Source organism: Macaca mulatta, chromosome 9 (assembly GCF_049350105.2).
Source record: "Macaca mulatta isolate MMU2019108-1 chromosome 9, T2T-MMU8v2.0, whole genome shotgun sequence".
Taxonomy (NCBI): Eukaryota; Metazoa; Chordata; class Mammalia; order Primates; family Cercopithecidae; genus Macaca; species Macaca mulatta.
Genome location: NC_133414.1, coordinates 133,563,972 through 134,642,743, shown reverse-complemented (window position 1 = coordinate 134,642,743; position 1,078,772 = coordinate 133,563,972). Strand labels below are relative to the sequence as shown.

The 1,078,772-nt window shown below is 44.9% G+C and overlaps 8 protein-coding genes, 1 long non-coding RNA gene and 1 pseudogene across 116 annotated transcripts; 3 read left to right on the top strand and 7 right to left on the bottom strand.

Annotated features, from left to right (window-relative positions):
• Positions 1–45,841: 45,841 nt before the first annotated feature.
• HTRA1 (HtrA serine peptidase 1) lies at positions 45,842–98,506 on the bottom strand. Its single transcript, NM_001258176.1, is given in 9 exon segments — positions 45,842–46,558; positions 48,657–48,752; positions 50,586–50,643; positions 51,959–52,073; positions 53,275–53,307; positions 53,786–53,980; positions 71,150–71,354; positions 71,780–71,879; positions 97,969–98,506. Coding segments are annotated over 9 exon segments (1,446 nt in total). The 5' UTR covers positions 98,444–98,506; the 3' UTR covers positions 45,842–46,389.
• A 6,594-nt stretch (positions 98,507–105,100) lies between these two features.
• ARMS2 (age-related maculopathy susceptibility 2) lies at positions 105,101–110,204 on the bottom strand. The gene is given in 3 exon segments (XM_077947988.1): positions 105,101–105,115; positions 105,117–105,425; positions 109,992–110,204. Coding segments are annotated over 3 exon segments (537 nt in total).
• Positions 110,205–127,180: 16,976 nt separating this feature from the next.
• Positions 127,181–184,291, bottom strand: PLEKHA1 (pleckstrin homology domain containing A1). 2 transcript variants are annotated; one of them, XM_001103307.5, is made up of 12 exons: positions 184,193–184,291; positions 165,862–166,022; positions 161,223–161,279; positions 159,106–159,151; positions 152,967–153,064; positions 146,587–146,712; positions 143,569–143,709; positions 141,542–141,610; positions 135,244–135,308; positions 134,541–134,604; positions 132,501–132,590; positions 127,181–129,923 (listed from the first exon to the last, which is right to left on the bottom strand). In XM_001103307.5, exons 2-12 carry the CDS (start codon positions 166,000–166,002, stop codon positions 129,609–129,611), a joined length of 1,212 nt encoding a protein of 403 aa, XP_001103307.3. In that variant the 5' UTR covers positions 166,003–166,022; positions 184,193–184,291; the 3' UTR covers positions 127,181–129,608. The 2 variants fall into 2 exon arrangements, with proteins under 2 accessions (XP_001103307.3, XP_077803870.1); XM_077947744.1 differs by having other exon boundaries at positions 159,106–159,146.
• A 28,666-nt stretch (positions 184,292–212,957) lies between these two features.
• Positions 212,958–213,057, bottom strand: LOC114670165 (U6 spliceosomal RNA; annotated as a pseudogene).
• Positions 213,058–220,669: 7,612 nt separating this feature from the next.
• On the bottom strand, positions 220,670–299,173 carry BTBD16 (BTB domain containing 16). 14 transcript variants are annotated; one of them, XR_003719525.2, is made up of 19 exons: positions 298,740–299,173; positions 288,287–288,479; positions 286,602–287,051; positions 284,682–284,741; positions 282,821–282,969; positions 275,258–275,331; positions 272,938–273,081; positions 269,159–269,248; positions 267,853–267,967; positions 261,143–261,212; positions 259,241–259,371; positions 250,986–251,105; positions 229,164–229,255; positions 227,482–227,564; positions 226,228–226,305; positions 223,832–223,930; positions 222,132–222,320; positions 221,628–221,847; positions 220,670–220,808 (listed from the first exon to the last, which is right to left on the bottom strand). XR_003719525.2 is itself a non-coding variant. In XM_028826958.2 (18 exons), exons 4-18 carry the CDS (start codon positions 284,691–284,693, stop codon positions 220,740–220,742), a joined length of 1,515 nt encoding a protein of 504 aa, XP_028682791.2. In that variant the 5' UTR covers positions 284,694–284,741; positions 286,602–287,051; positions 288,287–288,479; positions 298,740–299,173; the 3' UTR covers positions 220,670–220,739. The 14 variants fall into 14 exon arrangements, 13 of the variants coding, with proteins under 13 accessions (XP_028682791.2, XP_077803859.1, XP_077803862.1 ...); XM_028826958.2 differs by lacking the exon at positions 221,628–221,847; XM_077947733.1 differs by lacking the exon at positions 221,628–221,847 and having other exon boundaries at positions 298,773–299,077.
• Positions 299,174–304,788: 5,615 nt separating this feature from the next.
• On the bottom strand, positions 304,789–569,657 carry TACC2 (transforming acidic coiled-coil containing protein 2). Of its 50 annotated transcripts, none has more exons than XM_077947661.1 (26): positions 569,420–569,657; positions 537,623–537,700; positions 527,862–527,921; positions 511,203–511,315; positions 472,331–477,619; positions 471,700–471,813; positions 426,741–426,866; positions 414,797–414,931; positions 372,951–373,115; positions 361,762–361,898; positions 348,129–349,440; positions 346,426–346,461; positions 344,348–344,408; positions 342,948–343,149; positions 335,029–335,090; positions 333,346–333,461; positions 331,797–331,968; positions 330,338–330,478; positions 329,382–329,471; positions 322,243–322,386; positions 321,739–321,815; positions 317,770–317,813; positions 311,044–311,204; positions 310,689–310,795; positions 310,180–310,300; positions 304,789–305,344 (listed from the first exon to the last, which is right to left on the bottom strand). In XM_077947661.1, exons 2-26 carry the CDS (start codon positions 537,653–537,655, stop codon positions 305,279–305,281), a joined length of 9,084 nt encoding a protein of 3,027 aa, XP_077803787.1. In that variant the 5' UTR covers positions 537,656–537,700; positions 569,420–569,657; the 3' UTR covers positions 304,789–305,278. The 50 variants fall into 50 exon arrangements, with proteins under 50 accessions (XP_077803787.1, XP_077803784.1, XP_077803812.1 ...); XM_077947658.1 differs by lacking the exon at positions 569,420–569,657 and adding an exon at positions 563,592–563,725; XM_077947686.1 differs by lacking the exons at positions 372,951–373,115; positions 569,420–569,657 and adding an exon at positions 563,592–563,725 and having other exon boundaries at positions 348,129–349,110; positions 349,237–349,440.
• Positions 569,658–583,769: 14,112 nt separating this feature from the next.
• On the top strand, positions 583,770–602,043 carry NSMCE4A (NSE4 homolog A, SMC5-SMC6 complex component). Of its 4 annotated transcripts, none has more exons than XM_077947729.1 (11): positions 583,770–584,090; positions 584,889–584,966; positions 588,145–588,275; positions 591,350–591,501; positions 593,773–593,872; positions 595,855–595,945; positions 597,711–597,745; positions 598,766–598,814; positions 599,567–599,661; positions 599,752–599,838; positions 601,875–602,043. In XM_077947729.1, the coding sequence occupies exons 1-10, from the start codon at positions 583,799–583,801 to the stop codon at positions 599,824–599,826; spliced, it is 1,098 nt and encodes a 365-aa protein (XP_077803855.1). In that variant the 5' UTR covers positions 583,770–583,798; the 3' UTR covers positions 599,827–599,838; positions 601,875–602,043. The 4 variants fall into 4 exon arrangements, 2 of the variants coding, with proteins under 2 accessions (XP_077803855.1, XP_015003832.1); XM_015148346.3 differs by having other exon boundaries at positions 597,651–597,745; XR_013398434.1 differs by lacking the exon at positions 599,567–599,661.
• Positions 602,044–603,364: 1,321 nt separating this feature from the next.
• LOC144331358 (uncharacterized) lies at positions 603,365–621,678 on the bottom strand. 5 transcript variants are annotated; one of them, XR_013398436.1, is made up of 2 exons: positions 621,071–621,596; positions 603,365–603,660 (listed from the first exon to the last, which is right to left on the bottom strand). It is a non-coding gene; the product is annotated as an uncharacterized LOC144331358 (long non-coding RNA). The 5 variants fall into 5 exon arrangements; XR_013398437.1 differs by having other exon boundaries at positions 603,365–603,656; positions 621,071–621,560; XR_013398438.1 differs by having other exon boundaries at positions 603,517–603,656; positions 621,539–621,667.
• Positions 621,242–806,882, top strand: ATE1 (arginyltransferase 1). 24 transcript variants are annotated; one of them, XM_077947712.1, is made up of 14 exons: positions 621,242–621,886; positions 625,422–625,485; positions 627,330–627,392; positions 635,893–635,996; positions 638,788–639,033; positions 647,560–647,789; positions 650,167–650,295; positions 651,200–651,328; positions 680,814–680,846; positions 702,663–702,844; positions 707,050–707,149; positions 757,055–757,175; positions 803,281–803,499; positions 805,835–806,882. In XM_077947712.1, the coding sequence occupies exons 1-13, from the start codon at positions 621,781–621,783 to the stop codon at positions 803,457–803,459; spliced, it is 1,686 nt and encodes a 561-aa protein (XP_077803838.1). In that variant the 5' UTR covers positions 621,242–621,780; the 3' UTR covers positions 803,460–803,499; positions 805,835–806,882. The 24 variants fall into 24 exon arrangements, 22 of the variants coding, with proteins under 22 accessions (XP_077803838.1, XP_077803845.1, XP_077803843.1 ...); XR_013398433.1 differs by lacking the exons at positions 650,167–650,295; positions 805,835–806,882 and adding an exon at positions 700,191–700,354 and having other exon boundaries at positions 803,281–804,213; XM_077947719.1 differs by lacking the exon at positions 650,167–650,295 and having other exon boundaries at positions 621,242–621,358.
• Positions 806,883–952,998: 146,116 nt separating this feature from the next.
• Positions 952,999–1,075,764, top strand: FGFR2 (fibroblast growth factor receptor 2). Of its 15 annotated transcripts, none has more exons than XM_077947647.1 (18): positions 952,999–953,481; positions 957,462–957,741; positions 987,560–987,826; positions 988,694–988,771; positions 1,001,464–1,001,633; positions 1,013,896–1,014,019; positions 1,032,354–1,032,544; positions 1,035,035–1,035,128; positions 1,037,224–1,037,420; positions 1,049,170–1,049,321; positions 1,052,474–1,052,595; positions 1,054,799–1,054,909; positions 1,056,693–1,056,883; positions 1,065,586–1,065,708; positions 1,066,593–1,066,663; positions 1,068,485–1,068,622; positions 1,070,233–1,070,338; positions 1,074,080–1,075,764. In XM_077947647.1, exons 2-18 carry the CDS (start codon positions 957,576–957,578, stop codon positions 1,074,242–1,074,244), a joined length of 2,466 nt encoding a protein of 821 aa, XP_077803773.1. In that variant the 5' UTR covers positions 952,999–953,481; positions 957,462–957,575; the 3' UTR covers positions 1,074,245–1,075,764. The 15 variants fall into 15 exon arrangements, with proteins under 15 accessions (XP_077803773.1, XP_015003816.1, XP_077803777.1 ...); XM_015148330.3 differs by having other exon boundaries at positions 1,035,035–1,035,179; XM_077947651.1 differs by having other exon boundaries at positions 1,035,035–1,035,179; positions 1,073,988–1,075,764.
• Positions 1,075,765–1,078,772: the final 3,008 nt, after the last annotated feature.

The following is a 1,078,772-nucleotide window of genomic DNA, read 5'->3' as shown; positions in this document are numbered from 1 at the left end:
GAGCAGAAGGCATGAGGGATGATTCCATGGAGACCATGAGTCCATAATAACTTTGGCCACAGTCTTCTGGGTCTCACACTAATTCCACAACAGGAGCTGAGAAACACATGACCTCAAACTGAACCACCTCCAACCATTTCCATGGCTTTGATTTCTTATACTTGACATGCACATTGTATGACCCTCGGAGCTTGGCAAACCTACAAAACCTGCCCCCAACCTCCACCTACACTGCACACAATCCCCCTCATTGAATTTGCTATGTAAATATCACTTCACTCTTTGGGACCCTCAGAAGTCATCACCAGAGTCTGACAATCCCCCCACACACTCTACTGAGAAGGTTGCCTGACATTTATTTTTTGGGAAAGACACTTGATGGCCAGTAACTCTTAGTTAAAGGCAGGCAGTTTTCCAGGACTTGCCTCTGTTTTCCTAGCCTGGATGAGCTGTGCCCTGCTTCTCAGCTGAGAGGCTGAGGCCATCAAATGACACTTGGCTTCTTTGCCATGCACTGCTCATCAGTAGTCTGTGCTGCATTCTAGAAGGGTACCATGAACCCATGTCCTGTGTCAGCCACCAGTCAGAATTTAGGGCTGGAAGTCTGCCTTTGGCTTCATCCAGATGAAAGTTACATTCAATCTTTGATTTCCTTTTTAATCCTACAACTCTTCCTGTTGCTTCCAGGTGCCTCTTCACCCCTTGAGGAGAACAGGAACACAAAATAGGCTGACTGTGTTTCATCCTCCTACTGCCAGATCAGCAACTGATAAGCACTGAGTGATGAGAGAACAGGGTTACTCACCTACCAGGGAATGCCCAAGACCAGACACACGCTGGATTCCTCTTAGAAGGGGATTGTGATCCCTTGGTTCCTGGAGTGTTGGACTGAGAATGATTATGCAGCTGGGTCTGGGATCCTCAGAGCGTCATGATAGATGAGCATTGTCTGCCGTGAGCACAGCAGGGAAAGATGATGGTAAGAATACTCAATACCTGTGAACAGGAAGGGGTAATAAGTGTCCTTCTGAGACAAAAGCAGACTGCCTGGTCTTAGACCGGCCTGGTGACAATTTCAACAGGGGGTAGCAAGTATTAGTACAAGCCACTATGAGAACGTAAAGAAAAGCATCTAAGTCAGATGACGGAGGCCATCCCTCAGAGACAGTGGCACCAAACAGTCTTGAAATACCAGCAGGGTCAGCCCAGCAAACGAGAGTGAGAAGACTGGAGGAGGAACAGGAGAGATTCTCCCAGCTGTGCAGGAATGGGGGCGGGGAGCCTTCCCCTCCAGGAAAGTGTGATGTCCCAGCTATCTCTCAGCTTGCCAGGGACACCCTTCTTGAGAATGTGTGGGATTTTCTGAACTGTGCAACCTCCCCGTTTTTGTTGTTTTGACCGCATCCTTTGTCCACGCTGGTTAGCAGAAAAGATCCTAAGACAACAAGGGCTTGTGAGCTTTTTATTCAGGAGACACCAGGAAGAAGGAAACGGTGAAGGCTAGCTGTCATTTCAAAGCCAGCCCAGATAGGCATCCCAGGTGGGAAATGGGTGACATCAGTGGAACAAGAAGGATGTGGTGGTCCCGGGCGTGCGGGCAGAAGACAATGGGGTTGAGGGCCACCTGCCAACACTGTGTGGGTCCTCGGGCTTCACCGTCAGGTGCCCCATCTTGTCCCAAGGCCATTTTGTGGCTCCTAAGACACCATTTAGAAAGGTCTTTCTTTGGAGGAAGAGAAGGGTTCCGGGGGGACAACCCCTTCCAGCAGTAGCCCCTCCCAGAGGACCCTCATCTTCCCCTGCCTACTGGTTAGAAGCATCTGCTTAAACAGCATGGGGTGGAAGACCACAACCACAAAGTTCCATTTGATTCATCCCAGAACTGCCATGAAGAACAACAGGAAGTAAGAGAAGCCCATTAAAGCTCAGAGACTCGGCACCCAGGCCCCATTTGCAAAGCACCTTCCCCCAGGCAATTTTAAGCGGCTCCCCATAGCACACTCCAGGAGGTCGGACCAAGCCCCTAAATCCCAGCACCAGAAGACTGGTCTTCATGGGGAAGAGCCCCCTACAAGGGTCATATGTGGCTTTTTATTTATTTATTTGAGTCTCGCTCTGTCGCTAGGCTGGAGTGCAGTGGTGAGATCTCAGCTCGCTGCAACCTCCACCTCCCGGGTTCAAGCGATTCTCCTGCCTCAGCCTCCCGAGTAGCTGGAACTACAGGCGGGCATCCCCACACCCAGCTAATTTTTGTATTTTTAGTAGAGACAGTTTCACCATGTTGACCAGGATGGTCTCGATCTCTTGACCTTGTGATCCACCTGCCTCGGCCTCTCAAAGTCCTGGGATTACAGGCGTGAGCCACTGTGCCCGGCCATATATGGCTTTTTTTAAAGCTACAGAATCCTTTCCTAAATCGGAATTCATGGGGAAGCCCCAAAACCTAAAACAGGGCAGTGGAATCTCCTGACTGTGGTGAGGGAGTCCCCTTCCAGGCCCTTCCCCTAGGGCCACCTGCCGTCAGAGCTGAGGATTACCTGTGGGTGGCCAAGCCCTCCCTTCATAAGACAGGGCACTGAGAGGCCCAGCAGGGTCCCTGGGGCTTCCAGGCACACATCCCTGCCACGAAGCTGAGCTGGGGTCCCAGGCAGACTTCCCAAAACAGGCCGTTGTTCTCCGTTTTCTAAAGATTCTTTCTACCCACAGACCAGTGCCCCGGGAAGCCAGAGGAAGATGGAGATCGGGAAGGCAGCCCAGGGCCCCTCCCACCTCCCACCTCTGAGGGTTCTCTGATTTCTGAGCCAGGAGCCGGTGACCTGACAGAGAGATGAGGAGGACAGAAGGACGGGAACCTGGTGGGAAGGGTCAGGGCTGTAGCACCTTCCGGCAGCTGCTGATTGCCTTCCAGTCCCTGCAACCCATAATTTGTGTGACCAGGGCTCCCCTTCAGGTGTCAGTCTGACCCCAAACTCTAATTGTACCCTCATTGAGTAGCACACCATAATTGTACCCTCATTGAGTAGCACACCATAATTGTACCCTCATTGAGTAGCACACTGTAATTGCTAGTCATTGTTATCGTTGTAACAATCTTTTGACATTGTGTATCTGATATTTATAATGTCACTCATTTTTGTTGCTCAGAGAGCCGGTCTTCCCAATCAGTTACAAGGGGACCCCTTCCTACCCTCCTTCACCCACTCCCCCTTGCCCCCACCACCCCACATCTCCCTGCTGGGCTTTGAGGACCAAGCTGAGACCCGTTGTCTCCTGCTGCCCCTCTGTAATTCCAGTGCCCCAGGCAGAGCAGGTGCTCGGCAGGCAATGACTTTGTAGGTGGGGATGGTGAGCGGCTCACCCATGCTGTCCAGAGGTCCCCAGAAAGAAGTCTTGTGGTTCAACGGGGGCTGGTGATGAGCCAGTTCTCCTTCACCACTCAGCCTCCAGCTGGGGATGATGAGGTCCAGAGAGGGGAAATGACACGCAGAGCTGAGACCGTGTCCAGGACAGCACTCACAGCAGCTGCTGCCTCCCATCTGAAGGACAGATGAGCTCCACGTTCATCAGGATGCCATCCAACCACAGAATCTTCCAGCAACAAACAGCCCTCTAGGGACCCCGACACACACAAATCCCATTGCATGCCTCCCATCTTGCTCAGAGTAAGGCTCAAAGCCCCCCCATGGTTTGTAAGGCCCTGCATGAGATACCCCTGCCCTTTCTCCCCCTTGCCCACTCTAACCATCATCCAGGCCCAGGGCCTTTGCACTCGCTGCTCCCTCTGCCTGAAGACTTTTTCCCCAAATGGCTGGAGACTCACTCGTTCCCCTCCTCCAGAGTTTTTCTAACATAGCACCTCCTCCATGCAGCCTTACCAACTGCTCCTCCCTAGCACTCCCTAACACTCCCATCCTCTCCCCACAGCACTCCTCACCATCTGGCCTCCTTCTATTTCACTTCTTTATTCTTTTGCCTGTCTGCTCTGACTAAAATGCAAGCTGTACAAGGTGGGATTTTTGTCTGTTTTATCCATTGCTGTATACTCAGAACCTAGAACAATGCTTCACACATAGTAGTAGATGCTCAAGAAATATCTGCATTCAGGCCAGGCACGGTGGCTCACGCCTGTAATCCCAGCACTTTGGGAGGCCAAGGTGGGCAGATCACTTGAGTTTGTGACCAGCCTGGCCAACATGGCGAACCCTGTCTCTACTAAAAATACTAAAAAATTAGCTGGGAGTGTGGCACATGCCTGTGGTCCCAGCTACTCAGGAGGCTGAGGCAGAAGAATCGCTTGAACCCAGGAGGCAAGGGTTGCAATGAGCTGAGATCATGGCACTGCACTCCAGCCTAGGCAACAGAGCAAGACTCCATCTCAAAAAGAAAAATATATATATATCTGCAGATTGAATTGACTGGATGAGCGTGGGCAGATCTGGAAGAGGAGGACCAGGCCCCTCTGCACAGATGGTTCAAGTGAGTTCTGTGTTTGCCAAAGGATAATGCTGTTCATTCATCTGCTCATTCAGCAAATACACGCTAATGCCTCCAATGTGCCAGACACTGCTCTAGGGAGTGGGGCTGCAGCCTGATGCCAGATGGACACACTCCCTGTCCTCACAGGGAGGCAAAACAGACAACAGACAAGAAATCAATCAGTAGGGAGAAGGATTTCAGATTGTGGTAAGAATGATGGAGGAAATGAACAATGCAATGGCATAGAAAGTAGCTGTGGTAGGGAGGACGACTTTGGACCGGGCATCACATTAACCTACTAACTGCCCCTGGTATGAGAAATCTGAGGCTCAGAGAGGTTAAGTAACTCGCTGAAAGTCACACACCCAGAAACTGGCAGAACCAGAGCTTAAATCGATGTCTGACCCCAAAACCTGGTATTTTTCCAAAAGATGCTGAATCTTTCCCCTTCCCACCAAAAGACTATGTTTCCATTCAAATGATGGGTTTGAGTCCCCTCCACCAAAGGACGTCTTGCTATTTGGAACCATTCAAAGGAATAGGTGGAGAAGGAAAACTGGCTCTGAGGTCATCAGGAAGAGTGCAGATTTTTTGACATAAGCTCTACAGAAGGTGGTAAGTGGCCTATTCCCAAAAGAGTGAAGGGAGAATATTTTTAATGGCAACACTAGGTCTACACTGACCTGGTTATAATCACAAAGGCAACTAGCAGTTCAGGGGAGGTTTACAGGAAAGGGGGAAAATAAAAGGAGGTTGAAGCTGTGACTCCCGCTCCCGGACCTTCTGTACTACCCTCATTTCTCCACCCCAGATCCCAAGAGCCATTTTGCTTCACCAACAATCACTGTCCTCCCGAAGTTATTTTGCAACTCTTTCCCATTAAGGCACTTGAGGTTGGTGAAGCACAGTGTGCTGCCTCTCCAAGGGGGTTATTGGAACTGAGCAGAGAAACCCTGGTTACAGGTCCAACAACAAAGTCAACAAAGCACCAGCCAGGGGTAGCCATTTCAGGCGGGACAGCATCACTAAGCCTCAGCCTTTCAAGAGTTTGCTCGGCCCAGAGTGATCAGGTTCCAGGAAACCCAGGTACACTAATTGTACTCACCAAAAACTAATTGGTACACCAGGAGGCCAATTCATTCATTTCCAATAGGGTGTATACTTTGGCTCCAGAATTAGTCTGCTTGAGGGACAAAATTATATACCAACAGTTTGCTTGGGGAGCAAAGAATGAGAACAAGGAAACTGGATGGTGTCCAAAAGAAACTCTTATCAAGATAATGGAACCTGTCTGTCCTGCATAAAGAACTGTTCTGGGCTTATCAGCATGACTGCCCTCCTAAATTCCGGACATGAAGCCCTGGTATGGGACACTCTTAAAGACATATGGGATACTCTTAAAAAGGCCACCTCCAAGCCAGAGCACCCATGACCTTAGGCTGCAGTCAATTCAATTCACTTCGTAAGTATTCGTGTTCAATTCAAGTTGCTTCAGAAGGGTAGCATTTGTTGATCATTTTGTTGAATTAAGAGACTGGGGCTCAGTTCCTTTAGAGGAAGTCTTGTGGTTCAAAGGGGGCTGATCATGGTCAATGTCTACCCAAAGGATGTTTCCAGCTGTGGGACATTCTTTCATCCCCTTCAACACTTTTACCCATGACTTGGAAAGGACATAGATGGAGGGATGAATAGGAAGCCAAAGATATCAGCACTATGCATGTCAATCTAGAAAGACTGAAACGAGTGACCAAACAGACATGATCAAGTGTCCCCTAAATCAGACCTGTCTTTAAGCCTAGCAAACAACTGCACAGTTCCTGAACAATGGGGACAGTGGGGACAGTGGGGTGGATTTTACTGAGTTGTGTGAAAACAACTGCAGGGTTGTAATTGGCTGGAATTGCCTGGAAGTCCAGTAGAATAAGGATGCCACAAAAAGCAGATGGATTGGGCCAGGTGTGGTGGCTCAGGCCTGTAATCCCAGCAGTTTGGAAGACTGAGGCGGGTGGATCACCTGAGGTCAGTAGTTCGAGACCAGCCTGGCCAACATGGTGAAACCTCGTCTCTACCAAAAATACAAAAATTAGTCGGGCATCATGGTGGCCCGTAATCCCAGCTACCTGGGAGGCTGAGGCAGGAGAATCGCTGGATCCCAGGAGGCGGAGGTTGCAGTGAACTGAGATCACACCATTGCACTCCAGCCTGGGTCACATAGAGAGACTCCATCTCAAAAAAAAAAAAAATGCAGATGAATCTAAGGGCATTCTAATTGTTGCATGGACCTCTGAACCACTTCCATCTGAATGGACCAGGCCATACCTCGAGTACCAGCATAGTTGGAACCAATCAGTCCCTGCACGATAGTACTGGTTCTCAAAGCACAGGCCTTAGGCCACTAGCATCAGCGTCACCTGACAACTTGCTAGAACTGCAAAATCTGAGGCTGCAGAGTGGGACCCAGCAATGTGTGTTTTAACACGCCTTCCAGGGGGATTCTGAGGCTTGCACAACACAGAGAACATCTGCACGAAGCAAACTTGTAAGACTACTGGTCTGTTTGCCAGGCCGGCTCACCATCCAGGCACACGTAGGTGAGTAAGTCATGGACCCTGCCCTCCAGGGGTGAAGCAGAGCCAGCAGCCATGGGGAAGGAAGATATTTCAGAGATGATGGGAATTACAGTGAGAAACATGAGCTGGGGGCTGAATGGATATCAGGGGAGGCGGGACAAAGGGGACCAAGGAGCCCAGAATGACTCCCAGGTCTGATCGGATTCATTGCCACCAAGTGTGGATGCCACCACATGAGACAGGGAACCCAGCGGGAGGGGTGGGCTCTGGAGACAGTGAGTGCATTCCAGGCTCTGCTGCAGCCCTCTTCTCCCTCCCACTCCTGATGGGCTCCAGCTACTCCCACTGAGCCTAGCCCTCTCCACCCAGTGCCTGCTTCCTGTCCATCCTCCAACTACTCACTGGTCATCTCCACCTAAATGAAAGTTTAACTTGTACACCAAGGGCATTTAGCCCTGGCGAGGGTAGGACAGGGCCCTGACCTAAGGTACATAGAAGGACTAACAAGAGCCCAGCAGCAGCTGGGGTTGGGCCACAAATAAAAGGAGCCCACGCCCACTCGACTGTGGGGTCTTTGGCAGCCACACTCAGCCCCATGGGTTAGGGTGAAGAAAACAGTCCCAGGTGAGCCGGGCACGGTGGCTCAAGCCTGTAATCCCAGCACTTTGGGAGGCCAAGGTGGGCGGATCACGAGGTCAGGAGATTGAGACCATCCTGGCTAACACGGTGAAACCCCGTCTCTAATAAAAAATACAAAAAAAAACTAGCCGGGCAAGGTGGCGGGCGCCTGTAGTCCCAGCTACTCGGGAGGCTGAGGCAGGAGAATGGCGTAAAACCCGGGAGGCGGAGCTTGCAGTGAGCAGAGATCCGGCCACTGCACTCCAGCCTGGGCGACAGAGCGAGACTCCGTCTCAAAAAAAAAAAAAAAAAACAAAACAAGAAAACAGTCCCAGGTGGTTCCAGGGGTGAGGGTCTGGAAGGCGAGGAAACAGATGGTCATGGATGTGATATCGGGGCCGGGTAATGGTTGTAAGAGGTATCAGGGAAATGGGATGTGGCTCCATCACCAGCCGTGTGGCTGCCATCAGGGGAGGGAGGGCTGGGGCCCAGGACCCAGTGGAGACTGGCACATCAGACCACAGTCCTGGAAGCTGCTATGGTCAGTGTGTGGCCATGGGGCTAAGAAGCCAAAGTGGAATAAAGACAAGGCCCCTGGGCACAGAAGTTGGAGAAATCCCTAAAAATCACAAGACAAATCCGATGTTGTCCTGTGAAATAAACCCTTCAGCGGCAACCCCAGTGTGCTCCACATGAAGCCCAAGCTCCATGGCAGAGCCTCTAGCTAGGGCCACAGGTCCCAGTCCCGCTGCTTTTTTTTTTTTTCCTTTTCTTTTTTTTTTTTTTTTTTGAGACGGAGTTTTGCTCTTTTTACCCAAGGTGGAGTGCAATGGCACAATCTCGGCTTACCGCAACCTCCGCCTCCCAGGTACAAGCAATTCTCCTGTCTCAGCCTCCCAAGTAGCTGGGATTACAGGTATGCACCACCAAGCCCAGCTAATTTTGGATTTTTAGTAGAGACAAGGTTTCTCCATGTTGGTCAGGCTGGTCTTGAACTCCCAACCTCAGGTGATTGGCCTCCCAAAGTGCTGGGGTTACAGGTGTGAGCCACCGTGCCTGGCCCCAGTCCTGCTTCCTTTTTCTTTTTCTTTTTTTTTTTTGTGATGGAGTCTCGCTCTGTCACCCAGGCTGGAGGTGCAGTGGCATGATCTTGGCTCACTGCAAGCTCTGCCTCCCAGGTTCACACTGTTCTCCACCTCAGCCTCCTAAGTAGCTGGGACTACAGGCTCCTGTCCTGCTTCTTATCCCAGGGCAGTGATTGCTTCAGCTCCCTTCCCCTTAACCAAGCAAGGGGGGTGGGTTGGGATATTATGTGGTCACCTCCCCTAAAGTCATCCCCTGTGCACATCTGGCCCCTGCTCACGGTCCTCCTGCCCTCTGACCTACAGCCCAACCAGCCTGCCTTCTCCTCGGGGCCCGACATGCTCTACCCACCTCTCTTTCTCACCTTCAGCCAGAAGCATGGGCCTTTCAAGTCAGTGAAACCACAAGGGGGCAGAAGAGGAAGGCAGCGTGATCAACAGGAGGCAGGGGACGCTGGTGACAAATGGTGCTGTGCCTTCACAACTCACCGTGCCCAAGGATTGGAGGGAAGATACACAGGAGCCCAGTTCTGAGCAAAAGCCCAGCAAGGCCCTTGTAGGGCCTCTGGGCAGGGCATCAGCCCAAGTCACCCATGCTCCAGTCATGGAGACGTTGTCATTGCCAGCCTATTATTCCTACACTGAGGATGGTGGTCGTGGCTCTGGACTGCAAGCAAAGCGGGCCAAGTTGAGCATCTCAGAGGACACCCACCACCCAGAAGGAGAGCCTTTAAAAAGGAGGAGGGGGCAAGGATCTGTTGGCCATATTGGCTGAAGAGCCTACTGTAGTCCCAAAGTGAGCTCAGTGGCAGGTGTGGCCCTGGGGGCCCTGAAGCCCTGGCCGTGCCCCTCTGTCCCAGAGAGCTGGTTCACATAGAGTTTAAGGCAGAGGCCCAAATCCACCGCTCACTCATCAACAGCTACCAAGTCAGCCGTGGTTGAGAGCTTGGCAGGTAGTGTTGAAAACCACAACAAATACTCTAAGGAAATGGAACAAAGGAAGAGGTTTAAACACGTATAGGGCAATGACGAGCACACAACACTCAGCCAAACCAAAGGACAAAAGAGCCACTGGTGTCACCAAAGCTAAAGAGGGGCATGGCCACAATGGGGTCCCTATCCCTGACCAGTGAGGAGGGAAACCGCGATGGATGGCCTCCATGAAGCTATCACTGGCACTCAGCTAGTTCCTTGACTGGGAAATATTCCATTTATATTTCCTTCTTCCTCGTCATAGCACCAGGCCCAGGAGCCAGTGCCTCTGCGTGTGTGTGCACGTGTGCTGTGTGTGCAAGTGCTCGAGTGTGGGCAGATGTGTATGCACATAGGTATGGGTGCATGGGTGTGCATATATGTGTGCGTGGGCATGAGTGTGTGTGCACATGTATGGGGCACATGTTTGTATGTAGGGGGTGCATGCATATGTGTGTGCATGCAGGCAAGGCACATGCTGTGTGGGAGCACCTGTGTGTGTGTGCATGTGTGTGAGCGTATGTGTGTGCCCATGCATATGGCAGCAACTCGCAGCAGATGCACAACCAACACCCATTGTGGATGTAATTGAATAAACACATTTTTTCATGGCATTCAAGGCCATGGTGGTGGTTTTGATGGGAATGAGGAGTCAGCACCAGGAGAACCAGGAGGTCCAGCACAGCAAAGAGCTGGTCCCAGCAGTTCCGGGAAGGTGGAGTGTCAGCCCCATGAAAGGAGCTGCCACTCGTCCCCCCAGTGGAGTGGAGCAGCTGCACCCTCCATCACCTCTGCAGTCATACCCTCCCCAAGACTGTGGCAACTTGGGCAGTTTGTTTGCCTTGCTCCAAAGCATTTGGTGCAATTTTCACAATTTTCACAATGCAGCAGCAAAGAATGAAGTGGTTAGGAAGACCACATAAATGGAAAAACAATGGTAGACTAGGGAAACAAAGGCAGGGTACATTGAGAACATAAAATTGAGGAATACCACAAGGCCTTCCACTAGAGGAACGTGGCTACAATAGATCAACTTGAATTGTGGCTCTAAGGTTCCTAGCAGCCAAAGCAAACAAGGAAACAAGATCAGTGCTTATAAGACATAACCCATTTGCTGTTCTTAGCCATTACTTTTGTTCCTAGGGTCTGGAAAAATGTTTCCCATGTGGCCTCATGGAGGGCTTGCCTGGGAGAAGGGCTGCGGCTTTCAAATCATGTTTCCACATCCCAGAGATGTTGGAAGTGATGAAACGGGGGAGAAGGGATGAGCTCAGATCCTGGGCCTTCTTCCTCCCCACAACGTCAGCTCCTGCAAAGCATCTCTGCTTTTCTGGGTAGTACTTAGAATGCTGCCCAGAGCTGGCAGCTGCTCATTTCAATTCACAGCTGCCAGATATATCACCTTTGACTTCGTTAAAATTTCTTCTGTCCGTTTTCCAGCATCCAAGACTCCCAGGGGCCGTTCCCCTTTCTAGGCCAACAGAGCTCCCAGTGAGACCCAGGAAGCCCGCATCTGGGTCCCTGTCCCCTTCTCGTCCTCCTCCTCTCTCCCACCATCCCCAGGCAATGTTCTCAAGCCTTACCTGGGCTCACAAGCCCCCTGGGAGGGTAGAGTTTCTCCTAAAATTGCTGTTCTCTCAAGAATTCTCCTGTAGGGCTTTTTTCTCCTCTCTCCTCAGACAGCGAAGAGAAGGGAAAAAAGCTAAACACTCAACAGGGAGGGAAAGGCTGTGTCCCCAACATGAAATATTCCAAGTGTTCTTGATTATAGTGCATCATGGATTATATCTAAAACATGTTAATGACCACAGTGAGAGAGGAAGGGCGAAACAGCACATTAAAAGTACATCTCAATTGCAAGACAATTTCCAATTTCACATTAAAATTGCAAAAAAGACATGCCTATTAGAATTAGCAAAATGGATTTATTAGAAAGGGCTGTCTTTTTATATTTTTTCCCAACACAAGAATTTAGAGGTCCCTAATCAATGTCTCTTATTTTTTGAGGAGGAAATTGAGATCTAAAAGGTTACAGACCTTCCCCCACCCCCCAGTTAAAGGTCTCTTGACTCACCTGCTGCCTCTTTATGGGTTTCCAATGGTTTATCACTTTTTGTAACTCCTTGATAAGGCACTGCCTTTCCAGTAGCAGGTGCTAAGAAAGCTAGTAGGTAAGTAGAGATAAGATAGAAAGAGGTAAAGAGAGTCAGATTTTTCTACACTGGCTTCCTGGTTAGACTAGGAACCTACTTTCTTCCCATTGCTTTGCGGCCCAAAGGTTAGGAGGTCCTTCCTGAGGATACGGGAGATAAGTTCCAGAACCTTCTGGAAAGTGTCTTAACTGAACCATGGAAACTTACAGAGAATAGGAGCCCATTAAAAGCCCTTTTTGTGTTTCAGTGTTGCTAAATGCAGTGGCAGACTGACGAGATTGCTCAGGACTGATTCCAAATTTGGAGCCATGAGCTGTGCTGGGCGGTATATAAGCATCATCAGGTGTGTTGGTTTAAAATACGCATGCCTGGGCCTCACACCCCACGGATTCTCATATGCTAAGGTTGATATAAGGCCTAGAGAGGTTGTTCAAGCTTCCCAGATGATTTTAATTGTGGTGAAATAGCTACAATTCCCAGGCAATGGGGATGCATGACCAGGTGTGTGAGAACTGAGGACTACAGGTGCTGAGCATGCTCACCTGGCCACAAACCCAGGTAGAGATTCACCTTGATGCAGTCTCATGTTCATTTGGGAACAGAAGAAAGGCAGTTTGAGCTGCAAGGCAGTGATCTCAAAGAGCTCACAGAGGACTCTGTATTTAATTTAGTGGGAAATGGGTAACTCTGGCAGGTTCTTGAGGAGGGTAGTGGTAAGAGATGAATTTTATAAAGACAAAAGATAGAACAGTGTGTCTGTATTGAGATGCATGGAGATGCACACATTTCTTGAGCACAACCACACCAAATAGCCTGTGCCAGGGGTCTGGAAAGCTACAATCCCTGACTGAGAAATTTATAATCCAGTTGGGGAGAAAAGTCACTGGTGTGTCGGAAAATAACCGATGCAAACCACTAAGCCACTTCAAGATCTGTCAATCAGAACTGGCACTAGAGATGTGTACTACAAACCTTAGAAGACACTTGACTTTAAGAAAAAAGACAGGTGAAATCAAAGACCTCTGTAAGCTTGAATTTGGGGAACAGCTAAGAGTTAGATGGATGATAGTGAAAGATTTCTGAGACAGTACCTGGCAGTGCCTAGACATTCATAAGTTCAAATCTTAATTTATGTTATGGATTACTTTTTTAGAAACAGAAGACCAGTGGTTGTTTTGAATTATTACTTTTAGAAATTGTTTTTGCCATCCCATTACTGGGTATATACCCAAAGGATTATAAATCATGCTGCTATAAAGACACATGCACACGTATGTTTATTGCGGCACTATTCACAATAGCAAAGACTTGGAATCAACCCAAATGTCCATCAGTGACAGACTGGATTAAGAAAATGTGGCACATATACACCATGGAATACTATGCAGCCATAAAAAAGGATGAGTTCGTGTCCTTTGTAGGGACATGGATGCAGCTGGAAACCATCATTCTTAGCAAACTATCACAAGAACAGAAAACCAAACACCGCATGTTCTCACTCATAGGTGGGAACTGAACAATGAGATCACTCGGACTCGGGAAGGGGAACATCACACACCGGGGCCTATCATGGGGAGGGGTGAGGGGGGAGGGGGGAGGGATTGCATTGGGAGTTATACCTGATGTAAATGACGAGTTGATGGGTGCTGACGAGTTGATGGGTGCAGCACAGCAACATGGCACAAGTATACATATGTAACAAACCTGCACGTTATGCACATGTACCCTAGAACTTAAAGTATAATAATAATAAAATAAATAAATAAATAAATAAAACTTACACCAAAAAAAAAAAAAAAAAAGAAATTGTTTTTTAAATGTAAAGGTGAAAATAAAGCCACTAACAGAGACCAGGTTGTCTGTCATGGTGTATCAGGAGGGCAGCACGTGCCAGCTGGCTCTGCAGAAGCCAGGAGTACTTGGATTTGAGGGATTGGACGAGGTTCCCCAGAGCAGTGTAGGGCTTCCTCTGGGTCCCATGGGATGCTGTCACGGCGATCCTTCACATTTCTGGGAAACATGTCCTCAGATCTTACAAGTGTCTGACCACAAACCACTTCAGAAAATTCTAAGCTGGGTGCAGTGCCTCACACCTGTAATCCCAGCACTTTGGGAGGCCGAGGCAGGTGAATTACTTGAGCCTAGGAGTTTAAGACAACATGACAAAACCTGGGCAACATGACAAAACCTTGTCTCTACAAAAAAATTAGCCGGGCATTGTGGAGCACACGTATAGTCCCGGCTACTTGTTGGGGGCTGAAGCAAGAGATCACTTGAGCCTAGGAGGTCAAGGCTGCAAAGAGCCAAGATCATGCCACTGCACTGCAGCCTGGGTAACAAAGTGAGACCCTGTCTCAAAAAAAAAAAAAAAAAGAAGGAAAAAAGAAAAGAAAATAAAAGAAAGAAGAAAGAAAATTCTAATGCCATGCCAAGAAAGCAGTTAGCATGAATTTAAAATGAGGTATAATTTGACTCACACTTGGACTGAAAATGGTCTCTTCAACAAATTGCTGCAACAAGTGGTTGAAATTTAATTCCCAAACCATTTTAAAATTTACAATGAAATAATGAAAGAAAGTCTAATTTTTTTAGAAGCAAGGGTCTCGCTATGTTGCCCAGGCTGGTCTTGAATCCCTGGACTCAAGCAATCCTCTCGCCTCAGCCTCCTAAGCAAGAGTCACCATGCCTGGCTCCCTTTTTTTTTTTTTTTTTTAAAAGGATAATATATTTTATTTTAAAGAGCAAAATATATCATCCTTGAGGGTCCTCCTGCCTTGTCGGATCATGCGACGATCCCGAGTGTGGTCTCATGTACCTCAGCCCCGACCCGGTCTCTCCCTGTGGTTCTCTGACATTGTATTGAATCCTGGTCCTCTCCACTCCGCCCATCACTGCAGCCTTGTAGAAGCAGGTCTTGTGTGACATGCTTCCTGCCCAGGCCAGTTGGCTCAAGCAGTGTTGGGTGACTCTAGTGTCTAAGCATCTGGGTTTAGTGCCCATGCCTTTGCTGGCCCCCAGGTAGCCAGCCCCAAAACTCTGCTCTGTGATTTAAAGTAACCATAGCACTCTACTACTGAAGAAGGACCCACGCAAGTTTTCCTCCTGGAGCAGGGAAAGATACTACCAAGGCAGGAGAACGGCGTGAACCCGGGAGGTGGAGCTTGCAGTGAGCCGAGATCGCACCACTGCGCTCCAGACTGGGCAACAGTGTGAGACTCCATCTCAAAAAAAAAAAAAAAATTAAGATACAAAGACGAAAAGTAAGTTTGCATTTTGATTATACCATGGATTATGTTTATTCAATGTATCAACCATACTAGTGAATTTCTAAAGGACAAATATAACTTTCAAATAAGGCACAAAATAATAAAATGAACAACTTACCATCATACACATCAAACATCACCACCTAATCCCAAAAGATTTATGGGTCACATGTCATCCCTAGAAAGGTTCTTCATTACATTCTTCTTCACATAACAAAACTGTCCCGGAATATGTAGCATTCTGTGAATGAAACTCTATTTTTACGGGAACTTAGGGAGGTTGGTTATTTATAGGAATCTGTGAGGACTCCCTTTGTACATTGAAAAATCATTTCCGAGTTATTTGGGGGTGGAGATTAGTCTGGCTTCCTAAGCATCAGCTTGCTCAAAGAAATCTTTAAAGTTTTCTTTCCATTTTAGCTGAGAAAATAGAAATAAAAGTGGCAGATAGGTTGGCCTTCTAACAAGGGAGGCTGGGTGTGGTGGCTCACGCCTGTAATCCCAGCACTTTAGGAGGCCAGACGCATGAGTTCAAGACCAGCCTGGCCACCATAGTGAGACCCTGCCTCTAGAAAAAACAAACAAACAAACAAACTTAAAAATTAGCTGGGCATGGTGGCATGTGCCTGCAGTCTTAGCTATTCAAGAGGCTGAAGTGAGAGGATCGCTTGAGCCCAGGAGTTCCAGGTTACAATGAGATTGCACCACTGCACTCCAGCCTGGGCAAGAGAGCCAGACCCTGTCTCTAAAACAAAAGAGCAGGAGTACCCAGACTTAAACCCACAACAGGAGGAAGAAAGGCCCCATTCCTTCATGCACGGGTATTCTCCCTCGGGACCTCTTTCACAGCCTTCCTATGCCACTCCCACTGTTTCTCTTTGCCTCCGGGAGGCATCCAGAATGTTGCAGCCATCTGTCACCATGAGCTCTGAAATAACACCTAAAGCTGCAGGGTGTGCATTCAGATGCTCTTCGTTAGGGCATCTGGCCGGGGCTTGCTGGCCGCAACTGTCTTCATCACAGATAATGTATCTGTAATATCTGAGGATCTCTTGACAAGAAAGGACTTGCTAAGAAGCCAACTTATCCACCTGTCAGTCTTCCAGTTAAAACACCTCTTCAACCACCCCCAGATGGTAAAATCTACATGTTTTCAAACATTTACAACATGAGCTTCTACAACTCTTAGTCACCCTTTTTTATGGGCAACAATGCACAAAAGTCACAAGATAAACATTAGCCACTGCCCAAAATAAAGAAAGGAAAATGCTCATCTCTCTCTGTCCCAGCCCTGCTGGGGCAATATCCCATCTGCCTTCCTCTGAGACCTGCAGAAACAGGATTGGGCTGGACTGGCCAATGGTCATGCTCCTTCACCTCTCACCTGGCTAAGCTGCAGCCTCTCCCCTAATTAAGCACATGTGCACATGTGTGCATGCACAAACACACCCGGAGAACCAAAAGAGATTCAGGTGGAAGCCAAATATGAAATGAAGCCTATCATTCAGGGTTTTTTTCAAAATTCATTTTGAACTTCTTATTTCAGCAGCAGCCTGCTCTGGTTCAAATATTCTGAGAATGTGTCTCCCGCCACATAACATGCTTCATGTTGCCTTTCCTCATTCTAAATGGGCCACATTCATGGACTTCAAAGAATTACTGTTTTAACATTTGCCCTTTCCTGATTTTATAAACTTTTCTTCAATACCACTGCAGCTCATCTTTCTATTCCTTAGTGTCTTCCTTTGTCTGTCGTCGGATGGTGGCATATCTATATGTATGAGCAGCATTTTAATTCTTTGACCATGCTCACTTCCAGTATTCCTTTAAAAAGTCATGATTATGGGCCTTTGTGCTCACTCACACAGCCTCCAGAGAGTCTCTTGCACTTTCTCCTGGCCCCTCTCCTGAAGAGCCTAGTGACATTCAACCATTTGTCTTTTAGAGGGTTTTTGCTCTTTTCTTCATTCTCTTCCACTGTGGATTAGAGGAATTGTGTTGATAGGGCTGACATCCCATATGCCACAGCATCCATGACTAGAGAGGACAAGCCCTCCTTTTTTTTTTTTTTTTTTTTGTTCCTATTCAAAAAATTGGGGAAGGATTCTGATTGGGCTAATTTAGGTCACATGCTTACCCTTGAGCCAATCAGCTCAGTAAGGCCAACGGTGCCATCTTCAAGAATATGGCAATGCCCAATCAAATGGATAGAGCAGTTTCCAGAAGCAATCGAAAATCTATTCTCAAGAGAACTGAAGACAAAGTAGTCAAAACAATAGACACTCACAATAATTAGCCGGGCATGATGGCAGGCACCTGTAATCCCAGCCACTCAGCAACCTGAGGCAGGAGAATCGCTTGAACCCTGGAGGCAGAGGTCACAGTGAGCTGAGATGGAGCCACTGCACTCCAACCTGGGTGACAAAGTGAGATTCTGTCACAAAAAAAAAAAAAGCCACTCACAATAAAGTATGTGTAAGCCTGCATGTAGGTGTAGTGAGCTATGATAACTTTGCTGCCTGAAGACATGTTTATACATAATAAACACATCACAAAGAAGTTATCAAAATGCCAATAACTACTACACTAATTTAATATAGATTCTGAATAACTTTCAGTTTTTCTAGAAAAAGTTAGAGTTAAGTATTAACTTAAAATTTTAAATTTAAGGATAAGAATTAAAAATAAGAAATACACAATGTACAGCCTCCACATCAGCAAAGGAGAAAAATGGGGAACATTAAAAAATTTCAAAGACAGGCTGGGAAAGAAATGCAAACAACAAGGATGGTAAATAGAAAATACAGAAGATGTTTGAAATGAAGTTTAAATGTGTAAGAAATCACACTAAACAGAAATGGATTAAACTAACTTTTTAAAAGAGACTATCCATATTGTATTGTTTTTAATCAGGCTGCGTCTGTCTTATCTATAAAAGTTATGCCTAAAACAAAATGACAAGAAAGATTGGGAAAAGATGTACTATGCAAATACTCAACAAAAGTTTGCATGGTGATATTAATTTGTAGTAAAATATTATATAATTATACTAAAAATTATTAACAGACATAAAGAGGATGGCTACATAAGAATAAAAGAAACATTGCACCAAAATTTGGTTGCATCTACCAAAATAATCCTGAAACATACTGAGCAAAACCTGACATAATTGCAAGCAGAAATTAATAAAACCACAACCATCATGGAAGATTTTAGCTCAGACACTATACATCAAGTAAGTACAAAATTCGTAAAAATATAGAAGGGTTATATATGAAAGGGAGCTAGTCACCAAATCATGATTGAAATCCAACCTGTGATGCAATTTTAGGCAAGTTATAAAAAACAGAAGCGTCCACACTGTAAGCCCATTGTCAGCACCCTTTCTCTTATCACACTGACAATCATTTACCCATGAATAGCATGACTGAAAAGCTATTACTGCCAGAAAATGATTAAATAATCTGGATTACAACACACATTTTCAAAACTTGCCAAAGGGTGACAGTTTTGTAAAAACAAGAGGAAGGCAGTCCTTGGCTTTTTATCGTATCATTGATTTGAAAAAATGGCATCAGGCTTAAAGAGCAAATAAGACGATAACATCTCCCATAGTCTCTGCCCGAAGACTTGCCACCTACTGACTGGGGGGCTGGTCACTCAGGAACTCTTTCTAGGGCAGGGCTTCCCGTCTAGAATTTTTGCAGGAACTTAAAGAATAAAAGACTCAAAACAACACTAAAGATTACAATAGAATTTTCATGCTGCCTATGAAAGCATCCACAGTTAGTGTGACCCTTGACTATTATTTACGAGAATATCCCGGGTCAGGAATGCTTATTGCCCTGTCTGGACTCTTTTATATACTCATGTTCACATCTGATTCAGGCTCAATTGTACACTAAGCCTCTTAACTCTTCCTCGGAAGAAAGGTCAGGAGAAAAGCTACTTCACTTCAAATGCCCTGCTTCATTCAATGAGCCTGTGATCAACACTATCAGAACAATATATATCATTTATTTTAACAAAAGGTATTTCAAATGTTGATCCAAATCCATTGACCCTCTTGAAAAGAATTCATAACACATCAAGGTGCCATGGCCCAACACTTGAGAACTACAGTCCTAGGGTCTCGCCATCCTTACATCCTTTCTGATGCTTCATAACACACAACATTTTGCTTTAGTTGAAACTAGCTCCTGGAAGGCAAATGAATAGTTAACCGCATCATCCATTCACTAATAAATTATAGAATACCTACTCCGTGTCAGGTCTTGGCCCAGGCATTGGGAGTCAACATGAATCAAATAAGATCCCTGCTCTTGCAGAGCTTATGATGCAGGTGGGGAGACCTAGGCAAGCAGGTAATAACAACACACTGCTACTACAATCAGATAACCAAAGAGGCCATGAGGGCACCTAGGAGAGTCCCCTTGCTGGAGAGCGTAGCATAGAGTAAAGGCATCAAGTCCTGAAGGCGGTAACTGGGCCAAGTCATGAAAGAAGAGTAGGCAGAAAGGAGGCGGGGAGTAGGTAATGACAGTGGTTAGAGCATTAGGGCAGAAGGTTTAACATGTGCAGGGCATAAAGATAGCAGCAAGCACCAGACACTGGGAGGATTGTGAGTGCAGAAGAAAGTCTAGGAAGTGAGTGGTAAGAGATGAGGCTGCAGAAGCCAGCAGGAACCAGACACAGCCTTGTGTGCACCCTGAACAAGGAGAGACGCACATGCCTGGCCCTACAAGGAGGCTTAGCTTCATCTCTACAGCAGTTCTTCATGGATCTCGAGGCCAAAATAGCCTACTTCTTTGTCTTCTTGGGGCTTTGAATCAATTCTTTAGCCTTTTGTCCTGTATTTCCAGCTGCCAGGAAAAGAATCCCTCCAGACGTCTTCAATGCCTGTGGCCTAAAGCGCAGACTTTCAAGTTTTTTGGGTTTTTTTTTTTTTTTTTTTTTTGAGACGGAGTCTCGCTCTGTCGCCCAGGCTGGAGTGCAGTGGCCAGATCTCAGCTCACTGCAAGCTCCGCCTCCCGGGTTCACGCCATTCTCCTGCCTCAGCCTCCCAAGTAGCTGGGACTACATGCACCCGCCACCTCACCCGGCTAGTTTTTTGTAGTTTTTAGTAGAGACGGGGTTTCACCATGTTAACCAGGATGGTCTCGATCTCCTGACCTCGGGATCCACCCATCTCAGCCTCCCAAAGTGCTGGGATTACAGGCTTGAGCCACCACGCCCGGCCGACTTTCAAGTTTGACATTCCAGGTGTGACGCCAACTCCAGGCAATCCACCTGCCTCTCTGCAGACTTTCTTCTCCTACCCACCTGTGTCCTAGTAACAGAACTTACTCTTCGCCAGCTCTTTTCAATTGCTTGCAGCAGCCTAGCTCCACCTCTGTAGCCACATTCACTGTCCGGGACTCACCTCGAGCTGCCCCCTTTGGTGGAGCATCAGAAAATGTCTTCCCAATAATTTGGCATTTTGTATGCACCACCTGGCATTGTCAAATTTCTTCTCATATGTTTACTTCTCATGTCCTGAGCTCCTGGAGGTAGTGAATGTGCTCTGAAAGACACATTCTACATTTCAAAAAGTCAGTTGGGTTAGTATGGATCAGAACCTGAGTTGTGCTCTCTCGTTGTTAAAAGGGAGCACCTTGGTTGTTAGACAGCAGTAAAGGCTAACCCCAGACTGAGATGTCTTGACCTAATAGACAAGTGCCGGAGTCCTGAAAAGGATCCACTTCCTCCCATTGAGATTCCAACTATTTAATGCTGGTTCCTCCACAGTCAAGGTCATCTCCAGGCCTGGTGACCCAGGGATCTTGGGTCACTGAATGGGAAACATGAGGACTATTTACCTCTGAAAGTGGCAATGTACATTTTTAAGGTGACTGTCCTCTTTTTCTGTATAAATTTTGGTATTGTTCAAATCTATGGCACATATATAATATACATTCATAAGAAAAACAATTATTAAAGTTTTTGAATGCAAAATAATCAAGAAGCTCATAAAAATGATGCCATAGTTGGATGATGTAGGAGGTTGTTTTTTACTCCCAAACACCTTAGCACGTGGGGGACACAGATGAGTTAAAAAAAAAAAAAAAGAATATCAATCCTGCCATTTGAGTCAATATGCATGCATGTGTGAGTGGCTGTGTGTATGTGTGGGGCTTTTCAGTGAATGGTCAAAAGGGGGGTGTGAAGGAAGAGAGGAAGACTAAGAAAGAACACGTAAGAAGCAGAAACACTAGCAAAGACCAGGATATGGAAGAATATGGAAGTCCTTCCTCTAGCCCTTGAGAGAAACACTCATTTCTTGAAGCAGGAAAAGGCCTGAGAAGGATGAAGTCTCAAAGTTTTTGGAGGAAGTTCTTAGGAAAAGGAATTGATTCTCCTTGTTGTACCTCCAGAGAGAACTGGAAGTAACACCAGGTGGATGTTGCAGAAAAACAAAATACAACGCATCCTGGGAAGGTGCTTTCTCCCGGGTCAAGAGTTTCCAGGGAGCTGTGTGGAGCACAAGCTCCCAGTTCCGTGAAGTGTTGGAACTATGTGCGAAGGCCACCCAGCAGCATACAGGCTCAAGTGACCTCCAAGGCCACACATCCAAGGCAGTGTGGTACAGCAGAGGGCACTAGGGTTTCCCCTTTTCCCCTACTTCTCATATCTCCCGTGTACAATCCATAGGCACATCCTGGTGGTGCCAGAACTGAAATATATCCCAACTCATCTACCACTCCCACCTTTGCTGCCAGCTTCCAGCATCCCAGTCCAAGTCATTCCCTTCTCCCCTGGAAAGCTGGTATTCTGGCCTCAACTCTTAGTACTCTGTGGTCGGCTCTCCCCACAGCAGCCAGAGTGGTGTTTCTTTATTGTGTGTGTGTGTGTGTGTGAACAAATACTTATTTATTTATTTTCATTGACAAATGAAAATTGTATATATTTGTCATGTATGACATGTTATTTTGAAGTATGTATACATTGTGGAATGGCTAAATTGAGCTAATTGACATATGCATAAGCTCACAGACTTATTTTTTGGTAGTGAGAACACTTAAAGTCTACTTTCTCAGCAATTTTCAAGAATACAATATGCTGTTATTAACTACAGTCACCATGTTGTACAATAGATCTCTTGAACTTATTCCTCCTAACTGAAATTTTGTATGCTTTGACCAACATCTCCCTAACACTCCCCACTCCCAGCCCCTGGTAACCACCATTCTGCACTGCTCCTGTGAGTTTAGCTTTTTAAAAAATCCACATATCACGCAGTATTTTTCTGTGCCTGGCTTATTTCACTTAATGAAATGTCCTCCAGATTCATCCATGTTGTTAAAAACGATTGGATTTCTAGTTCTGTGAAGAATGGTGGTGGTATTTTGATGGGAATTGCATTGAATTTGTAGACTGCTTTTGGCAGTATGGTCAATTTTACAATATTGATTCTACTCATCCATGAGCATGGGATGTGTTTCCATTTGTTTGTGTCATCTATGATTTCTTTCAGCAGAGTTTTGTAGTTTTCCCTGTAGAGGTCCTTCACCTCCTCGGTCAGATATATTCCTAAGTATGTATTTTATTTTTGCAGCTATCATAAAAGGGATTAAGTTCTTCATTTGATTCTCAGATTGGTCACTGTTGGTGTATAGCAGAGCTACTGGTTTGTGTACACTAATTTTGTATCCTGAAACTTTGCTGAATTCACTTATCAGTTCTAGGAAGAGGTGGTATTTGGTTACATGAGTAAGTTCCTTAGTGGTGATTTGTGAGATTTTGGTTCACCCATCACCAGAGTAATATACACTGAATCCAATAGGTAGTCTTTTATCCCTCACCCTCCTCCCATCAAGTGATTCTCCTGCCTCAGCCTCTTGAGTAGCTGGGACTACAGGCATCCACCACCACCACATCTGGCTAATTTTTGTATTTTTAGTAGAGACAGAGTTTCAACATGTTGGCCAGACTGGTCTCAAACTCCTAACCGCAAGTGATCTGCCCACCTTGGATTCCCAAAGTGCTGGGAATACAGGCATGAGCCACTGTGCCCAACCTATATGTATTTTTTTAAATGCCAATACCGTGTGGTTTGGATTACTATAGCTTTGTAGTATATTTTGAATTCAGGTAGTGTGATGCTTCCAGCTTTGTTCTTTTTGCTCAGGATTGCTTTGGCTATTTGAGGTCTTTTGTGGTTCCATACAAATTTCAGAATGTTTTTCTATTTATGTAAAAAAAATCATTAAAATTTTGATAAGGATTGCATTGAATCTGTGGATTGCTTTGAGTAGCATGGACATTTTAACGATATTAATTCTTCCAGTTCATGAACATGGGATATCCTTTCTATTTGTGTCTTCTTCAATTTCTTTCATCAGTATTTTATAGTTTTCAGTGTACAAGTCTTTTATCTCCTTGGTTAATTTTTTCCTAGGTATTTTTCTATAGCTACTGTAAATGTGATTGTTTTCATGATATCTTTTTCAGATAGTTCATTGTTAATGTATAGCAATGCTATTGGTTTCTGTATGTGGAAGTTGTGTTGTTGACCAAGAAATTAACAGTAAGTAAATCATGGATCCACCAAATGCTATTAAAGCACAGTTGACCATAACCATGAAAGAAAGATGTTTATTAGCATCAACTGTATCAGCCTTGTTAGAATTTCTACGAACTTAGGGGAAGATATTTTGGGTGGCTTAATACTCTATATGAACGTATGCTTTTTTTCTCAATACATTTTTCTACAGCAAATAGAGAAGTCAAAATCATTCCATGGATCCTAGGTCCTCCAAACACAATCACAATCTACTGGTTGATGGCAGAGTTCCTCCCACAGAACAGCAGTTTGAGAATCACAGATTATCATTTAGTCCACAAATACTTATTGTACCTACTCTGTGCCAGGCACTGTGTGGTGAACAAACAATACAGGGCCACTGCCCTTCTGGGGCTTCCAGACTGGTGGAGGAACAATTAAACAAGTAAACATGCAGACAAAGAAGGACTGAACCAATGTTTCTCCCCTTTAGCCTGTCTTAATTTAGTTACTCAAGTAACTTATTTAGACATTTAATGACCACCAGAAAAGAACGACGTAAGCTGTTCAAGATCTGGCTCCTTTCCCATAAGAGTTTCATTGGGCTAGCTTGCTTAAATGACTACAAAAGTACTTCTCGTTGAGTTGAGAGCCATAATGAAACTCTCATTGTATGAGTATTTGTTTTTCAACTTTTTATTTCATGGGCACACGTGCAGGTTTGGTATATAGGTAAACTTGTGCCATGGGGGTTTGTCATACAGATTATTTCATCACCCAGGTATTAAGCCTAGTACCCATTAGTTATTTTTCCTGACCCTCTCTCTCCTCCCAGCCTCCTCCCTCCAATAGGCCCCAGTGTCTGTTGTTTCCCCTCTATGTCTCCATGTGTTCTCATCATTTAGCTCCCACTTTTGAAAAAAACTCAACATCACTGATTATTAGAGAAATGCAAATCATAGCCACAATGAGATACCATCTCACACCAGTCAGCATGACTATTATTAACAAGTCAAAAAATAACAGGTGTTAGCAAGGTTACAGAGAAAAAGCAATGCTTATACACTGTTGATGAGAGTGTAAATTAGTTCAACCATTGTGGAAAACAGTGTGGCGATTCCTCAAAGACCTAAAATCGGAACTACCATTCAACCCAGCAATTCCATTATTGGGTTTACAGCCAAAGGAATATAAATCTTTCTATCCTAGAGAGACATGCATGTGTATGTTCATTGCAGCACTATTCACAACAGCAAAGACAGGAGATGCCAAAACCAACTGCAGCAAAAGCAAAAATTAACAGATGGGCTCTAATTAAGCTGAAGAGCTTCTGCACAGCAAAAGAAACTATCAACAGAGTAAACAGACAACCTACAGAATGGGAGAAATTTTTATAAACTATGCATCTGACAAAAGTCTAATACCTAGCATCTATAAGGGACTTAAACAAAACTACAAGAAAATAAACAACCCCATTCAAAAGTAGGCAAAGGACATGAACAGATATCTTTCAAAAGAAGAAATACATGTGCCCAACAAGCATATGAAAAAATATATATATATGGGTATTCTAATCTGAGCATCCAGACTCCTCCAGGGAGCTAGGAAGACAGCTGAGAGATGCTCCTCTCCATTGAGTATCTAGATTATGACCCTGGAAGAACTGTGGCTCAAGGAAGAAGACCAGAGTCAGCCCACTGGACACTCAACTTCCAGAGAGTAGAGGACAAGTGAGAAGTGTAACAGTAACTGCCTGTGCAATTGTACATCCTACTGAACTGGAAGCATGGTGCATTGTAAGGGCTCCCCTAATTCCTGTATTATTCATTTCCTGAGTCAGAGATTCCCAAATCTGGTGCCACAAACAAATGAACTTCAGGTATCCATGAACTCCTAAAATTCAGGGAGTGTGTCTACACTTCCTAGGTACAGAGTACATGGCTTTTATCCAATACTGGAAGTCTGAGCTTTAGAGGTTATGTTCTCATCTACCCAGCCATTATGAGCAGAGGCCCAGGTGCAGGATACGGAGCAGTGAATCCACATTCTGTAGTCATGGTCATCCACAGGAGAGCCGAGCATTTGACTGATTGAGGAGAAACAGACAACGATGATAGCAATAAGCTTTCTTAGGCTCCACACATTGTGCAGAATGTCTTAGCTGCTGTATTTCATGCATCCTCCCCATGGCTTCTAAGGCAAGTCCTAATATCATTACATCAACTTTCCAGATGAGGAAACTGAGGCTTGGGAAGGTTAAGTAACTAGCCTATTATCAGAACAAATGACAGCTCAGATTCAATCCCAGATCTAAATGATTGCAGGGCCGCTTGCTTAACCACTACCCTAGGCTTTCCCCATGGCCAGAAGCACTTGACATCTCTTATGGGAAGCAAAAAGCACTATTATTACAAAGAGCCTCTAGTTACCCCCTTTGCTATCAAAATCAAGTCCAAAGACTGGTACCAGAAGGTCCCAACAGTGTCTCTGGCAAAATCTGATTTTTTTTAAAAAAAGTAAAGGGAATCCAGACAAGTTCCCAAGATTACAGCTGCTAGCAGCTCTGACGCCGGGTATGTGTATACTTCAAAGAGCCATTGTGCATCTTAATTACAGATAAATAGATAGGTATAATAGTCTCTGTTGACTCTTTTGAAGTCTAACTACCTAATTGTGGTCTACTCAAAGGTGAAAATCCCAAGTTCCCCATGCCCTGTCAAGATTACTTTGCCGAAGTTTATAATTCAACTCAATTCAACCCAAACCTACATGGTACCTACTACCTACAAGACAATAGGCCCCAGGCAACTGTGGGAGGGAGGGTGAATCACAAAGATGAATGAAACATTTCATATATCCTTCCTCGCAAGAAATACGGATGCAGGATGCATTTGGTGTAATTGATACAGTCCTGTTCACTAGGTGCAAATCATTGCTTTAAATGTTTCTAAGGGATCGGATTGAAGAATAAGAACAAGGACTAAGAACATCGGGCCTGGCATATTATATGCAGTGTCTCAAAACCCTAAAACGACTCTGTGAAGGAGGTTTTATTGGCCCATTCTGCAGATGATGTACAGTTGAGAAAGCTCCCTGGTGGCTCACAGCTAGTAAAGTGAGAAGTCGAACAAGAGCCTGAGCCCAATTCTCATGGCCTGGAGAGCCCTCATCCTCCCCATGGCCTCCTGCTGAGAACCCTTTGCTGTAAGGAGAATGCAGTGCCTAGTTCATCTCTTTTATTTACTTCATCTTCCAAGAAGCAAATTCAAAATAATGATATAAGAAATACATTTTAGGCTGGGCACAGTGGCTCATGCCTATAATCCCAGCATTATGGGAGGCCAAGTTGGGTGGCTCGTTTGAGCCCAGGGGTTCCAGAGCAGCCTTGGCAACATAGCAAGAGCCCATCTCTACAAAAATATACAAAAAATTAGCTGGGCGAAGGGGTCCGCGCCTGTGGTCCCAGCTACTGGGGAGGCTGAGGTGGGAGGATCACCTGAGCCAGGGAGGTCAAGGCTGCAGTGAGCCGTGATTGTGCCACTGCACTCCAGACCAGGTGACAGAAAAAAAACCAAAAAGAAATACATTTAAATTCTAGATTGGAGCACTATGCGGTATGGAACCATGATCTCGGGAGGGTTAGGGTTTGCATGCCGCACTTCCTTTTCAATGTCATTTTTAAGGAGTCTTCCATCCACCACTTGCGTTCACTTTTTCATGTGCAACTGACATAGTCAGCAACAAGCAACGGCCTCATGTTCCAGAAGCCCCTCCTCAGGAGCTGGGCGACAATAGCTGATCAAGCTGGCTTCCTCTGTACGAAAATGAGCATGAGAAATCGTAACTGCCTCCTGTCTCCCATGCAGGAATATTATCTAGCGAGCCCATTTTTACACTGCAGTTAATCATTGACAGTATTTCTCACAACTTAGACAATGCCACTAATGTATAGCATAAAAATAATCTACAGAAAGATTAGTTTCCATGACCCTATTATGTTATAAAACATCCAAATTACTGGCATTTAGATTATCAAGCACTTGGTTTGTGGGGAAATGCCTTATCCCAAGAGTTGCTTTATTATTATGGATAACTCTGATTACCAAAAGTTTTCCAGGCAAAGTCCACCATCTTCTGTTATTCAAACATCAAGCTCATTAGAGCCACACACTCTGAACTTATGGTATACCAAGTATTGCGTAAGATCTGAAATGAAGTGTTGAACAGGTGTGATAATACATTTTAATTTACTGAAATTGATATATGCTAGAGATGCCATAAAATGCCCACCGTTATTATGCCTGATAATTGTTAATAGAGGACAATCATGAAATACTTTAAGTGGACTTTTCTGTACTATATAGAAATTTACAAGGAAAATTAATCACAAGAATCAGGTGGTACAATGTGGGTATACTATGCCCCTCCAAACTTCATGTGAATTAAGTTCCTAAGCTTGCTAAGATTATTAATATTTTGAAAACCTTTTGTCCAATAAAGGGAAAAGTTACCCTGTTCTCAAATCTTAGGTGACATCAGAACCAAGGGGTCTGGAATAGGCATAAGGATCCTAATGTATGCTCAGGTCATTCTAATTCAGGTGATTTGGGGGAATTGCACATTAAAGGGATGTAACCAACCTATTTGAGTACAGGGCAATCTCTCCCCTGGCAAGATGCCCATCAGCAATGCCCTGGGGCTCACCCACACCCTGGTGCTGGGAAGTGATTTAAATCGTTCCAGCCCTTGCTCTCCACTATCCTTTTCAGACGTAAGAGCTAAGGCGTAATGATAAATGCCACCTTAACCTTGGAGAATATGGCTAATTTGTTTGCTTAGCAGTTCGAAGGCAGGGATAAGAGGTTATAACTCACAGAAGTAGGCATGATTAGAGTTCACCAAGCCCCTCCTCATCCCAGAAACTCCCAGCCCCTTGGCACCTGCAGCATTCATCTTATCCCTTCCTCCCACGTCTTGCCAACCTCCCCTTTCTTCATCTCTCCTGGGCTCTGGCTGCCTCCCCTTTTCCTTGTTGTTCATCATTTGTTTGTCATCATAGTCATTCATTTAAAAAATCAAGAGTCCCCTACTTCTAGTTCATTTATAAAAGCTTACTAAATGTATTTGTGTTTTTTTTTCTATATTACCATATGTTTTCTTTGTAGTCACTAGCTAATTCCTACTTATCTTTTTTATGCAAGGTTTTGAGCTGGGACCTCTAGCCATGCAAAATCTGAGACACTTGTTTTCTGGAGGGCAGAGGTATGCTTTACTCATGCCTGCATTGCCTCCCACACAGGCAGCGTGCTCAGAAATACAGCAAGTGTCCAAAATATTTCTACTGAACTGAATTAAGTGCGTCTGTGCTGCCAGAACTCACCTCCTGGCTGGGAGATGGATACAGATGCAGAGAAAGGAGATCACAACACAGACTGTGTGAGTTTCCTGCAGCTGCTATAACAAATGACCCCAAACAAAGCAGCTGAAAGCAACACAAATGTACCATCTTACAGCTCTGGAGGGCAGAAGTCCTAAACGAGTCTTACGGGCTAAAGTCAAGGTGTCACAGGACTGTGCTCCCCTAGAGAGTCTAGGGGAGCACCCATCTCCTTGCCTTTTCCAGTTTCTAGAGGTCATCCACATTCCTAGGCTCGTGGCTCCTTCCTCCACCTTCAAAGCCCATCATTCCAACCTCTGCTTTGGTCATCCCATCTCCTTTTCTTCCTTCTGATTCTCCTGACATCTTCTTATAAGGACTCCTGTGATTTACACTGTGCCCACCAGAAAATCCAGAATGATCTCCCTGTCTCAAGATTCCTAATTCAATGATGCCTGCAAAGTCCTTTTGCCATATAAGGTCACATATTCACAGGTTCCAGGAATTAGGAGACAGACATCTGTGGGGAGGGGCATTATTCAGCCAAACTTGCAGGCAAGCACAAATCTAGGAATTCAGAAAACAGGGTTGGGGCAGGGAGAGTCCCCAGGAGGGATGGCAGGGGTTGGCTTTCTGGAGGGAAAAGTCTCCAGCTGAGCCATGAAGGATAGATCAAACTGGGGGATAAGAGCGTAAGTTTTGGAGTCAGGCAAACCTGAAGACTTGATTTCCTTATTTATAGGTTAGTATAATGTCCATTTCATAAGGCTATTTTGAGGATTCAATAAGATAATGTATGTAAAGGGCCTGGCATGTGGTGAGCATGCCATGTGACTAAAATCTAGGACATGAAACAGCAGACAGAGGATTTCGGAAACATCAGAGATGACAACCAGCTTAACTGCTCATTTCAGACTATTGCCCTCAAGGCTAAAAGGACATAGCAAAAGAGAAATTGTTGGGGGGAGAAACGTAGTGTCCTAAGAGTGACCACGAAAACAAACTTTGTGCCATTCTCCTTCCCAGAAGTTGTGAGCTCCACATCCAGAGGTCCCGGTCTCCTGCCAACCGTACGTGGCTATTTCCGTTTAGAATCAAAGATGCTTGGGGTGTAGTCCAGCCAAAGGAAATGCCCATGACCACAATCAGGAAACCATTTCCACAAAAACCCAGTGCCAAGCAGCAGCCCAGCAGCGGTCATCTTGGGCCATGCCTGGGGAGCTGGCTATTGTCCTCACCTACTGGAGGGAGCGCCCTCCTCAGGTTTCCTCAGACATGGTTTTCTTTTAGAACATTGGGTTGGGTTCCTGAGAAAAAGAAGCCAGGGACTGTTGGTTATGATCCCAGTGGTGGCTGGCTGACTGGACCGCGACTTCTGGTGACCACCTCCTACATGTGCAAAGCCAATGAGTTTGGGATTTGATGCTGCTGAATGTCTGTTACCCCCAAAGTTCACGTGTTGAAACCTAGTCCCCAAGGTGATGGTTTGGAGGTGAGGCTTTGGGAAGGTGATTAGGTCATGAGGGCAGAGCCTCATAAAAAGGGTTAACTGCCTAACAAAAGGGACCCCAAAGAGAGCCCTCACCCACATGAGGACACAGCAACAAGACAACAATCTATGAACCTGGAAGAGGACCCCCACCAGACACTGCATCTCCCAGTACCTTGTTTTCGGTCACACTGGACTGCTGGAGGTGGGGCAGGAAGGGGAGTGGACCTCCTCCTTAGGTGACATGATTTTTCCAGCAATTAGATGAAACCAACGGAAGCAGGCCCAGACATCAGCATATTTCCTGAAGCCTTGAGTTGGAGAGTTTTCTGGTTGCATAAACTTCAAGATAAGTTACAAGCACAGGTGTTTCCCACTGCGAGCTGATTTCCTTCTCTCTGGACCAGATGAAGTGGTGGAATGGGGTCCTTAACAAAATCCAGATTCACCCTTTTGTGCAGGGCAATGACTTGGCCCTACTTGAACTTCTGGTTCAGTTTCCCCTGTGGCTCCTATGCTGTATTTATGTCAGCACTGAGTCCTGCTGCCTTCCAAGTCAACAGAGATGGCTTAGGATAAAAACACATTACAAAAATGGACATTTAAAGGCAGAAGAATAGAAGCTATGCCTAAGGGTGGGGGGTGGAAGGGGTACGAGGGAGCAGACTTGGCTCTGGAGGGGATCAGAAGATCATTTTAGCAATACAGTTTGTGGGACTCCATGTTTGCATGAACCAAGACTCTTGTGGTTCCAAGAAACAGAAACTTAACTGGAACCCCCCAAGCAGAAAGGGTGTTTTTAATGCATATCTAGGGTGTCTCACGGTCCCCAAGGGCTAGGGTGCAGTCAGCCCTCGGGAGTGGATGGGAACTAGGGGCTTGGGCTCCTTCATCATCTCCCAGTCCCTCGTCTCTGCTCCCTCAGCACTCTGAAACTCCCATCTTGCTCACACTGCTTCCTTCCCCCTCTCTCTTACTAGTTTCCTCAGCAAGGAAACCTCAGGCTACCAGCAGCTCTCCAATTTGGATCTGCTCCTTTTAGGAAACCAACAACCATGAACCGAGAATCTCTTAGTTGCAACCTAAGAAAATCGGTGCTCGACACTGTATTTAAATGACAATTTATGTAAGTTGAGAGTCACTAATTGTCTACATCAAGGAATGGGGCCTCAGAGGGAGATTAGGGGCTTTGGGAAGGAGAAGTGGAGGATTTAACCCCTTCTCAGAGCGGCCATTATCCTGGTCCAATTAACTGTGCCAGGAGGCAGAGCCACTTTGCCGAAATGGCTGCCTGGGTGTTCACTGCATTTTCCATGCGAACTGAGTAACGGAGAGCTCCAAGGACGATTGTGGATGAGGGAAAGAGAACTAGGCAGAAAAACTAACAGGTACTCAGTACCAAGCTGTCTGTACTTAGGCAAAAAGCTTCCACCAAGGAGGGTACCTCAGACTTATTTCTGACATAATACTGCAGGCCCTAGCATTTCATCAGGAATTCAACCCAAGCAGGAATTTATCATCTAGTGCTGGAAACAGGAACACATTCAGAGGATGAACACAACAGTGAGGGCATGGGATGCCCACACTCTAGGAAGGCTGCTTTCCTTTTTTATTTTATGTTTTGTTTGCTTTTGTTTCTTGTGGCTGTTGGTTTTCTATAGTTTCAATGGCTAGAAATCATTTTTAAATGGTGGATGTTTCACCTAGAAAATTAAAGACAGGAGTTGGGATGGGCATAACTGTGGCCTTTCAGTATGCAACAGGCTTGCTGCCAAAGTGGGATTCGGTGGTTCTGGTTGGCCCCATAGCCACAGCTGGGCCACAGAAACGGAACTTACCAGGACACAGATTTTTCAACCCAATGTTCAGGAAGTCTCCTTTCTTAGGTGTGTGCGTTCAGAGGCAGACGCCTACAGTAGCACTTTGAGGGATGCCAGGTCCCATTCCTGGAGGTGTTACTCAGGATGCGCAGCTCACAGTGGTAACTTTTTGGCGGAACTGGGTCAGAGGACTCCCCAAATTCCCTCCAGTCTTGGCATGGAGCCCCCAGTGCCAGCCCTATTCTCTGGGTCACAGCCCTCCTTGACGGGTGCAGCCTGAGAGACCGCCATTGCCGGACACGGGGGAAGACATGGGCGCACAGGTGTTCTGCAACAGCACTAGTCCTGGGGGCCAAAATCCCCTCTCTGTGGGAAGACCTGAGAAGGTTCTGGGGCCAATCACCTTGGCCAATCCCCTGTGCCCCTCATATAGCCCCAACATATGGGAAAGGTGTAAGGATCCCCAATACAGATAAACACAGTGAACCCCAGCACCATAAAGGCTTATCATCCAGGAAATAGAAAAATGGGTTGTGGCATATGCACATGATAGAATACTATGCAGAAGTCAAATGGAGCGAACTATAAATATGTATGTATGTATACACATGCACATATACGTACCTATACATATATCTCTCAACAGGATAGATCTCACACAATAAAGCTGAGTGAGAAACAAAGTTGCAGAATAACACACACTACAATATCATTTATGAAATTCTTAAAACCTGCGTAAGACAATGTGTACTGCCCACAGATGCATATGTCATATATAAATGTATGAAAAAAACAACACACTAAAGTAATAGCAATGGTTGCCACTAGGGTGAGGAGGCGGGAAGAATGGGATTGGGTGGGAGTGATCAAAGAGCGTTTCTTTTTCACTTATAAAAAAGCAAATATAACGAAGTGCAAATTGTTAAATCTGGTTAGATGGAGCATGGGTGTTTGCTATGTCGAGAGGCAGAAACAAACTGAAGCCCCAAGAGATTAAATCATTTTCCCAACATTGGCTGGGATGCTGCTTAACACACACTTTCCAGGCTGTGCACAAAGCAGCAGTGGATATTGATCCCAGGCTGCCCAGAGGCCACCTCCACTCCACTCTGGACTAGGACCATCATGCTTGACCACCTCTCCTCCGCACATGCCTGCCATCTCTCCCCCATTCATCACCTGGAACCCCAGCACCTTCAACTTTTAATAACAGGGAAGGCTCAAGATGTTGAGGGAAGGTGAACCGCTTGCTCCACGTCCCTGTAAGAAGTGACTCACATCAGAGCCCAGCTGGTAAGAGGGAGGCCTGGGGGCTGGGTGGCGGATAGGAACAGAAGAAGGCAGAGGTGGCTGTAAATTAACACTCTTGCCACCCTGGAGAAGACTAACTTATCACCACCAGTTTCCAGCATTTCTTCCTGGGAGGAAGAGGGCCCAGCATGAGATGGAAACAGATTTGATCTTTGGCATCAGGGGTTCTCGTGTCGAGTACCTCAAGTCACCCAAGGCCATTGAGGCAGGAACCCCTCTGTGCCCTGAGTGGGTCTGGGTAGGTCAGGAATCCATGGTGGAAGGGACCACAAACCAGGTGTGTCCCTATGAACAGACAAGGAGTGGTTTAAACCAGATCACAGCCCAGTGCCAATAGGGGAGATTAAGCTCTGGTCATCAAAACAGGAAGAAATGCTTAGCAAGCAAAGAAACCATGAGTAGGGAAGATGAATACAGTGGCAGAGAAGCCACCCAAATTAGGGAACATAAAGGTGCTCCTAGCCCTAAGTGATGCTCCCCAGCCCCTTAGGGCCTAAAGTAGCCTCATGTTTCAAATCTCATGAAGCCAGAGGCAGCAGATGCTTCCCATGAAGCAAACAGGAGGCTGTAAATGTCTGTAGGTCCCTGTGGACGTCTCCCCACAGCCCCTCCACTCATTTTTCCTTCATTCCTCAACTGTTCATGTACAGGACTCTGGAGAGTCTGTGCACAAGGTCCCTGCTCTCATAGGGTTTATATTTTAGTGGGAGAAAAAGCAATGAATAAGCAAGGCAATGAGGCTGGGGTGTACAGAAGGGGCCAGACATGGCTGGGGTATAGAAGGGAACAGACAGGGGCAGGTGGGCTTGGAGCCACCTCCCCTGAGCCTGACAGTGCTGCCCACAGTCCGGCTGGGGGAAGCTGCCCACTCCTGCTAGCAAACTTGTGTATCCATCCTCTCTTGATTACTTCCTCCAGATATCCGTCCCTTTCACACCCAGGTCGTCTGACACCTCCCTGGAGTTTCACGAGGCCAGCTCACCCCCTGGTGGACACACCTCCACCATCATCACAAAATTTTTAAAAAGTGTTTGCTTTTCATTTAATTTTTATTTTAAATTCATGGGTACATGTGTCTGAACAAGTTTACCTATACAGCCACAAATTTTAGTAGGGCCTTGCCTTCTCTCCTAGTCCAGTAATAAATATTTGAAGTGTTCTGGGTCTCCAATGCAATATACCTGCCTCATTGTACTAGTCAGGATTCTCCAGAGAAATAGCACCAATAGGACATATAGAAATCTACAGAAAGAGATTGACTGTGGGAATTGGCTCACATGATTATGGAAGCTGAGGAATCCCACAGTCTGCTGTCTGCAAGCCAGAGTCCTGGGAAGCCGCTCAAACCTAGAGCGCCCGAGGTGCTAACGTCAGAGGGCAGAAGACAGATATCCAAGCTTAAGCAAAGAGAGAAACTTCTGCCCTTACTCGGCCTTTTTGCTCTATCAGTGCTCTCCACGGGTTGGCTGATTGACGCCCACCTGCAGTGGAGAGGGCGAATCTTCTTTACTTGGTCTGCTTAATCTCTTCCAAAAACACCCTCAGAGATACATCCAGAAATAATGTTTTACCAGCCCTCTGGGCATCCCTTAGCCCAGTCAAGTTGACACATAAAATTAACCCTCACATCCATGAATAAAGAGGAGGTAATGTGGTTACAAAATGAACCAGTGGGAGGAGGGGGCCCTGTGTGAGCAAGGACCAGGTTGTACCAGATATAGCAGCCCTGGGCACTGCAGAAAGGGCTTGGCAGATGAACGAAGGAAGCGGGGAGAGCACATTAGCCAGGCACGTGCACCTGGGGTGGTGGGCAGGGCACAGGGGCAAGAGGCACCCCCAAAGAGCCCAGGAGGGAGGTGATGGTGGCTGCATGGAAGAGAGGCAGCTCAGGTCTTTGTCACAAGGACAGGTCACTGTCCCCCACCGCACCACAGGAGAGGGGTTTGTGTGCCCAGGGTGTAGGACTGCATGGGGAAGACGGCCTACCTGGAGCACATCCCAGAGCCACACTGACCCAAAGCACCGTGCATGTATCCATCTTGTCACAGCCTCCCAGTCCTCATCAGTCAAGAACAGATTTTCTTCCATGGGAATGTATGTTTCTGTCATGGGGAAAGAGTGGGGTTAGGAAGCACTGTCAGGGCAGGTCAGGAGGAATGCACCTTAGTGCCACGTGGGAGCCACATGAGAGTCACCTGCCACACTCTAGCTATTGCAGTGATTTCAGGCTTACATTCCACAACTTGAACCTGCTTGGGGAGTCTCTTCCTTTGGGAAGTTCCAAAACCGTGAGAAAAGTATGACAGTGAAAGAGATCTGACCGAACCAACCCCCATGTTGCCTTTAACCTCAAACTGCCTTTAGTCATTCCTGGACTTGGGCCAGATTAACTTTGGGAGAAATTTAGTTTATAGTTTAAATGATAATAGCCCTTCCCCAAAACTAAACCACCTTTGTAAAGCTAATAAAATTCCCCCAGGTTAGGAGGATGAAAGGCACCTGAATTCTGCTAAGGTGTAGACAGGTGTCCTGAGCAAATGTGAGCAGAGAGTGCTCTTTAGAGAAGAACTGTAACCACCCAATGGGCTTTGCTTGCCCACTGCCCAGATAGAGCCAATTAATAATGATTAAATCGATCATTACCAGCTGTTATTCTGGCGGTCACAAGATTTGCAACTTCCCCAATTACTCCTGCAGACAACAGCACTTTTGTAGAACCTAAGGTTGGCCTTTTGAGATGTCTTTTCAGGTTTTTTGTATTTCTCATGACCAATGGCTCCACCCAGACCCACCAACCTGCCCTGTGGCCACACCCAGAAGCAAACTCAGCACACATGAGGACCATTTCCCACACGCCTAAGACTGCACCCCCTAACCAATCAGCAGCACCCATTCCCTAGCCATCCCCCTATCCTCAAACTATCTTTGAAAAATCCTAGCCTCCAAATGTTCAGGGAGGCTGATTTGAGTAATAATAAAACTCTGGTCTCCCATTTAAGCTAGCTCTATGTGTGTAAAACTCTTTCTCTATTGTAATTCCCCTGTCTTGATAAATTAACTCTATCTGAGCAGCGGGCAAGAAAAGCCCACTGAGTGGTTACAGTTCTTCTCTGAAGAGCACTCTCTGCTCACCTTTGCCCAGGACACCTGCCTCAGATCTGCAACGTGGGCCAATGCAGATGCTGCTGGAGGGCCATCACAGGGTCTTTTTCTGGGTCAGACAGGTGCTTCTTCTGGCTCTAGAGCTTGATAATGAGCCTCATATTATTTCATTTTTAAATTTTAATTAATAGACTTTTTTAGAGCAGTTTTAGTTTCACAGCTAAATTGAGTAAGAAGTATAGATAGTACCCCTATGCCCCCTGCCTGCCCCAACCCCCAGCTACCCCCTTTATCAACATCCGTCACCAGAGTGGTACATTAGTTACCTAATGATGAACCTACATGGACATGTCATCATCACAAAATCCATAGATTACATTAGGGTTTATTTTGGGGGTTGTATATTCTGTGGATATTGACAAATGTGTGTGCCTATCATTACAATATCATACAAAATAGTTGCACTGCCCTAAAAATCCTGTGTTTCACTTCTTTATCTCTCCCTCTACCCAACTCCTAGCAACTACTGATCTTTTTACTGTCTCTGTAATTTTCTAGAATGTTACTGTTTCCATAATTTTCCAGAATATTATATAATTGGAATCATATACGATGTAGCTTTGTCAGACTGGCTTCTTTCACTTAGCAATATCCATTCAAGTTTCCTCCGTGCCTTTTCATGGCTTAATAGCTCATTTCTTTTTAGCACTGAAAAATATTCGATTGTCTGGGTGTATTGCAGTTTCCTTACCCATTACCTGCTGAAGGACATTTAGCTGCTTCCCATTTTTTGGTAATTATGAATAAAACTGCTATAAATGCCCATGCTTGGGTTTTTGTGTGCACATAAGTTTTCTATCCTGATGCTTTTAAGCATTTTTATACTTCGTGGATTTTCAGCTTAACATACTTTAAGTAATTTCTACTGATGAGAACACTGTGACTGACAAATGTTTACCCCTTAGCCGATCCAGGACAAGACTCTGCTCAGGCAATCTGACCAATGCCCAGTGGTCCCTGCAGTGAGAACCAGCGTACAAGCACTAGAGGCAGACAGCCTGGTTTCCACCCTCTGCTCTGACTTCAGTAGTTCTGTGTCATTTGACAAGGAAAGCTGCCTCTCTGAGTTTGTTTCCTTTTCTTAAAAGATGAGTAGCAACGTTGACTAAGGTGTGGTGAGAATTTAATGGGCTGGGAACTGTATAGACTTAGCACAGTACCAGGCACAAAACCAGGGCTTGATGAAAGTTAGCAAAAATGGGTGCATGGCCAAGGTTGAAAGTAGACACTGATGTGACAAGCCCCTAACTCAGTATCCCAGGAGAACATTCTCCTGAAACCTCCCTTCCCTTGGATGTGCCTTTGTGCCTGTGAGAAAGCTGCTCATATTCTTCCATCTCGACTCCACCTTTCTCAACAGCAGTCCTTACACTGAAGTCAGTGCAACTCATTTATGAAGGAAAGGACAAGAGTGATAAACGGGAAAATAGCTTCAAAGTTGAGGAGTCTTGGTTGTTGGAATTTCTGATGCAGTTTGAATCCCACACAAATGACTTCCTTGGGCTTCTCTTTGTTGAGGTTCCTAGAGCCTGTTTATGCTCAGCATCCATGCAAAGTCTTTGGTGATGGTGCCCATTTTCTACACTGGGTATCATCTCAGACTTTGTGTCCGAATGTAATGACTCATCAGAAGAGAACACAATGGAAAATGCACACAGACAGACCCAATACTCAAGAATTAACAGAGCCAGGCATCTGAGATGGGGAGACAGGTGTCCCCACGGGCTCTCCCTCTTATTGCCTACAGCATTGATGACCTTTCACAGGAGGTGATGCCCATGGAATGTGGTGTGAACTTTTCAGTCTTACAAAATCATTCTCACAAATCAACCACTAAGCTTGTGTCAGGCCGACTTCACCACTTCAGAGTTAGCCCAGTAGAAAATTACACCACGGTGCAAAGAGGGTCTTCAGTCACAAACATCAATGAGCATCAGACAAAGGGGAAAATGGCATGGGGGTTAAGAGAGAGGGCTCCAGAGCCAGATATCCTGGGTTCCAATGTGTCAGCCACCCCTCCTCCCTGCTGTGTGACTTTAGGCTGGTTACTTAACAGCTCTGTGCCTCAACATCCTCATCTGTAAAATGGAGATTCTAACACGATCTCATGGGGCAGCTGTGAAATGCTGTGTGTACATCACATGTCATGGTGGTTGGAGGTGCTGACAATGGTGGTGGGTGAGGGGAGGAGGTGGGCTGAAGGAGGACCAGCTGGCGTGCATAAACGCTTACCTGACCGGGTGAGACACAGTTAACTGAACGCTGTTTCCAGACAGAGTCTGTGCCACTTTTTATCCTTTTTTAAAACTAAAACCGCGTTTGTTAGTGTTTATTTCACTTGATCCTTGCTGATTCTTGGCAGAGCCCTACGCCGAGGCAATGTCTTTTAAAAGTTCTAAATGAAACAACTGCCCACTGGCAGGAAGGCCCCTCCTCTGTGTGTGCCCCACCCACATTCTGACGGAAGCAGCAGAGCCTCGGCCTCCGAGTTGGGAGCTGGCACTGGCGGCAGTGAGTCAGCGCAGCTGGACCCCCCGACACAGGATGCTGAGGGGGTGGGCAGCCCAGGTAGGCTCTCCCAGAACCAGGCCCAGTGCCCTGAAAAGACTGGGGCCCTACTGATGGGTTTCCAACCTGCAGACATGATTTGATTCCAAAACTGGCATCCCCTTGGCAGTCAGACTCCTTTCTGGGGGCCGTGGCTGAGTGATGTCACCCCTCGGGTATTTCCCAAGATCTCCAAACAACAGAGGAGCCTGGGACCCTTGTGCCTGGTGGAGAAAGGTGGGGCCCAGGGAGAACAGTCGACACCCAGACACACCACGGGGTGACTTGAGAACTTTTTCATGGACATCTCTGAAGGAAGCTCATCCAATCAGATCAGATAATGACTGAGGAGGTGAGAGAAGGAGAGAGGAAGGCAACATAGTGTTGGAACTTTGAAGAGTCTTCGGAGTATTGGCAAATCAGCAGTTTTTAAACTCAAATGACCATGGCTTTTATTGCCTTGTGAAGTACAGGAGCTAGATAATAATTATAGGGACAGTAAAATAGACAGAGGTGAGTGTGGGACAGAACCTGGCCTGTCCTTCTGCTAGCTCCAGGCACTTCTGTTTCCCTATGTGCTAAAATAAATACTTGATCTCACAGCACAGACAGCCCCCAACTTCCAACGGTTGTGGCGTGGAAGTAATATGCTTTCAGCAGAAGCCACACTTTGAGTCCCAACACAACCATTCTGTTTCTCATGTTCGGAACAGTACTCAATAATTGATTACACGATTTATTCCACAATTTATTGTAAACAGGCTTTGTGTGAGGTGATTTTGCCCAGTGGAAGGCCAACGTCAGTGTTCTGAGCACGTTTAAGGTGGGCTATGCTGAGCAATGATGTTCGGTAGGTGAGGTGTATTAAATGCATTTTTCAACTTACAGTATTTTCCTTTTACAATGAATTTACCAGGACGGAACCCCATCCTGAGTCAAGGAGCATCTGATCTGCTCACAAGGTGCTTAGAAGGAGTGATGTAAGACAGCCATGGTGGTACCACTTATGACCAAGATGAGCACATGGCCGGCACCCACACACCGTTCCCCAGCGCCTCAGACCTGAGGAGGGGCTGACACCGGCCACTGGCCACTTTTTACAGATAAGGACAAGGAATCTCAGAGAAATTAAGGGACTTGCCCCAATTGTCATGGTCAGTAAAGCCCAGAGCTGGGACTGAACCCACGATCGAGAGTATTCCCTGCACTGGGCCTTGCCCGCAGTGGTTTTGAGAGCAGCTGTTGAAAGAAGGGATGGGATCAATGGTAGACTCAGAGATCCCTTCTCACCTCCACCCGTGGTCCCCCTCCCTTCCAAGGTCAACGTGTGAGGCCCCCACAGGTCCTGTTATTTATCCCTCACAAACCGCCCAGTTGCACTACTCTGAGAGTGAGGCTCCCTCGCTTGAGCCCCTGGGCACCCCACTGGCCTCTCTGTTCTGGGCCCCGCTCCCTCCCTCTCCGGCCTCACCCCCTCCTCACACCCCCACTCTCAATGTGCCCAGCATAGTCCTGGGTGCACTGTGGTTACACAAAAAGATGGATTCCATGAAAGAGTGTGTGCTAAGAGGATTCATTCCTCCAATGGCAGATGTGACCATCCAGGGAGGTGTGGGCCCACCTCAGCTGTCGGCTGATCTGTGTTGATTGACACCTGCTTTCCAGGCTGGGCTCGGCCCTATGGCCTCAACAGTGGAAAGGCGAATGAACTTGGCCCCGTGGAGCTGCAGCCCCAGAGTGAGTCCCGACAAGAGAACAGGCTGTTAGGACAGCACATGGCCAGCGTGTGAGCTCCTGGCAGGGGAGCCCTGTGGGGCAGATGGTGAAGAGATGAGGAGGAGCTTCCATGCACAGGGCAGGGAGGGTACTAGGATTTAGGTGTAGAGACAAGAGAAAGAACAGCCTGTTCAAGGAATGGAAGTGAATTCCACATTACAGAGCATTGAGAACAGGAGAGGAATGGAGAGGTGAGAGGGGAAGGAAAGTGGGAACCAAGTCGGGAAGGGGCTCAGGTGTCCCAGAAAGGTGTTTAGACTTGTTCCAGGGAGCCTGGGGGCGAGGTAGGGCTCAGTTGTGTGCTCCTGACCTGTCACAGACATGGGAGCACTTGCCTCCTCTGGTCAGACACACCAGGCCAGGGGCTTGGGGCCCCCACTCTCCCCAATCTTCCCCACTTCCCCGCAAAGGCGTGTCCTATCCCCGCCAGAGACGAGCTGGGTGGCCTTGGGCAAGTTACTTAACCTCTCTGAGCCTTCAATCCTTCATCTATAAAATGCTATAAAAATAGTTTCTGGCCTCGTGCAGTGGCTCAAGCCTGTAATCCCAGCACTTTGGGAGGCCGAGACGGGCGGATCACGAGGTCAGGAGTTCGAGACCATCCTGGCTAACACAGTGAAACCCCGTCTCTACTAAAAAAAAAAAAAAAAGAATACAAAAAACTAGCCGGGCAAGGTGGCGGGCGCCTGTAGTAACCTGGGAGGCGGAGCTTGCAGTGAGCTGAGATCCGGCCACTGTACTCCAGCCTGGGCAACAGAGCGAGACTCTGTCTCAAAAAAACCAAAAATAGTTTCTATTCCCTGGCATTACTGAGGGGACTAAGTGAGATATGTGTGTAAAATGCTTGTACTGTGCTTGGCACAGAAAGCCTTAGCGACAGCACCTGCTGCCACCTTCCACACCCTGCACGCCACATCCACACTCATTCTACGGTAGCATTTACTACATGACACTGCCATTCTATTATTAACATCACTCCTCTCCCCTGGATGCAGCTCAGATATGATGCCCCCTCTCACCGGCCCTCCCTTTACCATGGCAAGGAAGCCTCCAGCGCCCAGCTGTTGGGCTCCAGAATGCTAACCAATGTGCGCACCTGTCCCAGCTGGTCCAGGGCAGCAGTGAGTGGGCCTCCAAGGCTGGAACGCTCACAAAGGTCATGAAAAACACGTGTCTCTAAATGGGAATGGCTCTCCAAGAGAGATCTGATTGTTCTCATGCCTCAAGAATAGAAAAGAGTCCATCTCCTGAGCAAGTTACCCTTACCCTGGAGGTGGGGGCAGTGCAGCAAAAAGCAGCCCCCAGGGCAGCCTGCCTGCTCCCACGAGCATGCTCCAGACTGTCCTCAGCCTTGGCTGCTCCCTGGACTCAACCAGGGAGGTGATGCTGGACACACACCCAGAGCAGGGACCTCATCAGGTCAGGGACCTGAGAGGGAGACCCAGAGAGCAGGTCTCCTTTTTTTTTTTTTCTTTTTTTGACAGGGTCTTCCTCTGTCGCCCAGGCTAGAGTGCAATGATGAGATCACAGCTCACAGCAGCCTTGACTTCCCAGACTCAAGTGATCCTCCCAGCGAAGGCTCCCAAGTATCTAGGACCACAGGCACACACCACCATGCCTGGCTAATTTTTGTATTTCTTGTAGAGACAGGGTTTCACTGTGATGCCCGGGCTGGTCTTGAACTCTTTGATCCACCAGCCTAAGCCTCTCAAAGTGCTGAGATTACAGGCATGAGCCACCACACCTGGCCACAGGTCTCTTTTAAGCTACTTCACACTGAGCCTCACAATCCGCCTCAACCCAGTGCTCTAAATGGTTCCCACCAATGGATCAGCATTGGCAGGATGGACAACAGAAACCTATCTGCCCTCCTGGCACTGAGCCACTCTGATGCTGTCATACCTCTGACCTTACCTATAACCACCTTCAGAGGTGCAACCTTGAACTGGACTGGCCCGTTCACCCAGAGATATGTCCACACAACCTCAGCGAGGCCTGGCCCTGACTCCAGTGGTATTTGCTGAAATGGGCCACGCATCCTTGCCAGCCCATGGAAATGCTACCGCCCAAGGTTCAGACCTGTCTAAAATATTAACCAGGTGGAGACAATCACTGTGCAAGTTCTGATAACAACACGTGCCGCTCCTCACCACGCCCACCAGACAGGAGCATTCTTCCAAATTTTTCAGATGGAGAAATGGAGTCAGAAAAGACAAGACCCCCCAGGCGTGGTGGTTCCTGCCTTTGGGAGGCCGAGGCAGGCAGATCGCTTGAGCTCTGGAGTTTGAGACCAACATGGGCAACATGACGAGACCCTACCTCTACAAAAAATACAAAAATGAGCAGGGCATGACAGTGCAAGCTGTAGTCCTAGCTACCCAGGAGGCCAAGGTGGGAGGATCACATGAGTCCGGGAGGTCGAGACTGCAGTGAGCCATGATCAAACCACTGCACTCTAGCCTGAGAAACAGAATGAGACCCTGTCTAAAGAAAAAAAAACAAAAGAGAGAGGACCCTGTAGACCCTGTATAGAGCTGCCCAGCTCAGATTCACTCAGCCGAGCCTGAAAGACACAGCAAGGAGACCCCTGCACACCAGGCCCTCTCTCCTGGCCAGTGCATCAAGAGAAGCATCTGGCAGGGCGGGCTGGGGACAGTCACGTGATGCAGCTTGCTGGGGAAGCCCAGTCACGTGGTTGGCTCACAGTTTTGCAGAAGCTGGAAGCAGAGGACTAGAGCCAAGGGAGCCAAGATTGGAAGAGGCACTGCTGAGCCCACATTTGGTGAGCAGGAGTTCTCCAGGAGCCAGAACAGGGGGCAGGTGCTGGCCCACCAGCCAGAGGGCTGTTCGAGTGACCTTGAAGGGACCAGAAATGGCCAAGAGGAACTAGAAACTGAGCTCCATGGAAGCAGAGATGACAACTGAGGACATTTTATAGATGAAAAACAGGCAGAGAGGTTAGGAACTTGCTCAAGGTCACACAGCTGGTAAGATATATAGACACTGGATTTAAGCCCAAATCCATCTATAACTCCAAAAGCCATGCTCTTTCGACTCAGTGCTCTGCCTCCAGGCTTTAGGACTAATTTATGTTGCAAAATCCCGCATCACAGCCTAAAGCAAGCAGAAGAAACAACTATTCTGAAGGTCTTCAAATGTGAGGTGGGGGTTCCAGGACAAGCAGCCCTCATGGGACCCGGGGTCTCACGGGTAAGTGCAACCATGTAACCAAACATGTAATATGCAACAAAGTGGCAAGCCGCCGTTTCTGTCCTGTATGGGACCACACATGCAGGCAAAACTCCAGCCCCGCCCAGTGTCCTGCAGAGATGTTGCAGAGGTTTACAGAGGCCTCAGGCCGGTCCGTCACCAGGCTAGTTTCTTCCAGCAGAACCATCTGTGATCTCCCGGATGCCTGACAGGCTGAACACCGATAGGCTCAGGCCAGGACTGGGTCTGACCTCAGTGCCACCCAGGGCATCCTCCCCACCTGTGGCAGCGCCTCAGCTCCGGGGACCACCCAGGAAAGCAGGCCCACATATAAAACATCTGAGAATGAACCTCTGAAGCCACAAGCCATTCTGAGTCATTACCTTTCATGGAGAAGGGAGGGAATGCAAAACACACTTCCAGAGCCGAAGGACTCGCTGGCTCCTTCCTGACTCTACTAGGTCATCCAACCAGAGAGCAGAGACACGCCAGGGTCACAACGGGCCACAAGCTGCTCAGATGCCGAGCACCAACGCTGATGAGGACTGTGCTCAGCTGGACTGCCCCTGCACTTAAGTTGGCCCTTTGGCCTTCTGCAGCCTCCCCAGTTACGAGCTGGACCTTATACCTCTGTTGATGGAGGAAGGATTCAGCTCTCAATCGGGGGAACTGAACCTCCATCCGGTCCAAGGCCCTCGTTTTGACTGCTGACAGTTGGAAAGCTTTGACCTGCTACTCTTGGCATAAACAGCATCCTCTCTGGTGTGTGCTCCCCACAGGGACATAGGTCTGTGCAAACTTCCAAGCTAAAGTTGTGCAAGTCCTCTTGGGTCAGCTTTCCACACTTTTGGAAAGCTTTCATGGAGATAAAGGTGCCTACAGCTGCTTTTGGTTGCATCTGTTTGAGGGCATGTCAAGGGGAGTCCTCCTCTAAACTCACCAAGGCTCAAGGCCTAGTTCTTATTTCACAACCTAGGACAAATGAGGTCAGCTGCAGCCTTGTGCATTCTGGGCCCATTCTGGGGTTGCATCCTGGTCTCCTGAGCTGTCTCCCTTTCAGAAAGAGACTTGGCTTCTGAACTGAAGCTCTAGGGAGGGACAGCCTGTGTCTTTCCTGCTCTCACTGACCACACACTTAAAATGCCTGGCACAGAGCAGAGGCCCAGAAAATCTTTGTTGACTAATTGCATGCTGTATGATGTCAACAGACTGTCTTTCGTTTGACAAGCTCCGGATGCAAGTGCAACTGTCCTCAAGTCCTGCTTCATAAAGCCAGGGTGTCCGAGCAGAGTTGTTCATAACCCCGGTAAATCCCATGGGATGATTTTGAAATAACTCATAAGACTAAGAGCTCAAACCTGCATGGACAATGCAGTCTAATGAGGAGCCCACTGACATTAGAATCATGAATCATTCCAAAAAGACTGCAACAAGCTGCTCTTGGGAAAGGAAAATAAGCACTGCAGAAAGCAATGTGTAAGAAGTACTTTAATAGCTCAAACTCAGAGTCATCGTGCTCCCAGTTCCAAAGAGATTCCTAAAAGAGTCAACTCTGGCCATTTCAGAAGCCAGTGTTCACCCACCCGGGGTCTCTGTGCATTGACCTTTGGGTGCTGACTTGGAGAAAAGCACAAACGCGCCCCGTCCCATCCCGGCTCCCGTGGGGCTTCTTCTATCTACGCATTGTATCGACTGCATTAGTTGGTCTAAGATGATGACTCAGTTAAAGGAGGAGACAAATGCTGGCTGTCTAAGCAAGAATGGCCCAAGCTGGCAAGAAAAAGCACACTGCATACATAGGATACAGAAGGGCAGAGCTTCTGCCTGCGGATCTGCAGCATTACATTTGTTTTGCCTGCAAACTATCAAGAAGGATTCTGTTGGCCAGGGAGTCTCCACTGAACAAACAAAATGGCGGTCAAAAGTCTTGAGTGTCCTATTCCAGCAGCCCAGAGTCCTCATCCGTCATCCACGGGAGAGTCTTTGAGGGAAACATGAAGTCCAGCTCATGCCTCTGCCTATGGGTCAATTTCTTCGGGAATCACTGTGATCATGATGTCTTCGTTACCCCTACGGACCACCATGTTCAGGGTGCTTTCCCTTTTAATGACATCGCTGACGTCATTGGCGGAGACCACCGACTGTCCATTGATACTGATTATGACGTCGTTTTCCTTGAGACCACCACTGCAACACAAAGGGAAACACAATAGCAATGTTTCATGTTTCCATTCCTCCTGATCTGACTTTACATGGACAGAGGCACAGTTTAGAACCTAAAAGCCGAGAGCAAACAGGATTGGATGGTGGTGAACTTAGAATAATTCAAACCATCAGTGGGCCAGGCACAGTGGCTCATGCCTGTAATCCTAGCACTTTGGGAGGCTGAGGCAGGTGGATGACCTGAGGTCAGGAGTTCAAGACCAGCCTGGCCAACATGGCAAAGCCCTGGTTCTACTAAAATTACAAAACAAAAGAGCCAGGTTTGGTGGTGGGCACCTGTAATCCCAGCTACTCAGAGGCTGAGGCAAGAGATTCACTTGAACCCAGGAGGTGGAGGTTGCAGTAAGCCAAGATTTTGCCACTGCACTCCAGCCTGGGCAACAGAGTGAGATTCCATCTCAAAAAAAAATAATAATAAAATAAAAAATAAACCATCGGTAGACTGGATACTTATCAAGGTTTTTATTATTATTATTATTATTATAATGTTCTTCCCCCACCTTTTTTTTTTTCTTTGAGATGGGGTCTCATTTGTTGCCCAAGCTAGTCTTGAACTCCTGGGCTCAAGGGATCCTTCTGCTTCAGCCTCCTGAATAGCTGGGATTACAAGCAGGTGCCATGATGCTGGGCTCCTTTTGAGATTTTTAGGCTAACTCACCCATTATGTCCACTCTAGAAATGCCTACTAACACTTGTATGGCCTTATGACCCCAAGGAGATCAAAGGTCAAGATTGACCCCAAAGTGGGGAAGGATGTACCAGGTACTATCTGCCATGTAGCGTGACCATGGCCAACTTGCTTATAAAGGGTATTGCAACTCAGAATGCAGTTCCTACAAGGGTGGGCAGAATGCTTCTGTTAAGAGGCACTTCCTTTGTGTGGTTGCCACTGTAACTGTAGCTCTTATATAGGTCAGCGTCAAAACGCTGTCATGGTCCTTCATATGGGCCAGCATAAGGGTCTGCAAACTTTTTCTGTAAAGAGGTCCATAGGAAATATTTTAGGCTTTGCCGTATATATGGTCTCTGTTGAAGCTACTCAACTCGGCTGCTCCAGCACAAAAGCCACCAAAGATGTCATAAACCAAATTTCAGTGGACGCTGAAATTTGAATTGCATACAAATATAACAAGTCACAAAATGCTATTCTTATTTCAGGATTTTTTCAACTATTTAAATGTTCTCACTCATAAGTGGGAGCTAAACTATGAGGATACAAAGGCATAAGAATTATACAATGGACTCTGGGGACTCAATGGGAAAGGCTGGGACAGGGGTGAGGGATAAAAGACTACAAATTGGGTTCAGTGTATACTGCTTGGGTGATGGGTGCACCAAAATCTCACAAATCACCACCAAAGAACTTATTCATGTAACCAAATACAACCTGTTCCCCAAAAACCTATGAAAATAAAAAATTTAAAAAATAAGTAAAAATAGAAATAAAATGCAAAAATTATTCTTAGTCCACAGCTCCATATAAAAGCAGGCAGTGGGCCAGATCCAGCCCCAGGGCACAATTGCTGGCCCCTGGTCTAGCACTTTTTTCTGGATATTCCAATACAGGTAACAAACCCTGATGGATGGTTGAGCTACTTCTTGTCATGTTACTTTGATATCACTTGGGTTATTTTTCTGGAGGTGTTGACAGGTATGGGCCTAACTGTCAGAGACAATCTGGAAGACTCCAGGAGGAGAAGGGTCCCGAAGCCTAGAACAGGACCACCACATGAGGGCTTGGGGACACTGTTCCTGAAACCCTCTCTCTGGCCAGCCAGAGACTCATTATGAGTCTGCTATTGCTCTGTCCATCTGGAGGGTCCTAGTGGAGCAAGGACTTTTGAAGACAGAAGGCACCCTCCTATGGATGAGTCCCAAGCCGAGCCAGGTCAGAAGGCCTGGCCAGCAGGAATGACCAGCAACGTCCGACCACATCTGTCAAGGATCAACACCGTCATCTGAGCCAGTAGAAAAGGAACAGCGCTCCCTCTTCCTGCTACCCCTACAGGAGCAACAAGAATATTAGGAAAAGGGAAAATAAGGGAAAATGACTCTAACTCACGCTTCTGCTGGGGTATCAGGAATTACTTCAATGATATACGCTCCTGAGATCACGTCTGGGAAGTCCCGGTGCCGGTCCTTCAGCTCTTTGGCTTTGCTGCTCCAGAGAAAAAGCACCCGTGTTAGTGTGAAGAGACACCAGTCCTTCCCCAGGCAAAACTCAAGCTCTCACCAGTTCCCTTCTTCTCCCTGGGTCTAATGTAAAATTCCTCCAGGAGTTCTGATCCTATTTTTAAATTGCCTCTCTACCAGAGTCAAAGATTTACTTGGTAACAGCAAGGAAAGTGCTTTCATCATTATTATTATTTCTTTTCTTTTTTTTTTTTTTTTTTTTTTTTTTGAGACAGAGTCTTGCTCTATCACCCAGGCTGGAGTGCAATGGCACGATCTCAGTTCACTGCAACCTCTATTTCCTGGGTTCAAGCAATTCTCCTGCCTCAGCCACCTGAGTAGCTGAGATTACAGGTGCCTGCCACCAAGCCCAGCTAAATTTTTCATATTTTTAGTAGAGACAGGGTTTCACAAATTGGCCAGGCTGATCTCCAACTCCTGGCCTCAACTGATCTGCCCGCCTCAGCCTCCCAAAGTGCTGGGATTACAGGTGTGAGCCAGCAATGCGCAGCCATCATCATTGTTATTATTTCTTAATTAACAGTAGCTATTACTAAGGAGTCCGTAAAGTATAGTGGTTGGCCTGGTTTGTAGCCCTAGCTCTGCTATTTGCTAGCTGCGTGACCCCAGACAGTTGCTTAACCTCTCTGTGCCTTCATTTCCTCACCTGCGAAACGGGGATAATAACAGTACCCTACAACACGAGTTGTGAGGATCAGATGAGGTCACCCCAGTAAAGCACCCGGCCTAGTACATGTGATACATAGTGGCTGGCATCACTGTGGCTGGTGATCACCGCTACCGCTCCCTGATCTGAGCCTGGCCACACACCAGAAGCACCTGCGCTGTCATCCCCATCCTGAAGAGGAGGAAACTGAGGCACTCAGGGGTCATATCGTTCCCAAGGTCACAAGGCAGGAAGTATCAGAGCTGGAACAGGAACCCAGGGAGCTGGGCGCCAAGGGCCTACCATCTTTCCCTCCACCTTCTAGTTCCAAAGGCAAACAACTGAGGAGACACTTTAACCTTGACAAGTGGCTCCATCTTCTGGAGTGCGAAGAAAGGGACCATCATTCATAATGTGTATCAAAAAAATTAATACTTTCACAGTGAGTGAATCATTAATTCATCATAGGAATGAACACATTAATCTACCTGTTAGTATATTTTAGTCTTTTCCTACTTTACCTCTGACAGTTTTAGCCATGCCAGTTGAGTCTATACTACCAGGACTCACGAGATTACACCAGAATTTTTCATCCAGGTTAAAATACCAGGATGCCGTGAGCCTGCCAACCACAGGCCGCAGTTCCACCAGCTCGGGGAAAACAAGCACATCAGTCATTCACTTCCCTGCACTGGGCCTGCCCTGGCATTCCTGCAGCCACGGCCCACGAGCTGCCGCAGAGCAGAGCAATGAAAGCAGAGTGCCTAGAGCTGTGGGAGGGGCTTGGGGCCCTCCTGGAATGTGGGTTTCAACAGAATATGGGGTAAGGAAGACATGAGCCAGAATGAATCAACAGCCCCACCACACACGCACTGCTCAGGCCTGCCTTCAAAGAGGAGGGCAGAACCTTCTACACTGGAGGGCCAGCCGCCAATGAAGAAAACCAGCTCAGAATGCAGAAACACAGGATAAAACCAAACAAAGGGGCCACGGCTGATGACCTGTCCTCTTTCCTGATGCTACTTCATTATAAGCAGAAACTGAGATGTCTTAAGGCTGCATAAGCTTTCTCTTTCAGGGGTGCCCGTGAGCACCTTCTGAAGTTCAGGTTTATTAAAATTTAAGACACACACACGCATCCTGTTTGCCCACCTGGACGTGAGTGACATCATTCGGATACCAATATACTTCTTCTTGGTGATGGCTTTTCCTGGTGAGACAACAAAGGGACGGCAGAAGGTCAGCCCAGTTGGTGGGTATGCTGGGGACACCAGGGGCTGGGGGCCCAATCCCCCAGGTTGCAGGAAGGGCCACAGAAGGGCACACGGAGGTTGCGGCTCGAATCCTGGTTTGGACCCCTCCCCTCTGGGGGACCTCAGGAAAGTCTCATCGTTCAGTTAATGGTCAGATACCTGGGCATGATCCTCAATTCCTCATGGCCTCATCCTGACAGCTGGCCCTTCCCCAGGCTTGCGCTACCCCCATGTATACCTGGAATGTGACCCCTCTGTCCCACCTCCACTGCCACCACCCTTGTCTGAGCCCCCAGCGTGTCTCATCCAGATGACTGGGAGAGCTCCTTCTCCGGTCCCCAACTTCCAGCAACTCCTCCAGCAGACTCCCCCCAACCATCAGAGTGTCCTTTCAGTGACATCAATCAGATCATGAACTTCCCTGTTCTTAAATGCGGTTAGGATGCAACCCAGGCCCCTCACCATGGCCTGCTGTGAGCCTGCTTGCTTGGCCTTGGCGAGCTTTCCACCCCAGAGACCTCCATGCTGTCACTGTGCTCCGGCCCCCAGGCCACTCCAGGGGCCTTGTGCTCACTCAGCTATGCTGAGTCCTCTGTCTTTCCTTCTGGAGTGTTCCCCCCACATCCCTACCTGCTGGCTCCTCCTCACTCAGACCTCAGTTTGGGAGGCATTTCCTGGCCACACCATCTCTACCAACTGCCTGTCCAGTCACTCCCTTGCCAGCCACCCTGATCTGTTTTCTTGGGAGCACTAATAGTATCTAATGTGTCTGATTATTTACTGTCAGCCTTCCCATCCCCCGACAGAACATAAACATCACACCGGCAAAGGCCTCAGCGGAGCCCCAGGCTCCAGTTGGGCAGTCTACTGCCAAGCTCCCTGCTTGACTTAGGCAATAAATGTTTGTAGAATGATCTCCCTGAACCTGTTTTCTCATCAGCAAAATGGGACTAGTAATTCCTAACTGATAGGGCAAAAGAATTAAGTAACATACATAAATAAAGTGAAATAATGGACAGAAATCACCTAGGATCGTGTCTGGTACATATTAGACTGACTCAAGTGACATTGTCATGATCGGAGGACAAAAATGGCGCAATGTCTGTGACCTTCTACCAGGGATTTAGTAATGTGCATTCCTGTTCACTTCTGGATCGGAGACGGCTTGGCTAGTCTTAGGGGCTGCCACTTTTCCCTTCCCCAATTCCCAAAGGGCAGTTGAGCTTCAGGCCGAATCTCCGGAGTCCCCGGGGCTATGTGGGCCTTGCCTACCTTTGGCCTGTCGGTCATGGGACTCGGTGAGAAACTTTTTAATCTTATCAGATGGGATTGCAAAGGAGATTCCAGCTGTCACTTTCAAAGTGTTAATTCCAATCACTTCACCGTCCTGAAAGGCAAGAAGGACACGGCTTGCTGAATCGTGAAGGCTTACCGGCAGGTACACCCCCAAAGAGAATGTGCATGAAAGAAGTCACTGAGCTATTTCAGAGATTGAAGCGGGGAGCTGCACGGAGGGGATCCCCGGGGGAGCAGGGAGAGAGGCATCAGGACACCCAGGCAGCGTAGGCCACGCGCAGCTGTGGAAGAATCGCACACACTCCAGGTCGCCACTGGGTGCTCACCTCGCGGTAAGCACAGATAGTTTCAAAATGCGCGATATTATTTGCTCCTGTTTCACAAGGAATACGTTTCCAAAGGCTCAGAGTCCTCTAGGTGGCTGCCTACACCTTCCTGCTTCTCTCATTTCTAATGATCTTAAGATGACTCTGCTGACTTGAGGGGGAACAACCCTAGAGCTTAGGGCTGTCATGCTTCATTACCCGCAAAGCCGTCTCCACTCCATCCCCAGGGTGCTGCGGGGGAGGCGGAGGGCAGAGCTGGGAGCACAGCTGCCCCTCTGCTGGGAAGGGAAAGCTGCCAAGCGGATATACATCGCCCCGTGCGCACTTCCCACGAGTGCTGGGATGTCAGTACCTGATGCCAAGGCCTTACTAAAGACGGCCCCTACAAATGGCCCCGGAGCTGCCCTCTATGAACGGCCCCGGAGCTGCCCTCTAGCGCTGATGGTCTATGTTCTAAGGCTTCACTTTTTCTGCTCAAGTATTTAAGGGTAGACTTAAATGATATCTTTGTGGGTGGGTAACTCCTCCTCATTCCAGCCAGGCCTTAAGGGAGGATTCCTGGCCAAGAGAAAGTGTGTATGAGCCCAGCCAGCTCCTTCAGCAGCCCAGGAGATTTAATTTGGAGGAGGCTCTTTCAGTGACCGGCCAGCACTTTTGGTGACCTTCACCTTACTCCTGCATTGGCCCTGAATTTCACTGTGTTTACCTGTAACTCTGAGACACAAGTGTGCTCTCTGGCATAACATTTCCAACCCTCACCTCCAGCCTGCCTTACTCTTTCCAGAAAAGATCCATAGGGTCATTTGCAAGCATGCAGTACATTCACAGAGCTCATTTTAAAGAAACTTGATAACACGCTTTGGCAAGCTTATGTTTGAAAAGACCCCCTGCATCAAAAAACAAAACAAAACAAAAACAGTGTGTACATAAATAAAAACAAACGACATAACGTTTAAAATACGTTACCAGGTTTACTAACGGGCCTCCCGAGTTTCCATACTGCAATTAAACAGAAATGGAAAGGTTACAAATTGTGTCATAACGTGGTCCAATCTATGTCCCTGCCTGGCCGTCTCCTGAGCATGGTGTCTACAGTGTGGGGCATGATTCTTCTCTGAGATTCATTCCCATTAACCTAATATTTTGCTGGAAAAAAATGACCTTAACAATTTTCAGAAAGTTTTAGAGGTGCCGTAAATGGGGAGATTTTCTCTCTGAAGCCCAGAAGCCAACTGCAATCACCCTAAAGCACCCAACACAACTTCTTCCTCCTGGGAGGAGGCTGGCTGTCCACCTGCTCCAGTGGTCACTGTCCCCGCCGTGTGACCCCTGTCGTGCTGCTGGCACTAGGATCCACATGGCTTGGTCTAGTTCCATCCTTTCACCCAGACTACAAGGAAGTCAGAGACCGATGCTGACTCCTGTCCTCTGGCAAAACCCTGCCCCAAGCCCCACCCGCAGAGGGACAGAGGCTCACGTTGATGATGGCGTCGGTCTGGATGTAGTCCATGTCTGAGTTCCGGAGCCCCAGCTCTTTGCCGCCTCGCTGGGTGGTGCTCACGATCCCGGTGGTGACTGTGTTTTGAAGGGAAAACGGGCTTCCGATGGCGACCACGAACTCTCCCGGCCGCAGCTCTGAGGAGCGGCCAAGCAGCAGGACAGGCAACTTACCCTGAAACCACAATGGCTGGCATTGCTGAATTTGTTTAATTTAACCAAATGGGTAAAGGCACAGATATCATGGAAAACCAAGCAGGGACAGTGCCGGGCCATTTGGAAACACCAGGCCCGGTGGGGAACTGAGCTCACGACTAACATCCCTTTGCTGCAGGCAGGACCGGACTTCCCTCCCACCCGTAATCCACACATTACAAGCTGTGTGGGAGCCAGTGACCACTGAAGCCGCACACACGCCAAGGAAACCGTGGGGAGGGAACTGGAGGCCAAGTCGGGGTCTCATCACATCTTGAAGCTATCAGCACAGACTCACTCTGAAACCTTGAGGCCAAGAGACAGAGGAAGACAACATGAATTTAGGGTTTGGGGTGTGACTGCCTGGGGCAGCCTTCGAGAACCAAGCCCCGGGAAGGATCCCAAGCTACAGGTGGTGAAACCTGCCCGGCTCATCATGTGCACACCCATCCTGAGGCCTGGAATATTTGGGGTGCTCTGTGGACAGGGAATTGCACTGACTCAGGTGCATGCCTATGCTGAGTACAGGGCCACATTGGTCAAGGGCATGGATGGAGCATGGGGACAGCAAGGCCTCCAGGACCCAAGACAGCAAGACCCAACAGGCGGGCCATCTCTCCTCTCCTGAAAAGGCCCTCCATCAGACACCTGTGCTCCCTGGTCTGGGCGGGCTAATTGGCCAACTCCAGAAGCCCTGATCTCCAGTGGCCCACAAAGGCCAGGCAGAGCCAGGAGCCCCAAACAACTCTGCACAACAAAATGGAACAGAAGTCAGCTCCAGGATCACCCAAGCCAAGGAGCTGGGGGGAACCACAGAAGGGCCTCCCCAGCTCTATCAGGGAAGGCATCGGCACCCCTTCCCTCTCTGCCATCCTCGGAGCCGAGCAAACCTCCTGAGTTCCTTCAGCCTTTGTTCACTTAGAACGAGCAGCTGCCCTGGAAAACATGGACCAGACCCAGAAAGCAGACAGCCACCCCAGCCCTCGTGGGAACTGCAAATCCAGAGCCTCACGTTTGTCTATCTCAAAAAAGAAAGAGCCAGGGGACCAGTGGGGTGGGGCAGGTGGAACCAAGGGGTTACTTGAGCCATCTCCTCCACCAGGGATGGAGCAGACACCAGCTGATGAGGTGAGGTGACCACCATGCCCATTTAACAGATGAGGAAACTGAGCCTCCAAGAGTCTGGGTGACTTGAGACAGAGCAGGGATTGAAACCTGGGGCTGAAACCGGAAAAACAGACTCTCTCATCCACTACACAGCGCCACATCATGCCACAAATATCCCCCAACACATACTAGATAAGGAAGGTGCTGGGTGAGAGAGCTCCCGAAAGGAGAAAGGGATGTGAAGAAAGAGTCTAAGACCTAAAACTGACTATACAAGACTGAGGAGGAGGAAGGTCCCTCAGATCACAGATACCAAGAGGACCAGGAGAGCACTGTCCATGGTCAAGAGCATAGACCTGGGGCCAGGCTGTGTGATTTAGATAGGGGCCTGAGCTGACGACCACTCAGGTCCTCAGTTTTCCCATCTGGAAAATGGGACTAACATACAGCTACCTCAATGGTCCACTGTGAGAACGAAGCAAATGAAGATCTGAACAGCTCTTTGATTACCCGCTGGCTCCTATAAGCATCATCTAGGTGTTAGTTTTGCTGTGAGCATCTGGGCCTGTGCAAATCCAACAGGGGGAACCACCAACCACCTTCCCACAGCCAGCCCATGTCACCCAGCCATGGTAAAGGTCTGCCCTGACAGTGGGTGACCCTTTCCCTGTGGGGTTGCCTGAGGCTGGAGCGTGCAGGGCAGCTGGGGGGAGATGCAGGCCTGCAGCATCCCTACTCGGCCCCACACTCACTTCCCACACTCCTCAAGCTCATCAGCATCCAGCAGCACACCAGCAAGCTCAGCGCAGCCTGTTTACTCTGGGCCCGGGCCAGCAGCCCCTGCCAGTCATGACTTCAGCATTCATGGCGTGCAGGCGGGGCAGGAGGCAGGGCTGGGATGTGCGCTACGCCATGCTGGGGGAGGTCCACCAGGGACACTGCCATCCCTTCAGGCCCTGGACTGGCTGGAAGGCCAGGCCTTTGAGGACTTCGGGGCTGGGCTTGGGACAGGTAAAGGGACGGGGTGGCACAGGTTGCTGGAGCAGGGTAGCCTGGCTGCCTAAGGAGACAGACAGGAGGAGGAAGGAAGCTCAACTCAGGAAGGGGGCCCAGCAGGCGCCTGCTTCACCACACATTGAAAACCCATCAAAAAGTTATGAGTCAGGGCTTGCTGTGGTGATCCTCATTCACATCTCACTTATCCCCTATCCTTACCACCCATCGGCGCCTCCTAGAAAGGGAGGCAGGCCCAGCCTGTATGTCTCAGGAGACCTCAGAAGGCAGACAGACCGAAAGGCAACTCTCCTTCCAGCTCTTCTTTTCCACCATCTGAGCTCAGGCCCAGAGGATGCGGCAAGGAGACAAACACTTTTGGAGAAGCTGCGAGGCTGGGGCGGGGGAGCCCCCCGGGCAGGGAGGAGGAGATGGAGGCTGCAGACTGCTTGTCCATGGGCGCTGCTCTCCATGCTCCTGGGGAGGGCCAGGCCTCCAGGGGATGCTGCCTGCTGCCAAAAATGGGGCCCAGAGCACCCCATGGTTCAGTCACACTTGGGTGACCATATGGGCTTCAACAAGATAGACACCCATAATGTGAACCCAGGGAGTCTCCCCAGGAACCAGTCCTCACCTGAACACAGACGAGAAAATGTGGCTATGTAGTGGCCATTTAGGCAAAGGCTGCACCAATGGGCACCACCAGCGATCATCTCGTTTACGTTTTTATTCACTCAGACATTTCCTAGCTCATGTAGGGCAACCCTAAGACAGAAAAAAGCAAGCGGACACATGCGGCGAAGTAGGGAGGGGTCTCACATTGTAAACCTTGCATTTCTGTGAAAGGAATGAGCCTTTGCCTGGCAGGTGACAAAGTACTTTCACGGCACCCTTAGGAGTTGAGCTGTATTTTCCCCCCATTTTAAAGATGTGGAAACCGAGGCTCAGAGATGGGGGCACTCCTCACAGCCCATGGGCAGCCTGGCTAAACAAGAGAACAGGCTTCCCAGCTCTCAGACCCACATGCCCAGTACACGTTCACCCAGAATTCCAATCACAGGCAGAAATCTTTGCAATGGAATGATGTGTTGCAGAGATGTTGACCAGGCCAGATTTATGGCTCTCCATGAGGTCAAACTGCCTTTTGGGGGTCACTGCCCCAACTCCCCACAGGAGCCACTGGCTGCAGGAGCATGGGGCCCCTCAGCTCATTCCAGAGCCAGGTGGGGCCCGTTCTCAGCTGTGAGCCTCACCTCGAGTCTGTCTGCTCCACAGCTATACCTCCGCTGGCCAAATTCCTACTCGGTAATTGAGCATTTAATTCCATAGCTGTCTAGACATCAGCTCCACAGGGGAATGTGGAGGAGATGCAGCACAGATAAGGCTGGAAGTGCACAGCCACAGGCGCCGTGAAGCCCCGTGGGGCCCACGCACTCTGAGTCCAAGGCCTCTGCACTGCTGTCCCCATGCTGGTTCCCGCGCCACCCACAGCAAAGCATCTCTGAGTCTCCCTTTAAAGCAGCACTGGCCACAGGCCGTCTTGAAGGTGGCAGCTCCTCTCCTTGGCCACTTCACCATCTCCCTGGAGCCCCACAGTGAGCCTAGAAGTAAACGGGGCAAACATCTGTCCTCCACTGACAGATGAAAAGGCCAAGGGGAAGAGGAGAAGAAAGAGGGCACGTGAGTCCCACTCCTCATACCAGATTCTCACACGGCTGGGGGGCGAAGAAAATGCAAGTGAAGTGTGGGCATGACAGCAGTGAGGGGGCAGAAACAGCCACTGCTGCTCTCCCAGAGCCCAGGCGGAGACCTCAGGCCCGGCTAAAGAGCTTGTAGCTCAAGTTTGGCACAAGACCTTTGGAGACGACGGTCTTTCTGCAGTGAGCCCAGCACAGGCCAGTTCTCACAGTCTCAGGAGCAGGAAGCCTGGGAGGCCAGAAGAAGAGAGGGGACATCTAGAAGGAAAATGCCCACTGGCCCCCAGCCTGCAGGGACTCACAATGCTAAATAGTGTCCTCTCAACAGAGCCAGAAGTCTCTCAACAGAGGGACTTTAGGAAGACACGAATCGCCTAATGTCCTAGACAGCCACCCAGGGTAGATGTAGAAACAGCTCCAGTGAGGGTGTCAGAGTCCTGGTCATGGGCTCCCTGTCTCCCCAGCGTATCTATGTAAATTACAAAGTCCTAGCCATAGGCAGGATGCTGAGCAGGTCGTGGGAGTCATGCTAATACCTTGGAAGAGGCTGGTCCACAGCATGATTAAAGATGGCTCTTTGCATTCATGCAGATTACAACCAACAGACAAATAACAAGCAGGCCTGGCAGCATCGTTTCACAAAACACCACCTCCGTGAAAGAGAACTCTCTCAACAACCATTCGTTGAGTGTCTCCTATGTGCTTGGTGCAAGGAACATCCGATTAAGAAAATCCGCCCTTGCCCTTTAGGCTTTTGCCTCATGGGCAGAGACACATACAAGCCACCAGGACACAGAGTGGTAAGAAGACACGAAGTCCGTCTCCCTCACCATGGGCAGCTCAGCCCAAAGTCTTCCATAAGGGCCAAACACAGACCCGCACTAAAAATAGTTTGTGTATATCAGTTAGGGTGCTTTCAACTGCAAGTGACCAAAAAACCCAACTCCAAATGGAGTATGTAGAGTAGACAGGTGTCTACTCCAAGGGCTGGGTGGTGCCAGGGCGATAACCTGAAGGCTCACAGACAGTGTCAAGAACAAGGATCCTTCCTTCCTTCCATCCAATCAACCTCAGCCTGTTCTCACAGCCACAAGACGGCCACCACCATTCCAGACATCACATCAAGACGTGACTGCGACCGTGCTGTGGAAGCATCTCTTCAGAAGAGCAAAGTCCCAAAAGCGCCCTGGCGCCCTCCTCCTCGCAGGTCATCAGCAGCATCCAATCAAGCAGCGACCTCAGCACCCGTTGGAGGAGGGAACGTGGCCCTCTGACTGCACTGGACCCTGCAGATTTGCCTGAGTCAGGAATGCAGTGGGGTCGGGGGTGGAACGAAAACAAACCCAGGGTTCTGCCAGCAGGGAAGGAAGTTGGAGGGTGGGCAACCATGAGTGTCATCCAAAGCCTGGGGAATATGGTTCATTTTAAAAGAAGATCCCAATACCAGCACTTAACAGTGTTTAGAAAAGACTGTATAAGTTCATACTCCTTCAAGCACGTTTTTTGTTTATTCATTTGTTTGTTTGGCGGGGTGGGGCAGGAGATGTCTGTTAATCTGCTTAAGAAGAAAGCAATGGTCACAGCAGTTCCGTGGTGGTGACAGGGAGGTTCAGGTGATGGGAGCAGAGTCTGGGCAAGGCAGGGAAACCACTCCTAGTGTGCATGTCCAGCATCTCCCCAGAGCTTCTCCAGCTCTGCCAGATATGCAGCCTTCACAACCCACCACCCTGTGGACGGGCAGGATGGCTTCACAGCTGTTCTGCTGATGAGGAGACTGCAGGTCTCACAGCAGGTGGTGGTGGTACCGGGACTGCGGCCCTCCCTGATCCCAACCTCCGCTCCAGGTGTTCTTCTCCCCAGCCCGCTCCCCACCTCCCAGATGCTCGGGGTACACAGCGGCCAGCAGTGAAACAGCTGTCCTTGTGCCCTGGATCACTCCACAGGGACAGGGGACCAGAGTGGGTATAACACAGAGCAGGGCAAAGGAGAAGTTTAGGAAGAATCCAAGCAGGGGGCCACCACGAGAAGGGAGGGGAGGTCTGTGCATGCAGCCTCGGCTTTGGGGGCGCTACGTGTGGTGTGGGTTCCATAACTGAACCACAGATGAACCATAACTGCTGGAACTCCCCCAGAGCAGAAAAGTTGGGCCTGTGCTGAGTGAAGCCCCCAGGCTGACAGCGCACCTGCGCCTCGGGCTCATTCTCCAAGATCAACCAAGGTGGGGCAGAAGTGAAAACCTAGGCAAAACACCTATGTGTATATGAGTACATGTACATACACACACACACACACACACACACACACACACACACACACACACACATATTACCCCCTCAGGTTCCACGTGTGCTGGGAGAACACTGTCCCAGATAGCAGGACATCAGGGCTGGGTCTTGGTCCTGTATGAACTCAGTCTACGACCTTGGCCCACTTGATCAGCTTCTCTGGGTTGCGGTTTTACCACCTCTAAAATTAGGAGTTGAGCCCAGTGATCTCCCATGGTCATCTCAGCTCTGACAATTAGCTGTTCTTTACAGAAAACCTGGTTGCTTTCCAAAACATCCATTAGCAGACAATAGTTAAATTGGTAAGATCCAAACAGGCAACAGGGTCCCTAATAAATCCCTTTTTTCATACAACTCCCCAGTGGGGTGAGATGATTCCCGCAAACTTATACCGCTGCAAGAGGAGGGGGGATTCCTAGAATTCTCCAGATGCTGGCTTGGCCAGTAATCTTTCATAGAGGACTGTGAAAAGCAATGACCCATCAGTATTTCAGCTTCCTTCCATTCAGGTTCTGCCTAGTAGCACTTCAGTGCTCATTTAATCTCATTCCCTGAAGCTTGGAGAAAAGAAAAAAAACAAAAAACAATAACAACAAAACCAAAGAAAAAATTGGCAACTCTTTTTCAACCTAATAAGCCAAGTCAATTACTTCTTTCTCGCCTTTGAAAATTACGAAGTGTTCCTGAGTTACAAAAATATTTTTGTTGCTGAATCTGCAGAATCCACTGCATCGTTTCCGGAGGCTGGGACTTCCAGGCTGGTCCTGTGTTGGTTCAAGTTTGCTTCAAAGGCTAACGCTGCAGCAACTGGCTGGGACTCAACTGAGTGATTCAATGTGCCTTCTGGAAACAGTTATGCTAACCTTTCATTTTCTTTAAAAAATATGCAATGGACAAAATAGCACATCCTCTATACCCAGCAAGAAGCAGTGCCATAGAACTTGCACGCCTCCTAAGGACAATCAAACCAGGCCGCAGAAGGGTTGTTTAGGGGGGATGTCAGCATCCAAAGACTTGCTTGAGAGAGTGAGCCAAGCTGGGTAAGGAGGGAAGTGAGCACATGGGCAGGGGAGGAACTGTGAAAAAGGGCGGGTCAGTGCACTGTGGACTCAGATGAACCAAAGATTTGCTGACTCGGGCTACTAGGGAGCAGGACCAGCAACAAAATTAGCAGAGCCCAGTGCAAAATGCAAATGCAGGCTCCTTGTTCATAAAGCATACAGAAAGCACTGTTAAAGGTACTAAAATATAAAGCTTTTTCCCTTCTTCCACATTCTGTCTCTCTCAACCTATCACACTGGTTTTGGTTTGCTAGTTATTGTTGTGGTTATTTACGGGACAGTGAGTGCAGACACTGGAGGCCTCACGACTTGGCCTCGTGCCCACCAACCCCTGGACCTCGGATCGTGCCCTGGCTAGGGGTGGGGAAGTTGAGCCAAGCATCTTCCGTAAGGGCCCACTCCTCCAACACATGGATAATGGATGACCCCAAGGACACTGCCACTTCTGTGTCAGGGTGCATTAGGTACCTGGTACAGGGTGAGAGTGGCTTGACCCTGCCCAGTAGCCCACAGAACCACCATGGCATCATCAGCCTGAACCCTGCACCACTAAGATGTTATGCGGTGCCCAAGTTGGAACCTAGAACTGCCCTGTGCCTATACCCCTTCCAGGGATGGAGGGTAGCAATGATCACTGCATAGAAACAGGGAAGGGAAGGTCAGGTGGGGCTGGAGGTCTCAGGGGACCAGGGATTGGGGAGGCAGTAGGAGGAATCCAGCCTGAACTAAATCCCCAAGTTCTCTGAGCATGCTCCATTGGCTCATAGGACTTTATTCACAAAAATACAAATTCAAAGATAAAATTAAAACAGTGAGCTCAGGGCACAGGGCCTGTGAGTACATGGGTCACATGCCCTATGCAGCTGGCTCTTCCAGCTTCTCCAGACAGGGAGGCGGTAGACCAGGAATTCTCCAGATGCTGGCTTGGCCAGTAATCTTTCACAGAGGACTGTGAAAAGCAATGACCCATTGATATTTCAGCTTCCGTTCAGGGTTCTCAACAGCTTCAGAACCCTTCCGTTCAGGGTTCCATTCAGCTTCCGTTCAGGGTTCGGAGTGGATGAGGAGGGGAGGTGGTGGGCCAGGACTGAGAAGCTTGGGATTCAGATTAGAGAAGGTGAAGGTTATCAGCGATTACAAAGTCAAGGGTGGTTGTGGTGAGCAGAAGAGCCAGGGAAGGAGGGATCTGCCAGATGGGCACGGAGATCACCAACATATACAGACTGAGAAGAACGGTGTGACCAAGTCGCCATCATGTTTCTCCAACTGACATGTGATTACTACTGTCTAGGGAGGGAAGCAGAGGAGGTAGGATGGATGGGAGGGCAGCAGGGTAGAAGCGGTTCAGGTGGGAGAGATCAGAGAAGTGGGGAGATGAAGGGAGAAAAAAGGAAAAAGAAAAGGAGAAGGAGAACAGAGGATAATGTGCCATAACAGAGAGAGAGAGAGAGAGCACACAAATGAACAAAATGAAATGACTTTCCTCCTCAGTGTTTATGAACACCACCAAAATATTTAGTCTTCTTTACACTATATCAGATGTTTGCCATTTCCAACATTCCCTTACTCTTCAGTGTTTAAACCACAAAATGTCAACAGTCTTCATGGGGGCCCAACAGCTAATGACTGTATATATTCGTGGCATCCAGAGGAGGAATAAGATTGTCTTGGTCAAGTCTAACTTGTGTCTCCTCCATACATTAGCCCCTTTGATCTGTCCCCTTTCATCCACCAACTTCAGGGTGGCTGATGCTGCTACAACAGCATGTAGCACGGCAGATGCTCCATAAATATTTACAAAATCAATGAATAAGTAAATAAATGAAAGAATGAACAAGCCAGGTCTTAAAAGATACATTAGGATCTTGAAATTAGGTAATAACTGGGGTTAGCCAAGGCCTGGCATTTGGGTCTGGGTAACTGACGGGGTAACCGATGCAGCCTGCTTTTCAGCTGTCTATAGGCTATAAAGCTCAGGGCTCAGGGAGGCAAAGGGAACAGCTTGTATCTCCAGGCTGTCATGGTGGGCAGGGGCTCAGCCCTACTCTATTTAGTGGGATCAGAGTCCAGCACACAGCAGCCTCTCAGCATCTGCTGAACTACACTGAAGGCACTCTGACTCTGCCTTACCCATAACCACATAGAGCTTCTTTGAGCCCCATATGCGGGGAAGTTGCCCAGGATGTAGTATTCTTTTCAGATTTATTTTAAAATGTTTAAAACATGTATAACCTCTTCTATATAAGAATAATTTGATATGGTCCATGACAAAGGGCCTTTTATAATAAGTTAATTAAACATATATTTATGACATAAAATGGGAACACAGGGAAGGCCAGTGGTTTCGTGAGCTGCCTGGTAGATAAAGCAAAGAGGGAAATACCGTGAGTCACATGTTCCCATTATCAGATTCTGGTGCTTTGTTTAACCAAAGGAACTATTAATTCACATGTTTATTAGGATAATTAGTCCTCAGTTCACCAGAAGGTCTTATTTCTCTCTTGCCACAGAAAGAGGTCTGGATGGCTTTAGGAAACCAGCTACGGAACTGCATCGATGCTGCTATGACTGAGAGGTGATCGTATCATTGTGAATCTTTGTGCTTTCAGACTCTTGGGAGACTGACTACTTAAGACATTGGAGCTTTCCGGAGTATGAGTAGGAACCCCAAAGAACCAGAACCAACAAGAAATGAGCAACACACAGAGAAACTAGCTAACCAGAAACTTGTTCTGGAGGGTTCTAATAAACTCACAAGGAAATGACAGTTTGCAATTAGTCCAAGATCTAGGTTCTGCTGCTGAGCAGAAATGGGAAATTAAGCAACTCCACCTGCAACTCTTGTCACCCAGCTTGTTTCCTTGGCTGGCTCTCACTGTCCTTTCCATCTCAGCTTAGATGTCACCCCTCAGATAAGATTCCCTGCTTACACTATCTACTATCTTTGCAGCCCGAGGCCTTCTACCCCTTCACCTGTTTGCTTCATGCACTGTACTTATTGCCATATTTACTTTACTTCACCCGTTTCCCACACTAGATCTTAAGCCTCATGGCTTTGCCCACTGTGGCTGCATCCTCAGCACTTAACAAGTATTTGGCCAAGACAGATGTTCAACACATATGTATAAAATCAGGGAATTAATAAGGAATCACTAAAAGAATGAACAAACTAGACCTTGAAAGATCCATTAGGATCTCAAAATTGGATAATTGCCAAATAGCTTGGAATTCTGACAAACTCCTTTCTACCAATGTCATAGAGAAATGGACAAAAATAAGGCCTCCCTCTGCTATTGTGGCAAGACCAAAGCTTCATCTCTGCAAAAAAAAAAAAAAAAAAAAAAAAAAAAAAAAAAAAAACAAAAAAAAACCCCACAATCTCTGGAAAAGAAAGGGCAAACAAAATCAGCTAATCAGCTTCTCTTCCGCTCCCCGCAGCTACCTAGTGCTTCACCTCGCTTGGTTCTTATGAGCATTCCTGCCTCCAGCCACTTTCAGCTCCTCTAGGACAAGGTGTAAATTGCCTACCACTGGGGCTGGCAATTTTTTCCTATAAAGGGCCAGGAAGCAAATATTTTTGACTTCATGGGCCATGTGGTCTTCATCCCAACTATTTAACTCTGCTGGTGCAGAATGAAAGCAGCCATAGACTCTACCTAAATAAGTGAACATGACCAGGTCCCAATAAAACTTTATTTACAACAACAGATAGAGGGCCAGCTTTGGACTACTGGCTGTAGTTGGCCAACCCTGGACTCTAATACTCTGTCACACACTTGATAAACTGTCAAATGGAACCAATTTGTATTCCCCCCTCAATGAAGAGGACAGGAGACATTCCTAAACAAATCCAGTCCCACCAACTTGGGAACTGCTTTTTCAGAACCATAAATAATAGTCTTAATCCGATTCCCTGAAAAGAGAGTGCCAGAGTGAAAAAAGCCATTACCATATTAAGAGAAAAATATAGCCAAGGAATTTTCTTGACAATCAACTAAGTTCTTGAATCCGGGCCAGAGAACACACAGGGTCTCCAGCTCTGAGAGTTTGGGGAACTGAAGCGTTTCCCATGCCAGAAGGAGCTGCAGTCAAGAGCTGAGGAGCCACGTCCCCACCCGCCTCTGGACAAAGCCTGGCACAAAATAAAAGCCAGCTTCTACTTCACTGTCTGGCTTCACATTCCCTCATGAAATATTGATTCCTGTCCCCCTAAAAATGGTAACAATCAATACAGTAATAGAAGCCTCATAACATCAACACCGTCTGTGGCATCATTAGCAAATGCAATGGTAGCCCTCAGAGTTCTCGGAGAAAAAGAAGAGACCACAAAATGCCCAGTACAGAAGGAGTGGGGGGAAAGAATCCAAAATGGAAAAACACAGAAACAAGAGGGGAGCTGGGGCAGTGCGAAGTGCATTCCAGGCTCCCAGGCGCTTCCTTCATGAGGATGAGTGACAGATGACTCCAGGAGAGGGCAGTGGGTGAGCCCAGGCCCTGCATTCTCTGATTCACTTTTGGACGAGCTCAGGCCACTGAGTCAGCACGTCTGACCATCAGCTTGCCTGAGGAGAACCGGCGTGAGTCATGGCACGCACCAGCCCACTCCCATCCCCAACCACTGCCACGTCCCGGGGGGCTGCCTGAACCCCCCTCACTCAGCTGACTCAGGAAAGATTCGCCACATGCAGGGCCAAGTTCTGGTGGCCTGGAGAAGAGCGGCCTGCCCAGCAGCTCCCAGGACATGTAAAAGGCCCCAGGCCCCTCACCCACGGTGACTCCCCTCTGAACTCGATGAGGATCAGGGGTGTTGGCCTCCCCGCTGCACCAGCCAGCTCAGCAGTAAGAGGACCCTCTGCAAACACAGCGGCCCCAGCGCCCAGAGGGCTCCCCGTCCAGCCACTTCAAACAGGTCTGTGGGTGCCATCTGGCCTGAAGGTGGCCGGGGGGTTGGAGGGGTGGCGCAGGCCTACAGGGGAGGGAGGAAAACCACCTCACAAGCCTCAACAAGGCCGTTTCCAAATATTTACCTGGTTGTTGGCGTCAGAGAAAAGCACCCACAGGAAAGCTCACTGTTTCCCCAGCGCTTTGCATTACCAAAGACCACAGACCTGCTGCAGCCCTGACAGGACCACATGTCCATCAAACTCCAGGCAGGCAAAGCGGGATGGCAGGGGCATCTGCAGCCAGCCTGCTGCAGGGTCATTTCCTCATTGAATATAGGACGGAAGCTCGATGCAGGAGCCGCGGGTGCCTTCCCCTCAATTCCATCCACGTGGTGGGTGCCCTTGCTTCCTCCACGGCAGACAGCTGTGAACGTCCTACTCGGGACAAAGTTGCCAAGCACCTCCTACCTGAGGACCGATCAGCCGGATGTGTCCCCAACCCCGCAGTCTAGCTGCAGAAATGGACTTCATTTGACAAATGACTGAGAAATGAGTGAGGCGACTCTAAATTGTGATCAATAGACAAGGAGGGAAAAACCAAGAGTGGAATGCAGTTGTCCCTGGGGTGATGTGTCCCCAGAGTGACGCGGTGGGATTGAGGAGACTGGGGCATGGGGCGTCACCTCCCACAGTGGGGTGGGGAGAGATGTCTAAGGCAGAATTTAATCAGAGGCCTGAAGGATGGGAAGGTTGGCTCCATGAGGAGCTGGAGAGGGGTGCTCCTAGGAGGGGAACAGCCAAGGCCCCAGGGGACAGCCCTGGCCTGTGGGAAGTAACCGAGCAGGGGGTGTCTGAGCAGAGCAGGTGGGGGCAGAGAAAGGAGGGGAGGAGGGGAAGAGGAGGAGGGCCAGAGGGAGGGAGGGTGCCCAATCAGATGGGGCCCTCAAGGCCCTGGTAAGCAGTTCAGATCTCTCTCAGAACCGCAGGAGATCTGCAAAGGCTATATACAAGATGGGAAGGACATGATTCCAGAGATGCTTTTCTCCAAGTTTCTTAATCAGCACAGCTGGACAAACAGCTGTAACTAAAGTAACTTTCCCTCCTACTTTCTTCAACACATCCCATTATCTCTACCTTGTACTCCAGCCTGAAGAAACCAAACTGCTCTCTTTTTACTTTTCTCTCTCCCTCTCCCCACCCCTGCCCCAAACTGCTCAGGAAAAAAAAAAAACCCGTTGGGACAAAATGCCACCATTGGATGAAAGCTTGACATATGCTGCACACTGGCAGTGGCTCATGTCAAACACATTTGGAAAGAGTTTGTAACTAAAGCTGAACTAGTTTGCCCTCAAAGCTGCTTTCTATTAACATGTTTACACGCATACTGTCCCGACTTTCTGCAGCTGGGATTCCCTCCCCAGGCAGGCTGGCCACGGTCGTGGGTCCCGAGGAAAGAGGAGTTTCAGATTTGGGCAGAAGCACATTAAGGGATGCCCAGCCAGGGCTTCTCCCCTCCTGCTTGGAGGGAGTCAGCAGGGCCGGCAAGAGGGGGCTGCTCCGTGAGCGTCTCCCAAGAGCTCTTCCGGGTCCCAAGACTCAGCAGGCAAAGTGAGCGCGCATGTGTCTGCTCAGCAGTGAGAAGCAGAAAAGGAGTCATTTGGTCACAAGCCCAGAAACATCTCTGGCAACTTCAAGCCACTGGAGATGTGAGGGGAGCTCCAAGAACGGGAGGAAAAGCAGATATGAAACTGGACTCAGAAAGTGCAAGAACTCAGACAGTGCTGGGGTCTCAAGAGCAGGGCCTACAGCAGCTTCACCATGTTAGTCTCTGTGGGTGACATCCGGCTTCACTTTGCAGTTCCAGGGGGAGCCTCTGCTTGCCCTAACTTGGTCATGTGTCCGCTCCTTGGCACCAGAGGGTAGGACACCATGACTGATGGGCCCACCTACGCTGTCCGATGACGGAGATGTGAAATGCTGGCTGCTGCAGCCAGTAAGGGGGGTAGGTGGGTGGCAAGTGGACAATGACCACAGGTGTCCATGGTAATTTTTATTTCACTGAAAGTCTCAAGAATATCACATTTATAGCCACGCACAGTGGCTCACACCTGTAATCCCAGCACCTTGGGAAGCTGAGGCAGGTGGATCACCTGAGGTCAGGAGTTTGAGACCAGCCTGGCCAACATGGCAAAACCCTGTCTCTACTAAAAATACAAAAATCAGTCAGTCATGGTGGTGCGTGCCTGTGGTCCCAGTCACTCAGGAGGCTGAGGCAGGAAAAATCACTTGAGCCCTGGAGGTGGATGTTGCAGTGAGCGGAGATTGCACCACTGCACTCCAGCCTAGGCAACAGTAAAACTCTGTCTCAAAAAATAAAAAAAAATAAAGTAAACACGTTTATGAAGGACAATGGAGGACCCTCCAAGTGAAATCAGGATGCCAGGGGAGGAGCTGGGTCCAGATGATAAGCCACCAAGCTAGTCACTGGGCCCATGGACGCGGCAGACAGTCTCACCAGCTTCACTGGGTTACTCTTAAGTGGCTTTGGGGGAGGTTGGGCCACAGTCTCATACGACAAGGAGCCATGTAGGTGATTTTCATTCCTCAAGCACAGTTTCTGCTGGTTCTGTTCTGCCTTCTCTGTTTTCCTGATCTCTTTCATCCTCTTTGTTATCCCTAAGGTGACACAAAGCAAGGCCAGCCAGAGCCTCCCCCGAAATAACCCATCATCAAAACAAGGGAACAAAAGAGAAAGAGCTGGAAGAGATGCTGTTACTCTCCCTACTTCCAACTACTATCAGCAAAAAAAAGCAGTTTAGTCAGTGGAAACCAGTCTTTTGTGTGGTTGTCTGCAATTTAATATCCTTTCATTTCCAATTCCATTTAGAAAAGCCACATCAGTTCAATTTTAAATTTCAAGCACCCTTTCTTGGGGGACTTGAAACACATGTCAAACAGCATGCTGCTGGCTGAAGAGCTCAGCTCCCAGGACAGCAGGAGTCAGGTCAGACACACTCTGCAAAGCTTGTCTATTGAGATCGTTCGTGTCTTGCCAGGACATGCCAGGGATGACACGAGGAGACAGTCTCCACCTTGGCTCAAAATTGGAAAAGAATATCCGCCGGCCAGAAGCAGCTGCACGGTATGTGCCCACGCATTCCAAACACGAAGTTACTCAGTGGGGGCGGCGTCCAGGCCAGCGCCTTGCCTGCACACAGCTCATGCCCTGCTGCTGGCTGCCTCCCAAAGGCTCTGTGAGGCTGAACAGGCCCCACGCGTGGCCACAGGCTGTGCTATTCTGACTGGCTCCTTCCGGTGAGACTACCACATCCTGGATACCTTTCTAGCAGCCTGTTCCTAAACCAGATGCACCCACCTTTCCATGGGCTGTTTAAGGTCAAGCTGTCCCATCATTCCATGGGGCCAGCCTGTATCCCTCCAACAATAGCCATGGGCTTGGACACGTTGGGAGCAGTAGCCTGGCTGCCTTAGGAGGGCAGGGTCATGACGTGTTTGCTGTGTGGTCTCAGACAGGTTACTAGACTTCTCTGAGTCCCTGTTTCTTCTTCTCTAAAATGGGGATAATACAGCTATTATGCAGATTAGGTGAAAAAGAACGAAGGCAGAGGCTGGCCCAATGATCCTGTGACCAATAAACACACTTTGAAAGATTAGTTGTTGCTAGAAATTCCACAGTGACCTAATAGAAATAACACACAACTGCAGCCTCACTCAAGGCCAGTTACACACACCGGACACAGACCCTATATCTACCCTGAGCCTCTTTGGCCGTGCCTGGCCACCCGGCCATAGAGAGGTTATAGGAACATCGGGGAAGGAGGGTTGTAAATGTGTTAGCTGGTGGTTTTCTGAAGACTGGCCGTAAAGGAGCCTGGGCTGGGCAGCAACTTGATGCCATAAAACGACAGAGGAGACCCAGAATCCTACCACCCAAACAGCACACGCAGAGCTGTTTCCAGAAGGAGATGTACCCAGCATGCCATCCAACAGCGCAAATAGCCTGATTAATTCTACGCTTGTCTGGAATTACTCAGCCCACACCCAGGTAAAGGGAGGCAAGCAGAGGGCTGGACAAGAGACCCCAACTGGCTCAGTCTCTGGTCTTTTCCTTGGCCAGAGGCAGGATTCCAACCTCCTCTGATTGTTCCCTCCATCTGAAGTCCAGAAAATTACAAGGATGTGAAGAAACTAGAAACCACGCTTTCACTGAACATGCCACACAGCAAATAAAACCTCTCTCATCAAAGTGTCGAGTGGGGGTTTTTGATGAGTCAGTAAGAAATGGATATTGTCCCAGACATGAAGACTTTGCTAAGCAAATCAACAGCAAAAATGATTGCAAAGAGAATATTTACATAGAAAGCATTTTCAAATACAGCATTTGCCAGATTGATCTTGGTATGGCTCAGTTCTGCCCCTCCCCCCTCCAAAAAAAAGCTGTATACTCAAATGATTATAATTTGGGCAAATAGTTCAGTCAACACCCTTTTGTAGGCAAGCCACGTGCACACTAGCATACTAAAAGCTCTGAGAAGGTCTGGGAAGAAGAAATCCATTAGCTCTGTTTTAACTCAAGGTTTCCAAGATATATAAAGTATGGAATATTGTTCTGAAACACACCTCATTACCCTGCAAAACCCCAATTTGGGAGAGCTGGTTTGTTTTCAAAGTAACTGTTGACAAGTTAAGGATGGCTCAGTCTAAACCCCAGTAAATTCTATGTTCACTGTGAATGCATGACGTATCTGTGGAGGATAAATAAAATCTGTAACAAGGGTTGCCACAGGATCGGGAATGGGAAGGAGACTCAATTTTCACAACTTACCTACTAATTTCTTTACAAATCTATTGCTTTCTTTGATAAACATTTAAAACATTATTTTAAAAACTTTTATCTGGCTCCTTACAGAAGCTCTCCTGAGCCCCTGCCTCTCCCACACGCCCAGGCCATACTCAGCATCTCCTCAAGGCCCTCCTGTGACTGGTTTAGACTGGCTTCAGTGCCCCCTGAGAATCACCCGCAATCAGAGAGCTCTGGTGCCTTTGCCAAGGGTGTTCCAGGGCATCTGAGAACTCACCTCTGCAGGCGAAAACATACTCACCTGGTGGTCAATTTTGATCAGTGCAATGTCTGCTTTCTCATCCACATCCTTGATTTTGGCTTCATAGGTGGCACCATTCTTCAGCTCAACTTTGACCCGGTGCTTGTTGGTCACCACGTGGGCATTTGTCACGATCAGTCCATCTTCCGACACAATAAACCCAGACCCACTAGCCACCGGCACCTCTCGTTTAGAAAACGGAAGCCTAAAATCCAAAGAAGTACACACTTAAGCCTGCAACACCTTAAAATGAACGCTTCAACACATTGATTAATGAATGGGTTCTGCAACAGCAACACACACCTAGCAATCGCTTCTTTATATATTGGGCTTAACATTTAAAAACTAAACAATCTGCCAATTTTTTGCATGCATCAAACAATTTCACTTACAAAATATTCTTAGGGAATCTCTTCAGAGCCCGAGGTTCTTTAAACATTTAGAAGGGTTAAGACTGTAGATTCATAGAGTCGAATAGGGCAAATGTTTGAAGGGAGACACACTTATCTTAAAGTAGGAAGATATTCAGTGACACTTTGACACTTTAATGTGTCTCAAAAAGAGCTCTCATGTTTTGCTAGTGGCGGTGAAAGCTTCAGAGGTTATAGGAAAAAGGAAGGCTCTCTTTACTTGCGAAACAATTCAATATGAACCACGGCAGGGGCGATCTTCTCCACCACGTCCGCAATAAAGTTATATTTATGGCGCAAACTATTGGGATCTTCCTGCCCTGAGAACAAAAGCAAAGAATAGATACTTAATGATACTCTGCTGTGGTCACCTAGAGAAAGACATGGGTTAGAGGAAGCCAAAATGCATGCTCAGCCTTTGGAATTCTGAAGGCGGAGTGAGCACAGTTCCCCTGCCTGGGCTCAGCTGCAAATGTCCATCGAACTCCCAAGGGAATGCCCACCCAAGTAAGGCAGTAAAATCCACTCATGATAACCTCTTTGCTCAGGTTCTCTGCTCTCAACAGAATCACCAAAAAATCACCTCTGCTCTGGTGTCGAGCAGAGGCACCAGCAAATGCTTCTACCTCACACCAGCCTTTCCAAGAAGCTGATGGCCCAAGTATTTTTTGTTGTTGTTTGTTTGTGTTTTTGTTTGTTTGTTTGTTTGTTTTCTTTTTGAGATGGAGTCACGCTCTGTTGCCCAGGCTGGAGCGCAATGGTGCAATCTTGGCTCACTGCAACCTCCACCTCCCGGGTTCAAGCGATTCTTCTGCCTCAGCCTACTGAGTAGCTGGGATTACAGGCACCCACCACCATGCCTGACTAATTTTTGTATTTTTAGTAGAGACAGAGTTTCACCATGTTGGCCAGGCTGGTCTCGAACTCCTGACCTCAGGTGATCCACCTGCCTCAGCCTCTCAAAGTGCTAGGATTATAGGCATGAGCCACCGCACCCAGCCAAGGGTCCCTTTGTGATGTGGTATCACCCTCTGCCTGCGTCCCTTCCCTGAGTCCCCACCATTACAAAGAAGCAACCCTCCTGAGAAACACCGCAGGAGCGAAGGAGCACCGGGGCTTTTCTCTAGGAGAGGCTCACCAGATGGGTAGATCTGAGATTATTACGAAGAAACATGAAGGCAAAGGGGCAGCTCCTATCTTTCCCACTGACACCCCAAGGCAAGCTGAGGCCATCGTCCGTCCCCAAAGCGGTTTCCACCATGCCTTAACCACATGTTCCAACCCTGCCCGGGACATCCCAGACAAAAGGCATAAGAGGTGCCTTAAGACTGTGGGTGAGAAAAAGAGGAAAATCAAACGACCATAATGCTTTATACCTACAGTCATGCACCACATAACATTTCAGCCAACTGTGGACCATAATGCCATTGTTTTTACTGTACCTTTTCTATGTTTGGATACGCAAATACTCACCATTGTTACAACCGCCTACAGTATTCAGTACAGTAACCTACTGTACAGGCATGCAGCCTAGAAACAACAGGCTCTACCATCTGGCCTAGGTGTGTAGTGGGCTATGGCATCTAGGTTTGATAGGCGCACTCTGTAACATTCCCACAGTGATGAAATCGCCTAACGATGCATTTCTCAGAACGTATCCCTGTCACTCAGTGGTGCATGACCGTTTATACTACAGTGAGTGGCCCCACGTGGTGGGTGTTTCCAAAGCTACTTTCAACAAAGCTGTCACATGTCCCGATGTGAGGCTCTCACCCAGGAGGGCTAAAAGTTAGTTTCTGTCGACCAGAGGCACACACCCAAGGTAACTGATTCAGAAACAGGCTGCTAGAGATTCAGGGTTCTGGGCTCCCATTTTGGTGGCACGGGTGGTGGCAGAGGCAGTGTGTCCCTGGAAGTGCACCCTTAGCCTACTACTCCAGCTCCTAATCTCTGCCACCTGCTGCTACCTCTTAACAAGTCTGCTCAAGCAGGCTGGAGGGCTTCCAGGCTGGTCTGCAGCTAAGAGCCATGCACCCCATTCTTCCCCCTTGGAATAGCTCAATGCTGCACAAGCAGGCTCCAGGGACCCGCACTCCTTTGTTAGCTGCTCGCTACGAATTGACAGGAAGCTTTTGGAAACTTTCAGAGCAATTTCACATGGTAATCTTATGTCTGTTGCGTTGAAAAATGAATAACTGTGGCTTGTATTTCCTGTCTCATATTTTGTATTTTGTAGGTATTTTGTGTCTCATTTACCAACAGGCCTGTGTGCCTGCCCCTAACACACATGCATATACACACAGAGATGCACAGGCACACACACACAAACTCACACATACACACTATGCATACACACCCACACACGTACACACATAAACACACCCACACACATACACCCACACTCATACACAGACTGTCACATAAACACCTATACACACTTCCACACAATTCATATACTCACAGATGTGCACATACACACAGAGTCACACATATATACATACAAATGCACACACACACACACACACACACACTCACATACATGCCTCTCTTACCACTAAGGTGGCAGCCCTTCCCCAGGCTCTAGGCTGTAAGTAGAAGCTATGAGACGTCCCAGCCCTCTTGTGACCCATCACAGTTTCATACCCACTGGCTCCCACATCCCTACCACGCTGGGTCACAAGGGGCCATAGTAACCCAACTTGACACCATGGGGCACAGGGACATCTGGAGGACCACCTGCCTCTCCCACGCTTGCTTTCTCGGAAGTGAAAGCGCATCTGTGAACAAAGGGCCCCCTTCTGTCCTGGCCCCTGACCTCTGAGCTGCTTTATTTAAAGATTGGAATCATCTCTTTTTACATAGCATGGTTTTCTAAGGTACAGAAAAAGATCCGCAACTACTAGGAGGAATAATTTAACAAATTCAGGACAGTATCATATTATTATTTTTGCTTTCAAAACCCTTTCATCAGTTGCCTTAATTTAATTTTTTCTACCTTCCTGTGGAACAGGAAAATCAGGTATCCTTCCCATATTATATATGGGGAAACTGAGGCTCGCAGACTTTAAATAACTTCTCCATGGACACTAAAATTTCTTAATAGAGAGTATAAGTAACAGGTAGATCCGGGCAAGCCCTCCCAAGCCCACAGTGTCACCAGATTTACAGCTTCTCGCTTCAACACCGGCCCCCTACAGATCTGCTACCCTCCCAGGTTTCTAGGTAGTTGGAAATAATTGGTGTGTCTCCTCGAGCACTCCAGTGGGAGGTGTAAATAAGGGAATGGAAATGTTCCTTCTGAACACAGAGCCTGGCGAACGTCACCAGAGACAGCTGTAAACAAACGCATCTGGGCTTCCTCAGACCAGCTTCCTGGGGAAAGGCCAAGAAGAGGTTTAACTCCGGCCGGGCCAGCAACACAGAGACAGCGTGGTGTTTCAGAAACTCACGAGAAGGACCATTACTAGCACCTTCCCACTAAGGATCATTAACTGACTTCCTCTTTCTGGCTTCCCGAATTAGGTATGGGAGAATCTGCCCACGCCAGAGGCAAAAATGAAGATGGATTGAAGACGGATTTTGCTGGGCAGTCGCCTTCTCACACAGTCACAGAAAGTGGCTCCAGGGTCTGCCCACCAGGAAAGCAACAAGGGAGACCAAGGAGGATCTGGCCTGGCCACTGGAAGGCCCAGTTCCAGCCTCAGTCCCCTGGGCAGCCTCCATTTCCTCATCTGTAAGATGGACCAAATGCCTCTAGAATGAGCTGTGAAGATGGACCAAATGCCTCTAGAATGAGCTGTGAAGATGGACCAAATGCCTCTAGAATGAGCTGTGAAGATGGACCAAATGCCTCTAGAATGAGCTGTGAAGATGGACCAAATGCCTCTAGAATGAGCTGTGAAGATGGACCAAATGCCTCTAGAATGAGCTGTGAAGTCTGCTCCAGCTCCAACCTTCTGTGATGGAATCCCTGTCTCTCCCTCTCCCCAGCGTGCTGCAGGAAGATAAAGAACATGTGAAATTTGAGATCAGGTCCAGGACTCTCCAAATTCTGTAGATGAGGAAACAGAAAGAAGGAGCAGTGGGAGCACAGACCATATGACAAGCCTGACTGAGCCTTCGTGACGCATCCCAGATGAAAAAGCAACCATTGACTTCCATTCTTACCATCCCTGGGTGGACCAGTGGCAACAGGAAAATAGAACAGAAATAACTAAACAGAAGAAACATCAGCTAACTGTTCAAAGATGGACAAAATGTCAACTGAAAGAAGAAGAAATATTTGGCTTGTCCAAATGCCATTTCAGAGTGAGGAATAAAAGTGTGTCTAAAAGCAGCTTGGTTCAGTGTTAGATTCCTGTTCTATTAAAAAGGCTCATCCATGAAACTAGATGGAGTGGCCACTGCCTGATGTTCTACAGAAACCCTGGCTGGCCCATCTGCTGTGATCTTAACTGTGGGTCAACTGTCTTCCTTCCAGACGGGTCAATCCCAATGGAGAATCCCCATAGATGGGCCCAGGTTGGTTCTGCCACTGCCCACTCTCCAAGGGGTTCAGGGGAAAGAGGGTGGGGGCGTCCAGGCCACTCAGCATGAGGAGAAGGCTGTGCACAGTCTCTGGCCTCAGATGGACCAGAGTGTGACCCTCAGCATGGTGCTCACTAGCTGTGTGGCCTTGGACGTGTTACCTCACTTCTCCAAGTGTTAGCCCCTCATCCATAAAATGTGGTAACACCATCTACCTCAATGTGTTTTCTATGCTGATTTCATGATCTACTGTATATGAAATGTTTGATCAAGCCATGGCATACAATTTAGAAAGAAGAAAATCCACAGGACTGGCCACGGTGCTGCTCTGTGGCAGCTCTGTATAGGTGCAAGCACGTCACACATCAGTGGCACAGCAGAGAGGTAAAGGGAGGTGTCTGGAGACCCACTCAGCCACCTCCGCTCCTCCTAACAGTGTCGTCATATCACTGCGAAGGTATGATCCAGGGAAGCTGTGTGGCAGGCTGGTTTTTCCGGCCTTCACCTGTATCTCTTCTCCCTAGCTTACAAGGGTACCCCACTACAGAAAGGAGACAGGGCAAGGTCAGCAGATAATCTAGCCTGACTGCAGCCCAGGTGAGCGCTTAAACCTGATGAATCAACCAACCTGAAGAAGGCCATTGTAACGCCCTAGTAGGTAAGGATCATGCCTCCTCCCCACACTGTTCTGTTAAGCCAGAACTGAGGAAGCAGAAGGCAATGAGGATGGGAAGCCTCCAGCAAGGTCAAGGCCTGGCCCTTTTAACTGCTCCTTTATTGAACAGAAAGCTGGAACTGGCTGCCGTTCAGTAATGGACCACACAATGAGGCATGAGAAAGAAAGAAAAGGCATCGAGATTGGAAAGGAAAATGTAAAACTGTCTTTATTTGCAGATGATACATATGATAGTCTATGTAGAAAAATTCTAGAAATCTACGAATATATGACTGCGTTTGTCAATGTCACAGGATAACAGGTCAATAAATAATTGCATTTCTATGTATTAGCAATAATTGGAATCAAAATTTTTAAAATATAACTATAACAGCATCAAAAATAAATATCGAATAATTAGGGAAATATTTAACAAGATATTTGCAAGATCTGTACACTGAAAGCTACAAAATGCTATCAAAATAAAGAAGACCTAAATAAATGGAGAGAAATACCACACTTGTGGATCAGAAGATTCGCTATTGTTAAGCTATCAATTTCTCACAAATTGACCCATAGATTAAGCATACTCCCAGTGAAAATTCCAAGCAGGATTTTTTGTAGAAATTCACAAACTATTTCTAAAATATATGTGGAGAACACAGAGCCTAGACAATCCAGAGTAATTCTCCAAAAGAAAAAACTGAATGACTTATACAGTGCTACATGATTTCATTTTTAAACAGAAAAACTGAGTAACTAAGATTCGTAAAATGGTAAGTTACAACAACTTATAGAGATGGATCTTTCCACTTACCTAGTAAATATTTATCATTGCTGATATTTAACACAATAAATGGCCCATTAAGAGTAGCCAACATTTCCTGTAACTTTATAGTTTAAAAATTGCCAGGATTCAATCCCAATATAATAAATGATTCGTCTTCCCTCTTTATAAACTACTAGTCAAGCACACAACTTCATAAATGTTGCTTCCTTAAAGCACATCATCCCTAGAGTTTTACACATAATACTTCTTAAGAACTTTCAACAACTTCCTTCAAGGAGGAAGAAAAGAGACATACGCAGTGCAGGTAAGCTTCAGTCATTATTCTCCAATATTTCATGTTACTGAAAAGAGCAAGGCATTAAGTGTTTGACATTCATTATCACACTTAACACAATTTGTTGCAGTAAAAATGAAAATCACAGTATGGGGAGTATGAATTAAAGGATAGACTTTTATCTGTGTTTCTCTCAAAAGAATAAGCACAAAGTGGAATATGTGCTTTTTTTTTTGAGGCAGAATCTGGCTGTGTCCCCCAGGCTGGAGTGCAGTGGTGCAATCTCGGCTCACTGCAACCTCTGCCTCCTGGGTTCAAGTGATTCTCCTGCCTCAGCCTCCTCAGCAGCTGGGATTACAGACACCCACCACCACACCCAGCTATTTTCTGTATTTTCAGTAGAGACGGGGTTTCACCATGTTGGTCAGGCTGGTCTCGAACTTCCGACCTTGTGATCTGCCCGCCTCACCCAAAATGCTGGGACTACAGGTGTCAGCCACCATGCCTGGCCGAATATGTGCTTTAGATACATCAAAATGTATGCTGCTTTCATCTTTAAGGCAAAAATGCCAGGTAAAGACTAGATCTGAGGCAGGAAGAAGCCAGAATCGTGTCCTTATGGTTCTAATGCCATGGTTCCCATAGTCTGCCCCAAGGGACCCCAGAATACCACAGAAAATTCATCGATATTTCAGGTTTTCTGGGGAAATACAGTGATACGGGATCACTGTTAGACACCTTGTAAACTAACTCTAGATCAATCATAGTTTTGAAATCAGATCACGCTACATCTCTTTTCATGAGTCCATATGAAGTTGGATTTCTGGCAGTCACTGTGACAAAAAGAATGTACCACACAAAAATCAGTGTTGAACTGGAAATGGGGATGGTGGTGTCCAAACTGATTCCAAGATTTGAAAGGTCATGTGACACCCAACAGGTGCACACATCCCATTCATAAATAATCATGCTTATTGAATAATGAAATTAAAATGTCTTTTTTTAATGACCACTGTGTTGTAGGGACACAAATACTTATCAAATTGTTTGGACCTCACTGATTGATCAACGGAACTGTTGGGTATTTTTTGGCCTTACTGAGGACCATGAAGAAATGACTGCACTACTGTATTCGTCCATTTTCACACTGCTGATAAAGACATACCTGAGACTGGGCAATTTACAAAAGAAAGAGGTTTAATTGGACTTACAGTTCCACGTGGCTGGGGAAGCCTCACAATCATGACAGAAGGCAAGGAGGAGCAAGTCACATCTTACATGGATGGCAGAAGGCAGAGAGAGCTTGTGCAGGGAAACTCTCCTTTACAAAGCCATCAGATCTTGGGAGACTTATTCACTATCATGAGAACAGTGCAGGAAAGACCTGCCCCCATGATTCAATTACCTCCCACCAGGTCCCTCCCACAACATGTAGGAATTCAAGATGAGATTTGGGTGAGGACACAACCAAACCGTAACAACTACTAAAGGTGCCACCAACCATGACAGTTTGGGAGCCTGATGCTCTTGGGCTCTCTGCAGTGGTTGGGCCTGAATCCCTGCATAGGCACAAGGAGCAGAAGTGGATAGACAGCAAACATCCACAAAGCTTCAGCATGGAGCCCTCCATCTGCCCTGTGAGGGGCCCTAGCAAAGTGCTATCATCACGGCTTGTAGAGAGTATGTAGAATTGAAAGAGTGAAGCTGCAGCTGGTTGAGGCCACGGTCTCCTGCCCTCTGTCACACATCTATCCCATCAGGGTGGCTGCCGGCATTTGGGGGAAGAGGCTAAGGGAAAAGTAAAACTGGATAATCATTTTGTTTGGGTTAAATGAGATACATTTGTGTGCTTTGAAGTCCCTTCTGTGTCTAGTTAAATTGCTGTGTCTATCCTGCTATATGTGTGGTCTCCAGGGACACCCTACTGCTCACCCTGCTGGTTCCCCTGGTGCAGGCCAGAGGTTGTACAGAAGACAGTGAGTGTGTGGGTAGCAGAAAAATATTGACTTGATCATAACAATAATCCAAAAAATAATAAAAGTAATAATAAATTATTCTATTTTCTCTTTAGGAAATACTACAAAAGCATTGTCATGTGAAAAGGTCAGCAGAGTTCACAGCCAAAAAATAGAGGAGGAGACAGGGACATTTTCAAGATGAAGGAGTGTTCAGCAGTTAGCTTTTTTTAATCTTGTTTTTCTGGATTTTGTGATGTTTGCAGTATTGGTATATTTTCTGAAGTTTGTCATTTTGGGCATTTTCTCTTTTCAATCTATATAAATAATAGTTTCATCCCTAATGTTATATTCATAATTTAAGGGTTTTTTTTTTTTTCTTGAAGAGAGTATCCTGAATTGTACAAGTTTCAGATTCCATAAAACCTGGACCTGCCAGTGGGAGAAGGTGCCAATTCCTGCTCAGGTGGCAATTTCCTACTGTCCCTCCTCCTCCCACCACCTCCCTCCAGAGCACAGGGCTGGCTCTCAGCATGAGGGGCACTCACGCCATGCCAGCAGGACACCAGAGCTATACCTATAGGACACACTGCCTTGGCCAGACAGCTAGCAGGGACCCTCAGTCACCAACACTCCGTGGCCAGCATGGGGGCTTCACTTTAGGGGACCAAGGCAGCTTTCCCTGGCATTCCCATTAGACTCCCAGGCCAGCTCTCTCCCCACACTGTCCAGCAGCTAACCCACGTGTGCCAACTCCCTTCATTGTCCCTGCACGGGACCCTGGGGCCCTGCCCCCATTCTTGGCTCTGTCCCTTGTCCCTTCTCCCTGTAGAGCTTCCTGCCCTCGCCTGCCCTGATGTGGAAACTTGGGTTCATAAACGCAGAGCATCTGGGATGGGTGGGAACACCAAATTGTACTCCAACCCACACACATTCCCCGTGGGGCCAGCCACCCTAAGGAAGGTCACACCTTTCGGCTCTAAGTTAATGCCTCCATGCCCACTTCTGCCCCTTATAGCTGTGTGACTTCAGACCGTGCCTGTCCCTGCTTGAGCCTCAGTCTCCCTTTCTGTAACACGGAGCTAATATCACCTACTCCACAGGGCTTGGGAGTCCTAGGTGAGACTGCATATAAAGCACTAAATATCATGCCCCATCTTCAAGGCCAAGGCCACCTGGGTTACCGTCTCCCAGCTCTCAGACCAGAGCCAGGTCCCCACATCCCTCCCAGGTACATTTCAACACCTCCAAGTGGCTCTTCTCAAGCTTCTGAAGTTTCCAAGAATGCCACTCTGCGCTAATTCAGGCAGGCCTCACCTCTGTCTTCAGTGTCTCCCCCTAACTGACAATGCCACTTTGGGGCACATAAACTTCCTGCCGGATCCCCACAGCCATCTCCATCTCCTCGGGCCCACGATTCCCTCTCATTTGCCATGTGGCACTGATGCCTCCACTCTCCCCAGAACTCCTTAATGCACACTCCCACCCTGCAGACCTCTCCCCACACCTCCAAAGTGCTTCACCCCATCCCCCTGCATTCATGCCTCTTTTCCTTCCGGCCTGGATGATCTCATTCTCCTCCCCCGCAGCTAGTCAAATCCCACCCAACCTTCAATGTTGACAATAAAATAATATTATCAATAAGAATAACAGGACCTATTTATTGTATAGCATCTACTATATGTCAAGCCCAATAATAGGCACAAATGTTATCTCTAATTTTTCCTGCAAGCCTGCAGGGTGCATCTTATCACCAGTCTACAGAAAGATGAAAAAAACAAGGATCAGAGAATTAAATCATGTTGCCCAAAGCCTCAGAGCTGGCGAGTGGCAAAAGCGAGAGCCTGACCCCATCTGTCTGGCTCCCAGGCTGGCCTCCCTCCTTGGTCCCCACCTTCTCAGCCAGCCTCCAGCCCCCTGCAGCCCACATCATTGTGGGAACATGCTTCACACTTTGTGAGATCAGGGCCAGGACGCAGGATTAACAATCTAACCTTCCCTTCCAGCCAGAACAATCCCGCCTTCCAATTTCTCAGCAGAGTTGATAAGTAGAGCTAATTTGGAAAACAGAACGCAGTGTATTCGAGGGAAAAGAAATGAATCCTCCTTTATTCACAGGGAACAGCATGTTCCCAAAATTCAAATCAGTTGTAAGAGCAGATTGATCCAATCAATGGCATTTTAATGCACTGTCCTAGATTCAAGACTAGCTACATAATATGCAGTGCCCAGTGCGAAATGAGTATGTGGGGCCCTTTGTTCAAAAATTATTAAGACTCCCAAGGGAGCAATAGCAGAGCATTAAAACAGGTGCGGCACCCTTCTGAACACAGGGCAATGTGTGACTGCATTACAAATTCATTTGATTTAATACCCAAAATCCAGATTTAGCACAGAAAAGCGTCTCAGGAGCTGCTCCGGTGCTACTGGAGACGCTGCCTTAATCTGGTCAAACCCAGGAGCCCAGGAGCAGTCCGCAGGGGCTGACACAGTCCCCCACCTGCAGGGAAGCAAGGTAGCCATCCTCCCTGCAATGCCAGAACAGTGCATGCTCCAGGCAAGGCAAGCTGTGCAGCCCAGGCAAGCCCCTCATGCTGACGCTTCCTCACATTTACATTCTAATGTCTCTCCCAGCTTGCAAATCACTTGTGACTCTTCACCTGATTTCCTCCACTTTAAATACCAGCAAAGGTACTCCTACTTTAAAGATTACAAATAAGAATACAACCCAGTACCAACAATTGCCAGGATCCCGGGGAAAGGATGAGATGTGAAGACAGAAACTCAGCCAAAAATATGGCTGGATTGGGCCAGTGTCTGCTCACCAGGATGGAGGCCGGGATGAGCTAAGAAACTGGGCAGGTCCGTCAGCGGCAGCTCATCGCCTCCCCTGTCCCAGCCTCCCTTCCTTCTGCCATGTGGGTTTGGGCATCAGTGACAAGAAAATAAAAACGTTTTTTCAAAGGCAAGAGCACAAAATGCATCATGCAGAAGTTGGAAATTAAGGCCCATGGATAGCACGTTCCATCCTCGCTTGAAAAGCCAGGCAGCAACCTCCCGACCATGTAAGGACAAGGAGAAGTAACTGTCCAGGAGACTGCCTGCTGGGCCCCCACCGCTATATGCTCAGTCCTGCCCTAAAGCCTGGGACATTTCTCCTGGTCGCCTGCAGACACACTGCCACTCTCTCTGGCAAGGCTGCTAGACACCAGTCAGAAACTGTAAATAAAGAAGGCCAGCACCGCAGGCCTCCAGTGCGGGGTCAGGAGAACTTGAAATAATCTTTGGGAATGGCTCAGTGAAGTCTGGGACACACTCCTCAGCTGCCATCAGTACTTTCCCAGCCCAGTAACCCAGCAGGAGTGAGGTCCAGCCTCGGGGCCCCATCCTCCAGGCACCAGCAGCTTTTGGTAGGTCCAAAATCCAGTCACACCCAGAATTTCCTGGGGTATATGTTGGGGGGTACATGCTGGAGGCCTCATCTTCACCTTTATGCTGTCTGAGGGGCTCATCGTATATTTCTTTGGCATCCCCTTCAGCCCCGAGCATGGCTAGATTAAAAGTAACTACAAAGAGGCTACTTGCTGAATAAATAAATCCAGAACCAAATCCAGATGGGACTCCCAGGAGAAAATGACACACCGGGAAACTTATCGGCAGGTGCCCGGGGCCACTCTCATCCACTTGGTTCCACTCACAGCTCAGCACCTTTACAGAGAGGCGGGGGAGAGCGAATGCAGTCAAGGCTGGATGCGAGCTCAACCATCCCTCTAGTGCTCCTCTTACTTCCCAGCCTCTCACTTCCCAGCGGAAGGTCCCCCAACCTGCATCTGTGATGGGGCAGGGGTGCAACAGCAGAGACAAAGCAGAGAGAATGCAAGGGCTGCAGGCCCAGGGCAACTGGGACCGAGTGCCTGCAAACGGCCAGTCTCTGGGTGGCAGGAAGAGAGGACCTGGAATATTGATCTTTACACTGAATGCAGGGTCCTCTCCGCTGAACTTTAGCTGTCAGGACTGGAATGTGGGCTCCACCCCTCTGAACCAGCCACAGGCACCTGAGGGCAAGTCGGACGCCTGCAGCAGGTGTGAGTAGGCCTGTCCAGACAGGACCCAGATGGAGGCAGGTGGTTAACTAACCTGATGCTGTGCAGCTGGGGAGAGGGGCTGGTCCACGTTCAGGAGGCCAAGGATGACTTTTCCCTAAGAAAAACTCCCTTTGTGAGGTTTCTCACTAAATTTGAGAATGATCATGAGAAGCACAAGGGGAGCAGGCAGAGGAGTGGGGAGAGACAGCACGTGGGCTGCATTTAAATGAGCCGTGAATTGCAGAGAAACAGAGCGCTTCCTCTTCCTCCAGGGAAAGTGGACTATGTTCTCTCAGAGGGTCAGGAGAGAAACCAATTTTAAAAGGTTCCTAATGGCCAATGAGGCATGAAGCGAAAGGAGATGGGGCCTCCTGTCTGCAAGAGGGGTTGCCTGGGGAAAGGAAAAAGAAGCATGTACGGCCCAGCGAATGCAGCACAGCTGCCCCAGAACACACATTTCTTTCCCAAGTTTTCAGTTTGAGTGGCTGCATGCTGTCTGCCCCGCTCCATTAAATTCCAAGGAAACTTGTCAGCCATGGCTGCAGCCCAGAGCCCGGCCCAGCACTGGTCTGGGGCATGGAGGCAGCAGAAACAGAAGTGAGACCTTGCACATTCCGGGAAACCAGACCCCCATTCTAATCGCTGCTGCTGGTACTGCACATTCCAGGGCGCCGGGGACGTGGGGGCAGAGGGGCCTGCGCGACTGGATTTCCTCGAACTCTGCAGAGAAAATGCACAGGAAAGACAATGGCATTGCTAAGTGGTGGCACAGGCAGCCAGCTGAGGTCTAAAGGAAACCTGAAACCCTATGCACCATCAGGGCCACTGTCTGCAAATCTAAGGAAAGCCAGCCTTCGGTGTCTCCCATGGCCAATGGCCCTCAGACCTATTCTTGTTAAAATACACTGAATTCACAAGCAGGAATTATTATTTGTCTAAAAAGGTTAAAATCTGAATGATGAATGACCACGCTCTGTCTTTTGTATAGAAATAAATGAAATTCAGGAGAGTTTCGTGTGGCTTCTTTCTTTCCTTTTAATGAATCAAGGAGGAAGAGGTGGGGGAGCCGGGAGCCTGTCCTCAACTTTCAGTCCACATTGGCACTTCCAAGTGTTGGCAGCCCTGCTCTTTCCGGGACAGTCTCCCAGATGGCTCCAAGTGGGAAAAGCTTGCCGGACGCCAGACCTCAGGCTGCTCCCCCGTCTTGCATGTCCCGGGTGCCTTCAGCAGTAACTGTTGCAGGGACTGGGCCAAGACTACAGCAGATGGTGCCTGGAAAAGTCTGTGGCAGGTGAAGTGAAGGAGGAAGACTTTCCCAAACAAGGCTAAGACAGTCTCTCTCAAATAGAGCAGATTCGAAATGCGCTTTCGGGGGGCACTTGGCCAGCTGGCTGTGAACCCCTCTCTGTGCTGTCAGTCACAAGCACAGCCTAGATCTGCATCTTTGGCTTTACTGGGCAAAGATGCCTTCTCCAGAACAACTATGTTGTTGTTTATGTTGTCTGTGTTTAAAGGCGCCTGGCATTGAAAATCACTTTTCAGACTCACTGGCGGAAAAAAAAAAAAAAATCGTGTTTTTCAGTCCTTGCTTGGATCTATGGTGAGTGCTTGGGTTTGATCGGTGCTGTTACATTTGATAGTCTTTTCTGGCCTATTTTATGTATTAGGGAAAAGCTTCCAATCAATTCCACTGCACAGTTTTTTTTTAGATGCCTCCTGAATGCCCAACATGATGTGTCTATTATTATCTTCAGGGAAACAGCTGACTGCTCAGTTCACAAAAACACCATTAACTTTCCTCTTGATAAGCGTCTGGCTCCGGTCCTGACCTTCGCAGATTTCTCAGCTGGGTTCGCTTCCTGCACCGACTCCTCAACACAGGTTGTTATGTCTGGAGCTGCCGGGGCTGTTCAGTCTCCCCAGCCTCCCAGCCTCTGGCCGCAGACTAGGAGGCAGTGCCCACCCGGGTTGAGTGTGCCCCCCTGGCGCAGGAGGAGGGCCTGCGGCTGCAGAGGGGCACCAGAGACGTGAGGGAGGGAGGTGACAGTGAACGAGCCCCTGTATCAAGGAAGAGGCCAGTCCTTTCAAGCAATACCCAGCACGCATGCAACGGGAACTTGTGAAACAGAGACAGACGCCAGAAGGAAGCTTTGGCTCAAATAAGAAATGAAAAGTGGTCCCGGACCCAAAACAAGCCACTTCCCCTTCCTGGGCCTCAGTTACCTCAGTGGTAAGACGAGGGGGTAGGCTAGACGGTTTCCGAAATCCTTTCCAGCTCCAAAGAAGTTCTGTGATCTAATAAATCTGAAAAGTGCATTTCCTCATGTTTTCCTTTCAGTGCGTAATCCCCATCCGTATAGAATATTCTTGGTTTTAATGCTGGCTTCCTGAGTCAGGTGCTACAGTTTCTTCCAATGGAACCAGTCAGTATCACCTGTGCGTTTAGACTTTCACAGTGACCTTCCGGGCTGAAATTAGGATTCCCCATCAGGGAGGGGAGATAAAATAGAAGTCTGGTCTCCCTGTATCCATAAAAAGACATATTTTTAATCATAAAATGGAATGAAATAATGATCCCTGCTACAACGTGGACAACCTTGAAAACATTATGCTAAGACACAGAAGCCAGTTACGTATTGTTTGATTCCATTTATATGAAATGTCCAGAATAAGCCAGTTCATAGAAACAGAAAATGAACCGGTGGTTGCCTAGGGCTGGACAGAGGAGAAGTACGTGGTGGCTACTAATGGATACGGGGTTTCTTTTTAGGGTGACGAAAGTGTTCTGGAGTTGGTAGTGATAGGTGCATGATTGTGAATACATAAGAACAGCAAATTGTACACTTGGGGTAAATTTTATAGTATGTAAATTATCTCTCGATAAAGCTGTTTTAAAAAGAAAAATAATGTTGTTTCTTTTTACTTTTTTAATGTGACTACTAGAAAATGATTTTGTATATGCAGCTTCTGTTATACTTCTGCCTATGTGTACAAAACATTTGAATAAATATTTTCATCACTTTTCAAAACAGACCAAATCAGTCTGGCCTCCTCCCGCATCCTGGACAGAGCTGGCATCCGAGAGGCTTACTGCAGCGAGCCCTGGACTGGGCTTCCTGAGACCTGGGTTCTCTGTTACCTCCTAGTTTGTGACCTCCAGCCCTCAGGTCGCCTCACTGGTCCCAGGCTGCTCGCCTGAGACGCGAGTGTTGGAAGGACAAGCTGACAACCACCCAAGCCCCTCCCAGGTGAGACTGCCTGTGATCACAACTCAACCAGGTAGAACCAAATTGGAAAAGTGCTCATTATTCTACCCCAAACATTGCTCAACTGTTAAGAGCAATCAACCTGAGAATGAAAGTAACCTGTAAGACCAAAAAAGTAATCTAACAGTGAGCAGAATGGCTGGGTTCGGCACCATCTTCTTCCATTATTCCTGAAGGACTGCTTTTGGGATAATTTCTTTCAGTGACTTACGAGGTTGAAATTCTAGAGCTGATGTCAACAAATATGGCTACAACCTTTCTGGAAAATAATTTGGCAATTTATACCAGAACCATAAAAATTCCATATCCTTCTTTCCAGTTTCTGTACTTCTTAGTACCTCTCCTAAGAGAATGACCCTAGATACAGAAATAGCCATAAACATGAAAATGTCCATCTCAGGATTGTTTAACATCGCAGCCTTGGCCTAAATGGATGTGGACAGGGGAACAGTTAACCAAATGGTGGCAACACTTGGGACAGAAATGATGGAATTAGGCCAGGCATAGTAGCTCATGCCTGTAATTCCCATACTTTGGGAGGCCGAAGCAGGCCAATCACTTGAGGCCAGGTGTTCGAGACCAGCCTGGCCAACATGGCAAAACTGTCTCTACTTAAAAATATAAAAGGTAGCTGGGTGTGGTGGTGCGGGCCTGTAATCCCAGCTACTGAGGAGGCTGAGGCATGAGAACTGCTTGAACCTGGGAGGTAGAGGTTTCAGTGAGCCAAGATCGTGCCCCTGACTCCAGCCTGGGCAACAGAGCAAGACTCTGTCTCAAAATAATAATAATAATAATAGTATTTCTGGAGAGATGGTAATGGTGAAATATGAATCTTCTTTTCTTAATTTTTCATAGAATTAAATTACATTTATAATATTAAAGAACTGCGATAGTACAATATGTCATCAAATGTATAAATGCATTTTCTGTCATGTCTAAACAGTAGAGAGAAAAGATACAAAAAAAGTCTTTATGCTAGGAGAGGAAAAACTTGTATACTCTGCTCAAAGAAAATCTAACCACAGCTGAAAAGACATGAAAGCATTTCAGTCCTCATTCATCAGTGAGTCCACCATGATATTTATACTGATATTTTCCCTTCAGCAAAATTATTATAATTACCATTCAAAGGCATTTATATGTGCTTATAACTCTTGAAGGGAGACATCAGTCATCAGATGAATAGCTTCTTAGTCATCTTCTAACCCAAGGAAATTATTTTAGGGAGAAGTAGGGAGAAGGGTTTTCTGCAACCTCATTTTGATTAGAGAGACTAAGGGAGCAAGGCCTGTTTCTCCAGCTTTACAGGAATACCATGAGTATGGACCATGGCCTCTCCCAAACACCTAACTGCTCCAACAGGAGGATGTGGCTGAGATGGGGAGGGCTCAAAGACTCAGCCCTGGGTCTCAAGATAAACAGACTCCACACTGGCCCCTACAGATGAGCTGTGTGGCTTGTGAGAGTCATGTTCCCATTGGCTCCCTCAGTTTCCCCACCTGTGAAGTGAAGGGTTGGGCTCTAGGACCTGCCAGGACCCTTCACCCTCAGGTTTCATACTCTGGGATTCTGTCTTCTCTACAAGTCAGTTGGTGGCTTTGGGAAGCCACCAGTGTCCTTACAGGTAAGGTGGTGTCCTCATCCACAAGATGCATGAAAACAGGGAGTTGATGTGGTCAGAGATGGTTGTCAAAGGTAGGAGCAGAATGATACTTTTCAGAGGACAGAAGGACTATATGTTTGGCCAATGATGGGACTTCCAAGGGAACAGACTGTAAATGAGAAGTGTCACACAATCCCACAGACAGAACAATATCCACACACATGGTCCATCCCAGATGCTCTCAAATCCTCACCCTTCCTCCTACGCCTCCTCTGCTATTATCAGACTTTTCCTATTGGGTTTCATCCAGTGGGGCTAAACCACACTGGGCTATATTTTTCAGAGCCAAAAATGCTGGTGGAGAAAGGTCAGGCTGGGATCTGAGAAACCTCAGCTCAGGCCATTTCCTGACCAGCAAACATTAAACAGAAAGTCGGCCTGAGAAGAACACAGGATGCAGGATCCAGGATGCAGGCCACCCTGGGAGGAGCGTGCGCTCTCCACGGTGCAGGCAGAGATTGCAGCTTGCTTGGTGTAATGACTGGGATGCTGATGTTCTGGACCAAAGCATCTGCCCTTGGACATGACAGTGGTGAACCCTGCATTTGGCCTTCCTGAAACAGAGGGTCAAGTTCAGTCACTTTGGCCAAGAGCTATCATGTCTCAGTAGGACAAGAGAACATGCCCAGAGGAGACCCACACTTTGACACCCAGGAGACATATTACTATTTGCATCCTTCCGGCTTCACTATTCTTGGTGTTGGCTCTATCAGGAGTCCTGGAAGAGTCTGGAATTGTCAACTAGAGGTCCTAATCTCTTAAAGCTTCAATGCTTTAGGACTCCTGAAGCACTGAAGTTTTAGGCATTGACAAAGCTCCTTCATATTCCTTATATCATTGGACTTCAGTGCTTTAGGATTCCCAGTACTGAAGCTTTAGGAGTTGACAAAGCTCTTTCATATTCCTTATATCATTGGACTTCAATGCTTTAGGATTCCTAGCATTGAAACTTTAGGAGTTGACAAAGCTCCTTCATATCCCTTATGTCACAGTATCCTGTTGATGTCTCCTGGGAAGCATCATCGTCCTCCTGTTGTAGTTGAGGAAACTGAGGTGGAAGGGAGTCATCCCAAAGGCCCAAATGGGGCTAGGACTCAGGTTTTCTAACTCTAGTGGTTCATCATGGAGACCGCAATCCAGTGTTTCAGAATAGACTCAGGAGACGTCAGCACTTCTCTTTCAGGAACTGATAGATCAGGAGGCAGAAAATCAGGAAGGATACAGTTGACCTGAATGGCACTATCAATCCACTAGACCTAAGTGACATTTATAGAACACTCCATCCAACAACGACAGAACACACATTCTTCTCAAGCACACAGGGAACACTCACCAAGACAGATCACATTCTAGACCAGAAAATACCCCCTAACAAATGTAATAGAATAGAAATCATACAAAATATGTTCTCAGCCCACAATGGAATTAAACTAGAAATTAATAACCGAAAGATAGCTGGAAACATCCACCAAATATTTGACGAATAAACAAAACATTTCTAAATAACACTTGACTTAAAGAAATCTGAAGAATAGTTTGGGAGTGAGACAGACATGGGCTCAAATCCTGGCTCTGCCTCCTTGCACTGGCTGGCCTTGGACAAATTACTGCTAACCTCTAGGAGCCTCTTCTGTAGTCTCAGCTAGGAAGCAAGGCTAATGCCCTACCTCTCTGGGTGGCTACAAGTTAAGAACAAAGCAAGGCCCATAACACAAAGAGCACAGTGCCCAGCTCCCACAGAGCACCCAGTGGCAGCAGCTCTTTGGGTCACTGTTCTGTTTGGTGACATTTCCCACTGCCCTAACTGTCCTGGAGAATACAATATTCCTGTATAGCTCACTCTGCCACAGAAAAGCAGATGTGACTGCTGAACATTGAGCCTTCCCTCCCCTATGTCTGCTTGGCAAGACTGCCCATCTGCCTGGGCAATCCCAACTGTGTCCATCCGTCTCCACCAAGTGGTGACTGTGCTTACAAAACTGGCACCAAAGAGACAGCTCTTCTTAGTCACAGGATATGATATGACTCATGTGTTGGAAGATCGGGTAAAATCTTGCCCAAGACTATGTGAGAAGGAATTCTACAGCGAATCTCATCAAACTTTGAGAAAAAAAAAAACAGCTCATCACAGAGATAGGCCTACCATCTTTATTGCACAACTAATGAAAAAGATGTTCCTGAGGTTTGAAAATATTGCACAAGCTTCTGACTCATTAGGACTGAGGTTGTTCAATTTGGAAATTATCAGAAACTCCAGCCACAACAATATGCCCTCGGAGACTTTTGTGTGCACAAGGAGACATAATTATCCTGTGGCGAGGGACCAGCTGCTGTCACGGGATGCTGCGGAGGATTGTTTTTATGAAATGTGCTTATTCGACAATTTGTCCTGGAATCTAAAATAATAGGGTATCCATGGACTCCCAAATTTGCCTTTTTTTCCTTCCTTAAGATGTGACAAATCTTTCCTTGTGAGGAATTCCCAGAGCATGGAAACCAAACCAAGCATCATTCAAGAAGGTCCCAGGGCTTCTATAAACTGCCATCTTCTGGGTGTCACAAGCTCCAGGAAGAGTTAACGAGATGACATCTGTAAAATCCCAGGCAGTCCAGACATGCAGCTCTTAATTCAAGAGAAGCCACACACTGGTCACATGATATAGGCAACAACTGGGACCTCAGAGGGTGATAGTCAAGGCAACTTTGGATACCTCTGCCCAGAGAACCTTTTCCAACATAGTAGATGGCAAATTCCGAGTCAGCTCCCAGACACAAGTCTCACATCACCCTCCTTCTCTGTGAAGGTTTCCTAACCCACCCACCCACCTCATCCCCAGGGAGACAAGAGCGTCTCAGCACTCTTCCCATACAGCTGACTCCTTTGTCAGTGTCTTGAAGATGATGATGATGATAATGATAATGACAACATGCTAATATTGCCTGAGTTCTAGCAATGCATCAGGCACAGTGCTTTGCGTTTCATATAAGGAGGTCCTTCCATTCTGCAATGCCCTAAGAGCTATGTATGTATCTGCTATTACTTCTATTATCTTACTGATGGGGAAACTGAGACTTAGAGATGAAGTCACTCAAGAAAAGCCACACATTCAGAAAGTGGTAATCCGACTTCAGAAGCCCAGCCCTTAAGCTGAGCATCACACTATCTACCACCAGTACCTTGAGATCAGGGGCCACTAGTCCTTACCTCTGAGTCCCCGTACCTGGTACACTTCGAAGCACACAGTAGGTGTTAAATAAATGCTCTGAATGAATTTAGAAGTGGAACTCTCAGCATTGACTCCAAAAGCTGAACTCTGCGCCTTTCCAGCAGTGACGGACATGCCTCTTCACAGCCACTTACTTCTGTCCTGAGGCGTGTTGTCCTGGCTAATGTCCCCCTATGGTTCTAGGCACACGTCACCAAGTAGTGCTGAATCACTCCAACTTCCATGCCACTTCCAGGAGCCTTTTGGAAACACATTCAGAATGGCTACACTTCTCGGTTTCTCTATTAATAGGATTTTTCTTTCCTTTTTTTTTTTTTTTCAATGGCAGAGAAGGTGGAGATGGAAAAGATGAAATGACACAAAGGTATCTCACTTCCGACTACCCAAAGGCCTGGAGGCTCCAGGGAAGGAGCAAGAGGTATGAGGCTCTTGGAAGCTCATCTCTTGGGGATGAACATGTCACCCCTGTGGTCTCCTGGGGACTTTCAGCAGCCAGTACAAAGCTGAAACACAAAGCAACCAGGCTCAAGATGGATCACATCCATTCGATGCCAGCCTTGGCTTTAACCGTCAATAATTTAGGAAAAAGAAGTAGCTCTTAAGGAAGCCTTCCCAACCTTTAAATTAGGAATGAGGCGACCACAACCTCCTCAGAGACTTGTTTTCTTACAAGAATCACAGACCATTCCAGTTAAAAGGAGCCTCAGAGATCAACTGGCCCAATCCCCTTACTGCCGAGGCTGCAAGAGGTCGAGGGAGCCGTTACCTGATCAGGTAACAACCCGGGAAGGGCCAGAGCTGCTTGTCCTCAGCCCCTCCACCCCAGCTGGCCTTCCGAGGAACCCTCACCCACTGCCAAGCTCACTTCTTCTTCAAACTAAGCCTGACCAGAGCTATTTATTCACTTGAAATATAAGCTCATGGAAAGTCTGATTTCTGAATCCAAGGCATGAAACTCGTCCAGGATCACACAGCTCCAAACGGAGAATCCAGCCCCAAAGCAGAGGCTGTCAGGCTTCTGACCACAGTTAGCTCATGGTGCCCGCCACCATCGCTTACTCAATGCAGTTATTTTAAGTTCCAATGCAACCCATTTACAGCTCTCTCAGTGGAATGAAGTAACTCAGACACTTGGTTTTTGAGCTTGTTAACGTCCTAATTTCACGAAACCTTAATATTTTAACTCTTTAGCAAAACCAACAGAGCAATAAAAGAAGGCAGCTGACCAGAGCAGGCAGAGCCTCATAAACTGCTCAAAAGAATTCCAAGTTTCCAAGTTTCGGGTGACTAAAAACTGGAGACTCACAACTGTTTCCACCCATCCTACCCTAAGATGAAGCTCAGGTCCCGGCACACCTGTTTTTTAAGTGACAAAAGGTGTATTTGAATTGCCAACAGTGGAAATGACTCTCTAGCAAACCGCCCACTCTAACAATGGAAAAATGCAACCTGGGGAAGCAGTGATTGCACTGAATGTATTGAATGTAAGTTCCCTGTGGGCAGTGACTTTGTTTTATTCAACCCTGTCTCCCCAGAGCTCAGCACAGGGTCAGCACTCAGCTAACAATGATTGCTTGTTTGAGGCTCCCATGAAAGAATCACCTAAATAAAGTACATTTTGGGCCGGCGCAGTGGCTCACACCTGTAATCCCAGCACTTTGGGAGGCCAAGGCAGGCGGATCACGAGGTCAGGAGATCAAGACCATCCTGGCTAACACAGTGAAACCTCGTATCTACTAAAAAATACAAAAAAAAATTAGCCGGGCATGGTGGCGAGTGCCTGCAGTCCCAGCTACTTGGGAGGCTGAGGCAGGAGAATGGCGTGAACTCGCGAGGTCTCAGAGCTTGCAGTGAGCCGAGATCGCGCCACTGCACTCCAGCCTGGGCGACAGAGCAAGACTCTGTTTCAAAAAAAAAAATTAATAAATAAATAAATTTTACAAACCATCCAGGCCTCCAAGAAGTAAAGCAACCGTCTAAGCCCTTGGTTCTTCACCAGGTATGTACGTACAGCCTCTGCCTTCAGAGGCTCTGGGGTGAGACCAGGAGCAGGCAATACTAAAAACCACCAGAGGCGGAGTTTCTGGGCACCCCTGCAGCTTGCAGACCTCCAAGCTTGTCTGGGCTCCTGTCAGGAGTCGGGTGGCCTTTCCTGGAGGATGTACTAGGAGGAGAAATGGATGAGGGTTCTGCTGTTTGGGAAGTCTGTTTCAGGTTTTGATCCTGGCTTCTTGTCCGTGTTTTAGCAGAGGTCTGGAATCGTGGCTGGTCTTTTGGGACATGGGGGAATCCGGAAGGGCTTTCTCTCTTCAAGAGCAGTTTGCTGTCTGGATCTCTGGCGTGGAAACAGCTTTCCTACAGTCCCTCGGTTCTTTTTGCTTTTCTTTAGTGAGGGCTGCACTGATGGCAACTGGAGGCAACCCTGTCAACCTGAGCCTGCTGAGTGAGGGCTGTGATCTGTCCTGTTTCATCTCAAGGCCACAGCCATCTGGAGCTCTGTTGATTTCAGCTATTAGCTGGGGCTTAGCTGGGGGTGGTTTATAATCTCTGTTGCTCTGTCAACGGCACGGCATGCTGGTTATGAACGAGACTCTGGATCCAGTTGTGTGGGACCAGCAGTCCTGAGCAAGGTACTGCTCTGTGACTTAGTTGCCCAGCTGTAACCCAGGGAAGACTACAGCAGTCACTCACAGGACTGTCAGGAGGATCAAATGAGTTAGTATGCACCCAGCACAGAATAAGCACAACATATATGTTAGCCCTCATTATTTGTATCCTATTAGTATTTCAATCCCTTTCTTTTTTGTAATCATCTGACCAGCAGAGCTGGAGATGACAGATCTTTGTTCTCTAGTTGAATTGTATACTTTGCCATCCAAACCCTGCCAGTGCATTGACTTCTGAAATAGATGATTTGCCTTCATTTCCAGAGCGGTGAGCAGAGATGTTCTCTGAGGTCTATTCATTAAACAGCTTACAAATGAAAGTACCTTCCTTTGAATGGTGACACGTTCCTCTATCCAAAGATCTACCATGACCCAAAGTACTGGTCACCTGCCTGGAGACCCCTGATCTGATGACATTTCTACCTCTCATCCCCTCGCATGCTCTGCCCCAGACAAAGCCTCCTTGTAATATTTGAAATCACAGCACCCGCTCCTGCCTCGAGAGCTCTGTCTTCAGATCTGTGTGTGCCTTGCTCCAACTTCAGGCCTCTAGTCAAGTGGCACCCCTTGAAAAGGCTCATGTCCATTGCAGCTCAAGTAGCTCTCCCGCCAATCTTCGAGCCAGAGCAGGCAGCCAATTCACCTCATTTAACAGTGACGTCAAGTGACCTGCCCGTAGGCACCAGCTGCTGAGTCCTGGAGCCTGGCTTGGACTGAATGAAGTCTGCTGGCTCCCAGGCGCCTGTCCTCGGAAACACCTCCGGAAAGTCAAGGGTGGAGAGTGAGATCCAGAGAGGGGGCGCAGCAAAGCAGTGCCTTCCACTAAGGAAAAACAGAATGGCTGTGTATCGAAAGCACCTCCCATTTGTCTTCATTCATTCATTTATTCATTCACTAATCCACTCGTACCAAGTGCCTCTGGTGTGCCAGACAAACATGCAAACGGTGTCAGACACCCTACGGAGCTCAACAAATATTTGCAAAAGAAGGAGGGAGGGATAAAAACAGCATTGTACCCACTCTGCCTCTCCCTCCTTTCAAAGCCACCATGCTTATCCCTCTGTGGCTGTCCCCTCACTGGTACACCGGGGCCCGCCGTGAGCCTGATGGCCAATGGGGGACCTGTTTTCCTCCACACAGGGACTCAGCCAACTCCAAAGCTTATTAAGCAACTTGCCTCACTAGCAATAAATTAGGCGACTCGCATGGTGCCAGCAACTCAGGACCCCGTGCAATGAGACCACAAACAGCGAGACCAGTAACAGCTGGCTTGTTTTGGACAAAAACATGCTTTTTCAATGTTGTTGCCTCACACCCAGATTATTGCAGTAGTCTAAACTCTCCACCCTGGATGCATTCCGCACACCACTGCTAGGTCAGCCCTACACTACACTAGGCTTTGAGTTGCCCCAGTTCAAGAACATCTGCACACAGGGCCCGGGGCACAGCCAGCCTCTTCAGCCCTGGGACTCTGGGCCACCAGCCTGGCTCACTCCTGCTGCCCTCCCCAAACATCCCCCAGCCACACTGATCTATTCACCTCCAAACAAGTCTTAGGCTTTGTGTATGCTGTTCCTGGCTCTGAGGGGGATGCAAGTCCAACCCACCGGGAAATTTACAGCACCTGACCCCTCTCCCACACCCTTGGAGTTAAGTGCTGGCCTGACTCCTCTGAATGAGGCTATCTGGGTTTAAACTCCAGCTGAGTGACCTTGGGCAAGTTTTTCAACCTTAGTTCCGCTATCTGTAAAACAGGAATGAGAAGCTGGGTGTGGTGGCATCCGCCTGTAGCCCCAGCCACTTGGGAGGCTGAAGCAGGAGAATCATTGAGTCCAGGGGTGGGAGGCTGCAGTGAGCCATGATCACACCACTATACTCCAGCCTGGGCGACAGAGGGAGACCCTGTCTCTTAAGAAGAAAAAAAGAGAGAGAGAGAGAGGAGAAACTCCCTCCTCATGAGACCAAATGAGGTCACAGAGGTAACACACCCGGCACACAGACTGAGTGCTCAATAGGCGTGTGCTATCATCATGCCCATTCTCTAGTCTGCGGGATCACTTGTCTCCGGGACAACTCTCTACTGCCTAACTAGGCTGAGTTTCCCGAGGGCTGTGCTCCTGCGTTAGTGAAATACACAATCTCGAATTTCACCCAATTCGGCTCTGGCACCTTCCGGTCCATGTAAGCCAAACTATGCCAAGTCCTAGTTGGTCATACTGAACCATATTCCTATAAAGTAAAATCTAGACCAGTCCCTCTGCACTGTGCTCTCCTATGCCCCTCTCCTGGCACTGCCCGAGTTGAGGAGGCAGCGCTGGGGTCGGGCAGCAGCCGCATGGCTGCGCCTAAGCGCACTGCCAAGCCCCGCTGTCTGGTTCTACACCGCGGGACTGGCCGCCGCTGAACTCGATACTATTCTTCCACATGGCCTCTGCCTGAAGATGGGAAGCATCTCTCCGGAAGGTCCCGCGAGAGAGTTAGACATTGCTCCACTCCACTCCTGCCCCCATCACCACCATCTCCCCTGCCGAACAGGTCCTGTATGCGGCAGGAGGGAGGGGCAGGCTCCTTCCTCATTACTAACCCGGTCCCTTCTACGCCTCTGCAGATTTCGTGATCCAAAGCCCGATTCAGCTTATTCAAAAGGAGCCACTTTCATTTTTGTAGGGCTGGCTCAAAACGAGGAAAGCAACACAGGCAGCAACGCCGCCGAAACGAGTGCGATGCCAAACCGTTCCCTGCCCGGGGTAGACTTTTTGGGGAAACTCCGGCGGGGGCCGGCAAACACTCTTCCTTTCCAAAAGAGTTACATACAGTTTTCACGGAGCGGTCCCGTGATCAAAGTAATGCATTTTAAAGGGGACGGAGGAAGCAAATAGAAAAAGCAACAGAAATGACTTCTTGTGGTCCTGAAGCCACTCTGCAAGGCTCCAGTTCCTAGTCCTGAACTTCTCTCCTCCCTTTATGCCCCCACTCCTCTTATTTGTCCTCGGCTCCCCGCGCTGTGTGGCTGCCCTCAGGGCGCTCCGCGGCAGGTCGCCAGGCGTCTCGAGCCCCAGAGTGCAGGCCCGGCGCACCGGCATCGTCTGGGCGCAGAACCGGCCCCGGGCTGGGCGCGAAGCTCGTTTCCGAGGCAGCCCGCGGAAAGCCGCCACCCCGGGGCCCACCTGCCTGTCCCCGAGAGTTGCCCTGGCCACCCCGCAACGCTTCACTGCCCCTCGGTCTGCCCACCAGTCCCGCAGAAGCAGGTCCGAGCTGGGATGGAGAGAATGGGGTGCTGCCCAGGAGCGCGGCAGAGTACCTTGGCCACAGGCGCCGCGCTGCAAGACGATGACCGGCGGCCGGTGCAGCCTCTCGGAGCGGCGGCTGGCGGCGCGCAGCTGGCACAGGTTGGCGTAGGTGTTGGCGTCGCTGCCGCACACCGGTTCGTTGCTGGCGCACACACAGAGGCCAGCCTGCGCGCGTCGCCGCACCGTGGCCGAGGCTGGCACCCCGAAGGGCACCACGCACTGCAGCCCCTCGCCGCACGGGCCCTCCTGCAGGCCGCACGCGGCGCCCTCCGGCGCGCCGCACACCTCGCAGCAGCCGCACGCGTCCCGGGCCCGGCCGCCCTCGCAGTGCTCCGGCTGCGGCGGGCAGCGCGCCGGCTCGCAGCGCTCGGGGCACCCGGTGGCCAAAGGCGCCGAGCGGCCGGCCCGGGACAGCTGCGCCGAGGCGGGCGCCGCCAGCAGCAGCAGTAGCAGCAGTGGGAGCAGCGCGGCGCGCGGGATCTGCATGGCGACTCTGGCGGCGGCGGCGGCCGTGGCGGCTGACAGGGCGAGGGCCGGAGAGCGGCGCCGGGGAAAGTGCGGGAGGGCCTCGGGGGCAGCGGGTGCGAGTGCGCGCGGCCGCGCGGCCCAGCCCATTGGCCTCGCAGCGGTGACGAGCCGCCTTGGGGACGGGCACGGCGCCCGGGAGGGGGGCCGACCGGATGGCGGGAGGGCGGACGACTGGACCGGGACCGCCCGCGGCGGGGGCAGGGCGGGCGCGCCCGGGCACGGCGGAGCTCGTGGGGCGCGGGCGGGGCAGTGCACAGACCCGCCCTCTCGCGGGACTCAGTTTCCCCGTCTGCGCGCCCCACATATTCGCCTTCCGCAGGTTCTCTCGCTGCGATTCGCGTCCTTCAAACTAAAGGAACTTTGCAAGGGGGCCCTGCGGCGTCTCCCCGCGGGAGCGCTCGGGAAAGTTCCTGCAAATCGCCCGACTGGGGGCCTGCCCGGGAGGCTCGGACTGGGCCAGGCAGGGACTGCAGGGGCCTCTGCGCAGACCCGGGGCGTTGGCGGCACCGCGGACCCCGGTCACGCGCTGGTTCTGCCCCCGGTACCCCGCATGCGGGACCCTGACCGCGGGGCCTGTGCGGCCGGACGAAGGCAGCGTCCGCGGAGCTGCCAGAAAGCCCGCGCCCGGACCCACAGTGAAGTGATAAAAGCAGAGAGCAGAAGTAATTTGAACAGAATCCTTCACACGTCTGATTCTTTTAAACAGTTGTTGTGGGTGGCACGCGTGTCCGTACTCGCAGAGAGCTCAGGAAGCAGCTGGGAGGCTCGTAACTGGAGAGGGTGCAGCGGTCTCAGATGGGAAAGGGGTTTGCTCCTGTTTGAATTTTTCACCACGTGCGTGATTATTTCAAAACACTTTTGTTATCAAAAATTTGATTTTCCACTGGAGAATCTTTGGTGCAGCCTTTGGGACAGATGCGAGTCTGAGAGTCATCAGGAGGGCCGAGGGCGACCCTGGAGGTGGGTCTGGGTGCCCAGGCAGCACCAGGCCTGTGGGCAGTAGTCCTGGGTCCACACTGAGCAGATGGGTACAGCTCGCGTCCAAGGACCTGAGAGGAGGCGGTTCGCCCAGCCCTCATCCGAAACCCTCAAACCTCCAACCCTACCCTGGGCAGAGGCACCCACGGTTGGGTGGGCCGGCAGAGCTGACTTTGGGATACAGTAGCAAGGGAGGGGGCTGGGGGCTTGGAGATTTTAATATTCTTCTGTATTTGGGTTGTTCCCTCGTGCACACGTTACTTTTCCAATACAAATAGTTTAAAAAGTAAACTCCAAATACTTATAAGCCCCCTCAAAGCACCTTCCAAATATGAACCTTGTTAATGTCCAAAGTCCAGAGGGGTCCCTCAGAAAGGCCCAGGAGCCTGGGGCATGGGAAAGCTGTTGGGGTCCCCATGCTGACTCCCTGGACTCCAAACGACATTCCATAAAGCCAGGGCCTCATGGCTGCAGAAGGGAGGCCTTTACCCAGAATCCCTTCAGGCCTGGATCCTGGAGAGGCAGAGGCCTCTGCTGATGAGAAGCCCTGAGTTCTTGGCTAGCTGTGGTTAACCATAAAAAGTGCGGGGTGGGAGTGATGATTTTCAAAGTCCATCAGCAAAGAAAGACTCTCCCCACTGCAGTCCTGGGGCAGACGGAATTAAAAGGACACGTGGTGGTGAATAAATTGGTGACAACTTATTTTTGTCGAATTCCCTTATTTTACAGAGGAGAAAACTGAGGGCCGGAGAGGGTGACTTCCCTGAGTGTCAGCCACAAGTTGAGTGCTGGAGCCAGTACACCTTCCAAACTGGCCGTGCCTGCCTGCAAGCCCCATCCTCCACCATCCCTCAGAGCAGCCAGACTGCAGCCGGAATGAGCCCACCGCACACAGTGTGGCTGCAGCTTCCCCACTGCTTTGCGGGAGGTGGAGGGAGTTTCTAAGCTCTTTCCCTGTCGGGGAATTAAGTAGCTGGGGGTCCCACTGAGTCTCCACAACCCTCTCACCCATTCTCCACCCCTTCCCCACCACACATACACTCTGCTCCCCCAGTGCTGAATAACTTGCATTTTCTGGAACATACCTTTCCGCTTACGGTCTCTGTGCCTTTGCCCACATCTCCTCTCTTCCTGAAACACCCCTCCTCCCCTCCAGCATGAACTAATGTGACCTAGAGAAGCACGTAGGAACCCTGTCATCTGGGGGACTTGGGTTCAAATCCCACTTCTGGTCCTTAAGTCTGTGACTCTGGGCCTTTAATAACTGGAGGAGTTTCATTAGGAAAATGGCAGTGACTGCATCTCTGCCTGGAGTGACTGATGTGCCACCCACAAGCTTCTATTTGGTCAGTGCTGGGTCCCGTCGTCCCATCTAGCATGCTCCTCTTCCATCCTCATGCCCCCAAGCAGTGCCATTTCCTCTGCCTCCCACCCTCTGTGCTGCTGTTCCTCCCCTCATCACCTCCTCCCCAGGGCAGAGGCCCCATCTTCTTCACCCCTGAACGCCCCAGTGCCAGCACCGTGCTTTGGCAAGTTATTCAGCACTGGGGGAGTAGAGTGTATGTGTGGTGGGGGAGGGGATGCAGAATGGGCAAGAGGGTGATGGAGATTCGGGGGGACCCCCAGCTACTTAAAATCCCTGAGGAAGTGTTGGCTGAACTGGACCCACTCCTTGATGGTTCACAGCCTAGAAGAGGCATTTGTAACCTCAGTAACCAGTAAGTGCAAGCCATGGGGCCACGTGGCTGTTCTAGAGAAGGAAGACAGCACCACCCTGAGAGCCATGCTGGTGGCTTCACCAGGAAGGGAGTCAGCAGGGGGAGGACTGGGGAACCAAGCGGTCCCTAAGAAGCAGAATTTGCAATACCCAAGGTTTTAGAAAGAGCAACCTGGCAGGACCACTGCACAGTGAGATCACAGGATCATCTCCCAGCTGTTCGTGCAGCTCATTCCACCTGCCCTGACCCAAGCACGGGTCGTGAAGAAGACAAGCAGCTCTACAGAGGGGCCTCAAGAAATCCTTTGAAACAGAGAAATCAAAGTCTTGCAGGAAGGGTTGTGGGCACCCTGGACCGTCCACATGGGAGGCTGTTGGTGTGTGTGCCTACGTGTGTCCATCGGTGGGCACACAAAGAAGGAAATGGTAAACCCATTGAAACCCGGCCTCGTGGACCCATCACTGACCTTCCCTTAGTCCTAACGTCCCCATATCTGGAGGTAATGCTTTCAACCTGCAAGCATTGCTCTTTCTGTCTTTTAGATTCTTCCCCGCCTGCTGCCATTTATAAAGACATTTTCTTAAAAGAAGCATTTTTCTTTTGATACATCATGAAAACTCATTTCTCACTCACCAAGCCTTGGCACAGTATTCTAGAGAGGATTTTTCCAGAGAAAAGGGGGCAGTTTTGAAGCCAAACAGGCGAGTTCCCCAACATCCTCTCTGCAGCCCTCATTTGCAGCATTGAAGCTTCAGTTTTGAACAGGGCCAAGTCTATTCATGAATAATGAACAATGAAACACCACAGCTGCCAGAGCCTTAATCAGGAAACGAGGCTTCTGAATAGGAATGGAGCAGCCATGTCTGTGCTGCCCCGGAGGAGGATGATTTCCCACTTTGGGCCTCTGTTCTCCCAAATGTACAAAGGACACAGAATGCTCAGGGGCTCATATTGCCTTTCCTAAGTCACAAGATCTAAGATCTAAGGAGCTGTATTAAAAATTTTGGCTCCTCCTATAAGCTTATCCTATCACTCTACTGCTCATTAATTTCCAGGAGCTCTCCATGCCAGTAGAATGAAGTCCAAGTTTCTTACCCTGACTTCCAATGTCCCCCATGTCCCTCACGCCAGGTTGTCCTCTAGATCCAGGGTGATACAATCCATTCCTACTCATCCATTCTCCCGTAGCAACAGAACCCTGGCTGGGGCCATGCCAGCAAGTAAAGGATGACTTCTCAGCTGGTGTTGCCCCCTTTCCTCCGAGTGCCAGGCCCACTCCCATCCCCTCTGGTCACCCCAGCATCAGAAATCATAACCTCCTTTAACAGAAGGTACACCCTGATGACAAACCCACATCAGTTCAGTTAGGTTCGGTTCAGGAAAAATTTCCTGAGCCCCTGCTACAGGGCAGACACTGCTAGACACTGTAAAGCAGTGTCAAACGACCAAGCCCCTGTCCTCAAGAAGTTTAAAGTCTAGAATTTTCTGCAATGATGGAAATAATCTCTATCTGTGCTGTCCAAGAGGGTAGCCACTAACTACATGTGACTGCCGAGCATTTGAAATGCACCAAGTACAAGGATGATCTGAATTTTTATTTAATTTTAATTAATGCCTATCACAGGAGAGAGAGGAGGGTAAGAAAACAAAGGCAGGATGACAGGAGGGAATGCAGTGACAGAGAGGAATCCAGATGTTAGGAGGAGATTGGGCTGCATCTCAAGGGTTGAGAAAGATTTTACCAGCTGCACAGAGCAGAAGATGCATCCAGTTGGTGATGACGCGATGAGTCCGCCCAGGTGGGGAAATTCCAAGTTGTGCAGTGTGGCCGCAGGCGGGAAGAGAGTCCTTTGGACAGTCCAGGCAGCTGGAGGGAAGGGGACCGGTCTATGTTGTGAGGGACTCCCTCTGTCCTCCTAAGGATTTTTGGCTTCACATTGATGCTGATGAGACACTCCAGTTGGCTTTTAAGGACATATGTTTTGGCAGAATCGCCTTGCTGCAGTGTGGATGATAGATTGAAAAAAAAATAGATTTAATAATATGCATTTTTAAATATGGACACATGACTATATTTTAGGTTGAGGAGCACTTTAAATTAAATTGAAGATGCAGTTAATGTAACTCAATCGGGTAAAAAGTAAAGACATTCCATTCGTTTTGTAACAATTAAATTATTTCTGTATGATCTCTTTATTGTAGACCCCTCCTTCAAAAATAGGACAAAGGTGAGGAAGTTCAAAATATTTTTGAGAACTTTTTTTTTTTTTTTTTTTTTTTGAGACAGAGTCTCACTCTGTTGCCCAGGCTGGAGTGCAGTGGTGCGATCTCGGCTTACTGCAACCTCCATCTCCAAGGTTCTAGCGATTCTCCTGCCTCAGCCTCCCAAGTAGCTGGAATTACAGGCACCTGCTACCATGCCTGGCTAATTTCTGTATTTTTAGTAGAGATGGGGTTTCACCACGTTGGCCAGGCTGGTCTCCAACCCCCAACCGCAAGTGATTTGCCCACCTTGGCCTCCCAAAGTGCTGGTATACAGCCGTGACCACCATGCCTGGCCTATTTTTGAGAATTTCTGAAGCACTTTAGAATTACAGTACCAGCATTTCTTTTTTTCTTTTTACTTATTTTTTAGATAGGGCAGCCTCTCGAGCCAGAGTAGGCTCAGAGGCTCCAGTACTAGCATTTCTAATATCAAATCAAAACATTCATGTCTATTTGTTAAATAAGGATACTTAAAAGCCAACCCCAGGCCTGCTGCTGCCCAGTTTCCTTTTAAGCCTTTAAATTCTACATATTTGTTAAGATCTATAATTCAGATCTTTTATTAATTTAGGCAAACCCTTCCCCTAAATCAGTTGCATGAGACCAGCAGTCCATCTTTGCATTAATTGGCTCCTTCCAACATATTTGCTTTAGAAAATTAAAAGCATGGCATGTGATCAAATTTTTCACTCTCCATGGCAAAGTATCAGACAGATACAATTCAAACAGAGCCCCAGGCAGCTACCAAAAGGTCTTGAATGACAGCTTGTCAATTTTCTGTCATTCAGGAGCAGCTTGAAAAGCTGAGCGCCCTCACATTTAGAACTTGCTGTCACTTAGGCAAAATGGTTTAACATTGAATCAAGGACATTATGAGCCAGAATTTTAAATCTGCTTATAAAAAAAAAATTAAGAGACAGAAGGGGCTCAACCTTTGAGTTCTTTCATTTGTCTAATTATATAGTACTACAGCAAGCACAAAGCGCCACAGTTCTGTAAGCATTAGAAAGCATTTACTAAGCTTATTTGGCAACATGGTCTCTAAGGTGCTTGATGTCCAAGTTTTAAACCAACGTGACCTAGAAGGCCCAGATTCTTTCTCTACAAACTTGCATGGTGGTTTTCTTACTCATACAGCCAAGGCATTTTTTTAATCCAGAAATGAGCAGGAAAAATGAGCGTTGGAAAGTAGTGAGAATATTGAAAGAATGGTACAGCTTTCTAAATGACTCCTATAACAACCCAGACAAGAAGCAGGCTGAGGTTTCCACTTCCTTCAGTAAACCCTAAAGCCAGTTCACCTACTCGAGGGGCCACTCGGATGGCCTTCTATGGGCTTTGGGTTTCTGCTCACCCCATCACTTTCTCAGACCCACTGTGTCTTCTTGTTCCCTTTTTCTGGCTTGTAGCAGGTGCATTGGAAATATTTACTGATATTCCCAACTCTCCAGCTATTCAACCAGAGGAGGGTTGAATTGACCCTGGGCCCTGCCTCGGCCTCCCTGTGGCCAGTGGTGCTCAAACCTGAGCGAGCATCAGAAGCACCTGAAGCCTGGTTAAAATGCAAGCTGCAGGGCGCCACTCCAGAATTTCTGATTTAATAGAGCTGGGGTAAGGCCTGATCATCTGCATTTCTTACCAGTGTGAGGTGGTGCTAAGGCTGCTGGTCTGAGTACAGAGGAGGTTCCAGCAAGAGAGAAGAAGGCTGGTAAGTAGAGCTCAGGGTGGATTTTAGCAGCTGGGATCTTGGAGTGTGATAAAGACAGTTTGCTCCTCTGCCTGTCACTGGCTCCTTCTCCACCAACTCCAGTGTCCAGCAGACTCTCGCGGGTGGAAATGAAGGACACAGGAACCACCGAGGAGGACAGACTTGCCATCTCAGGCCCTCCTTTCCCCTCCACCTCAGTTACCGTCGGTCCTGGGTGTAGGTGCAGCACGTAGAGTACAGAGACATGACGTGGTGACAAAGGTGCTATCCCCTTGCCAAGCCAGCTGCCATCTCACTCAGCCAGGAGCACTGTCTTTTCCCGTCACACAAAAATGCCCCCAGGAGTCAGGCGCCCTGATAACTCCACCTTAAATTGTTGGGTGGTCTCAGGGAGGGTCCACCCCTCAGTCCTGCTCTGCCAGAGGAGGCAGCAGAGGTCCCTAGTATCCATTGAAATCATCTGTGAAGCTTTTAAAAAAATGCTGAGACCCAGGGATTTGGAGAAAAAAAAAACTTGATTGTAGATCATAGTATTGAATCAATGTTGATTTTCCAATTTTGATCGTGTTACTGTGGTATGAGAACATTTTTTTTTTCAAGAAAAACACTGAAATATTTAGAAGTAAAGGAAGTGCAACTTAAAGCCTGCCACTTAAATGTTTTAAATGTTTCACATGCTTTAAATGTTTCCAGGAACTAGAATGATGTAGCAAGGGTTGTGAGCATTCGGGAAATCTGGGTTAAGGGTAAATGAGAGGTTTTTCTGCGGGGGGGTTGTTTTTTGTTTTTTTTACTGTTTTTCAACTTTTCTCTAAACCTAAAATTGTTTCAAAATAAAAAACTTTTTTTTTTTTTTTTTGAGATGGAGTCTCATTCTGTTGTCCAGGCTGGAGTGCAGTGGTACGACCACAGCTCACTGTGGCCTCAACCTCCCCAGGCTCAGGTGATCCTCCCACCTCAGCCACCCAAATAGCTGGGACTACAGCTACAGATGTGCACCACCACACTCAGCTATTTTTTATATTTTTCATAGAGACCAGTTTTGCCATGTTACCAGGCTGGTATTGAACTCCTGAGCTCAAGCAATCTGCCTGCAAAAGTGCTAGGGTTACAGGCATAAGACACCACGCCCGGGCCCCCCCCCCTTTTTTTTTTTCTGAGACAGGGTCTCACTTTGTCACCCAGGCTGGATGGAGTCCAGTAGCATGATCATGGCTCACTGCAGCCTCATAATCCTGGGCTCAGGTGATCCTCCCACCTCAGCCTTCCAAGGAGCTGGGACCACAGGTGTGCAGCACCACACCTGGCTAATTTCCTTTTTTTTTTTTTTTTTTTTTTTAGAGATGGGGTCTTGCTATGTTGCCCAGGCAGGTCTTGAAGTCCTGGGCTCAAGTGATCCTCCTGCCTCAGCCTCCCAAAGTGTGGGATTACAGGTGTGAACCACTACTCCCAGCCAAACACTTTTTTAAAGGAAAAAAATAAGCCAGGCGCCGTGGCTCACGCCTGTAATCCCACCACTTTGGGAAGTCGAGGTGGGCGGATCACGAGTTCAGGAGATTGAGACCATCATGGCTAACATGGTGAAATCCTGGCTCTACTAAAAATACAAAAATTAGCTGCGCATGGTAGTGCAGGCCTGTAATCCTAGCTACTCGGGAGGCTAAGGCAGGAGAATAGCTTGAACCAGGGAGTCAGAGGTTGCAGTGAGCCGAGATTGCGCCACTGCACTCCATCCAGCCTGGTGACCGAGAAAAACTCTGTCTCAAAAAAATAAAAAATAAAAGGAAAAAAAAACTACTCCAGATCAACTGAATTAAAAATTCTAAGAGCACAAATAAGCACATAAGAAGATGCTGAGCATCTTTAGTCATCAGCAAATCAACAAATCAAAACCACACTGAGATACTACTTCATAGGCACTAGGGTAGCCAGAATCAAAAAGTCAGATGATAACAAGTATCGGCAAGGATGTGGAGAAATCAGAATCCTCATGCACTGCTAGTGAGAATGTGAAACGGTACAGCTGCTTTGGAAAACAGTCTGGCAGTTCTTCCAACAGAGTCAACGTATGACCCAGCATTTCCATTCCTAGGTAGCTACCCAAGAGAAAGGAAAACATGTGTCCACACAGAAACTGGAACACACATGTTCATAGCAGCACTATTCATAACACCCAAAGGTAGAAACAACCCAAATGTCCATCAACTGATAACAGATAAGCAAATTATGGCATATCCATAAAATGAAATACTATTCAGCCATAAAAAAGAATAAAATACCCACTACAACATGGTGCACCCTGAAAGCATGGTGCACCCTGAAAGCATGGTGCTAAATGAAAGAAGCCAGAAACAAAAGACAACATATTATATGATTTCATTCATAAGAAATGTGTATAACAGGAAAATCTACAGAGACAGAAAATAGATTCCTGTTGCTTAGGGCTAGAAGAGTGGGCAGAGGCTGGGCACAGTGGCTCATGCCTGTAATCCCAGCACTTTTGGAGGATGAAGCAGGAGAATTGCTTGAGGCCAGGACTTTGAAACCAGCCTAGGCAACATAACGAAAACCCACCCCTACAAATAATAATAATAATAATAATAATAATAATAATAAAAGTTTTTTTTTTTTTTAGTTTAGTGACTCTGCACACTTGTTTTCCCCGCTACTCAGGGGGCTGAGGTGGGAGGATTGCTTGATCCCAGGAGTTTAAGGCTGAAGTAAGCCATGATCCTGCCACTGCACCAGACTGGGTGACAAAGCGAGACTCAGTCTCTTAAAAATTTTTAAAATAGTTGGCCAGGTGCGGTGGCTCACACCTATAATCCCAGCACTTTAGGAGGCCGAGGCGGGCAGATCACTTGAGGTCAGGAGTTCCAGATCAGCCTAGCCAACATGGTGAAACCCTGTCTCTACTGAAAATACAAAAATTCGCAGGGCGTGGTGGTGTATGCCTGTAATGCCAGCTACACAGGAGGCTGAGGCAGGAGAATCACTTGAACCCCAGGAGGCGGAGGTTGCAGTGAATCAAGACTGAGCCACTGAACTCCAGCCTGGGTGACAGAGCCAGACTCCATCTCAAAAAAAAAAAAAAAGAAAGAAAGAAAAAATAAATTTAATAGAAAATAAAAAGAATAGCTAAAGAGTATGGGGTTTCTTTTTGAGATAAGGAAAATGTTTTAAAATTGACTGTGTTGGCTGGACTTGGTGGCTCAGGCCTGTAATCCCAGCACTTTGGGAGGCCAAACCAGGCAGATCACTTGAGGAGTTTGAGACCAGCCTGGCCAGCATGGTGACACTCCATCTCTACCAAAAATATAAAAAGTAGCCGGGCGTCATGGCACACACCTGTAATCCAAGCTACTCGAGAGGCTGAGGCAGGAGAATCGTTTGAACCAGGGAGGCAGAGGTTACAGTGAACCAAAATCATGCCATTGCACTCCAGCCTGGGTGACTCCATCTCAAAAAAAAAAAAAATTTGACTGTGTTGATGGTTGTCCTTATCCATGAATATACTAAAAACCACTGAAATGTATACTTTAAATGGGTAGATTGTATTTTATTTGAATTGTATCACAATAAAGCTATTTTTAAAAACTCAGGGGGAGGGGCAGGGACTGAGCATCCTTAGTGTCTCTAATTTGAAGAACTCCCAGGGACTCCAGTGAGCAGCAGGGCTGAGAACCACACACAGGTCATTTCTGTGTACTGACACTATGTGGATCCACGTTTCAGTCACCCAGTTAGTCTACAGCCAGAGCAATGTCCTTAGAGATGTGAAATTCAGCAGCATCAGGTATTTTATTTGTCTAACTCATAACCCTTATTTAATCAGCCAATCCGTGTCCAGGTGGACCACCACATCGTCTTCCTCAGTCAGGCTTGGAGTTGCCTAGCGCTGGAGCCTGCCTTGCCCGCTGTGCCCAGACAGCACTCGCCACGTAGCAGGCGCTAGTCTCATGTTGCTTGTATTAAACAGATGCTTGCAGCAGAAGGTATAGCAGTGAAGTAATGCATTTTTATCTTAACTTTCATTTACTTTCTTCCCTGAAAATTGATTCCATTCTTGATGTGACTTTCAGCTGTCAGCTGTCTGCACTCCCAGACGGGGTGATGGCCTGGCACCAACGGAGCATTACCCTGATGAATCATGGTTGAGGTACTTTTCCACTGGGCCAGCCGCCACAGCCCCTTCTCCATCCTTCGGAGAGTTCTGTCACCTCGCCTTGTAGACACTTGTGTGTCTCCCACTGGCCTCCACTTCTTGCGGGCAGTTTCTGGATGCCCAGGCCTAATCCAGTGCTGCCACTCAGTTAATTCTGTCTTCCTTTAAAGGGAACAATTACCTCCTTGAGGAATGAGGCCTGAAAGCTAAGTCTCTGCTATTACATCCGCCTTCTTCTCACGAAGACCTGCAGCTTGAAAGGAGGGGAGGGAGAACTAGCCCTAAGCTTCAGGAAGACCAAGCCCAGCCGCTGTGATGATTCCAAGGAAATTCAGGAAATCCTTGCTAATGGCCAAACTTCCCGGGTTTGAGAGGCAAAAGGAAATCGGATCCCAGGGTAATGCTTTTACACTAAGCAAGAAATTGCAGGATATAAAGCTGTGCAGACCGTTGCTCCTGGTTAAGAAAGTGATTCTGAGACTCCAGCCTGGAAGGAACTGAGCCCCAGTGTTAACTGTGGTTAATTCTGGGTGGAGGGGTGATGGGTGGTAATTTCTCCTTTTTCTTTTCTATACTAACCATTAATATTGCGGAGGGATGGGCAGTTAAAAATCAAAGGAAGAAAACAAAGAAAGCCAAATCCTTTTCCATCTGTGCTGTTCAAGCTACTACCTGGACATACTCTCCTTGAATCTGGGGCTCCTCTCTCAGCTCCTCACCTAACATGGCCCAGCTCCTTCCTGGGGTCACTCCGTGTTCCTCAAGCACTTCAAACTCATCCTCTCCTGCCTCTGAGCTCAGTGTATGGGCCTCTCTCCTTCCTTTATAAGCTCCATCCGTGACTGCCTTCTGTGGGTCAGCCACATAGCTGAGCGAGGACCACATGCTCCACACCGAAGGATACAAGAAGCTTGTTCCATATCTATGTGGATTTTTTTGATATTTTAAGAGAGCGGATGCTTTCCCATGCTGTCTAATGCCCTGTTACATGTATACATCTCTTTTAAAAGATCCTGCAAGTCCTTTTAGTGTCTGGACACAGCTTATTCCCTCCCTTTCTTTTTTCCCAATCTCACCTGCCCCAGTCCTCCTGGTCGGTGCTTCTGTTTCCTGCACAAGGACACAGTCTTGCAAACATGGTGATCCCTGCATGTTGGAAATGAAAGAAGCCAGGTACAAAAGACAACATACTATATGATTTCATTCACAAGAAATCTGTATAACAGGAAAATCTACAGAGACAGAAAATAAATCTGTAGTTGTTTAGGGCTGGGAGAGTGGAGTGAGGCCTCTCTAGAGAGATGGCAATGCCCAGGATTCCTTTGAAGACATTGTTTAGATATCACAGCATGGTCGGACAATAGTGAGGACAGTCTGGCACTGGTGTACAGATGAACAAATAGATTCATGCAGTAGAAGAAGCCAAACCAGATTCCAGCCTACCTCCAGTCACCTGATTTAACAAAGTCAAAGTCACAAATCAATAGGGAGAGGATGGTCTTTTCAGTAAATGATACTGTATCAATTGACTCATCATATAGAGAACAAAATGAACTTTGGTCCCATACACGCACAAGTCATAAAAGTTCATTCAAAGTGGATCATAGACCTACATTTGAAAACAAAATCAATTCAGGGTCCAGGAGAAAGGGTCCAGGCGGGAGAATATTTTTATGACCTTGGGCTAAGCAAGAGATTCATAAACAGGACACAAAACCAGCAACCACCAAAAAAAAAGGAATGAGAAATATGACAATTAAAATGAAGAATTTATGTTTATCAAAGACAAAAAGGGGAACCATCGACTGGGAGAACATAGTTACAATACTTGTATCCAACCAATAACTTCTATTCAGGTTAGAAGACTCAAAAACAAAAAGGCAAGCAATCCACTAAGAACGAATTCTGGGCAGAAGACTTCACAAAAGATCTACAAATGACCAATGACATCAGGTAAACATGGACTAAAACAACAAGGAGACACACCCACAAGATCCGTGACAATTTTGAAAATGAAACCCTGAAGCAGGCAGAATTCTAAGATCGCGTCCCAGATTCCCACTCTTGGTGTCCGTGCCCCGCACAGTCCACTTGAGTAGGGGCAAGACCTGTGGATATGATGGATGTCTCTTCTGTGGTCAGGTTACATCATGTGCCAAAGATGGAGGGATTTTGTGATTAAGTCTCTAATCAGTTTACCTTCAAGTTCATCAAAGGCAAGAGTAGCCCTAGGTTGGCCTGGCCTACTCAGGTGAGCCCTTTAAAAGAGAGCTCAAGCTTGCCCTGAGCTTGGAGAGATTTTCCTGCTAGCCTTGAAGAAACAAGCAGCTGTGAGTTCTGCAGCTTCACAGAAATGAATTTGGCCAACAATCGTGTGAGCTCCATTAGAAATACACCCTAAGTTCCCTCAACCTCTCCCACCCCCCACAGCACCTATTTACTGGTTATCTGCACGTGATAGCTGGGCAGGAACTAGACTCTCAGCCCCCTGAGGACAGACCTTGTCTGTCAGTGCGTTTCACTGTCTGTCCCAGCACGTTGCACAAAGTCTGGCATATATCAAGAACATGGCACATTTTTATTGAGACGGACTCCTTAAAGCTGGAATCTAAAACCAATGGCCCCTAAATTCAGCAAAAAAGGTTAATGTGACACCTCTGCTTTTATTACCCATTTCCACAGATGGAAGGATTGGTTGTCTGTGGCTATCTCAAGTGAAATGCGGAATTAGTGAATAAAATTTTCATCTGAATTTAAAGAAAATCTTAATAAGATTTTCTTATTGCAATTTTGTTGGTACCACTATGGAGTAGATTACACTATTCAAATAATCACTGCCCTCCCTATAGAAGAATTATATTAGGTTAAACCAAATACAATTGAGATATTCAATCACTTTTGACTTCATAAAATGCCAATCTCATATGGTTCAACCTAATTCTTCCCTGCCCCTTTGATGTCCAACTTGATCATGCTATTTTCTCTGGCCAATAAAATGTGATCTTTAGTGGCACGTGTTACTTCTTAACAAAGTCTTAGTGATTGCATGTTGGCCAGCATGCCTTTTCTCTCTGCCATGACCACCAGAAATTTTCCAGATAGAGGCTTTTCAACTTGCTTGGGTCTCAGAGTGAAATGACAAAGAGCAGAGCCATAGCCAATCCACCTGGACATCAGCACAACTGAGCAATAAACATGTGTGGATATAAGCCTCTGAGATTTTCATTACTGTGGCATAACCCAGCATATTCTATCAATACATTCTCTTTTACTTTGCCTTGCAATAGAGGTACATTGTTTGTGTCTGCCTCACTTATATCCCAGAGTCCAGCAAAATCTCTTGTCTATGGACAAGAAGCCCTTGAAAAATATTGATTGAATTTAATTAAGCACAGTGCTTTTTTTCTTCTGGGAAAAGAACTGGCTGAACACAACCAAAGACATTTTGTGGCATTTATTAATGCCTGTTCTACTTTTAAGCCTAAGGACAAGAACCACCCGTGAGCCAAGCTGTATTATGTCAGCAAAACTCCCAGAACAATTAAGCCTCCTTTAAAACTGGCATGGAGCTGTTTCCAGAATCAGCATGAAATCCAGTACTCAGCATGCCTGTGCTAGCTCCTCCTCTGCGGGCCCTCCTGTCACTCTGAGCAAGGCAGTAGGAAGTGGGAGGTGGAAGTTAGGACCAGATCATGTTAGGCCTTCATAGACCAGGAGACATAAAGCAATAATAACCTATCAGTGAAAACTGTCAGAGGTTTTCACGCAGGGGAATGACCACCTGAAATTTTAAATGTTGTGATGGCTTACTGGCTAGAGAATAGATTAGAGAGAGACAGGAGTAGAAACAGGGATGGAATAGAAATTTTCTCAGAAATCATAAATTACCAATCTGACAAAAGAAAAAATCTTAAGTAAACCAGCATCTATGGTGAAAAAGAAATATTTGTAAAAACAAACAAACAAAAATCACTTCTGGAAAAATTCTTCAGGCTAAATGGTTTCATGGTTGAATTCTCTGAAACTTCACATAAACAGATTTTACATTCTTTCAACTGATATTGACCAGGGGGAAAAATGAAAAACTTCCCAATTCATTTTGTAAAGCAAGCACATCCCAATACTAAAATTTATCAAAAATTGGGAAGAAGAAGCTAAAAGGATCATTTATTGCAGATGATATCATTGTATTACTGAAAACACAAGAGAATCAACTAAAAAAACACTAATAATTCAATACGGTGACTAGTATAAAAAATTAATTTATACAAGCATTAGTTTCCCTATAGACCAGCAATAAACAGATAAAAAGTAATAGGAAAAAATTTTATAGAACCAAAAATATAGCTAGAAAAATTAAATGAAAATATAAATAAATATTAACATTTAAAAAAAATAAATGTAACTACCTAGGAATTTACTTAACAAGACAAATACAGGAGTTACATGAATACAATGACTGAAGGATTTAAATAAAGACTTGGCTAAATGGAATGACATACCATAATATTCCTAGATGGGAAAAACATTATGTAACTGGAATTTTCCAACTCCTTCATCTGTAGATACAGAAATCTCACCAGCTCACAGGCCCCTCCTACATGACAGCAGGACCTTGGCGCTACCTTATAGTTTCCGGGGTTATTTCTGACAGTCCCCAGAGTATTCCACATCACACAAGCACAGGAATCCTCTGCCCTTCCTTTGCAGTGGTTCAAGTCAGCTGTTGGCAAACCCTCTAGGGGCAAGCTCACCATGCCCCCAGTGCCAGTGGTTCATGGGAGAGGGTACGGCCTCCTCCCCAGGGTACTGCTGGACTCCCTCCTCCCATGTCCCCAATTCAGAAAACACTTGAAGTGGTGGTGTGCTGGCAAATATTTAACAACCAGTTCTCTAGAAAAAAAAAAAGAAATAGTTTATTATAAATTTTACTGATATAAGGGAGATGTAGCATATGATTCACAAATAATAATAAATAGTCTCTAAAGCCAGTGTGTGCCATGATTTTCTACAGCCTGCCATAGAAAAAATGGTTTTTACATTTTTGAATGATTGAAAAAAAATCAAAAGAATAGTATTGCATGACACATGAAAATTATATGAAATTTAAATTTCAGTATCCACAAATAAAGTTAGTACAAAAACCCAGGCTCACTCATGCATTTAGGTATTTTCTATGCTTTTGCTCTGTAAGAGCAGAATTAGTCATTGTGACAGACACTGTGTGGCCTATAAAGCCTAAAACACTATCTGGCCCTTTACATAAAAATTTGCCAGCCCCTCCTCTAGACAATCAGGAAAACAATCAATCAAGTCCTAATTTGTAGCATTTGCCAATTTCCATGGTGTAAATACTCCCACTGTGCCAGTGTCAAGCTTGCCATCACTGAATGTGGAATTAGGAAGCATGCACAGTAGCATATCATTACATAGTATTTCCACCATACAGACAACAACGGACGTAAATAAGCATAGATTGTAGTAAGGTATAGTAAAATGACTAACGAATGATGAATTTTGAATATTCATTACCTTTGTTCCTCACATAACTCATTTAATTGTATAAGTTTAATTTTTAATAATGGTTCTGTTTAACAACCAGCTTGGAAAATTCTTGAAAATTTAGCATTTGGGTCTCAGGAGCCAGCCCCTGCACACCACTGATTTGGAGTGACCAATGGCATGTCAGGGGTGGCAGCCCTTCTGGCTCTTGTCTGTACCAGGTGCCACAGAAATGGGGACGGTGCTCTTCTCTGTGCCCCATTCTGCCACCGTTGTCCTGAAGAACAGCACTTCTTGTCTTTCCTATCTTCAAAATGCAGATTTTATTCACAGCCTTCTCTATCTTCAGAGCACAAATCCAGCCTTCCTCTCCTTCCATGTACACAGGTTCCTCAAGGCAAATCTCCTTCCTCTAAAGACAAACAGTGGAGATCCCTAGGTGGGAGAATCCTCTGTCCACAGAGTCACCAAACCCATCTTGTGCCATGGTCTGACTGTTGGTGTCCTCCCAAAATGCATATGGAACCTGATGCCCAATGTGATAGCGTTTGGGAAGAGGGGCACCTTTTGGGGAGTTATTGCCATGAGGGCTCTACCTTCATGAATGTGATTACTGCCCTTATAAAACAGGCTCAAGCGAGCTCCTTCACCCCTTCTGCCATGTGAGGACACAGCAACAATGAGCCATCTATGAAGCACAGAGCAGCCCTCGCCAGACACCGAGTCTGCTGACACCTTGATCTTGGACTTCCCAGCCTCCAGAAATGTGAGCAATAGATTTCTGTTGTTTATACATCACCCAGTCTGATATTTTTGTACAGCACCCCAAATGGACTAAGACAGCTAGACTCTGAGTTTCATCTCAGGTTTACAGGAACAAGCATCCTGACAATATTATAAACTTAATGTAATTCCAAGTTTTTAAAAGTAGAATTTTTTGGAACTTCAAAATAAGCAGTTGGACGTTCAAGAATACTGAGAATAGAAAAACATTTCTATCAGATATTAAAATATAATTACTAACATATAATACTATAGAGAAATATTCATATTAATGATATAAAAAGTTGTGAAATGGACTTCAATGTAAGTAATTAGTGCCTAAGTAATATTCCAAATCAATGAGAGAAATAGATTTTAAAAACAAATAGCATAGAGAAAACTGGCTGAATTTCAGGGATGAGGTAGAAAAGTATATTAGATCTTTATGTTATTTGCCAAAATCATTCCAAGTGTATTTAACTTTTAGAAGTAAAAAAGGTATTGGAAAGTATTATATGTATAAAATCTTTGTGTGGCAAATTACTTTCTAAGTGTGATAACAAAGGCAAAATCCAAAAAGAAACTTAAAATAACCATAAATAAGAGACAAATGATGAACAAGAATCATATTTCAGTACAGGACAAAGGTAAGTAAATACAGAAAAAAGATTAATGTTTATACACAAAGGATTCTTAGATATCAATAAGAAAACTTCAACAGCAATGAAAAACTTGAGATAAAAACAAGCAATTCACAAAAAGCATAAATAGAAATGTTCAGTTAACATTTAAAAAAACCTTAGAGTTTTCAAAGAAATACAAATAAAAATCACAAGATACCATTTTTCTTTAATCAGATTGCCAAAAATTAAAAGTATGGACAAAACCCAGTACTGTCAAGGATGTGCGGAAATGGGCACTCTTTTTTTTTTTTTTTTTTTGAGACAGAGTTTTGCTCTTGTTGCCCGGGCTGGAGTGCAATGGTGCCATCTTGGCTCACTGCAACCTCCGCCTCCTGGGTTCAAGCGATTCTCCTGCCTCAGCCTCCCGAGTAGCTGGGATTACAGTCATGCGCCACCACGCCCGGCTAAATTTGTATTTTTAGTAGAGACAGGGTTTCTCCATGTTGGTCAGGCTGGTCTCAAACTCCTGACCTCAGGTGATCTCCCCACCTCAACCTCCCAGTGTTGGGATTACAGGCATAAGCCACCCCACCTGGCCTGCACTCTCATGCACTATTGATGGGAGCGTAAATTAGTATATCCTTCCTAGGTCTTTTGACAGTACCATGACAGGAAGTGCATATACCTTTGAGAGCAACAAACCCATGCCTGGGAGTGTATCACTAGTGGAGAAAAGACATGGCCTGCAGTATTGTTAAAATAGTGAAGAAGTAGAAACAATCAAAATGTCCAATGAAGGAATGGTTAAAGTTTTTTTTCTGTATAAATACACAAAGGAAGACCAAAGTTAAACCTTTATAAATAGTGGTGTCCATATATATTTATTGATAAGGGAGGGTGTCTGTAACATACTGCTGCATGGAAAACAGGCTACAAAACAACATATAGGGCATGGTCCCAAATACGTCAACTTGCCAATGTCTATGTGTAAATAAGCACAAAGAGCCATCCAGAATAAAGTCGAGTCATGAGACGTCTGGTGATTTTTGCTTGTATTGTTTTGTGTGGCATGTGTGTGATATTTGGCTTGTTTACAGATTTTTATACACACACACACACACACACACACACACAAATTAAAGCTATGTACATACACATTTAGTAAAAGACTTGGAAGTATAATCACTGAAATGTCAACACAGGTCATTTCTTGATGAAATTACAAATTATTTTTATTTCTTTTCTTTTTGCTTACATGAATGTTCTACAATAGGGTGTTCACTGTAAAATCAGAAAAAAAATTAAGGCTATTCTTTTTTTAAACAAAACAAAGATTCTTGTCTTGAGGAAGGCTTAGGCTCACAAAAGAAAAAAAAAAGTAAAGACTCTAGTGCAGTAACAGCGATGGTGGCTCTGTGTCCACAACAGCACAGAGACCAAAGAAAGGAATGGTCAGTACCAGCAGTGGGAGCCAGGGAGGCTCCGTGTCACATGACAAAATGAGTCATGGAAGGTAATGAGGAGCTCACGAAATGGACAGACAGGGAAGCTATGGGTGTTTGAGCGGGAGGGAAATCATTTCCACGGAATTACACTTGAAGGGTTGTCCTCACTTCTAAGGGTGAATATGGAAGACCACCTAAAAAGTTTTCTACAAAACCTGTGAAGGACATTGGTCCCCACGTTCCTTAGCATCACCTGTAGCAGAATCCACATCACAAAAGATTCCAAACATTTAATATGTGGAAGGTTCTCTAGCTCTAAAAGGGGATATGGTTAGTTGCATCAAACAACAAAGGTTATTCTAGAACTCAACGTTTTCCTTTTCCGTTGCCAGAAAGCTCAGCGTTTAGTTGTTTATATGTGATTACCACCTTTCTTTGATTACTGATGAAATTCTGTCTATATGGAAGACCATCAAATAAAGAAATGTTTTTATTCCAACCTGTGTTTCATGTTTAATTGGTCAGAGTCGGTTCACGCACACAGGCTTTCTCAGTGGGTTCTTTATCTGAACCATAGAACACAGGCAGTGATTTAGGTAACTGTTTTCTCGGTTCTAAGGATATTATGTAACGAAGGCCATCCTAGATGCATAGGAGAGAAGTTAATTCCTTACATGTAATGGATAATTGATAGCTTAGGGCAGAGGATCTCAAACGTTTTTTTTTTTCATTTTTGTTTCATTTTTTTTTTGAGTGAGGGTCTCACTCTGTTGCCCAGGCTGGAGTGCAGTGACACATCAGGGCTCACTGCAGCCTTCATCTCCCAGGCTCAAGCGATCCTCTCACCTCAGCACCCACTGCGAGTAGCTGGGACTGCAGACGTGCACCACCATGCCTAATTCTTTTTGAATTTTAGTAGAGACGATGTCTCACTATGTTACCTAGGCTCATCTCGAACTCCTGAACTCAAGCAATCCTCTCGCCTCGGCTTCCCAAAGTGCTGGGATTATAGGTGTGAGCCACCATACCCAGCCGATGTCAAACTTTAATGGGTGCCAGAATCACCTGTAGGCCTTGTTAAAACAGATTGCCTGTCCTAATCCCAGAAAATCTGATTCAGTAGGACTGGGATGGGAGCAATAATTTGCATTTCTAGCAAGTTCTCAGTAATGTTGACATCGTTGATCTCAGGGACCACACTTTGAGAACCACTGCCTTAGGGGGTTAGGATTTAATTTCTCTCACAGCAGACTTAAGAGGAGCCCACGATGTGATTGTTAGCACCTGAAATTAAACGTAAAACCAAACATGCATAAGTATGAAAGGGGCCCAGGATGAGCTGCTGAAACCACTGCACTGGTGTAGTACTTATACAGTGGCCATTACTACTAGAATCCATTTGCATTTTGCTTATTTACTTCCTCTTTGGGCCAATCTAATCAACAAAGAGCTGGATTTGGACTGTTTTCATTTTCTAATCTCTTCCAAATGTTGAAATCTTTGGCTTTTAGAAGGCACTACAGTGAAAAGAGAAAAGCTATTTAGTCAGCCCAAAGTTTAAGAGCAAAAGTTTAAAGTGAATTCCATTCCAATGAACTGAACTGAACATTGGCATGGGAAGGGAGAAAGGAATCAGGTGTTTTGGGGTCACCATGGCTTGTGTGATGGGAAAGATGAGAAAGCAATTCCAACACCTCAAGGAGAAAGTGGCATTTTGGTGAGAATTGAAGGATGGGTGGAATTAACAGGCAACATTATTAGGAAAGTGGCATTCCAGGCAGAAGAAACAGCACGAATAATAGCAGGAAGGTGGGAAACTGGGAGATAGAAATGTTCGGTTGAACTGGAGTGCAGGATATACACAGAAGCACTGTGTGAGAAGGTGGACATGGAAGGGCCACGAACATAGGCTAAGAAGTTCAAATGCTATTCACTAGGACAGTGTTTCTCAAATGGGGAACCTAGACATGTTCTCCAGGAACCACGTTCTTTACAAGAAATTATACTTTTTACATTGAATTTTGATAATTTTTTAAAGACTCCTAAATTTAATTTGGATGGCCTCCTCTTACCTGAGTACTACCACTTTAATCTGGTGGCATGTTTGTGATCACATTGCTGCCAGGTACAAATCAGAAGATATCACAACTTGTCATATAAGAAATCTTCACAGCAGTTGTATATTTTGAGTTGAAGAACAAAGTGGGATCTGTAGTAATGTGTTTCTCCTTAAATAAGTTCTGTATATTGTGTTCAACTCTGCGCAAATACATTTAAAAACTCAGATAAAATGTATAATTTTCTATGGATATAATTGATCAAAACTGACCCCAGAAAAGATAGAAAGCCTATCAATTTTCACAGAGGAAATGAGGAAGTTGTCGGTGGCACACCCTCAAAAGAAAACCAGATTGAGAGGGTTTCTGAGGGGAAGTCCACTAACTCTTTAAGGAGTATAGAATACCAACTCTTTTTTTTTTTTTTTTTTTTTTTGAGATGGAGTTTCACTCTTGTCACTCAGGCTGGAGTGCAGTGGCACCATCTCAACTCACTGCAACCTCCGCCTCACCGGTTCAAGCGATTCTCCTGCCTCAGCCCCGCAAGTAGCTGGGATTACAGGCACCTGCCACCATGCCCAGCTAATTTTTTGTATTTTTAGTAGAGAAAGGGTTTCGTCATGTTGAGCAGGCTGGTCTCGAACTCCTGACCTCAGGTGATCCACCCACCTCGGCCTCCCAAAATGCTGGGATTAGAGGCATGAGCCACTGGGCCCAGCCTAGAATACCAGTTCTTTTGAAGCTGTTCTGTAACAGCTTAAAATTAAAAAAAAAAAACAAAAACAAAAACAAAACCCTTTCAAGCATTTTCTATGAAGCTAGTAAAACACCACAAAACCTACAAAGACTAGAGCTACACAAAAGAAAAATGCAGACTAATATGATTTACATTCATGCAAAAATCCCTAATAGCAAACAAAATCTAGCAGATTTTTAAAATAATCTATCTTGACCAAATGGGATTTATTCCAGAAATGTAATGATGGTTAAATATTGGGAACTGGATTAATAGCTTTCACCAAATTAATTAAAGAGGGATAAAAATATTATTTCCAGACAAATTGAAGATATTTAACAAAATTCAATCACCATTCTTCACTTAAGAAAAAAACCTCAATAAAATATGAATAGTTGGATACTTCTTTAACCTGATAAAATATTTCTCAGCCCACAAGCCAGCAGCATGGGGAACCACTAGAGCAAGCTTGTCCAACCCACAGCCCATGGGCCGCATGTGACCCAGGACGGCTTTGAATGCGGCCCAACACAAATTCATAAACTTTCTTAAAACATTATGAGATTTTTTTGTGATTTTTTTTTTAGTTCATCAGCTATCATTAATGTTAGTGTATTTCATGTATGACTCAAGACAATTCTTCTTCTTCCACTGTGGCCCAGGGAAGCCAAAAGATTGGACACTCCTGCACTAGATGCTTTTCCACTGAAGTCAGGAGTGTGACAAAAATGACCACAGTTTTCAGTTATTGAACACTGTCATTCTTGCACACAGAACTCAGTGGGTTTTCAGTGCTGCTCGGAATATCCTAAATGTCCCTAGTCCATTCTTTCTCCACAATCCTAGACATCTATTCTCTCATGCCTTTCACACCTTTCCCCACCTTACTTGCAGTTGAGAATTCTGTTTCCTAGTTTATTGAGACTACGGCAGAGACTTTCAGAGACTTACCCCTCCACGTCTACCCACTTAACCAGTGGCTGCACCACATACTGTGCCTTCCTACCACAGATAAACACCTGTGCATTTGGAGAAGTCTTCAACTTGTGCCCTAGCTTCCATCTCATCTCACCTCAAGGACTTGTCCCAACAATTCTGTACTCTTATACATCATCAATCTTTCTTTTCCTACTGGGTCATTTCATCAACAAATAAGCCACCAATTTTTTATTTATTTATTTATTTATTGAGACGGTGACTCACTCTATTACCCAGGCTAGAGTGCAGTGGCACGATCACAGCTCACTGTGGCCTCAACCTCCCCAGGCTCAGGTGATCCTCCCACTTCAGCCTCCCAAGTAGCTGGGACTGCAGATGTACACCACCACACCCTGCTAATTTTTGTATTTTTTGTAGAAATGGGGTTTTGCTATGTTGCCCAGGCTGGTTTTGAACTCCTGGATTCAAGCTATTCTTCCACCTAGACCTCCAAAAGTGCTGGGATTAAGGGCGTGAGCCACTGTGTCTGGCCAAGCCACTATCTTAAGAAGAAAAGACTACTTTTGCTACTAGCAACCATCACCTTTCTCCAGTTCTCTTGCAGTAAAACTCCTCAAAAAGAGTTCTACTTGTCCCCACCACTCCATCAGAACAGGCCCTGGCAAGATCACCAATGACATCTGACTGTCCACGTTGCCAAACATAATGGGCATTTCTCAGGCGGCCTCTTAAACTTGATCTATGAGCAGCATTTGACACATCTGATCACCTCTTCCTCCTTGCTTCATTTTCACTTGGCTTCTAAGACACTACATACTCTTGATATCCTATTGACGTGGTGGTCACACCACCTCATTCATCATGGCTACTTCCTCCTCCTCTTCCAAAGCCCTTAATATTGGAGCGCCCCAGGGCTCATTCCATGGTTCTCTTTTCTTCTTTCATCTTCATTCTCTCTAAAGGTGATCTCATCCAGTTTCAAAGCTTTCAATAGCACCTAATACTTTGAAGACGCCCACATTTTTATTTCCAATAATGATTTCTCTCAATTCCAAATCTGCATATCCAAATGCCTGCCTGCCATTTCTACTTGGATGTCTGACATGTCAACCCTAACATTCAATACTGCGACCAATACTGCAATCATCTTTTCCATCAAACCTGCTCTACCTGTAATCTTTGCTACCTCAGTTCATGGCTTCTAGTTGTTGGGGCCAAAAACCTTGTCATTACCCTTAATTCTTCCCTTCCTTTCACTTGCCATATCTGATCCAGATAAGGTACCAAAGACAGGCAAAAAAAACCCCAAACAGACAAAAAAAGGCCGGGCGCAGTGGCTTACACCTGTAATCCCAGCACTTTAGGAGGCCGAGGCGGGCGGATCATGAGGTCAGGAGATAGAGACCATCCTGGCTAACGTGGTGAAACCCCGTCTCTACTAAAAATACAAAAAAAATTAGCTGGGTGTGGTGGCGGGTGCCTGTTGCCCCAGCTGCTCAGGAGGCTGAGGCAGGAGAATGGCGTGAACCTGGGAGGTGGAGCTTGCAGTGAGCCAAGATCGCGCCACTGCACTCCAGCCTGGGCGACAGAGCGAGACTCTGTCTCAAAAATAAACAAATAAATAAAAATAAAAAGGCTGTTGTAAATTCCTGACAATGGAAAATTCCCTACATCCCCTCCTTTCCTCCCCGCTAAAGAAAACGTGCATGAGAGATACACATACTACAGTTTGGGAGGGAAAGAGGCAATGGAGCCTTAAGAGAACAATTTAAACTTTCTCCATCACTTTGGACCCCTGATTCAACATTTAGAAATTTATAGTCACATGGTTTTTACTTAGAAGTACTTCTTTCTCTTATGGGACCCCCCAAAAGGCCCTCTCCATCACAACACTTATCTTACCCACACCATCATCACCCATGGGCCATCTCAGTCTCTGACATGTAGTTTTCCATGCTAGATTTTATCACATATTACTTTATATTTTGGCAGATTCCTTGCGGACATCTTTGTCGTCTTCTTAGGCCTCCTGTGTGCTGCATGTTGTCCACTGAAGACACCGATTGACCCAACTCCAACAGGTCAAAGCTTCTCCACATGGTAAAAACCTGTTAGCCTACACCAAGTGATTATCTTTATAACCAGGCCCTATAGCTATTTCTAAAGCAAGAATCCAGCATCTTAAGGCTATTTTAATCTGTTACTTACTATTTATTCTGGCAACCTTATTTATCGAATGTCAGGGCTTGAAATTTCAGGGAAGTTGTAGTTTGATACTTACCTATTGATTCTCAAATGTTAAATTTAAAGGTATGTATAAATAATCTGTCATTTGAAATAGTATGGTTCTAGAAATGTTGAAAACAGATTGAATTCAACTCATTTAGTAATCTGGAAGTAAGACTTCTACTGAGGCAGTAGAAGTAGTATATTAAGAGCCCAAACTTTGGTATCAGAAAGATACATTTCAAGTCTAATGTGACTCTGGACAAGTGGCTAAGTCGGTTTCCAAGCCTGTAGAATAGGAGAAGGATGTGACTATAAAAAGGAAAACAAAGGGGCCTTTGTGATGATGGAACTGTGCTGCATCTTGGCTGTATCAGTGTCAGTATCCTGGCTATAATACTGTATTAGTTTTTCAAGACATTGTTGGGGGAAAACTGAGTAAAGGGTACACAATATCTTTTCCTTTTCTTTCTTTTTGAGATGGTGTCTCATTATTTTGCCCAGGATGATCTCAAACCCCTAAGCTCAAGTGTTCCAATGCCTCAGCTTCCTGAATAGCTGGGACTACAGGCGTGTGGGTCAACATTATTCTTACAGAAATAGAAACTGACAGGACATAATTAAAAAACCAAAACTTCATTTTCTAAACCCAGGTAAGTTCTTGGAAATAATTAAAGCTCTTTCCAAATAGGACCCAATACTAAATATTCCCCATTTTGAAAGTTCGGAAAGTTTTAATTCTTACGACTACATGTGAACCTGCAGTCATTTATATATAAAAAAATTATAATTTTTAAATGTTGGTTTAACTTTTGCATTAATTTCAAAACCATCCTAGGCAATCACATATCTTCTCTAATTTCCTATGATGGAGGCAATAAACAGACTCCAAATTACCAAATTTTAAATTTAGCAATGATATAACCAGAAGGTGGCGCTGTTACCACATGAATATACGACAGTAAGGCACCATTAAATGTATCCAAAAATACAGATTTCATCAATCAAAATTGTAAATGCTAGTCTCAATTCAGCAATATTTTCAACGTGTGTCTTACTTGAGGTTTAAAACATACAATTTAATCATTTAGAAAATAGATAACATATACAAATCCTATATAAACTTCTAAACACAGAGACTTGGTATTAAGCTAGTCATATCTTTGCTTTTTGATACAAATATTTCTTGCCTCACCAACTGTTAACAGAACTTTTGATAAAGGTACAAGCACCACTTACAGAAAATTCCTGAACTGCAACTAGAAGTGAAAGAAAAGCTAAGAAAGGGATTTCCTTTTTGTTAAAGCAAAAATGTTTACAACTTTCCCTTATTTTGGGTTTAGGATAAAAACATTAAAAATACTTTCCAAAGGAAAAAAAATAAGTTGCATCAGTTAATAATAATTACCAAGACAGAGATAGCTTTTATCCAATTCCATTTTATATAACATAGAAAGTTAAGTTCTAAAACACAGACACTTGCCTAAAGTCACATACGGCAGAACTAGAGTTGAAGACAGATGCCAGGACGCCAGGTCTAAGACAGCCATTATATTCAGACCAATGAGACACTAGGCAAGAAGAAACTGTCATTACAAAAGGCAATATTTTTGCTTGAACCATGTATTGTTAGCCTAATTCTACTAGTCAAATTAGTTAGATATTTTCAAAAACGGACAAAATCTGTCCAGGAATAAGCTTTAAATAAAACTTACATAACCATAAAACACAGCTACTTACTTGGAGCAGCATCAACAAGACTATAGCAGCAGTGGACAAACACCATGGTAACAATCAGGTGTCCAAGACAAAATGGGAAAGAAAGGAACATTGGAACATCAGTCACTTTCAAGGAAGCGGGCTCCTGGACAAGTATGACTGAAATTGTTACCCAGGCTATCAGCACCTCCCATGGCTGGCGTGAACAAGAAAACATGGCTTACACATGCAATGGCACTTTTGGTAAGAAAATAATCTTTTAGAAAAATAGGTAGGTCATACTAAAAAATTAAAACCTCATTTGCTAAACCTAGATAAGTTCTTGGAAATAATTAAAAGCTCTTCCTAAATAGAACCAAATACTAAATGCTCCCCTTTTTGAAAGTGCTGAACATGCTGCAATAAAGGGGTACCAAACATAAACATATCCACGGTCTAACGGAACTATAGAAAACCTAACAGGTGAAACGCGGACACAAACCTCAAGGTCCTTGCATTCTAGGGCAAATGTGTTCCATCCATTTGTAGAAGCAGCATATTAGAACACACACAGGAAGTACATACGCTGCTGTTGCATGGCTAGACAGTCACAAGTCACTTGACTCAACAGAGATCTGAGGGTCTAAGACGAATAAAGCATTTCACACAACAAATGGCCTTCAGAAAAAGAGACTGAGAAGAAAAAAAAACAAACACTAAGCCAATGTGTTTTGGAGAGGAGGTGCGGAATGCCATAGGTTATTAGGAAGCAACCTGGTATATGTGGCTGGATTACTCTAGCTACACCCTGAGCATAGATCCTAATGATGCTCCCAAGTACAGTGAGAAGCCAACAGTTACAGCTTCGTTGCTAATGTGCCCCATGGGCCAGGCAAATCCTCCTCCTTTCTGGGGTCTCAATCTATCTCAGTTAGCACTGATGGTGGGGGCTTGGCCTAGTTCATCTTTAAGATGTCATTCAGGTTTTCAGGAAAAAGCAACAGATGAAGATGTCTACTTTGATACCTAACCTGCACAATGACAGAAATAGGGTAGTCCAGGAGAGCCCCAACAGGACATAAATAGGTGAGCAGAGATACTGGTTCAAAATCATTGCTGGCTAAATTTCAGAGGACAAGGTATGAACATGCCAGGGAAAAGCAGCAGGATCTGACAATGGATTGGACACAACAAGCAAAAGAAGGTATCTCGAATTATTGAAGGCAAGTTGCTTTAAGGAAAGAATATTCCAGAATTTCAAAAGTATGATTTAACAAACAGGCATATACTTTTCTCTAATGTTCACACATTCTACATTAATGCCTTGTCCTCACTAGAGAAATATTTAAGCTTTACCTGTGCACCAAGCACTGCACTAGGCCCTGTATATGGTGTTCACTGCAACAGACGTGTAACATTTATCACCAATAGGCAACATTTGCAAGGAGCAGCCTCTAACGCCTGGCAGTTTTCTGAGTGCATCTCAACTGCCCACGCGGAGATTAAGATGCCCTCTGCTTTCCGCCTTACATCATGCCGTCTAAATAATCACGGAGCACTGTAAGCAGCCCAGATGATTCACACGATGCTCTGAGGCTAACATATGATAATTTTGCTTTTGAAAACATGTTTTTAATTAAGAAAAATAAGCAACTTCTTTCCCCTATCAAAAAAAATCATTTTTCCTTCTATAATTTCACATGAAGGGATGCCTTAAGAATTCACAGATCTGAAGTTTCTTATTCTTGCAAAGATGACCAAATAATTACTCAGTCCTTAAATATGTAAACTGAAGTCAATTAACCAAACACATCCCTAATCATTGTATTTACTTGTTCACACACGGGCTGAACCAAACAAAATGAGAAATAAGTCAGAATAAACTCTGTGCAGTTTATTCTCAAGTCAGTACAGTGTTCAACCAGTTTGACATACAAAGATAACAGACTTTAACAGTAAATGTTGGGAGGCACACATATATTCCCATTCTGAAAGAAGGCATGTTATATATACAGGAAAAAAATGCAGCAAATATTAAGGTATTGAAAGTATTTTTTTTTTGAACTCAGATGTGACATATTTACAAGAAAAGTGTGTACGTTTGAAAATAAATAGTTTCCATAGACTTATAAAAGAATTGAGATAAATATTAGGAGACCCTGACAATCACAAGAACATTTTCCTATGCTATTGAACAAGGATAGTTCTATTTTTAAATGTCCCAAAATAGAGCTAATATTTTGCCACCATGAAATATATCAAATTGCAAATACCAAAATGTGCTAAAATGAACAATGTGGAAGCTGTACCAAAATTAAACAGCATTAGAAATATTGCAAAGTGTCTATATTTAAGATTTCTCGGGTGTGTTCATGAAAAAGGAACTTTCAAAAAAGCCATTATAATGAATATATCAGCAGAAAAAGTGATAACTTATTAAAATCTCTTTACGCTATCACTTTCAAATGTAGCTGCAAAAGAGAAAAAATCCTAATATAACTTTTAAAAAATATTAGCTTATGAATAAAAAAGTTGAGTGGTGCATTCTTTATGCATACAGATTTTTAAACTGATACTGTATAATTCTAATATATCTTAACCTCTGGACCCCACTGCTGTAGTAGGAAATTTTTTCTCTGTCTCAGACAAGAAGTCATCTAAGAAAATGAAAACAAGAAATTTTCAGTGATATGTATGAATTCAAAACAAAACAGTACTGTAAAATGGCAAAATATAAAAATAGCAGCATATGAAATTCAAGACTGTTTTCTTAAAGCAAATGTTTAAGACTGAACCTCAAACACGGTACTTATGGGTCGGGTGCGGTGGCTCACGTCTGTAATCCCATCACTTTGGGAGGCTGAGACAGGTGGATCACCTGAGGTCAGGAGTTCGAGACCAGCCTGGCCAACACGGTGAAACCCCATCTCTACTAAAATACAAAAATTAGCCAGGTGTGATGGCATGCACTTGTAATCCTAGCTACTCGGGAAGCTGAGGCAGGAGAATTGTTTGAACCCAGGAGGCGGAGGTTGTAGTGAGCTGAGATCACACCGTTGCACTCCAGCCTGGGAAACAGAGCAAGAGTCCGTCTCAAAACAAAAACCAAACGGTACTTACTCAAACTGGTCTATAATTCAACACCAGAAACTAAAGATTCTTTAGAGAGGTGCTTTTATCTATATCCCTATGATTAAATGTATTCTCGAATTTGTTTTTTAAAACAAATATATTGCACAGGTAGTAGAATACCAGCATTCTGGTATCTCTAACATAAAATGCTATCTTATTTAACACATTAAACTATTCTACTGAAAATTAATTTTATCCCAATGTTTAAAACCAGTCACGTAGGACTTTTAAGCACATTAATCTCAAAACATTCCTAAACAAGATGAAAAAACACAGGCACTTGAATATAGGCTATTAGTGACAAAAAGTAGAGGTCACAACAATTTCATGACTAAGGGCAGTTATGTCTTTACATATAAACTTGAGGTCTTTCACCAATCCAAATATAGAAATAAGAACTATTTACAAAACTTTGATAAGAAAATCAGATCTCCCAAAAATTTCCTACCAAATAATTTTTGCTGAATAAAGCACTGACTGCTCCAAGGCCTGATGAAGCTTTTTCAAACAAATGTCTAAGACACAGTTGTTTGAATTCTAGTTTTCTTCTTTTCTCTATGCTGATATAACCCACAACCCTTACTGTTGGTCTAATAATATCCTCCATGCAAAATAAGTCACCTCAAGATTCAGGGCATCAAAAATGGTTATAATTTCAAAATCATCCACATTGTTGTATAAATTTTACAGCACCACAAACATCATGAGTTTAGGTATCTTGGTTTGGCAATATTTCATGTGGTAATATTGACCAATAAGAATGTGTAAATATTGAACCTTTAATAGGAAGTCATTGTAGCATTTTTTAAATGACCAAAGTTATTAATAAGCATTTTTAATGTTTTAAGTTGTTAAACATTTAAACTGTCAAAATCACTAGGAAAAAAATATTACACATACATTGTGACCACCCGAATGAGAACACGCAATGCTTCAGACAGATAGTACTGAGATATTTTGGATTTTTCCTTTTTCTTTCTTTTTTAAAGAAATTATATTTAGTTTGGCCACTCCCTAGATTCTTGGTTTACCAGCTTATAAAGAGTACACCTAAGAGGCAGTATAATATACGCACTAAAAACCGTTTTCCCCTTTACCATCTTTGGCTAGAAGCCTCATGAAAGGAAACTGAGGACAGCAGAGGCAGGCAGGCTCTGTGCACTTCTGCCTCACACGTCACTGACCGGAAGGCTCGCGTCATCCAAGTCTACCAGGTCACAATCTTTTTCCTGAGGGCCATTTTTACTTTGAGGTTTTAACAGAGCTTGTTCAGTCACTTTGGAAGCTGGTTCTCTTGGAGAGACAGTCTGGACCTTGAAGTTCCCTGGCTTGACCTTGGCAAGAGATTCATAAAATCCTCGCTTCTCCATGGTAAAGGCTGAGACCAAAGAGTTGCTGCGAGAGGCTGTGGAATGTGAGGTGGTGGCGGCTGCGTTGGCAGGACGGAAAGCGTGTTTGGATTCTGAAGGACCGGGGGGATGCTCCTGCAAAAAGGAGTGGCAGTCAGACATAGTCAATCACTAATGACCAGGTTAGTAACTCAGCGTGAGACCTGATTCTCTGAAAAACAAACAGAACACACACACACACACACATACACACAAGGCAGCAGCAGAAGCCATGCAGCATAAATGTGCAAGTTCTTTCCCAAAGCAATGCATTTTTAGAGGTGAGTTTAAAGCAATGATAGCCAAAAACCATTTCCACTAGGAAACCAGTTCCATCACCAAAGCCGAATTTGGCAGCCTATGACACTTTGAAGATTCAGCCAACCTAAACTGAAATATAGTGTTCCAGCTGCAACTGAACTGTGTTTAAAAGAGAACCTCCCAGCTGTATCATTTTATTTAAGAGTATATTCTCAGTCAACACTAGGAATTATCCCACATATTTTAGAATGAAAAAAAAAATGAAAATACAGCCTATAACAATGAAAGGCCATATTTCTTTAATAAGGACGAATCAACATCTTTCAAACATTATTTTGCCAATAAGACTTAGTTTTTACTTCCCTGAATTTCACTGCAACCAATAATAACACAGTCTTTTCATTTTATACTTAATTTTAGTTCTGAATAGGTCACATATTCATATGGCTTAATATTTTAAAGGTAACAAAGGGTACACATTTATCATATTTTAAACTGTGGTGAAATAATTATCAGTTGTGAATGTTAATTTCAATATGCTTCTAACTAGATCAAATCTGAAGATATCCTTAAATATGACCATTCTAAATACATTGCTATGTACTAGTATATTATATTCATTTATGATACCAGTGCCTTTGAAATCAAAGTGCTACAAATTACCAAAACACTACAGAGTCCTATTAATGGCTAAATTTCAGAAATTTTTAAATGCCATGCAAACTATAGTAATGTATAGTTTATCCAATGCATATGCATGCATTAGTTTGCATATATTATTAGAACAATGGTGCATTTCATAGTATATCTTAAAATTTTTTAAATACATAAAATATAGAAATTGAAACTCTTGCAGCAGTTGAGTATATTAATTTTTATATGTTAATGTCTCTTTCTGTTAGTAAAGTTTTATTTGTAATGTTTTATTTTTATTTTTAAATACACATATCCAACCTGATGACTAGAGTGAAACAGTTTGCGTTAGTATTGACAAAATCAGTTATGATAACTGCAAAAGGCAGTTTGGTTAACTCAACTTTCTATGATCAGTTGTAAGTAGTGAGTAAGTCTGGGCCCTCCACTAAGAAGGCACGTTTGCGTGAGAGCCCACATACGTGCTGCATTCACCAGCTCTTGATGTATACCTCTGTATACAAGGGTTCGACAGCCTTCTGGCCTGCCGCATCTGGAACACAGTGCAAAGCTAAGATTAGAGTTAACCTATACTGGGTAGAGGGAGGAAAAGAGAAAGTTCTGCTGACAGTCATAGCTAGATAGTCCAATTTGCCCCCACCACAAAGCACAAAACACAAACATCCTTCTCCAACTTTTCCTCTTCCCAACAGACATTGTTTTTGCAGAGAGTCTCATACTTGACTGCTGAAAAAGTCACATAAAATACAGGCAGTTACAAAATGAACATCTATGAAAGTGACTTCTTAGATATTTCAAAAAGGATATAAAGAGAATGACAATTAAGAAATCAGAAACATTGATTTCTATTATCTGTAGTTATCACTACCAGAAAATAAAAGGCAGTATTATTATACTATCAGAAAAAAATATTAAAAGTGTAAGTATCTAGCATATATATCATAGTAAATCTAGATAATAAAGGCTATCATGCTACATATGAGACTACTTTCTGCAGATGGCAGTGTTACATTTTAAGATACTTTAAATTTTCAGATCTGAGATTAGTGGCCAAAGTATTCCAAAGGCAAATCTAATTCTTAGGTACTTGAATACAAGAAAAATCTTTTAAAAAATATTTCTGAGCAGAATGTTTAGTTGCATTTCAATTTTATTACCATACTACCACAAAGATAATTATGGTAGTTTTCAGAAGCAGGCTTTTAAAGCAGGTTTTAAGATGAGAATTAAAACATGAAATGGAAACACTGGGAGCACTGAACTGCATTTAAGGCCCCAGCTGCTCAGTGATCGTATGGCATGGTTAAGCCAAAGGTAAAAAACAAAACAAAACAAAAAAACCTGAACTGAAATCAGAGGAAGTAAGGAGGAAATTGAGATGTTCACAAAACTGTGTAACTAAAAGTCTTACATGATCAGGCCACACATTATACTAAGAATCTGTCAAATTATGCCAAATCTAGAGCTACTGACAAGTAAGAACTCCTAAAACAAAGCAAGGAAATGTTTATTCTTTAGTTGCCCTGCTTGTGCATTTAACACAATACAATGCACAGAAAGTTATGTATACGTAACACTACAACGAAGCATTAAATTAAAAATGCATTATTTTTTGCAAGTTCAATTGGTATAAAAGTCAACATGCAAATAAATCTCAATAAAGAAAGAAACCAGGTGGATTGGGAGAGAGGAAGGAAAACAATTTAACAGGATGGGGGGCACCCAAGGGAGTATCACCCCAGAGGGCAGGAAACCTACAGAAGATGCGGATCTGCCGGGCCCCCGCTGGGCTACAATGGCGCCAGAGACTGCTTTAATCCAACTGTGCATCTCTTCAGGGCTATCAGCCTAAAGGAAAAAAGAACTCATTCAAACAATTTTTCCTCAAAATCACCTTCCACTTCTATAAAGCCAATGTATTTATTTTGGTAACTTAAATACTGTCATCAATAAAATCACTCTAAGGCAACTGTTTCCAAAAAAATTTAGAAATCATTTTTTAAAACCAGGTTTTGCTAGGTCTTAACTATGCAGAGACATAAATTGAGCATTAAAATGTCAAGATCAGACCCATCAAAAGGCATCAATAATGAATACCTCCAGAGAGAAAACAAGGAGAGGAGGAAGGCAAAGAAAAACCCTTCTTATTTCACTCTATCTACTGCTACACTGTCTGAATCCGCTACAAGAATATTTATGTAGTTGTGTAATTTTTTAAAATTGACATTCTTTTACATATTATTTTTCTGGAAATAATTTCTAGTAGTACCCTAAAGCCTACAACAAGTATTGACAGATAGGTCTGGCTTTCAATGTGAATTTTAAACCTTACTATGTAAATAAGGCCCCAAGCGGGCTGCAGATATACTGCCTCTTGTTTCTAGATTCTAGAATCCCTTATACTTCTCGAATCTAGAAATATGAAAAAATTTTAAATGCAGGACATTTTTGAATAAGTAATATTAATAAAGACTTTAAAAAAAAAAAAAAAAACTAAAAGTAGCCAAAGGTAGAGTATACTTCATTCCTTACTAATGGAAATACAATTCTAGAAATCAATTTGACAAAACAGAAAGGGTCATGCTCTGATAGTTAATCTCACTCTAGAAACTTACCCTAAATAATTCAGGCAAAGTAATGCACAAAGACGTTTTTCATCACATCGTTTATTGCAATAAATGTACAAAAACTATGCATATGAATGTTCAGCAACAGAGTAATACAGAAACAATTTACTAGTGGAACATCAATACAGTGGAGTATGGTGCAGTTCTAAAAGGTTTTCAGATAATTTTTAATGACATGGGAAAAAAATAACAACATAAGAAACAAATAGGATATAACGCTATATTTAGTATGACCCCACCTACTATAAAAATATATACCTTAAGAAAGGGAGCAAAATCATAAGAATGGTTGCCTCAATGTGGGACTGAGTGTTTTATAAACCACATTTTTCTGAAATCTTTCTATATTTTCCAAGTTTTCTGGAATAAGCATATTTAACTTCAATAAAACAAAAATAAATCATCCTTTGATTTTTTTTTTTTTTTTTTGAGACAGGGTCTCTGTCACCTAGGCTGGAGTGCAGTAACACGATCTCAGCTCACTGCAACCTCCACCTCCTGGGTTCAAGCGATTCTTGTGTCTCAGCCTCCCAAGTAGCTAGGATTACAAGCCTGCATCACCACAGCTGGCTAATGTTTGTATTTTTAGTAGAGATGGGGTTTTGCCATGTTGCCCAGGCTGGTCTCGAACTCCTGGACTCAAGCAATGTGCCTGCCTTGGACTCCCAAAGTGCTGGGACTACAGGTGTGAGCCACCATACCCGGCCCAAATCGTTTTTTAAAATTTTCCATTTAAATAATTCAATGAGGTATGCGAAAAGTACAATTTAAATACAGGATGCCTAGTATTAGCGAAACTATATAGATCTACTGTCTACTTTTACTATGGGTTTTTTTAATAAGGTTACCAAAAAATGATATAATAGAAAAATCAAAATTCTAAAATATGTGCAAAAATAATTCAACTTGAAAGTACACACTTAACATCTAAATTAAAAGCATTTCCCTTTCTCTAAATACTTAGTTCTAGTTCACTAATTCATAACAAATACTCCCACTTCCTGAACATATAACCCCACCAATAACTCTATATATAGCATCCTTTTATTAAGCTGGTAAATTACAGTTGTCATATTTTTTTAACCTCAAGTGCTTATTTATGCTTATTTCACCTCTAAAATTATTAATTTCTTGTCAAGAGGATCTATTAATTGCCAAATAAGTATCTTACCTGGACATAGAAAGTTCGAGATGTTGTTACAATTTCAAAGAGGTTGTCCCTCATCATTATGTCACTGTATGAAAAAAAAATCCAATTATAGTAAAATAGCAGTTGTTTGACAGTTTCTCTTTCATTTGTTTACCCAGTACCCAGTATGTGTCAATAAATAAAGGAGGTAAAGTACTGATTTGACAAATCCAAATTATCTTTTCCCATTTATTTTCATGTAAGATTTTACATATTTTATGTAGTTTTACTTTTAGAAAAAGTTCATAAAGCAACTTTAAAGTTCAGAGTTTTCAGTAATCAGTTTGGTGAAACACTGTCACAGTTAACACATTTTCTTGTAAAGCTCTATTCTACTGCATCTTTTAAACACTAAAATTAATACATCAATTTGTCAAATCTGAGGGTCTAACCATAAGTTGTTCACATTAAATTTATTCCTTTCCATTAATAAGCTGTTTCAGTATTTTTAGTTTTCAAAGAAACAAATAAAGGATTCTTTCCTAATTTTTAGTTTTCAAATGAACAGAACAGTTCAATACTTCAATCTAAGGGTTTTGAAAATTCCAGCATATCTCAACTATAAAGAGTTAAAAATAAATACAATTAATATGGAAAAATGTAATCTGTAAGTACATTACTCAAACTAAGGCACTACTCTGTGTTTATAAGTTGTACCAGGCATCAAGTCAGAGTGGTTCCTTACCTTTGTTTACATTCCTGGACTTTATGAACCTCTTTAAGTGGTATTACGCGAAGAGGTTCCTTTTCCTGGCCAAAAAATAAATAAATAAATAAAAAACAGATACATGATGTTTATTCTTAAAATCCTTTCAAACGTTAGCTGTCTTATTTGGAGACCCATGTGAAAATCATACTTCTTTGCTGAAACACATCTCAGAAATAAATCTACCTTCTTAAACCATCCAGCATCTGAACAGCTCAAACACTATAACCTTATATACACTGTTGTTTGAAAGAAGAAAAACTGCATACGGGCCTTATTCACGTTATTTCTGACCTTAAGGGCAGTGTAGCTTATTAAAAGCTAGTAGCCATCAGACTTTCCCCGACGGACCCACATACCAGTACGCGCAGCACCTCCTTTTCCGGAATGTCACTTTGATATACAAGGCAGCAGAGCAAATGCACATCCTGCTTCTTTGACTTAAATTTGTTATTTTACAAATATCACTTGTATATAAATACAAAATTGAACATTTACTAAGCGCTGAGACATCTGCTAGGTTTTAATTTTTATCTCACACTTTCCACAACCTTACAACACATGTACTACTATTCATGTGCTGAAACTGCAGATTAGACATGTTAAGTATCTCACCCAAGGTTACAAAGTAGATATAAGATACAAATATAAAATAAAACTGGTTCCTAATAGCGTATTTCTAGTATACATTCCATAAAATACAATATACATATTTCATTGAATATGACAGCATGAAATTAAGACATATCATTACTTTATGTAGCACCAAAAATAAAACTAAACCATGACAGAGCGTTTTTTTGTTTGTTTGTTTTGTTTTTTGAGACAGAGTTTTGCTCTTGTTGCCCAGGCTGGAGTGCAATGGCGTGATCTCGGCTCACTGCAACCTCTGCCTCCTGGGTTCAAGGGGATTCTCCTGCCTCAGCCTCCCAAGTAGCTGAAATTACAGGCGTCCGCCACCACGCCCAGCTAATTTTTGCATTTTTATTAGAGACGGGGTTTTACCATGTTGGCCAGACTGGTCTCAAACTCCTGACCCCTGGTGATCCGCCCACCTCAGCCTCCCAAAGCGCTGGGATTACAGGCGTGAGCCACTGCGCCCAGCCAGGAGTGCTTTTTCTTAAAAAAAAAATCACAGATCTTTTAAAAAAAGTTTTACAAAATAGTTTAATTATGAAATAATTTATCACTTAATGAGATTTAGAAAAATAGTACAAAGAATTTCTGTATAACCTACACCTTGTTTTCTAAGCTGTTAATATTTTACATCTGCTTTATCATTATCTGTTTATGTTTATATATGTGTGTGAGAGAGTATATGTATATATATAGATTCCTGAAATACTTGAAGGTAAGTTGTAAATATGATGTATCTTTACTAAATACTTCAGTGTGTATTTCCTAAAACATAGATGTGCCCTTGCATAACCACAGTGCAATTATGAAAACTGGAAACTCAATACTGATGCAATACTATAATCTACAGACCATCTTCAGATTTCATTAACTGCCCTACTCGTATTCTTTAGAGCACAAAAACTATTTTCTGATCCAGAGTTAAATCCAGGATCATACCATGTATGTAGCTGTCATGTCGCCTTTAACTGTGGAATAGTTCTTCATTCGTTTTTCAGAGTTTAAAAAAGTCCAGGCCAGTTATTTTTGTAGAACACTTGCCAGTTTGAGTTTGTCTGACATTCGTGCTGAGATTCAGGTTATACATTTTTGACAGGAAGCCACAGGCATGACACTGTTCTTCTCAGTGGACCACTATTAGGACGTACACACCCGATGGTGGCTTGTCCTGTCACTGGGGTGTTAACCCTGATCTCTTGCTTAAGGCCATGTTTGCCAGTAACTGTAAAATTACTTTTTCTCTTTGTCATTGTTAAGTATCTTGTGGGGAGATACTTGGAGCCTATAATAATACCAGGTTTCCCATCATAATTTTGCAACTAGTTTTATCAAACACTGAAAACTCTTGCTTGAAACCATTACTAGTGGCTGCCAAATGGTGGTTTTTCTAACCCCATCAATCTATCTACATATATTAAATAGAATTTTACTCTAAGGAAATATTTTTCCTTCTCCATTTAGTTATTCATGACTTATTTTATTCTATGGGTTATATTCCATTACTATAATTACTTATCTTGTTTTTAAATTGTCTGCATTTTGGTCAGTCCCTTCAAGGTAATTTCTGTGTCCTTTTGACATGTTCCATTCATTCTCTAAGCCACTTCCTTATTCTCTGGCACAACTTCACTTTCTGAGCTGTTTGTACTTTATACGCCCCAACTCTGAAATCAGTCACATCGCCGAGGGTTCCTGATTCCTTTTGTTTACAGAATGGCATTTACACTTGCTTTTGGGAAGGGTAGGTGGGGATTTGCCAATCTCTTCACTCAGCCACAACCTTCTCATGACAGATGAGAATATTTCATTGCAGTTTTAATTTGCATTTCTCTAATTATCAGTGATGCTGAATTTTTTAAATATTTTAAGATCTATTTAAATTTTTAAATGAATTGTCTATTCATGTCTTTTGTTCATTTGCCTACCAGATAGATATTTTCCCCTCCATTTTCTCTCTTTTTTTAATCTTTGAAACAAACATTAATTTATACAAGGATTGAAAATACAGCACAAAGAACTAATTTTCCTGAACCATTTCAGAGTGAGTTGCTGACCTGTCCCACATGACCCCTGAATACTTTTCCTACAAAGACATTCTCTTACATAATCACAATACAATCATCAGAATCAGAAAACTGTGCCCAAAATGTCTTTTATTAGAGCAAAAGGATTCAGTTCAGAAGCACGAACACCATCTGCTTGTCAAATATTTTCTTTCCCTCAGTCTGGAACTTCCTCATTACTTCCTTGACTTTCATAATCTTCACTCTATGAAGACTGCAAGGTAGCTATTTTGTAGAATTTCCCTCATTTGGGTGTGCCTCATGATGGGATTCTGATTACATACCTTGGGCAGGGGTATCACAGAAGTGATGCTGTCTTCGTCTTCCGCTGTCCTGTCAGGTGATTTCAATTTATCTCATTACCAATGACATTCACTTTAATCATCTGACCAACCTGAGTAAAGTGGTATCTGCCAGGTTTCCTCATTGTAATGCTATTCTTTTCCCCCTTGTACAATACTTAATACCTATTTTAGTAGATAGGTACTTTGAAACTATGTAAATATCTTATTCCTCATCATACATATAAATATACATCCATTCATCAAAAAGTATTGTTTCTCTGAACAAGATTTGGCTTCTATTATCCTTAACATAGTTCTTGATTTTATCAGTGTGTATGTGACCATTCTCCCATCTCTACCACCACCCCTTCCCCATGTGGATGCCCTTCTCTCCCTACTCCACGTGGGGCTAACCCCCCAAGAGGACAGCCTCCTTGTCCTGCATAGGCTCTGACACCCACACAAGGCTGCAATGGTCCCTCTTGGATGCCTATGTTGCTTTGCCCCACCTAATAAACAGGGGTCTGAATTGTTTGGGATTGATGGAAGGAAAAGAGGGCAAAGTAGGTGAGGAAAAATCCCCTCAGTTTTTAAGATTTCTTATAAGTTTTATCTCTAATATATGTTGCAAATATTTTCACCAGTTTTTCGGCTGTGCATTTAAGTCTTTTATACGTATTTTTAAATTTTTTAAATGATCTTTTAGAGACACACACTGAGATATTTACGGATGAAATGGAATATCTAGGATTTGCCTCAAAATATGAAGCAGGAGGTGGGTGGTGAAACAGAAGAAACAAGACGAGCTGAGCCATATGTTAACAATTATGACATCTAGGTGATGGGTATATGCAGGTTCCATGTATTATTTCTGTCTACTGAAAGTGTATGTTTACACTTTTCCATGATGAAAAGGTTTTATAAAAGAGCCCATTTACACTTTAAACATTTTTATCATGTATTATTCTTGAGCATATATAAAAAAGAAAAATATAAACAAGATAAACTGGTTACAGTTTTTAAGATTTCACATTCAGATTCCAGATCTTCTGAATCACTTTTTGACTTAGAGCCACCAATGTCCATGTTTTTCACTCCAAGTCATTCTTTGTGCCAAAAAGAGTGTTGGTGATGCAGCATTTAAGAATGCTTCATGGTGTCCCTGAGATTTCCTCCCAAGCTGCCAGCACCCTTTCCTGCACATGCTGATGCCGGTGTCTTCTGGATTTTACCCAAAGGTACTGTGCATATGGCAAGCAGTCAACTACAGCACAGCTGCAGCCTGGCTGCCCCTCACCCTTAGCAACTCTAAGACATACCGTTAAGATTTCAGAAATGTTAAAACTGGGGGACAGGGAGCTGAGACAAGAACTATTACAGAAATACTAAGCTTTGAAAACCTGTATGCTGGGCATTATTCTGTGAAATTTGAGAGGAAGAACAAAGAACTACCAGAGGAGATAAACTATACCCTGTAAAATTAGGAAAACTTAAGTATAGTTATAATTACTGACCTTTAAAGGTTTTCGGCTTTATCTGCAATTTCTAAATACTAAAAATAATCCAAATTATTAAAACTACTGTTGATGATGGGGGCACATGTCAATTTCCCCATCAAAACTGAACTCCTGAAGGCCAGAGAACTTTGCTAATTATTCTCTTTTATTTCCAGTTCCCAGAAGAGTGCACCAAGTTCATGGAGAGCTCAATGAATGTCTGTTGCATGAATGACTCTTCCCAGGAGTATTGGCATTAAATAAAATCAATGAGACAACCTGCTAACCAAGCACAAGTGTAGCCTCTGAGACAACAAGGCAGATACTTTCTGAACCAAGTAACTACTACTTCCAGTTGAGGCTCTTAAGCTTTGAGAAAGCCCCATGCTAAAATGACTCTTCTGGCTATGCTATGCCATTTTTCATTCATTCAAAGACACTTATTATCTACCAAGTGCCAGACCCTGTGATCATAAAAGACTACAAGAGTCTTTACCCTTAAGAAGCTCATTTAATTTAGTTGCAAAGACAAGAATGCACGTGACTGCCAAACCCTGGGAAGAACATTATGATACAAGTATGCACAGGGTACTACAGGGCACATAAGGAGAAGACACTTAACCCAGAGTCTAAAAGCTTCCCAGAAGAGCTGACTCCTGAGGTGAATCTTAAAATATTCCCTTCCTATACACTAGTGCTCTGCTAGCAAATACAGTGGCCATTGTGTGTAATGATGTAAATTTAAATTAATTAAAATGAAATAAAGTCAGTTCCTCAGCCACACTAGCCACATTTCCAGCACTCAACAGCTACATGTAGCTAGTGCCCTTGGACAATACAGATACGGCACATTTCCATTTGTGCAGAAAGTTCTAATGGACGATGCTGTTCTGGTGACTTCATTCAAATAAAGCATAAGGTTCCCCTCTCAAAGGTCCCACACAAAAAGAAGAGTTAGGATAAACATTTATACTACAGAATTGCACTCAATTTATCCAAAAAGCTATTTCAGGACTCAGGTCACCCTACAATACTTTAAATAAGGATGCAACGCAAACAAGGCAAATAGGGAATTTCAATTTCTGATTCTACCTTCAGGGAGGATAAAAACATCTTATGTGAAGTGATTTATGAGTCAATGTGAAATAGGTAAGGAAAATCTCAAGAGAAGGTAGAAATACAGAGGGTTAAATGTTGACTTTTACAGATAGAATTCTTTACACCACTTTCGGCACTGTAATGTTACTCTTTTTCGGCCTTTGTATAATACTTAATACCTATTTTAGTAGATAGGTACTTTGAAACTATGCAAATATCTAATTCCTCATCATACATACAAATATACATTCATTCACCAAAAAGTATTATTTCTCTGACAAGACTTGGCTTCTATTATCCTTAATATAGTTCCTGATTTTATCAATCAGTGTGTATGTGACCATTCTCCCATCTCTGCCACCACCCCTTCCCCATGTGGATGTCCTTCTCTCCCTACTCCGCGTGGGGCTAACCCCCCAAGAGGACAGCCCCTTTAGTGGAAATTTATAGACTACAGGATTCTGAGATCTTCAGATCTTTCAAGGTAGAATGCCGCTTTGAATATAGGATCTTTTTACTTAACAATGTATTTAAGAAAAATATCATTAACCAAAAGCATCACAGCCAAATAAACTGTATGTACCTCTAAAAACTAGACTTATTCTAAAACTAGAGAACAGTACAAGAAATTACATATAATCACTACAATGCAACACTTTTCAAACATTCTTACAGCAACATTTATGACATAACAACATACCAGTTCAGATTTGAAGTAGCCTATTGTGTTTTCATCCAACTGAAAATATCTTCTCTTCCAGTTTTTCATCTACCGGAGATGAACACAGACATAAGACTTGTGTTTCTAAGAATGTCAAATGTTAGTCACCACTTAATTACCCTGATATGAATCCACAATCAGACATGCCAAGCACTAAAAAATCTCATTACTTCCCTTAGAGATGCGATAAATTAAACCTCATCCCTCTCTAGCTACCCAGGCTTTGAATTCCTAATTCAATTTTTGGTGCCTGGCTTTCATCTTTTATTGTATGATTTTATGTGGGTTTTTTTTTTTTTTTTTTTTTTTTTTTTTTGAGACAGAGTCTTGCTCTGTCACCCAGGCTGGAGTGCAATGGCGCGATCTTGGCTCACTACAACCTCTGTCTTCCGGGTTCAAGCAATTCTCCTGCGTCAGCCTCCCAAGTAGCTGGGATTACAGGCGCCTGCCACTATTCCCAGCTAATTTTTGTATTTTTAGTAGAGACAGTGTTTCACCATGTGAGTCAGGCTAGTCTCAAACTCCCGACTTCAGATGATCCACCCACCTTGGCCTCCTAAAATGCTGGGATTACACGCATGAGCCACCGTGCCCAGCCTATTTCATATCTTTAGTGTTACAACTTTTTTTTTTTTTTAAAAGCACCTCCCCTTCCTCCTACTCCCCACCCCGCCCCCGCCCGCCCCATGTAAAGAGCAAACACAGGAAATGTTATTAAACCACATCAAGTTTCTCCATCTGTAAAAATGCATGAATTCTTCCACAAGTACTTTATACGTAGTAGTAAAGCACTAAATATTTAATAAAGTAAACCTATTTTGTACACACATTTTTTGTCAATAAAATATAGTTCTTGCAAAAGCACTTAAGTATCTCTGACTGGTATTTTGGACTTAAGAGTAAAACAAAAAGGAACCATCAGGCTATGATGTTCAGTTGTGTGTAAATTAGGGCTTTCAATCTACACACAACAGAGCATCACAGCCTGATGAGAATTCTGACTCTACCCGCAGACATTCTACAGTAAGAAAACCTTGCCCTCACCGGCATTTTTGTCCTCAGCCTAAAGCAGGTCAAACAGGTGAAAGGACATTCCCCTGGCTGCCCTAAAACAATTAAGAGTTGCCAAAAAGTGATGAGAAATCAAACAGAACCACCAAAATAATTTTTAAGTATTTCTTTACTCAGACTTAAACACTTCCAAACTTCACAGTTAATTTTCTCATGAAATTCTAAAGATTTAGTTCACACAGAAAGAATGGCTTAAATACTAAGGTATGTTGCAACCTTAGAAATACTGGTAAATTTACTTGCTCTTGCAAAAAATTCATCATGGAACTATGTGGGAATACCTGGGCTAACCCATAACAGCTTTTACTAAGTACCAGGTGCTGTGCAAAGGGAAATACACCTTTTTTATTTACATCTCTTAAAAAAACAAAAACAAAACAAAATCCTAGATGGTAGGTTTTATATGATATTCCTTAAGACAGAAACTGAGGGCCTGAGAGGTTAAGTAAGTAGCCCAAGGTCAGAGAGCTTACCACTGAGGTCAGCCCAATGCCTAATCAAGGAAGAGACCCTCCTATGCCCCACTCTTTCTCCTGCCCCTGGCCTGCCATCTCCCCACTAAAGCTCTCGATCCCTGACCCACTCCTGAGGATGAGTAGAGATCAATAGAAAAACTTTCTCTTTCCCTGACCCACTCCCGAGGATGAGCGGAGATCAATAGAAAAACTTTCTAAAACATTAAACTGTTAGGAAAGCTCATTTAAACTGAAAGTCAGTGGTAATGGGCATTAACTTTCCCGGCCCCGTGCAAACCAAGCAAATAACAGCATTGAATTATAAACATAGAATATTCCCTATTTTATCTCCTGACTCTCCTCAGCATGCTGGTCTCTCACTTTGGGTCTTTCATAAAATAAAGCAATTTCCATGTTAATTTGAGTTTGCTAGAACATAATCCTTTTTCATTATTTCATGTATTTTGTTAAGCTACTCACCACTGCTCCTTGTTTTACACAATATCCAGCTTTGATAACTGCACTATCTTGAGGTGGTTTAGGAGTAAAGTAAGGAAGATGGCTTTGTGACCGTTTCAGATTATTTCTGTCAATTCTTTCACCACATTCATTTACTTCTTTCTAAAATGAAGCACAATAAATAATTTTCTTGCTTGTTCAGCATACTTTTATTTCATGCTATCCCAGTAGAAAAATCTTAAAATCCACCTTAGATTAGTTAGAAACAGATTTTTGAAGGGTTTTCTAATTAATCTGATATACTTACTCATAATTTTCCTGTCACTGATTAAAGCACAAATTTCTGTTCCTCTTGTTCTGCACAAGTCCTGCCACCAGTGCTCTTTTTTGGGGAAGGAGTTAACTTTTTATTTTGAAATAATTACACAGATTCACCAGAAGCCGCCCAAAAAAAGTACAACAGGTCCTATGTACCCTTTCACTAGTTTCCCCTCAAAGGGAAACTGTGTAACATTATCAAAAACAAGAAAATGACATCGGCACAACCCACACACTATATTCGGATTCCACTAGCTTTACACACATTCGTTTGTCTATGTGTGTCTATACAGTTCTATGCAGTTTTATCACATGTGTAGATCTGTGTAATTACCACCACATTTAAGACCCAGAATTGGTCATCACTCCAAGGCTCCCTTGTAAACTTTAGAGCTCCTACCCCTAAATCACTTGGCAACCACTAATCTGTTCTCCAAGACTATAATTTTGACATTTTGAAAATATAATGTCAATGGAAACAAACAGGTTATCTTTTGAGATTACCGATTATCTTTTTTCACTCAGCATAATTCTCTAGAGATTCGTCCAGGTTGTTCCTTATATCTAGAGTTCATTCCTTTTTATTGCTGTATTTCCATGGTATGGATGGATGACCAGTTGTTTAACTGTTCACCCATTAAAGGACATTTGAGTTGTTTCCCGCTTTTAGCTATTAGGAAAAAACTGCTATCAACATTCACGCACAAGTTTCTATGTGAACATAATTTTCCCTTTCTCTACGATAAACGCCTAGGCCTGCAAATGCTGGGTTGTATAGTAATCACAAGCTTACTTTTATTAAAAACAACCACAAAAAAAAAAAAAAAAAAACACCAAACTGTTTTTCAGAGTGGCTATACGAATTTTCATTCCCACCAGCAACACCTGAGAGATGTTTCTCCTCATCCTTGGCAGCATTTGTGTTGTCACTTTTATTTTAGCCATTCTGATAGTGTGCAGTCATCTCTCATTGTGCTCTTACTTTTTATTTTTTCCCTACTAGCTAATGATGGTGAACATCTTTTCATGTGCTTACTTACCATCTGTGTATCTTTTATCTTTTGATGAAATATCTGTTCATGAATTTTCTAACTGGATTTCTTGGGTTTTTTACTGTTGGGTTCTGAGTTCTTTTTATGTTCTAGATAAAAGTCCTTTGTTGGACATGTGGTTTGCAAATTTTTCTCCTGGTTTGTAGCTTTTCATCCTCTTAAGAAGGGCTTTCATAGAGCAAGTATTTTTTATTTTGATGAGATCCAATTTACCAATTTTTGCCCTTTACAATAGATATATATTATTTTATAATTTTTAAAACTATACTACAAAATAAATGATGCAATAAACTTCTCTGAGAGTTTTAAAATTACACCCCCCCCATTAAATCCTAGAAAGGACTGATCTATACCAAAATTACAATGCAACAAAATCTTAACTCTAGACAAAATTAAAACAGCCGCAGATACTAACTAATACAATATCTTAACACAACTACAGGAAAATAGTCTTACCCCTTATGTCAACATAGGTCATAATACCAGCTAGATTAATACCAGCTTAATCTAGCTACATAGTAACCAGAAGGTTAATAGTTTAAAATCATTACTTTTGGAAAAAGTAAACACACAATTCTAGTTCATTTTTTAATCCAACTTTGGTGAAAAATGTAGGCTCTATGACAGCATAGAGCTGTCATATTTTGTTCATTTTGTTCATTTTGTCAATTTTCTTCATTAACATACCCTTTGCCAAGCATAAAGCACTCAATAGTTAATTAATTAATTAATGTTGTAAGATTTCTAATCCCACTAATCACCCTCCCATAGCAAAAGACCTGAAAAATGTGGAGTATAATACAATTTGACTTAAAAGATTTATAAAGTGTCAAAGTCTTATTTTAAGTTCAAAAGGCACACTGGTAATGAAAATACCCAAGCTTAGCAATACCAATTGATTACTTTAAAATTATTGCTTTCTCAACTACCAGTAACTTAGTAGCCATTACAAATTCATCCTTTTCAACAGCAAAACAAGAAATTCAAGCTCAGACAAGAGTTTTAATTTCATCAAAAATTGTTCATAAATTTATATTTTTCCTAAAACTCAAATAAAGACTTAATTTAGCATATGGTTACTTCTGAAATATAATTGAGTTAAAATCCCAGTCCTCTGTTTAGCTCACTTAGACCAGGTTGTAGAAAAAGTAGATTTTAAAAATTACTACTTGCAAACTCTTGCCTCAGCAATTTTATTTCTAGGAATTTCTCCTTTAAGAATATTCTTCATAGCATTGTTTATAAAAGTAAAAGAAACAAAAAGGAAAAGGAACTCTATTTGTCCAATAGAGGATTTATAATTTATGGTAAATCCATGGAAGAACTACTATGTGCTCATTAAAAATGATGTAAAAGGATTTCTGATGACTTGGAAAATGTTCATGATGTAAGTGAAAAAATCTGTTTACAAAGTGTAATATACAACTCATATCTCCATTTCTGAGGTGAAAAGTACACCGAAGAAAGGCTCAGAGAAATCATGATAAAGTGTTAAACATTATGTAATTTCCAAATTTTTTATAATAAATACTTTTGAAATAAACAAAAATATTTTATAGTAATTGAATATTATACTAATTCAGCAAAGATGCCCTGTTTTAGTTTTAATAATATAAAAATCAATATACAGTAATTAGACCCTCATGCAATAGAAGAGTTACCTAATTACCTGAGTGGGAGTAATGATGGGTACACCACCAACAATATCAGTTCTGTAAGACACTTGCTTTTTCCCACATTCACCATGGCGACTTAGGTTATCAGAATTAGGCTGTGAGTCTGACTGCTTTGGTACCTGAAATAGTAAATAAAATGAATCATTTTGCAACCAGCATTATACATGTGAACCTATTTTCTCAGAATTTCTAATTAATTGTCTGTTTGTATATAGTTGACAAATACATATAAAAATTATTTACAGTCCATATATGTACTCCTTTAAGTTATCACACTAATTTTTCTGTTAGAATAATACTTTATAATATAGCTATCACTGAGTGCTTACTCGGGCAAGTACTATTTCATACATTTTTCTCCTTTACTACTCCTGTCTACCCTATGCATAGGGGTTCTACCCCCACCTAAGAGATAAGGAAATAGGCTCAGGGGCATTAGGGATATAGGTTTAGGTCCTGACTATAATACATTCTAGCCAAGTGTGTGTAATTCTGCCAAGCCCAACTGCTGTGCTCTAGACCCTGTTTACTGGCACACTTATAATTGGTTTACAGCTCTTTGCTGTTTTCTTCCCTTTCTCCATTCCTACCCATGATTCTGGGATTGTGGCATATTCAGTCTTTCCTGACTTCAAGACAGAGACTATTACCAAAACCATAGTGTATTCAATAAATGCTGAAAGACTCAATGGATGAATCCAACGTCAGCAGGAAAAATAGCAAAATTCTTAAAACACATCAGAATCCTGGCTAACCTGGTGAAACCCCGTCTCTACTAAAAAATACAAAAAACTAGCCGGGTGTGGTGGTGGGCGCCTGTAGTCCCAGCTACTCGGGAGGCTGAGGCAGGAGAATGGCGTAAACCCGGGAGGTGGAGCTTGCAGTGAGCTGAGATCCGGCCACTGCACTCCAGCCTGGGTGACAGAGTGAGACTCCATCTCAAAAAAAAAAAAAAACACATCAGAAGTTTCAAAACAAAACTTTTCATTAGAAATTTAAAGAAGGAATTCCAATACTTGGATCAATGATAAATCATTCACAAGTACAGGAAAACAATGACTGTGGTAACAGCAGAATCTCCTATTAACACCTCACTAAAGTGGATGAAAAAATCAAAGGTATCACAAATTTTTAACATATATTTTAGCTTTTCTTACGTGATCTATTCAGTAAATAAGGTACTGAGTAAATCATTTCTATCTGTAGACTGTTAAGCACGTAGTCTGTATTTAAATTATACATTTTTAAGGCTGTGAATAAAATGTAATCAAATCTGCTTAGCATCAATTATGATGTTGAACATGATTTAGTCTTTCTCCAATGATTTAAAGGGCATTTGGAACCTTGCAGTCTTTCAGAAACACTATGACAAATACTACTGACAATCACAGAAGTAGTGGTGTAGAAATATTTAACTTAAATAGTTTGCTTGTCATATAGCTAATTCCTGTTAATAGAGTACTGGTAGAACTACAGGACACCATTCACATTGTATTCAAAGGCTCAAACCATTTACTAGTGTGATTCCAAAGCAGTGTGGTTTCTCAAACTTTAGAGTGCATAAGGTATCACCCAGGAAGATTATTTAAAACTTCAGATTTCCCTGCTTCGAACCCAGAAACTGACTCCACAAATCTATACTGCAGCCCAAAAACTTGCACTTTAAGCAAGAACACCAGACATTTTTGAGGCAGGAGTTTCAGAAACCGTATTGAGAAACACTCTCTAAAACCTGTGCTCTCCTTCTATACGATGCTACTCCCACCCAATTTGTAGAAAAGAGGGTATACAATGCAGATAAGGATTTGCAAAGCAGCATTTTGCAAAACATTTAGCAAACATGGTCCATGTGTATACGAAAGGACGCTGAGCTACAGTAAATCCCAATCCACACAAATGTAATTTATGGATATAATAAATGACTTGTCTCTTAGATGACTTCTAAAACTCCCTCTCCCTTTCTTCCCCACCTGCCGCCCTTGAAGTGGTTTCTCTCAGGCCTTAAGCCCAACCCTCCAGCCTCTGGTTCATATTCATACTACAATGCCCTCATCCGCAGAAACAAAAGAGAGAGAAAACAGGAAAGAGAAGAGAATCCTGAATACCTCTTGAATGCTTCTAAGAACGTGCACATTTTGGAGTGCTTTTTAAAGGCAATAAAATAATGAAGATAACTTTCCTTGTCAAATAAAATTAGGATAGTATACCCTGGAACGATTTGCTAGGGAAGCCCATTATATTTTCTAATAAATAGCATCATATATTTCAATTATTCTGACAGAGAAAATATGGCCTGGTGATCTCACTGAGAACAGAAAACAGCATTAAGAGAACTTGAAACCAGAAAGAAAACAATCTATTCAACTAGATTAGATGAGAGGTGCTGCTAAGAGGTGACCCATAAGAAAACCAGCCGTTATTCTCTCAAGAAGTTTACTTAGACATCGGAATTATTAAGAAAAACCTTTAAAATAATTTTAAAAATACTGAAATTTATATTGGTTTTTCCATTTTTCTTAAATTACAGTATATTAAAAGTCCTTGCTCATGCTGTTAAGCTCACTGCTTCTAATTTGTCATTATAATAAAATCAAACGCTAATAGTTAACTTAGAACTGCATTTTACTATAAAAATTATCTAACTTTAATCATCTTATTCCCTAAGAACAAGAAAAGTTCAAGCAAAATATCCATGAATATGGATAACTCCTTTAAAAACGATAGGTCCCACTAGAAAACATGGTCTACATTCAGCCATTAAGATAGACATTTTCAGGATACAACCCTACCCCAAACCACCCAAGTGTCCAATGAAAATGAGAAAAGTGATTCCACTGGGCAGTTGGCACATATCAGACACTGAATCCACTTGGTTTCTTTGTCTACTGCCTTTCTCCCTTTCCTTGGCTTTCTATCTTTTTACGTCCCTGCATTTTGTGTAGGAGATCTGAATGTATTCTTGGCAGGCATTTCCATGTGATCCTAGTAGTAGGAAATTCTAATAGTAGGAAAAGAAAAGGTAAAAATAACTAGAGAATAAAGAGATGAACAAAACAGATTTAAGTATTTATGCGTGAAATACATAAAAACGCTGCAGGTTTCTCAAAAGTTAAAAGGAAAGTTGATATTCAATTCACTGAATGATAATGTAATGTTGGGCTAGGTGCAGTGGCTCACGCCTGTAATCCCAGCACTTTGGGAGGCCGAGCTGGGTGGATCATTCAAGGCCAGGAGTTTTAAAACCAACCTCGACAACATGACGAAATCCAGTCTCTACTAAAAATACAAAAATTAGCCGGGTGTGGTGGCGCACACCTGTAATCCCAGCTACTCAGGAGGCTGAGGCGCAAGAATCACTTAGAACCCCAGAGGCGGAGGCTGCAGCGAGCTGGGATAGCACCACTGTACTCCAGCCTGGGCAAGAGAGCGACACTCCATCTCAAAAAAAAAAAAAAAAGGAGGAAAGAAAGAAAGAAAGAAATAGCGATAATGTTCAATTCACTTCACTGAGAATAAAAATCCTTAGTGCAGACACAAACTCCCATGTCTTACAATCTTTCTGAGAATTCTACATCTACTTGTTTCCAGTTTCTATTAAAAATATACCAAACTTGTGGAGTTTCTGTCACAAATTCAAAGGACTAATTTTTAGATTCAAATCGAATATTTATTTTTAAATTTTAAAAAAGACATGTTTAAAAACAGTGGCTCTCTGTTCAGATATATATCTTAGACATTCCTTAATAATCAATAAGGAAACAGAAACCACCATATTTATGTTGTTATTACTATAAATGAACAGTGGAAAGCAAACTTTAAAATTTGATTTTCCTCACTCCAGTCATTGATACTCCCCCTTCAGGGATGATTCTCCCACTGTTGCTCTTTTCCTTTTTGTGCGTGTGTAATACAGATGGTCCAGGATTTACAATGGTTCAACTAACAATTTTTCAACTTTATAGTGGGTTTGTTGGGGTACTAAATAGATTTTCAACTTGTGTTTTTGACTTACAATGGGTTTATAAGGCTGTAACCCCATCATAAGTTGAAAAGCAACTGTAAAGGGTAAAGAATTTCAAGTGGCACCCAACTAGATTTCCAAACTCTAATTTCAGATTTCTAAAATTTTAAAATTAACTTATCACACAGTACTTAGCAGACCACTAAAAGACCACTAAATTATACAGTTCACCAAAATGAGAGTGATTCCATAGAAAGATTTATGTATTAAGTACATATATCAAAATGTACATTTTAAGTTTTCAAATAATCTACATGTAAATTATCAGCAATGTTCATAGGAAAATATAACAAATTAGAGATTCCACACTTTAATACACTTAATATATAAAATGCACATAAAAAAGGTAAGATTTTTAAGGAATAAAATTAACATAAAGCATATCTTATTAAAGCATGGGAAATTATTTCATTGCTATCCTGAGTTAAATGTGTGTCTATCTAAAGTTTATTTTTAATAAGTGCTATCAATTCTATACTCACTTTAATGCAGTTATAACCACTTTATTAATCACTATAGTAATAAGGATTTCTATATCTTATATATATTTATATTTTCCAAATGTGAATTATAAAAACATTAAAATCATTTACCAACAAATTTATCTTAAAAACTATAAAAATTTCAACATGTAAAATAAAGTTGCAAGACCACAAAAGCTACTTAGAAGTATTTTTAAGAATTCTATTTAGAATTTCTAATCTGTTTTTCCTTCATGCTAAAAAGTTTACCAGTGTCATTTGTATAAGACTGTTTCATACCACTGATAAATTAGACATAGCAATTTAAGACCCCCCAAAATGGTAAAAAGCCTGAGACAATTCACTGCTTTTTCTCTTAAAGCACTAAGAAACCAGTGCTGCTTGTTACTGCAAATTGTAAAACATGAAGTTAGTAAAGTTACGAGATACTATCTTTCTAAAGAAATTTTTCAGCAGGGAATATTAATTAAAAGAGTTAAAATGATTAGCTAAAAGTTTTTAAGAATATGTATGTCTGAATCAGGTTTAAAAATTGCTTTCCTAAAACTGCACAAACCTAAAATAACTTCTGCTTCATGTACAGATCAGATGCAGTGCGTAGGCGTTTTCTGTCATGTGGTAACAAGCTGTTCTAGTGCAAAACAAAAAAAAAATTCGACTTAACTCTGGGAACAGCTTTAACTACACTGACTCTTTATTGTGTTGTGATATAAATATGAAATTATTCATTTTAGATTAAAACTAACGAGTGACTAACATACGCTGACTTTCAGGGCACATATTCTTTGAGAATACGTCACTTAGGGTCAGTAAATAATTGCACTTTATTAAAAAAAAAAACAAAAACGCAATTGACACAAATCTCACAACACAAGAACTCCTTCCCAACATATTCCATGCAGGTCTACTATGTATTTTTCTACAAAAGTGTAAAGGGAAACTAACACTAGCAAACTCTCTCAGTAAAGGTTTTTGGTTTTAGGAACAAAAGAGTAAGGAGACAGGGGCTGTTTTTGTTCAGGAAGCAGTAAGGCACTGCACTTCAGAGTTCAGGCTCCAGAGTCCAACAAACTGGACTGGACTTCCAGCTCCATAATCTACTAGCTATAAAACTGGTAGATTAATCTTTCTAGGTCTCACTTTTCCAGTTCATTTAAGTAAAACCTTCAGTCTAAGATCTGGCACAGTGTAAATAATCAATAAATATTCATCAGAAAACCAAAAAAGAAGAGAAGCACACATTACAAGCAAGAAATTGTAGCATGGGAAAGGTATCAAGCCCTGGAACGCAAGGAAAAAAATCGGACATAGGAAGTTTAGAGCCTGAGACAAACTTCTCAAGGGTCACATGGGGCAGGACCCTCTGGTTGCCACAACCCTTCAGACACTATCCCTATCCCTATCCCTATCCCTCATTTTTCAGCCTTCATCTCCCCTTGTTCTGCTCCTGTTTTCAACTCTTTCCCTCTCTGACCCCAATCCCCAGTCAGGGCTTAGAAGAGAGAAGTGCCTATTCCCCAGGTAGGTGGCAGGAAATCTCTTACACTATACTAGAAGAAAAAAATATATCCTCCCGGTAGAACTCTACGTGCTAAGCACATATTCTAGAAACGTTGTAAGAAGTGATTAAGATCTGCAGTAATATATCTCCTTATTAGGTTCATAAGTTAAAAAGGCAATCATGGGCTGATTAAAGGACCAACAGTCACCAAGTACAAGACAACATATTCACATTCTGAACACCTGTCTTTTAAACAAAGCTTGAGTATGAAACCTGTTGGTAAGCTGGGAACATTTGGTAGGTGTATCTTCAAAATGAAAAGATTAATTCCAGACAGCGAACAGTTTTCAAAAAAATACATATACTTACTGTAATTTTTATAGCTTTGTTTAACACATTTACCCATTCCACCAGGTCCTGCTGATCATTGGCTTGTAGGAAGTACTTCCTCATTCCTGCATTCATAACTGTTGACAGAAAAAAATAACACACCAAATACTGTACTTATTACCTGTAAATTTATGTTCGCAGTAGCTGAAAAACTTCACTAGGTTCAACACCATGACTCTCGTGGATTTGATGAAATATATCAGACCACATATAATATAGCTTTTATCACACAATAACACAGGTAAAACTCTTATTTTGTTATGGCCATGTTTTTTATCAAATGGATACACCACAATACATTTAGTCAATCCCCTAATGATAGACGCTTAGGCTACTTCCGGTTTTTGAAATTATATAAAATATTACAATGAAACATCACACACATATATTTCTCCACACTTGGCTAGCATTTCTGGGGGATAAATTTCTTGACATAGATTGGCTGGGTCAAAGACAGCTGACGTTTAAACTTTTTATAGGCATTTCCAAATCATCTTCCCACAAAGTTGAATTTGTTCACATTCCTATCAACCACATACGCAAGGTTTATTTCACTGAATACCCCTCACCAGAACTGGTTATTAGCACCTGTGGATATCTCTAGTTTCTAATTTTCAAAGGCTCTGTGGCACTGGGGCTGGCAGTCTGCAAACAGTATTTCCTAGACCCCATCTGAGGCCATTCTCTGCCAATGGGAGGTACTGATGAGAGACTGTAAAGTGGGAGAGGGGAGAAGGAAAGAGGAGACTCTCCTTGATTCCTGCTGTTGTTGACCTCTCTCCAACAGCAGCACACAACTAGCTACTATTAGAGGCCTTTTCCTGCCCCCTACGCCAGCCTTGCAGAGTCCCCTTGGATACCAATAGCTCCACGGTAGCTCCTACTCCACTGCCCTAGGTTATAGTAATACTACTGTCTCTCCCCTTTTGTCTCTCTAGCCCTCCTTGAGTAGTAGTTACTTCATGTAGTTTCTAATTTCTGGGTTACTTCAGCATTCCTTTCGCATTCTTTCAGTCTTCCAAGATTTGGGTAACCAATTCCCTGTAACAAATCCCTTGGGTTTGAAATACCTAGTGTGGTGTTTTCCTGACTAATACTCTTTAACAACCTATTGGTAAATAATTTGGTAAATAAGGTAAATACCTTATCAAATTTTAATATACTATGAATATTTTCTATAAATGTATCCAGATTTCATATCATCTAGAAAATCTCCCTAACTTAAGATTTATTTTTCTAGACCTTATGAATTTCCTTTATATTTTGAATCTTAATACATTTGGAACTTTTATGCAATTTAGTTTATATATACCCCTTTAGGGACTATGTACTTTTATAAAGCAAAGCACATGTGCACATACAGTTGTCTATAAACCATCATAGTCCACTCTTGAATTAAAGCTATGTATTATACACCACGTGCATTTATTTTTAAAAGCAAAAATATTATTCCAGGAGCTAAGTATCTGAATAGTTATACTGTTGCAATTATTCAAACATAAAAATAACTTCAAAACGTCTCCACCAAAATTTTAAAAGATATACTAGCACACAGTTGAATGTGGCTAAGAGAAGGGGAAATGCAAACTCTCAAGGAAAACACACAAGATTTTGAAATTGGGACTGAGACCAAGACACTCTAAACTACAGCTTCCTTGAATTGAGATGAAGGTCTTAGAAAGGAAGTCAAAGCCTATCTTGCAAAGCACTACAAAACAACCAGTCTATAACCTTAAAAGAAATTTAACACACTGGAAATCTGTTCTTGTATATCTTTCTAGAGACTGGAAAAGTTATAATTGCCATAAATATATATTAAGATAAATCCGTAATTCACTAGGATGCTATACCTATCAATAAATAACTTGTGCTTGTAATTTCTAGCCATCAGTAAGGCTTCCTTTTATACTCTTTTTTTTTTTTCAGCTTAGGCTGAAGCAGAGCCCTCCTCATTCATAATGGCTTCTTCCCCTCAATGTTATTTTGGGCATCTGCCCAGAACATCTGAAGAGTTTAAAAATCTATGCACTTATTAATATACTATACTTGGTACACAGTAAATGCTTAATACATATACTTCTGAATAAATAATATTTATATAAGGATCTCTTTTAAGGGAAGGAAGAGATGTAAATATATATCTAAAAAAAGACTCCTAGTATACCTTGCAATCTGAATAAAATCTCTTGGACTTTAAGAATTACTTCATGACAAGATGTAGATATATAGGTATGATCTAGAAAAAAAGTCAGCCTGGAATCAGTCCAACCTGACTAGCTTATGCACTTACAAGCAATATCATCTTTCAAACATTACTTAATTTCTCTGAGCCTGATACTCCTCATCTGTGAAATGGGAATGCCACTCATTCCACCTCCTTAAGAGGTGACGATCTTATATGTCAAGAAACTAACACAGTGCTTGGTACAGAATATTCTTCACTGCCATCATCTGGAGATTTCTAAGGAGTAAGGAAGCACTATAAAAAATGTAAAGCAGGAAGCAGTGGCTCACGCCTATAATCCCAGCACTTTAGGAGGCCAAGGCAGGCAAATCACTTGAGGTCAGGAGTTCGAGACAAACCTGGCCAACACGGTGAAACCCTGTCTCTACTCAAAATACAAAAATTAGCCAGGCACGGTGGTAGGCACCTGTAATCCCAGCTACTTGGGAGGCTAAGGCAGGAGAATCACTTGAACCCAGGAGGTGGAGGTTGCAGTGAGCCAAGATTACACCACTGCACTCCAGGGGACAGAGTGAGGAGGCTCCATCTCAAAAAAGAAAAAGGAAAGCAAGTGACTGAAATGTGGTGTATTAGCAATATTGGTGGGGAAGGGAGAAAAGGAAAGAAAATCTTTGAACAATTAAAAAAAAAAAAAAACTTTGATACTGCTAAGTTACCATAAAAACCCTAAAGTAAAGGTTTCACTGTAAATAATAAATGCACCCCTAGAAGCTTGTATCCTTCCTACCTTTTCCACTTGAGTATTTCATTTCAAATCTTTATGATTAGAATGAATACATAAAATGGATAAAACCTGAAGCATAAACATTAGCTTAACTGCAAACAAAAATCATCTCACAACCTGAGATCAACTGGTTATGAATATATGGTTTTGGTTCAAGAGGTTCTAAGGTATTTTATCACACTCTTTGTCAATTTTCCCCATTCTGTTTTCTCTATTCTGTACTTTCCTCTGTCCTCTCAGTCTCTATCAGATGTTGGACTTCTTTGATTGCTTTCATCTCTTTTCCATTATCTATCTTTACCTTTGTTCTACTTTCAGATTTCTTTGCCTTTTTCTTGTGAGTTTTGCATTGTCTCATGTTCCTTCTCCTGTTTGATAATCCTCTCTCATCAAATGTTCAGTAATCCTGGGCTGTCTATTCATATTTTAAAAGAAAGTGCTAAAAAGACTGATGAAAAGCTCTCTTGGGTTGTTGTAGGGCTGCTGACTGTGGACCTCACTAGTCAACTATGGCAAGCTCTTCTAGTAGAAATGCCCAGATGTCAGTCAGTATCTATGGATCTTTTCTCTAGGGTATTCAGATCTTACTCACCTAAACCCGGCTGCCCAGTGCTCTGGGGTTGGGGTTGCACTGATTGTGCAGACTTTCATTTAATCTTCCTATTTTCACTTTCATGCCTCATTCCTTTCGTTCTCTGGGACTAGTGCCCCTAAATATATAGCCTCACTGATTGTATTTGTGGAGACACCACACATCCCATTTCCTGCTGGAACAGGGGAAGGGTGTCTGCCTGATCCAGCTAGATGGAGGTAGGGAACAGAGATTGTTTCTGATATAGATATGCAAACTAAGTCCCTGTTTTTGGTCCTTCCTCACTGTTGCTTCCTCAGAAAATGTATCTCCTATACCTAAGCCTATCTAGAATTGGGGTGAGGCAGAAACTTAAATGGTGAGCTTTTCATTGGCCTCTTCCTCCACTCTGCTAAATTATCTACCATTCCTCTATCCACTTTCCAACTTTACATACTGAGGGTTACAGATACTCTGCTCCCTCCATCAAAAATGGCTTGCATGTTTCTTATTCTCACTGGCTTGGGACAATTTGAGAGAAGACATGTTGCCACTTTGAATGAAAGTTGTGGTTCTATTTAGAAGACAGCGCTTCTCTCTCTGAAAGTAAGCATTTCATGAATCTTTACTCCCACTAGCAGTAGAGGACTAATAAACTATTGACTGATCAATGAATGACTAATCTTAATTTTTGATTCCAACTAAAATCACCCATTCTAAATACTCCAATAACTATGAATGTCAAGTCTGTTACTGTATATTACTATTTCTGTAAGTTTGAGATTTTAGAAAAAAAGGGTTGTCAAAAGTATGTGCATTATACATTCTAAAATACAAAGTTCTCAGTTATTTGACATGCAATACCGATTCATTTACAAGGCTCTGAGACATTGTCCTGCTTCGTAACCAAAATTATAATTAGTAATAAACATGTAACTTTAAAAAATAGCTTCATAGTGAGATAAAAGCATTTAATTTAATTTAATCTTCCTATTTAATCTTCAAGGTAAGAGGATTACCTTGACAGCCACGTTTCATCTTGCTCACATCAAGATGCTATTTCTAACCACTGCCTAAAGAAACCTGTCCTTTTCAAGCAAAAGAGAGCAAAGAATTTCAATTCTACCCCCAAAAGTATCTCTCACTTTAATGTGAAATAGTCCCTTTTGATGTTAGTTGGCCACTCCAAATATTTGTTCCTTCAGTCACTAATGTCCACTAACATACTCTCTGAGAGGGTATCAATTTTCCTAGCTTCAACTACCACTCCCTTTTTAACAGACCCCAAATTTCTCCATTCTTGACCTTAAAGTTCCATCCAGTCCTCAATTACTATCAACAGAACATTTCCATTTGGAAATTCCCCACCATTTCAACTCCATAGCAAACATTTTACCTTATATAACCAGCTCTCCCTGACTTCCCATTTCTTTACTTGAAGCAAACTTCCCTGCTACCTCTCTCTTCTCTCTAATTCCCCCATATCCACCAAGCCCCTGCACTTTTCCTTCTTTTCACCCTTCCTCCTTCTCCCATTGCCACCACACTAACTCAGGACCTTACATAAGTACAGTAGTTCAGAGGCCACTTACCCAGTCTACCTACATCAAAACCTTCCTATCCATACCAAAACAAAAACAAAAAACAAAAAACTCCTTCACCTTATGTCTGCTTTCAGATGCTCTCTTTCTCTTCTCCTTTTTTCAAAATAATAAAACCTATTGCTCGTCAAAACACAGCACCCTGGCTTCTGCCTGCCTTTCTACTCTCTAGCCACTTATCATACCCTCTAGCTTCAGTGTTCAGCTCCAGAGACACCACGCTCTTCTCCCCACAATCCTCTGTGCATGTGGTCCTCCTGCCTTTTCTCTGCAGTGCTAAAGGATATAAGCAGCAGGCTAGTTGGCCACCAGTGTAAGCATCTCCTCCTCCGGGGAGGCTCCCCGACTCCCAAGCTCCCCAATAAAGATCTGAAGGTCGTTCTTTGTGCTTAATAGATTGCATATCCCTTTATCTACAGGTTGTGACAACTGCAATAATAATTGCCTGGTATTTTTTATCTATGAGCCAACCAGCCTTAAGGGCAGCAACTGCTTCTTATTCATCTTACTGCCCCACTGCCAAGCACAGTGCCTGGCATATACTAAACATTTGCTGAGTAAGTTAATCCAATACCCTCAACTACTCCTATCCCAAACTGTACATTTCTCACCACCCACAAGCTAAAGACCAAATCCTTTTAATTAATTATATGTTTAATGTAGAATAACATGACACAGAAAGTTTAAAATTACCTGAAATCTCACTGGAGGTGATCGTTATAAATGCCAAAATTACAGTTACACATGGGTAGAAGGAGGTGATTGTAACTAGGATGGCACACAGGAAAGAGGCTTCGGGGTTAGGGGAGGGCGAGTGCAAAATGTTATTTCCTTATCCGTATAGCGGTTACAAGGGAATTCACTTTAGAATAATTCATTCAGCCATAGGTTTTGTGTGGTTTTCTCCTACAGTTTTTTTTTACAATATGATACAATTATATCAGTCAATTTAAAATACATATAACATGGCTACTTACCAAAACAGAACTCCGCCTTTGGCCTTAGCTTAGTAGCATCGCTAACCTAAAAAGAAAAATAGAGATGGGTTCCTCACTTCTTCATATCATCCTAAAACCAACCATATATACTATGTAAACTTCCACATGTATGATTCCCCAATAATCATACACATTTAGTAAATAGACTTAAAATTAAACATGAAAGACAACTGAAAAAGAACAGCAAATTAAATACATAGGATGCAGTTCCCAACTGTAAGAGGTTGCAAATAATACTTCCAAATTTTCTTTGAACAAACTTGTTTTCTCTTCAAAGAAATGTCAGAGAGAAGCTGAAAGTAAACCTTTAGGCTTTATGTCATACACACAAGTATTTTTAGTTTAACATAATTTTCAAAATACCCTCAATGAATATTCTACAAGAACTATGCATTCTTCCCAAATAACGTATTTCTAAATTAGCTATGATTTTTAAGCAAAAATGGGGATGGGTAAAGGGGAGACTGTGCATTTAAAGTCCATAAATCCAGGCATTTAACTGAATTAATCTTAATCTTAATAATTAAGATTAAGGCATTAATCTGCTATGAGGAGATCAAAATGGAGCTGGATCCTCTCTTGCTCCTAGGAGAATACCCTAGGATAATGGGATCACTTTATTAAATGCAGCTCATGGTTCATTTTAGAAGATGAAGCAACCAGCTGCATTTGGTGGCTGCTATCCCTTTAAATAAAGTACCTCCGAGAAGCTCATTCACAACTATTGCCATGCTGTTGTCCAGTGACAGAACTGGTAATTGCAGCATCTGTTTTGTACCTTCAAAAGGAATTCTAAGTCTGGGATTCCTCACTGATCCCGACTACAAACTCACAGTTCTGAGTCACACAAAAGTTTGTTCCAGAAATAAATTTTCGAAATAAATTTTTTTTGGAAAAAAAGTGGTACATCCAAAGTAGAGTACAAACTGCACAATTTAAACTTCAGGAAGTGGGAGGACAAGATGAAAGTTACAGAACTGCACAGAAAAAAAGGTTATATTTTAAAAGAAGAGCAATGGAGGAGGGGAAAGCAGCTGGCCAGTCACCCTACCCACTTTACTGAGTTAATACTTGATTTCAAGAAAGAGCTTCCACATAGTATTTGCCATATGTAAATTTACATAACATGATTTTAACAGAAAAATGTTTCCTTTTAAATATGTAATCTTTATTGTCCAAGGGCTCTTTTCTTTTCTTTTTGGTCAATGAGAATGAATACCTCTGTTGTAACACTAATATAAAGTATTTTATTTATATAACATCTATCTTCTAAACAGAGGCACATTTGTAAATTTGTCTTCTGTTGAAGTGATCTACCTTTGCCAACAGATCTCAGTATATGCGTAATAGTACCCATATTATCTAATAATACTGTGTTGCTACCTTTTGCATCTCATATGTAAGTAATCAACAAGCTTTTATTGCTTTTATGTAAAACACACACACACACACACACACACACACACACAAATCCACAGGGCTAGCACCTCAGCATCTTTTAGTTCCCTAAACATTAATAGAAGAAAATAAGAAAAAAAGGTACCTGACAAACGTAAAATCAAAATTTTTAAAAACAAAAAAATAGTATTGCAAAACTACCAGAAAAACAAATAAAGAAGAAAACAGAAATGAAAAGAGACAAAGTGAAAAGAGGGGGGAGAATCATCCTTTCAATATGAAAATGGTTCGTATGCTCCTCAAAATAAAACATTAAAAAACAAAGTATCAAAGACAATGGGATTTAAAAGTTGGAAACAGCCTAAACAAACATAATATAGACTTAGAAAAATCTCCAGACCTTCTCAGGATAGAATTTGTTTCACTGATTTCTCCCTTTCTGATGTTCGTATACCTGATCATAAAAGTTAATGTTAACTTTTGCAATTTGCCACATCCTGTAAGTTAAAATCGTATTCTTCATAATTGTATCGATTTAAAGAATTTCCTAAACATAGTAATCAGAAACTGTTTCAGCATGATAGGAATCTGAACATCACTGTTAAAGGACATGGAAAGGAAACTGCTGCTTCCATTCGTACTCTCATTCACAAGGATTTTAATTCACACATGAATATAAGACAATGTATAAAGACTACCTTTGAAATGTAGGTAAGTTTAATGGCTCCAACACGTGATGATCCAGAAGGTAGGTTCTAGAAACAAATTATTAATATATAATTAATATCCAATATTACGAATTCATTTTATAACGTTCCATGTGTACTTCTGAAAAGTTAAAAAACTCAATTTTTAATATCACATTTTACAAATGAACTTTTCTTCTGTTCAAGTTTTTATTAGGTCTGAAATCAAGTCCATAGCTTGGATAACAAAACTGAATCCCACTCTTTTCCATCATCATGCATTCTATGACTAAAAGGCTATTTTTATCACTGGAGCTAAACCAATACTCTTTCTCATGAGCTTAAAAAGCCAAAAACAAGATCAGATTTTGTTCCCGAAAGCAAGGGGGAAATATTTAGGGGCATAAAACAAATATAATTGTAAGATACTTTAAAAGCCTATACATATTACTTTGTTCTATTAAAATTTCTTTATCAAATATCTCTTGACAAAAATGGACTACATTTCCCCCCATTTAAATGGTTTACTGTTTGTTATACCATATTAATCTACATTGATACTTTCTTTTTCCAAAAAAAAAATGTTAGCTTCTCTTTACATCATATGCAGGGAATGTAGGCACTTCCACACACAGTATTTTCATTCTTCCCTTCAGTTTTAGATATGGTTTGCACATAAAAGAGCTAAAGGTAAACGAAGAGGGAGAATCATCTCTGGTTGAAGTTATCCAGAAAGACTGAAGTAATGAACAACATTTAGGCTGGAGGTTAAGGAAAATTTTGAAACACAAAAAGCAGGGGAGAATATTCCAAGCAGAGAAAACGGACAAACTATGGCAAACAACTGAATGTGCACAGCTCTGTACTAGAAAGAGAGGGTGGCTGTGTTGGGCTATGATGTAGTGTCCTATAAGATTGTGGTACAAAATGGTGGTCTGAAAACTTGAACTGAGAACCTAATCATAGAGGACCTAAATAAAAAACAAAGCAGCAAAGAATTTATACTGTAGAGAATTTGAAGCCAATGAAGAAGGCTTATGAGCAGATCTGGAATCAAAATTATGCTTTAATTACTATATAATAAACTGAATGGATTATAGAGGAGGAAGATGGAGGTAGGAAAACCAGACAAAAGAATCTGGGGAAAAGAAACAAAGAATATAAATTTCATTTATGTGATAGAAGACTGATAAAAGACTGATAGAATATTTTAGAGGTAAAAATGAAAACATTAGATTTAGTTAATTTTGAAAATTATTTCTGCTGGAGATTAGAAAGCATCAACTATTCAACTGACTTTACAATAATGTACTTAAAAATAAAAAAAATCTATGGGCTTGTTCTAACGAATGATTAGGAGGTAACTGGAAGCCTAGATATTTCAAAGACTTAAGATTCCCAAACATGAACTGCCTACTGTTGACACGGACAGATCTTTTCAAAACTTTCATACACACCTATATGTTGTAAAATTCCATTAAGTATGTTCTGCTTTAAACTATATACTATGTACAAGCTTCCAAATATAAATAATAAATAGTAAATAGGCATATAAATTAAAATTATAATTTATTAATGTATAACATTAAAAAGCTATTTGTATTCTTATGTATAACGTTTTATATTTATGGGTTTTTGGTTTTTAACTTTAAGGAAGGAAAAGAAATGTAAATATGTCTTCAAGAATCTCTAACTACTACCAAAGTGATTTTTTCAAAAACTGTTACCCTTCCATTCAAGGATGATAATTTATTTCTTTTCAGTTTTTAATGAGCCTATTATTTTAACTGCTGAATAGAGCTCTAAGTCTTTGTGGAAGGAAGACAAATGAGAAACCAAAGCATGACATAAAGTGTCACAGTAATAGTAGTACACTACAGAGAAATGTAAGTAGCTGAAAGAAAAGCAATATTCAAAATACCCAGTTTCTATGGACTAGTATGATTACCATCAGGTTTGACTGGAAAAAAAAGAGATTCAAAATTTGTTACTTGACAATGAACAAGAAATAACAAACTAATAGAACACTTAAGAAAAAAAGGGAAATAGGCCATTTGTTGATTATGAGTTCCTAAACTCATTTTGCCAAATACTTTTTCAAATCTCTTCAAATGCACTCCCTCGTACAGCAACTTAATTATTTCATTCTCCATGATTACCAACCTCCTTGATAAAACACAGAAAGCCCCAAAATGATCCCTAATAAACACTAGAATGAATTTTTAAACCCATGGTTAGCAGAAAAGGAAGCAGTGGTCAGGGGAAGAAGTGGCTCCCTGATAACAGATGAATCAAACTAATTTTCTTTCTTTACCAAGGTTATTATCATCAGTATCACCATGTTATACTTTGACATAAGCAACTAGATTGAACCATACGAAATTGCCATTTTTTAGTAATTCAAAATGTTTGTGTATTAGGTATATTAGCAATTTCATATGGTTCAATCTAATTGCTTATGTCAAGATGTAATAACATGGTTATACTGATCATAATAACCTTGATAAAGAAAATAATATAATAATCTTAGCAAGACATTTTACTAAAGTTTTCAAGAGTAGCTATGTCTTGATTATTACGTTTAAAAGTGACACCAAGTTGTTACTAATGGCTAATACACTGGCTGACAGAATCAAGATTTCCTAAGTTGGAAAGAAGACATAAACTCAGTAAGAACAAACTAAAAAACATTTAAATTCTGCACTTAAAAAAAAAATTGACACTATGTCCAGAAAAGCCAATGCATTAATTCCAACATAGAGATATGGCTTTCAAAAGTTCATGCAGACAAGACCTAGCTGAGTACAAACCTAGATGAGTGCTACAGCCAAAGTGATCTAGTCTCCAAATCTGCCACAGGCTCTCTTGCTTTGATCTCTGCCCACACTACTCTTTGAGCACTGGAATAATCAACTTTTCCATCTCTTAGCCAATATTATATCCAAACTACTAGGTCAATTTCAAATGTTACCACTTCCATGAAGACTTCAACTCCTTCTACTAGCTGTATAACTTTCCTCTGAATTCCCAGTCCATGTTTTATTCAGGGTAATAAATATATTCTATTTTGTACTTAACTCCTTTTAGCTCTGTTAAATGGGTAGTACTGATAAAGGAAGAATGACAAGAAGAATCTATTACATAGGAACGTGGAAAAATAATCAAGGAGTTTCAAGTAAAATTCAGGTGAAACCATACATATGTCAACCGGACCTGGTGATGAGAGAGAAAAACCAGGGAGAGAAAATAGGCAGAACCGTGCAATGGCTCATATGGGTGAGATGTCCCTTACAACTCAAATTCTACATAAATAAACACACACACATTAGTGTATCTGTATCTTGTCTAATCTAAAATTAGTACAGAGGGAAGAATACTAGACTACTTATCAGGAGACCTAGTTCCTGCTCTGTGAAACAGAATAGAACCTTGTATAAGTTGCTGCTCTTCCCTAGACCTTCCATTCCTCACCCACATGAGAAGCCTACTGGACAAAAATCAGCTTAGAAGTCTGCTAGAGATTCATCCCTTGCTTTGCACATCCTTCCTTGCAACATACAACCCCATTTTTAACTTTTATACCAATTTTTATTTGAAGATAAAAATTTCCAAAAGGCCGGGCACAGTGGCTCATGCCTGTAATCCCAGCACTTTGGGAGGCTGAGGCTGGAGGATCACCTGACGTCAGGAATTCAAGACCAGCCTGGTCAAGACGGCGAAACCCCCATCTCTACTAAAAATAACAAAAAATTAGCCGGGCGTGGTGGCTCACCCCTGTAGTCCCAGCTACTCAGGAGGCTGAGGCATGAGAATCACTTGAACCTGGGAGGTAGAGGCTGCAGTGAGTCAAAATCGTACCACTGCATTCCAGTCTGAGTGACAGAGTGAGAATCCATCTCAAAAAAAAAAAAAAAAAAAGTAGAGAAAGTTGAAAGTTTAAAACTACTTCACAGATGATATCTAATCCCAGGCCTCTTACAGATCTTAAGGCTGGGATTCTAATTTTTAAATTACAACATTTACCCCTATGTTTTGCAAGGCAACAATAAAATCAAAATGCATTTCAGTTCATGGATGGCATTACAATGACTGACTCAAATCTAACACCACAAAATAAAAGGACTACATATGCGCAAGAGCATCACGTGGTTAAGTCATTTATTTATTAAAAAATAACAGTCACTATCCTAGATACAGCATCTTAAACCTAAATTTAATCTCACTAAAGGGACCCTGGTATTAAGCCTCCTTAATGCAAGAAAATCATCTATCCCTGGTCTTTATTTTAGCTGTTGTTTGAAATATATGTTACAAAAACAGTATTTCTGATTTTTGGGACAGCTTCAATTGTTATTTTTTTCTGTGACTCAAGATCTAATTTTCTAAAACCTAATTTTCTACCACAGAGAGCATGTCTCTCTCGAGGGAAAAATACAAAAGCATTAATTTTTATCAAATAAACTTAGTTTCACCTTCTGAAATTCAAACAAGACAGTAGAGGTCAGGAGTGCAGAGCAGAGAGGACAGTCAGTAGAAATAAATCTAAAAATATACTGTTTAAGAAGACAAATACTAAAACCTGTATAGTATGTTAAATACTTAAATACAACTTTCTATGCTTTTAAAAGATAATCCTTGGGACTTTACGAACCTGTGGATTATCCATGTACCACACGAAACTATCTTCTCTGGTATCCAGTATGAAGTACCTTCGAAGAAATTTCCCACTGTTTTCATTTTCTTCAATGTCTAAAAAACCACAGATGCGATTCTGACGATCCACATAAGGCATTGCTGAGCTTGAACATTACACTGTAAAATAAAAACATTAACAGTAAGCTCCCTATGAAACAGAAAAGTATTTCTCATGGACTGCAAGCATAAAACGTGCTATGGTGTAAGTCTATTCAATGAGGGGGCAACTTGCCAACATGAGATAAGGCCAATTAAAAAGAACACACACCAACATCCGAGGCACTGACAAAAATCACTTTTGAAATTAAGTTTATGAAGAGTGGTTACTAAATGTAACTATTCACTTTGATGGGGACAACGGAGAGCTACTCACCTCAGTTGAATAATTTCCTTACTTTTTCCCTAAAAAAACCCAGGTGAGCCAAAAAACAATCGTTATGCAAATTTTAATTTCCTCACTTACAAATCGAGATAATCTGTCCTTTAGATTTTAGAATAATCAAGATAATCTATCCTTTAGATTATTTTAGAATATTTTTAAATTCACAAAACAACAACAGTTAACATTTAGTGACCACTTGCTACATGCCAGGCTCTGTACCAGGTTCTTTTCCATATGTGATCTCTTTAATCTTCTAAACAATCCTAGGAGTAGGCATAATCATCCCCAGCAGATAAGGAACTTAACACAGAGGGGAAGTGATTTTCCAAAATTCCAAAACTAGTAGGCCCAGAGTCAAAGCCTGAATCCAGATTACTGTACTCTAGAGCTCTTATCTTATGCTCTATACCATCTTCTCTAAAAAACCCTTGAACTGTTAAAACTAAAGTGAATCAAAATAAACTTAGTTAATGTAGTAGAAAGAGAGATAAGCAGGTATGATGTGCCTCCTGGTGGAAGACAAAAACATCACCTATGAAGTGAACATAAAACAACAAGAAAAAATGTTTTTTAGATCCCCGCTATATCCAAATGCCAATCTACAGGAGATGCAGAACACAGAAGAACATACTAAACTGCACCAAAGGAATTCAATCAACAAGAACCAGACTATAAGAAACAAAGGGGAAAAAAAATTTATTTAGCAAATAAATTATTACAAGAAAAAAAAGGGAAAGACATTATAGATTAAAAGAGATTTAAAAGGTATATCATATTCTGGTCCTAAAGCACTGCAACTTTTGTTGTACTGATTAAAGTTTAAAAACCGTTAGGTGCCAAGCACTGTTTCTCTAGAGACTACAGATATATGATTCCTTCTTGATGTGATGCTTAGCCCAAATCTGCAACAGACAGCTGTTCCTATTCTGGTACTTCTATAGCTGGCACCATCATATCTCTTAGCAGGATGAATTTACATAAGTAGTTCTTTATTTAGAGGCTCAAGGTAAATTTAACTTACAGTGAAAATTCAATCACAATGCACACTGATACACTATGTATCGGCATCACTATTCCATGTGCAGTCAGAGAAATTATAAAATACACCAAAAAGTTTTAAATAAAACAATCCAATAAGTTTGTGTGTTGTTGTTGTTCTTATAAACCTGACACTTTAAAAGGAAATAATTTCTTTAATAAATTCACTATAAGTTTGTAAAAAGAAAAAAAGTTTACAATGTAATCAAAGCTTGAAAAATCAATACTCTATATTACCATATACCACAGGTAAAAGCTATCAACTTGCCATGAGAATAGACATGTATCAGTGGAAAAGAATTTGAGCACAGAAATAAACGTATACATCTATAGTCAACTGATTTCAACAAGGGTGCTAATACCATTCAATGTAGGGGAAAAAAAAACCTCTTCAACAAATGGTGCTGGTACAACTGGATATCCACATGTTAACGAAATGCAGCTGGACCCCCTACCTCACACCATATATAAAAATTAACTCAAAATGGATTAACAATTTAAAAGCTAAAACTAGAAAACTTTCAGAAGAAAATATGAGGTAAATCTTACTTTGGAATTGGCAATGAATTCTTAAATATAATACCAAAAGCATGAGCAACAACAAAAATAAGATACATTGGACTTCATCAAATTTTTAGAACTTTTTTTGCATCAAAGGACTTCAAAAAAGTCAAAAGAAAATCTACAGGAGGAAAGAAAACATTTGCAAACTATGTATCTGACAAGGGTCTAGTATCCAGAATATATAAATAACTTTCAGAACTCAAAAACTTCAGTCCAAGTTTAAAATGGGCAAATGTCTCGAAGCGACATTTATCCAAAGAAGATAAACAAATCACCAACGAGAACATTAAAAGATGCTCAATATCATTAGCCATTTTGGGAAATCCAAATAAAAACCACAATGAGATAAAACTTCACACCCACTAGGATGGCTATAATTAAAAGAGAGGAAAATAACAAGTGTTGGCAAGGACATGGAGAAATTGGAACCCTCCTACATTGCTGGTGGGAATGTAAAATGGTACAACAGCTGTGTAAAACAGTTTGGCAGCTCTTCAAGAGTTAAACATAGAATTACCATATGACCCAGCAATTCTACTCCTAGGTACACACACACCTTGTTTTACTGTGCTTCATTTTATTGCACTTCACATATATTGGGGTTTTTACAAATTGAAGGTTTGTGGCAACCCTGCAGCCTCAAAGTACTGGGCTCAAGAAATCCTCTTGCCTCAGCCTCCCAAATAGGTGGGAGGACTATATGCATGTACCACCATGCCCAGCTAACTTTTTTATTTTTTGTAAAGACAGGATCTCACTATGCTGCCCAGGCTAGTCTCGAGCTCCTGGCCTCAAGCAATCCTCTCGCCTCGGCCTCTCAAAGTGCTGGGATTACAGGCATGAGCCACCATGCCCAGCCAAGTGTCTCACTTTAAACCAAAAGCCAGAAATGACTAAGCTTAGTAAGTAAAGCATATCAAAAGCTGAGACAGATCAAAAGTGAGGTTTCTTGCACCAAATAGCCAAGTTATGAACACAAAGGTAAAATTCCTGAAGGAAATTAAAAGTGCTACACAAGAATGGTAAGTGAAACAGCTTTATTGCTGATATGAAGAAAGCTTTAGTGGTCTGGACAGAACATCAAATTAGCTACAGTATTACCCTTAAGTCAAAGCCTAACCCAAAGATAGGCTTTCTTCAGTTATTTGAAGGCTGAGAGAGGTGAGGAAGCTGTAGGAAAAAAAACTGGAAGCCAGCAGAGGTTGTTGGTTCATGAGTTTTAAAGAAAGAAGCCATCTCTATACCATAAAAGTGCAAGGTGAAGCAGCAAGTGCTGATATAGAAGCTTCCACAAGTTATCCAGGAAGATCTAGCTGAGATCAAGGAGATGGCTACACTAAAGAGATTTTCAATGTATGTGAAACTCTTCCATTGGAATGCCATCTAGGACTTTGACGGCTCTAGAGAAGTCAATGCCTGATTCAAAGCTTCAAGGGACAAGCTGACTCTTGTTAGGGGCTAATGCAGCTGCTGACTTTAAGCTGAAGTCACTGCTCACTTACCATTCCGAAAATCCTAGAGCCCTCAAGAATTATGCTAAATCTACTCTGCCTGTACTCTAGAAATGGAATAACAAAGTCTGGATGATCACACACCTGTTTACGGCATGTTTTACTGCTTTTTTTTTTTTTTTTTTTTTTGGGTGGGGGGGATGGAGTCTTGCTCTGTCGCCCAGGCTGGAGTGGTGGCACAATCTTGGCTCACTGCAACCTCTGCCTCCCAGGTTCAAGCAATTCTCCTGCCTCAGCATGCCTCAGTCTCCCAAGTAAATGGGATTAACAGGTACGTGCCACCATGCCTGGCTAACTTTTGTATTTTTAGTAGCAACAGGGTTTCACCACATTGGCCAGGCTGGTCTCGAACTCCTGACCTCAGGTGATCCGCCCACCCTGGCCTCCCAAAGTGCTGGAATTACAGGTATGAGCCACCGCAACCGGTCACTGAATATTTTAACCCCACTGTTGAGACTTACTCCCCAGAAGATTCCTTTCCAAATATCACTGCTCATTGACAATGCACATGGTCACCCAAGAGCTCTGATGAAAATGTACAAGGTGATTAATGTTGTTTTCACGCCTGTTAACACGACATCCATTCTGCAGCTCATGGATCAAAGAGTAATTTCAACTTTCAAGTCTTATTATTTCAGAAACACATTTTGTGATATGAGATAAACATTTGTGATTTGAAATATAGCTGCCATAGATAGTGATTCCTCTGATAGATTTGGGCAAAGTAAACTGAAAATCTTCTGGAGAGGATTCATCATTCTAGATGCCGTTCAGAACATTCATGATTCACAGGAGGAGGTCCAAGTATCAACATTAACAAGGCTTTGAAAGAAGTTGATTCCAACCCTCATGAATGACTTGGAAGGGTTCAAGACTTCAGTGGAGGAAGTAACTACAGATATGACAGAAATAGCAAAAGGACTAGAATTAGAAGAGAAGCCTGAAAATGTGACTAAATTACCGTAATCTCATGCTAAAACTTGAACAGATGAGGAGTTGCTTCCATGGATGAGCAAAAAAAGTGGTTTCCTGAAATGGCACAGCCACCCCTACCTTCAGCAACCACTACCCTAAACAGTCAGCAGTCACCAACACTGAGGTACAACTCTCCACCTGAGGTACAACTCTCCACCAGCAAAAAATTACAACTCATTTGAAGAGGCTCAGATGACTGTTAGCATTTTTAAGCAATAAAATATTTTCAAATTACGGTTTGTACATTTCTTAGACATAATGCTTAGCACACTTAATAGACTACAGTATAGTGTAAACATAGTTTTTGTATGTACTGGGAAACCAAAAAATTAGTGTGACTGATTCTATTGCAACATTTATCTTATTGCCATGGACTGGAATTGAACCCACAATATCTCTGAGATTTGTCTACAGATATTCAGAATTGAACACAGGTAGGCAAATAAACCCTTGTATATGAAATGTTCATAGCAGCATTATTCACAAATAGCCAAAAGGTGGAAACAACCCCAACATCCATCAGTGGGTGAATGGATGAATAAAATGTAGCATATGCATACAATGGAATATTTTTCAGACATAAAAAGGAATGAAGTACTGATACATGCTACAGCCTAGATAAACCTCGGAAAGATGCTAAATGAAAAAAGCCAGCAACAAAAAGGTACATGTTATATGATTCTATTTATATGAAAGATCCTAAATAGATAAATCCAGAGCAACAAACAGTAGATTGGTGGTTGCCAGAGGCTGAATAAAGTGGGAAATGCAGAAGAGCTGCTTAATAGGTGATGAAAATGTTTTGAGAGTAGATACAGGTGATAGTTGCACAACACTGACACTGTGAAAGTATGACATGTCATTGGGTTGTACACACTAAAATGGGTAATCTTATGCTAATTTCACCTCGACTAAAAAATAAAAATAAAGGATGCTGTAATGTTACTTACTAGGCAGTTTCTACAATGACTGCCCCAATACAATTTATCTTACTTCTTAGTTTAAAAGAATAGAGCAGATAAATTAGCTACTTGAAAAACTCAGTGTCTTAGAATGCTCACTCTAGAAGTCAGCTGTCATATAGGAAATCTGACTGCCTTCAGACTGCCTTGTTGTGGGAAAGCCAACTAATCCCATGAAGAAGCTGTGTAAAGAGAGGTGACCAGGCCACACTCAGCTGTCCCAGCCATTCCAGCAGAGTGAGTGAAGAGGCTATATTGATCATCCAACCCAGTCAAGCCTTCAGATGACTCTCATTCCAGCTGCCATTTGACTGCAACTACGAGAGAGAAAGACCCCCAAGAGGGAACTGCCCAAATGAGCTCCTTCAACCCAGAGAACAGTGAAAAATAATGAACTGTTATTTTAGGCTACAGAAAAGCCCTCAGGCATATATATACCATATAAATATAATATACAGAACATTCAAGGAATTTTATAAACAAATGTCAGAATTTTCATTGGTTTTTAGTGCTATAGATGAAATTATTACCTGAATAGCTATTTGAAAATTAAAATACGCTTTTAAATAAAATATGGGTAAAAGAAGAAATCAAAAGGGAAATCAGAAAACATTCTTAACTAAATGAAAATTTTTAACAGTCAAAATTTGTAGTATGCAGCTAAAGGTGATTTTAAAGGAAAATTTATAGTCTTAAGATGTTTTTATTAGAAAAGGTCTAAAATCAATGACATAAACTCCACCTTAAAAAAGCTAGAAAAAGGTAAAGTAAACCCAAAATACAAAGGGAATAATAGATATCAGAAAAGAAGCTAATAAAACTGAAAACAAACAATGAAGAAAATTAAAACCAAAAGCTGTTTCTTTGAAAAGATCAAATTGATAAATCTATAGCTATGTGAACCAAGTGAAAGAGAGAAAGCAAATCACCAATACTAGGAAGTACAGAGGGGTTATCACTACACACCCTATAGATATTAAGTGGGTAATAAGACTTCATGCAAACAAATTTGATAATTTAGAAGTAAACAAATTATTTGAAAACACACAATTTTGAAAAAACACAATTTTGAAAAAACTGACACAAGATGAAAAAGAAAATCTGAAGTACCTATTTCCACCAAAACAAATGAATTCATTACTAAAACCCCAAAAAGAAAAGTCCAAGCCTAGAATAGTTTATATGTGAATTCTACCAACCCCGTAAGGAAAAAAATAACACCAATCTTTTACAAATTCTCCTAGTAAACAGGAGGAGAGAACAGTTAATTTTCAACCAAGGTGCCAAGGCAATTTTGTAGAGAAAGGACAGTCTTTTCAACAAACAAGACTGGAATGATTGACTATCTATGAGGAAAAAAACTAACTCTAAATCGATCACTGACCCAATGTAAAAGCTAAAATGATAAAGCTTCTAGAACAAAATATAGGACAAAGTCTTCAGGACCTTAAGGGGAGACAAGTATTTCTTAGATAAGACACAAAAAGCCTTAATCATGTAATAGTTGATATATTTGAAATGTAATCAAACTTTAAAATTGCTCTTCAAAAGGCACCATAAAGAAATGAAAAGACAAGCCGCCAAATGAGGAACATATTCAATATATATGTATCTAGACAACAAATGATACCCTAGAACAGGCAGGTAATTATTACAATTCAAAAAGACAACCAAATAAGAAAATGGTCAAAAAACTTGGAACACACAAGTTGACATAGAAGATATAAAAATAGTAAATAAACACACAAATAGATGTCTACCATAACTATTCAGGAAAGTGATTGCAAATAAAAACCACAAGATACTATAACATATCAACTAAAATGTCTGTGACAAACAAACAAAAAAACCCTGACAACACTAAATGCTGTCAAAGATGTGGAATAAATCAACTATCACACATTGCTGGTGGGAATGCAAAATGACATAGCAACTTTGGAAAACAGTTTGGCAGTTTTTATAATTAAACATATCCATACAATCCAGCCATCCCACTCCTAGGTATTTATCCAAATGAATTGAAGGCTTATGTTCACATCAAATGTTGGATACAAATGTTTATAGCAGTATTAGTCATAATTGGCAAAAAACACAAACAAAAAAACCAACAACAACCCAAATGTCCTTCAACTGGTGTATGAATAAACAAACCGTGGTGTATCCAATACAATAAAATATTACTTGGCAAAATAAAGGGACAAATTATTGATACATGAGCAACTAATAAATCTCAACTGTATCTTGGTATATGAAAGAAGCCAGATCAAAAAGATATGGGACATGGAACAAATCAATAGAGATGGAATACTGCTCTACAGTAAAAAGGAACTACTGACAGATCCAACAACATGAACGAATCTCAAAACGATAATACTAAGCAGAAAAAAGGCCAGAAATAGGCTGGGCACAGTGGCTCACACCTGTAATCCCAACACTTTGGGAGGCCAAAGCAGGTGGATCACCTGAGGTCAGTTCAAGACCAGCCTGCCAACATGGAGAAACCCCGTCTCTACCAAAAATACAAAATTAGCCGGGCGTGGTGATGCATGCTCTAATCCCAGCTCCTCAGGAGGCTGAGGCAGGAGAATTGCTTGAACCTAGGAGGTGGAGGTTGCAGTGAGCCTAGATCGCACCATTGCACTCCAGCCTGGGCAACAAGAGCAAAACTCAATCTCAAAAAAAAAAAAAAAAAAAAAGCCAGACACAAAAGGATATGGCCTTCTATAATAATTCTGTTTCCTAACAACATTTCATCTAGTGGTTTTAGTGTTATTTATTTATAGAAATAATTGTATTTCTATAAAATTCTGAAAACTGCAAACCAATCTATAGGGACGGAATGCAGATCAGTAGTAGTTGCTTGGAGCTGAGGGTCAAGGGAAGGACTGTAAGTGGCATGAGGATACTTCTCAGAGTTATGGAAATGTTCTGTATCTTAATGTGATTGTAGACATGGTCAAAACTCATCAAATTATACATTTTAAACAGATCCAGTTTATTGAATGTAACTTCAAGAGGTTAATTAAAAACCCAGTACCAATGTAAAAAAAAAAAAAAATTTTTTTGAGATAGGGTATCACTCTGTTGCCCAGACTGCAGTGCAGTTGCGTGATCTCGGCTCACCACAACCTCCACCTCACAGGCTCAAGCAATCCTCATGCCTCAGCCTCCCGAGTAGCTAAGATTATAGGCACCACGCCACTCCCGCCCGGCTAATTTTTGTATTTTTAGTAGAGACAGGGTTTCACCATGTTGGCCAGGCTGGTCTCTAACTTCTGACCTCAAATGATCCACCCGCCTTGGCATCCCACAGTGCTGGGATTACAGGTGTGAGCCACCACACCTGGCCCAGTAACAATTTTAAAAACTCATTTATAAATGACTACAGATAAAGTTTTTTAAAAGCTTTCCATGGCAAAAACCTCATAAGCAAAGTCAAAGCCAGTAGAAAATATCTGCAACTTATATCACAGACAAAGGGCTAATCTCCCTAACATTAAAAGAGCTTGCAAAAAATGTCAAGGGAAACATATCAAACGTTCAATAGAAAAATGAGTAAAGGACATGAACATTGTACCAAAAAAGATATTAAAATGGCCGTTAAATATATGACGAGATATTCAGTATCACTCATAATAGGAGAAAGACAAAAAACCATACCAAGATGTAGCCATTGCCAATGACATCGCAAGAATAGGAAGAACACGAGAAACTATCACAGGGATTCAAATTGCAAAATCTATATGGTAAGAAATGGCTCAAGAAAGATAACTGGTTTCTTTAAAATTAAATTCAAAAGCAGGAGAAGAAAAGGAACTGGAGGAGAAACCTATGAATTTAAAAATACTTTAAAAGACATCCAGACCAATCATGACATGTGGATTTTATTTAAATCCTGTTTCTTAAAAAAAAAAAAAAAAAAAAAAAAAAAAAAACCTGATATATTTAAGCAAATCGGAAATTTGAATATTGTCTGATGATATTAAGAAAACAGACACATTATCTTTGGTGTGATAATGGTATTGTGATTGTTACCAAAAAAAGGAGGAGTCCTTTTCATTTAGAGATACTTACTGATATAAAATAAAATGTTATTTATCTGGGGCCAGGCATGGTGGCTCACAATTGTAATCCCAGCACTTCGGGAGGCTGAGGTGGGAGGATTGCATGAGCTCAGGAGTTCAAGCCTACAATATGACAAGACATTATCTCCACCAAAAAAATAAAAATTAGCCAGGCATAGTGGTGTGTGCCTGCAGTCCCAGCTACTTGGGAGGCTGAGGTGGGATAATCGCTTCAGCCCGGGAGACTGAGGTTGCAGTAAGCTATGACTGTGACACTGTACTCCAGCCTGGGCAACAGAACAAGACCCTGTCTCAAAAAAAAAAAAAAAAAAAAAAAAAAAAACAAAGAAAAAAAACAGAAAGAAAGAAAGAAAAGAAAAAAGAAAGAAAGAAAAGAAAAAAATGTTACCTGGGATTTGTTTCAAAATAATTTGAGAGAAGGGAACAAAGAGAGGAGGCATTGGTAGTTGGGTTGGTAGTTGCTGGGGCTAAATGATGGTGTTCATGGGATTGGTTACACTTTTCTATTTTTGTGGATGTTCACAAATCTCCATAATAGAAGTTTTTTAAATCTATACTACACAGATACACCATTTCTCATCTATTAGACTGGCAAAAATTCAGAAGCTTGACAACACACTATACTGATGAGGCTGTAAGAAAACAGAAACTTACATTGCTGACAAGAAGGCAAAATGTTAAAACCCTATTGGGTGAATCTGGTACTATTTCACAAAATCATATATACTGTTATCCTGTGATCCAGCATTCCTACTTGGTACTGTAATGTGAAACATTTTAGGTATGATAAGACTTCCAGATCATTATAATGTACATTATTGGATAATGTAAATAAGTTGATATGATTAATTATATTTAAAATAAAAGAAAACATTTATTTGTTATTAGGAACCAAGATTTTCACAGTGAGAGTAAAGAGGTACAAACACAAAACAGAAGAACAAACTGTATACAATATGTCTGAATTAGAAATACTATGAACTACATAATTTCTGATGAAATGATAGTAACAGAATATCACCACTTTGTAATCCCAATGTCTCACTGATTTACACAAGCATCTTCAATGAACACTAAAACCAGTAGATGAAATGCTATTAGGAAACAGAATATTCACAGTATCAAAATATCATCCCACAGTTTTGTTACTAATTGCAAACAGGAAATGTATCTTTACATTGGAGAGATCTTATAGCCCCCACCTTTACCAAATAACTTGGTATCTATTGAATCCAGAAGCTAGGTACTAATGGATACCATTTCTCTCTAAACAAACCAAGTATAGTATGAGTCCACTGACAAGAAATATCCAGAATGGGCAAATCTATAAAGATAGAAGGTAGATTACCAGTTGCCTAGGTACAGAGGAAATGAGTTGTTGTCTAAGGATGAGAGGGTACAGGGTTTCTTCGGGGGAGATACAAATATTCTAAAATTGATTGTGATGTTATCCACATAACTGTGAATGCACTAAATCATACATTTTAAATAAGTGAATTATATGTTGTGAATTATATCTCAATAAAGCTTTTTTTTAAAAAAAGAAACAATTACAAATGTATTTCATTCTAGAGTACGTTAGAAACCCTAAGGACTATTTCATCTCCCAGACCTCTATTGTTGGAGTATCCCAGAGAGTGGTCTGTGGATCTCTTTCCTATATATACTCAGTGTCTTCGTGAGCTTACTCATTCTCACAGGTCTAAATATTGATGACTTCCAGACTGTTATCTCCAGCTTTGAACACTGTTGACCTCCAGACCCAAGTATACAACTGCCTATTCTACAGTTCCACTTATCTAACAAGCCATCTCAAACTTAAACTGAGCTTCAGATATTCCCCTCAGAAACCTGATCCAGCCTTCCCTAGCTCAGTAAAGGGCCACTCCCTTCGTCCAGCTGTTCAGGCAAAATGCCTTGAAGTCATACTTAAGTTTTTCTCACCCTGTGGTAGTCCGTTCTTGCATTGCTATAAAGAACTACCTGGGTAATTTATAAAGAAAAGAGGTTTAATTAGCTCATGGTTCCACAGTCTGTACAGGAGGCATGACTGGGGAGGCCTCAAGAAACTTACAATCATGGTGGAAGGTGAAGAGGGAGGAGTTACCTCTTACATGGCAGAAGCAGGAGGAAGAAAGAGAGGAGAGAGAGGTACACACTTTTAAACAACCAGATCTCACGAGAACTCCCTCACTATCATGAGAACAGCAAGTAGGGATGTCTGTCCTGTGATCCAATCACCTCCCACCAGGCCCCTCCTCCAACACTGCGGATTACAATCCGACAGGAGATTTGGGTGGGGACACAAATCCAAACCATATCCTATCCTATGTCCAATCCATCAGCAAATCCTGTCATCTCCATCTTCAAATTATAACCAGAATCCTACTTCTTACCACTTGCTGCCACTCTGGTCCAAGTGATCATGACCTCCCACCTGGATTATTGCTAAGGGTCTCTCCTAGATCTGGCCCTTACCACACTTCAATCTATTCTCAACACGCAGTCAAAGTGATACCATTAAAACATTTATTCAAGTGTTCATTCAATAAACACTTACACATAGTACTACTCATAAAGCACATTTCTAAATACCTAAATATTAGTTTGTTTAATCCTTGTAACAATTTTACAGATGAGAAAACCAAGACATCTGCTCAAGGTCACATGCTTAGGAGTGGCAGTGCCAGGAGTCAAACTGGAGGAGTCTGGCTCTAGAGTCACACTCCTCAATACTATGTAATACCTCACTCTGCTCAAAACTCTTCAATGCAATAGATGTCAACCTTGGCCACTTACTAGAATTACCTGAGAGTTTTAAAAATTCCTGATGCCTACGTTAAAACACTGCCTCCCCCACCACCGCCGACCAATTAAATCAGAAACTCTGGGATGTGATCGAGGCATCAGTACTTTTTTAAAGCTTTCCCGATAATTCTAACATTCAGTCAAGGTTGACAACTATTGTTTCAACAGGATCCCATCTCATTCAAAGTAAAAACCTAAAAACCAAAGCCCTCATAAAGACCGCTAGGCCTCGTCTGCCCTGTTATCCCATCTCAATACCCACCTTATTCATTTGGCCGCTGGACTCACCACACAAGATTCCCGCTCAAGGACTTAACTCAAAGTCACTTTCTCACTGAACACCTTCTTTTAGATCTTATCTAAAATTGCAAATCCTCCAAACCGTTCTGCCACTTCCATCTCAGTTCCCTATGTTATTCTCCTCCTTAGCATTTACTGGTATCTAACGAATGATACAGTTTCACTCATTTACCTGTTTCTTGTTTGTTTCCCCACACTGTAATGTAGGCCCCATGACAGCAGGGATTTGTTATTTACTGTTGTTTCTCCAATGCCCAAAGCAGTGGCTGTCACATGGAAGACCCTCAGTAACTATTGTTGAATGAAGTATGAAGTAACCCATAATTACTGCATCAAAGATTAACATTAAGTTTCCTGATAGAAAGCTGTTCTTCCTCATCAGACAAGAATCATTTACCAGATTTAACTGATTTATTTAAATAATGGAAGGAAAAAGGTTCAAACATTGTATTTCCATTTGAATGTATATTCTTAGTAAAAATTACATGAGGCAAAAACAGACACAATTATATTATTAACATGGCCCCCCACCCAAATTTCTCCTTCGGCTTTACTCATACTCTAAGGTATAGTTAGATCTTACAAATCAGTCATAAATTAACATAATCACAGTTAACATCTCATCAGTCAGGAACCAGGAAGCCAAAAAATAAAGCAAAACACAGAAACAGCCTCAGTGATATAAGAAAAAGCAAAGAAAAATTAAATTCTACACAGTGAGACCTCATCAGGCCATAAGACTTCACTATTATTTGTTAAAACATGTCGAGAGGGACTAGTCCCGTTCCCCACAATCACTGACAAACACAAAGCTGAGGATATATAAACAACGAGGAGCAAATATCTGTAGAGTCAGGCATGGCTCTGGCACCCTAATCAGCACCATCCTTCCACTCTGTAAGAGCAGTTGACAGAAGAGAGAGAAAGAACTAGAAGTCTTCAGGGAGAACACAGGGAAAGGAAGAAGGTCTTCACCCAAAACAGTGGCAGGGGCCTCTAACAGAAGTCACTCACCAAGATCAGAGGGGCCTAGAAGAGACTCTCACCCCATTCTCCAGTTCCACATCTACTTATGCAGCAGACTGAGAGACCGACCCCACGCGTCTACTTGAAAAGGGGGGACAAAGAGAACTGATAAAAAATGGCAGGGCACAGAAAGAAGGCAGACTTAAGTAGTCTGTATGCCACTATTTGACATCACAAGGAAGTGAGTTTCCAGTAGGTTGAATGGAAACCATAGGGTACCTGGACTGGAGTTGTTTTGCCATTATCAAAATCTCTCTCTGCAGAGAGAAAAGATCTCCACCCCAACTCACACACATTCACGTAACCAGTGGGTAAACTGACAGGATGGGAGCAAGCAGATGGGTGTGTAGGTTGGAAAAGGTTTAGCTACAGAAAATTTCATATCCAGAAACTGCAGCAGGAGTCTCCCTGCAAGATCTCACCAAAAATGCCAGTTTGGTTGCCTATTAGTGGACTGCAATGGCCTGCCACTGTTAATCAAGAGAGGACTTTAACAGCACCAGTAACAAACACTTGTCTTTTTCTACTTCTCTTCTTGACACGTTTGTATCCAAGTAGATCCCTCAAGAGGGAAAGCAAAGAGGTATCCCAGGAGCTTACCACAAGCCATCCATACCCCAAGTGCTTCAGGAAGTAAGTGGCCTGACCATGGGGTAAGGAAGGGGGAAAAAAAAAAACCTTTAAATTGAATATATATGAGATTGAACTTTCAAACTGGAATAGACTGTTTGATAATAAAAAAAATAGTTTATGTATTTATTTATTTATTTTGGAGACAGGGTCTCACTCTTCTGTCACCCAGGCTGGAGTGCCACAACACAATCTCTGTTCACTGCAACCTGTCTCCCAGGCTCAAGGGATCCTCCCACAACAGCCTCCCAACTATCTGGGACTACAGGCACGTGCCACCACGCCCGGCTGATTTTTCTATTTTCTGTACAGACAAGGTTTTGTCATGTTTCCCAGGCTGGTCTCAAACTCCTGGGCTCAAGCCATCCTCCCACCTCGGCTTTCTGAAGTGCTGGGATTACAGGCATGAGCCACTGAGCCCAGCCTAGAGCTTTTTGGTAACTGTAAATGACAGAAAAGCCATCATTTACCCATGATGTTATGGGGGGTGGGGGACAGCAGGATGGGAGAGAAAGAGCCTACAAAATATAGTTAAAGGCAGTGAATGGTGAAAATTCAAACTCATGAAAACTCTTGTGTTTGTTCTCAGTAAGATTGGACTGCTGAATAACCTGATGACATATGCAACAGCATTCTCACCCTTAATAATGGGAGGGAACACCTGACATGGAAATTCTCAGGAGGGATTTACTGTATCGGGTGAGACGCTACATTAGAAGCCCTCTGAGATCATTTCCAATTCTAGTGCCCGTGATTGTCTTTTCCTGCAAGAGGTTAGATTGAATCCAGAATCTAGAGTTCAATGGTTAAACCATAAAAGGCTAGGCTGCCTAAAGGACTAAAAACCACAACTTTCTGGAGAATAAAGCTATCAGACTGACAAGCCTGATAAGAGTTCCATGTAGGAAACAATATTTTGCTCTAAAACTTATTTAACTTAAAAAAAATCCTAAATGACTAATTTTCTGTTATATCCAACAGAAATTCCAGTTCAAAGAAAGCTTATAAAATCCCCAAAGCCCCATCTTCCTGAATAAAATCAATTCAACTAATTAAAAGGTTTACTAAAATAAATAGCAAACATATGTTTGCTTAAGCATCTAGGAATCACAAACTCACATATCCCCTATTAGACAGTACCCACAAGAAAAAAAGTTACTTAGGGTCAAATGGTTTAATATTGCTCAGTAAGTGTAAGAGAGTTCTAGTGCTGTAACAACAGGATGCTTTATGTTTACATAAAAATATCCCATATTTTTATGTTTCTAAAAATAATTAAGCATTATAGACAATTATCTAAAGCTACCAAGTTTTCTGCCCTTTCTGAAAGCATTCCTTTCAGATACCATGTCAATAAATTCTTAAATGCTGGGTATGGTCAAAAAACCTAAAACCAAATCTTAATATTTACCTCCTACTGAAGTCATTTTATCGTATCATTGTAGATCTAAAATAAGATTTTTTAAACTTCAAATTTTAATTTTAATATTACCAAAAGTAAATTGCTCCAAAATGAGAAAAGTAATTATTTGTATAGTACCTTAGCTCGCAGTTGGCATCAAATAGGAAATACTTTAAGGCAGTTAGTGCTATCAAACCGAATATTTTCTAATAAAAGCAGTGTTACTATTGTCACAAATAATTACTACAATATATTCAGAAAACTATCTTCCTCATTCTCAAATAAGTTAAACAATAACGACTTGACATCAAGCAATATGTCAATATCAAAGTATGACTTAAATTATGCTAATAAATTATTTCTTAGATTTCATTCTGGGTTACAAATTATCACACAATTAAAATAACTTTGGGATTTGCAGCATGACTAATAATAATAATAAAGAACTTCCAGGCTTAAGTCAAAAAGTCACTTTGTTTAATTAAATCTCCATTAAATGATTTTTTTTTGGGGGGGGGAAGTCCCCATAAAAATGTAAAATGTTTCCACCTTTCCCAAGTATGTTCCTAGGAGTCGTCAATATTGTCACACCCTATATGCTAGCAACCAATACTTGAATACTGCCCACAATGACTTTTTAAAGAAAAGAATCCAATGCTATTCTTAACATCCTTAAACACTTCTAAAAAGGTCCTTCCGGTTTATGAACTCATGGCAATTTCCTCACAATTGTATACTTATCCTGTTTCACTGTCTCTCCTAGTCTATGACAAACTCAAATTTACACACCATCTTTCCTATTTTGTTACACTGCTAAAACTGGGGAGAAAAAAAGATACAAACCTGCTACTTTCCCCCCTACCAAAGCGACAATGAACATACTAATTAACAAGATAAAGACTGGAAGCTCTGCGCGCGCCCGCGCGGTGTGTGTACACACATATATTTACATAATATATATATTCTTAATGTCACTAAATTCAGTCATATACCTTGATACAGGTATACGCTACAAGAGAAAACTGTCAGTGGATACAGTGTAAGGTTTACGGCACCATAAAATAAATTAACTACTTTATTAATTCAAATTCTGTCAAACTTACTCTTGTTTAAATGTGTCAGTACTCTAAAATGCAATTTTCCTTGGGAAAATTGGCCAAGATAAAAAAACACTTAAACTAACTCCACTGGGGGAAATATTTCTTTTGTCATACGTGTGTCAACATGAAAAAATAAGAGCATGAAAAGTAAACAGGCATTGCGGTCAGAAAAAATCTTCTTATTTTAATATAACGGGACTTCAAGTTCTTCAGATTGTGAAGAAAAACACAGTTTCACAAAAAAATCATATAACTCTTACCCAAACTTTGCTGTAAATGGTTTCAGTGGCATCTGAGTATGCAAGCTGAGTACTTGGGGAAACTAAGCAGATTGATCAGGAGTTCTAAGATAAAAGACAATGGTGTAAACCTCATAGTGCGCTACTTGTTCCAGTCATTAAACACACAGGAAATAAGATTTTCTATTTAGAAAACTAACTCTCAAGGGGCAGTGACTTCATTAAGACAAAGAAAATCTTATTAAAACAGTCAACGATCAATTGTAAAATAAGAAAACAAGTATTGCAGAACTGGAAGGTGAAACAGACGAAGAAAATGCAGAAACTGCCTGGATACTTGTTCCTTGAATCTCTTCTTGTACTGCCCCCAAAGACAGCAAAGGAGTTTCATTATTTATATGCCCAGACCACGGTAGATGCTCTGCTCGGGGGCACAGCCTCACTAGAATTCTACCAAAGGCAGTAAACACTATAAGCAACAAGACCGCTTTCATTATGACACACTTTCCCATCTTTCCAGGAGGTCAATAGAAAGCATCTGAAACAAACCACAAACCACTCAGGACGGCCCCAAAGCTCTGCGGTTGGCAGTTGGCCTCGGCGTCGAAAGACCTGGGTCTGGTCGCCTCCCCGGTGCCACCTGCTTGACCTTGGGCAAGTCGCTTTCAACGCTGCCTCTGGCCACCTGCCCCGAAGGTGCGGAGGTACACCGCGGACACCGCCCGACTTCAGGGCCCAGGGCGGAGCCGGCTTCGGCCTCGGCAAGTCCTGAAGCCAAAACGCATTAAACACCAGGAAAGGATGCCCGGGGCCGCGCGCCCCGCGGGCACAGCCCTGGAGGGAGCCGCTCCGACCGGCGCCACCGGGAATCCCCGGGCAGCTGCGCGCACCGCGCCCCAAGCGGGATTTCTCGGGGGGCGGAGACGCCGAGGAGCTCTTTGGCCCCGCGACCGCCGCGGGCCTCCCGCCCTGCCCCGCCGGGCGCCGCCGAGGGCTGACGTCGGGAAAACAATCGGGGACCCACGGGAAGAAGACGCCGCCCCCTCCCGCGGCCCCGAGCCAGGGCAGGTGAACCCGCCCGGCGGCCTCCAGGTGCTGCGGCGCGCGGGGCGGACGTGCGCTGAGGGGGCGCCGGACCCGCACTCACCCGCGCCCCCGGCCCCTCGGCGGACGCCTCCCCGCTCGCCTCAGCGGGAACCGCGCTCCGGCGGCCCCGTCCCCCACCCCTGCTCCAGCGCGGCCGCGTTCCTTAAGCCAAACTTTACCGCGGCCTCAGCCCGGAGCACCCGCGCCGCCGCGGCCCCGGCTGCCACAGAGGCTTGGCTGCCCGGAGCGGCGTCCACGACGGCCAGCTCGCGCACTGCGCACGCGTCCCCACGCTGCCTCAGCCCTCAGACGGCGGCTGAGATTCCGGAGCCGGCGCTCCCAGCCCGCAGAGACTACGAGTCCCGGCAGGCCCCGCGCGGGTCCCGGCGGCGTGGCGGGCCGGGTGGCTGGTGTCTTCCTGGTTCCAGCGACGGCGGCCTCGGCGCGCCGGGGAGGGTTGCGCACTGAGCTCTGGGCCGCCGCGCCGCGGTGCTTCCTGGTATTCGTAGTTTTTGAGCACCACCGGGCTTGGCTCGGAGGTGGAACTCCGGGTTCTCTGATGTCATCGCCTAGAGCTGCGAGGAACAGGGATCTTTAAAAATAGGCTTCGTTAGTTTGCAGATAATTTGTTTGCAAGCTGTCCCATAATCGGTCCAAGTGGCACAAATGTACAGGCTGCGGTACGACCTGGAGAAAAACGCTTTACACTTCTGCGCGCCAATTTTTCGCTCTTCTCTCTCCCTGCAAATGTAGCTCCACCGCCTACTTACAATGGTGTTAATAGTACAAGAGGATGGGAGAGACTTAAAGAAGAATTAGTCGAAATTCTTTCAGCAAGGGTGGAGCATGAATATGTATTCTGGTAAATATTCCTTGAGTGTTTAACAATTTCGCGAGCACTTATTGTGTGCCAAGTACGCGATAGGCAACCCGGCATTCATCTGAGAAAGAGACACTGTCGCTGCCCACATGGAGCCTGCAGCCTGGGGGGAACTCGTCCGCAAACTAGCATAGTCGTTCCAGATTTTAATAGAATGGCCAGACTGAGAAAGTTCAAGAGACAGTAGCGGTGGGGGGAGGGGGGAGGCTCTTCAGAGAGAGTGGCAAGGAAAGTTGTCTGAGGATGTGATATATGAGCTGAAACCTGAAGAATGAGAAATATTCAGACATGCAAAGAACTGGGAAAGAATTACATGCCACGCCTTTCACAGCGCATGCCACTCTAGGCTCTTAATAAATGTTATTTTTGTGTGCTTTTTCCTTTCCTCTCCCTGCACAACCCTAGATCACATCCTATCCCCTTCAAACCCTTTAAAAAATCTTTATCAGCATCTTTTAGAACATCCTTCCTATGTGAAAATGTACATGAAACAAATGTCCAGTGGTAAGATAAGCTGTACAGCTGCTAGGACAGAAGACACAACCCTGGTGACAGGCTGGAATCTGACTACTTTGCCACTTCTTTATTTGCGAACTAGGTTAGAAGTCTGGGCTCTCAGCCTGGCCTCCTGACTTGTTTCTCTTCATAGGACATCATATAGGATTTTGAGTTTGTCTTTATTAAAATCTTAGAGGAAGCCTACCTGTTATCTGAATCAGAGGTGTAGTGAACAGCCCTAGAATTTCCTGTGTAGACTTACCTATGTGACTTTATGCAGAGAGTGACACTTTGCCCTTCTGACCCTCAGTGACCTCAACTGTAAATAAGTGTCATCCACCCTGCCTGCCTTACAGAATGTTTTCAGAGTCTGATAAATTGATGGAGGTGAAAATATCTTGCAAACTGCATAGAACGGCTCTCTTACTGCCTCTTTCAGATTTAGCATTTTCAATTGCCTTTCATTCAATGTGATATTTTGATTATCTTTTGGGAAACCTTAGCTATGCAGCCTTGTTGACATCTGTCCATTTTGGGGGGCTCATCTGTATAATGGTTGAAAGGGTTTGGCCTCACTGTAGTTTATAAAGTAGCCAGAGCAGATTGTTTCCTTTGGTCTACACAGTGGGTTTTTGCTGATTTAACTGAATGTGTGGTTAACATTTAAAAACAAAAATCTAGGTGTCACCTGTCTTATCCCTCTAATCATTTGAGTCTGCCTTCCCTGGCTAGAATGTCTAGAAGGAGTCTCTAGCTTCTCAGTGCTAGAATCCTAGAAGATTCCAGATTAGAAATTTGTTTATTTGAAATTCAAAGTCAAATTCACATCTTTTATTTGATCTGAAAATACTGGTCGTGAGAATAGAACACTTAGGCCAACAGCCTCTGACCCTGACCAGGCTGGACCCACCAGATCTCTCTCTTGAATGTTGTTTGACATCATTGATGAGTGGTTTGAAATTGTTCCTTTGGCCAATGTGGTGGCTCTCGCTTGTAATCCCAGCACTTTGGGAGACTAAGGTGGGCAGATCACTTGAGGTCAGGAGTTTGAGACCAGCCTGGCTAACATGGTGAAACCCCCTCTACTTAGCTAGGCATGGTAGTGGGCACCTGTAGTCCAGCTACTCAGGAGGCTGAGGCAGGAGAATCAATTGAACCCACATGATGGAGGTTGCAGTGAGCTGAGATCGTGCCACTGTACTCCAGCCTGGGGGACAGAATGGGACTCGAGAAAAAAAAGTTGTTCCTTTGTTCTTTTTGCATAACAAGCCCCCAAATTTTTTTGTCATTGGGAGCCATATTTACATACAGTGAAGAAAGCCAGAAAAGTAACTCAGTTTGCCCGAAGACACACAACAAGATAGTATAGCCAGAAACTGATAGCTCCCAATCAGCCAATAAATACAGAGACCAAAAAAAAAAAAAAAAAGCTCTCTGCTTTTCTTCTACCTTTTTTTTTTTTTTTTTTTTTGGATGCAGAGGTTTATTACATAACAGTGCTTTCAGTGTTATTTAAAAAAAAAATAGTATGGGGAAATTACAGTCTGGGAGCAAACCAAGAACACTCTGGACACACTGAAGGCACTGAGGAATGCTGGAATATTCCATTGCTACTTTTCATCTGAAGAAAAAGGAGGAGTCTGAATTCAAGGATCTACAGTTTAGCTGTTTACTTTTTTTTTGGTGGGGGGGGGACAGTCTCACTCTGTTGCCAAGGCTAGAGTGTGGTGGCACAATCCCAGCTCACTGCAACCTCCACCTCCTGGATTCAAGTGATTCACCTGCCTCAGCCTCCCAGGTAGCTGGGATTACAGGTGCCTGCCACCATGACAGGCTAATTTTTGTATTTTTAGTAGAGTCGGGGTTTCGCCATGTTGCTCAGGCTGGTCTCAAACTCCTGACCTCAAGTGATCTACCCCCTCCTCAGCCTCCCAAAGTTCTGGGATTACAGGCGTGAGCCACCACGCCCGGCCTACAGTTTACCTTTAAAGTATCACTGTCATCATTATCATCATGCTTTGCACGTATGAAGTACTTTGATGTTTCATTCAAAAATAGCTCTCGATCCCCTTCCATATGCTTAGTGGTGGGCTCTGGGTCTTCCAGAAAGATGTCAGCCCCTCTGACAACACAAAAGCAGTGAACAGAGGCACGTAGAAAGTTCCTGAATGCTAGTCACCTCTCTAATATTTGACATCTGCAGCATTTCCTGCATTATCTTTTTCCCCTTAGCAATGGTCACTTTCCTACATATTATACAAGTATTTTTATATATATATTTTCTGCATATCCCTCCAAACTGTAACCTCCACGTGGACAGGGATTTTACGTTTTGTCCCTGCTTGTATCCTTAGTGCCTAGAACAGAAGTATGTGTTGAATGATGAATGCCACAGCCCCCTTTATGGACAGAGCCAGCATCAGAAGCCAAGCAAAAGGAGTACCTCCAGAAGCAAACCTCTGTTCTAACCAGAAATCAGAACCAAGATAGAACAAGAATTAAACATGAACTGAACACTCTCTGAACCCGGCTTTGTTCTTTTTGTGTCCCCTCTAGAAACTGGGTAGCAGAGAGTTAAAAACGGCTCTTCCCTATTTTTTAGTGTAAAAATGGCACAAGAACTCCAGGCTGGGAGTCAGTGGGGTTGCTTCTGTGGGTGAAGAGTCGGAGCTGGCTCTCTGACCCTGCCACACAACTGGCACCGACCAAGTGAGGGGAAGCGTGATTCTCAGTAATCACCTCAAGCAGGCACAGATTAAGTGACCTGCCCAGATTACCAATCAGGTGACTGGAGTCTCCTTCTGGAGCTAATTGTTGCATCCCAGGACTGGGGCACAATCCTCCTTCAGGAAGGTGCCACAAAAGACCATCCATATTTTATGCTTACCAAGGTGCAAGAATAGGATTTCTGAATAAGTCAGCAACAAGCTCAAATTCCAGGCCCACAAAGGGAAAAAAAAAAAAAAATGGGCATCCAGGGAGATGCTTGCCTCCAAGACTCGTAGAGAGCAGAACTACGTCTTTCCTGCCTTAGGATTATCAGACAAGGAAGGGAGCCCAACACTGAACATCTAGATTGGACAGGATCTAAACTCGATGAATGCCACTGGAGTTCTAAAGGTCCCCAGCAACCCTATGATCTCTGGGGGTGTGGTGGGTTCCAACTGCATCTGCACCCTAGTTAGGTCATACATTAATTACCCTGACCACATGTGGCAGACCTGGAATTGTGGTAAGCCCTAAAATTGCAGAGCACAGGATGCTTGCTGTCATCCAAACATGTGGACTCTTGCTCCAATGTGGTGTGAAAACTTGAAAAACAAGATTTTCTGAAATCAAGATGATCATCCAGGGCCACACTTGGGTTGCTAATGGCAGCACTGAAGTAGAGAGCATTCTAGAAGGGGAAGACTCCTTACAAACAAAGCTGGGAGAGAGGATCTGGGAGCAAGTCCGTCTTGGGCTTCACAAGCTCCTTAGCCTGTGGGAATTGTACCTTAGGCCCCTTCCCCTCACCAGGCGGGGCACGGTGGCTCATGCCTGTAATCCCAGCACTTTGAGAGCGAGATGCAGGCGGATCACAAGGTAAGGAGTTCGAGACCATCCTGGCCAATATGATGAAACCCCGTCTCTACTAAAAATCCAAAAATTAGCTGGGTGTGGTGTCGGGCACCTGTAATCCCAGCTACTCAGGAGGCTGAAGCAGGAGAATCGTTTGAACCTGGGAGGCGGAGGTTGCAGTGAGCCGAGATCGCCTCACTGCAGCACTCCAGCCTGGGCACCAGAGTGAAACTTTGTCAAAAAAAAAGAAAAGAGGAAGAGAACATAAGAGTCACTGTTTCCACCAGGTGAGCCTGGATGTCATGGGCCCCAGCCCTGGAAAGGAAAGTAAGAAGGTGGGGCCCTGGAGTCCATCTGCCCTCACTAGCTGGGTGACCTTGAACACGTTACCTGATTTCTCTGGCGATAGTTCCCACTTCACAGCCCCATCATTAGTCCTAAATAAAATAATGCAGTAAAGATCTGGCACATATTAGTGGCTCCATCAGTGTCAGCGATTCTATGATTTAGTTTGGCCCGATTCCCTGAACCCACTTGACCAAGGCAATAATACATTCAGAGTCTCTTACATGGGCAGTGGGTAGATTCTAAAATTACTTTGATTGCTATGGTCCTTGTTCATATGAGAGTGACTGGGATGGGATTGTGGTGTAGGATCTAGCAGAATTTGGTGCAATGCAATGTGGATATGGTGCTGGGGACGTAGCAGAGGCCTGACTTGAAAGGGCTCAGGCCACCAAGCTAAGGGGGCATTTGAATTTGTTTCCCCACAAATCGAAGACTTTTGAAAAGCACTCCTAATGATTCTAATGTGCAGTAGATGTTTGGTTGTGCACCCGACCCCCAGTCTCTCCTGGCCACAAAAATAAATAAGTATAAACGAATTGACGTGGGAAGACTAGAGCAGGGCTGCGATGACGTCATCATTTCTCATCTTGTCTGGCTCCTTCAGAAACATTTCGCTTTCATCTAAAAGCCTCCAGCTTACCCTCCTCCCCCTACAACCTACCTGCCCTTAGACTAACAGCAGGGGCAGCTTTAGAGATAGCATGCCTTCCCTGACCCCCTGGCATGTAAGTACATCTTTGTTCCTGACTGGCATTTAATAACAGTACTTTATGGTGAAACAAAAGCTGTAATCAGAGCCCAACAATGGAAGCTGCAGTCAGTGCTGAACAATACTCAGAATTCCTATGGTGATCCCCCCCATCCGCAGCTGTGAGAACCAGAAGTCACAAGCACGAATTCCATTCACAATTATTCGCCCAGTCCCACTGCGACATATGCGAACCACGGCTTTCCTGACTCCTTGGCGCGGCTTTCGAGGGGCTGAGAAGGGATGCCAAGCCTGGGCCCCAGCCAAGGGCAGCCAGTGCAGGTGTGCACGTGGGGCTGACTCTGAGAAGCCACTGCAGTGGCACAGTGACAGAGCCAGACTGCTCCCACGCTGGAGACTCCAGCAGCCATCTCTGCACCAGTACTTCATGCAAAACTTCCTTCACACAAAAGAAAGCTTTCTACCTATTTCCTTATCTGAAACTGCAGTCTGTACATTCTAGGATAAGCCCAGCCGCAGACTTCTCCTGCACCAAGTCCTGGACCCTTGGGGAAAGAGGGTCTTTAACAGGGACTGCTTTCATAGTTGTCATGCACGTTAGAATCTGCTTCACATTAGAACCATTGGGAGTGCTTTAAAAAAAGTTTGTTTTTTTTGAGAGTGCAGTGGCGCGATCTCCGCTCACTGCAAGCTCCGCCTCCCAGGCTCACGCCATTCTCCTGCCTCAGCCTCCTGAGAAGCTGGGACTACAGGCGCCCACCACTGTGCCCGGCTCATTTTTTTTGTATTTTTAGTAGAGACGGGATTTCACCGTGGTTGCCAGGATGGTCTCCATCTCCTGACTTCGTGATCTACCCGCCTCGGCCTCCCAAAGTGCTGGGATTACAGGCCTGAGCCACCGCGGCCGGCCAAAAAAATTCTTAAGACCTTACCCCAGACCAATCTGAATCTCTGGTCACGAGGGACTGGGATTACTATTATTTTTTCCTTCTTTTCTTTTTGCTTTGTTTTGAGGTATAACTTATATATAGTAAAGTCTACAGCTCTTAAGTATAAAGCTCAATCAACTGTGTGTGTCCATCGTCCGGGGGAAGATACAGTTCCAACACCCCAGAAGGCTTCCTCTAGCTCTAGCAGCCAGAGGTAACCACTATTCTGATTTCTATCTACATGGATTAGTTCTGTCTGTTCTTGAACTTCATATAACTGTCATTACACAGTATGTATTATACTCTTTCGGGTCTAACTTCTTTTGCTCAACATTGTGTCTATAAAATTTATCTTCATCAATGTGTGTTGTATTGCTGTGTAATATTCTCTTTTGCACACAAAGCACAATTTGTCTATTTTCCAGTTGACGGACATTTGAATTTCCAGTTTTGGGCTATTATGAATAAAGCTGCTATGAACGTTTTTATGCAAGTCTTTGGTGGACAATTGTACTCTTTTCTCTTGGATATTGGGTGGAGTCACTGGGTTATATAGTAAGAGTACATTTAGCTTTGTAAGAAGCAGTGAAACTGTTTTCCAGATTGGTCCACCAGTTTTACTCCAACCAGCAGTGTATGAGAGTTCCAGTTGTTCCATATTCTCGCCAGCTCTTGATACTGTCAACCTTTTTATTTTAACCTTTCTAGTAGATGTGTAATGGAATCTTATTGTGGCATCAGTTGTTTTAAAAGGCCTTCAGATGATTCTAATGCACAGCCAGGGCTGGGACCCAAGGATCTTATCTGCCTCAGTTTACAGACAGGAAACTGAAGACAAGAGGAGAAAGAGTCAAAGTCAAACTCAGAGCTCCCCACTCCTGGTCCAGGAATCTTCCCATGATACCTCTCCCTGGATGCTTAGTATTTGTCTGCCTTCCTGTCAGAACAAGGACAGATCTGGGCCAGAAACCGGGCATGACTTAAGCATCTTAGCACCACTGAGAGGGAGAAGGAATTGGCAAAGCCCCTCAAGTTGGCTCCAGGGAAAGCATGTATGTGGTCTGAAGCACCACAGCCCAAAAGCAGAGAAACTCCAAGCCGCTGTCAGTACCTGGAGAAGACTTGAAGACAGCAGTCAGCATCCTAAGGGCAGCACCTGGCAAAGCCGAGCCCCTAATGAGTTCTCATCTCAGTCCTGCCAGCTCCTAGTCACCCAAACAGAAGCCTGATCACCACCTTTGATTCCTTCCCGTCTTCCTTCCCCATGTCCAGTGAGAGACCAAGTCCTGCCAATTCTGACTCCTAAACATCTTTTGAACCCATCAATCCTCTCTGTCTCACTGTTCCTAACCTAGTCCAGGTCCTCCCATCTGTGCCTGGACTCCTGACCAGCCTCTTTCCAGAACAATCATTTTCCCATACAAACCTGACAGCACTATCATCTTGCTTAAAAGCCTTCAGTGGCTCCCAGTTGCCTCGGAATAAAATCCAAGCTTCTCGCCACAACTCTCCCTGGGCCTCTAAGCCTTCAGACACTTTGTTTCAGTCTAACCCAACTGCCTGGGGCTCCCCACACCCCAGCTATTTCAGGTTCCCTGCCTTAAAAAAGAAAACAGTTTTATTGAGATATACTTGATATGCAATAAACTGGTGGACATATGGAAAGAGTACAGTTTGATAAGATTTGACCTATAAATACACCTGTGAAAACATTGCCACATTCAAGACAATGAACAAGGTCAGGCGTGGTGGCTCACGCCTGTAATCCCAGCCCTTTGGAGGCCGAGGCAGATGCATCACTTGAGGTCAGGAGTTCGAGACCAGCCTGGCTAACATGATGAAACCTATCTCTACTAAAAATACAAAACTTAGCCAGACGTGGTGGTACACACTTGTAATCCCAGCTACTTTCCTGGCCAACATGATGAAACCCCATCTCTACTAAAAATACAAAAATTAACCAGACGTGGTGGCATACGCTTGTAATCCCAGCTACTTGGGAGGTGGAGGCAGGAGGATCGCTTGAACCCAGGAAGTGGAAGTGGCAATGAGCCAAGATTGTGGCACTGCTCTCCAGCCTGGGTAACAGAGCAAGGCTCTGTCTCAAAAAAAAAAAAAGACAGTGAACACATCTGTTACCCCCAGAACTGCTCTCTGCCCCTTTATCATTCCCCCCGACTACCTCCTCCACCCCAACACAACCACTGGTCTGCTTTTTCTTACTACAGTTTGCATGTTCTACAACTTTCTGTAAATGGACTCATACAGTATGTACTCTTTTGTGGCTTCCTTGGCTCAGCCTAAGTATTTTGAGATTCCTCTGTGTTGCGTGTATGAGTTCATTCTTCTCTGTTGCTGGATAGTACTCCCTTGTGTGGATACACCACAGTTTGTTTATCCATTCACCTGTTGAAGGATATTGAGTTGTTTCCTCTCCTGTGTCTTTTTTCCTGTTGCTTCCTCTGCGCAGAATGGGTTTTTCCTTCAGCGCCACCCCACCCCCTAACCTCCCACAAATGAAATCTGCCTACACTGGAACACAAACATTAACTCCAATCAAAACTCATTGACTCTGAGACATCTTTCTGAGCTTACAGAAGTGGCCGTCTCTCCTCTGCAACCCCCTGCTCCCCATTTTTAGATTATAGTGTTGTTTTCCCCAGGGGATCATGATTTCCTCAAGAGCAGGGACCATGTCTTAATTACCTCAATAGCATCAGCCCCTAGTACAGCGTCCAGGATGAGAGATGGGGCAGTGGGGGCGGGGGTCATCAAGGGATAGTGGTGTGGTGGATGAGCCTGGGGGCAAATCTGGCTTTCAGAAGGGAGGTTGGCAGACACAAGGCAAGCCCCAGGCCTGGAAAAGGACTAGAGACCCCTGTGGACAGTCTGACAGGAAATCCAGTGGAACAAACTCAGCTTGAATGTGATATGTAGTTGCCCAGGGCTCACTCCTGGTAGCAGCTCCAGGTGACTTAATTCCAAGCCCCCAGCTTCACATCAGATGCTGAGCTCTATATGGCCCCTGTGGAGATGGGCTTAAGAGCCGGGGAGAATGGAGCCCCTAGGTGGGGCATAAGTGAGCCCACCTACAAAGGACTGGCAGCTGGAGTCCTGGCATGGCCCTGAGCTCCATCGTGGGCACTGCTACATGGCCCTGATCTCTCCATTTCTGCCCACTTTCCACTGGGGAATGTGGAGCTGCCCGGGAAGCTGGTCAGAGGAGACCATTCTGGGATTCATTGTGGGATTCCTTCTCTGATTCCTCTTGTCCTTTCTCTTGTCAATTAAATAAGCCCATCAGTATAGTTCTCAATCCAGTATGGCAACCCAGCAGCACCACTCAGAAAGCCTAATGTCCTGGTTCAATAGTTCTCCATCCATTTAGGCTTTTTGTCCCAAAGAGATGATTAGCACATTGTTTAGGAAAACTGCTCTAAAAATATGAAAATGATTGATTTTTTGCAAAGACCTAAATGATCACATCTCTGCGATCTGAGCTTTTTGACCCATGATGCTGTTGCAAAGGGGTGCTGTTGGTGCTGGACAAACCCGAGTTCAAATCTACTGCTTGCTGGCTTGTGGAACTTTGAGCCACTAGCTAAAGGGTTCTGAGCTTCGGTTTCCTCCTTGGGAAAATGATCCCTCTGCTGCATAGAAGTTGTGAAGATGGGACTTAGAACACAGTAAGTTCTCAATAAGTGGCTTTTATTATGGTGTCTATTGGGCCATTAGAGGAGTCACACACCCACGCCTACCCAGGCCTATTCCTGGGTTCATCATCTTTACTTCCTAACAACAAATGAGCTTTTCTCTGGAAGCTCTCCTGGTTATCCTGAAATGCCCTTCTCTTAATTCTGGGGCCCACATGCTGCCTGCCAGACTGTTTGTTTTGGATGGAAGAGGCCAGCCAGGGAGTGGCGGGCCTGCCCATACGGTTCCTTGAAACAAAAGTTGCTCCCTGAGTCATTGCCGGGAGAAGCCACTGCATCCAGGCACCTACACAGACATGTTAGAGGTAGGATGCCCTGTGGGCAGGGCTGCTGGGTGTCGGCCAGGTGCACAGGCAGAGGGACAGGGACAGAGGGCAAAGGATGCCGGTTTTATCCTGAAGAAATGGAGAGGGAATATTGAAGAGTTTTAAGTAAGAGAGAGACACAGTCAGATTTGTGGATTACTTAAGTCCTCTGGATTCTTTGGGCAGTCTTTCTGGAAGGGAAGGCCCCACCTACATTCCATCTTCCTTTGCCCAACACAGGTGTCCTGCTCTCGCCAAACCCCTAAACAGATTCTGCACCTCTGCTTCATTCGGAGTGCTCTCCAGCTGGCAACATTCCCTAGTCCTTCAAGCCTGGCTTGGCTCTCCTTCCTTTATAAATCCTCCCCTGCCCCCCAGCACATGATCATCACCCCCTCCCCAGAACCCAGGGTTCTTTCCCATATACCCAGTGAACAGAGCCACTCAGAACTTGCTACTCCAAGTGGCTAATTCTTGGAGCACACAATGCTGTGGAAAGAACAAAACCTTTGCATTCAGAAGACCTGAGTTCAAGTTCTAATTTTGTTCTTAGCCACCATGTGGCCTCCAGCATCTCACAACCTCCCTGAGCCACACTCTCCTCATTTGCACAGTGGGGCAATATGATGCATCTCCCAGGATTGTGGTATCACAGGAATACCAAAGCACTTTGTAAATAGTGATGATAAACAGAAACTGGAAAAGACAGGGGCTAAAGAGCTAGGAAGCCCTGGGTTGGAACCTTGGCTCTGTCTCCTACTGGTTGACTGTCTCTAGACAGGTCATCCAGTTTCTCTGGCCTTACTTTCCTCCCCTGTAGGTGGGAAGCATAATACTTGCCTCTGGGATTAATGTGAAAATCAAATATGTTAAGAGGTTGGCACTGTATCTGGCCCATAGTAATCTGGCAATGGATGTTAGTGCCCTTCCCTCCTTGCTCCCAAAAGACAGTGCTTTGGATATTGGAGTACATATGTGTCTATTGATTGCCCGGCTAGTTTAATTCTTGACTGACCAAATGAAAGGATGGATGGGTGGGTGGATGGAGGAATGGGGAGATGGCTGGATGGAGGGATGGATGAATGAGAAGACTGGTGGACAAATGAATGTCTAACTGAATAACTGAATGAATCAATGGATGGATGACCAAACTGATAGTTGAATAAAACCGAGGAGCAAAGTAGTGCCCGAATGAATGAACAGTGAATGGAGAGAATGAGTCACTGAATGCAGGACAGGATAGACATGGTGGTAAATGACTGTGGCCCTGAGGCCGAGCCCCTCCAGCCTGGCCTTTGTGGTGTTTGTAAAGCACTAGTTACTGTCAAGGGCCTCCCCCTGTGGCAGACAGATGTCCCTGCCAGGTAACCAGGGTAACGAAGTTCCTGAAGAGAAGCAGCTTCTGGTTTCTTTGAAAGTGCATCCGGGCCTATCTTGGTAACAAAGGCAAACATTCTGGGGCTATGTGGACCAGAGGAAGTGCCCACTCCAAGCTGCCACTGGCGAAGAACATCAGCCCAGGTGCCCTCCCATCCTGAGGTGGGGCTGTCCCTTTTGCAGCCACCAACCTCCTCTGGCAAAGAAAGGGCATCATTTGCTTCATTAGTGAAGATGCAACTAACATCAGCAAGCCAAGGAAGCATGTTAGAATCCCAGGAAGAGGGAGTCTGAAGGTGGGGCACGGCCCTCATCCTACTGTCTGTGAGCCTGTGGGTTGGAGATGGCTCTGTCAGTCACAGCATCACCCTCAGTTGGCATGTCTGCAAGCCACCCCAACTGACGAGCCATTCACAAGTGCTGTCTCTCATAGCCATGCTAGAAGGGAGGCAGCAAGGGAGTGCCAGCTTCTCTTTCCACCCTTATACAGATAAGGAGCCCCCTCCATGGGAAAAGTTGTGCTCAAGGTTAGAGAGTGACAGCAGAGCCTGGGCAATACCCTTGAGTCTCTTGATGCCCCCATCTTCTCTTCCGGCTCACAGGATAAAGCTGAGACCCAGTTCCAGTTCAATTAAAGCTTCCTATCAACTCATTGAACAGTCAGTCAGTTCTGCAAGCCTTGCACCTGCACCTGTTGCCTGATTCTCTCGTCTAGATCCTTTTGCATCTTTGCACCTAGACTTTTACCACTTCTTTAAGGCAATGAGGACACTATGGACTTGTTATCTCTTCTTTGATGATGGGCCCTCAGACAAGTGGAGCAAAACCAAAGTACTGTGTGGGCCACACTGTTTTAGGTTCAGTTTTGCACATGTAGTTTCATTTAGAGCTTGGTACAACCCTGCCAGGTGTGTGTCCCATTTTACAGAGGAGGAAAGAGGAGCATATTATGCACCTAGGAAATGGAAGAGCTGGGACTCAAGATCTAGCATTTCCTGCCACGTCTACCATGACAATCTTAAAAGACACGTAAGAGTACTGGGCTTAACAGAGACACACACACACACCACAGTTCAACTTAATATCATAATCCTGCACACACAAGTTCCCCACTGGGAAAATCGAAACAAATCCTTGCTCATCAAAATGAAGAAAAATGCCATCGAATTTGCATATGTTTATCTAATTAACCTTCATGAAAGGATCCTTCTATAATGTATTAAGAGTTGGTGATAACATTACCTAGCACACTGGGGCTCAAAAAATTATGATTACATTATTAGTGTTGTTACTAGTTGGAAGTGTTAATGTCCACCAGTCTAAAGAAACAGGAGGATCTCTATTGCCTGTTTTAAATTTGGGTTTTAAACTAAATTTAAGAATTGCTGGCTCAAGTGGGAGTTAGAAATTATCTGAGTTAATTAACTGAGGCATTCTCAAGGGCATAGTAAAGAGGGGTGAGGGGACGATGCAGGTTAATTGCCTAAGAAATTAATTGCCCTGATCAATGATCAGGAAAGCAGTTGGTGCTGCACTGGGCTCTTCAGAAAGGCTATCCCATAATGAAGGTGGCAAGAATCCCTCCTGGGCCTCTGGGCCTCAAATCCATCCAATCACCCACAGTTCATGTCCGTCACAGGCCAAGGCAAAATGGAATGTGTCCTTCTTTCCACTTTCCCTCCCTCTTCCCAGTGCCTGGCAGGCCCCTTTTATCTACTTTAGATGTTAAATTAAAATAACTCGAATAACAAATAGAATATGACGAAAGTGAAAATCACTCCTCAATGTCACCTTTCAGTAATAATCACTCAAAAACTAGGTAAACATCCTTCCAGATACCTCTCCACACAGATACATTCACCTGTAGATAAAGCTAAAAGATTTTACAAAAGGACATCATGTTCTGAATACTTATTTGTCAAAAAGCTTTTTATTTTGAAATAAAGATTCATAGGAAGTTGCAAAGATAGTAGAGAGAGATCTCCTGTACACTTCACCGAGTTTCCCCCAATGGTAACCAGAAAATTGACATTGGTACAATGTGCATGTATAGCTCTATGCCATTTTGTCACATTCGTTTAACTATCAGTGCAATCACAATGTGGAACTAGTCCATCACCACAACAATCTCCCTTGTGCTATACTTTATAGTCGCAAACACTCCTCCCCACCCCATCCCCCAACATCCTTAGCCCCTGGAAACCACTAATGTCCTACATCTCTATCCTGTATCCCTATAGTTTTGGCATTTTAAGAATGATACATACATGGAATCATATAGCATGTAACCTTTTGAGATTGACCTTGAGATCCATCCAAGTTGTTGTGTGTATTAATAGTCCATTCCTTTTTATTGCTGATTGCTGAGTAGCATCCCATGGTACAGATGTACTGCAGTGTGCTTAATCACTCACTTATTGAGCGACCTTTTGGTTGTTTCCAGCTTAGGGCTATTACAAATAAAGCTGCTATGGGCCTGGCACGGTGTCTTATGCCTGTAATCCCAGCACTTTGGAAAGCCAAGGCAGGTGGATCATCTGAGGTCAGGAGTTCAAGATCAGCCAGGCCAACATGGTGAAACCCCATCTCTACTAAAGACACAGAATTAGCTGGGAGTGGTGGTGCACACCTGTAATCCCAGCTACTCGGGAGGCTGAGGCAGGAGAATTGCTTGAACCCGGGAGGTGGAGGTTGCGGTGAGCTGAGTTGTGCCATTGCACTCCAGCCTGGGCAACAAGAGTGAAACTCTGTCTCAAAAATAAATAAATAAATAAATAAAGCTGTTATGAACAATAATGTGCAGATTTTTGTGGGGATGTAGCCTTCATTTTTCCGTGATAAACACCCAAGAATGAAATTGCTGGGTCACATGGTAAGCATATGTTTAGTTTTTAAGGAACTGCAAAATCATTTTCCAGAGTGGCTGTACCATTTTGCACTTGCACCAGCAATATAGGAGAGATCCAGTTTCTCCACATCCTCACCAGTATTTGTTCTTGTCAGTTTTTAAAATATTAACTATTCTAATAGGTGTGTAATATGCAAGGTTTCTTCTTTCATCATTTCTTTGTTTAGAGAGTTTCCTTTAGCTATTCTTTTAGAGTATGTCTGCAAGTGACAAATTCTCTTGGTTTTCTTTATCTGAGAATATCTTGATTTTCTCTTCTTTTTTTTGAGACAGTCTTGCTCTGCTTTCCAGGTTGGAGTGCAGTGGTACGATCTTGGCTCACTGCAACCTGTGTCTCCCAGGTTCAAGCGGTTCTCCAGCCTCAACCTCCTGTGTAGCTGGGACCACAGGCACAGGCACGCGTCACCATACCGGGCTAATTTTTGTATTTTTAGTGGAAACGGATTTTCACCATGTTGACCAGGCTGGTCTCAAATTCCTGACCTCAAGCGATCCTCCTGCTTTGGCCTCCCAAAGTGCTGGGATTACAGGCGTGAGCCACCGTATCCGGCCTTCTCTTCATTCTTAAAAGGTATTTCACTGGATGTAGAATTGTAGGTTGATGTTTTTTTTTCTTTCAGCACATAGAAAATGTTTGCCACATCCTTCTGGCCTCCATGGTTTCTGATGGAAAAACCTGCTGTCATTCAAATATAGTTTTTGTTTGTTTGTTGTTTGGTTTTTGTTCCGCCCCCACCTCCATAGGTAAAGCATCATTTCTCTGTGGCAGCTTTCAAGATATTTTACTTGTCTTTAGTTTCCAGAAGTTGGCTATCATGGATGATTCTTGGCATGGATTACTCTGAGTTTATCCCATTTGGGGTCCATTCAGCTAGCTTTTTGAATATAGGTTTATGTCTTTGGCTAAATCAGGGACATTTTCAGTCATTATTTCTTCTGTCCCTTTCTGCCCCACCCTCTTTTCCCTCTCCTCCTGGGGTTCTGATGACATATTATAGTGCCATAGGTCCCTTAGGCTCTGTTTATTTGTCAGTCTATTTTCTCTCTTTTGCTAAGATTGAGTAATTTCTATGTTTTTATCAAGATCATAGATCTTGATTTTTTTTATCAAGATCATGATTTTTTTTTTTTTTTTGAGACAAGTTCTCACCTTGCCACCTAGGCTGGAGTGCAGTGACATAAACATGACTAACTGCAATCTAGACTTCTCGGGCTCAATTGATTCTCCTACTTCAGCCTCCTGAGTAGCTGGGACTACAAGATCATGATTCTTTATCTTTTCCATTCCATTCTTGAGTCCATCCATAGAGTTTTAAATTTTGCTTATTGTATTTTTCAGCTCTAAAATTTCCATTTGGTTCTTCTTTGAATCTTCTATTTATTTGTTGAAACTTCTATTTCTGTGCTGGATATTTCTGTTTTTAAAAATGTATTCCAAACATGTTTGCAATTGCTTGTTGAAGCATCTTTATGCTGGCTGTTTTAAAATCTTTGTCAGATAATTCTAAATCTGTGTCATCTTGGTGTCGGTGTCTGTTGATTGTCTTTTTTAACTCAAGTTGAGATTTTCTTGGTTCTTGGTATGATTAGTAATTTTTTAGTGAAACCTGGACATTTTGATATGAGACTCTGGAACTTACTTAACCCTTGTATTTTAGCAGGTCTTCTGTGACACCACTGTGGCAGGTGGCAAGGTGTGTCACTTTGTTACTGCTAGGTAAGGGTGGAATTCCAGGTTCTCGACTTGACCTTCATTGACACCCAGAGGGGAGGAGCTTTTTGTTATTGTTGTGCAGGAGTGGAAGTTCTAGCTCTCCATTAGCCTTCCTTTGATACCACACCAGTAAGGAAGGGGAGTGGCACCCCATCATCTCTGGATGGCAGTGGAAGTCCAGGTTCCCTAGGTGTTCTAACCAACATTGTGGGTGGGGTAAGGGGTCAGAGGCTTGTTGCTGCAAGTCCTCTCCTCCCACCTGGCCTGTTCTGTAGGCACCCCAGTGTGTGTGTGTGTGTGTGTGGAGGCGGGTGGAATTGGAGCAACTCATTGCAGCCTGCTGATGGGGGACGTCTAAGCTTTCCACTCAGCTTTACTGGCTTGAGTGGTAGTGGGACCACAGTTTTTCCTATAGTTTGGCTGCAGTAGAGTGGCTGTTGTCTAAGAGTTTTCTGTGTTGCTTGGCTACCCCTTTCCTGGTCCTCTGGCTATAGAGAGTCCGCTTTTCTTGGGGATTTCTTTGTTTGCACCCATTGGTATTTCCGTGTTGCCAGCTTCTCCAGTGTGCATTCTGGAACACAGGAGACAAAAAGAAGACCAAGGAACTCACTACCATGTCATTCCTTGGGTCCTAAAGTGTCTAGCCAATTTGTCTTCTTTTCTCCACCATACAGTCTTCTGATGTTGTTTTAAATAGATTTCTAATGGCAGGATTCCAGGCAGTGGGACAGTTTGGGGGGTGGAGGGGAGCAATTATGCCAAAGGTTCTTTTCTGAAATGTCAGTAGTGGGCATCACCTGTACTGCCAGTGGATCGCTTTCTATTTTCCTTAGGATAAAAGAACTCTTCTACACCATCTTCATTGGCCTTTCATTCACGAAGAGAGGGCAAAAATGTCCTTTAATTTACCAAGAATGCCTTTAAAATACATTGACCAATTTAGGTCTATCAGGAAGAGAGTGATTCTTTGCCCTCGTCATGACAGAGTGAATGACATCCAGAATGAATTTAAACACTGGTCAAGGACTGTAGTTTTCTATTAATATCATCAATCCCAAGGAAGCCATCAACCTTCCAAAGCTCCTGACTTCCTCACAGTATCTCTTACCTTGCTCAAAGCCAGCTGCAAGCACAGTTGCAGCTGGATGATGAGGGTGGGCCTTTGTCTCCAGCAAGGCAGTGACTGACAGCTCCGCAGCCTGATAGTCCCAGGCTCAAATCCTGGCTCTGCTGCTGCTTAGCTGTGTGACGTAGGGCCTGCTCCTTAATCTCTCTGTGCCCCCTTTTCCTCATTTGTAAAATGAAGCTAAAAATAAACCTGGAACCTCACAAGGTTATTTAAATATTACACAAAATGTTGTACATAAGGTATTCATCACAAGGCCTATCATGTAGTAAAGTCAACGAATCTTAGTTATCATTACTAATACAAAGGGGACATCATTGTTGTTGTTATTAGGGTCTCTCTTTCGTTCTTCATGCCACAGCTACTCCCTTTTCCCATGCCTCCCAGTTGTGGATGGGTTGATTTTGGGGGTCAGAGGAAACCAGAAAATGTCACCTGTCATATGCGGTACAAGATGCAGCTGGAAATTGAACCATGGGCTCTGTGGATTCCTGGTGCGTGTGCCTGGAGCTCAGTGGCAGGGGCTTCCTCAGCCCCACAGGCTGTCAGTGAGGCCATGAGCACCCAGCTCAGAGATTCTGTAGGAGAATCTTTGGGTCCGGAGCTTTTCCAATAGCTGAGAATATCACTGCCCACTTAGGATTCCAGGTGGTATGCCTGGGGTACATCAGGAATACACAGTAAAGGTGGGGGACAAACAATTCTTGATATTAAAGCAAATGCACATATAATGGCCCAAAGGGCAAATTGATGGTGACTTTTGAAGATACGACATAGACGATTTCAACAACACTCTATGCACATGGGAGACAGAACAAGTCTAGGAAAGGGCACTTCATGAAGACTCCAGGAGTATGTTCCAGAAGTATGACTCCCTTTGTTACCTCCTTGCCATCTGGCCATCAGAGGCAATTAGGCCATCAAGGTCAAGGAGGCACCACACGACATTTACATGGATTGGACTTCCCTGCACCCAACTAAAGCCATCCTGCCTGCACAACCCCAGTTTTGAGTTCAAGCTCTGGCAGTTAGGGCACTGAAACAACACCCAGACCTTCCTCACCCTCCAGGTAAAGCTTGGCCAACAGCTTTCCTAGATATTATTATGCAAGATAAGGTTCTGTCTCCTTCCTTGGCTTCGGGCACATAAAGAAAAGCCCCCATTTAGTATCTTGACCCCTAGCTGCAATTAGATGTGCACTTCTACCCAACAAATATTTATTAAGTGCCAGGCATGTTTCTAGGTACTTGGGATAAAAACAAAGCCCTGAGTCCTCTTGCAGCTTCTGTTCTATCTGAATGGAGTAGGTGGAGCTGGGCTGGGAGGGACAGATAGTAAACAGCACACATGATAAGTGAGTACATGTCATGAACCATTGAGGGTGGCAAAGGCAAGAAGAGTAAAGTGGATTGGGGAGGCCAAGGAAGGGAGAGTGTGGCCAGGGCCGGCCTCATGGTGAAGGTGATGCTCATGCTCACAACTGGTGGAGCAGAGAGAATGAGCTTCACAGACGTCCACAGGAGAGCGCCCAGGCTGAGGCGTTTGCAGAAGAGCACCCCACCTGTGGCAGGAATATTTTAACCTCTAGGCACTAAAAAGCCAGTCCCTGGTCCTATGAGCCTTTGGACATGATTAAACGCTGAAGGAAAAAAAAAAATCTATTGGCTCCAAAATACGAAATAACAACATTGGAATTAATACATATTTAATTAAATATTCACACATAATTTTTTTTTTTTTTGAGATGGAGTTATGCTCCTGTTGCCCAGGCTGGAGTGCAGTGGTGCAATCTTGGCTCACTGCAACCTCCGCCTCCTGGGTTCAAGCGATTCTCCTGCCTCAGACTCCTGAGTAGCTGGGATTACAGAGGTTCACCATAATGCCTGGCTTCTTTTTTGTATTTTTAGTAGAGACTGGGTTTCACCATGTTGGCCAGGCTGCTCTCGAACTCCTGACCTCAAGTGATCCACCTGTCTTGGCCACCCAAAGTGCTGGGATTACAGGCATGAGCCACCATGCCCAGCCTAGATTTATTTCAATTCACAAAAAGTTCCCGAATATACAAGACTGCTAAGAAATCATGGCCACTTATACATTAAATATTTCTTATGGCTAAATAATTCCAAAAGGAAAATTATAAAAAATCCTTTCAAAATCAACAAGAGAATAGGTTAGATGTAACATGGAAGGGGCTGAGTTTTCACATGTTTGCTGTGATATGAAGTGGATCCTCTGAAAAGTAACACCAGGTCCAAGAGGGTCCTGAAATAATAGCCCCATCTGTCAAGTCTGATGTTGCTTTGTTGACCAGAGTGATTCACTTTTCAGGCAGAAGTCACAACACAGTGTCACCCATCATGTGCAGGTTGGATTCTAGTGCACTGAGAGCCTGCCTGCCTGGGCTGTGGGAGTGCTGGGTTGATTTATTCCTTCTCTTGCATAAAATGTCAATTTCCCTATGGAATCTCATTTTCCATTACCTTCCCATGTGTCTTAGTCTGTTTTGCGTTGCTATAAGGGAATACCTGAGTATGGGTAATTTATTTTTAAAACGAGGTTTATTTGGCTTATGGTTCTGGAGGCCATACAAGGATCATGGTGCTGGCATCTGCTTGGCTTGTTGTGGGGGCCTAGGAAGCTTCCAATCATGGTGGAAGGCAAAGGGGAAACAGGTATGTCACATGGTGAGAGAGGGAGCAAGAGAAAGGAGGAGGAGGCAGGCTCTGTTTAACAACCAGCTCTCACATGAGCTAACAGAACAATAACTCACTCATTACCATGGGGAGGGCACCAAGCCATTCACAAGGGATCTGCCCCCTTGACCCAAACACCTCCCACCAGGCTCCATGTCCAACACTGGGGATCACATTTCAACATGGAATTTGGAGGGGACAAATATCCACACCGTATCACCTTGTCATTTCTGAGCTGAGTCAGTACATCTCCAATTTTAAAAGTAAGTAAAATAATGTGGGGAGGAAGAACAGTATCAGCTCTTTCTCCCACCCAGAGGATATCTAGGAATTCACAGGATTTGCTAGTCGAAGAGAATCTACCTGGGCACTTGGTAAACACCTAATTTGCACCTGGCACGGGGTTAGCAACATAGTCCAAGAGGTATCAGAGCATTTGCTTTTGAGCCCTCATGCCCCAAGCTGAGTACGGCTGTGTTGCATTTAGAGAGACTGGTCCTTTGCAAAGGGGTGATGGGAGGATGTCTGGAGCAGACAGCGGAGCTATCAGCAGGCTTTTCATCCACACCCCCTCAGGACCGCCTCACCCAGGGAGTAACAATCCTATTCAGAGCACATCCCAGAGCACAGTCCTGCCTGTCTCTCCACCAGGGACTCCCAAAGTGTGAGCCAGGGACCAGCAGCCTCAACAACACCTGCTGCTTTGCTGAATGCAAATTCTCCCATCTCACCCAGACCTGCTGAGTCAGAATTGCTGAGGTTGAGAGCCAGCAGTCTGTGTGATTACAAACCCTCCAGGTAATTCTGATGCATGTTCAAGTCTGAGAACTATTGCTCTACGTGACTTCTGTGGCTGAATTCTTGCTCTTACATAGTTTCAATGCACAGAGATTGCCTTTGACTCCAGGGAGCCCTGTGCCAGGGAATATTTTTCCAAAGCATCCTGAATAGCCCCTTTTACGAACCTGGGAGGTGGCCTGATGCAGCAGATAAGGGTGCCCTGAAGCCAGATGGTCCCTGTTCAGATCCCAGCTGCCATGCACAAGTCTCACCTTATTGGCCATGCCCTCTGGCTCTTTGAGGCCGGTTGCCTTATCTCTGAAGTGACAATGATAATAATGGCAACTATCAAATAGGGTAGCTGAAGATGACACCTTGGGAGCCAACCACATAGTAAACACGCAAGCCATCCTAGGTGCCAATGGCCTTTTTTTTTTTTTTTTTTTTTTTTTTTTGAGATGCTCTTGTCACCCAGGCTGGAGCGCAATGGTGCTATCTCAGCTCACTGCAACCTCCACCTCCTGGGTTCAAGTGATTCTCCTGCCTCAGCCTCCCAAGTAGCTGGGATTACGGGCATGAACCACCATGCCAAGCTAATTTTTGTATTTTTAGTAGAGACAGGGTTTTGCCATGTTAGCCAGGGTGGTCTCAAACTCCTAACCTCAGGTGATCCACCTGCCTCAGCCTCGCAAAGTGTTGGGATTGCAGGCGTGAGCCACCATTCCTGGCCCTCCAATACCGTTTTTTAAATGGAGTCATCACGACTTTGAAGTCATGGCACAAGATTCATGCTAATCCTCGGAACTAATATGGCAGTAACCACTCCTCTCACATGGACCAGCTTCCCTGACAGGACTGGTGGAGGGCACCATGACATACCCCGTTTCCCACCCAACATGACCTCCAGTGTTCCCTCATGGCAGAAGTGTGGCTTCTCCCTTTCCTGACAGTCCTGGACAACCAAACAAGGCCCTCTCTGTCTGCTGCCAAGGAGACAGTGGCTTAGTGACCCTCTGTTTATTGGAGCTCGCTTTTTCCCTGTAGCAAGACCAGGGTGAGTGGTAAAGCATCAGAGTGGCTTTTCTTTTTCCTTCTCTACTGAGAAAGTCTTTGGCTGCAGATCCATATACTAAAGAATAACTAACACTTGCAGGACTCTAGCCTTAGGCAGGCAGTCTGTCCATGAATCTATGCTGTGAGCTCCAAGTGTGTTCGCAGACTGGTACCAGTGCACAGACAGTTATTGTCCATGCTCAATGGGATAGCTGCAGAAATGGGGAGTAAGCATCTAGAAACCTTTATAGCATTGGGGTGTTGCCACACACAAATGCACCATGAACGAGGTTGTATTTTGTAAATCTTTGAGTTACTCATTTTTCTTTGTACTTCATACAAGTGTCCATCTAAGATGACCCAGGGGGAAGAAAATTGTTTCCTGTCACACACAAGCATTACCCATGTAGGGCTTTGAGAGTCTCAGAGATCAAGAACAGTTGGGATTTTGTGGACTGACTTCCAGAAGAAGAAAACCTTGAATCAATGAAGATGTTCTCTGCCTCTTTCTTTCCCCTTTTCCTCCTCCTCCCACCCTGGTACCACAAATTTTATATCAGAATGATTCAAAATGGAAAACACAGTGATGCTAAGATCCTCTTGTGAGATTTTCTTAAGCACTGGGTGACCCAGAAGGAACTTTCCAGAACACTCTTAACACTTGACTGGGGGAGTCAGGCCTGAGAAGGGAGGACAGGCAGGGCGGTGGCAGGGACAGAAGATGCAGTCTGTAATGATGCTACAAAAATGAGGCCAAGGAGGAGAAGGCAGGAAGAGAAAGACCCCAAAGGAGAAATCCCACTTGCTTCCTCCTCCCTCCCCCATCCCCAGTCTCTCCCACACCCTCAGGGAAGAGGAAGCTGTCACGTGGCAGTGGACCAGGTCAGTTTCTCCCTCCCTCAGGCCACTGCAATGGAAGAATCGCTCTGTGGGCTTCCTGTGCTGTTTCCACATGGTTCATTTCTGAAATCTTCCAGCTCAGTGCACAGTGGACCTGGAGATGTGCCACATGTCTTTCAAGTCCCAGGCACCCGCCCTCCACCCTCAGTATGCTTGGGGCGTCGACTAATTAATTCACTGAGATATGAGTGCTGTGACATGTTGCGCAGCCGTGTCAGAGCCAGGCGTTCCACGGGGGAAAAGGCAAAGTCCACGCTCTCCTGGAGTCATGACGAACAAGCCAGAAATGAGCAAGATCAGTCTGGAGAGTGGCAAGAAGCAAGAAAATAAGATAGAGCAAAGACACAGGGCCAGAAAGAGAAGCCTGGTGGCATCTGACCTGCCACTTGCCATCGAGTTTCATGGCTCTCCAGGTGGATTCAGAATATGTGTTGTAGGTAGGGAGGAGTGATAAGAACTGGAAAGTATTTTTCCCAGAGAATCACACATGATTTCCTTACATAACGGGAGGTGTGGTCATGTCTGTGCTGGGGACTCAGGTCACTGGGTCCACTAGGGAACAGGTGTCCCGGAGAGAAACCTTGGTGGATGCCAAAAGGCAGGCCCTGCAGTGGCCTGGGGGTCCCAAGGCCTTATCTGTGGGTGGGCACCAACACACATTAATCCAAATGCCAGTGGCTTTCGCTTAACCACCTGCAATGGTATCTTCAGGGGAGCACCATATCTCTGGCTCAAACCTCTTGGTGATGCCTGCTGCCTGCAAGAGGATATTTCTTCACTGCCACCTGGACAGTGATCAAGATTGAGGTCTGCTAGTGGTCTTGAGATGTCTGTAGCCTTCAGGGTGTCAGAATACATCAGGTGGTGTCTATCCAGCTGTAGCCATGCCGTAAAGTGTGCAACAGAAATGGAACAAATGTCCCTGCCCCCTTCCACACCTCACCTGTCACTGGGCCCCAAAGCAGCACAGCTTGTATCCACAAGCTGTCAGAGTCCTTGGAGAACTGTTCCTTAACCTCTGTCCATAGAGTGTCTCCTAACCGGGCTTGGGCTCATATCTGGGTGACCAGGCAGGGTCAGGCAGCAGGCATAGTCCAGCCTCACAGGCAGCACCCTGCAAATAAGCTCATGCAAATAGACACCTGCAGGCTGACAGGTTCCTGGCTTATCAGGCACACCCACCCCTTTGGGCCTCACCTGGCTCTGGCTACATTACAGGAGATTCTGCCATTTTCACCGGAGGACTTTACAAATCAGCCTGCATTAGTTTCCTGCAGCTGCTGTAACAAGTCACAAACTTGATGGCTTAAAATAATACCAATTTATTCTCTTACAGTTCTGGAGGTCAGAAGTCTGAAATCAGTTTCACTTGGCTAAAGTCAAGGTCAGCAGGGCTGGTTCCTTCTAAGACTCCAGGGAAGAGTCTGTTCCTCTAGGGCCTGCTTGCGTCCCCCAGCTTGTGACCACATCACTCCCATGTCTGCTTTGGTAGTCTCATTGCCTTCTGCCTCTGTGAGGGCGTGCCTTCCTCTTATAAAGACCCCTTGAGTATACTGGGCCCACCTGGATAATCTAGGATAATTTTCCCATCTTAAAACCCTTAACTTCATCACATTTGCAGAGCTCCATTTGTCACATAAGCTAACTTTCACAGGTTCTGGGGATTGGGGCATGGATGTCTTTGGGGCCATTATTCTGCCTATCACATGTCCCCATTCTGCCCCTCATTTAGTATTCACAATGGTTCTGTGAGGATGAGAAACTGAGGCTCAGAAAAAATAGACAATTTGCCAAAAGTCACCCAGCCAGAGAGTGGTAGGGAAGGAGGGGGTGGAATCTAGATCTATAGGGTCTTAACTAAGTTGAACAGATTGTATAATAGAGTAAGAGAGGGTAAGGCAGCCACCATGTGAAAAGGGCCTGCCGCTTTTCCCTCCACAATTTGTGTGTCTCCAACATGCCCTAGCAGGCCTTTGTTCCTACTTCTTTCTTTCAAGGGTTAAGAGTTGAGTGTTTGTCTGAGCACAATGGGAACACCTGCAGACTGTCCTAGTTCAAGGAGTGACCCACATTGGAAGAAAAGAGCTAAGCAGGCCACAGCTGGGTCCAATTTTCCCTCCCTATCCCTGGCCTCTATGGCAGTCCAAGGGTTGCTTGCACAGCACACACTCGTGTGGTTTCGTCAATGATTTTCTCAATTAACCCATGAGTTAATATACTTCCTGTTACTTACAGAGATGCCCCACATCCCAGGGACCGTCAGTCGTGACCCAACAGCCAGGAAAAGAAATGGGAACCTATCTCCCTGGCACTGAACCAGCAAAACAAAAGAGTCTTAGTGCAATAATCACTTGTTATTATAATAGCAAACCATTGATTCAATATTTAGTTGGTGTTGGGGGAGGACAACAAGCATTATTCATTTCCTGGGTATCTCAAAGGTATATACAGGAACAGTTGCACCTGCTTGGAATAAAACGTGCTCAGGCCACAGTAAGACATCGAGTGACTCATGTCTCCTCTTGGGGGAGCCAAGCAATTGGCTGTGCTGTGCAGTGATGCGTAGATTAAAGAGAAGTTAATCACTGTGTTCAAGACTCACTGAACCCTTTCTGGTGGCTCAGGGCAGACAAATGACAACCCCCCTGCTCCCGGCTGCAGTTCCATCTGTCTCTCAGAAGCCTGGCTTCCTGCTTACAATTCATGATGCTGCACCCAAAGTTTCTCTCTCCTTAAAGGAGTCCGGGAGCACATGATGCCCCTTTGGTTGGGTGAGAAATAAGTCCTGAGACGGTGTCTCTGAGTGACCAAGAAACCAGGAAATTCTGCTAAGTGAAATAAAGGTTGAAGCTTCCTTTGCCTTAACTCACATCAGCTCTGTGCATGGATTGACCAGCCTCTCAAATGTGTCAGTCAAGCACCCTTTACCACCTGCAACAGGGACAGAAAGCAGCAGCAAGGTTCCTCAGTGTTGGGAGGAAGACGAATTATCACACCCGCATTAGAGAACAATTTTATACTATCAAATCAAAGCTGCATATGCTTCTGGACCCATCAATTTCATTAAAATATATTTAGAATATGCAAATTTTAATAGATCATATTTGCATACTTAAAAAGAATTGTCTTAGTTTTCTAGTTAACAGTATATTCTGGAAATCTTGCCACTAAGTTGCTTCAACAAAAACTTTTTAGTGATTGTCTAGCATACAGATCTACCCTATTCTGTTTAATTCTTGCTGCTGGGCAACTAAAATCATGCTGATGCTTTGTATTACAAACAACGCTATAAGGAATGCCTCTGTACCTAAATCATGGGCTATTTTCTGGATTTTTATTTTATAAGTATAAATTACTAAAGTGGATTTGCTTAATTCAAAGGGTATGTATTGCAGTTAGCTCTTGCAGGGTAATAAAGCACCCCCAAACTTAGTGATTTAAAACAACAATTAACTACTTGTTATGATTCTGGGGGTTGGCTGAAGAAATCCTTTGCAGAGTTTCTTCTGGAATCACATATGAGGCTGCATTCCACAGCAGGGTCGACTGGGCTGGAAGGTTTCAGATGGCCTTACTCACATGTGTGGCAATTGGGGCTGGTGGTCGGGTTGAGGTTCTCCTCCACATGGCCACGTACCCTCCAGCAGGTTAGCAGCGACCTGCACTACACGGTCCCGGGTCTCCAAGCGGCCAGAGCAGAAGCTGCAAGGCACATGGAGCTCCAAACTACTGAATGCTACCATGTTACTTCTGCCACACTCTATTGGCCAAAGCAAGCCCCAGGGCCAACCCAGACTCCAAAGGATGTAGAAATAGACTCCATCTGTTGATGGGTGGCACCACAAAGCCAAGGGGTGTGGACACAGGGAGGTGTGATTCACCGGGGCCATCATTATCATGATCTACCACAGTAATTAACATCCTAAGCTCTTTTCTAATATGCTGCCACACTGACCTCAGAAAGGCAGTACCAATTTATACTGCCACCAGCCAGTGTCCTTTGGGAATGTGTTTCTTTAAACAAACTGGTACAACCACTTTGTGATATGTGATAGCAGAGGAGCTTTCTGCCCCAACGGGCCACAGGCACACCCCTCAATAGTAACTCAGGACCAGGGCAAGTTAAGGAATCATGCAGGGAAGTTAAGGGATTCTCCCTCCCTCTCTGGGATGGGGCAGGGGCTGAGCTCTACATCTCTCCTAGCCTGTCCTCCTTGTGGAGTCCTGGTTAGGGAAAAGGAGTCAGGCTGGTGGGAGGAGGGGAAAGCTCCCACCAGGGGATGTGGGGCAACTCCGTAAGCTGCAAATCTGCCTTTCTTCATGGCCCGGAACAGGTACCCCTTGTGCACCCAACTTATCACCAGACACCTGCAAGTTGGCTCCCTGCAACCTTGCATTATCAGTATTGCACAAAGCCCTCTTCAGCACACAGCATAAGCATTATTCTATAAAATCTCCAGCCAGTCTTTGTTTCCTTGCAGTCAGCTCCTCCTCTGCTGGCCTGCCCATTGCCTTCTCACAACATAGTTTCATACTTTCTCTAGTAAATTTGCCTTTCATTCTCTACAACTGTCTTGGTAAATTCTTTTACCCCTGCACCACTGGCCCAGATAGTCATTGCTCACCCACAACACATCTCACACCGTGTTGACACCTGGCATTTTTGCCCAAGCTCCCCTCACCTCTGCTTGCAAACAGCATCTAGAATAACTTTTTCAAAACCCAGGTTTCATCAGGGTAGCCCCAGACTTGAAACTCTTGAATACTAGGTGCTCTTGAGAAAGACACCAAAACCCAGGGATGTCCCAGCTGCCCACGTCTCCAGCCTCTGCTGCTGGCTCTGCTGGTTCTGACCACTGGGGCCTTCTGTGTTTTTTAAAGGCATGAGGCTCACTTGCACACGTTGTCTGGGCTTAAATCTTCTCCCGAGCCCCTAATTCCTCCTCTTTTTTTTTTTTCAAATAAACCCCAGTTTTATTGAGGTAGAATTAATGTATCACACAACTCATCCACTTAAGTGTACAGTTTAGTGGTTTTCAGCATATTCACAGAGTTGTCCAATCATCACCATCGTTCAATTTTAAAACATTCTCATCACCTGAAATGGAAACCCTGTGCCGTTTAGTGACCATCCTCTTATCTTCCAGCCCTGAGCAACCACGAATCTACTTTCTGTCTGTAGACGTTCCTTCTCTGGACATTTCGTATGAATGGAGTTATATAATACGTGTTTTTTTGTGACTGCCTTCTTTCACTTAGCATGATCTTTTTAGGGTTTATCCACGTAGCACGTGCCAGTCCTACATTCCTTTTTAGGGCTGAGTAATGTTCTATTGCATGGATAAACCACATTTTGTTTATCCACGCATCCACTGATGGACATTTATGTTGTTTCCACTTCTCTTTTTTTCTTTTTCTTTTACTTTTTTTTAATTTAAAAAAATTTATTAAAAACATGGTACATTTCACAAATTTTTATGTCATCCTTGTGCAGGTGTGATGCTAATCTCTGTATCATTCCAATATCTGCTACCAAAGTGAGAGCTTTTTTTTCTTTTTTTGTAAAGGGCGGTCTCATTCTGTCACCCAGGCTGGAGTCCAGTAGTGTGATCACGAGTCACTGCAGACTCCACTTCCTGGGCTCAAGTGATCCTCCCACCTCAGCCTCCCAAGCAGCTGGGACTACAGGCATGCGCCAACCCCCTTTCTACAGGCACCTCCCCCTTTTTGCAGGTGCACACCATTTCTCCTGGCTAATTTCCACTGTTTTGCCCATTGTGAATAACCCTGCTATGAACATTCATGTTCACGTTTCTGGGTGGGCATACGTTTTCATTTTCTCGGGGGTATGTAACTAGAGGTGAGAATTGCTGTATCACATGGTACTGTACGTTAATTGTTTGAGGAGCCACCAGTTTTCCAAAGCAACTGCACCATTTCACCCTCCCACTAGCAGCATATGAGTAGTCGTGTCTCTACATCCTCACCTAAACCTGTTTCAATTCCGACTCCTACCTCAGCTCTCCGTGTAAGCACTGCTTCCCTGGGAGGGCTCTCCTTGGGCCTTGACCCCCACACCAGGATCCAGGTCAGCTTTCTTTGCTTTATGCTCTCTGGAAACTGCGCTCTCCAGGGCACCCAGGCATTCTTTAGTGCATATTCCACTAATAACTGTCTTTCCCCACACACTGTAGGCTCCGAGATGGCAGAGACTGTGTGTTTTGTTCGCCTTCGCAACCTCACCCGAAGCCTGGCCTGCAGCAGCTCGCTGTAAATCTATGGCGTGAGTAAAGTCAAGGAACAAAAGCGCAAAGGTCACATGACTCATTCAAAGTCACAAAGCGAGGGGCAGCCATAGGAGCCCTTTGTCCCACATCTGCCATGCCCACAGGGCAGCCACCAGCCATTGAGTCCACTGAGCACTTGAAGGGTGGCTTGGCCGACTCTGGGCGCACAGCCTGTGCATTAGCGCTCCTCTGCAAGGAGGAGTTAAGAAACAACAAAAAGAAACATGACTAGAGTGACTAAGAGTGAAATTTTAAATTTTATTTCATTTTAATTTATTTAAATTTAAGTGGTTAGCGCAAGTAGAAGGAGCAAGAATAATATCAATACCGAGCTGAGCTCCACTTCCCCAGCATGGGAAGCTTCCTTTTCCGCAGCACGGTTTTCTCCAGAAAGAAGTCTGAGGTGGCCTCAGGCTGGGCCTCAGGCATGGGCATGGCCTGCCACTGAGGCTCCACTCGTGGGGGGCCTGGGAAGAGACTGAGAGGCTCGGAACCCTAGAGAGTCTGCAAAGCCAGGAAGCATCCAGTTCTGGTTTCACGCTGGGTGCTGTTGTTACCTTGCTTCTTCTACTTAAGCTTATGGCAATTTAAATTTAAATGAATTAAAATGAAATAAAATTGAAAACTCAATTTCTCAGTTTGCTCCAGCCACATTTGAAGTGCTCAAAGGCCACGCATGGCTAATGGCTACCACATCAGATACCACATCGGATGCCACATCAGATGCCACATCGGATGCCACATCAGATGCCACATTGGATGCCACATCAGATGCCACATCGGATGCCACATTGGATGCCACGTTGGATGCCACATTGGATGACACATCTGATGCCACATTGGATGGAGCGGATATGGGACATTTCCATCATTGCGGAAAGTTCTGTTGGCTGGTGCTGCCCTCAGGGTCTGTCTCACTGAGGTTTCTTCTGTCTCTCTCTCCTCCACAAGAACCTCTTTTCCCAGCTCTCAAGGCCTCAGGGCCCAGAGGCCCAATCCCCCACATCCTACACCTACCCCCATGTTCACGCAGGGCCTGGGACTTCTGGTACCCAGGTCATCCCTGGGAAGCTCACTCGTCTCCCCAACAGCTTGGCCAACCCCAATCAGTAGCCTAGGCTTACAAGAGCAAGAACAAACTCTCTCCTCCCCAGAATTACAATACACACCAGTCTCCAGGATGCAAAGCCCTCTAAAGAGGGGCAAGGAAAAAACCCTCTCTTACTCTTTCCAATTCATTCCCGTTTTGATGAGCCCACGGGAAAATAAGACGGTTCCTTTCTCCAAATCCTCCTCCTTCTGGTTCACAGGCTCAAGCACTCACATCTGTTTTTCCATATTCACAGAATTTGAGAATCTGCTGATTGCAGCCAGAAAAGACTGCAGAGAGCACCTGGGTCAACCTTTTCATTTTGCATAAAGGGAAGTAGGCCCAGAGAAAGAAAAGGGACTGGTCCAAGATCGCACAGCAACCATTTTGGCCTTCAACAAGTACTACCTGACTCCAAGCAATAAGGGTGAAACAATAAGGAATAAATTGCATAAAGCACGTATTATGTGGTAGGTGCTTTACAAATCACATCAACTTATTTAATTCTTACCATGAGTTTGATTGCCTATCTCAGATCAGTCTCTGAGGCTCAGAGAGGTTAGATGGCTTGCCTAAGACCACACAGCTGGTAAGGGGCAGGGCTGAGACTCAAACACAGGTCAGTTGTACTCTAGAACCCGAAAGACTTGGTGTGTGTGCACCAAATGAGTCCAGGGCCATCTCCCCCTTTGAAGGGGAGGGGCTAGGAGGTGAGCCAGAAGGTGGGCATCGGGAGAGGTGAACGAGACATTTCAGACATGGTACATAAGATGTTTCATTAACCACTGCTCATGGCCACTGCTTTGGGCATTGGGACTTTGGGCTTTAAAATTCAAATTCTCCCTTGAATCTCTACGAATTTCTCCCTTGTAAGAAAAGCTTGTAAAATTATCTTAGGAATTTTTGTCTCAAAACTAACACTTCTCAAGTTCAGAGATTTTTATGATGTGCATACTGTGCATGTTTGGATAAACAGAGCCTCTCCCAGGATGTACAACTCACTTTCAACCACAAAGCAAGGGGACTCCCTGCTGTAAAATGAGTTTTTAGGTTGCAAATTTTTGCCACTAAAATTTTTGAGGTGGACCATGCCCCCTAGTGGAAAGGGGTGAACTGCGACTGTGAATTATGGCTCACCCACAGGAGGGGCCTCATTACTAAGTTCTGTTTATTTCATATTCTAGGAAATTTGTTTTGCTTTGTTTCGAGTCAGCCAGTGTGGTGAAATCGATTCACAAGTTTTTTGTTATTGTTTGGATTTTGTTTTGGCACTGGGGAAGGAAGATAATTGGGTGTGTGGAGCACAGTAAGAAACCCTGCTGTGGAATTGACACACAGATCAGTTTCTGGGTGTGATCCACAGACACCCTGCATCAGCATCCCCCAGGAGGCCTGTTATAGTGCAGATTTCTGAGCGTCTCTCAGACTTCAAAATCAGCCTGTCTCAGCCGGGGCCCAGGATCTGCACGTGCACAAGGTCCCAGGTAATTCAGATGCATATTTAGTCCTAGAGCCATGGGGCTGGAGCACCATCTGTGTACTGTTTCCCTCCATCCCCACCTGCAAGGACACCCCCCCCATCCTTCCAGGCCTAGGTATGTGCCACTCTCCCACCCTCACCCCTGCTCAAGGCTCCATCATAATCAAATGAGATATCATATGGGGCACACCCTGCACACCTCGGCCTGGCGTGCAGCAGATGCTCCATGCACATTGCTTTTGAACAGATAGATGTTCAAGAAATATTTGAATTAAACACCCTATAACATTTTCACTCTTCTCAGTGGGCCATCAGGGGAACTAGAAACAGACAGGCCTGTGGCCAGGCCTGAGCTGGACTCCCAGCTCTGCCACACTGAGGAGCCTTGGATGAATAAATTTGCTTTACTTTATCTGGGCCCAGACTGGAGTGCAGTGGCACAATCTTGGGTCATTGCAACCTCCAACTTCCTGGTTCAAGCGATCCTCCCACCTCAGCCTCCCAAGTAGCCAGGATCACAGACACACATCACCACACACAGCTAATTTTTGTATTTTTAGTACAGTCAGGGTTTCACCATGTTGGCCAGTCTGGTCTTGAACTCCTAACCTCAAGTGATCTACCCACCTCAGCCTCCCAAAGTACTGGGATTATAGGTGTGAGCCACCATGGCCTGGCCTCAGTTTCCTTCTTATCAGACATGGAAAATACACCTACCTCATGGGGTCGGGAGGATTCAGCGAGATGGTGCTTAGTAAGCATTTTCCCACCAGAATCATTACTCCAGCTTGCTGGGGCTCCATTTCCCCCCTTGTACAATTAGGAGGTGGAAATGACATCACAGGGCCCCTCCCTGAGACCCCAAGTCCTACTGCCTCCGGTACCTTCCTGTTGCCAGGTCAAGAGGAGGGGGAGGTAGCCCAAGCCTTCAGTCCTTCCCTGTCTTTTTGGGGTTGCCTTCCTTCTGCCACCCCAGCCCCGCCCCAGGTTTTGGGGCTGCCTTTCTCCTGCCTGCCTCAGCCCCTCCCTAACATTCCCTCCTCCGCTTTACTGCTCACCTTACAGACACATTTTTGGCATCACTGCTTTGCAAGTTTTTCCCACTCTTGCAAACTCCTGGAGAATGACTTCACATATTTCAAATACCTAACAGTTGTTTCCCCTAGAGACTGGGCAATCATTCATGTTTCAGAGACGCTTCCAAACAACCTCTCCTCTCTTAGACATCTGCAGATTTGCTTGTCAGTGTTTTCAGTTCTCGTCATCCCTGTTATCCTATAGAACTGTGGTAAAATGCCACAAGGTTGCATTTTTGCTTGAGCCAGTAACACCAAGCCCCCAGGCATCTGCACAGGGGCTGGTCCGTAAAGAGGCCTCACATACAGTGCTGCCTGCGGGGCTCACAGCGCTGAGAAGGAGGCAGAGGGGACAGCTTATGTCTCTTTTACAGATAAGAAAGTGACAGTCATGGAAGATAAGTGACAAGTGACTTTTCTGATGCCCCACAATTTGAAGGTGAAACAAAAACACCATCTCCTTTCTCCGCAAACATTGTGCTCCCTATTAAAGAAATCACCCTGTTATCTTGTTTAACCTCCCCCGCCTTCCCCGCTTTTTTCCTTTTTTTTTTCTTTTTTTTTAAAATTGAGACAGGGTTTTGCTCTGTTACCCTGGCTGGAGTGCAGCGGCACAACCACAGCTCACTGCAGCGTCAACTGCCTGGGCTCGAATGATCCTTCCACCTCAGCCTCCCAAGTAGCTGGGATTACAGCTGCGCACCACCATGCCTGGCTAAGTTTTATATCTTTTGTAGAGATGGGGTTTCGCCATGTTGCCCAAGCTTGTCTTGAACTCCTGGGCTCAAGGGATCCACCCAGCTCAGCATCCCAAAGTGTTGGGATTACAGGCATGAGCCACTACACCCTGCCATCCTGTTTAGCTCTCTCAAGAGAAAAATGAGGCTCTGAACTGCAAATCCCATTTTAAATGGAAAGAAAACTGTAAATGCACCTAAAATTCCTCCTGGAAGGTCGCCTACCAAACATCTCAGTGACGGCAGTCCCAGGCCATTTGATTTTCTTCTTTGTATTTTCTCACTTTTCTGTGACATGTATTATTTTATTGAAGTAACATTTAGTTTTTAAAAGGTAAAAAAGTGAAACTGTCATGTTATTTGAAAACAAACTACAGCTCCTGGTGAAAACCTGGATGAATCTCTTAAATGCGATGCTCAACAAAAGCAGGCAGGCATGAAAGAGTGTGCACTGTCAGATTGTTTGTAAGATTCTCAAACTAAAGGGCCCAACTAATTCGTGGAGATGGAAGTCGGTGTTGTATTCACCTTGGGGGTCCACTGGGGGTGTCTGGGGTGCTGGTTATGTTCTTTTTGTTTTTGATCTGGGTGCTGGTTGTGTGGGTGTGTTCACCTTATGACATTTCACCAAGTTCTGTCATAGATTTGTGTGTGTTGATTTTGGTCTTTTAAAACATTGAATTAAAATACTATTTCTCTATATTACTGAGTATTTCGGTGCCCCCTTGGGTTATATGCCCAAGCAAGTGCCTCACTTGCCTTATCCTAGGCCCCGCCCTGCAGGGACGGGAAGAATCACTGAGGCCGTGTTATCCAATCATCCACCCCACTGAACCGCATCTGCCAACTCACCAAAACCCTTTACGTTAGGGACTAACCTGGAAACATAAACTACTCTAGGGGTTTCAAACAGAATCAATATAATACAGAGAACTGGTTCCCACATGAAGTAATACTCAAGAAGCTAAACAGGGAATGAGGCGACCCAGGGACTGCAGTGAAGGAAGTCCCCACTGCCCCAAAGTCTGGAGGGACACAGGGGTGAGGTGTTACCAGAACCAGAAGCAGGGACCTTTGATGGGTACTGAAACCCTGGCAGAAGGCTGCAGGCATGAGCTGGGGCACGAGCTGGGCAGCGGAGGAAGGAGACACAGTTACTGCTGGAAAACGTCCTCTGAGCCCAGAGGGTACAAACTACCCAGGCCTCACCTGTTCTCTGTCTTCCAAGCTCCCATCCCCACCTCCCGTTGACTGAACCAGGCCAGAAGCAAGCTGGTGAGGCAGCCTGGGAAACAGGGCTTGGGGAAGGGCAGGGAGAACCTGCCAACAGGCTCCCAACGCCCAGTTCCTTTGCGCCTCCCTGCCAGGTCACACTGCACTGGTTTCTCTGCTGGGAAGGAGGCTCCCCCAGCTGTGTCTGACTCTAAGGTGATTATTAGACTAAACTTATCCACCTAATTGTCTGCATAGCGTCATCGACTCTCCATCACTTTTCCAAAGACAATGGGTAATACAGTGTGGTAGACACACCCTCAGGTGACCCCTTGTATAATTCTCTCCCCTTGGGTGTGGGTGGAACATGTGACTTACTTCTAGTCCAGAGAGTAGGGCAGAGGGGAGGGGCTGTCACTCCTATGATTACCTTACGTTATGTAAGATGCTGTCTTAGCAGACTAGAGTGAGAGATTCTTCTGCTGGCCTTGAAGAAGCAAATAGCCAGGATTTGAAATGTCTGTAGAGAGTCACATGGCAGGGAACTGCAGGGGGCCACTAGGGCCTGCGCAGCCTTCTCTCTACCCTGGTAGCAGCCGGGGCCGTTGGTCATACAGCTGCAAGAAAATGAATCTGCGAACAACCTGAACGCACTTGGACATGAATTCCCCTGGCCATCTCTTCAGATGAGAAGACGGCCTGCCTGCCACTAAACCATAGTCTTATGAGGCCCTGAGTATAGGACCCAGTGAAGCTACGCCTGAATTCCTCAACCATGAAAACTGTGAAGTAATCAATGTGTTGTTTTAAGTCACTAAATTTGTGGTCCTTTGTGACACTGCAATAGAAAATAAATAAACTGGGAAGGAAGGTTCTCTACTTCCCTCCTTCCAAACTGCAGAGCTTCAGTTTAAAAGGTGGGATAATAAATAAGTCACTCTGTACTTAAGAATCACGTCCGTCCCCTCCTACCTCTTGTTCTGTCTGAGCCCAAACTGCCAGGGACAATTGGCAGGCATGTTGTTCTGCGTAGCAGACAGAGCTGCATCTAAGGGAAGTCCTCCATGCTTCTGGCTGCAGTCCGTTGCTGCCGCTGGTGCTTCCATGGTGCTGGGAGAGGGGAGAAAGTTAGGGCTGGACTCAGGGTGCTGTGGGGGCAGGGCTGGTAAATGCACTCTTGGGTCTGGCACGTTCCACCCTCAAATGATACAAATGTGGACAAAAGTTCGAATGAGACCATCACCAACTAGGAAAGGCAACAGAATGCTTGAGTGCTCCCTTTTATGTCATTTTATTTTCTTTTATGCAGACCAGTGGGGGGAAAATCCCATAGATTCTTCTGGAAACTGTCAGGATGGTGGGAAGATGAATGCAAAACTTACATAGATTGGGATGCCCACAGTTTGGATTTTCAAGATCTAAAACATGAAACAAAACCAAGCGAATGTGACTTTAGGATAAACACAATGGCCCCCCAGAAAGGGAAAGAGGAAGGCCTAACAGTTGTAGAAAATGCTGGCTCTCAATGATGGCTGCACATCAGAATAACTTGCAGAGGGTATTGGAAATAAACTGCCAATAAATTAGGAATAACTTAAACACAATAACGTGCACAAATCTGAAGAGGACAGCTTGATGGATTCTCACAAAGTAAACACTCCTGTGTAACCATCACCCTGATCAAGACAAATATTTCATCCCAGCACTTTGGGAGGCCGAGGCGGATGGATCACGAGGTCAGGAGATCGAGACCATCCTGGCTAACGTGGTGAAACCCCGTTTCTACTAAAAAATACAAAAACTTAGCCGGACGTGGTGGCGCCTGTAATCCCAGCTAATCGGGAGGCTGAGGCAGGAGAATGGTGTGAACCTAGGAGGCGGAGCTTGCAGTGAGCTGAGATTGTGCCACTGCACTCCAGCCTGGGTGACAGAGTGAGACTCCATCTCAAAAAAAAAAAAAAAAAAAACAAAGACAAATATTTCCAGCCCCACAGAAATCTCCTTCATGTTCTCTGTCAGTTAATTTCCCAGCCCCTCTCCCTTGCCCCCACAAAGGAAATTGCTACTGTGATTTCTAACATCATAGAAAATAACCTGGAAGCTTTTAAAAATACTGATACCCAGGCCTGACCCATGGAGTATCTATCTAGTCTGGTGATCTGGGTGGCGCTCTGGCCTTGGTAGTTATAAAGCCCCCAGGTGATTCTGATGTGCAGTCAGGACTGGGAATTACTCACTGGCTTGTAGCAAAGTCTTATTCTGGTCAGAAGCCAGGCCAGGCAGTGGATCTGCCTAGATGCTGGCAACCACCTACTCAGGTAGATGGGCCCCGTCCTTCCCCAGTGGGCCAGAGTGAGGCAGGTGAGTCTGGGCTGTGGATTTCAGGGAAATTAATGTGTCACTCACAGGCATCAGTGGAGGTAGTGATGGCAAATACGCTCCACGGAGCCTGCTCACCTAAAAAAAAAAAATACCCTTTGATGCTTATAAAATAGATCTAGTGTGACCCAAATCAGGCAGTCTGATTTGGGTTATAGTTATTCATATCCATGATTTTTCATTCTAGAAGAGATTTCTCTTTAGCATTATTTGAGGCTGTGATAATCCTTAAGAAACTGAGCCAGATTTTCCAGGGATCTTCAGTGTAAAGCACTGGAGATTAGAAGCCAGTGATCCCCAAAAGGATGGGGGAGAGAAACAGCAAAAAGGAAATAAAAGAAAAAGACAACATGAACACTTGCATGGCTTTTGCAGGATGGCTTGGTCAACCCAAACTTCTGCATGATCTGGTTTGTCCTGAACTCCTGCCACTTGCCGTCAACCAGGGCCTGGGCTCTGATCTCATACTTCACCAGGCGTGCCGCTCGCAGGCTGACGGGCTTGTGCTCGTAGACCACGAAGGGGGATTCCAGGTCTGTGTGCTTTATTCTCTGCAAAGAGAGTGACCCACCTCAGGTGGAACTGCAATCGGGGTGGCCCAGAGTTAGCGAAAGCCGGCGCCTGGCACATAGGCCCTGGTATATAACGTGTGCAGGCAGCAAGCGGGCTTTTCTCAATTGGCACCATCTCCTAAAAGTTGTTGCTGCTGCTGGGTGGGTTGTTATTTGAGCCCCCACCGTACATAAACCAGTGGCTGATGGCCTGGGCTTTGGCCAATCTAGAAAAACACCGTAAGTCAAGCTTTACGATGGCTTTGCCAGAATTAAAAAACCAATGTAGTACTCAATAAGGACATTTGGACTGTTGTTGTCACATAATTCGTCTCTTCCACCCAGAAGAATTCATTGTGTAGGGAGATGCCTGAGTCAGCGGAGACCACTGAGGAGACCAAGAGCTGAGGCCCAAGAAAGAGAAATGACTTGCTCCAGGGCACATACAAGGGACTGGCAAAGCTGAGACTAAAACTCTGGTTTCTTCATTCATGCATTAATTCACTCATTTATCCATTCATTCATTCAGCCAGCCATTTAAAGCCCCTTTATATGGAGGTTGCAGTGAGCCGAGATTGCGCCACTGCACTCCAGCCTGGGTGACAGAGCAAGACTCCATCTCAAAAAATAAAGAAAAATTTAAAAAATAAAGCTTCTCTATGTTCTCGGTACTGTGATTGGCAGTAGTAATAAAAAGATTAATAAGGTATGGCCTCTCAAAATCTTGCAGTTTAGAGAAGAGAGACTTGTAAGCAAATCTTAAGTGGAACACAGTGATCTTTCATCATAGTTGTCATTGTCATCATCAACATCATCTTCCTCATCTTCCCTAATGCACATGGTGCTTTGTGTGTCAAGCTTGCTCCAAGCCACCCTGCACAGATTAACACATTTAAACTCACAACAATCCGGTGAGGTATGTCCTGTTACCTTCTGTGTCTTAAAGGTAAGGAAACTGCACAGAGGAGAGCTCCTGGCACTTGCCCAGGTCCTATAGCTCACAGGCCGTTTGCCTGCGGACTCTCCATTCCTAAACATGACATTCTCCTGCCTCTCCTAAAGTCCAGCAGGAGCACTACGGAGAAGTCAAGCACCTTTCTGGGGTCCTGCCCATAGCCCACTTTGCAAATAAACAAAATTACCCCCTCTCCCAGTTGGGGATGTTACCGGTTATCTTCATGGGAGAATAACTGAATTGTTTGTATAAATTGAAGATGAAGTGAGCCCCACATGTGGAGACAGAAGACTAGAATCTAATCCTGGCTTTACCAGTAGAGGCCATATAAACACAAAAATGCTCAGTTTTCAGATCCTCATCTGAAAGTAATACCTACTTCCCAAGGTGGTTGTAAAAATCAAATGACATCACATATACGAGCGTGGTTAGCACTTACAATACATTTCATGTCAATTAGTAATTAATGATGAATCAATTATTATTAATTCAACATGGATTGACTCTAACTCTAAAAGACTTTCAGAGACATAACTTTCGTGTACTCTATCCTTACCTGCATGTAAAAACTATAAGAAGTAGTATCATGTCTGAGTCCCGTTATCTTAAAGAAGAATCCATATACAGCAATCATTTTCGAATAAGTTGTATTCTCCTAAATTGGGAAAGACAACAAAGTGAAGGGGGGGGAAATATTTAGTGTTCAAAGTCAGCCAGGTGCGGTGGTGCACACCTGTAATCCCGCACTTTGGGAGGCTGAGACAGGCAGATCATCTGAGGTCAGGAGTTCAAGACCAACCTGGCCAATGTGGCAAAACCCCATCTCTACCAAAAATACCAAAAAAAAAAAAAAAAAAAAAAAAAATTAGCCAGGTGTGGTGGTGCGTGCCTGTAGTCCCAGCTACTCAGGAGGCTGAGGCAAGAGAACTGCTTGAATAGGGGAGGCAGAGGTTACAGGGAGCGGAGATTGTGTCACTGCATTCCAGCCTGGGCGACAGAGTAAGACTCTGTCTCAAAAAAAAAAAAAAAGTCAAGAGAACGTGGTAAAACAAAGTATAGCGACAACAACAAACGTCACTCATTCAGCAACTGATTTGAAAGTGAAAATACAACGGCAATTTTAACCTAGGAAACATGGAGAAAGCGAAACTGAAATCCTTGGTAGTAGTAATTACTACTAACAATTTGGAATAAATTCACTCCAAATTGGATGGCAATTTCAACCTGAGTTTAAAAAAATTCTATACTACATATTAATGCTTTTAAGTGTAATTTATATTATTTTGAATGAAATATACTTTTAACAATCATGCAAGAAGATACCACTGCCCAGTGAACCCTGGAGGCTACCTCTAGAACTATTGTTAAAGGAAGAGCCATCAGTGGCCCTTGAAGGTCAGCTTTGACTGATTCATCTTATTCTTTAAAAATATTTCAGGTCTCCGATGAGATCACTTGGACTCGGGAAGGGGAATATCACAGACCGGGGCCTATTATGGGGAGGGGGGACGGGGGAGAGATGGCATTGGGAGTTATACCTGATGTAAATGACAAGTTGATGGGTGCTGACGAGTTGATGCGTGCAGCACACCAACATGGCACAAGTATACATATGTAACAAACCTGCACATTGTGCACATGTACCATAGAACTTAAAGTATAATAAAAAAAAATTTCAGTTCTCACAATACTACAGAAAAAAATTACAAAGCAAAAAGGAAGAAGATATTTAGGCTGCACACAGCTCCAATTTAAAATTTCTTCTATTTTTATGTTTTTCCCCATATTTTTCCCTATATCTCCCTTCTCAGGTCCCTGGGAACCCATCAAGTTTGCAAAAGTTACAGTGTACCCCCAAAGCCATGCCTCACCCCAACATTTACAGTCCCCTGGCTGCAATCCTGCTTGGCAAAAAAGGTTTGAGATCAGGTAATCAGTGTCTCTGGAGGGTTTAGACCCTCCTCTCCTTGGTCGCACTACAAACAGTTGGTACAGTTAGTAGAAGTTAGTAGTAGCCTTAGTAGTAGCTACTGAACAGTGACAATATAATTTACTCTTCATGTTCCTCAGTGAAGTAAAGAATAGGTTAGGTATGTTCTTAGATGACCTGTGGTCTATAGACCTTTGAAACAAAGCATGTTGTTTCAATTTGATGGACCCAAGAGCCACTCATAGCACTTGCGGGAAGTCCTGGCTCTGTGATCTCCATCTGCCCACTTAGGCACGACATCTCTGCAACCAAAAGGCTGAGCCAGCCCCTCCAGGGATGACTCAGAGGGGACTCTCTAATGATACATTCAGCACCTTTTAGTTCTTGAAACATGAATTCTTTTGAGATCACTGCGGGGGTGCCTTGAAATAATCAAAGGAGATCAGTGATTTCCTGGAGAATTGTTTCCATCACAGGAAACCCAGCACGGAGCACAGCTACCAACCCCAATGCTCCCCTGGTCACTAAGTACCAAGATGCCTTGCAATCAAGCTCCTGGACCCACTACAGTTTTATTCTGAGATCTATCAAAATAGCTGCCTAGACTGAGTTCACCCCTATAAGCTTAAACATGGACTTGGCATGGAGTCTCTTGTTGAGCCAGTTTGCAACTGTTGGTGTTTGTGGGAAATAGGATGACCAACCTTTCCCAGTTTGCCTTGGCCTTTCCTGGTTTTAGAATTGAAGTCCTACATCCCAGGGCAACTCCTCCATCCCAGTATCACCAGGATCGCTGGGCCCCTTAGTGGGGTAATTATTAAATGGCCTGTCCCAGGCCGCTGCCTTGTGAATTTTATTTCCTGGGAGCTGATGACTATGCAGGAGAGACACCTATGATTCTCTCTTTTGGTCCCCTGACCTTCCTACCAGGAGCCAGAAGTGATCGTGGCTGCCCTCCAAAGGTTCTTAACTAAGCACAAGAGGGACAATTCTTCCCCTTGTTTGGGTGCAGTTCTCAGTACCTGGTTAAAAAGCAGCCCAAATCTCACAGCCTGGGTGTTAAGATCTTTCAGTTGGTCCATGTCGCCCCCATTCTCCAGCTGAAAGGAAAACACACACAACTGACCACAGAGGGATCCTCTGGACACGAGTGCCTGTCTTCATCTTCATGCCTCTTTCTTGATGCCTGCACCCTCACCATGTTTGAAAAAGAGTTTTGCCTCTAGACTCACATTCAGCCATTCATTCAGTTCACAGACATTTACTGAACACCTACTGTGTCGAGTGCTGTGCCCAGTGCTTTCAGAGGATGCACAGAGAAGACAGAAAAGTACCTGAGCAGTGTCACCTAGGAAATAAAATGTGTACACGGGGCAGAGATGATCACGGTCACAAAATCAAGAGCAAGCGAGGCCCCTCATGGGAGGCTCCAAGGTGAGGGCTCGGGCGGGGAGGGAGTGGAATTCGAGAGGATGGCATTAGGAGCAGGGGACAAAAGGAAGGAGGTGGGCAGAGTCAGAGGACCAAGAGTGAGGTGGGGACTTCCCAAGATGTCTGCACAAACTGTGCCCTCTCTGTCACTCCTCTGCTGCCTTGTTAGAGCACGGTCCTGAGTTATGTCCCATAAAAGCACCTCCTTCCACGGAGTCAAGATCTATGGTGCGGGGAGCGCTGAGCACTGTGGCTTGCATATTACAATAGGTATTTGTTGAGCAGGATTGAATTTTAACTAGTGACTCATACATCTTCAGAACTCACACACTGCCCCCTCTTCATCTCTGAAAACGCGAGATTGAAACACATAAGAACTACAACAGTTTGCATGGACAATTCACAAAGGGGAAATGCCGCATGGAAAAACATTCATAGTCACCAGTAATAAAGGAAATGCATGTTAAAAAATGAGATGCCGTTGTTCCCTTCTCAGTTAAGAAAAGTGATTAGAAATGTAAATGTCTGTGTTGCTGACGGTGCACAGAGAGAGGTATGTTCATTTATTACTGGAGGAAGAGTAATTTGGTCCCAACATTGCTTCATCTGTACCAAGAACAAAAATGCGTATGAGGGGAGCTCGAACTACCCGGATCCCAAAGCTGGGTCTCCTCCCTTCTCTCCTTCCCAGGCCCTGCTCTCCCCACTTTCCCTGGAGGACGATCCAGATATGTCCTGACCTCAGAGATCTAGAGGTTTCAAAAGTGAAACCCATCTCCAGAAAAAGCAAAGTCAGAGAGGCAACACATTTCAACAAGTGTGTCCTCACAGAGCAGGCAACTCACTGCGTGGTAGTGGTTGGCTGTAACCCGGTTCAGCCACGACTCTGGGAAGAAGTTAATGTACCGCAGCACCTCCAGATCCTTGCCTGGGAAGAAACACAAAGAGAATGGTTTTTAGTGTTATTCACACCAGAGCCTCAGAAGTCTCATTTACAGAAAGGAAAAGGAAGAAGTCAGGAGCTGAGGGAAGGGAAAGGGGTGGATGGTCTCCTTTAAGGTTTGATTGACAAAGCAGAAAGAAAACATCTCAGGGTCACTGTGGTTATGTTCAGTGTCAATTACTTTTATATTCCAAATCAATTCTCTTTTAAAAACTTACAGAAATACCAGCCTGGCCAACATGGCGAAACCCCGTCACTACTAAAAGTGCAAAAATTAGCTGGGTGTGGTGACGCACGTCTTTAATCCCAGTTACTTGGGAGCCTGAGGCAGGAGAATCGCCTGAACCCAGGAGGCAGAGGTTGTAGTGAGCCAAGATTGCACCAGTGTACTCCAGCCTTGGGGGACAGAGTGAGACTCCATCTCAAAAAAAAAAAAAACGCACCTTATACAAATAATCTTCCAAGGAAAACAATACATTCACTCCAAATTGGACGGCCATTTCAACTTCAGTTTAAAAAAATGTCTATACTACACATTAATGTACAAGTTAAGTGTAACTTATCTTATTTTGAATGAAATATACTCTCAACAATCCTGCACGAAGATATTGCTGCCCAGTGAACCCTGGAAGGTACCTTGAGAACTACTGTTAAAGGAAAAGCCATCAGTGGCCCTCGAAGGTCAGCTTTGACCAGTCCTCCTTATTCTTTAAAGATATTTCAGTTCTCACAATATTATCGAAAAAATTACAAAGCAAAAAGGAAGAAGATATTTAAGTTGCACATAGCTCCAATTTAAAATTTCTATTTTTATTTTTTTCCCCATACTTATCCCTAGATCTCCCTTCCCAGGTCCCTGGGGAAGAGTCAGTGTTCCCCCACAACCACGCCTCACCCCAACATTCACAGCCCCCTGACTGCAATCCTGCCTGGGAAAGGAGGTTTGAGATCAGGTAATCAGTGTTTCTGGAGTGTTTAGAAGCAACTTGGACAAAACTACCTGGCCCCATCAACCATTCCTGAATTCTAGAGCCACTTATTGTATCTGGATAGCTGGAAATGGCTTTGAAAATGTTCTCAGATGTCCTTTCAGATGCAAAGATCTCACTGGGTGGCCTCCTGGACTGCCAAAAACATACTCCCCCACATTTCTTTCCTCTTTCTGAGTTACAGGTACCATCCCCTGTGCCCAGAGCATGAGGTTGAGGGAGCACAAATCCAGAGTTTTCTCCCAAACTGCAGAACAAGGGGCCTAGAAGTGAAGCATGTGAAGAGGTAGGACATACAATTAGACGCCAATAAAACAGCCCTTGGCAGCTGTACACAGCTTCACAATATATAAGCCCCTTCTAGCCGTCACTGCATTTCATCAGAGCTCCAATTACCCTCATTTTACAGACAGGGAAAGTGAGACCAAGAGGCTGCATGACTTTCCCGACATCACATAGCTTGGAAGTGACAATGCCATGTTTCAGGTGATTCCCTCGGAAACATCAGGTGAGACTCCCCCAGCAGTGGCTACGGGGTGGGCTGCAGGTGCCCAGCAGCTTTCCTGTGGATGCACTCCCCGGGACTGGGGCTTACCTTTGGTGATGCCATGCAGACGCAAGCAGAGGAAGAGTGGCCTCAAGCTCTGTCCTATATCCCGGTCCAGAAAGCAACAGTTCTCGGGAAAGCTTAGCAGAGGCATAAAGAAGAATAACAGACCTTCAGCAAACTCCTTTCTGGAATTAGCTCGGGCTAGGGAAAGCCATGTTGTAGAGACTAGTGGCTTCACCAGCCAGGGGGAGATGGAGCCTCAGTCTCTCTGGAGGGGTCAGGTACATGGAAGCAGATGGTGGCTTAGATGACATTTTATAAAGTCCAGCCCCAGAGACAGTAATGGAGACAAATGCTTATATTCTCCTCAGCATCTACCACTGAGTTCTGCACATAGCAGGTGCTCAATAAATGTATATTAAGTGACTGATGGGAACGCATGTTACTTCACAGAGGACCTCAATAGGCATTTTCTCACTTGAGTCTCACAACTTCCTGTGGGGCAGACGGGGCAAGGATCGTGAGCTCCATTTTACAGATGGGAAAAAGGGGCTCAGCTTGGACTGGAATCCGTGACTCCTGACTCCCCCTGTACATATGCTGCCCTTCCAGTAAGTGACCAAATTAGGCGCTTCGTAAGTGCTTTCTGGTAAAATTTAAAAGAAGAGAATGACTGTGTGGGGAACTAGTTTTAGCAGCTGGTTTCAGGATCAGTTCTGCTATACTCAGCGTTAATACCAAGCTCCAATTAACTTCCTCATGGAGCTGAAGGTCAGCGCCGGGTTGAGAAGATCCAGTTCTTTTTGAGAAGACACACACACACAGACACGCATTCCCTGCCCTTGTTTTGAAATAACTTACTTCACAAAAATGGCCACTTTTCATAAATGGGGACAGCGGGGAACAATGTTTCCAAGTCCCTTTGGAAATGCAGTCACTCCCTCAAGGCAGAGTCTGCACAGGACCCACCCAGGGTACTTGTAGATTATTTTTCCGTAAATCAAGAGTGATGTCCAAGTCACATCCTGTCTCAGCTGGACAGAAGGCACCACTGACCCTGTGGTCCCCTCTGTCAGAGATGCCCGCCAGCTTTCCCAGAACCGTTTATTTTTATAAGATCTGGGAATTTCTGGGACCGCCCAACCGCTCCACGCCAGAGGTCCCAGAAGATAGGCCTAGGGGTGCAGAAAAGTTGTAGGCACAAAGACAAGTGAGTTCTGATTCGATTCAAGGGTTATTTACCAGCATCTACCCTGTGCCTGTCTCCGGAGGTGGACAGAGCAGCCATAAATAAAGTCAGGTAGAGGCTTTCAGGAGTGCAGAACTATTGGTTCTGGAACCAACCCTCCATTACCCAGGGTGAGTGGAGCCAGGGCTGGTGGGTGCGGTGCCTGTGCCCTGAAAACACTGACATCTTCGTGAGACAAATAACACTGGCTCACTTCCTTTCCTCAGATGATCTGAGCCTCCTCCTTCTTCTGCCTCTTTTTCATCATGTCATGGAGGAACAGCTGAGGCGTCATCATGGCTGGGCAGCAGGTGCCAAGTGGCAAGAAGGGGCCAAGCTGACGCCATCCTCCTTAGCCCTGCCCAGTGCTCTGGGGACAAGCCAGCACCTATGGCCAGGGCTCCACAGCCGGGTGCTGCCCTAAGCAGTGGGCCCCTGCTGGAGCTGGAGCTTAAAAACAGATTCAGCCCCAGAAAGGAAAGGACCCATCTGGAGGAAAGCATTGCCTCCACCAGGAAGCTCCAGATGCCGGTTCTGCTGACGTGCTTGGCATGGCAAGGCTGCTGCCAGGGGCGAGAGGAGCCGAGACCCCGATCCTCCCTTTCAGAGGCACTCAGACCCGCAGGCCATTCAGCCAGGGCCTCTCTGGACAGCCATCCTGTCCCAGAGGATTTGGAAACAGCTTTGTTGAGACAGCTGGTTGGATGTCCCCTTGGGGCCTCTGGGAAATGGCAATGATGCCCACTTTTGTGGCTGACATGGAAAGGCCATGAGTCATCTCATCATCCAACCAAGTTGGAGTCCCTGAGGCAGGCAGACCAGGGTCCAATCCCAACCCAGCCAGTCACAGTCCTGTGACTGGGCCTCTCAGAGCTTCACTCTCCTCTATCAAGTGGGAGCAGCAGCCACAGGTGTTGCCTTGGGGAGAAGGGAGGAGTAAAGCTGACAGTGGGAAGGGCTTGGATCGGCTGCTGGCACCCAGTGAGTCCTCAACACCCATAAGCGCCACCATTGTCCTCCTGCCCCAGGGAAAGTGAACGGACTCAAGCAGGGTCAAATGTAGGGAATTGTTCTTGGCGGTGTTCATCATCATTGCCACCCTCCAAATCACCCAAGTTATGGGCCACCTCAAAGAAAGAAAGTGGTGTCCTCAGCTTCTGATTTCCTGAAATCTCAAAGGATCTAAGGGTTGTGGTTCATCCTCAGAACTGATCAATATCACCTGGCTCTGGGAGCCTAGCAAGGTCCATTGTCTTAGAACCAGTGTCCTACACAGGCCACTCAGGGCCAGTCCAGCACATTTTCCATTTTACTTGGCGCCACTTAACTGTCTGGGAGCGGAGGCACCTGCTCCTCTCTGGCCCAGTGGTGAGTGCCTTCACATGGTGTCACGTAAGATGGGAGGGAGCAAGCAGCTGCTAAGTCTGGGGACTACTGTGCTTGGCTACGCTTGTGAACTCAAAGACTGGCATGATTTTCCTGGTACTGCGCTCTGTTTGTGCAAAGACCTCTTTTGGTTTAGTGCTTACTTTTTTGAGACAACTTCAGGCGATGGTCTATGCCTCCCAAAGTTCACTGAGAAACCCTGGGGCATGACCTCTCTAGGGAAGACAGTTCACAGTTCCTTGCTACTGAAGGATACATCCACGTTGGCCCTGGGTTCTACTTGCCAGACCTTGGGGACAAATCTCCCATAGACTCGGAAAGACAGTGCCTGGGGACAAGTCTCCCTCTGATGGGTACATATTGTAATTTTAGAGGTGCTCTTAGCCACAACTTTCTCACTTCCTCTACCCTGTCATCTGCTGGAGCCTTCCACCCTTCCTGTGAGTATCAGGCCCACAGCCCTGATAGTCCCAGCACTTCAGATTTTTAGCCTTAACATACATATATGCTACAGCATGATGGACCTGGGAGCAATAAGCCAGGCTCAAGGGTGAATACTGGATGATTCTACTTTGTGAGGTACCTAGAGTCATCAAATTCATAGAGACAGAAAGTAGAACGGTAGCTGCCAGGGACTGGGGAAGGGGAATGGGAGTTGTTTCATGGGTAGAGTTTCAGTTTGGGAAGATGGAAAAGTTCTGGAGATGGCTGCATAACAATGTGAATAAACTTAATGCCACTGAACTGAACACGTAAGAATGGTTCAAATGGGAAAAATTTATGCTATGCATATTTTGCCCCAGTTTAAAAAAGACATTAGGGTTAAAAATGACTTTGCTTATTTGAGAAACACTTGAACTAACATATTAAATTTTAAGACAACGTTTGAAAAAAACACACATTTTAGGGCAATAACTCACAATGAGAAGAGAAAATGGCTTTTTCCCCCCGCCCAAAATACAACTCAGCATAGAAGACTTGGGACACTTCTGAAATCAAAGAACCAGGAAATGGAGGCTGGTAGCGGTGGCTCACGCCTGTAATCCCAGCACTTTGGGATGCCAAGGTGGGCGAATCACCTGAGGTCAGGAGTTGGAGACCAGCCTAGCCAACATGGTGAAACCCCATCTCTACTAAAAACACAAAAATTAGCCAGGCGTGGTGGCAGACGCCTGTAATCCCAGCTACTTGGGAGGCTGAGGCAGGAGAATTGCTTGAACCTGGGAGGCAGAGGTTGCAGTGAGCCGAGATTGTGCCATTGCACTCCAGCCTGGGCGACACAATGGGACTCCATCTCAAAAAAAAAAAAAAAAAATCTATCTATCTATCTATCTATCTATCTATCTATCTATCTATCTAGGAAATGGTCCTCTTGGCTCCTGACACTCAAGTGTGGTAAATGAAACAATAATTCCTGCTGCCACCCCCACATCATAACCTACCAAAGGTCACCACATTTTAGGACCCCTGTCACATGCTGTCTCTTACAGGCGTCTGCCACCACGCCTGGCTAATTTTTGTGTTTTTAGTAGAGATGGGGTTTCACCATGTTGACTAGGCTGGTCTCCAACTCCTGACCTCAGGTGATTCGCCCACCTTGGCATCCCAAAGTGCTGGGCCTTTTCTTTGAGTCAGGGCTGACCCACCCATCAGTCCTGGTGAGTGCGTGTCGTTACCTGAATGCACAGTGCTTAGGGTGCTTGCCCAAAGTCTACAGGCAGTGAACGGCAGAGGTGGAGCTAAGACTCGGGCTGACTTCTCCTAACATGCATCCCATTTATTGCTTGTATCTGCTCCTAGATTGCAAGCTCCGTGATGACAGGGTTTGTGTCTGCATTGTTTATTGTTGTACTCTTGGTGTCTTTTACAGTGCCTGGCGCTTAGCTTGCAATATGTTGGGTGAATTAATTGGACGAACGACCTGGTCTCTGCCAACTCTCCAGCCTCATTTCCACCATCCCATCCCTCCATTCACCCACAACTTACCTTCTAGGAATGCCAGTAGGGCCAGCCCTGGCGCACATACTCACACACACTTGCTGCACATACAGGCCAGTCTATGCTGCTATCTCCATGCCCATGTGGTCCTATCTGCTGTCACCATGACCTACCAGCTTTTCACTGAGACTGAGTTCAATGTCCTTCTGTCTGTCAAGATGGTCCTGACCCTAGCAGAAAGGGAAATCCTGTCTACTCACAACCACAGCTGCCCTTTTTAAGAACCTCCTACACTCAGACCCTTATACTTCTTCCATTCCTCCATGCTTATTGTTGAAGGTATGTTTTGGTGCTTCTGCTTCTCAATATGCCTGGAAAGCCACGAAGCAATGTGGCAGAGGTGGAAAATTAGTAAGAACTAAGCATAATATTTAGGGACCCTGAGAACAATAGACACTCAGGTTCCAGAGATCCAAATTAAAGAGGAATAGAGTCATCACCTCTCAGAGCAAGAAAAGACACAAACAAGGCAAGAAGTACGAACGTCAGATAATGAGAAATCCTCTTGACCCAGAATACATCAACCTCCCTGCACAAGGCTTGGTTGAGCTATTCTAAAAGAGAACAATTTAATGGCCCTAATGTCCGTGACTCATGGGATATTTCAAAATTAATGTGCTGGTAAAGAGATCAGTGTTGACACACCAGGGTTGCCCAGTTTTATGCTAACTCTGGCTACATCTGCAAATGCCATTCATGAATCACAAGAGGCACATGACCTCGCCCTCTCTGGGGACACAGCATCATAGCACATTTCCCTCAAGAAATCAGTGGGCTCAGGGCACCCAGGATACAGGGCATGGCAGGGAAGCTCTCCTTGAAAGTTTCCCCCTGCTGTTCCCTTGGGAATGCTATATGGGGGAATGGGTGGGGGAAGGTGCTGTTGGGTTCGCCAGTGCACACCCATGCAGCCAGCACATGCTCTTGTTCTCTCTGCAAAGAGGACCTAAGAGGAGGAATTCATCCAGTGCACAAGTGAGATCAGAGAAGGCTTTCTGGAACCAGCTTTGTCCCGCTCTGTAAAGGCTGGGTCAGCTTTGGGTAGGGTAAAGGAAAGAAGAGACTCAGCTGAAGAATCAGGGGAATCTAGAAGTTTGAATCATATGGGAATTGGCTTCATCGGCTACGTTCAAATTAATTCCTCCTTCTGGTGAGGTGGAAGCTCATTGCCAGAATCTACCCTGCAGTGTCTGAGAGATACCTATTTAGTGACTAATAAATCAGCTAAGGATTAGAATTACATGTCTGCTGATTTGCCCTTGACCCTAAGAGCTAAGAGTGTCAGAAGACCTTGAAGACCAAGGTCAACCCCAGTACCACTATCCATTTGCAAAAGGAGCCTAAGTAAGCTCCTCATTATCCCTGGGCCTTAGCTTATTCAACTGCAAAATGAAAGGGTGAGACCAGGTGATTTCTAAGGGACCTTCCAGCATCAACCTTCTTTGAATTAATAAAGTGAGTAATTTACAAATTGACATGAACTGAATGCATTTTGTTGTCCTGTAGCTCCCAAACTGCCACTCATTTCAATTAGTACAATTAATCATAAGAAGAATTCTACACTATTCTCCTGAAGAAAGCTTTTTGGAGGTGGGAAGACATTTTCTGCTTCTAATTATAGTGACCAATTTCACCTGATTGAGGACTGAATTCTCCACCCTTCTAGCAGTCATTCAGATCCAGCCCTGCCCCACATACCATAAAAGGACATATAAGAAGCAACAAGAAGCTACTTGTCAATCTTCTGCTGAACCTGAGCATACACAAAGCAACTGGAGAGTCATCTCTAGGCCCTGAGAAGACAGTTCCACTTGAAATGTAGCATACACACTGTAATGCCTAAGGCTGGAGGGAGAAAGTTGCAAATCAAGGTCAAATCCATACCCAGCAGGACTGAAACCATCCCATGCTTTGTGCACTTCAAGCTGTCACTCTGCAAACAGGACACTGTTTCAATTTAACACTGAAAAGCTGGCCAGAAAGTCACTATATTCCTTCTTACGGTGTGTACCTGACACGCAATGCAGAGTAGTTTTCAGAGTTAAAGTGAAATATTTCAGAGGTGAAAACCACCATTAAAGAACATTCAAAGCACCATTCATTCAGTACTTAGTCAACAGCTACTAGCTACTAAAGATTGAGGACTGGGAGGGTAAAGTGAGTGAGACACCGTCCTTGCTGCAAATGGCCAGTGTGGGAGCCATGCCTAGGAATAGATAATCCCAATAATTATTTTATTTACAAGTGAGAAAACTTACAGAGATGGGCAAGCAATACTATGGAGCCCAGAGACTGAACATCTGAATCAGACTGTGGGGAGAGAGGGTGCTCCTGGAGGGTTTCCTTGGGGATAACTGAGCCAAGTGTGGAGGCACAGCAGATCACTCTAGCAAGATGGCTTTTGAAATACACCATACCCCTGAGCTCCTGATAAAGAGCTGATCTCTTTAAATTCACCATAATTAATCCAAAATAAGATCATCTTCCACAGATGCCATATTTTTGTATAAATCACCATGGATTCCAAACTGCAACGGGCTGCTTCTCCCATCGTCTTTCATCTCCTTTTCTAGCCAGGTGAACCAGATGAATGAATTAATTCTCTTGCTACCATATTTGTTCTTATAGACACTCTTTCCACTCCATCTTCTTGATATCACCAGAGCTCAGACCCTTTGCCCCTCATGGAGCAAGTGGCAACTGTTCCCAAGTCCTCCTCACTTTCTCCACCCACCTGTCCCCTACTAGAATGTCTGATAAAGCCACCCCCACTCCTGACCCAATACACTATACACATGCAGATTATATCAAAACACCTGGATGCAGTTAAAGGAAATGTATAGCTCTAAATCAGAAAAGAAGACAGCCTGGAAATCAGATATCTAAACACCTATCTCAAGAGGTTAGAAAAAGAATATCAAATAATTCTTGAAGAAAGTAGAAGGAAAGAATGAAGAGAAAAATTAATGAAATAGAAAATATACAATTGAAAAATATCAACAAGTATGTCAAGTCAAAAGGTGTTTTTTAAAAAAATGAATAAAATAAACCTCTATCAATGCTGATCAAGGAAAGAAAGAAGAGAAATATATAAATTATCAATAGCTGATATGAAAAGAGGGCTATCACAACAAATTCTACAGATACTAAAAACATAATAAACATTTACCAAGTGGATTAAAGACTTAAATGTAAGGCCTAAAACTATAAAAATCCTAGAAGAAACCTAGGAAATATCTTTCTGGATATCAGTCTTTTCAGAGAATTTGTGATTGTCCTCAAAGGCAATTGCAATAAAAACAAAAATTGACAAGTGGGACCTAATTAAACTTAAGAGCTTCTGCCCAGCAAAAGAAATCATCAACAGAGTAAACATAAAAACTATGCATCCAACAAAGGTGCAATACCCCAAATCTATAAGGAACTTAAATCAACAAGCAAAAAACAACTCCATTAAAAAGTAGAAAAAGGACACGAGCAAATACTTTTCAAAAGAAGACATACAAGTGGCCAAGAAACATATGCTAAAATGTTTAACATCTCTGATCATCAGAAAAAGGCAAATCAAAACCACAATGAGATACCATCTTATATTAGCTAGAATGGCTGCTATTAAAAAGTCAAAAAATAACAAATGTTCCCAAGGCTGTGGAGAAAAGGGAACACTTATACACTTTTGGTGGGAATGTAAATTAGTTCAGCCACTGTGGAAAGCAGTTTGGAGATTTCTCAAAGAACTGAAAATTGCACTATGCCATTTGACCCAACAAGTCCATCACTGGGTATATACCCAAAGGAAAATAAATCATTCTACCAAGAAGACACATGCACAAATATGTTCATCACAACACTATTCACAATAGCAAAGACATGGAATCAACCTAGGTGTCCATCAATGGTGGATTGGACAAAGAAAATGTAGTGCATATACACCATGGAATCCCACACAGCCATTAAAAATATATATATTATGTTATTTGCAGCAACATGAATGCAGATGGAGACCATTATCCTAAGTGAATTAATGCAGAAACAGAAAACCAAATACTATATGTTCTCACTTATAAGTGGAAGCTAAACATTGGGTACACATGAACATAAATACGAGAATAATAGAAACTAGGGACTACTAGAGTGGGGAGCGAAGGAGACAAGGGCTGGAAAACTACCTATTGAGTACTATGCTCAGTACTTGGGTGACAGGGTTAATTGTACCACCCCTGAGCATCATGTAATATATCCATATAACAGACTTGTACATGTACCCCCTAAATCTGAAATAAAAGTTGAAAATTTTTAAAATATACATAAAATACAATCATAAAGAATTTTTAAATTTTTTTACCAAGAGAGATCATATTGTGAGCCATAAAACAGGTCTCAATAATTTAAAAGAACTAAAATCATACGAAGTATTTTCTCTGATAACAATGAAATTAAGTTAGAAATTAGTAACAGGAAGATATCTTTAAAAATCCTCAAATATTTGCAAAACAAATAATCCATAGATCAAAGAAGAACTCAAAGGGGAAATTAGAAAGTATTTTGAACTGAACTTTAAACACAACATATCAAAATTTCTGAGATGCAGCTAAAACAATAATTAGAGGGAAATTTACAGCACTAAACACTTAGGAAAAAAGGTCTTAAACCAATGACTTAAGTTGCCACCTAGGAAACTAGGAAAAGAAGGGCAAACTAAACATTTGACAAAATAAAACATCTATTTCTGATAAAACTAATCATCAAACTAGAAATAAAAGGAAGCTCCTCAACATGATAAAGGGTAATTATAAAAAACCTATAGTTAAAATTTTATTTAATAATGAAAGATTAAATTCTTTCCTCCTGTAATCTAGAACAAGGCAAGAAGGTCCACTCTCACCACTTCTGTTCAACAATGTACTGAATATTCTATTCAGTGTAATAAGGCAAGAACAAAAACAGGCATACAGATAAAAAGGAAGAAATAAAATTATCTTTGTTTACAGGTGATATGATTGCCTATGTAGATTCCTAAGGAATCTATTAAAAAAGTTTCTAGAACTACAGTTGAGTTCTAAGGTTGCATAATACAAAGCCAATGTAAAAAAATTAATTTTATATTTCTGCATATTAGCAAAGAACAATCAGAAATCAAAGTTAAAATAATACCTTTTACAATAGTGTTAATATGAAAGCCTTAGAGATAAATTTTCTAAACAATGTGCAAAACTACATGAAACATTTATGAAAGAAATTTAAAAGGACCTAAATGAATGGAAAGATATACCACATTCATGGATCAGAAGACTCAATCTTATTAAGATGTAAATTCTTCCCAAATTGGCCTGTACATTGAAGACAATCCTTATCAAAATTCCATGAGATTTTTCTACAAAAACTGTCAAGCTGATTGTAAAATTAATATGAAAGTTCAAAGAAGCTAGAGTAGTCAAAATAACTTTGAAAAAAATGAACAAAGCTAGAGAACTTACATTACCTTATGTCAAGACTTAGTAAAAATGAATTATCTAATCAAGATAATATATTAGTATAAAATAGGAATATGGTTTAAAGGAACAGAATATTGAGTCCCAAAATAAACATACACATATGGTTGATGTTTGACAAAGGTGCCAAAAGCAATTCAAGGGAAATAGAATAATTTTTCAACACATCGTTCTGAATAATTGGATATCTATATGCAAAATATGAACATTAACCCTTACCTCACATATATATATATATAAAACTTAACTCAAAATTAATCATAAATATAAATGTGAGAGCTAAAACAATAAATCTCCCAGAAGAAAACATAGAGGAAAAATCATAGTCATCTTGCTTTGGCAAGATTATTAAGTAGGACACAAAAGGAATGAACTGAAGAGTAAAAAAAGATTCAACACATTAAACATCAAAATAAAAAACTTCAAATATTCAAACTACACTATTTTGAAAGTGAAAATATAAGTAATAGATATGGAGAAAATATCTATGAAATATATATCTGCAAAGGACTTGTATCCAGAATATGTAAAGAATATATTCAATAATATTCACAATTCAATAATAATCACAATTCAATAATAAACAACCCGGTTTTAAAAATATGGGCCAAAGGTTTGAACAGATTTTTCATTAAGAAGATAAATGAAGGACAAATAATCATATGAAACGATGCTCACCATCATTAGTCATTGGGGAAATGTAAATTAAAATCACAATGAGATACCATTACAAATGCATTAAATTGGCAAAAATTAAAAAGGCTGACCAAATGTTAGCAAGGATGTAGAGCAAATGAAACGCCCCCCTTTGGGAGGCCAAGGCAGGTGGATTGCCTGAGACCAGCCTAGCCAACATGGCAAAATTCCGTCTCTACTAAATATACAAAAATTAGCCGGGCGTGTTGGCATGTGCCTGTAATCCCAGCTCCTCAGAAGGCTGAGGTAGGAGAATCACTTGAATCTGGGAGGCAGAGGTTGCAGTGAGCCAAGATCATGCCACTGCACTCCAGCCTGGGCAACAGAGTGAGACTCTGTCTCAAAAACAAAAAACAAAAACAAAAACAAAAAATAGTGCAACCACATTGGAAAACAGTTTGGCAGATTCTTAAAAAGTTAAACATACACCTACCATTTTACCTAGCCATTCTATTCGTAGGTATTTATTTACTTAAAAGAAATGGAAGCATATTCTCCCATACAGACTTGTACAGGAATATTTATAGTAACTTTATTTATGAAGTTACTGAAAACAACCCAAATGTCTATGAAAAGATGAACAGAAAAACAAATATTGGTAATCCATGAATGGAATATCGCTCAGCAATAAACAAAAAGACCTACTGATACATGCAACAGCATAGATGAATCACTGAATAATTATGATGAGTAAAAGGATCCAGAAAAAAAGGAGTACAGACTCCATGATTTATTTACATAACATTCTAGATATACAGTCAGACACCACTTAACAACGTTTCAGTCAACAACAGACCACATATAAGATAGTGGTCCCAAAGGATTATAATGGAGCTGAAAGACAGGACTGAAAAAGTTCTATTGTCTAGTGATTCCATAGCACAACACATGTGTTTGTGGTAAGGCTGGTGTAAAAAACACCCTATTGTGCTGCCTGTTGGATAAAAGTATAGTACATGCAATTACATTCAGTACATAATACTTAATAATGAATAATAAATGACTGTTATTGGCTTACGTACTTACTATTAGATACTTTTAATCTTTATTGTATAGTGTTTTCCTTCTACTTATTAAAAAAAAAAAAAAGTTCACAGCCTCAAGCAGGACCTTCAGGAGGTATTCCAGAAGAAGCCGTTGTTATCATAGGCGATGACGGCTTCATGGGTGTCATTGTCCCTGAAGGCCTTCCAGTGGGACAAGATATGGAGATGGAAGACAGTGACATTGATGGTCCTGACCCCGTGTGGGCCTAGACTAATGCGTGTGTTTGTGGCTTAGTTTTTAACAAAAAGTTTTAAAAAGTAAAAAATAAACATAAAATTTTAAAAAACAGGATAAGAGTTTATAGAACAGGTTATAAAGAAAATATTTTTGTACAATTGCATAACGTGTTTGTGTTTTAAGCTAAGTGTTATTATGAAAGAGTCAAGTTTTAAAAATTAAAAAATTTATAAACACTTGTAGTAAGCTAAAGTTTATTCGTTATTGAAGAAATAACATTTCAGTGTAGCCTAAGTGCACAGTGTTTATAAAGCCTACAGTAGTCCAGGCGCAGTGGCTCATGCCTTCAATCCCAGCACACTGGGAGGCCAAGGCGGGTGGATCACCTGAGGTTGGGAGTTCGAGACCAGCCTGACCAACATGGAGAAACCCTGTCTCTACTAAAAATACAAAAAATTAGCCGGGCATGCTAGCGCATGCCTGTAATCCCAGCAACTCGGGAGGCTGAGGCAGGAGAATCACTTGAACCCGGGAGGCGGAGGTTGCGGTGAGCCGAGATTGTGCCGTTGCACTCCAATCTGGGCAAAAAGAGTGAAACTCCATTTCCAAAAAAAAAAAAAGTCTACAGTACTGCCCAGTCATGTCCTAGGCCTTCACATTCATGCACCACTCACTCACTGACTCACCAGAGCAACTTCCAGTCCTGCAAGTTCCATGCATGGTAAGTGTCCTGTACAGGTGTACCTTTTTAAATCTTTTACATCATATTTTTACTGTACCTTTTCTATGTTTAGATACACGAATACTTACCATTGTGTTACAACTGCCTATGATATTCAGTACAGGAACATGCTGTACAGGTTTGCAGTCCAGGAGTGATACGCTATACCATATAGCCCAGGTGTGTAGTAGGCTATGCCATCTAGGTTTGTGTAAGCACACCCTATGATGTTTGCACAAGGATGAAATAGCCTAACAATGCATGTCTCAGAACACATCCTAGTTGTTCAGTGACACATGACTGTATAACATTCTAGAAAATGCAAACAAATCAAGAGTGATAGAAGCAGATCTGTGTTTGCCCACCAAGGGTGGTCGTGGGGCTGGAGCAAAGAGGACTAGTGGATTGTTTTGTTTTGTTTTTGTGTTGGAGTCTCACTCAGTCACCCAGGCTAGAGTGCAATGGTGTGATCTCGGCTCATTGCAACCTCCGCCTCCCAGGTTCAAAGTGATTCTCATGCCTCAGCCTCCCAAGTAGCTGGGATGACAGACGTGCACCACCACGCCTGGCTAATTTTTGTATTTTTAGCAGAGACAGGGTTTCACCATGTTGGGCAGGCTGGTCTGGAACTCCCAACCTCAGGGGATCCACCTACCTTGGCCTCCCAAAGTGCTGGGATTACAGGGGTGAGCCACCGCGCCCGGCCTACGAGTGGATCATTAAGTGTCATAAGGAAACCTTTATGTGAGATGGATATTTTCATTATTTTTATGGTAATGATCATTTTTTGGGTACTTATGTACATCAGAACTCATCAAATTGAAGCCTTAGCTATGTGTAGTTTATTGAATTCCAATTATTCCTCAAAAAAGCTCTAAAAAGATAAAGTTGGTTAATTACTGGTGTCAATAAATTTAAAACAGTTTAGATGAAAAGTACACATTCCTTGAAAAACAGATCATAACTAAAATTGACACAAAAATTCCCATAAAATCTGAATAATATTACATATATAAAGAAAAATCTGTCTGTAACTAAAAGTCTTCCAAAATCTCAAACCCAAATGGCTTCATTGATAAATTCTTCCAAATATTTAGGGAGACAAAACAGCAGTCTCACCCAAACTCCTCCAGAAACCAGAAGAAGAGGGACTGCTTTGAAACTTATTTGATGAAACTAGCATGACCTCAATATTAATTAAAAGCTGGCAAGGATAAACCAAGAAAGGAAAATTTCAAGCTAATGTCTCTCATGAATATATAGGCGAAAATCCTAAACAGTCAGCAAATAGAATTCAGTGACACAAAAGAGGATACCATTGCTTGACCTAGTTGGTTTCATTCCAGGAATATACAGTTGGTTTACCACTAAAAAATAAATGAACAGTTCTCTATCTTGATTGCAGTGCTGGTTATACAGGCATATCTATTTATCAAAGTCATCAAACTGTACGTTTAAAATGTACTCATTTTGCTGTAATTAAATCACACCTCGAAGTTTATTGCTTTGAAAAATCAATATATTTTACCACATTCACAGCAAAAAGGAGAAAACTATATATCATTTTGAGGGAATCTGAAAACCATTTAGTAAAGTTGGTAAGATTCACTCATGATTTAAAAACTCTAGAAATAGAAGGGGATTTTCAAAATCTGATAAAGAGTACTACACCAAACCCACAGCAAACAGCATACATAGATTGGGAATTACTGAAAGCTTTTTCCTTGAGACTGGGGAGAAAAAAAAGGTATTATCACCATGTCTACTCAACATGATACTGGAGATTCTACCTAGTGCAATAAGGGAAGAAAAATAACTGAAAGACACAGATTTGGAAAGAAAGAGATAAATCTAGTATTATTCTTTAAAAATCACATAATTATATGTAGAAAACATATAAGAAAATGTACAGGCTATTATTAAAATTAACAAGAAAATCTATCAATATATGAACACAAAGTCAATATACAAAACTATTGTACGTCTATATATCAGCACCGAACAATTAGAATATAAAAATGTTTAAATGATACCATTTACAATAGAGTCAGCAAACATTATACACTTAGGAATAAATACAACAGAAAATGAGCAAGACCTCTATACAATAAACTACTAAATTTTATTGAGAGAAATTTTATTTTTATTTTTAATTTTTTTTGTGACAGTGTCTCACTTTGCCATCTAGGCTGGAGTGCATTGGCACAATCACAGCTCACTGCAGGCTCAACCTCCCAGGCTCAAGTGATCCTCCTGCCTCAGCCTCTCAAGTATTTGGGACTACAGGAGTGTGCCACCATGCCCCACTAATTTTTAAATTTTGTTTTGTAAAGAGGTCCCACTGCATTGCCCAGGCTGGTCTCTAACTCCCGGCCTCAGGCCTCCCCAAAATGCTGGAATTACTGGTGTGAGCCACTGAGCCTGGTCAAGAAATTTTAAACGATGAACAAATGGAGATTTATACCATTGTCATGGATTACAAATCCCAGTATTCTAAAGAGGTCAATTTTCCCCAAATTGATCTACATATTCAACATCTTCCCAGTCAAAATCTCAGCATTTTTTTCTCTTGTCTCTTTTGGTGGAATTTGACAATCTGATTCTAATGTAAATATGTGAAAATCCGAAGGACCAAGAATGACCAAGGTAATCTTGGAGAAGAACAAAATTGGTGGATGTCTTATTCCATCTCAAGATTTATAATGAAACAGTAATTAAGAAAGTGTAGTATTGGTTCAAGAATAGACAGGACTAATGGCACAGAATAGAGATACTAAAAATGATGTATATGTCATACATATAGTTGTATGACACTAACACTTATAGCATGTAGAATATGTTGTGACAAAGGTGACACTGCAGAGCAGTGAGCAAAGCATGGCCTTTCCAGTAAACGGTGCTGGATCAATTGTGCATCCTTATAAAAAGAAGGACCATGACCATGGCCCGTCCCTCCCACTAAACTTAAAAAAGTACTTCTGGATGGACTCTAGATCTAACTGCAAGGTAAAACAATGGAGCTTCTAGAAGAAAAAAGGAGAATATCCACATGGCACTGGAATAGGCAAAGATTCTTAAATAGCACTAACTATAGGCCAGGCATGGTGGCTCCAGCCTGTAATCCCAGTACTTTGGGAGGCTGAGGCGGGCGGATCACAAGGTCAGGAGTTCGAGACCAGCCTGACCAACATGGTGAAACCCCATCTCTACTAAAAATACAAAAACTAGCCAGGTGTGGTGGCATGTGCCTGTAATCCCAGCTACTCAGGAGGCTGAGGGAGCAGAATCATTTGAACCCGGGAGGCAGAGGTGGCAGTCAACTGAGATCTCACCATTACACTCCAGCTTGGGTGACAGAGTGAGACTCCATCTCAAAAAAAAAAAAACAAACAAACAAACAGAAATAGCACCAACTATAAAAGAAAGGCTTGATAGATTGGACTGCCTTAAAATGTAAAATTTTGTTCATCAAAAGAGCATTATGAGGCCAGGCACAGTGCCTCACGCCTGTAATCCCAGCACTTTGGGAGGCCAAGTCAGGCAGATCACCTGAGATCAGGAGTTTGAGACCAGCCTGGCCAACATGGTGAAATCCCATCTCTACTAAAAATATAAAAGATTAGCCAGGTGTGGTACCACATGCCTGTAATCTCAGTTACTCAGGAGGCTGAGGCAGGAGAATCATTTGAAACCGAGAGGCAGAGTTTACAGTGAGCCAAGATCACATCACTGCACTCCAGCCTGGGCAACAGAGTGAGACTCTGTCTCAACAACAACAAAAGGCCACTATGAAAGTGAGAAAGCCAGCCACAGAGAGAAGGAATTTGGAATTCATATATCCAACAAGGACATGGACCACAATGTAGCAGAACATAGAAAAGAACATGACCACCTAATAGAAAAGATGGAGTAAGGACTTGGACAGGCACCTCACTAAAGAAGATACCCAATGGCTAACAAATATATAAAGAAATGCTCAGCCTCATTAGCAGGGGAACGTAAATTAAAAGGGAATAGGCCAATTAGTTCCACTATCCATCCATTAGAAAAGTGAAAGACCAGCCGGAAGCGGTGGCTCACGCCTGTAATCCCAACACTTTGGGAGGCTGAGGCGGGTGGATCACCAAAGGTTGGGAGTTCGAGACCAGCCTGGCCAACATAGTGAAACCCCATCTCTACTAAAAATACAAAAATTAGCTGGGTGTGGTGGTGCATGCCTATAGTCCCAGCTACTCCGGAGGCTGAGGCAGGAGAATTGCTTGAACCTGGGAGGTGGAGGTTGCAGTGAAAGCACTCCAGCCTGGGAGACAGAGCGAGACTGTCTCAAAAAAAAAAAAAAAAAAAAAAAGAAAGAAAAAAAAAAAGAAAAGAAAAGAAAAAGAAAAGTGAAAGACCGAAGATACCTAGTGTTGGCAAGGATATGGAAAAACCAGAATTCTCATGCGCTGCTGATTAGGGAATAAATTAGCACAGCCACTTTGCAAACTGTTTGGCAGCATTTACTAAAGTTGAATCTATTCATACCCTATGACATAGTAATTCTATTCCTAGGTTTTTACCCAATAGAAGCACATAATTATGTGTACCACAAGACATGTACGTGGTTGTATATAGCAATACTATTCCTAGTGGCTGAACATGTCCACGAACATCTGAATAAATTGTGGTATAATCATATAATGAAATTTCCTATGAGGATAAACAAGTTATTGTGACATGCAGGCACGTGGATGAATTTTACAGATACGCTATTGCATGAAAGAAGACCAACATTTAAAAGTGTATGCTGCAGAATTCTATTTATACAAAGTTCAAGAAAAGGGAAAATGTATCGGCAGTAAAAGAGGTCAGGATACTGTTTACTTTTGGTGGAAGAGGTAGGGACTGAGATAAGGGCTTTAGAGACTGGCCATATCCCCCGTTCTGGTCTGGGTGCTGGTTACCCAGGTGTGTTCATTTTGTGGAAATTCACTGAGCTCTTCATTTAAGGTTCACGCACTTTTCTGCATTTTATGCCTTGATTTTAAAATGTTCTTTTAAAAAGTTGAAAATGTGCCTGCTTCTGCCCTTTCTCCGATTACAAGTTTTTACAGCTTTCCTGAACTTCTCAGACTACCAAGTGGAATGAAATGATGACTTTTCCTTCATGGATGAAGGCAACAGTTTTGCTTATATTTTTTATTTTTCCTACAAGGAGATGTTAAATTTCATTCTGGACAGCCTATTTGTTTTTCTAAACTAGCTACTGCCAGGAAAACAGGCTGCAGAATGTAGAGGGATATGTGTGTGTGTGTGTGTGTGTGTGTGTGTGTGTGTGTATGCTTTAGGTGTGTGTAATTGTGATGCATTTATGTGCATATAGGTGTGCATTTGCATGTGTTTGCAAGACACACACATGACCGTGCATGTGTGTTTATATTTCCTTCTTACATTGATATTCTTGGATAGCAACAAAAATAAACGAAGTCGTTTCTAAACATCTGGCTAGGCAAAGAAACGGCCCCTTCAATATTATGTCAATGTCTGAGGCACATAGCACATGTTCAAAAAATATTTGTTGAATGAATGAAAGAATGAAAGAAAATTAATGAACAAAAGAAAATGGGAGAGTAGAAATGGCTTGGACGTATGTCTTTAATTTTGGATATAGTTGTTGCTGGAGAAGTCAATTATTCAACTACGTTCCCTCCTAGCCTGTCTTCCGGACACTGCTGAGACAGACGAGGAAAGGGCGTCTGACTCATTTTACTCAGTTAATGGCTCTCGACCCTCCTTTCCGGATTCTGGGCCAGCCAAGGCCATGCCCGCAGTTGCCGCTCAGCTTCTTTCCTGGTAGGGTCAAGGGCCGGGTGAGCTAATATTTGTTCAGCTTGTCCCACTACTGACACGTTAGGGAAGTGCAGATCCATGTTGTGAGTTCCCATAATGTCATGGCCTCCACATGTCCTCCTCCCCAGGAAGTAGACTGCTCTGTCATTTAAATGATTTTATCAATATTTGCAATTTTTAAAATTGGGCCAAATAGCTCCCTCTCTTCTCATTTCCGAGTCTGTTTACCGTCTTCCCTGGGCTCTGCTCCTCTGCCTGTTTACTGTCTCCCCTGGGCTCTGCTCCTCTGTCTCACTTTGAAATGCTCCTGGCACATCCCTGTCAGCAACCACTGGAGCTTCCTTGATTAGCTGCTCCCTTTGCCCCTTCGAAGTTTGTAGCTCAACTCCCCTGGTGACGTAATGCTGGCCCAGGCTATCCGTGACTCCCTGCCGTCTCCCTCCACCTCCGCAGGGAGCAGAGGTGCCTCAGGGCAGCCCGAGCCCTCCAGTCACCAGCCCTGCTAGGCCAGCAGCTACAAGGCCCCCCGCACTGTCGCTGGTCAGCCCTGGGGATCATCGGCAGGGGATGGCAAACATGGATCCAGGGCGCCACCAAGCCTGGCTCCTGCATCCAGGATAGACACCGCTAATCTACTGCGACATTCTTCTTCTCAGAGCCTAGAGAAAAGCTGAGAATCCTTCTTGGGCTAGTGCAGTCAACGGGCACCACCCATCAATAGAAACGGAAATGTGTCTCCTCTCTCTATGGTATCAAGTTGCCACACACGTGGCGTTCTCTGAATTTTCCATCAGCATTTAAGACCCACTTCTCTGAGAAGAACGGAGCTACAAAAAAATGGACCCAGCACGGTGGCTCACGCCTGCAGTCCCAATGCTTTGGGAGGCTGAGGTGGGAGGATCACTTGAGGCCAGGAGTTCAAGACCAGCCTGGCCAACACGGTGAAACTCCGCCCCTACTAAAAATACAAAAATTAGCGGGGTGCGGTGGCACATGCCTGTAGTCCCAGCTACTTGGGAGGCTGAGGCACTAGACTTGCTTGAACTCGGGAGGCAGAGGTTGCAGCAAGCTGAAATTATGCCATCGTACTCCAGCCTGGGTGACAGGGTAAGACCCTGCCTCCAAAAAGAAAAAAAAAAAAAAAATGTACCCAGCACAGTGGCTCATGCCTGTAATCCCAGTGCTTTGGGAGGCCAAGGTGGGAGGACCACTTGAGACCAGGACTTTGAGACCAGCCTGCACAACAGAGTGACCCTATTTCTACAAATAATAATTTTAAAAATTAGTCAATTATGGTGACATGCTCTTGTAGTCCCAGCTACTCAGGAGGCTGAGGCGAGAGGATGGCTTGAACCTAGGAGATTGAGGCTGCAGTGAGCTATGATCACGTCACCGCACTCCAACCTGGATGACATAGCAAGACCCTGTCTCAAAAAAAAAAGAAAAAAAAAAAGAAAAAATGTCTGATGGGGACTCATGGTCCAGCAAGGTGCCAGGCAAGTTGGGGCAAGAGAAAGGATCATAAGCCCTTTGTTGAAGCTGCTTATGGTGTCCCTAGGAGGGGCAGGACATATACATGAACTAAGGGGTTCATCAGGGGCTGGGAAGAGCACCTCTGGTGGGAGGCCCCCGTCACGGATAGACAGAGACGAGGCAGAGCAGGCAGGGACTGGGGGAAGCAGGAGCAGTCAGAGCAGACCCCCAGGTGAAGGAGCCCAGGGCTCAGGAGATACATTTGGGAGATGGAGGCTGATGACAAGGACACAACTGCAAGGTGCTACCACTCTGGGGCAGGAGATGAGCTGGGCAGGAGGAGAACCATCTGCAGTGCTAAAAGTGGGCCACAGGGTCCTCCGTGCTGACAGAGTGGGCCTGGACAGTGTGCAGGGGACAGCATCCAAGCCCCACGCTTTCCCATCTTTTCTCCCAGTCTGGCGCAAAGCTTACTGGAGAGAGGGGAGGGCCGAGCAGGGAAGGAGGGAGGTTGGGGAAGGGACAGAGCAGGCTCTGGCTGTCTGGAGCCACCGCCCCCCCCAACTCTACATTGAGAGGACTCGGCCCCTGTTGAAAGATTTGTCATCAGTGCTTAGGTCGGGGCAATGACATGATTTGGAAAGAAGCAAATGGTTTCCAACAAAGAAAAGTGTACAGGATCAGGGGGCTTGGGGAAATGCATGGTGATGTGAGCTCTGGTACAAATCAACGTCGATTCGAAAGGAAAATGGAAAAGCCGTGGTGGTGAGAAACACCTGTGTGCCTGCCACTCCGGGGAAGAGCTGTGGCGTCTCTGGCTCAGGAGTGCAAGCGAAGGCCTCGGAAACAGCAACTTTGGCAGGGAGCCCACACCTTGATTCCCTTCTCCTCACTTGCTTCTCCCACATTAAAAACACAGCTCTAATGAATCACCACATTCTAGCTCTTTTCCTATCTCCCAGTGCTAAGACGTTTCCAGTAGGAGAGCTGACCTGGAGCCAAACAGCAGTTCCTCCTGGTGGTGCATGACTCATTGGAAAAAGTGTCTCATAGGCTATTAAAAGAGTGGGGGAGGGCGGGTAAAACATTTGGCTTCAAAGCAAATTATATGGAAACTAAACAAAGTACATGTAATTCCGACACTGAATACTGCTTTCCTCAAATAACAAGACAGAGAAAAAAATGGGCTCTTTAGTTAACGCAATGCACAGATGTTCCAGAAATGAATTAAATGCTTCAAAACAATGCAAATGAAACTCGGCTTAAACAGGTCAATATGTGAATGCGTGTTTATCTGCTAAACTCACACATGCAAAAGAAATGAAGCATCTTTACTTCCTTAAACTCACCTCGTCACGCTTGGAAGCCCTCATTCCTGAGGATGTGGGGACCAGAAACGTAAACCTAACAAGGTAATGCCACCAGTTACTTCCACAGAAAAAAAAAAAAATGAGTTTGATTCAACCTAAGAAAGCTGATTTTTTTTCAAACGAAGTTTTAAAGGTCAGGTTAGTGTGGTCATTTTCCTGAACCGAGGAGTACCTTTTGCATCATGCCTATTACTGGACACAACAAGTTCCCAGAAGCATCTGATTATCTCACAGTACAACACCTACATGTTGTTTACTTTTCCAGGTAATTTGGTGGTTTGAAAGCATCCTATAATCTTAGACCCTATTTAAAAAAAAAAACAAAAAACTGCCCTCTGAATGATGCTATAAAAAATTTTATCACTGATGGTTTTCCCCCATGATATTATGAGCAGTGTTTGTACATTTCAGTGTTTGTGTATTTCATCAATCAACATTAAGTTATATTACCTCTTAAAAAATGTCATCACGGTTTCATGAGTTGGAATTGCCTGAATCTTGTAGTTTAGTTGCAAGAAGACCCACAAAAGCATTGTTTTCAGAAGACGGAATTCACTAAAGGTAAACAACCTGGCCAAAATAAAAAGATGGAGAAGAAATTTTAGAAATAGCACAAAATCATGCTGCTTGTAAGAAACTGGTTAGAATGAGTTTGGGAATGAGGTGACACCACCTTTGAGTCAGAAGGTAGCCTCAGACACCGAGCAGGTAAACAGCTTACTCAAGGCCACTCAACTGGGAAATGGCGGAGCTACGATTTGACTCTCAGCAGCCTGACACGGGGGCCTGTGTTTTCACCCACCCTCTGTGCCCCTGCAATATCATGATCATTATTTAATGAGCTCTTACTATGTGCCAGGTGTTCCCAAGATGTTCTCTGTAGATTCTTTCATTTAATCCCACACAACCATCCTGCAAAGTTAGGATATAGTCCTTATTTTTATAGATGTAGAAATTGAGATTAACCCTATATTTATTTAAAATTTCAGTATTTTGTTCATCATGGCATTTTTTGCATCAATTTTTTTTATAATTTATTTTCATTTATTTTTGTAAATAGTGGCCTTTACCACTATTTTTCTTTTTCTTTTTTTTTTTTTTATTATACTTTAAGTTCTAGGGTACATGCGCACAATGTGCAGGTTTGTTACACATGTATACATGTGCCATGTTGGTATGCTGCACCCATTAACTCGTCATTTACATTAGGTATATCTCCTAATGCCATCCCCCCCTCCCCCCTCCCCACAATAGGACCCGGTGTGTGATGTTCCCCTTCCTGTGTCCAAGTGATCTCATTGTTCAATTCCCACCTATGAGTGAGAACATGTGGTATTTGGTTTTCTGTTCTTGGATTGTTTGCTGAGAATGATAGTTTCCAGCTGCATCCATGTCCCTACAAAGGACACGAACTCATCCTTTTTTATGGCTGCATAGTATTCCATGGTGTATATGTGCCACATTTTCTTAATCCAGTCTGTCACTTTTAATTCTAATATATTACAGTAAAATATGCTGCATCTTCATGACTAAGTTTTTTTGGTGCTCCCTTAAATTTTGCACCAAGGTGCCTCACTCACTTCACCTGAGTTCTGGCCATGATTGAGGGCTGAAACCTGAATAACTTATCCAAGGTCACACAATTCTGGGCTCAGACCTGGGTACAGGGCAGGTTAGAATCTCAGTTTCTCACCAAACTGGCTGTGGAACCTCCTGTGAGTTGCTTAATTGCCCTGCAGCTGCAATGTCCTCATCGGTGAAAGTGTGATCACAGCAGCTTCTCAGAGGAGAGTGGTGCGGAGCGGATGAGGTGAGTGTACGAGTTTCCTATCACTCCTATGACAAATTGTAACAAACCAAGTGGTTCAAAACAAAACGAATTTATTTTCTCATCATTCTGGAGGTCAGAAGTACCAGACAAGGTAAGATCAAGTTGTCAGCAGGGCTGTGTTTCTTCTAGAGGCTCAAGGGAGAATTGTTTCCTTGCCTTTTCCAGCACCTAGAAGCCACCCACATTCCTTTGCTTATGGCCCCTTTCTCAGTCTTCAAGTCAGCAGTTCAGCATCTTCAAATCTCTCTATGGTTCTGACTCTTTGGCTTCCCTCTTCACATTTACATGGTCCTTGTGATCACCATGGGCCCACCCAGGTCATCCAGAATAAGCTCCTCATTGTAAAGCCAGCTGACACTATTAACAATAGCAAAGACATGGAATCAACCTACGTGCCCATCAGTGGTGGACTGGATAAACAAACTGGTACATATACACCATAAAATACTATACAGCCATAAAAAAGAACAAAGGCATGTCCTTTGCAGCAACACGGGTAGAGCTGGAGGCCATTATCCTAAGCAAACTGACACAGGAATAGAAAATTAAATGCTGCATGTTCTCACTTATCAGTGGGAGCTTAAACATTGAGTATACATGGACACCATTAAGGGAACAATAGACACAGGGCCTACTTGACGGTGGGGGGTAGGAAGAGGGTGAGGATTGAAAAACTATGTATAGGGTTGTATAGTTTTGTTCTTGAATTGCTACAGAGAAATATCTGGGACTGGGTAATTGTAAAGAAAAGAGGTTTACTTGTCTCACAGTTCCACGGGCTGTACAGGAAGCATGATGCTGGCATCTGCTTGGCTTCTGGAGAGGCCTCAGGAAACTTACATTCTTGGCAGAAGATAAAGGAGGAGGAGGATTTCACACAGCCAGAGCAAGAGCAGGAGGTGCCACACACTTTTAAATGACCAGATCTCAAGAGAACTCACTCACTATCAGGAGAACAGCACCAAGAGGATGGTGCTAAGCCGTTAGTGAGAAATCCACCCCCAGGATCCAATCACCTCTCACCAGGCCCCATCTCCAACACTGGCGATTACAATTCAACATGAGATTTGGTGGGGACACACATCCAAACTATATCAAGGATATTATACTGATCACCTGGGTGACAAAATTATCTGTACACCAAATCCCTGTGATACGCAATTTACTCATGTAACAACCTGCACATGTACCCCTGAACCTAGAATAAAAGTTGGAAAGAAAGAAAAGAATTAGCTGATTAGTGACCTTAGTTCCCTCTGCAGCCTTAGTTTCCTTTGCCATGCAACCTAACATATTCACAGGTTCCAGCAAGTGGGATGTGGACATCTGTAGGGCCATCATTCTACTGACTGCACACACATACATAAGTACAGTGCCTGGCACATCATGGCATGCTCAGCGGATGGAAGCTCTTATGGATACGTGGCAGAGTCAGGTCCTAGCTGCAGAGCCCGTGCAGTACCTGCTGCAGCATGAGGCCTCTCTTCCATAAACAAGCATTGCCAAAGAATAGCTGCTACCCCATAATGTCAGCTCTGTAAGTACGGCTGTTTCCCAGCCCCCTTCTCTAGCAGCCTCTGATGGTTATCTATGGAGCCATTTCAACATTTCTTAAACCCATTGACATTTTCAGTCTCTGACCATGGACATAGCACCCTGGCCTTAAAATACATCACCACTTCCACACTCAACCACTGTATGTGGTTATGGTGGGTGGCACAAAAGACAAATCGTGACTCTGAAGGACAATGAAAATGTCACCTACCTCTCATGCTATTTCTGAACAGAGTAAAACTGTCTCTTTCCTCTCCTTTGGTTTTCAGGCCACCTACAGATGCATGGACTTTCACTCTGGCCAGACAGGACCAAGTTTGTCACCATCTGGGCAAATCATCGTGAGGCCAGAAAGGGAGACTCTCTTCAGAGCCACTTGGTATGATGTCCCTGTGAAGAACTTTGTCAGCTGGGCTGGCAAAGTGGTGTGACTTCCAGTGTAGACTCCACACCTGAGGTCCTCAAGCCCAGAAGGTCCTCTGAGGTCTTACTAAAGAGGGGCTAGCAGCAACACTGGGGAGTCCTTGGGAGCTCCCCGAATCAGAATCCTGCTTCTATTATTTATGAAGGATAATTATTAAAGTCAATTCCTCTGTCTTTAGGTCAATATCAGACCTGAAAGTATTTGTTTGTGCAACAGATAACCACACCAGAGACATTCATACACCTTTTCATTTACCTAAGAGCTCCGATGGCCTCAATCAAGACAGAACCCACAGGGACTTGAACCTCCCTCTACGGGCTGTACCATGTGTGTTTAATGCAGCCATTGGAATGTAAATGGCATTTGTTCTTTAGGGGAAAAAATGCTTTTCATAAGACACTGTCCTCTATTTTTTACTGAGAAAATTATATATCAACAATAAAAGCCCTCTTTTGCATGTAGACCATACAGAAAATCATGACCATGTGAGTAAGATATGAACAAGGATGCCCACTGCTACATCGCTTGTCACAGCAAACAAACAAACAAAACAAAACAAAAGGCCGTTAGGAAGGGAGTGAAAAGAGATCATTGTGCATTCATTCAATAGAACCCTGTACAATTAAAATTTTAAATGCTAATTAGATATGTAAATATCAACATGGAGAGAACACAGCACACAATGTCCGCGAATAAGTTGCAGAACGTTACAATCACGATGAGAACGTGTATTTCAAGTTTAAATCTTTTAAAGCAATATTATTTATGTGGTAAGAGTAAAATCACATAGATTAAATCTGCACGAGTTCCTAACAGTGGTTTGTCTTCAGGAGGGGAAGGAGGCAGAAAGTGAGGAAAGGAATGGGACTGGGAGGGGAACATAGGTGACTTCTGCTTCATTGGAAATGTTTCACTTTTCAATTTCAGACAAAATACTAATATTCGTTCATTTGGGGAGATGAGTACAACTGTGTTTTGTATTATCATTCTACCTTTATACTTTTTTAACAGTAAAAATAACATCAATATTCTTATTGTTCTTGACCATCAATAAGGAAAAAGAAGGCCTCATGCAGAGCACATCAGTGGGCTGGTAATAACCACAGGCTTTAGGCCACTCAGACGTGGGTTCAAATCCCAACTCTCATGTTGCATGAGGAGACCTTCAGCTGATCCCGTCATTTCCTATCATCTCTATTCCACAGGCAGGAAACGCCAATAACAGTATCCACCTCATTAGGCTGCTGTAGGAATCAGTCTGGATAGTCCACTTAGAGTATTTTGCATACAACTAGTGCTTAATAATTGGTGGGTATTGTTAGTATTAACTAAAGAAGCATTGGATTCAAGAACTATCATATTTGAGATGGGTGCCCGAGGTGTCCCAGACACCCTTGGGAAACTTGTCCCATGCTAGAGGGCAAGCCGTGGGACAGATGCAACAAGGAGGACATGCGTAGCTCTTATTAGGGAACTCCTGAGACCTCGAGACTTCTTGGGTTATAGGCGGGAAGTCAGGGAGAACTGGAAACACAGGGATGCAGTGCCCCTGGTTGCAAGGTAGTCTTTTGTTGAGATGGGAGCTGGACAGTGCTCTGAGATCTCCATCCTCCTAAGTCCGTGAGGAGCTTGGCTTCCAGAAAAACAGAAGTTGGAAGGAAGGTTTCTTAGAGTTAATAGAAACAGGGTTACCCAGTAGTGACCTCTAAAAAATTAACTGAAAACCAAATGCCAGGGAAATAAATTAAAACCAGAGGCTCAGGAGGTCAGGAAAACTGTTGCATATTTTACCCCAGGTGGTTTACAAAATGGAAAGCAAAACCTGAAAGAAGTTGAGCTTGAGGGACTTCAGATGGAGACAGCTGAATGGCCCAGAAGCTGCAGCATCTGCTAAGAAATGGATGTTGTTCCAAACACCTGTGATCACAAAGAGGGGACTGGACCCACAGCTGGAGGACCAGATAAGTCAGGCCAAGGGCCACTCCACCCCTGACCTTGGAGTCTGCTTTTCCACACATCTCATTCTGGGGCCACGTGGCTCCTTGGGACCACTCGGTTCTCGCTATGTCTTTTTAGTTGCTGGTAGCTTTGGCCTCCATGACCAACGATGAGGGGTGCAGCACACAGGGCAAGGCGTGGACTTTGGAGCCAGTGGAGGTCCTGTCCTGCCCATCATTAGCCCTCTTATTTCAGGGATGATAACTGTGCCCACCACATGGGATGGTGGGGATAGAAAGGGACAGTGCACGTAGCACCCAGCACACACCAGAATGTTTTCTCGAGAAAGGTGCCTTCTGAAACAGCTGTGGGCCACGGTGCCAAATCCACCAGCCAGCAGTCTGAAACTCACAAGCACCCTAATATGAGAAGCCCTAGCTGGTGAAACTTCTAACAAGCCCCCTCTTCCCGAACCCTGTCTCCCACCTCTGTCAAGCTTTAACGCAGGCAGCCACTGGAGATCAACCTCAGAAGATGTGAGCAGAGGCTGGCGAGTGTTCAGCCTGGGCACGTGGCTGATGACAAGCCCGAAGCCACACAGGGCTCTTCTCCCCTTCAGTGATAGCCCTGGACTGTCTGTGCAGACAGCTCCTGGGGAGGGGCCGGAGGAGCAGGACCCATTTTCCACATCAGTCATGTCTGCCAAGCTGGTGAGTCTAGACACTTGACACGTAATGCTCTTGACCTCTTTTCCTGCCCCGCGTACGTTTGTCAGGCTTATCCCACCACTAACCTTCTGGTTGTGGTCAGACACTTTTTTCTCCTTTCTTGGTTAATGCTGCCAGGGTGTGACAGCTCAGCCTTTCCAAGGGAGGGACAATGTTATGAAAAGTCTAAGGGATGCCATGTTTATCTTTTCTTCAACAATTGCGCAACCTTTGCTCGCTGGGCAGTGGGGCAGCACCTAAGCAGGGAAAAGCCGAGAACACCACGGAATGACGTTAGGAGTGAGCCAGTGCCCTGGGCTGGCATGAGACTGGGACTCCTGGAGGCTTCCTAGAGAATATGGTCTCCTTCCCTCTGTCCCAGATCTGGTCTACCTGCCTCACATCTCCATAAATGTGAGGGCATTGCACACGACGCAGCCAATTCAGATCAACAGTAGAATAAATCTTTCCAAATCTAATTTCTGAAATCAGAACACTTTCCACGCATAAACATGAGTAAACACTCATTTTCTAATATTCTACTAGGATTTTAAGCAGAATTGAGTTTTCACTTTTGAAATTTACTCAAAGGTAATAAAATTTTGGTAACTTGGAAATGGGTACCAAGATCCTTTTAAATAGAGTCCTAAAGAGATATGACAACTAATGGTCCTAAACAGCATTGAAGAAAGAAAAAGTGTTATAAAAGGCAATATTGGGCAAATGACATTAAAGTATTACATCGATGTAAATTTCTTGAAGTTGATAACTGCACTATAGTTATATTTTTCAAAAATTATTTTTCTTAGGAAATAAACACTGAAGCATGTGGAGTAAAGGAACTTAACAAATGCAACTTACCCCCAAATATTAATAGTTCAGAAAAAACAAGTGTATATGTAGATACACATAGAGATGCAGATGATATAGCAAGCAAGGCAGAAATTGAACTCTATGGTGATTGGCAGTACAGAGTGTAACTACATATTCTATGCATTATTGTGTATATATTCTATGTATATATTCTATGCATAGAATAGAATATATATTCTATGCATTATAGCATATGTTCTATGCATTATATATTGTATATACTCTATGCATTATTCTTGCAACTTTTCTTTAAGTTTGAAATTATTTTCAAATAAAAATGTTTAAGAGACTAATACAAAATAAAAAGTTCTTTTGACTTAGTAACTTCACTTCTAGGAATTTAATGTGGGAAAAGAATCTGAGATAAAGACAAATGTTGAAGGATGTTCACCAGTGTGCTATTTACATTGGTAAAACATTGGAAATAACCTAAAAAGCCCGGCATTGGGAAACATCTCCATGAATTTCTGTAAGGGAGAAGGAGCCTGGCAGGGGACAGGCATTTCAGGCAGGAGGATGGGCATGAACCAAGGCCTGGTATGGGGAGGTGTTCAGCAGGGAAGTTTCAGGAGGGGGGCCCGTGGCTGCACTTAAGCTGTGTGAGTTGAAGAAGCCAGGTCACCAGAGGCAAAGGCTGTTGGCTAGAGATGCGATTAGAAGGGGGTCCAGACCAGAAGCAAGACAGTTAGAGGTCACCTTGGTCCAAAATAAGAGACATTGGACCTCCAATCTTGGGCTGGGGCTGCTACCCGTGGAGAGAGGCCCATAGCGCTGGATTTGATTTGGAAGTAGAAATGACCTCAAGGTTGGGGTATGGTCAAAGTGGCATCCAGGACTATCAAGGCTCTAGCTTGATCCGCTAGTCAGATGGTGGAGGAACACTGGGGGCAGGGTTGAGGTGCAGGAAAGGGCAGGGGCACCGAGAGATGAGTTTTAATCTTAATTGTCGGAGAGGTCAAGCAGGCGGTCAGATACGTGGGTGTAGAGTTATTCAGCAGAGGAGTCAGCGCTGGAGATGTAAACTGATTTAAGGTGAGAGATTTTATTTTCTATAATGAATGTGCATTAATGTTGTCAGGATTTTTTTCTAAAAATTACTTAGGTTATTAAGTCTTTCATTTTTTGCACCCAGGCAAAAATACCTGAGACAGCAGGTACTGAGAGGGTCCTACCCACAAGAAGGAGCGTGAAGGGAGCCCTTTCCCCAGCCCCACACACAGCACCCTGAGTTCCAGCCCCAGCCAAGGCCCAGCTGTCCAGGAGGGCAGGAAGCTTAAGGAGTGGGTGCAGCCTCCCCCAGAGCACCTCCCTCCCCAGGCCGGCTCCTACTTTCTCCCATCCCCCCGTCAGGGGCCGCACCCTGGGAGCCAGCTCTGACCTGGGGGACTTCAGCACTTTGTGGAGCAGGTCCTGCGGGATTTTGCGGAGGTGGATCTGCATCCCCACTAGAGGAACCAAGTTCATTTCCAGCCACTTCTCGCAGGCGGTGGTGAGCTGCTCTTCCTTGTACTAAGACAAGAAAAACCAGTTGATGAAGGAAGTCCTGAGCTCTTGGCGCCCCCTACTGGCCTGCGACGACACTACACGTGTGCTCAGAAGGAGGGTCTCTGCAAATGTGCTCAAACCTTTTCTACAAAATAGCTGGAAACCATCATTCTCAGCAAACTATCACAAGAACAGAAAACCAAACACCGCATGTTCTCACTTATAGGTGGGAATTGAATAATGAGATCACTTGGACACAGGAAGGGGAACATCACACACCGGGGCCTGTTGGAGGGTGGGGGGAGGGGAGAGGGATAGCATTAGGAGATACACCTAATGTAAATCACGAGTTAACGGGTGCAGCACACCAACATGGCACATGTATACATGTGTAACAAACCTGCGCGTTGTGCACATGTACACTAGAACTTAGAGTATAATAAAAAAAAAGAAAAGGCCGGGCGCGGTGGCTCACGTCTGTAATCCCAGCACTTTGGGAGGCCGAGGCCAGCAGATCACGAGGCCAGGCGATCGAGACCATCCTGGCTAACACGGTGAAACCCCGTCTCTACTAAAAATACAAAAAATTAGCCGGATGTTGTGGCAGGTGCCTGTAGTCCCAGCTACTCGGGAGGCTGAGGCCGGAGAATGGCGTAAACCTGGGAGGGAGAGCTTGCAGTGAGCCGAGATCGCGCCACTGCACTCCAGCCTGGGCAACAGAGCGAGACTCTGTCTCAAAAATAAAAGAAAAGAAAAGAAAAAAGAAAAAATACATGAATTACAGCGTATACCTTTTCTAAGTGTTTTCTATGCTCGAGGCGCTGCCCTCAGTTGATTTAAATCAATCCTCATTGAAAACTTATGACATGGGATTACTGTTATCCCTATGTCACTGGTGGAGAAACTGATGCTCCCAGTTTCCTGCTCTTGCCTGTGGTCACACAACTTGTAAGTGGCAGAGCCGGATGCAAACGCAGGCAGCCTGACCATAGGCCTTGCCACTGGCTCAAGTCAGTGGCCGATCATGGAGGGCCCAAGGGTGTTCCCCGCAGGAGTTCTGAGGCTATGATGCGAACACACCCAAAAAGCAAGAATTAAAGGGCAGTGAAAGTGGAAAAGGCTTCCCAGAGCCAGGGACCTTGAGAGAGTTTTAGTACATCTCAAATAGCTTCAGGGCCTGGGGTCCTTCTGCAGCCCAAGCATTGCTGAGAAATGCTGACCAGGATGCAGATGCCACCACAAGTGGCCTTGGAATTACCACTGGGGCGAAGGGGAGGACGCAACGATAGGAGAACTGTGGCCTGCTGACTGGTATCCCCCCAGGTCACAGGTGACCACACAGAGAGAGCTGGAGTCAGGAGTCCTGGGGTTCGGACCCAGCTGGTTACCCTGGGCAGGTTGCTGCCCTCTTTGGCTCTGTTTTCTCCTCTGACAATGAGGTTGGATTCTATCATTTATTCCTAACCCTGACGCACTGATTAGATCCAGGTGAGTCCAGACCTCACAACTCCAGCAAGAATGTCCTGGAAGCTCTTCTGCTGTTTCAGTGAGAAAGGCTATGCTGCTTCTTCTCCCATCTAAGATTAAAGTCTTTCTATTTTTTTTGGTGTTAAAACATCCTTTTAAAAATAAAATGATGTTTAAAAAAAAATGTGTTCATGTGGCAAAATAAAATATTTGGTGACTTCAAATCAATATTCTGGGGGGAAGTAGGCCTGGCGGGTAAAATCCCAGCATGTGGGCTGCTCCTGAAGCCCCCTCAAGGGGCGATGTGCCCTGTCTGTGTTGTTCTCACCTTGCAGCCGGCCTCGTAGAAGTTCTTGATGGTGCTTGGCATGAGTCTGGTTATCATCACATCCACGCACCTGGAGAGAGAGAACTGCCGTTTCTGGAGGAACCCCACACTGCTTTTGGAGAAGCGGGAAGTCCCAGAGGTTCTTATTCAACTCCAGGGCAGCAGCAGACTTTTGCACGGAAGGGAGCCTCACTTTAGGGATATGGACATTTGGCCAGAGGATAAGACCAACATGGCTTGTTAGAAATAGCTCTAACAAGAGGCCAGAGATCAAATCCTTCAAGAGAAAACAAAGTAACCCTATAGCAGGGAACAAGGATTATTGCTCAAAGCTGAATTGCCACCAGGTGCTGAGTTGAGGTTTGATTTTAGCCAACACAGCCATCTGGTCATCCCCCTGCCTGAGGATTGTCTTCCTGTACAGACCCTTATGGTGCCACCAGAGGGGCCTCAAGTCCCATTCCTCTCTGCCCACAAATGGAATCAAAGAGCAGCTTTCAGATGAAGGTCTCTGTGAGCTCATGACTAGGACCCGTTGATTTGGCTCACCCACCCATGAAGGATCTATTCGCTGAGCACGTACCGTGTGCTAGGCACCCAGAGAGGTCCTTGGTGTGCAAAGAGCAAAACTGATGGGCCATTGAGGTGACATGTTAAGTCAACTTTCAAACAGATAACCACATTTGACAGTCATGTTAAGGATTAAAAAGTTAAAGAACAAGGTGTGATGGGAAGGCAGAACATGGAGACTTCAGCCTAGTGTGGTTAAATCAGAAAAGTGACCGGAAGTCAGAAGAGAGGCACTTAAAACCTGAAAGAGGAGGACAAAGAATTGGCCAGGCCAGGGATTGGAAGACCAGCATTGCAAGAAAAGGAAACAGCATGTGCAAAGGCCCTGGGGCAGGAGCAGTTGTCACACTTTGAGGGAATGTTGGAGCTAGCATAGCTGCAGTGCTGTGAGTTTAACACTGCTCCACACTGTCCCTCTTTGACTACTGTAATTCGTCTGGACTCAGCTCCAGCATCACCTCCTCTTGGAATTCTCACTGATTGCTCCTCTCCACATACTCCTTTAGCTTTGATTTCCATGACTCCCTTCTTCTACCTGGTTCCTTGCCTTCCTCCTAGAAGGGCATGAGCCAGGGTGGATGGAGTATGGTAGATGTGCTATGTGGCAGGTAGGGTCACAGACATTTCAGTGACTGAACTTTCACAGCTAATATTAACCTCTCTGCAGCAAAATTGCCTTGAAGCATGTTCACTTCATTGAGTAGGGCACCACAGAGTAGCCACTGGGATCTCATACTGAAGCACAACCTTGAACTCATTATGACTCAATGGTTGTTCACTTCATTGAGTAGGGCACCACAGAGTAGCCACTGGGATCTCACACTGAAGTGTAACCTTGAACTCATTATGACTCAGTGGTTGTCCTAAACTCAGTTGAGATACACACTGCTCATGGGCAGAGGCCTAAAGGACATCCAGTACCTCTTGCACTTATTCTAAAATGTATCCTTCCATAAGGCCAGACCAGAAGACAGCTGGGGTCTCATTGCCCCCAACAACCACATCCCTGAAGTAGCTTTTACTGAGTTGCATTTTGGCGTGCCGCTTTTGCCAACATCAAGGAAAAAAAAAACATTATAAGATTTATTGTTGCATTTACTCTACAGATATTGTTGAGGACATTGATCATTAGGTTGCTCGGGGTCATCTGCTGAAGACATCCACCATTTTAATATTAATAGTAGCTGTACTTCTCCCAAGTGAATTGCTTTTTAAACTTTTGTCTAGTTTTTATCTAATATCACTGATCAAGCTTCCCTTTTTATCTGCCACTAGCAAGCTCAGAGCTAAATGTATGGCCCATCTTAGGAAGAGTGTGGGTTATTACAGTTAGTATACAATGGTAGCCTCTCCGTCTTTTTCTTCCTCCTTAAACAAACAAACAAACAAACAAACAAACAATTTGGTGTTCTGTGGCTTCTTCATTTCATGTATTCATGGGAGTCACTCAAAGCCTTTACTAGAACAAGGTAAGAAATGATAAATGAATAAATAATCTGGTCATGGCCAAGGCACTCTACCTCCTTGTATGCTAGGATCGGCCCTTCAGACAGGGAGACTGACTCTACCCATTAGGAGGTGTCCTGAGTACTGGGGAAACCTGTGCTAAGTAAACATGAGGTGCTGCTGTCATCTCCTGGGCATTTTGCCTCTAAGACTGCTGAGTCCTGTCAATCCTGTATCTTGGCTGTCTCTTGAGCATGCCCCTCCTCTCGTTCCCACTTCCCCTGCCTATTTCAGACCCTCCTGGTCTCTCGGCTGAGCCTCTGCATAGCCTCTCAACAGCCAGCCTCCCTGCCCTGCAGCCTCCCACACATCTACCACATCCTTCACACAGGAGGGGCTCAGCCTAAAGCACAGAGGCTCTGCCACTCTCCCCTCCCAAGCCCAGGCTCCCCGCTCTGCTGACTGAACCAAGACCTGCTCATGTGGCTACAAGATCCTGCATGACCTGGGCTCATCCAAACCTCCGGCCATTGCAACTGCACTGGGTCTCAGTGGCCAGGCTCATCCCAGTTTAATGCTGCTCTGCCCTGTCCCCTCTCTCTCCCCCATTGACTGCCGTAATTCTTCCAAGCTCAGGTCCAGCACCACCTCCTCCTGGAAGTCACCCTGATTGCTCCTCCCCACATACTGCCTTAGTTTTGATTTCCATGCCTTCCTTCTTCTACCTGGTTCCTTACCTCCCTCCACCTCCCAACAGACTGCTGGGAAGCAACCCTCCCCATCCACATCCATCCTGAGTGCCAGCTCTGTGCTGACCTGCGCTGCTGGTTCTGGAAATGCCAGCAGGGACAGATGGAGGCCCTTTCCTCCTGGAGCTCATGGCCTCACCAGTCAGCACAGGGGGAAGCCCAAGGTATGACGAGGCTGAACAGGAGGCTCGGGCCCCACCCTCATTGGGCACAGGAGCCTTTAGGTGCTAGCTTTTGTCTGTCGAAACCTACAGGGAGCACTAACTGGGCTTGGAGTTGCGGAGGAGAAATGAGTGTCCCAGGAGGCTGACACCTTCTCTTATGCTTCCCCTTCCTCACGGTCAAACCCATTGGCTGGGCTGGACTGGAATAATCAGACTTTCCAGACCAAAGGAAGCAAAGAAAGCCACCCAGGCTCGCCTCTGGGCTCAGGGAGGTGGGGGGTTTCCACTTCCGGAAATTCTAAGGGACCAGGAAGTTGCCCACAGAGGAAGCTCAGCCCTGCATGGAGGCAAGGAAATGCCCCTCTGGCGCTGTGAGCCTGGAGGAACCCAAGTGACAACCAGGGAGGTGCTCCATGTGTATGTGTGTGAGCGTGTGTGCATACACATGCATGCACACATGTGCTGGGACATGCATGAGACAGCCATAATCCCAGCTGTGACTCTAGCCCAAGTGCCAATGAAGATATTGACATGAGAGTCAAAGGAACATCACCCAGTGGACGCTGTGTGCACACACTGCATCCCTTCAAGATGGGAGGCCTCGGGTATGTATGATTCAGAATCAAGCAGTCATCTGGCAATTTCCCACTGTGTGGGAGCTCAGCTGAGATAACCTGTGAGGTCTCATTCAGCACCTGAACATTGTGATGCTATCAGAGTGACCTGGGGCGCTTCTGTTACACAGAAACACAAACACACATGTATCCGATGACGCCACACCCTGTCAACTGCGCCATCAGCCTCTCAAAGGCAGGCAAGACTCAGCCCAACTGTGTGCAGGCCCGCCCTGGCCTCTGACCTGGAATCCCAGCCCCGCCACAATTATCTGGAGAATCTTGGGCAGGTCCCATCAGCTTCAGGCAAGCCTATGTTTGCTCATCAGTGGAATGAAAGGTTTGGCTCATTAGCTGCAAAGCCCTTCCTGCTCTGGCATTCAAAACAAGGTGGGGGGAGGGGAAAGGAGGAACCAAGAAGCTGATGTTTTTGGTTCATCTCTGGAGAAGCCAGGGCGAGAGTTCTGAAGGTGAGATGCGGCTTCCAGTCTGCTCCTATGGTAGGGCAGCTGAGGCTTGGAGACAGAAGGTGGCCAGAGGCCCCACTTCAAGAGGGAAGCTGCCCTGCCAGCGCTCAGGTCAGAGATAACTTCCTGGACCGCACCAGGAAATAGCTGCTCAGAAATTCTCTGTGTAAAGGAGCTTCGATGTCATAGTTATACATCTCAAGACTATGCTGGGCTGACAGTGGGAGATATATACAGTGGAAGGGGCATAGACATCTCAGGAAAACCTGGACTTTTCACCCCACCACCTTCTGGGTCAAGGCCAGATTCCTTAGATGGTTCTAAGATGCTACACCAGTTGGCTCTGCCTGCAACTACTCATCTCCCATCTACCACGGCCACCTAACCCCACGGTCTGACCATGCCGACACACTGGAGTGCCTTTTCAAGACTCCAGGCCCTTCTCAATGTGTGTCCCCTGTAGAGGGGTCCAGGCACTTGCGTTCCCAACGAGGCTGCCAGATGCTCCAGATCAAAGGCCTGGACCCAGTCATTTCAGGAGTCCCCAGAATGAGGCACCAGATCAAAAACGTGCGTGGGGTTGAATCTGACTGTGTGAACTCTACAAAAAACGAATTGAAACCTGTAAGATCCCCAGGAGAGATCTGTCTCTCCCCTCTGCAGAGCAGCTAATGTCTTCTCTTGGCTTGGATGGTATACTCATTCATTCCTTCACTCACTCAGAAAAAGAGACTGACATTTAAGAAGTAAACAAAACAGGCAGACCACCTCCCACCCGGATCTCTTCTTTATACTGAATCGCATCAGGAATTAGGGGAAAAAAGCCACAAGATACCACCTCTGTCTTCAGGACATCAATGCAGTAGGCACACATCCCCGAAAAAGCCCAGGAGATGAAACAAAATATTCAATAGAAATGAATCCCATGAATGATTTTCCACTTGGTTCACTTACCCTTTCATAAGCATTAATGGAATGAAGGAATATTACAGGACACACAGAAAAGGGAGGAGAAAATCTAAGAAATGCTCTTTCTTATTATAGATACTAATTTTGCTTGAACTTAATAATACATAGCACAAAATTTTCCAGTTAGGAATTCCCAAACTTCATTCTATCCACCTTTACTCACTTCTGGTGTCTTGGAGACGGTTGGACAGGAGATTTTAGAGGGCAGGGATCCTGCCCATCTGGTCCCTCACTGTCTCCTTGGCCTCCCAGAGAAGCCCAAGAAATCGTCCTTGAGGCAGATGAATGAATGAGTGTAGGTGTCAGTGAGTAAACTGACAAGTGGGTGACCCTAAGCAAACCTCTCCTGACTAAATGCCATCGAAGGGAGGGTCAGAACCACAAATGCGCAAGTGACAACATTACCACCTCACCCAAGCAAAGTGGAATAGTACAGTGTTAGAGGTCCAGGTTCCAGGTCCCACTGACCTTCCAGTCCTGGCTTCTCTACTTGGCAGCTGTGTGGCCTTGGCCAAGTTACTTACTTCCCAAAGTCCCAGTTTTCTCATCTGTAAAATGAGCATAGTAATAGTCCTACCTCCTAGGGTTGCAGGGAAGATGAAATGAGGTCATCCCTGCAAAGAGCTGAGAACTGAAAGGCAAACACTCCATCCCAAAGCCCTATGTGCTGACATCCCCTACTCCCCAACAAAGTCCTGGGAAGTAGATGGGACAAATGTTATAAGCCACATTTTATGTCAGAGACTGCCAAGGTACATGGAGACCAAGGGGCACCTTATTGCAGAACTGAGCACAGACCCTGCACGGACCCAGGTTGCTTTTGGCTTCGCAGGAAAAGCCCAACGCAAACTGGGAGCTCTGATCTCACCCCATCAGGGTGTGCTTCCTGGGTGGCTTGGAGGCAGGCGGAAACACCCAGCAATGTCTGTTACCCCCTCACGCTCATGATTTCCGCATCCATGAGCCCAGGCAACCCTTGTCAGGATGAGGAAGCTTTCACATTCAATGCCAACCCACTTCGAATGCCTCCTGGCCCCCCACCACCTCCTCCCCACACCGACACACCCTGAGGAACCCTCCTGCCGGGCAGCCCAGGTGGGCCAGCAGGGTCTGAATGTCCAAAAGAGAGGCTATGCCTAAAATGGGCAGGGGCATTGTTGGGCAATTTTAACTTTGCATTTTCCTCTCTTCCAAAAGACCTACAATGACCGTATGTAACATTTATAACAATAAAAATATTATTAACAAGAAAAAACAAGACTATCTCAAATGAGCAGGAAAAACGAGGACTGACAATGATGGGAAAGTCAGCTTACCCTCCAGTTGCCAGCTTGTGTGTGTGTGTATGACTTGAAGGAGAAAGATTTTTTTTTTTTTAGCCAACAATGAAAAGGGGTGAAATTGATAAGCAAGCCTGGTTTGACGGCTACTAGGAAGTCACTGTGTATACGCATGAAGTCTCTCCCAGTGGTAGAAATCCCCCCCATTTGCATTTCATTCCTGCGAGTCGAGAATCGTTTGGTTAAAACTAGTATGTTGCTGGAGAGATGGCTCACCTGTTATTGTGAATGAGTGTCTCAGTTCCTTTCCAGGCTCAAGGCCATGCTTGGCACAAAGACACCTGAGGTGTCTTAGCCCAGTGAAGAGGAATGTTCTACCAAATGGGCCAGGAATTGCCCTTCCGATTTCCCCCAGGCCTGGCTCTGCCCGAAGTCAGCCTTGTTTCCTTACCTTTGAAACAGGCCACTGAACTGGAGGATGTGGGCGGAAGCCAGCACCCCCAGTACATCTTCCAAGTTAATCTCCACCTCACTCACGTAGAGGTTCTTCAGGGCCGTGGCGAAGGCTGGGGAGACACAGCCAAGACAGCCGTCAGTGTGGGGCTCTGCACACAGGACACCACCCAGGGCCCTCCCTCACTACTGCAGCTGGGCAGGCAGAGGTGCCCTTAGAGAAAATGCACCATCTCTGACCTGGATGCAGGCACCACCCGGAAGCTGACGGTCTATGCTGCCAGCCTTCCCAAAGGAGTTGAGGCTGAAGCTAAAGAAAGCAGAGCTTCTGCTGAAAGGATCCTCCTTTAAGCCTGTTCTCAGGGGTGAGACCATCTTGGGTTCTCTCCTAACCTGGGGTCTGTGGCCTGTGCAGGAATGTGACTACTCAAATATGTGCAGAATGTTGTGTGCAAGTCATGCATTTTTTTTTTTTTTTCTGGAGACAATATATATCTTATAGCAGATTCTCCTTGGAGTCTGGGGATTTCCAAAAAGGTTAAAGACTCTCGGAAAGAGCTAGAATAATTTGATGGTTCAGGAACTGAACTGCATGGCTAGGGGCCAGATGGACTTGGCTGATTCACCATCAGAGTGTCCTCTGGTGACAAATGGCCCAACTAGTGCTGAAGTTTCCTCACCAAGCGATTCCTAAACAAGTGCCATCACATGGCCTCCCAAAGTGCTGGGATTACAAATGTGAACCACCGCACCCAGCCCATAGATGCATTTTTAAATATCTGCTTATTTTGAAATAGTTTAAGACTCATAAGAAGTTGCAAAAACAAGAGAGACAGGGGCAACAAATAAGTCCACCCCTGAGTGGCTGTGAGGGGATGGGGAGTGAGCCCAAGTTCGGGGAGGCAGGGGGTGGTCCTTGGCAGGAAGAGGCAGGTGAAGTGCTATTTGGGAGCAAGGCTGGGCCTGATGGTTGCCCTGGGTGGGTGTGAGCCTAGAGCGGCAACTCCTCTTGCGCTGGGTCTGTCTCTGAGAAGCCGCTATATTTTCCCGGTCTCTGCATCCTTCACACCCTTTCTCGATGACAAGAACCTCTCTTTAGTAATATTCCACCTTCTTCCATTTCCCCAAGTCACCCTAGCCTTCTCGCCCCTTCTTTCTTTGCACGTTTGGGCCTTTTGAATAAGACAGCACTGAACACTGTCTACTGTTGGTTTGTTTTGCTTCGCTGTTGCTTGTTCATTTTTAAATCTGGGAGGACCATTTGTTCAATGGCATTCTCAGAATATAGACAGGTATATACATACCGACTTTAGTGACCAGTGGGTCATTGATCTTCAAGGAAATGATCATCCTCTTTGCAGGGGATTTTTCTTTGGTCTTCTTAGGTGATTGAGCTAGTAAAGGCAATGAGATGATGATGAATGGAGGTGATAACCATGGTGAAGACACAGTGGGAGGCACCTACCACCCTGGCATGACCGTGAGGTATCAAGACATGTATCACACTATATTTTCTTTGTTTCATAGATGTAATCTATCTATCTATCTATTTATTTATTTAATTTTTGTGTGTGAGATGGAGTTTCACTCTTGTCACCCAGGCTAGAGTACAGTGGCACTGTCTCAGCTCACTGCAACCTCCGCCTTCTGGGTTCAAGCTATTCTCCTGCCTCGGCCTCCCAAGTAGCTGGGATTATAGGCATGCACCACCATGCCTGACTGGTTTTACATTTTTAGTGAAAATGGAGTTTTACCATGTTGGCCAGGCTGGTCTCGAACTGCTGACCTCAGGTGATCTGCCCGCCTTGGCCTCCCAAAGTGCTGGGATTACAAATATGAACCACCGCACCCGGCCCATAGATGCATTTTTAAATACCTGTTTATTTTGAAATAGTTTAAGACTCATAAGAAGTTGCAAAAATAGTGCAGAGTTCCCTCATATCCCTCGCCTAACTTCCCCCAACGATCCTGCATAGCCCTCTGCATTGTCAAAACTGAAAAACTGATGCTCACACTGCATTTTACATATTTATGACCTCCCTTATCCTTTCTCTTATTAGGCTGTGAGCAGTTTGAGGGCAGAGTGAACCGCAGTCATTTCTGAACCCAGAGCACCTGGGGCAGTGCAGGCAGGCAGTGGGAGTGCCACCGGCTGAAGGGTGAACATGGGACTGAGGTGTCCATATGGTGGCTACTGTCACTCTGCCCCAGACAGCTCCACTCTGGGGACCCCTGCCACCGAGGATTTCCAGGAGGAAGGGAAAAGGTAGCCCAATTCATTGCTAGCCAATGCCATCCACTCAGTCATCCTAGAATGTGAGTTACAGAGTGGCATTGCCCTCAGGTCTCCAGAGGTACCCCACAACCTTGGCACAAAAGCCAAGGCCCTACCAGCAGCCCCAATTCCTACATGGCCTACAATCCCTGCCCACTGCTCTGCCCATCACACCCCCACCTGCCCCCCCCACCCCCCGCCCCGCCCACCAGCATGCTCCACGGGATGGTGTGGGACTCCCGCCCTCCCTCCCTCATCAGGGGTCTTCTCACTTGTCCTTCCCTCTGAGAGGCCTTTCCTGACTCCAGATGTAAGGTAGCACCCCACTCCCCCGCTAACTGGCTTTATTCTTCTTCAGAGACTAACTTGACCATGACCTTCCATTTACTACTCTGTGCCCCTGTTGTGCTTTTCTCCCTGGCAGCTCAGCTGAGGTGGTTCACTCACCGCTCCATCCCCTGGGCCCACCCCAGGCTCGCACACACTGGTGCTAGTAAATATTGGCTGAATGAATGCAGCATGTGGATGCCATCACCAGGGAGCTCAAGGTTCCAGATAATGAAAAATGATGTGAGCCAGAGCCAAAAAGTCCATCATCCTGTGCAGCTACAAAGAAAAAGAGAGCAAAGGATCCTTTGCCCTCTGTTTCCCCGCGCTGTCGTCCATCACCTGGCTCTGTGCTGGCTCTCACTCAGCAAATACTCACTGAGAACTTCCTAAGCACCAGGCTTATTCCACTCTGGGTCACATGCTTCTCCGGCATGACTACACGGCCTCCCATCTGCTCATGCCAGCCTGCCATCCATCCCATGGCAGGGAGTAAATGGGAGGATGCATGTGAGTGCCTGGCACACAGTAGGCATGCAAGAGGTGGCAGTTAATATTATAATGTGTCACAGTATTTGTCATGCTTTCCCATCATTTTGGGTTTGTCTGTCCCCTCAGATGGTAAGCTCCTAGCACAATGCCTGGCATAAGCTAAGCATTCCACATAGGAAGGAAGGAAGAGAAGAAGGAAGAGAGGGAGGGAGGGAGGGAGGGAATCAGTTCTGTCAGAGTAAGTGAAAGGCAGAAGTTCAATATTCCCTCCAGGTTGAGTAAAACCCCCAAATCGGATAAGATATCAATAATTTGTTCACACTCTTCTCCAAGGTTCTCCAAAGCCAAGGTGGTTAGTTTGTTTTTGGTAAGTGGGCCACTTCCTTCTTGGATTCCCCGCTAGAGAATAAACACGTCCTCTCCAGACAGCTGCTCCTCCACTCTCCATGGAAGGAAATCGAGCAGCTGGAGAGCCTGTGCATCTCTGCAGAGTCCAGCACTCCAGGGTCTGGTCAGAAGTTCCAGGATGAGCAACACAGATGATCTCAAGAACATGCAAGTGATAACTGTGAGACAGGTATGCAAACCACCATTGTGAGATATGTTCGCTTTCAAAGGCACATGAAGGACTCTGACTGTTCCTATTGAAAGACATGAATCCCAGGGCTTGATCAGTCCATGGAGCTTGTGAGGAGACACTGGAGTCGTGACAGTCCAGGGCACTGGGGTTTCATCTCTGCACCTTCCCTCTTGTCTCCCAGCCAGGCGCAGCCTCTAGCAGGAAGGCTTGGATCAGAGTGGCTGTCTTAGCAGGGCCAAATATTTTCATTTTAGTGACCCATTCTAGACACGTTAAAGACCATAATGTTAATGACTCCATTTCCACTTCCAAATTCTCCTGCTTTTCCATGAACTCACTGTCTGGCTCACCAGAGCCTTTCACAGATGGTCTGGTGAATGTTTTGACTTGGGTACAGGGGAGATGGAAGAGCCCAGTCTGGCTGTTGAAGACACTGGGACAAAGGTTTCAGAAGAGCACAGAGGCTCATGAGCCAACACCGAGGTTGCCGCAGTCCTGCAGAGCCCAGCTGGCTCTCACTGCCTGCACCGCGGGGAAGGACTGAGTCAGATTCCCGCAGGCAGCGGGGCTCTCCCTCCAGGCTCAGGCTCAGGGAGGGGGAATGACTGGGGGCTCCGGCTGCCTGTCTGACTCTAGAATAACAGGGCTTTGCTGTCATGTCTTGGAAATGAAAGCCCATCATGACTGGTATGCTGGCTGGCTTTGGGGGCCTCAAATTTTCCATGGCACCTGCTTATGAGTCAGCCCGAGGGGATGCCAACCTGTAGCCCAAAGCAGCAGCTGGCAGTGCAGATGGAGACAACTTAGAGACCAGGTGAGAGGAGGCTGGGGTGGTCAGGCCTCCCTGCTGGGAGACAAAGAAAGAAGTGGCCTACATTCTTTTTGGAATGAGGTAGAAGAGAGATGAGAAGAGAAGAGGAAAGAAAAGCAAAGACAACAACAAAATAGATGCACACATATGGGCCTTGAATAGCACACTTAGGGCCAAAGAAGTCACAGATATCAGAACTCCACCTTCCTTCCAAAAAGCTCTTCAGAAAATTCCCCACAGCCCATTTTTCCTTTTCAAAGAAGTAGGTAGAGTCTGTATGTCTGGGCTGGCCAGACAAGACTCGGGTTATTTCAAGGATAATAATTGGCATGTACTGAGTGCTCGCTGTGCACCAGGCCTTGTTCTAGAACCTCACACCTAGTACTTCCTCTACTCTTCAAAGCCGCATCCTAAGAACTATTATCCCCATTTTGCAGTTGAGGAAACTGAGGCTGTCACGGGATGAGATAACACCGTGGAGCCTTGCTCTTGACTGCTAGAGTGACCGTGGTCTCAAAACAGATAACCATGTTCCAAGCTGGGACCCTCAAGCTAGAGGGCACTGAGGCTCCAGCACTGGGCACCAGAGAGGAAGTACCTCGCAGAAGCTCCTCCAGCTCCCTCAAGGGGTATGTGGTGCCCTGCATCAGGGCTTTCAGGTAGAGCTTGGCCAAGGTCTCAGACTGAAAAAGCTGGGGCTGATGGAGTTCCCATTTGAAGCCCAGGCACTCGAGAATCACATCTGAGGAGAGAAAATGATGCTGAGCAAACACATCAATAACGTCCCCACCCAAAGATGCATCAGCTTCCTCTCCCCCAACTCCTTTGCTCGGTGGATCATTAAGCAGATGAAGCAGGCAAGCAGCAGGCATCTCAGAAAGGAAGTGGTGAAGTGTGGGCCTCGGGGGCTTAGTGGCTTTGAGGGGGACACTGAAGGAGTCTTACGAGGTCACCCAGGACATGCCACATGTCCAGGACAGCTGTCGGCTAACAGCTGTAGGACTTCAGAGGCACTCGCGCTGCCCTCCAATGTGGGGAATCAGGAAAAGCTTTGTGGAACAGGGACGTTGTCTGGGGCACTCCTGGGGGGCCAAGGCAACAAGAACGTTCTGGCTTCCCCTACGACAGTGTTTCTCAGCCCTGACATTGTAAACATTTTGGGCCAGATACATGTGTTTTGGGGAGCTGTCCCGTGCACTGTAGATGCCCAGTAGCAGCCCTGGCATCTACTTACTACATGCCAGTAGCACTCCCTCCTCAGTGGTGACAACCAAAAATGTTTCCAGACATTGCCAAGTATCCCCAGTGAAGCCAAATCATTCCCCGTTCCCTGTTGAGAACTACTGCACTATGAGTTCCAAAGCATGACCCATCTGAAATGTAATAGCAGGCCTACCAAAGAGAGTAGGATTCTCGTGACCCTCCCTTGACAATAAAAGAAGGCTCTTTCCAAACTGTAGAAGACTTTATTCAGGGGCATCTAACCTGAGGATAAAATCAGTGATCACTAAAAGAAGAGGCTTTTTGATAGAGGAGGGCAGAGGGCGAAACCGAGGATGCCAGGCCAGGTGAGGCTCGAGAGGTCATGGGGAGAGGACTCTGCATGGCTCAGCTCCTGTGTTGTTAGTACAGAGCTGGGGAAAGGAGAGGTGCCTAAAACCCTCAATCTGAATGCCAGACAGGACCTGTAGGGCCACTAGCCCCATCTACGTATTTCTTGGTTTTGCCATTAGTTTCACAGTGTGACCTTGGGTACCTGATTCTTCTTCCTGTTACTATTATTGTTATCCACCAATATTATGATATTGTTTGGTACTGGAGTTCAGGGGGTTTGCATCTCAAATATTACATCACCTTAGGTGGACTGGTTATGTTGAGTTAGAAAAAGTCTCAGCCCATTAGGGTGATTATAGGCAGGGGCAGAATTGTGGATACAACATATTCACTCACTGGATGTCAATTTCCACTTTCAGGATGGCCAATGCATGGCAGCCATCACTAATCAATCCAGAGCTCTTTCTCTCATGCCAGGAGATGGTCTCAGACTACTTCTCCTGTTCAGAGTTGAAGGTGAGAAAAGAATTTATTAGCCTCTCTTTGGAAAGGAGGCTGGCTCTGATCTCAGGCAGCCACACCATGCCGTAGGGTTTATCCAAAAAAAAAAAAAAAAAAAGGCTGCTTTAAGAAGCTGTCCAGCCTCCTCATGAGGCTCAATGAACCTTTTTCTAGCAAAAAAGAACCTATCCTGATTCTTGATCCTGCCTCAGAAAAGTCCTCTTGAACAAGTGCAGCTGTGAACGTCCAAGTCACGACTGGTTAGAGCCCAAAGAGACGGAGAACAGCTGCTTTATGCTTGCTGCATTCCGTTTAGTCTTTCAATACAAAGACTACTTTTTTTTTTTTTTTTGAGATAGAGTCTTGCTCTGTCACCCAGGCTAGAGCTCACTGCAACCTCCAACCTCCTCTTCCTGGGGTAAGTAATTCTCCTGCCTCAGCGTCCTGAGTAGCTGGGATTACATGTGCATGCCACCACACCTAGCTAATTTTTGTATTTTTAGTAGAGATGGGGTTTTACCATGTTGTCCAGGCTGGTCTCGAACTCCTGACCTCAAGTGATTCACTCGTCTGGGCCTCCCTGCTGGGATTACAGGTGTGAGCTATTTATTGACACCAACACGTTTGTCTTTATCACGGCGAGAAGCATATGAAAATGTGTTTACCAAGCTTGGTTTCACTCACTGCACATTTGACAAATATTTACAGGGCACCTATTGTTTCTCAGATACTGGGAAGTGGATAAGAATCGCAACTTATGGACGAGCGCCCTGGCTTATGGGCTGGCTTTCTTCCGTAAAGACCACAAGATACCCCTGAAGTCAGCAGCATTCTGACTTAATCCACGGAGAACACAAACTCACCTGCTTCCGCACTTTGGATGTCCTTGTTCTTGAAATTCTCACAGAAAAACTTCTGAATTTGTGAAATGTATAACCTCAAGGGGAAATGCAAACATAAAATCCAGGAGTTAATATTGACATTTTTCTCCAACTACAACATGCATTATTCTAGCATAAACTTCCTTAAAGCACCCATTGATCAAGCTACTCATATCTCGCCCTTTGGAAGAGTTTCCTCAGGTCACCATTTGTCTGTCGATCTTAAAAATCTGTAGCCTTTCTGATAGCTGGCTTATAATGCTGATTCCTGTTTTCAGTTTGTGGGTAGGGCTTACTGAGGGGGTATTTGAGGTCGTACTTGGCTGCCTGAATGACACTTTATTCAGTGTCTAAAACATTATCTAGCATATAGTAGACACTCAGTAATATCTGCTGGGAGAAAAGAATAGAGGTGTCTGCTCATTTCTAGGATGTTAATTCATCAACGATTTTGTTTAGAGGTCATACAGGTCCCACTCTCAGCGTGTCCAAAAACTAAACTTAGCATCTACCTCAAATCCTACCCTGCTCACTCAGATTCTCATTTCAGGAAATGGCACCACCAGCCTGCAGTTGCCCAAGCCAGCATGCCGAGTGTGGTTACATCTCATCACTTGCCTGGATATTTTGAATTTGTCCATCTCTCTTTGCTGTTCTTGCTATCGCCTTCCTCCAAGCCCCTACGATCTCCCTTCAGTCACTGCCAAAGTCTCCCAGCCTCCAACCCTGCTCTGCTTGGATACCTGCCTCCCACAAAATGCAAATTTGGTCTTGTCTCTCTCCTGCTGAGCATCCTCCAGTGTTTCCCCATTGCTCTTGGGGGAAAGTCCAAACTCCTTAGCATGGCTAACCAGCTCCTGCATGTTTCTGCAGCCTGGTCCCTCAACGGTCCCCACTCCAGCCCTTCTCAGCAGCCTGCACCTGGACCTGCCAACTGCTGCTTTCGTCTCTTGCATGCACTACTCCCTCTCCCAAATGCTCTCCTCCTTGCCTTTCCCCTTGCTAAGCTCCTACTCATTCTTCAGAATGAGCTTCATTGCTGCTTTCTCTGGGGATGCTGGGCCAGTGGCTTTCCCCTTGCCCGTCCTGGGATTTCCCCCTTAAAACTCCTTCTGGAGTGTCTTGTGGCTGCCTGTTTACTTGTGTATCCTCTGCGAGACAGATTGGGCATGTGTTTACTGCTATGACCCTGGCACAAGCCATCACGCAGGTGCTCAGCAAATATTCATTAAATGAATCCATGACCACATAGATAAACACCATGGACTCATCATGCTAAGCCAGGAAGTGAAACAAAATTTGAGTCACATATTCACAGCTTAAAGACAGTCATCCCAGAAAGCCAGCCAGCCAAGAGACATTTGTGACCACAGCTGGTCTGTGTCATGCAGTGTCAACTTTACCATGCTGTCTCCAACAATCCCAGGAGACCCCGTGGGCCAGGGTGCATGCAGGAAGCATGGGTGGGAGCCTGTGTCCAGAATATTACCAACTACGTGCTGCCCTGTCCAAGGGGGGAGGGTGGCTGCCAATGACTCAGCCTAAGGCAGGCAGTGGGAGCTGGACTTGCTTATTCAATAGGAGCAGTGGAGATCTGACCCAAGCCACCCTCGCTTCCTCCCTCGATCCTCCTTGTGGCTTGGGTGACACGTCTGGAAAGAGCTGGCCAGAGTCAAGAGTTCAGACCGTGATCTCAAAATGGAGCCATGGACTTTGGAAAATATGGCACAAGGTCCATGAACTCAACTACCCTCACAAACATCAGTGTCATCAGCTGAGCCAAGGGGATGCCAGGAAACAGAGGTGAGCACACTGCCTTCTCCTGGGTGTGAGGGCTGCTTGTCAAGATATACCAACCATCATGTAGGCTCTGCCATTCCCAAGGGCTGCAGTTGATTTTAGGATCACTGGAAAAGTGAACGGAACACATGGCATCTGTGAGTTGTCTCACTCTTTGGGACTAAGTGGTCCGAGGTGAACTCCCATTGCAACGCCTGGTGCGGAGATGCTGGGAACGTGCTGTTAGGCTGGAGCTCATGTCCCCAAGTCATGACCATGATGGAGAAAGGCAGAAGGGGAAGAAGGGGAAGTAAGTTTCTCATGGACACACGGACTTCCTGGAGCAAACTATCCAAAGGTCAAAATGCCAATTTGATGAATTAGAAAGAGTGACATAGACCTGGGGCTGGACCTCAGTCCTTCCATTTTCTGCCTCTTGGTCTCAGAGGAAGGGAAGAGTGAAAGAGTGAATGTTTGGAATGCCTGGCACGGACTTGCCTTTGGTTAACATTCTCTCTTTCATTGTCTCTGTGAAGGGTGCCAAAATAAAAATGGAGTTATGATGCCTTAAAAACCCTGACGGAGCCTGGCATGGTATCATGCTCCCGTAGTCCCAGGTACACGCAAGGCTGAGGCAGGAGGATCACTTCGGCCCAGGAGTTCGAGGCTGCAGTGAGCTGTGATCATGCCTGTGAATAGCCATTGCGTTCTAGCCTGGGCAACTGGGTGAGACCGCGTCTCTAAATCTCTTTTAAAAAACAAAACGGCCAGGCACAGTGGCTCACGTCTGTAATCGCAGCACTTTGGGAGGCCGAGGCAGGCGGATCACGAGGTCAGGAGATCGAGACCACCCTGACTAACACGGTCAAACCCCGTCTCTACTAAAAAAATGCAAAAAATTAGCCAGACGTGGCAGCGGGTGCCTGTAGTCCCAGCTACTTGGGAGGCTGAGGCAGGAGAATGGTATGAACCCGGGAGGCGGAGTTTGCAGTGAGCTGAGATCGTGCCACTGCACTCCAGCCTGGGCGACTGAGAGAGACTCTGTCTCAAAAAAAAAAAAAAAATTCCACCCAACAAATAGAGGTGGGGAAGGCCAGGAAGGGAGAATTCTCACACACGAATGCCTGATAATAAGAACTATCACAAAAGACTCTGCAAAACCTACAACTGCACACAAAGGCCATCATAACCTCACACACAAAAAAGTACTGCGAGAACATCTGCCTAGCAGCTCAAACTGGTGTCACCCTTGTTATGGATCCTGCTAGCCAGGGATAATTATCTCAGAGCAATGATGTAATCCTCCTCACTTTTCTTTTAAAAACCTTTGTCTTGCCAGGCATGGTGGCTCATGCCTGTAATCCCAACACTTTGGAAGGCTGAGGCAGGAGCATCGCTGGAGCCTGGGAGTTCAAGACCAGCCTGGGCAACATAGAGAGACCCCCATCTGTACAAAACATTAAATAAAAAATTTAGCATGTGGTGGCCATGTCTGTGGTCCCAGCTACTTGGGAGGCTGAAGCAGTAGGATCAATTGAGTCTGGGAGGTTGAGGCTGCAGTGAGTTGTGATTGCACTACTATACTCCAGCCTGGGCAACAAAGCAAGACCATGTCTCAAAACAAAACAAAAAAACCTTTGTTTTCCTTTACTTCCCTGAAAACACACGTAGTTTACGGTGGCACTGGTATTCCATTGCAATGCCCGTTCCGGAATAAACATCAACTACTTTTAGAGAGTCTTCCTCTCCTCTCTGTTTGTTATTTAGGTTAACACCTCTCTAACGTGGATCACTGGTTTCTAGTCCCACTATCCCAGAACTGCTCTCTGGTTAAAAATAAAACAAAATAAAAATATAGGGGTCCCTTCTTCCCATCCTCACCTCTTAAGCACGACCTCCTCCCACCCTTGAATGGACTTGGCATTGCGGGCAGAAAGGGAGAAAACCACCAGGCAGCTTCCCCAGCTGGGGACAGGGAGGGCTCCAGGCCTTTCCTAGAGCCACAGTCCCCTAAGCCTTCGTGGGGTGGGGGTGCCCCCTCCCCAGTCTGGCCTGAGTCACACTCCCGCGCTGGATCTCTGGGTTTCCATGACAGCACGCATCCATACATGCCAGTGGACCCCAGGGACACACTTGACACATGTGCATTGAGTGTATATGTGCCATACACTTTTCTAAGCTCCTTACATGAATTATGTCATGTAATTCTCACAGCAACCCTGTAAGACAGCATCCCCGATACGCACATAAACTAAGGCACGAAAAGATTAGGGTGCTTGCAAGGAAGTTCACATTTCCTCCTCTCAGCCTCCTCTCCCACGCTCAGTGCCACAGAGCCTGCAAAAGGTCCAAGGCAAGAAGACCAGCAGCCTGAAGATCAGCTCCCCTGAGTGGCTGACCAGGAACTCCCTGCATCATGAAAACCCACAGACATGGCTGAGGGAAGTGTTGGCCAGCTGGGCACAATTACATACCCAAAATAGACAGGAAACTGGGAGCCTGCTCCCTCCGCTTTCCACCATGAATGACCCTTTCCATAACTCAAGAAATACAGATTGGGCCAGCTCCTGTCCAAGCAGACAGCACCCCCAGGTGGGAAAAGCAGCAATGACACCATCCATGACATGAACACAGCTTGCCAGGTGGGGCAGAAACAGTCATGCAGTGCTTTGGGGGACAAAATGTATGTTTCATGGAGCATTCCAGGCCCTTACTGACAGTGGAGTTTGCCATCTGAGAGTTGCCTGATGCCTGAAGGTTCACAAGAGTTACCAGGAAAAAGCCTTTCATGTTATTATCTAAATTAAACACAACCTTTTTTCTTTCTAAGAAGTTTCTCATAATCACATGGAAGAAATTCCTCTTGTGAAGACAAAGAAAAGGGGTGTGTGGGTGTGTGTGTCTTTCTCTTTTTTTTTTTTTAATTTTTTTATTTTTAGAGACAAATCTCGCTCTCTCTCCCAGGCTGGAGTGAAACGGCACAATCATAGCTCACTTCATACAGCCTCTATCTCCTTGGCCCAAGTGATCCCCCCACCTCAATCTCCCAAGTAGCTGGGACTACAGGTCCTGGCTAATTTTAAAATTTTTTGTAAAGACAGGGTCTCACCATGTTGCCCCAGGCTGGTCTCAAATTCCTGGCCTCAAGCTATCCTCCCACCTTGGCCTCCCAAAGCACTAGGATGACAAGTATGAGCCACCGTGCCCAGACACGTTTGGTTTATTACAGCACATCAGTTTCTCCCACACTCAGTAGACTGCCCCAGGGACTTCAATTCTTCATCCCTCCCTCTGTCCAAATCTTTTACCTCCATATTGCAAAATTTCTCTCCATAAGGAAATGGAGTGTGTTTTCTGTCCCTTGACTGGGAGTTTGGCCACGTGACTTGCCTCAGTTCACGGGGCCTAGTGGATGTGAAATGGTGGAAGGTCTGAAAGACACATGTGCTCCTGGACTTACCCTCATGCCCTCTGCTGTCACCATGATAAGCATGTGCCCAGGCTAGCCCACTGTCTCAGGAGGAGGACAAGAGGCTCACGGAACAGAGCCCAGGTGCCCTGGCAGAACCGATCCTGGATCAGCTGAGCACCAGATGCATGGCTGTAGACTTGCCCAGAACCCCTGAGAGTATCTGCTGCCTCTGGACATGCAGCTTCCCAACATCACAAAGCAGAGGGCCAGATGTGTAAAAGCTGCTCCCTGGAAGACCGGGTCCTCCGCCCCTGTTGTGCTGGAGGAAGGTGTTGTCCTGGAGAAAGGAACGGGGGAAGGTGCGAGGAGGCAGAGTGAAATAAAGGAGGTGTTGACTGGCAGAGCACAGAGCTGAGACACCCCAAGATGAAATAACGGGGATTAATTACTAAAACGCTGCTCAGGCAATAAAGAAAATAATTCTGTTTACTAAGCATCTACTATTTGCCGGAAAAAGTGCTAGGCATTTTCAATAGATGGCTTCATTTAATCCTCAAGGTGACTCTTCATCTTGAAGAAGGTGCTATATAACCATTTTAGAGATGAGGAAACTGAGGCCCAAAGAGGGTTAGCCACTGACTAAAGGTCACAGAATTAGTAAGTGAAGAAGTGGGGATTCCAACGCTGTTGATAGACTGCTGTTAACAGTCCAAATGCCCAGCACCAAATGCCATTTCTGCACCCCATCCCTCAGGCCACTGCCTCCAGTTTAGCTCAGTAACTCCTAGGGACTTAGTTCCTGCTGCCCAGACCCTCTCATCAGCTTTTGGGATCACTTTGTCTGTATTCCTAGGCCTAGCTCCAGCACCTGCATCCCTGGCCTAGGCCTGGCACTAAGGAACTCAGCAACGGAACAGGGTTGGCCAGTGGCTCTAGAGAGGGAAGATTTGGCTACTCGCTGAACAAAGATTGAGCAGGCAGTTCTTCTGTGCCAGGTGCTGCCCTAGGAGTACAGTCCATGCTCACTTTGATTTGGCTGTGAGCTCACAAGACAGATGCTGCCAGCCTAGGGATGGTAGTGGCATCAAGCCAGGTCCACGGCACCAGGGAAATGAGGTATGCCTTCTGCAATAGGGGTGGTACAAATTGCGTGGTGGCTCAAGCCTGTAATCCCAGCACTTTGGGAGGCCAAGACAGGCGGATCACGAGGTCAGGAGATCGAGACCATCCTGGTTAACATGGTGAAACCCCGTCTCTAATAAAAAATACAAAAAACTAGCCAGGCAAGGTGGCGGGTGCCTGTAGTCCCAGCTACTCGGGAGGCTGAGGCAGGAGAATGGCGTAAACCCAGGAGGCGGGGCTTGCAGTGAGCTGAGATCTGGCCACTGCACTCCAGTCTGGGCGACAGAGCGAGACTCTGTCTCAGGAAAAAAAAAAAAAAAAAAAAAAAAAATTTGATCCCCAATGTTGGAGGTGGGGCCTAATGAGAGGTATTTTTGTCATAAGGGCAGATCCCTCATGAATAGATTAATACCATCCCTCGGGGTGAGACTTCTCACTCTCTCAGTTCCCACAAGAGCTGGTTGTTAACAAAAGCCTGGGACCTCCCCTCCTCTCTCCTGCTTCCTCGCTTGCCATGTGATCTCTGAACCCTCAGCTCCTCTTCGCCTTCCGCCATGAGTACAAGCAGCCTGTGGCCCTCACCAGAAGCTGAGCAGATGCTGGCGCCACACTTCTTATACAGCCTGCAGAACCTTGAGCCAAATAAACCTCTTTTCTTTATAAATTTCTGATCCTCAGGTATTTCTTTACAGTAACAGAAACAGACTAAGGCAAGGGTCCAGCTATGTGTTTCCAGGAGAGGCAAGAGAGAACTCATCACATGGGGAAGTGCCGGTCTAGCCTGCTGCTTGGAATACTATGAGATTGAGAGAGGATCAGTTGATTGGGTGAAAATGGACATTCACAAGCTGTCTACACACTGAGCCAGGACTAACTAAGTCTTGTTTGTCAAAAAACCAGTTGGTTCCTGGATGATAAACTCAGAATCCTGTTTGGGTTCAAAGTTCCCAATGGGAAGAAAAATTGTTTAAAAAAAAAAAAATCAATCTTTCTCTGCCCTTTTGTCACCACCCACATTCTCAGAGGTGGTAGTCACTTATGACCCTGTCGGTGCCTGAAAGCTGGCTCCAGAGGGAGCCTTCCTGGCAGATGTGCCCTTGACAGCCACTCCAGCCAATCAGAGTGGCCCGGTCATCAGCCACTCCAGCCAATCAGAGTGGGCCGGTCATCAGGCACCTCCCCTCCCAGGAATGATGGGCCATTCCTTCCCACAAATCTTTAAGTCTCCCTACCTGTCTGGGTTCCTCAGAGCTTCCTCAAAGTCTATGCTCAGAGCCTTGAACATCTGGGAAAGTGAGAGCAGGTCCCCAGTAAAAGGCTGTTTGGGGAAACGCCACCGGTTGGTTGAGCCAGCGATCCGGCGTTCCAGCCGAGCTCTGTGCTGCTTGGTAATCAAAGAAAGAGAAGACATCTTTTTTTCTAACTTCACATAAATGCCAGATTTTCCAAATTGTACAGCAGGAAGGAAATCAAGACAAATTTTACAGTGCTGGTTAATTTTTGAACATGGCTAATATTTCTCACGAGACATCTCAAGGTAAAGACGCTGTATTCCACAGACCAAGGATCTCAAGCTACAAAGTAATTTGGAATTTAGGATCTAAGACAAGAGGTGCCAGAGGGCAAGAGGTCAGGGAGAAACACGGTTTTTTGCAGGTAGCTCTCTGAAGAATCCACAAGCAGGGATGGTATTATGCTTTAAGTACTGCCCTTTGAGTACTTATCCTAACTTGTCATGCAGAGAGATATTAAACTGTGGAGATATTGGGCAAGGAAATTTTTTTAATGGTGGTAAAATATACAAAACATAAAATTTTATCTATTTTACAGTGTACAATTTGGTGGCATTTAGTACATTTACAATGTTATGCAACCATTACCACTACCTAATTCCAGAACATTTTCATTACCCCCAAAAGAAATTCCATACCTATTAAACTGTCACTCCCTGTTCCTGCGTCCCCAGCCCCTGATAACCACTAATCTGCTTTCTAAGATTAGCCCCTATGTTCTGATTTTATGTTTTCACCTGTTCTGGGTATTGCATAGAAGTGGAATCACACAATATGTGGCCTTTTGTGGATGGCGTCTTTCACATAACATAATGTTTTCAAGGTTCATCCATGTATTGGTACTTCATTCCTCTTTAAGGCTGAATAATATTCCATTGTGTAAATATTCCACATGTTGCTTATTCCTTCATCAGTTGATGAACACTTGGGTTGTTTATACCTTTTGGCTATTGTGAAGTGTGCTGTGAGTATTCATGGACAAGTTTTTGTTTGAACACCTGTTTTTTTTATTATTTTGGTTATATACCCAGGAGCAGAACTGCTGAGTCTTTGGGCAGGGGCTTTTACTTAGACATTTTCTTGAGGTTCCAGGAGAAATTCAGCAATTTACATAAAACAGAAGGACAATACCCAGCATGGATGCAAACCTTAGACTGAAGGCCCAAAGCAACCTAGCAAGGAAAAAAGCACCAGGAAGGACCCACAGGAGTGGATGTCATTGATCCCAAGCCAACCAGGGCACCAATGGAGAGGTGGCGAGACCATGGGCCACGGACTAGAGCATCTGAGTTCAAATCTTGTTATTGCTACTTTCTAGTTGTGTGACCTTGAGCAAGTTATGTAACATTCTGAGGCTGTCAGGTCTCATGTGTAAAATGGGAATAACGGGTGGTGGTGGTGACAGTAATGGTCATCATGACAATGATGGTGAGGATGGCGGTGGTGGGGATTCTGGGGATATCATCTTGTTTCCAATGTTGTAAAAAGTATAAAGTAGAATAAAGTTTGGGAAATATGCCTTAGTATAGTGCCTCGAAGATGGTGGATGATTAAAAACTGTGGAATCTGAGTCTAGATATAGTGCTGCTCTCATGTGAGAAGTAAAACATTGCCAGCTCAGACCACAAGCCTGCTCTCTGGACGGCCCGCTGCCTGGACGCACTCTTTCCAGCCGAGTCAGCCAATAACGCTTAAGGTCCTCGGTGGTGCAGGACCCAGCTCCTTGTGGAAATTTGTCAAAATGACCATAACCAAGTGCTTCTTCTCATCACCTACCTTCTTGAGAAACTGATCTACTTACCGTGTTCGACATTATCGTGAATGAAAGTGGAGATTACACAGGAAAGAAAAGATAAGCAACCTAGAAGACAAAAGAGGTAAAGGTGAAATTTTCCATACTTTTCAAAATATTATGGAGGAGATTGGCCTAAAGAATCTATATTTTGCCACAGGAACGATAATGAATAAGCCTTGAATGTGGGTTTTTTATCAATCAAGAGAATATCTTGTTGTTGCCGTTTTTTGTTTGTTTGTTAGTTTTTTTGTAAGCAGATGAGTAGACAGATCTCTGCTGTTGTTCTGGGAAAGTGGCTCAGATCAAGCAAAACAGAAGATAATCCTCTGCCAATTCATTTGCCCCAAAATTGCAGCAATTAACATTTCTCTCACCAATTTATAAGTGTTGTTTTTTTCACAACATCTCCAGTACTAGGTGCTATCATCATATTTATTTTTGCCAAGCTGGTGAGTGTCGGATGGTTTCAGATTCTTATTTTAATTTGAACTTTCCTGGCTACCAGTGGGGTTGAGCATTCTTTTATCTATTTATTGGCCCTTTAATTTTTCTTTTCTGAAAACCGCCTAATCGTAGGCTTTCCGCATTTTTCTACTGGGTTACTGTAGTTTCCTGAGCATTTTTTAAGGAGTTCTCTATGTACTGGGGACACTAACATTGTGTCTGCCATACATGTTGCAGAAGTGTATCATTTGTCTTTTGACTTTGTTTATGGTAAACAAATTGTTTCATTAGGTATGAAAATATGTTGTGTGTGTATGTGTGTGTGTGTGTATTTCCTTTGCCAATCTCTAATTTGAAAACGTATCTGGGCGCCAGGCCTGTTGGCTCATGCCTGTAATCCCAGCACTTTGGGAGGCCGAGGCAGATGGATCACCTGAGGTCAGGAGTTCAAGACCAGCCTAACCAACACGATGAAACCTTGTCTCTACTAAAAATACAAAATTAGCTGGGCATGGTGGCGCATGCCTGTAATCCCAGCTACTTGGGAGGCTGAGGCAGGAGAATCACTTTAACTCGGGAGGTGGAGGTTGCAGTGAGCCAAACTCGCACCATTGCACTCCAGCCTGGGCAACAAGAGTGAAACTCTGTCTCAAGGAAAAAAAAAAAAAGAAAGAAAGAAAAAGAAACGTGTCTGGATACAAACACGGCCCTGGTGTTTGTACCCACCTGCCGGTGTCCTCATTTGCTATTGCATCCATGTATGCATGTGTGTTAAGAGCATCTTTGTCTGTTCAAGTAGCTTTCGAGGTACACTTGGGTTTAGAGCAATGTGTGTTTTCCTTGATGGCTGAGTTTCCACCTTGCGTGAGGAGGCTTCTCCCACCTCAGGGAACACATACATGCTTTTCTGATCCTTTTACCTCACAGGAGCCAGGTTGATGAACTCCTCCGCTTAAAACCCTTCACCAGCTTCCCACTGCCCTAGACATAGACCCCCAAATCCTCAACGTGGCCTAAAGGAATCTGAGAAGAGAGAAGAGGGTTCCATTCTGAATCAGACCTGGTCAGCACAGAATAAACCCCACACAGGACTCGCTATGCCCACGGAGCACCGCTTCAGTTACAGAGAGAGGGAGGCTGGGGATGGCACTCAGCGACCCAAAGCTCCTGCTTTCTTAGATCAATATCTAAGAACTTTTTTAGCTGATCTTCAAATCCAGGGATATCTCAATGGCCTGGAAATGTGTTCTTTTTTCATCCTACCAGGCCACCTGCCCCTTCATGTGTTTTGAGAGCCTGTGCCGAGGTCCCTGTGTGTGGGCAGGAGCTACCTACAATGGTATCTCGGCTCCCAGACCCCTCCTGATTCCCCAAACTCCCTCCCTGCCAAGTAGACCAGAAGGACCCAAGTCTAAGCAGCACCTGTCCCTAAGACACCCTTCTTGGTCTCTGAAGTGGCTGAAAAGTACCCATCGTACTTACCGTTCTCAAGCCCTCTTGCCCACCACCGGCGTGTTCACAGCGGGAGCTTGCTGAGTGGAGGAACTCGCATCACACTGGCCTCTGAGTTACAGGAGAGCCGGGGGCTGGGCACCTTCTGAGCCTGAAGCCCGGGAGTGCTCATCACATCTGGGGCTCACCCTTTTCTTCTTATGGGCCAAGGTGCTTTGACAGGGGGAGCTTGCCTTTGGTTTCCTGGGTGGTTGTGAGCACCACGGCAACAGCAGGGAAGGTTCCGAGCACTTCCTGTTCCAGGGCCGGGTTTCAGTTCCGGCTGGGGCTGTGTCCAAGGCCCTGGCTGATGAGGAGAAGATGTGAGTGATGGCATCTCAGAGACCAATGTGGGTGCCAAGTGCTTCCATTCCTGTTCCTCCTGGGGCAACCCAGGACAGAGCCTCAGTGAGAGTCAACCCCCAAATCCTCAGGCCTCATCTGTAAAAGGAGGAGATTAGACTGGAAACTTCTCAGATCCCTCCCAGCTCTGGCATTCTGGGGTCCTCTATTTCTAGTGTTTTCTGGGTTTTGACAAAAATATTTCAATAAAAATTGAGGGTTCTGCATTATTAAAAACTATGCCTAATGAGGTACTTCATTGATTATGATTTTTAATGCTGCTCTCTCTGGCAGCTAAGGACTGCCTAAAAGTCAAGGACAAGACTAAGAGCCTTCAAGCTGGCATCCAGAGTGAAGACGTTTGTGTTTCTTTGTTTGTTTTGTTTTGTTTTGTTTTGAGATGGAGTCTCACTCTGTCGCCCAGGCTGGAGTGCAGTGATGTGATCTTGGCTCACTGTAACCTCCGCCTCTTAGGTTCACCAGGTTCGAGCAATTCTCTTGCCTCAGCCTCGTGAATAGCTAGGATGACAGGTGCCCGCCACCACATCAGGCTAATTTTTGTATTTTTAGTAGAGACCGGGTTTCACCATGTTGGCCAGGCTGGTCTTGAACTCCTCACCTCATCCGCCCACCTAGGCCTCCCAAAGTGCTGAGATTACAGGTGTGAGTCACCGCGCCCGGCCCTGAGTACAATCTTGCAGTGTCCTCAGCAACGTGGCCTGTGAAGCCCATGACCCGAACTAGGGGATGGGGAGGTAGAGGCCACATGGGTCAGGGCCACATGGGTCACCACGGGTTCATCAGAGGCCTGGACCACCACCCCAGGGATCACAGTAATCCCTAGTTACAGTAACAGGAACCCGGAGGCAGTACAGCCTATAAGACCCGATGCCAGCCTCTCCTAGGTCACATACATCCTAAAGTAAAACAGGAAAGTAGCTGTGCTGTCTCCTGTGGCTGTGATCTAGAAACTATGAAATACTCTAGAAATGGGAGGTGCCCCTGAATTTATCTCCCCCTCAGCCCTCAAATCCTGTGATTCTACCCCTCCCAACACCGTATTCTGCTTTGCAGAGAAGCTGATCACTGTGGAATGTTCTGTGAGTGGCTTACCCATCTCTGCATCCCCAGAGCCCAGCAACCAAACTTGGACTTTAGAAAGTGCTCTATAAACATCTCTAGAATTGGGTAATTGGATGTACTAGTCCGTAACCACCACTCTGCCTGTGCACATGCTTGAGTGCCACATGCATACGTGTGCACGTGATTATGTATGCATAGGTATGTCTGCTTCTGTGTTTGGGTATAAACATGGCCCTGGTGTTTGTACCCACCTGCCTATGTCCTCTTTTGCAATTGCATCCATGTATGCATGTGTGTTAAGAGCATCTTTTGGCTGTTCTAGTAGCTTCCAGAGGTGCACTTCAGCTTAGAGCAATGTCTCTTGTTGTGCACTGGATTTCGGGTTTGGGAGTGAGATGACAGGAGGTTTCGTGGTAGTATACAACTGGTCCCAGCAACGGCCACCTGGTTGGGGAAACAGCTGATTGTCAGGTTTCTGGTGTTTAGTAGAAGCAGCAGCAGCTGGTGCTGCAGTCAGGATTTGAGGTGGGGTCCAAAGGAATCCACTGCTGCTCACCTCTCAGTGTAGCTCTTCTGGCGATCAGGAGGTAGGGCGGGACGTGCACAATAAGAAAACCGGTGGGAGAATAATGTAGGCGACAAGGGGCCGAAGACACTGGCATGTCTTGGGGAGGGGGGTTAGGAGCCCCAGTTCAGGGTCTGCCCACCATCCCTAGACCCTCATGGGCAGCATGAGACAGGACGCAGGCCTCTAACAGCTGCTGCAGGGGCCTCAGGAGCCAGAGGCAGAGGCTGCACTCCTGAGCCAGGTGTGGGCCTCTCTCAGGCTTGAAAAACAAACACTTGTTAGTTTATTTTCCTGTTACAAATGCAATGCATTTATAGGCACAAATTCAGAGGCAAAAATTCTTAACAATAAAAATCATTTGGATTCCACAGCCAAATTCAGCATCATTAATAGTACATCAACATTTTGTATGTATACACACATTTTTGAAAATGTGGTCCTACTGTACTTACTCTTTAACCTGAGTTGTTTGCTAAGTGTTAGATGTTTTCTCCTGCATTTTTGTGCATGACTGTTAATAGCAACACTGTGCTTTGTTTTTGTTTTCGTTTTTGGTTTTTTTGAGATGAAGTCTCACTCTTGTCCCCCAGGCTGGAGTGCAATGGTGCAATCTTGGCTCAATGCAACTTCTGCCTCCTGGGTTCAAGCATTTATCCTGCCTCAGCCTCCCCAGTAGCTGGGATTACAGGCGCCTGCCACCACACTCAGCTAATTTTTGTATTTTTAGTAGAGATGGGGTTTCACCATGGATGCTGTGCTTCTTGATGCAGAGGCAGATGGGGACTAGGGTAACCAGCCCCTTCTGCTGGACATGCGGCAGCTGGCGGTACAGCCCACTCCTCAGGCTGAGCTCCCTCCCCGGGCAGTGACAGAGGTTCATCTGGGCACCCACGCACGGGTGTGCACACACAGCCGCTGCGCACCTTCTCTCTTCCCTGACCATCATGTTGCTCTCCACTCCCCCTCAGGTCTGGTCCGTGGCTTCCCTCCTAGCCCAGTGCCAAGAACATGGGGGCGGAGACGGGCTGAACAGAAGTCTGTGTACAAACAGACAGATTTCCTCCCTCTACACTGCTGCTTCCCGGCCACCCCAAACTTTTCCCTGCTAACTGTCCCTGGAATGTAGGGCCCCATGTAAGATTTCAATTAACAAGTTTGAAAGACATTACCCTGGACCAGCTTTATATCCCACCTGCTCCATCATGGGCCAACCTAGGGATGCCCTCCAGGTATCACTTCTGCGGTGCAGTTGAGAGCGGGCTCCCTCTAGTGGCCAGTCTGGGGAAGCGTCCCAGGATGCCACGCTCCCAGCAGTCCCCAGGCAGAACTCTGGCCTTGGCTGAATCCATCGCTTTCTGCAGGGTCCAGCTCAAGGATCCGAGGCCTTCAGCTCACTCCTAGAGTTCTCAACACATACATCCCCACAGATCTCCCAGGAGCTGAGCTATTGCCCAAAGTCAAAGACAGCAAATACAAATAAATGGAAATAGCCTCCAGTGTGTTTCCCTGAGAGCTCTTTCCTGGGGGTGTCAGTAACTGAGCCCCTTGGGCCCAGCCCATGAAGCAGCCAATGAGCTGGAAATCCGAAGAGCAAAGGTCTTCAGTGACTCCGACATCAAACCTCGCTGAGCACTGCCCTTAGCTGGAACCCCATTATGCCAAAATCTCCTATGTCACAGTTCCAGGGCGATTATGAAGGGAAATCCATCTTCTTCCTGCACACTCAGGCATGGGGAGCTCGTTACCTTGCCAGAGAGCTCATTTCAGCCCACTCCATCCAGTCACCCATATGGAGAGGTGGCGGAGCACACTGAAAAGAACACCCAGTTCTGACCTGGTTCTGACTGGCTAGCTGTGCGACCCTAGACACATCCTTCACCTCTATTGAGGAAAAGAGAAAATCCGGAGCCTCAGGGGACTGGAAGATGGAGATTCTGTGCCTGAGAGCCCCAGTGCACCCAGCCAGGGTACAGGCTGCTCTGGGAGTGCTGCCCCCAGACCAGCCCCTGGTGGAGGCCTTGCATGAGCCAAAAGACAGACAGAACATGGCCGGGCGCAGTGGCTCACACCTGTAATCCCAGCACTTTGGGAGGCTGAGGTGGGCAGATCGCCTGAGGTCGGGAGTTCGAGACGAGCCTGACCAACATGGAGAAACCCTGTCTCTACTGAAAATACAAAATTAGCCGGGTGTGGTGGTGAGCACCTGTAATCCCAGCTACTCAGGAGGCTGAGGCAAGAGAATCGCTTGAACCCAAGAGCTGGAGGTAATCCCAGCACTTTGGGAGACTGAGGCGGGTGGATTTCTTGAGGTCAGGGGTTCAAGACCAGCCTGGCCAACATGGTGAAACCCCGTCTCTACTAAAAATACAAAAATTAGCTGGGCATGGTGATGTGCACCTGTAATTCCAGCTACTCAGGAGACTGAGGCAGGAGAATCACTTGAACCCCGGAGGCAGAGGTTGTAGTGAGCCGAGATCATGACATTTACTCCAGCCTGGGTGACAGAGCCAGACTCTATCTCAAAAAGAAAGAACGAACGAACAAGATTGGGTCAGAACTGGCCATGAACTTGCTGTGGAACCTTGAGGAAGTTCTCTCCTTGGCTCTGGCGTCCAATTTTCTCATCTGCCAAAAAAAGTTCAGCTAAAACAACTCCTCTGCTCCATCCACTGTTGATCCTCTTTGCCAAGATGTTCTGGAGTATGGTGAGGCCAACGCAGCTGGCCCAGGGCTGCTTCATTCACTCACTTAGACAAGGCCTGAGTGTCAAGATTGTATTGGGTGCTGGAGATAAAATGGGGACAAAGAGAAGGATGTGCACTACCTTCGCAGCCTCTGATGTTATTTGCTTAAACTTGCTCTTTAATACTGGACTTACATTGCTACATAACGTTTTTGTTATGATGTTTTTACAGTAAATTTATTTTATCAAGGAAGTAACATATTTGGTATGCTGGTTTATTTGGAATATACATTAAAATAACTACATAACTTAAAAAAGGTCATACATGAGCTGCCCCTGAAAATCACCTTCCATGCCTGGGCATCTTACTTTTGGAGGTTTAACATCGGCACTGTAAGGCTCACAGAGTAGTCAAGTCAACTGCAATCAACTGCATTAACCTGCTTTGTCATTCTGATGCTTTGAATCTGGGGCCTTGCTCACTCTGGAGGGACTGCCCCTCCCAGGGCTAGCTATAAATAATTCCTAGAGTTAGTAAAGGACTCCTACAAGCATGCCTTTCATATACAAACCAATTAAGCTAGAGCCTATACCCCAACCACCTCCCTTATCAAGCTGTCAAACTCAGGGCCGCTATCCACTTGCCCTAATCACCCAGGGTCAAGTACTACCAGATGAGAGACAATCCCTATACCCCAGCGCCCACTGAAATTATTCAAACTCACCAATTCTAAACCTGATTACACTGCTGCCCTCATTTCTTCCCATGGGATCCACAATAAAGGCTCTTGCCCATGTTTTCCCCTTACCCCTTATGTCTCCTAACCTTACTGCTTCCTTGTGTGCCCTTGTGCCCAGTGGCGGGGTATGCCCCCTCCTCTTGAGAATTGTAACAAACTATTCAAAGGCAATTATCTGCTTATCTATTGGCCTCGCCATATCTCAAACATAACAAAATAATAATAAAACCTACATTTTTAAACACTGACCCAGGCCCAAGGGTTCAAGGAGGACTCCCTGGAGAAAGTGACATAACAGAATAGAAATTAGCTGAAAGACAAAATGATGGGGATAAGGGTGAATGTCCCAGGCAGAGAGAAGAGCATGTGCTAAGCTGGAGTGGAGAAATAAGGAGCCACTGAAGGAATGGCCCATACAGTCTGACTGCAGTGCAGGGTGAGAACAGAGGAAGGAGGAAGGAAGAGGAGAAGTGGCTCAATAGCCCAGGGCTCATAGAGACCAAGGAGTCTGAGTTTTATGTAGTCCTATCTCTTTTGATCTCCAAGTTGGTTTTTCAAATAAACCCAAAAGACAGTCCATGAACTCTCCAGGTTCTGCCATTGAGAGTCCAGCCCTGAGAGCACAGAAGCCCTGCCCGGCTGGTCACCACCAACCTGGGAAGGTACCACTGGCCCACTGACCACCCAAGGGAAACAAACAACGATGAGGAAGAACAAGGCCACTCCAATGCATCTAACAATGTACACCCTAGGTGAGCCCCACTGCGGCTTCTATCCATTGAACAAACAGAATGCTTTCTATAGTCCACAAATGCAGTGGAGGAGTCCAGTCCAGACTTGAAGGCAGCACCACCAACTAGACTAAAGAATGGACGTAAGGACCCACCACATGTGCTTGGGAGCATCCTCACCCCTGTACCTCATCTCCCCACCACCTTCTGCTTGGAATTCCTTGTAAACACTTCTCCAGGGATTGTAAAGGATGTGGGCCTTTCTGTCATGAAGACCTGGGATTGAATCCTGGCTGCCTTGTTTCCTGATTGACCTGAGCAAGTCTTCTAACTTCTCTGAGCCTGTTTCCTTCTTGTAAAATAAAAACAGTTTTCATTCACTAGATCATTTCAAGACTAAAAAGAGATAGCACTAACCTGAGTGAGCCATTGTGGGTGCTCAAATGTTAATATCTTTCCTCCTTCCAACAATCCTTGTGCATACACACACTTTGACCCTGCCCATACACATCTCCACCCTGCTTTGTTCAATTTTTTCTAGGGAGAATATTGTGGAAAACAAAGAGGCTTTGTTCAGGATCTGGGCAAGATGGCAGAATAGGAAGCTCCTGATCTTGTTCCCCGACAGGGAAACTAACTTGACGATATACAGCTCAAAAAGCCTTTTGAGATCCCAGAAATGAGTTAAGAAGTTGTTGTACCCCCATGCAAGCTTAAAGTAAAGAATAACCACGTTGAAACAGGCAAGAAAAACCATTTCATACAAAAACAAGATAGCCCTTCCCCAAAGCCAGCACAACTTGGTGCAATCTGGAGCAAAAACCTCATGACTTCTTCACTGGGAAAGAAAAAGAAGACTGGAATGTGCACTCAACATTTCAGCTTTTTGGCACAATGCCCACAGGACTAGCTTCTGTCTCACCTTACTTGGAGCAATGATGAGGAATTGGCATATTCTGGATGCCTGGGTGTCACTGAGAACAAAAGAGAGCTCAGTGTCTTGTTGCAGTCCCACAGAACCTGCGGCACTACCAACAGACATTAGAAGGAACAAGAGCCTACAAGCTCCTAAAAATAAACCAGCAAACCTTCCCATTTGGGAAGTTATACACACAAGCCCAGAGAAGACACATCCTCAGAAAATGTTTGTGAGGTCCTCAGAATCACTGGCTGAACTGATTGGTAAAGGTTTTTCCCTGTAGGACGCTGGTCTATAAAGACTGGGAGGAGAGACTGCTGTGATTGTTGTTTTTCAAGTGAGCAAATCACAGCAAAAAATAAAATAAAAACAAAAACCCACAGCACATGAAACAGGAAAACATAATCCAATCAAATAAATAAAGCAAATCTCCAAAAACTGCCCCTAAAAAATGGAGATCTATGAGTTACCTGACAAGGAAATAAATATAATCATCTTAAAGAAGCTCAGTATGCTACAAGAGAACGAAAAGAGACAACTGAACAAAATCACAAAAATAATGTATAAACAAAACGAAAATAGCAAAGAAATAGAAACTTAAAAAAAAAATGAAATTCTGGAACTGAAGAATACAATAACTGAAATTTTAAAAAATCACTAGAGGGATTCAACAGCATACTTGATCAAACAAAAGTAAGAATCAGGGGAACTCGAAGAGACGTTATTTGAAATTATCAAGTCGGGGGGGAAAAAAGAAGCAATGAAGAAAAGTAAAGAAAATCTAAGAGACCCATGTACCCCATCAAGCAGACCAACACACATATTACGAGAGCTTCGGAAAGAGAAGAGAGAAAAGGGAAGAAAGCTTATTTGAAGAAATAGTAACTGAAAACTTCACAAATCCGAGGAAGAAAATGGACATCCACATTCAAGAAGCTTACAGGATTCCAACTAGACTAAACCCAAAGAGGCTCACACAAAGATATATCAAAATCAAACTGTTAAAACTAAAAGACAAAGAAAGAATCATGGAACAACAAAAGAAAAGCAACTCATAATATACAAGAGAGCAATTATAAAATTATCACAATTATAAGATTTCTCAGCAGAAACACTATAGGCTAGAAGGGAGTGGAATGATATATTCAAAGTGCTGAAGGAAGAAAACTGCCAACCAAGAATACTATATCTGACAAAACTTTCTCTTTTTTTCAAAAATGAAGGTGGAATAAAGATCTTCCTAGATAAACCAAAACTGAAGAAGTTCATCACAACTAGACTTGTCTTACAAGAATCGCTAAGGGGAGTTTTCAAGTTAAAATGAAAAAACAATAGATAATATGAAAACAAATAAGAATAGAAAGCTCTCTAGTAAAACTAAATACATACACAAATTCAGAATCCTGTAATATGGTAATTGTTGTGTAAATCACTTAATTCTTGTACAGAATTTAGAAGATAAAAAGCTTAAAAATAACTATAACTAGAAAACTATGTTATGTTGGGCATGGTGACTCATGCCTGTAAACCCAGCACTTTGGGAGGCTGAGGCAGGAGGATTGCTTGAGCCCAGGAGTTTGAGACCAGCCTGAGCAACATAGTGAGATTTCATCTCTATTAAAAAAAAAAAAATTAGCCAGGCATGATGGCATGCACCTGTGGTCCCAGCTACTCAGCAGGCTGAGGTGGGAAGATCACTTGAGCCCCAGAGGTTGAGGCTGAGGTCCTCAGAATCACTGACTGAACTGATTGGTAAAGACGAGATTGTGCCACTGCATTCCAGTCTGGGTGACAGAGCTCTCCCCACTCCCCACCCCCTGCAAAAAACCAAACCTATGTTAATGGTTACAAAATATGAAAAGATATAATTTGTGATACTGAGGGCATCTAGCTTGAAAAGGAGGAAGTATAATTATCTCTGTTCACAGATAACATGAACTTATATTTAGCAAACTAAAGATTCCAAAGATGCAGATATAACTAATAAATGAATTCAGTAAAGTTGCAGGCTACAAAATCACAAAAAAAAAAGTTGCATTTCCATGCAATAACAGTGAACAATTAAATAGAAAACTAAGACAACAATCCCACCTATGATGGCATCAAAATAAACTTAACCAAAGAGAAAGACTTGCACACTAAATACTCCAAAACATTGCTGAGAGAATTTAAAGAAGACAAAAATAAATGGAAAGAAAACCCACTTCATGGATTGGAAAACTTAATAACATTAAAAGTAACCTGCAGATTTAATGCAATCGTATCAAAATCCCAAAGGCATATTTTGCAGAAATAGAAAAAAAGAATCAGGCCAGGCGCGGTGGCTCACGCTTGTAATCCCAGCACTTTGGGAGGCCGAGGCGGGCGGATCACAAGGCCAGGAGATCGAGACCATCCTGGCTAACACGGTGAAACCCCATCTCTACTAAAAATACAAAAAATTAGCTGGGCTTGGTGGCAGGCACCTGTAGTCCCAGCTACTCAGGAGGCTGAGGCAGAATGGCGTGAACCCGGGAGGCGGAGCTTGCAGTGAGCCAAGATCGTGCCACTGCACTCTGGCCTGGGCAACAGAGCAAGGCCCTGTCTCAAAAAAAAAAAAAAAAAAAAAAATTCATATGGGATCTCAAAGGACCCCAAGTAGCCAAAATAATCTTGAGAAGGAAAAACAAAACTGGAGGCCTTACCCTTCCTGATTTCAAAGCATATTACAAAGCTATAGTAATCAAAACAGTATGGTACTAGCATAAAGATAGACATATAGGTCAATGGAACAGAATAGAGTGTCCCAAAATAAAACTACACATATATGGTCAAATCATCTTCAACAAAAGTGCCAAGGCTACAAAATGGGGAAACAAATGGTGTTTGAAAAATTGGATATCTACATGCCAAAAATGAAGTTGGACCCTTACTTTACACTATATACAAAAATTAACTCAAAATGGATTAAAAACCTAAATATATAAAACCTGAAAACTATGAAACTCCTGGAAAAAACATAGGGAAAAATTTTTCTTTCCTTTTTTTTTTTTTGAGGCAGGGTCTCTGTAACTCAGGCTGGAGAACAGTGATGCGATCATAGCTCACTGCAGCCTCAAACTCCTGGATTCAAGCAATCCTACTGCTTCAGCCTCCTGAGTTGCTAGGACTACATGTGCACACCACCATACCCTGCTAATTTTAATTTTTTTTTTTTTTTTTTTTGGTAGAGGCAAGGTTTTGCTATGTTGCTCAGGCTGGGAAAAACTCCAGGCCGGGCACAGTGGTTCACGTCTGTAATCCCAGCATTTTAGGAGGCCAAGGCGGGTGGATCACCTGAGGTCAGGAGTTCGAGACCAGCCTGGCCAACATGACAAAACTCCGTCTCTATAAAAATACAAAAATTAGCCAGGCGTGGTGGCAGGTGCCGGTAATCCCAGCTACTTGGGAAGCTGAGGCAGGAGAATTGCTTGAACCCAGGAGGAAGAGCTTGCAGTGAGCCAAGATCGTGCCACTGCACTCCAGCCTGGGTGACAAGAGTGAGACTCCAACTCAAAAAAAAAACCATAAAACTTCATTAAATTTGAATGGCAATAATGTCTTGGATGTGATGCCAAAAGGACAGACAACAAAATCAAGAATACACAAATGACACTACATCAAACTTTAAAACTTTTGCACTGCAAAGGAAACAACCAACAGGGTAAAAAGGTAATGCATAGTATGGCAGAAAACATTTACAAACCAATTTTTAATAAGGATATGTACTCCTGATTAGAAGTTAATATTCAGAATATATAAAGAATTCCTACAACTTAACAATAACAAAACAAATAACCTGATTTTAAACTCAGCAAAGGACCTAGATAGACACTTCTCCAAAGAAATACAAATGGCCAAGCAGCATGTGAAAAGATGCTCAATAACCTGAATCATCAGGAAAATACAAATCCAAATTACAATAAGCTATCACCACACACCTGTTAGGGTGGCCACTATCAAAACAAACCAACAGAGAATAAGTGTTGGTGAGGATGTTGAAAAACTGGAATCCTTGTGCACTCTTGGTGGGGATATAAAATAGTGCAGTTGGTATGGAAAACAGTATGGAGGTGCCTCAAAAAATTAAAAATAGAACTAGCAGATGATCCAACAACCCTGCTTCTGGGTATACATCCAAAAGTACTGAAACCGTGATCTTGAAGAGATATTTACATTCTCATGTTCATTGCAGCATTATTCATAACAGCTAAGCAGTAGAAGCAACCCAAATGTCCACTGATGGATGAGTGGATATAGAAAATACAGTGTATACATACAATGGAATACTATTCAGCCTTTAAAAAGAAGGAAAGTCTGTTATATGCTTCAACATGGATGAACCTTGAGGACATTTTGTTAAGCAAAATAAAGTCACTCTCAAAATGACAAATAATGCCTGATTCCACTTAACGTGAAGTATCTAGTGTAGTCAAACTGTTAGAAGCAGAAAGTAGAATGGTGGTTGGTGGTGGGGAGAGAAAAAGGGGGTTGTTCAATGCATAGAGAATTGTCGCTTTGTAAGATGATAAAGTTCTAGAGATCTGTTGCATGATAATGTGCACTTAGGGTAAGGTACAGTAGCTCACGCCTATAATCCCACCACTTTGGGAGGCCAAGGCGGGAGGATTGCTTGAGGCCAGGAGTTTGAGACCAGCCCTGGCAACATAGCAAGACCCTGTCTCTACAAAAAATAAAAGATTTAGCTCGGCATTTTGGCACACACCTGTAGTCCCAACTACTCAGGAAGCTGAAGTGGGAGGATCACTTGAGCCCAGGAGGTCGAGGTTGCAGGGAGCCCTGATGGTGCCACTGGACAGAGTGGTAAAGCAAGACCCTTTCTCAAAAAAAAAAAAAAAAAAAAAATGCATGTAGTTAATCCTGTACTGTACACTTAAAAATAGTTAAGATGGTAAATTTTATGTTTAACCTTAATAAAAAAAAAAAAAAGAGACAATGTTAGAAGAAACATTAATTTGAAATGTTGAAATTCACATTTCAAAAAAAAAAAAAAAAAAAAAGAGGAAGAAACCTCAGTACCTTACCAGGGCCAAGGAGTAGATGAAAGGAGCAATTACCAGCGAGCCAGGCAGTTCTTGCTGTCCCCGTCGCCTCTCTCGCCTGTCCCATGCACAGCACTGATGGCTTCTCTCTCCCAGGTCAGCAGCCTGGAATGGGGAGGTGTCTACAGGGGGATGTTCCCTGGCGTGGCCCTTGGGCCCCTCAGATCTTACACCCAAGGGGCTGAGAAAAGGAATCCCCAAGATCCCCTGGTCCCGGCCCTGCTGTCCTCAGTGCCCACCCCCGTCTTTCCTAGCTCCCTCTCCACTCATATCCACTCCCTGTCCTCACAAGGTAATCTTCGTATCACAACTAAGGTACCTTTAATTTGAGAGCCCCGAGGAAATGCTGAGCCAGGAAAAAAAAAGTTAGAAGCTCAAGATTTCAGCTGACTTAGCAAACCAAAGTTCCTAAGAATGCTGAGAATCCCAAAGCTGCTGGGGCACAGCGCGGAGGGGGAAGCCTCGAATGGGGTCAGGTGCCTGCCCTTGAGCTCCCACTCAGCAAAGCAAAATAATATAAACAGTTCTCAGCTGCCATCCCGAGGGTGAACACATGGATGAGAGAAAATAAGTGCGGGGGGAAAAGCGACTCATCTGAGCCCATGTGGGTCTTGGGGCCAGACACACCTCACAATGGCCTTGAGGTTAAGTAGGAATCCTCACCGTGGGCCCAGAGACAGTGTGACCTATCCCGGTCACAGTTAGAAGGTGGCAGAACTGAGATCCTGCAGCCCAATCCTTCACCAGGGGCTGGTGCAGCCTCTGCGGTGAGCTTTCCTCTCCACCTTCCAGTCTGATTGCCCACGGGGGAGTGGAGAAGAGGGCGCAGTCATCACCCCAGCCCTCTCTCGTGGGGGCCTCCCCCATCTCATATCCCTGCGCACCTTGACACAGCCCTTTAGGACACACACTGCTTAGGGCCCACTGCAAAGCGTGCTAACAAGACGGGTGAGCTGACACACGCCACTTCCTGGAGCATCCCAGGAACGGAGCCGCAGCCTGGTGATGCTGGGGCAGCGAGGCAGCCACGCATGGAGGTGGGCCTGAGGCCAAGCCTGGGATTCGGGGATTTAGTTTTCCATTCGTTTGTGTGGGCTATAATTGCACACAGTGCAAGCTTGATCCAACCTCCACGTCTCCACCCACAAAGGCACCTACGTGCAGCCCCTGGGTAGGAGGAGGACTGAGGCAAACCCCCTCTCCCGATGGAGGAATCTTTCTATAGCTTGGCCCCTGCCCCCAGGACATGCGGCAGGCCTGGCCAAACCCCTCGGGGCCAAGAGAGCTGGCCTACTTCTCCGGAGTCCCAGGCCACAAAGACCCTTACCACTTCTTTGCCAAGTCCCTATAATCTTCATTGTCATGATCATCTCCACCACTGATTAAGCTTTACCATGTGCCCAGCAGCTGCGATCATCTTCTCTAACCTTCTTAGTAGTTGCACAGAATGGGCATTGTCAGACCCATGACATAGGTCTCCAGCTACAGGAATGATCCATTATATTCTGGGGCCACTCGCTTCTCAGCCTGAGTCACTCTTATCCAGAGAGACATAAGCTCTGTTAAGACACGATTCTGCAGGGGAATTGACTGCTTCCCTGAGTTGATCTGCTCTGGGCACTGTAATTTTGATGGCAGTCAGGCAGGGTCTGTTCAGTTCAGACACTTACCTGTAACAGCAAATAGAAATGTTCTTTCACTGGAGGCTTTGTAGACAGCACAACAAATTAGTTGAGAACAAGTGTAATCACAGCACGGAGGGAAAACAATACACATTTTCTCATAGTTATACTATTTACTCCAACTACTATTCTGGATGCCTCTTCCCTCCTCCTCACTAGGCTGGGCTGACAGGCAGAAAGAGCGCAGCCCAAGGGCTGGATCACACACCCCAAAATGTACAGACTACTGAGAGGGGAGGGAAAGGGCCATCTATCAGTACAACCTTAGAGGAAGGCTATTTGGCAACGAGCTTCCCAAACTTTAAAAATGTGCAAACCCTTTGAGAAAGAGAAAAGCAGCCCCTGGCATCCAGAGGCTGACCTGGCACTCATGGCTGGGCTGAGGCCGTAACCCATTTCACAACACATCAGCACCAGACAGGCCACTTGGACTGCAGTGAATTAAAAAACAAAAACCAGCCCACTCCACAAATGTCTGCAGCCACACTGGACATCATCCAAACCACAAAAAGGACCAACTCTCTCTCAGTTCTGGCTAATATGCATGACTGTTGCTTCTCTACCGCTTGCAGCTTTCTCTTACTCTAGTCCTCTCTTCTTGTAGGTCAGATTTATCGAGGCACCCCGTCTTAGAATTGCCAGACCGAAGCCCAGCTTCCTGAAATCCTCCCTGGAGTGACTAACCCAAGTCCGAATCCTTTGCCTGCAGCCTTCCGAAGACCCTCCAACTGAGATGCTCAGGGCCTCCTCTGGCGTGTGTCTGGCTCACTTTTGCAACGAGCAATAAACCCAACGTGCTCAGCCACTGGTCCCAGTGGTCTCTGGCTGGAGTGCAGTGACATCTTTAACCCAGGTGATCCACTCTTAGGAATTTGACCTCAAGAATACTTACATTCACAAATATATGTAAGGACACTCATGTGGCATGCATAATGATACAAAAACATGGACACAATATAAATGCTCATCAGTACGGGGGGAGGGTTGGTTAAACACATTTTGGCACATGGAATGCTATGCAGCCTTCAAAATGATGAAGAGCTCTATTTATTGATATAAAAAGTTTACCATAACATGATGGTCACATTATAGTATTAGGTGAAAAAAAGTTTCCAAAACTGTATGCAGGATCACCACAGGTGGCTGCACAGGATGGTACTGGGTGGCACTTCTAAAAATACAAACAGGCCGGGCGTGGTGGCTCACGCCTGTAATCCCAGCACTTTGGGAGGCCAAGGCGGGCAGATCACGAGGTCAGGAGATCGAGACCATCCTGGCTAACACAGTGAAACCCCGTCTCTACTAAAAATACAAAAAAATTAGCCGGGCGTGGTGTTGGGCACCTGTAGTCCCAGCTACTCGGGAGGCTGAGACAGAAGAATGGCATGAACCCGGGAGGCAGAGCTTGCAGTGAGCCGAGATCGCACCACTGCACTCCAGCCTGGGCGACAGAGCAAGACTCCGTCTCAAATAAAAAAAAAAGCAAACAACAAAGAAGATATTTTATAGATGGAGAAAAAGGCCATAAAATGTACAAACATTAACAGTGTCTTGGTTTGGGGGCTATAAGGTTTTTTTCTTACCTGTTTTCTAATCTTTTTCACAATGGAAATGTTTTACTTAATGAGAAATAAGTTTCCAAGAGATAAGCTGGGCATTTCTGAGAATGTAGTTGAGGTCAGAATCTGGAGTGAGGCCAGAGTAGGGGTTTGGCCTAGAGAAGCAAGCACCTGGGTAAGGGGTCATGGCTGGGCCCTGGAACATGCTGTGACCAGGAGGCTGGACCAAGCAAAGGATGCTGGCAGTGGGAAAGAGGCAGTCCCCTGCCCTGGCTGAGGGTGCCTGGCAGATGAGGGTCTCAGTGGCACCAGAGGCAGGCTCTGCTGGATGGATTGCCAAAGTGTGGCAGAAAGAAAACAAAGGACCTCAGAGCACAAAGGACACCATGCACCCCCCACCCCCAGAGCAGCCTGCCAGGCCAACAGCACGTGTGCGGTCCTCTCTCCTTGGAGCTGACACAGCCGAACTTCATCCACCTTGTAAATCACAGAAAACACTCCCCACCCTGTCCCCAAAGAGCTGAGGCTGCCTAAGGCCTGTCCTGTTATGGGTGGGGGTTTTCCTACTGTGAGAGGAGTAGCCTGTAGCCACCATGCTGAGGCAGAGAGACAGTCAAGCTCTGGGCCATCAGGGGCTCTCATCTGCCTTCCAAGTTTACAGCCCACACCACACATCCCATTGACACACATGTAACCGAAAAGACATGTCTACATCCTAATCCCTCCTACCTGTGAATGCGACCTTATTTGGAAACAGAGTCTTTGCAGATGTAACTGAGGATGAGATGAGATCATCTTTGATTGGGGATGGCCTAAATCCAATGCTGGTGTTCTTATAAGAAAGGAGGGAAATCTCAAACACAGCAAGGTCATGTGAAGACAGAGGCGGAGATTGGGGAGCTGCAGCTACACACCAAGGGACACCAAGGAGAGCCAGCAGCCACCAGTTGCTGGAAGAGGAATGGGACAGATTCAACATAGCCTCTTGGGGGAACTAACCCCATTGACACTTTGATTTTGGGCTTCTGGCTTCCAGAACTGAGAATAAATTTTGCTGTTTGAAGCTGCAGATGTTTGCAGTGATTTGTTAATGGCAGCCCTAGGAAATGATTGCACTTTTTTTTTTTTTTTTTATTGTAAGTTCTAGGGTACATGTGCATAACATGCAGGTTTGTTACATATGTATCCATGTGCCACGTTGGTGTGCTGCACCCATTAACTCGTCATTTACATTAGGTATATCTCTTTTTTTTTTTTTGAGATGGAGTCTCATGCTGTCGCCCAGGCTGGAGTGCAGTGGCGCGATCTCGGCTCACTGCAAGCTCCGCCTCCCGGGTTCCCGCCATTCTCCTGCCTCAGCCTCCTGAGTAGCTGGGACTACAGGTGCCCGCCACCGCGCCCGGCTAATTTTTTGTATTTTTAGTAGAGACGGGGTTTCACTGTGGTCTCGATCTCCTGACCTTGTGATCCGCCCGCCTCGGCCTCCCAAAGTGCTGGGATTACAGGCTTGAGCCACCGCGCCCGGCGGTATATCTCTTAATGCTATCCCTCCCCCCTCCCCACAATAGGCCCCAATGTGTGATGTTCCCCTTCCTGTGTCCAAGTGTTCTCACTGTTCAAGTCCCACCTATGAGCGAGAACATGTGGTATTTGGTTTTCTGTTCTTGTGATAGTTTGCTGAGAATGATGGTTTCCAGCTGCATCCACGTCCCTACAAAGGACACGAACTCATCCTTTTTTATGGCTGCATAGTATTCCATGGTGCATATGTGCCACATTTTCTTAATCCAGTCTGTCACTGATGGACATTTTGGTTGATTCCAAGTCTTTGCTATCGTGAATAGAGCTGCAATAAACATACGTGTGCATGTGTCTTTATAGCAGCATGATTTATAATCCTTTGGGTATACCCCCAGTAATGGGATGGCTGGGTCAAATGGTATTTCTAGTTCTAGATCCTTGAGGAATCGCCACACTGTTTTCCACAATGGTTGAACTAGTTTACAGTCCCACCAACAGTGTAAAAGTGTTCCTATTTCTCCACATCCTCTCCAGCACCTGTTGTTTCCTGACTTTTTAATGATTGCCATTCTAAAGTCAGGATGGCAATCATTTTGTACATTTATCACCTCATTTACTTCTCAGAAAGAAACATATTATGTAACATTTTGCCAATCTAAAGTCAGGATGGCAATCAAGTTTGAGATGGTATCTCATTGTGGTCTTGATTTGCATTCCTCTGATGGCAAGATGATCGCACCTTTCTACCCACTAACTCCCCTCATCCACCCAGCCTTCAACCTGGCAGCCCTGAGCAAGTCAGCAGCAATGAAGCGATCTAAGGCCAGGCCCACTGCTAGTTTAATCTCCAAAGTGGCCTAACTACCTGCTGCCCATTGGCAATTGCTCACCCTTTTCCCAATCCTTTCTTTAGATGGGAATGGGGGTTTCAGGATTGACCTTCACACACCAAAGGATTGAACAGAAAGAGTGGCAGTCTATTAGTTCCTTGACTCAATAAAAGGAAATAGATTTGTTTCCTCAAGTCAAAGAGGTTTTGTAAAAACCAAATCTCAGCTAGTCCAATGCATTCACTTAGTTATTTCAGTAGCAAGTCAGTATTTCTCATCAGCTTCATCCTACAAATGCAACCACGATAAGAAAGGAAATGTTATTTAAGTCTATGGACAAAGAAATGAGCCCAGACAGAGAAGAACACGAAGCCAAATCTGATATTTGACAAAGGTGAGAAAAGACTCAACCCTTCCCAGAAAATAAATTCGAGACATATTTATTGCCAAGATCCAAAGAAAAAAATTTATTTACAATAGAGAATTTTCTTTGAAACATGCATTTCTTGTGTTTTAAAAAACAAATCAGCAAATGCAGATCAAGTTTACACTCCTTAAGGCAAGAGTCCCTACGCACGCTGTACATGTTCATATTAAATCCAAAAGCTGCTCACCCTGGGAACTTGTGTACAAAGGGCAAGGCCAAGGTCAGCAATGTGTCTTTTATTAGAGGATCAGACAATCTCCCTGATACAGGAACTCTGAGGTCAACTTGCTATGAATTATACTAGGAAAATGCAAACCAATAGCAAGAAATTCTGATAGTCTCCTTAGTACTGCATACAATCAAATCAACTTTATTTAGAAAGGAAATACAGTAGTGCATACGAAAAAGTGAAAACAGAACCTGTCCATGGAACTGGAGGAACAGCAGTGTGCCGACGGTCATATTGCACGCAACAGTTAAGTCCAAAACATTCGGTTCAGAGTTAGCTCTTCCCCATTTTGGCAATCAGTTCATCACAAATCTTGGTGAGTTCTTCTATTTCTTTGTTCTGCAAGTGTAGACAAGAAAGAAGTTGCTGATGTTTGAAATCTGGCCAATCAGAATGCTCATGGGGCTTTTTGGGGAGATGGGGGTCCACCAGGCCCCCTTGGTCCCACTGAAGTTATCTAAAGCAGTGAGACAAATGACTTGGAGCCAAATGATCCAAGTATATACATCCCGGCTCTAGCTGTGTGATCTTCCACAAGTTACACAACCTCTCTGAGCCTTGGTGTCTTTAACTCTAGAACGTAGGTGATAACATGTTTCTTTCTGAGAAGTAAATGAGGTGATAAATGTACAGTTTCCTGGCAGTGACCAGCACAGAGTGAAGGACTAACTAGTCTGGTTCATTTCCCTTTATCTGCCTGTGAAGGATGTGATCTGAGGTGAGGAGGTCTGGGGTAAAGTCCTCCGTGGTTTGAGACATAGCGTAAGGAGGGTTACGCAGTTCTGTGTGAATGGGATTGCTTGCATTGCTCAGAGACACGCCAAATAGGTGGTACTGGGGCTACAGGGTCAGCACGAGGGGTGGGGGCAGATGCAAGCTGGCTTTGCGGTGATTCTCCCACCACATCTTGCCTGTCTAATCAAGGGAACCAACCACAGATTTGTCTAGCACAGATGATCCTACACTGTCCATCTTCTCAGAAAGTGAGGGGATCCAGCAGGACGATCCCTCCATCACGGATGGTGTGGCTTTGCTTTCAGATAGGTTACATGCTGGCTCTGATGCTGATCAAGTTCAACAGCACAGGCTGGGCGCGGTGGCTCACGCCTGTAATCCCAGCACTTTGGGAGGCCAAGGCGGGTAGATCATAAGGTCAGGAGATTGAGACCATCCTGGCTAACACGGATCTTTAGAAACCTCATCTTTACTAAAAATACAAAAAATTAGCCAGGCATGGTGGTGGGCACTTGTAGTCCCAGCTACTCGGGAGGCTGAGGCAGGGGAATGGTGTGAATCCGGGAGGCGGAGGCTTGCAGTGAGCTGAGATCTCACCACTGCACTCCAGCCTGGGTGACAGAGTGAGACTCCGTTTCAAAAATAAAAATAAAAAAATAAAGTTCAACAGCACAACCAATCTCCAATGGCCTTTTCCGGGGGGCTGAATCGCTCCAGCATACTGGGGATGTTTTGCAGCCCGCTTTTCCTTGAGATTCCCGTGGAAGGTGAGTCTTCACCAAAAGCCTGTCCCTGAGGCTGTGCAGAGCCCTTCCCTGAAAACCTCAGAACTCCTGAGATATGTTCCAGCCCAGACCCACATGCCCTCTGTTCCTAGAACTCCTGGCGTCACTCATCATTGTGTCAGTGCTGGGGAAACAGTGGTTCTCTTCAGTGGAGGGGAAGTCACAGTCCTTCCAGCGGCAGTCCCTGCTGTGGGAGAAGCCTGCCTCGAACATAACCCCGGCCCACCTCCTGGCTCGAATTTGCATCTGAGGTCACCAACTCAAGAGAGGCGCTGAAAGGCCAGCTGGACGATGGGGCTCTGAATGGGGTACAGCATTGACCACTAATCTTAAAATTACTATTATTGGCCGGGCACGGTGGCTCACGCCTGCAATCCCAGCACTTTGGGAGGCCAAGGCAGGTGGATTACCTGAGGTCAGGAGTTCAAGACCAGCCTGGCCAACATGGTGAAACCCTGTCACTACTAAAAATACAAAAAATTAGCTGAGTGTAGTGGCACACACCTGTAATCCCAGCTACTAAGGAAGCTGAGGCAGGAGAATTGCTTGAACCTGGGAGGTGGAGGTTGCAGTGAGCTGAGATCGTGCCACTGCACTCCAGCCTAGGTAACAGAGACAGACTTCATCTCAAAAGAAAAAAAAAAAATACTATCATTGCCACTATGGCCCCTGCTGGGGCTGCTATCGCTGATTCTCCATCTCCTTGGAGTGCTCACCACGTGCTGATCACCATGCTAAACACACCCCAGGGACTCTGGCCGCCTCTGCTTCCCTCAACAGTGCCTTCAAGGAAGCCAGTATTATCCTCATTTTTTAGTGAGGAAATGGAGGCTCAGAGAAGTTAGGGTTGTGTATAAGGTCACACAGCCAGTCAGATGTGGCACGCCTGGAACACAAATTCAGGTTGACCCAGCTCCTATATGGCTTTGCCATTATAATTGTTAGACATCATGTACAGTGACTGATGGCTGACAGGCATCGGCAGACCCGTTAGAAAGTGATTTCTGGAGGTTTTCCAGGCTCTCTCTTGGCATTATCAGCCACCACTAAGCAAACTGCCCCAGCATAAAGCTCAGCTCATGGAGCAAAAGCCTTTACAAAGCGCTGATTGGGTGAAATGCCCAGCGCCTCCATGCAAGAACTGCCTGGGTGGATCATGTTTCTGAATCTCTTTAAGACGGGACTGTCCCCTAGATATCACTTAGGTCTTTCAGGGAAGAACCTGTGTAATTCGTTCATTCCTCTCAAAGTTTAGTTTAAGATAATGCAATTTAAACACAGGAAACGGGGGAACCATCTCAAACACACACATTGCTACATTTCTCACCAAGACACATTTTATGTTCAACTGCTGCAATAGCCACAGTGACTGTGAAGTACGGTTTTTATTTCTTTATTTTAGAGACGGGGTCTTCCGCTGTTGCCCAGGCTGCAATGCAGTTGGCTACTTACAGGCACAATCACAGCATGCTGCAGCCTCGAACTTCTGGGCTCCAGCAGTCCTCCCACCCCAGCCTCCCAAGTAGCTGGGACCACAGGCACATGCCAACACACCCGGCTTCTAATATGATCTTCATTTTAATGAAACATTCCATTTTTCAAGTCACCAAATATGCCACACATGGATTATCAACATACAATGAATAAAAAATGCACACTCAACACTAAAACCATAATGATGCTCAATAAATACTGGGTGGGTTCTCACTCATAGGTGGGAATTGAACAATGAGATCACTTGGACACAGGAAGGGGAACATCACACACCGGGTCCTATTGTGGGGAGGGGGGAGGGGGGAGGGATAGCATTAGGAGATACACCTAATGTAAATGACAAGTTAATGGGTGCAGCACACCAACATGGCACATGGATACATATGTAACAAACCAGCACGTTGTGCACATGTACCCTAGAACTTAAAGTATAATAAAAAATATATAAATAAATAAATACTGGGTAAGTGAGCAAAAACTTGCACTTGACAGTTGTGACCACACATCTCGTTCTGACTATACTGCTAAGAGCAATCAACGGAGCCTACGAAACAGAGGTGGCTGAATATATGCATATTCCAGACTATTTTTTAAATGCAATTTTGATATTAAACTGTCTAGTTGCCATCTGTCTTTTTCATCCTAAGAAGAAAGGTAAAGAATTAAATTAATGTCACACCTATAATCCCAACACTTTGGGAGGCCGAGACAGGAGGACTGCTTGAGCCCAGAAGTTTGAAGTTTAAGACCAGCCTGGGCAACAAAGTGAGACCCTGTCTCTACAAAAACAAAAATAAAAAAAATTAGGCTGGTAGGGGGCACTGTGGTCTCAGCTACTCAGGAGGTTGAGGCGGGAGGATCACTTGAGCCCAGGTGGTGGAGGGTGCAGTGAGCCATGACGGCACCACCGCACTCCAGCTTGGGCAACAGAAAAAGACCCTGCCTCAAAAAAAAAAAAAAAAAAAAAAGGAAAAGAATGATCTGTAACATGGTAACCAGGAACATTCTGTAGGGCACAGAGCCTAGTGCAGACTGGGTGAGTATCAGATTGGACCTCAGGGAAATCCATCTGCCCAATGATACAGCTTCAAATTTTCACGGCTAGAGGGAACCGAGACACTGAGGTAGGGTGCAAGGCTTGCCCAGGGCCATGACAGATGGTGCAGTGGGGCCAGGAACCCTGTTTCTTGCTCCCCAGGGCTCTTTCCCCAACATCACTAAGGTAGAGGGAGGGCTGGCACCTGCCCAGAGCAGAGATCACCACTGCTTGGCCCAAATGCCCCTCGAGACCACCACCAACCACAGTGGGCAAAGGAGGACAGTCAATCCCCTGGGGAGGCCACTCGGGAGGCACATGGATTCCTGATGCCAACAAAGGATGCCCCATCACTGCCTATCAAGGCCCAAAATGCACAAGTAGTGCTGCCAACCCAGGCTGCTGGGCTCGTGGATGATCATGCAGGGGGACCCCAAGGCTCAGGAAATTGACTAGAAGGAGGCTACACATCTGGAAATCCTCTTCTTGAGAAACACATCCAAGGAGGGAGGCTGGCCCTCAACCACACACGCAGACTCAACAACCCAATGCTCAGAGGGCCCTGCTGGGCTGAGGGAACTTCTTATCTGGACACCCAGGGAGACAGTGCTCACAGTGGATGACGGGTGCCAGATCCAAAAGCAGGAAACCTGGGCACAAGCTGAGTGTCCTCGGGAAGATCACCCCTGTCCCTAGAGGCCCCCTGGGCGCCCTTCCAGCCCTGACACTGCCCTTGTTCTGCATCAGCTGGCCGTCGCTGCCAGGGCCTGGTGGGCACCCCATTCACTCACCAGTAAACATGCTGGATCCAGGGGTTCAAGGGCTACGCCTAACACACTGTAGGCGCTTAATAAATATCCAACAAATGAATGAATGTTGGAAAGGAATGAAAATGGCAATAAACACACATGGAGGCTGCAATTCCAGGAATGGTGGAGAGGAAGCTGGTCTCAGGGCTGGCATGAAATTGGAACTTCTAGAAGGAGCCAAGGGTGTGCGCATGAAGCATGAACTCGTCTTCAGGAGCAGCAGTGGCCAGGGATGCCCAGCCTGTCTATCTGGACTGGCCAGCAGCACAGACAGCAGCAGCCCGGCCCACCTGGAGGCCACACCCCTCCCGTTACCTTCTGCTCCAGCGTCCTTTCCAGGGCATCCACTCGCAGCTGCTCCTTCCGTAGGCTGGCCTGGTGGGCGGCTTGCTCCTGCTGGGCCTTGCCTCGAACCTGAGCAATCTCAGCATTGGCCCTGCGGAGACAGGGAGCTCAGAATTATCATTCTTTTTTGTGGATCACTAGAGACACCTCCTGCTTCCCAGCTCCAGGCAGGGAGAGTGGCCTGGTCTGGCTCCAGCTCCCACCAACTGGAGCTGGAGCACAGGAGCCCATGAGAACACCAAACCCAATTCCATTGCTATGAGGCCAAGGTGCCGGGGCACCCTGGACATTGCAACATGCATCCTCCACTGATTAAATGATGCTAACCGTGTGTGCCTTCTCACGAGTCTTACTGAAACACACACTTGGATGACTCCCCCTTTCCAAGCTAATGTCACAGGTGCTGCCAGAGGTCCCAGCCTGCCTGGGTAAGGGCTGCTGGGAGGCCCCTGGGAGCCACCCCCAGTGGCTAATGTTACCTGTCCAGTTTCTCCTCTGCATGCACCTTCAGGGCCTGGTACCTCTGCTCCTCCTTCTTCACTCGGGACAGGTACTCCTGTGCACACCTCTTCAGCACCTCTTCATTCTGACACGGCAGGGCAGAGGACAGGCATCAAGCCCACGAGAACAAATGCCCGGGAGTGGTGGGAACCTCCATGAACTCTCGGATGCGGGTGTAACCCCAGGCAGCCAAGGCTGCCTCCCCAGCCTGCATGGACCCCCTCCTTGCAGGTGGCTCAAGACCGACTTCCGGAACCCCACCCCCACCCAGTGCTCTCCGCAATCTCTCCCAACCAGCTCCTCCTCCTCCATCGTCCCCAAACTCAGCCCCACCTTGCGGAAGCCTTCCAGGACCTCCTTCATCTTCTCATATCTCCTGAAGAGGTCGGCCAGAGACTTCTCCACGGAGTTCAGGTCAGCCAGGGCTTGCTCCTTCTCCAGAACCAGCTGCTGCACCGTCTGGTGGGAGACTGACTTCTCTCTCTGTTCGTCCTCTGGCAGGAGAGACCAGGAACCAAATGATGGAGCCCAGAAAGTCGAAACTGGGTCTCTGGGGCCAGCCAAGGCCTCAGATGCAACTCAGCCTCACCGGCAGGGACACCTCAAATCCCAGCTTTTCCTTGGGACGAACCCACGCCCCAGAGCCCTCCCAGACTGTCTCTAACAGAACAAAACCCAGCGCCCCGGCTTCCCAGACCCGGGCCTGTGCAGCCTCGCGTGAGGAAGAAATGAGCCATCACTATTCCTTAACCTGACCAGCGCAGCCCCTACACAGGTCTATATTGGTGTCCCTGGTGATTCCATGTGGTTGCTGACAGCAAGCAGACAGATCCATAAAGTAAAAAAGAAGACATCGCTAGTGAACTTTGTGTTAGGACGATTAAAGGGTGTGAGGTCTGGGCTGTGAGGGGTGGGCTCTCCTACGTATCAGGACAGAGAGGAGGTCTTTGGAGATCCTTAACACATCTGGAAACCCAGAGCCCAAAAAACCATCTCCTCTGAAATTCCATTCACACAGGCACAGATAGCGTCTGCAATACAGCAAGTGTTATAACTCCAAGAAACATGGAGCTATTTCCATCAAGGTTAGTTTCTCAGTGATGTACAATGTAACTCAATGTCAGCCCAGTTCCGAGTGGCTGATCCTGGTGAGAGGCACCATTGTCCTCTGCCCCACCTCTCTGGCCCGTGGCCATCCCAAGCTAATCATCTGCACCAAATATCTAGAAAATATGTATTTTTAGATTTGGGGCACATACGCAGGTTGTACATGGCCATACTGTGTGACTGACACTGAGGTATGGGCTTCTAATGAGCCTGTCACCCAGGTACTGAGCAAAGTACCTGAAAGGCAGTTTTTCAACCCTTGTCCCCCTTCCTCCCACCCCCACTGTGAACTCCCCAGTGTCTTCTGTTCCCATCTTCGTGTGTGTACCCAATGGGTAGCTCCCTCTTATATAACGAGAATGCACAGTGTTTGGTCCTCTATTTCTGCATTAATTCCCTGAGGACAATGGCCTTCAGCTGTGTCCACGCTGGTACAAAGGACATGGCTTTGCTCTTTTTTATGGCTGCTTAAAAATTCATTTCTACACTTATGGAAAAGGCCTTCTCTGACTACTCTACACAAAACACCCATCTGTCCTCTGTGTGGATCCATCCCTGGCCCAGGCGTGTGAGGAACCATTTGCTCTCTTGGTGACAGCAGAGGGGGTAAGGGAGAAGCGCCCACTCAGAGCTCCCGGGGAAGGAGCTTAGCAGACCCGTCTTTCTGCCAGGCCCTGGTCACCAGGGAGGGGGCTACCCGCCACCTGGAATGACTCCGAGGGCTGGCTGCTGCAGACAGATCACATCTGGAAATCACAGAACAGCGGCCGCCAGCGCTGACTGGACCCTTCCCTGCGGCGGGCGCCCTGCTGACTGCTCTAGGTGTTGACTGTCCCTAAGCCAGCACTCAGCAGCCAGACCGAGCTTCCTAATGTGCACACCAGACCACCTCACTCCTGCTCAGAGTCCCCCGGTGACCTCCCTCTGCAATGGAAATAACATGCTCTGCCCTGTATCCTTCCTGGCCCCTCCGCTCCAGCCATGAAGGCCTCCAATGCCCCGGGCTTCCAGGCTTCCCCAACATTTTGCTCAGGGCTCTTGATCCCGTGTCACCTCCCCAGAGGTGCTGGAAATGGCTCCTCTTCCTCTAGAGTCCTTTATTTTCCTCTTTGCAGCGGCAGCCACCCCTTATATCGGATGTGTGCACGCATGCGTGCATGTGTGTGCATGTGTGCCCGTGCTAGTGTATCGGCGGCTCATCTCCCCGATGAATGCACGCTCTGTGAGGGCAGGCACCAGAGTCTGTTTTGTCCACTTGCTCTGCCCCAGGGCCTAGGACAGTGCCGGGCATAGAGGATGTTTTGATACATGTCCATGCGACGAGTGAACGACTTAGAGCATCACAACCACCCGGGCAGCTTTTCTTACCCTCATTTTACAGAAGGTGAAACAGGGTTTGAGAAGCTAAGTCACTGTTCACTGAGAAAATGACAGAGCCCGAACCCAAGCCTGAAGCTGTGATCATAACCACGTCTCTCCACGGGCCCCTTGTAATGACAGACCTTGTAGGATGCAGCTCCCTTAGTAGCAGGGAGATTTTGTGTGAGTTCTTTTCCCTTAGGTTCCGGACAGATCTGCATCTTGCCACACCCCAGAACTAGGCGCACTGTTACCGTGTGCTGCGGTCATTTCCTCAGTTTCAGCTCCGGTCCTGACATAAGCTTGCTCTAAAGTTCTGACCTCTTGGGGTCCCAGTGCATCATTTCCAACAACTCTCCCATGTGAGCATGAATTTATTCAGCTGAAAGGCTTGTTCACATGCAGGCTGCTACACCTCACCCCACGGCGTGAGATTAGGAGGTCTGGGGTGGGGCAGAGAATATGCACAGGTCACAAGTTCCCGAGTGACACAGATGCTGCTGGGGCAGGGACCCTGCTTGGAGAACCACTGGCCCTGAAGATGCCGAATGTCCCTCCCACCTGCCTCTGCAATCGTGGGACTCCTAGAGCTCTCACTACCAGCAGCCCAGAGCTGCCCAAGCCAGTGGCTAGGAGCCTCTGCAGTCTGACGGCCTGGGTTCGAGACCTCACTCTGACACTTCCCATATGCGAGATCTTGAGCAGGGTTTTAAACTCTGAGTCTCAGCCTCCTTGTCTAAAATAGGGGAAAAGAGTATTTATATCTCTTTGCATTTGCAGATTAAATGAGAAACTGTACATAAAGCCCTCAAGAAGGAGGAAGAGTCCCGTATTGGTAACCCATTATTAAGAGCCTCATTGTCCATAATAAACTCTGTAACCCCTGGAATCAGTGCAACAGTGTCACAGTGGCTTGCGAAGAGGGAGCTTTTTAACATAGACATAAGAATCATCAGCAACCTGCTTGCTCCACCCACACTCCTAAAAAAAAAAAGGGCCTTTCAACATGTCTCTAGTAATCAAATGCTTGTTTTTATTCTTTGAATTCTGGCTGCTTCCTTAGTTCCCAGCATGCTGTATGGTGTATATTCTGGGCTGATTTGAGCCCATGTGTATGTTTCACCTGCCTTGGTAAAGGAGCTGTTTACCAAACCAAGTCCATCTGATTTCCTGGATCCAAGACTTTGCCTGCCTCAGGTTTCCTTTCCTCTTCCCTCTTAAAAATAGAATTACCCCGTTCCCAGGAGACAGAGGAGGCAAGAATGCTTCACAAATCTTTCTGTACATGACGAATGCAGTTAGGTTCTTGAACTCAGGAGAAAGACGCCCTACACTCAACAACAGAACAATGCTCCTGAAGACCTGCCTGGCTTTTTCAGGCAAAACATTATGAAATCATGTTGGGGGGATGCAGCAATACACAAAGCAAAAATAACAAAATAGAAAAACAAACAAACAAAGGGTTGCGATGGGCAGGTGTCAAATTAGGGGGAAAAGCGTTTACTTACCAGGCTTGCCTGTTTGTTTTGCAAGCAAAGGGCAAGAAGCAACAGAAAATGGAAGCAAAACAGATAATCAGGGCAGTTGTTAGAAAAGCAGAAAGAAATCAATTGCAACAACCTGGAATGCAGAAAGCACAGAAGTCTCTTTTCGTTCTGAATTCTGAATAGTCACTATTTGAGCTTAACAAGACAGATCCTCTCCAGTAACATTTGATGCGAATGAGTAACAATGGCAGGACTGATGTCACACTGGTGTGGAGCATCTGCGAAAGCTGAATGGAGCAGAGCCAGGAAGAGCTAGCACATGTGGGCCAGAGCTGGTTTGACTTCAAAATACAACTACAGTCACGGTGGTCCTGAACTGCCAATCTCTCTGGACCTGAGTTTCCTCTTTCGCGAGGGATGCTGGTTAGGTGAGTGAAAATGAAAAGAAAAGCATGGAACAAAAATGGGCCTCCTGGGCATGTGGCCAAGCATGGAGAGACCCTGACGTGAACCATGCCACAAAGAAGGCACGTCCTTCCCACAGCTACAGTGAGTCCCAGTCATGCCTCAGCCCCCTGCCGTCTTCTGCAAGGACACAAGGACCTTGAAATCTATGGTGACTTTAGTCAATGACCTGCAACAGTGGCTGAATGACAACCACAGGCCTGCCACCTTTCTGATGAAAAAACCTTGGAATGACAAAGAGGACGGCCAATGGGTGAATGAGGATGGGGATCCGGGAACGGACAGACAGTGAGATGCCCCTCTGTGGCTGCTCCCAGCCAGGGACACTGGAGGAGTCTCACGGGGCCACCCAGAGAGTAGCCCAAGGACAGAAAAATGCTCTAAGGGATTGTGTGTACAGCTCTTGAAGACAGGGACCTTAGGCCAAACATATCGGGTCTGGGAGCAGGGGTGGGGATGGGGGGTGATGTGTCGCCCTAATCCCTGCAGCCAGGGTGAGAGGAAGGCAGGTGGCACTCTCTCCAGGGCTTGGAGGGAACTCACACTGCCTAGGATTGAAAAGGTCCTCACTGCTGTCACCTGCAGATATTCCTTGAGGAAACCGTGGGAGTCATCTTTCTGTCATGACAAGGACAGAACATTTATGCCAACTAGAGAAGTTCTCCACTTTTAATTTTCAAGAGGGAATGTCTGTTTATATCAACTTCACTAGCTGAGCAATAAAAGATGGCTTGGGTAGCCTTCCCTCAGGAGCAAAAGCTCACACCCCTTCCCCCGCATTTCAACATTTATCAAAGTGTCATCACCAAGGGCAAAAAGAAGTGTACGGCTCTGAGATGGAGCGGGACGTTTCCAGATGAGCCATGGAGGGCCTGAGCGATGTTCTCAAATCGCAAGACTCTCGGAGGCCAAAAAGTTGTGTTCTACTTGCCAAACACCGCATAAGGAAGACATCAATCCCTCAGCCTGACCATTTTTGCCAGCATTTTCAACTCCAAGAGCTTTTTCTTTATCTTATCCATATGTGTTCATAAATTCTTATACCAATTTAATAAAGAAGTTTCACTTTGATAGAAAGCATGCACCATGAGGCTAAACCTGAATGGGCTTCTTTTCTGGGTGAAATGAACTTTGTTACAATAAATCAAAAGTGAAGCTCCTTTGAATGGAAAGCACTCAATTGCTGGCCTCTTCACCATTCCTGAGGCTACTATTATATTCATCTTGGGACAAGCTAGAGGTGTGATGTGACTCACACATCCATATATTTGGGGCTGAGGGCCAGGTGCCAGCACAGTGTCAAGTTTGGACAAATAAAGTGTGGTCTGCAGTGACCTGGAGTTTTTACTCCATATATCCTTAGAAGAAAAAAAAAAAACTGCTTATCGAGTCGGGCGCAGTGGCTCATGCCTGCAATCCCAGAGCTTTGGGAGGCAGAGGCAAGTGGATCACTTAAGGTCAGGAGTTCAACACCAGCCTGGCCAAAATGGTGAAACCCCGTCTCTACTAAAAATACAAAAATTAGCCGGGCATGATGGCAGGTGCCTGTAATCCCAGCTACTCAGGAGGCTGAGGCAGGAGAATCACTTGAACCCGGGGGGTGGAGGTTTCAGTGAGCCGAGATCACGCCATTGTGCTCCAGCCTGGGCGACAGAACGAGACTCCATCTCAAACAACAACAACAACAAAACCGGTTATCATGGGCTGGGCATGGTAGCTCACACCTGTAATCCCAGCATGTTGGGCGACCAAGGCAGGAGGATCGCTGAACCCCAGAAGTTTGAGACCAGCCTGGGCAACGTAGCAAGACCTCATCCCCAAATAAACAAACAGTGGATTATCATAAACCTAAGCAAATAAATAAATAAATAAAGCATCCCACAGCCCCAGTCATAATATGATTTCTGAATAGTGACCATTAGCGTAAAAACTTGGGCTTGGAACTTCTGAAAGATCTTCTCTCATTATTTAAAAAAAGAAAAGAAAAGAAAAAAAGGCCCAGGCGTGTGTAGCTTATAACTTGAGGCCTTCTTTTATTGTGGACCACAGCAAATTTGTCAGTACTGGCTGCCAGGGACGCTGCGTTAAGAAGGATTCCAAGGCAGTGTCTAATCTCAGTGAGAAACAGTGCTGGGGTCAGTGAACAGGGCCTGTTGTGGTCACGGGAAGAAGGGGGCGGACAATCATGCCATGGCTGACCGTCCTCGTCCTTGGGTCCTTGAGGAAAGGCTGAGTCGGGTATTTTGTCATTTGAGTCTAAACTAAGTTAGGGTCTAGGGATTTGATTCCTATTCTCTCCCACAAGCAAAAAGAAAAAAATCCCCCAAATATCCCAACCAAAAGGAATCTCTTTCCCCACGAGGTGGAGAGTCCTTGGCTGGGTCAGATGGTAGCTGGCAGGTGACTGCCATGGCTTCCCAGGCGTGTGAATAATGCTACAGCACAGTCCAGGGGGGCGTTTCCAAGAAGCCCCAGGGTCTCGGTCCTGTGGCAAAGCCATATTTTCTGGAATGCTCTGGTCCCTCCCTGAAAGACTTCACGCTCTACCAGAAACCCACTCTGAGCCTCCTATCTTCCAAGGCTTCCACATAGTTCAGAAACGTCAGGGCCGGCCTGAGCCCCCGCAGGTCAGGACACCTACCTATCATCTGAGCGATGGTCTTCTCATACTCGGCCACTATTTTCCTATAAGAGAAGTAAAGACACGTTGGAGTCATGACAACAGAATGGTTTCCCATCTCACACAGCTGGGCGCCACAGCCTGGCCCATGTGCAGTGGGGTCCCGACTTTCAGGGTCACCTTCAATGTCAGTCCTCGCCCTGCACGCTCATTTTCCTGGTGCATGACTCTAAATATGCCACCCCCTTGTGCAAAGCCTTCAACACCCCTCACTGCCCACTAAGAAAAAAATCAAACCAGGCAGAGTGGTGCATGCCTGTAGTCCCAGGTACTGAGAAGGCTGAGGCAGGTGGATTGCTTAAGGCTAGGAGTTTGAAACCACCTTGGACAACAGAACCAGGTCCTGCCTATACAAAAATGAAAAAAAATTAATGAGGCATGGTGGTGTGCACTTGTACTCCTAGCTACTCAAGAGGCTAAGACACAAGGTTTGCCTGAGTCCAAGAGTTTGAAACCAGCCTGGGCAACATGGTGAAACACCATTCCTACAAAAAATACAAAAATTAACCAGGTGTGGTGGTCTGCGTCTGTAGTCCTAGCTACTCAAGGGACTAATGTGGGAGGATCACTTGAGCCCAGGAGTCTGAGGCTGCAGTGAGCTATGATCACACCACTGTACTCCATCGTGGGCAACAGAGTGAGATTCCATCTCCAAAAAAATTTTAAAATTAAAAATAAAGCCAAACCTCCAGTCCGACAATGGAGGTCTTTGCAACCTGGGACCAACCTCCCTCATCCATCTTACCTCCTTCCACGCCATGTCATGAACACAGTGGCTCAAGGAGAACAAATGATTTCTTGTTTGCTCTCGGCCTTCTCATCCCCATGCCTCTGCCCATGTTATTCACTTTCTCTTGATTTCTACCCCTCACCGTCTGTTTCTCAAGGTCCAATTCAAATGCCGTCTCCTTCAAGAAGCCTTCCTTGATTTCTCCTTGGAACCCTATCACCTTTTATCTGCATCTTCTTCCAAAGCATCTCATGCATCTGGCATCACTGAACACAAATCTTATCTCCTATTGACCCAGAGTAAACTTCCTGGGAAGCCTCAATAGACAATAGCTGCACAAAAGCACCAAGACTCCCTGTTTGTCATACTGCCTCCCAGCTGTCCCCACATGGAAGAACCGATGTGTGAAGAAGTCCTTCCTCCAAAGCCAATCTGCTGGAAGAAACTTCTCAAAAAGAATCAGGAGTTCATCGACATTATCCAGTAATTATTCCCCACAAGAGAACCAAGAGCGGGTAACTGTTGAAGATCCAGGACCCTAATGACAGAAGACCATAGAGACCCCCACCCCAGTCAGGAGGCCTGGGCTCCCGCTGAGCTTGCCCCTCCCCACTGTGTGACCCTGAGCACGACATTCATTGAAGTTGCAGGTGCTCTGCTTACTCCTTGGTACAGTAAGGATTTTCCTAGACCCCACCTTTCGGGGCTGTATGGCAAATTCAATAAGGGTAAAAGGAATAATGAAAGTAGAATACATTCTGCAAAGTCTAATGCTGGGTGCCTGTCCTTGGCTGCTCAACCTTGGTCCCAAGGTCAGTGTCTCACCCCAGAATGGACTCCCAAGAAAGGTAACCACGAGATGAGCCCCCGAGGGTTCTTACCGAATCCTACACAGAAACACTTCTGTGTTTCCTGTCATTAAACAACACCTCCTTGCATCTCAGAATCACAAAGCTGTGACAGATCTTTGAGGCTGCCCTGTCTAAACCCATCACTGCTGAGGACACAAGGAGGTAAGGGATGTGTCCTTTTGGAAGTGTGGAGAGACCAGGGACCTGAAAATACCTTAGCTGTGCTGTCTTTTCACTTTACCCTCACAATGACCCTAAGAGGCAGTGCTCTCACTGTTCCCAGCATGACTGATGAAGACACTGGGGTGGGGTAAGAGTGATTCAGAAACTCTTCCAGGATCCCAAGGCTGCCAAGTGGCAGAGCCCAGATGTGAGTCCGAGCATCAGACTCTGCAGCCTTTGTTCATAATCTTTCTGCTCTACTCTGTTGAGGCATTGTTATTTACCCCCATTTTCAAGTTAATAAGCAAAGTGAGGCACAGAGTTAAGTAAGACGCCCCGGAGTGGCTGGGAAGCAGAGCCTGGTTTTCACCTAGTCTAGCTCCAGAGGCTGACGGGCTGACGTTCGGGCTATCAAACGCCGGCACATCTGCGCCAGCTGGTGACAACTTGAAATCCTACCACATCAGCTAGTAAATGGCACCTCCTGGGGGCACCTCAGTGGCACGACTTCTCAAACCACAAACAAGCACTCCCCGGGCACCAAGAAGGCAAAGCACCTAGGAGGCGAAAGAAATTAGAGACAGCACTTCCAGCCTTCCTGGGTGCCGTGCCTCATTTTCAGTGCACGTGAAAAAACTAGAGCCACCCATGCCCCCCAGATAAGAGACAAAACAAAGAGGTTTAAAAATAACGCAAATGCAGGGCTTTCGTTTGAATGTGAAACAGTACACTAGGCTCAGTGTCCAGAGGTGGCCACAGGGGACCATCAGCAGAAAGAAGGAACAAACAGGAGAATTTTCAGGAAGATCCTACCATGACCTAGAAAATGGGATATGATTACCTACAGTTCGCTTTCTTCTTAAAATGGTAGCCAGGAATGCAATTGATTTTGATAATAAACTAGTATCGGGGCCAGGTGTAATAGCTCATGCCTGTAATCCCAGCACTTTGGGAGGCCAAGGCGGGCGGATCACCTAAGGTCAGGAGTTCAAGACCAGCCTGGCCAACATGGTAAAACCCCATCTCTACTAAAAATACAAAAAAAATTAGCCAGGCATGGTGGTAGGCGCCTCTAATCCCAGTTACTTAAGAGGCCGAGGCAAGAGAATCGCTTGAACCCAGGAGGCGGAGGTTACAGTGAGCCAAGATTGCGCCACTGCACTCCAGCCTAAATAACAAGAGCGAAACTCTATCTCAAAAACAAAACAAAACAAAACAAAACTAGTTATCTGCCATTATACTCACGTACACTATAGATGGTGGCTATATTTCTATTACAATATACCACAATGAAAATAAATCATTTAAGCTAAAGTCAGGAAACATCCTAAATGTTTGTCCACAGAGACTGTTTAAATTAATTATGTTATATCTATACAATGGACCACTAAGCACCTGTTAAACAGAATGAGGCAGAGAGGAATAAAATATGTCGAAGATACGTTATTAAATGTAAAAAGAGTGGTGGGCCAGGAGCGGTGACTCATGCCTGTAATCCCAGCACTTTGGGAGGCTGAGGCAGGTGGATCACCTGAGGTCAGGAGTTCAAGACCAGCCTGGCCAACATGGTGAAACCCTGACTCTACTTAAAATACAAAAAATCAGCCAGCTGTGGTGGCAGGCACCTGTAATCCCAGCTACTCAGGTGGCTGAGGCAGGAGAATCACTTGAACCTGGCAGGGTTGGAGGTTGCAGTGAGCCGAGATGACACCACTGCACTCAAGCCTGGGCAACAAGAGCGAAACTCCATCTCAAAAAAAAAAAAAGAAAGAAAAAAATATTAAAAAGAGTGTAGAATAATGTATACTGCATGTTCTCATTTGTGTTGGAGAAAAAAGAGGCTGTTTACACTCAATGTTACATTTGTGATGAGAAATGGAAAATTCTTGGAAGGATTCACACAGAAGATAAGTCACCTGCGGCTTGTGGAACTGGAGGCTGAGTGGGGAGAAGATCTGTTTTGCATTGTACCTATATTTATTTGAATGCATTATTTAATTCATGGGCAGGCTATTTTAGTATTAGTAATAGAGTAAAAATTCTTTTAGAAAAATATGAACCGTTTGTAATAAAGAAGAGAGAACTTCCACAGAAGACACTCTTCTGTGAACCACACCAGCTCCAGTCATTATTAAACCACTGGTAAGCATCCCTCAGGCATGAGGAAGGCCCAGCTCCCCAACTGACCTCATTTCCATCACTTCCCGCCTGCTTTCTTCGTATTTATCTTTCCATTCTGAGACCTCTCTCTCCTTGGTTATGATCTAGTTTCAGGGAGAAGAAGAGAAAGGTTAGCCCCAGATGAGTGAATTCGGCTCTGAGCAATTCATCGATCAAGAAAAGGAGACGGTGAATAAATGTGAAATGAAAACTTCCTATGACAAACCATAATTACATTCAGAGAACTTCCCTGAGCATAAAAAAGAAAGCAGCGAGATATCAAGACTTTCACAGTGCCCACTGGGGAGCAACTGAAAGGGGCATGCTTTTTGTTGTAAATTCAACAAGGCCAAAAGGCCCATTACACGATAGTGTCTAGGAAGATCAAAACACACGGTTCGCCATACATCTTTGCCTGCAGCGTTCAGAGGACAAAGTCTGTCTCCAAAGACTCTAGCTTTGTGGACCACGGGCATACGTGTTTATTTCTAAGTGGCAGGAAGAGGGTAATCACACCACATGCCACAATACCTCTGCTCTGGCAATCTGGAGGGCAGAGTCCAGGTCGGGCTGCTGGAACAGAAGGCCTGCAGGTTTCTCCACCTCGGCGGTCCCAATGCGGGAGTACAAGGCTGTTTTGGAGATGGAGACGTCTGTTGGGTGAGCAGCCTCTCTCTGTGGAATGGTTTTTAATTAAAAAAAAAAAGTTAGCATTAATCATATAACAAAGAGGATTACACTCACCCTCTCATGAATGGGCCAGTTGTATGGTTTTGAAACAAAGAACATCAAAAGTATGAGAAAGTGCAGAGACTGATGAACAGGGAAATGCCGAGTCTAGTCTAGGGATGGAGATCTATCATTCTGCACCTGGGCAGGCAGACAAAGGGGCTAATGGCAGAGGCCCCCGCAGCTCCGAGGCCTTAGAGTCCAGCGTGTCTGGTACCTGCTTATCTCTGCCATTTATCACACGCTGAGCCACTTAGGCACAGCGCCTGAGAACCCAGGGCACTATTCAGCAGGCTCCACTTCCAAAATGAGATCTCAATGGTGAATAACATTGAATTCTAGTCTACTAGTCTACATTTGCCTAGTTTTGAATAACCACAGATTTGATCACTTTTGTAAGACTGTTTACATTTCAATTTTGGGGCCATTTGTTTAGCTCTGTTTGAAAGGATGTGAGTCACACAAAGCTTAGGGCCTACGGTAGTTGTCAACCAATATCACCTTTGGCTAGGTAGAGTTTCTGGATGTAAGAGTTATGTTGGAGTTTTGTTGCCATGAAGTCTGTTATGTAAATGGGAAAATTAAAAACTGGGTCAATGACAATATCCACATTTGCTGATTAGACCCCGAACAAGTGGTGTGATCCACCACCCCAACCCACCCAACTGATGTTGGTTTGAGGCTTTACAGCCTGTTGTGGAGAACAGATACTAGCCTCCCAGAGGTGAGGAGGAGTCTGTGGTTATTCTTTTTCCCTTTGCACAAAATGCTCGGCAATTTGCAACACAGTTGAAATGCGGTGTTAGCAGTATCATCGACCAGCACAGCCGGGTTGTCAGTCTACTTCTACTGCAAAAGAAACATCAAACCAATCACACTCTCAGTCCTATGCATTAACCTTGTGGTGCTGTCATGGCTGCCCAGCGACCCTCTATCCTAGTTATCAATAATAGAGTGCTCTAACAGGCAGAGAAGGACTGCTTCTTCCTTTGGGAAATTATGAGAAGAAATTGAATGGTGAAAGGCCACCACAGTGTAGTAGAGAAAAGGAGATTTGGGGAAAGAATGATGAGGGCTTATCAAGGACAGCAGGTAAGATTAAAGAGTCAACAGTAACTGGGAAGGGGGAGGACCTAAAGGTACCTGTCCAGAATTTGTCTCTTCCACCACAAGAACAGGCATGCCTACCCTATGACAGCATCAGGGAAAATAAACCCGAGAAGGGAGACAGCGTAGAAAACTCAAGGAGTTTAATGGATAGGACGGAGATGACTGAGTTAGGACCAGTTAGTTAGCTGTATACATGCAGGGTGAAACTACATAGTTTCAGTTGTTCTGGAAGAGAATGTCTGTTGCCTGGGTTTCATGGCCCCTGCCCGGCCTTGCATACTTGGGGTGACCCTGAAGCAGGACCCAAATGATCCACCAGCCAGAGATGGAAGTACACAGTCTCCTTCAAGCAGACCCCAGAGACTCACTCATGTGAGAACAGGGCAGGCTCAGGCCTTCAAGAAGCCCCCGTTTCAAGGACGCTTGACCAGAATACACATTAATAGCCCTCAGCAGAGGCAGGCTGACCTCCCAGAACCAAGGGCACCACCAGGCCACAGGGCCAGAGCCTCTCACAGGCAGGGGTTTATCTCTACTCTTTGAAAATGGTTTTCACAGTTCTGCTTGTCATGGGGGAACTTCTCAGGAAGTAGTTGAAAAATGACACAGAGATTGAGACTCAATATTTGTCCTTATGGAGAAAGTTCATAAACACGCAATTCCGAAAACAATTCTGGGCCGCGTGCGGTGGCTCACTCACACCTGTAATCCCAACACTTTGGGAGGCTGAGGTGGGAGGATCCCTTGAGGCCAGGAGTTTGAGAACAGCCTGGGTAACATTGTGAGACCCCATCTCTATACAAAATTTTAATAAAAAAAAATTGAGGGTCAGTTGCAGTGGCTCACACCTGTAATCTGAACACTTTGGGAGGCTGAGGCAAGTGGATCACTTGAGGTCAGGAGTTCAAGACCAGCCTGGCCAACATGGCAAAACCCTGTCCCTACTAAAAATACAAAAATTAGCCGGGCATGGTGGTGCATGCCTGTAATCCCAGCTACTCAGCAGGCTGAGGCAGGAGGATTGCTTGAAACCCAGGAGGTGAAGGCTACAATGAGCTGAGATCATGCCACTGCACTCCAGCCTAGGTGACAGAGTAAGAGTCTGTCTTTAAAAAAAAAAAAAAAAGATAAAGGATTTTAAAAGGAAAAACAAAACCTGTTCACTTTTAAAGTCAACAAGTGTTTTTTTTTTTTTTAATGAGCAGTAAAATTTCAAAATGAAAACAACATCAGTCACCATTAAACTCAGCGTGGACCTTCTGAAGACGAATGTAATGGAGAATCTCAGTGACTGGGCCGCAAGGTTTCCCAGAATGAGATTCAATTCTGATCAAAATAAGCAGGCTCCCTGCAGCGCAGGAGAAAATTGATTTAATTAAAACTAACTTTATCATACTGGGCAGAAACTAAATATGACTAATGAAGGAATTAATTATCTTTATGCTGCCTAAAATCCTTTGTAAAATAAGAAAGGGAATGAAAAAAATCAATAAAATAATGAGGTTTCTAAGAAAATGCAAACGGACACTACCATGTAGACTGTTCACTGACCCCTTCATCCCGGCCACCTGGTGTTTTCAATAAAGGAACAGATGACTTCAGAGCCCTCTTGAATTACTGCCCGAGTATCTGCGTGTTGATGAAATTCATCATGTACACGCTGGTTTCCCCTTACAACCAAGAATTGTTTTTAACTGAAATTAATAGCTTTGTCTGCCGCTGATATTTTTAGATTAAGCTTTGTTTCTCTCACATAATCCTCACTTGCTACTTTAGAGGGGCCAAAAAAGCCACTAGAATCACAAATTGAAATGTGAAATGGCTGTGACACAGAAGGCATGGACTTTGTAACCAATTTCCAACCTTCACTCCACTCAAGTCCCGCGACCTGCGAGAACCTCTGGCCACTGTCTCCTGCTTCAGACCTGCAGGCTGTGCCTGGGGTCCTTCCTGCTGGCAGCTGGGGGTGGGGTCCTAGCCCCCTTGTGGACGGTTCCCTGCTGCCAGACATGGAGAGGAGGGGCTGGCACTGTGGCAGGATCCCTGTCCCCTGGAGCAGAGAGAGGCCAATTCTGGGCAGAGCACCTGTACATCCGAGGCTGGGAGAGCCATGCCAGAGGGGCCACGGAGGGGTGAGGCCAGGAGTCAGGATGAGCTAGGGAGATGACAACCACCTGGACCAAGGCCACGGTGCATGGACACAGGCCTGGCGCTCAGAGGGTGTCCAGGTCATGTGCTGCCACCCAAGCAGGAGAGTGGCCTCCGCCGGGTGCTGCCCCATCCAGTTCTGACCACAGGCGGTCCCCAAGCCCAGGAGGAGTGGGGATCATGGGGAGGCACTCAGCATCAGGCCTTATGCCACTCCCACAAGTGGCACCACTGGCACCAGCCAGCCGCTCCCGCTTACCAAGCCAAGACATAGCCTCCAGGCAATGACCACAGATGCTCCAAAGGGCCAAATACACAGGCGCTCGTGAATTGGTACTTGTCACTCCTCTCAGGCTGTTCTTGTGGCTTTTGGGCATCACATCTCCCTCCTTTTGAATCTCAGCTCAATGTGTGTGTATGGGGGGTTAGTCTGTGACACAGCAACAGAGAGGGAAACACGGAGCATGGTGCCAGGCTGCTCAATGACAACACAGGTGGCCCCAACTCCTTCTGCTCATGTAAGCTCCAGACATCAGCCTCTTCTAGGCCAGGACTGAGGGGCCACACCACTCTACCGCCCCGGGGGCCTCTTACTAGGACTCGCCCCTTCCTGAAGCTTGTTATTTGTATGGTCTTGCTCCTAAGGGACCCAAACACATCCTTCCATCTTTCTATTGGGTCCCCCTAATCCGGAAAGGCCCATAGCCTGCGCCTCTTGGCGAGGCACCCAGACACAACATTCAGGTTCCATCTGACGTGACTGAGTGTTAAATTCAGGGCTCCTGCACCACAGTTCCAGCGACCTTGGTCAGGTTCACCCCCAGGAGGACACAGCCGAATTCCATTTGACCAGAAGGATGTGGAAGGACGGTAATAGTAAGACTGCAGCCTGACACCCCAGCCCTTAAGGACTTTTCCTCATTTCTCACATTTTCTAACTGAGATGGAGAAACCCCCACTGCAGCTCTTCCAAGGCTGACTCAGCTCTCCATCAGTCTAAAGAGAAATGGAAGTCAAAGCTGCTTTAGGGAACAACCGGAAAAATCACTCCCCACTCTAGCTCATGGTGATTTTCATCCATGCAATATGATATTTTTCGTTCCAAGTGATTTCATCTTTGTGTTAGCAACAGCTTAAGACCATGTTGGCAAAATGACGGAGCTGTGTCACCTACTGCTGAAATATATGGCCAGAAAAAAAGGCAAATTGGATACACAGCTGCTGTTTTCTCTTCCTATGCATCAGCAGTTTCCAATGCAGCAAGGGACAATCTTTCTACATGAAAAAGAAACCCACAGAGACCAACTTGAGGTCAGGCCCGTGGACCACCCTCGGGCTAGGTAGCTACAGGAATACCATCTATTTTCCACGGGCCAACATCACCAGGTAATGCACTTTTTACAAAAGCAATACAAGTTACTCTACTAGAGAAACATGTTCCCGCTAGACTCCAAGACAGTTCTACCCTCACAGAATACTCCTTTGAGCACACGTCTCTGAAATAAAAGAGGTGGCTTGGGCTGCCTCTCCGACCCACACACTATGAACACGCATGACACTATTTTCTAACTCAGAACTGGGGCACATATTCTGAGAACAGCCTGTAATTGACAAAAAGTCAACTCCTGGCCATTATTTGCCAACAGTCGTCTCTGGCCGCTCTCCAAAGGAGGTGGCAGGGGGACCACGGCACTCAGCACACTCCATATCCACCCTGAGCTACTCACCAAACATGCTCAGTTCCACCTTAAACTCTGGACAGGAATACACGGTACTTATAGTGGTCAAACTACATGCAATTCATTCTGTCTTTAGGCCCCAAGGACGTCTAGAAATAAATCTTGTGTGTGTGTGTGTGTGTGTGTGTGTGTGTGTGTGTGTGTGTGTGTGTGTGGTGGGGGGAAGTCCTCACTGCTTCATGCTTTCTAAAAATCTTGCTTTCATGGAAATTCGAACTAAGCTTATGATTTGGCAACAAGAACGAGGACATCCCCAGTCTGTATTGACATTCTTGTCCCTGCCCTGGGTCTCGCTGTTCCCAGCCTGCAGACCCACAGTGTAAACACCTACTGTCTCTGGGAGGGGTGTCTCTTTTGCATATGGCCCAGGAAACCTCACTGGGGGGCCATCAGGGCCGTAGTAGCAGCCGGAACTCTTACTCCTGTACCAAGGATGAGACACACAGACATCACTGCCCCCCGACCCCTGCAGATGAGCTGTTACTCCAGGCAGGCAGGCCAGGGGCTCCCATTTGTACTTTTTTTTTTTTAAAGATAGGGTCTCACTCTGTCACCCTGGCTGGAGTGCAATGATGTGATCACGGCTCACTGTCACCTTGAACTCCTGGGCTGAAGCAATCCTCCCACTTGAGCCTCCTAAGGAGCTAGAACTACAGGTGTGTACCACCACACCTGGCTGGGGACCTCTCACTTGGAGGCCTGAGTTCTAGTCTCCAACAGGCTGGTGAATCACTGTCAAGTGGCTCCATCTCCCCATCTGTAAAATGGGACCCAGATCCACCTACTGAGGACAGACGCTGGGAGCACCTGATCAGGTAACAGAAGCAAAAGGGGAGGTGTCAGCTAAGAGCAGCAGCTTTCCTTTATCACACACCTACTAGGTGTCAAGCATGGTGTCACTCTCTGCACACCAGACGTCTGTCATCCTCACAGCAACCTGTAAACTGGCTATTATTGGCCTCATCTCATGAACGGCAAAACTGAGGCTCAGAGAGGTTCACCTACTTGTTCAAAGCCACAGAGCACAGTCTGACACACCAGGTTCATCGGGATGTCCAATTTGGGGTGGGGTAAGGGGTGGGAACGAGGCCGCCCTCAGAGACCAAGGTTTGCATGGGCAGTCCAGGGACAAACACACGCTCTGCACGTCATCAGCAACTCATTCAAATTATTAATAAAAGTTACCCCAAACTTGGAAGCCAGGCAAAAAGATTTCTGCATGCCCTGTCAATGTCACACTCCATGCTAAAACTAGGAATTGGAATTGGGAAACTCCATGGGCCAAATGGCCCACTGCTGATTTTTGTAAAAAAAAAAAAAAAAAAAAAAAGAAAGCAAATAAGTAAAAGTTTTATTGGAATAGTGCCAGACAGTATGGCCCACAAGGCTGGAAATACTTATCATCTGCACTTTACAGAAAGGATTTCTTTGGCCTGGTCTAGAGTATTATCAAATGTCTTGGTTTCACTTACTATGTATTATTGATTAGAGCCTCGTTGCAACAAAGTCAGATGTTAACTTGTAGAAAACAGAAAAGTTGCAAATTATGTTTGTTCAATAGAGAAACAAAGGGTATCTGTAGAAAAAAAAACCCTCAAAGGTCATGATTTTGTTTTTCTCTGTTGAATTGGTGCTAACCAGTTTTCTATTCAACTTTGCCATCTTAGGCTAGCCTTCTTTACCCTACTGACCCATACACTGGTCTCTGTATTCTCCCCCATTTAACCAGCATTACCATCCCGCGGTTTAGCATCATCGAGTTAAATGGATCTCAGCTATGTGCTCAGTGCGTATTTATGCAAGAGTGACGCTTTCAGCTTTTTGGAAATGACCCTTTGCTGGACACCGACGATGCCCGCCTGGCGGATGGTTAGCAAAGCAGCTTCTGGACCCCAGCGGCACACATGACATTCCCAGGTGGCGCACGCAGCAGCAAACCGGTACCTTGGCATCCTGGTGGCTGCGGGAAGCCAAAGCAATCTGCCTGGCCAGCTTCAGGGCTTCTATCCGCATGATGGCAAACTCTAACTCCTCCTGCCCGCAGGGAGTGTGGGCAGACCGCAGGGAAATGCATCAAGACAGACGTCAATGGTTTCCACATCCGAGAAATGAACGTGCCACGAAAATGTGTCATGACAGGCACTCGGGAAAAACACGCGCTCCATCTTTCTCTCATAATTAGCACCTCAGCAGATCATGAAATAAGCATTTAATTTCCTTTTCTAAAAACTACCCTTGTGATTGTCAGGAAGTATTGTGCAGTTGAATACAAAATGATTTTCAAAATGGGATCAAAATTTTTACTGTTCTCTTTTCTTTGATTTCTTTCCCTTTTTCTTTCTTAAGGTAAAGTTGGCCAACAGTTTCCATGAATGGAGCTGCATCTCTCATATGGCTGTTAACAATCTCTCTAGGTTTACTCTGAACGTCCTAGTCTAGAGAATATCAAATTAAGTTGTCAAATTTAAAGCACAGAGTACATCATTGTTTTTGGTTCCAGATGCAAGACTGAGCCCAGATGTTATCTCACTGGGAGTCTGAGATAGCCACGTATATATATAAACAGCTTGGCTCAGTGGTGATCTAACATTCTTGGTTCAGTGAATAAATCACAGAAACTACTTTGGGGGCTATCAATGCTTCTAAATAATGACTATTTGGGCCCAGTTTCTAAATTGAAATAGAAACGGTTTGTTCAATATGTAATCACACAATTCATATCACTTTGGTACCGTGGGTAAAGAACGTCACGTATACCATTCTTTGAAGGGAAGATACATCACTGGGAACATTCTCGGCAGCTCCTCATCAAATCCTGCCTCATTTCATTTGGGCCTCGGGGGTTCATTCTCTACTGAGGTTTTCACAAACTCCCAAAAGGTCACACGTGGGCTACAAACCTGAAGTTTCTGAGCGAATAGTGGGGGGTTCTTTTCTGCTAAGTCGGGCTCCAGATAGTCAAGTGCACCACAGAGAGAGGCGGGGTGAGCTAGCCTGCTGAGGAGGGCGTCAGCAGAGGCAAAGGAGCCCTCGGGAGCTGTCTGAACGCCGGCAGAGAGGAGGACACACAAGAAAAATAGAGGAGAACAGAGAGTGATATTGATTCCAAGCAAGGGCCACGCAGCCATTTGCTGGACATTTCTGCCTTGAGGCTAAAGAGAGTATCAATTAGCTGCCATTACTTGTGGTTTCATCTAGACTAATTCCCACATGCTGACAATGGACATCTTGAGATTGGCAGACCCGACCCCCTCCCCAAAAGGGCAGCCTTCAGTGTCCTCCCACTCCCATGCCACCCTCACTCCCTGGTCAGTGAGTGGCAGCTAGCTAGCGGAAGGTGAAAGGCCAGTTAGCTGGTGCGTTTTCCAAACATAACATAACTCTTCAAGAAATACTTTCAAATATATATATATAGGAAGTGAGGTTTTGGTAAAGATCATTTTCTCAATCATGGAAAGATGATTTCAAATGAAAAAGTTCTTCTGATAGATCAGAAAGACTTCAGAATCAGAAGCCAGCTTTGTAGAAGGTGAACCACGGACGTGTGCTTCAGAGTATTAATGTGAGAGACTGATTCACATCTAGACCCTCTTTTTACTATTGTTTTTCTAGTATCCACTCCAGCATCCAACTGTCAGACACACAGTACGTGCTCAATAAACATTTGATGCATGAGAGAAATGGCCTACTAACACAGAACAAAAATAACACACCAAATCAAGGGCTTCACACCTGCTTGGGGATTGCTGGGCAGGAGGTAGAGGAAATAAAACTAAAATCCACCTAGAAGGATGGTGCATTTCAGACGTATGGAAGACCATGGCACGGGCATCGCTTAGTTTGGGGACTGCAGAAGACCATGTGACATGTGTGCTGTGCAGGGACTCGGGGGTAAGTGAGGCCTTCAGCTCAGCTCTATTTGCTCTGCAAGACCCCAGCAGGGCTTGGGGACAGGAAAAGTCCTGGTCTTTGAACAGGAAAAATTCCCATCACTAAGTCCCAGGAAAACTAACTTTCCCAGAAAAGGGTCCCCTGCCCTCTGTCAAGGATGAAGCTGCAGAGGACTGCTTAACGACTGTTCCAAAGCAACAGTCTAGTCCTAAGGGGCGAAAAATGGAAACTAAGTAACCCTGAAGGCATATCAAGTACTTAAGTGGGAAATGAAAAACCGCACTGATGTGAACAGAGAACCTTCCCCTCATCCTCACAGTATGGGATCGCCCAGGTTGGCTTCTGTGGTCAGGGAGTCAGGGTGGGACCCATGGCAGGTACCAGGTGAGTGTTGCTGTGAAGGCCTGGCCTTCTTGGTGACAATACATAGCTGGTCCTGTGATCTGGGGCCCCTCCAACTCCACTTACAATTTCAATCGCCTCTGAAGGGGTGCCCAAGCCCATGGCCTCCAGCTCCTTCTGGGAGGATTTCTCCGACACCTGCAAGTGTGGCTCTTGGTTAGGGGCCAGTCCTCGTGGGACAGGATGCTGGGCTTTTGTAGCAGCGTTCACAAGGGCTTCAGTCTCTTCAAAACTTGACCTGGGGGAAGCAAAGGGCATCTTTAGTCTTCTCACTGGGAAACTCACTGAAATCAACCAGGATCCCCTGACCATGCAGATATGTGATATGTGACCATATCACAAGGAATCCTGGACTTCCCGAGGAACATGGGCCAGGTCTCCAGTGGCCATGCAGCCTCTAGACTGGGCAGTCACCCCAGGACCAAGTGTCAAGGGAGGGGCAGAAGTACAGATGCCATTGGCTATAGAACCAAGCTCCGGAGTTCAGCAGACCACCAGCTGCCTGGTTGTGGACTCTGGGGAAGTGACTGGGTACCGTGCCTCCAATTCCTTCTCTATAAGATGGAGACAATGGACCTCTCTGTGAAGACTAAATGAGATGCTGCATGCCCGTAAAGCACTTAACACGGTACCTGTCACCTGGTGCCGCTACTGTTTTAGTAACGTAACCACCATCATCATTGTTCTCACCACCCTGGGCAGCCTGCAGAGTCTCTTTTGTAAGTTTGAGAAGTCAGTGCTAGCACTTTCACTCCTGCTTAAAGGGGCAGGCAGACAAAAATAGGCTGGTCCAAATCTTACAGCAATGCCCACACTTACTTGATCAAACAATGCGCTGCTCCAAACATTAGCCCTCATAAATGCAAACATGAACACCCATATCAATAATGTACATTTACCAGGCACTTGAAGTATGCCAGGTACTTCAACAAGAGCTTTACACACAGCATCTCTCTGGAAGACAGAGTGCCCTCTCCCCGTCGCACAGCTGGGGGATGCTCTGGAAGACTGATAGCCTCCTTTAATCTTCATAAAATCCCTGCAAGGTCCGTTTCATTATTACTTTTACTTTACATGCAAGGAAACTGAGGCCCAGGAGAGCCAAGTACCTCACATCAGGTCACACAACCAGGAGGGGGTCGTGGGGTACAGGTGGGATTCAAGCTTTGAATGCTGGACCACAGTGTCCCCCTTTAGACAAATGATGGAATAAGGTGTATGTGTGCTGGGCGAGATTATAGCGGGTGGGTCACACAGTCAACTGCTGAAGGATTTCGCTTTAGTCCAAAGGGCAGCCAGTAACAAAACCAATGCGTTTATGTCCCTGTGGACATTCAGAGACACTAAAGTGTGGGCTGGCCAGGTACTGTGGCTCATGCCTGTAATCCCAGCACTTTGGGAGGCTGAGGTGGGAGAAGTCCTTGAGCCCAGGAGTTTGAAACCAGCCTGGGCATCATAGTGAGACCCTGTCTCTATTAAAAAAAAAAAAAATTATGTGGCGTGTCAGCTGCCTGAATCTATGCACTGAAATGAAGTCAAAATAACAGCATGAAGGCGCTCAGAGTCTCTGGAACATCCAGCGTGATGTGTAACTCTCTCATCATGGAAGTCATACCCTGAACACGGCGTCGGGGACTCTGACATGCGGACGGGAGTTGACTTGACAGGGCTCTCCTGAGAAGTGTCAAACATAAGGTACAAGGCCTGCTTCTTCGGGGCGTCATCGTCCTGCTGCAGGGATCAAAGTCACATATCAGCTTGGGTACAGCTGGCCTGAACGTGCAGCTGAGATGAAAACCAGAGGGAACAAATAACCCACCAGGGTAAAGCCTTCATTGTTCTGGAGCCACCAGGAAGGAAGGAGGAAGTGGGGCCTGGTTAGGAGGGAAGGAGGATGCAGAGAAAGTACAACTGAGTTCAAGTAGGAACGTGTGCCAGTGGAGAAGACTCCACGGCATTGGTGAGCTGGACTTTGTTCAATTCACCAACATTTTCTGAGCACCTTCTCTGGGCCAGGAGCTGCGCTGGCCACTGCAGATAAACAGAGAGGTAGGGCAAGAGCCCAGAGCTGGGCTGACCGTAGCTGAATGAGCCCAGGGGCTCTGCAGGGGCAGGGCCTGGAGAGCAGCTCAGCTAGACTAGAAACAGGGCTGCGGGATGTGAAGCCCCAAAATGGAATTGGCATCTCTCGGTGATGGGAAGACCTTGAAAGACCCCCCTCCACATGCCCTGCTGGGGTCCCCAAAGAAGTCCCTGCAAAGGCCGGCAGGTATGCTGTTCTGCACCGCCATGAAATCTCTGGGTGGCTCTGCTGTTCCCGAGCAGGGCATGCTCCTCACAAAATTCATCCACGAGGCCTGCCAACGAGCCAGGCAGTGGGTGGTGGCACAAGAGGAAGGGGCCCCTTGTGGTTTCAATCCATTTAAATCAAAGATCTCAAAACACATGACAGTTCCCCTTCAGTGGTAAAATGTGTCACCCTCAGTATTATGTATATGGCCTCAACTACTGGGGACTCAGTTGTGATCACAGAGCTAAGCTCTTTAAGCAACACACCAGGGGATGATGACAAAGCCCACGCACTTTACTTGGGCAGCTGTGACCTCACTGATGTGGCGCTTGTGTTAAGCCTGTGCCTGGGGACATTCTCCCACCCAACCTTCAGGTCTAACTTACAGCAACCTGCAGTTTGGAAGCAGTAACCCCGGCATCAATGACTGATGCAAAGTAAGATAAAGAGTAACATGTCCAGGACTGTGTAGCGCTGCAAGCAAGCCCTCCTGTGTGCCACACGTCTCCGAGGGCATCGCTGACAGCAGCAAGAGGTCACCCTTGGAATAACATGCCCCAGGGCAGCAGGTATTATGCCAGGAAAGACAGTGCCCATCATAACCTCTTAAAATGAAAAACCAGGGAGAAAGGCTTATTGCCCAGAGAAAATATTCAGTTACTTAAAATAATTTCTCAAAAACAGCTAATCGTATACCTGAAAAACCACCACTACCTCATTTTATTTTTTTTAAAGAAATCTCTAGCTCTTTCTCAGTCTAAGAAAGTAATTCTGCTGGACATCTAATTGCATTCTATGATTTTCTCCCTGAAAATGTCAAACGAAGTGGATTGAGTACAAACCTCAACCCCCCAGCCCCAGTCCATCATCGCTGTGCACCCGGGAAGCTGTGTACACAGAGAGCACTCGATTTGGGGTCTGAGCTCCCAGAGACGCTCTGCACAGGGGAGGAGGCCCCTGAAGGCAGGAAAGCGAGTCCCCTAAGTGGCCCGAGGCAGAAGAACTTACAGGTAAGGAGGAGCCAATTTTTTCCATATATTCAATTTCATAGGAGTTTCTGTAATCCAACTCTGCAAAAACAAAAACAAAAACAAACACAAAAAAACAAAAGATCAGGTTAGTGCCAGAGGAGAAAAATGGGAAGATCTGAGCCAGGCAGGGTGGCTGCTATCACAAGACTCTGGACTGACGGTGTCCACTGCCTAGAGACTTCTTATACAGCCTGAAGAAAAGGCCCAGCTCGGCTATTTTCAGACAATTGCTAGATGTCTTGCTGTAAAGGGGCTTCTGCCATTAGGGAGGCTGAGAAGGTCCTGAGGAATTCCATGGCACGACCAAGCATAGCCCGAGTGTGGCCGGACCTGAGCGGTCTGCGTTGAATGTTCCCATAAGACAGCATGTGCATTCTGGGTGCTGGTTTCCTCTGTAACTCTCATGTGCAACACGTGGGATGATACATCCTCATGAGGTTTTGGAACTGGACCCTTACTTGTCCCTCTCTGGGTATTCAGCTCTGGCCACCCTCTGAAGTAAGGGAAGAACGACATGATTCCTTCAGTGCTGCTGGTAAGAGAAGTTTTGCAAGTCACCGGGAGCCTTTCCCAGGGGTCTACCAGTGTCTTCAGGGCTGGTCCAAATCTATTTTCAAACACAAAGACTAGTAAAGTCCAATGGGTGGAGAAATGACCTGTTTAAAATGGATTGGTGAAAATCCCATACACTCAATGGAGATGGCAAACACCACTGCCTGCCTCCAGTACCTGGAAACTGAGCTGACGCTCAACTGAATTCCCCGTCCAGCAAATGAATGGAGCACCTCCTATATGCTTCGCACTATGCCGGGCATAGCGAATATGGTGGTGGATAAGACTAGAATGGACTTTTGTCCTCACAGAAGCCACAATCTGGAGCTACCAGATGCCTCTTTTCTACTTACAAAGAAAGCCAAGAGGTGAAGAGTGACCTGCTCAGAAACCCACTGTGAAAAAGCATCAGTGGCAATTCATCAAGTTTAATCTTTCGACTTTTTTAAAGATGAAAATAAAGATAAATAGCAGTTCTGGTTTAAAGCCCCTTTATTTCTGCCTATTGTTAAAGGCATCATCCAAAAACTATGAGCTTTAAAATGAGATATTTCCTGGAGGACTTTCTTAAAACCTGCAAATGGTTGAATAACCCCAACTACTTAAGCAAGTGGACAATCTTTCACGAATCTCTGAATCTCCCTTGGTGAGGCAAACATATCCTTCTACTCGGCATGGCCAGCTCATGAGATCGAAGACAGTTTTGTGGATGAAAGGCCAGAAAGCCCTGTTGCATCCTGAATAGAGATAAGTAGAGAAAGTGTGTTTCCAACTCTCACACCAAGCCTGAACCCCAGGGTCTGCCCCAGCTTAAGACAGAAGCATTAATTTGTAAAGTCTTAATTGCCACCTCACCTTAAAAATGAGAAGCAGGACAGGGCACAGAGGCTCACACCTATAATCCCAGCACTTTGGGAAGCTGAGGCTGGCGGATCATTTGAGGTCAGGAGTTCAAGACCAGCCTGGCCAACCCCATCTCTACTAAAAATACAAAAATTAGCCGGGTGCACACCTGTAGTCCCAGCTACTTGGGAGGCTAAGGCAGAAGAATCACCGGAACCCAGGAGGCAGAGGTTGCAGTGAGCCAAGATTGCACCACTGCACTCCAGCCTGGGTAACAAAGCGAGACTGCCTCCAAAAAAAAAAGAGAGAGAGAGAGAAGGAGGAAGGAGACAGGGATGGACGAGGTGATATTTAGGGTCTCTCTCTGATCTATCTATCACTTTCCAAGTACAAAACCCTGAGACTATCATTTTACTGTTCTTTTATAAGCTGTTTAAGTTGAGAAAATAATAGTGAATCAGCTGCCTCTTCTAAAGTATCATTACGATTGCCAAGGCATTACAAGCCCTAAATTATTTAACAGAAATCTTTAAACACACTCCAATACAGCACAGGGCACCCAGGACACACCAAACAAGCAACAGACCACCGCAGAGTTTTTCCAGGGACCTGTGGCCTCAGGCGAGTGCCCGGCTCTGGTAACCAGCTCGCCTCACTAAAGCGTCCCACTTGGAACCTCAGCTCTTCTGGTGGCTGAATCTGGGTGAGTTCTAGTTCACGGAGCTCACTCATCTGCCTTCTCTGCTACCTGCCAAAAGGAAGTTCCTTCACACTGTCCTGTGTCCCCCATTCCTCCCTTCAGAAGGAGCAACTGATGGTGCAAAAGTGGGGTTCTCTGACACCCACATTAGTGTTTGTATTTGTGAGATGCCTGGTTTCAGAAGGCCCACACTCCTCCCCGTCAACCCCAAACGAGTGGCAGATGCCTGGAGATGCTCCTTCGGAACATGCCCTGCTTGCTGCAATCACAGTCATTTGGGGTCCTGATTTATAATTTACAAAGTGACCTGGACAGGATGTAAGAAAAAGAAATACTTCCTCCTGTCATCTTGGGTGATCTCTGATCCTTTGAGAAAATATCTTTCTGATGGTTTTCAAAATTTCACTCATCTGCTTCAAATCCTAAGCCTCAAAGGGCAGGCACAGGGGTGAAGCCACATCCAATTTCAGCCCCATTTTCACACCATGCCACACACAGCTGGCAGGCCAGGAAGGGTGACGCCACCATACCAAGTGGCACATCATATTCCCAACTGGAGGAGACAGCCCTTGCTAGCGTGTGTGGCTGCTCCTAGCCGAAGAGGCTCAGTTACTGTTCCCCGGTCCCGTCATTTCTGAGGGCTGCTTTTGGTAATTATTTCCTATGGGGGCACTGCACGGCGAGAGGGCTTCAGTGCTGCTTTCATCTGACTCTGGTTGCTGGGGGCTTGCTGGGAACAGGAAAGAGCCTCAGCAGAAGCCAGAAGGATGCCACTGAGTCTAGGTCTCTGTTCCCAGGATCAGGGAAGCCAACTCACCCGATGTCTCCTTGCCTATTGACTTATCTCACAAGTGGAGCTCAAAGAGCCTATATTTTGTAGGCAAAAATGAAATACTTTAAGATAAAAATCCTTCTATGGGTTACACAAATGTAAAGGAGCATGATCATATATATTCCTGCTCATGGCTAGTATTTTTGGAACTTTTAACCTAAGTGACATTACATTAGGGGAGAAGAAAAGAGTCCACGGAAAGAGACAGAGAGCTGCTCCCAGCTTCCCCACCATCACCCTTCTAAGTGTCCGCAGTGTGACAGAGACGATGCCTGCCGTTAAAGAACAGCTGAGGCTTCCAAGGAGGGCGCTTTCCCCTCTGTCGGAGTGGGAAGGAGGGACTAACAGAGCTGTGTTAAATGACACAGGGAAACTGGGTGGCCACCAGAGTCACTGAGACTTGTGAATCTAAAACAACTGCACTCTGTCAGGGTCTCTTGGACAGCCAGGAGAGGACTCAGCTGTGTAGACCAATGGTTGCTAATCTTTTCCTCCACAAGAACCACATGGGTTAAGTTTTCTCCCACTGCATCATGCTTTAAAAGACTGCACCAAAAAAGGGCATTTGCTAAGCAACCATGCAAAGAAAACCATTTATAACTGTCAATGAGTTCTTCATCCGCGGAAGATGACCAGTGTCATCCTAGTGAGTTGATACGATTACAGCCCAAGTGTGGTATTTTAATCCCCTGGGCATCCTTCTAAACTAGTTACACTCAGGTGTTTTGAAACATTAAAGACAACTTGAAGCTCTTCAACACTCCACTCCTACGGACCTAGGTAGGAAAGTGTGATTAGTCAATAGCTTCATTCTACAGGCTAAGGCAGCAAGTCTTCTCCATGCTCACAGAAAGAGCACAGCTGCTAAGTCAGGCAGACCTGGCTCTCCATGGATTTGTGCCAGGATACTGGGAGAGTCATTAACAGCTCCAAGCCTCTGTATCCTTGTTCTTAAAATGTGGAATTGTAGAAAAGCACTCTGCAGACTGAGAGGATGAAATGAAATCATGAATATAGAAGACTGCACAGCTCAAAGTAAGTCCTCACCCAATGACAGGCCCTAGCTTATTATTGTTACCTATAGAATTAATACGATAGCGAATATGTATTTAAATCATAATTATTATTTCTCACTCAACATTTCCTTTTCCTACGGTTGATGACTTCATTGTAAGAGTCTCAGATCACAGCTGGGGCCCCGCACGGATTCTTTCTGATGATCACATCAGCACCCCTGGGCATGTGTCTGGTGCTGCTAGACCGGACCTCATTACATTAACAGTATTTCCACATCCAGATGCTGGAGGGACCCTGGGTGCATCAGCGAGGTAGATGCAGTGGGGCCGTACCTCCTGAAACCGCAACTGTTGTGTCTTCACACTGATGAAGGATTTTTGATTGTCTACCAACTAAAATTATAGTCATGACTTCCCAAATCTTCCCATTTTCTAAGGTAATGGGTTTAACCAAGTTTTGTTCCCAACTCATGTATTTACATATTTGTTCAATCTTTATAGAAACAAACAACTGTCAAATATGTCACTCAGCTAGTAAGTTGTCTGTTTTAGTAGTGTGGAAGATGGACAAATAAATGCCACCATTGAATGAGGTACATATCAGCCCTGAAAGTACTGTTAGTATTTTTATATTTTCTAAGGAAAAAAATGCATGTATTTGGTTCCTGATGGGAAAACTAAAGACACACACATATCAAAATCATATGCCTAGCTCCAATCGGCTTTTTTTTTTTTTTTGAGACAGAGTCTCACTCTGTCACCCAGGCTGGAGTGCAGTGACGTGATCTCAGCTCACTGCAACCTCTGCCTCCTGGGTTCAAGCAATTCTCCTGCCTCAGCCTCCCTAGTAGCTGGGATTACAGGTGCCCACCACCATGCCTGGCTAATTTTTGTATTTTTAGTAGAGACAGGGTTTCTCCATGTTGGCCAGGCTGGTCTCGAACTCCTGACCTCAGATGATCTGCCTGCCTCAGCCTCCCAAAGTGCTGGGATTACAGGTGTGAGCCACCACCCCCGGCCCCAATCTCAGGATGGTTTCTAAATGCGTTTCTCCAACATTTAGAAATTTCTTACCAAGCTTAACAGATGTGACCCATCATAGGTGTTATCCAAATGGCCAAGTCTGATGCCTGTGCTCAAATGTCCCTTGCTGCCTCTGGGATGTAAAGCCTCTTCCCCACAGTGCTCCACACCCGATGCAGGTGATGCCCATTGCAAGATCACATTGCTGAGCTGACACTACTAAGCTGTTGACCTGCCTGACCTTGTATTAACTTTATTTCACAAACTTGACTTTAGCCCCATGACATTGAGGGTGCTGTAAGGAACAAAGATGAACCTGACAAAGTTCTTGCCTTCAGGAAACATACAAGCTAGTTGGGAAGCAAGAAATGCACACACATCATTATTTTGGTGTTACATACCCCCAGCTCAGCCCAGACCAAACACTGAAAGTGGGCGGAGCCAGGATCCCACGTCCAAGGAAAGGCTGGGAGGAGGCAGCACTAAGGAAAGGGTGGGAAACAGGGATAAGGTCGGGGGAGTGCAGTGCGGGTAGGGGGAAGGGTGTTCCAGCAGGCGGGGTCTGCAGCAGCACTGCAGAGGCAGCGGAGTAAGGGGTCTTCCAGGAAGAGGCTCCTGCCTCGGATGCAGGTGCAGAGGGAAATGAGGATCCAAGGGAGGCTGAGGCCAGATCATAGGGCCTCTGGGGTCAGGTGAGAGCAAGATGGTCACTTTTATTTTTTTCTATTTATTTATTTATTTATTTTTGAGAGAGTCTCACTGTCACCCAGGCTGGAGTGCAGTGGCACAATCTCAGCTCACTGCAACCTCTGTCTCCTGGGCTCAAGCAATCCTCCCGCCTCAGCTTCCTGAGTAGCTGGGACCACCGGGACACACCACCATGCCCAGACAATGTTTTGTACTTTTGGTAGAGACAGTGTTTTGCCATGTTGCCCAGGCTCGTCTTGAACATCTGGGTCTTGAGCTCAAGTGATCCACCTGCCTCAGTCTCCCAAAGTGCTGGGATTACAGGCATGCGCCACTGTGCCTGGCCAAGATGTTCACTTTTGGACCTCTCAAGCCCCAAACCAGAGGGTCAACCTGACAGTCAACCAAAAGGCTTTATTTTACAGAAAACAAAATGCCAAAAAGTACAAGCATCCATAATTTGGATCATCTTTTCATTGTCAAAGTTAGAAAGCCAGTTTTGGGTAGGGAGAAGATAAGCATCCAGTACTCTGAAAAACATGAAATAGATCTACCATAAATGCATGCTGGTACCATTCCAAGACCTCGTGGGTACAAAGCAAACCATGACTCCAGGCCTGACTGTGGAAGAGCGTCCAGAAGAAGGCTGGGGGTTTTTGAGCTACGATTAACATCCACCTGCACCCTCATGACACCACCACTCCACCCAGAAAGGGAGGAAACCGTTTAAAGGAGATCTTAGTCTCTTATTAGCAGCAAAGAAGTGGAAACCAGACCTTCATGTATGATCTTCTTCACAGTGATTTCTACTCAGTTCAAAAACACTGTTAGAAATCGGCCAGGCGCGGTGGCTCACGCCTGTAATCCCAGCACTTCGGGAGGCCGAGGCGGGCAGATCACAAGGTCAGGAGTTTGAGACCAGCCTGACCAACATTGTGAAACTCTGTCTCCACTAAAAATACAAAAATTAGCTGGGCGTGGTGGTGCACATCTGTAATCCTAGCTACTCAGGAGGCTGAGGCAGGAGAATCGCTTGAACCCAGGAGGCGGAGGTTGCAGTGAGCCGAGATCACATCATTGCACTCCAGCCTGGGCGACAGTGCAAGACTCCATCTCAAAAAAATAAATAAATAAAATAAAATGTTAGAAATCAAGAAAGGAAAACTCAAAACCATCACAAAAGCTGGGGTGTCAAAATGCCAACTGGGCAGCCTCACAGAGGTGGCTGGAGGAGAAAATGGGTTGGAGGGCTGGGAACGTGGTGCACCGACAGGTCAGGGCAATGGGGTCACCCCTCCCAAGAAAGGCGCTAGCTCTCCTTCAAAAAGGCTTTCCTATCAAAAAGGAAGCATGAGCAGGGCATGGTGGCTCACACCTATAATCACAGCATTTTGGGAGGCCGAGGCAGGCAGATCACCTGAGGTCAGGAGTTAGAGACCAGCCCAGCTAACACGGTGAAACCCCGTTTCTACTAAAAACACAAAAAATTAGCTGGGCGTGGTGGCACACGTCTATAATTCCAGCTACTCGCGAGGCTAAGGCAGGAGGATCGCTTGAACCCGGGAGGCAGAGGTTGCAGTGAGCCAAGATCGAGCCACTGCAATCCAGCCTGGACAACAAGAGTGAAACCCTGTCTCAAAAAAAAAAAAAAAAAAAAGAAAGAACACTGAAATTGAATATACACAGGAGGAAGGAGGATATAATGAGTTAAGCAAAGTGTGCGGAGCCCATTTCTGAAGAGGGAATCATGTCCTCTTAGCAAGCCTGGGGTAAATCTCTGGTTTGAGGCTTCATTAAAAGGTGTGGCCATAGTGTCTGAACACCTTATGGGGCCTAAGAATAACAGTGGCGCCAAGCAACTCCAGGTCAGTGACCTACACTGAAAGTACGACCTGAATGACACCCCCTTGGAGCTGTGTTTATCAAAATCACAGCGGGGACATAAGCCATGGGCAAAGCTCGAGTGGGCGCTCAGGACCCAGTTGGTGGAGTCCTGAGGTGGAGTTAGAGGGCACCGTGCTGGCTCTTAGCAGGAGTCTTGGGTCAAGGGACAGTTGGTTGCAAGTCTCAGGCTGTTTTCAAACACAGCCTGAGCTTCAAGTGCAGCGGGAGACGTGCAGACGATCTCACAGTAATGATCACATGGTTACCTGGCTGAGAAGTTTCTCCCCTGGCCTTTGGCTCCCTAGGGGCAGTATTCTCCGAGGCAGAGTGGGGGTCCGGCTGGCCACAGAGTTGCTTACCCTCAGTGGGTGAACTGAATTTGGTCTCGTTTACAAAGGTGGACAGGTCCGAGGGTTGCGGGTAGTCCTGTTTGTCAGCCTCCAGGTCCACCGTCATGCACGTCCACTTCTGGTTGGTGACCGCCAGCTTTTCCTCATCTGTGGCGTGGACCACTGCAGAGATCACTGGTGGTGTTTCTGGTGTAGCAGCTGGGGTGGGGTCCTGCAAAGAGAAGAGCAACAGTGTCTTGTCTCATCAGACTCTTGGTCAGAAACTGCTCCCACCCTCAGGTCTGGGGACCCATTAGCCAGGACAGGTCCCAGTCACAATCCTCTGCATGCTTTTCTCGGACTCTGCTCCAAATGGCCCATTAAGGAAATGGATGGACACACAGATTCTTCCCTCTATGAATCTCCTTTTATGATGGTTTGTTTCAGGGAATGACCATGAATTTAAAAAAAAAGAAATCAGGATTTTGTGTCTTGGTTACTTGAGCTTTCCTGCTAGTTTTATGACTACGACAGCTGTGTGATGCTCACACAGTGCTTCAGGCTTGCATATCAGTATCACCAGAATCACCTGACCATCATCACACCAGTCCCCGGAGGCAGAAAAAGGGGGATCTTCTCTCCATTTCCATAGGAGAGTGGGAAGTGGAGTAGGGCAGGGTGGGAACCTAGAGAGGTCAGGGCAGAGCTGCAGCTGGGACCTGAGCCCCTATCCCCAGGGCTGCGTGCTTCCCTCCACTGCCCCCACCCTGGCCAGGGTCTGCAGGCTGGGGCTTTGCTGGCTCAGACTTGGAGGGGCGGCAGGTCTGCTTGTTTTATGACCCAGAAATTAGCCCTAACCGTATGACTGACAGGCTTGAGGATAACTTTCCTTGGTCTGTAAAGGGTAGAAGAAATGGAATCTATCTGATGGAGGAACTGGTAAGAGGGACTCTAATAAAGAAAGAACCCAAGCCCCACTTCCTTAGGGAAGGGGGTTCCCTTTGCTTCCCACTCCAATTTTGGCTACACAATTCAGTGCTCCTGACACTTGCTGAGTTTTTTCACCTCATCTCAAGAGACTGCGTATTTGTTCATCTCAAGAGACCTGCTCGACTCGACAGTCCTAGAAGTTCACAGCAGATGAACTGGCCTGAATGGAGCAGAGTGGGTCCTCTAGAGCCCAACTAACATTTTTCCTGAACGTCTTCCTACTCTCGGGACACCCTCTGATCTTCTGCAAAGTGAAGGGATCAAAACAACGTCGGGCAAACATCGAGGGACCCTCCACACAGGAGGCAAGAAGAGGGTCTTGGAAACATGATCTTGGAAACAGGCCCGGGATGAGCAGAAAGCAAAGCTTTGTCAACAAGGGAGGAAAACCCCCCTGGGGGGGGAGGGCATAAACCATCAAGATCAAAGGAACACTGTACCTGGGAAGGTGGATCAGAGAGAGGAGACCGTTTTGGCGACTTTTTCACCCTAAATGTGTCACTGGAAACAAAATGGAAAACGTAAACACAACAAGCAGAGGGATGGAACACTCCAGAGCAGCACAGAGCGGACCGAAGCTACTGCCTCTGCGGAGCCATCTGGCCCAGGCCACCCTCCCGCCTCTGCCACTGCAACACCAGCGAGCAGACAGCCACGCTGGCTACCCACTCTCACTTTTTAACAGCTATTATTTTTGCCCCCAAGGGAAAGATCCATCAAGCTGGAAATCTTTAAAGAGATGCCATTTTGGAGAACGACCCAGAAAATGAAGCTAAATTTAACTAAATGTTCTTATTTTATAAAGCAAATTTTTGGTGAGCAGATTAATTTATCCGGATTCTTCCAGGGATGTCTGAACCCAACTAAGGCTCAGGGAGGGGCTCCAGGCTCAGGACACCGATTTACAGACGGGCAAGGCGACACCTCACTTAAGGAACAATTGAAGGAGGCCACGCAGAAAGAAAGTTCGGGGTCCTCAAGGAGAACCTGCTGAATCCTCCCTATCACAGGGTCCTCAAGCTCAATGGATTCCCATGCTCTGAAGGCTTCTAGGTGGAATCCTGATGAAAGCTAGGGCCAGGGGAGAGATGAATTTTTTGGTCTTCTCTTAACCATGGTAAACAGACAAGATTCACAGCTCTTCTCTCCCTGTTTCTCCTTCATATGAATAGCGGGGCTGGGAGGCAAAGGAAACACCAAATCAGACTCCTGAAGGGTCAAGGAAGCAGATCCCAGGAGGAAGGGATGACTTTTAGCCTGAGCAGTTCCATTCAGTCCACCGAGCAGTCTGGGGGTCACTTCCACAGTCAGAATGGGGGCTCTTTCCACCCTGTAGACTGGCCCCTGCCCCGTTTCAGCCCCTCCATGGGATGGTCTCACTCCCAGCAAAGCAAAGGCTTTGGGGGATGATCCCTCTCCTTACATCCCACCGCCCTCCCCTGCTTTGCACGTTAACTGGGTGGGCAGAGCAATTTAATTTGGCACTCAAGTTCCTTCCTTGTGTTCTCTCACATCACTCCAACAATGGCATTTAATCATGAAAAAAAATACTACAAATGGCTATTTACAGCTCTTATAACATTTGCCATTAAAACAGTGCCATCGCAGCTTGAAGCATATATTTATTCATGCATATAAATATATAATCATATATTTTATAGTTGCTAAGTGGCTCGAAATTACTCAAGGAATCCCTTGGGCAGAAGAGAGTCTGATGGACTCGACCCTATCCTGGGACTGCTGGCCACCTGGACTGGCCAGCTTCCCTTGTAAGGACAGGGAGAAGCTGCATGTCTTTGGACCCCCAGAACTGCCCACAGATCCCTCCTGGCCAGGGGAGGCAAAGCAGCAGAGGCACAGAAATGGTCAGCTCTGTTTCTACTGACAAGTGACCCAAAGATGGCAGACAAGGCATGCTGACACCCAGCCAGGTCCTGGGTGACTGAGGATGCAGGACTGGGGCAGCCTGGCGATGGCTCTCACAGCCATGTGCTCCACTCTACGCTGGCCCTGCATTTCAGGGCACCCTGCAGGCCTCAATTTGGAACGGCCCAAACATTTCTGCTTCACATGTTAGCAAGAATAAGCTGTGGCCATCGCTGCCTGTGGTTAGACCAGACAGTTATTTTAACGTGAAGCCACAGTAGTGTTGAAAGCAATCGCCCACGAGCCCAGTTTAAAATGAAAGAATGTAATGAAGAGTTAAAAAAAAAAATGTATGATTTCAGATGAAGACATCCAATATGCAAGGGAAGGAAAAAAGTTCCATTCCTGACAAGCAGGCAGATGCTGGATAATCACATTTTCACAGCCAAGCAGTCTCTTATGCGAATCACTATGAAACAGAAAAGTAATCTTTGCTACTGGGGAGCCCCATGCCCCGTCATTCCCAGGCCCACCATATAAATACATCAGTAGCAGCCATAGAGGGGAAACAAAATTGGCTTGGAAGCAAAAACAAAAGGCAGAAAAATAAGCGCATTTGGCATAAGAAGCAGATTGCATTAAATTTACTTACAACAGAGAACACACAGACATCACATCTTCAACCATCCTAAGACAAGAAGACAAAGAAAAAGAGAGACAGACAGAAGGAACTGACAAAAAAGATAAATCTGCAGACAACTGGTTATTAATGGGTTAGGATACGGCGGCCATCGCTGTAAGGTCTACTTCTGAAGGTGGGCAATGCCCAGCTTTTTGGAAGGAGCTGCTGGGGAACACCTTCCTACCTTCCTCTCTTGGTCCTAATGATGCCACAAAGCTGTAGTGCCCCAAGAGCTTTGTCAGACCCATGCAAGATCTTCCAAGCCAAAGTCCCTTCTGCACTAGAGGTGAGACCACAAGCTGGGTAAACTTCCCCGACCCCTGTTAGCTCTGATGCTCAAACAAGAAAGTGACTGGGGATGCCTATGAGACACAGAACATATCTTGGAGAAGGAGGAGGCGGTGGCTAAGGTTGGCTCTCACTCCACAGATGAGAGAGCATGGCCTTGCAGTCCAGCCATTGCAGACTTCTCCTCTTCCAGGCTTGAAATCAAGTTTCCAACGTGAATTCTAGGGAGTCTCTAGGAAGGACCTAGTTGGGGAACTGATCTAAAGAAAAAAGTCCCTATTGTGGCCAGGATGGCCTCCAGCCACCACTAGACAGTGGCAGGTTGATCCAAGGTAACCTGCTACAGAGACCTCCTCTCAGGAGGCCCTGGGTTCTTCTCAGATGTTCAACGTTAGGGGGAGCCCAGAATGGAGGTAAACATGTCGTTCTCTTTTGTGCCAGACAGACCCAGAGGGGCCAGCGCTGTGGTCTGTTCTGCTGCCCCTGGGAGACTGATCTCCTTAGCCTTGTCAAATTATTGACAATACTGCCCACGAGAGTAAGGAAATCGCCAAGGTATTAACCACAGAGGCCAAAGAATAAAGGACCAGCAGCCATCCATGTTAGAGCCGGGTCTTGGGATGGATTCTAGAGGCATGGGTGTTTGGTTTTTAAGCACAATATACTTGACCCTGTCAAGTGTCTTGTGTCTTGCCAAGTCCACAGAGCCAAGGACTAATGGCTTCCTGGGGATTGTGGGGATTTGCTCCCTGCTTTCAGGCTCCATTTATCTCTTCAGAACTTGCAGGGACTTTGTCTACAAAAGATGACTGGAGAGGAGGAAGGAGACAAAGAGGGGTGTTTCTTACAGGCTGGTTGGGGTACAGCAGGGAGGGGCCCAGGCCACATCTCTCATTCCTGGGCCTCCTGGAATCTACTATGTTTGCCTCCTGGGCTAATGTCTCATTAATAGGCAGAAACAAGTACTGTAAATTTTAACATTTTAAAGGGTGTATCTCCTAGCTTCTCCAAACAGCAATCACTCACCAATAGGGAGATCAACCAGATTTCTAATGGACCTTTCCCCTCTCTGGGATCTCCCAGACTGCTCTGGAGCTGAACATCAGGTCTTTGGCTACAAGTAAAGCTCTAGACCATTGATTTATTAAAGCAAAAGATCAAGGACACAAAGGGGTATGTGGATGGGAAAATGCCACCACTGTGACCGCAGAGAGAAAGGAAAACACGTATATTGTCTGCCTGGTGCAACGGCCATAAGCGTGGCATCATCACAGCACCCAGGGGCAAGGTTAGGGCAGTCGAAGGTTATCCAGGCACATGACCAACAGTCACAGTCAATGTGCACCCCCGCCTCCGATCCTTACCACCACCACCCCTGAACTTACGTCTTTAGGGGCGTCTTCTTCTTCTTGGCGGGCTTGTTTAGCCCATCCCCGTCCACTCCATTGGCTTCGATAGCACTGGCTGGGATCTCAAAGGAGGCTGGGGATTTAGAAGGTGAGCTGGGGGTCTTAGAGGATGTCTTAAAGGGGTCAACGGACTCATCACAGGTGTCTGGGTCAAAGCTGTATGATTGTTGGGGCAGTTTGGGAGACTCCTGCATTTTTGAGGTGGAAGAAAAGGGGTTAAAATTGGGGTCATCCCACTTGTCAATATCAAAGGTGTAAGTACCTTTAGCAATGGGGATGTCATTGGGTTCAGCAGGGGATCTGGGAGGTGAGGCAGGAGTGTTGTCAAGTTTCTCGGGTGTCTTTTTCATCTTTGGCCTCCTCAGGGGCATTTTGGCAACTGGCTTTTTGCCTATCTTTTTGGTAGGAGGGGGGTTTTCCTGCTGGTTGTCCCAACTACACTTGTCCTCAGAATAGTCAAACTCCAGCCTTACGGAGAGCCCTTTGGCTGGAGAGTCCTCTTGCCCCCCGCTATCTGATGGGGTCACCTCCCCTGCCTCCGGGGCCGTGGTAAGAGGCAGCGTTTTCCTCCCGACAGGGGGTGAGCTCTGCACTCTGCCACCTCCAGAAGCTGGGGGGACAGCCCCTTCTGCGCTCTCTGAGTCCAGAGGGCAGGCAGCTTTGGGCCCTGCAGCAGGCTCAAGGGGCGTCTCCTCCAGTAAGGCTGGGCCAGGACCTTCCGTCTTGGCAGATTCTGTTTTCGTCTCAGATGCTAGATTCTCCCCACTGGGGACGAGGCTCTCTTCATCTGGTTCCTGTTGCGTCTCCTTCACTGGGGGGGTCTCTGTGGGTTTCTTGGTGGTCTGTTTCTTTTTTAAGGAAGGCGGCCTTGGTTTTTTAGTTCGCTTAAGGGTACTGGAAGCACTGCTGGAACCCGTGCTATATGCATCTGGGGCGAGGGCCACGGCCTCAGGATTACCTGAGGAAGAAGCACCATCAAAGTCACTGGCTTGCAGGCTGAGCGACCGGGACAGCGTAGACTTAGAGATGGGGACGGAATCCGTGGACTTCCTCCGTGTGTTCACTTTGCCCTCCTGATTCTTACCGTCTGAGGCACGAGGTTCCAAGGTCTGAAAGGTATCCACAAGCTCAATGTTGTCAAAATCCAAGTTGTAAGTCCCGCTGCTGGCTATCGGCTTGTCTTCATCGAAGACGGCAGAGAAGGAGTGTGACGGGGGGCGGAAGGGACTTCCTTCCACTGAGTCGCTCCGTGGGCCATCAGGGACAGGGACTGTCTCAGAACCACATCCTGAGGAAACAGAGACAAATCCATCAATTACAGACACAGGATACATTGGGGCACCTCTCCTCTTGTGCCAAAACATCACCTTCCAGCGTAGGGGTTGACAAACCATGGCCCCAGGCCACCCCTGCCCATCACGCTGGGTGTACTACTTGAGTACAGATCCTGGCCCACCCATAATTAGCTCGAGACCCTGGCCAGGCTTGCCCAGAGTTCCCTCATCTGTACAATGCGGGTGATGAGGACCGATTAAAGAACCTAGCTCAGAGTATTCATTCAAAAACATTCACCAAGTGCCTCATCAGGCCCAGGCATGGTTCTAGGTACTAGAGATTCAACAAGGAACAGAAATAGACACAATCTTTCCCTTCCTGGAAGTCACATTCTTCAGGGGAAGATAGTGAATAAATCACCAGGGCCAGCTGTGGTGTCTCATGCCTGTAATCGCAGCACTTTGGGAGGCCGAGGCAGGCAGATCACTTGAGGTCAGGAGTTCGAGACCAGCCTGGTCAGCATGGTGAAACCCAGTCTCTACTAAAAAAAACACACAAAAATTAGCCAGGCATGGTGGTACACGCCTGTAATCCCAGCTATTCCAGAGGCTGAGGCAGGAGAATCGCTTGAGACTGGGAGCCGGATGTTGCAGAGAGCCAAGATTGCGCCACTGCACTCTAGCCAAACAGACTAAGACTCTGTCTCAAAAACAAACAATGTACAGAATTTCAGAGGGTAACACATGCTAAGGAGAAAAATAAAGCCGGGATAGGAGATTCACTTTTAAAATAAGGTAGTCAGGCAAGATCTTCTGAGGAGACATCTAAGCAAAGATCAGAATCAAGGTAAGTGCATGAACCAGGAGGACTCCTGGGGAGGAAGCATCCTGGGCAGAAAAGGAATAGCACGAGTAAAGGCTCTGCGGCAGGAGCGCCTGGTGTGTTACAGAAATAGTGAGGAGGCCAGTGTGGCTAAAGCAAGGGTCAGGAGTAGGACAGCAAGACAGAGAAATCCTGCAGGAAGGCATATGGAGCCTTCCATAAATATTAATACCAGCCACGGCCACCAACAAGCCTGTTCTTGACTCCTCAGAGCCACTGTGAAGAACAGGGGAGCCTGTACACGGAGGCCCCCAGCACCTGTAGTGGCACTTGCTGTCTGCCACCTGCCGCTCCAGCCATCAGCTGTAACCTCTCCTTCAGTCCTGCCTGCCTATCCTTGGCCCTGCTGTTGCCTATTCTCACGGCTCTCCCAGCTGCCTCCTCTCAGCTTTTCTACTCATCAGCCACTGCCAGCCAAGGAGGTCGCTCCTATTTCCCAAACACGCTGCAGATGCTGCAAATGTTGGCCAAATGACGCTCTAAGGTCCCACCACCCTACTGCCCATGGGGATCCGGCCAGTCCCAGCTTTGGCTCGGCTACTCAGGGATCTGCTGGCACCCAGCGGCATCTTTCATGTATTTCTGAGTTCACAGCTGCTCCAGGCAGTCACGGATGCCAGAAAAAGATTTGCCAGAAAACTAAAAGTGTGTCATTGGACAAGGGGGCAAACACGATAAAGCGGTCTGCAGGCCGAAGTACTAGGAGGATGCAGAATGAGGAATAAACGGAGCTGGCCCAGGTAAGACCTGGGTGTGTGCCTCATGACAGGTGTTACGTGCCCCCAGTCCTCTTCCGCCACTGGCATGGTTGCCAGACAAAGGACAGGATGCTCAGCTGGATTTGAATTTCAGATAAATCAACATTTTTTAAATGTAAGTATGTCCCATGTCTCAATGATTCTTTGTTTACCTAAGATTTAGATTTAATGGGCACCCTGTATTTTCATTTGCTAAATCTGGGAGCCTTATCTCTCACCCCAACAAACAAACAAGGTTTGGGAAATGCACAATTAACCCCTGAACTGGTCTCTTCCTGTTGATTTTCTCAGAGCAATTCATGCTCCCGACTGCAAATCTCTGGGCAATGAGTATTTTGCGCAGTGCTTGCCAAGCTTTGCTCATAAGCACCTTTCTCCTGGAGTACCTGGCAGAGAACTCAGCTCACAGCACAAGAAAACCTCAAGCTTCTTGAGTTTAGGAACCGGCCTTAGCTCTGTTTCCCGCTTGACTGGTCACACTTTCTCTTACAGGATCAAGAAACGCTTGGATTGAAAACATCATTTGGAAGCACGTCTATGAGCCAGTCCTGGTTTCAAGCCTCTCACTCCCCTCCTCTCCACCCAGGGCCTACCTGGAGCAGATGCCCTAAATACGGAGCTCTTTCTCCCAAATGGTTTCTCCAAACACTCCTGCTTCCTTCTCATTTCAAAAGGTGCTGCCTCCCTTCTTTCTAAAACCAACTCACTGTTTCCTCTAGGCCCTAGTACTCTCACGTACCACATCCTCCCACCAGCAGCGACCTCCTCTTCCTGCTCCGTAATTGCCCCTGGATACACGGAGGGCACAGAGGACCAGGGGATGCTGAGGGGGACCAGGTGCTTTCAAATGGGCCTTGGCAGGAAGAAGGAGGAGCCTCGGCCTATCCCATCATTTCTAAAGCAAGGCCCACAAAAACTAACCTCCGTCTCAGGCTGTTACACGTGCCTCTGCAGCCTGCAGAAGGAAGCCTTCCGAGGCCCTTCAAATGTCAGCAGTTATCACGCAACAATGAGCTTAACCATCTGCTCATTGCTTCCTCCAGAAGAAAGAGCTCCCTGCCTGCTTAGCATGGCTTTCCTCTTTAGAACTGACATGCTCTCATTAGCTCATCATGAACCAGGAAACTTAATCTTGCTGTAGGGTTTCTTATCCTTGGCATTATGGACGTTTGGGGGCAGTCAGATTTCCATCCTGGGGGCTGTCCCATGACCTGTAGGATGCTTAGCAGCATCCCTGGCCCCCACACACTGGATGCCAGTAGGCCCCACGCCCTACCCCAGTTGTGACAACCAACACTGTCTCCAGACATTGCCATGTACCCTTGGTGGGGGCAAAATCCTCCCTGATTGGGAATGGCTGTCTTATTGTGTTGGTCACCAGAGCAGGCTGCTCCACGGGGTCCCTCACAGGGCTGGAATGGCCCCTGTGGTCCAACTGGGTTCCAAGTCCTCCCTGCTCACCTACTGGATTTTCTTTTCTTTTTTTTGAAACAGTCTCACTCCATCACCCAGGCTGGAGTGCAATGGTACAAAATCTCAGCTTACTGCAACCTCCACCTCCCAGGTTCAAGTGATTCTCCTGCTTCAGCCTGCTGAGTAGCTGGGATTATAGGTATGTGCCAACATGCCTGGCTAATTTTTCTATTTTTAGTAGAGATGGGTTTCACTATGTTGGCCAGGTTGGTCTCCAACTCCTGACCTCAAGTGATCCGCCTGCCTTAGCCTACCAAAGTGCTGAGATTACAGGCTCACGTGAGCCACCACACCCGGCCTCCCTGCTCCCCTGCTGGATTTCTAAACATCCACACAGCATATCTGCGTGAAGACAGATGCAGATGCAATCAACTGTGTGATTCATTTGTTCATTCCACAAATAACCTGGGGTGCCTTCTATATGTCAGCCACTGTGGGGTGCACTGTGGTCACAGAGGTAAAGAAGGACAGGACCCCAGATGAATACACACACGACACTTCCTTCACCTCCTGTCTCCACTGGCACAGATCTGGGCAATGCCCTAGAGAACAGTGCCTTGCACACGGGCTCCAGGTTTCTGGCTCAGTCTGGTAACAAAGTCAGCACCCGCAGCTCATCAGATGAAAAGGGTCACTAGGGTATCCCAGTTACATGAGCCTGCTGGGCGGCCATCACCAAGGACCACAGACTGGGCGGCTTAAACCACAGAAATGTATTTCTCACGGTGCTGGAGGCTGGAAGGCCAAGGCCAAGGCGCCAGTGGGTTTCTCTCCTGAGGCCTCTCTCCTTGGTTTGCAGATGGCCTTTTCTCTGTGCGCACTCCTGGTCTCTTTCTCTTCGTATAGGAACACTGGTCCCCATGGGATTAGGGCCCCACCCGCATGAACCCATTCAACCTTAACTGTCTCCTTAAACGTCCTCCCTGCAAATAATCACATTGGGGGTGGAGGCTTCAGCATACAAATGTTGGAGGCCACAATTCAGACATAGCACCAGTGCTGGGCAAATAAAATGCCCAGGTTGAGGGAAAACAAATGTCTTAGAAATGACAGGAGGCTCCCAGGAAAAGGAGAACGCTAGGACAGGGCAGCCGACATCACCCAGCTGATGTCACCCTACCTTCTCCAAAGGCCACACTCTTAGCCTTGCTGGACTATTTCTCACAGAAGCACTTGCTGCCACCCCCACACTGGTGCTTCTCCATCCTTCCCTCCTTCCCCTGTCCTGCCGTGAGTTCACTCTGGGCAGGGATCCTTGGCGCCCAGAGGACCAGAGGTGTGCCCAGGCACTCACAGACTCTTCTCTTAAGCTGACACATCACGGGTAGATGGTCTCCTACACAGGGAGCATGGCTTTCTATCTTCTAAGTACATGAATAGTAATCTTCAATTAGTAATATTTATTCTGGGAAAAGGTCTCCATTTTAAGTAGGCTAACGAGATATAGATAAAGCAGTACTTGGTCTTTGTGTGGCAGTTTGCTGGTTGCTGTGGGCAGCTCAGAGCAAGTCCATGATGAATTTAATATTTCCCAAATTTGTCTAGCCTAAGACACACCTGAGACACTCATTAAAACCCCAGGCTCCGCCTCCATCTGCCTCCTTCCCCTGCAGAGCGGGGGTACCTTCCAAGGGGCTGGGGTGGGGCTCGGGCCCCATCGAAACAGGTGCCGCAGCTGCATCTCCTGATCAGGAAGTCTAGAACTGGGCTGTCTCACCTCATCTGCTTCTATCTGGGTCTATCCTCATTCTTAAACCTCCGGTGGGCAACGCTTTCGTATTTGGCCACAAAAATGAGTGGGCTTTGAGGATAAGCTCAGATGGGCCTTTGAGCTCCAATTTCCTGTGGGGGTTTTACCTCAGAGGCGTGAGGCATCAGGGCTGCAGAAGCGCCAGGCAGAGGCTGTCCTGTGGTGCCCACCCTCCTCTGATGTGGTTCAAAACAGACAGCTCAAGAAACCAAACCCAAAACTGACCAGCAAGAGAGCAGGAGGCCCGTGCCGTGGCTGCCTTCTGTCCTCAGCCCAGCAGGGGTTCAGGATCTCACAGAGACCCCAGAACCCCCACCGGGTGGGTCTGTGCTCCTCTGCTTCCTGAGGTCAAACTCCTGTTCAATTCCCAGAAACCAAGAGGGAAAAGTGCCGTCAAGGCATTGTGGGGAGAGACAGTTACCGACCATGTTAACTCACTTAGTGATGAAGAAATTAAATTCTCTTTACATAAACCAAACTGTTCCCAGCAGAGTCCGCCTTGTGAGCATCTAAGTGACAGAGCCGTGGTCAGGATGGGGAGAACCTAAGGGAAGGATTTGCTCGGTGGGGTAAGAAGAGGACACCCAGGAGCACGGTTGCAGTGACAGCCCCACTGTGCTGTGGGGGCGGTTCACACAGCTGGGACTTCAGCAACCCCGGGCTGGTCCTGGCTCCACCTAGAGCACGCCACGTGTCACTTTTTCTTTCTTTTTTTTTTTAAGAGCCAGGGTCTCGCTCTGTCACCCAGGCTGTAGTGCAGTGGCGTTATCATAGGTCACTGCAACCTCGAACTCCCAGGCTCAAGTGACCCTCTTGCCTCACCCTCCTAAGCAGCCAGCCAAACTCGTGACACCACACCCGGCTAGTTTTTAAATTTTTGGTAGAGATGCAGTCTTGCTATGCTGCCCAGGCTGGTCTCAAACTCCTGGGCTCCAGTGATCCTCCCAACTCAGCCTTCCAAAGTGCTGAGATCAGAGGCACAGGCCACCGTGCCCAGCCCACATGTACCTGTCTGTCCTGCTTTGCTGATTGTCACTTCTCTCATGTCAGCCAGAGATGAGCAGCTTTCCTTGCCACGTCCCCACCTGTTGTCCTGCTGGGGCTCCTCCCTGGTGGGCTGCCTACCAAAGGGCCACAGTCCCCCAGGCAGGGCCCCAGCACCAGCACAAGTGCTCTGCCAGTTTACTGACTTAACTGCTCATTTGAAGGCGGAGAGAGAGGGCAATGGGGGAAATAACACCAGCTGTGACCTGGGGCCACTCCTCATCCTTTACAAGCAGGCATGAAACGGGACACTCTGGAAAAGTGCTTTCTTTAAAAGCTGAAGAAGACAGCAAGCAGACAGACCACTAACATCATGTCAGATTCAAAAGAGGTCAGTTTCAAAGAGTCCAGAGTCAGATAAAAAGCGGCTGAAACCTTGGCTTTCCCACTAATCAGCTTGGTGACCTTGGCCAAAGTTCCTTAACCTTGCTGTGCCTTGATGTCACTGTCTCTAGTACCACCCCCCACAATGTTACTATTTTTCTATTATTATTATCAAATGTCATCTGTAACAGGACAACACCTGTGGGGCTTGGTTATACCCCTGTCTTCCTGGGAGGATAATGGGCTGAGCAACCAGCCTGGGGTCTGTGGGAGCCCCGAGCATCCCAGGCTCCATCCATGGCCCACTGTGCCTGTGTGGATGTGGACTGCAGTCAAGCCCCTCCAGCGAGGTCATTACGGGAAGTGAATGTGCGTCCAGAGGGTTGGGGCCCTGCCAGGTTGTTGGTGTCTCCATCCAAGCTGCACAGGACACATGAGGTCGCCATCCTCCCCATGTGAACACAGTCACGGTGGGCAGGTGAGGTGGCCATCCTTTCAGTGTAGATGTGGCCACCCTGGGGAGATGAGATCACCGTCCTCTCAGTGTAGACGTGGCCACTGTGGGCAGGTGAGGTGGCCGTCCTCTCACTGCAGACGTGGCCACTGTGGGCAGGTGAGGTCGCCGTCCTCTCACTGCAGATGTGGCCACTGTGGGCAGGTGAGGTGGCCGTCCTCTCACTGCAGATGTGGCCACTGTGGGCAGGTGAGGTGGCCGTCCTCTCACTGCAGATGTGGCCACTGTGGGCAGGTGAGGTGGCCGTCCTCTCACTGCAGATGTGGCCACTGTGGGCAGGTGAGGTCGCCGTCCTCTCACTGCAGATGTGGCCACTGTGGGCAGGTGAGGTGGCCATCCTTTCAGTGTAGATGTGGCCACCCTGGGGAGATGAGGTCACCACCGTCCTCTCACTGTAGATGTGACCACTGTGGGCAGGTGAGGTCACTGTCCTCTCATGTTTCCTCACCTGGCTCTATGCAGGCCTCAAACTCTCCATCGTCCTTCCAGCCTGGGATGAGCGGGGCTTAGATCTGGTGGTTGTGAACCCATATACCCCTGGCTCAATGGCCAGGGCCTCCAGGTGCAGTGCCAGCCTCTGCCTGGACTGCATCAAAATCTCCAGTGGTCTCACCTGTTCCCTGGTCCTGGGCACATGAAACACTCACATGGTGAAGAGGGAGCAGCCAGCTCAAGAGGGCCTGAGTGCCTGTGGCAGCCAGACCCAGGCCTGAAAAGGCTCAGCCCTCAGCTCGCTGTGGCTCTGGTCCAAATGTGTGTGTCCCCAAAATTCCTATATTGAAATCCTCATATAAGGTGATGGTATCAGGAGGTGGGGCCTTTGGGAGGTGATGAGCTCATGGGGGCAGTATCCTCAAGAGTGGGATTAGTGCCCTTACAAAAGAGGACTGAGGAAGACTGTATGTCCTTCCACCATGTCAGGACACAGGGAGGAGGTGCTGTCTATGAACAGAAAGCAGGTCCTCACTAGACACCAAATCTGCCAGTGCCCTGAGCTTGGACTTCCCAGCCTCCAGAACTGCGAGCAATACATTTCTGTTCCTAACAGGTACCCGGTCTATGGTTACGTAGTGATAGCCGCATGATCGGACCTAAGACAGTGTGTTGTCACCAGCTGTCACAGGGAATTCTTGTGCGGGTGAAGAGGGAGAGTCTGTAAGCACCTGGCCCAGGGCATAGCAGGTGCCAGGAAAAGGCAACCACAGCCCCCTGCTCTTCACACGCCATAGTGGCATCCATCCCTGTGCCCCTGCCCCAGGCTAGGAAGGGCCTCAGCTGGGTTCTAGGATGCCCTACCCCATGCCAGGAAGTCTCCCATGGCTACAGGGAGCACCTACATGTGGCCTCCTTGGAGATGAAAGCAGGTGACAGTGTGTACAAAAACCAGTGGCGGGACCAAAGAAAATGGAAGCCACTGTGTGCTCTGCAGCCAGGTTGGGCACTGAGCTCCATTCCAAGTCAATGTGAGGACAGCTGTCCACAAACAGCCACTTGGAGCACAATCAGTGCCTGGCGAGGACACTGGCACTTGGATCGGGTGGCTGTGAACCTGTACACTCCTGGCTCAATGGCTCGAGCCCCCAGGTGAAGCGCCACAATCAGTGCCTGGTAGGACCATGTCCCCAGAGACAGAAGAAAGGTGTAGGCACGCAGGGCACAGGGAGGCCCCCGTTACCTCCAAGGCCCCAACATAAGCCTTTCTCTGGTCTTGGCAATCTCCTAGCAAGAATGAGTAAAGAGGCTGCATTCTCCAATGCTGAACAATGTCCCTGATGGGCAGGTGGGCAACTGTCAGAATGGATCCACCTCAACTCTCCTGCCATGTCGCCCCCACTGATCACCCACTGACTCGCAATCCTTTGCCCCATCCTCTGCCTCGGGGGCGTGTCCCAAGCTGCAGCACTCAGGACAGGCTGGCAGGACTGCCCCAGCACACATGAGCAACAGCAGGTCCAGCAACAGCTTTCACTCAGCACCTACTAAGGGCCTGCCCCAGGCTAGGCGCACAAAGGCACCAGCTCACTGCACCTACGCAGACAGCACTCTGGCTCCAAATGGAAGGGAACCGGGCTTGAAGGTGGGCAGGCCTGGGTTCTGACACCAGAGCCCCTTATCTGCTGTGAGATGGCGCATGAGGTTCGTAACCTCCACGTGTCACTGGGGAATCAGGAGAAGACATCCACTATACAGGGATGCTGTGTGCACACAGCTGATCCTCCCTCACCTGAGTGGGAGATGAAACACTCGGAGGACCTAGCACAGCCCTGACAAGGCAAATGCTTGAATGGGAGCTATTATGTAATTATATGACATGTAATTATGTCCCTCAGTGGCCGATTTTGAGTTCTAATAACACGGTCACTGTACATCAGCCAACCATTCCGTTCACAGGACCTCGGGAGGCCAGAGCTGGAAAGATCTGAAGGGGCCCACAGATCACCCTCTTCATTTTACAGATAAGGTAACTGCGCTCAGATGAGCTGAGTCCTGGCCCACCCCAGCTAGCAGCAGGTGCAATCCTTTGCCCCATCTTCTGCCTCAGGATTGTGGTCCAGGCTACAGCCCTCAGGACAGGCTGGCAGGACTGCTCCAGTGCACACATCTTCCATCGCAGGGAGCCCAGACACGCTGGTAGGACCCAATGTAGGGCAAGTGAGTGCTTTATAAAATGTAGGTTGCCAGGAGGAAAAACCGTCTTTATTCACAGCCAAAGGTCTCGTGTATTAATTCACGTGGTTCCTGCAGCACCTTTCGCAACATCCCGGGCACTGTGTAGAGGAAAGTAAACAATAGATTTTCCCCTAGTGCCCTTCTTTCCTGTGGTTCACAGAACGAATCTTTCTTCTCCTACAGCCACCTACACTAGCAAGCACAGCTGCCTTCCCACGCCTTCGTAATGCCCCATGCTGGTCTACAGAATGGACGAGGGGACCCTCCGCCTGGGAGGCAGTTTTCTAACCAGGGCAGCAAATCAAATGGATCTTTGTACAGCCCAAGCTAGGGGGCCTTTCAGCAGACACAGTTCCAGCCGTAAGTCTCCTGAGTGTACAATCCCTACACAGCCAGCCTCGCGGCCGTTTTCAAAGGAGGAGAAACATAAAGTCCCCGTTCAAACACTCCAACTGGTGTAATCCAAGGTTCTGAGGGGCTGTGACTCCGCAGCAATTAGCGTTTCCATCCCCTTCCCTGGTGGAGGTTATCTCTTAATCCTCAATAATGCTCATTCTTTTAGTAACTGCCATCTAAGAAAGAGGTCGGTGTTGTGCGTGTTCGTTTTTAAGAATGGAGATTGTTCTTTGCTTTGTTGAAAGGAAGTTAGGCAGAAGGAAGAAGGACAGGACCAAAGAAGAGAACAGAGTGGCGTCCTGTTCTCCCAGAGTTGGCAGGACATCAGACTGGGAATCCCGAAAGACGCACCCGCCTCTCCGCACACTCCTTGGTGCTAGGGATGAAACACGCCCTATAACATGCTATCATTTTCTTCTAAACTGTTTGTTTATTATTTTTGAGACAGAGTCTGGCTCTGTCACCCAGGCTGGAGTGTAGTGGTGTGGTCTCAGCTCACTGCAACCTCCCCCAGGTTCAAGCCATTCTTCTGTCTCAGCCTCCTGAGTAGTTGGGACTACAGGTGTGCGGCACCATGCCTGCCTAATTTTTGTACTTTTAGTAGAGACGGGGTTTCACTATGTTGGCCAGGCTGGTCTCGAATCCCTGACCTCGGGTGATCCACCCTCCTTGGCCTCCCAGAGTGCTGGCATTACAGGCGTGAGTCACCACGCCCAGCCAAGAATACTTTATTCTTTTTTTTTTTTTTTTTTTTTGAGATGGACTCACTCTGTCACCCAGGCTGGAGTGCAGTGGTGCAATCTCGGCTCACTGCAAGCTCCGCCTCCTGGATTCACGCCATTCTCCTGCCTTAGCCTCCTGAGTAGCTGGGACTACACGTGCCCACCACCATGCCTGGCTAATTTTTTGTATTTTAAATGAAGACGGGGTTTCACCATGTTAGCCAGGATGGTCTCGATCTCCTGACCTCGTGATCTGCCCACCTCGGCCAGAATAGTTTATTCTTCATCACGTATTTGACCTAGAGATTACAATGTGTTTGTCATCCAGCCACTTTCCATTAAAACTTATGGGTAAGTTTTTAAAAATATTATGGGAAATAACAGTTTTATATGCTTTATCATACAAAATAAAGGAAGAGATGCAAATGACTCTCTGAGAACTACAGACAGCCCTCCTGGCTCTTCTCTACTTTCGAATCAAAGAAATACCAGTCACTATCCTCCCAGAGCCTGGCGTCTACACTGACTCAGCAAAATCCAGACACCGCTGCAGACTGATGAGCTGTCAAAGATGGGGGACATGGGAGCAGTATTCGGCAGACTCCAGCAAAGGCATCAGCTCTCATGAAAACTGTCCTGCCCCCTTGTCCCAGCACCGGGGCTTGCTGGTTTAGGAACAAAGCCCCGGGAGTGTACATCCTTTCCAAAACAATGGGCTACTTGAACCCACGGCGGGTAAAAAGAATTCCACCCATTTCTTTCTAAAACCAACATCAAGGTCAAAATGTTATTTTATTGTACAGTTTACCTGGCTCCCAGCCAGGGCAAGAGCATACTGGAGGCACCCAGCCCCACTCTTGGCTCCTTCTCAGGTACAGTTTGCCCTCGGGAGGAAGAGCTAGAGAAGGGGACAAGGGGGCCCCTGGCAGGCAGTGGCCACTCTCAGGTATCCAGCGTGTGGCCTAGAAGGGGTAGAAGGGGTTTGGCCCTGCAGACTCCTAATCACACGGGAGGGCTGTGGGCCTCCAGAGGCCCAAGGAAGGCCAGAGTGGGGTCCTCTAAGGTGTAGGGCCCAGAGCTGTCCAGGTCTAAGGACCCCCCGGCCCCCTGGCCAGCCTGTGGGGCCATTTCTGGCAGGCCCCATCTCTTCCAGGCTCCTATGAATCTTCCATGTGAGAGGTGGTTCTCTGTGCTGGTGTAACTGGGAGGTGCAGAATACACCACAGGGGTGGCGGGGGATGAGATCTATTCCATCTGTGCACTAACCACCTGTCTAAAAGGAACATAAAGGTGTTTTCACTCACGCTAAGGGAGAAAGATGTGGGAAAGTGATAAGAAATCAGGTGACAACGAGATTCATGAGGAATAAAGAAACCACCATGATGTGCTGTGAATGTCTACCTCTATCCTCGCCCACTGGCTACCTTCCTTCCCCAAGCCTAGCGCTGGAAATACACATGTAGATTCGCAGGCCTGTCCAGAACTCACGTTCTCACAAGAGCGAGGCGCCAAGTGCTAGAATCCAAGACTGTGCTGTGAACTTTCAAGACCCACTGCCCTCCTCCAAACCCAATCTCCCCAGAGGCCTCCCCTAAAATTCCTCAAAACAAATGGAGAATAATCCAATGTATCTGTTCACCCTTCGTTTTCAAGAAAACTACAAAAGCCACATCAAGCACAACTCAAAGCCAAGAGGCCAACTCGGTGCTCGCCTCCAGCCTGACCCAGGGGGAAGTGCTGCAAATCTCCCCCAGGGCTCACAGCCGCAGGGCTGTCTGGGGACCTCCCTGGCCTTGGTTACCTGGTTCTTCCGGGGGTGGCTGTGCGCTGACCTCGGGTTCTGGGACGACTTCGGGGGGTGGTGGGGGTGGAGCTGGCGGAGCTTTGACAGGGGTCGTTGACTCCGGGGTCTCAAATGCCTCTTCAGAATCGGAACTCCTGATGACAGAGGGAGAAGCACAGGTTAGAATGGGGCCCAGAGTCAGTTCTGCTGAGCAAGCGTGGCCTTCGCACCCAGAGCCAGTGGGTTCCAGCTCGCTGCTCAATTAAGCTGTGCAGGCACAGATGAGAGGAAAGCCATTTTCTCAGTCATGATTCCGAAGGGTGAATCTTATCACTAGCTCTGATTGCACACAAATGATGTATTCTTTGAACTCGGCTCTACTGGAAATACACGCTTCTCACCTTAGTGGCAAATACACACACAGCGGACTCTGGATGAACTTCCGCACGCATTCATTATTAGGTGGTGATTCAAATAGAGAGAGAAGGGCATTCTGCATGTTCAATGCCATGTGCCAACTCACCCACATGATCCCACTCCATCATCCTCTCCACTGTCCTGCTTTCTCAGCGCCTCTCATAACTTGTAAGTACAGACTAATTCTAGTAGTGTTTACTATCTATCTTTTCTACTGAGCTCAAAACACAGGAGGGCAGCCGGCCTTGTTTATCACAGTATCTCCAAGCCTCTCAGTGGAGGGCCGGGAATTAACACGTGTTGAGTGGGTGAATGGAGTGAATGAAGGAAGCCAGCAAGCTGGCCAGGCAGAGGGTGCATCAGACCAAGACACAAAGCATAGCCACCAACCCTGACACAGTGAAAATGGCCCTCGCTGGTCTGCAGGAAAGTCTGTTTCCAAGGAAGACTCTTCACCCAGAACTGGACCAAAAATCCTTGTGGAGAAACTCTGTCCACTAACAAGGAGAGGTCACTGGCCACGCCTTGGCCTGGGCTGAAGGGGAACCAACAGGCCAGGTGTGGTGGCTCATGCCTCTAATCCCAGCGCTTTGGGAGACCCAGGTGGGAGGATCGCTCGATGTCAGGCATTTGAGACCAGCCTGGGCAACACGGTGAGGCCCTATTTCTATAAAAAATAAAAATAAAAAATTACTATGGCACATGCCTATGGTCTCAGCTACTAGGGAGGGTGAGATAGGAGGATCACTTGAGCCCAGAAGTTTGAAGCTGCAGTGAGCTGTGACTGTGCCAATGCACCCCAGTCTAGGTGATAGAGCAAGACCCTGTCTCTTAAAAAAATAAAAAGAAGACAAGGAAGAACCAACAGACAGCCCTCCCCATCACCCTGCTTCCACCGGTGACTCAATTTTATGCCAGAAAGAACAAGGCTTCCCCGAGTACTAAGCCAGCTCCACCTATGCTCAAGATGCCCACGGGCCCACGGTCCTGAGCCCAGCCTTGCCTCGGAGGACAGCTAGCTTGGCAGCAGTAGGAGCAGTTGGGCTGAGTCCCATTTTGGAAGGGTTAAACAGACCAAAATATTGATTTATTCATTTGCAACAAGGGGGTTAATTATCAAGAGGGTGGACACTTAAGAGTGGCTGAATGGCACAAATGATCCCAGCAAGCAAATCTGGTGAAGACATGAAATCAGGGTGACCTGGCAGGTGACTACGGACAGTGTGGGCACAAAGCTGCACTGTGTCACCAAGCCGTGCAACCCAATGCTGAGAGATGCTCAGACTGCTGAGCTTCCACAAGGACCAAAGAACCAGGGACCCCAGTAGAGGCCACCATCTTCTAAAGACCACCAGCCAGCTGGCAGAGAGCACCAGGAACCAAACCCATCCCTCCACTATCCGTTGGGACCTGAAGAAAGAGCTATTTGGTGAGTTCACTTTAGAAAATATATATCGATGCTTTTACAACTAGTTTGTCAGTGACTTACTTCATCAGCACCAAAGATCCCCTTGCCCCCTCCACCCCCGCAAGGACCTTGGCTTCTCCAACCAGCCACAAAGCCTCCAGGGAATCAAAGAGTTTAAAAGTAACATCATAGCTGCTTTTGATGAGATCCAACGAGCCAAGCCCAGTCTACTATTAAATTTCACGAGGAAAAAATTCATGCAAACACAACAGAAGATACTGACTTCTTACAAACACTCATTAATACCAAAGGGCTTAGCTTTTGTCTATGGGGAGAAGGTAAGATCCGCACTTGCACAACAACAGATCAAGGTACCTGAAGCATCTGTTTATCACTGTGGAAAACAAAAGAAGGTCACACAACTGAGCAGCAAAGAAGAATGAGAGTTCAGATCAGCCTGGCGGGCCCTGGGCACGGCCCCGGATACAGCCCTGGGAACCCAGCTTCCTCACCAGGCCCCCAGCACTGCACCATCAAGAGCAACACTGACAAGATACACAGAGATGACTTGCCTTTTTCCAGAGCCTCCCTGAAGCACCAGCAGACTGGAGTCCCCACTGCTGGTCACCGCTGTCCACATCCACCGGGCCCATTCCACTGGGGACCACATCTGCCACGAGGCATAGGCCATTTCCGCTGAAGAACAGCCTCTGTCCCCCAAATTCCCACCCTCAATTCCCCTGCTGGTATCTCTTGGATCTAAATCTCTTTCAATGTCACCCAAAAAGTTAGCTGCACCACCAGCCACAGATGCTGTGAGCTTCTCCAGCGTCCGGAGGCCCCAGTGCTGTCCCACTCAAGCAGAGATTCGGGGAAAGCCTGAATACTCGTCCATCCCCTGGCTTCTGCATTCCTGGGCACTGGCGACGTCAGGCTCTGAAGCACAAAAGGCCCTGCTCTTTCTCAACAGCACAAGCAAGCAACAGGGAGGGCCGGATGCCCCTCGGTTCTAGCCGCTGAATTCCAATGAGGTCTCCGCCGCAGCAGCTGCCCAGCCTGCGCACCTGCTCAGAGGGACCGCCGTTCACTATCGCCCTGTGTGGAAGGCAGAGCACGGGGTGGGCCGGGGCACAGCAAGCCCCTCTGTCGTCCCTTGCCTGTTTACTATGAACAACTTCTGCATCAAAACACCAGGGCCCACCATGGACCACGAGAATGGCATTCACTTCCGGTGCTGCCCGCCTTGTTTTCATATTTCTGAACCCTCTCTTGGGAACAGAGAGCAAGTTAATTAGAGGAGGTGGATGGCAGCTTTTTTAATTAGCTCTCTTTTCCCTATCCAGTTTCCCAGGGGCTCAAATACATTTCTAAGAGCAAGGATTTCGGCAGTCCACCCCCAACGAGTCTGTACATAAAAATAAAGCAGCACTTTGGAGGCCCAGTGTATGAGCGCAATTTCCACCAGCTGTTTAATATTTCTTTTCCTACTAGAAAAAAACCAAAGTACAAGAAATTATTCTGTTAAGGCTCGACACATTTTAAAAATGAAAGAAAATTAATTTGCTACAAAAATGTAGCAGAAAGAGAAATGCTGTCATTACAATCTGCTGAAATATCTCTATTATAGGAAATATCTAAATTACAGGAAAATGTATTTATCAGGACATGCATATGTTATGTCCACCACAGAAGTAAATATGCAAATGCAATAAAATGTCTATATTTCTATAGTGTAAACCAACCTTGTCCAACCCACGGTCTGTAGGCTGCATGCGGCCCAGGACAGCTTTGAATGCGGCCCAACATAAATTCGTAAATTTTCTTAAAACACTATGAGAGTTTGTTGTGATCTTTCTTTTCCAGCTCATCAGTTATCATTAGTGTTAGTGTATTTTACGGGTGGCCCAAGACAATTTTTCTTCTTCCAATGTGGCCGAGGGAAGCCAAAAGACTGGACACCCCTGGCTTATAACACTTTAATTCTCAGCTTGAAAAGCATGACAATTACTACCATTTGTTGAACATACTGTTATGTGTCAGGCACAGGAATAGGCCCCTTGTACACACATCTAAAGTCTTCAAAACTGTCCTGCCTAGCCAGGTATGGTGGTGCACACTTGTAATCCCAGCTACGTGGGAGGCTGACTCAGGAGGATCGCTTCAGTCCAGGCGTTTGAGACTGCAGCAAGCTATGATCGCACAACTATACTCCAGCCTGAACGACAGAGTGAGACTCTGACTCTTAAAAAGAGAAAAGGTCCTGGCCGCCAGAGAGCAGGCCCATTTCACAGATGAGACAATTAGGCAATAGAGGTGCAAACTCCTTTGCCAGAGGCTGTATGGTTACTAAATGATGGAAGCTAAGTCTCAAATCCAGAACTGCCTGTCTCTAAAACCTATGCCCTTTTTGCTACATCTGTGGCTTCCAAACATTTTTAGTGAGCTCAATTTACAATATGCTTGTATTATAAGGTCTATCATGGAGAGCAATTAAGTTGTTTGGAGGAACTTGAAAATCTGACACTAGGGGCTGGAGACATGAGGTAGCCGGATGCCTGTTGATTTCTCCCCCCTGCACATCACTGGGAAGAGTCCTGAGATGCACCCTTGAGTCATTACAAACAGCCCCTGATTTTTAACGGCCTGTGCTGTGATCATGCAATAATTTTTAATAAGGCAGACAGGGCAGGAGTGTCAACCAGCTGTACCAACCGAATTAACCTATCAGTATAAGGCGATCAATGTGCTCATGGTATCCAATACCACACGGTGCAGTGTGTGCAACCAAGCAGGCAGGAGGGAAACACATAAACCCAAGTGTGGACAGATTGTGCTGGCCACGAAAACAGGACCCTGCCGAGCTCCTCGACTGTGCACTAGTTCAGCTTAAAAACGTGTTTTTCAAGTACTTTCTTGGTCTCCAGAGTCCCACAGCAGGCGTAAAGCCTCTGTTCCACACAGCGCTGAATTAAGCACCTCCGCAGCTGACACACTGTGTCAAAGAAGGACATGGAAAATGGCCCCAAAGCAAGAGTCAGGTAGCTGGAAAATGCAGACCCTAAGAGCCTGTTTCCCTGTGTTTGTGATTTGGTTTAAATATTTTCAGGTTTTTACTTCTATGAACTATGACAACAAAATAGCTTAAGATCAGCATCTACACACATACATAATACACACACATATATACACATGTGTGAACGTGTGAGTATATCTCTAAAACACAAGTATCTTGTAATAAAGAGGTACTATAGATATAGTTCCCAGTATATCATTAGATGGTTACATTTGCTCAAGTTTTACTGGAGATAATTCAAGGGATTGGAATAATAAATTGCAAAGGCCATAAAATCTTGGAAGTTGGAAGGAAATTTAGAGATCATATCCTATTCCAACACACTTATCCCAGCTAAAGCCCAGAGAGCTAAAGTGGCTTGCCCAAGGTGACCAGCCCATTCATGACAACCAGAGCTGGAAATTCCATAGAACTGGGCCTACCTTCATGGAGCACTGCCTTCAAACAAGAGCCTTGCTCTAAATACAACACCCATCCTGGAAATCTAAAGTTTATATAACATTTGAATGTTACCCGATTATCAAGAAATAATTCCTTCTTGAGCATTGCCTAAGGGGAAGAGGACACTTCCATACTCGAATCCAGGTCAATTCCTTAGAATTCCAGTTTGCAGCTCCCAACATGAAAGTGATCCAGGAACTGGAGGGAGGGTCTTGGGACCACCCCTCAAAGTGAAAGGACACAGTGCAGGCCAAAGACAGGGGCTTCCTTCTTCTGAGCTCCCCTCCTCCTCCCACCTCTTTTTCCCTTGAAGACCAAGCCCAGGTAAAAAGCAACAGCTCTGGACAAAAGCCCTGCTTGGGGAAAGCCAGCCAGCATTGTCCAGGCTGAAAGAGCAGCTGCCATCCCTGAAGAGAGAGGGAGACCTTCCAGAAACAAAACTGAGCCCTCGGCGACAGATCAGTCTCATTCATCTCTTCATCTCATGTAAGAGTCTGAGGAATCTGTGAGTAAGCGGATATTTTTGAAACTGCAGCATGCTAGATTCTATTCAACAAAATATTCCGCTGAATGAGACCTTCAGATGGTCTTGCCAATAAAAGCTTTCCCCTCCCCAGTCTGTGCACACACACACACCTCGCTGGCATAAAACAGTATGATCAGACCCGTCATTTTTTTAAGGGCTGACAAAATGGTCTTTTGCTTTAATTCTTCCATCCTGCACATACAAAAAATATCCTGCACATATTGATCTTGTGATATCAATATTTAGGTAAATAAGAACATGATTTCAATACAAGCAAATGCCGAGGCCCATCTCGGACGGTCAGGTGACTGAGAAGCAGCCAGCCAGGTGCTGCCTTCCATGTACAAACACTGAGCCGGCTCTGGCGAGCCAGGCTGCTAGAATTTTCCAGGCTGCCACCTATGGCTGCCTCGAGAAAAATCAAAGCAGATGACAACACATTTACCCCGAGATTCCCAGCAGGTCCCATTTTCAGAATCAAGTAGCTATCACTTTGTGGCTATGTTGTGATGTTACCAGGGTTCCCGGAGCACTGGCCATCGCCGTCCTGACCATCGTAGGTTATAGCAACAGCATGACCAAGAGGAAAGAGCGCCACAGATTGAGGAGTCCCATGCCTGGGTTACGGCCGGGTGTTAATTGAATACAGTGGCAAGAAATAGGAACCCAATTCTGAATGTAAACTAAAGCATGGTCAGGCACCATGGCTCATGCCTGTAATCCCAGCACTTTGGGAGGCCAAGGCAGGCAGATCACCTGTGGTCAGGAGTTGGAGACCAGCCTGGTCAACATGGTGAAACCCTGTCTCTATTAAAAAAAAAAAAAAAAAAAAAAAAAACCCAAAGATTAGCCAGGCATGGTGGCGCATGCCTGTAGTCCCAGCTACTTGGGAGGCTGAGGCAGGAGAATTGCTTGAACCCGGGAAACGGAGGTTGTAGTGACCCAAGATCGCGCCACTGCACTCCAGCCTGGATGACAGGGTGAGACTCTGTCTCAAAAAAAAAAAGAAAAAAATTACTAAAAACCCAAGGAGGCTAAGGAACCGCATCTGAAGAGACAGGAATGAGGGCACTTCAGTCCGCCAACCATTTTCCGAATCTCACCTCATGGTTTAACCTCCAGGGAGGGAGTATCTACTTGGCTCCTCTTGGGTCTCTTGGCGGGAAGAGGGTAGGGAACCTTAACAATGGAGCGACCTGCTGAGACTCAACAGAATGGGGAGCCAGACTTCCCCAAAGGCAGGCAGGAGGTGGGAGGGCGGGCAGGCAGGCCACAAACAACCAGAGTCCACTACAGGATGCTCCCAGCTCCCCTTGACAAGCACGTGGCCTTAGGTAAGACACCTGACCTCCCAGGCCTGGGACTGTCACATAAATGGAGACATTAATGACCACAAGGATAATGCCTCCCCATTATTATTGCAGCTCTGACTCTGCCCTTGGCCTCCGAGCATTAAAAATCTGGGGAAATGGGGGCTGGGCACAGCGGCTCACGCCTATTATCTCAGCACTTTGGAAGGCCAAGGTGGGGCGAATCACCTGAGATCAGGAGTTCCAGACCATCCTGGCCAAGATGGAGAAACCCTGTCTCTACTAAAACTACAAAAATTAGCTGGGCGTCGTGGCGTGCGCCTGTAATTCCAGCCACTCAGGGGGCTGAGGCATGAGAATCGCTTGAACCTGGGAGGCAGAGGTTGCAGTGAGCCAAGGTCACACCACTGCACTCCAGCCTGGGCGACAGAGCAAGACTCTGTCTCAAAAAAAAAAAAAAGAGAAAATGTGGGGAAATGTCATTTTGCTAGCAAGCAGACCCAGTCCTCTATTTTACTTGGTCAAAGCTGCTGAGCTGGACAGGGAAGAGACCCTGGAGGCAGGAACAAACTGTGGCTGGTGCTAAGCCAGGCCGCCTGCAGACACCAGAGTGTACCGAAGAACGGGCGAGCCCCGGGTCATGCTGAGGTCAGCTTCAGCCTCCCCTCAAGGGGCGCACAACCAGATCCAGGGCCAGGGGAGTACTTCCAGAATGAAGGGGCTCAGTGTGGCACTGTGCCCATGTGGGTGTGCATATGTGTGTCTGCTGAAACTCACTCCCCTAACACAAACATACTTGGTTTTGAAATTGGCTTATTTGTGCCAATAGCAGGCTCCTCGCAAAAGAGACGTGACCTTCTAGTGGCTGAGGGCCCACTGCAGGAAGTGCAGAGTGACACACTAAGCCGGCCCCCACAACCCGGGCTCATGATTTCACCAATTTGTAACTGGACCCTGCTGCGTCTTCCTGGAGAAAGGCCAAACTGAATCAAGTGTCAGGAGAAATAAAGAAAAAAGAGCCTCGGACCGCCCTTTGAGTTTCCTTGCCTTCACACACAGGTATCTCCGAAGTCTCTTTGTAGCTAAACTACTTGATTGAGTAACTTAAATTGGAATCTTAAAATTCAGGTTTGGCCAGGGGCGGTGGCACATGCCTGCAATCCCAGGACTTTGGGAGGCCGAGGTGGGTGGATCACTGGAGGCCAGGGGTTCGAGACCAGCCTGGCCAACACGTGAAACTCTGTCTCTACTAAAAATATAAAAATTAGCCAGGTGTGGTGGTGGGTGCCTGTAATCCCAGCTACTCGGGAGGCTGAGGCAGGAGAATTACTTAAACCCAGGAGGCAGAGTTTGCAGTGAGCGGAGATCGTGCCACTGTACTCCAGCCTGGGTGACAGAGCAAGACTGTGTTTCAAAAAAAAAAAAAAATCATTTTTTTCCCCCCGAGACTGATTCTTGCTCATCACCTAGACTGGAGTACAGTGGCACAGTCATAGCTCACTGTAACCTCAAACTCTTGGGCTCCAGAGAGCCTCCTGCCTCAGCCTCCCAAGTAATCTGGGACCACAGGTGTGTGCCACCACACCCTGCTGGTCTCAAATGACCCTCCCACCTCAGCCTCCCAAAATGGTGGGATTATAGGCATGAGCTACTGGGCCTGACCACTAAACTGAGACTCTTTTTTTTTTTTTTTTTGAGACAGAGTCTTGCTCTGTCCCCCACGCTGGAGTGCAGTGGTGTGATCTCGGCTCACTGCAAGCTCCACCTCCCGGGTTCATGCCATTCTCCTGCCTCAGCCTCCCAAGTAGCTAGGACTACAGGTGCCCGCCACTAGGCCCGGCTAATTTTTTATATTTTTAATAGAGATGGGGTTTCACCGTGTTAGCCAGGATGGTCTCAATCTCCTGACTTCGTGATCTGCCTGCCTTGGCCTCCCAAAGTACTGGGATTACAGGCGTGAGCCACCGCCTGTAATCTTAAAAAATGTAATAGAAAATGAGTTACTTGGCCGGGCGTGGTAGCTCACGCCTGTAATCCCAGCACTTTGGGAGGCCGAGGTGGGCGGATCACCTGAGGTTAGGAGTTTGAGACCAGCCAGGTCAACAAGGCGAAACCTTGTCTCTACTGAAAATACAAAAATTAGCCAGGAATGGTGGTGGGCGCCTGTAATCCTAGCTGCTCGGGAGGCTGAGGCAGGAGAATAGCTTGAAGCCGGGAGGCAGAGATTGCAGTGAGCCGAGATCACGCCATTGCACTCCAGCCTGGGCAACAAAAGCGAAGCTGTGTCTCAGAAAAAAAAAAAAAAAGAAAAAATAGAAAATGAGTTACTTATGGATACTATTAAGAAAAGAAAACTGAATTCAAAAAGACATAAGAAGGAGCTTTCAACAGGTTGTCATTAAAGTCCTTGTATTTTCTCTGGAGAGAAGTACAGTAACACCCTACCTATTCACAAGCCACTTAACAAGCAAACGAGTACCTACCCATCTGAAACACAACAGGACCCTAAAACACAAATATTTCTGTTCAACTAAGTCATGTGACACAGAGCTTGCACTAAAGGATCCTGCACATGACTCAATAAAAAGATCCGTCTGCTCTTCTCTGGAAACACACTTAGCCTTCTTTTACAGTCTAGTCTAATAGCTTTGGTATCTGGTTTCAGAACCCAAATCAAATGAGAAGAGGCAGGGTAATGTTGGAGGCAGGCACACAGATAGTATTGATAAAGAGTATGGCCGGGTGCGGGGGCTCAGGCCTGTAATCCCAGGACTTTGGGAGGCCGAGGCGGGTGGACCACTAGAGGTCAGGAGTTCGAGACCAGCCTGGCCAACATGGAGAAACCCCATCTCTACTAAAAATACAAAAATTAGCTGGGCGTGGTGGCATGTGCCTGTAATCCCAGCTACTCAGGAGGCAGAGGCAGGAGAATCACTTGAATGAACCCAGGAGGTGGAGGTTGTAGGGAGCCAAGATCACACCATTACACTCCAGCCTGGACAACAAGAGCAAAACTCAAAACTCCGTCTCAAAAAAAAAAAAAAAAAGAGTGTGTGACAGGCCAGGCGCAGTGGCTCACTTCTGTAATCCCGGCACTTTGGGAGGCCGAGGCAGGAGGATTGCTTGAGCCCAGGAGTTCCAGATTAGCCTGAGCAACATGATGAGATCCCAGCTCTACTAAAAATAAATAAATAAATAAATAAATAAGTAAATAAAAAAGAACAAGTGATAGTGGAGACAGAAAAACCATAAAGAAGATGCAAGAACTCAAAGAGCAGTCAGCTCTGGCCAACTGCTGGAGCTTCCCCAAGCACCTAGCAGGGGACAGACTCCCCATCGCTATCACCCCTCAGTAACATAATGGCTGTTAACGAAGGTGAGTGGGATTGCATGTACAATCAGGATAGCTCCCAGTTAGGTGATAAGTAGCAAAAAAAAAAAAAACCCAGCAAATTAAGAAATGTATATATAATATGAGCTTATTTCAGATAAAATAATTATATATAGACTTACACAAAGATACCTAAATACATATGTACACTGACGTACATAGATGTCTACGTACAGACACACACACATAAAAGCAACACATAGGTGTTGTTTATGTAAGTCAGAAAAAGATATTTAAACACGGGTACCAGAAACAAGGTTGCCTTGGTACAAGGGAGGATACAGGCCCCAACAAGGCAGAGCTCAGCCACCCTGCTGAGGACTCAGGGGTCTTCCCAGATGTGCTCAGCAAGTTCTTCCAAATCTCATCCAGGTCCTGGATACAATCAATACATGGAACCCAGCTGGGATCCGGTGTCCAGGAAAACATGGATTAAGGGAAGGAGCTAACGAGGAGTTTGGAAGAAGCAGAGGAGTGGCAAAAATGTAGCTGTCCCCCTCTGCGTTGGCCAGAGAAGACACACCAACCAGGGCACCCCCCACCCCCAGGCTGTACTATCAGGGGTGCCTCGGGGACCCCCTCCAGGTGTCCCCCAGCCAGCAAGATCCATCCTGCATCAGAGGCTCATGTTCCACACTCACCAAGTGTCCTTCTGATTACAAGTATGGTTTCTCAGGCAGGTACCCAAGGACCAGGATGGGGGTGCCTCAGCCAGGTGCTGAGAAGTGTCAGGAATGAGAATAACTCCATGGCCGCTCACGTCAGCTGACAAGTTACAGTCCTTCAGAGCTTCCTCATGACTGATCCTGACAACAGGAGAGGCACATGGGTATCATTCCCTGAGTATTCACGGTTTCAGAAGGACCTATTCCCCATCACCTGCAGGCACCTGGGCTGGTGAACCAGACAGATAAGCTCCCACTCTCAAGATGCTCAAGTCCTCCTGGGTACTGAGGAGGAGAACTTGGAGCTAAGCGGCTCAGCATCTTGCCTGAGGGCTCAGAACCACTCAGGGGCAAGGGCAGAGCCAAGACAAGCATACACATCTTCTGAGCCTCAGCCTGACCCAAGTACCATCCCCACTCACGGAGGCTCCTGTATGTGAACAGGTTGGAGTCCTCACTTGCAAATCAGTCTCTGGTAGGTCCGGCAGCTGCCATATCCCAGAGCAGCCTTACCTCCAGGGGAACGAATCGCCAGAGTTTCTGCATCTAGATCCATAGCAGCCCATGGGGGCAGCCAGCCAGGCCCTCCACCCTGTTCTTTTGGCCCTTTCGCTCATATAAACAAGGAGGGGGTGTCTCACATGTCCATGCCATGCCATCCCAGCTGCAAAGGCCTGAGATTCTTGGAACCCACAGGGAGTGACATGGGAAGGCTGTCACATGGAGGTTCTCCCAGACCTCTGCAGGAGAGTCAGGTCAACCCGAATTCTGTTACTCTCATTAATCACATCCTGGGCAAAGGGAAACACTATCATAGGGCCAACGGGAGACTGAGAGGGTGACAGTCTCAGGGTAGAGTGTTGCAAAGATGAGGCCATAAGATTCAGAGCAGGAGCAGCTCTGGCCTTGGAATCCTGGCTCCTAAGCCCCCACCCCCTGGTTGTTCTTGGTTTGTTTGTTTTTTATTTTTATTTTTTGAAACAGAGTCTCACTCTCACCCAGGCTGGAGTGCAGTGGTGCAATCTTGGCTTACTGCAACCTCCACCTCCCAGGTTCAAGTGATTCTCATCCCTCAGCCACCCGAGTAGCTGGGATTACAGGCACGCGCCACCACGCCCATCTAATTTTTTGTATTTTTGGTAGAGATGGAGTTTTGCCATCTCAGCCAGGCTGGTCTCGAACTCCTGGCCTCAAGCGACCCACCCACCTTGGCCTCCGAAAGAGCCAGGATTACAGACATGAGCTTAGGAGCCACCACGCCCGACCTGGCTCCTAAGCTCTTTATGTCAAATGTATCTTCACCTAACCTGTCTCTGTGTCTTTGAACCTGCCTGCCCCGAGTCTCTGCCTCTTGTATATCTACCTTTCTTTCTCCACGCCATGCCCCCTTACTTTTCTCCTCATCTGGTCAAAATGAGGAAAGGTGTATTTGGAGGCTGCCCTGCTGACGAGAATCCCGCATTTTCCATCAATAATTAAAGCTCACGTATTTTGATTTTATAACTCGTCATTTAGTTTTGCCTTAAAAGCAGTACTTCAACACCTTGCAAATATGGGGAAAGGATCTGAAGGCTCTTAGTGCACAGGACAATCACACCCCTGCATTCATCTCTTGGTAATGTTTCACTCCGTGGAAACCCATTACTGTGTCCTGCTGAGAAGTCATTGTTTTTAACAAATACAGACACACCTTACATGCAGTTTTCAAACCAGTTGGCTAAATCCCAAGCAACTCAGAAAGTGTGGTGAGCTCCTGGTAGGAGCCAAGCAGCTGGAATTTTAATCAGGCATCACGCCCTCCCTGCCATGGATAACACGCACCTGAATTAGGCCTTCAGAGACCTGAAGCTTTGCCCAATTCAGACAGAACCTGTGTCCAGAGTAGGTTTCATGTTTGGTCTACTTCACTCATCCAAAAGCTGATGGTTCTCAGGGTCCTGCCCAGAGTAGCTGCTCAACAAATACCTCCCACAGCGCTCCTCCCTCATCAGAAAGGCAAACTCCCCAGAGTTCTTTCCCTGCTCTGCTAAATATGGCAACCTGTGGTCTACTGTGTGTCTCAACCAGTCTCAATCACGATTTGGCACATACAAATAAAGTGCGCAAACCCAGATGTGGGATGGAGAAGCTGCAACGGCTTAGTAGAAAGCCTGAAAATCTAGAAATTTCTAAAAGCGTATTTTCTACCACAGTCTGCAAGCAGTGCAATAAAGCAGCACAATCACGAGAAGAAAGACTTGAATCTTTGGTTCCTTTCTCCTAACCTCTTTACATGATAAAAAAAAGAAAAAAAAAAAAAAAAGAATAGCTGGTAAACAGCACACTAATTGTAGGGAATAAGTATTGTTCAATGCCTTGAAAATGTGCTTTTCCTGCTTCCGATGTTTTCACACCATTCTCTCATACATAATGCAGCATCCTCAACTCAGTCTTTAACCCACTTATTAAAAATTCTGAAATGATAAAGTCTAAATTAAAGCACTTTCTTCACATATTAATATATGAATTATACGATTCTGACATCTCGTAGAAGAAAACAGCACCACAGCCATCAAACATGAGCATCAACTGATCTGGTTCCAAATTCATGCGAGGTGAGTAACTTTGGAGAGGTTACTTAACACCCCTGGGCCTCAGTTTCTTTGTCTATGCAATGGGCAATAGAAGGTAGTAGATGGGTTGCTTTCAGAGCTGAGTTTATATTTGTAAAGCATCTCACACAATGCCAGGCACTTAGAAGATATTGACTGGCTTCAGTCCTTAAAGTGTTAAAATTCTACAGTCAAAATTATCGCATCTTTCTTTCACCTTAACACAATAAAGAAACATGAACCACGGCCACGCTCCCAGGAGCCAGGGGACAGCTGTACCAATGATTCCTGAGTTTACAGAGCTATGCAAAAAGAATGTGATTTTCTTGCTCTTCCCACACATCCCACAATGCCCTGTACAGCATACACGCACAGACACATACTGCTAAAGTGGCTGTGGGCAAGGGATTGTAAAACTTAGCAATAAATTTCACGTGAATATTCACTGAATTAATTCACAGCCACTCAAGAGAGATACTGTCATCAGCCAAACAGAAGAAGGGCTGCCTGGCACTGTTTGTTCTAGGCGCTAGGATGCCTTAAAATTTCTCCCTCTTGGCCGGGCGTGGTGGCTCATGCCTGTAATCCCAGCACTTTGGGAGGCTGAGGTGGGTGGATAACCTGAGGTCAGGAGTTCAAGACCAGCCTGGGCAACATGGTGAAACCCTGCCTCTACCAAAAATACAAAAATTAGCTGGGCATGGGGGCGCGTGCCTGTAATCCCAGCTGAGGCAGGAGAGGCTGAGGCAGGAGGCTGAGACAGGAGAATTGCTTAAGCCTGGGAGGCGGAGGTTGCAGTGAGTTGAGATTGTGCCACTGCACTCCATGCAGCCTGGGCGACAGAGCAAGACTCCTTCTCAAAAAAAAAAAAAAGAAAAAAAAATTCTTCCTCTTGCACTCCCTGGGAAGGGAGACTTCTCAAAGCTAAGACATGAAGAGTGAAAAAGGAGTCAGTCATTAGAACTGGGGGGAAGAAAGTTTCAGGCAGGGAGAACAAAAAGATGAAGAGCCCTGAGGTAGGAAGGGGAAGGAGGGTGGCAGGTACAAGGAATGGGCTTCAGGCCACTTAAGAAAACAAAGTGGGCAAGGAGAAGGAAGTCTGCCAGGAGACCCAAGAGGAGGGTAACAATGACAATCACCTGGCCTCGTTGAGACCCATGAGGAGTCTGAAAGTCACTGAGGGTTACTCAGGGAAAGGACTCGCCCTGAGTTGCTGGTTTTTTTGGAGACACCGTCTCACTCTGTTGCCCAGGCTGGAGTGCGGTGGCGCAATCATGGCTCACTGCAGCCTCGACCTCTTGGGCTCAAGTGATCCTTCCAACCTCAGCCTCCTGAGTAGCTGGGACCACAGATACATGCCACTACTCCCGGCTATGTATTTTTTTAATTTTTTGTAGAGATGGTGGCTCCCTATGTTGCCCAGGCTGGTCTCAAACTACCGAACTCAAGCGATCCTTCCACCTCAGCCTCCCAAATAACTAGGACTACAGGTGTGAGCCACCACATCTGGCTAATTTTTTAAAAACATTTTTTGCAGAGACAGGAGCTCCCAGTGTTTCCCAGGCTGGTCTCAAACTTCTGGGCTCAAGCGATCCTCCTGCCTCGGCCTCCTAAAGTGCTGGGATTACAGGCATGAGCCCCCAGGCCTGGCCGCTGAGTTGTTTTCAGAAGGCCATTTGACAACTGTGAGCAGGAGCAGGAGTGAAAGCAGAAGGGTATGGAGCTTGCTCGCCACCAAGGTGAGAAGCGGCCGGGTTTGAGTCACGTGTAAAAGTAGGGGTTAGCCCGGGCACGGTGGCTCACGCCTGTAATCCCAGCACTTTGGGAGCCAAGGCGGGCAGATCAGCAGGTCAGGGATCGAGACCATCCTGGCTAACATGGTGAAATCCTGTCGGTACTAAAAATACAAAAAATTAGCCAGGCGTGGTGGCGGGTGCCTGTAGTCCCAGCTACTCAGGAGGCCGAGGCAGGAGAATGGCGTGAACCTAGGAGGAAGAGCGTGCAATGAACCGAGATCGCGCCACTGTACTCCTACCAGGGCAACAGAGCGAGACTCCATCTAAAAAAAAAAAAAAAAAAAAAAAAAAGTAGGGGTTACAGTGAAGGGCATCAAGGAAAGATCTGATCTGAGATCCCAACCTGTACTTTTGGAAAGTTTTGGCTAAAAAAAAGCATTGCTTTTTACTTGCACTATAATTGATACCAGGAAGATAATAGCTTTTTCTTAATTCTCAGAAATTCTGAATCTTTTATATACTGGTTGATTGAAGAGTAACAAAAATGTCAGAGCCATAATCAGTGGTTTAAATATGACAAGGCAGATAAGTAATCTCAGATTTCAATTACATATCAGACCTCTAATGAGCAGATACAATTTCCCACATCACATAAGCATCAGTGTCTCAAGGTTAAGAGTTAAAATAGATGCTCAGACCTGACCTTCTTGCCAACGAACTACTCAATTTCATGATGAAAGAAATAGGATAAGGTATTGAATCTGACAACAGTCACCTGGCTTTTCCTCTTCATCACGACTTTCAGACCTCTGACTTACAAACATGCTTCAGCGTTCTGTAACTTTCATGGCAAGGTGTTAAAGAGCAGCTTTGTGCTTTGTTTTCTCAAATCTCCTTCATCAAAGGCTCCAAGTTCTCCATTATCTGAACGTTCCTGCTACTTGAAAGTCACACTTCCGGTTTCACTTGGAATTTTAATATGTTGCATTAAAAAAAAAAAAAAAAAGTAGGGGTTTATCCTGTGTTTTGTTGAGACAGGGTCTCGCTCTGCCCAGCCTGGAGTGCAGTGGCCTGATCACCGCTCACTGCAGCCTCACACTTTAAGGCTCAAGTGATCCTCCCACCTCAGCCTCCCGAGTAGCTGGGACTACAGGCACAGCCCATGGCTAATTTTTTGTAATTTTAGTAGAGACAAAGTTTCACCATGTTGGCCAGACTAATCCCAAACTCCTGGCCTTAAGTGATCCACCTGTCTTGGCCTCCCAAAATGCTGGGATTACAGGCGTGAGCCACTGCACCTGACCCTTTATCCTGTTTTCTTAACTCAGCACAGGATGCGCTGATCCAGCATCAGAAATAAGGAAGAATTGGCCAGGTGCGGTGGCTCATGCCTGTAACCCAGCACTTTGGGAGGCCGAGGATGGCGGATCACCTGAGGTCGGGAGTTTGAGAGCAGCCTGGCCAACATGGGGAAACCTTGCCTCTACTAAAAATACAAAAATTAGCCACGCGTGGTGGCGTGTGCCTGTGATCTCAGATACTAGGGAGGCTGAGGCAGGAGAATCGCTTGAACCTGGGAGGTGGAGGTTGCAGTGAACCAAGATTGCGACACTGGACTCCAGCCTGGGTGACAAGAGCAAGACTCCGTCTCAGGACAGGACAGGACAGGACAGAACAGGACAGGAAAGGAAAGGAAAAAACCCTTATAAAAGAGGCCATAGAGAGACCCCTCACTCCTGCTGCCATGCAAGGACACAGCAAGAAGGTGCTATGAGCCAGAAAGCAGGCTCTGGCCATAAGCCAAATCTAACTTCATCTAAGACTTTCCAGCCTATGAAACTGTTAGAAATAAATTTATGTTATTTATAAGTCACTCAATTTATGGGATTTTGTTGTAGCAGCCCAAAAAGTCTAAGATGTCCAGAGGTGGCCTCAGCCATCCTATCATTGTATATCAAACGCTGTCCATCTTTGATCTTGGCAGATTTGCTTCCTGACACCAGAACCCAGGGTTAAACCCAGGGTTTAGGGGCCTCCCAGAGGCATGAAATACTGCCCCTTCGCCTCCTCAGTGAATCTGGGGCGTGTTGTTCTACCCAGGATCTGGAGCTTCTAGCAGGGACCATGGCAGTTCTGGAAGGGCCGTGCTCAAGTTTTGCCCCTGTACACCTCTGAAATCCACACTCCCAATTCTTTCTGCGACAGAATAATGCTGTTTGTTTGCGATCACAGATCACAGCCCCAGAGGCTTGGGCCTTATCTCCTCCCCAGCTTCATTCTCCTGCTGCTCAGAAAACCTTTCACCTCTGAGCCATCCACTCCCTGGGCCATCATTTTATTTATTTTAGAGACAGGTCTCACTATGTTACCCAGGCTGGAATGCAGTGGCTATTCACAGGTACAATCATTGTGCCCTGTAGCCTTGAACTCCTAGGCTCAAGTGACCCTCCTGCCTCAGCCTCCCAAGCAGCTGGGATTACAGGTTCGTGCCATCATCTCTGCAACTCCGTCCTCCCATCATTATAATTTTTAAAAGGCCCTGTGCACAATCATCTCATTGTTTTTCAAACTGCATCTTCCAAATGCAGTTGACTTGCTCCCTGTTCCAGCCTCCCTCCACTGCTCCTTCCAAAATGAGAATGGTTTATCTGAAATTCTTAAATTCCTACCGCCCTCCTTTTCTGTGCTGGGCTCAGGACATACCACCCCAAAATATAACTGTAGGAGACCAGAATACACCACCCCAAACTATGCTTGTCATATCTGGGGCTGGTTATTCTGAGAAACTGCAGACACAGGAGTAGCTCTGAAAAGCCGTCCGTTTGTAAAACACATTGATATCCATCAAGAAAATCTACATTAGTAAAGTATCTCTATTAGGACAGGGGCTGCTCCAGGCAACTGTGATGAACCAAGAGATTTTATAGGTATAACAAGACCACATTTACTCACCCTACACTTCCTCCCCTCACCCCTCCATAAGTTGTCTCCACCACCCACCAGAAGCCCCAGGCCCCTCTTCCTTTCTGTGGCTCAGGGTGCTATATAAGCTTCCCTCTTCTGACCCTTCTTTTGAGTCTCATATTTTGTGGGACTCCCAGCAGTACACACATAATTACTGCGTTTTTTTCTCCTGTTAAGCTATTGTATGTCCATTTAATTTGTAGCCCAGTCAAAGAAGCTAGGGGGGCGGAGGAAGCCAGTTTTCCATCTCCTACATTTGCTGACTTGCTGTGACTAATCTCATTCAAATTCTGGCTTCCTAGGGCCACATCAGGCCTTTCAGCAGCTTGAATCTGCATGGTTCTCTACAAGGCCACACATTTTACAGAGAAAAAAAAATCTATTTTTGTCTACACATATGATGTGACTCTTTCTCTTTAGCTAGGATGAGCTGTGAGCACTGGCATGAGTCCCCTAGTCCCTCACAGAACAAAAGCCAGCCTATTTCAAACAACTCCCCTGTGGGAGCCTCTGATGCACAAAACCACTGTCTATCCGGGCGCAAGAGCCAAAGTTCTTTATTGATCAGGGAGGACCTGAAGGGAGAATTTCAGGAATGCCAATTTCCAAACAATCCTAAATGACAAAGCCAGCCTCTTCTAAGAATAAGGACCCATATATTAAAAGAGCCAGACCTCTGAGTTTACAAATGTGAAAACTCAGAATGAAAGTCAACTTGAGTAGCACCCAATCTTCATCGCAGCCACCATTCTGCCACTTTGGCCTTTTCTCTCTTACAACTTGACTACTCCAATTTCATCTTCACAGACATATATATATATACACACACACACATACGTGTGTGTGTGTGTGTATTTTTTGAGACAAAGTTTCGCTCTGTTGTTCAGGCTCGAGTGCAGTGGTGCAAACACGACTCACTGCAGCCTCAACTCCTGGGTTCAAGTGATCCTCCCACCTCAGCCTCCCAAGCAGCTGTGACTATAGGCGTGCGCCACCACACCCAGCTAATTTTTGTACTTTTTGAAACAGGGTTTTGCCATGTTGTCATGCTGGTCATGTTGCATGGGCTGGTCTCTAACTCCTGAGCTCAAGCAATCTGCCTGCCTCAGCCTCCCAAAGTGCTGGGATTACAAGTGTTGAGCTACCGTACCCGGCCCATCTTCTAAAATTTTTGACCAATAAAATATTACCTTTGGATAGTGAGAAGATATTTCCCTGGGTCCCTGAGTTGTAGACAATTCAGACAGTCTCCAGGAAAGTCTGTACCTGGTCACCCCTATACCTTCGGTTCCTTTCCTCTTACTCTGTCAGGCATTTAAGCTCTGAATTTTTGAAAGCATAGTCACATTTGAAGAAGTGGAAGAAAAACAGTATCCAGAAAAATAAAAATTCACATAATTTTGAGCCTACATTGAGAAATGCAACATGTGAACCCAAGGAGTGAGCACAAAGAACAGAAACAGCATTCTGGACAGAACGGGGCTCAGCAGGCTTGTTTCTGAAGGTTAGTGCGGGCATGAAGGGGTTTCCTTGTTGTCACAAACAGTTCAGGAGTGATAACTAATGTATCCTTTCCCATATTAACCAATGTATCCTTTCCCACATTAACTAATGTATCCTTTCCCATATTAACCAATGTATCCTTTCCCACATTAACCAATGTATCCTTTCCCACATTAACCAATGTATCCTTTCCCATATTAACCAATGTATCCTTTCCCATATTAACTAATGTATCCTTTCCCACATTAACTAATGTATCCTTTCCCATATTAACCAATGTATCCTTTCCCATATTAACTAATGTATATTTTCCCACAATGCATCAGTGTTTCAGTGTTTTTCTTCACCAAAAATTATGCTGTATTTAAAATACAAAACCGGGCCAGGTGCAGTGACTCATGCCTGTAATCCCAGCACTTTGGGAGGCCAAGGCAGGAGAACTGTTTGACCTCCGGAGCTGGAGACCAGCCTGGGCAACATGGCAGAAACCCCATCTCTATAAAAAATACATAAATTAGCCAGGCGTATCCCAGCTACGAGGGAGGCTGAGATGGGAGGATCATCTGAGCCTGGGGAGGCTGATGCAGCAGTGAGCCATGACTGCCACTGCACTCCAGCCTGGGCAACAGAGTAAGACTCTGTCTCAAAATAAGTAAATAAAATTTAAAAATAAATGAAACCCACAGTGATCTCCTTTTCATGGGGAATCTAAAATAAAGCCAAACTCATAGAAACAGAGAGTAGAATGCTGTTTACCAGAGGCTAGGACATGGGGGAGAGATGTTGGTCAAAGGCACAAAATTTCAGTCAGCTAAGAGAAATTAGTTCAACTACCAGTTAGTTCAACAGTTACACTAAGTACAGCTTAGTGACTATATCTAGTCAATAACAATGTGCTATATACTTGAAAATTGCTAAGAGTAGATTTTAAGTGTATTCTACACACACAAAAAGTAGGGGAAGTAATACACTAATTAGCTTGATTTAGCCATTCTACAATGGAATTTTTATTTGTCAACTAAAAAACACAGAAGCACAGTGTTTCACGAATGTTTTATGCACCAATTCTTCTCCTGGTTCCCTAAACACTTATGTATTCTCTTTACCTACAGAATTATTTAGCAACAGAGAGGGAGATAGGGTATTAATTTCATTTCACTGACATCACAAATGAGGCCCTGAATGCCAGTCGTGTCAAGCCCATGGAGTCTGAGTGGGCACTGTCATGTGTCCAGAAACCTAGGGCAGGTCTGCGCTGAGCAAGTGCCATTGCCCGCTAGCTATTTTTCTGGGAGGTATTGCCAAAGCGCTGCACTGTTCTTAACAGCAGAGCTTGCTGGCTAGGGCTGATCTGGGCAGGCTCTATCTTGGCAGTGCTGGCTGAGTTTACCAGGCACACCCTCAGCCTCCAGGCCACCTGTCTTGTTGGTCCAGGTAAAATATGCAGGTCACAGATATGGACTGATAGTCGCACCCACTGGAAAAACAATGAGGAAACAGAGAAACTACAATCAGGACAAAGAACCCTTGGACAGTCCACCAAGCCCCGTGGCATGACCAGGACAACAGGGATAGTCCCATCCCACAAAGGCAGAGAGAAAGGAGGCGCCGGGCAGAAGAGCTCCGCTGGCTTCGGCCTAGGCTTGGCTTGGCTCAGCCCAGCCCAGCCTAGCCCACTTCCCTGTCTATGGGAGCAGGTGGCTGCTGGCCTCAGGTCATGGAGCCTGGAACGTGCATGGGGCTGAGGGTAAGAGCTGTGCCCCAGAGAGGCGGCTGGCATTCATGGTGTGTGCTCCATAGCAGGCTCAGCCACGCTCTTCCCTTATCTGTTACCAGAAAGGCTGGGCAGGAAGGGCATGGAGAAGGAAGACCTCTGGCTCCTGAAGTCCTGCTTCCCCTCATCTCACAGGGCAAGCGAAGGACCACCTTCCACAGACACGCATTCCCTTCTTGCCTAGTACTCTTCCCCACTGACCCCAGGGCCATCAGCAGCAGGGCTCCTAGGAACACAGTGCCACGTATGACCACACTCCTCCAGCCCCTTGCCTCTCCTGTGTCTCGTGTCACTTCTCTTAGGCTGTGCCCTGGCATGTAAAGATGCTCGCGACAAGTGCCAGACCTGGAAGTCGCCCCAGGAGCAGGTTGCCTCCCATGGCCTCCCCAGTTAGGGCAGGAGACTGAGCTGAGCTATCAAGGGGCATTTGTGGACCAAGCCAAAGCCCACAGCGTAGAGCCCGGCTCTCCTTTCAGGGCCCTCACCTCCCCAGCCTGGCTCTGGGAAGTCCCCTAGCAGCTGGAAGCCAGTATGTCTGTCAAGAAGGCTGCAGAGAGGACGAGGCAGCCCCAGGAAACCACAAGAGTAAGTCAGCTGTTCTAGATCAAAGGTGATTCGAAAACCCAAAAACTCTGATGCTTTGGGCTTTTTGGGGTTTTCTGGGGTGAGGAGGGCCCATTTTTCTAAAGCCATGCTAGCAATTACCCCTGGAGGAATCCCACCTGTCAGGCACAGGCGATATATGCCCTCTTTTCTCTAAGTCAGTTTGAATTGGGTTTTTTTTCTACTTGCAACCAAAGGTACCCAAGCTGAGGCCACAGGCAAAGCCCGTCTGAGGATGTTCTGGGTGCAGCTCTGCCCAGAAACACCTCTTTTGGCCCCAGGCTCCTGGTCACAAGCCTTCACCTGCTCACACAAACTCCACCAGTCACTGGTTTGGGGGTCCAAACGCAGCGCTCTCACGCAGGGGCCAGAATGCCAAAGGGACGGCCTGCCCCTCACCCCCTGCCCTCCCCGGCTGCCTCTCGCTCACCCTCTGTGCACTCCTGGCTTTTCCTCCTGCCACAAGAGCCTGGTGCTGTGAGGGATGTTCCCCACTCCCCCAGCAGCCCCGCGCCCCAGGACGGCATCTTAGGGCCATTCATGAAAGGCAATGGGCAGTCACAGGATCCTCTTCTGAAAGAGGCTCAGCTGGGAAGTTCCATGCAGGGTCTAAATGTGCGCAGATGTTCTCCCTAAAGTAAAGCCAATAAAGCCAACCTCTCCCGCCTTCTTCCTGGAGGGAAAATACTTCCAGACCACTGTAGGCACCTCCCTTTAATGCAGAACAATGAACAATGTGCAGCTTCCACCAGGGGCCTGGATAAGTGGCACAGAGGAGCCACCGTGAGAGGCTGGAGCCCCTTGGATGTGGCTGTTTCTCAAGTACAGAGACCCAGATCTGAGCCCCATGAAGGGTGGTGCTGGCACAGGACTGCAGCAGCAAACTCAGCTCCTCCTGGGTGGGCAGCAACAACAGACTGTGCCCTCCCGGCCTGATTCTCTCCCCAGCAGCAGCCGGAGAGCAGCCCCGGTATTTTCTAAATGTCAAGCTTCAACCTAGACCAATAGCATGCTGTAACCATGAGTCAAAACATAACATTAAGAGCCAGCAGTCACGGGTCATATCCCTGCAGCCTTGAGTACAATCTAGCTCATCTCTAGGGCTCTACATTTAGGCTTGGATGGTTTTAACTCAGGCCAGTCTCAACAGGTGTCGGGTACCGAGAGCCCATACATTTGTCCAACCACCTCTGGGCTTGCTGGGCCTCAGGAGGGGTCAGCTTTCTCTGAAGATGGCTACAACTATTTTCCATTGGGCTAAACACAGTAAACACCCACCCTCCTTGGAACCGACCTCTAGAACATCCCTGAGGAGCTACATGGAGACAGAAAAGAAAAAAATACTTCAAAGCAAAGATACATGGAAGCGCCTGGGCCAAGGGCCCAACGAGGCTCGTTTTTATTCCCAAATTAACCATCCACTGCATTTCCTCACGAGAGAAAGGATTTGCAATCTAAGCTGTTTCACCACGTGGGAAGAGGCCTCTGATCTGAATTTACCAAATGATACGTCCACCTACAAACATTTTCTTTTAGCGCATTGAAAGTTGAAGGGAAAAGATTAAAATGACTACCTGACTTACTTTGAATAATGACTAGCCAGAAAGACCTAAGTGATATTTCACAAATGATGTGCTGGGGGATTTAAAGCCTCTGTTATTTCTAAAATCCTGATGTTTCCAGTTCTAACACCCACAGACTCTGGAACTCCACAAACACCTTGGAGTAAGTGAAGCTGGAATGTTGATGGTAAACTTGGCCCAGCAGCTGGCCTGAGTTCCCGGCCCCATAAGGACACAGAGCCACTGTGACTGCCTGACAGCAGGGCTCTGGGAAACCCTGAGCAGAGGAGCCACCCCACCCTGCCTCCATCCCCCTACCTCGGCCTCCACTGCTCTGCCCAGAGCCCAAGGCTTCTGTTTCAGGCAAGAAGAGCTGCATCCATCCACTTCCATTTAAGGAGAAAGTAGAGGAAAAGGCAAAAGCAGAAACTCAGAGGAAACAAGACCTTCTGAATAAGGAGGCAGACAGGTACAAAACCTGCGGGGAGGCCTACCACCCCCACTGGATTTATTGCACACCCACGGGATGTACTGTACAAAAGACCCACCTTCCTTTGTACAAGACCCACTGCTTTCCTTTGTAAAGGCTAAGAATGCAGGAACAAAGGTAATCTATTGCTCACGGCCACATGCCAGCCTCCTCACAAGCCCTGCAGCGCTTGCAGCAGACTCCTGGTCTACCCAGCCGGCAACTTCCTTGGGTGGAAGGAGATAAAGGCAGGAAAAAAACAGACCAGCCAAGGGATGGAGCAGAAGACGCCCACTGAGGGGAGTGGATGGAGCGTGCTAAGTCTCTGAGGCCAGACAGCGTTGTGTGTTCAAAGAAGTGACAGGCGACCAGAGTCCTGGTGAACATCAGGCGAGGGGAGGAGGGGCGGGAGCCAGGTGGCAGGGCCTGGAGGCGCTAGCAAGGGGTTTGGATTTTAGACTAAAAGCAACGGGAAGCAGATACAGGTTTTAACCATGGAAGTCCAAGGATGTGGACTGTTCTAGAAAAAAGGGAGGTGAGGGAAAAGTGAAGATAAGACTTAATTACCACGGTCAGGCACAGTGGCTCACGCTTGTGATCCCAGCACTTTGGGAGGCTGAGGAGGGCAGATCATTTGAGGTCAGGAGTTCAAGGCCAGCCTGGCCAACATGGTGAAACCCCATCTCTACTAAAAATACAAAATTAAAACACCGTCTCTACTAAAAATACAAAAATTAGCTGGGCACAGTGGCGTGCGCCTGTATTTCCAGCTACTTGGGAGGCCGAGGCAGGAGAATTGCTTGAACCCGGGAGACGAAGGCTGTAGTATGGCCGAAATCATGCCACTTCACTCCAGCCTAGGGGACAGAGTGAGACTCCGGCTCAAAAAAAAAAAAAAGACTTGATCATCAGGTTTCCGGTTTGAGCACCTGGGTGAATAAGATTCCAGGTGTTGAGATGAGGAAGAGCGGGGTGGGGCTGGGTTTGTTTAAAATGTACATTTGTTTTTGTTTTTGAGAGGAAGATGGTCATCAGAGTTCTACATTGGACATGTTGAGCCTGAGCTATCCAGGAGAAATCCAAGAGGAGATATGAAGTAAACAATTGAACTGAGGCTGGGTACAGTGGCTCACGCCTGTAATCCTAGCACTTTGGAAGGCCAAGGCAGGAGGATCACTTGAGCCCAGGAGTTCAAGACCAGCCTTGGGCAATATAGGGAAGCCCTGTCTCTACAAAAACTTTAAAAATTAGCCAGGCATTGTGGCGTGCACCTGTATTCCCAGCTACTTGGCAGGCTGAGGCAGGAGCATCACTTGAGCCTGGGAGGTGAAGGATGCAGTGAGCCGTGATTGTGCCACTGTACTCCAGTCTGGGTGACAGAGTGAGACCCTGTCTCAAAAAAAAAAAAAAAAGGAAAATTACAGTGCTCAGATGAGAGGGAAGGATATAAATTGCGGCATTATCAGCACATATTATTTAAGTCCATCAGCATAAATGAGATGTCTTAGAGAGGGAGAGAACAGAAAACAAAAGACTGCCAGGCCAAAAGGGACATAAGTCTGAGCCCTGTACCAACCATCCGTATAACCAGGAATCAGCAAACTACAACCTACAGCCTGTTTTTAGAACTAAAACTTCACAGAACATGTTTTCACAGAACATGGATTTATATGTTGTCTCTGGCTGCTTTTGAACTGTAACAGCAGAGATGTTGCACAAAGACCGAATGGCCCGGAAAGCCTAAAATATGTACTATGAGGTCTTTTACGGAAGTTTGCTGACCCCTTAATTTAAACCATCTAGAGGACTCAGTTTCCTTATCTATAAAAGTCACCCACCTTGCAGGATTAAGGGATATAGTTATTTCTATAATGAAAAAAATCTAGCGCACAGACACGGCATACAAGAGTTTCTGCTGAATGGGAGCCTGCTCAGCGGGCTTTTCACTCCTGGTTTCAACACTGCAGCACCCAGCTCTGTTTCCATATTTGGCAATGGCGTTTAAATAGCACACACCTGCACTCCAGACACAACTGCTAAAGTGAATTTGTAAATATAAACAGAAATGTCATCTGAGCTACTGCTTCCAACACAGGATAGATATGTGTCAGCAGTTCTGACTCAGTCAATTCTTTGTAGCCAACCAGTCTCCCCTAAACCCCTGTCCAACCTGAAACAAAAGCATCAGTCCATGAACAATTGGTTTTCACAGAACAATCGCTTACAATGCCTAAGTCCTCACCATTAATCTTAAAGGGAAGAAACAGAATTGTTCAGCATCGCTTGCTTACCCCAGAACCCTGCCCTAGCTTGGGTAAATCCATTTGGCAAGAACAGCCAATCATGTTTCAGAATAAAGTTGTTTCCTAGGCAACCAAAAATCTAGCCACAGAAACAGGCTGTAGACAGTAGAAAGAAACACAGGGATGGGAATGGGAGGGTCGATGGAGAAGAGTGACCCAGAATCCACTGACCTTGATCTGATGTTTACCTGCAGTGCCACACTCAATCAGTATCCAAGTCCTAGCTGTTCACCCTATCCTCGACAGGGCACCCTGTCCCAGGGCCCCAGCCTGGCATGGCCCCTTGGATGATTGGTAGCTACCTGGAGGACCTCGGAATATATTTGCCTTCAGCCCACCTAAGAGAAAGCCTCCAGGCAAGTACCACAGAGAAGATAGTGAAGGCCCAGGATCCTTACGAACATGGGCACAGGGCCACTCTGGTGATATCTAGGAATAATGGCAGGGAAAAATGCACCTGAGCTTCCTTTGGGACTCAATCTCCCCCTCCCACTCTACAGATAATTTTGCAGCTTATTCTATTTTAGGGGAGAAAAAACTCTATTGTGTCCAACAGTAATAGTCAAAGTAAAATTTCCCTCCAGGAACTCAGAAACTGGCTGCAACCCACATTAGGAATGCTGTCATTTAAGCTAAAGGATTTAGCCAAGGGTTGTCCCAAGAAACAAAGCCTTGAAAAAGATCTATGGCTGGGTGTGCTGGCTCATGCCTGTGATCTCAACACTTTGGGAGGCTGAAGCGGATGGCTCACTTGAGCCCAGGAGTTCGAGACCAGCCTGGGCCACGTAGCAAGGCTCCGTCCCTACAAAAAAATTATTAAAAAAAAAAAAAAAATAGCTGGGCATGGTGATGTGTGCCTATAGTCCCAGCTACTTGAGAGGATGAGGTGGGAAAATCCCTTGATTCCAGAAGGTCGAGGCTGCAGTGAGCTGCGATCACACTGTTACATATGAGCCTGGGCAACAGAGTGAGACACTGTCTCAAAAAAAAAAAAAAAAGAAGAAGAAGAAGAAAAAAAAAGATCTAATGAGAGCTGAAGAAAGATTCCTGCGTGGAGCCCCAGCGGCTGTTCCTGGCCTTCTGAGTGACTGACAGGCCGGCAATTTCAGGCACAGGGCATTTCCACTTTAGCAGTTTTCTGGCACTTACGTCTTTCTTGGAGTCTTTACAGATGTGGCATCTCACCTCTGAAAACCCTGCAAGGCAGGAGGGGCAGGATCAGAGTCATCGGATTTTCTCTACAGCTCCCAAAGGTCAGGAACCACATGAGGGAAGGGACCAGAACCCCACTTCTAACCATAGGTGCGTGGAGAGCTCCAATCTCTCCACCTACTGCGGTGGTACCCGAGATCCTTCTTTTGCCTGGCCTCTCTCCAGCTACATCTGATCCCACCCACTTCTGAAATCTCAGCCAACTCATCAACTTCCCCAAAGTAGCTCCCAATCCAGTTTTCTTGTCTGTCTTGGCCAATGCCACTTCTTTCTCTTAGTTACCAGGGTATGAAACTTCCACTTTGTACTTGCCACTGTCTCTTCTCTTCCCTCCCCCAATCTCGTCCATCACAGAGCCTGTTGCTTCCTCCTCCATCACTTCTCTCTCATCCACCCTGGCCCCTCTACTTCGATCCATGGGTCTACAGAGGTATGGGTTTCCGTATTTGTGATTTGTTTTTCAGAGCCGAGGGACGTGCTCACTTTGAGAGTAGGGCAACAGTCGGGACAGGCTGACTTTGCCAACAGAACCACCACTTTTGGTCTCTGATGATAATGGCCCCCTGGGTGGTTTTCAGTGGCCAGGATGTGGGGATTTGGTGGAAGCTGAGGGAACCCCTAAAACAGATGTCTCCAACTACACAAAGGACAAAGTACCTAATGCTGCCTCACTTAGCAGAAGCCGCACCACATGGGGCTGCCACAGAAGCAAAGGATGAACAGCAGGTCTGATCGATAGCTGCAGACCACATTTACTCAAAGTACTTCCTGTCCATTCCTGTGTCTCCTACCATCCATACTGAGAAATCAGTGTTTTCTGTGGGAGAATTCTCCCTCCCCTTGCTACCCATGTTCTATTTAGAAACAAATGGCCACTATTTCTACAAGAACTTCTTTGCCAGATAGAAAGGAGCAGTCAGAGAAGTGGCCAGCTGTTTCTCATGGACAGGATGGAGGGAAAACTGAACCAGCTCATGGCTTCTCAAATTTTGAGATGCCTACAAATCACCTGGGCATCTTTACAAGTCCCTGGATGAAATGGAGATTCTGATTCAGCTGGTCTGGGGTGAGGTTTGAGGCTCTGCGTTTCTAGCAAGCCCCTTCGGGAAGGTGATGCTGTAGTGTGTGGCCCACCCTCGGAGTAGCAAGGAACTGGTCACCACTTGCACCTTCATCCTCAGGCTTCAATCCCCAGGCCCATGGGACTTCTGCTGCTCCAATCTTGATGCTCGAGTTCTCAAAAGGAGAGATACAAAACTCGCTCCCTCCCTACGCCAATGCACTCCTGCATAGAATGAAGCTGTCAGCTGGAGCTACAAAAGCTGCCCAAAGGCACCCCAAACCTGCAATTGGAAGGAAAGAAATCTTAAAGCCCCCCCCCAAAAAAAAAATCCTTCAGTCACTTCCAAATCCTCTATCTTTTGATTTCACTCTTACACCATGGCCCTCCTTAAGCCAGTCTTTCACAGGGAATCAGCAGAGAAAAAGGGAAACATTCACTCTAGATTCCGGTTGTCAGGAGCTGGACCCCGCAGCAGGTGCTCACCTTGTGTTTGTCACCATCCCTGCAGCCCTGACAGCATCATCTTACAATGTAACCTCTTTCCTGCCATGGACCCCACACTCTGTTGCTATCTTGTGTATTATTCGCATGCATGCATTTTTAGCTGCACGGAAATACATACTACCAAGAAAGACCTGCGTCTGGGCAGAAAAGAGGCACTCTCCGAATATATATTTTTAAAACCTCTAGACTGGAAAAGAGCACATCTGTAGTAGAAAAATAAGCCCCAGTTATTCAGAGAGCAGAGATGGGTTTTGAAGAGGACAGATGCTAGCAATGGCACTGGCCCCAAACACTTCCTCTCTCTCCATTTTTTTAGAACGAAAATGTTATGGGATGGAGGGTGGGATTTTGTGAATGAGTGAATATACTATCTTAAAGATCTATATTTAGAGACATTTCAGAGCAGCAGTTCTACGGAGAGAAGCCTCAGGCGGGTGCATATGGACCAACTCAACCGTGAAAATATTTGATAAGCAGTTTCCATCACAATGTGGTCATTCAGCCTGAAATTTTATTTAAACACCACTATTCCAGTGGGCAGAACCTTAAAGGACCTTATCCAAAAAGGCACAGTTACCTAACAGAAGCTCTCTAAACTCAGCCCTCACCTGACAGAATACAGATCATTTATTAACTCAGCTGAGCAAGAGGGCGGGGATGTTAGGGACTGGCGAGCTGAATTTCCAATGACTGAGGAGCACATTTTCCCAAACGTACAGTCACTTTGTCCTTTCTGTTTCCTAAGCTCTTTACTAGATAGGTCTGAGCTGTGAGAGGTCTAAGCTGTGAGAGCTGGCCAGTGCCTGTCACTGATTAACTCAATTCCACTATAGAGACTTGCAAAAAATAGGTTAAAATGGGTCTTTTCTGCTTAGACTCGAGTTGTATTTCCATGCATCTAGCAATACTACACGTGCATGAGAAACAAGGCAGGCACAGCACAAGGATCCTGACATTTAAAAAGAAAATTCTCAAACACGATGTACCTCTATTATAAGACGATGCTTTCTCAAGCTACAGGGGTGAAGACAAATGATGGGTGCACACCTGCTCCGAAGAATGATTCCCTGCTAAAGAGCTGGAGCCCAGAAAACCACAAGGCTCAGCCTAGCATTACATCACCACGCCAAGCCAGCTCCTCACTGGATCCCAGGGTTCGGGGGACCAGTGAGGAAGTCCCCCACCTTGGGGCCCCATCCCTCCTACAACATACAGACCAATCCCCAGCATCTTTTAATCTACACATCCATGACTCTTAAGAACCCACCACTTTACTACCCCCACCCCAAGTCCCCAGAAAACACTCTTCTCTGAAACAGTCTTCTCTCTGGAAAAGGTGGGGGAAGGCGGGGGGCGGGCAGGTGAGGCTAGGAGGTCCACTTTGGATACAAGCCTGAGTTGCTGAAATGCGACCCGGCAGGCAGACCCATTCAATAAGCCCCATCATCCAAACATGCCTGGTAGGTAATGGAGACGACCATAACAGAAACGTGAATTCTAATAAACACTCAGCCAGGATAAAGGCCACTTCTGAGCACGTTAGCTCTGTGGTTGAGAGAAAAGATCGGATTCCTGGATCGATGCACAGTCAAGCACTGCCTCCACCAATGACAGTACGGTTCGGCCCTTTACTAATAATAGCAAGCGGCCTTGTCCTCGAGTGTTCACCAGAGTGAGTATGTGGATGATGCTTAGGCTAACTGGACGGAACGTCCACCAGAGCACACCACGCTATCTGCCCAGCCACACGCGTAGCTGCCCGGAAACTGGGCTGTCTCCCTGGGCACGGAGCTGCCACGCTCATGGGTTCTTCCTAGGAGGAGGCAGTCGCTGATGCCTGGCTGTTCCTTGCAGGAAATACCACTGCGCCGGGGGTGCAGAGGAAACATGCTGACGGCAGGAGAAGCCCCCGACCATGCACCCACTGCTGAGCGACCAAAACCGAATTCCTGGGAATCGTTTCTGCCCGCAGCAGTAACTTGAGGCTACCAGATGCTCCTCCCAGAGCAGTCACCAGGTAAAGCCTTGCAACGCTGCGGAGAACCCTAGGCCAGCCTGGGCTCCAGGCTGCACAGGCATTAGGAAAGGCGACACTAACAAAGCCCGGGCATCCTCTCCTCCTCCCCGGGAGGCTCGGGGCGGCCCGGGCGGAGCACTTACATTGCCTCGGAAGCCTCCAGGTTCAGGTCGCTGGCTGGGGCTGGCTGCAGGGACTGCGACCCTCCCATCCTCGCTGTGCCCTGGCGTGCAAGCTAGCTGCGAGTGGGGCCAGCGTCCTGGCGCGATTCCTGCAGCCGGGAGCCGGGGCGGGCCGGCCGGCGGCCGGGGTTGCTGCACTGCAGAGGGGAGCAGCTGCGGGCATCCGTGGCGGCGGCTGCGGCGGCAGGGAGCTGCGACTCGCAGCCCGAGCCGGGGCCCGGGGGGCGAGCGCCGCGGATGTGTGCGCGCGAGTGTGGCCGGCGCGCGCCCGAGTGTGGCCGGCGTGCGCGGCTCTGCCCGGGGCGTGCGGGTGTGAGCGTGAGCGCCGGTGTGGTCCGAAAGGCTCTTCTCTTAAACCCCCCGGCAGCCGGCTCCTGTGTGTGACACGATGATGTCATCATCGCCGAGCAGCCCCAACGCCTGCATCTTCACAAAGCTCCATCGCGGGCTCCGGAAACCGGGCTGGGGGTGGGGAGGCGAAGACCCTCCCTCTGCCCCAGCCCCTCCCGCCTCGCCGGGACCGCCCGCATTGTGTAGCTTTGAAATGCAAACGAGCCGCGGCCCGGGAGCTGGGGCCCCAGAAAGGAGGGGCGTGGTGGTCGGGTGGGCTGACCACCGAGAGTAGGGGGCTCAACCCTGCTGGCTCATCCCTCCAGGAAGGAGGAAATGGTCTCTCCCGGCCCAGGACCAGGGGGACGGTTGGAGGAACAGGTAAACAGGCTGCAGCGGGCCGCGGGAGCGACGCTGGCAGAGACGTGCGCCCTTTTCCACCGCCGGCTTCTGCCGGCTTCAGGCCCTGGGCCCTGGAGGCAGCTAAGGTCTGTACCAGGGAGAGTTGCGGGGCCTGGCTCTCCCCTCACAGCCAGCCCGGGCCTGGCCTCCAGGGACCTTTGCACCGCATAGTCTGCACGGCTTGGGGCAAGCTAGGGGGCAAAAGGTACTGGGCCTGGGAGCGGGTTGGGGCTGCAACACCATCTTTGGCCACCAAATGAGCCCCACAAAGCCAAGCCCTGTGCAAAGGCTCACCCTAAACAAGCAGACGCCTGGCCAGCTGAGCCACCCAAGGCAGGCCCCTAATGCAGCATCGTGTACAGGGCAGAGGCACTTTCCGTGACATGCATCGGCTCAGCTCTGTGATTCTAAACGGGCTGGGCCTGGAGGAATGTCCGTGACACCCTGTCACCAAGCTCCCAGTGCCCAGCGCCATTCTGTGGCTGGCAGCATATCACCCACCCACTAGCAGCCAAATCCCCAAATCCCCGTCCCTGGCCTGTGGCTGGCTGGGAAACCCTCAAGGCTTGAGCGCCTGAGCCGCCTCACTGAAGGCTGCTGGAGAGAGTTCATCATCTCCGCATAGGTACAGGAGGTTTGGGGCACACCTGGGAACCCCACCGTCCCCCTCATGCTGTACATTCAACACAACCGCTTCCTGCGCTCCCAGCCCAGACTCACAACTGAATTCAAATGGAACCTCTGATGGGTAAGTGGAAGACTCTTCCACATTTTCGCAGCTTTTCTTCACCCATAGGGCGGTGGGCCTAAAATGTATCTCAACTGTGGCCAAAAGCAAAAGAAAATAAAAACAAAATTGTTCAAAGCATTTTAAAATTGCCTCCAATACACTGTTTTCTAGCGACGTGGCCAAGGACGTTTGGATGGGCTCTTCTGATACTGACACTCGAGGTCACAGTAGTTCCAGAGCTTCACGGGGACTGACTTTCCACTGCTGCTATTCAGTATCAGTGTCAAACAGAATGCCAGAGGATCAACATCGTTCTGTGGGATGTAACAACATGAAATTTCCAGGAAACATTGAGAAGGTTTACTTTTGCATTTATATGAAAATAGCTAATGATTATGTCAATCTTGCAGGGAAGGTAGCTGTCAGGGGTGGCGTGATGAGGCGTGCTCTGGAAAGCACCTCCCGGGGAAGCTGTCACTCAATGTCAGCATTGGGTGTCACTTGGTGGCAAGGATCCTGCAACCTGTTCATCCTGTCATCATTCTCAGCACCCTGGGGGTTTGTTTCGCTGTCAGAAAACAGACCTCTTGGGCTCCATATGCAGGTGAGGGCCCAAAGAAGCTTACCACGCGGAGCTGAAACATTGGTAAGCTCTAACCTGGGCTGGTACTGTTCTGAGGAAAGTGGCCCTTTCCCTGGGCACCTAGGGACTGGCCTTCAGCCAAGCCTGGTACTCAGAAAATACATGAGGAAAAAATGAGGAACCACAATTAGAACTCATCTGCCAACTTTTAAAAACATTTTTCAGATGATGTCCAAAAGCACAAAGCCATCTAAATGTCCTTACCCTGAGTAGGTAGAGGTTCTGCTGCGATAACAAGATAGGGTTTGAAATGAGACCGGAGTTCAAATCCTGACTTTTCCCTCATTAGCTGTGTGGCCTGAGCCGACTGCTTAACCATACTGAACCTTATTTCCTCAGCTGACAAAAGAGGAAAAGCATCTATTTTGCAAGGACATTGGAAAAAGTAAATTAAATACCATCTATGAATGCCCAGGACCAGGATTCTTCTTTATAAGGTAAAAATTTCCCCCAAGTATGTGGGGAAAAGAAAGAGATCAGCCTGTTACTGTGTCTATATAGAAAGAAGTAGACATAAGAGACTCCATTTTGTTCTGTATTTGAGATGCTGTTAATCTGTGACCCTACCCCCAACCTTGTCCTTGCAAGAGACATGTGCTGTGGTAACTCAAGGTTTAATGGATTTTGGGCGTGCAGGGTGTGACTTTGTTCCTAGATAAGCTAGGTATTGTCTAAGGTTTCTCCCCATGTGATAGACTGAAACTATGCTGCCAAAAGGTTTATGGAGATGTTTGCATATGCATCTCAAGGCACAGCTTTGTCCTTTGAACTTACTCATGTCACAGAGGTTTTTGTTCATATGTCTTACTGCCGATTTCCTCTTTTTTCTTTGATCCTATTGTCCTGCCACTCCCCTGTCTTTAAGATGGTAAAGATAATTATCAATAAATACTAAGGGAACTCAGAGACCGGGGCCGGCGTGGGTCCTCTGTAAGCTGAGCGCTGGTCCCCTGGGCCCCCGCTTTTCTTTCTCTATACTTTGTCTCTGTGTCTTATTTCTTTTCTCAAGTCTCTCGTTCCACCTTACGAGAAACACCCACAGGTGTGGAGGGGCAGGCCACCCCTTCAAAGTATAGTACCATAAAGGAAATTAAGGCAGCATTAAAGTGAAGTGCTTTTACGTAGAATCCCAACAACTGAAAAGCTATGACATAGTGACAGGATATATTACTTAGTGGGACAACAGCATCTCACTGTTGTCAGAAACACAGTCAAGAACCAGGAGGGGGGCTGGGCACCGTGGCTCACATCTGTAATCCCAGCACTTGGGGAGGCCGAGGTGGGAGGATTGCATGAGCCCAGGAGTTCAAGACCAGCCTGGGCAACATAGTGAGACCCTGTCTCTACAAAAAATAAACAAAATTAGCTGGGTGTGGTGGTGTGTAACTGTGGTCCCAGCTACTCAGGAGGCTGATGTGCTTGAGCCCAGTAAGTCGAGGCTACCAATGGACCCCGAGCTGGTAATTAGCCCGAGCATACACACTCAGTGAGCAATGATCGTGCCACTGCACTCCAGCCTGGGTGACAGAGTGAGCCCCTGTCTCAGAAAAAAAAAAAAAAAACCAGGAGAGAAACAAATAGAATGTGGGCACCATTACAGTCGATGCAACTAAAACCCATGCGTGATTAGTTTGTGTAAATTATTTATGGAAGAGTCTCTCAGACCCCCATTGAAGACGTTTTGATGCTGACTTTACAAACAATTTAAAACAAAGCTGGTGATCTAGTAACTTGGCCTACAGAAAATGTAAAGCTGAAGAAAATGAGGGAGAATGAGCAGAGAGGGAAAGGGCTGTGCTATGGACCGAATGCTTGTGCCTCCCTCCCAGATTCATGTGTTGAGGCCCTAATCCCTAGGGGGATGGTATTTGGAGGTGAGGCTTTTGGGAGGTAATTAGAATTAGATTACGTCATAAGGGTGCCCTCGAGATGAGATTATACCTGTATAAAAAGAGAAAGACACACAAGACCCCCCCTCCCAACCCTCCTTCTCTGCTGTGTGAGGCAAGAAGGTGGCCATCTGCAAGCCAGGAAGAGAGCCTTCCTCAGGAGCCCAACCATGCCGGCACCCTGACCTCAGACATCCAGCCTCCAGAACTGGAAGAAATCAATGTGTTCTATTTAAGCCACCCAGGGAACCCCACCACTCCTAAGCATGGCCCTAATGAGACCCTGAACTCAGCCCCTGGTGGCCTTTAGACCACAGTCCACATATTCTAGGCCCCCGAAGGTCATAGCCTGCTTAGACAGGCTCCACTGCAAACCTTCCTACTGAAGTCCCCAAAGACACCCTAGAAACCTGGATAAATCAAGGAATGCATCATTTCTAAAAAGCAGTTCAACGTATATTAATGCACCTATTGTGTGCCTGGCCTATAAGTGGAAACCAGCTTATTCTCACAGTACTTAGTGACACCTACCAGAAAAAGCAGCAAACCTGACAAATCCCTGTAGCCAAAAGATAAACCATGTAATGCAGCCTCTTAAGTCCCACAGAGGTTCAAGGGACTGAGCCATGGTCAGAAACTGTGAGTAGTTTGAGACCCCTCTGATACCCCAAGAAAAACAAACGTGAGTGGCTCCACCTTTGCCTCTGGCCTCAGGGAGTCTCCAGTTGCCATAGCAGCGAGACTCTCCAAACACTACCAGTGGACCCCGAGCTGCTAATTAGCCCGAGCACACACACTCAGGAAAGTAGGTCAGATCACAGAGAAACCCATCTGGAGGAGCTAAGAATGTAAACACAGATGGAGAACGGGGCTCCTCCAAGCCCTGGGTCTTCACCACCACCCACTACACCCTGGTGGGGAGTGGAGGGAGGCTGGACAAAACCCCAGCAACTTCTCTTCAGGGAACCAAGCTTGAGACCGGCTCTGGGCTGTCTCTGAGAGTGTTATCTTTTTCTTTTTCTTTTTTTTTTTAATTTTTTTTTTTAGACGGAGTCTCGCTCTGTCGCCCAGGCTGGAGTGCAGTGGCCGGATCTCAGCTCACTGCAAGCTCCGCCTCCCGGGTTCCCGCCATTCTCCTGCCTCAGCCTCCCGAGTAGCTGGGACCACAGGCGCCGCCACCTCGCCCGGCTAATTTTTTGTGTTTTTAGTAGAGACGGGGTTTCGCCGTGTTAGCCAGGATGGTCTCGATCTCCTGACCTTATGATCCGCCCGTCTCGGCCTCCCAAAGTGCTGGGATTACAGGCTTGAGCCACCGCGCCCGGCCGAGAGTGTTATCTTGTTACTCCACCTGAGGCCCCACGCATCCAGCCCCACGTCACACAACTCTGCACCCAGTAGTGCCTGAACGCCTGAGCCCTGCACCGAGCTAGGCACACTCACTGCCTTGCCGAAAATTCGAAGAGCTGGGAAGCTGTGTGGCCTGAATGCAGCACCCACACATCAACATGAGCAGGGTACCTGTGAGCAGGGACAGAGCCTGGGCTCAGGCAAGAATGGCGCGGTGCCGGGCTTTCTCTACCCAGGTGTCACAGTCCCGGGATGGACGCTCTTTCCTGGGCTTTGGGGACACGCTTCCACATCACTCAGTCTTGTTCCAAAGGTTGTCCACTGCCTTTGCAAAAAATTCCCCATTCAACCTCCTGGCTTTGATTCGGCATTGGAGCATGGCCAGGTCCTCACCGTGGCCTCACCGCTGAGGAGCTGCCCCCTCCTCAACTTCTCCATCTCTCTCCGTTCCTCCAGAAAATCACATCCCAGCTCTCCCAACTCCCCGGAGGGGTCTGCTCCCTGCCAGCCCCCAGACTTTTCTTCCCATTCCCTCGGCTGCCTGCACATCGATGCCTTGGTGCTTTCTTGCCTTGTTAAGAGTCTCAGGTGTGTCTGTGTCTTGTGTCTCTGCTCTCCAGCCATGCAGGGTGCCCCAAACACAGCCAGAGCCCATAAACACATGCTGCACGAGACCTCAGAGGACGGGGAGAAGGTCCTGGCAAAACTCTGTCTTATGAATAGAGAAAAGGCAGAAGATGGTTGCGTTCGTTTATTTGCAGCGGTACAGATATTCTGTTAACCTCTTACAGGCCAGCATGAAATCTCACATGCTCACCTTTGGGAGTCTGAGTGGTTTCTTGGGCTTAAGCACAAGTTTCAGTGAAGCCCCATCTTTTCCAGAAGGTTCTCTTGTTCTCTCCTTGCAAAGGGCTGATCTATTTACAGCATCTCTTTCTACCACCTTCACCATATTTACACCTGGGACCTTTCAGAGTTCTTCACAAGCAAGGACAGCTCTACAGGCGAGTCTTCAGGGGGAAAAAAACTGTCGATTCAGTTATGACAGAGGGAGAGGACTGGGAATTTTACTATTAGACCCAGGGAGGTAAGCCAAATGTGCTAGAAAAGAAGACAGTAAAGAGAAATGAGACTCACTTTTGTTTTTTGGGTTTTTTTTGAGACAGAGTCGTGCTCCGTCGCTCAGGCTGGAGTACAGTGGCGCAATCTCAGCTCACTGCAACCTCGGCCTTCTGGGTTCAAAAAATTCTCCTGCCTCAGCCTCCCAAGTAACTGGGACCAAAGGTGCATGCCACCACGCCCGGCTAATTTTTGTATTTTTTAGTAGAGATGGGGTTTCGCCATGTTGCCCAGGCTGGTCTTGAACTCCTGGCCTCAAGTGATCCGCCCGCCTCGGCCTCCCAAAGTGCTGGGATTGCAAGTGTGAGCCACCTGTAATCTCGCAGCCAGTTGAGATTCAGTTTTATTTTTAAATTAAGAATTCAGAATATATTTGTAATCTTTGATATCTATAGGAAGGAAGGAAGAAAGGAGGGAAGGAGGGAGGGAGGCCAGTCCGAAAATCTCAGGGCTATACAAAAGTTATTAACATTAAGAATTCTCATCACATATGAAAAAAAAAATCAGTAACACAAATACCATGTTCAAAAAGACTGAATTCTCAAAATCTTCCTTTCTTTATCAAATTAATTCAGCCCTCTTTTTCTTAAACACATCATTGCTGGCTTGATAGTTCCACTCTTTTGAGATGGAAATCGTAGGAGACACTCATGAGGTAGCTTTTGAGAGAATATACCCTACCTAATGTCAAAAAGGACTTAAGCTCACAATTCAAGAGAACAAAGAAAATACAGGAAGAAAAGGTGGGTAAAAGCCAGAGGGAGTGAGGTGAGCCTGGAAGTACTGACGTAAGCTCTTGCAGGAGTGGGGTAGGAGTCTGGCTCTAAGTTTCCCAACAGCCAAAGCAAAAAGGGCAACAACTATGACCAGTTACATGATTCACAAAATCCGACAGGTTAAAAAAACAAAAAAAAGACCATCCCACGGATGAGCAGCTTCTGTTGTGACTTTCTGAACATGCATTCTCCCACAAGCCCTTCACCAGGTGACTGTACGTACATGATGACTGATGCCTTCAACAATATCCTCCCACCAATACAATATTCTTCCATAGAGCTATGTCAGCAAGCACGGCAGGGGCTCCTCAGCTCTCCTGGCAATCAACAAAATCCAAAAACTACAAAGTTCCCAGGATGCGTTTCTAGTCCCCCTATCCTACACTAAGGGTCCCCACCACTCAAGTTTCCATGCTAACAAGGTTACATAAGAGAACACAAAGGGCAGCATTAGGACAACGTCATCAACAAAGTAACCATTTATAGACTTGATCCTCCCTCACATGCTCCTCCTGTCTTCACAAGTCTATTTTACTGTATTTTATTTGAGACAGGGTCTCACTCTGTCACCCAGGCTGGAGTACGATGGCGCAATCTCAGCTCACTGCAGCCTCGACCTCCTGGGCTCAAGCGATCCTCCCACCTTAGTCTCCTGAGTAGCTGGGACCACAGGCATGTGCCACCATGCCTGGCCAATTTTTTGTAATTTTTGTAGAGATGTGGTCTTACTATGTTGCTTAAGCTGGTCTCGAACTCCTGGGCTCAAGTGATCCACCCACCTTCTCCTCCCAAAGTGCTGGGACTACAGACGTGAGACACTGCACCCAGTCATGTCCTCACAAGTCTGGTCTTTGGCAGTCTCTTGCTGATTGAAGGAGCAAATATACAGTGCCAACAACCTGAAAGCAAAACTGCAAACCTGGAAGAAGAAGGAGGATGTCATGGAGTCAATTAAAGTGACACCAGAGAATTGCTCAAAACCTACCCAAAGCTATAAGAAAGGGCAGCTGGCACAGTCAGACCTGTGAGCAACTGAAGAAGAGAAACTCAGCCAGGATGAGGGCAGAAGGTGGCTTCAAAGAGAGAACGTGAAGATGAAAGAACCGAGAGAAGCCCTCGGAACTGTTTACGAAAGAGCAACCCTGTTGCTTAAGCTGAAGTGAGGTGTGAAGTGAAGAATATGCAGCATTGAAAATCTGGCAAACAAAAACAAAAACAAAAACAAAACATCTGCCCAAATCCTTTGTTCATTCTAAGCATTAACATGTGGTTACCATTAAAATCTACATTTTGTTAAATATAAAATAAAATCATTTTCATAATTTTTCATTTCTTTTCAGAGTGAAGTCTTAAAAACGTTTTTTGTACTACTGGCTGGGCACGGTGGCTCACGCCTGTAATCCCAGCACTTTGGGAGGCCAAGGTGGGTAGATCACGAGGTCAGGAGATGGAGACCATCCTAGCTAACATGGTGAAACCCCGTCTCTACTAAAAATACAAAAAATTAGTCGGGCGAGGTGGCGGGCGCCTGTAGTCCCAGCTACTGGGGAGGCTGAGACAGGAGAATGGCGTGAACCTGGGAGGCGGAGCTTGCAGTGAGCCGAGATCGCACCACTGTCCTCCAGCCTGGGTGACAGACTGAGACTCCATCTCAAAAACAAAACGAAAAAAAAGTTTTTCCCACTATTACCATAAAACTTTTGATTTATTAAGTGGACTCATTTTAAGTGGCCTTTCTCAGTTAACAGTTTCCTTCAGAAAACCAGATGTCCTTCCTGTAACTACCTTTATAAACTGGGTTTAAGATCACAGGCGAAAATCAAGAGGGTGGCCCACAGCAGACACGTGGCCAAATAAAATCTCAACCTCTAAAGTTCAGGCTGCTACTTCGAAGTAAAGCCCAGTTCCATTCTAAACCTGGGAAGATAGAGCCAACGCTCTCACCTAAGCCAGGTGACTGCATCTGTCTAGGATCAAAAACATAACCAGTGGTATACATCTTTCTTCTCGGGAAACTATTTCCAGGAAGAACAGAAAATTCAGTAAGCACCACAAAAATATTCTGGTTCTTGTTTAAAGAGGCTTAATATTGCATTTGGTTTGAATGCTGATGTGTTAATCCACTGAGTTCCTCTACAGTTTAAAGTCACTGGTTTTAGAGGCTACTTTGTACTAGGAATAAAAGGCCTTTTAAAGAAAACATTTGGGTGTAAACAGAGATGGGGTCTCCCAGCTGCCAAAATCAACAGCAAAGCTGGTTTCTGAGTCCAGACTGGAGAAGCAGGTTGGGAAGGGCGGATCTACGTCTCTGTGGTGGGAGGGGCTCCCCTCAGTGGCCCAGTGGTGGAGATGCTTCCAAGATGAAAGTACAGAAAGCAAAGGCAGAACCTCCACGCCTCTCCATCCTTCCCTCATTTTGAGCAGAGACAGCGGCTACCTGTGACTGCCCTGGGGTGAATTTGCAGCATCTGGGGTAAATTTCTTCCCACGCCTGCCGGCAGCAGTCGAGACAGACCTGGCATAGGGCTGCCCTACTTGTGAGCCAGGCAGCAAAAACCAGGCGCTGAGGATCAGAACTGCTGACTCAAGGCTCCATGAAGGAACAGAAATCCAGAAAGCCAGGACAGAAATAGCATCCATGAGCATCTATTGATAGCATAAAGTCCGTGGGCAGAGTAAGTGAATGAGCGTGTCCGCGTGGGTGGGTGTGTGTGCGCCTGCATGTGTGTTAGCAAGCCCTAAAAATATTTCCCTTTTTCCATAACCATCTGAGAGGCCCTGTCGGTATAATTCCCTCTACATCCTGCCTAACTGTGGCCAGCTGCAATTAATATATAATTGTGTCTGAAGATAAGAGATTGTTTTTCCTAAATTCTCAGATCTTTAGCAGTTGATGTGTACATGGGAAGAAAATCTTCCTGTGACAACAGACTGACCAAATTCCTGCTTCATCTTTGCTGAGCTGAGGAATTGTTGTGAGAGAGAACAGGACACAGGCATGACAAGGTTTTCTAATAGCTTGCAGAGGCTATTAGGCATCAGTTTGGCAAAAATAAATGCATGGCATATTTACATATTTTTCTGCATCTCTTTAAACTATTACACCAGGAAGACATGAAGGGTTGCTACTTCGCATAAGCATTTCCCCTGTGCAGTGACTGCCTGCCTCGGAACCTACCTGTACCTATGATCTTTTTTTTTTTTTTTTTTTTTTTTTTTTGAGACTGAGTCTGGCTCTGTCGCCCAGGCTGGAGTGCAGTGGCCGGATCTCAGCTCACTGCAAGCTCCGCCTCCCGGGTTTACGCCATTCTCCTGCCTCAGCCTCCCGAGTAGCTGGGACCACAGGCGCCCGCCACTTCGCCCGGCTAGTTTTTTGTATTTTTTAGTAGAGATGGGGTTTCACCGTGTTAGCCAGGATGGTCTCGATCTCCTGACCTCGTGATCCGCCCGTCTCGGCCTCCCAAAGTGCTGGGATTACAGGCTTGAGCCACCGCGCCCGGCCTGTACCTATGATCTTAAACCCACTTTATACACACACCCATGCCCCAGTATGTGACGGCTCCTTTGTCCTAGCAGCAGCAAGTTTGGCTCCAAGAGGGAGCCTCGCCCGGCATCAGGCCCTTGGAAGCCCTCAATAACTATGGGGGTATGGAGAAATGGGTAGACAGAGCTGTACTTGCAGACACAGAGGAGAAAGGCAACCATCCAAACTGTTTCCAGCTGAGGCCAGGGCTGAAGGCAACTCAAGGAGGTCCTCCCTAGGATGAGCCCTTCCAGGGCTGCAAAGAGACCCCAGGTACCACATGCAGAGCCCAGAGCCAGTTCCCCAGTCTCCCTGACCTCAACAATCTCCCTAGCGGCGGATCTTGTTTGTTTTTGTGATTGGGGGGCCGGGGGGAGGAAGACAGGTTGGGTGCTCGGCAATAAGGTTTGAATTAAACTCTCTTCCTCAGACACTTAGGTCAAAAAGATGAATAGAAAGCAAGGGACATTTTTCACTCACTGGCATCCTTAAGCTGACCCTGACAAGTTATTAGGCCTCTGTGCTTCCGTTTTCTCATCTGTGCAATGAAAATAATAACAGTTCCTCTTCCATGACATGGAGGTTGCAAGGTTTAAATGAGATAATATGTGAAAAAGCCCGAGGTACTGCAGTGCCAGGCATACAACAAGTGCTCAATACATGTTTAGCTGTGGCTGCTGCTGTGGCTGTTTTGTGAAAAAAACAAGAAATCACATTGGCCCAAGGAGGACTTGGTGTCCCTGCTTCACTGACTCTCACAGCATCTCTGAGACCCCAGGCCCGAGGTCTTCAATCAGGCAGAGGAGTTAGAGGCTGGAGGGCTCCCTGGAGGAGTCCACAGATATGAGAGGACCCAACCCAAATGGTTCCCGCCACAGCTTTGGCCTCAGAGCTTGGGACCTCAGCCAGTGTTCTGACTTTGCTGGGCTTCAGTTGTCCCATCTATAAAATGGGCACAGTAAGAATATCTCCCTGACAGGGCTGTTACACACATTAAATGAGATGAAATATGTATCGGGCCAGGCGCTATGGCTCATGCCTGTAATCCCAGCACTTTGGGAGGTGGGAGGACCACCTAATGTCAGGAGTTTGAGACCAGCTAGGCCAACATGGTGAAACTCTGCCTTTACTAAAAATACAAAACGGAGCCAGGCGTGGTGACCTACACCTGTAATCCCACCTACTCAAGATGCTGAGGCAGGAGAATCGCCTGAACCCAGGAAGCAGAGGCTGCAGTAAGCCGAGATCACACCACTGCACTCCAGCCTGGGAGACAGAGCAAGTGAGACTCCGTCTCAAAAAAAAAAGAAAGAAATATATATCAAATGCATGGCTCTCAGTGCCTGGTACACAGAAAGTACTCAATAAAGGCCAGATGTCATCACAAAAAGGAAGTAAGAAAACTACAGCCACTCTGTGATGCTCCAGGGAGAACCTGAAACCCAATCCCAGCCACAGCCTATTACGTTGCTCTCCATCCTTTCTCCACAAGGTCCCAGCTCCCACCCTGAGTCCTGCCAAACAGCGCTGCAACAGTCAGTGTTCCGGCCACAGAGAGTGAGGATGCAGGACGGCTCAGCCCACTTCCCCAACTACGTCAGTCTGGACAGATGTCTCAGGCTGTGTTGGCAGAGGCACTGCAGGTACCACGTGCCAACCTCGGGACAAGCTGCCTCCTCTTGGAAATGAAGCAGGGACAATGCACCAGGGAATCATATCATCAAGTCAGCCATGTCAACACACGTTTATGGAATGGAATAGAGTATCACTGCAGCCCACCAAGTAAGGGACGTTCCATGTCAATCATGGACACACATGGGGTTAGTACGTGTGTACTGGCCACAATGTTAAGCTTCTCCCTGTGGTTTCAGCAAAGCCACTCTGGCCAGGCTGCAGGTCCTCCAACCTGGAAGACTTCCCCCTTTCATTTTTGTTTGCTTATTTCTTTTTGTTGTTGTTGTTTGATCTTCCATCCCTCTTTAAGAAATCATTCTGATTTTGTTCATCGGCTTTCAGCCCCATTATCTAAACCCAAGAAAGGCAGGCAGGACCCTATAATTCTTTCTGCAAAGCCAGGAAATGATGCTCAGTGAGATAGTATTTACACAGAGATGGGAGCAGGGACACCAAGGTGGGGCACAAGGTGGGCAAGTCATCCCCAAAGAGCCACCATCCCTTGCCTCTTAGCCCAGGAGAATACTCCAAGGTCTCCATGTTTGGTGGAACCACATGGGGAATTACACCCCTTGCCCTGGGCCCCAGCCTTGGGCAGTAAGGGGAGGAAATGCTGGTGCCAAGCCCGAAGCCCTGGGCAACTTGTCCCACCGAGCCCCTGCCCAGCCACAGCCCAGCCTGGGAGTAGTCATCTCTGCAGTGTCACCCTCAGACATAGTGTGGCCCACGTTGCAGGGTCACCACTGTATCCCCAGCACCTGCCTGCAACCTTGCACAGAGCAAATGCTCAATCAATGTTGGTGAATGGATGAATGCAAGGCACAAAGACAGACCCAGGTCCCCTCCATCCCCATGGCCACTGCTTTAATTCAGGCCACCACTGTCTCCCACCTGGACCACAGTAACAACTTCCACAAGGCCCTCTGACCTCTGGCCTCTCCTGCACCCACCCTCCTCCTCACCACCAGAGGTATTTCCCCAAACTAAATTCCACCCTGACTCTTCCCTGCTTGAAAAGAGAAGACATGTTTCTTTGCACTTCTTGGGCACCAGCAAACTCCCCAGTCCAGCTGCAGGCCCCTCTAAATCTGAGGACTATGGCCACCTTGGTTGCTCACCCTGCTGCTCTGTCCAAGACTGCTGTACCTCCCTCCAGTCCCTTCAGTTCCTCCCTGACCTGTTGCCTGAATCTGCTGGGCCTCGCCACACCCCAAGCTTTGGCACATTTGGTTCCTCTTCCCTGAAGCACTTTTGCCCTTCTTTACTCTCAGCAAACACCTAGTCATGTTGTAAAACTCAGTGGTGATGCTGCCTCCTCTGGGAAGCCCTCCCAACTTCTCCAGGCAGAGTCAGGTGCTCCCTTCTCTTGAGGTCTTTTGTTCTCAGCTCTGTTGGAGAGTTTATCATGTTGTATTATGCTAAGTTTATCATGTTGTATTTTTCTGTTTCCAGAACAGCTGTCTGTCTGCTTCCTTTTCCCCATCACTGCTGAGAGCAGGGGGAATGTGAATTCAGTGCCTCCTACTTGTCAAACACTGAGCTACATTCTTCATGTATATTTACAACTCACAATAACCCCCAAGAGGTGGGTACCACTAGCCCCACCTTAAAGATGGGTAAACCAAGGCTCAGAGTAGTCAAGTAACTTACACCACATCACACAGCTGGTAAATAGGCATGTCTTTCCAACTTCATGCTCCTTCCCCTGCGCCACATTCTGAATAGTCCGTGGCACAGAATCAACCGGGATGTATCTGCTGAGACGCTGGCTGGCAGGATCAAAAAATGCAAACAAAGGAGAAGAGAGGACCGAGGAATACTGCCTGACTCCACCCAGACTCCAGTGCTCAGCAGGGCCTTCTCCTGCCAGCCAAGTGTTAAAGAAACTGACTCATCAACACGGGGCGGCACTCCGGCAAGGTGGAGTCCCGAGCCACACATGCTCGTACCATATCCCACCCCACCCCACCTCCCTGGGCCCTGCCTCCCTTGGTTTGGGGGTCTATTTCTCTACCTCCTTTGGGGCACTCTGTGACCGGCCGTCTCCTGGTCACCTCTCTTTCTGCACCTCCACTGGGTCTGAGGGCTCGAGAGTGCGCATTTGGCTTGGAAGGAACGCAGCCTCCTGGAGTGCAAGCACCTAAACCATCAAGTGGCAGCCGAGGGCCGTCCCTGGGCAGCCATGCTGGGGGAGGAGGGTGGGCTCCTGGCCTCAGCTGCCCCTATTCAGGGCAAGAAGGGACCCCACACTGCCTTGGAACCTTCCACCCAGCAGTGCTGAGCTGAGCGTGTCCAGCCACGCTCTCAGACTCCTGCCCATATGTTCCTCCCTGAGCCCCACTTCGGGGCGGGATCCCCTTCCCAGCTGCTCTAGGGGCCGTGGGACTGCAGCCCAGATGGCGTCACAAGCTGAAGCTTTGCAGCTTCTCCCAGCTGTGCCCCCAGAGTAGGGCCAAGGAGCCCCGCTGCTGACGGCTCTCCTTCCCCTCCCCTACCAGAAGAAAGAAAAGAACTGCAGACCTGGGCCCACAGGACTGAGGAGGCCACAGTCTAACTGACGCCCTCTGCTCCTGCTCCTCAGGCTGAAGCCGGCCGGCGGGCCCAGCGCCCGCTCCGCTGCAGCTCACATTACGGAGACTGAGCAGGCGCCGGGATACCATCGATGCCCCCGCGCGTCTCACCGGCCGGTGACGTGGCTCCGGGTAGTTGTGCTGTCTGCCCTGGACCCAGTGGGCCTTAGAAGCCAAAGAACAATGGAAACTCGACCTGCGTAACGAAGGAATGATGCCACGAGGGCCCAGTTTGGTCAGCACAGAATCTAATCCCCAGAGACCCTCAGCCCAATAACCCAGCCCCTTTCCCTCGTGAGGCCAAGAGGCTCATCCGCACCCCGCCTACAAGGCACAGTGCCGCGCCGGGGAGCGGGCTGGGAGCGGGCTGGCGAACTGGCTCCAGAGTGAAGATGCATCAGGTTTTCCAAAGGGCTGACTTCTCTAACTCGGGTGGAGGGAATGGGGAGGTTTCTGCCCTTCCCCTCCTGCGCAGGAAGAACTCTCGGGTCTTGGAGAAGTGTTGACAGAGGGAAGGGAGCAATTCGGGGCAGGCTGCCGAGGGCGGGTGGTGCCAGGAGTGTGGGGGCACCTCACAGGAAAGCCGGAAGGAAGAGCCAAGGCCGCAGCCGACACAGGCTGCAGCTCAGGGCAGCATTTTCTCAAGGGGTGTCTGCTGGGCCTCCTGCCCAGCACCAGGGATCCAGCTTCCTCCCTGCAAGAAGCTCAGCGGCTTCTCCCATCCCGTTTCTCCTGGGTCTATCCAGACAGCCCTTGGCCAGGTTTCCAAGTCACCAATTCCTAGGGGACAGCTGTCCGCAGTAGGGAGTGACAGGCCAACTCTGAACAGAGATGATGCTTGCGTGGGCTCACACGCACACCCACTCAGCTCATGTCCAACACAGCAGGCTCTTTGCCACAAGCCCCCAGAGGTCAGCTGTGGCTGCCTTGGTGAGGTTAGGGCTTTCAACTTGTATTCCTGCAAATTCTTATCATCAGACCCCTCGCCTGACTTCAGCCTCGTACTGCTCTCCAAAGAGCTGATAGCTCTGGAAAAGCCAGGGTGACCTGCTGACCCCACAAGGCCTCAGGCTACACTGGAGGGGAAAGGAAGGCCCATCAGAATCGTGGTCACTGCAGCAATGGTCTCCCTCCCAGGCAGGGTTGGGAGGCAGAGACTTGAAGCTCTCTCTCCTTCCCAGAACCTCGCTTTTCTCCCTAAGTCACATCTGTTTTCCCCAAGGCCTATAGCCTAATGATTACCAATCAGAGTGGGGGGAGGGGAGTGTGAAAACTCCTGGAGAAAAGCCATTTGCACTGGAAATGTGGGATTGTGTCATCGTTTCCACAGCAGCCGTGAGAAGCAGGAAGAGGCAGCAGGAAGTCACCCAGCATGTCTGCAAGAACAGAGCATCTGTCGATTCTGTAATAAGATGTGCCCTGGGCTTTCTTTGTCAATCCACCAGGTCTCACTGCCTCGCTGCTCCCCTCCAAGCCCAAAGAGAGAAGACAAAGCCACAGATGTGGTGGGCACTGCAGCTGCCTGTGCATAACACCCAGAAGGCACACTGGCTCCAACAGGAGATGCCCGGCTAGAGACGGGAACCCATGGAGGATGTATTTCCAAATCAAGACTCCAACCAGGACCTCAAATTCTGACCCAGGGCTGGGCATGGTGGCTCACGCCTACAATCCCAGCAGTTTGGGAGGCTGAGGCGGTCGGATCACCTGAGGTCAGGAGTTCAAGACCAGCCTGGCCAACATGGTGAAACCCTATCTCTACTAAAAATACAAAAATTAGCCAGGTGTGGTGGCGGGTGCCTATAATCCCAGCTACTCAGCAGGCTGAGGCAGGAGAATTGCTTGAACCCGGCTGGTGGAAGTTGCAGTGAGAAGAGATCACGCCACTGCACTCCAGCCTGGGCTACAAGAGCGAAACTCCGCCTTAAAAAAAAAAAAAAAAAAAAAAAAATTCTGGCTCAGGCTGGGTGAGTAACGACTTCCATTTCAGTGAAATGAAATGTTCAAGCTAACATTTTTGAAACTTGCTTTGAAAACCTCCAGGAACTCATCCAAAGGGAAAAAAACACGGTTTATTGGATCCCTGGACCCAGGCCATGGCCCCATGGTTGAAAGCAGCTGTGGAGAGAGTTGAGGTGGAGATTACACTGAAGGTGATGGAACCACAGCTGTTAGGGAGCCCCAGGAAATGCGAGCCTCAATCCTAAAACCACTCCTGTCTTGGCAGGCAGCTAGCCAGGTCTTTAACAATGCAGATCCCATCATATCACTGGACTGCCTTGGGGCTTCTGGACGCTCTTAAAAGAAAGCCCACGGAGCCCATGACCAAAGCTGCTACAATCAGAGCAATGAAATAACGTAGTATTGGATTATAACCCAAAGAATAAAATGAATATCCAGGAATCCATGCAAATATAAATACATGATTGAATCAATTAATAAATGAAGGAGAAGAGACAAATCTCCTGCACAGAAAAACTCTAAATAACTCTGTAGATGTTCTGCCCTAACAGAGGAGGAGCGCAACTCTCCACCCTTTAAGTGTGCACATAGTGACTTCCTTCCACAGACTACAGCACTGAAAGGGGAGGAAAAAAGGAACTTGGTGGGGTGCAGTGGCTCACGCCTGTAATCCCAGCACTGTGGGAGGCCGAGGCAGGCGGATCACTTGAGGTCAGGAGTTTGAGACCAGCCTAGCCAACATGGTGAAACCTTGACTCCACTAAAAATACATTATCCAGGCGTGGTGGCGGGAGCCTGTAATCCCAGCTACTCAGGCGGCTGAGGCAGGAGAATCGCTTGAGCCTCTGGGGTGGAGGTTGCAGTGAATGAAGATTGTACCACTGCACTCCTGCCCGGGTGACAGAGTGAGACCCTGTCTCAGAAAAAAAAAAAAAAAGTAACTTTACAGTGGAGACACTCAACAAACATGACCTCAGCCAAGCAACTGAGGTCAATGTCAGCAGTGATATGTCATGTTGATGGTATGTACCCTTGATAGGATGTGATGAAAGTGACACTTGATCTCTGTTATTCCTCCCAAAATCCACAGGCCCAGTCCAATCATGAGAAAAGCATCAGACAAATTCCAATAGTGGGCATCTTACTAAATACCTGACCAGAACTCAAAACTTTCAAGGTCATCAAAAACAAGGCAAGTCTAAGAAGAAACTGCCACAGCCAAGAGGCACCCACAGAAACAAAATGGAAATGTGGTGTCCTGGATGGGATCCTGAAACAGAAAAAGGACATTAGGGAAAAACTAAGAAAACATGAATAAACTATTGTCTTAGTCCACTTTCTGTTGCTTATAGCAGAATACCTGAAACTGGATAACTTATAAAGAAAAGTAGTTGTTTTCTTACAGTTATGGAGTCTGAGAAGTCAAAGGTCAAGGGGCTGCATCTGGTGAGGGCCTTCTTGCTAGTGGGGCTCTACAGAGTCTGGAGGTGGTTCAGGGCATCCTATAACAAGGGGGCTGAGTACGCTAGCTCAGGTCTTTTTTCCTCTTCTTATAAAGCCACCAGTCCCATCCCCATGATAACTCAGCAATCCATTAATTCATGAATGGATTAACCCATTCATGAGTGCAGAGCCACATAAGCCAATCACCTCTTAAAGGCCTCACCTCTCAATACTGCCATATTGGGGGTTAAGTTTCAGCATGAGTTTTGGAAGTGACCAATACTCAAACCATAGCAACTATAGACTTCAGTTATTATAAAAAAAGATGTATCAATATATCAATAACTTTTTTTTTTGAGATGGACCTCAGGGTTCATGCACGTACTGTTCCTCCCCAGCAATATCTACTCTCTTCCCAGTATCTTCAGCAACCCTCAGCCCAGCCCACGCATAAACCCACAAAGCTTAAGCTCTCAGTCGCTTCCCTGGGAAGCCATCCTCAGCTACCCAGACTGAGGTTGTGCGTCGCATCCACCCAGGGTACTGCACTTCTCCCCAGTAACTGATCGTTCCGTGTCTATCTTCCAGCACTGGATGTTCCTTGAGGGCAGGACGGTGCCTGTCTTCCGGACCTCTGAGTCCTGTCCCTAGCACAGTGATTGGCCGAGGGTAATCCCAAATTCATGTTGCTGAATGCTCAGATGTGTAAAGGAATGAGATTCAGAAGCAACCCACACAGCGGGCTCCAGGGCTAAAGGTGAGATCGCCCAGTGTGCCCTCTATGACAGGTTGAGAGCCGTGAGCCCATCTGACCTCTGGAAAGAAAAACAGAGAGCAAATGGGTACCACTTGTGTCTGCTGGTGCCAGGAGGCACCAGAGATGCTCTCTGACCCTAAGACTGCATCAGCTTAAAAGGTCTGGAAGTTGAAATGTTTATTTTATATTTCATCAAAAATCTACTCTAGCCCTTGGATAAGTTCTTTTAAAAAAAAAAAAAAAAAAAAAAGAGGTATAACTTACATACCAAAAAATAGCAAAATTCACTCTTGTTAGGTATATAATTCCACAAAGTTTACAGAACATTTCCATCACTCCCACAAAGAGCTCTTCATGCCCATTTGTAGTCAATACAAATCCCAGCCCCCAGTGCCCACTGATCTGTTTTCCATTCCTTATTGTTTTTCCTTTTCCAGAATCTCATCTAGACTGAATCATGTAGAAGGTCGTCTTTTGAGTCCAGCCTGTCTCACTTAGCCTAATACATTGAAATTCATCAATTTAGTTGCATGAATCAATAGCTTGTTGCTTTTTATGGGTAATATTCCTTGGCATAGACATACCACAATTTGTTGGTCCTTTCACCAGTGGATAGATACCTGGGTTGCTTCAAATTTGGGGCAATTATGAAGACTATATGCGTACAAGTTTTTAGGTAGACATATATTTTTATTGTTCATAGGTAAATATCTAAAAGTGAGATTGCTGGGTCATATGGTGGATTTATGTTTACCTTTATAAGACACTGAAGGGCAGAATATTTGAGAAGAGTAATTGTATTTTTTTCTCCAACACATTTTACTTGAGCACCTACTATGTCCAAGGCAAACCCAGGGCGTTTCCCCAAACACCTGGGGATGTTCCTGCTCTCTGCTTGTGCTATCTCATCAGCAGAAAAGCAGACCTCCCATACATTTCCTTGTCCTTGGGCCAAGAATTATGGTATAGACCAGGCACTGCGGTGGATCCAAAAGGGGTGGAACAAATGCATAACAATCTGAAGGATGGAAAGTCCCTCTGGGACTCAGGACCAACAGAGCTGCAGGGAGATGCCAGGAGATACAGGACAGAGAAGAGTTTAATGGTCTGGGTGGCATCATCCAGATAAGGCAGACTCTGGTCCAGCTCTGGGCCCCCCTACTATTACCCAGTATTCTAGAATATCATCTGCATGCGGCGATGTTCCCTTCCTCTGATTTCTCTACTACTTTCAGACACTCTGGTTTGGCAGCTGTTGTCTACGCTTTGGGCAACCCTTATATTCTTGCCCTCTACCATGGCTTAGCTTTCAGCATTGTATGCTTCCCAGCCAGCAGGAGCTCCCTGAGGACTAAGGCCTGATGTTCTCAGCACACCCAGGTGCATTTGGCTTTCCACAAAATACTGTCCAAGAATGCTCTTTAGGAGGCTTTAATGATTTATAATCAAAACCAACCGCTTGTATGGAAACAGGAGTTCCAAAGACTTGCTCTAATCATTCACTTTATGTGTCAACTTGGCTGGCCCTTTGAACCCAGATATTTGATACAACCTGTCTCAGTTTCACTGTGGAGATATTTTTTAGATGAGATTAATATTTAAATCAGTAGATTTTGAGTCAAGCTGATTACCTGCTATAATGTGGGTGGACTTCATTCCATCAGTTGAAGGCCTTAAAGGAAAAAGACTGACCTCCCCCAAGGAAAAGGGAATTCTGCCAGCAGATGGCCCTCAGGCTCTGCTACATCAACTCTTCCCTACTCTCCAGCCTGCCAGCCTACCCTGCATTATTTCAGACTTGCTAGCTCCCACAGTCACATGAGCCAATCCCTTAAAATAAATCCCTCTCTCTGCATATATATACACATATAAATACACACACATATAGATCATCCATCCCTCTATCCATCCATCCTATTGGCTCTGTTTCTCTGCAAAACCCTAACACACTCGCTCACACCATGCTTCCCACGGTGACATGAGGAGCAGGTGGGCAAGGGTAAACCTGAGATTGGCTACGGCCCACAGGGCCAGAAAGACATGGTCTCATAGGGCCAGACGGTCACCGCCTTGTTACCATCCTAAATGTGGCTCACCCCAAGACCCAGGAGGCAGAGACCACCAAGCCCCTGCTCTCCAGGGGCAGCTGCTGTGGAGGGGGGCTTGCACAATACCTGCTGAGGTCCTTGGCCGGATCTGGGCAGGAGGGAGTAGAAGCTTCTACTCCGTCACCAGTTGGGGCAGAAGGCGAAGTTGTGTGTTCTGCAGCCGAGGGAGCAAGACCCGCACGGGCAGCAGCTGGGGAGATGCTGGGGACACAATGAGGGAATTATTCCACATGGGGCTGGGCTCATTAATGGCACATTCATCAGGCCCCACTCACCCCACCCAACCCACCCGCCCACACATGGAATGGACTCTTTAAGCCCCAACACAGGGCTCCCCAGCTTCCCCACCCAGGCCTCCACTTCTACACAGCAGGGCCTGTGGCTGCAACAAAGCGGCTCCCAGGCCAGGCCCTTAAGCTCCTCCCTTCTTAGGCTCCTGCAAAACGGGGTTTCTTTAACAGAGGCAGCTCAGGTGTCCAGGACACGCTATGTGAGTTTTCTCGTTTGATTTTTGTTTAGAGGAGAGGAATTTTTATTTATTTATTTATTTATTTTGAGACAGAGTCTCGCTCTGTCGCCCAGGCTGGAGTGCAGTGGCACAATCTCGGCTCACTGCAAGCTCTGCCTCCCAGGTTCACGCCATTCTCCTGCCTCAGCCTCCCGAGTTGCTGGGACTACAGGCCCCCGCCACCACGCCCAGCTAATTTTTTGTACTTTTAGTAGAGACGAGGTTTCACCATGTTAGCCAGGATGGTCTCGATCTCCTGACTTCATGATCCACCAGCCTTGGCCTCCCAAAGTGCTGGGATTACAGGCGTGAACCAACGCACCCGGCCGAGGAGAGGATTTTTTTTATGATGATTTCTATTCGTTTTTGATAGGCAATAAAACTCTATGAGGTGAGAACTAAAATACAACTTCACAAATTCCCCAAGCTTTGCCCGCAAATCCCAAGGCTGAGAAAAATCCAGGGGAAAAGGCTGATGGGGTAATTCGGGAACCTGCCCCGGGAGGAGTTGGGCCACTCCTGTCCTGGGGGAGGAATGAGTTTCAGAGCCGAGTGTGGCCCTCGGGCAGGGAACGAGTGCCCCCTGCTGGACAACTGGGGAACCACAGTGTGCAGGGGCCTCCGGGGGTAGCACTGGAGACCACGCCCCACAAAAGCCAAAAGGCTTAGGCACGCAGCGCAGAAGAGGTTCTGATTTTCCCCGCTGGCAAAAAGCAATGCTAGCAATGGCCTCCACAGACTAAAGCCTGGGAACAGCTTTCAGGGTGGTGCCCTCCCCGCCTCTACAGCCATCCCTGCTCCTGTCCACAGTGGGACTGGCCAGGCTGAAGGTGTCTTGGGGTAGCCAGGCGGAATAGAAGACTCAGCACAGAGGGCCTGAAACCCAGCCTGAGGTGGTAGCTGGGGTTTGTGGCATCACAGCCCTTGCAGTGAGGGATCACTGCTTCCCTCTAGGGGTAAACACCTGCAGGGAGCTCCCAGATTGCAGGAGTCCAGGGTTCATGGGCTTCTGGGCTGCTATGTCTGCTCGCTCCATCTTCTCGAGGTCCACCTGAGAGGCCAGCACCCTGGTCTGAAGGGCAGCTGCCATAGGCGCTCACACCACACACTGGACAGAGAACACAGTCTTGCCCATAAGTCTGGTCACAGCTTAGCAGATTCTGCAGGTCCAGCAGGCACCGCCCAGCCCCTCACCACCCTGGCCTCAGAGGTCCATGAGGACAGGGGCCACATAAGATCCCAACCCTGGGCCAAGCCGCCCACAGCAGGCAGAGGGGGGGCCGCCAAGTATCCAGCTGGCTGCAACAAGAGTGGGAGCAGAGCCAGGGCTGGAACCCACGCTGCCTGCTCCCTTGGGGCCCCACCAACAGAGAAAAACAGAGCCCAAGGAATAACGACCAAGGGAAGCCCAGAGCAGACCAATCCATGGGGGAACAAAAATTACAAGTGCTTGGAGGAAACCCAGCAAAACAGCGAAGTGGGTTTACAGATGGAGTGACTGGCCTCCTTTGTCAAACTATTATTTGTAACAATTTGGGCAGTGACTAAAATTAATTATTTCATAAAAGAATGACTCAAAATGAATAATGCAAACTACCAGGGGCATTTAAGCTCCTTAAAAGAGCTATTTTGCACTTTGGAGGCCGACATGTACTCATAATCGGCAAATGGACCACTTACAAATGCAAAACTACTAGTCTAACTTTGCTTTCTCAAGAAATCACACTGCTGTGCTCCTCCCTCCACCACACACATCCCACCAAGATTTTACTTAGTTTAATGCAAATTGAGGAAAGGTGGAATTGTTTGTGGTTCTGTGATGTAAGGGTATTGTTTATCAAACTGCAAGGAAGGATCTCTGTCTTAGAAAATGGTGGCAGAGGGGAGGGGGGATGCTACCTTAGATATGTGGCCCACAGCTAATCACAGCAAAGCCAACTCTGCGGGCATCTGATGCAGATGCCCAAGGCTACACCTGCCCCATCTCTGAGAACACCCTGGGGCAGCACAACCAAGGCTCACTCGCCAAGCTCCCCTGCCTGCCCTTAACACCCACAGCTGCTCCTCTTCCTGAGGGGCCACCTGGCTGCTCCCTCCTCCATTCCCTGTGTTGGTCCCAACTGCCATGGCCACACCCTTCCTGCACTGGCTGGGTCCCATGAGCCAAAGGCACCAAACAAGTGTGACTCAACAGCTCATTTAAGAAAGGCGCCCCCCTCCTTCCACTGCCTGTTGGCTCATACCCAGGGGCCGAGGAGGTCACGCTCCCACCAGGAAACACTCAGTGACTCACCATCCAAGCCCAAGCGCTAACACATGGGCCCCCACAGACACCTCCCGCGCCCAACAGAACTTCTCTTCCCTCCTCCCCCTCCTCCTCCTCCCCCAATTTTCCCAGCATGGTAGTGGCACCATCAGCCCACCAGGCCCTGGCACTGACTTCCAGTTCTCTCATTCCCATGGCCCTCATCACCCCTTCCTGCTGAGTCACCTCCTTCTCCTTCTGGAATCCGTCCTCTCTGAGCAGGACTCCTGGGGCTATCCTGCTGTGCCTGCTTTCCATTTTGTCCCCTCAGATCCAAGGCCCCACAGCCACCAGAATGACCCAACTCAAGTTCTGATCAAGTCCTTCCTCTGACGAAAGCCCTCCCTGACTTTCCACGGCATTCGGAAGCCGGTCCTCCAGGAGCCTAAACAAGGTCCCTCGAACCCCCCCTGAGCTGCCAGAGGGCAATGTTGCTCAAGCAGACTGAGCAAGCAGGTAGCGGCAGCCGGCAGCTAGCTCCTCACCAACAACCCCGGTCAGCTCCGCCTGCATTCAAGCCTCCCATGACCAGCAAGTGACTCCTCTTAAAGTCATTGTTCTCAGGAAGTTGGGCCCTGAACAAATGCCCAGGACCAATCCCAGGCCTTTGCAGAACCTTCCAGACAGCTGCCAAACCCAGCCCAGAGAGAGCAGGGCACCGACATGGGGTCCGCACATTCTGTGGTCTCATTCCACCTGCTAGTTATCTTGCTGTCTTCCTCCAGTGGGAAGTGAGCCTGGGCTAAACGTCTGGGATGCCTTTTTCCATTTAAGGAGTTAATCAGTGTTTAATAAAATAAACTTTATTTTGGAAAAATAAAGTTTTCCAAACTTTATTGGAATAACGAAGAAGCTGAATTCAAATTCAAGTGGAGTATTTATATTTTTGAAAGAGGAAGGATACGTTGATTTAAATTCAACCTGCTATTTCTTTTTGTTTACGACAGAGTTGACAGCACAGAAACCACCACGCTTTTAGCAGACAGCCATGACTTATTGATCAAGGCGTACTTTCCGGCTAAGCCCAGCTAGACAAGACCTCAGAATCCATCTCAACACAGACCCCTAGAGAACTACTACCAATGGATCAGAGACGATGGGTCTGAAGAGCTTGCTATCCCTGAGTTAGCACCTTGCTAAGGTCCTCACAAACAACAACTGGTCACTCTGCCCATTCGGCTGCAGTCTCCAGCCATACACACAGCTCCAGGGCTCGCATTCAGCCCTGCAGGTCCGGCTGCAGTGAGACACCGTCAGCAGCTGTTGTCCTTTGATTCCCTGCTCGGGGCTTTTGAGTCCTGCCGGGCAAATCCCTCACTGAACTGATAGCAAATTTCATTTCAGAGATCGGCTGGAGCTGCCAAATTAAGCCCTTGTGCAAGGACAAACACCAGAGTGGCCCAGGCTGTCACGGGAGGGTGATAACAGCCCCCAAGGTGCAGGCTGAACACAGGGGTCCTGTTGGCCAGATGGGCGACAGCATCTTATCTCCCATTTCACGTCACCATCTGGAAGGCATTTAGCACAACAGCCCTTCCTCCCAGGCCTCTTGATTTTTTTCTTCCCGAATCCCCAAGTGCACATGATCACGTAATAGGGCAAGCGTTAAGGCTTGACTCAGGTCATGCTGAAGGTGAGATGCAAAGTGCAGAAAGGAAAGTGCTGTGAAATTGTGGGTTTGGAGAGCCAGGCTTTGTTGATACAAATGCTGAACAGCCAGTCCCACCGAGGCCTGGGACTTGATAAAATAAGACTCAGCAATGGGAGATAGAACAGGCATCTCTCAGAGGCAGCCACTGAAAAGCCCCAAAGCCAAAATCAGAAGGTGCTGAGAGGTGCTTGTGAACTGGCTGGAAGCTCCGAGGCAGGGCATGTCCAGACGTTTCTGGTCGCTGGTGAGATCCACCGGCGTTCGAGCACCAGCCAGTTCACGTGAGAGCGCCAGCAGCCTCAAATGAGCTGATGTGCAGATTTCCAGCGGGCGCTGGGCTCCTGCGCAGTTAACCCCGAACTGGCTGCTCAGTTCTTCCCGGGCACATGTCTATCCACGTTACCTTCACAGGGTGAGCCCGTGCTCAGAGGAGGGACGTTATTTTCAAACTTAGCCCAAGCAAAACTTAAGCAGGAAGGAAACTATTCACCAAGGGAAAAGTGATAAACACCATCCCAAAACCATAGGCAAGGCTTTGGTCTGGCTTGGATCGTCCAAGTTATAAATCCCCATGTCTGGTCATCACCAGCAGCTCTGCGGGCCCAGCGGCAAGACTTGCTTATGTCCTGAGCTCTCTGGGGATGAGTCCTGGTGTACGGAGGCTACAGGGGTTGAGACACAAGGGATAAAAGGAGAGTGATCTTTGATATCCAAGATTATTTATTCAGAAAGTCAAAATCTACCTATACAGATAAAGCAGCTCAAGAAGCACGAAAAACCAAAACAAGAACAAAATTTGTGTTAGTGTGAACCGTATGAAATTCTCAATATTTGACACTTGCCAATGTGGCAATTCGTGTGGCTCAACCCAACAGCAGCCAGCCAGACACTGGAAACTCAAAGGCTCTGCAGAAGTGTAACGGTGCACCCCAATTTACTCAGCACGCTGGTCACTGGCTTCACAATTTTTTTTCTTTTGTTTTTTGAGACAGAGTCTCACTCTTTCACCCAGGCCAGACTGCTGTGGCACGATCTCGGCTCACTGCAAGCTCCGCCTCCCGGGTTCCCGCCATTCTCCTGCCTCAGCCTCCCAAGTAGCTAGGACTACAGGCGCCGGTCACCACGCCCGGCGAATTTTTTGTATTTTTTTTAGTAGAGACGGGGTTTCACTGTGTTTGCCAGGATAGTCTCAATCTCCTGACCCGTGATCCACCCACGTCAGCCTCCCAAAGTGCTGGGATTACAGGCGTGAGCCACCGCGCCCGGCCGGCTTCACAAATTTGATTCATGAATGTCAAAAAGCACCTTCTAAAGGGTACAAAGGAATTCTATTATTCAGAGAAGACTTTTGGGAGATCCATTGTCTAAATTGAAAATAATTCCTCCACTTTATCATTCAGTTTTTGTTTGTTTATTTTTTGAGACAGAGTCTCACTCCTGTCACCCAGGCTAGAGTGCAATGGCACGATCTTGGCTCACTGCAACTTCCGCCTCCCAGGTGCAAGCGATTCTCCTGCCTCAGCCTCCCGAGTAGCTGGGATTACAGATGCCCGCCACCACGCCCGGCTAAGTTTTTTATATTTTTAGTAGCGACAAGATTTTGCCATGATAGCCAGGCTGGTCTCAAACTCCTGACCTCAGGTGATTCACCTGTCTTGGCCTCTCAAAGTGTTGGGATTACAGGCGTGAGCCACCATGCCCAGCCTATCATTCAGTTTTTAATAAGGCACCTGCTTAAATAAAGGTTCCACTAACCTTTGTGAGGTGGTTGAACTCACTTATGCATACACATAGAGGGAAGACAAAAAAAAATCTTATTGTGCAGACAGAAAAAAAATAAAAGAAACTACATGATTTGGAAGCGAGAGGAGAAACAGCAGCTGTGGTCAATATGAATTCCCTGGCCTTTCAACTTGTGACCACTTTAAACTCTGCTCCCGAATCTGGAAACTCTCTGGTGAGGCTATGACACTCAGCAGGGGCCACCCCACCTCCTTCTGTCCAAAGTCAGAGATCAGAAACTTCAGCCCTCAGCTGCTGGGCCTGGGGTCTGCCTTCCTGAGGAGCTATGATGAGCTGCTCACACTTGTTCACAGGTGAGGAGAAAAGCAAGCGCCTGGACAACACCGCCTTCACCTGGTGGCCCTCCAAGGATTAGAAATGCAGGCGTGGGCCCCTCCCAGCCCCCCTGAATCAGACTCTGGGAAGGGGGCAGCAATCTGGGCTGTCAGGAGGTGATTCTGACGCACACTGAAGTCTGACCCACAGACACGAGTCCGGTGAGCAGTTTCTCAGCTATGTGGATGGGAGTCCTCAAGTTCTCAGGGGACCTCTCTGCGTGGATTCTTGACTGTGGGAAAAGCACAGGAGGCTCCTGGATGTGCCCCATTTCACTGCTTAATACACAGTGGTACAGCAGCTGGAAGGTTTCATTGAAAAACCATTCTGCTTTTTTTAAGATGGGCCTCACTGTGTCACCCCAGCTCTCAGCCTGGTCTCCGCTCACTGCAACCTCCACCTCCCGGGCTCAAGCAATCCTCCCACCCCAGCGTCCTGAGTAGCTGGGACTACAGGCACGCACCACCACACCCAGCTAATTTTTGTAGAGGCAGGGTTACCCAGGCTCATCCTGCTTTTTTAAAAAATGAAAATACTGAACAGATGAGAGTACAAGTGGCCATAGGCAATGTGGTCATTTGTAGAAAGTTCTAGAAGATCTGGGCCCAGCTTTCTCTGTCATCCAGGGTTAGCTCAACCCCTGAAGCAGTTTCACAGCTCTTCCCTGAGGAAGGAAGCAAATTTTGATGCCCTCCAGTGGCATTAACAATAGAGAAAGGGTGCATCAAAATCCCTTTCATTTTATTTGAGAAATACCTTAGAGATGGAGGTGACTTCTCCTTTTTCTGCTACTCAGAAAAATAAGAGCTCTTGAAACTAGAGGGCAGGGCACCAAAGAATCAGCAGGCAACAGGGAAGGAGGAGTGAGGCTTGCTCTCTATTTTTCTCTCAGGTGGCTTAAAGCAAATGCTCCAGCTCTACTTTTTTTTTATTGATTAAAAAAAATTCTGCCGGGTACAGTGGCTCACGCCTGTAATTCCAGCACTTTGGGAGGCCAAGGCAGGCAGATCACCTGAGGTCAGGAGTTTGAGACCAGTCTGGCCATCGTGGCAAAACGCCATCTATACTAAAAATACAAAAATTAGCCAGACATGGTGGTGCACGCCTGTAATCCCAGCTACTCAGGAGGCTGAGGCAGAACACTAGCTTGAGCCCAGGAGGCCGAGTTTGCAGCGAACCCAGATTGTGCCACTGCACTCCAGCCTGGGAGACTGAGCAAGACTACATCTAAAATATATATATACACACACACACACACATATATACATACGTATATATATACACACATCTATATATACGTGTATATATATATACACACACACACACATTTTGATTTAATGTTTAAATTTAAACTACTGAAAAGGCACACCTCTCCTGAAGACTGTTACAGCCTGCCCCCTGCCCCATGTTCATCCCTCCCCTCCTTCTGCATCCCACCCTCTGCCTCTGTCCTTGCGGGAAGCAGAAAGTGCACAGGGATTGCAGGTGGATGGGGTGGCGGGGCCACTGCTGTGGTTAAATCGCCACTGCACACTAGAACGTCCCGCTTAGTTTCTCAATCAGATGGGCAAGGTGGAGTGCTGTTGATTCTTGCTATTCACAGTAACATTCTATCAAGTCGCCATGAACCCTGAATTAGGAAACACTGAATTATTGCATCTAGAGGAAATATAGGGGTAGGTTCCTGTGAGTTTCTGGGCACAATATTTTCATCAGCCAATCAACCAAAACATAACCTTGTTCCATATGTGCTTCTGTTTAAAGACGCCTTCTTTAATAGGTAATTTTGTTTCATTGAATTCACAGCCACCAGCACTACAACTCATGCCAGGACGAAGCTTCTCTAAGGCACAACTTTTCGCCCGAGGCTCATCATTGCACTTAGGAGGGCACTTTAGCATCATGCTCAGGGCTCGTTTGAAACAATGTATTCACCAATGAAAAGCACAACAATTGAACGAAACGTGCCACACAAGGACACCTGTTTACAGTGCCAGAGCCACAACAAGAAGGCAGGGTGTTGCCTTGTTAAACCGTAGGTGAGAATGTGTGTGCTGGGCAGCTCTGCACGTGTCCACAAATGACTGACAAAGGACCACAAGTATCAATTCCGGGGTGATCAATACATTTTAGTGAGAAGGCAAATTCACAAATATGGAATCCGCCAATGAGGACCGACTGTATTTTACAGAGGCATCTGGTGACCAAAGTCAGACCAATCCTTGGTCTTAACAGAACTCTCTCTTTTCCACCAATCCAGTAAAAACAAAACAACACAACTCTGGATAAATGTTCAGTAACACCGACAAGGCACCAAAATTGCTCATTCCTTAGTCAAATACTGCCCCCGGTTTTAATCATGCCTGCCTTCTGCACAGAGGTCTGAATCTTTCCATAAGGAGAAAAGGCAAGAAGCTGGCCGAGTTCTCAGCACCGACATCTCTGCTTAGCCACTGGTCCCTTCCTGCATTCTGTGGTCACTCCTGGTCAGGGTTACAGGTAACACAACTGCATTACCTAATGCATTACCTTCCTTGGACTAGAGAGAGACCACAGATACAGGCGGGGCCCCAGGACACGGTGTCTCGAGGAAGCCTAGCGCTCCTGCAGCTCTGCCAGTGGACATTTCAGAACACAGGTGGGCAGCCGGGCCAGAGCTGCTGCAGTCCCAGCTCTGCCACTTACTAGCTATGTGTCCTGGAGCACGTTAATGTCTCTGAGCCCCAGTCTGCTCAACTGTGAAATGGCGGCCATGACAGCAGCTCCTACCTTCTACAGCTGGCGTGAGGATTTATGGAGACACTCAATGAAACACACCCAGCACGGTGCCTGGAGCGCGGGAAGTGTCCAGGCAAAAGGAGCCTTAAGAGCATGCACCACTCACCTACTATGGGGCCTGGGACAAGTCACTGAAAACACGCAGTCTCAGGCATGGGAGGGGCCTTCAGAAGCACCCATCATACCCCCTGCTGGACTGCAGCTCTCTGAGAGCCATCCAGCCAAGTCCAGCGCCATCCTCTGCTTAGAGATTCCTCGTGCCCCCGCATCCCTCGACTGTAAGATGGAAGCATCGGGTGAGAGTGATCTCGGCTCCCTTCCAGGCTTCGCCAAGGGAGGGTGTGCCCCACTGGCTACAGCCAGAGGCCCCTGGGTCTTCCTAAAATGGTGGTGGTCAGGGAGCCAAATGGGACAAAGAGCGGGAGGAATAGGAGAGACAGGAAGGGGGTGCCCCACTTCTCACTGGAAACTTCTGTATACTTCTTGAGTGTTGGGGGCCTTCGTTCACAGCTAGGGTTTTTCCTTTAAGAAGTTAAATTCACACAAAAGTAAGAACTATGGCTGACTCAGACGGGTGTGGTGGCTCACGCCTGTAATCCCAGCACTTTGGGAGGCCAAGGCAGGCGGATTACCTCGGTCAGGAGTTCAAGACCAGCCTGGCCAACATGGCAAAACTCCATCTCTACTAAAAAAAAAAAATACAAAAAAATTAGGCGGGCATGGTGGCGCACGCCTGTAATTCCAGCTTCTCGGGAGGCTGAGGCAGGAGAATCGCTTGAACCCAGGAAGCGGAGGTTGCAGTGAGCAGAGATTGTGCCACTGCACTCCAGCCTGGGCGACAGAGTGAGACTCCATCTCCGGGGGGCGGGGGGGGAAGAACTATGGCTGACTCCTACCTGTAAAAGGAATATCTAAAATTCCACATCAGTGCATGGCTGCCCTGGAATATCTGCTGCTCGCCTGCAGCTTCCCGCCCTGTCTATCCCATCCTCTGCTTTCTCGCCTACCAGGAACCTCCTCCTAGTTCTGAAGAAGCGTCTTGGTGCTGTCAGCTACCTGCCTGCACCCCAAGGAAGAGGGTCAGCACGGGCCGGCCCCCAGGTCCCTGTCCCCCCTCATCTGGTTTAAGTCACCACCACTCCTCCAGGGCCTGCTCAATGCCGTCTTGGGTACTGCAGTTCCAGAGATTACAAGTGACCAGTTCCTCCCTCGAGGAGTTCCCAGTCTTGCAAAGGAGATGGAATTAGATACGGGTCATTTACAAGCATCTGTGGAGGGCAGTGACATAGGGGCATAACTGGCGACCGCAGGAATTCAGAGGCAGGTTTCTCTCAGCTTGGGGAGAAGGCTTCCTGGAGGAAGGGTCACTGGGCCATGAGTTCTAGGAGGGAAGGGACAGTATCTGCCTATTCACCATGGCTTCCCCAGCACCAGGCAATATTGGGCAAAAAGCAGATGTTTCACTGATATAAACATAAATTCAAATGTGTGTATGTGTGTATTCAGAAACACACACACACAGACATATGTGTGTGTAATAGACATATGTAGACATACATGTGTATGTGTGTATAGACATGTAGACATGCACGTGTACATGTGTGTATGGAGAGAGACATGTGGAGGCATACATGTGTACATGTGTGCCTATATATGCATATATGGGCATCTGAGCTGACTCTGAGGCTGATTCTGGAACAGCCCGGGGTTAAATGCCAAGTTTGCAGGCAGAAGGAGCAGTGAAGCCTGAATCCAGGCCAAGCACAGTGTAGATGGAGAACCATGATGAGTGTGGGGTTGCTGGGGTGTGAAGAGCAAGGAGAAGGGAGGCTGGTGGGAGGTGACATGGCAGAAGGGCAGGGGCAGGGACCCCAGGCCTCTGGCTCCCCTGCCATGTGCTGCTGACCCTCCTCTTTTCTGACCACCACCAAAAAATGAAAGAAAATGGGCCGGGCGCGGTGGCTCAAGCCTGTAATCCCAGCACTTTGGGAGGCCGAGACGGGCGGATCACGAGGTCAGGAGATCGAGACCATCCTGGCTAACCCGGTGAAACCCCGTCTCTACTAAAAAATACAAAAAACTAGCCTGGCGAGGTGGCCAGCACCTGTAGTCCCAGCTACTCGGGAGGCTGAGGCAGGAGAATGGCGTGAACCCGGGAGGTGGAGCTTGCAGTGAGCCGAGATTGTGCCACTGCACTCCAGCCTGGGCGACAGAGCGAGACTCCATCTCAAAAAAAAAAAAAAAAAAAAGAAAATAAGCAGTGAATCCAGCTCTGTCCCAGGAAACCAGAAGGCAGCTAACTCAACCATTCCCTGAAAAAGGAGAAGTAGCACCTTCTCTCTACTGGAGGGCTTCTGTTTCAAATAGGGACCCCTGAAGGCCACATAGGAAAAAATTCTGTAAAATGCCCATTGTATGTGTTGGGGGCTGGGTCAGGGAAGACGGTCTTCCTGGTATCTCAGATCATTCCTAAGGTCAAAAAAGAGGCCCCAGCTCTGGCACACACCTGTTCAGGACAGGTGTGCATACGCTGTGTCTGTGTGCAGAGGGAGTGAAACTGCAGGGGAGGGGAGGGGAGGGGAAGGGAGGGAGGCAGCCTCAAGGACTGGGCCCTGGGGTCTCACCACCAGCTCCAGGGCCCCCACCGTACCTCTGGGCTGTCAGATCCGTAGAGACCTGGCCAACAACATCGCCATGGTAGGAAGGGGCAGCTAAGGATGGGCTTTCCAGGTCTGTGGGGGCAGCTGGCTGGATGACATCATCTGCCACAGGTGAACTGGGGAGAGAAAAGGGAAAGAACCTAAATTCAGAAACATTCCTACAAGTTTGTTGTTGTTGTTGTTTGTTGTGAGACGGAGTTTCGCTTTTCTTGTCCAGGCTGGAGTGCAATGGTGCTATCTCCGCTCACTGCAACCTCTGCCTCCCGGGTACAGGCTATTCTCCCTCAGCCTCCTGAGTAGCTGCGATTACAGGCACCTGCCACCACATCCACCTAATTTTTTTGTATTTATAGTAGAGATGGGGTTTCACCATGTTGGCCAGGCAGGTCGCAAACTCCTGACCTCAGGTGATCTGCCTGCCTCGGCCTCCCAAAGTGCTGGGATTACAGGTGTGAGCCACGGCGCCAGGCCTCCTCCAAGTTTTCAATGTGTTTTAACAGCACATTTCTATCTGGATCCTGAGCAGGGCCTCAGTTTCCCTTTCTATGAGGGATGAGTTTGGTGCTGCTCAAAGCAGGGTCTGTCACCAGTCTATGCCAAGATTAGTAGAGAAACCTTAAGTGTTTAGAAACCTTTGTAGACTTTTCTCTCTTTCTCTCTCTCTCTCTCTCTCCACCTCTCTCTCTCTCTCTCTCTTTCTTTTTTCTTTTTGAAATTGTCTCGCTCTGTCACCCAGGCTGGAGAGCAGTGACATGATCTCTGCTTATTGCAACCTTCACCTCATGGGTTCAAGCAATACTTGTGCCTCAGCTGCCTGAGTGGCTGGAATTACAGGCACCCACCACCACGCCCGGCTAATTTTTGCATTTCTAGTAGAGTTGGGGTTTCACCATGTTGGCCAGGCTGGTCTCAAACTTCTGGGTTCAAGTGATCTGCCTGCCTCGGCCTCCCAAAGTGCTGGGATTACAGGCGTGAGCCACCACGCCCAGCCCCTTTGTAGCAATTTGATAGAGTACGTTCATGTCTGTTAAATTTAATAATAAACGGACAGGTTCAACATCCTACCACGCACAGGACAGTTCCCAAGACAAAGGACTATGTGGCCCAGAACATCAATAGTGCCAAGGTTGAGAAACCCTGGCCTTGAGTTTTATTTCATTTTCTAGTAATTCATTTAGTTATATTTTTTAAAGTTTTCATCTATGATGAGTTAGAAATTTAAAAACAACCCTGGTCCTTTATGGACTGAGAGAGTCTGCAACCTCCAAGCATAGGCTGGCTTGGGAAACTAGAAGAGGCTCAGTCCTTGGACATCCATAGTCTTGTAGTCAGTTACCCTATTATTTCATCGAGGAGGTCCCTGAGTGACTTTCTGAGGAACTCCTCTCTGTAGCCATAAGTAGCAGGACCATTCTTTCCACTCCTTGATCAGATCCTTATTGAAAACCAATTCTCTGCTGTGAACAAGAGAGCAGCAGCCCCTACCTTCATGGGACCTCTCATGGGACAGCTTCAGGCAAGAGTCAGATTTTTTATTTTTTTGGACACAGGGTCTCCCTCTGTCACCCAGACTGAAATGCAGTGGCTCCATGACAGCTCACTGTAACCTCCATTTCCCAGGCTCAAGCAATTCTCCCACTTCAGCCTCCCCAAATGCTAGGATTATAGGCGTGGCCCACCTTGCCTGGCCCACACATTTTTAAAAAATGCTTATTTATTTAGTAACAACTGCAGTAACTTATAAGAAGGAAGGTACAGATGGTCATGAGAACACAAACTAAGAAATCTTGGCCCACAATGGGGGTTGTGGAAAACTTCTTTGTGGTGTGGTGAGCATGCTGAGGCCAGCTCAGTAACAACAAATGTTTCCTGATGCTTACTACATGCCAGGAACTGTTCTAACTGCATATAGACAGTACTGTATTTGATCCTCACAACAACCCTTTTGCGGTGGACACTATTATTAAACATACTTTACAGATGTAAAAACTAAGGCACAGAGAGGCTGAGCAGTTTATCCAAGGTTGCACAGCAGATAAGTGGCAGAACCAGGATACAAACCCAAGCCTGACCCCAGGAGTCATGCTCTTACTCTCCACACTTGGCTTTGTTCCACAGGTTGAAGAGTAAGAGGAAGGAAGAGGGGCTGGGCACAGTGGCTTATGCCTGTAATCCCAACACTTTGGGGAGGCTGAGGCTGGAGGATCGCTTGAGGCCAGGAGTTGAAGACCAGCCTGGGCAACATAGTGTGACCCTGTCTCGAGAAAAAATTTTAAAGCTTAAATAAGGAAGAGTATACCCCCACCCTCAGCCCTACCCCCCATTCAGGGAGTCACGTATTTGAAAGCCCTGAATCAGGAAGGAGTTTGGCATTCTAGAGGACCTGCAAAAAGTCACTGCAACTAGAGTATAGATAAAGAAAGGGGAGTCTGGCTGGGCACAGTGGCTCACATCTGTAATCTCAGCAGTTTGGGAGGCCAAGGTGGGCAGATCACTTGAGGTCAGGAGTTCAAGACCAGCCTGGCCAACATGGTGAAAACCCATCTCTACTAAAAATACAAAAATTAGCTGTGCATGATGGTATGTGCCTGTAGTCCCAGCTACAGGAGGCTGAGGTGCAAGAATCACTTGAACCCGGGAGGTGGAGGCTGCAGTGAGCTGAGATTGCGCCACTGCATTCCAGCCTGGGCGACAGAGGGAGACTCCGTCCCAAAAAAAAAAAAAAAAAAAAAAAAACAGGCGGGGACCATGTGGGGAGAGGGTGGACAGGAGCCAGATCACAAGGCCAGGTCAAAGAAGTGGGACTTGATCCTAGGCAGAAGAATCAGCCTGAAGCGTCAACCCAATGTTCAGCCATAAAGTGCCTTTGGCATTGAGATGAAAGACAGTGGGGAGGTCCAGGGTGAATTTCCCACAACTATCCTCTCAATACGATTGGACTAGCACATGTGTGCACCCACACTTTACTGCTTATTCTCCATTCTCCATGTTCCCACCACCATTCCAGTTCCCCCAGAACAAGATCCTGAAGCCCTGCGACCACACCCAAGGAGTCAGAGAGAGAGAGATCCCTGCGAGAAGAAATGGAAGAAGCAGTGAGCCCAGAAGAGGGAGGATGGCAGGAGCTCCGGAAGGGCGTCTTGGTGAATCACAATGTGTAGAATCCTAAACTACAGACGATGGCACTTTCCAAAGTCATAAAAAATCTGAGTGGAAAAACAGAGCTCCAAAGTTTTGGCAACACACATTGAAAGCCATAAAAGACTTTGTTTCCTTTGACACAGCCATGGTTCTTCCAAGAATTCATTCTAAGGAGATAATTAAGGGCATGGGCAAATATGCTGATCACAACTGTAATCACGATAGCAAAAAATCCGGAAACAACCAAAATGCCCAACAGTAGAGGGCAGTTCATCAAATTGAGGCACAGACATAGGATTGGCTCGTTTGCAGCTGTTTAAAAAATAAAGTAGGCCGGGCACAGTAGATCACACCTGTAATCCCAGCACCTTGTGAGGCCGAGGCAGGTGGATCACCTGAGGTCAAGAGTTTGAGACCAGCCTGGCCAACATGGTGAAACCTCATATCTACTAAAAATACAAAAAATTAGCCAGGTGTGGTAGCAGGCACCTGAGGCAGGAGACTCGCTTGACCCCGGGAGTTGGAGGTTGCAGTGAGTGGAGATTGTGCCACTGCACTCCAGCCTGGGTGACAAGAGCAAAACTCCATCTCAAATAATAATAATAATGATAATAAAAATAAGATAGATTTTCATGTATCTAGATGTAAACATGTCCATTATTAATTAAACATCACTTGAAAAAACTTAGCAGCATGATCCACATTTTATGTACATATCGATATACATGGGTATGTGTGTCTATAGAGTCCATGTATAGACATACACACACGAGCACATGACAGAGAGAGAAAGAGACAGCGTGAGCATAATAGCCTGAACAATCGAGCAATTTGGACAAGTGTTGCCAAGGTGTTAATGGTAATTCTCTTTCGGTGATGAAAAATCATTTGTGTTTTTTCTTCTTACTGAAATTTTTCTCCACTTTCTAGTTCTATGCTGAACACATACAACTTTTATAAGTAAAATAAATTAGAAACCATATGTAAAGAAGTTATTTTAAGTGCCAGGGAACAACTTCCATCTATAACTCAGTGAAAGCTTTCAGAGGTGGAGACAATCAGAAAGCCACTGTCTTTTCCCCACTTCTGTACTCATATTTTCCACTGGCAGGACCTAGGCTTGTCCGCCTCATTCCAGGGCAGGAATGCGGCCAGGCTTCGTCCATTAGGCACCACTGGGGGAAAATGAGGTCCCAGCAAAGAAGATCTGGAATAAAACATATCTGCCCACATATTCTACATGATGGCATTTTCATCTAAACTCTTTGGAATGGAATTATTTTTCAAATCATAAATACTTCCCTGACTTTTTTGAGACAGGGGATCTTGAACATAATTAAATACTTTCTCTATGACACTCAGTCGTCCTCAGCAACTATGATGTAAGTGAGTGACATTGGTGCTGTGGCACCAAGTGCAACCACCATACGTGAGGTTGAGGGGACTGGATTCCAGTCCAGCCCCACCATGGGATCTAAGCCAGGGGACTTCTCTGAGCTTTAGCCTTTCTGTCTGGAAAAGTGAAGGCGCCGGACTACTCGATCACCGAGAACTCTGACTCAGCCTTGTCCCTCGCTCTCCAGGCTGTCAGCTATCACTTCTTGCTACCCACCCACCTGCCTCCCCCTGCCACCTTCTGCCTTGCAGTTCTCTCCTTCTAACAGACTATGGGCTAAGAAACATGGCGGAAGTTGTTAGAACAGTGCATAAATCAAGAGTCAACAGGCTCTGAATAAAGATCTACAAACCTTCCATACCAAATCATCATAAGTTAAAAATAAACACGTATGTGTATAGACGCATATACATTAGGCTCAACCATATGAAACTGCTACAAAGAAATAAATTGTCAAATTGACATTCTGCTGTCACTTCCAGACCCTTTCTGACTTCGTAATGATCTGAGTATTTTCCAGGTGGCTAAGGATGGGAGAGAGCTGATTTCTGGGGAAATGGGGGCATTCTTCTAAAACAGCTCTTCTCAGAACAACTGTAAGAGGCTATAAACAGCTTCTAAGTTCTGCTGGTGGTGGTTCTGGGACTAGAGTGATTGAAATATTTTTCAGAGGAAAAAAAAATCTGTCAGATTTCAACCACCAGCTGCTGCCACCAGCTGCTGGGGCCAGCCCACTATAAATTTAGTCAGGCCAGCAAAGGGTTGATTTGCCACTGGAATGTCAGGGAGGGAAGCCTGTACTACTAACAAGTGTTTCTGCAAAGGGCCATGAGTCACCCTTTTCGGAGACTGGTGGAATGGACTCTGCCCAAAAAGGAAGACGCTCAGGTTCTGGCCTTAAAAGCCCACATCTTCAGTTCTGTACATAGGATCCATGCCACAGGAAGAGCACCAAGGCGGGCACTGGGGTGGATTCCATGGGGATCACACACTCCAGGGGTGACAGGCTCATTGAGCCCGAGGAGGTGAAAGTCCAAAGCAAGGAGAACTGTGAAGGGTGGTGTCTTCATTGGCTCAGGCTGCTACAACAGAACCTCATAGATGGGGTGGCTTATGAACCACAGAGATGTATTGCTCACAGTTCTGGAGACTGGGAAGTCCAAGATCAAGGCACCAGCAGGTTCAGTGTCTCATGAGGACCCCTTCCTGGTTCACAGACAGCTCCTTCTCCCTGCATCTTCAGGTGGCAGAAGAGGCAAGGCAGCGCTGTGGGGCCTCTTTTATAAGGGCACTAATCCCATTCACAAAGACTCCGCCCTTATGGCCTAATCACCTCCCGAAGGCCCCACCTCCTCATGCCATCACCTTGGGGGTTAGGATTTCAACACAGGAATTTTGGGGCTGAGAGGGACACAAACATTCAGAGCACAGCGGGTGATAACAGAAGAACAAACTACCACAGAAACCCAGGATTCCACAGGCTGGGATGATACAGGAAGGTCCTGAGAGGAGAATAGCTGAATCAAGCAAAGTGCTTCAATAGGCCGATGTGTGCAAAGGGCTTTCCAGATGAAAAAAAAAAAAACAAAGCTTCTCCCTTCCTCTCTCCAGGTTGGTTCTGTCAGAAAGGCTTCTGTTCCCTTCCTTGTTATTTATTACAAAGAATAGTATCCAGTATCAAGGATAATAGGAGCCAGGTTCTCACAGTCAGAGAAGTGCTTGCATATACAGAAGGTGGTTGGACTCCAAAGATCCCTCAGGGCAGGGCTTCAATCAGAGGGATCAGACACATCCAGAACTAGCTGTGGAGGGCTGTGTGCACACAGGCACGTGCACATTCACGTACCTACGTCCCAGCTTTTCCTTGGGGGAGCCGTGTCAAAGGACATGAGAACCACCTAAAAGGGGCTGCCACTGCCAAATCTGGGACTATTTGAACATCAAACACAAACACACACACACACACAGTTCTGGATTATAAACCATGGAATAAAAGTAATAATCTATGAGTCCATTTAGATCTAAATAAAGACATGAACAAATAGGGAAGAAGGGAAAGCCCCCCCTTACAATACAATGCCAGTTAGTCCAGGTAGGAGGGGTAATACAAACAGAAAACTGCCATGGAAGAAACCTTAATGGTGGCACTCAATTCAAGGAAGAGCCATCAAAGGAAGCCAAGGCAGGCGGGAGAGTGTAAAGAAAGGAAGGCGAGGCTGGGCGTGGTGGCTCACACCTGTAATCCCAGCACTTTGGGAGGCCGAGGCAGGTGGATCACGAGGTCAGGAGATCAAGATCATCCTGGCCAACATGGTGAAACCCTGTCTCTACTAAAAATATAAAAAAATAGCCTGGCATGGTGGCACGCACCTGGAGTCCCAGCTACTCAGGAGGCTGAGGCAGCAGAATCGCTTGAACCTGAGAGGCAGAAGCTGCAGTGAGCTGAGATTGCACCACTACACTCCAGTCTGGGCAACAGAGTCAGACTCCCTCTCAAAAAAAAAAAAAAAAAAAAAAAAAAAGTAAAGGATATTGTGTAGCCTTTGAGTATCTTCCCACCAAATGCTGACTGATTACAAAGGGGAAACTGATGACTTTACAGCCAATAAACCTGGTAGGCACCAACATGGCCATCCTCTGTGGTGAAACAGTCCATGCCCTGTGCCCTGGCATGGCAGAGCATCACTTCTGTGAAATCCCTGCCCAAAGCAGACAGCCAAGGCCTAGCCACGAAGAAACTCGGTGACACAGATTGAGGGACTTCTTCCAGCGTGAAGGAGCTGTACTTATAAAGCTCATGGGCCAGGCGTGGTGGCTCATGCCTGTAATCCCAGCATTTGGGAGGCTGAAGCAGGAGGATCCCTTGGGTCCAGGAGTTCGAGACCAGCCTGGGCAACACAGCAAATCCCCATCCCTACTAAAAAACAAAATACAAAAAATTATCTGGGCACACCTGTAGGCTCAGCTACTTGGGAGGCTGAGGTGGGAGGATCACCTGAGCCCGGGAGTTCATGGCTGCAGTGAGCTGTGACTGAGCCACTGCACTCCAACCTGAGTGACAGAAGTACGACCCTGTCTCAAAAAAAAAAAAAAAAAAGAAGTCACAAAAGACTGGGAGAGACTGAGGAATTATTCCAGATGGAAGGAGAGTCTGGGGGCATGACATAGAACACGCACATGCTTTTTGACTGGATTCTGGATCAGATGGAAAAAAGTACATGCTGGTGAATATGAGCAGGTTCTGAGGACTGGATGGCGACTTCCCAGCTGCAGGGCTGTGCTGGCATCGTGCAGGAGTGTTTGCAAGAAAGGCACATTAGGGGGAAGCGGGGAGGGCGGAGGTTGTTTTTGTTTTTGTTTTCCTGGAGCCTGGCAACTTCATGTCTGAAACTTGTTCTCAAATGATTCAGAAAAAGTAGCAATGATGGATATATAGAGAGAGGATGAATGACACAGCACATGTGGTAAAATGTCAATGACTGGGGAATCTGGGAAAGGGAACATGGAAGGTTTTTGTAGTATTCTTATAACTTTTCTGTAAATCAGGAATTGTACTCAAGACAAATAAATAAGAACTTCTTGGGCAAAGGCGTGCAGGCAAACAGCCACTCTCTAGCATGCACGGAGCTCCATTTGGGTCTGGAGGACATAGTGTGATATGCCACCCACTTTAGCAGCATTGGGCAGCTGGGGGGACATTTAGCTGGACAGCTGGGGCTGGGGCCAGTGTGACAGGGGCCCCGGAACCTCAGACGCTCAGGCTACGAGCCTGTTGTCCTGGGGCAATGGGGAACATGAGAGATTCAAACGCAGGCCAGTGGCAGAATATTCAGAAGATAATGACTGTGCCACAGTGGAGATTAATTGGAGGGGGCAAGAAATGCAGGCAATTAAGCCGAAGCAAGAGCTTTGGAACGGTTCAGGTGCCAGGTGATGCAGGACACACTGGGACCACTGCAGAGGAGGTGGAGTTAGTGGTTAGTGGTTCCAGAGGCTTCATGACATCTACCTGACACTAGGTGTGGAGGGAAGGGACATGAAGAACAATCAAAGATGATTTGGGTTTTGAACATCTAATGGTTGGAAGACTATGTTATTAACTGTATGCCTTGCACATAAAACCTTAGACCTTTGGTATTATTACTGATTTATCTTTAATAAAGATTAAAGAGCCCAGGCACAGTGGCTCATGCCTACAATTGGGAGGTCGAGGCGGGCAGATCATGAGGTCAGGAGTTCGAGACCGCCTGGTCAACATAGTAGAGAAACCCTGTCTCTACTAACAATACAAAAATTAGCTGGGCATGGTAGTGTGTGCCTGTAATCCCAGCTACTCTGGAGGCTGAGGCAGGAGAATTGCTTAACCCCGGGAGGCAGAGGTTGCAGCGAGCCGAGATTGTGCCACTGCACTCCAGCCTGGGCAAGAAGATTGAAACTCCATCTCAAAAAAAAAAAAAAAAAAAAGGCCGGGCGTGGTGGCTCACGCCTGTAATCCCAGCACTTTGGGAGGCCGAGACCGGCGGATCACGAGGTCAAGAGATCGAAACCATCCTGACTAACACGGTGAAACCCTGTCTCTACTAAAAAATACAAAAAAACTAGCCGGGCAAGGTGGCCGGCGCCTGTAGTCCCAGCTACTCGGGAGGCTGAGGCAGGAGAATGGCGTGAACCTGGGAGGCGGAGCTTGCAGTGAGCTGAGATCCGGCTACTGCACTCCAGCCTGGGCGACAGAGCGAGACTCCGTCTCAAAAAAAAAAAAAGAAAAAATGACTCTACCGCAACCCAACTCAAGAACAGGCTCCCCAGAAACTCTGCACCCCACTTCAGAACACCGGCATAGTTCTCACCAACAGAGTGAAAGCTGAGCCCCGGGATGCTCACATCTGTTGACTCCGGTTTTGAAAAGAGAAGCAAAGCCTGTCATAAGTCAGCAAAATGGAATCTTCCGAGATCTGCATTTTCATGGCCAGTTTTAGGCTGGGCATGACCCAACTGGCCACAGTTAGAAGCCACAGCACCGGCACCATGACATGCGGAACACACAGGGCATCCTTTCCAGAGCCACCCTTGGCATTCCTCTGGGTGAGGGGCCCACAGACCCCAGCTGTGCTTTGAAAGGTGGGCTCCACAGGTTCCTTGGCGCAAGCACGCTGTGCTTTTTAGTTATGATGAAAAACAACTCATCTCTTCTGGATCTGGCAAATGGGTGGAAAAGTGTGGCCTGGCATCCCTGCAGGCCAGGGACGGGGGTGGGGCCAGGTGAGTAATAAGATTTCTAAGACCAGGCCAAGCACGGTGGCTCACAGCTGTAATACCAGCACTTTGGGAGGCCGAGGCGGGTGAATCACTTGAGCTCAGGAGTTTGAGACCAGCCTAGCCAACGTCGCAAAACCCTGTCTCTACTAAAAAATACAAAAAAATTAGCCGGGTGTATTGGCATGCACCTGTGGTCCCAGCTACTCTGGAGGCTGAGGCATGAGAATCACTTGCACACAGGAGGTAGGGGTTGCAGTGAGCCGAGACTGTGCCACTGCACTCCAGCCTGGGTGAGCGAAACTCTCTCAAAAGAAAGATTTCTAAAACCAGAGAGGGCAACCTCTCTCACAAGCAGAGGAGAAACTGCAGCCCTGAGGCCTGAGGGACTTCACCTATGTTGCAAGCATGCCGATTTTATTTTTGGTGATAAAATTTGAATATATGTGAAATATTATAACACATTTAAATAATTACAATAAAAGAACTAATGATAACAGCAGTCATAAGGGCAGCTCACATTGTAAGCACTTCTGTTTGCCAGGTGTTGTGTGAAGGGCTTTGCACGTACTCACTCAGGCAGCCCCTCCCCTTAAGAGGGCGAAGAACAAGAGTCAGGACTGGCACCCACGTTCAAGAGCACAGGAGCCAGAAAATCCCATAGCATGCTCTGGGCCTGACGCAAGCTAACGAACAAGAAGATGCCTCCCACAGGACCCTGGAGAAAGCAGCTTATCAAACGGACCCTGCAGCCCATGCAGGGAGGACAGAGATTTTCCGCTCTTGAATGAGAAAGCCCAGCAATTTAAAGATGTAGCCTTCAGCTATTAAAAAATAAATAAATAAAATAAAAAAGAATTACTTAAAAAACGTATTTAGTTACTTATATGTGTACGGTATCTTAGAGCTTTGCCAAATGCCACTTTTATGATTCCTCATCACCGCTCTGAAGAAGGCAGACAAGTTATTTTATAGAAGAGGAGAGGAGATCGAGACTCAAGGAATTAAGCGATTTGGCAAAGAGACCCATGGCAAGAACCCTGGCCCTGTCCTCATCTGAAAACCCAAACTGCCAACCCACCCCCTCGGGTCTTTCCTCTAGTGGGCACGCCATAGCTCCCTATCCAGAGTTCAGCGGCACAGCCCCAGGGGAGGCACGGGAGGCGGCAGAGGCCTCTGGCAGGGGAGGGAGAGGTGGCAGAGCCAGCAATGCAATCGTGGCCCCCAGCAACAGGGCAGGGACCTCTACCTTCCCTGCTGAATTCTCAGTCCATAGTCGGCAATGCATTTACTGGAATGAATGAACCAAGGAAGAGGCCCAGGCCCAGGCCCAGGAGCCAATGAGGCTGATACAACATGATGCTTTGCAGCCACATGAAAGTGCACATTTGCCCATTTCGATTATAAGCTGTGCTTGTCACATTTTGAAGTCAAATTTTTTAAAGTCCCAAACATTTTGTTAGATACTCCTGTGATGCCTGGGAGCCTTCACAGATGAAGAAATAAAATGCCACTCCTCCTACCCCTTGAGAGGTAGGATGGGGCAGGTGACAGGAGGCCAGAGCCCAGGGCCAGACTGCCCAAGCCTGACCCCACTCCAGCAATAAAGAGCTGTACAACCTTGAAAAAGGTCCTCTCAGAGCCTCATCTGTCAAAGATGGCAGTGACAGTCCTTCCTGGAAAGGGAATGGAGAGGATTCCTTGTGACTAGTCATGTGAACGTTTCTGTAGCAAGGTGCCTAGCACACACAAAGTGCTCCACAAATAATGGCGTCATTAAGACAAACACTACGGGATGTGCTATTTCCCAAACATAAAATACAGAATGTACTGTTTCAAAGTACACATGACCCTCCCTCCCGCCTCGCCTGCACACCCAGGTGTGTGTCTCAGGCGCACAGGCTGCTCCTTCAGGCACCCCAGGCTCTATGTGAATATCAACTGGGGTGTGGATTAAGAGTGAATACAGGGCCGGGTGCGGTGGCTCACACCTGTAATCCCAGCACTTTGGGAGCCTGAGGTGGGCGAATCACCTGAGGTCAGGATTTTGGCCTGGTCAACAAGGTGAAACCCAGTTTGTACCAAAAAAATGCAAAAATTAGCTGGGCGTGGTGGCATGCATCTATAATCCCAGCTACTCAGGAGGCTGAGGCAGGAGAAACACTTGAACCTGGGAGGCAGATGTTGCAGTGAGCTGAGCCGAGATCACGCTGCTGCACTCCAGCCTGGACAACAGAGCGGGAGTCCGTCTCAAAAAAAAAAAAAAAAAGAATGAATACAGGTGGCAGCAAGTGAAGGACACCAATGTTCATGAGCACCCAGCATGCGCCAGGCTCTGTGCGGGCCCTTCGTCACTGTGAGCAATGTGACAGCAGGAAGTCCCTCTCCCCAAGGCCACGCAGGGCTGAGCTCCATCCCAGCCGCTCTGACTCCAGTTCTCTCAGCGAAGGACCCTACAGCCTCAGAGCAGCGTGGACTCATGATGTGCAACGAAGAGGGAGTGGCATGCCGAGAGCCGAGTGAGTGCTGCCTCCCTAGGAAGAGGGTGTGCACAGCCAGCCAGGGCACTGGCAGTGGCTCTAACCACCAGAGGGTGGGGGCATAAGATCCGTCCCCTCCCAGGACTGTGGGTACCTCTTCCACCCAATGAGGGTTTCGACTATTCGTCTCTAGGGTTCCTTCCAGCCCAAACAATCTTTTGATCTGAAACCCAGGGCCTCCTGGCTGAGAAAGGTTGGCTTAGAGGAAGTCGTGATCAGTGCCCATGTTGGCCCAACCCCGAGGCCAGGCGGGGAAGCAGAGCAGCTCCTGGTTAGGAGTTAAGGATGGGAAGCAGGGGGTGACCTCCTGACTCACAGCTCCAGCTCCCCAGGAGACCTTACTGCGGGGAAGGGCGGGTTGCAGGACGGAAAGGGAACCTTCTCCTCATACACAATTTAATCACCCCTTAAAATTAGACTACTGTTGTTCCCACATCCTTTGGGATTAATGAGCCCCAGGACTGAACTTTATGGCAAGCTCAAAGGAGAGGAAATTACTCTGGGAGGACAAGGCAGGGAGATGGCAGCCAATGTTCTTTCTTTTTCTTTTTTTTTTCTTTTGAGAAGGAGTCTCGCTCTGTCGCCCAGGCCAGAGTAGAGCAGCACAATCTTGGCTCACTGCAACCTCTGCCTCACGGGTTTAAGCAATTCTCCTGCCTCAGACTCCTGAGTAGCTGGGATGACAGGTGCATACCACCACACCAGCTAATATTTATATTTTCAGTAGAGACAGGGTTTCACCATGTTGGCCAGGCTGGTCTTGAACTCCTGACCTTTGGTGATCCACCCGCCTTGGCCTCCTAAAGTGCTGGGATTACAGGATTGAGCCACCATGCCCAGCCTGATGGTCCTCTCAAAAGATAACAAATAAACCCAGCCAGATGCTGGGAGAAGCTATACAGTCAGGTGAGTGGAAGTGTAGCTGTCCTCCTGATCAAAGCAGCACAAAGCCAGCTGAATGGGCCAGCCCCTCTGGGATCAAGATCTCGGCTGAGGATACCCAAAGCCAGTGCACCAAACCACAGGTGCACTGACTCACCAGAACAATGGGCACAGAAATCACATGGAGGGGTCCAGGGGGGTAGGTGGGCAGGGGCAGCAAGTACAGTACAAAGAGCACAGACTCTGGACATAGATCTGAGCCTGAATCCGGCTCTGCCACTTACTTGCCATTTATAAGCCCTAGGCAAGTTCATTAAACTCTTTGAACTTCAGTTTCTGAACCTGTAAAATGGAGATAAATGCATTACTTGAAAGACTGTTAAAAGACATAAGAGCAAAAACTATATGTAGAAACAGAAAGTATAATGATGTTACCAGGGTCTGGGGAGAGAAGGGAAGAAGCAAAATTGTTGTTTAATGGGTACAGATGTTCGGATTGGCAAGATGAATAGGTCCTGGAGATCTGTTTCACGATAATATGAAAATACTTAACACTACCGAACTCTACACTTAAAAATGGTTACGATGGTACATGTTATGTGGTTTGTTTAATCACAATTTAAAAAACACGTAAAGCATAGCATCATCTCACTACAGGTCCTCAATACACAGCATGGGTTCATGGAAAATAGCACTAACAGAATGATATTAATAGCCTCTGCCTCCAGATCTGTCTAGCTAACACTTAATTCAGGCCACAATCAGCTTCCTCTCTAACTTTTTCAGGCTGAGAACAGGCCACTGAGCTCACAAACAACAAACTGAAGTCTCAACAAATGCCACCAGTATTTTTACATAGATGAGGCAAAATCTTAGTTGGTGTTTAGAAAAATGTCATTCAGTCCTCGCGATCTTAGCAGACTCACAGATTTTCCCTGATTCCAAAACCATACAAACAGCAAAATTACCTCCATTTCCTCTCCCTGCAATGCAACCAGGTCTAGACCGTGAACAAGAAGCAAAGCCTTACAGCCTATAGTTCAAGAGAGGAGACGATTCATTAGCTGATTCAACAAGAAACTGCCGAAAATCTGTTCTGCCAAACACAATCCAAGGTACTGAGGATGCAGAGGGCATGACGCAGGGGTTTGCAGCCATCAGGGAGAGGCCTTGGCACACGGCTGACCACAAGACAACGTGGGAGCTCTAGAATACAGAGTCCTAGGCCAGCTAAGTTGCTGGGATGAACCGGTTTCAGCCAAGGTATGAAAAGTAACATCCAGGCTGGGCACGGTGGCTCACACCTGTAATCCCAGGGCTTTGGGAGGCCGAGGCAGGCAGATTGCCTGACGTCAGGAGTTCAAGACCAGCCCAGCCAACATGGTGAAATCCCGACTCTACTAAAAATACAAAAATTAGCCGGGCATGGTGGCACATGCCTGTAATCCCAGCTACTCAGGAGGCTGAGGCAAGAGAACAGTTTGAACTTGGGGAAGTGGAGGTTGCAGTAAGCTGAGATGACACCACTGCACTCCAGCCTGGACAACAGAGTAAGACTCCGTCTCAAAAAAAAAAAAAAAAAAAAAAAAAAAAAGGAAAGAAAGAAAAGAAAGAGAAAAAGAAAGGTAATGTTCAATCTTTTCCTGTTCTGTGTGAAGCAGGGAGCCAGAAAGTAGGAGCCACAGCAAGCCCAAGGGATGGAGGGAGGGGTGTCCTGGGCATAAAAGGAAGAAGAAAAAAGACCCTGTTAATGGCCATATGACCTAGCTGCTTACTGTCTCTTCTCAATTTAGAATGTGCCCCACTGGGGGAACAGCCATGATATGAAATCAACCCCCATGCCCTCAAGGAGCTTCAGTGTAAGAATGCTAGCCAGGAGCCTTCTATTCTAAATGATGCGGACACCAGAACAGGTCCTGGACCTCAGAGGGCCGAGCTGGACACAACCACAGAATGAGAAGAATTAGTGGGACCGTAAATAACCTGAGATGAGCCAATGGGGCAGCTGCTTTCTCTTTCCATTTCTTTCTCCCCAGAGTTACTGTCTGTGAGCAGACCTAACAAGAGCTCCATATTCGTGTGTTTGGACTTATTTTCTAGGCAAAATATAAATGAACAATTAAAAGGGAAGGTGGCAGCTGGGTGCGGTGGCTCACACCTGAAATCCCAGCATTTTGGGAGGTCGAGATGGGCGGATCACTTGAAACCAGGGGTTCAAGACCAACCTGGGAAACATGGCAAATCCTGATCTCCACTAAAAATACAAAAAATTAGCCAGGCATGGTGGTGCACACCTGTAGTCCCAGCTGCTCGTGGAGCTGAAGCAGGAGAATCACTTGAACCCGGGAGGCAGAGGTTGCAGTGAGCCAAGATCACGCCACTGCACTCCAGCCTGGTGACAGAGCCAGACTCTGTCTCAAAGAAAAAAAAAAAAAAGATTTCTAAGACCAGAGAGGTTGACCTCTCCCAGGAGCAGAGGAGAAACTGTGGCCCTGAGATTTGAGGGACTTCAGCTAATGTCGCAAGCATGCTGATTTTGTTGCTAGTGGCAAAATTTGAATATATATGAAATACTGCAACAAATTTAAATCATTATAATGAAAGTATTAATGATAACAGCAGTCATAAGGGCCACTCACATTGTGAGCACTTCTGTTTGCCAGGTGTTGTGTGAAGGGCTTTCCACTCACTCACTCACTCATGCAGCGAGACTGTCTCAAAAAAAAAAAAAAAGGACGGTGGCAAAGCAATGGAGATGAACAAAAATGAAGCCCAGATAACCAGCTCGTGAATGGCAGAGTCAATACACAGCTTCTAAATAAGGAAGAACTGCATTTCATAGTATGTCTCCTGGTTTGCATTTAAAACCTACACTAATGCACACAGGCTACAGCAGGTGTTAGGAAATCAAGCTCCCCTGTATCAGTACTTTTAATCATAACCAGATGAAAAATATGAACACCACTGACTTTCCATTGCACAGCTCTTTACAGCTTGGTTATCAAGTATTTTCATGTGCATGACATCACTGTCCTCTCCAGCTTTGAGAGCCAGGTGGGCAGGGATAACTGGCCCCACTGTCTACAAGAAGGAAGGTGACTCAGACAGTTCACAACATCACGACTTGCTTAAGGTCACACAGCTGGTAAGGAGTATGGCAGGAACTCTAATATAGGACCTTTGTCTCTAAATTCTGGGCTTTCTCTATACTGCCCTTCCCCAACCTAAGGAAAATAAAGTCTTGGGGACTTTGCTTTCTGTCAATTAGCAGCCGTGAATACACTTGCAAAGTGACAGACTGAAACTCTATAATACTGTGGATAATGGACAGAGGGAGGGGGACAGAGCTGATACTCAACACATCTGAAATGACACCTCCATGACAGAGGATGGTCTGCTCTACGTTCCCTGGAGAATTTCACTTGCTCCTCTGTTTTCAGATGCATTGCTCTGCAAACTTTGGTTTTCCTGGGTCTTCCTTCTCATGCCTCCCATTTCTCCTGAATGATTTCATAATCCTCAGGATGTTCTGTCACCACAGGGAGTTGCTGTGAAAATGATTATTGGGGTCATGAACCAAGGACTGTGACCTCAATAGGGTAGAGGCAGAAAAAAAAAAAAACCCAGCTAGCCACCAAGACAGATTTCATAGACCTTGGTCATGAGGGCACCCAGCCCTGCAGCCATCTCTGTGCTCCTCTAGCCAGCACTAGTTACTGATTTTATCGCCAGTTTCCTAAACCATCTCCTGATCATCTGTGCAAAAGTTGCAAGGGCCTGCTAAACCCCAACTACAGTAAATCCAAGAATGGTTTGCTTTTGGCTGTGGAACCAAGTCCTGGAAATACACCCACACATACATGTACACATATGCACATACACACACACAGGTGCACTCTATCAAGCCCTCATTCTCTCCCAGCCTCCTCTACACTTACAGCCCAGAACTGGGCAAGCCCAGAGACCCTTTCTTTCATCCTCCCAATTAGAACTGTCCCTCATGATTCCTCAAACCCTGGCAGCATCCTCTATCAGAATGCTATTGGCATTGGGGTGAGGCAATTCTCAGCTATGCAGGACTCTCATATGAGAGTGACTCTAGCCCTCCCCCACTAGACGCCAATAGCATCCTCCCCAGTCACTGGGACAACCAAAAATACCCTCTTAATAGCAGTTCCCTCCCTAGTCACTGGGACAACCAAAAATATCCTCCCACATTTCCAGACATCCGCTCCTGGGACATTATCCCTCACCACAAAGCCTGCCCAAGATGTGCATGCTCAGGTATCTCTTTCTCTCTCTCTCTCTCTCTCTCTCTCACACACACACACACACACACACACATACCCCTACCTGCCTACCTCCTTGAAGGTGGGGGCTGTGTCTTGTTCAATTCAACCACTATCTACCTCCCGGGCTCCGTGTTACTCTTGTGGCATGGCATTGTGAACCAGACATATCCTTCCTCAAGCAGTGTCTGTCTCCATAGAAGCATCAAACACAAATAACCAGGATACAAAGCCTAATAAAACCGATGAGGCTGCAGGACTTGGTGCAGAGAACACCAGGTCAAGTGTCTGGGGCCTGGGGTTGGAGTCCTACCTTGATGTGTGGCCCTGGCCAAGGCCCTGGGCTTCTCTGAGTCTCCCTTTTCGCATCTGTAAAACGAAACCATGATCTTTAACTTTCCTTCTTGCTAAAATATTTTAAATGTTCAAGCACGTTTCTTGAACATTATTTTTTTAAGAGAGAAAAGAGGATGGCTGGAACGGACAGACAAGGGGCTAATTCTATCTAGGTTCCACAGACGGTGTAGCATTTGACCTCAAGATTTCCATAAGGTAATTCCATAACACCGGTATATGAATAACTGTAATGCAAGCAGGTCATATTCCATGATCACACTTCTGAGGCTCGGGATGTAACTTTTGATGAGAGACTAGTGACTCTGAGTTGCTGTGGCATTTGCACAAGGAGGGTGGCTGCTGGCCTATTTGCTGCTCCGATTCCCTTCCCAAAGAATGAGTCCCAGGCAGAGCCTGTGAGAAGGAGCCCCGTGGGAATCCACTCACCCGCCTGGCTCAACTGGCCCCATTCTCAGGAGGCCCTCCCTCCTGGCCTCAGAACGGAAAGCCAGCTGCTCCGGGTGGGAACTCACTGTGCGATTCTCAACAAAACCCTTCCTCCAAGTTCCATCAACTGTCAACCTTAAAAACACTGCTGAAGATTCAACTGTTCATCTGCACGTGCATCTGAAAGAATGGAAACCACAGACGAAACACTGCCTCAGGTCACAGTCCCAGAAAAAAAGTCGTTTCCAGATATCATGGAAACGGCTTTTGAAATGTGGCCTCAATAGGAAATCAGAGAAATAAGAACGGGGAGAGTTCTCTGCCTGGTAACAGAGCCGCACCTTCCTCCGGCATAGCACAGGAAACTGCCCTAGGATCCTCAGTGTACCACGTCCTGTGACACGAGGGCCCCCGACCCTCTCCAGCCACCCCTCCTTAGGCCCCACTTCCATTTCCCCTCCACAATGTCTATTTCAGCCGTATTTCAACCCGCTATCACATTCTCCTGTCCTAGCATTCGACAGAGTCTGAAGATAGCAACAACAGTTAACAGTGATGATAATGAAGCCATTTTAAGAAAAGACCAGGACTGAAGAGGACACCTGGCCACAGCGTGGTGCATTCGGCGCTCGGAGCCTGGGTAGCAAATCCCAGTGCCCCGAGACTGGATTTCCAGGACACCCCGAGGTAGAGGCGCACTCTGCGGCGGGAGCCAAGGACGCGGAGGGGACGCTCGGGCGGGTCACGTGCTGCGCCCGACCTCCGAAGTGCGCTCGGCCCTGCTGACGTAACTATTCGAGAATTTAAAAGTCCCAAACTCGGAGGAAATCCAGGGCAGAGTTTTATGGCTATTCCACGCGCCGTCGTGACCCGCCGGGGATGCCCCGCGCGACCCAGTGGGACCACACACGCTGGGAAAGAGCCTGGTGGGAAGGCGTGGAGGCCGCCCAAGGGCGGGACCCCAACCCTGGCGGGGAGCTCGGTCACGGGCGCCAACCACAACCACGCTCGGGGACCCCAAGCGCGAGCGGGAATCCCAGCCACGGGCACGCGCCCCGAACCACGGGCTTTGACCCCCGCGCTTCCACTCAAGGGAACCAGGCTCCCGGGCAGACACTCTGGGGCCCGCGGTTTCCCCGCAGCCACACTCCTCTGCCAGCAGGGGACCGAATGTGTAGTTAGCCACTTTTCCACCCTCGGCCAGTCCCCGCCGAGGAAAGCCGAAATGAGCTTTGGCCACTTCCAGTACGCCTTTGTCTGGGGGCCAAGGTCCTTCGGGCGCCCGTCTTCTCCTGACCCCGGCCGCCCGCCCGTGGCCCCGGCACTTACCCGCCCGGGGAGATAGGGGATGGCCCACACGGAGCCGCCTTCGTTCGGAGACGCAACTGCCAAACAGCCCGGGGGCGCTGGGTTTTCCGAGCCCGGTGGCGGCGCGGCGCGTGGGGTCACCACGACCCGGTGCGGCCCTGGGACGCAAAGTTTCCCGGGACAACAGCGCAGGGCCGGCGTGGCTCCCCAAAAGGCTCGGGAAAAGTTGCAGCACAAAAGGCCAATGACTGGGCGAGCGGCGGCGGCCGGGCCAGGCTCCTCCCCCAGCCCTGGGCGCTCCGAGCCGGGCCAGCGTTCGGCCAGCTGCTCGCGCAGGGCGCCCGCCGCGCTCTCCTCCCCGGCCAGGAATGCGCGGGGCCGGGCGCGCCCAGACGCACCGAGGGGCCCGCGGCCGCAGAGCGGCAGGCGAGAGACGCACGGACCGACGGACGCGCAGCCCGGCCGCTGCTCCTGGAGGCGCTGCAGACTTCCAGGAGTCTCTGAGTCATGACAACTTGTTACTGTTCTTAGTTTGTCCACAGCCTTCCACTACGCATGGCAACGCCGGGAAGGCTGTGGCGTGAGAACGGACTGGGAAGGTCAAGTACAGGCCAGGCAGCCCGTGCTTCCTCTGCGGGGCCATTGCCCGCCTGAGGCTACCCGGGAGCCTCAGAAAGAAGCTGGGGGTGAAATGGTGCCTCGCTTGTTCCTGAGGCCAAATTCCGGCCCTTTTTTCTTCACCTGTGTAGGATTAGTAGTGCTTAACCACAGAAAGCTCGGGCTGTGCTAGAGTTTGCAAAACTTGTTGACGTGCGTTCTGTTTGGCTGTTGCACAGTCTGAAGTCGGCAGAGGCTAAATCCAGACCAATTCCTGCTTCCATATTTCTAGGAATTTTGTATCTATTGGCATGTGAGGTTTGTTTTCCTTTAAGGGCCCAACTCCTTCACTAACATGGACCTCACACCCATGAGAAGTGGTGCTTACCTGCCAATACCATGGCATATCACCTTTTCTCTAGAAATTTCTGCAGCTAGGCCCCAATCATGAAAAGCTTATATAGATACCAGGCTTTCAATTTTAAGTTTAGTGTCACAGAAAGCACTGCTGTCCCTGAGATTATATACTCAGGGACCAAAGGGCAAGAGACTCAGAAATTACTCAGCACTTCCTTTCCTCATCTTAAAGAAACAGATCTTACGAGCCCCTAATGAGGATTCTCTGTAGAATAAAGAAATAGACTTTTACTGCCTTCTGCGAAAATACTGTTTTTTTAAATAACGCAGTGCTTCTAAGAGTCACATTTCTGATGAAAATTTAAATAGATTCCTTGTTCACATCCTTATCACGGATTTCCTGGTATCGTATTAATGTGTCCATTTTACAAGTATGATAACTGAGACCCAAATAGGCTAGTTTAAATGGATACCATCTGCTGTTAGTGAAGAGAGAATGGGAATGCCCAGTCTTCAAGGTTCTTGTGCCTTATAATCCTAGCACTTTGGGAGGCCGAGGCAGGCAGATCACGAGGTCAGGAGATTGAGGCCATCCTGGCCAACATGGTGAAACCCCGTCTCTACTAAAAATACAAAAAAAAAAAATTAACTGGGCATGGTGGCATGTGCCCATAATCCCAGCTACTCAGGAGGCTGAGGCAGGAGAATGGCTTGAACCAGGGAGTCAGAGGTTGCAATGAGCTGAGATTGCACCACCGCACTCCAGCCTGGCAACAAAGTGAGACTCCATCTCAAACAAACAAAAAAACAAAAACAAAAACAAAAGGTTCTAAAATGTAGTTCTAAAAGGACCTAAATGTAGGTCATATCCATTTATGGTAGAAACATACACTGCTCACCACCATATAAGCTTCAGCACCCCAACTGAGCAAAGAGCCAAGATGAATTTGAGGTGCCATCCCGTTCATGTGAAACAGCCCCTCCAGTTGACAGATGCATATCCTTCAGGACAGAGGAAGGTGCCACTCTGTTTCAAAACCTACTGGTAGGTCTGTGTGGTTGGCAAAAGGAAGGCCCCCGCAAGATGGCCACATCTTCATCCCTGGAGTTGTGAATATGTTAAGTTACATGACAAAGAGGAATGAAGGTCGTAGATGGAATTAAAGATGCTGAAGTCACCTGACTTCAAACTAGGACGGCTATCCTGGAGTATCCAGGTGGACCCAATGTCATCATGAAAGTCCTTTAATTGGAAGGAGGAGGAAGAAGAGAGTCAGAGAAAGAGACGTGGCTGTGGAAGCAGAGTGAGCGAGAGATTAGAAGATGCTGACTTTGAAGACAGAGGAAGGTACCATGAGCCAGGGAATGTGAGCGGCTTCTAGAAGGTGGAAAAAGAAAGAAAGTGGATTTTTCCTTGAGGGCTTCCAGAAAGGAACACAGCACTACTGAAACCTTGATTTTAGCTCAGTGAGACCCATGTTAGACGTTTCACCTACAGAACTTCTAGTAAAATAAATTTGTGTTCTCTTAAGCCAAAATTACTAGTTTTGTGGTAATTTATTATGGCAGTCACAGGAAACTAATGCAGTAGGTACCTGGTTATTACTGTGACTTAATCCCTTCTTTGAAGGATTTGTTGTTGTTGTTGTTGTTGAGACGGAGTCTCACTCTGTCCCCCAGGCTGGAGTGCAGTGGCGCGATCTTGGCTCACTGCAAGCTCCACCTCCCAGGTTCACGCCATTCTCCTGCCTCAGCCTCCTGAGTAGCTGAGACTACAGGTGTAAGCCACCACGCCCAGCCAATTTTTTTGTATTTTTAGTAGAGACGGGGTTTCACCGTGTTAGCCAGGATGGTCTCAATCTCCTGACCTCATGATCCACCCATCTTGGCCTCTCAAAGTGCTGGGATTACAGGCGTGAGCCACCACGCCCAGCTGAAGGATTTAAGAAGATAGCTTGGATTTCATTAACATCTCCAGAGTCTAAGGTTATTCGCTGCAGGAGAACCACTCTGGTTGAGGAAGGCTGACCTCAGCACCTCTCTGAGGAATGACCGAGCTCAGGCAGTGCAATGGTCTTGAGCAGCCAGCATTCGGACACAGCCATGGTCCCATGTAGGACGAACTCATCAGAAGATGAAGTCAAGGGCTCCTAATATCATACAGGACTGAGCCTCAAATCCTGCCACACAACAGAAATACATCCACATCAGAAACTCTCGGCCAACCCACGCAGCTCTGTTCCTAGTCACGACCAGAAATCCTGCCTGGACAGTGAACCTAGAACTACAGTAAATGTGCACTGCCATCTCCTCCTGCTCCAAGTCAGGGTAGCAATGCAATACAGAGGAGGGAAGATGCAGGCTTGTGCTCTCTGTCTTGGGATACCTGGAATCTACTGAAGACTGACTTGCAGGCAGCAACACGTGCCTCAGAAATTGCATCCATGGCTGAATCTTTACTTCCCAAGGATTCTTTTAGTCTGAGTACCAGGCTATGGTTCTGCATCAGGGTGGTCTGTATATGTGTTTACAGCAAGGCTCTAGTACAGTGGCTGCTAAACTCTCTTCTCCAGAGTCCTAGGGTTTCTGGAGTTATCTTAAAAACATCCATAGCACCTGCAAAGAGAGCTGTTTCACTTTTGTCATATCTTTAAGTTCCACATAAGATTTTATTTGGAGAAGAGGTTCACCAGGAGGGAAGGGGAAAAAATGAAAATGTGAAAACACTAATTTTATAGAGAACTTATGCTGAAATCCAAAGAAGGAGATGGACTTACCCAGAGTCAAAGGCAGCATAGCGACAGAGCAAGCCTCCAGAATGCAGACTTTAAAAAACTTAAGTGGAAAGAACTGGATAATGCACCCTATATATAACACCCAGATCCAACATGATCAAATTATGGCTAATTCCATTTTATCCACAATCCCACTTTCCCTCTGCTACCCAGATTGTTTTGAAGCAAATGCCAGATAGCATCATTGCATCAGTTAATATTTCTGTCTGAATCTCTAAAGGCAAGACCTGGAAAGGGAATTTCGGAAGTCTGAGTCTTCATTCTTCTTGGGCCCCCAGCCTCTGCTCAACAGGACTAGCATTCTGAAGGGACATCCATAACATGAAAATATCAATAGGAGACAACCACGAACCCCAGGCTGTGGGGCTAAACTCAGTGCCAATAAGACTCAGTGGGTCAATGTTAAAATGCAAATTTTTGGGCCTGGCTCCCAGGCATTCTGATTCAGCACATCAGGAAAGGGGCTCAGAAATGTGCATTTTATCAGGGAAATGTAAATCAAAACCACAATGCCATACCACCTCACTCCTGCAAGAATGTGCTCTCAAAAAATTAAAATAATAGATGCTTGTGTGGATGTGATGAAAAGGGAACACTTTTAATGTAAACCAGTACAACCACTACAGAAAACAGTGTAGAGACTCCTTAAAAAATTAAAAGTAGATCTACCATTTGATCCGGCAGTCCCACTCCTGGCTGTCTACCCAGAGGAAAAGAAGTCATTACATGAAAAAAGATACTTGTACATGCCATGTTTACAGCAGCACAATTTGCAACTGAAAAAATATGAAACCAGCTCAAATGCCCATCAATCTGTGAGTGGATTAAGAAAATGTGGGCTGGGCGCCATGGCTCATGCCTGTAATCCCAGCACTTTGGGAGGCCGAGGCGGGTGAATCATGAGGTCAGGAGTTTGAGAACAGCCTGGCCAACATGGTGAAACCCTATCTCTACTAAAAATACAAAAAATTAGCTGGCCGTGGCGGCACGTGCCTGTAATCCCAGCCACTCAGGAGGCTGAGGTAGGAGAATCACTTGAACGCACAAGGCAGAGGTTTCAGTGAGCCGGGATCACACCATTGCACTCCAGCCTGACGACAGAGCGAGACTCCATCTTGAGGGAAAAAAAAAAAAAAAAAAAAAAAAAAGAAGACCAATGTGGTGGCTCACGCCTGTAATCCCAGCACTTTGGGAGGCCAAGGTGGGCAGATCACGAGGTCAAGAGATTGAGACCATCCTGGCCAATGTGGTGAAATCCCGTCTCTACTAAAAATACAAAAAATTACCGGGCGTGGTGGCGCGTGCCTGTAATCCCAGCTATTCAGGAGTCTGAGGTAGGAGAATCACTTGAACCCGGGAGGCCAAAGTTGCAGTGAACCGAGATCGCACCATTGCACTCCACCCTGGGCGACAAGAGTGCAACTCCATCTCAAAAAAAAATAAAGAAATAGAATATGATAGATAGATAGATAGATAGATAGATAGATAGAGTGAGTGAGTGAACATGGAATACTACTCAGCCATAAAAAGGAATAAAATAATGGCATTTGCAGCAATGTGGATGGAATTGGAGGCCATTATTCTAAGTGAAGTAACTCAGAAATGAAAAACCAAACGTTGTATGTTCCCATTCATAAGTAAGAGTTAAGCTATGTGGATGCAAAGGCATAAGAATTATATAATGGACTTTGGGGTCTTGGGGGAAAGGGTGGGAGGGAGGTGAGGGATATAAGACTACACACTGGGTACAGTGCACACTGCTTAGGTGGCAGGTGCACCAAAATCTCAGAAATCACCACTAAAGAATGTATGCATATAACCAAACACCACCTGTTCCCCAAAAACCTATTGAAATACATATATATATTTAAAGAAATGTGCATTCTAGAAAGCATATTTTAAATAATTCTTTTTTTAAAACATATTATTATTATTTTGTTTGTTTGAGACAGAATCTTCTCACTCTCTCATCCAGGCTGGAGTGCAGCAGTGCAATCTGGGCTCACTGCGACTTCCGCCTCCCAGGTTCAAGCGATTCTCCTTTCTCAGCCTCCCAAATAGCTGGGATTACAGGCACCTGACACCACGCCCAGCTAATTTTTGTATTTTTAGTAGAGACGGGGTTTCACCATATTGGCCAGACTGGTCTCGAACTCCTGACCTCAAGTGATCCGCCCGCCTCGGCGTCCCAAAGTGCTGGGATTAGAAGCGTGACCTCAAGTGATCCACCTGCCTTGGCCTCCCAAAGTGCTGGGATTAGAGGCGTGAGCCATCACACCCAGCCTGATTCTGAAAGAGATGCTTGTCAGACCACACTTGGAGAAACTGAATCTGAAGTTTTATGGCCAGCATTGTTGGTTGCTTTCAAAACTGCTGTTCTTCTTCCCTTGTTTCCTTACTTTTGTTTAAATAATTGGATTAGGCATGGTCCTGTTACATACCCTTGGCCAATGAAACAGAAGAGAAAATCAGCTGGGCCTTCTGGAGACAGTTTCCTCACTCTTTGGAAGAGACACAAGACAGCATAGCTCCTGACCATCAGGGGTCTTCCCGCCTCTTGACATTGTCATGCGAGAGCACAGTGCCTGGAGCTGCTGCAGCCAGCTTGAAACGATGAGGGGAACATCTGGCCACACACTGAATGTGGGTAGAGAGGAAGATGAAAAGGGCCTGGGTCCTCAGTGATGTCACTGAACTAATGAATTACTCAACCTCGGAACTTCCTGCTGGTGCAATGATAAACCTATGATTGTTGAAGTTTTCTTGTACTGAGTAGTCTGTTACTTGTAGCCAACAGCATCTTCAAAGAGCTGTCAACTGTGGTGTTGAGAAGTGCTCATATGGTAGATACTAAACCTAAGGCTTCAGAAAGCAATGAAAGACCACAAAGCACATTATCATTTGCCAAAGGAGTCTTGTGGAATACAAAAGGCAAATCCGTGCCTAGGAAGTAACTGTGGCCCTGTCCACCAAGCAATGCTTTGCTATGCATTTGCAGCTTCCTTTAAAATTCTGTTGTAGCAACAATATTTTGCTTTCCTTGAAAAGTGGAAAGCCACATAAAAATGAGAAGCCAGGCTAGAAACCTGTGCTCAATTTGCCTGACACAGAAATAACCATTAATGGATCAAATACTCACCAGCATCTGCAATCACCCTCTGAGTGCCCATGTGGAACTGAAAACATATGAAATCAGCTCAAATGCCCATCAATCAATAAGTGGATAAACATGTTTAGGACAGGGGCCGGGTGCGGTGGCTCACACCTGTAATCCCAGCACTTTGGGAAGCCGAGGTGGGTGGATCACTTGAGGTCAGGAGTTCGAGACCAGCCTGGCCAACATGGCAAAACCCCGTCTCTACTAAAAATACAAAAATTAGCCAGGCATGGTGGTGGGCACCTGTAATCCCAGCCACTGGGGAGGCTGAGGCAGGAGAATAGCTTGAACCCAAGAGGCGGAGGCTGCAGTGAGCTGAAATCGCACCACTGTACTCCAGCCTGGACAACAAGAGCGAGACTCCATCTCAAAAAAAAAAAAGTTATATATATACACACACACACACACGTATACATATATATATATGTATACACACACACACACACATAAAATGTTTAAGATAGGCAAGGTGTGGTGGCTCACACCTGTAATCCCAGCACTTTGGGAGGCTGAGGCGGGCAGATCACCTGAGATGAGGAGTTCGAGACCAACCTGGCCAACATGGTGAAACCCTGTCTCTACTAAAAATATTAAAAAATTAGCCAGGCATGGTGGGGGACACCTGTAATCCCAGCTACTTGGGAGGCTGAGGCAGGAGAATCGCTCGAACCTGGGAAGCAGAGGTTGCAGTGAGCTGAGATTGTACCATTGCATTCCAGCCTGGGTGAAAAGAGCAAGACCCCATCTCAAAAAACAAAAAAGTGTTTAAGACAGGACGCTGCCTGGAAAGACAGGCACCTGCTGGAGGGGTAAGAAGTAGGAATATGGAACCAAAATAGCAGCAGACACCACGTACAGTCAGAGTTCAGAGCAGGAAGAACCTAAGGCTATGGCATGTATATTAGGGAAGGTAACTTCAGGAGACTGAAGGAAACCTCCATTCCATCTAATGGCTCACTTCTGCCCACTGGATCAAGAGCCTCTCCCCGATCACTTCCCCCTCCATCCCAGACTGCCGATGCCTAATTTCATCCATGTTGAAATCCTGGGAAATGAGACCAGGGACTGGAAGCATCCAAGGCTGGCTGGGTAACTGACAGGGAATATGTGATGCGAAGGTCAGAGGCCAAACCCTCCCCAGACACAGAGCATACTAGTTCCTTGCTGAGAGCTGAGAGTCTAAATCAAAGTTCATACAACGGATTTGTTGATGGGCACCCAAATAGAAGCTTAGGAATGCTGGGGCCCTGAATGACAGTACATTGTCTTCACAGAATCATAGAGCATCCTGTTAGGGGCCCCCATGCATGCCAGACAGCATAAACTTCCCTAGACTAAAGGAGTTTCAATTAGTTATTCAAAATCACTTTTTGAGTGCTACTACATCCTGGCCCTGTGCAAAGCACTAGGGTTAAAACGTGAGATGCAACCTGGTTCCTATGATTACGTCTGTCATCAGATAACGACGGCTACCACATGACAGAGATAGGAAAGGAATATTTCAACCAGCGCTGGAAGAGGTATGGGGAGATTTTCCAGAAGAGCGAATAGTTAAGCCGAGTTTTAGAGGATAAGTCAGTGTTACCATATTAGGATTTCTCAGATTAGAGTATTTCAATAGTTATGCATTTAAATATTAGGAAAAAGATACCATGAACACACCAACCCGTAACTTCACAGACATTGACTACTAACACAACGAAATAAAAAATGAAAGCTGAGCCTGGTGGCTCACGCCTGTAATCCCAGCACTTTGGGAGGCCAAGGTGGGAGGATCACTTGGAATCAGGAGTTTGAGACCAGCCTGGCCAACATGGTGAAACACTGTCTCTACTAAAGATACAAAAAAAATTAGCTGGGTGTGGCAGCAAGCGCCTGTAATCCCAGCTACTCAGGAGGCTGAGGCAGAAGAATCGCTTGAACCTGGGAGGCGGAGGTTGCAATGAGACAAGAAGGCACCACTGCACTCCAGTCTGGGTGACAGAGCAAGACTTTGTCTCAAAAGAAAAAAAAATCATAAAATAAAATAAAAATGAAGCCATTTTTAATAAGTAGATATAAAAATGGTAAATAGATAATAACACAAGTAGTGTACAGAGATGGTAAATGTCATGAAGGTGGCCCATGAATGATTGACAGTGGTGAAACACTGAGCCCAAAAAAGAAGAGGACATGGACCAGGAGAAGAGAGGTAGAATATTCTAGGTAGTAAGAAATGAATCTCTTCACTTCTTCAATTGAATCTCCAATGCCTTCTAATAAGGAAGTATATGATTAAGTCATTCATCAAGTATTTATTAAGACCTACATTTGGCCAGGCACAGTGGCTCAAGCCTGTAATCCCAGCACTTTGGGAGGCCAAGGCAGGTGAATCATGAGGTCAGGAGATTGAGACCATCCTGGCTAACACGGTGAAACCCCATCTCTACTAAAAATACAAAAAATTAGCCGGGTGTGGTGGTGGGCGCCTGTAGTCCCAGCTACTTGGGAGGCTGAGGCAGTAGAATGGCGTGAACCCAAGAGGCGGAGCTTGCAGTGAGCTAAGATCGTGCCATTGCAATTCAGCCTGGGCAACAGAGCAAGACTCCGTCTCAAAAAATAAATAAATAAATAAAATAAAATAAAAATAAAAAAGACCTACATTGTGTTAGGTACTTCTAGGAGCTGCAGAAATGGCAGTGAAGAGACAACATCCTTGCCTTCATAGACAATGCCTTCTAGATAAGGACAAAAGACCACATTCATTAAATACCAAATAGAGGCAAAGTCACTTAGGGCCATGGGCTGTTTTAATCTTATCATGCCTGTGTACTGTCTCTTGAAACAGAGCATGGTCTCCTTGAGGTCAGGAAACAAGCCTTCCCGCAGTGCTCATCAGGCAGCTGGTAGGCTGGGCCTCCGCTAGGTTGACCCCAGTCCAGCGCCCATCGTCCTCCATCCTTCCTCTCTCCTGCAAGACAAGTCCCCCGCCTCTAGGGCCAGCCTCCCTCAGCTCTACAGCTCAGGACCACCTTGCCCCGTGACGCTCTTCTTTTCCCACAGGACAGCATCTCGGGGCTTCACTCAAACACGAAGAATTCAAACTGAAAGGGTATGTGGAGCCTAGAAGATGACCCCATTACCTGCCAGCTTTGAAGAGTGGCAAAATACCATCCACATGCCAACTTGCACTGTGCCTTCCCCACTTAATAACTGGAAAAAGAACACCAAAAAGGTAATTTAAAAGCTTTTCTAAAATAACTACAATAATATTAGACACCATTTGTGAGCACTGGTCACAAAGATGGCCCTCTGCTAAGTGGCTCCTATCTCTTCTTTGCCTTAATTCTCTTAATGAGCCTATGCAGCAGGTACTGCTATTGTCCTTAGCTGGCAATGGAGGAAGCAGGCTTTGAGTGGTGAACTAACCCAGAGGCCACACTGAGCAGTGCCACAGTTCATACACAGGCTCTGCATGGTGCAGAACTCAAACTCCTAACCAGTCTACAGTGACCAAGGCTAACCCGTGGGTTATTTCTTATATACTTTAGACATGTCAGGAGGGGAATATGCCATGAGGAACCCAGCCATATCATAGGAATTCAGCCCTCACACTCATAATATAAGATCCATTTCACTGGTGAACTCCGAGGAACTTTCTTTCTTTCTTTGTTTTTTTCTAGAAGGAATACTGCTTTGTTCTTCTGAGCTAAGTCCTCACATTCCATGATGGGCCGTACAAGCAGCAAGATACATTCCTGAACTGCAACCCAGCAAAACTTGGTTACAGGGCAAGGCGATGTATTTGTAGAAGGGATTCAGGCCTTCTAAAAATTCAGCCATTACCTCCGCCCATGCTAGGATGAAATGTCAATCTGAACCCAAAATATGCACAAGGGAAATGTGTGGGGGCAGCTCTGCACATGGCTCTCAGCCTCAGCCAGAATTTCTAGACGTGGCCTCAGCATTTTCCTCAAGGGCACACAAAGCCCAGTTCACACAAGCCAGGTCTGCACTGCTCGGACAGACGTGTGTTCCATGAGCCAAAGTGCTGACCACTGGTCTCACCAGCCAAATGTACCTGACCAGGCTCCCCCAGGGGCCAATGTGCTCCTGCACTTGAACTTGGCCTCGTCCCAATTTAAAATAAGCCTTTGACTAAATAGGAGGCAACACCCTCCCTGCTGTATGTTCTCTGGCAGAAAAACAACTTTCTCTAGGAGACAGTCAGATATCCACGTGACATCAGGGCAAAGTTGAAAAATAAAACATTTGATAGATCAGCCGCAGCAGTGCGAGAGTCTGGCGGGGCCAGGAGTGAGGCGCGGTTACCGGGTTCAGTTCAGCCTATGCAGTGGGCGTGATGATGGAGATGTCTTATGCTGCAACAGACAAAGAAGCATCTGAGAGTTGAGTTGGTTTGATTTGCTTCTGTGTGCCTTAGGCCAGCTGTTCTGTACTGTGTAGAAATACCTGGTGAGCTTTGAAAATGTACTACCCCCAGGCTACACCCGCATATCCATTAAAGCAGAAAATCTGGGGGTGGCATCCAGGCATCAACATTGTTTTTAAGCTCCACGGGAGTTTTCAGCGTGCAGCCAATGTTGGGAAGAGTGCCCTAGACCCCTTGCTACTCAAAGGGTGGCCCATAAACCTAACAGCACTGCCCAAACTCTGATGGGTGAAGAGTCGTGCAGTCCCTTGTAGTAGACAATACTGTCTAGGTTTGCGTAAGCACACTTTACGATGTTCACACAATGATGAAATCGCCCAACAATGCATTTCTCAGAGCAGCTCCCCATCATTAAGCAATGCATGACTGTAAAGATTCCAACTCAGCAGGCCTTGGGTAGTACCTGAGACTCTGCCTTTGTCGTCTTTTTCCTTTTTCTTTTTCTTTTTTTTTTTTAAATGATGGGGTTGGCTGGGCGCAGTGGCTCACGCCTGTAATCCCAGCACTTTGGGAGGCCGAGGCAAGCAGATCACAAGGTCAGGAGATCAAGACCATCCTGGCTAATATGGTGAAACTCCATCTCTATTAAAAATACAAAAAAAAAAAAAAAAATAGCTAGGCATGGTGGCAGGCGCCTATAGTCCCAGGTGTTTGGAGGCTGAGGCAGGAGAATGGCGTGAACCCAGGAGGCGGAGCTTCCAGTGAGCCGAGATCACACCACTGCACTCTAGCCTGGGCGACAGAGCAAGACTCTGCCTCCAAAAAAAGGATAGGGTTTTGCCATATTGCCCAGGCTGGTCTCGAACTCCCGAACTCAAGCGATCCTCCAGCCTTGGCCTCCCAAAGTGCTGGATTACAGGTGTGAGCCACCCTGCCCAGCTAAACACAATCATTCCATAAACATTTGTTGAGGGGCTCCTATGGGCAGCCCACTGTGCTAAGGACTGGGGACCAGGCACAGTCCCTGCCATTGTGGGGGACTCTCTCCAATAGTGAGAGATGTTCCTTGGGTGATAGATGTGCCAGCTCTGGTCAAGCATTTCCAGTGCACTATTTCACTGAATCCTCATGAGGTAAGTACTAATTTTATACTCATTTTGCAGGTGAGAAAACTGAGACCTCATGAGACTAAGTAATATGACGAACGTCCTACAGTGAATAAGCAGCAGATTTGAACCAGATCTGTCCAGCTCAAAACACCCAATCTCTTCTGCAAATGACAAAATCTGATTCAGCAAACTGTAATACACTTGCCCCTGTCTTAATATTACTGTCAGGCTACAGAAGGGAACCTCGCTACTCTGGTGGGAGATGGGGGTACTCCTAGGGAGTGGAAGGGTTGGGAAGGCTTCACAGAACTATGTTTGTCTGAGCCTCTACTGTCTCTTGAACCAGAATGTGGTCCCATCATGGGCTACACATAAAGGAAGGGGCAAGACAGGCAGAGGGGTCACCCAGAGACACAGGCACATGGGTCTGGCCAAAAGCTGTCAGCCACACTGGAGTTCCTGCCTCTTATGTCTTTACAGTCTGGGCCTGCTTCTGCACTCATACCTTTCTCCACATTTTTATACCAAACGAAAAGGGGTAAGAAGAGAAGGCCCAGCTGGGCGCTGTGGCTCATGCCTATAATCCCAGCACTTTGGGAGGCCGAGGCGGGCAGATCACTTGAGGTCAGGAATTCGAAACCAGCCTGGCCCACATGGTGAAACCCCGTCTCTACTAAAAATACAAAACAGTTAGTTGGGTGTGGTGGTGCATGCCTATAATCCCAGCCACTTGGGAGGGTGAGGCAGGAGAGCTGCTTGAACCCCGGAGGTGGAGGTTGCAGTGAACCAAGATTGGGCCACTGCACTCCAGCCTGGCCAACACAGTAAGACTCCATCTCAAAAAAAAAAAGAAGAGAAGACACAAAATGGCCTTTGTTAGACCTTAGAGCCAGTGGCTTTTCAGGACCTTTCCTTCTCAGAAAGGAGCAGGGAAGAGTTACAGCTTTCCTCCTAGACTCAGTCACAGTCCCCAAATGCAGAATGCAAAGAGAGTTTCTTTTTTCTTTTTTTTTCTTTTTTTTTTGAAACAGAGTCTCGCTCTGATGCCCAGGCTGGAGTGCAATGGCGTAATTTCAGCTCACTGCAACCTCCACCTCCCGGGTTCAAGCAATTCTCCTGTCTCAGCCTCCCGAGTAGCAGGGGCTACAGGCACACACCACCACGCTCAGCTAATTTTTGTATTTTTAGTAGAGACGGAGTTTCGCCATATTGGCCAGGCTGGTTTTGAACTCCTGACCTCAGGTGATTCACCTGCCTTGACCTCCCAAGGTGCTGGGATTACAGGCATGAGCCACTGTGCCCAGCCCCAAAGAGTTTCTGAAAGCAAAAATGTCACCCCAGGAGGGGCAATTCTCTACATTCCATTTTTACAGAATCCTCTCCATTGAAGATAAAATATGAACTAAATGAGAGGTATACACAATGCTTCAACAGGACCCTGGTGGCTCCTAACACATAAGCTTCCCATCTTCATGGAAAAAAACAAAACTAAACCCTGCAGTGAGCATTAAGTGCATTTTATCTCCCACAAATTTATAGCCTACTTGTAAAGAAACGGAGTTAAGCTGAATTACGCTGCAGCCTCTGTGCTGTGTGGCCCTGGCTTTCCTTTGCTTGGCTGATAGCATTTGCAGGAGGGTTGCCGAAAAACCACCAGGAAAGGCTAGTTGGGCCAGTGCTTGCAGCTTCTTTAATTCACCACAATTTGGGAAGTATGTGGATGCTGCTGGGGAGGACAGACTCAGATTAGAGTTCAAAAGGAGAACGTTCTGCTGAAACTGGAGTTTCATCTCCTACCAGCTGAGTGTGTCGGAAGGAGACAGTGAATGACTATGAATGCCCAAGCCAGGCATGAGGTGGTACCTCATCTCAAAGGTGAGCTTCCCTGCTACCCAGCCTCGGATGCCAGAGGAGCATCCTTCCTAGGTGGCCTGGAAAGGCAGTCTGGTCTGGGGTTGAGACCTAAGTCCAGGGTCGGCACTCCCACTCTTCCCCAAATTCTCAGTCTGCCAATTCTGGCCATGTATATGTTTCAATACCAGCTGCCTGGTCACTTGCCAGGAAGGGTCTACTCCTCCAGCTATGATGCTATGGTGTCTGGCAGGCAGGGCCAGATGACTTTTCACCCTGTCCTTTCCTCTAGGAGGTTTGGAATGGGCTCACAGCTCAAAATGTCATGCCAAAATAGTTGAGGCGGTTTGTCCCATGAGATGTGCTCAGCACGGCTCTGCTCACCACACAGGCGCACCCCCACCCACTAATGTTAGCTTGCAGCCTCTCTGCAGCCGCTCCTGGCAAGAGGTTAACCCCAAAGCCCTAGTTTCCACAAGGAAGGGAATGCATTCCCCATGGGTGCCAGATGGCTCCACTTTGCATCCTATACAATATTGCAACACGGAGAGCCATCCCCATTGGGAGGCTGAGGCTACAGAACGGGAAGAAGCATTAGAGGGTAGTGGCACATTCCAACGAATCCAGGCCAGATGTACGTGAACTCTGTGAACCCATATGTAAAAACACAGGTACTTACCATTAATCTACCTTAATAATAGTCTTATAATCATTTAAATGATGATAGCAATAAAAACAGTAACCTCTGATACCTCAGTGCTTACTGCATGCCAGGCGGGCACTTTGCTAAGATTTTCACACATGTTATGTTTATGTAACTCTCTGTGGTGGACCCTAGCATTATACACATCTTTCAGGCGAGAAACTGAGGCTTAGGGTGGCTAAGGAACTTGCTCGAGGGTAAAGAGTCTAGCAGCAGAGCCGGAAGTTAGATGCAGCTGCCTGCCTCCTAAGTGCTGTCTGACCTTGTTTCCTAGGACAGGAACCCTCAGACTCACCTGATAGCTCGTTGTGTTGAATTATGCAGCAAACACGTATGCAGTGCCGAGGGTGCCTCATGCAAGGTATCAGGTGCTGGGTAACCAAGAGCCATGCCCTGCAAATCTAACATTCTCCAAGAAACAAGATCATAGCTTATTCTCTTAGCCAGAGACCAAGACCAATTCTCTATCAAAATGGCCACAAACACATATCCAAGCAAACATTTCTAGAAAGACAACCTAGGATCATGATGTCCAACTTCCTGATCCTACAAGGTACACCGTGAGCAGACAGGAGCCCGTGAACGGCTGACTCCTCAGGTGTGTGCTGGGCCCTGGGCTGCTAGTCAACAAACCACATCTGTCGCTCACTTGCCCCACATCAACTACCTACCTACCCACCAAACCATTTACCCCAAACCTCTTTCTAGCAGAGGAGCCTGTACCCAGCATGTCCTCAAAGCTCATCTCAGCTCTTCCCTCGTGGGAGAGCCCTCGGCTTCTCCTTCTAAGTACCTGCCTGGGTGCACATTTGCCGGGTGGCTGCTGAGCTGGCTGTGGGGATGGAGTTGCCCAGAAGACCCCCTGCAGCTCAGGGACCTTGTCCACAAAGTCTCCACTGCAAGCTGACTTTGTGTAGGGTGTGCCGTGTCTCGTCTCATCTTCTCCCCACTGAAACCCTCCTTTACCCCCAGGAGACATTGTCAGCCCCATTTACCCACAAAGAAGCTGAGGCTTGGGGCAGTCCTAATAGCACCCAGCATCACTCTCGAATGGGAGCCAGGATTTAAACTCTGGCCGCCTACCAACCCCAGCCTCCAGCTTGATCTCATCCTAAGCCTCATTTCTCCTCCCTCCTACTCCCGGGGCCCTCTCCCTCCCCTGGGGCAGCTTCAGAGGTCCACTCTTCTCCCACCAAGTATACTCCTGGCCTGAGAACTGAGTGCTGACCGAAATCCACTGTGCATTGGGGTCCTCACTAGGCCCACCCTGCCCACTCTCAAGACCTAGACTCCCTTCCCCTGAGTTTCTTCTTTCTTCCTTTCTCCTCCTTCTCCTCCTCCTACTCTTCTGCTTTTTCTTCTTCTCCCTCCTTTTCTTTGAGACAGTACCTCACTCTGTCACCCAGGCTGCACCCAGGACTACAGTGGTGTGATCTTGGCTCACTGCAGCCTCGACCTCCTGGGCTCAAGCGATCCTCCCACCTCAGCCTCCCAAATAGCGGGGACCACAGGCATGCGCCACCACATCAGGCTAATTTCTACTTTTATTTTTATTTTTGTAGAGATCGAGTCTCACTATGTTGCCCAAGCTGGTCTCTAACTCCTGGGCTCAAGCGATCCTCCCACCTCAGCCTCTCAAAGTGCCAAGATTATAGGTGGGAGTCACCACGCCCAGCAACCGGGAAAGTTTTTATTCCGAAACACCCTTGGCCAGGCTTGCAAAAGGGCATTAAGAGCATCTGTAACTAGACCTGTTCCAGTGCCTTCCCTGAAAAAAGAAACACTTTCACAGTCTACATCTGAGTCATCAGGCTGCTAAAATATTTAACACTGGACAACTTAACAGGCATTAAGAAAGTAAAGAAGAAAGAAGGGGCTGAGATGCTGTAAGCTGGGGCCTGTTCTGCATCCTGCCAGGTTTTCAGGACAAGAACAGTGCAGAGACATCAATGGAAAAACCATATGTCTGCCCATTTGGGCTCCCTCCCAGTCTGGTGAGGGGCACTCTATTTTTTTTTTTTTTTTTTTGATACGGACTTTCGCTCTGTCGCCCAGGCTGGAGTGCAATGGCGCGATCTCGGCTCACTGCAACCTCTGCCTCCTGGGTTCAAGTGATTCTCCTGCCTCAGCCTCCTGTGTAGCTGGGATTACAGGCACACACCACCACGCCCAGCTAATTTTGTATTTTTAGTAGAGACAGGGTTTTACCATGTTGGTCAGGCTGGTCTTGAGCTCCTGACCTCAGATGATCCACCAGCCTCAGACTCCCAAAGTGCTGGGATTACAGGCATAAGCCACCATGCCCGGCCAGTGAGGGGCACTCTTGTAGGTGTGGCCACTGGCTGGTTTGTGGGAAGGGAGGGTTTACCACAAGTGCTGCTGTCAGGAGTCAGTTCATTGGGCCATCCAGGGCTTCTTACAATGCCAGCTCAGATATGGGTCTGCAGGCCTGGGCGTGCGGTCACATAGGTGAAGCCAAGCCCCCAGGTGCAATGCGAGACCTCCTTAGGTGCAGGAAAGACACCTCCTGCTGTCCGCATTACTGGGCAGATATGCCATGAACACACCTCAGCCTGCACTCCAGAGACACAACCACTTGGTCTCCCCACTTACAGAGCCAGCCAGCGAGGGGAAGGGGGCCTAATACTCACCGAGCACCACTAGGTGCTTGAGAAACGTCCAGGGCTTCACACACAGAGCCTCACCAAACCCACTGGCTCTGATGGCGAGGATTAGCCTCTGATGTAATGCAAAGGAACACTGGCTTCCAGTTGGGTTGTCCTGTGTGGAAGCCATAGCCCCATGTGGGTATTTCACTATAAATTTTAATTAGTTGAAATTAAACAAAATTAACAATTTGGTTCCTTAGCGGCACCAGCCTCATTTCAAGTGCTCGCTGGCAGCCTGTGGCCAGCGGCGACCATATTGGAGAATGGAGACACAGGACATTCGTATCACTAAGAAGTTTCAGTGGACAGCGTTACTGTAGGGAACAGGGTGCCTCCCCAGGACACCACCTGGCTAGTAAGAGAATGATCAGCATTCTGAACATAGATCTGATGTCTGAAAAGCCTTGAGGTTCTAGTCCTAGTTCCAACTCTTATTAGCTTTTTGACCTTGACCAAGCCATGTCACCACTGGGAGCCTCCATTTCCTCATCTGGAAAAGGGGTACACAAACAGCACCCACCTACGGGTTGAAGTGAGAAAGAACTACGCTGCTGCGGTGTGGAAGTGCATTGGCCCAGAGGGAGAAATAAATGAAAGGAACTTACACAGAGCACTTGTGGCAGGCACTCTCAATAAAGTGGCTCATTTAATTCTAACAGCACTGTAAAGAGGTACTATGTCGCCCCATTTTACAGGTGAGTCAAATGCCTTGCGAGGCGATGCCCCCAGGATCACAGAGCTAGAACTTGAGCCCTGTCCACTCTGAGGCCTGTGCTTGTCACACCCTAGACCTCAGTCAGAATCATATGGTCTTTTCTCAAAAGCCTAGAAGTAGAATTGGGGTGGCCGGCGTTGGTGAAAGGAAGAGCCCCATCCCCCTCCTGAGGAGGGTCCCCAGTTCAGCACAGGCATCTGGGGGGAAACCTGCCATCAGGGGCCAGAACTCAGGTCTAGCTCTGCAGCTAGTTAGCCCCCTAGCCCTATCCCCATTCCGAGCCTCAGTTTCCTCCTCCATAAAGCGGGGGGGGGGGGGCGCTCAATAAGAGTGCCCCCACATTTCCTTCCAGCTCTCACCAGCTAGAGTGTAAAATATTCATTTCTCAAACATTGCTGCTGAAACAAAACCCAAACCCAGGTCAAACACAGTGGCTTCTACTGGTGGCCGTAATGACAGGTTCCCAGAAAGGAGCAGGTCAGCTTGGAGACATTCAATTTGGGAAATCACCACCTTGACCTGAAAGAAACTGGCCCTTGACTTTGAAGTGGCAGTGAGCGGCTCTTCCATGCTATGGGTTCAAGTGCAGTGTGAACAGGGGACAAGGGGCAGACAGGCTTCCAAGCTCTGGAGAGCCAGAAGCCAAGGTGGTGGTGTGCCTGTCCCAGCCACCTGGAGACAGAGCATCCAGCCCCTGCCTCCAAGGAGGCTGCCGCCCTTTGTGCAGGTGCTTCATGAACCCACTTTCTGAAGAGATTTAGAGGGTTGGACATGGTGACTCATGCCTATAATAATCCCAGTGCTTTAGGAGGCCAACGTGGGAGGATTGTTTGAGGCTGGGAGTTCGAGACCAGCCTGGACAACATAGTGAGATACCATCTCTACAAAAAATTTAAAAATTAACTAGGTGTTGTGGCACGCACCTGCCATCTCAGCTACTTGGGAGGCACAGAGGCTGGAGAGTTGCTTGACCCCAGGAATTGGAGGTTAGAAAGAGCTATAATCTCACTAAGGCACTCCCTCTTAGGAGACAGAACAAGACCTTATCTCTAAAAATAAATAAATAAAGATACTTGAAGCTTTTCCAAATGACAGATTCACCTCTCAGGAAATTCATTTTGCTTATGAAACACAGATGCTTCGGAACATAAAGGCTGCATTTTCAAAGGCTCCTTGACTTTTGTATATGATTGTTTATAGTGACTGAAGCTATTGATAAGACAACAATTTGTAGAGGCTTTAGTTTCCTAAGTACATTTGAATCTGTGATCTCATTTCACATAATGAGCTCCTTGTGGGCAAAGCAGGGTTCGTGGAGCCCCCGACTTGACAGACAGAAATAGCCTTAGAGACGTGGAAGGGTTGGAGACAGACACACATCCAGTTCCTGCATTGACAGATTCCTGCAGGGTCTGTTATCATTTCATTTAGAGATCTTGGGCATTGCCTCCTTTTGCTTAATTTCCAGGATGCTTTTGAAGAAATACATTTCAAATTACAAGAGTAGTTACCGTTGTAATCATACACTTACCACATACCAAGCATTATCCTAGGGGCTTTGGAAACATTCCAATTTTATCCTAACCCCAATCCTAAAAGAGAGATGTTATCTTCCCATTTTATAGAGAGAGAAACTGAGGATGGAAAAGTTAAGCAGCTTATCCAAGGTAGTGAAGCCAATAAGAGGCCAATGAGATGTGAATGCATGTTTCCAACTTAACTTTCTCCCATTTGAGAAGAGTATTGCTGTGACATTACCAAGTGTTGATTTCCTATGTCATATAAAATTAGGGGTGAGGTCTGTTGTCCTGGCTTTGTCTGCTAAGAGAACTATGCTTGAATGTTGTTTTCTCTTTTCCTTAATTTATACAGTTGTGGCCACCCTGTAAAAGCTTATTCTTAAACTTGAAAACATGGTGTCACAGCTGGTAATTTTAGAAGGGAGTGGAGAGAGAAGGAAGAAACAGAGACCAAGTGGGAAGAAGGCGTGGGAGGAAGAGAGAGCAGCGGCTCCAGTGAGGCTTTCAGGTCCAGCCAGGGCTTCCTTGACGGGAGGCCAGCTGTCCTCTCTGTCCTCCCTCCCTCCACTTTTCAACCCAATTGCCCTTCCACATTCAGCCTAGGTTTACACAAAGACCCTAAGCATCTGGGAACAATTTAATTCTCTTAAAATCCACTAATACTTGAAAATACCTTTCCAACCATTTCCCTAAATGGAAAAAAGAGAGAGAGAGAGAGAAAGAGAAAGAAAGACTCCTTTTAAATACATATTCAGCAACAACAAGCTTGGTGATATCCAAGATTAATCCAGAACTACATGTCTGAACATTAGTGCTATATAACCAAAATGCCAAATTCTAGACTTCCCACTAACAGGGAAGATAGTTGTATCTGTACATAGGTGAAATTGATTCAAGCACCTTCTGCAGAACAACCTGAAACTAACATGAGGCTGTCTCTAAGTCTCAGGCTCTTCCACAGGGAGGATCATACAATGTACAGAAATGCACAGCCAGTCTCTGTACGTTCCATTCTATACATTTCTGTACATTGTGAGTGCCTGCTTCTCAGAGTGAGAAGAGTGCCTGCTTCTCAGAGTGTGGGACACACAGACCCCCATGGGTATGAGGTAGGGCTGGAGGTAGGCAAAGCCATGGGATATCCATGCCACATCCATTAGCAATGCCAATTTGACTTCATAAGATGGACAATAAAGCACTAAACAAATTTATGCTATCTTCCTGGACATGTGTATGAGATTGGGTTATCAAACTAGCCTGTCACCAAAATAGAAAAACACACATTTCTTAGGCTGATACGTGGTATCAGCCCTATTCAAATAGGTAGAATCTTCAAAATTCAATCCACAGAAGCATATCACCTGATAACTAGCAAGATAATAGAAAACCTGGTTTTGCTTTGCTTTGTTCTTCTGGAGGTAACTAGAAATAGTATTTGGATGGTGAAATACAATATAACATGGTACACAAAGATACTCAGAGTGTTACAATGAAACACAATCTCAAAATTTTAACTTGTAGCAGATCACTCTGGGCTGTGCAGTAGGGGGTATGAAAGAATTCACTCTCCTCAGCCACTGAAATATTTTAGCAGAGAAAGAATTCAACACTGGGAAAGAAAGACAGCCAAGTTGAAGTTTCAACCTCAGGAGAACAGAACGAGATCCCAAAACCATCTCCACACTGAAGAGAGATATAATCATGCAGGTCGCTGCACCAGAAATGACCATCACAAAACAACAGGGAATCTAACACCCACTGGGCACCAGAACGGGCATGCTCTGGCACTTGAATCAAGGATCTCATTTAACCCTCATGGCAGTTCTTCGAGGCAGGTACAACTGTTGTCATCCCCATTCTACAGACGAACAAACTGAGGTTAGGTATGTAATTAGTAAGGAGCAGAGCTGGGGTGTGAATTCAGAGACCTGTCCCTGAAATTCATCGCCACCACAGCTTCTGGCAGTGTCCACCGAAGTCTGGCCACCCAGCCTCCCCCAGACCGCTGCTGACTGTCACCATCAAAGACAACACCTGCCCTTCCCAGGAAGCACAGCCCCTGGCCTGGCAGGACTTCCTCCGAGACCTGTCCAGGTCCACGGACATGGCTTCCTCATGGTGGATGGGTTCACAAGCACGAAGTTCAGAGCCTCCGCCTCAAGAGAAAGAAGCATTCCCAACCAGGCAGGCTGGATGAGAGAGTCCAGTCTGAATTTTTTCCAAAAACTCTCAACCAATGTTAGGAAGCCTTTTCCCCAAGAGCCCAAAGTACAGGGAAGGGCAATTTTTTACAACCCCATTTCCTTCAAAGACCAAGGAAAAGCAGCTTCTGGAGGCAAATGATCCAAATAGAATGTGAGCCAGGTATTCAAAAGCCACATATGACATTTTTTAAATTTTGGGAGCCACATTAGAAAAACAGAAAAAAAGAAATAAGTGAAGTTAATTTTAGCCCAATAGATATTTTAGCCCAATAGATCCAAAATATTATTGTTTTGCATATAATTAACATATTCAAAATTACTAGTGATGTATTTTCTTTTTTTCATCCTAATTTTCAACATTGGGTATGTATTTTACACTTACAGCACATCTCCATCCACACGTAGCCAGGAGCTGCTATACTAGACCGAGCAGCTCTAGAGAGTACAAAAGTCTCAGCAGGAACAAAGTGAATTGGACACCATCAGAACCTAAATTTCCACCGCTGTTAACACCATAATCAGTCACGCAACTTCAGCCATGAAGATCTGTTTCTAGGCTGGGTATGGTGGCTCACACCTGTAATCACAGCACTTTGGGAGGTGGAGGCAGGAAGATTGCTTGAGCCCAGAGTTCAAGACTAGGCTGAGCACCATGGTGAAACTCCATCTCTACAAAAAATTAAAAATAAGCTGAGCATGGTGGCACACACCTGTAGTCCCAGCTACTAGGGTGGCTGAAGTGGGAGGATCCTGGGGTGGTCGAGGCTGCATTGAGCAGAGATTGTGCCACTGCACTCCAACCTGTGTGACAGAGTGAGACCCTGTCTCAAAATAAATAAATACGTGAATAAATAAATAATTTTTTTAAGGATTTGTTTTTAAAGAGTTTTGACAGCACTAAAAACATTAAAGAGTGTTTTGGTGGCACTGAAAATCTGCTAAAATGAAAATATAGGCCGGGCGCGGTGGCTCAAGCCTGTAATCCCAGCACTTTGGGAGGCCGAGACGGGCGGATCACAAAGTCAGGAGATCGAGACCATCCTGACTAACACGGTGAAACCCCGTCTCTACTAAAAAATACAAAAAACTAGCCGGGCGAGGTGGTGGGTGCCTGTAGTCCCAGCTACTCGGGAGGCTGAGGCAGGAGAATGGCGTGAACCCGGGAGGCGGAGCTTGCAGTGAGCGGAGATCCGGCCACTGCACTCCAGCCCGGGCGACAGAGCAAGACTCCGTCTCAAAAAAAAAAAAAAAAAAAAAAAAGAAAAGAAAATATACTAAAATACGAAATAATAATTGGTAGGTATTCTGGCTGTGAATTTTTTTCCATCTACTTTTCGTTTTTTTTTTGAGACTGAGTGTCGCTCTGTCGCCCAGGCTGGAGTGCAGTGGCGCGATCTCGGCTCACTGCAAGCCCCGCCTCCCGGGTTCACGCCATTCTCCTGCATCAGCCTCCCGAGTAGCTGGGACTACAGGTGCCCGCCACCACACTCAGCTAATTTTTTGTATTTTTTAGTAGAGACGGAGTTTCACCGTGTTAGCCAGGATGGTCTCAATCTCCTGACCTCCTGATCCGCCCACCTTGGCCTCCCAAAGTGCTGGGATTACAGGCGTGAGCCACCTCGCCCGGCCCTTCTCTATCTACTTTTCTATACCTCACAAGTATTCTGGAAAAAAAATGATAATTTATAATACTACTTTATAAATTTTAATTGTACAATTTAAAGTAATTAAAACAATGAGTACAATATTTATTGTACTGCTATATGTCTGGCCCTGCGTTCTCCAAGAAGGTGCTAACATGTCTAAGGACTCTGAAAAAGAAGGCCCTGATATGGTCATTTTTGGGGTGGGGAAGACTTTTCCAAGCTAGACAGATATTTCTCCTGCCCCTGAACTGGGAATATAAAAAATACATAACAGCAAAGGCTGCAGGAAATTGTACCCTAAGTCAGTGGCAGAAAAGGGTGTCAAATGCAGATTAAACTGGCATCTGTTTGGCCAGCACATGCCCATATCCACACTGGCCCGGAGCTATGAGAGTCACTACTGACAGGCAGCAGAGGCAGCTGGGTGTCAGTGGAAGTGTTCAGACTCGAAAAACAGGTGATCGTGCATTCTTTCCGAATGTGCAAAATATGAATCAGATCATTTATAAAATGCCTGCAGCTGTTTGGTAGGGTACACAGGTACTAATTTAAAGTCTGATTCCACCCTACTCATACACACAAGTGTATATGCGTGTGGATGTGTGTGCACACACAGCACCAGAACAGCCAAAGGCCTAGGGAGGCGGCAAGCTTGTTCACTGTGTGTCTGTGTACGTGCACAATATCTCCAGCTCCCCAAAAGGATGAAACTTTGAGCAGCAGTTTCTGCACAACACTAGGTGGCATTTCCCGCAGAAAAGAACAGGCAGGCACACTGCAAGTGCGAAGGTCACTTGTTCATGGTTACATTTACACTCCTTGCATCTCGAGATCTCCTGGAGTGTGACTGCTGTTGGTGAGCCATTCCTGCTTCGCAGACGAAATCAGCATTGAACCCATTTGCATCAAGACATAATGACCTAGATGAGCGGGTGCCTAGAGATGATGCAGCGGGTGTGGGGCTGGGGTATGATATCTAGGGGCTGTAGGGTTTCTTTCTGTGGGGATGAAAATAACCTGAAATTGATTGTAGCCACGGTTACACACTGTGAATATACTACGAGCCATTGAATTGTATGAGTGAATTATATGGTATTTGAATTGCATCTCAATAAAGATTCTTTTCTTTTTTGAGACAGGGTCTCTGTCACCCAGGGTGGAGTGCAGTGGCACAAACACGGGTCACTGCACCTTCACCTTCTGTGCTCAAATGATCAATTCTCCCAACTCAGCCTCCCAAGTAACTGGGACTATAGGCACATGCCACTGTGCCCGGCTAATCTTTGTATTTTTTCTAGAGATGGGGTTTCACCAAATTGCCCAGGTTGGTCTCAAACTCCTGGGCTCAAGTGATCTTCCTGCCTTGACCTCCCAAAGTGTTGGGATTACAGGCATGAGCCACCGTGCCCAGACTGACTTTTTAAATTTAAGGCAATCAATTAAATTCAAGTATGAAAGCAACTCATTCAATCCCTTTTCCAACAACGGAGCTTTTAGTCATCCCAGGTACTGCTGTACCTGTACATAAAATGGGAATGGCCATTTGCTTCTTTCTTATGTAAGAACTCGTGCTGTATGACTACTCTCCTTCACAAAACATCCAGTGTGTCTATATCTAAGGAAGCCACCATGGCCTTCCAAAGACCAATATCTTTCACTGACCTTTCTGTTCCTTCTGCACCTCTGGTCTCATCTGAAGTAACTTTATCCATGACTCTTGGAGCATCCTTCTTAGGAACCGAAAGTAAGATGCATGGGCCAGGCCTGGGGCTCTCTCTGGGATAATGAAAGAAAGCAATTGATAGGATATTGTAGATAGCAGGGCATTTCTCCCCATGTCCTACTGAAAAAGCAGATTTCCCAATTAAAGTTTTAAGTGGCTACTACAAAAAAAATCCCTAGGATAAAGGACCCCCTGCCTAAATAAATCCAGATTCAAAAGCAGATGTATCTGGACTCCAGAAAAACATATGACTGACTATAACCTATCACCTAATAGTGCACAGCCAGTCAGTAAACAGTTGATACTTTTCCAGTGGTTTAAGTTAGACGAATTAAGGAACACAAGAAAAGGAACACAGTCAACAATTCCCAGCCTCCAACCATGGTTCTCACATTTTTCAGAGCCTCAGGACATCCAGAGTGGGTAAGCAGGTTCATTTAGCAATAGATATGGAAAACTCAGCTTTTAGAAAACAACTCGCCTATGCGACTGACTTCTAAACATCAGGCTGGGAGGAATCACCTTTGAAATTGACCACACATTCCCGTGGGAATTTTTCCATTTAAGTACCTGTCAGCGTGGAGCTCTTCTGGAGCCAAATGTTGCAGCTTTGGGTCACGAGTTTCATCAGGTTCTGGAGGTGAGGAGACACGCACCTTCCCGTCCCCAGCTGGAACGGGGCACTCAGGCCCTGGCTGCTCCTCAGCCTGCTGGGGCCTGGCTGGGTTGTCCCCATGAAGGGCAGCTGTACCCTCCATCCCCTGAGCCTTGTCAGAGCAGGCTGCGTCCTGACAGCTTCCTGGCAGTGCCAAGTCATCAGCCACAATGGAGAACGCCCTCGTAGTACTTGCTTCAGGCAGGTCCCCGGACGCACATGCCTGTGTCTCAGCTGTGCTCAGGGTGATGTCACCCTCTGCTTCCCGAGCAGCGCCTGCCACCTTGCCAGGCTCCAGGGGAGTGTCTGCCACTTCTCCAGTTGGTGGTGCAGGGATGCTCTGGTTGCCTAGGGCATTTTGCATTTCCAAAATGCCAGCAGTGACTCCAGGCCTCCTTTCACCCCCAAGCGTGTCAAGGGTCCTGGGCTCACTGTTGGCCTCAGGCACAGTCGAAACCTCCCCCTGGGGAGAAGGGGCTTCCAGGGCACAGGTGGACCTTGGCACATGTCCTGGAACCCCTGTATGAGCAAAGTCCCCGGGACCACCTTCTCCATGTGGACTGTCGCAGGCAGATGTTTCCTGGTGCTGCTTTCCAGAAGGAATTCTGTCTTGGGCCACGGCCTCTTCTCCATGGCTATGGGGAGCCACCTGGAAGGCAGCGGCTCTCTCCACAGGGAGCTCCTGAGTAGCTGCTGGTGAAGGAAGACCTGAAGCTAATTCCTGCCTGCTCCTCTCCGGCTGTGAGTGAGCCTGGCCTTCCAGGCCTGGCCAGGCTGCCCCAGGTCCCTCTGGCTTCTCATCTTCCCTCAGTGTGGGTGGGACACCTGCCATCTCCTTCCCCACACCGGCACCTGGCAAGTTCTGCTCCCAGGTCAGCCCTGCTGGACCCGGAACCTTGTCTGAAGCTGGATCCTGCAGAGCCTGATGGGAAATCTCAGCCTCTCCAGCCAACTCTTGCTTCTTCTCCACCTGGAGTCGAGCAGGAGGTACAGGGAGAGGGGTGACATCCACTCCTGGAGGCCCATCTAGAAGCTTCTCTGGGCCCAATGGCCTGGTGAGGTCTTTACCCACTGCATTCATCCCAGCTCCTGCCTTTTCTCCAGGTTTGGTCACAGCTCCGAGTACAGGCTTCTCGAAGATCTTGGCAATGTGCTCCCTGAAGTCTGGGAAGCCAACGAGGGTGGCGATTTGCTCGGAGCTTGTGTCCACACCACCTGATGTGCCCTGCCTTGGGTCCTGGGAAGGCTCTCCCATCCTCTCCATGCTGCCCTCTGTCTCTCCTGCTGCATAACCTGCCAAGCTCTCCTCGCTGGCCTCGGCACCTGCACCCAGAGCTGTTGCTGCTTTCTCTTCCCCTGTTGCCTGCTTGCCCTTGGCCGGAAGTGGCATCCGGTCCAGGCATGGCATGGAGTCCACAGGTCCCTCAGTGGTTCTGGCTTTGGGGCTGCCACTGCTGGCTTGCACTGCAGAGATTTCCCCACCTTCAGCTCCTGGTTGCAAGAGGGGGGCGAGGGAGCCAGCAGACAGCTTCAAGGAGACAGCATTTTCCAAGGCAAGCGGGGGCTCCCCTACAGGACAGGGGCTTTCACCAGGAGCTCTGGGGCCTGCAGAGGAAACAGCTTTCACTCCACTGTCTTCTGCTCCTTTCTGGGCAGCACTGTCGATATGCAGGTAAGGGGTGTCCGGAGCAGCCACTTCTGGTGGCCCAGACAGCAGGAACTCCTTTGGGTCTGGGACAGCCTGGTGTGTAGAAATATCCATGGTGCTCCTGGGAATCTCATCCAGCTCTCTGGCTAGCAGCAAGGCATCCTGGCAGCTGGCCGTGGGCTGCTCAGCTTGGCAGGGCTCACGTAGGGCAGAGGTAGAAGTTTCCTCCCCGGAGGTAAGGTAGTGCTCAGTCTGAAGGAAGCCATCTCTCAAAGTAGCTTCTCCGGGTTTCTCTGGAGCCTGCTGCTTTCCTGAGTCTCTTGCATTGGCGCTGCCACCAGTCTCAGCAGTCCCCACTTCACCACCTTGCTCCCCAGCTGATGGGAAACTTGCAAGCAGCTCTGGGGCCTCTGCATCCCAAGTGGTCGGGCACTCCATTTTCTGCTGCGGGGCCGGCACTGGTTGCTGCCTATCTTCCTGGGTTTCATCACATCCCTCTGTCTCTGGGGCATCCTGGGTGGGTGTGACTCCGGGACTGGCAGGCACCAGGGCTGGCAGGCAGGGAACTGCATCCAGGAGAGCTACTGAGTCAGGCTGACAAGGTGGGGCCTCCCCTGTGTTTCCACTTGCCACCTCCCTCTTACTCAAGCCCCAGAGTGAGGAACAACCATCAGCTGCTTCAGAAGCTCCTGCATCCCTTTGACATGCTTCTTCACGCTGGCGGCCTTCTTCTAAGGCATCGGTCAATGCCTGTTGAGACTTGTTTGGCCCCTGCCCAGTGCAGCAAGTTTCCTTTCTGCTCAAGTTCCCTGCAAGAGAAAAGTCTTTTAAGACATCTGCTGCTGGAGGTGAGACCCTTGAGGACTGACCATCACCACATGCTCCCTCTGGCCACTTCTCCCCTAGTACAGGCAACTTCTGTCTCATTGGTGCTGACAATTCTGAATCTTCTGTTGGAGAACTCTCCCAAAGCGTGTCAATGGGGGATGAAGTTGGAGTATCAGACAGGGTGCCTTTGGGGAGTCCACTTTGAAGTTCCGATCCCAAAGCCTGCTCCTGTCCTCCATGAGTGGGCAAGTTCATATCTTCCTGAGGTTCCACAGGTACATGGATTTGGGAAGAATCTGCTCCCTGGTCCTTAAAACCTGGATGGCTTGGAGAAGTCTCCTTCCCATTTTCAGGTGGCTGGGCCTGCTCCTTGAGCACGTCAGAGATTGATGCCTCTGGGTCTGCCTGGGATGGCTGGAGATGCTTCTCAGAAGATAGTAGGGGCCATTCGGATGCAGCTCCTCTTATCCAGCCTTCCCTATGACAGGACGGGATTCCCTGCTGATCTTGGTCCAGGATGAGCGCCGTGAGTCCCAAGTCTGCTACCAAGTTCTCCCCCTTGGGGGGATGTGGCACCCTAGCATGAAATTCCTGTTTCGATGCATCACACCCCGGCCCATGGGGTTGATCTGGGGATGTCAGCAAGCCCTCCCCATCACAGCTGCCCATCTTCCTTATTTCCAATGTGCTCTCACCTTCCTGGGCTTTGGGTGCAACCTCTGCAACAGGAGTTGGCAGAAAATCTGATTTTTCTGGTTCTAAAGTCAGGAAAGGCTCCATTCTTCCCAATCCTTCCCTGTTCTGAAGGGTGGCAGGACATTTGGGCTGTAATCCTGACCCCTCCCAGATGGCTCCTTCGGGAACAGTGGGCTCACCAGCTCCATCTGGCACAGGGGGCAGAACAGGGTCCTCCTCACCCAGCTTGTGTGGTAGGCCAGATGCATCGGCCTCTGCTGTCTGGGAGTGGGGCCCATCCGTGTGCCCAGCACCCCCCTTTCTGGGTGTCTGTGCTGAGTGTGAGCTGGGATGGTCTCTGCTCTCTGCATCACTGCTTGGCTTTGAAAGCTCATCTTTGCCTACTTCCAGATCACACTTGCTGCTGAAAGCCTCAGAGTCCTCTCCTTGCAGGTTCCCTGGGTCTCCACCGTCAGGCGGCTCTGGGGCTTCCTCCTTTCCTCCAGGGCTGTCACCAGGTGATCTGCTTCCTTCTTTAGCCACGGCTGGGCTTGTGGCATCTTCATGGGCCTTGGCTCCAACCCTTGGCCCCAGTGGCCCTCTGGCACTTTCACTTGGTGCATTGGGAAGAGGAGGGGGTGGTACTCCTTGTTGGACTGCATGGCTTTGCTCCATGTTCGAGTGTTCTCCCCTTTCCTGGGGTGATGGGGCAGGAACCTCTCCAGGGCTCCCTTCTGGATGCTCTCCCTTGCTTCCAAGATCTGATGCTTGCCTCTCCAGTCCCACCAACCCTGCATCCACCACCTCTTTGGCTGCATCTGCAGAAACTGGCATCCCGGCCTTGGAAACTGATTCCCTGGACAGTGATCCAGGTCCTTCTATGGCAATAGGAATCTGAGCAGCTGGGAGTGAAGCGAGGCTTGAAGCTGGATGTGCTTCCTCAGTCAGAGTGAGCAGGGAGGGTTCAGGGCTCACAAGCAAACCCCCTTCAGGTCGGCCACCTGCTGCCACACAGACAACTTGACCGGGCTCGGTTCCTTGCATCCCTATCTGTGGGTGACCCTGAACATCACTGGTGTCCAAAGCCTCTTTCCCAGAGCCCCCAGCCCCTGGCACCAGGGCAGGACTTGGCGAGCCCCGGGGCAACTCTGTGTGTGGCAGATGTGCTCCCACTGGCTGCTGGCAGCTCTCCTGGGAAGTGGCATTCACTTCTGCTTCTGGGACAGCCCCTGAATTGCTCCTAGGGAGATGGCAGGCCCTGAGGAATTCCAAGTCATCTGTTAAATACTGAGGTGGCACCTCCCCTTGGCCTGTTACTCTGTCTGAGGCTGTTGGGGCTGGATCTTGTGGGATCAGGGCCTCGGGTTTTAGCGGGGACTTCTCCAAGACAGTTGAGCTTTCTGTGCCCAGCTGGGCTGCAGCAGGGGCCTCAGGGGCCACTTGCACAGAAGCCACCCCCTGCCTGGACTCTGCGGGGGGGAAGCCACCTGCAACCTCTTTCCCCTGGGACTCTAAACCACCAGGCTGGTCCCCCTCTCCACACAGGTCCCCCTCTCCACACAGCGGTGCCTTCACTGGCTCTGTGAGGGATACTGGTGACATTCCAGGTGACTGGTCAGTGCCACTGGAGAAGGAGAAGGAGGATTTCTGTCTCTCTTCCTTCGGTTCTCTCTCTCTTCCAGCACTGGGGATGGCAGCAACCTCTTGGTCTTGAGTAGAGCTGTCCCTCTCAGCGGGAAATGCTGCTGTGACCTCCCCCGGGGCATTTGGGGCAGGTTCCCTCCTGGGGGACTGAGTCTGAGGACCATCTTCAGGTGTCGCCGCTGGACTTGCCAAGCAACCTTCTGGGGGACACTCGGCAAAGGGCATGGAGGACGAGGGGTGCTCTCGCTCCTGGGGTGGTGGTGGGCTGGACAGTAAAGAACCTTCTGGCCCCCTGGCTCTCTGTGGGTCCTTCCTTGGTTCAGTCACCTCTGGGGACACAAGGCATGGATCCAGGCTGGCAGAACTCTCAGAAGCAGTGCAGAAGCCTCCAAGCCCAATGCTGCCAACCCTGAAAACATTTAATGTTTCATTGGTTATCATGGATGCCAAGGACAGAGCCACACTGCAGGCAGGTCACCCCCCACCATCCCCACAAAAGGCCACCAAGTGCCCAGACCACAGACACAGCATCTTCATGCAGCTCATTCCTCTCTGTGAGAGCCCCCTGTACCCCTCCCACAACCATTATGCATGCCCCTGTTTCCCCCAAAAACCACTGCAGGGCATCTCAGACACAGTGTGGACCTTCCATGCTGGTCAGCAGTGAATACAGAAACGTGGCAACTCATTTATAATAGTCTAAAATGCGGGAAACCCAACCAAAAAGGTTTTGTTTGTTTGTTTGTTGAAGACAGGGTCTTGCTCTGTCACCCAGGCTGAGGTACAGCAGCACAACGACAGCTCACTGCAGCTTCAGCCTCCTCGGCTCAAGCAATCCTTCCACCTCAACCTCCCAAGTAGCTGGGACCACAGGTGTGCACCACCACGCCCAGCTAATTTTTAAATTTTTGTAGAGATTCGTTCTCGCTATGCTGCCCAGGCTGGTCTCAAACTCAAGCAATCTTCCCACCTCAGCCTTCCAAAGTGTGGGGATGATGGTCGTGAGCCACCGTGCTGACAACCCAGAAAGTTGTTAATAAGAGTAAATCATAATAGGGATTTGAACCAGTCCTGCAAAGATTATAGGCCGGTCCCCAGCACCCCTGGGGATCCTTAGATGTTCAGGAAAAAGCACAAGTCAGCAAAGCCAGGCTTTGAAATAAAGAGTGATTCCTGGTAATAGTTAACTTGATTCTTCACATTTAACAGGTGGGACAGTGACAGGCATAACCCAAAAATCATTTCTATTTGGCTATGGAATTTCTGCACATGACCTATGTATAACTCTTGGGAGCTGAATCACCTTCATACCCATGTTTGTCTTAACTTGAACACATTTATCTGGGTAATGTGTGGGGAAAAAAATGAAACTCAGGGAACTTGGGGGAACTTGACTCCAAATTTTGGACTTGCTACACAGAATTAACTATCCAGTTATTATAAAACGGCTTATTACTGCTGTATTTGGATTTTATTTGGACTATGTTGCTCAATTCTACACAGTTTTAATGCTGTGCTTTTTTTTTTTTTTTTTTCCCCCCCAAGACAAGTCTCACTCTGTCGCCCAGGCTGGAGTGCAGTGGCGCAATCTTGGCTCACTGCAAGCTCCGCCTCCTGGGTTCACGCCATTCTCCTGCCTCAGCCTCCCGAGTAGCTGGGACTACAGACACCCGCCACCATGCCCAGCCATTTTTTTTTTTTTTTTTTGTAGTTTTAGTAGAGATGGGGTTTCACCGTGTTAGCCAGGATGGTCTGGATCTCCTGACTTTGTGATCTGCCCACCTTGGCCTCCCAAAGTGCTGGGATTACAGGCATGAGCCACCACACCCGGCTAATGCTGTGCATTTTTTAATTTTAAAAATAATATGTGGCCAACACAAAGTTTGGAAAATGTAGAAAAAAAAATAAGAAAAAATACTGCTACATGCTTGCCACTTTCAGAGTTCTAGTGAATTTCCTGATTTTTCCTACACAATTGTTTGGGGATATAATTCTTGTTATTTTTACATAATTGTGATTCTATATACTTGTTATGATTATATATATTCTAGTAACAAGAGAAATTCCTCAAGACAAAGTTAACAGAAGTATGGTTTTTCTAAAGCTTTTACCATTTTCTTTAAAGTTATTATAGGGGAAATATCAAAGGGAAATTTAGGGAATCTTTTTGTAACTGTTTGTTACATGCACACATATTCGCACACACATAAGCCCACAGTGTTCTGGATGGGGCTAGTGGAAAGAGTCTCCTCTCAATGTCCACTACCAAAATTCCAGTTTTCCACAGCAGGCAGTGCACATGCATCCATACAGGAGGGATGCATACGGTGAGGTGGTGAGATGCATTCTCGTTAAATTTTTAAAATATGTGCTATGAACTGAATTGTGCCCCCATTCAAATCCATATGTTGAAGCCCTAACCCCCAATGTGACTGTATTTGGAGATAGGCACTTTAAGGAGGCAATTGGGGTTAAGTGAAGTTATAGTAGTGAGACCCTAATCTGATAGCACTGGTGTCCTTTATTAGAAGAGGAAGAGGCCAAGTGCGTGGCTCACACCTGTAATCCCAATGCTTTGGGAGGCTGAGGCAGGCAAACTGCTTAAGCTCAGGAGTTCAAGACCAGCCTGGGCAACATGGTGAAACCCCATCTCTAAAAAGAAATATAAAAATTAACTGGGCATGGTGGTGCACAGCTGTAGTCCCAGCTACTCAGGAGGCTGAGGTGAGAGGATCACTTGAATGCCGGAGGTTGAGGCTGCAGTGAGCTGAGAACATGTTGCTGCACTCCAGCCTGGGCAACAGAGTGAGATTCTGTCTCAAAACAAACAAACAAAAAAAAAAAAAAAAAAAAAAAAGCAAAGGAAGAGACACCAGGAATACACACACATAAAGGAAAAGCTACGTGAGAACACCAAGAGCAGGTGTCTTCTGCAAGCGAGGAAGAAAAGTCTTACCAGAAACCAACTCCACCAGCACCCTGACCAGGACGTCCAGCCTCCAGAACCAGGAGAAAATACATTTCTGTTGTTTAAGTCACTCAGGCTGTGGTGTTCTCTTATGACAGCCCGAGCAGACTAATACCATAGACAGGTGGGTATTTACTGTCCCATCCTTTCAACATTTTTGAGGTTTCGATTTTTCCAAAATAAAAAGTTGGGAAAATAATAACGGATGAAATTCACTAGGCCTCAGTGCTCATTTAGCCCTGCCAACAGCTGTGCAAGGTGGGTACCACCCTCGCCACTTGCAGATGAGAACCCTGGAGAACAGAGGCTAAGCATGGATCTCAACGTGGACTGATTCCACTGGCCACAATCTGATTCCACTGGCCACAATCTTCTTACTCACTCTGCTATGCAGAATAAATAAAAACTTCCAAGGAAGGCAAGAGCCTCTTCCCCCAGCCCCATTCCAGCCTCTCTGTCCTGCCCCTCACCTCTGAAGTACATGCGCTGTCATTTGACATCCCTGAAGGAGGTGTGTACACAGCACCACCCCTGCCCTCATCTTTATCTAATGGCTGTTCCTGCACATGGGACATGGGGATGGTGCCTGAGGACCCAAAAGAGAGCTGGCTACTGTCTCAACCAGATTTGCATTTTCTGACCCAAAAGAAGCTGACTAGTTCAAAGAAGAGAAAACTCAGAGGGTAAATGATATAAAACCCTCCAATTCACAAATGGTCACGGAGGACACACGTGCCCATGGAGGGCCCTGGCCCGAGTGGGCTGACATCTGGAAAACTACTTGGGGTTTGGGTAAAGTGTCTTGGCCTGGCTTTCTGGAAAGCACCAGGTCCAGAACGAAACCCGATGTCTCCCCAACCAACGACTTTGCCTCCTCTCCCGCCCCCCCTTGCTCCTCCTCCTCCCCCTCCCTTTGCTGCTCAGCATCTGAACCTGGCAATTTTCCTTGTAACAAGCACTTTACATTTCATTATGTCCCACCCATTAACTGAAGTCAAACAGTTTAGTATGTGATAAGATTAATGGTGTGTAATTCAGAAATGAAGTGCTCCTATTTATATCGGCTTTATCAAGCGGGAAATAAACGAAGCCACTTTCTTGTCCATGCCTCTGACAGGAACTGCCTACTTAGAAGAGTATGTGGCTTCCCTTCAGGCTGGCTGAAGTCATTACCATCTGGGACAAGATGATAAATTCTATTTTGGCATCTTGCAAACTTGTGCGGTCTTATCAGGGAGCAACCAGGAACTAATTTTCCATGGAGTACGGGATACACAACAACTCCTCCCAAATAAGAACCCAGACATTGGTTTATGTAGCATAAGCTGGGCACTAGCAATCGCTTTGATTACCCATCAGAAGTAATTTTCAAAGCCAGATTAAAGCTGCTCACCAGGAGCAGATTTGCCTAAGGGCAGGAAAAATTCTAAGAACTGATCTGTTGAGGGCTCTGCGTTAATTGAAGCTTATATAACATCCTTTTATGCTTCAAAATTGAGTTGAAATGTGTGGATAGAGGCTCTGCTCAGAATCCACAGGCCAGCACCCTGGGGACTGGGCAGCCAGCACCCTGAATGAAGCCTTTCACCCTGCAGGGGCACTGCCTCTGTATGGAAGTCAGGGAGGGCCCAGGGACTACAGCCTCCGTCGCAGACCAGATGTTCACAGTACAGTGAAGGGAGAGGCATGGCAGCGGCTGGCAGGGAGTCATCTGCCACAACCAAGGTCTGAGCAGATGATGGGGACGCAGATGGGTTCTTAAATGCATAGTTCTGGAAACACACACGCGTGCAATGCTTAAGGGGAGGAAGGAGGCCAGCTGCAGAAAACACAAACATGGCCCTTGCACGACCAGGCTTTCAGGAACTGGCAAAACCATAAAGATGGAGAGTTCCCATGTATTAAACACTGACTCAGGCCAGACCCTGCCAGGGCCTTTTTTTTTTTTTTGGAGACCAAGTCTTGCTCTGTCACCCAGGCTGGAGTGCAGTGGCACAATCTCAGCTCACTGCAACCTCCACCTCCTGAGTTCAAACAATTCTCCTGCCTCAGTCTCCCAAGTAGCTGGGACTACAGGCATGCACCACCATGCCCGGCAAACTTTTGTATTTTTAGCAGAGATGGAGTTTCACCATATTGGCCAGGCTGGTCTGTAACTCCTGACCTCAGGTGATCTGCCCACCTCGGCCTCCCAAAGTGTTAGGATTATAGGCATGAGCCACTGCACCTGGCCTGGGCACTTTTCAGTTACTATTGCATTTAATCCACACAACAGCCTGGTAGAGGGGTGGCCCCATTGCATACACGAGGACATTTTCCCGAAGAAGTTCAAGACAGGACCCAAGGTCAAAGAGCCATTGATGCAAAGCAAGATCGAGCCCTGTGGCGCTGCCTCCTGTTGCCCTGTACTGGCTACCTGCACCAGCCTCTCACCCGAACAGGTGCAGCAGCCCCTTCTCCCATCCTCTCTGGCCCCCTTCATTCTGTTCTGCCAGCTGCAGCCAGAGCAACCGCTTAGAAATCAAAGTCTGCTCCTGTCACCCCACTGTGGCTTCACTTTGCTCTTGGTTGTGGCCCCAACCTCCCTTTCCTGCCTCATCCCGCAAGACGCTCCCCAGCCATGCATCTGCCTGGAGCCTGCAGCCCTCTGCTCCCCACCAGGTCGCAGCTCCACTCTTCGTTTCTCAAGGTAGGCTCCCTGGCCTGGGCTCCCAGATCAGTTTCTTTCACAGGCCCACCTAGCGCTAGCCACAGTTGCCATCGCTATGGTTGGTGACTGTTTCCCCTACTGGAGTGTAATGCAGGTCAGGCTCTAGTCTCCTTTCAATATCATATCCCTGGTGCCTGGCATATAGCAAACAATAAAATGGTGTTGAATATATGAATGTACAAGTGAATGCAAGGATGGACGGATAGTAGGATGGACAGATACAACTGAACCCAAATCAAGGATACTGAATATACAGAGATGTTCCCAAATCATAGTTGTTTCACTAGAAGATTATGAACATTCTTTTTTTTTGAGACAGAGTCTCGCTCTGTCACCCAGGCTGGAGTGCAGTGGTGCAATCTCTCTGCTCACTGCAACCTCCGCCTCCTGGGTTCAGGCAATTCTTGTGTCTCAGCCTCCCGAGTGGCTGGGATTACAGGCTCGTGCCACCATGCCCAGCTAATTTTCATATTTTTAGTAGAGATAGGGTTTTGTTATGTTGGCCAGGCTGGTCTCGAACTCCTGAGCTCAAGTGATCCATCCACCTTGGCCTCCCTAAGTGCTCAGATTATAGACATGAATGAGCCACAGGGCCCAGCCCAGATCACGAACATTCTTTTCTTCCATCAAGCGTAGCATTTCAGCAATTCATTGGTCCAAACTTCTCATTTCACAAATGAGGAAACTGACGTCTAGAAAAGGCAAAGTATTTTTTTTAATATGTCTGTGAAACAAAGTTAAGGCAGCACTTCTCAACCACATACCTCTATGCTCACTGGTAGGTCTAGTGTGTCAGGGCATGCACTGCAAGTAATTTGTGACTAATTATAAAGTACTAAAGCCTGTGAATGATTTGTTATTTTCATAAATTACTATAATTCAAAAGATTAGAAGATTTCCTAACATAACATCATCACTGTTACTTGTTGCATTCCAGTGTACTTTCTGGAAAAGGAAAGCCGGGGCAGAATGAAAGTCAGTGGGTTAGTGCAATGGACTGAATGACTGTTTTCCCCTTCCTTCAAACACCTCTTGAAACTTAATCCCCAAACTTAATCGTGTTGAAAGGTGGGGGCCTTTAAGAGGTGAAGGTGATTGGGTTGTGAAGGCCCTGCCCTCACGAACGGGTTAATCCATTCATGGATTACTGGGTTATCATGGTGGCTTTATGCAAAGAGGAAGGGAGACTTGAGCTAGGATGCTCATTTCTTTTACCAGTGATGTCCTGTGCCACCTCATAACTCTACAGAAGCCCTACCAGCAAGAAGGCCCTCACCAGGAGCAGCCCCTTGCCCTTGGACTTCTCAGCCTCTATAACTGTAAGAAATCAATGTCAGGCACGGTGGCTCACACCTGTAATCCCACCACTTTGGGAGGCCGAGGTGGGCGGACCACCTGAGGTCAGGAGTTCAAGACCAGCCTGGCCAACATGGTAAAACCCTGTCTCCACTAAAAATACAAAAATACAAAAATTGTGGTGGCAGGCACCTGTAATCCCAGCTACTTGGGAGGCTGAGGTAGGAGGATTGCTTGAACCCAGGAGGCGGAGGCTGCCATGAACTGACATCATGCCACTGCATTCCAGCCTTGGGCAACAGAGCAAGACCCTGTCTCAACAACAAAAAAAAGAAATCAATTATTTTTCTTTATAAATGCTCCAGCTTCGGGTATTCTGCAACAAGCAACAGAACACAGACTAAGACTGACGAGCCTCTGAGAACTGCTAACCCAAATAAATGTTAACAGAGGCAACAACTATGTGGAGATGAGGGGATTCGAGGACTGAAAGGTGATCCCCAATTCCCCACATTCCTGCCTGGGCCCTCAAATTAGAGACTTTCCCAACACTTCTGAGCTCTCAGTGAAGTATGATGCTGCTGCCATATTCTTTGCCCCCTTATGGTCATATCCATTGGAGGAGACTTCTCCAAGTGGTGATATGGGGAGAGCCAGCCCCCGTGAGGCCAGTTTCCCCATGGGTGGGGGTAAGGTGTTCGAGGTCGTTGAGATGAGCTACCCCAATGCAGCCCCTTCTCCTCTCGCAGCCATTTGCCACATGACGAGCTCACTGGGGCCAGCCTTCCCCATCCTTCATGGCACCTGCACTGATGCAGCCTGGGACTTGGTGGGGAAGGGTGGTTCAGGCGGCAGTATGAGGATTCCAGTTTTGGCATCCTGCAGCCTAACCTTGCTGTTGATACCGTTGACTGACTGACTTTCTTTCTTTCTTCCTTTCTTCCTTTTCTTTCTTTCTTTCTTTCTTTCTTTCTTTCTTTCTTTCTTTCTTTCTTTCTTTTTTCTTTCTTTTCTTTCTTTTCTTTCTTTTCTTTCCTTTCTTTCCTTCTTTCCTTCTTTCTTTCTTTTTTTGCAACAATATTTATTGTGAAGAGCGAAAAAACAAATCTTCCACGGCATGGAAGGGGACCTGAGCGGGTTGCCCTATAAGGTGGGCTTTCTTATCTTTCTCAGACTGTGGCATCTATTTCATAATTAAGAGTATGGTGGAAAGGGTCGTGATTAATTAGCTCCCCAAACCCCAGCAACATTTAGGATGTCAGAAGTGCTTTATTTTCTCACACATTCTGAGGGCTCGTCAAGATCTGAATTGGCCCATGGGCCATGATGTGCGAATGACTTCTTCAGGAGAAGGCAGGCTGAGACCGTGCCCAAAGAAAGGAAATGAAACTCCAGAAGGTTTTCAGTCCTACCCGACATGAAATCAGAATAAAACCAGTTAATTCAGGGACCATGTAGAGCCTCACAGTGATACAGCTAAGCTTCTGTGGTCACCCGGTCAATTCACTATCTTTATCCCTGTCCTCGGCTTTGCATATTTTTCTCTCCATCAATCATAAGCCTAGTAGGCAAGGTGCTGTGTGGTTGTGAATGGTCAGAATTCTCTCCAGCACTCTATTCCCTTTATTTGACCCACTCCCAACTTTCTCTTTTTTCCCTTTTCCATCCCAAGCTGAAAAGACTGCTTAAGAAAGTCTCCTCAAGAATTTCAGTGATTGAGCCAACTCAGATAAATCATTCTGCATCAATTATTAATGACTAACGAAAGTTACATAGGATATGCCCTCCATAGTTTATAACTCTATGCAGGGTTTTTAAAAACTAAACTCAGTGCTTCTCATAATATGATTGCTAGATGTGTAAGAATGAAGCTTCTTAGGCCGGGCACGGTGGATCACACCTGTCATCCCAGCACTTTGGGAGGCCGAGGCAGGCAGATCACCTGAGGTCAGGAGTTCAAGACAGCCTGGTCAACATGGTAAAACTCCGTCTCTACTAAAAATGCAAAAATTAGCTGGGTGTGGTGGTAGGCACCTGTAGTCCCAGCTACTTGGGAGGCTGAGGCACGAGAATCGCTTGAACTTGGGAGGCAGAGGTTGCCGTGAGCCAAGATCGCGCCACTGCATTCCAGCCTGGGCAACAGAGCAAGACACTCCATCTCAAAAAAAAAAAAAAAAAAAAAAAAAAGAGGCCGGGCACAGTGGCTCACGCCTGTAATCCAGCACTTTGGGAGGCCGAGGCAGGCGGATCACGAGGTCTGGAGATCAAGACCATCCTGGCTAACATGGTGAAACCCTGTCTCTACTAAAAAATACAAAAAATTAGCTAAGCGTGGTGGCGGGCATCTGTAGTCCCAGCTACTTGGGAGGCTGAGGCAGGAGAATGGCGTGAACCCAGGAGGCGGAGCTTGCAGTGAGCCAAGATCACGTCACTGCACTCCAGCCCGGGCGACAGAGCGAGACCCTATCTCAAAAAAAAAAAAAAGAATGAAGCTTCCTCTGTCGAAAGAATGCAGGAAGCGCTAGGTGAAGTGTGGTTACACAAGCTTTTCTACTGCAGGACTTCTCAGAGCCTTTAAGAAACCATTGTGCCTTGTGAGTCAACAAGAAAATACATACACATTGTTTCCCAAATTTGTTTCTTGGAAACCTTCCTTTGCCTTTTTCTCAGTAGAGCTTTCAGTAGGATGATGGGCCACAGAACACACTGTGGAAAGCACAGCCTTACATCAAAAGAAGAATTGGTAAGGACATTTCAGATGCCCTTGAGAGGACGACACGGATAGTTTTCAAAACACACTGTTCACCTCTCACCTCCTCTCCCCTCTCCCAGGTAGAATCTGCTTGTGTCAACCAGGAAGATGTAAACTGCTCTTTTGTGTCTCAGAGCAAGGCCAATTCAGGTCTCTGAACACACGGAGTTCTCAAACCTTCCCAAGGTAGGATGTCTCCTTCCCCCGTCCATGGTGGGACCCCCTGCTCCCCTTCCCGGGGCTGTATGCTACTCTCCAGGCCCTGTGTACAAGACACTCAGTACCTGCCATGGCCTCTTGATTTGTTTATTTGTTTCCCACTAGGATCCCCCCAAGGTTAGAGTGAGCTCATCTCACTCTATAAAATATATAAAATATACATTTTTTAAAATATACATATTTTATTATTTATTTATTTATTTTGAGACAAGAGTCTGTCGCCCAGGCTGGAGTGCAGTGGCGTGATCTTGGCTCACTGCAGCCTCTGCCTCCTGGGTTCAAGCGATTCTCCTGCCTCAGTCTCCCTAGCAGCTGGGACTACAGGCCCATGCCACCACGCCTGGCTAATTTTTTGTATTTTTAGTAGAGACAGGGTTTCACCATGTTGGCCAGGATGGTCTCAATCTCCTGACCTCATGATCCGCCCTCCTCGGCCTCCCAAAGTACTGGGATTACAGGGGTGAGCCACCACACCTGGCCCTCATTTATATTTTTGTGTCTTAGTCTAGCACTGGTCTATGCTCTGTTGAATGAGTGACCGAATGATGGCATACATAAATAAGTGAAGAAATACATTTTTTAAAACTGACAGTTATATTGCCACGATAACTGCTCACATAGGTTGACACCTGCACTGTGGGAGGCGTCACCTATTCCAGACTTTGGAAAAGGAATTTATATTCTAAGTGATCCACGCAGAAGAAAGAATTCTCATGTTAATAGGAGAGAAAAACTGCCATGTCTTAACAGTGATAACGTAGTATTCCACAGAGAAAGATACCTCCTCAGAAACTTCTTTACAACCCTAGTATACTGTGTCTACTCCACGCACACGGTTCCAACTTGTCCAAACAACGCTCCCCACACAGAAGCCTGGAAGCCCGCTGACCCTAGCAGGACAGACAGACTTGGCTTCGTATTTTTAACCCGGTTTTATCTTCGCTGTGCTCATTCTTCAACAGAAAACAAACAAACAAAAAATCAAGTATGTGATGCTTGAGCAATCCAGGCAATAGATGACAGAAAGATATGTGTAGGTTATAAAGAGTTACTGGGGAGCTGGGCATGGTGGCTCATGCCTGTAATCCCAGCACTTTGGGAGGCCGAGGCGGGCGGATCACAAGGTCAGGAGATCGAAACCATCCTGGTTAACAAAAATACAAAAATTAGCCAGGTGTAGTAGCAGGCGCCTGTAGTCGCAGCTACTTGGGAGGCTGAGGCAGGAGAATGGCGTGAACCTGGGAGGCGGAGCTTGCCGTGAGCCGAGATCACGCCACTGTCCTCCAGCCTGGGAGACAGAGCGAGACTCCATCTCAAAAAAAAAAAAAAAAAAGTTATTGGGGAGATCAACATATGTATGGGGGTATGGATTAAATCCCAAAGTATCCTACCCAAGTCATATGAACTTGGGTAGCTCATATGAAGCCTCATATGAGCTTCTATATGACTTCAAGGTCAGGTGCCATTCCATTCCTGAGAATCCATTACCCAGCATAGTGTGGGGATGGGGACAGGCAACTGAATTTCAAAGAAAATTCAAAAACTATCTTTTAACCAATTTTTTTCAGCAACCCTCTCTTGGGGTCCTAAAAGTCAGCAGAATGACCCCATTTCATGATTCCCAGACTGGCTGCTGGAAGGGGCTGCTGCTGAGCTGTTGACACCAGTACTCCCCAGAGCCAGCATGAACCTGGCTTTCACATCTGTCTGCTGTCCTTCAAATGTGTCTAGATAAAGTCATGCCAACGACATTCTGATATAATAATTTCTGATCATTCAGACTTTTCTATGATCAAATACCAAAAATAAAACTACTATCCCATTAGAGAAAATATCTGTTTTTATTCACAATAAAGATCTTTAAAACTCGAATAAGCCCAAATCAAGGGATTTGGCAGACTATTTACCTGAGTATAAACATTTTCTTAATTTTAAGTTAAGCCCTTGCTAGTGCTTCATAGAAAAATGCAAATGAGAGTTCTGCTTGTATAGCTAGATTTTGGTGGTGTTTTTATATGTTATTTTGACAGCATGAGGATATTTTGAACAACAAAGAGTGGTAAATGTATTTTTGTTATATCCCTTTTTTTTTTTTTTTTTTTTGGTTTGAGACGGAGTTTTGCTCTTGTTGCCCAGGCTAGAGTGCAATGGCAAGATCTCAGCTCACTGCAACCTCCACGTCCCGGGTTCAACTGATTCTCCCGCCTCAGCCTCCCAAGTAGCTGAGATTACAGGCATGTGCCAACATGCCCAGCTAATTTTGTATCTTTAGTAGAAATGGAGTTTCTCCATGTTGGTCAGGCTGGTCTCGAACTCCCGACCCCAGGTGATCCACTCGTCTTGGCCTCCAAAGTGCTGGGATTATGGGCGTGAGCCACCGGGCCTGTAAGATGTTTACATATGCGTATAGGCACAGCACTTTTCCTTAAACTTCTGTCACAGAGATCTTTATTCATATGTCTTACTGCTGACCTTCTCCCTACGATGATCCTATTATCCTGTCACTTCCTTTTTTCTAAGATGGTAAAGATAATGATCAATAAATACTGAGGGAACTCAGAGATTGGTGCCGGCGTGGGTCCTCTGTATGCTGAGCGCCGGTCCCCTGGGCCCACTTTTTCTTTCTCTATACTTTGTCTCTGTGTCTCATTTCTTTTCTCAAGTCTCTGGTTCCACCTAACGAGAAACACCCACAGGTGTGGAGCGGCAGGCCACCCCTTCACACACCTGGCTAATTTTCTTATTCTTTGTAGAGACAGGGTTTTGCCATGTTTCCCAGGCTGGTCTCAAACTCCTGAGCTCAAGCAATCAGCCCACCTCAGTCTCCCAAAGTGCTAGGATTATAGGCATGAGCCACCATGCCCAGTCTATATCCCTTCTTGATAAGACTCCTAGCGTTAATTAAAATCATTTTCCTGCCACAGTAAACATTGTACAAAACAGGGCACATAGTGGAAATGTCTCTTGATGACTGAAAATCTTTCAGAGAATTTGGGGCATTCTCTGACCCATATGTTGCCACCGATGTTACCTGTCTCAGACAGAGCTCATATGTCCTGAGCTCAAAAATGTGATGAAGGGTTTCTTTTTAGAATAAATCCTGACTGCCAGTCTATTTTGTTGAGATTGTCTCTCTGTAATCCCATTAATCTAAATGGGGGAAAAAAGTGGATGAGTCAACATTACTGGGCGCCAAGCTGGCTCAATGTCAAAGACATAAAGATCATCCAGCTTCCTTCCCAGCACTAACACAGCTGCAGTGACAAGTTTGGGAAGATTAACCACTGTCAAAGTTGGCATTTGAGGTCACAGCAAGACACAGGGGAGACTGCAAGTGTCGGTGATACAAGGAACTCTTGAAGGGAGAAGAGAAACAACTTCGCCTGTGGCATCTTATCTCTTGCTCTTTTTTTCTAGAAGGGTCTCCCTGCCTCTTCCAAAATAAATGCCAGGTATTTTGCTGCATTCTCATTTAAAACCCAAGAAAGGAACTTGATATGGTGGCTTTTCAATGTTTTCAGAGAGCCTAGGTTGGAAAATGTCATATGAGGAATTATTAACTACAAGAAGGGTTGGACAAATGGAGGATTAGCTACTAAGGAAGGCAGAGGAAAGGAGGAGCAGGAATCCTGGAGATAGAAGAAAACAATGGGGGCATTGTGCGGTGGCTCACACCTGTAATCCCATCACTTTGGGAGGCCAAGGCAGGCGGATCCGTAAACCCGGGAGGCGGAGCTTGCAGTGAGCTGAGATCCGGCCACTGCACTCCAGCCTGGGTGACAGAGCTAGACTCCGTCTCAAAAAAAAAAAAAAAAAAAAAAAAATTAGAACATTTTTAATGCTATATCTTGAAGTTCACTAATCTTTTTCTCTGCGGTGTCTAACCTGTCATTAATTTCACCCCGTGGGTTTTTTATTTTAGACATCATAGTTTTCATTTCTAGAAGTTTGATTTGGGTCTTTTTTACATCTTCCCTCTGTGCTTAACTTACTCGGTCTTCCCTCTAGCTTCCTGAACATATGAAATACGTTATAATTCTGGAAAAAGTCCTTTTGTACTAATTCTATCATCTGTGTAATTTCTGCGTTCAAGACAAATTATGTGGGTTTTTTTTTTTTTTTTTTTTTTTTTTTTTTCCGTTGTGGGTCACATTTCCCTGCTTGCAGGCTAGACACTGTGGACTTGAAGCTTTTTGGGTTCTGGATATTTTCATATGCCTATAAATATTATTGAACTTTGCTCTGAGATGCAGTGAAGTTATTTGGAACAGCTTAATCCTTTGCATCTCACTTCGTTAGATGGAATGAGAGCAGTGTTAAGGTGAGGATTAATCTTCCCCAGTACTGAGGCAAAACCTGCCTTAGTGCTCAACAGATGCCTTATGAGTGATGAGGTACTCCACTCTGGCTGGTGGGAACAGGAACTATTCCCAGCTTTGTGTGAGCTTTGAGGATTGCTCTTCCTAAACCTTTCAGGTGTTTTTTTTTTTGTTTTTTTTTTTTTTTTGAGACAAAGTCTTGCTCTGTCCCCCAGGCTGGAGTGCAGTGACACGATCTCGGCTTACTGCAACCTCCGATTCCCAGGTTCAAGCGATTCTCCTGCCTCAGCTTCCTGAGTAGCTAGGACTACAGACGCATGCCACCACGCCTGGCTAATTTTTTTATTTTTAGTAGAGATGGGGGTTTCACCATATTGGCCAAGCTGGTCTCGAACTCCTGACCTTGTGATCCACCTGCCTCGGCCTCCCAAAGTGCTGGGATTATAGGTGTGAGGCACCGTGCCCGCCCAACCTTTCAGGTGTTCTGTACCTCACCTCAGAGGGTTTCCACACCTGCACATGCTCATCAGTACTTTGCCCGTCTCTGGGGTTCTCTCTGTTCAGTCCTCTCTCGTATTCTGCCCTGGGAACTGCCGCTGTCTCGGGCTCCCCAGATACGCAGCTTCACTCGGCTCACTACAATCTCAGCTCACTACAATCTCCACCTCCCGATCTCGGCTCACTACAATCTCTGCCTCCCGGATTCACACCATTCTCCTGCCTCAGCCTCCCGAGTAGCTGGGACTACAGGCACCCGCCACCTCGCCCAGCTATTTTTTTGTATTTTTTGGTAGAGACGGGGTTTCACTGTGTTAGCCAGGATGGTTTCGATCTCCTGACCTCGTGATCCACCAGAATTAAGACTGAGAGAAATAACAACAGGCTGGGCGCGGTGGCTCACGCCTGTAATCCCAGCACTTTGGGAGGCCAAGGCAGGCGGATCACAAGGTCAGGAGATTGAGACCATCCTGGCAAACACGGTGAAACCCCGTCTCTACTAAAAATACAAAAAATTAGCCAGGCGTGGTGGTGGGTGCCTGTAGTCCCAGCTATTCAGGAGGCTGAGGCAGGAGGATGGTGTGAACCTGGGAGGCAGAGCTTGCAGTGAGCCGTGATCGCACCACTACACTCCAGCCTGGGTGACAGAGTGAGATTCTGTCTGGAAGGAAGGAAGGAAGGAAGGAAGGAAGGAAGGAAGGAAGGAAGGAAGGAAGGAAGGAAGGAAGGAAGGAAGGAAGGAAGGAAGGACAACAACAACAAAAAAGCGTCAGTGAACTGTGAGACAAATTCAAGTAACCAAATATATGTGTAGAGTCGCCACAGGAGGAGGGGAGATACAAAATATTTGAAGAACTGATGACTGAAAAATCTCCAAATATGATGTAAACTATGAACCAACATATTCAAGAATCTCAACTAATGCCAAGCATAAGAAACAGCAAAGGCCAGTGTTCAGGACAGTGGCTCACACCTATAATCCCAGCACTTTGGGAGGCCAAGGCGGGTGGATCACTTGAGGTCAGGAGTTTGAGATCAGCCTGGCCAACATGGTGAAACCCCATCTGTACTAAAATACAAAAATTAGCCGGGTGTGGTGGCATGCGCCTGTAATCTCAGCTACTTGGGAGGCTGAGGCAGGAGAATTGTTTGAACCTGGAAGGCGGAGGTTGCAGTGAGCTGAGATCAGGCCACTGCACTCCACCTGGGTGACAGAGTAAGACTCTGTGTAAAAAAAAAAAAAAAAGCCAGAAACAGTGAAAAACCTACACCAAGGCATATCATAACCAAACTGCTTCAAACCAGTGACAAAGTAAAAAATACTAAAACTAGCCAGAGAAGAAAAGAACAAAGGTAAGAATTTTGTTGGAAATAATGAAAGCCAGAATACAGAAACAATATCTTTAAAGTGTTGAAAGAAAAAATCTGCCTACCTAGAACTCTTGGCCCAGACAAAATATTTTTCTAAACCACGTGAAATAAAGATTTTTCCAGACATACAAAAGCTAAAATAACCCCTAGCAGACCTACATTTCAGGAAATGTTAAAGTAATACCTTCAAGCAGAAAGAAAAGAATACTAAATGTTACTCAGGATCTACACAACAGAATAAAGAACACCAGAAAATGTAACTGTGCAAGTAAATACAGTCTCTTTTTCCTTATTACTTAAATCTCTTTTAAAAGATAATTGCCTGATTAAAGCACAAATAATATGTATTATGGGATGTGTAGCTTATGTAGAAAGACAAAATAGAACAAAGACTGAAACAGAAGAAATGGAAGCATATTGTTGTAAGCCTCTTCTAATATATGTAAAATGATATAATCATTTGAAAGTAGAATGTGAGATATTAAATATGTATATTGTACTTCTTAAAGCAACCACTAAAATAACACAAATAGTTGTAGCTAATATAATAATCCAAAAGAAGGCAAAAAAGGAGGAAAAATGGAACAAGACTATAGATTTAAACCAACCATATTAATAATCACATTAAATGTGAATGTTACAAACACTCCAGTTAAAAGGTACAGATTTTCAGGCTGGGCACGGTAGCTTATGCCTGTAATCCCAACACTTTGGGAGGCTGAGGCAGGCAGATCACTTGAGGTCAGGAGTTTGAGACCAGTCTGGCCAACATGGTGAAACACCATCTCTACCAAAAATATAAAAATTAGGCTGAGTGCCGTGGCTCGCATCTGTAATCCCAGCACTTTGAGAGGCCAAGGCAGGTGGATCACATGGTCAGGAGTTCGAGAGCACCCTGACCAACATGGTGAAACCCCTTCTCTACTAAAAATACAAAAATTAGCTGGGTGTGGTGGTGCATGCCTGTAATCCTAGCTACTCAGGAGGCTGAGGCACGAGAATCACTTGAACCTGGGAGGCAGAGGTTACAGTGAGCTGAGATCACGCCACTGTACTCCAGCCTGGGCGACAGAGTGAGACTGTCTCAAAAAAAAACAAAAACAAAAATTAGCTGGGCATGGTGGCGGGTGCCTGTAGTCCCAGCTACTTGGGAGGCTGAGGCAGGAGAATCGCTTGAACCTGGGAGGTGGAGGCTGCAGTGAGCCGAGATCACACCATTGCACTGGTGTGATACAGCAGCCTGAGTGATAGAGTGAGACCCTGTCTCAAAAAAAGAAAAAGGTGTAGATTTTCAGAGTGCATTAATAAAACAAGATCCAACTCTATGCTGCCTACAATATAGGTACTTAATTTTTTTTTTAAAGCACAAATAGGCTAAATGTAAAAGAATGGAAGAAGGAGAAAATGTACTATGCAAATAGGAATCAGGCTGTTGTCTATATTATTTAACACAAAGTAGATTTTGCAGCAAAAAATATTACAAGCATAAAGAAGATAATTTTATAATGATAAAGGATTCAATTTATCCATATAAATTCTAAAATTTTATACATTCTAAAATAAAGATTAAAAATTCTAAAATTTTTTATCTAATAACAGAGCTTCAAAACACAAGAAGCAAAAACTGGTAGAATTGAAAGGAGTAATGGACATATCCACAATTATAGTCTGGTATTTCCAAACCGCTCTCAATAATTGAACAAGTGGATAGAAAATCAGTGTGGATACAGATGATGTGAACAATGCTATAACCAACTTGACTTAATTAACACTTTTTAAACACTTTTTAAATACCATCCAATAATAGCAAAATAACATTTTTTTCAAGTACAGATGGAACATGTACAAGGGAGACCATATTCTGTGCATAAATTTGAGATGATTCAAATTATACAAAGTATCCTATCTGGCTACAATGAAATTAAATTAGAAGTCAATAACAGAAAGATATATGGGGCCGGGCATGGTGGCTCAAGCCTGTAATCCCAGCACTTTGGGAGGCTGAGACAGGCAGATCACAAGGTCAGGAGATCGAGACCATCCTGGCTAACACGGTGAAACCCCGTCTCCAATAAAAAAATACAAAAAAATAGCTGGGCGATGTGGCGGGCGCCTCTAGTCCCAGCTACTCGGGAGGCTGAGGCAGGAGAATGGCGTAAACCTGGGAGGCGGAGCTTGCAGTGAGCTGAGATCCGGCCACTGCACTCCAACCTGGGCAACAGAGCGAGACTCCATCTCAAAAAAAAAAAAAAGATATCTGGAAAATCCCCAACTATTTGGAAACAATAACACATCTCTGAATAGTCCATGAGTAAAAGAAGAAAGAAGGAAATTGTAAAGTATTTGAACAGAATGAAAATGAAAACAGAAATATCATAATTTGTGGTATGCAGTTAAAACAGGTCTCAGAGTGACATTTATAGCACTAAAATGCCCATGTTTTAAAAAGGTCTCAAATCAATGATGCCAGCTTCTCACCTAATAAACTATAAAGACACTGGTCACACAACAATGTGATTATAACTGATACCACTTAATTGTACACTTAGAAATGGTTAGGATGGTAAATTTTATGTTCTGCCCTTTTACCACAATGAAAAACAATTTTAAAAATCAACAAGTGTCCGTGTATAAAAGAAGCCAGACAGCAAAGCATATATGCTGTTTGATTCCATTTATATGGAGTTCAAGAACTATCAAAACCTATCAATGGTGATAGAAGTCAGAATAGTTTTACTCTTGGAAAGGGGTATTGACTGGGAAGGAACAAGAGAGAACAATCTGGTATGATGAAAATGACCTAGATCTATAACTGGGTGTGATAATACAGGTGTATAGGAGTATAAGCATTCATCAAGCTCTCAAATTTAGACAACTCACGGTATGTATCTGATACCAATAAAAAAGGAATTAGAAAGAAACTATAGAGACACTAAAAAGAGAGTGATTCCAAAGAATGTGGGAGGATGGAGGGAGGGGAATGGGTAGAACCTAAGGGGTTTTAAAGGCAGTGAAACTAATATAATGACGGATACATGACATCATGCATTTGTCAAATCCATCAGAATGTACAACACAAACTGAACTTTAATGTAAACGACAGTTAAGTCCTCAATGTTGTCCAGTGGTTCTTGGAAACTGCAACTTTGAGCAAACAGATGTAGAGTAGGCTCTCCAATAATGTGGTTTTGTTCAATAGTTTCAGTATAATGATGAGAAAAAAACTGGTCTCATTATACGTCATTTCATTTAAAATTGTAGTTTCTAAGAACCTATTAATGAGACTGAGTGAGAACTTACTGTATAGACTTTAGTTAATAATAATAATGTATCAATATTGGCCCATTAATTGAAACAAATATACCATATTAATGGGAGGTGTTAATAATAGGGGAAACTGTATGAAGTAGGGAAGGGTGCATGGGAACTCTTTTGTACTAGCTACACGATTTTTTGGTAACCTAAAACTGTTCTGAAAATAGTCCAGTTGTTGTTGTTTTGTTTTGAGACGGAGTCTTGCTCTGTAGCCCAGGCTGGAGTGCAGTGGTGTGATCTCGGCTCACAGCAAGCTCTGCCTCCCAGGTTCACACCATTCTCCTGCCTCAGCCTCCCAAGTAGCTGGGACTACAAGCGCCCACCACCACGCCCAGCTAATTTTATGTATTTTTAGTAGAGACGGGGTTTCACCGTGTTTGCCAGGATGGTCTCGATGATCCACCCTTGACCTTGTGATCCACCCACCTCAGCCTCCCAAAGTGCTGGGATTACAGGCGTGAGCCACCGCGCCCAGCCATATTATTTTGAAAGCGCATATACATATATATAAGTTATACACACACACACGCACACACACACACACTTTTTGTTGTTGTTGTTTGAGACAGAGTCTCGCTCTGTAGCCCAAGCTGGAGTGCAGTGGCACGATCTCGGCTCACTCCAACCTGCCTCCTGGGTTCAAGCGATTCTCCTGCCTCGGCCTCCCAAGTAGCTGGGACCACAGGCATGCACCACCATGCCCAGCTAATTTTTGTATTTTTAGCAGAGACGGGGTCTCACCATGTTGGCCAGGCTGGTCTCAAACTCCTGACCTCAAGTGATCCACCTGCCTCGGCCTCCCACAGTGCTGGGGTTACAAGAGTAGGCCACCACGCCCGGCCACACACACACATTTCTATAGGGGTGTGTGTGTATATATAATATATATAATTTATATATTATATATTATTTGTATAATACATATGTATAATATATAATTTGCATGTTTTTTATAATATATATGCACACTTAATATACCACCTAACAAAATATAGCTATTTTACAGTCAATAAAGAAAGGAACTAGAAAAAAAACAGAAGAGTGTGAGGAAAACACTAACACTTTGAAAGCCCTTGTCCACCTATGGTAGGGGCATTGGTGATTTTTTTCCTCCCCACTCTGCACTCTTCGCTGTGTTCCAGGTTGCTGCAATAAACGGGTATTATCTCATAATGGAAAAATACTCCTCTTCCCCTGTTGTTGAAAGCCTCAAATGCTCTATTGAAACCAGAGGAGCAGAAAACAAGACACACACCTAACTCAGCACATGATCTTCCTTTTCAGCCAGTGTCGAAAGTCAGGAGCTCCCTCCTCCTCTCCCTCCCACTCTCCTCTCTGTGTTTACTTCCTGCCAAAGATAAATAATGAGTCAGAAGCAGGACGAGGAGGGGCGGAGGCTGCTCTCGGCTCTGCTGGACACACCCTGGCTGGGCAGGAGCCTGGGAATTGATCTCAGCGTCCACCCAAGCTTGGAAGGAACAGAGCAGGCCGCCTGGGAAACACAGGGCTCGGTCCCTAACAGCTGGCCCCGGCCGATGCGCAAAACACAGCTCAGATCTTTCTTATTTTTCTTTTTTCTGCTAAGAACTGACCCTGTTTACAGGAAAATTAAATGTTAAGGATTGACCAAGGTTCACTTTCTAATTATGGAGACCAGAACACAAATACTTGAAGACACCTGTAGGCCGGGCACGGTGGCTCACGCCTGTAATCGCAGCACTTTGGGAGGCGGAGGCGGGTGGATCACAAGATCAGGAGATCGAGACCACCCTGGCTAACACAGTGAAACCCCGTCTCTACTAAAAAATACAAAAAATTAGCCGGGCGTGGTGGCGGGCGCCTGTAGTCCCAGCTGGTCGGGAGGCTAAGGCAGGAGAATGGCGTGAGCCCAGGAGGCGGAGCTTGCAGTGATCTGAGATGACGCCACTGCACTCCAGCCTGGGCAACAGAGCAAGACTCCGTCTCAGAAAGAAAAGAAAAAAGAAAAGAAAAAGACACCTGTGAGAGTTAGTTACGAGTCTGCGTTTCAGGTGAATCAAACCAGCTGGGGTTCTAGTCCCTACCCTGCCACTTTCTGTGTGACCCAAAACAATTTCCTTAACTTCTCTGAGCCCTGTTTTCCTCATATGGCCCCCCTGGGTCATCTACAGCCATCCACACAGAGCTGCCAGGTGAGGTGATGTGTGTAACCCTAGGCCCAACGCCCAGCCTGCAGCAGACCGATTCCACAAATGGCAGTGAAAGGGAGGAGTAAGAAACATCCTGGCCTTCCATTTAAAGCCTATTTAGTTCATTTTTTCAAACCATGTTTCTAAACCCTTCCCCATAGCTGCTGCTATCCACACCAAAGATGTGTTTGTTCTGACTAGGAGTTTGTCTTCTGAAAAAGCCAAGAGGTTGAGCTTAATATTATGCTACACCTCCTATCTCCCAGATGTAAAGAAGCTCTGGGCGAAGGGCAGTGGCTCACGCCTGTAATCCTAGCACTTAGGAGGCTGAGGCAGGTTGATCAGCTGAGGTCAGGAGTTCGAGACCAGCCTGACCAATATGGAGAAACCCTGTCTCTACTAAAAAATTTAAAAAAAAAAAAAAAATACAAAATTAGCCGGATATGGTGGTTCATGCCTGTAATCCCAGCTACTCAGGAGGCTGAGGCAGGAGAATTGTTTGAACCTGGGAGGCAGAGGTTGTGGTGAACCAAGATGGCGCCATTGCACTCCAGCCTAGGCAACAAGAGCGAAACTCTACCTCAAAAAAAAAAAAAAAAAAAAGGCGGCAGCAGCTCTGAAATGTCGTAAAGTCTATGTGTCTAGTCCTTCTTAAATTCTGTTTCCTGTGGATCTACAATAAGGACAGCTGTTCTCTGCCTGGGACTGTCTTTTCCCCATAATCCTCTGCTTCTACTCAGTTTTGAAGACCCAGCCCCAAGAAACCTCCCCTGGAGACCTCTCCTGGTTCTCCCCAGCAGAGCCAGTACCTGTCTCCCTGCCCCTGTGCTCCCAGAGAACCCCACCTAGGGCATTTAGCTTGTTCTAGAATTATTCATTTGCATGCCTTTCTCTAGACTGGACTGGACATCTTGCTCATCTTTGTACCTCTAGTCCAGCCCAGAGCTTGACCTGTAGTGGGTAGTGGGCCCGTATTTATTAAATCGAATAAGACACCTGCCCCCCAAAAAGGCTGGGGTGCTAAGGAGCTGGGCATGGAGCAGGAAATGAGCTGTCCCCGAAGCAGAAAAGAGAACTCTGCTTTTCTCTCAGAGATGCCAGGCCTTCCTGGGATTCCCCCAGCACAAGCCCGGGTCTGTGATGGTCGGCACTTTGTCCTGCCAACTTCACCTGGTGCCTGTAGGATTTCCTCCTGGAGCCCAGGTCTGTGGCCATGGAACTTGGCAGACACACCTGAGCCTAGTGTTTTGTACATCTCAGCACATGATCCCACCTGCACAGTTGCTCAAGCCAAAGCTTCAGGAATCTTCCTCCCTTCTTTTCTCCATTCTTTTTTTTCTTTTGAGATGGAGTCTCTGTCGCCCAGGCTGGAGTATAGTGGCGTGATTTTGGCTCACTGCAATCTCCTCCTCCTGGGTTCAAGTGATTCTCGTGCCTCAGCCTCCTGAGTAGCTGAGACTACAGGCATGCGCCACTATGCCCAGCTAATTTCTGTGTTTTTAGTAGAGACGGGGTTTCACCATGTTGGCCAGGCTGGTCTCGAATTTCTGACCTCAGGTGATCTGCCCACCTTGACCTCCCAAAGTGCTGGGATTACAGGCGTGAGCCACCGCACCTGGCCTCTTTTCTCCTTCCTTCTAAAGCCAATCTATCACCAAGTCCTGGCATCTCTAGCTCCAAAATATCCAAAATATGGAAAGCTGCTCACATTTTCTCCACCTTCACTGGTTTTCATCTCAGTCCATGCACTCTCAGTGGGCCAAGACTATCCCCAGGTGGGGTGAAAATTGGTGCTTGAGAGGTGAAAAGAGCCTTAGACATTACAATAGTCTGTGGCCTCAAAGGCCATAGCACAGAAACATATACAGCATTCCTGTGGTACTGAACTTTCTCGGAGAGGGAAGGGCAATGGGGAATAAATGTCTCTAAGTTCCTTGCAGGCAGCCAGGAGTGAGTGGCAATAAAAACAAGCTTGAGAAACTCTGCCTTAGTTCCAGGTACTACTACATCTTGCCTGGGGCTTTGCCTGGGGCTTTGCCTGGGGCTCTACCTGGGCCCCTTCTTTGACCGCCTGGTCCCAGTCTTGCTTGCATCCTCAGCACCAGAAGGAAATCCAAGTTCCTCACCATGGCCTTCAGGGTCCAGGCTTAACTGATCAGGCCCCTGCCCACTTGGCCATCTCTCACTGCCTCAATGGTCACCGTTCCTCTAAAGCATTCATTAGAGGATTCTAAAGAATTCTTCCTCCTCAAGCCCTTTGCAAGGCCTGTCCCTCCACCTGGAATGCCTGATCCCCTAGGTCTTCCATGTCTGCCTCCTTTTTGTCATTCCAGACTCAGTTCCTATATCACCTCCTTCTCTGGCCATCTAATCTAGTGATTCTCAAACCTTAGGGGTGCCAGAATCCCTGGGCTCGTTAAAACACGCATCACTGGGCCCCACCCTGAGTTTCTGGTTCAGTGAGTGGGAGTGGGGTCAAAGTTTTGCATTTCTAACAAATTCCCAGGTGATGCTGGGGCCACCGGGTCAGAAACCCCACTTTGAGAACGACAGATCTAATCTAAAGCAGCCACTTTCCCTGTTACCCTCTAGCTTGACACCCTGCTGGGCACCTTTCAGAGCCTCCATACCACCCAAAAGTGTCTCTGTTCTATTTGTTTCCTTGCTCAATGTCTAACTCCTCAACTACAGTGTATTTATCCATCCGAGCAGACCCCCCTTGGTGCGTGATGCCAGCTGCATCCTCACCACCTAGCAGCAGGCACAGAATGGGTGCCCAATAAATACTTGTTGAAAAAAAAAATAGAGGAGCGAATGGGAGAGGGGGCAATGAGTCTGTATGCGAATTATCCAAAGTGCAAACAAAAGTTAGCTATCCTTGTTGGCCTGGGGGTAAACCCTGGTCAGTGTCTCCCAAACTTGCTTTCTCATGAGAATCTCATGGGATTCTTATTTACACACACAGATATAGGGGTCTTATCCCAAAGCTGCTGGCTCAGACTCTTCAAGGGGGCAGGAGGGTATTCAGGACATAGGTACTTTAACTGATATCCCAGGCAATTCTGATAAAGTGGTCCTGGTAATAGCTCACCATTCCTTAAATTTCTCTGCTCAGAAGAATCACCTGGGGCGCTTATTAAAAACACAGGTGGAGGCCAGGCGTGGTGGCTCACGCCTGTAATCCCAGCACTTTGGAGGCCGAGGCGGGTGGATCACAAGGTCAGGAGTTCAAGACTAGCCTGACCAACATGGTGAAACCCTGTCTCTACTAAAAATACAAAACAAAACAAAAAAAAAAATTAGTTGGGCGTGGTGGCGGGCGCCTGTAATCCCAGCTACTCAGGAGGCTGAGGCAGGAGAATGGCTTGAACCTGGAAGGTAGAGGTTGCAGTGAGCAGAGATCGCGCCACTGCACCCCATCATGGACACCAAGAACGAAACTCTGTCTCAAAAAACAAAAGAAAAACAACAACAACAACAACAACAACAAAAAACAGACGGGGCTGGGCACAGTGGCTCATGCATGGCCTAGCTCTAGCTTTACATCTCCCAGTGTTTAATGTTGGATCTTTATTTTGGGTTCTTGGTCCAGAACCTTAGCATCTTCTTGTCAATTGAAGAATCATGAGGTTCATAAACTTGGGGAGGAAAGCTTATTTCTTATAAAGAGTTGCAGCTGGCCGGGAACGGTGGCTCATGCCTGTAAATCCCAGCACTTTGGGAGGCCAAGGCAGGTGGATCACAAGGTCAAGAGATCAAGACTATCCTGGCCAACATGGTGAAACCCCGTCTTTACTAAAAATACAAAAATTAGCTGGGCATGGTGCCACGCACCTGTAGTCCCAGCTACTTGAGAGGCTGAGGCAGGAGAATCGCTTGAACCCGGGAGGTGGAGGTTGCAGTGAGCCAAGGTCGCGCCACCACACTCCAGTCTAGCGGCATAGTGAGACTCTGTCTCTAAATAACTAAATAAATAATAAAGGGTTGCAGCCTTCAGGCTGGCCATCCATCCCTCAGGCTGGGAAGTGACGGAAGCGCTTTCGCACTTTGCAGCAGAAGCCGAAGCAGGCACTCGAGGTAGGGAAGCTTTAGACAAGAATTTATGCTGAACAGGCTGTCTAAGTAGACACATTCAACAGATTATAGGAAGAGCTATGAGTATTCATGAAGAGGGGCGTGCATTCATAGTAAGCAAACAGACATGTTACACCCCATGCTTACTTTGAGGTGGAGACAACATTTAAATGCATTAAAATTAGGCTCTATACATTAAAAGGTGACACAGAGGGCGTGAAGGCACTCAGGGAGCCGAACCACTCCATGGCGGGTGGTCTCTTATGTGGAAGGAATGCTGGTCAACTGTTGTGTCGAAACCAAAAAAGGGAAGGAGATCTGGTTGAAACCAGTGGTGGAACAAGTCTTTCAAAAGGGCTGGTTTGCTAGTTTCTGTTGAACCCTTAGGAAAGGAAGTCTAACATCGGCTAGTGAGTGAGCGGGTATGGGAAGGCTGTCTGACCTCCATCCTGTCAGGAGCGGGTATGGGAAGGCTATCTGACCTCCATCCTGTCAGGAGCGGGTATGGGAAGGCTATCTGACCTCCATCCTGTCAGGAGCAGGTATGGGAACGCTGTCTGACCTCCATCCTGTCAGGAGCGGGTATGGGAAGGCTGTCTGACCTCCATCCTGTCAGGGTTCCAAACTCAGTTTTTTGTTGTTGTTGTTGTTGTTGTTGATGGGAACGCTGTCTGACCTCCATCCTGTCAGGAGCGGGTATGGGAAGGCTGTCTGACCTCCATCCTGTCAGGGTTCCAAACTCAGTTTTTTGTTGTTGTTGTTGTTGTTGTTGTTTTGTTTTGTTTTGAAACGGAGTTTCACTCTTGTTGCCCAGGCTGGAGTGCAATAGCGTGATCTTGGCTCACCCCAACCTCCACCTCCTGGGTTCAAGAGATTCTCCTGCCTCAGCCTCCCAAGTAGCTGGGATTACAGGCACCTGCCACCACACCCGGCTAATTTTTTATTTTTTTTATTATTATTATTTTTTTAGTAGAGACAGTGTTTCTCTATATTGGTCAGGCTGGTCTTGAACTCCCAACCTCAGGTGATCTGCCTGCCTCGGCCTCTCAAAGTGCTGGATTACAGGCGTGAACCACCGCGCCCGACCAAACTTAGTTTTTAAGGCTTCTTTAGGATCCCTTTGGCCGAGAGGGAGTCTGTTCAGCCAGATGGAGGGCTTAGGATTTTCCTTTTCTTTGACTCCACCTCTTCTGCCCACACCCAGGTAGTCACCGGGTTCTGTGGGTTCCCCCTTGGGATTCCTTCCAGCCACTATTCCTCTACTGCAAGAATATCCCCTAGTGCCCCTTCCAGCCTCTACTCCTCCAGTGCACCAGTCAGTGCCCCTACCTTTATCTTTGGAACACTTTCCTGGTATGCATAAGCCCTTGTTTATTTTATTTTGTTTTATTTTTAATTTTATTTTATTTTATTTTTGAGACACAGTCTCACTCTTGTCGCCCAGCTGAAGTGCAGTGGCATGATCTCAGCTCACTGCAACATCTGCCTCCCAGGTTCAAGGTATTCTCCTGCCTTAGCCTCTCCAGTAGCTGGGACTACAGGTGCGTGCCACCACACCCGGCTAATTTTTGTATTTTTAGTAGAGACAGAGTTTCACCTGGTTGACCTGGCTGGTCTCAAACTCTTGACCTCACGTGATCCACCCGCCTTGGCCTCCCAAAGTGCTGGGATTAAAGGTGTGAGTCACTGTGCCCAGCCCTTGTTTAAAAGCATACAAACCACAAAGCACTTCCTTAGCTTCCTGTTAACTTCAGGATAAAATCTCAACTCTCACCTGACTGACAGATTCTCCTCAACGTGGCGCCACTCTTCATATCTTGTTTTCAGTGAACGTCACCACCTCGGTCTGCACTCACTTCCTGCTCAGCCCTAAAGAGGTCCAGTTCAGGAATTCTGCCCCTACCTGGAATGACCTCTAGAGCCTGCCCTTTTCACTCTAGCTCCCTCCACCCCTGCCAGGAGACCCTCCTTGTCCACTCCAGCTCTCAGGGAAGGCTTCTTCTGAGCCCCAACAGCACTGGGCTGAGGTGGTCACACAGCTGCGTGGCAGAAAGGAGCAGTCTTCATTGTGTGGTCCCTGGACCAGCAGCACTAATACCTGGGAACTTGTTGGAAATGCTCCTTCCCGCCTGGGCGCAGTGGCTCACACCTGTAATCTCAGCATTTTGGGAGGCCTAGGCAGGTGGATCACTTGAGGTCAGGAGTTCAAGACCAGCCTGGCCAACATGGTGAAACCCTGTCTCTACTAAAAATACAAAAATTAGCTAGGCATGGTGGTAAGCAGCTGTAATCCCAGCTACTTGGGAGGCTGAGGCAGGAGAATTGCTAGAATCCAGGAGGCAGAGGTCGCAGTGAGCTGAGATCACACCATTGCGCTCCAGCCTGGGCGACAAGAGCGAAACTCCGTCTCAAAAAAAGAAAAAGGAAAAGAAATGCCCCTTCCCAGACCTCACCACAGACCTGCTGTATCAGACTCTCTGGAGGCGAGGCCTAGCAATCTGTGTCTTTATCAGCCTTACAGGTGATCTTGGTGCCCACTCAAGTTTGAGAACCATCAGATAACAGCTAAAACTCCACTCTCCTTCATTCAGTGACAAAGTGAGACAGGGTATGGACGAGACTTGGCCCCTACCAGGACTCTACCAGACCTTGCATACCCCATCTGGTGCCATCCCCGCTGTCCAAGAGACCTTGAAGAAGCTAAGGTTAGCAGCATTCCACCATCATCTTACTCAAGGGAATTAACTCTATTGTCCGCATATGCACAAGTCCAGAAGAATCACCCATCTTCACCCATTGGCTCATTATAATACTAAAATTCCCACCCAGATGGGGCTTATCTGCCATTTTTGGGGTTTTGTTTTATAAACTTTTATTTTAAGTTCAAGGGCACAAATGCAGGTTTGTTACATAGGTGAACTCGTGTCATGGGGGTGTGTTGTACAGATTATTTCATCACCCAGGTATTAAGCCTAGTACCCGTTAGTTATTTTTCCTGATCCTGTCCCTCCTCCCTCCAATAGGCCCCAGTATGTGTTGTTCCCCTCTATGTGTCCATCAGTTAGCTCCCACTTATAAGTGAGAACATGCAGTGTTTGGTTTTCTGTTCCTGTGTTAGTTTACTAAGGATAATGACCTCCAGCTCCATCCATGTCCCTGCAAAAGACATGATCTCGTTCTTTTTTATGGCTCCATATCTGCCATTTTTTGATCATGCAATACATGACCTAATACGTTCTTTCACTGTGCCTGTGCACCCTGTGCTCTACCCCACACATGTAACGACGTTCCCATACCTCATGCTTATTCATGCCATGTCACCTTTTTTTTTTTTTTTTTTTTTTGGAGACAGAGTCTGGCTCTGTCACCCAGGCTGGAGTGCAGTGGTGCGATCTCAGCTCACTGCAACCTCCACCTCCCAGGTTCAAGCAATTCTCCTGCCTCAGCCTCCGGAGGGTCTGGGACTACAGGCATATGCCACCACGCCCAGCTAAATTTTTGTATTTTAGTAGAGACAGGGTTTCACTGTGTTGCCCAGACTGGTCTCAAACTCCTAAGCTCAGGCAATCCGCCCACCTCGGCCTCCCAAAGTGCTGGGATTACAGATGTGAGTGACCACGCCCAGTCCACCCTTCTTAAAACACCAAAAAGACCTGTCCTCGGGGAGCCAGTTGGAGAATTCTGCTCGGGCGTTATCTCCCTTGTGTTCAAACATAAGCCGCTCACAAAGCCTTGTTTGGAAAATTTGCTTGGTCTTGTGTCAATTACCATTGCCTGGGAGCCTAAGCACTGTGGTCAGTAACCAAAGGCGCCAGGAATTCAGCTAGGAATCACTGAAGGTCACTCCCTGCCTGATTCTCACTCCCTGAGAAAAGCCAATCATCTCGAAACACTGCCCTTAGCCTTTTTTGGAAGAAGGAGCAAGTATGACATGGAAGCACAGGAAATGGCCAATGTCCAATGATTTTTGACCTACCTAAACGGTAATTTCCTTGGTACAACCTAATATTAATAGCTCCATTATCTGGCAAAAAGTTGTATGATAAAATTGGTTGTGTCTTAAGGATCTAAAAGGAGAAAGCTGCTCAATCCCTGGTTGGTGATATCCAAGGAGGGCGGACCAGGGACCACTCCAGACTGGGCATCAGCTGTACTGGTACCTCAGCTGTACTGGTGTGGAGACTACTGAGCAGAAAGAGATGCTACTGGGGTTGAGCTTCACCCTAGGAGGCTGGGATCATTCTCCCTCAAGAACCCAGGGACCTGTGCAGGGATGGTCATCAGGGAGGCAACTCCCAACTCCCGGCAGTTGAACTATGCTGGGTTAAGTTACAACAGCGCCACCACGTGGCAACCGGAAAGCAAGGCAGTTGAACTGATGGGACCCCGCATTCTTCCTATTGAAGAACTTACCTGCTTTGGGGATGAGTAAAACCCATGTTCTAGCATAATTCAGAGACAGGGAAGAGCCTCGAGGGGAAACAATGGACTTTCTACCTCTAAGGCAGATTACATCATGCTCCAAGCCTCAGTTTCCTCATATGTAGAGTGGAGATAATGCCTGGGCAGAGGGGCAATCTTTGGAAATATTCACATATGCATTCTCCCTATATTCTTCCCTTACTCCATGCCCAGCAGGTGGCCACTGCAGCGTTTTTCCAAGTAGAAAACAGAGAGTTGCAGGTGAATGGCTCTTCCCACCTTTTTTAAAAACTTACATCCTTTGAAGAGAAAATGTTGGTTGTTCAATGAGGCCAAGGGACAGATGCCTCAAGGCCAATGCACCTGAGAGTAGAGAGAAAGGGCCCTGAACAGTGGGGAACCTTTGAGAGTCCCTCTCTACTTCCAGACCATGTCCTCGGGTTCAGAGGGGAAATGAGCAGGGAGGTTGCTCAAGAAAGTGGCCATGGGGCTCCCAAAGCCTCACCAAAGATTTCCTCCTGCCTACGGTGGCGGAGAAGCAGCACAGTCCCTCGGCCAGTGGGGCAGTGTGGTCACTGGCATCACAGGGAAGGTTCTGGGGTTGGGGAGGGAATGGATGATGGCCTCAATGCACCAGGCTCTGGAGAGGGGAGTCCCAAGGATGGCTGCCCTGGGTGATATGGTTTGGCTGTGTCCCCACCCAAATCTCATCTTGAATTCCCAAGTGTTGCAGGAGGGACCTGGGGGGAGGTGATTGAATCATGGGGGCAGGTCTTTCCTGTGCTGTTCTTGTGATAGTGAGTGGGTCTCACGAGATCTGATGGTTTTAAAAACAGGAGTTTCCCTGCACAAGCTCTATTCTCTTTGCCCGCTGCCATCCACATAAGATGTGACTTACTCCTCCTTGCCTTCTGCCATGATTGGGAGGCTTCCCCAGCCATGTAGAACTGTGAGTTCTTCATTAAGCCTCTTTTCTTTGTAAATTGCCCAGTCTTGGGTATGTCTTTACCAGCAGTGTGAAAACAGACTAATACACTGGGCATACCCACCAGCCCGGCAGAGTAAGGACTCAGGATCAGAACTGAATCGGTTTTTAAAAAATGCAATGATCTATTGCACACACAGAGCATTTGGCATAGGGTCTGGCACCAATATGCGAAATGAACGATAAATACTCTTTATCCTTGTTGGTGACACCAAGGACAGGTAACTCACTGAAACTGCACACGGGAGCCCTGCTCAGTCAGGAGCGATGGACTCACTGTCAGCCCTTGCAGAGTAGGAGGGCCTGTTCCTTCTCAATAGATGATTTCTGAGTTAGTACAGGGCCCTGCACTATAGACACACACACATTTATGGAGGAGAATCATGTTTTCAATTGTGAACAGGAAGCTGCTTTTTTGAGTGTGCTCTTGGAAGGCACCTCGGTTTTTTTTTGGTTTTTTTTTTTTTTTGAGATGGAGTCTCACTCTGTCGCCCAGGCTGGAGTGCAATGGTGAGATCTCAGCTCACTGCAACCTCCCCTTCCCGAGTCAAGAGATTCTCCTGCCTCAGCCTCCTGGGTAGCTGGGACTACAGGCGCACGCCATCACACCTGGTTAATTTATGTATTTTCAGTAGAGACGGGGTTTCACCATGTTGGCCAGGGTGGTCTGGATCTCCTGACCTCGTGATCCACCCGCCTCAGCCTGCCAAAGTGCTGGGATTACAGGCACCTCTTTTATGCTCAATTTGCATGCCAATGAGAGGCAATTCTTCAAGGGAAGAATAATAATCGACTAAAGCCGGGGAACAAGCAAGAAAAGACATTTGAGCTGCTGCTACTCTTCAGTCCAGCTGTGACACAGGCCTCGAGCAATTCCCAGGCTTCTTAGGAGATCCCGGGACCTCACCAAGAGGGAAAGAAGAGCTGGGCCCTGGGCCTTAGCCAGAGTGGCTTCACTTGTGTGGGATTCCAGAAAAGACAAATCCATTCACTAGTTCCATAGTCATCCACAGCCAAGTTAGAGGTCTCAGTAGAATCAAAGACTGAAACCTTTGTCCTGTGACCCTGATGAAAAGTTCATGGAAATGGAACAGCCACGGGGGTCTGGGGAGGTACAGGAGGCACCATCTTCAGCAGAGAATACAGACCAAAGGTGCTGTTCGAGGCATCATTCTGATTCCCTCAGCAAAAAACACTCTGCCCCATCTGATTGCCATTTCCCTAAATAAATCCAAAGCTCCTGCCAAGATGCCCCAAGTACTTCCTCTGGAAAGCCACATAGCCCAAGCCACCCAGAAAACGATGCCCCAGGCATGGAAATTCCTGCCACCAGGGGTTGCTCTTATTTACCCAAAGCAAAAAAAAAAAAAAAAAGTCACTTTGAGTCTCAAGGTTTTGCAAAGCTGTGAAGTAGCATGTGAGCCAAAGCTTCATTGTCTATGACAGGGGCCTATCATTCAATTTGGCATTTTTGATCCATAGAGTTCCTGTTCATTTGTTTCCCTTAGGGCCCGTCATGATAGACTCCTGGGAGCTGGGTTCCAATTGTTTAGGGTTTTTCTGACCAAATTCACAGCCTGTTTGTGAGTTGAACCCACAAGCAGTTATTTTTTTTTTTTTTTTTTTTTTGAGACGGAGTCTCGCTCTGTCCCCCAGGCTGGAGTGCAGTGGCCGGATCTCAGCTCACTGCAAGCTCCGCCTCCCGGGTTCATGCCATTCTCCTGCCTCAGCCTCCCGAGTAGCTGGGACTACAGGCGCCCGCCACCTCGCCCGGCTAGTTTTTTGTATTTTTTAGTAGAGACGGAGTTTCACCGTGTCAGCCAGGATGGTCTCGATCTCCTGACCTCGTGATCCGTCCGTCTCGGCCTCCCAAAGTGCTGGGATTACAGGCTTGAGCCACCGCGCCCGGCCCCCACAAGCAGTTATTAAGTGCCCCCAGCGTGCCTGGCCAGTGTCCATGCTGGACACCAGGTGCTCGAGTCTGCTGGACTACTGCTTGCATCCCCTAAAACTATGAGTGTGGGGCCAAAAGGGAAGAGGCCCAGGAGAGAGCCCCGGCAGGGAGCCCTAGGGCCTGGCTGTGGCTCTTAACAAGAGTCAGTGACCAGCCAGGCATGGTGGTTCACGCCTATAATCCAGCACTTTGGGAAGCTGAGGTGGGTGGATCACCTAAGGTCAGGAGTTAGAGACCAGCCTGGCCAATATGGTGAAATCCCGTCTCTACTAAAAATACAAAAAATAGCTGGGCATGCTGGCGGACGCCTGTAATCCCAGCTACTCGGAAGGCTGAAGCAGGAGAATCACTTGAATCCAGGAGGCAGAGGTTGCAGTGAGCCGAGACCGTGCCACTGCACTCCAGCCTGGATGAGACTCCATCTCAAAAAAAAAGGCAGTGACTGATGGGCCACCACATCCCACTGCCACAGTTGGTTTCTGGGATTCATCCACCAGCCTCCCTGGGACGAAGGGCTCGGGTGGCTTTGGTAATTGTGTTCTCAGTCCTCTGTTTCATGGTCCAGTGCCCGCAACAGCCACCACACTGGGATACAGACTCCACTTAGCCACAGATTAGACACTGATAAAGCCCTGGGAACCCTTGATGTTTTCCATTTTAAGTTCTGACAATGAAGATACTCTGGAGTGTGGCTGGAATGGAAGTCCATAATTACTAATTTCATCTTTGGGCAGGAAATCAGGATGAACTTTTCAATCATGCAGGCCTAGCCAGTCACAGAGAGGTCTGTGAACCACTGCTTGGAATGTCTCACCACTGGGGACAATATCGTGGGTTTAAGCGTCCAGTTTCCAAAGCAAATGGGGCAAAGCTAATGCTGGAGCAGGCAATGAGCAGGGCAGGCCTTGGGCTGCATCAGTCCTCCAGAGCTGGCCTCCTACCTGGATGCGTCTCTGTGGTCAGGGCTTCCAGGCGTGTCCTGCTGCTTCCTTTTTATATTCTGACTGTTCCCCGGTGGCTGTGTGGACCTTGGAGTCTGAGCTGATGAAGTCCTCTGAGCCAGGAGAAAGAGAAATTGGAAAGGAAATCAGATAGGAGTCTCTGAAGACAGAAAAACATTTATCAACAGAGCCGCCACCACAGCATTCAAGATAAGGTCGTTCACTTCCTCTGCCATCCAACGAAGCACCTACTATGTGTGGCACTGAGCTAGGCCTTGAGGATATATAGGGAGCAAAGCAAAGGTGGCTGCTGCTCTCATCCAGTGGGGAAGAAACAAAGTCAAACAAGCAGTAGCAGTTCCAACTGAATGCTTTAGTAGAAAACCAAAACTGGGGACACCTACCACACTTTGGGGTCACTAGATCCCTAGGAGACGTGGAGCCATTTAAACTAAGACTTGAAAGTGTCCAATTTGTTTGCGGCACTCCTGAGATGGAAACACACTTTCCTCCCTCCACACCAATGGCTTCACATACCAGAATTCAGCTGGAAACCTAGGGAAAAAAACTAACTGGAAGAAGAAAATGATGAACCCTTAGAAATCCGGACCCAACCACTTGGGATCCTAACCCCTCTGAGAGTTGGCCACCTTTTCTTTCACTCCAGGATAAGCTTGTCCACTGGTTAGTGGATTTGTTGTTGTTGTTTTTATAAACCATATTCCTACAGACTAGTTGATTTTTTAAAACCAGGATGCAAAAATATAAGGCTTAGTCAAAACTTTAAATCATAGGACAGAAATGAGATTAAAAAAAAACAAACCTCATTTAAATGATGCTATTTTTGTGTAATATAAAAATCAGAAGAAGGGGAAGGGCTTCTGTAAGCCCCAAACCGTATTTCCCAAAGCAGTGACTGTCTTTCATTTTGCTTCCCCAGCCGTGACCCTGTGCCCCCACCCCAAACAACACACACCCCTCGTTCTGGGATGAGGTCTGCCTTCTTTTAAGAACAGTTCCACCCATACCCTCCATCCCTGAGGTTCTCATGGAAAATGCCAGTCATAGTGCCCCATGTCCCTGCCCACTGGAGTGTACATGAGACTCAGGCCAAGCCAGGATCTTCTATGGGATTCCCTGAAGAACCAGGGCAGTTCTGGTGGGGGCGTTCTATAGAAGGTGAGTGCGGGAGTCACCTGCAGCCGTTTCCAGCTGTGGTGGAAGAAGCCGCCACAGCAAGAGACAGCAGAGCCTGCAGGCAGAGAAAAGTTGAGATGCCAGGCAGAGGGAGCAGCCCCGCTGGGGCCAAAGCCTCATTCTGCCCTAGCCATCTGGGGGCTCTATGATGAGGCTGCATGCATTGCCCTTTTCACCTTAGTGGGTACAAGCTGAATTTCTGTCACTAGCAACTAAGAGTGCATTCCCCGGTCCACCTCTCATCCAGATGAGCTGCACCAGATCAGCTTGGAGGAAAACAAAGTATTCCCTGGTCAAACACCTTTGACAAGTGCTACATAATATAGGCCTCTTTTAGAAATTCACAACGCACATTAGCATAGTCGTGATTCTGAGTTCTACAGCAGAATAACTTACCGAATTTTAACTCAGAGTTCACCAGAATTTCTTGACCACAGGACTCTTTGTTAATGTACCACAGTTTAACATCTTATAGAACTCGTGTTACGTGGAACACACATTTGAAGACAGCACAAGACCTCATTTCTTTCTAGCTTGCTTAAATCTAGCAGATAGTGCAAATCTGTAGGACAGACATTCCCTAGCCCATGGGCACCTTTGTGAAAATCAAAAGGTGGCACTCTTCTGGGCCAAATGCATGGCCTGGAAGCAGACAATGCCATTGTGTGAATTAGAAACAGCTTCCCCAGCCAGGTGCGGTGGCTCATGTGTGCGATCCCAGCACTTTGGGAAGCAGAGGTGGGAAGACTACTTGAGCCCAGGAGTTCAAGACCAGCCTGGACAACATGGTGAAACCCATCTCTACAAAACAGAAACAGAAACAAACAGGGGAAAGGAAAAGAAAGGAAGAGGGAGAGAGGGAGGAAAGGAGAGAGGGAAGGAGGGAAGGAAGGGAGGGAAGGAGGGAGGGAGGGAGGGAGGGAGGGAGGAAGGAAGGGGAGGTGAAAAAAATAAGGCTCCTTTCCTCCTCTTACATTGCTCACGGTCTAGGGAGACTGACCCCAGTCCCATGGCTGCAGGGGTGTGAACACAGAGGGCACGCAAGGAGGATAGTAGGTATGGCTTCTGCCTGGAGGTGAAGCAGACAGCCCCCAAGGTCCCCCAGGAAGGGAGGGTCCGCACCCATCAAACTCTACCAACCTCTAGCCTATGGATTTTGTAAATTAATCTTGGCATTTCTGCAGGATATGTGAAAGCAAATCATCTGCCTAGTCTGCACCTGGGGACTTCTTGAGACCGTCAGACTTGTTGGATGGGCTGTAGTCTTTGACCTTCAGACACCAGCCCGAAGCGCAAGCTAGCTTTGGCTAGGGTTCCCCTACCTGGTGCATTTCTCTGAGTGGCTGGCTATCTGTGTTCATCCCATTGTGTCCAAAGGTAAAACATAAAGATGCTTCATCTCTCAGGCACGCATACATTCTAGTGCTAACGTGAATACTACAATGCAAAAATGTTCCTTCATTTTAGCTGAAAGACAGAATGTGGGGGGAAATAAAACAACAGCAATAAATGTTCCTGTTACTGAGCACTTACTAAGGCCAGGCACTGGGCCAGTATCTTTCCATGAACTATGTCATTGAATTTGCACAACTGTCTTAAGAGAAAGATGGATATTTGTGTCCCTGTTTTAGAGCTGAGGCTTTGAGAGGTTTAGTAACTGGGCCAAGACCACACAGCAGTGGAATCTAGACATAACCGATTATCTCTGATCCCAGAACCAGGACAGGGCGTCTCCGTTTGATCCCTTCCATGGGGTGGTGTCGAAGGAGGCAGAGAGAGCTGGGGATGATTCCCCACACGAGAGGGGGCTGCTGACCCAGGGTTGGCTTGACCTCCTTGCTGGCTGAGCCATTCCCTTAATGAGTGCCCCTGCCCTGCCCCAGGGACCCCAGCCTCTTGATCTGTGCATCCATGAAGACAATCATCCCCACAGGACAATGTCAAGACCATGGAAACTTTAAATCACCTTATAAGTTCACACTCTATAATCCTCATTTTCAGAGAAAGATTATTATTATTATTTTTTTTTTTTTTGAGACAGAGTCTCGCTCTGTTGCTCAGGCTGGAGTGCAGTGGCACCATCTCGGCTCACTGCAACCTCCACCTCCTGGGTTCAAGTGATTCTCCTGCCTCAGCCTCCCAAGTAGCTGGGACTACAGGCGCCCACCACCACACCCGGTTAATTTTTGTATTTTTAGTAGAGACGGGGTTTCACCATGTTGACCAGGCTGGTCTCAAACTCCTGACCTTGTGATCTGCCCACCTCAGCCTCCCAAAGTGCTGGAATTACAGGTGCCACCGCACCCAGCCAAGACTCTATCTATAAATTATAAACCTTTAGATGCATGATTCTCACATTTTAATATAATAACTCAAGATTAACAATACAGAGTGGGTGGCATTTTTAATCAGGGTCCTGCATTTTTGAAATTTTAACCCAATTCCTACTTGTCTGACTGCCATGCAAACCTCAGCTCCTAACACCTGAGGCCAGGCCCCCCTTTCAATCACCAGATGACCTACAGTAAAATATTCTGCAAATAATTTAACAGATAAATCTCATGCCCAGTATTCCATGAGCAACATTTCTTTAAAGTAATTCTGGAAAGAAGACGAATAATAGCCCAGACAGATGCAAACAACAGATGGCATAAGGAGACAGATCTTTGCTCCGAGTCCGGGGAAGAAAGGGACCACGGGCTGCATTTCCTCAGGCAGACGGACTATAACAAGGGCTTGGATTTGTCTTTGAAGAAGAAGAAAAAAAGCAGGCCTCTCTCCCTTTTCAGCTCCACTTCTCTTTCTTTTTTTTAAAAAAAATTATTTTATTATTATTATTTTTATTATTTTTTTTTGAGGCAGAGTCTCACTCTGTCGCTCAGGCTGGAGTGCAATGGTGCGATCCTGGCTCACTGCAACCTCTGCCTCCCGGGTTCAAGGGGATTCTCCTGCCTCAGCCTCCCAAGTAGCTGAAATTACAGGCGCCCGCCACCACGCCCAGCTACTTTTTTGCATTTTTAGTAGAGATGGGGTTTCACCATATTGGCCAAGCTGGTCTCGATCTCCTGACATCGTGATCCACCTGCTTCAGCCTCCCAAAGTGCTGGGATTACAGGCATGAGCCATGGCGCCCAGCCCACTTCTTTTTCTAATAGAAAGCTAATCTGCAAGAATGACACTAGTTCTCCCCAACAGAAACATATCTGGATGGAGTTAAAAGCGACAAACTCTGTGTGAATGGCACATTGCACTTTTCAAAGCTCTTTGACATCCATCTGATTCTTACAAAATCCCCGTGAGCTATACTGGGCAGGTAAAATCATGTTTTCCATTTTCCAGATAAGAAACAGAGAGGTTTGCCTTCTGCCCTCTGCAAGTCTCCCACCTTGAAGTCCAATGCTCCTTCCACAAGAATACTGACACCCAACATTTACATAGCACTCTTTCTGCTACAACAACAGCAACCTAATTATTATGAACACTTTCTATGTGCCAAGTACTGCTCTTTTAAGTGTTTTACATATTTAAACTCATTCAATCCTTAGAGCCCGATGTTACAGCTAAGAATACTGGGCACAGAGAGGTTAAGCCACTTGCCCAAGGTCACACAGCTTGGAAGTGGTGGAGCCAGGATTTGGACCAGGATGGTTTGGCTCCAGAGTCTGTGCTCTTGTCCCTGCCTTATGCTGCTTCGCCATACAGTGGAATTCATTGCTTTATGGTCACTGCCATTTTGCTGCCACGCTCCAAGGAACTATAGCAATTGAACATTTGAGAATAATGTGGTATAGGAGCCTAGATTTGATGCCCAGAATAGCACCTGGCACAGAAGAAGCAGTCCATAAATATTTGTTGAATGTATGAAAAATAGATTATTCTTATTTAGTCTGGTGGTCACGTCTGCAAATCGAAGGACATACCCTCAGCCCTGGGAGCTCTCTCTTTTGCCACATTTCCTAGTGTGTTTGAGTCCCCCTTCCTGTTCCCCATCTTAGAGACAGTCTTAAGCTCTACTGCTTACTGGATTCCAAAGGACCTGTGTGTCAGCAGGCATCACTGCAAAACAGCATGCATTTCTAAAGTTACTCTTTACACTTCCAAATCACAGCCTGGAAAAACAATTGGCAAGCCTTACAGGACACGTGGACTTGCCCAGTTGCTTCTTCAAATCTTTCCTTTGCTGCCATTGCTTGAGTAAACAAACAGTCTTTCGTTGGCTCTGGAACACTCCAGAGCCTGGAGTCTATTTTAAAGCAATCTTTAAACATTTACAGCAATTTTCCAGTCCTAAAAAATATACTTTGTAAGGAGCTAAAGCATTTCACCATCAAAAAAAAAAAAAAAAAAAATTCCACTTACCTCTCAAATGCTCCATCACTCTAGACCACTGCCCACTGGTCATGCCAATAGAGTTAATTAAACCATGCTTAATTAACATGGTTAGATCATGACCACAGTGTCTGCCCAAGTTGCCCCCTCTTTGAACAAGCTCCTTGGGAGCAGCCTGACTGCAGGTGAATGCTGGGAAGTAGACCAAAGGTCATCCCCATGGCATTAGGAATCAGATTTCAGAAACAACTGCCAGACTGGCCAAATATGGAGGATGAACACATGCTCTGTGCTAGAGCCAGCCGGCTGCCCATCTTCCCTGTAAAGGGAAGGCAAATTCTCACACCAATTCTGCTAGATCATCCCACATGTTTCTTCACCTCCAAGGGGGCACAAAAGATTGACGAATACAGGTTGCAGAGGACACCTCCGCCTAACCTAGCAGGCACTCTGTCAGGCCAACAAGTGAAAGGCTGCCAGGGTAGAATTTCAGCGTTCCGCAAACGGAATGTTTTCTGATGTGATACATCATGATAGAGCAGAATAACTGAATAAGCTTCGAAGTCCGAGAGAGCTGGGTTTGAGTCCTCACCCTTCCTTTAAAAGATGGAAAACAACAGAATAGAGTTTGACGGGTGTTTTGATGATTATTCCTCATGAATAGTAAGGGCTGAGTCTAGGTTCTGGGTAGACACTGATGACTAAAACAGGCATGGTGTAAAATGTTAACTTTAGGAGAAGCTGGGGAAGCATCTGTATGGGAGTTCTCCGTACAATCTTTGCAACTTTTCTGTAAATCTGAAAATATTCTAAAGTAAAAAGTTGGCCAGGCACGGTGGCTCATGCCTGTAATTGGATGAGGTCAGAAAACCCAAATCCATGTGCCCTTGGTCAGATCAGTTCCTCTCCCCAAGCCTCTCTCCAGCACTTTGGGAAGCTGAGGCGGGCAGATCACTTGAGGTCAGGAGTTCAAAACCAGCCTGGCCAACATGGCGAAACCTCGTCTCTACTAAAAGTACAAAAATTAGCCAGGCATGGTGGCGGGCACCTGTAATCCCAGCTACTCAGGAGGCTGAAACACAAGAATCACTTGAACCTGGGAGGTGAAAGTTGCAGTAAGCCAAGAATGCACACTGCACTTCAGTCTGGGCAACAGAAAGAGAAGAGAAAGAGGAGAGAGAGAAGTTTAATTATAAAAAGAGAGACATGGTTCCTACTACCCTCATGGAATTTTTCATTTAGTGAATAAATGAGTGATATTTAATAAACAATATCTGCCTTCTCTTCCTCAGAAGTATTTGGGTCACAAGTAGTGGCCATTACCCTAAAAGGACTCAGGAACCTCAAAGATATAAGAGGTGACATGTTCTGATGTCTTTAGTCTGTAGGGGGCAGACTAAAGGCTTCAAAACCATACCCAATATTGATGACCTGTACGTATTTAATATTTTAGAAACAATATGATTTAAAGAGAATTGGATGAGGTCAGAAAACCCAAATCCATGTGCCCTTGGTCAGATCAGTTCCTCTCTCCAAGCCTCTCTATCTCTCCGTCAACAAACGGGACCCCAATCTCTGCCCTTCCCTACCTCAGTGGGTGACAGGAATGCCTTGTAAACAACAACTGTACAAATAAAAGGGAGAGTCTCTTTATTCAAAGAGCTGGGCATGTCAGGATGGCCTATACCGTGCTGCGATGTTTACCTCATTATACTTACAGTGCAGACATAAACCTTACTTCTTTTGCCCCTCTAGAATCCCCGTATCCACTCATTTTCATGCTAGAGCAGCATGAAGTTTAGTTTAAGAATGAGCGGGCAGGAAGCTGTGTACAATTGTCCTGAAACCCAAGCTTTACTGCTTATTTAGCTGTAAGTCTTTGGGTTCTACACCTCCAGTACCATATCTGTAGAATGGGGGTCATAACTGCAGCGTTGTTCTGAAGGTTAAACAAAGGACAAGGCTAGACCATCATAGACATTGTACATGCTGGTTGTTATTGTATAAAGAAGAAACAGATTCAAAACTCATTCATGAAGAGCCCCAGTGGCTATCTCAGCTTAAAGCAAAAGCAGTTAATCAGAAGTTCAGGTTGGGCACAGTGGCTCAAGCCTGTAATCCCAGCACTTTGCGAGGCTGAGGCGAGTGGATCACTTGAGGTCAGGAGTTCGAGACCAGCCTGGCCAACATGGTGAAACCCCATCTCTACTAAAAATACAAAAATGAGCCGGGTGTGGTGGTAGGGACCTATAATTCCAGCTACCTGGGAGGCTGAGGCAGGACAATCGCTTGAACCCAGGAGGCAGAGGTTGCAGTGAGCTGAGACTATGCCACTGAACTCCAGCCTGGGCGACAGAGTGAGACTCTGTCTCAAAAAGAAGAAAAAAAAAGAACAGCAGTTCAGTTCCCCAGCTCCTCCCACAATTAACATTTTACACATTTATTCAGAAGATGCATCTGACCAAAACCTGGAACCTTGCCATTTACACACTGAGTAATTATGCCAGTGAAAACTAGCGCCAACCCTCCGGGCTCGGGGAACACCACAGCAGGAGCTGTGGGAGCAGACAGGTGACAGTAAAGAAACTTTCTGCTGTCAAGGCCGGGTGCTGGGGCTCACACCTGGAATCCTAGCACTTTGGGAGGCCAAGGTGGGCGGATTGCCTGAACTCAGGAGTTTGAGACTGAGCTCAGGGCAACATGGTGAAACCCTGTCTCCACTAAAATACAAAAAATTAGCCAGGGGTGGTGGCGTGCGCCTGTAATCCCAGCTACTCAGGAGGCTGAAACAGAAGAATTGCTTGAACCCAGGAGGCAGAGGTTGCAGTGAGCCAAGATCGCACCATTGCACTCTAGCCTGGGCGACAGAGCAGGACTCCATCTCATTACCAAAAAAAAAAAAAAAAAAAAAAAAGAAAGAAAGAAAGAAAGAAAGAAAGAAAGAAAGGAAACTCTGCTGTCATGAAGATTGAATTAATTCTTGCTGCTTAATTTGCTCTTTGCTCAACTTCTTTCACATTAAACACAGTTAAAGCAGCCCAGATGCCCACCTGCAGCCTGTGGAGTATCGGGAAATGCTGCCTGTCCTGCACTGGCTGATGCTGCTGTAATGCTGAGTTCCTTGAGTTCCTCAAGAGCTAAAGAAGGAACCTTCAAGTTAACCTTAGAGCACCAAGCATAGCTTTAAACAAGATGTGCACATATATATGGCACTTTCCTCTGTCAAGCAAAGTAACAATAACCACACAGGGCCTGAGCAACAGACAACCTCAGCCTTTCTTGATGACCAGACCCTGGGGACGGCTCGCATACACAGATTCTCCTGTCCTCCCAGTCCTCTGTTCCTCAGATGTCCACAGTGCTGAGGTCTCCTTCAGGAGCAAACTTCATCCGGGCCATATCTTGTACACAGAGCAGGGACCCGACCGGGGGAGACCTGCCCACGCTGGGGGAGGCGTGCCTGCTGAGCTGGCTCTAGGTCCTTCTGATGTCGCCTACTTCCTGCTCATCTGCAGCTCTGAGCTCAAACATCAGATCCCCAGGAGTGCCTTCCCTGACACCCAGGCTAGGTCTGGGGTCTGTGCACCTGTCTTCTTGCTTCATAGCATTGATCACAGTTTCTGGAGTTGAAAATTATGTTTTTTGGGACTTACTACAGAAACACCCAGACAACAGAAGTGTTAGAATGGAGTTACTGAATGATGATATGTTTTCAAGTCAGATCATTCTAATGATAGGATTGAATGTCTTTTCTTCCTCCCCACATGGTCAGAGCCATAGATGGGAATCATGACAGTCGCACGGCCAAGGGCAACTCCAGAAAGTGGTAATGCAGGGGTTAGTGTTGCCCTTCCCTTCTGAAATCCACATGTGTGGAGCTTGGAGCCTGGGTGTCCCCTGTAGGGCTCTCCAGAACTGAACAACTGTGAAGCCCACCTTCAGCATTTGGGGCTGTGGGCTGGCATGGCCCTTATTTCACCATAGAGCTTTCTACACAAGTCATGATGCATGAAACCCCCGGAAGGGCTGTCAAGTGGAGACAGCTCTCATCACAGCATCGCCACCACCTCTTTCCCAGAGAGGGACACACATAAGCCAGGACCCTGACACTCTCAGGGACAGGTGATGCTCCTCTTGGCTGTTAGACATTCCCCCCAACTTCCCGTTGGACCGTGTCCTCCCACTCCCCAAACGAGTCACCCTTTAGAGCTGTGGTTATACATATGGCTTTCTCTTCATTTCCAACCACCAGGTGGTGCAATATCTCACTTGTGCAAGTGTACTTTAGTAACGGAGGCTGCTTGGAGCCTCCTGAGAACAGCCTCCAAGAGGCCTAAGTGAGTCCATTCCCAAAGGAAGGAGCAAGAGTAACAACTAGGACTCAGCTTGCTGCAAAAGGCACCCACAAGGGGGCCGGGCTGAGGCTCCATGGCCCCAGCTCAGTAAGAGGAACCTCCGATTAGCGGATAGAACAGGTTTCAGGCTGAGTGTGGCAATTTTCCTCTGTCAATGGCTTCTCTTCCCTCAGGAACAGAGAACAGAACCCAAACCTACCACTAAAATTCAGAGTTTCAATAGCATTTGTGCTGACAAAACAAGACATCACAGGATATGAAGGTAAGACTATAGTGATGTTATTAAAACGGACTTCTTGAATAAGATAAATCAGTTTGTAATTAATGCAACAATTAATTGTTGTCAAAAAGTATCAAAAGCAAATATTGTTGAAATAAACTGCCGGCTCACTGCCTAGAGGCTCCGAGGAGACATCCTGTTGTGCCTACCTCCCTGCCTCCCTCATCTTCCTGAAGGCCCAGTCCTCCCAGGCACTTGTTGTCCCCCAACACCACATCTCAGGCCGCCACAGACCCTGCTGCCTCATCTGACCTTGTCTCCACCCCCACCTTCCAATTCCCACACCTTTTTCTGCACTCAGATCAGCAGCCTGAACCCTTATATCCCAGGATCATCACAGAACAGACCCTTAACCTTCCCACCTTTCCCACGCCAGCTGTCCTCTGAGAACCTACCAGGTTCCGACCCTATGAAGGGGAGGCTGATTTTCCTTCCACAAGCCCAGAAGATCATGGCTTCAAAATAGAATCAGGAGGTCAGGCACGGTGGCTCACACCTGTAATCCCAGTACTTTGGGAGGCCAAGGTGAGTGGATTACCTCAGGTCAGGAGTTCGAGACCAGCATGGCCAACATGGTGAAGCCCCATCTCTACTAAAAAATACAAAAATTAGCCAGGCGTGGTGGCACGTGCCTGTAATCCCAGTTACTCCAGAGGCTGAGGCAGGAGAATCACTTGAACCCAGGAGGCAGAGGTTGCAGCGAGCCAAGATTGCACCACTGCACTCCAGCCTGGCTGACATAGTGAGACTCTGTCTCAAAACAAAACAGAAAAAAAGCAAAAAACACAAAATAGAGTCAGGAACCTTGTGCACTCCCCCGTGTTCTTTCTAAGCCATTTCACATCCCGCCACCTGCAAAACTCAATGTCCCTTAATGCTATGATGCTGTAACCGAGTACCCCATTTTTCTAAGAGAAAGAAAATGGTTTTAATTATTATTTCTTCTTCTTTTCTCTCTCCTTTTCTCATGTTCCTCACTTCCTACGTAGCTCTTTAGAAATGCAATTATAACCTTATAGCCTTGACCTTCCCTTCACCAGACACTCCCTACAGGACAAGCTTATCTGACTATGTGCTCACTTAGAAGCTCCAGAGCCAGAAAGCTCTCCCACCAGGAAATTGCCTCAAGAGACAGCTGTCAATTTCCAACCTCAAGTACGCCCACGACGGAACTCTTTCCCACCTGGAGAGCATCTCAAGACAATGACCACCTTAGAACCTAGTTTTGGGCCAGCTGGACCGCCTGGTGGATAAGGCACTGAAGTGAGCCCAGTGGTCCCCCACCTGCTCACTCCCTGCCCGCCTGCTGTGCATGCAAAGTCCCCCCTTTAAAAGTCCCTGCTTTCTGCCCCAAAACCAAAGCAGTGCCCTCAAAAAGAGAAGCCTGTACTTTTTCCCCTAAGCTAAGCTTTGGAATAAAAAGTCACTTTTTCATGTCAGTCCTCACTCTTGTTTTTTGGTTTGTGTGTTTATTTGTTTTTAGAGACAGGGTCTCACTCTGTCACCCAGGCTGGAGTGCAGAGGCGCCATCTTGGCTCACTGCAACCTCTGCCCCCTCTCCCCCAAGGGCTGAAGTGATCCTCCCACCTCAGCCTCCTGAATAGCTGGGACCACAGGTGCACACCACCACACCCTGCTAATTTTTTGTATTTTTAGTAGAGACAGGGGTCTCGCCATGTTGCACAGGCTAGTCTCAAACTCCTGTAGCTCTTGTTCATTGGACTCTACAAGTGGTGAGTGACTGAAGCTTTGGTTTGGTTACAACGCTACTGAGTGCACTCCTTTTACCCTCCTAGGTATCTCCTACAAAAACAAACAAGAAACCACAAAAACCTACAAAAAGCCTCACCTGGGAGCCTGGCTGCCCAGGCTTCTTGCTCTCTATTATCCCCGGACCTCAGCCCCATCCAGAATAATGAGCCAAACACAGCTGAGGGGCTCAGCCCCTTGATTTTGGTGTACAAGAGAGTCAGGCACCGTGACTGTTGAACTGCAAAGAATAACCCAAGACCCTGAGCTTGAAGCAGAGGAGATTTACTCACACAGATGGGTATACATGAGGGACTGCAGCTCAGAGACCATCTCCCTGAACTAGCCACTGGGACTCAACAAAGCAAAAGCCAGAGAGGTTTGGAAGGAAATGTGGCTGGTTGGTTTTAACCAGTCCTTCGCTTGTCAGTTTCCAATTGGCCGGTTTGAGGAGCTCAGCCAGACTGAGTGCTGAGTCTCAAGTCTGCTGAACCCAGACGGAGCTGGGTACAAGTTCACCATCAGCTGCTCTGCTTCCTCCTTAGGGAGCCCTGACTGCTGGGGTCTCACCCCCACGGTGAGTGAGCACACAGGCTCAAATCCCAGTGAAATGCTCTTTTTTCACCATGGCTTTGTACCACAGGTAGAAGAAAGCCAGACTCCTTAACAGGGCTGCTCGGGACCTACAAAAATGAGCCACTTCCCTGGCTGCACAGCTCACCATAATTTGCCTCATCCACTTTTCTCCAGCCACTCTGGCCTTCTTTGCTGATCTTAAAGTACAGCAAACTCATTCCTCCCACACCTGTTACACTATTCCTATACTATACACACCTGTTACCTTATTCCACAATGTTCCTTTTACAAAACCTTATGTGGCTGTCTCCTTCTCAGTACACCAGGTGTCTACAGAGAGCTGTCCCCTGCACTGCATCAAAAATAGCCCAACCACAACGACATACTACTTCACACCCACGAACATGACTATAATTTAAAAACAACAACAACACAAAGTAACAAGTGTTGAAGACGATGTAGAGAAACCGGAACATTCGTACATTGCTAGTGGAAACGTAAAATGGTGCAACTGCTGTAGAAAAGTTTAGTGGTTCCTCAAAAACTTAAACATGGAATTATCGTCTGATCTAGCAATTCCACTTCTAGGTATATACCCGAAAGAATAGAAAGCAGAGCCTCAGATACGTACATGGACACCCATATTCATCACAGCATTATTCACAACAGTCAAAAGGTGGAAGCAATCCAAGCGTCCATCTACTAAAAATACAAAAATTAGCTGGGTGTGGTGGTGCACGCCTGTAATCCCAGCTACTCGGGAGGCTGAGGCATGAGAATCACTTGAACTTGGGAGGTGGAGGTTGCAGTGAGCTGAGATCTCAGCCACTGCACTCCAGCCTGGGCGACAAAGTGAGACTCTGTCTCCAAAAAAAAAAAATGGATTTGCAAAATGTGTTCTATACATACAATGGAATATCATTCGGCCTTATAGAGAAAGGAAATTGTGACATGCAGCAACATGGGTGAACCTTGAGGACATTATGCTTAGTGAAATAAACCAGTCGCAAAAGTGAAATAATAATCACATACAAATACTATATGATTCCACTTACATGAGGTACCTACGGTAGTTTAATTCACAGAGACAAAGTAGCCAGCTGCAGTAACGCATGCCTATAATTCTAGCTACTAGGGAGGCTGAGGAGGGAGGACTGATTGAGCCCAGGAATTGGAGGTTGCAGTGAACTATGATTGCACTACTGCACTCCATCCTCGGCGAAAGAATAAGACCCGGTCAGAAGGAAGGAAGGAGGGAAGGAGGAAAGGAAGGAAAGGAGGAAAGAAAGGTTCTCAAGGGTTGGGGAGAGGGAGAATGTGGGCACAGAGTTTCAGTTTGGGAAGATGAAAAAGTTCTGGAGATGGATGGTGGTGATGGTTGCACTGCAATGTACTTAATTCCACTGAATTGTCCACTTAAAAATGGTTACAATGGTAAATCTTATGTTATATATATTTTACTGCAATAATAATAAATAAATAGCCCCCTGACCGTGGTTACCATTGGAAATTTTATGATGCGTTTTTTGCCTATTAGTGCCTCATAAGGAAGCTTCATTCGAGCAGATCACAGCCGAATTGTTCACTGCTGATTCTCAAGTGCTAGAGCAATGCCTGGTAAACAATATGTATGCAGTAAAGTCTCAAATGTATTCACTGATGTCTGTTTATTCACTTGCTTATCTGACTCCTCGATTGGCTGTAAGTTCCAGAGAGTAGGGCCCTTGTTTGGCTTGCTTCTCTAGAGATCACAGCACCTGAATAAGTACCAGCTGCCCAGCAGGAAGGGGCTTCCCAAATGTCCACCAAGCCAATGAAAAACCATATCCACATCACATCACGACGTAGGAGCTTGTGACTGAGCTCTTGAGCTCTGCTGCAAAGCGCTATGGAAGACCTCTGTGAGATGGAGCTGGACAAAATGCTCTTCCCCTAACAGGGACACCCGTGGGAGCCTGGACTAGGATCCCCCAAGATGGCTTCTGGTCTCCAACCTGCCACTGATTTATGGCAGTGAGTAAGTGCCTTGTCCTTTGGATCCACCATGCACAAAACTGAAAAATAATGGAGGTGGACCAGATTAGTGTTTCTTTCCAACTCTGATTCCAAAGCGTTTTTTTTTTTTTTTTTTTTTTTTTTTTTGAGACGGAGTCTCGCTCTGTTGCCCAGGCTGGAGTGCAGTGGCGTGATCTCGGCTCACTGCAACCTCTGCCTCCCAGGTTCAAGCAATTCTCCTGCCTCAGCCTCCTGTGTAGCTGGGATTACAGGCATACGCCACCACGCCCGGCTAATTTTTATATGTTTAGTAAAGACGGGGTTTCACCATGTTGGTCAGGCTGGTCTCAAACTCCTGACCCCGTGATCCGCCCACCTCGGCCTCCCAAAGTGCTGGGATTATAGGCATGAGCCACTGTGCCCGGCCCCAAAACATTTTCTTCTAAGAGCTATCTTGCATTATAAGGCCATATAGGGTAAGTTGCGCTGGTGGAAGGGTGGGGGGCAGGAAGCTGGATTCTCCCCTCTCCACTTCCTCTTTGTCCTCGGCCGGTCCAGGAAGCATTGCTGTTGGCTCCAGGATTTCCCAGAACCCAGTTTGAAAACCACTGGCCCAGGCCGGGCGCGGTGGCTCAAGCCTGTAATCCCAGCACTTTGGGAGGCCGAGACGGACGGATCACGAGGTCAGGAGATCGAGACCATCCTGACTAACACGGTGAAACCCCGTCTCTACTAAAAAATACAAAAAACTAGCCGGGCGCGGTAGCGGGCGCCTGTAGTCCCAACTACTCGGGAGGCTGAGGCAGGAGAATGGCGTGAACCCGGGAAGCGGAGCTTGCAGTGAGCTGAGATCCGGCCACTGCACTCCAGCCTGGGCGGCAGAGCGAGACTCCATCTCAAAAAAAAAAAAAAAGAAAGAAAACCACTGGCCCAGCAGCCTGAGTGACCCAGAGTTCCAATTCTCACTCCTCCACTCACCCAAATGACCTGGGATGATTAACCTTCCGAGGCTCCTTCTCATGGGATAATGAGGAGAAGCAGATGAACTCACACGTATGAAAAGGTTTCACAATGCTTTATGCAAATGGTTATTTCACAACCTGAAACATCACTGCTTGCTGGGATCTGCAGAGAAACAAATGGATCGGGTGCACCCACCTAACAGCCATCCTCCCAGGGAGAGCAGCTTTTTTTTTTTTTTTTCTCTTTCTTTTGAGAGAGTCTCACTCTGTCACCAAGACTGGAGTGCAGTGGCGTGATCTCGGCTGACTACAATCTCTGCTTCCCGGATTCAAGCACTTCTCCTGCCTCAGCCTCCTGAGTAGCTGGGATTACAGGTGTGTGCCACCACGCCTGGGTAATTTTTGTATTTTCACCATGTTGGTCAGACTGGTCTTGAACTCCTGACCTCAAGTGATCTGCCCGCCTTGCCCTCCCAAAGTGCTGGGATTACAGGCATGAGCCACCGCACCCAACCCGCTCTTTTTTAAAGGACCACTTCACCTGGATGATTGCCACGCCTGCCTTCAGAGCAGGCCAGTGAGGAGCCAGGGGTTTTACAGCCTCACCCTGACCACACCCATAAACACACACTAATCTCAAGGTCCTCTCCAGGAAAAAGCACTGTGAGAGGACGCAAAGTTCCTTATTTACCGTCTTCCCCAATGGATGGCAAACACTTTGGGCAGAGCTACAGCAGCGGAACTCAGCTAGCACATTGTTGCATGATACTGACAGCTGATTCAGAATTTAATCTTCTTTTACAACGAATTGGTTTTGCTCACAGGCGGCAAAGGTGGGGTCCCCACCCCATCCCCAGTTTCCCTTGCGGACAAATCATATCAAAGTAGAAGAGTTCGGAGGGGTTAGTATTGGCTCCCAGCATCTGCGTTCCTTTCTGCTGGCAACATAAGCCTTATTCAGCACCGTGGAACGTATCAACCAAGCCAGTTCTTGGACAGGCACACTAAAATACTATCCTAAAAAATCTAAACATAAACTGTCGGTTTCGACTGTGTTTTACAACTTATTTGGGGTGGATGGAAGAAGCAATGGAAGAGGGAGGAGGAGAAAACCTAAATATATAAATGCACATGCCACACCAAATGTTTGCAACCATCTAGACGTTAGGAAGGGGCTTGAGAGGGAAGCCATGCAGAACAGCACATTCCCCAGTACCTGTGGGGGCTCAGGGTTTGGAGGCCACAGGATGACGTTATGCAAGCCGGCGTCCTCCTGCTGAAATGCAAAGGGATCTCACCGTTAGGACAGGTCACAGGGAACAGGACCAGATGGACAATCTTTGCTGTTTTCGTGGGGTTTTGTTGTTGTTGTTGTTTTGTTGGTTTTTTGAGACACAATCTTGCTGTGTTGCCCAGGCTGGAGTGCAGTGGTGTAATCTCAGCTCACTGCAAACTGTGCCTGCCAGGTTCAAGCGATTCTCCTATCTCAGCCTCCCGAGTTGCTGGGATTACAGGTGCATGCCACCATGCCCGGCTAATTTTTGTATTTTTAGTAGAGATGGGGTTTCACCATGTTGACCAGGAAGATTTCAAACTCCTGACCTCAGGTGATCACTCACCTCGGTCTCCCAGAGTGCTGGGATTACAGGCGTGAGCCACCGCGCCTGGCCATTCTGCTGGCAACATAAGCCTTATTCAGCATCGCAGAACATATCCCAGGCCAAACCCAGGAGGCATGCTCCCACGCTGCCCATGGCGTCCCAGAAATGAGACAACAGAGAGAGAGGAGGAACCAGGAGCCTGAGGGTGTATGAAGTACACAGGGCCAGGACTGGGCAGGCCTGTCCCTCACCCTTTGCTCTGGTGACACAGCTGCTCCTCAGTGCCTGGTCCTTAATCTGTGAACAGGAGGTTTCTTCAGACTTGCATCTTTCCTTCCAAACATTCCCTAGCAAGCAGGATTCAGGGACCTCCAAGTGCACTCATAGTCAGAGTCTCCTGAGGGGCTAGGGGCCTGGGTGCAATGAGGAGTGTGCCCGCTGGGGCAGAGATAGCAGTTTGGAGGTGTTCACAGTGATCCAGGTGTGACAGGGTAGGGTTGTGACAGCAGGGATGGGGAGGAGAAAAACTGTTAGAAAAGATCATTTCACGGATATGTGCTGCCTTTATGTCCTTTGAGAAACTGCTCCAAGGGATATTGAAGCGGCTGGTATAGAGCTGGGCCCACCTTGGCCCTATTGGGGCGAGTGTATGACTCACGTGGCTATCAGAGTGCCCCATATTCTGGGCACAGTGATTGACTTCAGAGAGGGCACATGACACAATCAGGGTCACTCAGATTCCTTATGGGAACTGATCAGGAGGCTGAGGCCGGGCGCGGTGGCTCATGCCTGTAATCCCAGCACTTTGGGAGGCCAAGGCAGGCGGATCACCTGAGGTCAGGAGTTCAAGGCCAGCCTGGCCAACATAGTGAACGCCCATCTCTGCTAAAGAAAAATAATAATAATACAAAAATTATCTGGGCATGGCGGCATGCATCTGTAATCCCAGCTACTCGGGAGGTTGAGGCAGGAGAATCGCCTGAACCCGGGAGGTGGAGGTTGCAGTGAGCCAAGATCACACCACTGCACTCCAGCCTAGGTGACAGAGTGAGACTCTGTCTCAATAAAAAAGAGAAGGCTGGACCATTGGCTGGAAGAAGCATGGAAGGCTGGACCTGCCAAGGGCATCTTTTCCACCAGGCTGGGGGCACCTCCCTGGACACTAGGGAATCACAAAGGAAAGTAGAGCACGACCCAGTGAGAGGGATCCCCAGAGCCATGTTTTGAATCTCTGGACTCAGCCACTATTGCAGCCAGAACCTCTCTGTGGGCTTCTCAATTCTATAAGCCAAGAATCCCTTTTTCTGCTTATGGTCACTGAAGATAGTCTTTTATCTCTTACAACTTTAAAAAAAGTTCTAATTAGCCAGAAATTTGGAAGGCTAAATGGCCAGGCCATTCATCAATTAATTAATTAAACATAGGGTGACTTATCAGATGTGGGGGTGGAAGTAGATGGAGTCAGGGATGACCCCCAGATTTCTGTCTTGGATGGCCGGGTGGATCATGGTACCCAAGAGGGGGATCACAGGACGATGAGCATTACGGGGGCAGAAGCTGAGTTTGGGTTGGAGGGACTTGGGATGGCTGTGGGTCACCAGGTACAGATAGGTCTGGAGCCCCAGTTCCCTGAGAGAGCCCTGAGTCTCGTAGCCAGACATACCCACGCTTCATTCCTACTTGTTTCTCTACCAAAGGCAGACCCTCATCTGGTCCTGGAATCCTAAAGGCCACCCCACTTCTCCAACCTCAGCCAGACATGACCCAAACCTCCGCCAAACAGGGTCATGTCGGGCTGAGGCTGGAGAAGTGAAAACTTGCAGAGCTAGGAAAACATCTGCTCACTCAAGCAGAATGAAGACTGAGGAGGGGAGATGGAGTCAGGAGCTGGTAGGAGGTGAGAAATGAGGGACAGGTGGAGTGGGATGCGGGTATTGAACCCCCACACCAGCACTTTTACCTTTCTAATTAGTAAAGATCTGAAGCATTAAAACATCCATCACCTGCAAGGATGCAGTGACACAGGCTCTCATGTCCTGGTGGGAGAAGTTGACATCACTGTTTTGGAAGGCATTTTGACAATGTATACAGCAAGAGCCTTTTGAAAGTACTATTCCTTCGTTTGACACTGCAATTCCGTTTCTAATGAGTTTATCCTAAGTAAACAGTGTACATTCAATTCTGGACAGTGAGGTTTCATGAAAGTAATGAGGAGAAAAATGTAACCCATTTTCAATGTTGCCTATATTCAGGTAGAAATTCATTGCAGGTTAAAGAAGTTTACCCACCTCCCCTAGGCGTTCTGTTAAAGCAGTTTAAGTCAAATATTCCTGTATTCTAGGGTTTCTTAACCTCAGCACTCTTGACATTTTGTGCTGGATAATTCTTTATTGTGGGGGAATGTTCTGTGCATTGTAGAATACTCTGCAGCAACACTGACCTCTACCTACCAGATGCCAGTAGCACTCTATCTCTGAGTTGTGACAACAAAAACTGTCGTGAGATATTGCTAAATGTCCCCCGAAGCACAAAATCACACACCTCCCGCCCCCCCCATCCCACCCCCTGCCCACTGCTCTATCTTGTTTGTAGCCAGTAGTGGGGCCTGCAGGGGGCTTGGGGTTCAAAAGAATCCATAAGACCCCAAAGAAGGGGTTGAACCTGCACTGCTTGGTTTGTTAATGAGCAGGACTAAAGGCCAAAATATGTCTAGTGGCCCATACTCTGCACATTGAGGGCACTCACCCGATAACTGTGCCCTTCTCAACTCTAAAACACAAGACAGAACATTCCTTTAAGTGGAAATTACTGGGAGACGTGCCCGGAGCCAACCCCAGCCAGCAGGCACATTTGTTTGGCCCACAGAGTGCTTAAAAATAATTGAAATTAGTTGCCAACATTTTCTTAAAATGTAAGATTTCTTTACACAATCTCTTCTAGAAAACAGAACAGGAGCAAGCACTTCCCAACTCATTTTGTGAGGCTAGTATTATCCTGATACAAAAACCAGACATAAAAGAAAACTACAGAGCAATATTTCTTATGAATTTAGATACAAAAGTCTTCAACAAAGTGTTAGCAAATTGAATCCAACAATGTGTAAAAATAATTATGCAAGACTGGTTCAACATTTGAAAATCAATCAGTGTAATCCAATATATCAACAGGCCAAAGAAGAAAGATCATACAATTACATCGACTGATGCAGAGAAAGCATCTGACAAAACCCAACTCTCATTCATCATAAAAAACCACAGCAAACTAGGAATAGAGAACTTTCTCAATTTGATTACAAGCATTATGTTTAACAATAAAACTACAGCTAATATCTTACTTAACAGCGAAAGACCGAATGCTTTCCTCCTCAGACTGGGAACCAGGGAAAAATGTCCCCTCTCACTGCTCTTGTTTAACACAGAACTGAAAGTCCTAGCCACTGCAATAAAGAAGACAGGAGAAGAGGAGAGGAGAGGAGAGGAGAGGAGAGGAGAGGAGAGGAGAGGAGAGAAGAGAAGGAGGGAAGGAGGGAGGGATGGAAGGAAGGAAGGAAGGAAGGAAGGAAGGAAGGAAGGAAGGAAGGAAGGAAGGAAGGAAGGAAGGAAGGTTGTACAGAATGGGAAAAACTAAATAAACAAAACTGCCCTTATTTGCAAATAAAGTGATTATGTACATAGAAAATCCCAAGAAATCTACAAAAACAAACAAACTTCTTGGAACTAATAAGTTAATTCAGCAAGGTCACAGGATACAAAATCAGCATGCAAAAATCATTCATTAGTAATGAACACGTGAATAGCAAAATTAAAAACAGGATACCATTTACAGTCACTCCAAAGAAAATCTAATACTTAGGTATAAACTTCACAAAATATATGCAGGATCTATATGTTGAAGATTACAGAAATGATAATGAAAAAGAAAATAGGCCCAGCGTGGCGGCTCACACCTGTAATCCCAGCACTTTGGGAGGCTAAGGTGGGCGGATCACAAGGTCAGGAGATCAAGACCATCCTGGCCAACATAGTGAAACCCTGTCTCTACTAAAAATACAAAAATTAGCCGGGCGTGGTGGTGGCCACCTGTACTCCCAGCTATTTGGAAGACTAAGGGAGGAGAATCGCTTAAACCCAGGAGGTGGAGGTTGCAGTGAGCCGAGATCGTGCCACTGCACTCCAGCCTGGGTGACAGAATGAGACTCCATCTCAAAAAAACAAAAAAAAGAAAAAAGGAAAGAAAGATGACCTAAATAAATGGAGAGACACACCATGTGTTCATAGATTGGAAGACTCAATATAGTAAAGAAGTCAATTCTCCTCAAATTAATCTATAATTGGACTGTAATTCCTATCAAAATCCCAGAAAGTATTTTGTAGATACGGACAGATTTATTCTAATATTAATATGGAAAGTCAGAGGTGCAAGAATAGCAAAAACAATTTTGGAAAAGAATAAAATGAGATTTCAAGCCTTATTATATAGCCACAGTAATCAAGACAATCAATGGACAAGAATAGCAAACCCAGAAACAGAGCCACACAAATATGCCTAACTGATTTTTGACAATGGAGTAGGAATGGTTTAATGGAGGAAAAATACTCTTTTACAAATGTTGTTAGAAAGATGGACATTCTGGCCGGGCACGGTGGCTCACGACTATAATCCCAACACTTTGGGAGGCCGAGGCGGGTGGATCACAAGGTCAGGAGATCGAGACCATCCTGACTAACACGGTGAAACCACATCTCTACTAAAAATACAAAAAATTAGCCGGGCGTGGTGGCGGGTGCCTGTAGTCCCAGCTACTCGGGAGGCTGAGGCAGGAGAACGTTGTGAACCCAGGAGGCAGAGCTTGCAGTGAGCCGAGATTGCGCTACTGCACTCCAGCCTGGACAACAGAGCAAGACTCCCTCTCAAAAAAAAAAAAAAAGAAAGAAAGATGGACATTCATAGGTTAAACAAAAAAGAACCTCAACCTCAAGAGAATGAGAAGACAAACCACAGGAAGGGAGAAATTTTTTGCAAAAGACACACTTTATCCAAAATATACAAAAAACTTGTAAAACTCAACAATAAGAAAACAAACAACCTAACTTTAAAATGGGGCAAAGACCTGAACAGACACCATACCAAAGGAGATATACAGATGACAAATAAGCATATGAAAAGACGTTCCACATCCTATGAAAAATGCGAATTAAAGCAACAAGATACCACTGTATACCTATTAGAATGACCCAAAATCTGGAATACCGACATCAAAGGCTGGGGAGGATATGGAACAGGAACTCTTATTCACAGCTGGTAGGGATGCAAAATGGTACAGCCACTCTGAAAGACTGTTTGGTGGTTTCCTACGAAACTAAACATACTCCTATATGATTCAGTAATCTCGCTCCTTGGTATCTACCCAAAGGAGCTGAAAACACGTCTGCACAAAAACTGGCACACAGACGTTTATAGTAGTTTTATTTATAATTGCCAAAACTTGGAAACAACCAAGATGTTATTCAGTAGATCAATAAACTGGTACATTCAGGCAATGGAAAATTATTCAGTACTAAAAAGCAATGACCAAGTAGTGAAAAAACATGCAAGAACCTTAAATGGACATTACTGAGTGAAAGAAGCCAATGTTAAAAGGCTACATACTGTAGGATCCAACCATATGACATTCTGGAAAAGGCAAAACTCTGTAGACAGTAAAAAGATTAGTGGTTGCCAGGGATTGAGGGGTGTGGGAAGGATGAGTAGGTGGAGCCCAGAGGATTTCTAGGGCAGTGAAACTACCCTGCATGATACTATTCCTTTGTTCAAACCCAGAAAATGCGCAATACCTAAATTGTGTACCTCACACAAAAATTAACTCAAAATAAATCATGCACTCAACTATAAAACGTAAAACTTCAAAACTTTTAGCAAAAACAAAAAAGCAGAAAATCTTCAGAATGTTGGTGTACGCAGAGTTCTTAGATTTGATACCAAAAGCAGCACCCCTAAGAGCAAAAACTGATGAACTGTACCTTATCAAAATTATACTCTTTTGGTCTGTAAAAGATGCTCTCAAGAGGACAAAAAGACACGTTACAGAATGGAAGAAAATATCTGCAAATCATGAGCTGACAAAGGATTAGGATCTAGACTATATAAAGAACTCTGAAAACTCTTTAAAAAATAATAAAAATACTAGGCCAGGTGCAGTGGCTTATGCCTGTAATCCCAGTACTTTGGGAGGCTGAGGTGGGTGGATCACGAGGTCAGGAGTCCAAGACCAGCCTGCCCAACATAGTGAAACCCCGTCTCTACTAAAAACACAAAAAATTAGCCGGGCATGGTGGCACACACCTGTAATCCCAGCAACTCGGGAGGCTGAGGCAGGAGAACTGCTTGAACCCAGGAGACAGAGGTTGCAGTGAGCCGAGATCATGTCATTGCACTCCAGCCCAGCCGACAGTGCGAGACTCTGTCTCAAAAAACATATATATTAATAATAATAATCTAGCTATAAAATGGGCAAAAGACATAAACCGATTTTTCACCAAAGAGAATATGTAGATGGTAGATAAGCACATGAAAGGTGTTCAACAACTTTATCCATAATCAAAATGTAAATTAAAACCATGTGGAAATATCACAACACCTCTATCAGAATAGCAACACCAAAAAGTGACACCACAAAATGACAGCCAGGGTCCAAAGACCGGATCCCTCATACGTTGCTGGTGGGAATGAAAAATGACTTAGCAACTCTAGAAAAGTTTGTCAGCTCCATATCAAACTAAACATGCAGCTCTCATACAACCTGGCAACTGCACACTTGGGTGTTTATCTTAGGGACATGAAAACGTGTGTTCTCAAAAAACACTTGTACACACATGTTCATGGCAGCTTTGTCTGTAAAAGACAAAAACTGGAAACAACCTAAATGAGCTTTAATGGATGAATGGTTCAACAAAATGTACAGTACATCTATTCCTGGAATACTATTCAGCAATAAAGAGGAATGAACTGCTGATACGCACGGTACTTGGATAAATCTCAAGAGATTTATGCTGAGAGAGAAAAAAAAAAAAAGCCAATCCTTAAAGGTCACTTACTGTGTGACTCCATTTATATAACGTTCTTGAAATGACAAAATTACAGAAATAGGGAACAACAGGGAATAGGAATAGCAGTTGCCAGGGGTTAGGGATGAGAGGAGAGAGAGGTGGGCCTGGCTATAGAAGGGCAACAAGAGTAATCCCCCGGTGATGGGCATGCTCTGTTATCTTGCCTGTATCAATGTCAGTATCCAGGTTATGATATTGCATTATAGTTTGGCAAGATGTTACCCTTGGGGAAAACTAAGTAATGGTACATGGGACCTCTCTTTATTCTTTCTTTCTTTTTGAGACAGGGTCTTGCTCTGTTGCCCAGGCTGGAGTGTAGCAGTGCAAACATGGCTCACTGCAGCCTTGACCCCCCAGGCTTAAGCAATCCTCCCACCTCAGCATCCTGAGTAGTGAGGGCTGCAGGTGTGCACCACCACACCCAGCTAATTTTTTTTTCCTTGGTAGATACGGAGTCTCCCTATGTTGCCCAGGCTAATCTCTAACTCCAGGGCTCAAGCTATCCTCCTGCCTCAGCCTCCCAAAGTTCAGGAATTAGAGATGTGAGCCGCCACACTTGGGCTCTCTGTATTGTTTCTTTGAACTGCATATGAATCTACTAATATCTCAAAATAATAAGTTTAATTTAACAACGTAATATTTCATAGAAAAATATGGGTTTCTGAGTTCTTTTGAACTCAGAACATTGGGCCCACCTTCCCACAGGGCAATCAACCACTGGAGCTGATGGTGGCTACCCTCTTTAGACAGTAGGACGAGAACTCCCTGTTTGCCAGAGCACTTGCCTTTCCCTGTTGTCTCAGACCCAGTCTTTTAACACAATTATTGTTTCTGGCCTGCCCCTAAAGACACTGGAGTTTGACAACTTTTCTTTTGACCCTTTGTTTTCTTGCTTGAGAAAAGAAAATTGTAGAGGCCAGGCACAGTGGCTCATGCCTGTAATCCCAGCAATTTGGGAGGCCGAGGAGGGTGGACCACCTGAAGTCAGGAGTTCGAGACCAGCCTGGCCAACATGGTGAAACCCCGTCTCTACTAAAAATACAAAAATCAGCTGGGCATGTTGGTAGGCCCCTGTAATCCCAGCTACTCAGGAGGCTGAGGCAGGAGAATCGTTTGAACCCGGCGGGAGATGGAGATTGTGCCACTTCACTCCAGCCTCGGTGACACAGAGAGACTCTGTCCAAAAAAAAAAAAAAAAAAGAAAAAGTGTAGGGAAGAAAAAGGCAGAGGGAAAATGAATTACAGTAGGAGAGTTTTTAGATCCAATTTTCTCATTCAAGGAACTCAATGTCATTAATCCAAACTTTCCAGTTTGTGTGAGATAAATGGGAAAGTGTCTTCCTGATTTTGTTCACCAAGGCATTAAGTTAAAACTTTCAAACTTAAAATAGATAATGAAAAATTTGAATAGGTTGTAATATTTCAGCCGATGCACAATTAAGCAGTTAAAGTCCATTCTTCAATTGTGAAAATCTTGTTTAACATGAGAATGACCACTTACGTTTAATCTGCCCAACACTGATAGATTTCAAAATCATTTTTTAATGGCCATAGCTTTATTTGGGGGAGCAGCATGGAAAAGTTTTATTTTAACTTCTGCTAAATCCATGTAAGTTGATGGACACAACCTAGGAAAAATGTGCCAACCTCTCTTAGGTCAGTTTTAGAAGACAGAATAAAAAGTAAAGCCAGGCCTGGTGGCTCATGCCTGTAATGGTGGCTCATATTTGTAATCTCAGCGCTTTGGGAAGCCAAAGAAGGAGAATTGCTTGAGTCCAGGAGTACAAAACCAGTCTGGGCAACATAGCCAGACCCCATCTCTACAAAACCCAAACATTAAAAAATTAGCCAGGTGTGGTGGTACATGCCTGTAGTCCAAGCTACTTGGAAGGCTTTGTGGCAGGAGGATCTCTATGGAAGGCTGTGTGGCAGGAGGATCACTTGAATCCAGGTGTTTGAGGCTGCAGTGAGCTATGATCATGCTACTGCATTCCAGCCTGGGTGACAGAGCAAGACCACGTCTTTAAAAATAATAATAAATAATAAGTAGAATTAGCGTTTCTGGCTTTAACTAGAGCTAGCCTTAATTGTAAGAGAATTCCAATGAAATGAAAAATGGCTGCATAGATCCATAAATGCTTGCACGCATCTACGCAGAAGCTGTCTTGGCTTGCTCCTTCCTGGGTGAAGATGAGACGCTGTAAGAAGAACCTAGTCAAGGTCAGCCAAGAGCACCACGTATCTCGAGAGAGAAGCTTCCTGACACCCACCTGGTTGTCCAAGGTGCTGTTCTCATTGCCCATGGTGATTCAGGGTACCCAGCGTCCCCAGAATTTTGTCAGAGGTGACTGGAAGAAACAAAAGGGTATAAACATCTGTGAAATGAAAAAAGATCTGAGGTTTTTTCTGTCTGCTCATCTCCCCAAACTCAAAAGCCAGATGATGGGAAATGTTTATCTCTACAGTCACATCATGGAAAATTACTTTTGAAGGGTTTTCTTTCGCGATCTGCCACCCAGGTTTCTTTCCCAATACGGGCTGATGTTTTCATTCCCCACCCCGGGGCTGGCAGACACTTCTGAAAAACGGGTTTGTTACTGAGACTCTGAGCTAGTGCCAGTGTACACATATACGTATATATACAAACGGAGTGACAAAAGGGGTCCGTTTGCCAAAGAGCCTGAGGAATGCTGCTTGTCAGATTATTTTCTGTTTCTAATTGTGTTCAGTTTGGAAATTCAGAGTGTGGCTGGTTTCCCACTGTTGGTGACGGCAGAGCTCAGTGTCAGACATCAGGAGGCGTGAAATCCACTGCTCTCCAACAACATATGGTTTTTATTTTTTTTACTCTAAACACTTGTTTCATCAAATCAGTTTCACTTCTGCACACACTTTTTATCAAGGCAGAATGGCTTTCTTGCTAAGGAAAATGGGTGATTGGGACCAGACGAGATCATGTAAGGCAGCATACTGCCAAGTCAACTAGAATCATTTCATGGGCTCACTTAGTGACATGGTTTATTAATGATCTTTTTTTTTCTTTCTCTTTTTCTTTTTCTTTTTTTGAGATGGAGTCTCACTCTGTCGCCCAGGTTGGAGTGCAGTGGCGCGATCTCGACTCACTGCAACCTCCGCCTTCTGGGTTCAAGCGATTTTCCTGCCTCAGCCTCCAGAGGATTACAGATGGATTACAGATGCCCGCCACCACGCCTGGCTAATTTTTGTATTTTTAGTAGAGACGGGGTTTCACCATCTTGGCCAGGCTGGTCTTGAACTCCTGACCTCATGATCCACCCGCCTCGGCCTCCCAAAGTGCTGGGATTACAGGTGTGAGCCACCACACCCGGCCTATTTAATGTTCATCGTAATTAGGGTGCTTCCCACACAATTCACGGAGAAGCCCAGTGCATTTACTGACCTCATCCAACTGAATTCCATATGATGCTATCATATATTCAGGCCTAGAGGTGTTACCTTCACTTTTTCCAGTTAGAAAAACTAAATTACAGAAAATCTTTAAGAATCATAGACTTTCAGAGCTGGAGCCGTAGAGATGACCAGTTTAACCCAGTGGGGGAACTCAGGCTGGAGAACGTAAGGAGCTTGCCAAAGACCCAGTTTGGGGAGGCCAAAAGTTGGAAATAAACCTCAAACTCCATCCTTCTAATTGAAGATTTCTTCATGGAAATACGGTTTTCATCATAGTATTTCCTCAGAGAGTTTAAAATTCACCCATTGACTTGCTTATTTATTTAAGCAACATTGATTGCGTAGTCACCCTGCACTATGTGTACTGAACCATCACTGGAAAAGAAAATGGTTCAAACAGGCCCAATTAAAATGCCTCCAAACTGAGAAAACTGTGATTGACGTCCCGACAGCAGTCAATTCTTTCACTCCTAACCCTTTAATCAAAAGGATATGACTCCTTAATCCTTTCTTGCCTTTTGCTGTAGACACACACACACATACACACACAATCACATGCTCAGAGAATGTAAAAATCTACATGCATTTAAAATTAATCACTTCCATTTATTTTTTACGTTCATTTGGAAGATGATCCCTCGTTAGAAAATATTGAGTGTTAGAAGAATCATTGCCTTATCAATTATTAACTTCCTTGTATCTTCCAGGTTGAATCATAAGGTTGAATGTAATATTAATTTGTGACAATCATTAACCAAATTAAATACAATAACCTTATTAAAAATCAAGGCATCTGAACTAGGTTTTTAAACAAACAGACTAAAGAGACCGGCAAAACTCCTGGTGAGGTGTAAATTGTAAAACCACCGAGGGAAGCCTGGCTTCCTGGAATCCTCTTCTAGAGAACTCTGCAACCACCACCCTCTCGGGCTTTCCCAAGACAGAACCGAAGGTGCACACATCTCTGCCTCCTACTTACTTTTGGGGGTGGTCTGGATTTGGAGGCTGCGGGCGCATGGAAATTCTGCCCTTCAGCAACTGGATTTTCTCCTCCTCCGTTCAGAATTGTGCGAGTTCTAAGCAGAACCCCTGACACACCCCAAGCAGTCGGGCAAACAGTGCGTCTCCGCCCTCGCACTGGTGCAAGCCGCTGCACTTCATACCTGGGCAGGAGCCGTGCAGAGCCGTCGCGATTAGACAAGCGTTCCTGCCCACGGGAAATCAGCGTTTCCCAGCCCGTCAGTTTCAGGGCCTTTCACACAGGGATTTTCCCCGTTATTACATCAGCAGGGCTCCTTTCAGAGAAGGTTTATCCAAACTAAAGCGGCCCCTGCCATCCGATTGGCCGCACCTGGCAGCTTAGAACTGTCCCTTGCAAGGAGCCTTCCGCCAGGAACCTCTCATTTCTCTCTTGCCCTTTATGCAGTAGGGCCGGGAACAAACCTTTCTTTCTAAAAATGAGACAACTGCTCCCGGGGCTTCCTGTTTGCACCTGGGCAAATTCCGCCGTAAATAATGTGGAAACACACATACAAAAAGAAAAAAAAAAAAAACTTTGCAAAAATGTGATGACGCGGCAGTCTGGCACCTGTTTATGGAGTGTGCAGAATGTACTTACCCAGGCGTGGCTTGAGTTTCGGCAAGTGAGGTCATAAAAAGCAGCAGGCTTGCCCAGATCGCTGACAGGCAGACCTGCCGGCCCACCCTGGGTGGAGGAGGCCCTGTGGACCTCGGGTGGGGCAGAGAGTACCGACCCAAAGACCCTCCTGCCCCACAGCCTCCGGCCGCCCGCAGTTCCTCCAGTCATTGCCACTCAGCCATCCTGTGCATGCATGCAGCCAGTTTCTACTTTTGTGTAGGGCAGAAACTTTCAGGCAAATGGAAGCTCCTTACCCCTGCCACAAGGTAGGACCACTCCATGGAAACAAATTAGCATTTATTTCATCAAAGGCTTCCAGAGACCACGCATCTTACCAAGCTCAGAGGACCCTTAGGAGCTCCTTGGAGGTGGTGGAGGAAGCTAGTCGAGGAGGCGGAGCTCAGTACCCCGCTTCTGGATGGAACAGAGCAGAAGTGTGTATGTTTCACCAGATGAATGGATAAACAAGATGCCGTCTATCCATACAATGGAATATTCTTCAGACATGAAAAGGAATGCAGTCCTGACACATGCTACAACGAGGAGGAGCTCCAAAAGCCTCACCCGAAGTGAAAGAAGCCGGGCACAAAAGGTCATAGATTTTGCGATTCCATGGATAGGAAACAGCCAGAGTTAGGCAAATTCATAGAGACAGAAACCAGACGGGTTGCTGTCAGGGGCGGGGGGAAGGGGAAGTGTCGGCTTAATGGGCACAGGATTTTATTTTAGGGTGATGAAAATGTTTTGGAACTAAATAGAAGTGGTGGTTTCACAGCATCGTGATATACTAAATGCCACTGAATTGTTCACTTTTAAATGGTTAATTTTATGTAAGGTGAATTTCACCCGAATTTTTACAAGTGTATATGTTTCATATATGGGGTTTCTGCATAAGACATTGCTTGAAAAAAGAATTTGCAGCCCTAAGAAAGAATGAGTTCACGTCCTTTGCAGCGATGATGAAGCTGGAAGCCATCATCCTCAGCAAACTAACACAGGAACAGAAAACCAAACACCGCAGTTCTCACTCATAAGTGGCAGTTAACATTGAGAACACAGGGACACAGAGAGGGGAACATCACACACCAGGGCCTGTTGGGGTTTGGGAGTGAGGAGAGGGAACTTGGAGGACGGGTCAATAGGTGCAGCAAACCACCATGGCATTCATATACCTAAGTAACAAACCTGCACGTTCTGCACAAGTATTCCTTTTTTTTTTTTTTTAAGAAGAAAGAAAGAAAGAAAAAAAAAATGAGTTCTAGTTTTACGTTAAAAAAAAAAAAAAGAATTCCACTACTAGGTTAAAAAAAATGTTTGGGCCGGGCGTGGTGGCTCACTCCTGTAATCCCAGCACTTTGGGAGGCCGAGGTGGGCGGATCACGAGGTCAGGAGATCGAGACTACCCTGGCTAACCCGGTGAAACCCCGTCTTTACTAAAGATACAAAAATTAGCCGGGCGAAGTGGCGGGCGCCTGTAGTGCCAGCAACTCCGGAGGCTGAGGCAGGAGAATGGCGGGAACCCGAGAGGCGGAGCTTGTAGTGAGACAAGATCGCGCCGCTGCGCTCCAGCCTGGGCGACAGAGCAAGACTCCGTCTCAAAAAAAAAAAAAAAAAAAAAAAAAATGTTTGGAGGGATGAGAGACAAGACTGTTTGCCTCTTCCCCCTCAAAGAACTACAGAAGAATTTTTCTTTTTCTTTTTTTGAGATAGTTTCACTCTGTCACTCAGACTGGACGAAGTGCAGTGGTGTGATCTCGGCTCACTGAAACCTCTGCCTCTAGGATTCGAGCCATAATATGCCACCATGCCTGGCCACAGAATAATTTTTCTAAGAAGGAGAATCTTATTAAGCAAAACGTCTTGAATGAGCCAATTGGGAATGGCGGCAAGTCTTCAACAGGTGGCAAAACACAGGGAAAGCCCTGGTAAAGGGAGGAAAAGAACTAGAGGCTACTCCTGAGGACTGGGCGGGAGGGAGGGAGAGAGGATGCCTCACCAAAATGGCGGCGGCACAGGGGACTTCGCAGGGCGGATCTGTGCAATCTTCTATCTTCAGCTGTGGGCGCTGCTGTGACGTAAAATCCATAAAGCACCCTCCAGAAACCACTTTCCGGAAACCACCCTCCAGAAACTGTCAACTTTGTGGCCCACACATGCCTGGGGTGACTGGGGCTTCTGTGAGAGTGTGAATGCTCTGAGCAGAGAAGAGAGCCTGCTCTGCTCAGCTCCACCACAGATTCGGCGGCTTCAGTAACAGTTACTGTCTCATCATCCTGGAGGCTGCAGGTTCCAGATCAAGGTGTTGGCCAGGTTGGTGTCTTCTGTGCCCTTTTTTTGGCTTGTGGAGGGCAGTCTTCTCCCCAGGTCTTCACATGGTCTTCCCTCTGTGTCCCTCTATGTCCTAAGCTTTTTTGTTTTTGAGAGGGAGCCTTGCTCTGTCGCCCAGGCTGGAGTGCAGTGGTGAGATCTCGGTTCACTGCAAACTCCGCCTCCCGGATTCACGCCATTCTCCTGCCTCAGCCTCCAGAGTAGCTGGGACTACAGGTGCCCGCCACCACGCCTGGCTAATTTTTTTGTATTTTTATCAGAGACGGGGTTGCACCGTGTTAGCCAGGATGGTCTCGATCTCCTGACCTCGTGATCCGCCCGCCTCGGCCTCCCAAAGTGCTGGGATTACAGGTGTGAGTCACCGCGCCCCACCTCCTACTCTCTTCTTCTAAGGACAACAGTCATGTTGGATCTGGCGCCCCCATAGGGCTTCATTTTACCTTAATTACCTCTTGAAAGGTCTTATCTCCAAAGGCAATCATATTCTAAGGTACTAGGGTTAGGATTTCAACATATGAATTTCGTGGGGACACAAACCAATTAAGCATCTTATAGAAGAAACTTGGAGTCAGAAGAAGCTGGGGGAAATGTAAAGCTGAGGCATTTAGACATGTCTTTGGGAAGGCAATGACACCACCCCACAGTGCTCAGAATGGGGCAGTTTAAGCCAATTTAACTACAGCTTCAGACCACAGAGGTGAGAAAGGCCTCAGGTGTGCAGGGACCGACTTTTTTTTTTTTTTTTTTTGAGACAGTCTCATTCTGTCGCCCAGGCTGGAGTACAGTGGTGTGATCTCAGCTCACTGCAACCTCAGTCTCCCGGGTTCAAGAGATTCTTCTGTCTCAGCCTCCCAAGGAGCTGGGACTACAGGCGCGTGCCACCATGCCTGGCTAATTTTTGTATTTTTAGTAGAGATGGGGTTTCACCATGTTGGCCAGGCTGGTCTCAAACTCCTGACTTCAGCTGATCCGCCCGCCTCAACCTTCCAAAGTGCTAGGATTACAGGCGTGAAACACGGTGCCCAGCCTAATTCACTTCTTACTAATGCATTTCATAAACACTGAGTTTTTTGTTTCTTTGTTTATTTGTTTGTTTGAGACGGAGTCTCACTCTGTCGCCCAGGCTGGAGTGCAGTGGCATGATCTGGGCTCACTGCAACCTCTGCTTCCTGGGTTCAAGTGATTCTCCTGCCTCAGCTTCCTGAGTAGCTGGGACTATGGGTGCGTGCCACCACACACAGCTTATTTTTGTATTTTTAGTAGAGACGGGGTTTCACCACATTGGGCAGGCTGGTCTCGACCTTCTGACCTCAGGCCATCCCCCTACCTTGGCCTCCTAAAGTGAGTGCTGGATTACAAGCATGAGCCACCGTGCCCGGCCAACGTTGAGTTTTTGTTTTTGTTTTTTTAATGTGCCAAGCTCTGTTAGATGCTCATGTCCTCTTTTATGCTTAGGGCAAAGCTATGAGATATGTTTTGTCCTCTTTTTTTTTTTTTTAATAGCAGATGAACTGCCAAAGCCCGTAAATGCACATAAGTGGTTTGGCCAAAGTCCACCAGAGAGCAGGAGGAAGGATGGAGATCCTGCATTCAATGAACAATGTGATGCTACCACCTTGGGAAGATTTTTGCAAAGAATTCAAAGGTAACTTCCTGTCTTTATCTCTTGTTTATTTAGTTCTGTAACAGAGCATGGTTTTTCTAGTTGTTGGCAACTAAAGCTGATTTGGAATCAGCTCATGTGATCCCCCTCCTTGATCAGGGAGGAGAGTGGAAAGTGCAGGTTTGGGCCAGGTGACTAATCACTGTGGCTGAGGCAGCCTAGCAGAAATGGGTAGCCAGAACCATGGCCAAGATGACCAAGAGCATAACTGGGGACTTGGGCCCTATGCGCGGGCCTGCAAGAGAAGGGGAAATGGAAACATGAGAAGCAACACAGCAGCAAGACTGCAGAAGCCACCATGGGCGGAGCGGGTGGAAGACATTACTAGGGACTGTGAAGTCTAGGCCAGGCTGATGCCCCATTTTATACACTGCACATGGGGTGGAGAGGGGCAGGGAGCTGAAGAATCGGAGACAAGATCACACAGGTCTTGGCCGGGCACAGTGGCTCATGTCTGTAATCCCAGCACTTTAGGAGGCTGAGGTGGGTGGATCGCCTGAGGTCAGGAGTTCGAGACCAGCCTGGCCAACATAGTGAAACGCCGTCCCTACTAAAAACACAAAAAATTAGCTGGGCGTGGTGGCAGGCGCCTGTAATCCCAGCTACTCCGGAGGCTGAGGCAGGAGAATCGCCTGAACCCGCTAGGCAGAGGTTGCAGTGAGCCAAGATCGTGCCATTGCACTCCAGCCTGGACAGCAAGAGCAAAACTCCATCTCAAAAAAAAAAAATGAAAAAAGAAAAATCACACAGGTCTTGTTTCATCAATGATAAGATGAAGGCTTAGAGAGGTTTTGCAGCTTGCACAAGGTCTTTACCCCATACTTCTCTGTGAGTACAGCCTAGTAATAATCTATTGGGATTTGTTGACATGTTAGGCAGTCACATCATGTTTTCTATTAGAGTTTTTATTCTCTATTGAAAAAATTATCTTTTTTTGCAATGTGATAGAAATGTATCGTTTTATAAGTTTAATAAATTCTGATTTTTCTCCTACATAGAATAATTTAGATTATTAGTGCTGGAAGAAGCTTGAAGACCACCCTCTCCAAAGCCTCTTTTTACAGATGAGGAAGCTGAGGCCTAGAGGTTGGAAATGATTTACCCAACATCCCACAGTCTTCCAGTTCCAAGGCTGGAACCAGAACTGGCTTCACACAGGCTTGCCTCCTCTCATCTCGACCAGGGCCCTACAGGCTCTGAATCGCTTCTCCAGACAAGACCAGACCAGACCAGCAAGCTCAGATCAGAACCGCGTTTTCTGCCATGGCATTGCTCCCCAGCCACAGAGGCCTCGGGCAGTCCGGTTCCGCATCAGTGGAGGAGGTGGTCCAAGTTGTGTTTGCTCATCAAGGGGGACCCACAGCTCCCATGGCTGATTGACAAACCCAACGACCTAAGCCCGTTGCTATTCACAGATGGCCCAGCCCTCATCCTAAGGCCATCAGGAGACCTCAGCTTCTTTCTCCGGTGACTGAATTCAGTGTTCTAACTCCCTACCTTACACAGCTGAGCATGGAGCTACTAATAGCTCTGTTATCATGTTCCCGTTTTAATACAAACAAACAGCCGTAGCCCAGGAAAGAGATTTGTCAGAGGTTGCTTGCCTTCTGCTCTGGCAAGAGACCTTCACAGCACCAAGCACCTGGCTGTTCTGTGGGGTTTGAGTAAAATGATGACTCTTCTTTCACACCCTCCCCTTAGCCTCCTATTTCTTCCCTTCCTCCACCTTTGAGGCCACCTAGAAATTTTGATGTAGAGAATTCCAATCTTGTAGAACATCAGGACTGGGAAAACCTTAGAGATTCCCTGCTCTCATGACCCAGTGATCAGAAACAGAACTGACATATTCATCCTTCTGGTCATGACAGACTGGGCCGGTTATTGAGTTATTGCTTGTCACCTCCAAATCCCCCACATTCAGATGTTGGGGGACTCTGCAAACTGCATTTCTGCTTTGCCAACTGCTCTTCAAGAAGCTCTGCCAGGAGGGACCAGAGGCCAGAGGAGGAAGAAGGACAGGGAACACACTCCTTCCGGTCTGTTTCTTTTTTCTCTGAGCAGCACCCTGGCCCACTGCTTCACCCAGGCAGTAGCAGTTCCCTCCCTCAGCAGTGAAAGAACCAAGTTTGCAGTTTTACTGATTCCTGCAGAGCCAGCCACATGGTGCTCCCTCAGACACGCCAGCTCCAGCCACGTGGAGCCCCCTCCATGGAGCTCTGAGGTTCACTTCTGTGGGGCTCCTCCTCTAAGCTTCCAATTTTTTTTTTTTTTTTTTTTTTTTTGAGACGGAGTCTCACTCTGTCACCCAGGCTGGAGTGCAGTGGCGCAATCTCGGCTCACTGCAAGCTCCACCTCCTGGGTTCACGCCATTCTCCTGCCTCAGCCTCCCAAGTAGCTGGGACTACAGGTGCCTGCCACCACACCCGGCTAATTTTTTTTGTATTTTTAGTAGAGATGGGGTTTTACCATGTTAACCGGGATGGTCTTGATCTCCTGACCTCGTGATCCGCCCACCTTGGCCTCCCAAAGTGCTGGGATTACAGGCATGAGCCACCGTGCCTGGCCATAAGCTTCCAAATTTTAATAATTTCAACTTCTACCCTTTCCTCCCCCAGGCTTAAGGGTGGTAGCTGCTTTCTGAAGTTGCTACCTTCCATGATACCTGAGAGTTTGCTTTTTGCCTTTCTACTTACATAGATAACAATTCTTCATATATCAAATTCTATTAAAATAACTGGGAAGTTTGGCTGGGAGCAGTGGCTCACGCTTGTAATCCTAGCACTTTGGGAGGCCAAGGCAGGCTGATCACCTGAGGTCAAGAGTTCGAGATCAGCCTGGCCAACATGGTGAAACCCCATATTTACTAAAAATACAAAAATTAGCCAGGCGTGGTGGCGGGCGCCTGTAGTTCCAGCTACTCGGGAGGTAGAAGCAGGAGAATCATTTGAACCCAGGAGGTGGAGGTTGCAGGGAGCTGAGATCTTGCCACTGCACTCCAGCCTGGGTGACAAAATGAGACTCCATCTCAAAAACAAAAACAGACAAACAAACAACTGGAAGCTTTTCATCTCCTGACTCAATTCTGACTGATAGGCTGACAGAGCTGAGATCCAAACCTAGGTCTTCTTTCTCCTGGTTCAGGACTCTTTGCACTGGAACCCAATAAATATTTGTTCAATTAAAGGAATAGTAAAGTGAGTTCACTCCATTCATTGGTTCCAATGTTAATAAGATGTTGTTTCAGATTCCTATCACTACCACCACCAACAAATTATCACCTAATTGCAGCCTAGACTTCCTGCCATCCAAGTGTCAAGCTCTGTCACAGGCTATTAGAATTGAGAAGGACTATGGCCAGGCACGGAGGCTCATGCCTATAATCCCAGCACTTTGGGAGCCTGAGGCAGGCAGATCACTTGAGGTCAGGAGTTTGAGACTAGCCTGGCCAAAAATCTCATCTCTACTAAAAATACTAAAATTATTCAGGTATGGTGACAGGCACCTGTAATTCCAGCTACCCAGGAGACTGAGGTAGGAGAATCGCTTGAACCCAGGAGGCAGTGGTTGCAGTGAGCCAAGATTGTGCCACTGCACTCCAGCCTGAGTGACAGAGAATTGTGAATGGCGGGTGGACCTAGGGGACAGCTCAGATTGGCAGGGTCAGAAGTGGAGTAGGCATTGGGGTAGCACAAGCAGTTGAGTCAGGGAGCAGACAGAGGGCTAGGTAGACAGGGATACAGGGTCAGGTAGACAGTGACACAGGGCCAGGTGGAGAGGGACACAATGTGGCTGGGGAGGTGGGAAGGGCTGCAGCCAAACTGGGGAGAGAGGATAGCTCTGCAGCCCTGCACTGCTCTTTTGTTTTTTGTTTGTTTGTTTTTTGTTTTAAGAAAGTCTTACTCTGTTGCCAGGCTGGAGTGCAGTGGCGGGCTCTTGGGTCACTGCAACCTCCACCTCTCGGGTTCAAGTAATTCTCCTGCTTTAGCCTCCTGAGTAGCTGGGACTACAGGCACACACCACCACGCCCAGCTAATTTTTGTATTTTTAGTAGAGACGGGGCTTCACCTTGGTGACCAGGATGGTCTCAATCTCTTGACCTCGTGATCTGCCTGCCTCGGCCTCCCAAAGTGCTGGGATTACAGGCATGAGCCACCACACCCAGCCTACACTGCTCTTTAATGGGGAGGTCTCAGGAAATCATGTCCTAGGATGGTTTAGCCAGGTCATAAAGTTTCTAGCTCATGAGCTGGAATCTGATTCTTCAGGGACAGAGGCCAGGTACCTTGGCAGGTTGGCTTTCCAAGTTATGAACCTCTAAACCAGAACCTAGAATATTCATGGGATCTCTGAGTCTGCTGAATACTTCCAGTGATGGGAAACTCACTGAAACTCACTACCTTCTGAGGCATCCTATCTGGAGAGAGTTTACCAGATCACTAGAAAGTTATTTCCATTGCTCCACTATCCAGATCATACCCACAATTCTGTGAGATATCCCAGGGCTCTGAACAGTGATGACACCACTAAGCAAGGACTGGGTAATGGTCAGTGGTGAGGCCCAAGGACCAACGGGGCTAATCTAGTTGGACAGACCTTTACCCAAGAGCCAATCTAAATTTGCCTTGTTCAGAGACTACAGAGTCAGCATATTCCCTTGTTTTCATGGCTGGTGAGTGGTAGCTGGTAGCTCGCCAGCCCACAGCTGAACACCGACACATGAGGGATCTCAGCTGAGACCAAGAGAACCACCCAGAGGGGCAGCTAAGTCCATCCCAAGTTGCCAACCCACAGGATCAAAAGCTAAATAAATAAACTCTTGTCTTAAACCACTAAGTGTTGGGGTGGTTTGTGATGTTGCAAAAGCTAACTGATAAGATTTCCCCAGAGGCTCTCACTTTCCTTTCCTTCACACCGGCCTGCACCCAACTGTGGCTGGCAGTCATGAAGATCTAAGCATTGCATCACAAAGGATGCCACGCGAGGGAAGACTGAGGGATGCATCCAATCCCTCTCCACTGTTGAAATGACCATTTACAGGCATGGCCCCTTGACTGGCAGCCACCAGTGTTGTCTTGGTCTATGCCAGACCCCGTGTCATCAGGATGCCAGAGTGTGTCAGCCTCTCTGGGGATGAGGCTCTGAGCATTCCATTCTGGAATTGCAAAATGGAAACATGATTTGCAGTAAAGGGCGTCTTTTTCCCCTGCTAAACCAGATGCTTGATGACACATTAAAATATAAGGTTCCCCTTACTCGCAATTTCCATACCATCCCTCTCTGCAGACAAGATGAGCAAAAACCGTGTTTCTTATTAAAACAAGCTGCTGTAACCCACAAAAACTCAGACATCAGTTTGAACCCCAAAGCTGAACTATGCTGTCATTTTTGGATATCAAATACAGTATCAACATCATGAAGAAGTGTGGGTTAAGGCAAGAGAGAGGGATGACAGAATGAAGGGGTGGGGAGGCTGTTCCAGTGTAAACAACATGGGAGAGATTTTGAGAGGGGGATAGTGTCAGTGCCAAATACACCAGAGCCAAAGAGATTATTCCTGATGACACACATGTCAGAGCAGAACTAAGAAACTGCAGATATTTGCCTCCCATATGACATCATAGGACTTCGCAAATGCAATCATCCAACCTCAGAGAGAGTTTTAGCTAACATCAGGCTACTTTATTATTTAAGTTACAAATAGCTTTTTAAAACCTCTGTTTCCCAGGCAAGCTTATTGAAAACGGAGTCTCATTCTGTCGCCAGGCAAGGGTGCAGTGGTGCAATCTCGGCTCACTGCAACCTCCGCCTCCCGGGTTCAAGCGATTCTCAGCCTCCTGAGTAGCTGGGACTACAGGCGCGCACCCCCATGCCCAGCTAATTTTTGTGTTTTTAGTAGAGGTGGGGTTTCATCAAGTTGGCCAGGCTGGTCTCGATCTCTTGACCTTGTGATCTGCCTGCCTTGGTCTCCCAAAGTCCTGGGATTACAGGTGTGAGCCACTACGCCTGACCAATAACAACTATTATATAATTTTTAAATGTCCTTAATGAATAGTACTTTGTTAAGTACCATTTGGCCAGTTTATACTTCTCCCCAGCAAGAGCAAGAACAGAAGAACAACTTAACCATATTTGTATTTTGTGGGTTTTTTTTGAGAGGGAGTCTCTCTCTGTCACCCAGGCTGGAATGCAGTGGCACAATCTCTGCTCACTGCAACCTCTGCCTCCCATATTTGACTGATTCTCCTGCCTCAGCCTCCCGAGTAGCTGAGATTACAGGGGTGCACCACCACACCCAGCTAATTTCATATTTGTTTTTAAGTTAGCTTTTGGGGTAACTGAAAATAATAGAGGCCTCCAGTTACCTGTCCCCCAATACTTCCTCCCAAAGTGATATAAAATAATGAGAAAGGAGAAATAAATGTACTCAAAAGGCAGGCTTTCTATAACCTGAAGACAGAAAATAAAACAGAGAACTGGAATCACTTTTCAAAACTGTAAATAAAAAGAGGAAAGTCAGAAAATCCTGGATTTTTCTCATGGTCCTGTCCTCACCCTACAACGAGTGTTTGTAGAGAACAAAGGCAGACCCAGTTCCCTAGAAACAATTGGGACGATACAGAGGGCGGCTAATGAAAGGGGCCTACATTGTTCTAGAATTATTGTCAGATGATTAAGTATACCCAAACATAGAAAAGTCTTTAAAAAGTGTCTGAGCAGGTCACAGTAGGGACTATTACAAAGGAATTTCAAAGCACATGGAATGTAAAGGGATAGGTACAGCCGGGCATGGTGGCTCATGCCTGTAATCCCAGCACTTTGGGAGGCCAAGGCGGGTGGATCACCTGAGGTTGGGAGTTTGAGACCAGCCTGACCAACATGGAGAAACCCCGTCTCTACTAAAAGTACAAAATTAGCCATGCGTGGTGGCACATGCCTGTAATCCATGTGCTACTTGGGAGACTGAGGCAGGAGAATCGCTTAAACCGGCAGGCGGAGGTTGCGGTGAGCTGAGATTGCACCACTGCACTCCAGCCTGGGCAACAAGAGCAAAATTCTGTCTCAAATAATAATAATAATAATAACAAAGGGATAGACAGAATACAAAGGGCAGCCTTCAAAATGCATGCTTTCTGGGGGGAAAAAAAAGGCAGAAATGATAATAGGACTACCCAATGGCAACTGGGTGTTTGTCTTGGTCCATCTTCTGTTCCTATAACAGAATACTACAGACTGGGTAATTTATAATACAAAGAAATGTATTTCTTACAGTTTTGGGGGCTGGGAAATCCAAGGTTAAGGAGCCACACGTGGTGAGGGCCTTCTTGCTGTCGGGAGGACTCTCTGCAGAGTCCTGAGGCGGTCAGAGGCATCACATGGCAAGAGGCTAGAGTACGCCAAACTGGCTTTCATAACAGGCCCACTCTCTTGATAACTAACCCATTCCCATCATGACCCATTAATCTATTAATTCATGAGTGGATTAATTCATCTTCCTCCCATTAAAGGCCCCACTTCTCAATGCTGCCACATTGGGGATTAAATTTCAACAAGAGTTTTGAAAAGACAAACATTCAAACCACAGCAGTGTTAAATGGGGAAAAGAAAGAAAAAGACAAAAGTTAGAGTTCTGTGAAAAGAAAAGAGCATCACAAAATAAAACGACTCAGAAACCTTCTTGAACCTCACCCTAACGAACATGGCCTGTGTACAGACCAGGGGACTGCTAAACTAGGAATCCCATAAAACACCTCAGTGCCATCAAAATGGACAAGAAGAAGGTCAACAAATCCACACAGAGTTTTTGAAAAACAGAACAAAACAACAAAAAAAGGAGATAATATTTTACACATACTACCTGAGGAAAATCTTCCTTACACCCTGAGACCAGCTATGAAGAGGAACAAAATTCTAACTCAGCATTCCAAACAGCATATAATACTCTCAAGTCTGCATTTGAGCATATATAAAATACTTTGAATCAGAAATTCAAACATGCAAATAGAAATGGACAAAAAGCAAGGAGGAATAAAAAGATTGTTGATTGAACTCCAGAAAAAAATACAAGAAAAAAGACAAATTTTTTTTTTTTTTTTTTTTTTTTTTTTGGAGACGGAGTCTGGCTCTGTCGCCCGGGCTGGAGTGCAGTGGCCGGATCTCAGCTCACTGCAAGCTCCGCCCCCCGGGTTTACGCCATTCTCCTGCCTCAGCCTCCCGAGTAGCTGGGACTATAGGCGCCCGCCGCCTCGCCCGGCTAGTTTTTTGTATTTTTTAGTAGAGACGGGGTTTCACCGTGTTAGCCAGGATGGTCTCGATCTCCTGACCTCGTGATCCGCCCGTCTCGGCCTCCCAAAGTGCTGGGATTACAGGCTTGAGCCAAAAAAAGACAAAATTATCTCAGAAATAAATAAATAAATCATAAGGCACCCAAAGGATAATAGATTTAAATGAAAATTTAATAAAAGGCATTTTAAAAATCAGGAAAGTGGCCAGGCACGGTGGCACACACCTGTCACTACTTAAATTGGCCTCCCCAAAAATTCAGAGTCTAGGGTTTTCCCAAAGATAGTTTGGAGGGCAGGGAGCTAGGGAATGGGTGCTGCTAATTGGTTGGGGATGCAATCAGAGGCATGTGGATAGAAGGTACTCCTGTACTGAGTCCAAGTCTGGGAGGTGGGGCGTAGGCCCACAGAGGAATCGCTGGTCTAGGTGAAATCATCTGGTAATCAGAAATGTCAAACTCTGAAAACATCTTAAAAGACTAACCTTAGGTTGTACTACGGTGATTTTATTTACAGGAATAATTGGGGAAGTTGCAAACTTTTGACCTCTGGAACAACTAGTGTAATTTTGTTGTTGTTGTTGTTGAGACAGAGTCTCGCTCTGTCACCCAGGCTGGAGTGCAGTGGCACGATCTTGGCTCACTGCAACCTCTGCCTCCCAGATTCAAGCAATTCTCCTGTTTCAGCCTCCTGAGTAGCTGGGACTACAGGTGCCCACCACCACCCCCAGCTAATTTTTGTATTTTTAGTCGAGATGGGGTTTCCCCATATTGGTCAGACTGGTCTTGAACTCCTGACCTTAGGTGATCCACTCACCTCGCCCTCCCAAAGTGCTGGGATTAGAGGTGTGAGTCACCATGCCCCACCAACTACACCTACATCTTAGCAGAATTTAGACCTCTCTTATCGTCCTAACCTGGTGGCCTTTCATTAGTTTTCTGCCTGCCTCGGCCTCCCAAAGTGCTAGGATTACAGGCATGAGCCACTGCTCCTAGCCCTTTTCATTAGTTTTATAAAGGCGGTTTAGGGCCAGGCATGGTGGCTCACACCTGTAATCCCAGCACTTTGGGAGGCTGAGGCAGGTGGATCACGAGGTCAGGAGATCGAGACCATCCTGGCTAACACGGTGAAACCCAGGTTCTACTAAAAATACAAAAAAATTAGCCATGCATGGTGGCAGGCACCTGTAGTCCCAGCTACTGGGGAGGCTGAGGCAGGAGAATGGCATGAACCTGGGAAGCAGAGCTTGCAGTGAGCTGAGATCGCGCCACTGTACTCTAGCCTGGGAGACAGAACAAGACTCCGTCTCAAAAAAAAAAAAAAAAAAAAAAAAGGGGAGCTTAGTTTTGGAAGGGGTTATTATCATTTAAACTATAAACTCCCTAGGCCAGGTGCGGTGGCTCACGCCTGTAATCCCAGCACCTTGGGAGGCTGAGGCAGGCAGATCACGAGGTCAGGAGATCAAGACCATCCTGGCTAACATGGTGAAACCCCGTCTCTACTAAAACTACAAAAAACTAGCCGAGCGTGGTGGCTGGCGCCTGTAGTCCCAGCTAGTCGGGAGGGTGAGGCAGGAGAATGGCATGAACCTGGGAGGTGGAGGTTGCAGTGAGCCGAGATCGCGCCATTGCAATTCAGCCTGGGTGACAGAGGGAGACTCCATCTCAAAAAAAAGCCAAAAAAAAAAAAAGAAAAACTCCCAGTTATCTTGGTCCACAACCGGAAGTGACCAGAGGCAGTTTGGAGGTTAAAGGCAAACTAGAGTTGGTTAGGTCAGATCTCTTTCAGTGGTACAGCTTTTGCAAAGGCAGTTTTATAATGACAACAAAAACACTACATATATATCAGAGTCAATGGGATGTAGTTAAAACAGTGATCAGAGGAAAATTCATTGCATCAAACATATTTGTCAGTGAAAATGAAAGAAGGAAAATAATGAATTAAATTCCCAACTCAAAAAACTGGAAAGGAAAACAAAGTAAACCAAGAAAAGCACAAAGAAGAAAAAATAAAGTTAAAGGTAGAAATAAATGAAATATAGAAGAGAAAAATGAGTGATTAATGAATAAATCAGAATCTTTTTTTTTTTTGCTTTTTTGTTTTTTTGGTTTTTTTGAGACAGAGTCTTGCTTTGTCGCCCAAGCTGGAGTGCGATGGTGTGATCTCGGCTCACTGCAACCTCCACCTCCTAGGTTCAAGTGATTTTCCTGCCTCAGCCTCTGGAGTAGCTGGGATTACAGGCGCCCACCACCACACCTGGCTAATTTTTGTAATTTTAGTAGAGATGGGGTTTCACCATGTTGGCCAGGCTGGTCTCAAACTCCCGACATCAGGTGATCCACCCACCTCCGCCTCCTAAAGTGCTGGGATTACAGGCATGAGCCACCATGCCCAAACAAAAGCCTAATTCTTAAAAAATGAATAAACTAAAAAAATCACTAGCTACCTTGATCAGAAAGAAAAAGGGAGAAAGCACAAACACAAAATTACAAGAGGCAAATAACCATTGTAACAGAAGAAATGTTAAACATTACAAGAGGCTGATTTGCAGACGTCTATGCAAATAAAAAATGCATGAAGTGGATAGCATCTTAGTGAAATGTTTGCCAGAAATGACACCATTAAAGTTACAACACTTAAACATACCTATTTCCACAGAAAAACAATAGAGAAATTTACTAAGGAACTATACCACAACAAAAGGATCAGGCCCAGATAATTTCACAAGGGAATTTTACCAAATCTTTAAAAGTCAGATAGTCCCAGAGTGCTCTACAAATTATTCCAAAGCATTTTAAAGGCAGAAGAACCTCTTAATTCCTTTTATGAAGAATGACACTGATTCCTCAACCTGATAAAAATGACACACACACCCCCAGACAAAAACTACAAACCAATATCACTCATGAACATGAGGGATGCAAAAATATTGAAAAATATACTAGCAAACTCCAACACTATATACAGAAAATAATATACCATACTGCTATAGACTGAATGTTATACCCCCTGCCCCAGATTCTTATGTTGAAATCCCCATTGTGAAGGTATTTGGAGGTGGGCCATCTGAGAGGTGATTAGGTCAGGAGGGCTCCATCTTCATGAATGAGATTAGTACCCTTGTAAGAAGAGACTTGGGAGAAATGGTCCCTTTATCATGTGAGGATACAGCAGGAAGGTGGCCATCTGCAAACCAAGAAGAGAACCCTCAGCAGGGCCTTAGCCAGCACCTTCATCTTGGACTTCCCAGCCTCCAGAACTGTGAAAAATAAATTTATGTTGTTTAAGTCACCAGTCTATGATATTCTGTTATAGCAGCCTGGGCTGAATAAGACAATGACCTATAAACAAGAGGAAAAATAATCAATGTAAGTAGATGCAAAGATGACCCAGAGCATGGAATTAGCAAAGACTCAACACAGCTCTTATAACCATAACATAAATAATCTACTGGAAAAGGTAGATATAATAGTGGAAGATATAGGAAATGTCTGGAGGATGTATATGGTGGAGGATATAGGAGGAATATGGAAACTCGGGGGGGGGAAATGGAAAAGTGCCTTAAGAGACATATCAACTAAAAGCAACTTGTGAAACTCATTTGGATCCTGATTTAAATAAATCAAAAGTTTTAAAAATGAGACAACCAGGGATATTTGAACACTGACACAATTTTTATTATTAAGTAATTATTTATTTTTTTGTATGATAAGGATACTGTGGTTATACGCTTACAAAAAGAGTCCTAATTTTTTTTTTTTTTGAGACGGAGTCTTGCTCTGTCGCCGGGGCTGGAGTGCAGTGGCCGGATCTTGGCTCACTGCAAGCTCCGCCTCCCGGGTTCCCGCCATTCTCCTGCCTCAGCCTCCCGAGTAGCTGGGACCACAGGCGCCTGCCACCTCGCCCGGCTAGTTTTTTTTTTGTATTTTTTAGTAGAGACGGGGTTTCACCGTGTTAGCCAGGATGGTCTCGATCTCCTGACCTCGTGATCCGCCCGTCTCGGCCTCCCAAAGTGCTGGGATTACAGGCTTGAGCCACCGCGCCCGGCCTAAGAGTCCTAATTTTTTAGAGATATGATATGGTTTGGCTCTGTCCCCACCCAATTCTCATCTTGAAATCTTGAATTGTAGCTCCCATATTTCTTTTCTTTTCTTTTTCTTTTTTTTTTTTTTGAGATGGGGTCTCACTCTGTCACCCAGGCTAGAGTGCAGTGGTACAATTTTGGCTCACTGCAACCTCTGCCTCCCGGGTTCAACTGATTCTCCTGCCTCAGCCTCCCAAGTATCTGGGACTGCAGGCACACACCACCATGCCTGGCTAATTTTTTGTATTTTTAGTAGAGATGGGGTTTCACCATGTTAGCCAGGATGGTCTTGATCTCCTGACCTCATGATCCTTGGCCTCCCAAAGTACTGGGATTACAGGCGTGAACCACCGTGCCTGGCCCAGCTCTCATAATTCTAACGTGTCATGGGAGGGACCCAATGGGAGGTAACTGAATCATGAGGGTGGGTCTTTCCCATGCTGTTCTTGTGATGGTGAATAAGTCTCAAGAGATCTGATGGTTTTATAAAGGGGAGTTCCCCTACACGAGCTCTCTTGCCTGCCACCATGTAAGACATGAGTTTGCTCCTCATTTGCCTTCTGCCATGATTGTGAGGCCTCCCCAGCCATGTGAAACTGTGAGTCAATTAAACCTCTTTCATTTATAAATTACCCAGTCTCAGGCATGTCTTTATTAGCAGTGTGAGAACAAACTAATACAAAATACATGCTTAACTGTAACTGATTAAACAATGGGATTATTTGTTTTAAAACAATCCAACAGTGCCGGGCACGGTGACTCATGCCTGTAATCCCAGCACTTTGGGAGGCCAAGGCAGGCAGATCACCTGAGGTAAGGGGTTCAGGACCAGCCTGGCCAACATGGTGAAACCCCGTCTTTACTAAAAATACAAAAGTTAGCTGGGCATGGTGGCACATGCCTGTAGTCCCAGCTACTCGGAAGGCTGAGGAAGGAGAATTTCTTGAACCCAGGAGGCGGAGGTTGCAGTAAGCCAAGATCGCACCACTGCACTCCAGCCTGGGCGACAGAGCAACAGAGCGACAGAGTGGGACTGTGTCTGAAAAAAAAAAAATCCAACAGTGGAAGGAGGAAGGCAGATGTTAGTGGGAAGGAGGATAATAAATGAAATAAGATCAACCATTGTAGACAATTGTTGAAACCAGTAGTGGGTACATAAGGATGCTTATAATGTTCTCTCTACTTTTGTTTATACTTGTAAAGTCCCTAATAAAATATTAAGAAAGAAAAGGAGACAGGGTGGAAGGGAGGAAAAGAAATGCTTCCTTCCTCATTTTTGACTAGGGCCCACTCCAGTTCCTAAGCCAATCCTGGCCAAGTCAATCTCTGGCTTGTCAGTGGTGGGCTTTGGAATTAGGTCATCGCTTCATAAGCAGGCATCGAGCAATCTGCCAGTAATTCAGGCTACTAAAGTAAGCTAGTTTTGATTTGCATTTCCTAAACTGAATTTCCCCATTGCACTTAAGACATGAGACCTGGTGTCTCCAACAGAACTCTAAATCCGAGTGCTGCATCCCAAGTCTTCACTCAGCCCTTCTCTTGCATCTGTACTGGTTTGATCCTAGGACCACGTGTCTGACCACTACTCTTGGCTCCTAGACCTTGGGCCTGCAGACTGATCTTGCCAGAGATGAACATATCTTCTAAAGGTTAACTTCCTGAACTCCTGGAATCTACCCATCTGACCGAAGCTCAGTAAGGAGTGACCGATTGCCCTCAGGCGTTGTTTTTCCTCTATTTAATAGCTGCTTCTCCAAGATTGACATCGGTGTCTGCAGAGGGTCATTTTCCTCCACACCTCTTGGGCCAAGACATGTCAACCCAAGTCTCTCTGTTTATGCCAAATGAAGAGGAGGCATGTGCCAAAGCATTGACAGTCCTGGGGCAGTAAAGCAGGCTGGTGTTGGGTAAAGAGAAGAACGCTGACAAATGCCAAATAGGGAAACTTCTACCAGTCCCCGCAAACAGTAATATCACCAAATGCTTTTCAAAGACTTGGAACACATGTGGCGATGAGCTTGTGACCAAGTGTGATTCAAGCATTGCTTGTCTCATCTGTTTGCTATGAAACATGAGATGCAAAAGCACTTTGTCAGATTCTAACTTCAACCTTATGACCAGTTTCAGCAAAAGGATATTCAGAGGAATGGTTTTTCTGAATGACCAAAAGTGAATACAAAGCTGTGCTTTTTAAGCTCAGGGAGCCAGCTGCAAAATTATGTCTCCTCAAAATGAAAATCTTGGTCCCACTTAGAAAAGACCACTCCAATCACGAGGTCAGGAGATCGAGACCATCCTGGCCAACATGGTGAAACCCTGTCTCTACTAAAATACAAAAAATTAGCTGGACATGGTGGCGCACGCCTGTAGTCCCAGCTACTTGGGAGGCTGAGGCAGGAGAATTGCTTGAACCCGGGAGGCGGAGCTTGCAGTGAGCTGAGATGGCACCACTGCACTCCAGCCTGGGTGACAGAGCAAGATTCTGTCTCAAAAAAAAAAAGAAAAAGAAAAAAGAAATGGCCACTCCAGCTTCCCATACATTTGTACTTTTCCAGGTCCTTTCACATTTAACTGAGCACAAGCAGAGAGAAATAAGAAATACATGTTTCAGGCCGAAGTCTTGCAACTCAGGATTTAATATGCAGTAAAGGAAGCTATGCAGAGGAGGTCAGACCTTGGTAGGGCTTGGATATTTCTTTGGAGCCCCAGGACAGTGAGACACAACCAATTTAGGTCATTCCTGAACGTTATACCGATGAAAGTGGCTTTGCTTGCATAAAGTCAGCCAGTGTTGCTGGATTTAATCTCTTTCCAATTCTTTGGCACCCAATCTGGCACAGAGCTCTGCTGAGGCTGTTCCCTGACTTGAGTGTGGAGCAGAATTTCCCCTTTTTAGGTCACAAATTCAGAGTAGTCACTCATCACAGCGACTCTCTCCACTGTGTCGATTTTAAACACCTTCATTAACAACACTTATGAAACATTGGCAAGGTGGTGGCTATCTTGAGTTGCTCCTGATATCCATGACATATCACAAGATAGAATCATGGGAACAAACTTGCCCCTGCAGACTAGGATGATAGAAACACAGTGATATCCATCTCTTGTAAACACAGCTGAATTAAAAACCCTAGGACGAGGGTCACAGTGGATTATCCAGAGATCTGCTAAGGGTGAGTACAGGCCCCCAGAAAGGAGTCTTCCTTTATTTTTATTTTTATTTTTATTTTATTTTTTGAGACGTAGTCTCGCTGTGTCGCCCAGGCTGGAGTGCAGTGGCATGATCTCAGTTCACTGCAACTTCCGTCTCCTGGGTTCAAGCAATTCTCCTCCCTCAGCCTCCTGAGTAGCTGGGACTACAGGCAACCGCTACCATGCCCAGCTATTTTTTTTTTCGTATTTTTAGTAGGGACGGGTTTCACCATATTGGCCAGGATGGTCTCAAACTCCTGCCCTTGTGATCCACCTGCCTTGGCCTCCCAAAGTGCTAGGATTACAGGCGTGAGCCACTATGCCCGGTCGACGAGCCTTCCTTGTCAGTTTCTTAAGCAGTGTCTGGCTGCTCCCTTGCTGCCACCACCTGAAGTCTTGGTCCTCATGCCTGCCTTTGGGGGTGGTGGGATGGGACCTCTTGTGCTGAGATGGACAAATCTCCCCTAGGCTGGTGGCCTTCTTGGGGTTCAGAGCATTCGATCGGGATGGCATCAGAGTGAGTTTGGTTTTCTACTGGCCAATGCTCCAAGTGTACACAACTGTATTTTCCCTGGCTCTCCCTCCCCCTATTAGCCAGCAGAGCTGTCCCCTACCCCAACATGTCCCTGGCTGTTAAGTATGTGCCCTTGCATGCAGTTAGAAACACTGTCGTCACCCTCAGCATTCATTTCTCTGCTCCCATGACAGCACACACTTGAGCAGCCACTTTGGAGGGCCTGCCTTTGTTCTTTTCTCTGAAAACCTCTCATTCCTCAACCCTCCCGACATCCGCCATCTCCCTCCTGTCTGAGTGGTCCTGGCCCACCACATCAACCCATCTCTTAGACCCTGCTAATTTGATTAAGGGTAGATTCTGGCTTATGTGGGGACAATCAGATTTTCTCTCTAGATATTTGATAAGGAAGACCATCAAAGGAGGCCACTCATCACCAGGCAATGAGGAATGGGGGTCAGGACCAGTGATAGAGAAGCCCAGAGTCTGTGCATGCTGGACTTAGGGAGAGGCAGGGGTAGGAGCCCAGCAGAGGAGACCTGTCCACCCTCAGACCAGAATGAAGCCAGTGGTTGCTGAGAGGCAGGGGTGAGAAGTTGCTGCAGCCCAGAACTATGTCTGCTCAATAAATGCCCCTTTTCGGGTGGGTTTCTATTTCTTGCAACCAAATGTGCCCCGATTGAAAGCACACTCAAAAGCTGCCCATGATGCCCAGATGCTGGCCTCATCTCTGTCCTCATCCTCTTTCAGCCTCTCTGCAGCATCTGAGACCGTCCCCCTAACTCCCTCCTCCAGCCTCTTTCCACCTAAGTCTTTTCTAATGAGGTGCTGCAAAATCCCACTCTCTTTCTCCTTCTCCAGTTCCTCCTCCCACCTTCTCAGTAAAGTCAACCAGGAGCTCCCGGATTTGGTGTTCTAGCCTTATCTTCTCCTTGGAGAGTCCATTGATTCCCGTGGCTTTCTCTACTGAGTCCAGGGAAAAGGCTCTAAACCTAAAGCACCTGCCCTGACGTCTCACTCCTGCACCAACTGTCTACTTAGATGACTCAGCCTCTTGAAATGTCCACTCAATATCTTCCCCTCAAGCCAATCCCTCTCTTGCCTTGCCCATCGGATTTAGAGGACCTCATTCTTTCAGTCATGTAGCCTGGGACCACTGTGGTCATTCTACACCTCATGGTGACTGCCTGCTTAGCATCACTTAGTAAGTGTTTGCTGAATGAAATGAAGAAATGAATCTTGTATTTTTCCCTCTGTTTCATTCCTCTTCTGTCCCACTGATAGAGTTTGGAGGTTTGTCTCCTCTAAATCTCATTTTGAAATGTGATCCCCAGCACTGGAAGTGGGGCCTGGTGGGAGGTCATGGGGGTGGAGCCCTCATGAATGGTTTGGTGCCTTCCTTGTAGTAAGGAGTGGCTTCTCACTCTATTAGTTCACATGACAGCTGGTTGTTTAAAACGGCCTGGAGGCCAGGTGAGGTGGTTCTCTCCTGTAATCCCAGCACTTTGGGAGGTTGAGACAGGAGGATCGCTTGAGCTCAGGAGTTCAATACCAGCCTGAACAACACAGCAAGACCCAGTCTCTCTACAAAAAATAAAATCAGCCAGGGGTGGTGGTACATGCATGTGGTCCCAGCTACTCGGGGGCTGAGGTGGGAGGAGCGCTTGAGCCCAGGAGGTTGAGCTACACTAAACCACTGCACTCCAGCTTGGGTAACAGAGCAAGATCCTATCTCAAATAAAAAATAAAAAACAAAAAGGGCCTGGTAGCCAGGTGCAGTTACTCATGCCTGTAATCCCAACACTTTGGGGGGTCAAGGTAGGCAGATCATGAGGTCAGGAGTTTGAGACCAGCCCGGCCAACATGGTGAAACCCCATCTCTACTAAGAATACAAAAATTAACTGGGCATGGTGGCGCGCACCTGTAGTCTCAGTTACTCAGGAGGCTGAGGCAGGAGAATCGCTTGAACCCAGTGGGCAGAGGTTGCAGTGAGCCGAGATAGCGCCACTGCACTCCAGCCTGGCGATAGAGCGAGACTCTGTCTCAACACACAAAAAAGAAAAGAGCCTGGCATCCCTCTTGCTCTGTCTCTTGCCATGTGACATGCCTGCTTCCCTTTGGCCTTCCACCATGAGTAAAAGCTTCCTGAGACCGCAGCAGATGCCAAGTGGGTGCTAGTGCCAAGCCTGTACAGCCTGCAGAGCCAGGAGCCAAAAAAATATCTTTTCTTTATAAACTACTCAGTCTCAGGTGTTCCTTTATAGCAATGCAAAAACAGACTAATACACTGACCATGCCACTAGAACTGGGAGGAGTTTTGCCCCCTGTATACACACCTAAGCAGATACTACACAATAGATTATACGTGGTGTCAGTGGGATAAAGGATTTTGGTCAGGGTGTTTCTGTTTTATGGTACAGGGTATAAAACAGTACATACACACACACTTCTGTGTTTAACTGAACTGTAGGATTCTCTCATGAGGCTTAGAATTCTGCCTAACTTTGGCTTTAACCTGATGATTCAGTTATAACTGACACCAAGTCAAACTCAGAAACACAGCGTCTGTCAAGATCCCACAGTGGCTCGAGTTGGCAGGCACAACACCAGCAACAAGCCTGGAAAGGCACTTGTGGGAGTCTAGAGAAATACCTGTGCAAACATGTCAAGGTCAACACAATACGAGCTTTTAAATGACTTTCTCCCACAAAGTTCTACAAACCCTCAGGGCCTTCAGGGTTCTCTCTGAAGTCATCATTCTGCAGAATCACAAACATTTGAAACTGAAATTTGTGATGGGCAGAATCACAACAGAGGCCAGAAGAAATTCCAGTAATCATCTAGCCCAACTCCTTATTTCACAAATTAAGAGACCAAGGTCTAGATTAACGGGACCATAGTCTATCAAAAGGAACCAGTAACGTATTAGAAAAAGTACAGTTCATTTGGCTTCAGAAACAAGGAGTGGAGAGGCACAGATGTGCCTTTAATTTCACTTTATAAGGAAAAGCAAGCAAGCAATGCTTTCATCCCTCTAATCTCAGTAGTCAAACCGGTTTAAAGCCACAGGTTGCTCAAAGGAAGAAGCCCTCAGTCTGAGACTCACTCACCCAGTATCCCCCCAGCATGGAGAGAAGGAGGAGAGAAGCAGGAGAAGGCCCTCTCTTCCGGAGGCTCCTTTTCAGCACTGCCCTCCACCAGCGGTCTGTCTTCCCCAGGATCACATGGAATTGTTCTATAAATGTGCATTGGCTTAAGGCTGGGAACGCCGACCTGGGAGGCAGCGGCGTGTAAGCAATCTGACCCGGGCCAGGCAGCAGCTTTCCAGAAGGCTCTGCAGCCTAGAGGGAGAGGGTAACAAGGAGCAGGGAGCCTGCAGGTACCGCCAGCCTCCAGCTCTCTGTGCTTCTCACTACATATTTATTTGGGATCCGAAGCCAGTGTCAACTACCTTGGCCTGCAATTTGCTTTATTTGGCTTATATTTTGGCTGGGACAAACCACTTTTCAAAACAAAGCAGTCGTAAAAGAAGAAAAAAACAAGCCATAAAATTAGCAGTGCTGCGGGACTGGTGGCTCACACCTGTACTCCCAGCACTTTGGAAGGCTGAGGCAGGAGGATCACGAGGTCAAGAGATCGAGACCATTCTGGCTAACATGGTGAAACCCCGTCTCTACTAAAAATAAAAAAAATCAGCCAGGTGTGGTGGCACGCGCCTGCAGTCCCAGCTACTCAGGAGAGCGAGACAGCAGAATCGCTGGAACCCGGGAGGCGGAGCTTGTAGTAAGCCGAGATTGCGCCACTGCACTCCAGCCTGGGCGACACAGCGAGATTCTGTCTCAAAAAAAAGAAAAAAAAAAAAAAAATTAGCAGCGCTTCTAGTAAACAAGGACAGGTCATCACCAGCCTCAGCTGACATAATATCAAGCAGTCCTTTTCAAACGTGTCAATATGCTTCCTTCGGAAAGGGAGAATGTGCAGTTAGGCGAGTTCTAAACAGCATGCCGCCTACAGTTTCATCAGTAGACAGGGAATTAATGATGCAATCATACAATGGGAAGCGAAGCAGCTGGAGAAAGGGTGAGGGACCATTTATTTATTTATTTTTGAGACGGAGTCTCGCTCTGTTGCCCAGGCTGGAGTGCAGTGGCGCGATGTCGGCTCACTGCAAGCTCCACCTCCCGGGTTCACGCCATTCTCCTGCCTCAGCCTCCCGAGTTGCTGGGGCTACAGGCGCCCGCCACCGCACCCAGCTAATTTTTTGTATTTTGTTTAGTAGAGACGGGGTTTCACCATGTTAGCCAGGATGGTCTCGATCGCTTCGGCCTCCCAAAGTGCTGGGATTTACAGGCGTGAGCCGCCGTGCCCGGCCAAGGTGAGGAGCTCTTTACATACCAACACTGAAAACTCTCCAAGATACATCACGTGAAAAATATTAAGATACAGAACAGTGTGTATGATATACTATTGTTTATGTAAAGAAAAAAGCAAGGGGCTGGGTGTGGTGGCTTACGCCTGTATAATCTCAGCAGTTTGGGAGGCCAAAGTGGGCAAATCACTTGAGCTCAGGAGTTTGAGAACAGACTGGGCAACACAGAGGGTTTCTACTACAAATACAGCAAAAAAATTAGGCAGGCGCAGTGGTGCACACCTGTAGTCCCAGATAGTTGGGATACTGAGGTGGGAGTATTGCTTGAGCCAGGGAGGTTGAGGCTGCAGTGAGCTGTAATGGTGCCACTGCACTGTAGCCTGGGTGACAGATTGAGAACCTGTCTCCAAAACAAATGAACAAAAAAACCAAAAACCAAAAAAAAACCCAAAAGGAGGGTATACATTTATGTGTATATACTACATTATAAAGGCAATGATCTAAACCTAACCATACAATGTACTACATTATAATATATACATATTTCTTTCTGGAAACTCACATAAGAAACTAGTGACAGTGGGTGGACTGGGGAGCAGGGAAAGAGGAAGTCTGTTCCCTCTCATATTTCTTTTCTAGTCTCGGGATTTTATCTCATGTGAATGTATAATTTTCAGAGAAAACTTAAAAGGCCATCTAATTTTCATCAGAAATATTTAATTTTCAAAATTATTCTAGTATTCAGAGTGCAAATTCAAGTCACTATAACTCCTTTTTTTCACATATTTAAAAGTTAGTTGAGTTGTCTTCCTTAAGAAGACAGAGTTTTATAATAACTAAAATGTTGTAATACCAAAGGACCTCCCAGAGAGTTTTGTTTTGTTTGTTGTAGAGGCAGGGGTCTTGCTACACTGTCCAGTCTGTTCTTGAACTCCTGGCTCAAGGGATCCTCCCAAAGTGCTAGGATTACAGGTGTGAGCTACCATGCCTAGCTTCCCAGAGAGTTTTTAATGAGGGTTCTGAAGGCTGGATACTAAGTCTTGATTCAGCTATTTTCCTTATTCTTTCTTTTTTTTTTTTCTTTTTTTTTTTTTTTTTTCCAGAGACGGAGTCTTGCTCTGTCGCCCAGGCTGCAGTGCAATGGCACGATCTTGGCTCACTGCAACCTCTGCCTCCTGGGTTCTAGCAATTCTCCTGCTCAGCTTCCAGAGTAGCTGGGACTACAGGTGCCCACCGCCACGCCAGGCTAATTTTTTGTATTTTAGTAGAGACAGGGTTTCACCGTGTTGCTCAGGCTGGTCTCAAACTCCTGAGCTCAGGCAATCCACCCTCCTTGGCCTCCTAAAGTGCTAGGATTACAGGCATGAGCCACCATGCCTGACCAATTCACCTATTTTCTAGCAGTGACTTGGATCAGTTGCCCAAGCACTAAGCACTTCCATTTCATCAGGTATAAAAAGAGAATGATCCTACACTCCATCTTCTTCATAGGCCCAGCATGACTTACTCATGATGATGTACATAAAAGCCCTCCAAAAATGGAAAATCCCTATTCTAGAATTGAGTTGTTCTGGGCAATTACATTTTATAACTTTTTTTGAAGTACTTGTGTAATTCCACACTCAAATAACTTAAGTCAAATTTTCCTGTCAGAAAAAGCATAAAAGTAAAGGGACCTCTACCTAAAACCATGTGGCATGTTTTCACATTAGCACTTTCTCGGCTCCTAAAACCTTTAGGTTTTTCACTTTCTCAGCATCACCTCTCTTGTGTACAAACTGCTTTCTTCCAAATGAACAGCCAGGTATATTAGGGTGGGCTGTTCTGGACCTTCTTCACAGCTTTCTACCACTTCTCACTTTTGTTCCCAGTTTATTGATCTGGGAACAGTTTTTTAGTCCTCCCACTAGTACCAACACATAAAACTTGGGTGAAATGGTGACATGGTTTGGCTGTGTCCGCACCCGAGTCTCATCTTAAATTCCCACATGTTTTAGGAAGGACCAGGTGGGAGGTAATTGAATCATGGGGGCAGGTCTTTCTCATGTTGTTCTCATTAGATTGAATAAGTCTCATGAGATCTGTTGATTTTATAAGGGGACTTTCCCTGCACAAGCTCGCTCTTTGCCTGCTGCCATCCATGTAAGATGTGACTTGCTCCTCCTTGCCTCCCACCATGATTATGAGGCCTCTCCAGCCACATGAAACTGTCAGTCCATTAAACCTTTCTGCTGTGTAAATTGCCCAGTCTTGGGCATGTCTTTATCAGCAGTGTGAAAATGGACTAATGAAAATGGCTTTGAGATATAAAAAAGTCTTAAATTACACTAAAATCACCAGAGTTCCAATGTCTATAAACAACAGTGCAGTTCCCATGATCCTGATAAAAACCCACAGATGTCTCTGTATACTGGGTGAGCTGGTGCCACCGTACAGCAACAGTGTGAGTGCAGTTTCTATCTTTCACTCAGCTGCTCAGCTTTCAAATGATTCTTGACCAAAACATTCATTCATTAATTAGCAAAAGCAAAGACTTATTTTTAATTTGAGGAGATGTGAACTATTTCAAAACTTGCTTATAAAGTCAGGTTTGATTAATATTATTTTATTTCATATTACTTCATATTTGCCCAATTGAAATACACGTAAACACAACCTTGCTGAAAATCACTAGCATATGGCAGAGAGCACAAAGAAAACATTTCCCAGGCAATGCTTAGAGCTCCTGATTAGTTAAAAGCTCTGAGGGGAAAATAAATTCAAAGTAATGTTTGAAATGACAGTAAACAGGTAGATTTATAAAAATAAAAGTATATAATGTTTAAGGTTCATTTATCTCCATACATAAAATAAATAAATAAAAGCCCTCTTTTTACTGAAGAAGACAGAACACACAAATGCAACTCCTTTCCTTTAACAGACTTCATTAAAATGATAACAAAGGCATTTTTAAAAACAAGTATGTCCAGGTGAGGCTCAGTGGCTCATGCCTGTAATTCCAGCACTTTGGAGGCCGAGACAGGTGGATCACTTGAGGTCAGGAATTTGAAACCAGCCTGGCCAACATGGCAAAATCATCTCTACTAAAAATACAAAAATTAGTTGGGCATGGTGGCAGGTGCCTGTAATCCCAGCTACTCGGGAGGCTGAGGCAGGAGAATCGAGTGAATCTGGGAGGCAGAGGTTGCAGTGAGCCGAGATCACGACACTGCACTCCAGCCTGGGTGACACAGCAAGACTCTGTCTCAAAAACAAACAAACAACAAGAAGAAAAAACAGGTATGTCCAGACAATAATGTAATAATGTGGCAAACTGGAGAAGGCACATTAGCTAATGAGAGCTTTCTCCATGGTTGTGGGTAATGGAAAGCAGATGACGGTCTGGTAGTTGAGGAATCAGGGAAGAGGGGCATTAGACTAGAGTAGAAGGGGCTCCAGCCCAAACAAGACTCTGCAGACCCTGGAGAGGCTCTGAAACACCAGGAACAATGGTGGGAACGTATTTGGGAAGAAAACTAAAAATAAGTGTCAATGGAATCTACCCTTTGCCCTGCCTGGCCATGTGCCATAAGACAAAAACAAAATTGAAAACAAAAGCAAAACCTTTCCTATATCCTGATACTTAAAATTATGTCAGTGTTTGATGGCTCATACCTATAATCCCCAGCACTTTGGGAGGCTGAGGCGGGAGGATCACTTGAGCCTAGGAGTTTGAGACCAGCCTGGCCAACACAGCGAGACCCCCATCTCTACAAAAAATAAAAAATATTAGCTAAATTTAGTGGCATGCACCTGTAGTTCCAACTACTTGAGAGGATTGCTCCTGGTGGGAGGATTGCTTGAGCCCGGGAGGTCGAGGCTGCAATGAACCATGATTATGCCACTGCACTCCAGCCTGGGCAGTAGAGCAAGACCCAGTCTAAAAAAAACAAACACAAAAAAACAAAATCTACAGAAGGTTGAAGATAAATTTAATAAAATATCTCAAAAAACAGAATTAAAGAAATATTTAAAATATGAAAAAATATTAAAGGTCTGGAGAATCAAACTGTGAGGTCCCTATCTAAGTGATGGGAGATGAAGACATGAAACAGAAAAGTAGAAGGAAGAAAGTGTCAAGGAGGTAATATAAAAATATTTCCCATGCTGCGCATGGTGGCATGTGCTTATGGTACCAGCTGCTTGGGAAGCCGAGGCAGGAGAATCACTTGAGCCCAGTAGTTCTGGGCTGCAGTGAGCCATGATCATGCCACTGCACTCTGGCTTGGATGACAGAGTAAGAACTTATCTCTAAAAACATTTAAAAAAAATTAATTTAAAAAATAAAAATAAATCATAATTTTTTCCAAAGTTGAAAGAGGCAAAAGGGCTCTCACTAGGTGCCTAGCACAGTAGATGAAAATATCTCATATAGTTCTGTGTGTTGGCTGGGCTCAGCCAAGCGGTTCTCACCTTGAGGGTTGGTGCTCCCCAGCCACTGAACCTAGGAAGATAGTTTTCCTACCCTATCTTTTCAAGTAATGGAAATCAGAGCCAAATTCATTTTCCAGCCCTCTCCTCCTTACTTACTGCACTCCAGCTGTACCAGTAGGGAATCTGATGGGTCTGCAGCAGCAACTCTATTCTTCCCTCCTCAGAGGAAAAACTTCACCCAAGGGGCATAAGGCAGAGTAAGACACCAAGACAATTTTTAGAGCAGGAGTGAAAGTTTTTAAAAAAGTTTTAGAGAGGAATGAAAGGAAGTAAAGAATACTTGGAAGAGGACCAAGCAGGTGACTTGAGAAATCCAAGTGTGCTGTACAACCCTTAATGCAGGGTTTTATATATTGGCACGGTTCTGGGATTTGCATTTCTTCTCTCCTGATCCTTCCCTCGGAGCAGGCTGTCCACTTACGCAGTGGCCTACCAGCACTTGGGAGTGGCTACACTCACAGTGTGTTTACTGAAGTTGTGCGCATGCTCATTTGAGGCATTTTTCCCTTGCCAGTTGTGAATTCCTAGAGGAAGGTCATATATTAGTTAAACTGATATTTTGCCTCTTAGGGCGCATGCCTGAGCCCGCTTGCCCAACTCCTGAGATCTTATCAGGAAGCCGCTGACACTAGCTTCAGGTGTTTTCTATCTATTGGGAGACGGCCTTTCCCTGGTGCTAGCTGCAACCAATGATGATTTTAGAGAAACAGTGGAACAACCACCTGACCATCATATGACGGTCACCTGACATTCCTGGTTGGGGGTGGGGGTGGAATGCGCTCTGCTGCCCTGCTCATGTCCCCCTAGCTACCTACTCTGACACAGATATGTGTGCCTTCCTGAACTTTCTTGAATGTGTCAGACTCATTTTAACCCCAAAGACTTTTTTTGCTATTGCCTTTGACTACAATATGATTTCCCTGTATTTTTGCATGACGCATTACTCCTCACAATTCAAGTCTCATCTCAAATGTCACCTCCTCAGAAAAGATGTTGTGCTGCTCATCACATCTAAAATAGCAACTCCCAGGCCAGGCCCAGTGGCTCATGCCTATAATCGCAGAACTTTGGGAGGCTGAGGTGGGTGGATTACTTGAGGTTAGGAGTTCAAGACTAGCCTGGCTGACGTTGTAAAACTCCCTCTCTACTAAAAAGACAAAAATTAGCCAGGCGTGGTGGCCTGCACCTGTTATCCCAGTTATTTAGGAGGCTAAGGCAAGAGAATTGCTTGAACCCAGAGGCGAAGGTTGCAGTGAGCCTAGATCTCACTGCACTACAGCCTGGGTGACAGAGTGAGACTCTATCTGGAGGGGGAAAAAAAAATGCAACTTCCATGCTCCACCTATCCCCTTAGCCTATTTAAATTCTTCATAGCACTTAGAATTACCAGATCCTTTTTTTTCCTTTTCTTTATTATCTGTCTCCTCCATGAGAGTAGGGACTTTGTCTTATTCATCATTATACAGATGGTTCTGGAGCCACCCAACGAGATCTTCCCCACTGCACAGACAAAAATCAATTCACTGAGACCATGGCATTGCAATAGAGAAAGAGTTTAATTGCCACGAGGCTGACCCATGTGGAAGAACTGGAGTTATCCCTCAGATCAGTCTTCCTGTAGGCTTGGAACGTAGGGTTTTTATGGACAATTTGGTTGTCAGGGGGTAGGGGGATAGTGCCGCTGATTGGTTGGGGATGAAATCATATCAGTGTGGAAAACAGTCCTTATGCACTGAGTCAGCCTCTGGGTGGAGCCCCAGAACATGTTGAGTCATGAGTCATGAGTCCGAGTGAGGTCAGTCTGAAAAACATCTCAAAAAACCCAATCTTGGCCAGGTGCGGTGGCTCACGCCTGTAATCCCAGCACTTTGGGAGTCCAAGGTGGGTGGATCACAAGATCAGGAGTTCAAGACCAATCTGGCCAAAATGGTGAAACCCTGTCTCTACTAAAAATACAAAAAACAAACAAACAAACAACAACAACAACAAAAAAATCACAAAAATCTTAAGTTCTACAATAGTGATGTTACTATAGGAGTAACTGGGAAAGTCACAGATCTTGTTAACTCTGGCCACATGACCCCTGGACAGTAAGGGACTATAGAAACTATGCCTACATTTTAGCAGAGTTCTGGTTTATTGCATAATCCTATTCTTGTGGCCTTTCATTAGTCTTACAAAGGCAATTTTGGTCCCTGAGAAAGGAGGGGGTTAGTTTTAGGGAGGGACTATTATAATCTTTGCTTTCAAATTAAACTATAAATTGAGTTCCTCCCAAAGTTAGCTTGGCCTATGCCCAGGAATAACCAAAGACAGCTTGGAGGTCAGAAGCAAGATGAAGTCAACCATGTCACATTTCTGTTACTGTCAGTTTTGCAAAGGCAGTTTCAGTCCCTAACATAATGATAATTTGATGTAGATTTATCGTAAGATGGTGCAAAAGAGAGAATGCATTCAGCAGAAACTGTACTTTGAGTATTCAAACAACTATTCTGTGTTTCACATTCAGTACAGTATTCAATAAATTATATGAGATTCAACACTTTGTTACAAACTAGGTTTTGTGTTAGATAATTTTGCCCCACTGTAGGCTAATGTAAGGTTCTCAGCACGTTTTAGGTAGGCTAGGCTATGCTACTGTAACAGCTACAATGTCTAGGGTACTTATGCTGGGGTTCGTTGTCTCAAAACGAGAAAGAATTCAGGACACGGACACACATGGGTGGGTTAAGGAGTAGAAAACTTAACAGAAGAAAGGAGAGAGAGAGATGTCCAAAACGGGAGGCGACGGAGTGCAGCAGATTTTATAGGCAGGCTGGAAAAGGCGGTGTCTGATTTGCGTAGACCTCATAGATTGCTACCATCAGGTATGACATTTACACAGCCCGAGGGGAAGACTGGCTGCCCCACCCTAATCTTACTACGCAAATGGGCTCTCCAGTTGATCAGCACTATCTTGTCTGCTCTTTACTGTACAGTGGCCGACAAAGAGAAGGGAAGACAGAGCCACCATCTTGAACATGTCTAGTCCCTAGCTCCGGCCGGCATTCACTAGTGCAAGCTCCCAGCTTGCTTGTTTATATCTGCAGCTTGACTTCACAGGCTGCTCTTTGTTAAAAAACGATTTGGGGTTGCTTTTCATTAAGGATAAAAGCCTTATCGAGGACGTCCGTACCCTCACTATCTGTCCAAGTAATTTCTTCTTAACTCCCATATCGCTATGTTCAGTAGGTTAGGTGTGTTAAATGCATTTTCAACTTACAGTATTTTTAATTTATGAAGAATTTACAAGGAACACCTATATCATCAGTGCCTAGAACATACCTGGAATGTTTGTTGAGTGAATGCTGAATCAGAATCTTGGCTGGGCACGGTGGCTCATGCCTGTAATCCCAGCACTTTGGGAGGTCGAGGTGGGCAGATCACCTGAGGTCAGGAGTTCGAGACCAGCCTGGCCAACATGGTGAAACCTCATCTCTACTAAAAATATAAAACTTAGCCAGGCCTGGTGACCCATACCTGTAGTTCCAGCTACTCGGGAAGCTGAGGCAGGAGAATCACTTGAACCTGGGAGACGGAGGTTGCAGTGAGCCGAGATCACACCATTGCACTTGAACCTGGGTGACAAAAGTGAGACTTCATCTCAAAAAAAAAAAAAATCAATTTCAAGCAGACAATGGAGCAATGCCTTTAAATTCCTGATGAAAAATTATTTTCAGCTCAAATTCTATATCCAGTCAAATCTTCAACTAAACGGAAAAGTAAAATAAAGACATTTTTTAGACTCATAAAACTTGCTTGCTTTACATTTCTTCTAAGAAAATACCTCAGGAAAACCAGGGCATAAACTAAACAGTTTTAAACATGGAATCCAGAAAGCAATGAATTTAACCAAGGATGGCAGTAAAGGGAAGCCCCATGGTGACAACTGTGTAGCAAGTCTGGAATAACAGCTCATCCAAACTGAAGTGGGCAGACACAGGGCCCTGGGATGGAGAGCTCTAGGGAAAAAAAAAGGAAAGCCAGGCATAGGCATAGTGGCTCATGCCTGTAATCCTTGCACTTTCAGAGGCCAAGACAGGCGGATCACCTGAGGTCAGGGGTTCAAGACCAGCCTGGCCAACACGGTGAAACCCCATCTCTACTAAAAATACAAAAATTAGATGGGCATGGTGGCGGGCGCCTGTAGTCCCAGCTACTTGGGAGGCTGAGGCAGGAGAATCGCTTGAACCTGGGAGGCGGAGGTTGCAGTGACCGAGATCGTGTCACTGCACTCCAACCAGGAAGATAGAGCGAGACTCTGTCTCAAAAAAAAAAAAAAAGAAAAAAAAAAAAGAAAAAAAAGAAGAAAAATAGGATTTCAGTAGAAAGGTGAATTGGATGAAGAGGTTGGAAAAAGTTGACAATATATTTCTTCAAATAGTACCAATAAAAGCGATTAGAAACCGTAGAGGAAAGCAAAAGTATCAGAGAGAAAATGTAATTGATAATCATATTGATCACAAGCTCTGCATTAAACAATATTCGCAGAAATCCAAAAAGAAAAATATGCCACATTGATTTCCAAATTTGTGAATCAACTTATAGATGAAAAAGAGATGATTCACTTGTGGTTGCAGAACAACCTTGATGATGTTGTGGGGGGACCTGTGATGCACTGTCCAGAGAAAAAAGAAATTATTTTCCCAGTGACTGGAAGTGCTGCCCGCAGACAGCCCGCAGCTGCGTGCCCCTTTGCGGACTGCCTCAGCGGAAGAGAGATGCCTAGTTGAAACTCAGCTGCTTCCTCTGCCCAATCCTGTTTCCTTCCCTTCTGCAATACATCCCCTAACATACCTCCTGCATGCCAATCTGCTTCACAGTCTGCTTCCCAGAGAATCCAACCTGTGACAATTGGTACCAGAAGTGGTGTGATCCAAAAAAACCCAAACAGGAGGACTGGATGTTTGGGGTTGGGTCACCTGCCACCCGGCTGACAATGAGGACACCATCATTAGTGGAGGGTGGCACACAGATTGTCTCTGGCAGAAGGTGATGGTGCATTTATTAAAACTTTTGCTGGTGATGAGCTCAGATGGTACCTTAGTGAAGGAAACGTATTAGCTTGGAGGTAGCGGGTGCTAGAGACATGAAAGAAATAGTAAGTATAGCTTTATTGCCCAGCTTGATTAGCACTTTGAAAAGCACTGAGAGCATCAGCAATTGCGGCTAAGTGTCAAAGGCTGAATGCCAAGCATGCAGCCAGCATGGCCAGAGATTGTTTACAGGAGGATTAGGCAATGACTCCTATTATCAATGATAATAGGAACCAGGTTTCTTACTGTTGAGAAGGAATTTACAAATACGGAAAGAGGATGTATTAGGGTTTTGCAGAGAAACAGAACCAATAGGATATATGTAGATACGTAAGAAAAGATTTCTTATGGGCTCATGGAATTAGAGAAGCCGAGAGTTCCCACGATATGCCATCTGCAGGCTGGAGAACTAGGAAAGCTGGTGGTGTACTGCAGTCGGAGTCCAAAGGCCCGAGTAGCAGGGGAGCAGATGGTGTAACTCCCAGTCCAAGGCCAAAGGCCTAAGAAGCAGGTGGCAGGGGTGATGGTGCTGGTATAATTCCTGGAATCTGAAGACCTAAGAGCCAGGAGCTCCTATGTCTGAGCTCTAAAAGAAAGAAAACTCTCCTTTAACAACAACAAAAAATATTTTACTCGGGCCTTCGCAATTGAGTAAACATATTTAAATAGTTCTGTATCTCCTAAGTCTCTCAGTTCAAAGTGTGGTCTCTGATCAGCAGCATCACTATTAGCTGGGAGCTTGTTAGAAATGTACAATTGAGGCCAGGTGTGGTGGCTCTCACCTGTAATCCCAGCACTTTGGGAGGCCAAGGTGGGTGGATCACGGGGTCAGGAGATCAAGACCATCCTGGTTAACACGGTGAAACATAGGATCTACTAAAAAATACAAAAAAATTATCTGGGCCTGGTGGTGGGCACCTGTAGTCCCAGCTACTCTGGAGGCTGAGGCAGGAGAATGGTGTGAACCCAGGAGGTGGAGCTTGCAGTGAGCTGAGATTGTGCCACTGCACTCCAGCCTGGGCGACAGAGCGAGTCTCCGTCTCAAAAAAAAAAAAAAAAAAGTATGATTGGGCCAGGCCTGGCAGCTTATGCCTGTAATGCCCGCACTTTGGGAGGCTGAGGCGGGCGTATCACCCGAGGTCAGGAGTTTGAGACCAGCCTGGCCAATATGGTGAAATCCCGTCTCTACTAAAACTACAAAAAAAAAAAAAAAAAAAAGAAAAAGAAAAAAATTAGCCAGGTGTGGTGGCATGCACCTGTAGTCCCAGCTACTCAGGAGGTTGAGGCAGGATAATCGCTTGAACCTGGGAGGCAGAGGGTTGCAGTAAGCCGAGATAGTGCCACTGCACTCCAGCATGGGCAACAGAACAAAACTCTGTCTCAAAAAAAAAAAAAAAAAAAAGAAATGTACCATTGGAGGCCTATCTCACATCCACTTAATCAGAATCTGTATTTTTAACAAGATCCCCAGGTGATGCGAATGCATGTGAAAGTTTGAGAAGCACTGGTCTACAGCATGAGTGAGGCATGTGGTCTAGAATTGAGGTTCCAAGTACTTAGCAGGTGTGATCATGTTTACTAACATGCCCTATTTTATTCATTTACAAATTATCTTTTTTTTTTTTTGAGACAGAGTCTTGCTCTGTCGCCAAGCTGGAATACAGTGATGCAATCTCGGCTCACTGCAACTTCCACCTCCGGGGTTCAAGTGATTCTCCTGCCTCAGCCTCCCGAGTAGCTGGGACTACAGGAACCCACACTGAGTAGTTAATGATACTAAGTGACATGCTCATGACACTTGCCACAATAAATGCATTACTGACACTGTAACTCCGCCCTGGCTGGACTATACATGGCTACCAAGCCTAGAATTCCTAGCACCCAATCAGATCTGATTTCATCTGAAACCTATGGTGGGCTGCCTTCCCTACAGGCAACATTGCCAGAACTATTAAAAACTTTTTCTCGGCCGGGCGCGGTGGCTCAAGCCTGTAATCCCAGCACTTTGGGAGGCCGAGACCGGTGGATCACGAGGTCAGGAGATCGAGACCATCCTGGCTAACACGGTGAAACCCCGTCTCTACTAAAAAAAATACAAAAAACTAGCCGGGCGAGGTGGCGGGCGCCTGTAGTCCCAGCTACTCGGGAGGCTGAGGCAGGAGAATGGCATAAACCTGGGAGGCGGAGCTTGCAGTGAGCTGAGATCGGGCCACTGCACTCCAGCCTGGGCGACAGAGCGAGACTCCGTCTCAAAAAAACAAAACAAAACAAAAAACTTTTTCTCACTGAGAATTTGCATGTTTTCCCATTTGATTTGCAAGAGGGCTGGTAAAAGCTGCAGCCTAGTGGGGACGCCATGATACCAGAGCACTCATTCACTCCAAATCTGCCCAATTTCTAACTCATCTCCTGCATCTCTCCTCTCTGCCTGGCGTTCACTAAGTCTTGGTTACTAGACATCCTTTACAACTCCTCATTGTCATCTCATTTTAACCAGGAGGGTAATCCAGGGGCTTCATCTCCTAGGAAGGGGGATAGAGTTTATTTAGTTCTCGTCATGTTGTTCTCCACCTCATCATCTTGCAACACTCTTCATTCCTGATTATTATGTGCAACCACCTTGCTAATCAGTCTTTTCTGTTTAGGGTACAGTTCCTATATTCCGGAACTATCAGATTGCACGAGTAAGGATTCTTTATTTTTTGGTACTAGGAAATCTGAAGCAAATTGGCTTAAGAAGGGAAGAAATGCATTATATGGGTAGTTTTGTTGATAAATAACAAAACAGAATACCTCATGAAGAGTGTTTTAAACAATAAGGACATTAGCTGGGCGTGGTGGCTCACCAGCTGCTTAGGAGGCTAAGGCAGGAGAATTGCTTGAATCCCAGAGACAGAGGTTGCAGTGAGCTGTCACTGCACTCCAGCCTGGTGACAGAGCAAGACTCCATCTCAAAAAAAAAAAAAAAAAAAAAAAAAGAAAAAAGAAAAACAAAACAATAAGGATATTTATTATCTCCTGTAACAAGATGTCGAGAGAAAAGGCAGTGGCAGCAGCTTGGTGATGTCATGAAGGACTTGGGTTCTTGCTGCTGGGTAATGTTAATTTGTCCTCACATGGTCACAAGATGACTGCCATATTTTGAACAATATATGCAGACATGACTACGTTTGGCTAAAGAGGAGCACTTCCTCTTAGTGTCTATTTTTATTGTGTAGAAAAATATTTCTGATAAGACCTTCAGTAGACTTCTGCTTAATTCCAGTGACATGTGCCACTTTGGGGTTGAGGCAATGAAGCCAATGCACCAATCCTGGCCTGCCTATTTCTAGGCTTCTGTTTTATAAGAAGAATTGTAACCATTTTGACTAACACACTATAATGGGATTTCTCATATACCTAGCTAAATAGACCCTGATAGAGCCTTTACCCACAAGGCTGGTTACTCTCCATCTGTCCCCATCCCCCCCTCAAATCCATCTCCATCTTTCTTGGTCCTGCTCTGAGCAGGGACTGGCCTATGGACTGCATCACACAGGTTCTCTTGCCCTCTGGCATCCCGTTGGCCTCAGCCAACGAGAGGTAAAAGCAGGGGAGGAGAGGTTGGAAGGATGAGATCAGGGTATTTCTGCCCTCATTTCCTCTTTGCATAGTATTGTGGTCCTGGTATGGTGCAAACTCCAGAAACAGAACTCCTGTCTGGTTGCCCCTTCTCCATGGCTTCAGTCTTCATGGGGCTCTGATAACACTGCTTCTTCCTTTGGACCCTCTAGGCCTTGGGGTAGTAATATCTTCCCATGGTTGCTCATCCTGGGTACCTGGATTTGTTTCCTATGGCTGCTGTAACAAATTATCCCAAACTTTGTCTACAATTCATCTTTTTTTTATGCTTCGGTTGCTGATGCTTTTGGTGTCATATCTAAAAAAACTATCATCTAACCCAAGGCCACAAAGATTTACAGCTATGTTTTCTTCTAAGAGTTTTATGGTATTAGCTTACATTTGGGTCCAATCCATTCTGTGTTAATGTTTATATAAGATGTGAAGGAAGGGTCTAGCTTCACTCCTTTTCTACAGATATCCAATTGCCCCACTACCATTTGTTGAAAGGACTGTTCTTTCCCTATTGAATTGTCTTGGCACTTTGGTTGAAAATCAGTTAATCAACTAGGTGCGGTGGTGCACGCCTGTAATCCCAGCCCTTTGGGAGGCTGAAGCGGGCAGATCACGAGGTCAAGCGATTGAGACCATCCTGGCCAACAGGGTGAAACCCTGTCTCTACTAAAAATACAAAAATTAGCTGGGCGTGGTGGCACGTGCCTGTAGTCCCACTGAGAGGTGACAATGTGCTAGCAGCCCTCACTCTAGGCGCCTCCTTGGCCTCGGCATCCACTCTGGCGGCGCTTGAGGAGCCCTTCAGCCCACCACTGCACTGTGGGAGCCCCTCTCTGGGCTGACCGAGGCCGGAGCCGGCTCCCTCTGTTTGCTGGGGAGGTGTGGAGGGAGAGGCGTGGCCGGGAACTGGGGCCGCGCACCGTGCTCACAGGCCAGCGCGAGTTCTGGGGGACGTGGGCTCAGCTGGCCCTGCACTCGGAGCCACCCGCTGACACTGCCGGCCTGGGCAGTGAGGGGTTTAGCACCTGGGCCAGCAGCTGCACTCTGGGTCTGGGTACGCTGGGTCCCCCAGCATTGCCGGCCGGCCAGCGCTGAGCTCGAGTTCTCGCCTGGCCTCAGCTGCCTCCCGGTGGGACAGGGCTCGGGACCTGCAGCCTGCCATGTCCGAGCCCCACCTCTGCGGTGGGCTCCTGCAGGGCCCGAGCCTCCCCAACGGGTGCTGCCCCCTGCTCCGTAGCGCCTGGTCACATCTACCGCCCAAGGGCTGAGGAGTGCAGGCGCTGCTGGCTTCTCGGGACTAGTGGGCATCTCCGCCTACAGCCCTGGTGTGGGCTCCACTAGGTGAAGCCACTTGGGCTCCTGAGTCTAGTGGGGACTTGGAGAACCTTTATGTCTAGCTAAGGGATTGTAAACACACAAATCAGCACGCTGTGTCTAACTCAGGGTTTGTAAATACACCAATCAGTACTCGTCTAGCTCAAGGTTTGTAAATACACCAATTGGTACTCTGTACCTAGCTAACCTAGTGGGGACTTGGAGGACTTTTATGTCTAGCACTCTGTGTCTAGCTCAGGGATTGTAAACGCACCAATCAGCACCCTGTCAAAACGGTTCAGTCAGCGCTCTGTAAAATGGACCAATCAGCAGGATGTGGGTGGGGCCAGATAAGGGAATAAAAGCAGGCTGTCCGAGCCAACCAGCAGCAATCTGCTTGGTTCCCCTTCCACATAGTGGAAGTTTCGTTTTTTTCTGCTCTTTGCGATAAATCTTGCTGCTGCTCAGTCTTTGGGTTCAGGCCGCCTTTATGAGTTCTAACACTCACCGTGAAGGTCTGCAGTTTCACTCCTGAAGCCAGCGAGACCATGAACCCACCAGAAGGAAGAAACTGTGGACACACCATATTTAAGAACTGTAACACCATGAGTGTCCGTGGCTTCATTCTTGAAGTCAGTGAGACCAAGAACCCACCAATTCCTGAAGCCAGCGAGACCAAGAACCCACCAATTCCTGAAGCCAGTGAGACCAAGAACCCACCAATTCCGGACACACCAGCTACTCGGGAGGCTTGAGGCAGGAGAAATTTACTTGAACCTGGGAAGTGAAGGTTGCAGTGAGCCGAGATCGTGTCACTGCACTCCAGCCTAGGTGACAGAGTGAGATGCTGTCTCAAAAAAAAAAAAAAAAAAAGGAAAGAAAGAAAATCAGTTAACCATAAATGAATGGGTTTATGTCTGGACTTTCAATTCCGTTCCTTTGACCTATATGTCTATCCTTATGACAATACCACACAGTTTTGATTATACAACTTTAAGTCTTGAAATTAAGAAGTCTGAGTCCTGCCAAATTTGTCCTTTTTCAAGATTGTTCTGGCTATTCTGGGTCTCTTGCATTTCCATATAATTTTTTTTTTTTTTTTAAACAAGGTCTTGCTCTGTCACCCATGCTGGAGTGCAGTGGCATGATCATAGCTCACTGTAGCATCAAATTCCTGGGCTCAAGGGATCATCCTGTTTCTGCTTCCTGAGTCAGTGGGACTAGAGGTGTGCACCACCATACCTGGCTAATGTTGAGATATATATATATATATATATATATATATATATATTATTTTTTTTTTTTTTTTTTTTTTGTAGAGACAGGGTCTTGCTTTGTTGTCCAGGTTGGTCTCAAACTCCTGGCCTCTACTGATCCACCTGCCTTAGCCTCCCAAGGTGCAGGGATTATAGGTATGAGCCACCACACCTGGCTCCCCACATGAATTTTAGAAACAGTTTAATGCCTGTCTTCTGGTGATACCCTGTAAAGCAAAGGCAAGTACCTGAATTATCTGTATGCCCTGCTGTGCTTTGTAGGATGTCTAGCCTATGAGTACACCTCAAATATTTTTATTTATTTATTTATTTAGAGATAGACTCTCGCTCTGTCACCAGGCTGGAGTGCAGTGGTGTGCCATGTTGGCTCACTGCAACCTCCGCCTCCCTGGTTCAAGAGATTCTCCTGCCTCAGCCTCCCAAGTAGCTGGGATTACAGGCGCACGCCACCACGCCCAGCTAATTTTTTGTATTTTTAGTAGATACGGGGTTTCACCATGTTGGCCAGGGTGGTCTCAATCTCTTGACCTCATGATCCACCCACCTCGGCCTCCCAAAGTGCTGGGATTACAGGTGTGAGCCATCGCGCCCAGCCCTACCTCAAATACCTTTGAATTGAATGAGTTATTTCAGGGTTTTTGTTGTTGTTTGTTTTTTGAGATGGAGTTTCACTCTTGTTGCTCAGGCTGGAGTGCAGTGGTGTGATCTCAGCTCACTGCAACCTTCGCCTCCTGGGTTCAAGTGATTCTCCTGCCTCAGCCTCCTGAGTAGCTGGGATTACAGGCGCCCACCACCACGCCTGGCTAATTTTTTGTATTTTTAGTACAGATGGGTTTTCATCATGTTGGCCAGGCTGGTCTCGAACTCCTGACCTTGGGTGATCCACCCACCTTGGCCTCCCAAAGTGCAGGGATTACAGGCATGAGACATTGCACCCAGCCTATTTCAGGTATTTTTGTGTGGAGCTTGGAAGGAACTTTCACCTGGAAGAATGCTAAGTATTCTGTTACAGAACACTGAGCTGCAAGCAACAACTACGAAACAATTAACTGGTTTAAACCATGATTTACGGCCTACTTCACAGGAAGTCTAGAGGTATGTGGTTGATTCAGCAATTCAGCCATGTCCATCTTTGCTCTCCACTGTCCCCAGCACTCTGGTCTTTCCTCATGCTTGTCACATCCTGAGTACCAGATGCTGCCAATATGGCAGGCTCCACAGTCTTTTTTTTCAGACATTGCTTCATTCTTGTCACCGAGGCTGGAGTGCAATGGCATGATCTCAGCTCACTGCAACCTTCGCCTCCTGGGTTCAAGCAGTTATCTTGCCTCAGCCTCCCGAGTAACTGGGATTACAGGCATGCACCACCATGTCCGCTAATTGGCAGGCTCCACATTCTTATGCCAGCCATCTCAAAGGGGGTAGGGGGTCAAGTGTTTTCTTTTCCATCCAGTTGGGAAACCCTCTCACATCTCACGGACCCAGGTTGCATCACATGACCCTAGACCAGTCACTGGGGAAGGGGAATGAGATTACCTGGACCTGGATAGCGCAATCACATTTCATCTAAGGAAGCAGGCACACATGTGTCCCCTTCATGAAATACAGATAAGCAGGGGGTGGCTGAAGTAGTAGCTGTTGGACAGCAATGAACAATGCCTAACTCAAGTTTAGCAGACACGATGCACAAAATGGTATATTTGTAGGTTGTGTAGTAACCCAACTTACAATATTGTTCCTTCGAGAAAATGTGTTCTTAGCACCAAAGAGACCTTTTGGGAAACAATACTCGAAATGATCCAAAATATATGGAGTGAATTTCATATATTTATCTTTCAAAGTATACTTAACATAATTCCATCTTTATTGGGCCCTTCAGGAAGTATTAGAATCCTCTAGTTTGAGAATCAGGCTGTGCCTGGTGGCTCACCTCTGTAATCCCAGCACTTAGGGAGACCGAGGTGGGCGGATCACTTGAGGTCGGGAGATGGGTTTGCAGTGAGCCAAGATAGTGCTACTGCACTCCAGCCTGGGCAGCAGAGCGAGAGCTTGTCTAATAATAGTAAAAAAAAAAATCAATCAAATGTGAACATAGACTGTCATTAAAATCAACCCAATAATCCCATAGACTGTTTATTATTTTTTAAATAAACTTAGAAATTATGTTTTCTAGTCTTAAGGTTGAAATTTACCTTTGTTTTATCTGAGTTCCTTCCTCAGGAAAGGACCCCCAGGGCCTCTCAAAAAGTATCAAAAAACTGAAACTCACCAGATCACCGCATTCCAGACAATGAGATGCCAAGCCCCTCAGGCATCCCCATAGCTTCCTTCCCCCTTCTGAAAAGAGGAAAGTTCCTCCTTTCCCACACATTGTTGCATTGCTTCCCTGCAACTGTATAAACCCTTAATTTTAGTTGGTCAGGGCAATGGAGTGAGTCTGAGCTCCAATCTCCCTGCGTGCAGCACCCTGCTAAAACCTTCTTCCTTGGTAATAATGGTGTCTCAGTGATTGGTTTTCTGTGAGGGGGGCAGCAGGACCTAGACCAAAACCCTGTGCTCTGGTGACATTCTGTTGCAGATATTTAGAAGGATGGTTAACAGAGTTTACCTGTTAATTTGTCTGTTCTGCCATCCTCACAAAAGGTGGTATTGCCAGCTGCACATAAACATTTGATTCATCCACCGCCCCCCCTCGCCAGCCATGATGACACCGGAAAACTGAGGGCACAGGTGAGCCGCAGAGCGCATCTGGTCTCCACGTCCCGCGCTCATCCTGCTCCACAGCAGGAACCTCGTTTAACACACATGCACTGCGTGCCCATGTGGGTGCCAGGCTGCGGCTGTGTCCTGGGCAGGCAAAGGGACCTAGGGAAGATGCAGGTCCAGTGGGGTGGGAAAGGGGGGGTGGGGCAGAAAACCAGGATTCTCACGGCCCTGCAGTGTGGAGTAAGAGGGAACTCATTACACATCTTGTCAAGGGAACAAAGGATCCCCGCCAGACCCCTCCTGTGCACCCCCCAGACGCCTTGAAGACCTGGCCGGGCCCGTCGCCGGCCTCCAGCCACAGGCGTCGCTGTGCGCTCGCTCGGGCCCGGGAGCCACGTTCCGCGGGGAGCAGGCGCTGGCGCAGAGCAGGGGTTTCAGTTTCTGGCGCGAACTTCCGCCGTTCCGAAGTTGCACGGCGAATTGGCGCTATGTCTGGGGACAGCAGCGGCCGCGGGACCGAGGGCCGGGGTCGGGGACGCGACCCGCACCGGGATCGGACCTGCTCCCGCTCCCGCTCGCGGTCCCCACTGTCGCCCAGGTCCCGCCGCGGCTCCGCGCCGGAGCGCAGGGAAGCCCCAGAGCGCCCGAGCCTGGAGGACACAGAGCCGTCGGATTCCGGGGACGAGATGATGGACCCGGCCAGCTTGGAGGCGGAGGCCGACCAAGGCCTGTGCCGCCAGATCCGCCATCAGTACCGGGCGCTCATCAACTCTGTCCAACGTAAGGCGGTGCCTCCGGGCGGCGCGGGCCGGGCCGTCGTCCCCGCCCTGCGCCGGGCGCGGTGGGGAGGGCACCGGAGGCAGGTGCCAGGCGCAGGCCCCGCGCGGCGCGAGTAGAGACGCGCCGGATGCCAGCCGTTCGCCGCGCGCAGCTCCTTAATTTATTGACAAAGTGCTTCCACAGCTGTTCTGTGGCTGGAGCCGTGCGACCTTGGCGGGGGGCGCGCGGGTACCCGAGTGGCGGGCTGGAAAAGCTGGAGGCCAGAGCCGTTCGCGGACTCTCCTGAGCCCAGCCAGCCAGTGGGGAGAGGCAAGACGCGGACTCCGCGTGCTTTGATTGCGCCCGGCGGTCCTCGGAGTGGGCTCCTGGCCCCGCAGCGGCAGCGGCACGCGAGAGCTGTCAAATGCACGTTCTCGGACCCCACCCGGACCCACGGAATCCGAATCTCTGGGTGGGCCCGCCCAACTATGGCGTGGCCCTCCAGGTGATGGTGTGTGTTGCTTGCAAAGTTTGAGAACCACTCGGTTATGGAGCACTCAGAGGATGCAGCCGGAGTCCAGCCCTTTGTGTTAAGGTTAGAGGGAGCCAGTGTTTCGTTTTAAAATTAATGCTGCATATAGGATAGGGTCGCCTTTTTCCTTTTCCGGGCCATTTTGGTTAAAAACATAAAGATGTTGGAAGTAATTACTCAGGGCGCAGGGGCCGGGCCTTGGCTTTGCTGTTGTAGGTGATAACCTTGTCAACTGCTTATTAGTGAATGCGTAACAAGTTTCCCAAAGTTTGTATTTTTTAAAATAGAAAACCGGGAGGACATACTGAATGCTGGTGACAAATTAACAGAGGTCCTTGAAGAGGCTAACACTCTGTTTAATGAAGGTAATTTGTTATTTTACGTTCTCTCGTGTTTTATGATACTTTTCATTAGTGTTATATAAGCGCCAAATTATTGACATCAAGTAATTCTCATATTTGTAATAGTGCTTTCCCAGTTTGGGAACCGTTTCATTATAGCAATAATGCCATTTTTATTATGCGCTTACTATATAATAAGGGCTTTACGTGAAAATTTGGGGGTAGGTCCCGCAGTCTGTATTAAGCCCCCAGTTGATTCTGTTGCCTTTTCAAGTTTGAGAACGTTGCATGTGTTATCTTTTTTCTTTTTCTGTATTTACTGCCGTAGCCCTAGTATACACTGGTTGAGTGGATGAATTACAGAACTGAGCTAGCCTCTGACATCCTGTTTCTTTTCCTGTCCCACCCTCAGTCTTGCCTTCCTCAGCTCCCTGCTATTGGTCCACCTGTAGCGCAGTGGAGGTGGCAAGGCCTGCAAGTGTACCTGCTGGTCTCCAGTCTGCGGTGTGTTGTGTGTGAGTGAGTGAGAGAGATCCCAGAGCACTGAACTCTAGGCCGTGGGTGCTTTAAAAAATAACCTTAGTTTGAATTGAAAGCAGCGGCAGTGGTATTGATAGCAGCCGTCTGTCTGCTTGGTAACAGGGGTACTCCCTGATGTGGGTTCATGGTCATAGAGCCACAGGACTGCTACCCAGACCACTGTCCCCTCCAGCCCTCTCTGGCAGGTCTGTGGGAACCATAGCGGAGAATGCAGCCAAATTTTTTTTTTTGGAGATTTAAGATGGAGTCGTTTTTTTTTTTTTTTTTTTTGAGACGGAGTCTCGCTGTGTCGCCCAGGCTGGGGTGCAGTGGCGCGATCTCGGCTCACTGCAAGCTCCGCCTCCTGGGTTCACGCCATTCTCCTGCCTCAGCCTCCGAGTAGCTGGGACTACAGGCGCCCGCCACCACGCCCGGCTAGTTTTTTGTATTTTTAGTAGAGACGGGGTTTCACCATGTTAGCCAGGGATGGTCTCGATGTCCTGACCTCGTGATCCACCCTCCTCGGCCTCCCAAAGTGCTGGGATTACAGGCTTGAGCCACCGCGCACGGCCTAAGATGGAGTCTTACTCTGTCTCCCAGGTAGAGTGCAGTAGCACAATCTCGGCTCTCTGTAACCTCCACCTCCCAGGTTCAAGCGATTCTCCTACCTCAGCCTCCTGAGTAGCTGGGATTACAGGTGTGCTCCATCACATCCAGCTAATTTTTGTATTTTTAGTAGAGATGGGGTTTCGCCACGTTGGCCAGGCTGGTCTTGATCTCCTGACCTCAGGTAATCCACCTGCCTCCGCCTCCCACAGTGCTGGGATTACAGGCATGAGCCACCACAGTCGGCCGGTTCCTCATATTATTATTATTATTATTTTTTGAGATGGAGTCTTGCTCTGTCGCCGGGGCTGGAGTGCAGTGGCCGAATGTCAGCTCACTGCAAGCTCCGCCTCCCAGGTTTACGCCATTCTCCTGCCTCAGCCTCCCGTGTAGCTAGGACTACAGGCGCCCGCCACCTCGCCCGGCTAGTTTTTTGTATTTTTTAGTAGAGACGGGGTTTCACTGTGTTAGCCAGGATGGTCTCGATCTCCCGACCTCGTGATCCGCCCGTCTCGGCCTCCCAAAGTGCTGGGATTACAGGCGTGAGCCACCATGCCTGGCCATGACTAGTTTTTTAAATGTCTCCTTTTTCACTTTATATATGCTCTCCAATTTCTGTTTCTTCTTTGACCAAAGCCTCCTTACCATTTCCCATCTTAGTCTACTGCATTTGCTAAACTTCATCAAAACCTTCAGGAACCAGGTTTTTCTCCTTCACCTGTTTAAATCCCTCCACTACCCTCTTAAGCTTGGTCTTCCCTTCATAGCCTGGACTCTCAGTCTCCTCGCTGTTAGTCTTGCTTGACTCAATCACTCCCTTGATATTTACTATGCATCTAGTCAGTTCTTTATCCCCACATCATTTCCCCCTCAGCTATTTCCAGTATTTAAAGCAACATTTTAGGGCAAAATTATTCAGTCAATGGAGCCTTAGTTTGCTCAGCAAACAATAGACGCTTGGCATTCATGGATTTGATGGTCTCAGTTTGTAACATAAATAAATAAATGAAAGGAGAAGGGAATGGGGCAGGCAGGCACAGGATACTCAGGAGATGAAGAAGGGTCAACAAAAGGCAACAGTGGGGCTGAGGGGTTGCTTAATCAGACCCTGCAGGCAACAGGGAGTATGAAAAGTAGTCTGGGAACACCTAAATCTGTCGCCCAGGCTGGAGTGCAGTGGCATGATTTTGGTTCACTGCAACCTCCGCCCCCCACGTTTAAGTGATTCTCCAGCTTCAGCAGCCGAGTAGCTGGGATTACAGGTGTGCACCACCATGCCCAGCTAATTTTTGATTCTTTAGAGACGGAGTTTCACCGCATTGCCCAGGCTGGTCTCAAACTTTGGAGTTCAAAGTGATCCGCCTGCCTCGGCTTCCCAAAGTGCAGGGATTACAGGCATGAGCCGCTGCGCCCGGCCTGTTTCTCCATTAATTTAAATCTTTTTTTCCATAGCTTTTGTTAAATCCCATGTCCTCTGTCAAGCCTTTCTTGAGCATCCATCCTCAGGGGTCCCTACTTACTGCCTGTAGACTGTTCATTTGGGTGGCTTTGCTGGGGTTGCCTGTGAAGCCATACAGAGGCATGAGCCTCCTGATGCCAGCCTAGCACATGCCATGATTTTGGTTAGCAACGTTAGCAACTTACCTATTGCTGTTCACAAACCACCATGCCAAGCACAGGGCCCTGCATGTAGTGGGAATTTGATTGTCCTTACATCGGCACACATGATCATCGTGATTAGGATGGGTTATTGAGTCAGAGGGAAAAGTGAGTATTAGACATGACAGGGGTTTTGCTCAACTGGGGTTATTTAAGAGATTGTGATTCAGCTAACAGGAGTAGGAGAACTAGAGAGAAAGCTGGCTTTTAGGAAGACTGGTCAGCTTTCATTAGAGATTGTGGTGAGTTGGGCAGGGGAGCAAGTTTTAGAAGGAGATGGGTTGGTTGCCTATTGAGATTTTCTTTTTTTTTTGTTAGTCTAGTGGGAAATCCTGGTAAGTAGCTGGAAATGTAGGGAAAATATCTATGGATAACATGTATTTTGTAATGTGAATATTTTCTTTTCTTTTTTGCATAGTGTCCCGAGCAAGAGAAGCAGTCCTAGATGCCCACTTTCTTGTTTTGGCTTCCGATTTGGGCAAAGAGAAAGCAAAGCAGCTGCGCTCAGACCTGAGTTCCTTTGACATGTTAAGATATGTTGAAACTCTAGTAAGTTCAAAGCTACAGACTGAATAAGAAATGTTCTATGTTATATAATTATTTACTTTGCTTATATGCAGATGATTTCACTTCATTCTTTTTTGGTCTCAGATTCCTCTAGAGAGATCTTACCAAATTAAACAGATGAAAGTAGAGCTATGTGGTGGAATTTTGGATGGGGGCTTGGAGTGAAAATCTCGTAGCGTTCTGTCTTAAGATGCTGGGTGCTGGGGTCATTTGCCAATAGCCATTTTTCCTCTGTTCACTGGTGTTCTAGATCCTTCTCAGCGACCGGGGACCTTTTTCTTGGGCTGGACAGAAGCACACTCTGTGACGGCAGAGCTCAGCTGGAATTGAGTTAGGCCTGGCGAGAGGGCATGTTTTGGTCTGTCTTTGAGAATATTTCAAAACCATATGAATATGATTGGGTTTTGCTTTTTTGTTTTTTTCCTTTGAGACAGAGTCTCACTCTGTCGCCCAGGCTAGAGTGCAGTGGCGCGATCTCGGCTCACTGTAAGCACCGCCTCCCGGGTTCACGCCATTCTCCTGCCTCAGCCTTCCGAGTAGCTGGGACTACAGGTGCCCGCCACCTCGCCCGGCTAATTTTTTTGTATTTTTAGCAGAGACGGGGTTTCACCATGTTAGCCAGGATGGTCTGGATCTCCTGACCTTGTGATCTGCCCGGCTCGGCCTCCCAAAGTGCTGGGATTACAGGCGTGAGCCATCCAGCCCAGCCAGGTTTTGGTTTTTTTGGTTTTATGTTTTATTCACCTTTCTTTGTCTCTTGACAAGTTTGAATAGTGGTTACCTGCAATTCTGAAACTGTTCCTTGATGAATTTACCAAAAAAAGAAAAAGCACACAGAGACTGACCTTGTAGCTCACTTTGTTGTCTTTTTAAAAAATTCTATTCTGGCCGGGCGCAGTGGCTCACGCCTGTAATCCCAGCACTTTGGGAGGCTGAGGCGGGTGGATCACCTGAGGTCAGGAGTTTGAGACCAGCCTGGCGAACATGATGAAACCCCGTCTCTACTAAAAACACAAAAATTAGCTGGGTGTGGTGGTGGGCACCTGTAATCCCAGCTACTTGGGAGGCTAAGGCAGGAGAGGCAGAAGTTGCAGTAAGCCGAGATCACACCACTGCACTCTAGCCTGGGCTACAGAGTGAGACTCCGTCTCAAAATCAGTTAGTCAGTGTATCAATCTGAGCCAACCTCTGTCCTAGCACAGATAGCTGCACCTCAGTAGGAACATTGTATTTCTAACTGGATGTTTATGTCAAATGGTTATTAAAATAATTTAGTACTATGAGATCTGACCAGATAAAGTACTTTTTTTGTAAAGGCAGGAGGCATGAGATTATTTCCAGTTTGTTTTTCAAACCTTTTCCTTTTTTTTTAAACTTTTTTTTTTATTGTGAAGCATAATACACTTAGGAAAATGCACTCTAATATACATCAATAAAGTAACCATATATTGTGTATTTCTTTAAAAATTACTTTATCAGGTTAAGCTCTGTACTTTACTTTTTTCTTTTTTTATTTTTTGAGACGGAGTCTTGCTCTTGTTGCCCAGGCTGGAGTGCAATGGCATGATCTCGGCTCACCACAACCTCCACCTCCTGGGTTCAAGTGATTCTCCTGCCTCAGCCTCCCAAGTAGCTGGGATTACAGGCGCCTGCCACCTCGCCTGGATAATTTTTGTATTTTTTGTAGAGATGAGGTTTCGCCATGTTGGCCAGGCTGGCCTCGAACTCCTGACCTCGTGATCCACCCGCCTTGGCCTCCCAAAGTGTTGGGATTACAGGTGTGAGCCACCGTGCCCGGCCAAGCTCCATATTTTAAATTCTAAATAAATAAATTTAGAATTTATTTATTCTAAAATAAATTCTAGAAGTCTTAAAGCATTAAATATAAAACCTTAAATTAATAGTTGTCAAGTCTCTGGGCGGAGAAGACTTTCTTATGTATAACATCAAATATAGACACTGTAAGGGAAGATTGGTGGATCTCTCTGTCAGTTAAACAGACCAAAACTGCCACATCCACCTACAAGGGTGCCGTGGTAGGACGGGCGGCAAGGGAACAGAGAAGAGCAGGCTCTTGTAGTCTTTCTTTAAAGTCTGGTTGCCTTTAATAGGGTTAAGCTCCCCAAGGGTCTTGTGATTATTGTTTATATATGATGTTGCCATCATAACTGGATAACTTCTAGGCATTTTACAGTATAATGTAATAAAAATGGACTTTCATAAAAGTAAATTCAATATAACACATTTTCTGTAAGACAGTTTGAGATGAGAGAATTATTTGACTTCCGTCTACTCTTCCCAGGAAGGGAATTTTAAGATGAGCCATTCTCTCAGTAATGCCGGGCCACTGCTCTCTGGATATACCGCGATACAAGCTGAATAGAGATTTGTAGGACGTTTGCAAAAAATTAAAATCTGAACACCAGCTGAACTTGCTGGTGCTGTCGTGAAGCTTTTGATTTGGGATTTAATTTTATATTTGTATGCTAGTGCAGCTTTACTAATACATGAACTATTGGCGATACAGAAATTCCCAGGGGGCTGAGTTCCGGCGTACCTAAATCACTCTGCCTGCCAGTGGGCTAGAGTAGGGTTTCTCAGCACTGACACTATTGATTGACATTTGGAGCTGGGCATGTCTTTGTTTTGGGGGCCGGTACTGTGCATTGTATGATATTCAGCAGCCTCCGTGGCCTCTACCCAGTAGATGCCAGCAGCATATCAGTTGTGACACCCAAAAATATCTCCAGGTATTGCCAAAAGCCCCTGTGGGTAAGTATACCCAGGTTGAGAACCACTAGTCTAAATCATTTCACTTTCTCACCCAAAGGTTTTAAGTACATTGAGGAATATTTTCTGCCAAAAAGAAGGTAGCTTTGAAAAGAGGACTTTAACTGTAAAGTTATCTTTACAATAAGAAATTTAGCCAACATATTAAGACACTGAAAGCAGGCTTTGCGTCTGGCCTCTTAAAGGTTGAGTGATGCAGATTATTGGATGTGGACAATGATTGCGTGTGGCTTAACTGGGTTTTTTGTTTTCCTTCATTTTTGTAGCTCACACATATGGGTGTAAATCCGCTAGAAGCTGAAGAACTTATCCGTGATGAAGATAGTCCTGATTTTGAATTCATCGTCTATGACTCCTGGAAAATATCAGGCAAAACAGCAGAAAACACCTTTAATAAAACCCATACATTCCACTTTCTGTAAGATTATTTTAAAAATCCAACAGACCAGCTATTTGTGAACCTTAAATTGTTTTTTGTTGTAGGGATAAAGATTATTTGGTATTGTAGAGGTGACAGTCATGATGCCGTTGTTTGGAGACTTGAAACTTTGATATAAAAGTTCATAAACACTACTCCGGGCGTGGTGGCTCACGCCTTTAATCCCAGCACTTTGGGAGGTGAATACAGGTAGATCATCTGAGCTCAGGAATTCAAGATCAGCCTGGGCAACATGGCGAGAACCCATCTCTACCAAAAATACAAAAAATTAGCCCGCTGTGGTGGCCCATGCCTGTGGTCCTGGCTATTTGGGAGGCCGAGGTGGGAGGATCTCTTGAGCCTGGGAGGCAGAGATTGCAGTGAGCTGAGATGGTGCCACTGCACTCTGGCCTGGGTGACAGAGTGAGACCCTATCTCAAAAAAAAGAAAAGTCCATAAACTCTAGATGTGGGTGGAACCTTAAAGGATCTCTCATTCTGCTTTAGCAGAAAAGGCCAGAACCTCTTTACCAGTGCTCTCTCCTGGCTCCTTTGCTTCTAGCTCATGAGGCTCTGGGTTTATCATCTTTAAAATCCTTACCATATAGGAGGATGATACCTCCTACTGAGGGTATCTTAGGGTCTCCTAATGTCTAAAATGACATTTATTATAATACCCTGTTGGATGACCACTGACTTGTATTTGAAGATTACTTGTCACTGCCACATAAACTGCCCCGTTCATTTTTTAGATGGAACTCTGATTTTAAAAAAAGATTTCTTCATATTCGAATGAAGTTGGCTTCTGTCTTAACTTCCTGGCATGGTCCTATGGAGAAACTAAGAACAGCTCTTACTGGCTCTTCTCTAGAGGACCTTCAAGTATATTGGTTTTGTTGCCCAGTAGATACTTTCTCTAGGGGTAGCCATCTGAGTTGTTCAGTCCTCCTTTAAGTGGTATAGCTCCTGGGCATTTGTCTTTTCTAATTTGTCTTTTTAAAAACCTTTGAGATTGGTAATGGCTCGGGTAGAAGGCCTTGGAGATGCTAATGTAGTAGTGTGGTGTGGGATCTGGCATCTATTTTTAGTAAGACTTCAGGTAACTCAGGTGCCCAGAGCCATTTGTGTATGTTCTATTTAATAGGATACCGACGAAACTTCTTTATCTTACGATAAAGTCTAAATCTTTGTTTTTTGCTATCGTACTAAACTCATATATCCGAGGTTATAAAGATAAAGCCTTAAACTTTATCTCATCATCCAGCCCAATTTCCAGCCACAATGAAGTACTTAAAACTGTGTCTTTGTACTTGCTGTTCTCTTGGCCTCCAATTCCTTTTCATCTTTCCCATTCGGTAAAGTTTGTTTATCCAGCAGGGCCCCATCTTGGAAGCCTCCAGCAACTTCTCCAGACAGAGGTGTTAGCAGTGTAGGATCAGATTTCCCAACCACGCCACTCCCATGTCTGGGTAGATATCTCTGCCCAGGTGTTCTCACAGCACTTGAGCAGTACTCTCTAAGCACCCAGGATCTACCATGTTACTTTTTTTAAATTTGATTAATTTATTTTTTGATACTGCTCCTTGTGGAGCAGGAGTGTGCCCAGAGTAACCCACCATGTGATGCTGAAATGGATCTGTGTGTATAACGTAGCTGTCCATCTACATCGTATACTTCCGTCTCCTCAAGTGTAGGGACCACATGAGCCTTATTCTTGGGGCTTTGATCTCTACATGATGCAGACTTACATCTATTACTGCAGCCCAAGTCTGCATGAGGGCAGAATCCAGAAGGAAAAGGAGTCCCATGGCTGTGACTTGCCCTGTTACTCTAAGACAGATGTGTTCGTAGTCCTGGGCTGGGAGCCTCTGCCTTGGCCTCCCCAGATCAAAGGCTTCTGACCCCACTGGAGCTTCCCCACATGCCTACTCATCCTTCCCCTGCTCTTTTAGAAGTTGGCTTTGCAAAACAGATAATAGGTTGGGTGGTGGGAAGAGGTCACAGGCACATTCACTGGCCTGCTGTACAGGGCAGTATGAAGGTGTCTGAGGAGGTATCAGTGGTTGAGTAAAGCTCCTAGGAGTTACTTTAGAAATACAAAGAAGGCAGAAAGGCTGTCACAAACCTTACTAAGAGTCTTAGTCTGATGTCAGCTTGTATATCACTAATGTCTGGTCTGAATTTGACTATATCATGCAAACTGCTTTTAGTAAAATTAGTTTGTTTAACAAACAACAGGCAAAAAAATACATGAAAGCATATTTTTCATCAGGTTGGGTTCCATATACGGAGAGTGCCCTGTGCCAAAGCCACGAGTCGACCGTCCAAGAAAAGTTCCTATGATACAAGAGGAGAGGGCAATGCCTGCCCAGGTTTGTTTTAAAATGTTGCTTTTTAAAAAACACCTAAAAGTTAAAATAGCCATTAAAATAATGTGCATGCAATTTGGCCATTTTTTCTAAGCGTGCAGGTCTGGAGCCAGGTTTTGTCACTTAAATAATCGTTTTATTTAAGCCTTTAAGCATTTTATCGGACTGACTGCTTGTCTTTAACTCATTTCTCTGGTTTTGATCGGCTCTCCTAAGCCAGGGTCAGCCTCACCACTGTCAACACTTAGGGCTGGATAATTTTTGGTTTGGGGAACTGTCCTGTGCATTGTAGGATGTTTAGCAGCATCCCTGGCCTCTACCTGCTATATGCTCATAGCCCACCTCAACCCCCGAGCTGTGACAACCAAAAATATCTACATATAACAACAAATGTCCCTTGGGGGTGTGGGGGGGAAGTCACACCCACTGGAGAACCACTGTTTCTAAACTGCCCTTTTGTATTTTGCTATTTTATGTTCAACCTGAAAATGGTTAATTTGGTAATGTTACTCTTCTATTAAGAAACTGATAGAAAAATGTTACTGAGGCCAGGCACAGTGGCTCACTCCTGTAATCCCAGCACTTTGGAAGGCTGAGGCGGGCAGATCACAGGGTCAAGAGTTCGAGACCATCCTAGCCAATATGGTGAAACTCCATCTCTACTAAAAATACAGAAATTAGCCAGGTGTGGTGGTGGGCGCCTGTAGTCCCAGCTACTTGGGAGGCTGAGGCAGGAGAATCACTTGAACCCAGGAGGCAGAAGTTGCAGTGAGCCGAGATCGCGCCACTGCACTCCAGCCTGGGCAACAGAGCGAGAGTCTGTCTCAAAACAAAAAACAAAACAAAACAAAAAAAAGGTTGGCCGGGTGCGGTGGCTCACCCCTGTAATCCCAACACTGGGAGGCCAAGTCGGGTGGATCACCTGAGGTCAGGAGTTCAAGACCAGCCTGGCCAACATGGTGAAACCCCGTTTCTACTAAAAAATACAAAAGATGAGCCGGATGTGGTGGCAGGTGCCTATAATCCCAGCTACTCGGGAGGCTAAGGCAGGAGAATCACTTGAACCTGGGAGGTGGAGGTTGCAGTGAGCCAAGATGGCGCCATTGCACACCAGCCTGGGCCACAGAGCAACACTCCATCTCAAAAAAAAAAGTTACTGAAACTAGAAAATCTGTATTTTTTTAAACCATATGTATGTTTTTTTTCTTTTTGAGACAGAGTCTTGCTCTGTCACCCAAGCTGGAGTGCAGTGGCACAATCTCATCTCACTGCAACCTCTGCCTCCCGGGTTCCAGCGATTCTCCTGCCTCAGCCTCCCAAGTAGCTGGGATTACAGGCATGCACCACCATGCCTGGTTAATTTTTGTATTTTTTAGTAGAGATGGGGTTTCACCATATTGGCCAGGCTGGTCTCGAACTCCTGACCTTGTGATCCATCCACCTCAGCCTCCCTCAGTGCTGAGATTACAGGTATGAGCCACTGTGCCCTGCCTAAACCATAAATTTTAAGATGGGGACATAAACTGCTAGTAATCCCCAACAGACGACATTTAGGCTGGGCACAGTGGCTCGTGCCTGTTACCTAGGTGCTTCGGGAGGCTGAGGCAGGAGGATCACTTGAGGTCATAAGTTTGAGACCACCCTGAGCAACATAGCAAGACCTCATATCTAAAAAAAATTTTTTTTAATTAGCATGGTGTCCTAGACAAGGTAGCATGAGTTAAAAAAAAAAAAAAAAAAAAGTAACCAGATGTGGTGGTGCACGCTTCTAGTCCCAGCTACTCAAGAAGCTGAGGTGGTAGGATCCCTTGAGCACAGGAGTCTGAGGTTACAGTGAGCCAAGATCATGCAACTGCACTCTAATCTGGGTGGCAAAGCAAGACCCTGTCTCAAAAAAAAAAAAAAGTTTGAGTATGCAAGAGTGAAGAAAAGGTTGTTAATAGGCCAGTAAGTAGGTCTGTCAGCTTGATAATGACTTTTTTCAGTTAAGAAGAATGGAAGAATCTCATCAAGAAGCAACAGAGAAAGAAGTAGAAAGAATTTTGGGATTGTTGCAGACATATTTTCAAGAAGATCGTAAGTGTAACACCATTCAAAGTGGAGCAATTTGTATTTATCTGTTCAGTGAGGTTACTTGTATTTTAAAGGCAGTTTCAGCTGTATGTAATGTTTGAATAAATGCATATTCATTTAATGAGGATTCTTCTCCCCTTTAGAAATTTCATGTGAAAAGTTTGAAGTTAACTTTTTCATTTTTATCTTTAAAAGATTTTTTTGTTACAAAATGAAATATGCATTCAAGTGAGAAATGTCAAAAGTACCCGTTCCACCTCCCCTCATTATAAAATGTAATGTGTATATTTTCAGATTATTTTATCAGTTTTATACACGCCTACCTAAATAGTTTGTTTTGGCCGGGCATGGTGGCTCATGCCTGTAATCCCAGCACTTCGGGAGGCTGAGGCAGGCGGATCACCTGAGGTCGGGAGTTCGATACCTGCCTGACCAACATGGAGAAACCCTGTCTCTCTAAAAAATACAAAATTAGCCCGGTGTGGTGGTGTGTGCCTGTAATCCTAGCTACTCGGGAGAGTGAGGCAGGAGAATCGCTTGAACCCGGGAGGTGGAGGTTGCATGAGCTGAGATCGTGCCATTGCACTCTAGCCTGGGCAACAAGAATGAAACTCTGTCTCAAAAAAAGTTTGTTTTTTTTCTTTTTTTCCAAGCTAATCATTATATGCACATTCTTCTGCTATGCGACTTTTCCAGTGGACATTCTTCCATATTATTTCATATAGATCTCCATTATTTTGTTGACCAATTCCCATTATATGGCTGTGCTGTAAATGTATTTAACAGACCCTCCATAATGGTTTTTTTTTTTTTTTAGAAGAAGTCTCTCGCTCTGCCGCCCGGGCTGGAGTGCAGTGGCGCAATCTCAGCTCACTGCAAGCTCCGCCTCCTGGGTTCATACCATTCTCCTGCCTCAGCCTCCCAAGTAGCTGGGACTACAGGGGCCGGCCACCACGCATGGCTAATTTTTTTGTATTTTTAGTAGAGCCTGGGTTTCACCGTGTTAGCCAGGATGATCTCGATCTCCTGACCTTGTGATCCACCCGCCTTGGCCTCCCATAGTGCTGGGATTACAGGCGTGAGCCACTGTGCCTGGCCAAGTTCCCTTTTTTTTTTTTTTTTGAGACAGAGTCTCACTCTGTCACCCAGGCTGGAGTGCAGTGGCACCATCTCAGCTCACTGCAACCTCCACCTCCCAGGTTCAAGCAATTCTCCTGCCTCAGCCTCCCGAGTAGCTGGGATTACAGGTGCGCGCCACGTCTGGCTAATTTTTTTCAGTATTTTTAGTTAGAGACAGGGTTTCGCCATGTTGGCCAAGCTGGTCTTGAACTCCTGACCTCAGGTGATCTGCCAGCATCAGCCTCCCAAAGCGCTGGGATTACAGGCGTGAGCGCCATGCCCAGCTGGATGAATAAGTTCTTTATAGCATTTTACTCTTGTATAAATTGCTGAAGTAAAAAATCTTAGCATGTAATTTTGTGTTCTTGCACTCATGTTGCTGTAGGACAGCTTCTTAGAGGTGGTTTCCAGGTCAGTGAGCGTACATGTTTTTAGTAGAGATGCCAGATTGGCCTCCAGAAGGGTTGGATTGATTTGCACTCCTGCAGCAGGATGAGTGCACACCCTTTCTTTGTCTCTGGCTAATGCTAGAGTATACTGATATTAATGATAAACAAAAATCAAATCTTTTTTCTCTTTTTGTCTATAGCTGATACCCCAATGTCCTTCTTTGACTTTGTGGTTGATCCTCATTCTTTCCCCCGTACAGTGGAAAACATCTTTCATGTTTCCTTCATTATACGGGTAAGATTAAAGATTATTTTTCTAATTGCTTTTATATGCTTTTAAAAGGATACATAAGAAAAGCTGTAGAAGGGAGCTGGCAAAGGTATCTGTATACACTAGCCAGTATATGTTTCAGACGCATTGTAGCAAAACGTTAATTGGCATATTAGGTAGAAGAAGCTAGCTAAAATTTTATGTGCTTGCTTTTATGTTTTAGACATTATGTAGAGAAAGAATTGGAAAAATTTGAATATGGAACTGTAGATTAGGTAACAGTATGGTATAAATGTTAAATTTCCTGAATTTGATAGTTGTCATGTTGTATAAGAGAATATCCTTGTTCTCAAGAAATACACACTGAAAGATTAGGGAAAAGCAGCAGGCCGCCTATCATTCTCACTTCATTCATAAATAATAGTATGTAGAGTGATAAAGTAAACGTGGTAACTAACACTTTAATGACTGATGAATATGGATAAAGGATATATGGCATGTGTTTATAGTAGTTTTATAGCCCTTTAAGTCTGAAATTTTTTCAAAATCGGTTTTAAAACTCTACTCAGAAATGTACCATGGAAATTTACTTTAGACTGTCTTTAATCTTACTTCAGGTTACATTCCCACATGTAAGATGAATTTGATTTTAACCTTAGAGAAAAGCTTATGTCGACCAAAGTATTTTCTCAGAAATAATAAAAAAGGCATATTTTGCCAGTGGTTCCAGTGACAGAATTATGCAGAATAAAATGTGGAGTATTCCAAAATATATATAAATCAGTTAAAGAGACAAGATGAGTTTCACTTAAGAGATTCTCAGGGTGGAGGCTGTGTCTGGGTGAAAGAGCTGATTAGAAACCCAAAAGATACCCTGTGTAAACAAAAGATATTAGGGAAGTCTTATCTATATCATCACATTATTGCTATGGTATAATTTGATTTTCTGAGATACTGAATTTTCTGAGTAATTTTTTTCATCTAGTGGTTATAGGTTTGAGTCTTAAATGTTTGTCTTCTCCTAAAATCATGTTTTCGTTTTAGGATGGTTTTGCAAGAATAAGACTTGACCAAGACCGACTGCCAATAATAGGTAAATGATACTATGTTTGGAAAAATTAGTTTTAGAGAAAATATATTTGTTAGTAGAATTTAAGTATTTTACTAAATGTAAATGAATTTTCAATGTAGATTAACGTTTACAATATTGTATCTTGCTCAACTACCTGAAGACACTGAAAACATGGCCAGCATCTAAAATTTGATGGATTCATCTATATCATTGATTCAATATCTGCTGTAAATATTAACAAAGAGATGATATAATTTCCCTCAGATCTTAATTTAGAAACGACTGCAGTCATTTTTGTAGTATCCCTCTTTCTAATCACATTTTGTCAGATGCCAGCACCTTCTTTTCTCCTTGAGGTTCTATGAATCTTTCATTCTTACCTGAGTAATTTCACTCTCCATTACTCATGTCCTCCTAAGGCATCCTGTGGAGAGAATATTTCCATCGCACTTACTTGCTACTTTCGATGTTCTCAGTGTCCTATTGGACTCACTAGGGCTTAGCTCTGTGGTTGACACATAGATATGCAGATTTTCAAATGTCTCGAATGTGTTACTCTACTACATGTTTTTTTAAATGGAAACAGATGGGATGACTGACTACTGTAATAATACTGCAGCAGCTCCATAATGCATGAAATCCTAAATAGTGTGTAATATTATAAGTATCTTTTCAATACAGGTTTCATTGCTATTATACATCAGTTTCCGTTTAGATTACCTGTTCCGATTTAATAACCTTTGATAAATTTGAAAAATTTGTCTTTCAAACAGAGCCTGTTAGTATTAATGAAGAAAATGAGGGATTTGAACATAACACACAAGTTAGGAATCAAGGAATTATAGCTTTGAGTTACCGTGACTGGGAGGTAAAGCTCTGCCTGTTGCCCCTGCATAGTTCTGACTCTGACTTCACTTTCTGTAAACCCAACGCCTAAATGTTCATTATTGTCTGCCAGGAGATTGTGAAGACCTTTGAGATTTCAGAGCCTGTGATTACTCCAAGTCAGAGGCAGCAGAAGCTAAGTGCTTGATGCTAGCTGAAGGTAATGTTTTCAATGGGATGGCTACACAGTTTTATTAAAAGTTTATTTGGCAATCCAAAGTATCCTTTTTCCCCATTCCAGTGAAATTTGGATTTTTGCCTCCCTGTAGTGCCCTATTCTTAGAACTGTGTAACAGGTGAGAAAGGCATAGTGGTTCTACGTTCCCTTCTCTGGATTGATTAAATTTGTGCTGTTAAGATTTGCAGCTGAGGCTGGGCACCGTGGCTCATGCCTGTAATCCCAGCACTTTGGGAGGCTGAGGCAGGCGGATCACGAGGTCAAGAGTTCGAGACCAGCCTGACCAACATGGTGAAACCCCATCTCTACTAAAAATACAAAAATTAGCTGGGCGTGGTGGTGCACGCCTGTAATCCCAGCTACTTGGGAGGCTGAGGCAGGAGAATCGCTTGAACCTGGGAGGCGGAGGTTGCAGTGGCCGAGATCACGCCACTACACTCTGGTCTAGGAGACAGAGCAAGGCTCCATCTCAAAAAAAAAAAAAAAAAAGATTTGCAGCTGAAAGAAACAGTGCAGGATTGTTCTTGGTTTGGTGGGTTTTGTTTTTGTTTTTAATAAAAAATAGGGAAGGGGTCTCACTATGTTGCCCAGGCTGGTCTCAAACTCCTGGGCTCAAGGGATGCACCCATCTCAGCCTCCCAAACTGCTGAGATTATAGGTATGAGCCACTGTACCCAGCTGCTTCTTTTCCCCCCAACAAACTGGTAAATTAGATAAGTGAAATATTGAATCCTTCCATCCATGTTGTTGTTCACTGTACCATTAGATTTGCTTATTTTATAAGTACAAAGCAGAAAAAGAGGATTAGGATACAATTACCTTAGAATAATGTTGGTAAATTGGCATTTCTAAAGTTTGTATTAGGCTATGAAAGAATTCTTCATTTTTATCAAGGGTAACATTTCTAGAAAGAAATCTTAATAATGATCTGGCATTTTGTAGTGCACACAGTTGTGGGTGGGAAGACCTAGATTCCATTGGCTATGCCCCTTACTTTATTTATTTTTGTCCCTTACTTTAAAACCTTGGGCAAATCATTTAATCTCACTCAACTTCATTTTTTTTTTTTTTTTTGAGACAGAGTCTTGCTCTGTCACCCAGGCTAGAGTGCAGTGGCACGATCTCAGCTCACTGCAACCTCTGCCTCCCGGGTTCAAGCAATTCTCCTGCCTCAGCCTCCCGAGTAGCTAGGATATAGGCACCTGCCACCATGCCCAGCTAAATTTTGTATTTTTAGTACAGACGGGGTTTCACCATGTTGGTCAGGCTGGTCTCAAACTCCTGACCTCGTGATCTGCCCGCCTTGGTTTCCCAAAGTGCTGGGATTACAGATGTGAGCCACCATGCCTGGCTTCAACTTCATTTTTTTTTAATCTATAAATACATCTGTAAAATGGGAAGATTTTCAAGCTAGATCATTGCTAAGGATTTTTTTTCCAGCTCAAATTTTGTGATTTTGAGCATTAAAATAAGCTTTTTCGTACTTAATGTAAACACTTAATATGTGCTTCAATTAATTGAAATACTTTTGTTCCAAGTTGTAAAAATATTTTAAATGAAAGAAGGGAATAGACCGGGCGTGGTGGCTCACGCCTGTAATCCCAGTACTTTGGGAGGCCAGGGCGGGCGGATCATGAGGTCAGGAGATTGAGACCATCCTGGCTAACACAGTGAAACCCAGGCTTTACTAAAAATACAAAAAAGTTAGCCTGGCGTGGTGGCAGGCGCCTGTAGTCCCAGCTACTCAGGAGGCTGAGGCAGGAGAATGGGGTGAACCCGGGAGGCGGAGCTTGCAGTGAGCTGAGATCACGCCACTGCACTCTAGCCTGGGCAACAGAGCAAGACTCCATCTCAAAAAAAAGAAAAAAAGAAGGGAATAAATATAAGATATATAATGTGGATTACCCTGGGCCCTACTCACTGAAGAGGGCTAATTGTTAGATTTCATTTATGTATATTATATGAACTTTTGGTTTATCATTTATAAACTGTTAACCAGCTATTCTTCCCCTTTTTAGGACTCAAATGGATAGCGAAGTCCAAAACGGAAAGCGGCATGTATTGTATATATTGTATGATTCAACATTTTTAAAGGCAGATTGTTTTTAGTAAAATGTAGCTTTTGATAGTTAATAAATTTGTCATGGTTGTCTTTGATTAAAGGAAACTCACCACCATATTCACAAATAATTGTAGTTGCTCTTTATTTTCTAATTATTGGAGAGTGTCTCCTTTGTCTAATCCTCTCCCAATGAAAGTTTTACTTAGGTTATTAATGTCCTGTGGACCATTATGATTCTTTTTAGTTCTTTTTTGCCACAAAGCTAGCTAGTCAACAAATAGGTTGTATCATATGAAACTGTTGTTTTTATAGGTAAAATACAGTCAAATACAAGCAATTTCCTATGATTCAGCCTCTGATTTACACACAAGAAACTATTAAATCCTCTGGCAAGCCAGGCTGGACTACTTTCCCCAGCAACACCAGCCCTGGTTCCATCTTACCAGCATGCTACTCCATGCTTCTCATCTCGGCTGTGCTTTGAAGTCTAGTCAGTTTCTTCTCCCAGTGCCCACTTTGCTATTTCATGTTTTCTCACTGCTTCCCTCCGGCATCAGGGGTAGAGGCGTCTTTTCTGTGGAAGACTCGGCTCCAGCGCTTCCTGCCTCCTAGGGGAGTCTGCTGTCTCGGTCATCCCCTTGACCTGTATCTGGAGTCTTCCCTTCACCTAAGCTCATCTCTCATTTAAAAAACATTACCATGACCCTCTTAAAGCTGCTATCCTATCACCTTTTTAATGAGAGTCACTTGTCTCCCCTCACTTCAGTCCGTGGCAGTGTGGCACCTCCTTCCCCGCTAATCAAGTCTGTTTTATGCTAGATTTCCTAATTCCTTTCCAAATTGTTAACTCCGGTGGATACATGTGTGTGCATTTGACACTTGGAGATCTATGCCTTGAAACTGTGTATCCTTGATGTCTGTTACTTTCCCTGGTTCCCCTTTCATAGTCACTGTCATCATTTATGCTGACATTTACACCATGAATAGTCTGAAAACTTTGATGCCTAAACTTCTTGAAAATGTTACAGATACACGCAATCAACTGCTCACTGGACAGCATGTGGGTTATCTTAGATATGTACAAAACAGCCCTTCAAATCTTCTCCCTATGAGACCTATACTGGCGCTTTTACAACTATTTTCTCAGATGAAAGCTAAGATTGCCCCCACCCTCCAAGCCCTTACCTTAACCAGTCACTAATCCCCATCTGGTCTCTTCTCTCAGTTTGCCCAGGTTACTACCACAAACTCCAATCTGTTATCGCCTACTTCCTGTCCTTCAGGTCTCTTCTGCTTCTTCAGAACCGCTTGTCATATATTACTCGGATTTCCCACTGCCTTGAAGATTGAAAAAAATCTGAACTCTTTAGTGATATTCAAAACCTTGCATGCTCAGGTTCTTTGCCTACATTGCCAGGCGTGCTTCGTCAGGACTCAACTCTAGCATTTATTTTTTTGTTAAACAACTTTATTGAAATATAATTTGCACTGGGCGCGGTGGCTCACGCCTGTAATCTCAGCACCTTGGGAGGCCGAGGCAGGCGGATCACCTGAAGTTGGGAGTTCAAGACCAGTCCGTCTCTAAAAATACAAAATTAGCTGGGCGTGGTGGTGCATGCCTGTAATCCCAGTGACTTGGGAGGCTGAGGCAGGAGAATCGCTTGAACTGGGGAGGCGGGGGTTGTGGTGAACTGAGATTGTGCCATTGCGTTCCAGCCTGGGCAACAAGAGCGAAACTCTGTCTTAAAAAAAAAAAAAAAGAAAAATTCATATGCCTACAATTTCTATGTAAACTGTATAAATCATTTTTATCTATTCATAGGGCTTAGCAACCATTACCACAATCTAATTTTTGAACATTTTTGTTCCCCTGACCCTGAACCCACTCTACCTCACCTCCTATCCTGACCTCTTACCCCTAAGCAGCCACTAACATACTCTCTGTAAATCTGCCTGTTCTAGACATTGCACATAAATGGAATGATTTCCAAGTTCTTGTCTAAAGTTGCCCCCTTCATCTTTCATTTTTCTGGTTTCTACTTGTTTCAAACTTTCCTAATTTGAGAAACTTAAAAGTGGTTACATTTTGTAAACTAAGGCTATGTTGCTTTTCATTTTGTACCTTTCTGTAACTATTGAATTTTCTTTCTTTTTTTTTTTTTTTTTGGAGACAGAGACTCACTCTGTCGCCCAGGCTGGAGTGCAGTGGCCCAGTCTCGGCTCCTTGCAAGCTCTGTCTCCCGTGTTCACGCCATTCTCCTGCCTCAGCCTCCCAAGCGGCTGGGACTACAGGCACCCGCCACCACGCCTGGCTAATTTTTTTGTATTGTTAGTAGAGACAGTGTTAGCCAGGATGGTCTTGATCTCCTGACCTTGTGATCCACCCGCCTCGGCCTCCCAAAGTGCTGGGATTACAGGTGTGAGCCACTGCACCCGGCCAACTATTGAATTTTCTAAACTGTACTTTTTACTTTTTAAAGTTATCAACAGTGGCCAGCGCAATGGCTCACACCTGTAATCCAGCACTTTGGGAGGTTGAGGTGGGTGGATCACTTGAGGTCAGGGGTTCAAGACCAGCCTGGCCCACGTGGTGAAATCCTTCTCTATTAAAAAATACAAAATTAGCCGGGCATGGTGGCGGGCACCTGTAATCCCAGCTACTTAGGAGGCTGAGGCAGAATTGCTTGAACCCAGGAGGTGGAGGTTGCACTGAGCCGAGATTGGGCCACTGCACACCAGCCTGGGCAACATAGACTCCATTTCAAAAAAATAAAATAATCAACAGTGGTTATTATGAGCTACTTTTTCTTTAAATTTCTGAACTGAAAAAAAAAAGTTATATTTTGTTTTTTGAGATAGAGTTTCGCTCTTGTCTCCTAGGCTGGAGTGCAATGGCGTGATCTTGGCTTACTGCAACCTCTGCCTCCCGGGTTCAAGGGGTTTTCCTGCCTTAGCCTCCTAAGTAGCTGGGATTACAGGCGCCTGCCACCACTCCTGGCTAATTTTTGTATTTTTAGTAGAGACAAGGTTTCACCATATTGGCCAGGCTGGTCTCAAACTCCTGACCTCAGGTGATCCACCTGCTTCGGCCTCCCAAAGTGCGGGGATTATAGGTGTGAGCCAACACACCCGGCCATGTTATCTTTTAAAAATAAAACTCAGCCGGGCGCGGTGGCTCAAGCCTGTAATCCCAGCACTTTGGGAGGCCGAGACGGGCGGATCACGAGGTCAGAAGATCAAGACCATCTGGCTAACACGGTGAAACCCCGTCTCTACTAAAAAATACAAAAAACTAGCCGGGCGTGGTGGCGGGGGCCTGTAGTCCCAGCTACTCGGGAGGCTGAGGCAGGAGAAGGGCGTAAACCCGGGAGGCGGAGCTTGCAGTGAGCTGAGATCGGGCCACTGCACTCCAGCCTGGGCGACACAGCGAGACTCCGTCTCAAAAAAAAAAAAAATAAATAAATAAAAAATAAAACTCGGCCAGGCGCAGTGGTTTACGCCTGTGATCTCAGCACTTTGGGAGGCTGAGGTGGGCAGATAACGAAGTCAGGAGATAGAGACCATCCTGGCTAACATGGTGAAACCCCGTCCCTACTAAAAATACAAAAAATTAGCCTGGCGTGGTGGCGGGTGCCTGTAGTCCCAGCTACTCAGGAGGTTGAGGCAGGAGAATGGCGTGAACCCGGGAGGCGGACCTTGCAGTGAGCTGAGATTGGGCCACTGCACTCCAGCCTGGGTGACAGCCAGAATCCGTCTCAAAAAAAATAAATAAAACTCATCACCTTCCCAAAGCCTTTCTTTTCCTCCAGGGTTTTGTTAATAGCACCATGTTCTTACATCAGTTGTCCTGTCTGTGCTCATCTCATGTATTCACACATCTTTTCCATGGATGTCCCCAAGGGCTGGGGAGGAGCCTTATTTCTGTGCTGACAGTGGTAGAAATCAGGATGGAACTATGGCCATGCCTTCCTCCTGTCTATGCTGCCTAAGCAGTTATCATCCAAGGTCCATTCTCAGTTCCCCATAAATTGCTGCCCTACTCTAGTCCATATTTTCAATGAAACACTTTATACTGCATAACCAGACGTGCTATTTTTTTTCTTCAGTGTTTTCTTCCCCACATGAGTTGATGAGTTGTAAACCCCTTGAAGTACAGAGGGGCTACATGCTAGAGTCATTGCTCCCTGAAAGAGTTAGGGCTTAGGCTTAGGAATATGGCATTTTGTTAAATTTTAGGTGGATTGGAGAGCATAAGACACTGTTTCTGCATAATTCTAACAGGCTTGTACACCCTCTGCTATATTTACTCCTACAGAGAGGGAGCCATGCCTGTTTGGTCAAGATCAACTCAGAGGCTGTGAAATTGTAGGTTTCTGGATTTCTAGAAAAGTGTTGGGATTAGTAGTGTTAAAAGAATGATGACAAGCACAGCGAAGGATGAAGGTGTGTAAGATAAGACTTTTCAGAGTCGGCGGCGGAGATTTAAAAGTGGCTACCTTTTTTTTTTCTTTCTTTTTTTTTTTTTGTTAGACAGAGCCTTGCTCTGTCCCCCAGGGTGAAGTGCAGTGGCCAGATCTCAGCTCACTGTAACCTCTGCCTCCTGTGTTCAACCGATTGTCCTGCCTTGGATTCCCGAGTAGCTGGGATTACAGGCGCAAGCCACCACACCCGTCTAATTTTTTTGTATTTTTAGTAGAGATGGGGTTTTACCTTGTTGGCCAGGCTGGTCTTGAACTCCTGACCTTAAGTGATAACGCTTGCCTCAGCCTCTCAAAGTGCTGGGATTATAGGTGCGCCCAGCCCAAAGTTTTTTGATAGGAGTCTGTTTTCCCTCTCCTTGGATTTAAGCTGGTCTTGGTGACTTATGTGACCAGTAGAATACAGAAGCGATGTTCTGGGACTTGGGAGGCTAAGTCATAAGAAGCCTTCTAGCTTCCAACAGGCCTCTTGGAATACACAGTCATAGAGTCGTGAGTCACTGAATAATAAGTCCAACTACTGCGTGGCACTGAGACTACATGGAGAGCTGCAAATGAGAGAAGGGCCAGGGAGGCCCAGCTTTCTAGCCTTCCCTGATAAGGGCATGTAGAGAAGCCATCTTGGACCCTCCAGATGAGCCCAGTCATCACCTGAATATCCCCAGGCAGCTCTGGTGGTGCCTCATGGGACAGAGGCAGTTGAGCTTTGTCAGATTTCCTGACATAGAATTGTGAGATAAAGTGGTGGTTGCTTTAAGTCACTAAGTTTTAGAGTTGTTACACAGCCAGCTGAAACACTTGGAATTACTGTGCTTGTGGCTTTACTTTTTATTTTTGCCAGTTTGATGCACTTAAAGAAAACCAGGGAGTATATGATTTTATTGCATTAATGACTATAAAAGTATGCCAGTCTAAAAAATATAAAATAATTTAAACCTTATTTTTTTCTAGTTGACTTCTCAAAAATGGTGGCATACTCAAGAGCTCCCTTCAGAGTGGTTTCTGAATTTTACCCTCTTTTTTTGATTTCTCCATCAGAATCATCACTTTTCTAAGTGATTTCTGGTAAGGTTGCAAAATTGGATAAGCTGTGACGCATTCAAACTTTCACATTCTTTTTCCACTTGAGATTTTAGGAAAGATGGAATGGGGCTGGAGCACTTCTGAGCATATCTTTGCTCTGTGAGTTCTCCCTTAGATCATTCGGTCTTGATGTCCTTTCATCTGTTCCTTTGTCCATGTCACCTTGTGCTTATTGGTTTCAGTTTTATGTGTTTTCTGGATAGTTTCATGCTTTCCATCCTTTTCCAGTGTTAGTATTTTAGGGGAAAGTATTTCACTGGGAATTCTTTGAGGGAACAGTCAGTATTTGTGGTCCCTGAGGCCTCTGGCTCGTTCAGCCTGGTATGTGTGTTTCTTTATGTGACTCAGTTTCCTCTCAGGCACTAGAGAGTCCCATTTTTTTAGCATCTTCTGTTTTCTTACTTTGTGGTCTCTTTTCCTCTTCCTCTATTTTAGTTTCCCATTTTGGAACCATATTGTATTTCCATGCTTCTCCCATTGTCATTTCTTGATACTATTGATAGTAGTATGCCTCTGCTTTAGCAAACAGGAAGTCAAAAGACAAGGCCTTAAGTTTATGAAGTGTTTCATTCTCCTGCTGAAACTTGTGGACTAACAGTTTCCTCACTTCTGAAGAATGGACACCACCTAGACCGGGCGTGGTGGCTCACGCCTGTAATCCCAGCACTTTGGGATGCCGAGGCGGGTGGATCCTGAGGTCAGGAGTTTGAGACCAGCCTGGCCAATATGGTGAAACCCTGTCTCTACTAAAAATACAAAAATTAGCCGGGCATGGTGGTGCACACCTCTAGTCCCAGCTGCTTGGGAAGCTGAGGCAGGAGAATCGCTTGAACCTGAGAGGTGGAGGTTGCAGTGAGCCAAGATCACGCCACTGCACTCTGGCCTGGGTGACAGAGCAAGACTACGTCTCCAAAAAAAAAAAAAAAAAAAAAAAAAGAATGGACACCACCTAAACCCTTACAAAGGGGAAGTATTAGAACATTTTAAGTTGGATGTCCTTTATTCTATTTCCATGGTACAGATCTCAAACTCCTACACCATGTCCCAGTTAGGGACACGTTTTTTTCTTAGATGGAGTCTTGCAGTGGTATGATCTCGGCTCACTGCACCTTCGCCTCCTGGGTTCAAGCGATTCTCCTGCCTCAGCCTCCTGAGTAGCTGGGACTACAGATATGTGCTACCATGCCCAGCTAATTTTTGTAATTTTTAGTAGAGACAAGGTTTCACTATGTTGGCCAGGATGGTCTCGAACTCCTGACCTCAAGTGATCCACCCACCTCAGCCTCCCAAAGTGCTGGGATTGCAGGTGTGAGCCACCGCGCCCAGCCCAGTTAGGGATAGTTAACCTTGTTTCATGTCTTCCTCTTCATACCTTCTACCCTCTCCTCCCGCAGTGTTCCCTCCTACCTGAGGACTTTGCCTTAGCTTTCCCTGAGGAATCAGAAGCAGTTCCTCAGGAGTTCCTCCCTCCCTGCTGCCAGAACCACCACATTGCCTCTGTCCCAACTCTGCCTTCCTGCCTTTACAGAGGAAACACTGCCCCTACGCCTTTCCAATGCCAAGCCTTCCACCTGTGCTTGTTGAGCTTCGAGACTCAATTTTGCAATTATCAGATTCCCTTTCCTCAAAATCTCCCTGCTGCTGGATCACTCCCTTCCACAGAAAAAGAGGCTTCAGTATATGTAGAAACCTCCGGTTTTTACCCGCCTTTTTTACTCCTCTTCACAAGATAATTTGAGGAGTTACCTGTGATCCCTCTCCATTTTCTCACCTCACCTTTTCTCCTCCATCCACTTTTGCTGGGTTTTCATCCGCCACCCCTCTCCCCCGACTACGTCACTGACTGCTCTTGTCTAGGTCATCAGTGTTTTTGTTGTTGTTGTTTTGAGATAGAGTTTTGCTCTGTCACCAGGCTGGAGTGCAGTGGTGCGATCTCGGCTCACTGCAACCTCTGCCTCCCAGGTTCAAGCGATTCCCCTGCTTTAGCCTCCTGAGTAGCTGGGACTCCTAGGGTCTTATGTAGACCACTTTTCGATTTCAGCTTAAAAGTCACTCCCTCAGACCTTCCACAAACTCAGAGAAAACCTCATCCTCCCATGACATTTATGGCAATTAATGCTGTTTGTCTAATGTCAATGCTCCTCACTAGACTAAGCACCCCTTTGAGGGTGCAGGGGGTGGCTATTCTCTGTTCAGTGCTGTCCAGCCAGCACCACTGGTGCTCACTGAACCAAATGCTGAACTAAACAGGCAGAGGGCACTTTCTCTCCAAACACTTGGGCCCTTTCTACCTCAGGGATAAGTTTTTTATGATGATGATGATGATGATTGGCTCCAAACTTCAAGGTAAATGTATTTCCTCACTTTAATCTTCTTTACTAGTGGGGAATAGGAACCTACTGCAATCTGAGGGCCTTGAGTATTTTTAGCCCAGGCCAATCTAGAAGATCAAAAAGATAAATTATACTAGGATTTGGAGAAAGGTTTCAGGAAACATGCTGTAGTATGAATTATATTAGGGAGTTGATTTGGGATACCATTTCCATATATAGCAGAAGGCATTTCTCTCTGCCAACAGGCAGGACTCTATGGTATGTTTAACTTCTGTCTTTGCCTGAAGGAAGGAAGGAATGCACTCTGATAAAAGAATAAACAAAGAGCCATATTTTGTTTGAGGTTGAAACTGTCAGAAGTACCTTTATTTTAACACTGGACAGGGAAGACCATATTGCTATTTCAAATATCACAAACTACTGTTTTTGTATATTATTGCTAGGACAAAGAACTTAGCTTTGATGAGAAAAGTTTTCAAAGTTGGTAAGTACAAGAAAACAAGCAAAAGTTGGTATGTACATTTTAAGTGCAGTTATGTGCAAAGTTATTAGTAAGCAATATAATTTATAAGCTGTCATTAATTTCCAACAACAGCTATCTAACATCTTTCATGATTCTTGTCAAAGGTTTACATTTTAAACTGGTAATAAAACTGGATGACAAAATTTTAAAAAATTTAATGCAGAAAAATATAGCTGAGAAATGTGTTACTTAGGATAGAGCACAGTCCTGTTTAAGCATCCTGGAGACCTCTTCTTAATCTGATTAGTTAGCAAATAGGTTCTATGTTTAACAACCTGGGTTATAAATATTTTGTTTTCTTTGGCTTCTCTTAGCAAAATAAGGGAAAGTTTTTTTTGTTTTTGTTTTTTTTTGAGACGGAGTCTCGCTCTGTCGCCCAGGCTGGAGTGCAGTGGCCGGATCTCAGCTCACTGCAAGCTCCGCCTCCCGGGTTTACGCCATTCTCCTGCCTCAGCCTCCCGAGTAGCTGGGACTACAGGCGCCCGCCACCTCGCCCGGCTAGTTTTTTGTATTTTTTTTAGTAGAGACGGGGTTTCACCGTGTTAGCCAGGATGGTCTCGATCTCCTGACCTCGTGATCCACCCGTCTCGGCCTCCCAAAGTGCTGGGATTACAGGCTTGAGCCACCGCGCCCGGCCAATAAGGGAAAGATTTTGTAAGATAGAACTAGAAAAAAAACAAAAGACTGTCTGGTAAGTATTAATAAAGCTAATTTCTTAAAAAGACAGACTCATAATACTGTTCTATATTTTTCTTTTCTAAGAGCTTCTTATATTGTTTCCATAGCAACATTTATTGAGTTTACTATACACTAGGCATTACACTATGAATGTAAATTGATTATTTTACTTAGCCTTCCAAACAATCTTGTGAGATAGGTCTTTATTATCCCCTAATCTTAGCAAAGGGACCGAGGCTATTAGAGGTTTCATGACTTGTCAAAGGCCCCAGGAGTAGTTTCAGAGTCAAGATATGTGCCTACATGACTCCAGAGCTCATCATTTTCATCCTTGGGCTACACTCATTCCCAGATAGCTGAATATTCTCTTGCCCAAAATAGCAGGAAAATAATACCTACTGTTCCTCTGCACTCAGCCTCAACCATTCTGAGTCTGTCACCAAAGACTCATATTCTGTTTGTTGATCTTTCGCTAGTCCCCTGTTCCACTTCCTCATAGCACCTTGAGTCACTGCCTCATGCTGCTCTGGCACCTTTGGCTTCCACCACTGCCCTATCAATTGCCAGCTTTACATACATCTTTGCTCCTCTCTCTCCAACTCTGTGTCTGCTCTCCCATGTTCTAATCACTCATTCTCTATTCTGCAAAGCACTGTTTTCCAGACATTAAAGTTTCTGACCCTTTCAGACTTTCAGTTACCTACTGTTGATCCTTCAGGATGCCTTGAGCTGATTTCTAAGGCAACCAGAAGCAGTCACAAGGTTTTCTGTGTGTCATCACTATCACAGACTGACACTACTGTGAGGCATTATGTGAAGACATAGTATGGTTGACAGGGAATGGGCTTTGCTCAGTGTAAGCTGGGCTGAATGGTCAGAGAGAGAAGCTAAAAGGGGCTGTGTTTCAACAGACACAGGCATCCCATCTCAGTGCAGAGAAAACAACGTAAAAGGCAATGAGAGCATCTGATTTGCTTTTCTTCGGCAAATATATTGAGTATTCTCCATGCAAATGGAATCAGTGTAAACCCTTGGAAAGGATCCTGTATGCATACTCACAGTAGTTGGAGAAGGCTGGGTGAGTGGGCAGTCGACTCAGTCACGTGGCCTCATCATCACTTAGCTGGGGTGTCACTCAGCTAAATACTAATGCTGTGGAGGTTTTAGCTTTAACACACTTTAATATATTTTTAGTCACATATTATTTATGTTCATAACTGGTCATTAAAGATAGGAAGCTGGCCGGGCATGGTGGCTCATGCCTGTAATCCCAGCACTTTGGGAGGCTGAGGCAGGTGGATCACGAGGTCAGGAGTTCGAGACCAGCCTGGGCAATATGGTGAAACCCCATCTCTACTAATAAATACAAAAATTAGCTGGGCATGGTGGTGCGTGGATATTAACAAGGCTGTATCCTGCTACCTTGCTCTAATTGGCCATTAGTTCCAGGAAGCTTTTTTTGTGTTTCTTTGGGATTTTCCATATAGACAATCATATAATCTGTAAACAAAGACAGTTTAGTTCCTTCCTAATCTATATACCTTTGTTTCCTTTTCTAGTCTTAGTACATTCGCTAGGACTTCTGCAAGACATTGAATAGAAATGGTGAGAGAGGACATCCTTGCCTTGTTCCTGATTCAGATCAGGAGATGTAAGATCATTTTTCAGGAGAAACCACCTAGTTTCTTACCATTAAGTATGATGTTAGCTGTTAAGACTTTAGTAGATATTCTTAAGTTGAGGCAGTTCTCCTGAATTTTAGTTTGCTGAATATTTATCATGAATGGGTATTGAATTTGGTCAAATGCTATTTCCATATCTATTGATATGATCATATGACTTTCTTTCTGATTTGAGGTGATGGGCTGCATTAATTGCTTTTCTAATATCGAACCAGTCTTGCATACCTGGAGTAAATCCTACTTGGTGGTGGTGTCTAATTCTTCCTATACATTGTCAGATTTGGTTTTGGAATTAGAATAATGTTGGCCTCACAGAATGAGTCAGAAAGTATCCCCTTTGCTTCTACTTTCTGGAAGAGACTATAGAAAACTGGTATAATTTCTTCCACAAATGTTAAGTAGAATCTACTAGTGAACCCATCTGTGCTTGGTGATTCTGTTTTCAGTCATTAATTATTTATTAAATGTCTTTAATAGATATAGACCTATTCAGATGATCTTTTTCTTCTTTGGTGAGTTTTGGCAGATTCTTTTAAGGAATCCATCAATTTTCTCTAGGTGGTCATATTTGTGGGCACAGAGTTTTAATTATATCCCCCTTTATTACTCATGGATAATAGATAATAAAGGTCCATGGATCAGTAGTGATGGTCCCTCTTTCACTTCTGATACTGGTAACTAGTCTTTTCTCTTTCCTTAACCTTACTAGAGGTTTATCAATTTTATTTCACAGAACCAGCTTTTGGGTTCACTGATTTTCTGCACCGATTTCCCCTATTTAATTTCTTTGATTTCTACTCCAATTATCATTATTTTTTTCTGCTTATTTGGGATTTGGTCTTTTTCTAGTCTTCAAAGGTAGAATCTTGATTTTAGATCTCCTTTTTAAAGAATGCATTCACTGCTATAAATTTCCCTCTAAACGCTGCTTTTGCTAAATCCCACAAATTTTAAGTTGTGGTTTCATTTTCATTTAGTTCAATATATTTCTTTTTTTCTTTTTCTTTTTTCTTTTTTTGTGATGAAGTCTCGCTCTTGTACCCCAGGCTGGAGTACAATGGCGTGATCTCCGCTCACTGCAACCTCCGCCTCCCAGGTTCAAGAGATTCTTTTGCCTCAGCCTCCCAAGTAGCTGGGATTACAGGTGGCTGCCATCATGCCTCGCTAATTTTTGTATTTTTAGTAGAGACGGGGTTTCATCATGTTGGCCAGGCTGGTCTTGAACTCCTGACCTTAGGTCATCTGACCACCTCAGCCTCCCAAAATATGGGGATTATAGGCGTGAGCCCCCACGCCCAGCCTAGTTCAATGTATTTCAAAATCTCTCCTGAGACTTATTCTTTCACACAAGCATTATTTATAAGTGTGTTGTTTAATCTCCAAGTATGTTGGAATTTTCCAGCTGTCGTTTTTTTTTTTTTTCTTTTTTGAGACAGGGTCTTGCTAAGTTGCCCAGGCTGGGCACAAGTGATTCTCTGCCTCACTCTTCCAAGTAGGTGGAATTATAGGCAAACACCACTGTGCACGGCTAATGTTATTAATTTCTAGTTCAATTCAATCATTGTGGTCTGAAAGCAGACACTGCAGGTTTTCTAGTCTTTAAAACGTGTTGAGCTGATTTTTTTATGGTCCAGAATGTGGTCTACTTTGGTGAACGTTGAGAGTTTGAGAAGAAACTTTCAGCAGAAGAATTCTACTGATGTCAACTAGATCTACTTGATTGATGATGTTATTTGATTCAACTATGTTTTTACTGATTTTCTTCCTGGTAGATGCATCAATTACTGACAGAGGGGTGTTGAAGTCTCCTACTATAATAGTGGATTCATCTATTTCTCCTTGTAGTTTTACGAGTTTTTGCCTGATGTAGTTTACCACTCTGTTGGATGGTGTACCCACATAAAGGATTGTTATGCCTTCTTAGAGAATAGACCTCTTTATCTTATATAATGCCCTTCTTTATTTCTAATTTTCTTTGCTGTGAAGTCTTTTTTTCTGAAATTAATATCGCTATTCTATGTTTCTTTTAATTAGTGCTAGCATGGTATAACCTTCCTCATTTATTTACTTATTTTGAAACAGGGTCTCTGTTGGCCACACTGGCTGTCAGAGGCGTGATCATGGCTCACAGCAAGCTAAACCTCCTGTGCTCAAGTGGTCCTCCCATGTCAGCCTCCCAAGTAGCTGGGACTACAGGCACATACCACCAGGCCCAGCTAAAAACATTCCTTTTTTTTGTAGAGACAGGGTCTTGCTATATTGCCAGGGTCTTGAACCCCTGGCCTCAAGCAATCCTCCTCCTTGGCCTCCCAAAGTGCTGAGATTATAGGCATAAGCCACCATGTCTGGCCCATCCTTCTACTTTTAATCGAAATGTGTCTTTAAATTTAAGGTGGTTTTCTTGTACACAACATATAGCTGGGTCTTGTTTTGCTTATTCATGCTGACAGTCTGTTTTTTAAATGGTGTCTTGAGATCACTGACATTTAAAGTGATTATTGATATAGTTGGATTAATATTTGCCACGTTACTTTTTTTTTTATTTTTTGAGACACAGGCTCATTCTGTTGCCCAGGCTGGAGTGCAGTGGTGCAATCTCGGCTCACTGCAACCTCCGCCTCCTGGGTTCAAGCGATTCTCCTGCCTCAGCCTCCCAAGTAGCTGGGATTACAGGTGTGCACCACCATGCCTGGCTAATTTTTGTATTTTTAGTAGAGACGAGGTTTCACCATGTTAGCCAGGCTAGTCTTGAACTTCTGGCCTCAAGTGATCCACCCACTTTTGCAGATCAGAGTGGCGGGAGAAAGGTAGGGAAAGGAGCAGGTCTTCTTTAAGGCCAGAAGGCTCTGCATAGCTTCGGGGAGAAAGCTGAAGGCAGCTGTTCTCTAACCCTGAGGCAGAGGGCAAGGAGTATGTGCAAGGGAGAGAAGGGGAAGTTATCTTGATCAGGCTTGTGTGTTTGATGTTGTCCAGGAACTGACCTTTGAATATTGGCACAACGTTCCCAGAAAGGGGAACAATAAATGTTAATTACCCACAGATTGTGTTTGCTTCAGGATTTTGGCATTGTACCTGCACTGAATAAAAGCAAGCAGCTCCAGCTTCTCGGGGCTGCACTCTGGCCACTTGAGCCGGGCAGTCCACTAGCTGCTCTTACACTGCATGCCTGTGTCTGAGTACTCATTTCATCTGTTGGTCAGCCAGGGTCTGCGGGACAGACCTGGCATACATTAGTTTCCCAAAGTGTTGATATTACAGGCTTGAGCCACCGTGCCTGGCCCAGTTACTATTTTCTTTTTTCTGCTCTTGTTCTTGTTTTTTTTTTTTTTCTTTTTTTCTGTTCTACTCTTTCCACTCTTTTTCAGCTTTTATTTTTTATTATTTTATTTAATTTTATTTTTTTGAGACAGAGTCTCACTCCGTTGCCCAGGCTGGAGTGCAGTGACATGATCTCGGTTCACTGAAACCTCTGTCTCCTGGGTTCAAGTGATTTCTCATGTCTCAGCCTCCCAAGTAGCTGGGATTACAGACGTGTGCTATCATGCCTGGCTAAATTTTTTCATTTTTAGAAGAGATGGGGTTTCACCATGTTGGCCAAGCTGGTCTTGAACTCCTGACCTAAGGTGATCCGCCTGCCTCGGCTTCCTAAAGTGCTAGGATTACAGATGTGAGCCACTGTGCCTGGCCTGCCTCTTCGGGTTTTAAGTTAAGCATTGAATATGATTTGAGTTTTTCTCCTCATTTAGTCTATCAAATGTTTTTGCTTTTTAATTTAAAATTTATTTTCATTTATTTTTTAACTTTTTATTTCCATAGTTTAAATGGTTGCCCTTGAGTTTGCAAAATAAATTTTTTTTTTTTTTTTTTTTTTTGAGACGGAGTCTCGCTCTGTCACCCAGGCTGGAGTGCAGTGGCGCGATCTCAGCTCACTGCAAGCTCCGCCTCCTGGGTTCACACCATTCTCCTGCCTCAGCCTCCCGAGCAGCTGGGATTACAGGCGCCCACCACACGCCCGGCTAAGTTTTTGCATTTTTAGTAGAGATGGGGTTTCACCACTCTGGCCAGGCTTGTCTCGAACTCCTGGCCTCAGGTGATCTGCCTGCCTCGGCCTCCCAAAGTGCTGGGATTACAGGTGTGAGCCACCATGCCTGGCCCATATACAAGTTGTTATTATTATTTGTGGTCAACTGCTGTTAGATCAATTAAGGTTAAAAACATTTTTACCTCCACTTATTCCTTCTCTAATGCTCTTCCTTTCTTTATGCAGATCTGAATTTCTGAGCCACATTATTTGCCATCTTTTTTTTGGGGACAGTCTCACTCTGTTGCCCAGGCTGGAGTGCAGTGGCACCATCTCTGTTCACTGCAACCTCTAACTCCCAGGTTCAAGTGATTCTTGCCTCAGCCTCCCAAGTAGCTGGGATTACAGGTGTGTGCTACCACCATGCCCCGCTAATTTTTTGCATTTTTAGTAGAGACAGGGTTTCATCATGTTGGCCAGGCTGGTCTCAAAGTCCTGAGCTCAGGTAATCCACCTGCCTCAGCCTCCCAAAGTGCTAGGATTACAGGCGTGAGCCACTGCGCCTGGCCTATTTGCCTTCTCTCTGAAGAATTTCTTCAACATTTCTTAGAAAGCAGGTCTACTGGCAACAAATTCCCTCCATTTTTGTCTGAGATAGTCTTCCCTTTCACTTTTTAAGGATAATTTCTCTGGATATAGAATTCTAGGCTGTTTTTTGTTCTTTCAATATTTTTTAAATACTTCACTCTCCTCTCTCCTGGCTTCCATGGTTTCTGAAGAGAGGTGTGATGTAATTCTTATTGTTGCTCCTCTATAGGAAAGGTCTTTTTTTTCCTCTGGTTTCTTTCAAGATTTTGTGTCTTTGATTTCTGCTGGCTTGTATATGATACACCTGTGTAGACTTTTTGGCATTTATGCCTGCTTGGTGTATTCTGTACTGTTGTAGTTTTAAAATTCAAATTAAGTAGGGCTTGGCGCGGTAGCTCACGCCTGTAATCCCAGCACTTTGGGAGGCGGAGGCAGGCAGATCACCTGAGGTCAGGAGTTTGAGACCAGCCTGACCAACATGGAGAAAGCCCATCTCTACCAAAAATACAAAATTAGCTGGGTGTGGTGGCACATGCCTGTAATCCCAGCTACTTGGGAAGCTGAGGCAGAAGAATCACTTGAACCCTGGAGCCCAGATTGCACTATTGCACTGCAGCCTGGGCAACAAGAGTGAAACTCTGTCTCAAAAAATAAATAAATAAATAAATAAAATTCAAATTTATTTAAATAAAACAAAAAAATTTAGTTCCCCAGTCACACTAGCTACATTTTAGGTGCTCAACAGCCACATGTGGCTAGTATCTATTACACTGGATGGCCAGGTCCAGACAGTTGAGGAAAGGAGATCAATCTAGGGCTCCTGACAGTGAGTGGCCTGCAGAGAAAAGCACCTCCTGGACTCTGCTGGCACCTGAGGCACCCTGCTGCTCCCGTTCACCTCCCTGCCTCTGCTCATACAACCCAATCCTGCTTCCTGAAGTGTCCCTCCTCTCTGTCCTCAGATTATCGTTATTTTACCCTTTTTTCTCTGCCTTAACTTAGGTCCCACCTACTTACAAACCTTTAGAAGGAAAGGAGAATGTGTTTTACTTTATTATGTTTAAGAAACATGATCTGAGCCTGTCCTCACCATGCAAAGATCCTTCACATCACCAGGGCCTAGTGCCGAGCCTCACACTTGTGCTTTGTAGACTCAATATTACATCTGAGAACATAAAAAATGTTAATGGGGGCCGGGCGCAGTGGCTCACGCCTGTAATCCCAACAGGACTGGGAGGCTGAGGTGGGGGTATCATGAGGTCAGGAGTTCGAGACCAGCCTGGCCAACACAGTGAAACCCTCTCTACTAAAAATACAAAAATCAGCTGGACGTGGTGGGGCATGCGCCTGTAATCCAAGCTACCCAGGAGGCTGAGACAAGAGAATTGCTCAAATTTGGGAGGCGGAGGTTGCCACTGCACTCCACCCTGGGTGATGAGGGTGAAAGTCCATCTCAAAAAAAAAAAAAGTTAATGGAACTGAAAAATTTTTCCATCACCATTTTATTCTGTCAAGTAAGAATATGAAAAGCAGACAACTGTCTATTGCTAGCATCTCACGACATTCTAATGGTGTCCTCCGTTTTCCCCCAAAAGGGGGGAAACTACATGAAGCTAATTTTTTTTTTTTTTTCATGGAAGACAAAAAAGTTGCCTCTGACCTTCAGCAAAGCAGACATTTAGGAACTCACACAGCTCCAAATCTAGTATCTGTTTATCTCTTTTCCATTTCAATTTCTTTTATCTTTATTACCTTTTCTCACTCCAAATGTCCGTTACTAGTTGTTTAACCTTGGGTAAGTTAATTAGCCTCTCTGATCTACATTTCTTGTGAAATTACTACAAGGATTAAAGGAGTTAACACATATGCTGGCTGGGCACAGTGGCACGGTGGCTCACGCCTGTAATTCCAGCGCTTTTGACGGCCAAAGCAGGCTGAGCTCCCATGCTCAGGAGTTTGAGACTTGCCTGGGCAACATGATGAAACCCCGTCTCTATTAAAAATGCAAAAACTAGCCAGGCATGGTGGTGTGCACTTGTAATCTCAGCTACTCAGTAGGCTGAGGTGGGATGATCACTTGAGCCTAGGAGGTTGAGACTGAAGTAAGCTTTGCTTGTGGCACCACACTCTAGCCTGGGTGACAGTGAGACTGCCTCAAAAAGAAAAGACAAGCCAGGCGCGGTGGCTCATGACTGTAATCCCAGCACTTTGGAAGGGTGAGACGGGAGGATCACCTGAGGTCAGGAGTTTGAGACCAGCCTGGCCAACATGGTGAAACCCCATCTCTACTAAAAATAAAAAATTAACTGGGTGTGGTGGTTCACGCCTGTAATCCCGGTTGCTCGGGAGGCTGAGTCATGAGAACTGCTTGAACCCAAGAGGCAGAGGTTGCAGTGAGCCAAGCAAGATCATGCCACTGCACTCCGGCCTGGGCAAGAGTCAGACTCTGTCTCAAAAAAAAAAAAGAAAAAAAAAAAAAAGAAAGAAAAAGAAAAACAACACATATGCCTAGGACTTTGGACATTCTCATTATTTTTCAAGGCTGGCATGTCTTGAAGTGCCCTGGCAGAGGTTAGTGTAGGACTTAGCATAAGGTTGAGGCTTTAAAGGGACGGAAGTGAAGTGGGACAGGAATATTAAGACCAAAAAGCCTCCCGGTCCACCTTCTGTCCAGAGCATATTCTGCTCTCTTTCTGATGCATTTCACAGGCTTTGCTTTTGTTCAAAATGAGAGCTGGTCTGGGAAAGGGCTGGGAATAGTCAAATCTGCCATAAAGAACAAAATGGATGAAGCTTGACTTAAGAACATGAATACTGAGACATAGCATGCAGCTTTCAAGTCTAAAAAAAGCTTGACTTGAAACCCTGAGAACCCCTGAGAAACTGCTGGATATTACATGGCCACTCCTTAGGTACCATCGGATTGAGGGAGGCACAAGTGATGCTTGGCAGTATTAACAAGTCACCAGGCCACCAAGAAACCTCCTCCAGCTAGGTACATATCCAACACAGGCCCTTCGGGTCAAGAATGTCGAAACTCACCTCAACAGTTTATTTCTATTTCTCTGGGTTTCATGATTTCACTTTTTAAAACATACCACTTTAAAAAAATATTGCATAATCAGCTTTATTGTTGACTGGGAAAACTATGAGGACAGACGGGCTTAAATTATCTGTGCACACAGAGGGAAAGATAAGGCATATTACCTTGCTGGAACTCATTTTTATATTTTGCCCTAGACTGTCATTCCTTAAGAAATCTTCCTTAAAATAGTGGTTGCAAAATGCAGGCCCATGGGCTGGATTCAGCCTATAAAATTGTTTTGTTTGGCTTGTAGAGTAAAAAAAAAAAAATCTGTATTTCCAGCATCTCTTATCAAAAGTTTTATGTCGCACTGGACTTAGTGGCACCAGACAGCAACTAGCTTTGATAGTTGTTTCCTTTAAAAAGCCGTTAAGTGTTCTTTAATTTGGGAACCCTTGCCATTCACGGAATACCTGCTTGTGTTCTTGTATTCATGGGCACTGGAGTGCGTGCCAGCTGGTCTGGAAGCAGTTCCAGCAAGTCACCTACACGGTGGCCAGGGGCGGCCTGAGAGGGCAACTTTCAATCCGGACCCGCCGGAAATCACTTCGGGATAATCACAACCTCCGGTCCTCAGTTTCCTTATGGTGGCCAGGGGCGGCCTGAGAGGGTAACTTTCAATCCGGACCCGCTGGAAATGACTTTGGGATAATCACAACCTCCTGTCCTCAGTTTCCTTACCTGTGAAATGGGGCTGATAGCGCATAGCTGTGGGAAGCACTGGCCCAAACGCAGGGCTTCGGGGCACGACCACGATCCCAGCCCTCGAGTCCCCGCGCCAGGCCTCGCTCTCCACCCCTCCCGCCGCGGGCCCCCGCGCTTCGCGGAGGTCGGCCCCGGGCGCCGAGAGGCGTGGTCGGCCCAAGCGGACCCTCGCGGCGGCCATGGCGTCGGTGGTGGAATACAAGGGCCTCAGAGCCGGCTACCACTGCGGCTACTGCGACTCCAAGGAGGGCAAAGCGTCCTGCGGTGAGTGTTCTCGACGCCGGAGGTAGCGCTGCCGCTTCGCGCCCAACCCCTGGCGCGCCCGCCGCGCCCGGACAGGCCCTCGGCGAGGGCAAGAGCGGACTCGCGCCCGGACTCCCGCTTCCCTTCCCCTCTCAACTCTCCCCTTACTGTTTCCCTTCCCGCTCCGTCTCTCCGCCTCACCCGCACTGACGACGGCGGCCCCTTACGGAGAAGGAACGGAAATAATGGAAAGCTGCCCTCGGTCAAGATGGCGCGGCCGGCGTCAGCTCCAAGAGGCGCCGGGCCGACCGGGCCTGCGGGCGCCCGAGTGGCTTCGCGTGAGCCTCGGGGGCTCCCGGGCGGCGCGCTGCATTGTGGGGTGGCGGTGGCGGCGGCGGCTGCGACGCTGAGCCGGGCGCCTGAGCGTTCGCGGGGCCGAGGCCATGGCTTTCTGGGCTGGGGGTTCGCCCAGCATCGTGGACTATTTCCCCAGCGAGGACTTCTACCGCTGCGGCTACTGCAAGAACGAGTCGGGCAGCCGCTCCAATGGTGAGCGAGCCGGGCCGGCGGGCGTGGGAAGCCGGGCGCCCGGGTCTCGGGATCCCGGGGTCCCCCAGCGAGGACGCGAGGGGGCCGGAGCCCCTGGGCGGCCCCAGTGCCACGGCCGAGACGAAGGGGGGTACCCTCGGGAGGGCTGCGGCGCCAGCTTAACGGGGCAGCTTCGCGGTGCCTGTTCTGCAGGAAAGTCCCCACCAGTGCCCAGACCCTCGAAATCGTTGTGGTCTCCCCAGAGTCGGGAGACGGACACCCGTCTGGGGTAGATTGTGTGAGGTGAAGGACGGTGCGCAGTGCCAGGGAATGCCCCAGAGCCGTAGTTAATGGCCGGGGCGGATCGGTGGGTGCTGCAGTGGGAGCGTCCCGGGAGCGAGGACGAGACGCGGTGCAGAAGGAGCTGTGGGTGTGCACACAGGTGCCGGTCTTGTGTGAATCAGACGTCCCTGGACGAATGTACAGGATGAGCCCCTTGCATCTCTGGGTTTAAAAGAAAAAAAGACAAACTGGTGACCGCGGTCGCTACCGGCGAGAGATTGTCCTGATCTGTTTGAAATTTTTACCATTTGCTTATGTGCCGTGTGTTTCCTCCACCCACCCCGACGACAGCAAAGCCAGCCCACAAGTTTGTTTGGTTTTTCCATCGTGATTCAGATTTCTTGGGGGGAGATTCGTTGTTGGTAAACAAAACATCGTGTTTATTTCCTCTCTTGCCATGCATTGGCCAATATAGAATGTCCAATCTATTATTTTAGTAGAACAGTCTAGCTTTGTGGAAAACGAGATTTGCATGGAAACACACAGGCATTTTCCATGAAAAAGGTATAAGTGGGGAATAATTTGGTCGATAACGGTGTGTGCATTTACTCCTTCATTAAAAGTGTTTATTAAGTGCTTCTTGTGGGCAGCGGTCTTGTGTAGACAGTTATGCAATCATTAGAAGTGAGGATTATGAAGACTAAATGGAAAAATGCTTCCAGTTTGGAGTTAAACGGAGGAAATCAACAGGATGCAAATGACTTATGCGACATGATTACAGTTCTGAAAGGAAGAAGGCCCGGAAGCACACCAAATAGTGACAGTGGTAATACGGCCTTAGAGTAATATGGATTTCTACTTTCTTTTTTTCAGAATTTTTGTATTTTGGCTATAATATTTATAAAATCAATAAGTTACATTAAACGTGCCTAAAATTAATGTTTTAATAGGTCATTACTTATTTTTTCCCAGTAATTGTGGTAAGAGGAAATTGGCTAACATAAATGTCTTGTGTTTCACATTTTGTCGAAGAAACCTGCCTGCAGCCTTTCCATCAAGAGAAAATAATAATCAATTTCTAGTATCTCGATTTTAATTTTAATACTGTTTATTATGGGGCATCTACTTACTTGGTAGGTGAGTTTTATTTTTTTATTTACAGATGATGAAATTGAGGCTCATTGGGTAACTCCTTAGTGTCAGTGAGTGCCTGCCAGGTTTCCGGATATTTCTGTTGGACTCCAGTGTCATGCTTTTCCCACTATATCCTGCTCTATCAAGCCTGTCTCTATCTTTACATATCTCTGATGTGATTTACTGTTTACAAAAGGGAAAAATCCATTTATTTATTTATGTATTTATTTATTTATTTTGAGACGGAGTTTCACTTTTGTTGCCCAGCCTGGAGTACAGTGGCGTGATCTAGGCTCACCGCGACCGCTGCCTCCCAGGTTAAAGGGATTCTCCTGCCTCAGCCTCCCGAGTAGCTGTGATTACAGGTGTCTGCCACCACGCCCAGCTACTTTTTTTGTATTTTTAGTGGAGACGGGTTTCACCATATTGGCCAGGCTTGGTCTTGATCTCCTGACCTCAGGTGATCCACCCACCTCGGCCTCCCAAAGTGCTGGGATTACAGACATGAGCCACCGTAAGCGGCCCATTTCTTTTTTAACTTTAGTTTTTTTTTGTTTGTTTGTTTGTTTTTTAAAGAGACAGGGTTTCGCTCCTTCGCTCAGGCTGGAGTGCAGTGGTGCATTCATGGCTTACTGCAGCCTCAAATCTCGAATTCCTGGCCTCAAGCCTTCTCCCACCTCAGCCTCCCAAGTAGCTGGGAGCATAGGCACAGGCCACAAAGCCTGATTAATTATTATCATTATTTATTTTTTGTGGAAAAGGAGACTTGCTGTGTTGCCCAGGCTGGTCTTGAACTCCTGACCTCAAGTGATCTTCCACGTTGGCCTTCCAAAGTGTTGGGATTATAGGCTTGAGCCACCATCTCATGAAGCCTTAACTTTAGTTCTGATATGCCTTTAAATGTTTCCTCATAGACTTCGTTTTTTTCCGTGGTTGTGTAATTATTCCATCATGTCGACAACATCATAGTCCCTGTAATCATCTTCCTGTTCCTTGGCATTTGAGCTACTTTTAGTTCTTACACTTAGGAGGAATATTGTTACATGCTTTTCTCCAATTTTTAATGTTCAAGACTGTACCGTAGGCCGGGCGTGGTGGCTCAAGCCTGTAATCCCAGCACTTTGGGAGGCCGAGACGGGCGGATCATGAGGTCAGGAGATCGAGACCATCCTGGCTAATATGGTGAAACCCCGTCTCTACTAAAAAATACAAAAAACTAGCCGGGCGAAGTGGCGGGTGCCTGTAGTCCCAGCTACTCGGGAGGCTGAGGCAGGAGAATGGCATGAACCCGAGAGGAGGAGCTTGCAGTGAGCTGAGATCCGGCCACTGCACTCCAGCCTGGGTGACAGAGCAAGACTCCGTCTCAAAAAAAAAAAAAAAAAAAAAAAAAAAAAAAAAAAAAGACTGTACCGTAAATATATACCTATATATAAATCAGGAGAACTAATAAGTACAAAACATTCTGTTAAGTTTTCTGAAGAGACCAGTATGTTAAATCATTGGGGATATTATTAAACTTTGAAGGTCTGATGCAGTCGAATTGCAGTGAGGACCTAAATTTATGATGTCATAGAGACTATTGACTAATTCTCAAATAAATATAATGACTTTGATGTGTTTTATTGAATTAAAGTATATATAATGTCATTTTTTATTTGTGCTGTATGTATGCCAAACTAACAGATGTGAAGTATGTACAAACTTTTCATTTATCCAATATGACAATTTGAGTGTTTTGGAATTTTAACCTAAACACTCTTTTTTTTTTTTGAGACAGAGTCTCGCTCTGTCGCCCAGGCTGGAGTGCAGTGGCCAGATCTCAGCTCACTGCAAGCTCCGCCTCCCGGGTTCACGCCATTCTCCTGCCTCAGCCTCCCAAGTAGCTGGGACTACAGGCGCCCGCCACCGCGCCCGGCTAGTGTTTTGTACTTTTTAGTAGAGACGGGGTTTCACCGAATTAACCAGGATGGTCTCGATCTCCTGACCTCGTGATTTGCCTGCCTCGGCCTCCCAAAGTGCTGGGATTACAGGCATGAGCCACCATGCCCAGCCAAACACTCCTATTTTTAAAAATCACACTTTGAATTTAAAAAAGAAAAATGTTACCGTGCCGTAATTAACACACTACTTATTTTTTCAGGCATGTGGGCACATTCCATGACAGTACAGGATTATCAGGATCTCATAGACCGAGGATGGCGAAGGTAAAGCTTCCAGATGCAAAGAGACTTCCTACGGTTACTCAGGTTCTTGAAAAATACAGCATGCCTTTAAAGTGCTTTCCTGTTGTTGGAAAGAGGTTTAAGAAAATTTTTATTATATTCTTTGTGTAGTGATTTTTTTTCTCTTTTAAAAAACTTTATTAGAAAAATGTCAAATATCTATAAAAGCAGAGAGTGCATTAGAATGCACCTCAGGTACCTATCACTAAGCTTCAGCAGTTATTAACATTCTGCCAATAATGTTTGATTCTCCTGCTCATCCTTTTAATAATTTAACAGCAAATTACATCAGTAGGTTATTATGACATTTTTCCTATCAATAGATTGGCAATAAGTATGTGTCTCTAAGAGAGGTCTTTTTTTCTTTTTAACTTATCCACAATGCTATATCTCACCTTACAAAATTAATAAAAATTCTTCGATGTTACCTGTTACCTACTTTTTATTAGATTTTCTAGATTGTCTCAAAAATGTCTTCTTTAACAGTTAGTTTATTTGAATAAGGATTTCCTTAAAGTCCGCACATGGCCTGTTTTGAGTAGTTATTTTTATGTGGATGATTTTTAAGTAACTCTCAGGTAAAGTTCCTTGTGTAAATATAAGTAATAGTAAATACAATATGCTAATACTCGCCAAAGACGTGGGATTGGGAGCACCAGCTGAAACATCACAACTTTCCTTCAACTTAATAATGAGATTCAAAAGGTAGACTTAGGTCAGATTTTAAAGGGCTTTGTATGCCATGATAAGGAACTTTTCTTTCTTTTTTAGAGATGAGGTCTCACTCTGTTGCCCAGGCTAGAGTACAGTGGCATCATCATAGCTCACTGTAACCCCGAATTCCCACACTCAAGTGATCCTCTTACCTCAGCCTCTGCACTTTCTAGGACTACTGGTGTGCATCACAACACCTGGCTAATTTTTCAGTTTTTTGTAAGATCTTGCTTTGTTGCCCATGCTGGTCTCGACCACCTGGTTGCAAGTGTTCTTCCAGCTTAGCTTTTCAAAGTGTTGGGATTATAGGTATGAACGTATAATGCCTGGCCAGAACTTTTAAAAGGTAGAAGGCAGTCATAGAAGAATTTTATGGTAAGAGAAATGTGATGGAATTTGTTTTAGAAAAGATTGTTCAAATGGCTGAGAGGTATTTGAGGGGGTGGTCAGAGAGGCAGGAAGATGAGTTCAGAGGTTATTGCGCTATCTAGATGTGCGATGATGAGGACTGTCACCTTAGTGGCAATGGTGATAGAGAAGAGGGGACAATTAAAGATAGGGTTTAAAGTGGGGGAAAGCTTGCTGGCAGGATATAGAGGTGAATTCCAGGGAGGAGTCTAAAATGAGTCCCAGCTTTCTGACTTGAGAACAGAATGAACAGTTCCGTTACTACCATAGACCTGGAATGCATGGAAAGAACCGGCTTGGTTTTGGGTACTCTGTGCTGGTGCATGTGGAATACCCAAATGTGGTTGTTATAGGCAGCACATATATGAGTCCCACAGCATCGTGGGCATTTCTCTCATTCCCCTCGTGGTATTGAGGATTGGTGGCAGGTAAAGGCAGAGCAGGAGTGGCAGATGCTGGTGAGAGGGTAACTGAGATGATTGACCTTGGGGGACTCAAGTAAAGCTTTAGGAAATAAAAGGCAGAGTTCTAAAGTTTGGTACATGCACTTTGAAGATTATTTGGCTTATGAATAGTACTTAAACCTACATACATTTCTACAATATTGATTAGATTTTTTACACTTAATTTAATGCTCCTGTGCTAGGCTGTTTTGGTACAAGTGAAAAATATATGACATTAACAAACTATTTTTATAATTTTAGAAGTGGAAAATATGTGTACAAACCTGTCATGAATCAAACATGTTGTCCTCAGTACACAATAAGGTAAGAATTTTAATTAGCCGAAAGAGGATTTATAATGTGAAGATTGTGTATAATTTTTTAGTATTCTCTTGTGCTTTTTTAATGTTTATTTCCGCTCTAGGTAGATGTCCTTTAAAAGGAAGTGTAAATGAGTTATGTCTTCTCTTCATACTGATGCTGTATTTATGTGCTGATCAGTAGTTTTTAGTAATATTCTTTGATTGGTTCAGATATAAATATGATGTGAAAAAAATACCCTCTTAATTTAGCAGTCTTGTCAATGAATGCCAGGAAATACTGGGAAAATATTGGTAAATATTCACATTTCTTTTGGATGTTAAATATTATAGGACTTAGCTTAGGATTTTCTACATTCTGGTATATTGCTTGACACAGTGCTTGTGTTCAAGCAATACTACAGGCTCCTATGAATTACTTGGTAGGCTCATGTTCCCATGTTGTGGGATTCGGGAGGACGAGAGAGACCGGGGGTTAAAACAGGAGAATCTTTATTGAGTACACTCAGGCCCATCTGACTCAATGTCCAAAAGACTGGGCCCGGAACAAAGACTTTTATACACACTTCACAAAAAGGGGTGGGCTAGCTTGAAGCAAGCTTACAGTGGCGTGAAAGCAGGGATACAGAGGCAGGACAAACTCAGGATTACACATGACCATTGCCAAGCAACCCAGATGTCCGTGATCTAGGTTTGCCTGGCCTTATCCCATAATCTTCACTGTGGTGCCCAGGCAGCTGTAGTTCAGGCCTTCTCAGGCTTCTCATGACATTTGTTGTACTTCTCAGATAAAACAGAATACTTGAAGTCACTGGTTACAGAGAACAGGAATTTATAAACTCATTCCATAAAACAAAGGAAAATTTGTTTTTTCTTCTTCCTATGTCGAGTGCTGGGAGAAGCTCCAGAGCACATTAGATAATATTATCAAGGCTTTTTCTGGGTCTGGGCTGTGCGTGTTGCTGCCTCTGGGACAAGTCAACCTAATACAGGAAAGCTTATTTATCTTTCTTTTTACTTTTATTTTTCTTTAATTTCCCGCCTCACTCACTTATAAGTGGGAGCTAAACCTTGGGTGCTTGGACATAAAGATGGCAAAGGTAGAAGCTGGAGACTGCTAGAGGAGGAGGGAGGGCACGAGCTAAAGATTGAAAAACCAACTTGGGTATGACGATCAGTACCTGGGTGGTGGGATCATCCATATTGCAAACCTCAGCATCATGCAATATATGCAGGTTACCAACCTGTACCTATACCCCCTGAATCTAAAATAAAAGTTGAAAAAAAATTAATTGGAAGGGAGAGGGCTTAAATTTAATCTGCCACCTGCACTTAGAGTTCAGTTTTTTTTTTTTTTTTTTTTTTGTGAGATGGAGTCTTGCACTGTCGCCTGGGCTAGAGTGCAATGGCGTCATCTTGGCTCACTGCAACCTCTGCCTCCTGGGTTCAAGTGATTCTCCTGCCTCAGCCTCCGGAGTAGCTAGGATTACAGGTGCCTGCCGCCACGCCCGGCTAATGTTTCATAATTTTAGTAGAGATGGAGTTTCACTATGTTGGCCAGGCTGGTCTTGAACTCCTGACCTCATGATCCACCCGCCTCAGCCTCCCAAAGTGCTGGTATTACAGGCGTGAGCCACTGCTCCCAGCCCAGAGTCCAGTTTTCTTAAATGGGAAACTTAAACCAAAGTCTGTTTTCCTACAGAGTCTTTGTTGGATTTTTTCATAATCTTTTGGATTTTCCATGTATCTTCTCACCTCACCCTAACAATCTTCTCTCTTATTCTGTTTATAAGGTCATCATCACATTTTTCTTCTTTTTTCTTTTTTTTTGAGACAGGGTCTTGCTCAGGCTGGAATGCAGTAGCACAACGGTGGCTCACTGCAGCCTGCCTGCCAGGCTCAAGTGATCCTCCCACCTCAGCCTCCCAAGTAGCTAGGACTGTACACACCACCAGGCCTGGCAAATTAAATTTTTTTTTTCTTTTTTTTAGTAGAGAAGGGGTCTTGCCATGTTTCCTAGGCTGATCTCACCATGTTTCCTAGGCTGATCTCCAACTCCGAGGCTCAAAGGAGCCTTCTGCCTCAGCCTTGCAAAGTGCTGGGATTATAGGTGTGAGCTACTGCACCTGAACCTTTTTTTTGATAGAAAATGTGAAAAGTGCATTAACATTTTGAGGTATGTATTTGCCTCCAATTTCAATGTGTATATATACTCATAAAATTAAAAGACAGTTTTACTTTGAGAAATGAAAAATTAAAAAAGCAGTTTTTTATCCATTACTTTTTTGTTTGGTTCTCAAAGCTATCTCCCTTGGTTGCTCTTGTTTTTGGGTTGCAAACCATTCTGAGAATTTGGTGAGAGCCAGCCTCCTGCCCAAAGGCATGCAGACAAAAATATGTAACATTTTGTATATCCTCCCCACCGAGACTGAGTCTTGCTCTGCCGCCCAGGCTGGAGTGCAGTGGTGCGATCTTAGCTCACTGCGGTGTCCACCTCCTGCAGCAATGCTCCTGCCTTAGCCACCCGAGTAGCTGGGACTACAGGTGCTCGCCACTAGGCCTGGTCAGTTTTTGTATTTTTAGTAGAGACGGGGTTTCACCATGTTGGCCAGGCTAGTCTCAAACTCGTGATCTACCCACCTCAAAGTGCTGGGATTACAGGCGTGAGCCACCACGCCCAGCACATTTCGCCTGTTAATTTTAGGATGATCGCAGACTCCCAGAGGTTCACTGATCCTTGATTAGGAGCCTTCTCTCTTTTTTTTTTTTTTTTGAGATGGAGTCTTGCTCTGTTGTCCAGGCTGGAGTGCAGTGGCTGGTGCTATCTCAGCTCGCTGCAACTTCTGCCTCCCAGGTTCAAGCGATTCTCCTGCCTCAGCCTTCAGATTAGCTGGGATTACAGGCGTGCACCACCACACCCGGCTAATTTTTTTGTTATTTTTAGTAGAGATGGGTTTCGCCATGTTGGCTAAGCTGGTCTCAAACTCCTGACCTCAGGTGATCTGCCTGCCTCAGCCCCCCAAAGTGCTGGTGTGTCCGGAGTTGCATCCTTCTGTTGGGTTCTTGGTCTTGCTGACTTCAAGAATGAAGCCACAGACCTTCGCAGTGAGTGTTACAACTCTTAAAGGTGGCGCAGACTCAAAAGAGTGAGCAGCAGCGAGATTTATTGTGAAGCGCGAAAGAACAAAGCTTCCACAGCGTGGAAGGGGACCCGAATGGGTTTCTGCTGCTGGCTAGGGTGGCCAGCTTTTATTTCCATATTTGTCCCTGCCCATGTCCTGCTGATTGGTCCATTTTACAGAGTGCTGATTGGTCCATTTTTCAAACCTCTAGCTAGGCCCAGAGCGCAGATTGGTGCGTTTTACAATCCTCTAGCTAGCTGCAGAGTGTCGATTGGGGCATTTTACAATCCTAGCTACAGTGGGCTGATTGGTGCATTTTACGATCCTCTTGTGAGACAGAAAAGTTCTTCAAGTCCCCACCCGACCCAGTAGTCCAGCTGGCTTCACATCTCACTGGGTTTATAGGCATGAGCCACCACACTCGGCCAGGAGCCTTCTCTTTTACCTAACTGGCTGTTGGATTGGTAGAGGACGAGAAAAATGGGGTCTGGTTTGCTGACACCGTGTCATTACACAAAGAATAGAATGACAGAGTATCTTGTGCTGTCCTCTTTCAGCTTTCGTGGTTATAAAGAGAAGGTATCTTCTAAGGCAGAATTCATTTGTCTTCAATTAGCAAATTATTGGATTATGGACAGGATTCTATTCATAAGTTTGAAGTTGATTGGCTTAATCTATGATCAGAAAAGGGTGATTTGGAATGGTTAGAGAAAAAAGAATCTAAATTGTGTTTGGTGCCTCTTACATGGAAAGCACTATTCTAAGTATGTTGCCTTTATAAAAGGGGATTCAATTAGCATTGCGAAACAAAGTAGTTATGTGATTTTTGCAATTTACCTGGCATCAAATGTTTCCTGAATTGCTTCTCTTTGTAATATCATTATACATCATCTTCTTTTTGTTTTTTGTTTTTTGAGACAGAATCTTGCTTAGTCGCCCAGACTGGAGTGCAGTGGCATGATCTCTGCTCACTGCAACCTCTGCCTCCCAGGTTCAAGTGATTCTTCTGCCTCAGCCTCCCGAGTAGCTGGGACTACAGGCGCATGTCACCACGCCCGGCTAATTTTTGTATTTTTAGTGGAGACAGGGTTTTACCATATTGGCCAGGCTGGTCTGGAACTCCTGACCTCAGGATCCGCCTGCCTCAGCCTCCCAAAGTGCTGGGATTACCGGCGTGAGCCACCAGGCCCAGCCACATCATCTTATGGAGTCATTTTCCATATTTAGTCTTCTGGTTATTTTTACCTTGTATATACCAGTAGTTACAGTGAGAGCTTAGATAAAGGAGAGGGGCTTATAGCTAACAGCTTAGCTTCTTGTTAGTCAGAAGTTAGAGACTCTCTAGTATGTGTGTATAAATGAGGATGAACTTTTCTGGCTATGATTTTTTTTTTAAGTTTTTTATTTTTATCAGGACTACACATGCTCATAAATTGTCAAGTTGCAATAAAGCTTGTTTTATAAAAAGCAGTCCCCCAGACCCCCCTTTCCTATTTCCTTTTCCCCCTTGGCAGTCATCTTGAAACATTTTAACATTCTTTTGGTTTTTCATCTCCCTGTCTTTAAGCAACATGCTTATATAATTGTAACACTTGCTTTTTTTTTCTTTTTCTGTTTGTTTTCTCCATTATTTCCAGGCTTCTCTCTGTGGAAGATAAGGATTTAGTTTTCTCTTATTCCTGTTTCCCTGCCACATTCAAACTCCTTTTTGTCCCCATCCCCAGCTTTCCATTTAGAAGTTGTGTAATTTTGGGCAGATGTATTCACATCCATTGTAACTGTAAATATGCTTCACAACTGAGTCATGGCGGGTACTACGATTACTTTTCCTGCACAAGTTTTTGTTCTCCTTGGAGTTACTAATTATCTTTTTTGTTTGCATAGTCTATATAACTAGGACCAGATTATCTTGAAAATAAACCCCAGTTATGTAAGTTTCTTCTTAGTATGTTTAAACGCACCAAGTGCTATGATCGCTTTTATCTACTTGAGAAAAGTCCCTTGTGGAGCCTTCTGACCTGCTTGATCTGAACAGGGTACCCCGACACCTGAAGCATCATGGTCAGCCTGGGCTTTTTTTTTTTTTTTTCTTTTTTTTGAGACCGAGTTTTGCTCTTGTCCAGGCTGGAGTGTACTGGCGCAATCTCAGTTCACTGCAACCTCCGCCTCCTGGGCTTAAGCGATTCTCCTGCCGCAGCCTCCTGAGTAGCTGGAATTACAGGTGCCCACCACTATGCCTGGCTAATTTTTGTATTTTTAGTAGAGATGGGGTTTCATCATGTTGACCAGGCTGGTCTAGAACTCCTGACCTCATGTGATCCACCCATCTCGGCCTCCCAAAGTGCAGGGATTATAGGTGTGAGCCACCATGCACAGCCTGGGCTATTCTTTTTACTGTCATCTTGGGGATTTTTTTTTTTTTTTTTTTTTTTTTTTTTTTTTTTTGAGATGGAGTCTCGCTCTGTGGCCCAGGCTGGAGTGCAGTGGTGCGATCTTGGCTCACTGCACCCTCCGCCTCCCAGATTCAAGTGATTCTCCTGCCTTAGCCTCCCTGGTAGCTGGGACTATAGGCGTATGCCACCATGCCTGGCTAATTTTTTGTATTTTTAGTAGAGACAGGGTTTCACCGTGTTGGCCAGGATGGTCTCAATCTCCTGACCTCGTGATCCACCCGCCTCAGCCTCCCCAAAGTGCTGGGATTACAAGCGTGAGCCACCGTGCCCGGCCTGGGGATTCTTTTTAGCACCTGAGTTGGAAACCCTTCTTTCTTGGATTATTCCCTTGTTTTAGTGAAGCACATCTTCTAATAGAGAAAGTGCATAAGGGGTACATTTTTGAATTCTTGTGTGTCTGCAAACTTTGATTCACTGCTCAAACTTAACTTTAGTTTGGGAGGATACCACTGCTGAGAAGTGCAGTGGTATTCTGATTCTCATACCTTTATCTGAGACGTATTCTTTCTCTTTGGAAGCATTCCTTTTTGTTGTTGTTGTTTGTTTTTTGTTTTTTGAGATGGAGTCTCGCTCTGTTGCCCAGGCTGGAGTGCAGTGGTATGATCTCTGCTCACTACAAGCTCCGCCTCTTGGGTTCACACCATTCTCCTGCCTCAGCCTCCCGAGTAGCTGGGACTACAGGCGCCCGCCACCACACCCAGCTAATTTTTTGTATTTTTAGTAGAGACGAGTTTCACCGTGTTAGCCAAGATGGTCTCTATCTCCTGACCTTGTGATCTGCCCACCTCAGCCTCCCAAAGTGCTGGGATTACAGGCGTGAGCCACTCTGCCCAGCTGAAGCTTTTCTTTTCTTTTCTTTTTCTTTTTTTCGAGACGGAGTCTCACTCTGTTGCTTAGCCTCTCTTTGGAAGCTTTTCTATCCTCTGTTCTTACATTTCATAGTCAGTTTGGCTGTGTGTCTGTTTTAATCCATCACAGATGAACTGGAGGGGCCCTTCTTATCTGGGGCTCATCCCATCTTATCCTTTAGTTCAGGGAAATTTTCTTAAATTTTTTGTTCTATCTCTTTTTTTTTTTTTTTTTTTGAGACGGAGTCTTGCTCTGTCGCCCAAGCTGGAGTGCAGTGGCGCGATCCTGGCTCACTGCAAGCTCCGCCTCCCGGGTTCACGCCATTCTCCTGCCCCAGCCTCCCGAGTAGCTGGGACCACAGGCGCCCGCTACCTCGCCCGGCTCATTCTTTGTATTTTTAGTAGAGACAGGGTTTCACCGTGGTCTCGATCTCCTGACCTTGTGATTCGCCTGCCTCAGCCTCCCAAAGTGCTGGGATTACAGGCGTGAGCCACCGCGCCCGGCCTGTTCTATCTTTTCACCTCCATTTTCTTCTTTTTAAAATGCCTTTATTTAGCTTTTGGACCTTTTAAACTGGTCTCTGACTTTACCTTTTGTCTTCAGTTTTTCATCTTTTTTTGCAGAATCTTCTGGGAGATTTCTTCAACTTTAAGTTTTCAGGTCTTCCACTTAATTTTTACATTTCTCCTGTCATATTTTTACTTCTGGAGGTCTTTTTGTTCTCTGACTCTTGTTTGTTTGTTTAATAACACCTTGTTATTTTATGGCTCTGGTGGCTTAATAAACGAGATCTTTCTAAGGATTTTTTTAAAAGGTTCTCTTCTTTCTGCCATGGTCTGTGTCCTCCAAATGACTCTCTCCAGTTTGTTTGGTACCTATCTTTTCAGTGGAGGCTCTCCTCGAGTGTCTGGTGATTAGGACTTTTTCAGGATTCCATTGGAAATTCCATGTCCCTGGTGGGTTTTGTTTATTGTGGGTCTTGGGTATTTCTCGGCCTTGTGTACTGTGGGTGATCTGGCGGGGCTGTTCTGTTGGGGAATCCCTGATGTTAGTATTTTTAGGTCTGATCACGTTCTGGAGAGAAAGTGTTACATAACCTGCTGCTGTTCTGGAGCTGGATTGGTGATCTCAACATGTACTGTGTACACTTTCATTTAAGCCGTTTTCAGTAGTACCCCTGCTTTCAGCTGTGGCTTGCATCCATCCTGTAAGAGGCTCTTTGTTACTCTTTCCTGAAAGTTTGCAGTTTTCTGCTGCGTTGAGTAGGGGTCGTCTAGTCATCTGTGGGTGGGAGAGGGCATCTGGTGTCTATCCTAACTGCTTCGAAAACGAGACTTTGAAGGGATCTTTCTATTTTTAGACATACTTTCACTCATATTTCCAGAGCTATGAGGTGTCACCAATCCCTTATACTTTTAAGGGTAATATAGAGAAAATTGGCTTTTTGTTTTGTTTTTTTCCACTGTTGACCTAGGATTCAACTTTCTGTGGTCTGTTAAAGCAGCATTGCTTTGTACATCTGTTTTCAAGCTTCTAACACTTCTCTCCTTCTCTTTTTTCTAGTGTTTTATGTCTTTCTCTTTTTTTTGGGAAAAAAAAAAAAACTTGCTGGGAGCCCAGGTGGCTCATGCATGTAATCCCAGCACTTTGGGAGGCCGAGGCAGGTAGATCACGAGGTCAGGAGTTCGAGACCAGCCTGACCAACATGGCGAAACCGTGTCTCTACTAAAAATACAAAAATTAGCCAGGTGTGATGGCGCACGCCTGTCATCCCAGCTACTTAGGAGGCTGAGGCAGGAGAATCACTTGAACCTGGGAGGTGGAGGTTGCAGTGAGCCAAGATACCGCGACTGTACTCCAGTCTGGGCGACAGAGTGAGGCTCTACCTCAAAAGAAAAAAAAAATCTCTTAACTCTAGTCTTAGTGTGATGTGGGCTGGGATTAGAGGCTACATTAAGCCCCATCTTTAACCAGAAATCTCGGGCATGAGATGATCTCATTGTACTAGGTGATATCCAGAACTGATTTCATTTCTTCAAGGTTTGAGTTCACTTTTTAAATATTTATTTTGCTTTCCTAGGTGCCGACCTTTACAGTTTCAGCCTTCAAAATCTCACAAGAAGGTTTTGAAAAAAATGTTGAAATTTCTGGCTAGAGGGGAGGTTCCCAAAGGAAGTTGTGAGGGTAAGATGGGCTGGGTCTAAAAACGATTTACTGTCTGTCTTTGCAACAGTCCCACTTTCAGTCATCTTAGATAGAGGAAGGGTCATTAATACAGTCATGTACTACTATGATGACAGCAACTACTGTTAGCACTGCTATTACTGTTACCATCGGCCCCCAAGTCAAGGTACAGGGAATATATCAGAAGAGTTTAGCTTGGAAAGAGTATTGAGGATTATGTTAAAGATGTGATTTCTTGGAGTTCATCAACCAGAATGCTTTGATGACTCATCTTTCTTGATCCTAATACTATCCTTATCAAGTAAATAGAAAGTGCCATTGTCTCTCAAGGAGCAAGTGCTTACGTGTAGCTTGTACAAGATTCCCCTATTCCTTTTAATGCTGAATAAAGATCAGCTTTTCTGTTTGAATAAGGCTTTACTTCAGTAAATTATACTGTTTGAAATCCTCTTATCTGTGTGATCAGTTTTGAATTGTGAGTGACTTTGCTAAAAGATAATAGCATTTATTTAACTTTAGTTACACATGATTTGCTTTTTTTTCTTAGTCTTTTTACCAGTTTTGGTTTTATTTATTTAAATTTTCATAGTGGGTCCAGGCGTGGTGGCTCACGCCTGTAATCCCAGCACTTTGGGAGGCTGAGGCAGGCGGATCACGAGGTCAGGAGAGAGAGACCATCCTGGCTAAGATGGTGAAACCCTGTCTCTACTAAAAATACAACAAATTAGCCGGGCGTGGTGGCAGGTGCCTGTAGTCCCAGCTACTTGGGAGGCTGAGGCAGGAGAATCGCTAGAACTCAGGAGGCAGAGGTTGCAGTGAGCCAAGATTGCGCCACTGCACTCCAGCGTGGGCAACAGAGCGAGACTCCGTCTTAAAAAAAAAAAAAAAAAAAATAGCCAAGCTTGGTGGTGCACTCTTGTAGTCCCAGCTACTCGGGAGGCTGAGGGACAAGAATCAGGGAGGTCAAGGCTGCAGTGAGCCAAGATTGTGCTCCAGCCTAGGTGACAGCAAGACTCTGTCTCCACCAAAAAAAAAAAATGGAAATTAGGTTCTGAGTTGGAAAAATGAACATGAAGACATGGAGATGAGCACTGAAGATGCTGTCCATTTGTAAATTGGTGGTTGCCTTTTTTGTTTTTGGAGACGGGAGTCTTGCCCTGTCACCCAGGCTGGAGTGCAATGGCTCAATCTCGACTCACTGCAACACTCCACCTCCCGGGTTCAAGGCATTCTCCTGTCTCCGCCTCCCGAGTAGCTGGGACCACAGGCGTCTGCCACCACGTCTGGCTAATTTTTTTGTATTTTTAGTAGAGACGAGGTTTCACTGTGTTGGCCAGGCTGGTCTCAAACTCCTGACCTCATGAACTGCCTGCCTTGGCCTCACAAAGTGCTGGGATTACAGGCGTGAGCCACCACGTCTGGCCGCCTCTCTTTCTTATGTAGTGTTTATATTTGGTTCTTTATTTGACTTGTTATAGGCTTCTGAATTATCTGTGCCTGGAACTTATCTTAGGAGTGATGAGCTCATTAGGGTAAAGGAATAAACAACTTATGACAAAAATATACCAAAATGCGATAACTAAAAAAAAGATAAAAGTCTGTTTCTTTTGGAGCCGGGTGCGGTGGCTCATGCCTGTAGTCCCAGCACTTTGAGAGGCCAAGGCAGGCGGATCACGAGGTCAGGAGATTGAGACCATCCTGGCTTACACGGTGAAACCCTGTCTCTTCTAAAAATACAAAGAGTTAACCGGGCTTGGCCGGGCGCGGTGGCTCAAGCCTGTAATCCCAGCACTTTGGGAGGCCGAGGTGGCTGGATCACAAGGTCAGGAGATCAAGACCATCCTGGCTAACATGGTGAAACCCCATCTGTACTAAAAATGCAAAAAATTAGCGGGGCGTCGTGGCGGGCGCCTGTGGTCCCAGCTGCTCGGGATGCTGATGTAGGAGAATGGCGTGAATCTTGGAGGTGGAGCTTGCAGTGAGCCGAGGTCGCGCCCCTGCACTCCAGCCTGGATGACAGAGGGAGACTCCGTCTCAAAAAAAGAAAAAATTAGCCAGGCATGATGGCGTGCGTCTGTAGTCCCAGCTACTGGGGAGGGTGATTCAGGAGAATGGCGTGAACCCGGGAGGCGGAGGATGAAACTGCACTCCATCCTGGGCGACAGAGCAAGATTCTGTCTCAAAAAACAAACAAAAAAAGTCTGTTTCTTTCCTCACATAACAGTTCAGTGTGGGTTTTCTAGGTTGGCATACAACTCTGCTCCCCACCAGCCATTCTGGGCTTTTCTTTAACATGTGATTTCCCAGCTTGCTCTGGTTTTTACTAATCCAGCCATTGGGGGAAGGGTAGAAGTTCAGGGTTACAAGTTTCCTTTAAAACTAGTGAGGCACAGTTGGATGTATCAGTTGTGTTATGTTCCATTGACAGGAGCTGGTCACCCCCACCATTGGCAGGGGAATGGCAGTACATTCCCCTGCTAGGGTGCCACAGTTTGTTTTTTTTCATTTATTGTAGAGATAGTGTCTCACTATGTTGCCCAGGCAGGTCTTAAAGTCCTGGCCTCAAGCAGTCCTCCTGTATTGGCCTCCCAAAGAGCTGGGATTACAGGTGTGAACCACCATGCCCAGCTGTGCTAGTCTTAAGTGCACCTCTCTTATTTTGGAGGATGAGAATGGATTTGGTGGACAGATAGTAATTCTGCTACAGTGGATAATAGGGACATTGTGTTTCTGTTTTTACCTTAACTGTGTCAACCCAACTGATGGATTTTTAATTTCTTCTTATTTGTAGATGAGCCCATGGACTCCACAATGGATGATGCTGTTGCGGGTGACTTTGCATTGATAAATAAATTGGATATACAGTGTGATCTTAAGACGCTCAGTGATGACGTCAAAGAGAGTTTACAGAGTGAAGGAAAAAATTCAAAGAAGGAAGAACCTCATGAATTACTTCAGTCACAAGATTCCGTAGGAGAGAAGTTGGGCTCTGGTGAACCATCACATTCAGTTAAAGTTCACACAGTTCCTAAGCCAGGTAGTAAAGATTTTTGATAACAAGTCCTATTCACTGCTTTGCTTTTTGCTGAGTCATTTTAAACCCTGGGTCTTTCCATCAGCCAAAAGGATGACTTAGTCATGCAATCTGTAAAACAGAAACCTGCTTTATTTATTGTTGCCAGAATTAGAGGGACAAATCATGCCTTTTATAAACTGCTGTGCTTAAAAAGCCTGAAACAATAGCCTTATCCCTAAATACAGATAATTTCAAAGAGTTCCATTTCTTTTTACTACTTTAGGGCCTTACAGGGTTGAGAATCAAATTTTTCTCAGTGAAAAGGAGTGATAAACATTCTTATTTTAGGATTAAGTGAGACAACATTAATTATAGGTATTATGTCCAAAATACATTATAAAATTCTTCAGTTTATCATTAAATTTTTTAATGTAATTTTAGTATATTTTAGTTTTAAAAAGTCCACATTTTGATGTTTAACTTTGCCTTTAATCAGGTAAGATTTTTTTTTATGTTATTACTTATACAAGAATTAGGCTTCAAAAGTTTATCCATTATTAAATGAGTGTAATATGTGTGTATGACTCTTCCAAAATTATTTCATAAAATGTGAAGTTGAATGGTTATTAGTTTATTAGATGGTGTCAGTTTTTGAATTAGTTCTTATATTTATGCAAAATGATCCAAGGGAAAGATTTTTAGTACTATTTTAGTTTTCCTTGTCTAAACTATGTTACACATGTTAAAGTAGAGAAAATTCTCCATTTGCAATTTTATTGAATAGTTTTTTACATAAGGTTTTCATGTTAAGTTGATTTTGGTCTGAGATTTCATCCTAATTAATACTAACAGTTCAATAAAATATTTATTTTTTAATTTGAGAGAGGGTCTTGCTCTGCCGCCTAGACTGGAGTGAAGTGGCGTCATCATAGCTCACTGCAGCCTTGAGCTCCTGGGGCCAAGTGATCCTCTTGCCTTAGGTTCCTGAGTAGGTAGGAATACAGGAGCTTGTCACCATGCCTAGCTATTTTAAAGTTTTTTGTAGAGACAGGGTCTCACTATATTACCCAGGCTCGTCTCCAACCCTTCACCTCAAGTTATCCTCCAACCCTGGCCTCCCAAAGTGCTGAGATTACAGGCGTGAGCCACTGTGCCCAGCCTCCAGTGAAATATTTTGAATAATTTAGACAGTTTGTTTCAGCTATTTCTCTCGTGCGTGTAGGGTCAATTCTTTTATTATTTTTTAATAAAATTACTTACAGTTTGTCAAATTTTAAAAATCTTCATTATTCAAACATAGATGAGCATAGATTGAATAGTGTAATCGACTTCCATGTACTCTACCTATATTTGAAACAATTACTGATTCATGTCATAGCCACTCTTGTTTCGTCTAGTTCCCCCTTCCAAAATTATATGGAAGCAAATCCCAGACATTGTGCTATCCTGTATTTCAGAATACATTTCTAAAAGATAAGAACTTTAAAAAAACATATTCACAATACCATTATTATACTTGAATAAAATTTCTTAATGGCATTGAATAGTGTTCAAATTCCAAGTTTTAAACATTTATTTGTGCCAGGATCCAGATAATGTCCACGTATTGTGATTGTTGATATATTCAAAAAATCTCTTGGCGAGGCACGGTGGCCTACACCTGTAATCCCAGCACTGTGGGAGACCGACGCAGGTAGATTGCTTGAGCCCAGGAGTTCGAGACCAGCCTGGACAATATGGTGAAACCTGTCTGTGCTAGAAATACAAAATATTAGCCAGGTGTTACGGCGCATGCCTGTAGTCCCAGCTACTTGGGAGGCTGAGGTGGGAGGATCACCTGAGCTTGGAAAGTCGAGGCTGCAGTGAGCTGAGATTACTCCTCTGCACTCCAGTCTGGGTGATGAGAATGAGACCCTGTCTCAAAAAAACTACAGTAAAGATCTCTTTTGTTTTAGAGGTTCCGCTTCCATCATTCCTCAGCTGGGTTGTTTGTCTTGGGTTGTTTGTTCCACTTTCTGTATCTGACAGGTTACGTTTGTGGTTTAACATGTTCCTCTGCCTGCTTCTAAATTGATGGTTAGATATAGAGCCTTGATCGGATTCTGTGCTAAATTTTCTTTTATTTTTTTGCGGCGGGGCAGGGGGGCAAGTCTTAATCAGATTTGAGTTTGAGTTATTTGAGGATGGGTGAGATTACTTCATGGGTGTCAGAGTGGTCTTTCAGGAGACGTGTAATGTCTGGGTGCTTCTCTTTTCGGTAGTGCTAATAGTCATGGATGGTCCATGCTTAAATTCATTCATTTCTTCATTTCCAGGCTGGATGGACTGCTTCCGTAAAGAGAGTCTTCCCCTCATCTGTTTGTTTCTCGTAAAAACCCATAGCAAAGGCAGGATACATTGTTTTTTTGAAAGAGTCTCACTCTGTTGCCTAGGCTGGAGTGCAGTGGTGCGGTTTTGGCTCACTGCAACCTCCGCCTCCCGGGTTCAAGCGATTCTCCTGCCTCAGCCTCCGGAGTAGCTAGGATTATAGGTGCATGTCACCACACCCAGCTAATCTTTTGTATTTTTAGTAGAGACGGGGTTTAGCCATGTTGGCCAGGCTGGTCTTGAACTCCTGACCTCAGGTGATCCACCTGCTTTGGCCTTGCAAAGTACTGGGATTACAAGAGTGAGCCACTGCACCCGGCTGGCAGGATACATTCTTGATTCCTTCTTTTTATTTACCATTTTTCAAAATAACGTCTAACAGTGACCAGTTAGTTTTCTTTTTGGTACCATTGGGAACTCATGGATCTGAACATACTGCTGTTGCAATCTGTTGCTCCTCTGAGAGCTTCTTTAAGTTGACTTTTGAGTCCTTTCGACATAATCCTGGTAGTCTTTGACAGCTTCCTTGCTATTTGGCATGATATTATGCTCCTGGGTCATCTTGTACAGGCATTTCGAGAGGTTGTGGTTCCTTTTAGTGGGAAATGGTATTTGGAGATCACACACTAGATTAGGAGTGCACATTATTGCTGCTGGCTTGGTCATTGTTTTCTAGGTTTTGTTGGTGAACAGACCTATGAGGTTATGAGTTCATACTGATACTTCCAATTCAAATTCAGGACTATAGCATTCTAATCTTTTATGAGACGGAGTCTTGCTCTATTGCCCAGGCTGGAGTGCAGTAGCGCCATCTTCGCTCACCACAAGCTCCACCTCCTGGGTTCATGCCATTCTCCTGCCTCAGCCTCCCAAGCAGCTGGGACTACAGTGGTGCCTGCCACCACACCCGGCTAATTTTTTGTATTTTTAGTAGAGACGGGGTTTCACTGTGTTAGCCAGGATAATCTCGACCTCCTGACCTCGTGATCCACCTGCCTTGGCCTCCCAAAGTGCTGGGATTACAGATGTGAGCCGCTGTGCCTGGCTGCATTTTAATCTTTTTCTTTATTTTTATTTTTTTGACACAGAGTCTCGCTCTGTTGCCCAGGCTGGAGTGCAATGGCGTGATCTCGGCTCACTGCAACCTCTGCCTCCCGGGTTTGAGTGATTCTCCTACCTCAGCCTCCTGAATAGCTGGGAGTACAGGTGTGTACCACCGCACCTGGCTAATTTTTGTACTTTTAGGTACTTTTAGTAGAGATGGAGTTTTGCCATGTTGGTCAGGCTGGTCTCGAATTCCTGGCCTCAAGTAATCCACCTGCCTCAGGTTCCCAAAGTGCTGGGATTATAGGCATGAGCCACCGTGCCTGGCCATACATTTTTATCTTTTTCTTTCTTTTTTTTTTTTTTTTTTTTTGATGTTTGTAATTTCTTCTACACTGAGAAACCTAGTTCTCGAGAACGCTGAGGATGGTAGAATTAGATTAGAATATCTCACATTAACCTTTTGCTTTTTCCCATATTACACAGTTTTTGAATAACAACCTTACTTCTAGCAGTATGGTTAGTGAAACATTAAAAACTGTTTTTGCAGGGTTTTTTTTTTCCCCCTTAAGATATCTTTCACTAAAAATCTGAGACTATTTTAAAATCCTTGGATTTTAGCCAGGCTCAGTGGCTCACACCTATAATCCCAGCACTTTGGGAGGCCGAGACAGGCGGATCACCTGAGGTCAGGAGTTTGAGACCAGCCTGGCCAGCATGGTGAAACCCCATCTCCACTAAAAATACAAAAATTAGCTGGGGGTGGAGGTGCATGTCTTCAATCCCAGCTCCTCAGGAGGCCGAGGCAGAATTGCTTGAAACCAGTGGGGCAGAGGTTGTAGTGAGCTGAGATCTCAACACTGCACTCCAGCCTGGGCGACAGAGTGAGGCTCCATCTCGAACAAACAAACAAATAAACAAACACAACACCCTGGATTGTTTTTTTTTTTTGGAACCTGCAAAAGCAAACCTGCATTTCCTTTTTAATTTTTTGCTGTTGTTGAGACAGGGTCTTTTTCTGTCTCCCAGGCTGGAGTGTGGTGACACGATCAGGATTCACTGTAGCCTTGACCTCCTGGGCTCAAGCAATTTTCTCACCTCAGCCACTGGAATACTTGGGACTACCAGTGCACGACGCTACACCTGGCTAATTTTTTGTACTTTTAGTAGAAATGAAGTTTTGCCATGTTCAGGCTGGTGTTGAACTCCTGGACTCAAGTGATCTGCCTGCATCAGCCTCCCAAAGTGTTGGGATTACGGGCGTGAGCCACCACACCTGGCCTAAAAAAGTTGATTTGTAGAGATGAGGTCTTGCTATGTTGCCCAGGCTGGTCTGGAACTCCTGTGCTTAAGGAGTCCTCTCACCTTGGCCTTCCAAAGTGCTGGAATTTACAGACATGAGCCATTGTGGCTAGCTTGCATTTCCATTTTAATTTAAAAAATATTACAAGTCTGTTCCCTTGGACTTGATTAGAAATTATGTAGGTCTCCTAAACTCTATTCAAATCACCTGGGACTAATCTGGAATTCTTGAGTTGCTTTGAACCTCTGTGGGTGCAGGGTTGGTATAGTGTACCGATTTTACACTGATGATCTATTTCCATTCTGTTGAAGGAATTTAGTGACCTGGGGGATCTGTATCCCCTAATATGCTGAAATCCTACTTTTTTTTTTGGAGACAGAGTCTTGCTCTGTTGCCTAGGCTGGAGTGCAGTGGTGTGATCTCGGTTCACTGCAGCCTTCACCTCCTGGGTTTGAGCAATTCTCCTGCCTCAGGTTCCCAAGTAGCTGGGACTACAGGTGCACACCAACCCTCTTGGCTAATTTTTTGTATTTTTAGTAGAGACAGGGTTTCACCATGTTGGCCAGATTGGTCTCAAACCCCTGACCTCAGGTCATCCGCCCGTCTCGGCCTTCCAAATGCTGGGATTACAGGCGTGAGCCACTGAGCCCTGCCTGAAATCCTACTTTGCATTGCAGTAACATAGTATATAAATGTAGAGCAAAACAATCATGAGAAGGCTTACCTAGTCCAGTGACTTAGTGTAAAGATGATACAGGTAGTCCTTCATAAAAATACTGAAAATGTGTGTTTCTTAGATCATATTAGTTTTAAATTTGCTTATAATTTTATAACTTCTATAGGGAATATAATTTTCTTTTTTTTTTTTTTTTGAGACGGAGTCTCGCTCTGCCGCCCAGGCTGGAGTGCAGTGGCCGGATCTCAGCTCACTGCAAGCTCCGCCTCCCGGGTTCACGCCATTCTCCTGCCTCAGCCTCCCGAGTAGTTGGGACTACAGGCGCCCGCCACTGCGCCCGGCTAGTTTTTTGTATTTTTTAGTAGAGACGGGGTTTCACCGTGTTAGCCAGGATGGTCTCGATCTCCTGACCTCGTGATCTGCCCATCTCGGCCTCCCAAAGTGCTGGGATTACAGGCTTGAGCCACCGCGCCCAGCCGGGAATATAATTTTCAGTATAGGAAATGGAAGGTTTTGAAAATTACTATCTATGGAATTTTATATAGGTAAAACATTATTCTAGATGTTGGTAATACAAATACTAGCTAATAATAGTTAGCCCTAAATGAATGGTAGTTGATTTTTTATGAGCTGCACAGGTATTAACTCATTTAATCCTCCCAGGAATGCTGTAGGTAGGATTGGTTTTTGTCTTTCTTGTACAGACAGGGAAACTTGCTCAAGGTCATGTAGCGAAGTGACAGAGCCTGGTCCATGACCTCAGGCAGCTTGTGTCGGAGTGTGTGTGCTCAGAGCAAATTTGAGAAAAGACACAGGTTGTGGTCCAAGAAAAGTAATTCTGTTAGGCAGTAGAGTAATAGTTACAGAAATGTTCTTTTGTTACTTGGTTCAGACTTACATAACTTAGGCTTATTCAAAGTCGTTTTTTAAAAAAGTAAACTTTATTTTTAGTTAGAAAACGTTAATGAAGTTGTGATATAGTCTGAACTGTTTGTGAACTCACTACTTTCTCATCAGATTGGTTTTCATTTGGTGAGCTTATGGTCTCAGGCAAATCCTTTAACTACTCTAGGTTTTGATTTTCTTCTCTCTAAAAACTGAATTTGTTGGTTTTATAAACCTTTTTGTTGACTTTCATATGGTTCGTGAATACCCTGTTTTGGGTTTTTTTTTTTCTTTTTGTTTTGAGACGGAGTCTCGCTCTGTCACCTAGGCTGGAGTGCTGTGGCGCAATCTGAGCTCACTGCAACCTCCGCCTGTTAGGTTCAAGCAATTCTCCTGCCTCAGCCTCCCAAGTGGCTGGGACTACAGGCGTGCGCCACCATGCCTGGCTAATTTTTTTTTTATGTTTAGTAGAGACGGGATTTCACTGTGTTAGCCAGGATGATCTCGATCTCCTGACCTTGTGATATGCCTGCCTCGGCCTTCCAAAGTGCTGGGATTACAGGTATGAGCCACCACGCCTGGCTGTTTTGGGATCTTAAACAGCTTATTTCTTTAATATCTTCTAAAAAATTACTAGCGTAATGTTCGTTGTTGGAAAATTCAGCCAGGCGCAGTAGCTCACGCTTGTAATCCCAGCACTTTGGGAGGCCAAGGCAGGCAGATCACGAGGTCAGGAGTTCGAGACCAGCCTGACCAGCATGGTGAAATTCCGTCTCTACTAAAAATACAAAAAATTAACCAGGCATGGTGGCGCGCACATGTAGTCCCAGCTACTCAGGAGGCTGAGGCGGGAGAATTGCTTGAACCCGGTAGGTGGAGGTTGCAGTGAGCTGCAATCGTGCCACTGCACACCAGCCCGGGTGACAGAGTGAGACTCCGTCTCAAAAAAAACAACAACAAAATTTGGAGAAAAGCTAACACTACAAAAAAGGGACATTCTCTGTCTGTTTCTGAAACAAAGTAAAATGACTGTCACCATGGTGTCGTCTTTCCAGGTTTGTTTCTAAGTATTTTTATTTAGTTTATAATAGTAAAAAGTTTTTTATTTTAAAGGGTTGTCAGTTTGATATTTGGTCTTTTAATTAGAACAAAACTCTAATTGACTACAACTGAACTAATGAGACCCAAATACCTGCAGTGTTTGGATAAAGACACAGATACCTTTAGCTAAGCAAGGATTCCTTCTTTGTTTTTTGAGACAGAGTCTCACTCTGTCACCCAGGCTGGAGTGCAGTAGTGCCATTTCAGCTCAGCACAACCTCTGCCTCCCTGGTTCAAGCAATTCTAATGTCTCAGCCTCCTGAGTAGCTGGGATTACAGGTGTGTGCTACCACACCTGGCTAATTTTTGTATTTTTAGTAGAAATGGGGTTTCACCACGGTGACCAGGCTGGTCTCGAACTTCCAACCTCAGGTGATCTGCCTGCCTTAGCCTCCCAAAGTGCTAGAATTACAGGTATGTGAGGATTCTTTTAATTTATAAAAACCTGTCAGAGTTTGTGCTGGGATCAGCATTCCTTTACACCTGGTTCCTAAGTATTTATGTTACCAGTGCTTTCAGAGAAATGTCCCTCAGAAATGTTGGGCAGAGATATCAGTGTCCTTTTAATGCAGAAGGTACTTTGATTTGATTGGATGAATTTTTTTTTTTTTTTTTTTAAAGATTTTCAGGCTGGGCGTGGCGGCTCATGCCTGTAATCCCAGCACTTAGGGAGGCCAAGACGGGTGGATCACAAGGTCAGGAGCTCGAGACCAGTCTGGCCAACATGGTGAAACCCCATCTCTTCTAAAAATACAAAAATTAGCCAGGCACAATGGCACACACCTGTAGTCCCAGCTACTCGGGAGGTTGAGGCAGGAGAATCGCTTGAACCAGGGAGGCGGAGGTTGCAGTGAGCCGAGATCACGCCATTGCACTCCAGCCTGAGTGACAGAGCAAGACTCTGTCTCAAAAAAAAGATAAAAAAGATTTTCAGCGGTAAGAGCCGCCTTGGAAAGTTTCTGTGCTATTTATTTTTTCTAGCAACTCTCACTTCTAAGGTAGAATTTTAGATCCACTTATAGCTCTGTATCGGGATCCTCTGAAACATCTACCCCAAAACTAGCCTAACCATTGGAACTCTTTGGACTTACTCTGTAGAATCTTTGAGACATGTGAAAATACTTTTCTAGAACCAAATGTGATTGGTCTAATATTTTAAAATTCTTTTTAGGCAAAGGGGCTGATTTGAGTAAGCCTCCATGTCGAAAAGCAAAAGAAATCCGGAAAGAAAGGAAAAGGTTAAAACTCATGCAGCAGAACCCAGCTGGAGAACTTGAGGGTTTCCAGGCTCAAGGTCACCCACCATCTTTGTTTCCACCAAAGGCTAAATCCAACCAGCCCAAATCACTCGAAGATTTAATTTTTGAATCTTTACCAGAGAATGCATCACACAAGTTAGAGGTACTTTGAAGGACTTTTGTTGTTTGTTTTATTATGATTTTTTTTTATTTGGGCATATCATTTATTTTTGTTTGAAGTTCTAACCAGTTGATGTTTTGCTAGGTAAAGAATGAGAATTTAAAAGAAATTAAAGAGAATTGGGAAGAAGTAACATTTGAATTTACTAAGTTAACTGTTATTTGAGAGAAACTCCCTTTTTTAAAAAAGACTTTTTGAGAATGCTTCAGATAGTTGGCCGCTAAACTTGTGAAAACTGTCAATTTTAGCATGCTACCTTGATTGAAATTTAGTAGTTAAAATGAAAGAAATACTCTTTAAAATTGTGTTTTTAGCAGTTTTGGTTTAGATAGTGAAAGAAAATGGATTACACAAGGCAAATCACTATTTTCTCCATTATAATCCGATCTTGGTAAAGACAGCAAATGGTGTCATATACATAAGCTAGCAGTTAGGAATTATCTAAATAGGGCTCAAATGTACTGCTGAAATCCTCTCTCATTAGTACTCAAAGCAATTTGGGCATAATATGAATCCTTTTAGAGCCAGATTCCTCCTTTTTTTTCCAAATTTTTTTACATTTCTCGATCAGATCAAGATTTCTCAGTATTAGTTTCTCATATATAAAATTCAAAAACCAGGACTGGATGTGGTGGCTCACACCTGTAATTCTAGCACTTTGGTAGGCCGAGGTGGGTGGATCGCTTGAGGTCTGGTGTTTGAGATCCGCTTGGCCAGCACAGTGAAACCCTGTCTCTTCTGAAATAGAAAAATTAGCCGGGCGTGGTGGTGTGCACCTGTAATCCCAGCTCCTAGGGAGGCTGAGACACGAGAATTGCTTGAACCCAGCAGCTGGAGGTTGTAGTGAACTGAGATCACGCCACTGTACTCCAGCCTGGGAGACAGAGCAAACGTTTGTCTCAAAAACATTAGCCATAACGATTTTTATCTTATTCTCATATGTGATTAGTAACTGGTCAGCCTTTGAATTTTATGGCTTACTGTCGTCTAAAAATACCACTAAAGTCCTGATAATAAAAATTAACTTTCATGCATTCTAAGCCTTAATTCAATATATGTATTATCAGACGTAGGATTTAGCCTTTTTTTTTTGAGACAGAGTTTCACTCTTGTTGCCTAGGCTGGAGTGCAATGGCGCGATCTCGGCTCACTGCAACCTCCGCCTCCCGGATTCAAGCAGTTCTCCTATCTCAGCCTTCTGAGTAGCTGGGATTACAGGTACCCACCACTACGCCCGGCTAATTTTTGGTATTTTTAGTAGAGACAGGGTTTCATCATGTCGGCCAGGCTGGTCACGATCTCCTGACTTCAGGTGATCCGCCCACCTCTGCCTCCCAAAGTGCTGGGATTACAGGTGTGAGCTACCTTGCCCTGCCAGATTTTAGCTTTTATAACTCCTTGGCTACTCTGATTTGGATACAGATTTTTTTTTCCTTCCAAAATTGTAAACAGAGTTGAATACACTACTTAAAATATTTTACAAGGTGTCTTTTATCTTTTGATCATAAATAGTAATGTATTCAGGGGGCCAAGCAGGCTTAACAACAGTTCTCCAGTGGTTACTTTTACTTTTTGAATGTAATGATACTCAGGATGTATAGAGATCTTTTACCACTGGGTGTCGCTGTTTCTTCACAGAATTACCCCTCACGGCACACATGTCAAGTTTCCAGTTGTTTTCGTTGCATTGCATTTGACTGTTTTACTGTTCTGTTTTGCTAATACATTTTAAGTGGCTAGTAAATAATGTTAAAGTAAATGTTAACCATTACTGCATGCAATTACTGTTTTAAACTTATCCTTATTTTACAAGGTTACTTGAGCAATATGGTGACATTGTAAGATTTGAATGAAGGAAATGTGACTTCAGAGTCATGGTTGTTAACTGTGCTATGAAGTAGGAAAGCTTTATGAGGTCTTTTAAGCTTAAACAGTAGAGTTTTAAGTTGAGGGTTAGCAATGATGAATGAGTGTCCAAAAAATGTATTCATATTTTTAGTCTTTCTTAGAGTTACTGGTAGTTGTGCACAACTAGAGGTTATTTATTTATGTGTGTGTTGTGTGTGTACGAGTGCTGGAAATACTCTGCCAGTTTACAATAGAGGCAGGCTTAATAATTCAGTCATGAAAGCTGAGGCTTAGAGTGTAGAGGGCATCCTCCTCTATCTTAATGAGTCTAAGTTACAAAAATAACTTTTTTCTTTAATTACTAACTGGTTGGTTTTTAATATTAAAATATTTAGTTGCCTTAATGATTGTTAAAACTTGGTTTCTTGGATGGGAGTTACTGTTAATGCATATTCCACTGAATGAATAAATGAATGAATTAGTGAACTTGTTTTTTTAACTGCTTCTGAAGGTGAGGGTGGTGAGATCATCTCCACCAAGTTCGCAGTTCAAAGCCACACTTCTGGAGTCTTACCAGGTCTATAAACGTTACCAGATGGTTATTCACAAGAACTCACCTGATACGCCAACCGAGAGCCAGGTCAGCAGGCCAAGTGTAATTTTCCTGTGCAAACAGAGCTTTCCTTCCACTTAATATCATTTAATGAAATCTTGGTTTATTTGTGCTACATTTTATTTGTGTTCAATTTGCAGCATATCTGCAAATACCTAAGACTGAATTAATGGACATTCTGAAAGTGCAAATTTTACCTAGTGCCATGTTAAGTACCAGCCATGTGTAATTTCAGAGTGGAAAGTTAATATGTAAAATTCTTTAAAATCACTATTTTAGATGCATTTATCTAAAAGATAGTAATAGAGCTCTAAATTAAAATACCTATGAGGAAAATGCAGGAAACTTTATATTTTTATGGTAGATACATACTTTGCCTAAAATGATTTTAATTCTTTATTCGTATTTGAAAGACGTATGTAGAAAGAATTGATCCCAGCTAAATTATTATTTATTAATGTGCTACCCTTGCACAATTGAGTGGGACTAAAAAAGGCAGATAGTAGAACATTTTAATAGAAGAACTCATATGCTAATAATTTTGTAAGTTAAATGACCCAAGAAAAATCTGTAAAGGAAAAAAGCTTAAAACACTTAGTATAGAGATAGCAAAAGTAGTGATCATGACCACGATTAACAACAATATTGACTCTAGTTTATGCAGAAAACTACAATAAGTGGATAGAGAAAAAAAAAAAAGAAGAACAAATTGTTGGCTCTTATGATTTTGAGATTTTCATAAGTTTTAGTACAGAGTTAGCACTTCAGTCTCTGCGCCAGTCCGCCCAGTCTAGGGTTTCTTTTCATGACAAATTCCAGGTTGAGCTTTGGTGTGGATTTGCGGAGATCTTACTCTAGCCTCACCTTCAGAAGCATATGATCAGTTAGAGATGTTTCAATAGCATTTGCTTGTATTTTCCTTGCTCTGAAGGTGAGGTTAGTACCTGCCTCCTTTGAGGACCCAGAGTTCAAGTCGTCTTTCAGCCAGTCCTTTTCTTTGTATGTCAAGTATCAAGTGGCCATACACCAGGATCTACCTGATGAATGTGGGAAGACTGAGGTATTGTTTGTTAACTGTTGTTTTCTGTGTTGATAAGGTTGTCTGGGAAGAAGTATAATATATGCTGTTTTCTTACTTGTCAGGTGGAGCTGATGACCCTTTCAGTGTGTATTACTGAACTTCCACGAACACTCACATGAGTCATACATGTGAGCATTTTAAATCCTTAGAAAAAAGGATTGCAAATGCAGGATGTGTTCTCAGTGTCTTCTCTAGGAACCTGAATGTAGTGGTTTATATGGTCAGTCATCCACCCTAGGTTAACAGTCATTTACTGAATACCCATTGTGTGCCAGACTACGTGCCACAGAACAAAAGGAGGAGTCTCTGTCTTCAAGAAATTGATAATCAAATGGGAAAGACAGACCAATGAGCAAAAATATCTTAACAAGTGAATTAGAAAGAAATACCTACACCTAACCTACTGAACATCATAGCTTAGCCTCGCCTGCTTTAAACATGCTCAGAACACTTATAATGGCCTTTAGTTAAGCAGAATCATCTAACACAAAGCCTATTTTTAAATAAAATGTTGAATATCTCATGTGATTTATTTAATACTGTACTGAAAGTGAAAAACGGAATGGTTTTGCATCATTGTAAAGTTGAAAAAGCATAAGTCCGACCATTATAAGTTGGGGACCTTCTGTTAGATGTAATATGATTTAACAGGCATTTATTGAGGGCCTGTCTTTCCCAGGCTTGGGATATTGAAATGAATGAGATGGCATCATTGTCACAGTAGAACCATGATATGTTGGAAGACAGAGGCCGACAGATACAGAAGACTTAGAGTTTTGATTTTTTGACTGCTTTTGTTTTTTTAATGACACAATGTGTAAGCTAAAAAGAGAGGGTTAATAGGATGGGAGTTAATGCTGCATGTTCCCTGAGAAAGGGCTCACTTCCCAGATCCCCCAGAGTCTTCTGGTTAAAGTGTCATCTGCAGACCTGCAGCATCAGCAGCACCTGGAACACAGACTCGCAGTCCGGTTCATTCAGCATCTACGGTGTTTTTTTTTTTTTTTTTTTTTTTTTTTGAGATGGAGACTTGCTGTGTCGCTAGGCTCAAGTGCAGTGGCGCGATCTCTGTTCACTGCAACCTCCACCACCCAGGTTCAGGCGATTCTCCTGCCTCAGCCTCCCGAGTAGCTGGGACTACAGGCACGTGCCACCACGGCCGGCTAATTTTTATAGTTTTAGTAGAGATTGAGTTTCACCATATTGACTAGGTTGATCTCGATTTCTTGACTTTGTGATCTGCTGCCTTGGCCTCCCAGAGTGCTGGGATTACAGGCGTGAGCCACTGCGTCTGGCCAGAATCTACATCTTAAACTAAGTTTCCAAAGGATTTATACGCACATTTCAGTTTTGAGAAGCTGTGTCCTAGGTTCCCTATCGATCCATGCCACTGTAGGTGATAGCATTTGCGGATAGTAAGGATTCTATTCTGCTAGGCTTAAGAAGCTTCCTTTGGTATTCTCGGGGAGTCTTACTCCTTTCTGAACTTTCCTCCTTCCTACTGCTTTGGAGATGATGCCTTTGTACCTCTCTGCTTAGCAGGTAGGAATAGCTGGGATGAAATGTTTCTGTGGCCCAGTATGTTTATTCAAGACTTCCCTAGGGACTTCTCCTAGTAGGCTTCAGGCTTCTGGGAAGTCCCTTTATGTACACTTAGAGCAGCACTAAAGGCATTCATAGTCTGAATTGGGGTGGTAGACAGGTATGTAATTCCAGTGCCTTTAGAATTAGCCACTGGATTAGTAGGGACAGCCAGCTTAGTGTGAGACTGGAAGTTATAGAGGTTTTTCTGAGGGAAGTGACATCTGAGCCAAGTCTGGAAAGATGAGTAGGTGTTTGCCAGGACAAAAAGGGAGAAGCGTGTTCTGGGCACCAGGGCTAACAAATGCAGAGGTGTGGATGGTGAAATTATACGCCATTTTGAGGAACTACTATTAATACTTAGTTTAGTGTGGCCAAAACATAGAGTACATGTTAGGAGGTAATAAGGGATGAGGCTTTTTATTTTTTTTTTGAGACATTCTTGCTCTGTCTCCCAGGCTGGAGTGCAGTGGCGTGATCTTGGCAGCCTCAGCTCACTGAAACTTCTGCCTCCCGGGTTCAAGCAGTTCTTCTGCCTCAGACCCCTGAGTCTTTGGGATTACAGGTGTGCGCCACTACACCTATCTAATTTTTATATTTTTATTAGAGACAGGGTTTCATCATGTTGGCCAGGCTGGTCTTGAACTCCTGACCTCAGGTGATCCACCGACCTTGGCCTCCCAAAGTGCTGGGATTACAGGTGTGAGCCACTGTACCTGACCGAGGGATGAGGCTTTGGGAGGTTTAGGTAGGAGCCAGATGTTTAAAAAAATAATATTTTAGAAATAAACTGCCACATACCTACCATCAGTGTTCAGCTAGCCTTAACATGCTGCCATTCTTGTTTCATCTATCTCTCCATACTTTTTTGTTGTTATTTTGCTGTGCTATTTTATACCAAATCTCAGACATATTGTTTTATATGTAAGTCCTTAAGTGTGTATCTTAACTGACTAAAAATGTAGGAGGAGCAGATAACGTGCCTCCTAATGTAATCTAGTAAGAAGTATAAACCACCACCTATGGAATGTTCTTGCTAAAGAAATTGAATCTGGATCTATTCAAGCTTCTAGATTCTACTGACCAGTTCACAGAAAATATGAGGGGTAAAGGAATATGTTAAAATGACACTTGGGCACTTGTATAAGATCAATTACCTAGTTTCTTTAAATAAATTAATAAAGAAAAAGGGAACTCTATTCTTAGATTAAAAGTTATTAATATAGACATTAAAAAATATATAACACAGTACCATTATTACACCCAGCAAAATGTATATTATTTAATGCTTTGTACATGTTTGATTTGTTTTTTTCTTTTTTTTGGGTGGGGGAGACAGTCTTGCTCTGTCGCCCAGGCAGGAGTGCATGGCGCCATATTGGCTTACTGCAACTTCGCCTTCCAGGTTCAAGTGATTCTCATACCTTAGCCACCGGAGTAGCTGGGACTACAGGCATGTGCCACCATGCCTGACTAATTTTTGTATTTTTAGTGGCAATGGGATTTCGCCACATTGGCCAGACTGGTCTCAAATCCTGTAATCCTAAGGTGCTGGGATTACAGATGTGAGCCACTGCTCCTGGCTGATATACTATATTTTGTTTTCCACTCATCCATTGATGGACATTTTGTTTTTTGTTTTTTTTTTTTTTGAGCCGGAGTTTCTCTTTTGTCAACCAGGCTGGAGTGCGATGGCGTGATCTTGGCTCACTGCAACCTCCGTGTCTCAAGTAGCTGGGATTACAGGCGCCCACCACCATGCCCAGCTAATTTGTTTTTTTGTGTTTTTAGTAGAGATGGGGTTTCACCATGTTGGCCAGGCTGGTCTCAAACTCCTGACCTTAGGTGATCCGCCTCAGCCTCCCGAAGTGCTAGGATTACAGACGTAAGCCACTGTGCCCAGCCTTGGGTGGTTTTTATTGTTTGACTTTTTTTTTTTTTTTTTTTTTTGAGACGGAGTCTCGCTCTGTTGCCCAGGCTGGAGTGCAGTGGCCGGATCTCTGCTCACTGCAAGCTCCGCCTCCCAGGTTTACGCCATTCTCCTGCCTCAGCCTCCCGAGTAGCTGGGACTACAGGCGCCCGCCACCTCGCCCGGCTAGTTTGTTTGTATTTTTTAGTAGAGACGGGGTTTCACCGTGTTAGTCAGGATGGTCTCGATCTCCTGACCTCGTGATCCGCCCGCCTCGGCCTCCCAAAGTGCTGGGATTACAGGCTTGAGCCACCGCGCCCGGCCTATTGTTTGACTTTTATAGAAAATTCTGTTATGAACATTTCATGTTCCTATTTTTATGTGGATGTGTATTTTCTTGGGTGTATACCTACACGAGGAATTACTGGGTCATGTGGTAACAGTGTTTTCCGTTTGAGGAACCGCCAGACTTGTTTTTCAGAGAGCGAAATCATTTACCATTCTCACCAGAAGTGGATAAAGGCTCCACTTTCTCCCTCCATGTGCTCACCAGCACTTGTGTCTATTTTTTCTTAAAATTGATTGTTACTCATAGTGCGTGTAACGTGGTGTCTCATTATGGTTTTGATTTGCATTTCCCTTCCTGTGCTTTTTGGCCTTTTGCATTTCTTCTTTGGAGAATTGTGTATTCTAACCCTTTGCTCATTTTTTAATTGGGTTGTCTTTGTTACTGAGTTGTAGGAGTTCATTATATGTATTCTGGGTACAAGTCTCTTATGTATGTGATTAGACTCTTGCATTCTGTGAATTATCTATATTCCTAGGAACATTTCCTGGTGAAAATCTATTTTGTCTGCTCTTAGTAGAGCCACTCCATGTTGCGATTCCTGTTTGCATGATACATGTTTTTCCTCCTACCTTCAGTCTGTTTGTGTCTTTGAATCTAAAGTGTGCCTCTTTTAGACACCATGTAATTGACCTGGGTTTTTGTTTTCGGTTTTTTAAAGTCCAGAGGGAGAACAGTCTCCCTTTTCATTGAAGTGTTCAGTCAGTTCACATTTAATGTTTTGATTGAACTAGTTGAATTTATACCTTCCATTTTACTTCCATTTCCATTTCCCTGATACGTCTGTTTTTTTTTTTTCCCTCTGTTCCTTTTTTTTTTTTGAGATGGAGTTTTGCTCTTGTTGCCCAGGCTGGAGTGCAATGGCGTGATCTCGGCTCACCGCTACGTCCGCCTTCCGGGTTCAAGCGATTCTCCTGCCTCAGCCTCCGTAGTAACTTCTCCTGCCTCAGCCTCCCTAGTAACTGGGATTATAGGCATGTGCCACCACGTCCGGCTAATTTTGTATTTTTAGCAGAGACGAGTTTCTCCATATTAGTCAGGCTGGTCTCAAACTCAGGTGATCTGCCTGCCTTGGCCTCACAAAGTGCTGGAATTACAGGCATGAGCCACTGCGTCTGACCTTCCTCCGTTCTTTTACTGCTTTCTTTTGCATTAGATATTTTCTGGTGTACTAAATGAATATTTTCTAGTGTAACATTTTTATTCCTTGAGTGATTTTTTTCACTATGTATTTTTAAAATATCAGTGGCTACTCTAGTATTTAAGATAGAGATCTTAATTTACACAATTGACTTCAGATTTATACGAACTTAATTCCAGAGAGATGTAAAAAATGCTAGTTCTGTATCATTTTAGTCCCTCTTTCCCTTTTTTGTGCCATTATTGTTATACGTATTACATGTATCTGTTACAAATTCAATAATTATAGTTACAATTATTCCTTTATGTAATTGTGTCTTTTATAAGAAGAAAAGGAATAAAAACAAGTAGTTATTTATAATTTCTTACATTAACCAGTTTATTTACTATTTCTGGTTCTCATTTGTTCTATGGATTCAAATTACCTTCTAGTATAGTTGTGTTCCTGTCTACTTAATGAAGTTACTGTCAAATATATTACTTTTCTCTATGTTATTGTCCCAATAGTACAATTATCTACATATCGTTTTTACGATTTTTTTTTTTTTTTTTTTTTTTTGAGACGAAGTCTCGCTCTGTCTCCGAGGCTGGAGTGCAGTGGCGTGATCTTGGCTCACTGCCTCCTGGGTTTAAGTGATTCTCCTGCCTCAGCCTCCTGAGTAGCTGGGACTACACCTACCTGTGTGCCACCATGTCTGGCTAATTTTTTGTATTTTTAGTAGAGATGGGGTTACACTATGTTAGCCAGGATGGTCTTGATTTCCTGACATCGTGTTCTGTCCGCCTCGGCCTCCCAAAGTGCTGGGATTACAGGCATAAGCCACCACGCCCGGCCTACAATTGCTTTTTAAGTCAGTGAAGAGAAGAAAGGAGAGTATGCATTTATATATGAGAAGCCTCTGATGTCGCTCCCTAGAGGGCTCAGGCTGGGCCATATGCACAGTCATCCTGGATGTCAGTGGTCTTAGTAGTGTTCTTTTTGTCTCTCCCTGATCCTTTTAAAATGTTTACCACTGAGGCTGGGCCCGATGGCTCATGCCAGTAATCCCAGCACTTTAGGAGGCCAAGGCAGGTGGATCACCTGAGGTCAGGAGCTTGAGACCAGCCTGGCCAACATGGCGAAACCCTCTGGAGGGTCCTACTACTAAAAATACAAAAATTAGCTGGGCATGGTGGAGGGCGCCTATAATCCAGCTACTCAGAAGGCTGAGGCAGGAGAATTACTCTAACCCAGGAGGCAGAGGTTGTAGTGAGCCGAGATGGCACCATTGCACTCCGGCCTGGGCGAGGGCGACAAGAGGGAGACTCTGTCAAAAAAAAAAAAAAAAAAAGGTGTTTGTCACTGTTTGTGTCACACCCAGCTTTTAGTTTCCACTGATTGCTGACTGAGTGCTCTGTTGATTTCAGTGGTCTCCTGGGGCATGGTCTTCTAGGGCATGGTCTTCTAGGGCATAAATTGCTCCACAGTCTGCATTAATTAAGTTTGGGCCCATTTGCTCCGGCAGTTTTTGAGTCCAGTTTTTGAGGTTTGTTCTGACCCCAAGAGGGCTCTTCTTAGTTGCATCTTTTCCTGGTTCCCTTTACTTGTTAAGCTTGTTGCTTAAATGGAACTGCTGGCTGCCTCTGAATTGCTAACCACCAGAATCTGTTGTTTTCAGGTGTTCTTAGCTTTGAACTTCCCCATATCTCTTTTCCAAATAAAGAGCTCTGAGGAACCCCCTTTCACCAACAACTCCTCCCTTCTCCCCCAAATCTTTCTGCCACTCTTGTGTTCTCTTTGAATGACACCTCTGGTCCAGGTAAGATAATTAAATTTGGGGCTCATTAACAGGGATTAACCTGCCAGCTGCCCTAGCGATAGTTCTATATAAGGAGATGGTCACTGCTGCAGATGAGGTTCTTCACCTGCCGTGTTTTCATCCCACAAATTCTTCCTCCACTCGGCAAACCCTTGGCTTCCAGATAGAGAGTGCACTATCTGTGGGACTGACTGCTCTAATGCAGAAAGAGAAGTCAAAAAAGTTCTTTGAGAAGTTTGTGTTCTACTGACTTGCTTTAAGGGACTCTGTATAGTATCACACTGTGGTGTAGTTTGGTTAATATAAGAGGGGAAACTAATTATGTTCAAGAAAATACATGTTTTGCTTTTTTTGTTGGAAAACATTTAAAGTAAACAACAGTTAATATGCCTATTTGAAGATTTCAGGTAACCAACCACATCAGTGCATTAAGTCCATTTTGACTCTGTAAAATAATCATTTAAATACTTTGAAAAATAGGTTATTTTTTGAGAAATTTGATGAGAAGATAAATATAGATTGCCTGGCTATTCTAAGCAATTCTTTTTAGTAACATTAATACAGGCGCTATTAAAAAATAATTTTTAGGCAGCTAGAAAGGGTAAAAGTTCTCAGTGGAGTTTTCCTTTAATAAAAAGCAGCCGTAAACCATTTCTTCTCTAACAGAAAGCACTGAGGAGTCAGGCATAGATATGCAAACTAGGAGCTTTTATATGTAAATGCAGACAGCTGTACCTGGAAACCAGGTACATTCAGTATGGCCTCTCCTGCCCTCTTTTCCCTGTTGCCACCGTGTGCGGGCATCGTGATAACCTCCATGTAAAATCACATGTACGGGTATCATGGCCACCACCTGGTGGAGGCCACATTTGCATAATAAAAGACTAGGGTGGGAGGGTCAGTCTTCGAGGGCTATATAAATGGCATACCTGATCAACCCAATCCCCTGAGCCCCATGTAAATCAGTCACCACCTCCTCAAGCCTCATTACAAAACCGATTGCATTCTGCCACAAACTGGAGACCCTTTTTGGGCGACCCACTTTCTCATCTTCAGGAAACCTTTTTTCTCTCTCTTTGTCTGCTAAACTTTCTGCTCCTAAACCCACTCATCATGTGTGTCCGTGTCCTGAATTCTTTCTCAACCGTGACGGAGAACCAGGGTGTATACCTCAGACAATGGAGCCGTTTCAACATCTTTAGAAAAGTAGCGTATAATTGCAAATAGTGAAATAATACAGGACTTTGTCAATCCAGTACGTGTGTTTCCATGACTCTTTTCAATCATTCAGGTAGATACCAGATTTTCAGAAAATAATGTAATATAAATTGGAGTAATATGTGACCTGTCTCGTTTATAATACAATATAAAACTAACTTTCAAGAATCTTTATTTTTCAGGATACCAGTAATTCTATGTGATAGAAACATGAGATTTTAGCTGAAATTTTATTGATGTTATTCTGTAGAAAATACTGTTGTCTAATATGTGCCATTGGTTTCCTAGAATAACTAGAGTTGACCTGTCATCTCTTCTTTACTGTCTCAAAAACAGGCTAGTCATAAACCCAGTAATCTCATCACACTTCTGCATTCACTGACTAATTGTTTTCCAAATTTTATTATCAACACTATCAAACATAAAGGAAAATAGAAAGAATGGTTTACTGATTAGTATAATCAGTATAATTAGTATAATCAGTATAATTAGTATAATGACCTGTACACCCCTCACCTAGTTTCAACAGTTGTTAGTTTTCCTTTGCTTTATCTTTTTTTGTGTGTGAGTCATTTTAAATCCATTATATATCATGACATTTTACTTCTAAATTCTTTAGCATGCATCTTCGATAAATGAGATGTGCTTCTACAAGACACAGTATAATTATAACGCCTGAGAAACTTAATGATAATTTGTAAATATCATCTAGTATTTAGTGCTTATTTTACATTTTCCCATTTTAAAAGATTTAGTGTTTAATCAAAGTTTATTACATTTTGTGATATCATCTTAGATTCCTTTATTCTAGGACAGCTTCTTAATTTTTTTCTATAATATTGACTTCCTTAACTTTCTACTTTGAAACTTGGAGTTTTTGAACAGAAATTGAAAGAATATAATTAACACCCAGACTCCATTCACCAGTGTTCACAAGTTGTTAATAACTTTGTCAGGTTTGCTTTATCTTTCTCTCTTGAACCATTTGAAAGTAAGTTGTGCATGTTATGACATTTCGCCTGGATGTGCTCAGCATGCATCTCCTAAGAATAAGTATATTCTCTTATATAACCACAATATTTATTCTTTAAAACCTGTAGAAATTCTATAACATCACAGTCCACATTCAGATGCTCCAAGTGTACCAGAAATACCTTTAAATTTTTTTTTTTTTTTTTTTGAGAAACAAGGTCTTGCTTGGTCACCCAGGCTGGAGTACAGTAGCACAGTCATAGTTCACTGCAGCCTTAAACTTTTGGGCTGAAGTGATCCTTCTGCCTCAGCCTCCCTTCTGAGTAGCTAGGACTACAGGAGTGGACCACCATGCCAGGCTAATTTTTAATTTTCTTTTTTTTTTTGTAGGGGTAGAGTCTTGCTGTATTGCTCAGGCTGGTCTCGAACTCCTGGCCTCAAGCAATTTTTCTGCCTCAGCTTCTCAAAGTGTTGGGATTACAGGCATAAGCTATTGTGCCTGGCCCCAAACTAGAATATAGCTTTTATAGATGAATGAAAATAGGATCCAGTCATGGTTCACACATTTTACATGAACTGTATTGTGTTTATGGTATGTTTATGAGTATTATGTTTCTGTAATCTTTTTTGATTTTTTCATTTAATGACTTTGACATTTAACCCAATTATCTTTAGAATGTTCTGTATTCACATTTCGCTTGTTATCTAGTAATCAGATTCTGTCGCCTAGGCTGGAGTGCAGTGGCGTGATCTCAGCTCACTGCAAGCTCCGCCTCCTGAGTTCATGCCATTCTCCTGCCACAGCCTCCCGAGTAGGTGGGACTACAGGCACCTGCCACCACGCCCGGCTAATTTTTTTGTATTTTTTTTAGTAGAGACGGGATTTCACCGTGTTAGCCAGGATGGTCTCGATCTCCTGATCTCGTGATCCACCCACCTCAGCCTCCCAAAGTGCTGGGATTACAGGCGTGAGCCACCGTGCCCAGCCTAGTAATCAGATTCTTAAGGGTTTTTAAAAGCTTGCATGTTTTTAGGTGTAGGTGATGTGTACTTAAAAAAAAAGCTTTTTATTGAAATGTAATGCATATACAGAAAAGTATGCATAGGTGTTCAGACAGATGAAATTTCACAGATTAAACTCATGTGTAACTACCTCTTAGATTAAGAAATTGCTACTCAGCAGGCTAAAGCGGGAGAATAGCTTGAACCTGAGACGCGGAGGTTGCCATGAGCTGAGATGATGCCACTAAACTCCAGACTGGGTGACAGAATGATACTCTGTCCTCCAAAAAAAAAAAAAAAAAGAAAAGGAAATTGATTATTACTAACTCCTCAGAAGCCCCTGTTTGTTCTTTTCCATCATACCAGTATTCTCTTGACTTATAAAACTACAGATTAATTGTGCCCGTTTTATACTTAATGTAAGTAGAATCCCACTCTTTTGAGTGTGGTGGTGTTTGACCAACATTATGGTAGTGTGAGTCATCTGTATTATTTTACCTGTTGTAGTAGATTGTTCACTTTCATCGCTGTGTAGTGTTTTATGTATGACTAATCCAGAATTTATCCCTTTCTACTGTTGGTGGGAATTTTAGTAGTTCATGGTGTGAGGCTACTGTGAAAAGTGCTGCATAAGTGTATTCTTAGACATATCTTTTAGTAAACACATGGACACATTTCTATTTGATGTATGCCAAATAGAAATGCTGTGTCATAGAGTGTGCAGATGTTCAGCTTTTTCCCTATTGTCAGTTTCCTCTAGGGGTTGTGCCAGTCTTACTGTTTTACTGTATCATATCAAGCAGCATGTAATGTCGGTTGTCCTTCATTTGTGATGAGGGACATTTAAGTCTATTGTCACTTGGTTTGCTTAATCAGCTCTCTTTATTATTATTTTACTTATTTATTTATTTATTTTTTGAGACGGAGTCTTTGCTCTGTTACCCAGGCTGGAGTGCCGTGGCGCGATCTCGGCTCATTCCGAGATCAACAGTAACAAACTCTGCCTCCCAGGTTCACGCCATTCTCCTGTCTCAGCCTCCTGAGTAGCTGGGACTACAGGCGCCTGCCACCATGCCCGGCTAATTTTTTGTATTTTTAGCAGAGACGGGTTTCACTGTGTTAGCCAGGATGGTCTCGATCTCCTGACCTCATGATCCGCCCGCCTTGGCCTCCCAAAGTGCTGGGATTACAGGCGTGAGCCACGACGCCCAGCCTCTTTATTATTCTTATATTTTTCTCTTTGTAATTAGATCTTCTCATTTTAAGGGCATGTTGTACCCTTACTATGATAATATTTCTGAGGTAGGAGGAATAACCTCTTTCCCAATAACCTGTTATCCATTTGTTTTAGCATCCTTTGATGATCTTTGCCTGAGTAGTTATTATGGAGAGGTGGGAGAGGTAGCAAAATGGTGATTTGTCTAATTGTATTATTGGTTCTACACTTACTAGCTGAAATTTTGTTTCTCTGTAATGAAGAAATTTCTCTCTGTATTCACAGCTCCCTACCTCCCACCATCTTTTTTCCTTTGGATAGCATTGTAGGCTCATGGCCTTATATGAAGTGCTATAATCCATTGCCATCTATTTTATTTTCTTCTTCTTCTTTGTCTTCATCTTCGTCTTCTTCGTCGTCTTCTTTGTCTCCCCCGTCTCCTCCTCCCCCTCCTCCCCCTCCTCCCCCTCCACCGCCTCCTCCTCCTCCTCCTCCTCCTCCTCCTCCTCCTCCTTTGCCCAGGCTGGAGTGCAGGTGGCATGATCATAACTCACTGTAACTTCAAACTCCTGGACTCAAGCAGTCTTCTCACCTCAACCTCCTAGGTAGCTAGGACTACAGGTGCACGTCACCACACCCAGCTAATTTTTAAATATTTTTGTAGAGGGGGGTCTTGCTGTGTTGTCCAGGCTGGTCTCCTGGCCTCACATGATCCTCCTGCCTCAACCTGCTAAAATACTGGGATTATAGGTGTGAGCCATTGTGCCCAGCCTATAATGCTTTTTAAATTAGTTGAGGGAACTTCCTATGAGAGATGGAAATAGGAGGCGATATCTATTTCTGAGGGATGCTTATTTTGAGGATCGTTATCTATATATTCAGATGTATGTATATTCACTTGTTTAGACGATGAGTGTGGAAAGGAAAGGTGGTGATGAGTCCATTCTGACCCCATGGAGACTTGAAAGGAGACTGTGGAACCTGTGCCACTGTCTCACTCTGCCACCAGGTGGTGGTGTAGATCGAGAACCCTTTGCTCTTTCCTCCTGGCTCAGCTCTCTGTGTACTTTGTGTGTTCACAGCCCAAGAAGTTTGAATAAAGGCTTCTTTTTCTGTCATTTATTGTAATTTTCATTGAGGCATTAAAAGGATAATTACAAGTGATTCTTTGCTTGTTAAAGGATTTAAATATTTTCTGGACTTTAATCTTGAGAAGTTTTCATCTTCATTTTTTTCCCTCTTAATGGTTTACATTTTTGTATACGAAAGTAATAACTTATATTTAGAAAATTTTTCAGTGTGTTAGAGAATTGACATTCTCCAATTATGCAAAGACCAGACAATCATATATAGGCATACACAGTAAGTTCTCACTTAATGTCATTAATACTTTTTGGAAACTGTGGTCATAGGTGAAATGACATACAAGGAGACCAATGTTACCCTAGACCAACTGATGTAAACAGGAGTTAAGTTCCTACAGCATATTTCTGGTCACAAAACATCACCAGACTTCTAAATAAAAACCAAAGCCTTTCTAATATTAAACATTGAAATAAATGTGAGCTATACATACATTTAAGAAAGGTTAATAAACATAAGTAAGATAATTACCCAATGATTTCAGTTCAGGTGGCAGGGAGCTGCAGCCTATTCTGGAAGCTCAGGGCGCAGATTGGACACTCACCCTGAATAGGAGTCTGTTCCACCACAGGGCATATTCAGGCACACACCCACACTAACACTGGGACCAGGTAGACATGCCAGTGAACCTAATGTGCACACCTGTGAGATGTGGGAGGAAACTGGAAGACCCAGACCTAACCCACGCAGACGTGGGGGGAATTGCAAGCTCCATACAGACTGTAGCCCTGGCCAGGAGGCGGGGTTTTTTGTTTTTTTTTTTTTAATCATCAATGTATTTTTGTTTCTTGTTTTTTATTTTTTGTAGAAGCAGGATCTTGCTATGTTGCCCGAGCTGGTCTCAAACTCGTTGAAGTTATAACGAAATGATGTTGAGCAAAGCAGTGCCACCTGAGAACCTGCTGGTGCTATAGGTTGAGTATAGCTTATGTGAAAATCTGAAATCCAAAAATGCTCCAAGATTGGATACTTGTTGAGTGCCAACATGACAGTCAAAGGAAATGCCCATTGGAGCTTTTAGATTTCAGATTTTTGGATTAGGGATACTGAACCTGTATTTTATAAATATTTAACTCTAGCATATAATTAACAGAATTAGAATGAGAGTAAGATCCGAACATTTTGAAACGTTTTAATATTTATTTAATATTTATTTATTTATTTAGAGGCAGTCTTTACCTCTGTTGCCGAGGCTGAAGTTCAGTGGTGCAATCTTGGTTTGCTGCGACAACCACCTCCCAGGTTCAAGGGAATCTCATGCCTCAGCCTCCCAAGTAGCTGGGTCTCCACGCGCGTGACTCCATGCCCGGCTAATTTTTGTATTTTTAGTAGGGACAGGGTTTCACCATGTCGGCCAGTCTGGTCAGGAACTCTGGCCTCAGGTGATCCATCTGCCTGCCTTGGCCTTCCAAAATGCTGGGATTCCAGGTGTGAGCCCCTGCACCCGGCCACATTTTGAAATGCTTTAGGCAATTTTTTTTTTTTTTTTTTTTGAGACAGAATCTCACTCTTGTCACCCAGGCTGGAGTTCAGTGGTGTGATCTTGGCTCACTGCAAGCTCTGCCTCCTGCGTTCATGCCATTTTCCTGTCTCAGCCTCCCGAGTAGCTGGGATTACAGGTGCCCACCACCATGCCGGGCTAATTTTTTGTATTTTTTTGTAGAGACAGGGTTTCACCATTCTTGATCTGACCTCGTGATCTGCCTGCCTCAGCTTCCCAAAGTGCTGGGAGTACAGGCGTGAGCCACCGCACCTGGCCTCTTTTTTTTTTTTTTTTGAGACAGAGTCTCACTCTGTTGCCCAGGCTGGAATGTTGTGGCGCCATGTGGGCTCATGACAACCTCTGCCTCCCAGGTTCAAGCAATTCTCGTGCCTCAGTCTCCCGAGTAACTGGGATTACAGGCGTGCGCCACCACACCTGGCTGATATTGTATTTTTAGTAGAGGCAGGGTTTCACCATGTTGGCCAGGCTAGTCTTAAACTCCGGATCTCAGGTGATCCACCTGCCTCGGCCTCCCAAAGTGCTGGGATTACAGGCATGAGCCACCGTGCCTGGCCTGAAGCTTATTTTTTAAAGCCAGGCTAACTTACTTAATAAAGTAGAGAGCTTAGGCAATTATTTGTATAATTCGATCAAGGAAGCCAGTTTCTTTAAGCAGCTCCTAAGTCAGGGCACACTTGTGCATTGTAGTCTGTCCCAAAGTCTGTGACAAGACATTTGTTACTAATAGTAGTTAAATGACCAAAGCTTTTCAATCATTTACTATTGGAGAGAGACACTGTTACATCCCAAGCATGTTCCTTTTTGGGGAGATCCAAAGGGATGGAGTTAAAACTAGCACTGGAAATATTCATCTTTCTTTCCTTCTCTTTCTTCTCTCCCTTCCACTCCCCTCTTTTCCCTTCCTCCCTCCTTTTCATTGTTTGACACAGGCTCTTGCTCTGTCACCCAGGCTGGAGTGCGGTGTCGTCATAGCTCACTGCAGCCTTCAACTCCAGGGTACAAGCAGTCTCTCCTGCCTTGGTCCCCTGAGTAGCTGGCACTACAGGCATATGCCACCACACCTGGCCCTTTTTTTTTGAGAGGAGGCCTTGCCTTGCTATGTTGCCCAGCCTGGTCTTGAACTCCTGGCCTCAAATGATCCTCCCAAAGTGCTGAGATTACATGTATGAGCTACTGTGCCAAGCCAACATTTAACTCAAATTTCCTTTTGGTCAGTAACTTCCTAAAACTTGTCTCAGATCACAAAATCATACCATCATACAACATTGGAGATGAAAGGATTTTAGGATTATATAGATGAATGTCTCATATTTAAAGAATTAATTAATTTGCCTAAGGTAACATGAGTAGTTAGTGGCAGAGCAATGTCTGAAATTGCAATGCTTTGGGTTTTTTTTTTTGTTTGTTTGTTTTTGAGATGGGGTCTCACTCTGTCACTCAGACTGGAGTGCAGTGGTGCCCTGTTGGCTCACTGCAACCTTTGCCTCTCAGGCTCAAGCAATTCTGCCTCAGACTCCCCAGTAGCTGGGATTACAGGTGTTTGCCACTACTGCTGGCTATTTTTTTTTTTTTTGACACGGAGTCTCGCTCTGTCGCCCAGGCTGGAGTGCAGTGGCGCAATCTGGGCTCACTGCAAGCTCTGCCTCCGGGTTTGTACCATTCTTCTGCCTCAGCCTCCTGAGTAGCTGGGACTACAGGCACCCGCCACCACACCTGGCTAATTTTTTATATTTTTAGTAGAGATGAGGTTTCACCATTCACAGGATGGTCTTGATCTCCTGACCTTGTGATCCACCCGCCTTGGCCTCCCAAAGTGCTGGAATTACAGGCGTGAGCTACCTCACCTGGCCCCGCCCAGCTAATTTTTGTAGTTTTAGTAGAGATGGGGTTTCACCATGTTGGCCAGGCTGGTCTCCAACTCCTGACCTCAAGTGATCTACCCGCCTTGGCCTCCCAAAGTGCTGGGATTACAGTCGTGAACCACCGCACCCCAGTCTACAGTGCTTTTTATACTAGACATGATGTTGCCATTGGAAAAAGTTAAAGTGGGCCTCAGTTAAAATATGGAGTGACTGACATCAGTGAGTGAATTGTTCATTGTAAGCAAATTTTCCAGGCATTGGAAGCGTTTTTATTGCTGAGATATTATGTACTCTAATCATTTAAAATGACAATGTTCCCAGAACGTATTGTGTTCTTCCTCACCTTCTCAAACAGAATGCTGAGCAGGACTTGCCTGTTGATAATGGCTCTCGTATTTTCCTAGGAGTATTCTTCTGCTCTTGTTGTATTTCCGCGTGCCATGGGCCACTGCTTTTCTCTCTAAAGTTACTCTGTTGTCCCCTTTATCCTTTCTCTTTCTTGCTGACAATTCTTGTGTTAGTTTGTCTAGTATTAGCATTTCTTCCCTTTCTAATTTGTAATTTCTTAATATGTTCGTTAAAATATTGAGCACCTGCTATACGTCAAGTACTGTCGAGGCATTTGGTAACTCTTTAATCAGTGAGTAGATCAGATAAAGATCTCTTGCTCTCATGGAGCTTGCATTCTGGGGGTTTGGTTGGGGGAAAATGGTCAGAGATAGTTATTAAACAATAAGCATAATACATCAGTAAATTATATAGTAGGTTAGCAGGCGGTGTTATGGGAAAAATAGAGCAGGTATAAAGGAGGGTTGGAAGTATTGGTTATTGGCTTGGAAACTAGATCACCAAGTTTATTGTTAGTAAAGTTACAGTCAAGAGGAAAGTGGGAAGAGGAGCTTGTGGGACTCTTCTGTAAGTTGGGAATATAAACATTAGGAAGTGCCTTTTTTGAGTCCTCATTTTCACCTTTATTGTTTTTTTCTGGGTTTTGTCTTTGATTTGAATGTCCGAAGTTCTGGAGTAGCTTGATAATTGACCTCTGCTTAAGGTTTAGCTTTATATAACAATAATTATTACAATTAATTTGAACATACTTACAATGTTTTCTGAAATTTGAGGATTAAGCCCGTGAAATGGGACGTTAGCTGTCAAATGGAATGCTTGGCATGAAATGGATGCTGGTTCTTGATTAACCTTCTGCCTGAGAACAAATGTGCCCAGTGATAGACTGTTTGGATTGAACGGTGTGAAGGTGATATCAGTACTACCAAACAGTGCTTGCTATGTTCACAGTTCCATAATTTTGGGTCAGGATATTGTTGACATGAAGGCTGAGTAGCATCCAGGGTGAAAATGTGAACTCTGACTAGTCATTTCTGCCTTAACTCTTATCTCCTCTACTTACTACCTGTGTGGCTTTCAGCAAGTTCCCAATTGCTCAGCTCTCTTCACTTCAGGTTCCTCATTTGTAAACATGGGAAGGACCTACAACACAGTTTGTTGTGATAATTACATAAGGTTATACTTGTAAAGGTGCTTGGCCAAATGATCATCGACTGAACTTTTGTTACTAGGTCTGGATGATGTTATTAGGAACTATCAGAGATACTGAGGTCAAGGGCAAGTAAGTGATCCTTCTGGTTACCCAGTCAGCATTTGCACATGAAATTATATTTTTCTTGGTTGTTTTTTCTTTTTAATTCAAATATTTGTCTGAATTAAAAGGACATATATTTTAAATTTTAATATTAAAATCAGTCTAGTCAAAGAAAAAAGTAATATTCAAAACCACTCAGTTTGATTTATCAACATATAATTTTAATCTTTGAGAATTTTTAATATTTTAATTTATCCTTTTATACCACATAAAACCTGTAGGCCAGGCGTGGTGGCTCACGCCTATAATCCTAGCTCTTTGGGAGGCCGAGGTGGGCAGATTGCCTGAGCTCAGGAGTTGGAGACCATCCTGGGCAACGTGGTGAAACCCCGTCTCTACTAAAATACAAAAGAAATTAGCTGGGCGTGGCGACATGTGCCTGTTGTCCCAGCTACTCAGGAGGCTGAGGCAGGAGAATTGCTTGAACCTAGGAGGTGGAGGTTGCAGTGAGCCGAGATCGCTCCATTGCACTCCAGCCTGGGCGACAGAGTGAGACTCCTTGAAAAACAAAACAAAACAAAAAAACCTGTAAAGAATTTTTAATATGTTGATTCATCTATTATACCACATAAAACCTGTAAAAGATATCATTTGGGAAAAGATTTATTTATGATTTTCTTTCCTTTTTTTTTTTTTTTTTTAAGAGACAGGATCTCACTATGTTGCCCAGGCTGAAGTGCAGTTGGTTATTTGTAAGTGTTATGATCACTGTGCACTATATCCTTGAATCCCTGGGGTCAAGTGATTCTCCTGCCTCAGCTTCCCGAGTAGCTAGGACTACAGTCACGCTATGGTGCCTAGTTTCTATTAATATATGTGTATTTCTTAATTGCTTTACCTAGAACTGGAGACAAAAGAACTATAGGTGTCCTGTTTTTTTATTCTAGTGGTAGAGCTTCTTGTTCATACAGGAGCAGATCTCTTGTTTTGATAAATTAGCTATATTGGGGTACTGTAATCCATAGCATTACTTTGTGCTTGTTACACTGACGTATAAAAATACTATATGCAAGAGTCTGAAGAAATACACAATGCCCAGCAGAGTGTCTGGAATGGAGTAGAAGCCCAGTGAACATGTTTTGAATGAATGAGCAGCTGAGTTGACTACTTTTAAAAAACAGCTGGAGAGAGAATTCAGTTGTTGCCAAATTGAAAGCTACTTGGGAAGAAAATAGTGTTCTTGAAACTTGTGACATGAAGCAAAAAGGAAAATTCAAATGATGTCATAAGCTTTTGACAGTTGTTCTACTATAATAAGTAAAAGCTGCTTTTAATTTCCTGAGTGAGAGTGTTGAGCAATTTACGTACAACGAGTTAAGCACATTTTAGTGAGTGCAAAGCTCATGTGATAGGAACAACTTTGCTGTGAGTGCCATTTGTCTTTCGCTTTTGTATTTTAGGTCTGTTTTTCCCATTAAAACTGAAGAGCATCAAGTTTTATGACCTTCTGGTAATCACTTGACAAGTGAACAATAGTACCTTTTGATGGCTAGTCTAAACAAGGAAAGTTTGTATTTTCACTGTGGTCATTCATTTTATATGCCAAATAATTTTAGGTAACTGCCTGTATCATTAAAAAGCAGTTGATTTTCATCTAGTCAGTAGTAGTTAATTATAAAAGTAAAACATGTATTATATATGGTTATTTATCCAGAGTATAATTCTGCCTTAAGAATATGTAAAAATAGGGAATATATTTGTATAGGTCTCTAAATATTTTTTTATATATATTATATGTATATATGTTTGTTGGCTTTTATGTGACTTTTTTTCCAGAAATAGCTCAAAAATTTATAATGGCTTTCATATTACTTTTTCCTGGAGTGTGGAAGAATGCGATTCTTCTATTCAAGCAGTCATATAATCATTTAATTTGGGGCATGTTCCATTCACTGTGCTAGATACTAGGGATGCATAGATGAATAAGACATGTTTAGTTCTTGCACATTTTAGCCAACAAATAAAATCTAAAATAATAAGTGTCTTGTCTTTTCTTTTTTTTGAGGCAGGGTCTCCCTGTATTGCCCAGGTTGGAGTGCAGTGGCGCGATCTTGGCTCACTGCAAACTCCGCCTCCTGGGTTCACGCGATTCTCTGCCTCAGCCTCCCCAGCAGCTGGGACTACAGGTGCCCGCCACAACGCCCAGCTAATTTTTTTGTATTTTTGGTAGAGACGGGGTTTCACCGTGTTAACCAGGATGGTCTCGATCTCCTGACCTTGTGATCCGCCCGCCTCGGCCTCCCAAAGTGCTGGGATTACAGGCGTGAGCCACCGCGCCCAGCCTATATGTGTCTTTTCATAGCATTGCATTGATGTTAAAATGTTAAAAATTATTAGAAATACATGTACCTGACAAGATGTGGGCATATTCAAACTTGCTTTAAATCAATTGGTCTGGTAGGTTATGCAAGCAGTACGTGTAACCATTATCAATATGTTTATGTTAATATAGTCATTCTTAATAATCAAATAGCTAATACCATATTCCATTTTTATTACTTTGACCAGATGGCATTAAAAACAAATATTGTCTTTATTGTGGTTTCCTGCTAATTTTGATTTCTTGGTTTTGTGGTATTTTCTGTTTATCCCTAATTTATGTTATTTGGATTTTTGGAAGACACCCAATTTTTGAAGGTTAAATTGAATGATTTTGCCTAGCTTAGTGTAGTTTCAGTGATACCTGGTTTTGTTCTCCATATTTCTTGGTATGTATTCCTTGCTCCTTACAAATGGTATGTGCTGGAAGTTTTTCTGCAGGAAGCTAGTGCTTGGAGGACATGGATGTTCCCAAGAAGGTCTAACAAGAAGGGGACAGGTTTTTACTTCAGCATTACTGGGTCTTCCTTATGGTGACTGCTTCTCTCTGTTTATAGAGTCTCTCCATGACCAGATGACTTAATTCTATAGCGTATCCAGAGGCTGTGAAGAGACATGGGAGAAAGAAACGATTATGAATATTCATTTACTCATTGATGAATTACTCCCATTCACAAATGAATGGATGCATTTATTCATTGAATTCACGAGTAATTGAATGCACGTAGACATTTAAGTAGCAAATATTTGAGTCTCTACTTTGTGCCAGGCATTGTTTTGGACTGAAGATGTAGCATAGGGAACAAGATAAAGTTCTTGCCCTCAGGGAGACTATGTGCTAGAGAGGAAGATAAATAATAAGTATGCAATATAGTGCCAGAGTAATGTGTGCTAGATATGTGAAGGGATAGAGTGAGGGACAGTGTGGTGGAAGATGAGAATAGATAAGGATATCAGGAAGAGGCTCAGGTAAGGGAAGCTCTTCGACAGACACCTCTATAGAGAGCATGCACTTTGTGCATGGCTGAGGGAAGTACATTTTAGGTAGATGGGAGAGTACCTGATGTTTTCAAAAAACATCTGGGACCCTGACGAGGCAGGAACACAAGTCATGGTGGCATCTGTCTTCTTGATGATTTCTGTTGCTTGTGAAAATTTTTTTAAAAAAATCCCTACCTATGCTTTTTGCCGTTTGTTAGCTGAATTTTTCAGTATCGTAAAATTGTGTATTTTGTTGTAGACTTAATCTTTTCTTGTTACCTAAACAACTATTTGTCACCTTATTTTAGTGTTATTTTAGTTAAGCTGAGACTCTTCTTGTTGGTATCTCTGGATTTTATTGCTTTCTTGTTGAGTTCTGATTAATGGTATTGTTAAGTCCTTGGTATAATGAAGGGGAACCATAGATTGGAAAAGGTTTTGAGGTTCTGATGGTAATGTAACAGTTTTGGAGCTCAGTATGTAAAAGAGGTGGACTAGATAATTGCTAAGATACATCTTAGCTGTCAAATTGTGTGCTTTCACTGATTTTAGGAAAAATCCCCAGGTGGAACTATACAGTTTTTTCTTCTTTTTATATTCTTTTTTAAAATTAATTTTTAAGTTTATAGTGTAGTAAAGTGCATAAATCTTAGGTGTATAGCTTGTTGATTTTTTTTTTTTTTTTTTTTTTTTTTTTTTTTTTTGAGGCACAGTCTCGCTCTGTCGCCCAGGCTGGAGCACAGTGGCGCGATCTCAGCTCACTGCAACCTCTGCCTCCTGAGTTCAGGCAGTTCTCGTACTTAAGCCTCCCAGGAAGCTGGGATTCCAGGCGTGTACTACCATGCCCGGCTAATTTTTGTATTTTTAGTGGAGACAGGATTTTGCCGTGTTGACCAGGCTGGTCTCGAACTCCTGGCCTCAAGCAGTCTGCCTGCCTTGGCCTCCCAAAGTGCTGGGATTACAGGTATGAGCCAACGCGCCTGGCCAAATTTTACTTATGTATATGCTCTTATAGTCACTGCTCAGATTAAGAGAGAACATTTTCAGCATGCTGGAAGGCTCCCTCATGGCCCTTCCCAGCCAGTATTTTCCTACCCAGAGGTTAACTACCCTTCTATCACTGTAGATTAATTCTGCCTGTCCTTTAGCTTCATATAAATTTATCATACAGCATACACTATGCTGTCTTACTTAACATTCTGTGTGAAATCCATGTGGCATATAGCAGCAGTTTTCTTTCAGTGCTATGTAGTATTGCATTGTGTGGATACAGCACTATTTATTAATCTGTTATTGCTGGGCATATGTGTTGTTGACAGCTTTTGCCTGTTATGAATAAAGTTGCTGTGAACATTCTTGTACGTATCTTCTGATGGACATAACACTAATTTGTCTTAGATATATACCTGGGAGTTACACTGCTCAGCCATAGGGTAAACATCTTCAGCATTTATAGAAATGTGGCCAGTTTTCCAGAGTGCTTGTACCATATAAACATGCTCGTTGTCCCACATCCTCATCAGTATACGGTGTTGTCTAATGCTTTAGTTTTAGCCTTTCTGGTGGGTGGATGGTAGTGTTTGTATTGGGGTTTTAATTTGCTATTTGCTGATGTCTAAATAGGGAACTTTTTATGTATTTATTGGCCATTTGAATATGTTCCGTTTTGTTAAGTCTTTAAGAGTTTGCCCCCCTACCTTTTTAAAGTTAGGTTCTTGTGTTTTTTCCTTATTGACTGAGAGAGTTCTCTATATTCTCTGATATGAGTCTTTTGAGATCGATCGATCGATCTATCTATCTATCTATCTATCTATCTATCTATCTATCTATCTATTTTTTCTAAATATCTTTTCCCAACCTGGAAATAACTATACTCCATACCTAGGAAAATATTATTTTGGAAGAATCTAATATTGAAAACCTTTGAGTTTTGGTACATTTCTAAACACTCAGCTTGCAGATCAAGAATGTCAGCAAGTGATTTAAAGATTGCTCTTGTATAAAATTTCGGCCTCAGTGTTTACTTTCAAAAACCAGAAGGCGTTTTTTCTCTTAAACATACTTGTAAAATTATTTCCATACTTCTTATGAGATGTTTTAGTATTTGGTGCTGGTATTTATTTAATGCAATTAACACACAGGCCTTAGATCATTAGGGTCCTATGGCAAATTATCTTCCTGTTAGAGGAGCAAAGGATTCTGAAATCAGCACAGAATGCCACCAGCACCGGAGTCTTTCTTTGGTGGGTGTTCTGTTTGATGACTTTGCCAAGAACCTGTTCTTCTTTGTGTTTTTATATGAACTCTGTTATGGTGATTTTGTTTGCTGCTGATAATGTTGAAAAGCAACACAGTTTTTAAAGATTCCGTTCTTTTTGACTATAGCTCTTTAAGATATAGAATTGTTATACTGTTATCTGGATTTTATAGATTCATATTGCAAACTTAACAGTTTAATTTTAGAAACAAACTAGGCTTGAAGGTAGTAAATAAATGATATTTTAACAAGTTTATATGGATATCATTGATGTTAATAAGTATAGAGCCACCATTTCTACTATTTATAAAATATATGATGATTATTATAGTGGATATAAGAGGTAGATATTAGTGAATAACCTGACTACAACCCAAATCCCTGTTGCTGTTAGAAATTAGGGAGAAATCTGCAAAAAATAGTAAAAGGATATTTATTGAAGTAGCTCATTAATTAGGATGTGTTTTAGCAAACTTTGAAATCAACATTTAGAGCAAAACATTTATAACTAGCTCTGTATATTAGTGTTTTATGGGCTTTTATGATTCTGGGCAGATACTAGAATTTTCAAGAGGCATTTTATTATAGTACGTCTGTGGCATTGCTTTGAGCATTTGCCCATAATATCACCAGGAATATTATTGGGTAGGGACCAGAACTCTTAAACGGGGGAAAAAGAGGGTGAATAATTCATTGATAGTATTGGATTTTCTGCCATTTTTGAGAGCGCCACACTGAGTGTTTTCAGTGAGCAATTCTAGTAAGTACAGATTGAGGAAAACAAGTTAGAGCTGGTAGGGACCAGTGTTGCCTAAAATGAGCTTTGTGGAAAATGGATTCTGTGGAATGTTAATAGATATTATACGAAATTAAAAACAAAAATCTCTAGGCATGTAACTTTGGGAAGCACTTGACTGAAGCTGAAGTAGAAGAGTTTTTTGTTTTATAAATACAGGAATGTGCAGAGCCTTTAATATATCAGTGTAGCCTCCAATTCACTAAAGTAAGGAGGAAGGGGAGGTGAGGCCGCTATATAGTAAGAGCATTTCCTAAACTTACGTGGCCATGGAATTGTTTTTTAGAGAGTGTCTTAGGAGCCTGCCATGCCACAGGATACCATCTGGGGAAGGTGGGTTGGCTGAAATCCTTTTACACATCAAAAACCAAGGCCCCGTAATCCCAGCACTTTGGGAGGCTGAGGTGGGCGGATCACCTGAGGTCAGGAGTTCGTGATCAGCCTGGTCAACATGGTGAAACCCCGTCTCTACTAAAAATAAAAAAATTAGCCGGGCATGGTGGCAGGCGCCTGTGATCCCAGCTACGCAGGAGGCTGAGGCAGGAGAATCGCTTGAACCTGAGAGGTGGAGGTTGCAGCGAGCCGAGGTCATGCCATTGCACTCCAGCCCGGGGGACAAGAATGAGACTTCATCTCAAAAACAGCAACAACAAAAAACAAACCCCAGCCCCAAGGCCTAAATAACTCAAGTGGGTAGACCTAGTAAGATTCTAATCCTCGGGCAAAAAGGGAGATGTAAAGACAAAGGTTTAACTATGTTAGAGTGTAAATAATATTTTTGTTGTCTTTTTTTTTTTGAGATGGAGTCTCGCTCTGTCACCCACGCTGGAGTGCAGTGGCTCGATCTTGACTCACTGCAAGCTTCACCTCCTGGGTTCACTCCATTCTCCTGCCTAGCCTCCCGAGTAGCTGGGACTACAAGCACCCACCACCACGCCTGGCTAATTTTGTGTATTTTTTAGTAGAGATGGGGTTTCACTGTTTTAGCCAAGGTGGTCTTCATCTCCTGACCTCATGCCGCCCGCCTTGGCCTCCCGAAGTGCTGAGATTACAGGCGTGAGCCACCGTGCCTGGCCTTGTCATCTTTTAAGATGTTTTGAAGCTTAATGTCTAAGGTGCCAAGTGTAATCAGAAGACGTAGCACAAACAGCCCTTTCAGGTACATTGCTTACAATTGGGACAGAGAATAGCTATAAAAAATGAATTTAGGGAATTACCTGAATCTGCCCTTTTTACTCCCCACTAATAGGTTAAATAAGATCTTCTCAAACCTTAGTTTCTACTCCTTGTTAAATACAGATTTAATTCTCATTCTTTCGATGACTTTTTAAATAGGCGCTAGCTGTGTCTTTTGGCTGCTTTGAAGGTTTTATTTGTCTGCAATGAAATGTGAAACAAAACTTTTTTCTTTTGTGTAGTCAAATTAATTTCTTAGCGTTGTAGATTTATCAGAGACATTCTTGATATAAAACCTAGTTTTGCACTGCCTTAGAACTACCGGTTATTTATAGTGTAAATATGTGCCAGAAATTGAACAGGGATGGGAAGGGAGTCTAAAATGTTATTTACGTTGACATAATTTAGAGTCATAACTGAGTTAAGGCTTCCAAATTCCTGATAGAAGAATTTAGTATTTTACATTGAGGTGTAATTTAGATTGATAATTGCAAACTTTTTAAATAAAGATTTTATTAGATTATAACTTAAAATAATCAGCCCTGTCCCCTGATAAATTATAGGACAGTAGGTGGAAGTAGAGTACAATAACTGAAAGGCCCAGGAAATACAACCGGAAGTGTATATTGTTAGTGTGAGGAAATTTTGGATAATTGATATGACTAGTTACAAGATTTGGAATTTTACTTTGGCAAATAGAGACACACCTCACTGATGTTCCTTGGGTTAGGAAAAAAAATGTGATTTATCTTTGTAAAATTTGCCTTTTGGCGTTGAGTGTCTCCTTTTTCTTTAAAAGATAGGAATTTAACCACGGTTACTTATTAAACAGATAAGGCATTTCAGGAACAAAGTGTCTTGAATTATCTGTTGAATAGTTTATATTACAAAGAGAAAATAATTACTATTTTTCTGGGACCTTTTTTTTTTTTTTTAACTCACCAAAAAGGAAGTCATTACATCCAAATTGCTAGGATCTTTTGACAAAATTAGCAATGTGTTTTCTTTGGTCCTTATTCCCACCACCCCTGTACTTAGAAAAAGAACTTACTGATTGTGAGGTCTAACTACAATTTTGTGCACTTGGAAAATGGTTTAGAAAATTTCGGTAAGCATTAAGTGCTTCTTTGGAGGGAATGAGAAAGGATTATGTTATGAGTCAGGCTGCAGATGATGACTAGAACAATGGTACCAGGCTTGGTAAGTGAGAATACTTTAAGAAAAGCAAGGTCAGTAAGAAGCTGTGGAGTGTGAGCGCTGTCTGTGTGTATCCTTTTTCTTTTTAGAGGCCTAAAGGATTTCAAAAATGGTACTGATGCCTTTTATGCCTGGATTCTAAATATAGACCATAATTCTTACATTTTTTTAAAAATTCAAGACCTGACAGAATAATTGGCATTTAGAATTTTTAAAAATTTTATCAAGTGAATCAAACTGATAGTGTTACTAATATTGTTACAAACAGGAATCTTAGCTGTTAAGTTTAAAAAGCCAAATATGCAAGTTATTCCTTTATTCAGCTATGTTAAATCAAGAGACTTCCTAAAAGTAATCTTTAAAAGTGGGTACATAGGGAGATAAAGAATATGGCTATGTTAACCTCTGATTGTTATTAGAATGATAAAATTGTATGCCCATCTGCAGAATCAGATATTTTGTAAAACATATTATATTTTTTATTTATTACGCCCAAGTATTTTGAAAAGGATCTTTCTCTTAACTACTAACTTTACCCATTATTTATTATTAAGTAGTCCTATTAATATAGTCATATCAGACAAATGATATTAATGTGTGCTACCATCTGTGTGCGGCCATAGTCTTTTTTTTTTTTTTTTTTAACAGACTTTACTTTTTAGTAGTTTTAGGTTCATAGCAAAATTGAGCCACAGTCCTTTTTAATACTGATCAGACATCATGGTAGTGATCGTTAAGGAATCTATTTCTGCTTTCAATTGCAGTGTATATAGAAAATGTATTTTGCAGTCTCATTTTTTATAATTGTTTTTTCAAAGTATTACCATTTCTACTGAATATAATATGTACAGTTTCATTATGAAAGAATTTACTAAGTAACTGAAGTGAAAAAACAATGGGTTTTACTGATGCACTAATAAAGAGATGGCATTTTTTGAAATCTTTTTCATGTTGTGGGAATAGGAGTGTCAATGTGTGTCTTGTGATTTGTTATTCTGTTTTTACTGCTTTAGGATTGAAAACTTTTACTTATGTATTTCACATTTTGGCGGCTTCAAGCAGGGTGAGAATTTTTTAGGTCTGTTTTGAAAAAGCTGTGACACAAATGTTGGACATATACACATGCCAAAAATGTGTATAAACTGTTGGAACTTCAAGGAGACATTAGTTTTTATAGACAGCATTTATATTCTTGTCTTCATTGTTATTTAAAGTAACTTCCATCCTAATTAATGCATCAATTACTACTGAACATGACTTGCTTATAAATTCAAAAGTATGTGTATAATATTAACATTCACTTTTGGGGAAAAGTGTAGAACCCTTCAGTATCAAATTTCTGATTTTAAAATCAAAATTTACCATGCCTCATTTTTCTCCACTGTTAAAACTGGCTAGGCTTTGAACTGGCACCTTTTATTCTTGGGAGGAAGGGTAGAGATTGTCTCAGGTTGGGCTACAATGAAAGAATCCAAGGCCACAAAACTCGCATTTTAAATTTCAATAAAATTATTTGCTTCATGTCAGCATTAAGAAATCTTAAAATTTTGGTATACTTTGCACTTTCAGAAAGTTATCTTAAGAGTTAATATAATCAAACTGCATATTGATATATAAATTAAGAAAAAATTCTTACTGTTTGCATTTTTTTTCTTTTCTTTCCTTTTTTTTTTTTTGCTTCCTACTGAAGTGTTTACATTTTGATATACTGTCAACTAGGGCCTAAGTGATACTATTTAATTGAATGGCTTTGGTATGCATTAGTGATATTCTAAGAATATATTTAGTGTTTTTGGTGGGAGTATGTGATATCTTTTTAAAACTTATTATAGAAAACCTTAAACATTTACAAAGTAGATAGAATCAGGTGATGAACCTTAATCTCTTGTCTTCACTCATTTAATATCATGTCTAGTCTGTTTTATTTGTTTTTTATTTTTGGGACAGAGTCTCGCCCTTGTTGCCCAGGCTGGAGTTCAGTGGTGCGATCTTGGCTCACTGCAACCTCCACCTACCAGGTTCCAGCAATTCTCCTGCCTCAGCCTCCCAAGTAGCTGGAATTACAGGCACCTGCTACTACACACAGCTAATTTTTGTATTTTTAGCAGAGACAGAGTTTCACCATGTTGGCCAGGCTCGTGTCGAACTCCTGACCTCTCTCGGGTGATCCACCCACCTTGGCTTCCCAAAGTGCTGGGATTACAGGCATGGGCCACCCCACCCAGCTAGTCTTTTTATTTTATACTACTACATTTTACTTTTCTCCCTACTTCTCCAATGATCATGAAGGGAATCCCAGATATCTTATAATTTCATTGATAAATATTTCAATGTGTAACTCTGAAAGAGAATACAAGTTATTTGTATTCCCTGTGAGTACTAGCTTTGTTGTGGAGAGGAAGTTCATGAGTGCTTGGAAACAGGCCTGTCATTGTGTTTTATTGTAGTTAATTTGCATTTAGAAAGATCAAGAGTGTGTATTATTTGGGTGTTATTACAGTAAATCTCAAAGGATTTGAAATGTTGAATCTGTAAATAACATCTCTGAAAACATTATGAATTACCATCATGTGTATGCATGAAGTTATGTGACAGTCCTCATTTCAGAGGTATCCTACAATTTGCTTTGTCATTTGTTTCTGTCCCCCTCTATAATCTGTTTATTTAAATGCTGATCATATAGCATTTAGTTTCAGGTGATATTCTATATTCCTCTATGTGTGTCATAAAAAGAAAGAGAAAGGTGAGAGAGAAGGGAGAAAGGGAGAGAGGAGGAAGGAAGGAAGGAAGGGAGGGAGGGAGGGAGGGAGGGAGGGAGGGAGGGGGGGGATATGGGACTGAGAAAAGAGAAAGATCAGAACAGGGTAAAGACCACAGATGAGATGCCATATTGTGGAGCTAAAACCTCACCTTCTCATTCTCACTCACCTGACCTCTCTCTTTATCTTTCCTCTTCCCTTTTCTTGGTCTCCTCATTGGTTTGTATCTTCTTCTCTTGGCATTTACTGAACTTTGCCTGTCAAATTTAGGGTCAGGAAGATTGCTGATTTTTTTCCTTAAAAGGTGTTTTTATTATGTAGGAGTTGTGAGATAAAATTTAAGCAAACTATTTTAGGACTGATTTGTTGTGCTTTATGTGCTTTTATACAGAGTTTTAAGAATGTTTATTGAAAGGAATTCAAGTAGTTAGGTGCCTCCTATGGACTAGGTTGAACCTTTCTATTCTCTGGATGAATTTTGTGGACGCATGAATTTTCTGTAATCTTTGGGTTCACTTTAAGTGGATTTACTGGAAAATTGTATAATAATTTTTTCTTTTTCTCTGTGTTTGTTTTTGCTGTTTATTTACTGGATGAAACGGATTCTGTTCAAATTTGACTCTGCAGTTCACAAGATTCCTTTGCAGTTCACCCTTGGAGGTAAGAGTTACTCACTGACCTTAATATTAGAATTGGTAATTGAACACCATTATTGACATCTTTCATTAGGCATTTATTTGATAATTTAGGAGTGCTCATTTTGGTGTGACACATATATTCTTCAATAACAGTAATGGAGTGAGTTACTGCCCGCCTTTTTTTTTTTTTTTGGATAAAAGTTTCTAGAAGTTATATCTAGCAATTCACCTTCATGACAGGTTATTGCCTCTTTTTAAGTATATTTTCTTTCTCAATAAGTAGAGAGAAATCAGTCCTTTATTTTAAAGAGCCTTGTTGTATCGTCATTACTCCTGTTTGTTTAACAGCAGCCTTATGTTCTATAAATTGCCATGGTATTAAAAGAAAGCTGGAAAAATCAGAGGCAAAGGCTGTCTTCAAGGAAGTTTCAGTTAGAGAGAGCACTTTAAAATCCATGAATTGACAAGAGAAGAGCAAAGTTATTGAGCTGCTATTATAACAAGGCAATATTCTGGGTTCTTCATTCACTTTTTCCTTTAATCCTCATCATGGTTTTCAATGTAAAACTGAGAATCCAGTGATAAAATTGTGAGATAAAGAAAAACTATTAGATATTTAGAGAACTAGATATCGTTATGAGCTGCAGTTGCAGAAGAACTTGTAGATGATCATTGAGACTTGGAAAAGAAAGTAGAGAAAGGGTGGAAGCAGAGTTATGTGAAGAGGTAGTGGGACTTAGAACCAAAACCGGGTAAGAGCTTGCCTTCACTTACTAACCATATGACATTGGGTAAATCACAACTGCCCTGAGCCTCATTTTTCTTATCTTTTAAATGCAAATAATAATTCCTACCTCTCAGATGAGGTGATGGAAATGGGAGCAGTTATAAACTATGCTAGTTACATCATGGCACTATTTTGTGTTCTCCTCTTAGGCTTCAGCTCCACGCGATGAGACTCTGTTCCTTGCCTTGCACTTGTCCTTCCCTTTGTGCCTATTGTTTATTTCATTTTATGCTTTTCCCATTCCCAACTTGTTCAAACCACATTCCTCTTCAGGGTTGAGCCTCAATACCGTGTCCTTTCTGAGACCATTTCCGCTTTTATAACATTTTATTTGATTATTGAGACTATTACTGCTGATAATGTGGTGTGGCCCACAGTGGCACATTGAAAACGTGTGGTAGCCAGCTGAGTGGTCACCAGGAGAAATGGACCAGACCAGTGGGGGTAGTCCCATCCAGACTTGGTCACATTGTCTAAGTATCCAGGATCAACGGGGAAGCAGAATGGTATAGTGCAAAGAGCCTAGGCTTTGAAATGAGAGAGGCCTGAGTAGCCCACGGGCAAGTCATTGACTCCTGAGCCCTTTTTCCTGATCTAAGAACGGAGATAATAATACTTACAGGGACATTAAAATTAAATGAGATGATCTGTGGCAAACACTGAGCACAGTGTCTGGCAGATAGAATTTTAATTAAGAGTTAGGTGTAAAGTGAAAACCAAACCATAAAAAGTTGAAAACAATATAAGTTTTATAATAAGCCTGCTCTATAGTTATGGAGGCACTTTCTCACTTCAAAAGCAATGGAAAGTATCAAAAAACAGAGTGAAAAAATTAATTTGATTATGTAAAGACTCATAATTTTGTACATGAAAACAAATGTAGCTAAAAGGTAACTTGGGTAAAGTATGATGAAAGGGTTATACTTAATGTAATGATCTTCTAGAAGCAATATGAATTTCTTTTTCATAAAATTTGGTTGGATTTTTATCAGGTAATTGATAAGATAAAATACAAATGGTAATAAACGTGTGTTAAATGTTTAATCCTATTAATAATAAAAGAAATGCAGTTTAAAATGACAGTGATCTACAATTTTATTTTAATCTATCAAGATATCTTATTTTTTAAGTGAATGCTTGACAAGATATAATGAGATGGGATGTTTATGAACTTCATCCTTTCTAGGAAGCAGTTTGGTCACATACACTAAAAGCTTTATATACATCCATACCTGTGGTTGAGTAATTGTATTCCAAGAATCACTGTCAGAGAGTTCATCAAAGATGGGGACAAAACTTGCATTAAAATGTTTATGACAGCATTATTTATAACTGTAAACAATCTAAATGTACAACAGGAACAGGTCAAATAAATTATGACACAGCCATATGATAGACCACCCTACAACCATTAAAATGGAGATTGTGAATATGTGTTCATGAGTATATATTGATGAATAACACATACAAAATACATTTGATATATTGAGAGGTAAAAGCGTGATGCAAAATTATACATGCAGATCTCAGTTTAAAACAATTTAAGTGCACAGAAAAGTAGAAAGGAGATGCACAAAATGTTAACAACTACAAAGTGCTGTTTTATCCTTTACTTTTCCAGTAAAGGGCCCACAGTAGGTAGAGGTGCATTGGTAGCTTTTTGGTAATGCTTCTTGTAATCAGTGTTTGATGATGTACATCAGGGGAGTCTCTTTGATTTGATGTGGAAACAGCGTCTAACCTTGGAAAAAAGGGGCTGGCAGGAGCTTAGATGAGATAATGTTGATAACGTGTAATGCTGTGCTCTCATTTTAGCAAAAGCTTAGAGGAATGAACAGGAATAAGGGTTTTTAGCAGAAGGCAATTAGGCTGGGTTGACTTTCCTATACAGGAACCAATAAGGAGGCTTGAGCTTGATGTCCACTTTACTGGGGCAAGTAGCAATTTAAGGCTGTTACTCACCAATGGCAAAGATACTTCTCAGTAAATCTTAGCAGTTGACATCTCTCAAATGTAAGCTCATTGAGAGAGGACCCTGTTTTTCTTGTTTTCTTGTTTTCATTCTTAGTATAAGTAGAACATAGTAGGCACTGAGTCAATAAATATTTGTTGAATGAGTGAATGAACGAATGAATGAATTTTGTGGGGCTGAGACTGAGAGTAGCAGTCTTTCATCCATAATTTGGCAAGACTCAGCTAAAAGTAGACAAGTTTCAGTATTTACATTTTAGTATGGTTAACAGTCTGTCTTCCCAGTTAGATTGTAGCTACTTAAGATTGAGATCTTTGTCCTTTGTAATCTTTGGATGCTCTCAGTTATAGATAGGTCTTGGAGTATACCTAGAGTACACTAGCTGCAACTAGAGTATATAGAGTATACACACACACATATATATATATATTTTTTTTTTTTTTGATACAGAGTCTCGCTCTGTCACCCAGGCCGGAGTGCAATGGCACAGTCTCAGCATATTGCAGTCTCTGCCTTCCATTTGAAGCAATTCTTCTGCTTGAGCCCCCCAAGTAGCTGGGATTACAGGCGCCTGCCACCATGCCTGGCTAGTTTTTGTATTTTTAGTAGAGACGGGTTTCACCATATTGGCCAGGCTGGTCTTGAACTCCTGACCTCAAGTGATCCACCTGCCTCGTCCTCCCAAAGTACTAGGATTACAGGTGTGAGCCACTGTGCCCGGCCACAAAGATATACTTTTAAATTACATATTACTACTCTTGTTAAGTATTGGGAATATATGTGTGGAAGCTTCAATCTTTGGTGAAAAGTAGAAGGGAAAGTATCCAGAGTTTAATGATAGTTTCTGTCTGCTTTCATCACTTAATGATCTGGAGTGGTATTTACCTTGGTTAATTATCTTTTTTATTACTGGGTTTATGACATTGGAGAGGAAGAAAAATCAAAATTAAAGATGACCAATATAAGTCTCCTTTCTTGATGGGAAATATTTTGCAGGCTTTCTGTTGGTATTTTTCTAGTTTGCAGTTCCACAGGGGCCACTTGAGGGCTTAAGTTCGTGGCAGCTACCCTTAAGTCTTCACTAGCAGCACTAAGCCGGGGGCTGCTGTTCCTTTGCCACCACATAGCGCCTGAGAGCCAAAGCAAAGGCCAGGCAGGAGAGTGTTGGGAGTCTCTGAATGTTTAATTTTGCCATTAAGCTTATGACTTAGCTGGAGAAGAAAAATTACAAATATGGTCTATACCCAGCACCTTCTTTAATTTTGAATAGAAGTCAAATTACTCTGGCAGAGATGGTAAAATACATGAGAGTTGCAGTTGAAAACAAAGCTGACTTTAAACTTCACTTTCTCCACAACGACTACTGTGAGTGAACCATGTCCCTTTGTTGTAAGTCCTAAACAGTTAACTGCCACATGAATCTAATGAAATTGTCAGGTTATAGTAATTACATCAGTAATTTGATATGTTGTCATTTGAGTGGACCATATGTGGAAAGTCAGTTACTTCCCTCTGTGGGGCTGACCCTTTTACATTCCTGTAAGCTGAAGACTAATAGAGCTCATTAAGCTTTATGGGAAAAGAGCTTTTATCACCTCGTCAAGTCAGGCAACATATTTCCATTAGATCCCTAATTTTGGGTGGCTCTGTAGCTGCTGATATGTACTCCCCTGCTAGGCTTACACCGGACCCTGGCCTTAACAGACATTTTTATTGACATTTCTAAGTCTGAATTACATTTTGTGTGGCACCACTTACAGATGTCTTCAATTAAATGTAGGTAAATAAAAGGGATTATATATCAGAGCTCGAAAGATTCTTGAATTTCTCTTCTGAGTCAAACTTTGCCAGCCAGTCCAGTAGGGCGCAGTCTCATTGTCACTTTTGTAGGTAGAGAGCTATAGGAGAGGCATTTATAACAAAAGTTAAACCAGGTGTGAATGTAGGTCACCGAGGTTTCTCTTCAGGTGTGTCCTTCTGTTCCTTCATTTCAAAATTTTCTGTATTAATAGGATAATAGCTTACTGTTAAGTTAGCACCTCTATTGTAGGTACTGTGCTTTCTACTCTCCTTATTTTAATTCTTACAGAATGTCAATGAGGTCGATATTCCCAATTTTCTTATGAAGAAAACTGAACCCAGAGAGGTAGACTAGGTAGGTGCTCAATATCACAGCTACTAGTATGTGACAGTAATCACAAGATAGGAAGGAAGTAGAATGTGGTTAAGATTCTAACATTACATGAAGTGATATGATAGTATTTGAAAGAAGACAGTGATTAGTTAGGGAGTATTTAGTAAGCCCCAGAGCAGGGTTTCTCAACCTTGGTAGTATCAGCATCTTGGGCTGGATAATTCTTTGCTGTGAGGAGCTGTCCTGCACATTATGGGAAGCTTACCATCTCTGGCTTCTGCTCACTAGATGCCGGTAGGACCCACCCCCCTGAGTTGCAACAAAATGTCTCCAGACTTTGCTAAATGTCCCGAGGGGAACAAAATAGCTCCCTGTTGAAAACCATATCCCTAGAAAAGCCTTAAAAAAAAAAGTACCAAGAGGTATTGTTAATAAGCCAATTTAATGATAAAATGTTTTCAGTCTAACAAAAGACAAGAAAAAGTGAACAAAAAACATGTGGGACAGATAGAACAAATAGCAAGAAGGCCCAATTAAATTCAACCCTACTGATTATGATGGTACTAAATACAAATGGTCTAAGTGAAAACTGCTTCATGGTAATTTCTGTTTCTGAACGTCTGCATGTTCAACACCAGCCAATGGTCATACATCAGGGTCCCCAGTTCCCAGACTGAGACCGGTAGTGGTCTGTGGCCTGTTAGGAACTGCGACACTCAGCAGGTGAGCAGCGAGTGAGCGAGCGTTGCTGCCTGAGCTCCACTTCCTGTCAGATCTGGGGTGGTATTAGATTCTCATAGGAGTGTGAACCCCTTTGTGAACTGCCCATGTGGGGGAGCTAGATTGCGTGCTGCTTATGAGAATCTAATGCCTGATGATCTGACTTGGAACAGTTTCATCCCTACACCTTCCCCTTCTCCCCTCTGACCCTTGTCTATAGAAAAATTGTCTTCCACAAAACCAGTCCCTGGTGCCAAAAAGGTTGGGAACTACTGTCATACATTAACTAATGAGCTTTTTGGGAACTAAATTTTAAATTTTTAAAATTTGAGTTAACTTAAGGCTAAGTGACCACATGTGGCCAGTGACTATACTATTAGGGCAGATTGAAACATTCCAATTACAAGTCAGAGATTGTCAGGCTAGATAAAAGGAAAAAATCAACATCCATCTTAAACACGAAGACGTGGATGGGTTAAAAGTAAAAGACTAGAGTAAAACACTACTATACAAATACTTATCCTAGGAAAGCTGGCTCATGCCTGGTCCTAGCAACTCAGGAGGCTGAGGCAGGAGGATCACTTGAACCCAGAAGTTTGAAACCAGCCAGGGCGACATAATGAAACCCCCATCTCTAAAAGAAAAACAAAAATATTAGCTGGGCGTAGTGGCGTGTGCCTATAGTCCCCGCTGTGAGAGAGACTGAGGCTGTGAGAGAGACTGAGGCTGCGAGAGAGACGGAGGCTGCGAGAGAGACGGAGGCTGCGAGAGAGACGGAGGCTGCGAGAGAGACGGAGGCTGCGAGAGAGACGGAGGCTGTGAGAGAGACGGAGGCTGCGAGAGAGACGGAGGCTGTGAGAGAGACAGAGGCGGGAAGATCATTTCAGCCTTGAAGTTTGAGGCTGCAGTGAGCTGTGATTGCACCACTGCAGTTCAGCCAGGGCAACAGAGTGATACCACATCTCTAAAACTAAAAATGAAAAAAATTTAAAAATTAAGAATTTTAAGTCAGAGTGACTGTATTCTTATCAAAGTAGACTTCAGGGCGGCCGGGCGTGGTGGCTCATGCCTGCAATCCCAGCACTTTGGGAGGTTGAGGCAGGTGGATCACAAGGTCAGGAGTTCAAGACCAGCCTGGCCAATATGGTGAAACCCTGTCTCGACTAAAAATACAAAAATTAGCCGGGCGTGGTGGCGAGTGCCTGTAATCCCAGCTACTCGGGAGGCTGAGGCAGGAGAATCGCTTGAACCCGGGAGGTGAAGGTTGCAGTGAGCCAAGATCGTGCCACTGCGCTCCAGCCTAGGTGACAGAAAGAGACTCTGTGTCAAAACAACAACAACAACAACAACAGCAGCAGCAAAACAAAGTAAATTTCAGGGCAAAGATGGAAGAAAGAGTGACATTTCATGGCAGTAAAAAGGTCAGTTCATCAAATGAATATGCAGTAATTTGAAATGTGATCCACTTAACAGAGCCTCAAGATAACAAGAAATAGACACTAATAGAACTGAAGGGAGAAGTATAGTAGTTGGGGACTTCAGGACAACCTTCTCAGTAATTGATAGAACATTTAGATAGGAAATTAGAGTAAAATAGGAGGCATGAACAACACTACAACACAGTACGCTCAAGAGTAGCAGTGCATGGGGTGTTGGCTAGCCATATGTATACCCCCCTTTAATTGCATGCAAATTAAGGAGTGCATTATTCAGAAATCTCTGGAAAGGGGGTAGTAACTTGCGAGTGTCGCCATGGTCTTTGTAAACTGTCATGGCACTGGTGGGAGTGTCTTATGCCAATGAACAGCAAGGGCAACGAGAGGACACTTTTGATGCCATCTGCTGGTTCGTGTTGGTTTTTTCATTTCGTTCTGTCGGGACTGGCAAATAAGTCCTACAGGTTTCCTACCTCAGTACTATTTGTTTGGCTGTTAGGAAGGAAAGAGGCCTGGCGTGTTAGCTCATGCTTGTAATCTCAGCACTTCGGGTGGCTGAGACAGGTAGATCACTTGAGCTCAGGAGTTTGAGACCAGCCTGGGCAACATGGCAAAACTACGTCTCTACAAAAAAAAAAAAAAAAAAAAGAAAATTAAAAAAATTAGTCAGTTGTGGTAGTGTGTGCCTGTAGTCCCAGCAATTCTGGAGGCTGAGGTAGGAGGATCACTTGAGCCCAGGAGTTCAAGCCTTGATCACACCACTGCACTCCAAAGAAAGAAAAGAAAGAACCATAGGAACCTAACCATCTCTTGAGTCTGTCAGTGTATGAAGTATCATTGCTTGGAGTAGCTGTAGATATCAAGGTCTCTCCAATGGCTAGAATTCAGAAGGAATGGCTGTTACTCAAAACTGGGTCCTGTACGTAGCTTGCAGAGGCAGCAATAAAGGGACGAGGTGGACAAAAGGTTGAGTTGTTAAGCTGAGGAAGGGAGTTAATTTTACTGAATGAGGAGAACACCGAAAATAAAATATCCAGATAGCTGGCCCAAATTCAAGAGTAGTGGAGATAAGGCTAGGAAGAGGGCTGAGCTGGTGAATTGGGGGAAGCTTTTACCTGCTTTCTGGTCTAAGGCCTGGGAGAATAATTGGCACTCTGCTCTTGGTACTGAATTGAATCAGAAGGGGAAAGCTAGGCTGTGGCTTGATCCATTGGGCAAAAACAGAAAATAGGAGTACATTGTTGTTACTCTAGTCATGAGGGCTTACGGTACTTCAGTTAGTTTTTGGATGTGACCTTATAATTGAGTCAGTGTAAGTTGCAGCCATATATCACATGATATCAACTGGAAGTCTTTTCCTAGAAACCAACCCCATATGATAAATGTACCAAAGTTGATTCTGAGAATAAAAGAAAGTACACTTAGAGTAGAAAACTAAACATTAAATTAAAAAATGCCAGGAGTTTCCTGGCTGAAGATTTTCCTGCTTGGGGCTTGGATTAGTATAGGCATCTTAAAATCCAAGGCATTCAAGACATCTTTTGGCTGGGTCAGTCTTCCTTTAGCAAGTAGTGGTGTTGCTGCAAGCACCTTTCAGTTGTGTTGAAAATTAGGGTCATCTGCCTTGACAATTTTCATTGCCCATTAGATGTGCATGAATGCTTCAGAAAATGTTTGAATAGTAAATCCTGGGGTGGATTAGTTTCCATGGGGACGTCAGTCTTGTTTGATGTTGGCAGTCATTGAGTTCTCAGTCGGGGTTGTCACTCTGGGATGTATTTTTCCCTCATAAGAAATATTGTAAAAGCAGGAGTCTCAAATTGAACTGACGTTAAGTAAGGGCTCACATAAGGACAGTTACTCTGGGTTCTCAGGTGCTTACTAGAGTGCTTAATAAACATTGACTTGTAGAATTGAGAAGTTTGGGATTCTGTTACTTAGCCTTTTTGACAGTGCCTCACTACAAGTCTTTTTGTTGGAGAATTAGGATTTAAAATAAAAGGAAATGTCAAAGTAAAGAAAATAAATAACAGCATCCTGATATTTATCTATTTGTTCTGCAGTAAAAATGCAGAAGTAAATTTCTTATTTCTGTCCAACTTATTAAAAACATTTACTGTACTTCCTTTCTCAATTACATAAGCTTGGCAAAGTTTCTTTAAAATTTTTATTTCATTGCTTCTAGTATTAAGTTGTGAATGTCGGGGTAAACCTTTTTGCTTTCATGGAGACATTTAAATTCAAAGAACGACGTCATTGAGAAATACATTTCTTTGTTCATTCTTTGGTTTAGTAAGTGGCTAAAATCTCTTACCTCTTATGTTGACTAGAGCACATTTATACACTGTGATTGTGTGTTGGCATGGTGGACTGCAGAAGCAGTGTCCAGCAAGGCAGACACTGAACTGAGAGGTGGGAATTTCAGGCTTTGGTCTTTCCTAGCATTCCCCTAAATTGGCTTTGTGGCCTTGGGCAAGCCCCTTAGTCACCCTGACCCTTCCTTTTCTCACTTACAGAGTAAGAGTATTCCAGATAAAGAGGTCCCTCAAAACTAAGTGAACTTAGCCAACATGTCAACACGTATTATACCGTTTTCTTATTCTTAGATATTATGACCAAACCCCATAAAATTCACTTCCCCAACCTACTATACTTTCTCAAGTTTTGTCTCCACTATGCTGTTTTGTTCTGTAATAAGCTGCCACTTTAGAATAATCCTACTCACATTTTCCTTAAAAAGCAAGTCTTTTTTTAAAAAATTATTTTTTATTTTTTGAGATGGAGTCTCACTCTGTCGCCCACCCAGGCTGGAGTGCAGTGGCACGATCTTGCTCGCTACAACCTCCGCCTCCCAGGTTCATGCGATCTCCTGCCTCAGCCTTCCGAATAGCTGGGATTACAGGCACCTGCCACCATGCCCTGCTAATTTTTGTATTTTTAGTAGAGACAGGGTTTCACCACCACGTTGGTCTTGAACTCCCGACCTCAAGTGATCCACCCACCTTGGCCTCCCATAGTGTTGTGATTACAGGCATGAGCCACCACGCCTGGCCTAAAAATCAAGTCTTACACCATTACTCTGCTTACACAAATGTATGTCTCTTATTTTTGCCCTTAATATGGCCTGAACCATCCATATTAATTACATCTCTTAAGAAAATAATAAATTTTCTTTCATAGGGAGAACTGGGAGGTAGCTCATTGAGAAGTAACTTTTATATGAGCATTATAACAGACTGAGAAAGTTTGTAAATGTCACAAATTTCACAACTTTCTTACATACCCTTTTTTTCTTTCTTTTTTTTTGGAGACGGAGTTTTGCTCTTGTTGCCCAGGCTGGAGGAGTGCAATGGCGCGATCTCAGCTCACTGCATCCCCCACCTCCCAGGTTCAAGCTATTCTCCAGCCTCAGCCTCCCGAGTAGCTGGGATTACAGGCATGCACCACCACGCCTGACTAATTTTGTAATTTTAGTAGAGACGGAGTTTCTCCATGTTGGTCAGACTGGTCTCGAACTCCCAACCTCAGGTGATCTGCCCGCCTTGGCCTCCCAAAGTGCTGGGATTACAGGCATGAGCTACCACACCAGGCCCTTACATATCCCTTTTATACATTCTTATGTACATTTTAAAGTGACAACGATGAGCATGTTTATTGACAGACCCCAAAGATGTAGCTATTCTGTAGTATATAAAGGAAAAGTAGGTAAACTTCTAATTATGGTCATTATTTTAGTGTTTGTTCCTACTTAGAAACTATTCAGGTATCCAAAGATTATTTAAGTTGTTGATTTACATTAATTTACGTTTTAAAATTACCTAAGGATCTTCAAAATTATGGTAAGACAACCCAAACCAAAATATATAAAAATGTTTGTCATTTGTTCAGCATCACGAGGGGAAACACAAAGCAAAACCAAAATGAGATATTACTTCATACCTATTAGGTGGACTATCATCAAAAAAATGGAAAATGGTAAGTGTTGGCATGGTTGTAGAGAAATTGGAGCTCTTGTGCATTGCTGGTGGGAACATGAAATGGTACAGCTGCAGTGGAAAAATGTATAACAGTTCCTCAAAATATTAAAAGTAGAATTACCACGTCATCCAGCAATTCCACTTGTGCATATATACACACACAAAAAAATAGGGACTTGAACAATATAGCAGTGTTCAGAGCAGCATCATCCACAGTAGCCAAAGGTAGAAGCAACCCAAGTATTCATCAGTGGATGAATGGATAAGCAAAATGGTATATAGAGATGATGGAATATTATTCAGCCTTAAAAAAAGAGGGAAATTCTCAATCACACATGCTGGATGAACCTTGACAACATTATGCTAAGTGCAATAAGCCAGTAACAAAAGGACAAATATTATATGATCTACTTACATGAGGTACATAGAGTAGTCAAGTGGCTAGAGATAGAAAGTGGAATGATAGTTGCCAGGGGCTACGGAGAGGAGAGAATGGAGAGTTAAGTATTTGATGGGTACATAGTTTCTGTCTGGGATGATCAAAAAAATGATGGATTGCATGGATAGTTACATGATAATGTGAATGTACTTGATGACACTAAACTGTACACTTACAAATTGTTAAAATGGGTACCTAGGTTGATTCTGTTTCTTTGCCGTTGTGAATAGAGCTATGATGAATGTATGAGTGCCTGTGTCTTTTTGGCAGAACGATTTATTTTCCTTTTGGTATATGCCCAATAATGGGATTGCTGGGTCAAATACTAGTTTTAGTTCTTTGAGAAATCTCTACACTGCTTTCCACAGTGGCTGAACTAGCCCATCAAAGGTGGAGTGGATAAAGAAATTATAGTACCTATACACTATGGAATACTATGCAGCCATAACAAAGAACAAAATGATGTCCCTTGCAGCAACATGGATGCAGCCAGAGACCATTATCCTAAGCATACCAACACAGAATCAGAAATCCACATGTTCTTGCTTTTAAGTGGGAGCTAAACCTTGGGTACACATGGACTTAAGGATGGGAACAGTAGATGCTGGAGGCTGTGATATAAAGAAAGGAAGTGGGGCAAGGGTTGAAAAACTAACTGTTGGGTACTATGCTTACTACCTGGGTGTTGGGACCGTTTGTATCCCAAACCTTAGTGTCATGCAATATACCCATGTAACAAACCTGCCTCTGTACTCTCTGAATCTAAAATAAAAGTTGAAATTTAAAAAACCCCAAAGTGAAGTAAACAATGAAAATAAAAAAGTGGTTCAAATAAATTTTATGGATATTTTACTATAAATAAAAAATGTTTAAACAATGTTTATCAGAATTATAATTATTTAGTTGAACACAAACTTACATTTTTCAAAATCTTCAGCATTACAGAGGTATGATGTTAGCTTTTTTGATTAGTAAACCAATGAGTAGTTTTGGAAGTTCAGTTGAACTATTCTCATTAGAAACCAACCCCTATATAGGCATCCTTCATTTTGTTACGCTTCATTGCATTTCTCAGATACGCCGTTTTTTACAAATAGAAGGTTTGTGGCAATCCTATGTTGAACAAGTCTGTTGGTGTCATTTTTCCAACACCATTTTTTGGCACTGAAATATTTTTAAATCAACATATATATATTATATTTAGATGTGCTATTGCACACATAATAGACTATAGCATAGTGTAAACAGTGTTCATTGGAAAACCAAAAAATTTATGTGATTTGCCTTATTGTGATATTTACTTTATTGCAGTGGTCTGGAACAAAACCCACAGTACCTGCAACGTATGTCTGTATTATTACTATTATCTTTTTGAGACAGAGTCCGGCTCTGTCACCCAGGCTGGAGTGCTGTAGCGTGATCTCGGCTCACTGCAGCCTCCTCCTCCTGGGTAAAAGTGATTCTTCTGCCTCAGCCTCCTGAGTAGCTGGTATTACAGGCACCCACCACCACACTCGGCTAATTTTTGTATTTTTAGTAGAGATGGGGTTTCTTCATGTTGGCCAGGCTGTTCTCCAACTCTTGCCCTCAAGTGATCTGATTCCCTTGGCCTCCCAAAGTGCTGGGATTACAGGCATAAGCCACTGCGCCCGGCCAGGTATGCCTGTATTATTTTAAAAATCCATTCATGTATTATACTTAATACTAAGAATTCTGAGAAAAGAGATAACTATTTTTCCCCTCAGACCAAACATTTTAAGCTAGCTTTATTTATCCAAAGATTTACCTTAGTTATGTATACTTGGATTCTTTTTCTTTTTTTTAAATTTGAGATGTAGTTTTACTCATGTTGCCCAGGTTGGAGTGCAATGGTGTGATCTCAGCTCACTGCAGTCTCCGCCTCCTGGGGTCAAGCGATTCTCCTGCCTCAGCCTCCCAAGTAGCTGGTATTACAGGCGTCCACCACCACGCCTGGCTAATTTTTGTATTTTCAGTAGAGACCAGGGTTTCACCATATTGGCCAGGCTGGTCTCGAACTCCCAACCTTAGGTGATCCGCCTACCTCAGCCTCTCAAAGTGCTGGGATTATGGGTGTGAGCTACCACGTCTGACCTATACTTGGATTCTTAAAAATGTTTCTGAACTAGCAGTTTCTGTTAAGAGTTCCTTGGTTTCTGTGAATTTGGAGAATAATTTATATACATGCTTACTTATCTCTGTAAATCAATTTTACAGAGCTCTTCTGTTTAAGAACTGTAACATGTAATTTATTAATACCCTCTGGAGGTAGGAAAATACTTCACACACAATGAGAAATAATGGCTTTTTCATATTATAGATGCACAAACATGTAGAAGGCTTTTCGCTTCAGTTCTACAACTTTAGCCACAGATCACAAGTAAACACAGAAACTAATCGTTTCAAATCTCGCAGGAGCTGTTCTCCTTAATTAATTAACTCACAAATATACAAATAGACAGACAAAAGGACTAATAAACCAGATTCTCTGTCATCTGTCATCCAGCAGAGAATAGGTTTCTGTCATCCATCCAACAGAGACCATAAATGAAATCCACCTATTACTGTTGCAGTCTTGCCAGTGTACCACGTTTAAGTCTTGTCATCTGAGGTAGTACCTGGAGTTCTTTGTCTCATGACCAAGAAAATTAAGGAGCATGGACACAGAGTGAGATAGGAGTGAAAGTTTAATAAGTGAAAGAAAAAAGCTGTCCACAGCAGAGAGGGGTCTGGGAGAGGGTTGCCATTTTTATAGTTGAATACGAAAGCTTCTATAAGAATCACCCCTCATCTCTGTAGCTGTTTGTGTAACTTCCCTTACCTGTGAAGCTGTCTGTGTAACTCCCCTTAATCTGTGCAGCTGTGGGCATGTCTTTAGGAAAGCACAAAGTATCGCTTCTCTTGGTTGTGCAACTGTGGGTATGTTTTGGGTAAGGTCCACCCCTCCCTGTGCAAGTTCCCATGGAACCCACCGTGTACGTTCCTGAAAAGGGGAGGAAACTTTTTCCTGGGAGCCCATGGATTACATCAAGAACAAAGGCTTCTACGTTGGGCCTTGCTTTCTTACCTGTGCAGCTGCAGCCTGAGTTTTCCCCAGGTTGCTCTATTTGTGCCTGTAGCTTGATTTTTCAGGGTGTTTCTGTGTTTGAAGGAGTTTTACCAAAGATGGATCCTAACTGTCTGCCTGACCGTTTTTTTTTTCCTTTCTCATTACTACCATCATTGGGGATAATGTATTGGTCGTGAGTGAACCACAAACACAAAGGCACAAACTTAGTGGAGAAGGAGAAAAATACATGGAGAAACATCAAAGTTAGAGCTTTATGGCTGCATGGGCATCTCTTTGGGAGCCAAAGAAAAGTTGTGTTAGGGGTGTGTTTCTCATTTACTTAGCTCCATCACGCCTACTTGAGCTTCTCGGTGGATGACCTCCAGAACTGCTGACGATAATTTTTAAAAAGGTAAAATTGTGACCTTCATGCAAATAGAGAGGATGAACACACGCCACATATTGACTCAATTAGTGCAAAACCAGTAAGGCATTAAAACTGGTACAAAGAGCATTTAAGAGTATGTACAGATACTGAGATATATGCATGTGATTTAATAGGAGATTGAGATGAGATTGCTAGATTAGATAAAAACAACTGGTTATTGTCTTTCATGGTAGTAAACCATAACCGTTGGGCTTATTTGTTCCCGCCGCCCCCCACCCCCGCCCCACACACAGAAATCTACAAGTTAACCTCTGCACCTGCAGAGTTGTAAAATAACCCAGTCAATAGAAAATCAAGCCTAGAGCTTCACTGAAAGAATACCCAGTGCTATAGTCTGAATGTCGGTATTCCCCCAAAATGCGTATGTTAGAACCTAATGCTTGGTGTCATAGTATTCTAAGAGGTGAGGCCTTTTGGAGAGTGATTACGTTATATGTGCTCTGCCCTAAATAATGGGATTATGTGCCCTTATAAAAGTGGTTGAAGGGAGCTACCTTCCCCTACCATCACGTGGGGAGACAGAAGGCACCATTTATGAGTAACAAACCCTCACCAGAGATCGAATCTGTTGGTGCCTTGAACTTGCACTTCCCAGCCTCGAGAACTGTGCACAATATATTTCTATTGTTTATAAACTGCCCAGTGTAAGGTATCTTGTTATAGCAGCCTGGATAGACTAAGGCACCCAGTAATTACTCTTTTCAGATAATCTTTCTACCACCTATTTTTTAACAATAAGTTGAGTATTCCTTATCTGTTCTGTTTAATAATTACACATTAAGTATTCCATATCTGAAATGCCTGGAAGCAAAGTGTTTCAGATTTTGGATTTTTTCAGATTTTGGAATATTTTCATTATACTTACTGGTTAAGCATCCCAAGCCTGAAAATCTAAATTCTGAAATGCTCCAGTGAGCATTTCCTTTGAACATTATGTCAGTGCTCAGAAAGTTTCTGATTATGGAGCATTTTGGATCTTGGATTTTTGGGTTTGGGATGCCTGACCTGAGCTAGTAATTCTTCAATTTAGTGTTTTAAAACTCTTTTGATTATAACATTAATGCATGTTTATCTAAAAATTCGGAAAATAGAGAAAAGAATTTAAAAATTACTCATAATCGCTTTATTGATAATATTAAATTTATTTCCCCCTGTCTTTAGTGTTTAATGGTCAGCCAGAAAATTAGGAATCTGTTACACTTGATTTTTAAGTCACATATATAAAACTATGTGATACTTTAACAGCATTACCAGTTGTATTTTCCAAATTAATTTTATTTTTTTTTTCATTTCTTAACTGTAGACTGTTATTTCAAAATTTTATTTAGTTTTGGTGTTTTAAATCATAGATTTTGAAGCCACAGTGGCTTAGCACATCTTTGTATTTCTATTATTTATTTATTTTTTTGAGACAGAGTCTCACCGTGTCTCTCAGGCTGGAGTGCAGTAGTGCGATCTGAGCTCACTGCAACCTCCGCCTTCCAGGTTCACGCCATTCTCCTGCCTCAGCCTCCTGAGTAGCTGGGACTACAGGCGCCCGCCATCACACCCGGCTAATTTTTTGTATTTTTAGTAGAGACGGGTTTCACCGTGTTAGTCAGGATGGTCTCGATCTCCTGACCTCGTGATCTGCCCGCCTTGGCCTCCCAAAGTTCTGGGATTACAGGTGTGAGCCACCACGCCCGGCAGGTTCTGCTCTCTTAAAGTCCCTGAAGACTTTCAGTCTTTGAACTTCCTAGTAAATCCCCTCAAATACTGGCCTGATGCCTAGCGTATGACTCTCCAGTCTCCTGTTTTTTTGAGCCTTTACAGTGTTTTGGGCATAACTGAGGTACAGGGAAGCAGGTGGGTAAAGAGACAGGTACGCTTTATCAGAGTAAATATGCATCCATTCTGGGAGCAGTTTGGCTGGAAGCCAGAATTAGCCTATTAATATTGATGTCATTTCTACACAGTGCCTTTGGTATTATACCACATAGGTCATTAATCACGGAAGTCATTCCTTTTCTCCCCAACATGTAAGGTGGTTTTTCTTTTGTATAGGTAGAAGTGAGCTTTATTATTTTTTTTCTTGTTATCAGCTAAATCCTTGAAATTGAGGAACTTCTGAAAAATTACATTAATTCTTCCACATATCTGAAATATGCAAAACTGCAGACTGGTAAAGATAAACTAAATATTGCTAATCACATGACAGATTTATGTATGAGGAAATTAAAGATAATTGCTGTTTAAGTAACTTTGCTATTAAGTTAGCTACTGATGGAATTTTGTAGATACGATCTTAGGATGTACTATTCAGACCCCTGAAAACCAAAAATAAAAACTGACCTGGCCAGGCGAGGTGGCTCACGCCTGTAATCCCAGCACTTTGGGAGGCCGAGGTGGGCGGATCGTGAGGTCAGGAGATTGAGACCATCCTGGCTAACATGGTGAAACCCGTATCTACTAAAAATACAAAAAATTAGCCGGGCGTGGTGGTGGGCGGCTGTAGTCCCAGGTACTCGGGAGGCTGAGGCAGGAGAATGGCGTGAACTCGGGAGGTGGAGCTTGCGGTGAGCTGAGATCCGGCCACTGCACTCCAGCCTGGGCGACAGAGTGAGACTCTGTCTCAAAAAAAAAAAAAACCAGAAAAACAAACAAAAAACACGGACCTAAACTTTTTATAGTCTGCAAAGTGCTTTTATTTGTATATTGTTGTTTCTCACAGCTAATGACAGTTGAGACTGACCAGTAGTATGATTCTTGTTTTAACAATGCAGACATTGAGGCCAGGCGTGGTGGCTCACGCGACAGAGCGAGACTCCTTCTCAAAAAAAAAAAAGACATTGAAACTTTTATTTTTTTATTTTTTAATTTTCTGAAACAGGGTTTTGCTCTGTTGCCTAGGCTGGAGTGCAGTGGCACAATCTCGCCTCACTGTATCCTCTGCCTCCTAGGCTCAAGCAATCCTCCCACCTCAGCATCCAGAGTAGCTGGGAGTACAGGCATGTGCCACCACACCCGGCTACTATTTTGTATCTTTAGTAGAGACGGGGTTTCATCGTGTTGCCAGGCTGGTCTCAAACTCCTGGACTCAAATGATCTGCCCACCTCAGCCTCCCAAAGTGCTGAGATTACAGCTGTGAGCCACCATACCCTTACCTAGACACTGAAACTCTTAAAAGAAGTTAAATTACTGTCTTAGTTAGTTCAAATAGCCAGAAAAGTATACAGTGGAGTTAGGGCTCAAATCCAGATCTTTTGACCTTGAATTCTATAACCTGATCACTTTCTATTTGCCACTTATGGTTGGCAGGCTCTTCTTCTACCTGTATTTCCAAAATGGATGGATATCAGTGATTCTCAAGAGTGTGGCCTGGTAACGCCTGAGGCCCTTTCAGAGGGTCCACAAGGTCAAAATTATTTCATGATACCAAGACATGATTACCTTTTTGACTAAGGTTTGAGGAAATACAGCAATCCCATATATCGAAGTAGAATTCTCAAGGCAGTAAATAGAGAATGGTAAGTGAGTTAAGGAGGCTTCTCTAGGAATGGATGACTGAGCCTCCTGGAAAACTACGTTAAGGGACTGTTGTAAGACGTAGCTCTTTGGGACCTAGTTGGGGTGGGGTGGTAGAGGAGAGTATAGAGAGCTGGAGGATACCCCTCCGGTGGGCTAAATAATTTGTATGTGTGTATTGTTTAGTGTTGATTCTTTTTTAAAAACAGGTTCATTCTTGGTGTTTTTTAGCCTCTTTGTGTTAGGACATGTAATGAAATGCTTATGTTGTTAATTGCTGCATGGAATACTCAATGCAACAGTATGGATAGGTGGAGGTAATTCACCAATTCATTATTTGGTAGTGAGTTTCCAGTTTTTCTCTATAACGAACAATACTACCTGACCACTCTTATAGATAAATCTTTGTATTGATTCTTCAGTAAGGGTAAACTCCTAGCTGCAAGATGACTAGATGGGTGTGTGTGTTCATAGGCGAACATCAGACATGTTTGTTAAATCAGTTTATGGTATTGGAGGGTTGGCACTGATTTTTATTTTTATTTTTCCTGAATTTCTTAGCTAGGTGTGAGTGATCTGGGGGTTCTGGCTGCTCCAGCTGCAAGGAACACAAAGAGAATCAGTATCTCAGGCTCACCTCCAACTCATTCTCCACAGCTGCCATGTACCTGTTGAAAAAAATTGTACTGATTGGCTTACTAGTGAAATTGAGAAGCGCAGATAATTATTAACCAAGAGTGCTGAGTCGACCAGTTATACTTTTAGGAAAATGGCCTCTGACCTGCCTTCCTTGGATCGTCTGTGAAGTGATGGGAGGCGGAGTAGATAGGTATATAGCTTGTTGTTTCCTAAGTAATTATGAGGCAGCCCATATCTTACAGGAAGTGCTCTGCAGTTGGGGAAGACCCCAGCTTCCACCGGAATTGAGAGATGGGAGTAATGTTTGTGAGAGGACAAATTGGTTATGACTGGACTCAAAGGAGAACAAACCTGTGAAGTAACTGAAACAGGTTTTCAGATGGGAGGTCCGGGGATGAGAAACATGGTGAGTGAGAATCAGAAACTGAGAAAGTAAACTGCAGGTTGAACAAGTATTTCAAGCTGGTACAATAAGTAAGACTGATTTATATTTAGGGTTAACAGAGTGCATTGGTTATTTAATAATGTGCTTATTGAGATTATACTTATGTTCTTTTTTTTGATAGCTGCAAAATAGCTTGCTGAGATTTTGATTGTGATTGCATTAAATGTATATATCAACTTAGGAAAAACTGAGGTCATGACAATATTGTCTTCTAATCCATGCACACATAATGTTTTTCTGGTTTTTTAGATCTTTGATTTCTTTTGTCAGAGTTTTGTAGTTTTCTGTATATATTTTGTTTGATTTATAACTAAGCGGTTCATTTTTTGTTGTATTGTAAATGGTACTGTATTCTTAATTTCAGATTCCAGTCATTGTTGGTATATAGAAAAGCAACTGCTTTTTGTATATTACCCTTGTATTCTGGGATCTTGCTATAATTGCTTATTTCGGTTTTTTATTGTTACTGATCTTTGTTTGTTTATTTTAACCTACCTCAGTCACGTTATCTATAAAGAAAGATAGGCTTTTCCTCCTTCCCAGTCTATACACCTTTTATTTCCTTTTCTTATTGCACAAGCTAAGCTTTCCAATATGATGTCAACTAGGAGTGATGAGAGAGGATATCCTTACCTTTTTCTTTCTTACTAGTAAGTTTGCTGTTAGCTGTGGGTTTTGGGATATATATTATTTAACCAATTGAAAACACTTTCTTCTGTTCCTAGTTTGTTAAGAGTGCTTAGTCATGAACAGGTGTTGGGTTTTGCCAGTAATGTTTGTTGCATCAATTGATATGATCATATGATACTTCTTCTTTTGGCCTATTGATGTGATGAATTACATTAATTGTTCATTAATTGCTTTTTAAAAAACTGCTTTTCTAACGTCAAGCCAGCCTTGCATACCTCGAATAAATTTCTCTTTTGTTCATGGTATAATTCTTTCTACGTATTGTTGCATTTGATTTGCTAATATTTTGTTGGGGATTTTTGCATCTGTGTTCATGGGAGATTGATTTGTAGATTTATTTTCTTGATTTTTTTGCTTGGTTTTGGTGTTATTCAACCTGTTCTCATTTTTCTTTATTCTCTTCTAGCTTTTATTCCTATACAGTCTCTGATTTTAGCTGTGTGAAAATGATGCACAAGTAGTAGTGTATTTGTTCACTTGAATTAGTAATGTCTAACATCCACTCAGTCTCCAGGAAAGCCTGTTTTATGCTACTTGATACTGTTCTTTACATGGTTTTCATTTAAGACCAGTTATATTTAAAATGTTGAATTTTAAAATGAGACATGTCATTTAACTAGCTATATTTACAGGAAGATGGTTATACTCTGAAATCTCTAGATTTTTCCTGTGAAGTTATAGTTGAATTAAGATAACAATGAAGAATAACTTTTTTTTTCCTTTGACTAATAAGGAGAAGTATCATAGTCCCTTTTACTTACCCAAGAACTCTCACCTAGAAGATATAATGGAATTGTGTACCTTCTCAGAGCTGGAGCACTCACAGAACAGGCTTGACTGGCAGTATCTCACCCCACCCTTTTCTTTTATGTTCCTCATATTTTTCTCATGCATTTCTTTCCTAACTTTTGTATGAAATAGAAGAACATAGTTTTTATGTTTTTATTTTATTTATTTTATTTCAGTAGGTTTCTGGGGAACAGGTGGTGTTTGGATAAGTTCTTTAGTGGTGATTTCTGAGACTTGAGTGCACCCATCACCCAAGCAGTATACCCTGTGCCCAATATGTAGTCTTTTGTCCCTCACCCCCCTCCTGCCCTTCCCTCTTAAGTCCCCAGAGTCCATTGTGTCGTTCTTACATTTTTGTGTCCTCATAAGTTAGCTCCCTCTTGTAAGTGAGAACATACAAGTAACCCATTCCTGGGTTACTTCACTTAGAATAATGGTCCTCAACTCTATCCAGGTTGCTGCGAATGCCATTATTTTGTTCCTTTTTATGGCTGAGTAGTATAGAAATGGAAGAACATAGTTTATTTCCTACTGTCAAGTATTAAAACAAGTAAATTGAAGAAAACATAAATTGATTTCTCTTTTTGAATTTTGTATTTCCTCAGTATTTCTATGATAAAAGTTTTGCATCTTAATATAGGGTGTGACTAGGGATGATGAAGGAAACAGAGGAAAGTTTAGGACTTATTAACCTGAGGAAAATGAAAGTATATTATATATTAATTATAAGATTATTTTGATATTTTAAAAATGGCAAACTGTTTGCGTTTATGCCTCTGCTTTTTCTTAGGCAGAGACTCCCCCTAATGGGCCAGATTGTGGCTATGGCTCCTTTCACCAGCAGTACTGGCTTGATGGAAAGATCATTGCTGTGGGGGTGATTGACATTCTCCCAAACTGTGTGTCATCTGTGTATTTGTACTACGATCCTGATTATTCGTTTTTGTCTTTGGGTGTCTACTCTGCACTACGGTAAGATTGGTTTTTGCCATTATTGTAGTGGGTTATATAGAACTTCAAATAATTACTCATTTGATTATATTTAATTATGTAACAGTAGAAGTCCTATTTGACAATGTATTATAATGATTTGTTGCTAGTCTCTTATGTAGAATACATACTACTATGTAATAGGCATTCTATATAAGAGTTAAATACTACTATATAATATATAGTTATATATAATTTGTAATTTTCATTTAAGAACAACATTTAAAATCACATTGAATTTTAAAATAAATGTCATTTAGTTGTATTTATAGGAAATATACATATTATATAACTATAAGTATATAATTATGTAATATATAAGTAAATATTATGTATAACTAGTATCTATAATCTCTGGTGGTTTTGTATTGTATTTGGAAGATACTACCTTTAGAACTGATGCCAGTGTCTGATGGTAATTCTCTAGCTTTTTAAGGTATCCATCTAGTTAAGAAGTCATTGTATTTGTGGGTAGCTTTTGTTGTTTATACATTTATTTAAGCCCCCCTGTCGGAACTACTTATATTCCTTAAATGTTATATGACTTATATTCTTGTCATCACTATCTTCTACTTCTTTTTTCCTTTTCAAATGAGATGGGGTCTTGCTTTGTTGCCTGGGTTGCTCTCGAACTCCTGGGCTCAAGTGATCCTCCTTCCTCAGCCTTTCAGGTACCTGGAATTACAGGCTTGTACTACTGCATTCAGCTTTATATTTTTTTACTGTTAATTAAAAGTTAAGTTAATATGGTGTAAATGAATCAAAGTAATATGAGTCTACTGGAAGAAATATACATGTATACAGAACAGGCCTGGGGAATCCCTGGCTGACTGGTTGAATTTATGACCCTCATCAAAAGATAATTTCCCTTTTGTGTCCATGGCTGCAAACATGTATATACAGCACAAAACATTTTTAATGGTGAGAAGACTGGAGTCTTCCTCCAGTTTTCTCTATTTATTTCTGTTTGTCTATGTGTATATGTGGTGGAGGAGGGAAGGAGGGTTGGGAACTATTTTTATTTTGTTTATCTGGGAGCTTGAGTCTCTCTCTCACTTTTTACTGTTGTGTCATACTTTTCTCATCTCTCAGTCTTCATGTCTGATGGTCACATTTTTCACGTCATAGTAAAATGTACTGCCAGATTATTTTTTGTGTATGTACTTTTTTATGAATTATAAAAGAGTTGAAATTTTTCATTAAATCAGCAATTTAATGTTTTTAAAAATCTGGTCCATAAGTGATTTTTTTGTGTCTGTTTCAGTGGCCCACAATATAAAGTTCTTCATCTTAGCATTTTCAACTTGACTTTTTTCTTAATGCCAATTTTTAACAAATCCACAATTACATAATATTTACAATGGATCTCTGTAACAGTCTTTTATTCTTATGTATTTAATCACATTTTTGTATAAAGTAGTTTAAAAATATTTATGGCTGTTGGTGCTCTCACTGAAATTGAAATTGATAATTTAAAATATTCGTGTTTTATAACTATAGATTTTACAATTATTATATAACTTCAGAGGTTTTATTTCAGAAAAGATATATTTTCTTTATACCCAAATCAGTCAGTACTTTCAAATAATTGCTGGGTTTTTGTTTGGTTTGGTTTTATTTTTGTATTATCACTTTACAATGTGTTACAGATTTTTCTAGGCTTCTCAGATGAATTTTTAAGGGTGAGATTTATTTCTACATAATAAGCTCTGGCCTATTTCTGAAATATTTCGTGGCTCAATAAACTGAGAGATGGTTTAGATATTGAGATGGTAAATAATTAATTCCCAGCAAAATTAGCAAGAGTTCTATTGACTGCCTAGTATATCCCTGCAAATACTAGAGCTGGAGAGCCGGGAGGGAGCAGGAGAGGAGCCTGAGGTCATGAAAGGTTTGCCAGTTGAGGGCTGGATGGCTGCGGCTGCTCTGCAGTCTTGTCACTTCCTTTTGGTGCTCTCGAGAATATGAGTCGCAGAGTTTATAGAAAAGGGAAGGCAGCCGGGAGATTGACCTCTTGAAGCAAAATTGGAGAAAGTAGGTTATCAGTTGCTAATCCCATTATTGATTTTAATGTATTTTGGTGAAACCTGTTCCCCTCAATTTCTTAAGTTTCTTAAGCAATCGAACAATCAATATAGTTTTATGTTTATAGATTTATGTAATGTAGCCTGTAGATTTTTATTTTTTTATTTATTTAATTTATTTTTGTAATCAGCGTCTGCTTATCCATAGCCTGTAGATACAAGAATTGTTTGAATTGGGGATCATGAGCATGGCATCTGTTTTTGTGTTTTTAGAAAGATACATTTTAAAAATGTAATTACATTCATAGACATGAATAAGACAGGTTTCTAGTTTGTCCAAACAGACCATAAATAATAAAACAGACAACTTAATTTCAGATACTCCCTAGCACTGTGACAAAAATAAAATTAGCGGTGGTGGGCATGAAGCCTGTTTTATATAGATTAGTCTTTCCTCATAGAGAACAGGTGACATTTCAGGGGCAAAGGAAGAAGAAAAGGAACCAGTCATGTAAAAATCTGAGGATAGGAAGAAGCTCAGGTGAAGGGTAGCAAATCTAAGTGCCCCGAGGTGGCCAGGAAAAACAAAAAAGTCTTTTGGGCTCGGGTGTAGGGAAGGCCGTAGAGAGCCTTATGCAAGGGGCAGAGAGGCAGGTGGAGTTGGTGAGAAGGATTCAGCTGGAGTGGCGCTTGTAGGACAGGGTGGGGAGGTTGGGTTTTATTTATATGTGGTGCCAACCCGCTGCTGGGGTGGGAGATTGGGAGATCTGATTAATATTGTAAAAGATTACTTGACCTGTTCTGTGGAGATTATGGAGGGGCAAGAGTGGAAACAGGAGCCAGCTGGGAGGCTGCTGCAGTCATCCAGGGGCACCATGATGTTGCTTGAACCAGAATATCTGAGGCGGAGGTGGTAAGAAGTGGTCAGATTCAAGACATATTTTAGAGAGAAAGCCCAAAAGACCTGCTGATGGATTGGACACGGGGATGAGAAGAAAAGGATTAAGGATGACTCCAAGGTTTGGGGCCTGAACAAATCTGGGGAGACGTGATGAAATGAACTAAGGTGGGCAGGACCAAGTGGATTGGTACCATGACTGGGTGGGCCTTCTCGGAATTGGTGGTCTTACACTTGCTTGTGTCAGTGCATTCTTTCCTCAGTTTGAACCTTGAGAGTGGATTAATTCTGGAAATAGGATTTATTCTGTTATAGGCTAATAATGTTTAGTCTGGTTGGATTTAGAAATACTTTTAATTTAAAAATGAATTCTTAAGGTAATAATTCTTCAAGGATTTAAATTTGAAGTAGAAAAATGCACAGAATATTGCATTACAAATACATTTCTTTAGAATGTCAAGCATCAATTGCTACTAATAAAGAAAAGAATACCTTAAGAAACAAACATAAAAACAAAACTACTTTCCTCATACTTTAGAAATATACTGAAGTTTTACTAAGCACTTACAAACCAGTCGTTTAGCTGGGCAAGTAGAATGAAATTCTGTGCCAAGATTTATCAGGATACACATGAAAACCACTTCATGCATAGGTGTTACAGTGGAGAGACTGACAACTTCTTATGTTCGAGTTACTTGGCTTATTCCAGCAAATACAGAAAATGTGGTGAGATAACATGGTATTTCCTGCTCTCTAGTTTTAGGGGAAATAAATATTAAAGTTGTACCTAGATAAAGGAATGAGTTAGGTGTCATATGCAGCTGAAAATGTTTGCATGTAAATGGTCATAATAATAGTTATTCTTCCTGAAATTTATTGGCTTTTGTGTTTTCTAAAATTTGCTCTACTGTTTTTAACCTGTTAAGCCCAGATTCTTTGAGAGCCGTAGGGCATGATGAACAATAACAGATCACTGTAGGTCTCTTTAATTTTATGCTATTTGAATTTTAGATCAGGTACTTTGTCCAATAAAGTGTAACACCTGAACTTAGATGCATTTGCCTAAAATTATGTAGAGGGGTTTATTATTTCTTTAGTAAAAATTACTGTATAGTGTATGTTTTAAAAGTTTTTCTTTAAATATTTGTAATTTTTTGATAGCTTAATATCAGATTTTATCAAATGTTTACCATCAAATTACATAGATATTTGAACATCGGAACCAGAATTAACTGCCTTCAGCTTTCTTCTTTTTCTTTTGGCAGAGAAATTGCTTTTACTAGGCAGCTTCATGAGAAAACTTCTCAACTCAGCTATTATTATATGGGTTTCTACATTCATTCGTGTCCCAAGATGAAATATAAGGTAAAGTTGATTTTCACATATGTGTGTTTTTATTATAGAAAAATGAATCTCTAATAAAATTTTTATCTCAGGGCACTGGATTTGAAGCTTTGAAGGAAGGACGAATGGGTTAATAAGGAAATCTCTTTGCTGCCTCAGAAATTAAGCTTTCTGTAATGAGAACCACAGCCTCTCCTGCTCTCGTAATCCATCGCATTATTGTGAGATTTAAGTATATTTCAGAATTTCCCTTTTAAAAAACGTTTTATGACTCTCGTTAATGAAACTCTTTGATGTCTCCTAAATATGAGTGGCCCACTGTAAAAACTGCAGAGTGAAGACCAATGCAGAGGAGCAGACCCACCGCGACTGCAGTAACTAAACACGTCTGCTTTACTTAGAGTGAGGCTTTCAGCTCTGAAGATACATGGATCTTCTACTTAAAACTTGTGAGCTAGGGGAAGATTAGGGGCATTTTACTTAAAACCAGGGCATACAGTGGTCTGGTCAGTGGCCTAGGAGGACATGGTTTTTTACTACACAAGATGTGGAAGAGGAAAGGAAGGAGTAGCTCAAGAAAAGAGTAGGTAGGCTGGAGAAGCACATTTCAAGGAGAAGAAGCAGTAAAAGAAAGGATTCAGAAGGGCAAGTGCTGATGATGTATTTGTAGAGGAAAGGGTAACTGAAGGACTGTGCAGGACCCTGAAGGCCGGGCTAAGGTACTTAGGCACCTGGGAGTCATCAACAGTTGCAGAGCAGAGCAGCGTAAATCAGAAAATGTACATATGTCCACACATAGAAATATGACTTAATGGGGGTTTTAAAACAAGCCAAATTAAATAAAAAAGCATAATTGAACCCCTGTGTACCCATTACCCAGCTTTAGTAATTTTCATGCATTTGTTTCATCTGTTCCTTCACTCCATTCCCACCTCCACCCTCTCTTGAATTATTTTGGAGCAAATCAAAAGTATCAATCTGCCAATATTGTAGTCTGTATTTCTAAAAGATAAGGGCATTTTGAAAATGTAATCACGATCTCATCATATACCTAGAAAGTATTAACAGCGTTTCCAAATATCACCTGATCAGCATTCATATTTCCTGTTTACTTTATTGTCTCATAATCTTTTTTACAGTCAATTTGTTTGACTTAGGACTCAGTAAGGTTCATATATTATATTTGTGATGTGTCTTTTAAATCTCTTTAAATCAATAAATATTCCCTCCCCCCACCTACCTTTTTTCTTTCTTACAAAGGAATAATTCACAGGACTTGGTGATTAACTAAATTTGGGGATGATTATAATTCTAAATCTTTGAGGTTAAGTACTGAGTGGGGAGATGGTTCCATTATCAGAAATTATGGATTCTGAAAGTAGGACTGGCTTTGAGAGACAGGTGAAAATGCAGGGCCTTGCTGGTTTTACATTGGCAGTCCAGGTAAGCTGATCAAGGTGTCCTGGCATTTGGAGGTTTTCTTTTGAGCTTATATTTAAGTGTACATTGTAGGGAGATAACCCCTGAATTTGGTTATCCTCAAAAACTTCTTTTATGCCTGAATTACTAATTCACTTGATGGGCCTTAACATATGTTCTGTACAGAAGGAAAAGTATGAGCATATTTCCGTTTTGCCTAAAAATAATGATTTGCTTATGTTTTTACTAGTGTTTTATCCTTCTGGCTCATTTTCATCTGGTACTAGATCTAAATTAGTTCAGAGCAGAAAACTCTAGTACTCAAGATATTTTAATGCATTTATAAGACTGAAAGAAAACTCTGGCTATCCTTATATTAATCTTCCTTTATGTAGTACATGACCCATTCAAATGAAGTATTTTCATACTAGACTTAGGGACTGGCACAGATTTCACTTTTATGTCTCGTCTTTGATGACCGTTCTAGTCTCACAGCATTTCTCTTGAAAGTTTTTAATTATGCCTAAGCTAAATTCTAATTGGCCCTATATTTTAACCTAGGTCTTTTTTTTCTTTTTTCTTTTTGTTTGTGGAAATGCTGAATATAGTTTCATCATCCTTTTCCTCTTCATGAAGACGTTTTGCTCACACCTTTGTTGACTCTAGTTCAGACTAAATATTTTAGATTCTTTAGTCTCCTTCCTAGGTAGAGCTCTGCTTGGAAATTCAGGCCAGCCTGTGTATAGTTTTAAGTTAAAGATTTAAGGCCGGGCGCGGTGGCTCAAGCCTGTAATCCCAGCACTTTGGGAGGCCAAGACGGGTGGATCACGAGGTCAGGAGATCGAGACCATCCTGGTTAACATGGTGAAACCCCGTCTCTACTAAAAAATACAAAAAACTAGCCGGGCGAGGTGGCGGGTGCCTGTAGTCCCGGTTACTCGGGAGGCTGAGGCGGGAGAATGGCGTGAACCCGGGAGGCGGAGCTTCCTGTGAGCTGAGATCCGGCCACTGCACTCCAGCCTGGTCGACAGAGCGAGACTCCGTCTCAAAAAAAAAAAAAAAAAAAAGATTTAAAAAATGCTGTATGTGCTTTTCAGTCTACCTTAATTATATCCAGTCAAAATCCATAAGAATTATAGCTTCAAAATATTATTTGTTTAAATCCATTTATATGAGAGGTACCCCCATGCCTGCTTGCCTTCTGGTTTGCTTTCTTCCTTCATCCAGGAAATACTTATTCAGATCCTACTGGAAATAACAGCCGTGAACAATACAGGCAAGATCCCTGGTCTCTTGGAACTTCCATTCTAGTGGAGAAGCTAACAGTAATCAGGAAGACAGATGTCAGGGATGAGTGCTGTGTAGACATTAATTAACTGAGTGTGGCTACTTAGGGTCCTCTCTGAGGACGAATGTTTAGGCTAAGATTTGAATGTCACAGAGTCAGCCAATGGGAAGTTTTAGGGTCATTGCAGAAAGGCACTGAGGAAACAGCTAGTGTAGCACTGCCTAGCCTTTTAGTTGCTGCAGTCGTCAGTTTTGACTGGAGTTGAGGACCTGGAGAACATTTTCGTAAGACCTGTGCTTAGGCCATATATTCAGAGATTTTAAGTAATTTGTTCTGGGATCAACCATGGGCATCAGACTTGTTTAATGCTCAGAAGATTCTGATATGAAGTCAGACTAGAGAATCACTGTACCAGATTATTTTTTCACAGCTGAGAGCCTCATGAGGAACTGGAAAGACAGTTATTCCCCATTTTAAAGTTTACTGTTTTCTGTTTATTGAATTCGGAATTACTCCTATTGAAGAAGCTCATTTCTTTGCCCTGTCATCTGTGGCCTAGAACATAGAACACTGACCAACCATAGAATTCCCACTTTTTTCACCCTACTTGAGACCTTTATCCGTACTGTACTCTCGTTTTTTACCCTTCCCTTTGCCCCTCCCCCAAGCTTGCAAATTCCCCATCTATCATTTTTCAACTCCAGTAATCGCTACTGGACTCTTAAGACTAGATTTCATCATTCACCCATCTACCCCATAGCAGGTTACATTTCTTCCCCGAACTAGTCCATCTCCTGTGCATACATTCCATGAGAGTCTAATTGACATTTAACTTCTTGTGTCCCAGGTTGCGAGCAGTGTGCCTGCTACATAGTAGATATTTAATGCTTAATATAAATTTGTTGAACTAATGAATGAAAATACTAATGCAGAGAGCTGAGAAGTGTGTAGGCTAGTGAGAAATACCTTTTCATTTTTTTTTTTAACAAAAATGTGTTGCGCATGAATAGGTTATAACTTAGTAACAGATTCACAGTTCTAACAGAATGTGATAGGTATTGTGACTGATTGTCTTTGAGTATTGATAAATACTCTGATAGTAAAGGGAGGTGGTGACACAGGAATGTGTAACAGTTTGGAGAAGTTGCTTAACTACATCTGGTCTCAGTTTTTGCAACTGTAAATGGGAATGATGTAGAAATGAGACAGGTTGTTATCTGCATTTGAGTGTAGACTCTACCTAGTTGGGTAGCATTCATAAAATCATTACCTGAGCTTCTTTTGGGGCCTGTCACAGCTCTCTCTGTTTGTATACTGATAATTGACATCCAGATTTCTAAATGCCTGCTCCTGTTATTAATCAGACTTCTTAGATTAGTTTAGATGCTGGGGAAAGGGAGAGGCATATATTACTGAATACCAATACTGCCTTTCTCTGAAAGTTCCCAGAATTGCGGACACTTGTCTTTTGCTTAGAGGCCAGTGGCATAGTATTAGTTTGTTTTCATGCTGTTGATAAAGACATACCCAAGACTGGGAAGAAAAAGAGGTTTAATTGGACTTACAGCTCCACTTGGCTGGAGAGGCCTCAGAATCATAGTGGGAGGTAAAAGGCACTTCTTATGTGGGGTGGCAAGAGAAAATGAGGAAGATGCAGAAGCAGAAACACCTAATAAAACCATCAGATCTCGTGAGACTTATTCACTACCACGAGAACATTATGGGGGGAGCCACCCCCATGATTCAAATGATCTCCCACTAGGTCCCTCCCATAGCACATGCAAATTATGGGAGTAGAATTCACGATGAGATCTGGGTGGGGTCACAGAGCATACCCATATCAGACACTGAGCTCTGTTAGGGGATAGTGCTACAGTGTAGAGAACCTTTAAGTAACAAGTCTTATATTGTGCCATAGGATGTCTGTCAGCTTTGGCTTTATCTGTTTAGGACAAAATAAGTCTCTTCGAGCTCAGGTATTTATTCTGAATAAAATGGTTAGTTTGCTCCATTGGAGTGAGGAGAAATTGGTACATTTGTGCTAGGACTCCAACCTGTATGTTGTAATTGATGGCAATCTAATACTCAGTTCTAGGCCATGTAGATCAGAAAAGAGTATCCTTTCTATGCTAACACCATTGTAATATTCCTGCTTATCCCACAAACTGAGCTACTGAATTTGAGGAGGACTAGTCGGTGTGTGGCAGAATATCATGTCACTCCTTTAGTCCGTCTTCCAAATCCTGCATCAGAAGCTAAGACTGTAATTTCTGTTTACTTAGGGATAAAGCTGGGCAATTCAGAATAATTTATGGTCACTATAGATTATTGCCACTTCATTCCTGTTTTTAAAATAGCAAGTTACTGTGTCTGTAGAAGATCTTTAGAGCAACAAGTATCATTATAAAAGATGACTGATTATATACATTTACTGGAATTAGTAGCTGGTCTGGGTTGGTAGAAATTACTTCAAAAGCACATTGGTCTTTTTTAAAATAAAGTAATGCTGACATGAAAACTAATGTTGCCATGTGGGAATTTAATCTTTCTGCCATCTTTTGGTAAATTTATGTTTTTTTTACAATCTTGAGTCTTGACAAAAATCAATTGACAAATCAGGAAATTGAGAGAAAGTGATAGAATTCTCCTTCAAGAATTAAAACTGAACAGTCAGCATAGAAATGTTACTAGGTTGAAGGAATCCAATGGATGTCAAGTCAAAAGAAAGGACAGGAGGAAACCCTGACTTGCGGAGCTGACAGTTAAAGTTGACATTCGCAGGAAGCAGGACAGGAATGCACAGGAGGGAGCAGTCATTGTCTGATCAGTCAGTCTTGCTTGTAGCTGTGTTATGGAATGTGTGTGTGTGTGTTGTCAGTTTGCTGATAATGATGTGAATAACTGTAAATACAAATATTAATAAGTTTATATACAAAATGCATGAGGTTGTGTTCCAAGAAATAACAATTTTTGGAAGCAAAATAAGTTTATAAATTTATGTGTGTAGTGCTGCTTATTTGCCAAGAAATCCAAACGTTAGATTATTCGAAATAGTATCTAACAATGTTCACTGGAGCTTTCCACTTTTTTAGTATTCACTATAGGCTAAAGATATTTGTAAGACTACTGACCTTAATATTTCTTATTAAGTAATTTTTAAGATATCCATTATAATGAGTAAGGAGTCTGAAGAATATTGGAAGTATTAAGAATAACTTGTGATTTCAGGAATTATAGTGTTTCATTCCCAAGTCCCCAAAATTAATGTGTTTAGAATTTGGAAACATGATCAAAACTTAGGAAACTGAGTTACAGTCCAAAGTAGAGAAAGACAATCTGGGACTCAATGTTCCCATTTAAACAAAAATTTAAATTTTTTCCAATATATTATGTTCATATTATTTCTTCTTGGGAGGGAGAATTCCAAAAATCTGAAGTAAACTTAGTGATTTTGTAAGTATTTGTGAGATAATGATAGAATTTTTGAATATTAAATTAACTTCATAAGGTCAGCATTTTCCCGGCATCATATTTTGGGAAATCTTTTGGGTCCTCAACAATACGTTGATTTTAATACTTTATATTTTAAGAAAATAGTTTCTGTTGCCTTATGATTGAAAATGAATAATTTTAGGTAACTGAGGGATTAAAGTTATTTTCATTTCAGTTAAGGATATTGTCTTTGTTCTTTTTGTGTTTATATAACAGGATACCTGAGGTTTGAGAATTTATAAAGAAAAGAGTTTTACTTAGCTCGTGATTTTGGTGACGGAAAAGTCCAAGGGCATGGCACTTGCATCTGCCCAGCTTCTGGTGAGGGCCCTGTGCTGTGTCACAGTGGGGTGGAGAAACAGAAGCGGGACTGGAGCACAGAGACATGCAGGAGAGCCTGGGTTTATTTATAGTAACCTGCTTTCAGGAACACATCCATTCCCATGAGAGTGAGAACCTATCACTCTCACTAGACAGCTTTAATCTATTCCCGAGGGCAGTTCTCCCATGATCCAAACACTTCCCACTAGGCCCCATCTCCCAACACTGCCACACCAGGAATCAGATTCCGACATGAGCTTTGTCAGGGGTAAACCAGGTCAAACCATAGCAGATACCATGTTATACTTTGAGCACACGAGAACCCTCAGTTACAAAGGAATAGCACATCTGCTTATTAAAATTGATCTTTTCAGTCAGAAAATGTGCTGTTCAAAATTGTAAGGTAGGTGTTGGTCCAAGCAAGAATATTCCTCATTGCAAATTGAAGGTCTAGAGCTAGAGACCAGCAAGAAATAACTCACAGAAAATGAATTGCACACTATTGTAAAATCTCTCATTTTTGTGATTGAATGGGGGTAAATTGAGCATATGGCTACAAAAATAGTTAAAATTGTCTTTTTTTCTTAGCCTGTAAGTATGTAAAGCACTAGTAATAGCATATTTTTGCCACATTGTAAAATATACATGGAAAAATCTACAAACATGTTTTCTATCTGGTATTAAAGAAAAAAAGGAATTTATTTCTTAAACAGGAGCGACTTTTTTCTTTTTTTCTTTTCTTTCTTCTTTTTTTCTTTTTTTTGAGATGGAGTCTTGCTCTGTGGCCCAGGCCGGAGTGCAGTGGTGTGATCTCGGCTCACTGCAACCTCAGCCCTTCCAGGTTTAAGCAATTCTCTGCCTCAGCCTCCGGAGTAGCTGGGATTACAGGCACGTACCACCACACCTGGCTAATTTTTTGTATTTTTAGTAGAGACGGGGTTTCACCATCTTGGCCAGGCTGGTCTTAAACTCCTGACCTGGTGATCCACCCGCCTCAGCCTAGCCAGGAACGATTTTTTTTTTCCTTTTCTTTTTCTCTTTTTTTTTTTTTTTTTTTTTTTTGAGATGAAGTCTCGCTCTGTTGCCAGGCTGGAGTGCAGTGGCACGATCTTGGCTCACTGCAACCTCTGCCTCCTGGGTTCAAGCAGTTCTTCTGCCTCAGCCTCCTGAGTAGCTGGGACTACAGGCGCACACCACCACGCCCAGCTAATTTTTGTATTTTTAGTAAAGATGGGGTTTCACTATGTTGGCCAGGATGGTCTCAATCTCCTGACCTTGCAGTCCGCCTGCCTCAGCCTCCCAAAGTGCTGGGATTACAGGTGTAAGCCACCGTGCCCGGCCAGGAGCAATATTTTAACAACCAAGAAGGAGCAGCCTGTTAGGTACCTAATACATGCTAGACACTGGGAATACATTTGTAAGCAGTGTAGATAAGGGCTCTGCCCTAGTGAAGGTTACAACTTAGGAGGACATAGATAATTACAATGTAGTGCATAAAATGGTAATATGTGACAACTGAAACTAGATTGTTTCATTTGGATTTTCTTACATAGATTTGTACATATACGTTACAGTCTTCACCATATATTTATTGTATGATGTAAAGCAAATTGGAGTATTGAACAGCAGGTCTGAAATAACACAAAAGAGCTCATTTACCCGATCTTTTGTATTGAGTAATGAGCTATCACAATGGCGTGCTGAAATGATGTGTCTGTCTTTATGTGTAGTGAGCCCCATGTTTTGGTAGACGCTTTTCAAAACTGTCCAGCATCAGGGCTTCTCATCCCTATCTGTGCAGCCTGCTCCACTTATAAGCAGTCTAGGCTGTTTTCCTAATCCTAGATTGGACTCACCTGGCGACTTGCACTGACTGATGGGTAGCCTGGAAGGAACTGCCTGGGACTTCTGGGCTCAGGCCTTGTCTGGCAGCTTTCACTTTCTCTGTCTTTGGAGCTAGCCATCATAGTCCCCTGCTGAAGGGAGAGGCCTGAAGCCATCTTGGATGTTTCAGCTCCACTGAAGCTGAATGCACCTGCATGACTGAGCTTGAGAGAGACCAGAAGAAAACCCACCTAGCTGAGTTCTAGCTAACTCACAGAATCATGAGGAATAATAAGTTACTGTTTAAGGCCACTAAGTTTTTGGGTGGCTTGCTACTCAGCAGTGGATGACTGAAACACATGGTGTTGGTATGGAAGTGACCTCTTCATTCTCTGTTTTGCTGTGCAGACTCGTGTCTTGAATTGAGCTGAACGGACTTGAGAAGTTTCTGATGGCCTAATGTAAGAGTTTTGGCAAAGTCACTTAATTTCCATATGCAGTCATACCTAGAGATGTGCTTATTGGGCTTATGAGAATTAGTCTTTATAAGACATTTTATTTAATATCCTGACATGAGCCTACGAAGTATCTTAACATGCTGACAAATTTTGATTTTGCTTGCCTGGCTAATGGTGAGCACTACAGGAGGAAAACCAGTATGTGGTCTCATCATAGTATATAGACAGGATGCATTACAGTAAATTCTCCTCCCAAGGAAGTTTGCTAATAAGTAGCAGTTATATTCTTGTGCATCATAGTCTCTAAAATGCTTTTGTTGAATTTTTTGATTTTACTGTTCATTGTGTATGGGTTTTGAATAAAAACTGATCTACATTGCATATATTATGTAGTCATTACATTACATTACATAGTCAGATATTTTTTGTCTGTGACCTTAGTCTTACATGTAAGGCACAAGATAGTCACAAAATAATGTAAAGAGGGGTGGTGAATAGAGTCGTTGATGAAAGGAAATTGTCTCCATATGTTCTGCTGTCATTGGTCACATGAGCTATTGTAATAATTGTGGCCATTTTAATGGGACTTGGTACTGTTTTAGTGTAGCTTAGTATCAGTCTGGGGACTCAGGCACTGGTTGAAATTAGTGGAAATTGCATTTTTCAACTGAGAAGAGTTTCTCCTGGGAGGAGCTCATCCTTCTGAAGCGGGACGGGTAGTGTGCTTCTCTGGCTGCTGTCCTCGGTGGTGCTGGTCCTCTTGGTCAGCTCCTCTTACAGTTCCAAGGTGGTGGTAATTGCAGGCCATCAGCAGTGACTAGAATCAGAAAAGAGTTTTCTGTACTCTGTCTCCTCTTTTTAAAAAAAATTGCTGGGCGTGGTGGCTCATGCCTGTAATCCCAGCACTTTGGGAGGCTGAGGCGGATGGATCATGAGGTCAAGAGATTGAGACTATCCTGGCAAACATGTTGAAACCCTGTCTCTACAAAAAAATACAAAAATTAGCTGGCCGTGGTGGCACACACCTGTAGTCCCAGCTGCTCAGGAGGCCAAGGCAGGAGAATTGCTTGAAGCCAGGAGGCAGAGGCTGCAGTGAGCCGGGATCACGCCACTGCACTCCAGCCTGGTGACAGAGAGAGACTCCATCTCAAAAAAAAAAAAAAAAAAAAAATTATTGCCCATGAACAGTAAAGAAAATGTGATACAGATATACTATGGAATACTACACAGTCATCAAAAGTAACGAAATTATGTACTTTGCAGCAACAAGGATGCAGCTGGAGGCCATTCTCCTAAGTGAGCTAACATAGAAAACCAGATACCACATGTTCTCACTTATAAACGGGAGCTAAACATTAGATACACATGAATTATAAAGACAGGAACAATAGACACTGGGAACTACTAGAGTGGGGAGAGAGGGAAGGTGGCAAGGGCTGAAAAACTACCTGTTGGGTGTTATGCTCACTACCTGGGTGACGGGTTGATTTGTACGCCAAACTTCAACATCACATAATATACCTTTGTAACAGACCTTCGTAGGTACCCTCTGATTCTAAAATAAAAGTTGGAAAAAAATTTTCGTTGTCTGGTGGGGTGGATCACGAGGTCAAGAGTTGAGACCGTCCTGGCCAACATGGTGAAACCCTGTCTCTACTAAAAATACAAAAATTAGCTGGGTGTGGTGATGCGTGCCTGTAATTCCAGCTACTTGGGAGGCTGAGGCAGGAGAATCACTTGAACCCGGGAGGCAGAGGTTGCAGTGAGCCGAGATTGCGCCACTGCAATCCAGCCTGGCAACAGAGTGAGACGCTGTCTCAAAAAAAAAAAAAAAAAAAAAAAAAATTATTGGTTGTGGTAAAATACCCATAATGTTTACCCTCTTAAATCCCCCCCCCCCCGTTTTTTTTTTTTTTTTTTTTTTTTTTTTGAGATGGAGTTTCGTGCTTGTTGCCCAAGCTGGAGTGCAATGGTGTGATTTTGGCTGACCGCAACCTCCGCCTCCCAGGTTCAAGTGATTCTCCTGCCTTAGCCTCCCGAGTAGCTGGGATTATAGGCATGCGCCACCACGCCTGGCTAATTTTGTATTTTTAGTAGAGATGGGGTTTCTCCATGTTGGTCAGGCTGGTTTCGAACTCCTGACCTCAGGTGATCCACCCTCCTCGGCCTCCCAAAGTGCTGGGATTACAGGCATGAGCCACCACACCCGGCCAAAAAGTGCTCAGTTCGGTGGTATTAAGTACATTCACACTGCTGTGCACCATCACCATTTTCCATGTTGTTTCTTCATCTTACACAGTCAGTACTCTGTACCTAACAGACAATAGCTCCCCTTCCCCACCCCTAAGAATTTGACTACTTTAGGTACCTCATATAAGTGGAATCATAGCATTTGTCTTTCTGTAACTATCTTAATTTACTTAGCATAATACCCTCAGGGTTCATTCATGTTGTCACATGTGTCAATTTCTGTCCTCTTTAAGGCTGAATAAGATTTCATTGTATGTATATACCACATTTTGTTTATTTATCCATTGGCATCTGGGCTGCCCTAATCCCTGGGCTGTTATGAATAATGCTGCTATGGACACAGGGTACAAATATCTTTTTGAGACTCACTTTCCCTTCTTTGTGTATACCCATAAGTGGAATTGCTGAATCAACGGTAATTCTATTTTTAATTTTTTGAGGAACTGCCACCCTGTGTTCCACAAGGCCACACCATTTCACATTCCTGCCAGCTATGCACAAGGGTTCCAGTTTCTCCACATCCTCACCAGCACTTGTTATTTTCTGGGCTTCGGTTTGTTTTTCCTTTTAATGCTAGCTATTGTAATGGGTGTGAGGTGGTTTGTGTCTGTTCCTAAGATTGAGGAAGCCCTTACTGAGAAGCCTTCTAGCAGACTTCACATGTTTTATTTGTCAGAGTTGTGCCTCTTATTTGTATGTGAGCTAATGACTGGCAAGGAGTTAGACTTAAGGCAAGTATGGTTGGTAACGGGAGAAACTGCTTCCTTGAGCACAGAGTACTGCAGAGGGTGAATGTCTGAAAAATTTTTTTAAATTTCTGCCTAAGCCAGTATTTTCTTTAAACTGAGATATGAAATATATTTTTAACTGAGCTGTTGGTTTAGACATTTCTGTCTGTATGCCATATTTGTAACCTGTATTGTTGGTAAGAAATCTTCATTAAAAATGAGTCCTTTCAACCTTCATTCAGATTTTAATTGTGTGCCTAATGATAATCATCATATTAACCTCACTTTATTTCCCATAATTCCATCTTGGGAATTCATGGAAATTATATTATTTAATACTTATTATATAACTTAATATTTAAATTATATTAAAGTGGAAGGTGCTTGGTGGAAATTATAATTTCTTTTAAAATTAATCCATTCTTAAAATTACTGTATTTCACATCTCAAAATTTTATATATAGGCTTTTTTCCTTTTTTTCTTTACCTTGTCTCCTTTTTGGTTTATGCTTGAAAATAGCTGTTCACTTTTTTTTTACTTTAAACATGCTATATTTCCTGTGCTTTTCAAATACTTATTATTTGCATGTAAACCTTAGTTCTCTCTTTTTAACCCCTTCTCATTTCAAAATGATTACATTTGAAAATGAAAATTAGGCCGGGCACAGTGGTTCATACCTGTAATCCCAGCACTTTGGGAGGCCGAGGCGGGCGGATCACGAGGTCAGGAGATCGAGACCATCCTGGCTAACACGGTGAAACCCCGTCTCTACTAAAAAATACAAAAAGAAATTAGCTGGGTGTGGTGGCGGGTGCCTGTAGTCCCAGCTACTTGGGAGACTGAGGCGGGAGAATGGCGTGAACCTGGGAGGCGGAGCTTGCAGTGAACCTAGATGGTGCCACTGCACTCCAGCCTGGGCGACAGAGCGAGACTCCATCTCAAAAAAAAAAAAAAAAGAAAGAAAATGAAAATTAAAGTATATAGAAATGTTTTTAGACATAATTAAAAATTTTTCCCCCATGTTATGTCAGAGTGCTGTGTAAGGCCATTCTGTGATCTGAAGAAGGTATTTTGACTGAATTTTTAATCCAGACATGTATGCAGTCCAAAGTAGACAAAGTGATTTCAGGTGATCTGTTTGGTATCATGACATGGCCAGACATCAGATCGTTGAAACATCAGAAAGAGTTCTGAAATGTCAGAAAAGAAACAAAAGGCTAAATCCATTTGTGATTAATCATGCTTATGTGAATGTCTCAGCTCAATTGTGAGAATTGGAATTCTGCAGGGCTTTGCCTAAAAGTAGGTACTTGGCCTTACTATTATAATAGTAAGCACCTACAAAAAATGGAGTTAACAGAGCTGCGTCTGCAAAATCATGCACTACTGAAACCCCCAAGCTTTTCAAAGTTTCCTGACCAAACACATTAGTAAATGTTATTTCACTACAGCCTTGCAGCCCAGGGTGGTGCATGTGGATACATGTGGTAGGTGACTTTGCTACTACTGGGCTGAAAGGAATACAAATGATCTCATCAGTTAACCCACAGTACAGGACAAAATACTGGATTCTTTTGATTCAGCATGTTTTCTTGATGTCAAATGCCCAATGAATTAGACGTAGTCAGTGAGAAAAATTACCACAGGATAATTTAGTAAGGGATTTTTGATGCCCCCTAGAGGTAGTGGGAGGTAAAAGAATTTTCATGGTCATCACAAATTCTTAGTTATAACACTGTCACATGTGTGGAATTGTGCCACACCACAGTCAAAGCAGTTCTTTACTACTCTAAGCTTCTCATTACAGATGAGAAAATTGAAGCTCAAGATGGTCAGCTTGCCCAGGGTTTGCCTTAACTCACATTTTCATTTTACCCACATGAGGAGAGTTTGAACTTAAGAATTGAAATTCTTGCAAATGGCATTGCTTATCAGATTTATGATAAGGTGTATAAAACTCTCAATTTTGGAGTATCCTAAAACGCTTGCCATGTTAATTAAAGGTAAGTATTTGGCCGGGCGCGGTGGCTCAAGCCTGTAATCCCAGCACTTTGGGAGGCCGAGACGGGCGGATCATGAGGTCAGGAGATCGAGACCATCCTGGCTATCATGGTGAAACCCCGTCTCTACTAAATATACAAAAAAACTAGCCGGGCGTGGTGGCGGACACCTGTAGTCCCAGCTACTTGGGAGGCTGAGGCAGGAGAGTGGTGTGAACCCCGGAGGCGGATCTTGCAGCGAGCTGAGATCCGGCCACTGCACTCCAACCTGGGCAACAGAGCGAGACTCCGTCTCAAAAAAAAAAAAAAAAAAAGTTTTAAGGGGAATAAAAGTACATTTAATCATGTGTCAAATTTTTCTGATCCTTTGACTAATCTCTCTCTTTACAGTGAATTAGAAAGCTTGATGTAGTGCCTGATTCCCAGCCTTGGAAAAGAATCAGTCATCTGTGGAACTTTCTAGAAAATGCTAATGTCTGAGCTCTATCCTGATCTACTGCAGAAGGAAATGTGCTTCCTTCTCTTGCATAGCCCATGCTCTGGCTGCAGGGCACTATCTGTGTGTGCGGAAACTTTCCTGCCTCCGAGCTCTGTGTGTTCTCTTGCACTGAGATGTTTTTCACTTGTCCCTGTGTTTAGAAGTAGGAGCTGCTTTTCCAGACCAAGTTCATGTACAAGTTTTCCCAGGAAGTCATTCTCTGTGTTTTCACCACTTCACCTTCACCTTGTCTACTCCCTATGTTCTAAAGCTGGAGGTAATCTCTTCACTTCTGTGACCTCTTCTCATTTTTAAGCGCTTTATCTATAGTTCTCCTTGGACTCTGGTTGTTTTTAGGTGTATATGATGAGTCAGTGTTTGTGGAGGGCCTCTTCTGTAAAACATGAGAGTTGCCCAGGCAAGAGGAGGATTAGACATGGTCACTGCTGCTTGTCCATTTGTGAGCAGACTCTGTCTTACCTGTCACTGTCAGCAGTGCCCAGCAAATTAATTGGCAAATAAGGTACTCAGTGGAATTTTTTTAAAAATTTTTTGGGGCATGCATTGCATGTGAAAGGCAGACTCTGCATGGATAAAACTGAAAAAATGAAGGAAAGGTATGAGTACTGTGCGCAAAACATGTGGTTCAAATCAAAACTGTGGACTTAGGAAAAATTTCAAAAGTTCCCTTTCAGTAGCACAGTTTTTGTTTTCTGTGAATTCATGTCTCTTACCTACCTTTAGTTTCTTTTTAAGTAAACTTATTGAGGTGTGATACGTATACTGAAAGGCGTGCCAATCTTACGTGTACAGCCTGATGAATTTTCACAAAGTGAGCACACTTGTGCAACCACCCAAAACAAGAAACAGAACATGCCCAGCACCCCACAAGCCCATCACTACCCTCTTTGGTTACTGTCCCACCCCCAAGGTAACCACTGTTCTCAATTTTAACACTACAGACTAGTTTTGTCTGTTTCTGTACTTTACAAAAATGGGAGCATTCAATGTACTTTGTTTTTTGATGAGTTTCACTCAACATAAACTTTGTGTGATTTATCCACGTGGTTGTATTAGCAATAGGTCGTTTGTTATTGCTGGGTATGGTATACTATTTAATGAATATGCCACACTTTTTACACCCATTCTACTGTAGATGGATTGTTTTGAGGTTTTGGCTAATATAAGTGCAGCTGTGAACATTCTATCACGTGTCTTTGGTGAACATATGTATGAATTCCTGATGAATAGAGATGTGGGTGTGAATTGCCAGATCGTAGGGTATGTGTATGTTCAGGTTTAGTTGATATTGCCCATAATTTTTTAAAAAGTGGTTGTACTAATTTGTGATTCCGCTGGCAGTGTATGACAGCTGCATTTGCTTCACTTCCTGATGGTGTGTAGGGAGTGGTGGTACCTTGTGTTTTTTGTTTGTCGCCTAGGCTGGAGTGCAGTGGCACAATCTCGGCTCACTGCAACCTCTGCCTCCCAGGTTCAAGCATTCTCCTGCCTCGGCCTCCTGAATAGCTGGGATTACAGGTGTGCACCACCACGCCCAGCTAATTTTTGTGTTTTTAGTAGAGATGGGGTTTCCGCATATTGGCCAGGCTGGCCTTGAACTCCTGACCTCAAGTGATCCACCTGCCTCAGCCTCCTAAAGTGCTGGGATTACAGGCGTGAGCCACTGGGCTGGCCTGCATTGTGGTTTTAATTTGCATTTTGCAGATGATTGTCAATGTTGAGCACCTTATCAGGTGTATCGGCCATTTATAAAGTGTCTTTCAGGTCTTTTGCCCATGTATCTATTGGGTTGTGTGTCTGAGTTATCTGTAATTCTTTCTAGATAAGAATCCTTTGTTGGATAAGTGTTTTACAGATACTTCTTCCACTCATTGCTTGCCTTTTCATTCTCTTCATGGTATCTTTTGATGAGCAGAAATTTCTAATTTTAATGTGTCCACCTTATCAATTTGATTCTTTATGGTAATGCTTTTGTGTCTTCGTCAAGAAATATTTGCCTACTCTGTGGCTGTGGAAATGTTTTCCTATATATTTTAGGAATTTTATAGTTTTACCTTTTACAATTTAATACAATATAAGAAACTGGTTTTAGTATATGGTGTGAGACAGGGTGCAGGACTGATTATTTTTCCTAGATGGATAATTATTTGAAGCTTCGTAAGGGGACTGCCGTGCATGTATCAATTTAATAACGTATTTCAGTTAAATTATTTGTATTATGACAAAATGTCTCAGCTTTCCGTAGCATTGATTCCATTAAATGGGCAAAACACTAGTTTAACTGTTGATCTCTCCCTGTAGAATTTTATTAGCCAGTCTTCTACAGCAAATGCATGATTTAAGCACTGTGCAATTAAGTCATTTTTGCTCTTGTAGATTTCTTCCAAATAACTGAAAAAACAAATCCAAACCATGAGAACCTCTTTAATTGAAACAGGATTATATGTTTGTGGAAATTCATTTAAGAGAATGATTAAAACACAATGAAGAACTCTTAATAGTTGTGCTATCAAACATATTTGCCAGTCACGTCCCATTTTTGTCAGTTTTTTATTATTAATGGTGTATATGTTTATTTAATTATACAGAAATTTACAATTTTTATGTAATACAATCTATTAATGCTTTTCCTTTATGGTTTCTAGCATGCTTCAAAAAGACCTTCTGTACCCCACATGTTGAAATGATGGTATCTAAATTCATTGATTAGGACATTTTCATCATATTGTTAGGTGACATAATATGCTGTTGCACAGTTTTTTTTCCCCTTGTGAATTGTGCATGGTATTTATTTATTTTTATTTATTTATTTTTTGAGACAGAGTCTCACTCTCTCACCCAGGCTGGAGTACAGTGGGATGATCTTGGCTTATTGCAGCCTCCGCCTCCCAGGTTCAAGTGATTCTGCCTCAGCCTCCCTAGTAGCTGGGATTACAGGTGCATGCCACCATGCCTGACCAATTTTTCTATTTTTAGTAGAGACAGCGTTTCACCATGTTGGCCAGGCTGGTGTTGAACTCCTGACCTCAAGTAATCTGCCCACCTTGGCCTCCCAAAGTGCTGGGATTACAGGCATGAGCCATCGCACCTGGCCTGTTTACTTTTTATTTTAATAGGTTTTTTTTGGGGGGCAACAGGTGGCATTTGGTTACATGAATAAGTCCTTCAGTGGTGATTTCTGAGATTCTGGTGTATCCATCACCCAAGCAGTGTACACTGTACCCAATGTGTGTAGTCTTTTTTTTTTTTTTTTTTTGAGATGGAGTCTTCCTCTGTTGCCCAGCGCTGTAGTGCAGTGGCACCATCTCAGCCAGTGCAAGCTCCGCCTCCCGGGTTAACGCCATTCTTCTGCCTCAGCCTCCCAAGTAGCTGGGACTACAGTCACCCACCAGCATGCCTGGCTAATTTTTTTTTGTATTTTTAGAAGAGACGAAGTTTCACTGTATTAGCCAGGATGGTCTCAGTCTTCTTATCTTGTCATCCGCCTCGGCCTCCCAAAGTGCGGGGATTACAGGAGTGAACCACTGTGCCAGGCCCAATGTGTAGTCTTCTGTCCCTCATAGTTTGTTTTTATGAGCCCATGTATATAAAACAGCATGTATTGTGAGTATGCATGGAAGCATATGCACTGAAATGTTAACAGTGCTGCTTTCAGATGAGTATGCATTATCTTTATAGCTTTTTCTTAAAGCTGTTTTCATTTGGAGTAAAAGGATCAGAAACCCACAGGGAGTGCATTCCATTCCAAGAGATATTGGTTGATTTATCATCACATTTTTATCCTTAAATACTTCATTCAACTTTTAAGTGATTGTGTGATTTTCAAGTTAATGAAAATGAATTGATAATGCAATAGTGAATTATTTTCTTTTATCAGCACATTTACCCCATTGTTTAGACTGGAAATTGAAGTTTAATCTATCATAGAAACATTAATTTAATGCTAGTTTGAGTAATTACAATGTCATTGTGGTTGGTGGTGTTGTGATTGCCAAGTCAAGTTCGGTTTCTTGATTTAAAAAAAAAGGTATCAGTATCACTTTAAAAAACAATTCCACTTACCTCCAACTTATCTAGTTCTTATTCACTGTCGTTTAAAATGGTTTAACCTTTGTGATTTGAAACAAGTTTTGTGGTTGTGTCTGTCGTGTATATATAATTAATGTGGTTCAAGTGAAGAAAAATGAACTAGCCTGTTTATATTTCAGGCATCTTCTCTTGTTAAACAAGTTTTTAAACAAATTCTTTAGGTAGATCTTAAAGCTCCCTGCCTCCCATTTACTAGCAGTGTCTTCCTCCCAAGATGATAATCCGGTGGGGTGTATTTAGAATAAAATAGACCTTTGGGTAAAATATATATGTTCATTTAAAAATAAAGGATTTTTTTCTTGACAAACAACTATGGACTTGCTCTGAGGTTGGTAAGGTGTATGCGGCCTGCTCTTGGTGCCATCGTTTTGTGTGTTTGAGTACCTGCCTCTGCCATGGCTACTCATTACTCTAAATTGCTTTTTTGGGGGGGAATATTTTAAAATTTGCTATAAAAAATTACTGAAATCATAGAAACATAGCTTTTATATTCACACGCTGATGTTTTTGCCAGAACTTTACATCTTGGACTAACTCACTTTTCTCTAAATGGTGTGATAATTGAATAGCTAATAACTCAGTAATGAAATTTAGCAATTAACTATCTTTTTTTTTTTTTTTTTTTTTGAGACAGAGTCTGGCTCTGTTGCCCAGGCTAGAGTGCAGTGGCGTGATCTCAGTTCACTGCAAGCTCTGCCTTTCAGGCTCAAGTCATCCTCCTACCTCAGCCTCCTGAGTAGCTGGGACCACAAGCACACACCACCATTCCCGGCTAATTTTTGTATTTTTTCTAGAGATGGGATCTTGCTTTGTTGCCCAGGCTGGTCTTCAACTTCTGAGCTCAAGTGCTGGGATTACAGGCATGAGCCACTGTGCCCAGCCTTAACTATCCTTATTGTTAACTTACATCAAGAGTGAAATTTTTTTTAAAGGGAAATTCAAATTTTAGTTGTAAAATTTAAAGATCTAGGGTTTTATGTGAGATAATCTTATTTTTAATCCCTTCTTTACTTTGTGTTAGTGCCCCAGGATTGGAGCCATCCTTGTTGATGACAGAATCTTGCTATAGGCTTTGACTGTGACCTCTTCTGCTTTTGTGTAACATGTTCTCACCCCTTAACGGGTGGCTTGGCTCTTCTTATCTTCCCGTTACTCCTTTTCATCTTACAAGATTCAACTCAGGTTGCCTGACTCTCCTTGATACAAAGATACTGTTTCCATTGCAGCTTAGAGGCTGATGTCAACGTTTATGGGATTGCATTATAGCTACTTCTTTTCACATCTGCCTGTCTCATTAGACTTTAAGCTTTTGCAGAGACGGGATTTGGGCTCATTTTTTTCAAGCAGCAATCTCTGATTTATGGTAAATGTTCAATAAGTCTTCGGATGCATGGATGTAGATATGAGGATAGTGAATCATTTGCTTACTGGTTGGGGGCAAATGCGTATCTACATCAAATAAAGTGGCTTTGGCACTTCTACAGGATAGGTCTTTTTATAATTTTGGCAATATTAATGAAAGATAAGTTTATTAAAAAGAGTATTTCTTTTTAATGACAAAAATGTTGTGTTTGAATTGTCAGATAAATGAACAGTAGAAATACCCTTGAATTTGCACTTTCTTCAGATTCTTTTCAGGTATTGCAAATAATTAATTTAGAACATTTGTAGTTCTGAAAAGACAGTCCTGTATAATATTCTAAATGGCTTATATTTGGTTTATGTTTGAATGAAAGGCTTCTTCTTAGATGAAATCAGTCATGTTCAGAGTCATACAGCTATAGACAAATAGTGTGGTTTACAAATATTTGTATCAGTCCATTTGTGCTGCTGTAACAAAATACCTGAGACTGGGTAACTTATAAACAACAGAATTTTATTTCTCACAATCTGAAGACTGGGAAGTTTAAGATCAAGGTGCCAGTGGTTTCTGTGTCTGGTGAGGGCTGCTGTCTCTGCTTTCAAGATGGCCTTGAATGCTGTGTCCTCATGTGGTGGAAGGGACAGGAAAACAAAAAGGGGACAAATAGTATCCTCACAGGGAAGAAGGGCAAAAAGGGGACAAACACAGTGCCCTTACCTGGTGGAAAAGTGGAAGGGGCCTAAGCTAGTTCCCTCCAGCTCTTTCCTAAGGCACTAGTCCATTGATGAGGGTGGAGCCCTCATGACGTAATCACTTTCCAAAAGGCCACACCTCTTAATACTGCTACAATGGGGATTACGTTTCACCATGAATTTTGGAGAAGACATATTGAAACCATAGTAGTATCTAATTAAAATCTATTGCATGTAACACCCTTGAAACAACTAATAGAATATAGTATAAAATAATTTTTCTAGGGATGATAATAAATTTTGTATAATTGAATAATATAAACTTACAGTCTAAACACTATTTTAAGAAAATACCATCAATTTGTTCCATTCTTTAACATATTAGCTGTAGTAGGGCAATGAAGTGAAATGAGTAGGCACCTACTCTGAGTCCCTATTTCTATTTGCCCTAAAATAGTAGTTCTCTATAGGATCAATTTTGTATCCCTCTTTTCCTGTTATCTGGAGACATTTTGGTTGTTGTGACTGGGATGATGGGGGATGGGTATGTGTGCTACGGGCATCTGATGGCAAGAGGTCAGGATGCTGCTAAACATCCTGCAATAGGACATACCCCAACAGCAAGGGGAATTATCCAGCCCAGAATGTCAATAGCGCTGAAGTTGAGAAACCCTGTTTAAATGGTTAGTGACTTGTTGAAGCCTGTAAGGCATTATGGTTGCAGAGCTACTGTGGGTAGTTTTGACTCTTGCTGTCAAATAAGAACCTACAGAAAGATTAATTTTGAGTTCACCATAACAAGCTTGAAATAAACTGTCCTGTGTGACACACCAGAGAGAAGTTTCTCATGTCTAATTCATGACCCTGTGCAGCCATAAACTCACTGATGACCCCAGAACTACCTTAAATTTTCTTTGAGGGTGCTTCTGTGTGACCTTTATGTCAATTTAAAGATAATTAATGTTTCTGTAAAATGAGATACGTCTAGCAAATATTGAGGTCCTTCAGAAGCAGTAGTAGCAAGAACAAAGAAGATAAAAATTTCCAGCCGGGCGCCATGGTTTATGCCTGTAATCCCAGCACTTTGGGAGGCTGAGGCAGGCGAATCACGAGGTCAGGAGATCGAGACCATCCTGGCTAACACGGTGAAACCCCATCTCTACTAAAAATACAGAAAAATTAGCCAGATGTTGTGGTGGGCACCTGTAGTCCCAACTACTTGGGAGGCTGAGGCAGGAGAATGGCGTGAACCTGGGAGGTGGAGTTCGCAGTGAGCCGAGATTGCGCCACTGCACTCCAGCCTGGGCGACAGAGCGAGACTCCATCTCAAAAAAAAGTAAAAATTCCCAAGATGTGATGCTTGCTTTTTCCAGTTCTGGTGTGTATGGTAGGTTCTTATTTTTAGTATTTGTAAATCATTGTTTTCCTGGCCATTGTAGAAATAAAAAGATTTGGAGCATCATAGTAACCAAATGAGTTGAATAACTTTCACTCTAGCAGCTAAATACAGTTTATCTTTTTTAGTAAGAAGAGCACCCTGTTGGCACATGTATTTGAGGATGGGAGGTTCTAGTATTATAATTTTCCATTTTAACGGGGGCAGAGATGTTTGGTATGTCCTGTGCTTATGTGCTTCAGTCTCCCATGGTTAGAACCAAGCTGATTTACCCAAGTGCACTTGCATATATATGTGTTTAGAAATGGTTGCCTAGTATCCTATTTTGCTGGTGATGTTAGAATGAAAGCCAGTTTTTCCACCCTTCCTCATCCCGCCAGGATGCTCCATCACAGCTTCGGTCTTCTTTCCTTCTTATATCTCTATGTTCTATTTGTTCTTAAATCTTTATCTTCATTCTATAAAATAGGATAACTGTAGAATTTTTTCATACTTCACACTTTCAGATGCCATATTGTCCAAGTTTGTGGCAATAGCTAATGGGAAGTGATCTTAAGTAACACAGCCATGTGTATCTTGGATATGCGGCAGTAAGTTGGAAATGACAGTGCTGAGAAGTCATCATCACCAGCTTCCTCCATCCTGCCATCCAATCCTATGTCCAGCCTCAGCCATATTACTGCTCAAAGATGGTTTACGTTGTGTGCGAATCATTTTGTTAGAAAATCTGTGGTGTTTATATAGCTCTCTTAAATCCAGATTCCTTTGCTTGATCTTTGAGGGTTCCCTTTTCTTCCTGATCCTTTCCTGTCTGCCTTTAGACACACCATTGCCCAGTACAGGCATCTTCCTTTCTTTCTTTTCACCAGTTCATTTCTCTTCTCTTTTATGATAAAGTGAGTCCAGTATTCCATCTTATCCCATTTTTACCATCCTTCTTTTCTTTGGCATTCCTTCAGTCATTATTTAGTCAATTGAGAGGTGTGCATGTGTGTATATAGTGTATGATTTACGATTGATCTGTGAGCTCTGTAGTGATTTGCAGTAATCCTCCCATTTTTTTCTGTTGTGTTTACCTTGTGCAGGGAAGTCCATTTCACTCAGATGTCTGCCATGCTCACACCCCTTTTCTGAGGGACACTGCTATTCCCATAGACTCTGCTGAAGAGATTAGAGCTTCATAAACATGGATCTGAGAAGTTTTAAATTGTAGGCAGACTTTTGTACACAGGCACGTTTATCTCAAGGATTGAGTCCATGGGTTATTTTCTTCTGGTTTTCAGAGGGGTCTGTGAATCAAAAGGTATCCAGATGAGAGAGCAGGGAGCTAGGAAGGAGAACTAGTGAATAGCAGATGAAAATACAGGTTGGGGCCTCCTGCTGCTGAGGGAACATAAATAACCTCTTTTTCCACCTGCTTGCCAGTTCTTGAATTATGATCTCTTATCCATGAGGCCTTCATCTAGCCTGGGTTTCCTCCTCTTCCTAGATAGCCTGGGATTCTCTGGAGGCCTGACCCTACCTGACTAATATTTCTGTCCTCATTTCCTTATGGGCCTCCCTATAGTGTATGTTTCCCTCTAACATGAGTATGAGCTGCTTACTAGAAGCACATGAGTGAATTTCTTTGTTTCTTCACCCAAAGAGCCACAGTAACAACTTTTTCTGTATGCATTAGGGAGGGTAACAGCTGTGCCACATGACTCTGTGTCCCTTTCCCTGCATGCTCAGTTTTGTGGTCAGTAGTTGACCACAAATAAATGAACCTCTTAACCAAGGTTGAGATGGAGAATGAGGAGGGATAAAGAGCTGGCGAAATACTGTGTAGAAACGGGAATTGATAAGATCCCATATCATGAATAGATTTTAATCTTTCACAGACAGTAAAACATTTCATCCTCTGTTTCTAAGGTGGTGTCCTTAGGGTTGTGATGCAGAATTCAGAAGAGTGTTTGATGGACCATGTTTGTTTTGGGCTTGATTTCATATTTAGTGAGATAAATGGCTACATAAAAACATTGACTTAAAACTGACGTGAGCAGATGGTAGAGAATATTCTATTATCTAAAATTTTAAAATACTGAAACAGATTAATAAGATCTAGGTTTTCTTCCCTGAGAATTTGAAAAAACAAGTATCAGTGACAAACAGAATGTTAGTTGTCATGAAAGAGGTATGCGACTGTCCTATCTAAGAAACAGAGAGAGGACTATCTCCACTCTTTTGGCCTAAATCAATGAAAACTGAGATCAAGGTGGTGATAATGAGTTGATAGTTGTTTTGTTGGATAGCTAGTGGTTACTTTTGTAACCTGGAGCTATCCAAGTTTAACTTAATTTGAGCCATAATTTTTCTAGGGACTTGTTGCTGCTTGTGTGTTTAGCTACACAGAGTTTTGAACTTGATTTACAAATGAAATTATAGTGAAGGAGGGAAGAGAAGGGAAAGGCCATTGTCATAAAAAATCAGAAAATGTCTGTGTTCTTGTTTTGCAAATTCTTCAATAACATTTTTATTAAATTTTTAGGGACCTTAATAATAAGCAAAACAATATCAGAAATGTAGAACTTATTTAAACTAACCAGCTGCACTTCTGTGAATTTTGAGGGAGGAAGAGTTTTTAAGTGCTCCCTGACTACCTTGATAGGCCAGGAATTGGAAAGACTTAAAGAGGGTCTTGGGAGAATAAGGACCTCCTCCTCCTTCTCCCCACCCCCCATTTCTCCCTTTGTTGCCATTTATTGATTTTTTTAAATTGTAAATTTTCTTCCCATCTGTTTTGGGTAAACAGGAAAGATGACAGAAGACACCCCTGTGTGGTATTTGTGTGCCTCTGATGTTACGGAGTCAATATACTGTGGCTGCATATTTTAGTTAAGAATTTGGGGCCGGACATGGTGGCTCAAGCCTGTAATCCCAGCACTTTGGGAGGCCGAGACCATCCTGGCTAACACGGTAACCCCGTCTCTACTAAAAAAATACAAAAAACTAGCCGGGCGTGGTGGCGGGCGCCTGTAGTCCCAGCTACTCGGGAGGCTGAGGCGGGAGAATGGCGTAAACCCGGGAGGCGGAGCTTGCAGTGAGCTGAGATCCGGCCACTGCACTCCAGACTGGGCGACAGAGCGAGACTCCGTCTCAAAAAAAAAAAGAATTTGGGCTGGGTGCAGTGGCCCAAGCCTGTAATCTCAACACTTTGGGAGGCCAAAGCAGGCGGATTGCCTGAGCTTATGAGTTCCAGACCAGCTGGGCAACATGGCAAAACATGATCTCTACAAAAAATACAAACATTAGTCAGGCATGGTGGCTCATGCCTGTAGTTCCAGCTACTTGGGAGGCTAAGGCAGGAGGATCACTTGAGCCCTGGAGGCAAAGGTTGTAGTGGGCTGAGATAGTGCCACTGCACTCCAGTCTGGGCAACAGAGGGAGACCCTGTCTCCAAAAAAAAAAAAAAGAAGAGAATTTGGAATAAGGTTCATAGAAGGGAAATTTCTGTTCTTTCCGTATTCAAGGTCTTATATTCCAGTATAGCACCACATAGTTACATTGCCCCTAGCTCTCAAGGAGAACACTATGAGAGTGATAATAGTTTTTCGTATTTTTTTGATACAGGATTCTAGAAAGAAAAATGTAGAGACATAGTTAAGTAGTTTTATTGTCTTAATTTAGATTAACTCAGATAAATTCATTCCCAGGGGCTTTGTTGAATTCTTTTTTAGGGTCAGTTTAGTAGGCTTGGTGAGTCTTGCATGAGGATCTGGTAAGCAGTTTTACTTGTTTTCTGAGCCTGGGGAAAGGTATGGTTTTGTTAATCCAGGTCTGCTTTGGAAACCTCACATTCCCAGACATAGCCCAAGGCCTTCAGTTAGTATTCCAAGTAAGATAATAAAACCAGACAGCTTAGTTTCATACTGTGTTACAATTAATAGTCAAATATTCAAAAAGCCTTCCTTTTTATTGAACTATTTATTTGTAAATATTTTCAAACTTTCAGAGAATTTGGAAGGATAAAAATAGTACAAAGAATATCGGTACAGTATACCCTTTTGTCAGATTTACCTATTGGTAATATTTTACCCCATTTGCTATATCTATTGTCATTTTTTTCTCCCTTTTTTCTCTCCCTCTGTCTCCTTGTTTATATACAGATACGTGAATGTATGTTTATATACTTACACTCACATGTACGCATGCATATTACTTTTTTGAACCAGTGGAAAGTAAGTTGATTATATTGTAGTCCTTTACTCCAGAATACTTTAATTTGTATTTGCCAAGAATGGAGAAATTATCTTATAAATCACATTACAGTTATCAATTTCAGTAAATATAACATCAATACTTTATATACTGTCTGTTTTCCAGTTTTGTCATTTGACCCATAATGTCCTTTATAACATCAAATGGTAGACTTTATTTTTTAAAAATTTTTTGGCTGGGCACGGTGGCTTATGCCTGTAATCTTACCACTTTGGGAGGCCGGGATGTGTGGATCTTGAGGTCAGGAGTTCGAGACCAGCTTGGCTAATATGGTGAAACCCCGTCTCTACTAAAAATGCAAAAATTAGCTGGGCGTGGTGGCACGCACCTGTAGTCTTAGCTGCTCAGGAGGCTGAGACAAGAGAATTGCTTGAACCCCGGAGGTGGAGGTCGTAGTGAGCAGAGATTGCACCACTGCACTCCAGCCTGGGCAACAGAGTGAGACTCTGTCTCAACATAAACAAAAACAAAAAATTTGTTTAAATTAGAGTTGTATACTAAATGGAGATATTTTGATTTGGATAGGAAGAAGGTATTGATGTTTCAGTCCTACTAGTCATACATAATATTTCCGAAGAACTTTACTCTTAAAAATACATATTTAGAAGTTACTTTGAAAGGCTGAAGAACTTTGAATAGGATTTTTATATCACATGACAGAAAACCAAATAATTTACACATGCTTATTAAGCAAAGGAATAGATATTTAAAGAAAGTATAAAAATTGTTCTGCAATAAACCTAGTTTTATCCAAAATACTGGCCATACATTCGTAGCAGAGTTGTTCTTTTCAGAATGTCCAGAGGTCTTTTGTGGTTCTTACTGATTAATTGGACATCACTGGTTCAGCCTTAAGTAAACCTTCCTCACCTAGGTACAGTGGAGATGTTCAGTGTTGATCTTTCTTGGCTTTTCACTGTTGACCATTAACCTCTGGGTACATTTTTTTTTGTGACTGTCCTAATTGCACACACTCCTGGTTTCCCTCACGATTCTCTGACTGCACTTTTTCATCTTCACCACCCCTTCTTCTGTTTGCCCCTTGAATGTTGAATGTCCCAGTCTCTTCCACTTCATCGCATAACTTTTTTTCTTGATCTGTAAGTCCCCAAGTGCCTTTTGGATGTCCAGGACCTCAAAACTGTCTTTTTAATAATACTGTGTTACTTGCCCTTTTCCCTGTTGACATTTGCATTAATTACACAAAAGCAACTGTGATGGAAAACTGCTAGTGCCTTAGCACGAATCAAGGCGTGGAAACATACCAGTAGCTGTGGTGCACTCGCGATAAAAATAATGCCAGTTTTACTTAAGAATGTTCTTGATGAAACAATAAAAATTATTTAATTATAAGTACATGTGTTTTTTTCCCCATATTCAGTGTGATGAAATGGGTAGTATATATAAAGTGCTTGTGCTATATCCCAAAGTACAAAAGCTGTGTCAGGAAAAGCACTTATGTAGTTGAGTTGTATGCTAAACTGTAAACTAGCTGCTCTTGTCATTGGATGCTTTTTTTTTTTTTTACTTGAAAAAACAACTGACAGACTTGGTTATTCAGACCTGGCTATTTGAGAGACATTTTCTCAAAATGAATGTAGCAAACTTGCCACTTCAAGGAAAACAGCTGACAGTGTTTGTTGCCAGTGATAAAATTCAAGCTGTCAAAAAAAAAAAAATGACAGTTTTGGAAAACTTGTGTTCATCACTGTGGACCTAATCTTTTCCAGTACTTAAAGAATTCTCTGATGAGATCAGTGGTGATGCTAGAAAACATGATTGATAATTGACCATTGAAATACCCCACAAACACCACATGTCAACATTTGGAAGATCTGCCTAACTCGGTGAATCAATACTTTCGAAATAACTGATGTATTATGTTACAGATCATAAATGGGTGACAAAGTGCAGGATACATCAAAAGATTTTAGTATTCTATAGAGAAGAAAAAGTTCAGAGATGTGACTTCAGATTTCACATTGTGAATAACCTTTAAGAAATTACTTGTGGAAACTGCTAGTGCGATTTTGGTGTAGTATCAAAGATTACTCACAGTTACATGAAAAGGCTGCTAAGTACTCCTTCCTTTCCCAACTGTGTTACATATTTGTGTGAATTTTCCCACACACATACTGAAATGGGCATTTTTTGTTAATTCACCACTGTTAGCCCTGTTCACTTTAAATAAGGGGGCTTTTGCTATAAATTATTCTATAATATGTATAGTTGAAGGTATCAAGCAAGTTGTGATTAATAGGTGTAACAAATGGATATTGCCGGATAGTTTGCAACCTTCAATCTTTGCATATGAGTAGAGTTTGAGAATGTGTGCTCAGATGCTTCCATGGTTGCCACTGAAGTGTTAAATCACGAGCTATATTAATTTGCCTCACTCTTCAGTCCTCCTCGATCCTGGAATCTTGCTGTTGAACCCCATCCTCTGTTAGTGTTCCTGTTGCTTGAGCTATAACCTGCTGTTGCTGTCTACTTGCCTGGACTGCTTTTCGTTGTTTCCTGGAACCGTCTCTAAATCTTGCCCAGGTTGATATGTGTAGTTTCCATATCTGGTCATCCAGAGTCTGGATTCTTTGTCACAGATCAAACCCTGATTCTGACAGTGGGTTTAAAAACATGGCTGTTTTACATATTTAATTTGAAAAACATTCGCACATCTACAAATTCACAGTAATAGAGGAGTTTTAAACAAATCTTTATTGAAATATACTATACATGTAGAAAAGTTTACAAATGTGTAGATCCCCACAAATACCACAAGATAAACAGACCCATGAGCCCCCAGTTGTCTCTTGGAAATTGGCATTTCTCTGTCTCTCTGGCAGTTACATTTTTTTACAGTAAGAGTTGGCAAACTTTTTCTACAGGGGGCCACATAGTAAATACTTCAGACTCTTCAGCCACAGGCAGTGTGTAAACAAATGGGCATAGCTGTGTTCCAGTGGAACTTTCTTTATGGACATTGAAATTTTAATGTAATATAATTTTCACATCACAAAGTGTTCTTTTTTTTTTTTTTTTTGAGACGGAGTCTCGCTCTGTCGCCCAGGCTGGAGTGCAGTGGCCAGATCTCAGCTCACTACAAGCTCCGCCTCCCGGGTTTACGCCATTCTCCTGCCTCAGCCTCCCAAGTAGGTGGGACTACAGGCGCCCGCCACCTCGCCCGGCTGGTTTTTTGTACTTTTTAGTAGAGACGGGGTTTCACCGGGTTAGCCAGGATGGTCTCGATCTCTGACCTCGTGATCCGCCCGTCTCGGCCTCCCAAAGTGCTGGGATTACAGGCTTGAGCCACCGCGCCCGGCCCACAAAGTGTTCTTTTGATATGTTTTCAACCATTGAAAAATGTAAAAGCCATTTTTCGTTTGTGGACCATACATAAACAAGCAGCAGACCAAAGCTATATGGGCCATAGCTTGCTGACTGCCACCTTACAGTATGCCACTCACCCATTCTTTGCTTACTCTCCTGCTCGTTCAGCCTAAGTTAACATCTAAATTAATTTATTGAATATCTAAATTAATTAATAAGTAGTCTAAGTCAGTGTCATCATGTGCATCATGTAGTACGTTATAGCCATTCTCCTCCAATCACAAAGATCAACTATAAGGACAGTTTGCTATGTGAAGTTAAATAATAAAGTTGCCCTGGTATCTCTAGAACATGTATTACCAAACCGGAATACAAATGTTAAAATGGACTCCTACTTACATAAATTAAACTTAAGTTTATACTCTATGAAGTAGTAAACCGTGAGTTCTTCCATATGATTTACAAACTAAACATAGTGGCGATTGTTTCATTACCTTTGGTAATCTTCCTTTCTTTTTGAATTTAACCTCCCAGATTCTTTTTTTTTTTTTTTTTTTTTTTTTTTGAGACGGAGTCTTGCTCTGCCGCCCAGGCTGGGGTGCAGTGGCCGGATCTCAGCTCACTGCAAGCTCCGCCTCCCATAACCTCCCAGATTCTTAGCCAATCTTAAATCATTCTAAATTTAAAGGATTATATAGTGTAGTTTTTCAGTCAGGAAATAACTCTGTTGTGAGTACTTTTAAGTATTGCTAGAAGTCATTTATTGTCACCTGCGTGATATCTTGGGAAAAGCAAATATTTAGCTAGCTTTTACTCAGGCCTTCTCTGTATGAGGTACTTTGAGGACCTGCCTTAAGCCACTCTTTTGGTGCTGATGACTTAGATATAGGCCCTGTCTTCAGGGAGCTCTTGGAGAGGATCAACATTAGAAGAATATCTTGCACGGTCAAATTGGTAAGTTCTAGAAAAAAGTAACAAAATTCTGTGGGAGCACAAATGCATGCTGGTGGGAGGGAGGAGAGGAGTATGTATTGAATCTGACTTTTTCTCCTAAATTTTAAAAATGTCAAACCTGCAGAAAAGTTGAAAGAACAGCACAGTGAACACCCATGTACCTTCACCTGAAGTCACCAGTTAACAACATCTGGCACATTGCTTTATCTTTGTATGTGTTACATACATGAGTGTATGTATGTGTGTATTTTTTCTGCTAAATCATTTAAAGTAGGTTTCAAGCATCAAGACGTTTCACCCCCAAGTACATCAGCATGGATCTGAGAACAAGGATAGTCTCATACCTAACTGCAACATCGTTGTCATTCTCAAGAGATTCTAATATTCTTACATTAATATCATCAAATAGGTAGTTCATATTGAAATTTTCCAGTTGTCCCGATAGTGTCTTTTATTCTTCCCCCCCCGCCTCAATCCTGGGTTTAATCAAGGATTATGTATGTCATTTGTTACGGGTTTTTTGGGGGTGAGGGAGTCAGGGTCTCACTCGGTCACCCAGACTAAAGTACAGTGGTGTGAATACAGCTAAGTGCAGCGTCAACTTCCCAGGCTCAAGCGATCTTCCCACTTCAGCCCCTCAAGTAGCTGGGAGTACAGGCATGCTCCGTCACATCTAGTTAATTTTTGTATTTTTTGGTGGAGACAAGGTTTCACCATGTTGGCCAGGTTGTTCTCAAACTCCTAAGCTTAAGCCATCCACCCACCCTGGCCTCCCAAGGTGCTAGGATTTATAGGCATAAGTCACTGTGTCCAACCTGTTACGGTTTTTTGAAGTATCATTTGAGTTTCTTTTTTATAGTTTCACAGCATCAACATTTTTGAAGAGTTTAGTTTCCTGTAATTTGAATTTGGTTGTGTCTTTATAATTTTATTAAGTTTCCTCACTTTTGCAGGAGTACTGCCTCGGTGATGCTGTGTCAGTCTCAGGAGTCCCTTACTGTCATTTTGTCCAAGTATTGGTGATAGTAAGTTTGGTCACTTGGTTAAGGTGACATCTACCAGACTCCCCACTGTAAAGCTGCTTTTTTCCTTTGACTGACTAGTTGTATAATTGTATAATATAAATAGTTATACAGTGATCTGTGGGGCTAGACTTTGAGACTGAATACCTTGTTGCCCACAATCTTTTGCCCAGTGGTAGGTTCTTCTTGTTTTTCACAGTTTCTCGTAAACGTTAAGGATTTCAAAAACATTCCATAATTCCAATTGTTTTTAAATATTAAAATATAAATATGTATGCATTCTTTTAAGGAAAGCTGGTGACAGTTGAACTGTAAATACATTTCTTTATACAATTTAAACATTTTAAATTATTAGTACCATTTTAGCAGAGTTAAGTTCTCATTCTCAGACGCATAAGAGCTGAGTTCTTGGTTTTATGCTTTATTGTATGTATATACAGGCATTATAAGACTCAATCTCTTTATCTGTAAAATAGGGATAATCACCACCACTCCTTATGGGATAGTTGTGAAGATTTACGAGGTAGCTCATGTAAAGAAAGCAGGTAGGATAGTGCTCAGCTTATAGTAACTACTCAATAAATACTAGCTTATTGTTGTTTTAATTAATACCAAAATTGTCTTAATTATAAATATAATCTTTACTAAAAATTAGTAACTTCAAGTTGTAGAAAGAAAAAGTTAAACATTTGTTTGTTTATTATTTTATTCAAATTTCGTGCTCCCAGTACATTTGGTTTATTCTAGATTTTTATATGCCCTACAATTACAGCTAGATATTTTTGCTAAAAGTGCTTTGGAAGAGTTACTTTTAATTGTCTGGTGTGATTCTTTGCATTCGTACTGTAAGTGCTTCCTGCTGTTACTGCGGAAAGAGAAGACTCAGATGCTTGTAAATCATACTCTTCCCAAAGACTAAAGTTAAAATAATCGGTACAGGCTTTACATATTTATTTAGCAATAGATTTTCAGATCCGTTGCTCACAAACACAAAGTAAAGTCTGCAGATAGTTAAAACTCCCTTAATAAATAGTCTCTGTGAAGATAAAAAGAAGTTAGCAAGCATGGAGGCTATCATAAACTGCTATGGTTGTGTTGGAAGCACTCAGGAGATGACTGAGCTCCCACTGGCCAAACTGTGGACAGTTTGAGCTTGAAAAGGATAACTGTAGTAGATTCAAACACGTTAAATATCTTCAGACTTATGAGCTCATAGTGCAAAAAAAAAAAAATGTTAGAATGTATGCTGCGTACCACATTGTATTACTCAGACACTCATCACCAGAAGCTGATAGCTCAACAGCTGATGGATCACCAGCCTGTGCTCAACAGCTTCCAAACATACTCAATGCTCCAAACGTTTAAGCTCAAAACTATAATCATCTCTATGACTAATACCATAATTTCAGGCTCTCCATAATAGTAACTTGTAAAAATTATACTTTTCCCACATCTGGAAGTTGTAGATTTCAGCTTCAATTTTATTTATACTATTTCCAGAGAGTTCTGATGTGGTAAACTGATAATTATGCTATTTCGGTATCTCTAAATTGTAATTGTTTGGTGGTGATTGGCTCCTTAAAATTTTAGGGAAATACATTTTAGGTGTAAAGTCTAAGATAGGTTCCACTGTAGAAGAACTTTATTTTTTTTTATTTTTGTTTTTGTTTTTGAGATGGAGTCTCGCTCTGTCGCCCAGGCTGGAGTGCAGTGGCCAGATCTCAGCTCGCTGCAAGCTCCGCCTCCCGGGTTTACACCATTCTCCTGCCTCAGCCTCCCGAGTAGCTGGGACTACAGACGCCCGCCACCTCGCCCGGCTAGTTTTTTGTATTTTTTAGTAGAGACGGGGTTTCACCGTGTTAGCAAGGATGGTCTCAATCTCCTGACCTCGTGATCCGCCCGTCTCAGCCTCCTAAAGTGCTGGGATTACAGGCTTGAGCCACCGCGCCCGGCTGAAGAACTTTATTTTAATGGTGTAGTCGTTGAATGAAGAACTAAGGGTTCCCAAGTTATCATCCAAAATTCCCTGGTGTTTGTCACATAATGCATTCTCCACAGTAATTTAAAATTCTGTGAAATTGACTTGACTTTCTCCCCTGTAAATAACTATGTGTAAGTTAAAAGTGGTCATGTTTATCATGGTTACGTGACTGATCGTTTTTAGAAAGGGAGGAAATAATCTTGAACTTGCTACTAAAATGTAGGCATTACACAAAAGCTGTTACATTAACTTTCCACCAAGGCCTTCCCTGCAGAAACACAGAAGACTGATGGCATCCAAGGCGACAGGATGTGAGTTCTACCAGAACCCCTACCGCTGCACAGTGGAGGGAGCAAAGGTTATCCTTAAACTCAAAGCATTGGAGTCATTTGTGATGAATTTTCCATCAGGCAGAAAAAAAGGAGTGATTACCAAAGATTACACCCCTGGGATAAATATGAGGTTAAAGCTAACTTCTTACTCCCCTCAGGGGTGTAATTAAACAGACCTTTATGATTAAGGCTTTCAGGCATTGAAAAATGTTTGCTGTTTCCATATTCTGGAAAAAATCATAACTCCAGATAGAGATATGATTAGTTAGAGAGAGCGCACTGACTTTATTAAAGCCGTGTATTTGTAGGAAACTGTTTTTTAGCATTGTTTGATTCAGGGCATATACATTTTAAAAAGAATGTTGAAAAGTGAAACCAATTTGTTTCTGAGGGGACAGATCCCAAATGATTCTAATTAGGCAGATCTTTATAAACAGGAACATAGAACATTGATGACACAATTTAGGTGTTCATACTTATTTCTGATTTTAGGTTGGGAATTTTAACAGAAAAAGAATATTAAGATTGTGGTTCTAATCTTGATTTTGCCAGTAATTAGCCTTGATCGAGTCACTTGGCTTTTCTATATCCCTCCCTCCTCCTTTTTAAACATATTTAAGTGCAACTAGGGAAGCCTGAGGTCCTAATTTTAAGATTCTCTGGTTCTCTCTTTTTAAGAAATACAATTTAACAGAAATTAGCTTAACTGAAAAAGTATTTATTGAGAATTTGGTCCAAACAAGGAAATCTGCATATGCATAGGGAATGCAAAGAAATGGATGTACTCCCAGCTCTTAGGAAACTCCAAGTTTGAATTTTAGGTCAGGGAGTGGAAGGGGAGGGGTGATGTAAAAATAAGAGAAACACAGCGTATAAGCAGACAACTCCAATAGATTGTATTAAGTTCTAGAATAGGCCTCTGTGGAAATCTAGATACCTCCTAAAGACGTCAACCCTGACCCTTCCAATCTAAATTAGATTTCCCCATTGTATTGGTGTGCTTTTCCTTCATAGCATTTACCGTACTTTGTAATAACATTTCTGTATGATTATTTCCTTAAAGTTTGTCTACCCTTTTGGACTAGAAAGTCCCAGAGAACTGAACCTGGCAGTGCTGTTGTCCACCATGGCATGCTGAGGACCTTGCTAAGGACCATGCTTAAGTCCTTAGCATAGAATGTGGAAGATGGTAGGCTTTTAATAATGAGTCATTGAATGCAGGAGTGGCAGCACAGGGCATGGTTTAGCCTGGGGATGGGAGCAGTGGGTGGTGAGGTGAAGCAGAGTCCAAGGAAAGCTTAGTAAAGTAAGAAGGCAGTATTTAGGTTGGGTCTCAAAAACAATAGGGGCCAGGTGCGGTGGCTCACACCTGCAATCCCAGCACTTTGGGAGACTGAGGCCGGTGGATCACCTCAGGTTGTGAGTTCGAGAGCAGCCTGGTCAACATGGTGAAACTCTGTCTCTATTAAAAATACAAAAATTAGTCAGACGTGGTGGTGGGCGCCTGTAATCCCAGCTACTCGGGAGGCTGAGACATGAGAATCACTTGAACCTGGGAGGTGGAGGTTGCAGTGAATCAAGATGGTGCCACTGCACTCCAACCTGGGCAACAGTGCAAGACTGTCTTAAAAAAAAATGTGGAATAGACATTGAGACCAAATGGGTAGCCTTGCCAGGTGGAGGATAGCCTGTGAGTGCCCCGGAGTAAGTGAGTTAAAGGTAAGAAAGTAGACTGAAAGCAAATCTTGTGCCATGGACAGGTATCTCTCAACTGGAGAGCTTTGGCAAAAGGGCTATGAATCCCTGTGCACACTGTGGATATAGACTAAGGACACACACTTGTGAGTATAGTACTATTACTATTTTACAAACACAGATTCTGTTGGAATTCGTAATATCCACACTCATTTAAGAGCATTCATGAATTTTTAGTGATTTATCTCATTGTGATTTCTAATCATCTGTAACTAAAATTCCAAAAGGCCCATGGTTTTTTCTTTTTTTTAACTTTAAAAAGGTATCTTTCTACTTTTCTTATAGATACTGGAGAGCCAGAAAGAGGTTTTAAGTAGAGAACTTATATGATCAGTTCTGTCTAGCAGGAGTGGGAGGATGGATGGATTCAAGGGAGAGAACTTGGAGTCAGCCCCTCACTCTTGTCAAGGTGAGGGTGGCCTCAGCTAGGGTAGTGGCAGAACCAGTGATTCTAAGTGCTGTTTTCCAAGCAAGAGCCTAAAAAAAGCAAATAAACACCTAAATTGGTTCTTCTTACAAACATGGTGAATGCCAAATTTATGTATAGACACATATATGAATATTCATATGCATATTTAATCTTTAACAGAAACTAAAGAGGCTTAGAATTTTTCTTTCTCTATATTATCTTCTTTGTCTTCATCTTTCATTCTATGTCTTATTTTAAAAATCCTTTTCAACTTATGAACCTTCAGTTTGAAATTAAATTTGGGCTGTAAGTTGACTCCTTGAATCTTTGCTTCACAAGGTTTCTTTGTCTTTTTTAGAAGAAAAAAGATTAACTCAGGGTTTCCAAAATAAAAGCAAAGATTGTGATTAAAACTGAATTAGAATCTTGATTCTCTTGTTATTTGCTAATAGTAAAATAAATAGCTCAGTCTTAAAGAAGCTTTAAAGTAAGTCCTGGAGCCTTTGAGAACCCTTGGATTTTAATTAAAGAAATACAGAATACCATCACTTTCTGTTTGTCAGTGGAAAAAATATGTATTTTTAAATTTTCAGAGCTTAGCCTAGCAGCACATGGAGTACATCTGTTGGCTTTCAGAATTTGGGGAACACAAATGGATTCAGATGTTTAGGTCCTTTGTCTTTACTGGTCTCGGCTCACCTCGCCAACTGAGCATGGCACAATCCAAACACAGTTTTTGAAAACAGAGCAGCTAGAGTTACTTCTAAAGCACTCTCTTGGGGACTGATAAAGTCAATCTCTGTTTATGTAATGAAATCAGGGAGCAAGGGGTCTGCTGTAGTACTTTGTGGATGGGATTCCATTGGTGTTGTCTTTCAGGGGAAAGACTGGGTTTAATAAGCCTTTATTCTTACTCATTTTCTCTGGGGGTACAGCCCACTCTAATGAATTATTTTGAACTACTTTTGTTTATGTACTGTTAGAGCATCTCTTTAATCTGTCGGTTTTAGTACAATCAATAGATTTATTGTAGAAAATTGGGATACCAGTGTCGACTTTGCATGATAAAAGACTTAAACATCTAGTTAATCTTCTGTTGTTGTTGTTCAGTGCTACCAATGTTCAGTGTGTGTCTGTCTGTGTGTGTGTGTGTGTGTGTGTGTGTGTATTTAAATAATATTGCCTTTTTGGTGTACTTTTAATTTAACTTGAACTTTCAAAACAAACTGCTGGTTTAGCCTCTTTTCAAATATAAAATCCTTCCTATTCTTCAAAATATTTATAAAGTATTCTTGAGAGTGAAATCTCATAAAGATCTTTGGTGCAGGACCAGAGTTCAAAGGAAAGTTCGTTTGGTTTTGATTTGAAAACTGTAAAAACAAAATGCCATCAAAATGGCGGGGTGTGAATTGGTAACTTCAATTTTATTGCAATCCGCCAAGCCCATCCCCAGATGTTTCCAATTAAAAGCCAAGAATGCTAACTTGGTTGAATATCATATGAAAGTATTTCTTTTCTGATTTTTTTGTCTGAGAAAAATAACAAAGTCTCAAATACTTTAACTCTAATTAAAGAAATAATTTCTCATTTGCATGTTGTTTAAACTTAAAAAATAATGTAATATTTAAAGGGAATTCTTATATGTCACATTTGTAAACATATATAGTTCTGAATACATAGGGCTTCACATCCATCTTATAAAGGCCAAAGGAAAAAGAAAGATTTAAAAAAAGATGTTAAAGCCCTTTAAAATTAAAATCACGTATTTCTGGATTTACGATTATAATCAAAGAGTGGACCTTTTCACACAGGATTTGTTTAAAAAGGGTTTGTTAGTAATTTCAGTGCATTTTTCAGTATTACAGGGAATTTTCCATTATAATGTAAATAGTAGGTTTTTCTTTTATTTCTGATCAATTGTATTTTCAGTTGTAAGAAGTACTTCTATGGAAATCTAGGAAGGTAGGAAGATGTAATAAGATAAAAGAAACCATAATGTAATTTAAAAACCATGAGTTTTATAATATTTTTCCAGATAATACCAGGATACTTACTCACAGTAAATTTGAATTTATGGAAATTGGCATTTGTTCAGAGAGAAGATGAAGGTACTCTTTATAACTAATCTAACGTTAACATTTTGGATATAAATTTAAAGATAAATTTATGTTTGAAGCTTCCTGAAACTGTAGACACAGGACCACATACTAGCTGCAAAGATGAAACAGTTGTTTCTCATTTCATCTCCTGTTTGGTGAAATTTTGATGGACAGGTATTTGAGAGCTCAGGAGGGAGACATCTGTATAGGTCTTGGATCTGTGTTTGCTATTGGTGAGTGCCTGTGTTTTTTTTTTTTTTTTCTAAACATGGTGCTGCTTGGCCTGTAAGACACATTGCAGGAGGGACCTGTTGTAAGGAAGCTCCAGCTGCTGCTTCAGAGAAAGCTGATTCTTTCACCTCTGTGTTCCACCACAGCTTATTGACAGACCTTGTTGCTGTCCTCAGCATTGCTGGCTGCTCTAGCTCCTTCGTGCTTCTATAGCAGCCTGTGCCCACCGCCCATTATTGATCATGGCTGTGAACGTCATTGGGGCCAACTGCCTCTTCTTCCCCTAGCAGAGAGTGAGCACCTCACAAGGCTCTTTTCATCTTTTCCTCCTTGATGTCAAGCGGAGTCCCTGTGTGTATTGAACTGAGTTGTGATTTTTAAGGTTTTTGGAAGTTATTTTGAAAATACATTTAAAAATTGTGCTTTTTTTTTTTAAGATTTAGGCAGGAAATGAGAATAGGAACAGAGTCTAGCTCTGAGTTCATCACTACTATTTTATCATCTTATTGTTTTATCTATACAATAGAAATAATGTCTGTCTTCATTACCTTTTTTTTTTTTTTTTGAGACAGAATCTCACTCTGTCATGCAGGCTGGAGTGCAGTGGCACAATCTTGGCTCACTGCAAACTCCACCTCCTGGGTTCAGGCGATTCTCCTGCCTTAGCCTCCCGAGTAGCTGGGACCACAGGCGTGCATCACCACGCCCAACTAATTTTTGCATTTTTAGTAGAGACGGGGTTTCACCGTGCTGGCCAGGCTAATCTTGAATTCCTGACCTCAAGTGATCCACCCATCTCTGCCTCCCAAAGTGCTGGGATTACAGGCATGAGCCACTGCACCCGGCCTGTCTTCATTACTTTTAAAGTTACGAGATTTAACTCAGACAGGGTGCAGAATTATTATGAGGACTATGTTCTTAACAAATACAGAGAGAAGTAATTATTATTGTCATTGTCATTACCTACCAAAGTGGCATTGTTCAACTCTCCTAACAGATAAAGAGGCCCTTTCAGAAGTTGCCTTTCCTTCTCCTTTTTTAGAGTGAAAATTAATATGAAAAGCTATGCATCTCTTTTGAAATAAATTTATTTCATTGGCATATACTTTCTATTCAAAAAAACTTTAAATTGACATGAGCCAGTAGTTTTTAATTTTTCTGAGTATGAAAACCCCCTTTTTAATTTCAGTAACTCTTATAACCCCTGTCTTGATTATGTTCTTGCAATTCTAGCGTTTGGTGATAATTCACTGAATTCCCAAAGGTTGAGAACTATTCTTATACAATAAGAACATGCAGGAGCCACATCATAAATACAAATTCAGCAAATACTGCTTCATGCATGCCATGTTAATGAGCAAGGCAGAAGGTGTTAAAGTAATGTCCACTGTGTTTAGAAAGTGGAAGTAGAAATGGTATAGGTGAAGTGTACTAGATTCATTGTTCATTCACCCAGTAGTTATTTACTGGGCAGGTTTTGGAACACATTAGTGATCAAGTTAGACTAAAATCCCTGACTCTACATTCTAACAAGGAGTTTTCTATAGATATAAATAAGTAAGGGAATTAACAAGACGGTTAGACAGTGAAAAACCCCATGAAAGTAAAATGGTAGGGAGGATAGGTGGGCTTCATTGAGAATGTGACATTGAGCAAAAACTTAAAGTAACTGTGGCCAGAAAAGAGAACAGTCAGTGAGAATCTCTGAGGTGGGAGCAGGCCTAGCATGTGCCAGGGACCGCAAGGAAGCCAGTGTGGCCAAGGTGGCATGATAGAGGAGGATAAAGCGGTAGACGACCAGTCTGAAGGGTAACGTGGGCCGCACCACTCGGGGCCTTATAGGCTGTGCCACGTCTTTGGTTTTTTTTTTACTCCCACTCAAATAGGAAGTGTGGCATGTGAGGAAATATTCTATTTTTGTTTTGTTGTTGTTTTTTTTTTTTTTTTGAGACAGAGTCTCGCTGTGTCTCCCAGGCTGGAGTGCAGTGGCGTGATCTCGGCTCACTGCAAGCTCCGCCTCCCGGGTTCACGCCATTCTCCCGCCTCAGCCTCCCAAGTAGCTGAGACTACAGGCACCCGCCACCACGCCCGGCTAGTTTTTTGTATTTTTAGTAGAGACGGGGTTTCACCGTGTTAGCCAGGATAGTCTCGATCTCCTGACCTCATGATCCACCCGCCTCGGCCTCCCAAAGTGCTGGGATTACAGGCTTGAGCCACCACGCCCGGCCGGAAATATTCTATTTTTAAATGGATTGTCAGTACAATAGTAATTGCCAGGAGCTGGGGGGCAAGGGGATGTGGAGTGACTGCTAATGGGTCCTGGGTTTCTTTGGGGATGATGAAAATGTTTTGGAATCTGACAGTGGTGATGCTTGTACAACCTTATGAAAATAAAAAATGCTTTGGTACCAGTACCATGCTGTTTTGGTTACTGTAGCTTTGTAGTATAGTTTGAAGTCAGGTAGCGTGATGCCTCCAGCTTTGTTCTTTTGACTTAGGATTGTCTTGGAGATGCAGTCTCTTTTTTGGTTCCATATGAACTTTAAAGCAGTTTTTTCCAATTCTGTGAAGAAAGTCATTGGTAGCTTGATGGGGATATCATTGAATCTATAAATTTTTTATTGCGTCTATTTGATTCTTCTCTCTTTTCTTCTTTATTAGTCTTGCTAGCGGTCTATCAATTTTGTTGATCTTTTCAAAAAACCAACTCCTGGATTCATTGATTTTTTGGAGGGTTTTTTTGTGTCTCTATCTCCTTCAGTTCTGCTCTGATCTTAGTTATTTCTTGCCTTCTGCTAGCTTTTGAATGTGTTTGCTCTTGCTTCTATATAGACCAATGGAACAGAACAGAGTCCTCAGAAATAATACCACACATCTACAGCCATCTGATCTTTGATAAACCTGAGAAAAACAAGAAATGGGAAAGGATTCCCTATTTAATAAATGGTGCTGGGAAAATTGGCTAGCCATAAGTAGAAAGCTGAAACTAGATCCTTTCCTTACTCCTTATACGAAAATTAATCCAAGATGGATTAGAGACTTAAATGTTAGACCTAATACCATAAAAACCCTAGAAGAAAACCTAGGTAATACCATTCAGGACATAGGCATGGGCAAGGACTTCATGTCTAAAACACCAAAAGCAATGGCAACAAAAGCCAAAATTGACAAATGGGATCTAATTAAACTAAAGAGCTTCTGCACAGCAAAAGAAACTACCATCAGAGTGAACAGGCAACCTACAGAATGGGAGAAAATTTTTGCAATCTACTCATCAGACAAAGGGCTAATATCCAGAACCTACAAAGAACTCAAACACATTTACAAGAAAAAAACAAACAACCCCATCAAAAAGTGGGCAAAGGATATGAACAGACATTTCTCAAAAGAAGACATTCATACAGCCAACAGACACATGAAAAAATGCTCATCATCACTGGCCATCAGAGAAATGCAAATCAAAACCACAATGAGATACCATCTCACACCAGTTAGAATGGCGATCATTAAGAAGTCAGGAAACAACAGGTGCTGGAGAGGATGTGGAGAAACAGGAACACTTTGACACTGTTGGTGGGATTGTAAACTAGTTCAACCATTATGGAAAACAGTATGGCGATTCCTCAAGGATCTAGAACTAGAAGTACCATATGACCCAGCCATCCCATTACTGGGTATATACCCAAAAGATTATAAATCATGCTGCTATAAAGACACATGCACACGTATGTTTATTGCGGCACTATTCACAATAGCAAAGACTTGGAATCAACCCAAATGTCCATCAGTGACAGACTGGATTAAGAAAATGTGGCACATATACACCATGGAATACTATGCAGCCATAGAAAAGGATGAGTTCATGTCCTTTGTAGGGACATGGATGCAGCTGGAAACCATCATTCTCAGCAAACTATCACAAGAACAGAAAACCAAGCACCGCATGTTCTTACTCGTAGGTGCGAACTGAACAATGAGATCACTTGGACTTGGAAAGGGGAACATCACACACTGGGGCCTATCATGGGGATGGGGGAGGGGGGAGGAATTGCATTGGGAGTTATATCTGATGTAAATGACGAGTTGATGGGTGCTGACGAGTTGATGGGTGCAGCACACCAACATGGCACAAGTATACATATGTAACAAACCTGCACGTTATGCACATGTACCCTAGAACTTAAAGTATAATTAAAAAAAAAAAGAAAATGCACATTCTGATTTAGGAGGTTGGGGTGGGGGCCTGAGATTCTGCATTTCTAACAAGCTCCCAGGTGATGCTGATTCTGCTGGTCTAAGACAAACCTTGTGAATAGCAAGAGCTTAAAAAGAGCTTTAAAAGATGGAGTTTTCTGGCTCTCATATAACAAGAAATCTGAAAGTTGTTCTACACTTGATTCAGAAGATCAACAATGTCAGTGCTCTGGGATTGGCAGATCTGGGAGTGGCAAACTATGCCCCACAGGCCAAATCTAGTCCAATGATTGCTTTTGTAAATAAAGTTTTATTGAAACACACACACACACACAAAAAAAATGCTGAATTGTACAATTTAAAAGGCTGAATTTGATGGTATAGAATGAATTACGTCAATGAAAACATTGCAAAAAAAGGGATCACTAGGGCTTGCTGGAAACATTTTTTGCTCCTCCTCTGTATCAGTTTATAACTTTTGCCTTTGAAAATTCAGATTTTTAACTAGTTACAGCTTAACTGAGGGAAGGTCTCTTAGTGTTGTTTGCTGTGTTTTAATTAGAAGTAAAAGATGTTCATCTACTTTAAAGTATCTCTGCCGAAATGATTACGAACTGTGAAATCCGATGTTTCCACATACATATATCCTTTTATACTTGTGTTCACTGTTATCCATATAAGATGTGGATAGTGAGATAACTTTTAACCTCTGGCTATCAAAATGATTGTAATTTTTAGGCCGAATTCTATTATATTTTGCTAAACTAAGATATTTTCCATATAATTTATTTTGTGATTCTTTTATAGGGTAAGAAATTGGATCAATATGATAATGCTCTTCAAATTATAGGCTAAAGCGTGCAAATGAGAAGAATGCCTTTGTTCATTCCATTAGCCAAAAACAAGAAGTATATAATCTCCTCTTCCAGAAGACACAGTCGCTTTTAATAGAAATAGAGCAGGAAGTGCATTTAGCTAGGGTGTTTTTCTTTCTCTTTTCAATGTTTTAGATTTAACTTTGGCATTTCCTAGATTTTCATTCTGTATTAATTGAAATATTATGAGGCCATATTTAATTTTATTTGGTGGGGGAAGGTATAGTATAATTTGAGTCTTACAAATAGTCTAAGTGGTTTTCATTAAAGAAAAAACCATTGAATATTACAGCTCTACTTTGTGTAAAACATTACCTCTTCTATGGTAACTCAAAATATAGACGCACATAGGTAGTTTGTTTTATTTTGTTTTTAAGTTTTGTTTTCCAGTTCTAAAACAGTTTGTAAATAGTTGCAGAAGTTAAAACAGTTTGGTAAAGTCAGGAATCATAAGATTTGCTGAACTTACTTTCCCTTTGAGGGCTTTGAATTGAGTGATGATCCCTCACCAAAAAATATTTAAATATTTAATTAATAATAAAAAGTGAGCATCCCTTCTCTATTTTTAGTATTTTTAAACGTTTTATTTTAAAACTTTTTCAGGCATCTTATCTTGAACTATGTTATCCTCTGTGGTAGCCTTCCCTCTTGAAATAGGTATCCTTGCTTGGTAAGACTTCCTTTTGTTCTTGTTGGACGGCTGAATTTCTGAGGACTTGCAAAGGGTGTCTAGCGGTCATCTTCTAAAATTGTGGATTGAAAGAACTCTCAAAAAAATTGTGAGATAAGCCCTGTCAGACCAATTACATTTTCAAAATTTTGAGTACTTAAAAAATCTATAGTAACTCATTTCTTCTTATTTACAAAAAGTCAGCACCCTAGGAAAGAATTAATCTGCTTTTACCTCTTTGTTCTAATCTGAATGAATGTACTTAGAGGTTGATTAAATATTTTTTCTTCTGACCATGGGAAACTATGTCCAAATCCTTAAGTAATTACATTCTTCATACAGACATTTCTCATTTTCTTATACTAGCTGAAGAGGCAGGGTAGCTTTCAACCCCCTTTGTTTTCATTTGTGTAATGGTGACTTTAAATTGAGCTTTAAGCACTTTGGTCATTTAACTCTTGACCGGCTTAGTTTAGAAAGCATAACATTTCAAAGTGGTTTATTTCAGAAATCTCCGTACTTTGATGACTTGTGAGAATATCTGAAACACTGAAATAAGCCTGTACTTACAAGAAAAATAATGTTTTAACCTAGTCTAAAAATGTGATTTCAAATGATGAGCAGAAGTTAAAATGTATACATTTATGGTCTTTGAGTGAGATAAACTGAGTATATAAAGAGTTAAAAAAGGAAATATCATTGTATAAGCAGGTATTACCTTCTTAGAGCACTGTGAAAATTTAGAAACTTGGGATAGTTGTATACTGTCATATTTATTATGTTTTATGCATACTTCATCTTAATCCAGCTTTGTCATTCCCAGTAGGTTGTAAATTATCTAGAGGCATGCATTTGTTCATCTTTTTGTTCCAGCCTTTAGTACCTGTTACGTAGTGAGGATTTATATAATGTTCATTGACTAAATATCCTTTTTTTTTTTTAAATTTATTTTTATTTTTTTGAGACAGAGACTCACTCCATTTCCCAGGCTGGAGTGCAGTGGTGCGATCTTGGCTCACTGTAACCTCTGCTTCCCGGGCTCAAGCGATTGTTGTGCCTCAGCATCCAGAGTAGCTGGGATTATAGACACGTATCACCACGCCCGGCTAACTTTTATATTTTTAGTAGAGATGGGGTTTCACCATGTTAGCCAGGCTGGTCTCAAACTCCTGGCCTCAAGTGATCTGCCTGCCTCAGCCTCCCACAGTACTGGGATTACAGACATGAGCTACGGTGCCCAGCCGACTAAATGTTCTTGATGGTCAGCATCGTTGTTAAATCTAGGCACTGGGTTCAGGTGGCTGTTGATGAATCTGCATATCTGCAAGGTTTATGTTATTAAGGAAAACAGGCTCTATTTTCTCCTTAAGGACTCAAAAGTTGATGTCTGATCACCCCCATCTCCACCCTCAATATTTGTCCTGTGCTTTTTTGCCAGTGAACGAGCATTCAGTTCCACCTTATATTAGAAGATGGGGCCATTAGTATGTTTAAGATCTTACGTTGTTTTTTGAGATGATACATATGTTCTTTTTTTTTACCAGACATTCTTGGTATTCTCTTCTCCTTTTTTTTTTGGAGACAGAGTCTTTGTCACCTGATCTGGAGTGCAGTGACACAATCACTACTGACTATTGCCTCTACCCTCCTGGGCTCAAGTGATATTCCCACCTCAGCCTCCCAATTAGCTGGTACTATAGGTATGCACTACCATGTCTAGCTAATTAAAAAAAATTTTTTTTAGAGATCGGGGTCTCACTGTGTTGCCCAGCCTGGGTATTCTCTTCTTTTATGTTCTGTTGTCACAATGATCAAGATATGCCATTCCATTTTTATTAGTGTTTCCTTACTCATGTTACTAATATTTTTGTACCAAATTCAGAATCCTCAAACAATTAAGTAAAATAAGCCAGAAAATTCTACAAATGAAGAGTGATGAGGGGGAATTAAATCTGTAAGATATTAAAATATAATATAAAGCTTTAATAGTTAAAACTGTGTGGCACTGGTACATGATAAGACAGACAGGTCAGTATAACAGAATGAATAGAAAGTCCATAAAGAGATTTCCCTATATATGGGAATTCAGTAAGTTACCAAATTAGCAGGGGAAATGAAGATTGTTTTAATAATGATGCTGAGGCCATTGCATAAACATTTGAAAGAAATTAAGTTGGATTCTTTTTGTATACCTTATACCACAATACATTCCAGATGGAGCATAAATGTAAATGTAATATTGTAAAACCATGAAAGTACTAGAAAAAATATGAAGATATGTTTCATAATCTTGAAAGTGAGGGTGGCCTTCTTAATTATTGTGTAAACCCAGAGGCCATTTTTAAAAATGATCGATTTGACCACACATCAGATTTTCATATGGCATAAGAATATGGCATACAAAGTCAGAAGATACATAAAATTGGAAAATATTTATGACATATTTTACAAACCAATGGCTTAATATATAAAGAGTTCTTAATATATAAAGAATTGTTTAATAAGAAAAGGCCAGCAATTTAACAATAAAATGGGCCAACTTTATGAAAAAGAAAAATGCAAATTCCTCTATACGAAGATACATAATGCTAATTAAAACCACATGAAGTGTCTTTTTTCAGAACAGCAAAGATTGAAAGTTTTGATAATATACTATCTTGATAAGGATGTGAGGGAAATCAACTTGGGAGCATAACGTTGGTGATGAGAATATAAAATGGCACAACCTCTGTGGAAAGTCATTTGACACTATAAAAGTTACAGCCCTTTTACCCAACATTCCCAGTTGAAGGAATTTATCCTAGGCATATTCACAAATGATATATGTACAAGAATATTTATATTTTTACCGAGTGCTTCACCATTTTAAACCAACAATATGTAAGTTCTAGTTAGTCCAAATCCTTACCAAAACTTGTTTCTTCCATCTTTCTAAAATTTAGCCATTCTAGTGGACATGCAGTGATAATTTGTTATGGTTTTAATTTGCATTTCTGGTAACTGACGATGTTGAACATCTCTTCACATGCTTATTAGGCATTCATATGTCTTTGGTGAAGTGCTTAAGTGACTTGCCTTTTTTAAAAAAAATGGATTGTATTCTTATTATTGAGTTGTTACAATTGTTTATATATCCCGGATACAAGTCTGTTTTTTAATATATGTTTTGTTGAAAATTTCTCCCAGTTTTTGGCTTTCCTATTTTCCTACTAGTTTTTTTGAAGATAATTTTGAGGAAGTATAGTTCATCAGTTTTCTTCCTCTATGGTTGGTGCATTTTGTTTTCAAAAGAAAACTTTTTTTTTTTTTTTTTTGAGACGGAGTCTTGCTCTGTGCCCCAGGCTGGAGTGCAGTGGCGGGATCTCAGCTCACTGCAAGCTCTGCCCCGCCGGGTTCACGCCATTCTCCTGCCTCAGCCTCCCGAGTAGCTGGGACTACAGGCGCCCGCCACCTCGCCCGGCTAATTTTCTTGTATTTTTCGTAGAGACGGGGTTTCACCGTGTTAGCCAGGATGGTCTCGATCTCCTGACCTCATGATCTGCCCGCCTCGGCCTCCCAAAGTGCTGGGATTACAGGCTTGAGCCACCGCTTATACTCCAAGGTCAAGAAAATTTAGTCCTTTTCCCCCCCAGAAGTTTTATATCTTTAGCTTTTATATTTAGCCTTTTTTCCCATCAGATTTGCAAAGTGATCTGTAACCAAGAAGGAAAAAATGGATTTAGAACCACAGCTTTAGAATGCTGTCTAGTTTTCAGATTCATGTCCTTTCCCCTAGTAAAACAGTTTCTGATTTAATGGAGATAATGCCATTGTTTTTGATAAGATAGATAGCAGTGAAGTATCTGGCTTTAGTACACTTCCTAAGTAAATCCTCAATTCACTCCTAATTCTGTGTTTGAATATTAATGTTAGATGCGTCTGTAGACCACCTGGAGCTGCCGCTTGTAGAAGGCCTTCTACTGCTGTAGGGCAGTGAGGCAGCAACAGTGCAGTGAGCACTCCGGGAAAACTGAGTCAGAGACCGGACTTCTGGTCTTCACCCTGTTATCTGCTCCTATTGGAATAGAACAAAACTCTCCCTCTTATCCAGCAAGCCTCCCATTTCATCTAGAAGAAAATTCCAAACATGTGACTGTTGCCCAGAATGTCTCCCAGAATCTGATTCCAACCCCGCTGTTCCATCCCTGTGGTGCCATTTCCTGTTCCTTAGAGTTTTCTGCTTGGCCCAACTATGTGTCTTTGTTTGTGCTGTTCCCTTTATCTAGATTGTTCTCATTCTTTTCATCCTACCCTAGGCTTAATTCAGTCAGTCTTTTAAGTCCTCAGTAAAACCCCATATCCTCCTTGAACCCTCTCCCATCCACTCAAACAGGAAAGAATGTTCCCTCACATTTTGTCGATGTATAGCCTCCCTCGTTGACTTCCAGACTTCTGAATGCTTTGTGGGCTGCTAGGGCGTGGTGTTCATTTTATATCTATGTTTCGTATGGTGACTCACACAGCACCTGGTATAGAGCCTTTCTGTTGTAAAGCATCACTGTTGTAAAGCATCACTGTATTCTTTGTAATGAGTTTTGCACTGGTGTTTTTCAAACTCTGTGGTGTGACCCATTTGTTGCTTGTAAAAGCAGTTTTGGTGGTTCATGAGCAGCATTTTTAGAAAAATGAAATAAAGTAGACTAGAACATAACATGGGTAAGCATTGTATACTAAAAGGTTTGTTTCTGGTTTTATGTTTGCAAATATGTTTACTAGGCTGTGATATAGAATGTATTTTGTACTATGGGTTGTAGTAAAAGAAAAATTGAAAAACACTATACTAGATTTTAACCTCTATAATGAATTTTAAAATTTAGAGGAGAGACACTTGGAATTTTAAATAAGCCCAAAGAATACAAAACCTTGATAGTTATGAAAATTTTCACAAAATGCTTTCACATAATTTATATCATCTTCATTATCCCCATTAAGTGAATGATTTTTTTTCTTCAGCATGTATTGTATAGTCTTTGTGTTAGATTTGAGGTGTATAATTGGATTATAAAAATATAAATCGGCCAGGCACAGTGGCTCATGCCTGTAATCCCAGCACTTTGGGAGACTGAGGTGGGCGGATCACCTGAGGTCAGGAGTTCGAGACCAGCCTGGCCAACATGGTGAAACCCCCCTCTCTACCAAAAATACAAAAATTAGCCTGGCGTGGTGGCACACACCTGTAATACCAGCTACTCGGGAGGCTGAGACAGGAGAATTCCTTGAAACTAGGAGGCAGAGGTTGCATGAGCCAAGATTGCACCACTGCACTTCAGCCTAGGTAACAGAGCAAGACTCTGTCTCCCAAAAAAAAAAAAAAAAGAGATATATATAAAATTTTTAAATGGGATTTTTGAAGAAAGTTTAGTGGATTATCAGATGTTTGCCTGAAACTTCTGTTTCTTAAGCTTCTCTATATTATATATTATCAATTTAGATTGCTTATAGTAGAAGTATAGTGATAAGACAGTACTTTCTACATTAGAACAGAATGAATATTGTCAACTGAGTCTACAAATCAAAAATTAAAAAATTTGTCATTAAGGATACTGAAATTCCATGTTGAAAAATAAGTTCACTTTATATAGTACTCTAATACATGAAAAGAAATTTCTTTGTTAATTAACTAGTATTTAAAAGACAACTTAATTTTGAAACTGATTATTCTCAGTCAGCTCAGCAAGAATCACATTAAATATTTCTTTTAAAAGGGAGTAAAACCTCAAATTTTCCAAATCAACACAGGCATCCTAAGTGTGGTGGTTAACTTTCAGAGAGCCTTGAGTCAGACGTGCTTTCCTGAGATAGGAAAGCTATCAGCTACAGGGTTGCTTAGTATTTACAGTAAAACAGTTTCTGATTGACTTTTAAGTTTTTGCTTTAAACCTTTCCTAGATCCCTGGTCCCTTTATCTCTGGCGTTGCTGTGTTAATAATGCCTGTGCCTTTTTCCTTCACCTTTCTTCAGGGTCAGTATAGACCTTCTGATTTGCTGTGCCCCGAGACATATGTTTGGGTCCCCATTGAGCAATGCCTGCCCTCACTTGAAAACTCCAAGTACTGCCGTTTCAACCAGGACCCAGAAGCAGGTAAGTTTGGAGCTGAGCTCAGCTGGAAATCATTGGCTTTGTTTTTATGATCCATGTGTGTGTGACTGTGGCTGTGGCTGTTAACAAGATCCAGGTAGCTTTGTATATATTATAGAGCATGCTGTGCATGAGTGTGTGTGTGTGTGTGTGTGTATAAGATAGAGGAAGACTTTGCACATGCACACAAACTCACACTCACAGTTTGGCACAAAATTAAGAAACCTCATGTGCTCGTGCCACTTACTGACCTGGCTTCTCCCATTAGGTTAGTTTTTATATGCTTTGAGGGGCTGATATCAATATTCATATCTTTTCCAACTATCACAGTGCCTAAAAATTGACTTCCAGTTGGATTATTTAGTCAGTGTAGAGGAGATAGATATATTGACCAACTGGACAGAATAAAGTTGTAGAATGGTTTCATGGAGGCAAACAGACTGTAATGGATTTTGTGACAATACTTTTTTGACCTTCTTCTTATCTCTGGTGTACCCCTCCAGTATAGTCCCAGCCGTATTTTGTTCCCCATTGTTCCATTTTCGGTGTTCTGTGTTCTAAGAGTATATACAGACATTGAAAGTATATCCCTGGCTGGGTGCAGTGGCTCACGCCTATAATCCCAGCACTGTGGGAGGCCGAGGCAGGCAGATCACCTGAGGTCAGGAGTTCGAGACCAGCCCGGCCAACATGGTGAAACCCCTTCTCTACTAAAAATACAAAAATTGGCCAGGCTTGATGGTCGGTGCCTGTTATCTCAGCTAGTCAGGAGATTGAGGCAGGAGAATCGCTTGAACCCGGGAGGTGGAGGTTGCAGTGGGCCAGGATTGCGCCATTACACTTCAGCTTGGGCAACAGTCTAAGACTCTGTCTCAAAAAAAAAAAAAAAAGTATAGCCCTGGAGTTAGGCTTCCTGGATTCAAATCCCGGCTTCATGATCAGCTGGTAAACTGTATGCCCTTAGGCAATTTAATAATCTCCCTGGTCTCAGATTTCTCACTTTTAAAATGGAGATAATAATAGGATCTACCTTATTGAGCTGTAATGAGGATTAAAATGAGATAAACATGCTAAGAACAGCCCCCATTACTGTTTTTTGGTGGTCACTTGCCAAATTAGAACGCTGCATCCCATATCTGCCACAGGCTTTTGTCTGCATTTACTTTTATTTACTGTGATCTCTCTCTCTGCAAAATCGTGCAGTTTTGTTTACCTCCCTGTAGTCTAAGTACCACTCAGTTCAAAGCAGCACTCCTCCACACAGCCCTCGTAGTCCTCCCGGCTTTCAGCCATGGCTTTGTAAGACAGGCACGGGTGCTGATGCTCTTGGGATGGGTTGCATTAAGTTGACAGGCTTGTCTTCCCCTTAAAGTTCCTTGATATTCTCAATTGTGCTTAATTGAACTTTGAGGCCTCATAGAACCCCACCACAGAGGAGATGCCTGATCCTTATTTCATAAGAGTATGAACATTTTTCCAGCTACCACCCATTGTCTAAGTTTGGGAAAAAAGAAGGAAAGATCAATGGAAAGCCTGGAGGAGGAGAGAGGAGTAGATGGGGCAAAACCAAATGAAAGATAAGGGGGCAGGGAAAGGGATGCAGTAACTTCTTCAGTTCTAAGATGTGCATTTGTTTCACAAATCAGGTTTTTCGTGTAAAAAAAAAGGCTCATGTAATATATTTTGTTATCTCCTTGAAAAGCTGTTATGAAATCAAGAGTGACTCCTCCTTACACATGATGATACCTTAGAATCTGATGACGAGTGACCATAGGGACACAGATGACTCATATGCCAGGTACCCTGGCATTAGCCCCAGTTTTTCTGGATGTTTAGGTTTCTTAGAATAACCAGAGCTTTATAGTTCCCACACCTGAAATTATTAGTCAACGTCTGATCATTTCCTTCTGAGTAAAGTTACACCTCATTGATCAGATATGTTGCTTAAAAACAAATATTAAATTTGTCAATCAGTTTTGGAGTCAGGCCGAAAGCCAAAGGCAATAGGATTATAAGAGAAAGCATACACTTATCTACTCTCCCCTCTTCCCTCAAAAAAAATTTCTCCTCTAGCTTTCTTAAGGTCAGGTCAGTCCAGTCCCTATGATGAAAACTGCTGAACATCTTACTAAAAGATTTCATGTTCACATATAAAACTTTTTCTGTTTAAGTTGCATTCCAATAATATTATGATCCTAAATTTCTTACTCCCCAACTTATGATAGCTTCGCCTTCTTTTTTTCCTTATTGATCAGTTTTAAAGGTTGCATTTCTTCTTACATAATACTTGGAGACTAAACACAAATTCTCCTTTTATAAAGTTGAAAAGATGACTGAATAATTTCTATCCATTGAATAGACATTCAAATAAACATTCATGTTAATATATTTAAAAATTATTTTCCAGAATACATACTAATGAACATGGCAAAAAATATTTAAAGTCTCATAATGACCATTTTTTGTCACGAACATACTATATCCTTGTGAGCGATGAATATATTGTGTGTTCTTTTCCTATAACTAGTAGGTTACATTTCTTATGGCAGTAGCTTTAGCTCTTAATCTTCATTGTTTAGAATTCATTTACAAAACTCGAGAGTAAATTTCTTTGAGAATAAGTGCTTGGAAGAAATCGAAGATCTTTTTTTCATATGCTGAATCTGTGGAACTTTCAAGAGAATATCACACACAGTTTTATCAGTATTGAATGTCACAGTCCAGACACTATTTGAAATCAGACTTATATCCTGTGGTTTTAGGAAATTAAAATGCAGTTACATGCTGGAATGTATTGAGCCTGCTGTGAAACATGGTCATTTGAGGTTTAAATGGCAATCTGTGAGAAACGGTTCTCTTCTCTGGGGCCAGTTTTACTTTTACATGACCCAAACTTTGACTCAGAAAATAGAGCTTAATATGGGCAATATTGTTGTTCATCAGCATGGTGCTTTTTTCACTAAATCTTGTTTCTCTTTCCAGCTGTTGAGTAGTTAAATTATTCTCCAAAGGCCAGTTGATCACCATAGGCTTTGGTTAAACCAAGTATGGCTTCAAGGTGTGTCAGTGGCCAGCGTTAAGGAAAATCACCTTTTCCCCCATCCTTTTGTGTACACTACTTTGTGGTACTGTGGGGGGAGGGATTGACAAGCTGCAACAACTTGGAAAATTCTGAAGAAATCCTTTTGTTCTTAGATAAGTCCTTTGTTTTTCAATGCAGGACTTCTGCCTACTTCAAAGAAAGGGGTTCAAAAGTTTCTCAAACGATTTTTAAGTAAAAGTCTGTTAGATTTTTTAAATTAATAACTGAATATGTATAGGTTTCAAAAGTTCTGTACACATTTATGTATACACATATTTATGTGTATTTTTAAAAAAACTAAAGAATATTCTGCATCCTTACGTTATCATTTTTACTTAATACTTTGTGTTAACTTCTTACTTTTGATAAGGTAGAAACTTGCTTTCAGTAAAAAACAATTTGACCATTAATTTGGTCATAAGAAAACAAACGCTGCTACTGTGTGATACACAGTGTCTAATACAGATTTTTTTTTTTTCGAGGCCAGGCTGGTGTGGTCTTGGCTCACTACAGCCTCTGCCTCCAGGGCTCAAACGATCCTCCTGCCTCAGCCTCTTGAGTAGCTGGGACTACAGGTACACATCACCATGCCTGGCTAATTTTGGTATTTTTTGTAGAGGTGGAGTTTTGCCACGTTGCATAGGCTTGTCTTGAACTCCTGGACTCAAGCGATTCACTCACCTTGGCCTCTGAAAGTGCAGGATTATAGGCGTGAACCACCGTGCCCAGCCAATACACATATCTTACAGAAAAGCGTTGTTATTTTTTGTAATATTTTGTAATTAGTTTAGAACCATAATAGATAAAACTATGATTTGATTTGACTCTTAATGTTGTGCAAACATCATATTATCATTGGTAATAAAATCCTTGGTTCCAGATTTACAAAAAAAAAACTTTCTTGAGCATATGCTGTTTCCCAGGCACTATACTATGATTTCCCCGTTACTCATTTTATCCTGAAAACATAGTTGAACATTTCATATTGACCTCTCAAATATTTTTTGTCACAAAAGTAACAGGTAGCATTTGTTTTAATCAGGATAAAAAATAATTTAAATTCAAATACTGCTCTATACTTTTTGTAAGACTTATTTTTAGTATTCATTTTAAGGGGGCTAATAAGAATAATTTTTATTTCTATATGTAATTATAGTAGGATATATATTTTACCAGAGTAGTTTACATTTCATTCTGTTCTATACATTGAAATACTTGCAAAAATCTTACAGTTTATTTTTAATGTAGCTAAATCATTCATTATTAATAAGGATGTCAAATTTAAATTTGCTGCAAAGAACTAGTCCCTAAACATGATTTAGTGCTTTATCCATTTACCCAGGATAGTGAATTTCTAACACACCTCAATTCTTCCCAGCTGTTGCTGAAAATCTAAACTAACGTAAAGAAGCTTGTACCTGGTGTGATCCCGAAACTCTGAGCTTCTCGTCTGTATTGTGGTTTTGCTGTTAAAAGGCCTCTTTCTTTTCTCCTCTCTCTACTCTGTCCATCATTCTTGCTGGCATGATACCCTGGCCAGCAAGGTTTTATACTTTCAGCATTTTGTTTTATACTTTCATAGTTTCTCTATCATATGCCCACAGAGAAAGTAAGTCCCACTCTGACCTTGACTGTCTGTGGAAGAACCAGGTTCAGGAAGCACGCCGTCCTGCATTCATTCGCCTGTTTCTCCAAGCCTGGCACCACTTCCCGAGTGCTGTATTGATGGACCCTCAAAAGGGTATACCTAAGCCAAGCTGTCATTTTCATCACTGGGAAACAGTGCCTAGTGAGAAAGCAACTTCCTCGGGCGCCTTACAAAGGTGCTGCAGTAATAACTCATGACTAAGGAGACAGTGTCTTTCCTAATTATTTTAGATGCAGAATTCAGCTTTTTTTTTTTTTTAATACTTCTGAAGGTAAAATTGTTTTCATATCTGCATTTGAGGTTGAACTACCTACTTCAAGTTGCAAAATGAATGATGTTGCTTGCTAAGTACTTAATAAACATATATTCTTTGTTTCCAGTAAAGATGGTGGTGCTTGGATGTAGCCAGCTGGAAGTAGAATCACTTGTACACTATTATGTGCTATAAAGGATACCATTGAAACAAGAAAATGTCTTGGAAATTTGACTCCCAAGTTTGGTGAATCTGGAGAATGTATTTTAATATGGAAAATACGAATGTTACAGGCTTCCAATTTTTCAGTTTACTTTCTCTCCTCTTAAAAATATCACTCTATTGTATTATTACTATTTTTTTTTTCTTTTTTTGCGATGGAGTCTTGCTCTGTCACCCAGGGTGGAGTGCAGTGGCGTGATACCAGCTCACTGCAGCCTCTACCTCCTGGGTTCCAGTGATACTCATGCCTCAGCCTCCTGGGTATCTGGGATTACAGGCGCACGCCACCACATCCGGCTAATTTTTGTATTTTTAGTAGAGATGGGGTTTCACCATGTTGGCCAGACTGGTCTCGAACTCCTGACCTCAGGTGATCCACCCGCCTCTGCCTCCCAAAGTGCTGGGATTACAGTCGTGAGCCACCGCACCTGGCCTGTATTATTACTATTTTTTTTTTTTTAGCCTCTTAGTCTCAAAGATACATTATGCACAATTTAGTATGGTGCCAACATGACTGTTGGTTTAAAAAGATACTAGGCTTTCCTAGTTTGCATGATCTTTTAGTGAAAACACTAAGAAAAAATACAGGTTTTTGCTACGATATTTGGTGTGCATGACTGAAGTATAATATTTTACTTGTTTGCATTTTCTGCTTGGAAATGTGAAAACTAAGATGTCTTAAGATAAACTTCAACAGTTGTTCTCATTTTAAAAGATTGCTTTAAAGCCAGTCTTGCAGAGAAATTTTAAAACATACTAGTTTATAAATTTTTACCAGCCAGTATTTGCTCAATAAGCCATGCATGAGCAGTGAGCCAATGGCTGAAACTTGTTAGAGTGCTGGCCAGACAGGTTTGAAAAGCAGACTTAAGATTTCCATTTAGCAACTAAATAATATTTCTCTAATCCCTTCCTTTTTTCTCGTAGAATAGGTTTTAAAATTTCAAAATATGTGCCAGGCAATGTGGTCACACCTGTAATCCCAGCACTTCAGGAGGCCGGGGTGGGAGAATTGCTGGAGCCCAGGAGTTTGAGGTTACGGTGAGCTGTGATTTCACTCCTGCACCCCAGCATGGCCAGGAGAGCAAGACCTTGTCTCAAAACCAGAAAAACAATTTTCCTTAAACAAGCAGTTCCTTTTATAGTTACTCATTTATTTTATTTAATTCTGTAGTAAATAGTAGAAATCATTTTAGTAACTTAAAAAATATCGTGATGCTTTAGAGCATGTCTATAAATGTTAGTTACACCTGCTTCGTGGCATCTTAGAGTTCTACTTCATTTGTTTGTATAGAAAAGTGACATTTTTTAGTATTTTAAGGGAGTTGTCCAAAATGCCAATTAAAAAATAAAAATAAAGCCCATACCAGCTATTTAAGTGCTGGTTGAACTACAGTGTTTTATTGAAAATAAGAAATCAGTTTTCAGGTTTTTTTTATTTTATGTACCACTAAAAAAAACTGTGCTGCCAGGTAAACTGTGATTCCATTGGTTGGAAGATGCATGTGGGTTTTTGAGCTGTCGAAGTGTATAAAAGTGAGAATCTTAATATAGCAGAACCATGGTTCAGCCTGTACACTATAATACCTGGCAAACCTGTGGAGTGTTTAGGTTACTTGGTTTTTCTATTTCAGGAGCTTTATAACATCTTAATTCTAAGCATTAAACATAATATAGATGGAGTGTGCTTTTATGTTTCAGAGTTTGAGGGTATTGAGTTCAGATACTTTTATCTAAAAATAAGATTACCACTATTGATTAATGATAATAGAGTTCTTATAATACGCTGATCTAAAAACAGATACTGTACTTCTAAAATTTCGAGAAAGCATGTAACTACCTCTCAAGGATATTTTATTTTGATGAAAGTAAAAAACATAGGTATGAGCTGAGAGGAGTGTAAAAAGAAAGAAAAAATTGTAATAAACTTTTTACTGCTGTATTAGGGTTCTCTAGAGGGACAGAACTAATGGAATATATATATATATATAAAGGGGAGTTGATTAAGTATTAGCTCACACTGTCACAGGGTCCCACAGTAGGCCGTCTGCAGGCTGAGGAGCAAGGAGAGCCAGTCCGAGTTCCGAAACTGAAGAACTGAGAGTCTGATGTTCGAGAGCAGGAAGCGTCCAGTATGGGAGAAAGATGTAGAATGGGAGGCTAGGCCAGTCTCTCTTGTCACATTTTCTGCCTGCTTATATTCTAGCCGCACTGGCAGCTGGTTAGATTGTGCCCACGCAGATGAAGTGGGTCTGCCTTTCCCGGCCCACTGACTCAAATGTTCATCTCTCTTGGCAACACCCTCACAGACACACCCAGGATCAGTACTTTGCATCCTTCAATCCAATCAAGTTGACACTCAGTATTAACCATCACAACTACTGAAAAAGCATTAAAATTCTGTAAACATTAATGATCTTCCTGCATCCTGTTTATAAGCAAATTTGAAATTTAAAAAATTTGTGTGATGTTAGAAGGCAGCAATAAATGTAGAAAATTAAAAACTTTGCTTAGCCGGTAAATTCAGTCATCTCTGACAGTTAATGAATGATTATACATTAAATAAGTATAGAAGGGGGCAAAAGATGGGTATCCTAGGATATCATCAAGCTGTTCATCAGCTTTAAAATTTCCACATTTGATTGAACATTTTCCTGCCTTGTGAATTATCTGTAAATATTTTTTAACTGTGGCTTTATAGAAACACAACGTTGAATCATTAGCTTAACTGAGAAAAATTCTTAAAGGATACTTGATGCTATATTTTAGAAACCACATTATTTGACATTCAATACAATGTCTACTAGTAATGGGAACAGCTGACTCGCAGACAAGACATAACAGTCGAAGAATTAAATCATTCACACCCAACTTCATAGAAGAATGGGGTCTCTGCATTTTTTTTTCCTGCAAGGTATTTTTAAACTATTTAGATTCTTTTTTGTGGATGTTAATACTTGGTCTCTTTGCAGAAAAATAAGCTATAACCTGAAGGTATGTGAAGTTCTGTTTATTTTATAGTGTTCTTTTATGTCATGCTAGCAAAATGTTTTTAATATAAATATGGAAACTGGGATAAGATTCTTCTTCTTGTAAGAAACGTATTTTCCTAACTGGCATTCGTTTGAAATAGATATCATTCAAAGGAAACGGCTTGTTCATGCTTCTGTGCATCATTCACTGGTAATATGAAATCTGTCTGAAAATAAGAAGGGCATGTTGACAATAGGGAAAGAATTAAAGTTTCTGCTTTACTAACCCCTGTCAAAAAAGGAAAACCAGAGTAAAGTTCTGAGCTCTTCTCGTGTTAAGGAGACTGTCTTAGCTTAGTTTCTGTCCAAAAGCAGATCCTGCAACATGGTCTTCCATTCAAGTTATTTATTTGGGAAATGGTCCCTTGGAACAGGAGTAGGGTCTAGGGAGAATAAACTGGGAAGGAGGAAAAGTCAGTAGAAGGATGTGTTATTGTGTGATCCATCACCCTAAGGACTGGAGCTCAGTCCTTTTGAGACACCTGGTGTACATCTGAGGGGCCAAAGGAAGAAGGACTTATCTGCTGGCTTCCATTTTCCACTGGTTGATGGTATCCCATTGAGTGTTAATGCCTCTGCACTTGAGTGTGTGCGTGACAAATACAGAGCAGGCTCCTACATGTATACCAGCCTGCTGCATCAGAAAGGCAGGAAGCAAGAGAGACAGACCTTGCCTACGTGCCTACCTGCCTTTACAGGACGTCTCCATAGTTGTGGCATGAGTCAGAAGTGAGGCTAAGGGGATGAAAGGCAATGCCCAAGAGGTATCTAATACAGAAAAAAAAAGTGCAGACTGATGTAACATGTTGCCTCATGTCAGTTGATCATGTCAGTTGCATGGGGCCAAGAAGAGCAAGGACCCAAAACATGGGAAGGTATTAGACTCTAAAAAAAAAAACAAATGAAAAGCTAGCTTAATTTGAAAAAGAGGAGCCAACCAAAAATAGAAACATTAATTTAAAGAATTCATAAATGCATTCACTCAGCATGTATTTACTGAGCCAGGTATTAAGCTAATGGGAGGTGCCAGCCCTCAGGGAACCTAGTGGAGATGACAGACAGTCAAGCACACTCAGTCAAGTGTGATAAGCAGCATGTGGGAGAAAGAAGAGGCAGTGAGTCCCCATAGGAGGGTCCTCATTCCAGAATTTGACGGGGTGTAGGAGGTCAGGGAAATCTGCTCAGATGAAGTGGCCTAAGTGAAGATTTCAACAGGGGTTGGAACACAAGCACTAAGTGCTCTAGGTAGAGAAGAACATATTCAGAAGGCCTGGTGGCAAAGAGTGCAGCTGGACTTTAGAGCAGACCAGATGCAGCTGGCTAGTAAAGGGTTTTGTAAATCATGATAAGGAGTTGAGATTTTTATCCTGAAGGTAATGGAAGGCCATGAAGAGATCTTAAGCACTAGTGGGCATTGGCAGATGTGTTCTTTGGCTCCACGTTGTGGAGAAAGGATAGGAATTGGTTAAGAGCCGAATTAAGAAGGATTTGCATGCAGTAATCTGAGCAAAAGATGATGATGGTCTGACGGACCAAGGTGATGGCAGTGAGTAATGGAGAGGAAATGGATGGATGCAAAAGATAGTCAAGAGGTAGAACCCATAGAATTGGGTGATTAGTTGTGTTTGGTGATGGGGAGGGAGAGAGTTTGTGAAGAGAGTTATGTAGGTTCTGACAGAAACTGAGTTAATGCTGACTTCTTTTCTGAAATGAGAAACAGGAGGTGGAGCAGGTTTTGCAGAGAAGAATGGTGAGTTCAGTTCTGGACGTGTGGAAATAATGGTGTTGTGAGACATCTGGTAGAGATGTCAAGGAGACAGTTGGACATGTAGGTCTGAAACTCTGATGAAATCTGGGAAGGAGCCACTAATTTGGGAGACGTGGTCCATGAGTGGCAGCCCTAAGAGTGAGTGAGATTGCCTTCTGGAGTGAAGAGCAGAGGACAGCCCCAAGGGCCCAGCATATAATGACTGAGCAGATGAAGAATTCCACTGGAGGCCAGAGAGGGAAGAGGAAGCCCAGAACGTGGAATCAAGAAAACCACAGAAAGCATTTTCCAGAAGCAGGAGGCAGTGACAGTATCAGATTCTGCTGAGAGGACCTGAGAAACATCCTTTGACAATCTTGGTGAAGATCTGTTTTAGTTTTAGTGGGACTAGAATCGTGGCTTAAAACTAGAGTGAAAGTTAAGAAAGCTGCCATAATGAAACTTGATTTTGAAGACACTGGCTAGAGCGGTAAGTCTAATGGAGGAAGAGGTTGAGAGGTTTGAGCATTTTCAGAAACTGATGGAGGTCAGGGAAAGGAAACAGTAAAGATGTAGAAGAAAGATGAAAACACATCAGGGTCTCTGAGAAGGAATGTAGCATGAGAAAGATCAAGAACACAGATAGGAAGATTAGCTTTAGAGAGAAAGACCCTTCCTGTCTTAGGAGAGGATGAGGAAATGCTCAGTGGGAGTGAAGAGAAATACGTTGGTGTGAGCACTTTCTCGCTTGTTGCCTTTTCTCTCTCCATTGAAGCAGGCGCTGGTGAGGAGAGAGGTAAGGGATTTGAACAGGTGTGTTACGTAGCTGCTGAGAAGAATGAGAGATGGAGCTGATGGCCAGGCCTGGTTAAGACTGGTGGGAATGAGATCGATGTAGATGTGACGCTTCTTCAGCAGCCTGGCTTTTCCAGGGTTGGGAACTTACCAGGCCATTGCAGGGAAAGAGCAAATATTGAAGACTTAGGACAGAAATCGTTCTGAATTCAGTTAGGAAGGAACTAAAGAGAGGATAAATGTGCCAAGATAACATAGAAAGGTCAAAGAATTGGAGAACTAGAGTAGTGGGGTATGTGAACAAGCTGGAAGGATAGGAAATGGTGTAGGATTAAAGTGAAAGTCATTGAAGAAGACTGAGATAGGCAAGACAACATCCACGTTACTTAGCAAAAGCTGGCCGTTACTGGGCGCAGTGGCTCATGTGAACTTGTAATCCAAGCACCTTGGGAGACAGAGGCAGGCGGATCACCTGCGGTCAGGAGTTCAAGACCAGCCTGCCCAACATGATGCAACCCTGTCTCTACTGAAAAATACAAAAATTAGCCAGGCGTGGTGGTGTGCACCTGTAATCCCAGCTACTTGGGAGGCTGAGGCAGGAGAGTCGCTTGAACCCAGGAGGTGGAGGCTGCAGTGAGCTGATGTCACTCCACTGCAGAGGAAGCCTAGAGCGTGGGATCAACTCCAGCCTGGGTGACAGAGCAGGGCAGGACAATGTCTCAAAAAAAAGAAAAAGCTTGACGCATCTGGAGGTTTTTGTTTCTTGGCGCCATTTAGGTGTAAAAATGGTCATGTCCAGAATGATGGTCCTTTTCATTTACCACACGGTTCTGATGCTGCCAACCCCCAGTGAACATAAAGAAGCATGAAGTGCCTCGTTTGTATCAATATCTTATGGAGAATAAGTAGAATACAGGTTTTTAGAGAAAGATACTTTTTGATTCATGTGATCCTTAGGGCGTTAAATACGATGCAGTTCATTATTTTTTGTTATTCTATTTAAAAGAAAATGACAGTAAGATGATTTCATACCCCACTAAAAGATCACAGCCTACAATGGAAAGACACTGGTTGTCTCAACTTTTAAAGCTGTGTGTTAGGTTTCCCAATTTGTGGGTGTATGGTTATTAACTGTTAAACGTGAGGTTTTCAGTGCCCATGAACATGATTTTCCTTTGCAGGAAAGATGATTCAAGGTTTCCTTTAATTTTAGAAATTAGTATTCAGCTCATTAAAGTAACAATCTATTAGAGTAACATCTGTTTCTTCTTTAAAGGTTTAAATGCAAATTACAGTTCTTATTTTCAATGTATAAGTCTTGCAAATTTTAGCAATTATTTTTAAGGAGATTTTGAATAATGTTTGCGTTTATGAAATCCCGATTAAATTTCTTTAAACATTTTAAGCTTCTTTTACAAACTTAATGTATTCAGTTTCCCTCTTAATTCAATTATCTGACAAAGTATTCTTAAAAACATGATGAATTACATTTGTAGACACAATAAACCTAAATTTCTACTTAGTTTGAAATCACAAGTCTAAATCAGTTATTTACATAGCATTTCCTGTGGAATCACAAATTATTGTTTACATAGAAAATCTTCAAGAGTGCACTATCCAACTAGTGGAACTAATAAGTGAATTTTAGCAAGGTTTCAGGACATGAAAGTTAATATACAAAAACCCAGTTGTATTTGTGCATGACCACATGCACAAATCTGCATCACTATTTGTCTGCTCCATGAAGTTGGCATCTCTTAAAGCCAGGAGGTTTCTATGATGACTGCTTGTGTATTTCCTTAGCTCTTGAGGTCTGTCATTGATTCCTTTTTAACTCTAAAGAGATTTGAACTTGATGGAACATTTTGTCATGTTCTTAGAATCACTCAAATCTCAGGGATATTGGAGTTACAGCCAGTTGAATTTTAGGTATCACTCATGACATTTTCTGATTATTCATTTACAGCTTCCAAAATTGTTCTATTCACATTAACATTATTTATACCTAATGCTTGACCATTGCTATATAATACCAGGTAACTGGAGCATGAACACTGAGTATTTTAGTGTTTAGAAATCTAAAGACAAATTTTCTAGTCCTGCCAGTCATTAGCTTTGTGACTAGGCAGAACACAACTTCTCAGCCTCAGTTTCACTGTATGTGAAGTGGGAAATTCAGACTACGTAAGTTAAGATTTTGGTATGTTTTATGACCTCTGAATCTTTAAGATTCCTTTGTGAGAATCAAACTACTTAAAAGCTAGAATGCATTACACAAATGTAAGATGTATAATTCCAGAGCACCCAAGTTAGTGCGTACCTAACTGTTTTGCGTAACTGTGCTGAATTTCGCCACACTGCCCTTTCATCCACCTTCTCTCTTCCTCACTGTTGTGATCAGAAGATGGAAGTTGCAGTTTTAGGTGAGGTCATGCCTAGAATAGTGTTTTCCAAACTCTCAACTGTAGTCCCCTGTAAGACATGCATTTTACGTTGACATATAATACTCGCTTTCATGTGTCTATGCACACATGCGCGTGCGTTCACACGCACACAGCTGAAACAAAAATGTGCTAAACAGTACTCACCCTCACTCATGTGGTATACTGTGGTATTTTTTAATCTGTTCTAGTTTTTAATTTTTAAAAGAAATGCTGGTCACAGCCCATTACATGAATTTCATGCCTAGGACCACTCACAATTTGACAAACACGAGCCTGGGAGAACTTGTGGGAAGGATTCTCACTCCAGTTCTGCCATGAATTCTATTTTAGTGATATGGTAGTGGTAGCAGTGATTAATATGTATTGATCGAAGCATTTTGCTAAAGGGTTATCATGTATCATCTTATTTCATCTTCACGATGACCCTGTTGCTTTTCTGTCTAAATAAATATTCATGAGACCAATGACTGATTTAGAAATAGGAGGGATTTGGGCAGGGTGAGGGGGAGGGAGGATGAAGAAGGATGGATATAAAAATACAGCTAGATAAAAGGAATAAGATCTAGTATTTGGTAGCACAATAGGGCAACTATAGTTAACAGTAATTTATTGTACATTTCAGATTAACTGGAAGAGTGGAATTGGAATGTTCCTAACACAAAGAAATAAGTGTTTGAGGTGCTGGTGTCCCAATTACCCTGACTGTCATTACACATTGTATGTGTGTATCAAAATATGACATGTACCCCTTTATGGGTATGTACAACTATTGTTAGGCATCTGCAACTAATATATGCACATTACAACTATGATGTGTGCATAAACAACTTTTTAATTTTTAAATGAGAAAAAATGAAATAGAAGGGATTTGGGATGGGGAAGGCGTATTAGAGTGTTCTTGCCACTGGAAGGACCTGTGTAAATGACTAACTAGACATTTCATAGCATTGGCTGGAGACAGTTCTTTGCCAAATGACAGATAGGTGCATCCAGGCTGTGGACCTGAAAGGTGAGGTCAAACTACAGAAGGTGTTGACTCAGCCAATTTACTGTCCTGTGTGGCCATATTTGAGTGACCAGTTACTACCCTAGATACCGTCAGTGGAGGGACCTGCTTTCTTAATGCTGGTGATACTAATAAATAAAATACCAACTTTGCACATAGCTTGCAATTTGTGTTGTATTCTTATTATGTATACACACATATTAGTTGTGGGTAAGAAACATCACTTATAAATTGGTGAGATGACAGATTGGCTGTTTTCCTCCTCTCCTCTTCTACAGTAGATTTAAACTTAGAGCTGTAGCACAGATCTTTTTGTTCTTTTTTTTTTTTTCTTTTTTAACTTTAAATTCTAGGATGCGCAGATGTGCAGATTGGTTACTTAGGTATACACGTGCCGTGATGGTTTGCTGCACCTATCAGCCCTTCAACTAGGTTTTAAGCCCCTCATGTATTAGGTATTTGTCCTAATGCTCTCCCTCCCCTTGCCCCCCACCCCCGACAGGCTTTATGTTCTTATAAAGGGCTTACTATCTGTATTAGTTAAGATTTTAATATTTTGTATATTTTATTGGGGTCAAATTTTGTAGTTTTATTGGTCAACCACATCCAAAGATTATGTCCTCAACTAGATATGTAACTGAAAACTATCCAAAACAAAACAAAATTCTGTTCTGTAGTATTATACAATATCGTTTATCTATTTTAGGAAACTACACAATTGTGTACAGTATTTTAAAAATAACTCTTTGCTTTTGTTTCCTTTACAATGTAACTGTCTTTGTCTGCCAAGTGTCTGGTTTCTCCATGTGTGTCTGCCTTTTGAGAAAGGTGTGACCTTAGAGACTTGCATTTGGGCACATTCTAGCCTGAAATACTATGCTTTTTTGTTTTGTAATATAGTCAAAGATGCATTTGAGTGTGTCAGGGAAATTTCAAATTCTTTTTTTTTTTTTAACCTTCGTTTTTTGGGGGGGGTCATTTAATTGTAAGTTGCACAGATAATTTCATCAGCACAGATATTTCCTGGATGAGCCAACAGCAGAGAAGTTTAAATACAGGAATCTGAGCCTTGATGTCAAGAACTTTGAGTTCTGATTTTACATATAGATCTAAGTTCCCTCAGTAAAGAACACAGTTTCTATCTCTTCCAGAGTAAGTTGTGAAGTGTGATGATTGCTGAAGAAAGAATGTAATGAACGTGCTCTGTAAAGCTCTGTAACAATACTAGAGCTGTTTGAACTTCCTCGTTGGCATTTTTCTCACCTGCCATCTGTACTGACCTTGTAAATCCAGAGCAAATGATTGCTCGTATGAGAGCTTTGATCTTCATTTTAAAGTAATGACATAGAATTCCTCAAACCTCAAATTAAACCAAAATTTTTTTTTCTAGGTTAATGACATTGCTTAATTTTCTGACCTTGACCTGTGCAAACTTTGAAGTTAAGAGAGTATTGGGGAGGAAGGGGGGATTAGATACCATGGTATATTAACTGAATGTAAATAAGTATATTTGAAGTAGCTTACCAAATTGGCATAATCATTTAAAATAATGTGTTTTTAAAAGTTGCAGGCAGTCCAGTGATTATAAATTGAACTGTATTTTAATGTCTCTTTTTAAAAAAATCCTGTTCAAGAATCCATTATTGCGTATCCGTTGATAAACAAAGGCTCTTTTGCAATGAAGCTGATCAACCACTGTGTTATATTGTCATTTTTAAAATTAGGGTTTTGGAATATGTTTTCTTAAAACATTTAAACTGCATTCAAGATGACAAGAAAAAGTAGAAGTACCATTTAGTTCATGTTCACGTTTTGAATTTGCTGGTGTTTCTAGAGTTTGCTTTTGGAGCATAGTCCTGACTTTGTAGAAACTACAGCCATTTCATAACTACATACTTGAAAGTATTTTTGGAAACAAATAATGCCTTAAAATTGTGATTTTTCAAGAAGAAGGGAGTATGCAGAATGGAAAAAGCCGTGCTTTATGGTACTGTTTTGTTTCTAGTCACAATGCTATGTTTTTCAAAATACACTCAAGGAATAGTTGATATTTTAAAACATATTTAACAGAAATGTTTGAATTAAAAGGACTGTGCAGTACTGCTATATATAGGACTTTCTGAATCTGTAGTTTTTTATTACTGTTATATAATAGATTCAAGACTCTAAAAAAAAGTCCCTGGATGTAAGAAGAGTTCGTAAAGATTTGTTTTAAATGCCCCAAAGCTGGAATTTACTTAAAGTCTCAACTTTTAGGGACTTGTGAATAAATCATGTAAGCTGAGCATTGTGAAGACAGGGACTCAGTTTCTGTGTCAAACTCTGTTAGAACTGATAGGAGACCCAGGAGAGAGTCCCAAGATTGGCCTGGAACAAAGCAATTGTTTTTACTGCTGTTACTGTCCAGAGTTTCACTGTATTGAGGATACAATTTTGCCCTACTGACTTGGTTGCCCGTTACCTTGCTTATTGAATGACAAGAAGGGTGTTTGAATATTTTTATGATAGTGTTCCCTACACCTTTTCATTGTTTAAACATTGCTTCAAAGTACACATGAAAAGCATAGAGTAATGAAATGAAAATGAAAACCAAGAGCATTAGGTCATTTGGGGAGATTTAAATCAGCAGGTAATGAATGGATTCCATTATAAGCAAATGTAAACTAACAAAAGCAGAAAGCATGGCAGAAGCTCTGAAGTGCATGGTACATTCCATTGGACTGGTAGCACAAAAAAGAGAGTGGGACGGTCCAATAAAGATAAAAGCAAAACACCAAAACCTGAGTAGCTCTAAGAGTTGAAAGAAAACATTCCTTCCTCTGAGCAGGAACATAGCAAAAAGCTTGTTCTCTTGAGAACTTTTTGTGTAACACCTTAGAGAGAGAATCCTTCCTCTGAGCAGGAACATAGCAAAGCTTATTCTCTTGAGAACTTTTTGTGTAACCCCTTAGAGAGAGAAGTTTGCTTTGTAGAAGTGGATTGCATGTTCCAACCTAGTAGTCAAAGAGAATGGAATCAAAAATCTTAGTTGATTATGCACACTGAATTTGGACTATTAACCAACAAGTTTTTAAAATAGCAGCAAAGCAGTTTGTAGTTCATGGCTATCTCAAAAGTATCTGTAAATTCTGCTTAAGCGGTTGACTTTAGCCGTGACTTATTATCGGGTTTGAGCCCAAATTCCACTCACCATACAAATCATCAGTTGAGCTTTAGCAGTTACTGAAAGATCTGGAGCTTGGGTATGGAGCATGAAGTGTCTGTTTCTGGAATCCTAGCCTCTCTGGAGAAGCCAACACAGACTACTTCAGCTGCGAGGCGTGAGACAGGGCCTTTCATTCCAAAAAGTCTCGGGCATTTTTGATGGGTCCCTTGCATTAGCATCACTTTCTTACATTTTATTGTGGTTAATTAACAAGAGTTTCGTGAAGATTCGAGATAATACCATTCTTGTTCTAAATAAAAGTGGATCAAAACAGCACAGTTTAAAGTGATCATGACTTGATTAATTTCAACATTTATAACACATTCAGAAATGAAGAAAAATAATCCAAGAATGTTTTAATTTGAGAATTCAGACATTGAGTAATAAACATGTGGTACTAATTAACAAGAAAGTTGATAAAAGCGGGTTGTTGGCCCTGCAGATGTCTTCTGTAGCTTGTCTCCGAAGAACATGAAATGAAGATCGTCACCACAAACCACAGACATTTATTGGATGCCTGCTTGGCGCTGTATTCTTGTGTTTGTATCCCTGATGTCTGGGGAATGTGGTGTCTGGGCAGTGGGGGTATACAAAGTATAAAATTCTGTTCCAGCCCTCAAGGAGTTTACTGTCATGTTGGGAAGGCTGTCCACTTATAAAATGATAAAGAACCACGAGAATATTGTTCTCACAAATGACAGGGATTTTCTGAATTTAAAAGCACCACTTTTAAATGGTTATAGTAAAGAAGAAACTAAATTCACAGTAATAGTTTACAGAAATAAAGTTGCTGAGATACGAAACTGCATTTTTCTAAGTGTGTTGACCAAAGCGTAAAATGAATGTCACGTGCATTTTCTTTGCTGTTAATTTTTTTCAAGTATTGAGCTGTTTTGCTCATTCCATTTTAGTCTCCAAATTCTGAGACCAGATAGAAATGAATGGAAATGTAAAGTCTTTGCATTTTTTAAAAAGGACCTAAGAGTTACATTTCCTCTAATTTGTTTGCATAAAAGAACTTGAAAACATTTACCATAACCATTAGCTCTGTTCATTGGCTTTTGCTCTCCTACCATTGTTTGGGATTAAAAATAAAACTAAAGTGTGTTTCATGTCTGGAGTGTGAACAAGCTTTAGGACCTTAAGATAAACTGGATAATGGCTGGAGATTCTGGGGTTAGAAGGTGAGTTTCCTTGTAGCCTTTCTTCCTAGATAAGTACTACCTATGTTCATTATTAGGCATGGTTCAGTAATTTAAACAAACTGATTATCATTATTTTGGCATTCAGAAAATCACTATTTAAAGTAGAGAGAGGCCGGGCGTAGTGGCTCACACCTGTAATCCCAGCACTTTGGGAGGCCAAAGCAGGTGGATCACGAGGTCAGGAGTTCAAGACCAGCCTGGCCAAGATGGTGAAACCCCGTCTCTACTAAAAATACAAAAATTAGCCAGGCATGGTGGCAAGCGCCTATATATAATCCCAGCTACTCGGGAGGCTAAGGTAGAGAATTGTTTGAAGCTGGGAGGTGGAGGTTGCAGTGAGCAGAGATTGCGTCACTGCACTCCAATCTGGGCAACAAAGCGAGACTGCATCTCAAGATAAATAAATAAAGTAGAGAGAGATGGTTGTGTGTAACTTCACTTACCTCAGCTTTTTCTGACATTTTTTGAGGGATCTAATTTGGTGTTTTGTTTGTTTCTCCCCCCTGCCACCCTCCAGGCCTTGGTTTCATTCGCTCATGTGAAATGTTTCCTCTTTTAGGATTTTTTTCTGCAAGCTTTTACTGGTTAAGTACTGTTCTTGTTATAAGGCTTCAGTGTTTATATGCAAGATGTTTTAGGCATTCATTCATTCATTTAAGGTTCTTTTAAAGAATGAATGTATGAAGTATCATTTTGAAATAGTGAACAATGAAAGGTTCTAATAAGATTTTTTTTTTCCAGTTAAGGAAGTATCTTATAAATCCCCCACTTATCTTGAACAATAAGTAAGAATCAACCACAGTGAGTTATTGTTTTATTAAGTCGGGTCAGACTTATTAAAGTGTGGCTTTATTGGTCAAAGAATTAGGTTCATAGCATTGTTTGAATTTTAAACCACAAAGAAGTAATTGGTCTTTAGGCTGAAAAGCAGATAGTATTGAAGAACATGGGACATAATGAAACCTGAAAATATTTTAAATTTGTACATAAAATGCTATAATTTTGCTTTTGTTTATAAAAATCAGCACGATCCTGAAATATTACCTTTGCTAATCTCAGATTATTAGGGACTTTTATGTTAAAATGACTAAACTGCAAAGATATAGCCTAGTAAAAATATCCTAAATATTTTTCTGTATTTCCTTGGTGAGTTCTCTGTTTTTCTGCATGTCTCTCAGTGTGTATACAGGGTGTGTGTGTGTGTGTGTGTGTGTGTGTGTGTGTGTGTGTTTCTCTCTTGTCTGTCTTATTCTTAGTGTATCAGTAGTTCATGCCTTCTTATTGCTGAGTAGTATTCCATGGCATGGATGTTAGATGTGTTATACTTTGTTTAACCATTCACCTGTTGAAGGACGTCTCAGTTGTTTTTCAGTTTAGGACTCTTACCAAAATAACTACTACAAACATTTGTCTTCAGGTTTTTACATAAACTTGAGTTCTGATAAATGCCAGCAGTACAGTTACTGGGTTGTGTGGCAAGTATATGTTTAATATTTTAAGAAACTGGCAAACTATTTTCCATCATGGCTGCCATTTTACATTCCCAACAGCAATGGTTGAAAGATAACACTTCTTTCATATGTTTGCCAGCATTTGGTTTTTGTTACTCCTTTTATTTTAGCTGTTCTAATGTATATAGCGATACCTCACGATAGTCTTAATTTGGGCCTCCCAAATGGCTGATGTTGAATGTCTTTACATCTGCTTGTTTGCTGTCCACTAATCCCCATCAGTGAAATGTCTCCTCATGTTCTTTGTACATTTTCTTTTTTTTTTTTTTTTTTTTTGAGACGGAGTCTCGCTCTGTCACCCAGGCTGGAGTGCAGTGGCCGGATCTCAGCTCACTGCAAGCTCCGCCTCCCGGGTTTACGCCATTCTCCTGCCTCAGCCTCCCAGTAGCTGGGACTACAGGCGCCCGCCACCTCGCCCAGCCAGTTTTTTGTAGTTTTAGTAGAGACGGGGTTTCACCATGTTAGCCAGGATGGTCTCGATCTCCTGACCTTGTGATCCGCCCGTCTCAGCCTCCCAAAGTGCTGGGATTACAGGCTTGAGCCACCGCGCCCGGCTCTTTGTACATTTTCTAAATGGATTTGTTTTTATGTTGCTGAGTTATGAGAGTTGTTATATATTCCAGATATGTGTCCTTTGGTAGCTTGTCTTTTCATCATTTTGCCCAGGTTTTTCACAGAGCCAATTTCAAATTTTAATGAAGTCCAGTTATCAATTTAAAAATTTTTTTATGCATCATGCATTTGGTATTATGTCTAAGAACTCTTCACTAAACCCTAGTTCTCAAATATTTTTCTCCTGTATTTTCTTCTAAAAAGTCTCATAATTTTACATTTTATGTTTAAATCTTTGATCCATCCATTTGGGGTTAAGTTTTGTGTAGGATGGGAAATTTAGCTATAAGTTTACTTTTTTGCTGGTTGCTACCCAGTTGCTCCAACACTAGTTGTTGGAGAAGCTCTTCTTCCTTCATGAATTACTTGTGCAACTTTGTCAAAAATTAGTTGGCCATACTTGTGTGGGGCTATTATGGGTTCTTTGTTTTCTTTCATAGATTTATATGTCTGTCCTCCACCAATACTACACAGTCCTGATTTCTGTATCTATACTTTTAAAAGTCTTGAAATTAGGGAAAAATTAGTCTCCCATTAGTCTTTGTCAGAATTATTTTAGTTACTGTAGCTCTTTTGCCTTTCCATATAAATTTTAGAATACTCTTGCTTCTCTTTGTAAAAATTCTTACAGAGACTTTTGATAGGAATTATGTTAAATCTATATATAAATTGGAGAGAATTGACATCTTTACTATGAGCCTTTGGATCCATGAACATGGATTGTTTCTCCATTTATTTAGAGCTTTGATTTTTTTCATCAACAGTTTGTAGTTTTCAGCATGTAAGTTGACAAAGTCAAAATAAAATAAATCTCTAAATTAGCGTTTATTTAGGAATCACAGAATTGCAATTTGGGGCATACATACAGACCACGGTGGTCTTCTGTATGTCCCAGGAACAAAGAGAAGGTTGGGCATTTTATTAGAAAGAGAAATGTTATGTAATGTTTTGAAGAAAAGTTCATTGACACTAGAAAAGCTTTTGGAAGCTGGCAATCTTTGATTGGTGAGCAAAAGTGGCAGGTAAAACTGGTCTTAGAGTCACAGCAGGTCATTTCAGCAGCTATTGGTAAAACTGGTCTTAGGGCTACAGCAGGCCGTTTCAGCAGCTGGGCTTCTGGAAAATTCAATTATTGGAGCTGGTGCTATGTGCCCTGAGTGATTTTTTTCCCCCCGGCCCCTCCACTCTGACCTACTTAGGTATGACAAGAATGGCAGAATTTGTATAATCAACTTTCAGAGTCCTATACATATTCTTTTAGAATTACACCTAAGTTTTTTTAAAAAACTATAAATGGTATATTTTCATTTTCAGTTTCTATGTGTTTATTGTTAGTATATTGGAATACTGTTGACCTTTTAAGTACATTCACACTATTTTGCATCTACAAAATTTTTACCATCTTGCAAAACAAACTCTGTGACTTATTAGACAATAAACCTCCATTCTTCCCACCTCCAACCCCTGGCAACCACCATTCCACTTTCTGTCTCTATAAATCTGACTTCTTTAAGTACCGAAAATGAGCGATATCATACAGTCTTTTTTGTGACTGGTTTATTTCACTTAGCATAATTTCTGTAAGATTCGTCCATGTTATAGCATATGTTAGAATTTTACCTCTTTTAAAGGTTGTGTGTATATATCACATTTTGTTTATCCGTTTATCCATTGGGTTGCTTCACCTTTTGGCTATTGTGAGTGATGCTGCTATGAACGTGGGTGTACAAGTAATTATTCGTGTTCTTGCTTTGATTTCTTTTGTGTATATACCTAGAAATGAGAAAGGTGGGTCATATGGTAATGCTATTTTTAATTTCCCAAAGAACATAGCAATTGCACCATTTTACATTCCCACCAGTAGTGCACAAGCGTTCCAATTTCTCCATGTCCTCACCAACACTTACAGTAACCATCCTAATGAGTAAGAGTCGTGGGTTTGATTTACATTTCCCTAAATGATTAATGTTGATCACCTTTTCATGTGCTTATTGGCCATTTGTATATCTTCTTTGGCGAAGAAACTTCTCTAAATATTATGGATATTAATTTTATCAGGTGTGATTACAATGCAGCTAGTTTTTATGTGGTGATCTTGTATACTTTCACCGAACTTGTGTAGTTCTTGGAGGGTTGTTGAGGTTTTCTACATTATCATGTCATCTGCAGATAGAAACAGTTTTATTTCTTCCTTTAAAGTCTGTCTGCCTTTTAGTTTTTTTTCTTGCCTTATTGCACTGGCCAAAACTTCTAGTATTTTGAATAAAAATGATGAGAGGAGACACCCTTGCTTTTTTTCTGATCTTAGGGGAAAGCATTCGGTCTCTCACCTTTAAGATATTAGCTGGAGGGCTTTTGTAGATGTTTTTTATCAAGTTGAAGACGTTTCCCTCCACTCCTCGTTTTCTGAGTTTTTATCATGAGTCGTTGTTGAATTGTGTCAGGTGATTTGTCTTCTTTAAACTGTTAATATGGTGGATAGCATTGATTTGGTCTTTAAGACTGAACCAGCCTCGAATTCTTGAAATAAGCCCTGCTGGTCATGGTGTATAATTCTTCTGTATGTTGCTGAGGTCAGTTTTCTAGTATTTTGTTAAGGACTTCTACATCTGTGTTCATAAGGGGATACTGGTTTTTGGTTTTCTCTTTTTGTACTGTCTTTGTCTAGTTTGGATTTCCTCCTCTTTTATTCTCTGAAAGGGATTGTGTGGAACAGGTTTTAATTCTTTAAATGTTTGTTAGAGTTCTCCAGGCCCTTCTGGAGCATGAACAAGTGGTGGAAGCCTCATTCTCTCTATGCCATCTGGGGCTGGAGATTTTCAGATTTTTAATTATAAATTTAATTTCTTCACTCTTTATAGGGCACTTATCCATTTCATACTGGCTGAATATGGCAGTTTGTGTTTTCTGAGATTATTGTCTGGGAGGTTTTTTGTTTTTGTTTTTGTTTTGCTTTTTGTGTAGGCCGCCCCTTTCCTAGTACTTTGGCTAGAGGGAGCCACTGTTTTGGGGAGTTTTTGGTCTGTGTGTGTTGGCTTTTCAGAGTTGCCAACTTTTTCAGTGTTTTGCTTAGAATAGATGAGGCAAAAGGAAAACCCAGGGAGTTTATCACTGTGTCACTCCTCGAGTTTCAGAATCCTCAGTTGGACTACCGTCTTCTCTCACTTTTCAGTCTTTGTAGGGTTGTTTGATATATAACGTCCTGAGTTTCCAGTTGTACTTAGTGGGGAGGATAGGGAAAAGTAGGTCTCCCTCATCTTCCTGGAGCAGAAGGCCCCCTGCTTATAGTTGCCTACTAGTTAGGAATGCATAAACTATTACCCTTATTTTAGCTGTGCACATCTGACCCCACCATGAAGAATATTAAACATGTCGCAGATAGTTAATATTTGAGAACTAATTGAGAAAATCTAAAATAATTTACTGCCTGGTAAAACTTGAACCTTATAAAATCTGATCCAAGTTTTACAAAAGGCTTATTTCTATCATTCTACTACTGCTTACTATAATAACTTCCAGAAAGATTATAGCAGGCAGGTTTAGGTTTAAAAATTCAGAAAAGAAAACTAAGTTTTACCAGAGTAAAGCTGTCATCATAATAGAGACAATTATAATATATCACCATGGCAGTCTCCTACTCCTGATGTTCTGAAATTGATGTTTAAGGGACCATCAATATCTGTCTTCCTCCTTCTCCCTTTTTAACCTATTGGTTTTTTTAGTCCCCCACAGATTCACTTTATCAAATTGCAAATAAAATTAAATGGAAGTCTGCTAACTTCTAATACCAAAATAGTGAATCAGAATATTGCACTAAGATATAAAGTGACGACTGAGGTTATTTTCTATGTTCTCATTTGCACCTGAGTGTCATTCTGTCTATTCTGAAGCCTTAGTGGGAGCAGAAATGAAAAATCCCCACGTGAATGTGGCAGTATGGGAGTTTTCTTGCCACACTCCTGGTGTGTTAGTAATTTTCTGTCCTGGAGCATTATTTTTAAAGCCAAGTGGCAATAAATTGTTAATACACTCTTAGATTTGTACACTGATATTTTTTAAGGCTTTGTATATGTCTGAATATGCGATGTGGATTTTTTTGACATCATTATCTGTCTGTAGGCCCCCTACTCACACATAGTCTGATGGTTCTGCAGTATATCCTGAGCGTCAGCATATTTTAAACCTCCCTGCGATTTGAATATGCAGCCAGGGCTGAGAATCACTGCACTGGAATTGAGCTTACTGTGTTTCTTACGTATTTTCTTTGAGAGTCTGGCAGAGCTTTGTTTCTGCTGCCTCCTTGACCATACATTTGTACTGAAGGGTGGATGAACCCTCAGAGGTGACTTCTCATTGAGGGCTAGGTCCCGGCCTGTGGCCAGCACTACCTGGGGGACTCTGCACCTTCAGAAGCTCCTTCCTCTGTTTCCAGCAGGAAGTGAGCCAGAGAGAACACAGTAAGCAGTGCCCTGCCAGCCACCTCTCTGTTCTCTCTACCCAGCTTTGGCCCACAGTGGCAAATGGTAAAGGCAGCAGTAAGCACTGTCTTTAAATAAAGTCTCATTGACAAAAGTGTGAGTTCTTGGTTGTTCTAAAAAAAGTAGCACTACTTGGAGATCAACAGTAATGATAGCCCTGCTATCCTTCTTTAGCACCCACCTTATGCCAGACACTTCATATTTATTCTCCGGCACTTTACCTCTCTAGACAGCTTTTTACCTGTTTTACTAGAAGCAGCAACACATGAGTGATTATATGCTTGTTATTAGTAATGATTTGATGTGGAAAGTCACAGTTCTACAGCACATTCCAGTAAATGTGCAGGTAGCATACACGTCTCCACCCCTCACTCTGCACAGGTAAGCACGCTTGAGGTTCGGTAGGGAGGCTTTGGGCTCTTTTTTTGTGTAACTGATTTTAAATTTTTTAATTATATCAGTTATTTAGACATACAATTTAAGTAGTTACAATTAAGTCATACCAAAAATATTCTGTGGCTTGTTTTTTACGTTAAAATTAGGATATCTTGAAAATCATTCCCCATTGTTACATAAAGAACTTCCTCAATCTTTTTTTTTTTTTTTTTCTTTTTTGCAGTAACCGGTACAGATAAGGTCTTGCTATGTTGCCCGGGCTCGTCTGAAATTCCTGGCCTCAAGCAATTCTCTTGTCTTGGCGTCCCAAAGTGTTGGGATTACATGTGTGAGCCACTGTGCCCAGCCTTTGTAAAAGTAAACCATATCATAGTTGTAGATTTATAGAAAAATGGCAAAGGTATAGTGTAGAACATTCTCGTTATTCCACACCCAGCTTCCCCTGTTGTTAATGGCTTACTTTTTTTAAATTAGTACACTTTTTTTTTTTTTTAACAGCTTTAGGTTCACAGAATAATTGAGCAGAAAGCACAGAGTTCCCTGTGCCCTCCAACGCCCCTCCCTGAGCCCCCATCATCAACATCTCACATTGGTGTGCTACATTTGTTACAGCCGATAAGCCAGTATTGATCCATTATTGTTAACTAAGGTCCATAGTTTGCATTAAGATATGGTCTTTTTATTTTATTTTTTCAAGACAGGGTCTTACTGTGTCGCTCAGGCTGGAGTGCAGTGGCGCAATCCTGGCTCGATGCAAACTCTGCCTCCTGGGTTCAAGCAATTCTTGTGCCTCAGTCTCCCAAGTAGCTGGGACTAAAGATGCGCGCCACAGTGCTCAGCTAATTTTTGTATTTTTAGTAGAGCGGAGGTTTTGACATGTTGGCCAGAATGGTCTCAAACTCCTGGCCTCAAGTGATCTGCCCACCTCAGCCTCCCAAAGTGCTGGAATTACAGGTGTGAGCCACTGCACCCAGCTGGGTACGTTCTTTGTGTTGTCCATTCTCTGGGTTTTGACAAGTGTCTAATGACATGTATGACGTGTATCCTACAGAGGAGTTTCACTGGCCTAGAAATCTCCTGTGCTGCATCTGTTCATCCCTCCCTTCTGCATCTCCATCCTCTGGCAGCCACTGATTCTTTTACTGTCTACATAGTTTTACCTTTTCCAGAATGTCTTCAAATTGGAAACAAACAGTAATATGGCCTCTTCAGATTGGCTTTCTTCATTAAATGCATTTAAGGTTCCCCTATATCTTTATGTGGCTTGATAATTCATTTCTTTTTATTGCTGCATGATATTCTGTCAGGTATAGTACTAGAGTTTATCTGAAGGACGTGTTGCTTGTTTCCACTTCTTGGCAATTATGACTAAAGCTGCTGTAAACATTTTTTGTGTATTTTTGTATAGACATAAGTTTTCAATTCATTTAGATCAATACCAAGAAGTGCAATTACTAGATCATGTTGCATGGTTATTGCATACTACATTAGTGATAATAAGTCTCCACTTTGCTGTACTTTTAGGTTTTCAATTTTGCTATTTTAAACCATACCCTTAAATATACATTCTTTTGCATATATACTAAAGTTTCTGTAGGACAGATTCCTAAAAATGGGATTGCTCTGATAAAAACAATGTGAATTTGCCTCTAAAAGGCAAATTGTACACTGTAGTGTCCTACCCTCACATCATACACAGTAAGTCTTCAGTTAACATCATCAGTAGGTTCTTGGAAACAGTGACTTTAAGTGAACTAATGTAAAATGAAATCAGTGTTATCATAGGTTTAATTTACATAAACAGGAGTTAAGTTCCTACAGAATATTTCTGGTCCCGAAAATATGACCAAATTTCTAAAATCTAAATAACGTTTCTAATATTAAACATTGAAATAAATGTGAAATATATGTACGTTTAGGATTCGTAAAAGCAAGATAATTATTTACCTGTGATTCCAGTTCCAAGTGTCAAGGGACTAGAGCCTATCCCTGTGGCTCAGAGCACAAAGTGGAACCAGTCCTCGACAGGACGCCATCCCCTCACAGGGCACATGCACACTAACCACGCTCACTCACACTGGGACCATTTAGACCCACCAATTCACCAAATGTGCACGTCTTTGGGATGTGGCAGAAAACTGGAGTACCCTGAGAAAATCCACACAGATGTGGGGGAGTGGGCAGATGCCACAGAGTGGCCCTGACCGGAGATACCTTTGTTCGTCAATGTTGAAATCAATGTTGAAATCAATGTTTTCGACTAGTGAAGCGACCAGTGAAATAACATTGTTTGAGAACCTGCTGTAGTCATATCAAGTCTTCTGAGGATTTGGAGGCCAGACTTAAACGTGGTCATTGAATCTACACATGGTAGTTGAATCCACAGCATGGGTGCAATTTTCTAGGGAGAAAGTGTAGAGCAATGAGAGGAGGACCTAGAAAATGAGAGGAGGACCTAGACACTGTGTAACTTCCAACATTTTATAGGTAAAGAAGGGAGAAGTCAGTCAATGAAAAAGGATGGCCCTGGGGTGAGAGAAAACCTAGGATAAATAGTGTCAGGAAAGCTGAAGGCAGAGTGGGTTTCAAGGAGGATGACATGGTTTTCTGGTATGCTTTGCTGAAGGTGACGAAGACGGAAACATATCCATTTTGTTCGAGAACAAGGGGACCACTTTGACTTCAGTGAACAGAGTGAAGGTGACTGGGCCAAGATACACTTTGAAATAGATTATAGAGTGAGTAGGAGGTGAGGGAACAGCTGTTAAGTAAATACTTTTTAGAGAAGGAAATAAAAATAGAATTAAGGTAACTGGAGGATGAGAAGGGGATCACAGAGAGTTTTTTTGTCCCAGATGGTAGTCTTAAGCTTTTGTAAGAGTTAGTGAAAAGGAACTAATATAGAGAAAAAATTGATTATAGGAGATACTGTAATTTACAGAGATTATATACAGATTGGGCTGAGACTAGGAATGGGGAAAAGGATGGATTTCTAGATTGGGACTTGTGGCAATGTAAAGAAAGGAGTTTGGGAGGCAGGGCTAGGGAAGTCGGAAAGGGGATCCTCTTCAGAGATTAGAGCACCCTAAATTTCCCAGAAAATTGGGGTTATACGACAGGCATGCCTTAGAAATAATGTGTTCAGCTCTAGACCACTGCTAGAAAAGAAGTCACACAAATTATTTGGTTTCCCAATGCATATAAAAGTCATGTTTACAATGTGCTGTAGTCTGTTAAGTGCACAATAGCATTACGGTGGAAAAAAAAAACTATCTTACATAGCTTAATTTAAAAATATTCTATTACTAAAAAATGCTAATGATCATCTGAGCCTTCAGCAAATCATAATGTTTTTGCTGATAAAGAGTTTTGCCTTGATGTTGACAGCTGCTGACTATCACAGGGTAGTGCTTGCTGAAGGTTGATATGTATCTTTGTTTGTTTGGTGTTGCTGTAAAGCATATCTGAGGCTGAGTAGTTTATAAGGAGGAGGTTTATTTGGCTCAGGGTTCTGCAGGCTGTGCGTGAAGCTTGGCACTGGCACCTGCTTGGCTTCTGATGCGGGCCTCAAGCTGCTCCCACCCGTGGTGGAAGTCAGAGCAGAGCCATGGCATGTGCCGGGATCACATGGCCAGAGAGGAAGAAAGAGACAGGAGAGGAAGGTGGCAGGCTGTTCTTAACAACCAGCTCTTGTGGGAACTAATAGAATGAGAACTCGCCTCCCCTGCTCCAGATCATTAATCTGTTAACGAGGTATCTGCCTCCATGACCCAGACACCTCCCACTGGGCTCCACCTCCAACATTGGACATCAAATTTCAACATCATGTTTGGGAGGACAAACATGAACTACAACAGGGTGGCTGTGGCAATTTCTTAAAATAAGACAACAAAGAACTGTGCTGCATCAGTTAACTCTTCCATTCACGAGAGTTCTCTGTAGCATGCAGTGCTGTTTGATAGCAGTTGAGTTTCTTTCAGACTTGGAGTCAGTCTTCTCCAGTCTCGCTGCTGATTTATCAACTAAGTTTATCTAATATTCTTTAGGTTTTTTGTTGTCATTTCAACCATATTCACAGCATCTTCACCAGAAGTAGATTTTGTCTCAAGCAGTCACTTTCTTTGCTCTTCCGTAAGAAGCAACTCCACCTCCATGCAAATTTTATCGTGAGATTGCAGCATTTTGTCACATCTTCAGACTCCACTTCTATTTCGAATTATTGTACTGTTTTGACCACAGCTGCAGTAACTTCCTCCGCTGCAGTCTCAAACCCCTCCAAGTCATCCATGAGATTTGGAATCAACTTTGTCCAAATGTCTGTTAATGATATTTTGACTTCCTCCCATGAACCATAAATGTTCTGAATGGCATTTAGAATGGTAGATCCTTTCCAGAAGATTTTCAATTTACTTTGCCCAGATCTATCAGAGGAATCACTTCTATGGTAGTTATAGCCTTATGAAATATATTTCTTAACTAATGAGACTTGAAAATTGAAACTACTACTTGATCCATGGGCTTCAGAATGGTTATTGTGTTAGCAGGCATAAAAACAACACTGATCTTGTTTCATCAGAACTCTTGGGTAACCTGGCACATTGGCACATTGTCAGTGAGCAGTATTTGGTAAGGAATCAGAAAAACTGAGCAGTAGGTCTCGACAGTGGGCTTAAAATATTCAGTAAAATATGCTGCAAAGAAAACTATTCTGTAAACAGATATGCCGTCATCTAGGTTTTGTTCTTCTATTTATAAAGCACAAAATTTACTGTAATTCTTAAGGACCCTTGCATTTTCAGTATGGTAAATGAGCATTGGCTTCAACTTAAAGTCACCTACTGTGAAAGTCCTAGATGGCAGCTTCTACCAGTAGAAGATTGTTTCATCTGCATTGAAAATCTCTTGTTTAGTGTAGCCACCTTCCTGATGATCTTGGCGAGATCTTCAGGGTAACTTGCTGTAGCTTCTACATTAGCACTTGCTGCTTCACCTTGTACTTTTTTTTTTTTTTTTTTTTTGAGATGGAGTCTCGCTCTGTTGCCCAGGCTGGAGTGCAGTGGCGCAATCTTGGCTCACTGCAAGCTCTGCCTCCCGGGTTCACGCCATTCTCCTGCCTCAGCCTCCCAAGTAGCTGGGACTACAGGTGCCTGCCACCACGCCTGACTAATTTTTTTGTATTTTTAGTAGAGATGGGGTTTCACCGTGTTAGCCAGGATGGTCTTGATTTCCTGACCTTGTGATCCACCTGCCTCGGCCTCCCAAAGTGCTGGGATTACAGGCGTGAGCCACCTGCCCGGCTGGCTTCACCTTGTACTTTCATGTTACGGAGATGACTTCTTTCCTTAAACCTCATGAATCAACCTCTCCTAGCTTCCGCCTTTTCTTCTGCAATGTCCTTACCTCTCAGTCTTTAGAGAATTGAAGAGAGTTAGGGTCTTGCTCTGAATTAGGCATTTGGTTAAGAGAATGTTATGCCTGGTTTGATCTTCTATCCAGATCACTGAGACTTTCTCCATATCAGCAATAAGGGTGTTTCACTTATCATTTGTGTGTTCACTGGAGTAACACTTTTTATTTCCGTGAAGAACTTTTCTTTTGTATTTGCAACTTGGTGGTTTGGCACAAGAGCCATCAGTCTGTCTCAGCTTTCAGTGTGCCTTCATCACCATGTTTAATCATTTCTAGCCTTTAATTTAAAGTCAGAGACTTTCGACACCTAAAGGCCTTTTAGGGTTTTTAATTGGCCTAATTCCAATATTGTTGTGTTTCAGGAAATAGGGAAGCCCAAGGAGAGGGAGAAAGACAGCAGAAGGGCAGGTCTATGGGGCAGTCAGAACATGTACAGCATTTATCAGTTAAGTTTGTCATCTTACATGGGCATAGTTTGTGATCCCCAAAGCACTTACAGTAGTTAACATCAGTGATGACTGATCATAGATCACCATAACAGATATAACAGTGAGAAAATTTGAAATATTGGGAAAATTACCAAAATATTACATGATAAACCAAGTAAACACATACTGTTGGAAAAATGGCACCTATTCTCAATGCAGGGTTGCCACAAATCTTTATTTTGTAAAAACAAACAAAAAACCCTCAATATCTGTGAAGCACAGTAAAGTGCCACAAGATGAGGAATGGTTATGTTTCCTCCAGTAGAGCCTGTCTTCATAGGGAAACCAATACTGTTGTAAGGAAAGTGAATTTGTATTTGCCCCTAAGATTAATACTGTAATTTCTAATTTAATTTTACACTCCAGGAAATTTTCAGAGGTATTGCTACCTAAAGGTACTTTTGGAAGTCTCTAGCTTAATTCTCTTGGAAAGAATCAAAAATCAACCCAGTGCCAGATTCATTCTTTGGAAATTAGTAGTATGACTCCTTTTCATTGTAAATGGGAATTTGGCTTTGTGACCTAAAGAGGTTGCCTGTCCATTTACCATCATGGTAATAGCTTTTGTGACCTGTGAAATATGGTAGAATTTAAAGCTATTGATTTAAAACAAAAATCTTACAGGCAAACCGAACATAATAGATCCTAAGATGAACCAATTCGATGTATTTGATAATTTTTAAAAAAAGTATTAGCTACACATACATTTACTTATATTAAGTATAGTACCTTCTTTGTCCTTTTCTCAGGACCCTATCCTATTTAACATCTTTATTTTTATTTTGATAGCCACATTTCTGTTACTGTTCAACTGGTAAGGATCTCTTAACGTGTCAGAAGAAAAGAAACAGAATGTGAAAATACTTCAGTAGGCTGGAGTGACGGGAATATGTCAGAACAAAATTTAACAAAAGAGTACAAATGCCATGGTTGGGTTCCAGAATACACACAAATATGAGGGAATATGATGGGAAGGTGAAGAACACAGTTTAGCACTAGCACTTTGATCTAGTTTAGCTCTGTGTCCCCACCCAAGTGTCATCTTGTAGCTCCCATAATTCCCACATGTTGTGGGAGGGACCCAGTGGGAGATGATTGAATTATGGAGGCAGGTCTTTCCTGTACTGTTTCTGTGATAGTGAATGGGTCTCGCAAAATCTGATGGTTTTAAAAATGGGAGTTGCCCTGCACAAGCTCTCTTTGCTGCCACCATCCATGTAAGATGCGACTTACTCCTCCTTGCCTTCCATCATGATTGTGTGGCTTCCCTACAATATATTTTTTATTTTATATTTTATAAATTGCCCAGTCTCAGGTATGTCTTTATCAACAGCCTGAAAACAGATTAATACAGTAAATTGGTACCAGGAGTGGGGTGCTGCTGAAAAGATACCCTAAAATGTGGAAGCACCTTTGGAACTGGTCAACAGGCAGAGGTTGGAACAGTTTGGAGGGCTAAGAAGACAGGAAAATATGGGAAAGTTTGGAACTTCCTAGAGATTTGTTGGATGGCTTTGACCAAAAGCTTGAAAGCCATGTGGACAATAAGGTCCAGGCTGAGGTGGTCTCAAATGGAGATGAGGAACTTGTTGAGAACTGGAGCAAAGGTGACTCTTACTATGTTTTAGCAAAGAGATTGGCGGAATTTTGCCCCTACCCTAGAGATTTGTGGAACTTTGAACTTGAGGGAGGTGATTTAAGGTATCTGGCGGAAGAAATTTCTAAGCACCCAAGCATTCAAGAGGTGACTTGGGTCCTGTTAAAGGCATTCAGTTTTATAAGGGAAGCAGAGCATAAAAGTTTGGAAAAATTGCAGCCTGACAATACAATAGAAAAGAAAATCCCATTTTCTGAGGAGAATTCAAGCTGCCTGCAGAAATTTGCATAAGTGACAAGGAGCGGAATGTTAATCTCCGAGATGGTGGGGGAAGATATCTCCAGGGTATGCCAGAGGTCTTCACGGTTTCATGGGCTGGGCCCAGGGTCCCTGTGCTGTGTATAGCCTAGGGACTTGGTGTCCTGCATCTCAGCCACTCCAGCCGTGACTAAAAGTGGCCAAGGTACAGCTCAGGCTGTTGCTTCAGTGGGTAGAAGCCTGAAGCCTTGGCAGCTTCCATGCGGTGTTGAGCCTGTGGGTGCACAGAAGTCAAGAATTGGGGTTTGGGAACCTCCGCCCAGATTTCAGAAGAGGTATGGAAATGCCTGGATGCCCAGGCAAAAGTTTGCTGCAGGGGTGGGGCCCTCATGGAGAACCTCTGCTAGGGCAGTGCAGAAGGGAAAGGTGGCAGTGGAGCCCCCACACAGAGTCCTTACTGGGGCACTGCTGAGTGGAGCTGTGAGAAGAGGGCCACTGTCCTCCAGACCCCAGAATGGCAGATCCACCAACAGCCTGCACCGTGCACCTGGAAAAGCTGTAGACACTCAACACCAGCCCGTGAAGGCAGCACGGAGGGAGGCTGTAACCTGAAAAGCCACAGAAACAGGGCTGCCCAAGACCATGGGAACCCACCTCTTGAATCAGAGTGACCTGGATGCGAGGCATGGAGTCAAAGGAGATCATTTTAGAACTTTAGGATTTGACTGCTCTGCTGGATTTTGGACTTGGCATGGGACCTGTAGCCCTTTTGTATGGGCCAATTTCTCCCATTTGGAATGGCTATATTTACCTAATGCCTGTACCCGCTTTGTATCTAGGAAGTAACTAACTTGCTTTTGATTCTACAGGCTCATAGGTGGAAGGGACTTGCCTTGTCTCAGATGAGACTTTGAACTTGGACTTTGGGGTTAATGCTGAAATGAGTTGAGACGTTGGGGGACTGTTGGGAAGGCATTATTGGTTTGAAAATGTGAAGATAGGAGATTTGGGAGAAGCCAGGGATGGAATGATATGGTTTGGCTCTGTGTCCCCACCCAAATCTCATCTTGTAGCTCCCATAATTCCCACATGTTGTGGGAGGGTCCCAGTGGTTAATTATGGGGGTGTGTCTTTCCCATGCTGTTCTCATGATAGTGAATGGGTCTCATGAGATCTGGTGGTTTTAAAAATGGGAGTTGCCCTGCTCTAGCTCTCTTTGCCTGCCACCATCCATGTAAGATGTGACTTTGCTCCTCCTTGCCTTCTGCCATGATTGTGAGACTTCCCAGCCACGTGGAACTGTGAGCCCAATTAAACCTCTTTCTTTTGTAAATTGCCCAGTCTTTGGTATGTCTTTATCAGCAGTGTAAAAATAGACTAATACACAACATTTTTTATTTTTAAATTTCAAATTTACAGGAAAATGACAATAATACAAAGAACATATGCATACCCTTCACTCAGACTCCCCAGTTAACATGTTATCACATTTGCCTTTTCACTTCTTCTGTTTTATTCTGTATTTTTTTCTAAACCATTTGAGAATAAGTTTCTGATATATTGCACCATTGTCCTTCAGTATCCCAGTGTATATTAGCTGAAAACAAGGACACTTTTTACATTACAGGACATGGCCATCAAAACTAGGAAAGTAACATTGAGATATTAGTACCATCTAATCCACACACCCTGTACAAGTGTTACAGATTTTCTCCGTAATGTCCTTTATAACACAAAAACACATACACACATACACGAGCCCACTTTCCTTTTCTCTCTTTTTTTTAGACCCAAGGTTCAAGTGAGGATCCTGTGTTATATTTATTGTTGTGTCTTTTTAGGCCCCTTGTCTAGAACAATACCATAGTATATCCTTGTCTTTTGTTACTTCAATATTTTTGAAGAGTCTAGTCACTTTGTAGAATAGTTTTTAATTTGTGTTCATCAAATATTTCTTTATAATTAGATTCAGGTCATGTAGTTTTGGCAAGAACACCCTAGAAGTGATACTGGGTTTGTATTGCATCATATCAGGAGGTGTGCAGAGTTAATTCATCTCTCTGCTGTGACTTGAATTTTTATCACGAATGTACCAGGTTTCTCCACTGTAAAGTTGATAAGTATTTTGTACATGTTAATTAGTAATTGGTAAATATTTTGTAGAAAGCTGTCTCGAGACGGTGTAACTATCCTATTGTGTCAAACGTATATCTACTAGTTTTTACATCCATTGATGGTTCTTGCCTCAATCAGTTATTACTGAGATGGCTGCCAAATGATGATTTTCTAATTCTATCACTACTTCTACTTTTATTAGTTGGCATTCTACCATAAGGAAAAGCAGCCCTCTTTCCCTGTCTGTCTGTTGTTTATATTGGCGTGGACTCATGGCATCTCGTTTTAATCAATGTGTTATAAATATTGTTACTTTCATTATTTCTTTTGAATGCTCAAATTGTCTCAGATTTGGTCAGTAGGAGCCTTTTCAGGGTGACTCATGTTTTCTTTTGACGAGTCCCCATCATTCTTTGAGCACTTCCTTTCTGGCACAAAATATTTCAGACTGATCTTATGCTTTCTCTGACTCAGTTCTGTAATTAGGCACTTCTCCAAGGAGCCCTAGTTCTTTTTCGTGGAGAGTAATATTTGGAATACAAGATGTGACTAATAAGTATGGTCATTGCTGCTGGGGTTTCATTGTTTCTAAGCCCTCTCAGCAGACAGATCTAGGCAATATATGTGAGTTTACACACATACATTTATATCTACCTATGTATCTGTTTGTCTATATCAGTGTATAAGAGTCATGAGTTTTCACCAGTATCTGGAATTTTAATCCACTCAACAGTTCTAGTCTTCACCTTTTCCATACCTGTAGCTCCATTCTCTGACTGAGAAATCTGGCCTCCCATTTTCTCAGTATATTTATTTATATGCTCAGTTCCCTTGTATGTGACTAATTTCTTGACCACATGGGCCAGAATTGGTCAAGTCCTGCCAGCCTGAACTCGCAGATGTCTCTTTGGCCCAAGCCCCCGCACATAAACCAACTTCCCTCTCATCTTTGAGAAATTCTGTAATAGCATGTTTTAATTTACATTTCTTTCATTGTATTCTATGAGTTTTTAAGCCTTGCCTTTAGTAGGATAAAGATAAACAGTGGAATAGGAAGTGTCTAAGATGAGTACTTAGGAGTCAAAACATGGAATAGAAATTTGAGAGTCCTTATTTCATCATCATAAGAGAGATTTTGTTAGCATTTTACTTGGCCAGTATTTACAGGTCCTGCCAGCAGTGTGTGTGCTGAGGTGATAAAGTTGATGTGATTTTTTTGCATGCAATTGCCTGATTTTTGCATTATCTTTCTGCTTTTCTCTGGTGACCTTTTATGGGACTTTGATATCAAATGAGCATAATATCAAAATTAACCTGGAGTTATTTCTGGCTAGAATCATCTTGATAAATTAAATGTTTTATATTTTGTTATGTGACTTTTGGGAGCCAATGTTATTTTTAATCAACATCATATCGTGAGTTTAAATTACATAAATTATTTTTTCCTTTGAAAAATTATATTTTAGCCATGCCAGTTCAGCAAGAAAATGAAATAAAAGGCATTCAGATTGGAAAGGGAGAAGTAACACTGTCTCTATTCTCAGATGACATGACCTTGCACATAGAAAATCCTAAAGAATGTAAAGAACTATCAAATATAATAAATGAGTTCAGCATACACAGAAATCAATTTTATCCTACACACTTAAACAATGAGCAATTTAAAAAGGAAATTGTCAACGATTGCATTTACAATAGCATTAAAATAGAATTGTTAGGAATAAATTTAACAGAGCAATGCAAAAATTATATTCTGAAAAATACAAAACATTGTTAAAAGGAATTACAGGAGACCTAAATAAGTGAAGAAAACATCCCATGTCCATGGATCAGGAGACTTGATATTGTTAAGATGGTAGTACTCCTCAAATTCGTTTGCAGATTCAGAGCAGTTATCTATTAAAATCCCAGCTGGCTTCCCTGCAGAAACTGACCATCATAAAATGCACATGGAAATTAAAGGAACCCAGGATAGCCAAAACAATCTTTAAAAAGAATAATAAAGTTAACACTATGTGGTCGTGGCATGCAGGTAGGCATACAGATCTGGACTAGAGTTGAGAGTCCAGAAGTAAACCCTCATGTTTATGGTCAGTTAGTTTTCAAAAAGGATGTCAAGATAATTCAGTGAAAAGGATACAGTCTTTCAACAAATGGTTCTGGGTCTTTCAAAAAAATGAAATTGGCCCTCTACTTCACACCATATACAAAAATTAACTCAAAATGGGTTGGACCTAAGTGTAAGAGCTAAAACTATAAGTTCTTAGAAATGTCGGGCACGGTGGCTCACGCCTGTAATCCCAGCACTTTGGGAGGCCGAGGCGGGCGGATCACGAGGTCAGGAGACGGAGACCATCCTGGCTAACACGGTGAAACCCCGTCTCTACTAAAAATACAAAAAATTAGCCAGGCTTGGTGGCGGACACCTGTAGTCCCACCTACTCGGGAGTCTGAGGTAGGAGAATGACATGAACCTGGGAGGTGGAGCTTGCTGTGAGCCGAGATTGCGCTACTGCACTCCAGCCTGGGCGACAGAGGGAGACTCCATCTCAAAAAAAAAAAAAAAAAAGTCTTAGAAATACACATTGGAGTGAATCTTAATAACCTTGGACTGGGCGGTATTTTCTTAGATATGATACAAAAAGCACAGGTAACAAAAGAAAAAAATAGATAAATTGGACTTTATCAAAATTTAAAACTTTTGTCCTTTCAGAGATCCAGTCAAGAAGGTGTAAAGATAATTCACAGAATGAGAGTGTGTATTTCCAAATGATGCATTCAATAAGGATCTAGTAACCAGAATATGTAAAGAACTCTGACAACTCAATAAAAAGACAACCCAATTAACAATGGGCAAATGATTTAAATAGACATTTCTAAGAAGACATATGAACGGGCAGTAAGCACATCAAAAGATGCTCAGCATCATTAGCTATTGGAGAAATGCAAATCGAAATCACAAAAAGATACTGCTATGCACCCACTAAGAAGGCTGCAACCTAGAAAGCAGCTAATAACAGTGCTCATGAAGATATGGAGGAATTGGAACCTTTGTATACTGCTGGTGGGAATGTAAAATGATGCAGCCACTTTGGAGAACAGTCTGGCAGTTCTTCAGTATGTTGACTGTTAATAGATGTTATGGTTGCACAACTCTGTGAATACACTAGAAATCCTTGGTTTGTATAATTTAAATGGGTGAATTACATGGTATGTAAATTATATCACAAGCTGTTATTAAATGACATTTTACAAGCTTAGATATTTCTTAGTTTTCATTTTGACGAAAAATATTTTGAGTGAAATTACTAACAACGGTATTACTTTATAGAATATGAACATGCGTAATTCTCTCAGCTGGAGTCTCAAAATAATTTCTGAGCCTCCCACCAAATGGGCTTAAAGAATGGGCTGGGGAGCCTTGTTATTTCTATCACAACTACTCTGCATTTCTTGGCCTATTCTTTTGCCATTTTATACTGAAAAACTTCCTTTCTTCTCACCTTTCCTGTCCCCTCCCGAGTAAAGATTAAAACATTTGTTAATATCTCCTGTCACTTTAAAATATTCTAAATCATACTTGACTTTGAACTTCCAGAGTTGCGTTTTTGTAGAATATGTCTCCCGCTGTCATACATTTGTTGAAAATTTTAAATTATTTCATTAAATCAGTTTTGTCCAGCTATCTCTGGCCATCTGCCATTTATATGAGTATCTTCCTTGGAGTGTGTAACTTGTTTTATTTAAGTGGTAATGCTGTATGTAGCAGTAAATAATGAAGGTAAGAAAATAGACTTTCATTATTTTTTGAAAAGCCTAGAAATTATAAAGTCTCTTTAAGAATAACAAATGAGTTAAATCCCCATAAGAAGGAGAAGTAAAGCTTTGATCTCTAGATTCTTGTCCTTTGAAAGCACCTGTGATGTGCAGTTCATCTCCTGTGAATAAAAAGTTGGGGAAAAAAATCAAGTAGTTGTTGCCCACCAGTTTTCCTTGAAGATTAAAATTTCATGGAGTTGACAACATATTTGTATCACTAGTGATCAAATGCTCATCTCAGAAGAGAGTTTGCAGGATTGCCTTTGGTTTTTATTTTATGAAATTAGATTGTGATACATCAGAGAGGAAAAGTGGCAGAAGTTCTAGTTGGAACAGGTTTCTAAGACATCTCAGTAAGCTGGGAGTTTTTCTTAGATTAAATGGTACGTGGTCCTTAATCTCCAGATGGCTGATTTTTCTGTTATCTTCACGGTCACCTAAGAAAAGGCCTGTTGTGCTGTGTGGGTTCAGCTATAGAAATTTTTGTCTACAAGCACTGATGACATTTATTAGGCAGGCAACAAAAGATGATTATAAACGGGTTTTGTAAGGATTTGGGGTACATTTTTTCCTTTAGTATATAAATCATAATTTATTGTTAACAGCTTAAGTATCTTTTGCTTAGGTTTTAGTGTTAATTATGTAGAATATGCTAAGAATAAGAATCTGCCTTTCTTAGGAATGTAACTAAATGAGTGTAAGACCACAGAACGTTAAGCCCAGAAGACAGAAGTATGTTTTGCCTGTAACGATAATCAGTAGTTTCTCAAGTTAATATATTATACCCACTGAAGGGGTAATTTGATGTTTCTTCCTTCAATTAAGGTATGGCTAGAATGTGATCCAAAACCATATTTGAATATTTAAATGCATTTTATGAAATTGTTAAAACACTGGTAACTTGGATGGGGATTTGGTGAGGGTAGGAGGAAACTGTAGAAGGGAGGGTTCTGCATGGGGGCTGACATCCCGCTCTACTTTGTTTATTTCTATGTTACTTGAATTTTACAGCAGGCATTACTTTGATGACTAAAAATTATGTAAAATTAAAAATCAATGTTGTTATTGAATATTGATTAATTGATAACTAATTCCAAGACAGTTTGTTGGGTTCAGTCAGTTTGATAGATTGAGTTTTTAAAAATGTATAGTGTATCTTTCCTTTGTTTCTATTACCGTATGTCTTGTTGATCTGTGTTCCCTTTTTCTAAAGTACTGCATTTGTAGCTTGATTTCTTTGGGTACGCAGAATTCTAAATTTGAGTTACAATTAAAGGGTTTTTTAGGTGAGAGAAGATAGGCTTTAGTATTAGTTTTTAAAGGGAAACTAAATGTTTTTATTTACTTGTATGTTAATATCTGAGTATACCTTCCTGGTTGAATAAATTGTTCCTGACACAATGTACAAATTAAGTTTGAATTAACATAACTACAGAATTAGATATAATCTTACCTAAGTACTGAGGATTTTGTGAAATGTTAGAACCTGGTGTATTGGGCATTATGAACATTAACCCAGGGAAGCAGTTAGGTTTGAAGGATGGTATGGGCAGGAGCTTGACAGATGGTGGCAACACATATTATTAGATGTTTCTGTGCCATTTTTATAGCCAAAGTGTGTTCACGGGAAAACTAAAGAATTTGGGGCAACTGACAAAATTAAGTTGTATTTTAGTAAATTAATTTAAAAGTTTCCATCAAGTTCCAGCATAGTCTGTGAGTTGGTGATAGAATTAGCACCACATTACTTGCAATATTAAACAACAATCCTACAAACTTCTGAAGGATTTGAACACTAAGACTAAATATAGTTGGATTTCCAAGTGACTTGGATACATTAACATTGAAGAGAATGAGAGGATTTTAAAATTCATTAGTATCACTTTTTATAATTATGTATGACATTAAAAAGTGAATAGCTTCTTAACATCTACTTTATAAGATACTTTATTATGGATTTGACAACTTTGATCCAGAGCAATTCTAGGCCTCAAAACTGTTTGGAGTTTAAAAAAAAAAAAAAAAAAAAACAACTATTGAATTTGATTAATTTCTGTGCCATAACTCTATAAAAATGCTGTAAATTAATTTAGAAGTTTAGGAGACTTAATTAGATATGTTTGTTAACAGATAGATCTCAGTGGCATCATAAGCCAAGCTGGAATTCAGTGGTTGAAACATAGGTATTGTAGTTTTCCCAAAAATATGACAGTGTGTCATTTTAGAGCTTTTTCATGTGATCTCAATAAATAGAATGGAAGTGTATATTTTGACAAAATTTCTGCTCTCTAAGGGAATACACTTTAAAATAATTGATGTAAATTATACATAATGGTAGATTTTTCATAATCTTGTATGTTTATTTGTATGTGTCATACTGGAAAGAAGTAAAAATTAGAAGATGACATTTTATTTTAGATAAAATGACATATCAGATCTCACACCCTAGCAAATAAGAACGTTTCATTTATTGGGACCTTAAAGTATATCTGTCCCCAAATATTTTAGGATAAAGGTTTAAACTGTAAAGCATCATTCTGTATAAATATAGACATACTTTAAAATTCCAATTTAAAAAATTCAAGGTTTTAGATTTAGAAAATTTTGTTTTGCCATTGTTCTTGCTGTTTTTTTACTTGCTAATCTCACCGATCTTCACTTTTTTATTTGTATTAGACTCTAAACATGCTTGCATCTGCCGTTTTCCTGCTAGACACATTTAGATGGTAGAGATTGTTATTCACGTTGCAATATGCACACATTAAAGTATCCAAAATGGACAGCAGGAACCAAGGTGCTGCCTCTTCCTTTGTTTGTCATTTACTCTGGTAAGGGATGTGGTAACCTAGTACATGTTAAACGTATAATTGTTTCAAAGTATGTGAACTTTCCCCTTTGGTTGGATAAAGTAATTTGTAAGAAACATATTTTGAAATTCGTATGTGTATCAGGATCTAACCAGGAACACCAAAACCACTTCAAGTATTTACAACAGAGAAAATGTAATGCAGGGAATTGGTGATAACAGGCAGTAGTGTTGCTGGGAGCCAAGCAAGGCACAGAAAGGTGACCCAGAGATTAGCAATTAGGAGGAAGATACTGCTACCCTACGCTGAAGAGGAAAGGGGGTCCAGGGGTCAGGGCTACCCAGAACCCTGATAACTTCAAGAACAGCTAGAGCAGCTTCCAAAAAGCAGAGCCATGGAAGAGAGAGGAGAGGTTTGCGGGGGAAATGCCCTTGCTTCTCTCTCCCCCAGCTCCAGTCCCTTGTTACTGGCTGAACCCAGTTGGAGACCATCTGAGCCTGCAGGAGCCAGCCTCCTGCAATACAGAGCAGAACAGGTGGAAGGTGAGGAACAGAGCTGAGGGCAAGCAGGCGCAGGATGAAACAGCGATATTGAAGAAGTTCCTTCTCGTGACAGATTATGTCCATCTTCATCTTGATCTCCTTTGAATATGTCCCTGGACAAATTGAAAACAGAAAGTGACAGGCCAGGCGCGGTGGCTCACGCCTGTAATCCCAGCACTTTGGGAGGCTGAGGCGGGCGGATCACGAGGTCTGGAGATCAAGACCATCCTGGCTAACACGGTGAAATCCCGTCTCTACTAAAAATACAAAAAATTAGCCAGGCGAGGCGGCAGGCACCTGTAGTCCCAGCTTCTTGGGAGACTGAAGCAGAATGTCGTGAACCCAGGAGGCAGAGCTTGCAGTGAGTGGAGATAATGCCACTGCACTCCAGCCTGGGCAAGAGAGCGAGACTCCATCTCAAAAAAAAAAAGAAATAGAAAATGACAATGGCACTCAGTTCTGTGGATGTGAAGATCCTCTGACTGGCAGCGTTGGTGTTCCTTTCTCCTCATCCCTCCATGCCATCCCAAGCTGGTTCTCAATCAAAGACTGTGGTCTTCTCTGCCAGTGTAGAACTTCTTTTTGGCTGACAGCACATAATCAGCTTGCATCTCCTGCTACAAACCTCTAAACAGGCATAGAATGTAGTCATTTGGGGGAATGCCCTAACTGACATTCTCTAAGATGATTGAGATCAGTTAAGCCTCTGAAATAAATTCATATAGTGGGAACACTCTTATTTAGATGTCGGAAGGAGTGTTATGCCTGTCACTTCTGAAATTGAGCTTGGATGATTTCTCCTGATTAATTAATTAATATCCCTTTAGAGAAAGCAGTGACTGTTGAGGAAGAATACACTTTTTTTTTTTTTTTTTTTGCTATGATTACAAAATAAGGGATGTAATCTAATTTAAGTATTTAGAGCACAGAGCCTGGTATGAAGTGGACATGCAGTAAAATGTTCAAATTTGTAGTGGATCTACTGTGAAAAGTTGATCATTGGCTTTGGGCTTTGAGAACTAGATATAGGAGTTTATCGCTGGAAGACTAAGAAATCTCCTAAAACAGTCTGGTTGATTTATAGAAAAGGAGGCTGGCATTTCTATTTTTATTTTCAGGAGATTTAAATTTACAAAACTAAAATGCTTAAATCAACCTTAGAAAACAACTATTTTTTAGATGACAAAAGTCTTACAGAATATAAAAAAATGATGAGTGTGTGTGTGTGTCCCAGTGTGAAAGTCTATAATTAACTCTCCCAGAGATTGATGCAGCAAATATTTGCGGTACCTCTACTGTGTGCTAGGTAGTGTTCTAGGCACTGGGGAAATATTAGCAGACGAAACCGTTGAAATATTTCTTCTTACAGCACTTTATTCCTAATGGAAAGGGAAATAGGCAGTAAATATATGTGTCAGGTGGCGGTAAGTGCTATGATGAAAGATAAAGGAGAACTAGAGTGGGTTTCCTATTTTATATGGGTCCAGGGAAGCCCTCTGACAGTTCTCCGGGGAGTACGAGGGTGAGCTGTTTGATGCTCTGGAGAAGTGGGTAATTCTGGGCAATGGGAAGGGTTAGCAATAAGTTCTATTAACAGGCTGACATATATGTCTCCAGATTTTTAAACATTGGACTTTTAAATAAAATAACTTGTTTATACTGTGCCTACTTTTGCCTTTCACTTAATAGTCTGTCTTCCTTTGTCTTTTTAATAGTTGTGTATAACGTTTCATTCTGTAGCTATACCTTAACTCTTTACCCAGTTCTGTATCAATGGCCATTCAGGCTGTTTAGTTTCTAATGTTAGAGAGGGTGTTGCCATAAACAGCCTCATACATGCATGGAAACGCTTGTGTGGCTGTTTCTCTAAGACAGTTGTTCTTAACCCACTTTAAAAGGCTTAAGAAAATGCTGAAGCTCAGGTCCCATTCAGACTAGTTTTTATATTAGGGTCTCTGGGGAGGGGATCCAGGCTTTGGTATTTTTCAAAATCTCAGGTGGTTACAATATATAGTCAGGCTTGAGAACCACTGTTGTAGGATTGTTCTTAGAAATAGACTTACTGAGTCAGTGATATGAAACATTGTACATTTTAGTAGATACTGTAACATTATTCTCTATATTCTTTAGGATTAGGAGTGACTGCCAGTAATAGAAACCTAAGATAATGTTGGGTTAAACAAAATAGTTTATTTGTAATGTAAATATCTAGACATAGGCAACCCGGAGCTGGTATGGCAGTTTTGTTCCATGAAGTCCTCAGTTGCCCAGCTGCCTTCTAGCTTTTGTTTTGGCTGAACTGAAAGTAAGCTCTTCGCCCGAAACTCCAAGGTGGAGGGTAGGGATCCTGCCATCACATCCATGTTCCAGGCAGCAGAACGAAGGGAAAGGTTGAAAATCGGCAAAAGGTACAGGTCAGCGATCCTTTGGAAAAGATGAAACTTCCACTGAACACTTCCACTTGTATCCCATTGGCCAGAACTTGGTCATGAGCCCACACCCAGCCGCAGGAAGGCTGAGAAATAGGCTTTTGCCTGGGTAACCTGTGTGCCCTGAAGAAGACCGGGGCTGGTTTTATATGAAAGAAGAAAAGGACAGATAGTGGCAGCCACCAACAGTCTCTTCTGCGTCTTCCATGAAAGCTATAAGAATCTGCCCTCCTACCTAAGACCGTAAGGGCACATTGTCCAGACCTGGTCAGTCACAACTGCAGAGTCAGCCGGAAGTTTCAGTGCAGAGATGAAAACTTCAGATAATATGTGGGTACAGGGAGAGGCGAAACAGACTTAAATCAGATGCAGGAATGATGCTGGAGAGTTGTAAACTTTATCATGTGCCAGAAAATAAAGGTGCAGGAGGCCAGTGTTTTAATTGGACACACTTCTTTGTCTCTGCTTGATGTTTCAGCTGTCATCCTGGCGGGTCTTTATCACCTTCAGCATGGCAATTGTTACTTAATTACTAACATACTCAAGTTTGTGTTAATATTAATGCTGCCCACCCTCACTTGAACATACTCGTCAAAGACATCTTAATACATAATTTTTATGTTTTAAATTAAAAATTTTTTAATTAAGAAATGAAGGCTGGGTACAGTGGCTCAAGCCTGTAATCCCAGCAGTTTGGGAGGCTGAGGCGGGTGGATTACTTGAGGTCAGGAGTTCGAGACCAGCCTGGCCAACATGGTGAAACCCCATCTCTACTAAAAATACAAAAATTAGCCTGGTGTGGTGGCACACACCTGTAATCCCAGCTACTTGGGAGGCTGAGGCAGGAGACTCGCTTTAACCTGACAGGCGGAGGTTGCAGTGAGGTGAGGTGGCGCCATTGTACTCCAGCCTGGGCGACAGAGCAAGACTCTGTCTCAAAAAAGAAAAAAAGGAAATGAAAAGTTTGATATGTGACATTTTACAAATCAGTATTTGTTGTCATTGCAGTGGATGAAGATCGCAGCACGGAACCTGACCGATTGCAGGTGTTTCACAAGAGAGCCATCATGCCTTACGGTGTTTATAAGAAACAGCAGAAAGACCCGAGTGAGGAGGCCGCTGTTCTGCAGTACGCCAGCCTGGTGGGGCAGAAGTGCTCCGAGCGGATGCTGCTGTTCAGAAACTGACCTGTTCGCCTCTGCCGGGGCTTCCCGTGTTGTGCTGATGGTTTGTGTCAGGGTACTTACTCAGTACCTGTGGGGAAGTAACTGTCACCACCCACAAATTAAGACAGTTTTTATTTTGACTATCTATGGCTTTTAAAATATATTTTGTGGCAATGTATCTGTGAGAATCTCATGGTTAATATAAAGATTTTAAAACTGTGTTGTGACCTAGCCCCCATAATTGGGGTTTATCATTTTGGAGGTTTCTTTCTAGAGCAAGATATGCTCAGATTCTCCTATTTAAATTTTGTAAAATGAAGAAGTGAATCTAAGTAACTTAATCACAGTTGTGCATTTTTTTTTGGTTCTGTTAAAGAAATTAAAACAGACTGTTTCCTCAGGCCCATTTTAAACATGAACTTATGTTAGGAAACCTTAAGTATGGGGAAGGTAGAAAGTTTGTTTCATCACTTAGAAAATGTGTCTTCTCAAGAACAAAACTGTGTGCTGTTACTCAGTGTTCAATATTAAATTGCTGCCAAATGTTCTGTAGTTTAATAGAGAACTTGAAAAAATAAAACATTAAAAAGGATCTTGTGTTAGCATCAGGTATCCATTTGTTCAGGACAGTCCTGTTCATGTCTGTTGTCTTGGCATAGTTTTTTCCCCTAGAACATAGTATTCCCTTTTACTCTAAAAAATATCCCAGTTTGGACAATAAAATACATAATTACTCTAGTTATATTATTTGCTTTATTTCTAAAAATGTAAGAAACTAAATTTTTAAAAGAAAAACATTGGTTCCTGCCTTGATCTAAGCCTCATCCAAAGGAAATAGTCCCTAGTTTTTTATCTTACAACTCAGGACATTTGTCTTTGGTTGTTAGTGGAAATTAGTTAGTATGTGATCACTTTCATAGTTCTGCCCAAATCACATGTAAGAAGGAATCATTCTGACCTCTGTTCCAGGACAAGAGCTAGAACAATCCATTTCTTGCCCTTTGATGTGAGAGTCAGAGTCAGGGTGGCTTCTGCCCCCCTGAGTAACTCAGAGCAGATCAGAGTGGAGGCCAGCCCCCTCCTTCCCTCTCACTCAGAGCGGAGGCCAGCCCCCTCCTTCCCTCTCACTCAGAGCGGAGGCCAGCCCCCTCCTTCCCTCTCACTCAGAGCGGAGGCCAGCCCCCTCCTTCCCTCTCACTCAGAGCGGAGGCCAGCCCCCTCCTTCCCTCTCACTCAGAGCAGAGGCCAGCCCCCTCCTTCCCTCTCAGAGGCCAGCCGCCTCCTTCCCTATCACTTTCTTTTGCTGAGTCCTTTGCCCGCCTGTCAAGGTGGCAGGCGCTGTGCTGGGTACAGGAGGAGGAGAGTCAGGCATGTCCCTTAGCTATAGTCAAGCTGTCTGGGAAACAGGATGAAGAACAGAGGAGGGTTATTTTCTTGTTCCCTCTTTGTCAGCTGATCTCCTTTTCTGCTACCAGCTGTTTGGCCAGCAAGCCCTTTTTAGTCCCCACTTTGCCCATTTTTCTGTTTTGGTTCATCCTTTTTTAACAGCCATATTATAAAACATGGTAGTTTGAATCCTGTTGCTGATACTAAACTTTTCTCTAAAATGTACTGAATTTCGACAAAAATTTGAAAATATCCTTAGCTAACTAGAATAAAAAGGATCATAAAAGAATGATTTTAAAAATGAAATCTGTGGAAACTCAAAATCCAAGTCAGCCGTATTTCTTCATTCAGAGCATGTGTGTCACCTGCCAGGTGCCGAGTGCTCTCCTAACCATGCTAGAGTAGTGAGCAAAGCCATTTTCTCTCATCACAAGATTTTATATTTTTCTGGGATTTTGACCTGCAAAATAGTCTCGTAAGAGCATTTGAGAAGCTTATTTGGAACTGCCTTCAGAATCTATAGAGCTTTTTTTCTCTTTTTCCTCTAAAATGAAAAGAGCTTCATTTTATAACAAAAGTGATACTGTAAGCAGAACAGTAAGAAGTTATAAAAGTAAAAATCATCTAAAACCCTACCATACTCAAGAACTGTCATGTATGTATACACACACCTATGTAATTTTAATACAGTTAGAATTATGTTCTACATGCTGTTTCATTTCCTCAACAGTAAATTATGAACATGTCTGAAATTTGAAATAAATTTCAAAATAAAGCTTCAGAAAGTGTAGTAAGTAATCTGTGCACTATTAAAAATAAGCAGGGTAGGGCTGGTACGTGGCTTCCTTAGCGTTTGGATGTCCAACTTGATGTTATCACTGCATCTTTCCTCCTTTTGTCTTTGTGATTAGCATGTAAAATGGTATTCATAAAGATCACAACCCTTGAATATCAAATGAAGAGAAAACTTGATTTCAACATCTTACCACAACTCTGGTTTCTTCCTGCAGAATTCATTTTCAGAGGAAAATGATGAATCATCCCTGTCTGTGAACCACTGTGCTATCCCTGAGGGTGGCATTGTAGGTTGACTCCGGCAAAGCCTCAGAGTGACTTGAGCATGGAGATCATTCTGCTTGGCTGCTGTGTTCATGCATTATGTTTATTTGTTTGATATATTGATCCGAGTAGTCAAAGTGTCTTAAAAGGACACCTATGTGTCCTTTTGAGCCCCAGCTGAGTGAATATTGATAGTGAGCTAGAAAAGCATAGTCAAGGAAAGTGACCCAACCTTATTACTTGACCAGCAGTCTAGCTGAGAGATGTGATTTTGTGTTCGTGGCTTTCTATAAAGACACAAGGACTTTTCAAAGACAGTTTCTATCTTTCCAAGGCAGGAAACTTTGCATTTGCAATCTCAGTATTGTGTCCCCTTCTAATTTCAAATACATCACACCTGCCTTCCTGTTTTGGGAGCAAAGATGTAATTTTGATTCCCTGTGCTACCATCCTTATTTAAATTATTTCCATTCTAAGAGATTTTTGTTATTTTTTTTAAATGTAATCTGAGCACTTTTTTTGTATTCTAAAAGATAGATGCTATCAGATAAATATATTGTTCATTTGATTAAAATTATTTAGATAAATATTACTATGTTGACTTTTAAATAGCTTTATCCTATTCATTCATTTTGCAACTATTTGTTGTGTGTAGTTTCTTAACATGTCAGAGTCTATTATGTAAAAGAACCTTTTCAGATTTCTGAACAGTATATGCTTTGATTTTATAGGCTTTATATTATTTCAGTATGAATAAAGATAAGGAATATGATGGACAGTTAACTAAAATGTATCTGTCATTGCTAACTTGAAAGAAATGAAGTAGAAACAATTGGAAAATGAATTAGAAATTATTCAAGTGCACATCTTTTCTAAAAACCAATGACTATAAGGCAAACAAGTTTGATTGCATGTGGTATTTTTTGCTCTCGTATATGCTTTTTGAACAAGTTATTTGATAAAGCCTGAATGGAAAAAATAAAGCTGTTTCTATCTGCAGTGGCTCTTGGTGGTCATTACTTAAAAGACATATGTTTTCATCTTTTAAATTCCTGAACACATTTCACCTGCTGTGTGAATATGTTGAAAACAGAGGTAAGACACTGGCTATATGAATCATAAAATTTAATTTTCACTAAATGGAGTTCCAGACCGTGTGGTTATCTAAATCAAAGTATGGTGGATTCCTTTCTCAGAAAGAGAGTAAAATCCCATTTTAAGCCAAAAGTCTGGATTTTCACAAGATAAATTAAGGAATAGACTTTTATCCCAAAGGGATTCAAAATAGGACTTTAAATATCAATTCAAATATAATTTATCTTAGAAAGTTTGCAGGGAAATTTTCAAAAATATGAAGTATGCTTTAATTGTTCATAATAGTCTGGTATATTTATGCAATACATTTACTAGTGTTTTATCTCTTTACAGTAAAGAGGGTCCTGGTAGGTTGGTGATAAAATTAATCCTATTTCCAAGTGATTTAAATATTAGTTACAATTCCCACTGACATTTTTTTCCTCCAGAATAGACTTAGCCTTTTCTTACTTGAAGTGGACAGTGTTCATCAGGAAATATTTAGACAATATGGAAAAGAATACTGAAGAAAAAGTAAAAACACTTTTAATCCCATCAGCAACAACCCCTGATTACCTTTCACATTTTGGTGTAGGGCCTTTGACACTTTTTCCTACCTTACATATATGTATATGTCTTGTTTTATTTTAAAAGAAATACGGAATCCTGTGTATATTGTTTCATAACTTTTTAATATGTTGTGAACATCTTAATACATTTGAGCATAAATGAGGAAGAATATAATTTTTTTTTTTTTGAGATGGAGTCTCGCTGTGTCACCCAGGCTAGCGTGCGGTGGTGCAATCTCGGCTTACTGCAGGCTCTGCCTCCTGGGTTCAAGTGATTCTTGTGCCTCAGCCTCCCTAGTAGCTGGGATTACAGGCGCGCTCTACCACGCCCAGCTAATGTTTGTGTTTTTAGTAGAAACGGGGTTTTGCCACGTTGGCCAGGCTGGTCTCGAACTGATCTCAAGTGATCCACCCACCTCGGCCTCCCAAAGTGCTGGTATGACTAGCCACTGTGTCTGGGCAGAATATAATCTTTTTAATACCTGCATAATATTCCACTGTGTCTAGAATCTTTTGGGAATGAGGCCTTAAGACTTTGGCCCCTCCTTTTGGGTAGTGGGAGTTGTAATTGACCAGCACTAACATTTTCATAGGAGTTCTTTAAAACACTTGGTGCTATAGACACGGTTTGGTTCCTCCCAAAGTTTATATATTTAAATCTATATCCTCACTGTGATGGTGTTAGGAGGCAGGGTTTTGGGGAGGGCATTAGGTCTTGAGGGCAGAGCACTCATGAATGGCATTAGAGCGCTCCTAAAAGAGACCCGTCCCAGCGTGTGAGGACGCAAGAGAAGGCACCATCTGTGAACCAGAAAGTGGCACTCAACAGATAACAAATCTACCGGCACCTCAACTTGGAGTTCTCAGCTCCAGAATTGTAAGAAATCCATTTCTCTTGTTTTCGGGCCGCCCAGTTGATGGTATTCTGTTAAGCAGCCGGAATGGACTAGAACGCTCATTGACATTATTCTTATTCCTGATTTCCCAGTTCCTTTTCCCTTTCACTGGACAGTAGGAATTTTTTCCTTACCTGCAGCTTCAGGAAATATGTAGCTTTGAAAACTTAGTGCCTTTCCTCTCCTTGTTCCTCCCACTAGATATTTTCCGGGCGATGCGGAGACTACTGTTTTCACAGGATGCACACCTCTAAAATTTCCAACTAGAATTGCCTTACTTGAAAGCTTAAAGGTATTTAAAACAAATTAAGGTTTTAATTTATTTGATTCTTTATAAAACAGAAGTCTTTAAAATGGGTTTGCTAGACAAGATGGGTAACCATATTTCTATTATTAATCTTGCTAAGTTTTATATTGGCTGTTCATTTGGGGATTTTGGTAAAATTACATTTTACTATTCAGGTGGTTGTCCCCATTGGGCTCTTGAGTCCTATCTAGAAAATATTGTCTCATTAACTTTTTGTTTTTGTTTTCATTTTGGTTTCTTTTTTTTTTTGAGACGGAGTCTTGCTCTTTCGCCCAGGCTGGAGTGCAGTGACGCCATCTTGACTCACTGCAACCTCCACCTCCCAGGCTCAAGTGATTCTCCTGCCTCAGCCTCCTGAGTAGCTGAGACTACTGGCGTGTGCGACCATGCCCGGCTAATTTTTATATTTCTGTAGAGATGGTATTTCACCATGTTGGCCAGGCTGGTCTCGAACTCCTGACCTCAAGTGATCTGCCTGCCTCAGCCTCCCAAAGTGCTGGGATTATAGGCGTGAACCACCACACCCAGTCCCATTAACTATTTTGATTAGACTAAGAATTGAAGACATTTTGTTTCCCAAATTTTTATTAGAGTTTCAAAATAGCTTACATGCATATAGAGAGCGTGGTTTCCTCATCACAGCTCTTCATCTGCAATATGAAGAAGCAATTCTAAATTAAAAGTGCTGTTTTTAAAACTTAGTATAGCAGATCTTACTATTACACGGCATTTGTAATACCACTCGAAATGAAGCATTTCAGCCATCTTAGAGGCATCGTTGCTTGTCTGGCACGTATAAAGCAGACTGTTATTGACTAGCACAAGTATTTTTGTTTCTCTGATCATTAGAGTTTGGTTAAATGCAATATTTAAAAAGTGGTTTTAAAGATTTATTTATTTTAATGTTACAGGCTAGAGTCATTATAAGAAAAAGGTCCTTTGGGAGGCCAAGGCAGGAGGATTGCTTGAGGCCCAGAGTTCCAGACAAGCCTGGGCGGCATAGTGAGACCCCATCTCTACAAAAACAAAATCAGTTAGTCAGGCGTGTTGTGTGCCTGTCGTCCTAGCTACCTGGGAGGCCAAAACAGAAAGATCGCTTGAGTTCAGTGAGCTATGATCACACCACTGCTATACAGCCTGGGTGACAGAGCGAGTCCCTGCCTCTCAAAAATTGTGTGTGTATGTGTGTACACGTGTATGTATTTATATATATAAATGTTGTACTCCCAACATATTATTCACCTGTGATTTTGAATGGAATTTTCCTCTGAACCTTAATTTTCCATGCTTGTCAGTCTGCGCCAGGGTCTTAAAATTATTTAACATCAGGTTTTTAAAATTTTAATTAATGTTAAACGAAAACTCATGAATACTTCATGATATCCAATTCATCGCACTTTGTTAATTCAGTATTCAGTGAATTTGAATAGCATCTCTCAACTATTGGAGCTTTCTGATCATGAAACAAGAAAAACAGCATTTTAGGTTTGTGAATTCAGAGCTTAAGGCTTTTAGCGCAGTTGTATGTGAACAGTTCTATGTATTTGTCCAGCATATTTTAAAATATCGAGAGGTGGCCAGACTGTACTTTGGAAGTTAACTGTTGCTGATGTGAGTTATTTTACTGACCTTTAAGGCAAATATTATCCACACATACATATGTACAGCAAGAGAGCGTATATGTAGTGAAAGCTCCGTAGTAACTGTAGGATGTAGTCTCAGTTTTGATTCACAGAATCAACTTGATAAAGGGTTTGGATTTTTGACTATGGTAGAATGACACAAACTGCTAAGGCTGCCCTGTACAATAAGGTAGCTTTAGCCGCATGTGTCTAATTCAATTAAAATTTACAATTTAAATTCAGGCCGGATACAATGGCTCACACCTGTAATCCCAGCACTTTGTGAGGCCGAGGTGGGCGAATCACGAGGTCAGGAGTTCAAGACCATCCTGGCCAACATGGAGCAACACCGTCTCTACTAAAAATACAAAAACAATTAGCTGGGCCTGGTGGTGGGCGCCTGAAATCCCAGCTACTCGGGAGGCTGAGGCAGGAGAATCGCTTGAACCCAGGAGGTGGAGGTTGCAGTGAGCTGAGATCACGCCACTGCACTCCAGCCTGGGTGACAGTGTGAGACTCCGTTTAAAAAAAAAAAAAAAAATTTAAATGTGTCAAGCTTTGATACTTTCTTAGGTTTCTGTGTGGTAAAACTGTGGAACTATGACAGTGGAACATTTGTTTGGGGGCAACTTTCTTTGACACTTTGCAATTTATCATCATATGTAATTTCCATTGAGCAATCTAGTTCCACCTTTGATTGAAGTGCAGCTATGCATATGTGCAGTTGTAGCATCTCATTACTGTGTCCGTTTCCTAAGATAACTGTCCCATTTAGATTTACAGTTAAGCTATGTACAGAGATGCTGCTTCCTTAAAGAACAATTTGAATGACTGAAAGATTAATTCAGAAATACTTACACAGGATTCCTGTTCTTTTATCTCCATTTTCAAATATTGCATCTTGAATTTCCTTCCAGGTTTCTAGTTTTCTAGTTGCATATTTATTTTACCCAAATAAAAAACTTTATCAAGAACGATCTCTGAATCTATAGCAATAAAAGGATGTTCATGCATCTTACAAAACAAGTCTACTCAAAAATCTTCAGTGACCTAACTCTGCAAAAGAAAGGTGAGAAAAAAATAAATACTCATCATAGCATCTCCCTTATACTGTTTAACATACAGCTGGTGGGTAACACACATGATTAAATCAACCCAGAAGAAAGATTGGAAAGATTTATGGCTCTGCCTTTTGGAGATGTTTTATTCCCTTATTGCATTTTTTTAGGGCAATTTTGATTACTAGGGTTTTTTCCAGCCTACTTCTAACCCAAGTGCATGTCAATGTCTCAATCCTTAGATCATATGGAATTTCAGTGGAGGCATTTTATTTAGATATGGGGAGGTTAGTCTGGACTTGCTTCACCAAAAATTGGTTGCAGACCCCCTTGGGCAGAGCTTGTGGGGGTGGGAGATTGGAAGGGGCCCCTGCTAACGGGCAATGGCCATGAGAGTTTTGTGCAAGCATGAAGGGCAGCGCCTGCAGAAAGTAAAAATGACTACTTCCAGTCTTCCTGGTTTCTGCCTGTTCTTGAGCCACGTTGCAATTCCATTTGTTATTTTATGAAGAAAGCCAGGAAAATAATCAGTGTGTGGCCAGCCGTATGCAATTAAGGCTTCTGCATCTACAGCAGCTGGTGGTTATGCTTGAAGTATTTAATATTTCTGATAAAGTCACTAATGATTCTGTTGGGAAAGTTTGGAACTAAAGGAACGAAGTTTAAAAGGAAAATCTGGAGACTAGTTTGGCCTTATTCTAACGAGTGTTATTCATTTCTCTTACCCATTTATTGCCTTTGTAAAGATATGGAAACTGTTAGATGTCAGCATTATCGGTGTGTGATGAATTGTAGACCTCACTTATCAGTAGGCTGCTTATCTGGCCACTTCACCATCTGGCACATAGAAAAGGAAGGCAGAAAGGAAGGAAATACAATCGCCGCTTAGCAGCTAGAATGGGCTGGAATTCATGCACCAAAGCTTCTGCCTGACTCCTGGGAGCGCCATTAGAGTTACTGGTGCAGGGGAAAGAGCATGGGGCTCTGTGGAGACGTTTCTCTGAAGAAATTTTTATACCAAAGTAAAAGGAAAAAGTGAACTGGAAACGACGTGCTAATGGAAGGCTGCACATCGTACCCTGATCGGCTCTCCCTGTGCATGGCCCACGCATTCCACCCATGCCCTGTGGACAACGCTGGGTGGGGAGCGCTGACATCAGACCAGGAGCAAGAGCAACCTTCTGACCACATTCCCCCAGCAAGCCCCTACATCCTTTTATTCACCTACTTAGTAAGTTAAAAAGAAAACATGTTTTGGAGAACCTGGACTTGGAAGGCAAACCAGACTAAGTTCACATCCTAGAAGCACTACTAAGTGTGTGAGGTTAGTGCCAGAAGGAAGCTCAGCGAACTTCAGCTTCCTCATCGGGAGTGATGAACCGGACAACCTGCTGCCCAGCTGATAGGAGTTGATGAGATTTGCAGGTGTAGACAGCTCAGAACGCAGCCTTGCTGCTGTTCTTCAGCCCACTACATCTTGATCAAAGCAGGTATCAACCAAAAAAGGTCATAAGATTCAAGTGTTAACAAACATTACAGAGAAAAGGTGGAGTGAATGCCTCTTATCTAAGGTTTGAAACCCTAAACAACGGGGTAGCTTCAGGCCAATCGGAGAGTTGACTTTGGTAATGACAATGTTGAACTGTCCAGCAAATGGCTAAAATACATTTCCTATACTCTGTTATAAGCAAATGTATAATGCAATGGAAATATTTCATAGTTAAAGCAATCAAAAGGTTCTGTTACAGGATAAATTACAGTTATCTGCAAAATTCACGATATTGGAACAGGCCTTCAAGACCGTGGAATTAGAATCCATTTTAAATACCTGCTCACAAAGAAGACCCTAATGTCAGAAGGCTAAAAACATGCCAATGGCTGCTGCTGTCTAATCGAAGGTTGATAAACAATTATTCATAGGAACCCATTATTCATATTCATGGAACAATTATTCATATTCACGGGAGCCTCACTCCAGTGGGGCCACCATTCAAGTTTTCCTTGGTATAATGGAGAAATAAAACGGGCTTGAGGCCTAGGTATCATTATGCACATTTCTGTTTTGTTTGAGACAAAACTAAACGGGCTATCTGGAAAACCAGCAACATTTCACGGGCTCTGCTGATTGTCTCGCTCAGCACGCTGCCGCATGCAGTTACAGTTTAACTGATAACGACTAGACTGTTTTCATCTTGCCCCCAACTGTTCCGGCTTTTCTGCGTCCTTCTGCATCCTTCTTCTGCACGCAGGCGAATTCTGGAGGAGGCATCACATCTTAAAATTGGCTTTTCACAGAGCCGCACTGGTTAGCGGAAAGGCAGCATCAAACCAGGACATCAAAAGCACATCTTTTGGACTAGAAAAGTGGTGACGTTGGGTCCTGTGGGATGCTGCCTCAGTGGGAGGGAGAGTGGGCTGGAAGACAATATTTGGAAATAGATCTGCAGCATTTACCAAAAACAGGTGTTTCTATAGTTAAACGTTGTTTTCTGCAGCCTTGCTAAAAGTGGATTCTGTGTGTCTGTGGCTGTGTATCCAGCCCCTGGGTCCTCAAGCTTGGACACGGGGAAGCCAGGGGGATGTTTTCCTGACACTGTCAGAATTGCTCTGCTTCCCAACCCGTTCTAACAGCTGCTCTGAGAGCCCTGATGGAAGCAGTTAGAACCTCAGCGGCAACTCTGCTGTCCACCCGGGCAGAGCCACTGGCTCGGATCCAGCGGAGGAGACACTGGCTGTGGCCCAACCTTGGCCGAGAGAGAGCTGGCGCGGGAGGGGAGCGAGCCCTCTGGACTTCTCCCTTATTGTCAAGGGTGCTGCGTGCTCAGTTGACCCTTGGGTACAAAGTGGAGAGAAAGCGGTCCCCTCTGCTCTGCCTTTTCAGTGACGTTTCCCCAAAGGCCACCAGGGGGCAGAAGAAGCCTCTTTGCCTTTTTTTTTTTTTTCAGCCTCTTACATTGGTCCATTGGGCCAATGTTTTGATATAAAACATTTTGACATAATTATATTTATATCAAATAAATGTATGAATTCTATTTCCCATTTCCCGCATCTTTGATTTTTTCCCCCAGATTTGGGCTGTCTGTGAATGAATTCTTCTGTAGCTAAGGCAATTGTGAGGGGAGGTCTTCACTTAAGCAGGAATTTCTGCCAATGCATGATCTAGTTACAGGATCCCGTGTCTGATGCATCCCAGTCTCCCACCTTATTCTCTGTCTTTCCAGCCTCACTGGGCTGGGGCAGCCCTGGGTGTGTTTTATTTGGATTATTGCAGCACTCTTTCAACCAGTGGCCACCCCAGCCCCGTTATGCAGACACCACCGGTTTCACCTGCCCAGTGCAGCAGCCAGCAGCTCTGTCTCTCCTCTGGCCTAACCTCAGCCAGCTCCTCAGCCTGCCCATTGAAAGCTAAACTGGCCCACCTGGCATGCCCAGACTTTCCTGCCAACCTTTCCCCTATATCCTCCTTCTACACGCTGCTGTCTCAGGTCTTTCTTTCCTATTTCTTGATCTTCACCGGGTCTGTTTCCTCCCCAGTCATGCTCCCTCCCCTTCAAGCACAACAGGTTCCAATCTTCTGGGTCCCTATCAGATGTCACCTTCTAATCAGCACCTTGTGTATGATATCAGGATCCCTGCCAGGTGCGGTGGCTCACACCTGTAATCCCAGCACTTTGGGGGGCCAAGGTGGGCAGATCACCTGAGGTCAGGAGTTTGAGACCAGCCTGACTAACATGGGGAAACCCTGTCTCTACTAAAACTACAAAATTAGCCGGACGTGGTGGCAGGTGCCTGTAATCCCAGCTACTCAGAAGGCTGAGGCAGGAGAAACACTTGAACTCAGGAGGTGGAGGTTGCAGTGAGCCGAGATTGCGCCACTGCACTCCAGCCTAGGCAACAAGAGTGATATATATATATATATATATATATGTATATATTTACATATCAGCACCCCTTCCTACTGTTGCATTTCTTTCATAAGTGTCTAGAAAACCAACCACGCAACTGGGGTCACAGGAATGGTGCATGTTGGTCTCAGTGAACGGAGCTAAAGAAAGGCTGGACTCATTGGAGAAACCTGCTCGAGAAAACACCCATGTGTTGTGTGGAGGCTGAATCCCAGCATCCAGGACCCCAGGCATGGCCTGCTCCTGGAGCTGCTCGGGACTCCCTGGAAATATCTAGGAAGCTTTCCCAAGGAGCGAGTCCAAACTGGACCATAGTGAGCTTTGCAGTCTCTGAACACATTAAGAACAACAGAAACACTCATGCAGAAGAGTGGTAAACGTGAGGCATAGAAGTGAGTTTCGCTTTGTAACCCTAGGAAAGTACCAGTCTGTCTGCTTTTGAATGTGCAGCTACTAAAGATAATCTCTAAGAAATGCACCCTTTGTTCTGCCTGCTCTTTTGTTTCCTTGAAACAGACAGGTGGAAGTGAGAGGAATAGGTGTTTGGGGAGTGTTCCCAGAGGTGAAAGCGGTGCTTGCGTGGATGTCTGTGCCTAGGCAGGCACCTTTGTGGTCACCTGCTGCCAAATGAGCAGCAAGAGACAGCAGCAAATAAAGGATCTCATGCACAGCGGGGGGTTGACGTGCCTCCCAGCAGGAGAAGCACATATGAGGGAAATTGTCTTGGGACACTTGGCTGTTGGTAGAACAGCTGCTTTGCATAATGAATTCCTGGCCTAATGGGTACGTAGATCCCAGCACTTGGGGCAGGACTGTTTTTGGTTTAGTGCTCACACACCAGAAAATAGAATGCGCCAATATGAATTGAAAATTCTTAAAAGGGATCAGTGTAATCCCTATTTAATTTGGACTTTTCCTCGTAAATTCATTTCTCAAATGGTAAGACATTCTAGTAACGGACACAAAGGCATTTTTATACATGCTGAACACACTTCGCCCTGGGAATAGTCCACTTGCCCCTAATTGAGATCCTAAAGAAGGGGAAAAGCCTTGCAAATAAACCTCTGCAAGTGCAGAAAAGAGCTCTCAATGCCATCCAAGTGGCATGTGTAATAAAAGTTCACCTTCCCTTCAGGGTTTCACACGGCCACAGATCCTTGAGAATGTTCAGGAGGGTGAAGTGGGGCTGCACATCATTAGGAAGATATCACTGCTGTTTTGCTTTCCTCACTCTTAATTTCTGTTAACGCTTCCTAAATTTTATAAGACTGATGCTTTTCCTTGAAGCTCATAAGGCATTTAAGCACAGGCCCAAATGTGTGAGACGTGCTGCTCCTCTCATTTGAATTGGGACCTGCATATGGAGATGAGCACACAGTGATGTTTGCAGAGAATTACCACATTACCTGATGGCAGAACATGCCCATTCCAATGGGCAGGCAAGCATGGTGGTGCCAGGGTAGGCTGTGTGCACACAGACCTAATACTAACCCCATACATCTCAGGCCACAGACTAACCACTCTCACAGAGGCCTGGGGCTCTCAACCTGCTTGCTGTTTGAAAGCTCTGTGCAAAACCGAAGTCACACCTATATGCTCCAGGCATTTATTCCTTAACTGATACCTTCATCCACAACTATCTGAGCACCTACTCTATGCTAAGCATTATACTTGCCACTGAGATTGGTACGGTTTGGCTCTGTGTCCCCACCCAAATCTCATGTTGAATTGTAATCCCCACATGTCAGGAGAGGGACGTGCTGGGAGGTGATTGGATCATGGGGACAGTTTTCCTCTTGCTGTTCTCATGAAACTGAGTGAATTCTCATGAGATCTGATGGTTTAAAGTATGGCACCTCCCCCTTCAAGTGCTCTCTCTCCTGCTCCGCTGGGGTAAGATGCGCTTGCTTCCCCTTCTGCCATGACTGTAAGTTTCCTGAGGCCTCCCAGCCATGCTTCCTGTTAAGACTGCAGAACTGTGAGTCACTTAAACCTCTTTTCTTCATAAATTATTCAATCTCAGGTAGTTCTTTATAGCAGTGTGAGAACAGACTAATACAGAGGTGAACAAGACAGATTGGAATTGCATTCTAGGGAGAGAGGGAATTTACAAGTAAAAGAATAAATAAAAAAAGGATGTTTGATTGTGTGCAGTGGTACAAAAGCCCGCTTCGGACAGGGTGGTCAGGAAAGGGCTTTTTGAAGCAGTGTCAGTAAATGTGTGTTGATGGAATGAAACCATGAATACAGGAACATGTAGCACTACTGGGATTCAGAGGTGGAGTGTCATGCTCTTTTCTCTTTAGGAGTTCAGAGTCTCAGAGGATAGACTCAAAACCATGAGCTGGAATGAGAAGGGATCTAAGAGTTCAGATGAATCCTATGGATGTTCTTAGGAAGAAGGGCTTGTCTCTAATTGAAGGCAAAGAGGTCTCCTGAGACAGCTGATCTTTGACCTCAAGTCAATTTTAGGAAAGAAAGAGGGCCAGAGTGTTCCCGGCAGAGGAATGCAGCCCTGTGCAGGGATAAAAAGGGCATGTGTCAGCAACAGTATGAGGTTTAATTTGGCTGAAATACAGAGAACTTGAAAGAAGGTCATGGGTGCTGCGGCTGAACTGGCCAAATGGCGTATCTCGTGGAGGGTCTGCTTGTGTGACTGGCACGCCATTGTCTGCAAATGGCTTTCTGTCTGGCAACCCCAGACATAACTTTAAATACTGGTGGCAAGTTACCATGGCTGGAAGGATGGATGGTCTGAGGAGTCTCCACCATTTCCCTGCCACAGGGGAGAGGAAGCCACATACTCACCTCTCAGGATAGATGTGAAGCCAGCTGGAAATACAGTCGACCAGCCCGGATGGTTTTTCACGACCAGCGATGTTGGTCTGCTGCTTTCCCCAGAGGTCTAGGGTGGAATGTGCACAAATCCTAAGCCTTTCCCGTAGGGAGAATCCAGTCTGAGGGGGAGGCCCAGCAGAAATGCAGAGGCTTCTACCAGAACAAGTCTCAGGGCAGATGCCCTGAAGACAGCTCCGTGGACTCTGAGGGGTCAGATGAGGGCCTACATGGAGACCAGTATGGACCAAGAAATCATGGTTAAAAACAATCAGTGAGGAAAGCACTTAAAACATGTTGCTGGTCGAGTATGGTGGCTCACGCCTGTAATCCCAGCACTTTGGGAGGCTGAGGCAGGAGGATCACTTGAGCTCAAGAGTTTGAGACCAGCCTGGGTTAACAGCGAGACCTCGTCTCTACTACAAATAAAACCAATTTTTGAAAAATCAGCTGGGTGTGGTAATGCCTGCACCTGTTGTCCCACTACTCAGGAGGCTGAGGCAGGAGGATTGCTTGAGCTTGGGAGATGGAGACTATAGGGAGCTATGATTGCCTCACTGCACTCAACCTGCATGACAGAGCAAGACCTTTCTCAAAATACACACACACACACACACACACACACACACACACACACACACACACACACTCACACACTCATTGCAATCCCTATTTCCCTGGGTTTCCTAGAGGATTTTTAACACGCTGCTTCCACGGTTGTGTGGGTTTCACAAGCTGGCCCTCCAAGCCCTCTGAACAAGCTGCCTCTTTGTGTGATGTGAATTTAACTGAGGGCATCACTGGATTCTTCATACACCAGCATTTTCCTTTCTGGAATGCTGCCTCCTGGATTGTAAGTACAAACACACAAAGTGAATGTGATGCAAATGCAGGAAAGAATTGTCTTTTTAACAAATCCTCACAGGAGACGTGCTAAAAGAAAAAGAGCAGAATACTGAAGTCCCCAGAGTGACCGAAGGGGGTGCGACAAGCACCCTTACTTTCTAGCGGATCCAGGTAGTGGCTGTCAAGACCCTTTGTGCTCCAGGATTTCTGCAACAATGAAGCCTCTCCTCAAAAGTCAGTTTGGTTCTCACAACCTCGTGCAATGAGGACAGGGCCAGGCATCACCTGCTCTTAGTCCTGGTTCTGAGCCATTCACTGGCTTTGTGCCCTTAAAAAAGTTCCTACTCCGGGCCGGGCGCGGTGGCTCAAGCCTGTAATCCCAGCACTTTGGGAGGCCGAGACGGGCGGATTACGAGGTCAGGAGATCGAGAACATCCTGGCTAACACGGTGAAACCCCGTCTCTACTAAAAATACAAAAAATTAGCCGGGCGAGGTGGCGGGCGCCTGTAGTCCCAACTACTCGGGAGGCTGAGGCAGGAGAATGGCGTGGACCCGGGAGGCGGAGCTTGCAGTGAGTTGAGATCCGGCCACTGCACTCCAGCCTGGGCGACAGAGCCAGACTCAGTCTTAAAAAAAAAAAAAAAAAAAAAAAAAAAAAAGTTCCTACTCCGGCCAGGTGCAGTGGCTCGTGTCTGTAATCCCAGCACTATGGGAGGCCGAGGCGGGCGGATCATGAGGTCAAGAGATCGAGACCATCCTGGCCAAAATGGTGAAACCCCATCTCAATTAAAAATACAAAAATTAGCTGGGTGTGGAGGCGCGTGCCTGTAGTCCCAGCTATTCAGGAGGCTGACACAGGAGAATTGCTTGAACCTGGGAGGTGGAGGTTGCAGTGAGCCAAGATCGTACCACTGCACTCCAGCCTGGTGACAGAGTGAGACTCCAACTCAAAAAAAAAAAAAAAAAAAAAAAATCCCTGCTCCTCCTCAATGCCCCAGTCCCTAAAGAGGATGCTAGAACATCCACCTTCCCACTTCTCTAGGATTCTACAGGCTGATGAGTGTGTAGACATGGCACTGGAAATAACCGCATATACCAAGGTTGAGTCACACCAGGTGAAAGCCAGATGGACTCAGCATCACACAACAACACAGTGACCAGCTTGGTTAAGAAGGAGGCAGTGTGCTGGAGTTTCCCCCCACCCCCCCACAACCACCTTGGAATTTTGTTCTTACTCCTAAGTTTCCAGAGAGGAACATTTGGGGAAAATCTTTGATTTTACCCACCTTTTAAAAAGTAAACTTAAAAAATAGATAACATGCATGCAGAAAAATGCACACTTATGTTTGCAAGTATATGAGCTCAATGAATTTCTACAAAGTGAACGTACCCAATCCCACTCCCAGGCCAAGGTAGAGAACACGGCCAGCATCCCCCTCACTGCCCTCCACAAAGGGCATCTCCGTTGAGGCTCTAGCCCCATGGTGAATCTGTCTGTCTTTGAACTCAGTATAAATGGAACACACGGCAGGCTGTCTTTCCCATCGGGATCCCTTTACTCAACATTCCATTTGCAAGACTCCCTGTACCTTTGCTCATGTAGGATTTCATTCATTCTCATTGCTGTCTAGTATTCCATTGTGTAACTGCCACAATTTAGCCATTCTACTAGTGATGGACATTTGGGTTATTTCCAGAATGTTAGCTATTACAAATAGGTTTTTCTTTTTTCTTTTTTTTTTGAGACAGTCTCGCTCTATCACCCAGGCTGGAGTGCAGTGGTGCGATCTCAGCTCACTGCAAACTCCGCCTCCAGGGTTCACGCCATTCTCCTGCCTCAGCCTCCCGAGTAGCTGGGACTACAGGCGCCCGCCACCGTGACTGGCTACTTTTTTGTATTTTCAGTAGAGACGGGGTTTCATCGTGTTAGCCAGGATGGTCTTGATCTCCTGACCTCGTGATCTGCCCACCTCGGCCTCCCAAAGAGCTGGGATTACAGGCGTGAGCCGCCGCGCCCAGCCTACAAATAGGTTTTAAGCATTCTTTTATACATATTTGGAGCATATATGCTTGCATTTCTGTAGGATGTATACCTAGAAGTGCCTACCACTTTTTTCTTTTTACAAAACTTTATTCAAAGCTATAGCACATTCTTGATATACATCCATGTATTTTTTTCTTTTCATAAATGACAGATAAAATTGTATGTATTTGTCATGTACAACATGATGTTTTGAAGTATACATTGTTGCCTACTTATTTTTTAAGAGACTTATTTTTTATTGCTGTGTTGCCTAGGCTGGACTTGACTAGCTGGGCCCTAAGGATCCTCATGCTTCAGCTTCCCAAGTAGCTAGGATTACGGGCATGAACCACCATGCCTGGCCCCACCACTTTTAAAAACCTGTGATCTCCAGAACAAAGATGCCCAGACACCTCACTGGTGCACAGCAGGACTTACTAGAAATTCTCTTAGAGTAATTTGTATCTGGAAAAATTATATTCACTAATTTTTGTTATAAAGATTAGCATTGACACCCACAGGCTGCAGGATAACAGACCATCAAGTGTACAACGTAGTGTAAGACATCTGAGGCTCCCTCATCCCCAGGTTAAGTAGATTTACACTTTTAACCAGATAGACCCTCACAACATGACAAGTGGCTTTTAAAAAAGTTGTGCTGGGTGCAGTGGCTCACGCCTGTAATCCTAGTACTTTGGGAGACTGAGGCAGGCGGATTGCCTGAGCTTAGGAGTTCAAGACCAGCCCGGGCAACATGTTGAAACCTCGTCTCTACTAAAATACCAAAAATTAGCTGGGCACAGCAGCAGGTGTCTGTAGTCCCAACTACTCAGGAGGCTGATGCAGGAGAATTGCTTGAACCCGGGGGGTGGAGGTTCCAGTGAGCTGAGATAGCACCACTTCACTCCAGCCTGGGTGACAGAGCAGGACTCCGTCTCCAAAAAAAAAAAAAAAAAAAAAAAAAAGAGTTGTATACACATATGCACACATACACGTTCAGAGACTGAAAATAATTCTAATGATGCAAGCACAAGCAGGCAAGGAAATGACTGTGACCACTTCTGCTCCTGGTTCTTCAAACAACTGACGACTTACTTGGCAAGAAGACCCACTGATTAGAAAATAATCAGTGCACCTTAACAACTGACCTCAGCCTAAGCGTATACTGAGCTTCGATATTTATCGCCTGGTGGGAGTCCTACATGTATTTAACATGTAAATAAACAACCGTACAGGCACTGGCCCGGAAGCATGCTCGTGCTTGTCTTAAGTCAGATTTCCTAGATGCAGAACCAGACCTGGATTCTCGGACAAGCCATACATGGAGGGCGTTCTCTCAGGAAAAGAGGAGTGTGGGAACGGGACCAGAGCAGGGGAAGGAACAAAGCGAGGCTGTGGCCTCAGCCCGACCCTGCAGGGAGGTCGGAAGCAGACATCGCACCCCAGAGGAATGGCGGAGGTCTCTGGAAGAAGTGGACCGACCTCTTGTACTCCCCTAATCATACAATGGCTGTGAGCTGCTCCCAAGGTGGTGGGGGCGGGGTGCTCAGGTGTGCCTTGTAACCGCACAGGTGAGCCTAGGGCAGTGCTCCAGCAAAAGGGGCAGCTGCCGGCGGCCAACATTCGCAGCAGCTGGGTTCTGGGCAGGGCATAGCCGTGTCTACTCCCAGGCTCACCATTTACCAATGGGGATCGTTTCCATAAAGTTCAAAGGCCACTGATAGTCCAATGTCAGACTCAGGGATGAGAGCGAGGGGTGTGCTTCCTGTGGATGAGACATAGAAAACCCGGAAGCATTTGGCGTGCAGCAGAGCAGCCCTACATTCCCACAGCCCCCTGAGCACCTGGCATGGGTCCCCCAGCCCCCATCTTCCAGGGTCAGCAGCATCATCCACACTGTGGCCATACCCTTGGACTGTGATTTGTCTGTTCTTACATGGAGCCTCCACAAGAGTTGCGTTTGATTGTAAGAGCCGGAAGGACATGCTGACGCAGGTAGGATGGTGATCTGGAAAAATTTAAAGGATGGCTTGAAGGAAGCTGTGGGGCATTAAGCTAAGAACGAAGTCAAGGGTAAGAGAATTGACTTGGGGTAAAAAGAACACACACACACACACAGACACACACACACACACACACACACACACACACACACACACAGAAAGGATGGGCTAGCCACTTGGAGCCAATGTAGAGAGCAGGGAAGAGGAGACCTAGTTCTCATCCTGGCTGTCACCAAAGAGCCGTGTGGACAAGCATCCTACCCTCTCCAGACCCAGGCCCCAGAAGAGCTTGATGCTCAACCCCTGGATGGGGCCTGAGCTGCCCATCCTCCCCAGGGCACCCCTGTCCTGCCCCGCCATCCATCCTTCCTGGGTGTTGCTCCTTTCCCTGGCCCTGCCGGCATCTCCTCAGAGAGGCTTCTATCTGCCGGTCTAAAGGAGCCACTGACCATCCTCTTTCAACACAGCAATTAGAACACTTTGAATTCTCCGCATGGCCTTGCTCTCTGCGGGCCACTGTTCTTGTCTCTTTAGTCGCCAGTCTGTGGAAAAGGGATCCCCCTGGTTGTCCACTGCTCTGCTGCCAGAGCCTAAACAGCACCTCACTGTGGTAGGCTCTCAGCAAATACTTTCTGGAGGCTGCAACAGGCTTTGCCAGAGGAAAAAGGAAGATAAAAAGAAGAAAAGACTAGGGAAAATTTTAAATTATACGTATACCTAGCACTAATAATATAGGCATTCCCAGCTAAGTCCACTCTGCATTTTTCTTTGAGAATATATACAGATATCCATTTTAGATCTTTTATTTTTTTCCTGTAGAAGTGTGGAAACGTGATAGTCAAGACAATCAATTCTTGTCTCAAACGATTTAAAAACACACACACAAATATTGGTTTCCTTTAAGTTGCGCCTTTGGTCTCCCCTCCCCTGCCTTGTAAGATGAAAACTGGAAAGTCCCCGCCTGTGCCTGTCTTACGTGTAAGATGACTTCTATCTACTGCCTGGGCCTCCGAACCTGTTTGGGTGGGGATGATACTGTGGAGTTACGAGGCCTTTCTGCTCAGGGCCCATCCCTCCAATCCGCTAGGACAGCAGTCCCTGCACGCACAGCGAACAGCCTATTCCGGATGCTCTCCCCAGCCTGCTCTCCAGCTCTTGGAATGTGTGCTGTGGTCTGAACGTGTCCCCCAAAATTCATGTGTTGGAAACTCCGTCCCCAGTGCAACAGTGCTGGAAGATGGGGGCTTCCGGGAGGTGCTTAGGTTGTGGGGATTCCACCGTCACGAATAGATTATTGTAAAACAGCTTGATGGTAGGGGGTTGTGCCCACCCCCCCTTTTTTTTGTCCTTCTGCCTTGTGCCATGTGAGGACACAGTGTTCAAGGCGCCTTGATTTTGGACTTTCCAGCCTCCAGAACTGTAAGAAATAAGTTTCCGTTCCTGTAAATTACCCAGTCACAGCAACACAAACGCTCTAAGACAATGTGCTAATATCTTAAATGCATCATTGATAGGCAAGGCCTTATTGGGCCAATGGATAATCTAGTAAGTCACCAATATCAGGACTCCCAGGACCTGGTGGAGAATAAGACACCTTGTTAATGTTGTTTCCAGCACCCAAATTCCTCAGGGAGTTTTGGGGCCATGAGTTCCTACCTACACAGATCCCATTGACATTAATAAGAGACATGTGACTGAAGCCACATGCTGTGTTTGGAAATGTATGAGCAGACTTACATATTATCTCCTGGGAAAGGTGATCTTTTACTGCTCTTGGAGGAGGTCAAAGAGAATCAAAACCAAATGTGTCTGCACTGCATGCAAGCTCATGTAGATATGTTTTTTAAACCCACAACTTTGCAAATGTGAATTATGTGTGATAGGTCAGAGGTAGTTAGTATAATTGAAATATAAACTTGTTGATGGCTCTATTAAAGGTAGAATGTCAGGACTTGAATAATTTTTGTACATCATGTTCTTTCCTCTCTGCTATGGCTGAGAAACACTGACTTTGTTATCAAATTATATTCTGCAGGACAACTGGTTCCATATTCAGTTGGCAAGATGTTGTATGCACCTAAGATGACATGCATTTTCAACTTTGAAAATACGCTTCAAAATCTCTTTACAGTCAGGGAATGTGCATGGCCTTTTTTTTTTTTTTTTTTTACACAGTAAGGAGGGATAGCTCGCTGACCTGCTAGCAGTAGGAGACTCAATTGATTTTCTAAGAAGTTCTTCTGCTTGAAGACCCCTGCAACAAACGAATCTCATCTTGCAAAATGATGAGCTGAGAGTCCCCTGCCAGCTATGGCCAGGGAGTAAAGTACCACTCATTAGCCTACCCAGGAGTCCAGCCTGTCGTTTTACATGCCTTAGCTATAAACTCTCAGCCAAAGTCAGCGAGCGCTTTTGGCTCTGCTCAGAGTGAAACAGTTGGCATTACACCTGCATGGGATGGCTTAAGAAGTATTCCTTTATTCTGGCAATGGCCCCCTGATTTCTCTATTCATCTCCTTCAGCAGTGTCATCTTCACTCATGGGACCACCTGGGGTTCTCTCCACTCAGTTCTCTCACCTCTGCTCCCAGCTCCACTCTCCTGTTGAGCTCCTTCATCACAACGCAGTCCTCCCTGCCTGTTCTTCCTCCTTCTCTCCCATTCCGTGCATGACATTGATTCCCCCGGTCATCTGCATTTGCGGCTTCTGTGCTATCATCGACTCTTCTTGTGTCCAACATTCAATCACTTGAAAATCAATGTCAATTTCACCTCCAAAGTGTCCCTGGCATTTTTATCCTTAGGTTTCTTGACATTGCTCAAGTTCACCTTCCCAATAGCTCTCAGCTCAGTGATTGCAGTAGGCTCCTTACTGGTATCTTTAGCTTCAGCCTTTTCTCTCCAATCTGCCTGATGCTTTGCTAAATAATAGGAAAAAGATATTCCTTCCTAACATAAGATAATGCTTTATTTTGCTTTTCATTGATTTCAGATATTTCATTGACCGAGACAGCCTTTTACTGTAAACTAAACTCTAAACTTAAATTTTAAACCTCACACCCATTAGGATGGCTACTATCAAAAAACCAGAAAATATGAAGTGTTGGTAAGAATTGGAATCCTTGTGCATGACTGGTGGGGATGTAAAATAATGCAGCTGCTTAAAAAAACAGTATGACAGTTCCTCAAAAAATTAAAAATGGAAGTACTATATGATACAACCACTCCACTTCTCAGTATAGACCCCAGAGAATTGAAAGCAGAGTCTTGAAGAGATAATTTGTACATCCGTGCTTGTGGCATCATTATTCACAATAACCAGGAAATGGGGACAGTCCAGGTGTCCATGGATGAATGCCTGGATGAGCAAAATGTGGCACAGACATACAATAGAATATGATTCAGCCTTAAAAAGGAGGGAGATTCTGATTCATGCTACAACATGGATGAACCTCGGGGATATTATGCTGAGTCACAAAGAGACAAACACTGTATTATACCACTTAGATGAGGTATCCAGAGCAATGAAGTTCATGGAGAAAGAGAGTGGAATGGGGGTTGCCAGGAACTGGTGGAGGAGGAAAAGGGGAGCTGTTGTTTGGTGGCTGTAGAGTTTCAGTATTACAAGATGAAAAAGTTCTGGACACTGGTTGCATAACAATGTGAATATATGTAACTTTACTGAACTATACACTTGAAAATGGTTAAGATGGTAAATTTTATGTTATGTGTATTTTATCACAACTTTAAAATTTATTTATTTATTATTTATTTTTTTGAGAGGGAGTCTTGCTCTGTCACCCAGGCTGGAGTGCAGTGGCACGAACTCTACTCACTGCAACCTCTGCCTCCCGGGATCAAGCAATTGTCCCACCTCAGTCTCCTGAGTAGCTGGGATTACAGGTGCCCATCACCATGCCTGGCTAATTTTTTGTATTTAGTAGAGACGGGGTTTCTCCATGTTGACCAGGCTGGTCTCGATCTCCTGATCTCAAGTGATCCGCCCCCCTTGGTCTCCCAAAGTGCTGGGATTATAGGTGTGAGCCACTGTGCCCAGCCTAAAAATTTATTTTTAGATGTAAATTAAGCTTACATTATGACATAGCAGCCTGGTTGTCTGTTGTACTGTTTTACAAAGATGAATTTCAATATTTGGCAAGAGAAGTTAACTTTGAAATGTAGAACTTGTATAATAAAGAATAAATTCTAAAGGCAGAAATTCCATCGCTGTTCTAAGAAGGATGAATTAGATTCTGTGGAGTAAATTTATAGTATTTTAAGGATTCTTTTAGGCAAAGCTTTCCAACAGAAACTTGTTCCGTTATTAGCATGACCACGAGTCCCTGTGTTCCGTGTTGCCCAGCATGTTCAGCAAGGTTGGGTGGCTGAGAACCTAGAATCTCAAGAAGGTAAAGTTCAAGCGTGCATTTTTTGTATTGGAGCACAAAGGGATTATGAGAGTAGTTAGTTACGAGAATCTGGACCATGCCTCTGCCCGTTTATCAGGAGACTTTCCATTCCCATTTCAAAGGGAGAGAAAGAATAATAAGAACCAGTGTCTAGATCATTTTAATAAATACAAAGTTCCCAAAAAGGCCTACTGTTACAGACCTTCCGGCTCCTGCCAAATCCTGTAAAAATAAAGATTAAACTGTACAGATATTTATTTTGTCTTGATTGCTGTTATTTTGTTTCGGTAATAAAAGTCCCCAGGCATCTGGCCTGAGAGAGTGCTGATGGCTCTAACTTTTGACGCCAACCCTCACCAGCCCATTCAAGGAGACATTTCTTCCTTGGCTGTGTAATGCTCTCCTCTCCTTGAATCACAGACTCTGCATTGCTTATGGGGCATGTGACACACACTGTATTGTATTCAGCTGGCACACAGCAGGGAGCTGATGTCACTTGACTGTCCCACGGAAGTGCTGGGTTCTAGGATCAGCAGTGTCTGGGGCTCAGATTCCTCATTGCTGTTTACAATTTTGTACTTTTTAAATAAGGTCAAGCTTTTTGAAAAACTACAAGAACAGTAGAAAGAACCACTGCATACCTTTTTGGAAATTAAACATTGACACCATGGTGTTATCTATAGGACATCAAATTTCACCAATTTTCCTAACAATGTTTTTCGACTTTTTTTTCCAGTCTAGGACTGCGCATTGAATGCATTTAGGCAGTACGGACCCTTTCAGTTTTGACCACCAACTAAGCAAGTCAGCCCGTCCCACTCTTTCCCACTTTTCAGTGGGAAAAAAAGTTGATTACTGAGAATTGGAGAACACAATGAGCTTATTATTAACAGCCTATATAAATCTATTATTATTTACCCTTGAAAATAAGATGAATTTAGCTGGGCATGATGACTTATGCCTGTAATCCCAACACTTTAGGAGGTCAAGGCAGAAGGATCACCTGAGGCCAGGAGTTCAAGACCAGCCTGAGCAATCTTGTGAGACCCTATCTCTACCATTGATCAATCAGATGAACTTACATATGACTTTATGTTATCAATCAATATAATAATTGAAAATAGCCAAAGGTAAACGAGAATGTTCATTTGATTCTATGTTGTATCTCTTTAAATAGTACAGCTTCACAAAGAGTAGTCCTCAAGAAAGTGTCCCTCTGCAGTAACAGGGGAGTTATGACACAAACACTGTAGCAACAGGGACAATGTCTTGTGGGTAGGCTAAAATTATGTTGCATCGCTGCCCTCAGTGGGCGATATGGTTTGGCTGTGTCCCCACCCGAATCTCATCCTGAATTATAGCTCCCATAATCCCCACATGTCATGGGCGGGACCTGGTGGGAGGTCATTGAATCCTGGGGGTGGATTTTTCCCATGCTGTTCTCATGATAGTGAATAAGTCTCACAAGATCTGATGGTTTTATAAAGGGCATTTCCCCTGCACATGCTGTCTTGCCTGCCGCCATGTAAAACATGCCTTTGCTCTTCCTTCACCTTCCGCTATGATTGTGAGGCCTCCCCAGCCATATGAAACTGTGGGTCCATTAAACCTGTTTTTATTTATAAATTACCCAGTCTCAGGTATTTCTTCATAACAGTATGAAAATGGACTAATACAGCAGGGTTAACCAAACAACTGACAAGAAACCTAACAGTAACAAGAGAGACTAGAGAAATGGTCAGAAAAAAAGTTAATGAGCTAAGGGTGGAAGGAAGGCCTCTGAGGGTCTGTGTGAGCTGTCATACCTTATGTGACACCTCCAAGTGGAAGACTGAATTCAGCCTCTTGAAAACATCATCTGTGCTACTCTTCGCTGAAATATACATTAATTTCTCTAGCAATGAAGACTCCCAAAAGAGGAAAGTGTGAGTGTTTAGAGTTTGATGGTAAAAAGGAGGGTGTTGGAATTTAACAATTGTCATTGTAATACCCTTCTCCCCACATGTGCACCTGCCCTAGAGGTGTGTGTGTGTGTGTGTGTGTGTGTGTGTGTATAGGGCGATCCTTCTCTGGGTATCTTTGATCAGAGTGTATTCCTTTAAGAGGTCTTTGTATAAGATGAAATGGCAATAGCCAGTCCATCACATTGTAGGAATGTCAGCTTTATGCATGAGTTGTGACTAAGTGTCAAATGTTATTAATTTACAGGGATGATTGAATGATGTCAATTAAATCATTCAGGATAATCAATGTCAGATCAGAAAGTAGAGGCAAGCAGCCTTGGGACTGCTACTTATTCCTTTAGAAAAGAAGAGAGAGAGAAAAAAAATTTTTTTTAAAAATAAAGAGTGGGTCTCACTATATTGCCCAGGCTGGTCTTGAAATTTCTGGCCTCAAGCGATCCTCCCTCCTCACCCTCAAAAGTGCTGGGATTACAGATGTGACAGATGAGCCACCACACCCAGCCAAGGGAAACTTTTTTTTTTTTTTTTAGATGGAGTCTCTCCCTGTCACCCAGGCTGGAGTGCAGTGGTGCAATCTTGGCTTACTGCAACCTCTGCCTCCTGGGTTCAAGCAATTCTCCTGCCTCAGCCTCCTGAGTAGCTGGGACTACAGGTGTGCACCACTGCATCCAGCTAATTTTTGTATTTTTAGTTGAGATGGGGTTTCACCATGTTGGCCAGGCTGGTCTCAAACTCCTGACCTCATGATCCGCCTACCTTGGCCTCCCAAAGTGCTAGGATTACAGGCGTGAGCCACTGTGCCTGGCCAGAAACTATCTTAATAAAACATTTTAAACATACAAATTAGAGAGACGGATATAATGACCCCCATGTACCCACTGCGTAACCTCAACCATGCCATCTAAGGGCTGTTTCATTTGTTTTACCTTACCCTGACTCCGCTACCCTATCTAGAAGGACTCTGAATCAAACCCTGATGGCATATCATTTTATCAATAAATTTTGCAGTATGTGTCTTTATAAGATACAGGCTGTTAAAATAACTAACCATAAAACCACTAGCACTCTTCATCACATCTCTATTTATTGCAATAATCAGTAATTCCTTAATATCATTGAATAGCCATTCAGTGTTCCCATTTCTTCAATTGTCGTATAATTTTTTTCACAAATTGTTCAAAATCAAATCCAAGTTAGGTCCACATATCATAATCAGTTAATATGCTTACATTTATTTTAATCCCTAAATCCCTTATACATCATTTTTTTTCCTTGCAAGTTATTTGTTGAAGAAACCTGGTCATTTTTTTCCGTACAGTTTCCAAAAATCCAGGTTCTGCTGATTGTGGCCCCATGATGTTATTTAACATGTTCCGCTTTCCCCTGTACTTTTTGTAATTGCTATTTAGAGCCCAAGGCTTAATTACATCCAGGTTCAAGTTTTGTTTGTTTGTTTGTTTGTTTGTTTGTATTTTTGAGACAGAGTCTCCCTCTGTTGCCCAGGCTGGAGTGCAGTGGCGTGATCTTGGCTCACTGCAAGCTCCACCTTCTGGGTTCACACCATTCTCCTGCCTCAGCCTCCTGAGTAGCTGGGACTACAGGCACTTGCCACCATGCCCAGCTAATTTTTTGTATTTTTTAGTAGAGACAGGTTTCACCATGTTAGCGAGGATTGTCTCGATCTCCTGACCTTGTAATCTGCCTGCCTCAGCCTCCCAAAGTGCTGGGATTACAGGCGTGAGCCACTGTGCCCAGACTCAAGTTTTAAAATAAGATTCCTTTAGATGATGTGCTCTTCCAACAAGAGTCAGAACATAATCTGATGGTTTCTCTTTTTAAGAGATTAGCAGCCATTAGTGACTGCCTGGATTCATTATTTAATTACAGGTTGAAAATGGCGATATTCAAATCTTATTCCATCCACACTTGAGATAATTTACCCTTATCAAGTATGAGACCCCAAAGGTAGTTCATATAGAAAAGCCTTATTCTTTCTCTTCATTTAGCAACGTGCAAAATAAGCAGTTGGTTATCTAGAACATCTGAAAGGTAACCAGTGAGTTTCTTTTTAAATACCATATGGTATTTAGACATAGTTGGTGGATTTGAATCCACTGCAGTTTTTAGGACTCTAGAGATTTTACCTAACCAGATCAAACTTATATCTATATCTCTTTTCTCCATGATGAAAAATCCCAGTTCCTGGCTGGGCACGGTGGCTCATGCCTGTAATCCCAGCACACTGGGAGGCCAAGGCAGGTGGATCACTTGAGGTTAGGAGTTTGAGAAAAGCCTGACCAACATAGTGAAACCCCATCTCTACTAAAAATACAAAATTAGCCGGGCATGGAGGTACGTGCCTATAATCCCAGCTACTTGGGAGGCACAGGCAGGAGAATTGCTTGAACCCAGGAGGCGGAAGTTGCAGCGAGCAGAGATCGCGCCACTGCACTCCAGCCTGGGCAACAAGAGCAAAACTCTATCTCGTAAAGAAAGAAAAGAAAAGAAAAATCCCAGTTCCCAATGATACCAACGTAATAATTCTTTTCCTTTATCTTGTATCACGCGCGCGCACACACACACACACCCCAGTCTCAAAATAATACTAACACTGTCACTGATAATATATTTTCAGAAAATAGTGATTCAGTTTAAGAACCCACTATGTGGAGATTTACTCGAGCTACTAAGACTCTCCGTTGGCATTTGGGACAATCACACATGGAAGGAACTAGGACCTCACTCAGGATTCGGCAAAGGAATGAGTCTGTGGAATGGAGGTGGTCTTGGCAGTGACTGCAGAGAAGACTTTGAAAATTGCGAAGCCCAGGTGGAGTGACTGGGTCTACAGTTGTCCCTGTGTGTACCATTGCCATAAGACTAATGACAAGAATCTTCGGTCACCTGTTGTCAGATTTGCATGTTAAACATTATTCTCCTTCTATGTAGCCTGGCTTCCTTTCAGGCCAAACCTAATTATATTTGAGCTCCTGGTTGGCAGATGAGCTTCATAGGATGTTGCATCTAAAAGGAACTGCAGATTCAGGGAACATGGAGTCCAATCTGCTTATTTTACAGATGAGGAAACTGGGTCTCGGAAGGGTGTGGTATGCTTATGGTATGTTTTAAATGAATGTGCAATACAGTAGGAAATGCTCCTTTGGTCACTTTTCATTGAATTTGGGAGTGAGGAAGCTTTAAATCCAAATAATTTTCAAAATATTTTTATTATGACTTAGGTTAAATGTTATCATGGCTATCAGATCAGAAATTATAATGGAAATGGATAAGAAAGTCTAATGGCTAGCTCTTGTGTTATCTGACCACGCTATCTAATAGCATGCATTTAAGAGTGATCACATCACAAAATCTAGAAGACAATGCCATGCCACATGCAGTTAATCTTTTTGATAATAAAGAGAAAGGACAATACCTTCGAAGGCACCTGAGTCAGCTTTCTAGGTTTCTGATCCCTTCCAGAATAAATGAAAACCTAATATATAAAAAAACTGTAAAAAGGATTTAAACATTTAATTCACAGAAAAAAATTAAATTACCAATAAGCACATGAAAAGATAAGCAAATTGACTCATAGTTGAAGAAATGCAAGTCATATCATCAGCAGACATACCTTTTCTCACTTGCAGAATTGTCAAAAATGTAAACAGGTGATAGCCAGTGTTAGGAATGCCATGGGGAAATAAGCACTAAATACACTGTGGCTTGGAGCATAAAACAATGTGACAGTGCGCCTCTACATTTTGACAGTATCTTGACAATATCTCTCAAAATTCAAGATGGACATATCTTTTGTAAACCAAAAATAATAAATTCTAAGGCCCCTCAACCATCTGAATGGACTCCTCCTCTTGGCCAAAGGCATTCCAAAGTTAACCTGAAAAAACTAGTTCAGGCCATAATGACCAGGGGGAGCTGGACATGCTTCATTATACCTCCTCCTCCTTGGAATTACTGATAGAACAGACTCTCTCAGTCTGATAAGAAGCATTTGCAGCCTATTATCTCTGAAGCCTGCTACCTGGAGGCTTTGTCTACGTGATAAAACCTTGGTCTCCACAACCCCTGATCTAACCTGGACAATCCATTCTACTGATAATAACTTTCAACCAACTGCCAACCAGAAAATCTTTAAATCTATTTATAACCTGGAAGGAGCCCCCTGCCCCCGCACATGAGGAATGTGATCCCCACATACGAGGAAGCCACTTAGCAAGTCATGTTCTTCCAAAAAAAAAAAGGATTAATAAACTATAATAAGGTAAATGCCCCTATAAGCCCCAAGCAATAGAACTTTGCCGAGTATCCCAGAAGACCTTCCTGTACTCAGTCATAGTCACAAATGCCTTCTTCTCCCCAAAGTCACCACTATTCTTTTTTTTTTTTTTTGAAACACAGTCTTGCTCTGTTGCCCAGACTGGAATGCAGTGGCATGATCTTGGCTCACTGCAACCTCTGCCTCCTGGGTTCAAGCGATTCACTCACCTCAGCCTCCCAAAAGCTGAGACTACAGGGATGCACCACCACACCTAACTAATTTTTGTATTTTTTGCTAGGGAGGGGGTTTCACCATATTGGGCAGGCTGATCTTGAACTCTTGACCTCAAATGATCCTCCTACCTCGGCCTCCCAAAGTGCTGGGATTACAGGCATGAGCCACTGCATATTCTAACCACCACTATTCTAATTTTATAGCAGTCCCCTCCATGCCTTCCTATACTATAGTATTCCCCTTATTGCTTCCTTTGACCCATAATGTCCCCCTCCATACTTTGTTTTTCTTATGATTTATCTGAGTTGTCTGACAGTAGGTAGAGTTTCCCCCAGGCAGAATTTTTGCTAATCACACATGCATGATGCAATTCAACAAGTCCTCCTGTGCTCTGTGGATCCAGGGGCTTGATCAGACTCAGGTTTGATCCCTCTGGCAGACTACAGGAGACATGTAATGTCTTGTTTCTGTTTTCAGGATGTTAGCGGCTTTTAATACTGTATGCCTGGGTCCACTAATTCCTTTGGGGAGGGGTTGCAAAATGGTAATATTCTAATTCTACCATTTGTTAGCTAGAATTATATAAGAAAATGCTTCTTCTCGTCTACTGTTACCCTGTCGTAAAGTTCACATAGGAAATGAAGGATAAATGTTAGGTCCTTTCCCTTTATTTACCAGTTTTCATGAGACTGAATTCTTTATTCTCTGAAGGTGACCAATTAGGTACACACACACACACACACACATACATATATGTCTATATATTAATATATATAATCATGAATCCATAAACATATTAATGAGTTTTAATCCATTGCAGTCCTTATCCTCATTAAAGCCCATAGTGTGTCATCTTTGACTAGTGGGAGATTAGTGAGCACTTCTTGATTATCAATCATGCATACATGTATTAAAGGCAAGACTGCATGATAGAACCAGTTAATGTAGAGGATGAAAACAAAGTATGGTCTCTGTCCACCAAAAGCTCACTTTCTATGAGAAATGACATATATACAGATTGCAACTGGAAGTTGTTATCATAGAAGATGTAGAAATAAAGATATGTAGTAATTTGGAGGTAAGGCTGCTATGATAAGCTAAAGAATCATCAAGTATCTAGGCCTCTTCTTTGCTCTGCCATCCTTGGCATGGGGATTCCATTTCTGATCTAAGACAGCCATTCCACCTTCTGCTGTGATGTCTAAATCTGTCCAGCAAGAAAGGGGAAGAGAGAAGGGGATGTGTCGGTCTCCTTCTTTTTGAGGACTACACTGGGAAGTTGCACATGTCGCTTCTGCTCACCTGCCACTGGCCAGAACTTAGTCTCTCAGCCAGAGAGCTTAGTGCCTTAGAGAGCTTAGTGTCTTGGCCACACCTAGCTGCAAGGGAGGCTGAGAAACATAGTCTTTCATTGGGGGACCACTGCCTTTTCACTCAGCTGTGTGAAAACTGTGTAGACCACCAGTTCTCAAACTTTAATGTGCATATAAATCACCTGGAATCTGGTAAAGTGAAGATTTGGATTCTGTAGGCCTGGGTGGATAGGTGGCTGAGGATGTTGAAATCTTGCAGCTCTTTTTTTTTTTTCCTTTGTCCATGAGGCATTTTATTTGTAAATATGTATTACAGCTCTAGAAAAAGAACCCCAGGATTTTCCCTTCCGTGTGTTTCATCTTGCTTCTTTGTGGTCCATGATCCCAGCTGAGATTATCAGTACAATGAAACCAAACTGGCGGGATGGAAGCAGGTTATTCTACCATTTTTCTAGATCTCAGGGTTGCACATCAAATCTGGGGCTCATTGCTCCACACTTGTGTAGCCTGGCTGTGAGATTCATAACAATTTTCCCAGCTCTGTGATCATCGATGATTTCAAATTCGCCAATGTAACCATGCTTCATCATCACAGTGAGAACACAGATGATGACTTTGGAGCACAGCCTAATAAGCACCTGGTGTTTGCCTCTCTTTTTGGCATTGTTGATGCTCTTGAGAACATCAGCCAGGACATTCAGGCACACCACTGTGGTGGCGCAGAAAGATGATGGAAAGAGGACAGGAGGGGAGGGCGCACAGAGTCACGGGTGAAATCTTGCAGTTCTAACAGGCTCCTGGGTGAAGCCGATGCTGTTTGTTCTTGGACCATACTTAAGTAGACACTTGAAGAGTCTTGACAGCCTCGTGGGAAGGTCTGTCTGCTTAGGGTGGACCGGCCTTGCAGACTGAGTGTTCGTTAACCTGTTCTCATTGCTTCTGCAGCTATTTGGGCAAAAGCCTTTGGAGAGCGTTGCATCTTCATATTAAATACAAAGATCAGCCTGGTGCGGTGGCTCATGCCTGTAATCCTAGCATTTTCAGAGGCTGAGGTGGGCAGATCATTTGAGGTCAAGAGTTTGAGATCAGCCTGGCTAACATGGTGAAACCCCATCTCTACTAAAAATACAAAAAAAAAAAAAAATCAGCCGGGTGTGGTGGCACATGCCTGTAGTCCCAGCTACTCAGGAGGCTGAGGCAGGAGAATCACTTAGACCAAGGAGGTGGAGGTTGCAGTGAGCTGAGATTGCACCATTGCCCTCCAGCCTGGGCAACAAGAGCTAAACTCCATCTCAAAACAAAGCAAAACAAAAACAAACAAACAAACAAAAGATAATGGCCAGTGTACAAAGTGTAACTAGGAGGCTCTTTGCCTACATTAATTTGTATATTAACTTTTGTTTAAAATTTGGAGATTTCCTTGGGAAATAGTGTTACTAACATAGTAATAATACTAATGAATTATTTTCTAAAGTCGAAAATACATCACATTAACACAAATTTCTTGGCACTATAAATATTTAGATTTGTGGTCTTCATCCAATTTTCTTCAAACACTTTCAAAAGTGTGAAAAATTATACTTTATGCCAGTATAAATAGCATTTTTATTTCCTAGAGAAATCTAAGCACTCCAAGGCCCTTGAAGTAGGCTATCTTTTAAATTTTGTTAATAAAAGTAGAAGCAAGGCTCCCGGAGAAGCGTGGCCTCCTCGGCCTGGGGCAGCCACCCTTGCTGTGTTCTCTTGCCTTCACCTCCATGTCTGAGCGCAGCCTGAACTGTGAGCCCCAGGATGGCAGAACTGTATCCCATAGTCCAGAACAATCCTGGTCCCTAGGGTTGGAGTTTGGAGGTTGGATTTCTTGGTTTGTTTTGTACCTAGCAATTGGCCTGTTCTGCTTAGCCTGGCAATACCTGGAAAAGGGGCTTTGGCCTCCCTCTGGCAAGGCATAAAGAGGGCTTGTCAGAATAGCATAGGAGGGGTCAGGAGCTATAATCCCAGCACTTTGGGAGGCCGAGATGAGCAGATCACTTGAGGCCAAGAGTTTGAGACCAGCCTGGCCAACATGGCAAAACCCTGTCTCTACTAAAAATATATAAAAAAATTAGCTGGGCGTGGTGGCATGTACCTGTAATTCCAGCTATTCAGGAGGCTGAGGCATGAGAATCATTTGAACTGGGAGGCAGAGGTTGCAGTGAGCCGAGATAGCACCACTGCACTCCAGCCTGGGTAACAGAGCGAGACTCTGTCTCAAAAAAAAAAAAAAAGAATAGCTCAGGCTGATCAGGAAGATTATCAGAGGTAATTACAGTAAGTGAGCCATCGAGTGCTATGCAAACACAGAGCAGAGCACTACTCTTGTGTAATAATGACAACTATTATTGTTAGTTTCTGGGTATTGCCATGTGTCAGGAAATAAATGCTTTACATAATTCTCTTAAAAGTTGTATGACATAGGTGCTATTTTCATCTCTTTTTTTTTTTTTTTTTGAAATGGAGTTTCACTCTTGTTGCCCAGGCTGGAGAGCAATAGTGCAATCTTGGCTCACTGCAACCTCCGCCTCCTGGGTTCAAGTGATTCTCCTGCCTCAGCCTCCTGAATACCTGGGATTACAGGCATGTGCCATCACGCACGGCTAATTTTTTGTATTTTCAGTAGAGTCAGGGTTTCTCCATGTTGGTCAGGCTGGTCTGAAATGCCTGACCTCAGGCGATCTGCCCGCCTCGGCCTCCCAAAGTGCTGGGATTACAGGCGTGAGCCGCTGTGTCCAGCCATCTCTATTTTACAGATAGAGAAACTGAGGTTCTAGAAGATTCAGTAACTTGCCTGAGGTCACATGGCTGAGCAGCCAGTCAAGATTCAAACCCAGGCCTTCAGATTCCAGAGCTCGGGCTCTGATACTGGATGCTTGAAAATCTGTTTATATTGTAAGAACATATTTTTGGATGTGTTCAAGCTTGAGTCTGGATTTTGAAATCACAATTATGTTTCATTTCTTTTAATATTCCAAAATGTGCCTCTAGCTACCTGGAGTGCCTCCTGGTGACTTTTAGTTCCTGGTGGCTGAAGTGCAGTCTTTGTCAGTTCCTCATATGTGTATCCAAAGTGTAGGGCGTGTGCAAGCTCTGCATCTCAGCATCACATGTGTGGGTGAGCGGAGCCTCTGGAGTTTTGGTTCACCCTATGGGCAGGAGAGGAGAAAAGGAACGGGGGCATGGAAGAAGGAAGATAAAGAAGCAGGGACTCACGGATGCCCCCCGCCCCTCCCTTGGAGATCCTGCAATCTGCCAGAACGATTATCTCACCCCGTCCTGTGTGTTGTAGTCCAGATAATGTTTAATTCCCCCCTCCCTCCAACTTTGAAAATCACTTACCCCACAGTGTATAAAATAGGAATGCTGGGTGCTTTAGAAAGAGGCACAAAAATGGAAAGAGAATTTACCTTACCCCCTCTGGGCATCTCAATGGGCATTTTTTAAGATGCTTAATGAAGCATGGGGCTTCTTTGGCGATGACTTATATTCAGGCTGCAAGCTTGGGATTATTTTCTTCCCCAGCCCCTGAATAGGAGCGAGGGCGCCTCTCTTCTCCCTCTCCCCACCCCCACCTGCAACTCCACACAGCTCCCATCTACCACCCCCAACCCGGGCGGCAAATTTCCCGTGGCTCCCTCCCCCAAATCAGCCTGAAAATAGCGCTCCAAGGGAGAGAAAGAGGCTTTGGGGAGTGTGACCTGAGCAGTCAGCTTAGGCGAAATGTGCACAATAAACTTCTATCTGGACTGAATTGTTCTGTAAAGTGGCAATCACTTCCCAGACAGACAGGCCCTGGAGGACCCGCCATTCTGCATCTTTTAATCATGGTTGCTATGGAGAAGGCCACTATTGCATTAGAGAAAGCGCCTTAACGCAATTAACACATAGTTCAGTTGTTCCTCATCCCTTTTGGGTCCAGGGCGGAGGGGGTGATGGAGTATGGTTTTCCCTGGGGCATGAAGGAGACTGCAGGCCAAACCGGGCAGGGAGGATTCCCAGGAAGGAAACAGCAGCACAGGACTGGGTTGTAGATGAAGGGACGTCCAAAGGAGAACCAGGCTTAAAATGAACAGAAACTCAGCGTTGAGGGTTTCAAAGCAAAGCAAAGCAAACCAAAATAAATAAATAAAGAGCCTCTGCTGGTTCCTTTTTGGATTCGGAAATACACTGAAAAATCTCTACACATCCTCTGGTGAAACGGATTTTCTACTGTTTCTTATTTCAATGTGCTGCGTTTTCTTTTCTTTTTGAGAACAGGGACAAACCCAGTAGCCCAGCCAAGTATGGTGTAGATGCAACCGCCTCTGCTGTTTTAAACTCCGATTTCCAAGCTTATTTGCAAAACAAGGAAGATAAGTTTTTCTACGTAACTGAGCTGTCAGTAGAAGCACTTCCCAGAGTGTCCACCTGGCTAGAAAAAGGAAATACTAGCGAAAATGATGAGTTTTGCTGGTTATGAAATGAAGACTTGTAACTACATTCCGAGCTTTTCCCAAGAACAGGGCTGTAGCTTGGTGCTTTCTCCTCTCCTCTCTCTGGCTGTGTAGAGTAAAAGACTCAAGCAACAATTTAACTCTCAATTAACAGTATTTAAAAGAAAAAAAAAGAAGGTACACTCAAGCATCTTCTTTTAAGAGATCAGCCTGGAAAGGGGAGGGCAGTGGAAAAGCTGGCCAAGAAAGCAGAGCGGGAGCGTATATGTCTTGTATATAGATGTTTTGTATCACCCCTAATTAGCTAATGTATTTCTTTCCGCCGGACTCTTGGAGGAATTCTCAAGCGCGAACCCTGCCGCTCCTGGAGACCGCAGAAAAGCAAATGACACCGAATTTTCCCTTCTTAATTAAAATGTTAAACAGGGTTAAGATGCCAAGCTTCATCAGAGATATTTGTTCCCCTGGTGAACTCTGAGCCCTGCTGGGGTTCAGTTCAATGGGAGTTATTTGAGTCAACGCATGTTATTAAGTTTCCAAATGTAATCAGCCCAGATATTTTAATGGAAACTTTCTCCATTCTTTTAATAAGCATGTGGTTTGGTTAAAAAAGCACTTGGGTTAGGTGCCCTGCATTGCCCTTCTGTAACCAAATCGCATAGCAACAGGCAGCTGTCTCTACAAAGCCAGGCAGGCTCGGCGAGGGGCAGCCGGCAGGAGCCCAGCCCCCAGCCCCGGTGTTTGGCCAGGCATAAATATCTTCAATAGGATTAGAATGTTTAAGGGGCTAAAGGCTGTGGGAAAACTTTTGTCTGCCATATTTATCTCTTCTGCTGTTGTGTCTTAACATTTCCACTTGGGGGACAACGGGGTTAAAAGTAAGAGCAAATGTTTTGATGGGTTTATTTTGAATTATGAATCCATGGAGCTGCATAATTGCCTGTGGGCCTCAACCCGCTTCTCACTGTGCCTTCTGGGGACCAGAGGATAGGTGGATGGGGAAGGCAGTGGGAATCAACACCGGGGAAGGGCTTCAGCGTAGAGAATTAATTACATGGGGTTGAGGGGAGACGCTTTTCTCCCTGGGCAGATGCCTGGTATCTTAGAGACAGGTTTCGGGCTCGCAGCCGTGCTGCTGGGGTACATGTGATGCAAGAGCAGGTTCCGGAGGAAGGAGGAACCGGGAGGCAGCTGTTTCTGTCTCCTGGTCTGCGGCTCCATATAACTTGGGGGGCTGCTGCATTCAAGTCTGGGCAAGGTATTCCTGCCTTCTGAGATGAACTGTGTTCCATCCCCCGAAATTCATATGTTCAAGTCCTAACCCCTGGTACCTCTGAGTGATTGTATTTGTAGAGAGGGTCTCGAAAGAGGTGATTATGTTAATATGAGCCAAATAAGGTGGGCCCAAATCCAGTCTGACTCATGTCTTTATAAAAGGAGAAAGTTTGGACACAGAAAGGGTCAGCAAGAATGCATGTGCACAAAGAAAAGACCATGTGGGGCGCAGCAAGAAGGTGGCCATCTGCAAGCCACTGAGGGAGGCCTCAGGAGAAACCAAAGCTGCTGACACCTTGATCTTGGACTTCATCCTCCAGAACTGTGCAAATATCAATTTCCGTTGTTTAAGATTCCCAGTCTGTGGCATTGTGTTGTGGCAGTCCTAGCAAGCTAATCATCCCCTCAAAGTCTTTTCCAACCCCACTAGAGATGTTGACAATCATGTGTCAGAAGAAGCAGCAATAAGGGCCTGAAAAGACAACCTAGGCCACAGACCAAATTCTCTCTCTCCCTTTCTCTCTATCCCTCTCTGGAGAGAAACAAAAGTCACAATACTGAATGAAAGAGGCCGCCATGTAAGCAGTGTGAGCACATCCCCACACTGCATAAGAGAGCTAGGGAAGCCTCACCCCCCTGCCAAAGAGATGAGCAAAGTGTGAAGTGGAGGGGTAGGCATTCTCCAACTTTAAGCAAAGTTGATATATTAAACTTGGACTTGAAAAGAGATATATTTAAGATTTATGATTCGCTTTATAGAAATGACTCTTCACTTTGCAAAAGTATACGTAAAAAACATTAAATACAGACTCCTTAGGTACATCTAGAATTGGATTTAATGGAGAAAAATCTGGTTTGTACAAAATTTCTTACAGAAACACTTGCATGAAGCAGGGTCCACCTGTTTAGAGGATAAGGCACTGATGAGTAACTGAGATCTCTTGCATCAGTTATGGTCAGCAATGGGAGCTGTACAATCAGACGCGTGACAAGTGAAGCTTAATAGATGAGTAGATACACCCATAAATATCTATACACACCTCTACCCCTTTATAGGTGACTATATATACATTTGCACACACACGTGCATATGTATGAGTATATGGATATACATGATCCATACACATGTACACTATTTCTTGCTGTTGAAATCTTCATTAAAGAGCAATTTATCCAGTGCTTGCTCCATTTGCTATTTTGCTGAGGTGCTTAGAATACAAAGACAACACATGTTTTCTGCATCTGCATGAGTCTGCAATCTACTAAAGGATGAGCTATGGAGATAAATAACAGGTGATCTGAACATGATAGACGTTTATGCCCCTGTTAGGGAAGCAAGAGCCTAGGAGAGCCAGAGGAACGTCATTTTAAGTTCAGCGCTATCTTGAGACTAACTAACAAGGGGCACATTCCTCGCCAGTCATGACCCAGCATCACAAGAGGTTTATAACTGAGGAAACAGCTTAGAGATACATGCAAAGACACACGCCTACAACAACAGAAAGTCCAGATGTCCCAATATCCATAACGATATATGCTATCAAGATAATTATAGTTATGCTTTGATGTGCTTATGCGCTAACATACCAGGGATAGTTTTCTTTAAATCAGCAGAATAATAAATTTTGTCACGCTGTCCGCCCACCCGCACATAGACATAGCTTAGCTTAGCTTTCACATAGATAAGACCCTGATATGAGAAAATCTTAAAACACAAGGCATTCCCCCTCTTGCTTTGTGAGGTTGCCCCACTCTGTAACTGAGCAGTTTTCAAGAAAACTATCTCTTCTCACTGTGCTCTGTGACTCACCTTGAATTCCTTCCTGCACAAGATCCAAGAGCTCTCTCTTGGGGTCTGAATCAAGACTCCTTGTTCTGGCAACCCAAGCACATGGGGGATGCCCACCCATGTGACTATTCCAGGGATACAGTTCCAGTGTCCTCTTCCATCCACCTCTCATGACGTCCAGCCTCAGTGTGTCTGGGTCACCTGCCACTTCTGACCTCCACTTTAGGGAGGAGGAAAAAGAGAATTCTGAGCCAAGATGTGGTCAAATAGATACTCACTCTGTATAAAGGTAGTGAAAACATGAACATTTAATAAAATATATTGCAAATTTGTCTTAGGCTGGTAACATAAGTTTCTCTTACCTGAAACTGGTCTCAAAGATAATCTAAAAAGCAGATAGGAAGCAGTTCAATTTTATTTTCTGCCCTTACAACCCAAAGCTTGCACTGGTCTCTTGGTTTTGGGGTTCCAGTGTTTTTACAACTTCCTGGAGAATGTGTATGTTTCACTCATCCACGTTCTTTCTTCTACCTCTCCCTGTACCCGTCTGCATTCAGATTCCTTCACTCTCGAATGTTGTAGAAACCTCTAAGTGCCCTCCATCATCTACCTTGTTTCATGGCCTGAATAATGGTCCTAGTGCACAATTGCAATGACATCATTCTCCTAATCAACAGCCATCAGTGGCTGGACATGGTGGTTCACTCCTATAAATCTCAGCACTTTGAGAGGCCAAGGAAGGAGCATTGCTTGAGTCCAGGAGTTCAAGACCAACCTGGGCAACATAATGAGACCTTATCTCTACAAAAAAAATAAAAATTAAAATTAACTGGATGTGGTGGTGCCTTCCTGTGGTCCCGGCTACTTGGGAGGCTGATGGGGAGGATAGCTTGGGTTTGGGAGGTCGAGGCTGGAGTGGGCTGTGATCTCACCACTACACTCCAGCCTGGGTAACAGAGTGAGGTCCTATCTCTCAATAGATAAATACACAAATGAAGAGCCATCAGCATCTTCCCATTCAGGTGTACGTGACATTTATTAGCTGCTGTCTATGTGCTAGTTGTGCATATATGAGGCTTACAGAATAAAGTCCTAACTAGTAAACCAGGCATTTGGGGGGCTGTATGCCCAGGACCCACCTGGCTCTTAGACATTTCAGTCAAGCTCTGTGGCCTGCCCAGGTGTCCAAGGCTTGATCCTGGCTGCACCACCAGCCAGCACACCTCTGCTCTCACCCCCCCATCACTACTGTGCTCCTCCCCAGCCTAGGACAGTTTACAATCACTGAAAAGGGAAAGGGAAGGCCATGAACCCGTTTGTGTAAAAGAACAAGAATCATGCAATCAGCATTGCACACACCAAAAAAAACAAAAACAAAAAAAACCCCACCAACTTTGGTTTAGTAAAAAATCTTTGAAGAAAAGATACTCAAATGGCCGAGCATGGTGGCTCACACCTGGAATCCCAGCACTTTGGGAGGCTGAGGCAGGTGGATCACCTGAGGTCAGGAGTTCGAAACCAGCCTGGTCAACGTGGTAAAACTCCGCCTCTGAGGCCCGAGAATCGCTTGAACCCAGGCGGCAGAGGTTGCAGTGAGCCGAGATCGTGCCATTGCACTCCAGCCTGGGTGACAGAAGGAGACTCCGTCTCAAAAGAAAAAAAAAAATACTAAAATAGTGGTAATTTTGGCGTAATGAGTCACACATGTGGGTTTTTTGTTTTTACTTCTGTGTTTCCCAAACTTTTAATAACAAATATATTTTTGTTTTAATAATAATAAATTTTAAAAGCCTAAACCTGCATATTCTTCAAGATCTAACCCAAATTCCACTCAAAATAGTAGAAAACGAGTATGAGCTTTTAGAATTTTGAACTGAAGTTCAGACCCTGCTATCACGACCAAGTAACCTCGGGAGACACATCTGTAATATGGGATAGTGCCTTATAAAATGTGGAGGCTGAAATCTAATGTCCCAAACCACTTAGCCTATTGCTATGTAGTAGAGCAGCTGTCCCCAAACTTTTTGGCACCAGGGACCAGTTTGGGGGAAGATGATTTTTCCATGGACAGGTCGGGGGAGAGGAGGATGGTTTCGAGATGAAACTGTTCCACCTCGGATCATCAGACATTAGTTCGATTCTCACAAGGAGCATGTGACCCAGATCCCTTGCATGTGCAGTTCACAATAGGGTTCGTGCTCCTCTGAGAGTCTGATGCTGCTGCTGATCTGAGACGAGGTGGATCAGGCGGTACTGCTCGTCTGCCCCTGCTCACCTCCTGCTGTGTGGCTCAGTTCCTAACAGGCCACGTGGACTGGTACCAGTCCACAGCCCAGGGGTTGAGGACCCCTTTAGTAGAGGATGAATATGCTTTAATTCCCTTCTCTTTCTTTACCTCCACTAAGCCTGAAGCCCCATCAGGAATGACTCTCATCTTACCTGTGTGTGTCCATTGTGGCCCTACTGTGAGCTTTGATTATTTGTATGCCCTTGACTGAAGGGAGAAATTGTGAATAGGGCTGGTATTTAGTAGTCTCTGTATTCCTCGAAGCCCTGCTCTTCCCACGATGGTATATTAAACTATTTGAGTATTTTTTAAACTGGAGTAAATAATCAATGTTTGTACTGAAATGAAGAATCTACCAGAATGGTCTCAAGAATCCAAGATTCGATGAAAAACAGACTCAACCAGAACAAGAAAAAGCAAATGAAAAAGAGTAGTCATTTTAAACTCACTTTAAAGTCATAACTATCAGAAAATTCAGAATTATGACTCCCTTTCCCACCATAACCTTTTCACATCACACATATGTAATAGAGGCAGTAAAAGTTAACACGACATTCGGTAGTGCACGCTACAAACAGATTGCACGATGCGGCTGAGTTACTGTGGCAATGGGAATCATAACTTTGAATTTCCTCACTTTTATGCATTTGTAATAGCATCAGCTGTAACTATGCATTAGTGGCCCGGTTTACACTGAGAACCCAAACTGTATTTACAACAGGAAACAAGAGAAATAAGCTACCATTTATGAGGCCTTGAAACTGCCCATGACCTCTTGGGTTTTATAGGGCTTTATCCAAGTTTTCCAAGTGACCATTATCAGAAAGACATTGGAATAAACAGGATATTTTCCCCATTCACATAGCATTTTGTTTGGCTTTACCAAACAGTATTTATTTGTTCACTAACATAAATGCTTTTAGGGAGGGGCTGCACCACTGTAGTAATGGTTGTTGTCCGTGCCACGCAGCTTGTGGTAGGAAGCTCTGGGCTTTATTAAAATTGGGAGTTTGAGGACAGTAAATAATGCCTGCTGCTCATGCAGCACCTGTCTCTGCACGCTTTCGGAGAATTCCAAAATGTCACCTCTAGAAGAAGCCACTCACCCCAGGGAGATGCAGGACGTAACACCTTGGGTTAAGAGGTGGGCTGCTTTTCCGTCGCCACGCCACAAAGATGTCCCACAAGACCCTGAGCTTGGTTCTGTGGTTCTGTGGCCTTCAGGGAGCTCTGCACCTGGATCCACTGGGCCTGTGAACCGCTTCTGTCCCTCAAAAGATGTGCAGAGAATGAGTCAAGGATGCCTATCACATGACTAATGATTCTGCCAGGCATGAAATTCTCCTGCATGTTCACCTTCATCCTCCATTCTTGTTGCAACCCTTAATCATGAATGTCTTCTCTGAAGGTGGAGAATGGATGAAGACTCTCTCTTCAGAAGACTTTATGCACCTGAAGGTTGTTATTAAAGTTTTCCTCAGCATCTTCTCCAGCCTAAATCAATGCAGGATGCCTTGAACCTTTCTTCCTGGGCCTTGTTTTCTTACCCTTTGATCATCACTGTCCTGTTCTCAGAGGAGCTCCAAAGAGTCCACTCACTGGGGCGTAAACACACAGTCGCCAGATGAGAAAGTGCAGGCTTAAGGATTGACTGTAAAATCATTTTGAGCCAGAGGTAGAACTTGTAATAGCTCCCAGAAAAAGAATTGTTTAAAGTACTCATCCAAATCAATATCAATAACCCACAAACAGCAGGTCTCTCTCTCCCTCTCTCTCTTTCTCTCTCTGTGTCTCTCTCAATCACACACACGCACACACACACACACACACACACAAATATTTAAGGATGGTGGAGAGATCGTGTGAGCAGGAGTCTATTTACGTGCTTGTTTCTTCTGAGGAAAGTCGGTTTGTGATGAATGGTCATGAACTTGGAATGTTTTAAGCTCCTACATTTTATTTTCTATTTAGTTGACTTTGGTGAATGTTATTTGGTGATTCCTGTCAGGGTTGCATTTTGGAAAATGGCAAACACCGCCTTGGCAATACTTTAGAGGAAAAGTCTCAGCAAGCGTTGGGGTGAAGGCCAGGCAGCCGGTGCCTGTGAGCCAGCCAGTGAGGTCAGCGTGGTCTTTATTTAGGGGGACAGAAGGAGAGGCAAAATTGTTTGTTAAATAAAATGCCTTTGAAATTTGTATGAACTTCAGGAAGTACAGAACTAATTTCAGTAATCTCCAAACAAGGGAGGCAATGCTGGCAGTTTTATGCTTTTTGCAGGTATGTCCGGATACGTGATTATTTTGCAAGGGGTCCCAGGAAGAGCGAGACTGGAAGAAAAGTCAGAGATTTTAGTCCCATCAGTTAAATTACCTGACATGTCAATCTCTGTTCATTTTCAGGTGGTAGCACAAGCAATGGGTGAGTGTTTTTCCATGGGGTGTATAAAGGCCAGATGAAAGTCAAAAGGTTTTCTAGGCTGGGCGAGGTGGCTCAAACCTGTAATCCCAGCACTTTGGGAGGCCGAGGCAGGTGGATCACAAGGTCAGGAGATCGAGACCATCCTGGTTAACACGGTGAAACCCCATCTCTACTAAAAAATACAAAAAATTAGTTGGACGTGGTGGTGGGCGCCTGTAGTCCCAGGTACTTGGGAGGCTGAGGCAGGAGAATGGCATGAACCCAGGAGGCGGAGCTTGCAGTGAGCCGAGATTGTGCCACTGCACTCCAGCCTGGGTGACATAGTGAGACTCCGTCTCAAAAATAAATAAATTAATTAGTTAAAAAAAAAAAGGTTTTCTAAGAAATTTGATGAAGCTCAAGATTTCTCATTCAATTCACTGGGGGTCTTTCAAACACAAACACTAAAACCACCAAAAACAAAGTGTCTAAGTTCTTGGCTAAAGCAATTTGGTTTTGGTAGGGGATGTAGTGATTATTAATAGGCTCTTCTCTTACTTATTCTGGGGGGACCATGGAAACCTGTGTTCTAAGAGGGCTTAAGCCATTGTATCCAGGAGTCATGGCAAATAGACTCCATTCATTTGCCTGTTCAGTTAAGTACCTTCGGACCTTAAGTACTTTTAAGGTCACAGAAATCTCCGGTGGAGTTTACTGTGGTTATCAGAATAAGGGTTTTTTTAAACTGCTATGTGGATTTATCATCTATATGCTGTTTTCAGAGTTTGGTACCTTGAAATAAAGGCGTATATTCACTGAGAGAGATTTATAAAAATAATAAAGACAAAAAGCAAAAACGAAGTCCAGGCACAGTGTCTCACACCTGTAATCCCAGCATTTTGGGAGGCTGGAGCAGGCGGATCACCTAAGGTCAGGAATTTGATGCCAGCCTGGCCAACATGGTGAAACCCTGTCTCTACAAAAAATACAAAAATTAGCTGGGTGTGGTGGTGGGCACCTGTAATCCCAGCTACTCAGGAGGCTGAGGCAGGAGAATTACTTGAACCCAGGAGGTGGAGGTGGCAGTGAGCCAAGATTGAGCCACTGCACTCCAGCCTGGGGGACAGAGCAAGACTCTGTCTCAAAAAAAAAAAAAAAAAAAAAAAAAAGATCAACCACATAGTGGGAGAGGAGTCATGGTGGTTGGAGATGATTCTATCTGGAATGTGCAGGGAGATGAAGCAGGATTAGGTTTGACTGTGAGTGAAAGAAGGCCCAAAGTAACATGGGTTTCTATGAGGGAGGAGTTTATTTCCCTCTCCTATAAATGTCCAAGGATAGGCAGTCTAGGCCGAGATGGTGACTTTATGATTACTGTGGCTCTTTCTATCTGCCAATCTTAGTTTGTACCTCATGGTACAAAATGGCTGCTCATGCTCCAGCCATCACATTCACCTATCAATCAGCAGGAAGCAGGACAAAGGAGAAAACTGCACACTATGCTTCCCTGTACATCCCATTAGCCAGAAGTTATAGCTATACCTGGTTGCAAAGGAACCAGAAAGATGTAGTTTCTATTCCGAGTAACTTTGCTTCCAGCTAAGAATCAGTTCTATTGAAAAAGCGAGAATACCCATTCTTAAGGAGTGAGAAATATTTTCCTGAAATTTAACTGTAAATTGTAGCCATACTAGCATTTGTCTAATTAAAATTTGAAAATAATAACAATATTAGTAATTTATTCATGTTTACGACTCAGAGGGAACAACTTTGAGGATTGGAAAGGTATTCTTTTTTTATTATTGTACTTCAAGCTCTGGGATATATATGCAGAATGTGCAGGTTTGTTACATAGGTATACATGTGCCATGGTGGTTTGCTGCACCCATCAACCCATCATCTACATTAGGTACTTCTCCTAATACGATCCCTCCCCTAGCCTCCCACCCCCGACAGGCCCTGGTGTGTGATGTTCCCCTCCTTGTGGCCATGTGATCTCATTGTTCAATTCCCATTTATGAGTGAGAACATGTGGTGTTTGGTTTTCTGTTCCTGTATTAGTTTGCTGAGAACGATGGTTTCCACCTTTATCCGTGTCACTGCAAAGGACATGAACGCATTCTTTTTTGTGGCTGCATAGTATTCCATGGTGTATATGTGCCACATTTTCTTTATCCAGTCTATCATTGATGGGCATTTGGGTTGGTCCCAAATCTTTGCTATTGTGAACAGTGCTGAATAAACATACATGTGCATGTGTCTTTATAGTAGAATGATTTATAATCCTTTGGGTATATACCCAGTAATGGAATGGCTGGGTCAAATGGTAGTTCTAGTTCTAGATCCTTGAGGAATCGCCACACTGACTTCCACAGTGGTTGAACTAATTTACACTCCCACCAACAGTGTGAAGGCGTTCCTATTTCTCCACATCCTCTCCAGCATCTGTTGTTTCCTGACTTTTTAATGATCGCCATTCTAACTGGAGTGAGATGGAATCTCATTGTGGTTTTGATTTGCATTTCTCTAATGACCAGTGATGATGAGCTGTTTTTCATGTGTTTGTTGGCTATGTAAATGTCTTCTTCTTCTTTTTTTTTAATGGCTGCCCTCTGCCCTCTGCCAGATCTGCCCCAACAGGGCCCCTGTCCCGTGGACTAGCAGTGGAAATGCCTCTTTTCTGCAGAGCACCCCGCCACTCCTTCCTCCCAGTGTGGCTTGGGGCAAGCCCTCCATGTTGCTGCAACCTCAGTTTCCTCTTGAACCAAAAGTGCAAAATAACACCAGCCTCAAAGGTGAAGTTTCAGGTACACTCAGTAAATGGGACTGTTCTTTGTCCTAAGACCAGGGGCCACCCTCTCAGCCGGACGGAGGCAGGATCGACGCTGACACACGTCAGAGTGTCTGTGCAGGCTCTGTGGAAGCCCGCCGTATCATCCACATGACTCATCCTCATTTGATAGACAAGGCACCTGCAGGTGAGAGAGGTTAAGAAATGTGCCCTGGGTCCCCCAGCTGGGCTGTGGCAGCTAGGACCTCAGCCCAGTTCTGATGACTCCTGGAGCCTGGGAACTGAAGCTCTCCGCTGGGCTAAAAATAACAAGCTTCAGGTTAAAAGTCTCTTCTCACTTTTCAAATCTATAAAAAAAAGTCAAAACTTTCACAATTTTTCAGCTCCACTTGGAAGCATTAAAGAGGAAGGTCTTACTGTCTCCTTGAGCATATGGCGGAACTTGTTAATGGCTCACGATGGTGTGTTTCTAAATTTGACGTTAAGGAATAGGCAAGGATAATTACTGCTTTCCTTTTGTTTGTGCTTAAAAACACTAATTAAGGATACAGAATCATTTTTAAAGAGAACCTGTGTCTGGTGCAACCATTTTTTGCAGCACCATTAGCTGTTTACTCACATTATTCAGGGAATGTAGGTTTTTCTCATGAGCCTCAGTAATCCACCTGAATGGACCATTGTCCCAGGGCATCTGTGGGCAGCCCCAGTCCACAGAGCCCCCTTCCTTCACTCTGCCCTTCTGTGGCTGGCATCCAGGGCAGATTCATTCTTGACATGTGCTAATTCCCTGACTCAGAACACAACAAGGCGTCTGTATGTCTTCTGTCTCTTTTGTTTTTATTTTTTGAGATGGAGTCTTGCTCTGTCACCCAGGTTGGAGTGCAGTGACACAATCTTGGCTCACTGCAACCTCTGCTTCCTGGGTTCAAGCGATTCTCCTGCCTCAGCCTCCCAAGTAGTTGGGACTACAGGCGCCCGCCACCATGCCCGGCTAATTTTCGTATTTTTGGTAGAAACGGTGTTTCACCATGTTGGCCTGGTTGGTCTCGAACACCTGACCTTAGGGGATCCACCTGCCTCGGCCTCCCAAAGTGCTGGGATTATAGGCATGAGTCACTGTGCCTGGCCTTTTATTTTTATTTTTAATATTTTTTAGAGACAGGGTCTCGCTGTCTCTCAGGCTGGAGTGCAGGGACACAATCATGGCTCACTGCAACCTCAAACCCCTGAGCTCAAGCAATCTTCCTGCCTCAGTCTCCTGAGTAGCTAGGACCACAGGCGTGTACTACCACTACACTCAGCTTGTCTTCTCTTTGATTGTCAGTGTCCTGCTGTGACCTGAAGCTTCAGAGGGAACCATTTCTCCCCACTCCCATTCTCTATCCAGGCATGTAATTCCCACCAGTCTTAGGAAGCTGCCTGCAAAGAGAGAATGTGGGTTATAAGGCAATGGCCAGAGGGGAAGATAAAAGGCACCCATGCCCGCACAGCCAAGCCCGTGAAGTGGAGACTCTGCTTGCTCATGCCAGGCCAGATGACGGCTTCTGTTATTCCACTTCTGTTGGGGGATGCTAAGCCCCAAAGGCCATGGGGCTCTGAAGGAGGGTACCCTTCAGCCAGGTTTTCTGCCTGAATACAGGAAAATAAGACAAAGAAGATATTTTTTTCTTTGCTTTCTTGGTATGGGACCCAGTAGCTTTTCCAGATCCATCGGAAATACAGGCCTCCAGGCCTGAGGGGACTTCCGCACCCTCTCTTCCAGTTACTGCCTATTCTTAGGCTCTGCTTTTTTTGACAATCGAAGAACAGGGTCTTATCCAGCACAATACCCTGATCACACTGGATGCCTTGGAAATATCTGCAGCACTGAACTGACTGTAGAGTGGTGGAGAGTAGACGAAGCCCCTGGGAGGAGAGCTGTGCGGCTTTCATCTGGGCTGAGGCTCTATCTCAAACGGCTTGATTTTCTCTGTGTGGTGGCCAAGCCGTCTCCCCCTACCCAGACACCAGCTTCTGCCAAAACGCAATGATGCCTTAATAGTTGGGCTGGATTTCTGCTGGATACTTTTAGCTTCAGCAGAAGATAAACTATTTGCTCCTTTACCTTCCCAGCCTTTGAGAATAGGACTGTCCCCATTGCAGGAACCCCATGGTAACATCATCCTCCACCCCACTGGAGGCAATCTCATTTCCTTAGTGAGGACGACCAGAGACAGATGGGTGGCCATGCTCAGTACTAATTAAACCAGCAAAGGAGGGCTTGATCTCCAGGGCAGGAAGAAGGGTCCTCTTCCCATTCCCTGAGGATGCAAAACACAGCTCTGCCACTCACTGGTCCAGTGACTTTTGGCAAGTCACTGAATCTCTCCCGGTCTCTGTGTTCCCATATGTAAAAGTAATAGACCCATCTCATAGAGGGTACAAAAAGGATTAAATGAGTTAATACACATCGAGGACTGAACGTGGTGCTTGGCCGATAGACATGCTCAATAAATGTTATGGCTATTGGAAGTCTCTACGGAAAAGCAGATCTCAGAGGGATGAACTATGGATGTGTTCAACCTTGAACATGTTCTCTTAGGAATCAGCCACATATTCTCCAGTAATGCAGGCAGGTCCTGGGACTTGAGTCTGTACCAAGGACCCAAGATGACGTAGGAGGGAGAAAGCGGAATAATAGTGGTACCTGGGGGTAATGCAGCCAGGTGAAGATTCTGAGCAGGACACTGAGCTTTTAGGACTAACTGATCCAAACTCGTTATGACTTTTCTCATTCATTCATTCACACAACAAATATTTAGCAAGGGCATATTGGGGGCGAGGCAGTGTGCTGAGTCCTGCCGATCCCGTGATGAACAAGAGCATACATTCCTGGAATTTCTGTCCTAACTGAGGGGGTGGGAGCAAGGGGAGGCAGACTACAGATAAGTAGATGAATACATGAACGAGATCATTTCAGAGAGTACCTTGGTCATCTATTGCTACATAGCAAACCACCCTTAAAATGACGGTGGCTTAAAGTGGCTTAAAATGACGGTGACCATTTATTTGCTCAGGATTCTGAAGTTTGAGCAGGGGAATCTGCAGTTGGAGTGGATCAGTTCATCTTTGCTCCACATGGCTTTAACTGGGGCTGGAGGACCCACTTCCACAATGGCTCACTTGCTAGGCTTGTTGGCTGTGGCTGGCTGTTGGTTTGGGGCCCAGGTGGGGCAATAGGCCAGGGCCTTAGCCCTCCTTTGTGCCACCTCTTCACGTAGGTAAGCAAGGGCTTCTCACTGTCGAGGGAGCATTCTAAGACAAGTGTCACGAGAAACAAGAAGCCACCGAAGTATTCTAGGCACGGGAGTAATGCTGTTTGATGGGGAAATTTCAAAACTTCCCTGTTTTTTCGTTTTCTCATTTACAAAATGAGAGGCCTGCCTGAGTCACCATTAAGGTCTTTTCTAGGCAACTCACCTGAAAAAACACCAGCTCTTTGGTGTCTGTAGTTTCGGGATTTGAGCTTTCTCCACCGTCATTTCTCCCTAGAGCAATAAAGAAGCAGAAGAAGGCTTCCTGGACATTTTATGAGAAAAGGCACAAAGCCCATTAATAAAGGCGTTGTTGATACATGTTCCAGGCTGTGCTGTATGCCTCTTGTCAAGTACGCCCTGCATGAAGATAGATGTGAAAGGCCAACGCTTAAGCAAAGGCTCTTTTGAGCAAGAAGAGAATGTCACTCATCAAGGAGTTTCAGAACGTACAGACCTTCTAGTCTAGGCAAGACCAACACACAAACCAAATTCCAGTGAGGTAGCGTTACCCAGTGCTCAGTGATCTAGGGCCGGGGAGGGGGCATCAGAACAGAAGTCGTCTTTGGAATTTAGATCGAGATGGTTGATATGCTCTTCAAGGAGGGAGCTGAGCATTTAAAATTATACCAAAGATATTTTTCCCGGGGTATCTGTTATGGGAGCCACGAACCTATCAAAATGTGTGATAAGGAAGCTACTTGTGTCATTTTAAACTAGTTCAAACCAGCTAGGCTGCTCCCTGCTCTAAGCTGCTGGCTATCAGCTGTCACCCAGCCTGGATGTGAAACAGGCAGGTGGATAAGGAAGACATCATCTTGTTAGGATCTGCAGGAACAGGCAAGCAGAATGCCTATCATCATCACACATCTCCGAGGCAGGCTCAGGCTCCGGCACAAAGCACTGTCTTAGATCGGCTTTTTCATTTAAATAACTTTTTTTTTTTTTCCAGAAAGGTTAGAATTTAATCCTCTCCCAGGATAGAGTTATTTCAATTGCCACTGATCCTTCCGATAAATGAGAAGGGTTTCATTTTCCTTGCTACCAAGGTATCTAATTTTATAAAAGCCTTCAACAATGTAATAATTTATTGTCACAACAGGATGGCTGCGTGTAGGGACTGGTCTACTTTCTACTAATTTTCTAAATGAACCTCTTCTCCTCAGCACTGAGAAGTTGTGCATGCCTTTCTCTGTGGGTTTCATTAAGACCTGTTTGAAGTCATGATTGTCAGATCATTACGATGTTTTTAGAAGATAGTGGGTTTCAAAGAGTTGTACTTAGAAGACTTAAAAAGCTTCATCATCTTAATTCCTGTCCTCAGCAATTTTTTTAGAGCTATGATCTGGGTATGCAGTAATTGCTATCATTTTCCTTACAATTTCACACCCAACTTCTATTGTTCTCATTACACCTAGTGCTCTTCGGAAATGACTCATGTAATAAGAAATGTACACATAAAGGAGAGCCTAGCATCTAAGGAATCCAGAGCCACTGTAGAAGTGGCTGCATTTGTGTGCATGCACAAAAAATGGACTTTTATACATATCTTCGAGGAGGGAAACTGAGGCAGGGACCTAGTGTAGTTTACATAACCATTTCTTACTTTCATGTTATGGTCATGGCAAGAAGTGCCGGCATGGTCATAAATTAGACATCGACAGATGAGTCCGTGAAAACACTTGGAAATGTTCCCATCTTCAAAAGATGGGGGCAGAGGAGAAGAAGGAAAAAGGAAGTCCATTCTGATCCTAAGAGGTAGAATTGGGGTTTTCTGGTAAGATGGAGGAGAGGGGAGGCAGGCTGAAGCGAGGTAGTCTTGGAAACAATGAAATTATTCTCACAAGTTCTCATTTACAAGGAAGTGTTATATTTGTGTTATAATCATACCATTCTCAGCTCAACTCATGAGAGAAACTTCTGAAGTCTCCATTTTGCAGCAAAGTTAAATCAGAACTCAAAGATGTCAATTAACTTGTCCAAGCTCATAAAGACCATGGATTCGACTGGAAGTGGTGATATTTCTAGTCCTTTGCTTAGCTAGCTGGGGCTTTCTGCCTGTCCTGGTGGGCATTAGGGGAGAAAAAGTGATGTACATTGTATGAACTGCAGAAGCCAGGGACGTACGTCTGTTCTCTTTTGTTGGGCCTGTGTTGATCACATTCAAGTGTTTTTTTGTTTTGTTTTGTTTTTTTAAGAGACAAGGTCTCACTCTGACTGGAATGCAGTGGTGTGATCACAGCTCATTGCAGCCTGGACCTCCTGGGCTCAAGTGATCCTCCTGTCTCAGCCTCCTGAGTAGCTGGGAATACAGGTGTGCAGCACAGTGACTGGCTATTTGTGTGTGTGTGTGTGTGTGTGTGTGTGTGTTTTGTGGAGACAGGGTTTCGCTATGTTGCCCAGGCTGGTCTTGAACTCCTGGGCTCAAGGGATCCACCTGCCTTGGCCTCCCAAAGTGCCGGGATTACAGGCGTGAGCCACTGCACCCTGCCCCACATCCAAGTATTCTATAGCAAATACTTTGTTGGTTGAGCCAAATTTCAAACCCATTCAGGGCACATTCTTTCAAAGGTTTAAACTAAACCTAAGACTTTCGATATTGGAGTAGACACAGCTTCCCTAGCCTAATGAGGGGTGGGATGGCAGTGTGTAGGACCCAGCACAAGAGATCAGCCTTTTGTAGAAAAACAGTATTTTTGATAAAGTAGAAGTGCATCAAAGACATCACAGAAATTCCTTTCTGCCACTCAGGAAATTTTTTAAAAACTGAAAGCGGGAGAACGCTGTGGAAAAATATCTTTGAGAAGGAAGGTCTCTCCACTGCGCAGGCTTCCTTAAAGGTGTCTCATGCCCTTTCTGACATGCAAGCTATTGATGCTGCTAAGTCCACTCAAACCAGCCTGATTAACTGCTCTTCCCCCCAAACTCCCCTCTCGGTCATTGTTTCATTTGGTCGACACTGTGGCTGTGCTCTGTGACCGCTGCATGCTCGGAGCCCCTATTATAACCATCTTTTTGCAGTTTGCCCTTATGGCCTGTCACTCCCTAATCAGGAGTCTGTGTTCAATGCAATGGTCTGGGAATGTCCCCCACCAAGTTGGTAGCCATATGCTTTTCTGTTTGGGAGCACTGGAAGTTTCTGGTTCACTAGTTCCTTTTTTAAAGGCGATACGATTTCCTATCTTCTTAAGTAAGCTGGAAAGAATTTTTCGAATGAGAGAGAGAGAGAGAAATACAAGGCACTATGTTGTACAGTGTTGTTTTCTTTTTAAAAAACACACACTCAGACACACACGGCAAACTGTTCTGGAAATGCATGAGTTGAAGTCACAGCCAAGGTCTCTGTTGGTAGGAGCCCTTCCTGCCCGAAAGGGACCGTTGGTTAATAGCTGTATTCATGGAAGTTAAAATTAAATTTCTGTGTGTTGATGTAAAGCCAGTTTTTCCCTCAGGGCTATTTATTTAAAAAAATCAAAAATAGTAAAGGGTCCACAGCATAGAACATAACACAAGTGGATTGGGGTCTGTACTCTGAGCAAAGCTTCCTTTGTACTCGTCTCTGCAATTTAATGCCCTCCAGGAGTAAGCTGGCAGCGTGCTGGTTTCCCCGTCCACATGTGGCAAGCTCAGGCAGTTTCTACGCTCACCTGCAAAGGCGATTGTTCAAGATTTTCGTAGCTGGCGTTAAAGACTGTGATAAACAGTGCCGTCCTCAATGGATATGCCACACAGGAAAGTGGGCTTGCGGGAGGCTGTGGTTGTGGCAGAATTGGTTTTCTATATGGGATTGTTTTGCCTTTAGGGTTTGAGGTTGGGATTGATGCTGTTTTTTTTTTTTTTTAATATCCACATTTTTTTCATTAAAAAAAAAATTAAAATTGGCCGGGCACAGTGGCTCATGCCTGTAATCCCAGCACTTTGGGAGGCTGAGACATGTGGATAACCTGAGGTCAGGAGTTCAAGACCAGCCTGGCCAACATGGTGAAACCCCATCTCTACTAAAAATACAAAAATTAGCTGGGTGTGGTGGTGGGTGCCTGTAATCCCAGCTACTCAGGAGGCTGAGGCAGGAGAATCACTTGAACCCGGCAGGTGGAGGTTGCAGTGAGCTGAGATTGTGCCACTGCACTCCAACCTGGGCAACAAGAGTGAAACTCCATTTCAACAGGAACAACGAAAAAATTAAAATTAATGATTAAGAAGCAAAAGTGAAGAAGGCTATTTCCAATAATGCCAATAAATAAAGGTAGAAAATAGCCCATACTCTCATCAATGCAAACGTTTAAAATCTTGATGTTTAATAATAATAATAGAGGTTGGGCGCTGTGCCTCATGTTTGTAATCCTAGCACTTTGGGAGGCTAAGTTGGGAAGACTGCTTGAGGACAAGCCTGGGCAACATAGCAAGACTCTGTCTCTACAAAAAAAATTTAAAAATTAGCCAGGCGTGGCGATGCACACCTGAAGTCCTGCCTTCTCAGGAGGCTGAGGTGGGAGGATCCCTTGACCCCAGGAGGTTGAGGCTGCAGTGAGCTATGACCGTGCCACTGTACTCCAGCCTGGGCGACAGAGTTAGACTCTGCCTCTAGAAAAAATAATAATAGGAAGAAGTAGAAGAAATTTTTCTTCTCAGCTCTCTTGGTTAGAATAAAAGAATAAGCAAGACTCCTTAAAATGTCTTTGAAAGATCCAAAAAGCCCTTTTAATCACAGAAAAAAGAGCATCAGCGGCAGTGGGGAGCAACGTCAGTTCCGCACAGAACTCTCTCATGCAACCTCAGCTAGCAGCCGCATAGACACAGGATGCCTGGCTGACTTGATTCTCACTTGATTTCTATGCTTGGACTTTTTATTTTTACCCAGAAGCAACCTGTAAAGCTTATGAAAGAATTTGCTCCTCTGCTTTCTCAGAAGCAAGTCATGTTCATTTCTCTCTTTGCAAATGCTAGTTAAGACATTTAACAGATGAAGTATTGGGAATCAGGCAATATAAGAAGAAAATATTGATGAGCAAGTGTAAAGTGACTTCCTCCTGTTGGTGAGAAGCATATTTCATTTTTTTTTCTGGAAGAATGTATTAAATTTAAGCCATCCCAGTAATAACTAAATGCTATCTACCTGTCAGTTGTATCAGTCGATTGCTTTAGAGTGTGGATTTCTATATTATCGCCCATCACTTCTCTCTAAAATCCTTTAGCGATGCACCCACGTGGAATTGCATCTGCACAGACCATTGACAACAGTTCTCAGTTCACAGCCTGGATACAAATATGCATGAGTGAAAGACTTTTCTCTTTAGAGATTGCCTCTGAAGAGCTCAGGTTCGTTATCCATGTTTTATCTAGGACTTCGCTTCAGAGCAGCGAGGGAAAGAAGAAACCCTCTTGGTGACTGGGTTTCCCATTCTTTTGTCCCTCATTTGGGATCCATGATTAATCAGTGCATTGTACATAAGAGTGACCTTTATTTCTTTGGGCAAATGGAACCAAGTTGGAGCTGTAAAAGCAGGACCATAAATCAATTCGTTACAATAGTAACTTTCTTGAAAGCACCTAAAAGCCCCGTAGGCATTCCTCCTAGTTAATGAGCAACAAGGTAGAGACCAAATCACTGGCTTGGTAGAGGCCAAGTTAGAACCAGAAGATGGATATGCGAAAATCAGTCACCCAGGAAAATCCAAGCCACCCAGAGAAACACAACCAACTTCAAAGACCTTCCTGCCCTTCTCTTATGCAAGGCTTTGCTGGCTGAAGCATTTGTATGGAAAGGCATCTGGTACTGCCACGAAACCAACTGTGGAAACCTATTTTGTGCATACTCTATGGAAAAGGATTTTCTCTTAAAAATTGTCTTTACAGCTTCTTCTTCTTGAAGTGTTGTCTGGATTTCCTGAGACGTGATAGACAGCTGGTCAGAGCCTCCTTTTCTTCTTTTTTTAATATAATTTTTTATTTTTAATTTTTGTGGGTACATAGTAGGTGTATATATTTATGGGTTTTACAAGACATTTTGATATAGACGTGCAGTGCATAATAATCACAGCAGAGTCAGTGGAGTATCTGTTCCTTCAAGCATTTATCATTTGTGTTGCAAACAATCCAGTTATACTTTTTAGCGATTTTTAAATGTACAATTCAATTATTTTTGAGGGGAGTCACCCTGTTGTGCTAGCAAATACTAGGTCTTATGCAGTCTATTTTTTGTGCCCTGGAGCCTCCTTGTCTAAAAGTCTGGAGATCCTGATGTTCTCCTGCTTATTCACTCTCTCTCACTTCCCGGCGTGTTCAGAACAACCTTCTTCAGCAATCCAGAAGGGGTGAGACCCCACAGGCTTTCATAGTAGATAAACTAAAATAGCTTCTTGATGATTGATGGAAACCCTGTAGGAGTTTCTCTTTCTCTATGAGATGATATGCCCCCAAGCCTCTGAAACCAAAGAAAAAGGGAAAAATCAAATAAAAAAGCAAGCACACGATTCATCTGATCTTTGTATCTGTGTGTTTGTAGGTATATAATTCTACTTTATTGGTCTTTTCTTACCCATTTTTTGTGGGTTTACATATGAACCATGTCATGTCTTTTTAGAGTAAATCCTTACGTACTAATTAGTGTCTTGGCACACCACATACTACACTATTCTCCCCAGTGCCATCCGTGACATGGGGGTACACGTTAAACCACAACCAAAAGTCTATAGAGATTTTTTTGGCTATTCAGGGAAAAAAACCCACCCCTGTGCCCCCCCAAAAAACATGTATCCCATTCGAGAAACAGTATTTACCTAGAGTGATATTTATGGAATAGCAATAAGAAAAGATTTTGCCTTTTAAAATGCATAACTCTTATCACATCCTCCTTTTTACGAAAGTGATACATTTTCACCCAATGCCACTGAGTGCGTCACTCCGTGCTGGGTTTCAGGCTGATGGTAGAGGAGCCCTTAGTCTGTTCCGTTTCCAGCCATGACATGATGTTTCTGGTTTGGGCCCCGCCCTTGCTGGTAGGCACTGACGGTTGAGGTGACTGCTCCCGCCGTGGATTATTCTCTGAGCATCCTGTGCTTAGCCCCTCAGCACAAATAAAGCATTAGTATCTGCTCTGTCTCTTTCAATCCTCATGTAAAATCATTCTCAAAATTCTCTATGAAGGAGGCATCCCGAAAAGTGCAGTTCTCCCACGGAGAGGTACTTACCCAGGGAACCCAGGATCCTAGGAAGTCTATAAATAGGGTTTAGGGCGCAAAACACCCCATTGAGATCATATGCACACTTTCATGTGTGTATAGATTTATTTTGGTGGGGAGAGGGCTTATAGTTCTCCATGGATTCTCAAAGGAGTCTGAGACCTGCCCAAAGTTCATCACTATCACCTCAACTGGCTTCCTCTCTTCCATTTCTTTGCCTTTCCCATCTATCCTGTGTATTACATTAGCCTAATCTACATAAAATCTACTTTGCATGTCTTGTAGCATACTCAAAAGCCTTTCAAGTATCTCCTACCGATAGGACACTGTGCTCTCTTGCCCTGGCTATCCTCCTAATTCCATCTTTCGTAGTTCTTCTCCCCACCTGCTACTCCAGACTGTGCCCTCCTATCTCCCCAACATGCCCTGCTTGTTTGCAGTCTCCTCTGCCTTCTCTCATCCCTTCCCCACATTCCATCTTCCAAGTCCTTTAAGGTTAAATCCTCTCACTAAGCTTTTCTTCGGTCAACCAACAGCATCACTGTTTTGCACAAGCCTGTGCCATCTATATGGACTTTGACTCTTCACCATAAACTCCTTTTCACAGTATTTCAGGTAACGAACCTTTCATGTGTATGTCCGGCCATCCGAAATGGATTGTGAATTTCTTGAAGACAAAGTTTCTCTCATTCATTCATTCATTCATTTATGCATTCAACAGACATTTATTTAATATCTTCTATTCATGGGGAACTGGACCTGGTGCTGGGTTTGGGCCGCCTCTACACTGGAACGAGCTCTACACACACACAGCACGCTCAGTGAACACTGAATGACTCAATAAATGTGGGTCAAACCAAGTCATTTTAGTAGAGCTCAAGAACCTCTGAAATGAAGATAGCATAGTCAGGGTTTCTCTGGGCTTCTGGGGCCAAAGCAGAACCTGCAGGCATGATGGTTCTTAAAATGGAACCTTCTGGAGGGCTCAGTAAGTTTCTTTCCACTTCCAGAGGAGCCTGCGTTCTGCTGACTGTGTTTCACCCATGGCGGGCTCCCGCTTTACTGGCTCTAGGTGTCTCCTTGGCTTTTCCTTCCCTGTGGATGGCTGAGTGAGAGCAGGATCAAAGTTCCCCCTTTCATCAGAGCTTGCATCCTGCAAAGGGGAAAGAAAAAGAAAACACACCCATTCTTTCTAGCCACCTGAGCTTTCTAGCATTCTATCCCCAGCAGCTAAACTAATATTCCTGATTGTATTGCTTCGTGGAGAAGCCCACCTCTGGAAACAGGAGTTGGAGTGGGGACCGGCATCTAGCCAGGTGGCGGGTAGAGTTATCACACCTTCGGGTGGGCGCAGGAACCTGGTGCTGTGTGCACATGGCTTTTAGAGGCTGCTTTGAAAGCCCGCTGAGCTGTTTGTCTTGGCCGGCTCCCTGGGCAGTTGCAGTTGAGTGAGCATCTGCCATGAGGGCTGGGGCTGAGGGAGAAGCCAGGTTGTTAGCTTGCTTTCCTCGGCCTTGCATCTTGGTTTGGGATGAATTCCTTTGCTGTGCTCCCTTCAAAGAAAAGGGAGTGTGAGTCCCTGAGATTGAGGGGCCAGTGGTAAGACAAAGCTCCCTGAGCCACATCCTGGAGGCATCTGGGCTGGCCTCCATCACCCAGGATTCTCTTCTCCTCTTTGCTGCAAACCAGAGCACTGGCTGTGCTCGGAGGGGCCCCCGAAGCCTGCTGTTCTTCCTTTCCACCTCCTGCTCTCTCATGCCAGTAAAAACAAGAGAGGGAAACGGCTTTGATGCTGGACCTCCCTCAAGACAACTGTGTCTGCCAGGGAAGAGAGAGACTGTGCACATCTCACGTGTGCATGGTGATGCGTTCCGCATATCTTTTACACATTAGGCATGATTTCTCTTGAATTTTTGGCAGAAGTCTCCTGCAGAGGTCCTGAGCAACTACCTTCAAAATAATACATTTAAAACACACCACAGCACTCTTTAATTGGGACCACTGACTACATTTTCCATGGCAGAATGAAGGAAAAGTCAGCTTTTACTCATAAAGTGAATCAGTATGAGTATCTGCTCAGATAGCATTTTTAAAATTGTGGAATAATACATATGCTACGAAATTTACCATTTTAACCATTTTAAATGGAACAATTCAGCAGCATTTAGCACATTCACAATGCTATACAACCATCACCACTATCTACTTCCAGAATATATATATATACACACACATACACACACACACACACACACACACACACACACACACACACACACACACAGTCTCGCTCGCTCTGTCACTCAGGCTGGAATGCAGTGGCATGATCTCAGTTCATTACAGCCTCTGTTTCCCAGATTCAAGTGATTCTCCCACTTCAGCCTCCCAAGTAGCCAGGATTATAGGCACCTGCCACCACACCTAGCTAATTTTTGTATTTTTAGTAGAGACGGGGTTTCACCATGTTGGCCAGGCTGATCTTGAACTCCTGGCCTCAAGTGATCTGTCTACTTCAGCCTCCCAAAGTGCTGGGATTACAGGTGTGAACCACCACTCCCGGCCTACTTCCAGAATATTTTAATCATCCCCCAAAGAAACATGGTTCTCATTAACTAACTGGCCATGCCCTATTTTCCTTTCCCCCACCCACTGGCAACCACTAATCAGCTTTCTGTCTCTATGGATTTCCGTGCTCTGGATAGTTTATTATAAACTGAATTATACAATATATGGCCTTTTGTGATGGGCTTTTTCACTTAGCATAATGTTTACAAGGTTTATCTGTGTTGTAGTACGTATCAATACATCATTCCTTTTTATGGCTGAATAATCATCCTAAGTTTGGGGGTTGAAGCTATTTTCTCTCTCTGGCACTTCTGTTCCCATTCCCACCTTCACTCTGATTCAAGACCGTATGAGGCCTTGACTCATCTGAGCCTGATGCTTCCTAACTCTACCTCCTCCAACCTGGCAAGCAACCCCCAAATCTCATCTGAACACCCCCTGCACCAGGGTCCCCTGAAGAACTGCTTAGAATTGTATGTTCCTGGCCCCATTCCACACCTGAATGGGACCCTCTGGGGGTGAACCCAGGGAATCTGCCTTTCTGACAACTTTCCGGCCACTCAGATGCACGCACCTTCCCCAGCTCCAGCCCTAGGACTCCTCGATTCCCCGCAGCTGGGCTTCATCTCCATTTACACCCACCAGATCCCACCCACGTTCCAGATCCAGCTCAAATGCCACATATCCTGTGATTCCCGAAACATTCTTTAACTCTTGGCCAGAAATGATCTCTCCTAGACTGTGAGATGCATGAAAACAGAGTCCTGGCCTTCTCTTTGTATCCCTTAAATAATATTCATCCCCACAATAGGAGCATTCACTGAGCACTGATGCGCAGGCTGTGTTCTAGCTGCAATCAATTAACTATTTTAATCTTCACAGTGCAAGTGAAGGCAATAGGATTATCTCCAAATACCTGGAAGAACTGCCCTGTCCAGGAAGTGCCAGAGTGACTGTGCTCAGTGACAGACAGAGGGTGACTCCTCAGCCCACATGATGAAATGGTGTATGAATGAATGAAGTTTCAGAAACCTGTCCTAAACCTCAATGGGGGAAAAAAAGCCAGGCAGTGCTGGCAGGATAATAACCATTTAAAAATCAATGTTAGTCCGGGCGCGGTGGCTCAAGCCTGTAATCCCAGCACTTTGGGAGGCTGAGACGGGCGGATCACGAGGTCAGGAGATCGAGACCATCCTGGCTAACACGGTGAAACCCCGTCTCTACTAAAAATACAAAAAATTAGCCGGGCATGGTGGCGGGCGCCTGCAGTCCCAGCTACTCGGGAAGCTGAGGCAGGAGAATGGTGTAAACCCGGGAGGCGGAGCTTGCAGTGAGCCGAGATGGTGCCACTGCACTCCAGCCTGGGTGACAGAGTGAGACTCCATCTCAAAAACAAAACAAAACAAAAACAAAAAACAAAAACCAAAAAAACCAATGTTAGTACCTTCTAAGGTGTACATGAGTCACCCTCCATCAGGGGACCCTTCTGTCCCCACCTTTGTGCAAGGTCTTGGTACCTGAGGCTTCCCATGTGGAGAATGTGCATCCTCAATTCCTGCCTCCCCTGTTCACTTTTCTCATTGGTCCTGCTGTTAAGGCAGAAGGTATGCGCCATTACAACAAAGGTGCAAATTACTGTGCACGTGATTGGGTTCTGGAAACATGGGCCATGTGACATGTGCCCACGTGGCTCCTGTCAGGTGGGCTAGAACTGGCCTTAGCCAGGAAAACAAAGCTTTAAGGCAAACTTGTAGCTTTCCTTACCATGTGATCCAGCAACTCTACTTGCAGGCACATACAATGAAGAGCGGGAAGCAAGTACTCAAACAAGTACTTGTACGCCAGCGCTCATACCAGCACTATTCGCAGTAACCGAGACACGTACTTGGCGTACAGGTACACGTCTGAGTCCTTGCTTCCAATTCTTCATTAGATACGTGATATATCCCTACAAAGGATTATTCAGTCTTAAAAAGGGAGGAAATTCTGATACGTGTGATAACACGGATGAGTCTTGAAAATATTATGCTAAGAGAAATAAACCAGCCACAAAATGACAAATATTGTAAGATTCCACTTACATGAAACATCTAGAGTAGACATATTCACGGAGATAGAACACAGATTAGAGTTCACCAGAGGCTGTGGGGAAGGGAGGAATGGACAGATATTACTTAATGGGTGCAGACTTTCTGTTTGGGGTGATGAAAAGATTTTTGGAAAGAGATGGTGGTGATGGTTGCACAACATTATGAATGCACTTAATGCCACTGAAATGTATACCCAAAAATGGCTAAAATGCTACATTTTGTGTTATAGACATCTTACCACAATAAAAAAAAAATAGATTTCAGTGTTCCTTTTCAACCACCATAATAAAGTACAAAATCCTTGGGCCTCACGTCCCCTTGAATAGGGTCCATTAGGAGCTCCCTGCTGTTGAGCCTGAAATCTGTTTAACCTCCCATTTCTCTGACCCAGCTGCTGTGGTCAGGGGAGAGAGAGATTTCTGACTTTCCCTGAATGGCCCTGGGGAGAGTGTAGCCCAGCTGAGAGGGCAGTGCAGGCCTTTCCAGCAAGCCTCAACCGTTAAATGTGCCCCTAGGGCACCTCCCGCCCTGGGGTCAGAGTTCTGGCTGATGGTTGCACCATGGCCACTGAAAGCCCTCCTCATTTCATTGTTAGAAGCCTCAGTAACGTCCTGCCTGTGTCCTTTTCAGACTTTGCAGAATTTCAAAAAATGAAATGAGGGAGTGTTGAATGTACATTCACATCCAGCCCCAGTCTTGCAAATATACCTGCAGTTACTTTATAGACCTGGCATAGTGAGGTGCTGAGAAGTCAGCAAGGGAGGAGGGCAGGGACTGGGGAGAAAAACCTGATTATTAACAAGGCCCTTGGGAGGGAGGGCTGATTTTTTTTTCTCAAACACAGCCACTATTCAGAGCATGTGGTTAATAATCTTCAATCAGCTCCAGTTTATTTGCATATCAAATCAATTTGGCATGCAAAAAGCGTCCCCCATAAAAATTAAATGCTCTGTCAAAGACCTCCATGCTTCCCAAAAGCCTCATACACTCCAGGCTATTTGGAAAAGCCTTAGTACTAGCTTTGCTCTCCTGTGAAATCGTTTACAGATATTGTATTTTGATTAATTTATCAAACACATATGTAGAGTTATTATGCACCTGGCATGTTCCAAGCTCTTTACAAATATCACCCTACTGAACCTGCTTAATCAACCTATGAGGTGGGTTCTGTTCTTATCCCCATTACACAGATGAGAAAACTGGGGCACAGGTCACTCTCAAGGTGATGGCAGGGCAGACCCTGAGGACATTTTCTTTTTTTTCCAAAACCTCCATCTCCCGGGTTCAAGCGATTCTCGTGTCTCAGCCTCCCGAGTAGCTGGGATCACAGGCCTGTGCCACCGCGCCCGGCTAATTTTTCTGTATTTTTATTAGAGACAGGGTTTTGCCATGTTGGCCAGGCTGGTCTCGAACTCCTAGTCTCAAGCAATCCACCCACCTTGGCCTCCCAAAGTGCTGGGATTACAGGCATGAACCACCGTGCCTCATCTTTGAGGACATTGTCTAAGGGGGCAGGTAGGAGACTAAACAAGCCCCCTTTCATGCAGAGGCTCAGCACCCCGTTTCCCCTGTTCATTGCGTTGGTGTAAGGCCCAGGGCAGGCAGCCAGAGCACAGGGAAACAGCAGGCAGGCGCAGCTGTGTCCCGGGATGTCCACTGTGCCTCCCGTCGCCCTGGACTCCTCGGCTTCCCTGAGAAATTGTGGAGTGGGAGGTGATGTTTCTTCCCGCTTGCCTTAGGAACGGATGGCAGAGGGGAGGCACCTTTCGGAACCGCCCTGGCCTGGATTGGCATGTGTGGCCGAGCCTTCTGGAGAGCACAGCTGGGATTCCTGGTCACATGGTGTCTGAGAGCCCTTCGGGTGACTAAAATACCATTGCTGAAATCTGAATAAGGTCTGCGGATTGTCCCAACCCCAGTTTCCTGGTTTTGATGTTGTACTTTCGTGATGTAAGATGTAAACATCAGGGGAAACTAGGCAAAGGGTACACGGGGCCAGTCTGCACTGTTTTTGCCACTTCCTGTGGATCTATAATTATTTTTAAATAAGAAGTTTTTTGTTTTTAATCGCCATTGTTTGCGGCCCGGAAACTGTAGCTACTTCTTCAGCTTCAGCTTCGCTGTGCTTCTCTGTGCTTAAGAGCCTGGGACAGCGCCCAGTCTGTGGAGGGAAACCTATTGTCAGTCTCAGAGCGTGGCTCCCCTCTTGGCCCCCAGCTCCTCCTTTTCCCTGGACTGGGGGTTCCCTTTCCTGCTCTGGAGCTGGGGCATTTTCAGCTGCTTTTTAAGAAGCCTGATGTACTTACCCATAAATCTCAGGCACACTCTGCCCTGAGCCTCCCCGCTCCCTCTCCTGGCAGTAATCCTGGTGCCGGGGAGCACCCCGGGCTTTCTGAATCGCCATTTCCATCCACCGTTGGGCACCTTGCCTGTGCTATTTCATCCAGTTCTCTCAACACCAAGGAAGGGTTTAAGTGGGGACATGTGGGTATCTCTGGGAGAGGGGAAGGGACCTCCAGGTAGAAGGAACTACAGGGGCAAAGGCACAGAGGCAGGATGGGGGCCCCGTATGAGGAACAGACCAGATACGGAGTGATGTGGAAGAGGCTGCCAGGTGCACTGAGGCTGGACCAGCACGGGGAGGGAGTGGATGCAGCCAGGCATTCTGAGAACTAGAGTCACTGGCCTCATGGTAGATATGGATGTGAAATATGGACAGACCGCAGTAGAACAAAGTCATCCTTCTTCCTGCTCCAAACACATGAGTCTGTCATCCTCTGTAGTTTCTGAAAAACTTGTGTGGTATCCTCTCCTTTTAATGTGGCCAGCCCGCAGGGGGTGTATTTGCAATCCTGGCCTGACAGCCCTTTACCTGCCCAAGACTCTGATCCTAATTTATTTCTCTCCCTCAAATCCCCAGCATTTCAAAGGGGCAGCACACACGATGGGGCCTTGTGACACCAGTCATTAAATCCGCAAACCTTGTGTGCTGTGGCCCAGCTGCACAGCAGACATTCCGTGTGGATTAGATTTGGCTGGAACGCCTTGGAGTTTAGAGCCGATTTGTCACAGTGTTTCAGTATTAGGCCCCTGAGGGGCCAAGAAGATGAGCCCAGGAATTCTGAAGCCAGTGTTCAGGGCTTAGGGCATGCTGTTTGCACCTTATCCTGGGACGTGCCTTCTCTCCACCTCACTCAGATGTGGCTTCAGTGTTGAGGGCTTGTTATTAACAAACCTGACATCCCCCTTCCCCTACTTCATCCCTGCTGTCCCATGGGGTTGTCAGGGTAACTCTGCCCTCCCCAAAGGCAAGACACACACGGAGTCCTCCCAGCAGCGCTTTCTTCTCCACTCCGAGCTGTTTTCACTGCTCTGTCTCTACCTCTGCCCTTTGATCAGCAGATAATGAGGCTCCTTCCCTCGTCCCCTCCTCCCCTATCCCAGACTGTTCTGTCTGTTGTGATTTCTTCCCCACAGATGGCCAGGCAGCTTTTCAGAGGCCGTGTTTCTGAATCTTGACCTCCACTTATCTGGGCAGATTGATTCTCATGTGGCATGGCTATGTTTGGGGATAAACGTTGGTGCTTTTATTTTCTCCCTAAAAGGCCCCTGTTCCGGACAGCAAGCTCCCTGAGTGCTGGGATGGGCAGACTTCCCTAATTGCAAGGTGCCAGGGCCTTTCAGGGCCTGCATTGAGGACGTTCTGTGATGGCCCAACGTTAGGCCTTGCTCGAACGAACGTTCCTTCTAAAATCCTGCGGTGGCCAAATGTGACCCTGGATCTCTGGGTCTTTGCTCTGAAAAACAAAATATCTGATAAACAGAAATCCATTCTGGAGGAAGCAGACCGCTGGGGACCTGGCCATGTCCCCACTGAGCCAAGGACACACTCGGATGTTCCCATGAAGAAGGGAAGGAAAAGTAGGGCCTTTAGCCAACCAGCCCAATTTCATTTAAAAACTGGTGAGAGAGAAAAGGAAGGCCATACTATTTTTTTAACATTGAACAATTGTATTATTTTTCAGAAATGGGGTCTTATATTGCCCTGGCTAGTTTTGAACTCCTGTGCTCAAGCAATCCTTTCGCTTCAGCCTTCAAAGTAACTGGAACTACAGGCTTGGTGATCAGACCATTTTTTATATTGAGATGGTGGGAGGTGACCTCTTCTCACTAAGGCCCTTGTCTGACTGACTTCTCTCTCAGGAGTGCTGGCACACAGTTTGGTAACACTACCTCACACTTAGGTAGCACTCATATCGAGGCACTGCCCTGAATTTCCATCATGTAGTCGCTCATTTAATCCTCACAACAACCCCATTTTACAGATGTGGAGCCTGAGGCACAGAGCCGTGAAAACTGAGATTAACTGCTAGAGGATCTGAGCCCACGCTGTCTGGCTCCAGAATTCTTCCTCTTAACCACTATGCAGCAGCTAATGATTAAATAATAATTAAATCTTTGTGAAGCTCTTAGTAGGTGCTGGGCACTGTGCTTTGAAATACATCGTCTGGTTTAACTCACACTCTTCTGGGGGGAGGTGTTTTGTGCCCATAGTGTGAGCACAGAAACTGAGCCTGAGAGGCCAGCCGGTGGCTGTGTGGGATTCAGGCTTGGGCTTCTCTGCTTCTACCTCCTGCTCCTGTTTTGGGGTGATCCAGGTAGAAGGAAGGCAGGGAGAGGCAGACTGGGGAGGGAACCACCCGTGGGGCCCCACTCTGTCCCATTGCACTGTGCCAGAGGTGGCCACACACTCACTCCTCCCAGAGCTCAGTCCACACCAGTCAAGGTGGTTGCTGGGCAGCTGCCTCCTACTTTTCTGATTCTTGCTAAGTATCTTCCCCTGATCATCCTAACATGCCCAGTACCTTAACCAAGCATGCCTGGGCTTGACCTCCACCCCCGTGTCCCCCGTCCCACCCACCTTCCATCCTGAAGAAACCACTGGCTTCTTCAGCTGCACCTCCCCTTATCCACCTCTATTCTCTTGGTCAAGCCTGGAACCCTTCACATCCTCTATGACTCCTTTTCAACCTGCCTTCAGCACTCGTAATTGCCAAGTCAGAGGAAAGCAATATCCTTTGGGATGATCCATTGGAGAAAATCCTGCAGTGGCCAAATGTGACCCTGGATCTCTGGGTCTTTGCTCTGAAGACCAAACTATCTGAGAAACATAAATCCACACATACACGAAGGTAAACTATTCCCTGGGGGCACACCAGCTTTGAGTCTCTCTGTCCACCGCCCCCGCCACTGCCTCCCCCAATCCGCTCTCTCCCCAGATTTTATGAGCTTCAAGGGTTCCACTTCTTGGGACTGTTAAAAATTAGATTGGGAGGCCATTAGGTTGAACTGGCTCCAGTGCTGTGGGTTCCTATAATATGTACGCAACTGAAGCCTGATGGAAACAGTAAAACAAAACATATCAGTCACCGCCAACCAACCTCTAACTAGGGACTTACCTACCATCACAGCATATGTAAATAAGGCAAGCACACAGCTGTAGTCATTTAAGAAATTTATTTTCTTTACTTCCGCATTCAGCCCATAAAGGCTTCCTGCCCGTGCTGCTGGAGCAGAGTTTTCTGAACCTCTTTTGGTTTTGTGTGCTGCCTGATCCATGAATCTTTTAATACTCGAATAAACTGTGTTAAATTTTTGTCAAATTTTTTTTAATAGGACCTTCCTGAAGGAAGGTGACCCCAGCACTGGGGTGGGGAACAGTGGCAGGACCCTGTTCTGGAGCTCACCCCAGGTGCTCCCAAGGCCTGGCTGTGTGAGCTTCTGGCTCTGTTGGTCTTGAAGGAATGACCCCTGCCCATGCAGGGCTAGGGTAAGAGAGGGGTGGGAGAGAAACCTGAGAAGGGGAGGCCAGTTGGACAACAGGGCTTGCTCTGTCAACTAAGGCTGACAGCTAAGACTGACAACACAATCTTTCACAAGTGAGGGGGTCTCAAAACAGCCATCCCACTGGGTGTGGTGGGAGGGCCAGTGGATCCTCAAGACTAACCTGGAGGTTTGGTGGTTCTTCTCTCCCACGGCCCCAGCTTGAATTCTGCTTGGATTTGGAAAACACTTGAGAACTTGTATTACCCTCCAGCCCCAAGCGAGTTTGAAAGTTGGCTTCACAATGACTGAGAGAGAGTTTAAACTAGAAAATTCCATCTGGTCTTCAGGCAAGGGATTTCTGCATCTCTTCTGCCAGACTTTATGTTAAGCAAGTAAAGTATTGGCACAGACTTGATTTTGATGTACATGAATAGGCTTTTGTGTCGTATTTATTTTGCTGGCCAAAGAAACTCAGGATTTCATATTTTGAAATCAAGCTCTGCACTCATTCCATTATTCTACTGCTATGGATTAACATATTTAAATAACTCTTATCCCACCACCCAAGGCAATAGGATAAAAGTTTTCAAAGGAAAAACCCAGGAGATACCAAAGCCTATGCAGAGCAGCCTGGTTGTGGCTCCCCTCCCCAGGGGCAATGGCCACTCCTAGTTGATTTGGGGGAATATTGCAGAGATATTCTAGATATTCAATTGCATATGTAAACACACTCCTCCTCCTCTTTCACTTGTGTTGTCGCATATTAAACTCACTGTCCTGCACTTGATTTAAGAAAATACCCTAGATGTTCTCTCATTCTTCTCTCCTTCTTCTTCATGGTCTATGTGATCCGTAACAAACTGAAGCAGACCCCTAATAATGGACTAGCCAGCACTAAACAGACATTTAGGTTGTCTCCAGCCTTTTTGAATCCTGCTTATCTAGAAGGTAAAAGATGAGCTCTAGCCTGATTTAAAGCGTACCTTTCTCTTTTCTTATTCATAAGATTGAACATCTCTTTTTATTTAAGCAAAGTGATTTGTGTGTCATTTTCTGTGCATTTGCTAAGTCTTTGCTCTCAGCTTTTTGGGTCTCCATATTAAAGAAACACACTCACATTTCCTTAACACTGAAAACTGTTGATGTTCCAGGTGCATGTTAATGAAGGCATTCAAGAGAGCTGGACGAACCCCTGAAGTTAGGAGATAGTGCTCTGAGGAGCAGGAAGGGAGGACTCTTGGCAGGATTGTATAATTAGCAGTCTTTCATAGAGGAAAATAATTCCCATTATCCAGGACATCTCTCACTTTCTCTAAGATATTAACAAAAACAGCAATTTTTTTTTTGAGGATCTATCATGTGAGAGGTAGTAGGCTAAGCATGTTAAATGCATTATTTCCTTTGATCGGCACAACATCCTGTGATGTTAGCATTATTGTTGCTCTTGTTTTACAGATGAGGAAACCAAAGCTTAGAGAGGTAAACAAATAGTCCGGAGTCACAGAGTAGCAGTCAGGATTTGAACCCAGGCCATAACTTAAATGCTGTACAGCCTCTCACATAAGTAGGCAAGTGCTTCTCAGGCTGGTGAGCATGTGAGCAGCCTTGACCCTGGAATTTGGGCATTTCAAAGAACACAGCCAGGAGGACCATCTTGAGTTCTCTTATGGTCATGGTCACCTTTGCCAGTGATGTTCTTTCAAAGGGTGGTTTTACCTTGCACGATGACTGCAAAAACTATCGCATTAAGTATTATGAGAAGCCCTTTTGCCCAGGGCTCAGATTTGCCTCTACTCCCTTGAACCTGTTCATGCATGAGCAGCATAGGCTCCTGGAAGCTTGGCTGTCCCAGAAAAGGAATACCCAAAAAGGGGGAGTGTTATCCCTGTCAGCCCCTCTGGCACCCCGGCATTCCCTGGAATTCAGCATGAGGATTCATAGCTCATCATAGCAGCCTACTTGGGGGAAAAGCTTTGTAATGCTCCTCTTGGGAACTGTCCAACTCACAGACAGCTCTAAAAAAGGAGAAAGAGAGAACCCTCTTAGCACCTGCCTCTGCCTTTAGTCACTTCCTGGAGACTTTCCAACTGCACCCAAGGTGCGTGATGTCTCAGCCCCCAGTGGGGAACCTGGGCCAAGGGGCCGTTGCCACCCTGGGCTTCTGGCATTCGACACGGCCTAGGAGCTCCAGAACAGGTGCCTCCACATGTGCCTCCAGCTCAGTGCCCTTCTTTTCTGTGTGTCTTGCCTCCTCTGCTCACCTCAGGCTGCGATCAGCCACAGGGAAGAGATGACCAGAATCCTTCCCACTGTCTCCTGATGCTGCCTGGCTGGCCCTGCCTCGCTCTGGCCATGCGAGGCCATACCTGGGATGCGGAAATGGCTGCAGGCTGATGGGCCAGCCAAGGACACCTCTGTCCATACTGATGTGAGGCCATGTCCCCTTCCTGGCCTGCTGGTTGTGTCCGAGGTCTACGCTAACGGACCACAATTTCTGCAACACTTTCTGCTGATGGCTCAGCTTCAAGAAAGCTGTATGGGTGAGCAGTCTGCAGGATGGTAAAGGCACTCTCTCTCTCTCTCTCTCTGTGTGTGTGTGTGTGTGTGTGTGGAGAGGGGGGTGGGTATAGAGTATTAAACTCAATAAAGAAAGTATTCCTTTAGAATCTTTTTTAGGACAGAGTCTCACTCTTTCACCCAGGTTAGAGTACAGCAGCCTGATCTCAACTCATTAAAACCTCTGCCTCCCTGGTTCAAGCATGCTTCAGCCACTTGAGTAGCTGGGACTACAGGCATGCACCACGACACCTGCCTAATTTTGTATTTTTAATAGAGAAAAGGTTTCACCTCATTGGCCAGGCTGGTCTTGAACTCCTGGCCCAAATGATTCCCCCACTTGGCCTCCCAAAGTGTGTGCAGGGATTACTGGCATGAGCCACCACGCCTGGCCTAGCGTATTTGCTTTCTCCCAAGTAAGTACCTTCAGGAGGAATTTAATAGTGAATGAGGCTGGGCATGTTTTCCATCTGGTGTGTACAATGAATAACAGAGAGTAAACAAGTTGTCAGGCTCAGTCATGTGGTAAAAGGTAGTTTATCGGCAAGTTGTGGAATCAGAGTTCAGTCAAGCTGGCTCTGGGAAACCTCCGAGTCTGCTGTTCCTATTACTGATGAATTAAGTTTCTGGACAAGAAAAGGCGTTCCTGGTTTGTCCCTTTATCTCATGACCCTGTGCAGGAACTACAACAAACCCTTTTCCACTCCCCTCCCTGACCCATTCTCTCCACCTCTGTACATGTTCCTGCTCTTCCCTCCACCTGAAATGCCCTTCCCATTGTCTCTGGATGTTCCCACATTATCCTTGCTTCAGGTCCAAGCCACAGTCCCCATCTTTCTCTAGGATGGCTTCTGCACTGCTCAGGGAATGAGGAGCAGATATAAATGGGAAGTAGGCAGGGACTAGACACTAGAGATGTGGAGTGTCCTGGCAGACACTGCTAATTGTCTACCATTTTGTTTAGGGAGGCAACAAGTCCAACTTTTTCTTTTTTTTTTTTGACACAGAGTCTTGCTCTGTTGCCCAGGCTGGAGTGCAGTGGCCAGATCTCAGTTCACTGCAAGCTCCGCCTCCTAGGTTTAAGCCATTCTCCTGCCTCAGCCTCCCGAGTAGCTGGGACTACAGGCACCTGCCAGCACGCCTGGCTAGGTTTTTGTATTTTTTTAGTAGAGACGGGGTTTCACCGTGTTAGCCAGGATGGTCTCAATCTCCTGACCTCATGATCTGCCCGTCTCGGCCTCCCAAAGTGCTGGGATTACAGACTTGAGCCACCACGCCTGGCCCAAGTCCAACTTTTAGCTCCCATCCCCGGCTCCCTTGCAGCTAGGGAAAACCACATGTCCCAGTTCTGACCAGTAAGATCCAAATACAAGCTTGCATGGGGCTTTGGGGGAAACTGTTTATATGGGAACAGAATTATGATGTAACACCCTACTGATCAAAGTCACCTACTAGACATTGCCAAAGAAGAACAGGAAGGAGACTGGGTCCCTGAGGGCTCTCCCCTGGCCCCACCTCCCCTGGACCTGCTCTGTCAGGTGGATCCAGGTTTTGTGGAGCCTGAGACGTTTTCATTGTGGAAGACCTTTGAGGAAAAGAACACAAAATATAAAATAAACTGGCTAAAACTTGGGAGGGGTCCCAAAGTTTAATTGAATTTCTTCCAGGACTTCCACCTCTGTACTTCTTGGAAACAGGAGAAAGGCAACAGTTTAAGCCAAAGTTCTCAGAACTGAACCTCATTCCTGACAGTCTAGTGTTATCAGCAGTGGCTTCAAGTGCTGGCTGCGCTAAGGAAGAACAGAATCTTCCTTAGAACAAGATCTTAAACCTGGTTAGCAGCTTAGAACAGACCCTAACCTTAGCAGCACCCAGGAGGCATTTAATGTCCTTGTTTTGGGTTGAATTCTGTTCCCCTCAAAATTGATAGGTTGAAGTCCTAACCTCTAGTAACTCAGAATGTGAACTTTTTTGGAGATCAGGTCCTTACTAAGGTGATCAGGTTAAAACGAGGTCATTTGAGTGGGCTCTCATCCCATATGATGGGTGTCCTTCTAAAACAAAAGCGGGGGTGGGGGAATTTGAACACAGAGATTGACAAAGAAGGGATAGGATGGGAAGAGACACAGGGAGAAACCAGCCACCTGCAAGCCAAGGAGAGGGGTCTAGAACCTCAGCAAAGCTGATCCTTCCCTTGCAGCCCTCAGAAGGAGCCAACCCCAGTGTCACCTTAATCCTGGTTTCCAGAACAGTGAGACAGTCTGCTCCTATTGTCTTAGTCACCCAGTCCATGGCACTTTGATGGCAGCTCTAGCAAGCCAACGCAGCCCTAAGACCCAGGCCCTACCAGGCTCTGATCCAACCATCTGGGGCCAGCTCAGATCTGGGGCTGTTTTCAAAGGCCCTGCGGTGATCCATTGTGCAACCAGGGGTAGAACCGCGACCTTAGAGGATTCAGAAAGCTTCCGAGAGTAGATTGCACTCAGACGGGCCTTGAAGAAGGAATGGGAGTTCAAGGGACAAAGAAGCCAGGAAGGTGGCCGGGTGCGGTGGCTCACGCCTGTAATCCCAGCACTTTGGGAGGTTGAGGTGGGTGGATCACGAGGTCAGGAGTTCGAGACCAGCCTGGCCAATATGGTGAAACTCCGTCTCTACTAAAAATACAAAAATTAGCCAGGTGCGGTGGGGGCACGCCTGTAATCCCAGCTACTCAGGGGGTTGCAGCAGGAAAATTGCTTGAACTGGGGAGGCGGAGGTTGCGGTGAGCCGAGATCGTACCACTGCACGCCAGCCTGGGCGACAGAGCAAAATCTGTCTGGGTCGGGGAGGAGGGGAAGAAGCCAGGAAGGTGTTCAGGTAGCATTACCAGCCTGAGCATGATGGGGTTACAGCACAAGACCTCACGTGTGCCAGGTCAGAGGGGACCTGGCGGGAGGACCCACAGCAACAGCAGAACAGTCTGGGCCAGGGAGCAGAGTCTTACCTGGCATGCAAGGGGGTTTTCCTGGGCAGCAGGAGCCAGCGAAGACGGCAGTCTGAGGCCCGTGGGGATGGGAAGTGTCCTTTAGAAAGACAAGGCATCCTGTTTTCTCCTTTGCTGTTACTGGATGTGCCCCTCATCAGCTCCAGCTTCATGACAGTGGCCGTTCATGTGCTGGCCCCTCAGGACGGGCTGGTGGCCTCGGTGCAGAATCACAGGCTGGAAACAACCGCCTTTCCTTGGAGGAACTTGCTGGGGTTTCTCAGGCATTGATCAGTGCTTTCCTCTTGCTGAACGTCCTTCCCCTCTTGCCCTCTGGGCAAACTCCTACAGCACCTTCAATGCCCAGCTTCTGTCACCTCCTCTGGACAACTGGTCCTGTCTCCCCTTTGGGCCTGCTGCCGTTCCCCACCACAGCGCCTCCCACAGATCCTGCCGTGGTTTGCCCCTTTGCCTTCTCTTCACTGGTCTCCAGAAGAAGGACTGTCTCCTCTCTCACTCACTGAAAAATGTTTATTGAGCAGCTGCAGTCTGCCAGGTCCTGCACCCCGCAGCAGTGAGCTTTGCTGATGTTCCACAGGCAGCCGTTGAACTGATGGAGCAGGAAAAAAAAGAGCACGAGACGGCATGGAAACAGAAGGAACGATTTTGCATCATGCCAGTTTGCAAATATGTGTTGATTGGATGGCCAGGGGGCTATTAGTATTAAGAGAATTCAGTTAAACCACAGAAAACTCTCCAAGGTGTTTCCCATCTATAAACTGAGAATAAGAATCAACTGTGTGTGTCAAACGTTTCAAGGAAAGTGCACTAAGTTAACTATATTCTATCTGAGTTTAAATTCCTTCCCTGGGGGCAGGGCAGGTGGAACGTATATCTGTGCATTTGACTGATCATTTATCAGACTGTGTTGTGTGCCCTGGGACAACCTGGTGGGCTCCTTCTAGTCTGGATTTCTGGCACAGGTAGAATGTGGACCAATGGAATCGCAAGATCGGCCCCGTGCCTGTTTTAGTAGATGGTACCAATCTCCTTCTTGATTTCCTTACTCCTAACTACAGCTTTGTGGGTTAAAGCTTCATTCCTTTTCTCCATCCCTGACCATTCTCTGTTGCAGCAACCAATGCATTAAATGGATAGAGAAGAAGGAAGGAAGCCCAGAGGCCTGGTTAATTGAGAACAAGGAAGCCAGGCAGTGTTAGCACCGCACCAGGTACTCTGTTCTTGAATAGGATATGGACTCTATTCTTCGGGCCATATCCTATTAGCATCCTCCAGGACTTAATTCCTTGAGCTGGTTTCTGCTCATTCAGGCACTGGGGACTGGAGTAAGCAGATTATAGTCAGCGTGGAAGAGAGGCTAGCTTCAGGGGAAGGGCTCGGCTTCCTTCTGAAAGAAAACCAGGTGTTCCAAGAGGAATTCTGCCATTCAAGAAATGATAAATGTCTCCTTGGCAGACAGCCCGCTGCAAACGGGGGGTGCTTGTTCCAGCAAAAGGTATACAATTAATAGACAGTTCTTTGAACCTAGCCCACAGGTTATAGCAACAAGCTTTTATTAAAGACCATAATGACCCCCATATTTGGCATTTACTTCTTCGGGCAGGGCCAGAGCTGTCAGGCTGCTGGACCCTGAGCCTGAGGGGCCCTCTGTCCATTTGCAAGGGCCTTAGCCCCAGGTGGACAGACAGCAGCAGTTAGAGGCCTACTGAGGCCTTTTCTTGGAAGAGACATTATTAAATACTTTGACAAGTTGAAGGAGAGAGGTTTCTTTACTCCTTCGCCCCTTGACTGTCATCAAAGTTATGCACAGAAGGCTGGGCGTGATGGCTCACATGTGTAATCCCAGCACTTTGGGAGGCCAAGGTGAGCGGATCACTTGAGGTCAGGAGTCCGAGACCAGCTTGGTCGACATGGTGAAACCTCCTCTCTACTAAAAATACAAACATCAGCCAGGCATGGTGGCGGGTGCCTGTAGTCTCAGCTACTTGGTAGGCTGAGGCACGAGAATCGCTTGAACCTGGGAGGTGGAGTTGCAGTGAGCTGAGATCGCACCACTGCACTCCAGCCTGGGCGATACAGCAAGACTCAGTCTCAAAGAAAAAAAAAAAAATATGTACAGAGGCTGTAATGGCCTATTTTTATGGCAGATGAGGTGTTTTTACAAGTTAATAAGGACATACAAAGTCGGGGAAGAGGTGGGAGGGCCCAGGTTTGGCACTTGTGAGGAAAAGGAGCAAAACCCTGAAAACTGGAAACTTCCAGTACTCCAGCAGGGCCAAAAACTGCGAATGGGAACCAAGCATGGTGGGCAAGGGCACCATTTTGAGGCCTGCCCTTTAGAACCCCAGTGGGCCCTTAGCTGCCCACCGTAGGGTCGCTGTGGACACACAGTGCCTTCCCCGGCTGCTTCATGGAGGGAAAAGGCCAGGAACATGGGCAGACTGAAGGTCACACTCTTACCTCTTGTGCCTGTCCAGGGGCCAGCAGGAAGGCAGCCTGCTGCGGGAGCAGTGTCTCTCTGAAACTCTGAGCATTTGTTTCATTTAACAAGTGCCTGCTGTAGACTGACCTAGAGCTGGGCGAGGAGGAAAGGGCCACCCTCTAGGGGCAACAGCTGATTTGGAGAGCCAGGAGGAGTGGCCAGAGGCCGCTGGACACAAGAGAATGCTGGTTCTGTCCCACCAATTCCTTTCCTCTCCTCTTCCCATCTAATCTGTCCCCCAAATCAGATACCTTGTAAATCCCAGTTAGATCACATGACTTCCTTACTCAGCGCTTCTGCAGGCCTTCCCAGCCCTGAATCCTGGTGCTCGGGGACTTGTAGGAGCTGCCTTTCCAGTTTGCATTCCTTCCTGAGACTCACCTCCTCCTGGACTCCAGGTAAACCAGAGACTCCCATCCTCCCACTGTCCTCCCTCCCTGGGGCACTTTCCTGCCTTGGTTTTGTCCACAGCGTCCTCAATGCCTGGAAACCCACCCACACCCTCAAACCACCTCAACCCGCACAGCTCCCAAGTCAAGGCCATGTCCAACACCCACGCTGGGCCGGACACGGTGGCTCACACCTGTAATCCCAGCAGTTTGGAAGGCCAAGGCAGGTGGATCTCCTGAGGTCAGGAGTTTGAGACCAGCCTGGCCAACATGGCGAAACCCTGTCTCTACTAAAACTACAAGAATTAGCTGGGTGTGGTGGCACACATCTGTAATCCCAGCTACTTCGGGGGGGCTGAGGCAGGGAGAATTGCTTGAACCTGGGAGGCGGAGGTTGCAGTGAGCCCATCACATGACTGCACTCCAGCCTGGGTGACAGAGCGAGACTCTGTCTCAAAAACAAAAACCAAAATCCAAAAACCAAAAACCAAAAAAAAAAAAAATCCCACACTGCCCTAACTCCCAAATGGAGCCGAGTCTTCCTCTCCCGTCTCCCCTCTCCCCTCTCTGTCCTGCCTAATGGGCAGCCCCCGAGGGCAGTGGCCCTATTTTAAGCCCCTGCTTCTCAATCTGAATGCACATTCTTATCCCCTGGGGAGTGTTAAAAGACCACTCCTGCCGGGTCCCATACCTGGCGATTCTGACAAAATTAGTGCAGGTCTCTGGGGTGCAGCTGGGTAGGGGGAGTTTAGAGAACGCTCGACAGGTGAATCTAATATGCAGCCACGTGTTGAGAACATCTCTGAAGCCTCAATGCATTGTGCTTCTCAGGTGTTTGTTGAATTGAATACAGTCATTGCAACTTGAAGGTAATGGTGGTCAATCAGGTCACAGATCAGTGCTGACCCATGGAAATACAACATGAGCCGTGAATACGAGCCACCTGTGTCATTTTCAATTTTCTAGTCACCACATTCAAAAAAGTAAAAAGCAACAGTGAAATGAATGTGTTTATCTTTTCATCCCTGTATGCAAATATTACTTCAATATGTAACCAATACAAACACACGTGAGGAGATATTGTGCATTCTTTTGTTCATACTAGCTCTTGGAAATCCTGTGTGTATTTTACACTTAGGGTACATCTCAATTTGGATGAAACATGTTTCAAGGGCTCAGTAGCCTCTTGTGGCTTGGGGCTGCCATATTAGGGCAGTTACAGACCCCAGACCAGTTGAATCGTGGTGTTCTTATGCCTGCAGAGCACATGTGCGTTGTGCCAGCAGGCTTGCAGAGGAAGGAGAGGTGGCTTCAGTAGCTGCTGTGAGAGAGATTTAACATTCTTAGCCCTGAGCGCTCCCCTCCCTTCTAGTTAAATCAGAGCATCTTCTTATCTTGCCTCGCTTTCCTCTTCACCCCTTCCCCATACCCGCCCCATCTGGGTCTCACATCCAAAGTAAATTTCCTCCCCTGCTTAGCCTCCTGTGGCCCGGCTTTCCAGCACCCAGCTGCAGACCTGCTGCTGCTTCCTGTCCTGATTCTCTTTGGAGAGCTGGCTGCCAGTCCCGGTGGGAGGGAAAAGGGGTGGGGGAACCTGGCCTAGGGATCTGGGAGGGAGCCGGGAGAGTTTGGAGTGTGTTCTGTCTCTCCTTTGCTTTCTCTTGCTCTCTCTTTCTGGGTCAGCATGCTAGGCAACTGACCATCCCCTCTCCCCCTGGCCTCCCTTCTTGGGGGTGGTCCTGGACCCCTAAGAAGATCCAGAAGCTGAGTAGGTCTCTGGTGGGGTTACTTGGCTGCTTGCCAGCCTTCCCAGGGGCAACCCCTGGTGGGTACATTTTGATGCCAAAATGTGCAAAACCAGCAAGAACAGGACTATTATTAGACCTTCCCCCACCGGCCCAGTTACCGGCCACATGACTTGGCCCTTTGATGGCTCAGTGGGAGCCTCGGTCCGGCTTTCTGTGACTACTAATATGGTGTTTCTAAAAATGCCTTCCCACTGGTGCATACTATCACCGTCCTCCTGATGGTGATCTTTTGTTTCCAAAAGCAATTAATCTTCTTTGTCTTTTCTTTGTCTTATTGCATGTGGCCAGTTCCTGGTCTTTGTTGCAGTACTAAATCTGTGAATCGTTTTGGAGCATGTGGTAGATGGGTTTTTATGCTCTAAGTTTTTGCTGAAAGCTGTGATGGCAGGGATGGCTAATGAGATTTTTTTTAAGTGCTACAATTCTTAGGCATATAGCAAGAGGTTTCACTTGAAAACTTGGAGAGATACATTGTAGATGACCCAATTTCACAGCTTCATAGCATGCTGCAACCTGACTAGTTCTGTAGCTCGTCAATCAGAGATTTACTGAGCAGCGGAGAGGTTCTGGGGGAGGTGCTACAGGGACAGATAACACAGTCCCTATCTGGTTGTGGAAATAAGACATAGTGTGTAGGTAGATAGCAAGACTAAAGGTGCCCAGGATGTATATACTGAGTGGAGGTTCAGGAAAGCAATGCTGTGCATCTAAATGCTACTGTAGGTGCCAGAACAGAAGGGGTGACCAGTGGAGGCTCCCAGAGGAGGCAGGTGCTTCAGCTGAACAAAAAGGTAGGATGTCATAGACACAATGGCCAGGGAAGGCACCAGCAACTCCAGCAGGAGGTTCCATAGAGAATGGAGTATTGGGCTTTACAATGCCGTTGGTTATAAGTTCTCCATTTCATGGCAGAAGTGGTGATTCTTAGAGCCAATAACATTGGGTTTTCTTTCTAGCTCTGCTGCTGACATCCTCTGGTGACTTTGGCCAGTCACATGACCAGCTCAGGACCCCTCTTATGACTAACAGGGCTTGTCATTGCCCTTCCCTTCTGCTGCTCAGGAAAGATCAAATCAACCATTCATCCATCATCCACCCATTTAAACACCCAGTCAGCACACCCATCACTCATCCATCCACCTGTCCATAAATACATATACCCATCCAATCATATATCTATCCATCCGTCCACCCACTCTCCTGCCTGCCTAACAATCCATCCATCCATCCATCCATCCAATCATCCACCTGTCTATCCACATATCCGTACATCTATTCATCCATCCATCCATCCATCCTTTTTGTAAGTCAGCTGAGCATTTGTTCATTAAGTTCCTGTGTTCTGAGTGTCTGCTCTGTGACAGACGCTGTACTAAGTGCTAAGACATGCAGAGCAAAAAAGCATGATTCCTGTTATCAAGACAAGCCAAGGGCGGGGAAAATGATACATACACACATTTTCCTACCCAAATGATAAGGTTGCTGCCACTACAGAGGAATAAGTAAAGGACTGCCAGTTTAGAGGAAGAAGGGGGCCCTTCTGAACATGTAGTAATAACACTGTAGGCTCGCCTCCACCTGAGCACTGACCTCATGGGTATAATTACCTGTCTGTCTTCTCTGGTGGACTGAAAGCTCTAGAAAACAGAGGTCATATTTTCAGTACCATCCTTGGACCTTGGCAAGGGGAATCCCTAGTCTGGGACCCCTGTTTAATAATCCTATTCTGGGCCTCTTCAACGGAACCCCATTCCAAAGGGTGAGGAATCTGTGAGGCCAGAAGGACATGCCTATCTGGAGCCCCGTCTACTCCCCATTAGTTAGGTCCTGCCACAGAAGCCAGGGACCAACATTCTCAGCCTCAGTGGATTTGGGAAACCTACGTCTAGGACCTGTGTAAGCCTCTCTCCTGTGTGGGCCCTCCCAAGGGTGGATCATGTCACTGATGTCTGCACCCCTGAGTCTAAGTGGAGGGCCAAGGGCAGCCATTTGTAGGGTGTGGACAGAAATTGGGAATGAGACTAGGTGGTCCACTTGTGTCTTATGGGCATGCAAGGCCCCATATGGTATATTTTAGCATTGGATGGAAAGAGAAGGAGGACAGGCTACAGGCCAGGGACTGGAGCTTACCTTTCCCAAACTATCAATTCCGGCTCAGAACCTTAAGAGGTCCAAGAATTCCACATTCAAACACGGACTTCCAGGTTGTTATAAAGGTATATTTGTACGGGTGTACAGAGGGAATCTATTAATTAAGAGTTTAAAAAAACCCTTAAATATTTAGACATATGGTATATGGATCTCCTCTAGTGATCTTATAGATCACTGGGCCCTATAAATATTAGGGATGGGACTTCATGCCTTGTTTGTGGTTGAATCATGAATTCTTAAGCACACATGGTAACTAAATGTAGTGTGTGATTCTGGACTGGACTCAGGACTGGAAGAAAAAGTGCTATAAGAGATGTAATTGGGACAGTGGACAAAATTGGAATATGAACTGTGGGTTAGATAAAACATATAAATGTTAAATTCTTGAATCTGACAACTGTCCTATGGTTTCCTAAGAGGATATCATTGCCTTTAAGAAACATAAATAGATACATGGGGATAAAGGGTCATGATGTCTGCAGCCAATAAAGAGAGAGAGAGAGTAATGAATGTGGCAAGATGGTAAAGACCAATGAATGTGGGCAAAGGGTAGATGGAGGTTCTCTCTGTATTATTCTTGTGATGTTTTTTCAACTGTGAGTTTGAAATTATTTCAGAATAAAAAGGTAAAACAAACGAATAGCACACTGCCTTGGTCAGAGTAGATATTTGGTAAGTGTTTGCTGGGGTGACATTGAAACAGGCTCTTGAGGAGGGCTCTGGTTTCAATAGTTAGTCACAGGGAAAAGAGCATTAATAACACTGACCAACAAACACAGGGGTGAACAACATGCCTGCACCGTGCTCAGGGCTCTGCTTTACTAACTCATTTAATCTTGGTGGAACCCTGTGTGGTAGGTGCTATTATTCTCCCCATTTCTCATACAGGTGAGAAAACTGCAGCCCAGTGAAATGAAATAACTTGCCCCAGTCCTGCAGTGGTTAACAGTCTGTCTCCAGAGCTAGCTGCTCAGCACTTGTGCTTAGCAGTCTCTGATAACATTAGTTAATACTCAATGAGTGCTCAGTATGAAGAGTCATGGTTCTGGAACTCTCACATGTACCAACTCCTTTAATCCCCATTAACTCCTATGAGGTTACTATTATCCCCATTCTACAGATGGGGAAACCATAGCACAGAGAGGGGAAGAATCCAGGGAGCTGGAGTCCAGAGCATGTCCTGTTGAGCCATGCCGTTTGCTGGAAGTGTTCCTGGAAGACTGGTTCACATCAAGGCACAGAAAGGGAAATACAGGAGAAATGTCTATAGGAAGCCAGTAACTGGGTCTACCTGGATTGGAGCTATCCATGGGTAATGTGGTGCAAGAGCAGAGACTGGGCTGGGAGATGCAATGACCAGCTGGATCCCTGGCTGGTGGATCACAGCCCTGGGGGGTGATCAAAGCATGGGTTAGTCTGGAGGGGGCTCCCAGTGATTATCTCCCAGGGCCTGTGTTGGCCACAAACCATTTGGCATCCTCAACAGCAACTCCTAGTGGCATGTGTGTTTTCCAGGTGGGGTGATATCAGTGGGAGGAGGGGGAATGGAGAAATCACAGGACCCTATCAGGATCCGGGAAGAGCCAGGCATGCAGGAGCAAGCCAGCCCAGCCTAATAAGGCAAACTTCAATACAGCCTGCCTTTTGACCTAATTGCTCAAATGTAGGAATGAATACATTTGCTCAGCCACAGCCCGTGTACCTGGGACTCAATGGTTTGGTCACTATCAGTTCAGCTGGGGCACAGGATGGTGGGTTGCTGAAGCAATCAGCTGCAGGCCCACATCGCAGAGAGAACAGAGAGGCCTGTCTTGTCCGCACTGGGCAACCACTCTGGGTTACTATGTTCTCTACTCTATGAGGTGCAATGCTTTGGGGGTATACAGACCTGACTATAGTTTTGTTACAGGCTGAATTGTGTCTCCCCTCAAAATTCGTATGTGAAGTCCTAACCCCCGGTATTTCAAAATGTGGCTGTATTTGGAGATAGAGCCTTTTTTTTTTTTTTTTTTTTGAGACAGAGTTTCTCTCTGTTGCACAGGCTGGAGTATAGTGGCATAATCTTGGCTTACTGCAACGTCTGTCTCCCGGGTACAGGCAATTCTCCTGCCTCAGCCTCCCGAGTAGCTGGGATTACAGGTGCCTACCACCATGCCCGGCTAATTTTTGTGTTTTCAGTAAGGATGGGGTTTTGCCATATTGATCAGGCTGGTCTCAAACTCCTGACCTCAAGTGATCAGCCCGCCTTGGCCTCCCAAAGTGCTGGGATTACAGACGTGAGCCACTGCACCTGGCCCTAAAGAGGTAATTAAGATAAAATGAGACCATTCGGGGGGCCCCAATCTAATATGAATGGTGTCTTATGAGAAGTGGAAATTTGGACACAAAAAGAGACACCAGGGAAGCACATGCACAGAGAAGAGACCGGGTGAGGACACAGTGAGGAGGCAGCCATCTGGAAGCCAAGGAGAAAGGCTCAGGAGAAATCAAATGGGCTGATACCTTGATCTTGGACCTCCCAGCCTCTGGAACTGGGAGAAACACATTTCTATTGTTTAACATTCAGCCTGTGGAACTTTGGCAGCCCAAGGAAGCGAATACAAGTGCAATCAGTGGAGAGGAGCCTGGGTACCAGGGATTTCAGGTCATTTCACAGGAGACACGGGTGACATCTTTTTTCCGTGCTAGATGGGTTATGACAAAAAATGGTGACTCATGGGAGATAGAATCACTGACTTCCAGTAAGTGAAGGGCTGTCATGGGAGGGGAAGGGGTCTTCTCCCTTACAGCTCAAAGGGCAGAACCAGGGCCAGTGTCTTGACTCTTCAAGGAGATGTGAGCTTGGGAAAAGCGAGGTTCCCGTCACTGAAGGCACTCACACACAGCTAATCACCTGACAGAAATGCAGAGTTGTGTAGAGGTGGCAGAGTTCAGTAGCCTGGATCCCATCCCACTCTAACACCTAGAGCTCTCTGCAGTGCTGAGAAGGCCCACTGGAGACAGATGTGGTTGGCCTCAGATGTCAGGCGGGGCTTACCCTTAACCTGCAGAGAGTCACTGGAGGTTTCTGAGCAAGGGAGAATCAAGATCAGGGAATGACTTAAGAGGGTCACCTGGAAGCAGTGAGCAGCATGGATTGCAGGGGTGAGAAGGAAGAGATTGGTGGCGGGGCAATAGCCTAGGGGACATAACAAGACCCTTAAAGGGTTACATGGTGGGAAAGGCACGAAGAGGTTAAATGCAGGAGCTGTTTCTGGGGTGATGGACAAGATCCGGCAACTCTGGAACAGAGGAGGGCGCCAGCGAGCAGCTTCCAACGCAACGAAAGGCTATGGAACTACTAACTCAGCTACTCCCTCCGCTCCAGTCATTGCTGAATGCTCCAATCCCACCTTCCCAATGAGGCCTAACCTGATGAGTTGGCAGGATCCTTGGAGAGGCGGATGCCACAATGGGCTTACCTGGTCAAGAGATTTCTTAGGAGCCACTCCAATGAAAGAAAGCGAGGCAAGAGCAAGAAGCTAGGAGAGTCTGACTCCAGCAAGGGAGAGACGGCAGGGAGGGGGGTGGGAGTATCTTAATCTGCAGATGACTCTGAGAAAGTTCAGCAAGGCTGTGGGGGCACCTCGAGCCAAAGTAGCCCGTGTCTCCCAGGAATGGACCTCACATCCCTGCAGTGCTGTGAGCAGCCTGTGGGAGGCCTGTCCTGAAAGCAAGCGCATCTCAGAGCCCAGCAGTGGATGCTTGGCCAGTTACTCACTTCTGAGGTACCTGTCTACTCTGTTTAATGTTGTCACCTGCCCTGCCCTCGGTCCCTGTCCCCGGGCTCCCGATGCTGCTCACCCCGGCCCTACTTTGTTCTCCCATGGCATTGTTCATATTCGAACATGATATCTAACATACTTATTGGTTATGTTTATTGTTCAGTTTTCATCTCCCTGACCTCCACCTCCAGTTAGAATGCAAGCTCTGTTAGGGCAAGGATGTGTATTGATTTCATTCACTGATGTATCCCAAAAGCCCATGACACTGCTTGACACATAGTAGGTGCTCAATAAATACTTGTTAAACAATTAAACGGAATTAACAGAGCTGTGGAATCGGGAAGAGGAACTAGTTTGGGAGGAAGTGTTATGAGGCCAAAGAGAAAAGTTCTGTGACCTTCCAGAGGGCACGGTTTATAAAGTGTGGTCTCCACCCCAATTCCTCTGCTGAGCTTGGTTTCCCAGGACCAAGATACTGCCCATGTGCGTGGCCCTGGCTCCCACAGATTGAGGTCGCGCTTGCCTTACGCAGAAAGACCTGAACAGTATGCCTTTCATTGTAAAGGCCGATGGAGGTTGGGAGTTTTAATGTTACTGTTAGCAGGAGAAGAGTCATTTCTCAGTGGAATCAGATCAACAAGTGTTGCATTTTGTACCTGAAAAAAACTTCTCCCTCAAAGATAAGTTTTACTCGGAAGAGCTGGTGAAGACAAGCACTTGTGCTCCTGACAAACAGCACAACTCTTCGACTGGCACCAAAGATAGGGCTGTTCACAAGATGGGGGGCTGGAGGCCTCCTCTCCCCGCCCGTGAGGCTGCTCGCCACGTGGACACAGCGGATGTGGCCCTCCACGCTCCCTCCAGAGTCCTAGAGCCCCTTCCTGCTACTGCTTCCACGGTTGTTGTTGCTGACCTGCGGCCAGGCCCCCCGGGGCCGAGTGTGGATTCCGATGCTCCTCCAGGTCACTTTGTCAGTGTTGCCCCTGGCACTGTGCTCCCTGGCTGCCCAAACAGTTGGAAGAGACGCTTTGAGGGCTGCTTCCAGACTTGGCTCTCTCCATGGAAATTTCGGGCTGCTTCTACCACCAAGCAGGCTGACTGCCCGCTCGGCCTCCCAGCATCTTCCTGCCCTGGGAGCCCTCCTTCCCGGGGCCAATCCTCTGCCTTTGCTTTCTCAGAGGCTGCAGCGGGACTGGGTATCCACTTGCTCCTCATGTAGGCTCGTAAATTGAGCCTGAAGATAGGAACCATCTGGAGAGTCTGCGAGACCAGTCCTTGGAGGTCCACGCAATAAACTGGCCACCCCCAGCTTGAGAAAAGTTGGGGCCAGGATAACCAAATAAACCTTCTAGAACCTTGGACAGGATTCTGTTTGTAAAAACTGAGAACTTTTTCCAGCTTACACTAAGGTCTTTCAGAAGCTGGCCTCCATCTCTGTGTCCATATCTCCTTCCACTCCACCATCTGAGCCCCACAGCATGTCCTGTGTACACAGCACCCAGCACATGGTGGGCACCCAATACACAGGCGTGGGACGGGTGCATTCCCTTCTGTGGGGAATGGACACTTCCTATCTCTCTGAATACCAGTTATCCTTCAACACCCAGGTCCAGGCCTTCTCTATGTGAAGATTTTTGGGACATCTTTGCCCCCCAGAAACTGCTCCCTGCTCTGAAATCCGGAGGCAGATGTCTGAACCCCTGGTCTGACATGCAGCAGACACTTCTTGTCCTTCATTTTTTCCCACCAACATGTATTGAGCTAGTCATTACCAATGCAACAAAGTAAAAATGCTTCCCGTGACTGCCCTCAGAGAAGTCCTCACAGTAGGCTGAGTGTGATGGTTAATTTTATGTGTCAACTTGGTTGAGCCACAGTGCCCAGATATATGCCCAAACGTTATTGTAGAGGTTTCTGTGAGGGTGTTTTTGGATGATATTAACATTTAATCAGGCCAGGTGTGATGGCTCATGCCTGGAATCCCAGCACTTTGGGAAACTGAGGCAGGCCGATCACCTGAGGTCAGGAGTTCGAGACCAGCTTAGCCAACATGGTGAAACCCCATCTCTACTAAAAATGCAAAAATTAGCAGAACGTGGTGGCATGCACCTGTAATCCCAGCTACTGAAGAGGCTGAGGCAGGAGAATCGCTTGAACCCAGGAGGCGGAGGTTGCAGTGAGCCGAGACGGCACCACTGCACTCCAGCCTGGGCAACAGAGCGAGACTCCGTCTCAAAACAAAAACAAACACAAAACGAAACAAAATGAAAAAACATTTAAATCAGTGGACTTTGAGTAAAGCAGATGCCCTCTATAACGTGGGTGGGTCTCGCCCAATCTATTGAAGATCTGATCGGAACAAAGACGACCTCCTCTGAGCAGGAGGGAATTCTGCCAGCTGGTGGCCTTCAGACTTGAACCGCAACATCGGGCTCTTTTCTGGGTCCCACCCTGCAGATTTCAGACTTGTCAGCCTCTGTACCTGTGAGCCGATTCCCTGGAATAAGTCTCTCTCACTCTCTCTCTATATGTATGTATATACACATGTATCCTACTGGTTCTGTTTTTCTGGAGACTCCTGAGTAATGCAATGAGGTGCCACCAGTGAGAAGTGGCACAAGGTGAAAAGTGAAGAAAGAACAAAGGATCTGGGAAGCACAAAGCCCTCTATCTAAGCCAGGGTCAGGGACGGCTTCCCAACGAGTTCAGAAGGACGCTTTGCCACCTTGCCTCCATAGGAACTGCCTCCAAGTGAGGTTTCCTTTGCTTTCGCAAGGGCACCGCGTAGAGCCCCGGAGTGCTGTGGTCATTGTTATTGACGACAGATCGCTTTTGCAGCCAAGTCGTTTTATCCGTGTTATTTCCCTCCCTGCTGTAGTCAGATGTGGGAGGCAGCCAGCCTGCCTTGTAGTCATCGTTTCAGTCTGCTGAGTGCCTGTAAACTGCCGAGCTGGTTCTCCTTCCTGTGGCCAGGGGAATCAGAAATGGCTTTGTAAGCCTTCATGGACTTCCTCACTCAGCACCCTCTGCGGGAGGCTGAGGAAGCCCAATAAGACCCATTCATCCAACATGTGACACTCTTCCCTCCATTCCACCCACAGCCGGAATTGAGGCCCATCCTCAAAGCTGCTTTGCTGCTCTCTAATCTGAACCAGGTCTGAACAAACCGGCTGATGTGACACCGGCAAGTGAAAGTCTGCTGGTTCTCGTGACTTAGATCTAAGAGTTGGCTAGGCGCGGTGGCTCATGCCTGTAATCCTAGCACTTTGGGAGGCCGAGGCAGGTGGATCACCTGAGGTCAGGAGTTCAAGACCAGCCTGGCCGACATGGCAAACCCTGTCTCTAACTAAAAATACAAAAATTAGCCTGGTGTCGTGGCACATGCCTGTAATCCCAGCTACTTGGGAGGCTGAGGCAGGAGAATCTCTTGAACCTGGGGGTGGAGGTTGCGGTGAGCCAAGATCACGTCCGTTCACTCCAGCCTGGGCGAAAAAGTGAAACTCTGTCTCAAAAAAAAGGAACAGAAAAGAAAAAGATCCAAGAGTTGACCTGGTTCCAGTATTTTCCAAGATTACAGCTTTCAGCCTTTCCTTTAGTTCTGCTAGAACCTCCAGCTTTACAAGAAATTCCTTACATCCATTGGAGCTGGTTTCTATGACTTGCAACCAAAGAATCTCATCTACTTTATGAATAGAGACTTGGGCACAGTAAAAAACGAGTTGGGGCAGGGAGAAGGGATCATCATATATATAGAAAACTCCTCCATGCCAGGCAACATGCCGTCTTGTATTTCACAGATTCCAGCTCCAGCGTGCACATTTCTCCCACACACGTGCAGTTTAACTTTTTAAAAAAAATCTGGCACAACTACATCCTAGCTGTCAGTCACACACAGCCAGATGCGGCCATTACTGCTTGTGTGTGAACATCGGTACTTGCAGGGTCAAAGACTTGGACAAAAATCCCAGAGATGATAGAGGAGCACTTCTTTTCTTTTTTTTCAACTTTTATTTTAGTTTCAGGGCTACATGTGCAGGTTTGTTATATAGGGAAACTCATGTCACAGGGATTTGTTGTACAAATTATTTTGTCACCCAGGCACTCAGCCTAGTACCCAATGGTTGTTTTTTTTTTTTTTTTCTATTCTTCCGTCTCTCACCCTCCACCCTCAAGTAGGCCCCAGTGCCTACTGTTCCCCTGCCTACTGTTGTGTCCATGTGTTCTCATTATTTAGCTCCTATTTATAAGTGAGAATATGCAGTATTTGTTTTTCTGTTCTTCAGTTAGTTTGCTAAGAATGACAGCCTCGGGCCAGTCACGGTGTCTCACGCCTGTAATCCCAGCACTTTGGGATGCTGAGGTGGGTGGATCACGAGGTCAGGAGATCGAGACCATCCTGGCTAATGCGGTGCAACCCCGTCTCTACTAAAAAAAAAACAGTATGGTGGTGGGCGCCTGTAGTCCCAGCTACTAGGGAGGCTGAAGCAGGAGAACGGCACGAACCCAGGAGGTGGAGCTTGCAGTGAGCCAAGATCATGCCACTGCACTCTGGCCTGGGCAACAGAGCGAGACTCCACCTCAAAAAAAAAAAAAAAAAAAAAAAAAAAGAGAATGACAGCCTCCAGTTCCATCTGTGTTCCTGCAAAGAATGTGATCTCATTCCTTTTTATGGCTGTGTAGTATTCCATGGTGTATATGTACCACATTTTCTTTATCCTGTCTGCCATTGATGAGTATTTAGGTTCACGCCATGTCTTTGCTGTTGTGAATAGGAGGAACACTTTTTAAAGAAAAGTCACGTCACTACTGGAATGAGGATGTTATATCTCTAGCAGCCACGGAGAACGATACTATCTGGGAAAACATGAACAGTGACAGCTCTTAGTTTAAAAGAAGATTGAGAAAAATAGGGCCCTGAATGAGAAGAAGGTTTGGGCATACCTTAGTCAATTTAATTCATGTATATTTCCCATTTCATTAAAATGCAAAAGAGTGGTATATGATTTTTAAAAATCAATGTCCATATAAGCTTAAAAGAGCTATCTTAATAAGTATAAAATAGGTATTCTAAGCTAGAGATTGCCAAAGTTTTCCTAGGAAGGGCCAGAGAGTAAATATTTTAGGTGGTCGAGGGGGCAGCTACTGAGCTGTACTGTTGTGGCACAAATGCAGCCATCCATCATGCATAAACAGACGAGCACTGCTGTTTCCATTCTAGATACCTGTATTTGTGGACACGGAAATGAGAATGTTATATAATTTCCTTTTTTTTTTTTTTTTAAAGTGATAGGGTCTCACTCTGTCACCCAGGCTGGAGTGCAGTGGTGCAATCATAGCTTACTGCATCCTCGACCTCCTGGGCTTAAGTGATCCTCCTGCCTCAGCATCCCGAGTAGCTGGGACTACAGATGTGGACCATCACCCCTGCATAATTTTTTATTTTTGTATTTTTTGTAGAGATGGGGTCTCTCCATGTTGCCCAGGTTGGTCTTGAACTCCTGGGCTTAAGTGATGCTCTTGTCTCGACCTCCCAAAGTGCTGGGATTACAGGCATGAGCCACCGTACCTGGCCAGAATTTCATACGATTTTCATTCATCACCAAATATCATTGTTTTATTGTTTTTTGGGGGAAGCCATTTACAAATATAAAAGCCTTCTTAGCTCACGGGTCATAGGACAAGCAATGGCCGGCCAGTAGTTTGTCTACCCCTTTCCTAAGTGATAAGAAAACCTGTGTCATTCCTCTCTTTAAAAAAAATACTATCCCTGAAGGTCTGGTCTGATTGATCGTGACTTTTATTTCTTAGTTCAGTAATGGGGCCCCTTACAGTCAATGAAATAAACTTTACAGCAGTCCCATGAAGTAGGTAACAATCCCAGATGGTGAAATGAAGGCACAGACAGGGCCGGGCACAGTGGCTTGCACCTGTAATCCCAGCACTTCGGGAAGTCAAGGTGGAAAAAAAGATTAGTGGAGTATGGTGGCCTGTGCCTGTAGGCCCAACTGCCCAGGAGGCTGAAGTAGGAGAATTGCTTGAGTTCAGGAGTTTGAGACTGCAGTGAGCTGTGATAGTGGCACTGCACTCTGGCCTGGGTGGCCCTGTCTTAAAAAAGCAAACAAATGGCCAGGCACGGTGGCTCACGTCTGTAATCCCAGCACTTTGGGAGGCCAAGGTGGGTGGATCATGAGGTCAAGAGATCGAGACCATCCTGGCCAACATGGTGAGACCCCATCTCTAGTAATAACACAAAAATTAGCTGGGTGTGGTGGCGTGTGCCTGTAGTTCTAGCTACATGGGAGGCTGAGGGAGGAGAATCACCTGAACCTGGGAGGCGGAGGTTGCAGTGAGCCAAGATCGTGCCATTGCACTCTAGCCTGGAGACAGAGCGAGACTCCGTCTCAAAAAACAAAAACAACAAAACAAAACAAAACCAAAAGATATAGAGGTATTTTGTTGCTCAAGATCAAACAGTTAGCGGGTCCAAGTTAAGTTTCAACCCTGGGTCTGATTAACTAACTAAAAAAGAAGTCAATATGCCTTTTTCAAAGATGGCAACTTGGAGGTTATAACTAACATTACAGTCTATAGATATAACCTAGAATAATTCTAGCTGCCTTTCATTCAAGTCTGCCTCCTCTACATAAAAGAATGTAGGAATTTAAGTGTAGTTTTGGGTAACAACAGCATGACTGACCAAGTGGGTCGTTCTAAATGGGCGCCGACGGCCCGATACAGTGACTGACGTGTGCTGGAGGGCTAAACTGCTCGTAGGATTTATCAGGCTCACTGTCTTTCCCACCTCTTGAATATTAAGAAACACATTTTTATGCAGAGAGAAAAATGCAGTAAAAAAAAAAAAATAGAATCAAGTGTAACTTATAATATGTGCAACTGGCCTCAGGGGCTTCCTGGCCTGTTCATACACTTGCCTTTCCTTTATCTCGGGCAGGGAATTGCTATCCCACTTGAGTCCCCCGGAGGCCTGGAGGAGCAGAGGCGTGGAATGAGCCCTGCGGTTGATGGAGCAGGGGCTGGCACCTCCCAGTGGCCCCAGAGCCACAGAAGGAATTAACAAGTGTTCTGCTTCATTTTTCCAGGCTCCGTGCTGTGGACAGGCCTCCTGGACAAGCCCTCAAATGAGTTCTGCAAATGGGCTTCCAAAATCAATAGGCTGCAAAAATCTATCTGGCCCGCAAAATCTTCCTCGGTCTCCCTCACATCCATCAATGCCCCCCCTCTCCCTGGCGCTGGCATGTCCCTCCACCCTGCACTGCTTGGCAGTCACAGCCCTGGCCTGGGATCTGGCAGGTTAGCTCGAAGCTGCAAACACGGGGGCCTGTGAAATGATACCAGAAGCGAGCCATAAAGAAAGCTTGAGCAAACACGTCTCTCTGGGAATCGTTCAGGGCTTGCCGGTGCTCATGGCTGCCCTCAGCTATTGAGACGTTGCCTTTCCCTCTTTGGGTGTGGTCCTAGAGAGTTGAATGTCTTCCAGTTACTGTTTAGGTCTTGCTTCATAATATTAATAGCTACCATTTATTGAGCAAATACTGTGTGCCAGGCATGGTTCTCTGAACTTCAGAGCCATTATTCCTCTCCTTTAAAAAACAAAAACAAAAAACAAAAAAACAAACAACAACAACAACAACAAAACAGCCCTAAAGTGTTGGCCGTGTTTTACAAATGAAGAAACTGAGACTCAGAGAAGTATTAAACTTGCCCAAGTCAAAAAGGAGCTTTGTGGCTTAGCTGGGATTCTAATATGATTCTGTCTTCCTGGGAAGCCTGCACTGGTTTCATGTTACAGAAGCAGAGACTTTGAAGAGCCAATCAAAGCCGAGGCGTTAAGTCGGAATCGTTGCCTCTGCCATGTCCGCGCCATCATTTCTCAAGTCTGGGCTCTCTCTAAAGCCTTTATCCGTCTCCCAACAAGAGGTGAGACTGTCTATTGTCTATTCCCTGATGTGGCACACAGAAGCGGGTGTTGGTGAATTTCTGTCATTTCCTGGACCAGAGGGAGAGTCTGAGAAGAGAATGAGCTGTTGGTATTGCAACTGACCCACCCCAAACACGGCCCCTGTGGTGTCGGGCTTACTAAATACTGAATCCATGAATAAACCCACCATTCAGATAGCCCACTACCTCTGTATAAGACGAGTCCAGATCATTAGGTGGAAGCACACCTCAGTTTAGGGAGCTGCAGTGACATTATCCCATCGTTAATTTTTGGAAACAACTGGAGTTCCATGTTGAACCTGTGTGTACAAAGCCAGCTCAGAGCTTCATGGTCACTTGGATTGGAAAAGAGTTTTTATTATGTAAGCAGAATGTATTTTTGAACTGACTGGTTTTCCTGAAGGCATTCAATTCTTAGGGTTGTATTTTACCATGAAAATTGTAGTGGGTTACTGAGAGCAAGCCGTACATTTCTAACCTGACAGGCAATTGGAAATATGCACGCTGAGAATGAAAAGCATGTTGCCGTGTTTATGGAAAACTGAGACACACTTGTGATTAAGGACTGCTACATGGAACTCATCGCCAGGGTTTGTCTGCTGTGGTTGAGTAGAAGAAACAAAACAAACAGCTCTGGACACATGGAGAGCCGTCCGTCCCACCCCTTACTTTAAGGACATGGTAGACGTCAAGGTGTGACTTTAAAAGGAAATCCCCGTTTTGTCTTGCCAATGTGACCTGAAGACTAGTTAAGCAATTACATCCAAGCTGTACCCTGATTTTGCATTCATCTGAGCTATTCGTGGAACTGAATGGTGAGTTTTCTGGTAAAAATGGCTCTAGAATTACAAAAGTTTCAGTTCACAGATACTTGAAAATGTTACATTTCAAAAAAACTCAGTATTCTAAAACTAACTGTTCAAGTTGGGAGACAGCCAAACAAAGATTGAAAACCAAGCCTCCAGCTGTTGGTAGACCTAAGGACCCCGGTACCTTTACTGTGGGATGATACTGGAGGTGCACCCAGGCTATCCAAGTGGTCTTCCTCGTGCACAGAGCTCTACTGAACACTTGGGGAGGGGACATGGCAGAACTGGAAGAGGCGTCCTGCAGGACTGGCCCAGCTAAGTTCCCCACTTTAGCTCCCTCCCTCAAGGCCGGCAGCCACACATTAGCATGCCCAGCTCAGGCCTGCCTCAGGGCCTTTGCGCTGACATTGCCTCTGCCTGGCTCACTCTTCCCCCAGCTCCTGCTATGGCTCACTCCTTACCATTCAGGTCTCTGCTCAAATATCCTCTCCTCCGAGAGCCTTTCCCAGCCACACTATCAAATCAGTTCCTCTTCCTCCTCTCAGTCTCTGCCCGTGACCCTCTTCTGTTTTTCTCATAGTAGTTGTCATGATGTGAAGTGATATTATGTGTTCATCTGTGCACTTGTTTCCTTTATTCTCTGCCTCACCCACTGGAGTGCAGTGCTGTGAGAGCAGAGATCACTCTTGTTCAGGGTTGTAGACCCAGGTCTCAGAAGAGGGCTGGCTTCTGGGGTCAGGAACCCCTTTGGCCTCTGGTGAAGCCCATGGACCTTTTGTCAGAATAATGCTTTTTTTTTTTTTTCAGTAGGTTTTTGGGGAACAAATGGTGTTTGTTCACTACCTGTTACATGAATAACTTACATGGATAAGTTCTTAAGTGGTGATTTCTGAAATTTTGGTGTGGTCATCACCCAAGCAGTGTACACTGTACCCAATGTGTAGTCTTTTATCCCTTCTACCCTTCCCCTTGAGACCCCAAAGTCCATTGTATCACTTATGCCTTTGTGACCTCATAGCTTAGCTCCCACTTACGAGAACAGACGATGTTTGGTTTTCCATTCCTTAGTTGCTTTACTTAGAATAATGGTCTGCAACTCCATCCAGGTTGCTGCAAATGCCATTATTTTGCTCCTTTTTATGGCCCAGTAGTATTCCATGGTGTATATATACCACATTTTCTTTATTCATTTGTTGATTGATGGGCATTTAAGCTGGTTCCATATTTTTGCAGTTGCGAATTGTGCTGCTATAAACATGTGTATGCAAGAGTTTTTTCGTATAATGACTTCTCTTCCTCTGGGTAGAAACCCAGCAGTGGGATTGCAGGATCAAATGGTAGATCTACTTTTAGTTATTTAAGGACTCTCCATACTGTTTTCCATAGTGGTTGTACTAGTTTACAGTCCCACCAGCAGTGTAAAAGTGCTCCCTTTTCACCACATCCGTACCCAACCTGTATCATTGTTTGATTTTTGAATTGTGGCCATTCTTGTAGGAGTAAGTGGTATCACATGATTTGGGCTTGCATCTCCTGATCATTAGTGATGTTGAGCATTTTTTCATGTTTGTTGGCCATTTGTATATCTTTTTTTGAGAATTGTCTATTCATGTCCTCAGCCCACTTTTTGATGGGATTATTTGGGTTTTTTTCTTGCTGATTTATTTGAGATCCTTGTAGATTCTGGATATTAGCTCTTTGTCAGATGCATAGTTTGCAAAGATTTTTTCCCACTCTGTGGTTTGCCTGTTTACTCTGCTGATTATTTCTTTTGCTGTGTGGGAGCTTTTTAGTTTAATCAAGTCCCATCTATTTATCTTTGTTTTTTCTTGCATTTGCTTTTGGATCCTTGAGCATGAAGTCTTTGCCTAAGCCAATGTCTAGAAGGGTTTTTCTGATGTTATCTTGTAGAATTTTTATGGTTTCATGTCTTAGATTTAAGTCTTTGATCCATCTTGAGTTGATTTTTGCATAAGATGAGAGATGAAGATCCAGTCAGAATAATGCCTTTAGATGCATAAAATAAAACTCATAAGACTGGACAGAAACCAAGTATATTGAAATATAATAGAAACAGTTATCAAAACATAAAAAAGGTGATATATGTGTATGTTCTTTTAAAAACGTGATATATGTGTATGTTCTTTTATTAACACTTAAAATAGTGAGATTCTATGTGGGTGTAATCACTACTGTAATTTCAAGGTGGTGATGAGAATAAATGCTATTTTACAAGGCCTGCCACAATTATAATGAGACCTGAAATTATCTCACAAAAGTCACAGGTACTACTAATACTACTGTGGTTTGGAGGTCTATGTTCACAACTTATGGAAATACTGAATATTAGTTCAAGGTTACTAAAATTAAACATGTACATTTTTACATGCAAGTTCACAAACTCTGTAAATTCACTGACCCCAGGATAAGAAATTATATGAGGTGGTCCGTAATTGTTGGATAAATGAACGAGAGGCTAAAGGTTAGAGCATGAGTCATGCTCTGTAAGCTTCATGCACAGCAATAAGATGTAGGTTGCTTTGAGGAGCCAGGTTCTGTGCTGGGTCCTAGGGATATGGAGATAGAAAAGATACAGCCCTACTCTTGAGGAGTTTCCAGTTCTAGATGGACAAAATACCTGTGCATAAGCAGAACATTTCAATACAATATGCAAATCTGATAACCTGTGTCCAGGGACTGGGCCCACACTGGCACTGCAGAGCAGGCACCTGGAGAAGAAACCCTTTGAGCTGAATGATGGAGAACAAATTACAGTTCCCCTGACAAAGGAGGGGTTAGGAGTGTATTCTAGACCCAGAGAACAATGAGCAGAACTCAGAGTTTTAAGGGAGTTGGGGTAGGAAGTGAGCAAAATGAACTGTGGGAAGTAATGGGAGACTCTTTCCTTCCTTCCACATATACTTATTGAGCATCTACTGAGTGCCAAGATCTGTTCCAGGGATTGGGGATTCTGTGCTGAATGAGAAAGATACATGAGCCTCCACATCCCTCCACATCAGAAATCTCCTGTGCTGCCCACAGCGGGCCCTGGCTTATTTGACCAGCAGAGTGGCTACTCCCGTATGTTTGCCATTGAAGGCATGATTCAAAGAACGAAATGAAATGAAGCAAGCTCTCTGCTTCCACTGAGCTTGCATTTTATTTATTTGTTTTTATTTTATTTTATTTTTGAGACAGAGTCTCACTCTGTCACCCAGACTGGAGTTCAGTGGCGTGAGCTTGGTTCACTGTAGCCTTGACCTCGGGGACTCAAGTAATCCTTCCGCCTCAGCCCCTGGAGTAGCTGGGACTACACGCACGCTCCCCCATGACTGGCTATTTTTTTTTTTTTTTTTTTTTTGAGACAAGGTCTCAGTCTGTCACCCAGGCTGGAGTCTAGTGGCATGATCTTGGCTCACTGCAACCTCCACCTCCTGGGTTCAAGCGATTCTCCTGCCTCAGCTTCCCTAGCACCTGGAATTACAGGAACCAGTCACCAGGTCTGGCTAATTTTTATATCTTTAATAGGGACGAGATTTCACCATTGTTGGCCAGGCTGGTCTCGAACTCTTGACCTCAAGTGATCCACCTGCGTCAGCCTCCTAAAGTGCTGGGATTACAGGTGTGAGCCATGGCACCTGGCCTAATTTTTGTATTTTTTGTAGAGATGGGGTTTCACTATGTTGCCCAGGCTGGTCTTGAACTCCTGTGCTCAAGCCATCTGCCCACCTTGGCCTCCCAAATTGCTGCAATGACAAGAATGAGCCACCTCGCCTGACAGAGCTTGCATTTTAGTAAAGGGAGTCAGACAGCAAATAAGTAAGTGTCCAACATGCCATAGTGTCCAACAGTGACAAGTTCTGAGAAAAATAAAACAGTAAACAAGGCTGAGGTGTCTTATGAGGACTGTGGTGTGAGGAACTCTGTGGCCCATGTATGCTAAGAAGATTTAGGGCCAGGCGCGGTGGCTCACACCTGTAATCTCAGCACTTTGGGAAGCCAAGGTGGGTAGATCACCTGAGGTCAGGAGTTTGGGACCAGCCTGGCCAACATGGTGAAACCCCATTTCTACTAAAAAATACAAAAATTAGCCAGGCTTGGTGGTGCATGCCTGTAATCCCAGCTACTCAGGAGGCTGAGGCAGGGAGAATTACTTGAACCTGGGAGGCGGAGGTTGCAGTGAGGGGAGATCATGCCACTGCACTCCAGCCTGGGCAACAGAGCAAGACTCTGTCTCAAAAAAAAAAAAAAAAAAAAAAAAAAAAAAAAAAAAAAAAAAGCTTTAGGGGCACAGGGGTTGACGTAAGCTGCTGGTGATGCAGAGATATGTTGTATTGAACTGTGTCCCCCTATATTTATAAGCTGAAGCCGTAAATCCCCCAAAGTGACTGTATTTGGAGACAGAGCCTTTAAAGAGGTAATTGAGATGAAATGAACTCATAAGGATGGGCGCCTAACCCAACAGGGTTGGTGTCCCTAAGGAAGAGGAAGAGACACCAGGGGTATGCTTGCACACACAGAAAATGCCATGTGCAGAGACAGAGACGAAACAGCTGTCTGCAAACCAAGCAGAGACGTCTCAGGAAGATTTTCCTTGCTTTGACTTGTAAGATTCTCAAGACTGTCCCTGGTAAGTCAAGATCACAGTGCACAGATGCCACCAGTCAGGGATGGGGCAGAAAGACCATGGGCTTGGCCTCTGGGCTCACTCACTGTGCAACTTGGAATTATGAAAGTGGATTTGCCATAAGGCAAGGGACTGGGAGTGATTCTCTCAGTGATTGTAGAAGAAACAATCACAGTGGATCCCCGGCACTGTAGGGGACCCCCAGAAGCCGTTCAGTCCAGCTTCCATCCTTCCATCCTGCTTCCATCCTCCTGGGAGGAGCAGACAGGCTCTGCCAGTCTATGGGACTCTGATGCATTCACTCATTGGAAAAGGAATTCACGGTGCCAATTCTGTGACAAGCTCTGTGGTAGGTGCGGCAGAAACAGAATAAAATGGACAGAAATCTCTTCTGCCTTCATGATCTCAGGGACAAGCAGTTGATGTACAGGCGCACACACACGACCTTGGCGTTCACTTCATTCTCTCGCTCACACCTTCATTGGCAAACATTCAGGAGTAGCCACTCTGCTAGTGAAATAAGCCAGGGCCCGCTGTGGGCAGCACAGGGGATTTCTGATGTGGAGGGACGTAGAGGCTCATCTGAGCAAGAGGGATGCAAATCCACCTGCCCTCTTTGTTAAAATGCCATTCTTTTGCGACCAGCATTGTCCCCTCAGGCTACGTCAGGAGAGATCAACCTTGCTGACACCTTGATCTTGGACTTCCAGCCTTCAGAACAGTGAGAAGATAAAGGTCTGTTGTGAGGTGCCCTGACTGGCAGCCCCAGCAGACTCACGCAGGGGTGCATTGTCAGAAAGCCCCAGGGGGACAGAGGCAGAGAAAGATGGGGGAGAGAGCGCGAGGGAGCACGACATGCAATGGGAGGTGGTGGCAAGAGTCTAGATGTGAGGCCATGCCCAGGCCAGCTGGGCTCCCGTGGAGGGCGTGGGGACCAGAGACCTGCTGCAGAGGCTCATGTGGCAGGCCTGGGACACTGCGTAGATGGGAGGAAGGTGAGCCCCTGGCAGGTATGGACCAAGAGGTGACCAACATGCAGGTAGAAAGTTGGGCTTGCTGGAGTCACCAGAGCCGCTAAGTCTTCAAAGCACTAAGATGTATCCCTTCTCCCATTTCCATGCAGACTAGGAAGTAGGAGGCAGGAAGGTCATTGTCCTGAGACTTCCTGTCTCTGGAGGTCGGGCTCTCTGGGTCCCATTGTTCCCACACAAAGGGGCAGTGATAAGCTGGTTGTTTGCTGCTTCTGGTGCCAGCAGGAGAGGCTGCCTCCTTTCCTCACCCCCATCCATGAGGCACAGATGATGTGAGGCCTCTCAGGGCACCAGTGGCTGCAGAGGAGGGATGGGCACTTGCACCTCAATCACAAAAGAGGGATTGACGGGCCGTGGGGCAGGCTGGGAGGCGAGGACACGGCCTGGCAGCCCTGGGCTGGCACAGGCTGCTCCTGGGCTTTGAGCAGCGCAGCTGCTTCTCTGCACTTCAGGGGCACGTGTTCTGCTTCCTTGAGCCCAGGAGCCCTGGGGTGGACATTATATTCTGTTTCTAGACCTCCCATTCTGTGCTTCTGTCTTCTGGCCACCTGGGGTGTATCTGCTCCTTACCTACCAAACCACCTTCCTCCTCTTTCCGGGGGAGATCAGGGCTCTGATGACCTGGTTCACACCAAGGCTAAAGCATCTAGCATTTTAAATGACAGTCTGAGGGGACAATGCTGGTCACCAAAGAGTGACATTTCTGCAAAGGGGGCAGGTGTATTTGTATCCCCCTTGCTCAGATGAGCCTCCACGTCCCTCCACATCATAAATCCCCTGTGCTGGCCACAACGGACCCTGGCTTATGTCACCAGCAGAGTGGCTACTCCTGAATGTTTGCCAATGAAGGCATGAGCGAGAGAATAAAATAAACGCCAAGGTTACATGTGTACACCTGCACATCAACTGCTTGTCCCTGGGATCACGAGGGCAGAGATTTTTGTCCATTTTCTTCTGTTTCTGCAGCACCTGCTATAGAGCTTGTCACAGAATTGGCACTGTGAATTCCTTTTTGAATGAGTGACTGTGTCACTCAGGCATAGCCTGGCTGCTTCTCCCAGGAGGATGGAAGGATGGAAGTTGGACCGAGTGGCTTCTGGGGATCCCCTACAGTGCCTGGGATCCACCTTGTATAAGTTTCTTCTACAATCATTGAGAGAATCTCTTCCAGCTCTTGCCTTATGGCAAATCCACTTTCGTAATTCCAAGTAGTATTTGGATGGCTGTCATAGGCCCTGCTCCATTTGTTCCTCACAATTACCTGCGTTGGAGACAGGACTAACCCCATTGCCCCCATCCTATCACGGGGAAGCTCAGGCTTGGGGATGCTAACTGTCTTGCCCAAGGTCACACGGTGAGTGAGCCCAGAGGCCAAGTCAATGCTCTTTCTGCCCCCATCCCTGCCTGGTGGGGGCATCTGTGCACGGTGATCTTGACTTACCAGAGAGATCCTTGAGAATCTTACAAGTCAAAGCAGGGAGGATCTTTCTATCCAAAGAGATAGACATCCTCTTCTATTTAAATGTGTGGCTCTTGGGGCCTTTCCCCCACTTGCTTTAAAAAAAAATTAGGTAAAATTCACATAGCATAAAAACCCCTAAAAAGGCACATTTCAGTGACATCTGGTGCATGCACTGTGTTGTGCTATATCACTTACATGAAATTTCAAAACATTTTCCTCATCCCCAAAGAAAACCCCCTTACCCAGTGGTAGTCTCCTCCTTCCCTCGCCCCCAGGCCTGGCAACCACTTGCCTCCTTTCAGTCGCCATGGATTTGCCTATTCTGGGCATTTGACATCAATGGGGTCAGATAACCTGTGGCCTTTTGTGCCTGCCTGCCTGCCTGCCTTCCTTCCTCCCTCCCTCCCTCCCTCCCTCCCTCTCTCTCTCCCTCCCTCCCTTCCTTTCTCTCTCTCTTTGCTCTGTCACCCAGGCTGGAGTGCAGTGGCATGATCTCAGCTCACTACAACCTCCACCTCCCAGGTTCAAGCAATTCTCCTGCCTCAGCCTCCCAAGTAGCTACGACTACAGGTTCCCGCCACCACACCTGGCTAATTTTTGTTTTTTTGGTAGAGACAGGGTTTCGCCATGTTGGCCAGGCTGGTCTCGAACTCCTGACCTCAAGTGGTTCACCCACCTCGGCCTCCCAAAGTGCTGGGATTACAGGAGTGAGCCGCTGTGTCCAGCCTGGCTTCTTTCACTTAGCGTCATGTTTTCTATGTGCAGTGTGTGTCAGCACTGTGTTTCTTTTTATGGCTGAATAATATTCCTTTGTTTGGAGAGACCACATTTTATTGACGGTGTCTAGAAGGTTGTGTGAAAAGGTTTGACTTTCTTGGGATATTGCCTTCTGTGCAGATGCTCTGAGACATGTCTAAGGAAGCCCACGTCTGCCTAAGGAAGCCCATTTCATATCACATCCTTTGATGACTCTGAGATGTCTCTGAGGAGGGAAACTGAAGGTCAGATATGGGTGAAGACCAGCAAGTCCAGTGAACCCAAACAAGACCTGATCTATGAGGTTATGGGGACAGCAGTCGGAATGGAGATGGGAGACAGCTGTCTGCCCAGCCCTGCCCCAAGGTCACTGGCAGCCTGGCTAAGAACTAGCCTCGTGGGGCTTTGCTCCCTTCTCTGGGGAGAGAAAGTTAGGCTGTGGCTCCTCTCTGCTTTTCAAAACCTGAGGTTCTACCCTGTTCTTTCCACAGCGCTGGTTCCTCCATGGTTAGTATCCAGGTTTGGGTTTTCCATTTGTTTTCCCCTCCACCTGCTGTGTGGAACTTTTTGATGCCCAATAGAACCTTCCTTAGGGGATAGATCACTGGACTCCGCAGAAGCCGCCTATGGGACCATAGGTTAGTGAACAGGGACTCCTGGGGCAATGACAGGAGTTCATAGCATCAGGTTCCTGGCTCATGGTAAGTGTTTGGTAACTGTAGCTGTTAGTACTATGATACTAATAACAATAATTATTAATGTTATAATTTAGGCCATTGGAAAAAGCAGTACAAAAATGTGACTGATTTGTTCTTGTTTGCCAAGTGAATTTCCAGCTTCCCTGGGCGGAGTTGAGATGGGAACTGTGGACCAGTCTTGTTTGGGCTGAAGCAGCGCACGCAGCTGGCCACCTGTGGCTACCTGGCCATGGACCACAGCGTTCCCACCCCCACGTCAGCCACAGACACAAAGAGGAGCTGGGCTTCTGCACGCCAAGTCGTAGCCCATATTTGACTCAATTCAAACCAGACATAGCCCTTTCTCAGGGCTCCCCTTCCCACATCCTGTTCCCAAGTGGCTTTGAGGATGGAGCCAAGTTCTTCTTAATGATATCACAGCAGGAGTTGATTGCTACCTTGAGTGGTTTGGCTGCAACAGGCTTCATAAATGAGTGTTTCTTGAACTTGAATGTGCTTACAGATCGCCTGCCGATCTCGTCACAAGGTAGAGGCAGATTTGGTAGGATCCGGAGGGATGTCTGAGATTCCGTGATTCTAACAAGCTCCAAGCTCCCAGGGGAGGTTGAGGCTGCTGGTCCTCAGATCACCCTGGTGGTCGCAGGGCCCTATACACATTATCTCCCTGCCTGGGCTGTGTGTCGGCCAGCTCAGCCTTCATGGGGAGCTTCCAGAAAACCCCTATCTGGGCTTCTTTACTGTCCTGTGGTATAAAAACTGTTCCTTGATGGCATTAGGAGAGGGCCACCCAGCAGCTGTGACCAGCCATCCAACAGGAGGAGGAGTCGTGGCCTTGCTGTGCTGGCGGGTGACCTGGGACAAAAGCGGGCTCTGCAGTCTATCAAGCGTAGTGGTCTGAGCTGTGGGAGCCACTCCCGCCCTGTGGGCATAGCCCAGGCTGCTGGGGGACTCAGCCCATCTGCGTGGGGCTCAGGACTGAGGAGCTCCTGTGGGCTCACTAGGAGAGTGGGGGGTTTAGGCCCCCTTTACCCTGCTTTAGTCCCTGCTCTCAGTCACACGTAACCAGTTAGTGTGACTTGCGGTATCATGTTACTGCCACATAGGCTTCACCATGCTGCAGAGAACAGGAAAGGGGACTAATTCCCACCCCCAGGTCACCTGGCCCAGGTCCTGAATCATCTTTTTCCCCATCCAGTGCCGCAGTATCTACTGAAGAGTAGTCACTGTAGAGATGATGGAGGGCATGAAGGCTTCTGGAATACTCTAAAAGCAGAAGAGCATGCGTAATCTAATCCTGAGAGACTGTGGGGATGAATGATCTGCTTCCCATTGGCCATGCAGTGCCGGAGGTCCACTCCCTGCCACCCCACACTCCGTACCGTCTGCAGTCATGGGGCCTTGTAATTCATGAGGCTCGCATTGCCTGTAGGATATGGGGTGGACAGCCAGGAATCGTATATTTTGTCCTTTCCCCTTCTTTCAAGGGTAACAGAGCATTCCCTCCATTCCATAGTCAAGGAATGAAACCTACGTCCCTGTTTGGATTGCATGAGTTTCAAACACACCTTTCCAGGATTGAGATGTGATGAAACCTCCACTGGAATTTTTAAATCATGAGTGCGGGTTAATTTATGAGCAGTTGAAATAATCAGTTTGCAGCATCTATAAAAGCTGCTGCATTTCAAACTCAGGGTAGAGGTGCCAGGGCCACAGGAAAGCCATGAGAGAGCTACCTGGACAGTGGGAAATGTGTGAGGGCTTGGGGAGATGGCCCCAAGAGATGCTGGTCCCACAAGTACCTCTTTGGTTGATGGGAAATAGAAAAGGAGGGGCCAGCTGGGCGCAGTGGCTCACTCCTGTAATCCCAGAACTTTGGGAGACTACGGCGGGCAGATCATGAGGTCAAGAAGATGGAGACCATCCTGGCCAACAATGGTGAAACCCCGTCTCTGCTAAAAATACAAAAATTAGCCGCGCATGGTGGTGCATGCCTGTAGTCCCAGCTACTCGGGAGGTTGAGGCAGGAGAATCACTTGAACCCGGGAGGCAGAGGTTGCAATGAGCTGAGATTGTGCCACTGCACTCCAGCCTGGTGACAGAGCGAGACTCTGTCTCAAAAAAAAAAAAAAAAAAAAAAGGGAAGGAGGGACCAGGGTGAGGCCAGCGGTAATGAAGTGAAAGTCTTCTCACCAGAGCAGGGGCAGGGTGAGGATGGTCTGAAGAGGGGACGATGCCGCCTCTGAGAAGAAACTAGCTAATACCAAGAATCTCCCTTGAGCCAGGTGTGGTGGCTCATGCCTGTAATCCCAGTGCTTTGGGAGGCTGAGAAGGGAAGATTGGTTGAAGCCAGGAGTTAGAGACCAGCCTAGTCAACACAGAGAAACCCTCGTCTCTACAAAAGTTACAAAAATTAAATGGGCATGGTGGCGCATGCCTGTAGTTCCAGCTGCTCAGGAGGCTGAGGTGGAAGGAAGGTTTGAGCTCAGGAGTTCAAGGCGGCAGTGACCTATGATTGTGCCATTCCACTGTACTCCAGTCTGGGTGACGAAGTGAGACCTTGTTTCAAAAAAAAAGAATCTTTATTGAAATGAGTGCTTTACATGTATGTGTGTTACTCAATCTTCACAAAGATCTCGCACGTAAGATGTCATTATGCCCATTTTACAGATGCAAAAACTGAGGCTCCTTGACAGCTGCAGTCATTTAAAGTCATGGTGCAGCCACCCAGTGATGGAATGCATCTTTGGCAGTCTGTTTCGCCAAGCCTTCCAAGTGACTGCGAACACGAGCGACGACCTCATGGCTGGGGTTGTGCAGTGGTGACCATTTTTCAAAAAGGAAAAACTGCTGTTAAAAACTGAGACATGCCATTGTGAAAGCTTGATAGAGAAAAATAGCAACTGATGGCCTTCTAGAAGCATCCTGTGAACTCTTCAGGCAACTGATTTCTGAGCATGGACCAAGGCCAGAAGGGCTTTACAACTCCACAGAATCTGCATGTTTAGAGAGTGTATATCAGTTTTTATTGAGAGGCAACAGCTTTTGGGTTTGCTAATGTTCCCATAAGGTAAGATCTTCACCTTTAAAGATTTTTATTGATTCAGGGCTTTCAGAAATGCCTTGTTTTGATCTGTTGCTGTGCAGAAGCTGAGCTAGTACATAAATATGGGTAGTGTTTATTGAGTATTTACTATGTGCTGGATATTGAATGTGCATTATATTGTATTGCCTCATGTGATCCTCACAACATGCCTATGAGGCAGGTATTATTGTTATCCTTATTTTATAGATGGGAACATTGAGGCCCAGAAGGGTTCAGTAAGTTTCTCTTTGTCACAGAGCAGGGTAGGGTTGGAGCCAGGAAATGAGCCCAGGTTGTTTTTTTAAAAAAACTTTCATTATAGAAAAGTTTAAACATATATAAAAGTAGAAAAAAATTGTATAATAAACCCCTACGCATCCATCACCCACTTTGAACAAGGATCAACATTCTGCCATTCTTGTTTTATTTTCCTTCCTCACATTTGTTGTTTTCTGGAGTATTTGAATCCTGGATATCACATCATTTCACCTGTAACTACTTTCATAAGCCTATGTAACAGACAAGGACTTTTTTTTAAATATTAGTATAATACTATTATCATACCCCAAAAATTATTCCTTTATATCCTCTAATACTTGGTCCATGTCCTGTTTCCCTAACTGCTTCAAACATGTTCTTTTGTAGTTGTAATGTCTGAATCAGGGCGCAACCACCCAATAGTGCACTTGGTTGTTGTGTTTTGTTTCTTCAAATCTGTAAGTTTCCCACTTCTTTCCCTTCGCCATTTATTTGTAAAAAGCTCCATATTCTGGATTTTGCTAATTTTATCTCTATGGTTTCGTTTAACATGTTCCTCTGTCCCCTATACTTCCTTTAAACTGTGTGTTAGAGCTAGAAGTGGATTTGATTCAGGTTGAATTTTCTGGAAATAATGTTTTCTGGGTAATACTCTTCCTGCCTGTTGCACAGGCTCTCTGGTGACTCCATTTTTGATGATGTGAAGATTGTCCAGTGAGCCAGGTGATGTCAGCCTGATCAATGCATCACACAACTCTGCTGGAGTCTTCCACCTGCCTTAGCAGCCATCAGTGTCTGCTATCAAGGTGCATTATAACATCACGGACAGCAAAAATGGTGGGCGTCTCATCCCATCCTTCTGATCTGTATTCATTAGCTGACATTCTTCTCTAAAGAGTTTCCTACATCAATGACTTGTTAACCTAGGCAGTCCGATGCTAGACTGCTCTCAGAATCTATGCATCTCATACTTTCATGTGAGCATAAATCACACTTGTCAAAATGCAGATTCTGACTCACTATGTCTGGGGTAGGAGCTGACAGACTGTATTATATTATTGATAAGCTCCCAGGTGCTACAGATGCTGCTGCTCTGCAGACCACCCTCTGAAAGGAGCCTGGATCACCTATTTTGCCAGTTAAACTTTTCAGACTGGTGTTCTCCTCTGTAGAATTCTTTATGAATGGCCAGCCATCTCTGAATGGGCAGCTATTCTAATGCTAACCGGTAGTTTGACAAGGTTAGTGGTTTAAACCTAAGCATCAGGGTGTATTATTCAGACTACAAAATGTTATTGCAGCTTAGAATTTTCTGAGAAAATTTGACACGTCACATAATATAATATTGAAGGTACAATTTTTATTCTTGTCTTGTGTCTCACATTTTGTCAAAAGTGAAATACTTTTCTATGGGAAGGCCTGGTGACATGCCAACCACCACTTAGCATCTTCTGGTGCTAAGTTTATAGACAGCTGTGGTTCTGCCTGCCCCGCAAAGCCTTTTTCTTTTGTTGGCAGAAACTTGGCAAGCTTTGGAGGACTATCTCTCCAAGGTCTTTTGCTCTCTCTTCATCAAAGCGTGGGCCAATCAGACCCTCTCTCTCCATGAATTTAAACCTTGAGTAGAGCAATGTCAGGCCTGAAGATGGCTGGAGCTGATTCCTTTCAACAACAGTGCTGAGGAGAGATTGTCTTCTGTGTCCTTCCTCTTAGGTTCCAGGAGCTCCCCTAGTCACCTGTCTTCTAGCCCTGACTTCTCAGTCTCTTTTTAAATATGTGAAGCATCTCGTAAGTTCCAGATGAGTTGTTTTTCTGCTTAAGTTATCCAGAGTTGCTTTCTGTTGCTCACAACCAAGAAACCCTGACTGGTAGAGCCTCCATCCTGGAGTATCAAAATGGTGTGACTTACCTGCTATTGCTGTGACAGTGAAGAGTAAGCAGGTTGACAAGGAAGCACTTCAGTCATTTGTCTTAGTGATGCCAGCATCACCAATTACCCCTTAATAGTGGTTACATATCAGAGTACCCTGAAAGCAGGAGTAAAGATAATGAATTTGCAATGGGAGAACCCCTTGGAATGAGGCTTCTTCCTCTTGACTTTTCCAGTGAATTTGGTTTTATGGGAAGCACATTTTTTCCCACTGGTCAGAAGAGCATGTAGTTTTACAGCCTAATCTTGCCCTTATGGAATAGAGGAAGGGGAGCAATAAGCTACCAGCATCAATGATTGGGTCCTGTCATGAGGCCCCAGGTCCCCTCCTTTCTTTCTTTTTTTTTTTTTTTGAGATGGAGTCTCGCTCTGTAGCCCACGCTGGAGTGCAGTGGCTGGATCTCAGCTCATTGCAAGCTCCACCTCCCAGGTCCACACCGTTCTCCTGCCTCAGCCTCCCGAGTAGCTGGGACTATAGGCACCGGCCACCTCGCCCGGCTAGTTTTTTTTTGTATTTTTTTTTAGTAGAGACGGGGTTTCACCGTGTTAGCCAGGATGGTCTCGATCTCCTGACCTCGTGATCCACCTGTCTTGGCCTCCCAAAGTGCTGGGATTATAGGCTTGAGCCACCGCGCCCGGCCCAGGTCCCCTCCTTTCTACCATAGCCTCCTCAAGCCCTGGGGCTGCAGCTTTATCTAAGGAGTAATGACTATGATCTCAAGGAGGCCCCTGAGTCATCAGAAAAGTTATGTTCAGTATGTTCTGCTTAAGAACAGAGGGAAGAGTTTTTGGCTACAGAAGGAAGAAGGATATATATCCTCAACCATTCCTAATGAAATAAATTAGTCAATAAATAGAAATAAAATCACAACAAAAACAAATGTAAGTAGTGACTAAACCAGGAATTACCTTTGTATCTAGAAAAGTCATGACCAGGCTGGGCGTGGTGGCTCATGCCTATAATCTCAGCACTTTGGGAGGCCAAGGCAGGAGGAAGGTTAGAACCCAGGAGTTTGAGACCAGCCTGGGCAACATGAGGAGACCTGGTCTCTAGAAAAAAATACAAAAACGCCAGCCAGGCATGGTGGCACACACCTACAGTCCCAGCTACTTGGGAGGTGAAGGTGCGAAGATTGCTTGAGCCTTGGAGATTGAGGCTACAGTGAGCTAGGATTGCACCACTGCACTCCAGCCTGGGTGACAGAGTGAGACCCGGGGGAGGGGGTGGGGGGGAAAAAAGGAAAGAAAGAAAGAAAAGAAAAGTCATGACCTTGGAAAGAACCAGAAAATTCTGATGTAGTACATCTCCTAAGTTCAAACTGCGCTCTCCAGTGAAAGAAGGAATTAATGAAACTTGGAGGATTCTTACTAATGTTATTTAGTCTAGAGAAAAACAATCTCTAGCAGAGAAGACAAGAGTAAGCAGTTCCATGAAAAGTTCAGAGGAAAGATCTCTTGAGTTTGGAAGGCCCTAAATGTCACCTGGAAACGTTAGTGGAGAAGGGAGGGGTTGCCAAGGCTTGCCATTGTTCAGGAAGCCAAAACACACAGACGTGTGATATAGCAATGGCTGGATGGAATGAACCTTAATTTCTGACATTTAGTGGGATCCCAAGAGAGAGAGCAAAGCCCAAACTTCCAAGAGAAGTCTACTGGCCAAGCTCCTATCCCTGACCTGCCCCTTCCCCATTTCCTTGTCCCCCGACTACAGAAGGGTGGAGTTAGTAAAATCTATCTCCACACTGTAGCACAGATGACATTGAGCCCCAGGTAAAGTGAGAAGGGTGTCAAGGAAAACTCCCCCACTATTTCAGAATAAATAGGTGTTGAGCTGGATGTAGTGGCTCATGCCTGTAATCCCAACTACTTGGGAGGCTGAGATGGGTGGATGGCTTAAGGCTAGGAGTTCAAGACCAACCTGGGCAACATAAGGAGACCCTGTCTCTTAAAAACAACAGCAACAACAGAGCAGACAGATGTGTACAGAGCTGTACCTGTTAAACTAGAACAACATGATAAGACATGGCATGACAAATATTTAAACACACTATAGAACACAATAGCCACAGAAGAAAGAAAGGAAATACTGGTGAAAAAAAATCAATGAAGGCCTGTCCTGGACAAAAACATATTCTTTAAGAACTACCTATGAATATTTGGTATAATAAAGAACTTAATAAGACTATGAAAGATTTAATTCATAAATTAGAAGTAAGGAATAATAAGTCCAGGCATGGTGGCTCATGCCTGTAATCCCAGCACTCTGGGAGGCCGAGGCAGGCAGATCACTTGAGATCAGGAGTTTGAGACCAGCCTGGTCAACATGGTGAAACCCCATCTCTATTAAAAATACAAAAAAAAATTAGCCATGGTAGTGTGAGCCTATAGTCCCAGCTACTTGGGAGGCTGAGACAGGAGAATTGCTTGAACTTGGGAGGTGGAGGTTGCAGTGAGCTGAGATCTCACCATTGCACCAGTCTGGGGGACAGAACAAGACTCAGTCTCAAAAAAAAAAAAAAAAAAAAGTAAGGAATAATAAAGATACCACTGAACAATCAAATTATTGCCATGGAAGAAGTGCTGAAATTATTCATGGCAAACACACAAGAAAAAGGCAAAGATTACAGTAGTCTAGAGGAGATGCTAGTTATGGAGGACAAAGATGATCCAATATAATTATAATTGATGTCTCTGAATTAGGTACCCAACAAAAAAATAGGGAAAAATACATTCAGAGATGTAGGTCATCAGAAATAAATTGCAAATTTTTAGATCAAAGGGCATCAAGGGGAAAAAATGATACGTAATGACTGGCATTAAGCTGTATCCTGGTTAAGATATTGAACTTGGAGGATAAACAAAGACCTCTTCAGACTTGCAGGCTGCCTGCAAGGGAAAAAAAGTCAGGTGTCCCAGACTTATTAAGAGAAGACAATAGAGTAATGTCTAGAGTGTACTGAAGGAAAGAAAGCAAAATCCAAAAATATTAAACAAACGCAAGCTGTCATTCAAGCCAAAGACTAGCAGGCAGACACTGATACAAGAAAGAGTTCAGGGACTATAGCACCCATATATTCTTCTGGGAAAAAGCCCAGCCAACCAAAAAGATGGATTAAAATGAGGAACTTGGGCCAGGCGCAGCGGCTCATGCCGGTAATCCCAGCACTTCGGGAGGCCAAGGTGGGTGGATCACTTGAGGTCAGGAGTTTGAGACCAGCCTGGCCAACATAGTGAAACCCTGTCTCTCCTAAAAACACAAAAATTAGCCGGGCATGGTGGCACATGCCTGTAATCCCAACTACTTGGGAGGCTGAGGCAGGAGACTCACTTGAACCCAGGAGGCGGAGGTTGCAGTGAGCAGAGATCATGCCACTGCACTCCAGCCTGGGTGACAGAACAAGACTCTGTCTCAAAAAATAAATAATAAATAAATAAATAAATAAATAAAATGAGGAACTTGGAAATGCAACACACTTAACAAAAACCAGGGAGTGGGGAAAAGGAGAAGGGAGAAGATGATGGCAAATTTCCTCTTTCTAAGAATAATAAATCAAAATTAAAATAAAAATTTGAAAAAAAGCTCATGACTCCAATGCCTTCATGATTTTTAAGTACTATTTTTCTGAACCTTGGGAGAATTTATAAGTATAAAGAATCATCTCTCAGTATTTGTGGGGAATTGGTTCCAGGACCCCTTTGGATTTGTATCAAGTCCCTGATATAAAATGGTATAGTATTTGCATATAACCTATGCACATTCTTTAAATTGTCTCTAGATTATTTGTAATACCTAATCTAATGCCAACATCACTTCATTTGCATGGATTCAACATAGTACTCAGCACATGACAAATTTTAAGTTTTGCTTTGCAGAACTTTTTTTTTTTTCCTTTGAGACAGGGTCTCATTCTGTCCACCAGGCTGGAGTGCGGTGGCATGAGGCAACCTCTGCCTCCTGGACTCAGGTGATCTTCCTAACTCAGCACCCTCCCAACCCCTAGTAGCTGGTTACAGGCACATGTCACCACACCTGGCTAATTTTTGTATTATTTGTAGAGATGGGGTTTTGCCATGTTGCCCAGGCTGGTCTTGAACTCCTGGGCTTGAGTAATCCACCCATCTCAGCCTCCCAAAGTGTTGGGATTACAGGCGTGAGCCACCGCACCAGGCCTGCTTTTGAAACTATGTGGAATTTTCTTTTTCTGAATAATTTTGATCCACGATTCATTGAATGCACAGATGTAGAACCCATGGACCCAGAAGGCCAACCTTATTTGTTTGGAAATAACAATTTATTTTAAGTTCAGAAATCCCTTCAGCTTTTTTATCTTCCATAAAATTTAAGTTCATTTAAATTTTATAAAGAATTTAAATTCTTTTTATTCTAATATGGCATTATGATATAGTACTCATCTGTTAATCATTTAATGTTATATTTAGAGCTTCCTGTGTGCCAGACACTGTTCTGGGGACTAGGACACTGCTGAGAGAAAAACAAGAACCAAAATATTATAAAATTATTTCTACACACTCTTTATCCTTAGAGAAATTCAGGATTATGTTCACAAAATACTAATCTTACGATTTCTGGATTGTAGGATTTGGTGTGCGTCTTTGAACATTTTATGTTGATTAAACTTTTGAAACAAAGTACTTGTATAACGCTTTTTTAACTTTTTAATGTATTTATTTTTTCTTTTTGATTTTTTTGAGACAGGGTCTCACTCTGTTACCCAGGCTGGAGTGCAGTGGTGCCATCTCAGCTCACTGCAACCTCTGCCTCCTGGGTTCAAGCAGTTCTCCTGCCTCAGCCTCCTGAGTAGCTGGGACTATAGGTGCCCGCCACCATAGCTGGCTAATTTTTGTGTTTTTAGTAGAAATGGGGTTTCATCACATTGGCCAGTATGGGTTTTGAATTCCTGACCTAGGTGATCTGCCCCCATTGGCCTCCCAAAGTGCTGGGATTACAGGCATGAGCCACTGTACCTGGCATTAATTGAATTTATTTTTAATTGACACATAATAATTGTACATATTTAGGGGTAAGAGTGATATTTCCTTTTAAAATTAATTTAATATAACACTTTTCAATGAAAAAGTTACGTGTTTTTAAAACTTGAGTGCTTTAATGAATTGGAAATTGGAGAATTATTCCTTCCATTTATTAATTTTGCCGTTTTTTTCCATTTGTAACAATGCTGAGGCTGGGCGTGGTGGCTTACTCCTGTAATCCCAGCACTTTGGGAGGCGGAGGTGGGCGGATCACGAGGTCAAGAGATTGAGACCATTCTGGCCAACATGGTGAAACTCCGTCTCTACTAAAAATACAAAAAATTAGCTGGGCGTGGTGGTGCACACCTGTAGTCCCAGCTACACAGGAGGCTGAGGCAGGAGAATCACTTTAACCCGGGAGGCAGAGGTTGCGGTGAGCTGAGATCGTGCCACTGCACTCCAGCCTGGCAACAGAGCAAGACTCTGTCTCAAAACACACACACACACACACACAAAAACCAAAAAAACAGAAAAACAATGCTGAACATTTTTCCACGTCTTTTCTCACTAGGAATATATTCATCTTTGTTGACAGATCTGTTATATAATTTTCTATTCCATATGCATTTATATGTGCTCTTTCTACCTTTGCTATCTTTGACATGTTTTCTCTTGGCCACATATGTTATTCCCAGTCTTGTTTGTGTATATGTTTTTATTATTAAAATAATCTTTTCTTCTTGCTAAGAAATACATGATCACTGCAGAAAAATCAAATCATACAAATAAATGGAAAAAACAGAATTTTACAAAGCACACAATTCCACCTATTCAGAAACAACTTCCATTAACATCTTGGAGTTTATATTTCCAGATGCTTTTCTATATAATTACCATTTGGGATTTTTTTTTTTTAACAAAAATGTCACCATACCACACTCTTTTGCAATATGCTTTTCTTCACTTAGTTTGCTGTGAACATCTTTCCATGTCATTACACTTTTTTTGAAATTTTAGTGGTGTGTACTGTTTTATTGTTTGGCTCTTTATTTTTAGTTAATTCACTGTTGGTCATTTAGATGGTTTCCTGTCTTTCACTGTTATAATGTATAATGCAGTAAACGTGCTTTATAAATAAGTTGTTTTGCACACCCATACTCCTTTCCATAGGACAAATCCTAGATGTAAAGTTGCTGGGGCAAAAGTAAAACACATTTCAAAATGATGCTTGACATAAGTTGTAAACCGCCGTATAGAATGGCTGAGCAAATTTCACTTCCATGAGAGGTACATGAAAGTGTCTGTCCGGCCGGGCGCGGTGGCTCAAGCCTGTAATCCCAGCACTTTGGGAGGCCGAGGCGGGCGGATCACAAGGTCAGGAGATCGAGACCACAGTGAAACCCCGTCTCTACTAAAAATACAAAAAATTAGCCGGGCGCGGTGGCGGGCGCGGTGGCGGGCGCCTGTAGTCCCAGCTACTCAGGAGGCTGAGGCAGGAGAATGGCGGGAACCCGGGAGGCGGAGCTTGCAGTGAGCCGAGATCGCGCCACTGCACTCCAGCCTGGGCGACAGCGTGAGACTCCGTCTCAAAAAAAAAAAAAAAAAAAAAAAAAGAAAGTATCTGTCCTTGCAACCTGCATCTTTTCCGTCTCTTAAGCCTTCCTGTAGGTGAAAAATTATGTCTAAAAGTTGCTTTAATGTGAAATTCTTTGATTACTAGGGAGGTTGATTTAAAACAAATACTTATTGGTCATTTCTGTTTCTACTCAAAGAACTGCTTCTTCTTGCATTTTGCAATTTAAAAAGACTGGGCATCTATTTCTTCTTGCTTGGAATAGTTATGTAGTAAAGATAGTGATTTTCCTGGTTTGACATTTTATTTGAATTGTGATCTCCTTTGTGCAGAAGTTTTATTTATTTATTTTTCTGCAGCCGTGTTTGTTCAAATTTTCCTAAACAACATTAAGGAAGTATACACCACAACAAACAAAAGTTTCTATTTAATCACGGTGAAAAGAGAAAAACGTTCAAGCCCTTGACTTCGTTTCCACAAAGGCCCCCATTTGACTCTCAGGCACTGCTCTTTCTGTTGAGGTTTTGGATCACTCTGGTTCCATTCCAGTTTACTTTCATCTTTCCAGCACCAGGGTATTCATGAGTTGCCATGATCCATTCCTCTTGTCTGGGGCACCTATGACTCAGCAGGCCCTGTGTTTAGAGATCACACAGGGTCTTCAGGGTGCCAGGGTTTTAAGCCAGGCTGGTGGAGCGGTCCCCAGGCACCAACACGAGTCCTCCTGGATGGGCAGCCCTTTCTGGAGGTGGGTGCCTGCTGATGTTTCAGCAGTCGGGGCACGCGACCTGGGTCTGGGCTCTGGTGCTGGGAAGCGTGAGGCATGAGGCAATGCTCTGGTTCTCAGGACCGGGGTGTCAGCTGAGAGCCCTGGGCCCGAGGCCTGTGCTGGGGCCCCGCCTTTGACAGTGAAGGTTAAAGAAGCTTGATCATGAGAAACGACAACATCCTGAGTCCAGAAACCAGTGGCTGGCCAGAGTCCAGCGGCTGCCAGGATGGATGCTGGAGGCTAAACACAAGAGCCGCCTGTCCCTGCAGGCTTCCCCATTCTTCTTCAACCATCCCGGGCTTGAGGCAATCTCCTTCCACCTGGGACCCCCAGCATTTTACCTGCTGCTCTTTGGTGTGCATTGCCATGTGTTACAGTTATTGATAAACAGGTGTCATCTCCCTTCTGGCCTGCAAACCCACTGAGGGCCAGTCTCATCTTTGAATCCCTCGAGCACCCAACGCAGCGCCTGCAGAATGACGGTCTTGCAGGACACGTGCGACCACACTGATGGGATGGTTACTGGATTCGCAGCAATAGTTGCTCTTGCTCCTCCTCTTTCTCCCCCTCTTCATTCGTATTTGTATTGTTTTTTTTTTTTTTCTTTTTTTTTCTTTTTGAGACAGAGTCTTGCTCTGTTGCCCAGGTAGGAGTGTAGCGGCGTGATCTCTGCTCACTGCAACCTCTGCCTCTGAGTTCAAGCCATTCTCCTGTCTCAGCCTCTTGAGTAGCTGGGACTACAGGCTCACGGACCACCACGCCCAGCTAATTTGTGCATTTTTAGTAGAAACAGGGTTTCACCATGTTGGTCAGGCTGTTCTGGAACTCCTGACCTCGTGATCTGCCCGCCTCTGTCTCCCAAAGTGTTGGGATTACAGGCGTGAGCCACTGTGCCCAGCCTTTCTTTCTTTCTTTCTCTCTCTTTCTCTTTCTTTCTTTCTTTCTTTCTGTTCTGTTCTTTTCTTTCTTTCTTTCTTTCTTTCTTTCTTTCTTTCTTTCTTTCTTTCTTTCTTTCTTTCTTTCCTTCCTTCCTTCCTTCCTTCCTTCCTTCTTTCTTTCTTTCTTTCTTTCTTTCTTTCTTTCTTTCTTTCTTTCTTTCTTTCTTTTCTTTCTTTCTTTCTTTCTCTTTCTTTCCTTCCTTCCTTCCTTTGTTCCTTCCTTCCTTCCTTCTTTCTTTCTCTCTCTCTGTCTTTCTTTCTCTTCCTTCCTTGGTTCCTTCCTTCCTTCTTTCCTTCTTTCTCTCTCTCTCTCTTCCTTCCTTCCTTCCTTCCTTCCTTCCTTCCTTCCTTCCTTCCTTCCTTCCTTCCTTCCTTCCCTCCCTCCCTCCCTCCCTCCCTCCCTCCTTTCTCTCTCTCTCTCTCTCTCTCTCTTTCTTTCTTTCCTTTTCAGGTAGAGTCTTACTCTGTCTCCCAGGCTGGAGTGCAGTGGCACAATCTCAGTTCACTGTAGCCTCCACTTCTCAGGTTCAAGTGATTCTCCTGCCTCAGCCTCCCAAGTACCTGGGACTACAGGCACATGCCACCACACCCCGCTAATTTTTGTATTTTTAGTAGAGATGGGCTTTTGCCAAGTTGACCATGCTGGTCTCAAATTCCTGACCTCAGCTGATCCGCCCACCTCAGCCTCCCAAAGTGCTGAGATTACAGGCATGAGCCACCCCACCCGGCCTTCTTCTTCTTCATTCACACATTCCCTCAAAGTTAGTTGCATTGATCTGGTAGTTCCTCTGATTTGGAAATTGCAATTTACCAGGTTCATTGAAGAAATAGGGAAATAGCATTTTCCCAGTCGTTCATCTTTGCTCTCTGTTTGCAGCTCTTGAAAGACAGCTGTTGAAAATAAACCTGGACTGTTTCTCTTCCTGCACATGAGCTCTGCTTGTCCTGTACCCTGGCACGGATTTATAAGTGCAGATGTCAGGCTGTATTCGAAACCCAGTTCAAACAATCAGTGCCCAGGCTGGCCCTCACCCTTCAGTGGGCCCCCTCTGGGTCCCCTGCCCACGGTCCTGTCGCCAGTGCCAGCATGTAAAAAATTCCATGTGTGCAAGCTCTGACTTGGGAGAAGGAAGCCAGAATATGGCTAGGTGTTTCTAAGCCCCCCAAGCTCCACACTGTAAACACAAGATGCCCTGGCCACAAGAAAGAAACAGAGTAACATTTGTTATTCTTTAAAATGTGCCTTTTAAGCATATTTGGCAAGTCATTGCATAGAAAAGTAACGCGTGCTCCAGTGAAGGAGGGCTTGAGTGAATAAAGCTGGCTGTTCACTGTCTGACCCGGTTTGTTTGACTTGAACAACAGTCACAGGACGAGTGCATACTTGATATTTCTTCTAAAGCAGAGTGTCTTATGCGTTGCCAATCCCTTCTCCAGGATGGGAAGCCGGGAGAAACCTCTGTGCGTTCAACAGCAACAACAGTAACTTTTAAACAAGGCACCCAGCATGGAACCACTTTCAATGAAAAAACTGGAGGATTCAAACTTTGCTCCTTTGTTCCCGAACCAAACTGGGAATATAGATGCCTGGCTTCTGGTTTGAGTGTGGCCAGGTTGCAGCTGTGTTACTGTAGACAAGCTGCTTGGCCTCTCTGTGCCGTACAAAGCAGATGGTCAGATTGACATTCGTGAAAACCTTGAGATCAGGGGCAGGCAAACTATGGCCCACGGGCCAAATCCATCCCACCACCTGCTTTGGTACAGGCTGTGTGAGGGAAGAAAGCTTTGCACCTTTACACATCATTGAAAACAAATCAGAAGATGGCTAACATAGGAAATTCACTTTATGCTAAGGGAAATAAGGCAGACACAAAAGGATAAATAGTGTATGATTCCACTTACATGAAGTACCTAGGTTGATCAGATTCATAGAGGCAGAGTAGGATGGTGGTTTCAGTAGACGGGGTGGAGGAAGGGGGAGTTAGTATTTAATGTGTATGGAGTTTCAGTTTGAGAAGATGAAACATTTGTGGAGATGGGTGATGGGTGATGGTTGCAAAACAATGTGAATGTACTTACCACCATCGAATGGTAGCTTGAAGATGGTTAAAATGATAACATTGTACGTTCTTTCCATTTTACCACAGTAAAAATATGATATGAAATCAAATTTCAGAGTCCAAAAATCAAGTTTCATTGGGATAGAACCATGCCCATGACATACACACATATGATCTAGGGCTGCTTTTGCTACAAGGGTAGAGGAGAGTATTTGCAACAGAGACTGTATGGCCTGCGAAGCCCAAAGAATTTTTAATGACCTTTTGCAAGAAAACACTTGCCAAGACCTGGGTTTATAGTCATAAGATACACTACATTATGTGAGGGGACAACATTACCCAGAGCACTAATTCAGAAACGGTTTCCCAAATGGTTTGGGGCAGAGTTAGACTCCCAATGTCACTGTCTTCCCTTCCCTTCCCTCCCCTCCCCTCCCCTCCCCTCCCCTCCCCACCCCTCCCCTCCCCTCCCTCCCTCCCTCCCTCCCTTCCTTCCTTCCTTCCTTCCTTCCTTCCTTCCTTCCTTCCTTCCTTCCTTCCTTGTCTCACTCTGTCACCCAAGCTGGAGTGCAGTGGCACGATCTTGGCTCACTGCAACCTCCGCCTCCCAGGTTCAAGCGATTCTCCTGCCTCAGCCTTCTGAGTAGCTGGGATTACAGTCATGCACCACCACACCTGGCTGATTTTTGTATTTTTAGTGGAGGCGGGGTTTCACCATGTTGGCCAGGCTGGTCTCAAACTCCTCACCTCAGGTGATCCACCCACCTTGGCCTCCCAAAATGCTGGGATTACCACTGCACCCCGCCTATCGCCATCTCTTTAAAGAGATGCTATGTACTGCATGGCCCTGTGCCTCAGTTTCCCCATCTGTAAATAGGACTAATACCCTACCTCATAGGATTAAAGAGTGGATCTGTGCAGTTTGGGATCATGAAAAAGTGCTGGAGATGGATGGTGGCAATGATTGCACAATAATGTGAATGATCTTAATGAACAAATGGTACACTTAAAAATGACCAATATGGGCCAGGTGCGCTGGCTCACACCTGTAATTCCAGCACTTTAGGAGGCTGAAGCAGGTAGATCCCTTGACGTAAAGAGTTCGAGACCAGCCTGGCAAACATGGTGAAACCCTGACTCTACTAAAAATACAAAAATTAGCCGGGCGTGGTGCTGGGCACCTGTAATCCCCGCTACTTGGGAGGCTAAGGCAGGAGAATTGCATGAACCTGGGAGGCAGAGGTTGCAGTGAGCTGAGATGATGCCACTGCACTCCAGCCTGGGCAATGGAGCCAGATTCTGTCTCAAAAAAAAAAAAAAAAAAAAAAAAAAAAAAAAGACCAATATGGTACACTTTATGTTATATTCCTTTGACCACCGAATTTAAAAAGACTGGATGTGTGTACAGTGCCTAGAACTGCATCTGGCATGCAGCAAGCATTCAATAAATGCAAGTCTTCTCCGTAATGAAGACTGGGAACCAGATGGTGGTGCTGAGCTAAGTAATGCTCATGCTGTGTGAGGTTGTGTGTACTTGGATTCCACTGGGTGTGTGCGCTGTCAGTCCCTACTTTATGACACGCACATCAATTGCTGGAAGCAGGGTCTGTCTGCCTGTGTATTCTAGCACAGGGATTTTGTGTAATGATGAGGAGGGGAAATTGGGTGGGCACTAGGGTTTTCGTCCGCACTGAAAGCAGCCATTGACGAAAGGAATATGCTTGAATTCTTCTTCCTTGATGATACCCAGGTGGCTAAAATAGGGCTTGCAACTCCCCTAGTCCCACTCCGTCTTCCCACAGTGAAAACCAGTTAGAAACAACCAGCCCCAGAGGGCACTAAATGATGCGCTGGGACTAGGGGGGCGAATGGCAAGGTCCTTGCTTGATCTCTTCTAATACTGTGAGCAAATAGTTTCCTTTAGAGATGATTAAGAACATTACTGTTGCATAATTAATTGTCTTAAAACCAACCGTTCCACTTCATTGATTTGCTATTTTTAGCAAGACTTTCCACAGTCTCTTTGTTTTGTTTCCAAAATAATTGAGTTACAGCTAAATTAATAAGAAGTGATCATTTCATTGCTTTAAAAGGCTTACGTCTTCTCAGGGAAGCACGCAGCCCTCAACCCAGTCCTTTGTAGCTGAGTCAGGACTAGCAGGGCGGGCGATAGAGTTATGTAAGACTTCAAGTAAAACTTTATCTCTGATTTTTAAAAACGTTGTAAAGAAATGTTGATGGGGAAAGCCAGTTGAAGTCCCAGCCTGGATGTATCATTCTCCAAAGAAAAGAGCCCCAGTGCCTGGAAACTGACAGAAATGAAAGGCAGGGCTGTGACGAGAGCATCGCAATTTAAGCAGGCTTTGCTAAAAATCACAGTGCACGCTGCAAAGCGGCTGCTCACATTTCAGTCTCAGAGTTTTGCTATAGTCTGTGATTATCCGTTTGAAGAGTCGGGCCGTAACTTAATTCTGTAAATCAGAGCGTTCCTCAAAAAGAGACTTGGGGGGCTCTGCTGAGCCTTTTCTTGGCAGCCTGGCTTGGAAGTGGTGAGTGCCTTTTCCCCTAGTCAAAGCCATAAAGACTAAGCTGAGAGATGAGAAATTTTAGCCTATGTAAAAGAAATTCAGTCCGTATGTGGTTGCCTGACAAGACCCAGGGTGTGCTGGAGATTTAGAAATGTGATGACCATACTTTGTTTGGGACATGAGAGCAGGAAAGTGGAGGGGAACTGGATAATTCTTTAGCAAGTGAAGGCATGTGCAAAGCACGGATCTGAAAGACATTCTGTAAACACATTTTTACAAGCAGCATGCTGAACTGACTCATTTGGGGTGGGGGGACTTGGCTGTAAGAGATTCTGTTATAGATAATACCTCTTCTACCGTGGCGTGCTGGCTACCCACAATTGGCAGGGACAAGCAGAAGGGTTGAGAGGCACTCAGATGGGTCTTGGGAGAAAATGGATAACGTAGTCGAAACTGGAGAGACGGACTGGTGGCTCAAGAGCATTAAGACAGGTAGAAGCAGGCAGAGTGAGGGCAAGGAGGGCTTGATGTCACACAGGCAGTGGTGTGCTGACAAATGTTTAACAACTGGTTTTCTAAGAAATGTTTCAAAAAGCCCTGATTTGTATGTTTGCCGATTTCCATGGTGTAAATACTCCCAGAATGGCTCATTTCAAGCTATCCATGTGTCCTCCCTAAACATGGCCTTGGCAAGAGGTGTACACAGTAGGCTCCTGTGAACCAGGAGAGCCGGCTCCAGCTCAGAGATGAGATAAATAGTGATTTTCCAGGATTTAAGGGAGAAACGAAAATGCTTTGGAAAAAGGGCCTGAATGGGGAAACGTATCAGGTGTAAATTAGGCTGAGTTATTTAGCAGGGGGGTGGGGTGCCACCCATCATTTTTCACTGGAGGTGTGACTGGAGGTAAGACATTTCATTCCGCAGGGATGTTTGGGGGTCTTTTTGAGAGTTCTTGCATCTTGACGGGGAAAGTTAGGTCATTGTCAGCTCCTCCCAATGGTAAGCAACGTGACAGACATTGAGAACAATGACATTCAGCAAATGTTTACCTGAGAGCCATGGTATCCCACCCACTGTGCCAGGAATGGCATCTGTCTCTAAATAACGGAGTCTCTAGGAACAGACATATAAACAAGTAATTAGGCTGTGTGCGGTGGCTCACGCCTGTAATCCCAGCACTTTGGGAGGCCAAGGTGGGAACATCACTTGAGGTCAGGAGTTTGAGACCAGCCTGGCCAACACAGTGAAACCCTATCTCCACTAAAAATACAAAAATTAGCCAGGCATGGTGGCGTGCACCTGTAATCCCAGCTACTTGGGAGACTGAGGCTGGAGAATCGCTTGCACCTGGGAAGAGGAGGTTGCAGTGAGCTGAGATCACCCCATTGCACTTTGCACTCCAGCCTAGGCAACAGAGTGAGACTCTGTCTCTAAATAAATAAACAAAAAAGTAATTATACTATGATAGAGACATGAATGGGAGAAGTTTATTCTGACCCGGATGTACCAATAGTCAGGATGAACCAGTGATCTCTGAAACCAACACACCGAAAGAAGACGGGGGAGCTGAAAGTAGGTTGTTGGTATCACCGAAACTAGGACGCTAACTACCATTCCTGGTATAAGAATCTACATCGTGGCCCGGCGCAGTGGCCCACGCCTGTAATCCCAGCACTTTGGGAGGCTGAGGCGGGTGGATCACCTGAGGTTAGGAGTTCAAGAGCAGCCTGGCCAACATGGTGAAACCCTGTCTCTACAAAAATACAAAAATTAGCCAGGGACGATGGTGGGTGCCTGTAATTCAGCTACTCGGGAGGCTGAGGCGGGAGAATCGCTTGAACCCAGGAGGCAGAGGTTGCAGTGAGCTAAGATCGAGATTGCAGCATTGCACTCCAGTCTGGGCGACAGAGTGAGACTCCATCTCAAAAAAAAAAAAAAAAAAAAAAGAGTCTACATGACGACAACTTCTTCTGCAGTGCAAGAGAATCCAGGCCTGAAGGAGACACATTGTTAGCCATCACACGCTGTTGTGTGGCATGGGGCCATCTCAGAGAGGTTTTTTAAGCTCTCTGAAGTTCGCTGCCATCCTTTGTAAATTAGGATCTTTCAGAACCTTGGTGGGGCTTAGAGGCCACCTCCTCAGAGCTCTTTTCTGCAGTGTCATGGAGACAACAGCTGGAAGCTTAGCTCCCCAAGTGGGACCCAGAGCCTGGGACCAAAACCAGTGTGACCCTGAAGCAATGTTCTGCTAATAGGCAGTGTGACTTTGGGTCACTCAGCCTGTTCAGGTTCACCAGCTTCATATGTCAAATAAATATGCTGGATTTGATGATCTCTAAGCATCTCCTCTATTAACTAATAATATCCAGGGTACCCACAACCCTTGGTTGTTGGGCCAGATCTGGTTTATACCTGCTATTCTGTTACGATTTTTTTTTTTTTTTTTTTTTTTTTTTTTGAGACGGAGTCTCGCTCTGTCGCCCAGGCTGGAGTGCAGTGGCCGGATCTCAGCTCACTGCAAGCTCCGCCTCCCGGGTTCCCGCCATTCTCCTGCCTCAGCCTCCGGAGTAGCTGGGACTACAGGCGCCCGCCATCTCGCCCGGCTAGTTTTTTGTATTTTTTTTTAGTAGAGACGGGGTTTCACCGTGTTAGCCAGGATGGTCTCGATCTCCTGACCTCGTGATCCGCCCGTCTCGGCCTCCCAAAGTGCTGGGATTACAGGCTTGAGCCACTGCTCCCGGCTTTTTTTTTTTTTTGAGACAGTCTTGCTTTGTTGCCCAGGCTGGAGTGCAGTGGCTTGATCTTGGCTCACTGCAACCTCTGCCTCCCGGGTTCAAGCGATTCTCCTGCCTCAACCTCCCAAGTAGCTGGGGTTACAGGCACACACTACCATGTCTGGGTAATTTTTTATATTTTTAGTGGAGATGGGGTTTCATCATGTTGGCCAGGCTGGTCTCAAACTCCTGACCGCAGGTGATCCACCTGCCTCGGCCTCCGAAAGTGCTGGGATTACAGATGTGAGTCACTGTGCCTGGCCCTGGCATCATTATTGTAGTCCCCTATTCACTATCAAAAGTGTCCCTGGTCAGCAATCATGTATATAGTCACCTTCAACAACTAACATGTTTAAAGTACTTCCTCCTTCCCAGTTACAGTGCTTTATCAATATGATTTTAGTTAATCACTTCAGCTTATGAAGACATGTGTTTAGACAGCTTCAGGCCCCACAGAGCTGATACTCACACCCAGATCCTAGATCTGTCTGAAGCCAACGTCTTAATACCTCTTAGCCACTATGCTTTGCCCCCTCTGTGTTGTTCGGTCACTCTACAAATATTTATAGAGTGTCTGCTATTCTATTCTAGTCCTGTGGTTCAGAAGAGGTTTCCAGAAACAAGTTCAAAAAGCTCTGCCTATGAAGCTGGCTATTGCTAAGAAGCAAAAAGCATTATTAATTAGGTTCATGCCCACGCACACCCTGGAAGGCTTTCATGCATGTGTGGAGCATACGAGGCACACGAGGCATCAAGGGACACTCGCAGCAAATGAGCTTCGCCTTTTCAACTCGATGCATTGGGGAGGCCCAAATAATCTGAAACATTAGCTTAAGTAAAGCACCAATTAAGTAGGTGTGTTGGGTGCAGGGCATGTTTCAGCTTGATAATTGTGCTTTATTCTGCACAGATGTGGGTCAGATTCCCAGAGATGCCCAATACTGATGCCAAAGAAAGTCGGGAGACTCGCGAGGGACTTAAAGAGACAGCACAACTTTTCCAGGTACAACTGGTTTGCTCCATGCAGGGACTCTGAGCTAAAGAAACCAAACAAAGATCCAGTAGGAGGGTGTGAGTGAATGGTGGGAGAGGTAGGTTGTGTTCACCTGCAGTCATTTAAGCAGAGTCTCCTGTGTGCTGGGTGCTGTTCTAGATACTGATTTTGAGTGATATTTATACAAGCCTATTTTCTCATGACTCCTGATCATTGTGCTTTATTCTAACTATTTCAGCTTCATAGAGGCCTCCTGGAATCCCTACCGCTACAGGCCATGGCTGATGGTTTTGTTTGTTTGTTTGTTTGTTTTTTGAGATGGAGTCTCACTCTATCACCAGGCTGGAGTGCAGTGGCGTGATCTCGGCTCACTGCAACCTCCACCTCCCGGGTTCAAGCGATTCTCCTGCCTCAGCCTCCTGAGTAGCTGAGATTACAGGCACGCGCTACCAAACCCAGCTAATTTTGTATTTTTAGTAGAGAAGGGGTTTTACCATGTTGGCCAGGATGGTATCAATCTTCTGACCTTGTGATCCGCCCGCCTCCGCCTCCCGAAGTGCTGAGATTACAGGCATGAGCCACCATGCCTGGCCAACTCTTTTTTTTTAGATGGAATTTCACTCTTGTTGCCCAGGTTGGAGTGCAATGGTGTAGTCTCAGCTCACAGCAACCTCTGTCTCCTGGGTTCAAGTGATTCTCCTGCCTCAGCCTCCAGAGTAGCTTGGATTATAGGCATGTGCCACCATGTGTGGCTAATTTTTGTATTTTTAGTAGAAGCGGGGTTTCACCATGTTGGCCAGGCTGGGCTCGGACTCCTGACCTCAGGTGATCCACTACCTTGGCCTCCCAAAGTGCTGGTTTTACAGACATGAGCCACTGTGCCCGGCCCATGGCTGACTCCTAATCAGCTTCCCTCAGCTAGGGGTTCCCTCTGTCTATTTCAAGGCTGGGTAAACTCCAGGCTGCTAGATTGGACGTGCTTATTATATTAATGGCATCTGTTTCCTCTGATCAGCACCATGATACCACAAGGAAAGCAGGCAGGCAATGTTGGCTTGGTGCACAGATGGGACCACCAGGGCTGGGAGGGTGATGCTTATTAGGGTTTAGCTGAAGCTCAAGTGCCATCAGTTCCAAACACGTGTGCTTTCCACAGCATGCTGAGACCTGAGGGCTGAGTGCAGCTCTTTGGAACTTAGGAAGAAAGAAGTAGGAGCAAGGTGGGCAAAGGGGCAAGGTGCAGAGATCCATCTCATGGCTTCTGGTCCAGTCCATCTCAAAACCACCTTCATCATAGAGCTGTCTTATCTCTGCCACCACACATACCCAGCTAAGAGATACTGCTTTTTTTTTTTTTTTTTTTTTTTTTTAATGGCAAAGGCAGATGTCTTTGCTTAAGTTTCCTGGCATCCCTGGCAGCTGATTGGGACACCTCTGAGCTCTACTGCAGCTCCTGCTAAAGCCACTTGCTTGGGTTTGCAGGGTACAGCTCTGCAGCTGCTCATGGGTCTAGGCAGGCTTCTCCAACCTCGGAAGTTCTGCAGGTCTTTGCAGGCTCCCTCCCCAGCTTCCCTCGTGTGCCATCCTTGGGGAAGGGGCTATCATCATCGTCTGGGCTTGGCAAGGAGTAGTCCATGTTCTGTGGACCCACACTGTGAAAAGCATGGCCCTGCATCACCTGGGAACTGGTAGACATACAGAATCTCAGGTCCCACACCAGAACTACTGAGTCAGCTTCTGCATTTCCACAAGGTCCCCAAGTGCTCCGTGCACACACTGAAGTATGAATGGAGTCCTGCTTTGGGATGTGGCTGCCCACCTGCAGAAGATTAGGGTCCAAGACCAAGAAGGATGAGGCCCCTCATCTACTCTCTACTTCCATTACTTTACATTTGTTTCTGCTTTTGCTGCAATCAGTAACTGTCTTATTTGTTTGTTTATTGTCTATCTCCCCCAGAATGTAAATCATGTGGGGGCAAAGATACTTTCTCAGTCAGTGCTGAATTCATAGTGTCTTGCCCATAGCTCTGCACAAGGTAGGCATTCAAAAAATATGAGTAGGTTGGCTGGTGGGTTGGATAAATGTGTGAATGAAGGAATGAAGATAGAGAAAGGGGAAGAAGGAGGGAAATAGGTAGGCGCTTTGGCTGACAAGTTGGCTGCCCTCTTGTTCAGGTCCTTAGAGACAACTCTTGTCATTCTCACTCCGCTGTGAATGTTTTAGCCCAGGTGCAAGGCTGGCGTCAGTAGCAATGTGACTGGGTGGGATACAGCGTTGTTGCAAGAAATCTCCAGTCGCCAGCAAGCACTGTGATTAAAGAATGTGGTTGTCACATTTATTTCAGCAGGGAAACTCCTTTGTAAATGAAATCTGATGCAGAAACCCGATCTAGATGATGTATGTATCCGGGGTGTTCATGCTCTCGGGTTCCAGATCGGGGGACGCTGACATGCCCAGCTCAGGCCTCCCAACCACAGGTGCCCTCAAGGGGATAGGGTCTTCCTCCTGGGCCACTCTGGGCACTTGCTCTGGCATCCCTTTCCCTCCATCCTTCTTGTTCTGTGCTCACCTTTTTTAGATTGCATGCACGAAAGCTCTTCTGTGTCTCCCCTTTCGTGATGGGGCTTGATGGTTCATCAGAGTAATGCCAAAGCCAGTCATGTTCCTGCAACAGGGCCAGCCTGATAGTACTGGGCACAGCACCCTGAGTCCTCCCCGGAGCCCAGCAACCTTCCCCAGCCCACACAAGACTTTTTATCCTGCTAAACAGATAACAGCAGAAGGATCCCTAGAGCAACAGTGTGGCTTGGGGACCAGAGCCTCCTCCCTAAGGCCAACCCCTCTCCAGCTGCCTCCTTGTTGCTCCTAAAGAATTACTCAATGACAGACCTTGGTCAATAAATCCCTCCTACCCAGTTTCACAGATGGAAAAACTGAAGCCAGAGAAGAGCAGAGACCTGCCTTTGGCCCCCCAGTGGCTGAGCTGGGGTGACATTGCATCCCCTGGGAGATCCGTAGCTCTTCCCCTAACCCCTTCTCCAGCCTGGCCCTCTCTTTCGGCAAAAAAAAAAAAAAAAAAATGCCAAGCAATGGTGAGTTACTAAACTGATGGTCCCTAGGGGCCAAGTTATGGAAGGATGACTTGTTTTTCTCTGTGGTCAAGTGTCCTTTTACTGACAACTCTTCAGTAGTGCAAAATTCAGACTGATCTTTGTATGATATTTGGTGGCTGGGTCGCCATCACAAGTGTAGGGTGGCATGCAATCAAAACACAGCAGGAGGCAGCTTTGGCCCTTGAATCATTTGTTCATAAAAGATTACTTTTTCAGTAGCTGGAGAATCAAAATTGTGAGTTTTTACTGATACAATGGATCACATGGTTCACTTTTTTTTTTTTTTTAGACAGAGTTTTGCTCTTGTCACCTAGGCTGGAGTGCAATGCCACAATCTCGGCTCACTGCAACCTCTGCCTCCCAGGTTCAGGCAATTCTTCTGCCTCAGCCTCCTGAGTAGCTAGGATTACAGGCGCCCACCACCACACCCGGCTAGTTTTGTATTATTAGTAGAGACAGGGTTTCACCATGTTGGCCAGGCTGGTCTCATACTCCTGACCTCAGGTGATCCACCCGCCTCAGCCTCCCAAAGTGCTGGCCACACACGGTTCACGTTTGCAGGAAGTGACCCATTCTTGAAGGGCAACACTTGTCATTGCTAGTTCAACACCTGTGTCCCCACCTCCAAGACTCACATTTGCTGCTGTCCCTGGGTCTGGCACACCAGGTACTTGATAAATGTTGGCTGAATGAATGAATAAACAAATCTCCAATTCTGTGGAACTCGTCTGGAGTTTCTTGGTTATTTATTGCAGGGTTTGTCCACACAATGTCTTCTTATCAAATGCTCCAATTACCTCCCAGATGTGCCTTGATGTGGAGACCAACTCTTTTTTTGTTTCATTCCAGCTTGGTTGTAAACTGGTTTTGGGAACATGTTGCACAAGAAAGTAGAACAATATGCAGAAAGCAGACTGCTGCACTAGTGGAGACGCACGGGGGCTGTGGCCCTCCAGGGCTGCTAAGCTTTGCCCTCATGTCTTCTGAAATTGCCTTGTGGGTGAGAAATCACTTTCTGGAAATCTGGTGTGGTTTTCACCTTCCTCATTGGGGAGGCATTTAAAGCTATTTCTGATGTCCACACCCATCCTCCCAGCTTGCTCCGATGTGAAATCGGAGAGGGATGGTGAAAAACAAAGTTTTTTTTAAAAAAAAGTTTTTAAAAGAGGAGTTAAAAAAACAGCAAGTATGTTCCCCTCTCTTCCATGTGCACTTTCTATCTATGTAGTTTTTTTTTACTTTTTATTTTTTGAGATGAAGTTTCACTCTGTTACCCAGGCTGGAGCGCAGTGGCACAATCTTGGCTCATTGCAGCCTCTGCCTCCCAGGTTCAAGCAATTCTCGTGCCTCAGTCTCCCGAGTAGCTGGGACTACAGGTATGTGCCACCACACCTGGCTAATTTTTGTATTTTTAGTAAAAATGGTTTCATCATGTTGGCCAGGCTGGTCTTAAACTCCTGACCTCAATTGATCTGCCTGCCTCCACCTCCCAAAGTGCTGGGATTACAGGCGTGAGCCACCGTGCCCGGCCTATCTATGTAGTCTTAACTTACCACACATGAATTAAGCCCTAGGATGAAGTTCTACTTCGTTTAGTTCACAGCATTGTCACTTCTTGTGGAAAACAAGTGTTGAACGATGTGTTTGGAGCTTGGAATTGAAAGGTGCGGAGAGGAAGTAGGTTTCCTAGTCTCATCTCACCAGGAGACTTGAAGTAGGAGTTTGCAGTTAAAGAAGACTTCCTGTTTGCATGAGGAACATCCTATCCAGACTCAAAAGAAGGAAAGAAAAAGGTGGCTAGACCAGGTCAATGGACTTCAAAACACCAGGCCTCCACTCCTGTCATCATTGCTCACACAGGGAGTGAAAGAGGAGAGGTTTCTCCTGTATCCATAGCTTTGTGCCCTCAGGTTGTTGGTCTCCCTGCCAGTTGTGATGTGACTGCTCCTCCACTCGATTTGTTGTGACTCCTCAGCCCGTGAACTGGGGTCTTTAGCACCATAATAATGTCACCAAAGTTGGGTTTCATTCTCTATTTCCCTAACGGTGACCACCTGCAGTGGGTTAAAAGGTGGCTGCAAAGTTTCTGCCACCTTTCCCATCAAGGGGTGAAGATTCTTTCCACTCCTCTTGCATCTTGGCTGGCATATGACTTGGTTTGCTCATTAGAATGTGACAACAGTGATGTTGTGTAACTCCCAAAGTCAGGGCTTAAGAGATTTGCAACTTTTGCTTTCCCTTGCTTGAAAAACTCCTGCTTGGAATTTAGCGCTATGCTGTGTTAAGCTCCAGCCTAGTAGAGAGTCCATATGGAAGGAAATTGAGGTGCTTCTATCAACGGCTCACCTGAGCCCCTGACTGACAGCCAGCAGGAACTTCCAGGTAGGTGAGTGAATGAGAGAGGGCTGACTCCAGCCCAGTTGAGCTTCTGGATGACAGTGACCCCTGATGACATCACCATAGATCAGAAGAACCACCCAGCTGAGCCCAGTCAACCCACAGAATTGCAAGTAATGATAAATGATTGTTGTTTTAAGCTACCATATTTTAGTATCATTTGTTATGCAACAATGCACAAATGAAACTTATAGTGGGGTTTGTTAAGATTTCTGAAGGCAGAAAATGTCTTTTCCTAATTTCTTACAAAGTGCAGTGTTTGGCTAGGGTGTAAATTTCCAGTGAAAACTGGACCTGGGTGATGATTTTTTCAATATTAGAACCAAAGGGGCCCTTGCAAAGGACCTTACCCACTCACTTTTTACTCATAGGTGGGTGACCTTCCTTGTCAGCTGGAAAGCCCTGTCCTAATTCTGGCATCAAGAAGCCTCTCCTTCCCTGGATGACCTTCTCAAACTATTTGCGTCATGTGGATCGCATGTTTTTACTTATCTTTCCTGCCTCTACCTCCAACCTGCCAGCAACATTTGGATGCTTTTTAAAGTAAAATCTTGGTCCCTATGGACAAAATGCCAAAGACTGTCTTTACTAATCTTTCACATGAGTGAAAGTCAAGGAAGGCTTGGAGTACCCAGGACTTCAGAGTGCCTCCCACTGCTGGATTCCCTGTGGCTGCTCCAAGCCTCACCTTGGGGAGCCCATCCTAGGCATCTTTGCCAATTCCAGGGATGCCAGAGAGGCTTCAGAACTAAATAGATGTGAATCCACTTTTATTTCAAACAATCTTCCATGAGTGGGGCAAGTGAGAGTCACTGAGGGCAGAATGAAAGCCTCTTGGGAGGGGACGAGGTGGGCATGGTACGCTCACCCTCCTGCAGTCCCCGGATGCACCTTGCTGTGGTGTCTGTTGACAGCCTCAAGATGCCAGACACTGCCAAACCATGATTCAACTTGTGGTCCTGCCTGAGGTCAGATTCCCCATGAGCTAGACTCTGGGGTCAAGATTTGTACACAGGAAGCTTCCTGAGGCGCTGGCCTTGGGATCCCCAGCCATGGAGGAGTGAAGGAGGTGGAACTTGGTGCCAGTGAACCTGCCTCAGTCAAGGCAAAGGCACCTGGGGCTACTGTGGTCTTGTAGAGTTGTCTCCCATTGGTTGAGGGGCCAGGCCTTTCTGTGTTCCTGCCCCACCTCACCCCAACAACTAGGTGACCAGCCATCCCTCACTTCAACAACTAGGGTGACCACCCATCCCAGGACTAAGGGGGCTCCCAGGATGTGGGCCTTTCAGTGTCAAACCTGAGACAGTCCCTGCAAACTGGGATGCGTTGGTCACCCTACAACCAGTTGGGGAGGGAGGGGCATCTCTTCCATACAGGGCAATTCCCCACAAGGGACTGGGCAGAGAGTCACTGCCAACTCTCACAGCAGTGGCTTAGCGCCGAGAGAGGATCTGGGCGCCTCTGCAGCATCCGCCAAAGCAATTTGTTCGTTTCCTCTGAGTGTTCTGGCTGTGTTCACATGAGAGCTGTGACAGGCCCAGCCCTCTTTCAGGGTGTTGGGGGCATGGTGGCCCCTTCTGCCTGAGGTGTTGGGAGTAGGGGTTGGGGTCTAAGGTTAGTACTGAAGGTGAAAATCTTGTTTAGTCAGAATTCCCCTTGGAGCTCTCTGGAGGGATGCTTGGAGACTGTGTGCTGTTTCCCATAAGCCCTGCACCGCCAGTTTTTCCTCTGGGGCTGGAGCTGCACTCTAGTTTTCTGAGCACCCACGCAGCGGTTGGTTTGTCTGTGGGAGCCATGCTGTCACCTTGGTGCTGGGAGGTGCTGACACCATGGCAGACACTCAGATGCCTGACAAAGGGGACAGGGATTCCTGACTTCGGAGTCCTGTCACTGCTGCTGGACAAGTCCAGGACCTAGGATGGCCATTCAGACGCCCTCCCCTGCTCTCCCTCCTCCTCTCTCTTCCTCTCCCCTCTCCTCTTTCTCTCTTCCTCCCTCCTTTTCTCTTTTTCCTTTTCCAAGCACAAAACCCTGAACTCGAGGTTAATGCAACCCACTGAATGGTAGAAAGACCTTCCAGCAATGAATCAGACCCAGGCTCTGGGTCCCTTTCTGTTAACCGCTAGAAGAGGCCTTGGCCAAATCCCCAAGACATCTCTGGGTGTCTGTTTCCCAAAACCTGGCCTCTGTGTCCCCTGGACTGTAAGACGCTTGAAGGCAGCCACTGTCTCACTCGCCGTTGTGTGGCCAATGAGCAGCCAGAGCAGGACCCAGTTCCAAATGCACTACCAGTTAATGAATACATGAATTAATTAATGAATTAACGAATTGATGAAGCCTTAGAGGGCTTCATGGGGCCCCTGTGGGAAAGCACTTTGTGGACTGAAAGCGCGTGAATAATGCCCTTCATGATGGCACAGATGAATGGAGGAGATGAAGCCCCTGGTACCTTCTGCCAGCCTCAGCTTGAGAAGGAGTGAAGCCCAGAGCCGAATTTTCTCTTTCTCTGTCTGCATGCCCCATGGGGGGACATAGGCATGGGATGTAGCAGATGTTTGCCCGTATAAGGTGCCTCAGAGTCACAGTTAAGAGGTAATCCCGCCGGGCGCGGTGGCTCAAGCCTGTAATCCCAGCACTTTGGGAGGCCGAGACGGGTGGATCACAAGGTCAGGGGATTGAGACCATCCTGGCTAACATGGTGAGACCCTGTCTCTACTAAAAATACAAAAAACTAGCCGGGCGAGGTGGTGGGCGCCTGTAGTCCCAGCTACTCGGGAGGCTGAGGCAGGAGAATGGCGTAAACCCGGGAGGCGGAGCTTGCAGTGAGCTGAGATCCGGCCACTGCACTCTAGCCTGGGCGACACAGCGAGACTCCGTCTCAAAAAAAAAAAAAAAAAAAAAAAAAAAAGAGGTAATCCCTTCTTAAATGTCTCAGGTCGCCTCTCACCTGGCTCACCTAACCTCACCTGCTCTCGGCTGGGCTGCAGCTGGCAGGCGCTGGTGACTGCCTCCGGGATCAGTTGAAGATGATCGTGTACCTGGCTTGCACCATGGGCCTCCTGGGTTCTGCTGGCAACTGTACTAGAAGGATCTGCTGCTTGGACTGTCCCTCCCCCACATCTTAACAGAACATTCCTCAGAGCAGATCTTTTACACACAGGCTCATAGGAGGGGATCCATAAATGAGGTTTATTAACCAGCTGAATGGTGAGTCGTCAGGACCAGGGCTGTGACGCTAGGAAGAGTCGGTCAAACACTACCACATTTGTTTATTTTTTTAAAGTTTCTGAGCGAATGTATATTTCGGCATGTTTAGAGATTGGCAGCCCTGGAAAATGAAGTTTATTTATCCTCCAGATACACATTACATAAACAGCTGCAACCGCCTTCCTGCCCCATGTGGCGGTGGCTCTCAGCTCTGACCTGCGGGGCCGCGCTCTGAGCCCCAAGGTGGCCCCATTTAATTACATACTCTTCCCTTAGTGGGGCCTGGGCTGAGCCCCACTGTGGGAGGTGAACAGCCTCCTTCTGGGACCAGAGTAAGGTTGAGACCAAGCCTCGATTGCAAGTGGTGGTGGCTTCCGGAATCTTCTCTGGTGGCCTCAACTCACGTCCAGGTTTTCATTTATGTATTCGTGTAATAAATGGTTATTGGTCTTTTCCAGGCCCCGGGTTACACTGTGGTGATGCCAGGATAATCAGACCAGCCTCTGGAGACCCTCCCCACTAGGGTGAGAGTCTGGGGGGGCGGTGTCCTGCGGGGGAGGATGACTTCCCTTGGGGACATCTTTCAACCCAAAACGATCCTGCCTGTCTCTTCTGTTCCCCCTGCAGCAACAGCTGTCCCTCATCCTCCCAGCTCTGTTCCCATCTGTGCCTGGGGAAGTGAGCTTAAGGATTTTTCCGGAAATGAGGAGAGGTCAGGATGCTGAAGTGTTTGGAAGGCTTCCGACGGAACGATGGCTGAGGCCCTCGCTCTCCACTGAACTCTGCTTGTGGCTGGGGACTGCTCTGTGTCTGCACGTGTTTGCATTTATTAAATGTGGAGGTGCAAAAAAAATAAAAACAACAAAAGAACACTGAGATTCCTGGACTGCTGATGGAATCTATCAGACCTCTCCTCCTCCTCATTGTAAGGCAGGCCCCCACATAGTAAATGCGCAAGGGTGGTAAGCTGCCAATACCTAGGGGCTTGTATGTCCTGCAGACCCCAAAGAATTATGGCCCCTGGAAGGCTAACTTGGCAAGAGTGCTTGGATATTATTGTTGTTCTTTCTAGGAAAAGCAGTTCATGTTTACAAGAAGGATTGTTATTGGACCAAGATAGGCAGGGGGTGCAATTTCTTGCCTGAAAATCACTCTTCTTCTGAACCTGTCAGCCACTGAGTCAGCGCCTTGCTTTATCTTCCTTTCTCTCTGACAGAGTTGAGTCTTCTGTCTCCATTTCCTCATAGACAAGCTCTGTTTCCAACCAGCTGAGCAGTACAGTCCATTCCCATCTTTAATCACCTACCTTGCTGATGGGTGCAACACGTGAGGGCTCCCAGAGCAGGCGGGACTTGAAGGATGGCCAGGATGCCGATTTGGATTGGTTGGGAAAAGGGAGCGGGCACCGCAGGCTGGGGGCCAGGCTGAGTAGAGGTGTGGAGGGAAACTGAGCATGAGATAGGAGGGGCAGTCAGGAAGGAGGCTGGGGGTGGGGGGGCCTGCTTTCTCAAGCTCTCATCACACATTCACTTGCTGTCCCAGCCCATACCCACAGGGACCCAGACAGCATCTGAGACTTGACCTGCACATTGCCAGCTGCTACTGTAGATTAAGGACACCAGAGGTCAGGCCTTGCGCTAAGTGCTTCTCCAGCATTACCTGTGTTTTGGGTTCAGTTGTGACCGTCGTCCTCCCCTGCCAAAAAAATATACATGTGATCGTTCTAACTCCCCATATCTATGGATGTAACCTTATTTAGAAATAAGGTCTCTGGGCCGGGCGCGGTGGCTCATGCCTGTAATCCCAGCACTTTGGGAGGCCCAGGTGGGTGGATCACAAGGTCAGGAGTTCGAGATCAGCCTGACCAACATGGTGAAACCCCGTTTGGCCAGGGAACGCCAGGGAGGGCCGCAGCCATCAGGAGCTGCAGGAGGAGAGAAAGGATTATTTGCTAAGGCTTCAGAGGGAGCACAGCCCCACAGACAACTTGATTCGAGGCTTCTAGCCTCCAGAACGGTGAGACAATAAATCCCTGTGGTTTTAAGCCACCAGGTTTGTGTCCTTTTGGGAAATGGACGCGCCTTGTTTTACCCTATAGCATCGTTCCCCCAGCTGCAGGAGATAGAATAATGCCCCCTCCAAAGACATCCATGCCTTCTACCCCAGAATTGGGTAAAAGGGACTTAGCAGATGGAATTGAAATTATTTTAAAATAGGGAGATGCTCAAGGTGGGCCCAGTCTAATCACATAAGCCCTTAAAAGCAGAGAACAGGCCGGGCGCGGTGGCTCAAGCCTGTAATCCCAGCACTTTGGGAGGCCGAGATGGGCGGATCACGAGGTCAGGAGATCGAGACCATCCTGGCTAACACGGTGAAACCCCGTCTCTACTAAGAAATACAAAAAATAGCTGGGCGAGGTGGCAGCGCCTGTAGTCCCAGCTACTCGGGAGGCTGAGGCCGGAGAATGGCGTGAACCCGGGAGGCGGAGCTTGCAGTGAGCTGAGATCCGGCCACTGCATTCCAGCCTGGGCTACAGAGCGAGACTCCGTCTCAAAAAAAAAAAAAAAAAAAAAAAAAAAAAAAAAAAAAAGCAGAGAACATTCTCTGACTAGAGGAAGAAGAGATGGGGTAGAGGGAGGAGAGAGATTGAGAGAGTGAGAGGGATGTGATGTGTCCTTACTGGCTCTGAAAATGGTGAGGGGGAGCTGAGCGAGCACCCCAGCCCACCGCTGACAGTGAGGAAGGAAACAAGAGCAGAGCTCGCTGCACAAGACCTTAATCCTGGCAACATCATGAATGACTTTGGAGGCGGAGTGTTCCCCACAGCCTCCAGTGAGGAACGATGCTCTGCCGACACCCTGATTTCAGCCTAGTCCGTCCAGACCTCTGACCTACAGAGCTGCGAGATAATAAATTTGTGGTCGGGCGCGGTGGCTCAAGCCTGTAATCCCAGCACTTTGGGAGGCCGAGACTGGCGGATCACGAGGTCAGGAGATCGAGACCATCCTGGCTAACACAGTGAAACCCTGTCTCTACTAAAAAGACAAAAAATTAGCCAGGCGTGGTCGCTGGCGCCTGTAGTCCCAGCTACTCGGGAGGCTGAAGCAGGAGAATGGCATAAACATGGGAGGCGGAGCTTGCAGTGAGCTGAGATCCAGCCACTGCACTCCAGCCTGGGCGACAGAGTGAGACTCTGTCTCAAAAAAAATAAATAAAAATAAAAAAAAAAAATAAAAAAATAAAAAAATAAAAAAAATTGTGTTGTTCTTTAAGTCCTTAAATGTGTGGTAATTTCTTATAGTGATAGGGAACAAATATGCCACCTATAAAACAGATGCAGCAACTGAGACCCGGGCACCGAGGTTTGGCAACCTTGTCCATGTTCTGAGAACTGGGCAGGGGAGAAGCTGCTGTGGGAATCCAGGTTTGAGGGAAACCAACATCCATGTGGCTTACTTGTCTGAAGCCGAAGGAATTTGTGGCAAATGTGGATGATGGGTAAACTGAGTCCAAATAGGAGAGTGACATGACAGGGAGCTGGCAGAGGGAAAAGGAGGGATGCCAGGGAGATCCGTGATCTCTCAGTTGGCACAGGGGTGGTGTCCAAGGCAGACAGCTGATACCGAGGAATTGCTGGTTATGGGAAACCATGGGAAACCCACCAGGCTTGAGGAGGTAGCAGGCTCTGATGGCCACAGTGGCTCAAGCCTGTAATCCTAGCATTTTGAGAGGCCAAGGCGGGTGGATCACTTGAGGTCAGGAGTTCAAGACCAGCCTGGCCAACATGGCAAAACCCCATCTCTACTAAAAATACAAAAATTAGCCGGGTGTGGTGGCAGGCACTGTAATCCCAGTAACTTGGGAGGTTGAGGCAGGAGAATCGCTGGAACCCTGGAGGCGGAGGCTGCAGTTAGCCAAGATGGCACCACTGCAAACCAACCTGGGTGACAGAGTGAGACTCTATCAAGAAAAAAAGAAAAGAAAGAAAAAGAAAGGAAGGAAGGAAGGGAAAGAGAGAAAAAGAAAGAGAAGAAAGAGGAAGGAAGGAAGAGAAAGAAAGAAGAAAAAGAAAAAAAGAAAGGAAAGAGAGAAAGAAAGAAGAGAAAGAAAGGAAAGAGAGAGAAAGACAAATACAGAAAGAGAAAGAAAGAAGGAAAACAGGCAAACAGGCTCTGAGAATCAGCCAGGTAGAGAAGCAGGGCAGGCGCTGGAAACAGCCAGGAAAGTGAATGGTGTGGGCACCTCTGTAGCAGGAGGTTAGGCGGCTCCATTTTAGATAAGGGGCTCTATTTCACCCACCAGCTCCCACCGGATGGCAGAGCAGGGGAAGAAACACAGTGGCCATCTCAGGCTTTGCTGGCTGTGTCTCCTAGATCCTCACTCAGCCCTGGGCTGGAAGGCCGATGTCACATCATTCCTTGGTGACACGGTTTCTGGGCTCTGGAAAGTGGATGGTGGCTCTGTCTAGCTCCAGGCACCCCTGTTTGGCGGCATAAAGGACACTCCACATGTAGCAAGACTCTGCCCAGGGAAGTGACCACAGCTGCACATGTCATATACACTTGACATCCCAGCAGTGTTATACGTCATTCCCAATAGTGCAGAGTAAACACCAGGGGTTATTACTTCATTCAGGAGGAAACGCAGACTTAGAACAGATGATTATAGTTATCACCAAATATTCAATAGCTCTGTCAATACAGAAATCGATCACTACGAAACAGGCCCAAGCTGCCAAACAGTGGCTCTGGAAACCAACCCCAAGGAAAACATTACAGAATTTCTGGTCAGGCACGCCTCCCAATACTAAAAGGGGTTTTTGGGCATAGACAGAGGCAGGAAGGAGAAGGGTGTTAGTTCTCAATGATTTCCGGGAAGAATGATTGCTTCCCTTGGACTTGCCCAGACTAGTCAACCTGTGGGTGTGGCTTCTACCCAGCAGAGCATTGCCAAAACAAAATACCTGGTTACATCTGGATTTCAAATACACAATGACTATCTTCATAGATGTAAGTCCCATGCAATATTTGTTCATGCAACAGTGGGGACTTATTTACACCAAAAAGAAAAGTTATTTGTTGTTCATCTGAAATTCAAATTTAACTGGGTGTCCTGTATTTTTATCGGCTCAATTCGGCAGTGCTCTGAAGTAGTGTCTTATCTGATTTGGAGGAGATGAGGGTAACAATTATCTTAATTCTTGCTTGAAGCACACAGAGGAGTTTTACAAAGAAAACGAATGGATCCTTTCCTTGTATGCAGAGGATTTCTTTAAATAGAAATTTAAAGCAAAAGATAACTCATTTGGATAAGGTGAAGAATTTGCTGACCGTCTTGATGAGTCAACACTGGAATGAATTTCTACGTGATGCTAAGAAGAACTTTAGAAGAATGTGAGCAAATCCCCTGCCCAGGACAACCTTAGCTGTTAGAAATCAATACTATTATGGGTGAATTTTGAAGATGATTACCGCTAATATTCACAGCCCACAAATAAGGCCACAGAAGCTCATAAAAGCCGAGTAACTTACCCAAGGTCACACAGCAAAGAGAAGTAGAAAGTAATAAGGTCAGGGGTAAGATAGGGTTAGACAGAGCTACAGAGGGAGGCCTGAATGCCTCTGGTCTGGAAATAATCGTACCAGTTGACAAGTATTGATCATTCGCCATGCACCCAGCACTTCACCTGAAGTATTCCATTCACTCTATGCAGATTGTGTGACGCAGGTATTAGCATGATTTCATTTTACAGAAGAGAACGTGGTAAGGAGGGGCAGATGTAAGGCCCAGAGCAGGCAGCTGGACTCCAGGTCCCATGATCTCAGCCACTATGGGACAGCAGAGAGTGCAGCCTGCTGTCCACAGGCCCATTAGAAAAGGAGTCAACATCTGAAAACTGGGACAATTGTCATCTGGATGGGATGGCCAACTTCTCTGGGAAGATCAGAAGAATCAGCCCCTTTAGCCTCTGTTCCCGTTCGTCAGCTGAAGTCACTACCCCATCATCCTCACGGGGATGCTGGCAGCATAAGTGAAAGCACAGGCTCCAGGGTCAGCCCTCCCTCCCGACTGTGTAACCTTGGATGAGCTCTCAGTGTTTCCATAGCACGATTTATAAAATGGGGGTCACAGCAGTGCTACCTCACAGGGTCCTTGTGATTGAAATGTGATCACCCATTAAAGGCCATAATCCCTGTTGTATGGAACATGGTATGTACCCAATAAATGTCTGCCTCCAAGCACCCACTCTGTGCTAAGAGGGCTGTTGCCACGGTTCCTGCAAATGTGGAGACTTCAAAGCTTCAAGTGACCTGATGAAAGGGCAGGACGGGGTCCCCACCTCTGGCAGGGCGACTGGCAGGAGAGAGACCAGAGGCAGAGGCCACCCAAAACCCAGCAGGTACCTCTCCAGGGCAGCTGTGGTGAGACTAGGAAGGATGGAGGTGTGGTGGCTTTCAAGAGAGAACAGCTGGACCTGGTGCAGTAGTGCAGGCCTGTAATTCCAGCACTGTAGGAAGCTAAGGCGGATGGATAACGAGGTCAGGAGTTCGAGACCAGCCAGGCCAACATGGTGAAACCCCGTCTCTACTAAAAATACAAAAATTAGCCACGCATGGTGCATATGCCTATAATCCCAGCTACTCTGGAGACTGAGGCAGGAGAATCGCTTGAACTCGGGAGGTAGATGTTAAAAAAAAAAAAAAGAAAGAGGACAGCCCACAGCTGGGACTGCCGGTCCTTGGTGAGAGGGGAGCCCCAGAGAACACCAGGGCCAGAAGGCCCAACAGGGGGCCGGAGGTGCGAGCTGGTTTCCGGGCGAGGGTGCAGAGGTGGTTCTCCACCTTGTTGATCCACAGGCTGGAAATGTGGGGCCGCCTCCTGGGGGCGAAGCCACGCAGCAGATGGAGAAGTAGCCCGAGGTAGCCGCACGCCAGGCCCAGGCGCAGGCCGCTACAGCACCACGTCCCTGCAAGGTCCCGCGCCCAGCCGTCGGGGGAACAGACATTTCGTCCAGCTGTGCTTGGGCAAGCACCTGGGCTCCTGCTGCCGATTCGCCTCGACCTGGGTCGCTCATCATCTGCACAGCCGGAACGACTTCAGGGCTGGGTCCGGCGCTGGCGGGGCCGCCCCTCCTCCCGGCCCGGCCGCCCCCTACCTTGATGCCAGCCCCGTCACCCACGCCCCGGGCGGTGCTTGCCCGCCCTTTACGCACTCGGTGCTCGCGGCCACACGGGGGCGCTGGCGCCCGCCGCGCTCCTCCCTGCGCAGAACCCGGAGAACAAAGGGCACCCCGAGATCTCGGCCTCCCTCACCTGGAGCCACCTGCTTCCCTGGCGCTGTCCCCAGCGCCAGGCCAGCATCCGGCCTCCGCGAAGGAGTTAATTTTTGTTCAGCCCTGCTCTTAGAAATCTGTTAAAGAAATCGCTCCCCCCTTGATGGCCTTTCTCCCCAGCTTGAGGACAAAATACGAGAGCTCTGGGACTCTAAAAGGGTTACTAGGTTTGTGGTTTTACGATGTGTGGGGCTCTGTATTCTCCACTCCCCTCCCCCACCCCCCCGAGTTTACCAGGATCCTGGCAGCATCATTTTTCTCCCCTTTGGTTTATGAAAGTGAACTTTTTTTTTTTTTTTTTTGAGACAGAGTCTTGCTCTGTAGGCCAGGCTGGAGTGCAGTGGCGCGATCTCGGCACACTGCAACCTCCATGTCCTGGGTTCAAGCAATTCCCCTGCCTCAGCCTCCCGAGTAGCTGGGATTACAGTCGTGTGCCACCACGCCTGGCTAATTCTTGTATTTTTAGTAGAGCTGGGGTGTCGCCATGTTGGCCAAGCTGGTCTCGAACTCCTGACCTCAGGTAATCCGCCCGCCTTGGCTTCTCAAAGTGTTGGGATTACAGGCGTGAGCCACTGCGCCTGGCGAAAATGAACTGCTTTTCACATTTGGAAGAGGTAGACACACACCCTCGGGAAAGAGTGTAGCAAACCAAAGGCAGAAATCAAGAGCAAAGAGAGAGAAAACGCACGGTGGAAATGAGGTCATTGCAGGGAAAGGTAATTTCCTCACACAGCTCAATCAGCCTTGTCCTAAACGGGCTTTTATTCCCCACCTTCCAAAGAGACAACGCTGACTGTGTGCACAAACCTATGTACATGTGCCTCTTTGCACTTATGCAGATGCTTTAGGAAATCCTGGAGGAGGCTGAGTTGCAGTCATCAATCAACAAGCATCTATTAAGAGCCTGTAAAGTATAAACACAGCCCCATAAACTGCTCCCACTAGCCAGGTAGTGCCAGATCCTGGGAATCTAGAGACAGGAGATGCAACCCGGGCCTTTCTGAGTGTTAGCATTTAGTGGTCCCCAAATAACCGCTTTCCAGCAAAATTGTCCAAGGTAAGTTTCTGCTGGGCTTTCCCTATGGACATGGCTATCTTGGTTCAGCAAAGCCTTTCTTTCCTCTGGGCTTGAGGCTCAAAGCACACAGCTGTGAATTTCTGAGGATTTGAGGGAGCAGGAATCCTCAAAGGGAGGAATTTAGGGCTCACAGAAACTCCCTCTGAGACCAGGGGCTGCTTCCAGGGGGCCCCAGGATCAGAAGGTGATGGTGCAGACTAAAATCTTTTATTTTTATTTATATGTATTTATTTATTTTGTGAGACGGAGTCTTGCTCTGTGTCCCAGGCTGGAGGCCAGTGACGCTGTCTCGGCTCACTACAGCCCCTACCTCCTCAGTTCAAGCGATTCTCCTGCCTCAGCCTCCCGAGTAGCTGGGATTACAGGCACGTGCAACCATGCCCAGATAAGTTTTGTATTTTTTAGTAGAGACGGGGTTTCACCGTGTTGGCCAGGCTGGTCTCAGACTCCTGACCTCAAGTGATCCGCCCTCCTCGGCCTCCCAAAGTGCTGAGATTACAGGTGTGTGCCACCATGCCTGGCTAGAATCGTTTTCATTGTCAACAGTAAGACCTGTCCTGTGTATCTCCTGCACTGTTCTCCATCTAAGGAGTAGAATTCTTGTCCCCACCTCCACCCTGGTAAGGCAAGATGCCCATTTAGGGCATGGGGAGCAGTCCAGGGATGGGGAGCACGAGGACCTGGAGAAGCAGGGCAGGAGCAGTTCCCGGGGACTCCTCTGACTAAGGAGGTCTTCTTGGAGGAGGAAGCAGAAAGCAGGGTGTGCTCTCCAGCACAGCCCAATACATCGTCTGCCATGGTGAAAATACCCTATAATACTGCACTCTCCAATGTAATGGCCTGGCCCCATGTGACTGGTGAGCACTTGGATTGTGGCTAGTGCTACTGAGGAGCTGAAGCTGAAGTCTTATTTAATTTTAATTGATTTAACTTTAAATAATCACGTTGGCTGGTGGTTAACATGATCAGACAGCACAGCTCCAGGCAGCGATAAGGGTGTGGGTGGGGTGGGAGCAGAAGGGATATTGCTGCTAATCTCATCCTCATTTACCCCACCCTGGCTAAAATCACTTGTGTAGTTTCTGTCCAGTGAGCTGGGAAACCTTGTTGTGGTGGAGGTGGTCGTGATGTGTGGAGGGTGGGGGTGATTGAAAGGCACGGTCACAGTCAAGAAATGACATGCCATAAATTGCCTTTAAACAGCAATGGGCCAGGGATTAGAGGACTTTTCCGGTAGATACTTGTTACCACTAGACAGGGGTCAACAGCAGGGTTCCTAGACTATGGTTTCAGAATACTTTGAAGAGGATGTTCACTTCCTAGAACACCAGGGCGGCCTTCAGTGATGGGTGGACAAGTTTTCAGCTCCAGGTGGAGGCGGGGAATGTTCAGAGATAGGCCAGAAATCATAGATAAATTTATTTTCAAGATAGAAGGCGGACACTTCAGTTATGCAAAAGAAGACGAGGCCAAGGTTAGGGGGCGGGATGGGGCTTGTTCAGTAACTCTCCTAGACTTGCATAGTTAGCCCTTGACCACGTTGGGATAAAAACCCAGGTCTTGGGGGCCCTGACTCAGTGCTGTTTCTATGGCACCACATTACTTGTCAAAAATACCTTGAGACCTTGGACATTGTAGATGTTTCATACAGCTGGCTTGGCCAACCAGCTAATTGACCTATCAGTTTTTCATAGATTCAGATTGGCAGAAGCCAAAGGTAGGAATGTGTTTGTGGTCACAGGGGTGACACAAGGAACAGTACTGGGGTCAGAATCCATAATGCCCTCCACTGGAGTTCCCCCAGGTTTTAATTGTGAAGTTGTTCAAACATTCAGAAGGTTAGGTGAATAGTGCAATAAGCAATGTATACTGTCAACTGTATAGTGTCAAGAGTTAACATTTTGCATGTTTGCTTTATCTGTCTGTGTGTGTGCTTTTTTTTCCTGAGCCACTTGAAAGTCAGTTGTAAGCATCAAGACATTTAATCTTTTAAACTTTGGCATGGATCTTACAAGAATACAGGAAATTTCCTACAAAGCCAAGCTGTCATAATCTTATATAAGTGAATTAACAACAATCTCTAATATTCAGTCTCTAATGTTAATATGATCTCCTATCTGGACCATAGTAAAATTTTCCCAATTATCCTCCACCCACTTTTATAGTGATTTATGCTTTTGTTTAATTTTTTTAAAAAACACAGAAAGCATTCAAGGTTCCCAAATTGCCCTTCTGTTGCATTTTGAGCAACAAACCCGATTACCCATTTGTAAATTGCAAATGTGTCGCAGAATTTTAAGCCTTAATTTCTGAAATGCAAGTCTTAGTAATTCTTAAAATTTTTTTTTTTTTTTTTTTTTTGAGACGGAGTCTCGCTCTGTAGCCGAGGCTGGAGTGCAGTGGCCGGATCTCAGCTCACTGCAAGCTCCGCCTCCCGGGTTCACGCCATTCTCCGGCCTCAGCCTCCCGAGTAGCTGGGACTACAGGCGCTGCCACCTCGCCCGGCTATTTTTTGTGTTTCTTAGTAGAGACGGGGTTTCACCGTGTTAGCCAGGATGGTCTCGATCTCCTGACCTCGTGATCCGCCCGTCTCGGCCTCCCAAAGTGCTGGGATTACAGGCTTGAGCCACCGCGCCCGGCTCTTAAAAATTTTTGATTTCCATTTGTTATTGACAATAATCATTCTGTGAACCACAAATTGCTCCTTTATTCCTCCCCTATTTTGAAGACTATACAGATTCAGCAGGTGAAACTATAGGTGTGTGAAAGAGGTGCCTAACAAGCGTATGCACCTAAACTTGAAGGCTCTTTGAAATATTAACAACAATAATAACCCTTACAGAAATCCTTCTTGGAGTACTTGAAGGAGGAGAAGTGAGCTGAACTCATGGTGAGTGGGTAATTGTTTTCTGGAAATAGTAACAGTTTCAGAGGCAATGAATGCTACTTGAAATATCTCAGTTTTAGCCGGGCGCGGTGCCTCACGTCTGTAATCCCAGCACTTTGGGAGGCCACGGCCGTTGGATCACCTGAGGCCAGGAGTTCGAGACCAGTCTGGCCAACATGGAAAAAACCCGTCTCTACTAAAAATACAAAAATTAGCCAGGTGTGGTGGCGGGAACCTGTAGTCGTAGCTACTTTGGAGGCTGAGGCAGGAGAATCGCTTGAACCCGGAAGGTGGAGGTTGCAGTGAGCTGAGATTGCGCCACTGCACTCCAGCCTGGGCAACACCTGGGCAACAGAACGAGACTCTGTCTCAAAAAAAAAATAGGAAAGAAAGAAAGAAACATCTCAGTTCTACAAGGTGTGGAATCACCTAGAAAAAGCCTAATTGCCTGGCATTGGATGGGTGAGACTCACCTGCCATGGTGGACTTGCACTAGTGGCCATTGTAACCCTAGCTGGGTCAGGAACACAGACTTCTCTGGGTTTTGCTGCCATTAACCAGCGGGGTGGCTTTGAGCCCATCACGTCCCGTCTGTGTGCCCTGCTTTCTTCCCCTGTAAAATCCAGGGGTCACAGTTGATGCACTGTCGTAGGTTTGACATGCACTTCCTCACCTTTGGGCCTGGTCTCCTTCGGAAGAACAACCTGTGCCATTCAAGCCACTCAGAAATTCAGGAAATGGATAGAGCAGGGCGGCCTTTATTCAGATGTCCCTTGTGGTTTTCAAGAAGCTCTTTCTTTGGGGACAGAGGCGTCCTTGCTCTCTTTAGCTATTTAATAGGGTCAAAGAGGATTCAATGAATTGGGATGTGACAAGCACTTAGGCATTTTTATTTGGATGGTCCTCATGGTATTGGGAAACTCTTCGGCACATGTGAAGGTTATGTGTTTTCTATGATTATTCTTAGCCATATACAGTAGTTCACCCTTACATGTAGTTCTCCTAGTAGGAAAAGTGTCTCCTGCCTGGCGCTGTCCTTGCCTCCCCCTGGACCGCTGCTGGGGAGCAGTGGACACTGATGGGCATTGTGACACCTCCTGTATGGATGTTTTTTTCCTATGCTTACACACTATGAGCAAGTTTAATTTATAAATTAGGCACAGTAAAGTATTAACAATAGGCCAGGCGCGGTGGCTCACACCTGTAACCCCAGCACTTTGGGAGACTGAGGCGGGTGGATCACTTGAGGTCAGGAGTTTGAGACCAGCCTGGCCATCATGGCGAAACCCTGTCTCTACTAAAAATACAAAAATTAGCCAGGCGTGGTGGCGGGCACCTGTAATCCCAGGTACTTGGGGGGCTGAGACAGGAGAATCTCTTGAACCCAGGAGGCGGAGGTTGCAATGAGCTGAGCTGGCGCCACTGCACTTCAGCCTGGGTGACAGGGCGAGACTCTGTCTCAAAAAAAAAAAGTATTAATAATAATAAACTAATAAAAAATAGGACAATTATAATAAAAGTTACATGAATGTGGTCTCTCAATTAAAATACCTTATTGTACTATGCTCACCTATTTTCAGACCGCGGCTGAGGCTGACCTCAGGTAACTGAGAGTAACTGAAACCACGGCAAAGGAAACTGCATATCAGGGTGGACTACTGTGTATGGCTAGTAATCCTCAAGAGCCTTCCTCACGTGTCAAAGTTTCTCAAAACCATCAGGATCATCTGAATAAAAAGTCTAAGTGAGGCCAGGTCTGGTGGCTCACGCCTGTAATCTCAGTGCTTTGGGAGGCTAAGGAGAGAGGATCACTCTTGAGGCCAGGAGTTTGAGACCATCCTGGGCAACATAATGAGACCCCTGTCTCTACAAAAAATATAAAAATTAGCTGGGCATGGTGGTGCATGCCTGTAGCCCCAGCTACTCAGGAGACTGAAGTGGGAGGATTGCGTGAGCCCAGGAGGTTGAGGCTGCAGTGAGCTGTGATTGCACCACTGCCCTCCAGTCTGGGTGACAGAGAAAGATCCTATCTCAAAAAACCAAACCAAACCAAAACAAAAACAATTAAGTACCAGGCGTGGTAGCTCACGCCTATAATCCCAGCACTATGGGAGGTGGGTGGATCACTTGGTGAAACGCCATCTCTACTAAAAATATAAAAAAATTAGACGGGCGTGGTGGCAGGCGCTTGTAGTCCCAGCTATTCGGGAGGCTGAGGCAGGAGAATCACTTGAACCCAGGAGGACTACCGAGGTTGTAGTGAGCCAAGATTGTGCCACTGCACTCTGGATGACAGAGCAAGACTCCATCTCAAAAAAACAAACAACAAAACCAAAAAACCGAACAAACAAAAAAACAAAAACAAAATTAAACGAAGTGCTTGTCATGTATACACATGTAACAAACCTGCACGTTGTGCACACGTACCCTAGAACTTAAAGTATAATTAAAAACAAAAAACAAAAAGCAAAAAACTAAGTGCTTGTCACGTCCTAACTCATTTAATCCTCTTAGTGATCCTATTAAAGATCTAGGAGATAAGAACCATTATTTTCCCCATTTTATAGCTGAGAAAATGGAAAACTCACAGAACTCAAGCAACTGATCTGAGGTTACACAGTGTTTTTTTTTTCTTTTTTTTTTTTTGAGACGGAGTTTCTCTCTTGTTACCCAGGCTGGAGTACAATGGGTGATCTCGGCTCACAGCAACCTCTGCCTCCCGGGTTTGAACGATTCTCCCGCCTCAGCCTCTTGAGTAGCTGGGATTACAGGCATGCGCCACCGTGCCCAGCTAATTTTATATTTTTAGTAGAGAAGGGGTTTCTCCATGTTGGTCTGGCTGGTCTTGAACTCCTGACCTCAGGTGATCCACTTGCCTTGGCCTCCCAAAGTGCTGGGATTACAGGCGTGAGCCTCCATGCCCGGCCTTTTGTTTTGTTTTGTTTTTTGAGAGGGAGTCTTGCTCTGTCACCCAGGCTGGAGTGCAGGAGGGTGATCTCAGCTCACTGCAACCTCTGCCTCCCAGGTTCAAGGGATTCTCATGCCTTAGCTTCCAGAGTATGTGGGATTACAGGCATGCACCACCACAAGCGGCCAATTTTTGTGTTTTTTGTAGAGACGGCATTTCACCATGTTGGTCAGCCTGGTCTCGGCTTCCTGGCTTCCAGTGATCCGCTTGCCTCGGCCTCCCAAAGTGCTGGGATTACAGGTGTGAGCCACCGCGCCCGGCCACAGGTCACACAGCTATTGAGTGCAGAAAGCTGCATCCAGCCTGTCACCTTAAGAAAGCCATTCCCCTTTGTCTCAAAGACAGGCTATACTTCCAGAAGGACTTTGTCTCCGGGGAAGCCTCGGCTTTGGAATTCAGGCCCAGTTCTAAGTTTAAAATAATTGATGCTGTTCAGTAGTGGGATCAATGATTTTGCTTCACTTAAATGCCACAAGCTCCCTGAAGATAGGCTGGAGCTGTCAGGGGATCCAGCCTCTCCCCTTACCCAGAAGTAAATACTCTTATCATAGTCCTCTGACTATTCTATATCCTTCCATTTGAGTGCTTCTTTCATGCTGCAGGCATTATTGAGACGTAGCTTACAGAATGAAATTCCTGGTGTTGCAGGGAGCTCAGATCCACCCGGGAAGGTTCACGAGCACTTCATGTCAGCAGCCTTTATTTTCATCTAACGTTTCCTTAGAGTGAAGGAACAGCCACCCATTACAAAACAAATTATTAAAAGAAGAATTCCAAATCTTCAAAGGAGAGAGGCCCGTGGCAGTGAGTGTTCCCACCCCCTTCTCCTTTCTCTTCCCATCACCAACAGGCTAGCAGCACAATTTGTTTCTTGAAACTTTTGGGGGCATCGGAGTTCTGGTGTCCTCATTTTTCTTCCTTCCCATTGATGTATCATTACTAGAGTGAAAAAAGAAGGGCGTCTCGAGGGCTTTTGAAAAAAAAAAGGGTGACTACTCAAGACATTTTGTAAAGGGGGGAAAATTGCGAAGAAAAGAGACCTCAGTAGGGGGTGGAGGGACTGTGAATGTGTCCTTGTCTGGCGGGTCTTTCAGCTGAAACCTGGTGCTGGCGTTCGCAGTTCAGTTCAAACTGTCACCTTTAGTTCTTACTGGCTTTTCTGCCCTTGCCCCAGAACCTCAACAGATTGGGGCTTATTTACCTATTCACACTCTGCCGTGGAAGCTCATTAATAGGCTTTATTAGCAACACCATTCATGGGAGGCCATTGACGAAAGGGGTTCCAGCCACTTGAAGAGGGAAGAGAAAAGAAAAAAAACTGTAAAGAGATTATTTTCTCATTCAGAAGCCTCACTGGTGTGAAGGTTTTCCCGGACGGTCTGAGGTCACTTGAAGACTAAATATGGGGACAGAATTATTTTTTGAAAATAATTCTAAACATGCTTTTTTTTTTTTTTTTCCCTCAAAACCGAAGAGTTTGCTATTGTGGACTTGTGGGTTTCAGTCCCTTAGAAATGAGCACTCTTTAGGGAATAAGGAGCTTTTGACAGATTGGTGTCTTTTCATCTCTATAAAAAATACATTCTGCAAACTGTGCCTGGACATTAAAGTAGGTGTTCTTATTTGTCATTTTCAGTGGAAAGCTTCCTTTCCACTCAACATGCATAAAGCTATTGATGAATGGAGGATAGGGACAGAGGCTTCCTGCACCATTAATTTATGTGAGAATGTGTTAACAGCATTTTCAATGGCTGATGGATGCGGTGCAGGATGGAATCTGTCCTGAGACACTCGAGTGTCCCATTGGCGGGGAATATAAAGATGTAAGTGGCAGCCTGCGAGCAGGCAGACGCGTTCAGCTGCATCCCTTTTCTGAGAACTTGAAACATACTGCTATCAGAGGAACCCAGGTGGGAGTGAATGGCTAAGCGTCACCTGGGCTGAGGTGTCTGTTAATGTACAGGCTCTGGGCTAATCCAGGTTAGAGGACTTGACCAAAAACATACCCTCCTACCAAGCATATAGAGGGATAATTTTACTTAAGAACCAGTTTTTATTTTGTTGCTATCAAACTTCCAAAATATAATGTTATAGCCTTTTGCCTGAGACAGTTAAATGGATTTCTTACTTGTATGGCTTTTAAGTAACTTGTATAAACGTTTTCTGTGCTATATTGTGAATAAAAATGATTTTCTAATCATGTGGTACCTTGAAAAATATTTTTGTAAATGTTATGAAGTGTGCAATGTTAGTGACACAGGTGCAAATACGTTTCTAAATGCAGGAAAAGTCTGTTTTCCAAGTCAGGTTTGTTCTCAATGCTTCATCTATCTTTAGGCCTCAAAAGGATTCTAAAGCATTTCTGGGTTTAGTGACCTTTTCTAAAGAAAAATAATTAAGGTTTTAATCTATATGTCTTGAACTTAAGCACAACTGCTCAGGAGCTGGATGAATAAGGAGGGAGAAAAAGCATATTTAAAATAAATTATTCTGAAGACATGGCTTAGTGAAAAGGTGAATGGAAATAGGAACTTTAACCAGTTACAGCTTGGCGTGCAGTTGAAGAATCAGATTTTGCATTTATGATTTTGAATCTAAGATTCAGAGGGAGGAATTACTTTGTTCAAGGTCCAGCTATTTATGGTAGAGTCTTTAGACTCCTTTGAATTTCGTTTTATTAATCCAAACATATATACTAAACACTTTTTTTTTTGGATGCAATTTTTGACTTTTTCTGAGAGAGCCACATTCAAGGTCAGGCTCTCCTAGTAGCCAGCTGTGTGATCCTAGGCAAATTACTTAACCTCTCTGATCCTTAGTTTCCTTATCAGAAACTGGGAATAGTACTCTGCAGGGTGGTTGGGGAGACGAAATAGAATCACCTATGTAGTGTGACCCTCACATACTAGGTCCTCCATTAATATTCAGTTTTTTCCTCTCATTTCTATTGTTTAGAAGGACAGAAAAATGCAATGTCCTGCGAACATTTCCAAGTTGCTTTCTCTCCTCCAAAAGCTTCAGTTGCCTGACAACCCTCCCCGCAGTACCAAGAAGGCGCATTTTAAAGTCTCTTTACGGGGAGGGCAGGGTTAGAGCCTTTGGTCACTTGTTTTCTAACTTGACATAAAACAACGTAACGCAGCCGCTCAGCGAGCCGCTGGCCAGCCTCGCTCGCCCGGGGAGGAGGGAGGAGGTGGCGCGGGGCGCGGGACCAGGCCTTATTCGGAGGCTGTCGCTGCATCCCTACGGCCGGATCGCGGCCGGGCCCTCGCCTCCCCGGCCGGTGTCTCCGGCAGCTCGGAGGCGTCGGGAGCCGCGCGGGGCTCGGGGCGGCCCGGGCGCGCGGCGCTGATTGGCAGAGAGGGCGCCGCCGTCCAGGAAACGGCTCGGGTTTCAGCGGGGGCGTGACCCGCCGCGAGGAGGCGGAGGCGGCGGCGGCGGCGCGGGCGGCGGCGGCAGGAGAGCGCGGTGGAGAGCCGAGCGGGCGGGCGGCGGGTGCGGAGCGGGCGAGCGAGCGCGCGCGGCCGCCACAAAGCTCGGGCGCCGCGGGGCTGCATGCGGCGTACCTGGCCCGGCGCGGCGACTGCTCTCCGGGCTGGCGGGGGCCGGCCGCGAGCCCCGGGGGCCCCGAGGCCGCAGCTTGCCTGCGCGCTCTGAGCCTTCGCAACTCGAGAGCAAAGTTTGGTGGAGGCGACGCCAAGCCTGAGTCCTTTCTTTCTCTCCTTCCCCAAATCCGAGGGCAGCCCGCGGGCGTCATGCCCGCGCTCCTCCGCAGCCTGGGGTGCGCTTGAAGCCCGGGAGCCTTGGCGCCGGCGAAGACCCAAGGACCACTCTTCTGCGTTTTGGAGTTGCTGCCCTCAACCCCGGGCTCGTCGCTTTCTCCATCCCGACCCACGCGGGGCGCGGGGATAACACAGATCGCGGAGGAGCGTTGCCATTCAAGGTAATCGCCGCGCAAGACGCCTCGGGGAGCTTCCCCAGTCGGGGACGTGGACGCCAGGGGAGCCCGGGACGCCGGGTGCACAGTCCTCTGGGCGGGGGGCGCGGAAGGACTGGCATTGTGGAGGGCCCTCCGTGTCCTCTCTCTGTGGCTGCATAGGTGATGGGGGAGGTGGGTGCCTGCTGACGGCCGGTGTTCGGGAAGTTCTGCCTCTGCCACCCCCATCCAGATGCTGACATCTGCCTCTGGCGTTGACGCCCCCCTCCCTGTCAAACCCTGGCGGGCGCATTCCCGCTGACTGGGCACGTTTCTCCGACCCCAGAGCAGACTGGCCGAAGGTTCGCCTGCCCGTGGCACAGCCCCGCAGGCCGGGTCCCAGGGGGCATCTCTGAGGTGCTCCATCCGTGGGTCCTGGGAACTTCCGTCCCATCCAGGCCCCACGGAGACTCGTTTTTCGGGAGGGGGCCGCTGGGGTGGGGCCGGTGACATCCCGTAGGGGTGGCGATGGTCAAGGGTGGCACTGTTGGGGAGGCGACGGCTCCAGTGCCCGGTTTTCGGTGCCGGGGCGCCCCTCGCCCACAGCCGCCGTCGGCGCTGGAGGGAGCGCAGCGCGCCTGGGGCTAGGGGGCGAACTGGACCGACTTTTTCTAGTTCGTCTGCTTGCTCTGCCGCAGCGGCTGGGAGATGTCGAAAGCGCAGGCGAGTTCTAACTTGCGCGCTCATTCTTGCTCATTCTTTCGGCGACGGGGCCGCGCTGGGGAAATCAGCCGAGGGCCCTGCGTGGCGCTGGCTCCGACCCTCGCGGACCGCGAACCTGGCGCAGGAGGCCGGCCCGGGGGCACCAGCCTCCGTCGCTCTCCTCGCACCCCATTCCCTTGCAGATCGTTCTCCAGACCCTCCTTCTTTTCGCCCAATACAATAAAACCTACCCTTAAAGGCAAACCTGCTTTCAAACTCAGGGCACCCATTATGTGTTTGGTGTGAAACGCTATCAACATTTAAAACTCCATTGTCCCCCTGGTCCCAAATCCCTGTAAATCTTCCACCGGGCTCGACTCATTTTCATCTGAAAAGCCTGTTTAGTTTGAATAGAAAAGCAATCAGGCGCCCCTCTCCCTTTCCCTGGAATGTCAATTAAAATGCAGATTTCTCTGAGCTCTTTAGCGCCCCGAGAAGGGGGAGAAAAACAGGATATTTCAGGCAAACAAATGAAAGAAGTGCTGCCCTGAAAGGGGGTGGTGGTGAGGAGCACCCCCAAGCTGCTCGCAAGTTCTGATTGGACGCAAGCATTAAACTGGGAGGGCATTGTGGTCCTGAGTCAGTGTGTGTGTTTTGAGATTTCAATTTGTTGAGGAATTTCCCGCCCAGACTTGACCCCTTGACAGCTCCCGCTCCTACTCAGTGCTGGGGAGAAGTAGGGAGGCCTTAAGCGAAGAGATGGGTCTGCACTTTGGAGGAGCCGGGCACTGTTGACTTTCCTGATGTGAAATCTACCTAGGAAGAAAACGCCAGGTGCTCCCGGTGGCCGAGCCAGCAGTGTGTCGACAGATCACCCCTTAGGTGGAAGCCCAAAGCGGAGGGCATTGTATTGATCTGCCTTCTTGGAGGGCCGGGGTTTTGGGAATGTCATGGTAAATTGAAGAGCCCAGCACAGGCCTGGCATGGGGACCACTCCGCAGCCAAGCCCTTCCTGCTTGTCACTCTGCCTGTCTTTGGGGGCAGGCTTGTGCCGAGGTGAAAATGGACCGGGGGGGGGGGGCGGGCGGCCGAGAAGAGCCATCCATCAGAGGGAGGGTGACAACTCCTCCCGCGTGCAGGCTGAGAAGAGAGTTCCCTTTCAAGGGGAAAAATAAACACGCTGGGGCTTTCACTGGGGCTCAGACTCCAGGAAGGATTATGGTATTGAAGGCAGGAAGCCGGGATTGTGGCCGCCAGCGGCATGCTGGGCCTGTGTTCCCAACACCGAGCCTGGGGACCTAATTATCCTGCCTAGGAGGTCGCACCATACTTTTGTCCACTTGGGTGAGGAACTGTGCAGACCTGTCGCCTTAGGTCCCCGCCTTCCAGAGTTTTGGGGAGGGGGCTGCTGTGGGGCTTGGACCTGGAAATGGCTGAAATGCAAATTTCTAGTGCAAGCTAGCAGGATGATGGAATGGCTTGAGATTCAGCGGAGAGCCCTGTCCACCTTTCTCTGCCTGGAGCCAAGGAGGCTCCTCTGGTTAGGGACAGGTAGGGGAGCAGGCTGGGGAAGGAGCCTGGGGCGAAACCTCTGCGAGGACTTAGGATTGTTCCTGAAGGCGTGTTAGAGGTAGAAAATTCCCCTGCATTCTGGAAATGCTTAGTAAATCAATGAGAATGTTTGTGTACTTTCCTCCCACATATGTGTAGAAATAGATCCGAAATTATCTTTTGAGGCTCTTGATTAAGAGGAAAGAAAAGTTAGGAGGAAAAATCTTTCAAGCTATCTGAAAACACATGCACACACACACACCATGCACGCACACACACCGTGGACACACACAACTGCACACATTTCTTGTTTTTGCTGCGAATCATGCCGTTTCACCTGTGCTATCTTTGAAGCTGAGGTTTTCTTTATTCCTCCTTTGGAAATGATGTGGTATATTCTTTTCCCTCATCCATTTTTATCCTCAGTCAAAGCTAAAAGGAGCAGTTTTTATGATAAGATTTTGGGAGGCTCCAGCAGTGTTGAAATCCTATGTCATAACTTGAAACATCGAGTGGGTACATAAAAAATGTAGAGTTTAGAAATTTTTGTATTAAAGGCCTCCCTCCACCCCCAATGTTAGAAAATGTGGTTCATTCCTGCGGTTCACAGAATCTGAAGCCTGAGATTGATGTGCCCTTTCTTGTGATTGTTTTAATCATTCTGTAAAGTTTGTGCATTTTGACTCTACCCTTAGTCACAGAGGGTACTGAGTGAATTTAAAGTTGCTTGGAATGTATTAAGCTTTCTTGGAAAATTCTCTTTCCCTTGGATCAAATGGGTGAATAGAATAGTAAGCTGAGTGTCCTCTTCTAACTTATACTCTGAAAATTTAGCCAATAGGTTTGCATATTGAAAGTTATTGGTCCAATCACATACTATGACTAAAATTTACATAATTTACATCATCATTATTAATAAATTCCTGCATAATTCATCAGAATTTGCATCTGCTCAGTTTCCTAACCCTTCTACAGAGGTTGAAGACATTTAGCAGCCCTGGACTGCCATTTAGTCACAGGGGAAGGGAATTCAGGCTTCGAAATCCTTTTTGGATCAGCTGCATTGAACGCGCTGCAGTTGTGTTCACTCTTCGTAAGTGGCTGCTTGGCGGAAGACGGAAATACACTTCTCCATTTGAAAATGAATCCTGACAAGTGTAAACTGGTGGGAATTATCTGTAGCCTTCCTGGGATTCTTTTGATTTTGCTGGTCTCCTTTCTTCCCAAGAGCTACAGTGAGGGTGGGACAGACTGCTCAGCTCCAGCCCAGCAGAAATGCGGAGCTGTGAGCAGACGCCTCTAACAGTTTAGCTTTCTAAAGCCCAGTTGGACTAAGAGGAGGGAATGAGGTTGGTTATGCCAACCCGAGCACTTTTAACTTGCTTTTGTAGTTGCCCTTGAAACTAAGGTCATGTTGCTTCTGCTCATTGAGGGCGGTGGAGGCGATAGTGGATAGTAGAAGAGAGCACGCGTTGCCTCACTGAAGTGGCTGCACGTATCTGAGTCCTGTAGCTACTGTTTTATCTCTGTTTCTTAAAAGTATGCTTTTGAAAAGATTAGCCTAACACATTTCTGTGGACCGGTCTGGTGGAATCACCTGGGACTCTGAGGTGAGGATGGAAGGATTTAGCAGATAATGAAAAAGAACTCTGTTTGCACACATTTGAGAGGCTGAAAAATGGTTTTATCCCACTCGGGCTGGAGTGATTTGGCATTGGGGAAGATTCCCTGACTCGCCAATCTCTTTCCTTTAGTGACTGCAGCAGCAGCAGCAGCAGCGGAGGCAGCGGCGGCAGCGCCTCGGTCCCTGAGCCCACCACAGGCTGAAGGCATTGCGCGCAGTCCATGCCCGTAGAGGAAGTGTGCAGATGGGATTAACGTCCACATGGAGATATGGAAGAGGACCGGGGATTGGTACCGTAACCATGGTCAGCTGGGGTCGTTTCATCTGCCTGGTCGTGGTCACCATGGCAACCTTGTCCCTGGCCCGGCCCTCCTTCAGTTTAGTTGAGGATACCACATTAGAGCCAGAAGGTAAGTCATTTAATTTCACTTTTCAAGTTTGTTTTGGGATTTGTCTGGGGACAGATTGTTAAGGCCTGTTTTAGAAGCAGCTACTCTTGCATTGTAAATGAGGCTTCTAAGAGCACCTGACGGTGGTCTCTTGGTTCCCCGCAAGGCAGAGCTGATGAGGGAAGGTCCTTTGCTGCAACACTGCAGGCAGAATGGTATAGTTTGGTGGTTTCTTGCTGTGTGTGTTTCTCTGTGCTGGGTGAGGGAGGCAGCTGGAGCTCACCTTTATCCAGCGCCCACGAGAGCTGTGAAAGGGACGAACCTTGGGAGGATGAATGTCATCTCTAGTCTCCCCTAGCAGCATTCCTACTCCTTACAATGTAAAGAATTGCTATTTTCTGACAAAAGGAACCACTAAAAGAAATTGCCAACATCTGAAATGCTGATGTCTTATTTTCATTGTTTAAGGAGAAAAGAAGGTTCTGAAGTTTAGCGCAGAGAGAGAGGCTTGACATCTCAGAATTTTTTTTTTAGCCATTGTAATTCCTAATACTTAAGCAATGCATCATCACAAAGTGGCAGATTCTATTTTAGGTAAACTTGAAAGTGAATGTGCCAGGGGATCTCCTCCAGCTGAGAAGCTCCAAGTATCACAGGGCATGCATTGGTGTCACAGCTTTGGAAACTTAATTTTCAAAGTGTAAGTCCAGTTGTGAGGACTACATGAGGCTGAATTGTTCAGCGTAGCAGATTTGAAACCTCTCTCCCAGCCCTTTGGAGACAACGTGAGCCAAGCCTCTACTTGGTGCTGCATTGAAATCTGTCATCAGTAGGGAATATTGGTAGCTGAGTTATTTTTTGAGTGGTAATCCGAGAATAAAACGGCAGATCCCAGCACTCATCGCCACTTAATGAACCTGTTTGCAGAGAGCCCACCTGGTGCCTGCCTGGCTTTAGGAACCCGCAGCAGTACGAATGGTGTCTGGGATAAGCTGAGCTGCTCTGGGAACACATCCCGTGCGTGGGGTGAATATACAGCACACTTACCCAGTGGGGTAGGCTGGGAGAGGACAGAGAGCCCAGCCTCCTTAGCTGGATCAGGACAATTTAGGAAGGAGGGTTGTGTCCATCTGAGATGAGAGTTCTGAGAGGCATGGGCTCCCCAGGAAGACCCCGGGCATGTGTCATTAAAGGATGAGGACCGAAGCACTTATCACCTGAAGCAATCGTGTGAGACTGGGGAACTTTCTGTTACACAGAGGGATGGCAGCTCTTTAATTAATGGGTGTGGTGACATCTCCCAATCTGGTAGGAGTTTGTGTCTGAGGCTTGTATAGCTACAGCTACTGGCCAGTTATGGAACTGCCTCTTGGTAACTTATGCTGGGACACCAGGATGAATGTAATTTGCAGTGGTGATGCATTTTTATAGGGCTTTCATGTAAGAGGGAAAAAGTTCCTGGTTTCTGAAAGTCATGCCTGTACTTCTTTAATTTTGCTAATAATTAAAATGGATGTTTCTGTAATTGCTGGTTTTCCCTTAAGTGCGTGGCTCAGCAAAAACTGAGGAAGCTTGAGCAGGGATTTCCTACAGTGTGGGCTTTAGGAGCAACCCAGGTTAGGGAAAAACTGTCATTTCTCATTTGGCTTTTCAGAGCAGCGTTATTGTGAGTTTATTTCAACATAAAGTGTGAAATGGTCCCGGAGGATTTGTTTTACTATATTTAATTCTTGAAGGAAGTTTAAAATTGTGTATACATGCAGGGAGGGACAGGTGAGGCAGAGGGAAGAAATAGTGGAAAGGGACGAAGTTCCCCAAAAGAGTCTTTGTGTAAGAATTTAAATCCAACAATGTGGGTATTGTTGGAAGCAGGCCTGCTCAACCTGGGATCTGTCGATGCACTTATGGACCAGGAAAGAGGTCCATGAAGTTCTGGAAGTTTTAGGTAATATTTTGTTAATGTCCTTTTGTGCATTTTTATGGGTTCATAGTTTCCATGAGCTATGAGTTCATTTGCATCGAGAATTATGAGATGGAAAAGAAAAGATGTTTTAGAGGAAGGTGCAAAACCTGACAAAGAGGAGGCTTTGGACAAGCATACAAGTCCCGGGCCTCAGTTTCCCATTCTGTCATCTGAGGGCTTGAAAAGATGATTTTTAGGGTTTCTTCATTAATAGTCATTGAATATTAATGTCCTCAGAAGTCTTCTGACTCTTCCACCAAAAGGTTGTTAGGAGATTTCCATTTGACCTGAACTTAAAGAGCAATTAGCACAGGGGCTGGCATCCGGTAAGCATTGGGTGCATGGCCTTGTCACCATTGTCGCCAGTGAGCTGGGAACATGGGTCTTCCCAGTCCCGTGGGCTGGCTGTGCCAGGTGCCACAAGGTCAAAAAACATCTAGGCCTTTGGAGACAGTTGAGAAGAAAGTTGTTTTGGGATGGAGGGGGCCTTGGTGTTTCCAGGAAGCTGTGTTTGCTTTCTGTAGGGTCCCCACTTCCCCTCATCTGTTAGTTTAATACTGGCCACTGATTTGAGCCCTAAGACCAGTTCTTCTGGTGCAGGAGTTCTGCTTCGGTGTCAGAGGTGATTAGGAAGGTCATTGAATTACAGATGAGAACGGAGTTTTTAACAACGGAGAATGGGCTCAGGTTTAGGCTCTGTGCTGGCGAATTGGAGAGAGGGGGGGAGAGAGAGAGAGAGAGAGAGAGAGAGAGAGAGTGTGTGTGTGTGTGCGCGCGTGCGTGCCTGTGCCCCTGTCCATCAGTTCTCCATGGTTAGAACAACTATAGCTTGGTTAGCAGTAAGTTCCACCTTGACCTTCAGCGCACCAAGGTCTTATCTTGTAAGACTTCTTGGTTTGCTAATTTATTTGGAAGCTCAGTTTAGATAATGTCTATTGAATAGGAGAAAAATGTGACTGAGAAGTTCCAGGAAGAAGAAGCCTGGGCCCTAACACTAGAGGGTCCTTTTCTTTTGGCCCCTCAGGGAAAGGATATGGTTAGTCATCTTGGCTTTGTACAATGTCATGTCATGTCATATCATATTATATGTCATATATATCATATATCATATATATCATTTGTCTTTTGGACCCTTTCTGAAGTAGTAGCAGTAGAGTTGGGTCCACTCAGTTGACTTAAGAAAATAATCTCTAGAAGATTTTAGTTTTTAATACTTCAGATTAAATATGAGTTTTCCAATTGGTCATTCATTGTTAATTTCCTTTTGGCCATTCATTGTTATAGGGGACCAGCAGAGGAGTGAAAACATGGTTGACTCGAAGGGGGGCAGTCCTCAATGCCAAGTACTATTCTGTTGATTAACATTATAAATATTTGAAGTATAGTCAAGCTTGATTACCCTGAGAGGGGGCAACTCTTACTTTCAAGTTCTTCCTGACATTGTCACCTACTCTGGTTAATTAAGTCATTGTTGACATTAATGGCATCTTTGTTTACACCAACCCAGTAGGAGCTAAAATGAAAGGGCTTTTCAACCCTAAACCCTTAATTACTTTCCCGCCCTCCACAGAGTGTGACTCTGAAAAGTAACAACCTGAAAAAAATGTAGTTTGTGTAGCAATTTTTTGTCAGTCTTCTGAGAGGTGATGGATGCCCTCCTGGACCAGCGTGAGTCGGTCCAGAGTTCAGTAGCAGAAATATTGAGGACAGGATCTGCACAGAGACCTCCCTAAGTCAGATTTTTCCAGTATGGTTTAAGTCCTTTGTTAGAAGTATTGTAAATGTCATAATATTAGCCATACGCATTTAATTGCAAGTTAAAAGAAAGGAAGAAAGAATATATCCGCATACCAAGAGTGAATGATTTAAAATAATCTTCTGTTTCGTATTATCTGCATCTTTGTTTTTCAATATGAGTGTTAATATTTAAGAGTTGACTGTAACTTGATAGTTAGTTTTGGAACAAGGACTTATTCTTGGTCAATTAAACCAAATGCAGGCTTATGCAGTTAAATACACAATGAAGTACACATTCTTTGTTAGTATATAAAGTGTTTCACAATTCATAGACCAAGAGCCATGTTAATATTACTTATAGAGCAAAAATCTGGCAAGCCCAGAGAACTGGTACTTGTATCATCTCTATACTGGCTCGCTCTGATTCAACTTTGGGGTATATGTGTGTGTTTCTGTTTTGTCTGTTTATTTCAACCAGTTAAAAGAGCGTTTATACTATGCCAGTGGCCCCGCATCGAGCCATAAGTAAAGACTTTATTCCTTTCAAGTCTTTTTGACCCAGTTGAGGGTGAGAATTCACAAAACCACAGCAATCCAATATGAGATGTTTTTAATATCAGACTTAACAAATAATTACATGGCTGTGAAATAACTGGGGTCGTGTTTAAACTGGAAGTGTTTTGTTTCATGTTCGTAGTTTCAGTAAAATGTATCCACTAGTCTTCCAGTTTGCAGACTGTTGTTTAGGTGTTTGTTTAGCCAGGGTAATTGTTAAAAACTCCCTCTAATCTAGTTTACTCTTACATTTCCATTGAAGCTAATTTTAGTCATTAAAGGAAAACATGGGAAATGGATTTTTGGGTACCTGCCTGTTAAGCTGGGTAGGAGATATAGCTGGTGTGCTACTCTCCACTGTACTGGTCTGATTCTTAGCAGGGGAGCTGGGGGACATCTCTGTGAGCAGTTCAGAAATTATTTTTTGGAAGTTTTTTGGGCTCTTCCACAGATAATTCTGATCCAGTGGGTTTTATGCAACTGTGCAAAATGCTTATGGTCTCTATTTTTCTTTTCCTTGAGAGATGATTTTAGCCTTTGGTTTTTTGTTTGTTTTTGTTTTTTGAGACAGAGTCTTGATCTGCCGGTGCAATTGTACCCTCACTGTATCTTCAAACTTGGCTTACTGTACCCTTGAACTCCTGGGCTCAAGGGGTCCTCCAGCCTCCTGAGTAGCTGGGACTACAGGTCTGGCTAATTTTTAAGAATAGTTTGGGCCGGGCGCGGTGGCTCACGCCTGTAATCCCAGCACTTTGGGAGGCCGAGGCGGGCGGATCACAAGGTCAGGAGATCGAGACCACGGTGAAACCCCGTCTCTACTAAAAATACAAAAAATTAGCCGGGCGCGGTTGTGGGCGCCTGTAGTCCCAGCTACTCGGGAGGCTGAGGCAGGAGAATGGCGTGAACCCGGGAGGCGGAGCTTGCAGTGAGCCAAGATCGCGCCACTGCACTCCAGCCTGGGCGACAGAGCGAGACTCCGTCTCAAAAAAAAAAAAAAAAAAAGAATAGTTTGTAGATACAGAATCTCACCATATTGCTCAGGCTGGTCTCCAACTCCTGGCATCAAGCGATCCTCCAGCCTTGGCCTCCCAAAGTGCTGTGATTACAAGTGTGAGCCGCCACGCCTGTTCTAGCCTTAAGTTTTGCATTTTTTATCATCTTTTTTGCTATATCCCATATGAGATTTAGAGATGGCTCTACTTTTTTAGCTTTCTTAGCATTGAAATGCTTGGTGTTGCTAACCATACCCCATCTTTACCACACCGTCTTCCTCCCTGACTTGCCTTCTTAGTGTAGTTTGGCCAAGAACTTGAGGCCAAGTTTTGTTTTTTTTAAATTTTTTAAATTTTATTTTATGTTTGAGGGTACATGTAATGGTTTGTTATATAGGTAAACTTGTGTCATGGGGGTTTGTTGTACAGATTGTTTCATCACCCAGGTATTAAGCCTAGTGCCCAACAGCTGTTTTTTCTGCTCCTCTCTCTCCTCCCACCCACCCTCCACCCTCAAGTAGACCTCAGTGTCTGTTGTTCTTTTCTTTGTGTTCATGAGTTTTCCTCATTTAGCTCCCACTTATGAATGAGAATATGCAGCATTTGGTTTTCTGTTCCTGTGTTAGTTTGCTAAGGATAGTGGCCTCCAGCTCCATCCAATGTTCTTGCAAAAGACATGATCTTGTCTTTTTTTATGGCTGCATAGTATTCTATGGTGTATATATACTACATTTTATTTATCCAATCTGTTATTGATGAGCATTTAGGTAGATTCCATGTCTTTGCTATTGTGAATAGTGCTGCAATGAACATCTGTGTGCATGTGTCTTCATGGTAGAATGATTTATATTCCTTTGGGTATATACCCAGTAATGGGATTGCTGGGTCGAATGATAGTTCTGCTTTTAGCTCTTTGAGTAATCACCACATGGCTTTCCACAATTATTGGGCTAATTTACACTGCCACTAATAGTATATAAGTGTTTTCTTTTCTCCACAACTTCACCAGCATCTATTATTTTTTGACGTTTTATTAATAGCCATTCTGACTTGTGTGAGATGGTATCTCATCGTGGTTTTGATTTGCATTTCTCTAGTGATGTTGAGCTTTTGTTTTTTTCATATGCTTGTGGGATGCATATATGTCTTCTTTTGAAAAGTGTCTGTTCATATCCTTTGCCCACTTTTTATGTGGTTGTTTTTCTTTTGTAAATTTAAGTTCCTTATAGATGCTGGACATTAGATCTTTGTTAGATGCATAGTTTACAAATATCTTATCCCATTACATAGGTTGTCTGTTTACTCTGTTGATAGTTTCTTTTGCTATGCAGAAGCTTTTAAGTTTAATTAGATCCCATTTGTCAATTTTTGCTTTTGTTGTGATTGCTTTTGATGTCTTTGTCATGAAATCTTTGCCCATTCCTATGTCCAGGATGGTATATTGCCTAGGTTGTCTTCCAGGGTTTTATAGTTTTGGGTTTTACATTTAAGTCTTTCTTCCATCTTGAGGTGATTTTTTGTATATGGTATAAGAAAGGGTCAGCTTTGATCTTCTGCATATGGCCAGCCAGTTAACCCAGCACCATTTATTGAATAGGGAGTCTTTTCCCCATTGCTTGTTTTCATCAGTTTTGTTGAAGATCAGATGGTCGTAGGTGTGCAGCCTTATTTCTGAGCTCTCTATTCTGTTCCATTGGTCTACGTGCCTATTTTTATGCCAGTACCATGCTGTTTTGGTTACTGTAGCCCTACAGTATAGTTTGAAGTCGGGTAATGTGATGCCCCCAGCTTTGTTATTTTTGTTTAGGATTGCCTTGGCTATTCAGACGCTAAGTTCTTTTAAAAAGAGGTCTGATTGAACAAGATGCTGGACAGGTTATTGTGGTGGTCCTTCATATCTTGAAGATGTCTCCTTCTGTAATAGACAAAAGTCACACTTTTTGCAAGTTTCTCTTTCCTTACCGTGATTTGTATGTGGTGGCTGACTTCTATTTATATAACTTCAAGCTCTTGCCATTTAAATATTCATACAAAAGTATGAATTGTTGGGACAAGCCACGGTCATCCTTGAAGAGTGTGTGTCAAGTAAAATAGGCATGCTTTAGATTTTCAGTAATTTTGGTTTGGGAAACGTGTACCATGCCAGAGCTTTCAGATGCTGAATGTGTCATTTACTCCACTTTGGAATACCGTAAGTAATTCTGCGCCATTGTGGACTTTGGCCACATCATGCCACTCTTAAAAACTTCTGATTCTTTTTTTTTTCCGAGACGGAGTCTTGCTGTGTCACCCAGGCTGGAGTGCAGTGGCGTGATCTCGGCTCCCTACAAGCTCCGTCTCCAGGGTTCACGCCATTCTCCTGCCTCAAGTAGCTGGGACTACAGGCGCCCGCCACCACGCCCGGCTAACTTTTTGTAATTTTAGTGGAGACGGGGTTTCACAGTGTTAGTCAGGATGGTCTTGATCTCCTGACCTCATGATCCACCGGCGTGAGCCACCGCGCCTGGCCAAAAACTTCTGATTCTTTTTGACAGTACCAAGTCAGAGAGCTAAGCTGTGATATATTCTTTCCTTTAACCCCTTGTCTAAGTAAAGAATGGTAAATTCCAATTCATTTCAGAATAGAATGCACACATAGAGAATTTCAGGTTATGCTGAATGTGTTTTATGAGGGGGCTAAAAATAGCTTATAAGGAAAATGCTGATAGATTCAGGAATGAGAACAAGGGACGCATTTATTTGTATGATTTATATAGCACCTTTCTTGGAGACAACTCAATTCTGAGCTCTAACGTTAATAAACTATATAAATTGTCGTGATTATTTTTGAACCCTTGAGCTCCTATATTACTATATGTGACCCATTTTTATACCTGACAGTTTACTGTTAAATTTTCCATACTGACCAGTTGTAATATTTTAAAAGTATCCAGACATTGAAAAGGCCAACTGTGTGTATCTATGGTGTGTGTATGTGCTCGGGGGGATGTACTATAAAATGAATGTCAAGATCATTGCAATGGTTAAGTTTAGGGTTTAAACTCTATGAACACCCTTAAAGTTCAGATTGTCAGTTGACAGTGGGATTGTCCCCAAAGATGTGTGGTTGCCTTAAGGAGCCTTCTTGTCCTGCTAAGCCTCCTGGATTTCCACCAATGCATGTTGCATTTCTACCTGGCTGCAATAGACGCACAATTGAATATATGTCGTGGACATTTATAAATGTTTCAAATTTAAAGCCAGTCGAATTTTTAAAAGAATAAGAATCTTCTCTGCATTTAATCTAAATTCTGTATCTGCCATTCTTAAAAATAGAATTGATTAAAATCGTTTTGGATGGCGTGTGGTATGCTTTCTGGAGACAGAAACTAACAGAGGGAACTTGACCTTGGGAGGTAGGTTTGAATCTCTTCAATATCTACTGATGCTGTGATTTCAGAAACATTAGATAACCTCTCTGAGCCTCAAAGATAGTATCTATCTTGAAGCGTGCATGTGCAGATTAAATGCAAATGAAATGTAAAGCCCCTACTGAATTTCCTGGCCCAGAGTAGGTATTCATTAAATGCCGATTTCTTCCCTGTCCCACTTCCTGTCAAAGTAAATCTAAAACTAATATTTCCTGGACCAATAAGATGTTTATAGTGTATAGTGATAATTGTCTGATGAGAGGTGTTTGCATTAATTAAAATGTAAAACTGGCTCTAGGCCCTGGATTTGTCCAACCCTTTTTATTATCTTGGGCTTTTGCAAGGCCCATGGATTTTAGCAATGGGAACATCCTGCTGCTTGCAGTCCAAATGGTTCAAGGTTGACATTTTTTTCCCCTCTGTTGAAAAAAGTCAGTTGCAGCTCTGTAATAATAACAGCAGACACATACTTCATGAAGAACAATGTATTTTGGCAAAAGAGTTCTGTCTGAGGCTTCAAAATACAAAATACACTGTCACATTGCCATTAGGCCCCGTGAAGAACATTGGAGAGGGGTTATGGAATCAGTTGGGGTGGGGTGCGGTGTGGAGAGGGGTTATGGGATTGGTTGGGTTGGGGTATGGGATGGAGAGGGGTTATGGGATTGGTTGGGGTGGGGTACGGGATGGAGAGGGGTTATGGGATCGGTTGGGGTGGGGTATGGGATGGAGAGGGGTTATGGGATCGGTTGGGGTGGGGAATGGGATGGAGAGGGGTTATGGGATCGGTTGGGGTGGGGTATGGGATGGAAAGGGGTTATGGGATTGGTTGGGGTGGGGTGTGGTGTGGAGAGGGGTTATGGGATTGGTTGGGGTGGGGTATGGGATGGAGAGGGGTTATGGGATCGGTTGGGGTGGGGTGCAGTGTGGAGAGGGGTTATGGGATTGGTTGGGGTGGGGTACGGGATGGAGAGGGGTTATGGGATTGGTTGGGGTGGGGTACGGGATGGAGAGGGGTTATGGGATCGGTTGGGGTGGGGTGCGGTGTGGAGAGGGTTTATGGGATTGGTTGGGGTGGGGTATGGGATGGAGAGGGGTTATGGGATCGGTTGGGGTGCGGTGCAGTGTGGAGAGGGGTTATGGGATCGGTTGGGGTGGGGTGCAGTGTGGAGAGGGTTTATGGGATTGGTTGGGGTGGGGTGCGGTGTGGAGAGGGGTTATGGGATCGGTTGGGGTGGGGTATGGGATGGAGAGGGGTTATGGGATCGGTTGGGGTGGGGTATGGGATGGAGAGGGGTTATGGGATCGGTTGGGGTGGGGTATGGGATGGAGAGGGGTTATGGGATCGGTTGGGGTGGGGAATGGGATGGAGAGGGGTTATGGGATTGGTTGGGGTGGGGAATGGGATGGAGAGGGGTTATGGGATCGGTTGGGGTGGGGTATGGGATGGAGAGGGGTTATGGGATCGGTTGGGGTGGGGAATGGGATGGAGAGGGGTTATGGGATCGGTTGGGGTGGGGTATGGGATGGAAAGGGGTATGGGATTGGTTGGGGTGGGGTGCGGTGTGGAGAAGGGGTTATGGGATTGGTTGGGGTGGGGTATGGGATGGAGAGGGGTTATGGGATCGGTTGGGGTGGGGTGCGGTGTGGTATGTTCTGCTTTTGGCCAGGCTGGAGAGGGGAGCGCCATAACATGTTATGGTCATCCTTGCCTTGTTTACCTGTAGTGACCTCTCCTGAACACTCCTAGATGAGATTTTCGTCAGCATGGAAGGGAGCTTAAGGAAATTGTGATGGGACCCAAAGTACTGAAGCGGACAGGAGCTGAACAAGCATTTGCACGTGATACCCCTATGGAGGTTACTTGGTAGCACAGACTATGAAGTGGGGGCAGTATGGATGAGGTCGTGTTTCTTTAGCCCATTCCTTGAGATGATGATGATGGTGGTGATGATAACTGGCTACCATTTATTGACTGCCTGTCATGGTTGGACTCTGTGCTAGGTACTTTAACATATATTATCTCCCATCTTAATAACCCAGAACATCTTGGGTATTCCTGTTCTCATTTTATGGACAAGGTAACTGAAATTCTTGGGGATCAAGTGACTCCTTCAGGACCTCATCGTTAGTGAGTGTGGGCCCAGGTCTTTGGGTGAATGTGTTGGTGTAAGAAAAATTTCCCTTCTCCTTCCTGAGCAGGAGGGTTTGTTTTTTTTTTTGCTGGAGAATGTGGTGACCCCTCATTCTTTCCTAAATCTGTCATTTGACTGTTAAACCTGTTAGGGACACCGCTGATTGATTCTGTTTCCTTCTCACACATCCATACTGAATTCTCCTATAGTCATTTGAAGAAAAATTCCAGGCAATAAAAATGTTTAATAATTATACTTTGTGATTCTTCTAGAATGGCTTCTGGTGGCATGTGGCTTATTGGAAAGAGGTGAACCCTGACTGCTGCCAAGGAGACCAATGGGAGACTGGGTCCCAGTTGGTGGTCCAGGCTGCGCCACACCGTAGGAGTCCAGAACAAGAAGGGCTGGCCTGTGTTGCCCATTGACGCGTGACCCATCTCAGCAGAGCAGGCCGTCCCGTTATTCCTTGTCCTGGATGTCTCTGCTGGTTTGTCCCAGTGCCTGCTAACCCTCAGCTATTGCCACTGATATTATGTCAAGCTTTTCTTCCCAGAATTTCTGATTTACGATTGGGTAGGAAGTCAAGGCCTACCTGCATAGACAGACCCCTGTACCCGGAACTCCCACAACCTGTGGTCATGGAAACAAGCACCAAGGCCTCCCCCACACTTCTAATGTCACTATTCTGCAGAGATTAGGAGCAGAGACTAAGAAAGCCAAAAAAGAAAAAATTCCGAGAATGAAAAGGCCAAAAGCAGAAATACCTACTCTTTCTCCAGTCTTGGCCAGGAAGGATGTCCTTAGGGGAAAAAAAGAGGCCAGGAAATGGAGCCCATTTTTAAAGCAAGCAAAGATCAGTTTGGTATTAAAAATAAAAAGTGAACCCCCGTACCAGCTAATGTGGAGGTGAATCAAGGCTGGTTTAGCCAGCTGAACTTTGTTCTTGGCTACTTGTACAGCGATTGCAGAACACTCAGGGTCCCAGGCGTTTCAAAGTGGGAGTTGAGTTTTGGAGGAAAGTTGTAGAATTCCTTTTTTTTTTTTCTTTTGTGAGACAGAGTCTCTTGCTCTGTCACCCAGGCTGGAGTGCAGTGGCGCGATCTTGGTTCACTGCAACCTCTGCTTCGTGGGTTCAAGCGATTCTCCTGCCCCAGCGTCTAGAGTAGCTGGGATTACAGATGTGCACCACCACACCCGGCTAATTGTATTTTTAGTAGAGACGGGGTTTCACCATGTTGGTCAGGCTGGTCTTGAACTCTTGACTTCAGGTGATCCACCTACCTCAGCCTCCCAAAGTGCTGGGATTACAGGTGTGAACCACCATGCCTGGCTGTAGAGTTCTTGACTAGGAGATGCTACAAATTTCCCTCTTAAATTTGCAACTCCCCATGCGATGACAACTTTCAGAGCTTGGCAGAGGCAAGATGGTATAAACATGATTTTTAGATTGCAGGGTAATTGCTGTGGTTTCTTTGAGTTTTTTCATCCATTTGTTCCCCAAATAATTTTTGAGACCTACTATGTGCCAGATTCTGTGGGGATAGAATAGCAAGCAATAAACAGTTGAGTGGGGGAGACAGGCTCTTGTCAAATAATTGCAAAAATGAAGGGCTAGGGCCAGGCGCCGGTGACTCAAGCCTGTAATCCCAGCACTTTAGGGGGCTGAGGTGGGTGGATCATGAGGTCAGGAGTTCGAGACTAGCCTGGCCAACATGGTGAAACCTGGTCTTTACTAAAAATACAAAAACTAGCCGGGCGTGGTGGCAGGCGCCTATAGTCCCAGGTACTTGGGAGGGCTGAGGCAGGAGAATTGTTTGAATCCGGGAGGCAGAGGTTGCAGTGAGCTGAGATCCGGCCACTGCACTCCAGCCTGGGCGACAGCGTGAGTCTCCATCTCAAAAAAAAAAAAAATAATAAAATAAAATAAAATAAAAATAAATAAACAAAAATAAAAAATGAAGGGCTAGATCCAATCAAAGGCGAAGATCCTGTGAAGGAAAATCATGGGCCGGAGGCATGTGCCCCATGTTTAGGAGTTTCCAGGGACTGGGACTAGAAAGCTGCTGCTGCTGCTGCTTTTTTTCTTTTTTCTTTCTTTCTTTTTTTTTAATACTGGGTCTCGCTTTGTCGCCCAGGCTGGAGTGCAGTGGCGCAATCACGGCTCATTGCATCCTGGACCTCCTGGGCTCAAGCGATCTTCCCACCTCAGCCTTCTGAGTAGCTGGGACTACAGGCACAGGCTGATTTTTCTTTTTTTTCTTTTCTTTTTTTTGGTAGAGATGGGTTCTCACTTGTTGCCCAGCCTGGTCTCAAACTCCTGGGCTCAAGCAATCCTCCCACCTTGGCCTCCCAGAGCGCTGGGATCACACGTGTTAGCCACCACACCTGAGGCTGGGCTTCCCCTTAAGGAGGTGGCACCCACCTGGATTGCAAGGCTGACCCTTATCAGTACCAGCCACCTGGCCTGCTAGGTGCATTGCTAGGTTGACCCCTTGTCCAGTGAGGTGATTGTCCAGGGCCTAGCCTCTCTGCTGTTCCTTGCTGGCTTCACCTGTTGATGTTAATGGAGGCGGAGCAGAGGCTGCTGAGTGCATGTGTGCAGCTGGGCTCAGAGGCCCCCCTTCTCCCCCCTTACGAGGTGCTTGCCCTTGAAGGTGTGGCGAGTGAGGAGGCGGGTCAAGGGCATCCCGGCAGCCTCCACTCGAGTGGGTCATTTCAGCCTGCTTCCTATCTCTTTTCTGTTACTACCTCTAATTGGCAGAGTTTCTTGCCAGGCCAATGTGGAGGCAGAGAGATGGCCGGAGGGTGGCCAGGGGAGTCAGGTCAGGTGTGGGCAGGATGGCGAGTCTGCCTCCTCCCAGGTGCCTTGCCCGGGGGATGCCCTGTCCCAGGAAGCCTATGTTCGTGGGAGCCGCGCACAGCCCTTCTGAGATCTAAAGCTTCCCTCCGAATGCTGCTTTGGAGGGTTGTGAGAAGTAGTGACTCTTCAACGTTTGTTTGTTTGTTTTCTTGAAGCTTTTACCTCTATGCAAGTATGCGGTTTGGAGCAGGGAAGAAAGGTGAACTGTGGTGGCGCCCGTGCTTAACGTGGAATGTCCTGAGTTAATGTGGGTTTCGGTCCTCTGGCTCAGGATTCCCCGAGGGAGAGTTTTTCTTTCCTCTGCAAAACACAGGAGAAAAGTGATCCCTGTGGCTCCGACCTGCCTTCCTTGGGTCCTGCGGTGCAAAACCAGCTGGGATCGTGTCCCGTCCACCCGAAGGCAGCATGGGGAACCTGTCCACCAGGTCATTCCCATTCAGTTGCTTGCTGCCGGTTCCCCGGGCCACAACTCTGTGCCTTCAGGCCTCCGCACGGATTTCGATGCTGGCCAGGCCTGAACTTGCTGAGCCTCAAGCAGCCCGATCAAACCCATTCAAATGAGGAAGACCATCTGTTTCCCAGTCTCCAGCTGCTGCCGCTTCATTTGCAAATGGCTGGGATGCTGCTGAGGGGATCAGGCCGGGGACACATCTGCAGCCTCTGAAGGAGTGTTGGAACCAGGTCCTGCTGAGCGAAGAAAGGCCCAGCCCTTTAAATCAACTTGCCGAACAGTACCCCCAGAAGGCTCTGAGTTGAGAAAGCAGGAGGCAGCCTTGCCCTCTTGAATAACTCTTAACCTTCCCTTTTCTTTTGTAGCCTTGGCCACTTTAAAAGTATTTCTTTATTCAGAAAGTGCTTAGTGTGGGAGGGCCTGCTTGGGGAAAATGTCAAACGGGATTTGGACATCGATCTGACCTTTCAGGGCCCATACGGGGCAAATGTATCCGCTGGAGTATGCACCATTTATTGAATGTCTACATCAATATCAGGGAGGTGAGCTTGTCCCAGCAGCAGCTTCTAGGAGCCACAGGTAACAGTAAGTGTGGCAAGGTGACTGTCCCTGCAAAGCTGCTCCTGGAATGCAGTCAGGCTTTAGGGTATGCTCTCTGGAATGCAGGCCAGCCGTCCCAGCTCGCAGTAATGCAGGCCCTTCGCTCTGTGGACTGCCTGAGGCACAGCTGTGGGGACTCTTGCCCATGGTTTGGTGTTGGCAGGGTTATTCCCGGCATGCTGTGGGGCTGGCTCCTGAGCCCTGCTGGGGTTCTCATCTCAAGGGAATTCTGTGGTGTGTTACTGTGCCCCACATACAAATATCAGCTACTCTCAGATGTGTTGGATAGATGAATAGTAGAAGGTATTTTAAGAAGCCACAGGCCTCTTTGTAAATTAAACAGGCATCATACATGGGTGTTTATAATGATGAATCTCACAAAATCTTCAGATGTTTAGTCTCATTTAGGAACATTCCAGAAATCCTCACTTAGGTAACCTATATATGATGAGACCTACTTGTTTACTTGAAAGAAAAGCTGTTTTGAAGTCAGAGGAATGCGAATGGAGGTGCTCACATGGTTGCAAAAAGCAATCTGCCGGCCAGTTAGTATCAGCTATGCCCGGTAAACAGGAACCCAGGAGTGCCCTCCTGGCCAGGGCTGAGTTGCAGGATGGGGACCCCCCCGCCGCCGACCCCACACCCGCCAGGACGAGGAGTGCTCGCTGTCAGACGTGCCCCTCTCTTTAAGTATACAGAGGCCTTCCTGGGCAGCCTTTGACTGTGCCCTTGTGGTGACCTTGCCCTGCAGCAGGCACCCCTGGAGATGTTTTTCTCTTCTCTAAAGCGTGACTCTGAGGCTCAGCGATGTGAGGCTGTCCAAGCCAACACGTTCACTACCGGCAGAGGCAGGTCTCAAACTCTCATCCCTGGACACTGGAGCTGAACTTCTTGTAGTGTGGGTCTTGGACCAGCAGGATCAGGCCTCACCTGTGGGAAATAAAGAATGTCAGTCCCCACCCCCAAGCCTACTGACCCAGAATATTTTGTTTTGTTTTGTTTTGTTTTTTTCCTTTTGAGACGGAGTTTTGTTCTTGTTTCCCAGGCTGGAGTGCAGTGGCACAATCTCAGCTCACTGCAACCTCTGCCTCTGAAGTTCGAGTGATTCTCTTGCCTCAGCCTCCCGAGTAGCTGGGATTATAGGCTCCCGCCACCAGGTCTGGCTAAGTTTTGCATTTTTAGTAGAGACAGAGTTTCACCACGTTGGCCAGGCTGGTCTCTAACTCCTGGCCTCAAGAGACCCACTCGTCTCGGCCTCCCAAAGTGCTGGGATTACAGGTGTGAGCCACAGCGCCTGGCCGACCCAGAATCTTTGGAAGTGGGAGTGAGGAAGCTGTCTTAAATTGGCCACATGGTTTTATGCACAGTAAAGTCTGAGAAATGTTGCGTTGATCCCTGCTCCAGTCCCTCTCCAGATCCCTGCTCCAGTACATCTTTTGGGTGGAATGGGTTGGGGACGCAGATTGTCTTTGGCTGTGCATGTGCTAGAGGATGAACAGGATGAGATGGGAGCAGTGCAGTGTCTTAATGGGAATCGGGATTTTCACAGAGGGGCTATGGGAACTGAGCTGAATAGGGGCCTGCCAGGCAGCATAGCAGGCTGGGCTCGTAGGTAGAGGGAAGAGTACCCACCACGTGGACAGGCAAGCCAGAGTGTCAGAGAGAGGGGGTTATGGGGCTTGGAGCAACCAAGCCTCAATGCGTGTGATGTTCTTTGGGTTTTATTCTCTCTGACTTTGGAGTGGTCTGTGCCTTTTTTAAAAAGTAGAGATCATGTGCTTTTCAGAAGATTTCTCTGGGGGTCTGTAGTGGCTACAAGGGGCGCACCATGGGTGATGAGTTAGGCGCATTGCAGAGGTCTTGTGGAGGGCTGGAGGAGGCCTGTGGGATGGAGTTTTTTGCTCGTACTTTCTTTCAGAGCTAAGCTTTCTATCAGGGATAGGTTTAATAGGTGAAGGGTTGTCGGGACTGATCAGAGGAGGGGCCAGAGGAAAAGAGGGGCTTCAGGGCTGACTTGGAGCTTGGGTGGCAGTTCAGTGGTATGACTCCCTTCATCGTGTAAGAGAAGAGGCTGGTGGAGGAGGAGGAGGTTGAAGGTGACTTGCTTGTTTTGGATACGACCTCTGCAGACATCCAGGGTATGTGTTTCCTCCCCTTGGGCAGGTGGAAATATGAACCTACAAGCAGGGACTTGAGTGGCATCTGCGGGGAGGAGGTGGGAAAAGCCACAGGTGCCCAGGAGACTGGAATGCAGGGAAAGGACCAGAAGAACCAGAGGCGGAATTCTAGGCATATCCATGGATACAGGAGAGGTGGTAGGGAAGGAGAAGTTTCTTAGAAAGGCGAGAAGAGCTCCTTGACATGTTCCTGTCCGTAGGAACACATACACACGTGCACGCACCAGCAGGAAGCAGAATGCTAACTGAAGGTAATTAACCCTCAACTCTGTGTTACGGATTGAGAAATAGAACAGGAGCCCTGCCCCCTCCTCTCTCACTTTCTGAGCTTCCACACTGAGAAGACCTGGCTAGGCAGCTTTGCTTTTTTTCCTGCTTAGCGGAGGAGTGAGGATTTCAGCCGGAAGGTCTTTCTGATGGCGGATGTGTAAGTGCCAGGCATTGTGCCGGGTGCCTTCTGTGTCCTATCTCATTTATTATTGTTCCTGCTCCGAGGACGTGCCTCAAGGTCACACGATTTGTAAATGGCAGAGTCTCAGTGTCAGTGACAGGTCCGTTTGGTCTCTCTCTCTCTTTATATATGTGTATATATATATATATATATATATATATATATATATTTTTTTTTTCTTTTTGAGATGAAGTCTTGCCCTGTCATCCAGGCTGGAGTGCAGTGGCGTGATCTCGGCTCACTGCAACTTGCGCCTCCTGGGTTCAAGCGATATTCTCCAGCCTCAGCCTCCCGAGTAGCTGGGACTATAGGCGCCTGCCACCGTGCCCAGATCATTTTTATATTTTTTAGTAGAGATGGGGTTTCAGAACCATGTTGGCCAGGCTGGTCTCGAACTCCTGACCTCAAATGATCCATCTGCCTCGGCTTCCCAAAGTTCTGGGATTACAGGCATGAGCCACCATGCCCGGCCTTGGTCTGTACCTTTAACACCCCCAGCCTTTTCTGAAGAGTCACCAGAGAAGGGACAAAAATGAGGCCACAGCCTTAATGCTAAGGGACCATGAGAGGCTTGGGGTATAGCTGTCTGTTAAGACAGGTGCTTTACTACTTTGTAAGATGAAGAGAGCTGCCCCTGCCTGAGCACTGTCATTAGGACTCAGGGGATGGAAGCGTTTTAGGACCGGAGGGTTCAGTTTCAGGACTGGAGATCACAATGCATTCATTTTACAGAGTGACATCTCTGTAGGGCCACTCTTCACCCTAAGATTGTGTCATCAAAGGCCAGGCACATCCTATTCACTCCTTCACCTCCTTGTGAGCCCCCCACATGCCTTTTGATGAAAGGGTTTTCCCTAGGATAGTGCGCTCCAGGAAGCCCTGAAGGGCTGAAGGTGTCCCAGCTTTCTCTGCTGCGTCCAGCAAGTGTATTTTCAGAAGGTAGGAGGCTCAGGCTGGGCTGGCCAGGCAGCCAGGCACACAGACTCCTCATTGTACATCCAAGCTGGGGCACGCAGGGCTTCAACATAACTTTGTAGCACAAGTATCTATTTCCTGGGTGCTATATGATCTAATGGCTGGTCGCTTTGGAAAATGCTTTCTGAACAAAAGACTCAATTTATTATTTATTTATTTATTTATTTATTTATTGAGACCGCGTTTTGCTCTTGTTGCCCAGGCTGGAGTGCAATGGCGTGATCTTGGCTCACCGCAACCTCTGCCTCCCAGGTTCAAGCAATTCTCCTGCCTCCCCCTCCCTAGTAGCTGGGATTCCAGGCACCCGCCACCACACCCGGCTAATTTTGTATTTTTAGTAGAGACGGGGTTTCTCTATGTTGGTCAGCTGGTCTCGAACTCCTGACCTCAGGTAATCCACCCTCCTTGGCCTCCCAAAGTGCTGGGATTACAGGCGTGAGCCACCACAGCCGACCTTTTATTTTTTTAAATTGTTTTTATTTTTATTTTTTTTTTGAGGCGAAGTCTCGCTCTGTCACCCAGGCTGGAGTGCAGTGGCGTGATCTCGGCTTACTGCAACCTCTGCCTCCCAGGTTCAAGTGATTCTCCTGCCTCAGCCTCCTGAGTAGCTGGGATTACAGGCACCTGCCACCACACCCGGCTAATTTTGTATTTTTAGTAGAGATGGGGGTTTCTCCATGTTGGTCAGGCTGGTCTCGAACTTCTGACCTCAGGTAATCCACCCTCCTCGGCCTCCCAAAGTGCTGGGATTACAGGTTTGAGCCACTGCACCCGACCTTTTATTTTTTTAAATTATTATTATTATTATTATTATTTTTTGAGACGGAGTCTCGCTCTGTCGCCCAGGCTGGAGTGCAGTGGCCGGATCTCAGCTCACTGCAAGCTCCGCCTCCTGGGTTCACGCCATTCTCCCGCCTCAGCCTCCCGAGTAGCTGGGACTACAGGCGCCCGCCACCTCGCCCGGCTAGTTTTTTGTATTTTTTTAGTAGAGACGGGGTTTCACCGTGTTAGCCAGGATGGTCTCGATCTCCCGACCTCGTGATCCGCCCGTCTCGGCCTCCCAAAGTGCTGGGATTACAGGCTTGAGCCACCGCGCCCGGCCATATTATTTTTATTTTTATTTTTTTTGAGACAAAGTCTCGCTCTGTCACCCAGGTTGGAGTGCAGTGGCACAATCTCAGCTCACTGCAACCTCCACCTGCCGGGTTCAAGTGATTCTCCTGCCTCAGCCTCCTGAGTAGCTGGGATTACAGGCACCCACCACCACACCCAGCTAATTTTTGTATTTTTAGTAGAGATGGGGTTTCACCATGTTGGCCAGTCTGGTCTTGAACTCCTGACCTCAGGTGATCCACCTGCCGGGGCCTGCCAAAGTGCTGGGATTACAGGTGTGAGCCACCACGCTCGGCCAGGACTCAGTTTTGAAGTTCTTGCACAAGCAAAGCTGCCTATATCTGGGAGTTTATGCACACAGTACTGATTCAATGCCTGCGTCTTAGTGGTCCGTTGGAAATTTTTCGCTCGTGAAATATGAGTTTAATACACGTATTGGGACCAGGGAGAAAACCTTCCCTCTGTGCATCTCTTTTTGGAGAAAACTGTCATGAACAGCTGAAAACATCAGATCAAAAGCGAGAGGGATACTGACAAAACAGGGAGTGCGGACTTCCGCTTTGGGTGGGGACATTGGGAGACACGGGTGACTCACTCTTCAGGGAGTACATTCTCAGACTCTTTACTCTGTGTGCATTTTTATTTTCTCATGGGCAGCAACATAATTTCTTTCAAACATGAAGAGCCATCCAGCATGTTTCTCAAAGGCAGACTTAAATGATGTGAGGGGTGTGCCTAAATATATAATTTTTAATGGTTACCATATTGGAAACATTAGCCATGATCCCATCTGATCACCAGGAATGTGAGCCAGTCTGGAGTTTCTGGAGAAATCCAGCTACTGCTGCAGAGGCGGCTGTTAGCTGTTGTTAGCGACCAGGGAGAATCCCGACTCGTGTCTACCAGACACCTGACAACTGGTTAGAAAGAGAGGACTGCACCCTTTCAGCCTGCCTACTTATCTGTTATTTGTTGCTTTGACTTCTTTTTGTTCTCCATTTTTATGTTGGCAGTATTTCTCGAGGTAGAGAACTTTCATCTTTATATTGTGCGGAGTATTTGTCCCTTCCTTGCCCCCTTAAAGAACACGTAGTACCTATGCCTTATAAGGTCTCTGTTTGATGTGAGGAATTTGGTCTTCTTGCAAGTCGGTTCATGTAGAGGGGAGGCTTTGAGGATGTCTGGGCTGCAGCAGGGCCGTGTTTGTTGCTGTGTGCACGGCCCTCATGGCAGGACATGCAAAGGTGGTTGGTTCTGATTTCATTGGTGGGACTCCATTGCCTTTATTTTTTAATTTTGATTTTAATTTTAATTTTTTTTTTTTTTTTGAGATGGAGTCTAGTTCTCTCACCCAGGCTGGAGTGCAGTGCTGTGATCTGGGCTCACTGCAACCCCCGCCTCCTGGGTTCAAGCTATTCTCCTGCCTCAGCTTCCTGAGTAGCTGGGACTACAGGCAGGCACCACCATGCCCGGCCAATTTTTGTGTTTTGAGTGGAGACGGGGTTTCATCATGTTGGCCTGGCCGGTCTTGAACTCCTGACCTCAAGTGATCTGCCTGCTTGGGCCTCCCAAAGTGCTGGGATTACAGACATGAGCCACCGTGCCTGGCCTCCATTTCCTTTATTTCTTTCTGCTGATGAGTTCTGATGCCAGCAAGACCCAGATTGTGCCGTAGGAAAGAGGGGGCTGGGCTCTTCCAGAATTCCTATCTTGCAGAAATCTCTCCTCTGTTCCTATGGACAGAGAATTGGGTATTCACCAGTTAAGACTTCTTACTGGGACAGGGCGTGGCCACTATAGGACATCTTCCAGACTAAGAGGGCCAGTGGGGGCTACTGGAACAGGGAGGACGGTGGCAGCCACTTACTTGTCATGTGCTTTGTGTGCGGTGACTATATAGCAACATTTGTAGCCGGACTCTGTTTCCTCTGTAGAGACTCTGGCAGCTCTACAGCCATGACATTTATCCAGTACAAGGTGGCAGGAGGTGTGGGAGGGCACCAGGAACCCAAGGCCGTTTTACTACCCTTCCCCCAGCACTCCTGTTACAGTGCTTGTGGGAGTCCCAGCTGTGCTTCTAGGTAAGAACGGGTTTCTTCCTGCAGCCCACAACCCTGACAGGACATGCCTCCTGGCGGTGTGCTCCTAACCTGCCTCATCTCTCTGCCCCCTCCCTCTTTCTCCTCTCCCCTTCCCCTCTCTTTCTTCCTCTTCCCTTCCTCTTCTTTCCTCTCCCGCCCTCCGTTTCTCTCCCTTCCTTTTCCTTCTCTCCATCTCTCTTCTCCTTTTCCTCCCTCTCCTTCTCTTTCTTCCTTCTCTCTCTTCCAGAGGAGTCTGTTCAGGGATTTCTCTCTGTCTCCCTTTCTTCTTCCTGGAGGAATGGGTTTAGGGATTGCACACCTCTGACTTTGGAGGAGGGAGAAACCTCAGCGGGATGTGTTCCAGGGCGACCCCACCACATCCTTGGAACTAGGATGATCTAGACGTCGGAAAAGACACCATCCGTGGAAAACCCCGGAAAAGGCTTAATTTGTGAAAAGTAATGGAGTGTGAGCTATGCCGTTGGTAGAAACTGCTTTTTTCTTCCTTAACAGTTTAAATCTGTCATCCGTTCTCTATGAAGTGATTGGACGGGGCAAGACTCAGGTTTCCCATCTGTTCTCTGTTTGCATTTGGGCGCCATTTCAAAAACCACACGGGAAAAGTTTATAGGCAAACATTATAAAAAGTGACAGTCTGAAGTGCTGCTATCGCTGGTTTGGCAACGTCAAGTGTTACCTGAAATAGCTTACCGTTTCCAAACCCTTTCGCTGTTTCAACTGTCTCAAGACAGCCCTCCCGCTGAGATGGGTGAGAAGTCCAGCTGGATGTGTGCAGTGAAGTCACATAAGTCACAGCCTTTTTTGACTTTTACAAGACTTCCCCCTCCTGGGGCTATCCTCACATACAGCGAGGATTTTTTTCTCTCTGTTTACTTATAGAGCGGGAAATTCATGCAGCTTGTTGCTAGTGGCAATCCGTGTGATGTCACATGGAGAGGTCATGACCTCTACCATGATCTGCTGAGGGGCTTGGAGAGTCAGGCAGCCCCTGCCTCAGTTTCTTTCTTGCCCCAGTCACAGGTCCTATGAGTTCCCAAGGAATAACAGGATGGTTTTCTTAGGGAAGGAAGGAGGCCAGTTCAAGGCAGGAATTACTCACAGGCTATGTGCCGATGCCTGTTGTTATTCATACTATTTATTTATTTGTTTGTTTGTTTGAGACAGAGTTTCACTCATGTTGCCCAGGCTGGAGTGCAATGGCACAGTCTCAGCTCACTGCAACCTCCAACTCCCGGGTTCAAGCAATTTTCCTGCCTCAGCCTCCCAAATAGCTGGGATTACAGGCACACGCCACCACGCCCAGCTAATTTTTTATGTTTAATAGAGATGGGTTTCACCTTGTTGGTCAAGCTGGTCTCGAACTCCTGACCTAAGGTGATCCACCCACTTTGGCCTCCCAAAGTGCTGAATCTACAGGCATGAGCCACCATGCCTGGCCTATTTATTTATTTTTAGAGACAGGTTCTCATCTCGTTGTCTCACCCAGGCAGGAATGTAGTGGTGAAATCATAGCTCAGTGCAGCCTCTGGGGCTCAAACGAGCCTCCTACCTCAGCCTCCTGAGTAGCTGGGACTACAGATGTTTATCACCATTCCCGGCTTTTTTTATTTTTTTATTTTTTTTTTATTTTTTGTAGAGAAAGGATCTTACTATGTTCCCTAGGCTGGTCTTGAACTCCTGACCTCAAGTGATTCCCCCACCTCGACCTCCCAAAGTGCTGGGATTGTAGGCATGACCTACTGTGCCTGGCCCATTTGTTTTTTGATTAGCTGTACAAGTACCTGTCTCTCTCTTTTTTAAAGTATCTAAACTTTTTTTGTTTTTTTTTTTTGAGATGGAGTTTTGCTCTTGTTGCCCAGACTGGAGTGCAATGGCGCGATCTCACCTCATCGCAACCTCCGCCTCCCAGGTTCAAGCGATTCTTCTGCCTTAGCCTCCCAAGTAACTGGGATTACAGGCATGCACCACCATGCCTGGCTAATTTTGCATTTTTAGTAGAAACGGGGTTTCTCCATGTTGGCCAGGCTGGTCTTGAACTCCCGACCTCAGGTGATCTGCCCACCTCGGCCTCCCAAAGTGCTGGGATTACAAGAGTGAGCCAGCATGCCCGGCTGGTTAATTTTTTTTAAAAAGAAGCTGCTTGTAGCTGGGTGCAGTGGCTCACACCTGTAATCCTAGCACTGTGGGAGGCCGAGGCAGATGGATTGCCTGAGCTCAGAAGTTTGAGACCAGCCTGGCCAACACAATAAAACCCCGTCTCTACTAAAATACAAAAAAAAAAAAAAAAAAAAAAAATTAGCCAGGCGTGGTGGTATGCACTTTTAATCCCAGCTACTCCAGAGGCTGAGGCAGGAGAATCGCTTGAACCCAAGCGGCGGAGGTTGCAGTGAGCCGAGATCACACCATTGCACTCCAGCCTGGGTGAGACAGTGAGACTCCATCTCAAAAAACAAGCTGCTTGCTAACATGCTGCTGGTACTTCCCAAGTATTTGAAACTTCTGGGAGAAAATTCACATGGATGCAACTGAGCCTTATGCAGCAGGGCTGCGGTAGCGTGACCGTGGTAGTAGAAATGAGTGTTGAGCTGTGTCCCAGGAAGGAGAGTTGGTGCCTTGTTTGTTTATCAATTTTAGGAAACAGTGACAAAGAATGTCCAATACTACTGTGAAGCTGACTTGCTTCTTTTCGAATTTTAATTCATATTGTGAAAAATACATGGAAACATATTTTCTGTCTGTGGAAGCCTCTGAAAGAGCATTTGTGCGTAGCAAAGCAGCTTCTGGAACCTTCTCCGCATTGTGTTTTGGCAGGAGATGAGGGGGATGTTGGGCTGTGCACCCCTGGTGGATTCTCACAGGAAAGGTGAAAAGTATGCCACAGCAATGGGAAAAAGTAAATCCAGGAAGTGTTCACATGACTATAAAAGGAGCTATGTACATTTCCTGGGGGGATTCTTTGCTCTTTCACAGAGCAGGCTGTGCAGCCGGGTGGAGTCAGGGAGAGGTGGTCCGTCCATGGGGGGTGACCAGAGTTAGGGAGCCCCCTTTGCGCCTGCAGGCACAGAGGGGATTCGCTGATTGTCCTGGCTCCGCACAACCTGGGGCCAGGTCAGTACAACCGTGGGGAGGGACGTGGAGGGCTCGGGGAGTGCATGTTTGCAGGGAGTGGGCAGCGGCTCAGGTCACCTGCAGCATTCAGACCCAGAAGCGAAGCCAAGTCCTGAGGACGGCAATTGGACCCAAGGACACAGGCAGGGACAGAGCTCCTTCCACTGAGCCAGCTGTTAGGGGCTTGTGTTCTCAGCCCCCTGGCTGGGGTTGTCTTTGATATGTGCCGTGTATGCTGAGCCCTGCAGGCTGGGCTTGGGGGGCCGCTGGGTGGCCTGGGAGGCTACCAGTGTGGCATTTGGCCCCTCCCCAGCGTATGGCCCCACCCCATCCCTGCCTCTCTTCTTACTTACATCCTCCTCTTTTTATTGCTTCTCCCCAACCTCTTTCTCTCTTTTGTGTTTATTCATTCATTCTCCCTCACAGGTGCTTGCAGAGTCTTCTGGGATACCCAGGGATATCACTGGCGTGTTTACTAAAGGCACTGCTGATCCCCAGATGGGCCCTTTGTGAAATGACCACTGAAGGGGTGGAGGGAGGAGTCCTTGCTTTCTCAGTTTACGAAGACAGCAGTTACTGGTTTGAGACTTTGAAGACAGGATGGCTTGAGTTTTATGGATAAACATCATTATCTCATTGGTGTATTTTAGGGGGTGATATTTTTTTATCCTTGAAACTTGGATATCTAGATGACAATTTTGATCTGGTTTTACTGGGATAAAAAGCAGTTTTAGTACATCTAGTCATCTTAACTGTCCATTGAGATGGGACTCCTGTAAAATCACTTTGTACCTGGAGATAGCGATCCAAGTGTTCCGGCTGGGCGCAGTGGCTCATGCCTGTAATCCCAGCACTTTGGGAGGACAAGGCGGGCAGATCACAAGGTCAGGAGTTCGAGACCAGCATGGCCAATATGGTAAACCCTGTCTCTAATAAAAATACAAAAAGTAGCTGGGTGTGGTGGTGCATGCCTGTAATCCCAGCTACTTGGGAGGCCGAGGCAGTAGAATCACTTGAACTTGGGAGGTGGAGGTTGTGGCGAGCCGAGATCGTACCACTGGATTCCAGTGTGGGCGACAGAGCAAGACTCCGTCAAAGAAAGAGAGAGAGAGACCCAAATGTTCTGTGATTATCCTCTGAAAACCGTGGTGCTTAAAAAATTATGACAAGCGTGTTCTGCCTTGAAGAATAATAGTGATAGTGGCAGTCCTTAGCTCAACACGTTGTAGTTGATAACCAGGTTCGTCTTCATTGGCTCATTGGAATCTTACCAATAATAAACCAGTATTTGGGTACTCTTACCCTGCAATAGATGGGGAACGCCAGGCCAAGAGGTTAAGTAGGAACGGAGAGGCGTGGGAACTCAGGGCTTCATCCTCTTCTCGTCCAGGGCAGCACCCTGCACCAGGCATCTCCTGTGTCCAGGTCCGAATAAGACATAGGTCCTTGCTGTCCCCTGTTCTTCCTCCTAGAATGGCAGGTGGTAGTCCAGCAGCTTAGATACCCCAGTTTCAGCAAGATTTTGGTTTTTTTTTTTTTTTTTTTTTTTTGAGACGGAGTCTTGCTCTATCACCCAGGCTGGAGTGCAGTGGCCGGATCTCAGCTCACTGCAAGCTCCTCCTCTCGGGTTCACGCCATTCTCCTGCCTCAGCCTCCCGGGGAGCTGGGACTACAGGCACCCGCCACTTCGCCCGGCTAGTTTTTTGTATTTTTTAGTAGAGACGGGGTTTCACCGTATTGGCCAGGATGGTCTCGATCTCCTGACCTCATGATCCGCCCGTCTCGGCCTCCCAAAGTGCTGGGATTACAGGCTTGAGCCACCGCGCCCGGCCGATTTTGGGGTTTACTGATTTTAGGTGAAGGAAAGGGTTCTCAGTGAAAACACTTCCCTTTAAAAACAGGAAATCATACATCATAACTCCTGCTTTGCCCGGAGAGAGATTTTTTTCTGCATCACCATTGCAAATACCTTGCTTATCTCCCCCCAACCCCCATGCGGTCTTAGAGCATTCCACTGCGTGACACAGGGACATGGTTGCACCTTATCTGAGGGTCAGGATGGAGCAGATTGGTGTGTGGGTCCCAGGTGCCTCCCCTGTAAGGGAGGGAAGCTTTGTTGCTTCTGCTCAGCAACTGCCCTGGTGACCAGTTCTGGCTGAGAGGAAAGTACATTCCATAACATTCCTGGTGACTTACTGATCATGTGACGTTGTCATAATAGACATTGATCATTTTATGACCCAGACAAATCCAATGTAAATTCATTCTAACATGGTGGGTGCTGTTTCAGCAATGAGTTGTTGGAGACCTGGGACTCAGAGGACATCTGGTCCTTGCCTTAGCCAGCTGTCAAAGGGGTTGGACCAACAGTGTTTGGGGCCCCTTCACTTCTCATGTTGAGTGAATCTGTGACTCTAGGATGTTGGGAGTGGGAGATGGGCTGAGATTTGGGGCCAGACTGAATCCCTGCCCTCTTCTCCTTCTCGTATTTCTCTTCCTTTCTTTTTTCTGTTTGGTCTCCATAGTTTAAAGTATTTCTATTAGTCACTCAGTTCAGCTGCATTTTGACTTAAGCAGCCTTGAGAGGCCTGCTCTAAGAGCCTTCAAACTAAGTTTCCAGCATCTTTTATTTATTTATTTTATTTATTTATTTATTTTTTTTGAGGTGGAGTCTTCCTCTGTAGCCCGGGCCGGATCTCAGCTCACTGCAAGCTCCGCCTCCCGGGTTTACGCCATTCTCCCACCTCAGTCTCCCGAGTAGCTGGGACTACAGGCGCCCGCCACCTCGCCCGGCTAGTTTTTTGTATTTTTTAGTAGAGACGGGGTTTCACCGTGTTTGCCAGGATGGTCTCGATCTCCTGACCTCGTGATCCACCCGTCTCGGCCTCCCAAAGTGCTGGGATTACAGGCTTGAGCCACCGCGCCCGGCCTCCAGCATCTTTTAAACTTCGCTTTGTCCTTCACTTCTCAGCTCAAATGCCTGTTCTTGAGAGAAGTCTCTCTGATCGTCTTATACAACAGGGACTGAAACACATTTCGTAGGGGCAAGATGGCAAATATTGTAGGGCTTGCAGACCGCAGGGTCTCTGTTGCAACGACTGAACTCTGCCCTTGTAACACACAAAAGCAGCACCAGACAATAAGGTATGGGCATGGCCGTGTTCCAATAAAGCTTTGTTTACAAAAACAAGCTGTGGCTGGCTTGGCCCGCGGGCCATCACCTGCCACCTCCTGCCAAAGGACCAGCCCTCCCCTGCCACTGCTGTGTGCACGTGCCCGTATCTTGCTGTGTCCTTCTTCCTAACGCTTAAGCAAGAACACTGTATTTTTTATAGATTTTGTATCTGTTGTCTGTCATTCCTACCATAATGGACGATCCACAAGTGCAGGGTCATCTTGCTGCGGAGCTTCCAGAATAGGCTTGGTGTATAGTAGGTGTGCAGTAAATAATTGTCGAGTGAGAAAACAAATGTTAGAAACATAACCTGCCTGTCAGCTGGGCTTTCCTTGCTTGCTTTGGGGTGCGTTTGTCCATGTTACATGTAGCGTCTGTTTTCCTCCTTTTGTTGTGATTCTCTCTTTGTGTTCACGTGCTAGTTGGCATCTGGGGCTTGGCCTGCATGCCTTTGGTGATGCCCCTTTGGGAAGCCCCAGGCCTCCCGTGTGCTGTTGACGGTGGTGGTGAGGGGATTTCTTGTCCTTGATGCATGTGGCCCTTTCACAGCGGGACTGAAACACAGATTGACTTGATTTCAGTCTCCTATGGGAGATTTGTCCTTCGGAGGGGTGTCTAGGCAGAACAGTTGCCTTTGATCCTGCCCTGATTTGGTGCTGTCTCAGTGCTGGGAAGCTTTGCATTTTCCAGGCCTGGAACTCTGGGTCCCATTCACACTTCTCACTGGAGGGATGAAAGCCTGCTTCTTGGGCCCTCGTGGCCACTCCAGCCGTCAGCTCCAGCTGCTGTTACTAATAAACGCCAATGGTTTCCCCTCAGCTCCAGTGGAGAGGTTGTGTGGGTTGGATCCTTGTGGGTTCCATCCTGTGCTGCGTATCTGGGGACTGTGACCTGGTTCGACATGGCCATGTGTATGCCAAGCAGGATGGGGTTGGTGGCGGGAAGCACGGAGAACCATGAGACCCACGCCTTTTCTCTAGGGTCTTGGTGTCTCCTCGGGGAGGTGGGATGCGTTCATGAGAATGTGACGCATCCCATGCGCTGGCGGAGTGGGCAGGTGTACGGTGGAGGGGGAGGGAGCCACTGCACTTCCGCCCAGGGTGACTGATGCAAGGTGACCCCCATCACAGAGGGCCCTACTTGATTTGGGCCTTGGAGGGTGGATGGCAGGGAAGAGAGGGAGGAAGGACTGTCCCTACAGGAGAAGCCTGGGACGTGTGTGGCGGGAGTTGGTGAGCAGGGTGGGACAAAACTTTGTCGTGTGGAGTTGGGGGCACGCAGCACCCAGCGGCTTCATTTCAGGACCCCTGTAAGTGCAGTGGAGACCGCCTTGCAGCTGTCTGGGCATTTTGCTCTTTTTGTTTTTGGTGTTAAGGCCTCCAGGCTTTTATCATTTTGAGGAAAACGGCAGGTCTCAGCTCACCCGGCACAGAATTAGTTAGGTCTCTAAACCCGCAAAGTACTGATCTGAACCTGAGAGCTCATGAAAACTCTGGGTGGCAAAAAATCTTGTAGGGGATCCCTTAGTTTTCCTTGAGTTTGAGACATTTCATTTTAAGAAGCTTGGCCTTGGGACAACATACCAAGTCTAGCACAAGTAATTAAGAGTGTATGTGTGTGTGATGCTCAGTCACGTTTAACGTACAAATGTGAAAAACTTGGCATTCTTACAAATAAAACATACCACAATGACAGATTTTTGCAGGTATTACGGTGCAAGCACACTTTGGCAATCAATTTAAACATTTTCTTGTGGAATATCCTTCCATGCTATGGTTTGGTTTGTTTCTAAAGCCCTGTAGGATGTGGAAACGAAGTCAGGACAGATTTGCTGGGGGTATCATACCTCTGGTTGCTGTTCCAGATACTTCCTGACTTCCTGGGGCTTGGGGAGAGGTGGATGCCTGCTGGGGCCATTTGCAAAGCAAGAACAGCTTCTCCTGGGAATAAGCAGCCTCCACTGACCTTTGTTGGACGTTCTCTCCTCTCCCTCCTTCCCATCTGTCTCCATCTTCTCTCTCCCACCTTTCTGCAGAGCCACCAACCAAATACCAAATCTCTCAACCAGAAGTGTACGTGGCTGCACCAGGGGAGTCGCTAGAGGTGCGCTGCCTGTTGAAAGATGCCGCCGTGATCAGTTGGACTAAGGATGGGGTGCACTTGGGGCCCAACAATAGGACAGTGCTTATTGGGGAGTACTTGCAGATAAAGGGCGCCACGCCTAGAGACTCCGGCCTCTATGCTTGTACTGCCACTAGGACTGTAGACAGTGAAACTTGGTACTTCATGGTGAATGTCACAGGTGAGTCGGCCCGTGAGCCCTACGCTCTCTCTTCTCTGTAGCCATTATGTGATTTACATTTTTTTGGCCAAGTGCAAAGGTAGCGAGATCTCTAATTGGATGCCAGGCACACAGCTTCATAGTTTTTGAAATTCTTCTTTGGGACCTGGTGCACCAGAAGGGCCAATCATTAAGAATGACAGAGCTCTTGTGCACAAAGTAACATTTTTCTTAAGATAGTACGCTTTTATTTAAGGAAATACATGGTTTTTTCTTTCTCTTTTTTTTTTGGTACCACTGACATCTTTGGCATTTAGAATATAGGACTGAAATGTGGATACTCAAGATTTCTGATTGGTTTATTAAAGTTTGAGTTTCTCTCCTTGATTTCATTCTGTGCAGTGAGCAGGACAGAACAGGCGCCCTTTGTGGCTGAGTTTAAAGTTCTGCTTTCAGAATGTTAGTTGACGATGACAAGGGCCACACAGGGACTAAGTTTTGTCAGGGATCAATTTCTTTCTTGAAGGGGACCCGCATACTGAAAGGTTAGTGCTGGAAAGAGAGTCTTTGGGCACTACACAATTGGTAAATTTGTCAGGGGCTTGAATACTGTTTGAAGCTTGAAATCCAATTCTCGTATATCCAATTTTATAGCCTGTTTAAATAGCGTGAAAACAGAAAACATTGAGAATCATAACATAGACCAACTGTCATCATGGAGGGAATATTTAAGCCATTGAAACTATCTTAACTAAACACAATCCCAGGCTCTTTGCGAGGGTTCCTGGGTTGTTGACTTTGCTATGGAGAAGGTCTCAGTTGTAGATAATTGCAACCTTTTTGCTTTGCAAAAAAACACATCCATGGAATATGTTCTTTTGCATACAGATGCCATCTCATCCGGGGATGATGAGGATGACACCGATGGTGCGGAAGATTTTGTCAGTGAGAACGGTAACAACAAGAGTAAGTAACCGCCTGGCTCCGATGGTCCCCGAGAGAGGAGCGTGGAGGGAAGTCCTGCCTGTCACCTGTCTTCTTGTCGACTCTTCCACGCCATGCTGTGTCCCGTGGCCCTTGCCTTTCCCCGCTGTGTCTACTTTCCTGACTTTCAAACCTGAGAATAAACCACTGTTGCTGCACAGCCTTCTCTATCGTTTGTCCTTTCTTCTCGTGTCACTGGTCATTCGTTTTTCAAAGCAGTTACTACTTTTCTTTCCTTGATTTTTCCTTTTCCCTTTGGCTTCTCCCTATTCAGAGACATAAAAATAGTAGAACCACGTAACATCTTGGTTTTCCCTGTAATCATTGATCGTGCTTGGTTTAATCCAGTGGTGCGTGACTGGGGCAATGGCCTATTTTTGCTCTCCTGGCACAATGGGCAATATTTGGTTGTCACAACAGAGGGTGGGGGTGCTGGTGGCCTTTAGGTGGGGAGGGGCCAGGGATGCAGAGCACAGCCCCATAGCAAAGAATTATCTGGTCCAAGATGTCAGTTGTCCCTAGGATGAGAAACCCCGGCCTCCTACAACACACACCTCATGCTGAGTGGAAATGAAGGACGTGTGCCTTACTTTGCAGACCACAATTGAAAAGGGACCCAAAGGTGGTTTGCTTAATGAGGGCCGTGAACACTGAGTGCTAACACGAGAGAGGCCATTGACTTGCGAGGAAGAACATGGCATAGCCTCCTGGAGCTGGGCAGCCTGGGTTTGACTCTTTCTCCACAACTTCTGAGTTGCTCATTTCACTTCTGTGCCTTAGTTTCTTTAACTATAAAGTGGAGAGTAATAATAATAATAATAATAATAATACCTTCTGGGATTGTTATGAGGATTACATGAGTTCCTAGTTGTATAGTGCTCAGAAGAGTGAGTGCTTGCAAATGTTTATTCAATAAAGACAATAGAATATAGCATTACTTGCATTTTCCAATGACTTGGCTGGAATGTTCCTAAAGTGTTTGTACATGGGGTATTGGGGTTCTCTGCTTATATGGTATATTCTACATTTTTCTTAAAAGGATTTTAGTCAATTTAGTACATTTAAACAAGGCCTAAGTAATATACCACACCCGGCTAGTTTATGTATGTTTTTTTTCCCCGAGATGCCATCTTGCTCTGTCACCCAGGCTGGAGTGCAGTGGCGTGATCTCGGCTCACTGCAACCTCCATCTCCTGGGTTCAAGCAATTCTCCTGCCTTAGCCTCCTGAATAACTAGGACTACAGGGGCCTGCCACCACACCTGGCTAATTTTTGTGTTTTTAGTAGAGATGGAGTTTCACCTTGTTGGTCAGGCTGGTCTTGAACTCTTGACCTCGTGATTCACCTGCCTCGGCCTCCAAAAGTGCTGGGATTACAGGCATGAGCCACCGTGCCTGGCCTAATTTATGTATTTTTAGTAGAGACAGGGTTCTACCATGTTGGCCAGGCTGGTCTTGAACTCCTGACCTCAAGTGATCCACCCGCCTTGGTCTCCTGAAGTGCTGGGATTACAGGTGTGAGCCACTGCGCCTGGCAACACTTTATTTTTTAGAGCACTTTTAGGTTCACAGCAAAATAACGAGGAAGGAACAAAGATTTCCCATATAATCTTCCCCAACACATGCATAGCCTGTCCTGTTATCAACATCCCCGCCAGAATGGTACATCTGTTCCGGTTGATGAACCTGCACTGCCATCATTATCACCCAAAGTCTGTGGTTGACTTTAGGGTGTGTAATCATACAGTCTGTAGCCTTTACAGATTGACTTCTTTGACTTAGTAAGATGCATTTAAGTTTCCCTCATATTTTTTTTATGGCTTGATGGGTCATTTGTTTGTAGCACTAAGTATTCCATTGTTTGTATGTATCAAAGTTTATCTATTTACCTACTAAAGGATATCTCAGCCAGGCACTGTTGCTCATGCCTATAATCCCAGCACTTTGTGAGGCTGAGCAGGTGGATCACTTGAGAACAGGAGTTCGAGACCAGCCTGGCCAACATGGCGAAATCCCTGTCTCTGCTAAAAATACGTAAGTTAGCCAGGTATAGTGGCGCACGCCTGTAATCCCAGCCACTCAGGAGGCTAAGGCATGAGAATCACTTGAACCCAGGAGGTGGAGGTTGCAGTGAGTTGAGATCACGCCACCGCACTCCCGCCTGGGTGACAGAGTGAGACTCCATCTCAAAAAAAAAAAAAAAAATTCTCTGTGTCTTCCAAGTTTTGACAGTTGCAAATGAAGCTGCTACAGACATCTTTGCGCAGGTTTTTGTGTGGACACAGTTTTCAGTTACTTTGGGTAAATGTTAAGGAGTGTGATTGCTGGATTATGTGGGAAGAGTGTGTTTAGATTTGTAGGAAACCACCAAGCTGCCCTCCAAAGTGGCTGCACCATTTTGCATTCCCACCAGCAAGGAATGAGAGTTCCTGTTGCTCCACATCATTCGACGTGCCCGGTGTTCTGGAGTTTGGCCATTCTGATAGGTGTGTAATGGTATTTTGTTGTTTTAATTTAAATTTCTCTGATGACAGATGATGCGAAGCATCTTCTAATATGATTAATTGCCGTCCATATATCTTCTTTGGTGAGAAGTCTGTTAAGGCCATTGGCCCATTTTTTAATGAGGTTGTTTGTTTTCTTACTGTCGAGTTACAAGAGTTCTTCGTATATTTTGGATAACAGTCCTTTATTACATCTCTTTTGCAAATAGTTTCTCCCCCAACCTGTGGCTTGCCTTTTCATTCTCTTGACAGTGTCTCTTGCAGAGCAGAAATTTTTAAGTTTCATGTAGTCCAGTTTTTTCTTTTATGGATGGTGCCTTTGGTGTTATATGTAAAATGTCATCATCCAACCCAAAGTCATCTAGATTTTCTCCTATGTTACCTCCTAGGATTATTATAGTTTTGTATTTTGTATTTATGTGTGTAATCTATTTTAAGTTAATTTTTGTGAAGGATGTTAGGTGTGTGTATGGATTCACTTTTTAGCCTGTCTGTGGTGGTTCTGGCACTATTTGTTGAAAATGCTTTTTTTTTTTCTGTTTTTTTTTTTCTGTTTTTTTGAGATGGGAGTTTCACTCTTGTTGCCCAGGCTGGAGTGCAATGGTGCGATCTCAGCTCACCACAGTCCCCGCCTCCTGGGTTCAAGCAATTCTCCTGCTTCAGCCTCCCGAGTAGCGGGGATTACAAGTACATGCTACCACACGCCGCTAATTTTGTATTTTTAGTAGAGATGGGGTTTCTCGATGTTGGTCAGGCTGGTCTGGAACTCCCAGCCTCAGGTGATCTGCCCGCCTCGGCCTCCGAAAGTGCTGGGATTACAGGTGTGAGCCCCTGCGCCCGGCCTGTCTTTTAGCTTTTTAAAGGAAAAAGATAAAACAGATATTGGTAGGTACCTCGGATAAATGAGTTACTTAAGTGAAGATTTAGATTTGTCCCTGAATCTTCTAGCAGCTTGGGCAAAAGGGAAGTATTTTGGTTGATGCAGTTCTTACTTTTTGTCAAGAGGAAGCTTAGGGCAGTTGTTCTCAAAGTGAAGTTCCTGGTCCAGCAGCATCAGCATCACCTGGGAACTCCCTCGAAATGCAGATTCTCAGGTTCCTCCTCAGTCCCACTGCCTTAGAAACTCTGGGGGTGATTCTGCTTCACACTGAAATGCGAGAACCGCTGGCTTAGAATTTGCACATGGAGGTCTGCCCTGAATGGGAGCTTACCGTTAGCGGTCTTGTTCGTAAAACAGTGGATAATAAGGTGAGTGGAAGTATCTTCTGTGATTTATACCAGCCTTCTAAAAAGGTTATCATTATTATTTAACAAAAAGCACTGATACAGTGGAGCACGTCATTCACTTCTTTTGGCCAGTGGCTCTGGCATGAAGCTGGAGGCAAAGATGCTGAGGGCCTACCCTAGACAGGCTCTGAGCTGGTTGCTGGTTCCATCCATGCCACTAATAACCCGATCAGGTGGAGAGATTATTTATTCTTGCTTTATTGATTGGAAAGTTGTGGCTCAGCAAGCAAAAGCAGAGCTGCGTTTCAGTAGTAGGCGTGTTGCATGAGAGCATCCTAGGGTCACAATGTGGGTGGAGTGAGAATGCTTGTACAGGTGTTTACAGCTCTCAAGTTTTACTGTATGTGGGTGTCCTCGCTGTGGATTGAGACATCGGATTCTGTCAGGGTGGTTTTTGGATGCCTGGGGAACTGTGTTGTCCTGGTGGTCAGGTACCTGCCTAATAGCAGGTTACCGTGAAACCATGTGAAGCAATAAAATGCAACAGCAAGGTATGGATTACGTGACAGGCAGGCTGAGTGGTTCAGAAGGATTATGTGCTGTGGCCCTTATGCTTTGCATTATGAACACTGTTCCTAACTGCCCAGCGCCCATGCAGAAGGGCCAGGGGGCAGAGCGCCCATGTGATGAATGCCAACCAACAGTGTACTTGCCATGCCTTCACCTTACAAGCAGGGTTCTTTTGTAATTAGCTCTCAAATGACACTAACTCTGCCCCCGAAATGGGTGCTCTGCAGTGATTAAGGGCTAGTGTTAGCTGTACCAGGGAGATACTGCTGTGAGGAGGTGCCTCTGTTTGGTGTCTGTGAAACATTAGATGCTATTTAAAGTGATAGCAGTTCTTAGCTGGCTACTTGGCCTCTGCCATCTGTTAGTGTGATTAGGCTGGTCTGATTCACAGGTGCAGCCTGGGGCGGCTGAGATTAAGCAGCTGTGGCCTGTGTGGACAGAGGAATGCCATGGCCGGGGTAATTGGCAAGGCAGGAAAGGGGACGTTGCCATTAAAACAATTTTTTGCCACCTCAAGTGTCAAATGCCTGACCCGATTAATAGGGAAAATTGCAGAAGCACCAAATTCTTTGCATTTTCAGCCACCTGGAAAACACTCATGTGTCCAGATTGATTTCTTTGGTGCCTTCTCATTGTCTGGAAATGCCACTGGGATGTGTTTGAATGTTCTTCTTTAGGAACTTTGACAAATGATGCTCCAGTGACCCGGTGTTGATGGTGACATTTTTGGGCTTTTTTCAGTTTTTTTTTTTTTTTTTCTCCTTTTGGATTGAGACATTGAAAATTTAGTTCTGTATCTTCCAGTTGGAAAAATATATTGCAGGTCATTCCCTCTGCTGATATGCTAGATTATTGATCTACTTTTGGTGGTTAATATAAGAAGGCAAGCTGAGCTGCCTGCTAGAGTTCTTTTTAGATTCTGTACAAAGTACAAAAAGCTTGGGCACCAAATACAATGGCAAAAATAACAATCAAGAATTAAAGATCGGGCGCAGTGGCTCACGGATGTAATCCCAGCACTTTGGAAGGCCGAAGTGGGCGGATCACAAGGTCAGGAGTTCGAGACCAGCCTGGCCAATATGGTGAAACTCCATCTCTACCAAAAATATGAAAATTAGCTGAGCTTGGTGGCGGGCACCTGTAGTCCCAGCTACTCGGGAGACTACGGCAGGAGAATCGCTTGGACCCAGGAGGCGGAGGTTGCAGTGAGCTGAAATCGTGCCACCACACTCCAGCCTGGGCGACAAAGCAAGACTCCGTCTCAAAAAAAAAAAAAAAAAAAATCTATCTATCTGTCTATCTCTCTCTCTCTCTCTCTCTCTCTCTCTATCTATCTATCTATATCTATCTATCTATATCTATTTTAAGTTGATTTCTTCATCACAGATGTGCAGGGCATTCTCTGGTCATATTTTAGCAGCTGACTAGCTGATGACCTCACACGGTACCAGCACTAGATGTTTCCAAGTGGAACAGTCCTGTGATGTCATTACAAGCCTGGCTGCCAGGAAATAATGCTGTTACGTATGCCCCTTGGTGCAACACATTTTCTCCAGAAAGAAAGTTGCAATTTCAAATGCTAATTTTTGAAATGCATCCAGGTTGAGGGTTTTGAAAGGTTGAGAATTTATCCTTTTGCATGGAAAAGCATAAGTTAACTAGTTCTTGCCTTTCCTAAAACTAGGTATGTTGATGAGTTATCTGGCAGCCCCTAGGTAGATACATATACCCATTTGTTCGAGGGATTTTTATTGTCTCCAGCTTGTGTTTCGGTGATTAATGTTTCTGAAGAGCTTGAGACTTAGTTTTGAGAAGATCATGATTGGCGAAAAGTTCAGGTCCGTTGCTTAACTCGAAGGAAGTGATGGAGAAACAGCTGTATCAAGACTCTTGCTGCTAAAGTGGTTCTTTCTCTCGAGTGATGCGAGACAAAGTGATTTTCTATTTTGGTTTCATTCCTGTTGAGACCTGCAGATGCCCACACTCCATGTCAGGGAGAAAGACTATTTTTTTTGGAAGTAACTAGGGAAAATGAAGGTAGTTAGCCTGAGATCCCAAACTCATTTCATTGATTAACCTGCCGATAACAGTTCAAAGTCACCTTTGTTCTAATTGGGATTTTTACTTGGTAGAGATCCTAAGTTGGTAACCGCAGGCTTCTTAGTTGTGTTGAAGTTTCTAGGAATTGAAAAGAACAATAGCAACAACAACAGCAACAAAAAACCCACACACGCTTCGCAAATTTTTGGAAATTCCCTTTGTAATGAAAACATCATCAATAAGTTGGTTTGGGCCAGCACAGCAGCTCGCGCCTGTAATCCTAGCTAGTTGGGAGGCCGAAGCAGGAGGATCGTGTGTACCCAGGAGTTTGAGACTAGCCTGGGCAACATAGCAAGACCCCATCTCTACAAAAAATAAAAAATTAGCCAGGTGTGGTGGCTCATGCCTGTAGTCACGGTTACTCGGGAGGCTGAGGTGGGAGGATCACCTGAACCCAGGAGATCAAGGCTGCAGTGAGCCGTGGTCATACCACTGCAGTGCAACCTGGGCAACACAGCAAGACCCTGTCTCTTAAAAGATAAGGCTGGTTTTGGTATTTTATCACAAAGACTGGTGATGAGGTTCCATCCTATGGTTGGACTGAATATCTTTCTCAGTCTCCTCTTTGGTTAAACAGCGCAGCCAATGATTGGAGAAGTTTCCTTTGAAGGCAGATCTTGGCAATTCCCATGGGCCAGCTGGTCTGCTCATGGGCTCAGTTATTTCACTTGTGGTTAACTTGCTTGGTTTTTAAAACATATATTTCTGATTGAATGCCTGGCTGGTTAGCAAGTTTTTAATGAGAGTTCTCAAATAAAGCCACAGACACACCCCCTCATAATCATATCCTCACTCACATCTCCATATTTTGTTAGATTTGTTTTCTCTTAGTTTATACCAAACCGAAAACAGAACTGCAGGATAGTGGGGAGCTCTGAGACATTTTTCCCCTGTCAGGAGTCAAGGCATTCAAATGTCCTGATTAGTGATATTTTTAAAAGCCCTAATTATAGACTCGAGACAGAGGCTTTAGTGGGGCTTTAGAGAGTTTGTGAGACTTAATCTAGGAGCTGAAACAGGCTGTGTTTTTAAAATTTTTTGCATCCATAAAAATACAGTTGGCAGTCATCAGTGGCCGCTGCTCACATAAATCTTGAACTTTTGACTTAATTACCATGGGAGAGTTCAAAGGGCAGGCTGGAGTGGTTGAAGGAACACTGCTCAGGGAGCTGGAGATGGGCCTGGCCTCAGCCCGGCCTCTGGCTGTGTGACCTTGATCAAATCACTTAACCTTTCTGGATGACATTGATCACATCAGTCGTTGGGCCAGATGGTCACTGAGGTCTCTTTTGGTACAGCCTGGTAATATGATTCCATGTTTCTCCTTTAAATCATTGGGCTGTGTTCTCTCTTTTTTTGGTTCCAGAGAGAGAGAGAGAGAGAGAGAGAGAGAGAGAGAGAGAGAGAGAGAGAAGATTATAAACCTTAGATGTCAGCATTGGGATGTGTAAGGGTTTTGGTGGGGGCAGGCCCAGCAGACTATGGTTTCTGATTAAGTTTAAATTGCAGGGTCAAAAGAAATCATATAATCCTACCATTTGTTGATAGAATCAATACCTGCCTAGCACATGGATACCTGGAAAGTATGTTCGAACTGGAAGGGACCCTAATCAGTGCAACTACTTCACTTTATAGCTAAAGCTTTTAATAGTCATCCATCCGTCCGTCCGTCCATCCATCCATCCATCCATCCATCCAATAAACGCTTGAGTGCCTACCCCATAGGCTGAAGACAACCCCAGCTGTACCCTCCAGGTGCCCTACTCTTGTTGGTCAGCATCAGAAGGAATATTTTTCAGTACAGAGAAACTGATGTTAGAAGCACACATCTATCACAAAGAAGGGGCCTCGAGAAAGAATGATAACTTGGCTCTAGGGTGGGAATGTTAAAGGCTGTGTTGGAGTCCTTTAAGGGAAGTTTCTGTGCATTTATAAATCTCTCTTTAACCCATTGCGTCTTAAAAGACTTCTGTTGTCTTAAAGTAAAATTCTACTTACTTAATATTATTACTTATATGCAATAACTGTTACAGTGTAGAAAATGATAATGAGTAGGTATGCTATGCGCTGGTGATGGGATGGGATTGATTGACTGTGGCTAGGTTTGACTGTTCCTTTAATTAGCTCATTCTTAGTATTTAATGATTAGGAGAACATCATTCTCGTGGTACCTATCACATCAGAAGCTCTAAGAATGTCAGAGCCAAAGGTACCATACCTATCATCGAGATTAATTTGTTTTCTTTACAGGTGGTTTAGTGTCATTCATTTTGAATGCCATTGGAAGTTTATACCACACATCTCTATTAGTTGACTTTAAGCCCACTCTTCATACACCTCTAAGGTATATGAAGTTCAGGGAAACTCATGTGTCCTTGGCTTGCAGATTCATTTGATTGATTGATTGATTGAGACAGAGTTTTGCTGTTGTCGTCCAGGCTGGAGTGCAATGGCATGATCTCGGTTCACTGCAACCTCCGCCTCCTGGGTTCAAGCTATTCTCCTGCCTCAGCCTCCTGAGTAGCTGGGACTATAGCCATGCGTCACCACGTCCAGCTAATTTTTGTATTTTTAGTAGAGACAGGGTTTCACCATGTTGGTCAGGCTGGTCTTGAACTCCTGACCTCGGGTGATCTGCCTGCCTCGGCCCCCAAAGTGCTGGGATTGCAGGCGTGAGCCACTGCACCTGGACTGCAGATTCATTTAAGATAGGACTGTTGAGTAAACATCCCTGTTGAGCATCTACTATGGACAAGGCTGATCTCGGCTTTGGTAGATCTTTAATTTGGTACATGAGTTCCTTCTCCAGATGAGAGTTGTTAAAGCTGTTCCTGAGCCTTGGTATAAAAGGGGCTTCCTTAGGTAGAGGAGCCTGTCCTAGGTGCCTGGATGGTGTTTGTCTCCAGCTGCTTTGCAGTTCTTGGGAAGCCCTGGCATTTCCATGTGTGGCCTTTCCAACTGCGAAAACATACAGAGGACACCAGGCTGCTGATGAAGGAAACACCGTAAAGCTATCTTATAGTATTATTATTTTTCTAGATCTTACAGATTCTTCAAGGTTCACATAAAGCTAGTGTATTTCAGGAAGAGTTATTGTAAAATTATAAAGGAGTTCTGGCCGGGTACGGTGGCTCACACCCGTAATCCCAGCACTTTGGGAGACCGAGGCAGGCGGATCATGAGGTCAGGAGATTGAGACCATCCTGGCTAACACGGTCTCTACTACAAAAAAAAAAAAAAAAAAAAAAAATTAGCTGGGCATGGTGGCGGGTGCCTGTAGTCCCAACTACTCGGGAGGCTGAGGCAGGAGAATGACATAAACCTGGGAGACGGAGCTTGCAGTGAGCCGAGATCGTGCCACTGCACTCCAACCTAGGCAACAGAGCGAGACACTGTCTCAAAGAAAAAAAAGACTTCCTCCCCTCCCGTATCAAGTTCATTAAACCTATTTGTGAGCTTGACATTTAAAGAGAGGCTGTGTGCTGGTGTGATGTTAGCAGTCACCAGGGTGGGGCTGGTCACACAGGGGAGCCTGGGTGGAGGGTTGTGCCTGGATTTTTTATGGTGCCCCCCGACCTTGGATCTCTGAGACTTAGATGAGCAGCCCTGTGCCCGTATCCTGCTGTATGGCTGTGTCTCTGTTTTGCAGAAGCAGATTTTATAGGTGTAGCTTTGATGATTGAAATATCACCCCAGGGAAGTGGCTACCTGCCAGAAATTCCAGCAAAATTATTTCACCTTAGTCCTTAAATCACTCCCGAGGCACCAAGACAAAGGTGCGGGTTGCCCGTGTGCTGTTGCTGTTGCCACAGGTCAGGCCTGCATAGGTATGCGTGGTCTGGGGCGGTCCCTGTGCTGTTACAGTCTCACCCATGGCTTGGCCCAGTGAGGGCAGAAAAGAACAACATTCCTAGTTCCTTCAGCTAAATCCCACTTTTTTTTAGGGAACATAAAAATCATGCCTCATGGTATGTAAGCACGTATCTGTTGATTTCTTCTATGTAAAACAGAAAAGACATTCCACAGGATCAGCTCAGTAGTAATTGATGCGATCTGAAAGAGTTACTGCATTAATATTTAGCTAATTCTTATGAATAGGCTATTGTGTTTACTTAAACAAATGACATGAGTGCAGACACCTGACAGCATGAGGTATGCTTTCCATTTAGGTCAGATTTGTAAACGTCTTTGTGTAGTGACAAAGCTCATTATTTGTTTTGTGCTCTCAATGGTTTCTTTTTAGTGACTGTGGCTGTGGATGGATTTTTCTAAGTAGAAGCTTTTAAAATGAAAGATTATTGAAATTGTTTCAGTATATGCCAGGCCCTGAGAGTCTTGTGATGAATAGGAATCAAGTACTCCCTGGTGAACCTTCAAAAGAATAGGTGCGTTTATAGGCATTCAACACCCAAAGCCAAATGGCTACCCAGGTTGCAAATGCAACTGGATTCAAACGAAAGAATTCAGTCCCTGTTCCTTTTTTCTTCTCCTTCCTCTTCTTCCCTCCCAGCTTCTATAGTTTTGCCCCTCTTCCCGCTGTTTTAGCATCGTATGGATGCACCTAAATCCTATCACTTTGACACTTAGATAAGCACAGGGATAAAGATACAGCATGCCCTTGTAAAGAAGTCTCAGCCCTACCTTTGACAACAGGTTTCAAGAGCAAGCGTGAAGGCTAATTGGGGTAGGTGTTTGGATGCAATCATTTCAATTCCTAATTGTATCCTGAGAGTCTGGCTGCTAAGTGAAGGGGATCCTTATCCCCCAGGGACTGTGCTCTACACCCATAGAATAGAGGAGACTTCTAAATATGCATCAAAGTCCCTGCCTAGGGCCATTTTGCCTTGGGTTTGTGAAGCGTGTGTGCTGTTGTTTGGTCTAGCCTTCATCAGAAATAAGCACAGTTATGAATTAGCCTTCTAGAATGTTCAAGGTCCTGTTGGTGGCTGTTTCAGAGGAATACAGGGATTTTGGTTACCACTTTGCTAAGACAGAAACATATATGTGAAAAGTTAAATTGCTGTAGGGTAGAGGTTCTGGACAGGAAAAAAGGAGGACATGTGCCTTGACCCAGGCTGGCTTTCCCGAACTTTAGCCTTAAACATCAGAATGGTGGAAGGTACGGATTCCAACCTCATGGAGAAGCTGCGTCTTCCTAGCAGTGGAGAGTAGGGTTGAAGACAGTGGGCTCTGGCATCAGGCTGATGTAGTTCAAATCCTGGCTGCACCTCTTCCAAGCTTCGTGGCTTTTGGCAGGTTATGTAACTTCTCTGTGCCTCAGTTTCCCCACTTGGAAGCCAAGATTATGATAGTGCCTTTCTCATTGAATTGGTGTGAAGATTAATGTGTTGACATGTAAAAACTCTTTGAGCAGTGCTGGGCAAAGCAGAGGCTTTCAGTCAGTAGTAGTCATTAGCCACTATTAGCAGGCATGAAGAATTTACAGTGGTATTCTGGCTTGAGGTTGTGGCTTTTATTTAGATAAAATACACTTTGCTTGGTGATTTAAAACTTTTTTCTTGAGTTTAAAAAATCACTTGTATTTATGACTTTCAGGGATATTTGGAGGGCATAACTGTAACATATTTAATTGGTAGCTTCCTCTTAAGTTATCATTAGTGGGGTGGTAGGGTTATAGCATTCATAACCACCCTTGGAAATAATTTTTTTAAATAAAAAAGTTAGTGTGTATTTAGTGATACAGTTTTTATTTGTCTGTTTGTATATAAGTTCTGAGAAATGTATGAATACCTCTCTGGGCTATTTTATTATATTAGAATGATAATGTATACTATTGATTGCCATTTAAAGTAAGGCGCCAGTGGATAAGTTGATAGGGCTTTTGAGAACAACTTGTTTTTAACTAGTGTGTATATGTGACCATTTAATAGGTGTGGCAATCCAAAATGATATATTTTTGGAGGACTTAGCTGTGGCAGTTGTATACGTTGTTCATATGTATATAAAGTAGCATTTTAAAACATGATTTGATGTGAAATGATTTTCTGGCATCAAGAACAAGAGAGAGAAGGGGCCTCAAACACTTTTCACCCCCCCCCCCGTTAGTAGACATGAAGCGTCCCTCTCTGGGACCTTCTGCTCAGCCAGCTGGATTAGACTTCTGAAAATATTTTCCAAATGTAAATATTACCCAAAGATTTTAAAAATAGCTTATCATTTACATGCAAAGCGAAATGATCTAACCTGTTTGGAGTTTACTCATGGAGGGGAAGCTGTCCATCGGTATACATTCTAATATTGTTTTCCAAAACAGGAGCGCCTTACTGGACCAACACAGAAAAGATGGAAAAGCGGCTCCATGCTGTGCCTGCGGCCAACACTGTCAAGTTTCGCTGCCCAGCGGGGGGCAACCCAACACCAACCATGCGGTGGCTGAAAAACGGGAAGGAGTTTAAGCAGGAGCATCGCATTGGAGGCTACAAGGTAGAATTATGCTTTCAGAACATCACATTTCTTGCATTTTTGTTTATTTATTTATTTATTTTTGAGATGGAGTTTCTCTCTGTCACCCGGCTGGAGTGCAGTGGCGTGATCTTGGTTCACTGCAACCTCCACCTCCCAGGTTCAAGCGATTCTCCTGCCTCAGCCTCCCGAGTAGCTGGGACTACAGACGCCCACCACCACACCTGGCTAATTTTTTGTACCTTTAGCAGAGACAGGGTTTCACCGTGTTGTCTAGGATGGTCTTGATCTCCTGACCTCGTGATCCGCCTGCCTCAGCCTCCCAAAGTGCTGGGATTACAGGTGTGAGCCACCATGCCCAGCCCTACATTTTTGTTTATCTTTTTAAAGTGCTCAAAAGTTAGCAGAAATTAGAAGGAATACTTTAACAACAATCAATAATTGTCACAATTGCCCATGTCAGGGTTTGATATTAACAAAAAATACTACCCCGGACTTACATGTAATTTTAAAGTACAATTCCCATTTGTGGTGTTCTTCATATGAGGAGAGTTTAATAACAGAAGGGTCGAAAGTTGAGAGTCTGTTTTCTATATGCTTTATAGTGTATAAAACTAAAACGGGTGTGGAATTTGAGAAGCGTCAGTATAGTTTCCCTGTCAGAGCAGGATTGCATGAATAGTGAGGGGACTTGGATTAGAGACTGGGGTATGAAATATGAAGCATTAAGGGAGAGTGCATGGAGATGACAGCAGCAATCTGCTGTCCTCCTTGAAAGATTCTGAAGAGCCCATCACACAATGCCATGAAATTTAGTCTCATCACTCCCTAGGGAGTTTGAAATTGGCAGCTGTCTCCCTGCAGATGCCTGTGCATGCTCCTTCTAGCCTTTGTTCATCCACTTAGCAGACATTGATTGAGCACCCTGTGTGCCAGGCACCCTCCTGGGCTCTGGGGAGATGAGAGGGTGAGGGATGGCTCCAGTTCTGAGGGGCTCCTAGTCCAGTCCTGGAGGGGAGGCAGAGGAGAACTCTGGCAACAGGAGGGACACAGGTTTGGTTGAAGTTGCAGGAACGTGTTGCATCCCATGGATGTGCATGGAAAGGTGATATTGGCTGTTTGGAAGAATAAGGAGAAAGGAGGTCAGGAAAGGATTCAGGTCTGAGTTGGAAGGAGAGATGTCTCAGAAAGAGAGATGGAATTTCCAAATTATTTAGTATGGAAGGGGAGAACTGTAATAATTGAGCATATGAAGAGGACTGAAGGAATGATGAAATTCTCTGGTGCATTTGAACATAAGTGGGCATATTAGTTACCTGTTGCTGCATAATAAATTGCCCCAAGGTATGGTAGCTTTAAGCAACATTTACTACCTCACCGTTTCCTGGGTCAGGAATGAAGGTGTGGTTTAGCTGGATCTTCCATCTCCAGCTGTCTCACAGGACTGTAAACAAGGAAGGGTTGAGGCTGAGGTCTCATCAGAAGGATTAATTGGGGAAGGAACTGCTCATGTGGTTGCTGTTAGGATTCACTTCCTTGCAGAGGGCCTCAGTTCCTCACTGACTGTTGACTGGGGGCTGCCCACTGTTCCATGCCACGCGGGCCTCTTCATAGGGCAGCTGCTGTCATCAGAGCAAAGGAGGAGCCAGAGAGAGAGAGAGAGAGGATGAGAGCAGGATCACAGAAGTCACAGCCTTTTGTAGCCCAGTGTTGGAAGGGACGGCCACCACTTTTGCTTTTTTCCATTATTAAGCGAGACCCTAGGGAGGAGTTTGCCCAAGGACCTGAATGCCAGGAGACATGGGGATCACTGGAACCCATCTGGGAAAACTGACGGTGGGAGGAATAGAAGACGCTCTTTAGCTCAGACCTCAGGTCCTTTAGAGCCAGGTGGGGAGGATTCCTAAGTAGCAGCAGTGGGACATCCGGGACTGTGTCTCACGTGTCTTTAACACACCAGCATCACGTAACTCCATCATTACTGTGGGTAAATGAGCCTCCTTTCCACCTAAAAATGCCCTGGAGCCCTTTTCTGAAATCCCATAGACAGTTATTCATCTTTAAAGGATTATTTGCTCCTGCAAAAGTTTTTGCCTTTTTAACACTTGGAAATTAACATCTAGAGGCTAAAATTCAGGGGAAAATGGGGACTGCCTATGAGTAAGTTTCTAGTAACGCATGGTGGGCAGTGAACATGTGAAACTGTTGTGAGGCAGATCTGCTAGCAAGTGGGTACTGTTGAAGCTTGGAAGTAGAAATACTTTGGTTGGTTTTCACAACTCCTACTTGGTGGTGGAAGCAAGAGGCAGGGGGGTGATTTGTCCTTCTGTTCTTAGTTCAGTCCTTAGACCAGATACGATGAGATTGAAAGGTTGGCCCTTTTAAAAGAAATCTTTTTGAAAAAAGGAAAAAAAAAAGTAAAGGATTTCATGGGGGGATGCTGGATAGAAAGGAAGAGTTAAACAGCCCCTGGGATTGTTTTTAACCACCAAATGCTTTCTGAAACTCACATAATTGATGCAGTTCCAATGATTTATTTAAATACAATCTGAGTATGAGAATGGTGGTCAAAATCCTGGTGGTTAACTAATTTCGTCAATTAAGACAGCCTTGTAAATAAGTACAAAGAGGAGCTGATGAGGCTCCAGAGACCCCTGGGCTCAAAATAAATGGAACCGACATCATTACTATGGGGAAGGAGCTTTTTGCAAATCTGAATTAGGGATTACAAATATGCTAAGAGACTAACAGGGCCTAATGAGAAAATGCTGCTTGATTTTTAACAGGTGCAGTTCAGTGTTAATTACTGATGCCAACATTCTGCTAGACGGAGAGCCACCTATGTTCTAAAAGCAAAATGAGGACTCTCAGCAGAAAGCCTTTAGCCTGCCCCTGTGGAGTGCAGATGACCAAAGTGATTTTGTTGTGTCACGTTGTGCCATTTTTGGAGGGAAAAAGAAATGGAATTTCAGTGTGTGGGACAAAAACCTAACATATATTTTGCTTTACCAAAAAAAAAAAAAAAAAAAAAAAATGGCCAAAAGCAGAAGAAGACCACGCCTTTGGATACAGTGTGCTGGTGTGGTCCTCGCCCTTATGGTTCTCTGGTGGAGAAAGGCTGTGGCTGTGGGGTGGGGTGGCCTGGAAGGTTGGCCCACTAGTTACAGAGGTGGTCAGCCTAGGTTGATCAAGGGCTTTTCACAACAGCAGTGGCATTGAACGTTCATTTTAGAGATGCCAGAAACTCTTAGAAATTCCATTGAGTCTCAAGGGCTTCTGGGGCTTGAAAAGGAAAGACACATTTCTCATCTCCTGGGAAGGTTCCTTTAGTTACCTAAGGCATCATCTTTGCTAATGTGTTAAGCCAACCCCAGGTCCCGGAGTCACTGGAGCTCACAGAGGCTCATTCCCACCTGTGGGCCTCCCCGATGGTGAACTCCCTGGCTGGCTGTGGCCTGCTCTTGCCTCAGAGAGTCCTTATTGGGGCCTGACCAGGGCAGACTTTGGGGGGAATGGTCCCTGGTGTTGGGTTTTCCCTCTGATATTTTTTTCGTTACCTATGTAATCTTAAAGACATGTGCCTCTGGGTTGGGCGCGGTGGCAGTGTAATCCCAGTGCTTTGGGAGGCTGAGGCAGGAGGATCATTTGAGGCCAGGAGCACAAGACCAACTTAGGCAACATAGTGAGACCCCCATTTCTGCAAAAAGTTTAAACCATTACCTGGGCATGGTAGTACTCACCTGTAGTTCCAGCTACTCAAGCAGCTGAGGTGGGAGGATTGCTTGAGCCCAGGAGTTTGGGGCTGCAGTGAGCCTTGACTGTGTCTCTGCAGTCCAGCCTGGATGACAGAGCAAGACTCTGTCAAAAAAAAAAAAAAAAAGAAAGAAAATGAAAAAAGAAAAGAAAAAAAAGAGGTACCTTTGAACATTTGACTTGAGGGAACTCTATTGTCATTTTCATTCCTCACCACTTCTCCAAAAGCAAAGAGACCTAATTGAAACTCAGAGGGCCTGACATTTAACTGATCCATTCCTGACTCCTGTCCATTTGCCACTTTGCTTTATTTTATTTTTATTTTTTGAGATTGAGTTTTGCCCTTGTTGCCCAGGCTAGAGTGCAGTGGCACGATCTCAGCTCACTGCAACCTCTGCCTCCTGGGTTCAAGCGATTTTCCTGCCTCAGCCTCCCAAGTAGCTGGGATTACAGGCACCCACCACCACACCCAGCTAATTTTGTATTTTTTGTAGAGACGGGGTTTCACCATGTTGGTCATGCTGGTCTAGAACTCCTGACCTCAAGTGGTCCACCCTCCTTGGCCTCCCAAAGTGCTTGGGATTACAGGCGTGAGCTACCACACTCGGACTATTTGCCATTTTATTTAATGAAGAAGCAAAATGCCAAGTTTTCCAAGATACATTTTTTCCAGAAAGCAAAGACCTGAAAAGCTTCTTCAAACAAATGTGTGTTATTTCTGCAATTTTTCTTTTTCCTTTATAAATCTACTCATTCCATAAACTATGATTGCGCTTTGGTGGCCTGTCCATCTCATGCTTTCTACCTGTTTATGGATCAGGCACCTTGGATCGGGCACCTTGGCCCCGTCCCCTGCATTACAGCTTGTTTTGAAATGGCATGCATGTGTGGTCAATACAGGGAGGAGGGAAGACAAAAAAAACAAAACAAAGTCAAAGAGAATTATGAAATGGGACAGAAAGCTCATTTTCATTCGAATGACCAGTAGAACTATTGGTATTCTGCAGTTCGGTCTTGTTTATCAGAGAACCCATGCTGAGCCATCCTTAGGTGATTAAGAATCAAATTATTATTTTTAAAGTATGTGAGCAAAGTCTCGCTGGATGTTATTAATGTGTGATTGGTATAATAGTAAAGCTGGACTTGAATCATAACTCTATCTCTCTAATCATACTTATTCCTGAGCTTTTACATCAGTCTTGACCACGGGCATATTTTTTCAGCTCTCTGTGCCTCAGAATCCCCTGTCTTAAAATTAGAAGATTGGGTAAATAATCCTGATCCCTTCAGGCTCTGAGAACTGTAATTTAATAGCATCACCATCGTGTAGCATCAGCCATTTCTCTTCTTAAACTACAGCACAGATTTTTTTTTTTTTTTAATAAAGAGGTTACCTTTATGGCTAGATATTTCACAGGGCTCAGGACAGTTATTGCAATTTAATGCTGAGAAGCAAGAAGCTGGCTGAGATAATTAATAGACCACCTCAGTTCTCACCTCCTTCTTAGGTAATGATTTAGGCATAGGGGATTCTTAAAAACCATCTTTTATGCCACTTCGAAGTACGTAAGAACATAGACCAAGAGAGACGGCAGGGGAGAGGGCTCATTCAACGTGACTGTGAAACTGGCACAGAAGCCCTCAGCACCAGCTATTACAGGGGTTCAGGTTCCCCTGGAACTCCTCAGCAGAGAGTAAAGCATTATTGAGCATGAACCAAGTATATTTCAGATCTCGGAAAAGATGATTTTAAAAACTTTTATTATAATCACTACTAAACTGGTTGTTTTGAAGCATAGGTTAATTAGATTTACATTTTCTAGGTTAGTTACTTAGATGTCATTTTAAAGACTTTCTGATGCAAATGTTATGCTTAATCCACCAGTATGTTTAGGGGGAGAAATCATGACTAATGTACTTATCAGCATGTTTATACTTTACGGAGATTTTTTTCAGCGAAGACATTTCAGCTTTAATCCCAGATCAAGCGGTCTTTGATGAGGACACAGGCATATGTTTGTATTAGCCAACGTTTATGGACTGCTCCCCTGCATCGTGACTTTCCAGGTGCCTCCCATGGAGCAAGTTGCTCAGTCCTTCCACAGCCCAAAGAGGCAGACACTGTTATTTTGCCCTTTTTCATTTGAGGGCTTGCCCTACACCTACCTCATAGGTGGCACAGCTGCCATTTGGACCCAGGTGGTTTTGCACCAGAATTTATGCTCTTGCTAAACTGCTTTCTTCAAATGTAGTTCCATGTTTTGTAAAAACACTGTCGTTGTTGAATGAGAAACATAATGAAAGTAATGGCTCCCCAAAAGCATGCAAAGATCTAGCCCAAGGTATACTCTTGAGAGCAAAGTTGGGGATATGATGCTGTTCTTCCAACTGCCAAGACCTCTGTGGGTTATTTATTTGTTTATTTTTGAGACAGAGCCCCTCTCATATTGCCCAGGCTGGGGTGCAGTGGTACGAACATGGCTCAGTGCAGTCTTGACCTCCTGGGTTCAAGTGATCCTCCTGCCTCAGCCTCCTGTGTAGCTAGGACCACAGGTGCATGGCACCACGTTTGGCTAAGTGTTAAATTTTTTGCAGAGACGGGGGGTCTCACTTTGTTGCCTAGGCTGGCCTCGAACGCATAAGCTCAAGCGATCCTCCCGCCTCAGCCTCCCAAAGTGTTGGAATTACAGGCTTGAGACACTGTGCCCAGCTGGTTATGAGGTTTTTACATTTATTGTGGTAATAGATGCATAACATAAAATCTGCCATTTAAGTCATTATCAAGTTTAGTAGGCATTAATTACATTCACAGAATTGTGTAACCATCACCACTATTTTCAAAACGTTTTCATCTTTCCAAACAGAAACTTTGTACCCATTAAGCAGTAAGTACTCATTTCCCCCTCCCCCACTGCACCTGGTAACCTCTAACCTACTTTTTGTCTCTATGAATTTGCCTATTCTGTGTATCTTATATAAGTGAAATCAGGATATTTTTCCTTATGTGTCTGGCTTATTTCACTTAACGAAGGTCCGTCCATATTGTAGCATGAATCATTCCTTTTTATGGCTGAATTATATTCCATTGTATGGATATACCACATTTTGTTCATTCATCTGCTGATGATCACTTGGGTTGCCTCTACCTTTTGGCTATTGTGAGCAATTGGTCTACAAGTATCTGTCCCAGTCCTTACTGTAAGTTTCTCTGGTATATACCTAGGAGTGGAATTGCAGGACCATATGGCATTTGTCTGTTTTGCAAAAGCAAAAATGGGGAAGATCGTGACATGGTTAAAGCGCTAAGTTCAACAGGCGGTGGATGTCCTGCCGCAGCCACCTTTGCGAGCACCTACAAGCAACGGGCATCTAAGAAAACATGGCATGTTGTAATTCACTTCCCACCTCCTCCGGAGAGATCCAGTGGTTGTTTACTGAGCAGAGGGAAGAGTTTCTGCCACTGGTCCTGAGGATCAGATTGCCCAGCCCTGTTCTCTGGACACCTCCTGAAAAGCAAACTTCATGTATCAATGTTGGAGTTTAAGCATTAACAGGTGTTTGCCTCCACATCTGCGTGGTGGTGAGCAACAGCAAGTACCTCTGTCCTTGACATGCAAGCTTAGTTGGCACAAATGCTTTCAGAAAAGATGGTTTCAAGTCCCCCAGGCACCTGCTGAAAGTGGGGGGCTGGGATGGGAGAGTAAGATTTTATGCATTTTTGGTTTTTTCTTTTGTTTTGAGACAGAGTGTCACTCTGTCACCCAGGCTGGAGTACAGTGGCACGATCTCAGCTCACTGCGGCCTCTGTCTCCCAGGTTCAAGTGATTCTCTTTCCTCAGCCTCCTGAGTAGCTGGGATTACAGGCACCTGCTACCATGCCTGAGTAATTTTTATCTTTTTAGTAGAGACGGAGTTTCACCATGTTGGCCAGGCTGGCCTCGAACTCCTGGCCTCAAATGATTTGCCCGCCTTGGCGTCCCAAAGTGCTGGGATTACAGGCATGAGCCACTGTACCTGGCATATTTTTTGGATTTTAATGGCAACTCATCCGTTGAAAGAACTGATCTGTTCATGGGGTGGGTGCCTGTGTGAAGGCTGGGATTACAAGAGATTGCTGTCTTCCTGGGTAAATTGGGTGCTGGTACTGGTGGGAGAAAGGCTTGGGAATATCTTTCTGATATCACATGGACACAGTGTTCTACCTGGCACAGAGTAAAACTTTCTATCACCTTCTGGATGTTTATTCTGCTTGTTATCGAACACCTGGGTATTTGGAAATGTCTGGATTTTTTTGCAATGTGGAAGGTAAATATCCAGGTGACAGCCTGGGTCTTTAACCTTTCACCCTTCACCTTTCACTTTGGTGTTTTGGTGTCAACAAACTAAATCTACATTCCCAGTTGTCACCTGAGGGTAGCCTGGGATTTAATAGGCATTTTGGGGGAATGAAGGTAACAGAAGAATTCTGAAAAACCTGTCTGGGCCACCTTGTGTCTTTGTGTGGATAGGGTGTGGAATGTTCATGGAATCCGCTTTTTGTATTACACTTGGGAGTTTAGAACATTTTGCTTCAATCTGCTTTGTTTCAATATTGAAATGTTATTTTTAAAAAGTCTTTAGTGAACATGGTTTTGAAGCCCATGCTCTCCTATTCTGTTACTGGCAGATGAAAAATAATGATGAATTCCACAAAGATTTGGCCATGAGCAGGAAAGAAAGAGTCTTGTGTTGGTTGGTGCAGAATTTCTTCCGTCTCTGGCTTTTGTGTTTGTTTTGCCAGATCCATTGGTTCTGCAGGAGGTAGCTACTATTGAATGATTATCTAAGGAGCTGTTTTATTATATTTTTTTGTTGTGTGTGTTGAGATTTCTGTTTGTTTGAAAGGTAGAAATGAGAAAAAAGTAAACAATACCCGTAATCCCAGTGCTTAATTATATAACATACATTGTTAACAATTTGGTATATTTTCTTTCTGATTTTAGCTATGTTTATAGTCAGGCTTATACCTTCAGTTCTATATGCATCTTTAGGGTGGTAAATGTGTCTGGTGTTTTTTTTTTTTTTTTTTTTTTTATTTACATAAATTGGAATCATGAATTAATTGTTTTTCATTTATCAATAACTGTTTAATGACACCTTACCAGGTCTGAACATAATGCTTCATTCTTTTTTATGACTATAGACTACGCTGTTTGAATGAACAATCCATTAGTTCATACAGGATGGACTATACATTCTTAATGTCTCTCTCCTTGACGTTCTTTTGCTCTTACAAGCAGTGCTTGAAGCAGCAGTTTTGTTCATGTGCCTTGAAGTAATTGTGCTATTTTCTGTGGGCTAGCTTTCTAGAAGTAGAATTAACTGGGTCAAAAAAATGTGTGCTGCTAATTTTAATAGGTACCAGCAAGTTATTTTACACAAAGGTTTTTCTCAATTTATGTTCCCATTCTCAACTGGAATCTTTTATTTCCCTACACATTCACCAAGTACTGAATAACACTGATCCTTCTAATTTTTGTTAATCAGCTGGTGAATAACAGTGTCTCATTATTGTTTTAATTTGCATTTCCCTGATCGTTAATGAGGTTAAGCATCTTTTCATATGTTTATTGGGTATTTACATTCCCTCTTCTCTGAAAGCAAAGATGGTGTATGTGCATTTGGCCTAACTGGCAAAAGAATTGTAGCACTGAAAATCTGAGGAATTTAGAAGCATGCATTGTGTATCTTACGTCATCGGAAGAGTCGTTTCTTTAGGTTTATATTGAATCTCCATATGGAAATAGAGTAATAAAAAACCCCCAAACTTTGTGCTTTTGTTTGCCATCTTTATCAAGTTATTATTGTAGTTTCTTAGCTTGCTATTAAGCAACCACTAATCAATGGTAGGATATCCCCTACAAAAGTGTCCAGCAGTTCCACTGTTGGTGGCGTTGAAGGGCATCCATTTGGAAAATGCTACAGCTCATAAAATTTGGGTCAATAAATCAAATACTGGAGCAATGGTGTAAGAAAATAAATATTAACGGCACTGCATGGGGCAATATTGATCAGGTACCAAGATTTCTGGACGGACAGAAACACCCTGTTTGGTGATTGTGCTTCTCATTGTAAAAACATTTTACAAACGTTAACTTATTAATATTTGTAGTGCATCTCCAGGAAGTAAATATTCAGGGAGCACGTGCTCTTGAAGAGGGATCTTGTATGGAATGCCATGACCCCAGTGAGAGACTCGAGCTGACCATATCCCCTGGGGTTAAAAAGAGGGAGCAGTGAGCCAAGCTACATATGCCAAGATTTAATGTCTCAGCCGAGTCAGGCGATGTCCCTCGCTGTGCAGTTCAGGTTCAGCTCCATTTGGAATACTCTGTGTGCCAAATCTGGATCCAGGCACAAGAAAGACATTGACAGTTTGAATGGGGTCCAGAGACAGGCACTAGCCGTGATTAAGGGCTTATGGGCATGACATTTGAGCGGGGGCTCAAAGAACTGAATATTTACAGCAGGGATAAATGCTGGATTACATGGCTTGGCAACGTGGGGACCCATGGCTACATCCCTAAGTTACCTGCCACATGACTGGTTCCCGATAGGCAAAGAGAGAATCATTTCTGTTACCCCTGAGAGCTTGAGGTGAAGGGAGGGTCTCTTTTTGGGTCTGTGACCTTCAAGTAAAATCAAGGAGCTTATACCTATGTGTCCCATGCTCTTAGCATAACGACACCATCGTAGCACCCAGGGATCCAGGATTTACGTAGGGAATTCTCATTGCGCTGGAGGATTTAGCATCCATATCTCCTCCTCCTCCAGAAGACACATTCTGAATGCAAGGTGCTTATCTCTTCTAAGGGGAGATGCAGTAGCATCTTGTTTGGGTCCTGTTACAAGTCTATGGCTCAACCAAGAGCAGAAAGCGAGTCTTTGATGTAGAGTACAGTGCAGACTCTCCACTGTCGATCAGATGCCCGTAGATTCATTTTACTGCCAGACATTTTGCCTGCGACAGTGAGGATCAATTTCCCATCACCAGCTCCAGGCTGTTAGACTCTGAAACAGCCTTCATAGTTGTCGGTGACTGCAGCAGCCGAGCAAAGTGACTGCCCAGAACTGTCTTAACTCACTGCTCGTACTCTGTTAAGGAGGAAGGAGGCCAGCCTTCACCCAGTGATCCTTTCTAAGACTGTCGGTGATGAGCAGCGACCTGGTTTTAGAACTCAGCAGCAGTAACTCCACCCTGCAGTCATGGCTTGCATAGAACTCAATGGCTGACATGAAAATCGTGGCTCTCCAGCGTGCTCCTCGCATCTCGTAACTCTGTTGGCAGGCTAATCACTGGCGCTGCTTTGCAAAGTGGACAGCTGCTCTGCCCTCCTGTTTTTATAATGGAGTGGTTACGAGATGATTTTCTTTATTCTCTAGTTTCTTGTATCACTCATGTGCTTGCAAATGCTCTGCCTGTATTTGTTTTTTACGTGATTAACCCAAAATACTTGCAGTGCCCAGGGTATGGCTCAGAAGGTCAGTTGAAATTCCTGAAATGATAGCTGAGGTTAGTAGGCCTTGACTGTTTATTTTTTCACTTCATTTCACTGGAATGCCTTGTCCAAAACACCTATAGAGAGTGACTGGGATTCAGATAGAAATACTAAAGCCTTGAACCCTGAAGATACGAGATGTTACATTTTGTAGTAAGGAAAACTCACGCATGTTTGAAAATTTGAGTCCATGGAAATATTTGAAAAGCAGGGGGAGAACATTAGAATGGCATCTCTTCGTGTATTGACAGAACCTTGGGTAGGAGTCACAGTAGCTGATTTTCACATGTGCTGCTTATCTTTGAAAAGTCTCAAGAAGTTTGTGAACAGACTGATATACAACTTGAGTTTTGTAAGGATTCATTGCTCCCATATTTGGAATTTTGGGTATTTCTCTGAGGAACATGTATATCTATTCAGCTACCACCAGAGATGGGAAGGGCAGACCTATGTTCTCAGCTGAAACTTCCTGAGACATCCGGACAACATCTGAGAACTATGAGCTCCTTAGGAGAAATGAGTTAGTTAAGGCAGGACAGAGGTCTTGGAGCAGTGCCTGGCATACAGTAAGTGCTCACTAGTGTTAGTTCTAGATGGTTCTGTGATGCCATAGAGGCTGAAGTGGATGCGCAAACTGGTAGCTCGCCTGCCTGTGGCCATTGGTACCAGGCTGGCTGGTGTTCAGGCTTCCTGGCCACTTGGCCTCTCCTGGAGGAACCCTCACATCCACATTGGTAACAGGCCCACGCTGTACACTGCTGAATACCCCTGCACATCTGAATGTGTCAATATTTGCTTCACAGGTGTTCACCATGATGATGATGGTGGTTTTCATTTCTCATGATTCTTAGTGACAGTTACCCATTTAGAATTTAAGTGATTCTTCTATCCCTTCCTTGCCTCCTTCAGCTTCTTTTTAAATCAAGAAAGCACAGTACTTGGTATTCTGTGCTAGGATTGTTAAATAACCGCCTTTGCTTTGATCTTTTCAGGTACGAAACCAGCACTGGAGCCTCATTATGGAAAGCGTGGTCCCATCTGACAAGGGAAATTATACCTGTGTGGTGGAGAATGAATACGGGTCCATCAATCACACGTACCACCTGGATGTTGTGGGTGAGTTTGCCTCTCCTCGCGTGGCGGCTGCACACCAGCCCGTTCTTGCTTGACTCGTTTGAAAGCGTGAACGTTAAGTCCTGTTTCTCCCAAAAGTTTCAGGAGAATTGGTTCATTCTTATTCTTTCTACTATCATTTTAGAAGGCTGCTTCTGTCATCTGACAATGTTCTGTTTTCCAGGCAGCCAGGGTTTATGAGCTTTGCATGATCCTCATGGTTCCCAAGCGTCATCTGTGTAAAGTGGACGTGGTATGAAATGTCTGACATTTTGGAAGCTGAGATTGCTCTGAAAATGTTAACTGGGCAGGTGAAAAGGGTACAGATGTGCTGTAGGAGACCTTTGGTTTTAAAAGAGAAGCATCATTTCCCCAACAGGGCAACTGTAGAACGCCAGCTGAAGAGTAAAGGAAAAGGTCTGAGGACTGAGCCTGTGGTTGGCTGGAAAAAGGTGAATGTTGAGGGCCCGTCACTTCCATCACAAAGTCATTAGACAGTACCAGTTCCGTGTCTGTTCCTGGCAGCTATTTCCTCTGTGCAAAGGGAACCATGTATATGAGCTTATAAATACATTTTTGTCAGAGTGCACAGATAAGTAGGCCATTTTAATTAAACATTGGAGACCACCAAGCCTGTTGTCTTGGAAACTCAAATTTCTTCCCAAGTTTTGCCTGTGATGATGGGGCTTTGTTGTAACTAATGGAGAAAGGATGTTTCTCTGTCTTGGAGGATTGCTAACATATGGAACTCTACCTAAGACATATTTCACTGTTGCAGGATGGCAGGTTAAGATCCTTTCCATGTAGGGGCCATCTTTTCTCTTTCCTGTCATGTGCCATGACTTTCAACCTGCCACCATGAGCCCTTTCTTTTGGTTTGCCCTCCCTAAATGCACATTGCTGACTTCTGCTACAGACTCAACTCAGTTCACACTCACGTTTCGCCGTAATGTGACTGTTGGTAATTCCACAAGCCCACACCACCCACTGTGCCTCTGTAAACAAAGTGTCTCCTGCATCAATGCCTGTGCGTGTGTCCCTAGTATCATCTCACACGTGGGTCTCCTTCAACAAAATATCTTTGAAGAGAGAGACCCCATAGATATTGAAATTGCCCAAAAAGCCACTAACAAATAATCCAAAAGCTTGATTAACCACATTGCAAAGATTTGGTTAATTAAAATTTTAGGTTAACTGAAAAGTAAACAGAACTATTTTGATTTTCTGTCAAGTTAAATGGAATTGGATCTGTAAGACACTCTGCCTTAGAAAGCATGGTATAGCCATTACTTTCATTTGCATATAAGCATTCAGGGAAAATAGTGCTTATTTGAAGATTTGAGTTTTGTTCTTCAGAAGCCTTCAGGCAAAATTTGATAGGTCCTTGAATAATGTTGATACTATAGATGTTCATAAAACAGTGAGTTTTAGAACTCTTTCCCCATGGAGATATTTGTGGCATGTTTCTTAGTGGAAATTACTATGTTCAGATATTTTACAAAACAAACAAAAAGAGAAGTAACACTCAAATATGAGAAGAAAATGGTTAACATTTATTTTGGCGTTGATACACTATGAATCCATTGATCAAAGAGCCTATGACTTGGCATTTACCTGGGTTCTTGTGTATACTGAATGTGACATAAAAATATTTCTATTTAGGGAAAGAGAGTTAGATTTGGGGCTAAATGTTCTAAATACCTAATTTTGAAATTAAGTAATTTATTGTGGGAAAAAATAATCGTGCTGTAGCAGTCTTTTGGGATTATAGCTTTGCATAGGTCTACAAATCATTCATTAGGCTGGGCTGGGGCCATTCCAGGCATCGTGGAGTCAGATCGCGGCCACTCCGGTCTGGGCTCTTGCTTACAGCAAGTTTTAGGTTGAGTTGTTATGTAAAACATTCAAAAGCCCTTCGCCCCACCTCCCCTTTGAGCTTTCTGGCAGCTCATCCCTGTGAAGCCCTGAAGTCTCTCTTAGAGTTTAGGGTTGGGATTTGGATTGGGCTGCTGAATAATGGAATTGTGCTGTCTAATGTTAATCCCCTGGCAATCAGTCTTGTTGAAAAGAGCGTATGATTCAGTGGTGTAATGTAGAGAGAGCGTGGAGTGTATGGAGTAATGCAGAGAGAGGCCTGATTATGTCACAAATTTGGGAGATCGCCCAGCTAAACACGGGCCAATAATGACACAATGCTGGTTGGGAATATCCATTAAAGCTCAACTCCAATAATTTTCCAAGCCTTGAACCTTCTTTATAAATAGAAGCCAAAAGTCAGTGGAGTATAAGACATTTTCAGTAAAGATGGAAGTGTGAAATACTCTCATCTCTGCTCAAAACCCTAGTAATTGCTTTGTGAAGCACTAATAAAATAAGAATTGAGTCAGCTAAAGAGGCTCATGTAGACGTACAGGGTTGGCAGTCATTCTGAACGTCTCAGCAAGTGGAAACAAAAAGGATTCAGGCTTAAGCAGTGAATTTCTGGTAGCCCACAGGCCCAAATGTGATACACTGCTGTGTGATAATAGCTTTTCAGCCACCTCTCTGTTTCACAGAAAATCAGAAACCCTATCCTAGTGCAAGCGAAGTCCCTTTCTTGCCCACATTCTTTGGGGTTTTATTTTTGTTGCTATGATACATAGATTGTGGTTCAGATATTACGAAGCATCAAGATGGGTGAGATCTTTTTATTGAAATTCTTCCTTGGAAAGGCGTTCCCATAAGCACTTTAATGTAAAAGCCGTGTAATTTAAGTGACATTCTTGTGTTCTGGAATTAAACAGCAAGCCATTGTTGTGTGTAAGGGAAATGCTCTCATTTATGGGAGCCCTTTTAGGAGCCTGGCTTGATCCTCATTAAAATTGACACCATGACTTTTCAGCTATTTACTACAAGGGAAAATTAGTGTGATGCTCCACATTTCGGTAATTGTGGCAATAATAAAATGGGCTTCCCTAAAATAGCTGGCTCCGGGAGGTGGCACATCTTCACCATCATTCATCATTGAGTGGTACCGGAGCCCTAGATTCCGACTGAGGTCCTGTCACTGTGAAGCTGCAACGTTGGGATGACTCATTTCACTTTCCTTGTGTCCAAAAATGAAGGAACCAGAACTCATGAATGTTAGAACAAAAAAGTGGCTTGTGCCATGGAACCAATAGCAGGTTTGTCAGTGGCCATACCTGGGCCCCCTAGTGAATTGGGACAAATTATTTAGCTTTTCCGAGGCTCTGTTTTATCACCAGTAAAATCGGAATGATGATACTGACCTCATTCCTATGATGGTTGTATTAGGTTTCCTAGGGCACCCCTAACAAATTACTATAAACTAATTGGCTTAAAACAAAAGAAATCTATTCTCTTACAGTTCTGGAGCCTAAAAGTCCAAAATTAAGGTGTTGGCAGGTTCCACACCCCTCTCCCAGCTTCTGGTAGCTGTCCTTGGCTTGTAGAGGCACCACTCCAATCTCTGCCTCCGTCTTCATGCAATCATGTTCTCACTGTGTGTCTCAAAATCTCCTTCTGTCTTCCTCTTGTGAGGACACCTGTCACTGGATTTAGGGCCCACCATAAATCCAGGATGAGCTAACCTCGATCTTTTTAACTTAATTACCTTTGCAAAGACCTTTTCCTTCAAATAAGGTCACATTCCTAGTTTCCAAGGCTTAGGACGTGGACTTACCTTCTCAAAGGTCACCCTTCAACTCACTACGTTGGTTATGAGGCATCAGTTGGCTTAGCAGATGAAAACATCAGATTGGCGTGTAGGTGGCCAGCAACAAATACTGGTTTCCTCCCTTCCAAACCAGGATTCTTTTGAGGGTTAGAACAGATCTTTAATAGCTTTTATTAGTCTCAATCAGAAGTCTTATTAAACAAACAATGCCATTTTGAGGCTGGGCGCAGTGGCTCACACCTGTAACCCAGCACTTTGGGAGACCAAGGTGGGCGGATCACCTAAAGTCAGGAGTTAAGAGACCAGCCTGGCCAACATGGTGAAACCTCGTTTCTACTAAAACTACAAAAATTAGCCGGGCATTAGGTGGGCACCTGTAATCCCAGCTACTCAGGAAGCTGAGGCAGGGGAATTGCTTTAACCCAGGAGTTGGAGGTTGCAGTGACCCAAGATCGTGCCATTGCACTCCAGCCTGGGCAGCAAGAGTGAAACTCCATCTCAAAAAGAAAACGAAAAAAGAAAGCCAGGCGCAGTGGTTCACGCCTGTAATCCCAGCAATTTGGGAGGCCAAGGCAGGCAGATCATGAGGTCAGGAGTTCAAGATCAGCCTGACCAACATGGTGTAACCCTGTCTCTGCTAAAAATACAAAAATTACCCGGGTGTGGTGGCGCACACCTGTAATCCCAGCTACTCAGGAGGCTGAGGCAGGAGAATTGCTTGAACCCGGGAGGCGAAGGTTGCAGTGAGCTGAGATTGCGCCACTGCACACCAGCCTGGGTGACAGAGCGAGACTCCATCTAAAAAAAAAAAAAGTCATTTTGGGACCTAGAGAAGTGGCCAGAGGCTGACATTGACATTTCCTCCTGAGGTTTCCACCTTTGACGCATGCTGTCATCGAAGCCGTCCTGAGACTGATTTGGCTGTTGGACTTGCAGGAGAGGGGTGTGGAGTTTGAAGACTTGAAGTTCATGGAGTTGGCCTCTTTACGCCCACCCCTCCCCCTCCCTCACTTTACAGTGGAGGAAGTTCAGGTTCAGCTGGGATAAGTAATTTGCTAAGTTAGGGCTTGGATCAGGCATTCTGGAGCTGGGGCCTGCATCTGGGTGTTCTCCACACCTACTTATATGAATGCTCCTTGCTCGCCAAGCCGACTTTTTCATTTGATGTTCACTGTGGCGTGTTTCAGTAGGGACTGCTGCTGTCACCCCACCCTGCTTTCAGCTCTTTGCTGCAGAAGACAGAATGTACAGGAGAAAAATAAGAACTTAAAAGACTAGTTGCTCTTCCTCACTCATGTAGACGATTTGGCTTTGAATCACGAATTCTTGCTTCTTTTGGGCATTCCAGTTCTGCATCTCCAGAGACCCTCAGGTACGTCAAGCTGTTTGCCTGGTATTTGATATTTTGGGGGACAAAGTACAGTGGAGGTGGAAATGGTGCCTCTGATTTTTGCCAAGGCCAGATATGTCTTCTCCCCATTGCTTGTTTTTTGTTTTTTTTTGTTTTTGTTTTTGTTTTTTAAGAGACAGAGTTTTGCTCTGTTGCCCAGGCTAGAGTGCAGTGGCATGATCTTGGCTCATTGAAACCTCCGCCTCCCAGGTTCAAGTGATTCTCCTGCCGTAGTCTCCTGAATAGTTAGGATTATAGCTGTGTGCCACCATGCCCAGCTAGTTTCTGTAGTTTTCAGTAGAGATGGGGTTTCACCATGTTGGCCAGGCTGGTCTCAAACTCCTAGCCTGGAGTGATCTGCCTGCCTTGGCCTCCCAAAGTGCTAAGATTACAGGTACAAGCCACCGTGCCCGGCCTTTATCAGTTTAACTTTCCAGCAATTTGTTCCCCCTGCCTGTCCCCATTCCCTTGAATGAAAGCTGTAAGCAGCAGGCAGTTGCTGTTTGGGGGCCCATCAGAGGCCGCATGTCATTTCTGGATGGGTCAGGCGTCACTGCCAGTCCCAGCTTGCTGGCGGCAGATCAGCATGGCACTGTCAACTAGCCCTTGACATAAATCTGTTGTAACTCAGCTCCAGACATGATGGGACACAGCCCGAAAGCTCACAGGAATCCGTACCAGAGCGAAGTCCCCCCTCAGGCGTGTGTTCGAGAATGAAGCGTCTTTTATTCCAAGCACTGACTGATAAGCTCGAATGTGGAGTTGACACCTGGAATGGAGCTTTTGGGAGCTTTTGGCAGCCCGTCCCCAGTGGGAGAAGGAGGAATGGCTGAAGTTGTTGACTGCTTGGGGCGGCCTCTGTCCCAGGAAGACAAAAGCTCCAGTGTGATAGCTGAGCCGGGGCCAGGGGACCGAGGCACGGCGGAGTCCCTCAAACCACAGCTGGAGTGTGAAGTTTGGACTCTCTCCTGGGTTTGGAACAAAGTAGTGGTTAAGTAAATGAAGAAGCGGTGACCTAGTTAATTAATTAACCGGTCAATTCATTACTGAAGCTGTCAAGATTCGATCATTCCTGCCCACTTGCTCCCGATGGAAGGCTGCGTCTCAGTCTCAGTTTCCATCACACTGTGGCTTCTGGATGGAACTGTTGTTTGTGTGTGTGATGAGGAGTGGCTATGGTGGCATCATTTAAATGACGTGATTCTGCATGTCCAGAGACGTTAGGACATTGAAAGCCTGACCATTACCGTTTAGGTTGTCACGCTTGTACCTGTTCCTGGCACAAGGTCTTGGCTCCATAGAGCCCTGTGGGGTTCTGAACTTGAAGCCTCTTGACTTAGAGGCTTCCTGGCCAGGCCTCATTTGATTTTCCATACTCCTGGTTTCGCTGCCAGTGAATTCTTTTCCATTTCTCGCTCTGAGTGTAAGACTTGGTGTCCTACCCTGACACGGGCTCTGCATGCCAGCTCTAGAGTTGCAAAATCTCACCGGAGGGAGGCAGAAAGCCCCTCTATTGAGAAGGGATTGGGGTGGCGTGCCAGGTAATGGGTCACAGCGACGGCCTTTCTAAGTGGGCTTGTTTAGTTGACCGGAGATCACGGAACTGGAGCGGGCTTGAGGAGGAAACACTTTCCTTTTGCTGCTTTTGTGTCCCCAGCAGCCATCTCATCCCGTTCTTATAAACCATCACTGTTGCAGACAACCCCTAAGGGTCTCTACTCTGTGCCAGATGCCGTCTCTGGAGGTTCAGGTGGAAACTACATGGAGATGGGTGTCAAGTTCTGTTTCCATCCTTGCTAACTCTCTGGCCTTGGAAAAGACGTGGAACCTCTGAGTCTCAGTTTCCTTGCATGTAAAATGGGGGTAATGACCCACTTTTTCCTTGTAGCACTATGGGGAGGAGGAGGTGGTAGGAGAGGCAGCGCTTTTAAATAATAGTACCATGCAACTGTTAGTCAGTATTGTGCGTCGGTCCCACACTTCCTCTTGCATCTCCAGACAGAGTCACGTACCCTGAGCCCATCCTGATGAAAGGAGGGGTCAGTCCTGTCCTTTCCTCCAGGATAGAGATTTCAAAACTTCCTTTGGTAGCTACTGTTTAATGAGCTTTTGATTGCTACAAAGCAGCTTTTCATTCCTGTTTCACAACAGCGATCCCGGGGGGCAAAGGCTGGTTAGTGGCAGCTAGATCACTCCGAACGTACTGACTGGCAAATAGACTCTCCCGCAGAACTGACCCCAGCAAGAAGCCTTTGGGAGCAGGTGGTATTCTGTGGGTGCCAGCTCCCTGGGGTGGGAGCAGGCACACGCCAGCCTGGATGGGGCATGGTGGAACTCTGCAGTGTCAGCTTTTTTGTCCCATTATCTACAGGCTACCCGTTGTCCTTTGCCCCACCATTGAGGAAGGAAGCCTTATTGACTGCTTTTGGTTCTTGCAGGGGGGGCCTGGGTGAGGTGGCTGGAGAGAGGGCTAATATTTGGTCTGGCATTTAATCTTGGCATTTCATTTATGGTGTGGGCAAAGAGGATGTAGACGTGTTAAAATCAAGTTAATATCTTATGGTTTTATGTAAGAAGAGGTTACCTGGAGATTCAAGTGAGGATGGGGCAGAGAGAAAGCTGCTTCTGTCAGAGCTTGGACAAATAAACTTGCCATGAAATGTCAATTTATTGATGGCAGTTAGAGTGTGCAGTAATGTGTTGAAACTTAGCAAGGTTTCTGTCAGCGTGTGCTAAATTGAAATAATCAAAAAACAGTTTAATAAGTTGCTTATATTTGGAGTTTTATGGTTCTTAACATTGCAAATTCTGAAGAAAGAAATTAGTTTCTCTCTAAACTCACTTAGTCATATGGCTGTATCAACGGCTGCCTTTATAAATCGAAAGACCTCAGTTGGGAAGTTTTATGAGATGGAGTCTTGTTCTCTTGCTCAGGCTGGAGTGCAGTGGCTTGGCCCACTGCAACCTCCACCTCCTGGGTTCAAGTGATTCTCCTGCCTCAGCCTCCCGGTAGCTGGGATTACAGGCGGACACCATCACACCTGGCTAATTTGTGTATTTTTAGTAGAGATGGAGTTTCACCATGTTGCCCAGGCTAGTCTTGAACTCCTGACCTGAGGTGATCTGCCTGCCCAGGCCTCCCGAAGTGCTGGGATTACAGGCATGAGCCACTGTGCCTGGCCTGCCAACTCTTGTTAAGATGTGTGTGTGGAATGCTTTGTGTTCTTCCCCTTTTAAAAGATGTGTCTGTTGGTTTGTTTTCACGGATTCGCTCTCCCTTAGGAGACCCAGCTCTTGCATTCACGGTCTTCGTGCTTGGTTTGTTTTCACCGTCAGAGAAGGTAGGATGCTGTAGGGTTCTACCTACAGGTAGGATGTGCTCCCTACTTAGAGAGCGGGTTTGAGTTGGAAGGGTGGCGTCAGAGAGCCGCTGTGCACCTTTCACTGTAGCTGGTCAAATGTGGGTGTCTGTGGGGAAGAGATGGCCGAGGGTGTCGGTGTTGCTGTAGGGAAGTTGTTCTGTTTCCTGTTCTGAGAAGAGACAGATGAGGCAATGGGAACCTCATTGCTTTCGCTTGGTGGGAGAAAATCGAGCAGAGCTCTCTAGCTAGGATTTTGTGTATTTGCTGAGTTGCAGTGGTTAATTCTCTGTGAAGCACGTGTTATGCTCATTTAGCCTGTATGTGGTCGAGAGGGTGATGGTTGTCTGAATGAGGCATAAGGCTTTGCCCTCATGGAGTTCCTCAGGTTACATTTTGAGGTCAAAGACCATAAATTGGGATGGAAATTTCTAGATCTTGATGGAACTCCAACTTTTTCTTTCTCTCAAAGCCGCTGGATTACAGGATTCTCTCAAATAAGGCTGGCAGGAATTCTGTCCATCCCAAATAAGTATGCAAATCTACAGGTCAAACGGTGCCCCAGACATATTCCCCACCGGATCAGGGAGATTGTGGTCTTTTGAGAGACAAGCATTGGATATTATTCTAGTAGGATCTTTTGGAAATTATGCTGTATTAGAAAAAGGAAGTTCTCATTTTACTGGTTCAGTGTACACTCTGTACTGAAACTGAAAAGTAAAGAACTTAACCCTTTAAATTTTACATTTTGACCGGGCGTGCTGGCTCATGCCTGAAATCCTGGCACTTTGAGAGGCTGAGGCAGGTGGATCATTTGAGATCAGGAGTTCGAGACCAGCCTGGCCAACAATCTGTACTAAAAAATACAAAAATTAGCCAGGCGTGGTGGTGTGTGCCTGTAATCCTAGCTACTCGGGAGGCCGAGGCAGGAGAATCATTTGAACCTGGGAGGCGGAGGTTGCAGTGAGCTGAGATTGTTCCACTGCACTCCAGCCTGGGTGACAGAGTAAGACTTCTCAAAAACAAACTAACAAAAATTAAAATATTAAAAACTAGCCAGTCATCATGGTGCATGCCTGTAGTCTCAGCTATTCTGGAGGCTGAGGCAGGAGAATTGCTTGTACCCGGGAGGCAGAGGTTGCAGTGAGCTGAGATTGTGCCATTGCACTCCAGCCTGGGCAACAGAGTGAGACTCCATCTCAAAATAAATAAAATAAATTTTACATTTTGTACTAAAGAAACAAAGCCATTCTGTATGTGAGACTCCCACCGAGTGTTCATAGGGAGGGACTGGAGCTGGGGCCTGACTTGAGGCTTCCCATCTGGCTTAGACAGTGAGAAAAGCAGTGGCATTTGGATTGAAGGCTTTTGTGATCTGGGTGACGATTTTGAAGTTTCTCTTTAGGTCATGCTGTACTTAGAAGTATCTAGAACCATGATTATTTTCAGTTTCTGAGTTTCATCTCCAAGAAAACAAATGGGATTTGTTGTTCAGCCTCTCATGTTATTCCTATCAAAGGGAGGCATTTCTTGTTTGCTCAGATGGGCTAAAAGCTTTTACTTCTGCTCGAACCACCCTAGGAGCAAAACAAGGCATGTGAGAGATGAGCATGATAGATTTTCTAGACTTCTCTAGAAGAAAGGCTTTTTAGACGGTGAAAGTTGATGAAGCCTGCCGGCATTTTTACAATGGACATCCTCCATGTCTGCACATCTCAATCTCCTTCATTCTTACTAGTGGCCAATATGCTCTTCTTTCATGGATATAGTACAATTTGTTTAATCATATTAAACAATATGATTGTTGTGCAGATCTTTTGTTTTCCAGTAAGAAAACACTACAGTGACAAGCTTTGTACACGCTTATTTATTAGGCATCTGTGTGAATATTTTTCTAGGACAGATTTGTAAAGGTTGGTTAACTGGATCGTTTTCGGTAGATTTCAGTCAAACGTTGTAAAGCTCAGGGGCCTTACTTACTTGGAGTGCTTGCTGTCTTTGACGGAGGGCTCCCCTGTGCTTTGGTTTTTAGCTTCTTTGCAAATCTGGAGAGAAGATTCTCTAATTAGGAGTTCACCCATTGTAATAAGAGGGTATACTTCATTCCTGGACATTAAAAAAAACCAAACTTTTCCAGCTTGAAGGAAACATTCTCTTCCCCTGAAGGAAACCCAGCTATGCAGACACCAGCTGATAATCTTGCATTCCTGAAAGATGTTGCACCCCCTATGGTGAGTGGCGGCTGCTGAGGCTCTGATGTGACTCCCAGGCGTGAATGCTCTCAGCTGTGTTTACCTCAGCTCCTCAGGAGGGAGCCTGGGAGACTGACGTCTGAGTTTTATATCAGTGTCAAAACCCAAGCACAACCTAGGGAGGGGCCTCCTGCCTAGTGTGTGAGGGTCAGGAGATAGAAAAGCTCTCACTGAGTAAACTGGACAAGGTCAATATACCTCGCTGATTGAGAAGGTAGGTTTTCCATGACCTTAGAAATTGATCTTGTTCACTCCGAGATATTGTCACCTTTGCTATGTCTCCTTTTTAAAAAAAATTGTGGTAAAATATACATAACATAAATATACTGCTGTAACCATTTTTGAATGTGTAATTCAGTGACATTAAGTACATTCCATTTGTTGTGCAACTGACATCACCATTGTTCATCTTCAGGACTTTTTCATCATCCCAAAACCGTGACTCCTTTTAGCAAAAGGAGACCAATTTTGAACCTAAATTTGGCATCATCACTCTCTGGTTACCAAAGAATCTTTAGTTCTGGTGAAACTTTTTGAAGACAGAGACCTCAGAGTATCTTAAACAGTTGGGGTGTAAATAACACACAGTCCTGCTCCTGTAATTTGCCCAAGAAGACCCAAATTGATACCCAGCTGGTAGAAGCCACTCAACCCGAAGCCAAATAATACAGCCTGGAACATTAATTAGGGAAGGTACTTTGCCTCCACCTGCTTCGGTCCTCCCAGGCCCTGAGCCCAGCCAGCACTTTACTCTCTCCTTCACTTCATTGAGCAGGCACAATGGCATTAGTGGTGTTTTGCTTCTAGCATTTCACAGGGTGCAGCCTCCATCAGTCACTTTGTGACTTTAGTGCTGGAGGGAGGACGCTTCATTTTTACCCAAACAAGTTTGTTCCGCAGACTTCACTGTCTCTGCAGAGAGAGGTGTGTGTTTTAGAGGAAGCGGGAGCCCCAGCCGATTCTGCAAGACTTCTGAGAGTCAGATATCCAGACAGAAGATGCGGATACCTGGGTGACCAGACAGCAAAGAGGAAAGAATAAAAGGAGCATGCGCCAAGCCTGCGAGGGAGAAAGAGCAACAAACCAGTGACCTTCTACAAAAATGTGTTAAAAACAAACAAACAAACAAAAAACAAAAACAGGTGACTCTGGCTGCCCAGCATCCCAGACCACTCATCTGTTCTAGAAGGTGACAAGCCAAAATACCAGCTGTGGGCACCTGGGCTCTTTCTGAAGGTGTCATTTTCCTGGCCATCGTAGCCTTCCCTTTTTCTGCTGATCATTTTTAGTTCTGACCTTCCTTTGTGCTGATCTTAAGAAGCTGGAGAAAGCTTCGTGTTTCTGCGAAAACAAAACTCAGAACCCAACGAGATTTAGCCTGTCAGGCTTGAGTGCATTAGGTGGAGTCTTGACAAGGCAATGAACTCATTCTACTAATTGTAATTAGTGCGAGGCCTTTAGCAAGTTCTGGGCTCCTCAGACTTCAGAGGGCTTTGATCGGCCTCCTCCTCCTAATAACCATGCCTCATGCTAACTGGTTTAGTGCGTTTTTTATGCAACAAAAGCAACCACCGCCTACTCTTTAGAAAAAAGCTAGGCAGGCTTTAGAAAAAAGAATTCTCAGTTGTTTTCACTTGTCCTCCAAATCGCAGAATGTTCTTTCCCTTTTCAGCTCTTTGGAGTTGCTAAGAGACTGCCATTTTGGAGGAAGGGTAATTAAATTTCGATTTTAATTTAAAGACAGAGCAGGCAAGGTTATCCACGCTCCTTAAGTGAATGGGGGCTTGAGAGCAGAAGACTGGCTGTTTCCAGATCAATACTGGGAACTCCGTGTGATTGGAGTCTCTCGGTGTTTGACTGCCCGACAGAGGTGGCTTTGAAATGGACCTTTGTGGCAAGTACTGCCTGACTTTTGGGGAGGAATGCTCGGGAGACCAGTGTGAGCCGGGAAGCCAGCCACTCTGTGCTTGATGAATTTATAGGTGTAATTTAAGAGCCTGGTTCTCCTTCTGATCCCCGGGATGCATGTTTACTGAGCCTGTAGACATGAGGCCTCTCGGCTCAGTGGACATTCTTTATGGCCTTTGCTATGTCAGAGCAAAAGCTGTAGATCTCTTATGAGCAAACACAGTACTATGTCCAGAGGAGGACTGGCATGTTATAAAAATTCAATGGTCAATTAACAAAGATTTATTCTTTGTCACTCAGGTAGGTTTTTCCTCTCTGTCTCCCTCAATAATTCCCTCTTGGAAGGAAGCAGGCTGTGCTTTCCTGCTGCAGTCTTTAGTTGGGTTATGGCTCCCAGCTACAGAGCAGGGCTTGACAGAGCCCATCCTGATATTTAAATTCTTAGCAGCTGGGCTTTCTGCTTTAGCGGAGTGGACACTTGAAAAAAGGGGGCGAGACCAAGAGTGAGAGCGAGAACGCTGGGAGAGAATGTATTTTTTTTAAAGCACTTCAGCCTGTGTTTACTACGCGTTTATTTGGTGGAACCTCATTCCAGCAGTGCAGCCAACTGTCCCGGCAGCAGTGGCCGCACCCTTTGGACTGCTTTCCATTCCGTCTTAATGTGGAATTCACACAGGCACCTTCCAATCACGCTTTTGAAGGTTCTCATCTTGTTCCAGGTCCGCGCACCGTGCGTTTGCGACCTGCTGAACTCAGAACGTCTATTCTTATATGTGTGTATATATGTAATTAAAATTGCAGTAAAGAAACAGAGGAGCTACTCATCAGCCTATTTTCCATGTGTTTATCTCACTCCCTTTGTAAAAAGGAAAATCTGTTTTATATAATATCTGAGAGTTAAACATGCTAGAAGAGAACCTTGCCTAAAACTGTAAATCCTTCCTGTCCTTCCTGGTGGAGAAGATATGATTTTTGCTATCACATAGTAGAAGAGATGAACTAGCACCGGGCTTTAGTCTGTCACCCAGAGATAATTCATCAGTGAATTCTTTTTATATCAGCTTGTTGCAAAAAAAGTTGCAAACTTGAGGGGTTTGGTTTGCCCAGGGACTGGGGAGGTTCCTGGTGAGGAGAACACATGAGCTCTTGGGGTCATGATCCCCTTTGTCTCTGCCCTAGTACCCACTGGGCCAGGCCACAAAGGGGGCCCCCACTCTGCCCAGCCTGCATCCTCGTCCACCATCTGCACCCTGCCGTCACCTCGGTTTTTCAGAAGTTAGGACAGGAGTCCAGGCGCTGTCATCTACTTACTGCTCACTGTTCCTGAGGTTCTTATGGATTCCGAGAGGTGGTGGATGGCTGAAGGGTTCGAGAGGAGGAGCGCAGGGTTCGGCAGATGCTGGCATCCTGGGCCCTTTTCCAAGACGTCCAGGCCTCCTTCTCCGACTTGTTTAAGGGCAGAGAATAAGGTTGCAAAGGAAATCAAAGCCTGATGTGGAGAAATGAAACATGAGACCTACTGACTTTTTAAAAACATTTTAAATAACATTCTCTAAGGTTTCATTTTATACCGAAGGCAGCTGTAATAAGTTTGGAAGACAGTGTAAGGTTTCTATTACAGCGCAATCCTGCTTGCAGTTTTTCAACCAGAAGTGAGAAAGGGCGGAGGGGGAGTGGAGGTGGTTAAGAGGTTATTTTGTATAAGGTGAGAAAATTTGAAAAGATGAATTCAAGACTGCAAGCGTGTAACATTTGGTATGCTGTCATTTGCAAATGCAATAACATGAAGCCATTGCAAACTTGGGGTGTGTGTGTGTGTGTGTGTGTGTGTGTGTGTGTACATAGTCGGGATAGCATTGGAATAACTTAATAACTGGAGCTCAGCAGCACTTTGACCACAAGGAAAACAAGACTGCAGCTCTGTAGTGGGCCCTGCCAGTGTTGCCCCAGTGACTAAATTCTCTGTCGAAGCCTGGCGCAGGCCAGAGATGTCAGGCGGTATGAAAGCACTCATTGTTCACAAGGCATCATTATTTGGGACTGCGTACACAATGTTTGCTTGTGAAACGATTTATTAGAAACAAGTATGTTTAAGAAAGAGGACTTGGTTTGAAACTCAGTTGATCTGGCTTATGACATTTAAGATTTTATTACCTTTGTTTCTAAGAATAGATATGTAGGCCCACTGTAAATATTTATCTTAAAACGCACCCACACTACACACACATGCATGTGCAAGTACAGAAGTGGAAAACGGAGCCAGGGCATGAATTGATACCCAAAGTTCACATTTCTGTGTGAAGGAGTAAACCTTCTTACTATTTGCTAGGTGCATAGGAGCATAGTTTGTGACCTTGGCTGGCAGGATCTAGCCCAGAGGACGGCTTCCCCTAATGCTGTGAAGTCTCTTGGTAGGAGGCTTGGTGAGGAGAGAAGAGTGTGTGTCTGTTCGTGCGTGGACTTAGCTCTGTCCTTCCCACATGGATGAGGCCAGCTGAGATTAAACCAGACCTTGGTCGCTGCCTGCTGTGGACATGTCCCTGGGATGTCCAGCCAGCTGCCAGGCGTGACCAGGAGGCTTGCTGGGGCCCATCCCTGGGTCAGCGTACGAGCCAGAGAGCAAGGGTTTCACGTGACGTTTGAAGGGACCCAGCTTTGAAATTTTCTGCCCACAAACACCACAAGTCTTAACTTCTGGTTCTTTGCTAAGCCTACATGGGCAATATAGGAGCAAATGAATGATTTCTTTGCGGCTCCAATATCCTTATCTTTATAATGTGAAAACATAGGATGTCTGTAAAGTGATGGGAGATTCTGGAATGAAATGTGCTAAGGGTAACCACTAGCACTTTTTCTTTCTTTTTAAAGACCAGCAACAGGCTTATGCAGTAAAATCAATTTGCACATGGTCTGGCTCTTGTCCAACAAATTCCACTAGATGATATTTTAATCTGAAAGGCCCAATACAGGAAGATGTAGATATCTATCGTTCTAATTTGCTGTTTCCAGCCCAGTGCACGGGGATTCTCAGGTACAGTACAGAAACATCCTTGGTGTGCTGAGCTGGCTGGGTTCTCCTCATTTCCCTCAGTTGTTTTTAACAATGGCGGTTAGGGTAGTGGTACCCACACGTAGGGGAGGAAGAGAGGGAGGAGGCTGGTAAGTGCAGGCCTGTCGGGATGGAGTTGTGTTCTTGAATGGACACATGATTGTGTTTTGTGTGGCTTTTGACAGATCTGTGTAGGAAGGTTCCAGTAAGTTCGTATGACAAGATCAGGTAGTAGTGTGGTGGTCTGGTGGTTATTTAATTCTTTTTATTTTATTTTATTGTTGCAAGAATGCTAAGCATGAGAACTACCATCTCAACTAAGTTTTTTTTTTTCTTTTCTTTTTAAAGACAGGGTCTCACTTTATTGTCCAGGCTGGAGTGCAATGGCATGATCGTGGCTCACTGCAGCCTCAACTTCCCAGGCTCAAGCCACTCTCTCACCTCAGTCCCAAGTACCTGGGACTACAGGCATGCACCACCATGCCTGGCTAAGTTTTTTATTATTTGTAGAGATAGGGGTCTTGCTATGTTGCCCAGGCTGGTCTCACACTCCTGACCTCAAGCAATCCTTCTGCCTCGGCCTCCAAAGTGCTGGGATTGTGCTCAAAGGCATGAGCCACTGCGCCTGGTCTTCAGCTAAGTTTTAAGTGTACAATATGCTGTTGACTATAGGCACGATGCTGTGCAGCAGATCTCTAGAGCTTGTTCATCTTGTTTGACTGAAACTTTATGTCCCTTGATTGCAACTCACCATTTCCTTCCCTATCCCAGCCCCTGGCAACCACTGTTCCACTCTTTTATTTTATGAATGTGATGAATTTAGATACCTCATATCAGTAGAGTCATGCAGTATCTGTCTTTCTGTGACTGTCCTATTTCAGTTAGCATCATGGCTTCCATGATGTCACATATTGCACCATTTCCTTCTTCATGACTGAATAGTATTCCGTTGTGTATATAGCCACGTTGTAAAAATTAATCCTTTGGCAGACACTTAGATTGATTCCATTTCTTGGCTATTGTTAATGGTGCTGCAATGAATATAGGAGTGCAGATCCTGATTTCAGTTCTTTTAGATAAATAGAGAAGTGGGATTACAAGATCTTAGGGTAGTTCTGTTTTTAATTTTTTGAGGAACCTCCATATTGTTTTCCATGGTGGCAGCATCATTTTATATTCCCATCAACAGTGTGCGGGGGTTCCAGTGTCTCCACATCCTTGCCGACTCTTGTCTTTTTTTTTTCTTTCCTCCCATCCTGACAGGTGTCATGTGATAGCTCCTTGTGGTTTTGATTTGCATTTCTCTAATGATTAGTGACATTGAGAAACTTTTCACCCACCTAGTGGCCATTTGTGTCTTGGAGAAATGCATAGTTAAGTCCTTAGGCCATTTTTCCATGGGTGTTACTTAACACTTGAGGAGCCTCGTGTGTGGTTGCTAGCACACCTTGGCTTGATTGTCTCTGCAAAAGTTCTGCAGAGACCACCTCTTAGCTGGAGAGAAGCCTTTCCAGACATAAAATGAGAGGGCGTATTCTTTGTTGAGAACGTGTTCTCGAGGTACAGAGAGGCAACACAGGGGAAGCTAGGAAGTAATTTGGGGATACTGTCTCTGCTCTTTTATAGGGCAGACTAAAACATAGCCAGAAGTTGGAAACCAGCATCTCCTTATGTTTCATTCAGTGTCATGTTGGAATAAGCTAGGAAACATCTACTTGTGCATTTAGTACCTGGCATAGAGTAACACCTGATATTCATCAAAGAGCTAGATGGGTGAATAAAGAATGAATGAATGGAGTGAATTCCACAATAAAGAGATGAATCCCATTATTAATCAAATCTGTTCATAACTTTGGGCTTTAGGTTTTAGTTTAATTTTTAAAACAAAGGTTGGAAGTCTTCTCAGAGCATCTTAGAAATGTATTCGAGCTGAGCGTGGTGGCTCACAGTCTGTAATCCCAGCAATTCGGGAGGCTGAGGCGGGTGGATCGCTTGAGCGTAGGAGTTTGAGACCAGCCTGGGCAACATGATGAAATCTTGTCTCTACAAAAAATTTGAAAATCAGCTGGGCGTGGTGGTGGGTGCCTGTAGTCCCAGCTACTCAGGAGGCTGAGATTGGAGAATCACCTGAGCCTGGGAGGCCGAGGTTGCAGTGAGCTGTGATTATGCCACTGCACTCTAGCCTGGGCAATGAAGTGAGACCCCGTCTCAGAAAAGTAAAAAAAGATGTATTGGGAGACACGTGCCTATCGAAACCATTTTTGGTATTCAGAGTGTCCTTAAAGTTAGTCTTGTCATTTGCCTGTGATGTTAAGTTTGTGGTTGAGGTGAGTCTTTGAGATGATCTCAAATAGGATAAGTGAAGAAGCATCCCCTCCCCTACCATTTGTCACTTGGATTGTCAAAGTAGAATCTCTTCCCTTATTCATCAGGTGGCCATGGACAGCCAATAACCTGGGATGTAATAAGTTCTTTTCGAGATTTTCTAAATAAGTGTTCTTTGTACAAGGGTCGCGCTCCAGCAGTCTCCTTTGAAGTTGCTTCTGTTATTCATGGGGCCATGGTGTTATTTCAAAGGCGTCAGCCAGCAGGCTTGAGGCTTTTCTGGCATGAGTTCACTGACAGGCCTCTGGACAACATAGCTTATTTATTGGTCTCTCCTTCTCCCATCCCCGCTCCTCCTTTCTTCCCTCTCTCCACCAGAGCGATCGCCTCACCGGCCCATCCTCCAAGCCGGACTGCCGGCAAATGCCTCCACAGTGGTTGGAGGAGACGTAGAGTTTGTCTGCAAGGTTTACAGTGATGCCCAGCCCCACATCCAGTGGATCAAGCACGTGGAAAAGAACGGCAGTAAATACGGGCCCGACGGGCTGCCCTACCTCAAGGTTCTCAAGGTGAGGACTTTCTGAATCTAAAGGTACCCACAACTGGGGTCTCCTTCATGGGTCTGGCCACAGGTTCTTTGATTTCCTGTTGGAGTTGAGAGAGGATGATTCTCTGTTTTGACTAGCCAGCAGAGAGTGTGCTAAGGAATTAACAGATCATTATACTTGCTAGTAAAATTTCAGAAGGGAACTATAGAGTAGGGGAAGAACTACTAAACTTGGAGAGAGAATAGTTCAGCTATTTATCAGCCCTGAGATCACAGACATTTAGGCTTAGCTGCACATCTCTAAAAGTAGAGATCATGATACTGTCTCCCCAATAGGGCGGTTGTGCAGAATAAATGGGAGGGAGTGGATGGAAAGAGCTTTGTAGGCTCAAGCCATTGTGCCAATGTTGATTGTTACTCTGATGTTGTTTTCTATTAATAGGACGTTAGGATTCAATTTTAGTAGCCACCTTTTAGAAACAATTTGGATTTTTTTTAAAAACAAACAAACAAACCCCTGACCTTTGAAATCCATTCACAGGTGATTTAGACAATAAACCCTAGGTCATGTTTCTGCACCAGTGAAATGTTGAACAAGGAAAATATCTTTCCCTCCTTATTTCTTGTTTGCAAGCCCCCATTTTCATAGCATCTGCCTCTTTTTTAGATCTAGAATTTGCTCTTCAGGAGGCTAAGGACAGGGGTAGCTAAACCTGTACAGCTGGCTCTTAGCTCCTTGCCTACCACGCCTCCCATGTCTAGTTGCTCATAGAGAATGAATGTCCTTAAGAACATTCTTCCAGTAGAACCATAGGTGACCCAAGTAAGAACTTTCAGCCAATGAGGTGTTCTCACCAGCTAACAATTCCGAGGATCAAAGGCAATGGAAAAAGATGACCAACCTGGGGACCCACCCGACCTATCCAGTTAACTATCGGTCACACCCTCCTGCCCTTCTCTCCACCAGGTCTCTCCATTGTCCACCACTGGACTGATTTTGTTCTTTCAAAACCCACAGCCCTTTAATGCCGCTGTTTAGATGTAATGGAGTTTGTTTTCTTGCGGTGTGTTGGTGGTGGGACCATAGACAGTGCTAAGACCTTCCTGGTTGGCCGTTATATTGTTCTCCTGTGTCTGTTCTAGCACTCGGGGATAAATAGTTCCAATGCAGAAGTGCTGGCTCTGTTCAATGTGACCGAGGCGGATGCTGGGGAATATATATGTAAGGTCTCCAATTATATAGGGCAGGCCAACCAGTCTGCCTGGCTCACTGTCCTGCCAAAACAGCAAGGTAACAATGCTTTCATTTTTGTCTTTTTTTAAAAAGAAAGCTGGATATAGAAGCTGAAAAGACTTGGTGCTTTGGGAGACTGCAGGCAGCTTATAGGATAACTCTTGCGGCCTTGGTATATTTATAATAATCTTTCTTCGGTGATGCAGCTGGTATGGTGCCAGTAGCCATGGAAAAATGCCCACAACGTTCAAAGTGCTTGTTCCAATTTCTTCTAGAGATTAGCCTCCACGCCCACCCAGTTTTTAAGTTGCTCCTTCTGGTTGGTCTTGTTTAGGCTGCACGTTTCCCATCATTACTGCACATTAACACCATTTAAAACACACACCTCCATGCCTGTTTAATACGGGGCATTTGAGTATCAGCAGAGTTTGTCTCCTTCTACTGTAAGTTTTAGGGAAATATTGGCATGATGCAATTTGTTCAACAAAGCATCATTTCTTTGGTTGCATACCTGATCCTGATGAGATGCTATTCTTGACCTTGTTGCACCAAATTTGAGGGGAGTTCGTCTTACTGAATGAATGTCCTACTGGCCGCTACTAAAGGCGAAAGGTTGACTTTTTAAGTTTGTCATGACTCACATTCAAATATTTATTAATAAAAAGAAAAAAAGCCCAGTTTTTTTGGTTACCAAGATGATGCTTGCTTCCATTTCTTTTTGTCAATGCTATGTAAGGCAAGATGGTTTTGCAGAAGTAAAAATAACCAGAGCCTGGTAACCAAGACAACCTTCCACCCCGATTGGTTCCCACAGGGCCAGGAGGATGGGTGAGGTGTCCATCTGAGCTTATGTGCAGTGTACTGTCTTAAAACACAGCAGTTTAGATAGAACTACCCTTTCCTCTTGGTGGGAGTCTGCAGCCAACAGGACCAGAACCAGCTTGGCCTTCTGGGCACCATACTTTTGGAAAACCACCCCTAAATGCAAACCAAAGCACAGGCCAAGAGAACGGACCTCTGTGGGTTGATTTTTTCCATGCATTTGTTTGCGTGCATGTCTAGGAGGTGAAGCCGGTGTGGTGACGGGCCTGTGGAGGTGAGCTGGTCAGTGTTGCTCCGTGTCTCTCGGTTGTGGGCTTTGTGGATGGGCTGCAGTCGGAATCTCCCAGTGGCCAGCACCCCCTGAAGCCCCCGGTGCGACGCCTTGTGGTTCCACAGCCCCCTCCACAATCATTCCTGTGTCGTCTAGCCTTTTCTCTTGCTTCCCTTGTTTTCTAGGCCGCCGGTGTTAACACCACGGACAAAGAGATTGAGGTTCTCTATATTCGGAATGTAACTTTTGAGGACGCTGGGGAATATACGTGCTTGGCGGGTAATTCTATTGGGATATCCTTTCACTCTGCATGGTTGACAGTTCTGCCAGGTATATACTGCTCTTTCTCTCTGGGTTTTTTCCCCTTTTCTTGGTTGATTGCTATAAAATTAACACAGCTTCTGTTATCAGAAATGGCCCCTTTTATCCTTGCATAAAGATATAAAAAATGTTAAAAATTATCCCTCAGGGATAAGAAAACTGCCTTGGAAATTCACACACAGTGAGATCCCACACTCACATTTATGATCAAGGGAAATTTCACCCTTAAAACCTGAAGGGATCTCATATTTTTAGTGAGTCATTGAGCCAATGTATAAATTAGCCCATCCCCCTTTCTCTTAAGGAAGAAGTTGAAATTACTTTGTAAAATTCAAAGTAATTTATTCTCACTTCAAATTCCATTTTGCTAAAATCTTGTGTGTGTTTTTATTGCTTTCATCCCACTTTGTATTTTTAACGAGATGTAAATAGAGGGGTGTGTATGGAGCAGCGTGGGGAGCGGCACCTCTGAATGTCAGGTGCACAGAAGCAGTGCGTTACCTACCTTGGGGATCGGTGGCTTGCTGCATGTTGCGATAGAATGGACTTTCAGTTTGCTCTCATTGCAAAGCATGCTCCTGCCATCTTGGGCTTGATGTTATTTCTGCCTCACAGAGAAATAAACATCACTGCAGCCCTGTTGCCTAAACATTGCTGCTGTCTGAATCTTTAACCAACATCTCTATTCTAGTGAAACTTTCTTGATATTAAACACTGTCCTCTCTGACGCATCTGCCTCTTTGTCCTTTCCTTTGTGAAACTGCAGAGACTGCGGTTTGCTAGCTTATGATGTTCCACTCCAGTTATTAATTCCTTGTTTTTAGAGTACAGTGCCTACCTGCATGCTTATTTTACATCTAGTAAAAATCAAATAGATTGTTTCATTTTTGTGCTGTTGCTGCTGAGAATTTGGACTATCTTGCAAGGATTTTTCGGATTAAAATATATAAGCTTTCGATAATACCATTGCATCCATTTTTCCTTTTGTTGCGAATCTGCTCTGTGAATATTTGCTTTGAAACAAAGGGACCTCTCTTACGTGGAAACTTGCTTTTATTTGCAGTACTGCATTCTGTGGTGCCTAACTGGCACTTCTTAACCCGTTTGCCTGACAGTGCTAGCACTTAACTAAGAATGCAGTTTGAGAGAAACACTGTTTGGAAATACACTGCTTGTAGATGGATCATCGAGGACTAGGAAGAAGGCAGACATTGGAAGTTGATATAGAAATGTGCTAAATTAAGTAATTATATGTATACTCACACATAATACCTTTATGTTTTTTCTTTAAGAGAAAAACTGTAGTGACATAACGGTATAACCAGATATGTATAAACTTAAAAGGTTATTAAGGAATATTATAAGCTTTATGTGTTATGGATCTAATGGTACTATATTATAAGCAATTCAGTCTGTGTATTTAATGCATTGGTTTGTTTATGGACTAGATGGTATTAAGGAATTCACCAAAACTTTTTCGGGCCAGCCTACTAGATGAACATCAGTTTCATATGGAATTGTGTTCATCTGGGTTAAATTATCCTGTGGAGTCTTCCTTTGGAAGAGCCTACCCATGTAAGACTGAAGCGTTGTCACTGTCTCCTTAGAAACAAAAGTGGGCGTCATTGATATTTCAGAACTTTGTATTTGGTTTGCATTCACAGACCATCATGAAAGATAATCCTCTCACTGCGGGTACAGTTGGTCATCCTCCACTCAAATGTCTAACAGAATGTGGCCTCATAGCCTGCCCTGTGCAACTGGGTGTCAGCCACTCACTGGACTGCGGATGCCCACTGAGGCTAGAGACAGTGACTACCCGGGTCCTGGTGGTCAAATGATGAACCCCCTGGTTATTCATTTTCATTTGGGAGGGGCACTTGGCAGACCTATGGCCCATGCCATTCTGCAGGATTGAGTTTTTGGGAAACCCACCTTGCCTTGAGAATGGTCATCACCTTTTGGTTCCTTTGGTTGTGCTATGATGCATCAGTCTCGTGTGCTAACTCTGTGGCCTGCTTATCTGTTCCTCCTCCTGTGATCTGCAATTTAGCTCCTGGAAGAGAAAAGGAGATTACAGCTTCCCCAGACTACCTGGAGATAGCCATTTACTGCATAGGGGTCTTCTTAATCGCCTGTATGGTGGTAACAGTCATCCTGTGCCGAATGAAGAACACGACCAAGAAGCCAGACTTTAGCAGCCAGCCGGCTGTGCACAAGCTGACCAAGCGCATCCCCCTGCGGAGACAGGTAACAGAAAGTAGATAAAGAGTTTAAAGAAATTTACTCCTCCCCCATGACCCAGCCAGCTTGTGGATCTTTTGCTCTGTTTTGATGCCATCGACTTCTGTGAGCTTCCATGTGCGAGTGATTCTGGTGTGATGCTTGGCGGTCACCCAGTTAGTGTTTGGAGCTTGGAGAGTCTAGTCATAGTGCGTTGCTTGGATCAATGGGGTCCAGTTCCAAGGGCAAGAAAGGACAATAGTGTCAGAATCAGAAAACTAGCCGGGCGCGGTGGCTCAAGCCTGTAATCCCAGCACTTTGGGAGGCCAAGACGGGCGGACCACGAGGTCAGGAGATCGAGACCATCCTGGCTAACACGGTGAAAACCCGTCTCTACTAAAAAATACAAAAAAAACTAGCCGGGCGAGGTGGCGGGCGCCTGTAGACCCAGCTACTCGAAGGCTGAGGCAGGAGAATGGCGTAAACCCGGGAGGCGGAGCTTGCAGTGAGCTGAGATCCGGCCACTGCACTCCAGCCTGGGCGACAGAGCGAGACTCCGTCTCAAAAAAAAAAAAAAAAAAAAAAATCAGAAAACTAATTAGCAGGACTGGAAATAACTGGAGGCAAATACCCCTGTGTGTGTTTGATCAGACTCAAGTACAGCGGTCTCTCCGAAGCCTTAGCCACATTGGTCTCCTGTGATCTAATACCTTTTTTAAGATAAGCATGAACATTCGCTTGGGACTTATGCCACTAGTAGGAAAGAGACTCTAAGTTCTCTGACTTATTTTTTAAAGTCAAGATCAGAATCTTATGCCCTGGGGGTGCGTCTGGACTGTTTGATTTAAACTGGTGCACAATAACTTTCTACACTGAATTTTGGCTTAACCTCTTTGCAACTTACAATATAATTGTATGCATCTATTATGTCTCATTGTTAGTAGTTCACAGGTGTGGCGGTGATTTATTGGTAGAATATTTGTAAGGAACCAGCAACAGATTGTTTTTAACCCCCAACTTGGTCTTTGGTGGTTGCTTTTTGCTTGTGTGCCTCCTGATTGGTTTAGTTTTGCTCTGGGGGAGATGGGGCAAGATGGAGCCTCTGCTATAAACCAAAGCCCTGCATAGGTAGGTGGGACAGGAAATGCTTCAGCTGTTTTCTGTTTGTTCACAGAGATGGAAGCGGAAGGCAGATGTAGATGTAGAATGTTTACAAAAGCATTTGAAACTTGGTTGTGATAAAGGTTATTTTGAAATAGCAAGTAAAACAGCAAACTCATTGGCTGTATTTCAGTGTGTATTTTAGTAAAATTTACGGGGTACTTGTTAAAATTTCAGATTCCTTTGTCTCAGCCCCAGAGATTCTTGTTTAGTCATCTTGGATAGGGCCAGGAATCTGCATTTTATTACAAGCCCTCTGGTGATTTTAGAATGCACTTTGAGAAACTCCAGGTTAATCCCAGGCATGGCTCTCCAGGGACTTTAGGTAGGAATGACATTTTCTGGACAAGGCATTAGGAAGGATTAGGAACCAGTTGGTCAGCAGTGGTTTTGGCATGGGTCTGGCTGTTCACAACCCAGCTCCAGACTCCCGGCTGAATGGGTCCTTGTTAACTTCTCTGAAGCCATGTTGCAAGCAGGTCTGTCTTTGTGGAGGCGGAGGATAGAATTTAAAGTGTGTGTCAAGTGTAGGCGAATGACCAAATTGTGTTAAGAGCATGGAAAAAAGGGGCCTATTGGGTCACTTCTGCCACCAAGAACGCTGTTGTCATTTTGAGTGACATGATTATCTTTCTTGGGGCCAGGAGAGCAAAGATGGGGCCAGCTGGCCAGCCAGTTTCTAGGGGAGTCCAGTCCTGAGATAACTCTTACATGGTTTCTATTATTTTTTTTCTAATAGGGAAAAATGCTAACTTCTGGAGGCAGCTTGTAATTTGGCATAGCTAGGCCACTGCCCCGTAATTATCTCATCATCTTTTTTTCTGCAACTGTTACAATGCTTTTCTTTTTACTTAATATAAAAGGGTAAGATGCCCTTAAAATCCCCCTGACTCAGCCACAGTCATTGTGTTTTCTTTCCCCAGTGTCAGGTGGCTTTTCATCACTGTCCATCTAAGAATACGGTTTGAGGAAAATAATATTTGGAAATGCACTACTTGTAGATGGATCCTTGAGGACTAAGAAGAGGGCAGACATTGGAAGTTGACATAAGAATGTTCTAAATTAAGTAATTATATGTATACTCACATGCAATGCCATTTATATTTTTTCTTTAAGAGAATTCAGCCTGGCCGGGCGTGATGGCTCATGCTTGTAATCCCAGCACTTTGGGAGGCTGAGGCGGGTGGATCACCCAAGGTCATGAGTTCGAGATCATCCAGCCTGACTAGCATGGTGAAACCTCGTCTCTATTAAAAATTCACAAATTAGCTGGGTGTGGTTGTGCATGCCTGTAGTCCCAGCTACTTGGGAGGCTGAGGCGGGAGAATCGCTTGAACCCAGGAGGTGGAGGTTGCAGTGAGCCAAGATTACGCCATTGCACTCCAGCCTGGGCAACAAGAGTGAAACTCTGTCTTAAAAAAAAAAAAAAAAGAGAGAGAGAGGATTCAGCCTAAGTTGGTCCTTTTTCGTATCCTCCCTGTGTTACCAGAGGGAACATCAGAGTACCTTCCTCTTTTTCTTCCCTCCTTCCTTTTATTGATTCATCATAATTTACTAAGTGCTGGGTATAAACCAGGTTACATGTAAGACACAGCCTGTCACATTCACCGGTGGTTCCCAGGTTATTTGGTGGTAAATGCCTGTAATCCTAGCTCCACAGGAGGCTGAGGTGGGAGGATCCTTTGAATCCAGGAGTTCAAGACCAGTCTGAGCAACACAGCGAGACCCCAACTCCAAAAACCAAAACAAACAAACAAACAAAAACCCAAAGTGGAAACAAAAGAAAAGAAAATGTAATAGTAGGGCCAAGGAGTATAACAGAAGCAGAGAAAATGGGGCAAATGCCGGTTCCCTGGAAAAATACATCTGCGTGAGATTAATTTATTTGGGGGAATGTTGACACACCTCAGCTCCTTCCACATGTCCAGGTGGGGTACATTATTGGATCTTCACAAGGAATGTTTCATCAGTAAGCATGGCCGCTTTGGTAGAGAAAGAGATGCTTATCGAGTATCTGGATCAAAGAGGGTTATTGGACTGGAGCTGGAATGAAAAGCCCCAGAAAGGCCTACAGATATGTTGATGACAGAGCAAATACCACAGGGATGCCAAGCATGCCTTTACCTGGCGACAGGTGAGCCTCTAATCAGATGTGTCAAGGATGGGTTGTTTCTAGGCATTTATGAGGCCACTTTTTATTCTGTGTTGGCCAGCCTCTTCTAGGAGACGGGGATCACTAAGTGTCTGCATGGCCCTGACTCTTTCCCTTTCCAACACCCATACACACAGCATCTCACTCACGGCCCTCAGTCCATCCTTGTTCTCTTTTGAGAACAAGAAAAGTTGAGTTTTTGTTCCTCCTGTGAGTTCTTCCTTCTTGGTATGTATTAATTTGCACTAGACTTACTGGTGTAACACAGACGTTTCAGTTTATGTTATTTTTTTGAGCAAAAATTTTTTTTTTTCTGGTACCACAGAAGAAATCCCTTGCGATCATTTCCTAGTAAGCGTGAATTTTTTGAGACTTTGTATGCACATGGCTTGAAGAAGGAGAAGCAGCTTTTGGGTGGTGGGAGGCAGATGGCAGGTGGCATCTCTCTGTCCTTTGATGGAGGCTCATGTCACAGTGTCAAGGCTTGGGCACCACGCCAGACGCTGCTCACCTACTCCCAATCCTTTGGTGCCCAGCGAGTTAAATGAGACCAACAACAGCCAGCCCAGAGAGGGGCATCTTTGTGAGCGTGTTGGTTCTTGTACAGGTCTGCTGGACAGCCAGTGGCCAGTGTGAAGCAGCCTTTGGGAGTTAAAGTGGGCAGCATCACTTTCTGTGTTTTCCACAAATCAATTGGATGGTGGGGGAGGGTGTAGGGGTGGGTGGAGGATGGAGTTCAGGGGAAACTGAGGATGCCTGTTTAGGAGACGTGCAGTGTTGCTGAGTTTGCTGAATCAGTTTTACATTGAGCACATCAGTTTCTTTCTCTGGGGCTTGAAGCTTCCATAGGGTAGGATGGAGATTTAACTGTTTGTGGTTGGCTCCGTCCAGATAAATTCATCTCCTGTGCAGCTTATACCCTTTCTCACTGCCGTCGGCATGGTGCAAGAGGCTGCAGGGTATTTTTCTTTTTTTTCAGACAGTTTCACCTTCTCAGCTGCTGATATAGGTAGGCTGAAAACCAGAAAAAAATCAAGAGCAGGCCAGGCGCCGTGGCTCATGCCCATAATCTCAGCACTTTGGGAGACCAAGACAGGCAGATCACCTGCGGTCAGGAGTTCTAGACCAGCCTGGCCAACATATAGTGAAACCCTGTCTCCACTAAAAAATACAAAAATTAGCTGGGCGTGGTGATGCATGCCTGTAATCTCAGCTACTTGGGAAACTGAGGCAGGAGAATAGCTAGAACCCAGGAGGTAGAGGTTGCAGTGAGCTGAGATCGCGCCACTGCCCTCCAGCCTTGGCGACAGACAGAGTGATACTCTGTCTCACACACAATAAAAAAATAAAATAAAATAAAGTAAAATAAAATAAATCAAGGGCAGTGAAGGCCACCTTTTGTAACAATACTTTTAAGGCAAATGGCATGTTCCTGGGGATGTTAGGAATAGGACCAAGATGAAGGGGGAGGAGTGGAGCGGGTGCCTCGGGGGAGGAGTGTGTGACTCAGTAGCTAGTTCTCAGGTCCAGTGTTAGTGATCCTCAAACATGCCAAATGCCGAGAAGAGGGATGGATGTTCTACTCCTGGAAGCTCATTTACTGCCTGGCAGCTGAACATCATGATCTGGGAATATTCTTTGTATTTTGGTCAATCAGGTGGTCTAAACCTCACTGGCTCCAGAAAACATTTGGGTAATTAGAGTGGTCACGGATGACTTAACTGGAATCTGCCCTTTCATGTAGGCACCTCGCCTTCCCTGCCCCTATTTCACTGTTCCCTTTTCTCCTCTCTCAGCCTCCAAAGGACACAACAGTTTGCCCAAGATCTGACCTGGATCTTGGCTGATGCGATCTCTTGAGCAGAGCCAGCGCATCTGGGGCTGGTGCGTCATGGTTCCGATAGGTTTGCTCACAGAGTGCCAGGGAAGGGCCTATGGGAGGCAGAGACTCGCTACGGGAGAAAAGTGAGTGTCTGATGAACTGCCTTGCCTAATTACCTAAATTTTGTTATGGAGGAATTAAAAATGCAACTTCAGAAGCCTTTGAAGCTTTATCTCAGGCACCCAGCTTGCGGGGGTGAAAGCATTTTGTTTGGCCATAGGGGAGTGGTGGGCAAGGCTTGTATTAGAGCAGAAGTATGCTAATACCGACCTTGTGTGCTGGTGGGGAAAGGTGGTTTACAGCCTAAGAGTCAAAGGGCCTGTTTGGCAGGCTGTGGTCCAAGTGTGTTTGTCAGTCCTGGGGAATAAACACACAAGTATTAATTCATCTCTTCTCCCCTGGAACATCTTCGCTTCTGCTTGCTCTGTTCTCTGAGAAGTCCCCTCTAGATGGTAAATTTAATTCATTATAAAAAGATAACACTGTTAGACCGGGCCTCGTGGCCCACACCTGTAATCCCAGCACTTTGGGAGGCTGACGTAGGTGGATCACCTGAGGTCAGGAGTTCAAGACCAGCCTGATCAGTGTGGCGAAACCATTTCTCTACTAAAAATACAAAATTAGCCGGGCGTGGTGGTACATGCCTGTAATCCCAGCTACTTGGGATGCTGAGGCAGGAGAATCGCTTGAACCTGGGAGGTGGAGGTTGCAGTAAGCCAAGATCATGCCATTGCACTCCAGCCTGGGTAATGAGAGAGAAGCTGTATCTTAAAAAAAAAAAAAAAAAAAAAAAGAAAAAGAAAGAAAAGAAAGAAAAAAGATAACACTGTTTCTTGGTGGCCCTTTAAAAAGAAAGAAAAAAACCCACTTCCTCACTTAATCTCCCATATGTACTATGGAAATGTACGAAAAGCACATTTACTTAAAAGCTTGACTTATGGCACATGCTAGAGAGATTCCGGAAAGTGAGGAAATGGAATTGGAGTCTGTGAAAATACATGCTTAAAAAAAAAAAATGCCTGCCAAGATTCGGGAGTGGGAAAACAGTTTACTAGAGTGTTCATGTTGATTGTTTGTAAGTAACTCACTTTATCACTAACAAGGGAATATATTAAAATTGATTAGGAAGGAATCTCCAGAATTGAAGTTTCTAGGTAGGAACTGAAGAATAAGGAAGATTATGATTTTGTGCAAAAGAAAAGAAAGATAATTTAATAGTACTAAAGAAACAGAAGGATTTCAAAGATGAGCAGCGGGAGTTATCTGAGGGTCCTGATTCAGAGGAAGGAAACCCAGTAAAACATGGAGTCCCACAAGGGAATGGCTTGCCCAGGATCAGGCCAAGCCCCCAGCACAGACTCATTCTTGGAGTCGAAGGGAATGAAGAGAAAGCCAGCCGTATTTTATAGCCCCAGAGGGGATTTTAAAAGCATAGTAAAAATGCATGGAGGTAAAATTAAGATATAGTAGACAGAGCAATCAAATTCTATAGTTTCTTAGACTTTGCCCATTTTCTTACCTTTCCCCCGCCGCCTTCATGTTTTTATAAAAGTATTTTCCAGGTTTGTGCATTTAATCTGAATCTCCATACCTCATCTGAACAAAATTCCCATAAATCATCCTTCCTGTAAACCTCATTTTTTAAAATTCTAATAATGATGACAATAAAGTTGGTAAGGGTTTTCTTATTTATTTATTTATTTTTAGGCTTTCCATTTGAAAAGCTGTCACATGAAAATCTTGTTGAGACCATCTGTTTGGGGGATGGTGTAGATACATGTGAACTTTTGCCAGGGGTTTGTGGATGCAGATTCCTTTGGGGTCGTGGGTGAGCCATAGAGTGGTGAACTTCAGATTGAATGTTAAATTTTTCTCTTCTGAGGTAACCCCTAAGCCGTGTTTGTCATTAGGACCCTCTTACTGTCCAGTTTTTCTTCTGCCCTGAGATGATTCCCTGACTCCTGGATTCTTCATCTCCTGCTTGCTAGTACCCCAGCCTATCCTAGCAGTGAGCAGAGGGCCTCATTTAGCAAATCAAGCGTGCCCACTAAGGCGTATCTTCTGCAGTCAGCCCTTAGTATCACTGCATTATCTTCCTGGTCGCACACAGTTTGACATTACAGTTGTCCCTGGTATGTGTTGGGGATTGGTTCTAGCAACCCCGAATACACCCAAATCTGTGGATGCCCAAGATCTTTATATAAAATGGTATAGTATTTGCATATAAACTGTGTATATCCTCTCGTATACTTAGTCATTTCTAGTCATACGTGTAACAACTAATACGCTGTAAATGCTATGTAAATAGTTGTTCTACTATATTGTTTTTTATTTTTTATTTATTTTTTATTTTTTTTTTTGAGACGGAGTCTCGCTCTGTCGCCCAGGCTGGAGTGCAGTGGCCGGGTCTCAGCTCACTGCAAGCTCCGCCTCCCGAGTTCACGCCATTCTCCTGCCTCAGCCTCCGGAGTAGCTGGGACTACAGGCGCCCGCCACCTCGCCCGGCTAGTTTTTTGTATTTTTAGTAGAGACGGGGTTTCACCATGTTAGCCAGGATGTTGTTTTTTATTTATATTTTAAAATTGTTGTATTGTTATTTTTTACTCTCTTTCAAATATTTTTGATCTGTGATTGGTTGAAGCCATGAACGCAGAACCCACAGATGCGGAGGACTAACTGTATCTTACACTCAGAACCACCCTAGGCTCCAAACGCTCCAAGTTACCCAGAGAGAAGTGCCATTGTCTGTTCTCTTAGATCTGGGCAGCAAATGATTCTAAAGGGACTAAGAGAAAATATTGCAGTGTTGGTAGCAGACATTAACTGAGCTCTTAGTGCCGGGCCTAGCACTAAGCACTTCATCCGTTTTTCTCCCACCTCATTTTATTGTCACATTAATGCTGTGCTGTTGGACCTGCTCTTGTCTCCTTTTTTTTTTGAGATGGGGTCTTGCTCTGTTGCCCAGGCAGCAGTGCAGTGGCACCATCTTGGCTCACCACAACCTATGCCTCCCAGGTTCAAGCAGTTCTCCTGCTTCAGCCTCCCCAGTAGCTGGGATTACAGGCACACACGACCACGCCCTGCTAACTTTTCTATTTTTTGTAGAGACGGGGTTTCACCATGTTGTTCAGGCTGGTCTCGAACTCCTGACCTCAGAAGATCTGCCTGCTTTGGCTTCCCAAAGTGCCGGGATTACAGGTGTGAGACACTGTGCCCAGCCGCCCAGCCCCTGTCTCGTTTTTAACAGATGAGGAAACCCAGGCCTAGAAAGGTTAAGTGATTTCCCAAAGCTCACGCAGTGAGTGAGCGCTGAAACGGGACTGGGACCCTGGCAATCTGACTGCACAGTCCCATGCTGTTGCAGGTGGTCAGGATGCAGCCTGCCTGATGCGGGGTCTCATGTTGTGAATGATGAGCACGGGAAAGGCAGCAACGGGATTGGCTGCTGCCCACATGGAAGGATGCAGAGATGCCACAAAACCTAAACTGGTAGCAGAAGGAGGGGCCGAAAGCAGCGATCTTGTAACTTCACTCATTTTAGAAGTCAGCATATTTCAAGCATATGCCCTTCGTTTTCTTTTCCCTTGTTCATGCCTCAGCTCAGATCCTTATTATTCTAAAAAATATTTTTGTTAAATAAAGTACTTCTTCTAGAACATAAAAGAGTTACATATACGTGGTAATAAAATCCAAATGGTCTAGAAAGTTCTGAAATAAAATGTATTTTCTACTCCCTCTCTCAACTCCTAATCTCTCTCCCCAAAGGTGATCACTGCTAAGTCTCTTATATATCCTTCCAGAAACTTTTAAGTACCCTTGTTCTCACACCTCGCTGTGGGACAGCTGCCTTCCCCACATCCTATTCTGTAAGCCTCGCTGATGAGAGCGGTGATTTTCAAGGAGGAGTCACAGAAGCCTAGCCATGCCTCTGCCTGCTGGGTGTTAACGTCATCCGGGACTGCAGTCCTCAGCAATTGCTTAATCGGTTCCGACTCCTCTATTGATTGCAGCTTCCACTATGTACCCGGTAGTGGAATCCTGGAAACGTATCCGGTGACGAGGGGCTACGCTGCAGGCCATGCAGAGTGTTCTGGCTGCACAACCCGCCAGACCCTGGCCATTTGTGGAAATTGTCACATTGCTAGGCTGCTTTTTTCTTTTTTTTCTTCTGAGACGGAGTCTTGCTCTGTTGCCCAGGCTGGAGTGCTGGGGCACAATCTCGGCTCACTGCAACCTCTGCCTCCCGGGTTCAAGCGATTCTCCTGCCTCAGCCTCCTGAGTAGCTGGGATTACAGGTGCCTGCCACCACACGCAACTCATTTTTTAATTTTTAGTAGAGATAGGGTTTCAGCATGTTGGCCAGACTGGTCTCAAACTCCGGACCTCAAGTGATCTGCCTGCTTCAGCCTCCCAAAGTGCTGAGATTACGGGTGTGAGCCACTGCGCCTGGCTGGCCGGTTCTTACTAGTTTGGCTGGAGCTTCTTGCCCATAATGTCCTCAAGCATAAGTTCCCCCTGCAATGAGTGGTGATTTTTTCCTGTTCATGGGGAAGAACTTTCAGAAGACCACCTTATTCTTCAAAAAACCTGCGTACTTAAGCATCCACATCTCATGGCCCTGATGCAGAATGAATTAAGAGGACAGAAAGATTTGGGGAAGCATCATTGGCCGTTACACCCGCTCCTGAACCTTTCTGAGCTCTGTAGATGGAGCTTGAGATGTTCCTGTGGACCAGTGCAAACTGGAAGTCTTGATGGTCTCTGAAAGTTCCTGGCTTCTGATGTGTCCTGCAGATGAGGTCAGCTCGCTACAGTGAGGTTGGATACCACATGGCGGGGACTTTAAAGTTGTCTGTTTCACCCAGGGTGGGGTTCATGCCTGGTCTGTGACTTCAGTGGGGGGCAGGACGGATTCCATAGGAGCACCCACATTTACCTTCTCGTCTTTTCCCGCTTGCTTCTGCCATTTGCTTGTGCAACCCAGACACTTGGGTGTGAGGGTCTCAGTTCCACAATTAATGATTCTTTACTCCCCTCTTTTAAAACATTTTTACCATACAGTAAATAAATGTTGCTCATACTATCTGCATAATGAAGTTTAGGAATAACTGCCCCCTGCCAAAAGATTGAACGGAAGGCTCAGAAAGTGCTCATGTATGTTTTAAAAGACAATAGGAATTCTGTGTGAAAAGTGGCCCACTTTTTTATTTTAATATTGAAAACAACTTCCTAATCCTAAAATGATTTTTTCCCCTAATCCATTCTTGGGCATCTTCTTGAGTTTCCGGCCTACTTTTAGGGTTTACAAAGGTGCCATTCAAAGCTTTTTGAATAGGACAGGTCCCCTGGTTCCCTGTGAGAAGAGCCCAGGACCCACCCTGTGAAAGTTCATCCCACCTAAATTTGTTCATCTGGACTTGGTCTTTGCCAGTGTGATTGAAGGAGTTCGTAAGCACATCCAGGAATACTATCCACCTGGGCAGGCATGCAGGAGACAGAGCCCAGGGTGGGCTCACTGGCTGCTTAGAGATGGATCATGGGTTAACTTCACATTCTTGTTCTCTTGGGCCAAAGTCTTGTTCGTGGTTTAGAATAAGACACTGTTCAAGCAGCCTGTGGTCAGACTAAGACTGCGTAGTCATCCTCAGAAGTGGCCTTCCAGTGTGCTCTGCGTGAGTCTTTTTTTTTTTTCCATAGAAACCAGCCAAAGGACAATGATATATTTAAGAAATAATCATTTTATCAGACACAGACTGAAATGGATCAGGGTAAACAAGGAAGTAACTCGGTGGAGCCCTGTGTACTGCCAGGTGGGAGAGGAGTTCTCTTGTGTGGTTATGGGAAAAGGCGTATTTTCTTTCCCTTGATGCTTCATCCCACGTGTTTAGCGCACTGGTTTCTGAAACTGAAGACAAGAGGCAGCCCATTTTCACTGAACGGCCTGGCCATCAATAATTTCCAGAAGGACTGGGGAGAAACAAAGAATGGCACCCAATACTGGGGTCTTGGGTTATTTTGAGTTAAAGGGACTCGGAGCTGCTGAATGTCTTCCACATTCAAGTCCTAGAACTCTTTCCTTGAGATACTCCACTTTACATTTCCAAAGACAGAGGAACTATGGAAGAGCTGGTTTCCAAAAAGTTTTCATAGAATTTCATACGCACAGCACTGATCCATGATCTGGGTGGTCTGAGAGGAGATCCATTGTCCGGGGCTCCAGTACAGGTGCAGGTACAAGCATAAAGGTACTAATGAAGCTGGGGAGGACTGTCTGCATGTCTTCAAGTGACTCTCCGGAGGAATTAGGACAGAAAGAAAACTTACATTGTGATCAGATGCCATAGAAAAATTTCATAGAAAAACCTGAACATAGGAACATACACTTTGGATGACATCTAGTACTGCATGGACTGGAGGGCAGAGGAGTTGGATTCCAGTGGTTTTCTAATTTGGTTTCTGACTTCTGCCAGCCCCCAACCCATTCCTTTCTAAGATCCGATACTCTGGCTGGGCTCTGGCTGACTTCCAGCCTTCTCGGGTGGAGCCAGGATTACATCTGTGTCTTTGCATTTTGTATCCAGGTTTCGGCTGAGTCCAGCTCCTCCATGAACTCCAACACCCCGCTGGTGAGGATAACAACACGCCTCTCTTCAACGGCAGACACCCCCATGCTGGCAGGGGTCTCTGAGTATGAACTTCCAGAGGACCCAAAATGGGAATTTCCAAGAGATAAGTGAGTACTTCTCTTGGCCGCATCCCAGGATGGAGACTCAGCTATAAATGGGGAGATTGGATTAACATTTTCTTTTTATGACCTTTAGCCACAAAGGTCTTGCTGTGATGATGTCAGCAGGAGTAAGATTGTGTTTCTAAATAACCAACTCCTGGAAAAGAAAAGAATGGATTAAAAAAAAAATAGCTCCTTGAAAGCAGAGCTGCTTGCCCCTGGCTGGTCCCCAAAGAAGATGGCATCTGGTTATCATTTTTTAAGTGTCTGGGCAATTCAGACTCCGTCAAATGGAATAAAAGTAGAATTATCCAATTTATAAAACAGATCTGACATTCCAGTTTTTGGTTACTAGAACAAGACTGTTTTGTGTTCACTTCTGTGGAGAAATTAGAGGCAGAATATAAATGGCCTTAAGGACCTCTACCCAATGTTACTGTTCTCATTGGTTATTAATATCATATTGGGCTGAAAAGCTTCAAATACGGTACCTGACATCTAATTTCTGTGGTCCATAATATTTTCCTTGTTGGATGATACAGAGGTGTGCCAATCAGATGTTTAGGCAAAAATGTGACCACCTGGGTATTGTTGGGGTTGTGTATCTCTTGGTCTCGTTTGAACTCCATGTACTGGGGCTCTGTTGGGGTGCATTTGAATCCTGGCTTTGCCAGACAGTGGCTGGGCAACCTCGGGTGAGGCACCTGATTCTCTGAAATTCATTCTCATAAAATGAGGGTGGTGGTTCAGACCTCCCAGGACTGAGCAGAGTTCTTAGCTTATGTGAGTTTTCCTTTCATTTCCCTTCACGTGGTGGTAACCTGGGAGCTCTGAACTGCAAACCTCAGCAGGATCATTGTGTGGGGCATGGAGTCAGTGGGCAGAACTTGAACTACTAGCCCTCGTCCTCTAGAAGGGGACTGACTCCGAGATCCTCCTTCTGAAAGGAAGTGCAGTGGTCTTTGTAGGACTGTCCACTCACTTCTTGAGAGTATGGGAAGGTGGAAATGCTGACTGCTTCTGCATCACATACACTGGAATAAGCTCTTGACTTGCTTATGAGCAGCTACCCTGTTTGCCTTGACATTCTCAGTAGCTCCTGAGATTATGGTAGGGAAGTGTTTAATATAGACTTCTCGTATATGCATATACACATTTGGAAATGCGAAGATAAGCTTTTCTTTCCAGAGACTGATCTGTTGAGCTCTATTTGGAAGGGAGAGGTAGCTTACGTGGCTGGCACTTCTGATTTTGATTCACGTGATGTCACATCAGTTTTGTTTCCCAACTGCCAGTTTAGAGATGTGTACCATTAGCTAGGACTGAATAATTATATAGATATTATTTGGTTAGAGTGTTAATGGAAGTAATTTCCAGTTGATTTGTATACTGTAGTGAAAAGAACACTCACTCATTCACTTATTCATTCACTCAAGGCATGTTAATTGGACATTTACTGGTGGGGCACCAGAGAAAAACACAAATAATAGTTTCTTCACCTGTAGGATGTGGAGAAATGGATGTTTCTTGTGAACTCCGCCAGCCCTAGTTTGTGTGTGATTATATACGTAGGTAGGTTCATGCGCACATTCCTATATATATGACCGAACTGGGGAGTTGTGATCATATTTTAAGAAATCGCTGGCCGGGCGCGGTGGCTCAAGCCTGTAATCCCAGCACTTTGGGAGGCCGAGACGGGCGGATCACTAGGTCAGGAGATCGAGACCATCCTGGCTAACACGGTGAAACCCCGTCTCTACTAAAAAATACAAAAAACTAGCCGGGCGAGGTGGCGGGCGCCTGTAGTCCCAGCTACTCAGGAGAATGGCCCGAACCCAGGAGGCGGAGCTTGCAGTGAGCTGAGATCCGGCCACTGCACTCCAGCCTGGGCGACAGAGCGAGACTCCGTCTCAAAAAAAAAAAAAAAAAAAAAAAAAAAGAAATCGCAGCTTTCGGGTTTAGTCCATAGTTTTTGCCACCTGTGATACCGCAGTCAACAGTGGAAGTCTGTATGTGCCCAACTGTTACCTCCCACCCGGGGTACCCTGAGTGTGGAAAATCTGAGTGCTAAACATTTCAAAACAGTGTTTAGTGCAAACGTAGGTGGAACATATTTCCAATGAATGAAGGCTATTTAGAAGCAGTTTATTAGATTGGAGGCAGAAGTTATACAAAGAACGGATTGTTATGCTTGTAGTAGCAAGGCAGTGGGACATAAATTAGCCATTTTTCCAATGCAAATATTTATTTTCTGCCAAGATGTCAAATTTAATTTTAGTTCTGGATAGAAACAAAATGACCTCAGCATAGCGTACGCTGCCCTCAGTTTTTATGCTGAACTTTTGCAAACCATTGTGTATTTATTGTAAATACTGTTTACTGATGGCAGCTCCATGCTTTGCTGTGCTATGCTTAAGTTAGAATAAGCCATATTCGGAAGTATTCCAAAGACTTTTGCATTCTGTTGGTTTCTGGAATGCGTAAGGACAATATATGGCTATTCATCTGACATGCATAGACCTTGTAGTCTTAGACATTTAATTTGTGGTGTTCACTTTGGATTTTCTTCATTGTTAATTTTATGTAGTCATAAGGACTTTTAAACTTATGTCAAAAAAAGTCCCCAATTTTTTAGAATTTTCTTTTTAGTAAAAAATTAGAGATTCCTTGAAATGCTTTTAAGAGGCATATCCTGTAACTTGGCAAGGAATGTGACCATAAAATCCGTTGGTATTTGAATAATAATAATTTTAAAGCCACCATTTTACAGGGACAAAAAAAAAAAAATAAGAACAGTCTTAACGTTTTTTCTTTGAGCCATTCTAAATTACAAATATTTAATTGGCTCAAGATCAAAAGCTCCTCTCTGGCACTTAGGAAAGCTGACCACCGCACTAGCAAGGATACCTTTGCTAAAGAAAATAAACCAAGAATACCGATGTGAAATTCAATAGCTGTTCCACCAGTAATTGCCATTCTCTAAAACGTCACTAGGAAAATACTCGGGCGCGTGTGTACCCTAAGTCTCATTAGTTCCATATGATAAGCACTCCATGCTTTAGCAAGCCGCTGAAAGATTTTTATATTTAGTTCTGGAATTTCCCTTGCTACACCCCATCACCAGATGCTGTGTGCTAATCCCCTATTTACACATTTAGGCTGACACTGGGCAAGCCCCTGGGAGAAGGTTGCTTTGGGCAAGTGGTCATGGCGGAAGCAGTGGGAATCGACAAAGACAAGCCCAAGGAGGCGGTCACCGTGGCCGTGAAGATGTTGAAAGGTGAGCGGGGAGGCGGGAGGCTCGGGGAGGGGCTGGGTGGAGAGTCTTTATCAAGAAAGTTCCTTTTGTGGCATGTGAACTCTATCATGGCACGGGGTCAGAGAGCACATAGTTGACCTAGGGGTTGAGAAGTTTTCAGTATAAATCAGCATCTCGGACAGACTATTTATCTTGAGCTGTGCGTACTTATAAAGAAAAGCCAGTTCTGTTAGAAAGTGTAGCCTCTTACATAGAGTTATTCTTTGACTCCTTCTTCGTGACCACGAGTCTTCATTCTCTCTGTATTTTTATGTGCTTAGAAATTATCAACTCACATATAATTGGATTTATTAGCTAGGAGTTGGTGTGTTGGATTTGGGACTTAAACCTTAACTTTACAAGTACAAGGAAATTTGTGTTTTTGGAGGGAACCAAGAGACGTAAGGGAGCAGAAAGCCTTCTCTTTTGCGTGAGGAACAAAGCAGAAATGACGCTGGTCTGGGAGAGTCACGTAGAAGCTGAGAAGGAGCGAACAGGATCAGGGCTGGTGCAGAGCCTCCTGGGACACGTAAACAATTACCCTGAGATGTAAATGTCGTGTTGTATTTGTGGGACTGTGAACACTTCTACATTAACTTCCAACCCTGCTTCGTGCCCATGTCCAAAGAACTTAAAGAACTTTTAACCATTAACTTATTCGTCCTGCAGTATTCTTTTATGAGAAGAGTTATAGGGAACGGTCACATTATAAATCCTCTTGTAGGGATCTCGGAAAGAAGATCCCACACCGAGTGCTTCCCACGTTTCCAGGCAGAGAGGCCCATCCTTGGCATATGGTGCCGGGCATGTCACAGGCGCTCTGGAGTTAGACTTTATCTGTCTTTTGTGGGTTCTCATGGGCTAGTCATCACATCCCTCCCAAGGGGAAGTAGCAGGCTGGACTTTGTCAAAAAGAGGTGCGTTTTGTTTTTTGGGTTTTTTAAAAGGCTGTTTATCTGAATGACTCCCAAGGAAAACTAGAGTGCTTTGAGATGTTCCCCACCTTGGAGCCTGATGCTGGGGAGGAACACTGCGTTTTCTTGCCCCAGGTGTGGTGGCACCACTGACGGAGGCAGCCCCTGGCTGCGTACCAGGGGCAGGTGTGGGGAGGACCCAGGCTTCTCATCTCTTTTGGCGGAACTTCTGGTTTTGCTAATGGGGCTCAGAGTTACATGGGATATTGCAAAAAGGGAGGTCTGGGACTTCTCTTTCTCTTGTGATGCCCAGGCTGGCAGCCTTCCCTTTAAGGACACAGAAGGATGTTAGTCCCCAAGCCATTGTGGCACGTCCTTTCTTACAGCCCACAGCTGTGTCTCCCTCCCTCCTCATGGCCTGTGGCTCCCTCCTTCACATACATCAGTGTAAATTTTGCATGCACAGTCACTTGTATTGATCTTCCTTTTGTGAAGCTAAAAAACTGTTTGCAACATGGTTCTTATCCGTGCCCGTATTTCATTTTTTTAAAGGAAACCCAGATTTTTCCATACTGAATTAACTTGAGGTGGAGAGCACATGGGAAAGTCTTGCCACTTAGGAGAAGCTAACTGCGAGCCCGTGTATGTGGAGCCTATGCCATTCTTGCTTGAAATTACAGAGCGGAAGTTTATATAACTTTTCTTAGGATGGGAATTGCAGTGCCTCTGAGAAGCCACTAGAAGTCACAGCCCTTACCTGCTCAGAATGCACATATACGCACATTTATGGCCCTGTTTGTGGGGAGCTCTCTGAACCCATCTCGGAGTGCTCCAAGGGCCTCGAGGGGCTGGGTTAGGAATGCTTTGTCGGGAACAAGTCTGTAGTGATTTAAAATCGCCCTATCCTTGGTCTCCTGGCTGGTTTCAGGCACCATGAAGTTTGGTGTGGTTTTCTGAGACACCTTAGATATGGCAGAGGATGAGATTATTTCATGGTCTAGGAAATAATTGGCATGAGTGTCAGAAGCCCCTGCTCTCGTCCTGCCTCTTGGCACCATTGGCCCCCCAGTGAGCTCTTTGACACAGAGCGAGGCAGTTCCCTGTGTAGGCCTTTGTCTCTCCCTCCATAAAATGAGGGAGATGATTTGGAAAATCTTTTCTGATTCTGAAATTCAATTTCATGCGTTTCAACTGAGTTCTTGGCAACTGACAGTAGCTGCCCATGAGTTAGAGGAAATGAACTGATTTGTGAATATACCTGCTGTTCATAGATGATGCCACAGAGAAAGACCTTTCTGATCTGGTGTCAGAGATGGAGATGATGAAGATGATTGGGAAACACAAAAATATCATAAATCTTCTTGGAGCTTGCACACAGGATGGTGAGTAGGAGGAAAAACTGCATTCGTCCAAATACTCTGCAGTTTGATAGAATCATTTTAGAAACGGTTGGGCTTCTAGATCCTGCTCCCAGAGCACCCCGTGTGCATGTTTAAAGTTCTTTTAAAAATCCCCCTTGGAAGATGTTCCTAGCCATGCACACAAAGAAGGGTCTGTGCCCGTACCTGGGGGCCGGCGGAAAGGAAGGTGCAGGGTGACTTTGGATTTGAGAGCCTGGAGGGCCCTGCCGTTTCTGGGTCATAACCTGGAGGGGGCTTTGGAAAAGGCAGCCTCCTGATGTTTTTGCTTTGTAAGTGCTAAGAGAGATTTCTCAGAATAAGATCCTATGTTTTGGTTGAGAAGTTCTTCCCTTAAAACAGGGATTGAGGAATCCACGTCTTGCTGTGGGTCACAGATGGCTGAGCTCCCAAGAATAGCTTAAAATAGGAGAAAGCAGTATGAAGGAATACGTTATTTTCCCTGGGGGAGACAGACCCTGGCTTCTTCCATTGAATGTTTGCTGGCACTTTGGAATCAATTTGCTAAGTAATTAGTAAACTCGAAAACGCGGATCTTTGACTTAGCAATTTCTCTTGTAGGTCTCTACAGGAATTGGCGAACTTTTTCTGTAAAGGGAGGTTGTAGATATTTTAGACTTTTGTAGGCCTTATGGTCTTTGTCGCAACTTCTCGTGTCTGCCATGGTAGTGAGAAAGCAGCGCTAGAAGTACAGAAATGAATGGACCTGGCTGCATGCCAATAAAATTTAATTACCCAAACAGGCGGTAGGCAGGATTTGGCTTGCAGGCTGTAGTCTGCCAACCCCGAGTCTATACCATGGAGAAATTATTGCACACGTGTGTAAAGGAACATGTACGGAGATGTTCATTGCCTACTGTTTGTTATGGCTGAAACCTGGAAGCAAATGCCCATGCATATAAGGGAATGGATAAATAAAGCGTGGTGTGTTTATGTGATACAGCATATGCAGCTGTGAAAAGGAATGATCTAGATTTATTTTTATAAGCCCAACAGGTTCCAAAAGGATAATGTATGGGGGAAAATGTTGCAAAGCGCTAAGAGCTTTATTATTCATTTATATGATTAAAAATAATATATTACTTATTGACTAGCTAAAACGAACCAAAAGGATAGAATGGAGGGATCCATGCTTTCCAAGAGGATGCAGGTGACAGCATGAGAGTGACAGGGAAGATCGCGTCAACTATGTCTCTGTTTTATTTCCTACAGCCTTTTGCGGCTATCATGATGAAGGGCTGATTTATCATTTTACAGAGATTATAATGCAGGCATTCTGTTTTTATGTGTGCTTTTCTGTATGTTAAAATTTTTTCTTTTTTTTTTTTTTTTTTTGGCGGAGACAAAGTCTCGCTCTGTAGCCCAGGCTGGAGTGCTGTGGCATGATCTTGGCTCACTACAGCCTCCACCTCCTGGGTTCAAGCAATTCTCCTGCCTTGTCCTATAGTAGCTGGGACTATAGGTGTGTGCCACCGCACCCAGCTAATTTTTGTATTTTTAGTAGAGATGGGGGTTTTGCCATGCTGGCCAGGCTGGTCTCGAACTCCTGGCCTCAGGTGATACACCTGCCTCGGCCTCCCTAAGTGCTGGGATTACAGATATGAGCCACCACACCCGGCCTCTATATATTAAACTTAAAAAAAAAAAAAAAAAGCATTGGGTTGTAATAACTAAAAATGTTTTGCTGAATTGCGCAAGGGCAGACCTTGGATTCTCTCTTTAGGGAGCTTCTCCTCTTCCTCGACAGGGCCTCTCTATGTCATAGTTGAGTATGCCTCTAAAGGCAACCTCCGAGAATACCTCCGAGCCCGGAGGCCACCTGGAATGGAGTACTCCTATGACATTAACCGTGTTCCTGAGGAGCAGATGACCTTCAAGGACTTGGTGTCGTGCACCTACCAGCTGGCCAGAGGCATGGAGTACTTGGCTTCCCAAAAAGTGAGTCCTTCACATTCTACTTGGTTGGGTGGAATCCAATTAAAAATGTCTTTAAAGGGCCGGGCGCGGTGGCTCAAGCCTGTAATCCCAGCACTTTGGGAGGCCGAGACGGGCGGATCACAAGGTCAGGAGATCGAGACCATCCTGGCTAACACGGTGAAACCCCGTCTCTACTAAAAAATACAAAAATCTAGCCGGGCGAGGTGGCGGGCGCCTGTAGTCCCAACTACTCGGGAGGCTGAGGCAGGAGAATGGCGTAAACCTGGGAGGCGGAGCTTGCAGTGAGCTGAGATCCGGCCACTGCACTCCAGCCTGGGCCACAGAGGGAGACTCCGCCTCAAAAAAAAAAAAAAAAATGTCTTTAAAGAAAACAGGCAATTTAGACGTGCTCATTTGCTAGATCAAGCCCTCGCATGTCTTGTACAACCTGGAAAATATTTATTGTGTTATTCATATTTGAGTTTAATGAACTCTTTAAAACCAAAGCAGCCTCATAAACCTATAGCGTCGCTGCAGAGATGAGCAGAAAAGATCTCTCTTCTTTGAGACAGGACCATGTCTGATTTCCCTGGGAATTCAGCTCTCCGGGTGGGAAGTGGATCGTTTTAAAGGCCCCCTTTAATTCGGATGATTTTCCTTTTTATTAAGCTTCATTTATTTTGTGGTTACTGAGTTTTTGAACATAGACTTTAGGTATTTCGTGTTTTGGGTTGGCACTAAATATTCTAAGAGTGAATGTCAAACAAAGGGGTATTTTAGTAACCTTGCACCCTGGAGCTCTGCGTTTATTTTGTCTCGTTTGGCGGGTGACCCTCTGTGGTTAGAAGTTGGCCAGGTCCCCTGAGGTGGACTGCCTGCATTCCGGGCATGCCACTTACCGTGGAACTTGAAACATTTCAGTTATTCTGAAAGTAGTTCGACAGGTGCCCAGATGTCCTCAGAGGCATGTTGGATGACCCAAAACTCCCTTGTCAACCCCACACATAGGGAAGCGGAGGGGCAGAGCTGCTTCCTGGGCACTGCTCCTACCTGCGGTGCACTTCATTGCAGCGCCAGGAATTCCTTGGGTCCCCAAAGAGGTGAGATCCTCTGGTGGGCGTAGACCCTCTGTCACTGGGGGTCTGGGTTGGCTGAAGGGTCACAAACTCAGGTCTCCACGGGGCCATGCCAGTCACACGACCAAGGCCTCCGAATCACTCGGAGTGCAGAGATTCGAGGAACGGCTGCACCTCAGCTCTGCTCTCTGGCCACATAGGAACATGGCCCAGAGCTACCCCGTGTTCTGGATGCTTTTTTCTTTCTTTCTTTCAAACAAACTGAGTGCAGTGGCACAATCACAACTCACTGCAGCCTTGACCTCCCGGGTTCAGGTGAGCCTCCCACCTCAGCCTCCTGAGTAGCTGGGACTACAGGGATGTGCCACCACACCTGGCTAAGTTTTTTGTTTTTTGTTTTGTAGAGACGGGGTTTTGCCTTTTTTTTTAATTTAAGAAAAACTTCCAAAAAAATTTCAAGAGAGTTTGGAGTTTAAGACTTTTTCAGATTTTTTTATATAAAAATCTCCCAATATATAGGTTTTAGGAAACTAATTAAACACAGTTCTGACTTCTGTGATTGAGTCTGTGTGCAAGTGCGTGTGCACGCATGTATGCAGGGGAGTTTGCCAGTCAACAAATATTTGGCATCCAGAGACAACCAGACAGATCCAGAACATGGAACATTTGACAAGGTATCACTTCAAAATGTCAGTGTCTCGAAAGACGAAAACTGCTGGGGAGGCAGTTCCAGATTAAAGAGGCCAATGAGACGATTTCTAAGTGTAAAAGTGGGATCCTGGACTGGATCCTGTGGGGCGGGGAGGGTGGCCAGCTCTTAGAAAGGACATTTGTGAATGTCTTTTGAATATGGAAATTTGAATATGGACTGTATAATATTACTGATTATATTTCTGTGTCAGTGTTGAATTTGGGGGGTGGTGACAGTGGTATCTGTTGCAGGAGAAATATGCTGAAGAATTGAGATTTGTGAAGTATCAGTGATGCCTGCAACTCAGTTTTAAGTGGTCCAGCCATAACATGCATGTACTGTGTGTGTATGTGTGTGGGGGCAAGTGGGGCAGGATGTGGAGACAGCAAGCGATTGAGTAGGTGTAACAAGCAAACCCAGCAGCCATAGATACTCACTGTGCCATCCCTCCTTTTCTGCAGCTGTGAACTCTTCCTAAATAAGCCTGGGGATTGTAGCCCATCTGTAGGCTGCCTATTTTGATCTTCTGGTCTTGATCACTCCCAGCCCTACCTGTGCGGGAGATAGGGGAAGCAGTTTTGCACCCAGCAGGGCGGTGCTACTAGAAGAAATGTGGTAGGAGGGCTGGCCTGGTCATTTTATGAAATCCTTCAACATCTACTCCTAGAGCACGCCCGATGTCTCATGGCCTTGGTCAGGCTCTCCAGCGAAGTGGCCAGAATAGACATAGTCCTTGACCTCTTGGGGCAGGAACCATGGGTGATAGTAAGAGAAATTGACAGTAAATGTGGGAATGAACATCAGGCTATAAAAAAAAATCGAAAAAAATATAAAATATAAAAAATATAAAAAAAATATTGAAAAAGGTGCCGTGAAGGAAACGGTGGGATAAGGCCTTACTCATGCCAGGACGTTGCACTTTGCTGTCACTGCCATGGAAGCCACTGAGGGGGAAGGAGAAGATCAATTTGTGCTTCAAAGGTGACTCTCACTGCTGCTTGTAGGATGAATGGGAAGGCTGAGCGCCTGTCAAACGTGATGATGGTCTGGGCTAGGGTCTGTGGGGTCCGAAGACACTGAGAGAAGCTGGTGGGCTGATGTTGGATGTAGTTTGCTCTTGGGATAGTGAACGGATTGATTAGATAGGAGGGAGAGAAACAGAGATCAAGGATGACTTCTGGATTTCCAGCTTGAAAAACCGGATGGTGGTGCAGCTTCTAACTCTGGGAGGAGTTGGGAATCAGGGTTGGGGCAGGGGGCATAGATTTGGGTGGAAAATCCAGAGCTCGTCTCGAACGTATCTGAGTCATCCGAGGGGAGATACTGAAGAAGCTGCAGGCAGCAGCTCAGCTCTGAGGGTGGGCTAACAGCTGGGAGGCAGCAAAGGGAGCTGTGAGTTCAGTCCATGGGCGTGGACAAACTCATCTGCGGAGAAGCTTGGAAGAGGAGAACAGAAGCCTGAAGTCAGGTCCTGAGAAAATTCTCAAATCTAGAGATTGACTGAGAGCACCAGAAATAGCAGTGGAGGCCGAGGAGGCACAGCCTGGGTGGTAGGAAAATCAGGACACGGAGTGCAGAGGCCCCACACAGGACCTTCAGGAAGGAGGGGACAGGCAGTAGAGCCTCGGCGTTCAGACTGGTGAGAAGCACGGGTGTTGGGTCCTGGTCCTAGAGGCAGTGGTGGTACCCCTGCCCACCCTAGCCCTGAGGACTCAGAGCTCCTTCCTGTTTTGGAGCTGGTGGAGAGAAAACTAAGAGACGAACTTTGCTAACCAGGGCAAATGAATCTGTTTCATCATGGAAGAACGGAAGTACCCATATTAAAGGGTTGTGAGAATAGTAACTATCGTTATTATTAATCACTGACCACTCTGGGAGAAGCTAACCATCTTCCAGGCACTGTGGCAGAGCATTTGACATAAAGCATCTCATGTAGCCCCCAGAACAACCCGGAAATAGGTGGGATTTGGATCCCCATTATATCAGGGAGGACGGTGAGGAAGTGGCGTGAATACTTTGAGCCCAGATGTGTCAGGAGGACTCAGATGTCCTCACTTCTGAGAAGGGGACTTGGTGGAGTGGCAGGTTCCAGACCTAGGTCTCCTGGTCCCCCACTCAGCTGTCTCCTGCTCTCAGGAGGCTCCTAACTCTCTCTAAACTGAGGCAGGACCAATGAGATTCCGCATGTGTGTGTGGGGGGGGATTGGGGGGGGTTGTTTAGTGCCCCAGTGTGGCCTCATTGCCTCTACATTGAGCAACAGCCCAAGGTAAAAGGGATATTGCATGGGCCTTTAGGACATTACGTGGTTCCAAAGCCACTTACTGGAGGCTACCCACAGTTAAGGACCCAGAATAGGTTTGAAAATGGTGGTAGATGAAGATGTTAAGAATGGTCCCCTCGTGAGGGCTCTGCTTCCAAAAATGGAGCGCTTATTCGTGAAGGTGGAGAATGAAGAACCAGGGAAAGGGTCCAGCCCTGGCTTTCCCACACCCGTCCCTTCAAAATGGGGGAGTCATGGGCTTGAGAGAGACATGCTTGCCTGAAGGAAGGGGCAAAAGAGAACTGTTGATTACATCGTTACTAATGTACTGGGTTCATCTGTGCTCAGTGCTGGGCCGACTGAGATGAGCACACAGTGCCTGGCCTCCAGCAGCTTTCAGTTGTGTGTGTACATGTGCATGTGTGAGTGTGTGAATGTTGGGGGCGGGCTGGGGACTGGAGACAGAGAAGTGAAAAAACTCCATGGTGTATACAGCAATGCAATTAGGTAATAGGGTATTTAAGCCTTACACAATTTATAAAATCCTTGCTGTTTTTAGCTCAGATCACACTAATTTTACTTTTTTAACCGAATCCCAAACCCAGTTAACCCTCAAAGTGTTAAACCCGAGCAGTTTGTTTTTGTTTTTGAGATAGGGTCTCACTCTGTCATCCGACTGGAGTGCAGTGGCATGATCTTGGCTCACTGCAGCCTTGGTCCCCTGGGTTTAAGTGATTCTCCCACCTCAGCCTCCTGAGTTGCTGGGACTACAGGCATGTACCACCACACCTGGCTATTTTTTGGCAGAGATGGGGTTTCACCATGTTGGCCAGGCTGGTCTTGAACTCCTGACCTCAAGTGATCCGCCCACCTCAGCCTCCCAAAGTGGTGGGGTTACAGGCATGAGCCACCGAGCCTGGCCCTGAGCAGATATTTTTGTGTTTTTTGGAGACAGTCTAGCTTTTTCGCCGAGGCTGGAGTTCAGTGGTACTATCTTGGCTCACTGCAACCTTCACCTCCCGGGTTCTAGCGATTCTCCTGCCTCAGCCTCCCGAGTAGCTGGGACTACAGGCGCTTGCCACCACACCCGGCTAATTTTTTGTATTTTTAGTAGAGATGGGGTTTCACTGTGTTAACCAGGATGGTCTCGATCTCCTGACCTCGTGATCCTCCTGCCTCGGCCTCCCAAAGTGCTGGAATTACAGGTGTGAGCCACCGCACCCAGCCTGAGCAGTTTTTTTAGTGAAGCCCCAGCTTCCCCACCTGTAAAATGGGTATAATACTATCTGTGTCATAGGTTGACGCAGGAATTTGATGTCATCAGCCGTACTGGGCACAGGGCATACTGTCTACGTCATAGGGGTGTTGCTCTTCCTTCCCTTAGTGACCCACTGACCTTCACCTGTGGAACACCAAAACTGTCCCAGGGCCCTAATTGTGTAAAATGGTCAGCTTTCTGTGCTGGAGAGCAGCTCACATTCCTGTGGATGACGGGGATTTGGCTTGCCTTTGATTACTTTCTTTTTCTCGGGTGTAGGTTCCAAGTCTCCTCTTATTCAACCCAGAGGCTGGGGTTTGATGTTTCCTAGCACCTGGGATGAGGGATGGCCACAGTAGACTCTGGGTCTTGCTGAGAAGATGGTGGAGGGAGCCATCAGCGTTGTGTCTGTGCAAGCTGAGCCCCAATGCATGGTCGGAGCCCAGTGCGTGGGAAGCGCATTCTTCTGACCACACAGCTCGCCAGACATACAGAGCGCGTGTCGGTAGGAGCACACCACCGGGAGAGTTTGGCCCGGGGCTTGGAAGTTCAATTTGAAGAGGCCTCCAAAACTGGGAACCGGGCTGCAGACGAATCTCCAGGCAGCTTCTGGGAGCTCTCACGTTTCCTGCTTCCAGCCTGGCCAGGGATTGCAAGCTTGCGTGGCTTTCTTGCTTTCCCGCTTCTGGGCTTAGGCTACCCGGGGGGCCCAGAAGTGTGTGAACACAAGGAATAGCTGGCAGTCAGGGTGGAATCAAACAGTTCCTTATTTATATTTCAGGGATCACTTGGCTTGCCCCTTTTTTAATTGTCCATTTCATGGAGTGCAGAAGATCAGCTCCGTTTCAGCATTGTTGAATGGATTGATAAGACTTTATGCTTCGTAGGATAGTTAACCTTTGCCAGTAACCAGTGTAAAAGCCTTCGGTGGTGATATTTCTTCTTTATGTCTTATCTCTTCCCAAAATAGAAGGTGATGATTGGGGACCCTAATTACCTTGTATCTTGTGGAAATCTTGCTACATTAAAGTGTAACAAAAATGCAACAGCTCACAATAGCATATCATTTGTAGAAAGGAAAAGTCATAGGCTGGGTGTGTGGCTCACGCCTGTAATAAGCCCAGTACTTTGGGAGGCCGAGGCAGGTGGATCACTTGAGGTCAGGAGTTCGAGACCAGCCTAACCAACATAGTGAAACCCCATCTCTACCAAAAATACAAAATTAGCCAGGTATGGTGGTGGGCACCTGCAATCCCAGCTACTTGGGAGGCTGAGGCAGGAGAATCACTTGAACCCGGGAGGCAGAGGTTGCACTGAGCCAAGGTTGTGCCATTGCACTCCAGCCTGGGAAACAAGAGTGAAACTCCGTCTCAAAAAAAAAAAAAAAAAAAAAAAAAAGGAAGGAAGGAAGGAAAAATCGTAATAGCTAGACCTTTCTGAGACCCAAGAGTTAGTGTCAGGACAATAAATTAGCTGTTGTGTAGCAATATTTAATATTTCAGTGTTTAGATTCAGTGTATGTGGCACATTCAGGCTGAGGCCAGGTGTTAGGAGAAACTGGACAGAGAATGTGGATAGACGGGCATTGACCATGGTAGAGGCCAAGAAAAGGACATGACTGGTCATTTCAAGAACCTTAGATATGGGACATGGAGGAGGTACAACAGGGCTAAGTTTGGAAGTGTAGAGACCCGCTAGATGGGCAGCGTGGAAGTCTCAGGGGGAAGGGGCAGACAGTGAAGATGTCCTGGACTAAGGGACTAGCAGTAGGACAGGCATGGTATGGACACATGGGAAGGCATTTTGGAGTTGAAATCAACAGGACTTGGGAGGAATGTGTAAAGAATACCGGTGTATAGCTCTCCGATTAAGAGAGACAAAGAGGATAAGCATTGGATAGGAGTTGAAACCTTGAATTTGAGACGTCAAGGGAACGTCAGTGTGGAAGTGTCCCATAGACAGTTGAATATGAGAACGTGGGTCTCAGGAGGGAGGTCAGGATGGAGATGCGAACTTGTGTATATTTTGTATGTGTTTGGAATTAATGCCGTGAGGATATATGGAAATACATAAACTTAATGGAACAATTCCTCTATTGGAAGGGACAGAAAAAGAGAAGAGCCAGCGAGAGATTCTGAGAGGATATGGAGAGAGAGAGAGAGCCAGCTGAGAGAAGGGGATGGGATAAAACTAAATAGAGGGGCCGGGTACAGTGACTCACACCCGTAATCCTAGCACTTTGGGAGGCTGAGGCAGGTGGCTTACCTGAGGTCAGGAGTTCGAGACCAGCCTGACCGACATGGTGAAACCCTGTCTCTACTAAAAATACAAAACATTAGCTGGGTGTGGTGATGGGCACCTGTAATCTCAGCTACTCGGGAGGCTGGGGCAGGAGAATCCCTTGAAGCCAGGAGGCGGAGGTTGCAGTGAGCTGAGATCACACCATTGCACTCTAGCCTGGGCGACAAGTGCAAGACTCCATTTAAAAAAAATAATAATAAAAAAAACTTAAACAGAGGGACCGTTTTAAAAAGCAAGAAATCAGTAGCATCTGAAGCCACAGAGGAGGAACAACTGAGGAGTTGGAGGACATCATTTGCATCTAACAGTTCAGAGGTTCTTCATAGGCTTCAGGTGAGGCAAGAGCAGAACACAGGTTAGAATGTTTGAGAAGTGACCAGGAATGAAGAAGATGCGATATTGGATTTTAACCCACGTTTCTGAAAATTCAGGTGTAAAGGGCAGGAGAGCAAGTGTTGAGAGAAAGTATTTTAGGATGCTCAGATACAGATCTGTAAGCAGCTGAAAGGAAGACACCGGTGTGGCTGGACAATTGCAGATAAAAGGGAATATGGTTATTTAGTCTACCTTCACTTTTCAAAATGATCATTCTATTTATTTATAATTCCAAAACAAATACATGTCGTGTTCCAGGCTCTCAGATGATCCCAGTTGACCTGTCTTCTTGATCTTAGAGCCACACTGTATTTCTTTTCTTTTCCTTCTGCTTTTTTTGAGAGTCTCACTCTGTCACCCAGACTGGAGTGCAATGGCGTGATCTCAGCTTACTGCAACCTCTGCCTCCGGGGTTCAAGTGATTCTCATGCCTCAGCCTCCTGAGTAGCTGGGACTACAGGTGCGCAGCACCACACTCAGCTAATTTTTGTAGTTTTAGCCGAGATGGGGTTTTACCGTGTTGGCTAGGCTGGTCTTGAATTCCTGACCTCAAGTGATCCGTCCACCTTGACCTCCCAAAGTGTTGGTATTACAGGCATGAGCCACTGCACCCAGCCACACTCTGTTTCTTATAGTATACTGCAACTGGTTTTTAACATCAGCTATCTTTTCTAGCTGCATTTTAAGAAATGAACATATTTCCTTTTTGTTCTTATGGTGTTTTGAAATTGTTATTTCCTTTGGTTCTTTCTTGATTTCAGTGTATTCATCGAGATTTAGCAGCCAGAAATGTTTTGGTAACAGAAAACAATGTGATGAAAATAGCAGACTTTGGACTCGCCAGAGATATCAACAATATAGACTATTACAAAAAGACCACCAATGTAAGTTGATGGCAGTAACACAGTGGGCGGGGGCGGGCGTGGGGCTCAGAATGTTCCAAGAGAAAGGCCGTCAATGTTGAGAGCTGGGTGGGATCTATGGGGACCCATTCCCCTGCCCCTGATTCCTGTTCTTTTGCCTTCCTATTCACAAACTCTCAGTATGCAAATTTAGCCTCTATTTATGTCAATTTTAGTAAATGTGAAACACTTATATACAGAATAATCAACAGCCACTAGGATTTTCTTTTTTTTTTTTTTTTTTCTGAGACGGAGTCTCGCTCTGTCGCCCAGGCTGGAGTGCAGTGGCCGGATCTCAGCTCACTGCAATCTCTGCCTCCCGGGTTCACGCCATTCTCCTGTCTCAGCCTCCCGAGTAGCTGGGACTACAGGCGCCTGCCACCTCACCCAGCTAGTTTTCTTTTTGTATTTTTTAGTAGAGATGGGTTTTCACCGTGTTAGCTAGGATAGTCTCGATCTCCTGACCTCGTGATCCGCCCGTCTCGGCCTCCCAAAGTGCTGGGATTACAGGCTTGAGCCACCGTACCCGGCCCACTAGGATTTTCTTATGGTTCTCATCAAGAACTTTCATAGCAAAAACTAGAGCTTGGAAGTTACTGGGTTAATTTTTGCCTAATAACTGGTCAAGGAGGATCTGCGTGCTAGGGAGATAAAAGAATCCAAGGAGATGGCATTTTATTAATGGCCCAAATCTGTGCATCTCACACATTATATATGGTCCTCATTGGGATTGATTTCTGCTCTATTGACTGACCAGTAAAAGCCATGAAAATATCAGCTCTTAAACAGGGCACAGCCCTATTAAGCCTGCTAAGATAAATTCTTTTTAATATATTTAGTTTTTACATTTTCTTCTGCATTTTCAGGGTCGACTTCCAGTCAAGTGGATGGCTCCAGAAGCCCTGTTTGATAGAGTATACACTCATCAGAGTGATGTGTGAGTAACTGTCTTTTCTCTGACTTCTTCCTGGGCTTGAGCTGCAAAAATACTGTATGTATTTTGCCTTTCTTCCTTCTTTGGTGGCTGCTGCATTTCACACATTCATAGAAGGTGCAGGAGCCGGCCTTAGAAAGGACGGATTTTATGGTAGGCTGATAACCAATGCTCTGTTACTAATCTGCCTGGCTTCAAAGAGCACAGGAGGTGGAACCGCTGACCTCCTCCTGCCAGAGCGGAAGTCCTTCCCTTGAACATATTCATGGATGTGCAACTACAAAGCCAATATCTAATTCGCCAAGCTCTTGGCATATTCTTCACGCCATTAAAGGAATAATCCTGGAGCTTTTCCCACTTAAGAATAGTTTGTCATATTTCCCTCTAACCCAGATTTGTCCTTAAAGAGTGGAGCTGAGTGAGATGTGGTCTAGGCTGGGGACCTCCGCAGGGTCTACTGTCTGTGTTTATCCCTCAACAGAAAGGTCTGGTCTTGCTTTGGCATACTTGATAGCATTCTAGAAACACAGAAGAATATTTCTGTTGTGATACACTTATAAAACCATTCGGGTCAGGCTCCAACTGACATTTTAGATTTGAAAATTCAGTTGAAGGCTAGGCATGGTAACTCATGCGTGTAATCCCAGCACTTTAGGAGGCCAAGGCGGGTGGATCATGAGGTCAGGAGATCGAGACCATCCTGGCCAACATGGTGAAACCCCGTCTCTACTAAAACTACAAAAATTAGCTGGGTGTGGTGGTGCATGCCTGTAATCTCAGCTACTTACTTGGAAGGCTGAGGCAGGAGAATCACTTGAACCCGGGAGTCAGAGGTTGCAGTGAGCTGAGATTGCGTCACTGCACTCCAGGCTGGCGACAGAGCAAGACTCTGGGGGAAAAAAAGAAAATCAAACTATTTTTTATGTGTATGAGTAGGAAGAGTTCTGGGTAGGCATTAATTCTGTGCTACCATAGTTGGTCCTCTCAACAATCCTAAAAAAGGAGACATTACGATCCCCTTTTTGCTGTGAGCATCGGAGGCACAGAGGCTGTTCTGCCTGTCCTGTGCTGCTGCTTTTGCTCCACAGAAAACTGTGGAGTGAAACTCACTGCCATCGAGTACAGAAGGGTGAGTTTCCAGAGTGCCCATGGCATCGCTAAGCCTGGCTTTCTCAGCTTGCTCATCCCAGAGATTGAGTCTCCTGAACTTGGCGCAGGAAGTCCCAAGTCTCTGAAGAGTCAAGTGTAAATAAATTGTGGCCTGTGAGATGTGTTCAGTTTTGTTGTGTGCAGCTCATCTGGGGCATGTGATTCCTCATCCTAACCCCAGCCCTGCGCTGACTGCCTTTGCAATCTTAGTAAGTTCCAGAGCCTCTGTGCAGCAGATGTTCCACCGGCCACAGAGGGCAGCTGTGATCCTGCAGAGTTGGCTTGCTGGCCTTATTCTGTCAGCTGCCCATCCTGGTAGATCACAACCCTTGGGTCAGGCACATAGGGAGTCGGAAAGGAGTGTAAAGGCTTTGAAACTGAGAAACCGAGATCCTTGCATTGCTAACACCACAGTTAAGACAAGCAGCTCTGTTCCAGAGTGATGGCAGTTTGCCTTTTTGTCTATTGATGGAAAATTCCATCAGCACATCCCCGTGTCATCATCATTTGGGGATGCTCTTGCGGGGCAGGAAAGAGCACGTAGGATGAACTGCAGGAGGGCCCATTTGTCTTTGAACTTCAGAAGTGAGGAGGTGTTTATGTCTCAGCTGGGCATGTTTAGGTTTCAGCAGCATGGATGGGTTAGTAATGCCGTGCTTTCTCCTTTTGTTGCAGCTGGTCCTTCGGGGTGTTAATGTGGGAGATCTTCACTTTAGGGGGCTCGCCCTACCCAGGGATTCCCGTGGAGGAACTTTTTAAGCTGCTGAAGGAAGGACACAGGATGGATAAACCAGCCAACTGCACCAACGAACTGTAAGGGCTGCTGTGTTTCCTGCCGGTGCCACAGTGGACTTGCCACGCCGTTAATACTTCTCCTGATGTACCTCATTTTTAAAGGCCCCTAGTTCCTAAACATGCTCTAAGAAGAATGGCTGAAGTTCTCTGGGCTCAATCCAGAACTGGGATACATAGCAACACTGACAACCATTACTTGTCTGAGAGAAAGAACATTATTCTGAGTATGGAGAGGGCTTTGGATCAGAGGGTGTCTGGCTTACTGGCTGAGGGCTCCTGACTTTGCAGAGCCAGTGAGAATGGTCTTCCTGGGCCACTGTGCTGTGCCTTCTGCAGTCTCCTGTGGAGGGACAGGAAGACCCGCGGGTCAGGAAACAAGCTAGAAAGCCGCAGGGCCGCCCTGCAGGGTGTAGGATTAAGGAACCAACACAGCCTTTCCCCAGTGGTTGTGCCTGGCCCCCGCCTGGCCCCATCGTGGCCAGTGGTGAATCGGTATTTCCGGAACTTCTTGAACCATTGAAAATTGCCATTACAGATTGACGCCAACCACATTTCCTCAGAGCGAAGGAACTCGTGTTTGGTTACCTAGGTCTCACTTGTGTTTTAGTGCAGAGAATTGAAAATGTGTCTAGGCACCCTCCTTAGAGCACCAGATCTGCTTATAAAACCATGAGCTGGTTTCTAGCAAAACCTGCCTCACACTTTAAGTAGAGTTATGTTGTGTTGGTGACGTGTGCCTGGTGCGATAGAATCAGTGCTTTGAAAGGAGTCTCTCTGCCTCCTGCCTCAACCCCTCCAGGATTAACTAAGAAGAGTGATTGTCCCAGAGACTGCGGTCTATTGTGTATCATTTCATGGGGATTTTATATCAGTAATCCCGTGAGTGCTTTTCGGTGTACTGTGGATGTCTGATGAATGGCCACATTTTATAGCATATTATATAAAGGCATTTATTGTGCTCTTTGTCATTCCTATTGGTTTTTTGTTTTTTTCTTTTAACATAGAGGATCTGTCGAAACCCGTAATCAAGATAAGACCTAGGAAGCTAGGCCTATCTAAGAGTTAATCAGGAAGTTAGTGTGCTGCCCAGTGGTGGCAGATTAATTCATAAAAAAATTGAAGTTGTAGTTTTCAAATTTTATTTTACTTTTTTTAAACTCAGGAAGCTTTGTCAACTACAATCATTAAGACCCAAAGCGTTGGGCAGATAAATAGGAGAGCTGCTTTGGTGCAGGGAAGGGTGTCGGGGAGGGAAGACTGGAGACCAGCCCATGGAAATACGCGTTTTCCTTCAGCCTTCAAAGCATCTTTAGGGTGTGATGCCGTTGTGAGATGTCACTGTGGCCCAGGGATACCAGGGAAAAACATAGACGTGTCTTTCTTGATGGCTTAGATGCCTTTCTAACATGTTTTGGGTTACGTGCTGTTTGTGTAAGTCAAAGTGCCTTTTGGAGGAACTGGCAGGGAAGCTCTTGGGAAAGTGATTCATGACCTCCTAATCTAGTTGCCTGGAAAGTTCTGATACATTTTCCTAATTTACAACACGTCCCCATATTGCCTATTAAAACTGACTATAGCCACGTACCTAGTGCGTGTGAAATTAATTCGAGGAAATCAAATTTTCCCAGGTACATGATGATGAGGGACTGTTGGCATGCGGTGCCCTCCCAGAGACCAACGTTCAAGCAACTGGTAGAAGACTTGGATCGAATTCTCACTCTCACAACCAATGAGGTAAGAACCTCCTTCCAGAAGCCCCTTGTCCTTGGTTGGCTTGTGAGACACATAGCATTTTACACGCACACTCCCCTGTTGGCTGTTGGTTGGAGTCTGTGGTCTTGTTTATTCTTTTTCCATAGGGGTCAGATAGTTCAGCTATGGGTTCCTCTGAAATCATGATTTTTCTCAGAACTTCATTTTGTGAGTTCTGACTCACGAAACCAAAGACAGAGGGACATCCCCGAGGCCGCCCTCAGTGTAGCTGCTGGTGGAGCAGTCCGGGACGTGTGTGGGAGAGTGGGAAAGGGGAAGCAGTATTCACTTGCAGGACTTTGGTGTGCATGGGAGAGAGCTTGGATTCCTGTGCAAGTTTGATTCTGTGCTTTGGTCATTAGTGGGTGAACTGATAACGTTCTCATCATTTGCTTGATGGAATACAACGAAGTTTTGTAACGCCAGCTTCTGTTACCACAATACTATCCTATGTGATCCTGTCGGTAATGGTATGTGCCTTGCAGCCTCTTTCTAGGTGTATGTAAACATACCCTGTTTTCTATGAGCAACTTACATGATTTTTACATAAAAACATGTACCTTTTGCTAAAATATTTATTTTCCCTAAAATATTTATGATCTCTGCGGGGTGCAGTGGCTCTCACCTGTAATCCCAGCACTTTGGGAAGCCGAGGTGGGCAGATCACTTGAGGTCAGGAGTTTGAGACGAGCCTGGCCAACATGGCAAAACCTCATCTCTACGAAAAATACAAAAATTAGTTGTATGTGGTGGTGTGTGCCTGTAATCCCAGCTACTCAGGAGGTTGAAGTAGGGAAATCACTTGAACCCAGGAGGCGAAGGTTGCAGTGACTGAGATTGCACCACTGCACCGCAGTCTGGGAGACAGAGCAAGACTTCATCTCAAAAAAAATAGTAATAATTTATGATCTTTGCCAACAAAAGAAACACTCGTCTGTCACTCATTGTCCAAATTTAGCCATGTTAGTGGCTGTTTCAATATGCAGATAGAGTGCCTTTTATAATTATGGAAAGCATATGCTCTGAGCAGGAAAGATGTTAAACCCATCAAGTCCAGTCAAATCTTAAGATAGAGAAATTGTTAATGAATGTGTTTGGAGATATTTAATGAGGATGCACAATAGTGTTTTTTTACACGGGAAACTAACTCCAAACCATGCAATTGTCTCAACAAGAAAAATATTAAGGTCCCCCAAATATTTTAGAAGGAAAATAATACACTTAATATCTGATTTAGAAAATAGTTTTAGAGTGATTTCTTAAAAAATAATAATCAAATGTAGTGATATGAAGTCTTAACTCAGCAGCTTTATCTTATGGTCTGACTGTGGCCTGCGCTGGATAAAGGAAGAGATTGCGTTTAAATGAATACAGCTGACCTTCAGAAGTTGAAAGGAAAGGAACGGTTCAAGGGGGGAAAGAAACCACCTTTCTTCTTCTGCCAAAATTGTTGTTTCTAGTATAAGTTCCTTTAACTGTGGACTTGGAATCTACTGATATCCCTATTTTTTTCCTATCAGATCTGAAAAGTTTATGGCTTCATTTAGAAACTGGGAAAAGTTGGCCAGGCGCAGTGTCTCACGCCTGTAATCCCAGCACTTTGGGAGGCCGAGGTGGGCGGATCATGAGGTCAGGAGTTCCAGACCAGTCTGGCCAACATGGTGAAACCCTGTCTCTACTAAAGATACAAAAAATGAGCCGGGCGTGTTAGTGGGCGCCTGTAATCCCAGCTACTTCAGGAGGCTGAGGCAGGAGAGTCGCCTGAACTGGAGAGGTGGAGGTTGCAGTGAGCCGAGATCATGCCATTGCACTCCAGCCTGGGCGACAGAGTGAGAGCGAGAGTCCGTCTCAAAAAAACCAAACCAAAACAAAACAACAACAACAACAAAAAAACTGGGAAAAGCACTAAAGTTCTATTTTAATCTCATGTCTATGCTCAAAGTGATTTATTTATATGTTGACATGTAGAGTGGGTCCGTTCATACTGAAATTTGTATCTAGTATCCTAAAATAAAAAAGCAGAATGCCATATTGTCTGACGGATATAAAAAATCGAAGTTTCTTTCCTTCTGAAAATCATTACCATATGCTCAAGAAAAATGGTTCCATTTAGGACAAAATTTCGTTTTTATCATTGTAAGCAAAAAGTTCTCTTTTGATGCGGTGGGCGTGTTTGTTTCCAGTTGTGTGGTTAATGCTGATGTTGTTGGAACTGACACATTCCCCTTCTGGGATGGGGACTCTTTCTCTTGCCAACCCTGGTGATGAATTATAGGGTGTGTGTGTGTGTGTGTGTGTGTGTGTGTGTGTGTCTTTAAAAATGTCTAGTTGCCAACATTCCATGGGCTCTTTTCTGATAACACTGAGGCTGTTTGTGCTGTGGTCTGCACTTTTTGCCCCTTCTCAGCAAAACCACATGTCATAGAATAGTCATTGGCTTCTGGATGTGTGAGCAGAACGGCCCCACTGTGCCAGCCCAGTGGAGGCAGAGAGACCCACAGGCTCCCAGTTTAGAAAGCTTTTCATAGCTTCAGAAAAGGGGTCGGCAACTGCTTTCTGTGAAGGGCCAAGGAGTAAATATTTTCAGCTTCACGGGCCCTATGGTCTCTGTCTCAACTTTGCCACTGTAGCCCCAGAGTAGCCACAGACAATATGTAAATAGATGTGTTCTAGTAGATGAGTTCAAGATCTAACACATCTGATAGATGCGTTCTAGTCTGTCTTCTGGTACAATTTGATGGATCCTGAAATTGGAATTTTCTCTAATTGTATATAAATTTTATTCATTTTAATGCTACAGGATATTATTATTCTTTTGATTTTTTTTTTGACCACTTACTAATGTTAAAGACCATCTTTAGCCCTCAGGCCATACAAAGCAGTCCGTGGGCACCCAAGTCAGGGGAAGTGTCATCCTGGGGTGACCCAGAGGGCTTTTTGCAGCCAGCACTGGATGCCTTGGGGAGCAGAGGACACTTTCTGAATCTCAAACCTTCAAAACTTTGAAACTTAACCTGTATTTTCCTAAAGTTTCCTTTAACAGCGCATTATGGATTTAACATACATGAGTATATCCAAGCCTTTTTTGAACCTGTTTACATTTTCGGCCCAGAGAGCTTCTGAGAGTAATGACTTACATGTGTTAAATTACCCAGTGAATGAAGAAGTATTCCCCTTCAATTATCCCAGAAACTACAATAGTAAAATGTAATTCAGAAAATAAATATTCATGGTCTCAACTACTTAAAGGGGGCCTGGGGACCCACAGCATGTTCCTGGTTTTCATTTTGTTGGGGCTCGCATGTGAAGCAAGGGCTTTAGCGAGGAGGTGGTGTCGATTCAGCAGGTCATTTAGGTCCGTGTGAAGTCGAGTTGCCTGCCCGGCACCTATAGCTCAACTAGGTTTTATTGTTCTCTACCTGCCAATCATTGATTTATGATGGGTTTCAAGAGAAAAGCTAAGGGCAGCCTGGAGTACATCAGACGTGGGTCTCACGGGGAGGTCTTTGTGGAATTCAGGTGGGCTGAGTCTCTGTTCACCTTCTGGGGGTCTCCTGTCTTGTCCCGCATCCGGTACCCACATCTCAAGAGCTTGTGTTTAAAATAAAACTCTTCTCTTCCGTTCTTTCAGGAATACTTGGACCTCAGTCAGCCTCTCGAACCATATTCACCTTGTTATCCTGACACAAGATGAAATAAAACTCTTCTCTTCCGTTCTTTCAGGAATACTTGGACCTCAGCCAACCTCTCGAACAGTATTCACCTAGTTACCCTGACACAAGAAGTTCTTGTTCTTCAGGAGATGATTCTGTTTTTTCTCCAGACCCCATGCCTTACGAACCATGCCTTCCTCAGTATCCACACATAAATGGCAGTGTTAAAACATGAATGACTGTGTCTGCCTGTCCCCAAACAGGACAGCACCGGGAACCTAGCTACACTGAGCAGGGAGACCATGCCTCCCAGAGCTTGTTGTCTCCGCTTGTATATATGGATCAGAGGAGTAAATAATTGGAAAAGTAATCGGCATACGTGTAAAGATTTATACAGTTGAAAACTTGTAATCTTCACCAGGAGGAGAAGAAGGTGTCTGAAGCAGTGGATTGCCACAAGCCACCACGTAACCCCTCTCACCTGCCGCGCGTACTGGCTGTGGACCAGTCGGACTCAAGGTGGACATATGTTCTGCCTTCCTTGTTAATTTTGTAATAATTGGAGAAGATTTATGTCAGCACACACTTACAGAGCACAAACGCAGTATATAGGTGCTGGATGTATGTAAATATATTCAAATTATGTATAAATATATATTATATATTTACAAGGAATTATTTTTTGTATTGATTTTAAATGGATGTCCCAATGCACCTAGAAAATTGGTCTCTCTTTTTTTAATAGCTATTTGCTAAATGCTGTTCTTACACAGAATTTCTTAATTTTCACCGAGCAGAGGTGGAAAAATACTTTTGCTTTCAGGGAAAATGGTATAACATTAATTTATTAATGAATTGGTAATATACAAAACAATTAATCATTTATAGTTTTTTTGTGTAATTTAAGTGGCATTTCTATGCAGGCAGCACAGCAGACTAGTTAATCTATTGCTTGGACTTAACTAGCTATCAGATCCTTTGAAAAGAGAAATATTTACAATATATGACTAATTTGGGGAAAATGAAGTTTTGATTTATTTGTGTTTAAATGCTGCTGTCAGACGATTGTTCTTAGACCTCCTAAATGCCCCATATTAAAAGAACCCATTCATAGGAAGGTGTTTCATTTTGGTGTGCAACCCTGTCATTACGTCAACGCAATGTCTAACTGGACTTCCCAAGACAAATGGTACCAGCGTCCTCTTAAAAGATGCCTTAATCCATTCCTTGAGGACAGACCTCAGTTGAGATGATAGCAGAATGTGCTTCTCTCTGGCAGCTGGCCTTCTGCTTCTGAGTTGCACATTAATCAGATTAGCCTGTATTCTCTTCAGTGAATTTTGATAATGGCTTCCAGACTCTTTGGCGTTAGAGACGCCTGCTAGGATCTTCAAGTCCCATCATAGAAAATTGAAACACAAGAGTTGTTCTGCTGAGAGTTTTGGGGATACGTCCATCTTTTTAAGGGATTGCTTTCATCTAATTCTGGCAGGACCTCACCAAAAGATCCAGCCTCATACCTACATCAGACAAAATAATCGCGGTTGTTCCTTCTGTCCTAAAGTATTGTGTTTTGCTTTTGAAACACCAACTCACTTTGCAATAGCCATGCAAGATGAATGCAGATTATACTGATCTTATGTGTTACAAAATTGGAGAAAGTATTTAATAAAACCTGTTAATTTTTATACTGACAATAAAAATGTTTCTACAGATATTAATGTTAACAAGACAAAATAAATGTCATGCAACTTATTTTTTTAATACTCGTGTCTTACCAAATGGTTTCCTGTGCCTGGAGGTGCTGACTGAGTGCTGTTGTGTATGCAGGAAGGGCAGGGCTGCCAAGGGTCTTATGTGCTGCACACGGGGGTGACTTGCCAGAGGGCTTGACTGAGACCAGCAGTACCTGTGACAGGTTGAGGTTGATCCAGTGGAAAATCCGAATCGGTTGGTTGGAGCCCTGGCTGGGTTGCTTACTGGTACCTCAATGGAATCATCGTTCCTTTCTGAGCCCTACCAGTTCCCCAGAGGAGCAAATGAAGAGCCACGTGGTAGAGAGCTTTGCAAACTGGGAGGTGACCTAAGGATGACAGGTATTGAGTAGGGAAGACGTTCAGAACATCTGAATCCTGGGGACTTCGGAACCTTTTAGGCTGTTTTCTTTGTGATGTATGGAGAGAAGGATTTGCTTCAAATTTTCCAAAAGAAACCTTGGACACATGTTTGAATAATTATTTATGTTCATACCACCAACGATCTGAAGAGGGAAATGGAGTTTTGCTTGTCAGTTAACAAATGCAAACCTGTGACTCTTAAGGGTCTGTTATATCGGCTTGCCAGCCTCAGCAGCAGCGGGAAAGGGAGTTGAACGCAGGCCAACTTCTCCTGCACTTCAGCCAGGCTCTTGGAACCTTACAGGGCCATTGGTAGAGTGCTGTCTTTGGGGTCTTCTCCGTGTTGGATGCCATTCATGGTGGTGGAACCAGCCATCAGGGGAATGGCCTGGGGTCCTGGTTCTGCATTTTCCAAACCTCTGTCCTGTTTCTTGCAGGATAACAGGGTTCTATTGGGAATGTGATTTTAAAACTAAGGTGCATGAAAGCCACCTAAGAAAAGTGTCACCTGTTAGACACAAGTGTACAGGGTGATGTTCTGCACCCCTGGGGACATTTCCACGGTGAGATGTCCTTGGCGAGGGTGAGGATGGACTGGCTGGGGTCTGCCCTGGTTCTTCTGTGCAGCTCTCTGGTGCAGATGCTGTACTTTAGACACTGAAGGGCAGTTTATAGACTTGACGGGGTAGATTATAATGGCATTAAGAACTGCTGTATTTCTTGCCCATTTCATGGAGATGGGTGGGCAAGAATCCTAAATGGTCTTTTGGCCATTTTGATTTTAAGAGACACTTGTCATGAAGGGCAAGAAGGCAGTGTGGTCCATGAGAATGACGGGTAATACAGTACCCCCTTTTTTTTTTTTTTTTTGAAACCTGTCCCAAATGAGCATACACAGGCTGGATTCTATAAGAATCCTGGAGCTTATGGCTCTCCTCCCCCAAGACCTAAGGAGAGCATTGGGAATTAGTTGAAACCACATGTGATTGTCACCATGAGATGAGTTCATTTGTGAAGAACCAAAAGATTGCAGCCATCTTGAATGCGTAGTGCTTGGCCTGCTGTTCCTAACTGGGAAAGGCATATCCAAGAGGCTGCCTCAAAACGTCTAGCTGATGGTGGCCTCTGGCAGGATGGGGAGCCAGAGAAAGCAGGTGGAAGAGTAGCACCTTCATGGGGGTTCTGTGCATTCCCAGGGGACAGGGTACCCCACATCCACCACAGCCTCTCCATCCCTCCTCAGGGAGCTTCTCTGCATCTGATCTTGTGGGAAGTTCCTTAACCCCACACATAGGAACGTAGGAAATTAAAATGTGCATTTATAGTAAAATATCTGACCAACGTGAGCTGCTATGAACTGAGGACTCCACCTCTAGTTTTGAAAACAAGAAATGGGGCTGCTACCTTGTACTGCATCATTGAAGCTTGCTTGCAGGGCCAGGTCCAGAGGGCTCAGCTAGGACAGAGGAGGAAGCTGAGGCTTAGCTTGAGATCCCTGAGGGTCACATGGCTGGGATGTGGTCTAAGGGACAAGACTGCAGTCTTGCTCAGTGCAGGAGAAAGACAGTGAACTGTGGGCTTGGACAGAATTGATTGGGTTTGTTTCTTACAGCTGGGCGATGGTGGGCAAATCCCAGCTTCTGTCTGGATGTTCGTCTCCAGGTGAACCTGGTCCTCACCAGCCTCTCGACTTACTATGAGGATTTGCTGTAGGGCTTAGCTGTGGCAGACAGGACTCAATAAATGTTCGTTTTCTACTTCCTGATTATTTTTTCCTACATTTCAGTGATTTTAGTACATCCACATTATGCATCCGTCACCGCTATCTAATTCCAAAACGTTTTCATCACTCCAGAAAGCCAACATATTCCCATTATCATCCACTTCCCATTTCCCCCTTCTCCAGCCCTTGGTAACCCCCAATCTGCTCTCTGTCTGTGGATTTGCCTACTCTGGACATTTCATATAAATGGAATCATACACTATGTGGCCTATTGTGTCTAACTTCTTTCACTTAATGTTTTCAAGATTCGTTCATATGGTAGCCTGTAACAGTACTTCATTTTTACTGCCAAATCCTATTCTATGATATGAATTTACTACATTTTGTTTATCCATTCATCCATTGATGGATGTTTAGATTGTACTTTTCAGTTATGAACCGTGCTGTTATGAACATTCATGTACTGGGTTAGTTTTTGTGTGGTCAGGTTTTCATTTCTCTTGGGCATATATGTAGGAGTGGAATTGCTGGATCATATAATAACTGCTAGACTGTTTTCCAAGGTGGCTGCACTATTTTACATTCCCACTAGCAGTGCATGAGCATTCCGGTTTATCCACATCCTTGCTAACACTTGTTATTATCCATATTTTTTATTATAGCCATCCTAGTGGATATGAAGTACCTTCCTAAGAATTTCATAGCTGAGGAGATAGGATGCAGATCATTGAATAAAGATACATAATGCTTTCCTGGTTTTTCCAGAAAAAGATACTTCAATTAATCAGCTTGGTTTCCACACTGATGAAATGGTCAAGGTAGCTAAGACGCCTCAGTGGATCTTCATGAAATGTAGAAGCTGAGAAACCAATGAATTCCATGTCTTCCCTCTTGCCTGAGAGAGGAAGGAAGCACTGCTATGT

Bases quoted from the DNA above. Each gene is read 5' to 3' on its own strand.
- PLEKHA1 (XM_001103307.5), bottom strand. From the start codon at position 166,002: ATGCCTTATGTGGATCGTCAGAATCGCATCTGTGGTTTTTTAGACATT. The intron at 141,611-143,568 runs GTGAGTAGCTTA...CATCTCCGGTAG, and splicing joins GTGTAAAACAAGGAGCAGTG to ATGAAAAACTGGAAGAGAAG. The intron at 135,309-141,541 runs GTATGTTGTTAT...TTTTTTGGCCAG, and splicing joins GCTACTTCAAATCTGAACTG to GAAAAGGAACCTCTTCGCGT.
- BTBD16 (XM_077947730.1), bottom strand. The intron at 273,082-275,257 runs GTGAGTTTGTGT...TTCTCTCCTCAG, and splicing joins CATCCAAAGTGCGGAAGCAG to ATGTGATTCTCGAGTGCCTG. The intron at 261,213-267,852 runs GTAAGGAAACAA...CTCTCTCTCCAG, and splicing joins TTCAGTGGCCTGTTTCAAAG to GTGCGTGGATGTGATGATAA.
- TACC2 (XM_028826947.2), bottom strand. From the start codon at position 513,817: ATGTATGCGTGCCTGAGAGATGAAGCATCTTTATGTTTTACCTTTGGA. The intron at 335,091-342,947 runs GTAAGCAACTCT...TTGTTTTTGCAG, and splicing joins ATTCAGTTCACCCACTGAGG to AGTTGGATTACAGAAACTCC. The intron at 317,814-321,738 runs GTCAGTTGGGGA...CTTCTCTTATAG, and splicing joins CGGGAAGTGATGGAAATGAG to GAAAATAGTGGCCGAGTATG.
- NSMCE4A (XM_015148346.3), top strand. From the start codon at position 583,799: ATGTCTGGGGACAGCAGCGGCCGCGGGACCGAGGGCCGGGGTCGGGGA. The intron at 593,873-595,854 runs GTTTGTTTTAAA...GACTTTTTTCAG, and splicing joins AGAGGGCAATGCCTGCCCAG to TTAAGAAGAATGGAAGAATC. The intron at 597,746-598,765 runs GTAAGATTAAAG...TTTTCGTTTTAG, and splicing joins ATGTTTCCTTCATTATACGG to GATGGTTTTGCAAGAATAAG.
- ATE1 (XM_077947712.1), top strand. From the start codon at position 621,781: ATGGCTTTCTGGGCTGGGGGTTCGCCCAGCATCGTGGACTATTTCCCC. The intron at 625,486-627,329 runs GTAAAGCTTCCA...TTATAATTTTAG, and splicing joins ATAGACCGAGGATGGCGAAG to AAGTGGAAAATATGTGTACA. The intron at 639,034-647,559 runs GTAGTAAAGATT...AATTCTTTTTAG, and splicing joins TCACACAGTTCCTAAGCCAG to GCAAAGGGGCTGATTTGAGT.
- FGFR2 (XM_015148329.3), top strand. From the start codon at position 957,576: ATGGGATTAACGTCCACATGGAGATATGGAAGAGGACCGGGGATTGGT. The intron at 1,056,884-1,065,585 runs GTGAGTCCTTCA...TCTTGATTTCAG, and splicing joins AGTACTTGGCTTCCCAAAAA to TGTATTCATCGAGATTTAGC. The intron at 1,065,709-1,066,592 runs GTAAGTTGATGG...CTGCATTTTCAG, and splicing joins ATTACAAAAAGACCACCAAT to GGTCGACTTCCAGTCAAGTG.